The 1,128,625-nt window shown below is 31.4% G+C and overlaps 169 protein-coding genes, 15 long non-coding RNA genes, 4 other non-coding genes and 8 pseudogenes across 261 annotated transcripts; 101 read left to right on the top strand and 95 right to left on the bottom strand.

Moving 5' to 3' along the window:
• Positions 1–21,922: 21,922 nt before the first annotated feature.
• Positions 21,923–24,643, bottom strand: LOC128394281 (nuclear transcription factor Y subunit gamma-like). Its single transcript, XM_053354586.1, is given in 2 exon segments — positions 21,923–22,910; positions 22,912–24,643. Coding segments are annotated over 2 exon segments (1,578 nt in total). The 5' UTR covers positions 23,985–24,643; the 3' UTR covers positions 21,923–22,405.
• An 8,077-nt stretch (positions 24,644–32,720) lies between these two features.
• LOC128394512 (synaptogyrin-3-like) lies at positions 32,721–37,401 on the bottom strand. The gene is made up of 3 exons (XM_053354845.1): positions 37,032–37,401; positions 36,613–36,831; positions 32,721–35,984 (listed from the first exon to the last, which is right to left on the bottom strand). The coding sequence occupies exons 2-3, from the start codon at positions 36,721–36,723 to the stop codon at positions 35,343–35,345; spliced, it is 753 nt and encodes a 250-aa protein (XP_053210820.1). The 5' UTR covers positions 36,724–36,831; positions 37,032–37,401; the 3' UTR covers positions 32,721–35,342.
• A 478-nt stretch (positions 37,402–37,879) lies between these two features.
• Positions 37,880–41,385, bottom strand: LOC128394511 (E3 ubiquitin-protein ligase ZNF598-like). The gene is made up of 2 exons (XM_053354844.1): positions 40,973–41,385; positions 37,880–40,777 (listed from the first exon to the last, which is right to left on the bottom strand). Exons 1-2 carry the CDS (start codon positions 41,228–41,230, stop codon positions 38,030–38,032), a joined length of 3,006 nt encoding a protein of 1,001 aa, XP_053210819.1. The 5' UTR covers positions 41,231–41,385; the 3' UTR covers positions 37,880–38,029.
• A 491-nt stretch (positions 41,386–41,876) lies between these two features.
• Positions 41,877–43,291, top strand: LOC128394162 (uncharacterized). The gene is made up of 2 exons (XM_053354430.1): positions 41,877–42,905; positions 42,971–43,291. The coding sequence occupies exons 1-2, from the start codon at positions 42,675–42,677 to the stop codon at positions 43,184–43,186; spliced, it is 447 nt and encodes a 148-aa protein (XP_053210405.1). The 5' UTR covers positions 41,877–42,674; the 3' UTR covers positions 43,187–43,291.
• A 205-nt stretch (positions 43,292–43,496) lies between these two features.
• Positions 43,497–45,515, bottom strand: LOC128394161 (E3 ubiquitin-protein ligase ZNF598-like). The gene is given in 3 exon segments (XM_053354428.1): positions 43,497–44,910; positions 45,101–45,153; positions 45,156–45,515. Coding segments are annotated over 3 exon segments (1,419 nt in total). The 5' UTR covers positions 45,364–45,515; the 3' UTR covers positions 43,497–43,752.
• Positions 45,516–46,212: 697 nt separating this feature from the next.
• On the bottom strand, positions 46,213–48,740 carry LOC128393930 (transcription factor Dp-1-like). The gene is made up of 3 exons (XM_053354159.1): positions 48,582–48,740; positions 47,605–47,841; positions 46,213–47,433 (listed from the first exon to the last, which is right to left on the bottom strand). The coding sequence occupies exons 2-3, from the start codon at positions 47,824–47,826 to the stop codon at positions 46,735–46,737; spliced, it is 921 nt and encodes a 306-aa protein (XP_053210134.1). The 5' UTR covers positions 47,827–47,841; positions 48,582–48,740; the 3' UTR covers positions 46,213–46,734.
• A 1,198-nt stretch (positions 48,741–49,938) lies between these two features.
• LOC128393929 (uncharacterized) lies at positions 49,939–53,673 on the bottom strand. The gene is made up of 3 exons (XM_053354158.1): positions 53,074–53,673; positions 52,610–52,683; positions 49,939–52,412 (listed from the first exon to the last, which is right to left on the bottom strand). Exons 1-3 carry the CDS (start codon positions 53,322–53,324, stop codon positions 51,166–51,168), a joined length of 1,572 nt encoding a protein of 523 aa, XP_053210133.1. The 5' UTR covers positions 53,325–53,673; the 3' UTR covers positions 49,939–51,165.
• An 8,060-nt stretch (positions 53,674–61,733) lies between these two features.
• LOC128394388 (E3 ubiquitin-protein ligase ZNF598-like) lies at positions 61,734–64,385 on the top strand. The gene is made up of 3 exons (XM_053354708.1): positions 61,734–62,159; positions 62,273–63,669; positions 63,841–64,385. The coding sequence occupies exons 1-2, from the start codon at positions 61,890–61,892 to the stop codon at positions 63,470–63,472; spliced, it is 1,470 nt and encodes a 489-aa protein (XP_053210683.1). The 5' UTR covers positions 61,734–61,889; the 3' UTR covers positions 63,473–63,669; positions 63,841–64,385.
• Positions 64,386–64,390: 5 nt separating this feature from the next.
• Positions 64,391–66,812, bottom strand: LOC128394389 (transcription factor Dp-1-like). Of its 2 annotated transcripts, none has more exons than XM_053354710.1 (3): positions 66,635–66,812; positions 65,741–66,298; positions 64,391–65,565 (listed from the first exon to the last, which is right to left on the bottom strand). In XM_053354710.1, exons 2-3 carry the CDS (start codon positions 65,960–65,962, stop codon positions 64,867–64,869), a joined length of 921 nt encoding a protein of 306 aa, XP_053210685.1. In that variant the 5' UTR covers positions 65,963–66,298; positions 66,635–66,812; the 3' UTR covers positions 64,391–64,866. The 2 variants fall into 2 exon arrangements, with proteins under 2 accessions (XP_053210685.1, XP_053210684.1); XM_053354709.1 differs by having other exon boundaries at positions 65,741–65,977.
• A 372-nt stretch (positions 66,813–67,184) lies between these two features.
• LOC128394391 (39S ribosomal protein L9, mitochondrial-like) lies at positions 67,185–68,453 on the bottom strand. The gene has a single exon (XM_053354711.1). It carries the CDS (start codon positions 68,327–68,329, stop codon positions 67,514–67,516), a length of 816 nt encoding a protein of 271 aa, XP_053210686.1. The 5' UTR covers positions 68,330–68,453; the 3' UTR covers positions 67,185–67,513.
• Positions 68,454–70,016: 1,563 nt separating this feature from the next.
• Positions 70,017–104,967, bottom strand: LOC128394387 (gamma-aminobutyric acid receptor subunit beta-like). 2 transcript variants are annotated; one of them, XM_053354707.1, is made up of 8 exons: positions 104,840–104,967; positions 91,913–91,998; positions 89,275–89,342; positions 88,959–89,185; positions 74,837–74,919; positions 74,626–74,763; positions 71,570–72,087; positions 70,017–71,416 (listed from the first exon to the last, which is right to left on the bottom strand). In XM_053354707.1, exons 3-8 carry the CDS (start codon positions 89,275–89,277, stop codon positions 71,051–71,053), a joined length of 1,335 nt encoding a protein of 444 aa, XP_053210682.1. In that variant the 5' UTR covers positions 89,278–89,342; positions 91,913–91,998; positions 104,840–104,967; the 3' UTR covers positions 70,017–71,050. The 2 variants fall into 2 exon arrangements, with proteins under 2 accessions (XP_053210682.1, XP_053210681.1); XM_053354706.1 differs by lacking the exon at positions 104,840–104,967 and adding an exon at positions 92,173–93,427.
• LOC128394386 (gamma-aminobutyric acid receptor subunit beta-like) lies at positions 93,674–112,890 on the top strand. The gene is made up of 8 exons (XM_053354705.1): positions 93,674–95,037; positions 95,104–95,189; positions 96,155–96,222; positions 104,547–104,773; positions 104,844–104,926; positions 105,032–105,169; positions 105,275–106,197; positions 109,045–112,890. The coding sequence occupies exons 1-8, from the start codon at positions 94,919–94,921 to the stop codon at positions 109,642–109,644; spliced, it is 2,244 nt and encodes a 747-aa protein (XP_053210680.1). The 5' UTR covers positions 93,674–94,918; the 3' UTR covers positions 109,645–112,890.
• A 170-nt stretch (positions 112,891–113,060) lies between these two features.
• Positions 113,061–114,432, top strand: LOC128394392 (uncharacterized). The gene is made up of 7 exons (XM_053354712.1): positions 113,061–113,259; positions 113,366–113,425; positions 113,498–113,575; positions 113,658–113,741; positions 113,814–113,951; positions 114,023–114,184; positions 114,252–114,432. Exons 1-7 carry the CDS (start codon positions 113,193–113,195, stop codon positions 114,311–114,313), a joined length of 651 nt encoding a protein of 216 aa, XP_053210687.1. The 5' UTR covers positions 113,061–113,192; the 3' UTR covers positions 114,314–114,432.
• Positions 114,433–115,297: 865 nt separating this feature from the next.
• LOC128393994 (signal transducer and activator of transcription 5B-like) lies at positions 115,298–116,401 on the top strand (the record flags this gene model as incomplete). Its single annotated transcript, XM_053354228.1, has 3 exons — positions 115,298–116,079; positions 116,212–116,304; positions 116,390–116,401. Coding segments are annotated over exons 1-3 (813 nt in total), but the record flags the coding sequence as incomplete, so codon positions are not given.
• A 22-nt stretch (positions 116,402–116,423) lies between these two features.
• LOC128393993 (signal transducer and activator of transcription 5A-like) lies at positions 116,424–117,536 on the top strand (annotated as a pseudogene).
• A 128-nt stretch (positions 117,537–117,664) lies between these two features.
• On the bottom strand, positions 117,665–118,963 carry LOC128394517 (uncharacterized). Its single transcript, XM_053354851.1, has 7 exons — positions 118,806–118,963; positions 118,648–118,707; positions 118,504–118,581; positions 118,347–118,430; positions 118,139–118,276; positions 117,907–118,068; positions 117,665–117,816 (listed from the first exon to the last, which is right to left on the bottom strand). The coding sequence occupies exons 1-7, from the start codon at positions 118,873–118,875 to the stop codon at positions 117,755–117,757; spliced, it is 654 nt and encodes a 217-aa protein (XP_053210826.1). The 5' UTR covers positions 118,876–118,963; the 3' UTR covers positions 117,665–117,754.
• A 1,585-nt stretch (positions 118,964–120,548) lies between these two features.
• Positions 120,549–125,441, top strand: LOC128394256 (signal transducer and activator of transcription 5B-like). 2 transcript variants are annotated; one of them, XM_053354558.1, is made up of 6 exons: positions 120,549–121,211; positions 121,311–122,106; positions 122,239–122,331; positions 122,420–123,069; positions 123,480–123,617; positions 124,605–125,441. In XM_053354558.1, the coding sequence occupies exons 1-6, from the start codon at positions 121,006–121,008 to the stop codon at positions 124,756–124,758; spliced, it is 2,037 nt and encodes a 678-aa protein (XP_053210533.1). In that variant the 5' UTR covers positions 120,549–121,005; the 3' UTR covers positions 124,759–125,441. The 2 variants fall into 2 exon arrangements, with proteins under 2 accessions (XP_053210533.1, XP_053210534.1); XM_053354559.1 differs by lacking the exon at positions 124,605–125,441 and adding an exon at positions 123,875–124,473.
• A 531-nt stretch (positions 125,442–125,972) lies between these two features.
• Positions 125,973–126,774, top strand: LOC128394262 (uncharacterized). Its single transcript, XM_053354567.1, has 3 exons — positions 125,973–126,131; positions 126,253–126,291; positions 126,364–126,774. Exons 1-3 carry the CDS (start codon positions 126,081–126,083, stop codon positions 126,712–126,714), a joined length of 441 nt encoding a protein of 146 aa, XP_053210542.1. The 5' UTR covers positions 125,973–126,080; the 3' UTR covers positions 126,715–126,774.
• A 145-nt stretch (positions 126,775–126,919) lies between these two features.
• On the top strand, positions 126,920–128,490 carry LOC128394261 (splicing factor YJU2-like). The gene is made up of 2 exons (XM_053354566.1): positions 126,920–127,495; positions 127,590–128,490. The coding sequence occupies exons 1-2, from the start codon at positions 127,472–127,474 to the stop codon at positions 128,346–128,348; spliced, it is 783 nt and encodes a 260-aa protein (XP_053210541.1). The 5' UTR covers positions 126,920–127,471; the 3' UTR covers positions 128,349–128,490.
• A 315-nt stretch (positions 128,491–128,805) lies between these two features.
• On the top strand, positions 128,806–131,687 carry LOC128393992 (signal transducer and activator of transcription 5B-like; annotated as a pseudogene).
• A 1,574-nt stretch (positions 131,688–133,261) lies between these two features.
• On the bottom strand, positions 133,262–135,118 carry LOC128393989 (ABC transporter G family member 23-like). Its single transcript, XM_053354226.1, has 2 exons — positions 134,335–135,118; positions 133,262–134,181 (listed from the first exon to the last, which is right to left on the bottom strand). Exons 1-2 carry the CDS (start codon positions 135,116–135,118, stop codon positions 133,262–133,264), a joined length of 1,704 nt encoding a protein of 567 aa, XP_053210201.1.
• A 1,409-nt stretch (positions 135,119–136,527) lies between these two features.
• Positions 136,528–138,136, bottom strand: LOC128394260 (uncharacterized). The gene is made up of 2 exons (XM_053354564.1): positions 137,711–138,136; positions 136,528–137,614 (listed from the first exon to the last, which is right to left on the bottom strand). The coding sequence occupies exons 1-2, from the start codon at positions 138,035–138,037 to the stop codon at positions 136,745–136,747; spliced, it is 1,197 nt and encodes a 398-aa protein (XP_053210539.1). The 5' UTR covers positions 138,038–138,136; the 3' UTR covers positions 136,528–136,744.
• Positions 138,137–138,269: 133 nt separating this feature from the next.
• Positions 138,270–143,719, bottom strand: LOC128394259 (alanine aminotransferase 2-like). Its single transcript, XM_053354563.1, has 4 exons — positions 141,869–143,719; positions 141,360–141,636; positions 140,050–140,900; positions 138,270–139,878 (listed from the first exon to the last, which is right to left on the bottom strand). The coding sequence occupies exons 3-4, from the start codon at positions 140,648–140,650 to the stop codon at positions 139,025–139,027; spliced, it is 1,455 nt and encodes a 484-aa protein (XP_053210538.1). The 5' UTR covers positions 140,651–140,900; positions 141,360–141,636; positions 141,869–143,719; the 3' UTR covers positions 138,270–139,024.
• On the top strand, positions 142,938–145,236 carry LOC128393988 (kelch-like protein 10). The gene is given in 3 exon segments (XM_053354225.1): positions 142,938–144,156; positions 144,159–144,582; positions 144,661–145,236. Coding segments are annotated over 3 exon segments (1,956 nt in total). The 3' UTR covers positions 144,974–145,236.
• A 130-nt stretch (positions 145,237–145,366) lies between these two features.
• On the top strand, positions 145,367–147,934 carry LOC128394258 (run domain Beclin-1-interacting and cysteine-rich domain-containing protein-like). The gene is made up of 2 exons (XM_053354562.1): positions 145,367–146,035; positions 146,131–147,934. The coding sequence occupies exons 1-2, from the start codon at positions 145,468–145,470 to the stop codon at positions 147,507–147,509; spliced, it is 1,947 nt and encodes a 648-aa protein (XP_053210537.1). The 5' UTR covers positions 145,367–145,467; the 3' UTR covers positions 147,510–147,934.
• A 572-nt stretch (positions 147,935–148,506) lies between these two features.
• Positions 148,507–195,454, bottom strand: LOC128394513 (probable serine/threonine-protein kinase DDB_G0282963). 2 transcript variants are annotated; one of them, XM_053354847.1, is made up of 10 exons: positions 195,289–195,454; positions 174,588–175,058; positions 169,820–170,758; positions 168,683–169,110; positions 167,134–167,206; positions 156,570–156,718; positions 154,523–154,663; positions 151,009–151,183; positions 150,046–150,162; positions 148,507–149,698 (listed from the first exon to the last, which is right to left on the bottom strand). In XM_053354847.1, exons 2-10 carry the CDS (start codon positions 174,771–174,773, stop codon positions 149,453–149,455), a joined length of 2,454 nt encoding a protein of 817 aa, XP_053210822.1. In that variant the 5' UTR covers positions 174,774–175,058; positions 195,289–195,454; the 3' UTR covers positions 148,507–149,452. The 2 variants fall into 2 exon arrangements, with proteins under 2 accessions (XP_053210822.1, XP_053210821.1); XM_053354846.1 differs by lacking the exon at positions 195,289–195,454 and adding an exon at positions 188,307–188,580.
• Positions 151,143–156,537, top strand: LOC128394516 (uncharacterized). 7 transcript variants are annotated; one of them, XR_008326396.1, is made up of 7 exons: positions 151,143–151,527; positions 151,677–152,110; positions 152,398–152,663; positions 152,768–153,133; positions 153,337–154,460; positions 154,552–156,185; positions 156,381–156,537. It is a non-coding gene; the product is annotated as an uncharacterized LOC128394516 (long non-coding RNA). The 7 variants fall into 7 exon arrangements; XR_008326395.1 differs by lacking the exon at positions 156,381–156,537 and having other exon boundaries at positions 151,145–151,527; positions 154,552–155,640; positions 155,813–155,827; XR_008326401.1 differs by lacking the exon at positions 156,381–156,537 and having other exon boundaries at positions 151,148–151,527; positions 152,768–152,904; positions 153,042–153,133; positions 154,552–154,691.
• On the top strand, positions 161,307–162,602 carry LOC128394514 (uncharacterized). The gene is made up of 4 exons (XM_053354848.1): positions 161,307–161,598; positions 161,661–161,803; positions 161,886–162,063; positions 162,305–162,602. Exons 1-4 carry the CDS (start codon positions 161,351–161,353, stop codon positions 162,534–162,536), a joined length of 801 nt encoding a protein of 266 aa, XP_053210823.1. The 5' UTR covers positions 161,307–161,350; the 3' UTR covers positions 162,537–162,602.
• LOC128394515 (26 kDa secreted antigen-like) lies at positions 164,291–165,134 on the top strand. The gene has a single exon (XM_053354849.1). The coding sequence runs from the start codon at positions 164,323–164,325 to the stop codon at positions 164,956–164,958; it is 636 nt and encodes a 211-aa protein (XP_053210824.1). The 5' UTR covers positions 164,291–164,322; the 3' UTR covers positions 164,959–165,134.
• A 2,455-nt stretch (positions 195,455–197,909) lies between the features above and the next one.
• Positions 197,910–199,549, bottom strand: LOC128394493 (ras-interacting protein RIP3-like). The gene is made up of 2 exons (XM_053354826.1): positions 199,401–199,549; positions 197,910–199,245 (listed from the first exon to the last, which is right to left on the bottom strand). Exons 1-2 carry the CDS (start codon positions 199,410–199,412, stop codon positions 198,214–198,216), a joined length of 1,044 nt encoding a protein of 347 aa, XP_053210801.1. The 5' UTR covers positions 199,413–199,549; the 3' UTR covers positions 197,910–198,213.
• A 2,628-nt stretch (positions 199,550–202,177) lies between these two features.
• On the bottom strand, positions 202,178–207,568 carry LOC128394490 (intraflagellar transport protein 122 homolog). Its single transcript, XM_053354820.1, is given in 21 exon segments — positions 202,178–202,552; positions 202,619–202,698; positions 202,701–203,084; positions 203,164–203,275; positions 203,341–203,506; positions 203,572–203,672; positions 203,754–204,001; positions 204,085–204,359; positions 204,425–204,910; positions 204,983–205,101; positions 205,156–205,275; positions 205,337–205,789; positions 205,878–205,936; positions 205,998–206,027; positions 206,030–206,135; positions 206,201–206,392; positions 206,473–206,628; positions 206,694–206,904; positions 206,979–207,085; positions 207,152–207,275; positions 207,361–207,568. Coding segments are annotated over 21 exon segments (3,681 nt in total). The 5' UTR covers positions 207,420–207,568; the 3' UTR covers positions 202,178–202,459.
• A 148-nt stretch (positions 207,569–207,716) lies between these two features.
• LOC128394491 (fas-binding factor 1 homolog) lies at positions 207,717–210,620 on the bottom strand. Its single transcript, XM_053354821.1, has 5 exons — positions 209,695–210,620; positions 209,521–209,621; positions 209,404–209,451; positions 208,121–209,328; positions 207,717–208,053 (listed from the first exon to the last, which is right to left on the bottom strand). The coding sequence occupies exons 1-5, from the start codon at positions 210,400–210,402 to the stop codon at positions 207,857–207,859; spliced, it is 2,262 nt and encodes a 753-aa protein (XP_053210796.1). The 5' UTR covers positions 210,403–210,620; the 3' UTR covers positions 207,717–207,856.
• A 138-nt stretch (positions 210,621–210,758) lies between these two features.
• LOC128394494 (cytochrome c oxidase subunit 5B, mitochondrial-like) lies at positions 210,759–211,881 on the bottom strand. The gene is made up of 3 exons (XM_053354827.1): positions 211,659–211,881; positions 211,465–211,547; positions 210,759–211,370 (listed from the first exon to the last, which is right to left on the bottom strand). Exons 1-3 carry the CDS (start codon positions 211,771–211,773, stop codon positions 211,134–211,136), a joined length of 435 nt encoding a protein of 144 aa, XP_053210802.1. The 5' UTR covers positions 211,774–211,881; the 3' UTR covers positions 210,759–211,133.
• A 110-nt stretch (positions 211,882–211,991) lies between these two features.
• LOC128394495 (uncharacterized) lies at positions 211,992–213,668 on the top strand. The gene is made up of 3 exons (XR_008326380.1): positions 211,992–212,165; positions 212,267–212,897; positions 213,226–213,668. It is a non-coding gene; the product is annotated as an uncharacterized LOC128394495 (long non-coding RNA).
• Positions 213,669–213,823: 155 nt separating this feature from the next.
• Positions 213,824–234,996, bottom strand: LOC128394492 (transcription factor AP-2-beta-like). Of its 4 annotated transcripts, none has more exons than XM_053354825.1 (4): positions 234,847–234,996; positions 216,148–216,531; positions 215,240–215,318; positions 213,824–214,882 (listed from the first exon to the last, which is right to left on the bottom strand). In XM_053354825.1, the coding sequence occupies exons 1-4, from the start codon at positions 234,880–234,882 to the stop codon at positions 214,131–214,133; spliced, it is 1,251 nt and encodes a 416-aa protein (XP_053210800.1). In that variant the 5' UTR covers positions 234,883–234,996; the 3' UTR covers positions 213,824–214,130. The 4 variants fall into 4 exon arrangements, with proteins under 4 accessions (XP_053210800.1, XP_053210799.1, XP_053210798.1 ...); XM_053354824.1 differs by lacking the exon at positions 234,847–234,996 and adding an exon at positions 217,674–217,858; XM_053354823.1 differs by lacking the exon at positions 234,847–234,996 and adding an exon at positions 216,661–216,914.
• Positions 215,907–216,341, top strand: LOC128394496 (uncharacterized). Its single transcript, XR_008326381.1, has 2 exons — positions 215,907–216,042; positions 216,133–216,341. It is a non-coding gene; the product is annotated as an uncharacterized LOC128394496 (long non-coding RNA).
• Positions 234,997–255,413: 20,417 nt separating the features above from the next.
• LOC128394219 (ATP-binding cassette sub-family A member 2-like) lies at positions 255,414–263,390 on the bottom strand. The gene is given in 8 exon segments (XM_053354510.1): positions 255,414–256,475; positions 256,478–257,206; positions 257,321–257,698; positions 257,781–258,743; positions 258,746–260,641; positions 260,644–261,407; positions 261,504–261,963; positions 262,187–263,390. Coding segments are annotated over 6 exon segments (5,259 nt in total). The 5' UTR covers positions 261,392–261,407; positions 261,504–261,963; positions 262,187–263,390; the 3' UTR covers positions 255,414–255,930.
• Positions 263,391–264,300: 910 nt separating this feature from the next.
• Positions 264,301–267,907, bottom strand: LOC128394221 (zinc finger CCHC domain-containing protein 2-like). The gene is made up of 2 exons (XM_053354512.1): positions 267,362–267,907; positions 264,301–267,029 (listed from the first exon to the last, which is right to left on the bottom strand). Exon 2 carries the CDS (start codon positions 266,836–266,838, stop codon positions 265,060–265,062), a length of 1,779 nt encoding a protein of 592 aa, XP_053210487.1. The 5' UTR covers positions 266,839–267,029; positions 267,362–267,907; the 3' UTR covers positions 264,301–265,059.
• A 533-nt stretch (positions 267,908–268,440) lies between these two features.
• Positions 268,441–270,895, bottom strand: LOC128394223 (cytochrome P450 4c21-like; annotated as a pseudogene).
• Positions 270,896–270,924: 29 nt separating this feature from the next.
• Positions 270,925–273,731, top strand: LOC128394222 (cytochrome P450 4C1-like; annotated as a pseudogene).
• Positions 273,732–274,543: 812 nt separating this feature from the next.
• Positions 274,544–279,822, top strand: LOC128394220 (toll-like receptor 3). Its single transcript, XM_053354511.1, is given in 2 exon segments — positions 274,544–276,650; positions 276,653–279,822. Coding segments are annotated over 2 exon segments (4,113 nt in total). The 5' UTR covers positions 274,544–275,275; the 3' UTR covers positions 279,391–279,822.
• Positions 279,823–281,476: 1,654 nt separating this feature from the next.
• LOC128394171 (protein obstructor-E-like) lies at positions 281,477–284,491 on the bottom strand. The gene is made up of 5 exons (XM_053354439.1): positions 284,331–284,491; positions 283,953–284,198; positions 282,989–283,177; positions 282,570–282,732; positions 281,477–282,096 (listed from the first exon to the last, which is right to left on the bottom strand). Exons 1-5 carry the CDS (start codon positions 284,371–284,373, stop codon positions 281,931–281,933), a joined length of 807 nt encoding a protein of 268 aa, XP_053210414.1. The 5' UTR covers positions 284,374–284,491; the 3' UTR covers positions 281,477–281,930.
• A 1,310-nt stretch (positions 284,492–285,801) lies between these two features.
• Positions 285,802–288,216, bottom strand: LOC128394414 (uncharacterized). Of its 2 annotated transcripts, XR_008326361.1 has the most exons (3): positions 287,327–287,984; positions 286,965–287,062; positions 285,802–286,757 (listed from the first exon to the last, which is right to left on the bottom strand). It is a non-coding gene; the product is annotated as an uncharacterized LOC128394414 (long non-coding RNA). The 2 variants fall into 2 exon arrangements; XR_008326360.1 differs by having other exon boundaries at positions 286,965–288,216.
• A 158-nt stretch (positions 288,217–288,374) lies between these two features.
• LOC128394409 (protein groucho-like) lies at positions 288,375–293,534 on the top strand. Of its 2 annotated transcripts, XM_053354734.1 has the most exons (8): positions 288,375–289,761; positions 289,819–290,129; positions 290,278–290,379; positions 290,491–290,745; positions 291,092–291,174; positions 291,316–291,496; positions 291,623–291,718; positions 292,522–293,534. In XM_053354734.1, exons 1-8 carry the CDS (start codon positions 288,546–288,548, stop codon positions 292,612–292,614), a joined length of 2,337 nt encoding a protein of 778 aa, XP_053210709.1. In that variant the 5' UTR covers positions 288,375–288,545; the 3' UTR covers positions 292,615–293,534. The 2 variants fall into 2 exon arrangements, with proteins under 2 accessions (XP_053210709.1, XP_053210708.1); XM_053354733.1 differs by having other exon boundaries at positions 288,376–290,129.
• Positions 293,535–294,378: 844 nt separating this feature from the next.
• Positions 294,379–296,169, top strand: LOC128394411 (plasma kallikrein-like). Its single transcript, XM_053354736.1, has 5 exons — positions 294,379–294,932; positions 295,052–295,290; positions 295,353–295,507; positions 295,599–295,750; positions 295,855–296,169. Exons 1-5 carry the CDS (start codon positions 294,690–294,692, stop codon positions 296,023–296,025), a joined length of 960 nt encoding a protein of 319 aa, XP_053210711.1. The 5' UTR covers positions 294,379–294,689; the 3' UTR covers positions 296,026–296,169.
• A 331-nt stretch (positions 296,170–296,500) lies between these two features.
• On the top strand, positions 296,501–297,817 carry LOC128394412 (pre-mRNA-splicing factor ISY1 homolog). The gene is made up of 2 exons (XM_053354738.1): positions 296,501–297,185; positions 297,357–297,817. Exons 1-2 carry the CDS (start codon positions 296,634–296,636, stop codon positions 297,621–297,623), a joined length of 819 nt encoding a protein of 272 aa, XP_053210713.1. The 5' UTR covers positions 296,501–296,633; the 3' UTR covers positions 297,624–297,817.
• An 87-nt stretch (positions 297,818–297,904) lies between these two features.
• Positions 297,905–299,146, top strand: LOC128394413 (COX assembly mitochondrial protein homolog). Its single transcript, XM_053354739.1, has 4 exons — positions 297,905–298,063; positions 298,148–298,252; positions 298,361–298,451; positions 298,613–299,146. Exons 1-4 carry the CDS (start codon positions 298,018–298,020, stop codon positions 298,734–298,736), a joined length of 366 nt encoding a protein of 121 aa, XP_053210714.1. The 5' UTR covers positions 297,905–298,017; the 3' UTR covers positions 298,737–299,146.
• LOC128394410 (epsin-2-like) lies at positions 299,096–303,124 on the bottom strand. Its single transcript, XM_053354735.1, has 3 exons — positions 301,642–303,124; positions 301,352–301,498; positions 299,096–301,124 (listed from the first exon to the last, which is right to left on the bottom strand). Exons 1-3 carry the CDS (start codon positions 302,789–302,791, stop codon positions 300,853–300,855), a joined length of 1,569 nt encoding a protein of 522 aa, XP_053210710.1. The 5' UTR covers positions 302,792–303,124; the 3' UTR covers positions 299,096–300,852.
• Positions 303,125–317,835: 14,711 nt separating this feature from the next.
• Positions 317,836–319,211, top strand: LOC128394396 (methionyl-tRNA formyltransferase, mitochondrial-like). Its single transcript, XM_053354719.1, has 2 exons — positions 317,836–318,232; positions 318,309–319,211. Exons 1-2 carry the CDS (start codon positions 318,029–318,031, stop codon positions 319,167–319,169), a joined length of 1,065 nt encoding a protein of 354 aa, XP_053210694.1. The 5' UTR covers positions 317,836–318,028; the 3' UTR covers positions 319,170–319,211.
• A 349-nt stretch (positions 319,212–319,560) lies between these two features.
• Positions 319,561–324,226, bottom strand: LOC128394394 (dipeptidyl peptidase 9-like). 3 transcript variants are annotated; one of them, XM_053354717.1, is made up of 4 exons: positions 323,916–324,226; positions 322,019–323,725; positions 319,894–321,776; positions 319,561–319,799 (listed from the first exon to the last, which is right to left on the bottom strand). In XM_053354717.1, exons 2-4 carry the CDS (start codon positions 323,721–323,723, stop codon positions 319,677–319,679), a joined length of 3,711 nt encoding a protein of 1,236 aa, XP_053210692.1. In that variant the 5' UTR covers positions 323,724–323,725; positions 323,916–324,226; the 3' UTR covers positions 319,561–319,676. The 3 variants fall into 3 exon arrangements, with proteins under 3 accessions (XP_053210692.1, XP_053210691.1, XP_053210690.1); XM_053354716.1 differs by having other exon boundaries at positions 323,881–324,225; XM_053354715.1 differs by having other exon boundaries at positions 322,019–324,226.
• A 325-nt stretch (positions 324,227–324,551) lies between these two features.
• LOC128394400 (39S ribosomal protein L23, mitochondrial-like) lies at positions 324,552–325,736 on the top strand. Its single transcript, XM_053354724.1, has 3 exons — positions 324,552–324,783; positions 324,903–325,044; positions 325,133–325,736. The coding sequence occupies exons 2-3, from the start codon at positions 324,908–324,910 to the stop codon at positions 325,452–325,454; spliced, it is 459 nt and encodes a 152-aa protein (XP_053210699.1). The 5' UTR covers positions 324,552–324,783; positions 324,903–324,907; the 3' UTR covers positions 325,455–325,736.
• A 141-nt stretch (positions 325,737–325,877) lies between these two features.
• LOC128394395 (FERM domain-containing protein 8-like) lies at positions 325,878–328,830 on the top strand. The gene is made up of 3 exons (XM_053354718.1): positions 325,878–327,753; positions 328,097–328,367; positions 328,447–328,830. Exons 1-3 carry the CDS (start codon positions 326,731–326,733, stop codon positions 328,509–328,511), a joined length of 1,359 nt encoding a protein of 452 aa, XP_053210693.1. The 5' UTR covers positions 325,878–326,730; the 3' UTR covers positions 328,512–328,830.
• A 209-nt stretch (positions 328,831–329,039) lies between these two features.
• On the bottom strand, positions 329,040–330,447 carry LOC128394399 (putative ferric-chelate reductase 1). Its single transcript, XM_053354723.1, has 2 exons — positions 329,500–330,447; positions 329,040–329,423 (listed from the first exon to the last, which is right to left on the bottom strand). Exons 1-2 carry the CDS (start codon positions 329,714–329,716, stop codon positions 329,140–329,142), a joined length of 501 nt encoding a protein of 166 aa, XP_053210698.1. The 5' UTR covers positions 329,717–330,447; the 3' UTR covers positions 329,040–329,139.
• A 145-nt stretch (positions 330,448–330,592) lies between these two features.
• On the bottom strand, positions 330,593–337,212 carry LOC128394397 (troponin I-like). 3 transcript variants are annotated; one of them, XM_053354721.1, is made up of 8 exons: positions 337,054–337,195; positions 336,667–336,740; positions 333,304–333,339; positions 333,076–333,204; positions 332,878–333,001; positions 332,684–332,784; positions 331,099–331,378; positions 330,842–331,015 (listed from the first exon to the last, which is right to left on the bottom strand). In XM_053354721.1, the coding sequence occupies exons 3-7, from the start codon at positions 333,313–333,315 to the stop codon at positions 331,148–331,150; spliced, it is 597 nt and encodes a 198-aa protein (XP_053210696.1). In that variant the 5' UTR covers positions 333,316–333,339; positions 336,667–336,740; positions 337,054–337,195; the 3' UTR covers positions 330,842–331,015; positions 331,099–331,147. The 3 variants fall into 3 exon arrangements, with proteins under 3 accessions (XP_053210697.1, XP_053210696.1, XP_053210695.1); XM_053354722.1 differs by lacking the exon at positions 330,842–331,015 and adding an exon at positions 330,593–330,832 and having other exon boundaries at positions 336,667–337,212; XM_053354720.1 differs by having other exon boundaries at positions 336,667–337,198.
• On the top strand, positions 331,597–335,975 carry LOC128394401 (uncharacterized). The gene is made up of 4 exons (XR_008326357.1): positions 331,597–332,641; positions 332,739–333,226; positions 335,026–335,519; positions 335,619–335,975. It is a non-coding gene; the product is annotated as an uncharacterized LOC128394401 (long non-coding RNA).
• A 1,194-nt stretch (positions 337,213–338,406) lies between the features above and the next one.
• On the bottom strand, positions 338,407–349,564 carry LOC128393985 (uncharacterized). The gene is given in 9 exon segments (XM_053354219.1): positions 338,407–338,684; positions 338,888–340,641; positions 340,917–341,362; positions 341,364–341,405; positions 341,467–341,966; positions 343,843–344,187; positions 344,582–344,846; positions 348,854–349,002; positions 349,066–349,564. Coding segments are annotated over 8 exon segments (3,006 nt in total). The 5' UTR covers positions 349,135–349,564; the 3' UTR covers positions 338,407–338,684; positions 338,888–339,451.
• Positions 349,565–351,760: 2,196 nt separating this feature from the next.
• Positions 351,761–353,388, bottom strand: LOC128394165 (keratin-associated protein 21-1-like). Its single transcript, XM_053354432.1, has 3 exons — positions 353,231–353,388; positions 352,411–352,579; positions 351,761–352,336 (listed from the first exon to the last, which is right to left on the bottom strand). The coding sequence occupies exons 1-3, from the start codon at positions 353,240–353,242 to the stop codon at positions 352,044–352,046; spliced, it is 474 nt and encodes a 157-aa protein (XP_053210407.1). The 5' UTR covers positions 353,243–353,388; the 3' UTR covers positions 351,761–352,043.
• A 10,268-nt stretch (positions 353,389–363,656) lies between these two features.
• Trnaq-uug (transfer RNA glutamine (anticodon UUG)) lies at positions 363,657–363,728 on the top strand. Its single transcript has one exon. It is a non-coding gene; the product is annotated as a tRNA-Gln (tRNA).
• A 1,855-nt stretch (positions 363,729–365,583) lies between these two features.
• On the top strand, positions 365,584–365,655 carry Trnaq-uug (transfer RNA glutamine (anticodon UUG)). Its single transcript has one exon. It is a non-coding gene; the product is annotated as a tRNA-Gln (tRNA).
• A 1,697-nt stretch (positions 365,656–367,352) lies between these two features.
• Trnaq-uug (transfer RNA glutamine (anticodon UUG)) lies at positions 367,353–367,424 on the top strand. Its single transcript has one exon. It is a non-coding gene; the product is annotated as a tRNA-Gln (tRNA).
• A 378-nt stretch (positions 367,425–367,802) lies between these two features.
• On the top strand, positions 367,803–371,811 carry LOC128394451 (fibropellin-1-like). Its single transcript, XM_053354777.1, has 5 exons — positions 367,803–368,413; positions 368,584–368,922; positions 369,030–369,128; positions 369,212–370,015; positions 370,610–371,811. The coding sequence occupies exons 1-5, from the start codon at positions 368,116–368,118 to the stop codon at positions 370,843–370,845; spliced, it is 1,776 nt and encodes a 591-aa protein (XP_053210752.1). The 5' UTR covers positions 367,803–368,115; the 3' UTR covers positions 370,846–371,811.
• Positions 371,812–373,364: 1,553 nt separating this feature from the next.
• On the top strand, positions 373,365–374,346 carry LOC128394455 (uncharacterized). Its single transcript, XR_008326367.1, has 2 exons — positions 373,365–373,788; positions 374,116–374,346. It is a non-coding gene; the product is annotated as an uncharacterized LOC128394455 (long non-coding RNA).
• Positions 374,347–380,816: 6,470 nt separating this feature from the next.
• LOC128394450 (ATPase family AAA domain-containing protein 3-B-like) lies at positions 380,817–383,208 on the bottom strand. Its single transcript, XM_053354776.1, has 3 exons — positions 381,538–383,208; positions 381,345–381,453; positions 380,817–381,216 (listed from the first exon to the last, which is right to left on the bottom strand). Exons 1-3 carry the CDS (start codon positions 383,064–383,066, stop codon positions 381,040–381,042), a joined length of 1,815 nt encoding a protein of 604 aa, XP_053210751.1. The 5' UTR covers positions 383,067–383,208; the 3' UTR covers positions 380,817–381,039.
• A 260-nt stretch (positions 383,209–383,468) lies between these two features.
• On the top strand, positions 383,469–384,569 carry LOC128394453 (uncharacterized). 2 transcript variants are annotated; one of them, XR_008326366.1, is made up of 2 exons: positions 383,469–384,330; positions 384,423–384,569. XR_008326366.1 is itself a non-coding variant. In XM_053354780.1 (1 exon), exon 1 carries the CDS (start codon positions 383,853–383,855, stop codon positions 384,252–384,254), a length of 402 nt encoding a protein of 133 aa, XP_053210755.1. In that variant the 5' UTR covers positions 383,470–383,852; the 3' UTR covers positions 384,255–384,341. The 2 variants fall into 2 exon arrangements, 1 of the variants encoding a protein (XP_053210755.1); XM_053354780.1 differs by lacking the exon at positions 384,423–384,569 and having other exon boundaries at positions 383,470–384,341.
• Positions 384,570–385,199: 630 nt separating this feature from the next.
• LOC128394449 (fibropellin-1-like) lies at positions 385,200–387,850 on the top strand. Its single transcript, XM_053354774.1, has 5 exons — positions 385,200–385,705; positions 385,847–386,182; positions 386,278–386,376; positions 386,469–387,389; positions 387,462–387,850. The coding sequence occupies exons 1-5, from the start codon at positions 385,477–385,479 to the stop codon at positions 387,722–387,724; spliced, it is 1,848 nt and encodes a 615-aa protein (XP_053210749.1). The 5' UTR covers positions 385,200–385,476; the 3' UTR covers positions 387,725–387,850.
• A 1,432-nt stretch (positions 387,851–389,282) lies between these two features.
• Positions 389,283–389,921, top strand: LOC128394454 (uncharacterized). Its single transcript, XM_053354781.1, has one exon. The coding sequence runs from the start codon at positions 389,493–389,495 to the stop codon at positions 389,892–389,894; it is 402 nt and encodes a 133-aa protein (XP_053210756.1). The 5' UTR covers positions 389,283–389,492; the 3' UTR covers positions 389,895–389,921.
• A 51-nt stretch (positions 389,922–389,972) lies between these two features.
• Positions 389,973–395,912, bottom strand: LOC128394452 (syndecan-like). Of its 2 annotated transcripts, XM_053354779.1 has the most exons (5): positions 395,158–395,912; positions 394,489–394,987; positions 393,849–393,949; positions 393,411–393,714; positions 389,973–390,733 (listed from the first exon to the last, which is right to left on the bottom strand). In XM_053354779.1, the coding sequence occupies exons 2-5, from the start codon at positions 394,931–394,933 to the stop codon at positions 390,561–390,563; spliced, it is 1,023 nt and encodes a 340-aa protein (XP_053210754.1). In that variant the 5' UTR covers positions 394,934–394,987; positions 395,158–395,912; the 3' UTR covers positions 389,973–390,560. The 2 variants fall into 2 exon arrangements, with proteins under 2 accessions (XP_053210754.1, XP_053210753.1); XM_053354778.1 differs by having other exon boundaries at positions 394,489–395,912.
• A 339-nt stretch (positions 395,913–396,251) lies between these two features.
• On the top strand, positions 396,252–399,984 carry LOC128394477 (tyrosine-protein phosphatase non-receptor type 23-like). The gene is given in 4 exon segments (XM_053354806.1): positions 396,252–396,447; positions 396,555–396,629; positions 396,724–398,680; positions 398,683–399,984. Coding segments are annotated over 4 exon segments (3,207 nt in total). The 5' UTR covers positions 396,252–396,360; the 3' UTR covers positions 399,771–399,984.
• A 212-nt stretch (positions 399,985–400,196) lies between these two features.
• Positions 400,197–402,137, bottom strand: LOC128394479 (choline/ethanolamine kinase-like). The gene is made up of 4 exons (XM_053354809.1): positions 401,858–402,137; positions 401,540–401,786; positions 400,748–401,473; positions 400,197–400,504 (listed from the first exon to the last, which is right to left on the bottom strand). Exons 1-4 carry the CDS (start codon positions 401,980–401,982, stop codon positions 400,421–400,423), a joined length of 1,182 nt encoding a protein of 393 aa, XP_053210784.1. The 5' UTR covers positions 401,983–402,137; the 3' UTR covers positions 400,197–400,420.
• A 207-nt stretch (positions 402,138–402,344) lies between these two features.
• LOC128394478 (probable serine/threonine-protein kinase DDB_G0282963) lies at positions 402,345–408,230 on the bottom strand. Its single transcript, XM_053354807.1, has 4 exons — positions 406,829–408,230; positions 405,906–406,611; positions 403,610–404,026; positions 402,345–403,516 (listed from the first exon to the last, which is right to left on the bottom strand). The coding sequence occupies exons 1-4, from the start codon at positions 407,917–407,919 to the stop codon at positions 403,037–403,039; spliced, it is 2,694 nt and encodes an 897-aa protein (XP_053210782.1). The 5' UTR covers positions 407,920–408,230; the 3' UTR covers positions 402,345–403,036.
• A 2,294-nt stretch (positions 408,231–410,524) lies between these two features.
• Positions 410,525–412,715, top strand: LOC128394481 (uncharacterized). Its single transcript, XM_053354813.1, has 4 exons — positions 410,525–410,696; positions 410,766–410,892; positions 411,603–411,742; positions 411,819–412,715. Exons 1-4 carry the CDS (start codon positions 410,642–410,644, stop codon positions 412,241–412,243), a joined length of 747 nt encoding a protein of 248 aa, XP_053210788.1. The 5' UTR covers positions 410,525–410,641; the 3' UTR covers positions 412,244–412,715.
• On the top strand, positions 412,632–415,026 carry LOC128394480 (uncharacterized). 3 transcript variants are annotated; one of them, XM_053354811.1, is made up of 3 exons: positions 412,632–412,785; positions 413,319–413,742; positions 414,054–415,026. In XM_053354811.1, exons 2-3 carry the CDS (start codon positions 413,338–413,340, stop codon positions 414,777–414,779), a joined length of 1,131 nt encoding a protein of 376 aa, XP_053210786.1. In that variant the 5' UTR covers positions 412,632–412,785; positions 413,319–413,337; the 3' UTR covers positions 414,780–415,026. The 3 variants fall into 3 exon arrangements, with proteins under 3 accessions (XP_053210786.1, XP_053210787.1, XP_053210785.1); XM_053354812.1 differs by having other exon boundaries at positions 412,636–413,066; XM_053354810.1 differs by having other exon boundaries at positions 412,637–413,207.
• Positions 415,027–415,212: 186 nt separating this feature from the next.
• LOC128394417 (COP9 signalosome complex subunit 6-like) lies at positions 415,213–416,671 on the top strand. The gene is made up of 3 exons (XM_053354742.1): positions 415,213–415,755; positions 415,844–416,005; positions 416,119–416,671. The coding sequence occupies exons 1-3, from the start codon at positions 415,369–415,371 to the stop codon at positions 416,476–416,478; spliced, it is 909 nt and encodes a 302-aa protein (XP_053210717.1). The 5' UTR covers positions 415,213–415,368; the 3' UTR covers positions 416,479–416,671.
• A 526-nt stretch (positions 416,672–417,197) lies between these two features.
• Positions 417,198–434,267, bottom strand: LOC128394418 (uncharacterized). The gene is made up of 3 exons (XR_008326363.1): positions 434,125–434,267; positions 417,599–417,683; positions 417,198–417,456 (listed from the first exon to the last, which is right to left on the bottom strand). It is a non-coding gene; the product is annotated as an uncharacterized LOC128394418 (long non-coding RNA).
• Positions 433,132–434,735, top strand: LOC128394420 (uncharacterized). The gene is made up of 4 exons (XR_008326364.1): positions 433,132–433,490; positions 433,658–433,946; positions 434,015–434,535; positions 434,597–434,735. It is a non-coding gene; the product is annotated as an uncharacterized LOC128394420 (long non-coding RNA).
• Positions 434,736–435,090: 355 nt separating this feature from the next.
• Positions 435,091–451,531, bottom strand: LOC128394416 (transmembrane 9 superfamily member 3-like). The gene is made up of 5 exons (XM_053354741.1): positions 451,181–451,531; positions 450,660–450,855; positions 449,026–450,268; positions 448,330–448,490; positions 435,091–436,185 (listed from the first exon to the last, which is right to left on the bottom strand). The coding sequence occupies exons 1-5, from the start codon at positions 451,301–451,303 to the stop codon at positions 436,118–436,120; spliced, it is 1,791 nt and encodes a 596-aa protein (XP_053210716.1). The 5' UTR covers positions 451,304–451,531; the 3' UTR covers positions 435,091–436,117.
• Positions 451,532–451,618: 87 nt separating this feature from the next.
• LOC128394415 (transportin-3-like) lies at positions 451,619–456,505 on the top strand. Its single transcript, XM_053354740.1, is given in 5 exon segments — positions 451,619–452,938; positions 453,100–455,260; positions 455,344–455,690; positions 455,693–455,798; positions 455,878–456,505. Coding segments are annotated over 5 exon segments (3,045 nt in total). The 5' UTR covers positions 451,619–452,568; the 3' UTR covers positions 455,939–456,505.
• Positions 456,506–462,145: 5,640 nt separating this feature from the next.
• LOC128394160 (uncharacterized) lies at positions 462,146–465,674 on the bottom strand. 2 transcript variants are annotated; one of them, XR_008326329.1, is made up of 6 exons: positions 465,596–465,674; positions 465,363–465,533; positions 465,115–465,203; positions 463,987–464,930; positions 463,734–463,859; positions 462,146–462,642 (listed from the first exon to the last, which is right to left on the bottom strand). It is a non-coding gene; the product is annotated as an uncharacterized LOC128394160 (long non-coding RNA). The 2 variants fall into 2 exon arrangements; XR_008326330.1 differs by lacking the exon at positions 465,596–465,674 and having other exon boundaries at positions 463,960–464,930; positions 465,363–465,502.
• On the top strand, positions 465,158–469,043 carry LOC128394158 (uncharacterized). 8 transcript variants are annotated; one of them, XR_008326326.1, is made up of 5 exons: positions 465,158–465,254; positions 465,408–467,073; positions 467,205–467,278; positions 467,365–467,490; positions 467,633–469,043. It is a non-coding gene; the product is annotated as an uncharacterized LOC128394158 (long non-coding RNA). The 8 variants fall into 8 exon arrangements; XR_008326322.1 differs by having other exon boundaries at positions 467,205–467,490; XR_008326328.1 differs by lacking the exons at positions 467,205–467,278; positions 467,365–467,490 and having other exon boundaries at positions 465,408–466,511; positions 466,690–467,073; positions 467,633–469,042.
• Positions 469,044–475,274: 6,231 nt separating this feature from the next.
• Positions 475,275–481,426, top strand: LOC128393990 (probable metabotropic glutamate receptor mgl-1). Its single transcript, XM_053354227.1, has 2 exons — positions 475,275–476,050; positions 477,411–481,426. Exons 1-2 carry the CDS (start codon positions 475,687–475,689, stop codon positions 480,644–480,646), a joined length of 3,600 nt encoding a protein of 1,199 aa, XP_053210202.1. The 5' UTR covers positions 475,275–475,686; the 3' UTR covers positions 480,647–481,426.
• Positions 481,427–489,702: 8,276 nt separating this feature from the next.
• LOC128394519 (E3 ubiquitin-protein ligase UBR2-like) lies at positions 489,703–497,548 on the top strand. Of its 3 annotated transcripts, none has more exons than XM_053354853.1 (8): positions 489,703–489,937; positions 490,821–491,322; positions 491,641–491,764; positions 491,849–495,107; positions 495,176–495,336; positions 495,458–495,901; positions 495,987–496,836; positions 496,962–497,548. In XM_053354853.1, the coding sequence occupies exons 2-8, from the start codon at positions 490,922–490,924 to the stop codon at positions 497,159–497,161; spliced, it is 5,439 nt and encodes a 1,812-aa protein (XP_053210828.1). In that variant the 5' UTR covers positions 489,703–489,937; positions 490,821–490,921; the 3' UTR covers positions 497,162–497,548. The 3 variants fall into 3 exon arrangements, with proteins under 3 accessions (XP_053210828.1, XP_053210829.1, XP_053210830.1); XM_053354854.1 differs by having other exon boundaries at positions 490,091–491,322; XM_053354855.1 differs by having other exon boundaries at positions 489,705–489,937; positions 495,987–496,824.
• A 3,756-nt stretch (positions 497,549–501,304) lies between these two features.
• LOC128394112 (uncharacterized protein DDB_G0271850-like) lies at positions 501,305–505,718 on the bottom strand. The gene is given in 2 exon segments (XM_053354367.1): positions 501,305–502,648; positions 502,651–505,718. Coding segments are annotated over 2 exon segments (2,805 nt in total). The 5' UTR covers positions 504,227–505,718; the 3' UTR covers positions 501,305–501,419.
• A 5,031-nt stretch (positions 505,719–510,749) lies between these two features.
• Positions 510,750–513,943, bottom strand: LOC128394461 (transmembrane protein 135-like). The gene is made up of 2 exons (XM_053354789.1): positions 513,615–513,943; positions 510,750–512,411 (listed from the first exon to the last, which is right to left on the bottom strand). The coding sequence occupies exon 2, from the start codon at positions 512,345–512,347 to the stop codon at positions 510,947–510,949; it is 1,401 nt and encodes a 466-aa protein (XP_053210764.1). The 5' UTR covers positions 512,348–512,411; positions 513,615–513,943; the 3' UTR covers positions 510,750–510,946.
• Positions 513,944–514,388: 445 nt separating this feature from the next.
• On the bottom strand, positions 514,389–527,567 carry LOC128394462 (unconventional myosin-Vb-like; annotated as a pseudogene).
• On the bottom strand, positions 519,821–520,717 carry LOC128394463 (uncharacterized). The gene is made up of 2 exons (XR_008326369.1): positions 520,470–520,717; positions 519,821–520,372 (listed from the first exon to the last, which is right to left on the bottom strand). It is a non-coding gene; the product is annotated as an uncharacterized LOC128394463 (long non-coding RNA).
• A 1,351-nt stretch (positions 527,568–528,918) lies between the features above and the next one.
• On the top strand, positions 528,919–536,102 carry LOC128394459 (DENN domain-containing protein 1A-like). Its single transcript, XM_053354786.1, is given in 8 exon segments — positions 528,919–529,414; positions 529,624–529,966; positions 530,086–530,241; positions 530,362–530,619; positions 530,743–530,844; positions 534,211–534,885; positions 535,027–535,246; positions 535,249–536,102. Coding segments are annotated over 8 exon segments (2,160 nt in total). The 5' UTR covers positions 528,919–529,397; the 3' UTR covers positions 535,638–536,102.
• Positions 536,103–536,317: 215 nt separating this feature from the next.
• LOC128394460 (uncharacterized membrane protein DDB_G0293934-like) lies at positions 536,318–543,824 on the bottom strand. 2 transcript variants are annotated; one of them, XM_053354787.1, is made up of 5 exons: positions 543,559–543,824; positions 543,160–543,368; positions 542,340–543,017; positions 540,596–540,915; positions 536,318–537,156 (listed from the first exon to the last, which is right to left on the bottom strand). In XM_053354787.1, the coding sequence occupies exons 1-5, from the start codon at positions 543,732–543,734 to the stop codon at positions 536,935–536,937; spliced, it is 1,605 nt and encodes a 534-aa protein (XP_053210762.1). In that variant the 5' UTR covers positions 543,735–543,824; the 3' UTR covers positions 536,318–536,934. The 2 variants fall into 2 exon arrangements, with proteins under 2 accessions (XP_053210762.1, XP_053210763.1); XM_053354788.1 differs by having other exon boundaries at positions 540,596–540,909.
• A 5,279-nt stretch (positions 543,825–549,103) lies between these two features.
• LOC128394044 (pyrokinin-1 receptor-like) lies at positions 549,104–607,528 on the bottom strand. 7 transcript variants are annotated; one of them, XM_053354284.1, is made up of 4 exons: positions 586,177–586,303; positions 560,384–561,110; positions 551,689–552,191; positions 549,104–549,794 (listed from the first exon to the last, which is right to left on the bottom strand). In XM_053354284.1, the coding sequence occupies exons 2-4, from the start codon at positions 561,090–561,092 to the stop codon at positions 549,534–549,536; spliced, it is 1,473 nt and encodes a 490-aa protein (XP_053210259.1). In that variant the 5' UTR covers positions 561,093–561,110; positions 586,177–586,303; the 3' UTR covers positions 549,104–549,533. The 7 variants fall into 7 exon arrangements, 6 of the variants coding, with proteins under 6 accessions (XP_053210259.1, XP_053210258.1, XP_053210257.1 ...); XM_053354283.1 differs by lacking the exon at positions 586,177–586,303 and adding an exon at positions 561,692–562,118; XR_008326299.1 differs by lacking the exons at positions 549,104–549,794; positions 551,689–552,191; positions 560,384–561,110 and adding exons at positions 583,681–583,914; positions 584,533–584,966; positions 605,645–607,528 and having other exon boundaries at positions 586,177–586,431.
• Positions 569,087–583,343, top strand: LOC128394045 (uncharacterized). Its single transcript, XM_053354285.1, has 6 exons — positions 569,087–569,454; positions 569,584–569,766; positions 571,241–571,560; positions 582,438–582,608; positions 582,687–582,920; positions 583,011–583,343. The coding sequence occupies exons 1-6, from the start codon at positions 569,279–569,281 to the stop codon at positions 583,328–583,330; spliced, it is 1,404 nt and encodes a 467-aa protein (XP_053210260.1). The 5' UTR covers positions 569,087–569,278; the 3' UTR covers positions 583,331–583,343.
• Positions 607,529–613,161: 5,633 nt separating the features above from the next.
• Positions 613,162–617,729, bottom strand: LOC128394118 (low-density lipoprotein receptor-like). The gene is given in 8 exon segments (XM_053354379.1): positions 613,162–613,296; positions 613,406–613,511; positions 613,609–614,618; positions 614,735–614,790; positions 614,793–614,879; positions 615,044–615,467; positions 615,790–615,956; positions 616,113–617,729. Coding segments are annotated over 8 exon segments (3,240 nt in total). The 5' UTR covers positions 617,458–617,729; the 3' UTR covers positions 613,162–613,251.
• Positions 617,730–617,821: 92 nt separating this feature from the next.
• Positions 617,822–622,989, top strand: LOC128394138 (uncharacterized). Of its 5 annotated transcripts, XR_008326314.1 has the most exons (5): positions 617,822–618,911; positions 619,182–619,742; positions 619,866–620,731; positions 621,268–621,808; positions 622,023–622,989. It is a non-coding gene; the product is annotated as an uncharacterized LOC128394138 (long non-coding RNA). The 5 variants fall into 5 exon arrangements; XR_008326312.1 differs by having other exon boundaries at positions 619,866–620,706; positions 621,268–622,989; XR_008326311.1 differs by having other exon boundaries at positions 621,268–622,989.
• Positions 622,990–623,532: 543 nt separating this feature from the next.
• Positions 623,533–627,170, bottom strand: LOC128394127 (very low-density lipoprotein receptor-like). The gene is made up of 2 exons (XM_053354393.1): positions 626,152–627,170; positions 623,533–624,790 (listed from the first exon to the last, which is right to left on the bottom strand). Exons 1-2 carry the CDS (start codon positions 626,250–626,252, stop codon positions 623,749–623,751), a joined length of 1,143 nt encoding a protein of 380 aa, XP_053210368.1. The 5' UTR covers positions 626,253–627,170; the 3' UTR covers positions 623,533–623,748.
• A 902-nt stretch (positions 627,171–628,072) lies between these two features.
• Positions 628,073–629,510, bottom strand: LOC128394128 (sex-determining region Y protein-like). Its single transcript, XM_053354394.1, has 2 exons — positions 629,295–629,510; positions 628,073–629,104 (listed from the first exon to the last, which is right to left on the bottom strand). The coding sequence occupies exons 1-2, from the start codon at positions 629,383–629,385 to the stop codon at positions 628,248–628,250; spliced, it is 948 nt and encodes a 315-aa protein (XP_053210369.1). The 5' UTR covers positions 629,386–629,510; the 3' UTR covers positions 628,073–628,247.
• Positions 629,511–636,856: 7,346 nt separating this feature from the next.
• Positions 636,857–642,434, bottom strand: LOC128394119 (furin-like protease 1). 3 transcript variants are annotated; one of them, XM_053354381.1, is made up of 6 exons: positions 641,851–642,434; positions 640,947–641,400; positions 638,996–640,817; positions 638,672–638,920; positions 638,467–638,586; positions 636,857–637,566 (listed from the first exon to the last, which is right to left on the bottom strand). In XM_053354381.1, exons 2-6 carry the CDS (start codon positions 641,352–641,354, stop codon positions 637,046–637,048), a joined length of 3,120 nt encoding a protein of 1,039 aa, XP_053210356.1. In that variant the 5' UTR covers positions 641,355–641,400; positions 641,851–642,434; the 3' UTR covers positions 636,857–637,045. The 3 variants fall into 3 exon arrangements, with proteins under 3 accessions (XP_053210356.1, XP_053210355.1, XP_053210357.1); XM_053354382.1 differs by lacking the exon at positions 641,851–642,434 and adding an exon at positions 637,870–637,909 and having other exon boundaries at positions 637,427–637,566; positions 640,947–641,596; XM_053354380.1 differs by lacking the exon at positions 641,851–642,434 and having other exon boundaries at positions 640,947–641,596.
• An 872-nt stretch (positions 642,435–643,306) lies between these two features.
• On the top strand, positions 643,307–644,515 carry LOC128393984 (low-density lipoprotein receptor-related protein 8-like). The gene has a single exon (XM_053354218.1). It carries the CDS (start codon positions 643,307–643,309, stop codon positions 644,513–644,515), a length of 1,209 nt encoding a protein of 402 aa, XP_053210193.1.
• A 229-nt stretch (positions 644,516–644,744) lies between these two features.
• On the bottom strand, positions 644,745–648,359 carry LOC128394120 (probable LIM domain-containing serine/threonine-protein kinase DDB_G0286997). 2 transcript variants are annotated; one of them, XM_053354384.1, is made up of 3 exons: positions 647,523–648,359; positions 645,242–647,340; positions 644,745–645,149 (listed from the first exon to the last, which is right to left on the bottom strand). In XM_053354384.1, the coding sequence occupies exons 1-3, from the start codon at positions 647,578–647,580 to the stop codon at positions 645,144–645,146; spliced, it is 2,163 nt and encodes a 720-aa protein (XP_053210359.1). In that variant the 5' UTR covers positions 647,581–648,359; the 3' UTR covers positions 644,745–645,143. The 2 variants fall into 2 exon arrangements, with proteins under 2 accessions (XP_053210359.1, XP_053210358.1); XM_053354383.1 differs by having other exon boundaries at positions 644,745–647,340; positions 647,523–648,358.
• Positions 648,360–648,593: 234 nt separating this feature from the next.
• LOC128394130 (myosin-I heavy chain-like) lies at positions 648,594–650,221 on the top strand. The gene has a single exon (XM_053354396.1). It carries the CDS (start codon positions 649,173–649,175, stop codon positions 649,944–649,946), a length of 774 nt encoding a protein of 257 aa, XP_053210371.1. The 5' UTR covers positions 648,594–649,172; the 3' UTR covers positions 649,947–650,221.
• Positions 650,222–651,618: 1,397 nt separating this feature from the next.
• Positions 651,619–668,352, bottom strand: LOC128394116 (myosin-I heavy chain-like). Of its 6 annotated transcripts, none has more exons than XM_053354373.1 (11): positions 667,924–668,352; positions 666,343–666,617; positions 666,189–666,251; positions 664,948–666,030; positions 664,514–664,879; positions 662,971–663,905; positions 662,635–662,658; positions 655,429–657,019; positions 652,914–655,352; positions 652,733–652,840; positions 651,619–652,652 (listed from the first exon to the last, which is right to left on the bottom strand). In XM_053354373.1, exons 2-11 carry the CDS (start codon positions 666,445–666,447, stop codon positions 652,206–652,208), a joined length of 7,161 nt encoding a protein of 2,386 aa, XP_053210348.1. In that variant the 5' UTR covers positions 666,448–666,617; positions 667,924–668,352; the 3' UTR covers positions 651,619–652,205. The 6 variants fall into 6 exon arrangements, with proteins under 6 accessions (XP_053210348.1, XP_053210351.1, XP_053210347.1 ...); XM_053354376.1 differs by lacking the exon at positions 667,924–668,352 and adding an exon at positions 667,572–667,837; XM_053354372.1 differs by lacking the exon at positions 667,924–668,352 and adding an exon at positions 667,108–667,565.
• Positions 659,243–660,125, top strand: LOC128394131 (cuticle protein 14-like). The gene has a single exon (XM_053354397.1). The coding sequence runs from the start codon at positions 659,328–659,330 to the stop codon at positions 659,982–659,984; it is 657 nt and encodes a 218-aa protein (XP_053210372.1). The 5' UTR covers positions 659,243–659,327; the 3' UTR covers positions 659,985–660,125.
• Positions 668,353–670,372: 2,020 nt separating the features above from the next.
• LOC128394125 (low-density lipoprotein receptor-related protein 4-like) lies at positions 670,373–671,709 on the bottom strand. The gene has a single exon (XM_053354388.1). It carries the CDS (start codon positions 671,707–671,709, stop codon positions 670,399–670,401), a length of 1,311 nt encoding a protein of 436 aa, XP_053210363.1. The 3' UTR covers positions 670,373–670,398.
• A 4,076-nt stretch (positions 671,710–675,785) lies between these two features.
• Positions 675,786–679,719, bottom strand: LOC128393982 (low-density lipoprotein receptor-related protein 2-like). The gene is made up of 3 exons (XM_053354217.1): positions 677,999–679,719; positions 676,801–677,191; positions 675,786–676,666 (listed from the first exon to the last, which is right to left on the bottom strand). The coding sequence occupies exons 1-3, from the start codon at positions 679,280–679,282 to the stop codon at positions 675,840–675,842; spliced, it is 2,502 nt and encodes an 833-aa protein (XP_053210192.1). The 5' UTR covers positions 679,283–679,719; the 3' UTR covers positions 675,786–675,839.
• A 2,957-nt stretch (positions 679,720–682,676) lies between these two features.
• LOC128393956 (low-density lipoprotein receptor-related protein 8-like) lies at positions 682,677–683,360 on the bottom strand. Its single transcript, XM_053354190.1, is given in 3 exon segments — positions 682,677–683,043; positions 683,046–683,289; positions 683,343–683,360. Coding segments are annotated over 3 exon segments (603 nt in total). The 3' UTR covers positions 682,677–682,702.
• LOC128394137 (low-density lipoprotein receptor-like) lies at positions 683,093–684,796 on the bottom strand. Its single transcript, XM_053354405.1, has 2 exons — positions 684,387–684,796; positions 683,093–683,663 (listed from the first exon to the last, which is right to left on the bottom strand). Exons 1-2 carry the CDS (start codon positions 684,792–684,794, stop codon positions 683,580–683,582), a joined length of 492 nt encoding a protein of 163 aa, XP_053210380.1. The 5' UTR covers positions 684,795–684,796; the 3' UTR covers positions 683,093–683,579.
• A 2,166-nt stretch (positions 684,797–686,962) lies between these two features.
• LOC128393954 (very low-density lipoprotein receptor-like) lies at positions 686,963–687,785 on the bottom strand. Its single transcript, XM_053354186.1, has 2 exons — positions 687,738–687,785; positions 686,963–687,676 (listed from the first exon to the last, which is right to left on the bottom strand). The coding sequence occupies exons 1-2, from the start codon at positions 687,783–687,785 to the stop codon at positions 687,077–687,079; spliced, it is 648 nt and encodes a 215-aa protein (XP_053210161.1). The 3' UTR covers positions 686,963–687,076.
• Positions 687,786–689,627: 1,842 nt separating this feature from the next.
• LOC128394117 (regulating synaptic membrane exocytosis protein 2-like) lies at positions 689,628–700,237 on the top strand. Its single transcript, XM_053354378.1, is given in 16 exon segments — positions 689,628–690,140; positions 692,832–693,036; positions 693,208–693,332; positions 693,416–695,138; positions 695,250–695,712; positions 695,831–695,922; positions 695,994–696,124; positions 696,198–696,211; positions 696,214–696,449; positions 696,740–696,875; positions 696,941–697,964; positions 698,043–698,428; positions 698,502–698,661; positions 698,738–698,949; positions 699,030–699,169; positions 699,272–700,237. Coding segments are annotated over 16 exon segments (5,355 nt in total). The 5' UTR covers positions 689,628–690,027; the 3' UTR covers positions 699,467–700,237.
• Positions 700,238–705,698: 5,461 nt separating this feature from the next.
• On the bottom strand, positions 705,699–707,693 carry LOC128394124 (low-density lipoprotein receptor-related protein 2-like). The gene is made up of 2 exons (XM_053354387.1): positions 706,773–707,693; positions 705,699–706,715 (listed from the first exon to the last, which is right to left on the bottom strand). The coding sequence occupies exons 1-2, from the start codon at positions 707,557–707,559 to the stop codon at positions 705,808–705,810; spliced, it is 1,695 nt and encodes a 564-aa protein (XP_053210362.1). The 5' UTR covers positions 707,560–707,693; the 3' UTR covers positions 705,699–705,807.
• Positions 707,694–708,038: 345 nt separating this feature from the next.
• On the bottom strand, positions 708,039–710,962 carry LOC128394135 (zinc finger MYM-type protein 2-like). Of its 2 annotated transcripts, XM_053354402.1 has the most exons (5): positions 709,480–710,962; positions 709,105–709,370; positions 708,812–708,996; positions 708,426–708,722; positions 708,039–708,337 (listed from the first exon to the last, which is right to left on the bottom strand). In XM_053354402.1, the coding sequence occupies exons 3-5, from the start codon at positions 708,994–708,996 to the stop codon at positions 708,328–708,330; spliced, it is 492 nt and encodes a 163-aa protein (XP_053210377.1). In that variant the 5' UTR covers positions 709,105–709,370; positions 709,480–710,962; the 3' UTR covers positions 708,039–708,327. The 2 variants fall into 2 exon arrangements, with proteins under 2 accessions (XP_053210377.1, XP_053210376.1); XM_053354401.1 differs by having other exon boundaries at positions 709,105–710,962.
• Positions 710,963–711,338: 376 nt separating this feature from the next.
• On the top strand, positions 711,339–712,458 carry LOC128394136 (uncharacterized). Its single transcript, XM_053354404.1, has one exon. The coding sequence runs from the start codon at positions 711,843–711,845 to the stop codon at positions 712,095–712,097; it is 255 nt and encodes an 84-aa protein (XP_053210379.1). The 5' UTR covers positions 711,339–711,842; the 3' UTR covers positions 712,098–712,458.
• A 136-nt stretch (positions 712,459–712,594) lies between these two features.
• LOC128394134 (chromobox protein homolog 1-like) lies at positions 712,595–714,770 on the top strand. 2 transcript variants are annotated; one of them, XM_053354400.1, is made up of 3 exons: positions 712,595–713,307; positions 713,627–714,007; positions 714,156–714,770. In XM_053354400.1, the coding sequence occupies exons 2-3, from the start codon at positions 713,628–713,630 to the stop codon at positions 714,298–714,300; spliced, it is 525 nt and encodes a 174-aa protein (XP_053210375.1). In that variant the 5' UTR covers positions 712,595–713,307; position 713,627; the 3' UTR covers positions 714,301–714,770. The 2 variants fall into 2 exon arrangements, with proteins under 2 accessions (XP_053210375.1, XP_053210374.1); XM_053354399.1 differs by having other exon boundaries at positions 713,602–714,007.
• Positions 714,771–715,045: 275 nt separating this feature from the next.
• Positions 715,046–723,984, top strand: LOC128394115 (leucine-rich repeat serine/threonine-protein kinase 1-like). The gene is given in 4 exon segments (XM_053354371.1): positions 715,046–719,720; positions 719,791–721,908; positions 721,911–722,933; positions 723,012–723,984. Coding segments are annotated over 4 exon segments (7,326 nt in total). The 5' UTR covers positions 715,046–715,945; the 3' UTR covers positions 723,422–723,984.
• An 86-nt stretch (positions 723,985–724,070) lies between these two features.
• On the top strand, positions 724,071–726,323 carry LOC128393953 (protein disulfide-isomerase A3-like). The gene is given in 3 exon segments (XM_053354185.1): positions 724,071–724,953; positions 725,040–725,281; positions 725,284–726,323. Coding segments are annotated over 3 exon segments (1,644 nt in total). The 5' UTR covers positions 724,071–724,591.
• Trnastop-uca (transfer RNA opal suppressor (anticodon UCA)) lies at positions 724,278–724,364 on the top strand. Its single transcript has one exon. It is a non-coding gene; the product is annotated as a tRNA-Sec (tRNA).
• On the bottom strand, positions 726,313–729,344 carry LOC128394121 (translation initiation factor eIF-2B subunit epsilon-like). The gene is given in 9 exon segments (XM_053354385.1): positions 726,313–726,871; positions 726,959–726,995; positions 726,998–727,048; positions 727,153–727,703; positions 727,767–727,963; positions 728,035–728,190; positions 728,267–728,376; positions 728,379–728,437; positions 728,544–729,344. Coding segments are annotated over 9 exon segments (2,019 nt in total). The 5' UTR covers positions 728,948–729,344; the 3' UTR covers positions 726,313–726,417.
• A 198-nt stretch (positions 729,345–729,542) lies between these two features.
• On the bottom strand, positions 729,543–730,505 carry LOC128394139 (uncharacterized). The gene is made up of 2 exons (XR_008326316.1): positions 729,937–730,505; positions 729,543–729,834 (listed from the first exon to the last, which is right to left on the bottom strand). It is a non-coding gene; the product is annotated as an uncharacterized LOC128394139 (long non-coding RNA).
• An 81-nt stretch (positions 730,506–730,586) lies between these two features.
• LOC128394126 (kinesin-related protein 9-like) lies at positions 730,587–735,176 on the top strand. Of its 3 annotated transcripts, XM_053354392.1 has the most exons (5): positions 730,587–730,829; positions 730,986–731,021; positions 731,266–734,590; positions 734,774–734,905; positions 735,089–735,176. In XM_053354392.1, exon 3 carries the CDS (start codon positions 731,874–731,876, stop codon positions 733,149–733,151), a length of 1,278 nt encoding a protein of 425 aa, XP_053210367.1. In that variant the 5' UTR covers positions 730,587–730,829; positions 730,986–731,021; positions 731,266–731,873; the 3' UTR covers positions 733,152–734,590; positions 734,774–734,905; positions 735,089–735,176. The 3 variants fall into 3 exon arrangements, with proteins under 3 accessions (XP_053210367.1, XP_053210364.1, XP_053210365.1); XM_053354389.1 differs by having other exon boundaries at positions 730,736–731,021; XM_053354390.1 differs by lacking the exons at positions 730,587–730,829; positions 730,986–731,021 and having other exon boundaries at positions 731,038–734,590.
• Positions 735,177–735,302: 126 nt separating this feature from the next.
• On the top strand, positions 735,303–735,746 carry LOC128393951 (protein Vhl-like). Its single transcript, XM_053354184.1, has one exon. The coding sequence runs from the start codon at positions 735,303–735,305 to the stop codon at positions 735,744–735,746; it is 444 nt and encodes a 147-aa protein (XP_053210159.1).
• Positions 735,747–735,748: 2 nt separating this feature from the next.
• On the top strand, positions 735,749–738,588 carry LOC128394122 (vacuolar protein sorting-associated protein 33B-like). Its single transcript, XM_053354386.1, has 7 exons — positions 735,749–735,991; positions 736,077–736,160; positions 736,241–736,302; positions 736,500–736,617; positions 736,684–736,824; positions 736,892–737,417; positions 737,488–738,588. Exons 1-7 carry the CDS (start codon positions 735,902–735,904, stop codon positions 738,279–738,281), a joined length of 1,815 nt encoding a protein of 604 aa, XP_053210361.1. The 5' UTR covers positions 735,749–735,901; the 3' UTR covers positions 738,282–738,588.
• A 386-nt stretch (positions 738,589–738,974) lies between these two features.
• LOC128393950 (uncharacterized) lies at positions 738,975–754,698 on the top strand. Its single transcript, XM_053354183.1, has 6 exons — positions 738,975–740,124; positions 740,934–741,167; positions 742,483–742,719; positions 744,187–744,600; positions 746,623–747,818; positions 752,111–754,698. The coding sequence occupies exons 1-6, from the start codon at positions 738,975–738,977 to the stop codon at positions 752,972–752,974; spliced, it is 4,095 nt and encodes a 1,364-aa protein (XP_053210158.1). The 3' UTR covers positions 752,975–754,698.
• Positions 754,699–754,922: 224 nt separating this feature from the next.
• Positions 754,923–755,829, bottom strand: LOC128394132 (ras-related protein rab7-like). Its single transcript, XM_053354398.1, has one exon. The coding sequence runs from the start codon at positions 755,725–755,727 to the stop codon at positions 755,113–755,115; it is 615 nt and encodes a 204-aa protein (XP_053210373.1). The 5' UTR covers positions 755,728–755,829; the 3' UTR covers positions 754,923–755,112.
• Positions 755,830–757,236: 1,407 nt separating this feature from the next.
• Positions 757,237–759,498, top strand: LOC128394129 (motile sperm domain-containing protein 2-like). Its single transcript, XM_053354395.1, has 2 exons — positions 757,237–757,703; positions 758,517–759,498. Exons 1-2 carry the CDS (start codon positions 757,651–757,653, stop codon positions 759,343–759,345), a joined length of 882 nt encoding a protein of 293 aa, XP_053210370.1. The 5' UTR covers positions 757,237–757,650; the 3' UTR covers positions 759,346–759,498.
• A 176-nt stretch (positions 759,499–759,674) lies between these two features.
• LOC128393949 (nose resistant to fluoxetine protein 6-like) lies at positions 759,675–769,884 on the bottom strand. The gene is made up of 9 exons (XM_053354182.1): positions 769,483–769,884; positions 767,800–769,432; positions 767,587–767,686; positions 766,887–767,148; positions 763,292–763,494; positions 762,472–762,595; positions 762,136–762,325; positions 760,773–760,915; positions 759,675–760,653 (listed from the first exon to the last, which is right to left on the bottom strand). The coding sequence occupies exons 1-9, from the start codon at positions 769,882–769,884 to the stop codon at positions 760,204–760,206; spliced, it is 3,507 nt and encodes a 1,168-aa protein (XP_053210157.1). The 3' UTR covers positions 759,675–760,203.
• A 5,840-nt stretch (positions 769,885–775,724) lies between these two features.
• On the bottom strand, positions 775,725–788,232 carry LOC128394104 (small G protein signaling modulator 2-like). 3 transcript variants are annotated; one of them, XM_053354357.1, is made up of 13 exons: positions 787,886–788,232; positions 787,724–787,767; positions 787,039–787,114; positions 786,815–786,977; positions 785,602–786,136; positions 784,609–784,841; positions 780,113–780,339; positions 778,080–778,226; positions 776,835–778,015; positions 776,531–776,741; positions 776,258–776,464; positions 776,023–776,190; positions 775,725–775,949 (listed from the first exon to the last, which is right to left on the bottom strand). In XM_053354357.1, exons 1-13 carry the CDS (start codon positions 787,893–787,895, stop codon positions 775,849–775,851), a joined length of 3,303 nt encoding a protein of 1,100 aa, XP_053210332.1. In that variant the 5' UTR covers positions 787,896–788,232; the 3' UTR covers positions 775,725–775,848. The 3 variants fall into 3 exon arrangements, with proteins under 3 accessions (XP_053210332.1, XP_053210333.1, XP_053210334.1); XM_053354358.1 differs by having other exon boundaries at positions 785,602–786,121; XM_053354359.1 differs by having other exon boundaries at positions 785,602–786,118.
• A 676-nt stretch (positions 788,233–788,908) lies between these two features.
• Positions 788,909–792,582, top strand: LOC128394331 (V-type proton ATPase 116 kDa subunit a 1-like). Of its 2 annotated transcripts, none has more exons than XM_053354653.1 (5): positions 788,909–789,162; positions 789,263–789,341; positions 789,454–789,680; positions 790,136–790,224; positions 790,293–792,582. In XM_053354653.1, exons 1-5 carry the CDS (start codon positions 789,046–789,048, stop codon positions 792,271–792,273), a joined length of 2,493 nt encoding a protein of 830 aa, XP_053210628.1. In that variant the 5' UTR covers positions 788,909–789,045; the 3' UTR covers positions 792,274–792,582. The 2 variants fall into 2 exon arrangements, with proteins under 2 accessions (XP_053210628.1, XP_053210627.1); XM_053354652.1 differs by having other exon boundaries at positions 790,040–790,224.
• A 1,862-nt stretch (positions 792,583–794,444) lies between these two features.
• On the top strand, positions 794,445–797,845 carry LOC128394333 (xylosyltransferase oxt-like). Its single transcript, XM_053354655.1, is given in 9 exon segments — positions 794,445–794,641; positions 794,723–794,872; positions 794,952–795,318; positions 795,383–795,546; positions 795,626–795,819; positions 795,892–796,189; positions 796,251–796,372; positions 796,374–796,839; positions 796,909–797,845. Coding segments are annotated over 8 exon segments (2,421 nt in total). The 5' UTR covers positions 794,445–794,641; positions 794,723–794,734; the 3' UTR covers positions 797,581–797,845.
• On the bottom strand, positions 797,828–799,364 carry LOC128394350 (meiotic recombination protein SPO11-like). The gene is made up of 3 exons (XM_053354672.1): positions 798,840–799,364; positions 798,580–798,772; positions 797,828–798,511 (listed from the first exon to the last, which is right to left on the bottom strand). Exons 1-3 carry the CDS (start codon positions 799,265–799,267, stop codon positions 797,936–797,938), a joined length of 1,197 nt encoding a protein of 398 aa, XP_053210647.1. The 5' UTR covers positions 799,268–799,364; the 3' UTR covers positions 797,828–797,935.
• A 109-nt stretch (positions 799,365–799,473) lies between these two features.
• Positions 799,474–801,542, top strand: LOC128394344 (nucleolar and coiled-body phosphoprotein 1-like). Its single transcript, XM_053354666.1, has one exon. It carries the CDS (start codon positions 799,645–799,647, stop codon positions 801,187–801,189), a length of 1,545 nt encoding a protein of 514 aa, XP_053210641.1. The 5' UTR covers positions 799,474–799,644; the 3' UTR covers positions 801,190–801,542.
• A 48-nt stretch (positions 801,543–801,590) lies between these two features.
• Positions 801,591–807,730, bottom strand: LOC128393948 (uncharacterized). The gene is given in 9 exon segments (XM_053354181.1): positions 801,591–801,734; positions 801,805–801,931; positions 801,998–802,319; positions 802,390–802,526; positions 802,528–802,822; positions 805,895–806,085; positions 806,149–806,345; positions 806,558–807,346; positions 807,428–807,730. Coding segments are annotated over 9 exon segments (2,268 nt in total). The 5' UTR covers positions 807,596–807,730; the 3' UTR covers positions 801,591–801,692.
• LOC128394339 (parafibromin-like) lies at positions 802,953–805,539 on the top strand. The gene is made up of 3 exons (XM_053354661.1): positions 802,953–803,967; positions 804,051–804,272; positions 804,355–805,539. The coding sequence occupies exons 1-3, from the start codon at positions 803,263–803,265 to the stop codon at positions 805,342–805,344; spliced, it is 1,917 nt and encodes a 638-aa protein (XP_053210636.1). The 5' UTR covers positions 802,953–803,262; the 3' UTR covers positions 805,345–805,539.
• Positions 805,780–806,547, bottom strand: LOC128394368 (nuclear hormone receptor HR96-like). Its single transcript, XM_053354691.1, has 3 exons — positions 806,409–806,547; positions 806,152–806,345; positions 805,780–806,085 (listed from the first exon to the last, which is right to left on the bottom strand). Exons 1-3 carry the CDS (start codon positions 806,502–806,504, stop codon positions 805,872–805,874), a joined length of 504 nt encoding a protein of 167 aa, XP_053210666.1. The 5' UTR covers positions 806,505–806,547; the 3' UTR covers positions 805,780–805,871.
• A 566-nt stretch (positions 807,731–808,296) lies between the features above and the next one.
• Positions 808,297–813,592, top strand: LOC128394351 (stearoyl-CoA desaturase 5-like). Of its 2 annotated transcripts, none has more exons than XM_053354674.1 (4): positions 808,297–808,907; positions 811,947–812,077; positions 812,149–812,354; positions 812,479–812,749. In XM_053354674.1, exons 1-4 carry the CDS (start codon positions 808,502–808,504, stop codon positions 812,615–812,617), a joined length of 882 nt encoding a protein of 293 aa, XP_053210649.1. In that variant the 5' UTR covers positions 808,297–808,501; the 3' UTR covers positions 812,618–812,749. The 2 variants fall into 2 exon arrangements, with proteins under 2 accessions (XP_053210649.1, XP_053210648.1); XM_053354673.1 differs by having other exon boundaries at positions 808,307–808,907; positions 812,435–813,592.
• On the bottom strand, positions 813,164–814,820 carry LOC128394374 (nuclear hormone receptor family member nhr-48-like; the record flags this gene model as incomplete). Its single annotated transcript, XM_053354698.1, has 2 exons — positions 813,164–814,631; positions 814,713–814,820. Coding segments are annotated over 2 exons (471 nt in total), but the record flags the coding sequence as incomplete, so codon positions are not given.
• Positions 814,821–816,295: 1,475 nt separating this feature from the next.
• On the bottom strand, positions 816,296–821,266 carry LOC128394332 (rho GTPase-activating protein 39-like). Its single transcript, XM_053354654.1, has 5 exons — positions 820,973–821,266; positions 820,542–820,672; positions 819,360–819,836; positions 817,950–819,210; positions 816,296–817,732 (listed from the first exon to the last, which is right to left on the bottom strand). The coding sequence occupies exons 1-5, from the start codon at positions 820,990–820,992 to the stop codon at positions 817,147–817,149; spliced, it is 2,475 nt and encodes an 824-aa protein (XP_053210629.1). The 5' UTR covers positions 820,993–821,266; the 3' UTR covers positions 816,296–817,146.
• A 1,862-nt stretch (positions 821,267–823,128) lies between these two features.
• Positions 823,129–823,620, bottom strand: LOC128394373 (biogenesis of lysosome-related organelles complex 1 subunit 6-like). The gene has a single exon (XM_053354697.1). The coding sequence runs from the start codon at positions 823,611–823,613 to the stop codon at positions 823,206–823,208; it is 408 nt and encodes a 135-aa protein (XP_053210672.1). The 5' UTR covers positions 823,614–823,620; the 3' UTR covers positions 823,129–823,205.
• Positions 823,621–823,753: 133 nt separating this feature from the next.
• On the bottom strand, positions 823,754–824,765 carry LOC128394367 (uncharacterized protein C18orf19 homolog A-like). Its single transcript, XM_053354690.1, has 2 exons — positions 824,339–824,765; positions 823,754–824,238 (listed from the first exon to the last, which is right to left on the bottom strand). Exons 1-2 carry the CDS (start codon positions 824,647–824,649, stop codon positions 823,965–823,967), a joined length of 585 nt encoding a protein of 194 aa, XP_053210665.1. The 5' UTR covers positions 824,650–824,765; the 3' UTR covers positions 823,754–823,964.
• A 657-nt stretch (positions 824,766–825,422) lies between these two features.
• Positions 825,423–827,627, top strand: LOC128394358 (protein NDRG3-like). Its single transcript, XM_053354681.1, has 2 exons — positions 825,423–826,383; positions 826,804–827,627. The coding sequence occupies exons 1-2, from the start codon at positions 826,137–826,139 to the stop codon at positions 827,523–827,525; spliced, it is 969 nt and encodes a 322-aa protein (XP_053210656.1). The 5' UTR covers positions 825,423–826,136; the 3' UTR covers positions 827,526–827,627.
• A 2,579-nt stretch (positions 827,628–830,206) lies between these two features.
• Positions 830,207–832,001, top strand: LOC128394353 (eukaryotic translation initiation factor 3 subunit M-like). The gene is made up of 5 exons (XM_053354675.1): positions 830,207–830,367; positions 830,502–830,779; positions 830,902–831,383; positions 831,465–831,608; positions 831,708–832,001. Exons 1-5 carry the CDS (start codon positions 830,329–830,331, stop codon positions 831,932–831,934), a joined length of 1,170 nt encoding a protein of 389 aa, XP_053210650.1. The 5' UTR covers positions 830,207–830,328; the 3' UTR covers positions 831,935–832,001.
• On the bottom strand, positions 831,988–833,801 carry LOC128394357 (solute carrier family 35 member B1-like). The gene is given in 6 exon segments (XM_053354680.1): positions 831,988–832,607; positions 832,695–832,928; positions 833,007–833,047; positions 833,050–833,331; positions 833,423–833,520; positions 833,581–833,801. Coding segments are annotated over 6 exon segments (975 nt in total). The 5' UTR covers positions 833,697–833,801; the 3' UTR covers positions 831,988–832,403.
• A 102-nt stretch (positions 833,802–833,903) lies between these two features.
• LOC128394376 (death-associated inhibitor of apoptosis 2-like) lies at positions 833,904–835,299 on the top strand (annotated as a pseudogene).
• A 146-nt stretch (positions 835,300–835,445) lies between these two features.
• On the top strand, positions 835,446–839,128 carry LOC128394329 (exocyst complex component 4-like; annotated as a pseudogene).
• Positions 839,129–839,220: 92 nt separating this feature from the next.
• Positions 839,221–841,852, bottom strand: LOC128394343 (E3 ubiquitin-protein ligase RNF14-like). The gene has a single exon (XM_053354665.1). The coding sequence runs from the start codon at positions 841,002–841,004 to the stop codon at positions 839,433–839,435; it is 1,572 nt and encodes a 523-aa protein (XP_053210640.1). The 5' UTR covers positions 841,005–841,852; the 3' UTR covers positions 839,221–839,432.
• Positions 841,853–842,311: 459 nt separating this feature from the next.
• LOC128394371 (endothelial differentiation-related factor 1-like) lies at positions 842,312–843,330 on the top strand. Of its 3 annotated transcripts, none has more exons than XM_053354694.1 (2): positions 842,312–842,467; positions 842,652–843,330. In XM_053354694.1, exon 2 carries the CDS (start codon positions 842,681–842,683, stop codon positions 843,122–843,124), a length of 444 nt encoding a protein of 147 aa, XP_053210669.1. In that variant the 5' UTR covers positions 842,312–842,467; positions 842,652–842,680; the 3' UTR covers positions 843,125–843,330. The 3 variants fall into 3 exon arrangements, with proteins under 3 accessions (XP_053210669.1, XP_053210671.1, XP_053210670.1); XM_053354696.1 differs by having other exon boundaries at positions 842,422–842,562; XM_053354695.1 differs by having other exon boundaries at positions 842,436–842,571.
• Positions 843,325–845,393, bottom strand: LOC128394346 (pre-mRNA-splicing factor 38B-like). 2 transcript variants are annotated; one of them, XM_053354668.1, is made up of 4 exons: positions 845,233–845,393; positions 844,851–845,006; positions 844,464–844,724; positions 843,325–844,381 (listed from the first exon to the last, which is right to left on the bottom strand). In XM_053354668.1, the coding sequence occupies exons 2-4, from the start codon at positions 844,968–844,970 to the stop codon at positions 843,449–843,451; spliced, it is 1,314 nt and encodes a 437-aa protein (XP_053210643.1). In that variant the 5' UTR covers positions 844,971–845,006; positions 845,233–845,393; the 3' UTR covers positions 843,325–843,448. The 2 variants fall into 2 exon arrangements, with proteins under 2 accessions (XP_053210643.1, XP_053210642.1); XM_053354667.1 differs by lacking the exon at positions 845,233–845,393 and having other exon boundaries at positions 844,851–845,210.
• Positions 845,394–845,738: 345 nt separating this feature from the next.
• Positions 845,739–851,437, top strand: LOC128394338 (uncharacterized). Its single transcript, XM_053354660.1, has 4 exons — positions 845,739–846,341; positions 846,609–846,785; positions 847,118–847,634; positions 850,197–851,437. The coding sequence occupies exons 1-4, from the start codon at positions 846,230–846,232 to the stop codon at positions 851,386–851,388; spliced, it is 1,998 nt and encodes a 665-aa protein (XP_053210635.1). The 5' UTR covers positions 845,739–846,229; the 3' UTR covers positions 851,389–851,437.
• Positions 851,438–851,442: 5 nt separating this feature from the next.
• On the bottom strand, positions 851,443–855,562 carry LOC128394334 (leucine--tRNA ligase-like). The gene is made up of 3 exons (XM_053354656.1): positions 855,428–855,562; positions 853,750–855,341; positions 851,443–853,664 (listed from the first exon to the last, which is right to left on the bottom strand). The coding sequence occupies exons 2-3, from the start codon at positions 854,015–854,017 to the stop codon at positions 851,587–851,589; spliced, it is 2,346 nt and encodes a 781-aa protein (XP_053210631.1). The 5' UTR covers positions 854,018–855,341; positions 855,428–855,562; the 3' UTR covers positions 851,443–851,586.
• A 135-nt stretch (positions 855,563–855,697) lies between these two features.
• Positions 855,698–859,419, bottom strand: LOC128394328 (exocyst complex component 4-like). The gene is given in 4 exon segments (XM_053354649.1): positions 855,698–856,905; positions 856,908–858,290; positions 858,383–859,070; positions 859,182–859,419. Coding segments are annotated over 4 exon segments (3,138 nt in total). The 5' UTR covers positions 859,245–859,419; the 3' UTR covers positions 855,698–855,901.
• A 134-nt stretch (positions 859,420–859,553) lies between these two features.
• On the bottom strand, positions 859,554–861,037 carry LOC128394349 (death-associated inhibitor of apoptosis 1-like). The gene is made up of 2 exons (XM_053354671.1): positions 860,368–861,037; positions 859,554–860,306 (listed from the first exon to the last, which is right to left on the bottom strand). The coding sequence occupies exons 1-2, from the start codon at positions 860,897–860,899 to the stop codon at positions 859,627–859,629; spliced, it is 1,212 nt and encodes a 403-aa protein (XP_053210646.1). The 5' UTR covers positions 860,900–861,037; the 3' UTR covers positions 859,554–859,626.
• Positions 861,038–861,362: 325 nt separating this feature from the next.
• LOC128394370 (uncharacterized) lies at positions 861,363–862,959 on the top strand. The gene is made up of 2 exons (XM_053354693.1): positions 861,363–862,571; positions 862,637–862,959. The coding sequence occupies exons 1-2, from the start codon at positions 862,341–862,343 to the stop codon at positions 862,850–862,852; spliced, it is 447 nt and encodes a 148-aa protein (XP_053210668.1). The 5' UTR covers positions 861,363–862,340; the 3' UTR covers positions 862,853–862,959.
• A 97-nt stretch (positions 862,960–863,056) lies between these two features.
• LOC128394342 (xylulose kinase-like) lies at positions 863,057–866,206 on the bottom strand. Its single transcript, XM_053354664.1, has 4 exons — positions 865,726–866,206; positions 865,515–865,597; positions 863,645–864,945; positions 863,057–863,444 (listed from the first exon to the last, which is right to left on the bottom strand). The coding sequence occupies exons 1-4, from the start codon at positions 865,813–865,815 to the stop codon at positions 863,284–863,286; spliced, it is 1,635 nt and encodes a 544-aa protein (XP_053210639.1). The 5' UTR covers positions 865,816–866,206; the 3' UTR covers positions 863,057–863,283.
• Positions 866,207–867,895: 1,689 nt separating this feature from the next.
• Positions 867,896–874,932, top strand: LOC128394348 (uncharacterized). The gene is given in 5 exon segments (XM_053354670.1): positions 867,896–868,153; positions 868,958–869,171; positions 869,174–869,196; positions 873,217–873,730; positions 873,799–874,932. Coding segments are annotated over 5 exon segments (1,308 nt in total). The 5' UTR covers positions 867,896–868,066; the 3' UTR covers positions 874,269–874,932.
• A 610-nt stretch (positions 874,933–875,542) lies between these two features.
• Positions 875,543–876,294, top strand: LOC128393945 (uncharacterized). The gene has a single exon (XM_053354178.1). It carries the CDS (start codon positions 875,543–875,545, stop codon positions 876,170–876,172), a length of 630 nt encoding a protein of 209 aa, XP_053210153.1. The 3' UTR covers positions 876,173–876,294.
• On the top strand, positions 876,281–877,204 carry LOC128394377 (uncharacterized; annotated as a pseudogene).
• A 1,390-nt stretch (positions 877,205–878,594) lies between these two features.
• On the bottom strand, positions 878,595–880,460 carry LOC128394361 (ataxin-3-like). Its single transcript, XM_053354684.1, has 4 exons — positions 880,264–880,460; positions 879,939–880,103; positions 879,431–879,567; positions 878,595–879,358 (listed from the first exon to the last, which is right to left on the bottom strand). Exons 1-4 carry the CDS (start codon positions 880,285–880,287, stop codon positions 878,929–878,931), a joined length of 756 nt encoding a protein of 251 aa, XP_053210659.1. The 5' UTR covers positions 880,288–880,460; the 3' UTR covers positions 878,595–878,928.
• A 277-nt stretch (positions 880,461–880,737) lies between these two features.
• LOC128394369 (peptidyl-prolyl cis-trans isomerase-like) lies at positions 880,738–881,862 on the bottom strand. The gene is made up of 2 exons (XM_053354692.1): positions 881,702–881,862; positions 880,738–881,434 (listed from the first exon to the last, which is right to left on the bottom strand). Exons 1-2 carry the CDS (start codon positions 881,768–881,770, stop codon positions 881,009–881,011), a joined length of 495 nt encoding a protein of 164 aa, XP_053210667.1. The 5' UTR covers positions 881,771–881,862; the 3' UTR covers positions 880,738–881,008.
• A 355-nt stretch (positions 881,863–882,217) lies between these two features.
• On the bottom strand, positions 882,218–885,402 carry LOC128394364 (protein unc-119-like). Its single transcript, XM_053354686.1, has 4 exons — positions 884,596–885,402; positions 884,299–884,515; positions 882,976–883,148; positions 882,218–882,875 (listed from the first exon to the last, which is right to left on the bottom strand). Exons 1-4 carry the CDS (start codon positions 884,804–884,806, stop codon positions 882,760–882,762), a joined length of 717 nt encoding a protein of 238 aa, XP_053210661.1. The 5' UTR covers positions 884,807–885,402; the 3' UTR covers positions 882,218–882,759.
• A 139-nt stretch (positions 885,403–885,541) lies between these two features.
• Positions 885,542–889,116, bottom strand: LOC128394337 (cold shock domain-containing protein E1-like). Of its 3 annotated transcripts, none has more exons than XR_008326351.1 (3): positions 887,049–889,116; positions 886,565–886,801; positions 885,725–885,862 (listed from the first exon to the last, which is right to left on the bottom strand). XR_008326351.1 is itself a non-coding variant. In XM_053354658.1 (2 exons), the coding sequence occupies exons 1-2, from the start codon at positions 888,950–888,952 to the stop codon at positions 885,667–885,669; spliced, it is 2,100 nt and encodes a 699-aa protein (XP_053210633.1). In that variant the 5' UTR covers positions 888,953–889,115; the 3' UTR covers positions 885,542–885,666. The 3 variants fall into 3 exon arrangements, 1 of the variants encoding a protein (XP_053210633.1); XR_008326350.1 differs by lacking the exon at positions 885,725–885,862 and adding an exon at positions 885,873–886,501; XM_053354658.1 differs by lacking the exon at positions 886,565–886,801 and having other exon boundaries at positions 885,542–885,862; positions 887,049–889,115.
• LOC128394378 (uncharacterized) lies at positions 885,793–886,925 on the top strand. Its single transcript, XR_008326354.1, has 3 exons — positions 885,793–885,953; positions 886,111–886,181; positions 886,302–886,925. It is a non-coding gene; the product is annotated as an uncharacterized LOC128394378 (long non-coding RNA).
• A 519-nt stretch (positions 889,117–889,635) lies between the features above and the next one.
• On the bottom strand, positions 889,636–892,424 carry LOC128394347 (bifunctional phosphoribosylaminoimidazole carboxylase/phosphoribosylaminoimidazole succinocarboxamide synthetase-like). Its single transcript, XM_053354669.1, has 5 exons — positions 892,264–892,424; positions 891,975–892,091; positions 891,693–891,888; positions 890,783–890,874; positions 889,636–890,705 (listed from the first exon to the last, which is right to left on the bottom strand). Exons 1-5 carry the CDS (start codon positions 892,265–892,267, stop codon positions 889,777–889,779), a joined length of 1,338 nt encoding a protein of 445 aa, XP_053210644.1. The 5' UTR covers positions 892,268–892,424; the 3' UTR covers positions 889,636–889,776.
• A 271-nt stretch (positions 892,425–892,695) lies between these two features.
• LOC128394340 (amidophosphoribosyltransferase-like) lies at positions 892,696–896,645 on the top strand. The gene is made up of 6 exons (XM_053354662.1): positions 892,696–893,021; positions 893,222–893,505; positions 894,384–894,839; positions 894,996–895,345; positions 895,463–895,592; positions 895,689–896,645. Exons 1-6 carry the CDS (start codon positions 892,885–892,887, stop codon positions 896,054–896,056), a joined length of 1,725 nt encoding a protein of 574 aa, XP_053210637.1. The 5' UTR covers positions 892,696–892,884; the 3' UTR covers positions 896,057–896,645.
• Positions 896,510–899,666, bottom strand: LOC128394341 (cytochrome P450 4V2-like). Its single transcript, XM_053354663.1, has 4 exons — positions 899,204–899,666; positions 898,854–898,968; positions 897,607–898,303; positions 896,510–897,209 (listed from the first exon to the last, which is right to left on the bottom strand). Exons 1-4 carry the CDS (start codon positions 899,491–899,493, stop codon positions 896,656–896,658), a joined length of 1,656 nt encoding a protein of 551 aa, XP_053210638.1. The 5' UTR covers positions 899,494–899,666; the 3' UTR covers positions 896,510–896,655.
• Positions 899,667–900,556: 890 nt separating this feature from the next.
• LOC128394356 (stearoyl-CoA desaturase 5-like) lies at positions 900,557–910,055 on the top strand. The gene is made up of 5 exons (XM_053354679.1): positions 900,557–901,387; positions 901,851–902,158; positions 905,354–905,481; positions 908,000–908,352; positions 909,674–910,055. The coding sequence occupies exons 2-5, from the start codon at positions 901,903–901,905 to the stop codon at positions 909,972–909,974; spliced, it is 1,038 nt and encodes a 345-aa protein (XP_053210654.1). The 5' UTR covers positions 900,557–901,387; positions 901,851–901,902; the 3' UTR covers positions 909,975–910,055.
• Positions 910,056–911,115: 1,060 nt separating this feature from the next.
• LOC128394366 (surfeit locus protein 6 homolog) lies at positions 911,116–912,021 on the bottom strand. Its single transcript, XM_053354688.1, has 2 exons — positions 911,818–912,021; positions 911,116–911,722 (listed from the first exon to the last, which is right to left on the bottom strand). Exons 1-2 carry the CDS (start codon positions 911,930–911,932, stop codon positions 911,199–911,201), a joined length of 639 nt encoding a protein of 212 aa, XP_053210663.1. The 5' UTR covers positions 911,933–912,021; the 3' UTR covers positions 911,116–911,198.
• A 111-nt stretch (positions 912,022–912,132) lies between these two features.
• On the top strand, positions 912,133–913,820 carry LOC128394360 (5'-AMP-activated protein kinase subunit beta-1-like). The gene is made up of 4 exons (XM_053354683.1): positions 912,133–912,516; positions 912,639–912,821; positions 912,897–913,080; positions 913,229–913,820. Exons 1-4 carry the CDS (start codon positions 912,307–912,309, stop codon positions 913,537–913,539), a joined length of 888 nt encoding a protein of 295 aa, XP_053210658.1. The 5' UTR covers positions 912,133–912,306; the 3' UTR covers positions 913,540–913,820.
• Positions 913,821–916,915: 3,095 nt separating this feature from the next.
• On the top strand, positions 916,916–918,953 carry LOC128394354 (probable mitochondrial glutathione transporter SLC25A40). Its single transcript, XM_053354676.1, has 5 exons — positions 916,916–917,070; positions 917,237–917,465; positions 917,559–917,764; positions 917,926–917,993; positions 918,065–918,953. The coding sequence occupies exons 2-5, from the start codon at positions 917,372–917,374 to the stop codon at positions 918,771–918,773; spliced, it is 1,077 nt and encodes a 358-aa protein (XP_053210651.1). The 5' UTR covers positions 916,916–917,070; positions 917,237–917,371; the 3' UTR covers positions 918,774–918,953.
• Positions 918,908–920,214, bottom strand: LOC128394362 (sperm-associated antigen 7-like). Its single transcript, XM_053354685.1, has one exon. It carries the CDS (start codon positions 919,757–919,759, stop codon positions 919,016–919,018), a length of 744 nt encoding a protein of 247 aa, XP_053210660.1. The 5' UTR covers positions 919,760–920,214; the 3' UTR covers positions 918,908–919,015.
• Positions 920,215–920,343: 129 nt separating this feature from the next.
• Positions 920,344–924,640, top strand: LOC128394330 (2-oxoglutarate dehydrogenase complex component E1-like). The gene is made up of 4 exons (XM_053354651.1): positions 920,344–921,487; positions 921,588–922,982; positions 923,072–923,613; positions 923,698–924,640. The coding sequence occupies exons 1-4, from the start codon at positions 920,504–920,506 to the stop codon at positions 923,798–923,800; spliced, it is 3,024 nt and encodes a 1,007-aa protein (XP_053210626.1). The 5' UTR covers positions 920,344–920,503; the 3' UTR covers positions 923,801–924,640.
• Positions 924,641–925,086: 446 nt separating this feature from the next.
• On the bottom strand, positions 925,087–926,283 carry LOC128394365 (uncharacterized). The gene is made up of 3 exons (XM_053354687.1): positions 926,084–926,283; positions 925,938–926,021; positions 925,087–925,864 (listed from the first exon to the last, which is right to left on the bottom strand). The coding sequence occupies exons 1-3, from the start codon at positions 926,133–926,135 to the stop codon at positions 925,302–925,304; spliced, it is 699 nt and encodes a 232-aa protein (XP_053210662.1). The 5' UTR covers positions 926,136–926,283; the 3' UTR covers positions 925,087–925,301.
• Positions 926,284–926,596: 313 nt separating this feature from the next.
• Positions 926,597–943,373, top strand: LOC128394325 (neuron navigator 3-like). 3 transcript variants are annotated; one of them, XM_053354643.1, is made up of 10 exons: positions 926,597–926,915; positions 932,814–932,946; positions 933,024–933,324; positions 933,542–934,451; positions 938,272–939,862; positions 939,942–940,043; positions 940,109–940,379; positions 940,510–942,037; positions 942,107–942,387; positions 942,556–943,373. In XM_053354643.1, exons 3-10 carry the CDS (start codon positions 933,060–933,062, stop codon positions 943,008–943,010), a joined length of 5,403 nt encoding a protein of 1,800 aa, XP_053210618.1. In that variant the 5' UTR covers positions 926,597–926,915; positions 932,814–932,946; positions 933,024–933,059; the 3' UTR covers positions 943,011–943,373. The 3 variants fall into 3 exon arrangements, with proteins under 3 accessions (XP_053210618.1, XP_053210617.1, XP_053210619.1); XM_053354642.1 differs by having other exon boundaries at positions 932,814–933,324; XM_053354644.1 differs by lacking the exon at positions 926,597–926,915 and adding an exon at positions 930,443–930,581 and having other exon boundaries at positions 932,814–933,324.
• A 378-nt stretch (positions 943,374–943,751) lies between these two features.
• On the bottom strand, positions 943,752–945,136 carry LOC128394359 (motile sperm domain-containing protein 2-like). Its single transcript, XM_053354682.1, has one exon. It carries the CDS (start codon positions 944,905–944,907, stop codon positions 943,984–943,986), a length of 924 nt encoding a protein of 307 aa, XP_053210657.1. The 5' UTR covers positions 944,908–945,136; the 3' UTR covers positions 943,752–943,983.
• Positions 945,137–945,862: 726 nt separating this feature from the next.
• Positions 945,863–951,007, bottom strand: LOC128394375 (PHD finger protein 3-like). Its single transcript, XM_053354699.1, is given in 4 exon segments — positions 945,863–946,623; positions 946,778–947,258; positions 947,349–947,577; positions 947,580–951,007. Coding segments are annotated over 4 exon segments (4,476 nt in total). The 5' UTR covers positions 950,825–951,007; the 3' UTR covers positions 945,863–946,102.
• Positions 951,008–951,317: 310 nt separating this feature from the next.
• Positions 951,318–953,271, bottom strand: LOC128394355 (BUB3-interacting and GLEBS motif-containing protein ZNF207-like). The gene is made up of 3 exons (XM_053354677.1): positions 953,006–953,271; positions 952,372–952,811; positions 951,318–952,260 (listed from the first exon to the last, which is right to left on the bottom strand). Exons 1-3 carry the CDS (start codon positions 953,044–953,046, stop codon positions 951,674–951,676), a joined length of 1,068 nt encoding a protein of 355 aa, XP_053210652.1. The 5' UTR covers positions 953,047–953,271; the 3' UTR covers positions 951,318–951,673.
• Positions 953,272–953,396: 125 nt separating this feature from the next.
• LOC128394326 (thioredoxin domain-containing protein 11-like) lies at positions 953,397–958,668 on the top strand. 4 transcript variants are annotated; one of them, XM_053354648.1, is made up of 7 exons: positions 953,397–953,733; positions 954,384–954,618; positions 954,725–954,901; positions 954,976–955,186; positions 955,272–955,919; positions 956,008–957,356; positions 957,425–958,668. In XM_053354648.1, exons 2-7 carry the CDS (start codon positions 954,425–954,427, stop codon positions 958,011–958,013), a joined length of 3,168 nt encoding a protein of 1,055 aa, XP_053210623.1. In that variant the 5' UTR covers positions 953,397–953,733; positions 954,384–954,424; the 3' UTR covers positions 958,014–958,668. The 4 variants fall into 4 exon arrangements, with proteins under 4 accessions (XP_053210623.1, XP_053210620.1, XP_053210621.1 ...); XM_053354645.1 differs by having other exon boundaries at positions 954,360–954,618; XM_053354646.1 differs by having other exon boundaries at positions 953,867–954,618.
• A 367-nt stretch (positions 958,669–959,035) lies between these two features.
• On the top strand, positions 959,036–964,915 carry LOC128394336 (long-chain-fatty-acid--CoA ligase 4-like). The gene is made up of 3 exons (XM_053354657.1): positions 959,036–959,367; positions 961,268–963,044; positions 964,411–964,915. Exons 1-3 carry the CDS (start codon positions 959,297–959,299, stop codon positions 964,825–964,827), a joined length of 2,265 nt encoding a protein of 754 aa, XP_053210632.1. The 5' UTR covers positions 959,036–959,296; the 3' UTR covers positions 964,828–964,915.
• Positions 964,916–968,924: 4,009 nt separating this feature from the next.
• LOC128394520 (homeobox protein vnd-like) lies at positions 968,925–970,414 on the top strand. The gene is made up of 3 exons (XM_053354857.1): positions 968,925–969,347; positions 969,459–969,829; positions 969,921–970,414. Exons 1-3 carry the CDS (start codon positions 969,111–969,113, stop codon positions 970,324–970,326), a joined length of 1,014 nt encoding a protein of 337 aa, XP_053210832.1. The 5' UTR covers positions 968,925–969,110; the 3' UTR covers positions 970,327–970,414.
• A 12,449-nt stretch (positions 970,415–982,863) lies between these two features.
• Positions 982,864–983,745, top strand: LOC128393923 (uncharacterized). The gene has a single exon (XM_053354153.1). It carries the CDS (start codon positions 982,966–982,968, stop codon positions 983,512–983,514), a length of 549 nt encoding a protein of 182 aa, XP_053210128.1. The 5' UTR covers positions 982,864–982,965; the 3' UTR covers positions 983,515–983,745.
• A 134-nt stretch (positions 983,746–983,879) lies between these two features.
• Positions 983,880–986,874, top strand: LOC128393921 (putative mediator of RNA polymerase II transcription subunit 26). Its single transcript, XM_053354151.1, has 2 exons — positions 983,880–986,095; positions 986,178–986,874. Exons 1-2 carry the CDS (start codon positions 985,253–985,255, stop codon positions 986,553–986,555), a joined length of 1,221 nt encoding a protein of 406 aa, XP_053210126.1. The 5' UTR covers positions 983,880–985,252; the 3' UTR covers positions 986,556–986,874.
• A 105-nt stretch (positions 986,875–986,979) lies between these two features.
• LOC128393943 (2-oxoglutarate and iron-dependent oxygenase domain-containing protein 3-like) lies at positions 986,980–988,884 on the bottom strand. Its single transcript, XM_053354173.1, has 3 exons — positions 988,571–988,884; positions 987,969–988,266; positions 986,980–987,437 (listed from the first exon to the last, which is right to left on the bottom strand). Exons 1-3 carry the CDS (start codon positions 988,882–988,884, stop codon positions 987,012–987,014), a joined length of 1,038 nt encoding a protein of 345 aa, XP_053210148.1. The 3' UTR covers positions 986,980–987,011.
• Positions 988,885–989,456: 572 nt separating this feature from the next.
• On the bottom strand, positions 989,457–991,055 carry LOC128393922 (uncharacterized). Its single transcript, XM_053354152.1, has 5 exons — positions 990,896–991,055; positions 990,505–990,665; positions 990,117–990,414; positions 989,784–990,016; positions 989,457–989,715 (listed from the first exon to the last, which is right to left on the bottom strand). The coding sequence occupies exons 2-5, from the start codon at positions 990,548–990,550 to the stop codon at positions 989,702–989,704; spliced, it is 591 nt and encodes a 196-aa protein (XP_053210127.1). The 5' UTR covers positions 990,551–990,665; positions 990,896–991,055; the 3' UTR covers positions 989,457–989,701.
• A 123-nt stretch (positions 991,056–991,178) lies between these two features.
• Positions 991,179–995,340, top strand: LOC128393920 (ubiquitin conjugation factor E4 B-like). Its single transcript, XM_053354150.1, is given in 8 exon segments — positions 991,179–992,089; positions 992,164–992,280; positions 992,583–994,118; positions 994,194–994,367; positions 994,437–994,492; positions 994,494–994,637; positions 994,639–994,766; positions 994,840–995,340. Coding segments are annotated over 8 exon segments (3,039 nt in total). The 5' UTR covers positions 991,179–991,294; the 3' UTR covers positions 994,929–995,340.
• A 33,659-nt stretch (positions 995,341–1,028,999) lies between these two features.
• On the bottom strand, positions 1,029,000–1,030,773 carry LOC128394072 (ubiquitin conjugation factor E4 B-like). Its single transcript, XM_053354320.1, has 4 exons — positions 1,030,565–1,030,773; positions 1,030,303–1,030,476; positions 1,029,897–1,030,230; positions 1,029,000–1,029,822 (listed from the first exon to the last, which is right to left on the bottom strand). The coding sequence occupies exons 1-4, from the start codon at positions 1,030,616–1,030,618 to the stop codon at positions 1,029,734–1,029,736; spliced, it is 651 nt and encodes a 216-aa protein (XP_053210295.1). The 5' UTR covers positions 1,030,619–1,030,773; the 3' UTR covers positions 1,029,000–1,029,733.
• A 99-nt stretch (positions 1,030,774–1,030,872) lies between these two features.
• On the top strand, positions 1,030,873–1,032,434 carry LOC128394071 (twinkle mtDNA helicase-like). Its single transcript, XM_053354319.1, has 3 exons — positions 1,030,873–1,031,023; positions 1,031,096–1,031,292; positions 1,031,448–1,032,434. The coding sequence occupies exons 1-3, from the start codon at positions 1,031,004–1,031,006 to the stop codon at positions 1,032,098–1,032,100; spliced, it is 870 nt and encodes a 289-aa protein (XP_053210294.1). The 5' UTR covers positions 1,030,873–1,031,003; the 3' UTR covers positions 1,032,101–1,032,434.
• Positions 1,032,435–1,032,788: 354 nt separating this feature from the next.
• LOC128394096 (tripartite motif-containing protein 2-like) lies at positions 1,032,789–1,037,070 on the top strand. Of its 2 annotated transcripts, none has more exons than XM_053354351.1 (3): positions 1,032,789–1,033,057; positions 1,034,565–1,035,086; positions 1,035,165–1,037,070. In XM_053354351.1, exons 2-3 carry the CDS (start codon positions 1,034,640–1,034,642, stop codon positions 1,036,824–1,036,826), a joined length of 2,109 nt encoding a protein of 702 aa, XP_053210326.1. In that variant the 5' UTR covers positions 1,032,789–1,033,057; positions 1,034,565–1,034,639; the 3' UTR covers positions 1,036,827–1,037,070. The 2 variants fall into 2 exon arrangements, with proteins under 2 accessions (XP_053210326.1, XP_053210325.1); XM_053354350.1 differs by having other exon boundaries at positions 1,032,789–1,033,253.
• Positions 1,037,071–1,039,185: 2,115 nt separating this feature from the next.
• LOC128394457 (unconventional myosin-VI-like) lies at positions 1,039,186–1,046,752 on the top strand. Of its 2 annotated transcripts, none has more exons than XM_053354784.1 (11): positions 1,039,186–1,039,625; positions 1,040,698–1,040,826; positions 1,041,095–1,041,164; positions 1,041,288–1,041,361; positions 1,041,428–1,041,557; positions 1,042,330–1,042,494; positions 1,042,665–1,042,762; positions 1,043,086–1,044,844; positions 1,044,977–1,045,067; positions 1,045,133–1,046,187; positions 1,046,257–1,046,752. In XM_053354784.1, the coding sequence occupies exons 2-11, from the start codon at positions 1,040,716–1,040,718 to the stop codon at positions 1,046,412–1,046,414; spliced, it is 3,711 nt and encodes a 1,236-aa protein (XP_053210759.1). In that variant the 5' UTR covers positions 1,039,186–1,039,625; positions 1,040,698–1,040,715; the 3' UTR covers positions 1,046,415–1,046,752. The 2 variants fall into 2 exon arrangements, with proteins under 2 accessions (XP_053210759.1, XP_053210760.1); XM_053354785.1 differs by having other exon boundaries at positions 1,039,694–1,040,826.
• Positions 1,046,753–1,047,492: 740 nt separating this feature from the next.
• On the top strand, positions 1,047,493–1,049,119 carry LOC128393942 (tripartite motif-containing protein 3-like). The gene is given in 4 exon segments (XM_053354172.1): positions 1,047,493–1,047,554; positions 1,047,631–1,047,770; positions 1,047,773–1,048,017; positions 1,048,096–1,049,119. Coding segments are annotated over 4 exon segments (1,143 nt in total). The 3' UTR covers positions 1,048,792–1,049,119.
• A 450-nt stretch (positions 1,049,120–1,049,569) lies between these two features.
• On the top strand, positions 1,049,570–1,060,565 carry LOC128394456 (kinesin-like protein KIF13A). The gene is made up of 2 exons (XM_053354783.1): positions 1,049,570–1,049,910; positions 1,052,972–1,060,565. Exon 2 carries the CDS (start codon positions 1,054,393–1,054,395, stop codon positions 1,058,656–1,058,658), a length of 4,266 nt encoding a protein of 1,421 aa, XP_053210758.1. The 5' UTR covers positions 1,049,570–1,049,910; positions 1,052,972–1,054,392; the 3' UTR covers positions 1,058,659–1,060,565.
• On the bottom strand, positions 1,050,225–1,053,047 carry LOC128394458 (uncharacterized). The gene is made up of 2 exons (XR_008326368.1): positions 1,050,788–1,053,047; positions 1,050,225–1,050,556 (listed from the first exon to the last, which is right to left on the bottom strand). It is a non-coding gene; the product is annotated as an uncharacterized LOC128394458 (long non-coding RNA).
• Positions 1,060,566–1,062,485: 1,920 nt separating the features above from the next.
• LOC128394113 (galectin-8-like) lies at positions 1,062,486–1,065,710 on the top strand. 2 transcript variants are annotated; one of them, XM_053354369.1, is made up of 3 exons: positions 1,062,486–1,063,070; positions 1,064,272–1,064,360; positions 1,064,456–1,065,710. In XM_053354369.1, the coding sequence occupies exons 1-3, from the start codon at positions 1,063,035–1,063,037 to the stop codon at positions 1,065,231–1,065,233; spliced, it is 903 nt and encodes a 300-aa protein (XP_053210344.1). In that variant the 5' UTR covers positions 1,062,486–1,063,034; the 3' UTR covers positions 1,065,234–1,065,710. The 2 variants fall into 2 exon arrangements, with proteins under 2 accessions (XP_053210344.1, XP_053210343.1); XM_053354368.1 differs by lacking the exon at positions 1,062,486–1,063,070 and adding an exon at positions 1,063,561–1,064,036.
• Positions 1,065,711–1,066,517: 807 nt separating this feature from the next.
• On the top strand, positions 1,066,518–1,094,390 carry LOC128394273 (serine-rich adhesin for platelets-like). The gene is made up of 3 exons (XM_053354578.1): positions 1,066,518–1,066,935; positions 1,088,292–1,092,779; positions 1,093,559–1,094,390. Exons 2-3 carry the CDS (start codon positions 1,088,718–1,088,720, stop codon positions 1,094,327–1,094,329), a joined length of 4,833 nt encoding a protein of 1,610 aa, XP_053210553.1. The 5' UTR covers positions 1,066,518–1,066,935; positions 1,088,292–1,088,717; the 3' UTR covers positions 1,094,330–1,094,390.
• On the bottom strand, positions 1,069,749–1,073,280 carry LOC128394274 (myogenesis-regulating glycosidase-like). The gene is made up of 2 exons (XM_053354579.1): positions 1,072,913–1,073,280; positions 1,069,749–1,072,588 (listed from the first exon to the last, which is right to left on the bottom strand). The coding sequence occupies exon 2, from the start codon at positions 1,072,369–1,072,371 to the stop codon at positions 1,070,089–1,070,091; it is 2,283 nt and encodes a 760-aa protein (XP_053210554.1). The 5' UTR covers positions 1,072,372–1,072,588; positions 1,072,913–1,073,280; the 3' UTR covers positions 1,069,749–1,070,088.
• Positions 1,073,521–1,074,443, bottom strand: LOC128394278 (cuticle protein 16.8-like). The gene is made up of 2 exons (XM_053354583.1): positions 1,074,191–1,074,443; positions 1,073,521–1,074,124 (listed from the first exon to the last, which is right to left on the bottom strand). The coding sequence occupies exons 1-2, from the start codon at positions 1,074,368–1,074,370 to the stop codon at positions 1,073,714–1,073,716; spliced, it is 591 nt and encodes a 196-aa protein (XP_053210558.1). The 5' UTR covers positions 1,074,371–1,074,443; the 3' UTR covers positions 1,073,521–1,073,713.
• Positions 1,076,404–1,079,236, top strand: LOC128394275 (catenin beta-1-like). Its single transcript, XM_053354580.1, has one exon. The coding sequence runs from the start codon at positions 1,076,492–1,076,494 to the stop codon at positions 1,078,496–1,078,498; it is 2,007 nt and encodes a 668-aa protein (XP_053210555.1). The 5' UTR covers positions 1,076,404–1,076,491; the 3' UTR covers positions 1,078,499–1,079,236.
• A 1,514-nt stretch (positions 1,094,391–1,095,904) lies between the features above and the next one.
• LOC128394276 (dnaJ homolog subfamily A member 1-like) lies at positions 1,095,905–1,098,561 on the top strand. The gene is made up of 3 exons (XM_053354581.1): positions 1,095,905–1,096,061; positions 1,096,671–1,096,989; positions 1,097,195–1,098,561. The coding sequence occupies exons 2-3, from the start codon at positions 1,096,689–1,096,691 to the stop codon at positions 1,098,124–1,098,126; spliced, it is 1,233 nt and encodes a 410-aa protein (XP_053210556.1). The 5' UTR covers positions 1,095,905–1,096,061; positions 1,096,671–1,096,688; the 3' UTR covers positions 1,098,127–1,098,561.
• Positions 1,098,562–1,099,350: 789 nt separating this feature from the next.
• LOC128394277 (cuticle protein 14-like) lies at positions 1,099,351–1,100,079 on the bottom strand. The gene has a single exon (XM_053354582.1). It carries the CDS (start codon positions 1,099,995–1,099,997, stop codon positions 1,099,371–1,099,373), a length of 627 nt encoding a protein of 208 aa, XP_053210557.1. The 5' UTR covers positions 1,099,998–1,100,079; the 3' UTR covers positions 1,099,351–1,099,370.
• A 2,424-nt stretch (positions 1,100,080–1,102,503) lies between these two features.
• LOC128393959 (ryanodine receptor-like) lies at positions 1,102,504–1,124,531 on the top strand. Its single transcript, XM_053354193.1, is given in 15 exon segments — positions 1,102,504–1,103,160; positions 1,107,538–1,108,029; positions 1,108,192–1,108,759; positions 1,108,762–1,110,645; positions 1,110,648–1,112,349; positions 1,112,431–1,116,288; positions 1,116,290–1,116,973; positions 1,117,041–1,119,177; positions 1,119,673–1,119,785; positions 1,119,852–1,120,188; positions 1,120,272–1,121,159; positions 1,121,296–1,121,361; positions 1,121,476–1,123,491; positions 1,123,563–1,123,709; positions 1,123,798–1,124,531. Coding segments are annotated over 15 exon segments (15,567 nt in total). The 5' UTR covers positions 1,102,504–1,103,106; the 3' UTR covers positions 1,124,419–1,124,531.
• Positions 1,104,446–1,105,251, bottom strand: LOC128393980 (cuticle protein 14-like). The gene has a single exon (XM_053354216.1). It carries the CDS (start codon positions 1,105,161–1,105,163, stop codon positions 1,104,591–1,104,593), a length of 573 nt encoding a protein of 190 aa, XP_053210191.1. The 5' UTR covers positions 1,105,164–1,105,251; the 3' UTR covers positions 1,104,446–1,104,590.
• Positions 1,105,573–1,106,429, top strand: LOC128393974 (uncharacterized). Its single transcript, XM_053354209.1, has one exon. The coding sequence runs from the start codon at positions 1,105,649–1,105,651 to the stop codon at positions 1,106,303–1,106,305; it is 657 nt and encodes a 218-aa protein (XP_053210184.1). The 5' UTR covers positions 1,105,573–1,105,648; the 3' UTR covers positions 1,106,306–1,106,429.
• Positions 1,124,532–1,125,002: 471 nt separating the features above from the next.
• On the top strand, positions 1,125,003–1,125,816 carry LOC128393973 (cuticle protein 14-like). The gene is made up of 2 exons (XM_053354208.1): positions 1,125,003–1,125,561; positions 1,125,600–1,125,816. Exons 1-2 carry the CDS (start codon positions 1,125,173–1,125,175, stop codon positions 1,125,814–1,125,816), a joined length of 606 nt encoding a protein of 201 aa, XP_053210183.1. The 5' UTR covers positions 1,125,003–1,125,172.
• Positions 1,125,817–1,128,625: the final 2,809 nt, after the last annotated feature.

Genomic DNA, 1,128,625 nt, shown 5'->3' with positions numbered 1-1,128,625 from the left:
TAATTGTTGAGACATAACAATCAACAAAAGGTAAACTAGAATAATAATAACAATTAAGATAATCGTTTTGATACAATTGAATGGACCCAATTTATAATAATCAATGTTTCATTTTGTTCCCATTTACCTGTGAAAACCATTGAAAATTATTTTCACCTTTTAAGAGGTATTAATGATCAACAATACAATTGATTGTTTGATCCATCTATTGATTATTATCATTCACAATTGATATTATCATTAAAACCCATTGATTAACATTTATTGTTAATATTGGTTAACTTAAATTTAGCAACAATTTAACAATGATAAATGATAATACATATGAAAAGCAATTGGTCAATAAATCACTTGAATGTATAACAAAAAAAACCCTAAGTACATTTAGATTTACAATACAATCAAAAGGTAAATGTAACAATGAAGGAGATTGTGAAAAAAATATATCACAATTATGATGTTGGTGTTGATCACAATTAAAATATTACAACGACAACAATTTAAAATGTATCATCATTCACCTTATGTTACACATTTAAACACACACAGGTATTGTTAATGATAGTTAACCCAAACAACCAAATCAAGGTAAAGATTTTGCTTGGAAACCTTATTGTTAATGTGCCTTGGATTACAATGGGTTGTGGTGGTGGTGATACTATGGAGAGGGTTGAATATGAAAGGTCAAATGAAGGGTAGCACCGTTTAGTATATTATCATTGATGAGACAAATGCATATATATATCAAACACTGGAGGAGAACAAGGGTCAAAGGGTCACTGGGTTGAATGAAAAGTTAAATGTCACATTGAAATTACCAGAGAGAGAGAGAGAGAGTCAAAGGTAAATCTTTTCCTTTGTGAAAATTACTCTGTTTTTTTTTCTAAAAAAATAATAAAGAAAATGTAACAATAAATACAAAGGTAACAGAGAAAAGTAAATGTATGTAACAATACAAAATGATGTATCATCAGGTAGATAATACAATGAGTGTCTTTACCTGTGGATAAATAGATGTGTATATGAATACATAGAAAGGTAATTCTATTATTATTATGATCATCTTGTGGGTATAGAATTGTTGAGAAAAGTTGTCGCGATTTTTGAACAATTTTACCTTTGGACAGTTCGAGTTTTATATTTTCCCTTTATTGATAATATTCACAAAGGATTAACCCTCCAATGGTTCAATGTATTGTCCGAACCTCGTATTACCTGTATTCGAGTCACTGTATTACCTTGATAACTGTTTGGTATTTCAGTTGAAGTGTAAAAAAAATAATCTAATGGACATAATTGAATATTAACCTTTACTATTAGTAGTTTTTTTTGTCAACGTATTTGATTAACCAACAATTTACCTTTTTGATGATATTATTACACTTTGAATGTGTGTTTGTAGTGGACAATGATCATTGTCATTGTCGTTTAGTTTTGTGTTATGATAATCAAAAAGGTGAAAATATTATTATCAAAATTATCTCAATTGTGTCTATTTGTAGTCGGCCATTTTGTTTTTTTTTGTTCGCTACGACTATTATATATTGTTATGTTTATATCTATTATAATATAATATGTATATCTTTTCAATTGGCTTTTATCATTTACGATTTGTATTGTTACTTGATTATCGTAACGTTAGTTTTTTAATCAATGAGAAAGTTTTTTATTTTCACTTTTGTTGTTATAATATTAAAAGCCTATGGTTGGTATTGTGTGTTGATTTGATTGTTGTTTAAATTGTTGATAATTGTTAAGGCTTTTATTCAATGAGTATTGAAGGTAAAGGACTTTTACTTTGAATAGGAGGCGATGGTGAGCCTTTTTTCAATGAAGATCAAGGTTGAAAGGTTAAGGATCATCAAAGAGAAAGTGTTATCAGTCAATTGTGTGAATACTTTAAGGTGACATTGATAATTCAAATAATAGAATAATTTTTTATCTCTCTCTCTCTCTCAGTTTATCTTCTTCCTTGTTAATCTCTACCTTGATCTAGATTCTTTTGGTTACCTTTATGAGAATTATTTTATCTTCGAGATTTTTTTTCTTCCTAAATATATTTTACTACCAAACGACCTCGACCTTTGTGTCAAATAAGGTCACCATTTTATCATCAATCTATTGTGATAACTTAACGTGTCAAATATAACGGATTTGGAGTTAGTTCAAAGGTATTTATTATTATAACGGCTTTAGTTGGTCAACATTATTGAGGTCAAAGGGAAGAGAGAGAGAGAGAGAGAGAGAGAGAGAGAGTAAAGATAATGAGAGTGGATTTATTTTTGATTAATTTTGCATTTAAAATGACCACTGGACACTCTTGATCATTTGCATTGATTTGCAATTAACTGGTCAGTAAACAAGTGATTCTATTTGATTTATTTGCAATTTAAATCAATCAAATCTGATTAGTAATCATGATGAAAAAAAAACGTTTGATTATTTATGATGATGACAGTTGATTTGATTTACATGATAACATTTAACTTGATTGTTACTTGATTTAAATAATCATCATTCTGTGATGATATTTATAATATTGCAAACTTTTCATCATCAAAATGATTATCATTCAATTTGATATTTGCAATTCATTGAATAATATAATGGGTTGTCTATGAGAAAGTGAACATCAGAATCAAAGTTAAATCTCATGAGGAGAGAAAATGAAAAAAAAGTTCCAACTTATCATGAAAAGAGAGAAAGAGATGATAATGATGATGATGATGATGAGAGAAAGATGATTTTAAAGAAAATGTCATCATCTCAATGATGATGATGATGATAAGTTTAAGTGACAAGTTATGTTGACATGATGTTTACCATTTGAAAAGATAAATAATAATATATTTTTTTCCTCGTTTGTTATCAGTTTCATTCAGTTGATGAACAATATCAGATAGTTGATATATAAAAATAGTCTCTTTTCTAGTAAATATCATGACAATAACAGAGATTATCATCAAGTGAGTATCTGTTTATATGAACATCATCTCATCATCTGAATTTTCAATCTGAAACTTTTATTCTCATTTAGTTTCGACTTTTTTTTCATCTTCTACAATGGTTATTATTCAGAATCTGAAGGTTTCTCTTTTATTTCTTCAACTGTTGTTACTCAAAAATTTGAAGAAAAAAAATTCTGAATACAGAATATTTTTCACCATGGAGTTACCATGATGATGGTCCACTTTTCTCTCTCTCTCTCTCTCTCTCTCTCGTCTTTATGAAGACCATTCTTTATCATCTTTTCTTCTCGAATTCTTTTCTTCGTTTTCTTAGCAGAAGAAAAAAATGTTTTCTTTTTTTTCTTCTCCATTCTGAGAATATTCTTTTCAGAACTTTTTCTTCTCTTTTGTCAGGAGCAAAAGTTCTGACTCTTCTCTCATCATATTCCAATTCTCTTGTTTGATATTCTTTTTTTCCCAAAAAATAGATAAAAGTTGAACATTTTCTTCGTTCTTTTTTCTTCATTTTCTTTTCTCTTTCAAAAGTAAATAATCTCACTAGAACTTCATTTTTACCTTTCCCCTCATTGAACATTGGTCAGTTCTTCGTATACCTTTTTATTCCTATCGCTATCTGGCTTTCAGTTTTATCGAAGAAAAAATAATAAAATTCAAATCAATAAATTCCAAATGAGTGTTAATAGTCATTTGAAAATTTCTTCTCCAGGTAGAAACTCAGAGGGAATTCATATCCAATCAATCGGGTCATCAATCAATTCTTCAAATTGCTAATCCTCATCATCGTCATTCTTATAGGCTGAAAGTTCAGAATGATTATCATGAACTCATAAGGATAAAGATCTGAAAGATATACTCACATACATAGAGAGCGAGAGAGAGAGAGAGAGAAAAAACCAAAGTGGGAGTGGGAAGAAATGACAAAGACTATTATCATTGGATAAGAAAAGAGCATAAAAAATGTAGATAAAAGTTCATTCAATGCTCAGACTCGATGGAAAATTGCAGCAAATATCTCATGAAAATACAACGAGAATAAAAAAGCAAATAAATGATAACAATAATAAGAAACTGCCAAAAAAACATAATCAAGTTATAGTTGAATTGATTGTTTATCACCATGATTATCAACTGAGGTTTCACAATTCACAGAATCCACTTATAAATAGACATCGTATGAAATTATCCCAAGGATAATATTGAATCTTGTTGAACAACATCAACTGGAATAACAAGATAAATCAAATCTGAACATCATCATCAGTGGATAATAATGAAGATAATTTCATTCGCCTCAGGGAAGGTGAGGGGAGAGAAAAAAAATTTTTTCTTCTAAATTCAATATTCTTATTCATGATTATCATGATCATCCTATACTTGAAGTTTATCATCATTATTATTATATTGTTATCATTATATACCTTTTTTATTGCTATTATGTGATAACATTTTCTAAGAGGATTTTCAATGAACAAAGTTAAGTAAACAGATTGGGTGATTGCTTTACTTTCATGATAATCATGATGATGATCATTGATGATATTGAATTGATGAAAAGTTTCACTGATTCATTCATTCATCGTTTTCATGATATGTTGAAATTTCTGTCTGTCTGTTGGTCTCTCTCTCTCTCTCTCTCTCTCTCTCTCTCTCTCTCTCTCTCTCTCTCTCATTTCTCTTCCTTATAGGAGAACCAATTTTTTCTCTTTTACCTTTTTCTTTGACTTTTCCATTATTATCATGACTCTTTCATGGATCGTTCAGAATAAATTCACTATGAAAGATTATGTATGATGATGGAAGATGAAAAGAAATAGGAAACTTTGTTATTTTTTCTTCTATTTTTTTTTCTCATCTTCTTTTCTCACATATAATAAAAAAACAGAATCACAATCAGAGATGAAGACGAAAAAGCAAAAAAAAATGGAATCAATTTAATTTAATTTGATTTCTAAAGTGAACACACATCATCATTATCACTCTGCATTTAATTTCATTTGCTTTTCATGTCTCTCTCTCTCTCTCTCTTCTCTCTCTAAATCATCATCTTCCCACTCCTCATTCACCTTGGATTATGAGTTTTCCCACTCCAATATGTATAACAATGAGTTCACTTTGTGTCATAAGATTGTCACCTTAATCTAAGACGATAGCGTTTTTTTTCCTGTATTTATATATTAACAGTTCCCTTTGGTTTCTCATAAATGATAATGACGATGAACATTAACATGATGATGTTGATCTCCATCATCATCATTGAAATAGTTGAACGTATGCTCAATGGTGGGTGAATGTCTCTCTTTCTCTTCTTTCTTTTTACCTCAATTTTAATATTCTATCGTATCTATTTCTTTCATCATCTACTGAACATTATAAGTTACAAGTAGAGCGGATAAGAAACTAATCTCATTCGTATTTCAATTAAGACTTTTCTTAACGATCTATTTTCACTAATGATGTTGAAGCAAAAAAAACATCATCATCATCATCATCATGAAGATAATGATATGTATCGTTACAATAGCACAACGAAACCACCGCCATCATCACAACCTCCTCTTCCTCCTCCTCTTTTGCCACCAAATTCAACACTTAAACGCTTCCAAAGTTGAATGAATTTTGTTGTTAATGATCATCATGAAATCAATTAACTGTTTGTTTACCTTTGATAATCAAATTAAAATGAATACAATGTTATAATACATCTAATCAATGGATAATATTAAACAATAAGATGAACCAAAATCTAATATAAGAAATGATAAAATCAACTCCCAGTGACAATGAATGACAATACACTTCTCATGTCAGAGACACAGAGAAAAGATCATCAAATGAACACAATAAATAAAGTAAAACTAACGGTAAATAAAAAAGAGACAGAAAAGATAATAATAAGTTATTATAACAAGTGAATAGGAAATAAAAGGGGGAAGGGATAAGAAGAAAAAAAAAGTTCTATTCTATTTCGATTTGGAAGAGAGAAAGAGAGAGAAAGTTTTAGTTATTAGATTCAATGTTTTTCTTTTTTTCTTTTCCATTGTTATTACAGATTCTTTTCTCAATTCTTTCATGATAATCAACAAACGTTATTGTTGTTGTTTCTTTCCTCCAACTGATTGTAATGATAATCATCTTCTAGTTTCATTCTAGTAATTTAAGACACTTCCAGTTAACACTACAATCAGTTAAATAGTCAATTGAAATATGAGATTGATAATATTGTTTTTCTGTTATCAATTCTATTACTTTTTTTTTCTTTCTTTCGAATATTACTTTTTCTCTCTCTTCTTCTTTCATATTTCATTGTTTCCTTTTCCTTATTCAATGTTATGTATTATTTATATTCGAATGTGTCTTTTCATTATCACTTTTCTATGTAACTTTGACTCTCTCTCTCTCTCTTTTCATCTTCCTTTCACCACTGACACCCAGATTTCCATCACACTCCCACCACTGTCATCTAATATCTACTTACACACCTCGAACATTTTGTCGAGAAATTTTTCCTTCCTAATCAAAAGTCACCATCATGAGTAGGATAATTTTCATCTCTATTTACAAAAGTTAATTCACTTCTCACGCCCAGACAGTTTATTTTGTTTGTCGAACTTTTTTTATTTGAATTGAACTTTTTTTCCCGCCTTTTGCCAATTGTTTCTCAATTCTATCTCTCTCTGTGTGGCTTGTTAGTCAACTGGGAGTGAGAAATGGGAGTTAAATGGTTGACAGGGGACACGCACCTATTTAATTATCTTGTTATTTAATAATATTGTCTATTGATTTGTCATTCATTAGATATTAAACTTCAGATTACTGATTGTTAACAATTTGATGGTAATGATTAACTGTAGTTACTTTGATTTGTATGCTACTTTTTTTTGCCCTCACAATCATTTGAATACAAAATTTCAATATTATTATTTATCAAACAAGTTGATTGACAGTTAATTGTGTTCAATGATACCAAGCATCATTTAATTGTCATTCAACTTTTCACACTATCATCAATGATTATCAATTTAATGAATGTGAGCTTGATTTAGTTTCAGTGTTTAATGAACCTATCGTTTGATTGAATTCTTAATTGTCATTCAACTTTGATAATAATTTTCGATTGATTTGAATTGCAAGTTTTTCTTTCGAACTCAATTTCGAGGTTGAACTTTTCTCCTTTTCAATCTACAAAGTGTTTACTTGATTCATTGTTTTATTTACTATTTTGGAAGATGAATAATGAGAGAGCTATTTAATTAGGACTTGATTAATCTGGTTAATGGGATTAAATTAATATCCATCTGAGAGATGTTGGTTAATTGTCACCATAAATGTGTTAATATGTCCAACCGATTTAGTAAATATTTGATCAGTAATGGATAGATTAACATTAATCATCATCTAGATTAAATAGGATTGACACACTTTTCAACAATTAAATTGATTACATTGTTGATTCTCATGATGATGATCAATGTTTGATTGTAAATTGTTACAATTGATACCATTAAGTGCCATTAACGGAGTACTTATGGTTATTACCATTGAATATCATTGGGTGATAATCAATGATGATAATAAAAAATTATCATCATTCTCATTTAATCAACAGCAATTTACAAATTGTAAATGTTTAATAATCAAACATTAATAATCCAACCAGTTTTAGTGTTAATTTCTTACCTTAACTAGCTAATTGTAATCAATCAAAATCATTAATCAGAATAATTAACTGATTAAATTGATCATCTATCATCAATGACACTGTTTTTACCTTAATTGTTTCAACTTGATTATCAAAATCAATTTAATCAATTCACAAGCATAAAGAAAAGTTTACAGAAAAAGTAAATTCAATTTAACTGGTTAATCAATTAACAAGTTTTCAAATCAAATCGTGACAAGTTTTAAATTAACTGATTATCATCATTAATTGTAATGAAACAATTTAAAGCGAACCTCAGATTAATTAGTGAGGGAAAAAAGTTCTGAGAATTGAAATTGTATTCATGATAAGATGATTTGAAGATGAATAACGGAAGCGGAAGTAGAATATCAAATTCTAATCCCAAGAGAATCGGGTGGGAAGGGGAAATAAGAGATGAGATAATGATGAAGATGAAAGGTGATTAAGCTTAAAGCTATTTGTTGATGAATAGTAAATATATAAGAATATTATCATTATGCTCAATTGAGGTTCGAATATATAAAAGTCAAAGATGCGAATTGAAGCTCGAAAGAAAAAAATATCAAAAGAACTCGAGAAAAAAGAATCGGCAAATCGAAAGGTAAACGAGTAAACATAATGAATCACTTTGTTCGGTGCTTAAGGGGATGAGGATGAAAGAAGAAGAAGAAAAAGAAGATGAGAGTATATGATGATACAATTGGAGAATCATCTTCATTTTGTTTTCGAATTGACAAAAAGCACAATCGAGAATATTTACCAAAGACTCAATAGAATGAATAATTTTCACCCAACACACACAAGAGAAAGAGATAGAATTTGAATGCTGTATATAATTCCCACCTTCCAACCTCCCTCCCCACCTCTTTTCTCTGTAAACAATAATAATATAATACATTTTGTATTATATTATCATCAGAATAGTTTTTGCAAAATCGAGATGAGAGGATGAGAGAGAGAGAGAGAGAGAGAGAGAGAGAGAGAGAGAGAACTGATATTGAATGAGGCAACATGCAATTTCCGTTTTACCCTGAGGCCATTGTTTACATTTAAAAGACTCTTTTTATTTTCGTTTAGTTGTTTTCCCTTTTCATTTTCAGTCAATCAGAATGGTGATGATGATTATTATTATTCCGATTGAAATATCTATTGAAGAGGTGATGATGAGGATGCTAAAGTTTTATGTTTATCTGTTGAATTGTTCATTATGATGAATATTTTTTTTCATCTCTCGTTTATTTCAATATCTCATTAGATTTTGCATATTGTTGTTGTGATGAAGATAATCATCATGATGACGATTGAGATTGAAAACAGATTGGAAGATGAGGAAAAAAAGTAAATAAATCAAAGGATGAGGATGATGATGACAATAAAGAGGAGATGGTGATGAGGATGAGTGAAAGTTGATACAAAAAGAGCACAATGTTACCAAAAATAATATCACTTGTGTTTGAATCGATTCTGGAAAGTGAAACCTTCCAGGCATTTCCCTGATTCTGATTGTTTAGGTGAGTAAAAAAGGTTTTATTATATTGAAACAAACCACATCATCTTTATTGTTTATTCAACTTTCACATTTCAATCTATCAGCTCATTATTATTACTATTTTCATCCTCATCCTCATCACAATCAGCAATTAAATAGTAAACCCATTGAGAGATTTCAAGTTTCTTTTATTAATGGTTATTTTCAATTCTAATATTTGACTTGATATGAATATTAGGTATTAGAGGTATTAGATATTAGGTAAACTTTTTTTTCCAACTAGAAAATGTTTAAAATCAATTGACCACACACACAATAAGAAACTGACCAGTGAAGTGAATGATAATGATTACTTGAAAAAGGTGATAAAAACGATGATGATGATGATGATAATGGTAGTTAATTGAAATGACCACAAGGTTAACAGGTAAATTGAATGAGATTAGTGTTTAAAAGCTTTTAAATCGGTTAACACTTTGACTGAAAAGGTAACTTTTTTATCATCTCCTCTGTAATTATCATCATTATCAACTCAATCTTCAATTGTGTCCATAATTTCAACTATCATCAGATAGTTAGTGGCTATTTGCCCCCTTGACCAATAGGTAATATACTTTGTCCAATAGAGAAAAGGTCAAAATTGGTCAAGCTTTATTAGGATATTCAAAGAGTCTGAAAAATTGTTCACTTTCTCCAAAGGTATGTTTAAGGTGGAAGATGATTAAAAGATGATGATGATGATTAAGAGGAGGAGAGATGATGATGATGATGATGATGATAGGAGGCTAATGGTCAGTTGATCATCAAATTTGATGAATGTACTAAAGTGTAAATTGTTGTATGTACCGCGGAAGACCAGTAGTTGGAGTGGAAGAGGTTTTAAATTGTTGGGCGGTTATTTAAGTGGGTGGGATGACGATGATGATGATGATGGGAAGATGAGAATGTGGGAGGTATGATGATGATAATTATCTCTTTCTTTTCTTTCTCACTTTTCGTGGCAAAAAAAAGGGGGTTAATGATAATCACAGTTAATCATTAAGATGATGAGGTTTTCAATGGATAAGCATTGTAACCATATAGTTGATTTTATTTAATCATCAGATTTTTTATCTCATTTATATATTACCTTTAACAATTAACTTGTTATTACAATTTTGATTGTGTAAACGATAATTGTTAATTGTTGACTGAGTGTATTTAATTTAATTGTTGTATACTAATGATTCTCATTTATAATGATTGAGCTTAACAATTGACTGAATTTACCTTTTTTTATATGATTTAGTTTTTTTCATCTCAAGTTGTTGTTGGTTTGTTGATTAATTTAATTGTTTGGTAAAGTAAAGTTTAAATGAATTAAAACCAGATCAAAGTATTAACTCAATTGAGAGAGAGAGAGAAAAAGTTATTGTAACAATTAAATTTAATCGTATTCAAAATAATTCTAAATGATAACTGGTTGATTGTTGACAATCAATAGTAAATTGATTAACAAGAAAAGTGATACAAAAGGTAAATAATTATTAGTTTTTCGGGGAAAAAAAGTCATTAGAAAATGAAAAGTGACCCGAATGTCCAGTTTAAAGACCACAGGTAAAGATGATAATGATTATCATCTTGATGATGATAAAAAGGATGTGTAACCATTAAAGTGGATCATCATTACCATTGATATCATTATTATCCACCATGGATCATGATCAAGGGATAAAAGTGACAACCGACACAAACAATCAAACCCAAAAACCATTAGAATCAATTGAGATGAAATATTTTTCGCAAACCGGAAATCACCTTGTAAAGGTATCCAACCTATAATATTACAGGTAATTGTCTTATATATACAAATAAACACATTCACTATACACACATACAGCCCACCCTACCACTAGTGTCAACATTAATATCATTATCATCATCAATCTACAGGTTGTACAGAAACAAAGTCTCATCTCAGGTAAAGTGAATGAAAAAAAAAGCAACAAAAAAAATCAAGGTAATTGTTTTTTTCACTTGACTGTAACTTTGTCTTGATTAGCTATAAGAGTAAACAAATTTTAACGTCCCATCATCATTATCATCATCATTTAAATTACTATTTGTGTAATAATGATGATGAAGATGATAAGCTAACCAGTTTAAATATAATTTTCAACAGGTAACTTTTTGATATTGGAAACAATTACCTGTTACATTTGCTACACCTTGACGATTACTATTAAGATTCAATTGACATTTTTTTTTCTTGCTGTTTGTTTACCTCATGATGATGATGATGATGATAACTGTTGATTGCTTTGTGTTGATTGTTTTTTTATTATTATTGTTGTCGTTGTCTTCATACTGGCATCGTAATGTTTGGTCATTAAATCAAGTTCATTATCTTTGCACAGGTAAAAGTTGTTTTTTATTACTTTCAGGTAAGATGATAAACAAAAAAGCAACATCACTTTTGTCACCTTTGCAATCACCTAAATTTAATGTCTCTCCCTCTCAATGTTTTGCAAATCATTTTGTCTGTCAATTTGGCAAGAGTTTTAATTGATTCAAATGATTGTCATGATACAATTTAACTTGCTACTTATGATACCACAATTAAATCAATTGTCATGTTGCTAATTTTATATATATCATTAGTTAGTAGGACAATCAGTTAATTGTTAGGTAAAAAAAAAGTAACAATCAAAGGTAATGTCTAATTGTTGTGATCTGTTTTCGAGACAAACAATTTGAATCTGTATCCATAACAATTGCCCGACAATTGGAAATTGAAGCTTTTTTAATCTCCGTCTCAGTTTAATTGTGTTTACCTTTGTTCAATTTCAACATTAATAACATCTTTCCGGTGACCATGTGAATAGTTTACCATGTAAATATAAATGAATAATCATGAAACATTCACAAGAAAAAAGTATTGGTCAAAAAATGGTAAATTTGAAAAAGAGGAAAAATAAAAAAAAATCATATTTCCATTTCCGTTTGAAAAATATGATGATACATAAACTTATCATCATTTTCAGAGTAATTTCATTTCAAATTGATTCTGAAAGTTGGAACTTTTTTTCCTTTTCATGTTCTGTCAACAACAATTGGAAGAAGCAAAAAAAAGAATGATTTTCACACTAATCATCAATGGAATCATCATCATCTCTCAATATCAATGTTGACTCTCTGTCTTTCCTCCATCATCAATTTTTACCTGTTTGTTTACACCTTCACCACCTCCCACCCTCATCCTCCCACTTTTTCAACATATGAATTGAATAATATCCAAGAAAGACACAAGAAAATGATGACGATGTTGATACGAAAATTTTTTTCTTCTTTTTTCTGTTCATTGAGAGAAATTGATTTTTTTTCATTTGTATTCCCGTTTGGACACAATTATAATCAAATTGCGTCTCGGTTCAGTTGAAATAGTAACAACAGCACATCAACACTTCACCAGGTAATTTACCAGACACATAACATCATCATCATCACAACTAAACATCAACAAAAACAACAACAGTCTTGTGAAAAAATATCAAATACTATTATCATTTTTTTATTTATTTTTCTTCAATGAAAAAAAACCATTGACCTCAGGTAAATTTCTTGATTGATGATGAAAAAGAAGAGTCAACAAAAAATGATTACTGATGATGAAATTATTTAGTCATTTTTGTTCAGTAATAATTCAGAGTTGATGATAATTGTGATTCGCATGGTGAAACATGATAATCAATAATGTGAATAGTAAAGGAAAAACCAAACTTTCAATCAACAATTTCTGATAATCAAGTTAATCTCAGTGTAGTTGGAGTGGAGATATCAATGGATTCAATTGATTTGAGTTGCAAGAAAGAAAAACATGAATAAACTAACACAATTAACTAATCACGATAAACACAATAAGTTTACAATTACTATTATCGAGCTAGAAAATAATCTAATTGCAATTGAATTTGATTCCTCACTCATTGACTTTGTGATAAAACCACAGACACTCACAATCAAGTGAGTGTATCAAGAGATAGAGGATAATCTTGCAATAATTTAAATTGTTAGTCCAATTGATTCATTGATAATATGAAAGAGGATTAAGAAACAAAAAAGTTAATCCTTATATCAAGAGGTTTCAATGATAATGATAATATAATGGGAACAATCAACTATCACCAATAAACAGTAATCTCAACAATTTGATCAAACAAAAGGCAAAAAATTGATTGTGATAATAGTTTTTAATCAATTGTAGACTTGAATTGTTAATAAGCACAAAATAATGATCACAATTAACTTATAGACAAGTTTGATTGTTTTCATGAATATTATGATTACGATTGATTAATCATCCTTCCGGATTAACCTTGAATTCAGGATTGATTGTGTGTAATTAAAAAAGAAACTTAAATATCGATTTGAGATATTGATTGATTGTTTATGATTCTGACAGTTTGGTTAATAACTTTTAATTGTTGTATCGTAAAATTTTCTGTAAAAAAGTTAAATTGTTATCACAATTAAAGTTTATCAATTAAACTTTTTTTTCCCTCTACCTTTGTAAAGTTATCACTTTGTATTACAATTGAATCGTTGGGATGATAAAAGTTTCAGTGAAATGATGATGATGATGATGAGGATGCTGAGGATGAAGATGAGGATGACTGGCATTAGTTTTAATTGTAACAATTACAAGTGATAACAACAATGAGAAAATGTAGTTGAAGATGAAAAAAAAAGTTTTATATGTTATCCCATTTATCAATTGTTGGTATTATATGTGTGTGCTTTTGATTGTTGATTGTTTGTTGATTGTTGTTAAAAATTGAATGAAATGAAAAGTAAATACAGTAAATAGTTAACTGTTTGACTTTAATTTAATTTTGATTTATCTTCATGTTGTGTGTGCGTTTTTTTTTGTTGATCAGTTGATTGTCTGATCATCATGTTTGTTGCCTGTTCATTGTTATTAATACAAAAATTATGTTCACGTAGTAACAACAACAACAACAACAACAAGTTATCAACTAATCACAATCAATTGTACACAATACAACAGCAGAAATAATAATTTCTTGAACAATATCAACCAGCAATCAACTTAACTAACTAACAACAGCTTCATCAACAATAGTTAACAACCAATCAATTGTAATTACAGCAACGAGTTTGAATTAAATTTTAAACAAGAAACAATCATTGGTTTTACTTTAAATTGTTACAAGTTGCAATCAAATCAATTGATGATTTTCAGATGAAGATGAAGATGAAAACTGGAAACTGAGTATCATTGATTGGTGAGACTTGAGGCTTGTGTTAGTTAATTTGATTGTTATCATTTCTAAGAAAAGTGAAAGTTTCAGTTTGATTGTTGCATAAAAAAAAGTACATGTAATTGTTTTCCATTGATTGATTATCAATAATGTTCATGTGATTGACCATTCAAGGTGGACACACCTTTAAATCAATTAACTTTAAATTAGCATGCCTCAGGATCACCTTGAAATATTATGAATGATAATGAGTAACTTTTGATGAGTTCATGATTACAATCAAGCGTTAAAATATTTCACAATTAAACTTTACAAGATTAACTTTCAATAGTAAACAAAAAAACTCATTCATTCAGTTGATATTGGACAGAATTGTATTGATGACAATGAGAGAGAAGGCAAAAAAAAGTTCTGATATCATGTCATTTATTAGGAAATTGGTCTCAAAACAACAGAATCTAAGATGAGGATTGAGAGAGAAAAAAAGTTCCAATTGAGATTGAGATAATTCCCGATTCATATTGTTCAAGGTTCACTGATGATTACGATAGTGTTCATGGTTAACATATATTTTTTCACCATGAATTTATATTGGTTTTCAATCAAGGATAACTGAATTAACCGATTGATTATTGTGATTAAGTCTCATTTTTTTTTGTTCATCATTTTCACTCAATGAACTTTTTTATATCTATTAAAGTTTGTTATATAACATGATGATGAAAGTTATCATTATTTTCAGCATGATAATGATCATGATACTCATCATCTTCATCATGAAACTGTTCATCCTCAAAGTTTATCTCAATATATTTTTTCTTGTTCATTTCTCTTCCCTTTTTTGAATATAAAATAAAATATAATGACTGATTCCAGACAATCTCATGAATATATATCATGAAAAAAAGCGATAAATTGAAATTGAATTTGCAACAAACTATGATGAGAGTTGACAGTTAATTGTTTACTCAATCATCATCATCATCATCAGATGCAATTTATAATCTTCAATTTCAACTCATCACCTTGAAATCAGAGTAAGTAAAACTTTTATCATGAAAAAAGTACCATTCAAGTTATCATGTAATCTTGAATTAATTACAATCAAAGTTGATTAGTGATGATGAAAAAAAAACTCCCACTGAATTTAATTGAAACTTTGTAACACAAATTTTGCAGGACAAAAGTTGGTTAACCACTTAATTAGGATTCCAAGAGACTAATCAACAACAATTAAAGTTAAATTTGTTCATTCTATTGTTAAATTGAAAGAGGGAACAATTTAAATTGTCAATTGTCTCCATTGAGTGTGTTTCTGTTGATTAAACAAACTTTTTTTCCCTTCCAATGGATAATCAATGATCAACACACTCACATAGACACAATTGAATGATAATAATAATACAATGATGTTGATAATGTATTATATCAAAAATAATAACATACCATTTGATCCCTATGCTTTGTATCCTCATCTTTTTATCATCCTCATCCTCATCTCTCTCATTATTATCATCATCTTTTCACTGAATTGATTCTGAATGGTTTGTTAATAAACTTATGTCCCACGGTTTTAGGCTTCATGTTATATTTAATGTGGTAACTTGATTGTTAACAGTTAAATTGTATATATTGGATTCTTATGGTTTATTTTATTTCTATTCAATTTTTTATCCTCTTACACCACCATCACTACCTCATCATCATCTTCATCTTCATCTTTCCCACTCTGCTATTGATGAAAGTTAACCATCCTCAAGGAAGATGACAAAAGGAAGATGATGGTAAAAGATGAGAGGGAGATACAAGGAAAGTCTATGGATGAGAGTGACTGAAACCGAAGATGATGATGAGGCATCGAAGTGGATGAAGGTGGTGGAGGAGTAGGAAGGATAAAGAAAAGGAGTGATAATGTTGAGCAATTTTATCAAAGGTGCCAAAGAGGAAGACGAAGTGATGATGATGATGATAATGCTCTTAAATGGGGAGAAATGATGATGAATCAGATGATTATGATGATGAAGAATAGGAGAAAAGGTGGAGTTTTCTTCATCGACTCCACCCATTCCCACCTCATACAAGAAAAGAGATAAATTCTTTCCTATTATCTCAAGAAAGTTACAGTGTGTCTCTTTTGTTACTCATTCGGAAATCATCATGTAAGAAAGAAGAGGAAAGAAAAAAAGAATATCGAACAAAAATTTTCTCGAATTGTTTCTTTTTCGATGTTTTCGACTAAATAAATTGATCCATTGTCATTGACACTTTTTCTTTGCTACTTTGACATTATTATTATCGTTTCTCTCCTCTCTCTCTCCTTTTATTATATTTAAGAGGATAATAAGGTGGGAGTGAGGGAGAGAAAGTGAGAGAGAATCGATGAAAAGAACAAAAAATGATGAAAGAAAAAAACGATTTCATCTTTTTCTCTATGGGAAATTAAGCACATAACAAACACTGAGAGTTTCTGTTGACAATGAATCTTTTATTTGGTATTTTCATCCCTCATCATCTTACATAATACAAAGTATACAGAAACTTTTAAATTATCATCATCAGTATACTAATCAGAGCCTTTTATCATCATCATCATCATCATTGTCTTGGTATCAATTCAATTTATTGTCTGGTTGATTCTCATTATGTAGATGTGTAAATAATATCAAGGTGACAATAAACATCAAGTTGGTGCTGAGGTTGTGAGGAGGATCATCATCATCAGGATGAGGATGAGGATGAGGATGAGGATGATGACAAAGGTTGTTATTTCCTTTGTCATCTTTGTCATCATTCTCTTTCTCTGGTCTTTCATGAAGAAAAGTCTATTCCCCATTCTCATCATCACCAGAAGTTGTTATTTCCAGGGAAGAGTTTTTTTCTCTTCAGAATCTTATTCATTTCAAAGAAGGAAGAACTTTTTTTTTCATCTTCTCATCTTTTCTCATCATTAATTCAGACATTTATTCAGACTAATAATCATGATGATAGGTGATGATGTGATAATAACAATCAAATGATAATAATGTTAACATAAACACCCTGATTACCTGGAGGCAATTGGTTAACAATGGGAGAGAAGAAAAAAAAATTTTTCTCTCAAAATCCTCATCATTATCATACAGAACTTTCCATGAACACTCATCATCTTCATGATGGTTTAACAATATACAGTTTCCGGAACTGAATTAATTTGCTCAACTGTTAATCGCGACCAACAATCAACAAGTTAATCAATTTTTTACTGCTACGATTACTAAATGGTAACCATTTTGTTTGGTGAAGCAAAAAGATAAACTTGATCAGCTTGAATAATTGATTTAAATTGTTCACTTTTGATTGAGGTTAATTCAGTTGATTTAATCATAACAATTTAGTTTTTTCCTATTATATTTAATCATTGGTTAATCAAGAAAACATTTAAAACATGATAACTGGATTAATCTAATCTGGTGAATCCTTGATTTTCATGGCTCTCAAACTGATTAATAATTATATATACACACACTAGTTTGATTAACAATTGAACAATTGATTAAATTTGATAACAATTGAAAGTGACAAAAATTAAACATGAGAGTAACAATCAATTGTTGAATATACAATAATTAATTGTTTATTTTTATATATACAATCAATTGGTTATATTGTGAGTTTACAATTTTTCATGATTAAATTGATTGTTGATCAAATTGTTTAAAAGAAAAAGATTAATATGATTTAGTGGTTTAATTTTAGGAATAGGAATCAATCAATTGATTTGAACAATTTAAATTGTAAGATCTGGAAACAGTTGATAATCATATGGTTAAATGTGTATAATAGGAAAAAAAGTTTTCATTGTTAATTGTTGTTTGATATGATTAACAGTTTTTTTCACAATTTCAATTAAATTGAAAATCTATCCGACAATAGGTTGATTGTTGTTTAACTTGATAATAAATTGTTAAGGAAAATTGAATGAATCAAATTGATTATTTGTTGTATGATTAAATTGCGTAAATTGTTTAACCAAATTGTTAATTGTTGAGAAATAATAATAACAGGAAATATTTTAATCATATTTATATTGTGATAATCGGGTGAAAATCAGAGTCATTTTAATTGTTGTACAATTATTAGTTGGAAGATAACAATTGATTCAATTGTATTGAATGAACCAGTAATTCAATCAATATAATGAAATCAGTTTATGATTAATTGTAATAACAATTAACCTTGAACTTAAAAATCGATGCAAATTCAAGTAAATCAACAATCAGGTCAAGGTAATAATAAGAAATTAGTTGTATTAGTAATTGATTGGAAAAACTTTGTCCATTCATTAATGAGAAATGATCAAGTCTAATTGTTCACAATTAATTGATTGTGAGTTGATTGAAGAAAAAACCAGAAGTCATCTTGAAATGGATTAAAAAAGAAGGAGATGAAAAAAGTTCACCTTAAAGTTAATCTAATCTCCGTGTTGATCTTAATCTTTTCATCCTCATCCCTCTATTATCATCAAATCAAATCATCTCTTTAGTAATTGTTGGTTTGTTTCAAGTTCTTATGACGGTTTTTCGCCAGGTAAAAGACTCCAACCCCTCCCACCCTCTCCTCCTTTTCTTACCTTTTATCATCATCCTCCTCTTTCCTTTCATCATCTTTCATCATCAACAAAAACCTTTCAACAGTACAAAAGGTAACAATGGTTAACGATAATTATAATAATCGAAATCGGTTCTCTGGTTAGAACTTTTCTTTTCATTCTCCTCTATTAATATCGTTAGTGCATAGTAGTTGATTCTTAGCACTTTTCTTTTCATTATTATTACATTTCGATTGAAAATAACATAATGATAATAATCAATTCTCTCTCTCTCTCTATCTCCTCTCTGGTCAGTGTAACTTACGATCACATGTATTACCTTGACCTCTCTCTCTCTCTTCACTGGGATGTTGAAAAGTCGTTGAAAAAAGGTGTTGACGTTTTTTTAGAAAGTAAAGAAAACTTTTATTTTCTTTTACCTGTACAACGAACCTACAATTATTATATATCAATAAAGTGTAAATATAATCAATATATTGATTATGTATCCAAAATATAATGTATAAAAAGGAGACTGGACACCTTGACCTTTATATTGGATTGGGTTCTGTTCAATATTTTTATGTTATTGACACGACGATAACAATATAATCCAATGTAATATAATTTCACCTATTCATTTATTGGCACCAATTTTATCATCATCATCATCACCATCAGCACAACCTCCAATTACCTTTGGAGTAAAAAAAAACATATACATAAAAATGGAAAAGGTAATAAACTGACCAACAAACAAAGTCCATTATGTAATAATAAATGTGAAAGTATTTTTGTTTTCACAACAAAATAATATATTTATTAACTTGTTACCTATTTTGAGTAGCCTATTGTTTCATCAACTTGGACATGGTCACTCATATGATTCCTATAAATAAAAAGTAATATGAATCATCCTAATGACCAGAATCATAAACTTTCAACAATCACATCTCATTATCATCCTCATCTCTTATCAACTATAAACCAATGGACATAAACATAACTAATAGTATTCATGTTGGGTTATTGTTATTCACAATTCCCATGTAAATGAATATTTTTTTTTATTCATCCATTCAGATAACAGACAAAAAAAGTTCATGATGATGAGAAGTGGGTGGATGATAATGATGATTACTATTGACTGACCAAAAGTATCCAAATAGTAACAATGATAATAAGTTGTTTTCTCTCTCTCTCTCTCTCTCTCTCTCTATTATTTGTATCATTATATTGAAAGTTTGCCAGTTTCCTTATCCGGTCTAGAAAAGCAAAAAAAAATAATAAACACATTGAATGATAATAATACAACATTTGGACAATGATAATGATTATAATGGCAACAATTTAACATCAACATGAAAATATCTACATGAAAATTACCTCACAATGTTGTTATTGAATTGAATTCATTGGTTGATGGTGAAAAAAATTCATACAATTTACTTGTGTTTATGGGAATGGTGATGAGGATGATGAGGATAATCTGATTGTCTTCATCTTCCGGTCAGGATTTCCGATCAGATTAACTGTTTACATGATATTCTGATTGTCCAGTAGATGAAAAAAATTTTTTTCTTCACTCCCTTGATTATCTTGTCCTCTAATGGACATAGTGATGACCATCATCATAATTTGATCGCCATGATTAGTGAAAAAAATATATTTCATTCAACTGAACTTCAATGAATTATGATAATAATGTTACTTGATTTTTCAACGTTAAAATAATCACCCAGTGAGAACATCAAATCAATTAGTTTATCTTAATTAACTTTAATTGTAACTTTTTTGTTTCATTTGTTTGGTATTGAAACTTGGCCTATTGTAGTTTATTGTGTTGGTTATATTTTTGTATTACCTGGTCTGTTGATTGCTGATTGTTGTTGATTGTAAATGGTAACAATTAGTAAACAATATAAAAACTTTTTCCTCTCATTGATTAGATGAAATGAAAAAAGTTTTCTGCTTCAAATTGTCGAGCTGTTTAATTGTTTACTTTGATCTATTGGGTGTTGTTCACAATTAAATTAGTGATCTAGACTTTTTCGCAGTTAATTGTTACCCTTAAATTGTTTACAATTTAGATACCATTTAATCAATTGTTATCATTTTGTTAATTTCAATCCTCTTAAACCAAAGTGATTAATAGTTTTGTCAATGATATTAAATAATTGATGGTTTTATATATATGTTGATTGTTAGTTTGGACAATTAACTTAATCAGAATCAAAAAAAGGATCGTTGATTATTGATTGTGATTATCATGATGTATTGTAGTTAATTGGTTCACTTTGGATAATTAAATAAATTGTATTAGTTTCACATTGATTTCATTTACTTCAATTTGATTGTTGTTACTGTTTCTTATTATTGTCTATTTGAAGGTTGATTAAGATTGATTGTTGATTGTTGAACTTTTTTTTCCTTGATTGTTAGATTAACGATAAATAATAGACATTTTCTTTAACCATGATTAACTAATTATTAATGAACCTTTTTTTTAACTCTCAACAATTAAATCTGATTGAATCTATTGAATTGAATTGAATTGTTATATATTTTCAATTAAAGTCTATTGTTGAATGATTAAATTTGTGAAAGAAAATAAAACTTTCATTATATTAATTGTTGATCTTGTATTTACAATTAAATTGATCATGAATTTGTATAGATATTAATTGTTAATTGTTAAGACAGAAGATGGCAGTTTGTTAATTGTATAAATAACAATTTACTCTGATTAAGTTAATTGATTGAGAAAAGTAAATCAAATCTACTAGCAAAGTCGGTAAACTTTTGATTACTCAATTAATTAATTGTAATCACCATTGATTAATATTTGCTAATTTGTAACCACTTTAATTGGCAATGTGATTAACAGTGACAAAAAGTGATTGATTAATAATCCGATTTAATCAGTTGATTAACTTGATTATTTAAACAAATTTAGTTTTTATATGTTAACCGATTGAAATGAAAACACTTATCAGTTTATTAAACAAGAAAAAAAAGTTGATTATTTGATTTGTTTGTTTTTTGATTGATTGATTTAGTTAATTACCGTTAGATTTTTGTTTAATCATTTAAATTTCCAAATATTATTTACTAAATTGCAATAAATATTAACATGCAATGGGAATAGTTATCAAGGTGAGATGAACTGGAAGGAGGGAAAAGGTAGATGAAGAAGATGATTAAGATGATGAGTGGGAGGATGTTGTTGGTGGGTGGAAGATGATGATGAGGATGATGAAGAGCAGGAAATGGTGTTTTTTTTGTGCGAATTGATTTAATCTCGTTGATCCAGTTGCTGAATTCAATGAAGATCCAATGATGAATTGTGATAATCAACCTCTTTGGATTCGAGTCAATGGTTGGTGTTGGTTTTTAAATGTTTGTACCTTTGATGATTAGTTAATTGTTGTAGTTAAATTACATTGCATCTGATGATTCAGAGTTTCCAGTATCAGTTTGTTGTTGTTGAACAGCTGAAGGTGGTGGCGGTGGTGGGGCTTGTGGTACCTGTGCTGATGGATTAACGGTTAATCCTGAGGTAAAGGGTTGTTTGAGAAATGGATTAGTAAAGTATTGGGAATATAATCCAAGTAAATGTGATGCTGGAAATGGTGGCATGAAGCGATTGGCCATCGATCCGTTGGCCATTGAACCAGCGGCCGCGGCTGCTGCTGCTGCTGCAGCGGCTGCAGCTCGATGAGCATCAGCATTATTAGAAGCTGAATTCATTTGATTATTATTCAGATTATTATTACTATTGTTGTTGGTATTGGATGAGGTTGATGATGTTGGTGATTGTGAGGTTGGTGAGGGTGGTAAGGGAGGAGGTATCATTGATGAAAGTCCAGTTGCCGCTTGGTGTAAGACCGGGTTACCATGGTGTGCCTGGTGCGCTTGATGTGCTTGGTGAAGATGAAGGAATGGAAAATGACCTATGGAAACCTAGAAGGTCAAGCGGAGTTTGTAAGTATGGCATTGGACATGGTTGTTTGGTCATCATTGGCTTTGGTTTACGTCGAGGTTTATATTTGTAGTCGGGATATTGTTTCATGTGAAGGGCTCGAAGGTGTTTTGCCTCTTCGATAAATGGACGCTTCTCATTTTCACTTAGATGCTTCCATTTTGTACCTAAGCGTTTCGATATTTCCGAATTGTGCATCTTTGGATTTTCCAGAGCAATTCGACGCCGTTGAGCTCGAGACCAGACCATAAATGCGTTCATTGGACGCTTAACACGATCATACTCCTTCTTTGTGAACGAACTTGGTACCGATGAGTTTTCCGTTTGACTTGACATGGTAATTGAATTACTATTAACACTTGAATTGTTATTAACAAGTTCAGTTGAACTATTATTAGAATCATCGTCTTGATGATGATGATGATGGTTAATTGTTGTTATATTGCTTGGAGATGATTTCGCTGGATTATGATGAGAGTGATGATGTGAATTGCTGGAGTGATGATGATGATGTTGAGATTGATGATGGGATGAAGATGATGATGATGAGGAAGATGAGGATGCTGATGATGTTGGTGTTGTCGTTGGTGTTGGTGGCATAATGTTTAATGCTGCCGCAGCGGCAGCTGCAGCGGCTGCATGGTAAGCCGAAGCAGCGGCATGAGAGTGAAGGTGTGAATGATGTGATGTGGGGGAAGATGATGAGGTTGGTGCAAGGTGTAAATTGTTAAATGAACCGTGAGTTGTTGGTGTTACCACAGAGGAAACTAGTGAAGATGGTGAACCCACTGCCGAAGGTGACGAAACGCTGACAGGTTGACTGGCCCCACTTGCAGCGGCAGCGATGGTATAAAGGTTTGGAAATGCATGATGATGAGAGTGTAAACTTGGATAAAGTGAATGATGAGAGGCAAATGCTTTCTGCAAATCCGGAAGTGAATGATGTGCCCCAGGGTGATGATGATGATCCATTGGTGAATAAGTTGGAACACCGCTCATGGTGAATGGATTATATTCCCGTTCAACAGCGGCCATTATGCTCACAGAAAACGGAAAAGCCGTTGAGAGAAACAAATAATAATCAAAGTAATCAAATTAACTTGAGAAAAACCAAAATCCCAATCAAACTGACAAAGTTACAAAGATATTTTATCAAGTCAAACTACAGACAAGACAAAAGTAACAATTAAAATGATAAATTAACCAATTTAATATTGATAAATCACTACGAACACAATTTAATATTAACTAGAGGAACGAGAAAGTTTACTCAAAGAAAACAAAACAATTAGTTTAAATTTGAAATGTCCAAACGATGATGAATGAAACACAATCGGTGAACTTGATTAAGATGATGATGATTGTTGATGGTTTAAAATCAAATGATGATCACAAAAGTAGATGAATGAATTAGACAAAAAAAACACCAAATTCTTGTATTTTGTTATTACGATAAAAAAACAACAATAAACAAAATTTTTACGTTGAAAGTTACGAGTTGATTGTAGGCTGTAACCTTAATCATCGACTGTACCAATTGTTGTTTCAGTTGAAAGTCAGTTGAGTTGGAGTGGGTTTTGGGGTGGAAAGAGGAGGAACCAATGTACCCTCCTTATCCAATGGAAGGCAAGAGTGTGATGTAAATAGGTGGAGTTTCCAACCTTTCTATCATCATCACCATCATCATCATCATCTTCTTCTTCTTCTTCATCCACCTCCTTCTTATCATCTCTTTCTTTCATCAACAACAATAATAATAGTTTTTTTCTTTGCTTTTCTTACCTTTCCTTTCATCTTCATCTTCATCTCATTGATGATGATAAAATTATGATGATGATGATAATGATGAGTGAGCCTTTTTTACACACACACGTTGATATGGTCAATGATAATGGTTTGTTTGTTTACTCTGTGTGGTCAGTCACCATTTCTGACCATTCTCACTTTTCTTATAATAGCCTCAAGTGAATTAACCGGTAATTTATATTGGAAAAAATTATTTTTTTCATTTTTTTTCCTTCTCTTCTTCATGAGTTTCATCTTCATCTTTATCATGATAACTGTCAATGTTTACATCCTCATCTCTCTCTCTCTCTCTCTCTCTCTCTCTCTCTCTTTCAATGATGATGATGATCATTATTCATGGTGATCAGCATTCAATATTGACCAATTGGATATCATTATATTTTTATCTTATTATTATTGTAATACTATAAACTAAATTGTCCAAATCAAATCAACTTATCAAATGTAATTCAATGTAAAGCAATTTAATATCAACAAATAGTAATCAGGTAGATTTTTATAATCATAATAACAACTAAATTATATTGAATCACTTACAATTGTCCACAAGAATGATAATATACATAAAAAGTACGATGGATAGATAATCCAAAATTGTAACCACAATCAAGTTGATTAATTATTCAAAATTTAGGTCAACAAGTAATATCAGTTATCTGATTTCAATTCAGTGATTAGCTAATTATCATCATGTCAACACTAATTATTGGTTAGGTGATTCAACTAAAGTATTTGAATTGTACAAACAGATTTGAGATTAGCTGAGATTTGTTTTTATCCACCAGTGGGTTATGGTTATCATTTGGGATTCTGAGTAAATAAAAATGCTAAGGATCCACTTAATATAACAATGACAATAAGAATCCGCTATTATCAATGACAATGATGATGAGGATGATGAAGATGAGAGAGAGAGAGGATGAAGAGACACTGTCAAAGACACACAAAAGTGAAACCTTTAGGCCTCGTCTTATACCAACAATGGAAAGTTACAATTTAAAAGATCAGACTAACCAATTATTTCTGTATCATCATCATCATCATCATCCTTATCTCCATCCTCATCATTAAATATCTTGAAATCTTTGGAAACATTTCTCAACCAGGTAACATGACAATCTATTGATAATCAAACAATTTAACTTGAAATGGTTGATTAATGTTATCAAAACGATTTTGTCATTTTTTTCCAGTCTTACAATTAACTGATTATTGTAAATGTTTATGATAACAACAATCAATTGATTATGATACAGTGAAAAAAAAAGTTAATAACATAATGAATTTAAATGATCCACTCAGGATTGAATTGATTTGTGTATACAAATAAATATAACGGTTAAATTGATTAACTTAAATTGATTCGCACAAGTTTCATTCAAATTGATTATCAAAGTCACACTAATAATTTATTATATTAACACTTTGAAAATTAAATGAGACTATTAAACGTTATCATCCTTATCATCATGATCATTATCATCCTCATCCTTTTTATTATTGCAAATTGCCCATTTATCCGGTGGTTTTCATGCATTTACATTGATTGTTGTTCATTGATGATGATGATGATGATGATGATTATCATGATTATCATCATGAACCCTACAAAAAATGATTTGCATTTTTATCCCATTTATTTTGACACCAAGATAAATACTCACTCTGATTTTCAATTGAGTTCAATTTGTTATTATCATTATATTTTTTTCATACAAAAACTTTTTTTTATATTATTAATTCAATCAAGTGAATTGAATTGAAATCAAATCAACCCAACCAATTGATTTTGTATTTGAAAATCATTGAAAACGGTTAGATGATAATAATCATTTTAATTGTGTTCAATTTTCTGTATGCAAAGAAATCAATTTCATTGCAAATTGTTGATAATGTTTATTACAATTGGATTGTTATTGAAATTCAATTTATCATCATCACAATTTAATATTTAACAACAATTCAAGTGCAACATAATGATAACTTTAAACTGGAGCAAAGAAGCAAAAAAAAACTTTACTTAATTCATTTGATAATTACAATTCATTTGGTAATCAGCTAATCAGAGTTAAATCATTCAGATATCTTAATTGTAATCGTGATTGATAAATGATGATATTTGGTAAGATATGAGTACATATTGAGTCAATGTTAACAATGGTAACAATGAACAGTTATCATCAGTTATCATCATTAGTTTGAATTGTAACCAAGAATCAAAATAAATACTCACAATGACATAGACACACTCACACCAGTAATGGTCACAATTGATGGAGAGAGAGAGAGATGAAGATAATGATGATGAAGATAAAGTGAGATCCAGTGGTGTGTCTGACAAGTATTTATTTTATCTTCCATTTTTTTCTTCTCTTCTTTTCGAACTTAGAACTTCTCGAAATCACATCTTTTCCTTTTCCTCTTTTATCCAACATTACGATTATTTTCATTTCTCATTCATTTTTTTTCTTTCTTCATCTTTTTCTTTACTATCGAACAATAATTTTCTGTTTTCTTTTTATTCCATATTAGCAGAGAAAAGGTTTTATCATCTTCATTTCCATGGTACTGATGATGATGATGACGATGATACAATGTCCATCTCAAGTGTCCAATAACTGAATTATTTCCTGTTGAAAGTATCAACAACAATAAGGAAAGAACAAGGAAAAAAAAATAATGTCAACCTTTCAATTTCAACAGGAAGATGCTGCTGTTGGTGATGAGGATGAAGATGAAGATGATAAAAGTGATTGGTCATTTATGCATTTGGACACTTTTCATGTTGATGATGATTCTTAAAATGTTTTACCTTTAGGTGGTCGATTATCATTTTTGTCCTTTTTCAAAATGGACAACAATTTGTATCGACAATTACTTATCATTCATTAGCAATCAATGATGATGATAAGTGGTCACTCTTCAAGATTTACATCATTACCTAGTGATGGTCACTTTCTGATCTGTTCAATGCCTTTTCCTCCTCATGATATTAACAGAATTGATTTCAGAGGAAAATTTCAAATTATCTTCCATTCACTGACCATTATCATCATCATCATCATCATACACACTGAATCATATTAGTTGTTTATATTTTGACAACTCCAACTCACTTGGAACCGGAAATAGATTATTTTTTTTCTGCTCATATCATTGCTTTTTTGGCTCATCATTTTCAATTTTTATCTCATGAAAAATTGCTTCTCCTTCATCTTCATCATCTTCAAATGCCCCTTAGCATCTTGTTCCGGTCAATCATTTCCTAACTTTGTTTATATACATCAACTTATCCGGTTATCAACTAGAAACGACAAAAAGGAAGCGGTAAAAAAGTGTCGATCTGAGAGTGGGAGTGGGTGAGGGAGGAGAAGAGGAAACAACTCCATTGACATGATATCGAATTGGCTGAAAAAAAGTTCTAAATGCTCAAAGAAATTCATATTCATCTACAGGGTGGAAATTGAAATCACTTGTAGTTACCTATTTTCCTTATTGATTATATTTGATTGTATCTTGCAACTTTCATTTCCAATTGATTGTAATAATAGTTTCCATCTAATTGTAATCAATTAATTGACTTTTCCTTGATCAATTTAAGAGTTAATAAATTGTTCATTAATCTCATTCATTGCATTAATTGTAGTTAACTGATTAGTTGGTGTTGAATGTTAATAATAAATGATTACCACGGAAGTTAATTATCCTTTTAATGATTGTGATTGATGTTGATTATTTATTAGTTAGTTGCAATTAACTTTATGATTACTACTTTACTTTACTAAACAATTAACTAATTGTGTTAACTGTTAATTTCACTAGACTTTGATTCAATTTTTCAATGTTTCTCATGATAAATGTATTGATATTAATTCATATTTTTTTTGTTCTGATTTTTTTTTGATTATCAATTAATATTATGTGTTAATTAGGATTAATTGTGATTAAGGTAATTATTACCTTGCTATTGATAAGTTGATCTAAGTGTCTATTTCAATGGTTTGTTGTTTAATTGTTTACTTAATAACTTTGATTGATGATTAAATCAAGATTAAATTGTCGCTTCATAAAAGTAGAAACAAAATAATAACATTAATAAGCATCTGATGATTACCATTAATTGTTTGGCATTATAATTGTTATCAACGGTTAATTATGATTAACAAAGGTAATCAGAAAGGTTTCCCTCTTGAAATTAAGTTGATTGATTTTCAAAGTGATCACAATCAGTGTGTATAATTAAAGTTAATCACAAAGTTAATCAATTGTCGGTCTCACTTGAGGTTGGAGAGTAAAAAAATCTTATTGTTCAACAATCAAATTAATCAACAACAATTAAGTGATTATCAAACTTTAAGCTGAGATTATCAGTGTTTAGTTATCAACAATCAATTTCTAATTGTGATTAACTTAATTAGTGTTTCGTTTAGTTTTTTTACTATTACTATTTTTAATCAATCTTATTAATTAAATCAATCAATTTTATTTGATACGAAATGAAAACTAAATCAGTTAATGTTAATGTAACATTTAAATTTGAATAAAATTACAATTTAGATTTTGATTTTGATTATATTGTTGACAACAATTTACTGATTATCTTTATTGAAGGTATCATAAAGACATTTCAATTAACCTAATGGACAATACTAAAGTTAATCATGATAAATAATAACACAATTAACTTGATTTGTATAATCAAATTAGCCGATCATGATAATCAAAGGTTAGGTTTAATTTGTGATTTAATTGTTTATTACTTTTGGGTGCAGAAAAATAATAACTTGTAATTGTAATTGTAATTAAATCAAAACTAAACACAATCATAAACTTTTATCAAAACGTAAACACAATTAGTAAATTGTTTGGGTTAACAATATATTGTCAAATACTAAGGTTTAATTGTTGGTAATACAATAACAATTAAGTTTGAAGATAAAGGTAAATTATTGGTTCCCAAGAAAATGGTGAACCAAATTAACTGAGATTATTTGAAAATAAAAGTTAATTGTAATCAATCAAGTATCAAAATCTAGTAATATCTTAATCGTCAAATCTTAATCCAGTTCCCATGAAGATTAAGCTTAATCGTAACAATCAAAAGGCTCAAGTAAATTAAGTGATCATTATTGAGCAGAGATATAAAAAGTTACTAAATTTTTATAATCTGACAATTAATGATCACCGTTAATCTTGATTAGTTAAATTGTGTTATAATAATAATAATCAGAATCTATTTTATTCACGTGCCAAGACAATCAGTTAATTGTAATAGAAATGTTGACAATTAATCAAATGAACAACAATCAAATCCCAACCAATACAATTGATATTGAATCTAAAAGATTAACTTAATTTGAACAAATTAAACAAACACTCTGATTATGAACAGTTAGTTAATTGTGATCTAGAATTTTAATTAATACAAAAAAACACAACAAACTTTACTCGTTTAATTTAGTTTTTGATTTGTTGTTAAAAAGTTGATTAATTGTAATTAAAACCGTTTGATTTGCTTTCATCATTATCATTTAATTATCTCTTGATTTAGTTACCGTGATTCCGAGTAATTTAATTTTCTAATCATAAATGATTACAAATGTATATTCAACAATCAAAGGTTTTGATTGTTTACTGATCCATCTAAGAGATTTAATTTATTACCAGTCACAATTAACCTTAATTCAGTTGTGATCATGATTATTGTTAACAATCAGAGGAATAATAATTCACCACCTTTAGATTTGCTAATAATCAACAATATAAATCTAATGATAACAATCAAAAGATAATTAAACTACTGTAATCCTTTTCCTCCAATAATCAAGTAAATTAAATTTAATTCATTCACATAACATTTCACACACAATCAGTTAATTGAATCAACAATTGTAACAACAATAATTGCCTGTAAACAAACACGATGTTGTTGATCAAATGATTGATTGATTAAACAAATTGTCTAATCAAATAAATCTTAATTGTTATTCATATAATCAAATCCGATTAATAATCAAGTTGGAAAAATTTTCTTTCTTCCATTAACATATAATGTTATTAGAATCATCTTTTCATCCTCATCCTCATCTTCATTGAGAGAGAAAGGAAGATGAAGAAAAGGTGATGATGAGGAAGATAAATATCTCATGATGATAATCATCATCATCTCATCATCATCATCATCTGAAAGATAAAAGTTGTTGAAAGGAAAAAGCTTCAAGGTAAATTGTGATTTCTTTTCATTTTAAATGGAGTAAAATAAATGAGAAAAAAACAGAAAAAAAGTTAATCACGATTTAGATGATTAGTTAAACAACAATCAATTTAATCATATTTGTTTATTTCGTTACAAACAATCAACGGTTAACCAATCAATCAACGGTCAGTTTAATTTTGCTTTTCTGCTGGTCAATTATCATGTTTACCTCTCGCTATGATTATTATCATTTGATTAACGTTGAATTAACTTCTGGTTTAATTGTGTTGATTATTATTATCATTAAGAAGATGATTAGTGATTAACAGATTTTTACCTTCAATTGAATTAAAACCTCACACGAATTGATCATCATCATGATTTTCAAGACACTCTCTCAATATAATCTTTAATTAAATAATTAAAAAACTTTAACTAATTGATTTAATTCCAATTAACAGTAAACATATTAACTAAATTAACTTTAATCTGGTTTAACTTATCTTTCATTTTACTCTTTGGGCAACAATCAATTTTACCTTAATCATTAAAAATCCAACAATTTATTGATTAATTGAGTTTCTTTTTCTCAATCACCAACAATTAACCCGAAAAAAATGATTAAATATGATTGTAAACAAATATAATTAAAGTTAATCAATTGTTTCAACAATTTAGTTTATCGATTAATCTTATATAAGTGAACTAATTGATTAGGAGAAATTAAAATTTCCAAAAGCTTTAATTATTATCTTATATTCAGAATTTAATTTAATTTAAATTGATTGTTTCTTTCGCAATTTAAATTGTTCCCCAATTAGTTGATTGTTGGAATTAAATTAATTTGATTATTATCTTGATGATTATCTGCCATCTATTGACTTGGAAAAGTAATTCAGTTGATATTTAATTTGGAGAAAAATTTTTTCCTTCCTAATTGTAACTAAATTTAGTTAATTAATTGGTTGGATTGCAAAAGGAAAGTTAATTGTTGATAAGTATTCGGTGTAAATAAGGAAAAGTAATCAAATCAATTAACAGTTAATTTATCATGGAAAAGCTAATTATCTCTAATCAATTGATTGACACCACAATCTAATAACATAAAGATTAACTTTGTTTAACTGAATCTAAATTATGATTACTTGATTAACTGATAAATTAAAGATGAAAGAAGAAAAAAAAGTTAAATCATAAATCACAATTAAAAGAAACTAAAAATTTAATTATCATGTCAATCAATTGGCAATGGAAATCAATGATTAACAATTAACCAAAGTGATCAAGGATTAAATTGTAATCACCAAATATGGAGGATTATTTTTGAGATTAACTAAAAGTGAATTTAAATTGTGATTAAAGTGGTGAGATGATAATCAAGTTAATTATCTTTACCATAACATGACAATTAAATGAATGAAACAAAAAGTAATTATTATGACAATTAAATTGACTGGAAGCTCTTAAGAGGCTCATCACTTAAATGACAACAACGTTGATTAAGATACAACTTTCCGAATGAATTAGTTGATTAGTAATTAAATGATTCTCAACAAGAGAGTCGGCAAATTGTTATAATTAACTATTGATGATCGTTGATTAATCAAATAAATATCAACTCTCAATTGATGAAAGAGGAGGAAGAGGATCAACTTTTTTTTTCCATATCAAAAATTGATTAGCCAACATTAACTTGATTGTTGTGGCATTAGAATTGTCATTTTCACCTTAATTGTGGTTAATTTAAATTAAACCATTGAAATTCACCATTTACATAATAATAATTGTTGTTTAATTACATTGGTAACATTTGATAATAATTAGTACACGCAATTAGTTAACACTCTTGTTTTTGTTACAATTAAAGGTTGACATTTTGTTTTGTTTAAATTATGTTTTTTTTAAATCAGTTAATTGCAATTAATTTCGGCTTGCTTACATTTCTAATTAGTTTTTTGCTCTCAAGTTTAAGTATTAATTGTAACAAGTATTTTTTTTCACCTTTCCAACAGAGTTAATTGTAGTAATACAATTAAAGTGATTCCTTTTCTTTGAGGTGTAATTTTGGTGATGTTGTTTGTGGTAAACTGATTTGGCATTTAATTGTTGATCAGCTAATCGTTGACAAATCCTAATGTTTTAATCGTTGAGATTGATTTGCATTCATCTTTCGCTTCCTTGTAACATTTTTCTCTTAATCCGATAAATAAATAATAACAATAATCTAAGAGCTTAATCCAACTTTCATTTTGAACATGAATCTTTTTCCAAGTGCTGATTCCTTGATCCCAAACAAACACCAATTACAATTAGTTTCACAATTGAATAAACAATTAGCTCTCCTGATTAGTTGATATTGGTACCAGAAAATGGATGTAAATACAATCAGGGTGTCTCTTCATAAGTTATTATTATCCTTAAATCATGTAATTAGTGTAAAGCAAGAGAAATTTGCAATAATTGCAGATGAAAAATATTGATATTTCCAAAGGTAATCCATAGGTTTCCATTGGGTGAGAACATTGGGTTTTGATTAATCACAATTAACTTCTTTTGGTTTGATTATATCAATTAAAATCTAAATAGTAGCTTCTTTTTTTTTGGTGATTTTTTCGTCTTGTTTTGATTTTCCTTCATAAAAGGATCCTTATTGCTCCAAATTATTATCAGGTTATTATTGTTTTAATATATTAATCATATTATTAATTATGGGGTTTCTTTTGTTGTCTAATTGCTTTGCAGTTGCGTTTTGATGTCACCTTGTAGGTCAAATTGACTTAAAGGTAAAATTTTCGTGTATTTATATTTAGTTAATCTAATGGCTTTCGGTGTTGGTTCCTTATTCCAATTAAAGGGCTAAATTTTTAGTACTTTGTGTGTATGTCAAGTTGATAGGTGCTCTTGGCGGTGGGTAAAACACACAAGGTGTATATGGAAGGGTGGGTGATGGATTGAACCAAAATCAATGATAATTCTTGATTGTGACTTAGTATTGCCAATCAGTTATTGATCCTTTATGTTGATTGACTATTTATCGGATTCTTAATTTAGCAAAGGCTCTTTTTACACATTGATTTGTGATTTTTTATCTTTGACATCGAAATGATAACAGGAGATGTTCTGGTTTTGTGAATGGGAATCTCTCAAATTGGGCAACTGGGCAGTTCTTTTTAAGTGAAGATGAATTCGTGTGATGATGGTGATGATGAAGTTTGTGAAGATGAAACTATAATTATCTTTGTGAATATGATGAGATGATGACAAGAAGATGACGATACCAAGTTTAACAGGGAAATATGGAATTAAATGAGACTAGATAAGTCACCGAGTGGAAAAAGTTTATACACAATTAACAGAATGTCAAGATAATTTTTAAACACAATCAACATTTTGTGTTGATTACTGTAGATTAGGACTGAAAGCAAAAAAAAAGTTCATTGGCAACTAGAGATAGTAGTAGTTAATTGTAGTGGAATTGTTTAAATTGTCATCTCGATGATCTTGATTTTTGAAAATTTTTTGATATCTATTCAAATCAGTAGAATCGGGAAAGGTTAATTGGCGATAGAAGCGATTTAAGTAAATGGCTGATTATTAGTAATAAAGGAGTTTTTGTTTTACTAATTGTTGAAGGTATTCTAAAACTAATTTTGTTTTAAAAAGTGAATTGTAGAGAGAGGGAAAATTAACCATCAAGTCTCATCTATTTACCACAATTCTAATGAAGATGCGAAGTTTTTTTTCCAATTAAAACGATGTGGTCAATGATTAGGCTAAGGAAACACAAAGATTCACTAATTAAATCTTGCAAATAATGATGAGAGCACAATTTAAGAGCTAATTGAGATCAGCACTTTAAAAAATTAGTATTCAGAGTTGTCCATAGATAAGAGGAGTCGATATGAGATCCAGATAGATGTCCCAATGGAAAGAGGTAAGGATTTTAAAATAATTAGAGCTTTTAATTACTCAAAATGGCCAAGTAATATACTCGCAATTAATACTTGTTCCTCTTTTTTTGCTGTTTACTAGAGTAAATATTGTCCTCATCGTCGGGTATGTGCAGCTGATTGAAACATAATGTTAGTTGAAAGAGATGAAGAGAGGTGAAAATGGCGACAATGGAAATTAAGATGAACTCAGAATAATCAGCATGAAAGTCAAGGAATTGATGTTGATCGAAATTAGTGGCATCTTGAGAATCAAATGGAATGTAAATTTGTGTTTAGGTAAATATTGATTGACTATGAAGCTTAATTAGTTTCAATTTCTCCTTTCGTAAGGTGTAATTGGAGTTTGCAGTAGTTGAAAGTTCAACATTAGGATGAATACCCTTTCTTTTGTTTCTTTTAACGATTTATAAATTGCTGACTGATTACGTCAATTAAGGTTTAATAAGCAGGAGGCTGAAAGTTTCCACCACTGACCATACCACCTCCTCCACCACCATATTGATTATTCATACCCTGTTGTGAGTACATTCCCTGATCTTGATAATCAGTTGCATTTACATCGGTACCACTGGCATAAGCATAATAATCAGCACCAGGTCCACCAGGACCTCCAACACCAACACCTCCTCCCATGCTGGGATCATCTGGATAAGCTGAAGCAAAGGTTGACATGTCAGTACCCGATTTCCATCGTAACCATGCAAAATAAGCACAACCCGCCCAAACGAAAATGGAGAAAAATGAAAAGGCTAAAGCAGCACGAAGATTATTTATCCCGTAACCAAATTCAGGGTAAGGTGCTTTAGACCAGGATATGCCCAAAGTGGCAAAACAAAGGAAATAAAGTACTGTCCAAAGGCCAGAGAAACCGAGGTCAATGGCAACAACACGACGACGAATCTTAATACTAGAGATATTTTGAAAAAGGCCTTCGAGGACAAGTAAAACAATAGCTGCTAGTAAACCAACGATTCCTAAAAATTGTCCAAAACGACAAGCATTGGCACTTCCATTATAGAGACATTTGCCATGATGCCAACCTTTATTGTTAATACAACCGAAAACAATTACAGAGAAGAGCTGAAAAGAAAGAGAGAAAACAAAAAAATTAATAATGGAAATAACAAATAAATAAATAAAAAATGATCAAATTTAAATTCTAAGCGCGAATCGACTGGATGTGTTTCGACTTTCATTATATCGAGTAACTGGTTAAAGGATAAACATCTAATCTATTTAATTTATATATGGAGGTGATAATTTGTTCACAGTTTATCTGATTGCACTTTAGACTGTGTAAATTGGGAACAATTAATTTCAAAAATCAAGGATTAGACTCCAAATCAGTTCAACTAGAGACTCAAATCTATATAAGTCTCAGATTAACTAACGATGATGAGTTCTGGGTGTTTACCGGGTTGGGTAACAATTAATCACTATGGTGGTAAATATAGTTGAGTTTAGTGATTACGTCAAGAGTGATGATTAGTTGTATTCCTTATTAAATGTGATCATGATCATCACTGATTGAAACAATGGTAAATTGTGTACACGCAGGTAAAGAAACAAATAGAACACAGTTACTTTTTCTCGGCTTTTGAAATTAAGTTAATGATGACAATCGACTTGTTATTCTATTCACTCTGTTGATCTAAATTTCACCATAAACAATTGTGTAATCTAATTAACACAAATTAGAAAACCTTACCCAACAGAAAAATCGTAAAATAACTTGAGGTCTCATAATAAAACCAAGTGGATCAAATGGTTGACCTGCTTTACCAGCACCAAAAGAAACTCCACCATCCATTGGATCCATTTCGCAATTTGAAAGAGGTGAAATTAACAATCACCGAGATTTAAACACAAGAAGAAAACAAAAATATCGAGAGAGAGGAAAAAAAGTAACAATCCAATCAGGAAATACCTAAATAAGAAATCAAACAATTAATCAGGAAATTAAGAGAGAAAACCAGAAAAGAGAATAGAAGAAGAAAATGACAGAGAGAGAGAGAGAGAGAGAAAAGAACAAGAAAAAAACAAAAATGGAGAAAAAAAGAAAAACAAACAGAGACAAAAAACAAGAGAAGAGATAAGATTATCTCATTTTCTCTTAAAAATAATCACCTTGCAGATCCAATGCCAGAATTAATTACGGTCAATCGTTGGACAATTTAAATCCAATTTCGACAATTAAACTAAATCACCAATAAACATTTTCTTCAAACAATTAATATAACGGTGAAAACAGGTACGGAAAAGGTTAGTGGTAAGTGAGAGCAAACTCAAACCATCTCAGAGTCCAAGCACTAATCAGTTACTCTAATTGGACAATTTTCCACAATAACACGAGATGTCGCTCGTTCGAACATCACAATTTTCGGAATCGAATTTCTTTCCCCCTTATTTCTTCCCTTTTAATGCCCTTAATTCGAACCATTTACAAGAGTCTCCATCTTTTGATAGCGAATAAAATGTTCAGTCAAGTGATTCTATTCGATGCTTTTTTCATCTTCTTTACTCTCTCTCTCTCTCTCTCTCTCTCTCTTCATTCATCTCCTTTTCTCACATTAATCGATAAAACCATAGATTCTCACCAAAGCTTTTCTATTGATTCTCATTCATCGGGTTCATTGGATATTTTTTCTTCCAATAATTATGTTAATTGTTGTCCTTATTGTTACGCTTTTTTTTCCTTCTCTTCTCTAATTTTTAACCATAATTAGTTTACATTCATTCTGGTAAATTGTTCATTAACCAGAGTTTAATTATGTTTGTTGTTGTTTCTTTTTCTTTTTCACCACTAAATCACATTTCTCAATTTGTTCGCGTTTAATTGTTTACCATCCACAGTTGATTAGCTCCTTGATTATGAGTCCGTCTTATGGGTTGACAATATTTCAATAGACAAAGAAAACTATGGTAATTGAGATTCTACAATTTTTAACAATATAATCATTAAAATAACAAGTTAATTAGTTGATCTCTTTTTGTTTGAGCTTAGCAACAAAAAATTTTATTTAATCTTGTGATTGTTTTTTTCTTCTTGTTTTCGGGTTTGTTGTAAAGACGATTAGCTTTCAAATTTCATTGCAGTTTGTTTCATGTTAAAATCTCGGGTTAATTTAAGTTTTCATTCTCTGGTGTTTAGTGATATGATCTGGTCCATCTCTTTTACTTAAAACTTGACCACACATTGGACAAACCACAACATCCAATTCAGAATCTGTACTAATCTCCCAAACACCGGTTTTCATGGGAATATTTCCAATCCTTTGTTTAATGTTAGAATCATGAGCAGCCATTAGGTGTTTCTGTTTCCTTATATCGGGTAGAAGTACAATTAAATCCAATAAAACGTGATTCAATTTGTTACGAAACATTTCAACGCATTTGTTGTAATATTGATGTGGTGGAATATCATCTTTGAAAAATGCTCTCGATAGTAGGTCAAAATCTTTAAATCTATCTTTTAAAATGGATTGAACCATATCGAAGAGACGACGATTCCTTTCATCGAAATCTTTTGGATAAATATAAGAGTTTTCAGCTGATTCTTCAGGATAATGTTGTGTTGATCGATTGGTTCCATTTTGGTGTCTATTTGAATATTTTTCTATTGATGCTGTTGATTGTGATGGTAATTGAGACTGTTGAGGTAATGTTGAATTTACTGTTGATTTGGGTGACGATGATTGTTTGGCAGATTTTGAATTAATACGATCACTTGAAGGCGGCTGATCAAAATTTTCTCGTTTAACTTTACGTTGATTATTTGCTGATGATAATGATGATGATGTAGGTTTGTTACCAGATTTATTATCGCTAATAGAATTGCTTACGTTGCTATTATTTGATTCAATGTGATTATTACTGTTTACTTCAGATTTTTTACCACTTAGGATATTATTATTTGTTGAGTTGGTTGTTGTTGTTGTGGTTGTAGTGGTGGTTGTAGTTGTGGGATTTGTTGTAGTTATGGATGGGGTTACGGTCGTAATTTTTGGTTTGATCAATTGTTGAGCTACGGCTTCCATTGATAATTCACTAGATGCTGGTTTTTTGAGATTGCGTTTTTCATAACCGGGTGGAGGTCGAACAAGTGATGAGAGAGTCGGTTGTTTTGACTTTGTTGGACCAGATGATTTTGATTGACCTGATGGTTTGATGGTCGTTTTGTTTTTCTTGTTTGACTCTCCACTTAAAGGTGGAAAATTGTCTTCCTTGAGTAATAAACTTTCCATGTTTTCCTCTAAACTTGGTTTATTCTCATTTTCGCTCCGATTGCTTGTGCTCCCATTGTTTTCTTTAGGAATTAGTGTATCGACAAGTCGTACTGAAGTATAATTTGGAGGTGGATCGGGTTGAGGATTGTTCAAACTGGCTAATAGTATATTGAGTGATTTCTTTTTCTTTCGATTACCATTTACTTTAAAGGGTAAGGACGGAAAATCGTTTTGTGTCAAGGAAAAGTCTTGACTTGATGAAGGGTCACTGTGGTCAATTAATTCATTTGCTATACGATTAAGAGAGTTACTGGCGGTCACTTTACTTGTTTTACCACTATCAACGGATTGTGATGTTGTCTTTTCAGTAGCCTTTGGATTCAATTTTACAGCATCGGCTAATGAAATAGATTTAGCCGATGAGCTTGCAGAACTAGCTTGTTGAACTGAACGATTGCCGGAAGATCCTTTGACTTTTAGATCAGGAACACAAAGAGCTGGAAACTCTTCATCATCTTTTCTACCGAAAGTAGCACTTTCTTTTACTTTTGTACTAAACTTGTGTTTAGGTTTTTTAGAAGCTTTCGAGTCTTGGTTATTTGTGACACCATTGGTTACCACTTTGGCAACAGCAGCTTTGGAAGTTACAGAAAGCGGATTATCAGGTCGATCTAGTGGACTTTGTTTACTTGTTTCTCCAAGTGATGGGAAATCTTCTGGTCTAAGTTGAACAGGACGTTCAGGGCCTACAGCTCCAAGAATAGAAAGATCGTCTGTCATCCAAACATCTTCTGATATATTTGGAGGGTTACGATCATTACCTCTATCATTTCGATCTCCACGATCTCCACGATCTCCACGATCTCCACGATCTCCACGATCACCTCGATCTCCACCTCTACCTCTTCGACTGCCACCTCCTCTGGAATTGGACAGACCATCGTCATTAAGAGTAGCAACAACCTGTGAATTAAATCCACCAGCTCTCGGACCTCGAGGTGCAGTATTGAAGGTAAAGTCCAAATTCAAAGTTCGTGCATGTTTGGCTTCCGATTTGGTAAGACAATGACTTTGAGCTTTATGAGCTTGCAAATCGATTGCAGTTCGAAAAACAGAAGTAAATTGTTCATTCTTGCAAGGTCCTTCTTCACATAGATAATGTTTCTCACGGAAATGTTGATTCAAAGTCTCATATTTGTTGAAATAGATAACTTTACTAGTATCACAAAGATGACAAAAATAATGGTCTCGACGTAAATGACGATTTAGCTCCTCCGAGTCGACATAACGTTGATTACAAAGTTGACAGGCTGGATGTCCTTGATATGAACGATCATCTGGATCACCAATCTTCATATGAGCTTCCAATTGTCCAGCATTATAATATTTTCTTTCTTCACTGAAAATTTTCAAATTTTGAACACAAACTTCGCACGTTAATAATCTGTGTTTCTCCCATAAATGATCCTGTAATTCATTTACACTTTCTAAAGTTGTTTTACATTTTTTACATTTCTCTTCTAGAAGAGAATTAAATGTCTCGTAGCAGCTTTGAGTTTCGAAGTAAATTTTAAATTTATCATTGAAATAAAATCTCGATAAATCGAAGCCACTAAATTTTTTTCGAGAATCTTCGGTAAAAATAATCTATAAGATAAAAAGGAAAAGGAGAATCAACATTAAAAATGTGATGATGTAAACAAGGCCTAAAAAATACATGCATTTATCTTTCTTTCTCTTTCTTTCATCTCTTTCTATTTTTCTTTCTTTTTCTCTTCTCTTTCTCTCTCTCTCACTTAGATTTCAATCTTGTTCCAAAAGAGGATCACCAGAATAACTTACCTCAGAAACCTCTTGACGACAAATGGGACATTCATTTTGTTCACATAATACTCTCATTTTGGCTGAACAATGATAACAAATTGGATGATCACATGGACCGATTGCGAAAATTGCTCTTCTGTGTTCACCAGGAATCGAGTGGCAACAAACATCACAGGAAATACCAAACTTGTTCATAGGTGAATAGAAGGATGAAGAAGAAGAAGAAGATGAATTACCATATCGACCTCCAATTCTATTAATTTGACGTCCAGACATAATTAGTTAATATTCCAAATAGACTATTCACAGAGTAGAGAAAAAAGTAAATTTCAAATCAACGCAATTTAATTTAAAGAATAAGAAATAAAATAGAAAACAAAAGAAAACAAAATAAACAGAATTTATGTTTCATCAATGAGAATAAGTATCTAAATAAAAGAGAAAGAGAAAAATTCACAACTCATGTTCTCAGGGACGATTGAAGAATTTACATTCGGTTTGAAGAGAATAGAAAAAATTTGTTTTCTATTCGACCCCCGAAGTTGACTATTCTTTAACTTTGTGATTCAGCATCACGAACAATAAACTTTTCATTTTAATCAAATCAAATTGATATTTAATTTTAATTAGAATCTCAATCAGCAAAATGATTGAAAATCCAGAGTTTGGTTAATGAGAAGGCAGAAAATTTAAGAAAAATCAAATCATCGAAACGAAACAATATGACCCAAATGAACGAAAATGTTCAATTGTAACTAATCGAAAGATAATTGTTCATCTAATTACTAATATTTTGTTTCTAAATTTGAATTTGCTGATTTTTTGTTGTTCTTTCTCAGCTTTGAATGTGTCAATCAATCGATATTAAAGTTTGATCTCTCATTGATGGAAATGTAAACATGATTAAAGGCCAATAGTAAGATTAATGTTTGAATTATTATGGGAAATTGTTCCTTATTTGGTTGATAACTCTATTGGCTTGCATAACAATAGAAACAAATCAAATGATCGGTCATATTTGTTGTCAAAATTAAACAAAAAAAGACTTAAATTGTAACAATTAAAACGTCCCCAATTAACTAATTCAAGAAAGTGCTTTCAATCAATACTAAAAACCTTTGGACAAATTTTCTAACAGAGGCTTATGAGCTTTAAGCAGTAACCATTTGTGCCTCTTAACGACACCATTGATGTTTGACGCACACAATGTGCCACGTGTCACACGTGCCACAATACGCGTCTAAACGGTACTCGGATCCATGACAAATACAATACAATGTAATACGGAAACCACAACACCAGTAACAATTATCAGATGGAAAGTGATTCATTGAATATTAATTATTTCAAATTGATCTAAAGAAATGGAAAGAACCAAAAAGTTGGAATCTCATTAAGGAAACTAAAAATAATTGGTTTTAATTGAACGATCTCTTTCATCTTAATCCAAGCAGATTAACTTTATCCCTTTCATATTTTATTAATATCTGATTAGAATGGTGTTGAAAAGATGAGGGGGAAATTGCTGGAAAAATACAATCAAATTCATCGCTTGATTATTCAAACGTATTGACATGAGTTGATGCTATGAATGTTGTAACTTTTAATTACAAAAGTCTTTTAGTTAATCATTTACAATTTTCACTTGACTCTATCAACATTAAAAATCAGTTCAATTTATTAAATTTTCTTTCGATTGTGTGAATACTTTAATTACCAAATGATATCTGCTCGTTGGTCGTGTTGGAATCACACTCAACTTTTAATATCAAGTTTCCTTTGCCTTGGATTATTAATCATCAATGTCACAATCAACGATGGACTCTCAAGTTTGGTTGAGGCAAATTCTGATCTAATTGTCAGTGCTTCGGGTTGGGGACAATCAATGGTTCCCAGCAGTTCACCGACATGTCACTGTCCCCCAAGGCCAGTTAAATATGTCGCTATTGAGGTAAGAAGTATAAATTCAATTTGTCCAACCAAATTATATTGATTGATTTCCTTGCTAATCAACAGATACCAAAGATAATTAAAGTCCCAGCACCCGCTCCGCCTGCAATGATGATGCCTCCGATCTCAAGTCCCCCCAAACAAACAATAATCCCAATCACGATTCCACTATTAACTCATGTTCCCGCTTCGGCTCCAGCTCCAAGTCCAATGGTTCCTCCGTCTTCACTTCCTCCATCATCTGATACTTGGTCAATATCATCAAACCCTTGGAGTAATTAATCCCCATTCTCAACAGTAACAATTCAAATCATCGTATTGATTAATTTTTTAATTTCAGTCAATGTTTACCTCATTTAAAGTGTTTATTTATTACCCGACATTAATTAAATCAAGTTAAGAAAATCAATTTCCCTTACAAGTTGTGATTCACAGCAACTTTTAAAATACTTGATACAATTTTCAATAAGTGTATAATTTAAGTGATCAAATTTAAATAGTTATCAATTTATTTGTCTTTTTTTGGTACAAAGTGTAAGAGGATAAAAATGAGCTTTGCTTTTCCCTTGCATTGATAATAAATGTCAACTAATTTTGTAGAAAATGTGAATGGTTTAATTTTCTACTAGAAAAACATCAAGTGTGATACAGTTTCGTACAATTGATTATAAAAGAAAAGGTGAAAGTTAGTTGCAATTTCAGTTTCATGTGAGATTATTTTTCTGATTCTGATTTGTTTTCCAAAATTTTGTTTTGATCCAAGTGACCGAACTCCAGAGAAATCAAAAAAAGATTTGCGACCAATTCACCAGAAGCTAAATGGTTGGCTGAATGGCTTCTCTTGGTCTTCAGAATTGTTTGGATTCGATCAATTGGGCTACATCTTTCATCGACAATTTACTCGATTTGGTCTTTTTCCCATCTCGTTTGGCGAGGGAAGATGAAGGCTCAGGAGCACAAAGGGTTGGAAAATCTTCATCTTTTTTGTTACCGAAAGTGCCACTTTCTTTCACTTTTGTACTAAACTTTTGTTTAGGTTTTGCACAAGCTTTTAAGTCCTGACCATTGACTATCAATCTGACAACAGGTCGATCTTGTGGTCTTTGTTTACTTATTTCTCCAAGTGATGGAAAATCTTCTGGTCTAAGTTGAATAGGACCTACAGCTCCAAAATTTGAAAGATCGTCGGGAATCCAAAAATCATCTGTTATATTTGGAGGGTTACGATCATTACCTCTTTCACCATGATCACTTCGATTACCTTGATAATCATATTCACCATGATTATCATTTCCTCTGGAATCGGACAGATCATCGTCAGGATTAATTCGAGCGGGAACAATCGGTGAATAAAATCCACCAACTCTTGGACCTTGTAACTTTAATAATGTTCGTGCATATTTAACTTGCGATTTAGTGTGACAATGGCTTTGAACGTTATGAGCTCGATAATCCATTGCAGTTCGAAAAACGGAAGTAAATTGTTCATTCTTACAAGATCCTTCTTCACATAGATAATGTTTCTCACGAAAATGTTGATTCAGTGTCTCATATTTGTCGAAATAGATAACTTTACTAGTATCACAAAGATGACAAAAATAATGGTCTCGACGTAAATGACGATTTAGCTCCTCTGGGTCGACACAACGTTCATCGCAAAGTTGACAAGATGGATGTCCTTGGAATGATTGATCATCAGGATCACCAATCTTCATATGAGCTTCCAATTGTCCAGCATTATAATATTTTCTTTCTTCACTGAATATTTTCAAGTTTTGATCACAAACTTCGCACGTTGATAATCTGTGTTTGTGCCATAGATGAGTCTTTAATTCATTTACACTGTCGAAAGTTGCTTTACACCTTTTACATTTTTCTTCAAGTAGAGAATTAAATGTATCAAAGCAGCTTTGAGTTTCGAAGTAAATTTTGGATTTATCATCGAAATAGAATTTCGATAAATTAAAGTCAGTAAACTTTTTTGTTGAATCTTCGGTAAAAATAATCTGTAAGATAAAATAAAAAGATAAGTATATTAGAGATAATGTTTTCTATTTTTTTAACAATCTAAAAGAGAGAGAGAGAGAGAGAGAGAGAGATAAACGCTAAAATGATTAATACATTAATCTTTTTATCCATTTTTAAATTTTAATCTCGTTCCTAAAGAGAAACAAATAAAACATATAAACAACTTACCTCGGAAACTTCTTGACGACATATTGAACATTCATTTTGTTCATATAATACTGCATTTTGGTTGAACAATGATAACAAATTGGATGATCACATGGACCGATTGCGAAAATTGCTCTTCTGTGTTCACCAGGAATCGAGTGGCAACAAACATCACAGGAAATACCAAACTTGTTCATAGGTGAATAGAAGGATGAAGATGAAGAAGAAGAAGAAGATGAATTACCATATCGACCTCCAATTCTATTAATTTGACGTTCAGACATAATTAGTTAATATTCCAAATAGACTATTCACAGAGTAGAGGAAAAGCAAAGTTCAAATTAACTTAGTTTAATTTAAAGAATAAGAAAAAGAAAAGGAAACGATAAGAAATTGATGTATCGTCGATGAGAATTTGTGAATGAATGAAAAAGAAAGAAAAATTTTCTCGATTTATATTCTCGTTGTGAGGGACCATTGAAGAATTTACATTGGGTTTAAAAAGATTAGAAAAAAAAATTTTCTGTTCGAATCCCGATGTTTACACTTTTCTTTTCATCAAGTTGTTGTTAATTATTCTCAACCAATTAAAAAGATTAAAGATTCTAAATTTGCTTGACCACAAAAAGAAAAGAAGAAGAAAATTTAAAGAGTAAAATTATCGAAAAGAAACAAAAAGATCCAAGCGAATGTTCAATTGCGACAACTTATTAATTCTCCAACGATTATCAAACTTGATTCTCTGATAAATAGATCGAAAGACCTTCGATTGCTACATTAGAATATCTGATCAATTTCGACGATTCCTTCTCAGACTCATGATGTTGAAGTTCTCAATAGAATGGCACTTGGATTGAATCGAAATCAAAAATAGAGTATTTCTCGATTGAAGAAAACGAACTTTCATCACATTTATGATAATTGCGAATATGGAACTTTATTTCTAAATCGATTTTCGCTTTAAAATTAATCATCGGAAAACGAAGGTTCGAAGTCTCGAATCATTGATCTCGATTGGTGTACGAGTAAAACCATTAGGGTTTCTTCAATTGGTTTCTCTTTACCATAATTTCCTAATCATCTGTTGATTATCATTATCATTAAATTGTCCAGAGAGATTCGAAAGAAAAACATTTAATCAAAAATTATTTCAAATCTTTATTTTTAGTTAATCATTTGAATCGAATTACAAGTAATAAAATTAATATCATTCGAATGTTGGTTTTGTTTAGTGGTTACACTTGTAACTGATTAATCAATGATTAAGTAATTAAGGTTGAAAATTGTTGAGTCTAATTGTTGTAGTAAATGTTATGGTTTTGTCTGAGTTTTAAATCAACAACCAACAGTAAAAGTGGTTTAAAAGGAGGATGAATTTTGCTTTTGTTTGGTTTTGATTTGGAGAATGAGCTTTGAAGCCTCAGAATTGGTGAATTGGTAGAGATGCGATGAGAAGTGTGAACATTGGTTTCCAAATAATATTAAGATTTTATAATGTAATTTATGTATAATTATATTCACGTGGCGCGAAGCTGTTGATTGTTTTTCTCCATGTTTAATGGCTAAAAAATTAATTGATTTTCTTTAGAAAAAGTTGTTGTTTGTGTCTTCCAATATTTTACTTTTCTTTTTTTTGTCTTTTCTTTGAAATTCTATCAATTGATGATGATACTTCCTTTCTCTTCCACCATTTCATCCAAACTTGATCTTAAAGCTTCAGGTAGTGATGATCTCGCTTTCTCATAAGCATCTCGATCAATTTGTACTAAATCATTTCGATCCAATCCAAGTGCCATTCCCATTCTTTTGAGAACTTCAACATCATCATGAATTTCGAAGGCATTGTCGAAATTGAACAGATATTCTGTCTTGTCGTTACTAATCGAACAATCAATGATCGTGCGTTTATCGGTATTTACAATGATAAAAGGAAGGTGAATTTTAGCGTTCGAAGAGACAACGGGATCAGTTTTGTTTCTTTCGATTAGTTTTCGAAGAGCGATGTGTTGGATAAGCAAATCTCTTAATTGCTCTTTCTTGGCACTAATTTTCTCTAATCTTTCTTGTTTTTCTTTTTCCAATTCGACAACTTCTTGAGAAGCATTGGTTGGTAGACCAATCCATTTAATCTCCTTCTTTTCTTTACTAATAATATTCATTGCCATAAGAACATTGAGCGCATCGTAAACCCGACGACGAATATTTTTTTGGTCAAAAGGCTCAGCATCATTACCTGAGTATCTTCCCGAAAAAGCAGCTCTACTAGCGATAGGGTCGGCGGAAAATTCCGCAACCAGCTCATCGGCAACTTCATTGTAAGTTGTTGTTCCTTTGTCTTTAACCTTTTGACAAACCTGTGGGTAGATAAAATAAAGAACAATATATAATTTAGATTTAAGGACATGAACTAAAATGCAAATTTCTGTTCAAATGTATGAGAGCCTTAGACTATGATGAACAAGCGAATGAAATGAAATGAAAACAAAAGTATAGAGGAAGTGGTGGGAATAGAAAAGCGCTTATACCTTCATAGAGAAATGTCTCAATCCTTTACCACTCTTGGCATCTTGTTTTCTCCTTTTAACTGGAGGTTGACTGTCTTCATTTTCTATTGATCCAAGTGACCGAGCTCCAGAGAAATCAAAAAAAGATTCGTCACCTGTTTTAACAGCGACCAATTCACCAGAAGCTAAATGGTTGGCTGAATGGCTTCCCTTGGTCTTCAAAATTGATGGACCAGCACTCATAGTTTTAAGAAGAGCCTAGAAGAGTATGTGAAAGAGATAGAGACGGAGAGAGAGAGAGAAAACAGGAAGATGGTGTTTTAAAAGACAATGGATAAGGTGGTAATGCGATTAAGACACAGGAAAGGAGAAGGAGAAGGAGAAATAAAGTGTGTGAGAGAGATAGAGAGAGTAGAATAAAAGTAACAGAAAATAGAGAAGAAATTAAAATAAGTAGGTAATGAGTGTTGGAGATGAAGAGAATTGGCTAATGTGAGGCACACCACTGATTCTTTAAAATAAGAGCCACAAGCGATAGCAATTAGATAGAGATTAGCACTGATAAAGTAACCAAAAATCCTAAGCATTCACGGAAAGAAGAGTGAGTAAGTGAGAGAAAGAGAGATTAAAGAGAAAGCGAAATAGAAAAAAAAGAAAGAGAAGAATGAAGATGAAGAAAGGAATACCCAAAGAACCAAACAGTAAAGAGTCAGAACAACAAAAAACTGCAGAGTAAAATCTTTTTCTGGTGTCGATAGATAGCGACACCGAATAATGCTAATTAAGAATAAAAACAAATCAATAATCACAATGGTTGTACATTTTGTGTTAATTATTCTTCAAAAAGAAACTTGAGGCCTGAAACTGGTAAGCGAACAAGATACAAAAAGATGACAGGAAAAAGAGAAACAGAAAATTGAATAAGCAAAGAAGGAGAAGGAAAAAATGAAGAGAATAGAAAAAAAACCAAACCAAAGTGAACGAAAACACCAACAAACCTTTTCCCTGAAGGACAAAAGTGGATCAATAAACTCGAGACAATCAAAGGTAATTCACAAAAATATCAAACCAAAAATTAAAACAATTAAATTTAATCAAACAGCAAACAAGCAGAAATTAAATTGTCAAAGAACAACAAAAAACTGACCGCGAACGGAACCAGGGACCGTTGATATATTATCGACTTTTGATCATTTTCTCGATTTTTTTTCTTCCAAAATTCTGGTTCAATTTCTGGTTAATTTTCGGGTTCTTGGAAAATAATTCGATTGTTAAAACTAATCAATCCCATCGCTTGGACCTTTTTTTCTTCTTTTCCATTTTAATTTTGTTGGTTTGTGTTTTTTTCTACTGTTTCCTGGTCCATTCAATTACGGAATCATTTCAATTGATTGTTGGTTTTTTTTTTCTTGATCGAATTGAACTAATCAACTAATCAAGTAGCTTCTCAACTTGTTCGTAGTTATTTTTATTACCATTTTTGTCTTCTTTCTCTCCATTAGTTTGATTGTTTGACGATTGTTATGATTTGCTGATTAATTGATTCGCTACTTGGAAAAGTTAATGATTAGTTGATTGATTTGTGTATTCATGAAAACTAAGGACAAGAAATTAAGATTTGATGGATTAACTCATTGATAGAATCAGATTAGTTTCAAGATTTTCTGATTCTCTTATTGATTTCATTAGAGTCAGTTTTGCAATTTGATCGTTTTCACAGTTAAAATAAAAGATTTAACTTAAACTTGTTACAGTCAAATCACTTCGAGTGAATCACAATCTCAATTGTAAAGAACTACATCTCATTTGGTATGAGCGATAATCTCTTTAGGTTTTTATGTTAATCTGGTCAACGCAAATCGGATGAACGTTCAATAGACATTAGTATGTAGAACATCCTATGGCTAAAATACTCGAAACCAGTTTAAAGTGTGCGATCAGTCCTAAAGAATACAATTTACCTTTAGGTATTCACTCGAAATGCGATTTCATTTTGAGCAAGTGAGATTTCGTTCATTCGATTTGAGCTCAGGGATTAAATGAGTTTAGCTTAAAGGGTTTACGTTCACTCGAAATGAGATCTCATTCTCTATAAATGATTTTGTGTTTCACTTGAAGTGATTTGACTGTAATTGTTTTGATATTTACTGCAAGTGGAAAAAGATGAATTGCTTAAATTGCTTTTGCTGGATTAAAAGTCGCAATTAACTTAAACTCATTTTAAATTGTTGGCGATTAAATATTACATCTGTGGTAAAGAAGTTAATTGATTTTATCTTGTTAAATTAAAGTTCTTAGAGTAACTTAGCTTAGTTTTTTGCTTTTGAAAGCAATTTGAGTTTTTCTTTGTTTCAATTTGTTGATTTTTGGACAATTTTAATGATTTGTTGATGATATTTTACAGAATCTCTTAAATGTATCATCTTTTTCATAATAGATTTTTGTTGTCAAACATATTTGGGTCTTAGGAATAAGTAAATAATGGGTATATATAATATATATGTAAAATTATAATGATCAATTTGATGATAAAGGATACAGTCTTTTTCCTCCGAATTCACCTTCTTTCTCTTTATAAATAAACCATTTTTCATTAGAATTAATTTGTCTTCAGGGCTGAAGAGGTTTAATCTCTGTTTTTCTCACTAGAATTGACCCTTTTCTCTTTCTAAATAAACTTTTTTTCAAAGGAATTGATCTGTACCAATTCAATCTCATAAGTTGTAGATAATTTTCAATTCTAATTGTTTATCAAAACACCAGAAAGAAAATTAATCATCGAAGGTTTTGAAGAAAATTATCGAAGTTGTAGAATTCGCTTCAGAAATGATTATATCGAAAGATAGTGAAAATCAGTACAATCACATGAAGAGATATATTCCTGATTGTATTAGTAAAAACATATTGATAATTAATTCGAATGAAAAAAAGTTTAATTATAATGAGAAAAAATGAATTGTTTTGAAAATAAAGAGATTAACTCTGATTCTCTGACCAGATTAAGTTTTTTTCTTCTGTAAAATAGTTTAACTCTAAAGAGAAAGAAGGTGAATCCGAAGGAAAAAGACTGTAATGATGTATACTGGATTTGAGAATGCAGATTAATTATTGGTTAATTTGATTCGCCCAGAAACCAAATAATTCGGGCTGTTAAAGGATTTTTAATAATTGGATATTGGTAAAAGACTAATCATTAGAGAAATTGTTAATCGCTCTATTAAAATGCAACGGTCGTGGTCAAGTAATTAATTTGTAATATCTTTTGTTGAATGTGAGTCCAGTTAAAGTCTTTTTTTTTCTGTGTGATGAAAGGTTTTTCAGGTGACGAAAAAAGGAAAAATTAAAGTCCAATTGTAAGATTGATGATTTGGTGTAACTGTGAAGATGATGTTCATGATGATGGGAACTTTATTGTCAAGATTGGTCAAGAACGAAAAAAAAATAAGATGAGTCGATGAGGAATTAAAGATGATTTCGATTTTTGTAGATAACTAAATATATATGAATGGTGTCGATGTTAATTAATGTGCGTTTAAATTGATCTTGGCTTGGGATGTCTAGTGTAGTCTTGATTGTTGATGATTAAAATTTTCGATGACTAGCTGCTGAATTGGAAAGGGCCAATGTTTTATCAAAATCTATTGTAGCATAAGATTGTGGAGGATAATTGCTACTTATTGATTTAATTGATGTAGGCGTTGATGGTGGTGTTGTTCCAGGTAAAATAAATGCACCTTCTTCGGGTGTTTTAAAAATAGGTGTTGCTGGGCCTGTTGTTACATAGGTTGGACCATTATTGTTGTTTGTATTGGTATTTTCAAGATCCAAGATGATGTAGTTAACAGGTTCAACCATTTCATTTAATTCTAATGATTCACTAATACCACTTTCAGATTTTCTAGGTACTTTTGGACTGATTAATGAATCTGGTTGTTGAGAGTGACTAGATGATGAACCTTGGATGGCTGTAGATGATACAGTTGATGAAGATGATGGTGGGCATGATGATGCAGCTAATGCAGATAAAGGTTTAATTGGTAAAATGGGTGGTTTAATGTTTGTTGAACAATTGGAGTCTCCATTGGCGGTGGTATTGGTGGTGGAATTAATATTAACGGTGGTACTTGTGGTAGTGGTAGTAGATGAAAAATTGGACAATTTAATTTCTTCACAAATCAAAGAAGTTCTTTGTTTTGAAGATGAACACTCAGTTGTCTCAAAGTTAGTTAATGGGTTAGTAGTGAAAGATGCTAGCAGATTTGAGGAAACACAATTAGCTGGTGTAGTAACTGCTGCGTGATCTGATGATGATGAAGTGCCGGTTTGATATTGAGCAACGGCAGTATCAATATTTACATAATCGACAAGATCATCTAACTTAGCGTAATTTGTGTTTATATCACTGGCACTTCGTGCTGATCCGGCTCGTCCTTTTGATATGTTAACATGTGAAGATGATGAGACCGGTAGACCAATAATGGTTCCATTTAAAACTGCTGTGTTTGCATAGAAAGGTGAGTTTATGTAACTTCTTATATCGTTAACATAAGAATGAGGAGGTGAACTGGGTAAGAGAGGTGGAGGCGGAACTGGGACTGGAGCACGAGCAGCTAATTCTGGTGGACCAGGAGTAGTTGGAATAACTGGTGATGAAATGGTCGCACCAGGACTAATAGTAACTGTACTGGTACCATTGTTTTCTTGATTTATCGCATGTTGAGGTGAAGTGATATGGTTATTTGGTGTGATTATATTACTACAGTGTTGTAACGATTCTTGAAGAACATTGAATAACTGCTCTGCATGAACACATTTGAAGGCATAAATACCTAAACAGAGAAGAGAAAAGTAAAAAAAAAAATGATAAGAGAATAAGAGAAAAAAAAACTTTAGCATACATAGAGAAGAAAGAAATGTCATGAAATAATCTGAGAGATAATTATTTATATCATAAATGCGTCTGGCATTTATAACCTAAACCTTGAGTTAATCAGAATGAGCAACAATGAGAATGATCAATAATTACCTGGTCCAGTTGAACATCGACGTCCACATTCAAAGCTAAATAATTCAGCATCAAATCCATAACGACGAAGAGACCTGGAAGATGGAAATAGAAATGCAACAAGAAAAAAAAGGTAAATAAAAGTTGATGGTAACAAAAAAAAGGGGAAACTAAATCAAGAGACAAATCAGCTAATATTTTGAATCAATGACAAAACAATAACAAATGATTGAGCATAGTAACAAGCATCAGGAATAGAGGAATAAATAATATAATAACATCAATGCCATCATCATATTGATGATGATATTACCATTAACATTTACAGAGATAAAGCAAAAAAAAGAAGAGGAAAAATTGGAGACAAGAAGATGATGAAGAGAAAAAAGAAGAGTAGAAAGAGGAAGAGAAAAAACTAACTAAAGGAAAATACAAAATTGATACGAAAATAAGAAGAGAATAAAAAAAAATGATCATCATAATACCTTAGAGGCCAAACAATAGAATTTTTGTTTCGTTGATGTAAAATGAGATCATTTTCGGTTATCTCAATTTGACCATGATTTATCTCATTACCACGATCATCTACATTAATCACATCAAATATTTTCGATCCTCCATTAGTAACACCATTAACACCTCCACCAATATTGGAAAGTGTACCAGTACCATTAGAGTTACCATCATCGGATCGTTTGAACAAAGGTCTTTGTGGTGTCGAGTATACACATCCCATATCAACGGTTAACACCAAGAATAATAGTAACAATAGTAATAGTGTATAGTGAATATCATTCACACACTAGCTCACAAACAAGAAGAAGAAAAAAAAAGACACACAGACTATTGACTGAGGTCAAACACGAAGATGAAAAGAGAAGAGAAAAACAAAAATTACCAAAGCTTATCTATAATCAACAATAAATGTAATTCTCTGAATAAAATATAATAGATAAAGAGAAAATATTGAATCTTAAATCCACTAAATTCTTGGCACTGGATTAAAAGTGAAAAACTAATCACAAAATGGAAACAATTAGATGAATAATCAACAATCAACAATAATTAAAACATCAACTTGATTTGATTAAAAAGAATAATAAACATCGGGGGTCGAATAGAAAACAAATTTTTTTCTATTCTCTTTAAACCGAATGTAAATTCTTCAATTGTCCCTGAGAACATGAGACTCAAGTTGAGAGAATTTTTTTCTCTTTCATTTATTCACATAATCTTACGCCTTACCCATAATTTACATACGATCTTACTCAATTTTATAGATTTTACCTGTTTTCTTTGTATTTTATTCCTAACAAAATGTCAACAGTGAAATTTATTAAATCCAATAATAAAGTGAAAGCTCCGCAAGTTGAAAACACCAACACTCTAATAGTTAGAATTATGGAACCTGCTAATGGTGAATTACTCGATGGTTGTCAAGCAAAACAAAAAGTAAACTCTATACTATACAAATATCGAGACCAAATTGAAATATTGAAAGGTTTTAAATGTGCCAGGATTAACTGCTCAGACAACAAACTTGTGGAGATTCTGTTTGCCGAGGTCAAGAAGATGGACAATTGGCAGGTAACCATACCAGAGAAAAGACCCCCTAGGATTAAGATCATTGTGGAAACGACAATCAAAGTGGACAAATACTTACCTGAGAAGCTCAAAGAAGACAATCCTTGGTTTACAAAGGAAAGCAACATTGAAATGGTTTATTACGCCAATAAAGTTAAGATAGTCATTCTTACAATCGACGGGGAAACAAGAGATGCTCTGAATACACATACACTTAAAATCAACGATAAAATTATTCCCTTTTATGATTACTTTCACATTAAATTTTGTGAGAGATGCTCTTGTTATGGTCATAAAAGGTCTGATTGTCGAAATGCTGTTAAATGTCTTAATTGCTCCAAGCAGCACTATCATGAAACCTGCCATACAAACAATGACTCCATTCTATGGAGATGTGGTAGTTGTAATCTCTTTGGACATACCGCCTTCTCCTTTTTCTGTAAAAACTTTCAACAAAGATTGATTGATCAACTCAGAAGGATAAATTACACTTATGAATGGATTGTAATTGAACAGCGTCAAATGAAATAAAAAGAGAATCCTTTTGGAGAAACTATCATTGACAAAACTTACCTTGACAAACTAACATTAACTAATAGAACATACAGTACATTGTGCTAACCAATCTTCATTCTCTATAACCCTTATACCCTGCCCTTTATTAAGTAATCCTACAACTCTCATTCAATATTTTGTAACAGTGAACATGCCACCTGCGAGGAAAAAAGCAACCAAACCTTTGAACAATGGAGAAAGTGATTCGGAGACTGAGACTGATATTGCAACCATATTGAAATTCATGACCGAGGCAAAGAACAATCTAAATGGTAAAACCCTGAGCGACTTTGTCCTGGATAATCTGTCGGAAGATGATCAAATATCGTTTCAAATAGCAATCGAAGGTGTCAAGGATCACCCACAACAGATTGAGTTGGAGTTGATGAAATCGATACTGGCCAACAAGTTAAAAAGGAAAAATAGTGTAAAGAAACAAATTATCGACAAACCCGAGAGAAATGAGGAAAATCACATCAAGTTCGATAAGTTGTGGAGAAAACCTGACAACTGGATTTCCGTGGAAGAAATAGAAATTAATCCTATTCTATTGGTCCAATCACGACAGGATGAAAAGGATGAATCAGGTTATATCACTAAAATACACCTTCAAAGACTATTTGATTCAATTGATGAAAATATGATGGATATTATTAACATGGAAGCAGGAAAAAAATACTGTAAAATATCCTTATACAACATAAAAAGCAGAGACGAATTGATGGTGAAACTTAGAGACCAAGAGGGTCGAATAAAATTTATCCCAACTTTACCTGAACTAGATGAACCAAAGATACAAATTGAAATGACTATGGAAAACTCCGACAACAGTGAAAACGACTGGAAAATGTGGACGGCCAAATTAAAAAAATGGAATGGCTGGAAGGACGAATCAAAGGTATCCATAATCAAAACTGAAAAGAGAGGCAAATGGGTCAAGGTAATCCTCCAAGTAGACTCGCAAATTCGTTCGTCGTTGGACAATCATCGAAACAGAGGGCAAATAAGCGTGGGGTGGAGAAGAGTGGCCATTGTCGATCATCTCGGCATCACCCTCTGCTTTAACTGCAATCGCTATGGTCACCGATCCTCCAACTGTATATTCACTATCACTTGTGGTCATTGCGCTTTGCCACACTCGAGTAAAGTTTGCCCAAAAAGGAATGACCCTACAGCCTTAAGATGCTCGCCATGTAATGGAAAACCTGGACATGACACATTTGATCGAAAATGTCCAACTTTCCTAAAACAGATACAATTAGCGTTATCCAGAATCAATCACATGTACTCCTTTATAATTGTCAAACCAGAAAATGATTCAAATTTACCTCTTTGAACTTCTGATGTACATCACTTGGGCCCATATGGCACTTTGAAAAATTACAATTAAAAACAATCATCAACAAAAACAACATATTTATTGAGTTATTTTTTAACAATTGCCTTTAATTACTATTAATTTACTTGTTTATATTTTTCTTTAATTCAATTTTCCTTTGAAATGTATTCCTTTCTCGCACCAATTAGAGAGCATCAACGAGAAAACATAACCGAGGAGGAGTATCAACTAAGAAGGATGAGATTCAACATTGGGCCTTTGGATAATAATGAAATTACCATATTTACAAATGACAGGAGTAACATAGGACCCAAAAGGACGGATGAAGCGGTACTGGTACTAATCATGGAAACAACCACCTTTACACATTGGTACACGTCGACTAACACTCTGAAGATAAGTAATCCAAGGTTTGCTGACTGGATAAGAGCCTGTCGTGTGACAGAGAAAAGTGACCACAAGATAATGGAGATTCTGATTGGTATCAAAGGAAGAAATCTAATGGTAAAAGAGAATGGACTAAGAATTGCTTATCGCCTTCAGCGCTACTTAGCTTTTGATAGAATACCGGACGACACAGTGAATAAGATTGTCAACTCAAACATTAACCAGCGTATTAAAATACTGAAAGAGATTAAAACGATGATGAATCTTGATGAATCAATTTTCATCAAAGTTGAAAATCTAGACTCAAATGTTGATCTCAACGGTACTTCTATTGATGATCTGAAAATTGGGTCAAATGAAAATGCGAAAAGGCTTTCCTTCCGGATCTAAGTACCTTAAATTAACCGCCTGGCACCCCAAATCAAATTCAACTAATTGGTTGCCATGGTCACTACTTTTGAAAAGGAAATCAATTTTCATCTTCAATTCGTATATACAAAAACAACAACATCTTCTATCTATTTTCTCCCCTAATCTACTAATTTAATCAATTTCATTCATTTACACTGTTCCCGCATCCAGTAATACAATTACCCTAGAGTTTAAAATGTGTCTTGGTAATCACTTGGTTAGGACAAACAACAGAACGCTTGGTGTCAATGAGTCTTATCCAACTGGAGTGTTTGGAAAGCGATTGGTATGCGAAGTAGTTAATTTTGTGCAAACAACAAAATTTGAAATAACCTTCTCACCTGGACATCAGGAGATTGTGACAATAGTTAAAGGGGTGTTAGAGAACGACCCTGTTTTCCACGACATCATAACTGAGCAAATCTCTGTACGACAAAACTGCATCAAATTTACTGCTCTAATGAACAATGTGATTCGTCTTAAAAACTATCTTGAAAATAAGAGATGGTGGAGAAGACAAATCATGCGACTTACGCTGGACGACACCAGATTACCGTCATTTTGTATCTACATAGCAGTTCCGGATATCGTACCAGATGAACAAGTCGCTCGGGCTATAAGAAACAATAGTCAGAATATATCAATAGATGAGGTTATATCGATGCAAAGAACAAGGGACAATCTTCTTCGTGTTATTTTCAGAGCTGACAGAGATCAAATCAAATATCATGGTTGGCAACTTCTAGTTAATGGAAGCAACTTGTATGTATCGGATTACATTGGTCTTGAGCAATGCCCATATTGTTGCCTATGGTACAGAGACGAAGAGCTATGTCAATGTCAACCAGTTAGGAAATGCTCGATTTGTGGCCTTGATTATCATCACGCTGAAAACGAACCAAATAACTGCGACAATGATAACGGCTGCATCAATTGTAAACATGCAATTAATCTTTATGGCCTAAACATCAACACTGCCCATCCAACAAATCACTCAATCTGTGTAGTCCTGGAAAAAGCAATTAACTTTAACTTAAGCCGAATCGCCTTCAAATACGAATCGATAATGCTCTCAGTTTTCTCTCCGATAATTGAATAACTAAAATGGAACCAATTAACAGTTCAACAGAAGGTTCCAGGAAATAACTACCATTTACTTAACGACACAACTTAATCACTAACCTTTGAAACCATTTCCTCTATTTTACTAATTAAACTTAAAATAACAAAACAATAAAGAACAAGAATCTTGCATTATAACAAATACATTGTAACAACAATAAAACAATAAAAAGATAAACTGACATTTGACCTTACGAAATTATTCCTTAAATAGACTGACCGACACTTTAAACCCTCAGTAAGAAAAAAATATTTAGAGTGATAACTTAACCCTCTTTTGAATAATAGTAAAAATGCTCATTAGTTCAAGTGTCCTAACATTATGCCTACAATCCTTCAATGAACTGATTATGGTTGAATTGAAAGGCCCGTACACGGATGATCTTGAAAACCTTAAATCGCTACGGGGAGTCTGGACTTGTCGCGCTGATGGTTTCATTAGTGTCATCATTGGTTTAGGCATCTCGGAATCGATCTCCATTACTCTTATACCAATTATTGAACAACTTTTGGTCAAAGGATTCAGTTTTGGAGTCTTCAACTGGATCAAGTATAATGGCCCACCTCTGGGAACGTTGGAACCACTACTTCCGCTCGTAGTTGACAACTTTGTCATCGTTCGCGCAGGACCAACAACCATGTTTCTAAAGGACAATCGTGAACAAGAACGAGTTAGAAATCTCATCAACAATGATATGATCTAAAAAAGAAATCAAATTAATTAAATTTGTGACGATGAAAATCAATGTTACTTGTATCAATGCTTACAATAAACGTACAGCTAATAAAATAATTAAATCTGTGATTAAACCTAATTCAATAATTATCACATCCGAGGATGTAGATTCGGATCAACTAAATTTCAAAATACTTGGTGACAAAATCAGTTTAACTTGGGGTAAATTGTGGAGGGTAGTCAAAACGATTCATTACTCAGAAAGGATAGTTTTCTCTTACCTCAAATATGACAGATTATTAGTCGCGGTAATTGCTGTCTACATATCTCCTAAAAACATTAATACCCTAAAAGATCTGGTTGAACTACTGGATAACTACAATCGTGCGATTCCTCTGATCCTGGCCGGTGACTTGAACATTGAACTGGAAAAATGGACTGAAAACCCAAGAAAGGAATACCAATGGGATGGTGAACTGGTGAGTCGCTTAGATAAAGCTTTAAATAGATTGAAAATGATAACAATGATGAAAAAGAATGAATTTACACGTAAATCGAAAGGGAGAAATTCAACTATCGATGTGATATTAACGAATTTAGTGCTAAGAAACATTGAACCTCATTACATTGATCATGAACAATTAGACCATAGAATCCTGGTGGTCAATGCTGATGTGAAATATCGTACGTGCAAGTTGACCAACAATCAACCGAAGACTCTGATTTATGATGAAACCATTATTAATGAAAGCGAAGACATCGAGCAAATGGTCTGTTCAATACTCAACATGGGGATCGCTAAATATAAGAGAAAGATCCTCAGTGGTAATCGAAGAACTAGAAGAAAGAAAAAGAAAAACAAGCGATTAGGAAGAAATGGGAAAAGTGAGGAAAAGATAATGGTTGTTCAAAATAAAAGAATTAAATATTGGAAGATGACAGACCTTGAAATTCATAAATGCATTCGCATAAGAAAATATGATAAAAATATAACGTTGGAAAGACCCATAAATAACAAAATGCTACGCTTTGAACGCTGGAAAATAGAAAATTTTAACTCCAGACAAATCTTTATGATGGGTCTAAATGAAGAGGAAAAGAACAGGATCTTGAAGATGAAATTTAAAAAGAGCTCAGGTTGGGCTGACTCCTTCACGATTAGCAGATGGAATCGGGTTTGGAAATTCAATAAAACCAACATAGTAGAATTGATTGATAAAATTTTCAAAACAGGTGACATACCTTCACAATTATTAGTTAGCGGAGGGACGAAAATCATGAAGCCCACTGGCGGGTACCGAATTGTTCGCACTCAGTCCTTCTTATCTAAAATCATAGATAAAATTCTGTATGAGAGACTTTTAAAATTTTCATCTGATAAATTGGACAAAACCTTACAATTCGCATATACTGGACAGGATAGAATCGATCTACTCGCGGAAACATATTCATGCAAAGATGACTATACATTCATCATGACAATGGACATTTGCAAGGCATTCGACAAAATAGACAGAAAAGAAATGTTAATCAGGATGGAAGGTCTTGACTTACAAACGAAAAGGCTAATTACTAAATTTGCAACGCACCGGAAAATTAGGTACTTGGGAAACAACAATAAATTAGTGATAGAAGAAGATCCGGAGGGTCTGCAAGGATTTTCACTTGGTCCACTTCTATTTGTTATTGCCCTCGACTCTACCTTGAGATGGCTCAATAGATCACCATTGGAACAGAGAGTCTTAGCCTTCGCTGATGATTTGCTGGTTATGACGAATGATCGTGCAAAAACACTGATGGAAGTAAAGTCCTCAATGGCACTGATAAAACTAGAAATGAATGAGCAAAAAACTAAATCTCTGGTTTTCGATCGCCCGCGTTATCCTTCAGAATTCCTGGGTTTCAAGCTGTATGAAAATGGTGAAAAATTAACGATTGACAAGGCCAGAAACCAGATCCACTTGAACTGTAGCCAAAGAATATTTTTGAAAGAATTGAATGTCAAACAATTAAAAATGGTATATTCAGCTTACCTCAACCACATCATGGATCGATCTGGTCTTGCACCATGGTATAAGAATAAATTATTCAATTACAAAATAGATACAATGATAATGTGCGGCAGAAAGATCACAACTGGTTTTATGAGTAAAAACACATACAGAACGCTATGGACAGACTATCTTCATGATTTACCAAACCCGTTCTTCTCGTATTTCACGAAAATTGCCTTAGCTATAATTAAGAGGAGAGAAGAAGATGATTATCCTGTTATAAAAACACTCAAACTTCTAGGTGACAACTTTAATTTGAATCAAATCAGTGAAGAGACAATGAACACTGGGGTAAAAAATACGGTTATTCTACGATACCATAAAAAAGGCATTTGTCTATATTACGATAAGGTTCACGAACATTACAGTTACGATGTAATGAAATCAGTCAATCAGAATACAATTACGTTATCAGTGGTCTCGAAACTAATCAAAATGTTCACCTTTGAAATGTTTTGTGGCATCAAAATGGGTAAGGGAACCACGGAAAAAGCTTCGGCAATGACAAAACTGAACAACTCCATTATCCGACATGAAAATCTGGCAGAATGCAAAGATGAACTGGTATCGACGAATATAAAACCAATGTTTAACAGTATGGAATGGAAGAAACAAATTAAAAGAATATTAATAATGAGAGAGAAATCTATTTTTAACAGGAGAATAAAAGGATTATTCAAAGAAATCATGTCCCATAAACCTTGGATACTCAGATATAATAGTGCACTTTACAGTTCTTCGATGATGGGAAAGATTGTGAGAATAGATGCGAATCTTAATTACCTGAAACATAAATGCAGTGTCACAATGAATCTTCATCATGTGGGCAAATGTCCTGATTATATACCGGAAGGAGGATGGAAACTCAAAAGAACAAACATTAAAAAGATAAATGAAAAACTAACAAAAATGGTTAAGATAATCGAAGAAGAAAATAACTTCACAAAAACAAACGCTCGCAGAGACTAAGGTCGACTCTCATTGGGAGAGCCCCGTCATGGGGGAGCAGCTGTTGAATCAGCAGTGGGTCACCACAACAAAAATTACTCATGGAACATAAATTACATTTGATTTCGTTTCTTTTTATTTCTTATTATCTAAATTAAATTTAGTTGAATTGGTGTTTATTTTTTTTCTACTCTGTGAATAGTCTATTTGGAATATTAACTGATTATGTATGGACGTCAAATTAGTAGAATTGGAGGTCGATATGGTAATTCTTCTTCTTCTTCTTCTTCTTCTTCATCTTCATTCTGCTATTCACCTATGAACAAGTTTGGTATTTCCTGTGATGTTTGTTGCCACTCGATTCCTGGTGAACACAGAAGAGCAATTTTCGCAATCGGCTCATGTGATCATCCAATTTGTTATCATTGTTCAACCAAAATGAGAGTATTATGTGAACAGAATGAATGTCCCATTTGTCGTCAAGATGTTTCTGAGGTAAGTTAGCTTCTATTCTGATGATCCTCTTTTGGAACAACTTTTGGTCTTGATTGATCCTTCAAAGTTCGTCATTCGTTCTTTTTTCTTTGACTTTTTATTTTACCTTTTAGATTATTTTTACCGAATGTTCTCGAAAAAAATTTAGTGACTTCGATTTATCGAGATTCTATTTCGATGATAAATCCAAAATTTACTTCGAAACTCAAAGCTGCTTTGATACATTTAATTCTCTTCTTGAAGAAAAATGTAAAAGATGTAATACAACTTTGGAAAGTGTAAATGAATTACAGGATCATCTATGGCACAAACACAGATTATTAACGTGCCAAGTTTGTGTTCAAAATTTAAAAATTTTCAGTGAAGAAAGAAAATATTATAATTCTGGACAATTGGAAGATCATATGAAGATTGGTGATCCAGACGATCGTTCATTCCAAGGACATCCAGCTTGTCAACTTTGTGATCAACGTTATGTCGACTCGGAGGAGCTAAATCGTCATTTACGTCGAGACCATTATTTTTGTCATCTTTGTGATAGTAAAGTTATCTATTTCAACAAATATGAGACTTTGAATCAACATTTTCGTGAGAAACATTTTCTATGTGAAGAAGGGCCTTGCAAAAAAGAACAATTTACTTCTGTTTTTCGAACTGCAATCGATTTGCAAGCTCATAAAGCTCAAAGTCATTGTCTTACCAAATCGGAAGCCAAACATGCACGAACTTTGAATTTGGACTTTACCTTCAATACTGCACCTCGAGGTCCGAGAGCCGGTGGATTTAATTCACAGGTTGTTGCTACTCTTAATGACGATGGTCTGTCCAATTCCAGAGGAGGTGGCAGTCGAAGAGGTAGAGGTGGAGATCGAGGTGATCGTGGAGATCGTGGAGATGGAAATGATAGAGGTAATGATCGTAACCCTCCAAATATATCAGAAGATTTTTGGATTCCCGACGATCTTTCTAGTCTTGGAGCTGCAGGTCCTATTCAACTTAGCTCAGAAGATTATCCATCACTTGGAGATATAAGTAAACAAAGACCACAAGATCGCTCTGTTGCCAAATTGGTAGCCAATGATGTCACTAATGGCCAGGACTTAAAAGCTTGTGCAAAACCTAAACAAAAGTTTAGTACAAAAGTGAAGGAAAGTGGCACTTTCGGTAACAAAGAAGATGAAGAGTTTCCAACCCTTTGTGCTCCTGAGCCTTCATCTCCACTTGCTTGTGCCAAACGAGATGGGAAAAAGACCAAAGCAAGTAAATTGTCGATGAAAGATGTAGCCCAATTGATCGAATCCAAACAGTTCTGAAGACCAAGGGAAGCCATTCAGCCAACCATTTAGCTTCTGGTGAATTGGTCGCTGTTAAAACAGGTGACGAATCTTTTTTTGATTTCTCTGGAGCTCGGTCACTTGGATCAATAGAAAATGAAGACAGTCAACCTCCAGTTAAAAGGAGAAAACAAGATGCCAAGAGTGGTAAAGGATTGAGACATTTCTCTATGAAGGTATAAGTGCTTTGCTATTCCCATCACTTCCTCTATACTTTTGTTTTCATTTCATTTCATTCGCTTGTTCATCATAGTTTAAGGCTCTCATACATTTGAACAGAAGTTTGCATTTAAGTTCATGTCCTTAAATCTAAATTATATATTGTTCATTATTTTATCTACCCACAGGTTTGTCAAAAGGTTAAAGACAAAGGAACAACAACTTACAATGAAGTTGCCGATGAGCTGGTCGCTGAATTTTCCGCTGACCCTATCGCCAGTAGAGCTGCTTTCTCGGGAAGATACTCAGGTGATGATGCTTGGTGATGATGTTTTGACCAAAAAAATATTCGTCGTCGGGTTTACGATGCGCTCAATGCTCTTATGGCAATGAATATTATCAGCAAAGAAAAGAAGGAGATTAAATGGAGAAAGAAAAACAAGAAAGAGAAATTAAGAGATCTGCTTATCCAACACATCGCTCTTCGAAAACTAATCGAAAGAAACAAAACTGATCCCGTTGTCTTTTTGAACACTAAAATTCACCTTCCTTTTATCATTATAAATATCTGTTCAGTTTCGATAATTTTCACCTTTATCATCGACCAATCAGCTACAAATTCAAACACAAAACCAAAACCAAAATCAAAACGATATTAATTTTATTACCTGTTATTCAATTTACATTATCAACTAAAAAAAAAAAAATAAAGAATTGAAATAATTTTGCTCAACTGTGTTTCTTTCAAATTGAATCTCTTCGAACAATTTAATGTTTAATAATAATGATAATCAACAAATGATGAGGAAATTGTGGTAAAGAGAAAGAGAGAGAAACGGTAATTATTATTATATCTTTGATTTAGCAATGATGATTAGTTGATTCCAGCAAAGCAAATAACAATTTTATCCAAGAGTCTGAGAGAGACGCAAATACACATGAAGAAAGAGGTGCTTTTCTTAATTGTTAAGTTTACAATTTAGTGGATTGGTAGAGATGCGATGAGAAGTGTGAACATTGGTTTCCAAATAATATTAAGATTTTATAATGTAATTTATGTATAATTATATTCACGTGGCGCGAAGCTGTTGATTGTTTTTCTCCATGTTTAATGGCTAAAAAATTAATTGATTTTCTTTAGAAAAAGTTGTTGTTGTTGTTTGTGTCTTCCAATATTTTACTTTTCTTTTTTTTGTCTTTTCTTTGAAATTCTATCAATTGATGATGATACTTCCTTTCTCTTCCACCATTTCATCCAAACTTGATCTTAAAGCTTCAGGTAGTGATGATCTCGCTTTCTCATAAGCATCTCGATCAATTTGTACTAAATCATTTCGATCCAATCCAAGTGCCATTCCCATTCTTTTGAGAACTTCAACATCATCATGAATTTCGAAGGCATTGTCGAAATTGAACAGATATTCTGTCTTGTCGTTACTAATCGAACAATCGATGATCGTGCGTTTATCGGTATTTACAATGATAAAAGGAAGGTGAATTTTAGCGTTCGAAGAGACAACGGGATCAGTTTTGTTTCTTTCGATTAGTTTTCGAAGAGCGATGTGTTGGATAAGCAAATCTCTTAATTGCTCTTTCTTGGCACTAATTTTCTCTAATCTTTCTTGTTTTTCTTTCTCCAATTCGACAACTTCTTGAGAAGCATTGGTTGGTAGACCGATCCATTTAATCTCCTTCTTTTCTTTACTAATAATATTCATTGCCATAAGAACATTGAGCGCATCGTATATCCGACGACGGATGTTCTTCTGATCAAAAGGCTCAGCATCATTATCTGAGTATCTTCCTGAAAAAGCAGCTCTACTGGCAATCGGATCGGCGGAAAATTCAGCGACCAGCTCATCGGCAACTTCATTGTAAGTTGTTGTTCCTTTGTCTTTAACCTTCTGACAAACCTGTGAGCGAACATCAAGACAAATTATAATTAGAAGGGAAAAAATTTGTAAGCCTCACGAGTTTCCATGTGAGTAAAATTTCCATCAAAGAAATATATGAATCATGGATTTAGCTGATTAAAAAAGCAAACATAAAAATATAGAGGAAGTGGTGGGAATAGAAAAGCGCTTATACCTTCATAGAGAAATGTCTCAATCCTTTACCACTCTTGGCATCTTGTTTTCTCCTTTTAACTGGAGGTTGACTGTCTTCATTTTCTATTGATCCAAGTGACCGAGCTCCAGAGAAATCAAAAAAAGATTCGTCACCTGTTTTAACAGCGACCAATTCACCAGAAGCTAAATGGTTGGCTGAATGGCTTCCCTTGGTCTTCAAAATTGATGGACCAGCACTCATAGTTTTAAGAAGAGCCTAGAAGAGTATGTGAAAGAGATAGAGAGGAGAGAGAGAGAGAATACAGGAAGATGGTGTTTTAAAAGACAATGGATAAGGTGGTAATGCGATTAAGACACAGGAAAGGAGAAGAAGGAGAAGGAGAAATAAAGTGTGTGAGAGAGATAGAGAGTAGAATAAAAGTAACAGAAAATAGAGAAGAAATTAAAATAAGTAGGTAATGAGTGTTGGAGATGAAGAGAATTGGCTAATGTGAGGCACACCACTGATTCTTTAAAATAAGAGCCACAAGCGATAGCAATTAGATAGAGATTAGCACTGATAAAGTAACCAAAAATCCTAAGCATTCACGGAAAGAAGAGTGAGTAAGTGAGTGAGAGAGAGAGAGAGAGAGAGATTAAAGAGAAAGCGAAATAGAAAAAAAGAAAGAGAAGAATGAAGATGAAGAAAGGAATACCCAAAGAACCAGAGACCAGTAAATGTACAGTGAGTGGTAAATGAGAAAAAATTATGACAGCAAAGAGAAAAACAGGATAAAACGAAATGTGTTAAGAAGAAGCAGAATGAGAAAGGAAAGAAAGAGATTGAAAAAAGAACCGAAAGAGAAAAGAGAGAAAGAAAAAGAAAGAGAATAGAAAAAAACCAAATCAAAGTGAACACAAAACAAAAACAAACCTTTTCCGCTAAAGACGAAAATGGATAAATCAAATAATCTCAACCAAGATGAATTAGTCGCAGGTAAATCACAATCAATTCCAAGCAAAATTCACTAATTATCAATTGAAACCCAAGAATAATAATTAAATTGTCAAAGAAAATCACCAAAAACCGCGAACGTAGTGTAAGTATAATCGATCATTTTTCGATCTATTGATTCCGATCGATCTTCAAATGATCGATGATCGACCAAGCGAACTGTTACCAGGGGCCATCGATATATTATCGACCTTTAATTGTGTTCGTTGTTTTTTCATCTCAAATTCTGGTTCGATTTCTGGTTAATTTTCTGGTTTAAGAAAATAACACAATCAACAGTAGCGAATGAAGAAAATTCTAACTGTTGATAATCAATTTTTTTGTTCGTTTTCTCTACATTTGGATTATTATTGATTCTTTTCTTTTCTTCAGGTTGACTTAATTGAAGAACGATTTTAATTAATTGCTTGTTAATTGCTCTCTTTTCGCGAATAGATTAGAAATTATTAAATTCTCAGAATTTTCTAGGTAGCGTTTTTTTTAACTAATCTTTGTTTTTCTTGTCTTTATTAGTTGATTGTTGGTCAAAAATGTAGCAGTTGATTGATTGTATTTCACACATTTGATTAACCTATTGGTAGAATCGTGTCAAGATTGATTTTTAATCATTCTCAGATTTATGTATAGATTATCATTGTACCAATTGACTATATTACTTAAATTAACAAGATGGTGAATAGATGATTAATGAATATCAAACTCTCTTCTATACAAATCAGAAAAAAAGAAACGAGAAAAACATGATTAACTTAAGAGGCTAATTCATTTTTATCGAATGAATTGACAATCAAAAGGAGCTCATGAAAAGTTCGTTCGTTCCTCTTCATCATAATATGGTTCAAATTTATGCATCGAATCTAAAAGTTGCTGTTGTTCCGGTAAAATGGCGACTCTTGGTTCTCTCCTATGCCATTGAGATTTAAGATTTTCTTTAACATGATGAAGAACACATCTAACATTAACAGTTTCCCTTGGATTCTTATTAACGGTAATTTGTATGGCAAAATCTTTCAGCTCATTTTCAATATTTGGTCCAGTTATCGGTTCATCGGGTAATTTAATTGCATAATCGGGAACAACTAAACCAATCTGACGACAAGCAACCCTAATGTGCCAAGGTTCAATTTTCCAAGGAGCATCTGAACTCATAGTTACCAAGATAAATTGTGTCGCAAGTTTTTTCGTTGTTACAATGGAAAGACGAGAAGATGGTGCATCCGGATTGTCTAAACATTTCTGAATCAAATCAGCGTAAAGTTTTAAATTCAAATCAGTTGCATAAGTAGCTTGTTGACTTGGAATTAAATTATATCGAGCCATCTCTCCGGGTACTTCCAATACTTCACCAGCAACACCCAAATTGGCAACATTTTCAAGAAGCAAAACTTTCATCGGAGGAACAGGATCATCATCGGTATTATGTATCTCCTCGAAAACATCATCATAACGAATCCTTGGTTTAAGAATTGATTGCTCAGGTAAACGGTCACGAATATAAGGTCCAACAATATAAGGTGATTCCAAATTCTCAGGTGCAAGTAACGGTTCTTGCCATCTTTTGAATTTCCAAATATTTCGCCGGCAAACCAGTGAACAAGTACGTACAGCTAACATTGAACAATCAAATTGACAACAATTAGAAAGAATTAGATTCAAATTAGTAAACTTAAATCACCGAGAAAAGTAAAATTTAAACAAAAATTAATCTCATTTCGGGTCAACACCAAAAACATATGTTCTTAAGCTCCGCCCTTTAGACGAAGGGGAAAAAGTTAAGGGTAGTAAAAGAAAAGCGCGTAATTTGAAAAAGAGAAAATATTTAATTGTAATAAATGAAATTGAGAGAAATGTTTCATTTTTGAGCAAAGTTGAAACGAATTGTTTGATTTTTATTTTACAATTTTTTAGTTGTTTTGTTTTTTGTTAATTTTCCAAGTTAATTATCATCATGTTTCATATATATGAGAATTTGCTTTGTTTTTGTTTTCTTTCGTATCTTATATTGAATTAGCAACACTCGCTAGAGTAAATTACTGACATGATTAAGCCATGTAAGAGGTTGACTATTGTTTGTAAACAAAAGGTCAGTTTTATCGTTGACCGATTGTTATTAGTATATAAGAAGATGATGGATGAGAAAAAGTTGCGAGAGAGAGAAAGAGAGAGATGAAGACATTTTTTTGTTCTTGGAAGAGAAAGAAAGAGAGAGAGAGAGAGAAAGATTAATACAAATTAATTAACTTTACAATGATTAGTAAACAAATTTTTTCGAGAACGAGAGCACTGATTAAACACTAATTGAGGAAGATTGATTTTAGAGTAATTAACAAATTGTTCTAATAGTTTTTTCTTGTCTTGTTTTCACGTTGATTTGACAATCATAACATTTTTTTGTATTCGTAATTGTTTTTTATATTAACAGTGGTTGATGGTTGATGTTGTTGTCGGTGTAACAATCAAAGTTAATCAACATGGTTGAAATTGCAGTTATTATTATCGTCAAGATGGATAACCAATAGGCAGAGGAAAAGGAAATGAACAAAGTGAGAAATTCAGAGAGAGAGAGAGAGAGAGAGAGAGATTAGGCACTTATTCATATTATTTTCATTGGGAATCGGTGGTAGACAGAAGAAGATGATAATGAAGATAAAAAGAAAGAGATGATTTTCTAGATTCAGTCTATTATTCACAGAAAAAGGGATGGACAAACAGGAAGAGGAAATGGTTTGGAAGGAGGTTGATGAAAAGTGGGAGGAAGAGATCAAGAGATGAGCATTTAGATGAATTTACTTTTGGCTGTTTTGCTTTTTGTTTTTCAATCGATTCCTTAAATATTTACAACGAAATTATCAATGTTGAAACTACATCGACAATTCTCAATAATTGATAAATAATCAATTTAAACTAAACATAATTGAGAAAGAAAACAAAAGAAAAATCATCCAAATCAATTGGGAGAAAACGAAAACAGGAAAAGGAAACAGTAATGATAACGAAAAAATCTTCTCCTTCATCTCTTTTTCGCTCATATTTTTTTTCTAAATTGTTATTAATTTAATCTATCTTTCTGCCCTTTAACAACTTTGTTAACAACATGATAATAATCCTCTGATTGTGATTAATTGTTCTAATTTTTAAACGAGCTTCTTTGATCAGTGAATTGAGATCACAAATGGATAACGAAAAGAAAATGAGAAAACAATAATCGAGGATTAATATTAACAAGGAAACAGATTAAGAGATTAATATAATCGGTGTTACTATTGTTGTTCTGTTTGTTAATTATCAAATGATTAGTTAATTTGATTTCGTCCAATCTTTTAATAGCTTTCACTTTGTATCTCAATCATTTGGTTACTTGTTTTCTGCAATTAAAGTTAATTGTTTGCAATAAAAAAACACAACTTTTGGCAAAGAAGATGATTAAGATGATGATAATGATGATAATGATGGTGATGATTATGATGATACTGTTGATGATGATTATGATTGTGATGATAACGATGTTGATGATCAGAGAAGAGGATAAAACATAATATTAATTGTTGCCTTGTAAATGATAACAAAAGATGATCATGTTAAAACAATAGTATCTTAATCATATTTCCTATGATAACATTGATAATAATTAATTAGTCTTAATCTTAATTATAAATAATAACAACCTAGAGGATTTTTGTAAATGTTGATGGTGTTGTTTTTGTTAATTCCTTCTTGTTGATCGATTGATTTTAATTGTTGTTGCCACCATGTTGGATTAGTAGCTCAATTTAACATTGATAACTGTAATTATCCGACAAATTTGATTGTTAATTTGATTACAGTTAATCTTAATTTTGTTAACTATTAGTTAAATTGTTTTTATATTTGATTCAATTTATGAGCTTTTCAATTGTAGCTTTTGAGTATCCGATTGTTGTGAGCTGTTGTTTACGTTGTGGTTTTGTTAATTGTGATGATGATTAGTAAATTGTTTGCTTTTCCAATTTTTTGTTTCTAATTTGATTTAAGGTGAGTTGATGATTATCATCGATTGTTTTGCTTTCCCATTAATTAATTGTTAACGGAATAGATGATCAATTTTACAAAAGAGAGAGAGAGAGAGAGAGAGAGATAAATGATAATTAGGAAACAATAAACTCCTCTTTAGAATTCATTATAATCATTTGATTGTTGGAAACCAATGGCAACAATTTGAGGTTCAAGTTGACTTATTGATGTTGCTTATCAGTGAATACGAATTGTTATTTTCCTTTTATTATTATGGTTGATCATTTTCAAATTGTCTCGATGATTTAACTAATTGTGAAAATTTTCTCTCCAAACAATTTGAAACTAATTCGGTGAACCAGAGGCGCTAATATGCATATAGATGATCCAATACATGAGATTGAAGCAAATAAAGCAAACAGGAAATACAACTCGAGAATATTTATCAATATCACTTGGGCTTACACCTAACATCCGATTAGGATCTTTAGGTCCAAAAGGTACAGGAGTCGGTGGTTGATTAGGTCCACCACCAGGTCCACCTCCTCCTCCTCCACCACCACCTCCAAGGGCTATTGAGCTTGATTCATTAATCATTTTACCTGATGATTGTTTCGCTTCCAAAATTCTTGGATTCATTTTCTGAGGACAACCACCATAGACCATTTTAGGAGGTGGTCCACCGATACAACGATTACCTTGATGATGAACCTAAATTAAATTAAATTTCAAACAAAAAATAATCAATTACAATCATTTCTTATACAAGAACTCATTGAGAAAAAAAATTAAATTAAATTTCTCTCCCAGTAAACTGAAATTGAGAATCGAAGTTGATTTTTCAGGACTATTTGGATTACGAACCGGATTTTTAATACCACAGGGTAGTTGAAGAGCAGGATCGAGGGGCAATCCTGTTGTGGCACAGATTAATTGAGGGGGAACTTGTGCGGCACTTTGTTCGGCTGCGGCAGCCTCAGCAGCGGCTGCTGCGGCTGCACACTTTCTCCGATGCTCGTCGGCCAATTTGGTTAACTGTTCAATTCTCGATTTTCTCATTGCAATACGTTTACCAAGATAACCAACGGTCGCATATTCAAGGAGGGAAGCGAAAACCATAACGAAACAAGTTCCAAGGAAAACATCAATCGATTTGATATAAGATATTTTCGGAAGTTGGGCATTTGTTGAAGACATTAAAGTTGTCATTGTAAGGACAGTGGTCACACCCAGTGAAACTCTAGCCGGAGTTGCATTACGATGTAACCAAAATGATACCCAACTTATCACCACTATAAGGCTTGCGGGGATGTATATTTGTATCAAATAGAAACCCAAACTTCGTGAAAATTTAATTTTACAAATCAATCGAGAGTAATTGCCTACATGGAGAAAGAGAAGAAAAAAAAACAAAATAATAATCAGAATCATCATGAAAACATGGAAACCATTACAATCATCATAAAAATTTCATGTTATTTACTATTGATAATGATGATATCGTTTGGAAACATTTTCATCATCGTTATTATTATTGTTATTATTACAAAAAAATTTTTTCTTCTTCCTCTCAAGTTTATCATGAAAATTTTTCAACAGAAAAAGTTTAGTTAAAATAGTGAGTATTATTCAAATAATGAATAATATCGCTGTGATGTGATCATTTACGATTCTGATTATGAATTGAAATTTCTTATAAGATATTATTTGTATATTATATGAGCATTATCAATGATATATGTTTGTTATTTATAAATTTTTCACCATCTCTCCTCCTTCCTATTTCCTCATCCTCATCACTTCATCATCAGATCCTTCATGTTTCCGTTTATACTTTAATAATAACAATAAGTAATTCCAGTGATAAACTTTCAATTCTGATGTTAACTCCATGTAAATAACAAGTTGATACATTTTTCAATCATCAAAATATGAAAAGTGTAACTGTTTCCAACGTCTAGTCAGAATTATCTTGGAAAAAAACAGGAAGAGAATCATCATCATGAAGAAAAAGTGTCACTCAGTTTATTCAAATTGACGATGATCAGAAACAAATTCAAAGTATTTCAATCGATTTGATTGAGAGAAACAAAAAGATTCAACTAATTGAACTTTGAATCGCGAAAATTGAAGGAGAAATAGATGGTGATGATAATATTGAGGAAGAAAATGAAGACCTTAGTTGATGATAAAGATGAGGATAGAACGAAATTGGAAATCTATTGATCGAATGGAAGTTTTATACAAATAACTGAGAAGCTTATGAATTCCAACTCCCTGCAGGGAGAAGAAATATTCATATTAGACAGAAAAGAGCATAGAATGAGTGTGTGAGAGAGAGAATGAAGATGAGGATGAAAAAGGATTTAAGATAAATTAATGTAAAGATGATAAAGAAAAGAAGAAAATTCTCAATTTTCATGGAAATGAAAAGAAAAAAAGAAAAAAAAGTAATACAATTTTTCATCTTCTTCTTTATCATCTGAAAAGTTCTTAACCCCCTTTGGATCATTTTCGAAAGAAATTTTCTGGGAGTAACCGGAAATAACATATATAAATAAAAGGATGAATATAATATGATGAGGGAAGATGAAAAATAGAAGAAAATTTTACAACAAAGCTAAAGATGCTACGCATAGTCGTTGGTAAGAGATGATGATGATTATCCCAAAATCTTTGTGGTTCCTGGATGAGGATAAATCCAGGACAAGGCAAAAGGGTTTATATTATTACAAGAGATTCATAAATGACCATAATCATCAAGATAATCATGCGATCATCATCGTTTTCATGATTGAAATAATGTCATATAATTCAAGTGTGAAAACACATCACTTGAATCAAGAACATTATTCAGAACTTTTTCTCTATCTCTTTTTAACAAAATCGATCCAAAATATCATCTAAAGGGCTAAATTGATATTTCTATTTATAGTTCACTGAATGGTGAATGAAAAAAAGATGAAGACAAAATGGACACAGTTAAGAAAGAGGATGAAGATGATAATGGGAGAGAAGAAAATTTTTCTTTCTTTATTCAGTTTTTCTCTCTCTTTATCTTTTCGAACTCGATTCATCTTCATTTCGATTCAACTTTTATCTTTTTTTCTCTTTCATTTAATTCTCTCATTCTGAAATCACCTCATCCTCATCTCTTCATCTTTGACCTCCTCCCTGTCTTAATCATCATTTCTCTCTCTCTCTCTCTCTCTCTCTCCCATAAGGATAACTGATTTCAGGTTACAATCAACTGGACAAAACCAATTTTATCCTTTGACCATTTGACTTTTTCTTCATCTTTCTCATCTTTCCTCCTCCCCCACTCTACTTTTCATCCTCATCCTCCATTTCTGTCTTATCTTTATCATCTTCTTTCATCTTTTATCATCAAAAATGTTTGTATCACATTACACACTTTTTTACTCTCTTTTTACCTCTTTCCTTGTATCACTTTACTGTCTATTCACCTGATTCAGCAACTTCAACCTCTCATAATAATAATAATAATAATAATAATAATATTTTCTCCCTCTCTAATGCTCAATTTCATGATAATATTATCAATAATAAAGGAAAACAACAACGACAACAAATGAGCCACAAAGAAACAACGTAACGAAATGATAACAATACGAATAAAGAGATTGAAAAGATCTAACGAAGTAGAAAACAAAAAGAAAAAACAAATTTCTTTCCAACACAATCAACAATCAACAATCAATATAATTTAATTAAATTGTAACAATATACAAATTAAATTAAACTATCTCGATATTCAAGTTACCAAAAAAAAGACAACTTAAAACTTAACATAACTTCAAACCATCAACATGTAAATAAATCACCAATTTGATTGTAATGATTGGTTGTTTTTTTTATATGTTAGTAATACAATTTGTTAATTGTCAGCTAATTGTTACCTGTTGTTAATGCAGCAATTGCTGATTCTTGTTCATGACCCATAATTTTAAACTGTGGTAATGTCACATCTCCTTGAACTCCCACTGACTTGTTACCCTTTGACCAAACATATTTAATATCCAGCATAGAGTAACCATCTAGAAGAGTAACAATTAGATTAAATTGATTAGTTGACAACAATTAAGATCTTAAATTACTTTATATACTTACAACTTTCTATTTCTATTGAGCAGGCTTGTCTATCCATAGGAAAGTATTGTAAAGACATTGGACAACTTGCAGTTACTGTTAACCTGTGAAAGTAAATTACAATTAAATGATTAAATTTAAGAGCATCAATCAGGTAGGAAATCAAAAAATTACAAGGGAAACACCAACAATTAATTAATTGTTTGAACACGTTGTCTGGTTTTCTAACTCACAATCAGTAATGTTGATTAAAGTTAATCAACATTAAGATGATTGAGATGTTTAAATTCATGAGTTTATTGCGTGATCACTGATATTTATTATCATGATTATAATCACAATTAAACCAATTCCGTGAGATGATTAACCAACAATTTAGCTGATTCTTTGACACACAAAATAACAATAAATAACAGCAGTCAAACAAAATAACAATTAAGATACTTGGATTAGTTAAGATTTGTTGTTTGTATTGATTGAATTTTAAATTAAATTCATGATAAATAGTTAATCAGTTTTACCTTTAATGTATCACAATGATAACAATTAACTTTCAATGATCATAATTAATGACAACAATACAAATCAAGAGTTTCATTTGTCTACTCTTGATGATGACATGTAATCACGGAAGAGACTGGGAAAAGTTAATTTCATTGATTAAATTGTTTGCTATTATTTAATTGTCTTCCATAATCAAATTTGAATTAAATAATCAGATGATGATAAGGATGATGATGGGGTTGGAGTGGAAAGATCAACCTGATGGGAACATGATGAAAGTTGAAAAGTTTTTTACGTGATCATTGTGATTAAATTTGCTTAATTAGTACAAATTGCTAATGATAATATTTAATTAATGATCATAATGAATATCAGTTGATTGTGGTTCCAAATTTCACTTGAAGTGGAAAATATTTTCCCTCTCTGTTGATTTAACCCAATTTTCTGAATGAAAAAAAAGGAAAATATCAATTGTATCAAATTGTTGAACAGTTGAAACAAAAAATTAACTCGATAATTAATGAATCTCAAGTTTGATTTGTAACCAATTTCTAATTGGAAATTCATTGATGTTAATAGCTAATTTAGCTAATTTATTAATAGTAAATCTATTTTCCACCTCCCAACATTATCATTTCCTATTCATTTAACGTATTCATCAAAATCTATTCATACCTTTTGTCATCATCATCATCATAATGATAACATGAACATTTGACATGGGAAGAAAAATTCACCCTCAGTAACTGTAAATTATCAGCTTTTTGTAACTTAATATATTGTCATCATCATGATAATATCATGTTGGTCAATGGGAAGGGGAACAGTGGGCATGATGAATTAGTATCAACAATCTAGTTGCAGGTGAATTTGAGTCTGTCTTTTGATTGTTATTCCAATTCTGTTATAAACTAATATATGGATCTTTTGCTTTTTATTTCTTTCCCTCTTTTCCATGAATGTTGGTGTTTCTGAGTATTATTGTTCAATTGAATTCAATTCAATTGAAATCGTGTTACTAATACAAATGGTGATATCTCTTTTGTACTAATAATACATCATCATCATTATCATCATGTCTTCAATAACAACAACTTTCAGAAAGAGATGCTGAACAATCTGATAACCTTAAGAATTGAATAAGACAGAATTTCTCTCTCTCTCTTTCTCTTTCACCTTTTTCTTTTCATCATCTGTAACAATTTTATTATGCAATTGATTCAACCCATGATGATGACGATGATAAGTACATGTAATATTTATGTTTGTCACTGACTAACTCGCCATCATCATGGTAATTAAATGTTCCTCTTTGATTCATGTTACCTTAACATGATTCAATGAGAATATGAATATTTATCAAATGTAAGAATTTTTCCTTATCTCTTTCTCTCTCTCTCTTTCTTGATTTCTTATTCTTACCTGAATTTCCATGGAAACAAAGAATTGGATGTTAAAGATTTTCTTTCACCTTTTTCCTAATTCTCATCACATCTTTTTCGCATCAATATCATCATCATCTTGATCATGTCAACATGAAAATTGTGATTATCATTAGTTACCTGATACATTTATGGTTAAGCAAAAGTTTTAATATTATTTATCATCAACAAGATTCCTGATTCTATTATGCTAACCTTTCAACCTGAAGTTACAATTTAATCATAGAGAATATTAATTGTTTGTCCATTAATTATATCAATGAATCAGCAACTGTAGAAAATTAATAATTAAAAGGAAAGATAAACTTAATCAAATTAAATGAAGAATCGAGGAAAGGCAAGATCTCCCTCAAGATTTTCAGCCATCAATTATTGAATATTCAGTTGATTATCAGAATGTAATTGTAATTATATTCTGTCAGTTATATACTATAAATATTAAAAAACATGGAAACTATGATAATCATCATTGATTACAAGAGAAACTGAATTAAATTATATTTGATAGACATTGATTATCGATAGACATTAATACATAAGCTTTCATGATAACTCTAAGGTTTTATCATATGTGTTTTGGTTATCATGTTGTGATGAAGATGAGCATGATACCATCGATCAGAATGATGAGCATGATGATGATGAGAATATTTTATAAATGAAAGAAACTTGGAAGATAAGAAAAGATGTCAAAGAAAGATTGAAATGATATGGAAAATAACTTGCATCCTTATTCTGATCATTATGATAAAAGATGAAGAGAAAGTCGAATAGAATAAAGAAGAAAAAAATTAAGGTGACATTTCGATAAAATGATTACTCAGAATATAATCTTCATCCCAATCTTTATCTCCATCTTCCACAAAGAAACAATTGTGTTTACATCCTCATTTATATCTTTGGAAATAATCATTTAATTTATCATCATTAACAGTTACATTGAAACTTTTTGCCTTCTCCATAATAATTGAAGGTGAAACATTGAAATCATCATATTCATTTGTTTTCCTACTAATGTAATCATCTTATTGAAACTTCAATGAAACTCTGATGGTGATGATGATAATCAATGAATAAACCGGTAAGTAGGAAAAGTAAATGAAGGTAGAAAAGGGTTTAAGATGAAAATGAACATAATAATAATAAAGGTGATGATGATAATGCTTTCTCATGATAATATTATCATTGTTATCATGAGATAGAAGCATTTACATTGAAAGTTATCAGGATTAACTGTTCAGGTTCATTGGTTATTTCAGCTTACATCAGGCTTTTATTACCTCCCTGATAACACAACTTAATCCTTGATGAGGAAGCAAAAAAGGATTCATCATGATCAGAATCATGATCATGATAACAGATGATTCTGATGATGATGATGATGATTATCTTAACAAAGAAATTACTATTAGCCATGAAAATTTTACCAAATCCAAAGTGATATTAACCCTTTTCTCTATCTCTCTCTTAAACTCTGTCTGAAACTTACTGTCTTTCCTACCCTTTGAATTTTCATATTACTCCAGTGGATAATAGTAGTAATATCATGGTGGAAAAAAAGAAATCAAGAATTAAGAGATTCCCATGGAAGTTATCATATTGTGTTTCAATCTCTCTTTATGAGATTCAGATTAAAAGTTGGATCCATTTCATTAGCGATAAGAATCAGATTCATATATATTATGTATTTACACTTGGTGATGATCATGAGTGAAAAACAAGACGGTGAAACTTGAGATAGTTAAGATAGAATCATAGATTAAATTAACTTTCGTTATCTATTCAAATCCATTGATTTTGTTTACTCACATGGGGAATAGAGTAAAGTGATAAACATCAGAATGAAAGAAAGAAAACAAAGTAATCAAAGAGAAAGAATTTTTTTTTTCATCTTTTCAATTTAAATTCACAACTTTTTTCGAGCATCTGAAGAGGAAAAAAATATCGAACAGTCTTCATGATGATCACCCTAATCTTTATCGAGAAAAAAAAAGCCAAACAGAGAAAATAGAACTCCAATTGCGAACATAAAATATTAATTGTTGGTGAAATTTTCTTCATGGTGATAATATGTTTTTTTTTACTCAAGGAATTGAATTTTCTATCTGATTGAACTTTTTCCTCATTCCAGTGTGAAAACTTTTGCCACTAATGGGATAAGATAATTTCTCACATTCTCTCTCTCTCTCTCTCTCTCTCTCTCTCTCATGATGCTGATCCTCATCTTCATCACTTGCCTGCCATTACTGTTTAATCAAGTCAATCCCCGGTTTTCAAAGACTAATCCTTTTCCTTCCCAGTTCAATACATAATATTGAGAGTCAGCATTTTGAGGATGATAAAGTGAGAGGTGGAAATATATAAAAAAGCGAGAGAGAAAGATAAGTTCAATTCTCATGAGAATTTCAGTCAAAGTCACTGAAGAAAAGAGGAAGATATCGGTTAGTTCATTTTGGATCAAACGTTTCATTCTGTCGACTTGTCAATTTAACAAAATTCAGCTACGATAATGATGATGCTGATTTGGAATGAGTTAGATAATAATGAACAGAAAAAAAGTAAGTGGGTAGTTTTCATGAAGAGAGGGAAAGATTGTTGAAAACATGAGAATTCAATTTCAAGAGAGAATTTATCTATCCAATAACCGGAAAATTCCTAAACTTTTAGATTATTATATTACTCATATATTCATTAATAGAATTCATAATAATAATAGAAGATTGATATTACAATGGGTTACAAATTTATACAACAATTGTCATCAATATGAATTGAAGATGATGAATCATCCTGATTATCATGGTCGGTAATCAATGATCATTGAGAAAATCATTTCGTACTTGAGATTTAATGGAATCATTTTTTTTTTATTCTTCTTTTTTATTTCTCTTTCGGAGAAAATATTTTTCTAAATAGAAAATTTCTTTTTCTTTTTCGCCTTCTTCACCCATGAAGATCACTTTCTCTTAATCTTGATTATTTCCATTCTCATCATGTTTCCATGGTTACTTGACAAAAATTCTGGTATAATAATAATAATAATAATAACCAGAAGGAAGATAATATCTACTTAGTTTGATGAGCTTTCTACTGTTTTCCCCACCGGTGGTGACATTTCAATTTTTCCTTTCCAGCAAACTAATCATTACCATCATTGTAACAATGATATTATTTATGATGATAATCAAGAGATTAGATTGTTTCTGATAATCATTCATTTAATTCTTCAGCACAATTATCAAAGATGACAGATAAAAAAGCGCAAACTAATCAATCAATTTACAAGGTAAGATAAAAAGTAACAGTTATCGATACAAATTATAATGATTGATAATCGTTAATTATATTACAATCAACTCAAGTAACCAGAACTCCCAATAGATGGCGACTTGAAACAGAAGGTCATCAATATTATTTTAATGATAAAAAATGATAATAAATTCATGTTAACATTTTTCATCTTCCATCATCATCATCATTTGTAGTAATTGTACACGAAAATCGAACCATATAAAAGGTAGAAAAAGATAATGATGAAAAAAGATCTTTTTGAAACTTTTTTTTTCTCTCAGAACTTTTATTTTAGATGAAAAAAGAGAGAGTATAATTATTCAATTTGCGAATTGAAGATGAAGATAAAAATAGATAGCAAATTGTGTGATAGAATAGATTGTTATTCGTTTGAAAGAAAGTTAAGATAAATTGAAGAAAATAAGAAAGAGAGAAAGAAGAAAAAAAATTCTCAAAATTCTACCAAAGAAAATGTTGAAAGAAAATTATAACAAATCAAGAAAAATGATAACAGATAAGTTACCAGTTCTCTGTAAATATATTTATATCTTTTTCTCATCTTAAGATATCATTGAGAAATCAAATTAAATAACAATAGGGTTTTTTTACCCACAAGAGGAGGAAGAGGAAGACGAGAGAGAAGAGAAATTCCCACCGAGGAAGAGAGAGAGAGAGAGAGAGAGAGGATTGAATTCACCATAAGATTTATCTCTTTTCTCATCCCAATCCATTTATTTACTCTTTTTTTCAGATCTATTCCATGCAATTCAATCCTGTGAATACATTTCCCACTCCGACTGAACTTTTTTCCCTTCTCCTTGATACTGATCAACCAATTTACCATTAGAACTATTGAAGATTGACAGAGTAACGTCAATTAACAATTTACTAAATTGATTAAATCAATTAGTTAATGATAATGAGATTGTCTACCAATTATTGGAAGAAAAAAAAATAATCAAGAATCGATTCTAATCAAATTGTCTTAACCATTACTATTATTGTCATTGCCATGTAAACATATATTAACGATTGGTAAACGAAAATTAATCTTATATTGTTTTCATGGTAATCAGTTAATCATATTCATAATTGTTATCATGTAATCGTTGTTTATATTAATATGATTAACATTCAGTTCAGAATATGATTGAATATCATGTACTGTATATTATCATCAAGATGGAGATGATTCATTTCTTTATGTGAACTTTTTCTGTCCTGGAAAAAAAAATGTAAAAGAAGAAGAAAATCTCAATATTTTCTGTCAAAGAAAAAAATACGATCAAGACGAGAAAAGGATAAAAGAGATGATGAAAGAATGTTTTTAAAAATGAAGATAAAGATGAAGATGATAAAACTAAGAAAGGGAAGTAGATGAGACTCGTAGAGAGCATTTTAGGTGGAGAGAGTTTGTCTTGTTTGATTATCGAACCGTTAATATGTTTTAAACCCATTAGACTGGAAGAAACAAAAGATTCTGAGAAGTTTTTTTACAAATTCTGTATTCGATTCAGTTTTTTCTCTTATATTTCCTTCTCTCTCTCTCTCTCTCATTTTTCCACCTCCTTTGATACTGCTCTCTTTTCGTCTTCCTCTCAGTCCAACCACCTTCCTGTTTCCCTGAGAAAGGACAAGGAGCAAAAACACACAAGTGACATTGACACAAAAGACTTTGTATAAATAATAGTTTCATCTTTGAGTTTCATTTTCTCTCTCTCTCTCTCTCTCTCTCTCTCTCTCTCTCTCTCTCTCTCTCTCTCTCTTTCAATCTTCCTCATCTTCATGATCTTATTCTTATGTTTCTCTCAAGATTATCATCATCAACTCACTTTGGCAAATATTATCTAAGTGTTTTATTTGAGATGATAGAGTAAAAGATAAATACTTAAAATTGACTCCAATTTTCATCCTTCAGAATTATATTCCCATGTTTTTCATGGTAAACTTTTAATTCTCTGTAAATATCTTTATTATTTACCTCAAGTGTTGATACTAATATTTATAATTATCATCACGATGATAAAATTTTCTTTAAATTTTGTTTCTATTTTCCAGTTTCAATTCAATTTAATTATCTTATTAAAATGATTCAGATTCTTACAGGAAACAGGGTGGAAACAAAAAGATCACCAGAGAGATATTTTTTTCCTCTGTTGCTTTTCAATTTAACCTTTTACAATTCACTTTTGTTGTGTGTTACCTGACTTGTTATTGTGATCATCATCATCATCAACCCCTCCCAACCTCCTGCATCATTCAACCACTATTTTTGCTTCGTTTACTTTTATCATCATCCTCATCATCATCATCATCATGGTGAAAGAAAACAAAATAACAACAATAGCAAAAAGCTTAATAAAAATATAAATCTCATGAAAAGTTGAGTTGAAACATTTTTTTGTTCCAAATTTAAGGAAATCATTCAGATTCAGTGGGTATTATTTTTTCATATATATTTCACCTGAAGAGCTGAGGATGGCTGTGGGCTCAGTATGTTATATCATAATACATTTATGTGACTATGGATTCTCTAGTAACTCATCATCATGATGTCTTCATGATCTTTAGTAAATAGCTCAAGTAGATTGTCAGAACTGAACGTTTCTCATCCATTATACAAAGAACACACATTCAAAGGGGTGGAGAGAAAGTTCAATTCGAATGTTTTAAAATGCATCTCACGTATCATGATGAAAATTTCCCTCTCTCACACTCTTTTACTCTCTCTCTCTCTCTCTCCATTTCGTCTTCCCACCTCGATCCACCGACTGAATGTATATAAAATACATTCTTCATGCATATAACCTTAATAATGAATGCAAATACATTTATAACTTTCTATTTATCTCTTGTAACTCGTCTTTATGATTTTTTACAGGGTAAAATATGAATACACCAGCATGAATGTGCCAACCAAACTCATTTTCAAATCTCAAGGTAGAAACGTAAAATCGTTCAGCTAATCAACTCTAAAACCACCCACTTGTTTATATGAAGGGAATTCATAGCTTGATATATATTCAGATTATCATGATTTACATGGTGAAATATTATATATTTACATCTAACTGATTCATATTGGTAAACTGAGTGTTCATTGAAATTGAAATTTCATTGATATTTGTTTGTTTACTTGTATTTAGATTTTGACTGATAAAAAAAGCTTCACCATCAGATTCATCAGATTATTTCTAGAATCCAAAGTTACAGGGTAACTTTATCATCATGATGTACCATCATAGATTAGTGTTTTATTCAATATCATATTCTCACTGTAATTTATATATTATCATCAATAGATATTAATCATCACAGAAAAGTTCATGGTGATATGAGTTTTCAAGAATTCCTGATTCTAGTTCGTGTGATAATATATGTATATTATTTTGTTGGTTAAATAGCCAGATGATGAAGTTAAACCCTGTGAACGTGAGTGAGGATAATGTTTGGTAAGATAATATCATCATCTCAAGAAGTTAATCTGATGATAACACGAAATGAATGGATAATAAATGAAAATGGGTGATTCATATATTATACTGAGCAAAAATTCAGAGAAACAAAGTGATTATCATGGATGAAATTTAGACAAACATGATAATAAACAGTGAGAAAGAAATCTGATAATGTTCAAAATTCATCTGATTCTAAGGAGATAATGAAAGATTATCTTTATAATCATCAAGATTTCAACATTATCCATCAGAATAATGAGAAGAAAAAAATGATAACCATCCATAAAGGGCTGAACTTTTTCAGAGGCTCCATGAAAATTGAGACTATTGATTTATTTTGTTGTCAACTGTCATCTCTTATCATGTTTACGTTACATTGAGCATATACTTGATTGAATCTATTACAAGCAAACAAAACATGATGATAATCAAAAAAAACGATAACTATCAACAAGATTCAGAGCAAATTCTGAATCAAGAAAAATTCAGTACAAGTATCATGAAAATGGGAGTGAAAAAAATGATTACTATTGATTAGGATAGAAGTTGATTGGTAAATCAATTGCAATATGTATTTTGTAAACCGATCAAAAAATAACCATGAATCTCATGAAAAGAAGATGAAATTTTTATCCAATCCATGAGAATTCAGGTAAATCTTCATTCCAACTCATCATCTTCCTGGTTAACTTATCTTTTTATGTAAGTTATTAGATTTTTCTTGTAAAAATGATATTAATAAGATAACTTTGAATTCTTTTACAGAAAAAATTTTCTCTTGGTAAAGGAGAAGAGAAAAACGTTCGGATAGAGATAAAATTCTGAATTAAACTATTTCCGTTTCAATTGAGTTTCATCTCATGCACACACACACACAAAAACACATATCCCCATAGACATATAACACCTTGTACCAAATTCAATCATGAAAATATAATAAAATCTATCTGATGATGAGGATGAACAAGAAACTCAACTTATTTTCCCTTCAAATTCAAACTTCACTCACAATCGTAACTTTTTTTTCCTAATTTCTGATTGAATATCAAAAGTTCAATCATGATGATAATCATCATCATTTGAGTTCATCTAAGTGATATTAAATTGATTTAGTGATTCCGATATATCCTGAATAATGAATAATAAAGATACATAATAACTAACATTAAAGTAATTTATTTGTACAATTATTTTAATTATCTTTCACATTGATAATTTTTCATGCATCATGAAATTACCTGTGACTATGGAGGATAAAAAAATGCTATGAAAAGGAGATGGAGGAGAGAGAGAGACAGAGAGTGAGAAGAGGATATAAGATGAGTATTAAATATTGAGGAAAAAGACATTTCCTTGTTTATCTAATCTCTAACATTCCCACCATGGATACATTTCCACCCCACTCTCTAGATATTTTCCTCATAATATTATCTTTCCTATTTTTATTATTAAAGTTACTTTTTTTCATCGTTTACTTTGAATCTTATTGCAATTCATGTACAAATATACAAATAAATTACCTGGTAACTAATATGATTATTTATAAATTGCTACCAATTGACAGTTAATCATTAGGGTGACACATTCAAACAAATGAAGGAAGAGAGAGAGAGGAAAATATCTCGATTCTTACCTAAAGAAAATAGGAATTCAATGAGAAATGGAATAATCAGAATTGACTCAATTTTATCATCTACTTTTTTGTTCTCTGTCATTATCATTGTTTTCTTTATTCATCTTTATCTTATTCTTTTTATATCTTAGATTTTTTTCTTCTAAGAATAACTTTTTGTTTTCTTCTTCTGGTAAAGAAAAATGGTGAGATTTAATGAAGGGATTGATTCAGAGATGTTCTGAAGATACATGGGAAAGGGTGAGTAGGTGAAAAGAAATTGTGGTAGAGATACAATAAGGAAGTGAAAGAGTAGGAGGATGAGGATGAGGAAGATAAAGAGAAGAGAAGAGAAGAGAAAATGACCCCAAAGAAATGAACAGAGAGAAAGACATGGACAATAAGGTGGAGATAAAGTTTTCTCCATCTTCAAGATAACCTAATTTACTTTTCTCTTACAATTTACCTAATTTACTTTGTTAGTCAAACAGTAAAGATAATGGTCACTTCCATCATCACCAGAATCTTATTCTTCATCAACAGCAACAACAACACAATAGTTAGAATGATTTAAACAAGAAGCATCAATTAACTGGTCAATAGTCAACGTTTCTCCCTCTTTTCTAAAACTCTCAACATAGATGGACACAAATGGACACAACACTTTGTACACCGAGATGATAACTTTTGACTTATTGAAATAAAGTAGAGAGAGAGAGAGAGAGAGAGAGAAATTGATTCTCGATTTTTATCTTCCATCATCTCATAACCAAAGAAAAAGAGAGACAGAGAATACTATTCATAAGCATCAAGTTTTATCTTCCATCCATCAGCTGATACTAACGACATCATCTTGATAATTTGATCAATTTATGTTCTGAACAAGGAGAAAAAGTTCTAATATTAAAAAAAGTTCTTTTCTCTTTATAACCAAAAACTTTCTATCATTTGTGATATTATTTCATGTTATTCAATTGTTCAAGTAACATGCATATGAATGATGATGGAACAGGAGGAGAAAGATGATGATGAAAAATGGTAGAACTGTAAAAAAGTATTAAAGATGATGAAAATGATGATGAGAATGAGAAAATAGTTCTATTACAAAATAGAACTTTTTTTCTTCTTTTCTCTATTTATATTCATAATAATATTCAATGTTTCATATATGAAATGTTAGTGTCTCCTTATTATACATGCAAACGATTGAAACAGTTTATATTAATCATTTTCTTATATCATGAATTTGCTATTATTTAGATTATCATCATCAATTCAAATGATTAAGCTAATTGATTGAACTTAAAGTAAAGGCAAAGAAAAAAAAATTAACTAAAGCAACATTTTCATCTGGTCAAGATAAAGTTTAATAATATGTTCATACTATTTTTGTCTGATGCTTGTCATCATCATCATCATCATCATCTTCTTCTTAATTTACTCTCAGTGGTCAGTTGATTATCAAGAGATAATTGATTGATCAATCAAATGTTGTAACTTAACATACACACATAGGATATTGCCCTGAGGGTGAAAATGTTGTTATTGGTGACGATGATGATAAATAGTGATTGGATGAAGGAGGAAGACAAGGTAAGTTAAATTGTTTGAAGTTTAACTCAAGGGGAGGAGGTAAACTCATCATGTATGAAAATAATGGGTTACAATTTCATCCACCATCATAATCATCATCATCATCATCCTTATCATAATCATCTCCACCATCATCATCATATCTTTTTCATCTTCTTAGTCGTTTACAATACCAAAAATGCTACTTTCTTTTTCATCCTTCTCATCCTTCTCATCCTCTCTCTCTTTTCTCCTTCCTGTTTCATCTTCGCATCACTATGATTCTTGTTTTTTCATCATCATCATCTTCTTAACCTATTTAATCTCCGCCTTTTCCTACATATCATCATTATCATCATCATTGGCATCCAAGGAAAAAATCATCTTTTTGTCCTTAGGAACCATTATATTGTATTTATCTATCATTTTAGCTTCTCAACTTCTTTCATGATGATCATGAAGATGAGGATAAATGGGGTGAGATGAAAATGCTCTTATCTATTTGAATCTAATCTTTTGTATCATTTATATTGAGATTAGTGGCTAATCAATTTCTGATAATTGATCTAAACGCTCATCATATGTTTAATGAGTTGATTAACTTTAATATTCATTTTTAGCTTTTAAATTGTTTCAACAATTTGATCATAAATTTAAAAGTCAAAAATCTCATTTGCAATTAACTATTTTCTTGCTGGTCATTCATTAAATTCAACTCATAATATAATCACTATTTTCACCTTTGATCAAAAATTGTGAATGAAAATTAATTTAGATAAATATTAATAACTTTTGAAAATAAATTTTGACCCTTTTGTTTTATAATCACCATAATTATTAATCTGATTACAAATGATTGTCACGTCTTAATAATACTGAAAAAAAAACAATGAGACAATTTTTACAATGATTAACAATTAGTTTAGGTTAATTATTAATCCAGTTTAACTGGGCAGTATCAGGTATCCTGAAATTCATTAATTATGACTATAATTATTACCATGATTGTTTATGAACTAATCAATTTAATGATCACAACAATTAACAATGTAATTATCATATTAGCCATTGAGATAATTACAAAATATTTTTCTGATTGAGTAACAATTAAGGATCAAGGATAAACATGGTCACGTTAATCATAAAACCTAAATAATTAACATTAAAAGCAATTTAATTACTGGAATTATAGTGGGGAAAAAATTCCAATTCATAATCAACAATTAATTCAAATTCCAAATAAACTCAATTCAACTTGAAAACCCATTGGAATCCATAGCAATCAACGAAATTACATCAATTCGGAATCATTTCAATTCCATTTCTGGTTCTATTCTATCATCAATTTCATCCTTTTGTCATCATCATTCATCAATTATCTTCCATAAATCGATGATGATAATAAGCAAAATGAACAATAACATGAGAGTAACATTGAAACTCATTCAGAAAAGATAATAATAATCTTATTATTTCCATGGATAATAATAAGTTCTGATGATAATCATCATCATCATCATCATCATCATAAGACGAGGATGAAAAAAACGCTTTCCATCAAAAGAGACACAAAGAATCAAGAATGATAATAATAACTCATCTTAATCTCTTATTCATGAGGATCAGGAAAAGAGATTGGGAGTAGGAGAGAGAAAGGGAAAAACATGAGAACCAGAATAATCAATAACCAGAATTATGATTGGAATCTATGGAATAGAACCAGGAAGGAAAAAAAACAGACAGAGCAAGAGAAAGAGAAGAGAAAGAGCTGAAGAAGATGAAAAACTATCACAGTTAATGATGATAATTGTTCATCATCATGAATCATTTGATTGATTGTTGATAATGATCAGAACGAAGCAACAAACAAAAAACAATCAACGAAAATAAATTCACATTCTTAAAGAAAACGGAAATGATTAAAAGGTAAACACAATTAATAAACAATTGATTTCCTAATGATAAAGATAAACAAAACAAAGAAATATTTTCCTTCAAAATTGATGATGAATGAACTAATCGTTGAACTTAATTATAATCATTAATTGAGTAAAAAACCAAAAAAGAAGAAAAGAAAACAAAGAAAAACTAATTAATGAATGAAAAATTAAGAAAACGTATAAACTTTCATTCACATTGAAAAAATATTTTACTTTGCGTTTGATATTTAAGGTTGACGTTGGTTCTTTGGTGGTATTGTTATTGTTCCCATGTAAATAATGATTAAAATTAATGGTACAAGTTGTAATTCGTTAATTAATTACCTAATACTTTGGTAAACCGATCCATCATAGGCTATACGAAGGAATCTATTGGGTGTTGTGGCAACATGGAAGGAGGCTTGCTTTTCATTGGCAAAGAAAGTATCGGGAACCCAAATTTTCTTGGCTACCTCAGCACCCACGTAAAGGTTACTTATGCCTGGAAGAGGGTCAAATGCTAATCTAGGGTCATTCCAACCTTGTCTAAAATAAAAGTCAGAGGTAAAATCCTGTAAAAAAAAGATAATAAACAATTTCAATCAATTTCGTATATAACAAGTTAAGGTGAACAAAATAAAATCTAGACCAATCTACTTACCATTTTAACCTCAGAGACTGAACTTATACTTGTAAAGTAAACACTTATTCCTACTTCAACTGGTGGACCTGCGAAAGCAAAAAAGTAGTACAAAAGTTTTATTATTATTCTGATTAATTGATGCCTAAGATCAATTAGGTTACAATTATGGTTGGAAAATCATCAGCAATGATTATTTGTTTTTCCCTCTTTTCCCTCATTTCAACAGTTTTTTAATTTCGTTGCAACCATTTCATTTGACAAACGAAATTAAATTGCGAGTTTTGTTTACGTTCTAACGATTCGAAACAATTTGTCTTAGTTAACGTTTATTTTGTCTCCATGTCTAGTCTGTATATTGATGATGATGATAAATGGAAACAATATGATGATGATGATAAGTAAATATACTTGGTTTCTATTATGGATGATTTTTTTTCTCATCTTATTTTTTTTCCTTATATTCATGATAATCAGATTATTATCGTCATCATTATAATCAGTTCTGTAAATGTACAAGATGAACAATAAAAGTCAAACTTAAACAGAAAGATGATAATACTTAATTCATCATTCTCATCCTTTTCGAACTGATATTTTGACCTAAATCCGTTTTCGTTTTCTTCTTCATCTTCTCAATGTTTATTAAATTGGAATCGAGTTAATCTTTTTTCCCCTTCATCTAAAAATAACATTACATCAACTCCAATGGTAAAGGATAATCTTGTCATCTTTTCTTTCAATTGAAAACTTTTTGACCATCACGATGACCCAAACTAATTGAACAACTGAATATGGATTATTATCCTCCTATTGTTTAAAATGATAATCTCTTGAATTATGCATTAATCCATCTATTCATAATCCATTCAACCGATGATTTCATCCTTTTATTTCTTCTATTTTATTTCTATTTCTTTGTTTCTTTATTTCAAATTAGTTTATGTTTTCTCAGGCAAATAAAAAACATTAACTAATATTTTGTCAGATTATCGGTTTAATTATGAAAATGGTTGGATTAATGGTTTGCAATGGCTACTTTGATGGTCAACTGGTTCCATTTATTTCAACAATTGTAATCATCTTTGATTTCAATCGCATTATCATTGATTAAATGGTTATTATTCAAAATGGTCAACAGATTCATTTTCTTTTCAAGGTAAATCCAAGAAAATTAATCCAGAGTATTAACACACTTGAGAAAAAGATTAAGTAACAATCAATGAGTGTTCATATGCATAAACTTGGGAATAATCAAGAATTATGAGAAAAAAAATCAAAGGAATTCAATATTATCATGTTATATATATCATGATGCTGATGATATCATGATATATGTATCTTTGAGTGAGTCGTTGAGAGCGAGAAAGAGAAGGCACAATCTATTGGTTGGTGGAGGTTCCTGATAGATTTCATGAGAATCAGCTATTGATCGTAAATAGAGAAAGATGATGAGGATGGAGAGAAAGAAGAATGATGAAGAGAAGATAATATATAGAAAGAGCTCCTCTTGTATTGCAAGAGGAAGAAGAAGACAGAAAGAGAAAAAAAAGTTCAGTGAGATATCTGGGTAAGTAAGTACATGAGCATTTCATGCTTACCATGAGCTGAAAGGGAAAAAATCTGCAACCATAGAAAAGTATAATGAAATATTGTGAACAACTTGTGTACTGAACACATACATGGAATATCATCATTCCTCATCACCATTCAGAATCTTTTCTGAACCCATGCCTCCTCATCTTCCCTAACGTCCTTCTCTCTCTCTCTCTCTCTATCCTCCTCGTTCATTCTGATTCCGCCAATTCCATTCCCAGTATATTATCAGAATTCAGCTTGGAAACATTCAGTTATATCTATCTATCAATCTGTATCTATCGTATTTCATTTCCTGCTTAAGCTTTAGTTTTCTATTTTTTTCTCTTCTCTAGCAACCCATTCACATCCACCCCTATCATCATCATCTCTCTTCTCATCCACCGATAATAATAATATAATGTTATGGAGAATGCTCTGAATTCTGATGCAGATAACATCGGAATTCTGAGCTGCAAGGAAAAAGAAAAAAAAACAAGAACAAATTGAAATGAACATTTTTTTGTTTCTTTCACTTTTCATCTTTATCCTCATCCTTATCTTCATTATCATCTTCATCTTTCACTCTCTATTCTGTCATTATCATTAGTAGGTTACTTTCGTTGGTCTAACATTTCATCAACCTCTCAAATAATGATTTGATTATAACATAACATTCAGTTGATAATGAAAAGATTCGGTTGAAATGTTAGAATGACTAATTATCTCATTTTCGTCAACAATTAACAGGTAAAAGACTAACTATCACAAAGAAATTATAACATGAAAGTGATAAAAAGAAAACTACAAATAATAATAACACCACCAATCGTGTAAATAATCAATACAATTAACAAGATAAAAATCAAATTTGGATCTTCACTTTTTCATTAAGATAATTGCAACTGACCGGTGGGCATTGTTAAAAAAAGTAAACGGTTAGTTAAACCGTTGAAGACTTAATCACACAAAGTTATCAGGTAAGATAATTAAGTGATTAAATAGATGATAGAAAGACAGAAAGATAGAAAACAGATCCAATCATTTACTGATGATGATTGCATGATGATTACAATTAACTCACCTCCATAATTAGGTCGTACCCTTTTATCATATCCACTGGCAAAAAATGCATTCAAAATGCGAGTTATATTTTGTCCCAAGGCGTTACTATTAACATAAGATAATTAATAATCATTTAAGCATATAGATGGATAAAGATGAATATTGAAACAATTAATTTTATCATCAACAAATTAACCTAATTTATTGTTAAATCATGATAACTTTTTTCATATTGATTATCATGATGATATAATTTATTTATATATATGAGATATTTACCCTTTTTCACCAATATCAACATCAGCTAAACCATTGATACAATTTATCCTGATTACCATGATTAACATGATTATTAGACTGTACACAAATATCCATTGGCTTATCAGACGGATTATCATCGTTAATTAAATTGTGTATGATGATTAGATTTTGACACAATCAATTGGTTGCTGGTTTTTCAACTCCTTTGATTTGCAAAAAGAAAAAACTAAATTGGGTTGTTGATTTAATCCAAAATTGTGATTTAACTAATTGTTATTGAGATTGTATTGTTTGTGATGAAGATGATTAACCTCTTCCTTGATCCCGAGGGTATCACTGATTTAAACATAACACTTTTAATTAGCTGGTTTCCATTTTAAATTGTTTTCACCTTTTATAATTGTCAATTTAAGCATTTAGATTATTATTTTCACTTTAAAACATGGTAACGTTAATTATTCATCAATAATCACTAATTAAATTTTAACGGAAAACAATAAACTATTTCCAACAGTTTCCGACAGTAAACTAATATTGTTAATAATTGTTGTATCACAAGTAAAGAATTTGATAATATTATCATTCATAAGATTATAATCATCTTCAATTTCATCATGTTACTATCCAGTATCATGATATTATTATTATATTAACCATGGAGCTAATATAATATCTAATGTAGCGAGAATACATCAAAAGGTATCAAAAGGAAAGGATAAAGTTAAATGAGGACATTTAATTTTCTATGAGAGCAAGAAAGAGAGAAAAGAGAGAGAGAGAGAGAGAAGGAACAGGGAGAAAATGATCAATTCTAATATATTGTGGAGATATTTGAAGATTTTAACACTAAAGATGATATATATTAACGATGATGAGGATGAAGATGAAGATGAGGATGAGGATGAGGATGATGATTATACTGTTGATAATGAAGATGTGGATGGTGGATGTTAATGTAGATTATGGTTGATGGTTGATGGTTGAAAGTGATGGTGATGGTGATGAAAATTAAAACACAAATAACCAGGGTAAAAATGGAAACTTAAATTTTTATAAAATCATTTTGATTATTGGTTAAATTTCAATCTCTCAATCAATCCAACATATAATTGATTCACTAGCTTCTTTAATTTAAGATAATGGAATTACTAATAAACGTTTTAAAAAGGGGCTCAAGGTGCATATGATGATGATGAAGATAAAGAGAGAGAAAGATGAAAAACTCTGAAGATGAAGCTGGTTAGTGGGTAAAAAAATTTACTCGAGTAAAAGGTTAACATGAAATCATGGATGGACAAAATTTTCACCCAAGGAACAAAAAAACTGGAATCTCTTTCATCTGAAAACGAATCAATTGTGTAGATAATTCAGATTCCGATAGATGGTATTCTTGCTAAATATACAAAAGCTTCTGTGAGAAAAGCAGTAAGGTAAGGAAGAAGAGAAAGAAAGAGAGAGAGAGAGAGAGAGAGAGAGAGAGAGAGAGAGAGAGAGAGAGATGGCAACTAAGAACTATTTATCTGTTACGAAGTATGGATTTCATGGGTAACATCATATGTAATTTTAACTCTTTATCAACTCTTCCCTCTGGTGAGATTCATGAAACTCATGCAATCGATTCTTTCGTCTCTGGGAATTTATTATCTCTCTGTAACCTTTTTTCTTAAGCTTCTTTCTTTAGCTTCTTTTTCTTTTCTACTCATCTACATCTCTTCTTTTTTCTTCCTTTTCTTCATCTTCTTCATCTTCATCTTCTACCACCTCTCCTCCTCCTCTTCCTCCTCGTCCACCTCCTTCATCTTTTAACGAATATTATCATTCACGTTGAATTTTCATCATATTTATCAGTATTGATCAAATGAAAGTGAATCAATTATTATATGTTGGATTGATTGAGAGATTGAAATTTAACCAATAATCAAAATGATTTTATAAAAATTTAAGTTTCCATTTTTACCCTGGTTATTTGTGTTTTAATTTTCATCACCATCACCATCACTTTCAACCATCAACCATCAACCATAATCTACATTAACATCCACCATCCACATCTTCATTATCAACAGTATAATCATCATCCTCATCCTCATCCTCATCTTCATCTTCATCCTCACCATCGTTAATATATATCATCTTTAGTGTTAAAATCTTCAAATATCTCCACAATATATTAGAATTGATCATTTTCTCCCTGTTCCTTTCTCTCTCTCTCTCTCTCTCTCTCTCTCTCTTCTTGCTCTCATAGAAAATTAAATGTCCTCATTTAACTTTATCCTTTCCTTTTGATACCTTTTGATGTATTCTCGCTACATTAGATATTATATTAGCTCCATGGTTAATATAATAATAATATCATGATACTGGATAGTAACATGATGAAATTGAAGATGATTATAATCTTATGAATGATAATATTATCAAATTCTTTACTTGTGATACAACAATTATTAACAATATTAGTTTACTGTCGGAAACTGCTGAAAATATTCGATTGGTTCTTTTTTCTACTATTCAATTAGTGATTATCAATAATCAACGGTACCATGTATTGTGAACAATTTAAATTAAAATCACTAGTGTTATGGTTATAATAGTGATAACCTCGGGATCAAAGAAGGTTAATCATCTTCATCTTCATCATTATTAACAATTAAATCTCAATAACAATTAGATTACAAAGCGGATTTAATCTCAATTAGTTTGCAAAAAACGGGATAAATTTTAAGTGTTAACAATTCAATCACCAAATACAATTTAATTAACGATGATAATCCGTCTGATAAGCAATTGGATATCTGTATATAGTCCACTAATTACATTCATAGTGTTAATCAAATTGAATAGTATCAAAGGTTCAACTGATATTGATATCGGTGAAAAAGGGTAAATATGATTGACAATTAATTTCTTAACAATTTACTAATTGTTGTCTCCTATTAATCTTTACAGAAATGCACTGGGACAAAATATAACGCGCATTTTGAATGCATTTTTTGCCAGTGGTTACGATAAACGAGTCCGACCTAATTACGGAGGTGAGTTTGAAGTATTAATAGTTATCAGAAAACTACAATACAAAATGATTTAAATCAATACAAAAACTATCCAATCAAATTGTAATTACTAATCAATAGGCTAATCAATTTAATCACCATGAGAACTGTAAAGGTGAACAGTAATCAACTTTCAACCAAGTTAATTCATTCACATTTAGGATAATCATTCAATTCTGATGAAAAAATAGTCTAAATTGTCTATTGATTAACACAGAAACTTTTGAATTGTTTATTAACCAACAACATACACACAATTAACGTAACAACCAGCAATGAATAGGATAATCAAGGAGAAGAAAATTTTCTCATAAGAAATTTGCTTTTTTCTTCCCTCCCTGTATTCATCATATTCTTGAGCTCGATTCGATCATTTTTGACCTGAGTCGACTCCATCAATTCTCATCGATAGTTATACATTAAATTGTATCTTATATATGTATAAACACGGACAAATAATACTTCATGTTATTGATAATAATACACATGAACACAGGGGGAAACTATTGACAGAATAACAATAATAGCAAAAAAAAAAGATAAGGATTCAGTTCATTTCAGTTTCATGATAAACATTCAGTGTAACACTGGAGCAATATATTGATAAATGTATTATTATATTATTGGCATGGATAATCATGATAAAATGTTTAACTATGATGAAGATGCTGATATTGATTAAATGTAATACACTAATAGTATCATGATTATATAGTTATCATCATCATTTTCATGTCACTATTGTTATATCTTAATGGTGATTACATGTTATTGTTATTTGTTGTAATGAATAAAATTTACATCTTTCATTCAAATATTATGATAGAATTTTTTTTTACTCATTCATAAATAATTAAATCATTGCAATAATGAAGATTATTGTTTAATTGTTATTAATTTATGTTTTTTTTTGTCCTTCTCTCTGATCATTTATCAACTTTAATCAGGTCCACCCGTTGAAATAGGAGTTACCATGCATATAATTAGTATCAGTACAGTTTCTGAAGTTCAAATGGTAAGTTTAAATTAATTTAATTACCAACAGTTAACATAATAATAACAATCCCAATGAATTGCAAATATCATATCAATCAAACAAACAAAATTGTATACATAATACAATCTTGATACAATCTAGTTGATTTAATAAACTGTGATAATTATACCTGGATATTGATTGTTTATGATTAAATAAACAAAAATATCAATGTAAACAGTCAAGCAAGAGATTGAGGTTTAATTGTGTATAACGAGAGGGAGTGAGTATGTGTTTGAGAGAGTGAGAGAAAGAGATAATAATTTTCATGATTAGGGTCATTAGGATGGCGAGATCAAAGGAAATGGGCCTAAGATGAGGATGAAGATGGTGATGATTAAATGAAACGATTTAATCTCAAGCTGATGCGCAGTTAAATAAGGGTAATAATACATGATGATCATCATGTATGTCTTAATCACCACACTGATTTGCTCAACCATAGTTTAATTAATATAAAAATGACTTTGCGAAAGAGATGGATGTTAGAGATAAAGATGAGGATGAGGATGAGAGGAAGAAGAGGTAATAATGACAAACATCAGGCGACTGAGCAGGAAGAAAAAAAAACAGGGATGTAGAGATAGAGAAGAAAAAAAGAGAATAGAATTTTATCTAAAAATAGTTTTCGATGCTTTTTTTTCTTATGTGTGTATGGAAGATGTTGCAAAATGTTGTTTTGGATGAAAAGATGAAGATGATGATTATTCTAGAGTACAGATAAAGATGAGAATGAAACGATACCCATGGTAATGATGCTGAATTTTTCTCGTTAGAAATTTGTTCATTTTTCTTTCTTTTTATCTAATGTGCTTTAAATGTTTATCATCACCATGGACTTAGAAATAACATCTAATATTAACGTAATGTTTACAGATCATAATTCGTTGTTCAGAATCAAATCTTCGTCATTATCATGACGGAAAATTGATAACGGAAATTATGATCTTTTCCACTGGTTCAAGGCAAATGTAGATAAAGTAAATGCGGTAAAGAATCAAGAAAAGGAGTAGAAATAATCTGAAACGATGCAATCATCAAGATATTAGCAAAAGATGATGATAAAATTGGGAATTGAAAGATAATTGAAAGATAAAATATTTGTTCGTGATTAATTTGAGCAACATTTTCATCAATTGATGATTTTTTTTCATGATAACTTTTGATTTTGTTTGCAAAGAGATTAAGTTTATCATAGAAATTGCCTTTCAGATTCAACTACTATTAATAGTATTAGATTCCTTCTGATGATTTTATCCTCATCATTTTGTGATACTGACAAATTTTGATGATCTGATTACTTAGGATGAAAATGGTTCGTAGGTAAACAGTATCAAATGTAATCGCCAGGATGATCTGGAGATTCAAGAGAAAGACTCGAAAGAATTTGATATTTTCACCTCTTTCTACTTATTCCTATTCGATTAGCAAAACTTTTTCTATTTCACCTAAACTTCTACGTGTATCATGAAAAAAAAACAGTTCGAAATTTGATAACATTATATTCATCTGAAAAGCTCAGAGTTTCCTTCGCAATTTTGAATCACATCTTTAGAGTTATCATCATTTCTGTGTTAAATCTTCAGTATTAAAAGTGGTTCAATTATCTTCATCCTTTTATTTTACTAACAACAAACATCTTCAAACTAAACGTGACCTTTATTTTTCATCTTCATCATCATCTTTTTATCACTTTAGTATGTGTATATGCTTGTGTCAACATCATCATCGTCCCTGAATCTTGATCCGTGATTTACATTATAACCATCAACTATCAAAATTATTTCATCTTCTTCAATGATGAAGATGAAATAATCTCTCCATCATCTTGTCTTTACCATTCATAAGTTTTTCAATTGTATTCGACTTTTCAAAAGGTTAACGTAGGTTAAATCACTTTAATTATAATCAATTTTTCACTTGAGCTCTTGTATATCATTCCCATCAAGTTTCACATTTCAATTTTATATTCATATCTATTGATTTTCTTCCTCTTGCCTTCATGATCATTTCATGGAAACATTTCCCTTGCCAGCGCATGCCATTCATTATAAGCACAATGAGTTCACAATCTAATAATTGCAGCAAAAAATGAACGAAAAAAAAACGATAAATAATCAGTAAAATCTGAGAATTCTGTTAATCTATTACATCTTCATGATAAATTCACATGAATTAAAGTGAAAGTTAAATTAATTTTCTGTAATTTCCATGAGAATTCAAAGGCTCATCAATAATTAACATCATCACATTTATTGGTTAATAGTGTATCTACTTTTCTTTGTTTTGTGAACATGATAATCTGATATTCATTTGAGCTCATGGTTAATAATTAATTGTTACAATGTTATCGGTAATTTACCATCAATAGTAAAGAAAAATCAAACTCAATGTTTCATTAATCTCAATTGATATTATTAATGATTGAGTCCTCCAAATGATTCACATAAATTGATTATCATCAGCGGAAAGTTCATCATATTGATCAATATCATCATCATGATAGTAATAATATCATAAGAGTAATAATAATGTCAATCAACCAGAATTGAAATCAGGTTGAAATCATAGATCCAATAACTGTATTATTTTGACTTTTGTTAATAATAATAATGATGATGATATTTAATCAATTATCATTACTTTCTAGACAATGATCATCGTGATTAAGTTATTATTATAATTGTGTGAGATGTAATATTTTTATTGAGGTTTTATCATTAAGTTGATGATAATCATCAAGAATTCAAGCAATTACCGAGAAACCTTTTATTTAAACTTTACATGTTCACATTCATAAGGAATATTTCAATTGGAAAAGGTTCAAATCAAAATGTAGGTCAAAAGGTTCAATGTTGACCTAATACAAGGGGATGGACACAATGCCAATCATCATGTTATATCATTTACATTGGAACATTTTTCATCCTCACCATCATCATTTTCTTGTCAATGATTATGATCCCTTCAACATAGTCACTTTCTCTCTTCTCTTTCTTCCCTTTTCAACTTCAGACTTTTTTTCAGATTCAATTGAGTTCCCTGATTTCCACCTAAGTGGTAACCAGAGATATTAATATATGACGACCAGAAGTGAGCTCAGATTCTGGGTTGGGTTAGGACAAAGCCCATGAACCTGAAAATTATGAGATTTGTCTCTCACTCTCTCACATTTCCATCATTCTTTTTCATTCTACTAGTACAACCTTTCACTATTTTCTTGCTTCCTGGAATCTCATCATCCTCATCTTCATCATTTTCCTTCTTCTTTTATTTCTCTTCATTCTATACTTAGCTTGTTCGTCCTCGAACTCAGAACTTTGCTCACAGGCTTTGCAATCGATTTTCAATTAGGCTATCAAACTGAGCATCAATATCTTCATATGAATGTAGATTCAACTTTCTATCATTATCAATACAATCAGTTGGTAATCAATGGTTACAATGAAAATTAATAGATTCCTTTTAGACTCTTTTGTTAAATCATAATATGATAGTTAAACGTAACAGTTAAATTACAATTAAATTGTCTTATTATGTTTATATGTATTATATTTCTCAATCAATACAATATCAAATCAACTATTAAATGTGTATAATTATTTGTTTAACAAATTTATTTACAAACAAAGGAGAAAATTACTATATCGATGATCAAAAAACAATGTAAATATTATTGATAATGTAATTGTATCAATATCATTTAGCTAACCACAAGTATAATTAACACTGAAAATAACAACACAAGAGTAAATGTGCTCGAGTTATCATTAAAAAAGGAGATTAAACTAATTCAAATGATCTTGTAAACACATCAATATGTTATTACTTTTATGGGTATATCATTAACCCATCGATATAAGTGAGTTGTATTATTAATAATAATAATGATAAGTTCATCTATCGTATTTGGGATGATGAGTTGTTGAAAAAGTTCAGAACATTTTAAGAGGTATAGTATAAATGAGCAGATTCGATAAGGGAAAGGGAAAAAAGAAAGAGCAAAAAGTTAATTCGAAAGCAGAAAAGTTTATGTTCGAGTTTTTTTTCCTTCTTTTGCTTCCCTGATAAGATTAACTTCTTGTTCGATTTTGATGTTTCTGTAGAAAAGTTAATGCTATTTGGTATCGCTAATGATTTTTACAAATAATAATAGAGAGAGAGAGAGAGAGAGAGAGAGAGAGAGAGAGATGATGTTGATGATAAGAATGAGAATGAGGAAGATGAAGATGAAGATGAAGTAAAAGACGATGAGGAAGAGAAAAACCTTATATATTATTTTTGATTCCCTGGAATTCAGAGAGACCTTTGTAATGATGAACGAGATTTATCTAGTTTCTATTTTTTCTCAATAGAATATAACTATTTTTTTAATCTTAATCTTCATCTTTTCCATCATCTTCAAGTCCACATCAAGACAATTTTCAAAATTTAGAAGTTATTCTTATTATTTCAACAAAAACACTTTTTCTTTTCTTCATCTTCTTCCCTCATCATCGGAAAAATGTTTCAAAACTTTATCATATTTTCAATATAAAAGTTCATGGTTATTAATTCAGCATTTCATTCACTACTCATAAAACTTTGCTTCAGCTTATTGCAAAGAAAAGTTTCAATATTAAATCAATCTTTGGATCCTGATAAGTTCAAGATAAGATAAATCATGAGATTATCTTGATAAGATTGATTGCAAATTCAATTTGTTCAGTGTGTTAATAGTTTAGAAAATAAAACTTAAAAATGTCAAACTAATCAAGAGGAAAAACAAATGGATTCAATATATTCAGCGTTGAAGTTCATCATTATATTTTCATTTCAATTCAGATAATATCATTATGACCATGAAGTGGAAGGAAAAATCTTATCATGAGATAAAAAAAAAGTTTTCAAAGTAAACAAACTTGAAATGACCAATAACATATGTCCACTTGAATTGAAAAGCTTTTTCAATGAAAATATACAAGTAAATGTTTGTGTAAACAGATAATCATCTGAACATGAATCACCCTGAAAGAGCAAAAAATCAACTTTTCACGATGATGATTCTGATTATCGATATGTACATGTAATACAAATCATTCCTCTCAAGAGACTTTAAATCACAAGCAATTGTTATCATCCACTTACAATTGGAATCAATTTCCATTCTATAATTTAAGTATTCAGATTTTTCTCAATGATCTTGGAATAGCTTCGAAAATCAGTATGGGGTTTTACTTTCATGGGAGATTATCAGGGTTGTTTATATTCTTGAAAGTAAATACTCAATCATGCTAAAGTATTGTCAATAACAAGAGGTAATAATGATAATCTTGTAAATATGATTGAAAGGTGAGTGTCTTGGTGATTTGAAAAATATATAAAGTTCATAATCAATTCTGGTGGTGGATTTTTTTACAACACAATTTTATCTTTACATAGAAACCAGAGTTCCGGTATGATTTCAATACATATCTTATATAATATATAATTATATAGATATTTATTCAGTTCAGAATAGAAAGAGACATAAACATAGACAGATAAATAAATAAACATAAGAGTCAATTCTCAATATTTACTCAATTCTGATAAACATAATTTTCATGATAATCTATTTATACGTAATCATATATTGATACTACCATGATATTAGTATATATGATGAAACCATGAGAGTAAGTTGGAAATTTCATCATACAAAAGAAAAGAATTATTTTTCTCTCGCTCTCTCAATCTTTCCATGTAAAATTCACACTTTCTAATCTACTTAATGGACAAACATTAATGTAATCATGTTGTTATTTTTTGTTCTCAGATTAGAATTGATGTTAATCGCTTATGATCAACATCATGATGATAAATGTTCAGTGAGAGAGAAAATAAGAAGAGAGTAAAAGTTTTCACATATAGAATATTTTTTTGTCTTCATCATCTTACTCAGCTTAGAATCTTCAATCTTACTCCACAAATCATGATACATGATAATCGTAAATGTTCAAAGGTAAGTTGATTAAATGGAATCACAGATGATAAGAAATACAGAGAATTAACTTGATTTCTGGTTAATATTTACAAGATCATTTTGGGAGAAAGTAAATAGAGTTTGATTGTGGTAAAGGGTTAAAGGGAGAAAAAAATTTTCTTTTCATCAGTTTTATCATGCGACTTGGTGGTTAAAGTAGGACAAGATGCTTTTGACAAGCTTATCACCTTAACATTTTGCTCATCATCATCATCATCATCAGATTATTATTATGATATTCAATGATCATTATATGTTGACAGCAAATAATAATAATAAATAGCATGATGATGATGATATTTACTAGGAATTAAGTGAAGCCTAAAAATGTTTGCAAGACAAACATCATATTATCAAACAAACAAAAACAAAATACAGACAATATTTCAAAATGAGATCAGGTTATTATCATGGTTATCATGTTAAGATGATGACCAAAATATCATTAATCTTATTTTTTGAAGCTTTTTTTCATTCACTTTTATCATCATTTGTCTTCCTCCTAAAATGATATCGATGGTGATAAGGATGAAAGAGAGATGATATTGTCCATTTTCATCAATCTCTGCAAACTTTTTTTCACTGGTCAGTTTTTTCAGTAAAAGAGAAAATACGATTGAAAGAGCGAGAGAGAGAGAGAGAGAGAGAGAGAGAGAGAGAGAGTTAAGTGAAAAAAGGATGAGGAGAGAAAACAAGGTCAACCAAGATTTTATCATCATCTTGTTCATAATGATTATCATTCTCATTATAGTTCTAATGAGAATGACGAGGAAAAGTCATCTAAAAATAACGCTCATCTTCTTATGGGAGGGGAACGAAGAGAGAGAGAGAGAAACTCCCAGTAAGTTCTGAGCTTCAATTCTGCTTCTCAGTCGGAATAAACATTCAATTCTGTAATGTTCATCATCCTTTTTTCATCATCTTCAATTTCCTTTTATCTCATGTTGTTGTATAATCCAAATTGATGATGAAATTTTTCATCGATTGGATTAACACTTTGCAATAAGAAATGGATTAACTACTTTGATAAATAAAATTCAAGGATTTCTAGTGAAAAAGAATGAGAAAATCCGTCCACTATCAAAGTTGATGTATGAACCGATAGTTACATGAACGATGATATAACCCACAAAAAAAACAGTTTCCCCATGAAAAAAGTTTCACCCAAATGAATTGATTCAATTCATTTTGTTTTCAACTTTTCTCTACCCAATTTCAATTCATTTTCAAGCTCCCATTTTATCATCATACTTTTCATCATATTAATCTTCAAAAATAAATGATGAAATAACCTAAGAAGCGAAAAAAATATTAAAACCTAGAGAGAAAAAATAATATCGTTATTATTCAGAATCTCAATCAGAATCTCAATCTACCTGAACTTTTTTTGCTTCATAGTTATATTATTTTTGCCTACTAGCCTTTTGTTTATCATGTTATTATTATCATTATGGATTCAGTTTGGATTCAATATATATTCAAACCAGGATGATATGAATACATGAATTCAGTTTTCATTCTGAATATGAAACATTCATGAGTTGAATTTGTTACATGAAAAATGTTGAAAAAGAGAAAAATTAACTTAATTGTTAATCGAACTTTTCAATTGTTAAGATAAGTGAGAGGACAAAAATTAAGTTAATTGTATTCTTGGGTTGACAATCAAATCCTAAATCATCATTGATTAATTTAACTATTCATGCTAATCGTTGACAGTGGGAAGCCATTTAAATAAATCATAATAATAGTTATTTTCAAGTGATTATCAAATTATTGTCTTTCAATTTTGAATCAATTCAGCAATTTAATGTCAATCTAATTGTTTGTTTTTGATCAATTTACCAACAATTAAGGTTTGAGAAAAAATTTAAAACCTTTTTTTTACAAACTCATCAAAGTAATTAGGGTAAATTATTTTGATTGTGAGTAAATGAATTGTCCGCATAATTTTGCGGTTTCAGTTAATTTTTCAATTAACTCACCATTTGTAATTTAATCGTTTGCTCATTAATCAAATTACAAACAATTATGATATGATTGTTATGATATTAACCATGTAAACATAATGTCAAGACAAGAAATTGATGATTAAGATTTGTGATGATATTAAACATGATTGATATTTGATACAATATGAATTCATAATGAAAATCATGATTATCTCATCTTACTTAACATGAATATGTAACAATCAACAAACTGAACATAATTAGATTGTATCAAGACTCATTGATGTTGAAATTTTCTATTGTTAATTCTGATTTGTATCATTTTTTTTTCTTCCTTTCTCACATAGGATTTCACATCCGATTTTTACTTTCGACAATTTTGGGAAGATCCAAGATTAGCTTTCATCCCTTTACCAAGGATTACTGAGCTTTATGTAGGAGCGGAAGTAGCTGACCGGATATGGGTTCCTGATACTTTTTTCGCTAATGAAAAATCAGCTAGTTTTCATTTTGCAACAACTAAAAATACCTTTCTACGTATCGGATCAAATGGTGAAGTTTTTCGTAGTATAAGGTAAATTTACTTGACAGGGAATTAATTTTAAGATCAAAAATCAAACTTAATCGTTTATCTACTCACACAGATTAACGGTAACAGCGAGTTGTCCTATGGAGTTACAATATTTTCCAATGGATAGGCAGAAATGTGCTTTAGAAATAGAAAGTTGTAAGTACATTTGAAGATTAGAGAAGTTGATGATATGTTCCTTAATCGATTGAATTGTTTCAATTTTCCTTTTTAACTTATATTTTATCTCTTTTTCTGTTTCAGATGGTTATTCGATGTCCGATATGATCTATGTTTGGAGAGAAGGAAAAAAATCGATTAGAATGAATAGTGACCTTTCATTACCTCAATTCAAAGTTCTTGGCCATGCACAGAAAACTCAAGCCAACGCTTTAAGTACAGGTAAATGATTACTTACCTTTTGGTGTTTTTACCATTTGGAATATGGAAAAAGAAAACAAATTTAGATTTGATTGTTTGTTTCATCTCATCGTTTTCTCTTTGTAGGAAACTATTCCAGATTAGTATGTGAAATTAGATTTGCCAGATCACTGGGTTTCTATTTGATACAAATATACATTCCCGCAAGCCTTATAGTGGTGATAAGTTGGGTATCATTTTGGTTACATCGTAATGCAACTCCGGCTAGAGTTTCACTGGGTGTGACCACTGTCCTTACAATGACAACTTTAATGTCTTCAACAAATGCCCAACTTCCGAAAATATCTTATATCAAATCGATTGATGTTTTCCTTGGAACTTGTTTCGTTATGGTTTTCGCTTCCCTCCTTGAATATGCGACCGTTGGTTATCTTGGTAAACGTATTGCAATGAGAAAATCGAGAATTGAACAGATGAATAAGATGCAAGAAGACCAAAAGAAACGTCTTGCTTCACTGCCTTCTCACCATAATAGCAATTCAACTTCGGGACATTTAACATTAAGTGATAGAGGAGGAGGAGGAGGAGGTGGTGGTGGTGGTGGTGGTACAATCAGTGTAACAGGGAATCCAGGGATTGGATGTATAACCGGTAGCCAAGGAGCCTTACAATCTGGGCAACAGTCACAGCAACAATCTTCTCAAGGAGGTGGAATCAATACTAATAGTGGTAGTGGTGGAGGGGGAACGTGTATAAGTGTAGGACAAAGTGGACCAGTAAATACATTGAGTGTGGTTCATCCAATACAAGTGACCTCTTGTGACCTTATCCATGGTGATGGTGGTCATAGCCATCTTCAACCTGCGCCACATTCACACCATCCAAATCAATCTCAATCCCAGCCACAGTCACAACAGCAACAACCACCGCCCTCCTCACAAGATTTACCTCCGCCCATACCACCAGGTCCAATTGGGATAATTAATCCAACTCTCTGTCCAGCGGCAATGAATGCACGTAATCCAAGGCAGATCATTTATAAACACTCAGTAAGTAACCAATAACTAACCAAATCAAACAAAAAAAACCAAGAGAAACACCAATTAAAATAAAAAAAATTAAATGGAAACAATCAAGAGAATTAAAATTCAAAAAAAGGGAAAATTAACTGATTACGAAAAATTCTAAAGGGGTGGTTATCTAATTAAGAATCTTATCCGATCAGCTGAGTTAATTTTCGTCTCATTTTTGGTTAGTGTTTTGGTAGAAACCAGTTAATTAATTTGTTCCTTTTTAATTGATTATTCAAATAATCTCAATTTGTATTCCGGTGACTATAAGTTCTTGTTTCCATCATCATCATTATGTATTCAGTTGATTCAATATGAAGAGAGAGAGAGAGAGAGGAAGATAAAAGTTGATTCCATCCTCGAGTAACTGAAAAACCGCCTTCTCACTAAATGAAGATCATCAATCATCATCTCTCAAGTTTCCATCGTGTATTTTTTACCTCTACTGTGCATACATATATTATATTCCTTGTGTCTCTCTCAATCATCACCATGATCATGATAACCAGTCATTCAATTCAGCGGATGAATCTACCGTTAGTTGTGTTTTGGTTTACATCAACTAAAATCTACACAGAGAAAAGACTCTCTCTCTCTCTCTCTAATTATTATTTTATCATCATTCTCATCAATGAAAGACTAATATACAATTTGTTCAGTTTGAAAATCAGGGAAGATTATGTGAAAATGAAAAGACGATGATGATGAGAATGAAGATTAACTAATATAATACAAAAGGCGAGTATTTGTTATGTTTGAAACGAAACATAATTCACTTTTTGTTATTATTAAAAAAACACTTTTCTATTCATCATAATTATCACCACTGATTATCACCATTAAACTGATCTATTCTTGATCCATGGTAACAGTAAAATTATTCAAAAAACGTGTGATAATTTCAAGTGATAATTGTTTCAGATTATAATCATTATTCATAATTTCAATTTTTCTTATTCTTTTTTTCTCCACCCTGAATATTTATCCACAGATTAACCTGCATGTAAAACCCACCCTGCTCTTTGGACGATATCAGCATCCAATATTTGATATTCATCTCCCTCCCCATAGTCTGGATCTCTCGAGAATAAAGAAAGAGAGAGAGATGACCCATAGACTGACCATTAATGAATTTCCAAAAACTGAATCAAATGAAATGGTTTACATAACGATCATTATAATGATGAAAGTCTAACGTTAGAAATGAAGTTAATCATTATGATCTCTGATTCCAATTTAACTTACAGTTATCATGCTCTTTTTAATGACACTAATTAGGATAATGGACAATGGTCAATACATTATGGTTCATCTCTCTTTACCGACAATCAACAAATTCTAATTGTGTACAACTGTTAATCTCTGTTTGTATGAATATAAAACACAAGACCCGGAAAACGGAAATGTAATCATCCAAAAAGAATCAGGAAAAAATTTCCCAACAGGAACAGTTAATTAGTTGAATATTAATACAGTTATTATAACAATTTAATGGATATGACAATTTCCAAAATGCTGAACAATTACCTAACAAAATAGTATATCTATTTATACATATTTATTTCTATTAGTTAACTGTCGATATAATTTGTTAATTGTTACCATTGTTTAATATCAGTTAATCATGATGAGAGTTTTTTTTTCAACGCCAATCAATTATAATCAGAGGAAAACTTGATTTAAATTGAGCTGAAAATTTATCTTTATATCAATAGAGATGATAGTGTTTACCTTTACTGAATTGATTAATTAATCGATCTGATTAATTAACAATCATTAATTGTTACGTCAAACGTAAAAGTAAATAACTATTAATATTTGAATTTAGGATAAAATTACCTTAGAGATTGAGAGAGATTTTTCCTTTCATCTTCCATTATCTTCATCTTTATCTTCATCAACTTGGGAGTTTATCATGATAGACATGGTAAAAAGTTCAGGTGAAACTCTGATTAATTTGAGATAAAATTGGAAATTGGTGAATATTTTTTTCTTCATCTTCATCTAACACTCTTTCCCTTGATTATACTTGATTATCATCCTCATCTATTTATCATCATCATCAATTACAACAGCTCTTAACTAACTAATCAATAATCAACCAGATAAAATAACAATCAATACCTGGAAATTGATCTAATTGTAATAATGTTAATTGTTACAATCAGTCAGTACTTTGCAACAAGAATCACAAATGATTAAAAGAAAAGTGTTAATATTTGATCAAAATGATTGAAAATATTAATATGATCAATTTTAATCATTTAATTGTATTAATTAATCATTTTGAAGTAAAAATTTTCTCTCTCACTTTGTAACAATTAACAAACTTAATCATCTATTTGAATCTTGAAACTTTCTATGGTTAATTATTCAAGTCCAAAGTTAATTAAAGACTCTTATCATCACCATCATGGCGATTATCATGATGATGACATGATAACCATGACATTTTCATGTTTTTAAAAGTTCATTCATGTGAACAAATTTATCTCAAAATTCAGTCAGATTGAAGTAACACATTCTGTTAATAAAATAAACTTGAAGTTAATCATGATGATAATCAACATTGTAATCAACGTAATTGTAACAATTTAGCTTTGAACAGTTGAACTGAGATTGAAAATTTCATCAACCTGACAATTTACCTTTCCTTTTTTTGATAAACTAACCTTCAAGAATCAATATTATCAATTTTGATTGACAACAATGTTCAATTATTAATATAACAGAATTATTTTGTTATGTAACAATCAATAGATTTTAAATTGTTTACCTTAATTCTTATGAATTTTTCTTCAATTCTTTTCTTTACTAATTGTTTAGCATCTTTACCATCCTGGAACGGGTGGGACACTCCACCGAAGTGGCCATTATGATCGATCGTCAACTTATGCTTGCTCATCACCACCAACTAATCATCGTCCTACCTGTACTTTACGTACCTGTAACACAGGTCACATGATATGCAATCATCATCATCATCCTCATCCAGATAACATGGGATCAAGTGGATTAGCTCATTATCCAAGTGAAGTGAGATACAAATTATCTGAGAGCATGAAACAAGCCTCAAATCGAGCAGGTTCATGTATAACTAACGATTCATGTCCAAACCAAAACTCTAGTGGCGGTGGTGGTGGAAATGGAGCCACATCGACAACACCGTTAATCACAAGACGCTCAACTGATCACTCGGAGAGTCATCATCATCCGCTTCCACCACCAACACCCTTATCTAAACCTCATCATGGTGGAAAGTGTAAAAATCCCAACAAACTTTTAGGTGTCTCACCAAGTGACATTGACAAATACTCTAGGGTTATATTTCCTGTTTGTTTTATCTGTTTCAATCTAATGTATTGGATAATCTATCTTCATATCAGTAATGAACCTAATCCAGATCTTATTTCACTTGGAAGTTAAAGATAACCACTGAGCCACACCCAAATAAAGCCTGAACTAATTGTGATTAACGGTCAACACAATGGACAACATTTAACACGGACAAAGACAAATTCAACTACCTGAGATGATAATCAAGATCAATTTACGATCAAAAATTTTACTCAAAATTTTGTTTTCACATTTTTTGATTGATCAGTTTTGCTTTGGAAAACAGTTGAAATCAATTTGAAAACTTGGTGTTGAAGTTTTATTTTAATCACCCGGTTTTTATCAAGTTGATTAGGATGCAACAATTAGATAACAATCATGTCAGTAAATTGTCACTTGTATCATTGTAATCACCAATCAGGTTAACATTTAGTTAAGTTAAATAGTTGTAATTAAGAAACTTTGACAAGATTTTTTCTCGATTATTAAGTTTTCATCATTTCTGTCCAATTGTTATCAATTTAATTCATTTATCAGAGTTATTATTATATTGAGTCTTTTTTTTCATGGTGCAGATTCATGAGCAAGAATAAGAGGATATTAAGGGTTATCTCGAATTTTTTTGAATGGAATCGAACAAAATAGATGAGAGAATATTCCAAGAAAAAACTGTTCATAGAAATTCTGATTTTTTATCTTCTCTTTTGTTCTTTATCTCCATCTTAATATAAATTCACCTTCCCTGAAATAGCCTTTTCCTTTTCTTCTGGTTTCAAGGTATTTGGGTTGATTTTCTTCGTGAAATGAATATACTTTGAAGATAATTCCTCTTCTTCAGCATTTGATGACAATGATCTCTCTCTCTCTCTCTCTCTCTCTCTCTCTTCTCTCTTTCTCTCTCAAAAGGGTTTCAATTCGAGACGAGGAAAAGAGACACAAATAGAAAGGATCATCAGTTATGATAGAAAATAATAGGAAGAGAAAGGGAGAGAAAACGATGAGAAGGATGATAATATTGAGAGAAAGAGACGCCTGCTCATCTAATTTCCTCTTCTTAAGGTTTCTTTCTCGTTCTTTCTTTACATTTACATCATTTCCTTTTCCTTTCAACCTCATCTTCATCTTCATCTTCCCTTTTCCTTTTAATCATTGGTCATCATCATAATCAGAAATTTTCATCTTCATCTCTTTTTTGTTCATCTCCGTCCTTTCGCTATCAATTGCCAGCAATAACTGTTATAATAACTATAAATCTACAATAACTTATCACCATCAACCTTAAATCACGATTGCAAACACATATCTATCCCCTAGTGACATGAATCTTTTTTTATCAGCAACAATTAACTGATTATTGTGCTGATTATGATGATTGGGTTTTAAAACCAAATGATTCTTGATTTCTGATTGAGTCTCATTATTCATACATGATAACCTTTGAGAAGCCTTATCCATGTTAGATATTAGTATTTATCCTGGATTGTTCCTATTTCCTAATCATTCCCACTGTTGTTACTTTTTTGTTTTCCATTTTGGATCTTTAATTGTTAACAATCAATTCAAATTAAGTCGATATCAAGTTTATCGCAACACAGAGCATTTCACCAAGTTTCGTACAAGTTTTTGTCTCTGAACATTCAACCAGACCCAGACTCGAGCTATGGGAGTTTGTGTGATACTCAATTGTCTTATTTTATTAGCAAGGTCATTCTGTTAGGATAAAGCTTCAAGGTCATTCGATGACAATTCAAGTTGATTCTGCCCATCAAATGACCTTGACTGAGTAAAATATGATAACTTGTTGGAAACTTTTGATGAAATTCCTTGTAGTTATTAATACTTTTAATAGGCAACATTTTTCTTTGCTGATGCTCTTGGCCTTTTATCCAGTTTCTTATTTACAAATCGAAACAATTTACTAATTGTTCAAACAGGTTGTTGATTCTTAGCAACCGTTATGATTGTTTAATTGCTCAAATTAGCTTCTAATTTTCAAATGTTTACTTATAACTATTAGTTGATTTGATCAACTATTTTTGTCCAATTTTAAATCATTACAATGATCAAACTAGTCAACTGTTGACATTAATTGGTATTAATTGTTCAATCTAATCAAACTTGATACAAAAATTGTTTTCCAATTGTTTTGAATGAATCAATGATGATCAAAGTTAATCAATTAATGTCCATCAACTGTAAATTTATTTAATTGTTACAATTGAACCAGGGAAAGGTAATGATAATAATGATTATTATCAATCAAAACAATCAAATTGAAACAAACAAACAAAATGATAAGCTTTTTATTACTTTAAATTAGACTAACCAATTAACTTTCATGCCTTAATCAATGCAATAAAAACAATAACAACAATTAAGGTAATCAAATTGAATAAATTGTTAATCAAACAAAACAAGAAAATCTTTCAAAATATATTACAAATTGAGATGAAAACAAAACTAAATACAATTTACTAATTGTTATTAGATTAATTTAACATGATCAATTGAATGATTTATATATAAGTAAAAAGCCTTAGTTGATAATAATAACTAAATTAATTAACTAGTAATTATGATAATTAAAAGTCTTCCGGAATAGAGTGACAAACAATATAAAAACAATGATGAGAAATCAAGATAACCAATCAAAGGGTTGATCAAGAGTTAATTGTTATTGTTTTCAATTGTAAATTAAAACTAATCTGATTATTAATTGTTCAATTTAACAAAAATGCTCAACCCATCAAACATGATCAATTAATAATATGATAATTGCTTCACTAAATCAATAATCAATAACTTAATAAATCCTTAATGTTGAAACCATAAAGAAACTGTTAACAAAAAAATTGAATCAAAATTGTAATTAAATTAACAATCAACCAATCAATCAATTATTGTGAATATTTGATCAACAGGAAAACAATGTAATTAGTAAATAATTTATATCAATTATCGATCCAATAAAAAAATTCAGACAATTCGAAATCTAAATTCAATTTCTATCCATAGTAGTGCAAAGGATCGAGATCATTAAGATCACTTTAAGCTAATCTCTCTATTTGGATAATTGGGATTAAGAACAGATTAACGACGACCTCTTGTTCGTGGTATATGGTTCGTTAACGATCAAACTTTTAGCTAAACTAAACTCAACCAGATGAATCTGGTGTAACTCGGGTTTCTATCGTAAGAAAAAAGTTCCTAATAAAACAAAGACTATTAATGTAATGTTGATAATATTAATCAATTTTAATCATTGAAATAGGTACAATTTTGGTTCATATTTATGTTAATTAACTTCAATAAATGATTTTCCATTGATTATCTTACAATAATCTCTATTTCTTGGAATCAACGATTGTTCAATTATTGTTAGTTTCTTTTGATTGCAAGTAGTTTTTCCTTGCATGATAAAAGCTATTGATTGATTAAGATTAAGTTTATCAATCAGAATATCAGTAAATCATTAATAATTATCACCATTGAAATTGTATGACTTTGGTTCATATGTTGGGGTGATAATTGATGATAAAATAATCAAAATATATAAAGGAACATTCTGATGGCCATTTAAGTCATAATTAATGTTTAATTGTTAAGAGTTAATCTGAATTTTTCGATTACTAATCAAAATGAATTTCTCATTTGTCTTAATTGTCGTTTTCTGTGTTTCCACCATTGGAGCTTCTCCATTTGGACGTAAGTTATAATCAATAATAAACTTATCTCGACGATTAACTAATTGTATTTTTATTAACATTTTCTTTCAATGGATTCTATGACTTTTCCTCGAAACTTTAATCAGCTGATGAAATAAAAAATTTCATCAAAGGGCTCGTTTCAATGGTTGAAACAGAGATTCAAGGTACGATTATATTAATATCAATGTTAGAATTTTCATTAAGTGTTTATTGTCAATTTAAATTTCACAATTTAGGCTGGAAAGTTGATAGTTCACTCGAATACAATGTAGTCCAACAAATTGAGCAACGATTCCACGATGGTTATACCCCTGGTAATTAGCAGATGATTAATTGAGATCACCTCATTGATTTACTTGAAGCGAAACGTTTCAAATATTATTTTGTGGTCTTTAGACTGGAATCCTGAGCTAAGTAATCGGGAAAATGTTGTTGATTTAATGATCAGGTTGGGTAGAGATGCCGACTTGCCATATCCAGGTAAATACTGATTCATCCACATACATTTTTCTCTAGTTTTTACCTTTTCTTGTTTAACCAATTCACCTTTAGGAATAACTCAAAACTCAACTCTCTTCGAAGTTATTGAAGATATACCCAAATACTTTCCTATTATCGAGTTAACCGACGATCAAGCAGCGGCAGTTGCTGAAGCAGCTATCGATGTAATCATTAAACTCAACATTCGAGGTAGTTATCGAATCCTTCATGATGAATTTTATAAAGATACTAAAGAGAAATTATTCCATTTCTGATAACAGATTTGGATGTTTTTAAATCTCTTCGAGTTAACGTTGAAACAGTCGTTGCTAATTCTGTCGATAAAGAATCAGAGAAGACGAACATGGGAATTTCAGAAACTTCACCCGAAGAAGTGATTGTCAATACTGCTAAAAATGCCCTTAAGTTGATACAATTCGAAGGTAAGGTCTCATTAATAATCTCTAGTGAGTAAAGAAAATAATTTAACTGTTTCTTTGTTCTTTCTAGGTTATTCATCGGAATTAACTCTACATGATGATGTCAATACTTTTCTTGATAATATTTTCTAAACTGGAATGATTATAAACAACGAATAAAACTTTAATTTAATTTGCATAATCAAGTTGTCGTTTTTTCAAACTATTTTAACTTTTGTGAATGTGAAATACTTGTGACATTAACGGTGACTTAGTGACACTTGGAAGTTTATTGCGATGTTAACACTTTCCACCATAAATATTACATGAACCTCCTCGATTCGAAGCTTTTATGTTACTTTCAGATAATTTGTATCTCACTCACTTGGATAATGAGCTAATTCAGTTGATCCCATGTTATCTGCATGAGGATGGTGGTGACGGTAATGATTGCATATCAAGTGACCTGTTATACTTTGTACACAACATTTTTCAATTTGACTCGATTTTGAGCACAATTACAAGAAACAAATATGATTAAATAAAATGATAGCGCAATTAAAAGTAAATGATGCCCCGATTTTAATCAGATACTCAATTTCCTAAGGAAATTGAACCAATTTCATAAATATTAGGTATCCACATAAGTAATGTCGTTTTTTAGTTACCTCCAATTCACTAAGTAATTTCTTGGAAATTAATAAATAAGAATTAATTATAAGATTTTACAAACGAAAGATCAATTCTTAAGCTTTGTAATGGTATAAGCTCTAACGAAATCTGATAATTTATTAATTAATTTAAATAAACATTTTCTTTATTTCTAATATCACATTTATGAAGTGGCATTTTTGAACCTTTTGAAATCATTACGAATTGTAGATCGAAAACTATTATTTATATCATACATGTAATTTTATTTAGGATAATTTCGTAGAAAAGTTATACTGAACTTACATCAAAAGAAGTTTAGGAATTTTTTTATCATAATTTCTTATTCAAAAACCATATACAATGCTTAATTATTTCGATTGTAACTTCGCAATATTTATTAGTAAATAATCTGGAGAATCATTTTCATCCTCTTCGGAAGAGGCTCTAACACCACAAACAAGAAAATTGACAACATTGTCAGTTGTCAACGATGAAATACGCTGATTAAACTACAGAGACAAAGGGAAAATTTATTCAGTGATTTGAATGCACTCAACATGAGATTCACTGAGGAGAGTGAAGATTGGAATAGAAAATGTACTTCGTTAATTTCTCAGACAAAGATTATCCAAACAAGTGTTTTAGATGATTGGGTTGAATCATTTCGTCTTACTCAACAATCAGCTGGTAATGGTGCTCATTTCGATAATAATTTAGACTTGATTCAAACATTTTGCGAAACGTTAGGAGGGATTTGGTTGAAGCTTAGAACTCAATTAGATTTAATGTCCAAATATGGAACCTCAAGAGATGCTGAATATTTGGAGATGAGACATGAAGTGGACAATATGATTGGACAGTTGGTTAAACGGACATTTATTGTTGAGAAACAACCACCTCAAGTACTCAAGACTCAAACTGCTTTCACATCGACAGTAAGGTCACTTGTTGGAGGACTGTTGGTTCTCTCTGCCAATCAACCGATCGTTCGTGCCTCAATTTTAAATGAATCTCAGGCTCGTAGCTTAATGCAATCATCTCACGATGGTAATATCGATGCTTCGTCAGGGGCTATTGTCAATCGAGAATCACCCATAGAAACTCATAGAACCAAACAATTTATTGCCAATTTTCGTACTATGACTCTGAAGAAAATTACTCGAACTAAGAAAAAAGGAGCTGAATCAGTAGTAGATGAAAAATTTGCAATTCTTTTCCAAGCCGTTTTCAAAATCGCTGCTGGTGAACTCGTTTTCTACGTCAAGGTAAACCAATGTTCCATTTTTTCATATTCTTGCTTTATTTACTTTACCTTGTGTGTTTCTTCATTAATCTGTAACATTTTCTTTTATTGTTCCCTTTCTGTTATCACTTTTCCATGTAATTATGTTTTTTAGACTTTATCCTTACCATTAGTTGTTATCGTTCATGGTAATCAAGAAAATCATGCTTGGGCTACAGTCACATGGGACAACGCGTTTGCATCAGCCGTAAGTTACTGATGAGTTGATTTTCAATTGTTATTCTCTTTTTATTCTTTCCACTTCTAACTCTATTTTCTGTCTCATCTCTTAGTCTCGAATCCTTTCGTTGTACCTGACAAGGTTCAATGGGCCGCTGTTGGCAAGTATTGAGTACAAAATTCAACGCCTCTGTTGGTTGTAACCTTAATCCAGAGGATTTAAGTTTCCTTGCTGCCAAAGCTTTCAGAGATTTCAATCTACAGGAATACAACTCAATTTATCTGAGTTGACAATTGCAGGAAACTCTTCCTGATCGTAATTTCACTTTTGGGAATGGTTTTATTCAATTTAAATTAACTAGGAACATTTGAAAGATCTCTGAGACCCGATAATCGACTCATCTATGGATTCATCAGTCGTAAACAAACAGAGGATGTTCTGATGGATAAACCGGATGGAACTTTGCTTCGTTATAGTGAAACTGAACTTGATGTATTACAATCGCTTATAAAGCAGAAACAAAAACTGGAGATCAGAAATGTGTTTACATGATAAAACCATTCAGTCAAAAGGATATACAGATTCGATCACTTGCCGATCGAATTCATGATCTAAAACACTTAAAATATTTGTACCCAGAGATTCCCAAAGATCAAGTCTTCGGTCTGTTCTATGAGCCCATGAAAGACGTCGAAGGCTATATTCCACCAGTTCTTGTGACCCACATACTCGATTAAGAAGTGAACCAGAATATTAGTTTAAATAAGAAACAAAGGCAAAAGATCAACAATATAATATTATATTACGATACAATCAAACAACCTTTGATCACTGGAAATAAGGACGGTTACAACAATAGACCAGGAAAAATTATCAATCGAAGTTAATTAACTGAAACAAAACTTTGCTCATTTCTCTGATTATTGCAGGTTTTTAGATTACAACAATATGATAAGTAAATAGAACACTTGATGATCAGCTGAAGTTATTAATAATTACATTTTTCATTCAACTAAATCTATAAATGAACACAGCCACTGAGAGGCTTTTTCTTAAGTTCTTCAAACCACTTAACTTTCGGGTCAATTTTTTCAGCATGTAAACCATCCCAGGACGGAGGCGATATTCCGCTGAAATGATCTTCGTGCTCAATGGTCAACTTATACCTGCTCATCAACAACACCGTTAATCACAAGACGCTCAACTGATCACTCGGAGAATCATCATCATCCTCTTCCACCAACACTTTTATCTAAACCTCATCATGATGGAAAGTGTAAAAGTCCCAATAAGCTTTAGGAGTCTCACTAAGTCACCATCAGATACTCCAATTCAGATTCATTGTCACTTTCAAAGGTTACAATAATTTCAAAAAATGACAACTTGATTATGCAAATTAAATTAATGTTTATTATATTATTATTATTATTATTATATTATATTATTCATTATTTAAGTATCGATTAATCCGTCCAGTTTAATAAAATTTATCAAGAAAAGTATTGACGTTATCGTGTAGAGTTGATTCCGATGAATATCCTAGAAAGTAAAACGAAACAGTAGAATTATTTTTTACACTCAATAGCGATTTTAATATCATAGATATTATTTCTTAATATTTTTTCTTACCTTCGAACTGAATTAACTTGAGAGCATTTATAGCAGCATTGACAACCACTTCTTCGGGTGAACTTTCCAAAACTCCTAAGTTTGCCTTCTCTGATTCTTCATCGATAGAATTAGCGACAATTGTTTCGACGTTAACTCGAAGAGATTTAGAAATATCCAAACCTATTACAAGAAATGGAATAAATTTTCGTTTGTATCTTTGTGTTTAATCGATGCTAATCTGGATAATTACCTCGAATGTTTAGTTTCATGATTGCGTCAATAATAATTTGAGAAACTAGAGCTGCTTGTTCGTCGGGCAACCAGATAATAGGAATGTATTTGGGTATAACTTCAATAAGTTCGAATAGAGTTGAGTTTTGAGTTATTCCTAAAGAAGAATTGATAAAATAAGAACAGGTAGAAACGAGAAGAAAATTTTTGAATGAATCAGTATTTACCTGGATATGGGAGATCTTGATATCTACCGAACATGATGATTAATTCAACAACATTTTCTCTGTCACTTAGCTCAGGATTAAATTCTAAAGATATCAGAATAATATTTGCATTTTTAGTTCACCAAAGATTAATTAATCTTTATTATTGATTAGTTACCAGGAATATCGCCCTCGTGGAAATGTTGCTCGAATAGTTGGACTACATTGTATTCCAGTGGACTATCAATTTTCCAGCCTAAATTGTGAAATTTAAATTGTCAATAAACACTTAACATAACTTTGAACATCGATATAAACTTACCTTGAGTCGCAGTTTCAAAATGGTTGACAAACTCTTTAATGAACTGTTTTATATCATCAGCTGATTAAATGCATAAGGTGAAAGTCATTGAAAGAAAAGTTCAATAATAACACAATTAGTTAATCACAGAGATGGTTTAGTCATTAATGATTACTTACGGTTACCAAATGGAGCGGCTCCAATGGTGGAAACACAGAAAACAACAATTAAGACAAATGAGAAATTCATTTTGATTTTATAATATTTTATAATATTGATGATACACAATTGTACGTTAATTATGATTTAAATGGTCTATAGAATGATCCTTTTTATAACTGGATTAGTTTATTATCAATTATCATCCTAGATATATACTAAATCTGTACTAGTTTCAGGAATGATAATCATTAATGATTGACTGTTATTGCTCGAGGAAAACTAATAGTAATCAACAGATATTAATAATCAAACAATCGTTGATTCCTGTGAATCAGATTGATTGTATGATCACAATGGGTAATTATCTACTGAAGTTAATTAGCATAAGCATGAACCAAAATTGTACCCGTTTCAATGGTTATTGTCGTCATTAAATTTAAGATTGAAACAATAGGATGATTAAATTGAACAATTGATGATTAGCTGAAGATATTAATATCAATTTTTTTATTGCAGATAATTACATTTAATAAGTAGATTCAATTTCCATAGTTTTAATCAAAGTTTTACTATTGCAATCGTTACTAAAGTTATCAAGTGGATTAACGTTGATCGAACACAATTTTATCTTAATTGTTGATTGGGAATATAACTGAGCTTAAATTGACCTGTGGTTAGAGTTTGAAAATGAATTGATGAGGTTAATCATCTTTAGACGATTTATTTGTTACTGATTTAATTTCTAACAGTTTACCATGAGGAAAACATGATTAAAAATCAGTTAAAATTAATGGTAACTAAATTATTGATTAACTTTTAAAGTTTTCCTTTTGACCGTAACTAATTTAAGAAAACTACAATTCCAGTTAACTGTTGATAATAATAACTAATTTGTTGTTAGCAATTAAAGTAACTAAACTTTTACCCGATTCCAATTTTTTTAAATGTTACCACATGGTAACTGTTGTTGTTGACTAATTGTTAACCATTCAAACTGTAAATCATTAATAAGAGTAACAAAATCGACAATTAAGAACTTAAATCAATGGTCAAAAATGAATAAAAAACAAATTCGAAAAATAGTAATTTCTGTTGTTATCGAAATTTTTGTTCTAACAGTTTATCTTTTTTTCTCCACCAAGTAAATCTAATTTTCTTTAATCACAATCGCAGAAAAAAAATACAACCTTTACAACGGTAAAAACAAGATGATTTAGCTAATCACTTGGAAACTATTAAAATTAACAATGGACAATTTAAAACCTTTTACCGAAAAGAGAGTAAGTTAAACAAAGTGAAAAGAAATGATTAGTTTCGGTTAAGATTTAAAGTTGTTTTTTCTTCTAAAAAAAAGTTCTACCATCAAAGAACCAAAGCTAATTTACTATTGGAGTGTAAAAAGAAAACCATAAATCACAGTTGATTGTAAACTCGATGACATCTCGATGGATCGGTAAAAAAACTTTTTCGTAACTTTTTATCTCTTCCGAGGCATTTAATTGATTTTCTTTTTCTCAATTCCAATCAATTGAATCTCTCAATAGTCGAAATCATAAAAGAAAACAAAAAACTTGCACAGAAATCGCAAATCTATCATCTAACAAGTGGTTATAATAAGAAATTAACATGAGAAAGAAGAAAAATTTTTCTTTTCCCTTTGATTTTCGCGCCTTTCGATTAACCGGACGAAGGAAAAGATACGAGACTCGATACTCGAATATCTTTTCTCTCGAATCCCATTTCTAAGAATCGGGGCGTTGAATCGGTTGTATCTTCTTCTTTCGCTGGTCAATCTCTGTATCTCTTTATCTTCACCTCTTCTTCCAATCATCATTTATCATCTTCTCTTTCTTTTTTTCTCCCTCTCTTTTTTCTTCATCTTCTTCGCCTTCTCTTCACCATCAACAACAACAACATCATCTTCGTTATTCTCTTTTTTCTTTTTCGTTCCTTTTTTTTTCTTTCCACACAGAGAAGAACCTGTTTTTCTTTGATTAACTCTTACAATCATCGATATTGTTTACAGTTATCTTTTTTTTTTCTTTTCTCAATTGTATCTATTATTTTATCTGCTCGCTCTTTGGATGAATCAATCGCTTCTCTCAACACCAAAACCACTTGTTTTACTGTTATTTCTACTGTTGTTACCTATTTTTCCTTTTCTTTTTCTCTCTCTTGGAAATAATCGAAAACCCTTTTTAACAATCATCTAAGTAGATGATTTCAGTGACCAAAATGGACGTGATTCCTGATATTCATAATCATCTTCTCAAATTGATGAATGATACCGATGCTCTGCAACTCCAACGAGGAGAAATCAGTGCTCATTTCGAGAATATCAATTTTCTGAAACTTCGATTAGGTGAGATAAATCGAGGTTTACTCAGCCACAGGAACAGATTAACAACAAACACTTGTTCAAGGTTAGTTTATTTTTCTATTCAATTCTTTTGAAATCTCTTGAAATCATTCATTTGTTTTGTTTGTTATTCGTTTATTTACTTTTTTTCCCTTTCAATTAGGATGAACGATGAAAATACGCTGATGAAACTACAGAGACAAAGGGAAAATTTATTCAGTGATTTGAATGCACTCAACATGAGATTCACTGAGGAGAGTGAAGATTGGAATAGAAAATGTACTTCGTTAATTTCTCAGACAAAGATTATCCAAACAAGTGTTTTAGATGATTGGGTTGAATCATTTCGTCTTACTCAACAATCAGCTGGTAATGGTGCTCATTTCGATAATAATTTAGACTTGATTCAAACATTTTGCGAAACGTTAGGAGGGATTTGGTTGAAGCTTAGAACTCAATTAGATTTAATGTCCAAATATGGAACCTCAAGAGATGCTGAATATTTGGAGATGAGACATGAAGTGGACAATATGATTGGACAATTGGTTAAACGGACATTTATTGTCGAGAAACAACCACCTCAAGTACTCAAGACACAAACTCGTTTCCCGTCAACAGTAAGATCACTTGTCGGTGGTTTATTGATTTCTTCTCAGCATCAACCGATCGTTCGTGCCTCAATTTTAAATGAATCTCAGGCTCGTAACTTAATGCAATCATCTCACGATGGTAATATAACTCTGACCGATGCATCTTCAGGTGCCATTCTCAATAGAGAATCACCCATAGAATGTCATCCAACCACCAAACAATTCATTGCCAATTTTCGTACTATGACTCTGAAGAAAATCACTCGAACCGAGAAAAAGGGAACTGAATCAGTGATGGATGAAAAATTTGCAATTCTTTTCCAAGCCGTTTTCAAAATCGCTGCTGGTGAACTCGTTTTCTACGTCAAGGTAAACCAATGTTCCATTTTTTCATATTCTTGCTTTATTTACTTTACCTTGTGTGTTTCTTCATTAATCTGTAACATTTTCTTTTATTGTTCCCTTTCTGTTATCACTTTTCCATGTAATTATGTTTTTTAGACTTTATCCTTACCATTAGTTGTTATCGTTCATGGTAATCAAGAAAATCATGCTTGGGCTACAGTCACATGGGACAACGCGTTTGCATCAGCCGTAAGTTACTGATGAGTTGATTTTTCAATTGTTATTCCTCTTTTTTATTCTTTCCACTTCTAACTCTATTTTCTGTCTCATCTCTTAGTCTCGAATCCCTTTCGTTGTACCCGACAAGGTTCAATGGGCCGCTGTTGGCCAAGTATTGAGTACAAAATTCAACGCCTCTGTTGGTTGTAACCTTAATCCAGAGGATTTAAGTTTCCTTGCTGCCAAAGCTTTCAGAGATTTCAATCTACAGGAATACAACTCAATTTATCTGAGTTGGGGACAATTTGCAAAGGAAACTCTTCCCGATCGTAATTTCACTTTTTGGGAATGGTTTTATTCAATTCTTAAATTAACCAGAGAACATTTGAAAGATCTCTGGAGACCCGATAATCGACTCATCTATGGATTCATCAGTCGTAAACAAACAGAGGATGTTCTGATGGATAAACCGGATGGAACTTTTCTACTTCGTTATAGTGAAACTGAACTTGGGTGTATTACAATCGCTTATAAAGCAGAAACAAAAACTGGAGATCAGAAATGTGTTTACATGATAAAACCATTCAGTCAAAAGGATATACAGATTCGATCACTTGCCGATCGAATTCATGATTTAAAACACTTGAAATATTTGTACCCAGAGATTCCCAAAGATCAAGTCTTCGGCCGATTCTATGAGCCCATGAAAGATGTCGAACCAGACGCCGAAGGCTATATTCCACCAGTTCTTGTGACCCACATACCAGAGTAAGAAGCGAACCAGATTATTAGACTAAATAAAAAACAAAGGAAAAAAATCAACAATATAATACGATTAATAGACTCAATAATCTTGTGTAGTCTATGAATAGATATAAAGAAACAACAATCACTCGATAAGATATGAAACTGCGAAAATCAATCCCCTTAATTACCTTAACTATTCTGTTAATACTTCTCATAAAATTATATTGAGACTCCATGGTAATATTCAACGAAAGAAAAACTGTTCAACAGAATTGATTATGATTTTTTCACATTTATTGATTGAAATTGATTATTTTCCATTGTTTTTTTTCTCAAGAGCTCAATCTTTCCATTGTTTTTGAGTTCAACTCTCAGGAATACTAATTAATTGCTCTAATTGTATTCTTTTTTCTTTGATTATTTTCTCTCAGATGGGCCCCTGGAGGTGGAATCGATTCATATCCAAATACACCTCATTCCGTTATCAATACTCAATCACCTTCGATGAATGAGATTTACGGAGATCCACCAAGTTCAGTTGGAAGTTTATCAAGTGATGTTCGGTTGAAGTAAGTTCAATCCACAAGGAAACTTATTCAGTTTTCATCTTGTAGCATCCTCATCTTTCAAATTTTACTCTCTCTCTCTCTCTCTCTCTTTTATGCTTGAATGTTTTTGTTGCTTTTGTTATTATTTCATATATTTACTCTAGTTATTCAAATTCCATCCTTTTTCCTCTTTCTTTTCTCTTTTTTCCTCTCCTTATTTTTATGAACTTTTCTTTCTCTCTCATTCACTTTTTCCACCTCCTCCACACCAACCACAGTCTCCCGCCTGCAAATTACATGCAACCTCACCCACAATCACACATGGTCTGTGATTTTAATAACTACTTCTAGTGCCACAATTATCATTTTAAAATCAAACGAGAACCCAAAAATACAACGTAATCAACAACAGAAAACCTTCATCATTTGTCAACAATTTAATCATTATTAGATCACATATCAATATACTATCAAGCTATCCCATGATTAATAATACATTTTGCTGATACCCTATCAGTTTTATCATCTACATATGATACAATTTTCCCGTCGTACGAATTTATTTTTCTCGTCTCATTATCATTAAGATTGTAAAATCGTATTTGAATTCATCATTCTCGTAATCACACAGTTAATTTAACTAAAATTTTAGCAATTAGTAATATTACCATATGATAGATCATCAATATCTTTGAAACAGAAGTGCCTTTTTACTGTAACGCCTCAAATATACAATTTACTATCCTAATTCCTTAATATTCATCGATATCTTTTAAATTACTGCTTTTAATTGCTCATCAACATGATTGTATCATGTTCACCCAATTATTTAAAAATGATACTTTTATATCAATAAAAACAAACAACTTTCTCTCTCTCTCAATCATCTTCTCATTTCCTCTCTCTCCCGAATCATTTCTCTCCCATCTTCTCCTTCTTTATTCTCTCTCTCTCTCTCTCTTTCTCGATTTCTGTCTCCCTCTTTCTCTCCCTCATCTCTTTCCACAGTGTCGAGTCCATGTCATCTTTCCAAGATGTTGATCTTTACAATATAATGAACGACGTTGATTACGATATGGATGATATTCCAGCCGATTTATCCGGAGTTGGATTAAATGATCTCCTCGCTAACGCCAATGGATTTAATCGTCTTGATGGTTAACATTAAATTATTATCGATGGAAAATCAATTATGATTTACAATCAAGGCTCTCACCTTTTAATCAATATGCACACACACAAACACAAAACCCAATCACTCATCTATTTTACCGGGATTAATTTAGTTTCTTAATCAACCCAGAGCATGAGCAACATTACAATCTTAATCGACTATTTTTCTTCCCCTCACAATTATGATTAGTTTATCCAAAATGATATCTTAATTTTTATAGTTTAAAATATCAAACTAATCATTTGACTATTTTTCTCAATCTAAACTAGATTAACTTAACTGTTCCTCTTTCCTCTCAAAACTGTACAATCTATTTTTCAATTCCCTCCGCAATTATCTCTGTGAATTATGATTCACCCACCGAAGTCAAATCATCTCTTATTTTATTGATCAATTTGTTAATCATCACAATCACTTTCTCCTTAATTATCTTCATTTTTCCTCCCTGATTAACTTTTATTTTTATTCTGTCAATTTCTCTCTTTGATCTGAATCATAATCTTTGAGATTAACTAAATTCTTGTTTGTTTTTCTTTGGACTTAATCAACAATCAATTGTAATCCATTAATTGGAGATGAAAAAAATCTTACCTTTCGCTTTGGTTAATCCAATTGATCAATTTAAAAAGTTTGATTGTTAATGGAAAATTAAAGTTTACATTCAATTACAACTTAGTATTGATTTCTTGTTTTCTTTGATTGTTAACAATTAAAATAAAATCACTTTCTTCATATGAACTGTGAACTTTAAAACAAAACTGATCGGTACTCGGTTAATTGTTACAATGATTTCGTCCAAATCAATCAGGAAATCATTGGTATTATATTGTTACCAGAGCCATAAATCAAATTGTAATACAATTATTTTGACCAGCAATCAAATTACCTGGTTTGGATGTGTAACAATTAACCAATTTAATTAATTGTAAGTAAATCAATTTTAAGCATTGTCCATTAGCACTTTGATTGCCAGGGCCGATTAGATAATTAAAATAGATCATCGTTGACAGTTAATTGTGATTGGAAGAGTAGGCTGAAAATGAATCAGCTTGATCAAATTAAAGGTTAATTAGTTGGTTAATTTAAATTAGTAGGCTCGATTTACCTGAATAGATGATTGATCGTTTCATTTGTTGAAACAAGATCTCATTGATTACGTTGATTAACTTGAGGATGATTCTAATTATATAAATAATAATCATGATTGTTGATTACATTCATTTTTGTCCTTTTACAACAAGTAGTTAAACAATTGAACAATCATTTTAATTGTTAATCCACAAGTAAATCAACTTAAATCATTACCAAACATGAAGATACAAATTACCTTAATCACTCTAATTGGACTTACCTGTGCAACTGTAAGTATTATCAATTGGATTTAAGTGAATCAGATGAATACAATTAACAAATTGTTGTACTCTAAATATCTTGTGGAAAATTATTGATTAATTTCAATATCTTTTCATTGATCTTTCTTAGATTGCTTTAGGCAAAGAAACTATAACTCTCCATGGATCGGTAAGATAATCAATTAAATTGTTCATCTAAATTGAGGTAACAATTTAACTCCGTTTTTATTTCGTATTGTAGCAAATTGATGCTCGAGCTTTAAGTGAACGTGCCAATCAAATGTCGGTGGGTCGGGAACAAAGTATGAGCCAATTGATGGCACAAATTGAGAATATGCAGAAACAAGTGACCGCTCTCCACGAAACCCTCCGGCGAAATCACACTCGACGAAACTTGGTTACAGTTCGAAATGTTAAAGATGCTGTTGATGAAATAAATCGTAACTTTCGAGCGCTGAACAGTCAAGCCTCACGATTCATATCCACTAAGGGTGTTCCATCAACACTTGGTACCCGATCGCTTGGATCAGATTCACAACAATCAGGATTCTCTTCCGCTGATTCCATTTCCTCCTCTCAATCATTAGCATAACATTGAAAACGGAAATTAGTCGAAAATAAAAAAGCAAAACAATTAATTAACCAATTAAAATGATCGTCATTTGATTACTAATTTAAAAACACACATTCACACATACACATTGATCACTAAATTAAGTTTGATTAAACGTTGGAATCTTTCATTTGTAAGATAATTGAACAATTTAAATCACTCGGATCAAAAGTCAATCCATTTTGTTTGGTTCGTGGTTCACAGTTGAATTGTAAACGTATACTGATTGTAAACAATTTAGCTAATGATGATGATGATGATGATAGGAAAATAATACTTGATAATGTAAACAGTTTTCTTATAAATTTCCTCAGAAATTAGATTTTATCAATTCCTGGAAACCAATTAACTCCCTCAACAACTCACTAAATCTTTATGATTATTTAGTTGGAAAAATTTTCTCTCTCATTATCTTTAAATCATCTGAATGAATATTTACACAGCCTTATCTCACTAATAACTATCAAGTAAATATTAATTACTCGAAACTGAGATTCTTCAGTTGGTTAATTAATCATAATCAGCGATTTCCAATCGTTCACAATTAACAGCAATTTACTTACGAATGAGGTGTTTGCGCATGCGCCGAGTTTTCAACAGCTGATAAACCAAAACAAAAATTTTCTCAAAACATTTTGATTGTTTTGATTTCCAACAAATTGATTAATCAATTTTACTTTAATTGTTTCTTTTTTAAATAACCGAATATTTTCATTTAAGTGGACCAGGATTCATAATGTCGGAAAGAAAAGTGTTAAATGTAAGTAGATTTTTAATTCTGATTCTTTTCTCGTTTCTCGTTTCTGTTTTCATTTTTATTCATTTTCTTTTTGTTTATTTTTTTCTCTCTTCAGAAATATTATCCACCTGATTTCGATCCTAGTAAAGTTCCTCGACTCCGTCAACCGAAGACCCGACAATATACTGTTCGAATCATGGTTCCCTTTAATATGCAATGTAACACTTGCGGTGATTATATCGCAAAAGCGAAAAAGTTTAATGCTCGAAAGGAAACCATCGAGAACGAAGAGTATATTGGATTGAAAATTTTTCGATTCTATTTCAAGTGTCCCGTTTGTATGGCAGAGATCACCTTTAAAACGGATCCCAAGAATTGTGATTATGAATTGGAACACGGAGCCACCCGAAATTTTCAGGCTCTTCGATTATCTGAACAACAAGCTCTCCAAGAAGCAAAAGAAAAGGAAGAAGAGCAAAAATTGAATCCAATCAAATTACTCGAGGAGAGAACTAAAAATTCCCGTCGAGAGATGGAAGAATTGGAGGAATTGGAAGAATTGAAAGACGCAAGTGATAAAAAAACGGTGGTTGATTTCGAGAAAATCTTAGCCGATAAAAGAGAAGAGGCAAAAGAAGCCGCCAAGAGACAAGCGGAGAAAGAGAAAGAGGAAGATGAAGCTTCTTTCAAAAGCATAATGGCGGCGAAAGCATCAACATCCCAACCAACTACAACGACATCATCATTATCATCAGCATTTTCTACATCCTTCAAACGGAATCCAACTAATCCAAAACAATCATTGAAACGAAAATTATCAAATCTAATCAAAGTAAAAGAGACTGACCAACCCTCGAGTAAAAAGACAACCTGATCTACTTTCTCATCTAATTCTTATTTAAGTTACTAAATGAATAAGACAGTTGATCAATTTCAGATCAATTTGTATTCCTAATCAATTACAATTGTATCTATACGATTCAGACTCAATTAAAAAGTTTAATTTTTCCGTGAAATATTTTTCACCTGAGGGAATAAATTGTCTTCTTCGAAAAGGATTAAACAACTCGTGGTGAGCCAATGAATAGACTAAAAGAGAAAAACTCTGAACGATTTCGTTAATCTGATAAACTGTTTGGCTCTTAAATGGATTTTGGTTCACTATATAAATCGGGTGTTCTTTCAATTTTTGTGGAGTTTAGAATATCATTTCAACTTGATTCTGTTCACGATTTTAATATCGAATTTATATTTTTACCTTTGATTCTCTCTCGTTCTATTATTCTTCTCCTCTGTAAAACCAATTTACTCCGATGATTTCAGTGACCAAAATGAGCGTGATTCCTGATATTCATAATCATCTTCTCAAATTGATGAATGATACCGATGCTCTGCAACTTCAACGAGGAGAAATCAGTGCTCATTTCGAGAATATCAATTTTCTGAAACTTCGATTAGGTGAGATAAATCGAGGTTTACTCAGCCACAGGAACAGATTAACAACAAACTCTTGTTCAAGGTAAGTTTCATGTTCTATTCAATTCTTTTGAAACTCTTGAAATGATTTATTTACTGTTTCTTTTACTGTTTCAGATTGTACGATGAACATACGTTGATGAAACTACAGCAACAATGGGAAAATTTATGCAGTGATTTGAATGCACTCAATCGAGAATCACCCATAGAAACTCATAGAACCAAACAATTTATTGCCAATTTTCGTACTATGACTCTGAAGAAAATTACTCGAACTAAGAAAAAAGGAGCTGAATCAGTAGTAGATGAAAAATTTGCAATTCTTTTTCAATCAGTTATCAATCTTGCTTCTGGTGAACTCGTTTTCCATGTTAAGGTAAGCAAATGTCTTAAAATACTAATAGTTCCCTAATTAGTTTCCCTAATAGTTTTACTTTTTTCTATTATTTTCTTTAGACTTTGTCCTTACCTTTAGTCGTAATTGTTCACGATAATCAGAAAACTAACGCTTGGGCTACAGTTACATGGGAAAACGCATTTGCACCATCAGTAAGTTGCCTCGACCTCTCGTTGATATTTTGATTGTTATTCTTTCCACTTCTAACTCTATTTTCTGTCTCATCTCTTAGTCTCGAATCCCTTTCGTTGTACCCGACAAGGTTCAATGGGCCGCTGTTGGCCAAGTATTGAGTACAAAATTCAACGCCTCTGTTGGTTGTAACCTTAATCCAGAGGATTTAAGTTTCCTTGCTGCCAAAGCTTTCAGAGATTTCAATCTACAGGAATACAATTCAATTTATCTGAGTTGGGACATTTAAAAGGAAACTCTTCCTGATCGTAATTTCACTTTTTGGGAATGGTTTTATTCAATTCTTAAATTAACCAGAGAACATTTGAAAGATCTCTGGAGACCCGATAATCGACTCATCTATGGATTCATCAGTCGTAAACAAACAGAGGATGTTCTGATGGATAAACCGGATGGAACTTTTTACTTCGTTATAGTGAAACTGAACTTGGATGTATTACAATCGCTTATAAAGCAGAAACAAAAACTGGAGATCAGAATGTGTTTACATGATAAAACCATTCAGTCAAAGGATATACAGATTCGATCACTTGCTGATCGAATTCATGATTTAAAACACTTGAAAATATTTGTACCAGAGACCCAAAGATCAAGTCTTCGGCCGATTCTATGAGCCCATGAAAGATGTCGAACCAGACGCCGAAGGCTATATTCCACAAGCTCTTGTTACTCATATTCCAGAGTAAGTTATCACTTAGTTATCATTTTTCATTCTTCTAATCAAATCTTCGAGACTTAATTATAACATTGAACTAAAAGTAAAGGAAACTCTTCCTGATCGTAATTTCACTTTTTGGGAATGGTTTTATTCGCCTCTGTTGGTTGTAACCTTAATCCAGAGGTTTAAGTTTCCTTGCTGCAGCTTTCAGAGATTTCAATCTACAGGAATACAATTCAATTTATCTGAGTTGGGGACAATTTGCAAAGGAAACTCTTCCTGATCGTAATTTCACTTTTTGGGAATGGTTTTATTCAATTCTTAAATTAACCAGGGAACATTTGAAAGATCTCTGGAGACCCGATAATCGACTCATCTATGGATTCATCAGTCGTAAACAAACAGAGGATGTTCTGATGGATAAACCGGATGGAACTTTTTTGCTTCGTTATAGTGAAACTGAACTTGGATGTATTACAATCGCTTATAAAGCAGAAACAAAAACTGGAGATCAGAAATGTGTTTACATGATAAAACCATTCAGTCAAAAGGATATACAGATTCGATCACTTGCTGATCGAATTCATGATTTAAAACACTTGAAATATTTGTACCCAGAGATTCCCAAAGATCAAGTCTTCGGCCGATTCTATGAGCCCATGAAAGATGTCGAACCAGACGCCGAAGGCTATATTCCACAAGCTCTTGTTACTCATATTCCAGAGTAAGTTATCACTTAGTTATCATTTTTCATTCTTCTAATCAAATCTTCGAGACTTAATTATAACATTGAACTAAAAGTAAAGAGCTCAAGTGAATTTCAGTGACTTTCTTGCGCATTCATCGATTGAAATTGATTGATTTGCGTTATTTTTGAGCTCATCTCTTAGGAATACTAATTAATTGCTCTTATTATATTCTTTTTTCTTTGATTATTTTCTTTCAGTTGGGCCCCTGGAGGTGGAAATGATTCATATCCAAATACACCTCATTCCGTTATCAATACTCAATCACCTTCGATGAATGAAATTTACGGAGATACAAGTTCGGTTGGAAGTTTATCAAATGATTTTCGGTTGAAGTAAGTTCGACTCACAAGGAAATTAATTAAGTTCTATGCTCATTTTCCGATTAATTAAAAAGTAATTTTCTTCTTTTTTTCAGTTCACAATCAATGGAAATTTTTAAGGACGTTGATTTGTACAATCTAATGAACGATATTGATTTTAACATTGATGATTTTTCCCTGCAACCAGAAGCTTCAAACTTCAGTTTAATTGATTTAAATTGTATGTGATTAATTTTGATTCGCAAATTTTTCGCAATATTAACAATCAAACTTGAAAATCAAAAAAAAAATTTAATTTCTCTTTTCCATTTTTCCTTTTAATTTTTGTTGTTTTTTTCCTAAATCAATGTCACCATGATTAGTGGTTAATTAAATTGTTCATCATTATTTGATGATGATTACCAGTATATTGAATTTATTAATTGTCAGTAATTAGAAAACAAAGTTAACTAATCAAAACAAGGTGAACAAGAATCAGTTTAAAAAAGTTTCAACTCCAATTAATAATTTGAAGTTTTAATTTGATAACAACTTTAAGGAAGTTGAATTGAATTAAATTAAATTTAGTTGATTAATAAAGTGATCTAAATCCTTTCATAATTGCTAATCAATAGTCAGTAATTTAAGTGAAACAATTTACATTAGTATAAAAACTATTTGTTTGCTAATTGGCAAAGTTAATTGTTACAAGTTGATAAAAGTTTAATTATAATGTTGATTAATGTTAAATTGTTACCATGATCATTATTATCAATAACCCTGATCAGGAATTAAATTGTTATTTTGATTGTTTGTTTAGTTAACAACTAAAAGTTGAAAACTTTTCATTGATCACAATCAACTAATTGTAACCTTCATTGTTGTTGATTGATGATCACCAATTGTACCTCTTTGAGTGTTAAATTGTTTGATTTGTTTTCAAATCAAACAATTTAAACATTACAATCAATTGATTATAACATAGACACTTTAGTTTTAATATAATTATGGTTGATTATATAATCAAAGTACCGAAAAAGTTTCATCATTAGTTGAATTGATTGTTGACAATTTATCACAATTAAAGAAACAGGAACCAATCAATTCAATTATTTTGCTAAGTATTGATTTTTTTGTCTGTTTATTTGATTGAGTAAAAAATTAAATTTAATTGTCAACGAGAAAGAGAAAAAAACAAATCAAATTAATCAAAATTATTTACAATCTAATTGATATTATTACTTGATCGTCATGATGATTGTTATTGGTATTTATTTTTTCCTAACAATTAAGTGATACTAATCATTTATTAATTGCAGAATTAGGATTTAAACAAACATGATTAACGAAATGATTACAATTGATTGATATTTACCAATCTAATAATAAAGGAAGATTTGAAAATATGATGAAAAAAAATCTTTAAATGTACAATTACATTAATAAGGAATAGTTAATTGTTGACACAATCAATGATGATGACGATGATGATGATGGTAATGAATCAATTGTGAAATGATTTATCGGTTGTATTATCTTGATAAGAGCTGATTTGTCATTGAGAAAATCATGTAAACTTAATTATACGAATCACTTTGAGTTAATTGTTGATTACATTGACGATTAACCTTCTTTTGGTTGTTGTTTTTTGACGATTTCCTTGCCATTCATTTCATGGATTAACTTAATTGTGGATTAGCAGACCAACAATTTAGAAAACAATTCTCACGAAAATTGATGTAATCGCAGTGAAAGCCAATGAATGGATTAGTGAATTAGTGACAATTGCATCTTCTAATCCGCATCCTTTAACCATGATCCTGATCGCGGCTTTGATTATTTCGGGATACGGGAAAAAGTATTTGATTGACCTCATAAAGTAGGGTAGCCCTTCCTCAGGCCAAAGGATGCCGCAGGTAGCCAGTCCGACCATACAGTAAGCAACGGCCAACATAAATATGAACATTTGATCGAACTTGAGAACAGCGAAAAGAAATGAAACGGGAAGAGCGGCGATTATATTGAGAAAATAGAAGACCAAAAGTAAAGCGAATGAACCTTCACAAGGAGCTTAAGATATTCGAGCGCAATGTACCAAACAGGTGCCGAAGTTAGAACGGGAATCAATGTATTGGTTATCATGTGGCTTAAAAGGATGTGTGTTGGTCCAGCGCCGGCGGCATAGGTACGTTCAAGAACAGCGTCCTTACGATCACGAAGAAGAGAGTAAATTGAAAGTAGAAACCCAGTAACATGAGCGATGTAAAATATGGCCACAGGCATGAAAAATGTTCGAGATCCTGTTAGATCAGAGGGATCGGCAAGATCGTAAATTGGATCTCCTTGGGTGATTGGCCAAGTTGCCATCATTGGATTAAGTGAAAGATTGGCTAACATCAATGGTCCAGCGGTTCGTAAGCCTCGAGTAAGAGATTGTTCAATTATTTGGAAGACAATTTTCTCGAAAGCGTCACCAACATACCGAACTTGAGCATTTTCAATGAAATCACGATACTCTTGATCAACGGGTTCTCGAAAATGATATTTCAATGGAGCATATGAGGAATAGAATCGAGGAAAATGAAGAAACCCATGAATCGATTTAGATTCAACCGCAGCATAAGCCGATTCAAGATCGTTAAAAGGTATTATCTGAATTACCTCAGAATTTATATTATCCAAGACAATTTGACTCGCTCTTGGTGGATCTTCCTCATTGAATAGACCCACAGCCATGTGCTTAGGTGTAGTGCCGTAAATGGTTGCGTAAAGGTAAACCAGGTAAGCGATTATAAAGGAAGCACCGATGATGTACCAGCGCATTTTGGTGAATCGTAAGAAAACCCGAGAGAAAACAGCAGTAAATAAACTCCATTGGATAATTAAATTTGATTTAGTTAAGAAATTAGATGATGAAGGATCAGGGGAAGATGAATCTTCATTTTGTATAGCAAATTGTGCTGATTGTTGTTGGTGTTGTTGTTGATTTTGAAGATGATAATCTTGATGGTGGTAATGTGTTGTTGATGATGAGGATGGTGATGAAAGAGATGAGGTTGAAGATGATGAGGTGTGAGGAACACCCTGACCAGAAAGTGGCCTCTCTTGGCGGCAAAGGATGGCAAAAGTTTCCTCTAAAGTTGAAACACCATAACGAGCTAATATATCATCGGGTGATTCTTGAGCAAGAATTGAACCTTTTCTCATGAAACCAATTAAATTGGTTCTTCGAGCTTCCTCAATATAATGAGTTGTAATTATTACGGTGGTTAATTTGGTTGTGGTCATTTGGAAAATTATTTTCCACATATTTTCACGTACTAAAGGATCACAACCGACTGTAGGTTCATCTAGAATGATCAATTTAGGCTCATGGATAATTGAACAAATGAAGGAAACTCGACGTTTCTGTCCACCCGATAGTTTACCAATCAATCGGGTTGAGGGTGGAAGGCTAAGTGCTTTAAGTAAGGTTGTTAATCGAGCTTGAACACCCGATAAGGGGACACGGTAAAGTCTCGCATAGTAAGTGGCTGATTCGCCTATGGTAAAATCGCTGTCAAGTGAAATGTCCTGAGGCATGTAACCCAAATTTGGACCAGGAATACCTAATGATGAATCTCCCGGTGTCACACCAAACAATTTGATTGACCCTTTCACTGGTTTAAGGAATCCGGTTAAACATCGTAAGAAAGTGGTCTTACCACACCCTGAGGGGCCAATTAAACAATAAACACAACCTTGGGGAATATTGATCGATAAATTGTTAAGGGCAAGGAACAATTTCTCTCCTTTGGCATAACTTAACACTAATTTGTCCGTAATCACAGCGGATTTGGTTGACATCATTGATTTACAATCAGCTGGAGACATGATTAGTTAGATGATTAGATAAATTGTTTGATCAATTGATCACCAGTGGTTATTAGTATCGTTGAAACAGTTGATCACAAAATTAACCTAAAAAAGAAAAGTTTAAAAAAAACTAAGCTAAATAACAACAATTTACTAATTGAGTTGACACATAACATATAAAGTTAAATTTCAACTTCTATTGTGTTTCGTTTGTTTGGATCAACTTTTACATAGAAATGAGAAAATGACCAATGATAATTGGCATTGTCACTGTTTGATAATGTCCAATGATGTTGATTCGTTGATTAGGTTAAACTGTCCCCGTTAGTGGTCAAAGAAGAGGAAGCGAAGGTAAGAGAAATCGAAAAGGAGAGAGAGAGAAAGAGAGATGATAAAAGTATGATGATAGAAAAACAGGAAAAGTAAAAATCGTCGAGAATGTTAATGCAAACAAAAAAAGAAGACTCGAAATTAAGAAAATTTGATTGCAATCGAATAGTTAGTTGGAGAGTTGGGGTGATTAAAATGAATTTAATTTTAATCTGTCTACATGAAAGAGAGAGAGAGATGAAGGAGGGATGAAGAAGAGAAAATCGAGAGAGAAAAGGGAAATTTGGAGGGAGACGAAGGTGAAGAAAACTTGATGGCCTAAAAGTGGAAAATGAGGAAAGAAAAGTTTACATTCGTTCTTTCAGGTTAATGGTTTTAACTTAACCCGAAGGTTTAACTTCAATCTCTTATTCGCACTTTTTTTCGCCATTTTTTCGTTCACTTCTTTTTCTTCTTGTTCGTATAAAACCCGTTGCGACCACTTTCACTTTTCCTTTAAAAATCCGTCCAGTTTATATCGAATTGATTGTAACCACAAATTCTGTTAACTTTATCCTTCTTCTTCTTCTTGGTCGTTCCAATCAATTTCCAATCTCTTCTTCGTCATCATCGCTCGGTTTTTGTTCATTTCTTTTTCTATACTTGTTTCCGTTTCTTTTTTTTTCTTGATTTTCTTTTCGTTCCCTGTCAGTGATTAACTGTAATTAAAATACTATCAAAAGTATTATTAACATTATATCAGTAACAATTAGTTGATCAAGTAGGAAGATAATCAAGGCACGGAAAATTGATCAGGTTTACAATTTAGAAGTGGACAATATCAGTTAATCAAATTAATAATAATAAGTTAAACAAATTGGATATAAATTATTAGTTAACAGTTTTACAATTAGGTTTTGCTTTTTCATTGTTGAGTTGATTAAATTGTTATTCAACCTGTATTTCTGGTGGGTCACTTTGAGTCTTCAACGGTCAGTTTTGGTAGTGAGTGAATGTATATATTATATTATATAAGAAAATAAATGAATATAATATACACACATAAAAAAAAGGTTAATGATTAGAATTAACAAATCAGATGGATTTTTCTTTGTTGATTGTTGATTGTTGATTGTTGATATGATGAGTGTGTGGACACATCTGAGTTTTATCAACAATTTATCCAATTTTCAATGTTGAGATACAAGTAATAAACGTAGTATCATATTAATTAGTATTACTGTTGGTGGAAATCATTCAAAATTATGATTTAAATTATGATAAATTTAGATAATAATAATAATAATAATAATAATAATCGAACGATGGAGAGAGTTAATTTGGATGAGAAATCGACGGTAAATCAGGATAATTAGAGAGAAATTGTTCAACGGAAAGATGCCTTTGATATCTCCAAATTACTTGATAGCCTCGCCTTAATTGTCCGGTTGAATTTAAATATCGCCAGCATGAAATCCATGAAAAAAAGTTTGGCTCCAATTTAGATGCGGCTAATCTGTCGCAAGGTTTAACGGCCATTATCACAGAGATTAGTTTAAGGGGATATAACAAATATCGGGCAACGTTACGAGTTGTATTATTAAAAAAGAAACGGATATTTGACCGGGTCACACAGGGTTTAAAGAGAACCGAGAAAAGTGTTTGAGTGGCAGCAATACCAATCATTTCGGCGAGAACTCGAGGAATGAAACCAGAATAAAAACCTTTGATACCTTCATGTCGATAAATATCACGAACACCAGATAAAATGGACGAATAGACTATTTCTTTGCCAACATATTGGGCACACCTTCGAATGTATAATACTTCAAAAGGATATGAGAGAGAAAGTGAGATGACTCGAATACAGGAAGATTGAATAATATGCTTTGATAGATTTAACAGGAAATTGGTTAATTCAGTTGACGGTGAAACATTTCTTGTGAAAGAAATTTCTGACATATTGGAACTTAATGTTTCAACACTAGTACCCGCTTCACTTGAATCCATTAGATGTATTACAAATTCACCTGGATCATCATCTCCACCTCCTTCATCCATTAATTCATCATAAGCACCATCGTCTTCCAACTCATCATCAGCATCATCATCTTCATCTTCCCTTTCATCATCGACGTTTTCTTCACCGGCTCGAGGTAAATGAACATTCTCCATGAAATAAGTTCCAAATATTGCTGGTTCTTTCTATATATAGGAAAATAGAATAAAAAGAATCACTCTAACTATTAATAATCTCTTTGCAAATAATAAATCATACAATTTATTTTAATAATGGTTTACCTGATCTCCGAGAAATTTGTAAGGTGCAAGAAATTTACGGACACGACTTTGAATTATTCGGTTGATTACAATTAAAGGGAAACCAGTGTAAAGATGAAAAAATCCACATTCATTTGAAATATGACGAGCAATTGATATAATTGATGGAAAAGCCAACATAGGTTGACCCAAAGGTGTTCTAGTTAAATACAAAGGTAAAGGTTCAACACCAAGAACAACCAGAGTTTGAACATATTTGAAAGGTGGAAACACCAATAGACCCAAATATTTACCGAAATAATTAAACGTTTTCTCAGCATTTTGAGGTAATTGCAATTGATCATCCATTTAATTTCTAACTAAATCTATTGTCAATTTAATTGGAACAATAGAATTAAACAAAAACGTCACTTTAATCAAATTAAGAAACAATAACAACAAAAGAGTTGAGATTAAGAGGATCAATCATGTGTTAGAATTTTTTTCTCAACTTTTTAGGCGCATTATTCAAATTCTATTGAAAGAACAATTTAATTTCTTTTTTTTTTGTTGGTTAATTCGTTGATCAAATAATTAAACATTTGGTATGATTTTCAATAGAATCTTTAATCAGTTAATAATTGAAACAATTTACTAGCACGAATTGATTTTAACAAAGATATAAAAACACATTAGATTTTAGGATTTTTGTTACGTTAACACAAATTCAACAAAATAATTATAATCATTTGATTTTTAAACTAATTAAGCTAAAAATGATTACCTCTTATGTTTTAACACCAAAATTAATTAATTGTGGACACTTAATATTGACCAAAAGGTTAGGAATTAAATTGAAGAGCATTTTTATCTCCAGTCATTTGATTAAGTTGATTTGTCAAATTTTCCTCTGTCTTTTAAAGCGGTTGTTGGTTTTCTTGATTGAGATTGTAAATTGTTCATCTAAATTTGATTTGATTAACTTTACTTTTCTCTAAATAATCACACTTTATGGATGAAAAAAGAGAAGAGGAAAAATTAGAATAGTTAATTTACACCAAATGAGTAATTTTACAGCAGAAATTTGAAAGGCAATTGAATCCAAAACAATCGGGAAAAAAATGGATCAAATTAAATTGCCAGTAGATGATTAATCTTAGGAAACTTTGATTTAGTCTGTCGATCATTAAAATTATAGAAATACAATTTATCACCACAAAGTAATTATTAGTTGTTTATTATTAGTTATTCCTTGAAAGAGAGAAAGAGAGCGAGAGTGAGGCCGAAAATTTTCCAGGATTTGAGAGAGCTTAAGATATAAGAAGAGAACCAAAGTCAAGTCGAATGACAAAGTTTTTATTTGTACTTTTCAACAAACTGAAGATGGAAAACTTTGAGTCGATCCATCATTTTCTTCAATTCATTGAGCTGAGGCAAAATTGTTGTTCGAAAATGATAAGTACCAGGAATTTGACCAAAACCTGATCCTGGAACGATACAAATTCCCGTTGTCTCTAAAAGGTTCATGGCATAAAAGAAATCGGGTTCCATTCCTTTTTCTTTAGCTTCTTTGATCGCTTTTTCGGGCAAAATAATTTGTGGAAATGCGTACATAGCACCAGCAACTGGATTCGATTTCATACCAGGAATCGAGTTAAATGTATCAGCGGCTAATTTAGCACGAGCTTTTAATGATTCAAGGGTTGCAGTTTTTTCACTTATGAATAAATCATACGATGGATCACCAGGTTTAGGTGGGGAAACTACACAATCCATTGAGATTTGTCCGAGAATCGATGAACACAAACGAGCGGATAACATTTTAAGGAAAAGTGCTTTCACTTCGGGTTTGAGGTTAATAAATTCACAGTAACCACCTCGAAGTCCACATTCACCCATGTAACCTTTGGAAGAGGACATAAGGGAGGCAAGTTCGAGTTTAATTCCCATCTCGTTCATCACCTTTTTAAATGAATGGAAAGCAGCTCCTTCTTTATAAACATTGTGTTGATAAACCTCATCAGCAATAATCATCAATTTTTCCTGTTTAGCAAAATTAATTATCTCTTTGATATTTTCTTTGGACAAAACTGATCCAGTTGGATTACCAGGGTTAATAATTACGATTGCTTTTGGTTTACATGATGATCTATCAGCATCCAAGGCTCGTTTGAGTTCAGTAATATTTAATTGCCATTCGTTAGCTTCGTCTGTTGAGGAAAGAGATTAAATAAATTAGTCTATCAACTTTATGATAAAACGTTCATGGGGTAAAATGAACTTGATTTTCTTAACTCGACAAATAATAGTAATAACAGTTAAATGATAATGATCAATGAATGAAACGAAACGATCAAGGGAAATTACAACTGTAAACTTACCAAGATAATATTTAATTGGGTGCATTGCGTATTCAGCGAGTGTCGCTGTGTAAAGTGGGTATTGAGGGATGGGAATTAAAACACCTGAAGGTTTATCATCAGTTGAAGTGGAATTAATTAAAGTTAGAACAGCTCTAACTGCTTCAGAAGCACCGGTTGTTAAAACGATATCCTGCCAATCACTAGGGATACCATCACGTTCCGAAATATAATCAGCACAGTGTCGACGAATCAATTCAACACCAGCCGAATCTGAATAAGAACCAACCGAATGACCACCACAGTAAGATAACAATGATTTAGCTTTTTCTTTAACGTCACTTGGATATTTAGGATTATCAAGGAGACTTGTATCAGTACAACAAGCGATTACCTGGCGAAGGTAAGTTAAAGGATTTTGTCCAGTTGCATGACAATCGCCGATATTTGCTCGAATTACTTCTGAAAATGGTTTATCGGTTTGTCCATTTTTTAATTCCTTCTCAATGACACCAGCACGTATCACCAAAGGTCCACGAACTGCATACTCCATTTCTTTAACTCTTTGATTAATCGTCTCAAGGGTAAGAATGTGAGAATTAGATTCTGATTGATTTGACATTTTTCTTAATGCAATTGTACTTCGCTGAAAGGACAAATTGATTTGATTAACGGATAACGGGGAGTTTGAAGGATGGATAAATTGATGTGCAGAATATGAAGAGAAAAGTGTAGATTGTTGTTGATTATATCGATGAGATTGAAGAGAAGTGATTCCTTGGCAGTTTTGAATTCGAAACAAAAATTTACTGGGCCAAAATTTCTAATCACAGCTGATAATCCGTAAGAACTTGAGTAATGTGATGATAAAGCTTTACGGAGAGAAAGAAGAGACATAATTGATTAGAAACAAAAACAAATGAAACAAATGCAAAGAAGATTAATTATTAACAGAATTGAAGAGAATCAATTTATTGTTAATTTGTTGCCAAAGGACAATAAAAAAGACTCAAGGAGATTCAGACAATCATGTTGATAATCTAATGATGAGAATCAATGATTATCAAAGAGACAAAACATAAACACAAGATGAAGAGTCAACTTGAGTTGAATCTTCATTTTTCTCTCTCATCTCTTTCTTTTTTTTCCACAATCAATGGCTAATGGAATATGTAAGCGGGCAACTTGAAAAGGTTAAGGACAAACACACACAAACATATTGGAAGAGAATAGAATAATGTAGAGATCAATTTTTTTAGAATAGAATTTAGGTTAACCAGAAAGAGAATAGAAAAAAATTGTTCAAAATAGAAAAGAACATGTTAGCTTACCTTGTGTGTTCCAAGAGAAATGAAGAATTAAAATAGACTTTTACTCCAAGCAAAATGGCGAAATTGGTTAATTAAAAATTAAACTTAGATGTAAACGAGATGATAAATTGTGATAAGAGGAAGAGGAAAACAAAATGTCGTCAAGACGGTTGAACGATGAAGCCGGAAAATGATGTAACAGTTGATTGTTTAGATGGAGAAATTTGTTACCAATGAGAAAATAAATTTAAAAAAGAATAGTAATAATTAAGATGGCGGATTAAATTGTAAAGAGAATCTGGAATAGAAAGTGAGAAGAAGATTAAGAGATGATTAATCTAATTATTAATATTTTCCAACATTAGGAAAGAAGAAGAAAAAAATGATAACTGAAAGAGAGAATAAAGGAAAAGACAGAGACAAAGACAGAGAATTGAAAGACTGGAGAAAGATGGAGATGAAAAGAGTTGACAACAGGACAAGTGATTCGATGATTGGAACAGTTAATTGTGAGAAAATGATTAACTTACCTTTTCGCTTAAATGGTAACAATTTAAAGATGCAATTTGGTAACAATTGTAATGAGAATTGTTGATTGTTATTGTCACCGAAATAGAGGAAGAGGAGGAGAGAAAATGAGAGAGAACAAGAAAACCTTTTCTCTTGAAACCTCCAACAGAAACTGGATCAGAATCAGAATAAGGTTGTTGATAGAAATTAGAAAATGTCACAATTGTAGAAAAGAACAATTGATAAAAAAGAAAATTTTTCTTTCTTTCTGTTAAATTTTTCTAATTTCACTTGATTAACATGTTAATTGTTCGCTGTGTTAATCTAATCACCATCACTCATCTTCTTCAACAATTAACGAGATACAAATTCAATGTAATTTAAAACTCTCACTTTCTTGATAAAGTTAATTGTCCCTTGGTTGATCTTGATTGGTGTTGGATTAGTGGAAAATCAATTTGATTCAGTTTGATTGTTCTTGCAAATTGATTATATACTTGAATTGTTATCTAATACTTTTACGATCATCATCAGTTTTTCTTAATTGTAGTAGTTGGATTAATCATTTTATTGTATCAATTCAATGAATCAACTGTAATTTTATCAATTGATTCATCTTAATTTTCATGATTTACTTTTTTTCAGTGAAAACTAATTTAGCTTATTAATTATCATCGTCATAACTTTCGTCATCATAATTAACATTTATGATGTTTGCCAATTGAGAAGACAATTTAACCTTGATTAATGAACAAGTAGTAGTTATAATTATTAGTCTTTTCCACAATTTAAATTGTTTCAATTTGTAAGAAACATTAAATTGCTTTTTTGTTATTTGTTAGGATATTTAGGTAATTGATTAATATAATAAAACGGAAATTAATTGTCAACAATTACAACTTCATTTTAAACAATTAGGCAATTTGGTTGTCAATCGTATCCCTGATTGTTATATAACTAAAAGGTTACGATTTGATTGTATTATTTTGGCTTAATTGTTTCGCTAATTCATTTCAAATTTATCTCTTTTTAGTTTCATTCAATATATTAGGAGATTGAAACGGAAACAATTCCCATTAACGGTTAATTATGGTTCCTAATACTAATGTTGATTGTGTTAGTATTGGTGATCAAGGTAAATTGCCATCGGATATTGTTGAATTAAGTAAAGGTAAACCCGATTTTGATTGGGATTCATATTATGATCGGTCAATTGTCCTGCAGAAATTAAAGACTACCAACTCTTTTTGTGACATTATATTAATTTCCTCTGATGGTAAAGAGTTTCCAGTCCATTTTGCCGTCATGTCCGCTCTTAGTGGTAAATTAAGTGATTTGATTTACCAACAAATTAATGATCCAAACAATAAGTCAATTAATGATGATCCAAAACCTTCAACCAGTAAAGGTGAAACTGGTAATGATATTGGTGAATCTTGTTCGCAATGTAGTTCAATTAAACGGGTTCATTTGTCCGATATTCCTGGTTCCGTGTTAGCGGTTCTAGTTGATTGTGCTTATAAAGGAGCCTTTAGTATACCTTATAGTCGAGTTTGGTTAATTCTGGAAACTGCTGAGAAATTTGAGATGAATGAGATAATTGTCGCTTGTTGTAATTATTTGGTTAATCATTTGACTCGAGAAAATTGTATCTCTCTCCTCTATTTGGGTGTTAAACATAATCATCGACTTCGATCTGCTGCTTGGTCAATGATTAAACGGGAATTTGCTTGGTTAATTCCTTCATCGCCTAATTTTGCTTCATTAAAATTAGATCATCTTGAAAGTTTATTGGATGATGATGAGCTTGATATTGAATCGGAGGAACTAATTTGGGATGCAATTAAGCGTTGGATTAATGAACAACCTTCATCAAGTTCAGCTTCTTCCTCCCCTGGGTCACTTGTCAACAGATTAATTCGTTACCTTCGACATGGTCGAGTAACCCAATCATTTTTAACCAACAAATTGGCTAAAGATCCGTTAATTTTGACCGATATTTCCCTCAGTAAATTGGTCTCTGCGATGATTAAACAAAATCGTCATGAATTCGGTAAAAAACCATTAGATGGCCATGGTCTCCCTGTCGGTTTAACTCCTCGACACATTCGACCTCGAATCCCTGGATCAATTATCTTCGCTATCGGTGGCTGGCAAGAAGGTGTTCCAACAACCTTGATCGAAACATATGATCGAGTGACCAATAAATGGTTTGAATGTAAAATTGGTCAAAAAGTTCCAAGAGCTTATCATGGTATCGAAGTTATCTCTGGAATAATTTATCTTATCGGTGGAACCAATGGAAGTGAATCTTGAATACGGTTAATTGTTTCGATCCATTAACTGGTAAGTGGTTTCAACGGTCAAACATGTACGAGCAACGTTGCTATGTTTCAACCGCGGTTCTTGGTGGGTTTTTGTATGCAATGGGAGGTCATAATGGTTTACACCGAATACGTTCAGTTGAAAGATATGATCCGGTTCACAATCAATGGACTCAAATTGCTGAGATGAATTTAGCAAGATCAGATGGATGTGCTGCTATTCATGAAGGTAAAATTTACATTGCCGGAGGTTTAAATGATCAGGTGATTGAGAATTCAGTTGAAGTATATGATCCGGCCATCCAAAAGTGGACACTAATTCAACCGATGAGTTCACCAAGAACTAGTTTATCTTTGGTCTCTTACCAGGGCTCATTATATGCTCTTGGTGGTAATAATGGATTCGAAAGGTAAACCTTACAAGTTCTGAAAAGATTGAAAGAAAATTAGTTTAAATTATTAAAAAATTTCTTCTCGTTTTTAATTAGATTACCAACCGTGGAAAGATATGATTTTGACCTGAAGTGTTGGGTCGCTGCTCCAAACATGAGATCACAAAGAAGCACATTCTCGGCTTGTGTACTTGGTGACAATATTTATGCTGTCGGTGGTTACAATGGACAAACACCAATAAATAAAGTGGAAAAATTTGATTCGGTAACTGGTGAATGGGTTGGAATTAAGAATTTAAAATTTGACCGAAGTGGTTTGTCCATTTGTGTCCTTAAGGGTTTGACCAACGGTAAAAATTTCACTTTCCTTGGACAAGCAAATAAATTCTGGTTCCAAAGTAAACTTTAAACAGCCACATGTTAAATTAAAAGTTAATCAACAATCAAATCAGTCAATTTACATGATTAAAGAGAAATAAAAATTATTTTCTCTAAATTGTGACCAAAACAATTTTGGAATTAAATTAAATTCGATAAGTTGAATTTACTTTTCTCCTTACAATTATACCAACCTTACAATAAGAAAAACTCCCAAAACCTAAAATTTCAACAAATTTTCTCCTAAATATATTCAATACATAAGCTAATTAAATAATTAATAAACTCGATAATTAACTAATCATCACATTTGAATTAAATGAAAACAAAAATTAGACCAAAGCCGAAAATCAGCTGTACGTTTCCTGCGCATGCGCAGACGAGAATATATGCAGAGCCACCTAATGGAATAACTTTGATTTCTAAATAATTCTGATTGTGGTGTTTACCAATTGGGCCTTTTTTTAATTGTCATTTATTTTAATTACTATTATTTTTTCTTGTTCTTATAATGATCTATTTCCTATGTCTCTGGACAGTGAAAACCAAAGTTATTTCTTATCAAATCTATTAAAACATCTTAACCAAACTAATTCCGATTCACTGGAAACCTTGGAAAGAGAGAATCTTCATTTCATCATAACTGATCATCTAATTGCCACTTTTGAAGAAATTAAATGTGACATTTTCCTAGCCAAACATCATGCTCAAGCTGGTCAACAACAACAACAGCAACTACAACTACAACAATCCCACCAACAGTCATCATCTTCTACAATCATAACCTCACCTGATGAGGTTAATGATGGTGAAGGTGAAACACCAACAACACTTTCATCTGGATCCTCATCGGTTCCTTCATCTTACCAAGATGGAATCAATCTTTCATCATCAGATTGGTTAAGTAGTGGTGGAGGCGTAGGTAGTGGTAGTAATGGTGGTTGTGGATCAGGAAGTGGAGGAGGTGATCAAAGAAATTCTGAATCAGATGTTTTCAGCCCAATCGTTGATACAGATTCCTTACAAGTCTCTAAAATTGCTTCTAAATACGAGACAGGACTTACCTCTTTCTCTGAATCCATTTCAAATTTAAGTATGTTACTAATTTGATTAACTTGTATACCATTTAAATTAACCTTCATAATGTCCTTCTCTCTCTCTCTCTCTCCCTCCCACAATTTATTTCAGGTGAAATCAGTTCTTGTGTGGCTTTGGACCTTGATAATAAAACAGGAACAGAAATGTCTTCTTTGGGACGATTGGATAACACTGAATTAGCGGACAGTTCAGCGGAATCTGTAGCTGTTCAGTTGTTGACAAATTATTCTCAAAAACCATTATTCCGAAGATCTTCCCTTCAACCCTTAACGATGAGCTCGCCAACCTCTAGTACCGAACCTCGAACCAGTACCAAATCTTTACCCATCCGTCGCAGTGGAAGCTCATGTTATTCCCTTTTTTCAAATACAAGTCCAATTGTTACAAATCATTCATCATTTCAATCACTTTCAACATCTCACCTTCAAGCTGCACTTTCATCAGCAACCCGATCATCATCGTCATCTTCAAACATTAAACTTCGTGGTAATTCACATTGGGCACCCTTACGACCTCAACTTATATGCAACATTCAACGACCAACAGACAAATTTACCCAATGGCATAATCAAAATCAACGATGTGCCGGTTGTGGTCTTCAAATTGATTCTAAAAGTAAAGAATTCCATGGAATATTATTCTGCTATTATACAGGGAAATTTTTCTGTCGCCTTGGCTGTCATTCGGGACGTAAAGCTATTCTACCCGCTTTTGTTTTACACAAATGGGATTTCACCTATTATCCGATCTCCAATTTTGCCGTTAAATTTTTGGAAAAAATTCGCGAAGAACCTTTATTTCACATAAATGATCAAAATCCAAGCCTTTACAAACGAGTTAAACAATTAAACAAACTATTAGACCTTAGGTATCAACTAAAATCGTTGATGGAATACATTTCAACCTGTAAAAATGCAACTGAATCAATTCATTGTTTCAATTCATTTGAACCTCAACATTTTATCAAAAATGATATTAACCTTTACTCTCTAGAAGATTTCATCACAATCAAACGATCGAAAAAACTTTTAGAATCATGTTGGTCTCTAGTCAAAGAATCAATTAATCACGTTTCTCGATGTGATTATTGTAAAGCTCGTGGTTATTTCTGTGAACTTTGTAATAAGAAAGATGTTCTATTTCCATTTGAAATTGGTCGAATTCATCAATGTGCCGCTTGTCATACCTGTTATCATCTTTTCTGTTATAATCATCAGGCCAATCAAAAATGTTCCAAATGCTGTAGAATACAAGCCCGCCGTTCAATAGATTCTCAATATAATTCCCAGCAAATGAAAACAGTTAATCAAAGTGATCATTTAGTTACAACAAGTGATGGAGAAAATCATCTCAAAGAGATACCAGAAATGCCGGAAAATCATTATCATGACACTTCATCATTTCAACCATGTTTACCATCACCTTCAGAATTGTCAACAACAACAACATCAACCACCAAAAAACCCTAGATACTTATATATGTATAAATATTTAACTAAATGAACGCAGTTATTTTTAATCAACACTAATTTCCTAAAAATTTAATCACACTCAAGATAATTGCGAGAAGTGTAACAAAAACGTTTATACAATGATCACTTTGTTTACTATGTCTCTCTCTCTCTCTCTCTCTCTCTCTCTCTCTCTCTCTTGCTCTTTTCTCATCCTAAGTGTACAACAATTTAAATCTATCATGTTAATTAACAGCAATTAACAAGAGCCCTTGATATGCATTTAGTCTCTCTCTATTTCTGCTTTTCCTCGCCCACCCCGACCAAATAAACCACCCTAAGCAAGAGCAAAAATATCAACTAATTAACCAAATTTGATGATTGTGATCATTTTTTTCTAATTATTATTTTAATAATTATTCATTACAATTGGATTTACTTAATTGTTTCTTCTGTTATTTATACGATTGAGTTGGTTCACAATTTTTTGGGAAAAAGTGACTGAACTAAATTATCGCAGAATTAATAATTTACTCGGTTAATATTGATTCTGATTAAAGTTCAACGATCAACAATTATCGGATTATTGATTACCAGAGAAATAAGTAATTAGTTAAAGAGGATCTAATTGATTTGGGTTAAATTGTGTTTACCTTTCAATAGTTTTTACCGTAATTATGGTAAAGAAAAATAAACAATTTAATCAACATTAATTAGTTTAATAATTGTTATGATTAACAACTAAATCCTCAAAACACTTGAGTAAATTAATCTTATCCCATAATCAATTTACTACAAATACAGTTAATCAAACAATTTTTTACCGAATTACAATTAACTTATCATGTTACAATTACAATTGTAATTTAATTCATTTAGATTATAAATTAATCATCAGTAAAAGTTAAGTGTAACTGTGAACCGATTATCAGATATAGTTAATTATATTTGAAAATCAATTGAATTAAAAGTTTTCATTTCAGTGAAATAATAATTTGCCGATGATATGGAAAAATTTGATTAACTTAATCATCGTTTATTGTTCAGATTGATTAAGAAAAAGAGTTTTAATTAAATTCAGTAATTAATCAGTAATAACAATTGTGGACTGTTTTGATTTATCTCAATTTAGGAATGTAAATAATATGAATCTCTACATTTAATTTAATCAAACACCATTGATTGATGATGAAGTTTACGTTTTTGATTCAATTGCAATTAGATTTGATTTAGCAGGTCAAGTTTTCCTTGTCAATTTTGTAAACACCAAATAACAAACATGACAAGACGATGACCATCACCCCATGATAATAGTTATAATACAAGAGAGCAAAAAAAAAGATAAATGATGATTTTGAAGATGACAAAAGATGAGGATGAGGATGAGGATGAAGGAGATGATATTACAACAGGTATATATGTGTGAGAGAAAGAGGGAGATAAAGATAGAGGTATTGATGTGTTTTCTTGCTCCCAAAATTTTTCCATTGGTAAGGCCACTAATTTTAGTGAACATTGAGAGAGAGAGAGAGAGAGAGGACGAGAGGGAGAAATGGAGGGAGAAAAAAATTCAACAGAAACAAACAAATGAGAAATAAAAAATAAACAATAGTAGAAAAGGTTAAACAGAAATGACCATGAGCTTTTCTGAATGATTTGGATACCTGAGTGAGAGATAAATAATAATTTTCAAGGTGAAAATGAACCCAAATTCATTTGTCAACAATACAATAATTGTGGATAAATGATACAAAAAAAAGAGACACAATTGTTGACAGTTGAACGGATGACAAGTTTTCCATTTTCCAGTCTTTTTTTCTGCTCCTGTTGTTGGTGTTTCTTTGAAAAAATATATACATCTCTTGATATATATAGTGAATTTTGGAGGGTTTCAGGTTCCATCAATGAACTTTGTTTCTTCTGTTTCCAAAATATTGTTGAATCGGTTCACATTTCTAATCTCATATCTCATTGGCCCAATTCTTGTGATAACTTCTCATCCTTTTCATTGATGAAGCTGCATCATGTTTGGATCCTTTTTTCTGTCTTCTTTCCAATTTTTGATTCATCCTTTCCATTTCCAGTATAAGTCCATCATTCTCATCTCTCAATTCCTTATTCTGAAGACGAAGCATCTCATTATCAGCAATTAATCCTTGATATTCCGCTTCTTTATCAAAAACTTGGAACAATTCAATCTCGGATAACTAAGATGAATGAAAACAAAATAAATATTAGATTAACATATAATTATAGATCAACCACTTTAATCAACAGTTATTATTATTAATATTATTTAACCTTGACTATTTGATAATATTCATTAGTTTTTCATCATCAAAACAAAACAAAACAAAAAATGATGAAGGCAAAAGTATTAGATTCAAATGCAATTATTTCATCTTTGCCTCTTCATTTATCATTTATGAATTGTTGTTGACATATAACTGACTTGAAGCAATTAACATGAGGATTGGTCAAAGTTAATGGTAAATATCAAATTAAACAACAAAAGTCAAGAAAAAATCAAAGAGGATAAGATAATTGGCCTTACCTTTTTCTTGATTGAATATGTTTCTTCAACCTCTTTTTGTAAGTCAATGTTAACCTTAATTGCATCGGCCAACCGATCACTTAAATCTTGAACTTCTTTCTCCAGTCTTAAATTATCCTGTTGATGGAAATTCAATAGCAAATTAACCCAATCATCGGCAATAAACCATCGTTAACAATGAAGAGAGAGAGAGAGAGAGAAATGACGATGATGATGACACCAAGATGGAAAAGAACAAAAGAAAATAAAAGAAAACAATGAGTATAAAAGATTAATAAGCAAAAAGTCAAACCCTTTCATGTAATTTTCATGCTCTTCTATTCAATTATGTTCTTATTAAAGATTGAATATTGATTATCATTAGAGTTATGATGTTACAATTAAAATAATAAGATGATGACCTAGATGATGATGATGATGAACATGACAACAAGATTCAGAGAGCTGATTGAGAAAACGAAAACATGAGTTTCAAGATAATGAAATAGATTCAAGTCACTGGAACTTTTTCAATATATGGACAAGTGAAACAAAATTCAACATGTAATCAGTTAGAAAATAGAATATACTTAACAGCAAGTTAATTAGATGAGATTGATTGAGAAGAGGTTAATTTAACAAGTTTGACAAGAGGTTATAACGATTGTAACATGATATTGAAGGTGAATAGGGTTGAGGAAAAAGGAACATCAGGAAACATGATGATGGGGAAGAAGAAAAGAAAAAGAAAATTCAACCAAAATAATCTTAATCTAATCCAATTGTTGGGCAGATTTTTGGATATAGAGAGATACTGGTAATCTCTTAGGCCTATTGATCTTTAAATCTTGTTGTCAAGCCACAAAGGGCCAGATTCCGATTGACCTTAACATTGAACAATTAGCAGGTGAAATGTGATGAACATTGAATAGAACATGAAAAGAGAGAAAAAGATTGAAGTTAATTGAAGATCAATCAACTTACCAATTTAAGAGATGAAATAATATCTTCCAATTTGGATTGATTGTTTGAAGAAACGATTTGTATTGTTGACAATTCTTTGCGTAACTGACAAGTTTGAGATCCCAATGAATCTCTGTCTTTTTGAAATTCATCTTGAAGACACCGAATTTGCTCTTGATAACGACGTTCCAATAGTCTAATTAACACAAAAAAGAGAAAAGAAAACCATTTAATTAATTACTTTTCAACAGAGAAAATCAAACCAATCAAAACAGAAAAGAATAGAAAATAAAAAGAATGACTAATTTTTCTTTCTTTTTCTGGATCTTTCCAATTTCTCCTTTGTCTTCACTTGTTTTCCATTTTAATTTACATGACCGTTTAGTTACCATTCCAATTTAATTTGTTTCTTTTTCTTGATTTAAGTTAATTTTCTAATTAATCAAGATGATTAACAATTAGTAACACAAATCAAAGGAAATAGTGAGTGTGAGAAATTCACATTCACATTTCCCAACAATTGACAAAATCAAACAAAAGGTAAGTCAACATTTAATTGATTCTATACCTTGTTGATTATTCTGTTTACTATATTTGGATTAACCCTTTTTTTTTGTATATTTTTTTCTACTAATTCTATTAATTGTACCTCCATTTTTTATTCTTTCTCTCTCACTTGTCTCTTACAGGTATGAAATTGATCCAATTCAATTAATCTGGTATCTTCTTGATTCAATCTCCATCAATCTTGTTACTTTTTGCAAATCTTGGATTCTACATTCAAGTTGATATAAACACTCAATTCTGATATTTTTTTGTTCTGATTTTTTACTCAATTTTCATGATATTATAACACGATGATGATTATGATGATGGATATGGTGATCCGATGGGAAAAACAGTTGATTATGAGTATCAATATGGGCCAGAAGAAGGTGAATTAAGTTTTCTACAAGCAAACAAATTGGTATAAACATATTATCATATTAAGGTAGCAGGATTAATTTATCATCATACATATTATACAACCATCATCATCATCAGTAAATCGTGATCAAAATCAAATAATCAACAATAACAACAAGAGAAATGAAGAGAGAGAGAGAGAGAAAAAAAGTAAAAGGTAAGGTTATGTTTATATCTAAATATGATGATGATGATGATGATAAGAATGAAATATCATTAGAAGTTAATATTATTGAATGATGTGAAATGAATGTTGTTTTTTTTATTATCATCATCATCAGAAATTACTGATTACCTGATTGTTGGTTAAAATGTTTCAATTTTATATGTTACTTGCATGTTTATACCTTTTAACATGTAGATATTTATACATGTATTTGTATTGTGTATATAAATATAATCTATTCTTTTTTTTTTCTTTTCTCTTTTTTTCTGTATTTGTAGCTTGTAGACATGCTTCTGGCTTTTGTTGTGGTTAGTCAATAACATCATTATCTTCATCTTAATCATAATCAACAACAATTACTGACGAAGGCGATGTATTTACTATGAGAAACATACAGATACAATTTAGAAAGTGCAACTTGGTGATTGGGTTAATAGGATGAATCTTTTTCCACTTTTTCCTGGACTTGGAATGGAAAATTTTCTTCATCATCATTAACCCATTGAGAGATTTTTTTTTCTATTCACCAAAAACCAGGACGAAGGTTCGTTATTGAAAATGGTGATGAGGATAATGAGAGAGAGAGAAAGAGAGAGAAAAGAAATAATTTCTCTTTCTATTTTTCGTTTTTTTTTTACTCTCTTCCAGGTCCAAGCTCAATGATGAATCGTGAGAGAAGTGTTGACAACGATTTTGAAGGGACATCTCATCTTCATTTACAAGCTCATCAAGAACATCATTATCTTCATTATCATCATTTTATGATGATGGAGTAACCGTTATGTGTATGTCCGTAAATAGATTCCTTTCTAACCATTAATTTCTCCTTGGTGAAAAAATTAGTGGGCGAATAACAAGTGCTAACCACTCACTCAAGAAAAGATGAGATAATACTTGATATTTTTGATTTTGTTCTAAAAAGATGATGAATATAAATAATCTCAGCCTGGATATTTGAAGAATCACCTTGCCCACCAGAATAACGAACAAAAAAATGATAAAATTCTCTAAAATGTGAGTAGAGAAATTATTTCATCATGTATTGGGTGATTTTTGAATTTTATATAATAAGAATTAACTGAATGTTGATCAGGTATTAATACATAACATTAAGCTAATTCTCTTTTTATATATTTGTTTTTTATTCTATTATTTTGTTTATTCATTTTGTTTATTTATAATTTCTATTCTCTTTTTTCTCTCTCTCTTCTTCTCAGGTAAAATTAAAAGATGACGATGAAAAAGGAAAAGTCAAAAATGAAAGAAATCAAGATGATGATGAAGAAGAAACAAAATTTGTAGGAGTTGATGGACATTGAGGTTGACCCTAAGTTCACTCTTCAAAATCAACTGTCAATTTAGTTGAACATCAATTGCAATAATGATGATATCAACATCGTGAACATCATCACCATCATCATCATTGTCATCCCAATTTTTTTATTCATCACAATAACAACAATAATGATGATGGTAACAAGAAAGTAAAAAAGGGAAATCCAAATTCATAATTAGCTTATCAACAATTAAAGAAAGCAAAAGGATGGACCCATGAGTCGCAGCCACTTTTTGTATACTTTTTCTGCGCTCGATTATCATGATAATCAAAATAGGACGAGTTAGTGAAATTGATGATGATCTTAATGGAATCAGAAATAGAGGTTAATTTAAAAGTGGTGACAATAATCACTACAATGATGATGATGATGATGATGACCATAAAGAGGAAGATACAAGTAAAGAAGGAAAAGAAAAGACACCAAAAGCTGAAGGAAATTCATAACCAGGGAGAAAAAGAAAATGTTCTGACGATAATAATAATGGTGATGATGATGAAAGAACAAGTTTCATCATCAACAATGTTCCAGGAAGAAGAAAATATCAACCAAGGAAGATGATAAAAGAAGACAGAAAAAGTTACTTTTTCCCTCGAAAAAAAGTTGAATCTTTTTTTACTGAATTTCCAACTATTACTCAATTTGATGGATATAATGATTTAGTTATTAGTGATAATAATAATGAAAACAATTTCTTTCGTCGTGATTATTGTTATTATCACTCATAACATTCTAAACCTTAACTAATTGTAATTAGTAATTTTTAATCTCTTGTAATGTAAATCAAATAATCAAATCAATTAGAAAGATTATGAGATTTACAGATTACATGATTTTCTAAATAATCTTGTCCTACTTGTTGGAAGATGATGGGAGAGCAAAAGATGAGGAAAGATGAACAAACGCCTTTTCCTGTTGATAATCATCATCATCGTTAATTATAATCTCCATCAACACCGAGAGCGATTTTATAAGGAAAATGGGAAATGGTAATGTGAAATTTGGTAAATGAAAAATTGAAGACAAAGAAGATTGGAAATTAGTTAATTAAGTTGATTAATCTTACATTAATTTTTCTTTCGATGTTTTTTCCAGTTTCGCATGATGATCGTCAACCTCTTGGGCAAGTAAATCGGCTCGTGCATTGGCCTCACTTAGATTGACCCTTAGCTGATCTCGTTCGGCTTTAGTTTGTTCATACAAGATCCTGTTAATCAAGAAGATAATCAAGATAATTAGTTGATCGTCCAAAGGGAATTGAAAATGTATCAACAAAAAGTTGGAGGACATCAAAATATATTCAAATTAGATTGGAGATCCAGTTTATTTTCAATTAAAAAGTGAAATGAAAAGGTTAATCAACAACCCGTTCGTTATAATTGTTGCCTTTTTATCAACAATTTATTGCTATTTAAAGTGATGATTAGGCAAAGGAGCGTCCAGTTGATTATAATCATTAATTTCGTGTTCAATTTTCTTGATTTCAGTTGATTAGTAGATTGTTTCAAAAGTGTCTTCATCTTTTTTTATATATAAAATATTAATCATAATCATCTTGATACAATTATCTTAATAATTATTCTGATGATATGATAATTATTTTAAATAAATCATCATGTTAACAATTTATTACTTATTGGTAATCATGATGATTATCTGATGATGAAAGTTAATCAATCAACAATCAAGTAAACATTAACCAAGTTTATTATTTATCATATATTAATATACATAAAATGAGTTGATTCAGTTTCTCATTCTGCTTTTAATTAAGTTCCTATTAAATTACTTGTTGGTTATTTGATTGCTTGGATTAACATGTTAATCAACAACCTTTTGGGATTTTTATTGTAAATCTAATCAACATGAGTTAACAACTAATTTAACTTAATTGATTGAAAGTTTATCACCAATCCTTTTTAAATATTAATCATCGTTTCTAATTGCTATCATCTTGATTGTGATTTAATGTAGCTGAACAACTGAATTTATTTTATTAATTACACTAATTAGTTGTTTATTTTACAGATTTATTAACTACAATTAATGAAATATTGAGCTGTACTTTTAATTGTTTGGATTAGATGGAAATTGTTGTTGATAAAAATGGAATCAATTTGATTGCTACTTAATTAATTTACCGTTGAATTGGATTGAAAATTAACTGAATTTGATAGATTTGCGGTAATATTGATCAATTTCTGTTTACCTTTCTAACTTAATTGTTAATCTTTAATTTGATTCTTATTTCATTTTCCGCGTAATTATGAATTACAATCAACTAACTGGATCCAATCTCATTTTGATTGATATATTGATTTGATTCTTGATTATTATTATCATTATTTTGTTTCAGAAGCAATTTAATAATAATCTGACCGAGGGAAGGACTAATCGATTGAGCAAAACCACAAAATCTTAATTGTGTGCTAATTTATCAATTGCAATCAAAAAAAAAGATGCGAAATGATTTACAAGCTGATTGATTTAATAATTGTTACAACAAGTATATAATTATCAACTCAAGTAAATCAATATATTGAAGGCAAGAAAAGTTGGATGAACAAAAAGTTAATCATTATATGGATATACAATTAATATTAAACTAATTAATACGCCTGTTGATGGTTATCACTAATTACAATTAATTTAAATTGTAATTTTCCAATTGATGACTCGAAGGATTTAGTTGTCCCAATAATGTTTCAAATAAGGTGTTGATTATAACGGTAAAAGTATTAATATTGATTTAGAAACAATTTAGAAACTTTTCTGGCTGAGATTTTCCTTAATTGTTACTAATCTTTGATACTAATTATTAATTGTAAAAATGTTCTAATTTGTGATTTTTTTTTCTTCTCATTCTATCAAACAATTAACTGATTGCTGTGTTTTCTTGTTTACTTTTTTTTTCTCACTGAAAGGATCAACCAAACAGTTACAATCATCACAAAGCCTGAAAACAAACTGGAAACAAGAAGTTGATACAACATTAATCACAATCAACACACACGCAAATCAGTTGGGGTGTTAATGTATATCAACACAATTACACTTTTAATGTTAATTAAGGATAGACACTCATTCAAATGATCATGATTATCATCACTTACTTGGTATAATTAAGCTCATGTTGGAACATAGTTAATGAGATTTGAAACAGATCAGTTGCATTGGTGAATGAGGCAAAAAGCTCTTCCTCAAGAGCGATTGATAAATCTCGAACATTAATCCGCCCGGTTTTATTATCGAATCCAAGATCCTAGTTAATCCATCAGAAAGATGATGATGATGATGATGATTATCATCATAATAATGATGAGAAAGAAAGAGAAAAATAAAAGATTAGATCAAGTATTGATTAGAGAGAAACGGGTTAACAGTTTCACTTTGAGATGAAAAAGGTGAGAAAATTAGAGCGTGATTAAGGTTGATTGTTACTCTACGATAATTAAGTTAATGATGATAATAATGCTCTAGATCAAGATTAACTCTCTCTCTCTCTCAATATCCAACAATTTAGCTTACATTTTGGTGTACACAATTAACTTACATGTGACAATGAAAGTGTTTTTGTTAGTGTGATTTATTTATAATTAACTTGATTGTTTACCTTTTATATTTCACCTTAAATTCAATAGATAATCAGTTGGTTCTCACTACAATTTTAACCAATTGCCAATTCTCATGTTGCTGATTGTTGATTTAATGATAATCTAAAGAAGCCTTGAAAAACATTAACAATTTGATTAAATTGTTGATACAATTCAACTCGTTTTATGTCAACTAATTTTTTCATGTATTCTAAATTGTTTTTAGGTTTTTTTTCCCTATGATGTGATCAAAATTAGACAATTAACTTATCATTTCAATATAATTAAGTTAATATTATTGCCGATTAACAGTTAATCAAGGAAAATGGAGTCAACAATTAGAATCTCAACTTTTTTTTCTTCATCCTCTTGGTCTGTACATTTACAATTGAACCAATTTCTTGATTCAATTGTTAAGTTAATTATCTTGATTATATATTTTTCTCCCTCTCTCCTAAGGTGTATATTAATAATACATGATTGATTCACTAATTGACCAACACTAATCAACAATCAAATTGGCAAGTCTCATCACAATCAACACCATTTGGATTATCAAGAAAACTGGACTGATTATTTCATCTGATCCCTTATATATTTTAAAGATTCACCTAATTTTTGATTACCATTAATTTAATCCAACATGTTGATTATAATTACACCTTAATTTAGGTTGTATTAAGTTTTACAATTAAGATGATTATCATCAAATTGTGTCAATATTTAACCAACAATTAATGAATCATCACACGTGCTTCTTATTCATTTGATATTCGGTATATAATTTGGATTGATCAACAATCAATAATCAAGGACAATTTAGTTTCAATTTTTGTTTTTCATGAAGAAGTAAAAAATTCAATTCAACTCAAATGAATCAATTTAATTGTGATGGTAAAAAAAAAAGGTAAACAATCAATCAGTTAACAATGAAATTACATTCATGTTATCATTAAAATTAAATCAACTATTAATAATAACTACTCAGCATCAAGTTAATTTACATAATTAACAATACAATGATAACCATTAAATGATTATGATGAACCTTATCATCGCCATCATCATGAAAAACAATTAGGTAATTGTGACAATGGATTATAAATGATCAACGACAACAATAAACAATCAAATTAAAAAGCTTCCTTGTTGTTACATTGAAAGATAATAATGTTAACCAATATATTTGCGAATAATTTTTTTAATCAACTTTTTATTTTCTCGCAATCATTTTTGGAAACAGGAACAATTAAGGAAAAGATTAAAAGAAGCATAATCAAGGAATTAAAGTTAACCACAAAATGGATTAACGAAGACCCAAATTATAAGGATAATCATAAATCTCTCATCAACATCCTCTTCTTAATCATCTTGATCATCTTTCGTTTACTGATCAATTAAAGTCAATCATGATGTGAGAACTTGAAAAGTTTTCTTAATCATTTTAACTAAACTAAATTAAATGTAATTCAAGATGATCAACACACACACACTTTACAAACCGGAACAGTAGCATCAATGGTCAACTGGTCATCTCCATCTTCATCTTGATCCGCATCATTATCAATAACATTGGCCCAATATCAGGTCTTAATTGTTGTTCAACTAATTCCTAACTTGTCCCAATCAATTTGTTTTCATCAAGTGTGTTGATGTTTAATTATCATGATCGTCATCTCATCTTTCACCAACAATCAACAGATTGTTGACCTCAGTGTTAATCAAATAAAATTAATGTCAGCATGATGCTGATGATGATAATGATTATCGTTGATTGTTGATTGTTGAGACTGCTATTTAAATATTATCATCAACACAATGATTAACATTAATTGTTGACAGTTTTTGTTTATATTGGTTAAATAATGAAATCATTTTATTTTGTTTCTTTCCATCAGCAATTAACTGTATTATAATTAATCAATTGCTGAATAACCATCACCAGGAATTGAAAAAAAAAATCAAAGTTAATCACGTTTATGTTTTTGTAACAATTTAAAAAAAAAGTTTCATCATTAATTATCATCAATATGAAGAGACAGACCAAGAACAACAATTTAACTTTGATTTCAAGATTATTGTTGTTGATTAGTTGAAATTGTTAAATTGTTAACAAGTCAATCATAAGTGATAATTAATCATTACGATTCTTAATTAAATCACAATTTTAAACACAATTAATATGAAGATAAATGATAATAATAAATGGCTGATTGAATGGAGAAACTAAATTAAGATTATTGATAAATTGTTTCTCTCTTAATTATAATTAGTTTCATTTTTTTTTTCATTCAGATTTTAATTGTTCAAGGTCGAGGGTATTCCGATGATCGTAAGGTTGAACATCCGTCACGAAATCTTGTTCCGTTTCGATGTGACCTCAATCCCGTCGCTGGTGAGTTGGCATGACTATTGGCTCGATCTCTAAGTGACTTTGGACTTCGAGAATCCAATCTTTCCAACGGCAATTTAGTTAACAAGTTAATTTGATTGTCAAATTTACTAATCATTTCACTTTGATCAACGGAACCATTGATTAAGTTATCGTCTTTAATCATGATCGATTTAATTGTCTCCAGGTCTTGTTGATTTATCGGTAATCGTTTAATCAACTGATGATCAGAAACTTTTTTCTCAATCAAACTTGAATTTTCAATTGTGATTAAATCATTAGTATAATAATCATCATCCACACTTAGATTATCATCTTGATTGTTATCACCATCATCATCAATATCATCATCGACATTATCATCAACCTCATCTGTAAACAAGATTGATTCATCATCCTCATCATCCTCATCATCATCATCATCAATTATATTGGTATAATTAACATCATCTCTGATTGGATCAACTGTCACAATTGATTCAATTGTTTGATTGTTGTTAACTGGTGATTCCAATAAACTATGATAGGTTAATTTAATCAATGAAATTGGATCATAGTTAATCAATGATAATAAACTGGATTCATTTAAATTGTTCATCTTTGATTTCAATTTAGAGTTGATTGTATTAATTAAACTTTGATTGGGTTGAGATGATGAAGATAACAATTTATAATTCACTGATTCAAACACTGTTGGTACTTTTTCATGATTAATTAAAATTGATTCAGTTAAATTGTGATTAGTTGGTAAACTGATGACCATTGATAATTGAATTATCAAGCCAACAATTAACGAGGCAATAGTTATCAATGAGATGAACATGATTATTAACAATTAACTATAAAAATGTAATAACATAATCACTAAACGATATCAATTAATCAGATAATCAAGTAAATCACTTACATTTATACAAATCATTTATTTGGTCAATCAACTTGATCACAATTAAAAAGCTTTGATATTAAGTCACGAGTGAAAATCAAGGTTAATCATTTGAAAAAGAAAACAATTAATTTTAATCCAGTTGTCCAATCGTTTTGTTCAAACAAACTTGATCACAATTAACATGATTATTATTTAATCAATATTTACATTGTCATAATCAATTGTGATTCGGTCAATTGGGACAATTTAATTTCTCATCACAATCAACCTTTTGTGGACAACAATTAAGGAGAAACAAATCAATTAACAGACAATTTATTAATGGACAAATATTTACACAATTAACTAACCATTGTAATTGATTATTATTATGATATTTGATTGAATAATACTCTTGATCATCATCATGATTAAACTAATTGTTATGCTTTTCAAGACAAGGTTACCAATCTTAACAATTACAAATTCAAACAATTCAAATCATTTCAATTGTTTCCGTCATTTTTATTGATCAGAAAAGTTTTTCAATTAACTATAAATTGATTGTTAAACAATCACAACAATCAAATGGTATATTCAATATACAATTGATTCTAGAAGCTGATCAACAATTTAGCTTTAATTGTGATTTGGTCTAACGATGAACGTCAACAAAGTGACAACAAGTCACACAAACGACCAAACAATTAAAAAACTTTGAACTCAATTTGATTTAATTACTTTCGTCCATCAATTCAACTTGACAATTTAATTTAATTTCTCTCTGTCTATTATTATTAATCAATAGAAATCGTAAGGTAATAATTAACCATCATTCTGCTTATGATTAACTTAATTACTCAACTATCTCATTGAGTAATTTCCCAATCAAACATTTTTCCCCTTTCCCAATGAAACAATTAAGAGAAAATGATTAAAATTAAAGTTTACAATCAGTGGAAATTTAAATTTCTTTCTCATTGTAAAAATTTCCTTTGATTGTGTTAGTTGATTCAGTTTCAAGACTCTCAATATTGTACAATGAACAATCAGCTAATTGTAAGACAATTTACTGGTTCCATGTTAATTTTAATCTTCGCAACTCAATTGATTATAATTAATCCAGTTAATTGTGATGGTAAGAAAAATAAATTTCGTGGTAATCGTCCCAAAGGAAATTGTCACCTAAAGGAGATCCATGAATGTATTGAAAAGATTGACCATTATTCAAATGACCCTGAGGCCTACAAATTGATTACAAGTGATTCTGGAATTGATCAGATTTGCTCGTAAGTAAATTAATCAACCAATTTACATCACAATTAACCTTTGTCAATCTCTAAACAATTAGAAACTCTCAAGATGTCATCTACTGTTTCAAAGATCACATGGAAAAGTGTGCAACTCCAATTCAAAATGAACTTTTCGATTTCGTTATTGAACATTTTGGTAAACAAATCGACCGATTCTGTAAACCTGGACAATTAAGACAAGGTAACTATTCAATTCAATCTTAATTGTTGCTGATTGTTTAGCTAATTGTTGACAATAATATTGTTCTATTGTTTTTAAATAGATTTTCTTGCCCATTCACCTTGTATTGCTGATTCAGTTTTATCTAAATCAGATTATAAGGAGAAATGTAATCAACCTTATTTAGCTTCGATTGATACAATTAACAAATCAACCCAATTTGATGATCGACTTGATCTTACCTGTTGTTCATACCGACGTTGGATTAACTGCCTTTTAGAGTAAGTAAACAACGATTAACTTAATCACAATCTAAACAAACAGAATTAAACAACAATTATCTTCCCATAAACTTGATCATTGTGTTAACTTTGTTTCACAATTAACTTGATTACTTCAAGCCGATTCTATGAGATTAAAAATGGATCAACAATATACATATTTAAATCTCTGACAAGGGAACCTTAATTGTAGCTAAATTAACTGTTAATTGTTGTTGTTTCTTTGTCTTTTTAATTCCAGAATGACCTCAAATTCATGTAAAGACTCAGGTAAACAAGCGATGAACAATTTTCTGGATAAATCATTTGCTGGATTAAGCAGCTTAATCTGTTCACAGGATCAATTTGATCCAACCTCTGATAGATGTAAATCCCTTTATCCAACCGGTGGAGCTTCAATTGATCCTAATCAAGCTCATAATCCATTAACCAAATACATAACAACCTATTTCCGTTTCCTTTTAACCAAATAATCAACTTGTATTAATCAAACAATTAACCAAGTAAAGTGAATCATCAAAAATTGAATGATATATAAATGTATACACTGTATACATGAGTGTATGTGTGACCCAATATACACTTTTTAAACCTCAGGTTTACAATTAACTTAATCACAATTCAACTGTAAATTAAATCAAATTGGTAGACCAAAAAATTTGACTTGAATTTAATAAATTGTTACAAACGGATTTCCGTGATTAAATTGACCAACTAAATTTGGTTTAACATGTAAAACTAATGTTAAGAAAAAAACCAGTTAACCTTAACTACATTTTAAATATATACAATCAACTAATCATTAACAATCAGAAGTAACAATCAATGTGAATAAAAACAACAACAACAATCAAATTGTTGATTTAATTGAATTACAAGGGACCAATTGATTAGATAATTATGGTTATAATAATATATGTGTATTTGAATAGGGAAAAAAATCCGAATTGATTTGATTTCTATTCAATCAACAATTCTAATGACAAGGTTATCATGATTAACTTTTTTCATGGTTTCATGGGCTCATGTTGGATAATAATAGTTACTGGTGGTTCCTTGAGGTGGGAAGCGGATGGTGGAGGTGGAGGAGGATAGATAATGAAAAGAATAGGAAAAAAAGTCATAATTTTGGGTTCAATTGATATTCAACCAACAGAATCTGACTGAATCAATGGAAACTCATCATGTTCATCATCTTCATGTTCATCATGTTCATCATCTTAAACCATCAACCATGGATCAGTGATTAGCTGATCATGATGAGAATGAAACAAAATCGATTCAATTTCCTGATTGTAATAAATTTGAATGTGTAAAACTTTTCAACAATTAAAGATCAACTCAATTGCTCAAATCTATTCATTGATAACAATTAGGATTAGGCTATTAGGTTAATTAATTACTATTAGTTGATATTGGTCCAATAATTACAACGGGTTTTTGTATGTGTGCCCTAATTGTTACTGTTGATTAAATATAACAAGTAATTTAACTGTCTACAATTAATTTAAACTTTATATTAATATTTAAATGATTAACATTAAATTCATCTGGTGTAAAAAATATTGATGATAAAATGATTCTTCAGATGTTGATCAACAATAATGATTAAATTGTGATGATGATGATGATGATAGCATTTAATAGGTAATGATGATCAATTGTTAATCATTTTTTAAGGGCTAATAATCAAATCATTTAATCCATTAAATACATAACAGTTGAACTTGATCATCACGATTCAATTTGATTAATATCATGGAATCGATTCTCAATTTAGAAGCAGACAAAAATGAACACACTGTATATTCAAACGGTTGTTTATCATCATCTTCATCCTTTATCATCATCCAGTCTGTTGATTAAATCTTGATTATAATCATTAACGGAACCTAATGAACAATCAACTGATCAACTGATTAACCCTTCAAACGATTTCTGTATCAATTGGTAAACGTTTGATTATGGAAATCAACATTTACATGTTATGGACAAAGACTAGTGGTCATCTTTTCGAGAAGCGATTTCGATGTGTCCAAAAGGTTCAAATATCGAAATCTATTTGAAACTTTCTCTGAATCCAATGAACTCTTGATTCTAATTTCAATGGTTCAATCACATAATCAGATTCATTTTTTTTCTCATCATAAAATCTGTTCACTTTCACCAAATGTTATGAATTCAAATGAATCAACTAATTAAACTTGATTGTTTGAATTACTTTCAAGTATCTCAGTATTACTAGTTAAATTATCAACTATGATCAGTCTATTATATCTGTTGATTGTTACATTTCTGACCAATATACTAAGTGTCCAGTGTCAGAATAACATTTATTGTCCCCGTCGAAATGCAACCGTTGAGAAAAAGTTCCAAGACAATTTAATAAACAAGGATTTTAGTTTGAACGAAACACAAAGAAATGAACAATTAAGTTTCATTAAAATACGTTATCTGAGAAAGAGACAAGTTAATTGTGGAACCAATTTATCAATAATCGATACATTGATTCAACCAGAGGTAAAATTTGATGTAACTTCGGGTCCAAATGATAACAGTTTATTCACGTTCATAATGATCGGCCCAATTAAACCGATTCCAACCCCTTCGTTGTCACTTCTTCACTGGCTGGTTACCAATATTCCAGGTAACGATCTTAAAAACGGAACCACTTTCGCACCTTATCTCAACCCATTCCCGATCGTACTTCAAGGATCTTATCGATATGTTTTCATGGTCTATCGTCAATCGAGATACCTTGAACCTGATCTTCAAGAGATCGTCCGATTAGCGTTTGCTGTCACCCCTTGGGCCATAGAAAACGGGCTTTCAGGCCCAATAGCGGGAAACTTTTTCTACGAAGCAGTTCCTGGTTATTACAGTCCAAGAGGATAGTTAATTGTAATTCGAAGAGAAAAACTTTTCCAACTGATTAAGATTTTCTATTGATTTTCTCTCAATTTAATGGTAATTAAAATTCTATTCATATGTTCATCGAAAATTAAAATATTCTCAACAAAATAATGATTCTAAATATCTAATCAATTGTTAACTATTCAATCTAATTGCAAGTTCTATTTCCAATCATTTTCTAATCAACTAATTTATATAAGTTTCGAATTACTTTTTACTCGATTTCCACTTGGATTTGGACCAAGTTCAAGTTTTCTCGCATCACTTATATAACCAATTCGAGTAGCGAAAAAACTTTTCAAGACAATTTAACAATCAATTGTTGATCATTTCTCTCTAATAATCAACTCATTTAATCCATTAAATACATAACAGTTGAACTTGATCATCACGATTTAATTTGATTAATATCATGGAATCGATTCTCAATTTAGAAGCAGACAAAAATGAACACACTGTATATTCAAACGGTTGGTTATCATGTTCATCCTCATTTTGATTTTCATCTTCATCATTATCATCAAGTCTCATCATTCAATCTTGATTATAATCATCAACGGAACCTAATACACAATCAACTACTTGATTAACCCTTCAAATGATTAAATATGGAAAGGCTGATGGCCTAAATTGTATCACAATTGATTAGTTGATTGTTTCCCAATCAGTGATTTGATTATTGCGTTGGCAAATTTTGTTTTCAGATATTATTAATAATTTCATCACAATTAAGTTAATCATCATCGTCCAGTAGTAATTACAGTTTATTGTAATTTAATATATTGCCACAATCAAAGATTCATTGGGAATCATTTTCTTATCATCTAATCATCTCTACAATTATTACAACAATTAACATTTTATTGATTACAATTAACATTAATTTTCACCCTAAAGAAATTAAATTTTGTTCAATTTTATTATTAACCTTTTGGTTTGTTTGTTAATTGTTACAACAAGTTAATTCATCAAACACTAATCACGATTATTGATTAGTTTATATTTTCATATTAGTTGATTATGATGATAAATAGATGACAATTAACTTAATTGTGATATCTTTTTTTAGCTATCTCTTTTTCTTGGGACAATTAAGGTTAATTGTTAAACTTTATTGATTAAAGGTAAATATTAACAACAGACAAAAAAAAAGTTCATGTTGATTCAATTCAGTCAATGTAAACATTTAACTGTTTTCTTGACAATTTATTGATTATCTTGTTGATTGTTGTGTGTATTGATAACAATTAACTAACAACCAAAATTGATATTGGCAATGATTAAATTGTTAATGAACTTAAATACTTCCTATTGAGTTAATTTCGTACTATTGAAAGTATTATTTTTGAACAAACAAGGTAACAATTTGATAGATTGTCATACAACAATTAACTAATTGTTTCTAAAATAATAAATCACCCCGTTGATTAGAGGACTTAATTATGTAATGATAATATTGTCAAAACTAATAATAGTTTTGTAAGACAATAATAATTAATAGTTAATACAATTTAATTTGGGTAACACATTAGATTTTGTTGATTTGTTAATTATTGTTTGATTGTTGATTGTTGATTAGTTTAAAACGTGAGAAAACTGGAAACAGCAATTAACGGTAAATATATATATTTAAATGATTACCGTTAATTGTGATCGGAAAAGCTAAAAACAAAATTGATTGTGTATTTTTAATATTAATCAAGTAATTTAGTTCAGAAAAAAAGTTTGTTGATTAACATGTTATACTTTTCATGGTAATAATTAACTTATTGCGTGTTAATTGCTGTTAATTTATTAAAATAATCATCTGTAGCTGTTGATATAATTTGACCTTTAAATTGTTGCTAAATTGTTGTTGATCATTTTTGATTATTATCAACCAATTAATATATATACACACACACACAAATGAAAAAGTTTTTATTATTAACCATTAATGAAACAGATGAAACAATTTAATTTGATTGTCTTTAATTGTGAAAAACATTTAATCAAATTGTTGACCAGCTAATATCCAATTAATAACCAATTACTATTAATATTTAAAGATTAACATCTTAATTATAACAATCAAACTTAATAAGATTGGACTTTTTGTCTCAAAGTGTTTTAATCATTTTGGTTGGTTAACTAAATTAAGGAAAACAATTAACTTACCTTGAGAAGCAATTTACCGTTAGTGAAACCAAATGATTCCCACAATGAAAAGATTGAATCACAATCAGCATATCTGTAAATGGAAACAATTAATTAATCACTAATTAGAATCATAATTAAGAAAAAAAAATAGTCACAATTAATGAGATATTAAAAGTTGATGAAACAATTTAAATTTGTTGGACAAGCAAATCTAATGATAATTAATTGGATTGAGTTAATTGTATTAGTAAATTAAATCAATAGGTTAAAAAGGTGTAACCAGACAATTTAAACTGGATTAATTTTAATCTGGTTATGATTTAAGTTAAGATTATCTTATTTTCATTTGGACCATGAAGAGTTAACAATTAACCATTTAATCAATTGTTATTTAGATGCGGAAGAAAATTAATCAAATTTTTTGTTCTTAATCATCAAATGATTAATCAAAAATCATTAATTGTTACTCTTTAATTTGATTATAACAAAAGTAACAATTAAAACTAATCTGTATCTTTGTAATAGTAATCCAACTAATCAGTTAATCATAATGAAAATTTGAATAATCATTTTAAATTGTTAATTGTATTTAGATGAGATTAAATTTGTTGTTTTTTTCTTGATTAATCTTGTTGTAAAAAAATTAACAATCAAACTACAATTTAGATCTTAATTCAGTTTTCACAATTAACTTTCAACAATTAATTTACCTCAAAGCATTCATTTCATTTGATTATTTTGTTTTTCTCATTCTCTCTTGTTAGTTGATTAATTAAGTTGATTATCTGGTTATAATCAAGATGATCAACTAACAATAAACAGCAACAATTAATCAGTTAATCATTAACCTCATCTTTTGATTGTCTCAAACAATTAGCACACCTTAAAAAACAAAATACAACTAAAATTAAAATAACGGCAACAAAAATCCAGTAGCTAATCACTACAATTAACCAATATTTATTGGTAAACAATTAAAACTAATTGCCCGAATCCAAGGTCAAGCTAATAGTTAGTTAATTATAATAATACAAGTAAAAGGGTTTAACTTAATCAATCAATCAAAAAACTAATCAACTGAATACAATCAAAGTTTAGCTGATGAGAAAAATACAAAAATGAAAAGTTAATTGAAAATTTACTTAAACTTTAATCATGATTAACAATTAAGTATACACATGAATTGTGATTAATAAACTTGCATCAATCTTATCAAACAATTAATTAATTGTTATGTACCAACAAGTCCTAGAATCTAAAACAATTAACTTAATCATGATGCTGGTGATTTATATAGTTGATTAAACGTAAACACAAAACCAACATCAAAATCAATTAATCAAAACAGAAAACAAAGTTAATTGTTGTAACTAAATTGTAATCAATTGATTAATAATAATATTGTAAGACGATACGGTCGATATTAGTTAATTGTTACAATCAATTAACTACGAAAGAAAAAAGTTCTAATTATTTATAATTGAAAAAGGTTATTCGGTTTATCTTGTTAGTGTATTTGAATATGTTTCAGATTTAGGGCAACAATTAACTAATTGTAAAGACTTACCCAAGATTAAGTGGATCCAATGATTGAAAGTAATTACCACTGGTACCGAAACTATCATCTTCACTTGATTGTCGTTGATTTGATTCATTTGATTGACATTTAATGTAACTATGATCAGTAGTTAATGAAACCTTCCGTTGATTGTGATTATAATGATTGTTGTGATTAAAATATTGATTATGATGATGATTGTTATTATGAAGGTGATGATTATTGTGATTAAGATAATCAGTTGATTGTAATGAATGATTGTCATAAGTTGTCATTGTTGAATCTGGTTGAATGCATCCGGTTAAATCAATTTTCTGGTCAAAATGATCAGTTGATTGTGATGATTGGGTATTGGTGGTTATCTTAAACAAACCATGATTAACTTGATTGTTGTTACCACAATTATTATTATTAACAACGTAACTCCTATTGTGCTCCTACAATTAATTAAACAAATGAAACAAATATTACAGTTAATTAACAATTGTGATTATCTTTTTTTTATATTTAGCAATTTAAATATTAATAATTTAGTTAATTGTTCATCTTGATCACGATTAAATTGTCACTTGATTATTAAAAAAATGGTTCGGATTCTCAAGAGAAATTAATTTAATCATCAAACCTAATCCACTTTTATTAATAATCAACAATTAAAAGTTGTAATCAAAAAGTTTCCCAACTTAATTAGTGGATATTACAAGACAATTAAACTTAATTATCGACGATAATCAATAACGAAGTATATAATAAATTGTTCAATCAAATATGAAAATAAATATTTTCTAATAATAAATAACAATTGGATTTAATTATCGATCGTCATTTCTAAGTCTTCAATCAACTACAAATAATATCGAATCACAATCAAGGTTAATCAACAATTAAGAACCTCAAAATTTTGAATCAACAATTAAAATCTAATGAAAGAAGAGAGAGAGAGAGAAAAAAAAATCAAAACCTAACGGTAACTTTTCATCAATCGAAGCGTAACAATTAAGGAATCAATGTCTAGATTGTTCATTCTAACGAAATGATTAACTAATCAAATTACGAAGATAATTTTCCAACATAATGAACAAAGAATAAGAATAAGAATCTTAATCTAAGGTAAATTGGAATTAAGTTCGTATGGTGAATACTTACAAATAGACCTTGAAGTAGTTCATCGAAAGAAACTTTTCCATCTCGATCACAATCTAATTTCTCGAATAATTGTTCGATAACATCATCGGACATTTCCATGCCAACGTGCTCACAAACGGCATAAAGTTCATCGATATTCAGATAACCATCTTGACCTATTCTTAATTTATCCCAAATTGACCTTAACAATTGTTCAGCTGAGTTTGGATTAATTGTTGGCCCTGAGGGTGACATTGGTTCCGTTGGGATTGAATTAGTTGATTGTTGTTGTTGTTGTTGTTGTCCATTTGATGATGATGTTGGTATTGGTGGGGGTTGTGGTGATGTTGTTGTTGTTGTTGATGATGATGATGAAGATGATGATGATGATAAATTGTTATTATCATTGGAGTGATTTGTACAAGTTGATTGGATCATTGAGTTGTTATTGTTGTTATTATTATTGGTAAATAAAGTATGATAATCGTAATCATAATCATAATCATAATCACTATTAAGTTGATTGTTGGTAAATTGATTATCTTGATGATGTCGATGATCTAACATTGATTTAGTCCTATCATTATTATTATTATTATTATTATTGGTTAGTGTTGTTGATGATGATGATGAGGTTGAAGGTGATGGAGATGGTGATGGAGATGAGGATGATGTTGATGATACCGTTAAAAGTGATGCGGTTGATGAAGATGCTTGAGATGAGACTGATAGAGTTGATGATGATGCCATTAGATTTGAATTCATGTTGTTGGCAGACGGTTGGGATGAAGGTATAGGTGAAGGTGGGGATGAGGATAAATTGTTTGTTGTTGTTGATGATGATGATTGTTTATGTTTAATTGGTGAACATGGATTAGATAGATTCGGAATCTCATCATAACCAACCTGAGATCGGGTTAATAACGAGACAAAGACTTCCTTGAATTCATTGAAATCAATCTGAAAAGTAATGAAATGCAATTAAAAGTTAAATTGTGACCCAAACAATTAAGCTAAATCGTTAGTTAATCAAACAATAAGAGTAATGGACACACAGGTTAACTCCCATAATCATCATTAACCTAAATGATGACCATTGACCTAAATTACTTTGGGTCCGCAATAACAGTTGACCACAGAGATAGAGATTGAAATTTAAATTTCCAACAATTAAAGAGACACAATTAACAAATCTTACAATCTTAATTGTCCCATTCGTTAAGTGTTAATCTATTAATATTTAAAGTTATATCACTAAACCATAAATGATTTTCATTCATGTGAAATTTTCACAATTTAAACTATTAATTTGAACAACAGTTTAACCTTTAACTATTAATCAAATTGTTATTCAAATGTATGTAATTAAATTGCAATCAATTAGGAAGTTCAAACAATTAAATTTAATTTTCTTAAAGATGAAAATTGTTTGATGAGTTTTATTTAATAAGGAAACTGATTGTTACAATTTAAATCAATGGATTAACTTTTTCGCAAACCTCCTTGTCTTCAGTACGACAATTACAATTACAACAACAATTAACTTTAATTGTGATAATGTTTAATAACTATGGTTTAGATAACTTTGTTTATTGTTATTCTGATATTTAATTTTTGTCAATATTTGGATAATCAACAAATTGTTACAGTTATATGAGACTAAATTAAAAGTTGATCAGTTGATTAAAAAGCAATGCGGAAGACAATCAACTGATCATCACCATTTTAATCAAACAATAAAGTTAATTTATCATTAACCTTTTTTTTTCATACAACTAAATTAAAGTTAATCATTTCCTTGAACTTTAATCAATATCAAGCCAAAGTTTTTTTAACGTTGGAAAAGTAAAATAATCAACTAATTTAAACACAAACAATTAAATTAAACCTCAACACCATGATGACAATCAAGGTACAGAAACAATTTATTAATAAATTAAAGCAAAGAAAGTACAATATATATAAATTAATCAATCAAAAAATCTGAACAATTTAGTAAATTGTTGTAATCAATTAATGATTATAGTTAGTTGATCAAAATTGAAATAAATAATCAACAACAATCAAGTAATCAACTTGAAAATTGGGTCAATCATTTATACAGAAAAAGTGTTAACCCAGAAAAATTTAAATAACTAATTAAATTAACAGTTAATTGTAGTATTATGAGAGAGCCTAGTAAATAATGATAGATAATAAATCAACAATTAAGGGATAAGTTGAAAAAAACTAATTTACCCTGAGGGTGATTGATAAAAACAAACTTTTTTCATGTCATTTTTGAAGAGTTGAAGTAAAACTTTTCACCTTAATCAACAATCAAATTGAGACTGAGATTAATTAAATGAAATGCAAACCCCTTAATTAGCACAACAATTTAATATTAATTACATGATAACCCTCTTAATCCCACCACGATTATTGTCCCCTTCCCACCTTCAACCTAATCACCACCTCCTCCTCCCACTCTTACATCATCATCTTCATCTTCATCATCTTTAATTGTGATCAAGTAGTTGATTGTAATCATTTGAGGTACCACAACAGAGGCAACAATTTAGCCTACAGCAATTATCACCTCTAATTTAATTCAAATAGTAGATTAACAATCAAACTAAATTAATCTAAACTCAGTTGGATCAACAATTTAGCTTCCCCATTGAGTTTATAACTTAAACAACAAAATGAATCCTTTAAATTGTAAATCATCAAGAGAAAAATTAAAATTAATTAAATTCACTTGTTGATTATAATTCAATTCAGTTGTTTAATCAATCAATTAAATGGTCAATTTAAATATGACAAGTTTCAATGTTTTACTTGGTAAAGTTAATTGTTGATTCAATGAGCATCAGTTGATTAGGTTATTCAATCAATTCAGGAAATTAATTGTGATCGTTTTTTTTATAAGTGTCCAACAATTAAGGAAAAAAATTGTCACTTGATTAGTCGAGTTGAGTTAATTGCGGTAAAAATAGTTGGATTAACTGATTAATGTGAAAGATTAATTTATTATTAATGTTTTAATTTAGTTCCTAATCTCTTCCTGTTACAATTAAAGTGAAATAAATTAGAAAAAAAAACTTAATCCATGATAAGAAATTAAAGTTAATTGTGACAGAATTAAATCAATTAATCATCATGATCAGTGTTTATCAACAGTTTAATTACACTAGTTGATTGTCCAACCTCAACAATTAACAAAGATTATCAAAGTTCGTGAGTTGATTAAAAATTCATACGCAATTAGATTAACTGCAAATCTAAATTGTTGCATTTTTGGGTTAATTGTCCATCTCTTTGAACGTACAATTGTAATATTACATAATACTAATGATACTAACGAATCAAATTAACTGACAATTTAAATTGTTAACGATTGTTGTTAAATCACCTTCGTTAACTCATTGAGATTGGATCCATATCTTCATAAATAGTATTCGTGTAATATGTCAACAATTAACTTAATCATTGAACAATTTGGTTATTATTAAAGTCCAGAGTAATTTGAAACAATCAATATTTAACTAAGTGACCTCACTTTTAACAATTTAAGGCAATTAGTTGACAATTTAAGGTGATTTAACAATGAGAGCATTAACCTTTTCCCTCTTAATAGTGATACTGATTGTTGAAACGTTAATTGTTACTCTGATGATATTATGATTATAATGGTTACAATTAAATATATTAAAAACCGTAATGATTTTAATTTCATCATAAATTAAGGAGGATAATCAACAATTAATGGTGTTAATGATTAAGATTAAGGCGTTTTCAATGGAAACTGTTTTAAAATTAACATTTATGATTAAGGTCAAGATCATTTTTTTGGTGTATCTGTTTCATTTTAATCACAATTAACTTAAATTGTTGAGAGAAATTTTCTAAATCAAATCAAATATTTAAATCATTAACAAAAAAAAAAGTTAATTATATCAATGGTATGATTCATAATAAGATATTATCATCACAATGAGAATGTTGTTTTTAATTGTTGTTGATTGTTGTTAAATCATTTTAGCTAATGGACGATTAGTTGATTTCTTGATTGTACTTAAATTGCTGACAATCTAATCTGATTAATCTTTGGGTAGATTAATTTGTGTTTTTTTTTCTTGACAATCAACTGATTTTTAACCTTCCAAGGTTTGGTAAACACACTTAAGATGATTTTATTATCTGAACTGGATTAAATTTGATTGTCACCAAACATAAACAAACTGTCAAAATTGTGACAAATTGATGATAAAGCAAAAGATGATAATTTATTATCATCCCAGTTAATCAATGTTACTAATTAAAGTATTTCTCCTCTAAATCAAGTAAAAATAATTAACTATTAATATTAACAATTGCAATGACAATTTGAAATGGAAAGTTTCACCAATCAACAATTAATCAACTAAATTGTGATCCCAATCAGATTACAATACAACAATTGATTGTTAATGTCACTTAATTGTTGATATTATGTAAATAGGATAAGGAAAGTGTAAGTTGATTGCGTGATTAACGTTTAATTGTTGGGGAATGGGAAAGGAAAAAAATAATAATCATGACAATTAACTTTCTCTTAAATCATGATAATAGTAATTTCATATATTGTGAATAATGATTAACGTTTAATTGTACAACAATTTAACCAGGAAAACTAGAATACAATATCTATGGTAAACTATTAAAGTCTCAATACTATTAATTGTCATGATGGAAAAGGGTAAAGTGATTAAGGTATTACTCTTAATTGTTTGATTGTTTCCTAACAATCAATTTAAATTGTACTTACCTTCGTAAACTGATCAATCAATAGATGATCAATAATGTAATAAGTTTGATCTTCATCTAATTGTAGTTTATCACAAAGTTCAATCAGCTCATCTTTTCCCAATAATTCACATCCAGAACTGTCACAGGAAAGGAAAACTTCATGAAGTTTATCAACATAACAATCAGTTGATCCATCATCTTCCATGATGATCAAGATAATTAATTAATCACTTCTTCTTGTTTTCTTGAGTATAAATATCTCCAGGTAATTTAAATTATGATGATATTACAACAGGTAAGTTATTAATCCGTTGATATGTTGAGTTGTAAACACACAATTAATTGTGTGACATTGAAAAGTTACAGAAAATGAAAAACAATTTTTTCCACAATTGAAAAAGTTAATAAAAGTTAATCAACTCGAGAGATTATTTTATATAATCAACATGATGATGAAATTAATCCAAATGATGATGATGGTAATTATATCCTGTGAAAAGGTGAGATAAAGGTAAACAATTAGCAAGAAAAAAAATTATATTAAACAATCAAATTTGAATGGAAAACAATCAATTCATACAAGTTGATGTTCATCATCAACTGAATATACAACAAACTGGAAAACAACATCACCTTTACATTTGACTCTCTCAGTTTATCTTCCTCTCTCTTTCTTGTCTTCTCACTCTTACTTTTTCTCTTTCTTTTATCATCTTCTAATCCCAGCTGTCTATCTGTCTTTCTTTCATCTTCCTCCATCATCATCCGGATGAAATCTCTTGCTTTGGATATCATATTATCAATGGTTATCTCTTTGTCTCTTAACTTTACTCTCCTTGTTTATCTTCATCTCTTGTCACATCTTTTCATCTTCCTGTTCACTTTTCTCTCTCTCTCTCTCTCTCTCTCTCTCTCTCTCTCTTTCATTTATCTTCCTGTTTTTATTTACCTGTTGTTGTTTGGGACTTAATCATCATCATTATGATTTTAATCATAATTTGATTATAACAATTGTCACTAAAATAAGATTTTGTAATTAACTTGAATTGGTCAACATGATCAATCCTTGTAATTGATATGAATCTAATCACTTTCAACAATCAATTGATACACTGTTTCAATTGTGTAATAAACTGTAAATTATTAAACAACAATTAATAATAATTATCATCACAATATAATGATAACAACAATTTACAGTTACAAGTGAAAGTTATCAATACAAATCATCAGCTAATTGTAAACAATTAGCTTGAAAACTTTATGTTAAACTAACTCAGTTGATTACTAATAATGATAAATACAATTAAAAACAAAATTCAGTGAATACTAAACAATCACAACAATTAGAGAGCTTAAATTAATCAAAAAACAAGAAAATAACTTTTAATTGTAATCAAATGATCATAATGATTAATCAGAAAAAACATTAACTCGAAACAATCAAGAAAACTTTCAACAACAATATAAAACTATTAATACAATTGAAATTGATCACAATTTTTTTTTTGGGTAAACAATTTAATCCGATTGAATTTGTTGATCATGTTAATTTTAACCTGATTCTTATTGTTGATTAGCAAAATGGTTAAACAATTTAATCCATTATAATCTCGAAGAGATTTAATCAAAAAGGATAATCAAGAGTTAGAACTAAATTTAAATTGTTTGTTTGTTTGTCCATTTGATTGTCGACCATCAAAACTTTAAATTGTTGTTATTGTTGTTTGATTGTTTTAACCCGTATCAATACAATTGACCCTAACGGTCAGCCAGTTTTAATTTGATTCAGTTTTAGTTAATCAGGTTTCTAATAATATTATGAATTACAATTTAAATCTTAGATTTCAAAGTTAATCACAAATTGTTTCAGCTTAATTTAATCACTAAATCAAGAGTAACAATTTGTATGTATTTTTATATTGATTATCATGTTATCATTTTGATTGTGATCCTTGATTGTCAGATTGATATTGATTATGATTATGATTATATTATAACAGTAGTTAACTTGATTAACAATTTAAATTGTGATTTAAATCATGACTTTCACCAATCAACCTGATAATCAGTTGAAACAATTGATAATATAAATCATTGATTAATCTTAATTTGCTTTTTCCCTGATTACAATTAACCTTTTTGTTGTTGTTTTTGTTTCAATTCACTTGTATTTCTAAATCATGATCAACTTAATTGTAATTAGATTTGGGGAAAACATCAAGGTTAATTTTAGTTTAAATAATCAAACTAACTTTTTAAATCATTGACTGGACAATTTAGTTGATTGTTGTGAATTAAGATCAACTTGATTAACCTAAATTGTCACGTTTAATTAACAAATTTTGTGACAATTTATTATTATAATTAATAGTTAGTCAAGTGATTTCAAGAAAGACACAATTAAGCAGCAAGTTAATTGTTCATGATTTAAAAGGAAACCTTTATGATTGGAAAACAAAAGTTTAATTACAATTAATAGATTGTCATGATTATCTCATTTACAATCAAAGGATTTACACCTTTTCTTTAGTTGTATTTTTAATCATGTTTAAATTGTGTCGGTGATTAGGATTTAATTGTGAACATTTTTAAGAGTTAATCAACGCCCTTGATTAACAATTAACGGTTATAATTGTAATTAATTTACTCATCATCATCAAGGGAAGACTATTAGTCCGATATCATTAGCTTAATCATGTTAATTGTGAACAAAGTTTTCGCTAAATTGTATAAACAATTAACTCTTTTAACAACAATTAATCACAGAAAAAAAGTTAATTATGAACAACAATTAAAACTAAATTAAAACTTTATGAAAACAGGAAAACAATTGTAAAAAAGAGTCACAATTATGATGATAATTGTTGATAATAGTGAATAATTAGTTTACCCAAAATTAAACAACAATCAATAATAATTTAATAGCTAATTAACCACTAAATTAACTAACTAACTCAATGGGTCTGAACAATTAAGAGACGCGAAAACATGAAAAGTTAATTGTATAAATGTAAAGTTAATTTAGTTGGTTGAAAATTAAGATTCAAATTGTATTATTTAAGATGAGGAAATAAATAAATTGTTAGCAATCAGTTTCTTAATTGTGATTGCTAATTGTGAGCAATTGAGTAATTTTTAAATTAATTACAAACTAAATCAACAAACTGAAAAAGGGACAAATTTTAATCATCTTCAGCCCGTAAGGCTAAATTGCAAGTGATTAACTTGATAATTTACTGATTGAAATGATTAACGCCTTTAAATTGTCACTGATTATTTAATTTCTTAATCTTAATCATCATCATCATTTATATTTTATTAACTTTACTATTAATCATTAAATTGCATCTTCCTCGTCATAATCAACAGGAACAATCAATTAATTGTAGTCTGTTTGTTAAAATTAGATCAACATCATTTAAATTGTTTACAATATATGATAATGATAAACTCTAATCACTTCCGTAAATTAGATTAACAATTAAGCACCGATAATGAATAATTAAAATTCAATGTAATAATAATTAATATCTAATATGTTATATAACAAGTTAATTGCTCAACTAATTAACTAAATAATTTATCGTTAAAAAATTTGATACAATTAATAAAACATAAATTGTACGTTATGGTCAAGGCTGATTTATTAAATTGGTCTGTCAACATTAATAATAATTGTAACAATTAATTTTAATTGTTGTTGTAATCTCAGCACGTACACAATGAAACGGAACGTGTTTATGATTTAATCAAATGTAAGATGATGATGATTAAGATGATGAGGATAATCAAGAGAGAGAGAGAGAGAGAATCTTAAGTTCAAGTGTAAGTAAACAATGCTGATTAACTAACAATTAACCAGCAATTTAATCATGATTAACGTGCTAATTACACGTAACACAGGCGCGTGTTTGTTTTTAATCAACTTTGACCTCGAAATGTACAGATATTGACATTTGTTTAAAGGATAATGATGATGTTGATGATGATAAATCCAGGACAATAGAGGGGGAGAGACTTAATCATGTTGATCATCATCAAATTGATTACAATCATGGTTTTTAATCAAATTGTTAAATTGTTTACTCTCCTGCTGACAATTTACAAGACTTGTTAACACGAAAACTTCAATCAACTTTTTTGTTTCACTCAACAAATTTACTATAAAACTTGATTGTGATTAGTTAATCTGTGAGAGTCTAACCGACCAGGTGACCTAACCAACTACCCAATCGTCTGTCGGGGTCAACTAGTTGACTCCCCCCTTTTTGTCTTGCTCAATACCTCAGTAGTCAAGGTGATAACCCTATCCACCTTGACTGTCACAGTATATAAGGTGTCATAGACACAACATAAAGTATCTATCTCTCTCTATCTATCTCTCTCTCTTTATCTCTCTCATGTACCTCTTACTTTTTCTCTTAATTAAACCTTTGACCCTTCAAACTGTATTCTTGACCTGTCAGTCTGTTCACCGCTTTACTTTGAATACCTCGTTGGTTCACTCTCTCATGGTAGCAGAGCGTAGTTTGGGCTCTACAAGTATTCAATTTAATTTAGTGTTTTGTGTAAACCAGTCAACTGTTCAACAATGAGTAACCTTTTGAACATTGAGAAGTTGAGTGATGGAAATTATGATTCCTGGTCAACCCTCATGAAAAGTGTCCTTATTCACAACCAGCTTTGGTCGTATGTCTCGAGCCCTGACCCTAAGGAAGCAGATTTTACATCAAAAGATGAACGAGCTTTAGCTTTAATCACTTTAAGTGTTCACCCTAAGAACTTTCGGTTGATCAAGGGTTGCAAGACTGCTAAGGAGGCCTGGTCAGCATTGGAGGGTTCACATGTTCGAACCGGACCAGCAACAGTGGTCAGTTGCTTTAAGAAGCTGATGTGTTTACGAATTCAACAAGGCCAGTCGATGCAAGAACACCTCGATACATTTGTTGGTTTGTTGGATCAGTTGGCAGTTCTGGACATCAAATTGCCCGAATTGATTCTGTCGGTGATCTTATTAGTGAGTCTTGGTGATTCCTATGAAAATTTTGTTGTGGCCATGTCCTCAAGAGACAGTTTACCTCCAGTTGCCGTGTTGAAAATTAAACTGTTGGAGGAGGAGGAAAGGAAGACTAATGAGGTCGTCACGTCGACCCATGTAATGAAAATTTGTGATGATCGAAAGGTTGGAAAGAGGAGATCGAAGGTGAAATGTTACAGTTGTGGTAAGATTGGTCACATAGCCAAGGATTGTAATGGTCGGAAGTTCAACAAGTCGAAGCCCGATAATATTTTACAATTAAGATCATTCAATGGTCAAGTTAAACTGGACAAGTCAACGTGGATACTTGATAGTGGAGCAACTTGTCACGTTTGTTGTGAACCAAGCTACTTTAGTGCCCTTACCAAGTCAACTGGTCGGTCGGTCACCCTTCCAGACGAGAGGAAGCTCCAAGCTTCAGGTGTTGGAGAGATCAAGATGAATATCAATGGGAACAACATTACATTAAGTGAAGTTTTGCTTGTTGAGGAGTTAGAGGCTAATTACTTCTCCGTGTCCCATGCTGCTCGACATGGTTGCAAGGTGATATTCAAAGATGATTATGGTAAAGTGTTTAACAGTCGAAATCAGTGCTTGATCAGTTTTGACTCAGTTGAAGACCTGTACATCAGACGAATCGAGACCAGTCGATTAGCCAGGTTGGATGGTTGCCTTGGTGGCAAGGTCAACATTGGACTACTTCACAGGAGACTTGGTCACTTGAATATTAGAGATATAGAGAGGCTTATTAAGTGTGGTGCGGTCGAAGGAGTGTCAACTGATACAAGTAAATTTACTCAATGTGCCACTTGCTTAAAGTGTAAAGCTTCTCAGCAACCTTACCAAGCATCAACTAGTCAAACAAACAAGCGGTTAGAACTAGTCCATTCTGACTTGTGTGGTCCGATGAAGTTGCCTTCTTTTGGTGGTGCCAGATATTTTATGACCTTCGTAGACGACTATTCGAGATATGTATGGGTTTACATATTAAAGTTCAAAGATGAAGCAGTCGACACGTTCAAGGTTTGGCAGCGAGAGGTTGAGCGTCAGACAGGTGAAAAGGTCAAGACGTTGCGGACTGATAATGGACTGGAGTACTCGCCATTGAAGAAACATTTCAGTTCATTAGGAATTAGACATGAAACAAGTGTTGCTTATACACCTCAGCAGAATGGAGTCGCTGAAAGGGTCAACCGAACACTTGTCGAGATGTCGAGGAGTTGTCTGTCCGACAGTTCAGTTAATGTTCGGTACTGGGCTGAGGCAGTTGCTTTCGCAGCTTATGTAAGAAACCGTGTCATCAACAAACACAATGATAAAGTTACACCTTTCGAACTATGGACTGGTCGCAAACCAAACATCAGTCATCTAAGAGTGTTCGGTTCGAAAGGTTATGTGTTGAATAAACGGGTCGGTCGACATAAATTTGATGAAAAAGGCAAAGAGATGATGTTTGTCGGTTATGGAGACACACAAAAGGCTTACCGTATGGTTGACCAAGAGAACAATCGAGTTGAGTATAGTCGAGACGTTCGATTCATAGAACTGGAGACTGAATCAGACCATTTCGAAGTTTCCTCAATTGATCAAGGCCTCGATCTATCAGATGGTGAGGACATCAAGGTAGAACCAGATCGACAAGAGAGGATCGACATCTCCCATCTACCAACTGAAGAAATTGAAATTGATTTGACTGATGAGATTCAAAGTGATGATGAAGCTGATTTAAGTAATCCACCAGTTCAACAAGTGGACGTCTCATCAAGTCAACAGGTCAAGCGTGGACCTGGTAGACCTAGAAAAGGTACAGAAGCTCCGAAGAAGGTTCGAGAGCCAATCAACCATAGCTATCCCACGAGGAATAGACAAACCAGAGCAACAGAGAAACTATCGAGTATCAAGGAAGCGACCATTCAGATCCCCAAAGATGTGAAAGAAGCTCTAAGATCCAAAGAAGCAGAACATTGGATGGCAGCTATGGAAGCGGAAATGTCTTCGCTCAAAAAGGCGAAAACTTGGGACCTGACGACCCTACCAGCAAACCGTCGATCAATCGGTTCACGTTGGGTTTTTGCTGTCAAGTACAAACAAGATGGATCAGTGGATAGGTTCAAAGCTAGACTGGTTGCAAAAGGGTTTAGTCAAAGATTTGGAATCGACTACAACCAAACCTACTCTCCCACTGTTCGACCAGAGTCTCTTCGTTTGTTGTTCGCGTTGAGTGTTCAAGCCGGATTCCATGTTCATCAAGTCGATTGTTCGTCTGCTTATCTAAATGGTGACTTAGATGAAGAAATCTATATGGAACAACCGGATGGTTTTGTCAATGAAAAGAGACCGGAGTATGTTTGCAGGTTGAACAAGTCGCTATATGGTCTAAAGCAGAGCGGGAGGCAATGGAATTTAAAGTTACATTCGATATTAAGTTCGATTGGTTTAACAAGATGTGAGACTGAACGATGTCTTTACACTGGGCAAGTGAACAATCAAAAAGTCTTGATTGCTGTTTATGTTGATGACCTGTTGATCGCCTCAGCAGATGAGAACGTCATCAACAAAGTTAAAGATTTAATTTCTAAACAAGTTGAAATCTCGGATAAAGGCCCAGCAAAGTACATTTTGGGTATTGAGATAGTCAGAAAGTCGCTTGGTCAGCTGTCTCTATCTCAAACCTATGCAATTAGTAAACTATTGGAGTCTCAACAAATGTCAGATTGTAAACCAGTCGCTACACCAATGGAAGCTAATCTAAATTTGGAAACGTGCGATGGTCAGTGTGAGAAGGTTAATCCTTCAGAGTATCGTAGCTTGATTGGTTCACTGCTACATATATCGTTAAATACTCGACCAGACATAACTTTTGCTGTAAATCGATTAGCTCAATTTAATCAAGAGCCTCATATAGAACATTGGCAAGCGACCAGACGAATACTCAGATACCTCAAGGGAACAATCGAAGCCAACCTAGTGTACACACAAACAAGGAAAAATCGTCTTGTTGGATATGTTGACTCGGATTGGGCAACAAACAAGAAAGACCGTCGAAGCTACACTGGTTACACGTTCAAGCTGTCTGGTGGTGCTGTGTCCTGGTCGTCGCGTAAACAAAGTATAGTAGCCCAGAGTTCAACTGAGGCTGAATATACTGCATTGTCTGAAGCCACGAATGAAGCGTTATCATTAAAACAATTGGTCGAGGAGATCGGTTTTCCTGAACAGGTCGAGAGTCCAATTAGGTTGTTCAATGATAACACTTCGGCTATCAAACTTAGTGAGAACCCAATGTTCCATAAGCAAACCAAACACATCTCGATAAGGATCCACAATGTACGCCAACACGTGGAGGGAGGGCTAATAAAGGTGGATCATTTAGCAACCGAGGATATGCCAGCCGACGTGTTGACCAAAGCATTGCCAAGAGTCAAACATGACAAGTTTAAGACCGAATTGGGTCTGGTTAAGGGAGGGTGTGAGAGTCTAACCGACCAGGTGACCTAACCAACTACCCAATCGTCTGTCGGGGTCAACTAGTTGACTCCCCCCTTTTTGTCTTGCTCAATACCTCAGTAGTCAAGGTGATAACCCTATCCACCTTGACTGTCACAGTATATAAGGTGTCATAGACACAACATAAAGTATCTATCTCTCTCTATCTATCTCTCTCTCTTTATCTCTCTCATGTACCTCTTACTTTTTCTCTTAATTAAACCTTTGACCCTTCAAACTGTATTCTTGACCTGTCAGTCTGTTCACCGCTTTACTTTGAATACCTCGTTGGTTCACTCTCTCATAATCACTTTCACATCTAGTGATATATTAACCGATCATAATTAATTTTAATCAAATATGAAACTTATTAACTTTATTAAATTAACTTGATTATCATTTAAATGTATTTCCTGTTGGTTGTTGTTTCATCAACACCTCGAGGCGATTGTTAATTTTTGTTATTATTGATTTTTGTTGATATCAATTCATGATCATGGTAATTAACTGATCATAATTGTTAATTTAAATTTCCATGATTATTGTTGATTATGTTTGTGGTAAATGTATGACAGTTTGATTATAATTAAACTAGTTTTAATTGCTTCACTTGACAGCCATTGATTAATAATGGTTGATAATCATTTACCTTTTTTTTATATTAATAATAATAAGGTAAATTGAACTTAATTATATTGGGAAAAGTTTTATAATCATTGAAAGTGATTTAGTAACAATTTAGTGTTTGAAAATTAACGATGATTATGGTTAATTGCTCAATGAACAATTTATGGTTGATTAGTTAATCACTAACTACAGGTCAAGCAATAATTTAATGCTTTCTTTCAACTGACCTTTTCATTTTTTTTTGTTTGTCAACAACAATTAGATTTAATCAGTAAATTCAATTGACAATCAAGTAAATCAAGTGAAAAAAAAAGGTGAAAATCAAATTGCAATCAAATTAAATCGGTAAAGTTAATTGTTGGAGGAAAAAAAGTGATCTATTCTTAATCATAATCTTAATTGTTGATCACATGGCAGGTCAAAGTAATTATGATGAAACAATTAACAGTTAACAAGGTAAGAATCACAATCGGATTAGAAATCTGTTAATCTTAATTGTGATTAATCAACTTCAACCACAGAGATTTGATATTATTAATTATTCATTCACTATTAATAATTAACTATTCATTGATTAACCAACGGTTATGATATCAATCAATTTAATTGTGAAATTGTAAATTTGCGATCACAGTTAAGGAAACAATTGATTCTCACAATTGAATTAAATTCCGGAAATAAAAGTAAAATTTATCGTAATCATAATTAACTAATCAATAGTGAAAAATTTAGTTAACTATTTCCCATTTCTAGCTGTTCTATTGTTAAATTGGAAAAGTTAATCATAAATTGTTGTAATCATAATTAGGTTACAATCATAATTTACTGTTGATTATTAAATTATGATTGAGATGAAGATGTTGATTGTAATTAACAGCAACAAAATATATAATTATAGTAACTGTTATATCAAATTGTTGATATTTTATTAATAATAATCAAGAAAACAAAATTTTAATCATCATCATCAACATCCAACACCAAAATCAACACTGATTAACAATCAACAAATTTAATTGTTACTGTTGAAAGTTAATTGTTATAAAATGAAAAAATTGAAAGGGCAAAAATTAAGATTGATTTGATTGTAAAGGCAATTCATATCAATCCAAACAATTAATAAATTGCTTCTGTTGTTATTTGGTCTGTTGATTTAATTACATTCACTTTGATTATTTTTATATATATAAATTGTTACTATTTGTTATTTTTATAGTTATATAATATTTGTCATGATTAAATTTAATTTAGTTCAAGTTGATTACTGTAAATTTTTCTCAACAATTCAATTCAATTCAATTTCACTTGAAAACTTGTTAATTGTTTAAATTGACCAAAAGTTAATTGTTTAATCAACTTTTTTTTTCTGATTCTTTTGTCTAATTTAACAATCAAGAGTTAATTTTAACAGGTAAAGTGTAGATACACCTATGTAATCAAACAATTAAACTTAATTGTATATGAGAAAAGTAAACTAAATTAATTGTAATCAGGAAATAAAGCACAAAATGATCAAAAAGTTTGTCTTTTTCAAATCGTGTTATTTTCGCGCTCTAAATAGCAAGGGATGATAATGATGATGAGGATGATCATGTCCCAGTTTTAACTTAATCATCTTTATCATCCTAATCATCATTAAATCATAATGATGATTTTTTTTACCTTAAAAATGATTTAAATTGAAATAATATTATCACTAAACCATAAATGTGAAAATAATGTTCATCATCATGATTAACTAATTAACTATTTAATTTAACTGTTTTTGCAACAATTAAATCAATGGTAAATTTTTTATAAATATTGTAAATTATTATATATTAAGTTAATTGTAAACATTTAAACGTTTTTCTCTCAATATTAATTACAATTAACAGTTACATATATTCAACTAACTGAAAAAATTAAAATTTTCATTTCATTTTCAACAAGTGATTATAAATAATGAACAGCTAATGATTAACTTAATCGTGATGGTGAATGGAGGATATTAATTGTCAACTTAATCATCATTTAATACTAGTGATTATAATCAATTTAAGAGATAATCAGTAAGATGATTATTGGATTAAAGGTAAAATGTGGGAGGGAAGACGATAATTCTGGTTCCGGGTTCGCAATCAATTCAGGAAATGGATGAAGAAAAAAATTAAGAAAGGAAACTGAATTAACCTTTTTCCTTTACGAAACATTTTTCATCAATTAATATTGATTTTTTTTTCTTGTATCATCATATAGATGAAAAAAATTGATTTCCAATGAAAAAAAATAAGAATCATGATTTCTGATGATTGTGGGTAAAAGATTCATTGAACACAATCAAAATTGATTGTGATCGGTTTCATGACAATTAACCTTGGACCCATCAAATAGATAGACAAATGATTTGTTGTTTTTATCATCATTTTAGGAGTAAAAAACTGAATTGATTCAAGTGATTAAATTGTTGTAAGATTGTAAATTGTTAGCATAGTTTAAATTGTATTGGGTTTATTGTAATTCAACAATTAAAACTTTCTTACCCATGGGAATCCCCCTTGTAAAGATTCATAGTATTTTTTGTTGTTGGTGTTTTGTTATCATTGGATTAACATGGAGTAACTATTTTTGAAATTCATGAGTTAATTTTACCTTCTAAACAATCAACTAATTGTAAAACTGTTTCAACTACAACAACAACAAAATTCTGATATTAACCTTGAGTTACGCTATTATTGTGATTAAAATACTACTAAAATTAATATAACAATTAAAACTTTCACTCAAACTCATTTACTAGATTAACATAACAATCAATGGTTGATGGATACTATTAATAATAATTACTTGGATTGATAATGAGGATGAGATGAAGTAGATGATGATGTTGATTATGAGTATGATTATACTGATGATTATAAGGATAATATGGTAAACAATTAAATTGAGCAACAACAAATTGCGTGATTACAATCAAGAGTAACCCTTTGATTGTTTAGTATATTATAATAATAATCTAGTTTCTTAACTTTCTCGGCTCAATCAACATCAGCAACAAGTGAAAGTTAATTGTGAGCAACAGCAGAAAAGCAATGGTAACATCAATCAACAACAATTTAGCCTTTGGGTTAAAATGATTATTTTAATACAATACAAAATTTGAAAACATTGACCCTGAAGATGAGGATGAGGATGAGGATGAGGACGATGAAAAGATCAAGAGAGAGAGAGAGAGAGAGAGAGAGAGAGAAAGAGAGAAAGTTTGAAGAGATGAAGATAATTCTGTATGAATTTCCATCATGTCTCCTCCTGAAACTATCAACTTAAAATTAACTTTTCTTTAAATGAACTTTCAACCAGAAACCGATTGGCACTACAATTGAGATGGTAGTTGATTTTTCAACGATTAATCTGGTTGATATAACACAAAGTGATTAACAATTAACCATCATCAGCGTTAAAATTTACCCTGTATGAGTGTATGTGTATGTGTATTTGTGTGTATACAATATACAATATAAGGTTGACGTTTGGTGAATAAAAAGTTTCACCAAAAAAAAAGTTTCGCTTCGGTTAATAATCTTCATTAAGAAACTCAGGTAAACAATAAACAACAACAACAAGAAATAAGATCAACAATAATAAGAATCAGAATTGGTTGAAAAAGTACAAGAAAAAAAAACAAAGAATTACAATTAAAAAATGAATACAATTGATTGTATTGAGACAATGAATCCAATGGTCACAATCAATTTAACTAATTGTTATAATCAATCATATGTATTGTTCACCTATGATATTTATAGCATTTAGTTATGGGTTAGTGGTGATTGAGAGTTAATCAGATATTCAGATGAAATTGTAAACACAATTAGATTTACTCTCATTGCAAAGTTAATTGTTTGATCAACTTGACTATCTGATTAATGAATCTGAAAAAAAATCCCTAATAACATTACATGGTAAAAGTGTTAGATTTTATCTGATCATTTACCTTTTTCATCAACAATTAATTAAACATAACAATTAAACAAAAAGTAATCATTGAGTTGACCTTTTTTTTTCAAGCCTTAAATTTTGTCAACTCACTCAACGTAATCAATTGATAATTAAATTGCGTTACAAGAGCAATTTAGCCTGATCTAATTGTAGGTTATTGTTGGTTGGAAAATTGTTTAATTGTTTAGGAAAAACGAATACGATTTAATTGTTTCAACGTTTTCAAAACAATCAAGAAGAAGATGAAGAAAACAAAATTAATACAGAAACTAAATCAAGGTGATAATATAAATCAAAGTAATATGATAATCACATAACAATTAAACAGAATAGAAATTAATTAATCTAATCATCTTTACGTTCATCATCAATTGTTAACATGCTTGCTGACAATTGTATCAATGAGTTAATTAAATCAAACATATAAATTATTTGTACTGATGATAATTAAAAATAAAAACTGTCACATTAATTAAGGTGATGACAATTAACCAAAATCAGTTGATTAATATCACATTAGCATGACAATTAACAAGAGTCTAATATAAATCAAGATGAGTTGATTGTTAACACACAATTGGATTAAGAAAAGTTGTTATTAGTTACCTTGATTGTCACAATTAATCCGAACAATTAACTTTGTTAATGATACACAATTGGTTTTTCAATTCTGTTGATTAATATTGTCCATTGGTGTTAACACATTTTATCCGATTTTTTTTAACTTAACAGTTAATTGTTGACACTCACTTAACATCTGATGATACAATTAGTTAATTGTTGTTAAATCAACACAATGTTCACTATTAAATTGGTGAAAATTAAAGGCACATTGATTGAAATTAAAGTTTACTGAATGAAAGGCAACTCGTAACTGAGAAATAATATTTTTTTACTTCTTCTTCCCTTTCGATTTTTCCCCTTATCTTCCTTGTCTTCTCTTTCTTCTGGTTAAACTGGTTTACTCTTTCATTTTTCTCTTTCGCACTTTACTGATTCTCTCTTTCTTTACCTCTCTTTCGATACCTCTTTCATTTTTCTCTGTCTAATACTTTTCGCACAATTAGTTAATTGTAATAGTACAATTAAATGTTTCCAATCCGATTTTAAAACTTTTTCGACAACAACGATTGACTTGAAAAACTTTTCTCCAAATTTAATTGTTGTTACAATTAAAAGACTAGTCGAAGGTTAATTAACTATACTAGCAATTTGGGGGATGATTAACATCATTAATTATAACAATTTATCAATTGTTTTGTTTTATTTTCATCCAATTCTAATTAACTCAATTCTCAAGGTTTTAATTGTCGCGATTGTTGGTAAACTTTTTTTCAATGTTTTTTTCGTATTTTAAATTGTTCAGATTTTTATTTGATTGTTGATTGTCTTTGTTTCTTTCCCTCTTTCTAGTCAAACAATTAAATTTAATTGTGTTTCCGTTTTCTAATTTAACAATTGTATTCACCTTGTTTCCGGAAATCCTTGGACAATTAAACTTAACCATCATCTTGAGGTTAAATTGTGATTTAAACTTTTCCTACAGGTAATCACAATTAAAGGCCAAACCTTTAATTGTGATTGTGTCTCCTACTCACTCTGTGTAGATTTTTAATTGCAATTAAAAAGTAATAACCATTGGGTGGGCGATTTAAATGATTCATAATCAATTTACTTATGTTAACAATTAACTTTACGATAGTTTAATCAACTTTTGTGCTTTTAATCAACACAATTGAAAATCAAATTAAAAACAAAACAAAAACAAAAACAAAAAAAAACAAGGAAATGATTTGTTAATTGTATTTGTGTGTTTGTCTCTGTGATGATTAATGATTGATTCAAACAATTAGTTAATCAAAGAAATAGCTTGTTTTCTGATGATCATCAACAATGATAATATTTAATTGTTGATTGTAATCAACTGATTATGATGTTGTAATTAGAAACTTGTATATATGAAGATGATACAGAAAATGATGATTGATTAATCCAGGAAAAAATTGATCATTCCCAGTGATTTAATTGCTTGCCAATTGGATAACAATTAAATTTACATAACCAACAATCAACTGGATTAACATTTTGTGATCAATTATTTTGTTTTAATCTTCATCCATAATCATTATCATTACAGTTATATTGTGATTAAAATGATAATTTAAATAGCAATTTAAACAACAATCAAGGAAATAGTAACTAACCTAACCTATTAATATATTAAACATACTCAATCATCTTGATCACAATTAGTTGATTCTCAGAGAGACTCATCATCTTAATCATTATAATAATAATCAACCACCAAACCCAATTTATATAAAACCGAGGTCAATTGTTAATTTTAATTGTTACAATTACAAAGTTGTTTCAATCAGAAAACTTCAGTGATTAAAAAGAAGCAAAATTTTCTTGGTAAACTGGATTAGTTAATTGTTTCAATGAGAATAGTTTAATCAACTCAATTGTAGACAAACTAAATCAGACTCAATATCATTGACTTATCTCGTACTGATTGATTTACAATTAAATCAAATCAAATTGATTGATCTACATGACAATTAAGTGTTATTTATTACTTTACAAACTTAATCATGTTGTGTTTCAATTAATTAACTTTCATCGTGATAATTAAAAAAGAGTCAAGGTCAACAATTAGATTATCGATACAATGATTTACAATTATGATCAGAAAATTTGATTGTTTGATTTTTCTTACACATGGAACTGAATTAAAGTTAATTGTTATGAGCAAAATCTAATCGTAATGGAATTGATTTAACCCTTTTCAATTTGTTTATTTTTCCATACAAGTAAATGATTGATTATCCAAATTTTAATCGGATTTTAAGTGATGATTAATGATGATGATGATCACAATTAAGCTGATCAACAATTCCTATGGTAATTAACATAACATTGGAATTAAAAAAACTGGTTAATTTACAAACCAGAAAATCAGTTTGCAACCCTGATCATGGTTTACAACAATCAAAGTGAATTAAATTGATTACCAATTGAAATTGTGGTAATCACGATTCCCAATGTAATCAAATTATAATTATAATCAACTTTGTGTTGAACAATTTGTTAAACAATTTAACAATGATCGTAATTGTTGGGTTACAATCCCATAGTAACTAGGAACTAATTACAGCCTCATTGATTGTTAATTCACCAACAATTTAACCATGATCAATATGGTTGATTGTTAATAAAGGTTATCAACCCAACAGTTAATAAACTTGAATTAAATCAAGTAAATTTTTCAAGTTAATCAAAAAATCAAAAACTCTCAACGGCAACAATCAAGTCCAATGGACTTTTTTTCATCTTGTCTCATTGTAAAACAGAATCAAAACTGTTAACATTCAATTTGATTAATTTAATTGTTCCAACTGATTATTTGGATAAAATCTCATCTCAAGTATAACAATTAGCTTAATCATATGGAATTAATTTAGAAGCAAGAAAGGAAAACAAATATCGAGTTTGATGTTTACTTGGAAAAAAAGAAGAAGAAAAAAGTTCTAACCAAAAGTTCTGATATTGATTAGAATTGATAGACAGAACTTATCATGCAAACTCAGTTGATTCCATTGTAAATTCAGTTCTTTCATGATTATCTCCACCTCTCCCTGAACATGTATCATGCCATAGTCCAGGAAAATCAAAGATTGGGTGTGTCTCCATCATGGAAACTTAATCATCATCAATTTCGAGCCGAATATGTATCCATTAAGAAAGAAAAGTTATTCATGATGTTTTCATAAAAAAAGAGAAAAAAAAATCTCATACTCATCATGAACTTTCCTGAATATGGAACCAGAACTTTCACCTGAGTTTCTGAATACAAGATTTCTCCCCATCAACCAATTAGCTAACCTTAAGAATAAGTTAATTAGTGGTTAGTTAAAACACTAAACTTAAATTGTTTACAATCTAAAAATCAGCCTTGAGTATTTAGGAAAAAAAAACTAATATTAAATTGGATTCATTTTCCCTTCCAAGGTAACATTGGATTCTCAGGTAAACTTACATTTCCTATGTAATAACAATACTATTATTATGATAATCAGTTGATTGTGTATTCCTACAACCTATTTTTATCATTGATAATCATTTAATTGTTACCATAGAAACTTGATTGACATTAACTAAATCATAACAATAAACATACACCAAGTCGATAAATTCAATACGATCATTTAAACCAAACCTTTAAATTCATTGATCATCAAAATAATGTAATCATTTAATTGTTGGTTAATTGGTTAATTGGCTAATTTAAATCAATTGAAAAACCCCTCTCGATATCAAATATTATCATAATTAATGTTGGTTAATCAATCACACACACAACTGATTCCAATACAAGTAATTATCATGGTTAATTATTGGATTGGATTAATATTAATTTGATTTGAAAATGTTAATTGTTACATTTTAAATGTTAACCAATGATTATTATCAATATTTAATCACAATCAATTGATTGATGAGTAAGGTGTGTATATATTTGTAATTGGATAACAGGTAAAGGTTAATTATTTGGTTAATTGTAGTATTGGTTGACCTTTAAACAATTAGTATCAATTTAATTGTTTATCTTGAAGGTTTAATCATAATGATAATCATTTGAATTAAATCAATTTTTGATTTTCTCATTGAAATTGTTATCAAATTCATTGATCAATTGATTTTTTTCTTGTGATCATCGTTTAATAATTGATTATAACTTGTTAACCTTGGGTTAAATTGTTCACTGATTAATTGTTGCAATTGTAAATAAACAAAACTTAATTATGTGTATTAACTGTTAGCTAAATTGTTGATCATAAAAATCTCGCCAGAAAATGGTTAACTTTCACTTGGATACTCATGATTATCATGATAATCAAAAAAAAAAGCTCATAGACTGAATTGGAACCTTGAAAACTTGATCAGATTAAATTGCTTCAAGATATTACATCAAATGATGATAAGGATGACGAAGATGATGATGATGATGATGAAAAAATGATGAAAGAAACTAGTTTTTTTCAGTTGATAATAATTTTTTCATCTTCCTCATCAATTTTTTGTTGGTTACGCTTTTAATGTTATTATTATTACATTGAAATTGAAGTTTTCAACATGATCATCATGGTCTCATGTAGATAGACAATATCTCAGGTAAATCATATGCCCATTAATCAAATTGTTTATAGCGTGATTACAATTTAGTTCTGAACAATTATAATTAACAATACAATTGATTTGAAATGAAACAGAGAAAAGGAAAAGTTTTTTTTTCTCTTCTCATAATCGACAAAAAAAAATAATATCACATATCCATCATACGTTTCCAGGGCAAAGGGTAAATCATCCGAGACCCAAGGAGCTGGGTGAGGTTGAGGTGAGCAAAGGTAGATGATTATGAAGAGGAAGAAGATGATTAAATGATAATGATGATGATGATGATGATGATAGAGAAGATCATTAACCTTTTGTATATTTTGCTCTTCTTTCAGCTTTTGTCCTTTAGCTATTTCTGTCTCTCTGATCCATTGTATTGTTACCTGTAGTCTAGCGTAATACAAATCCTTACGCTAGGTAGTTAATTGTTACCTTTTTGTATCAACCAGGTAATTTAAATCATTCATCATTTACTATTGATCTTCATCTTCTGTTGCCTTTCTCATCTTTGTTATCATAATTTGGGTAACTAACATTTGCTAATATTTACACCTCATTGAATAGGGATAAACATTATGGTTTTCATGACAATTAATCATCATTTTTTTTTCTCGTTTCTCAATGAAACTTTTACATCTTATTTCATTGATAAATTCATTGATGTTAATTGTGAGCTGATTGTTTTGTCCTGTGTGTTGAAATAATATTTGGATTTGACTCTTGATTGTGAGATCTAATGTTCATTGAGAATTGTTGATCATTTGTGAATGTGAGAGAGACAATAGTTGATTGTTAATGAAGGTATACAATTTGATGGGTTAATGATTTGATGAGATGTTAATTATGCAACTGTTAACATGGTTTTAATTGCTGGTAACTTGATTATAATTTGAATACACAAGGTGATTAGTTTACAACAATCAGACAACCAAAGGGTTAACCTTACCTTAGACTAAAAAAAAAGATGATTTTTTTTCTTATCAATGGGAATCCCCTTTGTAAAGATTCATAGTATTTTTTGTTGTTGGTGTTTTGTTATCATTGGATTAACATGGAGTAACTATTTTTGAAATTCATGAGTTAATTTTACCTTTTAAACAATCAACTAATTGTAAAACTGTTTCAACAACAACAACAACAAAATTCTGATATTAACCTTGAGTTACGCTATTATTGTGATTAAAATACTACTACAATTAATATAACAATTAAAACTTTCACTCAAACTCATTTACTAGATTAACATAACAATCAATGGTTGATGGATACTAATAATTACTTGGATTGATAATGAGGATGAGATGAAGTAGATGATGATGTTGATTATGCATATGATTATACTGATGATTATAAGGATAATATGGTAAACAATTAAATTGAGCAACAACAAATTGCGTGATTACAATCAAGAGTAACCCTTTGATTGTTTAGTATATTATAATAATAATCTAGTTTCTTAACTTTCTCGGCTCAATCAACATCAGCAACAAGTGAAAGTTAATTGTGAGCAACAGCAGAAAAGCAATGGTAACATCAATCAACAACAATTTAGCCTTTGGGTTAAAATGATTATTTTAATACAATACAAAATTTGAAAACATTGACCCTGAAGATGAGGATGAGGATGAGGATGAGGACGATGAAAAGATCAAGAGAGAGAGAGAGAGAGAGAGAGAGAGAGAGAGAGAGAGAGAGAGTTTGAAGAGATGAAGATAATTCTGTATGAATTTCCATCATGTCTCCTCCTGAAACTATCAACTTAAAATTAACTTTTCTTTAAATGAACTTTCAACCAGAAACCGATTGGCACTACAATTGAGATGGTAGTTGATTTTTCAACGATTAATCTGGTTGATATAACACAAAGTGATTAACAATTAACCATCATCAGCGTTAAAATTTACCCTGTATGAGTGTATGTGTATGTGTATTTGTGTGTATACAATATACAATATAAGGTTGACGTTTGGTGAATAAAAAGTTTCACCAAAAAAAAAGTTTCGCTTCGGTTAATAATCTTCATTAAGAAACTCAGGTAAACAATAAACAACAACAGAAATAAGATCAACATGTAAACTTATCATACACGAATATATGATATCCTTAATCATTTACAATTAAAAGTTCTAAGGTTATTCATACCATAATTAAGACACTCAGAACGGAAGTTGACATCGACCTCTAAAAGTAAGAGGTTAATGAAATTACCTGATACTTAATTATAATTAGTTTATGATCTTATCAACATTCAGCTACTATATTTTATTGTCAATGTTGATTAACTGGTTTGATATGAAACAATTCAAGGTAACAATTAATTTTGTTCACAATCTCGTCCTCATTTCACTTTTAACAATCAACATCAAAAATATCGATCTGATAATTTGAGATTTACTTTGATTGTACTTACGCCAATTGTTTGTCCAAATTGTTTATCAATTGTTGATTGTTGATTAATCCGATTTGGTTAGTAAATCACCTTGAATATTACACTAAACACTAATCACTAATCAATTGCTATTCCTAAACAAAGTTCACCATAATCACAATTTATAAATACTCCAAATTGAGGTTGTCTGTCCGATGTTCACAATGTTAGTGATTAGAACTTAGAAATATCGAATTTTCATCTCGAACTTTTTCCCCTCTTTTGTTCCCCTTTATCTTCTCTTTCGATTCAGCTAGTCCATTCTGTCTATTGATCTGTCTCTCTCACTTTCTCACTCTGTCTCTCTTCCTCTTCCCCTATCTCACCAATTCCACAATTAAGGTAACAATTAATTGATTGTTCGAGAAAAGTATCGATTAGAACTGTTGTCCAATCAAACGACTAATCCTTTACTCTTGATTAACCATAGAAATGATTAATTGCTCTTTTAATTGATAATCACAATCAGATGATTAAATGTTTAGAACAATTAATTTAATTGTTCTCATTTAAAGTTTTCTTGTCAATCTAAATTGTTTCCGTCTTTACTTATTGATTGTGTTAATCTTTTAATGATTGAATTTGTTTTTTTTTTCAATTTCAATACAAATTTAATTTTACTTTTTTTCTTGTCATTATTAATAGTTAATAATCAATTGATTGCCAACAATTAACAGCTATTTAAAAAATTGTATAATCTATTATCACGTTTTCATATTTAATTGTGGATTAGCTTTTCGTTGATTAGTTAATTATAGTTGGCTACTTATATATATTGATTAACTAAATCACTTCCACTTTTTTTGATTGTCCAACTAATTTGATAACCTTTTGTTTGTTGGTTAATAATTAAGGTGTAAATTGTTATTGATTGTGTTAAATTTGGTTCATTAATTTGATTATGATCACAATTGATTCACCACTAAATTGATTTGCACTTGCTGATCTTAATTATATGTCTATTGAAATGCTAATTGTAATCAACTTTTTATCATTCGTAAAATTTTCACCACAATTAACTTTCAATTTACTAATGATAATTATAAATCTTCAATTTGTGTCCACTAATTTAAATTAAATGAGAAATTGATTAATTATATTGGGAAACTGTTTTCATCTCATTCATCACAATTTAAACTTTAATTGTTGGCTTTCAGTTAAATTGTTATTATTATTGTGAATGCGTTAACTACAATTAGTTAACAGTAAATTGTCAACACACATTCAGATACAATCAGTTTCCATGTTAATAATTAATTCATCTCCACCTTTTTATTTTCATATTATGATTAAATATCTTTGGGTGTAACTTTGTTTTCAACCAGTTAACTGTTGTTAAGATGACAACAATCAACTAATCATTTTGATGAAACAAAAATCAATAATCATCTTGGTTAACCATTGAGAGGCTTTTAATTGTTACAAACCATTTAATCCGCAAGAATTAGTAAAATTAACAGTATAAGGATCAAGCATACGATCTTGTTAATTGTAAACCTTCAACTGATTTTAAGAGAAATCGTTAATCATAATTGATCATCCTAATCAATTGCCGAAAATGTTGATTAGTTTATTATTATTTGCTATCAAACTGTCACCATAGCTACTTAATTGTTGCCATAGGAATCAAGCCAAGCAAATAAGTAACAAAACATTTTCTCAGACATTATAATGTTGTCAATAGATTTAAATTGTTATATTAAAATAGCTTTGCTCCAATGCTAATGATTAATTAATTAATTTGGTAAATTTAATTCACCGCTACATGTCGAGTCATCTGGTGGCTCAGAAGTGAACTAACTTGATGTTGGATAGAACAAAAAATTTCAACTTAAATTTGAATTTATCAATTGAAACTCGTTGCAATTGTTATAATATAATGCTAGTAAATTGCAGAGACAGTTTAGATTTAATTAATTATATTGTTCAGCACCAACAAAAAACAATCTCGTAGAGTTGAGGGTCAAACAATTTTGAAATTTTGATTTCTCAAAATTCTGATCACTGAATTAAACAGTTAAGCTTCTCATAGGCTCTATTGAGCATTTAAAATCTTAGCGGAGATTTTCAAGGTCATCCAGACCATTTATCGAATATCATATCTAGAGGTTATTTGAAAGTTTTTTTTTCGAAGAGAGGAACAGAACTGTTTCTATGTATGTTAGAAACCAAAGGTTACAATTAGTCGAGTCTTTTAATTGCTTAATCATTTTCGACCAACTTTTGCTAAAGAATCACTTTCGAGATCGGATTTTGGCCTCGTCGAAAAGAACTATTCAAAAAAATTCTGACCTGAAAATGCGAAGAATAATGAAATTATTTCGAAACGCACTAGTTGACCAAACACCGAAATGACCTTGATCTTTCAATGACAATTAATTATCGATAAAACTCTATAAGTCTCTAGAAGTCACAATTAACGAGAAATATGAAAAAAAACATCGAATTGAATTCAAATCTAATCAATTTAATTATCACAAAGTTTTAAAAAGCTAATTAAAAATTGATCAATTTGATTAATCTTATCAATGAAATTTGATCAAATGTCAAGGTAACTTAAGTTTATCATTTATAGTAATTAAAATTTTCGATCATCAATTGAATTCAGTTAATTGTAAAAAAAAATGTTCATTTTTATTCAGTTAATGTTTTTTTTTCTTGTAACAATTAATCCTGAATACAGAAGCAAATTAACTTTGGTCAGATAAGATTAGTACTTAATTCAATAATCATTTGATTGTAATACTTAAATTGATTCCCTTTAAAGATATTAATCATTTTGTATCATTGATAATAAGAAAATTTGATTTTCAATTAAATTGAAACCTAGAAATCAATCAATGATCAAGGTGATTTCACATTTAAATTGATCCTTTCGTTGATTATATTATAACGATTGTCTCCCGTTTATAATTGTTGACCTTGTTGTTGTTGTTGTGGTTGAGGATTAGAGTGGACAATTTGAGTATTGTAAACTGATGGTGGACTGTAGTTGGGCATTGGTACGAAGTACATTTGCTTTTCAATGCCGCTTGGATCTCGAACCAACTTGCTCAATGATGATCCTTGGGTGGGCTGTTCGGATGGCCTCATGAAGACGAAAGTTGTCTCGAAACCAGGAGCTCGAATGGTGGTCGATGGTAGTGAGTTAAAGGACGATGGTAAAGGTGCTGATTGTTGTTGTTGTTGTTGTTGTGGTTGTGGTTGGAATTGTTGTTGATTGTTGAAGAAATTGTTGGAGAAACCAAGGGAACCAAATGATTGTGGTGCTGTGGGTTGGGTTGAGGGTGGGGTTGGAAGATTAAGAGGAGCTGATTGGGGAGATTGGAAATTGAATGGGAAGTTATTGTTACCTTGGGGATTAAAGAAAGGCGATTGGAAAGGTTGATTAGCTAATTGTTGTGATGATGGAGCTTGATGGTTGTGAACATGGGTTGAGAATTGGTGAGTTAATTGTGGTTGAGGTTGGAATTGTTGTTGTTGTTGTTGTGATTGTTGATTTTGATGTTGATGGTGGTGGTGTTGTTGATGAGCTAAAGCTGCTGGTGAGCCTGCAGGGTGTTGGGGTAGAGGTGGAAGAGCGGGTAAAGTGATTGATGTTTGGAAATTTGGTCCACTGATTGTTGTTGGTGATCCAGCTGATTGTTGAGCTGGATTAAAGGCTTGATTATGGGAATTGGAGGTGACAAAAGGTGAAACTGATTCAGATGATGATGCAAATGAAACTGATGGATTAAGAGATCGAGCAAAAGATGATCGTCCATTTAATTGTTGCCATTGGGGTAATTGTTGACTTGATTGTTGTCCAAGTGATTGAGATGCAGAGGAAGATACAGCTGATGATGATACTCCGTTAAATGAATCACGATTTCGAGACATAAATGAATCAAATGCTGGCGATTGACAGTTGACTGAAACAACCATAAGAACTGTAACAATCTAATATACATAAAAAATAGAGAAAGAAAAACTCAACAATTAAGATGACACATCAATATCGAGAGAGAAAGAGAGAAATGAAAATAATGTGATCAATAAATTGTCACAATTATTCAACAATCAACTGAGAAAACAAAAAGAAACCAATAACTTACAATGAATTTCATCTTGATTTTTTAGACCAAATTTAAGTTTCGATTGATATTACTGTTAATCAACAATTAATCTGTTACTTTCAAGTGAACAATTTAAAATGATCAGATTGTTGGCTAAGGCGTTTCTCTTATTTATATCAACTGGCCTCAGGCTACTTTTGGTAACTACCTTTTTTTGCTCTCTTCGAATTTCAATTTTGACGTCATCCTTGTGGTCACTTCGATATATTGAGAGAGAGAGAGAGAGAGAACGAAGATTTATCTTCTCTTTCCTCCCTTTCTTTTAATGGTCACTTTCTCTTTCTCTCACCCAGAAATTTTGACTGACACATGGAGATCAACATCTAATCATTATCATTAACAATTAACAACAGTTAATTGCGATTTCAACAAACCTTAACAACTCCGGAAGTAAATGTATCATAATAATACATAAGACTGATCCTTGATCACCTATGAGATTAATTGTAATTAATTGTGATACTTAATTAATGGTTGTTGATTGTTGTTACCATCAAAATCAATGTTATTAATAACATTGATAACATTGACAAGTTTAATGATCAACAATTTAATTTTAATCATAACAATTTGTTTGTTCATTTTTGCAACAAGGTTAATTCATTTACCTTTAATTGTGACAAACTTTTGCAATTTACAAATTCAACAATCAGGTTGATGACATTTAATTAAGTTACAATAAGTAGTTAATGTTAATAATAATTGTATTAGTTGTATATATTTAAGTTTAAATTGGCCAACAATTAACTGACCTTTGTAATTGTCATGATTACAATTAACCTCTAACCTGCCATTGATAATTAAATTTGATTGTTAAAATGGTTTAATGAAATTAATTTAATATTTAGATTAACCTTGTTAATTAAATTATATTTGATTCTCATCAGAAAATAACAACTAATTGTTTAATTGTTTGACTATCGTTTTCAAGGTAATTACAATTAAACTTGTTTTAAACTTTAATCATCTATGTAATTAAAGTTTCTCATTCAGTTAATTGTTACTATTATTTACTATGTAATATTAGTAAAATGTTGGGTAAACAATTAGAAACTGTTAATTGTTGTTAACTGGTTTTAATCTAATCATTCTGGTTAACCTTGATTAACTTAATTTAACTTGATTCTTAATCTTTGTAATTAATATACACCAACAATTAAGCAATTGTTGTTGCTTTAATTTTCTGTAATATTATCACAAAGTTAATTGTTATTATTAATAGTTGATAATCTTAATCATTATTTTTAGCAATCGGTTTACAATTAATCTTATTATCAAATCATTTGCAACTTTTAACAGCAAGAAAATTAAATTAATTGTTGTGGTTAAATGTTTTCTAGTTTACTAATCCAATTCAATGACAGTTAAGTTAAACCATCATCATGGACAAATTGTTGATTGTTAATTGTAATTACGATTGTTAAATTGTTTGAAAATTTTGTTTTTTCCTTTCCAATAGGTGAAAATTGATTCTTAATTGTTAACAATTTGAATATGTATCATGTTAATTGTCAGACATTATAATTAGATGAATGATATTTCCTGGTGCACCTAAATTATTTAAATCAATTGTTAACAATCAAATTTCAATATCAATTTACAATCATCATCATAATTTAAATATCAGGCAATTTAATAAACATGATCAGCTAATTGTTCAACAGATCATCAATCAGTAAGATCTTTAATTGCTTAAAGTTAGAGACTGTTAATTAAGATGATTTGATGTTGGAGAGTTCAATCAAATAATAATCGTTAACAATTAATCAAAAAACTTTTTTCTCCAATTAAAAAGGTCAGAAAAATCATCGACTCGAAAAAGTTGATTATGATTAAATAGAATCAAATTAATCACAATCAACGGTAAACTTTGTCCTTTTTCATTAATCCTAATCAGACATTTAACAAATTAACTAATCCTAATCAATCAAAAATTTTAATTCTGATTAGTTAACCTTTAATTAGAGTTGTTCAATTGATTATATTTGATTATCAAATCAGCTGAAATTTACAATCAAATCATTTTAAAATGTTCAATCGTAATCATTGAAGGTTATTATCAACAATTAGTTAATTTCTGACAATTAATTAAGTGTTGATTTTCCTTAATCATCAAACTTGATGGTGATGATGATGATTTTGTCTCTAATTAACCAATTTGAATTGGAAATTATTTGTAACATTTATTATAACAATCAGTTGATTACTCGGAAATAACAATTTAACTAATCAATTTGTGTTTTTGCTCAATTTTTAATTGAAAGGTTTTAATCAAATGAGCAACAATTTAATGATTGGGAAGAGGTTAATCAAATTGCAAAACTAAATTAACTTTTTCCTTATTTGTTAATGACAAGTTTCAGTTAATCAAACTTGTTACCATTAAACTGGACAAGTTGATAATCATGATTAACAATTTAAATGGGTGCGGTAAATTGTTGATTAAATTGTTGTTGTTGATTGGACAATGTTGTCTGATTGTTTAAAATCATGATCATCATAATCAATTGATTGTTTCCTGAAGGTGAAAACAGCAATTTAATTTGATTTTGTTTCTTCATTTACAATTTAAAATGTTTACAATCAATTTGAAGATGAAAACAAATTAAAGGATAAAATAAATTAATTAACTAATTAACAGTTAACAATATAAGATTACCAGATTAACCTTTAGGGTTTAGGTAATCAAGTTAATTGTCCAACACACACACACACAATTAACAATTCATATTAATTTTCATTTGTCCTTCTTAATTGCTTTAATTAATATTGCTACAAAATGATTATTACAATTAACCTTTGCCAATGATAATCATTGACAGATTTTAGCACAATTAAAATAAATCATCAATCTCAATGATTAAAGTAATTAAACTGTGGTGATTAAATTTTCATGCCTTATATTAATATTGAAAGTAATTGATTTGTAAAAGAATCAAAATTTAATTGTAACCAGTTGATTGTAATTAGATTGTTACATTGAACATGTTGATACAAATTGATTATCATTGAAAACGAAACACTTACCAAGTTAATTATCAAGTATTTCCAGTTAATTTACTTGAATTACGACAAAATGGACAATGTCCATTCTGTAAAATTTGCATCTCTAATTCATCTGTATGGAAAAACTAATCACAATTGAGATGATTAGATTAATTGATCGGATTGATTAACTTTAAGAGTTTAATATTTACCCTGAAGCAATGTTGACATAAAGATATTTGAATGTCGGGCATTAGATTACGATAGAAACGTATTTTAACGGTTGAGGCCACTTGACGACCAGAATATCGGACGGATTAATAGTGGACAATAATCGGGCATCAACTGTGATCGGCTTATAATCGAGGTCAGTTTCTTGAAAAGTGGCCATTCTTTCAGTAAACGGATCTTCAACCCATGAACTTTTCTCAACACCCGATTCAATACCATAAGAATTTGATTCATTTAACTGATCATTATCATCGAATCTGAGAGCTTGATAATTAGAATCATATTCCTCCTTCCACCCACTTCCGTTTCCTCCTCTACCATCATTAGTATTTTTCACCTTAGGTTCTAATAGACTTTTAAATGTAACCGATTCGTGATTAATTATCTTGAGAGCTTCATTTTCATCTAAATCATCTTCCAATTTAAACTCAACCAAAGGTAGAATATCTGATGAAATCAATACAAAGAAAAGAAATGAAATTTACAATTGAACAATTGACAACAATTAACTGACAATTAAACTCACCAAAATTAGCGAATGAAAAAATATAAGGTTGTTGACAATTAATACATTGATTTCCTTTACTATTATAAAGAGGATTAGTTGTTGAGCAACGATAACACAATGGTAACAAATCCTAATAGAATTAAATTGTTAATCAATATCATTAGTAATTTCCAGTGTTAACAATTAGCTAATTACCTCAGAATCACTGAATGGTTTAGCTCTAATTGTAACATCGGCCATTTCAATTGCCTCTTCAAATCTACTTGGTATCTTAAGATTATGAAGTTTCTCATAAATAAGTCGAGCCAATTTGAAGGCACCAAGATTGCGACCTTGTTTAGCGAAAGCGTAAAGTATTGACCTAAATGAAATGAAAATAGTTAATTGTCAACCATTAATCAACAATCAATCTAATTATACACTAACACTTTTGATATTCCAGGTAAATCAAGGTCCAATGTTTCATGGTAAAGGTATCTTGCCATTGAGAAAAGTGCATCAGGAAAAAATGAGGTAAATGGCTCTTCCTAAATTAATTAAGCAACAGAGGTAAATTAATCAATCAATTATTGTAAACAATTAGAGGGGAAAAGTTAATTAATACTTACAATGTATCTGTGAATATTATGGTAAGCGAAATAAATATCAGCTTGATTCTGGAATTGATTGAACTTTTGTAACAATTTAATCTGTCGGCTTGATTGTGGTGTTGAAGATTCAGCTAATTCAAGACATTGAGTTGACAATATCCAACAATAATAAGAAGCATCATTAAACCTACACTCGTTAATTGCATTTTCCATCAGCTGATTAAGATAATTTAAAGCATCGCCAATTGCTCCTGCTTTATGAAAGGCTTAATAGTGAATAATTGAATAGTTGTTAGTGATTTAATCCAAGAGATTAACTAATCTAAGATGATTATTTATTTTCTTTTACCTTGTTGAGCCTCAATGAATTTATCATTTTCTGCTAACCATTTAGCATAAGGTAGATAAACAGTTTCCCTCATATCGGGATATTGATTAACTAATTTAAATGCTTCGTCCCATTGATTTGATTCAACGTATACTTTTGCTAGATTAACATGATCGCCCATTTTGTCATAAACTTCAGCGGCGGTGAAAAATTGTTTATGTTTAATCAGGTAAGAGGCACAAAGGGATAAATTGTTGTGGTCACCTTTGTCCAGGGTACGAATTACATTCATTAGCCTGAGAGAGAGAGAGGAAGTGATTAAAGTTAATTCAGTTAGATTATCTTGATTTGATTGGCTTACATATCGACCCAACCATGTTGACCCATTATCTCAATTGCTTTGGTCACATCACCGGCTGATAAGTACATTTCAGCCGCTGCTCTTGGTTCATTTATATTGTGAACCCAATCAGCTCTTTTAACGGCTAATTGTTTCTTGTAAACGGTATCACTTGATTCAACTAAATCTTGGGCTTGATCAAACATCCTCAGGTCAGTGTACATGTTAACCGCTTTATCGTCGTGTCCAGCCTGTTTATATAATCGAGCTGCTTCGGTAAATTGACCACGATAGGCCAGTACATCGCCGAGAAATGAAATCTCAGTTGATTTGTTGGATGTTAATCCGGAGACAAGATAATTATGGATAAGCTCAAGGTAAAGATAATTTCGAGTTCGAGTAAATCCTTTCTTGGCGATTGTTAATTCAATTGAATCAAGAGCTGTATGAGCTAATTGTTCCCAATCATAATCAGTCACCTTTAAACAGGCAGTTTGATAGGCTTTTCTAATATTAATATGAAAGAGAAACAATTAGTTTAAACAATCAACAACAATTAACAACCAATTCCATTTATACCTAAACATTTTCCTCTCAATGTATTGATACATTGGCACTGATTGTGACACTTCAATTGATGAGATTGCATCGTAATTTAGACAGAAAACTTTAGCTCCACAAAAACCAACAACAATTCCCTAAATTAGATTAACTAAATTAACTAATCTATTAATTGATTGTCAATAAATTACCTGTAATTGTTGACGATGAACTGGAAAATCTGAAGCTTTGATTGAAAGGTTACCCAAACCGGAATAACAAATCATATCTTCAAATTGGCTGTTCCAAGCAACACTATTGGCATTTTTTTCCTGTAATCAAAGAGGAACAATTAACTTAATTGTTGATTCACAATTACGGTGATGATTTTACCTGATAGATTAGATCCTTGGTCGATAAATCGTAAACATAAAGGTTACTTTTATCATCGACTATTGATAATTTTTTACGAAACATACTCAGGTCAAGACATCGAACTGGATTCGTGATCTTGACAATGTTCACTGGAAACGGATTATTAATGAAAATCTGAACAATTTGACCTGATTTAAGGCCGATTAATATTGATTCTCGACCGATTGAACCTCCAACTGCTCGTAGATACCTTATTGAACTGTCCAATACCCATTCGCGTTCAAGGTGACCCTGAAAGGAATAACATTGCAATTTCCTTTCCGAGCAAATTACCAAACAATTAGATGTAACAATTAACGAATTACAATCAAACTTTTGATTAATTTTCTCCTTTACTTTATAATGCATATCATTTGATGATAAATTTTCTGAGGTCAATTCATAGATCACGATTCGCTCGGACAATTGAATCTAATAAGAGAGAAAACAAATTCACCCTAAACGTTTAATTGTTCAATTCAACAATTTAATTGTTCGTAAATCAGATTAAAATACTTACTGCTAATCGATTCTTGAAAATTGCCAATCGTTTAACTAAATCTCGACATTTAATCCTAACTAATATTGGAATAGAAAAGTTATTAATACAATTAGGAAACTAATCAGCTAATTAATTTACCTTTTTCTTCAGTAATTAAATGCTGAATATAACATCGGACATATTTTCCCGATAAGCATAACGATCTTTATATAAACTATGAATTGTTGAGAAAATTAATTCGCAAACAATTAAGTTACCATTTTGAGTGGTCATTGCCTACAATCAACAATCAACATTTAGTAATTATAATGATTTAATTTTCCATTGAGAAAATTACTTACAACTTTACTACCATCGGATGAGGGTTTCGCTGACCATATCCACCCGGTATCTTTGTGGACTGAGCCGATTGTAATTCCCTCCCGTGAGTGTAAAGTGGCCTCTCGATTAGTCCCACTAATTAGTAAATAATCACCGCCTTGGAAACATTGTAATGACAAAGGTTCGTATCCAATAGGACGATCCTTACCGATCTTTTATCAATCAAAATGAGCAACAACAATTAACGGTGATGATTGTTTTTCTCACTAATTGTATCGAACAATTAACTTACCTGTTTACCTGAGATGTCAAAAAATGTCAATGATTTAGACCAATCAACAGTAACCAATGTGATTGAATCGTCTTCCCGATTGGAGATAAATGTAATTCCCCAAATTGAACCAATCGACGAACCCATTTTATCAATTCTTTGCTTTTCTTCACCAATCTAATAGTTATGATTAAAATTTACGGTGATTTGATTTTCTATTTTAATTGTAATCTAATATTTACCCTTGATCGAAGTGATATAAATCCAGCATTTGTACCAAGTGCTAAATGATGACCATCGGGTGACCAAGCGCAACAATTAATCGGTGATGAGATTTTATGTTTAATTACAGACTTTTGATCGGGTGACCAGATACCAAAATCGAGATTAGCACAACTGACCAATTGACCAGTAATTGGATTAAATTGTAAACAACGGACACTTTCATTGTGCCTTTAGAGAGAGACATATATAAGAGAGATGAATTAAATTTAATTCTAATCATTTGATTATCTTAAATTACTCACGAATATTTGAGAATCCCTTCATATTTGGATGTCCAGATAATCACTTGTTTATCAGCTGACCCAGAGGCAAATCGTCGGCCATCCATAGAATAAGATAAGCCTAAAACCTAAGTAAATTAAATGGCAATTAAGTTTAATTGTTTATGATTAACTATTCCAATTGCAAACTCAACTGTTTCTCGGTGATTCTTTAATGATGTTACCAAAACTCCGTCCTTCGAGTTGTAAATATAAATATTAGTCCCTCCGGTAGCAGCGACATGATTATTATCAGGACTAAAGGCCACATCATACATGCTGAAAATCAAACGGTCACAATTAAATCAATGCGAACAATTAACTAATAATAACAATAAACTAACTGATGGACAAATAAACTCACCACAATGGACTTCCCTCTCGATCATTAAATTGCTCCTTCCAGAGTAGATTAGATCTCATTTCTCTGATTCTTCCTCTTCTTAATTGTTCACCATCAACACTTTAATCATCCAATCAACTAATCCAAACAATTTAACCTCAAATAAATCACAGAAATTAAATAAACTGATCAAATAATAATCTCCATCAATCCAATGATACAATTTCTGTGTTCATTTTAACGGTAACAATGGTAACCGATTGATTTTCATTGATAAACAAAAAGGTGAACCTTTTTTCAAGAACAATTAGTTAATTGTTGATATAATGCTTTATTTTAAATTGTGAGTAATTTAATGGCAATTAAAAGGAAAAATGTTTACATGTTAGTTAAACAATTTCTGGCAGTTTAATTTAATTTGTTTTCACATCAAGTCAATGCAAAGGTTATTACAATCGATGGGTTGATTTTGGTGACAATCAAAAGGAGTTAATTGTTGTATCATTAATTTGAACAATCAATCTGAATCTTTTTTCAATCTTCTAACAAAATCAGTCTCTTCGGCCAATAAAGCAGCATCTTGTTGAGCCGATACCTGCCACATTAGGATCATCCGATCATCAACAATATCCTCATCTTCTGGATTAGTATAATAAGCATCATCTCCGTTATTCAAGCTCGGTACCAATGGATAATCGGATGATTTAAATTGAACTAAATGAGAAAATAAAATGATCACAATTGAATTAGAAGAAAAAATGAAAATCAATCAATCACTTACCTCGATTAAGTCCATTGCCGCAAAGGTTACAAACGATTGAGTGTTTACTTTCTTGGAGTATTTTCCATTCCTGGCGAATACGTTTTCGTTCAACTTCAACTCTAATTGTCTCTTTAATTAATTGTTCTGCTCTCTTTTCCATCTTAATCTCTTTACAATTAACTTGATCACTAATTTTCTTGGCGATTTCCATTGCTCTTAATCCTTCCTCTTTCTCCTTCAATGAAATCGCTCCAATGGTCTCTAATTGTTGCGCATTGGAAGCAATTAACTCAGCTAATTGTTTCAATTTTTCCTTCTCACCATCGAAAAGTATTTTCTTATTTTCCAATTTTTGCTGCTCCGACTGTAGATTCAGGTACATCTCTTGAACCTTCGACTTCTCCTTCGATAAAATTTTCCTCTCCTCATTAACCTCACCGGTCAATCGGTAAAGATTATCCTTCTCTCTGGTCATCTCGTTTTTCCACTCCATTTGATTGATAATCAAAGACGATTCTCTTTTCTCTAGGTCAAGCGATTTATCTGTAAGCCGAACATTTTCCCTGGACAGTTCATCAGATTCTCGAGACAATTTTTCCCGTGCCCGTGACACCTCATCGTCCACTCGATGTCTCTCCTCGTCCAATTTGTGTTTCTCCTCATCAAACGATCGACGTTCATCATTTAATCGTTGCTGTTCCGTAACAATTAACTTTCGCTGTTCTTCAATCAACTTGATCAATTTCTCTTTAGCTTCTTCACTTGACTCTTTCTCCCGTTCAACTGATCGTCTCAATATCGACCAGTTCTCTTCGATTACGGTTAATTGTCGATCTTTAACATCCAAACAATCAATTCGACCCTTAATCAGTTCATCTTCTTTCGTTACAAGTGATTGATAAAGTGATTCCATTCTATCAGCATTGGTTATCCATTTGTTAACCAAAGATTCAAGGGAATTACTTTGCTCGTGTAGAACATGAACCGTTTCGATCTCTTGACCTTTGATTCGTCTTAATCGTTCCAGATCAATCTCATGTTGTTCCGTTAATCGTTTGATTAACGATCGATGCATCTCCTTTAATCTGTCCACTTCCTCTTTACATTCACGTTCAATTGTTTCCACTTTCTCATTATATCGAGTTCGTTGTTCCTCTCGATCTCGTTCACTCATTTCCAATTGATCTTTTAATTCAGTTATCCGACGATCTCTTTCCTCCTTTAACCTTGATCACAATTAACAAAATAGAATTTCAATTAATGGTAATAATCAACAATCTATTAGTAAATGATTAACTTACATTTCCTCTTGTCTTTTATAAACATCAATGGTCATCGTTAATTGTTGCCTGATTGAGGAATCAATAAATTGTGTTGTTAGATGTTAATTGTTGTGTACTTAATTATTGGCAACTTACTCATTCAATGTTTTCAATACGTTGATTTCTGCCTTGTGATTATCTTTTAATTGTTCAATTGTAGTAACAAGATGATCCTTTTCCATGTTTAATATATCAACCTGATTGGGAACAATTAAAACTTTTGATTAATTTTTATGCGAAATTGATTTTCATTTTAAATTGTTGATTTACCTTTGCTTGTAAAATTAAAATATCCTTTTGACTTGTAACATAAGCAATTTGTAATTGCGATGAATCAGTTTTAATTGTTCCAGAAGTGTTGGTAATCATGATAGCAGAATCTTTTAATTTGGTTAATTCAGTTGATTCATTTTCAATTGTTTTCACTTCACTTTCACCTATTGGTGCCTCAGGTAATTTCTTGACCTCTTGACCTTGTTTTTTAATATCTAACCAACTATTAGTGTTACTATCGACTGATTTAGTTAATTGTTGAGATAGTTCTGTGTTAATTGTCCGATCTTTTGATCTTCTCTCCGCTAAACCAGCATCTATCCACGATGATCCTAAATTTTCATCAACAATTGGAGCAGAGGAAGAATTTAATTGTTGCTGATTAACTTGTGGCTGTTTAATTGCTGTCGATGATGTTGATTGTGATTGTGTTGTGATACGAGATTTAAAATCATCACCATCATCTTCCAATAATCCTAACCAATCTCGTGGTGATCGACCTCGAGTTGAACTTGCCGATGAGTTTATCGATGATCTTCCCGATCTCAGGTCACTTGAAGTCGTCAAATTTTGTCGGGAATTTCCTTCACCAGGTATTGAGGTTTGATCGTCATTGTCACTAAATCGAACTGATTTACCTCGTTTGATAGACGGCGATGGTTCCTCTGAGAACAATGTGTCGAAAAATGACTTCCTTTCGGCCATTTTGATCCAAATTGAACAGTTAATCGAACACCATTAAGAATTAGTTTTTAAATTCCACTTGAATTTGGATTCAGTTAGAGTTGAATTTCCACCGATCACTTGACCAAAACCACGAACCGATATTTAAGTTTGTTGTTTATTTTCTTGCTGTTTAATTGTTCACGATTTGATGGATTCATTGATAATTATGATCAGTAATTTGTAAACAAAATTAAATCTACAATTAACTGATTTGAATTTACTTTGTTTTCTGTTTTGTTTTACTTTTTTAGTGTAACCATAGTGATTCAATTTGTTTTGATTTAGCCCTATGGTGAATTTGGTTAATTTGTCCGCGAATACAATTAAATCCTGAATTGATTTACAATTTGTTTTAATCTTTTATATCAACAACCCTTTGTTTTGTTTTGTTTTGTTTTAACTAAATTATGGATACATTTATAGCTGGATTGTTTTGAATAACTAGATTTAAGTTAAATCACTTGGGTTGATTTTAGTTTTCTTTAAAGAATCAACAATTTAGCTGTTATTTAATTGTAATTTGTTTTTTGTTTTGCAATATTTTCACCTAAATTATGACATCTAAATAACAGGTAGACTTGGTAGATTGGATCATTTGTTTAAAATTTTAGATTTTCCTTCATCTTTGAATCCGATTTTTGTTATAGATGCGATTTTTATTTCCAAAACACTAATTTCCATGAAAGGTAGAGAGATAATTCCTAATGGATTTACGTGAAAGCTTTATCAACAACGTATAAATGAGGATTAGGAATAGCAACACCTTTAAACCAATATCCACATTCACATCTTTTACTTTCTCCTTCATGAATCCAGATGAAATTGAAATAAGTCTGATCGGGTTCACATTGACATCCAACCATCCTTTTTTTGGTCAACATCATGACCAACATTGGATCATCTTTAGAGCCACCATTAAGGTAGATTGGATTTTCCAAGAAAGGATCCTAATTTAAAGAGAATAGTGATAAATAAAATCGAGAATAAGTTGACCAGAAGAAAAAAAAACATGAGGAAAGATTGTATTTCCAAGATACTTACAGTGACTCCCATCTCTTGAAGCATCAACTCCATCTTAGTCATACCAATGGTACCTTCGATAGGATCAGGCATACCAATAGGTCCTACAAGTAGAAAAGAAAAAAAATCAAATTAAATTGTTGAAAAACATAAAAATCTATAAAAAAAAATACAAGGTGAAAATCAAAACAAAGCAAATAACAAAAATCACTTACGTTTATCAAAAAAAGGACCAATAACCGGTAGCTTGCTCATCTCTAAGCCTCGTCGACTTTGAATCATTGGAGTTGCACGATTGGCAAGAGCCATTCCTTTCCTTAATAAACTCATTTTCTTTTTAATTACAATTAAAATTAATTAAATAACAAAGAAAATTACAATAGAAAAAAATTGTTCAATTTGACCTTCCAAACAAAACACTCAACCAAATTTCTCACAAATTCTAATGCCATCTAGTGGCTGAAACAGAAAAGAAAATCGATTGTCTCAAATTCTCACCACCAGAGTTCGCCTCATGTTTAAGTTTTTTTTCTTTTTCTTTTTGATTTGATTGACTAATTAATCAAATTCTAGGAAATTAATTTTAATTGTTTCAACTTTAAGATGATTTTTACTTTTCTCGACTCTGTTTGCTTTTCACGAGATTGAACATCACAAGTAAATTCGGAAACAAACCATTTCCATTTCTATGAGTTAATAAGACAACAACCAGATTCCATTGGGTAAATATTTTCTTAGAATTTGAATTGATAATTGTTTTCTTTTTAATTAATTAAATTCTTTTTCTTTTCTATTCTTTTCCTCTGTGATTCTATTTTTATAGAATATTTGAAGATCCAGTTGTGTCATCTGATGGAGCTGAATGGAGAAACAAGAATTGTTATTCTATTAATAAGACCGATCAAGTGATTTTACCCCAAAGCCAATGTGAAAATTGAATAATCATCTTTGACTGTGATAAATGTGACAACTGATTTGATTGATTTTCCCTTATAACAATTGTTGTTACTTTGTTGATTAACATGTGAGAACAATTAAGAAAAGGAAAATTATAAGGTAACATAATTTTCCCTAATATGGATAGTAAATTATGTTAATTGTTGAAAATGAATTTGATTCAACACAATTTCACCGTAATGTTAGAAAAAGAGATAAAATTTGAACTTTTGTTATCTTAAATCAACAATAATCAGTTATCACAATTAATCAGATGACAATTTGTTGCCTTTATATATAATTTAAATGCTGCTAATTGGTGTTTGCGGATTCAAGTAGCAAAAAAATTCAGTAAACAAGAAATACGAGCAAAGAAACAAAAAATTAACTAACCATCATCATAACCCCTTAAGGGTAAAATGATGGGAACTAATTTATTAATGAAGTTAAATCAATGGTGGTAACTATTATTTTCCCAATTAAAGGTCATTATCATTATATAAACGTTTTTTTTAAAGGTATTTATTATTAGATTTGATTCAGTTTCCAAAAAGCTAATCAAATCAGTCTAATCATTTTGCTCTAATAACAGCAATTACTACACATATTATATAACCACCACGATTTTAACTACTTATTTTTAGCAGGAATTTAAAAAAAAAATAGTTAATCAAATAAAATCAGTAAAAAAAAGTCAAATGAAAAGAGATTAAGAAATAAAAATATTGCCCATTAACATGAATAAATTAATTACATGTAAACTGTAACAATTTAAATTGCTAACATGAAACTTGGTTAGAAGTTTTCAAGAATCAAGACTTGAATCAATTTGATTTTTTCTTTCAGGTATCCTAATGATAATTAAATGTTTCATCATCGTCTCTTGATGATAATTAAATGTATCATCTTCATCCGCATGTTGATCAAGGTAACAATTTGTAAATACTATTCACTAATCATCCCGGATCATCATCATCATCATCATCATCATCATCATCATCGTCATCATCAATTAATTAAACATTAAGAAAAGATAAAGTATCAAGATAAATTGTTAATCATTCGTCTTTTTGTCTTACCTTTCGTAAATTGTATTATTAAAATTACAGTTAATTAACCTAAAAAAGAAGCAACAAAATTAAGTTAATCACCTAATCCAATGAAATATATCATATTAACTGATCAACCAATTCAATTATTATAATACAATTACAATTTTTTTTTACTTGTTTCATTTTGGTTTTCATTCAGCAACCGCAACATCATCAAGTTATGATTAATAAAACACAATTAACAATCAATAATCGTGATTGTAATTTAAGTTATATGATAAATTGTAAAAGTCGAGAGACAAAAAAAAATTTACTACATGAAAAGTAACAACAATTAACTTAAATAAAAATTAAAAAACATTAAAACATATTAATTGTTTGGCAATATTAAATTGATGTATCATTGAAATGAGATTATTGTTTTAATGGATCATAATTATCATCATAATGATCAAACTATCAGGTTAAATTATCAGAGAAATGTAATTTAATCCACATTTAATATATTAATTGATGTCGATGAAAAGAAGATAGATAGATAGGTAAAGAGAAAGAGAGAAGAAGATAGAGAGAGATGATAATGATGAAAAGAAGAAAGATAGACAGATAGATAGACAGAGAAATAGAGAGAGAGTGTGTGTGTGAGAGTGAGAGATGATAATGATGATGAGAGAGATGAAATGCTTTTATGTATATTCATCACTTTTCTTTCTTTGTATCGGGAACAGCGTTAGAATTAATTGAGTGTCCAGGTCCACTTGTATTTTGATAATTTGCCAACTGCTTTTCGAGGTATTTAATTGATTCATTCAGAAAATTTTGAACTGAGGTAAGAGCCGCGGCTATTGCTGGACTACCAAAACCATGGGTTATAAGGGAGAAGTGAGTTAAATTTCTTTGTATATTGGGTTCCAAGAGAATGGGCTGTCTATTATTACACAATGGTGATCGATCTTGATTTAAAAGATCAACAAATTCTTTAACTATTTGTTTGGTGGCCAATATAAGTTCCTTTCGGCGGTATAGATCAGCTGGATCTGAATGGTTACGATGAAGGTATTCGGCAACTTGTCTTGAAGGGAATTCAGTTTCACATACATAACCAAAATCACGAGCTAAATGTAAAGCCTCACCTTCCACTAGTGAGGTAAGTAATGTTACATTGGCAGCTTTCCGACGACCAGCGGGTAAATTTAAACCAATGTTTTCCAATTTTTCTCTCAAAGATCGGCCACCGTTTTTTGATTTAGCTCGTCTTAGAACACCTCCTAATAATGATGCATTCAAACATTCGGGCGGGGAAAGTCGACGTTGAACCTCTCCAACAGTTACTTTGTACTTGGATGTTGAACTGAGCAAGGATAATCTTCCAGGCACAGAGCAGAAAACATCAGTTGGTGCGGTGATTCCTGTTATGACCATTTCTTTATTATCACTGTTTCGTTTTGCACCTAAAAGAAAAACAACAAAAAAAAAAGCCAAACCATTAGAATCTCAATAAACAAAACCATCCAAATAAATTCAGACAAAAAGATAGAGAAAAAGAGAGAGACAGATCATCATCATCATCAACAACAACAACATAGGAGGGAGATGAGTACCCATACATATTATAAACACTGATACACCAAAAGATAGACAGATAAACAGAAATCAAGTCACAGGAAGAAATGAGAAACCTAATTGTATACAATGAATATAATATAATATATGATTGATTATATGGAAGTGTTTCTGGTGATATATGATGGTCTCTATTTGGGGAAAGGGAGAGAATAGAATAGAGAAAAAAAATGAAAAATTCTTACCATTGGTGAAACATTTTCTGATGACACTATTATGGCCCCCGGGAAACATATTGTGATTATCCTGTTCTGCATTGGATCCCTGTGATGTAGATGAAGATAAATAATCAAGATATTCATCAGCACAATCATCATTTGAATCAGGTTTACTGTAAACAGGTAATCTTTTAACCAACTCTAAAGGTTTTTCTTGTGTTGGTAAATTTTGGTTAGTATTTAGCATTATAATAATAATATTAATATATGTTAGGGTTTTTTTAGTTTTCCACTTCTCTAAGAGACTCCAATTCAATTGGGTTGATATATATAATATTTGTATATATGTTTTGACAAGAAAAAAAAATTAACGATAACAAAAGAGGATCAATTTAGATATATAGAAATTTCAATCATAGATAAGATTATTTTTACAGATTCCACATTCAGATTAGTATTAAAAGGGTAATCATTTGACTAATTATAATTGTACTAGAATTGATTGTAATTTGGTTAAAAAGTGTTGGCTCATTGAGACAAAAAAAAAATAACATAAGAGTAAAAAAAAACAATATCTGTTCAAATGTACAGTTACTCTAGTTAGTTGATATTCTAACCGGTAGATGGCAGTGGGGAGAAGGAAAATTTATCATGTGTTGTGAATATTATTTCTTGTTATTATCCTTTTGTTGATCTCGTTTTTGATTATCGTAATTTAATTTAATTGTTTTTCGCTTTTTAATTTGCTTTTAGTTTGGTTTAATTGTTGGTTAATGGTGTTACCTGTTTACTGTGTGTGGTTTGATTTGTTGTTGTCTTTGTTTGGGAAGGTAATTTTGTTAAATTGGGAAATTTTGGTTAATTTGGTTTATGGAAATTTTTTGTTTTGATTTTTGGTTTTTGTTTTTGATTGTCAATAGGGTTATGATACTTACCAATCCATTGTCTATTGATTGTGGTGGACCACAATTTAATAATTCTTGGTCACCTATGTCATTTACATTATCGATACGATTATTATTGTGATGGAGTATCTCTGGACGTCTGACATTGACGTATGCAAATTCATTTCGCCTTGCGGCTAAGTTGGTGTCACCATAGCTTGATGATTGAGCTGTAACTGGATGAAGCTGATGATATTGCTGTGGTCCATGTGCAAATGAATTTAAATGAGGATATGGTTCAGCTGCAGTTGTATGGAATTCCAATTGTTGATGATGTGGTAAATTGTATGGTGGTGGAAAATAAGGTGGTTGAAAATCGGAGGCAATGGGTCCTAAATTTCCACTAGAATGGCCTTGAACGAGATCACGACGATCCTGTTGTTGATTAAAATCATATGATTCATCATTAATATTATTGGAATTACAACTAATATTATTGTTAGAATTATTATTATTATTATTATTATTAAGACCGTGATTATGATTATTGTGATGGTTGTTTACACTTTCATAAGAACAATTTTCACTGAAAGTTGGTGAAGGTGTTTCAGGTAACATGGTATAATAAGCAAGTTCCATAGGAAAATTTAATGATAATCAACGATAATAATAATAATAATCTATTGAAATTAATTGCAGTTGAAGAAAAATGGTCAAAAAAACGACGAAGATGAGGAAAAGGAGAGACGAAAAAAAGATGAAAACAAAAAAAAAATGATTCTCGCAAGTTCAACTGAACGAGTCAACAAAACAATTAAAAGTGGCCAATCTTTGGATTAAATTGGTCATTTAAATACACCTATGGATCTCTTTGTCAATTAAATTTAATCCAATCAATTTATAACCTGTTTGTTTTAAATTCACCTGATTAAATCTCAACAAATGGTAAAAGGTTTAAGGATGGATACAGATTTGGATTAAAAGGTTTTCTTAATCCATCCAATCAATGATTCTCTATAAATATATCTTATAAATATATAAATTAATCCGACCAAAAAAGTTTTAACTGGTTTAACAAACACATCAACCAAAAAGGTAACTTTTTAAGTGATTAAAACGACTGAATATAAATTACGATGATGAGGATGAGGATGAGAAGATGAGAAGATGAAGATGAAGATGAAAGATGAGAGGAATATATCAAACTGTCCAGATAGTAACAAAAATTATACGAAAAAATTAAAACTTTTAGTTGAAAATGATGAAGATGCTTAGAGAGAGAGAGAGAGAGAGAGAGAAATAGATAGAGATAGAGAAAGATGTAGATCCTGATGACGATGATTATTATTACAATTATCATATGCTGATGATGATAATGATGATGAAAATGATGGCAATGGTTTCGTATGTGTATGGTGATGGTCATTTGAGAAGGGTCAACATGGTTTAACCAAAAAACAAGCACCAACAAGAAAACAACAAGAATATCATTTGAATATGAGTTGGAGTTTAACTTAGTTTGTAGCAATTGAAGTAATTTTTATATTTGAAACAGAAATTGACCTTAATCATCTTACCTTACAACGTATATAAGTTTCCTCTGGGTCAGAGATTTCTGAACTTGTCATACTTAAAAAATGTTAACACAATTAAAATAAAAAATTTTGTATCAACTGTACATAAATACATTTACAGAAAGGTGAAAAAAAGTTTGAAAACAAGAAACAAACGCAAGAGGCAAGGGATCAACAGGTAATAGCGAAGCTAAGACAAGACAAGATTAGTGAGAGAGGAAATTGAGAGGCAAAAAAAGAGAGAGAGAGAAGACGAAGAAGAAGATGAAGAACAAGATAACTGCCATCTAGTGACCATTTAACATTAACATGTTATCATCATCATCATAATCATCATCATCCTGATGATCATTTCAAGTTCAGATTCATGGTAAGAAGATGAAAAAAGAGCCTGAACATTTAGCTACTTTTGCTTAGAAGTTTATTTTTTACCTTTGATCATGTTTCTTGTTATTTCATTTTCAAGGAGTGACTTGGAAAAGTATCTAATAAATCAGTTGTCCAGAAGGATTCACTGAACGAGAAGATGAAGATGATGATGATAGAAAGGGAGAAATGAGGTAAGAAGAAGAAGAAGAAGTATAAGATGATGATGATGATGATGATGAAGAGAAACAACGATTAGCGCAAGATAAACAACAGGAAAATACATAATATATTTTAAGAGAAGAAGAAGAAGAAGAAGAAGATGATGATGATGATGATGATGACGAAATATCATCTTCTCGCCATCATCAGCTCTCTTTTTCTTTCTCTCCTTCTCTCTCCATCTCCCTCGAAGTGTGTGCCCTCAGGCAGTTTCCCACCGAAGGCCGAAGCTTCGATAATATCATTAGCGATTTTTTCATGTCTTTTTCATTAATAATCAATTTCTCTTCTCTTTTTCTTCATCTTCTTTTCTTATATAGTTTTTCAAGGTTCTCTTTATATATATTATCAGGAAGAAGTAATAATATTAATATAATATCAAACCGTAGTATTAAATTGTTGTTTAGAATCATTAGTTAATTTAACAATTTGTATTATTACAATTGAATCGTTTAGAGGGAGAGATTGAGAGTGAGTTTAATTTGGTTTCGTTTTGTAAACAAAACAAAAAGTTTTCAACTTTCACTTGATCGTCAACGTTAATAACTTTTATGCGAAAATTGTTCATCAGAATGATCAGAACTTTTCCTTTATAACTAAATTAACTAATAGAATCAAATTGTTAACTGTAAAATTAAACAACAACGAGCAACAAATGAGAAGAAAACTTTTTGATTGTTTCTCAATTTTCCTTGTCGCAATTTTCACCGCTTAATTTGGTTATTTATTTATTTTAGATTGTTGTTAATTGTCATTAATTATTTTTCTTTTTTTTTGTTGCTTGTTGTACTTTCTAACAAAATGATTAACATGACAATTATCACAATGAGAAAACAATCAACACAAACACAACAAACCTTAGTGATTTTTAGCTCCTGTCAAATTTGTGAATATGTTGATTGTTTCATTGAATCAGTTAATTGTCTCTCGTAACAAAATACAACTCTTGTTGATTGTTGATCATTCCAACTCAGATATTAATTACTCGCTTCACTTGAGGTTAAAATCACAATTTATTTTGTTGAACACGTAACAAAATCAGTGAGAGAGAAACAGAGAGCGAGAGAGCGAGAGAGAGAGAGAGAGAGAGGAGTTAGTTAGTGAGTGAGGTTAAAGTCTCTCTCTCTCTATGTGTATTAACTCAGGAATTAAAACTAAATTATTATTAATCAGTCTTAATATTGATCACGAATTAACCTTCTGTTTTTTTTCAACATTATCTACAACTCTTACTACTTAAATTGCTTAAATTTTTAATATCTTAACTTATTAATCAATCAAAATGATGGGTTTTCAGGTTGATGATGATTGTTTGCAAATCATTGCAAAAAGTTTTTCAGAAAAACTTTGCATAAACCTAACCTGTTTTCAAGCTCAATTAAATTATTCAAATTACTGAATTAATTTTTTTCTCCATCTCCTCGTTCAACTTAAACTTAATCATAAACATTATACACAAATCGGTGACAATTAACCCACAATTTAACAGGTAATAGTAAACACTAGTGTATGTATATATACAGATTAATGTCTCTGAACATTAATCAAAATTATCTCATGAACAATATATATTGAATTTGTACTTTCTATTAATTGTTTCACAATAATAACAATCATTGGAAACACCAACAACAATTAACAACGATGATAATGATTATGTTAAATGGTGAAGGTAAATTAACACACAACCAAGTAAATTGTTAGCAAAATAACAACAAAATCAACAATCCTGAACCGTAAAGTATTATAAGTAATCATTATCACATTAATTTGCTGAACCAAAAGTTATGGTTACGAAGTGAATACCTTACATATACACACACACACACATTGGATAACAATCAATATTAATCACTACAATTGAATAGACTTGTAGTTAAATCAGTCAGTGTATTATTTATGGTGATACATCAAGTGTAAAGTGATATTGTAACATTCATTGATTAAGTTGCAAATACACAAATGACTGTATGTGTGTAGTATTTGCCTACGATTGTAATCTAATGGTGTTTGTTGTTATTTATCACATTGAGATGGTAGATTAGTGAGAGGATAAAAAAAAATGGATCATCTTTTTTTAGGTTAATATCATTATTTTCTGTTAGATGATAACTTTTTTTTTCCTCATGATTCCCATGTAAACATACGTCTTCCGGTGGTTACATTGATACACTGGTTAACTTCCGATGGAATAGCAACTTCATTTTAATGATATTTTCACCTCGTTTTCATTGCTTTTGTTGTTGATGGAGAGATGAAGATGAACATGATAATGTGATGAGGATGGAGAAGAAATTTTCATCTTGCTTTTTATCATCATCTTCTTCTTGGAAAATGTTGATGTTTGGTTTGTCTATTTTGTTCATGGTTAGGTCAACATGAGATTTTCAAATGGAATTTGATTATGAAAATTAAGATAGTGATATGGTTTTGATAAATCTCTTTATAGTTGATGGAAGAGATATTTGTGAATATAAGAGAGAGAGAGAGAGAGAGAGAGAAAGAAGAAAATGTCATATAAATAAATCAATAAATTGCCTGAAGGCGAATCATCTTTTTTTTTCATACTGGACACTATCCAAAGGTAGATTATTTTATGGAACCAAACAACTAGCAAACTTTGGAACCGGTTTATTGTCAGTTAACAGTTGTCAGTTAATTGATCATAGATCTATAGTATTTGCAATTTTGTTTCTTCTTCACCATCACCATCATCATCATCATCATCATCTTCATCTTTTTCTTTTTGCATCTTCTTCGTCCTCATCGACACACCAAAGGAAAGCAATACAAGTGCTTAACCTTAATTTCTGTTCCTTTAGAGAGAAATCGTGAAAGGAGAAAATAATTGTTACCTTCTTACATTCCTTTGGTGTGTCGATGATGAGGAAGATGAAGAAGAAGATGATGATGATGATGATGGTGATGGTGAAGAAGAAACAAAATTGCAAATACTATAGATCTATGATCAATTAACTGACAATAAACCGGTTCCAAAGTTTGCTAGTTGTTTGGTTCCATTTTACCTGGTAAGGTAAGTTCTTTTTGTTTATAGAGGAAAGAAAGAAAATGGAGTAGAGAGAGAGAGAGAGAGAGAGAGAGAGAGAGAGAGAGAGAGAGAGGTCAAAGTTTAAAGGAAGAGAATGTAAGAAGGTAAGAAGGTAACAATTATTTCTCCTTTCACGATTTCTCTCTAAAGGAACAGAAATTAAGGCTGAGCTCTTGGTATTGCTTTCCTTTGGTGTGTCGATGATGAGGAAGAAGATGCAGCCGAAGAAGAAGAAGAAGAAGATGATGATGATGATGATGAAGGCAATGAGAGCTCTTCTCACTTTCTAATTTCCATCTTTTCATGCTTACTTGAAATACTATTAGCTTTTTATACTATTATTATAATAGAAAGGTAATATTACTCAATGAAAAGACACACGTTAAAACCACTATAACAATAATCATCTAAATCTAATACTTGATGTTTTTTTTGTCTCTTTTTAGATTTTTTATGAATCAACCATCATAATCATCATCAATGAGGAGGAACCACTCCCTCAGATTTTGAGGTGATGCTGATAATCATAATACTCTCATCAACATCGACCTTATTGCTTTTGATATCTAACGGAAATGAACACGTCCAAAAAGCCTGACACACATAGAGAAAGAAAAGAGAGAGAGACACACACACTCGATCACTGGTCGATATTCAATGCTAGAACTAAGGCTCGATTGTGAAAGAAATTGTCGATTATGATCGTTGATTTACGCTGGAAAAGAAAAAGAAAAAAATCTCTAAGCCTTGATTTAAATTCTATCTAATATTTCATTAATGGAACCATAATTGGAACCCAATGTAACTCAACGGTTGTTAAGTTACTCTTTTTTACTTACATCGCATCATTATGATAATAATCATGTGGCATTCATGGTTAAAATGATTGTTATTCTTGTTGCTATTTCCACTATTCATAGTTAGTTAATTAATTTCACGTTTTTCACTCTCTCTCTCTCTCTCTCTCTCTATTTACTACTTGATTCTTAAGGTGTGATTATATTAATTTCCGTGTAAATTATGTTTCTTTTAATAATTTACAAAGTTTTTCAAATTTCCACCAAGGAATCAAAATTTTCCACTCTATTCATTTACCAGCAATTTCCTCCTCCCACCATCATCATCATCACCACCACGTCTTTCCCACTCTACTCCTTTTGTTATTAACTTGAACTTAGTTTCCTTTTAAATTTTGAAAAATAATAACTCGCAATGAAAAAAAATAGCAGAATATAAATTCACTATTTACTTTACGATTTAATTAATTAAACATGGAAATGAAAATCTTTTGTTATTTAACAACAAGATGATAATCAAGATTTCAAGGGTTGTTAACCTGATACTTAGCGATTAACCATTATAACCAACAATCAACTTAATCATCTATCATTTTATTGTAATGATAAATTTAATGAATCTGTCATCAATTAGATTATTGTTTCTATTGAGTATCATGTTTTTTCATGTTCAACAATTAACTAACCATAACTTTTTTTGTTGTTTCTTCCTCTTTTTCTTGGTTAAAGTTTCAATTTCATCCTTCTCATAGAAGATAATATAAAAAAAAACCTTATGGAAATTTGTATTATTACCACCATCTAAATTCAATTCAAGATTCATGATGGAATATGATTATTTATCATGAAAGCGATGATCTTTTATCAAGTTAAGTTAATCAAGAAAAGGAAAAGGTTCAAAGTAAATTATGTTGATCAAATTGATTGTACTTTTTGTTCACCGATAAAAGTACATTTCGATTAATCTTATCTAACGTTAAAGTATCTCAATGGTTAATATCATGAGAAATAATCATGATTTAATTCATGTGATGATTGATTTTTTACCTTTTTCTTTCTGTCTCTCTGTTTAGGTCTATGGATATATCCATGAATTATCATGAGATGAATACGAAACTAAAAGGGATGAATGAAAAGCTATTAACAATTTCCATGGGATAATAACTGAGGGTAAGAAAAGAGGTGCAAAGTAAATTGGATAAAGAGATAAACTAATATGAAGGCGGATGATGATGCATGTTAAGAGCTTCCTTAATCTCTCATCAATTGATCAACTTTTTACTCGGTGGCAGAAAAAGAGACTAACTAAATATCGTGAATACAAAGCAATGGATAAAATTAGGTAAATGATGAGGATGATAAGAAGGTTTTTTTTTCTATTCTAACTCTATCATAATCATCATCATCTTCTCTCTCTCTCAATTGTGTTGATAAACAGCTAAAGTGAAGCTAATTTGCTGAATAAATAGCTCGAATTGGAAAGCGAGAGAGAAATTTTGTTTTACTATTATAAGAGGAAGAAAATGATGATAATGAGAGGGAGAAATATTCTTAAGATCCATTCAGTTCTAATCAGCATTTTCCATTGGGAGTGAAAACTCCCATGGTAATTGTCTCATTGTAAAGTTTACTCTTCATCTTATCTTTGTTTTATTTTGTTGTCTCTTTTATTGTTCTCTCTCTCCCTTTCACTAATGCTCTTTCTTTCATCATCATCATCATCATCATCTTTCTATCCTCATCTCTCTCTCTCTAATTCATTTAACTTTAATCTTCATCAATTTACAGTTGAAATCATGAAAATTTAACTTGCGAGTAAATAAGAAAACAATTGAGATTTTTTGATCTTTTTTCTTTCCACCGAATTTTTCAAAATTAACTTGAAATTTTCTCTTCTTTTTTCTTTACATAGATAATCAACTTGTCACCCTTTTGTCTTTATCAATATGACAAAATGTTTATTTAATATTAACATGGTGATGAAGATGATGGAAAGTGATGATGGATGAAATAAAAGCCAACAACAAGGATTAAAGATTATGATGATGGTGATGATGAGGATCAAGTTGATTGTATTAATAAGATAATGAGAACCTGTAGAGAGAGAGAGAGAGAGAGAAAGGTTTCATCTTGTTATCATGGACTCTCTCATTTAGCTCTCTTTTTCATCTTCAATTGATGTCTTCATTGAAGAGATGAAGAAAAGAAAGAGAAAAATGTTTAACTGAATTAAAGGGATCAATGGAAACAAGTTTGATAACACATTCGGATAATCTGTCAATGATCTGCTTCTCATCTCTCTCTCTCTCTCTCTCTCTCTCTCTCTCTCTCTCTAATCAGTGTAATATACACACGAATTTATGTATTTTCCAATTTTCTCTAATATTATTATTATTATCGTCATCTTCATCTCTATTATTATCTCTACAGGATAAGGGAATCCCCCCATAGATGATGATAATGATGATGAAAGAGAAAACAAAGTGGATAAATGGTCTCTCTCTCTTCTTTCTTTCATTCACTTTGATATTGATGTTTGAGTTCCGGTTAAACCCAAGGGATCAACAGTATATTGAATTTTCTGGATCAAAATGAAGAGTAAATTTAGTTTAACAAAAATCCTGTCACATTGGGACTTGGATATATAACCTTGTATGATTATGATCATCTTTTTATATGCATCTCAATCACCACCACCACCACCATCATCATCATCATTACCTCCACCTCTCCCTCCTACTAGTATATTTGGTGTTATATTAGGTTATGTGGTTAATGAGGAAGGCGTTTAAAGCCCAACAACTCGTGTCAAAGCATAAATGGTCTCAATAGACAACTCAATCAACCCGTGAAAAAGTTTTCTTTTTATGCTCACTTACCAAAATCAAGCGACATCTTTTTCATCATCATCTCAAATTATTCATAGATGTGTTTATATTATTATTTGTATATTTGCAGCGAGAGAGACATAGAGATATATAAATGTCCATGGAAATCTTGTTAACACAGAGATGGATCTCTCTCTCTCACTCACTCTGTTTTCTAGGTGATATTGCATTTGATGTGATGATGATGATGATCCCTGTGGAGAGTAACACTCTGTATAATACCTAATAGAGCGTATAATTTACCCTTTTTAAATGATGTGCATAATAATCATAATATAACAAATTGTAATAATTTTTTTCTTCTTCTTCTTTTTTTTCTGTCCATAGATTTACAATAACATTAAGCATTTGGATGAAGATGAAGATGAGGATCCGTGAAATTGAAATTAAATCAAAGCCCATTTGTCATCTCAATCCACTTTCACCTTCTCAACCACAATCACAACCATCAGTGAATATTATACACATTCATTAACAATTAAGTTAACCACAAGGAGAGAGGCTCGATAATCATGTACATTCAATACATAAATTCATCACTATTATTGTTTGCATGATAATTTCTATTATGATTAAAATCATTTCAACCTTTACATAACCATGATGATACCTCATGAATATTGTAATCAGTTTTAATGATATTGAAAGGGGACAAATAGAAACCAATTGTATTGTAAATGATACATACAGTGCTCGACATAATTATAAGAACAGTGAGTTCCTATCAATTCCTATTGATTAATCTCAGTTTCTAGTCATAAATGGATCAGATTAACACGAGTCATATTGAAAAAAGGACAAATAATCCAAAATCCACAAAAAAGAATAAAAAAATTTACTAATTTACTAATACTTAATTAACCCAATCGTGTGTTGGTTGTTTAGTACAAAAGTACAACAACATTTGGAAACAATTAACTGATTGCTTTCCATACGAATCCTTGATATTTAACTTATCAGTTGTTCTTAAATCATTTGAACATCAATTTTTATTTCTCATAACTGATTAAGGATAAATTGTAATACTTAAATTCATATGGTAAACAATCAGTTAATTGTTTCCAAATGTTGTTGTACTTTGTACTAATACAACCAACACATGATTGGGTTAATTAGGAAAAAAGTTCACTGTTCTTATGTCGAGCACTGTAAATATAGAGTAATGACTGAAGAGGCAATTCCAAATGATGAGGATGCTTAATCTAAATTCATTCTGTCTGCTGATTAGAAGGATAAAGATAATCAAGAGCGAAATTGAAAAAAAGAGGCAAAACTTAAGGTCATTTCTAAATGAATCCGCGTGGCTACTCATTCGTTCCTCTAATTTTCTATTACTAATCATTGATCATTTTTCCTTATGACAGCCAATCAATTAGCTTTTTTCTCTTACCCTATCTTCATGTTTATCTCCATCATCATCATTATCATCTTTAGATTTTTTTTTCTTCGTCTTCTTTTCGTACCTTGATAATCATTTTCATCATCTCTCATCTTCTTCTCGTTTTTTTTTCTTCTCTTTTTCTCCCACTCTCTTTCTCTCCTACATATTATCATCATTACAAGAGAATAACAACAAGATGGAAATGAAGAAGATCACACACGTATATAAAAGAAAGAAGAAGATGATGATAAGATGATAAGATGAGAATCACGAGAGAAATGATGATGATAATGATACTAGAAAAAAGGCCATTGAGCCTTAATTGAAAATCTTAATATGATTTGTCTTAACTTTTTAAACTCTCTACCTTTTCTTTTGTTTCTTTATTGCTCTCTTTTCTAGGTATCATCATCTTCTTCCTCATCCCTGATAGAGAGTAGAGAGAGAGAGAGAGAGAGAGAGAGAGAGAGAGAGAGAGAGAGAATAGTTAACAATCAATAATAATCAATCATTATTAGAAAATTAAAGGAGTCAATTCAAGGTTCATCTTATTACGTTTACGAAGCAATAACAAGAAAAGTACTCAGATTATGAACAAAATAGATCAACATATTAGTTACCTTTTATTTCACTTTTTGTTGTTCAATAATCAATCTTTAAGATGCTCTTATCATCCTCATCATCCTCATCATCCCTTAATTCATTCATTTACTCACTTAAATCATCAATGATATGATATTGTTGTTGTTGTTGTTGTTGTATTTTTCAATCTTTACCTTGTCACACAATCAACAACAATAATCATATTTTGGGTTACTAAAAGTTACCTTAATTTAGATGATTGATATTGATTGATTGAATCAACTCTTAATTTGGTTATTTATTATATCATATTAATTTTTTTCTTCTTAATTTCTCCCTTGATTATTATGTACTTTGATTCTGATTTCATCGCGTAAACAATTTGCAAAGAAAATTAAAAAAAAGGATCACATTGAATTTGGAAGCAAAAAAAAACTCAAAGAATTGATTTAATTTGGTTAATCAATTACTTGTAACAATTCATTAGTATAAATCATCAGGATTAACATGAAATTATCGCTAATTAAGTATATCAATTTTTTTCTTATAATAATCATGGTAATCAACAGTTAATTAGATCATGATGATTAACTTAATGATAACCAAATCAGCTTCCAATCAACAATTAAATCATTTTTTTTTTGGTTTTTTTTTGTTGGTTTCTCAATGTGATCAATTGACTTGATTGTTGTTGGTGATTAACATTTAATTTTCCTACTATTAATACTTACCCTTGATTGTCATTCTATTTAAAATGTAATTGTAATCACGATTAACGATAATGAGCTTTTTTTTACCTGTAATTTAGTTAGTTACCTTGTTGATTGATCGGCTAACTGACTGATATCATTGATTTTAATTTTCTTTTTGCTTTCTTTATGAGATTTGTTGGTTAATTAATTTAAATTGTTGTAAAACAACACACAAAGGTAATCAGGTAAGCTTGATAGTAATTATAATTAATATTTTCCTGCAAAATTTACAACAGTTTGTAAACTTTGTGATCTCAAAAATTAAGATTGATGTTTAATCATTTGAATGTTATTAATTATGATTAACTCAGATTTTTAAATAACAACAAACAAAATAAACTCTGGTAATCAGATTCTGTGAATTTTTCAAAAAAAATCATGTGGTTGTTATTTTGTTAATCATAATCATGATTACGATGATGGTGATGATGATTAAATTGTTAATACTTGATTGTTACAATGTCATTATTTTACCTTAATCATGTTCATTATTAATCAATGATAAAATTGATTGAAATTCATTTCCATTGGTAACGATCAAAGTTAAATCCTTAATCTCAATCTAGGTTAAAGTTTAAATAGCCTCAGGGCAAAAGGGATGAATTCTGTTTACTCATCATCCTTTTTTATATATTAAACAACTAGAAGGAGAGGAAAAAAATTCTTTATCTAAATTTCATCTTCATCCTCCTTCATCAAAAGTATCATTATCTTCATGATGATGATGATGATGATGTATGTTTGTTACTCAACGACCTTGCCTTCAGGTAGATGATGAATGGTCAATGGGCTAACATTTGGTCACTCTAATTGTCTTTCAGGTATGTTAACTGTTTAGTTATCACCTCATAGCATTAATACAAACAATTGTTAATCATCATTTACAATCATCAGTAATCACATAATCCTAAACAATTAACTGTTTTTATCTTATCCTTGATCATCAACAGATTTACAGCTAATCCATTGGGATAATTTAATTTTGAACCTTTTTGATTAAAAGTGAATGAGTTTTGATGATTTAAATTGTTTCATCATCTTTTTGAATTGAAACTTTTTTTCCTCATTTATATCCAACTGATTATCTCTGGAAAAGTTCCTGTCACCAAAATCATAATCTTCATCTTCATCTTCATCTTGATTATCATCAAAGTTACAAGATTTAATTTAAATTTCTCATCTTTTTTATGCTCTTCATGCTATTCACAAGTTGATTATTGTATAATAATGATAATGATTAAGGTAAAGATTAACTAAGTGTGAAACTTACACATATAAGTAATTTTATCAACACAAAGCGGAGGAGGATGAGGATGATGAGATGATGATGAGGCAGTAATGAGACGGAAAAGGATGCTGATGAAAGAAATGACATAAAAATTATCAACAGAGAGAGAGAGAGAGAGAGAGAGAGTTTGTTAGTTCACTGAAGGAGAAAAGAGATGATGAGAAGATGATTATGTTGAAAGATTGAACAAAAAGAGATGATAATGATGAAGATGGAGGTAGATGATGAGGAAGATAATGTTAGCTTATAGGAAGAAAGATATAATAATAATATAGAAACTGAGTAAACCCTTTTTCTTGCTATAAACATATACAAACTTTCACTATAAAAGGATGAGGATGCAAACTTTATCTTCCTCCATCATCATCATCATCTCTCTTTTTGTATCAAGAATATATAAATTTCCATGACAAATCATATTCCTTCCTATTTATCATCCTAATTATTTCCATGATTCTTTTCACTTTTTTTTTCATGAACAAAGTTTTCGTTTTCCAAATGAAACTGAATTTCCTTCAACAACAAATTTCCTTTTAGAAATGATTAAAGAATTCATCTTCAATAAAAGTCCATGAATCATTTATCTCATCAATGTTATGATCTATTATTTAATTGAACTTGATTCAAATTAATTGTAATAATCGAATGTCAATGCTGATTGAAAATAATCGAACGATTGAATTATTCTGTGAATTAATTGTTGTTCAACAATTGATAATAATCGAACATGAAATGCTGGAAAATTTGATGATCATGATTTTGAGTTGTTGTGTTCAATTGTTCAATCAATAATAATGATGATAGTTCATGATACTCAATAGAACCCATTGAATAATGTAAATGTCATTATATTAGAGTTGAAATGATCAACTGAACAAAATGAAAAGGAGCATCATCATCATCTGATGATGAAGTTTATCAAAGTGGACAAATGATTAAGGTTGATGATAAAGATGATTAGAAAGAAAAGAAAAGATGAAGATAAAGATAAAGTGACATTTGAACTGAAATTACAGTTAATATTAGTTTCTTCATCTTCATCCTCATCCTCATCCTCATCTCTCTCTCTCTCTCTCTCACTCTCTGTTTGTTATTTCACCCAGAAACAAGATGAGTCCCTGAATCCTATATATAATGAAGAGATAAAGATTAGCCTTAGGCTACAGTAGCATCATCATCATCAGCAACACATATATTACATTGTGAGTGAGAGTCTTTAGTTAATGGAGGAGGAAGATGAGAATCACTGAGAAAAAAAAGTGATTCCAGAGAAATAAACTCTGAAAGAAGCAAAAAAGCATCACCATCATCAACATGATCGAAAGAAGGAAAAAAAAAGCAACGAAAAAATATATAAATGAGATCACATCCTTATCCTCATCCTCATCATCATTATCATTATCTTCATCATCATCATAGCATAAACTTTTCCAATAATAGTTTTTTATGGTAACAATAATTACCTATAAGTTTCTGATGATTACCTTTGATCAATATTATTCATCTTGACCCATTCTTGTTATCATAATTTACCTCATCATCCTTCATGATATTCAGTGTTATATTAATAATGCAAGAGGAAAATGATGATGATGATAAAGATGATGAAAAAAATAGCATTCACTCAATTACTCTTGAGATTAAGAGAGAGAGAGAGAGAGAGAGATGAACAATTTACTTACCTGATGAAAAGATGAAGATTCAATGTGAAGGCAATAATCAGTTGTGATTACATTTGATCATCATAATCATCATCTTTTCATCATTGACCTTATTTTTTACTTTTCTGTTATCTTCATCCTCTTCAATATTTTTACCTTTATCCTCATCATATATATATAAATATATCTACTAATCCAAAATAGATTAATCCGGATGTGGGTGGTAAATTTTAATCTATTTGGATCGTTAATTCAATTTCCTCTTGAAAAGCAGCATCTTCTCAACTTAATTGAATAATTACTTGAATAACAATTTTACACAATTAACTGATCAGGTTTGATTAACTGTTTACATTACTACAAATAAGGATTAGGACAATTTAAGTCTTATATATACACACAACAAGAGGAGGATAACAATGATTATATCAACAACAACAACAACAATTTAACAAGAGGACATATTGATAAGTTAACATGCAAATGACCAATCCAGTTAATCCATCTATTTACCATAATAATATTTTACTTATTCAAATGATTAGCAATTTAAATTAAAGTCACTCTCAGCGTGTCCAAATTAACACAGACCACAATCAACAACAACAACAACAATCGTAAACAATTGATAATACAGCCAAAGATTTCAAAGCCACTTTCTTAATCATTCGCGTAGTTAATGATAATTAAGTAAAGATAACTTTTGATATCTAAAATTTAATCAGTTGACCATTTTAAGACTAAATCACTCAAATGAGTGGACAATACTTATTATCATATCTCTGGGTTAACTGTATCTCTCTTAAGTGTATTTAAAAAGTGGTTTCAAACTCAACGTCTTTGACTGTATAATATGATTACGATTTCAAGTTTAATTTGGGACTAACTCAAGATAATGAGAGTTGAAAATTAGATGAATAAGACAATCAACTCGAAGCTTAAACGGGAAATGGTCTAACGAAAATCCCGCTCAAGGTCAAAATAAAACTTTTTATGAGCTTTGCGCTCGAGGTGAAACAAAAAGTGTCTCATTTACAGTTAACTGTAAATGGGAATAACTGTTTATGTTGATGAATAGTATTTTTATGTTGAGATTTTGTTGAACATTTATCCTTCTCAACTCATGGTAATCCCTTTTTCTCAAATCCACCTCAGAATCCTCATGAATTATATATATTATATATACAAGATATAGACTCAAATGCTTACAAGATTATTATTACATCTTCTTGTTCGTGGTCGGACATGATTCTCATCCTTAAATAATAATTGTCATCTTCATCTTGTGAGTAAAAGAGATGAGGAAAATATTGAAAGTTGAACAATAATCAATATACAACAATAAAGTAAAAATATAAATACAAAGTTTAAGTTTGTTCCTTGTGTTTGTTATTGTATCTTGACAAAAAAAAATATAAATAAATCCCATAGACTTTGTGAATCAACAACAATGATGATAAAGATGAAGATGATAATATTATGAATATAATGTTTATATATATACAAGAGAGAGAGAGAGAGACTGTAAATTGAATAGGTACAGTCGCTTGGATAAATTTGAAAAGCCAGTTACTACATAATAGGTAATACGAGTAATACAATAGGAAGATAGTTTTACAATCATTTAATTGTGAGGTGTTGAACCATAGTATTTGTACTAATGATAATTGTGGTTACTTTTAATCTTCTCTTTCTTTTTTTAGATACAAGAGAGAGAGAGAGAGAGAGAGAGAGTGAGTGAGGTCACACGAAGGCTTGAACATCATCCTCATCCTCATCCTCATCCTCATCTTACCTGTGCAAAGTTTACTTGATAAAAGTTACTACTATTAGGTTAACATTATGTACGCTTCAATAGTTACCTTTTTATATCTCCTATGTATTTGTTATAACAAGTTAACATTTGACATTGACAAGGGCATGAAGATTAAGATGTATAAAGATGATGAGGATGAAGATGATAACAAGATATCGGATAACTACATATATATATTATTATTATTATTATGATTATTTATATCAACCTACTTACTCTTGTAATTATTTTACCTTTACACTTGAGTAACAATTTACTTATGTGTACAATCAATTGTTACACTCTTACAACTCGAGAGGTGTTACCAATTATTATAAAAGGTATATATGGTGATTATGATGATGTTGATGATGATGTTTAGTAAAAAAAGATGATGATGATGATGATAATCATACAACAACTATTATTGACCTTTTATTGATGATAATGGTAATAACATTGGATGATGGGAGTGATATTAATAGTGATACCTCAGTGTTGATGTGTTAATAATAAACCATTTGAAATGTTATCAAAACGATTTGCTTATTATAACATTTAATTTGGTTTTCAGTTCATTGTTGATTGTTAACCGACAACGTAATCATATATATTTGATTTGTATTTGTATTGATAATATTATTGAGAGGACGAAGCTGCTTTTGGCCTTAAAATGGCCTCAAGCGACGGATACTCTTGTTTTTTGTTACACTTTCTTGTTGTGGATCAATTTTTTTTTCTGTCCGTTTCATTATCAAGGATTGTTAACAATTTAATTCTGATTGTTAACTATTAATATTATTACGATTAAACGGAAACAATTTCTTAATATCAAGTCTCTCAGTTGATTGTACAATAATATAACTTTGCAATTGTGATTTCTTTGATTACAATCAATTATGTATCAAGGTAATTAGTTAATTTTTTTTTCTCTTCAATGAAATTAGCTAATTAATATTAGTCAAACAATTACCTTGCGGGTAAATTGATTTGATTTGTTGTTGTTGTTGATTAGATTCTGAGATATTTAATCAAGTATCTTAAAAATAAATTCCCAATTTCTTATAATTATCATCTGATATCAACTCATTATCAGTATATTAAATTGTTGTTATTAACTAACAGCAATTAAATGATAATTTATTATTGGACAGTCTCTCAGAAAATTGGGAAAGCAAAATTTACTCACATCCAATCAACTATTAAGACAATCAATCAAATTAATTTAAATTTAACATTGATTCCCAAATAATTAAGTGAAATTAAATATATATTAATATATATAATTAAACGTAAGAAAACCATGACAACAATTAACGTTAAACTAAATTACTATCAACATGATTAGAGTAACCAAAAAGGTGAATGATTAAGAGATTACAATTGATTAAATTGTATTGCGAACAACAAAAGCAATTGGTATTCTAGTCAACAATTAAACCGATATAACAATTGATCAATGATGAAATCTAATTGTTGATGTGAACAATTAAACAATAAAATTCCTATTGATTGTCAATTCGCATCATCAATTGATCACAATAATAATAGTAATCAAAGCAAATCAGTTAATTCAGTCAACAACAATTTCCATGTTCAAGATGATAAATAACAACAAAAGTCGTTTGAACAAATTATCATCATCTTAACTGCTCTTCTCCATCCTCATCATCATTATATTGATAAAATGCCCCCAGGGGCTACTTTTAATACTGGACATTAACAGAATCATTTTTGATTTTTGTTTTTTTTTGTTTTTCTCTCATTTTGATTTGTTGATTATTCTTGATTCTTGAAAATTATTTCGTTGTAACAAAACCTTCAGGGTAACCGTATGTAACCATGAAGATGATTATCAATCAGATCAATTGTTGATTGTGTTGATTCATTGATTACAATTAAGTAAATTATTTACTTTTATTAACATCTAATAGTAAATTGTTGTTTGATCATCAATCGTGATCTCAATTGATTTACTTACTATTATTATCATTGATTAAATTGTGTAAGTTGTTATAATCGATATGATAATAAATAATAATAATAGTTAATGATTAGTTGATTGTGATATTATTTTTTAATAATAATATTATTATTATTATTTACTATCTATTATAATCAGAGCACTAGTTGATTGTTGTTAATTGTTGTTGTTGCTTTTTTTTCCCAAAATGTTTAATTGGTTAAGGTTTGTTAATCACTTTTGATGTTTTAATGACCATGATCATCATGTTAATGATTATAATTTTTTTTTGTTAACTTGTTTCACCATCGTAATTATGATTAAATAAAATATTATATTATCATTAAATTGCTACTACCATGGTACATGTATTGAATGTGTAAAAAAATTAATCAAATCAACAATTTAATTCTCAATGAACAATTAACTTACCTGCCAAGAACAGGATTCCAAGGCAAGGAAAGACATTTTTTTATCTTGTTATTAATTGTTATTATTAATTTTTCGTTTGCTGAGTTTTTTTTGATTAGTTGATTGTTCCTGGGATGATCACTAACAAATTAACTAATTTTGTTTTGCTGTTGATTAGATGATTGTTGATATAATCACAGGTTAGTCCAAAAGTAAACTGGATTAACTGATTAACTTTCAATTGTTGTGTTTGGTTTGTTCAGTTTTCACAAAAATTTGTATCCTGATAAAGTTTTCAATTGTTTTCTCGTTGATTAAACTGATTGATTTTCCAATTGATTGTTGGTTAATTGTTGTTGTGTTTACATGGACAATCACAATTGAGGAGACGACACACAAAAAAAAAGGTTAACAATCAACTGATATTAAAACAAATGATGATGAAGATGATGGTTAATCATGATAACTAATTGTTGTTGTGTAAAAATGATTAGGAGGAAAAGTGTAACAAATAAGGTAAGTTAGAAATGGTAAAAATGTCAATCATCTTGTTTTTTTCTTCATCTTTTCCTTTCTTTTTCTCTCCTTTTAGATGAAGATGATGAGGATGAGGATGAAAGGAAGACTCTTTTTCTTTCCTTCTTCTTACTCTAACTTCATGGGTCTTTGTTATCCCCACAGAAAACGGAGACTGAGTATAACTTGACTCCCAATAAGATGAATCCAATGTTGACCTCACCTCCAAAGGCGTTTTGTCCTCTTACACCATCATCATCATCACCCCCTTTTTATCATCTCCCTCTCCCTCTCTCCATCTCTCCATCTCTCTTTCTCTCTCTCTCTCTCCTTTGCCTTAAGGCTGGTTCTCTATTGTTATCCTATAGTTAATCATCTACGCATCTTCATCCCTCCGAACATCATCCTTATCTTCATCATCTTTTTTTTCCTCCTCCTCCTACTCATGTCAATTATCATTCTCATCTCATCTTCATCCTTCAACTCACTATATCGATCCATCATCACCTTACCTCCTATTGGTTATGTTATCATCTTTCAAGGCGGAGACTCAGCAGAAAAAAAAAGTAACGGTACATTGTAATTGTATTGATACTTATGATTATCATCATCATCAGTTCTTGGTCTCTTACTTTTTCTCTTTCTTTTCTTTCTTTCTTTTTCACAATATCATCAATATTAATATATATATAAATATCTACATGTATTTGCTTATGAATCATGATCAAGTGATGAAGAAACATTTCTGTCTGTATTTGGATACAAAACTTTATCAAAATTCATCACTTATCATTTAAATCTGAATTTTTATCATGAACAATTTTCAACTTAAATTGATGTTTAATATTCACAACCAATTGAGCTACTGGGTCACCCTTTTTATCATTTTGATTTGATTTTAAATATTAAATATTTTTGATGAGTTGCAATCGTTTTTTTTTATTTACTTGCTATATAAATGTGAATGTCAAATGAAGATGAAGATGATGATAAATATGATGAAAACTGAATTGAAATTCATGTAACTTGTCAATGAATTTTTTGAGGTTCAATCTTCGTTTTTTTTTCAGGTCATGTGATGTTTAAGAAAAATGTAATAGGAGAAAATGTCGTCTTGTTATTTTCAAATTCTGTCAATGTTCATCATTTATCATCAATCTAAATGATGGAGAAAACAAAAATCAACCTTCATCTATCATCCAATTGATGATGATGATCATCATCATCATCTCAGCTGATGATTACTCTCAAGTCTATTACATTTTCAATCAGATTATTTTCAACTTCATCAAACTATCAAATAAACACTTTGACAACTCAATTCAATTCATCAGAACTTTTCCTCTTCTCCTTTTTCTAGAAAAAAATCACCAAACCTCAACAATCAAAACTTATCTTCATCTTTATCATCACATCATCAATGATAATCAATTTAATCTGACATCAGATTAAAACCATGACGATGTCAAAAGAAAAATGAATCTCAGTCATATGAATTATCAACACTAATTATCAGGTTGATTCGCTCAAAATGAGTGGACTTTGATTGCAATTTATTCATTGATTCACAATTAGAAAAGTGATAAATTAATTATTCATTTGCGAAAATGTTAAAGGAAAAAAAATCAGCTGAGCTTGAATCATGAATTTCTGAGTGTTTTGTAGTTTTATGAATGAAAGATGAAAAAATGTTTTGAATGAAAAAAGTTTCCACCATGATGATGATGATAATGATAGTATATTATTAACTATCCTTTGGCAATGTTTGTAAACTTTTTTTACTATTTCATCTATTCTTAGATTATCTTGATCATCATGGCCAGTAAGATGACCACCACCACCATCATCACCGGCAGCTACTCATGAAAACCCCTCTGGATGCAAAAAGTAAGTAAGATGATGATAAAGATAATCATATGAAAACTGTGGTTTTTTTTACTATTCAGTAACAAGAGGAAAAGTGAAAAGTAAAAAATAACTTCAATCGGATTCACCTTGCGGCCATAGAAAGTGAGATTGATGAACAAGAAGATGATTATGATGATGATAATGAAGATGAAGATGAAGGAGGAGGAGGAGGAGAGGAGAGAGAGAGAGAGAGAGAGAGAGAGAGAGAGAGAGAGAGAGTCCTTTAGGGGAAAAGAGGATCAAAAGTACAGTTTTAAAAAGGGGGTGGAAGATAAAGAATCATTTACTTACCGTACAGAAAATATGCTGAATCTCAGGTTCAGGTCATCATTCATCTTCATGGTCATCCTCATCATCATATACTCTCCCTCATGATGATGAAACAAATACTATTAGATGTATACTTTTGGATAGATAAATATTATTATTAAACATTTTTGACCAATTGGATGATGAAAAATCAAACACTCTGTAAGTATATTGACTGGAAACACTTTCCATTTTCAAGGTTATCATCTCCTTTAAGGCTTCATCATCCTCATCATGTTTTTATCATCTTCCTTTAAGCTTAGCCAACAGATACCAGAACCTGAGACTTCAGGTAAAAAACCAAGCCTCCAAGCATTAACGTCTAGTCGGCTAAAATGCCCCATAAAGATCATCTTCCTCATCATCATCATCATCATCATCCTTATCTTCATCTTCATTTTCATTCCCTGAGTTTTTTTTATAACATTTTTTTACCCAGAGGTTATTTGTATGTAACACTAGTGGTGATGCTGGTTACCTTTGGATGATGATGATGAGGATCAGGATGATTATCATCTTTACATGTTGTTTATCACCATTCATGGGGATCATCTTGTTACCGTTTATGATGAAAAAGGTGTGGTCATAATACTTCCGGTTATTTTACCGTAAGGCATTTACGGTGTAGTTTTTTTTCCTCTTCCATTTGATTCAATGTGCTGATGATTTTTTTTTTACTCAACCAAAAGCCTCAAGCATTTCATCATACTGTTCATCTTGTTGTTTACCTGGTTGTTGACCTTCATCAAGGTTACCCAGTTATCATCAATGATGTTTTATTATTAGTTATCACATGATGATGATCATTTAAATTCACCTTTATTATGATTGTAATAATATCAACACAATCATTTTTCAATACAAAGTAACAAAACTAATTAATCATTTAACAATTTACTCAACACAATTAACACCATTAACAATTGAATATTAAACATATCAAACGTCAACAATTAGTTGATTGTAACTCGACTATGAATTGAGGTAAATTGTTAATTTTTTCAAACTTTAATTCAGAAACCGATCATCACAATCAAGTTGATTTGTTGGACAATCAAACTAATTATCGTTCTGATCATCAGCTGAGAAACGATGATGATTCAAACTCATATCAATCATAATCATTACATGATTTTATCCTTGATTTAGATGTGATATTTTCAAAATTAGCTGCTAATTGTTGGGGACAATTGATTGAGGATAATCAGCAATTAGCAATTCAAATTGTTATTGAAAAGAGGATGAATAATATCAGAATCATTGTATTACCAACATTGATCATAAATATAAATCACATTATCCAACCAATGATAACATTGATTATTTGTCATAATTGGATGAAAGTGATGAGGATGCGGATATGATGTTATAATTATCATCCTTTTATCATCATCTTATTTACCTTTTTTTTCACAAAAAAAAGGATCAAAGTGTGTCCATTGATGATGATGACAAAATATGAATGATAAAATGATATATTTAATAAGTACACTGATAAATATTAATAAGACTCCCTGTTGATAATGATAATACTAATTACGTGCAGACGCCTTGTATTGTTGTCATTTAAATTGTAAAAAATGTTGAGTCAGTTAATTAAATATTAACTATTATTAACATTTAGCACTCCAATTATGTTATTGCATATGAATGATTATTATTATGATATATTTATTATCTTATAAATCTCAACAGGGTTTCTAATGGTTTCTAATAATAATAATGCTCATTGAATTTTTCAACATGATTAAGATAAATATTATCATTGCAATTTAAATTGTTACCTCTGAATACAGATAATGTTAATCAATTGGAAATTAAAAGTTTCAATTGCTACTCTTGATATTGAGCACACACGTTAACTATTATTGTTCAGAACTTTTTTTCTTCAAATGATCTTCCCGCCGTGGGAATGATATGATTTTCATGGTTCCATTCATATGGATGATGATTATGAAAAAGATATGATTAGCATCTTGACTTGAGTTGATTCCTATGGATGATGAGGATGAAGATGAGGATGATTATCTTCCTCTTAACTGGTTGATTGGATGATTAGTTTTTTTTTCTTTGACTGTTTATTTTTCGGGTTATCATGTTTCTCTCTCTCTCTCCCTCTGTGTGAGTGTGTCTCCATTTGATTGTTGCTAAATTGTGACGATTTAATTTGTAATAATAATGAATTTAAGGTCTGCAAAAGGTCAAGTCTCATGGTGGTCATCACATGAGACTTGATGAAATTGTTGAATGATTAAGGTAAACATATAAAAAGATTTGAGTAAATAAGGATAAGGGATTGGTAAGGAAAGTAGATGATGATGATGATGAAAAGATGAAGATGAAGATGAGAAAGTGAAAAATGGAAACAAAATAATCTTCTTGTTGCCTTTTGCCACGTGCTACGTGGTAAGAGGTAAGAGGTAGGAGTGGGAGTAGGAGGGAGGAGGTGGATATATGAAACACGCTCCAGTATTGAAGATACTATTGTAACTTGTATTAATCTGTGTGTATAAAAAAAGCTTCAGATTAACTATTGAAACTTTTTCATGTGTATGATGTAAACAAATGATGTTGATGGTGAAGATGAGGATGAGGATGAGATTTGAGGGAAACAAGTGAGTATATGATTTTGGGATGATGATGGATAAGGATGAGAAAGGTATTAAAGTCAATAGGAAGATGATGATGGACAAAAAAGGAAGAGAAAATTTCTCAAGATGATGAAGGGATTTTATTATTATTATATTTAACCAGAGATCATCTTAAAGTCAAGTGGATCATCTTCATCTTCATCTTGACTCAGTAAAGCAAATGGGCCTCATCATCATCCTCATCATCTTCTAGAATCAACTTGTTTATCCTCTTCATCCTTTTCTCATGAATCATGATCATGTTGTTGGTGAATTTTTTTATTCATCAAAATCAATCTCAAACTTTTTCTAGAACTTTTTTTCCTCAAGACTTGTTAGAATCAAGAATTTGAAAAATTTGATCGCAACAATTTAAGTTGATTTATTAATTTTTAATCATAATTGCTCAATCTTCATCTCTCTGTCTGGTTATTACATTGTTACAATTTATTAATAGTTGAATCGCTCTGATGATTTGGAATCATATTTCCACTATGGTCCATGAATCTAATTGCAAATTCAATTGAACAAGTTAATTGTTAAACTAAATTTGTGATTCTCTTCTTGTTTCAATTTACCGTTATTTCACAAAATGATTACCCAAAAATCAACATGATGATGATGATAAAAAGGAAGATAATGATGAGAGAAAAAAAGAGAAAAGAGTGTGTCAACCTTTTCAGTTCGATTTTTTCTCCATTCTATCGATAGCGATTTTTTGTTCCATGTAATTCTTTGACGGATTCCTAATATCGCCTGGAGGTATGTCAGGAAAAGATGAGGATGATGAGAGAAAGAAGAAGATGAGAATGGTGGAAAAAAGGCAAAGAATAGAAAGAGAACAAAAAAAAGAGAGAGAATATCATCCTATATCCTTCTATCATCTTCATCATCAATTCCAATCTTATAATCTGTCTTTTCCTCTTCCTTACGACCAACAAAGGTTCCAACTCCTTGATGATGATGATGATGATGAAGAAGAAGAGATTGAGTTAAGAAAAGACTATCAAGAAAAAAGAGAAAACTGATCATCTGTTTCATCATCATCTCGATCATCATCATAATATGACTGAAGAAAAGATCAATTCTTTCGGATAAAAGCGCAAAAGAGAATGGAGAAGATTTGGAGAAAAAAATGATGAGGATGATAAAAGATGAAGATGAAAATATCTCTCTCTCTCTCTCTCTCTCTATATTCAATATCTACTTCTAATAACAATAATAATATCATATTTGCTTTTATCTCGTATCATTCCCAGTAACTAATATCTTTTCACACTTCACTTATCAAGTGATATTTAAGTTATCATCATCATCGTCATCATTGTTGTTATCCTCATCTTCATATGAAATTTTTCATCTTCCGCATCTTTAGCATCTTCATCCGCATCTTTTTTGATGAAGAAACAAAAATTTACTCTAACCATTTATCCAATGTTATTAATGTTTATCATTATTAGCAAGATAATTGAAAATTTCCAGTCTTCCAACTTGATTGTTGATGATTAGAGAAACAAAATAATTTAATTTGATTCATTGTCTTTGGAAGGTTAAATTTTTTATATTTTTCTTATCCCTTTAATTGTTACTCTTGATTTAAATTATCCCTTTAAAAATTTAGCTCATAAGGATAATTAATTGTTGTATGTAATATTAGTCAACTAATTTTAAATTATGTTGATATACTAAACTTTGATTGTGAATGTCAAACAATCAACTTGTGCTTATGTTATTATATTAACAACATTTAAGATGTTTTTATCAACACTTTATCATTACATGATGATGATGAAGATGAGGATGAGGATGAATATGATAAGGATGATAATGATTAGTGAAGAAAGAGATGAAAAAAAGAATAGAAAAAAATAGTTGAATAGAAAATATAATGCAAATAGAAATTACTCTTTCCTCGTGAATTTTGCCCGAGGGATGAAAACCCACCCCACCCTCCACCCTATCCACTCCTTTCTCTCTCTCTCTCTCTCTCTCTCTCTGGTTCATCCTCATCTTCATCATTATCATTATATTGTCAAAGGGAAAACTATTTCAATTCTTGTTGATATTTTTGCATGAAAGTAAAATATTGTTACCCTTACATGAGAATCCATTAAAATTGTTATTCCTTGTGTGAGTCTATGGGATTTTTTTTATCATTTTTTATCTTCATGATGATAATGATGATGAGAAAATAATATAGAGTAAGAATAAGATGAAAATCTCTTACATTTTACTTTCTTCTCATTGTTTTCACTAATTTGCTGATAATCAGGTGATCACGATCATTCCCATAGGGCAATCAAATCATCTTCATCTTCATTATCTGAAGATGATGATGATCATCATGATGATAATTTCAACCTTTCATCATCTCATCATCTCATTTAATCATTACAACTGTTAATATCATATTTCAATATTAAATTGTTACTTATTATTGTTAATCAGTTTTGAACATGATGATGATGATTAAGTGTCATTGATTTATGTTATTTTGTTACCTTGATTTAATTGTTTGTTTCATGTTTTTAACTTTTGTTTACACCTGATAAACAATTAAATTTGATTTCATTTGATTCATTTCCTATCAATCATTTAATATTTAAATCATGATGAAAGTTAATTAATTTTTCATGATTATTTTTAATTCAACAATTGAACATTTGGTAACATTTATTGTAAACATTGTTTCAGTATAATGATTATCATTAAAATCATTTTGATGATAATAGATGATAATCAAGTCAATCAATTATTAATATTGATTCTGATTGTTGTTGATAATGATGATGAGGATGAGGATCATGATAATCATCATCATCTCAACTGCACCCATTGACAGATACGAGAAAGATGAATTGACAAGAGGAAAGAGAGAGAGAGGAAAAAATTAAGATGATGATGAGGAAGATAAAAAAAATTAAGATCAAGGTAAGAAGGTAATTTAAAAGATGAAGATGATTATCATGTTAATCATCATCATCATCTTTCTGATGATTAAATTGATTTTGAAGTTAATCAAGAAACAAAAAAATGGTAACTTTTTTTTTCCAACTTAATCATTCATTGAAATTCAGATGACATTTCAACCCACTCCTTAATTCATGTTGGGTTTGAGCCTTTATCCTTAATCGTCTTCATCCTCATCCTCATCATCATCACAATTATCATCATCTAGCTTATCATAATTAGCACCTTAATTGATATTAACCTGAACCTCAGCAATAAATTGATAAATTGTAAAAGGGTTTGACTGATTATCGTTAGGTGATTGTTTTGATTTTAGTTCACAATTTCAGAATCAGTTGATTGTTTGATTTGATTGCTCTACTTGTCAAGAACAGATATTTAATACAAATGAACAATTTCCTATCAAATTAATTTCACCGAGAGAAATAAATTCAATCGGAAATCAGATTGACAATCAATCAAACGTATTAATATATTTAACTGGAAATCCATTGGAGTTTATAAAGGAAATGACAATCAAGTTAATCACTTGAGAGATAATTTTATCATCTCCATTTTTAACAGTTTACTAATCCGAGAAATAGGATTAATGATTAACTAATTAATCTACTTGGATTAAACATCTTGATCAATCTTAGATGATAATTTAATCAACCTGATCAGAGAATCTAATTGAATAGAAAATGTTTCAACAATTTGTTTTCTGTAATCAAAAGGAAAAGCCCTCAGGGCTAAATGATAGATCACAGAAAAGAAACACTTTTTTTTATTAAATAAAATTAAATTGTTACAATTTAATTGTCACAATTTAGATGAACACATAGACATTTCCAATGGTTATGGGTTTAATCAATTCCATCCTGTTAAACAAACTCAATCAACAATTAACTTTAATTGTTGAGTTGGTTGAAAGTTTTTTTATTTTGTACTCTTATCCTTCAATTCAATGACAACAATTTAAATTCAATTAAAGTTTACTAATTAAATCACTAAGATCCATTAATTACTATTGGTGATTAAATATATTTATTCACTTGTGTTAATTGTTTAGTTGATTATCAATTGTAAATCATAATTGTTAACCCATTTTGTTGATAATTAAATTTGAATTATTGAATCAATTTTTTTAAACAAAATCTTTGTGGTTAATTTTTTAATTACTGATGATGATGGTCAAAGTTATTGATTAACCATTGATAATTAAAATAAATTGTTCTCGTTGACTGGTTATTTAATTAAAATTCATTAATTGTTACTGTCAAAGTTAATTGAGATTCTAACATCTTCAATCTTAATCATTTAGGAAGGAAAAAGAAAATTTAATTCATTCAGATAATTCTGATTGTGATTAGTATTTTATATTAATTACAATCGCGAAAATGATTAACCATTTAAAAGACAATCGATTAAAGTTCAATTATAATCAACAGAAAATTAGTTAATCTGGTTTAGAGTTAATTTTTAGATTCGGTTAAGGGAAAATCATTTTCCCTCAAAATTATTTAGTTAATCATTTTAATTTAGTTTGCGTGTTAAATTATAATCAATTGTAACGTGTATATATAGAAAGTGAGATAGATGATTAAGTTAATCATTTTGAGAAATCATATTTTCACATTTAATCATAATGGTCAACGATTTGGGTCTTAATTGTTGATTAGTCTTGACTATTGGTCTCTGCCTTGTGATTGATTATTAATTATAATCGATTCCAAGTTTTCATTATCAGACAAATTAACTGATTGTTGTAATACTAATACTTAATCGTGCTTATGGGATATTATTATTAATACATGATGAGACTTTAATTGTTGATAAGATTAAAGTGAATTTATATAAAAAATATGATTAGATGAAATTGAAATAATCTTCAAGTTGATCCATTTTTGTTTATTTATTATTGGCTATTCATCTTAATCTAATCTTGTAAGGGATTAAGTTAATCTCTTTCTCTCATTAATTCATTATTTCATCATATTAATTATCTTTCATTTTTCATTCTAATTGTTGATTAAATTGTTGTTAATCTTTTCTCATGACCTGTAACTGTTATTCAATGTTTAGGGTTAGTTAATATCTTCATCATAATCTAACTGATGATGATGAGCTGATGATGGGAAGTGTCTGTGTTTGTGTGATTTAAGTGGACATAAGTCATCCCTTGACCCTTCACCCACTCACCCTATCAACCACCTTCTTATCATCATCATCATCAACATCATCCTCATCACTTTAAGCCACTGAGAGAGAGAGAGAGAGATGCTGATAAAAAGAGATGAGGAAGATAAAAATTGTTACCATAACAAAAACATGAACAACAAAAGAGTTGAAGATAAAGGATAATGATGACCAGTGATGACCACGATAAAAGTTGAATGTCTATTATCATTTGATTGTCCAAATGTTAATCGTTTATGTCAATAAAATGACCTCAAAATGACCGATGGCCTTTTTCATGTTTCCTTTGGTTTTCAATTTAAAGGGTAAATATTGATTATGATTATTTACTCCGTCTCCATGATTATCATCATCAACAACTCATCTTCCTGGAAGATAAATTTGATTTAGATTTACAATTTGATTCAATTAGACAATCCCAATCACAATTAGACTTAATTTTATCCATTGATCACAATTAAATTAATCAAGTTGATTTAGTTAACTTAGGACACAATGACCATCAATCTAGTTATCAAAGGCCAATCATTTTTATTTTACCAAAACATGATGATGATAAGACAATCAAATCAAATTAATACAATTTAAGTTAATCCAATTAATATATTCAAACTGTTTATCATGTTAATCATCATCAATTGATAACTCTATTGACACTAAATTAAATTAAATTAAACAATGATTGTAATCAATTGAAATAAAGTTAAATGATCAATACTAAAGTAAAAACTTTTCACAACCAAATCAATAACAATTAAAATGTAAATTAATGAAAATTAAATGTTAAATTTGATCCTTTGAACAATTATATTGATTAATAATATTATCGATAAACAATTAAAGTTAATTGATATTAATCATAATTTGAGAATGTAAAATCTAGATCAAAGTTAATTGTTTTACTTGTATAATTAAACTAAATCAATATAATTAGGAATGTATCATGTTTGGTTATTGGGCCACCCTGATTACTGAATATACTGAAACTGAATTAAATCAATTGATTATTATCAAAGTATGTGATCAAAATTGTGAAATTGATATAATCATATACGAAATGAGCTTAATCAGGTAGGAGATGAAGAAAAATGATTACCTTGAATATGAAGAGATTCAATTGAGAAGGTAAATTTTTGTAAGATTATCAAGAAGAAGAAAAAATCAAGACTAGATTATCATTAATCATCAACTTTGCAAGATGAAGATGAGGATGAGGATGCTAAAGAAGATGATAATGATGATAAGAGAGAAGAGAGAGAGAGAGAGAGAGAGAAGTAGAAAAAATCTAATGATCTTTTTTTTCGTAGACAGAAAAATGATGAGGAAGATAACTAATGGGATGAAATTACATTAATGGTCAACTGTAACTGTCCCTCCCCTTTATCTTCATCCTTATCTTCATCCTCGTCTTGATCCTCATCAATGATCAACAAAGATTATCCAATGTTTTTCCTGGTTTTTTTTTCTCCATCTTCTTAATATTAATTGAAGTGAATGGGGCGACTACAAGTGAGAAGATGAAGAAGATACGTGAGATGATGATAAGGATGATGAAAATGATGATGATGATTGTAAGTGATAATGATAAAGAGTTCAGGTAATGATAATAATTGAAAATTCTGCTCGAAAATTGTTATTATTTTTCAGAGAAAAAACTTTTTTAAGGAGAAAAAGTTTCAATTTCAATTCTCAGTCTAAAGGTTAACGTTTCTGTCTCTCCTTGTGTGTGTGTGTGTGTTAATTTAATTAATATTAATTCAGTTAAACTGACAATTTATAATTTCTCACTCTCTCATTGTTGATAATTCATCTTTTTTTTGCGAAAAAAAAATCAACTAATCACAATTAAGATGATGAACAACAGAAAGATGAGATAAATAATGATTAAAGTGCAATAATAAATCAAATTAACCACGACAATGTTAATCATTGACCTAACCCAAAGTTTTCAAACTTTCTTAATTGTTTACAATCATTTCTAACTTGATATTTATTATTAACTAAATTAAATCAGAGAGAGAGAGAGAGAGAGACTCACACTCAGAAATGACATTAGTTTTTTGACTTTAATTGTTTCATTAATTCAATCAAATTACATAATTTGTTAGACCAACACAATTGTTAACAATTAAAATTAACACTTTCAAAGTTTTGCATTTCAAATATTCAACGGAAAAACATTTACCTTGATTGTTTGTGATACATTTTGATTGTGATTAAGATTAGGATGATAATGATGACCAGGAATATGATGATGATGAGAAGATATAAATTTCATCATTGTTGTTATGCTTGTCACGGCTATTTAAGTATAACATTGTTGATCCTTTTGTTGATTGTGTTGTTGATTCACAACAATTTAGGTGTAATGAACGTAATTAACTACTAATGAAGGTGAACTTTAAAGCAGATTGAACAATTAAAGTTAATTACTGGTTATCGTTACTCTCTTAAATTAAATTGTTTGTCTTTGTCATAATGATAATAACAATTTAGAAATTGTATCTTTTAATTTGGTCGCATGTTTAATTGTCAAATAAAACAAAAGTAAGTTGTTAATTTATTTTAATCATTGTGATTATAAATATGCCAATTGACAGCAATTAAATAATTTCCATTCATTGCAACCATTAAATTGTGATTAAACATCATTACTATTTAATTCATGACCCCAACTAGATTTAATTGTTAATTGTTGGTGATTTGGCTTTTTCAGTGTTGGATTTTCTTGCTCTTGTAATTAGTTAATTGTGATTATCCATCTTAATACAATTGGATTAATTGTCCTTTCTCTTTGCACAATTTACTAATTGTCAAAATATTTCACTTTAATTATGATTGGTTTTGGTAATTGATTAAGATTAACTTTTCTTGTTTTACTTTGATCATTTTCAACTGAATTAACACAATTAATTAAATTGTTACTAATATGATTAAAAATTTAAACTAGATAATCGTCTTAATTTTTTTTTCTTAATTCATTAAGTGATTAAATCAAATTTAATCAACATTCAAGGTGTGATCAGTTGATTCTTGATCTAAATTGTTATTATCATCAACTGATTTTAGTTAATTACTCATAGATTTTAACTAATTGTGATCCATCTTGATTATTAACTTGAGCTGCAATTAATTAAACCAAATCTCATAATCACTTTGATAATTAACAATCAAGTTAATTAAACGATTACAAAGTTAATATTGAACAATTTAATGACTGATCATCAATGGTCATCATGTGTATTAGTTGATTGTTTATATTAATTTACAAGACAATTAAGATACAAATAATTAAGGGAAACAAGAAAATTTGATTAAGTGTCTACAATTAACCTGATAAACATTTTAGTTTAATCACAATTAACCCGTAATTTTAAAATTGATTATAATATGAGCTGTCAACATCACGATTTAATTTAATTTTTGTTTTTCTTCACAATTTTAATCACAATTTAATATAATCAACTGTTAATGATTAAGATAATTTAAAGATTGGTTAATAAACTAAAAATTTTACACACAATTTAACATTTGATGATCAAATATAATCCAGTTTTAATCATCATCTTGATAGTCATGCTAATTGTAATCAAATAACCAGATCAATCAATTTAATTGCCGGTTATTGATTTGCAATTAAATATTGAATATAAATAAATTTCATCAATAATTTAAGTTCACAATCATCCCAACAATTAACAAATTATCTTGTTGGAATGGTTTTTGTTTCGTTAAATTATTTTAATTGTTTGTGAATCAAAAAAAACAACAACAAACAAAATGAGAATCAATTATTATTATAATACCAAAGATACAATTAACTTCTGATTTATTTAATTGTTATCAACTAATCACAATGGTAATTATCATGGTTAACTACTGAAACAATCAAGTGAATGATGATAATGTTAGTTAATTTGTATTCCTTGATTATCTTTAATCACAAAATCAAGAACAAGAAGAAGAAAAAAATTAAACGAGAAAATTAAGTTTACTAAATTTTCAGATTTCTAATTGTTATTAAAGATTCTGTATGATTACATATCATTATTATCATGACAACAGAATCAACAAATTACCAGGCCAACAATTTATTCACCCTAAGGGTAAATAATATTAAACTAATATATATAATGTAACTATAAAGATTAATTATTATACCTGGGTAACAACAACAATCAACCTATAACAATTTAATCACAATTAAACTGCAACCAAGAAGCAGAAATTAACAAAACAAAAATCATCACAATCAGTTAACCCAAAGAGATGAACAAGTAACTTGTTAACACGAAACCAACAATTAACCGAGAACAATTTAAATCACAATCAACAATTAATCGTAATGATGATGATGATGATTACCTGTAGGAAGACAAGTAGATGAGTGGGAGGATGCGAGTAATTGGGGAGCTAAATGAGAGAGAGAGAGTGAGAGTGAGATGCAATTTAGAATAAAAGAAGAAAAAAAAATTCGTTTTTTTTGTTTGTTCGAAACTCACTTATTCCTAAAGGTAAACATTGTATTCGGTTTGCAATGGGTTCCTTTTAATTACCTAATATATATTAAGAAGTCGAGAGGAAAAAAAATCTACTGTTGATTTAATTGTTTCTCATATACGAAAAAAAAGTTCTAATGAATTAGAATTAATAAATTTACTTGATTATCATTTGTAATTTAAGCTTCTGCCGATCCCATCGACTCCTCCTATCGTAATATTATCATGGTTCAGGTAAGAATCATGAAGAAGCTTTTTTTTCATAGAATAATAATCAAGGGGAGGGATGAACATTCCTTCAGATGATGATGATGATGATGAAGATAATTAATTGACATTTTATTCAGATGATGATAATATAATGATAATAATAATATCGTTTACTTAATTATAGTTGAACACTGAAACTGTTCAGAATCCAAGGATTGAATTTATCTGGCTAAATATAAGTTGATTAAGATTCTTGTGTTAAGATTTATTATTATTATTATTTAGTGTAATTATAATTAAGATGACACCCGAAATATTTAATTACAATTAAGATGATAATGGTGATTGATCATATAATTTATAATATTCAATATCTGTTATCAATTGATTTAGATTCAATGTTGAAATTTGACAAATTGTCTTGCGATTTTGTTTATTAATTGTTGATTAATTTCACATTTCTTGATTATTATTATTCAGATTTTCCTTGGTTATTTTCATGTTTCTTAATCATTATCATGTTGATTATGATTAGCATTTACTTGATACTCTGATAAACTCTTGAGATAGAGTTAATTGTTGATGTTAATTATTGTTAACTATTGAAGGTTAATGTTATATTATTAAGATTATCATGATGTTGTTTCAATAATATTAATTGTAGTTTAGTTAATTGTAGTTGTATTATTATTATCTAAATTTTCAGGTTTACTAATGAATATTTAATTGTAATGAGTGAATGAGAGATAGTTAATCATTTTAACATTGATTACTATTAAAATAAAGTAGTAATAGTTAATTACAATCAAGAAAAAGAGACAAAAAATCATTTTGATTTCCAATGTAATCAACATTTACCATTCACTTTGGTGGAAGTTTTTTTTTTCATTTACTTTGATTAAATAGAGTAATAAACTAATTGTTATTAAAAAGATGATGATGATGATGAAGATAATGTTAATTAGTATGGTTTGGTTAGGATCTAATTAACTGATAGTGAAGACTAATTAAAATCTAATCAAGGAGTAAAAAGGTTTAGAGATGAAGAAGGAAAAATTTTTGCTTCTTTTAATTAAACATTACGTTAATTTGATTACCATCAAAGGAGACAACAATTAACGAAACAAAAAATTACGATGATTATAATTAAGTGGAAGGAAAAAAAAACAACAACAATTTGTTGATTAACTTCACAGATCAATTAATTAATCAATCAAAAATAGAAATGGTTAATATGATGATTGCGAAAAGTAAATTAAATTAGTTAACAGAAAAAGTTTCCATTGTTTCAGTGAGTTTTAATTGTTAACAATTAAAGAGTTTAAGTTAATGGAAACATGGTAACTAATTGTTGATTCTAATTGATAACAATCAGTAGCAATTTAATTTCTCACAATCAGAAATTGAAATACTATTTAAATCAGGATTAAATCAGAAGCAAATTAATAACATTTAATTGTTATGATTAAATATTTGTTTCAGTTAATTATGATTCGTGATGTTGATTGTAAATCATGATAATGGTGATGATATGTTGATGGTGAGTGGGTTAGTAATCAAATGAACAATTAGTTAACTAATAGCTAATCAACAATTAACTATTCTAATGATAATTTAAATTGTCCAATGAAAGTTTTTTAACCTTATCCATTGATCTTAAATGAAAAAAAACAACAACAAGAGCAATTTAATTTTTCCTTTCAATGATCAATAATTTTCAATGAGAAAATTATTCAATCTCATCCTCATCTTTTTTATCATCATTTTCTCATCATCATCATGTAATCATTATCATCATCATCATTAAATTAACAGCAATTATTAATGATTAAAAATTAACAACAGAAGCTGAAAACCAGAATGAAAAACTTTTTTAAGAACATGAAACTTTGTATGTTTCTGATTCTTGAGGTGCAGTTGATTTGATTTGATTATTATCATGATTATGATTATTTACAATTATGATTAACAAACAAAACTTAAATATGATAATTTAAATTGTTACCATGATAACAATTAACTAACAACAACCGAGAGTAATTTATGTTTTTAATTGTGAACATCCTACTAATATTAATCTCAATTGATTTTCAATGGTTTTTAATTTATTGACTTTTTCTTGTTGTTTTATTTTTTGATTTTGATTCTTGATTAACTTTGATTGATTGATTTGTTTCAACTGATTAACTTTTCTTGATTAAATCTTGATATAGATACATATATACATATCCTCGTACTTATTATTATGTTAATTGTTGTTAATTGTTATTGTATTACTTTGGTTAATTGAGATGCAATCATAAATTGTTGTGAAATTAAGTTAATCAAGATGATCAAAAAGTTTCATTAAATTTGTAATCAACTTTATTGTGTCTATCATTTTTAATTAAATCATTTTCAATCATGATAGTAAGATGTATATATATCTTAATTATATGTTAAATTAACAGTGTGTCACAATTTACTGATTGTTGTCAATTAAATTTACCAATCAAGAGAGTAACTTAATTGTTAGTGTTTCTAAAAATTAAACTTCAATCTAAATGTTTGATGAATTTTGTTGATTTCTCATTGAAAACAATTTATCTTAAATCGTTAATTACATCAAATCATTAATTGACTTTTCTCTAGATTTTAATTTTATTTTAATTGTTAGCTAAGGTGCCACCAGTATCACCATAAAATTAGTAAATTGTGACGTTAATTATTTCAAAGGAAAAGCTAACAACTAATTTAATATCAATCGTTTTGTGTAAGAAATTGAAAAATTTTGTTCATTCATTGGATTGAGATTAACTCTTGTTTTGTTTATCACTGAAACAATTTAATTTGTTCATCAAAATTAATTGGACTGTCAAGGATTGGGTAATGATTTAGTAATCCAAATCTAATTAAACAGTTGTAGATAAATCAATCAAATCAAAGAGCAACAACAACAACAACAACAATCAAGAGTCTATAAGTGTAATTGATTAAGGAAGAGATTAAGATTCACCATGAAAAGATTGAAAAATCAAATCAAATCAAATCAATAGATTACAAAGTAAATTGATTAACACGAATACTAGAAAATAACAACAATTAAGAGACGCAATTAATGAAATACAGCCAAAGACTTTGAGTTTGCAACCACTTTTTAAATCATTCACGAAGTCAATGATAAGCAAATAAAGATAACTTTTGATATCTAATTAGTTGACCATTTTGAGACTAAATCACTTAAATTAGTGGACAGACTTATCATCATATCTTTGGGTTAACTGTATCTCTCATTGATTATATTCAACTGCGTGAATGATTTAGAAAGTGTTGCAAACTCGAAGTCTTTGGCTGTATAACAATCGATTGGAACAATTAATTACATGATCGAAAAGTGTAACATTTACTTTGGAGAAAAGAAAACGTAATCATTTAGAATGATGATGATTTCGACTTGACAATTAACTTAATTGTTACAATATTATTATTGTTCGAATGTGTATCAAGATAATATAATAACAAATGTTTCGAATTAAAACAAAATAGAGAAGAGAATAAAAAAAATTCCACAAAAAGAAAACGGAAAAAGTTTATCATTAAATTTTTCTTTTCTTTTCCCTGAATATAAATGCTACATCTTTGTTATTAAATCTACATGAAAGTTATGACAAATATTAAACATTATTCTGGTTAAAAAGAAGGAGGAAGAAGATGAAGATGAAGATGAAGAATATAAAAAAGAGAATAGAATGAAATTTGTAGAAGAGTAAAAATAATCTCTCTACTGATTGTACATACATAATACGTTTTTAGTTCTCTCCCTGTTATTAGAAGGAAATATATCGCCTTAGGCGATATGACAAAGAAGAAGAGAAAGTGAAAGACCAATTTTGTAGAAAATTTAGAGAGAGAGAGAGAGAGAGAGAGAGAGAGAATCATCATCATCATCATTCTCATCTTCTTGGTATTAGAAAGAAAAAACTGTATTACGCATTATGTATACATCTACAGTCGGTTGAGATTATTTTTCATCTTTACTCTTTCGAAAATCATCTTTTAGCTTTGACAATTTCTCTTCTTGTTCGTCATCTTGTTCATCATCATGGTGATAGAATTTTATATTCTCATGGATTCATTGTTGTTCTTTGGATGTTCATCAAATTGTTCCTCCTTTGATTTTCTTATTGTCATAATTTTCCATTTGCAAATGTTAATGTTTGAATCAGCGAAATGATGAATAATTTGAGAAGAATCAATTTTTTCATCTCTTTCAGGGTGAAAATTGAGTTTCTTTCATTTTCTCTTCTGGAAAATATAACCTTTTCCTTTTTGCTCCTTCGGTCTAATCGAAACCCTTTTTCTGTTTACAATCAACTTTACATAGAATTTAAATTTTCGAGTTTATCCTTTTAAATTGATTCTTCTTCAATTGCTTTTCCGTATTAGTTTTTCTTTGACATTTTTTTGCTTCCATATTGTACCAAACATGAGAGAGTAAATGAATGAGTGCGTGAGTGAGTGAGATTGAGTGAGAGAGTGAGAGAGAGAAATGAAAATAGTAAAGAATATTTTTCTATTAAGTGTATCAATATATAGAGATGAACAATTTGAGATAAATTCGAGTGATATGATTATGATGATTGATTGTTACCATCTAATCTCAATTGTAGTATCCGGTATGGAGAGAGACAATTAACCACCATGTAATGTTGATATGAAGAGTATCTTGTCGCCATTTTGTAATTTATATTCATTTTCACCTAAAATCTCCCAATCAACATCGTTGACCAGAATTAAAACTCCAGGACGAATCGTCTCATTGACGACAAACAATTCAGGTCTTTCCTTTAAATGTTTCTCCTTTAACAGGTTAATTAGATCCTTAATTGTCCAACAATCACTTAAATCATCACATTTAAATCCAGTTCTTTCCTTGTCTCATTACCAAACAGCAATTCCATTCCACCCTTGAACTCAATCGTAACTTTCAGTGAGGATGATTCTCGATTAGATGACATTTCGCAATTGGAAAAACAATTAACTTTCAAACAATATAATAAATTAAATGATCAACGATAACAAATCACATTAAATTGTAAACAATTAAAACAAGAAAAGGTAAAAATCAAGTGGAAACCATGAGTTTAAATGAGTTACCTGGTTACCGATTGTTGTTTATTGGGGTGGGAATCCAAGGACCGGTTACTTTGAAACCAATTGGTGATTAACCGATAATTAAGTTAATTGTTATCAAATGTTACTACGTAATCAGCATTCCAAATGTGATGAAAAAATGTAATACAATTTAGATAAGTAATCAACAGTTGATTTCAATTGTTTAAAGAGTTGGAATGAGTCAAAATTGACAATCTAATTGTTGATTGTTAACTTTTCGAGAGTGAAAATATTTTTAATTGTTCATATTTCTTATTATCTCTTGATACAATCAGGAAGATAATAATATATATATTTCAGTGGTTTCGGTAACAGGGAGAAGAAAAAAAAATGATCACAGTTAATTTGTAACGAACAGAGAAACGGAAAACAATTTAGATAATTGAGTTGATTGTGATAGAAAGGAAAGAGAGAAAATTATTTAAATGATTGGTCTGATAATACTCCCAATAAGTTAATTGTTCAGAGAGGAGATTTGTTCGTTAATCATCTTGATTGTTGTTCATTTGTCAATCATAAAATTTACACACAATTAACACACTGACAGAGAAATTTAAAGATTAAGATTATGATTATTCACACACAGGCTTTGAATTTGATGCTTTGGTTAATTGTTCTGAATGCGATGGTTTAATGAGTTTGGGAAGACCAATTAGTTGTTAATCATTGTAGTTTTCTTAATTGTGTTGATGTAGATTTTTGATCAGGAGAAGAGCAAATAATTGGCACAATTAATTGGTTGAAATTTGTTTCCTCGAAAAGGCTAAAAATATCTGTTCCAATGAAGTATCACTGATTATGAAATTTTCCAATTGATGTGTTTCCTTAATTGTTTCCATTGTTTTAAAAAGTTGAGACCATTTAAGTGATTTATCGGGTATATGGTAAAATAAATTAACAAAATGATGCTGTTTTAATTCAGCATTTAAGGTAGTTTCAACGGTCGAACGTAAATGTCCAAGATAATCGGGATCCGATATTTTGTCCACTTTGATTTTTATGTACAGACTAAAACCTTGACCGAATTTATGTCTCAAATGTTGTAAACTTCCCAAGCATTTGAACTCTCCACTGACCATTATTGCGATTCGAGAGCAAAGGGTTTCACATTCTTCCATCGAATGACTAGTTAGAACTAAGCAGCAACCTCTTTCTCGAACGGAAGAAAGTAGAATCCACATTCGCCTTCTATTTGCGGCATCAACACCAGCCGAAGGTTCATCAAGGAAAACAACTTTCGGTGAACCAACTAACGACATTGCCAGGCTAAGTTTCGTTTATTTCCACCCGAATAACAACCGGTAACCTTATCTGCATGAAATTGTAAATCAACGTCATTAATTAATTGATTAACTATAACTGGTATACACTTTTCTTCAAGACCTCGAAGTCTACCAAATAGGAATAACATTTCTCGACCCGTTAAACGGTCAATCAGTGCATCATATTGTGGACAATAACCGATACACTGTTGGTAACTTCGTTTATCTTTGGTTATATCGAGATCACAAATGTAAGCCGATCCATGGCTTGGCAATATGTCACCGACCAGCATTTTAAATGTGGTCGATTTACCCGCCCCATTGATACCCAACAGTCCGAAACATTCATTTTGACGGACACCAAAGGTAAGACCTTCAACCGCTCTAAATTTACGATATTTTTTCTTCAAATCGATGACACTTAGAATGTCCTGATCGATTGTACATCTATTTCGCTCAGCGTAAACACGATGTCTTTCAGCGGTCACATCGGAGTCTTCACTTTCGATGTTACGTCGACGGGGATCTTCATCAACATACGAGGTATGAATCGAAAGTCGGGTCAACAAGGAATCTTTTAAATCATTTAACCATTCAAGTCGATCATAGTAAAACTCAAGGATTAAAAGGATAACGATAAAAATGGCCGCTTCGGTGACCAGTTGAGTTAATCCAGGTAAAACTCCGTATTCCCATGACAACGGGTCACGATATTTGAAACAATCGTCAGTTTTTTCACAAATATCTAAAAATGAGGAAAAAGTTAAATTAACAACAATTAATGAAATCAAGGTGATTCATCTGAATTTGAGTAATAAAACTATCTAATAAAATAAGTAAATAAATAATAAACACTTACTGGGACAACATCGATAAGTCATATCGGTGTCAGAAACGGTTGCGTTGACACATTGAACTTCAAGTACTTTGGGCATAACTTGACCACAGACCTTTGCCTCGAGGGCAAGACTGAAAGCTTTCACAATTGCACTGGTCATTGCATGAAGAGGGAAAAAGCTAATAATCAAATCGAAGGCACTTTTAAATGTATGCGAAACTATTTTAGGTACCAAACTTTCAATGATAAAATCGATAATGGCCATCATGACACCGAAAACAAGGAAAAGAAGTACCAGAAAAGAGTAACCAATACTTGGACGATCAAAAATAAATGAGAAAATATATGCCAAAGGAATGGAAGCAACTCCGCTTGCAATCAGTGAAAGAAGAAAAGCCACTGTAACAATTAAGAATAGAACAGAAAAATAATTAGAGATTAATTAACTGAAGAATTGATGTTTTCTATCATATAAACTTACATTGGATATTGATATCGTCATGGAAGATCATTTGGAAATCTAGAAGCAAAATGACCGCAAATATACAACAGGTACAAATAATATGAATCAACATGTCGACAAGAAAATGGGCCAGCCAGTATAAAATGGGATGAAGTCCGGTCATTATTTGTAATAGTTTGGCTTTTGAGCTTCTTTCCTGGATGGGAACCAGAACATGACTAGCAGCTAGAAAGGGCATCGTGATTTGTACTAAAACACTCCAAAGACGAGGTCGAAGAGCGGTTGAAATGATTGGCTGAAGAAGGTCACCTTTGGAAGGAAATGGATAATTGTAAGTAGAGAAACGGAAAAGAGGCTCATGTAAAGTGCCACCCGCTGATACGAAAACAGGTAACAATGAACCTGATCCAATTTCACTTGCTTTTCCTCCTCCGTTCATCGTTGGTATCGGTGGTGAGGTCGAAGCTGTTATATTACGATAAACAGTATCGAATAGTAAATTAATTGCAATCGGAAGGGAATGAAGAGCTTCCTTATTGTAATAGATTTTCAATTCGCGATCAGTATATTCCATGGACACTATGTAATCGTGGATATATTGATTGATTGACAATATCTCCCCTTGACGCAACATATAATCATCGACCGAAGTTGTTGAATTAAGGTAGCCGACTGTTGCATATTCAGCTTTCATCACTTCGCTAAACTTTTGACCAAAATCAGCGGCATCACCCGATGGATTTGAGTAAAGAGCATTAGTATAACCGTAAAGATGTTGTAAACTTAATTGTACCGTTTGTTTGAATAATGAAACCATACCGACAATTTTTTGATCCAATATCATGATTAAGGCAAACATAAGAGTGGGAATGAGTATTTGAAATAAGATCACTTTCCAGTAACGTTTAGCGTAATTGTAACGCTTAATTAAAAGTGCTTTCATCCGTTGGAATAGAAGATGACATCCAGTAACGAAAAAACTGTCGGGTGAAGATAATCTTTGACACCCAATTGGTCAACTTGTTGATTGCTTGAAGAATGAGCTTGTAGATTGTTGGGGAAATCAGAGTTAATTAGCTGATTAGATGTTGATCTATATAAACCATTGCTTCCACTTGAAACACTGTTTTGCTCAGTTTCTTCCGTTTCCGCTTCGACTACTCGAATGAAAACTTCTTCCAATGTTGTGTAGCTCAATCCCCATGAAGAGATTTTTAAAGAATCTTTTTTAACCTCAAGTTCGTCAAAAAATTCCGTGAAAACATTGGAATTGGACAATTCTTGAGGTAGGGCATAGATCACTTCACCTTCAACAGCGTAATTCAATTTGGCTCCCGGGAAATGATTCTGTGTGATTGTTGTCAGATCTTGGACTGAACTTTCCTCCGTTTTGGCTACTCTCAATTCGTATCCAGTTCCAAAAAGCCTTTTCAAATACATGGGTGATCCAAAACAGGCCAGTTTTCCTTTTCGTAAGATGGCAACTCGTTCACCGATTGCATCGGCTTCCTCGATAAAATGAGTTGTCATTATGAGCGTTTTTCTACTTTTCATCTCATTCAATATGTTCCAAACATCCCGACGAGAACCTGGATCTAAACCGGCCGTTGGTTCATCTAGAATGATTATCTCTGAATCTCCAATTAGAGCGATACCTAAATTAAGACGACGTCTCATTCCACCTGAAAGTGAATTAGGTCGAAGAGATTTGTAATCGGTTAGTTTAACATCTTCAGCGATTCTTTCAACTTCCATTTTTAACTTTTTCCAAGGAACTCCTTTGATAGCACCATAGAGCATTAAATGACCTTCGACACTTAACTCAGGCTGCAGTACATTAGCTTGTGGACAGAAACTAAGATTTCGACGAGCATCAGTTGTTTCCTCGAGAATATCGTGACCATCAATAACAACTGACCCACTGGTCGGTGATATAAGTCCAATAATGATGGACATTAAAGTTGTCTTACCAGCGCCATTTTCACCAAGTAACATGGTTATCTGCCGATGGGGAATATCAAGAGATACGTTGTTAACTGCAATCGCTGGTGGATTATGTCCATCAAACTCTTTAAGAACATTTCGAATAGAGATTTTAATCTCATCGGAAGGAGCCAAAGGTTCAAAATGATCATGATTCCAATCTAGTGGCTCTTCTTGGTTCTCTTTTTTCCTTGGCTTGTAACGGAACAGAGAGTGAAGTGGAAACAGCCAAGGTTTCGAGATACCATATTGGGTGGGGATCACATTTTCCAGGTAATAAATTAAAGGTATATACAGGAAGGTCGTCACTGATAAGATGATAAGTATCTTACCAAGTGAAAGTTCACCAAAAACGGACGCAGGTTCAAATAGATTACCCCAATTGGCACCATAACCATAGATCTCTTTCTGTTGGATCACTCGAATGGCCAAAGTTAACGCCATGTTTGGCAAGAAACAAGCAACAAACCTCAACTCTCTTGTCTCGATAACATCAACCAGCTTATTTGTGGCCGGGTCAATATAATAAGCGGGTATAATTTGTAGTGCCCAAGCGATGACACCAACAACCACTGCGGAGATGGGACGATTAAAGGGAATGGACAAAGCCATAGCGGTCAGCATAAAGTTCAATCCCCACAAGGCGATGATAAAGAAAACAAGAGACGGCGATGAATAGTTAAAAACACAAGCGTAACCATTGATAAATTTCATGGTAAACAAAGCGGTAACAATTATCGCTTGAACCAGAAAGATGGAATAATGATTTACAAGGTGAACAAACCAATAGATCCAGTCCATTAGTCCAGTGATTCGATACATTTCTCTAATTTGATTTGATTTTTCGGCAGTGATTCGTTTAACAATCAGAACATAAGTTATAATAAAACTAAAACCAGAACCCAGGGGGTTAAATCTGATAGATTGTCACTTGCGGTGGTATGAGATGGATATGGAAATCGGTATCCATTGACCAAACCAGATGAGAGCACTTTGGTCATGTTTAATTCAATTTCGGGAAATTTTTCGGTCAAATAAGCCAAATTAAGGAGAGTTTGAAGGTTAGAGAAAACGTTATAAGGTGATTCGGGGCAAGGATATGAATTTGTTTTAACACAGAAAGTTGTTTTCAACCATTGGGGCATTCGTGACCTAATGGTGTAGGTAAATCCAGGAGAATTGGCCTTTTCTTTTTCAAATATGACTCCGTAAATGATTGCATTTGGATCGATGGCGATCATCTTAAGATACTCATTGTATAATTCATCCGTTGTGCTGAAATTTTTAAATATCGGTAGTGTACCTTGAAGGGCCAGTTTGGTCTCGATAATATTCATTAATCGCACGGTGGGTTCATCGTCTGGTGTGTAGAAAATATTGGAATAACTAAAAGCACTTGGGTTAAAACTGAAAGAGGGACTGGGATAAGTTTGAGCTGGTACACGGGACGAAGTACTTGAATCGGGTAAAGTTCCCAGTCTTATGAGAACATAAACAAAAATGACCGATATTGTTAAAGGAATTAACAGTTCAAAGGTAAATTCTAGAAGATGATTACGACGAACAGCCCATGATTTCCATAGCATGATCTTCATTTGTTGATTGATTTTCTCACGGCCACACTTTACGGTCTCCAAACGAGCCATGGTCGTCCCAATTTAACTAACAATCAAGGGGAACAATTTTAAACCAGGAAAATTAAGAAAATATCAGCAAAGAGATGACCAGAATCCAAGGGAAGGAGAAAAAATGATTTACCTCAAAAAACTCAGGTAATCAAATGAGATGGAACATTTCAGTTGAATCTGATGATGATGAGAAATCAATTGTTGACCTGACAATTTATACTCTGTATTGGAAACAAATAGTAAGTTCAATCATTTGTATGTTGAACCAGCAAACGTCAATATTTATAGAAACAATCAGCAACTCGTAGCAACCATTTACTATTGAATTGAAATGGAGAAAATAATAGAATTAATTGTTTTATAGAAGATGAAGCGAGAACAAAACTGACGCGCTTTTGGTAAGATAATTAAAGAGTAATTGTGATTTTCATGGGTAGACTATGGTGGTAATCAAGTTGTAGATGATGTTAATTGTGGTGATGATGTTTAGAGTAATAAAATTAAGGTAAATCGTATTGTAGATGTTGATGAATCATAATTTGAACGGCGATAAAAACAAAAGGAGGAGCAGAGAATAAAAAAAATGGCTTCTGAAAAAGAAACAGAGAAAGAGAAACGATTAGAAATGACAAATTAAGATTATCACAATTGATTGGGTAACTATTCACGACCGAAGATTAGATTAAAACAATTGAAAATATAAATCACAACAATTAATCAAAAAGAAAACAATTGCCATTGAAATTGAAGGAGAAACAAAAAGATGATGAGGATAAATAGAAACAAGAGATTCTATCATTTAATTACACTTACTGAATAGAAGAAGATTATTTACCATTTTATGGATTAATTGTTGTTCTAATTTAGGGGATAAACATGATTTTAATCATCAACAATTAGAATTGTAAAAAAATAAACACAAGAGAAAAAGAAAAATTGAAAACAGTTTTTATTTTTTTCTTTTGACTTTTTTCTGTATCCCTAACATATGTTGAGAGAAAGAGAGAAAGAGAGAGACTTTCTCAGTGAAGAGAAAGAGAAATGAGAAAGTGAGAGTGGGAGGAGAGAGAATTGGATAATAAAAAGAGAGGGAGATGAACATGGAGAGAGAGAGAGAAAGAGTAAAAATTAATCAATTGTATCACAACAAAGCTGTTAATTGTTAATTAAAGGTCGCAGATAAAAATTCATCTCCAATTGTGATAGTTGATGTGTTCCAATGTTGTTACCTGAATGGGGGTTAAGGTTTACAACTAATTATCATTATCATCATGTTCATTCAACTGGTTAGGGTTAAAGGTTAAGACGAGAAAGTTAAAGTGATTCGAGTACAACAATTTGTATTAGATTTAAAGATTAGACTTGAATTAAGAATTGCTTGTCTAATTAACATGAATTAATGTACATTGTGTGTTTAGTGTTTGGTGTTTGCATCTTTCCTTGAGTTTGTTTTGACTTTTTTTTTGGTTTCGATTAACTATTTACCATCATAATCATCATCCTGCTTTTGAATTTGTTGATTAAAAAATTGTTGATTTCAAGTCCGATGACAGAAAATTCTGTGCTAAAAGGGTAGGTCAAAGTTGGAGAGAATTTGTTGTGAGAAAGAGAGAGATAGTGACAATTTAGAGATCAAAGAACAGAAAAAAAAATTATAAATTCTAAGAATAGGAAGTTGTAAGAATGAGGAAGAGGTAAACATGGTTGTGAAAATTGATTGAGAAAGTTAATTGCAATCAAAAGAGAGCTCAGTAAATTGTTGATTCCATTGTTATTGCTGTGTTGTTATCCTTTTAGGTTTGTTAAATATTTGATTAACAATTTGATTGACTTGTTTTGTTGTGGCTGTGGTGATGTTATTATAGATGATGTTATTATTATTTATGAATATTTAACACCAATCAATGTCTCCTTTGGAACCAATTTTTTGGTGATGATCATTTTCCGCTTTTAGCATGATGATTACAATTTATATAAGGATTGCAATAGTATTTAAAAAAACAGAGGCAAGAGATTAATGAAGAACGAAAAACAAAACAAAACAAATACAAGATAAAAATAGATAAAGAAGCAAAAATGGCACAAAGGTTAGGGGATATCGGAAATTGGGGCGTTTTGTGATTACAATTAGTAGGTAATTAAGAGCAATTTTTACCACAGAGAGGGAGAGAGAGAGAGAGAGAGAGATTAATCAAATTTCATTTGAGTTTATGGATATTCATCATTAGTGAATGGGTTTTATCCAAAGAAAGGGGCAACATGGATCCAAACACACGACAAAAGGAGTTGACCTTTAATCTTGACAAAATTTTTCGGTGGTTTTGCTTTTATTTTATTTCCTTGATTTTCCTTAGGGATATAGTGGTCATAAGTGCTGGCGCTTTTTCTCCGTTGATAATCCAAAGGGATTCCAAGTTCATGAAGAATCAGCCAAGTGAAACATTGCTTTTCTTTCCTACCAAGATGTGGTTGTTGACAGAAAGCTCTTTGTGTATACAGTTGGTGGTTTGAGAATTAAAATAATAAATATTTTCAAATAAAGACAGAAAACGGTTGTAAGTCTTGAACGAAATTAAGAGAGAGAGAGAGAGAGAGAGATAGAGGATTGTGATGAGGAGGGAAAAGTAGGAGACTAGAAATGTGTAAATATTGTGAACGTTAAAAGTCATATTTTACACTATTGCAATAACATTGTGATTCAAGTAAAAGGTTGAGAGAGAGGGAGTGAAAAGGAGATTTTCTTTGAAAGATAAAATGAACATTAATGAATTATAATTGAAAACAAGAATTAACTAAACATTGTCAATAGAGATAAAGAAAGAGAGAGAGAGAGAGAGAGAGAGAGAGAGAGAGAGAGAGAGAGAACGCAATCGAATAGCACCATTATTAGATCTGATAGAAGAAAACAATAAAGTTGATCCAGGTAATTTTCGGGTTGCAATTTCTCTGTAATTATAGTTTTTATGTGATTAGAGATGGACTTGATGTGTGTAAATGTGGATGATGATAAAGATGATGACATTGTGATAATGAAGTGTGTGTGGTAGTGTAGGTGCTTTTAAAGATTAGTAATAGAAGCAATGTTGATGATGTAAGTTGAGAGAGAGATATGGTGACAAGGACTGATTTCACTCATTAACCTTGATAGAAACAATTATTCTTGATAACAAGAGATTTACTTTGTTTTTGATTATCAAGAATAAAACAATCGAGTAACAGTAATTATGTGATTCAGCAATCGATTATCTCTGGGCACTGGCCAGTCCAAGAGAAGAGGAAAGAAGAAAAAAGTTTATCATTTGAAAAAAGGAACACATCCGTATATAAATGAATTGTTGGCAACATTTTCGGAGGAAGTGATGGCGAAAGTATATTATATTATGTAATATTAATGAAAAATTAAGAGCGAGAGAAAGAGAGAAAAGAACAGGTAAACTTTTTATACTCCAATTGTTTAGACACTTGATATCATCAACTGGACTGTTATTGGCCCACCAAAAGTTTATTTTTTTCCAATCAATTTGATTCTTTTTGAATGAGAAACAAAGTAGATGATGAAGATGATTATGATAGTAAGATTTTTGTGGATCGAGAAGAGAAGAAAAAATCACGATTTATAACGTAAATTGTTTGCTAAAATTGTTTAGATTCCTTTGTATATTCTTTCGTCTAAATTTCTCGTAACCTCAATTTCGAATCATTTGTTCGTCAAAATTTGTTTGTTTACACTCATTTCCATGATGACCATAAGCACCACAATTATAACAACTGACCACTGAAGATTTAGCTGTTTGAAATGTTGCCGCTGCTGCAACTAGTGAATTAACTCCGGTTGTTATTGGTGTTGGCATTCCGGTGAAAGGACTTGCAGTTATCGGTCCATTGGCTGTTTGAAAGTGAGGCCAATAAGGTGTTGTGGTTGCAGCTGAATTACCGAAAGTCGATGCTGCCGCAGCCATTGCAACAGCGTAATAATAATTAAACAGTTGTTCTGTTGCTTGAGCTGGTGAAGTGTAACCATTGATGAGAGGAGCTTGAGTTGGTATTGGAGGTGGTGGAAAATAGAACCAGTAAGGATGCATAGGAGATGTTGACATAGTTGTTGGTTGAGCAGAAACCGATGATTGCACTGAACCAACATGATTAATTGGATGTTGACCAGATAATGAGGTTGGTGGTGGTGTTGATGAAGGTGTTGTAGCCAGTGAATTACTGTTACTAAAACTACATGTACATGTATATGAACAGCTTTGGCAACTTGTTGTGGCTATAACAGGAGTAGGTGAATGGCCTTTAAGGACAGTGGATGTTTCAATTATTGGTGTGGTAACGGTGCTTGTTAAAGTTGGCGGTGGTAATAGTGGTGCTATTGTTGATGGTGGTACAGCTGATGGGATTGTTTTAAGAGTTGACTCACTAGGTAAGGGTATACAGTTTGTTTTATGATCATTTAAATTTGATTTAAGAGATAATTTACTGGTTAAATTGACCAGTTGAGATTGTTGTAAATCTGTGATAGAATTGGTTGGTGGGACAACCGGGATATTTGGTGGTGTGGTTGAGGAGGAAAGCGAATTAGCTGAGGCAGTGGCAGCAGCAGCGAACATAACAGCATCCATCCATTGTTGAACTTTTTGAAGCTGTTCGCTGAGGAGAGTTTGTTGATCAAAAGTGAAAGCTGGATGATGTATGGCAAGGGTATGGAGTAAAACAATTTCTGAATAAAATTTGTTATCCAAAACCAGATGAGAATAACCAGTAAGTTCATTGGGTGAACGATTTAAATTGTGATGCATTGCGGTGGTTGGTGATTCTTTATGAAGATTTCCTGGTTTACTTGAAACTGGATTCAAATTAAGAGGGCAGGTTGGTGTTGGAGTTGATCCACCACCGCCACCACCATTGGTATAACCATTTGCGGTTGTTGTATCCATTACAGAACCAAATAGGTGACGAGAAATATTTTCAAGGCAAAGTTGACTTCGGAAAGCCTTGTAAACTAAAGTGGCACAAACACGGTTTGTTGAATTCAATAGACACAAATAAACAACAATCTTAGATCGTACTGAGCTTAAGTGTTTATCCATTGAATTAGAATCATTATGAATTGATAGACTTGATCCACCATTAACTGGAACAGAGTTACCGTTACAAATGGTTCCATTCATTGGTTGACCATTGATTACATCACCGATATGATGATGATCATCTGGTTGAGGACCAATATCAGCAGCAAGCCAATCTAATTGAGTAAGTTTCTCTAATTCTTCTAAGGAATTTGCTTTAATTTCGGCTTCTTTAAGCGAATTATAATCTCGTTTAGCTGCTTGTTCAAGGAAAGTGGCAAAAAATCTCCACTCCAAGGGTATACAAAGGTTAAGGAGGCCACACATTAGCTCAATACGTTTACCACCAGACAGTTTTTTAAACCAGTCGAAAACATCTTCTTTACATATAACCACCATTTTAATGTGAAGCAAGTGAAGACAAAAAGTACGATTGTATTACGATGAAACTAGAATCAGTTTTTTTTCTTTTCTTGGTAAATAACAAAACTTCCTTATTTAGGTCTATTCAACAGTAGCTGTTTACCAGAAATTATTATGTGAGTGAGAGAGCTTAGTCACTTGAACCAGAAAGAGAAAGAAGAGAATTTCTGTAGAATAAAAATTGGGTAAGAGAGAGAAAGCAGAGAAATGTTAGTAAATGTTGGTAAGTGAAAGATTGAAAAAGGGAAATAAGGTGAGTAAGTTGAAGAAAAGTGAGTGAGTGAGACAGAAAGAAGAAAGGTAAAAATAACTGGAAACATCCAATTAAAGGAAGGAAGCCCAAGGAAAAGAAGAAGGAAGAGATTTTGAAGGTTAGTCATTCACATGGAAAAGATGATGCACCGGTGAGTAGAAAAAAGAAAGATAAATAGAAAGAGAAAAATGTAAAACAAGTGAAAGGGAAAGAGAGAGAAAAAGATTAAAATAAAACAATAATTACCTGAAATGTGTGAAGAACTGGTGGATAATCTACTAGACCAAAGGAACGATTGATAAATATACCAACAGGAGAAATAATTTGAAGGTGGAAAACTGAGAAGGTGATTTAATCACAAGAGAGAAGAGAGAGAGAGAGAAAGAGAGAGAAGAAAAAATGGACCAGTAAATGTATCAAAAATTTCCCTTGTGCACAAGGTGAAAGGAAAGATTGTTTATATTTTTTTCTATAGATGACAAGATATCACTTATTTCTTTCAATTGTATTTCCTTAATTACTTATTTTTATGATGATTTGATCGAAAAAAAGAGAATGAGAGATGATATTTATACTTTAGAGAAAATGAAAAATTGCAAATAAATCAAGAGGTTTGTTTGAGAATCTGAAATTACAGAGAAATTAGAAGAAAAAAGAAAGAAGAAATTGAATAAATTGTTAGTTAGATAAAAAGAAGAAATAAATTTCAAAGGGAAATTAGAACGAGCGGAAAGTGAAAAAGAAAGAGACACAAGAGATGAAGATGGTTGTGAGAGAGAGAAAAGGAGAAAGAGAACAGATCAAAACAACAGAAAAGACGAAAAACCGAGAGCAAAGTAGAGAAACTTTGCTGTGTTTCTCTTTCTTTTTCTCTTTCTTTTTACAGATCAACCATTCTTTCTACTAGTGGCTCCATCTCGCGAGACCGAATCATATGATTCTTTAGGTTCATGTTCGATGTTGTAAATATTTAAAGATCCAAACAAACCCACTCTAATCAACCTGAACCTCAGACAAGACAATTATTACCAGAACACTCTTGTGTAGCCCGCACACTGGCAGGCATCCCCCCACCAACAAAATAAAATAGATGTTGTTTCTTGTCTACTCTTTGGTCTAAGCTGATTGTTGAAGAAGTTGAACTGAAGTTGATTGAATTTTGATATGAAAAAAAGGAAGGAAACTTTTTTCGTTTGAATAATTTTATTTGAAAAGAGAAAAGGGATAAAAGACAGAGAGAGAGAGAGAGGAAGAGGAGAGAGGAGGAGTGAGAAAGAGAGAAAGGAAAGAACGAAATGAAAAGAGTAGCCCACAGAGAAGTAACAATGGCGATTTGTACGAATTTTAGTTTGAAAACTGATCATCAGGTTGAAATGTCTTCCTTATTATTGCTGTTTTCTCGTCTTCGATCAGTATTTCAACAGGAGCTTTGGGTCGATTGACCAATTCAAAGGCATAAGGAATAGCCTCAAATGGTTTCACTGATTTGAAACGATATCTTAACAAGAGACGTGATAATATCATCTTCAATTCCATATAAGTAAACCTTTGACCCAGGCAACCTCTTTTACCACCGGAAAAGGGGAGAAAGGCAAATGGTGGTATTGATTTAATTTTATCGCCAAGGAATCGATCAGGATTAAAGACTTGAGGATCAGGATAAATTTCGGGATCTTGGTGAAGATTAAATATGGAAAGGGTTACATTCTCCTTTGGAATCACATATGGACCATAGGTAATATCTTCGTCCAAAATTCGTTGAAGAAAGGAACAGGGGACGAATACGAAGACATTCTTTATTACAGCTTCCGTGTAGGTCAATTGGCCGAGATCATTCCAAGAATACGGAAAGGCATCTTCCAATTTATCCTTCATTTCCTGTAAACACGATCTTGAATCTCAACATGAGTTCCCAACAATTGAATTACCCATGTAAGTACAACACCCGCAGGATCGTGTCCCGCTTCAATGAAAGTGTTCACCTCGTCTTGCATATCGATCTCACTTATTTTCAATGATTCATCAGTAATTGAGTCATCTAAATGATGGCGTAAAAGGATGTCCATCAAATTGGGTCGCTTTTTGGAAGAGAAAATGTCATCCTCTGCAACGCTTGGTTTTATTGCCGTTGTTGTTGTTTTTATTGTTGTTGTTGTTGTTGTTGAACCATTCGATTTGGAAGATACTTTGCAACCATTGGAATTACAATTGTTATCATTTAGGTCATTACCATTATTAATCATGTTTTCTTTTTCTTTTTCTTTCATTTTTTCTTCTTCTTTTCTCTTTAACAGCTCAGATTTCCATTCATTGATGATTTGGGAAAATTCGTTTATAGTATCAATGTCCTTCTGATACTCTTTTCCAATCTCAGCTCGATAAAAGATAAAATCAAACCAATAGTGAGGATTAAATAATCGAGTGATTACCCTCTTTTTTAGATTCATTATGGCACGAACATAAGATGAATTTGGAACGTTAATTGCATCCGGAGAAACTCCCAAAACGGTATCACAAACAATATCCAACGAAGCTCGAGGCATCAGCTCTTTAATATCGAAAACTGAACCAACTGAGCTTTCCAAGTATTTCGCCAATGATTCTGCATGTTTACCAACAGTTTCAACAGAATTTCGAAGATTATCAATATGGAAAGCAGGTTCCAGCATTTTCCTTCGTGATCTCCATTTACTGGGATGTTGAGTTAATAGACCAAGTCCCATTTGTGGATGCCAAAGTAGTACACATCACCTTTTCTAGATGTTTCGAACTAGACAAAACTAACTGAATATATCCACATCCACATTCACATTCAAATATCAAAAAAAGAAAAAGAAAAACCCAAACCAAAAAAGAGAGAAAATCAAAATATTAATTGGCGCAAATTTAAATATTCAAGTTGAGGAATGAGGAAAAAAATGGCGATACCAATGAATAGAAGGGTAGAAAAATAGAAGAACAAGACATGGAAAAGAATAGAGAAAAAATAATCAAAATATTAGAAGATCAAAAAAAGAAAAGATATCATGTCAAGTATCATTTAAAAGGCGAATTTAAATAAATACAATTGTTACAAGTAAATTTAGAGACTCACCTTAATTGATTGATAATTAGTTAAGAAAACCATAGGTTTCCAGAAAACCCAAATTAAAAAAACTCCTTCTTTTAGTGCTAATTGAGCATTTCGCATAAACTGTATTTGAACTGATTAGAAAAAGATAAGAGAAAAGAGAAAAGAATAGAACAAAAAAAAAGAAGATTAGAATGATGACCAATTAAGGTTATCACCAAGGGACAATTAAACTAAAATTTTCTTTTAAAATCGATCATTTGACTTACGTTGTTGCTCTGCAAGTTCTTCGCTTTTAAATAAGCTCGTCTTTGTTTCAACAAGATTACCGAGTAACCAGTGGCCCTAAGGTGAGGAATTTGGAAAATGTTGAACAATTTTAAAACGGTTGTAAATAAATTTAATTAATCCAAGTAAAGCCAAGGTGAGTGTCAATCGAGTTAATGTCACAAGTGAACTAAATTCAATCATGATGGTGAAAAATGAAAACAATTGATGAACAAATCGCTTCCCAGTAGAGGAAATAAACAGAGTGAGTTCAAAAACAGAGGAACAGAGGAACAGATGTAAATATATCACAAAGAGAATTTTCTTTTTTTTTTCTTCTTTTCTTAATCCCCTTTACCACCTCCTTCTTTACCAATCTCTCCACTTTAACCCGCCAACCAAAGTGACCATCGCATTATTTTATCGCAAATATTTTCCATCATCTTTGTCTTCTAAACCAATACCATCACCATTTCTCTCTCAGTCTCTTATCATGTTGATTGTTTTTCTTGTTTGATTATTTTTTCGGTCATCAAAAGGTTCTCTCTCTCTCTTTCTATCTGTCTTTTTTTTTCATCTTGTGTTCGTTTTATCATCTACTTCTCTATCTCACCCCGTGGGTTTCATGTGTTTCTATCATCTTAATTATCACCTCATTTCATCTCAAGTATCACATATATAAATTAGTTTGACCAACAATTAATTTACTCTTTCTTTCATTCTCTTGCTGTGTTATTCTGTTGCTCTGTTTTTCATATTGCTTCCTTGGTCTCACTTGTTCTGTTTATTTCCTCTACTGGGAAGCGATTTGTTCATCAATTGTTTTCATTTTTCACCATCATGATTGAATTTAGTTCACTTGTGACATTAACTCGATTGACACTCACCTTGGCTTTACTTGGATTAATTAAATTTATTTACAACCGTTTTAAAATTGTTCAACATTTTTCCAAATTTCCTCACCTTAAGGGCCACTGGTTACTCGGTAATCTTGTTGAAACAAAGACGAGCTTATTTAAAAGCGAAGAACTTGCAGAGCAACAACGTAAGTCAAATGATCGATTTTAAAAGAAAATTTTAGTTTAATTGTCCCTTGGTGATAACCTTAATTGGTCATCATTCTAATCTTCTTTTTTTTTGTTCTATTCTTTTCTCTTTTCTCTTATCTTTTTCTTTTTTTTCTAATCAGTTCAAATACAGTTTATGCAAAGAAATGCTCAATTAGCACTAAAAGAAGGAGTTTTTTTAATTTGGGTTTTCTGGAAACCTATGGTTTTCTTAACTAATTATCAATCAATTAAGGTGAGTCTCTAAATTTACTTGTAACAATTGGATTCATTTAAATTCGCCTTTTAAATGATACTTGACATGATATCTTTTCTTTTGTTGATCTTCTAATATTTTGATTATTTTTTCTCTATTCTTTTCCATGTCTTGTTCTTCTATTTTTCTACCCTTCTATTCATTGGTATCGCCATTTTTTTCCTCATTCCTCAACTTGAATATTTAAATTTGCGCCAATTAATATTTTGATTTTCTCTCTTTTTTGGTTTGGGTTTTTCTTTTTCTTTTTTTGATATTTGAATGTGAATGTGGATGTGGATATATTCAGTTAGTTTTGTCTAGTTCGAAACATCTAGAGAAAGGTGATGTGTACTACTTTTGGCATCCACAAATGGGACTTGGTCTATTAACTCAACATCCCAGTAAATGGAGATCACGAAGGAAAATGCTGGAACCTGCTTTCCATATTGATAATCTTCGAAATTCTGTTGAAACTGTTGGTAAACATGCAGAATCATTGGCGAAATACTTGGAAAGCTCAGTTGGTTCAGTTTTCGATATTAAAGAGCTGATGCCTCGAGCTTCGTTGGATATTGTTTGTGATACCGTTTTGGGAGTTTCTCCGGATGCAATTAACGTTCCAAATTCATCTTATGTTCGTGCCATAATGAATCTAAAAAAGAGGGTAATCACTCGATTATTTAATCCTCACTATTGGTTTGATTTTATCTTTTATCGAGCTGAGATTGGAAAAGAGTATCAGAAGGACATTGATACTATAAACGAATTTTCTTCCCAAATCATCAATGAATGGAAATCCCGAGCTGTTAAAGAGAAAAAGAAAGAAGAAAAAGAAGAAGAAAAAATGAAAGAAAAAGAAAAAGAAAACATGATTAATAATGGTAATGACCTAAATGATAACAATTGTAATTCCAATGGTTGCAAAGTATCTTCCAAATCGAATGGTTCAACAACAACAACAACAACAATAAAACAACAACAACGGCAATAAAACCAAGCGTTGCAGAGGATGACATTTTCTCTTCCAAAAAGCGACCCAATTTGATGGACATCCTTTTACGCCATCATTTAGATGACTCAATTACTGATGAATCATTGAAAATAAGTGAGATCGATATGCAAGACGAGGTGAACACTTTCATTGAAGCGGGACACGATCCTGCGGGTGTTGTACTTACATGGGTAATTCAATTGTTGGGAACTCATGTTGAGATTCAAGATCGTGTTTACAGGGAAATGAAGGATAAATTGGAAGATGTGCCTTTCCCGTATTCTTGGAATGATCTCGGCCAATTGACCTACACGGAAGCTGTAATAAAAGAATGTCTTCGTATTCGTCCCCCTGTTCCCTTTCTTCAACGAATTTTGGACGAAGATATTACCTATGGTCCATATGTGATTCCAAAGGGAGAATGTGTAACCCTTTCCATCTTTAATCTTCACCAAGATCCCGAAATTTATCCTGATCCTCAAGTCTTTAATCCTGATCGATTCCTTGGCGATCAAATTAAATCAATACCACCATTTGCCTTTCTCCCCTTTTCCGGTGGTAAAAGAGGTTGCCTGGGTCAAAGGTTTACTTATATGGAATTGAAGATGATATTATCACGTCTCTTGTTAAGATATCGTTTCAAATCAGTGAAACCATTTGAGGCTATTCCTTATGCCTTTGAATTGGTCAATCGACCCAAAGCTCCTGTTGAAATACTGATCGAAAGACGAGAAAACAGCAATAATAAGGAAGACATTTCAACCTGATGATGATCAGTTTTTCAAACTAAAATTCGTACAAATCGCCATTGTTACTTTTCTTCTCTGTGGGCTACTCTCTTTTTCATTTCGTTCCCTTTCCCTTTCTCTCTCTTTCTCTCACTCACTCACTCTCACTCCTCTCTCTCTCTGTCTTTTATCCCTTTTCTCTTTTCAAATAAAATTATTCAAACGAAAAACGTTTCCTTCCTTTTTTCATATCTAAATTCAACTTTTCATTTCCATTCACAATCAGTTTACATGTAAATATTTACTGTTTTCATCCATCGTAATCAACGGAGAATTAATTTTACAATCGAAATGAAACAAAAAGCGAATCAATCAAAATTAACTAATCAAACCAGTCCAGTGATTGGAGAGAAAAAAAATAAGAGAAGAAAATTAGAATTATAATTTCTCTTCAATTTCGCCTGAAGCGATTCAAAGGTTCTTACCTTTGGTTATCATGCAGAAGAGAAGAGAAAATATCAAGGTAAACAATTTTATCTTCCATTTCTTAGCAACAATCATTTTCCAATCGAAACGAATCAAAATATTCTCATTCGATAGAAAGTTTCTCTTTTGTTCCAATTGATCAACTAATTGTTACATCGAACAGCTAATTAATTATGACAAATCGAAACACGAATAAAAACCAATCACTTTCGATAAATCGAAGAGAATTTTCTTCTACTATTCTAATAACTTTTCCATCAAATTTCATTTGAATTTGGAATTATCCTGTTAATCAAAATTTCGATTAATTATCAATTTAACTTTTTCCTGTTCGATCAGTTTAAAAGTTTCGTTTCTTTTTGTACACAAATTTGTTTTCTTTTTCGTTTCTAGTCCATGACCGAGTTTCATGAACATTTAGAAACTTTCGAAAGTTAATTTCAGTTCGAGTATCAAAAGTATCGCTTTAATATTTTTCTTCGTCGTAAAAGAATCGCAATCGCAATCGAATCGTTTTTCTTTGTTTTCCTTTCATATAAACAAAATATTCTCTCTCTCTCTCTCTCTCTCTCTCAGAATTTCTCGATTCAATTTCTCTCTCACCGAGGAAGATGAAAGAGAGAAAATCATAAAAAAAGAATCCGAAACTCGTCTTGTTTATAATAATATCGCAATAAGAATTCATTAAGATTCACACTCCCCTTTTATCTTCCTCTCTCTCTCTCTCTCAACCTCTGTCTCTCTCTGTCTCTCTCTTTCTCCCCTGTCACCTTCTTAATTATCCTCATCCATCTTCCTCCTCTCTCTTTCTCTCTTTTCTCTGTCTTCATCTGTCTTTTTTTCCAATTTCTCTTACACAATCATTTTCTCTCTTCATGTTTCCAGTTTCTTTTTTTCTCAATTTTTTTTTACTTTTCATTACCTTTGTTTCTCTAATTGTCCTATTCTTATTTTCATAATTAATATTTTCTCTTCTAAATTTACCTCTACAATCCTGTTATTCATTTAGATCATGTGTTAAATCACCATAAACATAATTACCAACAATTAACTAACAATTTCCACATCTCTAGTAGCGATTAAAACTCAGCTACCTTGGGAAATTTTCTCGGTGTTTGTGTTAGTGTTTCAATCGTTGCAAACGCAATTTCGGCCTCACAATTAACCATCAACATCGACCAGAGTCTCTTTTCTCCCCCCACCCTCCTCCTAATCACCTTAACAATTAATTGATTATTGTACTTTGATTACAGTTGATCGTTGGATAACATTGATGTGGTCCTGGTGGAAATCGATTCCCCACAATTTAATCAATGCGAATATCATCAAAAGAGAGAAGGCTAATATTATATGTGATAATTTCTAGTTGTATTTTTGATCTAATTGATCTAATTGTCCAATGGAATCATTCATCTTGTCATCATCATCATTCCAGAAAATGGTGCTCCCTAAACTCATCATCTCACCAAAACAATCAACTCTCTCAACGATTGTCAATTTTTGGAGGTGTCAGTGGACTTATATTAAATTACGATCTAGGAAATCCTTCCGTTTCCGTTGATGATCAAGTTCGTCCATCACCTCACCATTCATCGTCCGATTCTTGGGTATCAGAGGAATTGTGGCCTAAAGAGAAATCAATCATTCACATTAAATTAATTAAACCAGTTCCTAAAGAATTAACAATCAGAGAATCACGAAACAAAGACACTTACCTGTTGGATCCAAGTTTAGATTTTGATTCACCTTATCGTCTAATTTTCATCAACAATTGTACTTTATCATTTAAATCATATTACGATGGTTTCACTAGCGAACCAAACAATCAAGAGATCACTCGAGATACATCAAACATTCAAGTTCAAATTACTGGTGGAATTGATTGTAAGGAGCTTCCATTGTCACCTTTGACCGCTTTCTCGGCCAATTTAACTCACCTTGTGGTCAGAAACACCGGGATAACCAAATTAACTAAATTTCTGTTTGGTGCAAATCGTTTAGATAAATTGATTCGTTTGGACATTATTGATAATCATCTATTGACGAACCTTCAACCTCGTGCTTTCGATGGATTAACCAAACTTTCCTATCTTAGTTTAATTAACAATTCTAACTTGACCATCATAGCATTAGAATCTTTTGCTGGACTTAAAAGTCTCGAGGAACTTATTTTCCTAGGCAATGGTCAATTCTGGGATCAGAATTATTTTACCACAATATTAAGATCAGCTTCGGATAAAATTTTACCAAATTTGATTCATCTTCATCTACATGGAGCTCAACTCACCAAGAATCAATATGAAAATCAGATTAAATCTGAATACTCATTTAGTACAATTGATCATCAAAGTGATGAAAATAATAATCCAACTAATTATCGTTATTCAAGTAAATTAAGATCATCATCAATTGAATCATCAATTTCATCTCACCAAAGTCCAGAGGTCAACGGAATGAAGGTCAATTATGATCGTGGTAAAAGTGGCCTCAAGATAAACAAAGACGATTTTAATGGATTAACTCAAGTTAAATACCTACAATTAAGTGATTGTGATATAACTTATATCCACCCATTAGCATTAGCACCTTTATTGCGAAACATAATCAGCTTAAATTTAGCTGGTAATCCTAAATTGCGAATTGACAATTTAAAATCAATATTAGCACCTTTCTATGTTTCCAATGTGAAAAGTTAAACCTCGAGAGTGAACAATTAACGGTTAATTCATCATTTCAAAATTATCCAATCTCCAATTCTCAATCTAAAATTGGACTCGTGTCGCTTGACCTTTCACATTCAATTGATACCTCATATGTACCTAAAGATTTACTGACCATTATCAGTAAGACAACGATAACCGAGCTTTATATGGACTCAGTACCTTGGCGGTCACTTCGAGAGGGAGATATACCACCAATGCCACACCTGAAAGTTTTACACATTGACAACAATCAAATTGAAACAATCGACGAGAAAACATTTGATGGTTTAGAGGATTTAATTAGATTAAGTTTAAGAGGAAATTTAATCCAAGAAATACCGCTTTACCTATTGGAACCGCTTCGTAAACTTGAATATCTTGACCTGTCTGGATATCAGGTTAAATTGTCAGTAATCAGTAACAATCAGAATGATGATGATGATCATCATCATGCTGATAGCAATAACGGTGATGATGATGATGATGGTGGTGGTGGTAATGATAATGAAAGAAAATCTCAAACTAATCAACCTGATAACTTGATTAATCAATATACTCCTTTGAATATACCTCGAAAATTTTTTGTTGGCACTTCATTGAAGGAACTGAATCTGAGTTACAAAAATCTGACCCAATTAACTCGATTCCAGTTTATTGGATTATACAAATTGGAGAGACTTCATCTTCGAGGATGTAATCTACAAAATATTGAGTATTTGACTTTTTTCCCTTTAAAATCAATTGTTTACATTGATTTAAGCGAAAACAATCAACTAATTGGTAATGTCCGGTCATCAGAAGAAGACACTTTCGCTGGACTCGAGGCAATTGAAATGATTCGCTTGGCTAATTGTAATTTAACCACTGAAGATATAAATGATTTCAATATTTGGCGTCGGATGCATGAACATGTTCAATTGTTGGATTTGTCGTCTAATTTAATTGATCTGATCAATAGTACAACTTTGGCTAATTTTACTGAACTGCGACACATCAATTTATCTCATAATCAGATCAAAAGTTGGCACAATTATACAATTTTCGGTAAAAATAGTTTCATTACGACTTTGGACATTTCGTTTAATCAGATAACTCATTTGACCGCTGAAATGTTGGGCGATTTTCGTAACTTGAAAAATTTATCCTTTGCTTTTAATCCGTTAAATTGTGAATGTGATTGGGATGGACCATTGTTGCTATTAGATCAAAAGCAAAAGAAATTAAATCAAGTTCATCATGCTAAAATTCAAGATCATATTCAACAATTAGTTGATCGTCAGCAGGAAATTGTATCAACCGCTTTCGCCTCATCACAGGCACCACCAAAAAGTATCATCGAATGGCTAAATACAACGTCCATTCATTTTCTTCTTGACCATCATCCCCTCCGATCTGATCGACATTATTTTTGTCACCAATCTAAATCCCCACTCGAACCACCGATTGTTTTTAAAAAATTTTTCTACCAAGATTGTCCCGTATTAACCTCATCCCGTTCAAATTCAAGGGTTTCCGTTGGTATCTTAATGGTCACCGTATGCACGGCACTTTTATTGGCCGTTTTCCTCCTGGTAATAGCTTTTATTTACAATACAACGATACGAAATTTACTAACTATGGTCGATGATGATTTCCTTCACAATTATCAGTACGATGCTTTTGTCTCATATAATGTTAACGATTCCGATTGGGTTTTCAATATTCTAGTTCCAGCTCTTGAAGATTTACCTGCCGATGAACATTGTGAGGGTCAGTCAACAATCAAATTCAACAACAATAACAATCAATCATCAACAGAGTTAACTAATCAACAACACTCATCGTCAGGTAAAAGTCACGTTAAATTGTGTGTCTATGATCGTGATTTTATCGCAGGCCGACCGATTAGTGAATGTATCACCGAGTCAATTCGTAACAGTCGTAAAGTGATTCTAATTATTTCAAATAATTTCGCTCAAAGTCCTTGGTGCCGTTTCGAAACTGATCTTGCCCATAATACGTTAATGGATCAAAACCGTGAAGGTTTAATTCTGATCAAATTGGAAGAAATGTCAAGTGAAGTGTTGGAAAAAGTTGCACCTCAATTGCATTTCCTATTAAAGACCAGAATTTATCTCACTTGGTCGGAATCTCTTCATGAGCAGGAAATTTTCTGGAAAAAGTTACGACGAGCTTTGGGTTTTACTAAACCTTATGGAACCGTTAAACAATATTATAAGAATTACGTTGGTGGGCTAACCAAAGATCGTCGACAATCAATTGGACATTTAAACAATTCGATACCAACATCAGTGAATAATAATTCTAATAACAATTATGGTAAAGACGAAGTTCATGTTTCCTTTACCAGGAAAACTTTATCTTCTTCTCGTGAATCTTTACCGAGTAACGATTCGGGTATAATTACAATCGATGACAGTGGATGTGTTTCAGTTAATGGAGATGATTCAGTTGATAATGTAACAGAATTTATCGTCGATCAGAAAGAAATACTCGAAGAATCTAATCAACAGAACAATTTAGACCAAGAAACAGGTAGAAAATCAAATGAACGTAAAGTTACCTCGGTGGCGATTCAATTGTTAAATGTAATTGGTAACAATTCAGAGGAAGATGAGACAATTGGAAAAGATGGAGATGAAGAAGAAGATGAAAATGATCAATTGAAAGAGGAACAATTTATTAGTCTAGAAATGGACGATAATCATCACCACGTTGACCACTAATTGTCCATTCAAAATGGAAGAAAAGAAAATCCAATGGAAAAGAAAAAAGTTCTGTTTTCTATTCGGAAAACTTCAAGGATGAGATTATTTTTCCATGAAATTTATTCACCAAAAATGATCAACAGTATTCCCGAGTCCCTGGTGATGATTTGTTCGTGAAGATGATTAATAATCAACCCTGATAATAATTCTCGGTTCTCTCTCACTTGTGTCCATCTTTTTCATGGATTCATGAAAACCTGTTGACCAATGATGATGATGATGATGATGTTGATTATCATGATAATTAATTTCACCTCAATTAATTTGAGGCTTAATGATAAATGTATTTGTCCCTCTGTGTATGTTTATAATCATCTGTAGATATGAAAAACATTTACTATTAATTTTCAATTTGTTTTATAAATAAATTGAATTGAAAACAACAACAAACTTTATTAATTTACTTTCCTCATTTGTCCTTGTATTATTTTTGTAATTAATTAATTACTAAATTACGTCGTTTGAACAATTTGTAAACAAACTGATGAAAGTTATCAAATCATTGAGATTTAATTTTCTCCTCCCAAACTTAATCTGGATCAGGATAAGTTGTTTTCATTTGTATAATAATAACAATCGTTTCGTTTGCTAATTGTTGTTGATTGTTTACAGTTTTAGTTGATCAGTTGGTGCTTGTTGATTGTGTTTATATGTTTATGTGCGTTTTAATGGTGATTTGGGTTGATCATCAAATGATTGTTGTCGATTGATATTAAATCCATTGAATTAGTTAATTGTTTGTCTAACATTACACAAAAGTAACATTATAGTGCTTATGTTTTCAAGGAGATACACTAATATTGATAAAATTTAGTAATTAATCATCAGAAATTAACTGTTTTCATGATAATTACTCACGTGGATTGTTATATCTTTGTGAATTTTGAACAGATCACCAATCCGAGGTCCGACTAAAACAGTTTCGAGTCAATTGAAAACTTCAAGGATCTGAAAATCGAAAGTTATTGATTAATTTGATGGCAAAATCAACCGATTTGAATAAAAATTAAAGGTCATTCTGATTATCGTTCAGTGAATTTACCTTGATTTTATCAGAAAACTTGAGTTTTTTTTGCTGGTACAATGACAATTATTAGTCTGTGAATCTCATCAAACTGAAGTAAAAAATAGGAAACAGAATTAAGATCAAATTGAAATGGTTCAAGTTAATTACCTTTCAAAAGTCTCACCAGCGTGAGTAATGATACTATTATACTGATCAGTATGATGAAGATCGACCCATGGACGGATAAGTTAGAGGCTAATGTCAGAACAATGATCTTATTGACAAAGAATGAGAGGAGAAAAAAGAAATAGATAAACAAATATCGACAATCGGCTGTGGCACGATCAAAATCGTTCAGAAGTGAAATTAGTTCTCTTTGAAAGGACATTAGGCCTGAATTTAAATTCGTCGAGTGTTTTGCACAAAGGTCTTTAAGCATCTCAAGGATACTCAAAGTTCGGTATCGAAACCAATGGATAATAACGAAAAAATGGCCTATTGATCAATTTGTTGAAGATAAATTCGATGAGTGATGACAAACTCCGTCGAGATCCAGAATAGGCTCAGAACGAAATAAATTACACTTCTATAAAAAAGTCCATCAATCAATCATGCCAACAACGGAAACAACGACGAAGATCATTTTCACCAATCTCTTCCAATTAATTACAATTAGAATCGAAAAATTTTACATCGAGTTTCGTTTAAATGTAATTCGACCATAATGAAGTGATTAATGGAGACGCTGATTGTGCGATATTAACAATTAATCAATAAAATGATTGGAAGTCAATTTAAATTCAAACTAATCAAACCTTTTGACTGTAACTGTCACGACACAAAATCTCATGGCGATTGTAATCATAATAATGATAGTTAATTAATCGTAATGATTACTAACTTATCCCCATCATAATTGTTGGTCATTTATTGATTGTTCAATCCAACAAAAAGATAATTGTTAAATTAAATTGTTTTCTTGTACGAGATTGATTTTTTTTCTGATGACCGTTCAAAAGTTAATTGTTGTAATAACGATTATATTATTTTTATATTGTTTTTTATTGTTTTTTTTAATTGTTGTTTAAGTCGTGATTGGACATGATATAAAATTAGATTAGGGAACATGATTAAAAAAAGTAGTTGGTGTTAAATTTGATTGTGAAAAAATATAATCTCAACTCGATTTTGCAATTAAATGTAAAATGAGTGAGTGAGATAATTGAGATTAGCCAAATGTAAATTTAGATGGAAAAAATTAACTAAATAATCAGGACTTACATTTGATTGTAATCTTGATTGTCTCATTATTACATAATCATAATTAAAATTAAAATAGTTTTATGTATGTGTGTGTGTGTGTTGATGTAGTGTGAATGTGGTGTGAATGTATTTGTGCAATGTTAGTTTTTTGTTTATTGTTTGTCACCATTTTAATTGTTGATTTCTGATTGTTGATCAGATTTAAATAATCTAATTGTCTATTAAATTATTATTTTCCAACTTGTCTGACTCCAGATTGATTTGGTCTAAATTGTGGTGGAAGTGGCCCTTGGGGTTGTCTTGGAGCGGAATTGGAGTTACCTGAGTTTCCTGAATTGCCTGAGGCTGGAGCTTCTTCCTCTTCATCAGGTTGAGGTGTGGTTGGTGGAGGTTCACTGGGTAAGAAGAAAAGAAAACAATCAGTTAATAACAATCAAAAAGAATAAAAGAAAAGGTAGTTAATTGTTGTTGTGAAGAAGAAGAAAATAAAAAAAAAGTAAACAATCATTTCAATGAATGAAAAGACGAAGAGAGAAACAATTAATGAGATCAACATCATCTTCAGATGAATAGACTCTCTATCTCGTGTCTATCATCCTAATGAACTATTTATTGTTCATTGAGTATCACGATTATCATGTATAATCTAATCAAAGAATTGTATCTAATCAGATTCATCAGCGTTTTGTTTAACATGGAAACAGTTGAAATTGAGTGAACAATGATTCTAATTCAATTCGTATGGACTCAATTAGTTTAGGTCATCGAGAGAGAGAGAGAGAGAGAAAGAAAGAGAGACTTGACCCTTTACACCCAAATTGTGATTAATTATTAAAGTCTCATCTAGATAATAATATAAATTACTTACCATCCAGGAACTGTTGTTGCTAATTCACATCTCAAGGTAGTTGGATTAACGGCAAGTCCAGCGGGACATCGTTGAAGTCGTGGGTAACCACCAACGCAGAGCCAATAACGGACGCAACTCTTTTCTATTGGGACTGGACCATTTGGCACATCCTTACAGATCGCTGTTTACAAAGGGTAGAAAAAGAAATGGCCACGAAAACCGGAAGAAAAGTTTTATTAGAAAAGATGAGATGGAATTATTTTCATCAATAGAAAGTAGGAAGACATCGCAAGTAAAATCGTTCTCGTCTTAATTTATCAATCGATAAGTTATAAGGTATAATCGAGTGAGAGAAAATGATGACCCGAGGGTATGGATTATAATAAGATGGTGGTGATGATAATTAAAAGATTATTTTAGTGGGGAGTTGAACTTACGGTGTTTCTGACAATCAGGAACATTATCAGGCCAGTCACAGGCGTGGAGAGCGTCGTTATAAAGAAGTGAGAATGGACATTGTTGGATTGTTGAGGTTCCATTCCAACAGTGCCAATATCGAGTACATGAAGTGGCATGAGGGAAAACACCATATTGCCAATGGCAGTTTTCGGTTGATTGAGGTTGTTCTGTTAATTGAATAATAAGAGAGAGGAGAGAAAACGAAACAATTAGTTAATTAGATCATTGAAAGAGAGTGAAAGTGATGATTGATTCTGAGATATGAAATGAGTTTATTAGTAAATGTCTTCCTCATAAGGAAGTATTTCCTTGACCTGAACATTGATTTTTCTTATAAATCGTTGATCGTTAATTGATTGAAACTGTGACCCAGTGTCATCCATTTAAATTGTTAATTTGTGTACACCTATTAAGACGTTATTCTGGCCTGGATAAGGTTTTCGTTGTTTACTTTCTTATTTATCGACAGTAATAATTATTGTTGTTGACCGTTTTCCCTTTTAATCGTTACTTTTTCATTTGGGTAATGGTTTTTATCGTTTTCTTAATTTCGTTTTTATTTGTCTTGATCTTCATTGTTTACGATTTTATTATTAAGGCCAAAACTTGTTTAGGTCACTGACCTAATGTTCATTGTGGGCTGAGTTCGAAAGGTTCGTGAAGATTTGTTGATAATAAACAAAAATGGGAGAGTTAATAACAACTACTCACAATTAGAATAATTAACCGCACCCGATTATCGTGATTATTATAAATTTAATGTTCTTTTTTCTTGTAAATCATCGTTCTAATGATACTAATTGTTATGTCAACGAATAACAATCCAAGGATTGATGATGATTATTATATTCTTGTCATGTAATCACTTAGAACGTAAATGATTAATGGATATGCATTGGAGGATCGAAGGGTAGAAAATAGTAAATGGTCAGTTTTACTTACGTCCAATAACTCGGGTTCCGTCTGGACATCCAACTCGATGAGGATAATCACAGTTTTGGATTAAACCTCTTTTAGATCCAGCGAAGGCAAGACCATTGGGACAGGCCTGGAGAACGGCATCTCCGGTGGCGGAATCACACTCATAGTAGTAATCACAATAATCTTCATGGGGGAATAGTGAACCTCCTTTAGGATTATTTCGGCACAATTGTTGAGCTGTTTGACTTGATCGTGATTGAGCCCATGCTAGAGATAATCATGAAAATATGATATAAGAATTAGCAAAAAAGATAATCAAGCAAAACAAAATCTATCAAGGAAAAGTTTTCGAAACTTTTCGAGTTATAATAACATTGGTATAAAGTTATCAACACTTACCTAATGGAAGCAACAAAACCAAAATGGCTGCTGTGAAATGCATATTGTTAAATGTACAACAATTAAGTTAATCACTAATTAAGATGATCAGTAGTAAACAACAACAACAATATATATAAGTTACTCTTTAGTCAGCTAAGTCGTTAATGAATAATTTTGCTCACTGGAAGATGATATTGAAGAGCCGACTCACTCAAATCTCTCACTCGAGTGAAAAAAGGAGGTGATGATGAAGATGATGATGATGAGCAGATGATGATGCTGATGATAATGATGATAATACTGATGAACGATGTTCAATGACCTGTTACATTATTAATATCACTGATGATCCATCATGATTGTAGCTAAAAATAAGCTCAATTTTTTATATAATTTTTGTTGTTTTACATTAAATTTGGGTCAACAATCAAGCCTCAGCCTTATAATTGAAAACTACATGATAACTTTTGTTATAATATGTTGATGTATATGGATGAATGATTAATTGGCTTGATTGATTGTCTATTTTAATTGTTACTTTATTTAGGTAGTTTTGATTTTCTTTTGTTTTCTATTTAGCGTTAATCAAACAATTAATTCAATTTGTAACGAGTAACAATTGACTTTCAGGAAGATAAACATTTAATTGTTGATTCGTTTACTTTTTTTCTTGAAACTTTCTTTTCGAAACTTTTTTCTTCTTTCTTTTTGTCGTTCGATCTTTCTAATCGAGAGTTAATTGTCAATTAATCATGTTGATTTATCTTATTATTGGATTAATTTAATTTTCTGTCTCGTTCGAGAGAGAGAAAAAAGTTAATACTTTTTAATTGTCGCTTCGTTTTGTCCTTTTATTAATCTTATTAAATTGTGAATCGCGTTTCCGTCATTAATTTAATTCTTTAAATTTTGTCATTTATTTAATTCCTTTGACAATTTGATTTGCTTATTTACGAGTTAATTGTGACAATTAAAGATCAGAATGATGTTGAATCAACTTTAATCTTTACCTCATTTCATATTCATTGAATGATTTAGATTTTCACTATTGATGTCGTGCTAATCCAATTGTAACAATCAACAATCAACAATCAGTTTTAATCACTTTGTCCGTAACAATCTAATATTTAATCATTTTATAGTTGAGAGATGATCAATTTTTGATCATGACAATTGATTGTTGATTGTTAATTGTCAGATTTCAACTGATTAATTTTCATCTTTAACGAAATTTGTTTTTTTCTTTCCTCTTGATTAACTAATCCTGATTAAGATTGACATTGATTGTTTGTTTGATCAATAATTTAAATTGTTACAGTTTATTCAAGTGTTTCATTATATTTTGTGGGTTACAGTTAAATTGTGATTACTTGTAATTAGTAAATTATCTTGAGAGACAGATAATAATTAAAGGGATCATCATCTAAAATAAAGGTTACTTTAAATGCTTTTACATAATGATAATGATTATTTTCATCAGTTAATGATGTGAAGTATTAAATTGTTGTTTTAATCTAAATTAAGGTGATGCTTTTAATTTAAATATAAACATTTAATCGTTAATGAAATTGATGGTTTAGTTTTTGATTGTTAAATATTGATCATCATCATCATCCAAATCATTAGCCTTATACTTGTAATTTAGTTGTTGTTGTTGTTGTTTTTTTTGCACTTTGGGTTAAATTGTTGACTTGATTAACTGCAACGTTTTGATTTTAATTGTTGATCAAATTAATTCCTTAAGTCACCCAAGGCTTAATCAACATTGTTTTCTTGTGATAATTTCCTTATAGTTTATAATGATTGATTCAAATGATCAGCGTTAATTGTTGATTGTCATTAACAAAATTGACAGATTATGAGTTCATCGTTTTACACTTTGATTGTTGACATTGATTAATCATCTGGTTTATGATTAGTAGTGGTTTTTTTAATGATTAACTGGATCTCTCTTTAGATCGGGTGAACTTATTTGATTGTGATTAGCTTATAATTGTTAATGATTCATGTAAATTCAGTTATCAGACTGATTGTTGTTGTCTCAATGCTTTTCTTTGTCTCTGTATGACATGAATGTGACTTGAATTTGATTACAAATTGAGTTTAATTTGATTTGTCAGGTTGATTTCCGGCTTGATTGTTAACCTTTAATTTCCATGTTGGTGGATTAATATTGTAATTTGATTAATTCGTTGGTAGTGAAAATTTTCACGAGGTTAACAACTTTTGAAACAAGTTCTCCATGTCCATGGAAGATGAAAAATTTTGAAGGTTAATTTGAATTCTTATTGGAATTGGAGTTGAGGTTAATTCAGTTGTTAACTGATCGTTGATTAAGTTATATTGTGATTCCATTTTCTTTCATAGTTTTCTGGCCATTCCTTTTGGATATTTGTTTCAATATTTAGACTTCGGGATTGTGTTAATTACCAACTGTTCAATTACCTAGATTAGTTACAAATCATAAAGGAAATAAATCAAATTGATGATTAACTTGTTAATCAAAAGATAGTAAGTTGATTTCCAATAATTTACTCATTGTTTACAAGGACATGCTGATAAATATAAATTGCTATTCACATCAGTCAAACAACAGTTTCCAATCAGGTAATCAACTGACATTAATGATTCAGGAATTGAACAAATAATTACCTTTTGTTGTGTTTGTTGATCCATTAGTTTATTGTTATTCCGTTTTAATCAGTCACAATTAACTAACAATGAGTCGTATTCGTAAGTTTTTCCTCCGCCTGTTTTTAAGGAGACAAAAGAAAACGTTTACCAAGAAGATCAAAGAAAAGGTAAGTTAATGAAATTTACAGTTACATCAACAATTTATATTCTGTTGATTGTTACCAGAAGAGAAACAGAATAGAAAAAAAAAATTAACGAAATTGATATATTTTTTTCCTTCTTGTTTCAATCAAAATCTTTAGATGACATCAGAATGATCTAAATGTAATAACCATTTGATTGGATTGTACTTTCTTGAAATTCCATGGATTAATAAATACCTTTTCTTTTGATTCTCAATGAATGAGATTCCAATTGATTTCCAATCCACTTAATCATCATAATCTTTCACCATCATCATCAGGCAACACCCCAAGTAAACAAAGATTAGAAAAAGGCTTTTGATCAACACTAATTGTGTGAGTGTGTGTTGATTAAACATGTAAATAAATCGTATTACCATCAGAAAAGTTACAAAAAGGAGTAATCAATTGTGATCAGAATTAACAATAAAGATACAACAGCAACAACAGTTAATCACATAATCGGTTAATCATAAATTAATGATTAAAGAGAAAAGAGAAAAAGACAAACAATCAAATGTTTACAATAAGAAGAAACCAAGAGAAACCACAAGAGAAAACCTTAATGAAAGGATGAACAATTATCCAAACAAGAAGAACAATTAATTAATCAACACAAAAGGTAAACGTTAATTTTAACAAGGTAGACAATTAAATTCTCAACACGGAAGATCAACAAAAGGTAACAACAAACACTAAAGACAAATGAGAGAATAAGAGGAAGAAACAAAAAAGATTAACATTCAACAAATACTTCAGTTAATTACTAATTGATTGAGAGACAAATTAAAAAGAAATAAATGATTAATTAATTTATCCGATTAACAATTAGCAATTAACAATTTAAAAAATCGGAAAATTAATCAATTAAGAAAAAAAGAGAAAAGTAAACAAGTAACTCCATCTATAGGTAGTGTCTTACAACTCTCAAGTTCGGAGGGAACAAAGAATTAAGGTAACGCCATCTGTTGGTTGCATTGGAAGTTGGGGAGACACGATTAATCGATTAACTGAAATCGAGAAATTTAATTTAATTTGTATGTTAAAGTTTCATAGAGAATTTTGGTTTAAATGTTTGCGCGCAAAAGAAAAGAAAGAAAGAGAAAACTGATTTTCTTTAAATTTTTCTTTCTCTTCTTTCTTTGAGATAGAATCGGTTAATTAATCGATACTTTTGAAACTCGATCACTTTAACTCTCAATTCATTGGGTGGAATTGAGATATTTTTTTCTGATTGTTTTGTTTCCGCGTGTATTTTTTATTTCTCTGTAATTTTGGTTTTAAAAAACGCGAAAAGTGTTATTGTTTCTAGTAAATTATTTTCTAATTTTGTGTCCACCATCTTGATTATTCATTGAGGATCAAAGTGATACCAGTATAAATCTTTTTTGTATAGGGTTTTGATAATCAAATCAAAATGTATCCTGCAAGGCACAGTGGACCACCTCAAGCTGGGCAAGGACGTTTCTCCATTACTGATACACTTGAACGGATTAAAGAGGAATTTAGTTATCTTCAAAGTCAATATCATAATTTAAGGATGGAATTGGATAAATTAGCTACCGATAAGAATGAGATGCAACGTCATTATGTAATGTATTATGAAATGTCATATGGTCTTAATGTTGAGATGCACAAGCAAACCGAGATAGCCAAACGTTTGAATACCCTTATAGCTCAGATAATGCCTTACCTGCCAGCTGACCATCAACCACAAGTTGCACAAGCGGTAGAAAGAGCTAAACAAGTTACCATGTCAGAATTAAATGCAATTATTGGTCAACAACATACAGGTATGACACATTTAATGCAACAAATTCATGCCCAACAGTTGCCTACAGCAGCAGCCGCTGTTGCTGCTGCGGCTGCTGCAGGGCATCCACATGGACCGGGAATGCCGATGATGCCTCATCCATCTTTACCTGCACCACCACCGCCTGGTTTACCAGGAAATTCAGCAGCAGGTCTGTTGGCTTTATCAGCAAATGCTTCTGCCGCTGCATCATCAAACAATGCTGTGACCTTGTCATCTATCTCCACGGCTTCATCACCAGTATCGAAAGATTCAGCCTCAGCAAGGGAACTTAATGATGTTAAACGAAACCATTTAGAAGATAGGCAACGTAATAATTTTTCACCACATGTTGGTTTAGATCGTAATCGTCATCTAAGTCGATCACCCGATCAGGATAAACACAAGAGAAGAAAAGATACTGTGAGTTGTGACAGTGATGGTGAAAAAAGTGACCAAGAATTGGTTGTAGATGTTGCCAACGATGAACCTTTAGGACCTTCTAATGGTAATGCCAACTCACCCAGAGAGAATGGTCAAGATAAATCAATTAAGAAAGAACCATCATCTCACAGTCCTCATTCCAGTATCTCATCAAATTCAAATACTCCATCAGCTAAACATAAGGAAAACGAAAAGTCAACCACACCGCTTCCAAAAGCAGCAACACCTAATAGCTCGGGAGCCTCCACACCCGGAGTCAGTGGATTAAAGTCAATGCCCAAAGGTCCACCATTAGGTCCACCCTATCCATATCCTTTACACTCTGCACCTCCTGGAGCAGGAGGTCATCTTGCCACTGATTTAACTACCGGTGCAATTGCCGCTGCTTTTCCACCAGGTATGCTTCATAATAACATTTCTCCTGCTCTTAATTCATACTCACGAGGTCTTGTAGCGGGATATGATCCTCACCCGAACATGAGAGCCCCCGGATTCGCTGGTCTACCTGGAAAATCAGCTTGTTCATTACATATAGGTCCTGATGGAACATCACAACCTGTACATATTCCACTTGATGCGACAAATGCTATTGGTATTCCTCGACAAGCAAGGCCAGTTGACACTCTTAATCATGGTGAGGTTGTTTGTGCCGTTACCATAAGTCAGAACAATAAATATGTGTACACAGGAGGAAAAGGTTGTGTAAAAGTTTGGGACATTAGTTCTCGTGGGACAAAACAACCAATGCACACTCTTGAGTGTTTGGTGAGTATTTTATTAATCTTGATGATTCACAAACTCGTTCACCAGTTCGTGAATCATTTTTGTATTATTTTCTGTCTCCCTTGTCTGTGTGCACTCTTTACTTTTTAACTAATTGATTCTTAAATTTTTCTCTTCCCTCAACTTATAGCAACGTGAAAATTACATTAGATCTTGTAAATTATTACCCGATGGAAGAACACTGATTGTTGGAGGTGAAGCTTCTACCATCTCTATTTGGGATTTGACAGGAGTATGTTTTAGTATCATTATCACTTTTAATTAACAGAATTTTATATTTCTTTTTATCGATCAATATTTTAATGAATATTTCTCTCATTCTCTCCCCTCATCTATCCAATAGGCACCAAGAATTAAGAACGAGTTACCTTCAACAGCACCAGCCTGTTATGCCTTGGCTATTAGTCCAGATTCAAAATTATGTTTCAGTTGTTGTAGTGATGGTAACATTGCTGTATGGGATCTTCATAATAATTCATTAGTCCGCCAATTTCAAGGTCACACTGACGGAGCTTCTTGCATTGATATTAGTAATGATGGTAATAAATTGTGGACTGGAGGCTTGGATAATACAGTTCGATCTTGGGATCTTCTAGAAGTAAGTTAATAACCAGCGTTAAATAATTTATTCGCAACAAGTTTTGACATTTTATATGATCTAAATTGAAAGAGATTTAGTTTATTGTCATGTTATTTATAATACAGTTTATCTTTCTTAATGAGTATACAATTAACTTAATTATTACCAATTTAACTGTGTGATGAAGTGTTGGTTGTCTTTTCAGTTGTTGATTAATTGAAGCTGGCATAATGACAATAGGTGATGATGAACGTATAAAAAGTGCACTCTGTAAATTTAATACCTTTTTTATACTCAAGTATTTCGATATGGTTCAAAACATTGATCAATCTAATGATGAAATTTCCCTTTTTTCTATCTACAGGGTCGTCAATTACATCAGCATGATTTTAGTTCACAAATATTTTCTCTTGGATACTGTCCAACAGGCGAATGGCTCGCAGTAGGGTAAATATCTGGACAATTTACTTTTTATAATAATCAACCAATTTAGTATGAATTTGGTCACTAATATTTGTTTTATTTTTCTAATAATTTCTCTCCCTTCATATGAAATGAATTCATTCAATCCTTTCAAATTGACAACAGTATGGAAAGTAGTAGCGTTGAAGTCCTTCACACCTCCAAACCTGACAAATATCAATTACACCTCCATGAAAGTTGTGTATTGTCACTTAAATTTGCTAATTGTGGTAAATGGTTTGTTAGCACTGGCAAAGATAACTTACTCAATGCTTGGCGAACACCTTATGGAGCCAGTATCTTCACGGTTAGTGGATTTTATCAATAGTGATGGATGATGGACAAACAAAGAATCATCTCCGTTACTTTTTTACTTTCCTCTCTCTCTCAATTAACTAATTATCTTTTCTTTTTTTCCTATTTATCTCAATAGGTTAAAGAAACGTCATCTGTGTTAAGTTGTGACATATCCTCTGATGACAAGTACATAGTTACCGGTTCTGGAGACAAAAAGGCCACAGTTTACGAGGTTTACTCATGATCTTAATTTTAATTTAACATTATCATCATTTGCATCGTCATTCAACATCGTTACCATTAACTTCCCATTCTTACATCTTTTGATCTCATAAATTATAAACAAAACACAAAACACAAACAAACAAACAAACAAACAAATCAACAATCACTAAAAAAAAATAATTTTCAACTGACCCGCTCTGTAACAAATCCAACCTCTTTCTCTCTCACACACCACCACCACCACCACCACCACTACAAATACAAACACTCTCTCCAATCATGTTGAATCAATCGATAACAAAAGTTACACCACAAAAGTGTTATAGTAAAAGTTAATCAAGGATAAAAGTGAAACCATTTCGTTCCTGAAAGTTATCGAGATTGAAAAACATCACTAAAAATTAACCAATACTTTTCACCAACATACCATTAATTGTTTATTATAACATTTAATGGCTGTGTGATAAACTCGACAAAAAAAACTCTTACACAGGATTGGCATTTATCTTCATCGTTCATATAAAATTATTTCAAAAAATTAATCAATACTATATCTGTATTTTGTTCACACTACCATAACCCACTCGCAAACTATTTACTCTCTCTCTCTCTCTCTCTCTTTCTCTTTCCTCCTCCTCTTTCACATTCGGACTCTTCAACGATTCATCCTGTTCATCCACCGTCATCATCATCCATCATTTTTCTCGATCGCTTTTTCTCATCATTTCTTCATTTGATCATTTTATTTCTCGCCATTTTTCTCACCTTTCCTGCGACATTTGGCCTCTCTCTTTTTCTCTGTCTTACCAGTTGAAAGAAAAATTGTACAGGCGCCGTACAAGAGATGGTCGGAAAGTCCATAGAACCACTTTGTATATACCATCACCGATGTACCCTGAATAGAAAGAAACATGGTAGAGATTGTTACATTTCTCTTGTCACAAAGTCAAACCAATAGAAAAGAGAAGATGAAAAACGAGAAGCTAAACTGAAACAACTAATAGATATGAGAAAAATAGATTTAGGATTAATCTTCCTAATCCACAAAATCCCCTTAAACTGCAATATTCACCTTCATTTTTTCATTTTCCTTTCCCATAAAACCTTCCAGTCTCAGTTCAAACCTCATCTTCGACCCTTTACATCATGTATTTTACTCTTCTCTCCCGAATTTCTCTCTCCTTCTTTGTCCTCATCATCTCTAATTTGCTTTAAGTACGTGATCATCAAAAAAGAATCAACAAAGTTTCCTAAAAAAATGACCCAATGAAAGAAACCAACATGTCAAAGGTCAACAACCAAAATTGTAAATTTTTAACCCCAAAGCCGAGGCTTTATTGGTCTATGGATTCGGGCACCTTTCGTTTGACGTAAACCCTCAAGAAGCGAATTAATTGTAATAAAGTCGTTCTCATCTTCTCCCACTTCGCCAAGGAACAACCACCATGTATCTTGTCACCCACAACAATTAACGGACTAAACAATTACTTGACAAGATTAACTTCTTGAAAAACATCAACCAAAAAAGATGGTTAAATAGTCCAAACTACTATTTCATGATAATTTTGTGATTTCTTAGAATCAACAATTTTTTTCTTTCCTCCATCTTCATCTTCATCTCCTCTCCATCCTTTTCTCCCTCTCTTTGCTCTTTCTTCCTCATCATCCTTCATCATTTTCCTCTGTAACAAAAAAGAAAACATTTTTCTCTAGTTTGATTTTCTCAGCATTTGGAAAACCAAAACAAACCAATTACAAAAAGCTACAAATTGACAAATGAGAAAAAAATCCAATAACAATTAACAGAATATGTTACAAAATTATCGCTGTAATAATTATTCATCTCTTTCCGTTAATTGTAAACAATCAACTTTTTTTTGTTTCAATTAACATAATCAAATGTCAAAGATCAACTCACCTTGACATTGAGCTGATGTTTGATTCGGTTGATCAACCGACCGGCAAATTTTACGGAAAAATTCATTCACCTTAATTAAGATTTGTAACTAATCTTGTTACTCATTAATTGATTTAATTTGTTTTCTCAATCACAATCAATTAGACAAAACATTAATTTCAAAGGAAAAAAAAAGAAATTTGGCTAAAAATTGTTGAGATAATTTATGATTTCTTCCTATGTGATTCCATTTAATTGTTACAATTAAGGTCTGGGTTAAGGTTTTTCTCTTTAATTTTGAACATGATTAACAAAAATAGCTGATTCTATGATTAACTGTGTTACCCTAACAACAATTGAATTAGTTCAAGAGCAATTAGTAAATGGTGATGACTATTAGACTGAAATAATTACTCGATTATAATTAGTTGATGATTATTTACAATTATAATCAGAATAGGAAGTGAATTATGAAATTAGAAATGTCCTCGTAACAATTTAACAAGTTATCGATTATTTAATTGTTATGATCAGAAGACTTTTTAATTATCTTAAAATAATTGTAGACAATTTAATTGATTGATTTCTTGTTGTTGGACTTTTTTGTTTGAACCAAAGAAACTGAATTGATGGAAAACGCAAATAGTGTTGAGGTCGAAGGACAATTAAGGACACGGCCCTGAGGCTAATTACCAATTAAACTTTATCATCATTAGAAGAAGATGATAAATAGAGAGAGAATTTATCTTCTTTGTCTTTCTTTTGCTCTCGTTTTCTTTTCACTTTTTTCTGATGTTCCACTTGTTCCGTTCTCTATGGGGAAGGAGGAGATGAAGAAGAAGAAGGAGAAGATGATGATGATGACGGTGGAAGAAGAGAGAGAGAGAGAGAGAGAGAAGGTTATCTTCCTGTTATTGGTTATAAAAGATCACAAAACATTTTCTTCAATTCTCAAATGTCCTCAGGTCAGAAAGAGAGAACAAAAAAGTTTCCTTTTCTCCTTCGACTGATCATTTTTAGCATCGAATCTTTTTTTTTGTTTAAATATTTTCTACTCTAAATTTGTGGCGGTCAAACTTTCATGATGGTCAAGTGTTTATCTTCAATTGTCCAGTTGATTTTATTTGCTTGTTTCATTTGGACTATTGGTGCTACACCGATGACAACATTTTCTCCCGATGATGAGACTACGATTGTTGAACAAAGTTCAGATGAATTTAGTTCCAATATTGAAGTTTGTGGATCGCAATTGATTCAACGGACTCGTCGTGGTGGTCGAGTTGTTGGTGGACAGAATTCATATCCGGGAGAATTTCCTTGGACAGTGAGTTAATCAGTTTAAATTGTTGTTGGTGAGAAAATCAGTAAAGTTCACCATCATCATCATCAGCTGATTGTTGATTAAATTGTTTATCTTTTTGTTTCCAAATTGTTTCAAACAAGGTTTCAATACGATTACCACATAAACATCATTGCGGTGGAACGATAATTAACTCAGAGTGGATTTTAACTGCTGCTCATTGTGTCTTTAATTATGGTAAAGATGATTATCGAGTTCGATTGGGCTCAATTCTAAAGGATGACTTCGAGGATGAAACTCTTATTCTAAGGGTCAGTGATGTGGTCATTCATGATCACTACGCTGCTCCAAGACGATACTCTCATGATATCGCTCTGTTAAGGTAAATCTGTAATAATATTTAGTCAATTAAGAATGTGATTAATTAGTTATGATTGTTTTTAGGTTAGAGACTCCACTTAATTTCACTGATTACATTTCACCGGTGTGTTTGCCCCCAGAGGAACCAACTGAACAGGACACCGATAAGTACAAAGGCATCAAGGCGACAGTTGTTGGTTGGGGTTGGACTTCATTCAAACAGAAACCAGTGATTATTGGTAATTAGAAAACACTAATTACTTTACGATTCGATCGCTCGAAATGTTCATTTTCTCACCTCTCTCTCTCTCTCTCTCTCTCTCTCATCAGGATCTTATCCTCAAGTGCTACAAAAAGTTGACCTCGGAGTGATTCCTAACGTTGAGTGTATGGGTTGGTTCAAATCTCGGGGCATCTCTTTGGCTCTTGATGAGAAACAATTCTGTGCCGGTTACAAAGATGGCGGAAAAGACTCTTGCAGTGTAAGTATTGTTTTAATTAATTGTCGATTGCTTCCAATCAATTTTTTGGTCTAATGTTTTCTTTTCTCATTGTATGTCATTCATATCTAATGTTATTCCTTCAGGGTGATTCTGGTGGTCCTTTGGTGGTTAAAAACTTGACCACTGGAAAGTTTCACATAATTGGAATTGTAAGTGCGGGTGTTGCTTGTGCTGAGCCTCGATTACCGGGTGTCTATACAAGGGTCACATCTTATCTTGATTGGATTAAGCAAATTACCTCAGTTAATGAGTAATTTTATTATCAATTAACTTGATTAATTCCATGTAAATAACTACACTTGTAAATAGTCAAAGAGAATCGTTAAATTTTCAAACAAGAAATTAAATTATTGTAAAAACAGATAATCTTTTCGATTAATTAAAGTTTTATTTTGGAAATTGAATGACCTTTTCATGTTTTTATTTCTTTACCAAAATTGTATCAAATTTAATTGTTGATCAATTTGTAAATTACTCATCTATGAGGATGATTTTGTTTTTGTTGAGGTCGTTTCAATCCATGAGCCGATTTCCATCAATCTGGTGTCAAAAGATAGGTAATCCTTTATGGTAATCAATTTATAATAAAACACAACTTTAATTCACCTTTAATTAATAAAAATTCAAGAGCGCAGGCAAACACAACTTAATTAACTTAATTTAGTTCCATTCCTAGATGTGAGATGTCGCTACTTGATCTCTTTTTCTTTGTTTTGGTTTTTCAATTTAAAGTGAATTTGTTTTTTCAAGAATTTGTTTCTTTCTGTTGATTGTTTGTGTTTTAATTAATTATTTCGTTTGATTTGTTTAGTTTTTACTTTGTTTTGAGTATTGTTTTATTGAGGAATTGGTTGTTTTCAATATGGCTCGAAATGCTGAGAAAGCGATGACAACTTTGGCTCGTTGGAGACAAACACAGTTGGAAGGAGACAAAGGAAAACGTCGTAGACCTTATTTAGCTTCGGAATGTAATGATTTAAAGGAAGCCGAACGTTGGAGATTGGAAATTATCAGAGAAATAAGTAGAAAGGTTACTCAGATTCAGAATGCTGGTCTTGGTGAATATAGGGTACGAGATTTAAATGATCAGATAAACAAATTGTTACGTGAAAAAAGACATTGGGAATATCGATGTGCAGAACTTGGAGGAGTTAATTATCGCCGAGCGCCTGGTCCTAAATTTGATTTCTCAGGTCGAGAAGTTCCAGGAACAAGAGGATATCGTTATTTTGGAGCTGCGAAAGATTTACCCGGTGTCAGAGAATTGTTCTCAACTGAACCACCTCCACTAATACGTAAAACTAGAGCCGAGTTAATGAAAGACATTGACGCAGATTATTATGGTTATCGGGATGAAGATGATGGTGTAATTGTACCATTAGAGAATGAAGCTCAAAGAGAAGCGATTACAAAGGTACAGAATTTGCTACACTTGAACTAATCCTTTAAGCTAAGCCAATCTTAATGAAATTAATCCAGTGTCTCTGTAATTTACTTGAGTTGAACTTGATTAACCTTTTTCCAACTTGAAACTTATTTTCTAATCAAAAGTTTACTAAACATTTCTCTTGATTCTCTTCCTTAGGCTGTCGCCGGATATGCTGATTCAGATCAACAGATCGAAGTTGATCTAAGTGCTGATATCGAAGATGTTAAACTTGATGATGATAACGACGGAATCGATTTCTGTGGACCTAAAATTTTCGTCTCCCATGTTCCCCATATCGCAAGTTTAGAAGAAATTCAAGAAGCCATTTTAGAGAAAAAGAAACAAGAACTATTGGAAAAGTTTCTCAGTGGAAAAGTCAACGCCGATAATGACGACGACGATGATGAAGAAGACGACGAATAAACTTTTCTTTTTAAATTAATGAAGAAAAACAAATGCACCAAAATATTTTCATTTTTCTCTCATTGAAACTCATTGATTTTGAAGCGAAACAAAAAGAAAACAACCTTGATCTCAATCGATTGATTAATGGATTCCAATGTAATCGTTAATTTGCTCATTCATTTAAAGTTATTTTAAATTTTTACCAAAACAAACGTTTAATTGTTTTCTCTAATTCATTACAATCAATTCAATTCAATTCAATTGTCGAAAATGGTAATCGATGGTCGATAGATCGAAAATCGAAACGAGAATTGCAAAGAAAACGAAACAAAAACAAACGATTGAATTTCTTTGGTTTCAAGTGGAGTTTTTAATTCATTAGATTTAATTGTGTCTAAATTATTCGTTAATTATGTTCACTTTGGAAAAAATTCCTCAAAAGGGACCTGAACCATTCGGTAAGTTTAATCGAAATGAACTATTCATCTTATCTGATGAATGTTTTTCTGTTTCTTTAATTGTGATTCTTTTCATTTCTATAGGTGATCCTAAGGATTTATCATTGAGAAAGATTGAAAAAAATGTACTAATTCCTGAAATTATGAGAGAAATTGCCTCAAAGAATCAATGTAAAGATGTTACTAAAGGTTAGTTAATTACCTTTCAAGTGATTATCTTTTCCAACTTGAATCTATATCAATAACCTATTTTGTTTGATATTGATTGTGATTTGTTTTCTTTTTTTGTTTGAATAGCTTTTTTTGATTGTGCCAAGGAAAAGGGAATCTTGATTGCCCCGAAATGTAATAAACATCGTGACAATCTAGTAAATTGTATGGAATACTGGTTAGTATTAAAATTGATTAATTATTGATTCACCATTTAGAAAATCTATTGTTAATTTTAAATTTGTTTCTCTCTCCATTCTCAACTCTTTAAAATGACTGTCAAATTTTCCATTTTTTTCTGCTCTATTGGTTCATTTATCTTTTTTTTTCTTTTCTCAGGTTGAATGACAAAGATTTCAGAAAAGAAACAACTATTCAATACTTAAAGGATAGAGCCGAATACAGGAAGACAGGAGTAACAGCCAGGCCATCAAAAAGGCTTAACACTGGAACCCACAATTAATTGTTCTCATCTCTCTCTCTCTCTCTCGCTTGCAACATGTAACATTAGTGATATTTTCCAGTTTATGGGCAGTGAATTAATATCTAAACAATCAGACTTATTCAACAACCTGAACAACTGATGATGCGTTATAACAATATTTTTTGAGTACCATAATCATCATTTAGTTAAATTGTTGGTATAATTTAAAACCGATCAAAAGTGCCCATCAAGAATCATTGGACCATTTGAGGTGAACAATCAAATTGAATGTGAAAAGATTCAAAGTATTCACAATAATTGTTTCATGGAAATAAAATTGTTCACCAACAAACTTTCATCTCAATGTAATAATAATAAATGTTCATACAAATACCAGATTATAATTGTAAAAAGTATTATTAGTTCAATAAATTAGGATTCAAGTTCTATTCAACATTATAATCAACTTTTTCTTTCACAGTTATTGGTATCAAGGATATTTGATCATTATAGACAAAAAGTGTTCCTTCAAATAATCAAATTAAAATAATTCTTTCAATGAATCCAAATTAATTTTAAGTCGAACCATTTAATTTGTCATTTATGCTGATGGTTTTCACGTCATCTCGATCAATTAACAATCAAAACGATTCATAAAGTTTTGAGATTGTCTCATTATTATGAATGGTTGATTTTACTATGATAATGACGATTAGGAGGTGATGATGATTTTCACAGCAATTTAAGCTAAATATAATTAGAAGGTCACATATTCTGGACATGAGATGTGATGATGAATTGATGATGAAGAGTCGGCAAGATGATTTCAAATAAGTGATAACCAATTAACGGTAGAAAAGGAAAATTACAATTTGTTAATTTGATTTTATAACGAAGTTGAGACAAGAACGAAAACCTGAAGAAATGGAAAGAAACATTTTTCTTTTCAAGATGAAGATAAACTGACCGGTAGAAAAAGATTCCACCATTGATTCTGTAGACAGTTGATTAATCTCAAATTGTTCCTTATAATTGTTGCCCTTTTCGTATATGTCACACCGGGATTCCGTTAATTGCGTCCTTTTCCTTTTCTCTGTTTCTCTTTCAATACCAATCGGTTGATGAACGTGAATCAATTGCTTTGATTAATTTGTAAGTGAACACGGAGAAAAATGTAGTCGAAGTTTTAACTTGGGAGAGATGTAAAAATTTGATTAGAAAAAAGTGGCGATGGATCCAATTAATGGTCATCAACTGGTCAAGCAAGAGTTTCCTCTTTAAAACAATTAAACGTGAGTCACATTTGTCGATGAACATTTTGATTATCCTTTTAATTGTAACTCCTTTTCCTTTTGATGATCAAAAACTGGAAACACTGAAAATCCTTATCACTTTGTTTATGTAGCCAACTTTGCTTCTGCTTTGATTTGACATTTGTTAATCCGATTGATTTACTTTATAAATTATTAAAATTTATTAAGATCAAAACTGTTTCAGCTTTTTTCTTCATAGCCTGATGGAATGAGAGTAAAAGAATTAAAGAAAAAAAAAAGGAAAAGATGATTTAGAAGGGATAAAAAAGGAAGATGAGGAAAATGAGGAGAATGAAAGAAATCGCGACATTTTTCCGGTATTAGAAAGGAAAGAGAAAAGGAGATAGAAAAAAAAAGAGAGAAAAGTTCATGTTGATTATCAATGATGAGATTGAATTTATGATGAAAATGTTGATGTTGTTGACGATGATGTTGATGACGGTAACATAAAAGCGGTGGTTATAAAGTTATTGGTGGGGGAATTTAAATTTTATGTAGTTTGGTGTTTTCTTTTCCGTGATTGATTGTAAATGATAGAGATTGAGAAACATGCCAATGGGTTTTTCTCAGAGTGTTTTTTACGAATAGATGTGTATGTATATGTATATATATGTATAACCATTTTACAAAAAGCGATCATCACCAAATGCCAAAAAAACGAAGACACTATTTTCATTTGATTATTAGCTGTTAACTTTTTGTTTTGGTTTTATAGAATATCTTTGCTATCTTTTTCTGTCTGCTTGTTTTGTATCAGAGTTTAGATTAACTTGTTGATGTTTTTGTTTTCCTGCCTATTCAATAATATGTATATAGTTATAATATCATCAGGATCATTAATGTTACATTGCGAATGGATTATGGCTTGAGGATGGAGAGCTCAAGGGCACCATTGGTTGGCTTGATAATGGATGATTATTGGGCATCGTAACTGGCATAACTGGTGTTATTGTTGATGGACCCAGAGGACCGGTTAATGAGCTAATACTATCGTTTCCCATTGGGAAGATATTCTGTGATCGAAGTTGATTGATGGTGGGTGGAGGTGGTTTAGCGGCTTGAAACGGATTACAAACTGGAACAGTTGCAAAAGGATTACCTCCAGCTGGTAAAACTATAAGAGGAAGAAAAAAGATGAATGGTTTATAGTAAAATGTAATAAATGTAATGTTATGAATGTGAGAAGAAAAAAAATTATTATATATATGAATGACTAATAAAATGAATTCTAGAAAATAAGTAAACATATTTCTGATCATGGACAAACTCATGAGGGAAAATAATGTTACAATAGATAATAAATATTAATATGATGTAAATATTAAATTGTTTATTCATTACCTCCTGTGGTTTTACTGCTTACAAGTGCATCCAAATTAACTAAATTAGAGTTAGGACCCAAGAAATTTTCTGGTGTTTTTCTCGTTGTTTGGGTGTTTGATGAAATCGCCGAATCAAAACTGATACTTGATGAAATGGTTTCCTTGACTGTGATGATAAAAAAAGAAAAGAAAAGAAAATACAATTAAAATAACAAAAGTTGAAGGCCGTAAAAATAAAAAAGAGTAATGAAGAAAAATTATATCGTAAGTGACGTATTGTTTTTATTACTCTTTTTTTTTATAACTTACCTGGACTTTTAGAGATCATCTCTTCTCCCGTTTGAGATGACCAGGGATCCGTTGATTGGGGTGTTAAAGCGGGTGGACTAGATTGCCAGGGATCATTGGTAGCAGAGGTTCGACCAGAGTTACCATTCCAAGGATCAGAGTTGGTTACATGATTACCTGGGCCAACGGACCAAGGGTCATTCGATGCCAATGACTGGGTGTTGTTTAAACTACTCGAGGCTCCCAGAGATTGTAAGGGTAGAGGCGGTGGTGGTGGTGGTGGTACAGGGAATGCAGCGGCTCCCATAGAGTCTCCCGAAACAGACCATGGATCAACAGTGGTGGACGAATTATGTAAAGGAGGATTAGAACCAACACTGATGTTCAGTAAATCGTCCATAGCGGTTTTCTTAGTTAGCTTTTCTTTTTGACTCTCATTTAGAGCTAATTGGAAACGAATCTCATCGTTCTTTCTTAATCTATCTTCTTGTTCGGCTTCCTCTTTACTCATGGCCAAAGCTAATTGTAATTGAAGCTCCTCTTCACCCTTGGTTTGTGGTCTTGCACTTTCCAAATCAGATGGAAGAGGTTTACCAGCCTCTAATGCTGAGGCGGAGGCTATGGATTCACGAAAACTACCTAAACTGGCTAAAGGTTTGGGAATAGTTTCAATACCGGATGGAGCGTTCATCAGTGAAACCGATTGAGCAAATCTTTCTTTTGCTGTAAGAGCACGAGTTCTTTCCGTTTTAAGTCTTTCATCGTCTTTCAACAAAGCAACCAGTGCTTTGCTTTTCTCTCTAACATTCATTCCTTGATCCTTGTTATCTTCGAGGTACTGGAAATCTTTAAGAGTTTGGATAGCAAATATATTCTCTCGACATTGTTGAGCCACCTTTTCTGATCCAGTTTTAATTAGATACTCCAAAAGTACAAGAGCTTTATAAACATGTCTCCAATTTTTGCCATGATCATTTAATCTTTTCCAAATCATTTGCATAATCTCAGAAAAAGCGACCACATTGTAGGTTAAATCAGCTATTTCACTCATCAAAGTTGACGATGGGCCCCAAGGATCATTCGAAGTTGCCTCTCGTACTTTAACCTGGGGCTCGGTGTAGTTTTTAACAACATTTTTAACATTCCGTTGAAGACCTCGAACGTTAATCATTATAGAACAATTGGTTGTGATGTGATTTTCTGATTCGATTATCAACGAAAGACAAAAGAATTAACAAAATAAACAAAAAAAGATAAATAAACAAACAAAAGGCTTGGTCACTTTAATATAAATAAACTGTCACTTTAGTTATTCCTTAATGAGAATCTGACTGATGAGAAAAAAAAACAAAAAAGATTACGTCAAAGAGTAAAGAGTCTAGAAAGCAAAAGAATCACCGATCAGCGCAGAATCCAAAGCATGCGTAGAGTGTGTTGTGAGTTGAAAGTTTGTCTTGACATTAAAATCATTTTGAAATCGGTGAGGCATCACAAAGATCACAATTGTCCGCCAGTTGAACTTTTTCACTTTGAACATATTCTTTTCTCAGATTTATTCTTGGAAGCGGTTTAAGGCGACATTTGAGATTATCTTTTGTTGCACCAAAACCAATCCAAATGCAGAAATCCTCGATTTCTTCAGCATCCAAAGGTATATTTTTGAATGCTGTGAAGTTCCAATTTAAAAGCTGATTCTTTATGATTATGATAATTTTTTTATGAAAATACAGTTAGATGATCACGTCGATTTATACCATGAGATGATTTCGGAAAATGAGATTTCAATGATGTAGTGATATTGTAAAGGAATAATTCATAATTAGATCAAGACCATCAATAACTCATCATCACTCAAGATGATGTCTTAAAACCATTCTTCTGGGTCGAAGTCCAGTTCTAAATTGAGTTGTAATAAATCTTCATATGATTCCATAGATATATTTTTGGTTATCTAGTTTATCGGTTGCTTATTGTTTTAATCAAATACTAAATTATACACAAATATGGAGACATAAATTTAGAACACAAAGGTAGTTTAACAATTGAAAATACACAAATACAGTAGTAATACAATACGACAATTTCAATGTAGTAAATTGGTGAGGTTTAGATTCATGGTAACTGTGGAGAGATAAACTCAAAACTAAAAACTTGGAACTAAGAACCCTCTTCATTCTTTCTGCTTCTTCTTTTTATATCATTTGCTCCCTGAAAGTTCATGTACTTGAGAGTGGAAGTTGATGATAACATTTTAATTTATCAAAGGTGGAATCGAGGACGGAAGTTATTGTTGACATTATAATTGATTCAGTGTCATGTGGATTTTGTAATTGGTTAGAAATCCCCTAAATGCAATTAATTGACTCCCCGTGATATTTAATCAATTGAAACCTTATTGTTATTGTAATTACTCCCTAAGTGGGTAAATTACCCTTACAATATCATTAGATGATCCAAATTGATCATTGTTACCAAGTTATAAATGTTATAAACAAAATACCTGACATTATCGGTTGTATATAAACCAATAATGTTCGCGTAATTAACTGTATTAATTTAACTAAATTAGTTAAAAACGGTTTTGGAATAGAACCTGAAAAGGTCTAAATTGAATTTCTCTCTTTCCGTGTGTAATTGTTAACTCAATTCGAGTGACCAGAATTTAACCTGACGAATGATTTTCATTTTCTGTCAATTGTCTGGGTGTGAATATTTCTATTTTTTGGGTGAACGAAATTCTCACTATGATTCACATAAGCATGGAAATGGTGATATTGATGGTTAAGGTTTTGGTCCCACTATCTTAATAAATTGTTGTGGCAGGTAAAACGTAGTGCTTGATTGCCTCAGCATTGCCATTGCAAAGATTTGTTGGGAATAAGTACTGGGGTCTCATGCTTTAGGGGCCCCAGTACGTTATAAGGTCTTTTAATAAGAATATGTGAAAAATTTTTCTGATGCCAAAAGTAATACATAACAAAAGGGTGTTTAGTTTTTTAGTAACTATTAATTTTGGTGTAATAACAACTTTATCTTATATTGATAAATTAAATAAAATTTTTCATGTTTTTGGAACAAGTCCATCTGAGTATTGAAATTGCATTGAAAGAGAGAATACGAATCACTATAGCAATATGTGCTCTTAAGTTTAATCGCCTACACCATAATCTTCAGAATATACAAAGTAGTTTATCAGATTATTTCGGAATATCGATACACCTCAAATTTGGAAACAAATCGTCTTTACGAAACTTTGTGAAATATTTTTCTAAATTCGATTCAGAGGATTTACACAAGAATATCCCTTTCAGCATATTTTTCTTACTCAAAAACAGTATTTGACTGGGCGGTATCTGTTGATAATAAATTTTCTTTCCGTGATTCATTCGTTATTAATAATTGGTCTAAATATCGTTTTTTACAAGGTTTTTGTGAAGAGAACCCCAATAACGATAACTTTCTTAAACAAAGACCATCTTCAAAGAATTGTATAATATTAGGAAACGAATGTATTTGGGTGAGTTTTCTTGAAATGTTTTATTTCTATTTTGTTGATTTCTTTGATTATTTTGTGATGGCATCGGGGTATGATACCTTAGAGAGAGAGAGAAAGAAAGAGTAGCGGAGAGTGAAAACTTTGATAAGCTTTCACAAAGAGAAGGCTAGGAAATCAAAGCAAGAGAGAGAGAGGTATTAAAAAGAGAAGATCTCAAAGTGAACATAATTTTAATTTCATTTTGTCTCTGCTTATATACAAAATTGAGAGTGCGTGTTTTCACCATCATCATCTTATCTTTGATCAAAAATCAGTTGGATCATGATAAGGTGATGATGATGATAACAACACAATGTTGAGCAATCAACAATAATCATCATAAACCAATTGTCAATGTTGATTGTGTGTTGGTACTGATTGTTGGTTACATTCAGGGGAGAGGAGTTGATCTCCTCACAATTTTATTTTTAATTGTGTTTTCTGTGTCTATTGTTTTAATGATGTATTGTTCTAATATCTCATTACAATAAGAAAATTTATCTTTTTGGTTGATAATTATGTTGATTGTAAAAATGTTCATTAAACGATTTATGTAATTTTGTAGATAGTCTCCTATTTGTTTTGTAGTTATTATCAAAACATCCAAAAGTTTCATATTGTTCAATGGATTGTAAATAATTGTCTATGTCGTTAGATGCTAGTTTGCTTTCGCTTTGGAAATTTTTATGTTTAGTTCCTTCACTTGTTACTTTAATGAATATCATTTATTTAAACCTTTTAATTTTAATTATTATTATTGCTATTTCTTAAACTAATTAACAAAAATCTAATTTTTTTGATTATTATATTTTTGTTGATTTGATTTATAATTGAAAAAGTTCGATAATCACTTCCTTTCTCAATTAATTTTGATTTTATTGTAACTAAGTAATTATTTATTGGATTTTGAATGTTAATAATATAAAGGAACGAAAATGAGACTTCAATTTCACCCAATATACAGTCGGAGAAAATGAGTTTGACGGTGGTTTTATATCATTCGCGCAGGCAAAAATGATAACAACAATTTATCAATCAAATCAATGTTAAATTTGAATCTCTTGATTATCTAATCATTGATAAATTGTTATTATCGCTTTTTCTGCGCAAAAAATTTAAAACCACCGACAAACTCATTTTCTCCGACTGTATTTTGAAAACAAAATGATAAGGCTTTTGTTATCATTGTGGCTTTTAAAATAAATAGTTTATCCTTAAAAAAATGGCTTGAACCAATTCAACTGTCCGTGCTTCCCTTCGAAGTTCAGAAACGCACTCCTCATCTGGTATGCCTTTAGCTTTAGTGCCTAGAAAAGATATCTAGCACTCTCATGATGATTCCAATTCCATGGTCGAGAATCATTCAATTAATAGGGACCGTAGTCGTTCACCGTTTATGAGTGTGGCCGATTGACCACGTTGATGGATCCTGTTCCCGGCAACATTACCTGGACCTACAATGGATCTTTTTGATGTTAATACGATTGTTGATGGTAAAATCGATTCCAGCGATGATGAGTCTTGAAAACTCATTTTCTCCATGTTGATGTTGATTCTTAATGATAAGACTAACCTTGGTTTGTTGTTGTTGTTGTCAATGATGATGATGATGATGGTGATGGATCTTTTGGTACTTCTTGTGGAACTGAAGAGGAACCAACTGAAGCTTCTAATAATTTAAGAAATTTATATGAAATAAAAATAAGAAAGAAAGAAAAATTATTATATTGACGATTAGAACCTATGGCAACATTTGGTTTCGTTTGATTTCAACCTTTAGCAGTTGAGGGACCTTTTGATGATCTTGGTGAATATTGTGGTAATTACCTTTATAGCTCGACGATCAAATTTTAATTGCACTTATTTCACTTCACTTTGTCGATTAGTCAAATAAATTATTCACTTTTATTGATGACAAATTGAAACAAGAACAAAAACACAATAAAATCAAGAATAAATTATCTTCGAGGTTGATGGTTGGGCAGTTGGACAAAGACTAACTGAATCCTCTCTTTGACTTGAAGAGAAAGCTAATGTTGAGAGTCAACAGTGCCCTCTGTCTCGGTTTGATCTCGGTGAGATTCAAAAGTTAAAAGTGTTTAAAGGTTAATTAATCAGATTAAATATTTGATAGCTAATAACTCTTTAGATATTTAATCTGTAAATCTGTTTATTTTTTGAAATTTGCTTTGGATTAACCATACTTCTTATCTTACAAACTTTAATCTTTTCATTTTATCCTCTTCAACTTTATTTATAAAAAATAACTGCCAAATACAAAGCTTTGGCAAGAATAGAAACTAATCTATATTTTGTACTTGGAGGTGGTGGACAGGTCGCATTGTGATTATCAACTGAACACTTATACATTTTAATGATAATACAACAAGTGTAGGTATGATGAGGAACGAAGAAGAGGAAAATAATTATATTCCAGATTAAAACCTCTGACAACATTTGGTATCAACCAAAACTAACCTTTCTCTCTCTCTCTCTTTGAATCCACACAAATTTGTCTCCTCGGTTCTTTACCATTAAGATGTGTTTTCACAACAAACGCTTTCCATTCCTGATAAGTTGTTGGCCCTTCTTCATCGAAACTGTCATCGTCACTTGACGCCCTCGAAGACCCACTTGACTCCACCAATAAATTGGAGATAAAAAAGCACAAAGGAAAATGACAGTTAGTCTTATCAATAAGAAAATCTTTAAAAATCTGATGAAATAAATTAAAAAAGAATTACAGTAATTACGAATACTATATTTAGCGGTGGAAACAGAACGATAGACTCCAAGAACAGAATCATCCAAATTAATTATCACTAAATGATCCATCAGCATCAACAGCGATTACTATTATAATTTCCCTTCTTTTTTTACTCTTATAAATCTTAGAATCTTCAATCTGGTAATTAAAACAATTTAGAGAGATTCTAAGATTTAAGCGAGAGTTTCAAATTCCGCCAAGTTAAAGTTAAAAGTGTTTAAAGGTTAATTAATCAGATTAAATATTTGATAGCTAAAAACTCTTTAGATATTTAATCTGTAAATCTGTTTATTTTTTGAAATTTGCTTTGGATTAACCATACTTCTTATCTTACAAACTTTAATCTTTTCATTTTATCCTCTTCAACTTTATTTATAAAAAATAACTGCCAAATACAAAGCTTTGGCAAAAATAGCAACTGATCTATCATCCAATGGATTGTTAATCCAGGCTGATTAGACTTATTAGTCTAATCATTCGATGGACAATCGTGTGATAAATGTCTGATTATAAAATTGATTTCAATTGATAGTGATTAAGTTTATAATTAATCCAAAGGTTTCTCTATTTGACAGAAATTGTATTGGTCCAGGAAAATTTTTTTGGAGAATTTTCCTTATTCCTAATGCTCATAAGGGCAATTTATCAGAAAAGTTGGGTCGCTCAAAGAAAAAGTGATTCCGACCTTTGTTGTATTTGATCACAATTTTCCCTTTCACTTTGAATAATTAAATTGATTTTTTTGTAACTTTTACATTTGTTGTTATTGTAGTATCAGTTATTGGATTCAAATTTTTTTCTAGAGTACAAGAAATTTGTAAATTTGTAGAAAATACAAAGTATGAATACTGGTACTCAAACTTAGAATAGAATTAGAATCAGAGAAGATAATAGAAAAATGGTAAAAATGAAAAGTATTAACTACGTTCGTTATATAAAAGTTATAACGAATTTGAGTCTTGAATTGTGATTTTCAACGAAACCATTCGTGTGAATTTTTTTGTCACTGTCCTTTTTACGCTTGATTTTACTAATGTTGTTTGGTTTTGCGTTACAATTGTTGACATGTTTCGCGTAGTTTTTGTACTTCATTGTTGCCGTACACTTCTGAGCAAATTTACATTTTAAGAGTAAGTTGTTTAATTGTTGCCAGGATCGTGGGCCTTTAGATGGTAGAAAAGCTGGGGTGAAACGGCTTGTTGAACATTTAAGTGGGCATATTAGCTTATTCCGGTTGATTGACTCATAAATATCCCAACAGTCAAACAAAATAGTTTTACAGTTTTTATGCGCGTGAATTTTTGGATCTACTGGAAGATTTAGACAAATAACACAGATTTAGTCTTTAATTGTCTGTTGATCGCATAATTGTTATTCGTCGGCTTGATTTTCCATGGTTATTGTATGAATTTCTCTTTGTACTGCATCTTTACTGGCACAATTAACACAAGGTCGTATAAGAGTACGAAATGGTTGATCAAACTCAATAATGGACGGTGGCAATACATCTTCATCTTCATCCTCAAACATTCAAAGGTATTATTTATAATTTGAACTGGTACCCATTCTTCTGGATTGTATTGAGACATATTGATTTTGATTGATGATTATTTTTAGTTACACACGGTTTTACAAAAGTCTTTTTGTTTATTTATTAATGTTGATAAAACTTACAAACATAATAACTTGTCGTGGATAATCTCTTTCATATGGTTGATGGTTTGTGTGTTGGCTATTATGTTGATCGTAATGAACGGACAATGCATATGGTTGATTAACTATTGCTGGATAGCTGAAGTGAATAGTATCAAGCCTTGATGAAGATCGTATTTTACGGCGACAATTCGATTCGGTATGACCTGTCTTTTGCAATAGGTACAAGCTTGATTAGTGGATAAGTTCTCAAATTTTGCTTATAATCGTTCAATTAACTTTTGAAGGCTCATTACCATGTCATTCATGCTAGGATTAAATTTTTCGTTTTGCATAACGAACAGATTATTGCATGAGAGCATAGCTCTTTCAGCTAATCATGCTGATTCTAATAGTTGTTGTAGAGATTGTGGGTTTTGCAAGGCGATTCCATATTTGATTTGTGGAAGTAATTTTTCCTTAATGATGCTCAGAATAATCATCTCCGGTATATTCTCATCTATTCGTTGACATAATTCATGGATGCCATAAATGAATGACGATGTTGATTGACCTAGTTGTTGAGTAGCGTTATGGAGTTGTTGAGAGATAATTGAGAACGGAAATCGGATGGGCATAAATCTCGTATCATTAACTCTTTTAAACTATTGTAGTTTTTAGGTCGTTCATCTTCCGGAGTAAATTTACGATTTATAGATTTAGAGTTTAACCATCTTCGACCTGTTCCTTGTAACAAACTTGAAAAAATCGTGCACATTTGTTCTGTTGTCCATCCGCCATTTTGTGCAGTTGTTTCGAACTGATCGATCCATCCGATAATGTTATCATTAGTTTCTCCAGTGAAAAATGAGATATGAACAGGTAAATTTATATTATCGTACATGAAAGGAAAATTTGGTTGAGGTTCGATAACTTGTCCATATTTATGGGGATATGACATGATTGATTCAGCAAAAATTCAATTAGTGATGATCTGCCAGTTTAAACCAGAGTAACTGACTGATTAGATTAAATCTTCCCATCAGAGGTTACTTCAAGTTATTTCTGAAGAAATGTTGATTGTCAATTGGCAAATTAGCAATTAAACTTTGTTTTGTTCATAACCAAATATGGTTGTGTGGATAGAAATAAACATTCAAGCAAAGCTGGCGAATTATCAACTTAAACGTTACCAACGTTAATCACCAGATTAATCGTTGATATAAATAGTGAATATATGATACTACTTTGAGGGTTGAATAGTAAATGAGAAAATGGTGAAAGGTTAAGAGAGAGATAGAATAAGAGAGAGAGGGAAAATAAGGAAGAGAATGAGAGAGAATAAGAGAGAGAATAAGAGAGAGAATAAGAGAGAGAATATGAGAGAGAATAAGAGAGAGAATAAGAGAGAGAATATAAATAGAAGAACATTTGTTGATATTTGATTTTTGTTATGTGGAAATATTGTATGAATTTTCAAATAATATTTTAGGTTGAATAAGTAAACCAGTGAGTTTGCTATTGAGATTTTTCACAATCCTTGTAATGGTTGAAGGCTATATAAAGAGGATTTTGATTATCAACTATTAGCGTAAAACAGCAATTTGATAAAATAAGTCGAAGAAATTCGTATTTGTTTTCGCAACTCAGTGAATATAATGATTTCGTGGATTATTTTTGGTTAGTTTGATCAAAGTGAAATATTATTAATTATTAAATTAATTATATTGTAACAAAATTATTGATGAGTAGTTTATTGTTTATCGTCTTGGACGTTACCATGATGATTACCATGATATTCATGGTCATCTATGATTATCACGATATTTTATCGATTATTAGATAATTAGAATGTTCTAGAAGTTGATCATGATACTGATCATGATCACCTTCGGTATTATTGTAATACATGGTGTTTATTCATTGTAACCATTCAGTCCCTCTTCCCTTTATCAACATTAAAGGTTTAAGTTAAAGGAGAAGGGTCGCCGAATTTTAGTTTTGAGTTAAGAGTTGAAATTTTGTGTATTTGTAGGGCCACAAATATGAAGTCCAAATATATTTATTTTTTCCTGATCTGATCAGTAGTTTTCGAGAAAATCGAGTTCGAAGTTAAAACTTCATGTCACTTTTTCTAAGCAACTATAAGTTTTTAGATCATGAAATTTTTATTTTATCGACAACTTTTCATGCCCTTACAGAAAATCAAATTTGTTTTGCTAAAAAAATATCAAAGTGCTCCGGTCACAATTCCGTTGTATTCAAATAAATGGACGGCGATTAGTCCCAAGTGCCGAGAATGATCTGAAACTTATTTTTGAGACTATCCTAGCATGGGTTAACATGGTTGATCAAGCACTTTTTTCGTTTGATCAACAGTTTTACCGGAATGAGAGAGTGGCCTTTGACCTTCGAGGCCTAATATCTCCGAAACTACAATACTTAGAGATGTCTAAATAAGTCGAATCGCTGTCATTTAACCAAGGCTATCAGGAGCAATAGTTTTTTGGCCTTAAAATACAGTCACTTTTGCTATAAATAGTTTGACAATGTTTGATGAAATAATATTTCATTGGAGCAAGCATAAAACATTTGGGTGTTTATAACTTGAGTGTAGTATAACTTTTAATTAACTTTAGTCTAAGCTAGACCATCACTTTTTAAGGCCAAAAAACTATTGCTTCTGATAGCCTTGGTTAAATGACAGCGATTCGACTTATTTAGACATCTCTAAGTATTGTAGTTTCGGAGATATTAGGCCTCGAAGGTCAAAGGCCACTCTCTCATTCCGGTAAAACTGTTGATCAAACGAAAAAAGTGCTTGATCAACCATGTTAACCCATGCTAGGATAGTCTCAAAAATAAGTTTCAGATCATTCTCGGCACTTGGGACTAATCGCCGTCCATTTATTTGAATACAACGGAATTGTGACCGGAGCACTTTGATATTTTTTTAGCAAAACAAATTTGATTTTCTGTAAGGGCATGAAAAGTTGTCGATAAAATAAAAATTTCATGATCTAAAAACTTATAGTTGCTTAGAAAAAGTGACATGAAGTTTTAACTTCGAACTCGATTTTCTCGAAAACTACTGATCAGATCAGGAAAAAATAAATATATTTGGACTTCATATTTGTGGCCCTACAAATACACAAAATTTCAACTCTTAACTCAAAACTAAAATTCGGCGACCCTTCTCCTTATTGTATAATAATTGTTATTGTTTATAGTGATTAGTTAATATTTAAGGTGAACATCGAATCTTTTGAATCATTTGGCGACCCAGGCAGGATCCCATGCTGATCGAATTGTTTATTGTGATCTTCAAGTTTCGAGAATTCGAATTATTTAAATAGCTGTAATAAAATTTGGTAAGTCTTTATATTGGAATGAATAGTTTTCATCATATTGGTAATACCTAGTACCTTTTAACAGCTTGAAGAGCAAGTTGAGGTACGAAGTATTTATCAATTGATTTTTTTTGTTGAGATCAGTTAACATCAAAGGTATAAAAAATCAAAAGGTAATTGTTGAAATAATATAAATTGTAGAATTTGAATGTTAGAGAAAAAAATGTCTATTCTTCAAAATAACCTTTCACTTGAGCAAAATCTGAATGTTTATCGACTGAGTGGTGACAATGGTCAAGATATGGTAATGGTTTAAGAATTTCGAGTTCGAAACGATGGCCGTTGGTTGGGATGATAATGTTCGAATTCAACGATTCCCAATGTTTATCACTGGTACGATTAAACTTTGGTACTTATCTTATGTCAAAAATAAAAATGTTGCTGAATACAGTACCATGAAAAATATGTTGCTTGGAGATATGATTAATCCAAATTATGTACAATTGTTGGAAAGTCAATTGTATCGAGGAAAACAATTGGAAAATCAGTCAATTTTGTCTTTTATATTGCAACAAATAAAATTATGTAAAAGAGTCAACGTTCAGATGGACGAAAGAAAGATCATAAGGTTAATCATAAGAGGAATAAAACCTGAGATATCACAATACTTCGCCCAGGTTGAGATAAACTCGGTTCATGATTTACTCCAAAGGGCACAAAGAGCTGAAATTACTCATCGATGAGCTAGTGATAGAGGTTATCAGAGCTAGGGTAACTCAATGGATGAGCTGGTGCAGGAGATAAATCAAATGGGAGCTAATATCGATAAGTTAGCTTCTCGACTTAATTAATTAGTTTTATTGATTACTAGGAATTTGGTATTAGAACGTAGGAGATGGCACCTTGTGGACTGGTTGTCGTGGCAACAGTCGCCTCCTCCTTATCCAACTCATTGCGCTATTGGTGGCTTTTTAAATTACGTGGCCGATGGATCCATGGGAATTTTATATACCTCATTCTAGTTTTAATATAATTAATTATGTGATAATCAAGTTAATGGAGATCTTATTACAATTTCTCATTCTAACTTGGTTTATGAAAATTTTGAGAAAATTTGTTATTTGAACGAATTACAGTAAAACCTTGCTAAGGGCATATTTTATTTTGATGCTGCCACCTATTGATTTGACTCTTTTTTTCCGTTAATTAATGTTGGTCAATTAAATTTGTCCATAGAAAATAGTTTGAACCAATAGATGGCGTAACAAAATATTCCCTTACCGAGTATTCCCTTAGCAAGAATTTACTGTATTTGTAAATTAACATTCTTGATGTTACTATATTATATGTTATGTAATGTTTATTAGTTGTATTAGCTGTTTTCTGCTTTCTAATAGTAAACAAAAGATGACTTCAGAGGTGTTAAAGGATAAAAATGATAACTTCGTCAAGGTGGTAGGTATTGCCATTGATCAAATATTGACGCTGAAGAAAACATTGAAACGACCTGCTTCTAAATCGGTCAAGGAAAAGATCGAAGGTAAGATCAAAGGCAATCAATTACTGATGAAATATGCGTATTTTTTTCGGGAATTGAGGACGAAATCAACGGTAAATTCGATGAACAAGGGAAAATATTGGAAAAAGCTCGTGCATGTTAATTGGCTGCTTTATTTAATGTTATAAAATTTGATGTACCTGAAGATGTTCTTCAGTTTATAATTTCTGAACATAATCAAGTATATTGTAACTCTGAATATGTAAAGGTTAATATAAAGTATTGCTAATATTGTATTGGTGTTTTTATCGCATTCGATGTGCTCATTGCATGCAAATATTGTGCTTATAAATTAATCGATATTGTAACAAAATTATTGATTAGTAGTTTATTGTTTATCGTCTAGAACGTTACCATGATGATTACCATGATATTCATGGTCATCTATGATTATCACGATATTTTATCGATTATTAGATAATTAGAATGTTCTAGAAGGTGATCATGATACTGATCATGATCGCCTTCGGTATTATTGTAATACATGGTATTCATTCATTGTAACCATTCAGTCCCTCTTCCCGTTAACAACATTGAAGGTTTAAGTTAAATTATTGTATAATAATTGTTATTGTTTATAGTGATTAGTTAATATTTAAGGTGAACATCGAATCTTTCGATTCAATATTAAGGGATTATTTATACTGCAAAACTAACAACAAATTGAAATGAAGTGATTGAATAGAGATTGATTTATCGGTGAATCTTAAAATGATTGAATTCATATTCATTATTTTAACGTTTGAACACATTTTTTAGCTAGTCATATTTTTTGCGAGTTTGTCACTTATAGAAATCATTTTTACTTATCCTTTTATTCAAATTATTGAACCGATTCAGAATTACGTTCATTCAGTTGCATAGATGCTTATTAGATCAAATTTGATATAATATTTATTAATTTTCTATAGATTAATTGTATTGAATATATGAATATTGAATAGATGATTAATATTATGTATAACAGAAAAGAAACACTGAAATGTAGGTAATTTAGCAATTGAAGTTAAATTGAAAGAGAGTAGCACAATTTGCAAAATTTTGATTGATAATTATAATTGATGGACACAGAAAATGTAAACTTATCACGAACTCAAGAAACATTCACCGTATCCAGCTCGTCGGACCATTTGTTGAACTAATCTTTAAATATTATTCAATTTAATTATCACCTTTTATTTTATCAACACTTTATTCACTTTTAACATGATGATATGGAGAAATTCGTCCCAACTACTGATACATTTTGTTTACATGGTATTTTAATAATTAGTATCTCCATCTCCATCTTCATCTTCATCTTTATTTTTAACTCGTCTCTGGTTAGGAGACGAGTAGTTGCCAATAATTTCATTTGCCAACATATTCATTTTAAAGTCACCCTAGCGGAAGGCGCGGCAATAAAATAAATTTACATTTAAATGGGCTTTCGTTTTTAAATGTTTTAGTAACTGAATTGATTTCTGTTTAACGATGATGAAAATAATTAACCCTCTGGATATTTTATATGGTAATTGTGCTCGTATTGGTCGAGCCACTGAGTTATTCTACAATCGATGTGAAAGCGAATTAAGTGACATTGGATGTTTTACTTAAGTCGCTAGTCGTGAAGTTTACTCCAATTGTTATCAACAAAATGTGATAAATTCGCTTGACAATACTTGTTGTGCTTTGCTTTGTCGAGATAGTGACTGATTCGAGTTTAGAGCAAATCATAAAGTGAACTCTCATTGGATTGCGATTAAAACTCTTTGATGTAATTTCATACTGTTAGTTGTCTTGGCTTATCTGTCACCAAATCAGAGTAAATTAAGTGATGATGATTTTCAATCCACCATTAATTCCATATTCTCTTTACGTGATACTCATCTCAAAGATGTTTTCATGCTTATTATGGGCGATTTTAATTCATATCATCCTTCTTGGTCAGGTGAAAATTGTCAATCTCGACTTAAAAAGAATAAAGGTAATTTTATTCAGGCACATGTAGAGCATCGACAAATGGTTGTGCTGAACAGATTCCAGCCTAACTGGCAACGAGGAGATACATCCACTATAAATGATTAACGTTTTAATTGTTTCTTGATAATTGTTATTGTTTCTAAACGAAGAAACTCCTATATGAAGCATAGATTGTGACTAAAAACTTTCATAGTCAATTCTAAATTTTTCTATTGTTAATAATTTAATGTAATTAATTCTAAATTTAGGTCTATCTAATTTCAATTGACAGATTCGACCGTTACTTTTTCCTTCAAATATCTCAAATCCTAGCAATTTACTTCTTTTAATTTTTGCTTTTCTTGGAGCGTTTGACATTTATCAAAGTTAATTGTCACAACAATAGCTCGTAATGCTGGTTCGATTTTGCCCCGAATTTTGAATATAATAGTTGAGTCGCAAAAACAAGTATATCATCAGTATATGAGAATATCTGAAGATTATGCTGATTGAATTTTTCAAAATGTCATTAATACCTATGCGAAATAGTACAGGTGATAAAGAAGTTCCTTGTAGGAGAATGTTTCCTTAATTAATAATTAAAAATTAATTATTTTCTTTGATTATGCTAGTCTAGCTTTGTATAAAGAAAATATTGGGTGAAAATATTTCGTTGGAAACTAACGATTGGCTCACAATTAACCGATGAACAATTAATTGCTCCGTTACCCGAACCATGATCAAAGTAACTCTCTTTGGTGTAACCATATTTAGATGATAAACTTTCCCAATGTTTAAGCACTTTGATCGGTCGGTGAAGAGGTTTTAATTGTAATTCCAAGGTGGGAGATGTAATCCAAAGGGTGAAAAATTTAATCAAATCATCTTGACCTTTGGTTGGATATCTGTTGGTCACTCGATCGGATGAATTAGTCTTTGGTAATATATTGGTGATGGATGATGAATGTTGATTGATTGGTGATTTAATTGTTCCCGTTGTTGTTGATCGAGGTGTAAACCAAGTATCAATCACTTTGTTAACAAGTTCCTGGGTTGTTGCAGCTTCTGATGCTGACACACAAATACCAATACGGTTCATTAAAAAATTCACAATTCATCAATTGATGACAAATTTTGTGTCTCCAATTCATTCATAATTAGTTGATTGTCCTCGTAACTGTTGAATTTAACAAAAAGTGATTAACGTCATGATTAAATGATGATGATGATTAGTTTTTCAATGATTAACTTTGTTGGCACTTCTTTTCACGGCTTTAAATTATTAATTGTGATTCCTTAATTGTACTTGAATTATTTTTATCTTCCACTTCCATGTTATTATTTGATTCTCTTGCAGTACCATTTCTGCTAATATCCCTTATCCCTTTTTTTCAATTTTACTTCTCACATCTTCCTCATCAGCCACTTATTACACTTTAATTAAGTTAATATTTCGAAATCCGGTTCGTTCTGAATAAAAATTCCGTGAAAATAGCGAGTTCATGTGAATGAGCTATTTCCAGGTTGTTGTCTGGTCGTTTACTGTTACTCTTTGGAGGAAAATGTGTCTGGTTGCTATGGAAATTTTGACTCATTTTTGTTTTTCTTTTATTTTGATAATTTAAATGGTAAATTATCTTCTAATTTTTTCTATGTTCAAGCGAAAATGTTTAATTGTTAATAATTTACGAAGGTGTCAGTCATCACTTTCAATTGTTTTCTATGGTTCAGATGCCTTTAGTTTGTCAAGTTTGGAAAAGCTTTCACATCATCTTGTTGATTCGCCATCATCTGAGTTGACCATTAATAGATTGGAAGTTGTAACAAAGGTAAGAATTTTAATTGTTTAACTATTGTTATATTCATCGTTCCATCTTCATCTCATTGTTCTTCTGCTCTCCTCAGAATGATCGTAATCATGTCAGTCAATTTGCTAAAAACAAAGGATTAATGGTTCATCATTGGCCGTGCAGATTAAAACCTGATACATATGATTTGGGTGTTGTTGTTTCTTTTGGACAATTAATTGATAGTCCATCAATACGAAACTGTAAATATGGTATGATAAATGTTCACCCTAGTCTATTACCTAAGTATCGTGGATCTACACCGATTCAGAGAGCAGTTTTAAATGGTGACCAAGAAACTGGTGTTAGTGTTGTTACAATTGAACCAAAAAAATTTGACATTGGGAAAATATTATCTCAAGAACGAGTTGCAATAAGTGAATCAACTAAATCAATCGATTTATATCACAATTTAGCTGAAATTGGAAGCTCATTATTGATGAAATGTTTGACAAACATTGAATATTATTTATCCAATTCTACTGAACAATCAACTGATGGCGTTTCTTATGCAACGAAACTTAAAAAATGTGATGGTTACATTGACTGGGAAACTATGACAAGTTGTACTATCGATAAAATCTATCGTGCCTATGATAGCTTCATTCCAATTTATTGTGACTGGATTAATGGGTCACCTTTAATCCTAATGGAGATGGTTGATTATAGAGATACAGTTAAACTCGATTGGGATAAACTCGAAAGACTTGTATTTGGTTGTATTCATCACGATAAACCAGGATTAGTGATGTTCAATCCTCGATTAAATGGAATCTGTTTCAAGTGTAAAGACAACAAATGGGTAACATTTAGACAATTAGCTTTGAAAAATTATGGAAAAATGACTGCCTTAGACTTTAAAAATGGTTTTGTTAGTAAACAAAAACAACCTTTGATTATATCGAATAACAGAAAATAATCAAACAATTAATCCTTTTTGGTAAAAGTGTTTTGTTTTTTTTATACAAAGTCTTGATTTCTCTTTACTCTTATTTCTTGTTTCTCAAAACAAACAATTTAGTACTTGAAAATGTTACTTTCAACTGTCATTTGATTGTGCAACTCACACATAATAATCATCATCCTATTCAAATTGTGTCATGTGTTCAATTCTGCTTGATTGTAGAAAATCAAAATGATCAGTTGAAACAAATTTAGATGAAGAGTTGGTTAAAATACAGAAAAACACCTTTCAAGTATTATAATTGTAATAGTTGATTGTTGATTTTCAATCAACGATAATAGTTAAATATCAATTCAACTGTAGATTCCAATTAAATCCAAAGAATCATGGTTAACATATATGAGTGTTTATGTTTAGTGTGAGTTTTTAATGATTAACAGGAATCACATGAATGATCAAGTTCCATGGATGGAAAAAAATTGTGTGTGTGTGTATCAGAGATTAGCGAATTTTTTTATAATCTCATAAATTGATGAGCTTTGTACTGAATTGTTTCAGATGCTGTTCCAGGAAGAATAGTAGTTGAGTCTCATTATGTTCACAGGAAGGAGCTTTACGAAGAGAATGTCTCTCAGATGGGAAAACCTTTTTGATAATTGAGGAAAAATAAGTATAATTAATTATCATTGTTATTGTAAGATAAGGAAAATCTAATTTTTCTTTGTCTCTTTTAATTTACCTGAATTTGATAAGGTTTACCAGCTTTAATTAAGGCTGTAATCAATTGCATGGTATGTATAAAATGAACGTTTTCGTCCATTAACCCATGGACTAGAAGAAGACGGTTTTCTTCATCAGGAAAATTTTTGGCTAAATTAAGTACATTCCCTTTTGCATAGGCAGCTTGATTAGCGTACGGGGTGTCAAGGTACCGTTCGGTGTACCCTGTATCGTAGAGAGACCAATTGGTTACCGGAGCACCAGCGATCGCTATTCTAAATATGTCAGGTCTCTGAGCGAGACCCATTAAGGATAAATAACCACCATAAGACCAACCATGAATTGCCACACGGGACATGTCAATGTAACCAGTGGTTTCGGCTAACCATTCAAGAACTTCAACTTGATCGGCTATTTCAACCTGACCAATTCGACCTTGAATGTGTCCCTCAAATTTAGCACCTCGATTATGTGAACCTCGACCATCAATGGCAACCACAACATATCCCTCTCCGGCTAGTAAATGACGACGAACCAGTCGGGTTGATTTAAAAGCATTCGTTACAACCTGAACTTCAGGTCCACCATAAATATCGACAACACAAGGATATTTAACATCGGACTCCATGAATTCAGGTTTGAAAACCAGTCCATAAACAATGTCACCAGAGCTTTTTAATCGGTAAGTGAGTAGTTCAGGTTTCGACATACCGGAAACATTGTCGGCCGATTCATTGTCAACCATGATTGTTGAAGTTGATGGTGCATCTGAAGAGGAGCAACTGGAATCCATAGATATGTTCCAATTGTGAGATGAATTGTTGAGTATGAAACCAAGTTTCTTGAAGTACATTGTGTCAATTGAATTTGATGTTATCCCGGTTGCTGGCGATGAGTTTGATTGACCAAAGTGATTGGGTAATTGGGATGAGGAAGGTGATGATGATGGTGATGAAAATGAAGACGATGAGTTGACTTTTTTATGGACAAAACCAAACGGAGGGATAGAGATATTACTCTGTATGTTTACATAGAGATCACAGTTGGGATTAAATGTTATCAAGGTGTGAGAAAAACCCAATTCGGTGAGTCGTTGGATTCGTTTACAATCATCTCGATAAGAGACACGATAAAGATGACGTTCCAAAGGTGTATCTTTGAGACCCACAAAATAGACAATCTCGTTCCTTTCATCAATCCAAATTTCCTTATTATTCACTTCCCATTCACCTGAGGTTAATTGTTTCCTTTCTAAAAGCAATGACTGGAGATCAGAACCAATGAGATCATTTTCATGGTTCGGACTTGAATCATTTTTATCTTCCACTTCCATGTTATTATTTGATTCACTTGCAGTACCATTTCCACTAATATCCCTTTGGAGATGCTCCTTTTTTGCAATTTTACTTCTCATATCTTCTTCATCAGCCACTAATTGCACTTTAATTAAGTTAATATGGCGAAATCCGGTTCGTTCTGAGATCCAAAAAAAATTAACTTCACTACCTGGTCTCAATGTTACCTCTTCTTTATTTGATTGTTGCTGATAACTAGAGTGATGATGATTATTATTACCAGCATTCGAAGGTAGGAAATAGATAAAATCATGAACATTGACCCAATATGGACTATTATCTTCTCGAAGGAGTATTTGAGCTGGAAAAGATTTACTCAAACTGAATAAACCCAAGACTAGATGTTTTTGTTGACGATTGAGAAGTTGAACCCAAACAGTGTCACGAGAGTGCCAACCACATCTCACCAAGTATTCAAAGTGCGGATAAATCGAGTAGAGAGACTGTAATCCAGGAACAGGTCCACTCATTGAATCGCTCAGTGATTGGGTTGACTCGTCAAACTTGAAACTTGCTAATTTCAAGTCTGATGAAGCATTAGATCCTCCTAAAGAAATAAATTGTTTTCATCAAAATAGAAAAACAAAGAGAGAAGATAGTGAAAGAAAGAGAAAGAGTAAAAGACAATCAATACATGTATTATATAATTAAATAAAAAAAAAAGGAAATGCAATGAATAATATCAAAAGGCAACAAGCAAACAGCAAGAAAAAAAAAAGTTAGCAGATGCAATTTAACTAAAGCCAAACATGTCAATCAACAGGTAATTGTAATAAATTATTTATTTACCTGGTCGAGGAAATCTGTATTGTTCAACGATTCCTGTTGATGTTGGTAAATGCATTAAATCAACAGCACTTTCATCAACCTCTTCGTATAAAATGTTATACTCTAATTTGGTTGATTCACCGGTGGATTTAGAGTGACCGGGTCTCCACCAGAATCCGGTATATCGACGAAACTCCTCTTGTATCACATAACACGGATAACCGGCTGAAAGAGCTCTTCGAGTGGCATTGTACTTGGTATTTGTTAACCGGAGTTCTTGACCAGTTTTTATGTGGGTCACCCAAACATCATTGTCCGAAAAGAATGCTATCAAATCAGGATTAGTAGGACAAATAGCAGGGTTAATTTTGGCTGATTTACTATTTGAGTTAACTCGTATGGGATGATAAGGAGGTGAACCATTATCATCAAAATAAAATAGATGACCATTTGAGGTAAATACGAAACGTTTACAATTAGATTCATACTCGTAAGAGGTAATTCCATTGAACATGATTCGTTTTCTTTCTAATTGTAATTTTTCTTGGTAATTGTTAGATGATGAATCTAAATTAGTTTCCACGGGGAGACAATTTTTCATGTTTAAATCAATTAATGGTTTCCATTCAAAGTTTCTTAATAGATTGGTTGGTTTCCCTTGATTGGAATCACCATAACTATTATTTTCAATAGTTTCTTCATCATCAACGATGGGCATACCATCATCATCTTCTTCCTCTTCTTCATCTTCATCGTTCTCATCATCTGCTTCCTCTTCTTCATCTTGATCATCATCATCATCAGGATTATCTGTTTCATCTTCAATTGAGATATACTTATTCTTATGGGCACCTTTAATTGTAGGATTGTCATTTGATTTTGAAGTGTTTTCAGAGTTTGATAATTTTATTGCGAAACTTGTACCATTAGATTCCTCTTTGGGCTCAGAAGATTGTTTAATTGAAGATATTGCATCCATATCAGAGTCAAGAGATGATTGAGAAGAGGTTGATTCAGTTTTAACACAATTATTAGTACCATTATTTTCAAAGATATCACAATAATAGAGAGTAATCTCTGAACCATTAAGCATAGAGCAGAGGAAATAAATTCGGGTTCCAATCACAGTGTTACCTTGATTTAGTTGAGCAAAATTGAATGCGAATGGGACTCTGCCACTGATTTCAAATAATTTACGATGGGCCCGACGAACTGAATCTTTTAATTGAGACCATGTTTTTATTGGGGTGGGTTGTTGAAAGGAGACACCACTAATTGCTGAAGAAACCATTGATGGAATTGAGGGCATTGATGGCATAGAGGGAAAAGAGGAAATAACTGATGACATGGGAATAGAAGTCATGGCAGAAGAAAAATTGGGTAAATTTAAATTCGAAGGGAAATAGCCCCGAATACCTTGAAGATTTTGTGTAATCACTGAAGGTAACGGGTTACTGGGAAATTTGGGTAACTCGGGAAATTGGGGTAAAGAGAAACCCCAAGAGGGTAATGAAGAAGATGATGAAGATGAAACTGAAGAAGGAATCAAATCTTCAATGGTCACCGGGGTTTCAATTGTTGAAGAGTTCATTTTGATCATTGTTGAATTGGAAAAACCTTCTCTCTCCTCTTCCTCTCCAGGTTTCATTGACTCCGAGTGTAGGGATGAAGATGAGGCTGGTGATGAAGGTGAAGATGGAAAACGTCTATCAATTTTCTTCTCCATAGCTTTATCCATCATGGTGAGAGAAAAAAATGATTTTAGAAAAGAAAGGAGAGAAAGAAAAAGAAAAGAGAACAATAAAAACAATGTTGTTGTTAATGTGGATGATGGTGATGATGATGATCTGTATATATGATCACAGAAATACTTCTTATCTTACAATTGTTATATTGTTAACTTGTTTCCCTCTTTTACCTTTCTTTTTTTAGGCCATTAATATAAAAAAAAAAACAACAATATTAATGTTTAGAGACATAAAAAGAAGAGAAAATGAGAAAAAGAGACTGAGAGAGAGAGAGAAAGAGAGAAAATGAGATAGAAGAAAAAATTCTACATCCACACACTGAGAGAATTAAACAAAAGAAATCAAAGAATTAGAATTAGCAAGCAATTAACAACACAATTTAGATAAAAACAAAAACGGATCACGAAAAAAATTAACCTTCAATTAGAATTAAACAAAAACACTTATGATTACAATTCTGATCATTAGAATTTTTTTTCTTCTCAAATCAAAATCTTCTCGGTTAATATTCTACTCTACATATAGATGGCGCTAATAGAACAGAATAAAAAGTTAATTTGATGTGAATAAATTTCTCTCAAATTACATTTAAATTAAAGGAAAAGTGGAACTGTAAAATTAATCAAATTAACGAAAATAATCAATCAATCAACTGATAATCACTTTGTTACTTTGTTTACAATTAAATGAGAAATAAATTGTTGACATGAGAAAGTTTCTTTTTCTACTCAAGAGATGTCACTCTAAGTCTAATTAAAATTAATTCTTTTCTTAATTGTAATTGTTTGAGTTGTTGGTAGTTAATTAATTAGTTGGATAATGAAGTCGATGAAGAATTATGTTAATCGAAAGGTAATTCAATAGTAACTTCTGTTTGCTGATTCTTCACATTGATTAAGAATAGAAAAAGAAATAATCACGTGACTGGAATCATATGTTTTCTATTCTGAAAATTTTTCTCATGTTTTCATTGTTTTGATTATCACAATTCTTAATTTTCACTTTAATTGTTCCATCCAATTAGCTAATTAAATTAAGGTAAGTTGATTTAGCGTTTCTATTTCTAATGTAGAACATGTTACCTGATTTACTTCTCTTAATTACCTTTACTATCACAACATTTGATTTTTTTTCTTTTTTTCATTTTCTCTTTTTAGTCATCATGTCTTTCAGATATTATCCAATGTATGTTAAAGGTAATCCACAATTAAGAATATATTTACCTAATTTTTGGATGAAATTACTTAAACCAAAAGAAGGTGATCCTAAAAATGTGGTTACTTTTCGAGTCCCTGTTCAGTAAGTACATTGAATAGTTTTTCTTTTTTTTTACTATTACAATATGAGTACTAATTTCTATTCTCTTTGTTGATCCTTTTCTTTTTAGAATGAATGATTTTGATGTTAGAAATTATTTGGAAAAGATTTACAAGTTACCTGTTGTTTCTGTTCAATCGACTGTTAGATGGGGAGATAGGAAAAGAGCCATTGGAAAAAACTATCTAGTGAAAGAAGATGATTACCGAATAGCTTATGTTTCATTACCAAAGGACAAAGAGTTTAATTGGCCTAATCTATTTCCAGAGAAAAAGATTGTCGAGGAAGATGCTGAATTTGTCAATTACAAGAAACAAATGGAAAAGGAAGCCAATAAAATAAGAAGGAAAAATTGGGATCGCCATCAAGCACCAACCTGGTTTAGTTTCTAGTATCAAATAGTTATCCTAATAATTAACGAGGCTCACCTTTGATTGTTCATAGTTAGTAACACCGATTTGTAGTTGTGTGTATTTATCCACCACAACCCATGTCAATATATATTTAAGTCTTAATATAATTGATACAAACAACTACAAGTCATTAAACTTGTGTAACTCTAACTAATTGTAAAGTGATTAGGGAAATGATCCTAATAGTTATTGTAGACAAACACAATTATACCTTGACAATCTTAATCAACTTTAACTGAATACCAAGGACAATAACCTTGATTTAAATTGTGATGATTAATCCATTTAATTATGTCAATTTGGTTAATTGTAACCACTCCTTAAACTTGGACTGTCAGGTTTTAGACAGTTAATTAAGTTGATTAAGATGAACCAAGTAAGAATCAAGTCAATCGCTTGAATAAGATTGTAAAAATGAAAACTGTTAATTATAACAATCAAAGAGGAAAACAGAAATGATGACACAATGATAAAAGGTGAAAGTGAAAAGGTTATATTGTTTTGTGACAATTTAACTAAAAAAATCAAGTTAATCAATATCATTATTGGTGATTAAATTTATCACGATAATAACAATCATTATTCCCGTTGTCTACAAGGTATATAATTGATTAATTAACTGTTAACATGAAAAAGTAATCAACTCGTTTAGTGTCATCCTTAAAAATTAACCAGTTAGTTAATCAGTGATGAACAAGTTTTAAATTGTTGTAATATTTTAACAATCAGTGGAGCGATTAACTAAAACCATCAACATGATGGTTGAACGCGAATATCAACAATTAAGGAATCACAATCAATAATCTAAAGCCGTAAAAAACCAAACCAAACAAAAGCAAAAAAAAAGTGTCAACAAAGTTAATCATTCTAAAACTAATCATCATCATCATTTAATCATGATCGTTAATCACTTTTCGTTAAATTCACCAATTACCCTTGAAGAAACTTTAACAATCAATGAGAAGAAAATTTTTTTCTAAATTATAATTTTTCATTCTCTCTACTCGTTGATTATTATCAGACAGAATCATCATTTGAACCAGTTAACCATCAGGAATCATATTCAACAATTATCATGACAATTTAGCAACAACATCAACAATCAGTGATCAACATTTTCATTTGATTGTGACAGAAAAAAGTCAAACATCAAGATCAATGAGAAAACAATGTGATACTTTTATTTGTAGATCTATGTGATAAGTGAAAGGTCAATTTGATTAGTAGGTTGAATTAAGAGGACAATCAACTAATTATGAATGAATTGGAGACACAAAATTTGTCATCAATTGATGAATTGTGTGTTTTTTTAATGAACCGTATTGGTATTTGTGTGTCAGCATCAGAAGCTGCAACAACCCAGGAACTTGTTAATAAAGTGATTGATACTTGGTTTACACCTCGATCAACAACAACGGGAACAATTAAATCACCAATCAATCAACATTCATCATCCATCACCAATATATTACCAAAGACTAATTCATCCGATCGAGTGACCAACAGATATCCAACCAAAGGTCAAGATGATTTGATTAAATTTTTCACCCTTTGGATTACATCTCCCACCTTGGAATTACAATTAAAACCTCTTCACCGACCGATCAAAGTGCTTAAACATTGGGAAAGTTTATCATCTAAATATGGTTACACCAAAGAGAGTTACTTTGATCATGGTTCGGGTAACGGAGCAATTAATTGTTCATCGGTTAATTGTGAGCCAATCGTTAGTTTCCAACGAAATATTTTCACCCAAAAACGAGACGAAATGAAAACAACCGATCCCGATGTGCTTCAATTACTGTACGAGGAGGCGAAGGTCAATGTGCTCGATGGCCGTTATCCCGTCGATACTTTTGAACAATTAGCGGCCATTCAAACGGCGATTGAAATTGGCCCATTTAACCCTAAATTACACACATCGAAATACTTGAAATCAATTATAACCCAGTTGTTTGGTTCTAATCATCGACCAGTGATAACTTCAACCAAATGGTCAACAATTAACTCGATCACATCGACATTTACTCAATCATCTTCATTAGAATCAAAAATCATCAACTATTACCGACGATTAGGACCAATAATTAACAAAACTCAATTGTATCGGAATTATTTACAATTGTGTTGGCCTTTACCTTATTATGGATCAGCTTATTTTCATGGGCTAATTGAAAGGTCGAGTAAAAAGTTAATTGCCTTAATTAGTAATCGATTGGTTCAAGTTTGGATTGCAATTAATCCGATAGGAGTTCATATAATTGATGAGAAACACAGTGTAAGTAAATTGTTTACCATTTAATTGTTTTGATAATTAAATGCAATATCTTGAGCGACAAAGTATATTAGTTAATTGTTGATTTCGCTTAGTCAATAATTAACTATGCTTCCGGTTTTGAGTCTACTAATTAGCCTGAAGGTTGTTGTCGGGATTAATTGTTGTGAAATATTATTATAAATTAATACAATTCTGATGACCCATATAATTGAATATACAATCAGTTGATTGTGATAACAATGACAATGATTGTTTTCAGTGAATTTATCTAAATTTTAATTGTCTCTATGTCTTAATATCGATTGTTAATTGTTTGTATTTTTATTTGTATAACAATTAATAGAGATTGATAATCACTCTGGATTTCAGTAAATTCAAATGGGAATTATCATTAGCAGCTAATGAACAATCAACTAATCATCATCGTAATCAATCAATTGAATTGCCATCGATATTTTTTTATTTCTGGTCTCGAAACGATTACAAGAAAAACATAATCAAAGTTATATCACCACAAGCATATTTAATCAATACACTTTTAAATGCTTTTAATGACAATCAATCAGGACAATTAATCTACCAGCAATTAAACACCAGTAAAAATGATCTTAATTGTAAGTTGAAATTTCCTTGCGATTCATTTTAAAACTACGATTCCATTAACTTTTAATCCTTTCCTCATTTTCTCAACAGTTAATCTTGATCATCAACAATCAATTTTCATAAGAAATCAACCAACAATTAACTCTGGAAAATAAATGTAAAGTAAATCGTAACCACCAAAGTGAAAAAGAATCACAAAAATCTAAATTGTTAATCAATCAACCAATTGTTCATTAAGCTTTAAATGTAAATAATTTATCATTTCAACTTGATTGATTTTTCAAATTGATTGTCTTCATTTAATTACGAATCTTGATTCAATTTTTACATGAAAATCATTAACTCAAATGGACTTTTCTTGACGGATCATCACGTCCATCTTGTTTAAGTCCAGGCCTAAATTTACCGACAATTTTGTAAACAATCAACAACTAAAATGAACAATTAAATCAATCGGATTACATTTTTAAATAATTGGCTAATTTAAGGTCATTTCATTGTCGATCGCACGAAACTTTTAGTCCTAGAGAATTGAGACTTCGGTGGATATTGACATCGAAAGGTCAAGGTTATTGGTAACATTTTCGAAGGTCATTTGAAGGTAATCTCTTGTTATAATCAGATTATCTTAATATCGATAACTCAGATCGAGTAACAAGTAATTAAAAGATACGATTAAACGATTAACTTTTCAAAGGATTTGAAATTTTATTGTTCAATTGACAGAGATAACAAGGTAAACAATTAATAGATTAATTGGATTATACTAGTTAATAGTTGCAATTAAGGAGAAATAGTTGATTCAATTCCTTCATAAAATTCACTGTATCTTTGTACAACTGTCCCTCTGAATAAAACTTTACCTGATTGACCATTGGCTGGCGCATCCCAGATCAAAGTTGCTGACCTTTTACCTCGTCGATCAGAATGACTGACCGATGAACATGAATCAATTGTTTTCAGCCCTCGACCAGATTGAAATTTACCAACAGTTTGACCAGTAGTCGGATCATAGGCTTGAATTAACATCCCTCTGAATGAATGAGGATCAGCCGATTTGATGACAACTGAAAATTGAATAAACAACAATTAACTGATGATTGTAGATGATTAACTCTCACATGATAATAAAACAATAATTACCTTGAACACTTTCACCAGGTTTGTAATCAGAGTGCGATTGGGTAATCACATAGGGCGAGCTCGATCCTGGTTTACCTTGATTAGCGCCGTGACCTGGACTCAAAGTGGCACAAGCGTTTTCCGGAGCACCGCTTGGCCAACATTGGCAATTAGGCAGATACCAAATTGTAACAATTAACAAGCAAATTGGTAAACAATTAAATCCGCTGGTCAACATTTTCGTTGTTCACAATCAACTTAATGAAAAGAAGAGTTCACTTTATGATCGTTAACGATCAGCAATTAAAGGTAATCAAAGTCAAACTGAAAACTTGACGTTGATAAATATTTATTTTCTTGATTGTTGTTCACAATTAATTCACTTAATGAAAAACAAAAATTAATACGATGATTTAAATCAGTCCGGTTAATCAAGTATTAGTTAGTTTGTGTTAATCAACGTTCGTTGACGTTAACGGCGTTAATGGTTACATTGGACAGTTTTAGAATTGACCTGATTAGAATTAAATTTAATTTCTCTTATCGACTGATTGTTATCACGCCACAGTTTTACTAATAAAGTTAAATCGTAAACAATTTAGCTAAAATTTACAATTTCTGTCTTTCCGGTTGATCATTTACTGTTTAATTTTCTCTGTCCTTATGATTGTTTAACTTAACAATTAACCTTGGAATTAAAGTTTTCTTACCGATTTCCGGATGTAAACAGTTATTTCATTACGAGATGATTGACAATTTGTTGATTGTTAACATTGTTCACAGTCGATGCATTGACCTTCATTCAGTTGACACAATCTAATGATAGTGATTAAGGGGAATCGTTAATTGTAGTTAATTTTGTTTTCTCTCTCTCTTGATTTCGTAACAAACAAGGTGAACTTATTGTTTTTGGATATTATCATTTTTTTCCTGTTAATTTGGTTAATTGATTGATGAGAATAAGTTTTAATTGGGATAACTGGTCGCTGATTGTTTGTCCTCAAAATTTCTTGTCATCAACAGACTTTATGAACTCGTTTACTTCGAGATACAATCAACATTTAATTCAATTACAACACTTTGATTCCGGAAGAATACGCTTTTCGAATTAAGATTAAACTGGTTGGTTAGCTGATTTAATTGTTCACCTTGATTAATGGGATGTTCACTGGTTCATTTGATTAGCCTTTGGATTATTTAGAGATTAGTATTCAATTTGTTTGAGTATTAATTTGGTTGTCATTTGGTTTGCCTTGATTCCTTGTCTTCTTCATGAAAAGACCCAGGTTATTGTTTTAATTAAAACAGTTCAATCATAATCAATGTTGTTGTGTTTATATAATCGTTTAGTGATCTATTAATGTTTGTTTTTTTTTCGTTGTTGTTGAATTTTGTATGGTAGAGGAAAAAGAATAAGGAAAGAAAAAGAAACAAGTGAGAGGAAAAGTAATAGAAGGAAAAAGGAGATTGAAAGGTAAGGGAAAGAGAATAAGATCATGAAATCAGAAAATGATGTTTGTCCGAAAAAAGGGTGTTACTGTAAAGTGACCATTTCGGTAAAAGAGAAATAAACAGTTATTAATTAGTCTGGTCAGTAGTTGAAAGGTTAATTGTTCTTACATTTGTTTTGACCAAAAAAAGGACGATGACGAAAATGAACATCTTAGATTTATATTTCCTCTTCAGATTTTTCAGGTTTCTTAGTAGTTTCTGTATCCGTATCGGTGAAATTGAATACTCCAGATTTGACCTTTTTCAAAGTTCCTCGGAAATCCATGGCAGCCTTTTGAGCCACTTCTCTCATCCGCTCCAATTTCTGTTCATATTTGGATACTTTTTTCAATGTAGGTTTGATAAATTTACCTCGTAAGTCACAGACTTGGGCATTCAATTCTTGAAGCTGAGAAGTAAAAAAGAAAACCAAGATTAGTTATGTGAAACAAAAAATTCCAAAGTAGAATCTCAGGTTATCATCACCATAGAGCAATCAAGTAGAGAGAGAGAGAGAGTTTTAGAAATCAAGAGAGAGGAAGAAAAAAAAACGGTAGCAACAAAAAAGTGTCTCTCTCAGGTTATGATGAATTGACTCGGAAATAGAGATGAACAAGAAGACAAATAGACAATCACCTTATAAGTGGTGATAGAATAGAAAATCAATATTAACTGGATTGTTGAAAGATGTAAGATGGAAGAAAAAGTAAATCATCTAATTAATAATGAAAAAGAGTGGGAAATTTTTTCCAAATGAATCACATACAGAACACTTTAAGGCAGAAACATAACTTAACGGTTCTTGCCTTACTCTCTATTCATCCAAATTATTGCCAATGAGTAAAAAGATGTTAGAGAAAAGAAACAAGCAACCAGTGCAAGTTATGCCAAAAATTTCTAACTTGTTGTAACCTTCACATGTTAAAAACTCACGGAGAGGAAAAAAAGATGAGGATAAAAATGAAAAGAAACAAAAAAAATTTAATTAATTTTTTTCTCTTTTTGAGAAAAACAAAAAAATTTTTTTCGAAAACAGTGTCGCCATCTCTTGAATAGTCTACTCACTGATTCCATTTTCTTTTACCGGCAAAATGAATCATTAATGTTAATCTGTTGATTGATCTTCGGATTAAAAGTTAATCTATTTTGATCTCATTTTATATTCTAATTGTCGGTTATATTGTTTTATTATCTAACTGGGAATTTGGTGGTTCCTTAGTTTTCAATCAAAGTGGAAAAGATTTTATTCTAAATTGTCTGTTTTTGTTCTGTGTCTCTTCATCTATTCAAAGTGTCAATATAATGAACTGATTAACCACTTGACGATTTTAAGTGTAATAAACCTTGTATGAAAAGGATATCAATTGATTATAATCGTAATCAAAATTGATCTTGAATCAATGCCAAACAATCAATTGTCTGTGAGACACTAATATAAATTAACATGGAATCCATGTCATGGATCATAAAAAAGACTTTCTTTCTTCTCCCCTATAAACATTAATGGCGATGATTTAATCTGTTGACTTGTTTTCCATTTTCTATAATATTGTCTTTGTCTTGGATTACAAATTCTATTCTATTCTTTTTGGTTGATTCTTTGAACAATTGACTGACTTTGGTTTTTCACTGTTAATTGGTTACCATGTTGTGGAATGTGGAATTTTCCATGGTGAGTAAATTCTTTTTAGAATAAAAAAAAACATTCACTTACCATGATATCTTTTCTTTTTACTTCAACTTCTACATCATAATTGGCATCGGACAAGGATGTTATTCGTTTGTGATACTCTTTACAGATTTTAATCAATTCAGCTGATTCAGGAAAAAATAGAGAAAAGAATGTTACTGGTTAAACACTAGGAATTGGAGGAATCAAATGTTCCATCATGAAAAGATTTGTGTTACCATCGTTTCTTGCATCAATATGCTTTGGTTGGCCTGTTCTCTCACGAATTACTCGTTTTCTTTCTTGGGCTTTTCTTTCTTGTTCTCGTTTCAATTCTTCGGCAGCTTTGCGTCTTAATAATGCCTAAGAGAAGACCAAATTTAATCAGCATCACCATTGAAACAATTGATTTATCTCTTTCGTTCTCTCTCTCTTACCCTTAATTTTTTCTTTCTATCTGGTGTTAGAAATCCTCTTTTTCCTTTGGCAGCTTTTGCCTGTTCTTCCAACCGTCTTCGTACTTCTGCCTTCTTCCTCTCCTTGTCTTCTCGCCTGTAACGTTCATCCTAACAATTAACAGTTATCAAGGTAGAACAATTAACTCTTAGAAATATATATAGGAACAATCTAAGAAATTAGCTGAAAATATTGGTTATTATATTTACCTCACTTTCCATTTTGATTTACAAAATCAGGTAAAACTGTGAAAAGAAAATATAATCATTAGCAAACAATTGATTCAATATTTTCTCCAGTTAATCAATCAATGTTTTATCCAAATTGTAACTAATCTATTTCATTTTGTTTACAATTCTCTCTATTATCCACTATCAATACCAAGTTAACTCAATGTCAATTAGGTTAATTCTGTATCGATTATACTGATTATCAGATCAATAGATTATATCAATTTACTTGAAGAAGAAATTTAAATCTTCTTTCAATAGTGATTGATAGTCTGTATTAATCTCTTAAATCACCAACTCATTCCAGGTCAAACTCTACTAATAATTAACACTCTCCATCTAATCATCACCCTCATTAACAAATCATTGTAAGTTTTTAATCCCAAAACTATAACACAATCAATTAGACTTATCCACCTAATCTAATATGAAATCTTTTCCTTTTCCAATCAATAACAATTGTTGAAATAATTTTACTCAATCAATTGTAATAATTGGTAAAATGAAAAGTTAAATTAGTTAGGGAATCATAATCTTGAACCAATTTCCCAATTCAATTATCCACTTTTTTTCTTGTACTTGATCCAAATTAACTAATAACAATTAATATTAACAACTCTCACCGAAATATAATAATAAGTGGTAAGAAAAAAAAAACTTGGCAAGTAAATAAATGAATAGATGAATTAATTTATTCTTACAAGTTAATTTTTCTCCATAATTATGAATAATATACTAACTATAAATACTATGATCAATCTTAATCTAATTCTCAACAATTAGATTGCTAATTGAGAGTTTACCTAATAATGATTACGTTTAAATTGTCCCATTTAAATATCAATTGATTTTCCATGTGATCATATCTTATCCTTAATTGTATTATTTAGAAAGATGAAATTGTTGTTCAATATCATTTTAATTACTGATTGATTGTTGTGATTATCAGAATCATTGGATTGTCTATTTTTCTTGTTAGAATGATTATCATTGAGTTAAATTAGAGAAACTAAATTAAGTAATTAGAGCGTCAAACATCATCATCATTAGAAGATTGATGAAAGGTTTATTTTTACAATTAGAATTAAAACAAATCGACAAACTAAATCAGTTAATCAATACAATCAATTGATTTTGGCAACTTTACTCTTCCTTTTTTCTTTAAACGTTTAACTTTCCTCTTTTTCCTAAATCACAATTAACGCAATTTTCTTGTGAAAAAGTAAAATCTCTTCAATTCTAATATAGCAATTTAATTAATCCTTGATTTAACTAGAGTATGATGATGACAATTTTAATTACTATTGACAATTAGCAATTGATTTTCCATGTTAACCTAAATTTGTTTTTCCTTTTTTACACTTGATTTGTTTCGTTACCAAATCAACAACTACTAATATTAGGATATTATTGTTAACCATGATAACAATGATTAATTGCTGTTAATATCTATCATACTTATCACCATTAGATGATTACAATTTAATTTACTACATGATGATATAAGATAAACATGTAATAATTTATTTGTTTGAAACTAACACTTCAAATCAATCAACACGCTTAACAATTTAATTTGTAAATCAGTTTTTATTTTCCAATGAGATTTGACACTTAAATTGTTTCTAATCTGTAACTTATACCAACAATTAATAATACAATCAAAATCTTTCTAATAGTAATCTTTTTCTACATTTACAGATGAAAACGACGAAATAATCAAGCAAAAAAAAAGGAACAGGATTACAATCAAATTTAGGATTTAAAATTAACCAGTGAAAACTAATCCATTCTGATTCTGGATTCCATAAATACATACACATGTACATATCAAAAGGAACCATAAAAACCTTAAATGAGCCAAAATAATGAAAATGTTACATGTAAATGAGATTCGAGTCGAACAAAAAAGTTCTGAGTATTTTTGTTATTCTCAAAAATTCAAACTCATTTATCTCATTCATAATTCATAACCTGAATCTCTGGATAACCTAAAAAAGCAAATGATAATCCAGATAATCATCATCATCTCACAAAGTCAAAGTGTTACCGAATCTCAACAATCAACAACAAAGTGTAACAATTAATGGATTTTCATACATGGTATATGGTAGATATCAGAGTATATAAGTTGTCTAAATGATTAGAAGGAAAAAGAAGTTAATTGTCACCATTGGTGTCAGAAACTCTGTCAGGTATGTTAATCATATACACATAGAAGGGAGAAAAAATAATTAATTAAATTGTGGAAAGAAACAAAATCTAATCATTCTTTGGATATTTTTCTCTTCCAGCAATCAAAGAAACTTTTTTCTTTCACAAAATGAAGATGGAGAGAAATGATAAGATGAACAAGAAGATTTTCTCTCATCTTTTTCTTTTCTTCATCATCACCTTCTTGGTTTTTTTTCTCTTCACATCCTCATCATCTTCATCAACTTCTCAAGATTCTGAAAATTCTGAAAATTCTGATATTTGTCAGATTGGCAAGAAATCAGTTTCTGTCTCATTTTCATGGAAACTTTTTTATGCTTCCATTGTAAACAATGAGGCGTAGACAAATAAACAATCAGTCAACAGGATTAACAAGCATTATAATAACTAGACAACAATTAACTATTACAATCATTAAACCATAACTTAATCAACAATCATCTTGTGTAATAAGATTAATTAGATTTAATTGTTTCATTTTAACTGTTGAAATGAAATTTAATATGATAACAATCAAAACCTCAACTCATCAAAAATGATAAACAATTTATTTTTTGTTTCATTTATAGCAAACAATTAATAGTTAATTGCTCTTTTATTTTGTAAATTTTCATTCATGATTAGTAAATTGTTAATCTTATCGATTGATGATTTACAATTTATTTATTTATTCCAGCTAATCATTTACGTAAATAGTTATTGAAAAGTGTTTAAGTAAACAATTTAAGTTACAATTTAATATTAAGCTTTAATTGTAATTATAATTGTGTCTGGTCAAGGTAATTTGAACCATAGTTTGATGTTTGTTGGTGCAATTAAATTTAATGTAATGATTAAAATTGACAATTTTGATTTTATAATCTTAAATATTGAACTGAATCATTTGTAATTATTAATCGTTAATTGTTGAACTGAAAATGTGAAATCATAATCATCTATTAAATTGTTGATTATCAAGATACGAAAATGAAACAAATTAGGAATTATTATTAACTAATCAACCTTAATTGTTGAATCAAGTGTTCACAATTGTGAATCTCAACCAATTAACTGATACGAATCATTTTGTGAACAATTAAACATTAAGGAAAGAAAGAAAAACTTTGTTTAAATGAATAATAAACTTACCAATTAATGAAATAAATTAAATTGTGATGACAATTGGACGATTTAAATTGACACTTTACCTTCAATTAAGGTCACTGTCACGGTTAAGTTGAAATAATTGATAAATTAGGCGCAATAAGTAAATCACAATCAAAAAAAAAGTTAAAGTCAACAATTAACTATTGATCAATACAATTGGTGAAAAAAAAAACGAGGCAAAAAAAACAAAAGGTAAACAAAAGGGAAGAAAAAAAGAAAAGAAAGAGAAAAGATGATGAGGATGAAGAAGATGCTGATGAAGATGGAGATAAGAAAGAGAGAGAGAGAGAGAGATGATAAGGATGATAAGAAAGAGGAAGTCTTAGAAACAAAAAGAAAACAAAATGTAAATTGATTTGTTTGACTAACTTTGTGATTGGCAGTAGATCAATAAAAATTTTCTGATCGATTGGAAATCCAAATGAATATATTATATGTTGGAGTACACACTCGGCTCTCAGATGATACAATTTACTCTCTCCCTCTATCTTCCTCTCTGTCTCTCTTTCTACATGATCTTCTGTGAGCCCCTCACTTTCTCTTTCTCTTATCTTCCTTATCTTCATGGGTCCGAACCCATTCAGTTAGCACAAACTCGTCGCAATGATAACGCCTCACACGAAATTGATATTACATTGAAAGGAAGAAGATGAAGGCGGATGATGAGAGTTTGCGTTATTTTCTTTCATATTTATATCATTATCTTCATCATTTCATGGGGAAAATGAGAAAGTTCTGAGAATGTTGATGATGAAAAGATGAAGATGAATACGAATAGTTGGCGTGTGCAATCTCTCTCTCTCTCTCTCTCTCTCTCTCTGCTTCATCTTGTTTCTCTTTAAATTGTCATCTTTTTTTCACCAAAAAATCTCACTACTTTTTCCCCTCATTTTCATCTCTCTCACTGTATCTTTACTTTCATCATCTTAATCTCTTTAGCATCCTTAGCATCTTTTGGTATCATCTAAACATGTATCTTTGACTCTGTTTCATGGGTTTAATAGATGAAAGAAGTTGAAAGTTTCAAAGAAGAAGAAAAAAATTAATTGATAAATTGATTCCCAAATGAATGATGATATTGGTGTAAGAAGATGATGAAGAAAGTTTCACTTATCCTTTGCCAATGATTATGATCATGATGAAGATTAAGATGAGGATGAGGATGAAAAAGCCTTAACAACGCCAAGTTTGACGAGGAAAATGGGAACCATTGTCAAAGGAAAATATTTCCAATTTTTCTTCACTTTCATCATCCTTATCTCCATCTTCATCTTCATCTTCCTCATCCTCATCATCTTCTATCTTCTCTGTCACCCTCCTCTTAATTTCATCTTGATTTTCGTATTCAAATCACTATTCTGATCTTCATCCTCATCCCGATCCTTTTCCCGTCATCACAATCAATTTGATCATCATCGCTAATCAACAACTTAATCACCGTTACCTGACCTACTATATTAATACTTTATTGATTATCAATCCAATAAGTCAAACAATTAACTGATATACAAGAAAATTAAGCTTTGGCCTAAATTTGCTCGTCAATCAATAGTTGATTTAATTGGTAAAAACAATTAACTAACTAATTACAAATTCACATATTGGATATAAACAATTAAATTTTTGTCTTGATTCATTTTTTTATGTGTATTAATTTACAATTAGATTGATTTATTAGTTAACCAGATAATCAGTTTGAAATACAAATTAAAATTCAACAGGTTACGAAATTAATATTATCCGTTTATTGTTAACTTTAAATCATTGTGATATTAATCAACAATCAATCATTTAAATAATTGAACAATTAAATGGCTTTTAATTGTTGGAATCCAATAATGACTGTTATACAATTTTTCTTGATATTGATCAATCCGTTAATTGTTGATGGTGTTGATAGCCTTAGAGATGTATTTGTTTGTAATTTAACTGTATCATGATTTAATTATTATGATTAACAGGTTTGCTGTTTGATTGGTTGATCTCAATAAATTTGATTACTATTAAAAAAGAAGAAGAAAAAAAATCAAATCAAAAAATTAGGTTAATTCAGTTTTCGAAACTTGTTTCATATTGAAAAGTTTATATTATATAATTAATGAGAGGGTTAATTGTAGTTTTAATTGTAATAATATAGACAAATTATGATTACAATCAAAAGTCAAAGGTTGATTAAGGTGTTGTTTTTGTTTAATTAACTTACAACTGTTTAATGAATTAGTGATTAACTGATTGTTTGTTGATTGATCAAGTCTGACCTTGATGATTGAATGTATTACAATTTAATTATTGGCACTAATTGATGAAAGTTGATTAATGTTGATTGTGCTTTGAGTTGTTCTCGTCTTGATCACTTTTTTTTGTTAATTGTCTTCAATTAACATTCAATTGAAATTTAAATTGTTCGTAGTTTTTTTTATAATCAATTTATGTGTAATAATTAATGATGATTAAGTGGTGATTATGAAGATGAGGATGAAGATGAAGATGAAGATGATGATGATGATGATTGGAAAAGTTTCTAATTGTTGAGTTAACGTTGATTGACGTTTAATTAATTTTATTGTGCGGTGACAATAGGAATTGGTAATCACTTAATTGTCATTCATAATGAGAGCAATTATTTAAATTGATTGTTATAATTTGCTTAGATTGATGAGGTTCATGGTAATAGTATGAGTCTTAAAATTGTGAATGAAAGGTTTTAATCACTGGATGAAAAGGAGAATGGATGAGAGAGAGAGAGAGAAGATGTTAATCCTCGTTATTAGTAATTCGATCGTGGATTAGGTGGATTAACGAAAAAGTTGTAAGTTGATCTTCGATTTCGTCTGGAGTTTAATCTAACAGGCTCGTATTCAATTTCTTTGAATGGGTTGAACAATTCATCTCCATCCCAACGACGAGATGATGAGGATGATGATCCAAATGAGGATGAAGTTAAAGATGATCTGGATTTAGGGAGATTTGTGTTAATCTCTTCATTATCATTTAAGGCTTCGTTTTCCTTGAATTCATCAAAATCAGCCAAACGTTTGGGTGTTGCTGAAGATGAGGTTGACCTAAGGCTATTTCGTGAGGAGGCTGAAGGAGGGATTGTTGCTGGTTTCAAGGTTGATCTCAAATTGGAATCATGTTGCCGAGTTGAGAATCTATTGGATGCGATTTTAACTGTTGTTCTAACATCACTTTTACGATCAATTGTTGAACTTTCTGTTGTCGATGTTGTCGTGGGCTTAGTCGGTGGTGAGGTTGTGCGTTCATTTGTATGAGGGATAAACAAACGATCTGTTAACGATTTTCGAGTTCTAACAACAGGTCTTTTCGGTTTTCGAGTTGAGTTTCTGAACTTTCGAGGGGGTTCAGTCGCATCTTCCTCATCATCATTCGAGGCGGTGTCATTCAGGGATTTTGGTGTTGCTGTTGTTGTGGTGGTGGTGGTCGTTCGTCTCCTCGGTCTTTTGGTCGTTGTAGTCGAAGTAGTTGAAGTCCTTCGAGTACTGATCGGTGCAACAGTGGTGCTGGTTGAAGATTTCTTTTTACTTCGCTCGGTATTTGATCGACTTGTTGATTTACTTCGTTTAGCTAAAACTTTCTCTGATTCGTTTGAACTAGATGTTCGTCGAACTGACCTTAAAGATGAAGACGATGATCGTGCAATTATCGGTGATTTAGTTGTAGTGCTAATGGTTGTTGAGATTCTAGATCGAGATGAAGTTATATCAGAACAACAAGAATCTCGAGAGCGAGATGAAGATGATCTAGAAGAAGATGAAAGTTTAGCTGATGAAGATGATGAACGAACTGCTTGACGTGACCTAGTTTCGATTCGTCCTCCTCGAGTTCGAGCAGATTCCTTAATCTTTTTAATCTTTTTCTCCGGTTTAATCACGATAATTAAAGGAGTCTTGGGAATCGGTGTTGTGGTTGTAGTGGTTGACACTGAAGTTGATGATCCTAATAATAAACAATCACAATCAAAAGAGAGAGAGAGAGAAAAGGAATTAAGTTAATTTAGTTGGGAAATGCGCTTTTTTAATTAAGATGGCAAAAGAATCAAGATGATTATTAATTAGGTAAATAAATATCTTTCATTGAAATTTCACTCATATCATTAATCATGATGAGGATAATAATTAAAATTACTCATCATTATCTTCATCAAATCTCTTGTGAATTACATTTACATCATCTTATTATTTTTGTTTAATTGGATTAAGTTAATCGCTTACCTCGAGAGGATTGGGAATCATCATAATCTTCATCTTCTGAAAGTGATGTTGATTTTGATGACTTTTTGGCTTTAAGACCAGAGGATAAATTATCTTCCTCTCCATCATCTTCATCTTCATCCTTAGAGGATGGACGAAGACTTCGTTTTCGAGATGAATCTTCATCTCCATCATCATCACCACCTTCATCTTCATCATCTTCAGATTTTTCACTTGGTGCTTCGGTTGTTGTAGTTGTTGTTGTGGTCGATGTTGTGGTAGAAGTTGTGGTTGATGATACCTCTGGTTTCTCATCTTCATCTTCATCCGTCTCTTCATCCGCATCTTCAGGTTTCTCTGTTGTAGTTGTAGTTGTTGTTGTTGTTGTTGAGGCGGAAGTTGTTGGAGTTGGTGTAGTGGTTGATGTCGATCCAATTGATGAACTCTCATCATCTTCATCATCATCATGATGATTTTCTTCCACCTCGTTCAGTTTCCGCCGGTTTGTCACTAAAAAAAAATCGTCGAAGAAAAAATTTAGAATCAAATTGATCAAGTTTCATGTGTTTACCTGTCATTTGAATCTTCATCATCTTCATCCTTTGTTGATGAACTTGAATCAGGCTTAACATCGGGCTTAGATGATGATGTCTCTGAATCAGAATCTGCATCTTCATCAGCTGGAGCTGGTGTTGATTTATCTTCATCCTCATCATCATCACCACTTTCACTTTTCTTTGTATCAGCTTTTTCAGTGGCAGCAGCAGAACCGGAAGTGGTTGAAGGTTTTACATCACTACTTCCGTCTCCACCTTCATCATCCTCATCTACCTTTTTACTACTTGATTCTCCATCTTCTCCATCCTCATCATCTGATCCAGACGATGACCCACTAGAAGTTGTTGTTTTCTTCATCCCAACCTTATCATCATCACCACCCATCATCATCTCACCCTCCTTTAAACCCTCAATGCCCTTAGGCTCAAGTGAACACCTATCGGCACATTGATTCTTACACAGTTCAACGTTACATGTTAAATGGACATTCGAGTGTTCAGGAAATTTAAATGCCTACAATTAAAAACAAAATTGGAACAATTAAAATAATCACAATCGGTTTACAATTTAGAAAAAAAAAATCAAAAAGAAATAAATGAAATCGGATTAACGATTTGCATGAATGACATGAAACTTTCATTTCTAATCCAACATTGAGATTGGAAAAACAATCAAACACAATTAATCTCAATTGTAAATTAACTTTAAAAACCTTTCACAATCACAAATATTAATATATACAATTAATAATGATTAGCAACAACAATTTGATAACAACCATGGTCAACCCTTTGAATTGTATGTTGATTTCAATTAATTCAGACATTAATCATTTCCTCAGGCTAAATTGTTGAGTTTGAGATAAAATTAAAAGAAACGCTAATACAATGATTGAAAATGATTAGAAAACTGGATTAACTAACAATTTAACTGGTCAGTTTTCAATGGAGCATGAATTCAGGGTGAGTGTATATAGTTTATTATCATTATAATTTAGTTGATTGTGTGATTAAATTGTGTCTGTTAGTAAATCAAATAATAGGAGGTTAATTTTTCTCGCCATCTTCATTTGATTCAATCAATTGATTCCTTTGATGAAATCAACTTATTGAGGAAATTATTTCAATTTGATTATGAAACTAATCAACACCCACCTTATGATTATCATTAATGGTCAGGTAATTAATGGTTTAATCAGAAAGTGTAAAAATAATTCTGAAACAACAATTAACTAATCAACAGTAACTATTGTAATCATGATATTCACATACAAGAAAATAATGAATTTCAAATTGTTTGGATTGATAATTAATATTAAATGATAATAATAATGTTAATTAATTGTCCGAATTTGAATGATTAGCTTTTCATTTCTTTATGATTTAATTAATGATTGATTTTAGTAGGTTATCATATTGGAAAATTAACTTAATCAACCTAAATTAATAGTTAATTTGTTTAATTAATGAACCAAAATGAGAATCAAAGAAATACAATTTACTTTCACTTTTTTTTGTCTAATCATTGACTCGTTAATTGTAGTTAAACTGTCCACTGTTAATCATGATTAATCTTTGATTGTGATAATGATAACAAGGTCTAAATAAATAGTTGGTAATTGTTGATCACAATGATGATCAAGATTAAATTGTGATCGATTTTGATGTCGATTCGAGAAAAGAAAAGTTTTTCAAGGAAGCAAAAAGTTTTTCGTTTATATCGATTATGAAAAATTGACCTTTTTTTCATCTTCTTCTTCATGATTATCATCCTAATCCTAATCATGACATGATTAGCCCTCAAGTAATTTACCAAATTGATCTAATTTGCCTTTAATTATCAACAGCAAACCAAATACGCAAAAGTTAATTGTCAAAGTGAAAGTAAAGTTTTCAAAGTGATAACATAAACATGATAACATTTTGATTGCTCATTTAAGTTTAATCACAATTTAGAATCACAATTTATTGTTTAACCTTAACTTTCTCAATCATTTTCTAATACCAATCTATTAATTAACTTTTACCTTTCTGCCAATCAAACAAAACAGAATAGAAACAAAATTGATCATCAATCATAATCATAATCACAAATCAAATACAACAACTTAATCAGTAAGAAAAACAAATCTACAGGAATTAATTGGTCCAATAAACAATTAAACTGCTCGATTAAACTTGATTAATATCAACAAACCAACAAAATCAATACAATCAATACATTGAAAGTATCATTAAAATAAACCATACTAATAGTTAAGCTAATTGTGAATACAACAAAAATGGTCAAGTGATGAGTGACCACTTATCGTTGATGAAGATAATTGTTAACCAATCGCAATGATTTCTAATTAAAGACAAAAATAAGATTCTAATTGTAGTTAACTTACCGTAACAGTGCTGTAAGCAAGTACCGTCGCATCTGAAGTACCAGTGGACGCTGTCCGTTTCCAAATGTCCATGAGTTTGGGCTTAAGTGGACAACCATCTTCACCGGACAATTGTAACAAAGCGGGACTTTTATTATTGACCGATTCCTCGTTATCGTAGGCATAACAATCTTTAACCCGAATATCGGTTCGTTTCCTTGAGTCTCGAATATAAATGGCCAGAGTTAAATTCTCTCCCACCTTGACCGGTCCATCGATTGGCGAGTTACCTGGATATCGACCCTTGGTAACATCCATCCAACAGTCAACTTTATGCTGATCACCAGCAAAATCAGCCATGGGAACCTTGATTAAGACAACAATTAGCCAACAATAAACAAACCAGACACAATAAACAATTAATATCATACTAATGGTGATGAAAAAAATTCACCAACAGCAAACACAATTAAACATTATGATGATGAAAAACTTTCATTTCATCCTCATCCCAAAAAAAAACATCATCAACACCAACTGATAACCAGTTTAACCTGTTGAAAGGTTAATTTTAAACTTAATTGTTATCCCAACAGACATGATTTCATTTCATATATTTATTAGATTAAAATTATCACCATGATACATATATTATCATGATTAAGATTTACTGTTAATCTGATTTATTATTTAAGGTCTAATGGGTGATTGATGTTTTTTTCGGGTGTTGATTGACGGTTAACAATTAACTTTCTCTTACCGTGATTACGTCCAGCATATCGACGATGAAGGGCTTGAATACAACCCGTTTCTCTTGCAGGGGTAGGTCACGTTCGAGTAGATATCGGCACGATAAGAGACGCGCTGAGTCCCAGACCTCTTGGTAGATCGGATCGTTTTGAAAGATGATCACATTTTCGTATTGCTTTGAGTCTTTGGCATCGGTTCGGACAATTGAAGTACCACAACGATCAGCGGGGATTTTGAATGACAGGGAAGAGGAATCAGATTTTTCCTCAATGTATCTGAATCATTGATTGAATTAAATTCGGGAGAAAAATATTCAAATGATTAAATTGTTATCATCAGTTTTTGTTTGTGTTTCCATTTGAAAAGATTATCTCATTGACCATGGGTCAAGTTTCCCTACTGTTAGTTAATTGTTTCGTTCATTTTAATCTCATGTTGATGATTAAATTATAATTTGCGAATTGTTTTTAATTATATCCGATTAACTTAAAGGATTCTAATTATCATTAGGATTTGTTTAGGTTTAATTGTTACAACTCGTGTTTCAATTTACTTTCATTTGGATTAGTAAACGTGATTGACAAAGAAAGTTAATTGTAATTACTGATTTTGTTAATTGTTGTTGTTGTTGTTGTTGTTTATTTTTGTGTAAATTAGTTTGATTTAATCATGTATTTAATTGCTAATCTGATTTGATTATTAATTATATTCATTAATTACTCCCAACCAATTTTTTTGTATGAAAACCTGAACGGTGATACAATTATTACAATCAATCAGTTAATCAAGGTTTTCTCAGGTTAAATTATTGTTAATAAATTAAGGAAATTGATTTAACTTTTTGATTAAATCATCATCTTAAATTTAATTGATGTGTTGTGATTGTAAACAATTTAAATTAAATGTAACAATTTGGGTGTTGTTACACTTTGTTAATAGTTAATCATCAATTAATAAACTAATCAAATGAAATCAAGAAATAAACAATCAAAAATTAATTGCTAATCAACAGTAGCGGTAAAAACAACAGATGAAACAATTTAAACTAAATCAATTCTGATTCCTGGCGATTAACATAATAAGGATTAGCCTTGATAAACAAACAATTTACTTAATCATCACAACAATTTACAATTTTCAATCTAATTTTCATTAACCATTTGAAAAAAACAATTTAAGCTGAGGTCAAATTGAATCACATTAATAACAATTAAGTCATGATTAACTGTAACAATTTAAATGAAGTGAAAAACAATGAGGCAACAATCAACTAATCGTTAATTGTAGTTGATTAAGTTAATCAAGTTTCAAGAGAAATGAAATCACGAAAATATCTCAACATAATTTAAATCATCAAAGTGAATCAATTAATTCATCTAACAATTATTATTAAATTAGACGAAACTAAATTAACTAAATTATATTGATTAGTTATGATTAAGAAACAAACAAAAAATGATTAGTTTGAAACTTTAAACCGAGACAAATACAAACAATCACCAAGAATGATTAAGTTAATTGTTGGAACCAATTGGAATTGTAAACACCGGTAAATTTAATGTTAATCCAGTTCTTGTTTTCGTAATCAAAATCTAAATTAAATTCACTTTTCTAAATGATTAACTAATTCACCTTGAAATTACAAGTTACTGTTGATGTTGATTTGATTTTCAAGTTTTCAGGTAAACTTTTTGGTTCATTTTTTTAAATCATTTTACTTCATGAAGACAAAAACGACAAGGTCACAATTATCATCCACTATCAAACTGCCCATCGTCCAGTTTATCATCATAATTATCATCGTCCTCATCACCATAATCAGTAAATTGTGATTACAATCAGTGACTTTTGGGTGGGAGTTGCAAAGGAAACGGAAAATATAACCAAAAAGTCAACCACTAATGCTAATTGTTATCAGTTGATTGCTAAGGTGTTTTGGTAACAATTAATTAGATTGTTGTTTGTGACTTGAGGAAAAATAAAAGGTAAATTTGATTACGAAAAACAATTAACTAATCAAATCAAAGACTAGATATAAATAAAATCGTTGACAATTTTGCTTGATCATTTGAATAGTCGAGGTAAACAATTAGCTTTGACAAGTTTGCAATTACTTGATTGGTTTATGATTATATTGGACTATTTTAATTACTACAATTAATTAAATTGTTTTCGTCTTGAAAAGTGTAAGTGATTCAGGATGATTAAGATTATCAACTTGAAGTCTTTTACCCTTGAGCTATTTTTCAACCATAAGTTTCAATTGATTTAGTTTCTTAATCAACTAATTTACCTTCAATTTAAGTTAATTCTCAGACTCTTATTCAGCTAATCACCCAAGATAATTAACAATTTAATTATCATCTTGCAATCTTCAGTCCTTCAAGATTCTCATTCTAATCCCTTAATTGTTGCAATTAATTAAACACTTTCACTTCGTTCTTAATTTTTTGACTTCTCATTAAAATCCAATGTATATATTTAACCAGACAGATTAAAACTTTGATTAATCATTGATTGTTGTATTACCATGAACCTTAATTAGGATGATTTAATCATCAATATACACTCTGTAGTAAATAACTAATTACATGTATATAAATATGTGTTACTTGATTGTTACAATTATAATTAAAGTTAAATTACTCCATCATCAACATTAATTTTCACAATTAAGGTCAATCTTAGGCTGGGACTTTTGTTGTTGTTGATTAACTTTAATTATGATGACACTTACTCTTTGATTTAATTGTGATCCTTTTAAATTGCTTATGATTACGGTTACACCATCTTGTTTACCTTAATTGTCAAATTTAACACAATCTTGAGCAATTTAAATGCGAGATTGTTAATCACAATTTAGATGCAAATTGTTGGTTCAAATTGAAACGGAAACAAAAGGTAACTGTTAATTGTGATTGGAAAGATAGTTAACAATTTAATGATTGTGATGATGATTAATATCTAATTTTTATCTCTTCAATTACAATTAACTTTCGACTAGAGCATAATTAACTTTTTGATTAGATTTAGAGTTAATTACAGTTATTATTATGAATAAAGAAAACAGTAACAATCAAGAACTTGTAGATTGTGATCATAATTAAAATTGATCACCAATATTGTTAGAAAGTAAATTAAGTAAATTGTTGTTATTTAATAACAATTAATCATTGATTTAGTGCTTTCAATTCAAATATAGACCTCATCTTAATTGTAATTGTCCTTAATTCAAAGATTCATCAGCAATTATGTATTAGAATTTAATTATATTAATGATTTACAATTCAATTGAATCAACGATTAACCAATTAAAGTAAAAATTAAATGTAATCAAATCAATTCAATTGATCAGATTTAAATTTCAAACAGTAAATTGATTAAACAATCAAATTGAAAACTAATTTAATTGGTTAAAGATTCAAGTTTAAAACAGTAACTACAATCAGAAATTTTTAAATAAAATTAACTTTTAAATGCTAATTGTGTATCTAAATCAAAGTTTAATCAACCTATTAATACAATTAACTGATGGTTAACACAGAGAAAGTAATTTATAAATCATTTGGTCACAATTTAAATCACTATACTAAAGAAACATCATCATTTAGTTAGCTGATTAACTTTAATTGTTAATCGAGATGAAACATTAACACTTGAAGAAGAAGAAAAAAAAATTAAACTTAATTTCATTTCCTCTATCATTAAATTAGTAAATCAGTAAATTTTGTCTTGATTATATGATTAAATTGTAGTTTCTTTTTTTCCTCTAAATCAGTAAATCCAGTTGATTAACTAACTAATCAACCAACCAACCAACCAACCAAAATCAATGTTTATCATTACCAAACCTTTTAATCAACTAACTAACACCTAATGATTAACTAGTATTGATTATTATTACAATAATCAAATTCAATCACAATCAATGTCATTAATAATAATTGTTAATCATGATAATCCCTTTGATTAGAAAAGTATAATTGGTTTATCCTGACAGTTAATTACAATTTAAATATCGCCTTAGTTAACTAGTTGGATGATGATTAGATTACAACGTGACTAGTTGTAATTTAATTTCAATCCAATCAACAATTTATTAATTCAGTACAATTTACTTGAGTCATAATCGCAAGTTGAATTTAATTTGAAGACCTAATAACTAAATTTACTCTGGTAACTTTTAATTTTCAAGGATAATTCTCATTTGATTGTTATTATTTCCCAATGGAAATGAGTTAAAGCGAATCAATTTCGTCACAATTAGTTAATTGTCTCTTACCTGCAGCCCATATCATTGTAAAAGCCCTTAGAGAAAACTATTCCGTTAAATGGTGAATCAAAAGCGACATCAACTTTCATCCCATTTGCATCACATTGAACATTTAGATTCTTAATTTGTGGAGCCAATGAATTAACTTGATTGATTAACTGAGAAGGAAACAATTAGATTTAATTAAAAATGAAAGATAAATAATCAGCCAATTGACTTACTTGATTTACAACAATCAAAACAGTTATCATATTTATAACCATTTGATTATAATTCAATCTGATCGCCATGTTGACCAACAACTTGAGACTACAATTTAGATTTAAATTGTAAATAACTTTTGATATTTTGTTGATAAATCACTTTAATTGTCCATTAATTGTTGAGAATGAAAATGTTAATAGATGACAAATTTAATTACTCTCCTTTTTCAATGGGTTTCTTTTACTACACGATAATTGTTGCTGTAAATGTTTGACGATTTATAAATTATTTATTCCATTGGAACTGGAAATTATAAAAGATAATCACAATTAACTACACGATATAAACATTGAGAGAATTACAGAAAATTAATCACAATTTATCACAATTAATTCGTTAAGAAATAGGATCGTTGTAACGAAGAGAACAATTTTTTCTTCGGCTTCGTTGTAACTTCGCCTTCGTCTTTCAAAGTCGAAAACAAACTTCGGGTCATTGAAAGTGAGAGTTACAGATTCATCTTATCTTCCTCATCTTTGACTCTCTCTCTCTCTCACTTTCTCTCTCATTATTACTCTCACTCTCTATCTTTATCTTACTTCAAGAGTCCACTCTTCTCACTTTCTCTTCATCTTTTTTACCTCAATTCGTAGTTCGTCCAGAACCGGTTCGGACATTAGAACGAACCTGTTTCGTTATTAAGAGGAAAGAGAGAGAGAGATGATATTTAATTTACTTTCTTTTGTGTTGATTGTCCGAAAGGTAAAAGACAAAAGGAAATGAGGATGAGGATGCAAAAGTAAGATGAGAATGAAAGATGATGATGATGATGCTGAGATTCATGATGATTATTGGAAGATGATATTAATACAATCCTATTATTCAATATACTTCCCAGGTATCAATTTGTTTTTCATTGTTTCCAATAGGAACAAAAAGTTTCATTACTTTGAGAAACAAAAAGTTACCTTTATTTTTGATTTTTTTAATCCATTTCATTGGATTAAGATAATCATTGGTTAATCGGGTGGGTTTGTCCTGATTCATTATTAATATGCACTTTAATTGTTACAATTATGAGAAAAAGCTTTTGCTTATTGAGGAGGTAATTTGTTGTTTTTGAAACAGTTTTCTTGCAAATTTTTTTATCATTGGTCGCAATTAGATTTGATTGTTGATTTTCATGCAAATTAAACAGTTTGATTTTGCCAAGGTAATCACAATTATATCATTTTGATTGATATTAAATGTGATAAAAATCCTTGACCTTTATTATTGGGTCATCTCATTGGCATTAGGGTGGATTCATTTACAATTAAATCCACCACGATTCAAATTATCTTGTAATTAATAATGACAAACACTCAGATTTGATTAATTTCAATCAAGGTGAATTGATATTTAAATAATGTTGTCTATTGAATAACAAGTTTTTTTTTAAAACAATCATTTTAGAATCAGATTATTAACAAGGAGTATTAACATATGTAGTCATTGAATTTAATTATTAATAACTAATGTTTAAATTTTAAGATGTTGATAATTAACAATCATTAGAAATGGTGTCGCCATCTATCTGTAACAATTAAAGATTCGTGTAACTGTTTCGTAGTGTATTTAGTGATAGAGTTGACATTTTCCCTCCGTTTGGTTTTGTCCATAAAAAAGTCAACTCATCGTCTTCATTTTCATCACCATCATCATCACCTTCCTCATCCCAATTACCCAATCACTTTGGTCAATCAAACTCATCGCCAGCAACCGGGATAACATCAAATTCAATTGACACAATGTACTTCAAGAAACTTGGTTTCATACTCAACAATTCATCTCACAATTGGAACATATCTATGGATTCCAGTTGCTCCTCTTCAGATGCACCATCAACTTCAACAATCATGGTTGACAATGAATCGGCCGACAATGTTTCCGGTATGTCGAAACCTGAACTACTCACTTACCGATTAAAAAGCTCTGGTGACATTGTTTATTGTAGTAAATGGATCTTTCGAGTTCGAATTTCTCCAATTACCAATGTTGCAGCATCATTTTCTTTGAGTAAGGTGGTGAATAGATTACTGTGTTTGACAAATGTATCTGCTTGTGCAGCTTGTCGAGGCTTTGTGACAGTCTTCAGGACGTCTTTGGCTATAGCTCGTCTTGGAAGCTTCTTCCTTTAATTTAGCGTCGATTCTTTTTCCAATGGTTTCAGGAATTCTGTCCACTCTGGGGTTGTAATCTTCTTTTTGTCCAACCGTTCTTTCAATAGCTTTCGATTTTCGATTCGAGGCCTTTCACTACAAGGAATTTGTCATCCACTATTACGTTTATCGATCAGTTTTGTCGAACATCATAGCTAATGATTACTTTGTATGTCTTAGCAGATTTTAGAAGTTTTACCAAGAAACTAAATGTTTTCTTTCTCAGAATACCCGTCAAGTGACCTCTAAACAACCTTCTGATTAGATGAAGGTCAGAACATTTCCATCATCAAAAAGTTCAAATAGCAAATATACATTTATGACTTCGAGTTCTTGATGAACTAGAGCAATCATCTGGTTACTTGAATAGCCTTGAAAAGACCTTGAGATTCACACTCGAAGTAATTAGATGGACGAATGGACATTTACCAATTATGTATTTGAATAGATTGCATTGTTACATCAGAACATTTATCGACAATAAGAACTCATTAATTGGAAAGTAAATTGATTTAGTTTTTTAGCTTTTTTGTTTTTATTATCCTCGAATGGAATTAGTTTAAGTATGAGTTTATCTAACAATTTACACTTTTTAAGAGAAGATGAGAAATAGGAAATTACAGGGAAGGAGATAAAAATAGCGAGATTGAATGAAAAGTTACAAAGGAGTAGAGAAAAAATTAAGATCAAAGTGGATGAACAGAAGATGAATTGTTGATTCTAAATTTGAGCTACAATTAAGTGTGGATGTTTAATTATGAACAAGTGAGAGCAGTTGATATCTTGTGATCGATTTAAGCGGATTTGTGGTAATTTGAATAACTGTAGTGTTTTCCATAGCTTGGGTAGTGTCCATATCCACCGTATGATTTGTGTCCATCATAACCTCCATATCCGTAACCACCATAACCACCGTGACCTGATCCATAGCCGGAACCATAAGCACCAGAATATCCTCCTAAACCATGTCCATATCCACCGCTGGAGTAACCATACTTAGCAGGGTATCCATGTTTAACGGCTGTTGAATAACCGTAACCTCCATGACCTCCGTATCCACCATGACCATAGCCTGAAGACCCATGACCTGAGGATTTCAAGAGAGAGAGAGAAACATTAAAAGCAACTGATGACCAGACAAAGAAATCAATAAAATCTTACCATAACCGCTTCCATATCCACCATGACCATACCCATAACCACCATGGCTTCCATAGCTACTTCCGTATCCGGATCCGTAACCACCATGTCCGTAGCCATGACCATAACCATAACCACTAGCGTAGGCAAGGGCGATCACTGAGACAACAAGGATGACAATTGATGATACCTGTTTGAACGAACGGGAAAATAGCAATTGTTTAACAATTAAAATTATTCATCACTAATCAACGGAACCAAATCAATTACAATCAATATAACCAGCATGTAATTATTTCCCTGATAATTTGGCAAATCAATTTGGTAAGAAAAAAACAATTTATTCAACATCTCTCTCTCTCTCTCTCTCTCGGGTTTTCCTTGTCTAATCAACATTGATTTGCATGAACAGTTCAATTACTATTAATAAATAACATGATTAACCCTCTAAACACAATCAAATTGTTTGAAATAATCAATGGGAAATTAATTCTCATTCAATCAGATGAGAAACTTCAAAATAATGATAAAAATAAAAGTTTCCTTTGCTTTTGATAATAATCAACAATGAATTTCATCAATTAACTACAACGATCAACAAGTGACAAGTGATTCCCGGCGGAAATTGTTGTCATTCATGATAATATAATCAGACAGAAAATAAACAATCAAATATTATTTTTTACATAAAATAATCAACAATTAACACTAATAAAAAGTTTGATTGTTGCAATCAAAATGAAACTTAGTCTCCGGTGAAAATTTAAAAATGGAGTTGAACAAAAAGAAAACAGTTTCAATCACAATTAGCAAAACCATAATTAACAATCAGTTAACTTACCATTGAATTCATGATGATTAGTTTTTAAATTGTTGTAATTAGTCCTGAATGGTAAGCGAAGCAAATTTTAATATAATCACTGATTAACTATTGAAAATAGTTGAAACTTTTTTTTTTCACTTGTTGATTGTTGGTGATGAAAAAATTGACTGATGATTTTAAATGAACCTGAATCAGTGTTTATATACTCACTCGGGAAAGTGAGTGAGCACCTAATGAGAGTGAGATAAAATGATGATGATGATGATGATGATAATGATGAGGAAGATGATGAAAAAACGTTGGAAACGCTCAGGCCAATGTCCGTAAGCACCGCCTTCAATGGTAACCTAACGATAAACCATAAAGAAAGAAAAGAAAAGAAAAACTTTTCAATAACTAAGATAATTGTGAATAAGTGAATTAAAATTAATCATCACAATCAACATACTCACAATTAAAGCTTAATGATTATAATAAATACTTTATCAACACTTTAGCACCGCCTTATCGCACCTTGGTAGTGGCTTATTAGAATTATCGTCAGAATATCGTTCGAACGTCAAAAAGTTTTCGTTGGAAACGTTCATTTATTGTTCTTTATAAGTTTTTCTTTTCTTTATCTGTCACCTTGTCTTCATTATCATCTTAATCATCAGCTGAATTATTTAATTGTTAATCATCTTAATCATGATTGTTTATCTAATATTAATCTCTCTGTGATATTGAATTTGAACTTGACCCTGTAAAGGGAAAAATATATAAAATTAAATTCATTTTAAATGATTAACTATAACAATCAAATTAGTGTTTGATTGTTACAATAATACAAGATGATAACAATTACGATTTTCTTATGTGTTATTAGAATGGACCTTAAATTGTATCACAATTAGATCACAATTTAGGTTATAATGTTTTATTAATCACTTTTAGTTGATTAACATTTTTCATTTTCTTTCGTGTTAATTGTTTGGTCAACCTTTTTAATACATTTCAATTAGTTAATTGTTGCTAATAGATTTAGTTTTTTTTTCTTATTCATTGTCCAGAATTTGGTAAATTGGTTGATTAAAAAATTTATATACCTCAACAATTAACCCAATCAATATTATACCCACTCCAAGGTAATTTGCTAAACAATTTAATCAATGGTTAACTAATCAAGGATTTTTTTTATTGTTAATTATTGAATATCATTTAATTGGTAATTTTGATTAGCAATCAACTGATCAGTTAATCAGATTTGCCATTTTCTTCCGGTTTAATTTAATAATTTCGGTGGAAATTTTTTTCTCTCTCATATTCTAATGCTAATTAATTGTTACCATTTTCCTTAATTCAGTTGTCTAGCGATCAACTAGTGATTAGTTAATCAACTTTGGGTGAAAAGTCTATCGGGTCAATATGATTCTAATCATGATAATCAAGAATCTAATCAACCAAATCAAATTTAATCATAAGAAAAAACAAATGAACAGGAAAATAATGAAAATCTTTCAAACAATCTAACCAACAATTAAGAAAATTTAACTAATCCGATTGTTTTACTTTTCAAAATTTCCTCATTCGTCTGAATTAACTTTAATCAAAAAGTACTCGAAACAATATAAACCAAATTAACGCTAATAACAATCAAATTAGAGGCAGAAAAAAAATCAAACTCATCAACAATTAAATGTTGGAACAATTTATTTTTATAAAAATAGACTAATTAGTAAACAATTAAAAGGTCAAGGTTAATGATGATTTGTAAATTGTCAATATAAAGAGAGACAATTAAAGTTAACTAATCACCATTGTTACATTTGGACAATTAGGAAAGTTAATCAAGTTCAATATAATCAATTTATTAAGTATTAGGAAGTAATTAAGAAACTAATATAACTTTTAATCAATTACCAAACCTTATATGTTAATTGTGATTAAGTATTATCTTTGTTAATTGATATAAGTAACAAAGGTGAAACAATTTGCTAATCATTATAAATCATAACTTTAATTGTGGTTAATGAAGTTTAAAGTTTCCACACCTTAATTGTAAATTGGACAGCAAAAAATTAGTTTTCAACATTGGTAATGATTAAAGTTTAATTTAATGTTTTTCTTTGGGTAATCAACTAATCAACAATTAAAATGATTAACTAATTTGCTTGTTATTAAAATGATGAACCATAAGCAATAATATTAATAATAAAACAATTAAACGTACAATGAAATTAAATTGTTTACTTCACAGTCACAATCAAGTAAATTACAATTTAAAATTAAATGATGAGTTGATTTTTCAACAATCAAGTTTAAAATTGTTTTTTTATAGTTTCAGGTCTACGATCTGTAATTTGGTAATTTAAATCATGATTATCATGATTAACTTGATTGTATGGGTTTGATAGGGGAACAGTGTATGTAATTTAAATTGTTTGATTTTGATTATTTGATTAAATGAAAACTTTTTCCACAATTTAAATTATATTATCATCTTATCCTATCCAATGTAACATCATCATCATCAAGCTGATCATGATTTTGATTGTAAATTGTGTTGTTGTCCAGAGTTAATTGTTGATTAACTAGAAACTTTTACGATTCCATATTTTAATTTGATTAATAATCACTCACTGAAATCATCATTAGGTTAATTTAGTTGCCTCTCCAATGAGAAAACTAAATTATCATGATTTTCACATTCAACTTATTCCTCTTATCAAATGATTGTAAATTGTTCCTGAATTAGTTTATTAATCACAATTAAACCATTCGGTGTGAACTTTAATTAACCTTTTCCTTTTTTTTCTAGATTGTTTGAACAATTTAAAGCCTTAAATCTTCAATGATTAAGTTAATTGTTTCGCCTGATTGTTGGTTGATTGAATTTCCATATGAATCTTTGCCTCTTTTTTCATGTTAATTGTTTGAGAAAATTTTTCTAATCATATAACCTTCACATTGACTTCCTACTGTGATCATGTTGATGATGATTTGTTATCATTTCACAATTTGATTGTCATTTAATTTAACGAAATCATCAACAATAACAACAATTTAATTAGCCAAAAGGCCAACAACAACAATCAAGGTTACTAATCAAAATCAAATCATGAACAAAAAAAAACAAATCAAATATCAGGTAAGAAAAAAAATACAACAATTTCAATTGTAATTGTAATAGTTTAGTTAATCAACATTAATAAATCATAAATCTGGTTAGTTATTGGGAAAAATTAATCCCAACAATTTAAATTAACTTGCAATCATCATAATCAATTGATTGACCAAGACAATTATTTGGCCTCGTCCATTACAATGGTCATCATGTATTAAATCACAAGGACTTTTAATCACAATCATAATAATAGACTTGATTGCTGATTAAATTAATCAAACATGATAACCATGACTATCTGGTGGATAATTAAATTTGATTCAGTTGCCAGAAAATAATAACAAAAACAACAATTAACTCTGATAGTTATTAAAGTTGAAATTAAATTCACAAGTAAAATTCAATCCAACGTCTTGGCTAAATTGTCGTCAACAATTAGTAAATTGTGTGTGAGTGTAAAAGTGCACAATCAGGCTTGATTGTAATTATAACATTCTAACAACCATAACAATTAGTGGCAACAATTTAAACCAACTTTCAACTCTAATTTGATTGGAGCGGGTTTTTTGTCGGGTAACTTTGGTTTCGTTGGGAAACACAAAACTTAATAACGAAAGTTAATTAACAATTAAGCTTAATCATTATCGTTAATTATAGCAAGTTGATGATTAAATTGACATTTTTTCTCTATGTGATAAAATAAACTCTGTAACAATTAAAACTAATTAACCAAAGGGCCCAGTGCAAGTGAAAGTTAATTAATTGTATTACATAATAAACTTTTTGTTTTGTAAAAATTTACTTTCAACAATTAAGAGAAAATTTAATTTAAAGTTAATTACGATCGCAATTAAAAGTCTCTATCACCATGGTGCAATTGAAAAGGTTAATTGCAATTAAATTTGATTCTATGGGTTGATCAAAATGCCTACAATTTGTTAATTACAGTTTTTTTCATTTGACTTTTAATCTAATATTTAAATCAATTATTAAGTTGATTGGTTTTCCTGTTAATCTTTATTAAAACCTTGATCTAATTGCAATTAAAATTGATTCTTTATTGATGATGAGGATCATCACCATCATCTTAATCATGATTAACAGGATGAAGATGAGGTCAGACCTTGACTGATATTAAATTGTTTCTAATTGATTAATCAACTAAATCAAGGAGTCGATATCATCATTTTAATTATCGGAAGATTAAGATTGACCAAAATGAAATGAGATTAACTTGAAAATTACTGTTAATTGAAGGCTAATTGTTGATTTAGAATTGATAATTAATTGTAACGATTTATTTTTAACACTTTTAACCAAAATTTATAACTGATTAATTAAGTTAATTAAGACAATTTAAGTTTTCTTACCTTAAAATGATTGAAATGTTTACCTTTTTTTTAATTTTTGGGGAAAAAGTTTTTTTTTTCATTTGATTAATATATTGTTTCTTAATTGTTGATTGTAATTAAGAGAAATGATTTACCATTATTATTATCATTATCATCCGATATTGCTGATTGTTTAATCAAACAATTTACTGGCCGTGACTTTGAACGGGTTTTTAATTGTAAACTGATTTCTAAACGAATCACAATTTATATGATTGATTAAAAGAGACAATGAAAAAAAATTTCATAATCAACTAAATCAAAAAGTCCTTCTGTTAATTGTTTAGAAAATTTAATTGTTAATTTCTTTGCATACATAATCATTCACACAATTAAGGTTTGACAATCAACAAATTGTTGAAGGATAAGAAATCTGAAAAATTTGATTAAACTTTCATATACAATCAATTGTAACAGTAGTTGATGAGTTGAATTTAAACTGGATTGATTAATTGTGCCCATGAATAATTGATTGTTAAAGATGATTTACCTTAATTGTTGTTATTTGTTAAACCAGAAACTTGATTAACTTAATCAAGTGAAATCAGGTAAACCCAACCTGTTGGGATTCATGTTGATTTTTAATACAATAAATATAATTATTCAGTAATCAGTCAGTTAGTTAATCAACTAATCATCAGCTTGTCATGTCTTGATTGTTAACAATCAATGTTAATCAATTTCCAATATCTCAGCAGGTAACAACATTTATACAACCGAGATCAATATATTAACAGTTTCTCATTAATTGTCACCCTTAATACTGGAAAACTGATCTAACCAATTTATTAATATAATTGGAAAGAAGAACAATTGAATCTAATCAATAATAATTATCGATAATTTTGTCCTTTAAGATCTGAATTTCCAATTTCAATTTAAATTTATCATTGATTATTACCAAAGATAAGAATTGACCTTTACTCTTATCAAGTCAATCATTTAATTGTCAATTTGTCGTTAGTAGATTGCAGGGAAATTAATATTCTCAATCGATCTAATTAAAGTTCATATGAGAATTAAAGTTGTGTTTAGGATATTGATTCAGATGAGATTCAGTGAGAATCCACATGTTCCAATGTTAATCATCAACAATTGACTATTAAATTGCTAGACGGTTGAAAGATAAAAGTTTAATTAGGAACCGTTGGAAAGATCTGGTTGTTTAAGTTTGGCTCAGTAGTTTATGCGTAGCATTTAAAGGGTAGCTAATAAATAGTGGAACTGGCAAAGAATGTTGATTTTTAATAATTAATGAATTTTTTTGCGAATTTTTTTAAAATGCATTACGACTTCAAGACATAAATCGTAAATTTTATTAAAAATTACAAGCGGGAACAAACTTTCTTACGAAAGTTTGTTAAGGTTGTTTGAGAGACCCGTGGATTTAGGATAATTAAATGAGAATCATTCTTTTAAATGATTTCTTAATAATGGATTCGAAAATAAATTTCTTTCTCTTTCTCTTTCTCTTTCTCTTTCTCTTTCTCTTTCTCTTTCTCTTTCTCTTTCTCTTTCTCTTTCTCTTTCTCTTTCTCTTTCTCTTTCTCTTTCTCTTCTCTTTCTCTTTCTCTCTCTCTCTCTCTTTCTCTCTTTCTCTCTCTTCTCTTTCTCTTTCTCTCTCTTTCTCTCTCTTTCTCTCTCATCTCTTTCTCTCTCTCTTTCTCTCTCTCTTTCTCTCTCTTTCTCTCTCTCTCTCTCTCTTTCTCTCTCTTTCTCTCTCTTTCTCTCTCTTTCTCTCTCTCTCTCTCTCTTTCTTTCTCTCTCTCTCTCTCTTTCTCTCTCTTTCTCTCTCTTTCTCTCTCTTTCTCTCTCTTTCTCTCTCTCTTTCTCTCTCTTTCTCTCTCTTTCTCTCTCTCTCTCTTTCTCTCTCTTTCTCTCTCTTTCTCTCTCTTTCTTTCTCGTCTCTTTCTCTCTCTTTCTCTCTCTTTCTTTCTCGTCTCTTTCTCTCTCTTTCTTTCTCTCTCTTTTTCTCTCTCTTTCTCTCTCATCTCTTTCTCTCTCTTCTCTTTCTTTCTCTCTCATCTCTTTCTTATTGAATTTAGCGCTCTTAAAAAGTCAAACTGCGCTTGCGTACAATATAAATTTTGAATCTGAATTTCTCATGAATGGGTGCTCAGATTTCGTTCGGACTAATTTTCCGTTTTGTAGGATTTAAAGCTGAATTTTTTGATACCTTAACCTTTCATAGACTCCTCTTAGCCTGAGCATAATCTTAACTGAAAAATCCACCTTATCTTATTCATATTTATGATTCTTAAAAATATACTATTAGATCAGATATCGAGGTCGAAAGTTGGACGCGCGAAAAATGAGTTTGTTTTCCATGTATTTTTCCCATAGACACTTTTTGCTAAATTCAGTTTTTCACGGTTTGCGCTTTGTTCTAAATTCGATATCTTCGTGATCATGAACGTTAGAACGATGAAAATAACGGAAATTATGGTTCAAAAGATGATCTTACGAATGAAATGAAAAAATTTCGATTTTGACCCTATTTGGTCTGATGACTCATCGTTAGCCGAAGAAAATGACGAAAAATTAATTTTTACTTTGAGACCCTGTAACTTCACTCTGGATTATGTAATCAGTAGGAAATTTTGGAATTATATTATTTGTAATATTTTCAAGTAAAATGCCAGTTTTCATGTTCCTACTGCAATAATTTGTTCAAAAAAAATCAAATCTACGGCAGTTCCACTATTTATTAGCAACCCCTTACTTGGATAGGGTTGGTATGGTGCTTGACAAAATTTCTTGTACACCAGTTTTTTGAATATAATTGAAAAGAGGGATAATTTATATTTAATTTTTTTGTTTTTATTAGTAATTTAGATAAGAATGAATAAGTTTAATTGATAAAAATTTTGTCTGGAATCCAGTAATAGGATTTTTTGGAAATCGGGAAAAACAGAATTGGACAAAATTTCTTGTACACCCCCACCAAAATTTATTGAGGTGTTTTTTTGGTTTAATTGTCAATTAAATTGATTGTTTAGGTTATTTCTATCAATTTAAGACCATTTGCATCAAAATCGGACCAGAGATAAAAAAGATTCACCAGATTGAATTTAACATGAGAGTCTATGGACATGACGGCATTTGGCCTGTTACTCAGAGACCATGCAGGTCAGTGTCATGAAAATTCAGGTACTTATAGTCCTAATAGTTGCTTACAATAATTCAAAATTAGAATCATAATATTATCTCTATTCTTCACATAATAAGGCCAAAAACAAAAAATTTAATAAAAGTGTCAATTTAATAGGAAATTTACATTGAAAATCATGATTTTCGTGAGATTTTGTCGAATTTTTTGTTTTTGGCCTTATTATGTGAAGAATAGAGATAGGATTGGTATAAAAAGGATCACTTTTTAAGTGAGCTGATATCATTTACAATCAATTGATTTAATCAATAACAACAATTAAAGTTTCTTCGTTAATCTTTTGTGTTAAAGTGACATTTCTATTCTCACTCATCTTATAACGTTTCCATCATGAATTTCAACATTATTCGAGTTTTAATGGCTTTATTATCTAATTAATAATTACTAATTATTATTAGTCCTCTTACTGGTCAATTGCTCGACCAGATTTCGATTAATACAAAAAATAAAAAAGATATGCCTAATGTTAGTCTTTGAAGTGCGGCAGTACTCATGGTTCCTGAACACATTAGAGGAAATTGAGCCTTCGAAGGCCTGAAATTTTCCTTCGACCCTCATGTAGCTGATGAGTAATAAAACGAATTGAAAAATAACTAAAATATTATAATATATTGATTGTTTGACCAATTAATTCATTCGTGTAGACTTTTTTTCGGAATAACTTGAGAAAGGATAGTCTTTGACAAGATCAGATCACAGATATTGACTTGAAAGACCATGGGAATTTGTTTGACATGAAGTTCGAAACTGACCTTTCGGTAGGCCAAAAGTCCGTCCGAATTTCGCTTTGTGAACGAAAATCATTTTTTTCTGGCTTTAAAAAGAGGAAAATATTTAGCCAAATTTTACCAAATAATTTTGGCCGAGCGATTCACGGACTTTTGGCCTACCGAAATGTTAGTTTCGAACTTCATGTCAAACAAATTCCCATGGTCTCTCAAGTCAATATCTGCGATCTGATCTTACCAACAACTATCCGTTTTAAAGTTATTCCGAAAAAAATCTGTTAATTTAACGTAATCGCCCTGTATATAAAGGGTGTTTCACTTGAAAACCGACAATGTAACAACAATATTATCAATAAATTAATTTACCTAAAAAGATGATAGTTATGGTGATAAAGATGAAGATAAGGTAAAGATTAAGATAATCAGAAAGGTGAATTTTCCTTCTTTGATATGAATCTTTGAAATGAGTTAAAATCACCATTCCAATCAGGGTGAGAATCTACTGAATAATATTCTCTGAGTCCTTAGAACTTTAGATTGTTCATTTACCTTTGAATCGAAATCTGTGAATCGTAATAGTAGTTAAATGGTTAATTATAATTAACTGCAAGTGATTATTTTTGCCGAGTAATAATCAAGCTAAACAAATTTAATTGTTATAATTAAAGATAATATTCAAATGCCCTACAGGTAAAAGGCGATGGTCAATCATTGGCTAGGGTCAAAGACTAGATCAAAAATTGATTTTGTATCCATGATAATTGTTGACTGTTGATAAAAAAGTAGATCAATTTTAAGGTCATCTAATTATTATCATGATCGTTATTAAATTAGGTCACAGCAATGAAACAATTAATAGGTTTTCTTTTGGTCAAGAAAAAAGACTGACCTACATTTTACTGCATAGGAGATTGTAATCAATTTAATAAGATCTAAATTATCATGATAATAATGATTAAGTAACAATTATGATTTACATTAATATTCAGATGGTAATTAAACTTAAATCTCTTAGATTGTGACACCGAACAACAATTAGTTAAATTGTTTCTTTTTCGGGTAAGTACATTTGATTGTTTATTTATATTAATTTCCAAAAATAATCGTAACAATTTTTATCTACTTTTTATACATATTGATTACAAGTGAAAGTGAATTAACTAATTGATACTTTTCTCCATAACAATTTATCTTAATTGTGATTACAGAATTGCCCAAATTTCATTTTCTAATTGTAACCGAAACTCAAACGTCATCAGATTTTCCTGATTACATTTAATTGCTGTTTAAATATTTTCTTTTAATTGTTGACAGGTTTCTACTGGTGTCAACTTTAAATTGAATTCGAAACTTTAATTGTTACAATAAATAAGTTTTGAAAAGTTCTTTAAAGTGTCGCCATCTTTTGACAGAATCTACACGCACTTACCTTTTTCTTTTTCGGAAAAAGTTCAAATTTTTTCGCTTTCGGCATTGGACATTTCCTATTCAACGAAAATTATTGATTCAGAGGAAATTGAATCGATTTTCAAGAAAAAGTTGATGTTAGCTGAACATGTAGTTCGGTGCCTTCAGGTAAACACCCTGGTGGTAAAAATGCTTGAAGTATTGTCTATATGATGAAAAAGCTTCTAATTAGCTAATTGTTTTAATCTTATCATTTGGTGATGAGAACTTTTTTTCCTGGAAAGATAAGATAAAATATGAAACTCTATAACTGTGATTCGTCAATCGAATCAAGCAATTTAACTTTTCAATTTTATTTCTAATGTAAAGATGTAACAACAAAATGATTTGGAGATGACCAATAGAAAGATAATCAACTGATGTGAACATTGAACTTTTAATTTGGATATGAACTTTTCGAATAAAATTATTTTTGACTGAATACATTAATTTTTATCGTTAATTGAAGAATTAATTAACAACTTGCTGATCTACGGCACTTTAACAAACTGTTACATCTGCATTTTTAGTCAAGTGCTTCAATCAATCAAAATTCAAGCTGATGAAAGTGATTTTTACAATCAATCGATTCTCTCTCCATATAATCGGTTTCGTGGTGTAATGGTTAGCACCTAGGACTTTGAATCCTAAGATCTGAGTTCGAATCTCGGCGAAACCTGATATATTTTTGAACTTTTCGATAGTTCGAAACATACATTCAATGTTCAGAACAAAAAACTCCAAAAATTAGTCTTCAACCTGAACGTTTAAGATTTACAAAGCAGAACTTTTTTAATCATCAACCGATAACTGAATATAAACTTAGACATTTAGAGACATAACAATTATCGATACAAACAGCTCATTTTCTCGAACGGTCAAAACAGAAAATTTAATCGGAAATAAGTGAGGACCGAAAAATCCCAATCGATATCTTTTCTCTCCCAAAACTCCGGCCTTTACACAACAGTATTGAATTATTTGAATAATTAAATTGTCAATTTGTCGATCACAAGGAAATCAATCTTTCTATTCGCTAACCGGAAATCGGAAATTAGCACTTACTTCAACAAAAGGTTACGGAAATACTACCTGAACATATATTTGTACAAAGGGCCTCAAATTAATTTGAATTTTATTATTGAATCTCTAGTGTTTACAATGTGAATCAGTAATTACCGATCAAACATTGGTACCTGCACAAGAATCACCTTGTAATTATTGATTATCGTTAATTTTGTCTATTTTTCTATTGAAAAAGAGAAAGATATGAATTTTAGATTTAAATTGAATTGAATTGTTGATTATCATTTAATTGTCAATTGCCGTTTTTAGACTTCAAGTAAACTACTCTCAACGCATCTAATTAAGTTCATACAATAATTTGAATTTTGTTTATATTGATACAGATGAGATCAGTGAGAATCCACATGTTCCAATGTTAATCATCAACAATTGACTATTAAATTATTATTATTTGAAAATCGAAAGATAAAAGTTTAATTAGGAACCGTTGGAAAGATCTGGTTGTTTACTTTTTGCTCAGTAGTTAATGCCGAGCATTTATTTGGATAGGATTGGTATAAAAAGGATCACTTTTTAGGTGAGCTGATATCATTTACAATCAATTGATTTAATCAATAACAACAATTAAAGTTTCTTCGTTAATCTTTTGTGTTAAATTGACATTTCCATTCTCAATCATCTTATAAAATTTTCATCATGAATTTCAACATTATTCGAGTTCTAATGGTTTTAGTTATCTTGGTTGTTGCTGCTTCGGCTCGTCCAACTAGTCCACCGGCAAGTCAACCAAAAAGGAAAACTACTACGACTACCAAAATCCCTTTCAATATCCATGGTGGTCCACCCTCAGGGGTTGTGAATTAAGAACGAAACTCAAAACTCATGATTACACCAATAATGATCATTTGCAGGTTCGAACGAAAAGTTCAAGTTTGATGTAACTCATATAGAATAAAAAGAATTTCAAATATCAAATTTTACAATTCTCTAAATTTATTCGTGTCTATTTTCGTCATCAATCAAATGCTATTCGAAATTTACTTGGATTTAAAGTAAAATGAAAGTCACAATTATTAAAAAATCCACAATTCTCGCGTCTCGTCATTACCTAAATGTCTCTACTATGAATCGATTCTCTCCTAATATACAGTCGTGAAAAATGAGTTTCGAATGGTTTTTAATCATTTGCGCAGGTAGTGACTAAAATTAACAGATTAAACAATCAAGATAAGAAAAATCAATGAGTAAATCATCTAAGTCTTATCACTTATGCTAAAGATGATCAATTAATTTTAGATAATCAACTGATGTGAGCCTTGAACTTTTAATTTGGATAAGAACTTTTCGAATAAAATTATTTTTGACTGAATACGTTAATTTTTATCGTTAATTGAAGAATTAATTTACAAACTGCTGCATCTGTATTTTTAGTCAAGTGCTTCAATCAATCAAAATTCAAGCTGATGAAAGTGATTTTTACAATCAATCGATTCTCTCTCCATATAATCGGTTTCGTGGTGTAATGGTTAGCACCTAGGACTTTGAATCCTAAGATCTGAGTTCGAATCTCGGCGAAACCTGATATATTTTTGAACTTTTCGATAGTTCGAAACATACATTCAATGTTCAGAACAAAAAACTCCAAAATTAGTCTTCAACCTGAACGTTTAAGATTTACAAAGCAGAACTTTTTTAATCATCAACCGATAACTGAATATAAAACAACATAAAACATTTCGATAATTATTAATTATCGATACAAACAGCTCAATTTCTTGAACGTCCAAAACAGAAAATTTAATCGGAAATAAGTGAGGACCGAAAATCCCAATCGATATCTTTTCTCTCCCAAAACTCCGGCCTCTATACAACAGAATTGGTCGTCTTATTTGAATAATTTAATTGTCAATTTGTTGATCGCAAGGAAATAAATCTTTCTATTCACTAACCAATCAGTTAGTTAATCAACTAATCATCAGCTTTTCATGTTTTGACAATCGGAAATCAGCACTTACTTCAACCAAAGGTTACGGAAATACTACCTGAACATATATTTGTACAAAGGGCCTCAAATTAATTTGAATTTTATTATTGAATCTCTAGTGTTTACAATGTGAATCAGTAATTACCGATCAAACATTGGTACCTGCACTCTAATCACCTTGTAATTATTGATTATCGATAATTTTGTCTATTTTTCTATTGAAAAAGAGAAAGATATGAATTTTAGATTTAAGTTGAATTGAATTGTTGATTATCATTTAATTGTCAATCGTCGTTTGTAGATTTCAAGGAATAATTCTCAGCTGATCTGATTAAGTTCATACGAGAATGCAAATTCTGGTTTATATTGATACAGATGAAATTCAGTTATAATCCAAATATTCATATGTTAATCATCAACAATTGACTATTAAATTGTTATTATTAGAAAATAAAAAGACAAAAGTTTAATTAGGAACCGTTGGAAAGATCTGGTTGTTTACTTTTTGCTCAGTAGTTAATGCCGAGCATTTATTTGGATAGGATTGGTATAAAAAGGATCACTTTTAGGTGAGCTGATATCATTTACAATCAATTGATTTAATCAATAACAACAATTAAAGTTTCTTCGTTAATCTTTTGTGTTAAAGTGACATTCTCTCAGTCCATTCTCACTCATCTTATAACGTTTTCATCATGAATTTCAACATTATTCGAGTTCTAATGGTCTTAGTTATCTTAGTTGTTGCTGCTTCGGCTTCACCTATTCCAGTGGCAAGTAAAGGCAAGAAAACTACTACGACTACCAAAATCCCTTTCAATATCCATGGTGGTCCACCCGCAGGGTTGGGAACTTAGTACGAAACTCCAAAACTCATGATTACACCAATAATGATCATTTGCAGGTTCGAACGAAAAGTTCAAGTTTGATGTAACTCATATAGAATAAAAAGAATTTCAAAATATCAAATTTTACAATTCTCTAAATTTATTCGTGTCTATTTTCGTCATCAATCAAATGCTATTCGAAATTTACTTGGATTTAAAGGAAAGTGAAAGTCACAATTATAAAAAAATCCACAATTCTCACGTCTCGTCATTACCTAAATGTCTGATCGTCGAATTGACAAAAATGACCTTTTAACTTGTTGACATCCAATCTATTCAACTAGAGTAATGGAACTGACAAACATAAGCTAAAATTAATTACTCCGCAACAATCTAACTACATCAATCAAAATTCAAGCTGATGAAAGTGATTTTTACAATCAATCGATTCTCTCTCCATATAATCGGTTTCGTGGTGTAATGGTTAGCACCTAGGACTTTGAATCCTAAGATCTGAGTTCGAATCTCGGCGAAACCTGATACATTTTTGAACATTTCGACCAAAACAAAACCACCATCCCAATTAATGAACTTAAAAAACTAGACTAAAAAAGAGAACCAACAAAATGCCATTTATATTTTTTTTCACTCCAAAGTTCCAACTCCAACACAACAGGATAAAACCTCAACTCTCTCAACTCGAAGAACAAAACAAAAAATGTCACATTATCAAAATTAAAACCAAAACCAAAACCAAAACAAAGAAAAGTTCGAAAAGAATCAAAAATGTAGAAAAACTTTTTCATCGATCAACATAATTTAGTTAAATTTCCACCCAACAGATGGAGCCACAAATCGGTGAAATTCTTTTCCAAACTTAATTGTGGTTCTTTTTGAACAGGTAAGCGTAGTGAGAGTGAGGCCTCACCTTTTCAAACCATTTTCACATTTACCTTTTAAAACCAAGCCGATAAAAAGCTTTTGTTGTAAACTCTTATATTCTGTTGTGTGTGTTAACAAGCAACAAACCAACAAGAGAAAAAAAAATGATTTAGAAACTTAACTAATCAAAATTAATACTTTAATCTTCATCAATGTATCTCTTTTGTTCAGTGTAACAGCTAATCAATTAATGGACATTACTAATTATTAAATTATTGTGTCTTAAGTGTAATAACAAATTAACTAATTTCCAGTTGACGGTAAACATTGGAAACAACAAATTGACAATGTTCAATTTATTACTTGCATCTTATAGTAACACCAACAACAAGAGAGAATCAAGTTTACCTGTGATAACCTGTTGGTTGTCTACATTTTTTTTTATTCTTTTAACTTTTTTACCAAATTGTTATGCTTCTGATCTAATTAATTTAACAAATTCTTCATCAACGATTAATTCAACCATTGATTATACAACAATTAATTTAACAACAACAACAGAATCAACACCAACCTCTTGTTCACCTTCTTGTGTAAATGGTATTTGCCATCAATCTAAATGCTATTGTGTTCCAGGATTTACAGGTAAGTGTTACACCGATGCCAATGCAATAATCTTTATAGTGTTAATGGTCAGTCTGGTTGGAGAAGTGAATCTCCGGTACCGGAATTTTCTAGTTTTTCAATGTTCTTTTTTAGCTTTTTGTGTTCTATTCTAAATACTTTCATGTTCTCTTCTGTTTTCTCTCTCTTAGGCAAACGATGCGAGAAACGGTGGGATGATTGTGTATCACAACCTTGTCAAAATGGTGGAACCTGTGAAATTGATGGATCTCACTATAAGTGCATCTGTCCAGCGGGTTATACTGGACCTTTATGTGAAAAGGATATTGATGATTGTGCCTCTTCACCTTGTCTAAATAATGGTACATGTACTGATCTATTAAATGGTTTTACCTGCTCTTGTTTACCCGATTGGACAGGTAAACTTTGTGAATCAAAGATTGACTATTGTGATCCAAATCCGTGTGAAAATGGTGGATCATGTTTTTCCTCTTCCGATCAATTTAATGTCTCATGTTTGTGTGACATCGGTAAGTGACTTGACTTTTTTTCTTATAAATTCTTCTCATCTTATTGTTCCGGTCACTTGCTCATTTGTCTCTATTATTTTTCTTATCTCCATCAATTCATTTATTAGGTTATTCTGGTCAGTTTTGTGAAAACCGAGTGTGTGACCCAACTCATTGTAATGGAATCTGTTTGAATGATACTTGTTTCTGTAAACAAGGTTATAGTGGTAAGTAATTGTCTCTTTGTCAATTAATTGATTCTTATTCTATTGTTTACTTATAATTGTGTGATTAAATTTGATTTCTCCAGGTATCCATTGTCAGGAAGATATTGATGAATGTGCTTCCAATCCATGTGAAAATGGTGGTGTTTGTGAAAATTTAATCGATGAATTTAAGTGTCATTGTAAATTGGGTTTTGAAGGAAACCGATGTAATATCAACAAAGATGAATGTGCCACCAATCCATGTGAAAACAATGGTACCTGTATCGATGGTATCGCTGATTATACCTGTTTATGTTCAACTGGATTTATTGGTAAAAATTGTGAAAACAATACAGATGAATGTGCATCTAACCCATGTCACAATGGAGGTACTTGTGTCGATGGTATCAATAGTTATACCTGTTTGTGTCCAACCGGATTTATTGGTGTTTATTGTGAAAATGAAACAAATGAATGTCAACCTAATCCTTGTTTCAATGGTGCAACATGTAAAGATTTACATAATGATTTCTTTTGTCACTGTCCACCCGGTTGGGATGGTAAAACTTGCTTCAATGATATAAATGAATGTCTATCAAATCCATGTCAAAATAATGGTACATGTAACAATTTACCCAATAATTATTCGTGTTCCTGTGTTCGTGGTTACACCGGAAAAGATTGTGAAATTGATATAAATGAATGTGACTCATCTCCATGTTTAAATGATGGATTCTGTGAGGAAGGTATTGATGATTTTACCTGTCAATGTCAGGAAGGCTACCTTGGTCCTACCTGTTCTGAACTTTATGATGCGTGTGCATCCTCACCATGCATGAATGGTGGTAACTGTACCACTGAACGTCCCTCTAAATTGTATACCTGTGAATGTCCGGAAGGATTTGAAGGTAAGTTTTCAAAGAAGAACAACTTTTTTTCTATTCTTTTTTTTCATCAACTATCACTAAGATCAAGAAGATTTAAGAAAAAATCAGAATATACCTTCACTCTCTCTCTCTCTCTCTCTCTCTCTCTCTCTCTCTCTCTCCTGAGCGCTGACTCTACCGATTGAAAACCGGATTTTTACCTGAGATACTTTATAAAGTTAATCTCTTAAAATCTCTCTTTCTTTTTTTACAACCTGAACCTTTTTCTTTTCTGTTCTCTTACATTACCTGTACAAAATTCAGGGGACAAAAAGATAAGGAAGAGTTAATAAGCTCTAAGCTTCTGATTGAAAGGAAATGGACAGACATTTATTTTCCCTCCAGAACTCTTGCAAATCACCCTGTATGTCCTGTCTTACTAGATCTTCCCACCACCAATTATAATGATTGTAATTATTGTAAATACAAGCAACAAGACTCAGGGAAAAATAAAATTTCAGCTTATTAGGTTTCTCTCTCTCTCTCTCCATCTTTCCTTTTCTCTTCTTTTACTTTTCTTCTTCATCCTCATCAGTATTTGTTTACTAAATCACTTCTCTTTCCTTTCTCTTTTAGGAGGTTTCTGTGAAAAATTTATTCTACTTCAAAATCCATTGGATCCAGTATTCGTTAGCGTTGTCAGTTTAATCTGTGTCCTGATTATCCTCCTGTTAATCTTAACCCTAATCTTTGTAAGATCGGTGAAAAAGGCTCGAGCAACTAGAGGAACTTATTCACCATCAACCCAAGAAATGTTTGGTAATTCATCAAGTGAAATCCTGAAACCACCTCCAGAGGAGAGATTAATTTAGATTAACAATTAATTTTTTTGTTCTCTACCAATTTTAAATATCTAATCTTCTTTGTATAATTATTTTCTATTGATAAGTTTTCTTCTTCTTCTTTTTCTATCACTAAACCCAATTTATTCCCTATTATTAACTATTATTACCGTTAGTTATCATTTCTATTATGATGATTATTATTACAATTATTTGTAATTTGATCTAATGTCCAGTTGTTTTGATTGGGACATTTGTCAAAAACGAATCAACTTTCATTCCATTCCATCCATTTATACAAACTCACACACCTCACCCTCTAAATGATGAGGAAGATGAAGGATGTGATTGTATTGACATTTAATTTATCTCTCTCATGTAAAAAAATACACTTTATTTATATACACAACATGGTCACTCTCTTGACCACCATTTACATGGTTACTTTGCCGCTGTTACCCTGCCTCGTATTGCCTTTCATCTTGATAATCATCATCATCATCATCATCCGCCAGCTCATCATCACTTTAGTCTCTCCAAGAACAACAACAATTAATCATCTAAATTGATTAGCTACCAGCTGATTGTAATCAATTCTGTCAATTGGAAATTCATAGATTTATGTTTTCTGTATAACTTTTTTTTTATATACTTTCTATCAATCAGATTGTGAATCTAATTTTTCATCACCATAGTTAATTACAATTAACTCTTTTTCTAAGAATAATGGAACTTTTTTTCCCTTCTTCCTCTTTTGTACAATAATCAACGAAAAATCAAATTTGATTCTCTCCATTTAAATCACAATTTGGTTAATTTGTCAAGAAATCAGCTCATCATCAATCTAAATTTAATTTCATTGGAAATCATAATAATAGAAATTGATAACAATTGAATGTAAATTATTAATTTTCCTACTTCTAATTTGTACAATCACTTAATTGATCTGAATATTGATCATGATGAAAATAAATTTTCTAATTATTAATTACTTAATTGTTGGCTTGATAACAATACGAACAAGTGAAAATCAATCAACCAACCTTAATTGTTACACTTTTCATATTCTACTGAAAAATGATGGAAAAAATTACAATTAAATGATAGAAATGGTAAAGAGATTAAATAATATTAATTCTCAATATTTAATTTCTTTAATCGAAAAGTTAAATGATTGCGAAAATTTTTCTTCCTTAATCCAGTTAATCTGTTTTCCTTTTCACTTGATTAACATTGAATATTAAATTAATTTTCCTTTTAAAGTCTTTCAATTAAAATATTAGTTTTCTTTCAACTTATTGGAACCAATTAATTTTGACAATTAACTAGAATTTTTCTGATGAAAGAGTTAATTGTTATCATGTTAACAGAAAATCAGACACAATTAGGGAGTGGTAACCAGTATTTGGATTAGAATTAGAAAAACAAAATCTATCAACTGATTAAGTGAAATGAGTGAATCGAGATTGATTATTTAGTAATAGGAAAAGAAACAATTTGATTGTTAGCAAATTAACAAATATGGTGCGTCTTAATACTAATAGACTGATTGTTAATTGTTGTGATAACAATTAAAGAAGAAGAGGATGAGAAAAAGACAATAGAAAATTGAATAATTTCAATTTCAATTTCAATTTAAATCTTTTCTGCTTTATCATTTACACACAATTGGAAAACAAAAATCCTAATTTACTGTTATTGTTATGGATTTTCAAATAATAACATTTGATGAGTTTGGTGAACATGGTAAATGAATGAATGTTCATCATCTGTGAGTTAATTGGCTTAAAGTAAACAGTTAACCAAGATTCTTGTTGATGGTTTTAGATTAATGTAGTTGTTGATTGTTGGAGTGGCCATTTAGGAAGAAAAGGTGAATTAGCTTCTTCACCATTATCATCATCTCTTTATCAACATTTAGGACTTTGATTCAATCTTGTTAACCTGAAATTCAGGTCACTTTATACACACACAATATACTTACCATCATCCTCATCCTCATCATCATCATCATCTTCATCATCATCATCATCTAAATTACAATTAGAAAAGAAAGAAAGAAAAACAGTATATCTTTCTTAATCTTGTTTCGTTTTTTCTTTCCTTTTTATCATAATTCTTCTTGATTGTTCTCCTATTGTTGGCTGTTGTTGTTGATGTTCAATTGTAAACATGTTGTTGAATAAACAGTTAACTGTAATCAACAATTGAAGAGACACAATTTAAATCAGTAAACCAAAATTACGCCATTTATTGTAATTCATCACAAAAGGTAAACCTAACCAGGTATAGAAAAGGGTAAGTAGATTGTAGATATTGGGTTAAGATGAAAACACTTTCAAGTGAAAGTGATTTTCCATTTTTCTCCTCTTTCATTTTCACTCAAAAATTTGTCATGAAATTGAAATTATCTAAACTTAAAACCACAATTGAAAAGAAAAGAAATTATTTAATCACAGAAATTAAATCAATTAAACAAAGGAAATTACTATTAACCGGTAAGCGAAAGGGTTGCTAATGGTTACCGAACATCAGCTGTTCGTCTATTCGAATTTTTTTTTTATTCTATTTTCTTGTTTTTTTTTCCTGGTTACATGTTCTGTTTGTTTTCTTCCTTCTTTGTACAATTAACTATTATTTCAAATTGTTGTTCATTAACCGTCATTCTAATGTTCTGACGTAATTAATATGTTTATAATTTCCTATTGATTTGGTGATTCATTGTAGAGAAAGAGACAGAGAAAAGATTTCCAAGTGAGAGAAATATTCTCAACATGATGAATGGTGATTAAGGTGAGTAAATACCATTGGAAAATTAGGTAAAACTGTATATCTTTGAAAAGATAACCTTGGTTAAAGAAGTAATAATAACCTTGGATAAATTATTTCATGGAAAAAATATAATTAACTATACCCACATTTGAGTGATTCCTTGTTGAGTGAGAGGCAACAATTTAAAATTCCCAATGATTGGTAAGTAAATTGTTTCTCTTTCTTTCTTTCTTTCTTTCTTTTTACTCTTTGTAAATGACACTTTTTAAAAGAATTAGAGAAAAGAATAAATTTTTTCATTCTCTATTCTTAATCTATCATGGATAACATTTCCTTGTTATGTTATCTCTTTGTTTCTAATCTCAAGTAACAATTTTTTTCTCTTCTATTTTGTTTCCTCTACGATTACCACCACCTCCCAAATACCACAAACCATTAACCTTACACCTCAATAAATGGGTGAATACATTGAACTTTGTATTTTCCTTTTTTCTCTTCCTTTGATTAACATAACGACAATTATAACAGATCCCAAGAGGAGAGAGATACTTGATAATCAAGACAATCGGAGACCTCTGACTGTTTGATGGATCCAATTGAAACAATAGGAGGGGCTGATGATGGTATTTTATGTCAACAATTGTACTTGCCAAGGGAAAATAACAACACAATTAGTCTAATTGTGTTTAGATTGTTAAACTTTGCTGATTGTGTTTACCTAAAACAACATTGGAAATGAAGAAATGTTTTTTTTCTGGTTTTCTTTCTGATTATTTGGTTGATTGTTTTCTCACTCGCTGGTTAATGAAGCAAATAAGTATTGAGAGGATCGAGCAAATCTTTGGCTGTAAAGGGAAAGATTCCTTGATTAACCTTTAATAATTGGAATTGATTGTTACAATTTAACACCCTCATGGAAAAACAAAGTGGAAATAGTTTATATATCTGATAACTGTTGTTGATTAACAGTTGATTGTCCATATAACTTGAGATAATTTGATGGTTATCATGATTTTCTTACAGTTTTTGATAATCAAAGTTTCAACAATTTAATACAGATTAAGGTTCACCTAATTTAAGGTATTCGCCAAGATGAATCCAGTTAATCAACCACAATTATCTTGATTGTCTTCAATCAAGGACATTACATTAAAAAAATAACCAACCACAATAGCATTAAATTGTTCATTGTTTATCAACAATCAACAAATAAATGATAATGAAAGATTGAGTAAATTGTTACAGTTGAAGGAATGAAATATAAAAACAAAATCACAACAATTTAGAGATTAAAGTTTTATCATATTAATTGTTTTACTTTTAATAAAAAACAATATCAATCAGTAAAACTGATTGATTTACCGTCCAACTAATGGACAATTAACTTTTTGGTACAATCCTCTTAATAATAATCAGGTAATTCCAAGTAAATAAAACAAACAATAACAATTAAACCTTTTCTAATCAAATTATACTCATTGGAAACAATCAACTACCATCATAATCAAGGTAATTATCATAATGATGATTTAAAAATATCAACAAGATTAACCAAATTAAAAGCAATGTTTTCATTATTAACAATAAACTACTATTAATAATGAGATGATAATAATAATACATTCAGATTGTCAAGTTAATTGTTACAATATTGAAATGTATTATTTACTTTTGTAATTAGAATGATACAAAATAGATTATTACAATTAAGGGATTATGATTGAATTACAATTGAAATTGGTTCATTTTCAGTCTCATGATTTAACTGAAACTTGAGATGATTAATATTTGAATGGAAAACCAGTTTAATCTAAATAAGATGATTATTATAACTGATTTAATATCGTTCACTTGATTATAATAATCATATGTTACGATAATCAAAGTTGATTGTAATTACGATTTTAAATTGTTGTTGTTGATTCTGTCTTGGGTTAGTCTTATTGATGAAGATGAACTTTTTCAATTGCTGGTCAGTTCGGGCGGAGGTCATTCTCAATTTCGTGATTCAATTCATTCATGGAAAACATTTGCTCGCAATTGTAGAGTAACAATTAACGGCTACAATTAAAAACGATTCACAATTTAGTTGTTTCCGTTGAGTATTTGAGACATGCGATGTTATTTGTTATCAATTGTTTCTGATTAAATTGTTTCTTTCATGTGGTTAATCCAGTTTATCTTGAATAATTTAAATTGTTAACCATTGATTGTTGACTGATCAATGTGAGAATTGCAATTAATCAGTGAAAAAGAAATGTTAATTTCCTTAATTGTTATCAGAACCGGAAAAATGATCAAGGTTAACATTGATAAGATGGTCAGGTTGTTATCATGATGATGATTACTTAATCATGATTAACTGTGTATTTGATTCATGATGTGAATTATTCATCCTCATGATGAATATGAATGAAAATTATTCACAAATTTTGACCAGAAAACAATTTCTTTTATTTTCATGAGAATCTTCATCTTCATCTGGATAATATCTTACCTGTAATATTATTGTAATCAAATTAATCTGATTGTTATTTGGATTATTGTATTATCATTATCATTACAATTTAAAGTTAATCTAAACTTTTACAGATTCTCATAAAGTTTATTAAACTTTTCCAACTTCTACCATGAAAAAAAATAAACTTTGAGGAAAAAGGTAAAAGACAAACCTTGTTTTTCATAATCATCTTCATCATGGTAATCTTAAAATTCTGGATTCATGATTTCTTCACGTTACCATGAAGAAGAAGTAAAAATCTAAACAATATTGAGTTTCCAACATTTCAATCAAATCAGTTTTCTTGGGTAAATTGTTAACTGATCACATATTAGTTACTTGTCTATTATCTGAACATATCATTAACTACTACACACACAGGTAACAATCAAGTTAATCAACGTAATTGAACATTTATCTTTGGTGAACAGAAAAAGGATTCACTTTGAATCTCAGGTAAGAGCCAAGAAAAACTGGTTACCTGAGACTTTTTTTTTACTTTTTTGAATTTGAAATTTTTTCTTTCGCCGCTTCTGTTGACCTTCAATGAACAACGGAAAGAGGGTGGAAGACAAGATGATGATGATGATGATGATTAGAAAGAAATAAAGAAATAAAGAAAGAGAAATGGTAAGAAAAGGAGGGAAGATGATGAAAGAAAAGTAATAGAAAACTCTGTTGGATTCAATTTCAAGATTCCATTGAAATAACATGGCAATCGTTACCTGAGGATGAAGATGATGATGATCAGGTTGATGGAGATGATGATGATGAGGAAGATGAGGATGAAGATGGAAAAATTTACTCTCCAAAGCTAATGAGAAATGCCAATGTTGTTACACGTTTCATGTTAACTTGATTTTCTTTCAAAAGTTAAAGTTGATTTTCTGATTCTCTTCCAATTGATTGTTGATCGTTTCTTGATTCCAACGATTAACTTAATTATTTCATCTTTATTTCTATACGACTCTTTAAACAATCAACAGTTTCTGTTGATCGGTTTAACAATTAAATTAAATCATCAACCATTTTTCAAATTAATCTTTTCAATCTTAAATCATAAAGTTTACCGTTCCTGCTTTTGGTATATTATTTAAGATGAAGATGAAATCAGAATTGCAGAAAGTTAATTGTTAGTTTCTATTTAGTTGATTGTTATCATTTAAAGGAAAAATATTAAATGACATCGCCTTTTCTTGATTGTAATCATTAATCTAATTGCTACCTTTCACCTTAAAGTTAACAACACCAAGAGTAACAATTAACTGAGACCATTGAAAATGATGATGAGTGGAAATCATTGACTCCATTGATTAACTTTACTGTTGTTTGTTAATTTTTGATTAACCATAAATTGTTGCCCTTCCTTGATTGTTGTTGTGATGAATGTTTGACAATCAAACTGATATAACACAGTTTTAATTGTTTAGAATAGTTTTTCTATTTTGTGAAGATTAAATTGTTACAATAAAACTTGAAGAAAATTAAACTTTAATTTAGTTTGATTCTTAATTTACTCGATTTGTTTATATTGTTACTCATTTGAATACTTGTTCCTAGTTAATTGTAAATTCATCTTGATTAATCAAATGATCACAATTAAATATTATTAGTATCATGATTATGGTAATGATTGATAATGTTAACAATATTACATTTAATTGTTAACTAAAAATAACGGATACAATTAACTGAGATGATGATTGAGTTTCTCTTGTTATTAATAAATTGTTAGACTTGATTGTTGCTTAATCATCATCTTTTATCACACTTAAAAGGATCACAATTAAATCTGTGATTAAGTCTAAGGTCAATTTCGTTATGTTAATTAACTTGAGCTAAAAATGATTATCATGATTAAGATTATGGATCAACAATAGGTTAATCACTAAGTAATAAAACCAGTGATTAAATTTGATTTAGTTTACGAAATAATTTAAACCATTGACCCCATACCAAGGAGACAATATGATTTTAATCATGATAATGATTAACGTTTGATGATTTAATAGCGTGCTGAGGCTTAAACCTGATCAGTTACAATTTAACATGGTCACAATTAACTAAATCAAACCAACAGAATCAATCGTAACCATTGAAAATCAATGTAAAAGGTTATCAAGCTCAATCACTTAATCAAGATTTAAACTTGAACCACTCCTGATTTTGTTAATCAACAATTTAACCTCTTTGATGATTAAAATTGATTTTCCCAAACTAATCCAGTTGATTTTTGTTTTGGTTATTAATTATTTAATTGTTCACTCCAATGACAACCAATAAACCAATGGTTAACAATTTAATCATTAGAATTACAATTTGATTTTGAAAAAAAAGTTTTTCTCCTCTTCCTGATTGTTTGAACACAATTTTGATGATCTTGATTAACAATCAATTTATAATCAATTGATTAAAAGTTTGATGATCAACTTGATTGTTACAAATTCAATGTTAAATATAAATCATAATGATAAATATCATCAATCAGTGAACCTTATCAATCTTAATTGATTAGTTAATTTAGGTTTTGTTGTCAATTGGTTTTAATCACCACAACAATAATCCTCTCAATCTAATTGTGATCAAAAGGTTAATCAAGCTTACAATTTAATCGTAATCAACAATCAAACCTAAATGATAACCATCATCAGTTTATTTATGGTTAAATAAACCAGGTAACTACAACAATTTAACAAGATTAATTGTTGATTATCTTGAAAATCTTAACACAACATAATCTAAATTCAGTAGATGAAATAAAAAGAGACTCGATTATGATTAAAATTAACTTTTTAATTTCTCACACTTTATCAAGATCAAAGATTAAGCAATTAAATAATCATCTCACGTTGTTGTTAATTGTAGTTAGATTTGCAAGACAATTTAAAATTAAGTTAATTGTTGTAAAGTAAAAAAAAAACCGGAATCGTTTCTCATCATCTTAATGTCTTACAATCAATGGTAACTTTTTTGTTCATGTTTTGTTTTGTCAATCAAATTTAATTGCAATTTAAAAACTTTGTGAATAAATTGTCATCATGATTACTGTTATTGTCCACAATCAAAAATAGAGATTGAAAATTAACAATTTAAATTGTAACGATGATGTGATTACAATGAATTTAAGTTAATAGTTGATTGTTGGTTAAGATGAGAAGGAAAAAAATTTTTTCTTCCTCTTTTTCATTAATCAATTTACTTTTGTAACAATCAACTGGTTAAATTTAGTTTCTGATTTAATTCAATTCAAATTACTAATCAGGCTTCTGAATTTTCAATTGTCCAGTTAATTAGCTTTCTAATACTCTTTTATTATAATCAAAAGTAGGAGATGATAACAATTAAGCTTTGACGGTTTACGTTGAAATGATCAATTGTGAACTCTAATTGTAGACTTAATTGTTGTCCTTAATGATGTGATTACTGTTTATTAATGAATTAGAACGAGATTAAAGATTAGTCTACAATCAATTAATTGTTACTTATGGTTAGGTTTCCAATGTAATCCTTGTTTCCATCTGAAAGATTAGTTTAATTTAATTGTTTTAATTGAATTTACTGAAACTTAACAATCAGGAAACATGAAAACTAATCAGTTAAACAATTAAAGTAACCAAAGTAATCAACAATTTTTAAGGTATCGCGTTAATTGTAAGCTGATTGTTATTCAACCGAATCAAATGTTAATCAATTAGTTACACAGTTTGTTTAGCTTAATTGTTAAACCACAATTAAAAGTTAATAACGTTAACCATAACCACTGATAAAAAAAGTTAACAATTAACTAATTTGTAGGTAGCATAAGACAATAATCAATATCTATAAATTGTTAGAAGGCTATTTAGAAAGTGATTAGTTTTAATTGTAAACATTTTTAATGAATAACGATTTAAATTGTTATTTGATTAATTTTCCTTGTGTTTCAATTGAAAAACATGATTAAAATTTCAATGACAAATTTTAATGATTACATTTGTTAATCATGATTATTAAATTGCTTTAATAATCATCTTGACAGTTTCACTAATCATAATTGAGGAAATGTTGTTTAGTAAATTGAATAAAAACAATTATTCAATTCTAACAATTAAAATACAACGATAATTATTATTTTCAATGGTGTTAGAAAATTTAATCAACCAACTAAATTGTTGAAACTATTAATCAATCCTTTTCTGATTGTAATACAATTATTAATATGATTACATGGATCTTGATGGTTGACCTTAAATTGTTAATTGTTGTTCAATATTTTGAAAGGTTATGATGGTTAATCATATTGTTAACAATTAAATTGTCTAATTTTGTTGATTACTTTTTCATTAAATTATCGTTAATAATGATTGACCAAACAAGATAATTGCATTTAAACAGTTGCCAAGTTGTAATTACAATTTAAACACGAGTAACAATTGAGCTTTACGCTTTTTTGATTAGTCTAATTGTAAAGTGTGAAAAAGATCAAGTTAATTGTTGGAAGTAATTTAAAACCAAATTATAAATTCCAAAGGGAACACACAACAAATAATCAGTTAATTGTTAGTTAATTGTGTGATTTAGCAAATGAGACAAATTGTAGTTGTAATTTTTTGTTTTCTAATGAGAAAATATTAATTTATTACAATAAGAAACATTTAATTTTGTTCATTATTTAGAATCTAATATCAAATTAAATCAAAAAAAAATCTAACAATTACTTTATGTATTAAATAAAGTCTATTGGTGTAAATCAAATTTAAATTAAATATATATAAACATATATATAGCTTTTATATATATTTAAACAGAAACTTTTACAATTAAAAGTTTATGATTTAAGTTGGTTGTTGGGACAACAATCAACGAGTGTTAATTGTCGTGATAAGAGCAATATAGTCAAATGCACTGGGATTGAAATAACACTAGAAGCAAAAGGAAAGTGAATTAACTAATAACTTAATCTACATAATTAGTTAATTAGATGTGACAACGGTGTAAGAGGCTTCCTTGGAGGTCAATGGAATCCGTTTTCGGGCTTCATCTTCCGTTTCCCATAAGATCTTTTGTTGATGTTGACTAATTATATCGTGAACTCGATCAAATAACATTTTCTCAGTTAGAATACCATCGTAAGAAGCATAAGCTGAAGCCTGTGAGTGGAACGGGAAAAAGAAATTAAGAGAGAAAAAGTTAAAAATTTTGGTTGATAAAAGTGAGCAAATTTCCGTGTACAAATGATACGTGATTAATGTAAAAGTTAAGTGATCAAGTTAATTACCTGCCAGGCAACACCTAATTTAGATATTTCACGACCAGAAAGGCCATCGGTCATTGAAGCTATTTTAGAACACGAACTGGCGTAATCGAATTGGTCTACTTTTAGTCGTCTATTGGATAAGAAAAAAAAAGAAATTATTAGTTGATTAATTGTAAAAAAGAGTAAATTAAGGAAAAGAAATTGAACATTTTACCTCTTTCTTTGAGCGGCGGGTTGAAGTACAAATTTATCGAAATAAAGACGGACTAGTCTTTCACGTTCTTCTAATGTTGGTAATTGGAATTCAACTACTTCGTCGATACGATCGTTAACAGCCCAATCAAAATGTTCGGGTGTATTAGATGCTAAAACCATCATAAATTTAGATGACTGTTCACCGGTACGGTAAAGGAAAGCGTTCAAAGTGGCTCTCATATTTTCGGACATATTGATTGAACTTCGTTTACGGAGGAAGGCATCAGCCTCATCGACAAACAGTAAAAGTCCTCTTCGTGAAGTATTGGCCCAATTGAACACCTTATGAATGGCAGTAACACCTTCAGCACCCATGGGTGTAACATCACCACCACTTAGTATAGCATAATCCATACCCGAATGTTGAGCAAGTTTCCTGGCGAAAAGTGTTTTACCAGTACCAGGGGGTCCATAGAAAAGTATATTACGATAATAACCACGATTTCTTTTAGTATTTCGAGTGGCGATGGCAACATCACGTAGTCTCTCCTCTAGTGAGGGCCTTAAAATAACTCCTTTCAGGGCATCTTCCGGTTTACGACTAAGAACCATTCGTTTTGAACTATCGATTGGATGTCGAACCATATCCATCACATTTAACCTTGAGGTATCACGAACGAGGGAAGGTTTACCAATTCTCGATTCAATGGAACGACCAACAATACTAATACCATATTTGGCTGAATAAACACCGGCAGCAATTAAGGTTAAACTTGCGGCTGTTGATGTAACTCTATCCCAGTCTGAGATGAATCCTTTAAATCCTTCACCTAAAACTTGACCAGCGGTTCTAATTGACTCTAAAACGGTGACCCTTTGTTCAGCTGCTTTAACCCGAATCTGTTCAAGGTAAATATCACGATTCTCTCTTTCTACAACAGCTTTAGCCTTCATTTCAGCTTCTATTCTTTTGGTATCATTTTTAGTTCTAAGATCCATCTCATGTTCAATTGTTGCCTTTCTCATGGCTTCCTGTTTAGCCACTGATTCCTCTTGTCGACGGAGATTCTCTTCATTGGCTCGTTGTTGTTGAATCAATTGATCATCATATCGTTTCCTAGCCAATTGATCTTGATATTGAGCACGAGCTTGATGTTGCTTAGTCTCTTCAGCTAAAGTTTTCCTTCTCTCCTCATAATCAATTCGTTTCTGTTCAACTTTCGCTTGTTCCAATGCAGCCTCATACTCTTTAACCTTGGATTGAAGTTCCATTTGTTTAGTTGACTCTTGCATCTTAGACAATTCAAACGCCTGTTTAGCATGAGCTGATTTCTCTAATTCTTTGGCCGCTCTGGCAGCTCTTTCTAATCCAGTTGAATCGAAATTGTATCCCTTGGGAACAGAGAAACCTTTACCATCTTTACCATCCTTATCCCCACCGAGACCACCACTTCCCTCACCACCTCCACCAGCAACACCACCAGAAGGAAAACCTGGAGGAACATTTTGATCCGCGGAGGAAGATCTTGTACCAAATAACCAAGACATTTAAGTTGATATGGCACACAAACAGTTCACTTGTAATTAGAAATAAACAACAAAAATACAAAATAATCAACAAGGAAAAAAGTAACAACAATTTACCAAAAAGTAAAAATATCAATACAAACACGTGCTTAGGGTTAACCGCTTTGAGAAAAAATCACCGGCGAAAGTTACTCCATCTTTCGGTCATTTAAGTTTATTCTTTATTCTTTAAATTTTTTAGAAAATTAAACTTCTCTGATTAAATTAAATTTCGGGGATCATTTTGTGTGATGTAAGAGAAATTTACCTTTGAATTAATTGCAAAGAAATTCTTTGAAAAATTGACAGATTAACCAAATAATCGATTGGAAAACTAAATTAGAAATATAATGTTAAAGTTACATCATTTTTTCTCTTTCTTCTAATTGTTTGTTTGTGTTGATGTTTAATTTTGATTATTTCTCGATAATTAAAAGGAAGAGAAAAACAATTAACTTTCAAGAGAAAACATTGATTGTAAGAGAAGCAAAGGATAAGAAATCCTCTTTCTTTCATTTCTTTTTCTCTTTCATTTTCTCTTTCTTATATAATTAATTTCTCTCTCTTTGTAATCCTACTTATTGTTGATTGAGAGTCATTATTGTCTTGACCAAAACTCAAATGATTGTTAATGAATAAATATTAACAATGGTGATCAAAATCAACAGATTGATTGTTAATCATTTGAGTTTTGGTTAAGTTACTTGTAACTTAAATTTCTAATTTCTAATTTCTTGAATAATCTTGATTAATTTTGTGTCTTCCATCATGCCTGCTAAACGAATCGCCAATTCATCTCGAGCTGGTCTCGTCATGTCCGTTGGTCGTTTACATCGACTTCTTCGAACTGGTAATTATGCCGATCGAACCTCAATGAAAGCCTCCGTTTATCTTTCCTCCGTCTTGGAAACCATTGGGAATATCATTTTGACCGAAGCGGTCAAGGAATCTAAAGGTCATCGAATCAATCCTCAAGTACTTCATCACGCCATCAAGGGTCACGATGGCCTCAAAGATCTGTTCGCTCGTGCGACCTTCCGTGCCGGTGGTGTCATGCCAAACATTCACCCGAACCTTGAAGCTCCCCACAAGCCGAAAGGAGCGGCTTTCAAAGACGCCATTATCGTCGGTCATGAACCAACCGCTTCCACCAGTTCAGCACCCGAATGATTGATTGAATCTCTATTTCTCTCTGATTCTTAATGATTCAAAAACAAACCAAGATAAAAATAAAACAATGAATTGAGTTGAGTTGAATATTAATGAATTTTTTAAATTTCATTTCATTTTAATTGATGTCATTTTTTTTTATCTTCACTTCCTTGTTGGTTTTTTTAGATTAAGTTGATTATACAGCCAAAGACTTTGAGTTCACAACCACATGTTAAATCATTCACGCAATTAATGATAATCAAGTAAATATAACTTTTGATATCTAATCAGTTGACGATTTTAAGAGACTACATCAATTAAATAAGAGGACAATACTTATTTTCATATCTCTGGGCTAATAACTTAATCTACATAATTAGTTAATTAGATGTGACAACGGTGTAAGAGGCTTCCTTGGAGGTCAATGGAATCCGTTTTCGGGCTTCATCTTCCGTTTCCCATAAGATCTTTTGTTGATGTTGACTAATTATATCGTGAACTCGAATTAAATTTCGAGGATCATTTTGTATGATGTAAGAGAAATTTACCTTTTAATTAATTGCAAAGAAGTGAAAAATTAACCAAATAATCGATTGGAAAACTAAATTAGAAATATAATGTTAAAGTTATATCATTTTTTTTCTTTCTTTTAATTGTTTGTTTGTGTTGATGTTTAATTTTGATTATTTCTCGATAATTAAAAGGAAGAGAAAACATTGATTGCAATTGAATTGATAAGTTGATTGTTCTGTGGAATAATTAATGAGAGAATTTAGTTTGGAGAGAATAAAATATAATTCTATTGATATAATAAGAGAAGAAGAAAAATTTAGATGATAAACTTTTCAAAAGAACTAAAAGGTAAAAGGTGAAAGAGAAAAAGAATTTAGAATTTAAAATATTTCTTTTCTTTCCATTAGTCTTTCTTTCTTTCTCTCTCTCTCTCTCTCTCTCTACTATTATTATCCCCGTAGACTCTTTTTAGGTCAAAGGGCAAATATTTCTTCCCATAGGTCAGGTAAATGCGAAGAAACCAAAAGCCCAACCCATCAGGTCACTTCACCTTTACCTTTAAAACTTATCGGTTAGGAAAAATTTCTTCAAATTTCCTCATAAATAGAACATGAATTCCATTAGTAAGAATTAAATTAATTTTATAATTTTCCATAAGTGTCTTAATTAGTGATAAACAACAATTAATTGTAATTAAATTGTTTCAAAAAAAAAGAAAACAAAAACAATGGAAACTTTTTCATTTTCATTTGAAAAAAACAACAGAAATTCAAGATTACCTTTCATTACCTGTTACTTTTTAACTTCATCTTTTTTCATCCTCTTTTTTTTACCTAATTGTTTGTGTTTTAATTTAACTAATCCAACAACAATTAACTCAACAATTAGCTGTTCACCTTCTTGTATTAATGGAATTTGCCATAAATCAAACTGTTATTGTATTCCAGGATTCACAGGTAAGAGATTAGTGTTTCCTTTTTTAGATTTTCTTTGCAATTAAAAGCAAAGATCCTTTTGTTTATTGTTTATTTTTCTTCAATTTTCTCTTGACAATTTATTTGTATGTTTAATTTACTTGGAATTTTCTGTTTAATCAGGTAAACGATGCGAGAAACGGTGGGATGATTGTGTATCACAACCTTGTCAAAATGGCGGAACCTGTGAAGTTGATGGATCTCACTACAAGTGCCTATGTCCAGCGGGTTATACTGGACCTTTATGTGAAAAGGATATTGATGATTGTGCCTCTTCACCTTGTCTAAATAATGGTACATGTACTGATCTATTAAATGGTTTCACATGTTCATGTTTACCTGGCTACACAGGTAAACTTTGTCAATCAATGATTGACTATTGTGCTCCAAATCCATGTTTAAATGGAGCCTCGTGTTTTGTTTCCAATAAATATAATGTCTCATGTTTGTGTAATATTGGTAAGTTAATCAAGTCACTTTGTTAACTCGCAATTCTTGGATAATAATTATAATAACATTCTAATTGTAATTGTAATTCTTTGATTCTAATCAAGGTTTCACTGGTCAATTCTGTGAACATCAAGTTTGTGATCGGCATCATTGTAATGGTATTTGTCTGAATGATACTTGTTTCTGTAAACAAGGTTATAGTGGTAAGAATTTTTTTACAATTTGATCAATTTGATTAATTTTCGTGTACAATTAAAACTAAATTGCGATTGTTTCAATTTTCCCTTTTCAACAGGTCTTCATTGTCAAGAAGATATTGATGAATGTGCTTCCAATCCATGTGAAAATGGTGGTGCCTGTGAAAATCTAATCGATGAATTCAAGTGCCATTGTAAATTGGGCTTTGAGGGTAATCGATGTGAGGTCAATAAGAACGACTGTTTAACCCAAAACTGTGAAAACAATGGAACCTGTGTCGATGGCATTGCCGATTTTACCTGTTTATGTCCTCCTGGTTTCTCAGGTAAAACCTGTGAAATCAATATCGACGAATGTACCACCAATCCATGTGAAAACAATGGTACCTGTATCGATGGTATCGCTGATTATACCTGTTTATGTTCAACTGGATTTATTGGTAAAAATTGTGAAAACAATACAGATGAATGTGCATCTAACCCATGTCACAATGGAGGTACTTGTGTCGATGGTATCAATAGTTATACCTGTTTGTGTCCAACCGGATTTATTGGTGTTTATTGTGAAAATGAAACAAATGAATGTCAACCTAATCCTTGTTTCAATGGTGCAACATGTAAAGATTTACATAATGATTTCTTTTGTCACTGTCCACCCGGTTGGGATGGTAAAACTTGCTTCAATGATATAAATGAATGTCTATCTAATCCATGTCAAAATAATGGTACATGTAACAATTTACCCAATAATTATTCGTGTTCCTGTCCACTTGGTTATTCTGGAATTAATTGTCAAGACGATTTAGATGATTGTCAATCATCACCATGTTCCAATGGTGCTTCTTGTATCGATGGAATCGCCAATTTTACCTGTAATTGTTTAGATGGTTACTTTGGTTCTACCTGTGATCAAATTCACTCCTCATGTGATTCCTCACCCTGTCCATCTAATTGTAATTGTACATCAAATCAATCATCACCTCACCTTTATACTTGCCATTGTTCAGCTCTCTCTCAAGGTAAATTAATTTCTTCATTAACGATTGTCAATTGTAATTCATTGTAAAGTTAATTGTTTCCTTTTCTTCTAGATTTTACTCTTGCTTCCCTTGGATCTTGTAAAAAATATTTCAGTTCCTTCTTACTCACTAATCAAATTAATCCCTTCTTTCTGGCGATTACCAGTTTAATCTGTCTACTGGTCATCTTGACCTTTTTATTGACCTTTTTTCTTATTCGAAACATCAAAAAAGCTCGAGCCACCCGAGGTTCTTACTCACCTGCAACCAAAGAGCTGTTTGATTTGACACCAAGTGGAATCCTTAAGCCACCTCCGTCCGAGAGATTATTTTAATCCACTTGATTAATTTCCATCATCATTTAATTTAATCAAATAATTTTTTCTCTAGATATTATCATTTTTTCACATTGACATTGCTGTATAAAAAGCCTGTGATATAAAAACAATCAACAATCATGATCTTTATTAATTAGTTTCCCTTTTCATATTATTGAACTTGTTCAACTTTTTGAGGTGTCGAGGTAAATACAAAAACTAGATTAAATTATCAATATGATTGAATGACCAACAATTTTTAACATTGATTGAAAGATAGAGCATCATAAATCAATCAAATTGAATTAAGCTGAATCAATAAAGTTGGAAAAATATTTTAACAATTAATGAGGGAAAGAAAATTACCTCCTGATCCTTCAGCATCTTCATCATCGTCTTCGTCATCTTCTGTATCATCTTCATCAGGAATATTTGAATCGGGATTTCTATTCGGTGTAACTGATTGACTATGGTTTTCCTTTGGTCAAAGAGGACAATTTGCTGCAAATTATCAAAAGAATTGAGTAAAACTTGTATTCGATTAGCTCTAAGACGATTCACCTCATTCAGAGCCATTCGTGATTTACCATAAGAAGCACTGGCCTTGGTTAATGCGTTTAGAATATTTTCTTGAGCATTCATATTTTTTTCTAATAGATTAACAGTTTTATCATATTTGGCTAATTCTTTTTCGAATATACTTTCGATTTCGTCAGAATTTCCTACAGAATGAGAGGAATCTGAGAGGGAAAAGTTCAGTGAAGAGAAAGAAAAGGCAATTAGTGTTACAATTGTTAGAGAAAAAGGAAATCGTATGGAACAACTGAATTAAGAGAGACTTTGAGATGAATGGGGTAAATAATGGTACATGTACTGACCAATTTGTATTGACCACGTGTGGTTACACAGGTAAGCTTTGTCAATCAATGATTGACTATTGTGCTCCAAATCCATGTTTAAATGGTTGTTTCCAATAAATATAATGTCTCATGTTTTTGTAATATTGTCAAGTTAAATCATAATCAAAAGTGTCAACTTTTAGAAAGAGAGGTTCATCCTTCAAAGGAAGATCCTTCATTTCTTCCACTTTTCCAATAATTTCTCGACCTCTTTAATGTTGACCTCATCGAAGGGTATATCAGTGACCGGAGGTATCAGCAACTGGCCTTAAATTATCTTTATCCAATTGCAATGATGAAAGGTAAGTTAACAGTTCGACGTCCTTTTCTTCAACCTCACGTCTTACCTCCCTTAGAATTTTATCTTTATTCTCACTATAAATCGAGGCCATTTCATGAGCTTCGATTGGGACTAAACGGGCAAAAATATCTTTACCACAAACTTCCGGGTCGGAAACATTGAAACCAACACCAGTGGCCAAAGGAGCTCCTTTAACGGCAGTTAAATAGTTAAATATGTAGTGTCAACTTTTAGAAAGAGAAACCAAAGAATAAGAAATCCTCTTTCTTTTATTTCTTTTCCTTTTTCTCTTTCATTTTGTCTTACTTTTTCTCTATTAATTAATTTCTCTCTCTCTCTCTCTCTAATCCTACTAATTGTTGATTGAGATTATGAATGTTGATTTTGATCAACAACAACAATCAACCTGTTGATTGTTAATATTTATTTATTAACAATGGTGATCCAAATCAACAGGTTGATTGTCGTTGTTGATCAAAATCAACAAATTTTTTTTAATCATTTGAGTTTTGGTTAAGTTACTTGTAACTTAAATTTCTAATTTCTAATTTCTTGAATAATCTTGATTAATTTTGTGTCTTCCATCATGCCTGCTAAACGAATCGCCAATTCATCTCGAGCTGGTCTCGTCATGTCCGTTGGTCGTTTACATCGACTTCTTCGAACTGGTAATTATGCCGATCGAACCTCAATGAAAGCCTCCGTTTATCTTTCCTCCGTCTTGGAAACCATTGGGAATATCATTTTGACCGAAGCGGTCAAGGAATCTAAAGGTCATCGAATCAATCCTCAAGTACTTCATCACGCCATCAAGGGTCACGATGGCCTCAAAGATCTGTTCGCTCGTGCGACCTTCCGTGCCGGTGGTGTCATGCCAAACATTCACCCGAATCTTGAAGCTCCCCACAAGCCGAAAGGAGCGGCTTTCAAAGACGCCATTATCGTCGGTCATGAACCAACCGCTTCCACCAGTTCAGCACCCGAATGATTGATTGAATCTCTATTTCTCTCTGATTCTTAATGATTCAAAAACAAACCAAAAAAAATTTAATTAAACTGTTGAATGTTAATGAATTTTTTAAAATTTTATTTCATTTAAAAGCTTAAATGATGTCATTTTTTTCTCTTCACTTCCTTGTTGGTTTTTTAGATTAAGTTGGTTATATAAATGATACACTCTATATATAATTTATGTGCAATGAGCATCTTTTTGTTAAGCAATTCAGGGTCTGAGACAATTATTTACCTCTTTGAGGTAACTCTTTGTAAATATACACCTTTGCATGGTGGAGATGATGTTGACATAATTAGTTGATAGTATCATTATCATCTTGCCTTCAGTTAGAAGATACAAAGAATACAAATGAATAAAAAAATTTTGTGAATATGAGACAGAGTAGAAATAGGAAGAGAAAGAGTGAGAGAGAGAGATACATATATATAGTAAAGAGGGAGCCGTGAATAGTATTTTAAAAGCTACAAAAATTGATGAGTAACTTAAATATCCTTTTGTTTGTGAATGGTTGATCAATTCTTTACACGTTGAAGTATCCGATTGATTTATTTATTTCTCATTGATAACTTAATGAAATTCCCCTTCCTTTGTTTTCTCAATCCAAGAGACACAAGTCTCTTTCATTTGCTTCTTTTCTTTTCATGGATCGTAAAATTTGTTACTACTTCCTTTTCCGTAATGACTAATGACGGGCGATGTTAGACTTGGTTCACAGATATAGCTTCCTTCGTCCTTTTTCCGAGTTCGATAAATTATGAACATGGCTAATAATATGGCACACAATAGACTTACAACAATACCTCCAATTACAGCTGAGAAAGAAAAAAACAAAGACGCAATTAATATAATTATTGTTGAACAAATTTGTTGACAAATTAAAGTGATTGATTATTGAAGACATTTAAGTAAATTATTATATCTTCCGAAAAGGAAATTGATCCCATGATATAAAATTGTAGTTTGACAAGGACAAATTGACTGATAAAATTTACATAATTCACAATTATGTCAATGGTGTTTCTAATAGCTATCGATTGAATTACTTTGTATATAATATAAATGATTAAATCACTGAAGTGTATAAAATACTTGAATCAACTGATTACTCGATAAAAACATGAATAAGATTGTGAAAAATGTTTAGATGTAAAATGAAACAATTCAATAACAATATGTTTCTTGTAATGTTGATAAAAGAGTTATTTTTCCTATGGGAATATTATCATTATCATGATTCATGAACCATGAGATATTTGGTTTTGAGTTCATGTATCAATATAAGAGGGAGAGATGTTGAATAGAAATCGTGAGTTACTGTTCTTTATATTGTGTTCAGATAGTTTTGATTTCCAGGGTAATCAAAATTACACACCAATCTTTTTATTGCACTATTTAAATGGATACAAACATATCCCGTTCCAGAATTGAGAGATAAATTTCAGATAACACCCTGAAAAAGTTCAGCTTTTAACAGATAATCTTTTAATCGTTTCAATTTTTTCATCTCCATCATCAGTCCTCTTCAATTAATTTCACCAATCTACTTTCTTCTGTTTCCAATCTATCCTGATCTTACTTTTCATCACAACAGTTAAAAGGAAATTAAGGAAAACCTTAAATTATGATAAAGAATAGATAAATGTTGGTAAACTAGTTTGAAATTGATTCTATTCAATCAAAAGTATGTCTTTCTCTATAAAAAGTTAATTGTTGATTGATTGGGAAATTAAAAGGTTATCATGCAAAATCTAATTTCTCAATTTATGGTTTAGCAATTAAAATAAAGGCAAATTGAATCAACACTAACATAAATATGAATTCTTTTTCATTTCAATCAACATATTGCCCTTTATCATTTCAATCTAAGAGACTGAGTTTGAGAAAATTAGGATGAGGGGGATGATGATGATGATAAGAAAATAAAGAGAAGATAATCTTCATCACTATCACCCACCTCTGAAACGGAATGGTAAATGTCATCATGATGTTAGGTTGAAACTTAAATTTCATTCCATTTTAAAGCTTGTATTTTTTCACTAAAGAAACAGAATATAAAAGATCTGACTCAAAATGATAGTTAAATTGTTGTAGGCTCTCATTCAGTAATCATCATTAAGATGAGGATGATTTTAGTTTCTGTTTCATGTTCATCATTATGACTCGTTAAATTTTTTTCTCTCTTCGTTTTATCCTTGGTACAGGGAAAACGAGTCTCACTCTTTTTTTACCAATCGGGTACAAATGCCTAATGAAAGATATCCTGCTGATCGGGTAAGGTCATTTTAACGGACAACCAACTGTTTTCTTTTACTTTCTTTATCTTGATATGACCATAATAAGGTACCGGTCATTAAGGGTAACAAATTTAAACTATTATTGTCAGAAAAGTGGACTGATTGGAGAGAGAGAGAGAGAGAGAGAGAGAGAGAGAGAGAGAGAGAGCTAGAGGTCCTACATGGAGAAAAACTGATTTAAGGCTCTCTAATTTGACTGTAAACAAAAAAATGTACATCAAAGGTCAGTTTAACTACAAGAATATGTATTATGGTCAACCACATAGGGTCACACTAACAACATCAACAACATGGGCCGATATGATCGGAATGGAAATGATTATGAAGATTAGGATGAGAAAAGATGAAGATGAGTAAATGATGTAAACAAAAAATTAAGAATCTGATTGATGAAGATTGTTTTTCTAAGTTAGTAAGATTAACAAGAAGGAGAGAAAGAGAAAGAGAATAAAATTGAAATACTAATTTCTCAATTGGTTTTTCTTTTTGGTGAACTACAGTCTACTAAGAAAAACAGGAAGGACATGAGGATGAGAAAAAAGATGCGAGTACCATAGATAAAAAAGAAAACAGAGATCAAAGGAAAAAAAATATCATCTAAAGAGAATCAAACTGAATAGAACAAAGGAAACTTTTGATAGGATGTTATTAGAAAGATGATATTGACGAATAAAGGAAAAGAGGCAGAGAGGTGCAATCAATTGATTCAATTTGAAAAACTATCACCAAGTCAAGGGTGTTGTTTAATTTGGAGAAAAAAATCATCGAATAAACCGACAAGACTTGAATGGGAATCATCTTCTCATCTTTTTTAACATTAACTGTAAAAAAGATAAACTGAAGATGTGAATATCTTACCACTCGACTTTTTTTCCCCAATGAACAAGAACTTTGGAATAACTGAGATAGAGAGAAAGAGAATATTTTCTAAAAGCCTCTTACATTGATAATATTCTCTTTCTAACTGTAATTGAGAATAATTTGCTTTCTACTTTCATCATCTGTTCATGAAAGTAAATATTTACCTTCAAACTACTTGAAATTGATTGAACACAATTAACAGGTTTTAGAAATCTAGGTAAACTCAAAATTAAAATAAAATTCTATAACGTGTGTGTGTGTGTGGATCAATTCATTTAAGGCTAATATGTTTGGCTGAGTAAATGAGATGAATAACAAAAAAGTGATATCATACCTGCTAACATGGTAGGTTGGGCAAATAATGAAACAGGTCTTGTATCTTGTTTACGTCCCAATATTGAAATATCATTTCTGAGAGTATTTTCATCTTGATCATGATCATCATCTTCATTATCATGAGAATCATCTAAATCATCGTTATCTTCTTGATCTTCATCGTGGTCAGTGTCGTCAACATTTGGTTTAGTTTGTTTTGTTGAGGTTTCAACGGGAATACCAGGGGAAAAGTTATCAGTAGGTTTGCCACTTCCATCGATAATAATATCTTTGGTATCTTCAGATGAATCTGTAAGAATATCCTGAAATAGAGAGAAACAAAAAAAAGATAAATAATATATATTAAATTAACTATCTTTTAAAAGAAGTTTATTTAGAGTAGATAAGATAATCGTCTCTATTAATTTAATTAAATCTATGTATATACACAACTTACCGTTGTATCTGGTTTATTGCCTGTTGGCATTTTATCGTAATTATCGTCATCGATGATGGTTTCTTTGGGAATATTGAATCCTCCTGCAGAATGAGAGGAATCTGAGAGGGAAAAGTTCAGTGAAGAGAAGAGAAAGAAAAGACAATTAGTGTTACAATTGTTAGAGAAAAAGGAAATCGTATGGAACAACTGAATTAAAAGAGAAACTTTGAGATGAATGGGGTAAATTTGCTGAGAACATGAAAATTTTCTATTTCTTCATAACATAAACTATGTATTACATCAGTTCCCTTGAAAGATCATTAAAAATCATGATCACTCAACTATTGAAGGAGAAAAAGAGAGAGAGAGGAAATATAAACTGAAAGAGATTTAAAGACAGTGAGAATAAAATAAGAAAAACTCATTAATGCATAGCAAGAGAAGAAAAAAAATACTAAAGCTAATCCAATATGTCCAAAGGTTATCATCTTTTGTTTCCTTGATACAAAAACTAGATTAAATTATCAATATGATTGAATGACCAACAATTTTTAACATTGATTGAAAGATAGAGCATCATAAATCAATCAAATTGAATTAAGCTGAATCAATAAAGTTGGGAAAAAATTGCAACAATTAATGAGGGAAAGAAAATTACCTCCTGATCCTTCAGCATCTTCATCATCGTCTTCGTCATCTTCTGTATCATCTTCATCATCTTCATCAGGAATATTTGAATCGGGATTTCTATTCGGTGTAACTGATTGACTATGGTCAGGGTTAGTGAAGACAATGTCTTCGGTTTTATCCTTGTTAACATGAAGTTCTGATGGGCCATCACCTGAATGGTCAGAGCCTTTAAATTCTGTGAAAAAATCTTCATCGTCACTCGTCGTGATTTCATTAGCTGGTACACCACTTCCTTCATTACCTTTAGAAGGTAAAACTTGATCTTTGTGTTTATTTAAGTTACCGTTGAGATTAAGATTAGCATCTTTGTTGTTTTTGTTATTACTATTGTTATCAATAGGTAAAGCACAAGATGATATGGAAAATAGTGAGAATAAAATAAAGTTCCAAATCAATAGGAATATGAGCCACATGGTTTTTCCTTTGAACACTGGTCAAAGAGGACAATTTGCTGTCCTCTTGTTACACTTAAAGGAGGAGAAGAAGAAAAAAAGTAACACAAGATGAAGAAAGTGAAAGAGAAACAGTTACAAAACTAGAGGTAGGGTTGGGTTACTGGAAATAAACACAACCATTGGCACATAGCACCTCACTGATATCGAATTAGTTTTTTTGTTGCTTGATGAAAAACACTAACCGATTAGAATATGATGATTAATAAGAAGGAGAAAAAAGTTGCTTTTAAATTATGAAAAGAGATCCAAGGATATATAAAAATAGATGAAGAGTGATCAATGGTTTGAATATTTATATCAAAGTGTAGATTGAATTTGATGTGTGTGTTTTCTGTGTGTGTACTATAATGTACTTGGTGGTTCCATTGTGTATAAGAATAACTTTCCAAGAAAATGAACCAAAAAACTAGGAATTAATATTTAGACAGGCAGCAGAATTTTTTGATATGAACCAATTGATGTAAGTTTATGGTTATGAAAGAACATGTTTCCCAAAAGAAACAAAACTTGAAGAAGAAACAAAGGGAAAAATAGTTCCAAAGTAGAAAAAGGGAGAAAACACACAGTTCGATTGAGAGAATAATTTATCACTGAAAATCCATGATGAAGAGAACTGTTCCCAATTGTTGTCGGCTCTCAGAAGAAGAAGAATTATAAAATAAACAGAGAGAGAGAAAGAGAGGAAAAAAAAGAGAAGAGAAAAATGAGAACAAGAGAGATAGAAAAGAACAAGATGAAGAATCAACTGAAAAGAAAAAGAATGAGTAATAATATAAAAGAGAATAGAAAACTTTTCACTTATTTAGAATTTAGAGCTTTTTCTTAATTGTTCATGATGATCACAGGGTAGAAAATATTAATCAAAATACAGTAATTTAGGTGATACAAATTGTATTTAGAAAATTGGATAAAAAAAGGCAACTGATTGTTGTTCCAAAAAGAGAGTAATTATTTTTTTCTCTCTCTCTTTGTCATATGACTGAGAACACGAAAGATAAAAGCATTTTATAGATTCTATTCACTAGAACCCACACTAAAAATGAAGATTTAATTTTCTAATTAAACTTATCATTAACCTAATCATTGAGAGCGATTTGATCAAAATAATTAAACTCGTTAATTAATTGACGAGAAAGTTGAATAGAGTTAATTGATTATTAGAATTCTTTTGTTTAATTAGAATTGAAAAGAGAAGAAAATTAAAAATTTTTTTCATTCGAATATCGAATTGGATCTATTCTTATGGATCGGATATTCGGGATCTCTCTGGATTCTCATTTTTCCAGAGTTTTGTTTTAATTGTCAACAAATTTTGTTCCTAATTAATTGTTCACCTTTTCAACGTTACCTGTTTTGTTGTTGATTAATTGTTTATCTTAGTAATTATGAAGGAATATCCTCGACTTCCTATGCTTTACTTTGAATTTAAACTCAGTCATGGAGCATCTGAATTTGCGGTTCCAATTAAAAAGGTTTGATTTTTATTCTGTTTTGACAGTTAATTTTTCTTTCTGTCATTTTATCTGATTGTGATTACCTTGATTTTTTTTCTCCCTTTAATTTATCAATTCTATTATAGTTCATCCGTGAATATTATGGGGACGATGGAGAAAAATATAATAAAGAAATCAAAGAGATGGAAGCTTTGAGAAATGTAAGTGTTTGTTATTATTTTTTTTCTATTCTCTTTTCTCTCTATTATTGGAGATTAATTGTTTACTTTTTTTCCTATTCTATTCTTTACTCAGGCTGCTCTTCGTCCTTCTCGTGATATGACAGGTTGTCTCACTCTGAAAAGGTATTACTCTCAACTGTATACACTTTACAATAAGGTGAAAATAATGAAAGGTGATATGTCAATTACGTTTACCTGGCAAGATGTTTATTCTGGTAATCCGGTGACCGGTGATATTCAATTTGAATTAGATGCAACCATGTACAATATTGGTGCTCTTCATGCTGAACTTGGAGCCCTTAATATGAGAGATAATGCTGAAAGTTTAAGAATTGCCTGTACCCATTTTCAGTGTTCAGTTTGGGCATTTGAACAGCTTAAAGATCATCCACAGAATAAATCAAAAGACATGTCACATGATATAATATCTTTCATCTATCAAACTGTTATGGCTCAGGCTCAAGAATGTATACTTGAAAAGTCAATTATGGACAATAGGAAAAATTCAATTATCTCTCGTGTAGCTGCCCAAGTGGTTGAATATTATAACAGTGCTCTTAGTGTTCTCATTCAATCTTCATTAAATTCTGACATGGACATTGGTGAGATTGTTGGTTCCAAATTGTTTAAAGAGTGGAAAAAATTTACAGAATTTAAAGTTTCCTATTATACTGCTGTTTGTGCCCTTTACATGGGTGATTCTTGTGGGGAACAGACAAAAACTGGTGAACAAATTGCTTGGTATCTATTAGGAAATCAGCATCTTGACCAAGCAGAAAAATTATCAAAATCAATTGGTAAAATTGAGATTAGTTTACTTTCCAAAGCTTTAACTGTTAAAAGAGAAACAGCCGAGAGAGACAATGATTTCGTTTATCATCAACCAATTCCATCTACTGATAAACTAACTGCCGTTAAAGGAGCTCCTTTGGCCACTGGTGTTGGTTTCAATGTTTCCGACCCGGAAGTTTGTGGTAAAGACATTTTTGCCCGTTTAGTCCCAATCGAAGCTCATGAAATGGCCTCGATTTATAGTGAGAATAAAGATAAAATTCTAAGGGAGGTAAGACGTGAGGTTGAAGAAAAGGACGTCGAACTGTTAACTTACCTTTCATCATTGCAATTGGATAAAGATAATTTAAGGCCAGTTGCTGATACAATTCCCGATGAACTTATTGAAATTTGTGCCGAACTTAGTGTTAAACCTTCAATTTGCCGAGAGACTCTTAAAGAGATGGAAGAATTGAAGAATTTAGCTTCTGAAGCTGAGCATAACATCCAAGAGGCGACAATTATTATTGAAGAAGAAGATGAAAAGGAAAGGAAACATCAAGATAAATTTGGTAAACGAGCTCCGTCCATGATAATTGTTGAATTAGGAAAAGAATTGAGAAAACACGAAGAAACTCAGAGAAAAGGTTCAACTTCAAATCAAAATCTATCCCAAGCACTGGAAAAATTTTCTAAAGATATTCAACTATTAATCGATTGTTCGGCAAAAGATTTGGAAAGACTTTTACCTCCAGTTACAGATATACCCTTCGATGAGGCCAACATCAAAGAGATCGAGAAATTATTGGACAAAGTGCAAGAAATGAAGGATCAACGTGAATCCCTTGAGAATCAACTTCGAGAAGAAATTCAAAATGATGATGTTCTTAAACATGTGATTGCTCATTCAAAAGACGAAATCGAAAGTATATTCGAAAAAGAATTAGCCAAATATGATAAAACTGTTAATCTATTAGAAAAAAATATGAATGCTCAAGAAAATATTCTAAACGCATTAACCAAGGCCAGTGCTTCTTATGGTAAATCACGAATGGCTCTGAATGAGGTGAATCGTCTTAGAGCTAATCGAATACAAGTTTTACTCAATTCTTTTGATAATTTTATGAAAGTAAAGGATAACATTTTAAAAGGAATTGAATTTTATAAAGAGTTTACGACAACCACCAGTAAATTGTTGGCCCGATTAAAAAGTGTCACAAAAGTTCAAGACGAGGAAAGATCACAGTTCGTCGAAGGTCAGATAAAAAGGAAACATTCAACATTGGATCTCTTTCTCTGTCAAAGAGATTATCTCATGAAGTATCATCTCCACATCCTCAATTGCCACCGACCAATGGTACACCCAAGTTGAAAGATTTTCTACCCTACATGAATTTACGAAATAATCCAAGTCCGGCTTCTTATAGTAGCCCTTCTGGTGTTTATCCGCCGAGTAACAATCAAATGCAAGGACAATATTCGCTTCCACCAAACACTGGATATCCAAACCCAGTCCATGTCCCACAAATTGTTCCCCAGGCTCAACATCAACCTCAAATTTCTCATGTGCCTCAAGTTCAACAAATTCACCAACCTCCGATTCCACAAATGGGCCAAGTTGCACGAGCTCAACAGATACCACAAGAGTCACAAATTCTGCATCATCACCAACCTCAACCCCCGACGCCTCAACAAGTTCCTCAAGTTTCACAGCAACACCAAACTCCACATTTTAATTACCAACAAACATATCCAACAAATCAAGGCAATACAATGACCAATTATCAGAATTATTATTATCCAACGGCATCCACACAACCAACTCCAAACCTTCCTTCAATCGCTCAACAACCACCGCAACAACAACAGCAACAACAGTTTCATCATCAACCAGTGCAACAACAATATCAGATCTCATCTCAATCTTATTATCCGGAAGCTTATACAAACCAAACTGATCCTATGGTTAATTATCAGAATCAAAATTACTATCAAGATTATTACCAACAACCCCAACAACAACCACAACCACAACCACAACCACATCAACACCCACAGCCACAGCAGCAATTACAACAACATCCTCAATCACATTTGAATCAACAATTTCAGACAAACACACAGTCACTTATTCATCAACAGCAATTACAGCCCCAAACACAAACATACCCACAGCCACCACCTCAACCCCAACCCCAGCCTCCTCTTCATCCACAGCAACAATTACAACAACCCAAACCCAACCACAAACATATCCACAATCACAACCTCAACCACAACCACAACCTCAACTCCAACCCCAACCACAGCTTCAGCAGCCCCTTCAACCACAACCACAAACGCAATTAGCTCAACAACCACAATTACAACCCAACACTCAGACACAATCATCATACCCTCAACCAGATTCACAATTAACTTCACAAACAGATTATATGATAAACAATCAACAATCTGAACCTACTAAGAACAATAATAACACCGAGCAATCAAACGCTAATCAAGATTTACTTTCCCAGTTTGATCCACTTTGGGCATAAATAAACACCTTATTATTATCTAACTTGACTGATTAAATTGCCTTTAATTATCAACAATTAAAGCTGAAAAAAAAGTCAACCAATTTATATATATATTATTAATTAATTTTTCAAGTTACTTTAATTTATTATTAATTATATCAATACAAATTGATTCGTGATGAATGAAACAAGTCAACCATTTAAATCTAAATCCAATCCATCAACAACTGAATGAAAGACGATAATTAACCAATTTTAATTAAAAAGTAAATCAACTTTATTGTAATCAAATTAGTTATGTACAATCAAAATGATCTTTGTAATAAGTCCGAACGATGGATAACCAAATGTCCAATAACCATGTGTATAAAAAAAAGTTATTACAATTTACGATCCGACAATTGGTTATACTTTAATTGTCTACTCTTTTCTCGTATAACAATTAGTTTAATCATCTAAAGTAATTTAAATTAAAGATTAAATTTCATCAGGTAAACCATATTTCTCAATGAATCGATCCCGTTCAGTTAAATACATTTTGAATCGCAGGTAAGGGTAACTCTGTTTACGATTAGATAAAATTTTTAATTGTGATTAAATGGTTTCCAATTAAAAATCATGAGTTTGTCAATATCAAATGACAATTAACAACATGTGTTAATTGATCAGTTAATCGTCATAACTCTTTCCAAGTTTACAATCAATGGGAATTACACTGAATCATGATTATCCCTTTTGATTGTAATTAGATTTGAATAATTTTCATGTGATCAAAATTTTCGGGAATAAATAATCAATACTTACTTTAGGCCATTCTAATTTGCTTTCGATCTTGCGATCGTTAATTGCCCAGCCGAATAGGAATAGATGAGTATACAGACTGGCCAATTCGACTTCTTTAATTAATTGTTCGACATTATCAACAACCGGATCAAAATTTGGATCACATTCTGATGAGAATGAGAGATAATCTTTGACAAAAGTTTCCATTTCACGGAAATCAGGAAATTTGATATTCTTTCCATCAACTTCACCTTCACATGGATGATGATAGCGGAAATTAAGATAATAGGCTAAATCGTAGCCTCTCCATCCATAAGAACCAAGTTCGAAGTCGATTGGAATCATTTTGTTTGACCAAACGGAATAATCGTCGGAATCATATTTGTCTCGCAATCGGTTGCCCTCTGAATCGTGTGTACGGAAAAGGATATTGTAAAGATGAAGATCATTATGACAGAAAACCGATTTAGCACCAATGTCAATCGAAGTTTTATCCAACCAGGCCAATTGTTTTAGAAAAGGAAAAGCGTCAATCTCATCGGCGATCTTGGTGTATTCTTCAGAGTAATGGGTTATAAAGTCACCTTCTTTCGTGGCTCTTTCAGCCATAAGGCCATGGAAAAGATTCTGATAGAAAATGTGTTTTCGAGTTATCGGTAATTCCAATGAGTGAATACGAGCGAAAATCGAAGCCATCACTTTGTTGATTATTCTTTTCCCCAAATACTTGTAATCAGGTCGAATATTCTTGTGAATGAGAAAAGGAAATTCGTTTCAATTACAAACGAAATAATTAATGATCGTTAATCTTACTGGGATAAATTCCTCGATTCTTCCTTTGGTAAAAACACCCAACAATTTAGGTCCAAGTCCAATATTCGCAAGAATATTAAAGATAATTATCTCTGCATCATCACCGAGCAATCGAGGATCATCAATATTTTGTAAAATCGCACTTCCGTAAAGTCGTACGATCACTTGACAAGGTTCACTTCCGATCATCTTTGGTAATAAATCAGGTAGTAAACTAACAAGATACACTCGATTGGCGATTCCACCTCTGTGATTATTGGAAAAACAGTCAACAATTAACGATGAATTTTGACACAATCAAAGAGCAATTCAACTCACGAGCATTTTGAAACAACTAAATTGTCTCTGGTTACGGTTCTCCAAATTCCCGGTAAAATATCAACACAAACCTCTTCGACTTTTGCTAATTCCTCTTCGGGAAAAGGTCCATTTTCATCAAACATGATCACTAATTACATAGAAATTAGCGAGAAAATAAATTCTGAAACTTGATTCAATTCCGAGAATCAAGTTAAATGGTTGTGATTGAAGACGAATTGAATCAAACTAATCAAATAGCTTTTAATAGAATTGATTGAATAACAACAACACTAAAATTGAACTGAACAACAATTGAAGTGACAATGAACGAGATAATTGTGAAACTAATTGCTAGTGTTAATCAGCGCCTTCTATTGTAATCAATTTAATCGCGATTGATATAAATCAACAATCAAAACAGTTAATCAAAAGTTATCAACATTAATTACTAGAGAAAAGTCAACTAATTTTGTCTCAATTGATGAAAGCGTAAAGATATTAGCAAACAATCAATTATATTTGTTAATTGTCCAAACAATTTAAATGAAAACCTCTTGTACATTTGATTTTGAGAGGTTGATCAATAGTTTACATAGGAAGTTAATCATTTCTGTGATTAAAATATAATCAATTGTAGTTAAATCACTTAACATCTATTAACTAAATCAACTGGTTGTAATTGGTTACATGACTTTAATTTTTTCCCCAATTATCAATAATCAATCAATTGATTAGGATAATATTTGATTGATTAAATCGTTGGATCTAAATTGTTAATCCAAAGATTAATTACAAAATTAAAGTTAAACTGATAATCATTAAACACTAATATTAATGAAGATGATTGTTTTTGTTTTCTTAATTGTTTTAGATGATTATCATTTCTTGTTGAGTAGTTAACAGTTAATTGCTACTCAACTATCAACTATAATGATTATTAGTTAATTGTGATAATATTATTTTATCATGTTCACCTTTGTAAACAAATTGTATCATAAATTGTTTAGCCATTAACACATAGAAATTAATTGTTGTTTAATTATCCTTTTGCATTTAGTTTATTAACAACGTTTAATTTACATGTAAACAATTACAACTGATTAAGTGATTAATATGATGATGGAAATTCAATTGTGATTAAGATAATTGTTATAGTGATCTAGAGGCAGTGTGATCAATAGTTAACATGATGATTAGTTAATTAGCTTTGAAATAATAAGTCTGAACGGGAGTCCGATTTTTATTATTTACTTTGTAAGTTCCTTTAGGATTGTAATTGTTTGGGTGATTAATTGATGATTTAAGTTGATTTAATTCGGGCCAATAAGATGATCCTCTTGATAGTAACAGATTAAGATTATTATCAAGAGCCAATGATGAACCTTTTCGCTCTTGAATTGGTGATAATCCTCTCGATTTGTGGTCATTTGTTTGGTCAACTTTGTATTGATTGTCCATTAGATTGTTAACCGACCCGAGGTGACCTTTTCTTAATGTAACTCGATTCAAGGAATCTCGATAATTAGGCTTAATTGGAATATAATTGTTGTTATAATCGCGAGAATATGAATCATCTTTCGATCGATTTCCGTTAAATGATCTGTCGATTTTAGTTAATCCATCTGATCGTAAGTTAATTGTGCTTCGCCAATTAGACAATGAACCATAATCTCGAGTCTGTGAAGGAAATTGAAACAATTATCTTAATGATTTTATCGACAATTTAAATATTTTCTTCGATTTTCTTCAGATCGAACAATTAATTGTTACCTGAAACAGATCAGTTCGTGATGATCGATCAAATAATTTATCAAATGTCCCGTTCACTATCCGTTGATCACTAAGACAATTAAGTGATCTGGAAAATTTTTCATCATCATTATAATCATGATTGACTGGTGAATTTAATTTCTCAATCAAATATCCTTGATTAATTGACTTGGATCCATGTAAATCATCAACAGGTAATCGATAATAATTGAGATTATCTTTATGATTAACAACAGTTGAACTTAATTCTTGATTAACTGGAAAATCTGATTGAACAGGTTCACCAAAATAGTAAGTCTTAATTGGCCTTGGACGATTTAAATTGTTGTTGTTTAAATCCTTAAATCCATTGTTGTCTAAATTAATTGATTGTTTTCCATAATTAGTATTCTCCTTAAAATGATCATGATCAATTTCCTGCAATTAAACAAAGTAAAAACAAAAGAGAGATCAACAATTAGCAAGAAATTCAAACAAAAAGTCACAATCAACCAAAACAATCAATCAACAATTAGGTTTGGGTTGATTAACTCATAATATTTGATTAACAAAAAAAAACAACACCAAACTAAGTTGATTAGTTAATTTTTCTCCTCTTATCTTAATTATTACAATTGAATTAATTTCACAACTAAATTCAAATGATAACCTAATAGATAACACATTTTAAGATTAACAATTAACAATATTATTAATCAGTGAAGGAATCAAATCCTTATGGTGATTAGCAATTAACTTTTTTTTTTGAGGAAAAGGATAAAAGTGAAAGTTAATCACGAACAAATTAAATAACATTTACTTTCGTGATTTTTCAATTAATTGTTAATAATAATAGTTTTCTGTTTAAATTAAATTGCTATTCAAATGGTATTCACGTTCTGGATGTTATTATAATTAATAACAATTAAAACAAGTAAATGATAATAACCATTGTTAACCAAAATTCAACCTTCTATATGATTGTTAACCATTTTCTTAATTAAATGTCTCTCAGTTGATTCTAATAATTAACAAGTAACCATAGCAATTAATCAAATCCTTATTAATAGTGTTCTGTTTTTCCAGCAATCAAATTTGATTTAATTAAATCTGATCACTTGGAAATCACAAGAAACGTAACAATTAAAATCGTAACAACAATTCAATCATTTTGTTAGCAAGTTGTTGGTGTAAATGGAAATGTAATTTTTCAATTGTTATTAAATTTAATTGTTTGAAAATATTGAATTTCTTGTAACAATCAAGGTTTTTCAAGAAAGAATCAGTTATCACTATGATTAATTTATGATTCGTTAACCATAACGTTAATTGTGATGAAGAAAAAAAAACAACAACAACATAATCAACAGATCTAAATGATTTAATTTAATTGTGACCCTGGATTTTGAAAAAAAAAAGATGAATAAGTTATAATAACAATTAGTTAATACAATTAAGAGAAACATGTAACTCGAATCACAATTAAGTTTTTCTCTCAATCATTAATTCTGATTGGAATTAGAATTGAAACTATTTTCATGTAACCTGATTAAGTGTTAATTGTTACTGTTATTTTGATAATTTTATGCTTACATTATGAGAATTAGTAAATTTAGTTAACTTGATTAAACAACATTTAGCCAGAAATGGTGATTACTTGATTAAGGTTAAGGTGATGATTAATAAACAGTAGGTTGGTTAATCATTACAATTTTAGTTCAGTGATTAAGGTAAAAAATGAAATTGTTGTTTATTCATAATCTCTGGATCTAAATTGTATTGATTAGTTAACTACTTGATTAGAATATAAATTAAATCAATCTCAATTCTAAATATTGATTGATTTTGTTGAGTTAAATTGTGATTAATGATTCCAATTGTAATGGCTGATTGCCTCTCAATAATGGTCAATTGTTGATAAAATAATTCATCGTAATCATAAATGATAATCAAGTAAATCAATTGATTTAGTTCAATTGAAATCGGAAAAGGAGGATGAAGAGTAAAGTTATCAATATGAAAACAATTGAAAAATTGAACTGATTCAGTTTTGATTATGATTATAATGTTTACCGTTATTATTGTGAAGTAATTTCATTTTTTTTTATTAATCATCTTAAATCATCAATATTTGATTAGAGCTGATTGAGTGGATTAGGTTTGAAGGTTATTCTGTTGATCAGAACTTTTTTTCATCATGTTTTTCACATGAAAAATATTATTATATCAACGGGACAAAAAAGGTCAACGTCAATTGTGATTACAATTACGTTCAACTGTTTAATTGATTAACATTGATTAAGATTAATTGACTAACCTCATCTGATAATGACGCTTGAACTGAAGCATCTTCCTTAGGGACACGATGTTTAACTTTTATTATCAAGTTTCGACTATTATTATTGTGACCATTTGAATTGATTGTTGATTTAACTGGTTTACAATTAGCAAGATGATAGGATGATGATGATGATGATGAAAGTTGCTTGTTGATTGGCAGTTTTTTTACTTGATTCTGTTGATTAGTTGTTAAGATTGACGGTGAAAGTGATCCCTCTGATGAATGATGATAATCATGAATATAACTTGAAACACTAGATTCACTTGGACTATTGTTATTATTATGATTGTTATTAACAAATGAATAGGGTGAATTTGTTGATTTGTTGCCAATTCCATTGAATTTAGTGAAACCAATTGAATTGATTTGTTTTTGCTTGTTAAATTGTTGCTGGTATCTTTTACCAATAGGTGGTGAGGGTGATGATATTGAACAATCAAGTTTATCACTGGCAGCAGAGGTTAATTTAGATGATGAATTGTTTGATTGACTTTGATTTCCACCATTTGTATTTGAATAATAAGCCTCATCATATGATTGACTCATAGCGGGATTAATACGTTGGCGAGGACGACCTCGACGATCAACAATCGAACCACTTGAAGATGAATTTAATCCAATTTCTTTATTGTTGACATCATGTTGACTTGAATCAGATGAACCAAAATGACTCTCAATCCACCTAACGAAAAGATAATTAATATAAATAAATTCAAATATCAGAAAAAAAAGATTCATTTAATTTCCTACTCATATTTAGATGATTAGTCCAATTAAGATTAAGGAAGTGTCAGTTTAGGATAATCAATATTTGATCAATAGAAACGCGTGTTAGTACAATTATCATGGTTATTGGTTAAGCTTCAAAATTTGAATGATAATTAAGTTAATTAACTTACTTGTTGGTGTGATCAGCTTTACCTGTAATATCATAAATAGGATGATGATGATGCTCGTCATCATCATCAAGATGGCGATGATGATGAGTAACATTATGATGATGAGGTTTCGCTTTACTTGGTAAGGAGGTGATTGGATTTGTAGCATTTTGTGAATATGTAATTTTGCTTGATGGCGATGAAGATGATGATGATTTTTTTGATATTTCTGCAACTTTATCCTCTATATTTGACTTATTTTCACTTTTTTCTTCTTCTTTGCCCTCAGGCTGTTCGTCATCTGAAACCTCTTCATGGTGAGAGGTACGAACTGTTTCCTTGGTAATCTCACCATCAGGTCCAAGTTTAGATATCTCTTTAACCTCTTCTTTATCGGTTACTTTATGACTTTTACTTGAAAAGTGAGTTAATTTACCTTTTGGTGGTAAATTATTGTCACCATTAAAAATCTGGTCAATGTCAACATCTTTTTCAACGTTAATAACATCACAGTTAATTGTTATTAAATCATTGGGTGACACCAAGGCTTTCTGGTGAATATCAAAACCAGTTAATTCTGAAATTGATTCATCATGATACTGGAAACGTTCATGTTTATCCTCACGGGTTGTGTTCTTAGTCTCAATCTTTTCACTAATTATTAATTCTTTATCATTTTTAGTTTCATCATTGGTTTTAATTGGGATTGAAGGTGAAGGTGACGATGAAGATTTTGGTGATTTAACCATGGATTCAATTGATTTCACATCGATTGGTATTCCTTTTTTGGCACTGTTTTCGGATTCTTCGGTCCAGTTATCTTCTTTCGTCCTAATGGTCACTTGTGGTCCACTGTCAGCGATCACTTTACCATCTTCCATGATTAGTTGTCTTTGAATCCGAGTTTCTACTTGACGAGTTTTATGGTTAACCACTTTTTTGGAACTTATCCATTCACCATCAGCCACTGGTGGTTTTTCCATCATGAAATTAATTCCAAATCTTCCAAATGGTTTAACAATTAAAAAAGAATAAAAAAGAAACGGTAAATTTATCAACAATCCAAAGCGAAGAGTAAAAGTTAAATGAATTGAAAAAGAGAAAAAGTTCATTAGTTTGTTTTCTATTCCACCAGAGGCGCTACTTGTTTCTCTTTTTCTTATTGATTCACTTTTCGTTTTCACCAACAATTAGCTAATTGTTTCAATTCTGTTCTGTTAATCAACTGATCAATTCTAAGGTAGAATTTCTAAATTTTTGATAATAAATTTTTCTTGACAAATTTGACTAATTCAGATTCTGATTATGATCAGTTTTTAGTAATAGTAATTTTCTTATGTCTAATTAACAAATTATTTAAATTGTTGTTGATTGTTTGCCAATATAAACGCACCTTAAGGTCATTATCACTTAAACAAATGGTTAACAATCAATAAAATGAATCAATTGTAACCTTGTATTGTAATTGTTGTGATTTTTTTTGGCTTCATGACAATTAAATGTGTCACCTTAAAGGTCAAGCCCTTGTGGTTATTATATGAAAATTATTAAAACAATTGTCACAATTAACAATTAACATCATTATAAACACCATCATCATTATCAAGTTAATTAAATAGCCAACAATCAGTGTATGTATAAATCGTTTTATAATTTTTCACCACAATCAATTGTTACCTTGTTGTTGTTTTTTTTAATTTTTGATTGTCTATTGTGATGATTGGTGTTTATTACTTTTAATTATAACAATCAACATGATTGTTACACTGATTGTGTTAATATTTGTTAATCATTATCAATGGTAAACATCATTATAATAACTTGACCAGAGTTGAGAAACTTAATTGACCAGGAAAACTTTGATATCTAATTGAAGTGATTTGATTTAGTTAATGAAACTTTTTTTCTTTCATAATCAAAATGAACAATTTAAGATAATCAACAATTAAATAGATAAATATCTTAATTTAAAAAAGATACATTAACTTGATCCTTATGAGAATCGAGAATTTTTTTCTTAATTATATCAAATTAAGTCAACAATTTAATCTGATCTATCTAATTGTCCAATGTATTAGATTAAAGGTTAAATTGTTAGTTAAGATGATTAAATTATTGATCATTAAACAGCAATTAGAAAGTTGAAACTGATTAGAAAGTGAATTGTAATTAAAATCAGTTAACTCTAATTACCAATCCAATCAAATTAAATTAATTTTTTTTTTCGCCAATCCAATAATCTAATAAAATTAATCAGAAGCTTAATCGTTGATTAATTTGATTCCTGTTGGATTAATTTTTCTTGGTTAATTGTAACAATTAAACTTATATTAAATTTCAAGGTGTGTCTATGTACCTATTAGCCTAAATTGTTTGTAATTGTTGGTTGACCTAAATTGCTATCAATCAATTGTTGTTTACTAATTGTCAATATCATTTTCACGTTAATTAATCAAGTTAAATCATGATAACTTTTTAATCATCATCTCCATGTAAACTTTTTCCTAAATTGTTGATTTAAATCAGAATCAAATTCAATCATAATATAAGGATAATTGTTGAATAAATTGTTGATTGATAAATTTTCTTTGCAACAATTTAAATTTTAAATTGTCAAATTGTATTAATGATGATTCATATTCTGTTCACTTTCCTTAAAAGTTAATTGTGATCAACTTTTATCCTTTAATCAATATAATAAATTGTAATCTCTTCCTGATAAGTTGACAAGAATTAACAATTTAACTTAATTGTAATTAATCATCTCACTCTCTTTTCGTCTTAATCATGACAAGATTAGAACAATGTTTCCACACAATTAACCAACAATTGGAGGAATTAGCTGATAATCATAATAATAATTAGTTATTTTCTTAAATTGCTCTCACTTTCCAAATCAATAACAGCTCAATTAAACATCTTAATTGTTACCTTTTTAAGTTTTTCCAACCTTTTTGAATGGTTAATAAGGTGATGATTAAGATTCACAATTAACTAACTGCCGCTGGCGATAAACTTAAATCAACTAATGATTTAAGGTTTGGTCAGAGTGAGATCTTTAAATTGTGAACAATTAGCCCAAAAAATTGATTTCATCGTAACACCAACAATCAATTGGACAACAAATTGTTAATCATTCAATGATAACAATTATCGCTGATTGATTAATCAAAATTAAAATTAATTTCCAAGGTAAATTAATAAGTCTAATTGTTAATCAAGGGAGTTTAATTTCAACAACAAGTAATAAATGATAATAATAATTTCCCAATTGAAAGGTTGACATGATTGGTTAATTGTTAATCATTGAGTAATTTATTGCTCTCCAACAATTAACTTAATTCTTAACAATCAGTGATGGTCATGAGGAAAACAATAAGAAGTTAAATTTTTGATTACTTTATGGATGAATATGGATGAGACCACAATTAACGAGGTTCGTTAATTGTTGGATCTTTATGATTAATTTTTCTCTTTGTCTTTTTCCAGGTAATAACAATTAACTTTTTCCAATGATTTAATTTCTTATATTATCAATTGTCACAGGAATCCTTGATTGTGGAAATTAATTTCCATTGAAATGAATTAAGTGTGACTTATTACACTCTATTGGATTCGCATTGTTTTCATCATCTAATTTACTTAATCACAATTAACTTTTTCTTAATAACTGTTCGAGGTTAATTGTGAATTGATAAAAAGACGAGTAATAATAATAGTCTATGTCATTTTTAATCAACAACGACAACGATTAACAATCAATTTAATCAGTTTTTTTTTGTTAATCAAATTCATCATTCGCCTTTGTGATTAGTTAATTGCTGAGGAAAAAAAATGATTTGGATCATTTTTATTTTCATCTTTTCAATATCTACCTTGATAAATGAAGGTATGTGTTGATTGTAATAGTTAATTGTGAACAATTGGATTTAATTTGATTATTTTTTTCATTTTCAAGGAGTTTCAACTTTAGATTGTGAGAAACAATTAACTGATTCTGATGAGTGTCTCAAGAAATTAGTTTATTTCACCGATTGGAATTTAACTTTCGTCCAAAATGAGGATGATATGGTTCACCATTGCAAGTAAGTTAATCAAACAATTAAGCTAATTAATTGTAATAAACAATCACAATTAGTTTTATACTTTAGCTTTCCAAATGATTTAAGGTAAAACAAAACACAAAGTCTAAATTGATTAATAACAATGAAAAAACTTTCCACTAATCAGCTGTGAATGAAAACTGTTGATTTTAATTGTGAATCAAAAGTGAAAACAATCTTAACCTTGTAATCAAGTTTTAATTGTTAGATGCGTTAATTGTTTCCTCTCACAATCAGTTGCAAACTGTTGTGCTCAATACTCAAATCGTATAACCTGTTAACTGTGTAATTAGTTTATTTCACCGATTGGAATTTAACTTTCGTCCAAAATGAGGATGATATGGTTCACCATTGCAAGTAAGTTAATCAAACAATTAAGCTAATTAATTGTAATAAACAATCACAATTAGTTTTATACTTTAGCTTTCCAAATGATTTAAAGGTAAAACCAAAACACAAAAGTCTAAATTGATTAATAACAATGAAAAAACTTTCCACTAATCAGCTGTGAATGAAAACTGTTGATTTTAATTGTGAATCAAAAGTGAAAACAATCTTAACCTTGTAATCAAGTTTTAATTGTTAGATGCGTTAATTGTTTCCTCTCACAATCAGTTGCAAACTGTTGTGCTCAATACTCAAATCGTATAACCTGTTAACTGTGGTCAATTAATTCGTTAATTGTTGCTTAGATTGGTTCGAGAAAAGGCTAATTGTGTTCGAGAATACAAGAAATGTTTACATGGTTTACCTCGAGAAATGTTCAATTTAGTGTCACAAAATAGTCGACAAATTATAAGTGAACGATGTGACACCCAACAAGGTCGATCTCGTAAGTAAACAATTAACTATCTGGACTAAGTTTCTCTTTTAATTGTCAACAATTAACCGTATCAATTTATGAATAGAATTTCTATCTCACATTCGTTGTATCGACGATGAGACCAGTAAACTGTCCGGTTGTTTGAATAAAGTGATCGCGATGCTTCAATATACCGCCGATCAGGTCAGCGGGGATGAAAAGGAGATCCTAACGGCTTCTTGTTGTGCAGCTCATTATGTTTTTAATTGTTTCGTCCAAGGAATCGACGAGGACTGTAAACATAAAACTGGACTCGACACTGGACCTTACCTGGCTGAGAAAATTAATCAAATGGTCGCTGGTGTCTTCGATGTGGCCTGTAAAAACTATCCGTCCATCGATGCATGTGAATCTCAGCATCCAGAGTTGATGTCACATTTTCATCAATTGGCCGGTGAAAATTTCGAGAAACAAAAAGTTTCAATTCTAATTCCGTTAATGAAAATCGCTCACAAAATTAAATACAATTAACGTGTAAACAAATTTATTGATTGTAATTCACTAATCATTAGAAAATAAAAGTGAAAAACAAAAAAAGTGTAAATCAAAAAGTTTTCATTTTCTATTAATTTAAACTAATTAAAGTTGAATTGTCAACAGAAATCAGCTGATAATAAATAATCAGTTTAGATTAGAAATTGGAAACAATTTTCAACAATACGATTAAAGTTAATCAGTTATCTTTAGGTTAGTGAGTGAATGTAAATTGTAACAATTTAAAAAATGTAAAAAAATTGAAGATTAATTGATTAGCTATAGCTAATCAACTATAGTTGATTGTCGCGCGTTAATTTACAATCAACAAGAGGGAAAAAGAAACAAAGTTTAATTGTTGAGGTGAAAATCGTTTGGCTGCCATTGGAATATTCTAGCTGGTTAATTAGTGGAAAATGTAAACAAACAATTAATTATCTTTCTCTGTATAAGTGTCTATCATCCCAAAGGAAGTGTTTGTCCAGAGGAAATGTGAAATCCAAATACTGACCACTACAAACCCACAAATGTGACTCAAGGTTGTCAATCAAACGCAATCGTTTACTTTGTTTACAGTTACATTTTTTTTTTCTTTGTTTATCTTCATCATCATATTAATTGTCTTTATCAAATTGATTACACAGTCTAATCAGTAATTAGTTTAAATACCTAATAGTTAAAGGGAGAAAGTGATAGAGTGAGAGAGAGAGAGTGAGTGAGCTTGAAAGAGTAACAATGTTGCCCTTTGTCATTTTGTCCCTTATGATGTAACCCTTTTCATTGGAATTGTTTACTTTTTTCCTCTCTCTCTCTCTCTATGGTAATTATATTGTGCTAATTAATCACTTAAATTGTGAAACTTAAGTTACATTTGATGGTCAATTCTAGTGTCCAGTTTGTGTCCATCATCAAATTATTCAAATAATTTTAATTGATTTTAAATTGATTACTTATATTTATGGTTTGATTTTTTTCTTGATTCTTTGTTTACATTTTCAAATTTTGTTCATCTTTTTGTTAATTTTGTTAATTTTTCTGTTCTCTTTTTTTTTGTTATTAATTTTGTTTTTAGTTGATTATTCGGGACAATTATGTCATTAATTACCAATGGATCAACTGTTGATTGTCCATCGATACCTGATGATGCCAGTTTTAAACACTTTCTCCATAGTCTTAAGTGTTCACTCACAGCGACTGATAGTTTTCATCGATTTATTCAATTCTCATCATCATCTCATGGATCTGTGATCGGAGAAAATTTGTCAACAATTAAATCTATATTAATACAGATTATCCTTAAATTGTTATCATCTTTTAAATTTAAATTTACTTCGTTAATTGATTGTCATGGCCTCGGGCCAAGGCCTGGATTCACTGAGATGTTACATCAAATGGATAAATATTGTATCAATGATACTCACCATTGGACGTTAATTGTTGAAGAGACAAGGAAAAGTTTGGATAAATTTAGTTCAGTAAATAAGGCCAAGTACGAGGTAATTAAATTGTCAATTCGTAGGGAGAACAATTAATCTATTAATTAGATTGAAAACTCTTAATCCCTTCAAGAGAAAAAGTCAATCGGGTAAATTTGGAAACAGAAAAAGCTTTTAACAACCAAAACGGATTAGTGATCTTAGTTTTTTCCCTAAATTAAGCTGTTTAATCAATGGATTTAAATTTGACCCTTTAGGCTTTAAGTCCAAGTTTTGGTCAATTTTTTTTGTTGCTTGACCACAAGAAGTAAAAATTTTACCTTCATTTTGAGTCTTTCTAATTTAACTCATTTCTTTTTGTTCCTCGACAGGATTTGGTTCAATTTGTTCATTTGTCCGTTGACCATTTAGTGGGACACAACATCCGTCTTGACCTTGAATCGTTTGCTGTTATTTTCAACGTGATTGCGAGTTCAAAGCCTTCAACAAACTTGACCACCATGGGTCACAATTTACCTTCAACCATGTTAGACTTTACACCTTTGTCCATCTTACCTGTTCGCATATTTAACAATCAAGTTCGTGTAATTAAAGAGGTTAATTGTACCACTCCGCCCGGTTCACCGGCCACACTTCATTCAAAGAGTTGCCTGTCCACTCATCGCCGTAGGCTGAATTGGGACGCACTTGAAGATGAGCCCGATGATTCATGTTCCACCCAAAATAGTCAATCAATTAGCAGCAGTGAAACTGATTCATCGATGACCGATTATAAACTAATTCCAATTAAATTGTGGCAAATTAAAATCTACCAGCGACCCGTTGATTACTCTTTTAAATTGAACGAGTCGAAAAGTCCACTGGTCATTCCGTTAGAATGTACTACAACTACTGCTTGTGATCCTCGAATTGAGAATCGTATTGTTGTTGTTATGAAAAAAAGTTCAAATACCGTTAGGAAGGTCAATACTAACGGATCGATTACCGTTAATTTGACCTCGACAAATATTGTTACAACAGCGACAATCACATCACCCGATCCGGAAGATAATCCTAAACCTGCTAAAAGAAAACGAATCATCTGGGATTTAGATTAATCATTTGGATAATTATTTATTCTATTCTTAATCAACCATTAATCAATTTAAATTATATATCAATGATAATCATAATTTGCCCGATGCATGTAATTATATAAACAATTGCGAATAATCAAAATTGATTGTGATCTTTTTGCTCATTTCTCCATCAATCTCACATATCATCATTATCTCTTTCTAAATTTGTAATATTTTTTTTTTCTCTTGTATAAAAAATAACACTTTAATGTCCCCCTCATGAAAACTATGATTAATTGTCAATATTTTTTGCTAATTAATTTACTTCTTAATTAATTTAATTTTCGCAATAAAATTTTATTACAATTTAACTTTACCGCTTTTCGAAAAATTTTTTCGTTCAAGAAAAGGAAACTAGATGGAGCCATATTTTCGTTAGAATTTTTTTCTTCAAAAGAAAATTCATTTTTCTGTAAACAAATTTTTCTCCAAGTTAATCAATTGATTAGATATTTAATTGTTTTCCAATCGATTTTAATTATTTGAGTTCTATTGAATTTGCTGTTAATCTTTTGCGTTTAGTTGTGATTGTTTCTTTTCGGTGTTGGGATATATTGAGCTGACAACAATGACTTCTCATAGTAACATTACCGGTTCTCTGATTGCTTCTCTTCATCCTTTGGTTATAATGAATATTTCAGAACATTGGACTCGATTGAAGGCTCAGAATAGTTCAGAGCAACAGGTTGTTGGTGCTTTAATTGGTAAACAAGAGGGTAGAAATATTGAGATAATGAACTCCTTTGAGCTTCTCTTTGACCGGATCGAGATGGATATTATTATCGATAAAACCTATTACCTACAGAAAGAGAATCAATTTAAACAAGTTTTCCCTGATCTTGATTTCCTTGGTTGGTATACTACGGGAGATTCTCCTGATGAATCTGACATTCGAGTTCATCAACAAATTCTTGAGATCAACGAATCACCCGTTTTACTTAAGCTCAATCCCTATGTAAGTTAATTCCCCATTTTCTAATCTTTCCATTTTGTCTTCACATGCTTTTCTCATTGTCTTTGTCTTTTTCGGTTCATTTCTTTAGAGTCGCCATACCAAATTACCTGTTAAAATGTTTGAAACCATAATTGATATTGTCAATGGAGAACCTAAAATGTTGTTCGTTGATTTAAATTATACAATCAAGACTGAAGAAGCTGAAAGGATCGGCTTGGATCATGTTGCTAAATTATCAGCTACACCTCAGGTTTGATTTCAATCAATTACAATTAGTGCCTGTGTCTCAAAATTTGAATTTATTTGATGTGATTCTTCAATTTTTTAATCGTTGGTTTATAAATTGTATTTTTTTTCTATTAGGGAGCTGATTCACACAGTTCAGTTGTATCAGAACATCTTGGTTGTCAATTGAATGCTGTTAAAATGCTACGAGATCGTATTAGTTTAGTCTTAGCTTATGTGAAAGATACACAAAAAGGTAACATCCCATGGAACGATGAAATTCTGAGAGAAGCTCATAACCTTTGCCACAGGCTTCCAGTGATCAACAATGGACAATATTCTGAACAATTTTACAATCAATGTAATGACGTTGCTTTAATAACCTACCTGAGCACCATAACCAAAGCTTCAAACACTCTAAATCAATTTGTCAACAAGTTCAACATTCTCTATGATCGCCAAGGTGTTGGTCGACGAATCAGAGCATTATTCATGTAATAATAATGGTGGAACTCTTTGAGATTATTCAGCTAAATTTTCCCGTGTTCCTTTCCACCATGAAGATTACAATGAGCGAAAAGATTGTAAATTCTTAAACAATTTACTCCTCGTAATTGTGAGAAACACAAAAGCCAAATTGTCTTTTATTTAAAATCACAATTAAATCAGTTGCCTGTTTTATATTATTATACATGGATATGGATAAATTTCCTTTTTCTAATTACAATCAAAAAATGATTTATGAGAGTAAAAGAGAAAAGTGAATCTAAGAAGTTTCCAAATGATTGACATATTTAAATTAGGAGAAAGAAATTAAATGTAAAGTGAATTGTAAATCTAATCAAATCAAAGATTTTGATTGTTATTTACATTTTCAATTGTCACTGTCAATCTAACGGAATCAAATTAAATTGGATTTTTTTCCCTCGGCTCTTAAAGTGAAAAAAAAACTCACAATTAATCCTTGAGATTTAATTTCAATTCACTTTTCTCTCCTCTAGATTTTATTAACACAACGATTAATACTAATTACCAAACCTTTTAATCTAATTATCAACAATTAGCCGAGGTAATTAATCATCGGTTTTCCAAAATTGGTAAACATTAATTCTTGATATTTGACACACCCAACAATTAATCAAGAACAAGCAAAAAACCATATTGAAGATTATCATGATTACCATGAAAGTAAATTGATTTGAGACAATTAATTAAATTGTGAACCATTTGATTAATGTTTCGTTTATTAATAATAAGATAAAAGGAGTTAATTTAAGATGAGACATAAAATTGAAATTAACATTTGAATTAAATCAAATTGATGATTAATATTCAATTTAATATAATCAAAGGATGGATACACTATACATTATTTATATTTAGATGACCACAATTACCAACAATTAACTTTGGCCATTTTTTGATTACAATTAAAATTCACCAAAGAGGAGCAATTAATGTGATCGATCCGGTGATCTGTTGAGACGGATAAACATAATGAGAAAATGATTTGATTAAAGGAAAAGAAAACAATTAGGTAACAATTAACGTGTTTAACTGTTAAATTGTTGACATTTTCTGATAATTATTACAACAATTAACGACTAATTATACTCACAGCATGAGATAAACAGTTCCAACCAGAAATAATACAAATCCAGCTCCGACAATGATCATGGCATACATCCAGAATGAGGCTTCTTCTAATCACAATTAACGAGAAATTTAGACAATTAAGGTGATTAACAATCAAGTTAATTGGGTTAGAAAACAATAGCAATCAAAGAGTTGAGGTTAATTTTTCATTTCCAATAATCAAGTTAACAATACAATTGGAGTACAAAGGACCATCCAAACAATTAAATGAGACCTTTAATTTGATAGTTAATCATTTCACTTAATCATTAGCAGTTTGTTGATTATCATTAACAGTAAATGTTTAAAATTAATCATCTTAAATTGATTAGTTGTGAACATTTGAGATTCAAGAATTGATTTGATTTTTCTGGTTTTGTTGTTTTTGATTGTCACAATTTAGATCAATTGATTAACTTTGATTAACATAATCTGAAGGTTAAATTAATTTGCTATTTTTATCGTTACAATTAAAATCCGTTGGTTAATCAAAGTTAATTAATTATCGAGGTGAGAATTAAGCAAAGTTACATCTTGATTAAATCTTTTGTCATTGTAATTAAGTAACATGATTAATATGGATTTTAATTATTACCATCACAATCAAGTGTATGTTTGTGTACAAACAGTTACACTTTCCAACAATTAACTGATTGTATAAGATTTGATTAGTTAATTATCTTTATAAAAAAAATAATTAACTTGATCAAAAAAAGAGACAAAATCTTAACATGATTAACATTCAATTCCGTTGTGATTAAATTAACAATAAAGATAAACCTTAACTTTCATACCTATTAGTTAATTGTTGGTCAATTAAGTGATTATCACCAATCAACTAAAAATTGAAATGTGAAACAATCAACTAATTGCTAGGTTATATAATGTCAGCTAATTAAAGAAATAGTAATTAATTAGTAAAAGTTTACTTATTAAATGATCAATGAGCTAAAAATATGATTCAATTGATTGTGAACCAAATCAAAAGTCTGTTATTGATCACAATTAACTCTTGACTGATTAAATTAATGGTTAATTATTTGTGCATCTATGGCTGGTGAAAGTGATTAAATTAAACTAAATCAAATAAATGATTAAACTTGAATATCTTGTAATGAAAATCTAATTAATTGTCATAATTTATTTATTCATTATGATTACAAATCAAACAATCAAATCAAAAATTGTTCAAATAATAATACAAACAAAACCCCCTCAAGATCACAATTAACTGATTAACAATTAAAATAATCAATGTTAAGAGACAATAATTAAGCCTGGAAGGTAATTGTTTAACAGATTAGTTTTAATTCTGTTAATCAACTGATTGTAAGCTCAACAAATTGAAAGGATATTCAAATTTTAATTGTGTTACAGTTTGGTTGATTTAATTGTTGTCTCTTTCTCTTCATTTTTGATTATGGAAACAATTAAATTAATGCAAATTAATTCAGGACAACAACATTTTCAACTGAACAAAAGTTTAATTGTAAACGAGAAGATGACAATATAATAATAGAAGTGAAAACAATTTAAATTGTGAATCAATTCAGTCTAGAGCCTCAAGGGAAATCCTTTGATAATAATAAAGATTTAATCAATTGTAGAGAGAATTTAATAAAATTTAATCATAACAATTAGATTAATCAATGAACATGAGAGAAAGTTTTGAAAGCAATTTCATAATCAAGATCAAAGAGAATATCAAATTAATGATTAACAAGAATAACAGTAATTAAAACTAATCAGAGAAGAAGTGAAAAAAAAAGTAAAAGTAGTGGAAACAATTAACTCAATCAATAAACAGAATCTCATCTGGATAATAATTTGAAATATTCCGTTGGAAAATAATAACTCATATTTACCATTGAAAATGTCGTAGTATTTGCATACCCACACAAAGGAAACATTTTCAATGGTAAACAATTTAAAGTATCAAAAGAATGTGATTTTTTTCCGTATTCATCCTCATTCTCAGCCCCCTGAACATATATATCATGATGATGGAATCTGAATGTGAACTGATCACCATGTAGAATGTTTAAAAAAGAGGAAGGTTAGAGTTGGAAGGTGATGAGAATCCCAAGGTAAATGTTATTCCAAGTTACATGTTAATATTGAATCTTGAGAAGATGAAAATTACCATGAATCTGAATATCTTTCTGGCGATGAAAATTGTAGTCTAATTGTCAGAATCAAAAAGATGACGAATTTGAGATTATATTGAAATTCTAATAACATCATATTCATCTATTGGAATGATTTAACTTTATTCATTATTGATTTATCGTTGAAGAAACATGGAATTGATAATCGTCTCAGATTATCATGATAATGCTGATAATCTTTAACTGTAAACTTGAACAGTTATGAATGAAAAAGATGAACTCATTCAATAACTGTTAAGATGATTTCTCATGAGGTAACATGATTTATCAATTGTTTTCAGACCATGAACTTTGCTCAAGTATTTTTATCGTCAGAATCATTATCATCTCTTATTGAAACATCAAAAATTCTGTGATAAATGAAGGGAATAAAAAAATGTTACTCATTACATGTATTATTCAAGTACAATAACAATAACCGCCACTGACCAACATCAACTCAATTGACCATGATGAAGTTAATTTCTGAGACTTGGGTGGTAGATTCATGATAGAATCAGGGTAACACCAGAAGAAAGAGGAAAGAGAGTGAATAACAGTTTTTTCCATCACCGATTCTCCCACCATGAAAGGTGATTTCATGAGGGAGATTAAGATTCTTTGAATAATGTTGACAGAACTTTTTTATTTTCTCTTTTCTTCTTCTTCATTGTTTTTGACATTTTCCGCTTAATTCAGGGTGGAAAATGGTAAGGAAAGAATGAAAAAAAAGTTCTGATGAATATTATGGTGAAATTGGTTTTCCATGTTAAATTATTCTGATCAACATGTTATAACATTTTTTAGAAATTCTCTCTACTTTTTTCATCCTCTGTTTCTCCTTCTCTTGGTTATCAAATATTATTTCTCATTTTTTCACCTCCCAGGTGACATTGAAACTGAATTTCTCATCAATCATTTTTTTCTCACTCATTTACTTTCCAATTTAAACGGAAGATCATGGATGATAACTTCATTATCTTCATCATCAAGTTAGAGAGAGAGAGAGAGAGAGAGAGAGAGTTATCAGTTTCATCGTAATTCTATCATGATGATCAGTTAGATTGATATTTTATCTGAATAACAGAATCAATGGAAATAACTATTAATAGTTTTCAGAGAAAAGGAAGAAAAAAATTCTGTCCCATAAGAACTTTTTTCCTCTCTCTCTCTCCACCCACAAATCAATTAACTTTCACTAATCAATGACAATAATTAATAATGAATTGAATCGAATGAATTTTCCATGAATTTCCGATCAATATGATTGATGAAATTTGAAGGTTATACAAACCAAAGAAAAAAAAACTTTCCCCTGATCATAATAATCAAATTGTCTTGATATTGTTATAAAAATTTAACTGTAAATGACACAATTTAATTAGATTGTACTTGACAATCAAGTGAGTATATTATTATGACAGGGAATGGGGGAGAGATGAATCAACATCAAAATCCATCAGAATTGAATTGAATACAATAAAAATATTTAAAAAGAAAATTTTTTCTTCTTATTTTTTGAAACATTATATTTGAATCAATCCTTTTATCATATGAATTATTTCATGAAAACTTTTCATATTTCATCATATGATCATTATTGTTACAATCATTATTATCATATATGTATCATGAATATAATGATAATCATTCTTGATAGTGTGACAATTTAAATTCATGATATTGAGCTGATGATAATAATAATTTGATCTGATACCATTAAATTAGATGCCTCGCTTTTGGTGAGATGAAAATTTAATATTTACAATTGGATTCTGATTCTGATAATGATGTTCAATGTTAAGAAGATGCTTTTTTACCGTTATCTTTTTAACTGTCATCATGATGTGATGATGATGAGTAAACATCACTTATCTAATCATATCATCATCATGAGAATCATTATCATCATCAACTATTGAGTCTCTTTTTTTGTATCTCCTCTCTCATGATGTAAGAAAGGTATTCAATCAATGACACTCTATGAGTTTAATTCAATGAATGAAAATGATGAGGATGCTAAAGTAAGAGAAACTTACAATTCCATCATCTCTTAATCTTCATCTCTCTCTCTCTCTCTCTCTCTCTACAATTGAATCCAAACAATTATCTTTTTAAATTGCTCCTGTAATGATAACCGTTATCACCAACAACAATCCAATTTGAAAACTAATCAATTTAAAGTAAGACAAATGATTTAAAAGCTCAAACTGATCAAGATGATTATTATCACGATAATCATTTACCTTTAATCATCTGAGTAATAACAAATATTGATCCATTTAGAGATTAAAGTAAAAGGGATTATCATTTTTAATTTAACCTTAATTCTTGTAATTAAAGTTGAACATTTATTGTTGGTGATAATCCTAATCCCTGATTGGGATTTAACGTATGTTATAAATTATTTTTACTCTGAAAATGATAAAAAAAAATCCCTTTTTTTCATATTAATCATTGTGTTAATCTGATCAACACTTTGAAAGTCATTATTATCAATTCATTATCTGATTATAATCAGATAGGAAATCAATAATAAACCATGATGATAATGATGATACATGAGATAGTTCAATAATCTTATCATGATGTGTGTATGTCAAAGATTAGGTTTGATGGAAAGAGAGAAAAGAAAAGAAAAAGTTCCAATTCTGAATGAGGAAATGATTTTCATCTCAATTATCCATGAACAACATGATGATGATGATGTTTATGATTAAACTAAAGCCAAAGATAATGATGAACATTATTGATCCAAATGAATCCTTTTCCTTCATCCTCATCCTTTTTACCAGCATCCTCACCGTCATCATGTTTCAACCTTGAATCAGCTGATCACTGAATGATTAAGCATAATGAGAGATGAAGTTTCATTATTGCCATGATGATGTTCATGTTAATTTATCATTGTGATGACAGTTAACATTCAGATGTTGATCTTCATACATGGATTACATGTAAGAAAAACATTATTATTAACACTGGACAAGTTTCAAGTGCTCTGAAATATTATCAAGGTTATCATTATCTTTGCATCATCACCATGAACATGAAATTTCATGAAACATGATGAGAAAAACTTGAGATGATCAAATTCATTGTTTTCATTTTCCATGATAGTTTTTGGTTCATCTTCAATTCCCGAAAGTCAATTGTTGTAATTTAATATTGTATCAATATTTTGTTTTACTTCATCTAAACAAATTTGTTTCATGGTTGTGAAAAAAGTTCATGATTATCATGGTGAAGCCTTGAGTCAACTTTTGGTTAATGATGTTGACTGATGAACACAATCAAATTGTACATAATATAAAGTTTAAATTTCTGGTTAAAAACCGTCAAAGTCTTGAGATAAAATAGTATTTCCGTTTTCCGGTTTACTTTTCCAGGAAATATCGTTAATATTATCGGAACACTTTGAATGTAAATCAAACAAGAAGAAGAAAAAGGAAAAAACTCTGACATTTCCATGTAAAATCTGATGATGGGAACTCAGAGAAAACAGAGAATTGGATAAATTTGTTGACCGAACCTAAAAAAAAAGTTCTGACATGAAGGAAATCCAATTGATTTGAAGATTTATCTCCAAAGTTCTGATAATACATATTCACTATTACTGTTCAAACTGAACTTTCAACCTATTTGAATATCATGTTTTTTGTTTGTTCCCAAGCTCATGATAAATAAAATATTGGTAATAATTTATTGAGAAAATTATTGTTACATGAGAACGAAGAGAAAAAAAATTTGATATTTACTCAATATTCTTGAACTTATCGTTTTACCATGAAGAGGATGTTGAACGTTATTTGAGAAGTGAATTCAGTGAATAAACTAAGTGATCAAAATAATTGATAACATTAACCATTGTAATGATTGAACTTAATCACTAATGGTTAGTAAGTTGATTGCAGTAATTTAAGTTTTGACAAAAGACAAATTATCATCGTTTGGTTATCATGAATATTGAATGTTTTTTGTGTCTGAATTTTGAATGCTCAACTTTTTTTCCGCCTTGATGGTGGAAAGTGGGAGGTGGGAAAATTGAGAGCTTCAGTAATCTCCATCTTCAGCATCATCTTTTGTTTTCCCATGATGTTAGTCGAGGATGAGAAAATATTCAAAGGAAGACAAAAGGAAGATGGAAAGTGAAAATCTATCTTCCTCTTGAATTCCATCCACTGAATTTTGATATTAGATTAACAGGTTATCATGATGTGTGTATGTCAAAGATTAGGTTTGATGGAAAGAGAGAAAAGAAAAGAAAAAGTTCCAATTCTGAATGAGGAAATGATTTTCATCTCAATTATCCATGAACAACATGATGATGATGATGTTTATGATTAAACTAAAGCCAAAGATAATGATGAACATTATTGATCCAAATGAATCCTTTTCCTTCATCCTCATCCTTTTTACCAGCATCCTCACCGTCATCATGTTTCAACCTTGAATCAGCTGATCACTGAATGATTAAGCATAATGAGAGATGAAGTTTCATTATTGCCATGATGATGTTCATGTTAATTTATCATTGTGATGACAGTTAACATTCAGATGTTGATCTTCATACATGGATTACATGTAAGAAAAACATTATTATTAACACTGGACAAGTTTCAAGTGCTCTGAAATATTATCAAGGTTATCATTATCTTTGCATCATCACCATGAACATGAAATTTCATGAAACATGATGAGAAAAACTTGAGATGATCAAATTTTTTATTTTCCATGATAGTTTTTGGTTCATCTTCAATTCCCGAAAGTCAATTGTTGTAATTTAATATTGTATCAATATTTTGTTTTACTTCATCTAAACAAATTTGTTTCATGGTTGTGAAAAAAGTTCATGATTATCATGGTGAAGCCTTGAGTCAACTTTTGGTTAATGATGTTGACTGATGAACACAATCAAATTGTACATAATATAAAGTTTAAATTTCTGGTTAAAATCATCAAAGTCTTGAGATAAAATAGTATTTCCGTTTTCCGGTTTACTTTTCCAGGAAATATCGTTAATATTATCGGAACACTTTGAATGTAAATCAAACAAGAAGAAGAAGAAGGAAAAAACTCTGACATTTCCATGTAAAATCTGATGATGGGAACTCAGAGAAAACAGAGAATTGGATAAATTTGTTGACCGAACCTAAAAAAAAAGTTCTGACATGAAGGAAATCCAATTGATTTGAAGATTTATCTCCAAAGTTCTGATAATACATATTCACTATTACTGTTCAAACTGAACTTTCAACCTATTTGAATATCATGTTTTTTGTTTGTTCCCAAGCTCATGATAAATAAAATATTGGTAATAATTTATTGAGAAAATTATTGTTACATGAGAACGAAGAGAAAAAAAATTTGATATTTACTCAATATTCTTGAACTTATCGTTTTACCATGAAGAGGATGTTGAACGTTATTTGAGAAGTGAATTCAGTGAATAAACTAAGTGATCAAAATGTAATTGACAACAATTAAATTCAACCATTGTAATGATTGAACTTAATCACTAATGGTTAGTAAGTTGATTGCAGTAATTTAAGTTTTGACAAAAGACAAATTATCATCGTTTGGTTATCATGAATATTGAATGTTTTTTGTGTCTGAATTTTGAATGTTCAACTTTTTTTCCGCCTTGATGGTGGAAAGTGGGAGGTGGGAAAATTGAGAGCTTCAGTAATCTCCATCTTCAGCATCATCTTTTGTTTTCCCATGATGTTAGTCGAGGATGAGAAAATATTCAAAGGAAGACAAAAGGAAGATAGAAAGTGAAAATCTATCTTCCTCTTGAATTCCATCCACTGAATTTTGATATTAGATTAACAGGGAATGAAGAAAGTGGGGAAAATATTACCAAGAGAAGAAGAAGAAGAAAAAAAAACTCAGAACTTTATGAAAGATTTATCAATGAATTTTCACTCAGAACAAATTCACTTTTCTACCATGGTGATGATCATGATGATACTTTACTCTCATTTATTGAGTGGAAGAGACAGAAAAAGCGGAATCAGATTAACCTTTTATTTTCATTCTCAATGAAATTTGCCCACTTGATATAATATTATTTCCAAACGAAATTAGTTTACAGCCTAATCGAATCATCTTGTAATTAGTTAATCATTTTATTCACTCGATTAAAATGTTAACTGAGATTTTCTCCAATTTCATGGGAATAAATTTCTTCATTTGTTTGATATCATGAGTGAAAATTGTTCTTTCCTTCAAATGGAATAACTTTTTCTTCTTAATTACTTTATAATCACAATAAAAGTGAATACAAATTCATTTATACTGATCAATTTTAGATTAAATCATAATCATCATGAGGAGAAAAAGTTTCCAACTATAAAAGTGATATTTTGTTTTCATTTGGAGCAAAGGATCAGTAAAATGTTCAGAACTTTGAATAACAGTTACAACGATAAGTTCTGATAATAATTATGGTGAAATCGAGTCCAGTGTTTACTTTAATCATTATGGACATCAGATTCCATATTAAATTAGATAATCAAGTTAACTGATTACTTGGGAATCGAAAGGGAGAATCCATGAGACACAAAGACCAAATCAATAGTCTCATTAGATATCAAAGGGATGATCATGATAATCATCATGAGAATGATATCCGATGATAAGTGAGTAGCCAAAGAGGAAAAAGTTCAACACTGAATTCACCTTGAAGGCTTATAATGTAATAATAATTTATTACAGAATCAGAATAATTTATTAATTTAGAGGAAGAAGAAAAAATTGATAATAACATCACCTGAAGGTATTAGATTGATGAAAAAAAAGACAATAAAAGATGAATCTTGATGTACAATGATGATAAATAATCAATTGGAATGAATTTCATACAGAACTTTTTTTTTCTTCCAATTTTCCAATTCACCATGATATTGGAATACATATTTAGATATTAATAGTTGTGTAACATGATGGAGACTGAATCAAGTTTGATAAATGCTTTTGATTTACAATGTTATGTCATGATGATTGTTGAATTTATCGCCTAAGGCAATGATCAAGCAATGTTTTTTTGTTCATAAATATAAGTATCAGAATTTGGAATCAACTTTCATGATGAAGAAAAGTTTGATTATCGTTAAGTTTATATATAAATATATTGAAAACTGGTTCATCCTTGAACTTTGTGTTCAGTTTCTCATGGAGAATGATATTTAAACATGAGAAAAAGATTCTAATGATAAACATGATGGTGAACATGGTGATCTATGGTTCATTGAAAGTGACAATTTTCAAATTGATTTTGTCCATCGTCCACCTCTTTCCTTTCAAACTGGACACTGGTCATGGTGAAAATATGCTTCCTTGACCAACATTTTCCTTAGAAAGTTTTTTTTTTCTTCCCATAACAAATAACAAGTTATTCATTTCTTAGGAAAACCTGAATACAACCAGAACTTTCCGTCCATTGAATCAACCATGAAAACCGAGAAAAAAAAACCAGAACCAAAACATGAACAAACACAATGGAAACTGAATAATAATAATCACCTAATTTATCAGATCGAATCAAATCAGATCAATAGAGCCATTTAATTATAATCCAGGTAATTAATAATCATCTTATCATGAACACCCCCTGAGGGTTCATGATAATATAGATTTTTTTTTACTATTATCAATGAACTTTTCACCAATTCCTTCAAGATACTAATCAATTACTAATACTATTAATTGTAATTGTATTATCATGACAATTATATCAGTTTAATGCAAATAATATTAGTGCCTGATTACTAATCAGATTTGATTGTTAGAGTAAAAAAAATTGTGTAGTTAATTGATCGTAATAAAGAGTGAAACATTTAAGTCATTTAATCAAATGTAAACCGTAATTGTGAAAGTTGTAGTAACATGATTAGTCAATTTATTTAATTGACATGATAATTACAAGGAAAAGTGTTTATAGTTTGATTTAAATGTATCATTACAATGATTCAATTTCAAGGTAAGTTGATTCAGTTCGGTGTTAATAAGATGAAAGTTAAATCAAGAATCATGATGATTGTTAACAATCAATCGAAATGAATAGGAATCTTTATCATTATCTCTTTCACTTTCTCTGATTCTGTCTCTTTATCATGATGTTTGTGAGTGAATTTTTCACTCTCATTATCAGAATTCATGATAAATGCTCTGAAAGAGTCAAAAGAAATGAATGGTTACCAAGGATGATAACATCTTCCTTTTCATCTTTATCTTCATCTTCCTCATCTTTTCCATCATCATTTCTGTTATATTTTTTTTCTATTTCTTTTCCATTTTCTTATTTCCTTGTTTTTCCCTCATCATCTTCATCATCCTTTCACTTTGTTTTCATGTTGATTTTTTTCCCTCTACATCCTCATCCATTGAGTCACATTGTTATATCATTATTATCATCATGATATCATGATAAATATAAACATTCAGTTGATGTGAATTGATTTTCATACCAAGTGAACATTGTTAACTAACTGCTTTTCCTTACATTGAAATGAAAATCTTACAATAATCAAAAATCATCATCACAAATTGAATTATCATCATGAAAGGTATATTCATATATGAATGGAGGGACAGAATAAAAAAAAAAGTTCTGATGAAAATCAATTCTAATCATGAGATGGAAACTTTTTTCATTACTTTTTGACTTAATGGTTGATAAATGACATTTACTTTTATCCTTTGTTGTTGTTGTTTTCTTACAGCATTGACACAATTAAGTGAATTGTTATCAAATGATTAATTAACTGATGATAAGATGAAACTTAGATTATTGGTTAATTCATGATGAATGAATTTAATGATAATTTGATTGTTGATGATGTTGAAAAACCACATTGATAAGATTACAAACTGGATGAGGATGATCACTAATTCAACATTAACATTTTCCTAATCGATTTGATTAAGTTCATCAGACTAGAAGATGATGAAGATAAAAAATTGTAACGATTGTGATAGTTGAGATGAAAAAAGTTCTGAATCAGTTGAATGAATAGTTTTCTGTTTATTTTTATCAATTCCAATCATCATGTTGACTTGTAATTCATTTACATGATCATCTTTCAGAATCAAATTATCATTGTTTATCTGTTACTTTATATAATATCATGATCATGAATACATTTCATTTCTGTGGGATTATTTTTTTTTTACCAATCACAAAATTCATTCAGCTTAATATCCATGATGATGAATCTATTCAAATGAACAGTTATCTGAATAGTTTCATGATTAATGGTGGGAAAAATTGTTCAGCAATAAGATTATGATTTAAGATGATTTATCTTCCATTAATTTTGGTTTAGTTTTTTTCTTTCTTTTTTCTTCTTGTTCAAACTCTAATGAAGGTGATGAGTATCAATCAAAATTACCATCATTATCACTGAATTAATGAACAAGGTGAAAGTGTTTCCATGAGGCCGAGATACTTAAAATTGGAAACCCGGAAGTTGAGCTAATCCTGAAATCTTAAAATCAGAATGAAAGTATTGAGAAAATGTTATCAATCTGATTGAAAGTGTTATTTTTTTTCCTCTCTCGCTGATAATTAATTGCTCGTTGGTTCAATCAACTGGGAGTGAAAATAATTCAATAGTAAATAGTAAGAGCATGAAGATTAAATTGAAAAGTTTATCAGAATTTTTTTCTCCATATCAACTACTCATAAATGCTGCCTGAAGGATGAAGATAATGGCGGAGCTCATGAAGATGCTCATCATCATGGTAATGATCCTAGTAAAGGAGTTGTGAGAAATGCAGGGAATCAGAATTAGTTACAATGTTATCATGAAAACAACATGAAATTGATTCAGACATTGAAACGGCTCATAGAATCGCTTCAATGGATTTTATTGATTCTGAACATTTAAAAAGAAACTTGTTTTCTGGTGAAATTTTTATTTCCGGGTAACTTAAAGTAGCATCTAAATGATGGGATGAGGAGGAAACAAGGGAAACAAAAAGTTCTGAGCTTCATTTAACGATAAAATCATCTGAAAGTAACATTATCATGATGGTATTAAAGACTATTGTTATTGTTTGTCGAGTCAACATCAGACTCGAGCTTTTATTTACCGTGTTAACGAAGATATAACTCTTGAGATTATCTCTGTTTCTTTTGTCCATTTCCAATAACATTTTCCTCATCTTCTTTATCATCATTTACCTTGATATTTACTTTAAAAATCCCATTTCTACCTTAATCTTCATCTAACCTTTCATCATCATCTCTATCACCTTTTACATTTGATAATGTACATATTGTATAATATAAAAGACTTGATTGTTGATGATTAATCAAACTGATTACTGTTTATATTGTAAATCGTAATTGTTTACTTGTCTATGGGCAGTTAGTGGACACATTCATAGGATTGACCATTCAAATTTGGGTTTTGAGTGATTAACTTGCAACTTTTTTTCCGGGTTTTCTGATAATTGTTTTACTTTGTTCAACTTTAATCTGAGTTGAATGTTTAATTGTTAATCATCATCATCATCATGATTGTCAAGTGATTCTTATCACGTTTGATTGAATTGCTCTTGAAAATGTATCAAAATAAAATTGATTGACCATTCAATTGGTTGGTGAAAATATGAAACAATAGTTAATGAAAACGGAAGCGAAATAAAAAAAAATATAAAGTTTCAGGATTTCAATTAAATGATCAGGATAATCAATAAATCACCAACAATTTATCAAATTGCACATTGACTCTTGATGATGTCCAAATGCTAATCATTGATTATTATTAGTAGATGATTAAATTTCCTCGCCAAGTCACTGCAATCTAATGTTAACAATTTAATGATTAGCCTTAGAGAGACCATCAGATAATCAATCAATTGTTGTGTGGTCCATAAATATTAATCAATTTAGTAACAATGTATTTAATGATTAACTTTTAATCATAACAGTTTGGTGAACATGATAAATTGGATATCATTTGATTAATAGTTTTCTTGAAATCCTAATTTCAGCTTAACAATTAACAAGCTCTTTAAATCATTAAAATGACCATAAAAAAGGATGGACATTGACGAATACGTGATTTAGATAAACAATTTATATCGTTTCTAAAGATAACCAGTGGTCATCATTGAATTTTTTTGATGATGAGACAAAACTGATGAAGAAATGGTCAAGATAAAGATGAGATTGAGTCACGAATAAAAAAACTGACCATTTCCCATTGGAATGTCATCCAAGGGAAGAGAGAGAGAGAGAGAGAAATCATCTTTATCATCTTTATCTTAGCATTATCATCATCGAAAGAGATGAAGACGAGCATAGAAAGAGTAATATCTTCATATCTCTCTCTCTCACTCTGGTCACCATCATTGTTGAATAAGGAGATTAAGCTGACCAAAGCATTTATGACTCTCATATAAGTCACTGGTCAGTCACTTTCTTGACCCCCTGGAGACTCATTTGTAAACCTTTTCATAATTTCAATATTTTCTTGTCCACCTCCATTAACCATCATTGTTATTATTGACCATTAACGAGTAATATTAACATTCCTGATGATTAACTATTATCATCCACCATCTTTAACTGACCATCTCCTTTTCATCATCTTAAACCTTCAAAAAAAATCATAAACATAATAATAAAAACAAACTCATTAAGATGATCACATTGATTATTAAATGAAAATAATAATTTTCGTGTAATGATAACAATCAACAAGCCGAAAACATCAACAATTTAACAATGATGATATTTACTGATTACAAATGAAAATTATACAACAAGTGAAATGATTTGTTGATTGTGATTGTTTCTCATACACCCTAACAATTTATATTTATCATATTAATTAAACTGATTAGACAAAATGTTGTTATTTGATTAGTTGCTGAAACTTTTTCAGTTGTTTCTTATTATCTGTTATCATGATAAATTCCGATAACAAATAAATCAAGAGTTGCCTGATTTTTTTGTTGATCATCATTTGTCACTTTAATTAAATCCACTTTCCTCTCTCTCACTCACTCTTTGTCATCATCATCATCATCATCTTCCTCCTCTATTTGATTAACTGTAGTTTTTTTTGCTTGCTTGCTTTCAATTCAGTCTCAATTCAGCATTTCTGTTCAGACGATTCTGATGAAATAAAAAGCGATACCCAAAAGAAAGCTTTATAGATATTGCCTCTCTCATCTTCATCTTCATCTTCATCTCCATCTCCATCTTCATCTTTCATCATCCATGTGAGAGTGAAAATTATCTCTCTCTCAATTTTTTTTCTCTCTCTCCACCCACAGTTTCCTTTTCGTTGGCTTTCAGGGTGGAAAAAGTTCTGGATTTTATCATGTTGCTTATTTTTGCTCTTCCAGTTCCTGCTTACCATTGATATTGTTTTTTTTCTGCTCGTTTGTCTCTTGTGTTTGTAATATTATTATTCTGATAACTGTTGTTGTTATCATATTGTATTACTCGTTGTCTTTTCAAATCAGAATCGGAATAATCTCAATTGTTGTTATTTATGATGGATAATCATCTGATCCAGTTCAATTTCACCTCACAATTGAATCTATTATTTGAAATAAGAGTGAAAAAAATATGATTCAAGTTGTACAGTAGCTGGATATTGATTAATTGGTCATCACTATCGTTGAACATGAATTAAATTGTTCAATAAATTGTCTCTATTATTATTTACAAGGCTCATGATCAGATAAACAACAGAATTCGTTATCATGATAAGGTCACGTTTAGAATTTTTCTTTTTTCTTGGTCGAGTTTTTTTTTCTCTTCCTCTATTTTCCTTTGCTGAACTTTTCTTTCCTTCTTTCGATCTCTTTCTTTCTCTCTCTCTTATTCAAGTAAAATATTCATCCAGGTTCATGGAGATGGATTCACTGAATTTTCATCTTCATAAAGGAAAAGAAGACAAAAAGTTATATATATATGTTCAAAATCCATTCCAATGTAAAATAGATGAACGAGAAAACAATTTCATGGTAGTTTAAATTGAATTGAACAATTGTAAGAATTGATCAAGGCAGAGAAAGCAAAGAAGAAGAAGAAAGAAAAAAAGTTCTGAGTAAACTGTAAATGCCACAAAGAATCAAGAGAAATATACAAACACATCGGATCCATTTATCTATCACATACACTGATTATTTTACTTTGACCACGGTGAAAACAACGATAATGATGATACCATTGAGAAAATTGAGAATCATAATGATAGAGAAACAGATAGAAATCAACAAAATTGATTAACTAAATTGTAACGAAAATTATATCAAAAGGTTGACCATTAAAAGGATCTTGTTGTTGTTGTTGTTGTTGTTGTTGGTAGAAAGTAATTGTTACCGAGATGATGGTTTAGAAGAAAAAAAGAGAACAAAATAAAAAAAAGATTCTTAGGTTAACGATTAACTGGACTAAACCTTATTAACCATTAATCATTTTCTAATAAGCTTAATTGTTGAGGGGAAAGTTAATTGTTGACACAAATTGAAATTGACTTTTTCTTTCACCAGTAAATGGAAAAGCATAAAGAGCATAAAAAGGGCGTCGCTTATGTTGATAGAAAAATTAATTTTCTTTAAGAAAAAAATTTTCTTTTCTTTATTTTTTTAATTCTTTGAATTTGGATTAAGTTAATTGTTTGGTATTTTCTTTGGTGATTTCATGGAGTTTGGAAATTTTTAATTATCTCATGTTGCAATTGGTTAATCTTTCTAAATGTAAGTTAATTTATGTTTCACTTTCTATTCTAGTGCTTTGGTTAACCCTTTTAGTGTTTTTCATTTTGATGTTTACCTTATGTAATAAGCTAAACGTTGATATTTTTTGTTCATCTAATTAATTTTTAATTATAATTACTGTTACTTTTTGTTATCTTTTTCTTTAGAATAATAATTCTGTCATGATTATGGTGGTTTCCATTGACGGTGGTTGGAAAAATACTTTTAATGGGATATCGGCAATAGAATTACTTGTTTTTCTTTGTGTTGGAAAATGAGTTTTTCTATATGTACCAACGGCTCCTTTTTGTTATAATCCTAATTGAATCTTTTTAATTATCTACATTAATGCTAATTTCCATGTTACTATTAATATATTTCTCTCCTAGTCACTTAATCTTTGTAAGATAAATGAATAGAGACAAAGAGAGAGAATAGTTTTCAAGTAATAACGAGGTAATTATCAAAGTGATTTATACATTGTATTAATATTCTGATTTTCTTTTGTTTTCCTTGTCATTTAGGCCTCAAACTGTATGATCCATGTGGTGATTTCATGGGGCGACACAGATGAATTGATCTGTTAATTGTATTGTATTTGATTAATGGAATGATGAAATTACAATCTACTTACCTGGGTAATATTTAACTGTTATATCACTACTATCAACGTTGATACAGTTTCTTGTCATATTGATACTTTTGCTGTTGGTTAATCCGGTAATCACAAAGATGGAGAAAGTAAGAGAGGATAAATTGTAAAATGCCGGCTAATTGTGTGGATTAACAGTTAAAAATGGACACTGATGATATTCAATCAAATGGGAAGAATTGATTTGAGCAATTCAACTTTTGTGAGAAAAAAACTATTGGACCAAATATGAAATTTGAATCTGATTTTTTTTCAAATTAGATGATTGCGGTGAAAGGGATAACTTATGGACAATTCCAGTTTCATAAAGTTACCGTAATTCATTAATTCTGAATTAAGAGTAACAATTTAAAGTACTGTGACTATTAACTGAGACGAAAAGTTAACTTCTTGGTTAGTATACAAAAACAGTTTAAGACAATCAAGTCAAGTCTAATTGTTGATTTCGTTTTAGATGTTTTAGATTCACTTCAGAGCACAATTCATTCAACATGTTTAAATTCAGCTTTTAATTAACAGTCTCACTGACAATTTAACTAAGGATGGAATCGTGATCATTGAATTAATCTGTTAACTGTTGGATTTCATCATGAAATGATTCGAGTATAAGAATAGACAAAGTTTCACTCAACACAGAACTCGAGGGAGAACTTTTTTTGAGCAAACTCGATGATTCGAATCTCAAATATACTCATAAATAATACGAATTGGAAATACAATCTAACAATCTAATTGAAGAGTGTAATTAGTAAGATCATAAATGTATTTGATTTAAGTTCCGAATGGTTTAAGATCAAATCTCATTCTGATTAACTGATTAATCTTCAATTCAGAAAAGTTTCTATACCCCAGTAGTCCTTTAGAACTATTTAATTGATCAACATTCGTCATTTAATCAGTTTCGTTAATTTAATCTTCTCGCAGAATAAGATAATTCAGATAATTAGATGAGAATTTTAATAATTTTATTGTTTTTGTTGTGATTTTCACATTTACTTGTTTTTTTTAAATAATTTTTTAATCATCTGTTGATTTGTTTACTTATTGGTGTTTTCTTTTTCTGATAATTTAGTTTTCTCTTTCAGTATTAAATTAAATTGTCAATGTAAACTTGCCTTTTAATTAAGGTGTGAATGTTATACTTAAGCAGCTTCTTTTATCCAATTACAGCCCATATTGTAATTTAGTTTGATTGTTGAGTTTTGGTTTGCTTGCTTTTCACTTTCCATTGATGGTATAATAGTAATAATTATTGTTTTTTTTTTGTATTTACAATTAATATTAATCCATTGAGATATGAAAAGGATTAGATGAAAAAAATGTTCGATTGCGCTTATTAACAACACCTCCTTGCGTAATTACAATTTATCTCGTTTTCTCCTCAATGATTAACTTACACTTGAATATGGCTTTTCCTTGTTGTTTTAGTTTCTTTAATTGTTACTATTATTTTTAATTGCTGGTGAATAAATAGATTTGATTAATTATTTTCCATTCCAATCGTTAATTTGATATCTTTTTCTGACTTCTTCCTACTCTCTTTGCCTAAGTTTCTGTGGTGAAAATCACTTGGAGTGTTGTGATAGACAATCAGAAAATATCAGGTTTTCATTTAGTTAATTGTCCATCGGATTTTCATATCCATTGAAATAATTTTTTTCGTGTGTGATAATGAAGATTTATATATGATGATACACGGTAAAGTAAATTCTTGAGAATCAGCTGATTATGATGGTTGATGGCTGATTAGTTAACGAAGAGGTTATTTCGTTAATTAAATTTTTTTAATTGTTGTGGATTAGTTTTATTAGCGTACTTGGTTTTTTTTGTAGCTTCTGTTGATGAATGATAATGAATTTGATGATGATGATGATGAAAAATTATCTCTTTTTCAATAGCAATAAACAAATATTATTGTTAATTACTTAGAAATCAATAATGATTTGTATCAATAATATTGGCAATGATATGGTAATCAGTCAATCTTTACAGTGGAATAAATTTTCCTCACAAAAGCTGAAGTTCCAATATAACCAAAGGTACCTGAAAGTTAATAGAAAGAAAATAACAATAATATTTATAATTAGCATTCAATAAAAAGACAATTAATTAATTGCACATTGGAAAGTAATTTCAGATCAATCAGGATAGTAGTTATAAAAAGTCTTCTGGCCCCTTTTCTTTCTTTTCTCTCTTTTTTAAACGAGAATTTCTATTTAGTTAAAGGTCACGACTACGTGTCAGAGGTTTTCAAATAATTACTTTCTATATAAGAAATTTAAATAATTATATTAATATTCAAATTAAGTATAATGTTCAATATGGATTATAAAACATTATCGACTGAACCGGAAGTGGTTAATGTTGTGATCTCATATTCTTGATAAAAGTTGAATCCAAGTGATTATGGTGAATATGACCCATGTAAATTTTCCGGAATAGTACTAAGAGATGATAAATCATGTCTTCTAATATATCATTCAACAAAAATCAATATAACAGGAGTAAAGTCACTTCTTGAAGCGGAACAGATAATACATCGGAACTTACCGGATATCAATATTATTTCATCAAGAATTGTAAACATCACAGCTACAGCTTCAATACTACCGGAAATTGACTTCAAGGGTGTGTATAATAACGAGAACTTTTCATGGGAGCCTGAACTATTTCCTGGTATTATATACCGGAAACGGAAACATGTTGCAACTCTCTTCCGTTCTAGGAAAGTTAACCTAACTGGTTTCAAAGCAGTTGAAGAGATAGCTCCCTTTTTCAACGAGTTTCTCAAGAGTTTACCACTAGTATAAAAGGAGTAAAAACTAGAACAGATTGATTAAAATGTATTCTTGTAACAAGTGTAATAGACTATCCAAGAGAAAATATTGTTATAATTGTTCTACTAAATACAAGTGTGATGAGTGTAAGCGAACATTCTTCATTAAATCAAACTACGATGAACACATAGTCCAATGTCAGTCTAAGGAAATTTTTGGTCTAGCTGACTTTGATCCCTTTGTTTTGGTGATTAGTGCTTTCAAACAATTTTTGGTTATCTATAAACGAAATAATCTAACATATGATGACCTGGATGAATTATTCAATGATCATCGTAGCACAATTGAAAACCTTTTTTTCTACATTAATGAGAAACTAAAATGTTTCAAATTTCAAATCTGTGTATTCATTCATTTCGTGAAACCAAATGATGGAAATTCAACAACGTCTTATATTTGTTCATCTATGAAAACTATAACAACTCCATGGAATTCAATGGATAATTTAAATGAGTGTCAAGTTGAAATAAGTGCAACAATTGATTCATTTACAAATAAAGGAAGTGGATGGACTATAGATAAAATATCTACAGTTGAAGTTCGAGTTGCTAAATATCAACCTGATTCTGGTGGTTGTTATAAACAAAAATTACCAGATTGGATTCATAACAAAAAAGCCCTAATCTCACCAAACTGTGAAAGAAATTGTTTCATCTACAGCGTATTGATTGGGCTATACCCACAAGTGAAAAACGCACAAAAAGTCAGCAAATATAAAAAGTATATTGACAAGTACTATGATTTCAAAGGTGTTGTGAAAATTTCTGAGATTCCAAAATTCGAAAAAATACATGAAATTTCAATCAACATCTATTCATTAAACTATGATGAAAAGTTTATAATACCACTTCAACTATCGAAATTCCAATACAACAAAATTATCAACTTATTTCTTCATGAAGAACATTACTACTACATCAAAAGCTTTGACCGTTTAATCAATACAAAGGCTGGGAAATCATTAAAGCGATGTCACAAGTGTCTTCAAGGTTTTTCAAACATTGATAAGTTTTATCACATCAACAAACGTGTCAATCCAAACAACTGGTTCTCCTCCCACAACCCAATACAAAAATAGGGTTTATAAAGTTTAAGGCTTTGGAAAAGTATCCGTTTATTGTTTACGCTGACTTTGAAACATTAGCTAAAACAATAGACAACGACATTATCTCCAATACTTTTGAATATCAAAAGCACATACCATCTAGCTTCGGATTCGTCTGTGTTAATTGGATTGGGGAAATCATTTACTCAAAATTTTATCGAGGAATCAATACAGCAGCAGTGTTTTTTGATGAGCTAAATCGTTTACCATTTCTAGTTCAACAAATCTTTTCAAACAATGTTAAGCCATTGGTTACAACTATTGAACAAGATATTCAAATCCAAAATGAACCATATTGTTGGATATGTAAACAAAGGTTTGAACCTAATCAAAAAAAAGTAAGAGACCATAATCATCTATCCGGACAATTGAGAGGAGCTGCTCATTCTTGGTGTAACCTCGAAATTCATTGGGATGGTAAAATACCAGTCGTTTTTCACAATCTTAAAAACTTTGATGGACACATTTTAGTTCAAGCAATGAATAGAAACAATGTTTCAAAAGTTTCAGTTATACCCAATACAATGGAAAAATATTCAGCCATCTATACCAGAAGCTTCATTTTCATCGATTCATATGCGTTTTTAGCTTCAAGTCTCGATTCATTAGCTTCTAATCTTGACGAACAAACAAAAGTGAGATTCTTATCACAAATGTTCCCAAGTGATAAGATAAATAATCTAATGAAAAAAGGAGCATTACCATACGAGTACATTGATGATTGGTCCAAGTTTGACGATACTGAATTACCACCAATTGATAAGTTTCATTCATCATTAACAAATTCAACAATAAGTGATGAAATCTATCTACGATTACAATCAATTTGGAATGAATTCAGCTGTAAAAATCTTGGTGAATTTCAAGATATTTATCTCAAAGTAGACGTTATCCTTCTCGCCGCTATCTTTGAAAGCTTTAGAGATAGTTGTTTAAAAGAATTTCAATTAGATCCAGCTCATTACATTTCAATTCCGAGTTTATCATGGGATTCAGCCTTACGGATGACTAACGCTGGATTGGAATTACTTAGTGATATTGATATGATCACAATGATTGAAAATGGTATACGTGGTGGTATTTCCTGTGCAATGACTCATCATGTTAAGGCTAATAATCCATTGGTCCCTGGTTATCGACCAGAGGAACCTCATTCTTACATCACATACCTCGATGTGAATAATCTTTATGGGTGGGCGTTGGCTCGTAAACTACCAACATACAACTTTAAATGGGTCGAAGATTTCGATGAGATGATCATCAAGATTAAAAATGGTGATGAAGATAAAGGATATATATTAGAGGTTGATCTTGAATACCCAACTCATCTACACGATTGGCATGATGATTATCCATTAGCTGTTGAGAAGTTGACCATCCACGAAGATAAGTTGAGTCCTCATCAAACTCATATTTTACAACTAATGGGTGAAATTGGTCAAAAGAGTGGCCACAGAGAAACTCATACCAAACTTGATGGATAAGAAAAAATATATTATATACTACAAAAACTTGAAATACTATCTGGAAAAAGGATTAATTCTAACCAAAGTTCATCGAGCTATTGAATTTATTGAAACAGCTTGGTTGGAGCCTTATATTATGATGTGTACAAATAAACGTCAACAAGCCAAGAACTCATTCGAAAAAGATTTATATAAATTGATGGTAAACTCTTTATATGGTAAGAGTATAGAAGACAAGAGGAAACATTCAAAAGTTGAGATACCAATGTCAAGGAAAAAAATACAAAAACTAACAAAAAACCCATTATTTGACCAATTCATGATTCTTGATGAAAATAAAGCTATTTGTAAGCTAAGAAATAATTCTGTTGTATTGGATAAACCAATCCATTTTGGCTTCACCGTTCTTGAGTACGCAAAGCTCAAAATGTATCAGCTTCATTATGATACGTTCAAATCTTACTATGGAAACAAGATAAAACTAATCTACACTGATACCGATTCATTCATCTACCATATTCAAACAAACAACTTCACTCATGATTTAATCAACTTTAAGGATATTATGGACTTTTGTGATTACCCGAAAAATCATCCTCTTCAGTCAGATTGTCATAAAAAGATGCTTGGTTACCTCAAGGATGAGATGAATGGAAAACCAATACACGAAGTAATAGCCATTAAACCTAAGATGTACTTGATTAAAAGTGATGAAGGTGAAAAAAAGACTGCCAAGGGGGTTCAACGAGTAGTGTTGAAACAACAAATCAAATATAACCATTTCTTTTCATGTTTATATGATTACACTACTTATCGTCATACAATGCATCGACTTCAAAGTAAGGAGCATCAAATCTATGCTGTGTCGACTGAAAAGGTTAGCTTATCACCTTTGGATGATAAACGGTGGGCTATCAACCCAATTGAAACATACGCGTATGGAAATTATAAAATAAATATGGAGACTTTGATTTAAATTTAAAAAACTTTTATTAAAATAATGTAATGTTCTCAGAACTCTTTACAAAAATATATTTTAAAATAAGAAGAAAATATGTAATTAAAATTATTAATAAAATACAAATTATTTCACAAATACTTGAACAATTTGTCATCATTATTACATTCATAAAACTTTTCAAAAAATGATTGATAGTTAGGCGTGAATTTGAGAAATACGATACAATAGTAACCACATCTAACTGAAAGATCACCTTGTAGTTTCTTTATATTATATTTCCAACCAAATTTGGAATTCCTCTCCATAAAAGTGATAATTGAGGCTGGTGGGTAACGACCATAAGAATCAAAATAATAGGCTGGTCCATTGACAGGGAAATATATTACAACCCAGTGACTACCAGGCTTCCAGCTTTCATCAAGATTTACAATAAATGATCTTGGTTTAGCTATCAATGTTAGTGGTAAATGATCGATAGGAAAAACACCTCCAAAGTAAATATTCTTCTTCATATATTTGTGAATATCCCAATTTGTTAAAGCCATTACCAATCAATAGATACGTTTCTGTATTTATCAATTTCTATCAAGTTATCAAATTGAGCAAAAACAATCATATGAATTGGTGAAGGGGTAGCTTCTTTGAATTTTACTTCAATCTTTATATTCCCTCTTTTCAATAGACTAAGTGTTCCAGTTTCACCACCAAGTGAAACATCCGGAGAGAGATCAAAAGCGTATAGACAAAATGTATCTTTAAAGTCTTTATATGATATTGTACACATTGGAACTCCCTCGTGTTGATTGATAAATCTATAGAGTCCAATAAACTCTTTCATATACAAGTTACTATCATAATCAGGATTGTAGTTATTAGTAGGAATTAAGTTCCCATTGACAGCACATGATATTGTTTTAATTCCTTGATTTCCAAATTTAAAGGGACCGTCAGAACTGTTTCCATTGATATTATCATCTTTAACGAAACCAATAATCATTCGTCTAGGTAATATCCCATTGTAAACACTTTCAAAACTAATTGATGAATTGGACTTTGGAATAATGAAACTCTTCATATCATTTCGAGTAACAAAGTATTTGGCTGAAGCCTTTTCAAGAGCTTCCTGAAGTCCAACACTAACATTACTAAATAATTTGACTCGTCGAATAACAATAGCCAACTCTTGAATAGTTAATTTATAATTAATAGCTGATTCTCCAACTCCAGGTGTAGTTTTCAGAAGACCAAACTGTTGATTAGCTCTATTCATTTTGACGAGGATGGGGACACCATTGAGTAAAAGATTATCCTGAGTACACATTGGAATATGTAATCTAAAGTAGAAATCAAAGGACTTTTTTATACGTTCTTTTCTATTATCAGCAGTATCCCAACCTGCCCCAACATCGATTTTTGATGGGAATCCAAAGAGTAAATCTTCAATACAAGCTTGGTAAGGATATAGATTGTTTGATTGACCAATGTTTATAGAACCTAGATAAAAATCAATTTGTTCAAAAAGTGTTGTGGCAAATCCATCACAAATGTTGACCTTTGATACATCAATTTCAGTGTCAGTAGATGTTTTCAAACTTAATCGAATGTAAACCATTGTTTCTGCCAAGTCTGTAAAATCATCAGAGGCTGGAATAGTAATGTCAATATTTTTTGCATTATCCAATGTCGAACTTGGCCTATATTCAACCTCATAATATGATTCAATAGCAGTTTGGGTGGGAGGAATATGAAAGAGTTCAAGCTCACTTTTTGTAGCGGGAACAGACGAGAAATGAAGATAGTCCATTATGTGAAAATATCTTTTCTTGTTCTCTTTCTCTTTTTCTTTACTTTATATAGACCTTTCCCAGATTGATCAATTTTTTGAGAAATTTTCTAAAGCTTCTTTAGCGGCGGTTTTAGCCCTTGTTTAGCCCTATCTTTAAACGCTTCTTTGCGTTTCTTTTAGCTAGAATATCTGAACCGACAGCTACACCCGTACTCAACAAATGTTTTCCTAAGAACTTTAAAACGGGTATCCCAAATCGAGCAAATAGAGATCCAATACCATATCCTCTTTGATATGGTGAGCCTCTAAATACATTTATATCCGTTATTCCACCACCTGCTTGAGTTTCATAGTAACTCTTGAAGTTACATTCACCCGGACAATATTTTTTACGATTCATGATTGAAATTCATCATTTTCAGTTGAATGACGCTTTATATAATCGTCTTCGAAAATGTAATGTAACATAAGTTCTTCCCCTAACAAATTTCATTGGGGTTCCCGTCTCGTCAGTCAAAAGTATTGAAATGTTTTTTATGTCTCCATATCGGATTGGAAAATAATATGGATTAGGAAAAACGTGACTAGATATCATTGCGTCATCGCCAGCTCGTAGAGGAATAGCTCGTAAACAATTTGACATTGAGTCACCGACATGATGTTCTCTAACAATATCAGTATACACAAAAAGGAGATTGATAAGTGAAGGATCAGTTGGTGCATAATCTGAAGTGATGGGGATAAACTTTAAAGCTTCAGTTGCGTATTTAACATGATCAAATCCCAAACATCTAAGAAACTGTGGATCATCAAATATCGGTAAAAACTCAATTTCCTCTTCATCAAACATTCCAGAACCTTCTAGGGAGCCTGGTGATATAGTATATCTATTTCTTATCTTTTCTTTTTCAATCTTGATTGGTTTAAATTTTGGAGAAGTTTTGGATGAAACATTGAAAGAATCTGTTGGATCAGCCAAGTAACTTATATTCATGTCTTTTAGCTTTTTATTTAATCTACTGATAATATCTTCTATTTTTTCATTAATCTTATATTCGAAAGGAATCTTTTTCGTTCTAACTAAACCACCAATATCACGTGTTATTGATATGTGGACTATTTTATTTTGGTCATTTTCAATTGATGTTGGATGAAAAATCTCGATAAGAGCTACTTCCCACTCACCTTCAAGTCTAATTGGTTTGTGTAAATCATTAGTAAATGAAGATAAAGTATTAGAAGGATAAGTATTCAAACTAGCATTTGATACAAGGTCAATTTGAATTGAGTCATTAAAGGAATCCATTTTTTTTGTATAAATTAATTTATTGATAAAGTCTTTATATTGTTTCAAAGATTAAGAAAGATGGTTTTTAATTGAGGAAGGCTCATTGTTAGTGTCAATAGACAGCTTATTATTTGACGGAACGTTGATTTACTTTTGAACCTCCAGTTGGTTTTTTTACTTTTTTTTCCAACTTGATAAATGTTAAGACTGCGGCCATCTCATTCTTTGGTATTTTAACGGCTCTTCCATCAATGTATTGTATTCTCAATGATACATGATCCAGAAATTGAGTATTGACCCTTTGTCTAATTGGAATGGGAGTAGGAATCCATGTAGAATAGTTATTGAAAATGGCTATGACGTCACCATTATTCTCAGCGTTTGTACAGTCAGTAGTAGCTAAAATTATTCGCTCATTTTCATAATCATCATCATCATCAACACATGGTATGATGATATCACTCAACTCAACTGTCCAATCACCATCAAGTTTGATTGGTCTATTTAAATTGTTTGTAAAGAAACTAGCGTCTCCATCCGAGTCTTCAGAAGAAAGTAGTACCAATTGAAACTTATTTTCTGGATGAAACACCTCTTTTTCTTGGGCGTCCAGGTTTTCTTTTGACTTGATCATCTGTTTTTCTTGTTTTGGGGGGACGACCAGCTTTCCCTCGAGTTGACTCGGTTGGTCTGAGCTTTGGTGGACGGCCAGGTTTTCTTTTAATTTGTTGTTGTTCATTTTTACGTGGTCTACCTGGTTTACGTTTGACATTTGGAGGACGTCCTCTTTTTTTGATTATTTTAATATCAATCTCAGGTTTCTTTATATAATCTACTGCACTTAGTTCATCAGGGTAAAATATTGACGTTATATCATTACCTTCAATATCTTGCAGCTTGTATATATACGTCGTGGGAGTTTTTTTACGACTCACTATCCTAAAAATTTCATTTGTCCAATTAGAAGTGGTACCTTTCTCAAAAATTTTCTTCTTTTTCGCTATTCTAACAAATTCCTTATTAGTAAATTTGTCTTTTACATTTTTCTCATGTTTTTCTCGTTGGTTTAGAATAATTGAGGCTTGATTATCTTCTTTCACATCATTTGGTGATGATTTGATGATACGATGATAACTTTTATTATATCCATCAACAATTTCTTGTAGATTATCTAAATACCTAAAATTACCTTTAAAATACATGAAACGATTCATCCTACTACGTAAAGTTCTGTTGAACCTTTCAACGACTGCGCATTTAACTGCGTCATCTGTGGTTGTGAAAAAGTTTATTTTAAACTCATTCATCAGATTTTTAAATAAAAAGTTTTTAAACTCTTTTCCTTGATCTGTTTGAAGCTTTTTAGGAACTCTTCCCGCTCTGAGAATCTTTCTCATTGCCATTGTAACGGACTGACCACTTTTATCTTTTAATGGTTTAACCCAGGCATACCGGCTAAATATATCAATAACAACCAAAAGATAACGAACTTGTTCGTTGAATTTAGCGAACCAAGATACATCGAGAAGGTCAGCTTGCCACTGTTCATCGATTTCAATTGTTAGTGTTTTCAAACGCGGAAAGTTTCTTTTAGTTTGTTTAAATAATTGATAAGTTTCAGATGATTTAAGCCAATCATTTACTTGTTTTTGAGTAATTTTATTGTTTAATTTTTTTGCTTCAAGGTATAATTGTCTAGGAGAGCTAAAACTAGCGGCTTGGCTAGGATTATAATAGATTGAATCTAAAATTTCTTTATTGAGCTCCATCCTTTTCCACTTTGGAATCTAGTTTTTTGTCTTTCTTCAGCTTTATGTAAAAGTTCTTTCAACGCCTCACTTGGAGTCATTGCTTCTCTACCTTTCGGATTGACAACAACTGCTTCTTCACCAATATTTTGTAAGGCGCGAGCGATAGTTTTATAGCCAGAAGGGCCCGCTCCAACATCATCACTTTCTAGATATTGCATCACAGTATTAATATTTGACCCTGGAATTGGTTTTTGACTTGAGTTTATGACCCTTCCTCTTGGGGTGTATTTGTCTTTCAGTTGTTGTAGAATTGGTGGACGTTTAGGAGTTACACCTATCACAGCTGGATCCCATGAAAAATCTGCTGAGTCAAAGTCCTTGTATTCATCAATTGAGTCGTTGGGTGTTATTTGTGTGATTGGTTGAGTAATAAGTGGTGTCATAGATTGTTGGTTATCTAATTGACGATTGACTTGATTTTCAATCATTTGAGGTGGTAAAGGTCTGTCCAAAATGTAGGATATTTTATCTCTTGTTGATGACTTGAGCTTGTTGTACTCATCTTCGGGAATAAGTATCATTTTCGTGTAAGCGTTCATATTTTGTTGGCAATAATAGTTCCAAGTAATGTTATAGCAGGTATTAATAAAGCTGGAAGTGCACCTCCGATTTGATTTATTTTCTTTTTTCTTTTATCAAGATTTACTTGTTTTTGGGCTAAATCTCTAAGAGAGCTCTTGTACTTTGTAAGAATAGCCTTTTCAGTTTCTGAAAGGTGTATTGTACCGTTTAAAATGTTTCTACAAATTTCGCTGATTGCGTAAATTATACAAGTTGGTGAGTTTAAAATTAATGATCGTTGTTCGTTTAATGATTTGGCGTTTGCTATCCTCGAAAGTTCAGGTAAACACCTGATGACACCTTCAATTGTCATTTTGATTGAATTTATGGAAGTTGATTTACTTTATATTAATGAACTTTGATGTATAATATTGTCAGTGATAAATACTCCATTATTGAACCACCATCTATAGATTGGTTGAGGAGTTAATTCGTGGTTAAATTCTGAGAAAAGGTGGTCCAACTTGTATAAATATTCACCTTTAGTTATTAGATTTATTGTTTCTTCATCAAAAGTCAAGATTTGACCATCAAAATCCACAATCAGTTTTTGTTTTTCATCGACAACAATAATGGCTGCTTTTCCAGTTGGTGTGGAAAATGGAGCTAAAGAACTGGGTTCTTTTTTATATTGAATGAAGTAGTCTCTCAAGGCTAAAAAGTCGATCGGGTGAACTTTAATACTTCCACCAGGATGATTTTGGCTTTTTGTTATCAATCGTATTTCAATTTTTATATACCACCTATCTTCTTCTGTTGAAGTGGCTGTATTGACAAATATTGAAAATTCATCACCATTAGAGGTTGTAAATTTCTCAACAGGTATATTTGTAGTCCCCAAATCTTTACGGTCCGTAATTTTATCATTCCATATAGTAACATTCTCTTTATGAACACCTCTGAAAGGGTGGTTACACTTTCGTAAGGCTTTCATGAATTTATCATCAATGTCTCTGCTCATGACAACGGATTGTAGATCAGCCGTCCAAATATAATTGATATTTTTGTGTGAGAATGATAATACACCATTTCTACGAAATTGATGTTCGATGTCGTCTCCAATCTTTTCTTGATAATGATCTAGAAGAAACGTTCGGACTTTATTGAACACTTTGAATGGGATTTTTTGCGAAACTTTTGAATTGTGGAGTGAATGGGTTTCAGTCGAATAAGTTTCTATCACGACTTGGAAGTTCCATTTCTCTCCTGCTTTGATTTTACCAACAAGATGAATTTTATATTCAATTTTATTCAATATTTTCGAATAGTTTGAAAGATAGACTTCCATCTTGGTGATTTATTGTAATGTTGTTAAGCTTGATGACTTTATATAAGGTAAACATCAATAGGTGAGGACCAAATATTTGATAACAATCTCAACTGTTCAATTGTATCAGGTTTACAATCAATAAACAAGTATGAGTAGGGCTTTTCTGTCACTTTTTCAAACACTTGAACAAATGATTTGACTTTGTTGGGAAACATCTGACGGGCTAGATGTTGAATAACTGTTTTATCACGTGGGTTCTTAAACATGACTATATAATGAGCGTTCAAGGTTATAGTTCTCATCTCTTTGCCTTTATTGAAAAGTTTTGGACAAGAAGAATAACTGATATGTTTTGATGATGAGATCCTTTGGTGAAAAGTTGACTGATTAATTGACTTTTCGATGATTCGTCCATTAAATCGTCTATTATCACCCAAATTGGATTATTATCGGGGTTGAGGTTTTCTAAAAGGTTATCTTGTAAGCCTTTAATGAACGTTACCCCAATTATACTAGCGAATGAGGGCTGATATTCTCCATATAAGTAATAAATATGTTGTGGTGATGGATGAGATGCAAATAAAGCGTTTTTGATAAGTTGTTGTACCCAAAATGTTTTACCACAACCAGTTGGTCCACTGACCACCATGGTAAAAGGGTGTTTTAAATAAACAGAATACATTATATGTTAATGATTCAAACATCCAATCCTTTATATAATAGAAAAGGAAATGATGGGATAAATATATATAATGAATTTATAACTTTTGACATGGGTTTGTGACCTTTAACTAAATAGAAAAGAGAAAAAAGAAAGAGAAAAAGAAAGAGAAAAAAGAAAGGGAAAAAAGAAAGAGGTAAAAGTGGTAGAAATTCTCGTTTAAAAAGAAAGAGAAAAGAAAGAGGAAAAAAGGGGGCCAGAGAAGACTTTTTATAACTACTAGGATCAATCCTTAATTAGACAAAGGCGTTACTTTATCGCTAGAACAATAAAACTAATTCATAGAAAGGACGATTACTCGAACAGTATTGGAATAAAATAATTCGCTGCAACGATAAATTGAAACGTCGATGATTAAATGGTTTCGATTGCGATACTTACCACACATTAATCCTAAGGCGATACAAAATAAAGCCATATGACCAAAATAGAAGACCGTTTGATAGAGACCATACATTTTCGTTTTAAAGAAGAAATAATAAATCGAATATAAATAAACGTAACCAGCGGTTGACCCTCCAGCCATGAAACTTGTCCATTGCCTGAATGAATTACATGGGAGAAAAAAAATGGAAATTAGAAGAAAATAATATATTGATTAGAATAGAAAATCATTATTAACAAAGATTCGATGAGATGAAAAATAATGGCAAGTATTGTGTCAATCAAGTGAAAAGCTGCTTCTTCAATCAAATCAAGTAACTCAACAATCAATTTAATTTCAATTTCATCTAATAAATCATTTGAAATAATAATAAGTGAAGTAGTCTTTTCTGTAGATGTAAAATTTTAACACTTCAATGAATTTGAGTAAAAATTTTCTAAGTGAACTTGAAATAATATAATTATTAGACTATAATGTTAGGAATAAACTATCAGAAAGATATGGTTAATGGTTTATCAACATTTAACACACTATTTAAAAAGAAATGTATTTAGTTACGACTAATTTGTTAAGCTAGAAAACAATGAGAGAATTGATGAGATGACAATTTGATCCAGATTAAAACAATTGAACAATCATAGAGAAAGATACTGACAAAAAAAACAGAAATAGAATTAGAAATTTATATTTACCATCGGTAATCTTCAGCATTGAGAAGGAAATAGGTACAAACGATTGTTACGCAAACAGTGACCACAGTTAAGATGAGAAGAACCAAAAGCATAAAACCATATACATAGTAAATTTTATACGCCCAAAAGGAGGTGAAAATGAAATACATTTCAATGAAAATGGACCCGAATGGTAGGATTCCACCGAGAAGAACAATCATCTCGGGTTCCATGAACCACTTTTTCTCTGGAATTGGTCGAGGAACAGCATTAACCCGACATGGATAATTGGCCTGACCGGAAAGATTACGACCTAATACGGTTCCGATGAGGGTTAAAGGAAGGACAACGAAAAAGAGGATACATGTTACCGCTACCATGGTGCCAAAGGGAATGGCACGAGATGCGTGATAATAAATAGCGATAAAGTTGATTAGGAAAGCGGTACCACAGATTATTGAGGGATGAAAGAAAGCAGAGAGAAACATTTGCTTAATCCATCGGCGTCCACCAAATCGGGCATAAAGTGAACCACCAAAATAACCGTTTATTGGTGAGGTTGCTGCGTATACAAACATCGCCGTCGAAAGTAGGGATCCTCTTTCGGTGTAAAGCTCACCCATGATGGCAAATATGGTTACAAAAAAGGTAACAGTGGCTATTTGGTAACCGGTTCCGATTAAGATGGACAGCATCATTGGGTATGATGGGGTTCGGAAAACATCACCATGAACCTGTTTCCAACCATATTCATCTCCTAAATCTCTTTCCATATCGTCTATATCTTCCTCTTTACTGTATCGGGCATAATCTTTTCTCAATGTTCGCATTAGAATCATTGAAACAAGACCAACTAGAAAGATGACCATCATGAATGAGTTAAAAATGGAAAACCAGTGAATACGATGTTGAAAGAAACTGGCATCCAAATATTTGTTAAATCGATGTTCAAAAGGTATTGATGATTTTTTCCAATTAACTTCATAGGTGAATATTATCTTTGCTCCTAATTCAAGTTTTACTTTACCATCAGTGGTCAGGTTAACGTCAATTATTTGATTACCATTGTAACCAATGTCAAATCTTTTATGTGTATAAAGATAATAACTGTTATCAGTTTCATCATGTTCACCAACAACTCCCCATACAGGTAGTCCATCGATGTACATCTCATACCAATAATAATTTTTAACTGCATCAGTAAATTTTTGTAATTTTTCTTCATCAAGAGTAACAGAACAGTAAGGTGTCTTGGCAACATTGGCTGTAGAAAAGGGAGAGAGAGAAAGTGAGGGAGTTAAAATAAAAGAGTAATGTAAAGATTATAAAATTAAGTCAAGTGTAAAAGAATAGTAAACAATCATCATAGGTGAATAGAATATTCGAATGTTATCATTCTAATTGCTAATTGATTTTGTTGCTAAATAATTGAACGTTGAACAGAATCAAATTGGGAAGAGTCAATAGTGTCACTCATGAGAGTAAGAGAGAGATTCACTATTTGTTTTGATGAATATAATTCTACAGAAAAAGGTTACAACATGAACGATTGTTTTTCTTTTGCATAGGAACACGTCACTATTGAAGTAGAAAAGTTGAACAATTGTTGATTGTGATTGGTGTGGGGATGTGGAAATACAGTTATTAGACCTCACCTTTAAAATCAATATCTAGACCACTAAATTCAAGTTCAACACCTTGAATGGCTTCTGCTATTGTCTCATGGTAATGAGAGATTGTTTTTTTGGGTCCAGCACAAAATGGCAAAGAGAAATAGGTATAAGTTTCTTGTCTATTGGGATATGGACCAACTGTATTCATCCATAGAACTACTTCATCGTTATCATCATACTGAAAAATAGATGAACATCATGGCGTCCAAGTTGAAGTTGGTATTTGTTTAGGTTTCATGTGAGAGGATCAATTGACCGATTTAAACCAATGAGATGCCAAATGAAATGGAATCAGTCAAATGGTATGAAGATTAAAGAGAAAATTAAGAAAATTCATTAGAATTCATGATACAGAGAAAAGAGAGAGAGAGAGAGAAAAAGAGAAAGAGAAAAAAAGATGAAACTGGAAAATCTGATGACACGAGAAACAGAAAAAGAAAGAGAGACACAGACACAGATAGAGATAGAAAGAAAAAAGAATAGAAAATTAAAATTAAATTTACCTTATGGTCATGTTCATCACTAGCAGTTTCCTTAATAATTGTTAAAAGAATAATTACAAAAAGAATTGAAGATCGTAATTTAGTATTTGATTGGAATTGATGATGATGGAGTTTATAGTTCATTATGGAAAAAGAGAAAAGAAAAAAAATTTGAGAAAAATAAACAACTAAACACACTAAAAGGTGAGGTAAGATTCTTTATCAACCGTTTGAAGAAAATGACACTTCTAACCTAACCCTAGAAACTAATTAATAAATCAAATAAATGATTAATACACATAAAAAAATCAACAATTAACAATCATGATTAACCAGATGAAAAAAAGACTAAGAAAACTCAACTCAATCAATTCGCTATTCTCACGAATTCTTTTAAAAAGCAAAGTCTATTTTGAGAGCAGAAAAAAAATTCTCTTCTCTTTTTCGGTTATGGAAAAAAACATTTAAATCTTTTGATGCGAACAAAAAATAGACACAATTTATTTAATTGTTCTAACCATCGACTTACCGTTTTAATTAGAGTTAATTAGTTAATTATCTTGAACAGAGAGAAGAAAAATTCACCTTAATTGTCTTCACTATTTAATTTAAATGATGATTATGATTCTACTTCTGGATGTTTCCATTTCCACTTCCAAGTTAATTTAATTTTCTTTTTTCTCCCTTTAACTGGATTAATTTTTTTTCTTTCTTTTCTCTGGTGATCAATTGTCAATTAGTTGAAGTGTTACAAATTCTCATCTTCTTTTAAACACAAGTTAAACAGTTACAATTAGAAAAAAAGTTAATTATCTTGACCAGTTTAACTCCTTTTCTTTTTTAAGTGTGAATTATAGTGATTTTTTCTATAAAATGCTTTTATCTTCTATCAACCATTGGGAAGAGGAAGATGTTTAGTCCTGACATCGGTTTAATCGGTTGTTGTGTTTTTCTTGTGGATTTTTTTTCTTCTGTGATTGTATGATTATCTATTTAATTGTAATTTGCGAAAATGTTATTTTATAATTCATTTTGTTCCCTGTTTTATAATTGATCTTGAAAATTCTGTTTATCATCAGTTTTTTTCTAATTTAATTACTTAAACCATCATCTCTTTCTATTCTTTTTCTCCTATTTTTTTCTGTTCTATTTTTTGTGTGCCTCTTCTTTCACCTTCTCTTTCTCCTTTATCTACCTCTTTCTTTTTTTCTTTCTCTCTTTTTGTCCTTTCATCATCATCTTCTGCCTCAACAAGGAGCCGACAACAACAACAACATCTCGGAAAGAGAGAGAGAGAAATATTTTGAAGGATATTTACCTTACCACTTTGGTTTCTTCTTCTCTGTTTTTGCCATCATCTTTAATCATCATTATCTATCTATCTTTCTTTCTTTCTTCTCTAAAATAACATGTCTCTTACTGAGATCACCTCACCACCAAGCCTTGATCAAGTATTAGAGGCTATTGATCGATTCTATCGGAATGAAGTTTGCACCGATAAAGAGGCTAAAAAGATTGCCGGAAGTTGGCTTGAAGTTGTTCAGAAAAGTGTCTTCGCCTGGGAAATCGCTGATCAACTGTTGCTCAGGAAAAAGGATGTTGAATCGTGTTGCTATGCTGCCCAAACTTTACGGACGAAATTACAAACAAGCTTCAATGAGCTTCCACCTGATTCATATACAGCACTTCGAAACTCAGTAATTAATCACTGTAAAGAGATAAATGTTCCAGTTATACAAACCCAATTAGCTCTATGTCTTACTTATTTAGCTATTTTAGGTAAGTAATTCATAATCTAACTCGACCAATCACGATAATCGCTCAGCTTCCAAATCTCAATACATTTTTCAACTTTATCTTCTTATATTCAAATTATAAATATTCTAATACTTTTTTTTTAATGATCGATTTATAACTTTTTTTTTCATCTCTATTTTTAGATGCCTCTTGGTCTAATCCTGTCGAGGAATTGGTTGCCAGTGGCCTTGACTGGTATGTGGTGGTTGAAATGTTGACTTTACTACCAGAAGAGCTTAATCAATCTAGAAATCCTAATTTAAAAACTGTTGGTAATAGTAGAAGGGTTGTGATGCTTAAATATCTTACTAGTATTGGTCCTAAAATAATTCCCTTCTTAAATAATACCTTATCAGAGGTGAAACACCAATTACATGGTAATGAATCAGATGAGCCTGAATCAACACAACAATTGGCTGAAAAATTAGTTGCCAAAATATATCGATGTCTAGGAGCCTGGTTAACCATAATTGATGCTAGTGATATTAATTGTATTGAGCCATTATTAACCTCAATTTTTGGTTCACTTCAAGATCCAAAAACTCCTGATACAATTCATGATGCTGCAGCTGATACAATTTGTAGTGCTGCACTTTTATGTGAAGAGTATGAAAAATACCAACATTTAACTCATTATCTGTTGATTCAAATTTACCAATTAGAAGGAGTTTATCAACATTCTGTTAATAATGAAGACATCGATAAATCAGTCAACTTTAGCCGAATATTCACCGAAATGGCAGAGTCAGTTGTCTCTCCGTTAATTATTGGAGATAATCAAATGCCCGTTAATTCACCAGTCACTGGTATCAATTTGGTTAACCTTGTATTACGCTGTGTTGATCATTATGATTATGAGGTGGCTGAGATAACTTTCCAATTCTGGTATCGATTTGCAGATCTTCTTAATAAACGTAATAATCACGTCGCCGTTACTTACAGTCAACATGTAATGAAACTTTTGGATGGTTTAACAGTTCACTGTCAATTAGACACGGATCAAGAAAGTCTATTAAGTCCACAATCAGATCTACAAGAATTTCGTATAAGAGTCAGAGATTTAGTCAAAAAGGTAGTCTTAATCGTTGGTGCTTCCAATTATCTTCGCCATAACAACATTGTTAACAGTTTGAAAGCCTCTTTGGGTCAAATGAGTAAAGATCAAGGTTCCTGGGAGCAAGATGAAGCTTATCTTTTCATGATACTTTGCCTTATCAAAGATATTTATGAAGATGCAGCTTTGGTCACTGATACTGTTAACCTCATTTTATTCACCCGCCAATGTCAATTTAATCCTAATACTGGTGGACAGTTACGATCCCTTCATCCACAAATATTTGCTACCTGTTGTAACATATTAGGTGAATTAAGTGATTGGTTTGAAAATCAACCTACAATCTTATTTAATCATGTTCTTGACTACCTCTTACCTTTAATCACCAACAATTCTCAAGAAAAGTCTATGGTTGAATTGTCCAAAGCCGCTTGCTCATCAGAATCAAATGTAAGCCTTTCATCAATTGCTGCCTCATCTTTACATCAAATTGTTGGCTGTTGTGCTTCAAGGCATCTTATTGGAAATGATAGTATCATTGAACTGTTAATGCAAATCTGTATACAAGCTGATGTTCTCAATGAAGCAGCGACACATAATTTACTTCAATGTTGTTCAACTGTTGTAAGCCAATCAACCGAAAACAAAACACGGATAGACCAAGAAATTGTTATCGTAAAACTTTTGGAGCCCAATATTGAACGTCTAAGTCGAATTGTTAGTGGAACCGTTGAACATGGTAAACCCGATCCAGTTGTTTACATGGATAGAATATCTTCAATTTTCCGAGGTTTACGACTTAAACCAAGGATTCCCAATTTATCTTCTAACGAATCTCCTTTGGATGTAAGAGTAATGGAGCTATGGAAATTGATTGATGCGGTTCTCAAACACAGTTCAAGTACAAGTGATGCTCGAACCGTTGAGAAATCCTGTAGATGTCTTCGCTATGTGATACGATGTTTAAGACCAATTCATCTTCTTATTCCGGTTGCTGAATGTATTGTCAACCTTTACTCCCAATTTCCACAACATTCATGTTACCTTTATTTAGCCTCCATTTTGGTTGATGAATTTGGTGATACCCGAGATTTATCACTAACGGATATAGACAGAGAAAAGATTGACAATGGTCTTTTAGAAATGTTGACACATTTTTGGAGACCGACCTGTGCTCTCCTTACTGGACAACAGGTAGATTTAAGAAATCATCCTGAAACTATTGACGACTTTTTTAGACTTTGTACCAGGTAAATTATCTTATAACATTTTATTGCCAATAATCATTTACAATTCTAACTGATTTTTTTCCTTTTTTCTTTTGTTTGAACAGGTATTTGCAGAAAAATGCGCAGCGTTTCCTTTCATTCTCTTTGCTTGGTCAAATTCTTGAATTATCTTTAGCCTCACTAGCCTTAGAACATCGAGATGGTATCACCTCTGTCTGTAAATTCATAGTTGAACTAATTAGTGCGGGTGCTGGTAAAAACACTAATTCATCTCCAATTGTTCGTGATCAGGTTGAACAATTGTTAACCGGTTGCATGGGAAATGATACTTGTTACGGACAGAAACTAGTAAACACCTTGATGAATTGTGCTCTCGTCACATTACCATCATTTTATATTCCTGACATGGCTGACATTTTATGGAATTTGTTAACTTGGGATAAAACTCGAAGTTTCAATGGTTGGAGAAAACTTTACAAGCTGTTTCAATACACTTACACCCAGTAACACCAGAATCAGCTCCACAATCATTACAAGAATTCTATGAGACTATAAAAAAGTAAGTCAATAATCAAATAACAGTCAATCTTAATTAAATAATGTAAATTTCTTTTCCTTATTCTCTTTTTTTTCCATAGAGCAACCAATATAAAATTACTCATTTCTTCGATGAGAAGTTTATCAAGAATTTATCGATGATTGAAATAAAACAATTCAAGACAAACAAATCAACGACGACGGCTAAAAAACAATAATTTGATGACAATCTAATTTAAATTTTTAAAAACTACCATTAATATCAAACAATAACATCCAAACACCAAGAGCAAAACCGCAAATTGTATATTAACAAATTGAAAACAGCATTAATTTGGGTGTTGTTCAATTAATATTAAGATATTCAATGTTAATCGTGACTCTTTATCAACGAATCAATGAAAAGATTTTCAACTTACAGACTTGACCACCACAACCACAAACCACCACCTCCACTTTAACAAATCTACAACCAGCATCAAGAATCATTTGGCTACTAACGGCAATGGCTCACCTTAACCTGATTAACAATTAACAAAAACAAAATTGGGAAAGAAAAAAAGATCTGTCAAAATCTAATTGATAGAAATGATAATCTTTTTGTTTTGCTGATTTCTTATTGCTCCTTTCCTTATATTATTTCTTTGGATTGTAAATTAAAGACTATAAAATATGAAAGGCCAAATAACATCAACAACATATAAAAAAAAACTACACCATCAAGAGTTACACTTGAAATGATTTAATTAATTTCTATTGGTTCAATGATCATCTCAACAGTTAATCAAACCATTCGCAGCAGTTTTATAAATAGTTGACTGTTATTCAATTGTAATCATTATCCCCGGTGAAAGAAATGAAGGTTACAATCAACAAGGTGATAAAAGCTGATGAGTTTCCAATTAAATCAATGAAATAATTAATCGCTCATTGGAGTAATTTTCATATCTTTAATATCAGAATCTGATTATATATAAGAATAGAAACTGAGATAATTTTCCCGCTAAATCAGTTGACCTTTTCTGATGAAAAATCAACATGACAACTTCAATCATCAACTAATATTGATTTTCAACTAATTCTAATTCAATAGATAATATTAATTAGAACACTAATTGTAACCTGATTTGTTTTTTAATTTCTCCTCAATGGTTTGTATCCATTTGCTTATACTTTTCTAATTCCATTGATGTTAATCTCATCATAACAATCAACTGATTATATCTTTTGATCAAATGTTAATTTCTCTTTTATCTAATTATTTTTCTCTCTATTTTTTGTTTTCTATTCTTTCATCAAATTTAACCAAACCCTCCTTTCATTCAGGTAACTATTCATATGTTAAATACCTTGACAGGTAAACGATCTGATGCAATATGATGATACAACAATCAAGGGTTTAGATCAAGGTGGAGGTGGAGGTGGTGGTGATGAAGTAGTGGTCATGTTGGTTACGGTGGTGATAAGGATTAGATAGACTGAAGAGAATGGATTAGAAACAATATAAACCTAATCATCTACTAAATTATTAATCCAAGTGAATAAATTGATGAAAACAATGAGCCAAAATTTGGTAAACAAAAGAGACTCAACAATCAACCGATTGACCAAAGGATCATCATAATAATTAATATGCATTCAAATTAACTGACCACAAAGAGTATTAATAAATCATCAAGGTTCGTCCACTAATTTTATCACCAATCGAGAGTGACCATTAGTTTGATTATTAACTGTATTAATATTAATTGTTGATCTTTTTTTTTCTTCTTCAACTTTCTCTATTTAGATTGAAACAAAAGGAAAACATCAATGGAAATCTAAACTTACCTGTTGATCAATGGATTAGGATTTTAATCTTTCTGGCTTATCTTTTAATCCAGACAACCTTCTTAATTATATCCAATGCAAAGTGATTACTAAATCAACAACAGCCACAATTAAACCAACTAATCATTTCTTTTCTTGGTGTTGACTATTTTTATATATTATGGTGTTTCTATCAACACCAACATCAACAATTAACCACACCTTGGAACGTCAATTCTCACGTTAAATGCTTCCAGCAACAATTTAACTCGTTATGAACAATATATAATCTTAACTGTTATGTTCTAATTTTTTTTTTCGTGTTAATCAACTAATTTTGTTGATGATTATCATTTACAATTTCTCTTATTGTTTTATCATCTCAACAGTTAACATATTGTTTCAAGTATTAATTGTATTATCCTCTTAATCTAATCCACTTTTCTTACCATTGATCTCATATTTTTTAATTTTCTAATTTGTTGTTTTTTATTTTATTAATTGTTAACAATTAATTTCTACCTCTTAACAAGCCATTTATACAAAAGGATATTGATCACCCACAATCAAAGTAAATTGGACAGAATAACAATTTGTTTTAATTAAGAAATATAAAGTATTTGTATCAAATTAAAGGAAAAGAAAAACAAATCACCTTGATTGTTGATAACAATTAATTAATTTTCCTTTTCTATCTGTAGGTAGACTTTCATATGATTAATATGAAACAGATTTTCAGGTTAGATTTTGATGATTAGCTGGGAGAAAATGAGATGATTAAAATTTTAAGAAAACAATCAGTGAATCAACTGAATCACAATCAACCTTAATCGCCAGAAAACAATTTAATTTAATCATTTCAAGTCTAAATTTGTATTGACAAAAGTTTAGCTTAACAATGAACCAAAATTCATTGAGATTTATGATTTAATTTAAATTGTTTGCTTGTGATTTATATGTAAATTGCTTACCAATACAATCAAAAGGTATTATTTAATCATCAATAACTTTAATAATCAACTTGTTAACATGAATATTTAATTGAATAAATTAAATTAAATTTCCTAAGAAAATCCTAAGGTTCATGAAAATTACAATAATCAATTCAAGTTGATTGTTGTATAATTGTGTTATTATTGAATGATGATTATAAGAAGAAGCAATCAAATTTAATTGTAATTTATTGTCTATCAATGGTTGATAATTTAATTCAATATCAGTTGATTGTTCAGTAATGATTAGCAAAATTAAAGATCTACAATCAAACAATAAAGGAAAACAGGTTATCCCAATGAACGGAAAGTTTTTTCAAAATTGGCAAAAGTTAAATTGTAAATTACTGATTTAAACAATTTACTGATTCTACCGGTGAAACTTCCGGAGCTGTTGATTGTTGTTGTAGAATTGTAATAATCAAGTTTAATCATCACCATCATTACGATGATGATTATAATCATCACCGTAATGGAATCACAATTGACGGTAAGAAAATTTTCTCCTTTTTTTCAAGTTCATCATTTACACCTTTCGCTTTCCCATGAACCATGAGCATATTTCCTGGTTCATAAATCCACTTAATCCCGATGTAATCGTAATCATTATTACAACGATTATAATTAAATTATCTTAATCATCAAGTTTGAATCAACACGTGAAAACCTGAGCTCTTTCAGCTTGATGATCTTTACCCGCTCTCAATGACTTGAAGTTACATTTGATTAGTTGAACTGCTCAATTGAATTTGGATAATCATATTAAACTATTCACACATCAAGTTAAATTGAAATTAATTCAAAGTAAATTAAATGTCACATCTTAATATGATTCAACTGATTGTCCAACTTGTAGCATTCAAATTGTCAAGCACAATTGTCAATCAATATCCGAATCTAAATTAAGATTATCCTTGAATTGATCTTTTATTTTCAATATCGAAACTTATTGTTATCCTGTAATGTGATTGTTAATTGTTTGGGTTATAATTTGAGAGATTTGAAATTACAATTAACCATAATTACAGTTTGGATTGTGTAATAATCAAAATTGTTAATATTTTCCCGCAATTGTGAAAATTTAAACTTTGATGATGGTTTTTTGTTTCTTACTGACCATTGGTGGTCAAATCTATTATAATAAATAGACAGGCCATTGATTAAGAAGTAATAATATAAGAATTAAAGTTAATTAGATTTCTTTTTCTTTCTAGATATACTAATTAACTTTTCTAACAAGGGAGAGGAGGTTTAATTATGTCTTCACAATGTTAATTAAGTTGGTAAGTTAATCGAAACTAATAGATTTAGAATGTAAAATCTCACTCATTCTGAGAGGAGAAACAGGTAGGAGAGAGATAATTGAAATTAAAGAATAGATTAGTCTGAGAATAATCTTAATTATAATACCTACATGGGTGTAATTAAGATACAGAGTATCTATTAATTGTTAGATACGAACAATTGAATTAGAGAGAAAAGAAAGAAAAAAGTTTTAAATGATGAAAATTTAAATTCTTTTTCTGGTTTCTATTATTATGATGGAGAAAAACAAAACAAATCAAAGAGGAGGAGGAAGAAGATGATGGAGATGATGATGATGATGATGATGATGATCTTCATCATCCCAAAGATGAAGGTGGGAATAGACCACCGCCATTGAATCAGCGTCTCTTTCTGTCAGAAAAGTTAATTATCAACTCGGTGGGCAAAAGATTTGATTAGTTAGTCAATATTTGGACAGAGAATTGAAAACAAAACAACAATCAGAATTTCAAATGATAATCATTAAGCTAATCAACTAATCAAAGACCAGAGGTCAATAAATGAGGGCTCTAGATGAAGACCTTAAAAGGTCAACCGCCTAAACAGAAAATTAAATCAACAACAATTAAGAAAATTTTGATTAACAACAATAAGTAAATGTCGCCAACCCAAAGAGCCAAAAAAGTCAATGGTCAATTTGAATAATCGAGTGGGTTTAGTTTTTTTTTCTGTTTCTTTTACAACAATTAAGTTAATTGTTCTCATGACAATTTGTATAATTAAAGATGATTCAATCATAAATGATGAATAGTTAATCATGAAATTAACAATCAAAGTGAAAGAAAAAGTTTCCAACTGATTATCGGAAAGTTTAACTATTAACCTTGATTGTTGATCATTATTATTATTTATTATCAGTTCTTAATTGTTGTAAATTGATTTAATTCAAATGTTAATTGTCATCGTTGATCATCATCCTCACTGATTATTATTATTGTATTTACATTTGATCACATACAGAGAGTGATGTTTAACTTTGATGATTTGAGAAAATTGTTTGATTGATTAACTTTAAATTGTAATTAAAAAGTAAACAATCAATAATATTATCTCAATTGTGAATGATGATTAACTTGTCACGATTTGTTAATGATAATTAATCATTAACCTAAACTTTTATATTTCAACAATCAATAAGAAAATATTAATAAATTGTTCAAGTTTGTATTCAGTTGAAAACAGAAACAATTAATTCAAATTGTTGCTGATGAATAATTAAATTTAATTATTCATATATTTTTCAGAATTTGTGTTGATTATGTTCATTGGATTATCATTTCAATTTGATTATTACAATTATTAAATCATAACAATTACAATTTGACATGAGACACATAATGACAATTACAATTGTATTATTTGTTAATCTTAATTGTGATTCATGTTGTTTGATTATTAATATTATCATGATTAATAATGATTATGATTTTGATGTTGATTGTGATCACGATTAGTTAACAATATAAAAGTTAATATCAATCAAGTAAATTGTTGGTCAGTCAATTACAATTACAATTACAATTATAACGGAATCAGCTTCCTTGGTCCCTTAATTGTTGTTGATTATTTGGAAACAATCAGTTGATTATTATTTAAACAATTAACTCTTGTTACTTTTGCTTCATTTGATTGCAAAGGTTTTAATCATTTTCTGTAAATTGTTTGATGATTAGTCTTTTTTTGATAATAATAACTCACGAACTGCGGGTTATTACAATTAACTGTAACCACAATTGATCGTGAACAATTAAAAGTTAATTTAATCAGAATCAAGTTGAAAAACATCAAGAAATCAAAACTTATTAAAAAAACAAAAGCTCATTAGTTAATCATCATTGATTTGATTTCTTTAGCAAACTAATTGTTAAATCATCATTATAAATAATCAACATCAGTGAATCAGTTTAATCCAAAAAATTAAGGACACAAAACAATTGATTATTTGATCGACAACAATTAAAACCCCAAATCAAATCAAATCTTGAAAATGAAAACTTTTACCTTAACTAAATTAGTAAATCACAAAAATTATCATTAAGTTACAATTAAACTAATTATCATTGAATGTTGTTGAATAATCAAAATGATGATTATGATTTTAAGTTGATTACTAAATGTTGAGTGATTTAAATTTAGTCATTTGAACGTAAAATGTATTAATTGTTTCAACTAGAATTAGTTAATTGTTGATATTAATTTTTACACCTTATTAAATGGTTGTTACAGTTTAAATATAAAAAGATGAGAGTTAATTTTACCTTTAATTTTTGTGTTGTTAAATTGTTATCAGTTAATCAGGTTAACCTACAAAAACAAAAACAATACAGAATCAAATTTAAACCAGTTTAATATCAGAAAATTTAAAATAATTTTCCAACACTAATTATGATTGTTAGTTAATTTGATTACTTTGTCTAATCTGTATCGTATATATAATAACAATGGAAAAGCTTAATCATTATCTTTATCATTGTTTTTAAATTAACCATTGAAACGTGATTAGCAAGGATAAAGTGTAAATTGTTACCATTAACTGTTTACCGTTATTTCAGAGTATAACTGGATTATGGTTAAGAATTTTAAATTAACTGGATTGTAACAATTAATAAATTGAATGATAATCTTTTGTGTATTCCTGTCAAATTATTATGACAATCATTGGCTTCCAAATTAAAGTTAATCATGATAACTTTCAACAATTAATCCCAGGAATCGGGAGGGAAACCATTGTAATTAAACCTGTAACAATTAAGAAGATTATATTAGAATTAATTGTTTGATTGTTGAGGAAAAATGTTCAAATTGAATGTTAATAGATTAATTGATTGATCGATTAGTTGTCTGAGCGAAGATTATCAAGAAACCTAATTTCTAGGAAGAACTAAAAGATTCAGATCATTTGATTTAGAACAGCTTTAGTAAATTGAATTAGATGTTTAAAAGTTGATATTAGAGAAATTAAATTTGAATTTAGAATGATTATTAAGAGAATTGAATAATGAATGAATTGAATTGAATAAAATGATTAAATTTCAATCTGATTCAATGACGTCAGATTAGTATTAAATTACTTTCGCCTACGAAAAGGTATTAAAAAAAATATGATGAGCAATCAACTGATTGAGATCATTGATTAACAGTGAAAACTGAATTAAGATGTTTAAATGTTTCAAGCTGAGAGATGATGATTATTTAAATTGTTGTGATATTATCAATAGGAACAGGAAATTAACTGTGATTAAAAAATGAATATCTATGTAAATCAAATCAAGTTAATGTTCAATTAAATTGTTACCATTAACTCTCATCATCTACATGACTTATTTAGGAATAGGAATTGATTAGTGATTAATAAACGTGATAATCTTTGGTTAACTGATTAGTTAAGGTTAAATATAATCGTAATTGTATTAACCTAATTTTCTACATCGATTCAGATACATTTGATATTATAGTTTAGAATTGATGAATTAGGATTAGTAATAATAAAAGTGATCTATTATTTTGGTTAACAGAAATTGAATTTGAAGTTGAAATATAAGTTAAATTTCAAAATCATGATTAATATATTTGAATAGTTGTTATTATCTAATAAGTTGGAGGTAAATTGATGAATATTATTGAGAAAAATAAAACCACAGGGTTTTCAGTTAACCAAATCAAATCATATTAATTTGATAGTTAATAGATTATTTTGATTGCTGTTTAAACCCAAAGAAAACAAAATATCCTGGAAAATGATTTTCATAACAATCAATTGATGTTATATTTCATTGGCTTTAAATTGTGGTTAATATCTTAATAATATTAATACCACAATGTATATTAACCTGTGGTGGGTCTCACGATTATCAGTCAAAATGATGAAGATTAATTTTTACTGATTTAACTTGAACAAAATGATTATCCTGTGATACCATTAATGATAAAGGATGTTGTTGATTCCGAGATGTTATCTAATGATGAGGATGAGAAAAATAAAGAAGAAGAAAAAAATTATTAATCTAAAATGAAATGATGAAGAAAAAAAAATCTCCATATGAACAATTAACTAACTTATATATTCATATAATACATGATTACCTTGATTGGTAATCATCAGAACTGGTTGACCATTCATTTTGTTGAGGTCTATTGCTTCATCTTGTTGTTGTTGGACTAAATTAACGTACAAAATTAATTGTATTTATGCATATCAAAAATTAATTGCTCCTCATCAAGGTATCAACTTGAATATTTAAACTTTTAAATTAACCTTTCCCACTGTCACTACACATCTCAACTGTGTACGGATCAACTTTCGGATGATTATCGTAATTTAACTGGTTGATATGATTAGCGTATGATTAATAATCATGTGAAAATTCACACAATTTAATCTTATCCGTATTTCCATTAATCTGTCATGTCAACTGTTTTTTTTGTCCATCAGCTAAATATGTATACAAATTTGACCAAATTTGATAATCAATCTCAATGTGTCACAACTTGTTATGGTGATTTAGGTTAATCCTGTTTTCAAGGTGATGATGATTGTGATAACGAGCTTAATTATGTGTCAACTGGATAATCTGAAAATAATAGTTGTACAATTTGTCAATTTGACTTTTTCCCGTTGTGATCAATGGTAAATTGGTTAATGATCGGTCAAAGGGATAATCTATTGTTGGTGAATAAGTTAACACAGTGACCAGGTAATTCCGTTGGCTGTTGAAAGTATAAACGCCTTAGTATCTTAATCCAGAGCTTCCTCCTTCTCCTTTTTTTATCGCTCTTCCTCCTCTTTCAATAACAAGCACAGGTATGAACCAAAAAACCACCCAGACAGTTGAAAACGTGATGGGTAAGGTTTGGGATGATGGAGAGAGAGAGAGAGAGAGAGGAGAGGAATAGGAGAGAGAGAGAGATACGTTCGTCAGGTTAAATGAAGATCTCAAAATGAAAAGAGGCAATAACAACATCTTCAAACTTATTGACAGTGATGAGCCATAAGGTAGGCAGGGTAAGTACATATTCCCTGTAAATATCTGAAAAGATAAGATGAAAATGATGATAGTGATATAAGAATCTGAGGTAAAATCTTCATTGAATCGGCTAAAATCAAAGGTTGAATATGGGTTAGGTCCATTGATATTAACCTTACCTCTCTGTACGAATGAGAGAAAATTTCAACTTGTTCCCCTTCACAAATAACATAATATCTTTACTTACAATTTTTCTTTTCTTTTTATTTGGGTGGGCCAAATACTTCCTAGGCATCATTTTCTCTCTCTCTTCTATCCTAATTTGGCTCCTTTGACCTGAGAAAAGACAAAAAAAAAAGATGGAGAAAAAAATTCCGAACAATAATGGTAATCATTGTGAGCTATATAATCATATGGGGAGTTGGAGAGTTAGTCCAAATTAAGACATTACTTTGGGGTGTTTTCTTTTCTCTCTCTCTCTCTCTCATCTCTTACCTGTTTATCTTCATCTATCAATTATTATCTTCTCCTCATGATTAGATAGGAGAAAACTATATAATATGTTCACCTTGGTTGGGTCAAGTGGGAGGAAGAGAAAAGCGAAAAACCATCAAGGGAAACCAAGTTTACAGGTTAACTAGTAAATAGCCGTTGGTGGTCAATGTCCTGAGGATAAATAATAAACACTTTCACATGATTAAGTTATTAAGAAGAATTAGTTAATTCACCTGATTACACTTGAGAAAAAAACATCAACTAATCAATTGAATTTAAGTGACAAGAAAAGAGAAAACAATTGACCGCCAATCAGAACAAAGAAACGAAAAGCATAATCAGCTGATCTCCAAAGCATAATTTTCTCATTAATTTTTTTTTCTCTTTTCATTGTTTCCTTAATTAATTAAATTCTTTCAAACAATTTAATTTATTTCTTTTAATTCCTGATTATTTTAATTTTCTAATTATTACAAAGACAATCTGTGTGTTCACTTATAACAAGTAAGTAAAAATCGTCAAGTTGACTAATCATTTTTCTTGTTCACTTTTCTCACAACAGAAAAAAAAATAATCATCTTGGTTTGATATTAAATTTAAAATGAAGAACATTTAAAATCGTAATGTAAATCATTTATATTCTATGCTGTTAATTGTGTAATCGTTTGTGGATGTATATTAAACACACTGGAGATACATGGAGACGATAATTGAAGCAACGTTATGATCCCCACACTTGATGATATGAGGAGTAAATTTCAACATCGTGACTACAATTTTTTTGTTTCCAAATTCACAAAAACCTCTAACCTCTCATCTCTCCCAATCTTCCAGTCCAAAGTGAAACAGGCCAAAGACGATGGATAGATGATGATGATGATGATGATGATGATGTTATGGATGGTACAATCGAAGAAGATAAAGAAGCCGGGGCGGTGTAAAAGACCACCGGTTTAATAGGCAGGGTGGAACACGATTCACCTTGACTTGTGAATTTACAACATTGAGGTTACAATGGTTAAAGTGAATACCAAATAATAACAATAACTAATGGATCCAAAGACAAGCGTTTAATTTGGTAACAAAAAGGCTAAAACCATCAAACGAATAACTTTTGACATCTTACTCCAAAAGATTATCATCATCACAGTAATAATCATTATCATCTTAATCTCACCATCACCATCATCATAATCATAATCTTTCAATTCTCTAGCAAGAAAATTATTACATCATTTTCCCTTTTTCTCTTCACTATCAATTTTGTTTCTTTTTCTCTCCTCAATAATCAACCATCATCCTCATCATTTATTACTCAATTTTCTAGGTTATTTTAAATCGAATACCTGATTCCTCTTGAACCTCATCTTCTCTCTCTCTATCATCATCTTTATCTTCATCTTAATCTTTAGACCGTTAAGGCTGGGTCTTTGACGCAACTTACCTGGTGGTCTTGATAAATTACAGTCTGGTTACAAAATTTATCCTCCTTATCTTCATCTTCTTCCTTTGGTCAGTCAACCTCATCTTCACTCATCATCTTCATCTTTTTTTACAACTTGAAGCATTTTTTTCCTTCATCATCATCATCATCTTCTTATGTATTTGTTTATTTCTCTATTTATCTTTTATTTACCTTTTGTTGTCGGCGATGGTGATGGTGGTGAGATAATTACAATCATATTAATATATTCTTAGCATTTTCCTTTGGGTAAATATTTAAATGTTTACTGATTTTTTTTGTTCTCTAACATCTTAATCCTAATCGTCATCTTTATCATCATCATCATCATCATCATCATCAATTTGCAATTCAATGTTAATATTATTGTTATTTGTCAGTTGATGATCACAACATATCAAGAGAGAGACATGATAAATTGAGGCGAAAATAATTTCCAACTGAAATGATTGATGTAAATTGTATTTAAATTGTTATATTCTGATGATCATTTTTCACTCGTATTTAGTTAATCATCATTTCTACCTTTTAAATTAGCAGCAGAAAAAAGGTAAACATACTAATCATTGAGGATAAATTAATTATCTAATCAAAAAGTATCAGCATGAGACACAATCAACTTTACTTAACAAGTTGTAATACCAATAGGACAACAACAATCAACTGGTAATCTAATTAATATTAATCAAATGGTCAACAATTAAATTAACATTCCATTAAGATTTGCAATAGAAGAAGATGAAAAATTTTTAAATTTCACTTTTTCTTGGTTCTAATAACAATTTATTTTAATTGTTTGACACAACAGATTCTCAATGGATGGATGATCGGAAATGACCAAACTCTAAACAATAACAATCAACTAATTTAATGTCAATCACTCAAGTTGATTACATGTTATCACCACAATTATATCAGTCACAGATCTTTGGTTCATAAATTGGATGAAACCAAAATTAATCAGAATCAAGGGAAACCAAATTAAACTTAACTATTTGGAGGATAAACAATCAACATTTGATTTTAATGGTGGAAAATCAAAGTTAACAATTGAAGCGAGTCAACAATTTGATCAAGGGTCTGATGAACCTGATTTACTGATTGTTGTTATTATCAAAAAGAAACACAATTTGTAAAAACTAATCATCAGGAAGCTTTAAATCATAACTAACAATCTAAGTGTATCTTGATTGTTATTCTTGAACAAGTAACAATTAACTTTCACATTAACATCATTGATTTATTGATGATAATGTGAAACACCAAAAACAAAAAATCAACATCATTTAACTGTTAATTGTTTACAATTGACAAATTAACTTGGTTAATAGTCATCCAACACTAATGAACATTTAATTTGCCTCCTTTTTTATTATTATATTGCTTAATTGTTTATATTTATATCGATGATTGTTTTCATGTTTATCATCATTTCTTAATTGTTAACCATTTATTTTGACCTTAAAAAATTGATTGAAAACAATTAGATGAAAGGATTTACTTTGATCAAACAAAAATGAATCAATATCGATCTCGGATCATTTACCAATCAATTGATTATCCTGATTGTTAACACAATATTATCACAATCAGGTCAATCAAAGTGTAACAATCAATTTCAAGGTTAATTGTGAAAAGTGAATCAATTGATTTCTTGAACAAACAACCAAAACAACAACAACAGAAAGATCAACAATCAAAGTAACAATTAAAATGAAAACTTTCACCATAAAATAGATCCAATTGTTGAACAATTTAAATCATCCGATTTGATTTGTTTAATGATTAACTAGGTTAGTAATTGTGATGAAGATGATAATGTTAATGATGTTGATTAAGATAATCATCTTTAATTGTATTATTTAATGAATAGGAATGAATAATGATAAAGATAATCATGATTAAGATGATTAAGAAAACTTTCTAACGGAAATTGATTGTTACAATGTCGGCAAATGTTACAATTAACTTAATCATGATTTAACTTTCATCTTTATTAAGATTGTTAATGTTGTTTAATCATTGGAATAACAATCAAATTGTTGCAAAAAAAAAGATGATCAAGTTAATTGTGCTTATGGTTTGAAAGTTGATTGTGATCAATGGTTAATCTAAATTAACTGAAATAATCTCACGTTATTTGTTGATTGTTGGATATGATAGTTGATTCATTTACGATTTGCCAATTGATTGTAATCAATTTTTAATCACAATTAAAAATCTTAATCATCTTCTCTCTGAATATTAAACTTTTCAGTTTTGTTAAATTTCGTGATTAGTATTTTTGATTGATGTAAATCAAGGTAAATCACTTGAACACAATCAAGTAAATTGTTTAGCCCGAAATGTGAAACAAAAACCTTAACCTTAATTGTGAATCAACAACCAAACCTAAATTGTCTAGTTAATTAGTTATCATGGACAATTAAGAATCTCAATCGGCTGATTTTGTATTAAAATTTTTTCAATTTCAAACTAAATCACAATTAATTGTGTTTACTTAATTGTTGCGATGTTACCACTCCTTTTAATGAGCTATTATTCAGTCTTAAGTAACAATCAATTTTGATTGTTGGTACAATTAAATAGTCAAAAAAAAGATCATATTAATTATATAATAAATTGTTTCACTTTTTTTTCTACAATTAAATTTAATTTTAATCGTATTGTTGTTGGTTAACTTTTCCTTATTTATTAATCATAAATTAAATTAATTTGATAATTTCAATTGAAACATGATGATTATTATTACTTTAGGCAAATTTGATTACAATTAACTGATTATTATGATTGTTTTGACAAGATAATCAATGTAACAATTAAGACTGTCAACCTTAAACTGAAGGTACAATTAAGTAACAATCGTAAATTGTAATTAGCTAATTTATCAAATCTATTCATTGGAACAATTAACTTTAATTATTGGACCTTTTCAATTAATTGAACAATTAAACTCTTTCTAAGTGTCTTGATTAAATTAATTCACATTCTTAATCAAAGTAATTAAATTGTAATCACTTTTTTGTTAATTAGTCACTTTATATTATGAATATTAGTTAATTGTTTCATTGGAATTGACAATTAACGGACAATTAACGGATAATCTGATTGATTAGTCGAGTTAAATTAAATCACAAATGATTAAAATAGAAGATAATAAATCTCATCAGATTGTAATCAAATTGATTAGTTGATCATGATTAGTGAGATTATAATTAATAATTTGATTGACAATCAAAAATCGTGGTTAAGTTAATCACATCAACAATTGTTTAATCCTTGATCATCTTAATGATTAATAAACCTCTCGATTTATCATCTCAATTATCATTCTAGTTAATCATCATGATCACAATTAAGAATCAGATCTTTTTTTATAAATACAATCAAGTGTATGTTTCTTATTCCTTGATTGTTGATTTGATTTACTTTTTAACTCTTTACAATTAAAGTTAATTCAAAAGCGGCTTAACTCATATACACACACGAACTGGATCAATGGAGATGATGATCAATCATAATGATTAAAGATGATGAAGAATAAGGAATCAAGGAAATCAAATTTTTCTATGAAAACGAAAATTACAATTAACATTTAACAATCAAAATCTAAATTAATTATCTCGAAAAGAACCAAATTAAACGGGATTGATTTAATTTCGTTGAGAAACAAAACTGGAAACTTTCAATCAAAATGATTAGTTAACTAAATTAACGAAACTTTGAAAAACTTTTCCTAATTAACCTTGAACTTGATTAACCAACTATTGTAATATTAAGACAATTAACTAACTTAATGATCAACAGATTAACAATTAACTAACTAAAATCATGTAATAAACTTTGTGGACAAACAAACAGACAAAATTGTCACCAAAAGTTTAATTGTTTCACAAATTGTTGTTCACCTAACGACAATTAACATGCTAATAGACTAATGATATCAAGTTAATTGTTGATAATCAAATACAATTAAAGTAAATGAGACAATAACAAGTCCAAAACATTAATTGTTGTTCAAGATGCAAAATATGAACTTTACTTGACCATTGAAGAGAAACATTCAAAGTTAAGTGAGAGTGACCTGGACTTTGAATATATTTAAATTGTTAAATCATTATGATGACAATGAGAACAATTTAAGTAACAGAAAATTGTCCCAAATCATAATCCTAATCATCATCGTCATTACAATATCAGAATTTTAATCACAACCCGAACCAGAATCATTAACGTTTCCAAAGCGACGTTGACGAAAACGCAAAGATGAGTAAACATCAACACCGATCCTTTGAAGTTCAGGTTCTTATTTGTTATCATCATCATTATCCTTCTCATCTTATTCTTTTATCATCCTCATCATCATCATCATCATTAGCATATATCTACATGATAAACTCCCCCAGAATTATCATCAGATTTCATCATTAATCGAGTTTACGAATTTTCTTTTGTTCAATTTCAAGTTGATTTCGTATTCTCAGTCAATTTATGGAATCAAATTGCTATCATCAAGTTCATTTAAAGTGTTATAATTGATTTTCCGTGCGGACCTGATGACCTTCTCGATTGTCAAAGTGACACTCTGACACTTAACAATAGTTTCTCTCTCTCTCTCTCTCTCTCTCTGTATTATCATAACATCACCATTCATGATAATATAATTTCCTTGATTTCTTGTGGACAATAAGTTGTTGACCACAAGCAGTTGAGTTTGAAAAGTTTTTTTTTTCATTCAATTGATTGATGAGATTGGTGAATAAGGTCAAATAATGATGATAATTAGGATGATGATGCCAATGGAATCATTATCATCATGGTTTGATTATCGTGATATAATCAAATCACAATATAATATACACACTTCACTTCCTAATTGGTGTCAATTTGATGTTGACGTTTTCTCTCAGTGAGTTTTCTGGTTTCTACCTTTTTGTTAACCCAAACAATTTACTTGATTTAATTCCAATTGTTGTGATTACCGTAATAACACTCAATGTGTTAACTGTGATGGTGATCAAAGCCAAAAATAAATTGTTAAACTTGATTGAAGATATATAATCAATCAGTAATACTATTAGTATGTAATAAAAAAAAACAACTCGAAGACACTAAATTACCAATGCATCACAAATTGAATCAAATTTACAGTTAAATGAGAATGAACAATTTTTCAATCCAAAAGTTCAGACAATTGATTGACGTTGATTCTTATGTTGATGATGAGGATGAGGATGAGGATGATGATGAAATGAGAGAGAGATTTCATCATCAAGATGATCTTTATGTTCAGATGATGGTGATGATCATGTTAAGTTCATTGATGATGGTTCATGATTTTTCATCATTCAAGGTTAACATCATTTACCATCTCCAAGTTAATTTAGTTTTACTGGTTCATTAATTTGATTCCCATTTAATAAAACTGTTGATTGTTCATAATGTTTAATTCAGTTTTGAAGATATTAACATGATGAGATGATGATAACTGTTTAATTGTGATTAAAATTATGTAAGTTCAGTTTTAGTTTAACAATAGGAATAGTTCATGAACTTTTATGGTTAATTGTTACAATTAAATGATCTAAAAGTTAATTATTGCACTTTATTAACAATTAATATTATCAATCTGCTAATTGTTTATATTAGTTGATGATTTTTAATCAGCTAATCATCTTGATTTAATTGATTTTTTTGCAAATTGTGTTGTTGATCATTTGATTGTTTGGTTAATTGTTATTTTTGATTAAAATGAAAACTTTTTTTTTGTTTTAATTGTTTTCATTTTGATTAAAGTTATTAATACTTACGGAATGTGTTGATTGTTTCAACAATTAAAATAATTACGATGAAAATTATTTCTCATTGATGAAGAAATTTAATTTTAAACTAATTGAATCAATATAATAGCTAAAAATAGTCAACAATTAAGCTGATAAACTTGACAATTTAAACATTATCTGATTGGAAAGTAATTGCATTTACTGTTTAATCACAATTAAGAATTAGCTTAATTGTAATCAAATCGGAAACATGATAACCATAATGATACCTAAGGCGTTAACTTAATTGTGTATTTTTTATATTTGATTAAACTCTAATTGTGATTTTAAACACAATTAAAGGTGTTGTCTTTTAATCACAATTAACTAACAAAGGCAATAATTTAAATCTACAAGAAATCATTTATTAATAGTTTACTTGAGTATCAACAGCAACACCTTAACACTTATTGATGTATAACAATTAAAGTTAATTGTTCATTGATTGTGTTTATTACCATAGACTGAAAATCCAGATCAACAATTAAGACTCATCAAACTATTAAAAATAAAAGTTAATTGTTGTTGATCAAAATCAACCTACACCTCAAAAAAGTAAAAGTTTATTATTTTCATAATGATAACTGTTAATTTAGTTTCCTAATCACAATTAACATTTATAATTGTTGTGTTTTTGTTGTACTTGCTATTGAATAATTATCATTATGTTCAAGCTAAAACATAGTTAAGGAAAAAGTTGTTTATAATTAGCACAATTAAATTTAATTATGAATAATTATTAGACACAATCAAGCAAAAAAAGATTCATTTACAAACCAAACCTTTGAATTATTAGTTTAATTGTTATGATTAACTGTTCACCCAACAATTAAAGATGATAAATTGAAGCATATACAAGAATCAATCTAAATAAAATCGTTAAATAAATAATAAATTAGCTAAACAATTTGTTAATTGTTACAATTTTCTTGAAGTTTTTGAATAACTTTCACTTTGATTGGTAGGAAAAAGTTTAATCAGAATCCTAATTTTAATCATTACAACAATTAACTGACCGGCTACATGCATCTTAATCATCATTTACTGGTGTCAACAATAATTAAAGTTAATTACAAAGATTTTTAACTTTTTTAATTAGTCAAACAATTGCAACAATTAACGATGAACATGAAAAAAAGTTATACAAAAATAGTAACAAAAAACTTTTACTGTTACTTTTGAATCTTTTAAATTGTTGTTGATTAATATTTGCCATTAATTTGATTACAATTAAATTACAATTAACGAGACAACATTTCGTGAGAAATTAAAGTTAATTGTAATTAAGAAAAAAATGAAACTTTATTTGGTTCACAATTTGATCAACAAATTGTTACCTTTTACTTGACCATCTTTTTGATTGTTGATTTAATTATCTTTTGTGTCTGTTAAATTGTAATTAACTCTAATTTAATAATCAACAACGTATTAAATTATCATCTAAATTGTTGATTAAATTTCTGGTTTAATTTTGAATTTTTCGCCGAAAAAAAATTGACAGCAATTTGATCAATTTAATTGTAAAATTAGTTAATTGTTAATCAGCTGAGTGTCAATGAATGAGATTCAAACGATTCCAACGATTCAACAATTAAAATCATGATTTGATTAATTGTTCAACTTTTTCTTTAAATCAGTTAACTGATTCAATCAAGGAAAGTGTTAAATTGTTGAAAAAATACGTGATTAATTTAAATCATCACTAAATTGTGATCATTGTGATTAGTTAACTGATTAACTATTTCAACAACTTAGTTGGCTTGATAATTTCAACCAACAGTTAATTTCAATTTCATCAAAACCACTGATTAGAATTAAATTAAATTAACTTTTAAAGGTTAAATTGTCACGCTTTTACTAACTTAATCAGTAGTAAGAAATTTTAATTTAATTGTAATAATTAACAGTTAGTAATTAACAGAAACAAAACAAAATGTAAAACCCAAAAATGTAATTGAGATAAACCATTTTCTTGATTTAAACATAAAAACAATAATATGTAAAATAATAGTAAAAGTAACAACAATTAACAATCAGAATGATAATATTAATTATCACAATCAACTCTGGTGATGAGCACAATTAAAATTACAACAAAGGTAATCAAATTAAATCAAGGTTTTCAATTCGTATTCACAATCAGTTGAACAATTAAAACAAAAGTTAACCCAAAGGTTTAAACGATGAACCCAACAGATATTTGATAATCTGAATGGTCAGCACGTTGATTGTAACAATTAAAAATAGCAGGATAGACAATGGGTTGATTAATGGTGATGATAATAAAGATTAGGATGAGGATGAAGATGAAGATGAGGATGAGGAAGATAAATCTAAAAACAATATGGTCATCATTTTATTTCACGATGAAAAGGTTTGTCTTTTCATCTCATTTTCTTGCTTGACCTCATATACTTTTCAATGAAACTGTTCCCATTTGAAAAGATTAGGGGGGAGGAAGATAACTGACCACTAGTCTCTCTCAGTCTCTCTTACTTTTCATCTTTCTTTATCATCATTTTCATCATCATCATCATCATCATCTCACTCGAAAAGTAACCAAACAACTCACTCTCATCATCCAAATACTGAAGATGATAATGTTTACCTGAACACTACTTCATCATTTAGTTTCACTGATCTCGTTGAACCAACCAGGTAAATCTTACAATCAACTTAATCACAATCACAATCACAATCAGCTAACAATTAGTGTAAATCACAATCATCATGTTGTTCATCAATAGGATAATCTGGCAAATCAATATTGAATAAATCTTGTTATTATTATTGTGTGTTTCTGGAAAAGTTAATCAAACTTATTAATACAACAATTAAACATGTTCAATACTTAACCAATTTGGATAAACTAATAACAACAACTAATTGTTAATAATAATCATCATCATCGATTTATAATGAATTATAAATAAGTGAATTTAAGTTAATTGTTTTAATTGATCATCTTTAACACTCATCATCATTCATTTGATTAATTAATTTATAATCTTTATCATTGTTACATCTTAATTGTATTACCATGAGGATAATAAGTTGGTTAATTACGATAAGCTTATTGATTGGATTAACATTGATCCATCGGATTAACGGAAATTACATTGAGAGTGACTCATTATCCTCGTCTTATCCTCTCGAAGAGTGTAAACCCTATTCGAGGCCAGAACCGATCGCCGTCATCGAAAACGATGCCGACATCTATCTGAATGCCCTTCTATCAGTCCACTCGTCGAGTCAACGAGGTATTTATGGTTGTGGGCCAATCTCACGAAAAGGGTTGATCATTTTTCAGGCCCTTCGTTGGATAATTAGTACAATTAATCAAGAAAGAGGTACAATTAACGGCAAGAAAATCAACCAATCACTAATTCCTGGAGTTAAATTAGGTAATTATAATGATCCATATTAGAGCATCAATTTCAAATCTATCGTTAGCATAACAATTAACTTTTATCATTCTGATTGTTGGTCAATTAATTTGATTCAATTTGAATCTGTTTCTGTTTCTCATTCAATTTTAAACTGTAATTTGATTTACAAATGATTTCCGCTTAAATGTTACAATTAATTGTTTACAATTAAACAAAAACTTCCTCCTCATTTTGTATATATCAGAAGTTGAAGTAACATTTTTAATTGTTATCCAACAATTTAAATTGTCAATGATGATAGATTAATGTTAATCTCTTGTACAAACTTAATCAAAAAGTGATTAAGGTTTTGTTTTTTAATTATCGTAAATTTAATTGTCTCTTATTAACATGAAATGTAATTCAATTTAGTTGAATATTTAATTTTATCTGCTTCTTAATTGAGTCTAGTCAATTTAGTTGATTATATTAGTTTTACATCAATTAGTTACCGTTAATTAGTTAATTGTAAATTGTTAGACATTGAGTGTACACTTGTATCAATTTTTATATCCAATGAATGAAAATAAATTTGTGATTGTAATAATCAGTTAAACTAAATCAGTGATTAAATCAATCATCACTATTAATTCAAAGATATTGAACCAAACCCATGTTGACGTAATTGTTATTAACTTATACATTTGATTGTAAATAATTAAAATGACCAAGTATCAAAAAATTAACAATTTAAACTATATGATTATCATTGATTGTTGGTATTGATTATCAATTTAGATTGTTAAAACCTTGACACCTTTTGATTGATCCATTGAAACATGATTAATATTGATCACAATTAATCAAAAAATGATAATAGATTTGATCATAAATCATTGAAGATTAAGTTTTAATCCGCCAAATCTTAATCCGGTCACAAAAATTTGGACAATTAGTTGATTGTATGTACAAATAATGTTAATCATTTCCAATGGAATGCCAAACAATCAGATTCCAATTTTAGTGAATAGATTAAACAACAATTAACTAATTACCGTTAAATTTTTTTCCCAAAAGAAAATGTCAATTGTATCAACTGAAGTAGCGATCGTCAGGTTTGATTGCAAAACGAATCGTTCAACAATTTAAATCGTTGTAATAGTAATTTGATACTAACGAACATAAAGAAAAGGTTAATTGTTTAAGAATAGAATGAAAAAATCAAGTTAAATTAAACACAATTCGCTGATTGTTGTTGATTGAATGAACTATTAACTTGAGTCAAGTAATTGATAAAAAATATTGATGAGTATTGATGATGATTACCAACTTATTGGAAATTGATTTAATCGTGAACTTGAATAATTAATTGATTGTTGCTCTCTTTTAATTACAGGAATGAGAGTATATGATACATGTAATCATAAAGAATTGGGAATTAATTACTTAACCAAAATCTATTCAGTTCTTGAAAGAGGATCAGATGATTGTGAAGATAATTCCCCGATCGATTTGGGCTCGTTAACTTTAATCGACATGTTCGGAGTAACCAAAGAGCCTCGATTAATGGCCTTGGCTCGTCATTATCATTTACCGATCAATCATCTAACCAGTGAATCTCTAGTTCCACCCGAAGTGATCGCTAAGACACTTTCATCAATTGTAACCGATTTAAAGTGGACCCAAATCGCGATTATCCATTCATCCGATGAATATTCACTCCAAGTGATTAAATTGTTGGGACAATTATCGTTAAAGGATCGATTCTGTTTAACTTTGGTCCAAACGCTTCCCAAACTAATCGACGGTGAACCTTATAATGATTCAACTAAATCCTCCGATTCCGTGGCCTACATTGCAGTTTTACGTTCGGTGCTTTCAATGGTCTCAGATAATGTTCCAATATTAATCCTTGGATCAGATTTATCGGTAACCCGACTCATCGAGGTTATGTCGGAACGGATAAGCGCCATCAATAGACACCAATGGTTATTTTCAACTCCACCCGATCCAAAACTATTGGCACCTTTTGTCAATTCATCGGTTTCATTTTTCACCTTGACACCTTATCCTGGGATAATTGATTCCTTTGAGTCTGCATGGTCATCGGCTCTGAATAGTTCATCTTTAGCACCATTCTCATCTTTATCCTCATCATCAATGTCTTCATCTCCATGGCTTGATGAATATCGAGCAACATTAAACGATCAATTGATAAAAAATGATCTCGGACGAAACAATCTCGATATACTTTGGCGAACCACTCAAGTCTTACCGGTCATCCAATTAATGTACATAATTGGTCAGTCTCTTCGTGAAGCTTGGCTTAATCGGTGTTCAGGTCAGCCTGGTTTATGCCCTGATTTGGTTAAATTAACACGGAAAGAGTTTGAAGCCGATTTTATGGAATTAAAATTAGATGAAGGATTTGGTACAAGTCGAGGTCGAATGGGTGATGATCGGTTAAAAGGGTCAATTAGTGGGTCAACAACGGACGAGGGCATAAAACTTGCGCTAACAAAGTTGACATTCAATGGTGGACGAAGTTCACCTTTCGGTTCATTTGGATATTCAGGGTTATCATCTTCATCTTCAGGTTCAATAACATATCAACATATGATCTCATATGATTCATCAAAAGATTCATCACAATTGATTGATGGATCAGTATCATATCGACAATCACCATGTCCACCAGCGGGTTGTGAAAGGTGTTTAAAAGTGAGACAATCAAGGATAATTGATGGAAATCATCATAATCATCACAGTGGATCTCGAGATCTGAGTAGCAACGATCCATCAATGGTACCATCAGCATCTGAAGTTTCATCAATTCCGGTGACCAATTCATGGTCTTTTGAGAAACGTTCAGATCAATCACCTCCTTCATCTTCATCATCTTCATCAATTGCTAATCCAATTGGATCAGGATTAACTTCCCTTCGTGATCAAGAGTGTTTAGCAAGATGCACTTATTCATGGAAATATGGACACCAAAAGCCGCCATCAGCAAGCGATGCATCCAAATTCATTCAATCTTCAACTCCATCAGATATACACTTTATTCCGCCTGGTTCAGGATTTTCATGGGAGACAAAATTGGAAACCATTCAATTATCTGGTCCCTGGCACTTGACCTTAGCCATTGCATCAGCACTTGGCGTGATTCTGATCATCGTTTCTGGCTTTTATTTCCTCCTTGTTTTTCCCGTTTCAATTGGAACTACTGTCTTAGGTTATTTTACACTTTTCGGCTTAGTGGCCATGTATGGTGTTAACTTTGTCTATCTAAGTCCAATCTCATTTACTGTTTGTCTCATTCGACGGCTTGGAATGGCCTTAGCATATACTATGGTTCTTTCCGCTCTTCTCGTGAAAACAATGAACATTTGGCGATTGAAAACACTTCGAGAGACTGGAATTGAAAAGCTAAGACTAACAACACCATCGCGATTATTGTTGGTCTCCGTTTTTTTATTGAGCCTTCAAGTTATCGTAACGCTAATTTGGCTTATTTTTATTCCCCCACAACCAAACATAAAACACCAAACGTGCTCATGGCCTCCGTCACCGTCTCTTATTCAAACGGAATCAATTGTTTCCTTGGTTTATATTCTGATTCTTGGTTGTATCAATATACTTTTCGCTCTATTATCCTGGAATAGTTCATCTTCAATCCATGGGTCAAGCGTTGGTGTGGTCAACTCAACCCCGTCATCAACAGCATCGTTTGCTTCATCCGTATCACTGCCCTCAGGGTCATTATCTTCATCGCCCTCCAAAGAGGCGCGATGGATTGCCATCTCTTGCCTTTTGGTGGCTGTCGTTTGGTCCCTTTGGGCAGCGGTGGTCACTTATTCACCTAATTTGGCCCTGGTCAATGGTAATTTAACCATAGTTGTCGCTAATTTAGCTTCGGCGACGGTGCTTCTTTTGTCTCTTTATGTTCGTAAGATCTCATCTTATCTTCACGAATTGAGTAAATCTAGAGGAGGTGGAGGAGGAATGGGCAGTGTGAATGTTGGTATAAAATCGCCTCGAGGTCAATCTTCACGGGTACTTCATTCATCGTCATCTTTAGCTGGTAGTTATTACGGAACTTTACCTAAAGCTCAAAAATTATCAATCTCACTTTTCGGTCAAAGTTTAATCAATAATTCATCAGTCACTAATTCACCTTCCTCATCACCATCATCATCAACCTCTTCAGTATCCATAGTACCACCAACCGGAACTCTAACAAGTTCAATTAAATCATCATCACCACTTTCCCATGGCGGTGGTGGTGGTGGAGATCATCATAATAACCATCCCAATGGAGGAATCATATCATCAGGAGCTTCATTATTACGACGATCATTAAATCAACACATAGAAAATGATCAAGGATCAAAGGAAGGTGATAATTGTCATGGTGGTGTCGGTGGAAGATCATCAACTTTAACTAATTCAACGTTCTTGACCTCATCTAGAGGAAACTCGAAGGGCGATGTGACCATTGACGACGCCGCTTCTTCTTGTGCCTCAACTTCAGGCTCGATTCAAGTTCAAGCTGAAGATTTATACCCAATGGAGGTTTATGAAGGTTCCAATACACTACAACAACAATATCACTATTTCCCTAAATCATAAATCACTAATCAACAATTAACTCAAATTAACTGTTAACCAATTGATCCTCGTCCAAAGACAAAGGTCCAAATCCTTTGCAAATGAATATAAATGAAGGACAAGTTGACCGCTCAAAATGATTCCTAAGTCACTTTTTTAATTGTAATTGTTTTTTTCGTTTATTACAAATGATTAACTAATTGTTTTTTTAATATTCTAATTCTCCTCTTGATGATTAATCCCAACAATCAATTTAAAAATTGTTTGAACAATTTGATTACATTGATTTCGGGACAAATGTGCAAAAAAAAACATTGAGATTTTGGTTAATCAATTTTTCATCACTTAATTGATTTAAATCCAGTTCTCTGTTAATTATTAATTATCTTTGTAACTTTTTTTGCTTCTAATCTTAATTGTGTATTTTGTACCTTTCTTGAAAACAAAAGTTAATTGTTCACCTTTTTAATTAACTGTAATCATTTGATTAACTTGTTTTAATCAACCTCTTCCCAGAAAATGATAACCTTTTCATTTAAGGTTAATTGTAACAATCAAATTTCATTAATTTAACAATTAATTTACTATTTATGGCCAAGTAAATTTGTATTTTTTTAACAATCTAATTTAATTTAGTCTCATTCATTAAATTATCGGACGATTAGGTAACAATTAAACTCGTATAATTTAATTGTCCCATCGATTTAACCTTCATTCTGGTTAATTAAAAACAATCAAGTAAAAATTAATTCAAATGTATTAACCAAAACGATACACAAACAATTAATAAATTAGTAGAAAATATTTTAATCATCTCAATGATTACATGATCTTAATTGTAAACTCATTTCAATAAATTAGCAATTAGAAAGATTTACTTGATTTGATTAAAGATTAATTGTCATTCGAGAATCAAACTTTTTGTTTACAATTTAAATTACTACTCTTGGGTTAATCTATTAATCAAATTAATCCACTAGATGGAGATTTGGAAAATTTAATTTGTTCAAAATTAAATTGCTTTAAATACAAATGTTTAAGGTTGATTGTTGATCCTCCAGGTAACTGATTTAACCTCAAGTACATTGTAATTTGATTTGATTGTTACCATTAAGATTACAGTTACAATTGGAGGAAATTTGTGAACAATTTAAATTTATTTAATCAACGGATTATAAATGTAATTACAGTAAATCAACTAATCCTAGAAACGTAATATCCTTAATTTGATTTAATTTTTGGTTTGTTAATCATCCTGATCATCAGTTTGTTTTTAATTAATTTTACTTGACTTTGAGTGTGACTTTTTTTTTTAATTTGATTGTTTTGTCCTAATCAATTTTCATTGTGACAATTAAAATCTACCATGGAATCAATCAATTATGGTGGTAATTACATGGAAACCGAATTATCTGATTCAATTGTGCTCATTGAGGATTTGCCTGATTCCAATGGTGATTCAGTTAATAAACTTTGTGATTCTGATAAAGTTTATCATTCCTGTTATATTGGTCGTCGGGATAATCAGCCTGAAGATGGTGATGACGATAATGGTGCTGGTGAGGCCATTTCAACGTCCATGAATGAACGAGGTACACCTGATGGTAAATCGGACACGGATGTTGACGAAGATGAAGATGTTGTCCAGAAAGAAATGGCTTCGGTTACTTTGAGAAATGACGAAGATGAAGATGAAGATGAAGATGAAGATGAAGATGAGGATGAGGATGAGGACGAAGAAGAGGAAGAGGAAGAGGAGGGAGAAGTACAAGTGAAACAAGTAGAAATTGAATATTGTCAAGTGAATGAGGAGGAGAATGTAGATGAAGAGGAACATATTGAAGTTCGAACACCCCAATGGACAGAGAATCAAATTCTAACAAATTCGGACACTGCATCAGCTGATTCAAGTTCGACCTCAGAATGTGAATCTAAATCAACTAGTATCTCTTTCGTTGATGATTCACTTTTGGTTTCCGCAAGTCAACAAGCTGATGGTCAAATTGACAATAATGTGATGACCCTAACCGATTTCAGTGACCTTGAGGATAAAACTGATCTCTCAAGTTTCCAAGAATTAACCAACGATACTAATGATGAAATCGAAGACCAAATGGTCAATGATCAACAATTAAAAAAGAGCGAAAATTTTGGTGGACCAATTGTTAATGAAGGATTCGATACCATTGAAAATCAGTTGATTGCTTCTAATCATCATCATCATCACCACCATCATCATCAAACTCATCGGGTCTTGAAAGGTTCAGCCGAGGAAACTGTTGGACTTTTAAATGATGATAATGAAGATAAAGTTAATCCAATTGAAGATGATCAACTTGTCCAGGTTAACCCTATGCCCTTAATCTACCTGGAGAATCCCTTAATTGCTACTGGTATCAACGATGATCAGGCTAGTTTGGTAACTAAACATGCAGCTTATCAACGACACGCAATCAAATTAAACGGCGGAGTCTCTTGCTCGGCTTCGGCTTCATCCGCTTCGACCTCATCGACAACCTCACGAACCATTGCCCGTCGAATGGTAAAATCATCGGGTAAAGCAGTAAAATCATTTTCCAAAAAATTATCCAAATTGTTCAAATAATCAACTTTACACCAACAGTCAACAATCAAAACGATTATCTTAATTGTTAAACTTTTTTTTCCAAAAAAAAATTCACCAATTATGTTAACCCAAACCCTTTGACCTAAAAACCTTTGTTTTTCTTAACTTTTAATTATTTGTAACTTTGTTTCTTAATCATCTCATTTACTCTCTTTACAATAAAAGAAAACAGGATTATAATTACATTTAATCTAATTGTTATCTTTAATTTTTCTTAATTTCTCTCAATCAATCATCAATTTAATTTTACCTCTCAAAGATTCACTGGTTACCCTTAGAAACGAAAAGGAAACAAACACCGAATCATATAATTTCTCCTGTTGCTTTTCCCTTTTTCCATCTAACGGTTACCATGGTTACGGTTGATTATCGAACTTTACTTTTTTCTAACGTTAGGAGGCGACACTTATTTGTTGATTTTTCTTCTGCTTTTGTGTAATTTTTTGTTAATTGTAATTGTGAAAATTTAATTGTTTTGGTATTAATTTTAATTAATATTGAAGTTAATTAATCAACATTAGTGACTCGAGAACATTTGGAAATTAAAAAGAAGGTAAGAAAATATTAAATTAGAGTAAAAACAATTAATGATGGAAAATGTGCCACACCCATGGCTTATGGAAAATGTAATATATGGAAAATGAAAGGTTTTAATTTAACCACATGGAAAATAATATTAATAATAATAATTTTGTTTGTTTCTGTTCAGATGGATGAGCAAATTAAAGTGGCCAAAAAACTTCAATCTAAACTGTCGAAGAAATTTCCAACAAAAATGGATTGGACAACTAACATAGCTAAATTAGCCATGGTGGAAATTATGGATATTGGATCAAAAGGCTTTGATATTATTAATAATTCGGCATTGGTTGAAGCAGCTAAAGTTAACAAAAGTACGATCATGAAAATTAAATTCATTCTTGGATGGTTGCGAGAAAACTCAGATATTTTGGAGCTAAATGAGGGTGAAAGAAAATTTATTGATTGTATACCAGCAGAGATGAGTAATGAGGTTCCAACAGTTACATCAATGGATGATAACTCATCGGTAACTTATTCTACAACATGCAAAGATTCAATCACAATGGAAAAAGAATCAATTACAACATCGATTGAAAAACTTGGTATATTAAATGAACCAGGTACGAGTGGATTTGGAGAATTGGAAAAAGAAGCTGAGACTGAGGTGGTAATAACGAAAGAATTGGAAATGAATATTAATAATATTGATAATATTAATGATGAAGGTTCAATGTATGGAATACAAGAAGATATTAATGATGATGACATGTTGGATTCGGCCTCAACTCTAATGAAAAGCTTGAAAAGAAAAGTAGGTGAAGTGGATCTTCACAGAGAAAACATCAAGGTACGTTTGGACAATAAACGCCAGGTAAAGAAGGTATTTCATCATGTGTTAGAAAAGCCATTTCCTGAAAACTGGAAACCTTGGTCATCTAAGCTTATGGAACCTATTATTCTTGTTACTCATCCGGTTATGCAAGTTGAAGATCTTTACAAAAAGATCTCCAGTGGTCTAAAGAGCAATGAATTGGAACCTTTTCCAGCAAGAATTATTAAGAGTGTTGATGCAATTCGAGTTGTTTGTGCTGATACTAATGATATTGATGAAGCGAAGAAAAAATTATCGAAATGGAATTCAAGTATTATTATTAAGGATCCAGGGCTGTATGAACCTAAGATAAGATTTTCATCAATATCGATGGTCATAAGATCAATCGAAGAAGCGAAGGAAGTGGCAAAAAGAATAATAATACAAAATGGATGTGGCGGTAAAGGTGACTGGAAGGTTGAAGCTTTTTATGTATCAAGAAGCAAATTTACTGATATTATTATGTCGGTTTCACCTCGGATTAGAGACCATGTTCAGGAAAGACGTGGAGTCTTCTATTTGGATTTCAAGCCGATTCGTGTGAATGATTACTTTCATTTCAATGTTTGTTTTCGGTGTTATTCTTATTCTCACTCAACGAAAAAATGTAACAATCAACAGGTTTGCAGATATTGTGCAGAATCACATGATGAACGCACTTGTGTGGTCAGGATGGATCCGAAAAAATATATTTGCTATATTTGTCGACGAAATATTAATAATAATAATAATAGTATCAACATCAATCACACACCAGTTTCATGGGAATGTATCGAGTATCAACGCCGATTAAGAAACGCTATTCAAAGAGTCAATTATGATTATGAATGGATAATTCGCGATTGATTTATTTAAAACATGGATATGAATATTATTGATTTATGATATTGATAAATAAGTGACACATAAAATTTCGTGTGATTATGTGATCACAACAATGAAAGCAAAACAATGAAAAGAAAATTCAATAATAATAATAATGTTTCACCCGAGGGAATTGTATTTGCCTAAACACTTGAGCTTGAGATGGTAAGTGGGATTATCGAAATTGGGTTGACAATGAATCAAATTGATGGGACTCAAGGTTGGGAGATGGTCGATGAAATCGCCAACGGTGGTGCATTGCTTGATGGAGTAATGTTGGACAACAACCAAATCAATATTATCTTCATCCTTGAAATCAAGTGTTCGTTTTATATGGGTTAATAATTCGACAACAGTTTGGTCACGGAAGGTAAGAATGGATGGGATTGGCTTAAGGGATCGGAGATTAAGGTATACAGCTTCATCACGAGGGAGATCACCGTAAAGAAGGAGATTGTTATCAATGAAAGCCAAACCATTAATTGAGGTGAATATCGGTTGTTTGATGGAGGATAAACGATGGTAAAGGTCAAGGTCGATGACGGGGGTGGAAGATGAATGAGTAGTATTATTATTAATATTGGTGACATTCAAGGTCTGTTGTGTTGAACAAAATTTAAGGTGGTTCAGGTAACTGTCGACGATCATTGTGATTTCACATTTAGGACATTTTACTTGGATCTGCGAATACATTAAACGCTCAAATTTTCCAAGATAACGGAAATATGGATCACGAAAATCATGGCGACAGGAAGAATCCGGACAACGAGTTTCCTCTTTTAAATATTTCTCATTAAAACGAAAATTAATAGAGTTAAAGGAGTAAGGATAACAACAAGTTGAACAAAAAACTTTGGTACAAAATTGTCTCCTGTTTCCTCCATCGTGAATACGAGGATCAAGTGAAAGATTTTTACAAAGGAAACACTGGAAATGATTCCAATAATCAGGACCTTGGATCAACCTTGAGTGAACAACCATAATTAATATTAATAATGATAATAATGAAAATTCAAGAATGGGAGATAAACAATCGATAGAGTTTTTTAAGTTCAAAATGAAATGAACGGGAAAAAGTCATTCACTTATATAATCAAATTTGGCGTAATTTTCGAATGGCGGGAAGATCTCCATGGTTACCAGAAAGATCGTCTGAATTGAACCAAATGAGTAATTAAGCGAATCAACATGCTTAATATTATTCATTGGAATGTTAATAAAAGCTTTGAAAAAAGTGAAAAACTCTGGAACGAGTACAAATCAACTAATACAATAATTTCAATCAGTGAAATAAATCAACGATGGATACAAGAGAAGCTTCAGTTATTTGATGGAAATTTGAATTCGAATAATAAGATTATGGATGGCCAAATGGTAATAGGTGATTATCGAATTATTTTTAACCATGAAGTTGTGATAATTGCTCCCATTGGAATAGCAATCAAGAACCTAAACATCAAGATTAAATCGATAATTGGTATAAACATTATTATTAATAATAAATGTTACGTGATGTTTAGTATCTATGGACCACTAAGGGATCGCAGAGTGTATTGGACAATCTTTGACGAGTTTCTGGAAACGATTGAATCACCAATATTCATTTGTGGTGACATGAATTTAGAGCATCATTTGTGGTCACCCAGAAAAGAAAAACAAATGAAGTTTGAAAAGGATATATTCTCCGGTTTTAAATCGGTTCATCAACCGAAGCAAGAGAATTATACTTATGTTAACGGTGATTTGGTCACATACATTGATGCTCAGATTTACAAAGGAGAACAGATAATAATAAATTCGGAGATAAGGAAAATGAACAGTAATGATCATCTCTTACTCTCGGTAAAAACAATCTTCATGGGTGGATCTCAATTACCAATGATTGATTACTTGGATTTCAAGATCGGAGAATTTATGTTTAAGGAGATGAGCTACGAGCAAACGAATTTATTAGAAAAGTCGTCACCTTTGGTATATAATATTAATAATATTATTAAATACCCAGAAAGGAATGGAAAGTGGAAAAGGAAAACGATTGCAAATACATCCAAGTCATTTCGAAGGAAAAAGAAGAAAGTAAACGTTACAAAAGATGAAATAAAGTTGGCGAAGGCAAATTTTTCAATTGCGGATAAAGTAAAAGAGTTCGATGGGTTAAATCAACAATGGAAGCTAATACATTTACTGATGAAGGATTTGAAACCTAAGGTATTGGGTAAAATTGAGGAAAAATACAAAGGATCAGTGGATGGTTATCTTAAAGATTTTACAGCAAGGAAGCCGATTTTTAATGATAATGATTTTGTTAAGGTAAAAGGTAAATGGAGAGAAGAGGTTTGGGAAAAAATTGTCAACTCTAAGGTCAAATCATCACTTTCAGCTGATAATTTTACCAAAAAACAATGGAAAAAATTTCTACAGTCTAATATTAATAATATTAGAGAAGTGGTGAAACTTATTGTCGAAATATCGTATGTTCCAAGCTGTTTAAGAATATTGGGTGGAGGTTTCGTTCCTAAATCAGGAACGAATAAAGTTCGAATGATTAAGACACCAAATTATCTTTTCAAACTTGTTGATAAATATTTGGCTTATCATCTACAAGAGATTCTCATTAATCATCTTCTTACTGGTTCTCAATATGCTTATGTTGAAGGTTCTTCATGTTTTAAATTGGTGGCCGAATTAGTGATGAATATTAAGGATTGGAAAAATATGAAAATCATTCAAATGGATGTGACCGCAGCATTTGACACGGTGAAGGTTGACGAGGCAGTGGAATTCGTTGAGACCATTGATTATCCACTTTCAAAGCTGCTAAAATCTTTCTGCTCCTTGCGATATGTGAAAATTAACGTTGATAAGAAAGATTATTACAAAGCAGAAAATGAGGGAACACCTCAAGGATCTTCATGTGGACCTTTAATTTTCATTCTTGCTTTGAACAAGCAATTGATGAAATTAAGAAAGAGAAATATTAATATTTATGCTTATGCGGATGATGTTTTTATCGTTGGAGAAAGAGAAATGGATACGGAGTTAATGGTGAAAGATGTTAAATATTCACTCGCGGAAATCAATCTTCAGATTAATGAGTCGAAAACTTTTATACATGAAAGAAATTTTTTGAACCTGAAATTGGTCGGATACAAATTTTTCGAGCCATTGGTGGTGTCAAGGGTTAAAGAATGGATACGAATGACGAAAGAAAATCTAAATTTTTCATTTAATTGCACGAAATATCAATTGGTGGTATTAAGTAGAGAGACAAAAAAGCTGATCATTAATAATATTATTTTTCCAAAGCTTAAAATGTCGGGTTACATGATTTTCAAAACAGATCGGACCATGTTTATGAAATATTTTCATTTATTTGATGATATTATTTCATTATTAGAGTTTCACACACTTTCAGGTTCACATGTTCATGCAATTTATAAGATGGATCACTTTCTTGTTGGGATGTGGATGGAACTCAGTGAATGGTCAAAGGACAACGGTAAAAAAATGGAAGCTGATTTTGCTTTTGAAGATGATCAATCAATTCTTCTACCTGATCGTGATATGACGAAGAAAAGAGAGATGATGGACAGAAGGTTTTTTATCATCATAGATTATTGGTTTGGAATTGGTCATATGGGGAACTCAAAAGAGAAAGGTTCGATGGTATTAATAATATTATTCATGAAACGAAGGTGATATCGAGGAATCATTGGAAGAAAATGATGAAAAATAATATCAAAAAAAGAATCAAGGACTGGTTAAGAGCAGAAAAGGATGTAATACAAATAATGATGGACGGTGGAGAGAAATGGACTGAAAAAGATTGGTTGACTTGTCAAATTTTATCCAGATTAACTAATACCAAATTGCGGATGGTCAAAGTGAAATGTTGCGAAAAGAAGGAAGAACATCATCCATTTATTTGCGAAGAATTAATGAAGGAAATCGCTCAAGAAAAAGGAACAACAATCAAAGACTTTCCAAGGATAACGAGTCAAAACATACAAAATATTATTGATAATATTGATTTTATATCGAAAACCAACTATGAGTTATATAATTCATGTATTCTTTTATTATAATTCCCTTCATTTAACTGTCACCCTGTATGCGGTAGTCTGAACCGCAAACGACTAATTAGAATTAGTCGAACTCAATAGGAGACGCTGTTGAAGCTATAACAAATCTTTGTGTTGATGAGTTTTGATAATTAATTAAATTGTTTCTCTCTTTCTCTTTCTCTTTCTCTTTCTCTCTAATTCTGTTTTTTTCTTAATTGTCATGGTTAATGGTCCTTCCTAATTTCCAATTAATTAATTATGTAAACCTTTGCCAATACTATTAGAGAATATTAACCAACATTTTTAGATAAAATCTCAAAGTCTTGTAAGAGAAGAAGAAGAAAAAAAATATTGAAAATAAGAAGGTAAGTCTTTTTATTTTCCTCTCTTTTATTATTTTCTCTTTCTCTTTTTCTCTCTCTTTTTTTTTCTTTCTGTCTTTTATTTCTCTCTTTCTGACCTGTTAAATCATTGGTGTTGTTGGTGATAATCATTATGAATCAAAATCTCTTCCATAGAGACAACACATCATCATCATTGGTTTGATTGTTTTTCTTTTGTTCTATCGTAAAGAAAAAAAGGTTTCATCAGTTGGTCTCAGGTCTTAGAGTTTGAATTTCGGCAGTTGGGTCTTGTTTTCCTGGACACACTTTTTGTATCATCTCTTTATCTTTGGGCTTCATCTCATTATCTTCATCATCACCAGCATTTTCTCTAACAATTCTACTTTTTGTTTGGTCTTTCTTTCCCTTGCCTCTTGCTTTCTCTTTCTACATCTACATCCTCTTTCTTTTACTTTTCCTGTGTCTTGTTTCTCTCTATCTCTCTCTCTCTCTCTTTAAATTACAAATAGTGAAGAAATTTAATACGGAATTAATCTGATTTTCCTATCTGTTCCATTTCTATCTCTATCTCTATTTCTCTATTTCTCTCTATATCTTTCTCGATATTCAATTTTTATTCGATAAACATATTTGATTGTCACTCGTATCTAACTTAACCTTTGTCCGTCAATGAAACTCACTCTTGACAAATATCCTTTAGTCTCTGTTATTTTCTGATACCCAAAACAATCTCTCACTCTCAATTGCTCATTCTCCTTATCATCATCATCACATCATCACCATCTTTTTAAAGAAACAACATCACCATTTATGCTTTAGCCCTTAACTTGTTTTCATCTTTTTTTAGCTGTGATAATTTTTCTCAGAGATGTTTTTCTAACTATGCTACTATTTGTCCCTCTAGTTGAACGAGTTAAGGAAAAGTCCATCATCACCATCATCACCAAATCATTTATTTCTTAATTTCCATCACCATATACAAAGATATATTCATAAATTTACACTATGGAAGGATCTAAGGAAGGAGATAAGATGACTTTGGATCAAACCTTCCAACCACCAGTAGATGAATGGCTGGTTAAATTTAATCAAGGAATCTTAACTGAAACTGATATACGTACATATTGGGCTCGCACTGTACCCAGTATATACAGTCCTTCTCGAGACTGTAATTGCTTAAATATTCAATTTGATGAAGAAAATGCTAAGTCTACCCTTTTATTACCTTTGGAACAATTTTTGACCTTAAGTGATAAACCCAAAGAGGTTTGTGAAAGCCTAAAGAAAACCGATGCCGATCCTATGCTTTGTGGTAAAATGTTCAAATCAGGTGAACCTGTTTACTCTTGTCGTGATTGTGGTCTTGATGCTTCCTGTGTCCTCTGTGTCGACTGTTTTAAACGAAGGTGAGACACCTTCATGCTCCTTAAATCACAGATAAATTCATCTATCCAATCAGATTCCAACAATTTTATTCGTTCTGCTATAAACGAAAAACCCTTTACCCAATATTTCACCTTAACTTAAAACTCGCATACAATTTATTTCCAATTTGTTGTCAATGGAATATAATTATCACTATTTAGTTGTGATATGTTATCATGAGATTCTTTCAGAAAAATTTCTACTCAATTTATCCTCACCCTTATACAATCAATTTCCACTGTGAAAGATTGATTTTCATAACAATCTATTATTTTTTTCGTTCTATTCCTTATTCATAGTTCCCATCGTAGCCACAAATATAAAATGTGTATGAGCTCCGGTGGTGGATATTGTGATTGTGGTGACGCTGAAGCCTGGAGAGCACATGTTTTCTGTGATTTACATCTTAAAGGAAGTCAAAAGGTGACACTTATCATTATCATTTGTTTATCTATCAAGATTATCCAATTTAAAGACAATTTATACTTATTTTCATTTCTACTTTAGGCTGATCCAAATGAAGATCCAAGGACACGATTAGCCTCCGATCTTGTCAACAGAACTGAGATAATTATGAAAACTGTGGTCCATTACTGTTTTGAAATACTAGAATGGAACAATCCTTTAGCCTTACCTGAAAGTTTAAATATTAATTCAAGTTTAATTGATCCCGAATCAGCAGATTATGTTACTATGCTCTTTAATGATGAAATTCATACATACGATCAAGTTATCCAAACACTGGGCCGTGCAATTGAATGTACAACAAAGGAAGCTATAGATTTTGCCACAACGGTTGATCATGAAGGTCGGACTATTGTCCGATGCTCATCTTTTCAACCTTGTTCTCAAGTTAAACAATTGATAGAAAAATTTACCGGTCGAAGTGGAAGTAAACCTTTAAGATGTGATGTTATGTTAACTAGTGTTATTGCTCATCAAACCTTTGCCATGAGGCTTCTTACTTGGCTTCAAAATATTTTACAATATTGTGAAGGATTTAGATCAATATTTGGATCTATTATGATGAAAATCTATCCAGTTGATGATACAAATCGAACAATTCTCTTGGAGTCCATTATGAAAGCTGATGTTCGTCTATGGAAAACTGCTAGAAATCAATGGCATCAACTGTTTATCATTGGACTTTTAATGAACTCAGAGACCAAAAAACAATTTGCTAAAACTTTCACCCGAATCTATTCAACCTTGATGAAAGATTTTATCAATGATGATCATGAACATGGTGTATCAATTGCAAGTCTTGCTGTTCAAATTTTCACGGTGCCAACTCTAGCTTACAATCTGATTGCTGAAGATGATGCATTTAACATCCTAATATCAACATTTCTCAATGAATGTATTAAACATCGTAATAACGAGGGTAAACTTGCCTTTGAACGTAACAATGCAACCATTCAATCATTTAAACGAGTTCAGTTCATACTATGTGATCTTAAATATTTACTTTACATAAAACCTAAAGTTTGGACTGATGAATTACGGAAAAGTTTCCTCCATGGTTTCCATAAGCTGATTGAACTTCTTGGTTGGATGCAAGGAATGGATTCCGTTATTAGACAGATTGGTGCACATGTTGAATTTGAAGCTGAATGGGAAACAGGAATCAATTTACAACTTAAATTGGCTCCCATTTTATCATTAATCATTGATTGGTGTGGTTCCGATTCAAATGTACTGGTCAAAGCTCTTCGTATCTCTGTGCAAGATTTATCAGATCGTATGAGCTTCATAACTTACGATGAATGGTCTCTGTGTTCACATCGTGTTAAGTGTATACAATATGATGTGTCAACCTCTCCGGTTACCATACATATTCCCTTGTCACGACTAGTCGCCGGTTTATTGCTTCATGTGACCACCAAAGATCTAAATCCCAAAGAAATTATTCGACCCTCTGCTCGTGTTCTCATGGAGCTTCCACTTCGAACATTGGTTTTAATCGCTCAATTTAGAGCCGGAATGTGGAGACGAAATGGTTACTCATTAGTTAATCAAGTTTATTTCTATCACAATACTCGTTTAAGAGATGAAATGTATGATCGTGATATTATGATGTTACAATTTGCTGCTGCTTCAATGGATCCAAATGAATTTTTAATCTTAGTTCTCAACAAATTTGGCCTAATTTTCTGGGCTCAAGACTCATTTGAGAGTAAAAGTCGTAAACCAGAGGAAGATTTTATGAGGCAAACAGTTACCATGGTAGAAGAATTTCTCAATCTTCTATTGATCATTGTCAGTGAAAGATATACTCCTGGAATTGGTAATGTGACCTTTCAAGAGCGTATGAGACGTGAGATTATCCATTGGTTGTGCATGGAACCAATGACCCATAGTGACCTGTTAAAGTGTTTACCTCGTGAGCTTTGTGATGAGGTTGAAATTGAAAAGTTAATCTTGGATGTTGCCAATTTCAAGCGACCCTCACCCAATCAAGCTGGTGGAAAATATGAACTGAAAGAGGAATTTTATGCCAACTTTAATCCTTTCTTTTACCATTATTCACGTCAAGAACAATCTACCGCTGAAGAGGTACAATTAAAACGTAAACGCACCAACCGTGAGAAGTTAATCTGCTGTCCTCCACCAGTACCTCCCGAATTTGCACCTTATTATACTCCAATATTGAAAATTCTTACCAGTGATATATTTCTATATATAATTAATTCGGTTCTGCTTCGAGCGACAATAACATACTCACTCTCATTTTCTGAGACACAATTTGAGAAAATTTTACATCTAGTTGGAGTTGCTCTTCACGAGGAAAGTAAATCATTACAAGAACAACAGTCAACATCTTCCGGTGAAAGAGAGGCCCAGGTCAGATTTACCGAACTTGCTGTTTCCAAATGTTTACTATCTCTATTTGAGGCATGTCTTGATGTTCCCCGTATCGGATCACATAGAGATTTACTTTTGTGGACATTGAAAAAGTTTTCCGATGTTGCCAAATTAAGAGGAACCGAATTACCATCAACCATGATTTCCGCTGTCTCCGAGATGGAAGATGAAAAACCTTTATCTAAAGAAACATCTAAAGCGAAAATTGCAGCCCAACGTCGAGCTCGAATCATGGCTCAGATGCAAGATATGCAGAAAAATTTCATCAAAGGTCATGCAGAATATTTTAAAGATAAAGATTCATCTTGTACTTCGGGTGGATCTTTAATGGATTTAACCAATACCGAAGATGAATCTAGAGAAGAACAACCAAAACAACCTTGTGCTGTTGGAATTAATCAGCGAGGTAAAGAGATTCCCGAAGAAAGTCATATATGCATTCTTTGTCGAGAAGAACAAGCCATCGAATTATCTGGTCGTTGTATGGTTTTGGCCGCTTTTGTCCAAGGTTCAACGGTTCTTTCAAAGAATCGTGAACGTTCAGTACAAGAAGATAGTTTTCAACTTTTCATGCCTTCTGATCTCTATTTCGGGTGTCATGTTTCAACCTGTGGACATGTGATGCACAGCGATTGTTGGCAAAAGTTTTTCGATGCAGTTCTAAGTAAAGAGAGGAGGCGACCTCTTCGCTATGGACGACATGTTAGCTTTGACGTTGATAAAAGTGAATTTCTGTGTCCTTTATGTGAATGCCTGAGTAATGCTGTGATACCTTTAATACCACCTTCAATCTATCGTGATTCTGACTCGGAATCTTTTATCCGAGATGTTAACTTTTCCGAATGGATAACCAGTCTACTTGGTACCATCGAGAAAATATCATTAATCAAATTATCTTCTGGTTAGTTAACAAATAATCATTTTTGAGGTGAAAAAAAGAAGCGGATAATATTTCATTTCTTTATTTAGGCTCAACGGAAGACTGTTCCATACCCATATCTGGTCTTATCCCTCGAATCGGTGATGGAGGTTACGTTGCAACGATAACTACAGCTTTTATAGAAATCTCCAGAAAACTTTCTGACGATATCAAAGCTATGATGAGACTTTTAAATCAATCAATTTTTCATGTAATCAAAATAGTTGCTGATTCTACTTTTCTTTTTTTTTCTCTCTCTCTCTTTCTCTTTCTCTTTATGTATACAATTTACTCTAATTTATCTCTATTTTTTTTCTCACTTGTATTTATAGATTTTTCCTCATCGTTCCGATTTTATCCAAGAAGATATGAGCTTACCAACCCATGCTTATTGGGCAGCGGCCTTCACAATCCATTCAATTGAACGAGTTTTAAGAGATGAAAAGAAATCCATTTTCGGTGATCTATCTTCCAGAAGATATAATTGTCTTCAAGCTCTAGTCAGATATGTGGGAGTTATTACCGTTGAAGATGATTATGGTTTTATCCGACTTCATTGTGCTCGTCTTCTTAAATATCTTCTCGTCTATGAAGATTATATTCTCGGTCCAAGTTGTTTAGACGTTGATGCCTTTGGCCTACTGTTAACCTTAATCTTAACCAGTCCATCACTTCATTTACCTGAAGATATTGTTTATACAACTCCTTCAGTACCAAACGGGAGTGTTTCAGACCAGCATTTTATTAATCTAATGACCGTCTTCCATTGTGTACAAGTAAGTATTAATATTTTCTGACAGTTGATGAGAAAAATTTGCGATTTCTAACTAATTGAAAAAATGTTTTTTTTTTCTTTTACAGATCATTCTTTCAAACAAAGATTTCGTTGAAGATTATTGTAGTAGTAGTACTAGTGATAGTTGCAGTAGCAGTTCTAGTAATCAAATGGATATTGATGATTCCAAAGATACTGAAAGTGAAAGTGAAAGTCTCTTTATTCATGAATTTTACACCAGCATATTGGTCTCAGCGGTAATAGATCTGGAGAAAGGGGAAAAGCTTAAGGAATATAATAAAAATCGAGCTGATCGACTAATTAAAATGCTGAGAGCTCAATTGCTTCCATTTTTGAGATGTACTGCAGTTTTCTTCCACTTTTTAACCGGTGTTGTTCCTCCTGCCAAATTAAAAGAGGGTGGAGGTCAATCATTACCCAGTTCAGATGTTGAATTTACTCTACTCTGTGAATATCTTGGATTATCATCAAAATTTTCAATTCTAATTGGTTGCCAATCATTACGTCAACTTGCTCGTCTCTGGTGTCAACATCCACGTGTACGAGTTTTAGTTTGCGAGAGACCAGAAAATTCACTCTTACCGCCCAATCTTCCGCTTAAACTTATCAAACAGCCTCATTCTGTTAATCAATTATTAGATTTACCCAAAGACTACAGTGAATTAATCAACAGTGTCTCCCAGTTTACTTGTCCCAATTCAGAGAGTGACGAAGCTCGTACACCAACTATGTGCCTTGTCTGTGGCACAATACTTTGCTCTCAAAGTTATTGTTGTCAGACTGAGATCGATGGTACAATGGTTGGTGCGTGTACCTTTCACGCTCACGATTGTGGTGCAGGTATTGGTATATTTCTACGTATTCGTGATTGTAAGATTGTCCTTCTTGCTGGCCGAGCTAAAGGTAAACCTTCATGTACTTATCAATTTTACTTATGCTTCTATGATAACAAATTATCCTGCTAATTTATTTAGCTAATCCTATTTGATTGTAATTCGATTTAAATCTAATTGTACTCTTTTAATTTATATATATATTAGGTTGTTACATGTCTCCACCTTATATCGATGAATATGGAGAAACTGATCAAGGTTTATTCAGAGGGAATCCATTGTCATTATGTGAATCATCATACAAACAGCTTCATAGATTATGGTTGCGACATGGAATTCCGGAAGAAATCGCTCATTCCCTGGAATTACATAGTAACATGGCTACAATCAACTGGACTCTGCTTTAAGACCACCGCCACCTCCACCCACAACACGCGCATAAACACACATACACACACACACAACCTCATAATTACATCATGTTATCATATGAAAGATAAACATAAAAAGCAGACATTGATAATGTTAGAATTGTGAAAAAAACAAAAAACTTCCTTCAACTTTTACCACAAAGAAAGAAAAGAAAGAGAAAAATGAATGAGAGGACGAGGGTGGGAGAGAAAGATTGAGAGAGATGGTGGATCACCATAAATTCTGAGCCACTTCTCTTTATCTCGTTAACATTTTCTCCTATTTTTTTTATTCCAACAGAATTCAAAGCCTTTGTACCCAAGAAAAAAGCTTATATTCTGATGTGATTTTCATGGAATTAAATTGTTTGAATGAACCGTGAACGCTCATTCTCCCTCTCTTCCCCTTTATTGCCAATGAGAATCAACCACAATCAATTTAAACCATATCGTCGCAAAAGAAAGTTAAAAAGGCGAATTATCAGCAATCTAATATTTTATATCATTTTCTCATCATCATCAGCCTAATCATCATCTTCATCATTTATCCTCAAGTGATTACCATGCAAAGAAAAGCAAAGTGTCTCTAAGCCAATCCCTTTTAATTTCACCAACAATCAACCAACAATTGAACAATTTGAAAATCATTATAATCTTCAAATACTCACAACAACACAACTATTAACTAAAATCCAATTGAAAACAATATTTATACAAATTGAACGACAACAACATCAACTCTATGATTAGGAAACGAAATTAAAAAAAGTGATTTAATTATCATTATAATTATGTTATTGTAAACAATTAAAAAGAAATCAATTTAAACAGATCAAATTAAAAGGTTTCACTTTTACACTTAACAAATGAAATACTTGATATACAATTGTGATTATTAATCAATCATTGTAATCAACTTGTTTCTTACCCAATTAATAATTAAATTTGATACAATCAAATTAATTGTGATTAATTGAAATGATGATATTTTACAAATAACAATTCAATTGATTTAAGAAAAACTTTCTATTGTTATTAATCAATTTATTTTGATTCGATTGACTGATTAACAAGATTTACTTTTATTCCTTGATTACAATCAAAGTCAACAATCAATTTTTCATCATTGTAATTGAGATGAACTTTTTTTTTAACTCCAACAATTAACATAATCATAATTGAACTAATTTTTGGAAACATTTAATTTCAACCCGACAATTAACATTGAGATTTAATCAACAACCAATAAAAGATGATAACAATTAGCTAACTGATGACATTTAAATTTGATTATTTTTATTTTCCCTTGAATTTAATTAAAATCAATTAAACCTTTGATCATGTTAACTGAACTAATTATGGGCCATACAATTTGCTAATTGTTGCAATTAAATTTTGATCAAACTTTTTTTTCGAGATCTTTTTAATGTAATAACAAAAGGGAAGCAATTAACTTCTGGTTAATTGCGTTTCAGTCTGAATAAGAATCATGATTTTAAACCAGAATTTAATTAAACCTTTTTTTTCATCATGATGATTATGATTATCATGAAAACGACAAAATTTAATTTTATTTTTTCATCACAATCTTGATTATAATTTAGCAATTTAATTCATTTCACTTTTGTTAATGTTCATTGGAGCTTAAATTATTGATTATTATAATTATTTACTCACTAATTGGCTTAATTACAATTTTCATGGGTGATAATGATGATGAAGATTATGTTGATAGCTGTTCAACATTAATTATATCATCATCTTCATCATCACTAACTACAATTATCATTATTAAATCATCATGATATTAACTGAATCAAAGGAAAATTAAGAAGTTGAGAAAAAAAAATCAACTCTTAAATTATGAAAAACTTTTTTTCTTTAACTTTTTTTTTCCTCTTCCTTTTAAATTAACAATCTGATGTATTAGAATCACTTATTAATAAATTGTGAAGATGATGAAATGATTTAATTGAAATTAAATTTAATCATGAATATCTCAATCTAACTGAAATTAGATAACTTTTCTTCCTCCACTGTTTTATCATCGTTATCATTTTCATCCTCATTAGTATCATCACCATCATCATCATTATCATCACCAAACAGTTAACCGTTTGATTTTTACATGATGATCAATGAAAAAAATTAGTTTGTTCAGATAATACATATAAGAGGATGAGAGTTGATGATGAGGATGAGGATGAGGAGGGAAAAGTTTTTGCCTAAAATTGACAACAAGATGAAGCTATAGGTTAATTCAGAAATATGTGACTTTCTTGAAGATGCTGATGAGGCAGTGGGGGGGTGGAGGAAGATAAAGATGATGAGGAAGGAGGAAAAGTAAAGTCGAAACTAAACTGAGGAGAAAAAAAAGTTTTGATATGTTAAAATACTTTGGAAATGAGTGAGTGGGTTGAATAGTTAACACAGAAGAAGATGATGAGAAGGAGGAGAAAGATGAGGATGGAGAGAGAGAGAGAGAGAGAGAGAGAGAGAGATCAAGATATTAGAATGATGATGAAGATAAAGGGTTGGATGATTTTAGAAGAAAATATCGGATTAAATTGAGTTGACAGGGAATAAAATCGATGAGGTTTGGTGATGCAAATGAGAATGAGCAACTTCCACCTCCACCTCCTCTTCTTCCACCTCCTACATTTTCCTCTCTTTTTTCATCATCATCATCATCTTCTTCTTCTTCTTCTTCATCTTCTTTTTGTGGATCAAGATGATAAATATAATATATTCATATTGAAAAGCGACTTCTTTTCGAACTCTTTTTTTTTCTGTTCTAAGGTCACATGAACGTATAATTTTATTTCTCATCACATTACTGATGCTTAATTTCAATCGATAAAATTTCATTCAATATCTATTCTGTTATTGATACATTTCCCTCGATGGATTCATTAATTATCAACAAGGAAAATTTTTCATGAGAACAAGATGAGAGAGAGAGAGAAAATAAAAAAATCTTCTCAAGGGTTATTATTATACTCTAGGAGTGATTTTCAGGTTTCCATGGTGGTTCCACCATCACTGGAGGTGGAAACTTTTATTTCATTTTCAGATTGATGCAATTTAACCCATTCAATTGAAATCACTTTGCTTTGCAATTTTCATCTTATATCTTCAAGCTCATGGTGATCATATTCATCTACCACCATGAAAATTATGCTGAACTTTTTTTTCTCAACATTTTCATGTTTTTTTTCACCGGCGGGCATTTTATTTGTAAAATATTAGTTGATAATGATGATGATTAATCTTTACATCTTCCTTATCATCTTTTAATGCTACCAGGCAATGTAAATATTACATAGAGAAAGAGAGAGAGAGAGAGAGGATGACAGATCTTCATCTTCTTTTTGTCTTCCAACTAATGTACTGAATTCATGGTGAGATTTTTTTTTCTTCAGAATTTTGATTCACTATATTGATGTTTTTTAATTGTTCCTCTGGAATAAGTAAATCAAACCACAATTTACTAATTAAAATCAATCATCTTCAGGCTATAAGTTTGTAATCATTTCTACTCAATATACTTAAATCACAATTTACTTTCAATTGTTCTAGAGGTTTAATTGTTATCCTTTTATTTTTACTTTACAATTAAAATCCATTAAAATTATATAATCTTGATTCTGAATCAATTTCTATGAACTTTTTTTCACTTCCAGTTAGTTTGCCTTCAAGTCTTATACAATTAACAATGATCATGATTAACAATTAGCTAAATAATTTGTCCAAATTTTAAATTGAGAAAATGAATAGACCACCACAATCAACGATAACAATTAACTAGACAATCAATTCCCAACTGAATTGAAAATAATGATGAAAACCTTTTTCTTTGGCAAAAAAAAAATTGATGAAACTTTTACAATAATAAAAGATTTTGATTATCATGATTAAAAACTAATGTTAATTAACTAATTGTAAGCAATTAAATTGATTTTCATAAAAAAGCTTTTACTCTGTCATTGAAAATTTTCAATTTTCAACTACAGTTAACCAACAGTAACAATCAATTATTTTCATTGATTACAATTTAGCTAAGATTGTTAATCTTAATGACTTTTTCCCAGTTAATTGTAAACAATCAAATCGATACGATATAAAGAAATTGTTTTTGTTTTCATTTGTAATTAACTTTGGATTGTTAATTGTTATTGATAAATTATCTTTATGATTTTTTAATCATCTATTGTTTATATGAGTAATTACATTAATTGTTTACAAGGAGTTTTGTTTACATGTTTGTTAAAGTTAATTGTTGTTGCCTGGAATCGATTAAATTGTTGGTGGTTAATTGTTCAGTTAATTTATCGGGTTTATGGGAATTTCGTAAGTGTTTGGTCAAACTGATCTTCCAACTGAACTCCTTGGAGCAAAGGTCACATGTATACTTCCGTGAGTTTCCGGTGTGAACGTTGTTGATGTGGTCATTCATGGCCTGATTTGAATAATAGACTTGTGGACAGTAGGGGCAAACGTTTTTACCGTTATTATTTGAACAATCATTTGATTGTGACATTTTCGGCTTGCGACCTTTAGTTGACCCTCCACCGGTGACCAGCCCTATTAGTCCGTTGTTGTTTAATCGGATTTTCCGTTTCAAAGTTAATCCAAGATTGGATGATGTTGATAATATGAGATGATGATGATTATTTGTTTCACCGTTAAGTTGATTGTTTACTTTATTGTTGTTGTTGTTATTGTTATTTGCTGAATGCTGGAGGATCAGGTCACTTGTGGTTGCCGAAGGCAAAATATTTCGAACTTTGTAAGTTCGAAATGGTTCTAAAGAGTTTGAATTGTTGGTGAGTGATGAAGATGATGAACCGTTTATTGGGGTGTCACGAAGGTGACGTGGTGGACGACCTCGACCTCTTTTCAGTGGTATTGTTGATATATCGGAATGGGAATCAGAGTTGGACGAAGTTTTTTTATAAAGTATTTCATGGGAATGATGTTGGTGTTGTTGTTGATGATGATGATTCAGATGATGAGGATGAAGTTGATGTGATGATCCGTTGGTTAGGTTATTCTGGTGAGTACCATTGATGCCTGGTGTTGTAGTGGTTGTGGTTGTGGTTGATGAAGAGGGTGAAGATGAAGATGAATGATTTTGTAATTGTTGAGATTTTGAAAGTAAACCTGAAGCAACGGCTAAGGTTGTTGATGCAGCTATGGCTCGAGCAGTGGCTGAGCTAAATGAAGATGCTATTGATGCGGTAAAAGGTATCATTGAGTAATTAGTGGCTCTTAATTTATCACCACAGTCAAGGTCAAGTGAATCACCGGATGGACATTCATCCATTATATTTGAAGTACCAGAAGTTGACCCGGAAGAAGCTGCTACTGCGGCCACCGCTGCAACAGCGGCTGCAGCAGCTTCCAAATTTTGCCCTTGAAAAGCGGCTAATGAATGATGATGACCAGGAAGGTAAGGTGATGATGACCCAAGTGAGAATGATGATCAAATCGACGTCCACTATTTACCCTCATATCGATTACCTCATCTTCCTCATCTTCCGGTTCACCTCCACTTTCAATTCCCTGTTCATCTCTCATCATCACCCTTTCCTCAATTTCCTCTTCTTCATCTTCATCTTCATCCTCATCTTCAATTTCAACCTCATTTGTGGTCATCACTTTATTTTCCTCAGTCATATCCCTCTTTTGATGAGGATGATAAGGTTGATGGTGATGCTCATTTGACCTTGGAATATCAATTTCAAACTCTTCGGATGATAAATAGTCAGTGTTGTCCACCTCTTGACCTTGACCATTATTATTATCATTTCCTTCAATCATAATAAACTTTTCATCTTCTTCTACCTCCTCTTCATCCTCATCAGCATCTTCCTCTATAATAACTCCTCTTTCACCTCCAACCTCCTCCTCTCCCTCTTCAAAAATCAATTCCTCTTGTTTATCATCTTCCATTGTCATCATCTTTTTACTTTCCATCTCTTTCCCCTCCTCTCTATCATCCATACGATCATTATCATCCTCATCATTACCATTATCATGCTTCATTTGATCAACCCTATTTTGGTCAAATTCATTTTCAATCTCACCATTTTCCTGATTACTTATCATCATTTCATCATTTCTGTTTCCGGTTTTTTCATTCCCAGTGTCTGAATAAGGATCCGGATCTCGTCTGAGAAGCTCACGAAGTTGGACAAACGATTCACCGGTCGAAGATGAATTTAAATTAACTTTTCGAGTCTCATTTGGTGATGAAATAATTTTCAAGTTCAATGAAGATGATGAAGATGATGAAGATGAAGATGTCGGTGTAATTGATGATGAACTTGCTTTAAACCCTTTTAACCCACAATCAGTTGATGGATCAACAATCTTAATCAATTGTTGATTATTAGATGAACGAAATGGAAACGATAAACTTGGAACACGTTTCAATGAATTAATCACATTAACGTTACCATGATGATGATGACCATTGGTCAAACTTTTAGAATTATTATCATTATTAATTGAAAGACGACCACAATTAACCTTAATTGTTGATGTTGTTGCATCTGATTTAATCCGGGAAGAAGCACAATTTGCATTACAAGAAGATGAATTAACTTTGTTTACACTTTTAATTGGAATCAATGTTTCCTTTAATGGTAAACAATTTACTTTTAACCATTGGCATGATTTCTGAATGGAAGACAATTGACCTGAGGGTATAATCATCTCACCAGAATAAATATAATCAATGATTAACTTTAAATCATCATAAGGTATTTCCCTTATAATTATCGCAGTATTTGAACACGAGTGAGAAATTAAATTGTTGTCACCATCAGAATTACCTCCAAATGAATTGAAAGCGGTTTTAAAATAATCAGATGAAGCGGATAACATTAATTTGTGTCCTCTAATTACTTGATTACCCTCACAAATGATTGAACAATCAAATAGATTACGATCGGTGAACAATTTACCTAAATTGTTGACTAATTGTAATACCTGAGATTGATTTCGGCGATAACAATAAGTTGATGAATCGTTATTAATATTACTCGTTGAACCCATGGTGATGATTGTCAATCAATTGATGATGATGATGATGATGAATTTTTGATGATCCACTTTAATTGATTATTTAATTAGTGAGAAATTTTTTTCTCCGTTTCTTTCACTGATTAATTTAAACTCCAATTTAATTGTTTAACTTTTGCATAAATCATTATGTAATCATCGAGGGATTGATTTGTGTTTATAAATTGTGTTGACAGTTGATTAATTTTTAATTGTTGATTTAATTATCCTTTGATGACAGTAGTTTGATGTTTGATGGTCAATTGTTGTTGATCAAATTGTAAACAATTATTTTAAATTCAATGATGATTGTGTTGATTACTTTGAAAATGGTTAAACATTTGATTGTTGTTACTTTAAACTCATGGGAAAATGATGATGATAATTTTTATACCACAGGCACTGGAAGATGATGAGGATGATGAAGATGATAAGCAGGATGATGAATTTTGATAAATAATGATGGCAATTAGTGATTAAAAGGATGGCATTAATTTTGAATGATCATCAGGATAATTAATAAAACCAAAGATTTGATTATAAACAATTGAAAGTTTTGTTTACCAAGTTTGTGGTGATGATGAGGCTCACTCACTTTGAGGATGATAAAGATGAAGATGATGATAACGATTATTGATGATGAAGTTTAAAAAAGGTCAACAATCAACGAGATCATTGATTAAATCAAATACAAAAGGAAACAACAGTTGACAAGTTGTTGTTGTTTGGAGATTGAATCAAGTGAAAATTTTTCTTCCATGAGAGTTAATATCCCACCGAAGACATAGACAGAAGATGAAGATGAAGATGAAGATAACACAGATAAAGAGAGAGAGTATCAACTGATGATGATGATGATGATAAAGTGGGTTAAGGTGGAGGTGAAGGTAGAAGTGGTTGTTGTGATGATGATTTTATCTTCCTCTGAGAGTGGGAGTGAAAATTATTCAGTTACTATTTGGATGATGAGAGTAGGTAGGAGACTTTTGTTGTCGATGATAAAATTATGATGATGGAAATGTTGATGATGAGGATAATGATGATGATGATTCTGATGCAATTTGAAAATTGAAAAGAAAAGATTTTGTTTTATTCATCATCATCCTTTTATTTTCTCTCTCTCTCTTTTTCCCCTTTTTTCATTTTATCTTCATTCAGGTTGAAGGTTTTTACTTTGGGAGTTGCGTGAGGCGCTGATTTGCTTACAATCAGCGTTGAGTAATTAGGAGGGGCTTTTCATTGATGATGAAGGAAGATGAAAAAAAGGAGCAGAAAATTTTACCAAAATTTTTGGATCAACTCATTACACTCCCACCCCTCCCACTCTGTACCAAATTTTAATCAAAGGAAGATAAAGAAAGAGAGAGAATGAGGGAGAAAGTTCATCATGTTCACCAGAAAAGGGTTCATATTATGTATATCAGTCATAAAAGGGAGTGAGAACAGAGAGAGAGAGAGTGAATGTGATGATAAAAGAGGAGGAAGATTATAAGGGAAGAGAAGTGAAATGTTTAGAGAGAGAGAGAGAGAGAGATTATCGATTGGATGAGAAGCTGAAATTTTTGGAATAGCAAGTGAAGTGAATGTTGGAGGAAAAAAGAGAGAGAAATAGAAAGACGAATGAAGAGCAAAAGCTAAATAAGATGAAAATAGGGAGATAGTGAGAGAGACTAGAAGAGAGGGAGAGGTAGCGCATTCGAATTGAGTCAAATTGAACAGGGAGTGAGTGAGATGGTGAGAGAGTAAATTTTAATTCTCTGGATCTTTTTTCTCTTAAAAGAGACTAAAATTGTCATTCGTTTCTCTTTTTCCTTTCTTTGACTCCCTTCCATGTCTCTCTAACTCTCTCTCACTCTAAGCTAAATATAATATATTTGCCTCCCTTGAAAACTACAGATAAAACCGGAGGAAATTGTTTCCATGGTAACATTTTATTTCTGAAAAGTTTTCAAAGCTCATGAAAAACTCTGGCTTCTCTTTTTCCCACTCCCACTCTCACCTTCTCCTCCCCACTCTCCCATCTACTTTTAATTTAACTCTAAACCAATTTGATGAATATTATTATCATTTGAATATTTAACATGAAAATGAAGAAAAAAAATTCTTTTCCAAAAATTCTAAGAAAAGAAAACAAAACCGATTCCAAATTTTATTTATGTATTTCTACTTCTAAACTTAAACATTTATATGAAAATTCAAAAGATGATGATGTAAATTTCCAATCTGAATTTATCATTATTCAGGTAAAGATTAATATTTCTGCAGAGAGAGAGAGAGAGAGAGAGAGAGAGAGAGAGAAAATCGAAAAGAAAATTAGTTCTATGGAGAAAAATTTTGATTTTCTTTTATATTTCAACTCCCACCTTCTCATCATCATCATCATCACCTCCACCATTGATATTATTACCACCCTAAGATATTTCATAATAGATTCAACCTTATCACTCCCAGTTACTCAGCATTTATCAGCATTATCAGAGTTCAGCCTTGTTTTATTATCATGATTATATTTTATCAACTTATAGTCACACCCTTGAAGCTTTTTTTTACATGATAATGATAAAATCATAATCAGGGTAATACAAAATTATCGAACAATTTTCAAATTCCAATTTTCATTATTATTATTACCATGGAACTAGTAAAGGTTATAAGAGAGGGAGAAAGAGAAAGAGAGAGAGAGAGAGAGAAAGGGAGAGAATGAAATTCAGGGAGAATTGAATTTTATTTCTTTTTCTTCTTTTCGAATTTTAAACTTTTCTCTTTTTTCAACTGGAAAAAAAGTTTCACCTGCAGGGTGTTGTTGGAACATTGAGCAAAATTGTGGATAATATTTCCTCCAAGAATTTATCCTCACTGAGAATAGATTTGAATTCTTATCCAACACTGAACATTTTCCATATCAAAATGAACCAGAATTTTTCTCTCATTCTTTCAGCTGATGAAGGGTAAAAGTGAAAATAGATCAAGGGAATGGGTGGATAACATTTTCTAAGAAGAAAGAGAGAAAAAATTCTTTCTCAAAGTTTTATCCTGAATTCTGATTCCATGAAGAGAAAAAAATTCTTCTCAAGAAAAATCTGATCCAAAAAGGAAAAAAATTGAAAACGTAAACAGAAAAAAAAACGAAAAGCATATTATCCAACAACAAGAATCAATATATTAGATAAATTTGTTATCCAAGAAAAAGAAAAAGATAAAAAAGTTCTCTACAATTTCTTTCCCTCACTTTTTCTGCTCTCTGAAGAGATTCTGAATTTCGATTCTCTACTAAACATGAAGATAGAAACATGGCCATAAATAAGAAAATTTTATTCTCTTTTGTTATTCCAACATTTTCGAAGTATTTTATATTATTCAGATTTCGATTGGAAGGAAATTCATATTTTATTCGAAAATTTCCTGTTCTCTATTTTCTTCCCACATGTTATCTAATTCAGGTAAGGGGAAAGTCGAGAAAGAGTAGGAAAAAAGTTCTAACAAATTCTGAATTCTGAAAAACTTATGACTCTCCTCTTGGTCTTTTCTTTTATTCTTTCGAACTTTTTTCTTTCTCTTGGACACTTATCTCCCCTTCGAAATTTTCTTCCAAGTTTATTATTATTGATTTTCTTTATTACTTTTCTTCTTCTTCTCGAATTTACATTAATTCTGAATATTTCTCACATTAACCTCATGATAATCATGACAACAAAATAACAGTAAAATTTGATAATCAGTTGAACTTTGCTGTAACCCTTAGGGTAAAAGATGAACATGATTATCAACATGATGATTGATAAAATTGGTTCATCTGTGAATCTTTTGTTTCTCATCATCTTATTATGATGCTGATGATGATGATGATGATGAGGGTGATGCTTGAAAGGTTTCATTTTATCAAGATGATAATCATTTGCATTTGATTTTTGCAAGGTTGCAATGATTGTGTTTTCTTCATATTTTTTCAAAGCATTAAAAGCATGAAGTGAGTGGATGATGAGAAGGAGGAAGATATTGATGATAATGAAAATGGGATGAGGATGAGAAGAGGAAAAGATAATAAAAAAAGTTTGAAGGAGCAACAAACGATCTGATTTAAATTGTAATCTTTGTCTTTTCCTAATATAAATGTAATTCTTACATTGATTTTCCATAATAATTTTGTTTTTCTTTTTCATAAAATAATAGAAATGAACTTTTTCCTCTTCCTTTTTTATCTTCATCATCAGCATCTAATGATGGTGGTGATAGAGTTTAAGATGAGGAGTGAAAAACTTGACTTTCTCGCTCTCTCAAACTTTCTCTGTCAGTTGACTTGGAACCATTCAATCGAAGATTGTTTTTCATTTTGGAACTTTTTTTTTCTTCTCTTTGGATTCATCTTCCAAATTGATTTCATCTATCATGAGAGAGAGAGAGAGAGTTTCTCTTACCCCCTCCCTCCACCAGAAGTCAATCTGAGCTTGATGAAGATGATGCAAAATTTGGGGAACATTTTTTTTCTCTGAAGAGGAAGAAAAAAAATTCACAGAATTTTCTTTCTCTTGAACTGATTCCTCTTCACATTGAACACCAAAATCACACACAATCGATTTTATCTTCATCATCATTTTGCAAATTTTTCTCCCACTTTCATCATTATGAGAATCCAATATGAAGACAATCGGGTAGATGAAAAATGCGCAAGTTCAACCAGTAATCAATTCAATTTCTGGACAATTCAGCAAATTTCCCACCATGGGAACAGATTCACTCTCTATATTATCAGTTATACATATGATGATATATTTATGATTAAAATACCAATCTCAATTTCGGAAACCTTTTCTGTGTCTTCATCTTCAGTTCACTTTTTATTTCACTAATTTTCTGGCTTCTTTTCACTCCTCTCCTCCTCTCCTCCTATTCCCACTCCCACTACCCACCCCACCATCATCTCCATCATCTTTAAACATCAATGAATTTTTCTAACTCGAGAAACCTTTTCAATAATAATAATTCAGCTTGGACTTTTTTTTAAACTAAACTTTTTTTTTCGAGTTCCCTTTATGCCTCAAAGTGCTTAATGTTATTAAATCAATGGGGATGATGATTAAATTCATTAGATTAATTTTGATTACATTTGATTGGAAATTACAATTTACTTTTATGACTGAAACAATTTTCCTCTTTTAATTATTATGCTTTTCGAGTTGATTACTCGAATTCTGTTCAATAATATTAAATGAATGATTCTCACAAAATGAGTAACATGCAAATTCATTGGATTTTGTTTTCTTTCACATTTTCGATAAAAAAGTTTCTATGGAAAATAAAAAGTTTTTTTTCTCTCTCTTTTTGTTTCGAATTCACGAATTTTTTTTTATCGATTTAATTTTGTTGATTACATTGATGTTCTTCTTCTTCTATTGTTGTTAAGTAACAATCAATTGTTGTAATTAAATTTAACTTTACACTTGCATTAGGGTTATACTATCATCGGAACTTGATGAGGTTCGTCGACTTTGACAATGACAATGATGATGATAATTTCTATTAGGTTTACTTCGGTATCGAGTTGATCGGCTTCGAGTTCTAAAATGAACTTTACCTCGAACTCTTGACCTTGCCGATATAGTTTTCGATCGTTTGTATGATCGAGCTTTATTTTGTTTTGATCTAGTTAAAAGTCGCTCATTAATTTCTGCCAATAGCATCGCAGTTAAATTTGATCTACTTTTGGTATCAACTGATTTGTGTCCCGATGGTTCAGCTAATTTTTCACTTTTAACATCCTTAATTGTTGCAGTTTCAGTTGTTGAGGTTGGTGTTGGTGTTATTGTTGTTGGTATTGTGGTTGTTGTTGTTGTTGGTGGTGGTGGTGGTGGTGGTGGTGATGGTGGAGATGCTGGCGTCGATGGTGGTGATTTCTGGTCAGTTACTGGATTGGTCGGAGATTTAGGCTTCAAGATTGATCGAACTGTTGTCCATTTAAACTTGTGGATTCTTAAATCAGAAATTGGCTCATCAATGTATTTAGGAATCAATGAATTCTTGCATTCATCAATACTGGTTGTCTCTGATTCACTTTTCATCTCGAATGGTTCATATGAGCTCTTTTTAATTGGTCGATTAACTTTATCCGATTCTATTGATTTCGGTTTCAAAAAATTTGTCAACTTACCCAATAAACTATTCAATGGATCAGGTAATTTAAAAGATGGCTCTTCTTTTGATTGATCATTGATTGAATCATGATTAGATTTAGATGAATCAGTTGTTGGTTGCAATGAATAAGATGTTGACAACATTTCAATTGGTTTGTCCTTGTCTTTAGTCATTGATTTGGTAGATTTGCTTAATTTAGGATTTTTTGATTCTTTGTGGTCCATTGTTTGATTAAGGAACAATTAAGAAAAAAAAACACAATTAAAATGTCATTTGATTATAAAACAAAGCTAATCAATCAATCAATAGATTGATAAGATAATTATTCAAACCAAATTAACTTAAATTGTGATTGAGGATATTAAATAAATCAAGGATAGTAATAAGATTAAGATAATTAAGATTTTTTTCTTAATTTTATTTTAAAGTGTCTTTGATTTGATTATTTGATCAGATTGATTTTCATGTTACAATTAGTTGACACTGGTAACAATTAAAACAGTGATGATGATGGTCAAGTTTTTAGAGGATGAGATTGTCTTAATCACAGAGATTGAAAGTTTTTTATTGTAATCAATTAGTTAATTAGTTTGCTGGAAGCATCCAAAGGTAATTTGTTTCGATAAACGCTTTGGTACAAAATCGAGGGTCCAAGTTTGGGACGAAATCTTCGTAACCTTTTTCAGCACCAGTTCGGAAAACGGATAAAACATTACGATTGAAAAGATGAATCTTTTGTCGGGTCACCGAGTCCATGAACTTAACGTACGAAGGCCTAACTGTGTCGGGTGCTAAAACGCCACAGTAAAAAATGATGGAAACACAAGTAGCATAAATAATTGGTATAATGTTAACGGGATCGGGTAGAAGGCCATTTGAAAAGCCAAAACAGTAAATGTTTTCAATACACTTCCAGGTCACATAGGTTGATATCGTTGAATTGGGTGAGAGAGACATCGTTAGACCGGCGAGTGACCCAGCAAGGGCTGCATGCCAATCAGCTGATCCACCGCAGGTTGAACGGAGGGTACAATTGACCAGTCTAAAGGTGGACACGAATAGTCCAAGGAAAGCCGCGAATCGGATATTTTTACCGTTAGAAGTGGCTCGAGAGAGGACAGTTTTTGGATCTTTAAAAAGTCGTGAAGGATTTTTAAAGGAGGAGATAAGCGTTAAAATGGACCAAGTTAGACCCGAAGATTTGACCAAACCGGAAGTGATGTAGGTAAAACACGATGAGTAACTTGTATGAGGGCAAGAGGGATGAGAGTAACGGGTCAGTATTGACCAAGGACTATGAATTAGGCCATTAGATGAACCGAAAGTATTATTATTATTGTTTGAACTTTTAACAGCCGCTGCTCTTGCAAGTCCACCTTTACCCTCTTCCCGTCCAATCAGTCCTTTAATGAGTAAACTAATTGGGTCATTGGACAGTCCACGAGATCGATAAAGGTACATCAGGATGGTCATCGAAGTAGTAAAAAGGATAATCTCACCTCTAGGAATGGGTTTGAACAGTTTCCGTTTAACGGCAACTCGATATAAACACTCAGAGGCAATATTGATAAGATAAAGTGCTAAAGCTGACCGACGATGAGGCCGCTCAATAAAAATGGCCGCATAAGCGGCTAAAAATGATGGGAGGAAAGCGACAACGGAATAATAAAATTTACCGGTACAACCTCGAAGTCCACAAAACAGGCTGAACATCAGGAAACCGTTGACACCCAAAAAGGTTGATGAGTTAAGTGCGTTGCCGATGGACTTGGTCGCCGCTTCAACGGTGTACCGACGGTTTAAAATGAACTGTAAAAAGTTCAAGGCCGAGTACATCTTAAGGCCTTCCTGGAAAGCGGAAGCGCCGATCTGCCATGAGGCCTCTGAACAATAAGGTGTCCATGTGTGGGCAGTTTCATAACAATTGTATCTGAATGACCATTCGGGTAGTAAAATTTTGTCCCACAATTTACTGAGAATCGACATGATTAACTTGATTTTCTTGAGGACAATTAAAATCTAACTGGATTAAACTTAATGACGATTAAACCTGTTGATTAACGGGGAAAAAATTTTCTCATTATCATTAACCATCTTAATTAACTGTTAATTGTTGGGGGAAAAATGATATTTATAAAAATGATTCTCTGTTAATTGTTTTCATGTTAATTGTCACGTTGTTTAATTGTTATGAACTTTTTTTCCTCCTAATAGTTTTAATAATAATTGTTACCATTGATATTAATTGTTTTGTCTGTGTTTAAATTGTTGAGAGTTAATTTATATAAGGAAACATTGTTTTCAATTGTTTCTTCATTAATAGTTGATTGTTTTCACAATGAAAAACTAAATTGTTTGACTACAAACAATTTAGTTCACAAAATTGTCAATTTCAATCATGTTAATATTGATTGTTAATTAGTTTGAAAATTGTAATAGAAAAATGAATTTAAAGTTATTAAAAGTAACAATCAAGTTTCGAGAACGTGATGTTAATTGTTATGATGAACAAGAAATTAGTACAACAATTAACAGGACTAATCAAATGCTTCAAATATTTATCAGGTTTGTTTGTGATAATCAATATTTAATCATGAAAATAATGATAATGATAATGATTAGTTGACTGGATGTTGAATTGATTTAGTGAAATTAATGATGTTACAGTTAGTTAATTGTCTGTTGTTGTATTCGCGCCCAAACAATTTAAAATTATGTTTTTCTTAATTGTTGTTTTGGTTCAAGTAACTTTTATTTTCCTTAATTGTTGTTAACTTGATTTGCTTGGCTGGAAATTGTTACCGATCAACAGGATAAAAATTAGATGAACCAATTTTAAATGATTACAATTTAAGTCGTTTTCCTCATCATAATCAACTGAATATAATTAGTCCAATCATCTAAATTGTCATTGATTTAAATTTCCATTCAAACTCATTTACATCATTTGGATACTTTTTTTCCTTCACTAATTAACAATCAAAAAACACCAAAGGTCAATTAATTAACACAAAGATCAACAATCTAATCATGGAAACAAAAACAATCAGATTAAAAAACATAACAACAATTAACAAATTGAATCAGTTTATTTACCAAGACAATCAATTGAAAACTTGACAGAAAATTGAAACTAAATTAGTTTTGATCAGCTAAAGACTAAATTGTCATTGGAAATGAATTTCAATAGACTGATTGTTGAATCTAACAATTAGTTTCTAAATTTAGACCAATTAAAATGAATTGTACTTACAATTTAACTCGAAACAATTAAAGATAAATAATCCATTGGAATTGATTTCTAATCTTTTAAAAAACAATCACAGGTAAAAGTAGATGACAATTAACAGAATGTAAGTTGATTGTTGACAATTAACGTTGATTTAGACAAAAGTTAACACAAAGTGAAGTTAAATTGTGTTGGAAAATAAACTAAATTAAAGGAAAAAGTAGCAAATTAAGAAAAAGATTTTTAAAAGGAAACAAATTCACCAACACTGAACAACTCCCACAAACAGGTTTCGTATCACAATCAACGACAATCAACTAATTAAAAACAAGTTACCAATTAATTAACTTGATTCATTGGAAAACCAATGAAAACAAAAAATATTAACAATTAAAACCTCCCGAAGTTAAAATCAATCACAATCAACTAAAGTCTATGTATTAATTAGTATAAAAAGTCAAATACTTTTCACTTTAAAGGTTAATCTTAATTCACAATTTACTCACAATTAACCTAAATTTTAATTTCGTCATTTTCGTCATCAGCTCCCTCATCATCTTACCTCCTCTCTTTTGCATCATCATCAAGAATATCATCTCTCACCCTCAATTGATTGACAATTGAACATATTAACTTAAATAATCAACAGCGTAACTTTTTGTTGTTAGTATGTAAAAATTTAGGTTGATGTTAATTGTTACAATAGTTGATATATAAATTGTTTCTGATTAAACGTAGTAACTTGGTAACAATCAATTTGATCAATGATTTGTTTGTTTATGATCAAATTTCATTAATCATTGTGTTGTCTATTTAATTATATTTCATCGTAGTACATTTAATTACTTGATCTATTTATAGTTTGAGGATCAAACCATAAACTGTAATAATTTAATTAAATTGTTAATAGTTCATTTAAATACTTTGTTATTGATATAATTAGAAAATATTTATATGCAAAGATATAAATAGATTCATATTTAGCTTTCTTTCAAAAAAAAAACTCGTAATGGTCAGTATATGGCCTCTTGTAAGGGTCATTTGAATTTTTCAATTCGATGACATTTTGAATGTCCAATTGGTCAGTTTTGTTTTTCTCTCCGTTTGTTGAATGTTTTTCAATGGCAACTTTTTTGTTAACGAGATTCTGTACATTGTGAGAAGTGCAATTGAGTTAATTGTTTCCTAGTTTTATTTTAAATTGTTTCTTAAAGACTGGCCGGAGGTGAGGTAACTGTGGCTATTGTTGGGTATGATTTAAGCTCCATGTATTGGTAAGGCACATGGAAAGTGTGTCCAGTATGTTCAACAATTAGGTGACCCCGTTTAGATGAAGCTCCGATGACCATAACAATTTCACCTTTTGATAACTGTGGTTCAGATCCAGTTGGAACTTCTGTAATATTAAATTAACCGAAAGTTAATTAGTAAATTTCTCATGGAAACAATTCGAATCATGGTGATTTTAATTTACCTGGATAGTCTAATTTCATAGTTCGTGTTTGTGGATAACCAAGTTTAGCGTTACCAGTGACAGTATATGAGCGACTCGGTGGTACAGGTGGAGGTCGTTGCTGTTAGTTAATGAGAAATGGAAAAAATTAATTAACTAATTGATTTTGAATAAAGAAGGAAAATTTTTTACCAAATCGAGACCAAAAAGTGAACATGTATGGGCAATTATTTTGGCATCACAAGGTTCGGGTGGTGGTGTACCCGTTATCGGTTGTGGTCGAGGTCTATTCAGACCACTTAGACTAGTTGATAGTAAACCGGAAGGTTGAACACCAACGGTTGACAGGCCATGATGATGGTTCATTGATGTTGAATGAGTAGAACCCGATTTACCAAGGAATCGTTTACTAATCCCTCCATTGGTCATATTGTTGACCATTAAATTGTTGGTATTATTTGTGAGTATTGGCCATCGTTTCCGCTGATTCCAACCTCTCCAGGCTGCTTGTATTATGACAGCGGCATAAGCACGTTTAGCGTTTCTAAGCAATTCCAATTGTTGTCGAGCTCCTTCACTTAAAAAGATGTGACGTTTCCCGATGGCCCACGAATTAGATGCTGGTGTTAATGAGCCGAATTGTTCCAATGCGGAAGTGAAACTATCTAAGAGAATCTGAGACAAAAAGAAAACAACAAATTAACATTAAAATTGTCACAAAAAAATGGTCGACCTTATCAACTAACCTTACAATCATCAGCACTACTTTTATCGTCTACTTTTTTCAATCTTCGCAAAGGTCCAATACAACGATATCTCATTGTGAACGCTCTGAATCTCATTCGATGGGGTAAACCACAGGCCATTAGATTGAGTGTTTCTAGGACTTGGAGATCGCAATTGTCTCATAACAACCGCACGATCGAAGTGACTTTTCTGTTCCTCATTGTTACTCTGTTTGGATCGCAAAAATAAATTAGTAATTAGTAATCAAGTTGGCAATTAGATAGCTTGTTTTGCTTTGGAAACTTTGATTCACCTTAATACATCTAATGAAATGCGGTTTAGCATGAACAATAGTACGAAGTAAGTTATCAAGGCGAGTGTGAAAATCTTGGGTCAAGGTCGTTGTGATATCGTTTCCATGTTGTAAGTTGTTGTGATTTGTTGGTGAGATTCTGAATCGAAGGCCACAAGGAGCAAGATCCCGAGAAAATAAAGTCTTCAATTCGATACCAAAAAGATGCGAAGCAAAGCCAAATGTACATGATGATTTATGGAAAACGGCAACAATATCATCAGGAACCGTATCTCGATTAGCCTCGATAAAGTCACTTGTATCATAGATCACATTTCCAGTGAAATGTCGAACACCAAAGTAGCGACTTAATAATTCATTATTATTGTTATTATCGTTGTTGTTATTGTTATGAGTGCAATTATTATTATAGTTATTGTTTTTCGATAAATTATCTGAATAATTTTTCTTTCCAATTTTATCAATTCTATTTTCGTGGTGATGATGATGACGATGATGATTACGATGACTTTTTGATTTATGTTTATTATTGTTATTATTTCCTTGGCTCTCATAGTCTCGGTCAACATCAAAATACCTTGGACACCCGTGATGTTGAGCTTTAATATTGGCAACATAAGATTCGGGTGTTCCTTTGAGGAAAGTTTCAACATCCAGCATCTCCAAAAGTCCGGTTCTCTATAAGCAAAAGAAGAAAAAGAGAAAAAAAAGATGAAAATGATGATGAAATGTAGAAGCAAAGATGAAAATTAAGACAAAACCAATTATAGTCAATTGTGACATGATTCCATACTCGTTTTGAATATAATTGTATTGTAATAATGTTGCATCGTCTCGGCACATAGATTGATACATAGATGCTCCAAATGACTGGGCTGTTAATAGAATAGAGAGAAATAGAGGGAAAACAATTAATTGCTCGAACTGTGAATTTTAATTGTAGTTTAAACTAACGTGAGAATCTTCAAAGCCAAACATGTCTAAGATTCCAATGAATCCATCGGTTGCATGGCGAACAGCAGAGTTTAGGACATTTAATGATTTATGTGACTTAGCCCCAGACGAACCAACTGTCGATGCATGATGAGAACCCGTTTCGATCTGATTGTGAATAGATTCATTGGAATCTGAACTCATGGTACCACAAGTTGATCCAATTCTCTTTAAACTATTGGCACGTCTCACAATTGTGGCCACAGTGCGACAATAAAGCGCCTTTGCAAGTCCATCTCGAGTATTTGAAGCCTGTAAACAAGAGAGAAAAATAATCAATGAAAATTAATTTACATCATTTAAATCATCAATCAATCATATTAGAGAAAACTTATTACAATTGTACTTACTGTTTGACTATCACAAACTGATTTAACTAATTGTCCTCTCACACTTTGGGTACGAGTAGTTAGACCTCGATATAAGGATACAGATGAAATGCCCAAAAGTGAGGCAACGGCTTTTATTTCATTAGAACTGGCCTTTGAATCTAGAAAGCCGATATTTGAACTATCTAATAGGACGGGATTGTGCCGTTGACCATCATTGAATTTAATATTACCCAACAATAAGATGGCTGATAAAACTCGAACTACGTCCATAAACGGTATACCCAGCACAGAGAGCGAAGCCTAAGTAATAGACAATTTGGTTAATTAATGACAATTAAAATCGATTAACTAAATTATATTACCTTCCAAGCTTCAAATCGAGCAGCATCTTCGGTTTCATTTTGACTTGTATCACCTCGATTTAAATATCGTAAATTATTTACATTATAACCTTCGAGATTAAGTTTTGCTGAGGAACAACAATTAAGAAAAGGAAAAAGTAATCATTAATTATCAAAGTTAATTATAAGTAAACAATTGAAGGAATAATTTTAATCACTTACCTCGTTCATCTTTAGTTAAACCAGCGAGCATTTGATAAAAGATATGATAATTTTTCTCATTAGGATATTGTTTAAGAACTCGAGTCTACGAAGAAGAGAAAGTTTAATCAAGATAAGAATTTAATTAATCTTAGATTAGTTAACATGATTTAATGTAAATATGAGATTTAGAAGAAAGTAATTTACCTGATCGAGGTAATAACAATGGATTTTGGTTCGATACAAGGCTCCATCGGTAATTTGCACTTCGATAAATTGACCCTGGAAATCAACAATTAAGATAAATATATAAGTATTTAATTCATTAATTAAATCATATCATCATCAAATCATAGAAAATATCAACAAGTTATATTTAATTGTAAATAGTTAATTATGAGAAGAGAAAAGTGTTTAGTTAATTAGCTTTTCGTAGTTGAAACAATTAACATGATCAACAAAACAAAGTTTTTCAATGATGATCACTCAATTTTTCAGCAATTAAACGCAAAGTAAATTGCCAACAATCAAGAGTGAGAGGAGAAAATAAAAACAATCAATTATAATTGTAATTAACAATTGTTATTCCAATTAATGTTGTTGGTAATTTGAAGAGGGAAAAAATTACTTGTAATCTAAAACTTTATCGGTCAAAGATCAGCAACATATTAGATTGAAAGTCTATCAGGTTATAACCTTGACCTGGGAATAGGACGTTCAATTGATGTAGGGTAAAAGATGAGGATGGAGATGTTTACATCATGAGATGATTATATTTGGTATCGAATTCAGGTAAAGTCAATAAGCATTCAGGGTACATGATAAAATGAATGGAATGCTCAATATACATATGATGAAATTGAGAGAGGAAATAGAAAGAGGATAAAAAAGTGATGCGGCTCATTAGATAATAATTATCATCACTTAATGTGATGAGAGAGAAACGTTGAAATATTTTTCTCTTTCTTTCTCATGACGATAATCATTGATTATAATCAATTACCTTTGATAATCATGATAAGAAAATAATAATTAATCAGGTCGATTAATTATTTGATTATTTTTGATATACTTTATGTGTATTATAAAAAAAAAGGTATTTAAGGATCAAGATGATGATGAGATCAACTTTGATCAAGATCATCTAATAAGGATTAACAATCAATTATTATTGATTTAAATTGTTTCACTGATTAAGAAATAGACTTAAATTGGTTTGTGGAAAACAACCTGTCTAATTAATCCGTTGATTGAAATGATGTTATTTATTATTATACTTGACGGATGATTAAGATGATGAGAAAAGTTTAATTATCATCGATAGTTAATCAAATTAAGTCTAACCAAGAGGAGAAGAAAAAAATTCAAGGTAAATTTAAGATTAACTGATAATCTCATCTTAATTTATATTTTCTTTTTACATATATGATGATATTTAGTCAATTGATGAGCTTCTGATGATGTTGTTATTTCTGATGTGATGATGTTAAAAACAAAATTAAATTTCCTCAGGCTATGGTCTGATTTACTTGGTAAGTTCAATGTATCAAGGTAGCACAATATAAGAACGACTCAGGATGATAAGGATGATAGAAAGAGCGAGAGAGAGAGAGAGAGAGACTAAGAACGGGAAGATAAACCCTGTTAACATGATATCAACACTAATTTAGTTCGGCCCATAGTTTAATCAAAATCGTTTAAATTAAATTAAATTCATCTACTGCCTCCTAAATTGAAGGTGCTGATGAATGTAATGATTAGTTGATAGCTTCATATATAAATTATCATCAACACTACAATCAAATGATAATCAAAAAGCAAATCATCAATAATTAATGATTATCGCGAAACCATTGATTGATTGTAATCTATTAGAAACAAAAGATTGTTATTATATTAACGATTGATTGAGTTGATTGGTTATTATTATCATTAAAGATTAATCAAGTTCAGCGACCACTGTGAGGGATTAAAAATCAATGGCATCTAAAGAAACACAAGTTTCAATTATGACGAAGATAAAAAGAAGATGATTTAAGCCCAGAGGCGATTAACTTATTCATCCTTTTCATCTTTTTTATCATCATCATTAGCATCATCTTCTTGACGTTTTGAGTAACATTTTGTGTTGTTAATTTCCCGAAAAGCGGCAAAAGATGAAGTTTCATATGTGTTGTTTATCCTTCAGTTCATTTGATAATCAATTGATGATCATCATGATTTTGATAGAAACAGTTTAAGATCTTCCAACAAGTACAAAGATAATATATTCAATTAATTTAATTGAATCATGTTGTTATTTGATGATGATGACAGGTAGTGTAAAAAGGATGAGCAGGTAAGATATCAAAATTGTTTCAATTTCATACTCAGTTATCCATGAAACTTTTATATATATAAATTTATCATTAGGATGAGACAAACTATCAGGAAAAAAAACATGAAATTGTAGAGATTAAAATCAGATAGAAAATCATATAAATATATATTGAATTAATATCAAATTATTGATAAAATTACCGTCTAAATGTGATTAGTTAAACGTTTGTTGTGAATGATGAAGATGAAGATGACCTAGCAGGATATGTTTAGTTAGAGAGTCAAAGAAGTCAGGATTAATGTGAGAAAGAGAGAGGATGATGATGAGGAGTTTAGATGATAGGCTTGATGAAGGTTAGTAATTTCAATAACTGGCGAGAGATGATGGATGATCAGTATCAGGGGTGAGGAGAGAGAGGGAGAGGATACCTGCTGCTGAGACCTGAGGCTTAAAGGGTCTCTCTCTCTCTCTCTCTCTCTCTCTCTCTCTCTCTTCCAATGGCTGTGGCGGTGCTACTGGACTGTTAAGTTGTGATGACCATTTGAGTTGGAAACGCAATTTTTACAAACTCCTTGTACCAGAGGAAGAGAGTGAGTGAGAAAGAATAACAGAAGCAACGATAATATTAAAGGCAATAACAAGAGGTAAAAAAACTAAAGACCTTCGGATAAGAAAGGAAAGTGAGAGAAAGCTGAGAAGGAGGATGATATTGGTGATGATGAAGATAAAAATGATAAAGGTATACACCAGAAAATGAGAGAGAAAGTAAGCAGAAGAAAAGAAAAATAGTCAAGTAAATAAGTAAAATGAATATAATCTATTAGAAGAGAAAGTGAGTAAGAGAATGGAAAAGCTTAGAATTCGTTGTTGCTTTTTTTTCTCATTTTCTATCAAAATTACTGGTTTTACAGCATCAAATGTAAAGGTAAAGGTAAAACATCAACAACAACAAATAACACATCCACCAGGACTAAGGTGGTTTTACACAAATAACAACAAAAAACACAGAAAAACACACAAACTGTACCTTGTAACATACAAACAACAAACCGGCATCAAGAATCTGTATGGTTTTATTTTCTGGGATTGAGATGATATGTAAAGGTACTTGTTATGAGAGAGAGAGAACTGAAAACAGAGGAAGATGAAGATAAAGGAAAGTGAAGAAAAGGAGCCCTGAAAAAATTGACAGAGAAATTGGGGATCAGGCGAGTCAAGGTAGGCAAGAGAGAGAGAGAGAGAGGGAGAGAGAGAGAAAAGATGATGATGACAGAAGAAGAAAGAAAGATGGGGAAAGAGAAAATTTTATGATGCCTTAGGGGTAAGACTTTCTTTTCTTCTTCTTTTTCATGTGTATTCACGCTGGACTTTGGTAGCTTTTACCTTCGTAGAAAGAAGAGAGAGAGAGACTCATGTTTACAAGATATAAAAAGAGAATTTGAAAAGATGGAGATGAGGATGATAATGATGAAGAAGAAGAAGCTTTCTCTTGTGACTTAACCTGCAACAAAAACAAGAAAAGCGAGACTGCATTAGTATTGGATAGTCATTGATTGGTTTCTTTTACAGGATAACCGGTTGAAGGATGAGAAACAAAATTTTCGACAATCAATCCAATAGTAACATGAACAATTTTCTGGATGGTAACTATTATCACTAATATAAGCTATTAAGTATTATTGATTGTTCTCATAATTTTGATTGATTTAATCAAGTATAAACACAGCTGATTATCAACATGTAATAATAATATTGTTTATTAAGATGATAAAATTTTCATCATCCCAACAGAAACTGAAAATTAATGATGAATTGCAATTGCATTTTCAGATTATCATCAGATTATCACCGAGAAGATAAGTGTCAACAATTAAAATAGACCTAAAAGATTCCCGTGAGAGAGAAAGAGAGAGATGAGAGAAATGCTCTGTAACATGAGATTCTATGTGAAAACAATTGGAATGGAAGAAAAAAAATAAGAACAAGTTATCAATAGAAAAATAATAACAAGTGTAATAAAAATAGAGGCAAACTAATGCAAACCAATAAACAGAATTACAATCAACATAATAAACAAACATAAACACTCACAGAACGAAATATAAACAAGATTATCTATCTTATGTACTATTTGATTTAAATAACGTGTTAGTTTGCAAGGTTTCAATTGATAACATAGATCAGAAAATTGATGAGGAAAAGAAAAAGGTAAAAAGAAAAATAAAGATGATTATGATGGTGAAAGAAAAGAATTAAGAGGCTGAGAGAATTAAGAACATTAATTACTATGGGATACCCCATACTGAGTCTAATTGAGGAGAGATGATGAAGAAGATGGAGAGAGAGGTAAGAAAAGATTCTCAATCAATCGTCTTGATAAATAAGCAAAGAGAGATGGAAGATAAAAAGAGATGGTAATCGTTTAACGCTAAAAGTTTTTTACCTTCGGAAGGTGAAGATGAGATGAAGAAGATGAAGATGAAGATGAAGATGGCGAAGTGAATGAAGAAAACATTGTCAAAATAATTTGAACAAGTTTCCCTAAAGCAAGTTTACCTGTTGTTGGTTTTGTTACCTGGTCTGTTCAAACGTTTTCCAATGTTATCAAAACACCAAATTGAATCATAGCTTTGGTTGTAAGGGATTGATAACTGAACTTATTTTCAGGTTTTTTTTTATATTCATCAACATCTTTATAATTATTAACATTTTTATACCTTTTTTACCTGGTTGATGGGACAAGGTAAAATCTCACCGGGACATCAATAATGTCACATAAATCACTTGGTTAAGTAAAAAGATACACTAAAATACATACGCCGGGAGAGAGTATGAGGATGAGAGAGAGAGATAGAGTGAGAGAGATGTCTCTTAATATAAAAGACCACACACACAATATGATAAAAATAAATTACTGAATAAACGGTGATGATAAATGCTATACAATCAAAAGGGTTTCGGTGTGCACGTACATGTGGATGAAAAATGTGATACTTTTGCACGTACATAATGAAAATCTAAAAGATTCATTTCAAGAAGGTGAGGTTTGTGTATTGATGAACTGTGTTGATAATTTGTCTTTTTCTTATTTTCACTATTCTTTTTTTGATGAAAAGTGTTTGTTTGATATTAATCAAAACAAATGTTGACGTGATGATGATGTTGATGATGATAATGATATATTAATGAGAGAAATGATTAATTAATGGTTCTACTTACAACTCGACTAGATTCTGAATTTGTTGAAGTCTTAGCTGATCCTAGAGATTTAAGGACAGTAAAAGCCGCTGATAAATGTTTAAATGAGTCCGTTTCCGGTCCTCCTCCCGCAGCATCAAACAGATGACGTAATAAAAGCATGCAGCAATATGTTTTACCACTCCCACTTTCACCACTGTAATTATATTGTTGATATGTAAACACAGAAAAAAAAACAATAATAATAAAAACAAAGGATTAGTTTAAATTGTTAATTAACGTAAGTGTCTAGTTAGTGTGTAGACTTGATTAAATTAGTAAGCGACAAAGTGTAAAAAGTCATTGACTGGACAGAGAAAGACGAGATTAATTTTAATGAGATTTTTTGATGTTTTGCAAATGTTAATTTAAATATTCAAACGTTACCTGAGTATAATGGCCTGAGGGTAACCTGTCTCACTTTGTTGTCTAACTGCATCTTGAGCGATTCGTAATAATTGTGGATGTTTACCTGCATCGTGATGAACACTTGCTAAAGTAACTGGATTACCTTTACGTTCATATCCATTCATAGCTAATACCAGTAATCCAATATTGGTCTGTTGAAAGGTAATTAAAATAGAGTACAATTAGTCAAAGATATCATTGGTGAGGATGTAATACATTATGTGTTATATTGGACAATTGTCGTTAATTACAGAGAGATTTTTAAAGAGATTGGCTTTCGTTAAATATTATCAATCGGATAAGAAAATTAGACAATTAGTATTGATAATCAAAACATCAAATCGTTAATAATATGCTAAGTTAATAATGATAATAATTTAATAATATATTGATTGTAGTAATATATCATCTTATTGAATATCGTGAATCTCTCAGGGTGAAAACAGGGAATTCTCAATAAACATTAGCCATCAATAGCCATCTATTTGTATTTAAATGTCAATCATTTTTTTCTCTCTGCTTGTAAGTACAAGGAGGAGAAAAAGATGATGGAGAGAAGAGAAAAAATGATAGAATCAACAATAAAGAAAGAGAGAGAAAATCAAATCATTCAATGATGTTCAATCGTTTGTTATCGTTCATTTTCATTCACCTTAACAGGATATTAACTTAATATTGTGAACGAAAATCAATGAAATGATTGAATTGAAAGTTTACTGATTAACTTAATTAACTTACTAAATATTCATTGATTAAAAATCTTGCATCTAAAGCTCGAACAATTGAATCCTCTGTAAGTGGACCTTGAAGATGGATAAGATCATAAACATCACTTGAACTTGATTCGGTTGGTTTTTCATCTCCATTAGATGGATTGTTGAATCTTCCAATTTCTGTGGTGAGAAAGAAAAATAAATCATAGTTAGATAATTAGTAAAGAAAAACAAATTCATTTTCAAATCAATTTACCTTTAACTTTACGTCCTTTCATTTTTTTCTCGGTTTCCCAATATTTTTGAAGCTCAGTGAAATATTTATCAATGATGAAAACTTTTGAAAGTCCTGGTGCAGTCGCCATGTTGAATTTTGAGTGATTTAAAGCAAATCAGAATATACAATAGTAATAACAGTGGAAAAGAGTAAAGATAATTGACTGAATCGATGTAAACAAAGAGTAACGAAAGGCCAAGTGAGGTTGAGATGATATTTGAGAGATGAGTTTAAAGTTGATAATAATAACCTTTACGTTCATATCCATTCATAGCTAATACCAGTAATCCAATATTGGTCTGTTGAAAGGTAATTAAAATAGAGTACAATTAGTCAAAGATATCATTGGTGAGGATGTAATACATTATGTGTTATATTGGACAATTGTCGTTAATTACAGAGAGATTTTTAAAGAGATTGGCTTTCGTTAAATATTATCAATCGGATAAGAAAATTAGACAATTAGTATTGATAATCAAAACATCAAATCGTTAATAATATGCTAAGTTAATAATGATAATAATTTAATAATATGTTGATTGTAGTAATATATCATCTTATTGAATATCGTGAATCTCTCAGGGTGAAAACCGGGAATTCTCAATAAACATTAGCCATCAATAGCCATCTATTTGTATTTAAATGTCAATCATTTTTTTCTCTCTGCTTGTAAGTACAAGGAGGAGAAAAAGATGATGGAGAAGAGAGAGAAAAAAATGATAGAATCAACAATATGAAAGAGAGAGAGAGAGAAAATCAAATCATTCAATGATGTTCAATCGTTTGTTATCGTTCATTTTCATTCACCTTAACAGGATATTAACTTAATATTGTGAACGAAAATCAATGAAATGATTGAATTGAAAGTTTACTGATTAACTTAATTAACTTACTAAATATTCATTGATTAAAAATCTTGCATCTAAAGCTCGAACAATTGAATCCTCTGTAAGTGGACCTTGAAGATGGATAAGATCATAAACATCACTTGAACTTGATTCGGTTGGTTTTTCATCTCCATTAGATGGATTGTTGAATCTTCCAATTTCTGTGGTGAGAAAGAAAAATAAATCATAGTTAGATAATTAGTAAAGAAAAACAAATTCATTTTCAAATCAATTTACCTTTAACTTTACGTCCTTTCATTTTTTTCTCGGTTTCCCAATATTTTTGAAGCTCAGTGAAATATTTATCAATGATGAAAACTTTTGAAAGTCCTGGTGCAGTCGCCATGTTGAATTTTGAGTGATTTAAAGCAAATCAGAATATACAATAGTAATAACAGTGGAAAAGAGTAAAGATAATTGACTGAATCGATGTAAACAAAGAGTAACGAAAGGCCAAGTGAGGGTTGAGATGATATTTGAGAGATGAGTTTAAAGTTGAAGTAATAATAATAAATAATGATGATAATAGAATCACAATATAAGAAAACTGCTTAGAACAAAAAAAAGAGAGAGAGAATTTGTTTTTATCCAAGGAGAAGGAAAATATAAGGATATTAATAGGGAAGGTGAAAGAGTTAATTCACTTGATACTGGTAAGATAATCCTCGATCAAGGTCTGATGAGAATGCTGACTTTTTATTACCATCAAAGTTTTTATCAAAAATCATCATCATTGATTTGATGGTGATTCAATCTTAATGTGATATGACGATGAGATAAACATTGTAGTTGATTACACATAACACAAATGATAATCACAAGATTACCAATTAACACAGGGAAAAAAGTTTAAGAGGAGACACTGAAATGATGAGAAAGGTAAGTCCAGACACTAAATAGAAACACCAGATCTCAGGTAAGTTCCAATGTTTGTGTTTACCAATGAAAAATAATTAACACCAAATAATCAGAGAGGGAGAGATTTTCTTTCGATAAACTTGGTGGAAATTGTTACAATGTTAAAGAAGAAGAAGAAAAGAAAAAGATTAACAGAACATCAGATGATGATTGATATTCTATGTTGAAACATGAGTGATGGAAGGTGATGGTAATGATGATGATGATGATGAAGAAGGAGATGGAAAAAACAACAAGTTAACAGGTAAGTTGGAAAACATATGGCCAAAAGAAGGAGAACAATATTTGTCTAGAGATAAATAGATAAAAGAAAAGAAAATTTTACCGGTGAAAAAGAATAGAAAACAAATTAGCCGGTATATTAACTGGAATACCTTTTTCTGTTCGGGTTCACATGAAAACGATACAAATATGACAATTGTAAGAGAGAAGTTGATTTAGTAGATTAATCAGTGGTAATCACAGTTCGATTCCTAGTTAATTCAACCAAGTTTACCAAACATCTAAAGAACAAATTTTTCTTCTCTTCTTTTTCTTCTCTCTTTCTCTCTCTCTCTCTCTCCTCTCTCACCAAAAACGAGGATCACAGTAAGAGTGGCAACCTACTTGTTGGATTCCTGATTGACCAGTTTACCAAAGAATTGTGTTTATGTTTCTGGTAACTAAATCACACACTTGAGAAATATTAATTAACAGGTGAGTTAATTGTTCCAATTGACAAATTAAATTAGTAATTAGAGAGATACGATTCTGGAAACCAAAAAAAAAGTCAATTATTTCCAGTGAGAATTAACAATTAACTTTTTCCATTTACAAGTTGGACAAGAAAACAAAAATGGTCGTCACATTATTCACAGGTGACTTATTTATTTATTTTATTCATTAAGTTTTTGTATTTAAGTGAAACGTTTCTCCATCTGGTGAGTTAATATTAAACTAATTCATTCGAAAAGCGGTTTTTTTGAAAAGGTAAACAAAATTTTCTCTTTCAACTTAACATCACAACATGGAATCAATTTGTCTTCTCATTAATTATTATTAATTGTTCTCAATTATTTACTACTTTTCTTTATTTTATTTTATTCATTTTTGCACATTAAGTTGTTGTCTTTATGTAGGAATCGAAAAAAATTCTATCAATAAGCTAATGATCTAAAACGGAGACAATTTTTTGGATCGATTTTCAAAGCAACAATATTTTTCTTTCAATTTAATTGTGAAAATTTCTCATCAATTTCTAATCAATTAGATTGTTAATGTTGAAAGGTAACTATTAATTTCTCTTAATTTTAGTGATAAAGTTGAAAGTTAACATAACAGTGAAAGAGACAAAGATTATCTTACCGTTACATGTTACCCATCAATGATTTTTCAGTTATTGTCACCAACGGAACAATTTAATTTTCCTATCATTTCCTCTTTAATTTTTGCTGTTTTTCTCTCAACAATTAACAATCAAACAAAAAAGGTTGATTGTAAACAGTGAAACTATTCACCGGATGTCCATATGACCTAGAGTTTCCAACGAGATAGAAAAAGAGAAAATGAAAATTCTATTGTTGTTGTTTTTTCTATTCTCTTTTTTATTTTCTCTTCTTCTCCAATACTAATCTATTATTAATCTATGTTATTATTGTTTCTCATTCCAGCACAATCAACTGATGGTGATGTTTATTAATAAGCTTAACATTAGATAAACATCAATATTTGTGATAAGAAAATTGATTAAACCATTTGGATCATCACCTCAACTCCAGTAGAAGCCAATGTATCGAGTATATTAATTGTGTCCGTTGATTTTAGTTCAATTACAATTGAACAATTAGGTTAATTTTCATCATTCGCCACAATCTTTAGCCGAAACAAAAAGTTCAGCTTCAGGTGAAAATGTTGAGCTGATCTTGAGACTTACGATAACTTGGATCAACTCACCGAGAAAGGAATTGTTTTGTTTTCTTCCTTAAAGTTAACTTTTCCACCTGAATTTGATTCTGTCTTTGATTCGGTGTGTTCTGTGTTTCTTTCATTTAATTGTTCTTTTGAAAATTTAGCTTCTCTTTAATTGTGATTCCACTGATTGTCAACTACATTTGGAATTTGTTTACATTCATCAAATTATCTCTTTCTTTCATCAAAATCCGGATCCAATTTTCCATTTACTGGATCCATTGAGAATCAGCTTTTCTAACTGTGAGCTTGTTTTTCATTCATTTGCCTCATTTTTTTTCTCTCTCTTTCTCTCTTTTCAACGTCAGTTTTTATTTTCCTCTCCTTCTATTTACACCCTTGATCAACTGTTCACCATTAAAACGGGAGATTCTCAAATAATTAAGAATGTAATCCCTACAATCTCAACTTTTCCATCTTCAAAGAGCCTATGTAATCTTAGAGAAAAGGCTTAACCCTTTTGGTTGTTCTATTTTTTAAATTCTATTCTCTTTCATCAATCAATTTCTTTTTCTCTTTCTCTGTGTGTCTTTTTTGTTTCTATTTTCTGGTTATTCTGTTCTTTTCTATTCTACCCTCTGATTAAACAACCTTAACAATTGTTCTCTTCTCTTCTTCCTTCTCTAAACCACCACCATCATCACCAACAACAACAATCTCTCAGTGTGATTATATTATTTTGGCTTAAACTCTCTCATAATCCAACTTGTTGATTTGGATTAAAAACAGTGAATTCCCAATATGGCTTGTAGAGTAAGGTTGGTATTTTTTTTGTTCTTCTTTTCAGCCATTTTTATATCTTTTTTATATTTTGTTTATTTTTCTCTTTTTCTCTTTTTCTCTTTATCTATTCATTTTCTCTCTCTGTGTCTCTGTCTCTCTTTCAACGACTCTTTTCACTTTCAACAAAATCATCTGACATTGGAAACACAATACCAATCTGATTATAATTTGGAAAATCTAAAAGGAGTTCACCTAATCATGTTTTCGATGTTTTCATGGAAATAAGTAGACCCGGTAACTCGGCTGATAGTAAACCCTACATACTCCAACAATATCCTCATAATTTTAAAGATGAAGAGATCACCAAATCAGTGCCTCAATTTTGTTATCCTTGTAGAATTGACTCTCCAAATGTTTTACATTTCTCCTTTGTGCTCACCTCAATTGACAGTAAATGGAGCTTTGGATTCATCCGACATCCTCCACAACCGGGTGATACCTGCCTCCTACTACTCTCATCTCTACCTTGGCATGATACATTTTACAAGTTACTTAATTACATTGCATCACTGATTGCCAAAGATGATGTGAGTTTTGGTCACGATGCCCACTGATTTTCACAAATTCACCAATCACACATAACCAATTACCATCAAATTTGTAACTCTATCCTCATCTTTTTTTTTCTTCTTCTCTATTCTCTTAGACATCTCACCTGAATCGTTTTTTGGAAGCTCTCTATTTAACTCCAGTTCCTCAACCAGGATTATACCTTCAAGTAATTTATTCCGTTAACAATAGAAAACACGAATTCACTGCTCAATGTCCTGATCATCATAAAATCCCCAGCATTCCGGAAGATGTAAGAATGGGACCTTAAATTTGATCAACTAGTCACCCACACTGATTAGCGTCATGCAAATTTTCACTTAAATTTCCACATTAATATGATTCTTTTTCTTTCTTTCTTCCATTTTTGTAGCGAAATTTATCCGAATATTTTAATGCCGTCGACAGTAACAATATGATAACTATATTTGCCAGTATGTTAAACGAGAGACGGATTATCATTACCTCAAAGAAATTAAGTCGCTTATCCGCCTGTGTCCAAGCGGCCAACGATTTAATCTATCCAATGTACTGGCAACACATATTCATTCCTGTTTTACCTTCTCATTTATTGGATTACCTGAGTGCACCAATGCCATTCTTAATTGGAGTACCCTCATCAATTTTAGTTGTAATTATAACCCAATTAACTCAATTGATTGAAACCAATCACAACACAAATGAATTGTGATGATCAATTATGTTCATTCACCATGATCATGAATCTATCTTGTCTCTCTATTCAATATTTTAGACTTTTAAACACTCGGAATTTGGTGAGATTGTCATTCTCGATGCGGATGAAAACAAAATTACCACCCCTTTTGATGATGTCGGCATGTTACCAAATGAAATAGTAAGTTATCTCTCTCTCTCTCTCTCTATTGATACAAATCAAAACAAACATCAGCGAGCAATCAATCAATTTAATCAATTCAATAACTCATTTACAACCACTCACAAATCCAAGTTTTTGATCAAAAGTTGTATATTCATACAAAATGAATGAAGAATAATAGTTAATCAACCAAGCATGGATATGACCAAGTTTACATTTAAAAATTTTCTCATTCTCCTTAACTTAATTATAATCATGATCATGTTTACTTTCATTTCGATTGCAGAAGCGCAAAAGAAAAAGTTAGTTTTCATCTTTAATCTGGAGCGAGAATCTTTTCTCATCATCACAATCATCACAATCATCAGTAATCATGATTATCAACTGTAATCATCTTAATTTCATCTTGAAATTTTTTCCTTCTCATGATAATGTTATAATTATTATCTCTCATTATGAATACACCACCTTTGCAATAATTTTTGATTAATCAACCGCTTACTTATCCGTTAACATGGCTTAATTGCTTGGGTGGGTGGAAGGGTTAATTAGTGAATTGACTTTATGGTTTTAAAGGTGAATGATTTGTTAATTAGTGCTTAATCATCAAGGGACAATTATTGGCCTCTCTTCAGGTTTATCTTAATCAGGATCCGGAAAGATATTTGCTGAATTTACCCATCACCCTATTTGCGAAGGTGTTGAACAATCAAATCAAAATGAATCATATTCCTTAATTATGATCCACTTTCAGATTGGATTTTTCTAGAAACAAAAGTTTCTTGTTAATTTAGAATTGATTTTCATCGCCAACAACTACAATTAGGTAGAGTAATTGTTCAGGATTGTAGATACTTAATTCTGAAAAGAAAGGATTTATCATCTTCTTGATTGATTAACAACATCAATTAACAGCATCTAATTTTCCAATTAGATCTCAGTTATAATCAACCATCGTGATTATTTCTCATGGAATGATGAATGTACATTGTAACAATTAGACCATTGATTTGATGATTTTCTGTGTAAAATCATCACAGTTGATTTCAAATTGTGGAAAAAATTAATTGTTATCAGATTTTTCAATGATTATCATTGTATTAATAATTCAAGTTTAGTGTTTGATGAAAAATATTTGAAAGTTTGAAATGTAACCCTTCATGGTTAAAATTATTAATCATTTCAATCTGATTATTCTGAGTGATTAATCTTATCATTGTTTCAATCACAATTAATCATAGTAATCTAATAACCATTTAAACTTGAATATTAACCAATATCCTTGATTCATTCAATCACCATGCCTGAGATTATCTTGACTTAATCATTCACTCATTAATGGGCCACTATTATTTTACTTGAACAATGAATTATTAATAGTTAATTGTTGATTTAGTTAATTATCAGGTTAAGTTTTTTACTCTCCTCCTTAATGATCAATTTAAAAGCCAAACATGAATCAGCAAATAGTAAAAAACTTTTTCAGATTTTTCTTGTTCCTCTTTTGTTTCATCTTCTTTATTGTTATTATGGTCTCTCCCTCTTTGTCACATCTTCATTTTATTTATTGTCATCATCATCATCATCATCATCATCATCATCAACTATCATCAGCCCCTCCCTCCACCTCCTCTTTTATGTTATTATTTTTTGTTCATTTCCGGTTAACAATTGATGCTCAGTAGGTAACCAACACTCAACAAACTGTAACTTTAAATTGTTTACCTATCATAACAAGTATGGATAATGTATATTGTTAATTTCCGGAAAATCTAAATCATTTCACTCTAACAAGGATAATAATCATGATCAAATTAAGTCACAATCAGCATTTAATCAAATTGTTACTAATTGTATCACATGTTTTACAATAGTTAACCTTCAATGAGTTTTTTTGTTATTCATTTACCGTTAGTTGATTTTTTCTGACAAACTTTATGTTTACTTTTGTTTCAATGTTTTCCAATTTAATTGTTGTTTTCAATCAACTGGCTGATGTATAATTGTACTACAATTTAATCATGATTAACTATCAAGATATTGAACCCAATTGAACCTTAATTTTTGTCTACTATTTTCTGATTGTGTTTATATTTCCTTTTGTATATTGATTACTTACCTTTTCTTTGATTAACAACAGCAATCTAATTTTGACAATATATGACAATCAGTTGATTGTTTAAATTGAATGTTTTGTTAATCAATTGTTACCAATTCTATTCAACTTATACTACAAATTGTCCTTTTTTAAATTATTTAATTGTCATCTCACTTTTCTCAATCTTATTTGGCTTTATGCTGATTTACTGAATTAACTTAATGGTCGTTTAACTTTTTCATAAGTGACAATTGTGTTGATTGTAATAGTTTGTTGATTTACTTGAAGTATTTTTCACTGTTTGTTGATCACCTTATTGTTAATTAATTAGCTGTAAGAATATTAAAAGCTGCTGATTAAATAGGAAGTAATTGATTATTATTATATAACTTTTCACATGAAGAAAGAACCAGAAATTAAAAGTGAAACCTGAATTTTTATCATTGTTATATCAACAATTAGTCGCCATCAAGGGTTAATCATTTGTGTTTTTCCTAATATAATCTATCAACCAAAACTTAATTGTTACAATTTAACATTTTCCACAAGCAAAAATAACAATTTCACTACAAGAAAAAAATGATTAATGAACTAAATTTGTTTGGTAAACAGCAATTAATTGATTCAAAACCAATAATATTTGATTTAACTGAATGAATAGTTTTCAATAGATTCACATAAACAAGGATGATTTTATCGTTATTCATTTAAACTCAATTTTCATGGTTAATATTATTTGATTGTATAAATTGTGATTAACTCATCCATAATCATGATATTATTGATCATAATATTTGAAATGATATATTTCCTACTCAAGTTCAGGAAGTAGAAACATATCTGATTCTGTTGAACTTTTTTCAAGCTAATTGAATGAATCATCTTTATATATATAAAAGAGGGAGGATGAAGATAAACGTTCATGATGATGGTGATGATAATAAAGAGAAAGAGTTAAATTGAATATCCTTTAAGAAAAGATAATAAAAACCAGTCCATAAAATACTAAGTCAAGGTCATTATCATGATGCCTGAATTTCTCATGATTTTCATTTGAAATTCATGAGCCCTTTGATTAGAAATATCTTATCATTGATATGGATCAGTTTTCATTGAAAATAGTAAAGGTTATTTGAGATGTTTTCAAATGGATCCTGAATTGGTTTATATTTTTGTTTCTTCATTTGAATTGATTGTCTGATGTTTATCATGTTCATCATGTTTTTCAGTTGAATTGTTTGCTTTTTATTAACTTTTTTTCTTCTTCTTTTTCTTTATGTTTTCAGGTATCGTTTCTTAAGAAAAGTATGAAAAACAGTGGATCTCTCATTGGTGATGGTGTCGCTCGAACTTTTCTCAAAGCTCTGGTCATGTTAATCGGTGGTTACCAGAATGCTCTACGATTCCCAAGCGGATCAAAGATAACCTTTGACAAGGAAACTTTTGTTCGAACACGACCTGATCATATGCAACCCTTTCTACAGAAAATGTTACATTTACAGATTTTCCATCAGTTTATTGAAGATCGAATAAGAATGTTGACTAATGCAGAATCAATTTCAGATGAATTCGAGTTTGAAGTGAACATGTATGAAGAAGAGCAAAGTTCTCATCGTTTTCGAGCTCAATACAAGGAATGGCTTGGCCAGATGAAGAAAGAAGGTGGAGCTTTATTGAAATCGGTTAATCCAGCGGTAAAAAGTGCCTACAAACAAGTGAAAAGTCGTGGTAAACAAGTTAAAGATAAAAGTAAAAAGGCTTATAATGGATTCAAATTAAAATTACAAGATATTAATCGACCTGGTGAACCGGGTTTACCTCGATCAGCTCCATCTACACCTCGAGAATCTCCGACATCATCGACCTACTATGGTCTAGCTGATGAACCATCCAATGGTTCCGTCAGGAAAAGTGCCAGTGGCCTGAGTCTTGCCAAGCAAGGAAGACGTCAAATTGTCTTGGTAATGAAGAGAAATCAATAAATCATGTTATCAATTTTAAGCAACATTTCATTGTTAAATCTTACCTTGAATGAGATTGATTCATGGATTTTCATTGTTTAACAATCGGTTAATTGTTGTTTTTAATTTTTTCTTTTGTAGTCACCACCAGTTACTGGTTTTACCTCAAAGAAAACATTTTACGGGGATCTAAATCTACGTGATCCATTTTCCAAGGATAAAAATTACTCCTTGGAACAAGCCCCTGAAGCCTCATCTGAAGATTCGGAAGTTGATTCAGTTGAATACGAAAAATTACCAGGAATCGAGGGTTTAACATATAAACCAATCAGTCTTGATTTAATGGGAGAGTTACAAGAAGCTATAAAGGATTTGGATTAAAAAATTCATCAGACTATTCATCAAGTGGATTAATAAATAATAACAATAATCATAATCAATCCAATTGGGTAGATTTTCAATCACAAGAATCAAATCCAATTGTTAGTTCATCTTCATCCAATTCACAATCGCGTCGAGCAAGTTACAATTTACCGTTGCCACCGCCCTCTAAATCAATCAAATTTTCTCGTAAATCATCAGACACAAAAGAAAACCTTTTAATTACTCTTGACTCACCCCCGAAAGATATTGGAGCCATTTTTGATCCATTATTACAAAAGAAACACTCGAACCTTACTGAAAGTTCTGGTCATGTTAATTGGTGGTTACCAGGATGCTCTGAGATTCAGCGGGACAAAAATAACCTTTGACAAGGAAAATTTTACTCGAACTCAGCCCTGATCATGATGCGCAACCCTACAGAAAATGTTACATTCACTAATTTTCCATCAATTAATTGAAGATCAGATGAAAATTCAGAACTAATTCCAGATGAATTTGAGGTCGAGGTTGTCAAGTACGAAGATCAAATCTCTCATCATTTTCGAGCCCAATACAAGGAGCGGCTGAGTGAAGGCATAGGCTGGTCCCTTATAATTAAATCGACTAATCCAGCGGTGAAAAGTTCGTACAAATTAAGTTGTTGATTTAAAGTAAAAAAGCTCATCATGAATTTCGTGTGAAATCATCAGAACCTCACACATTATAAATATAAATTACAATTAGAAATGATAATCGATAAAAAAAAAGTCAATTCGGTTCAATTAAATTGTGAAAAAATTGTAACAATTAAATATTTTTTACTAATTAAAATGGTTATCACAATCAAATTAAAAGTAATTTAATTCAATCAATGAAAGGAGAGAAAAAAAAATATCATTTGTTATCAAGGAAAAAATGATGTTAATGATGATGAAGATAAATACAATTACGATGTTTATGTTATGTTAATTGTTGATTAATGAAATGATTTTAAGATAATCACTCAGCATAAATAATAATAATATTGTAAAGTTATTTTCTGAGCCAAATAAGATGAGGATGATAATGATGATGATGAGAAATGTATTTATTTATATTGGTCGGTTTTCGTTAGGACCTTGGAAGTGTTTCACCAATAATCAATCAAACTATCGTTTATTTGATTCACTGCGAGAATTTATTTATAGCAATTTTCTTGCTTAATCCTCACTTTCACCCAATGGACTAACAAGATCATCTTTTCAGATTAGATGATGATTGAGAAGATGATAGTAGGAAGATAACGAGAAAGTTACAACATGAAGTAGATGAGATGATGATGATGATGATGATGATTCTCATCCTTTATCATCTGCCTTTTCGCCACTTGCCGAGCCCATAAACAGTTCGTTATCATCAGGCTCTCTCTCTCAGTTTCTCAAACGTGAGTCCCTTGGGCACCCAATTTCAGTGAGATGTCAATGGTTGATTAATTAGAAGATGAGAAGAAGAAGAAAAAAAAATGGAAAAGACAAAATATTGCATATCTTTTTCTCTTCAACTGTTCTTTAATCATCTTCATTATCGTTCTTTTTTTTATGTTATCCATCACTTGTAAACACATCTTTTTCTCACTATATGACGTCTTTCCATTCACTTTTGATGTTCTGGGTGCATCCTCATCATTTTCATCGAGATCCTCATCTTTTAACTCTCACAAGAGTGAAGATTGTGAATTAGGGTGTCATCACAATCACCTGTTGATTCAAATGGTTCCTTGCAATAATAGTCGATGCTGAACGATTCGGATGACTCATGATGGTGATGATGTTGAGATGAAGTGTCAACGATTGCCGTTTCTGAGGATGAATCTTTCTTGGTGTTTGCTGAGGTTTTCCTCCATTTGGCTCGAGCATTTTGAAACCAAACCTATAAGAAGAGAGAGAAAAAGGGAGAGAGGGAGAGGGAGAAAAAAATACATACAGGAAATTAGATCAAAATCCATGTGCAAAGATGAAGAAAGGAAAAATTTGATTGAAATTACAAAAGAAATAAAGTTCTGAATATATAATCTTATATACGAAATATTGGAGATGACGAAAAGAAAACAAGAGAAAAAAAGTAACTTTGAAAGTTTTTTTTTCTGCTTGTTTTTGGGATGAAGATGATTAGGATGAAGGAAAATAATAATAATGATGATAATGATGAAGATAACAAGAAATATGGGGGTTGGGCCAAGGATTTTCAGGGAATGGTTATTTATAATATTATCTTGATTGACAGTGGGCTGATTATTAGGATCAGCTTATATACAAAAGTAACAAAAACAATATTAGTAAAGTTGATATTTGCTTAATCAAATTAAAACTGTCGGGGAGGAGATTAATCAAAGTGATGAGGATGATAAAATTGCTGAAAAAAATGATCATCTTCTGTCGTCATGATCATGAGGATGATACAGAAAAAACAAGACGATGATGTTCAAATTTATTCAGACAAAGTGATGATGGAAAAGCAAAATTTCCCGCCGAAAATGTTTACTAGCGAAAATATCTGGTGATGAAGTTCAGAAGAAGATAAAAGATGATCTCTCTCTCTCTCTCTCTCTCTCTCTCGCATGTTACATTTTCGTGTTTGTTTTGTACTTTTCCCCATGTCAGTGGTAATATGGTTTTCATCTTATCTTTCTAACAGGAACGAAGCAAAAATTCATGTTTTTTTCTCGAAAAAAACTTCTTATCTTCCCTCTTCATCCTCATCCTCATCCTTATCCTCCTTCTCCACCCATTCATCATCTTCATCTTCTTTATCCTTATCCTGATCACAGCAAAAACAAACATGAGTATCAAAAAGCATATGTATTACAACGTCATGATCCTCACTACTGTTTGACCAAAATCTTCCTCATCATCATCAGCTACTATTTCTGCATCATCTGTTAACATCATCTCTCTCTCTCTCTCTCTCCATCATCTTCATCATCTTCATGGTGCCAGACTGTCGCCATCTTTGTTGACTTTGTTCATATTTTTTTCTCCAACATTATTCCAAATAATAACTTTCACTAATGTTTATCCTTTTTTCTTTCGCTCCAAACAAAAAGCTATCATCATAATCTTCATCTTATTTACATCAACCAAACTATGGTCTCCCTCATCATCTTTATCCTCTTCTCATTATCATCATTTCAATATCTTACAAGGATCTGGATGATCCGAGGGATCAGCCGACACAATGATAAGATTTATTATCTCCAAACTAATAGTAGTTAACGATTATTATTAAATGGACACACTTTATGTTTACATTAGATACTAATTGCAATTTAACCAGCGATTAATTATCATAACAATAAGTTGACTGTAAGTTTGTTGATTGTGTTAAAATAACAATTAACTGTTGATAAGTAAATTCAAGTGCTCATATTGATAATATCACGGGGGTTATGTTAATCTTTATGATAACTTAATTTACATATGAAAAGGATTAACATTGAAAACTTTTTTCTTCTCATGATAATCTGATGATAGATTTTGCAAAGGAAAAGTTCAACATTCAATGTAATCATGATAAAGGTTCACAATTGAGTTCATCATGGAAAAAGTTATAGGTCGTTAATCATGTTACAAGTTATCATGAATACGCATGAATTTTACCTCTACCATGAGATGAAATTCAATTTCATGTAACATGAGTTTCTCAGCATTACATTTACAATTGAATTTAAAGGCAAATAATAAAAAAGGAATCACAATTTCAACTCTACAATCACAATCAAATAATCAAATAATCAACAATTTAATATCAATTTTATGAATCAATTGATGATAATATAGAGACAACATGACAACCTATACACTTGAGTAATTGTTTTCCTAAATCTAATTTAGTTAATCCAGTGATTTAATCATAATCAATATTTTGTTTCTCCAATGTAAAAGTTTCATGGAAATGTAAGTTATGTAGATTGTACTGAATGTCAAGTTTCGTCTACAGATATTTGTGGCTATCTTTGGATAACCTAGCACTCATGCTTTTCCACATGAATGTATAACCATGCAAGCGTGGATTAAAGGGGATTTGATAAAACTTTACTGCTATCAAAGTTAATCTATGCTTCTCTTATAGTCCTGTAAATAAGATCTACGAAGAGAGATAAACAACAAGATACAATATCGTTGGGGTTTTGTTTATGATCCTTCACCTACGGAAACCTTGTTACGACTTTTACTTCCTCTAAATGATCAAGTTTGAACCTCTTTCCAGCACAATCTGACTCTAAGTTTCACCTCATAGTCTAAATTGACCAGTCCGAAGTCCTCACTAAATCATTCAAGCGGTAGTAGCGACGGTAATAGTTTATCTGCAAATATTACAATGAAGATCAAGTAAATCAAATGATTCAAATGATAATATTAGAGTTTAAATGTTTGATTAATCAACTGATGTAATAGTTAATTGTTTATTTGTAACCACAGTTTACAAGGTGAGAGCTATTTGGTTTGGTGATTGTGCTTTTTAGTAATTAACTTTGATCAGTTAGACACTGAGCTTGATATTCAAATTGTAGTTGTAAAAGTTTGTTACTATCAATCAAAGTTACAAAGGTAATAAAAAAACAAAATGATATTCAGTCAACTTCCTATGTGCTACAAGCTCAGCACGCGTTTTGTTTTACTAGCACGCTAACACTAAGCACGTAATGATGATGATGATGATGATGATGAGAAAACGTTGAGAGAGAGTGTGAGAGATGCTAAGAAAAGATGAGAAACATTTTGTTACTTTTTTTTGTTTCGAACAAAAAACTTTGTCAATTCAAACAAGATGTTTCTTCATCCAGATGCCTGTGAAGCTGATGATGTCCAGTTGATGATGATGAGGATAATGATGAGAAGGATAAACTTTAAGAAGAAGAAGAAATCATCTCCCTAAGGCCATTTTCTCAGGTCATCCGTTCAAAGGAAAATAAAAGTTTCAACGATTATAATGAAAGGACAGTTTTACATTGTATTCACCTGCTCGAAGAGGACAACATCATCCTCTCCCTCTCTTCCTCTTTCTAATCAACATGAAATATAATCATAAGTTTTATCTTCCACAACCACCACCCCTCTTATATAATCATCTTTTATCATCAAGATTATAACTGTCCATCTAAATTAGCCTAAACATTGAGGTCAAATGGCTTAGAAAACAGTCAATATGAACAAAAAACTTAACTCGAAGTTAGTTAATCGCCTCTAAAGTGAAATGTTTTCCAGATTGATTAAAGTTCTGATTTTCACTGATTTACATGATATATTGACATGAAAAAGGATCATATAGTTTTCTTGGATGATGAAAAGATGAGATAATCTTATCTTACCTGTAAAACCCTCTTGGAAAGTCCAGTTTTTGCTGCTAATCCTTTTAAATCTTTTGCATCAGGATTTTGATTGATTGAAAAATAAGATTTCATTGTTTTTAATTGTGCATGTTTAAAGGAGGTGCGAACACGTTTACTTTTACTGCTACTTGAGCCATTGGAACTGCCACCGCCATTGGATATGCCGCTGCCTCCGCCGTGATTACCGTTTGTTGATTGTCCATTGAGTCCAGTTAAAGGGCAAGAAGATGGACTTTTATTTAATCCTAAACGAGATTCATGTAAATTACCTGGTAAAGAATCAATTGGACAACCTAAACCTTCAAAAAGGGAAAGGAAAAGTAATAGAAAGATAAAATAAAATGACTAATTAATATGATGAAGAAAATTGTAATTTGTTTTTTCTCTTCTTTCAAGTTGGAAGAGCAAGATGAGGATGATAAGATGAGCATGGAAATATATTAATATAAGAAATAGACGAAGCGAGATAAACTGAAATTGAAACTCTCTGAATGTGATAGAAAATTTTGATTGTCTAAATTAGATGAATAATTGTCGGTGGAGGTTTTTTTTGTGGTTGTAAGAGGAGTGGTGGGTGGAAAGGATAGATGATAAACTGATAGAGAGGATAAGATAAATTGGAATCGGAAATAAATAACACGGGGTGTAGATTGTTGTTATTCCGATGAGATGAGCCTTATAAGTTGCTGCGTGTGTCGTTGGATTATAAGGAGGGAGGGAAAAGAGAGTGAGAGTGAGAGTGTGTAAGAGCAGAGAGAGAGAGAGAGAGAAAGATAGAGATAGAGATTGGTAGGAGGTTGAAGGAGAGAGGGAAACCCATTGACGTGTTCACTCAAGGGACATTTATCCCTTGAGGGACAGAGAAGAGGAAAACAAAAGAGGGAAAAGAGAGAGAGAGATGAAAGATGATGATGATGATTAAGATGAAGATGAAGCCGTGCTGATTTTTTTGTCTTTTATCAACAGGCGTTTACTATTAGTTTTTCATGTTTCATCTTTTTTGTTCGAGACTGTCATTTGTTCAAAAAATGTCTTTGTTCATATTATTAACCCGAGGAGGAGGTCAACAAGGCGATCATGGGCTTTTTGAAACATTAGCCCTGTGGTTTCCATATGATATGGGAAGAGGGTGAGAGTGGCTGGTAGTTAGTTGTGGGAGTGGGACGAGGAAAGTGATAATCTAAACGATTAGAGTTCATTAAAAACACAATTGAGACACATGATAGAGAGGAGAGAGAGAGAGAGAGAGTTTGGTTTCAAATGAAAGCGAGAGAGAAAAATAAATGATGTAATTATATGATCTCTAATTAATTGTCAGAATTATCAATTAGTAGTAATTTAAATAACCCTAAATGATTGTCAACTACATGAGGTTATTAGAGAAAGCTAAAGAAATGACTTTATCTTCAACTAGATGATAGATTTGTTCACATTATCATGTTTGATGATGACGATGAAGATGATTATGAAAATGATGATGATGATCAATCAATTGATCGTCAAAATAATAACATTTCAAATGATGAAATACTTGTTGACTATTAATGAGCCACAGCTGATGATTAGGTGATTAATAACATGAGTTTTGTTTTTTTCGGTAATAACAAGATAAATACTCTGATATACTGGATACACCACAAGGTAAGGTTAAGGTTGATTGATTGATTGTTAAGGTGTTTAAGTTAAATTGTTAGAACGTTTCTTTTGGAATCAATTAACTCACCGTGGATATCATGATGGTCATGAAAAACATTGTTATCATTATGGGAAGATGAGGTTGATGATGAGTTTGTTGATGAGGTTGATGGATGTGGATGGAGTAGGTGAGAGGTGGGTGGTGGTTGATGTTGATTTTCAATTGAATGTGATAAATTATCACTATTAACATTATTACTATTGGTGTTGTTGTTATTATTATTGCACTCAAGTGGTTCCTTTTTTAATTTCCGACGAGGTCTTCCCCTGGTTGTTTGTCTCACCTGAACAACGGGTTCAGCTGATAATTTATGGTTAATTGTTGTATTGAATAGAGACTCAGATTTGATGTTATTACCGCCAAGAAGATGGTGATTAAGGTGATGAAGATGATTAGAAATTGTTGAGATTGGATTAGTTGAATTTAAAAGATTCTGTTGTAAAAGGTGAAGTGGTTGTTGGTGTGGATGATGATGTTGATGATGATGATGATTATCGTTGTGAGATAAATGATGAGGTACAAGGGGATGAAGATGAGGATGTTGTTGTTGTTGGTGTTGATGGTGATAATTGATTGAAAGTGATGAAGATGAAGGTGATGATAATGATGAGACTGGTGATGCTGATGATAATGATGATGGTCCTCGGTGATCATTGAGATTAGTTAGATTAAGATTGTTGTTGTTGTTATTATTATTTAGATGATCTAAATTTAGAGATTAAAGAAAAGTGATTATTTATCTTTGATTTGGTTGATCAATTGATTTTCTCATTTAAAAAACAACTCACATGATGAGAAAATCGTTGAATATGAAAGTGAACAGAAAAAAGGTAATCGTTAATCTTACCTCGATTTTGAGGACTTGTCGCAAGATAATCTCGTTTACAGAGAAGTCGATAATCGTCCAGAATGTACAGTTCGTCACCAGTGGACAGTTCTTTGTGACAATCGACACAAGTAAAACATCGGACATGATAAACTTCACTTAAAGCCCAACGGACGTAATCCTCAGGTGATATTCCTTCTGAACATCCAGCACATTTTTTACCAAATCGCCTAAGGTGATTTAAGAGAAAAAGACACAGAAAGAGAAAGAGAAAGATTAAAATGATGATGAGCATAAAGATGATAATGTTGATGGAAATAAACATGTTCTCATATGTGGATATCCAAATGATGAGGATGACGAAACTTTTTTTTTGAGAGAAAAAGTTGACAAAACAATAACAAGAGACACTAAACTTACTTGAAAAAGTCTTGTTTACAATATAATTTGTCGTCACGAGAAAAACATTTACCAGTTAGTTGGACATCACAATCAAAACACTTGACACAATAGGTGTGCCACGAACGGTCAAGGATTTTGTCCAGGTAACGGTCTGTGATGGGCTGATCACAACCTGCACAAGAAACCATCTTCATGATGTCAATGGTTAAAGGACTGTAGACTCAATGAGTAGATGATCAACATTGTGAGTAGATTGTGATTCAACTACGAATGCGTCAAAATTTTGGTTCACGCCTGTATTTCTGTTTCTCATACAACCAATCAGACTGGTTAGTCAGTATTAGAAGGTGGAGTTTATCCACTTTTACATCATCATTCTCATCTTCATCTTTCTCTGACAACAACAACAACAAAACGATCATCATGATGTTCAGTTGAGTTCAACTGAATTTACTTAAGAAACGGTCAACATGTTTTTACAAAAATCGAGAACCGAAATTCAATCAGTTAGAACTTTTTTTCTTCTTCTTCTTCTTCATATTTCATGATGAATTCTTGTTTCTTTACTAGTATTCTGAGGTTACATGGTGAAACTAAAGCATCATTGTTGTGATAGTTTATTGGTGAATCGATATGTATGATGACCGGAAAATGATCAATTGATTTGGACTGAAAAGATTGACTCTTCCTGTTGATTGAATGGATTCAGTATCATGTTCAATGAAGATATACAATTATAATTGCGAGGGCGATAAACATGATGACCTGAACTTGTAAATTTCATTTCAAGAATCATGATAATCATCAAAAGTTATGATGATTTATAAATATGATGATGATTGAGTTTCTCATCAATGTTTATTTACCAAAAGTGAGAGATGATATTTGATGATGATGATTAAAATTCATCATCATCATTATCAACATCACGATTGATGAATTGGTGAAAATTAATTGAGAAGATTAAAAAAAAGTTAAACTACACAATCAATTTGATTACGACACAAGTATTTGTATTAATAGTAAGAAAAGTCAACGATTGCAATTGATCTGATTGTTGACAATTTACCATTGACATTGACAGTTAGATAAACAATTAAAGTATCAATTACAAATCTAAACATAAACAAACATAAACATTAGTGTTTGTTTTTGGTATTATCATTACAGTTAATAGTTAATTGTTTGGGTTAACTGTTGGTTCAACCTCTTTTTAACTACTCTCTATTCATGATGTTCATTTTCAACAATCAACTAATCATCAATAGTAACAATTGTCATTTAGATGTTTACATAATAACAATTGACTTGATTTTAATTGATCATCTCAATTCATTTTTTATTGTCTACTGGTCTGTTAATTGTTTACTTTTAACTTGATTGATTCACTGATAACCATTGATCTCAGTGGATTAACTTTTTAAATGTTTGACAATCAATGGATTAATAATTGTTATCGTAATAATTTCATCATTTTGATTATCAACTTTATTGATTAATTGTTCAATGTTTATTATTGATTATGTCAAGATGATGATGATGGTGGTGGTGGTGGAAATGGTGATGAACAATTTCATCAACTTGGGAATTGAATCTTGATTAGGTGTTGATTGTTTCGAGCACGAACTTAGTACTCGAATTGTCGCTCGAATTTTTCAAAAACTGTTCAAAATCACGTTCTCTCTCTCTCTCTCTCTATCGATAACATTCAATGTTCGAGATAATTTTGTCAACTCAATTTTTTCTTCTCCAAACATCTCACTAAAGTAGATGATGGTGATGATGATGATGATGACGATGAATGATTAAGTGGGTGTAGTGAAGGTGATGAACTGAGCATTTTTTGAACATTCAGTTTACAATTGAAATCAGAATCAAGAGTCATTGTAAAATCGACGAGATGGAAAACGATAGAGAAAAAAATTCCAAAAGTTTTTTTTTCTCTTCTTTTCAAATTTGTTATCTGATATCTTTTTTTTTCTTCCTGATTCTTATCATGTTTATCTTACTTTTCCAGAGTTTATTTTATATTCATATTGAATATCTTTCTGTAGGAGTTTTTTTATCTGATCTCATGTATCCCTGGGATCTTGGGCCGATGATTTGGTAATTTAATGTTGATATTAAACTGAAACAATAAGATAATCAAATAGAGAAAGAAAAGAAAGAGAATCGATTTTATCATGTGTTCAATTGATAAACAACAGAGAAATTATATTGATCAATAGTCTTTAGCAGAGACAAAAAGACCGTGAGAATATCTTTCAACTAAAGATGATAAATGACGATAAACGATTAGTCTTCTCGATACTGAAAACTAAACTATCAACTCTCATGATGCTCATGGTAAATAAGAAATTGTTTCAATGAGAAAGTTCAGTTCGATTGCATTAAGGTACATGCAAAAAAACTGTTGCGATCTGAACTATTTCTGAACTTTTTCCCTCTCCACCCACTCACTCAATCCAACCCACCCTCTTGTTTGTTTTGTTTGTCTCTCTCTCTCTCTCTCTCTCTCAAAGTTATTGACACTTCACATCAAATGATAACACCATTTGCTAGTCAGGAGTCTAAGTGAGTCTGGTGATGGATAAAATTGATGAAAATGTCAGGATGCTTAAGATTTTCAAAAGATAATCTTGAAAAGAGAGAGAAAGTGTAGAAAACTAGGAAGATGATGATGAGAAGGGAAAGAGACTTGGCTGATGAAAGATTCACTTCAAGTGAGATGAAGATGAGACCGAAAGAGGAGAAAAAGATAAAAGAAAATGCAAAAAGTGAGCAATCCAAATGATAAGAACTGAAAAAAAAGAGTTAAAAAGATACGAATGATAATAAAGCCCATAGATGAGTAAACAATAAAAATACAATATAATCAATTGTTTGCAATAGATATTGCAAAATGATTACAATTGATTAGCTTAATTGCAATAGTGTTTAACAAATAATGCAAATGGCTGCAAATCTAAATGATGATTAACCAAAAATCAGTTGAAAGTTAAATCAGTTTGCAATTGAAACGGAAAGAAAATTTATCTTTGTCTTTCACTTTCTTTCTCTTCTTCGCTTTTTTCTTTCTCAATCTTTATCATCATCATCATCATCATCATCAGCATCTCTTTTCCTTATGTCTATCTAATCATCATCATCTTCATCTTGTGTTTTTTTCTCTTGCTTACTTTCAAACCTCAACTGTCAACATTGTCAACTAAAGTCTTTGGCTTTTCTATTCTCAGTCAATGTCACATCATCAAATATTAAACTCACCTTCACAAAACCATGAAAAACAGGAATGTAATATTTTCCTCTTTCAGTGGATTCAAATGTAGATGATGATGAGGAAGATGAGGAAGATGAGGAAGATGAGAGACTCAAAACTCTTAGGTATTTATATGCATAAAAAGATATCATTTTTTTTACATCTTTGTGCTAACAAGAAATCAGAATCGTGAAGAAACAACAACAGTTAGAGAGCAAAAAAATGTTTCGAAAAAAAATTCTAAATTCAAGTTGGAAACTTTTCTCATCATGATTTTTTGCATGGAAATTGATCTCTCTCTCTCTCTCTCTCTCTCTCTCTCTCTCTCTCTCTGGCATTTTTTAAAGTGAAAGTGTCGTGATAGGAGAGAGAAAGAGAGATGATGATGAATCTCTTCAATCATCTTCATGATATCAACAGAAAAGTTTTTTTTTCATCTTTTGCAAACTGTAAGTCAATTGTTACCTTGTTAACCAATGAAGTTATTGTTTTGTCTCATCCTTAAGTGTGATGATGAAGATGATTGTAGCTTAGAGTAACTCATAATTGAGAGGATGTAAATGAGTAGTATTAACACCAACATCTTAAAACAAAGAGACTTAATTCATTCAAGTTTTTCCATCATGATAAGATTATGCTAATCATTTTACTAACTTTTTATCAGTGTTACAGTCATTTAACAAAGAGAGAGAGGGCAGATGAAGGTGAAGGTGAGCCAACTTACCGAGTAAATTGATAATGTGACAATTAGTAATTTCGTAATATTATGAGGCCACTTATCATCATTAGAACTGATTGTTGATCAGGTTAATTGTTGTTCGTCTTCCTGGAAATTCAAGAAAAATATTCCAATCATTGAGATGCAGTTACAATCAGCACCCAAATGAATACGATGCTCATATTTTATTGACCAATGTCCATTTCGACTTCGAAAACATTTTTGTCAACTAACCGATTAATTTGCAAATGAATTGCACTTGAATGTATTATTTCCATAGGAAAAGGAAAAAGAAGAGAACATTTTTTTTATATATTCTTTTCATCATCTTGATTTCCGTTTGATGTATTTCTCTTCCTTTTCTTTTTGTTCTTCTCTCCTAGCATCTTTCCGGTAGAAGAAAAAAAAAGAGGCAAGTTTAATTTGGCTCGAACACAGTTCAGTGTATTACAATTATAATAATCTCTCCCCTTGACTTTCTCCCTCTCATCTTCATCTTCATCTTCATCTCTCTTGACTTGGGTAAACCTCTTGATAACATCATTTTCCATGTCACTGAGACTTCCTTGAGAACCTAAATAAAGGTCATCAAAATAATCTCTTCTTGTTTTCTTTTTTACTTTTTCTTTCTTTCTTTCTTTCTTTATTATCATCAACATCATCTCTTTTTTAGCTACTGTAATCATCATCTTTAGCATCTTTATAAAGTTTCATCTTCATTGAAACACATCAACAATATTCAACTTGTTTCATGTTGATTGTTGTTTTTTGTCTCGTGTTGATGTCACTCATTTTGAAGAATTGTTTTTTCATATTAATTATTTTGATATTGACAGAGTGACACCAAGAATATAAATTCATAATAAAACAGCAATTCTAATCATAATAAGAATTGTTTTCAAATTTGATTATCTCGATAGATACTAGTAGGTTAGATTGGGTTGGGTTAGGTTGTGATTCTGATTCCAATCAACTGGTTTGGTGTCAAGACTTAAAATGAAAACAAAGGGAGAAAGGGAAAAGTTTAAAAGGGGGTCAAAGATGATTAAAAGTTTTCTAAAACTTAATCTGGTGATGATTAGATTAACGGTCAAAACCTAATCAGGTTATTTATCGACAACAACAAAAAGAAAAGGGTTATTTATGATCGGTTAATTGATTTGGACCATAATAATAAGGTTTTAATCAAGATTTTTCGGTAACATCACTTGTTTTTTGTTTGTTACGTCAAAGTAAATGTAATAATAGGATAGATTAGGATAGATTAGATTAACACTGATGATGTGATTAATTTTCAAGACGAAATTGTTACTTTTGAAATGCATCCAATTCCTATGGGAAGATGATACCTTGTCAGAGTATCGATTTAACTTTTACGCTAAAGGTGTTCAACCAAAAGTAAGAGAAAAAGTTTGAGGTCATTTTTAGGTTTTTCTCACCAAGAACCGTTAATGTTTCATGGATCATGTTTCCCATTGGTTCCTGTGGTTTTCTGCAAATGTTACATGACATCAAGTTAGTCAGTCTGTCTGACTTATCTTCCTCTTCTCATCATCGTCATCATCATCTTCCGTTCTAAGTCTCTCTCTCTCTCTCCTTGGCTTATTGAAATGAGACTAAATCACCAACAATCAACTTAAAGTAAAGGTTAATTGTTTGACTTGATCTTCTCATTAACTGAATACGAAAGGAAGATTTATCATGTTGGAACTTTTTTCTCGCTCTCTCAACATCAATCATTCAAATTGTATTAAATTGAAATTGTTTTTTCTTTTGTAACAATTTAAGACTAATTGTAACTTTCGAGTTGATTGTTGCTTCTCGTAAACATTTGAGACAATTTAACTCAATGAAACATTTCCAGTTTAATATTTAGATTTAATTTTATTTCGATAAACAATTATAATTGTTAACAATATGATTATAAGATTTAAATGTATTTACAATTAATAAGATTCACAAGAGTTGATGTGATATTTTGTATATTTAATTGTGAATTTGATTTTTCTGTTTTGCTTAAATTGTAACAGTATTGCGATGATATTGATCCGTAAATGACAAACAAGATGGATGAGGTATTTGAATTTGAGAGTGATGATGATGAGTAGGATGAGAATGATGAACAAGATGAGATTGATTATCATCACAATTACCAGATTGATCAACATGATTATCTTCAAGATCAATTGAAGATTCCAACAATTTAAAATCATCTCTAGTTGTTGTGTTTGTCTTGATAATCTTACGCCATTTGGCTCTAGCATTTTGAAACCAAACCTGTGAAAATGAAATCGTTACAATTAGATTATGATGATTTAAAAGCAAAGAGAGGTAAAGTTGAAAATGAAGATTAAGATTAGGATAAAGATTAAGAGATTAAGATAAATGTTTTCAATTGTTTACTCGATTAAGTAGCAACATATTCAATCCTCAATACAAGGAAAAACAGGTAAAGAAAAACAAAAAAAATCTATTGTCTTTTTTACGCCAACGAAGTTAACGAAGGCTAATAAAGCCATTTATCTGTTTACAAAATATATTCTGGTAGATTTTTCATCTTCTAGATGATGATGATGATGATGAGTAACATCTTCCTTTTGTTTTCTTAGTTTGTCATCTTTATTATTTTACCTTTTGAAAATCTATGGAAATATAAATGTTAAGGTTAACGTTTCAATCGTTGGGATGTGTTTGAATGGGGATGAAAGAAAAGAAGAAGAAGAGAACAAAGATGATTAGGATGATTAGGATGAAGAAGATGATAATAGTATTGATGATGAAGATAAAGATGATGGTGATGATGATGATGAAGGGTAAAAAGTCAAATAGAAAGAGAAAGGTAAGGTTATATAAGGTGACAGGAAATTCGGAAGACGAAAAAGTCGAAACCTTTTCAAGATGAGAATCAATCAACTCCATGGGTTAAATTGAGGGTAAAAGAGTGACATTGGGAGGAGGTCATGGGGTGGGTTGAGCGGAGGAAAGGTGCTTAAGGGAAAGGGTTCGCTTAACATAATCATCATCATCATCATCATCGTCATTCCTATTTATCTTTATCTTTATCTTTACTTTTTTTCTTGTTTCCTTTTCGTCAACACACAAACACACACTCGCCACACTGGACACAGGGGTGCATTGTCCAGTCCTTTTGTTTGTTATGTTAGTGTTGACCCTAAGCTGGGCACATATACAAAGTAAATGACCGTGACTGGTATGTTCTAATAGAGGTTGAGAGTGAAAAGGTTTGACCCTTAACCTTGAACAGAAATCGTAGGTTACCAAGATAGAGAGAGAAAGAGAGTAAGATAAATTGTTCAACTGGACAAGACAACATCGTAAGAGAAAAGGAAAGAGAGAGAGAAGATAAAACAAGATGAAAGATTGTCAATATCATCATCCTCATCATCATCATCATCATCATTGTTTACTAAGACTTGAAAAGACTCATATTGAGAAATGTCCGAAAATAAACTTTGTCAAGTTTCCAGAAAAGTTTGGACGTTAAATTTACCTTTCCTACCCTTTCACCACTTCATATACTGACCACTCACACGTTGACCATTTATCTAAGTAAACTGTTAACTATCCTAATAAACCTTTAATACTTTGGCACCAAGTGTGAGTGTTTCTCAAACGATGAAACAACACAAGTACCAAAAGGCTACCAACACACTTCGCACGGTATGAGCTCCAAAAAAAACAACAACGGAAACAACAATCGAGTCAAAATATTATTAATAATAATCTATCAGCACATTGACACATAAACAGTAGCCATCAGCATCTACCGCAGGCACTCCTGTGGTCAGATCGCATGAAAATATCCAAATGACCATCAAACAACAACAACAAACATTATGATAAAATGTCAATTTGAATATAACTGTTATCAAAATATGAATCTGTTTGTTAAAAGCTGTTTGTTTTCATAGATCAACATTGGTACCAAAGGTAAAAGTGCCAATAATGATTAAGTGATAATATCAACTTATTGTTATTGACACATTGGTACTTGAGGTTTTTGTTGTTCATATGGTTTATATTTGTAAGTGTGTAGGTCAATTGTTGACCCGAGACTTTTGTTTTTTTTTCTGACAAGTTAATGTAATAATAAACTGGGTCAATATCAATAAGTGATGAATATAAATTAATGGGTCAGCTGTTTTCTTACCTGAAGGACTCGCTTGGAAAGGTTTGTCTCCTTTGACAAAGTTTCCAATTCCTTTGAATCGGGATTATGATTTATATTGAAATGATTTCTCATCATTTTCAGCTGATCATGTTTGAATGAGGTTCGTTTACGTTTACTGTGTCCAGTTGCTACTGTTTGTCCAAAATTTTCATCCTCATCTCCATCACCATCTTCATCTTCATCCTCATCATTTTCATCCTCATCAAAAACTAAACATGTATCTGGATGATTAACATGAGTAACAATACTTGTTGATGAAACTAATAATTGTTGCTCATCAATTTCTGATTTTTGTTGTTCATCATAACCATTTCCTGATCTATTAATATCATGTTGACCACTGGTCATGATGGTTGGTGAAAATGAGGTTGACAATATTTTCCTCATCCTTTTCCTCTTTCTCTTTGGTTTAATTGCATCAGTTGTTGTCTTTATTGTTTTTATCCTCCTCTTACTCCTACATCGAGACTTGATTTGGTTACCTGTAATCATGAATAAAGTTTATATTAATTCAGGTGAGGCAATAAATTTCAGGATAAACTGTCAAGAATCATGGCAACAGAATCAAATTTCAAGTAAACAAATTTCAAGGATCGTCTTGCATGTAAAAAAAAACAAGCAACCATCAAAATCATCATTTCTACACAATATTATCATTACTGTTATTTATATTTCTTCCTATCAACAGGTAAAAACTGAAATCATCATTTACTACAGGTAACATGAAGTCATCAAAAATTATCAATCAGAACCAATCCCAAAATCTCAATGAAACGTAGTCACGATACAAACAAAGTGAGTGAGCGAGAAGATGAGAAAAGTTTCTCTCTCTCTTCCTCTTCTCTCTCAGGTAAAATATCTCAGGTGAATTGACGTAACAATGTAAACACGAGAGCATCTTCGTGAATGAGTATTATTATTATCCAGCATCTTCTTTTTTTAATCTAATAGTTTGTTACTTTTTTTGCTTTTTTTAGACCAAAAAGAAAGAAAATTTATTCAAAAGTTGAGGAAAACAAATTTTCGAATTTCTTTCCATTATCATCATCACCTTATCGACATCTTTTGAAGCCATTTTTATCGAGATTCAGGTAAAATCAAGGGAGAGAGTAACAGAAATAAAGAAACTTTTGCCTCTTCTTATTTCGTAAACGGATCTGAAATGATTGTCACTCTACAGGAGGGCCTTCAATTCAAATAGAATACATCTTCCTGTGAATACCCACTCTCACACTGAGAGTGTGTGTATCTTACCTTTACTCGCCTTCACCTTAGGCTCTTTTTCTCCTCCTTCTTCATTATCATCTTCCTTATCATCATCATCATCTTCATTTTCTTCTGTGTGTTCCCCTTTGGTATTTTTTTTCATCAACAAGAATCAACAGTAATGGTCAATAGCGACTTGTGGTGGTCTTTCAACGTCTTAAATTCTGACCCTTGGTCAAGTTAGGACCTTTTTTTATTATTCTATTATCTTCTTTTTCTAAAAATGTAAACACAAAAGGAGAGAGAGAGAGGTAGAGAGAGAAAATAAGATGATGATAATGAAGAAAATAGAATAAGATGTTAAAATGATGCGGAAAAAATTTCTCTACCTGAGTATGTCAACAGAATATAAGAAGAAACAAAGAAAAACAAAAGGTAAAAGAAGAAGGAAAAAAATGCTGATAACAAGAGAATAGAAGAAAAAAAAAGTTCTTATTCTAACTGATGATTATTATTATGATATGATAGAGAACAATTAACAAACAATCAAGTCAAATAATCAGGTGACAATCTAATTGTTAACACGAATTATTTCAAATCAACAAGAAAAACCAAAAAGTAGCTACAATTTTGGGTTAACCTGATCCATCGTAATTTAATCAATTTAATCGGTTAATTAACTTGATAATAATGCTCATTTTATGGTTAATTGATAGTTGAAGTGTTAATGGTTTACCAATTAATCAATCAAAATAATCATAATCAAACTGATATCAATATTTACTCAACGGAAACTTGACTTTTATCGTGAAAACCGTAACCCAAACAATCAGATAACAAAAAATTAGGATGACAATTTAATCAGTTAATAAATAACTGTATTAATAACATTGGATGATAATGGTAATTGTGTTTTGTTACTTGAAAGAATGTAAATTTAATGTTAATCTAATCTTTCACACACTGTACATGTGAATGGTTGGGTAGTAAAAGCATCTCAATGAATTGTAATGAAGTAAATGTACAGTTAGAAGTTATTTTTTGTGATGCTCTTTGAAACGTGAGGACGTGCTGATGTATATTTGGGATCTTAATGGACAATAATAGTGGATAAAGTATTGTTACAGTGATGAAGGGAAAAGGGAGAGACAACATCCTACTCAGTGGGTAATATAAAGTGTAGATTGTTATTGTTATGATGATGATGATGGAGGAAAGATGAGGAAAGGAAGAGAAAAGAAAGCAAGGTAAATATGAGAAGGAAACAATGAACAAGAGATAACACGAGTTTGGAAGTGATGCTGAGCGATGATGAGGATGATATTTGTTGAGAGAGAGAGAGAGAGAGAGAGACTGTGTCAAACCTTCATCTTCCATCTTCCGTCTTTATCTTTATCTTCATCTTCTTCTCTCTTTCTATTCAATTTGATAGAACTTTTTTTTTCTTCTTCTTCTCTTTGGTGACACGTGACATACTTATTTTCCCATGAATGAGAGAGGGCAAAGAATCATGAGAAGGAATGAAGATCAGGGTGATGAAGAAGAGAAAGGTGGAGTAGGTGGGTGGGTGGGATGGATATTTATTCTTGATCATCATCATCTTTCATTGAAGACAATCATTGGACTACAATTGTGATAATACCGAAAGGTTTTTATATAGCTCAATGGTAACATCTCAATCAATGTATTAATGATGATTTCGATGATAAAGAAGATGAAGATGATCTGTTCACCTACAGAGTGGGTGGATGATCAGAGTGGAGTGTGTCTCTACTATATGAATGTCTCTCTCTCTCTCTCTCTCTCTCAGGCTCGTGTGTCTCTATGTGACTTTTGTGTGGCTTGTTTCAATTTCTATGGATCTTTATCCTTCATCAAGTAATAGGAACCTAATGATCCTAGTGAATAATAATAAACCTTTACATCTTCATCATCATCAGTGATCATCTTTCATCATCTTATACAATCCATTTGATTCTTAAGCTTAAACCTTTTGTTGAATATTATCTACAATATATTATCTTGTAGACTCTATTGTGTTGTTATGTCAAGTCTCCTTCTAAATTACACTGATTAACATTAATTGTTACCAATCATTTGATCCTTATCAATGGTAATTGAAAGTTTTATCTTGTCGTTTGTACACAACTTGAATCGGAAAAATTAGCTAACAATTAAGATGAAAAAGAAGTAGATTTGCTTTTTTTTATTAATCGATTAATTTGGGAAAAGTTCGAGAGTTCGAAAAATAAGTTATTTAAATGTAATTGTTATTGATTTGATTTGATTTGATTGCGTGACAATCAACTGGTAAACTGTTATCATTATGAACTATCAGTTGCTACAGTTGATTATTTGTTATTACACCAAATTAGCAAGTAAATTAACCGGTTGATTTACAATCAACAGTTGATTATTTACATTGTGAGGTTTATATTAATACAATTTGTTTTTACATCTCATTGAATAATTCAGAGAGAGAGAGAGAGAGAGAGAGAGATGAAGATGTTAAGATGAAGATGATGATAAAAAAGTATCGTGAGAGCCAAAAGTAAGCGTGCCAATGTAAAAGATATAATAACAATATCCTATACAGAAAATGATGATAAGGATGAGGATGATAAGTAAACAAAATCAATCAGAATGATAAAATATCAGGTATGTGAAAGGGATGAGAAAATTTTTGCTTGACCATTAGTGGGTCAAGCATCAGATGAGTTTAATGGTGGCCTTTTTTTTGAGTTGAGTTACAGTTTGAAAGTGGAAGATGAAGGAGGAGGAGGAGGAAGAAGAAGAAAAAGATGAGGAGGTTAAGAAGATGATATAAGATTGGGATGATGATAAAGATGAGAGATAAAAAATGAATGGAATGCTCAAGTCAACTAGAAAATCCCTCAAATATAAAAGAGGATTAAGAAGACAGTTAATCCTGGCAATTTATCAGAAACCAGTAACAGTAACAACAACAACTACAACATGAGCTTACACAGCATGTAACTTGCTCTCTCATCTTTCATCTTCCGCAGGTAACTTAGCAACCAGCATCATCTTCAGCTTCTTAACATTAGCATCTTCATCATCTTTTTTCCCTTGTTACTATTACATGGAAAGTGGAAGCTTAGAGAGTTGAAATAGAAAAAGAAATTTTTTTTTCTCTTCATCTTTTTCTCATTCTGTTCGATATTCAGAGCTTGAAGCATCATCATCATCATCATGAACATGAAGATAGTGAAAAGATGATGGAAGAAAAAGATGATGATGATGATGATGTCAACCATATTTATCTTTTTCATAACATTTTCATCTTTCTATAGGTTCACCTTTTTTCATCTTTTATCATATTTTTCCTCCTTCCCCTTTATCCTCATCCTCATCCTCATCCTCATCTTCCTCTTCCGCTTCTCCAGCCTTTTTAATACCTTTTGGACTTTTATCAAAACCTTTTCTCCTTCATCATCAATAATACTTTCATCATCATCATCACCACCACCATGGTCACTATTGGTCATCATTTACTTTTCCAATAACGATTCCCTCATAATCTGAATCAGAATCTTTATTTAGATAAAAATTATCCTTGATGATAATTCATCATTCAAGGGATGACGATGACGATGATGATGAATAAATGGAAGATGATTATTGGTGACTTTCTATAAGATGTATTCTATTCTTAGGTGTGATGCAATAGATGCTTTTTCCTCTATCTTGTTGTTATTTGTATCATGTTTTCATCATCATCATCGTTGTCATTTTTATCTTCATCATCATCTTTTTTTGCTCTTTATCCAAATCTGCAAAGTAATCGGATTAAAGGATCACCTAGGAAGGATTAACCAAGATTTAGTTTCATTTCGTTTCGTTTGAAAAGCAAACATTGCAACTCTTACCACCACCATCATCGTCATCCTCATCCTCATCTTCATGTTTATCATCATTGATTGTATATCAATGTTTGATTTTACAATCAGTTAGATAAAATCAAAATCCATTGAGATAAACATTGATTTAGATTAAAATTGTAAAAGTTTCATTTGAAAGTTTTTCTTACAATTTTTGTAATTTCAAACTTAAAGTTTTCTTTTAACAGTTATCATGTTGATTGATCGTCATGATGAAGGTACGATTATGATTAACTGATTATCTGATACAAGAAATTTCATGAGAAATTAATAGTTATATTCTTAATCTTGATAATGTTATTTTAATCATGATAAACAGAAGGAAACATTAATCTTCATCAATTAAATGAGAGGAAGAAATTGATTAGCAGCAATCTTATGAGAAATCAATTGCAATCAAATCAAATGTGATAGCATCAGAAATTGTATTTATTTCGAGATGAAAATCAGCTGGACAAATGAGTGACCAGTCAAGAAGTAGAGACAATAAATAGTAACAATTAAATTGGTTTTATTTTCAGAAGAAAAATATTAGTTAATTGTTATGATATTTTTACTCTTTGTTTTTATTTGGTAACATTTTGTTATCATTTCATTGGGATAACATTCAGATGATGATGAGATATGATGAGGATGATGAGGATGATGAGGATGATGAGAGAGCCATTTAAAAATCTTGAGCTAAGCAGAAAAAAATAATTAAGCTCTGATATTTAAATAAATTGTTTGGTGTGTTCATTGAGCGTGTTGTTTTTTGATTGTCATTTGGTTTCTGCATCAATTGATGAGGATGCTAAAAAGATGATGATTAGTGATGAGGATGAAGAAATGAGTTTGTATTTCAATGAATATCAATTATATTTTTGTGTATAACTTTTACCTGGAAATTTGTCTCTCTTTTTTTTTCCTGTTGGTTTTTTGTTTACCGATGATAACTTTTCATTAGTTAAATTGTTCACTTTTCAGATTATCAATATTGAAATATGATAATATAAAAGATGAGGATCTTGTGGGATTTGGTGTTGATCACAATTGGATACAATCAACTGATGAATATACAATAGAAAATCATTCAAGATAATCCTCTTAACTCCCACTCTTGTAACTCCCACCCTACCACCACCACTACCACCCTCACCCAAACCTCTGACAAAACCTATTCCAGCTCATAACAATTAATATTAATAATGGTAATAATAATCATCGATGAGGATGAGGAGATCATAACAATGGTTAGAATTAGAAGTTTACGAAAAATATTAGTCTTTTTCGAGTTTCTCTCTCTCCTCGATTCTTTTGCTCATCTTGCTTTTCCATCATCACCATCATCATCCTTTATCTTTCTCTTGTCCCCATTTCACCTTCTTCACCTCCTTCTCCTTATCTTCATCCCCACTCTCTTTTTGCTACTGGCCATCTTCTCCCTTCCTCTCTCTCTCTCCCTCTCTCTGTCTTATCGACATTTGTCCATAATGTCCACCAGTGTTTAGAAGCAAAATAAGACAAAAGACAATGGTGATCGAAAAAGATGAAGATGATCGATCATCTTCAAGGAAGATAGACAGTTTCAGGTTCTTTCACTTTTCATGTCATCTCACTCAAAAAAGACTCTTAATCCTTTACATTCTATGGAGATTATCAAAAAAACGTTGTATCTTTTGTATCGAGACTTACAAAAGGTTCTTAGCATAGGTTAGGGATAAATGAGAAGAGAAAATAACAAAAACAAAGAGAAAAACAAAAACTAAGGATAAAGAGATGATGATGAGAAGAAGGAGAAGAAGATGATGATGATGATAAAGAGGGAGAAAAAAATAGACAGAATAGTTAGACAGGAAGGCAGACAGAGAAAAAGAGGAAACATCAACGAGTAAAATGGATGAATTTTTGTCTTTTTACATCTTCATCCTCATCCTCATCTTTTATCTTTTTCATCGTCATCGTCATCATCATTATCATCTTTGTCAATTACTTTTCAACTTGTGAAAATGGCTCTTCCCCCATATCTCCTTACTCTCTCTCTCTCTCTCTCATCTTTTGTCATCTTCTTGTATCATAATATGATGAGGATATCAGTTGATTGAAAGTCCATCATGATGACAAACAAATAATTGACCTTTAGTTTAACTTTTGCCTTTTCGTTTTTGTTTAAATTGTTTCAAATTGTTAAATCTAATTGCGTTACATGGTCATCTTAATTGAGAATCTTGCTGACCCTTAATGTCCAGTTAAGATGAGGTTGTAATTAGTATTGACCATTGAGATTAGAGGAAAAGTTATTTTCTTTTCTTGAATATTTCATCCTCTCTCTCTCCTCCATGAAGATGCCATTCCAAGGGTATTTATAGTCACCCACCCTCTTCCTCTTCCTCATCATCATATCTCATCTTTTATCTTCATTCATCATTTTCATCTTGCTCAAGAATCTTCATGAGACAGAAAGAGATTGAATTGAGAAAAAAAAATATTCCAAAAGAAATTACAAAATAACAATAAATTTATATTTAGCTCAACAACTAAATTAAATTTAAATTGCTACTCAAACTGATTCTGTGTTAATTATCAACAATTATTAACAATCAAGTTATTGCAATAACAAATGATTGACTCGGTTGATCTAAAGTTCTGATTCATATTCGTCAGGTTGATCACCATGAAGTATAATTACAACCAGCCTGATGAATTAAATGATTAATTGTTTGTTTTTAACATTCAACTCAACCGTTAACCAGTTATTAATTAATTATCAACTAAATTAACCATAACTGTAACTCATTAACTGTCAAATTAGAAAGCATTTCATCATATAAGTAATCAACTCGATCTCATGTAATAATAATGTTTATCATGAAGTTATTAACATTCATATTTAGAAAGAAAATAAAATCTATCAGAATTTTTTTTCTCCCTGAAAATTGTGATCAATATGATGATTAACTGATGATAATTAACGAGAATAGAAAAGATAATGATTAATGTTAATTATATTTGTATTACATGAACAAAATATGAACATTCATCATGATGATGCTGAGAAAATTGAATAAATATTAATACTTAAGAATTGGAAAAATTTTATATTTGCTGAAAAATATCAACAGTTTCCAATGATAGTTGATTGATAATTTCTCATGATTATCATCAAGAGCTACTGGTCAACTGGTCAAGTGTTATAAGTTGAATTGTGACAAAAAATTGTCAAGTTTTTTGCGGTTTATTCAAAAAATAAGTTGATGCTATTTCTGTCAAGTTAACAGTTCTCATGGTTCATGAGATGCTCCATCTACCATGAGATAGCATGAGATTATTTCAACTATGCTCAGTCACTTGGTTCATCATCTTATCATCATCTTATCATCATCATGCTATGGTGATACAGGTAAAAGGGAGAGGGAGAGATATGAAAAAGTCACTTTGATTTGACAAAATAAATAAATTTCATTCAAAATCTTTTCATGATAATACAATCATTTAGATAACATGATAAACTTTGATTGCTGCTCATCAATTCATGATTAGTTTTAAATGATATGATTTAGTGTAATTAAATTGATTTTAAATATTACCGTTTGTTGATTGTTGTTGTTGATAATTAATTGATTTCATTTCTTTGTTACGTTTGTACTTGATTGTTTTACTTGAATGTTGGTCAGTCTTTGATTGTCCATCGTAATTAGATTGTATTATTATCTGATCAGCTGATGTTGATGATATTTGATTAGGTTTAATTAGCTGATTAAAGTGTTGTGAGCAATATATTGATCCATTGATTAAACCATAATAATCATTTTTGGTTAAAGTGTAACCACAAGTTGAACAAGTGAAACAATTAAGGTGAAACAATAATCGTTGTGGTTGTTGTTGTTGTTGATTGTTGGTGATTAAACTAATTACTAGTTGATTGTGTTCAATTGTTTGATTACAGTTTGAACAACGATGGAATTGAAATAATTGTTGATAATCAAATTTACAGTAATTGTTACCATTTTCATGGAAATAAGTTGATTCCAGTTGAATACCACAAAAGTTACATGATAAACATGAACAATGCCAGAAACCATTGTTTGTAACTAGATAATAATCATCAACAATTAACTGATCACAACCTGAACATTTCGGTGACAATTGATTATAATCAGCTGATGATGATGACGATGATAATTGTTGAGAGCTAATCAATTTCTTACAATCATAATCAGTGACCATGTAATTGTGTCCATCGTTATTATTATTATCAACATCATCATCACATGGATGATCTTGAATTTTAATCATCGCTTTTGACTCAATTTCCTAATAGTAATAAGAAAAAAAGTAACAAATTAAGTTTTAATTAGTCTAGTTAATTGTTCATCTCTCTGATTAATCTTAAATCGCAATTAATCGTACAAAATCCTATTGATTTAAAGATCATCATCTGAATTATGGTTGATAACTTTGCATAGGTGTGGGTGGGAAAATTCATCAAGGAGACAGAAAATTTTTCTCTTCTTCGTCATCATCATCATCATCATCTCTCTCTCTCTCTCTTTTCTTTTCTTCCTTTCTTACCTAAGACCCCACCCAAATACTTAGAGTGACTCCTCCTATCTACACACATACTCCCTTGAACCTATCGTGTGTATCTCAAGAGGCGGTGTAGGTGGAGGATGAGGCAAAAAAAAACTCGAAAAAAAAAGTTGTTCATATTAATCTTGATCATCTTTGGGTTGAATTATCCTGAGTATTGATGATTATCATGATTAACATATTGGTGGAAAACAGTTAATTATAACAATCAATGATCATTGACCTTAAAATAATTATGAATGAAATGAATGGATTAAATGAAAGAGTAAAAATTAATTCAAATAATGAAGAAAATGAAAACTTACCTTGAATTTTGTTATTCCTTTTATTGTTTATTATCATTGTCCATGACAGATTTGTTGAAGATGAAGATGGAGATGATGAAAAATGATGATGACGATGATAACAAAAGGGATGAGAGGGTGGATGATGATGATGATGATGATGGAATATATAGATGATGATGATAATAATACGAGGACAAAGGGTATCAGTGAGATGGTAAAGTAACTAGGAAGTGAGGTTAACAGAATCTGTATTAGATTTTTTTTTCTTTCAGTCTCTTCATTGGGAGAAACATTCAACTGACAGAAGAAGATGATGAAGATGATGATGATGATGGAAAACTATCTTCTTCTCCATCTATTGTATCATCATCTTCTTCATCATAACTTTAAAAGACTCAGAGTAATGATGATAATGAAGATGATGAGTGACAAAACTTTTTCTTTTTCGTTTTTATCTTCTCATCTCTTCTGCTCATCATCTTCATCCTCAGTATCTTCATTTTCATCTCTCTCTCTTTACCTTTTTCTTTTTCTTCTAATTTAAGATCAGGCTCTTCTTCTTACATCTTGTTCTCAATGAAACTGAAAGATGAGGAACAAAGTTTATCATCATCTTCATTTTCATCTGCATCATTCATCGCAATTTGAATTGTTATCAATTGGATAGAACTTTGAGTTCAAATCAAACATCAGAATGAATTCGAATTTTTTTTTCCTTTTTTATTCTTCCTTTTTTTTCATTATCTTTTCCTGATACAAGAAAAACTTTCTCCCTCATCTTCATCTTCATCTTCTTCTTTGACATTTGAAACTTTGACATCATTAGAACTTTTTTTTTTCTTTTCGCTGATGATGATAATCATTCTGATCTTTCGTTCTTATCATTATCATGCACATCACTGATTAGCTAACAATAAGTTACTCTCAGGATGAAAGATTTAAATTGTTCATCTGATAATATTGAGGATTAAGTTTGAGATGAAATTTTTGTTGATCCCAATGTTCAATTTCATCTCTTATTTCTAATCAATTGTAATTAATTAAAAATCCATCGATTAAATCAATTGCTTTTTCCATTATTTTACCTTTTAATCTTAATTCATCTTGTTTACCTGTAAAAACATTGTTAAGATTAGATTTGTCAGATGATCGAGAGAGAGTAAAAATTTGCGTGATTAAATAGATTTAGATGAAGGGGAGAGATAATCTCTCTCTCTCTCTCACTCACTCACTCACTGATTCTCTTTCAGGATAATCCCTTGTAGAGAGAGAGATAGTAAAGTATTTAGAGAATTTTGAAAATTTTCTCTAACAAAGGAAATCATTTGTTACCAAAATGGATTAACTCAGGAACATATGATGAGAATGATAAAGAAAAAGAAGATGATTAACTTTCTTTCTTAATCTAATTAACCATGAATTCTGGGAGATTGAGATTGATTGTTAATCTAAAATTGGATAACAATTAATTAACCATTGAGGAATTACTTTCACCGTAGTAAAAAAAATTATTATTATGAATGAAGATTAATAAACCATTTCAAATGGATTTTAATTGGTTCATGATGGAGAAACATTTTCATCTTTATCAGTTTATTAATCCATGTAAATCCAGATTAACCTTGATCCTTTTTGGATTAAAAAACAAAACAACTACAAATGATAATGATATCACCATATAACTATCAGGTAATATAATATTTTTATCTTATCATATTTTTTTTTGTTCAGTTGGTATGAGATTATTAACCTGAGACTGTTAATTGTTGCCCAATTATTGAATCTAATTTATGATATTCAATAATAATATTTGCTTTTTTCTTGTTCAGTGTTGATTGTTACAAGAAAAATGAAAAAAAAAACTTATGATAAATGAACACACAATTGAAATTTGATGATTATGATTTCATATCATGTTAATCATTATCAAATCATCACCATGAAATATGATCAACTGTATTAAGGTTGAGATGTTATAATGTTTATCCATTCATTGAGTATGGAATTGATTTCTCCTTTGATTCATGATGGAATCACTGATTCGTAGGGTAAACTTTTTCATCTTCATCATCTAAATTATCACTCATATAGACTTTGTATACTAATATATTAATAACCTATAACAACTGATGAGGATGATGAAAGATGATGATGATGACGTAATGAATATAATATACAGGTAGATACAAGATATAGTTGAACATTCAACCAGTTGAACAATTAATTTCAATTATTTTACTATCAATTATTGTGTCATCGATTTTTTTGAAATTCTAATACAATTTGAATTCAACTTTTCGATAAAAGTTATCGAAATCAGGCCGATTTCGATGAAGAATCGATTATTTGTTGTTTTCATCAGTACAGAATTCACTTGATGGTATATGGTAAGAGAATGGAGATTTTGAAAGTTGACTTATTTCAGAATTTGTGTCTACCTGTATATGTTTCGCTTGATAAATGTTATCAAATTGATCGCTGTAATTATTAATATTATCTTCATCTAAATAATGAATTTTTATTCACCTGATACAGTAAAAATTTCAGTACTTTTCATGATTGTTATTGTATCATAATCATCATCAATCAGCTGATGGTATGATTTTTATCTGGTTTATTTCAAATGCTTGTCACTTGAAATGTTTATGCTGATTTGTGATAATTATGAGATAATATTAATGATGTAACCCAATCAACTTTGCTCCAACATCATCTCAATGACCACTTGACCCTGGAAAATGATCTCTCTCTCTCTCTCTCTCTCTGCCTAAAATACTCGAGTGTCTCACAATTAACTCCAATGATTAACTTGATTTTGTCAAAATTTTCAATGAAAGTTTCATGTTTCATATTGATGAGGTTTTGCTTTCTTAAAGTTGATCATCTAGTTGACAGAGTCTCTCAAATGAACCTTAGACCTTAATCCATAGACTAGAATTGAATAATATTGTCACAGATATCATCTCCATCATCTCTATCACCCTCATCATCATTTTTCAACAGTTTTTTTCATCATCAACTTTCAAATGCACCTTGATGACAATGTAATATATCAATATGACGATAAGAAAGGAAAAAGGATGTTGATGCTGTAAAAACGTATTTCTTTTTCATCTTTTAAAGACACTAACTTGTTCATCTTCATCTTAATCATCATCATCATCTCTCATCTTCCCTTTTTTTCAATGAGAATTGTTGTAAAATGTTTCGTTGGACGTTGTAAAACTATCCAACTGTACTTACCTCGCGGCGTTTCAAACGGAAGGTCCAAGAAAAGAGAGTCGAAAGTTAATATTGACCACCAATGTCCAGCAAGAGAAGAGGCAAAAAAATAAATAAATAAAACGGACAGTAAACATTTTATCTGGTCAATTATTATCTGTCCTTACTACTGGTTTTACCTTTTGTATTGAAAGTAAACTATTAACAGTATTTACCTGAATATCTTGATAATTTAGACAATTTATCAGGTAAATTCAATTGTTATCTTAATGTTTGACCATAAAAACCAAAAACACACAATGAACATCAATCTTAACCTGAGGAAACCTTTTCCTTCAAGACTGATCAGCACAATTAACAATCAATTGCCAGGAAACAATTACAACTTAATTCATTGACAATCAAAAGGTTAATTCAATATAATACAAAGTGATTGCATAAATTAAAATGAAAAGTCATATTAATGATATAAATTCAAATGTAATCCGATATTGAAAAGTTTTTTCTTCTTCTCGAATTTGCAAAAAAAAAGTTCTATCAGTTATTTATCTTTCTTTGCTCTCTTTCTTTGTAGCATCTTCATCTTCATCTTCATCTTTATATCTAGTCAACTGTCAAAGTAGTTATCATTTAATTGATATCATTTGGAGATCAGGGAGAGGGAGAGGGAGAGAGAGAGAGAGGAATAATCAAGATGAAATCTTTTTTCGTCTCAAAGTTTTTTCCAATGATGAAGATGATGAAAAGCTGATGATGAGGATGAAGAAGATATCAGGTACTGATTGAGAGACTCAGTCAATTGTGAAGGTTAACTTAACATGATGTTGGCATCATCATCATCATCAACAGGGATGAAGATAAACCTGAAAATGTTTCAGATGTTAATCATTTTTTTTTGTTGATAATCAACAGTTTTCAATGGCTTTTAAAGTTACCTTGCTTTAAGGACTAAATCATTTTTGTTTATTTGTTTTATCAACTAACAACAAACAACAACATGAGATTAGTTTTTGCAACTGGAATCTTTCAAAAAGGGATAAACATTAATCTTTGTTTATCCATGTTGATGCTTGTTGATTATTATCTCATATTGATGAAGATGATGATGATGATTTGTCTTCATTCAAGTTGATAAAGATGCTAACCACTGATTGTAACAAAAAAAACCTTTTAATTGCAAATGATTTATGTTGACAATTATCAATTGTTATATTTAGTTTATTGTTACAACTTTACAAACAGTTAAGATTAAAACTGATTTGATTTTATCAATTTTGCTTTTTTTTGGTGGTTGCAAAGGTTATACTTTTTGTTTTCTTTGCCAATATCTTTAATTGTTGTCTGAATATAAATTTAGATTTTGATTGCTTTTATATAATAAGAGCTGATTGTCATCTTGATTGTGATTATTAATGAATTTAGTGACTTTCCAGACGCTTTGACCATTGTATTAATAGTTAACTGGTTGGTTGAGTTGATTCCGGAAAAATTGTTGATTGTGATCAATTAAACAAATGGTGATTTGAAAATAGCCCTAAGGTTGACCCCATCTAATTAAGCAAAGGATCAAGATGATGAGGAATATGAAGATGAGGATGACAGATACTCCATCATTGATTCAGGTTACTTTTTCTTATTTAGGGTGTGAAAGATACGGAAGAGAGAGAGAGAGAGAGAGAGAGAGAGAGAAGATGATTTCACCCAAAATGTTGATGATGATGAAGACGAAAATGAAGATTCATTGACAGGTTAACACGGCATGTACATAGATCATGATGGGGGAGGAAGGGAGAGAGAGAGAGAGTGTGTGTGTGTATTACACACCCTGGATGAGGATAAATATCATCTTAAGTGGGAGGGATGATGATAAGAAAATGAGTTGATAATAATTAGAAGATGAAAATTTGCTCGAGAAAAAGTTATTCCATTAATGAATAATGTAATTATTGTATCAATAATAAGTTGAAATGATGAAGAAAAAAAAAGATGAATGAATAATTATTATTATGATGATGATAAAGATGATAAGTATTACTATTATCATCATGATGAAATTAAGTTAATGAGCGAATTGTTGTTATTGAGATTTGATTTGATTTTCATCATTAGAACAATTTATTCACTGACCTGCCCTTTAAATGTTTGACCCTTGAAGAGCTGACGTTATCATCAATTCATCAGATGATGATGAGAAAAGGTGACCTGTCATCTTCTTATGATGATGATGATGATGATGAAATATTCAAGGAGATGAATTAAGATGAAGGTTAAATGTTTACATGTTGGTATCTTGTCAATTAACATTGAATGCTAAACGATGATGATGATGATAAAAAAGGTTCATCTCCAATTATCCTTGAAATTTAATCTACATCAAAATTGGAAAATATCAACAATCAATTGTAATTCAATTGATTGTATATGAATAGAAGCGAATCAAATTAAGAAAATCTCTTGGGAGTGTATTAGATAATATCAACTGTTTCTATTACGATTTTATGACAACCGAGGAGAAATAAAGTTCCAATATGATCAATGGTCATTTATGAGAATTGAGAAAAAAAAACAAAGCTATTGACGTATTATCATGATGATAATATTGTATCACAATTGGATGGACAATAAAATAAAAACAAGGAGTGACCATTGACACAGGTAAAAGTTTTAAGAAATGATAGTAAAATTATTATTGTGCTCAGTGTGATAGGTAAGCAAAAGGTTGACCATTTGATTGATAAAGGTCAATAATAAATTGTCAACATTCACATTGAACATCAATCAGGGCCTTCGTCCACGGTCATCGTTATTTACTCCCTTTAACCTTTCACCCGTTTGCCTCGAAGCAGTAATATTGAACACTTTATGACCTGCTAAATGGCCTCAACTTAAATATGGCATTTAACGTCTCTCTCTCTCTCTCTCTCTCGGTGTCTTCATCATCATTTTCATCTTCATCTTCGTACCATTTTCTATCCAACTGAGCAGAAAACGAAGTAGTAAAATATGATGTTCATCATGTTGTTGATGATGAAGATGAAGATTAAGCCATTTGATAATGAGTGAGAATATACTCTACCTGAGTCTCTTTTATCATCTCTCTCTCTCTCTCTCTCCCATTTTCATCCCTCATCTTTATCCATGATAATGTTTCGTGAAAAAAATACCTTTTACCGTAACAGGTAATAAGTTGAACGATAATCTATTGCAATCTATTGGTAAGAGACAAAAATCTGATATATTGAGAGAAACTTTTTTAGTTCATCTCACTTTAGTTTTTTGCTTTCTTTTTTTTATCATCCGCTTGTCATCCTTATCATCAAAAGTAGACTGAGTGAATGAAGATGAGGATGATTTTATCTCTCTCTCTCTCTCTCTCTCTCTCTCTCTCTCTCTCTCTCTCTCTCTCTGTATTATATTGTCAAAACAAAAACCTACTCAACATAAACACTTAATGTTTGAATTGTATATTTGAATCTATGAAAAGATGAATGTAAAGTCAGGTAGAAAGCGTTGCTTACCTGTGGTGCTGTTGACATCCCCTTGAGGCTTATTTAGGGTAAGAGATTAGTGATAAACCCAAAACAAAACAAAAAATTTTCATCAAACGTAATTATATTTACATTTCATAATATATTCTATCTCATTATCACCCAAACTTATCAACAAATTAATTCTAATCTTCATTCATCTTTAATCTCACATTTAATCAACTTCTTTGCTCCTTAATCGTTGCGATTAACTTTCAAACAATAGAATTGATCTTCATCTAGAATATTTCTCCTCTCATTAATCTTCCCTTCAAATACAATAATGTTTTCAATAATTATCTCTTACAACAATTAGTTCATTTAATTTTGATAATCTGAATTTCATTTGTATTTGAAACGCGTTTTGTGTCGCCACCTTTTGGACTATATTGAAACTAATGAACTTTTTTCAATTTCTTTTGTAAATATTTCCTTAAACATTTGATTCTTGAATTGTTTTGCTGAATTTTTTTTTCCTTCTTCTAAATTGTATGATTAAGGAAAAGAAAAAATTGTATTCTAATTGATCGAGTCTATTTTCTAAATCAGATCAACTAATCTAATCGACCTTGTAATTCATTAAACTTTGCTCATGCTCTCAACTATTTCATGGTAACTCTCAATTTCTTTGATTTCATTTGATGAATATAATTCACTAGAATAATAATCATGGTCAGTGATAAGAATCCATGATGACGAAAAACAGTAAAATATTTAATTAAATGTGGTCAATCAAATGGTGATAATGGTCATCCAATAGAGATCGTTGATAGCGGTCAGTGTTTAATTGTTCAAATTTAACATTTTTATCAATTGTTTTCGTGGTCAATTGATTGATCATCTTAATCGTCTCATCATGGCGATGGTATTATTTTTAAATCGAGGTTCATTTCAACCTGAAGATATTCACATTTCCGATTCCCATATAACGGAAGACACTTTAGTGACCTTCGTTGATTTTATTCCAGGAGTCGTCGAAAGGACCTGTTCAGCGGCCATGTCACACGGAGCAGTTAAATATCATTCTTACAGGTCAGTTGATAAGCTAATTCATTCCGATCAATTGAAATTCAATCCAAATGATTCTCAATTGTCTCTTGTATCCTTTTACATGATAATCACCGAATGGATTTCATTATTATTCGTGAACTGACCTTTCAGAAGTTTAATCGAAATGGCCAATAAATGGTTACAACGTAATCCAGAGTGGAAAGTGTTTAATTGTGAGACTGTATTGTTATTATATAAATACAACGATATTAAAAACTGTAATGAGTTACGTCCAAATGATTGTTGCTTTTACATCTCAGGATCAGAACGGACAAATGTCCTTAAGGGATTAAGGTAAGTTGAAGATCAAGACCAAACCATTGACCATTGGTCAGTAAGATAATCTATTAATACATATAACTATCGTTGTGTAACTTGACCACTTGATCTTAATGTTAAATGTTGTTATAAGTTTGTTGATTGTTGACTTGGATTGAATATCTTACTTGTGATGATATTTTCTCATTTGTTTTGATTACCACTTTTACTATAATTAATTGTTGTTATTTGGTTAATTGTAATAGTAGCTATGCTCAAGAATAACATAAATAACTTAATTATTTGCTTAGATCATTTTAATCAAGATTAATTATCTTAATTTCAACTAAGGATTTGGTAACTTTATTTACTTGTATTTCTGGCTAATGATTAGCTTTTCATTATTATCTTTGGATTGAGTTACTTAAGTGAATTAACTTAATTGTTGCTCTTAATTTACTTTGCTCTCATGTTAATGTAATCACTTTCTATGATTATTGTTCAACAATCAACAATAATTAACAATCATCATTTTCTGACCAAGTTAGTTAATCAAGTTAATTATTTCGAGAATTTTTTTTTCATGTTGATTATTATCATTAAGTTTTTCTTTCTGATTGTTATGAATTAATAAATAATTGATTTTTGATCACTTGAGATTTGAGTGTTGTCATGAAATTTACATTATTAGTTCAATTCTACATTCAATTAATAGGAAACTCCCAGAGTTTCATGATAATCTCATCATGATCTGAATAATTTCAACTATTTTTGTCTCTTGTTTAGTTTAATTTCAACTGAATTAAAAATCACTGATCTACATTTGCGTGATTACCTTTTGTTTCATGTTGTATCTCATTGTCTTTTGGGTTGAGTGATGTCCAGTTTGTCAGAACTGACCAGTTGACCAGACAAAGTTTTTAGACTGTAATCAAAGTTTTCTTTCCCTATCGATTGGAAATTTTATTAATTCTGTTTTTTTTTCACACTATCGATTATGTAATTACAAATTAATCTCATTTTACAATTTATCATTAAAATGAACAATGTATTTATTGATTGGTCACTAAATCAATTGGTCAGTGTGATTATGTGTCAAGTGGCTAGTCTAGTAGATTAGAGTAATTAACATTATGCTCACACAATTAGAGTCAAACTGATTTATTATAAAGGATTAAATCAATCATTTCATATGATTTACCTTGAATATTGATTATTAGAATTGTTTTATTGGATAATTTAACCTGACAATTAGTTTATCATTGTGAGAATCAACAAAAACAACAGCAACTAATTATTGTGATTGGTTTAATTTCATCATTTTTGCTAATGAGGATTTTTATGAAATTACTATGGTAACGGTAACATCTATTGAATATGAATTATGTTTGACTTAATTGTTGTACTTGACCTTATTTCAAGGTTGATTCTTTGGAAATGATTTATGGTCAGTTCCGGTCAACAGTAAGAATTATATTCTGAGTTTTTTTTCTCAATTTTGTTCGTATAGATTATGGATAAAACTGAGAAAACGGTCAATTCGTCGACATGGTTCATGTGAATACCAAGAATTAAACTACACTGACCTTGTTCCAGAGATCGACGAGAAAGGAGCTTTTGCCAAGCTTCACGATCTAATCGAACAGGCCAACATTTTAATTCGAAAAGAAGAGATCCAAGGTCGGATCATTTCAGTCGAAACTGTTACCTACGAAGCGAATACCGATTGGAAGATCGATCCAGACGCTACATTATCGGCACTTTCCACGAAAAAACTATTCATTCTCAGAATTTTCTACGAAGAGGGTTTACCTTTACAGGAAGAAATTGGTAAGTATATCATGAGAATATTATTCGAGGAAGAGATAAAGTTAATATAATAAAAAAAAGTTCTAACTAGAAAAGAAATAACCTTCGATTCGATAATAATAACATTTCTTTTTGTTTCTTGTTTTCTTTTCATCTTCCACCTTAACATTTTGTTCATTCAATTTTGTTGAAACTTTTCTCATGAGTTCCCTGAAAATAGAAACACACCCAAAGTAAAATATCATGAATAGAATTGAAACTCACCCAACAACCTATTCAGGATTAATCTCAAATATCAAGAGACCAAGTTAATGATAATCAACATGATAGCACGATAATAATTTACTATCAAAAAGTTTTTTTCTCCAACAACAGATAAGATTAGAAATCACATCTAATAAGAATTGACCCTTGGTCAAGGAGTAATTTCCCCTGCCCCATATTTTGATTGATGATAATAACTTAAGTATAAAGTGTAACCTTGATGAAGATTTTTTTTCCTCCTCCACTTTTTATACGATGAACAACATTAACTGGACAATTTGAAATTGATTACATTGAATTGAAAGCTTGACCAAACCCTTAATGTCCATAAGTGTCCAGTTTATTGTTTCTGTCCATGTGATAATAATAATAACATGTGAATATAACTCTGATTTTCTGATGATTCAGCTCTTCGGGTAATTGTTATCGGTTGAGCCTAATTCAGTTCAATTTAATCTTGACCACTCTCCCCACTCCACCCAAACCATTTCCACCAATACCCTCAATTAATTGATTTAATTATCATCCTCTTCTTGCTGATTATTACTCACCATTAAGGGAGGAGACACACCCGCCTCCCTTTGGGTAACCTTATATGTAATTTTCATCAATCTGCTTCTGTCTCATCATTATTTTCATCATAATTAATGACAATCAAGTGATAATCATGATAATAGTCGAATGATTATTTTGAAATGATTTTATTAACATTAGTTTACTTTTACTTAATTGTATCAATTTTTTTCTGATTCCTGAAGATGATCAAGTTAATTTAGTACTCAGGTAGATTAATCCCCAATCAACAGTGGTAATTTTTCTGAAGCCAATTGATTGTTTTTTGAGTAAATTTTGACTCATTTTGAGGAATCAAAATATCGTCAAAAAAATAATTTATTCAAAAAAGCTCAACAGAATTAGATCTTTATAAAATTTTTTTAAATGCAAGCTCAGACAAATTTTCAACTGAATCAACTTGATAGAGTTATTTCAAATTCTGTGAAGAATATTTAATTTGATATTTTTGGCTTTGATTTAGGCACTAGTAGAGTATTAAGATTTGAAAGTGGAAAGTTAGAAAAATATATAGTAAATAACAATTTCATTTGAATGAGATCAGTGATATGCAGATGTAGATTATAAAGATACAAAAATTTCAAAGTGTTCGATACTAGAAACGGATAAGATTCGAGAACGGAAATTGATAAGATTCTGATGATAAATAAATATTGAAATATGATATAATAAATTTGATAAATTGATTCTTCTAGTGTATATGAACTAGGAATATTGAATATTGGTAACTCTGGACGGCGTCTTTTCTTTTACTAATCAAAGATCAACTTCCATATTTTCTTCTTGGGTTGATGATGGCATTTCAATATTTTCGATGGCTTGACATAGATCTTCATCCAACTTTTCAGATTCTCGATTAAGCACTGGTTCGAATTCCATTAAAATAGGCTCACATGTAAACATTGAGAAAGATTTATTTCCATTTGTTTGCTCAGAAAAAAAACTCGATGTTGAAAGATTATTCGGAGATCCTTTGTCTGAGACCATTTCAATATTGTCGTCATCGATACTCGAGTTTCCAACATTTTCAAGGATTTTTGTTTGACTGGATAGAAGATCTTTGACAGGAAGTTGAATTTTTGTTTCAACAAGAATGGTGATTGATTCCATTTTCTAGAGAAGATCAAAAATCTGAATTAGTTTTCATATGAGATAGGCAGCGAATTCAAGCGAAATTAAGCTTAATTGAGCTCTAAAAAAAGCTAAATGCCTAATCAAAGATTTGAATCTTATTCCATTTAATTAGAAAGGTCCAGAATTAAATTGGTCAAAATCATTGGAGTAATTAACACATAATCATTTAGAAATTCAGATTGATCAACAATCTAAAAAGGAAAAATCTTGTAAGAGAAAATGAAAACAAATAGAAATGTAAACAAAAGAATCTGACAAAAACATTCTAACCTCAAGCTTTTTTTCAAGTGATAAATTTCTATTTGAATTTTTAGTATCATAATCTCTTTCTTTTCACAAAGATTCTTCTCTTTCTCAGATTTTCTTTAAATTCTGATTCTAACAATTAGTTCATCACTTGAAAATCAAAAAATTAGATAAATATCACGAAAAGGAAAGATGAAAGAAAATTGAAAAGATATGAAAGAGTTGAGAGAGATGAAAAAACTCACTTACCTTTTTTGTTTTGATGTTGATGTTTGCACAATTTTTGTCTATTTTAATATGGAAACGAAATTTTTGTTTGAAATTGATCACTAGAATTTAGTAGAATTCACAATGATTTGATTATTTGATCAAATTCGATGAAAAAATTTAGCGAAATGAAACACAAAATGAAAAAACGATCCGGTTGAAAAAGTCACTTCTTACGTTAGAAAGCTTTTTTTGTTCTATTCTGACGCGCTTTGAAACTCTTCACAAATTACATAGAAATTGATCAATAAGATAATCGTTCTTATTCTGATAATGAAAATCACGACTTTTAGCCAAGATGAACTTTGCACTGATATCAGAAATTCTAACCATCGAATTATTCTGAGAAACACTTTGAACTTTTTTTATGTTGACCAATGGAAAAACAAAATCTCCGGTGAATCCTTGAAATGAGATATTCACAATTTGAGTTGAGATCCTACGACACCAGAAAAAGAACTCGGATCTACATTCGATGATTCGGTCAATAATGAAATAAGATCCATCGGTTGTCTTGATTTTTGAATCATCTCTTTTTCGCTTTTCACTATAAGATACACATGAATATCTTTTTCCATTGAATTTGATGGTTTTCAAAAACTTGAAATGACAAAGATCACGAATCTGGACAATATTCAATGATCTTAGAGACTCTGATATTTCATGTATTTCAAGTGGAATCGCTGGATCCAAGATCTCGGTGAAATGATCTTTTTCTTGAGGGATTTCGAATAGTTTTTTTTCGCGCGATGAAAGATTCCATTGATTGACTTTAGTCATTTTCTCGTTGTAAAGATGAAAATCAGCCATGAAAAAACGTAGAAGAGATGGTCCAATGTTCGTGAAACGGTGAACTTTCTTTTTTATATAGCCCATATGATCTTCCAAAGGATAAGACGATACTTTTGAATTTGGACCTAGATTCTTGAAAGATTCTGATAAATGTGATAAAATGTGTAAGTTGTACGAAAGGAAGTGACTACCATAAAGCAAAACACAACCATGTTGAAACTCGGCCACAAGGTTGTCCAATTCTGATTCGACAGAATCTGATCCTTTTCCAGTGTGAGCAATATAATAGATTCTTGCAAGTACCAATATGTGGTTACGGTAGCTCTGTTTGAGTAGTCCACTCATTGACGGAAAGAAAAAATAAGCTAGAAATGAATCAAATTCACTGCTTTTCCAATATCGTATATGTTCCAGACTTCTTGGAGCTCTTGTAAATTCGGTCGGAACTTTGATTGAAACTAATCTTTGGCTGAGCTCTGATGTGAAACTGTTCCGATCAACTCGTCGTGCGAAAGGATTTTTTTCATTATTATTCAAAATTCCTCTCATTAATATATTACGAAAAACACCAAGACTAATACTGTGCATGGGTTCGACAGCAATTCCCTCGACAATGTCAAAATCATCGAGAATTAGTAATGGAGATATTCCATTCAAACCTCCGAATCGAGGATTCTGTGAAGCAAGATTCTGATTATTCCTTGATAAAAAATCTTTGAATAGAATAAAGTCATTTCGTGATCTTTTCAGGTTTCGAGTTTCTTCTAGAGTTTGATTCGGAAAAAGTCGAGCATTTCTTATAGTCGAAGCCTGTATCAGGCACCAATCACACCCTTGTTTGTGATTGAATTGCTTCACATTCCTTAAATATGCTCGCATTGGAGCATCAGCAATTAATGAAATCAGATGGAAAGTTGCTTTTTCAATTATCCCATGGATATTTTTCCATTCAATTGGTTCACTTGATAATTGGCTCAATTCGTCAGCTATCGGGCCTAGATAACATTCAACAGGTGGCTTTTGTCTTCCAACAAACAAACCTACTAGTAGAAAATATTTTCTCCGGAACTTTAGTCTCATCTCATTTATCGAAATGAATATTGGGAATATTTTTTCTTGTGAACTTTTGAAAGTTGAAATCTCATCAGCATGTATTGTCAAAGTTAATTTCTTTATATTAGAATTTTGACTTTTTTCTTTGACTTTTTTTGCTAAAAGACAATTTGAAATTTCGTATTTATCTTGTTGATCATTTATCCAGCACGTATCGGGTAGACTAGACAGAATCTTTTCCAACTGAGGCTTGAGAGGAAGATGAAAGAAATATTTTCCTTCTTGTATTTTCAAAGGATACAACCTTTCATCGCAGAGATATTGTTCACAATTTTCCGCTTCACTATCAAAAGGGCCATGAGAATGGCCATTTTCACATAGAATGTAGATGTTTGACACAATTTTCTTTGATTCTTTATCCCAAAAGTTCCTCAAACTGGGTAGTAAATTCTTGTCACTTGAAAATCTATCAATCCAACAATTGAACAAATTAACAACCAATTCAGCTGCACGTAAACTTAATCTTCCACTGGACAACATGGTGAGAAAAATCAGATCGGAATAATCTTTGCGACTTGGACCAATTTTTCTAATACCATTTGAATCAGAAAAAGAATCACTTTCTGTTTCATTGGAAGAGGTTGAATTAACACTGGTTATCTCTGAAGATTCACTAACACTTGAATCACTTGATTCATAATTAGGTAGATGAAAAACGTAAAGCGATTGTTGATACGAGTGATCTCTACGCTCACTCCGATCACAATTGTAATTTCTTATCATTAAAATTAATTAATCTAATTTGATGAAGAAAATTAGTAATAAAAAAGATTCTAATTTATTTATTAATACAATTAAAAATTGTAAATATTTAAATAGAATGGAAGAGAAGAGAAAGAAAAGAAAAACAAACAAAGGAAACAGGAAATGATTAAAGAGAAAAAAAAATATTCTCTTATCTCCCCGGAAACGGTTTCCATGACAACCAAACAAATTCTATTCGATTGACCAATAGAAATTGATTAAAAAGTTCTTTTTTATTCAATTTCCTTTTTTGATTTGATTATCTAATCAATGTTCAATTTCCTTTTAATTTGTTTTAAATTGTAGAGAAATTTTATTTTAGTGTTTATTTGTGTTTTTAAATGAACGTTACTCTCTCAAATAAAAGAAAAGTGTATTGTTTTAACTTGAGAAAATTCTGGTCAAGAAGAAAGACTCAAATTCGTAATCAGTGTACGATTTTCGGCTGTCTCTTTAAATTGAAAATGAACGAAAAGCTTTTAATCGCTCTTGTGAAATTGAAAACTCCTGGATTGAAGGATAAAATGACTCCAATCATTTTCAAAGTTCCAAAAGATAAATTACCAACTGATTTAAAGTTCCAGGAAAAACATATCGACAATCTCGTGATAATTTCATTACCTGAATGTAAACCTTTTCCTGCTCTTATTGTGGCTGGTGGTGGTAAGTATTCAAGTGATTAAATTAGACTATTTCTAGATTCTTATTCTGTTTTCTTACCATTCAATCAGAGGATTCTCCAGATCTTTTCAAGAACTACGATACCTTCATTAGTACGACAAAGTTGCCTCAAGTTGAAAAGTGTTACACAAATTTATTCACGATCGATAATATCAATGTTGAAAGATCAAATTCTAAAAGTTTAATTGGATTACCTTCTGAAGAATTTGATAAAATTCTGGACACAATGGAAAAACTCAAGAAAAAACAGAAACTAGAGAAACCAAGAGAAACCGGATCAAGGGTAGTTACAAGATCAACGAAACCAATTACTAGCTCTACATCAAAAAATGTTCCGATTTTATTGGATCTTTGTACTGATGATTCTCGACAATCTTCTGGAGAAAAAGAATCAAGTGATCGGGTTGAGAAGAAAAGATCAAATTCTGGAGATGTACAATCTGAATTTAGCCTCATTCCTCTTCGAGATGCTGTTGAAGATGTGCTACCGAGTTGCAAAAAATTCGCAACAGAAACATTCAAGGTCATTAAGACTCTTGTAGAAAATGTTTTCCATAGTCAAGAATTGCCTAAATTAGCAGTTAAAACATCCAAGAAAGAAGATCCAATAAGACAAATTTACGATATTCCAGATAAAGATGCGACTTTCGAAGAAGATCAAATCGTTTTTCTAGAGGGTGTTTTTCCGCTCACCTCGCGAAAGTATAAAAAAGCCATGGATGCTAATAATCTTGTCAAGGATATTGAACCTTCAGTTGTGTTGAATAATATTATTAAATATGCTTTTCCAAGACATTGGATAATCGGTGTAACACTTAGAGGTGCTGGTGGAAATAAATCGCTCATTTCTATTTGGAACTATCATAACCCACTTAAATCTCCATGTGAAGGATCCTTTGAGAATGGCTTGGGTGATACTCGATTAAACGCTCTATTCAGTAAGTTGGAATTTCGAATTTATTAAATATCAAATATCAATTAATCTTTATTCAATCTTCAATTAATTTTCAGCTCATGTTATGCGAAAATCGAATCGTAAATCTTATGATCGTGTGGTTGAGAAACATTTCAATTCAATTCTGGCTAAATCACTTCATTATTATCGACAAAAGTATTCAATAAAAAAGACAAGAAGAGAAAAGTTCATGGAAGAATATAGTGAATCAGATTCAGATTTCGACTCCGAGGATGAATTTGATGAAGAAATTTATGATAGAAAGATTGATCTTTCAATTCCTAAAGAAAGATTGCAAACCGATGAAGATCCAGAAGATCCTATATTCAAATCTGAAGATGAAGGGAATGTTGATCCATCGGATTCTGTCAACGTAGATCATGATGATGGAAAAGATTCAACTATCGGTGAAAAAGCTCCCTCTGGTTGTTCAACTGACCATGATGACAATCTCTTTCATAATCCTCTTGACGATGAAAAATTGGATTTACCCAGTCCTTCTAAATTTCTTGACAAGCGACCAGTAGAAAAGGATAAAAATCCACAAGAATTTGATACCGTTCCGTCAAACGAGGTTGAATCTATTGAAGAAACTGTTCCGGCTAATGTTGAGTATTCTGAAAATTCAACCGAAGATGAGCCTAAACAAAGTCAACAAACTGCTGAAGACAAAAACGAATTGGAAAAAAATCCTGAATCTCAAAAAAAATCTGATCCAAACGAATCACTTAGAGACGATGATGATTCAGGTATGATGGATTTATCTTCATGCTCATCCAGTAAAGCTGAATCAACAGCAAGTGCTTCCAAGAAAAGAGCTAGAACCTTATCTTCTTATTTCATCAGAGATGTTAAAAGATCTCGGTTATCTGAAAAATATCCAGAAAATGAAAAACTCGAGGAAAGTTTGAAACAGAATCAATTTTCTGCTCATTCTGGAATATTCAATGAAGATCCCGAGGCAATAGAAAGTTGTTCTGACAAAGAATCAAGTGTTCAGCAAGAACCAATTATTGTTAATTTCACACAAGCAGTGCCTCTTCAGTGTTCATCACCCAAAGAGAAAAGCTCAAATAGCAATGAGACTGGAGCTGACGTGGAACTCGAAAAAACTTTGGATCACCAGGAGTTGGTCAAAGATAAAGTCGAAAAGAATCAAGAATCAGATTCTGACGAAGGACCGATGTCAGAAGAAGAGTTGAAATTATTACAACGACTACAGAAAAAAAGCCAAAAAAAGTACATCAAGAGTTACATGTAAGAAAATTGCAACGAATCTCCGATTTCTTAATCATTGACTTTTTTCAAAATTTTGAATTTCATTTTTTTCCAATTTAAAAATTTTTTCGTAATCAATCTAAATTTGCAATAGTCACATTTTTTTCTCATTGGATCATAATTTTTTTTGCAATTTTTTTATAACCAATGATAACCAATTAACCACTGATTTCTAATGCAGCAATTTTTGTCTTCCCCCTTTGTGGATCAAACTGAAAATATTTGTAATAAAAAACTAGAAATTTATATTTCCGTTTCCAGGATCATTTTCTAGAAGAAAATTTTCCAGTTAAATACAAATCACTTTGATTCAGTTTCTCAGTATGTGCTAAATTATTCATTATGAAAGGTTCAAAAATTCGTAAGTATTCAACAACTCCATCATCACAATCTCAATCAAAAAAAGTGAAAAGATCTCTTGAAATTGAAAGTGATGAATTTCCTTGTTCTTCATCAAATTTCAGAAAGCCTGAAAATGGTGAAAAAACTACTAAAAAAGTGATTGCTTCTCGAGCTATTCTTTCACCAGTAAAAGTTTTGTCGAAAAATTCTTTAATCCGTGATTCTTTCAACAAAGATCTTTCTCTCACCAACCGAAGTTTATCTAAATCATATACAACAGTAATTGAAAAGGTATCGGAGTCTCAACCAACCATGCAAACGAGTCAAGAATCTGATGATCAAATATGTGTTTTGTTTTTTCCACTTCTACTGGACTCCTGTTACAAGCAGATCAAGATTCTGATATTTTGCAAAGTTAATAATTCACAGTTTCTTGAATTCGGTTTCAATTTACCTTTTTCAAACTATTTCGACTCGTCTGAGAATTTGTTCGAAATAGATCTTGGTCCAAACTCATACATCGGACAGATTGTTGCTACTGGTGGTGAGTTTATACGTAAATTTCCTTGTTGATTTCTGTCTAATTAGTCCCTTTTCCATATTTTAAAGGAAATCAACGAAAACTGAAAGAAGTTTTTGTTTCAAATATCGAGACGAATCCTTTTTGGAATGGTTGTTCGAAACCAATTGGAAGTCATAGCTTGATATTTAGATTGAAACATTGTCCATTGAAAGATAAGAATCAATGCCCTTCTCCAAAAGTAATCAACGATGATGAATTAGATTCCATTATTCTACGCGTCGAATCTTTGTCGAAGAAAGAAATTCAAGTTTCTGAGAAAAATCAATTGGATCCGATTGATAAAGAAACTGACTCATCTCAAAATGATAAAACTCAAACTGTAAATGAATATGAAGATACAGATATTCTCGAATGTCCAAAGAAATCGAACAATCAACGACATGATTCGAAACAAGTAGAAAAACATTCTAATGATAATGAATTCATGGTTATTCAAGATGAAAAGTTATTGTTGAATAAGATCACAGAAAGTTTGAATGATTTAGCAGATAAGAAGAAACAAATTAGCCGTTTCGATTTAAATGGTTCGCTCATTTCTGAACTGATAGACGTTGTCAAAGATATGCAAGATCTTTGGATACAAAAAGAGAATCTTCGAAAAGATAAAAAGATCAAGGTTCCTTTGAAAGATGCGACAAGTAAATCGAGAGATCGAATATTCTTAGAAGGAAAAATTGAACTAGATATTCATAAATATAAGGAAGCTTGTAAAAGATCAAAACCAAACAATCCATGTTCTCTCGCGTATCAGATCATCAGTATCGCTTTCCCAGAGCAATATCTCAAGAATATTACTCTTGGAAAAAAATACTACGATGATGCTGAATTGGATCAATTTCTGGAAATGCGTGAAAAAGATCAGGAAAAAATTCCTCTGTGTTGCGCGTGGGGATTCAAAGATCCATTTAACTTTCCATTCGATGGTGAATTTGATTCTACTCGAGGCTTAGAACGCGTTCAATTTTTCATCGGTTTGTAGACTTTTTTCTTTCCCTTTGATCTTTTACTTCTGATCTTATATATTTTTGTTTATTTTCTAGCTCACATTTTTCGAAAATCTGGTATCATGGAATTTGATAAAAATTCAGAACAAAGTGTTCGTGAAAGAATCGGGAAAGAAATGAGTGCGAAAAATACTCTTTATCAAAAGAACACGATCAAAGAAAATGAATCAATCCAGGAGACTCAAAAATCGCAGATAAATTTTCTTGAAGATTGGGACGATGAATATCTTCTAGCTTAATTTAAATCTATTATATGAATAATCAATGATTAAATACTTGAATCCTTTGTGAATGTTGACGAATTTCTGATATTTTTGAATAAAAAACGTTCAAAATTGACTCAAAATTGAGCTTAATTTTGCTTCAAAAAACAATCAATTTTTAGTAAAAACCATTCAAAAACTTTTGAATCAAAATTTACTAAAAGTGCAAATTACGTCAGTTTTTTTTACTCAATTTTGATTCAAAACTGTTGATTGGGTCTGAATCAGGATGAAGCATAAATCTAATCAGATTAACTATTGATTATGGACAAAACATAAATTGCTTTCAAATTACAATAATGTTTAACTTCCGCTTCCTTATTAACATTTCATGTAGTATGATTTTGATTATGAGCATTTCCGATTGACATTGAATCATTGATTTCCATCCCATAGACAATTTTTGCCATGAATCATTTACATGATTCATGATATGACATGAACCATGAAATATCAACCCATCATCTGAGTTATATTCAAGCTCTGATTACCTTTGTTTTTTTATTCTGTTACCTGACCCACCCAACTACTTATCCCACCGTTGACATTGACACAGTTTCTCATTTTTTTATTGATGATTTGGGTGGACAATTATGATAGAAAACAGTTTAATTATCTTAAATTGACTAATTGTTCGTTAATTATTTACTTTCCTTTAGATATTATTGATTTTGTGCCAAGACATTTATCTGGTGGTGGGTTTTTCAAGCGACCCAAATTCGAATCTTATACTGATGTAATGTCCAGAGCCTCTCACTGGCTATCTCAGAATAGACATTTGAACTATCGAAATGCCCAATCAATTGATATCAAATTGAGTATTAAATCATGTAAATTAGAATGTTCCAATTTTCGAAAATTTATTAGTTTCAATTGCTCTCTAATTTTGCTCTTCTCTTTTTCTCCAGTAACATCGGTCAACACCAAGAATATGTACTTTACTGACTACGGAAGTTACATCAGAATTTTTCGAGTCTGTTGTACTAAATCATCTCGAATACTTGATAGATCATCGGCACAATCGAACAGAGTTATCTCTCCTATCCATTTATCTTCCAGGCTCTTTCTTCCGGTTCGTAAGAAAGACTCAATCGGTGCTATTCGAGAAAGATTCGAGGATTGGATTTTCAATGCAACGCAAGGTGATTAAGTCAGAACGCAATTTAGATCTAATGAAGGTTAGAATTTTAATTGTTAATAATATTCGTTTTCTTTTTGCTTTCTCTTTTCAGAAGCAAATGAATTGGATATTATATCGGAATTTAAGACTAATCGTCGGCTTCGAGTTCTAAGTGCTGAAACCATTTGTATGTTCTGTAAATCGGATGATGAAAGTCTCGAAGAATCAATTGAAGAGCCTTTTCATTATAATCGATTCGGGGCCAAAAATGGTTTTATTTTCATGATTTTCCGTTTTTATTTTGACTTTTCAAATGATACAATCGGTTCAATCAATGGATCGATAATCAAACAATCATCTTCATTGGAAAAATTGATCGAGAAAGTTTATCCTGATAAAACAATCGGAAGTCAAACTTGTATCGTAATGTAATCAAATGGGAAAAGCGCAATTCAAACCATTAATTGTAATAAAAATAACTAAAAACAAACACAAAAGTTTTGAAAAAAAAAGTTTACTAAACTAGAAACTTGTTAAGAATAAATTTAATTTAATACAATCAATTGATCATCTTGATAGTAGTTACAAACTTTAGAAATGATCATGAAAAGTTTTCATCTTGATTTTCAACTTTTTGTTTCGAATTTTAGTTCGGACGAAATCCACTAGATGGCGACACGTTCTCACTTAGAATTGACTAATTGTGGTGATTTAGTTTATTACAATCAAGAAAATAATTGATTATTAGCTAATCACAATTGAATGAGATGATGTTGTTTGATTATATTGTTTATAAAACTTTGATCCCGTAATTTTTTGTCAACTTTTTTACCTTTTGATGAAGTTGTTGTGATCAGTTAAACAATTAACTTTTTCTCGTCATAATCGTTCTGATATAATTTCTTGCGCTAATTGTTTTCCCCTTGATTGTTGTGTGATTAACTTTTGATTATGATCCATTATTGGTCAGCATGAGTTGATTTTATGGAGTAAAATCCTTTGTGAATTCAAAGTAACTGAAATGATTGAAAAAAAGGCGAAAAAAAGTTTTTTTTTGGAAAAAAATCAGAGCAAGTTAATCTAAAACAACTTTTAATTTTCTCGGACACTTAACTTGAATCATCCAAGCAATTAAACAGAAAATTAAGGAAAACAGAAAAGCAAAACAATACAAAGAAAATCATAATCAACAAATTGCAAATTCTAAAAGCAAACAATTAAAAATGAGCAAGCAAATAATCATGCAGAGAAAAGTGATCATCATGATTAACAATTAAATATGAGAACAAGTTAATTGTTGTAATACCATAAAGTCTGATCGGCTGATTACAATCAGAATTTTCTCCAACGATCAATAAGAACAATTTGTTTTCTTCAATTCGAGATGGAAGATCAAGGATTCAACGAACAGAAAGGAGAAAAGTTTGATGGACATTAGAACATTTTCATTTTGTCGGATTGAAATAATTCGAATAAGAAGAAAAACTTTGAGAGAGTGAGAACTTAATTCTCACTTCATATCGAATTCAGATATAAATGGAAAAAACGATAAACAATCAAGCCAACAATTAACGAGAACAATGGTCACAATAACAACAAGATGACAACATTAGAAAAAGTGTCAAAAAGATTACCTTGAACAGAAGAGATGAAATCGAACTTTTTTTTTCTTTTTTCTCTTTTTCTTTCTCGAACTCGAGCTCATATACTTGCGGCTTCCCTTTTAATTATCGGGCTTCCCAAATAGAGATAAATGATATAATAAATAATAGATGAAGCTAATTATCACTGGGAGTAAATAACAATCAATAATTATAAGGTAATAATGATAATCGAGTAGAAAAAAATTCTCAGAACAATTTTTTCCCTTCCAGTATCTTCATCTCTTCCTATCACCCATTTGAATCCACTTCAGATCCTCAGAAATACTGAAAATAATAATGATCATGACTCTGATTCTGATTCTAATTGGTGTATAAATCTATGAGTAATTCTGATAATCAACAATTGTGAACCGGAGTTAAGTCTTGTTGGATATTTGAATGGTTATCACTTCCATTACGGCAATCTAATGATAGATGATAAAGAGAAAAATAGATTTTAAATTAAATTAACGGTAAATTGTTTCGTTTTTTTTTATTATAATAATTAGTAAATTGTGGTTGCTTTTGGTTTATCCGTTGCATTAATCTTGCATCACAATGATTACAACAATCAACAGACATGATCAACTAATCAAAACAGGAATTTGATTTGATTTGGTTTGATTTTCAGTGTTTAAATTGAGATATTACAATCAAGCAGAATAAAAATTAATGGATAACAACAATCAAGGATATTTAAAGGATAAATTAGTTGATTGTAGGATTTGAAGGTTTAGAGATTAGTTAATTGTTGATTTAAATATTTGCTACTTTGAGATTTGATTGGAAAAATTAACATTTGGTTGATTAACTAACTCAATTTAATATAACTATTTTTTCATTTCTTTTTCTTTATCACAATTAGATTGCTGATTGTTTTCAATTGATTATGTTGTGGATGGTCTAGAATGTGAGAGAAAAATATGATTACTGGGCAATTAGTTAATTGCTAAATCTTTACATTAGATTATCTCTTTTTTACTCTTTGAACATCATTCATCTTATTCTGATTCAGTGTTATCGTTGAGATTTTTTCCCCTGTTCATGGTGACACTTGATCATTGAATAATATTCAGTTTGTTTCTGTAGTTTTGGATGATTTTTTTTCTTCCATCTCTCTGGTAGTGTTTTTTTATTTCTCTGTTGGTTTTTTGCTTCTTTGGACCAGAAAAACGATAAATTCTGGTTCTAGTGTTTCTCTGGTTCATATCATATGTAATTTTTTTGCTTTCGCTACTCTCAATTAGCTGGTGGTCATTGAATCGGTATTGGATAAACGATAGTGGGAGAGGAAAACAAAGGAACCAGGGAAATACATAGCAAACAACATGGTGTTCATAAGGAATGAGATAAAAGAGTGAGGATGATGAGGATCAAAGTCTAAAAATGTAATGATATATATAAGATGAAGATGAAGATGATTAATTGACTGTGAGCTGAATGATAATGATGATGATCCAAAGTGATCAAGAGTGAGAGTGAGAGTGAGAGAGGAAGGGAAGTGATCTCAGTGACGATTAAAGGATCCAGAAAATGAATCTGATGGGCCAATTATAATTTCAGTCTCTGGTCCCAGAGTTGATTTAAGAGTACTATTGAATCGTGATGATGATCGGGATCCACGGTTGAACTTACCCAGATCAGGTTCGGAGGCTGTTTTCCGACAACAAGAGCCAAGAGTCTCCTTGAAAGCGGAACGAAACTTGATTGACATTATACTGTACAGAACGGGATTTATGGTCGTACTAAGATAATAGGTGACCCCTGAAATGTAGGTCAACAGGTTGTAGATTATTATCTCCGCTTGAGTTGACCCAGAGGCATAAGTGGCCATCAATCTTTGAGCATGAAAAGGAGCCCAGCACATGAAAAATGCAACCACCACGGCGACTGAATAATCAGAAACAAATGAATGAAAAAAAAAGACAATAACATTATCAGAAATTGTGTCAAAATAAATGAGTAATCGTCTTGACTTGATTGTCCCAATGGGTTAACTTGTTCAATACAAGAACCAATTTCAAAACCTCTGGTTCATTTACTTGACTTTTTTCCCCTTGCAATTCAATTGAAAAACTGATGATACTGAATTCTGAATTATCGTCATCATCATCATGTCTTTTTCTGACACTTTTGTAATCACACTCGATTCCAATTCAAAGTTATCAGTCTTTTTTTCCTATTGTGTCGCAAACTTTTTGTTCAATGGTTATGATGATGGTGAAAAATAAAGTTCTGTTATATAAATTGACTGGAATTCAATGTGTTCATGATTATCATGGTATTCATATTGATAATATGATATTTTCTCTCATACTATTTTCATATTTTAAACATCAAATTTCAAACATTAATCATATTGTTATCACTTTTTATTTTTTTCTATTGGAATTGAAATACAATATATGTAATAATAATATAAACATGATTGAAATTTTGGTTCAATGATTTTCAGTCTAATATCCATTGAAATTTTCATGATTATCACAATTACGATTACGATTAGTCTGGATTATCATTTGTGATGATAAATTTTATTATTATCATTATAATTATTTGGATAGATTGGATAATGGGAAACAATTAGGATACCATTAGATTGATCAAATTGATAAACTGATAACTTGGTCAATTCCCAACTGGGCCATTGTTTTTACAATTGACCCATACAATTTGAACCTTACTGAACAATCAGTGTAACAAATAGATATCTAATCAACATCAACAATCAACCCAAATATGTCCAATTAATTGAACATGGGACTTGATTGACCCAATTTACTGACCAGCAACAAGACTGTGAATAAAGTTTTGTGTAAACAATAAGTGATTAGATTAAGTTAATTTTTCTGTTTTCTTGTTCCAATACATGATATTAGATGATCATGATAATCAACAAAACGAAACTTATATGAAACTTTTGGGAGTAAAAAGAGGAAGGAGAGAGAGAGAGAGAGAGAGAGAGAGAATTAATTAACTGATTAGAGTGATTAACTTAACCTGTGGACCCTTATAATCAATTTGTGCTGCGATAGTGGTTAAAGTTAATTGTAACAATCTGGTTGATCAGGAAATGCTCAGAAAAGTCTTTCTAACTGAATATGATAAATGATCATGAAAGGAAATATGATATTTTCATGGTAAAAAATAAAGGGTGGGAAATACTAACCCACCCTGTTAACACTTTAATAGTGAGCATATTAAGTTGATTGTTGCTATTGAACCATAAAATTAAGTAAATTGCAAATTGTTTATCATTTCATATTTGACCTACTTTTTTATATCTTGATGACAATTGAATTGAGATGATGCTGGTCTCATGTAGTACATGCTAATGGTTTGAGATAAATTAACATGATTAAATGATTGTTAGCTGTTAGTTAATCATTTTTTAAATTTTCTCAAAACTTTTCTAGACTAAAATATTTACAGCTAAGCAAAAGATTAATCAGATTAACTTTGATTCCTAATCCAAGGTGAACATGATAATGATTATGTGAGAATCATGGTGATTTATTGACAGAATTTTCAACATTTTCTTCAGCAATTAAATCTAATATATCCCTTGATTTAATATCGTCTCTCTCTCTCTCTCTCATTCCTTTAGCTCAATTATCATATGCAAGGTTAATTCAATTTGTGTCCTAATTTATTTCTCTGTCTTTTTTATTATCAACATCCCAGCCGATTGAATTGTAATCATGATGATTACAATTTATTATCATTTCTCATCATGAAACATGGATGATGATGATGTTAAATTGTCACCAATTGATTGAGTCTCTGTCAAAATGGTTAACCATCAAATTTGAAATCATTGAGATGATTACGTTGACTTTGATAATCATAAACTGTAAATGGTTTGAAATTAAATCAATTCACAATCAGATACAATTTTATCATGATCATAATCACCAACCATCATCATCATGATTTAATTTGATTGTTTATTATTATCACAATCATCGTAATACTTTTACTTTTTTTTGATATTCCAACAATCATAATAATATCTTATCGATCCATTAACCAGAATTGAAACAATCAATGATAACGATAAATATTGAACAATTGCTCATTAATATGGGATCACAATTAACTCCTTAAATCGTCAAATTGATAATAAATTAAATTGTTTCATTTGTAATTTGAATTTCCCTTTGATTTTCATGGTCAATTCATTGGGAATTCAAAATCTCAACTCAATTCAAACATAAGATTATAATTGAAACTATTATCATGTAAATTGTGTTGACTTAAAAATTTCATGATAAGTTAATGATTCAAGTTAATTGATTATCTTTCATAATCTGTTGATTATGATGAGAAGCAAATAAAAAACTGGGCAAATTCATTGCGATAGATTCAGTGTATCATGTAACCACATTTAGGGAATTGAATTTTGGATAAAAATATACAGACATTGGATAGAAATTGAATTTTCATGTGAATTTCTGATAACAGATAATGTATTTCATGATAGCGAAAAATTGAATGAACTGAGAGATTGAAGGAGAGAAGAAAAAATTTTCGATATTGAGTTTTATTGTTATTCGTATTGTGATATTACATTGGAATGGAACATTTTTTTCTTTCTATCATTTTCTTTTCTCTTTCTTCTCACATTCAAAGATTGTGAAAGATTATAGGTTATCAGAACTTTCGGTTAATCGAGTAAAAAAGGATTGAGAGAGAGAGAGAAAGCTGCGTTTGTATCATGATTTTCGGATGAAAATTTATCATCGTTTCCTTTTTATCTTCTATTATTATTTGGAAACTTTTAGTTACATAGAGAATTAGAATATTTATAAGATAATGTCGATCATTTTTGTCTTTTCTTTACAATTTTCAGAACTTTTATCGAATAAGAAAGTAACTATTTTTAAGATAATAGTAGTAAATAACATTGCATTCAGTTCTCATGGTTTATTCTCATGATGTTAAGAAGGCTGAAGAATATGTCTCAAGGTGAGAAGATGGGAGGAGACGGAAAGAGTTAATATCTATATTAATTGGGTTCTTGATTCTCTGAGTTAAGCGGTTATTAAGCAATTCTTTGGGAGGCAACGAAGGAGTGTAAGTGGGAGGAGGTGGTGGAATATTATGCCGATGATGGTGGGAGGTTAATTCACTCGTGTGAAAGTATTGGTTGGACAGATGATCCTCTTGAAGGATAAGATTCCGTGTTCAATGGGTAGATACTAGATTGTTCACCCATTCAGAATTATCATCAATGATGAAGGAACAAATTCCCTCCCAACAACAAATGAGAAGATTGAATGATAATTTTTCATCATCATGCTGTTGATCTTTAATGATGATTCTCATCATTCTTAGCAAAATGTGACTGAAAAGAAACCACTTGAGATGTAAATATTGATAGAATTGTCATTATACTTTACCATGGCGTATTCACTATTGAATGTTATCATGATATCAATTTCATGGAGACTTGAGAGCAAAAAAAGTTGACCTTTATCTTGAATATTTGGTCAAAATTTTTGCTCTTAATTTCAGCTATTGGAACTGTTTTCTCCTTTTCCCCTTCAACTCAAGATTCATATTCATCATCATGTTTGAAGTTTCTAATACAATTTTGGAATCAACTTCCCGCCCTTAACCTCTGTCACCTTAGTTTCAGCTTGAATTCAGTTTCACTTGCAATCAGACCGCTTATTTATCATGAATAAAGTATTCAGTTTATTCAGATTTTCCTTCAGAATATGATAGTTTGTTATTGTTTTCTTTTTTTATTTTGTTTGTTTTTCATCTTCGTATCCTGATGAATTGCCCTGTTTGCTTTCATGGAGCTCTGAATGTTATTGACAGAATTGGAGGATTTTCGTTTCTACTCATCTTCATGTGACAATCAAATCCTTGGGTATTAAAATGATTATCATGATGGACACTACATGAAGATGATAATGATCAAGATGATACTTTTGTTATTTTTTCTCGTTTTGCTTGGATAGCTACAGTGTTTCAGGAATCAGGAATCACCAAGAAACTATTATCATCATGTTGTCCACTTAAAATCTACTCAGATGAGAATGCGATAGTCCATTATCATGTTATATTCAAAAAGAAAAAGAAAATAATAGAACCTAGAATAATGTTCTAAATTTTTTTCTAAAAACAGTTCGAAAGTAAATTCAAAATCGAAAGTGAAATTGAAAGTTTTTTCCTTTTCTTTTCAAAAAAAAAGTCAAGAGTTTGTTCAGTTCAATCATATCCAGAAGATTATTATCATTAATTGTAAGCCGATTATTTTATCAATTCAGATAATTAACTATCGAGAAATCAATTTGATTCAATTTGTTTTAGTTAATTTGATTTGAAAAATTGCAACGTTAATAATTAAGGTTATGTGAGAGGATAGTTGCTCATGATGATTGATTACAATCAATTGATTGACCCGAAAAAAATTGTAATTGATTAAGTTGATTATTAACATGATCATGAATGGATGAGCAATTGATTAAGGTGAAAAATATTATCTATTACATAGATATGATTAATTGACTAATCAGTAAGCAATCAGACTAACTGATGATGATGATGATGATGATGATTCAGTAATAACAATTAATAAATTGTTTCCTAATAAAAATGGAAATCGAGGATTGGGAAGAAAGAAAATTATTTCGATAACGAAACAAAAAAAGAAAAGTTCTAGAACTAATTCTGATAAACTAATCGAATTGATTATCATCATAATATAATAAGAAAAACTAATTTCACTCTAACAATTAGACATCAATCATAATCACTTATAAACGATAACAATCAATTGTTGGCTCATTTCATTATTATTATTTACTAATTGTTACGATGATGATAGTAATTAAAAAAAATCTTCACATGGAGATTGCCAATTTTGGATAAGTTAATTGTCTTGCTAAGATAATTAACTTGATTAATACAAATTTAAAATGATTAACATGATCAATCAGGTTGATTGTAATGATTATATGTGTGAAAAACTTTGATGAAAGTTAATTAAACACTTAGTGAATTAATCAACTATCCCAAATGATTTGTTTCAACTACAAATTGTTGATTTAAAGGTAACATGTAATCAATTAATAATCTAGATGATTAATTGGCCTGATAATCAAAGCTGATAATTAACTAATCAGTTGATTGTTTGTTATTACAAATTTCATTTGATGCGGGGAAAAAAAATCAAATAAAACTCATGAAAACAGGGTAAAGGTTTTGATTTATTCTTGTATTGATTATTTTGTTTTATCATCTAAATCTAATTCTGTTGATTTGTTTTTCTTATTTTCTCATGGTTTCATCTCCTGTCTCAACCCATGAACTTTAACCACATCATTCAGTTAGTATATTCATTGAATTTTCCTGAAACTTCAGACTTCAGAGATCTCTCCATCTAAGATGTGATAATAACTGTTGTCTAAAATTTGGCTCATTTGGTACATTTAATACCTGATATTTTGTATCATCTTTTAGGTGTGGTTCATTTCCTTCCCTGAAGGTATTCAAGAAAGAAATGAATTGATTAGAATGACAGAAATGAGCAATTAGTGATAATCAAATTGATTTGTTATCAGGGATCATTATCGTAATTCACCTTGAATCCATCAGGTGATTAACATCATTAACAGAGGATAGAAGGGAAAATAATCGAGTAGACAATAGAATTGATAATACGTGTAGATGATTAACTATCTGATTCGAAATAATCATGACAAGAAAAGAACCATTTTCGACGATTTATTCGAGGTGGAATGAATTTCCCTCCCTGTACGTCAAAGTGTATAAATATATCTACCAGCATGAGGCTGATTATTTGGTTGAAAGATTTTCACTCAATTATTGAACTTTGGTTTACCTTTTAGAATCCAAGTTGGAATTTGTTAGAAATGAAAAATTTTTACAAAATTCTACCATCAGGATAAGAATAGGAAGAAAAAAAAGAGTTAGAACTTATTACTTATTTTCTTCTCTGAGTTCGATAATATATCTTCTTATTTTGATAGTGATTTAGTCTCGATTTGCACTGATGCCGATCAGGTGAGTGGTAAAAGTTGATTATTGAACAAATTATCAGGTTGATTCAATTTTCCATGGGAAGATGAAGTTATAATAGTTCCATGATATAATTATCTGAATCATTCGCATGTGAATGTTAATTGTGTTTTGGAGATTTTTTTTCTTCAATTTTCTTTCAGAACTTTTTCTTTCTTACCTTAAGTAGCTATTCGATAGCATAATAAGAACTTTCTAAACTCTATCGTTTAGTTTTCTCTCTGTTTCCATGAAAATTAGAACTCAGAGACATAATATTGGTTAGAATTGAATGAGAATAAGAAAAGGAAATAGTTCTGTCAAAAGTGTCAACTAAATTCTGATTCATGGATCTGTTATTCATTGTCTTCTGATTGATGGTGACATTGAAAAAAATGAATGTTACTCAAATATTCAAATTTCGCCCTTAAATTGAATTCGATATCACCATGAACGTTACAATGAACACTCACATGAATATCGAAACTGTTTGATGATATTATCATATATTGAAATCTATTCAATTATTTCCCCCTGATTTATATGAATAAAAAACCTAAGAGAAAAAAATTCTCATGAATATTATTGTTTCCATGGTGTTTACATTGTCAGAATACTCAGAATTATAAGTCACCATCTGATTGAGAACAAATTATGTAATTTCTACTTTTTTTGTTTTCTCTCTCTCGTGAGACAAATTGAATGACATGATGATTTTGTCTCTCTTTCAACTCCCAGAACTTTGAGAAAGTTCAGAACATGAGTTGTCTGAAAACCGATTACAAACACACCCCAAGTGTATGCAATTCTGATTATCATAAAATCTGAGATATTACATGAAGACTGAGAGAGAATTGAAATTATCTTCTCCCTCACATGAGAAATGAATGTTACTCTTAATGATTTAAATTCAATTTCTAATTCAAGAATTACCTGAGTGAAAGTTTCAAGGTAGGAATAAATTTCCCTCCCAAATGCTTAACATTCAAAAATGAAGTGAATGACGATAAAGAAAAGTAAAAATAAAACATGAGACTGAATTACCATGATATTAATATACATGTAATGAAATAATTCATTGAAACAATTAACTTGTCAAGATGAAAAAGTGAATACCAGTGATTAGTGATAAAAGAAAAGTAATCAGATTGATGATGATGGAAACAATTTACTCCCAATGTGATAACATTAATCTCACCTTTTTGTCAATTCGATATTCACAGTTTTCTCAATGAACTTACTCAGTTCTCACAGAAATTCATGTAATTTCATGGGAGAGATAAAAAAAGAAACAGTGAATTTATCAGCAGTCCAACGACATGATTAATATGATTTAGGATAAGATGAAACCTGATAAAAAAAATTAGTAAATCCACTTAATTGTAGTTGACACAATTTCCCATAATTCATACAAATGTAAACTAAATTTCCACTTGCACTTCCCTAATCTAATCCAATTTAGTTTATTTACTCATCTTCTTTAATCAGTTAATCCATCACTTTATTAACTAACTATTATTAGAGATAAATCAATGATCATCTATTATTAGGTTAAATTGCTGGGTGAAAGTTGATTGTTCAACACAATCAGCTGATTGTTTCCTAATTTCCATGTGAGTTAATCTGCTCAGTTTTAATTAGTTGATTAGGTGAAACCATTTAAAGTAAATAAAAAAAATTAATGATTTTCTATTGATTCCTTGAGAGAGAGAGAGAGTGGGAATGATAATCCTTCATGATAATCATCAAGTTGAATGAACTTTTGTTTACTGATAAATTAGTATTACATTATATTGATATTTACATGGGAGAGGAGCAAAAAATTGATCAAATATTGAAATGATTGAATATATTGAGAGTCAGATTGATCAGCACATTGAAACATAATCATCAATAACAGTTTTTCTTACAATCTACTAAGTCTCAGGATTCAGGGTATTCACATGATGATAATAATGATGATGGAGAAAAATGAAAACAATGAGATGAAAATGATCTAAGCAAATGAGGTTAATACTCAGTGGGAGTTGATTATCATCATCATCATCATCATGCTGAGGGTGGTAAGGGTTCATCAACCATGACATGATTTATTGAAATTCTGATTCAATCTATCAATCCAATCGATAGTAACTATTATCATCAAGTGTAAACAATAACAACAATTTAAAGGGGAAGGAAAATCCCTTTTGATTATCCACTGAATTGGGTGAAAATAATGTTTCATGGTATTCATCATGTTAATCAGTTTTTCGTGTGTATTCACATAAAATATATATTCCATTTGTATTCATTTTTCATTACGAGTTCATTGTAACTCAGATCTACTGAATAAATGTAACATATATTATATCATGTTGATGATTTTCCATGAGAACTGAATTAATAAGCTTTGAATAAATCACGCAATTATCGTTATTATTATTACATTTCATTGTTAATCATCAGTTAATAGTTTCATAGATTAAGCTGTGAGCTTTTATCATGTATTCAATATGATATTAACCAAGAATTTATTGTTACTTATATTCATTAACTTTCTCATATTTGTCTTGTTTTTCCCAGAATTTTAATTGACTTTTTCAATGTAAATGCAACAATTAGCATTTCACTTATTTGGGTGTCTTTATGTGTTAGTCAGCAATTAGCAATTATAAATTGAACTTTTCTGCTCTAATTTCAATTGATGTTGATTATATAAATTCACTTTCTTCAATTAGTTCATCTAATTGGTTTCACTTTTCATCATGATCACTTTAACTTAAAGGGTTTCATCATGATTATTGCCTCACGGGAAAGAAAAGGTTTCACTGAGAATGGTCAGTTTAAGGTTAATCCCATTGTCCACTAGTCATGTTATTTTTTTTTCCTGAGAATCATGAGAAAAGCTTTTCCTCTTTATTATTGTTAGTCTCTTATGCTAAAGCTTCTGAGAGAAAAGTTCTGATCCCTATCAGTGGGAGGATTTTAAGCTCGAAATTGAATAAGAAACATATTGATATTCTTATGAATCAGAACTTTTTTGCTTCTTTTTTACTATATAACCAGGATTTCTCATTTTTCTAGGTTAATTGAACATGAACGAATTTAAGTAACATTAGCTTCTGAAATTTCTGGTTCCAATTATTTACCCATCTAAATATGATTTAACCAATAAATTACGATTGAGTTGATCATCATCATGACCTTCAGAATACAAATTTTTACCACATATCAAATAACCAGGTAATTCTCAAAGTGAAAGTAAATATTACATATACATAAGTGTATTTAGGTAAATGGATTTTTTTACCTTCTAAACTTAATGAAAGAGGATGAAAATAAATGATGATCAACTTTTTTTCTTCTTCTTCTTCTTCCTGAAAAGATTGTGATGAAAATGAACTCATCTGGTGGCTCATTCCATGTATTACATATGGTGATTAGTTTGTCATCTTGATTTCATGATAAACGATTCAATCTAATTCATGAGAGTCAAAGGAAATAAATTTCAACTTGAAATTCTCGCTCATGATGTAGTTTGGTTTTGTCTTTTATTCGTTTTATCAAAACTTTTTCTTGGTCTTCGGACTTATTGCATTTTTCCAGGTCAGTTTTGTATCTATTTATATATATATTTAAGGGTCTATTTGGGGACTGGACAGTTGATGACCATTTCTAGGTCATCCTACAAAAAGATAATACAAATTGTAAATCAGATTGATAGTTGAAAACAATCAGATATAAAAGTTAATATCCTTTTTATATACACATAAGAAATTGGGTAAACAATGAAAATGACTTTATGTGATTTACAGGATTGGGTAAACATGATGAATATAATTCCTCTCATGATAAAGTTCATTGGATTAACTGAGAGTTTCACCCATTGGCTGGATAAGTTATTGTCATTGGATTAAAGTTTTAAATCTTCGTAATTATTGTCAACTTGAGATTAGAAAGTTCATGAGAAGGGGAGGGGAAAAAGTTCGAAACAAAACTTTTTTTTTTCTTTCGTTGGTTTAGATTGTTGCAATTTGGGTTATTCCGTGTTATTAGTAATGATAATTAGCTTAAAAAAAGAAAACTTTGTTTACTATTTAGTTAATTATGATGAATTAGTTGCAAATTAATCATTAATAAGATACTAAATTGTTATCTGATTGTTATCACAACTTGAAAGTTGATTGAAAAAGTTGATAGTTTGTTATTAAAACTTGTCCAACAATCAACCTTGATCATTGTTGGTTTCATATTTACAATCAATCATTTAATTATCTGATCGTTTAGAGAGACAAAATTATCAATCAGCTGATCATATTAGCCTCATAATTGTTCAATCATGTTTCTTAATCATGACTATGGTTAAGATATGATTAATTGTTGGGTTTTGTTTGTTTTGATTTTTTTCTTGGTGAAATTTTTTTTTAATCCCTGTTGATTGTAAATCAGTTGCAATTAAGATGTAGTTAGTTACCTTGAAGTTAATCAAAATGAAACCTGATTGAACTTATCATGAAGTCACATTGTGAAAGTTTCACCAGATAATCAGATTGAAACATGATGGAAACAAAATAGAAACAGATTAATCAGTGAACTAAAATTGAGAAAAAAATTTTCATAGAAAAAACAAAATTAGGTCAATTGATTGAGAATAAAAAAATTCTCAATAAAGACAAAGATCAACTTTCAGTTTCAATTCTTAAATTTCATTCGCAAAAAAATCAGGTCTACTAATTGTGTCAAGAGTTATTATCATGTAATTAAATGTTGTTCTTCATCATCAAGCTGATGAAATTATAATAATTTTCCATCATTGGCTTAATCTTTGTGCTTAAAATCATCATGACGTAGTTCAGACAATCAGAACTTTTTTCTTACTTGAGAAAACTTTGAGAGGAAAAGTCTTGAGACTATAATGATTAAGATGATAAGTTTAGATTATGACAAATGAGTTTTCATTTCATTCATTGTGTTATTTTCATCATGATTCTGATTTTTTAAATAATATTTTATTTATTATCAAAGCTTATTAATAGTAAATGCTGATGAAACCCTTTGATAAAAATAAATATCAAACTTTGCTTCCGGATTGAAGGGGGAGAGTGATGATGATGTTAAGTAATAACAATGATAATGTACATAACGGTAAAAATGTAATCAATGTTATCCAAACAAAATGTTGGTTATAAAATGAAAGGATAAAAAAAGATGAAGATGAAGATGATAAGAGATAATAAATTGCCTTATTTACAAAGACAAGAAGGAGGAAGAGAGAGAGAGAGAGGATGAGGATGAGGATGATGAAGATAAGGTAACTAAGATGATGATTTAGCTGAAAGATATCAAATTGATGATAACCTTTAATGATGAAGTGAAACACAAAAAAATTTGTATGGGGAAAAAAATCTATTTCATGAGAGTGAGATGAGTGATGATGATTAAGAAGATGAAAGATGATAAATGATGCGAAAATTATCATTGGAATCACTCATTGAATCAATTGTATCTGTTTCATTTTTATCTGTGTATTTCATTAGGTTTTATCATCTCTTTATCATCAAAATATAATCATCTGTATTTCATCAGATTCAATATCTCATGATGATTAAGATGATGTTGATCATCATCATTGTCCTATTTTCATAATATTATCAAATATTGGGTCTGTATTTCTGATAAGATTAACACTTAATCCTTATCCTTTTTTTAATATCATATTATCATCATAATATTTACCTGATAACCTGAAGCATCAACTGGTAACACTTAATATATTCATTAGGATTGTCAATCTATTTTTATCATCACCGGAATCATGAGATACCATGTTTACCCTGAATCCATTTTTTTCCTTCTTCACGATCACTTATCTCAAGAATTCAGAAAACTCAGGAATTTCATCTCTTTCTCTCTCTCTCTTCTATAAATTGATGAATTCATTTTTCTCCATAAGTTCAATTTCATCATGATAATAACTTATCATGATTGAATTATTACATGATGTCAATCAGAATGTATAAATATTCAGTATATGACTTTATACTATTATGATTCATGATGATAATGATGAAAGATGAACTCACTTTTTCCAGCTTTGAACTTTTCATCGTGAACACTATGAATTCATTATCATGAAATCCTATTGTTGTAATATTTATCTACTGGTCAATATGATGACCAAGTGATTTTCTCATATTAACCATTAAACCTTAACATTATGCTTTTTTTTCAAAATAAAAATGATCAATATCATAGGCTTTTATTATCATGTTTATGCGTGAGTGTTGAGGTTCTGGTTTCCGGTGAAAGTTCATTGAATACTGATTAATATCTACAAGAGACATATAATATATATCGAAAAGTTGTCAAGTGAAAGAAAACTGCCAAATGAATCAAGTGTCAAGTTCATGGTCAGAATAATAAGAAATCACCATGAAACCTAATCAATGATACTCATTGAATGAAACAATTACGATCAATCTGAACCATTGATCATTTTTTAAACTGAATAATAATGAATTTTGATTACGTCAACTTGTTTATCAGAAAATCTGATTTGAAATGAGCAGGAAAAAAACATTCACTCAATACCTTAAATACTTTGTAACAATTTAACATCATGATAAATTCATGGTGTAAATTTTATCCAATTGATGGTTGTAGACAAAAAAAGTTGTGACATGTAACTAAAAATATCTCAGTTGAAACTTATCATGAATCAGTCCCAAGAGTATGATAATAGGTCACTGACAACATGGAAGAAAAAACTTCCATGATAAGTATCAAAGATTGAGTTCTGAGTTAAAGTTCTGAGATCAATTTTTCTTCCCCTTATCGAGGTTTTTGTTGAGAAGAAAAAAGTTGAACAAAAAAGTTTTTTTTTTCTTATTCTTTTTTAGGCCCTGAGGTTTTTTTGCTATTCTTTTCCTTTTGCTATTATTATCATGATTAACGACTCATTACAAAAGATAACAAGTGTAAATAATGTTCATCATGAGAGTTTGGCTGAATTGAGTGAAAAAAAGTTCCATCATGAAGTTTCTTGTTAACTCGTTAATTAATGTTGAGTTTTAATTGTTTATCAAAGTGATAACATTGAAACAATTTTCTTTGATGTAAACAACTGATTAAATATCACAATTAATCAACGATTTTAAATGCTGATTAATATCAAATTTAAAACTCTCTCTCACTCTTGTTATTATTACATTAGTTGGGTTAATTATCAAGTCTAATTGTTGTTGTTGTTTATTAACAATTTAAATGGAAACATTTTCAAGGTGAAATTGTTTTATATTTATAACCAAATGAACTTAATACAAGTTTCAATCATGAAAAATCAACTAATCAACATTTAATCAAAAGCTAAATGAAAAATGAACTAAATTAGTTTCTGTTAATTTTCATTGATTTATATTCATTTCTTTCATGAGTTTTACCTGAAGTTTCAGATTTGAACAAAAAGATTCAATGGAAAACATTTCCTGTCTTCTGGAAGTGTTATTTTTATATTTGTAAGAATATGATTAATGGTGATGATCATGATAATGAAACTTTGTTCGTGGCTTCGGATGAAAACTTTTAAAGGAAAAATTGTTAACCTTGAAAAAGATAATCAGAAAACTATGTTAATGTAAAAAATTCAGAAAATCAATGAAAGTCCCGTTATCTTGAGCTCTTAATCATTGGGATTAATTTTAATTGTGTTATCATGTCATCGTGCTGTTAATTTGATATAAAAACAATATTTCCCATGTTAGAGATACACAGAACTCAAGTAATCAATACTATTAGAGCTTTAGAATAGGTTTAGATTATATTGATGGTTAAGAAGAAGAAGAAAAAATTATGAGAATTCATGATATTCATTCACATGGGATTCAGAGGAAATTTGAACTCGAGATGCAATCAAATAGACTCAAAATAAATTAGCAATTAAGTTTTGAACTTTTGTACTATTAATATATTTGATTAATTGTGAATTTGAAATATTAATATAATGATAATTATTTGAAATATAAAGTTGACGAGTAATGAAAAAAGTTAATTTGAAAGTGTTAATTGTTGATTTTAGATATTATCATGAAGCGTGATCGTTATTCAGAATTCATGAGGAAGTTCAGGTGAGTCAAGCGTAAATATAAAGTGGATATTATTAAGAATTGGTGTTAATATTGAAATTTTAATTTGCTCAATTGTTGATATTCACCGAGATATGATTTATGAGCTGAACAACATGATGACCTTTTTTTTATCATGAATTTCAGTCAAGGTAAATATTGAACAATTTCCTCTATTCTATTATGTTTTCCATCTGTGAAAATGAATCAATCTTATCTGCAACATTTTCCAAGTAAATATAACAATGAGAACATCAAGAAAATATGATTTCGGTGAAAATTTTATTTCTATTTGAACAAAATGTCAACTGAAAATTCTGACACATTTTCTGAGTTTACATGGTTAAAGGAAATACGTTTCTCTCTTTACTCATCCCAAGTAAATAGAGATTTGAAAGTTCTGTAAATTCTGATCGAAAGTTTGAGTTAAATATTTCGTTTGATTCGATGATTGAAAAGTTTACCTCGTATTCGTATTCTAATCATGAGAATTTCGTTGAAATTTTGTTAAGCTTCTCTAAAAGAAGAAAAAGAAAAAGAAAACAAAGAAAAAAGAAAAAATTTTTCAAGATTTTCGTTCGTATTGAAGTTTATTATTAGATAGATTAGTCTACGTATCAATTGTAACTCAGGTTCATGATAATCGTCATGAAGTAGGAAACAATTGATTGGATAAAGGAGAAAGTTTCAAAGTTTGATAAACACTTTACACTTTGGGAGTGATTAGATATTATTATCTTAATGATGTTTATCTCCATCTGAACATGAAGCTGAGAGGGAGGAACCGCCGGGGTGTTTGAATTGACAGAAATACCTTAAAGCAGTTGAATAGATTCTGAAAGTTCTGATAAGCTTGTTAATGTTATTTTGAATCAAGAATGTTGGTCACATCTAGAACAAGATGAAGAGGAAAAAAAAGAGATTATCAGAATGAGAAGAATTTTCATCTTCCTTATCATCATTGTTTTCAAATGTAACAACAACAAAAACAACATGATGAGGATGATAGATGATGAACAACTGAATTGACACAAAGAGAAAGAAAGAAGGAAAGTTATCATCCTGTTTATCATCTTCATCTTCATCATCAGCTAACAAGCTTCTGTCTTAACCTGGCAACAAACATTTTCCTTAAAGATAATGAATAAGATGATGATGATAATGATGGTGAGAGAGAAAGAGAGAGAAAGAGAGAGGAAGAGAGAGGAAGAGGAAGTGAGGGAGGAATAGGAGACCCAAGATAGAGTCTGTTATTGACGATATTATCATCCCATCGTCACCGTCATTGATAACTGATGAATGATTAGATATATTAATCTATTGAAACTTTTATTCACCTTTAATTGTTGATCGTACGTTAATCATTCAACTGATATCAATGATTTCTATTCACTTGTTATAATGGATATTAAATGATTGTCAATGGTGATTATAATGATAACCATCATGTTGATGATCATTATATTAATCAATTCGATGCCAAGTTGGCTTTGATTAAGAGAGAAATATAGAGGGAGAGAGTGGGAGGAAAAGTTACTAATAAGTTGTTGAAACTTTCTCCAAATGTTCAAATTCGAGGAGAGATCAGTTTGTTTCCCTTTTCGATTTAAGTTGAGAAAAAAAAATTATATTCTTTCTGATCTACTTAACGAAGAGTGTAGGAGTGAGAATGATATTCAATATTCTCATTGTTCATATGTACACTAAATGTTCATCATCATGATGATTATGATGAAAAAAAGGTCAGCTCGCAATTGGGATTGATAAATAATCCGGAAGTTGATTCTTGTTTTTTTCTTCCTCTTTGTTACTTCGTTGTTGTTCATCATGATGGAACTTTGAAGTAAAAAACTCATCATGAAAAGATTTGATGATGAAGTTTAAATTCATTGGATGAAAATGAGAACAAGAGAGAGAGAGAGAGCGATAAATGATCTTGGAATTTTTTCTCGTTCAATTTTCGAAAAGTTCTAACGAGGGAAATTCCTCGAAATTTTAATCACAGTGAGACACTGAGCTTTGATTGTTGTGTTATTTTTTGTCACCATTTAACTTGAAATGATCAATTCGGTTGACCGGGTTCAGGCTAATTTTATTTTTTAACAATCAGCTGAATTGCACCAACGAAACAATCACAATTAAGGTTGGTTATTGAGCAAAAAGGAGGGGAAAAAAGTTCTAAGAACTTTTTTCTGGGTTAATAAGCTCAGATTTCATTTTTTCATCTCTCTCATTGTTATTAGATTTCATCTGTATGTGTATCTTACAAGTATGAACAAGGAAATTATTACCAATTGTCAACAATCAGATTTAATTTAGTTGTTGTAATTCCTGTTTTTTTTGGCAAAAAAAACTTGATATCAAATCACCATGATGTCTTTGTGAGCTTTCATGCCAAGTATAACTGTTAATCATTGAGATAAACTTTGAATTGTTACTCATTAATCACATAGACTCACAAACTCCAAAGTTTAATCATCATGAATAATCCTGAATGATTCATGAAATCAAATTCAGGTGAATGAGATAAAAAAAATTAAACCTAAATATCATGGTGATGGATATTGGTTACTTATGGTTAACTGTATACACAATATAATGATAACAGATTATTCAGATTCTGATGAACTTTTTTTCCTGGTATATTTTTGCCATATGAAAATCGTTGGATTGGTTCAAGTTGAATACCTTCAGGTTATTCATTGATTATTATGATCTAATCATCATGAAAACTTAATTGATTTGACTTAACATTCAGTTAATTGAGGTAAATGTTAATTGAAGAGAGACAAAAGTTAAATATTAATGATAAACAATCAAGATACTTTAGTTTAATAAACAATCGGATAATATAATTATTCGGGATTCTAACCATTAAATAAAATACTTAATTGTCAACTATCAAACAATACAATTACAAGAAAAGTTTGTCAACTAAATATGATTAACTGTTTACTTAAAGATCAATAATCAGTGACTACCGTTAATCAACTGATATAATTTAGTTTTTCTTAAGTTAATCTGCTAATTGTTGTAAATTTGATTAAGGAACTAGCTGAGCAATTTGATTGTGATCGGTTAACTGAAAAATGATCTCAATGAGAATTAAAAAAAAATTCTGATTACAATGCTATTGTGATTAACTGAATCAATTTTGATTTGAATTGATTACAGTTGAAATTTAATAAACTAATCACAATCACATTATAATCTTAATTGTAATTTGAGTTGAATAATCAATCAGATTACAATTTGAATGGAATCCAGACAAACAATCAAATTGTGATTAGATGTTGATTGAATAATGAGATTTAATTGCTAACCAGGAAAAATTCATATGATTGATCAACGATTTACTAATCAGTCTAAACCAACGTCTACCTTTGAGTGTTAATTACTCTTGATAATTTAGGTAATTTTTTTTTTCATAAAATGTTCAACAATTAAAATAAATCAACATAATCAACTTTCTAATTGCTGGTTAGTTTTTTTTACTAATGTCCATTGACTTTTACCTTGGGTCATCATTGATTAATCATAAGTATCAATGAACTTTTATGATCAATCATCAAGATCACAATCAACTTTGGATTTAAACTAAATCCGGTTCCAAAATGTTAATCATGAGCAAATTGTTATCAACTCATCATCACAATTAATATAATAGTTTCATTAACCTTTAACCATAAAGCTTGATTATTTTTGATTCTCAATGGTGACAATTAACTCAATCAACAAATGAAACAATTTTTTAACTTTTAAATTCTGATCATGTTTCCATTTTTTTATAATTAAATCCAATAAAATATCAATTGTAATTAAGATGATTAATCTCAATTAATGTCTCCCACTGTCTTTACATGTACCGGATTAGTTTGATTATGTTAATCAAGTGATGATTAATATTAATTTGGTATCATTTTCATAGCAATTAATTTTGTCTTAAAAATAGCAAATTGGGAAAATCAAAACTTTCATCGCAAACAATTAACTAAGTTTCATTAAGACCTTGAAATTGATTGTTAATTACTGATGGAAACATGTGTAAACAATTAAAGTTCACAATGAAATACTTGAATCTTTATTTACGACTGAAATTAATTAAATTTTGATTTGATTAATTAAGATGATATTTATCTTACTAACCACCAATTTACCCCTGAGGGGTTAATCAAAATGTAATCATAAATAACATTTGTTTGATTAATTTATTTCAACAGTTGATCAGCTGTGTAAATCCAATGGTGATTGAAAATTTAATTGCTAAATAGCTGTTAATTTATCTGATTGCTTATTCAAGATTATCTCAATCTAATTGTTCACAATTGATTAATACAATTAAGAAATGAGTTGGCATTAAATTGAGTTAAACACAAAGAAAGTCATTCAACTAGTATTACAATTAGTATTGTCAACTAGTTGTCGTGGCTTAATTGTTAACTTTTTTTTTGGATCCAACTGCAACTAGATCAATCACAATTGTTGATTGACAGTTAACTAGTGATTTACATTGATTGTTGATGAAGTAAAGATCAACAATTAACACGGAAAAGAAAAGTTTTAATCTAGAAAAATATTCATTGGTAAAACTATTCTAAGGATCGAGTCACTGATTTATTGATTGTTCCCTGATTGTTTCAGTGGTTTCAGTGGGTGGTAAAGGTCAAATAGACGAGGAAATTATCTAGGTGGTAATTATAATGACCCTGAACACTCACCATGAATTTAAATTCAGTTCAGTAGGAAAATGAATGAATCAGAATTGCTAATGATCCGAGAGAAGGAAAAATAAAATCAACTTTTTCCATTTTCATTCAATTAATTTAGTAATTATATTGAGAAATTATTGATTGATTATTGTTCATTTAACGATTAGCCTGATCAAACTGATTAATTAATCAATTTAAATGATAATGATGGACGAAAGCAAATGAATTTCCAATTGAAATTAGCAAATTAAAACTTACCCAACATTTTGATAACCGCTCGTCTAGATGATGAAGATACATTTGACTCGTGATGGTGATAATGATGATGATGATTATTATTAAATTGATGATGATGATTATGATTATGATGATTTGATTGGTTTAATTGTTGATGTCTTGTTGATCTAGACTCATGATTATGGTAACGGATACATGATAATGAAGGTTTAAATTTTGAATAAATTGAACTACTTTTTGTCAACAAACTTGTATGATATTTGGTCAACAATGAATTGTTTGTTTCATCACCATGATGGTCATTGGTATTGGTTGAATGGACACTTGATGAATGTAATTTAATTGGAGTGGTCACCGAGTCAATGTTAGTTGAATGGGAATTGGTTTTGTAAAGTTCAGGGCGACATTTATTTAACCAATTGCAACATTTATCGGGCTGATTACGTTTCAAGGCTTCCGATTGTCTTAAATGTAGGCCAATTGACAGGTAAAGGACGGTCAATAGTATACAGGGGATTACGAAAAAGATGAAAGTTGATATTGCAAATGAGTGTTTAATTGGTGAGATGACTGTACATTCAGCGGTTGATTCAATGGCGATTGCAGAGGATAATGATGACATGGAACCTTCTTGGATTATTGTCTCATCGTATTTAAGGCCAAATTGTAGGGCCAATGGAATAGCACCAAGAAGAGCACAGATCCATATGATGATTATTAACTTGACCACTCGCGATAATTTGGACATTGTGTGAGCCTTAAGGGGATGACAAATGGCCAGGTAACGTTCAATTGTAAACGCAGTGATGGTCAATACTGAAGCATTGGAAGATGTCTCAGAGGAGAGGCCACGAATGATACAGAAAAATTCACCGAAAATGTAAGGTCGCCGACGCCAGAGAAGATACAATTCTTGAGGTAGGCCACAGATGAGTAAAAGAAGATCGGAAATCGCTAAACTGGCCAAATAGTAATTAGTTGCTGTTCTCATATACTTGTTCCGGGCAATTACTATGCACGTTGCCACGTTGCCCACTACACCGGTCAGTAAGATTAAAATGTACAATATGGTCACTGGGATTAGTAGAGGTTCCGATGAGGCCCAACCCGTTTCCAGGTCAGTTGTATTTGTATTGGTCAGTTGGGTGACAGTTGATAAAACTGAAAGTGATGAGAGGGAAGATGAATCATCAAATGAAAGTGTTGACGGTGAGGAATCAAAAAAATCACCAACACGAGATGAAGATGAAGATGCGATTATCATTGAAGGTGGTGATGGTGAAGAGATTATTGTATTTTGTATTAAATCATTACGATTCATGGTGATAACAATTATTGGAAACTTTGATAATCAACACAAAGAACAATAAGTTAATTTTGTTTTAAATTGTTTATTTTACTAATAATAATTTTCAATGGAATTAAATTGTTAAGTTAACTTTTTTTCTTCTCCATTTCTTTCACTCTCTTTTTTTTCCTTCTTTTTGATGTTGTTTAACTTTGATTGCTGATTGTTGATTCTAATTCTGATTCGATGAGATCTGTATTTGCTACACTGATTAAGAGGGGACGATGACGGTGGTAGATGATTGTAATTATGATGATGAGGAAAACAGGTTACAAGGGAATTGAAGTAAATACTCTTGTTATTAGTATTTGCGGTGATGACGATAATTTGATGCCAAGATAAGTTATAAGAAGAAACTAGATAAACTTTTCTCTCGAATTTACTTCTTTTTTGCTACTCCTTCATCATCATTCTCTTTCTTTCTTTCCTTCTCTCTCTCTCTCTCTCTCTCTCTCTCTCTCTCTCTCTCTCTCTCTCTCTCTCTCTCTCTCTCTCTCTTTCTCTTTTCCTTTGGTGACTCAAACTCAGTTCCTTTTTCTACTCCCTATTTTTCATGAGGATTTTGTTTTCCATTCTTATCACTTGAAATCATCTCAATAGTTACAATCTTTACTTTTCATCTCTCTCTCTCTCTTGCTCTTAAGAAGGAGAAACGAGTAAACTTGAAGATATTCACAAGAAAAAAAAGGCTTGAGGGTTAATTTTGTGAACAATTTAAGTAATCAATAGTTTCTCTTCTGATTAAATTTGATGATAAAAGTGAAAACCATGAGAAAATTAATTCTAATCAGAACTTTACTGTTACGCCATCTGTTGGGACAAATCCTAAATTCACGAACTTTGAACTATTCTAGATTAATCATAGCAGTTAATTAATTTACTTTTCTTTACTACATTTTGTAAATAATTAGAATGCTGATGATAATCATACGAAGTGATTTGAATTAATTGTCTGCAAAAGAGATAAATAAATCTTTATTATTGTTAAATTGTTCGTTAGCCAATGAAAGTAGTTTCGCCATCTTCTTAGTCGGTAGAATAACTAATGTAAGAGATTGATTTATCATCAATCGATGAAATTTTGATCAAACTAATCAAGGGAGAGAAGCCGAAATGTGGGATTTCCGGTGAACTTATTCAAATAACTTGAGATAAAAGCAATCGAAAGCTCTTGATGAGCTGACTCGAACGGTCGAATCAGAATAAAAACTCCCCATGGAGTCAAATGCAACTTCTTTGTGACACCACGATGCTCGTTCAGACGATGCCTGTTGGACGGAACTTTTCATGGAAAGTATTACTTGATACAAGACAATTTCGTTACATTTGTGATCTTTTCACGATCACTCAGAAACTACTAGGCCGATATGGTTCATATTGATCCGCTGAGAATTAATTATGATAAAAGAAAATGAATGATTTGTGAAAAATGAAAGTTCCGATTCTCATTTTACTCCGACATGATTGAATCGCCGGTAAATAATACAGGGCATTTCACCAAGTTTCCAACAAGTTTTTCGCGAATAAATTTTTTGTCTTTGGGTATTTAGGCTCCAGACGCGAGTTATGGGAGTTTGAGCGATACTCAATTGTCATATTTCAAGGTCAAGGTCATAAAGGTTATTCATGAAAGAAGGCACTTGAAAGTCATTTGAAGAATGAAAAATGAAATCAATCAACTTACACCAGTGACAGGAATTTGTCAAAACTTGTCAGAAACTTGGTGAAATGCCCTTTAGATGAATCATCTCTCACTAGATGTCACAAGCGAAGCAATTAAATTAATTTTAGACGTCGAAGTGAGTGAAGATTTCTCCGGCTCACTGAAAGTGAATATTTTGCTCTCGGCTCACTCACTCAGCTAGCTTGAAAAAATTCGCTCGCTCAGTCACTCAGTCAATCACTCGACCAATCAGATTAGCATCATATTAAACATCAATTACCAATATTCCAAGCGGAAAATTCGAATGGGCAGTTTTGACCATTTTTGTTTTCTTTTATATTGAAATCTCCTGCAGTTGACCTGCATAACCCTTTATCTCTTTCCAAAACTTTTTCAAAAGATTAAGAATCAAGGATTAACTGTCAATTTTTCGTAAGCAAGAATTGAATAAAATTCTCAGTGACTGAGCCACTTCAAGCCAGCTTAGTCGATAATTTTTTCACTCGAGCCGATGATGCCTAAAGCCACTCACTCACTCACTCCAGTTCACTCACTTCGACGTCTAATTAATTTCAATCCTTTCAATCAGTTTTGATTAAATTGTCTAATTAGTTGTCTGAGCGAAGCGAAGACTATACATCGAAAAAAAAACTCTGCGTTAAACGATAGCGATCACAATTTTAGTCCGATTTTCCCCAAATTTTCAGGATAGGTCCAAATGATGGGTCTGGTCACCTGTATAGTTTTTGGTGATGATTGGCCCACCTCCGAAAATTAGTAATTTCTCTTCACGCTAGATAGCGAAAGTGTCTATCACCATGGCAACGAGGAAAATGCCGCTTCTTTTAAATTTTTGCGTTTCTCTTTCTTTTCTTTCTTTTTTTCTCAGTCTCTTTCTCTCAGTCTCTTTCTCTCAGTCTCTTTCTCTCAGTCTCTTTCTCTCAGTCTCTTTCTCTCAGTCTCTTTCTCTCAGTCTCTTTCTCTCAGTCTCTTTCTCTCAGTCTCTTTCTCTCAGTCTCTTTCTCTCAGTCTCTTTCTCTCAGTCTCTTTCTCTCAGTCTCTTTCTCTCAGTCTCTTTCTCTTCTTTCTCTTTCTCTCAGTCTCTTTCTCTCAGTCTCTTTCTCTCAGTCTCTTTCTCTCAGTCTCTTTCTCTCAGTCTCTTTCTCTCAGTCTCTTTCTCTCAGTCTCTTTCTCGCACGCATTTCTCAGTCTCTCTTCTCTGAGTCATACACGCGCTCAGACGTCACTGCCGCTTGCAGTAAGCCTAGTTTAATTAATTCTCAGTGAAAATTGATATATCAAAATGAATGACGTTTACATTGATTAGTTGGCACAAGAAGTGATTTGCATCTTCCTCAATCGTAAAGTTTTATTCATCTAATTGTTTGATTAGATTGTTTTGATTAATTGATCTTTTCTTTTTCTCATAATTAATAAAACTTTTTCAAGAGACTGAACATCTAATTAATTGGCAATCGATAATTAATTTGATCACTTAAAGTATAATTGAAATGATCAAATTTACAATCGTTTAACTAATTGGAAACTTTCCTCTGACGAAATAAGTTTTAATCATTAATTACTAATGTAAATTGAACAATACAAAATTATAAGAAAATCATTTAAAGATACAAATTAAAGTACGAAAATGATAAATAAATTAAAATCAATCATAATCAAGATCATAAAAAGGGGAAAATTAAATCAAATCACATTCTAATTAAATCTGATTAAAATTACCAACATGTTTTAATGATGATTAAAATCAAACTGATGTAATTACTTTAACATTCCAGTCAATTATTTCATCATATAATTATCATCATCATCATCATCATTAGTTAATCAAGATGATGTTCATTGGAAACAATTAACAGAAACAAAAGTTAAAGATAAAAGTAATTTGAAAACCGATGAAAACAATCAACTGATCATATAAATAATTATTCAAAAATCAACATCAATCTACTGGTTTAATGATAATTAATCTGAACCATGTAATTAAAAATGAATTCATGTCCATTCACCAAAACAGTGCGACATAATTAACTAAATATGAATATGATAATTTAAATGGTACATTAATTGTAACAATTAACCCCAAAGCAAAGTGAATCCCGAAAATGATTAAAAAATTTAAAGTAAAATCAAGTTACCGGTTTTCCTGAAAAAAAAAACTCCTTTAAACGTTGTCACAATCTCAACACACTTAAGCTCATACAAAACTAATTTGCTGATTGTTGAACAATCAACAACAATATAATCAACAATTTACGATTGCAATCAAAAGAAATCAATGAAAACTCAGGTAGAAAAAAGATCAGACAAAAAGAAAACAGGTAAACTGTGAAAAAAGAATCAATTGAAACCGATGAGAGAGAAAAATCAAGTTGAGAGAAGAAAAAAAAAGAAAGAGGAAAAGATAGTAGACTAAACAATATTATAAGGTTATCATCATTTCTCTTTCTTTATTCTTATCTTCATCTTCATCTTCATCATCTTCATCACCGTCATCATGATCATCTTTAAATCAATAACCTTTTCCAGCCCGAAAGGTATACAAGTAATAAGCTAATGGCCTCGTTCAAGGTAACTCAAAGTTTTCTGTTGCCGTTTGTTAAACTATTGAGACAATTAGTTGATCATCTGAGTGTACAAAAAAACGATTCATTTTAATTGTACAAAAAATTAGGTAATAATTAAGTTAATTATTAACCCATGTTGTAGAGATGAAGACATAATCATTTAGATTTTCTTTGTTGTTTCTCAAAGGTTTAATTCACTTGATTTAACTCATAATTGATTCAACAACAAGCATGATGATTGTAATTGCTGCTAATCAGTTAATTTCTCATTACAGAATCAGAGTTGTGACTAGAATTTAATCAAAGGTATCGAAAAATCATCCATCATAATTTCATCAAATTACTCGAATTTTTCGTGCAAGATTCTGGTACAAATCAAATATTTGTATTAGTAATAGCATTTGCCCGCTGGCACTTTTGGATAACTCAAATTAGATCAATGAAAGATTGATTATCAATAATACATCAAATGTATCAAATTGTTTCTTCAATTGACCTTTCGATCAAGCGATCGCCGCAAACTGGCCTTTAATTGCGGTTTAGCCATGTAAGCGTAGATAGGAATGGGTCAAATGGTCCAACAAAAAACGGCATTTAGCATTTCCCATAGGATGAAAAGGTCAATTTCATCACAATAAGTAACCATATAAACGAGACGGAAAAAGTGTAATGAAATTGGAATAATTTGTAGCCTGATGACCCACTTTTTTCATTTTAAGAGCTGGTCGTAAAACGGATACGGAAGTAGCTCTAAGACCAAAATAAAAGCACATCACCATGTGGACATATGAATTGGTAAAAACAATGATAAACTTAAAGGTGAACGGGATCTCATCAATTTGGGACCTAAAATCGTTGAAATGTAGATGAGTCCAGACAAGTCCAAATGCCGTTCAAAAGAGGTATTGATTGATTGAAGGATCGGAAACAATTTCGTATAAAACTCCAAGAGTAAAATTCAACTGATCCAGTAAACGAATTTAATTCAATTGAAATTCTGATTGATTATCAATTCGTCTACGAGACTAGATAAATTTAACTTAGACTGATTAGACATCATTTCCGTTTCCTAGAAAATGATGAAGGTTTTATCTATTTACAATCATTTAAATAGATCTAATTTATCAACAAATAATCATTCAACTCATTCGTTGATTGTAAGAATCATTTACTAATTGGAAAATTTTTATTTCAATCAACCCCTGCGGTAATTTAATTAATTTACATATCCTGTTTAACTAACCAACGAAAAAAAAGTTTATTTCATTGCTGATTAATTGATAATCACTTGTAATTAATATAATTAAACCCTATTGATAGTCTTGGGATTTTTACTCTGCTCTCACTAAAAAAGTATCATTTCCTGATTGTATCAAAAAACTTTGATTGATTACTTAATCAGTTAACTAATTGTATCACATTTGAAAAAAAGAGGTAAATGTATTAGTTCAAGTACAAGTTAAATTGAACCGACAATTTAACAAGGAAAAGTTCAAGTTTGCTAAATATCATTTCCAAAAAAAACACCCAAAGTTTAATTTGAATTTTTTAACAATCAAGTAACAATTAACAAGCAAACGATAATCATGATTCAATGAGAAACTAGAAAGATAGCCAATTATTAAAGGTAACAATTATCATCATTAAAGGTGAACAATTTAAACCCTTACTTTAAATTGTATTTAAAGTTTTAACGGTTTGAAGGATAAGGTAAAAAAATCAAGTTTTCTGGATGATAATAACTAGAGAGAAAGAGAAAGAGAGAGAGAGAGAGAAGGAGAAGGAGAAGGAGCAATTCTATCATCATCATTATCATCCTCATGGAGAGTAATATCCTTACCTTGAATAAGAATCATGTAGAATGTTTCAGAATAAGAATAAGATGATAATGATGAGAAAGAAAGGGGAGAAGTTGAAGAGAAAAGTGAACAGGCCTTATATATTTCGGTTTATATTTATATATATTGTATTGTTTATATTTTTTTGCTATTTACAGAAAAAAAACTCAACATGCAAAAAAAATTGCCAATGATTAGACAAACTCATTTGTTCCTGGAGAGTTTAATGGTTCCAGACTCTGTAATATGAAGGAGGAAAAAGGGAAAAAGTAAATGGAAAATGTTGATTAGATGAGCAATCAAGAATTAAATTTTTGATTCGGTGGATGATTAAGACAATCAACTTACTGATGGGTAAGAGTTGACATTATCTTCACTCTTCTCAAGTACAAATTGTTCTTCTGTGGTTTTACGATAAACCGGATTATCGAAATTCATTGATGTTATGCTTCTCCTAATGGTGGATTAGAAAGATAAATTTTATAAATTAATTAGTTTTGATTGGAAAGAAATTTCAACTTTGGAATTGAAAATTAAATTGGTCTACTTACTTAGCATAATTACGATGAATTATAAAGGTTAACAAAGTAATGAACAAAGCTATCGTTAAACAAATGGCAATAATTATTAAAGCAAGATGAGCATCAGTTTCAGAGTAATCCCCTGTTGAGTTTAATACTACATTGGTATTATCGTTGAGATTAAATGAATCGTTAGAGATTCCAGATAAATTGTCTTTTGATTTGTCACCTTTATGACTGGATGATGAGGCATAATCTTCAAGATCTAATCTATCACTTTCATTGATTGTTATTGATGAACTTGATGTATCTCCCTTGGTCAAGGGAATGGTGGTAGATGATGAGATTCGCGGTGATGAAGTTGTCACCGATGATTGTTGTTGACTTATTGACTTCATAGTTGTTGTGCTTTTAGTAGTTGAGATTTGAGAGGTAGTTGTTGGTACACAAGCATCTTTCAGCAATAAATATCCTTTTCGGCATGTACATGTATAGTTGGTTGGTGATGTTGAAGGTAAACATAAATGTGAACATTTTGCTGATTCACATCTATTAGGTGATTTTGGTTGTTTACTTTCATGGACAATCTTTACACCCATTGGATTCTCTATAAGTCGAGACATAAAGGTATCCGCTTTGTGAGGTTCGTCGTTTATATTAATTCGTTGGATTGCTTCGAGTTTCCAATCAGAATAGTAGAGATAATCTTCAAAAATATCAACTGAAAACGGTTGATTAATTAAAGATGGAGATTCATACAAGGTAATTCGTCCAGATCCATCATAGTTTATTGCACTTAACGTGTGATATTTAACATCCAGCCAATAGATTTTTTTGGTAATTACATCGAGTGTTAATGCGTTTGGCCAAAGAATTTGAGATTCCACTAATTTCTTCCTGTTTGAACCGTCTTGTGATGCTCTCTCGATGAAAGCTTGATCACCCCAATCAGCCCAAACAATCATGTTTTCTTTAACATCGATAACAATTGCTCGAGGCTCATCAAGACCAGATTCAATGATGATCTTTCTGTTTATTGGCTGTGATCAGAAAATAAGAGCAAAATGATTAGTGAGAAACAAAAAGTAACAAGACCAAGAGTTTGAATGATGAACATGTCATATTGAATTAATAAACTATTAGTATGAATAATTACATTTCCGATCTGAGCAACTTCAATTGTATTTGCAACATCATCAGTCCAATATAAAGATCGTGAACCCAATCAATAGCGACTCCGTAAACATTTTTAATCGAAGTTGAAATTAGAGCTGTGGCATTTTCTTTGGCATATTTAGATTCTGGTTAGAGGGAGAGAGAGAGAGAGGAAGATTTATGAAAAATGGGGTAATAAATGAAATTGAAGGTGAATTAAAAGTGAAACTAAAAGTAATATGATATAAAGTTTCCGGTTTGAATATGATCAATTAACATGATCAATGAGATGAACGGGTTAATTACTAACCTTTATCCTTATTCAGTTTACCGATAAAAATTCCTTCAACAGCAACATCTGACCAAATTAAATAATTTCCTGCTAGATTATAATCAATAGCAACTGTTGAAGTTAGAGCACGATAAAGTGGAGTGTAATGTCGTGGTCCTGATCGATTAGCAGGTAAATATGCTTGACGGATATCATGACGATTGGCAAATACGATATATGGTTGTTCATGTGTTTTAACCCTACAGAAACGATGATCAACTAATTGATAACCGTCAAAACATTCGCACTTGAAACCACCTTTGGTATTGATACACTTATGATTTGAACAGATACCAAATGTTTCTTTACATTCATCAATATCATAGCAGGTTCTACCATCATTATCAAGCCTTAATCCTTTTGGACATGCACAATGATAACCAATTGGATCATCAATACATTCCTGGTAAGAGAAGGAGAGAGAGAGAGAGAAAGAGAAATATGATTATTATCGAAAATAAGACAAAAATGGAGAATAATAATATCTCAATAAATTGATAAGGTTAACTGATTAGTGAGAGACGTGGAGTTGAGAGAAAAAAAGGAAGGAGAGTGCATACATAAGTGTATATATAAATGTTGAAAGGAAACATGAGAGTAGTCATTATTTTAGAAATTAGGTTTTAAGGATTAGAAGGGGGAAGAGGAAACTCAAAATAGGATACAATTGGCGTCAAAATTTGTGAATTCAGATTAACATCTAAATCCAAAGTTGATCAACGTACATGAGAGCAGTGGGTTGCATTTGTTACACATTCATTGATAGTACAAGATTTGGGTTCATCCGACCAATCGCCACAATCATCAACTTTGTTACAAATTTTGTCTTTAGAAATACATCTTGATGTTGAATTGCATTGAAACATATCCGAGCCACAAGAGTCATGTAAATCTGTAATTAAATTATACACAAAAGCAAAAAAAGATATAAGAGCCATTAGAGAGAGAGAGAGAGAGAAAAGTATTTGAAGTAAAATGAAAAATTTTAAGACATGAAATTAAATGAAATGTATCATCTCAATAGAATAGAAAAATTAATAAAACTTACGCTTGTCACAATCAATTTCATCACTATGATCTGAACATTCATGAGCACCATTACATCTCATATATGATGGGATACATTGGCCATTCTTGCACAGAAATTGATCGTTACGACAAGTATTGTTAAAGACACAACCTTTTTCATCTGAAGCGTCTTTACAATCAGAGAAACCATCACATTTCCAATCAATGTGAATACATTCTAATCCATCATGACATTTGAATGATTTATCATTACAATTAAACGGAACTGTCTTTTTGATTGTTGTATTACAATTTGTTTCATCTGATTCATCTTTACAATCCATGTTACCATCACATTTCCATACATCTGGAATACATTTACCATCACCACAGGTAAATTGATTAGTGGCACAAGTAGTATCTTTACAATTAAATTCGTCACTTTGATCGCTACAATCATATTCTTGATCACATACAAATGCTTTATCGATACATGTTCCATCAGTACATCTAAATTCGGCTTTTGAACACTCAACTGATTTACAATCGTTTTCATCTGAACCATCAGTACAATCAGTTATTTGATTACATCTTAATTCCTTATTTATACATTGACTACCAGTTAAACAGGCAAAATGATCCGGTGGACAAGTGACGGTACAATTTCTTTCATCTGATCGATCACCACAATCGTCTGTCTCATCACAAACCCATTTTTCGGTAATACATTTACCGTTATCACATTGAAATTCGTTTTTATCACACTCATTAGCGAGTGGACAATCTTTCTCATCGGATTGATCCTTACAATCAGCAGACCGGTCACATCGCCAATTTGAAGGAATACAAGAATCACCACAAGAGAATTGAGTTGATGAACATCGAACCGGTAATTTGGCTTGAAGAGAGGTTAATGATGAAGCCGAGCTAAATATGCTTGCTGGTAATAATGATGATGATGATGATGATGATGATGAAGAAGGTGCAGATAATGAAGGAGAGAAATTATTTGAGACAATTAACAAGAAAAATAAAACAGAACAAAATGAGACAACAGAATTTAACCCATAATGATTATTAGACAATTTGAACACATTTAAAGAAAGAGAAAAAGGAAAAGGTAATCTTATCGATTGCCACATTGTTGGAACAATAGTCAAACAATTAGAATAGCAGCTATTAGATTTAAATCCATTTTTCAAATGATAATGTGAATGATGATGAGATTGATTGATAGTAGTAGCAGTAGTAGTTATAGAATTAGAGTAATCAGTAGAAGGAGATTCATCAGAATTGAGATAATTTTCACCAATAAGAGTAGAATCACTTATGGAACAATTAATATAATCAGAACTGATTAACCCGCCGCTAGAATCAGTTTCCATTTGCGGGAAGAGAAGACACAACACAAGCAAAGAAGATGCGAAACAAAATCGAGAGAAATAGAGAGAGAGAGAGAGAAAGAAAAGAGAGAACAAGAGAGAGAGAGAGAGAGAAAACAAAATAATTTACAAATTAGATTAATAAGATCACAGACCAACGAAAAAAAAACGAGAGAGAAGTAAATGAGAAATGAAACACTAAGAGATGATGATGACAGTGATCTAAAAAAAGAGAGGCCGGATTATCATCATCACGCCAGAAGAGAAGCCGTTTCCATGGAGATATCGTGCGATTGGGGAGAGAGAACTTATTCTCCCCTCGAGTTTGTTCCCTCTTGTCTGAGATTAAAACTCCACCTTTGATAATAGAAAGGGAAGTAGACAGAGGAAAAGAATTGGAAAAAAAGAAAGAGAAGAAAAAAGAAGAAGAGAAAAAGATGATGATGTGTATGTAGATTGAAGGTGGTGAGAATAATGATGATGAGGATGATAGACTTTAGAACAGGTAGACTGATGATGAGAAAATGATGATGAAGACAAAATAATATTTCGCATTTTTAATAATAATAATAATCTTTGTACGTGTTTACCTTTTTCTTTTTACTCTTTTTGGAGAACAAATTTTTTATTCGAAAGAGAAAATTTTTCTTATTCTTTTTTTTCACTTTTCCACTTTTTCAAAATTCTAATTAATTAATTGGATTATAAGTAGAATTTGTAATTGATTTTTTTTTCTTTTCTTTTGTTTCCCTCGCTTTTAGTTGGTCACTTTTTCTTTTTCTCTGGTTTGTCCTCGTGATTAATTTTTCTTCTTTAATTATATTAACCCTTTTGGTCATTTATTTATAGAATTGACAATGTCCACTCTTTGATTTCCTGGAGTTTCTATCGATTGTTTTCATTTTTATTCTCTTTTTACTCTTTCCTCCATCTTTTTTATCTCTCTTAACCTTTTGTTTGACTTTTTTTTCTCTTCTCTTTCACATGTAAACCATTAAGGTTTCTCCTTTTATCTTCTCTTTCTTTTATTATCTCTCTTCCCCTTTTGTTTATCCTCTTTATCTCTTTCTCTCTGGTTGTTTCTACCTTTATCTTACATGTTCTTTTATCAAAATTTTCTCTCTGTGTCTAATCTAATTTTCTTTGTTTTCATTTTTTCACCTCCATGGAAAATTCTTCAGACCCTTGAGAGTTCACCCGTTCTTCTGATTTAAGTGTACTTATTATACCGGTTAAATAGCGAAAGAGAAGGAGAAAGAGATAGATAGAGAGAGAGTGAGTGATAATCTACATGAATCTTCCTTCCATTTCCTTTCATTTCTTCTGTTCTCTGTCTCTTTCTCTCTCATTTTCTCTTCCAATATGATATCATTAGTGAAAGAAGAAACCTGGTGATGATGGTGGAGACATTATGCTCATGCGATAAACGATAAACGAGTCGATCAGAAACAAAAATGGTAAGCATTAAGTGAAGAATCAACAAGATATTCTATTTAGAGTTCATGTCTAACCATAGCTACCAAACTCCACCCTGTTCAATTTATTCATTGATTGTGTTCCTTCATTTACATTGTTAAGGAAAAGAGATTCATCCAATTAATGCGATAAAAAGAGTGGGTTACTTGTAGATTAATGGTTGAACCCATTGTGACATTTAAAACATCAAGGGGAAAATCAACTGATCCAATAATACCTTTTGCTTGCATCATCTTTTAATCCATCAACAGGAAACGCATCTTTTTACCGGCTTGTTGATTTATTCTGATGGATGGAAAACATTTTATGATGATGGACAATCAACTTTCTCTCTCGTTCTCTTCCACTGATGGTTACCTAATGGAGATTCTAATGATAAAACTAACAATCCATAACAGTATTGGAAAAAAAACTATCAACAATGAAGGGGAGAACGTGCTTACCGCGTGCACCTAAATCAATAGTTTCTCATGCATGAAGTATTAATCATGTCATATTTTTATATCGATTTGTTGGTACGAATTGATTATGACAAATAGGAGAAGGAGATGTTGATTAGAACTTGATTAGACAGAAGTAAATCACCAAATCTTCAAAATGGATCATTGGTTTTTTCAATCAATCTCGTTGAAACTCAAATAACACACAAAATCAGGATCACAATTATGTCAGACATGTTTTATCATTTTTGATTTTTTCACTTTCATCAACTCATCTCAACTTTTCCATCAGCATCTTATTGCCGATCATCATCTCGATGTTTACTATCCAAGTTATCTGGTTATAACGCTCAAACATGGATAGACTATCAAGTATGTAAATATTTTCTCGTTTTTTTACTTTTATTGATACTTTTCAATGAATTCATCAATTTACTTTTGACGTAACAAGGCCTTCTCACTCTCACTCTCTCATTTCTGTTTCTTTTTTTTCAGCAATTTTTATACCTTCACATGATGATATTCAGCCTACAATTCAAGTCTCAGTCAACCTGTTGGTGGTTATGATGACTATTGATGTTGCCCCTTTCTTCAAGTGACTGTTCGGCCTTGGAAAAGGCTTTAACTCACTGACTCCCTCGAATGGATTTCCACTTTGACAACGTCACTGACCATCACGAATAATTGGTTAGCCAATCTCTCTCTCTCTCTCTCTTTCTTTCTTTCTTTCTTTCTTTCTTTCTTTCTCTCTCTCTCTATTCACATACAGCAAAGAAAAGAAAGAAAAAACAGTCGATTCAATTTTATACCTAAAGGTAAATGAAAAAAACGTCACAACAGGTAAGTGATAGAAAGAGAAAGCTAAACTAACCGAGAATAACCCGGAATAACATGATTATATTATTTGATTATGATGACTGTAAATGTAATTGATTATTTAATCAATATAAACATCAACACCAGGACATGTTGCTGATATTTCTAGATACTAATGATTCTATTAATACAATTTATCGATTGATGATTGTTTTTGATAAGAAATTATCAATTAAATGATCAAAAGTAAATGTATATCTGTGGCCGATAAACATCATCGACATCGTCATCAATTACTTTCACACAGAATCTTATTTTCCGTCATCGAACCGAGTTATTCCTTGTTACTGAAATATACTTTTTCTCACTTTTTCAAGTCTCTCTCTCTCTCTCTCTCTCTCTCTCTCTCTCTCTCTCTCTCTCTCTCTCTTTCTTTCTTTCTTTCTTTCTTTCTTTCTCTCTATTCACATACAGCAAAGAAAAGAAAGAAAAAACAGTCGATTCAATTTTATACCTAAAGGTAAATGAAAAAAACGTCACAACAGGTAAGTGATAGAAAGAGAAAGCTAAACTAACCGAGAATAACCCGGAATAACATGATTATATTATTTGATTATGATGACTGTAAATGTAATTGATTATTTAATCAATATAAACATCAACACCAGGACATGTTGCTGATATTTCTAGATACTAATGATTCTATTAATACAATTTATCGATTGATGATTGTTTTTGATAAGAAATTATCAATTAAATGATCAAAAGTAAATGTATATCTGTGGCCGATAAACATCATCGACATCGTCATCAATTACTTTCACACAGAATCTTATTTTCCGTCATCGAACCGAGTTATTCCTTGTTACTGAAATATACTTTTTCTCACTTTTTCAAGTCTCTCTCTCTCTCTCTCTCTCTCTCTCTCTCTCTCTCTCTCTCTCTCTCTCTCTCTCTCTCTTTCCATCCAACAAGTTATATTATCAAGATATCACATTCATCAGTCTTAACTTTCACTCTAACAATCCAATTAATTAATCATGTTTATCTTTCATTTTTATCCCTCTCTCCCTCTTATCAGTCTCATGTCTGGCCTTGGATTTTAACTCGTGTTTGTGTTTTCCTTTACATTTACGATTAGAATAAGTCAAGTGATAAGATATGCGATATTGTATAAACACAATTATCTAAATTACTTCTAATCAGTTGGTTATTATAATTTTCCTTCTCCTTTAAATATTATCAACTTTCTGCCAACAAAAACAACAACAACAACACAGGAAACTAATTTTCGTCGAACTGGATCCATTTCGTTGGAGTTATTATTTCGAACTGTTAAATTTGGTCAGGTAGTGAAAATCCCGTAAAAACTTTTCAGTATCACTTCCGCAATTTTAGTTGGTAATTTATATTATCAATTTTGTTGGTGTTGTAGGATAATTAGCATACAATTAAGGAATTACAGTTGCCTAGAGATAACCTTTCAGTTTCCTATGAACTTGATTATTTTCAATAATATTAATCAGCTGAATTATTTACTCGTTTCATGTGAATATTTATCGTTGTTCACGTTTCCATTTTACCGACTATGAATTTATGGATTATCTTTACACTCAATCAAGGTTGATCATCATGTCAACAACATCTTAATGATTATTGATGATTATTAAGCTGATTAAGTTTAATTAGATATGAAATTTAGTTAACTGAATTATACAACGGATCTTAAAAATCCACAGTTTCTTAAATAGTAGTTAATCTACTTCGAAATCGTTTGAAATGATCCAGAATTAATCTGCTAATTTTTACTAATTTTTCAATTCTAATATTGATTAGAGTGTAAAAAGATTGATTGATTACACTTGGAAACTTTAATTGCTGATATTCATCAAATGGAGTCAACGGAATCGTCCAATTAACCCGTTTAATTTAATTTGAAACAATCAACATGATTGTGTGTTTAATTTACAAATTAACGCTCGCCCCACATCAACAATGACAATTGCTCTTACAAAATTTGATCAACGCAATTTAGTTTGTCCTATTTAATTAATTACAATACGACAAACACTCATGTTAATTTAAATCAAACTGAGTTTAATTAACTCTGATTATTTAAATAAGTTGATGGTTTTAAATTTTACTCTTACCAATTGCTAGTGACAATTGTGTTAATCATCAATAGCAGATATTAACACAACTGTTGGCAATCAAAGTTTTAATCAACAATTTAGTGATGTAAATTATTTTGATAAAACCCAAGTGAGTACAAATTAACTAATCTACGTCAATAGTTGTAAAAACAAAGACGCAACAATTAAATTGGGCACAATTAACCTTGATTACCTAATGGATACTGATTGTAAAATTGGTCAAATTGTTTTTTAATTTTAATTGTTGTGAAAATTAAAAAACAGGATAAACACAATTGGACAAAATGCTTCAAGGAATTAAGTTAATAACTAATTTACTTTCGTCTCAATTTAAGGAAATGTTAAATTGTTTGACGTTGAATTGAATTAAATTAACCAATAGATTTAACCTTAAATCATTTAACTCCAAACCTTGAAAATGAAAACACATCAATAAGTTTACACAATTAACTGATTGTTTATATCTTAATTATTGGATTCATGTAACAATCATTTTAAATTGTTGAGATAATTTTAACTTAACAATTTTGATTCTGATTAAGATAAACAACTAAATGGTTACATAATCAAGTATTCTCAAAGTTGATTGTTATTTATAACTAGAGACATGTAACAATTTATGTTTAATTGATTCTGATTATTGATTAGATAGCAAATCTTTTAATTATCATTAGGATTTTAATCAAAGTGATTAATTAATCTAATCTGGCTATTAGTTGTTCTTAGCATTTTAATAAATCATTTGATTACCTTTGGGAATAAATTTATCGAAATTGTTTATTATTGGAGACAAGTAATTTCCAAGAACTTCAATTTATTAATTCAACAATTTAGTTAATTGGGAAAATTTTTCGAGGAAAAATAACATTGAAAGTTCTGCCATCTATTGTCTGAGAACAACACCAACTTGATAATATTTTAACTCTTTCGTTTTGATACGAATTAAGCTACGAATTCAAAAGATCGTCTTTGCGTGAGATTAGGTCTTAGAAAAGGATTTTCCCGGCCCTAAGGGAAGTTCCCTTCTAGAAAAGCCCCATCTACAAACTTGAATAAGATAAGCTCAAATTTTGGGTAAAGATTGTGCTCAAGATAAAAGGATTCTATGAGATGTTGAGGTACCAAAAAATAGAGCGGAAAATACTACAGTAGCGAAAAATAGTACGAAAAAAATCTGAGTAGCCGTTCATGAGAAATTCTGACTCAAAGATTTTATTGTACGCATGCGCAGTTGCGCTTCTAAACAGCGCGCATTTCAAAAAGAAAGAGGAAGAAAAACAGACAGAGAAAGAGATGAGAGAGACTAGAAAGAAAGAGAGAGGAGAGAAAAAGAGAGAAAGAGAAAGAGAGTAGTGAGAAAGAAAAAAAAATTTAGTTTTGAATTTTTCGATTAAAAAACGATTCCCATTTCAACAAATCACGGGTCCGGCAAACAAGTCCAAAAAACTTTCGTAAGAAAGTTTTTTCCCGCTTGTCTTATAATTGGCAACTAGACAGTTTTTCTCATCGGAATAATCTTTACAATTAGGATGTTTGTCACAGAGTAAATCTATTGATATGCAACCTGATTTATCGGCGCATGGAAAAGTGCCCTCAGGACATTTGAGACTAGAATCTTTTCGTAGAGATTTGTACATATAATGATGGCAATTTAGTTCATCAGAACTATTTGAACAATCGGGTTGGGAATCACACCTCCATTGTAAAGGAATACAAGTATCCCCACAATCAAATTGATTGTATGAACATTTAGTTTGATCACAATTATTTTCATCTGATCTGTCCCAACAATCTGCGATTCCATCACAAACTGAATCGACATGAATGCATTTACGATTGTCACATTTGAATTGATTCTCTGTACAGTTTAGGATAGTTGGACAGTTTTTCTCATCAAGACCATTGTAACAATCGACGAGACCATCACAATGCCACGAACTCGGGATATACAAACGTCGACAATTAAAGTTATTGGAAGCAGTTTTGTTTGAACAGCTCTTCTCATCTGATCGATCACCACAATCGTCAACTCCATTACAATAAAGGGATTCGTCAATACATCGGTCATTTCCACACTGAAATTCAGTTGGTGTACAATTTTTATGTTTACAGTCCTTTTCGTCTTCTCCATTAGGACAATCGACAATTTTATCACATTTCCAATTCTTTGGAATACAAATTTTGCTATTACAAGAAAAAGTATCTTCAGAACATCTCGAACAAACCGTTTTGAATGATAGCTTTTTACAATCAGTCAGGTCGTTGCAAATTTTAAAATATTGTTCGCAGGAAACTGAAGATCCATCACTAGCTTTCGGCCTGTATACACAATTACGCTCATCACTTCCATCATAACAGTCGGAGATTCCATCGCACTTTTGATCCCGTGTAATGCATGAACCATAATCACATCTAGCAAAGCATCGGTAATTGCTTTTTGGAATGGACGGTCTGTAAAAAATTAGACTTTTTAGTTAAGAGTTGAGACTTTGTGTATTTGCAGGGACAAAAATATAAAGTCTAAATATGTTTATCTTTTTCTGATCTGATCAGTGGTTTTCGAGAAAATCAAGTTCGAAGTTGAAACTTCAGGTCACAAACGATAAGTTTTTAGATCATGAAATTTTTATTTTATCAGCAACTTTTCATACCCTTATAGAAAATTAGATTTGTTTGAGTAAAAACATATCCAAATTTCTCCGGTCATAGTTCTGTTGTATTTAAATGGACCACGCTTAGTCCCTAGTGTCAAGAATGATCTGAAACTTATATGTTAGAGACTATTTTAGTTATGAGCCAACATCGTGGATCGAGCACTTTTTTCATTTGATCAACAGTTTTACCCGAATGAAAGAGTGGCCTTTGAACTTCGACGGCTAATATCTCCGAAACTATAATACTTAGAGATGTCTGCATAAGTCAGATCATCGCCATTTAACCGAACCTTTAAAGAGAATTCAATTTTTGGGCTTAAAATGGAGAAAAGATCTAGCGAAGGTTATAGTTGATTAAAATTTATACTAAAAACACCTAAATGTTTTATTTTTGTTCGAATGAAATATAATTGCATTAAACATTTTAAAACTATTTATAGCGAAATTGGCCGATTAATGGTCGATATACAATGTAAGAGCGTGTCGAAACTTTGTTTCCATCTACATTCATTCATTTTCCCATAGAAATGAACTCTTTTGAAAAAAGGTTGGACTCAAATTTTGATTTCTTATTTATAGAAAGTGGAATAAGTTAGAATTTAAAAAAAATATCAATCGATAGATTCATCATTTAAGTTTCCGATGGTTAATGATGAATTATCTGAAGATAATTTTTATAGTAATTGAAGTTGTAACACCAAATTCACGAAACTTTGTAACTATTTCTTCCTTATTTATAATTCACAATTAAAAAATTTCCAAAAAAATTTTCAAACTTTTCTGATCCATGTTCACTAATCAATCTTATCCTTTGAAATTTCATCTGGACATTAATGAGACTGTTTTCCATTAGTAGACAAAAACCGTTGAAATCTATCGAGCCGTTTTCGAGATAAATTAAAATTAAATTTGAGTCCAACCTTTTTTCCGGATAAGTTAATAGTAGATCCTATCGATAAAATACTGGGTAACAAATCGACTCCCATAATCTAATCACGAAATTTTTTTTCGCCTCCAAACAATTTCCTCCGAAAATCTTAAAACAAAAAAAAACAAGCGAAAAAAGTTATCCAAAAAAAAGATCGATTTGTGCCCAGTAAAATGGATACCAAACTATTGGAAATTAAATACAGTGAAAATGCACCAAAGAGGACTCACTCATCGATTAGCCCAGTTGATATGTAATAAGCATTTGTCACTTGAATAATACACAAAATAATCAAAAATAAACAATTAAATTTAAAGTCGATCTTCGTCATTATCGAAACTATTTAATATTTAACGAAATCAAGTGAACAGTTAAATGTTGAGAAATGACAATTTTCGTATTTATTTTCTTACAATTAGTTGATGAGTTGAAGTGTTTTGAAAATTCATGATTAGTTATCAATGGACTTTTTATTTGATGAAACAGTAATTATTGAGTATCCGAAATGGTAAAAACAAGATATACTTGTGATTAATTGCAAACTTTGCATAATTAATCTGATAAATCACAATTTGCTTCGTTTATAAACAACCAATATAACTACAGGGTGTTAGTTAACTAATTAAACATATTTGTTTTCGGAATAACTCGTCAACTAAGAGTCGCACAAAAAAATGGACTACACATTTAGACTTTTCGTTTCTTAGTGTTTGCTTTTACACCAAGTTCGAAATTGAACTTCAGCCAGCCAGAATTCTGGCAATCAAAAGGCCAAAGCTGATAAAAATATTTTTGAGATATTCAGTGTTTGTTCACACAGGAAAATTTATAAGTTAACTTGTTTTAAAATCGCTTTTTTGAACGGAGTTCTGGCCTGTCAAAGTTTAATTTAATTGTCTTATTTCCTATGGATGAGATACTTGTTGTTCAATCAATATCAATTTCTAATTTGAATGTAATTTATCATAATGGTTGATTATTAATCCAAATTAGATTAAATGAGTGTTAAAATTGTCCCGATTATTCAATAACAACAAACAAATAAATGATCTGTCAATATGAATTGACCGAATCAAGAAATTATCGTCGAAAAATTTGTTTATTAATCATTTGATTACCTGAAGTAAATTTGCTAATTTTGTCAACTATTGTAAATAACAATAAAGCCACCAGAATATCAAATTTATAAATGAATTGGACGAAATGTCAAATATACGATTTATCAGGATAGAAGATTTTTTCATAGTGATTTTCATCTTAACAATATTTCTCATCAGAATTATCTTCACAATCATTGATTCCATCACATTTCCATGCATGTGGAATACAAATACCATTAGCACAGGAAAATTGATCGCAGGTACAGTTTATTTCATCTGATAGATCACCACAATCATCTTTCTTGTCACAGCGCCATTTTCGACTAATACATTTATCGTTATTACATCGAAATTCGCTTTTATCACACTCACTAAGGAGTAGACAATCTTTCTCATCGGATTGAGTCTTACAATCAGCAGATCGGTAACATGGCCGATTCAAAGGAATACAAGAATCACCACAAGAGTATTGATTTGATGGACATGATAAAGGAGAATAAGGTACAGAGAATGAAGTAGAGAAATTAATTGAGACAATTAACAAAGAAAATAAAACAGAGCAAAAAAGAAAAGGTAATTTAGTCGATCGCCACATTGTTGGAACAATAATTAAACAATTAGAATAGCAACTTGCAGATTCAATTCTATTTTACAAATGATGATGTGAATACGGATGAGATTGATTTATAATTCTTGATGAGGGATAATCTTTACAACCGACACTCGCAGCTACCGACAAATAGAAAAACAAAACACTTAACATTGGATTTTTCTTTGAATAACAAAAAAAGTCCATGGTCCGTCTTGTTCACGCTTTTCTCGAACGTGTTCACGCAATGGCGGCGGGAAGAGAGGGAATCTGATTTGAAGAAAGAAAAGTTTTTCTGATTTATCTTCAAACGAATATTTATAAATAGTGAGTCCGATTTCTGATTTCTGATTGGTAATTGATATTTTTTTGTTGATGAAACATTAATTAAAGTGTTTACGATCCAAACAATGGTAATCTTGTTGATTGAAAACTTTGCATAGTTACTCTGATAAATCACAATTTGTTTGGTTCAAGTTTTTATTTATAATCTTCAATGTGACTCTTTATATTAGATGTCTTTAAATCTTAATTGATGGAGATCAAATCACGAAATGAGCGAAAAAAAGTCAAGATAGGATAGATTTTTGCTTTTTTTCGATAATATAGATTTAAGATCTTAATCAGATCTGTAGATTTAGATATTATCGAGAAATCTCTCGATAAAATTTGGATCTAAGAAAATTTCTTGCTCATATGTTTGAGCAAATTCAGATAATGGAAGCTCAGCTGAATTGAAGTTATCGAGACAAGCAAGATCTTCGTCTTTCAATTCCTTGAATTCTTGTGAATAATAGTTGCCTTGGTTGATTGGTTTTTGATACTGGATCTCTGGATTTGCATGTTGAACATGTTGTTGTAAATGATGTTGCGGTTGTAGTTGAGATGTTTGTTGTTGTGGATGATGTAGTTGATGAGATTGGTGAGGTTGGAGAGATTGTGCATAATGATGATTATGATGATTATAAATATTGGGATGAGCTTGAAACTGGTGAGTTTGTGGCTGTGGTTGTGGTTGTGGTGATCGATTATACTGAGAATCTGGACTAGGATGTTGATGAGATTGAGAATATTGATTATGGAAGTTATGAAATTGCTGATAATGGAGAGGTTGCGAATTAGATTGCTCTAGTTGTTGAATTGGTAGTTGTTGTGGTTGAAGATGATGAGAGTGATGGGCATTAGTCATTTGCTGTTGGCATTGTTGTGGTTCTGGTGATTGGTATTGTGTGTTGATAAAGTTTGAGTTTGGAAGATGATGAGTTGGTGTCAATGTTATACCAGACGAACGATCTTCCTCTTCTAGCTTGACCTTCTCAGGAATGAAAGATTGCTGTTGTTGGACAGAATTGACAGTACCAAGTTTCTTGACAGACCGAGAACCAGATCTTGGGCCAGTTTTATTTGACTTTTTCTTACTCTCTTTATTGGATATCTGTTGCTGTAGTAACAGAGTTTCTTGTCGTTGTTTCTCAAGCAAACAATTATGAGTAGCTAATATAATCCAATAGACATTAACCACGATAAACACATAAGCGATCCATCAAAATCATCGGGTTGAAATTCAAGAAAAAAAATAGACAAAAATAACAATCAACAAAAGATCAACAAAGTGAAATTTGAAAGTTTACCCATTAGAAGGAAGAGAGAAAAAAACAAAGAATTGAAATAAGAAAATACTCACCTAAATATCTTTTCGCTTTTTCTTCGTGGTGATCACGATAAATGGACATTCTATTAGATAGATTGTTGACAGTTCGATCATGTTCAGACATTTTAGAATTTAAATAAAAGAAATTAAGTTAATTACAAAATATAAAAGTAGAAGAAAAGAAAACAAATTTGATTGTCTCAATTTCTGAAAAGAGAATAGAAAAGCTCATCGATGTATCGATACAATCGATCTATTGGAGCCAAAAGTGAGAAAAAGGCTCAGTTTAAGCTCACCTTTTCGGCTTAAGATTCGCGGCTTTTTGAGAAAATAATTAAAAGTATTAATCAATTAATTTATTAATCTAACAAGATGTAAGATTATCTCATCTATCATTTTTTTACTATTTTGTTGTGTTCATTTAAAGATAAAAAATAAAATAACCTACGAATCTTGGTCTTTTCTTTTCTTCATGAAACCACATTGGGTGAGAAAAAGAAACTAATGTACAGTTAATACTCTTTAATTTGTTTCAACAATCAGTCAATTGGATTGAAGAAACTGTGGTCAACTAATCAGAATCAATTGGAATCAATTAACAAAACAAAAAAATCACAAAACAGGAAAGTGAAAAGCAAAACAAACACGTAAGTCTTTGAGTCTTTGGGCCCAAGTGAAACTCTTGAAGAGCTTAAGAAGCCATTGACCATCAGATGATGATAAAGATCATCTTCATCTCTCTTTCTGTTTCTTTTTAATTATTTTCTCATCGATAAATGAGTGGAATGAATCAGTGTTTCCATGATCAATAGATGGTGCTTCCTTATTCAATCTGGATTAGTGAGAATCTGGTTTTCCTTTTTACTGTTTCTCTCTTGAGCTGAAAAAATGATGGACACTTTGGAAGAGAGAAGTTTCTTTTCATTCCAATTGAAATTGTGATTACTTTAAATCAACGAAAGATTAGAAAATACGTGCAACAAGCTGAGTAATTAATAGATTTTATGTAATTCATATTGACGCCATTTTGTTATCACCTTTTTTTCTCTCATTTTTATTCGACTGTTTTTCTTGAATGAGTTTTCTTTTTTTCTCTTACTAAAAAAAGTAAAGAAAAGAACAACCTAAACGGAAATTCTCCTTATCAGTGGCCAAAATCTTCCATAAAAAGCCGAACATTTTGATCTTATCGATCCATATAACCAGTGATTCTATGACAAAAATATAAAAAAAACTGAAGGCAAGAGTTAGTAGAAAGATATTTACCTGAAGTATCCGAGATTTAGTTGAGTAATTAAAATATCGAATCTATTGAATCTTTGTATTGGACGAAATGTCAAATATGATTTATTCGGATAAAATACAGAACTGTAATCAAATGGTAATAATAATTTCTAAATAATTGCCGACTGACAATTTTCTCATCAGAATGATCTTTACAATTAGGATATTTGTCACAACTAAATCATGGTACATATAAAGTTGTACCTTCAGTCAATCAAGACTAAACCTTTTCGTCGAGAACTGGAAATGTTTGTGATACAATTTAGTTCATTGGAACAAAACTTTCATTGAGCAAATTTAACTCCAAAGGAATACAAATATCGCCATCAAATTGATTATATTCACATTCAGCTAGATTTACAATTCTTTTCATCTGATTTATCCCGACAATCTACAATTCCGTCACAAACTAAATCGACATGAATACATTATGATTGTCACATTTGAATTGATTCTCTGTACAGTCTTTTGTGGTTGGACAGTTTTATCATCTGTTGCATTTGGACAATTTGGACGAAGATTTGATCACATTTTCGTCTCTTTGGAATACAAAGTTACGGCACAATTTAGAATTGAGAAAACGAAATCTCCATGATCCATTTAAATGAAGATGTTTAATTAGGATTGTTGGTTAAAGATGATTAGTTTAACAGAGCAACTTGCAGACGGACGAAAATCCCACCGATTCAAGGTAAATAATCAAGAGTATCGGTGGAATATTTATCCGTTTGCACTTTACCCTTAATCCAGATTAGGATTAAATCGATTCGTAGTTCGAGATGATAACAAGTAGATAACAATTTGTTCATCATAGGGAATTCTAAGGTAATCATGATAATCCAGTGCAGGTAAACCATAAGAGAGAAAGAATCTGAAAGAAAACGAAATAAAGAAAAAGGTAGAAAATTAAAAAAGAAAAAAGTTCTTACCCATGAAATCGAAAATTTTTTGTCATGTTAATAAGAAAATCCAAATATTCTCGAATGGCCAAAAATGAAAGAACTTAGAACTTATTCTCCATTTATAAAGTTCTGATAAGATTGAACAGTAGACGAACATTCTGAATGAATGTGAACAGTTTTGTCGTTGAAAGTAAACTGAAGATGAATGAAGAAGAAAAAAAGAAGAAAACTTTTTAAAAGATGATCGATGAATAGGAATTGTAGATCGTTGAATGTCCAATAATAAGTTTTTCTTGAGAATGAGAGATGAGTGTTGTTGAACGTTTAACTACGATTGAAGAAATTGGGTAAACTATATTAAGCTTTTGTATGTTGACCGAGCTCCGAGCGCGGGGTTTACCTGGAAACAGAAAACCCCCTCATCATGTTATCATCCACCTCCCCTTCAATTCACCCCCATACACCCAAAAAGACAGAAGAAAGAAAGAAGAGAGAGAGAGAGAGAGAGAGAGATTAAAAGCTTCAATGAACATCATCATCAGCATCATTCGTTAGTACTAATTGTGATCTAAAAAACGAAACGCAAGAAGATGAAGCAAATTATAAATAAAAGGTAAGAATAGAACATTTTTTTATATCATCCCAATATAAGATAAACTGGTTTAAAGGGGATTTTAGGCTTTTACCTGGTTAGAATTGAGCTTCAACTATTATTATCTCATTATTATAATAATGATAATGGTGATAAATATATAAATAGACTTGCCCCTTCACCCACCCAACAGGAGGAGTCACGATGAAGGACGAGGGATTGTGGGAGAGAAGATGATTGTGATGATGATAAACATCATGTCAGATAGGAGTTAACCAGAGTGAGAAATGAGGGTACAAGTGAGTATGAAACTGGATGAGAGAGAGAGAGAGAGAGACCCAATTCTGATTCCCCGGTAATCAACATGAACACAACAGAACCCGAAACTGTATTTTGGGCTCACTACGTACAATTGGCCTAGTTTCGAGTCAAAATACATTCTTTTTTTTCATCATCATCTTCGACTTGTCTTCATTTCTCTTTCTTTTTTTCTCTTTCGTCTTCTTATTAACTTCTAATTTGCCTTGCGGGCTTTTTGAATTGATCATTTTTCTTTTTTTGGAAGATATTCTCCTTTACTTTTGATAGTTTCTTTCTATATATTTCAATCGAACTTACAATTTACTCATTTACGACATTTTTTTGGCCTCTTCAGGTTGATGGCCTTCTTCATCTTCCCCACCTTTAATTTGGCATCATCATCATCATCATTATCGTCATCTTCATCTTCATCTTCATCCCGAATTTTCAAACTCCAAACTCATTTGAATAACATTGAGTAAAAATCGGTGCGTTAATTGAAGATGGAGGTCATCATTATCTTATCAGATTATTTAAATTGTTTCAAGTATCAACAATTAATTGTTGTTTCTAAATTATATCCTGATGATGTTTCATTTTCATTCTTATGACGAGTAATCAACAAACTACTATAATTACTATTATTGAAAGTTTATTGTAATTACAATGATTTTGTTGGTTTAACCAAAATAAACAGAAGCCAATTTACTCATTTAATTTAGTTAATTATCTGTAGTATTTTTTTTTTCATTATAATTACGTTTAATTGTTAAAGATCTCAAAGGTTAACTTGATTTCTTAAAGTTGACTAACTCAATTAATCTAATCATAATTAAATCCAATGTTCAGAAAATTGTTCATAAACTTTAGTTGAAAAGTTTTTTTTGTTCACAATTAACTTAATCACCACAACTTGGCACACAATTAATATTCATGTTATCATCTTTTATTATTTACTATCAATTAGAGCACAATTTAAATTCAGTTAACAGTTCATCAGCTAATTAAATTAAAAACTCTTCATTGTAAAAAATTTAAAACTAATATCAATACAATTCTGGTTAACCAAATTGTTACTGATTGTCAAAAGTTTATTAAATTTTTAATTGTGACAATTTAACTAACCTATTGCTTTATGAATATAATTGTTAATGTTATTTTTAACTAAAAATCAAGGAACATGATTAATGTTAATTAATGGATCAGTGATCTAATTTATATAAATTGTTTATCTCTTCCTGAATTCTTGTTTCATTTGAAAAGCAAATCAAGATCACAATTAACCTTTCCATCAATACTTAATATAACTTTTCACTTAATTACCATCATCTAATAGTAATTATCATAACCATTTTGATAATCAACAATCAAGTATTGGCCTAATATCAAACAATCAACCTTAATTGTTAAGTAAGAAACAAACAAGAATAACAATTTAACCATCAACAATAAGATCACAATGTTAATCGCAATGGTGATTGTACATTTAAATCAATTGTTTGAATGTTAATCATGATTAGTAAATGAAGATCAGACAGGAAGAAGAAAAAAACCTTTAAGAAGCTCAACCAAATTCTAATCATGATTATCTTAAACAATCAATGGTAAATCAATTGAAACAGTGAATTAAACAATTGGAATAATAATAAAAAATCAACAACTCTGTTTGAAAGGTAAAACAACAGACTGAAACACCAATGATAATTTACTTTATTCAGAGCGTAATCGATTGATGATCATCATGATCATCATGATAATGATGAAAAACTAATGGCAATGAACATTAGTTAATCATGATGATTGAAAAATAACTAAAAATTCAATGAATGCAATGGCCGCAATGAAGTGTATAAAACCCACGCCACCAACGATAAGGCGGTTAAGTAACTAACGAAATAGTTTATTGCAACAATTAGTTAATCCCACCGACGAGCAGATAATTTACTTAATCAACAAGAGTTGATTGATTATAACTGAATTAGTTTTACTTTTTTACTGTCATCCACTTTGTGTCCTTTACAATCAAACATTTCGTCAGCTTAATCGTCACAATTAGTTGGCAGTGATTTTTAAATTGCCCAGTTGGCAGTAAATTAAAATTGATGCTGTTTTTTTTTACTGTTTATACCTGCTGATAATCAGTGTTAGTAGTGGCAACAATTAACGAACAGTAGTTGCTATTTATGTGACGATTTCATGCAACATCAACGAAATGATCATCATCGTAATCAACCAATCAAGTTGATCAAATAACAGATTGTTGTTAAGACGAGAGAGGGAAAAAAAGTCACAATCAATTCTAAATTTAACTTGTAACGAACAGAAAAAAATCAAATTTAGTTCTGATTTTTTTTTCGCTTCTCATCACCATTATTCCGAATCACCCATCCACCCACCCAACAGCCTCACCTCCTATTTTTTACCACCATCACCGTCACTCTCTTACTCTGGTTATCATGTAAGTGTGTGTGTGTCCTCAAATTTTGTGTTTAATTGTTAAATCAATCATTGAGAAGACAAAGATTCAGTAAAAAAATCAACTCGTAGCAATTTACCTGAAGCATAACAAAAAAAAAGGTAAATTGCTTTCGGCTAAATTAGTTTCCTTAATTAAGGTTTCTTCATGTTGAATGTTATTTAAAGATTTCAATTCATTTTTTATTATGTTATTGTTGTTGTTGGTTTAATTGTTGGCTAAAGTTCAACTCTATAGTCAAATTGATATTAATTGTTTCAACGATGATTAACTGATCAATAAGTTTAAACATTGTTTTTGTTGTAATTGAATCAATTTCAATTGTAAAAATCTGCTGGTTATTATCACCAATAATCAACAGAATCTCAATTTAATTCATTAATCACTGTTAACAATTAATGGAAAGATTATTTAATCAACCATCATCATTATTATTATTATGATAAAGATGAACAAGATCACGATTATCATTTGTAAAGATAACAATAGAATCGTCAACGATAATCAACAATTAACTGTAAATTTAATAAACAATTTGACCTAAATGACCACTGATCACCAGTAAGATAAACAATGAAAGTTTAATTTGACCATTACAATAAAAGATAATGAAAGATTAACTCTCTCCTTTATAGCAGTCATTAAATTAAATCCACAACAATCAAAATCAATCCTAATCCATTGAACGGGAAAATACCTTTAATCATCATGATAATTATCATCACTCTTTATATTATGAAATGTTGGGCAAAAAATCCGGTTATCTAAAAAAAGATATACTAAAGTTTGACCTAATTGCTTGTTAATCAATGTACTCAATTTGATGCTCACCAAGAATATCTCATCATTATCATCATCCTTAGGCTCTTCCGTTTGATTTAATTACCATGATAATAAAGTTATCAGTTTATCATTTGTTTCCATTGAGAAATTATCATTTCCTAAGCTTCGTAAATGCCAAGAGACTCATTGAGGATTTTGGAAGTGCTAATAAAACAGTTCAAAACTATGGCAATTCCTCTCGTTTCGCTGTGTTCATTCAAGTTTTTTTGACCATCGATCCCAAATAAAAGGATAACTAATCCAAGATTACCTGTTAGAACAATTGAGATTAAATTTCCAATCAAAGGGTGAAAGAAATCACCACGTTTTCTATCAGATAGTCGCCGCTGCAGCAAATAATCATGAGATACGAAATCAACTTCTAGTTGAGAAAGTTCCATTTCTTTCTGTTGGTACAAAGAGACCAAATCACGGGAAATTCCATCGACGCTCGCACGATCAGGATGAGTATCATTGGGGTACCTTTGTAATTCTTATCGGATGTATACGCATTAAGAGGTCGAAAAGTTAAACTCCACCGAGTAGAATAAGGTAATACATAGGAACTGAAATCGATTAGTTGTATCACTGTCCAGAGTTTCTTTCAGTAGGACCAAAGTTTTCAAAAATCGCAATTCAATGAACAAATTTACGATGAATTGTTCAGAGATTAGAATGAGCCCTGACTTTGAATATAAATCAACCACCAATTCTCATATTTTTGTTACTTTCTTCTCAAACAGTTTTCAAGGGCAAACGAAACACTTATAATCTATTTCTTTTCCTTTTCCATTTCTCTTTCATTTTAAATTCGCTTTCAATTATGTTCTTATTTTTCAGTATCGAAAAAATAAATTCTCACACATAATCTTCTATGATTGCATACACGCTCCTTGTCTATGCAAATTACTATTAGATTAATAAATTACTCTCCAAATTTGAATCTCACCCTTTTGTTAAGTTCGTCGTAAGTCGCAACCGTTTGGAATCGGACATTTCGTTGGTCAATTTAGTCTTCGTCATCATAATTATCATCACTCTTATGAAATGCTGGCAAGAAAATCCGGTTATCTAAAACGAAGTTTGACCTAATTGCTTGTTAATCAATGTACTCAATTTGTTGCTCACTAAGAATATCTCATCATTGCATGATAATGACGATTATTACTAATGATTTGTTTCCATTGAGAAAACTTGTTAAAAATGACATTTCCCAATCTTTTGCAAATCCCAACAATTTAATCAGGTATTCAAGTGTTTGAAGATTGATGAAGTTGATAAATTACAATCGAAGATGATAATTGTCTTGAGATGAAATTACATTGGAATAACATGAAGATGATTGAAGATTGTTGATTAGAAAAAACTATTTAGAAAATTATTTCTCTGTAAAAATAAATAAGTAAATTTAACGTTCGTTCTCATCTTCACTTAGATGCGAATAATTATTTTTCAATTTTCCAATTGATTTAAGACGAAGAAAATTAGATGAAGATCTTGGTTCCTCCGAGGGAATGAATCCATCATAGAATCGGGTGGGTTTTCGCTTGTTAAACCAAGAACAACAGCAGCAATTAAATAGATTTGGAACTCTTTCAATTATTATATAGCAAGCGAATGAGAAAGTGATAATAAAAAGGAAGACAATGATTCCAGTGACAACAGAATAATATAATTCCAGTGAATAAATTTCATCTCTCAAATCTTTTTGTTCACATTTTCCTTGTTCGTTGAGAATTGAATCACCATAACAAGAAGTACAATTTATATCGTTGGGACCATTACAAGTTAAACAACTATAATAACAATTAGCGCAGATGAATGATTGATCATTTGAATGGTTCGGTGAGATTTTTGATTCTTTAAAATAGCCGAATGGACAATTAGAGACACAATCAGATTGGAATAGAATATAATTTGGAAAACAATCTGTAATAGAGAAAAAGAGAAGAAAAAAAAATCAATTGATTAGCGAAAATTATTATATAAATTGATCGTTCAAAGGGAGTTAATCTCATATTTAAATTACGATCAAAGAGCAAACAACAATAGGCAAGGAGTGAAATTGATAACAACGAGCAGCAATTGGAAAAATGAAATTAAACGACAATTAAATAAATAATATTTACAAAGACGATTTACAATGAAAAATGAAAATAAATCAGCAAAAACTAATCAACAGAAAATAAATTGTGATGGTATAAACTACGACTTGTCGATTGTTGGACTTACCGTAATTAATTATTTGTTATATCAGGGGGAATCTTCTGGGCTAAATTGTTGCGAAATTTAATTATTGGTTAGTAGTGATTAACCTAAAACGCTAAACATTCACATACAATCAAGAAAATCAGCTCATCTTAATTTCTTGGCAATTGACGAACAAAGAAATCACGAGTAATTAGTTTGATTAGAAAAGGAGGGAGAACTAAATTAGTGAAAGTTTGTACGATTCAATTGATTTAAGTTCTTTTTCTTCTGTATTATGATACAAGATAAATTTGATGACAATATTTACAAGATTAATTGTAATTAAAGAATCGATATTTAGTACATATCAATACTTTCTTTCGTTCTAAAAGTTTTTTTGGCATACACATGTTTCGTTATTGACGAGTAGTTAATTGTTAGTTAAGTTTTGTTAGATTAATTTTTGTTCCTTTCGATTTGTACTCGTTTAACTATCATTCATGTATTTGATTGAATTGATGGTTATTGAGTTAGTTTATTGGTAAACCTGATTTTTTGTTATAAGGGAAGTTTATTGCGTCGCTTGTCAAACAGGAAATAAGATTAGGGTCATAATTATAGCCAAGATAAGGCACAAACCTAAACACCCAGAGTGACCTTTATTCCTGCATCCAGAATTTCCTGGATACGAATCTTGGGAATTTGCTTTGATTTTTGGACGGTCATTTTCTCGTGTCCAGTGGGAGATAAAAATATCAGCTGAAGAAGAAAAAAAAATAAGATAAAACGATGAAAATTAACTGAATTAAAGTAAAAGTATTGGAAATCTAATTGTATTAATCACCTTTAGAATCATCATGTAAATTGGTGATTGAATTATCATCAACTGATGATTCTAGTCCATTGACATTTAAAGGTTGATTGATTGTTTTTCTTGTTCCATTCAAAATAATGTTTAATTGAGTAGCAACAATTGGCGTTGATGAATTAGTTGGAATAGAACTATTTGTTGGTTGGGTTTCCCGTTTCCGACGATCTGGATTAATTTTTGTACCATGAAGCACCATAGTCCATCCTTTTAAAAATGCTCGATCTGCGTCAAAGGAAAAAGGAAGAAGGTTAATTATTAATAATTTGGTTGTTGTTTTTTTTCTCGTGAATAACTCACTGTAAGGATATTTGCCGTCATTATGAACTTCAAGTTTCCAAATACCGTTAGGATTTTCACCCCACGAGTGAACAGTCATGAAGGGCCAATCTTGGAATCCGGAATGTGAATTGTCCATAGGTCTTTGCTCAAGTAAAGTAGATCGTGTTCCCGCAGGGGACGTTAAATAGATATGAATGTCACCTCGACGAGTAGATGAAAGGTTAATCCTTGATTGTACATGTTCGAGAAACAAAACCTCAGGACAGTTAACGTTTAGAGACATTTCAACGTAGCTTTTTGAGGGAATCAGTTTGTCGGTGAGATTGGAAGCAATTTCACAGATTTTTTGATCAGGTACGGTGACCCAAACTTTGGCCAGGTCAACCATTGCTGCTGCATCCATTAATCCATAGCCAAAGGAATGACTGACTTTGCGACCAACACCATTAGTTTTCCAATCACTGGCACGTAAGTTTGTGGGTCGAGATGTCATAGCAACAATGTGCTGCATATCCCGCCAAGTGAGGTTACGATTTGCTTCAAGAGCGAGTGCAGCAATTGCAGCGGCCAGCGGAGCGGATGCTGATGTACCAGTGTGACTAATGGTACAACTATGATGCAAATCGGTGGTTACAATTTGTTTCTCACCAATTGAGCCACTACTGTAGGTAGTTGCAAGAGTTGATGAACAAGCTTCACTATACCAGGGAACTTGACCATTTTCTGTTGCACTGGAAACAGAAAGTGTCCATATTGAATTAGTATAACCATCGCAATTACAGTTATCATGCTCTCGACCCCCATTCCCAGAAGCCCAAATATAGATAGACCCTAGACCATTACGACCTTTGGTAACCCCGTCAACAAATGCACGAGCCGCTAAATCACCAGGTCCATCTACAGTTTTACCATCGTCATCTGGTCCCCATGATGCAGAGTATATATCAATATGATCGGTTGCAAATCCAATCGAACGGGCTTCAACTGCATCGGTCACATCTCCGTCCAACATCCTAACACCACCCACTTTAGCATGATAGGCAACACCAACGGCACAGTTATTATTATTAGCCATTGCAGCTACTTCACCAGCACACCGAGTCCCGTGACGATTAGAATCAATTATATCATAACGAGGAGTTGGATCATCATCAGAATTGTTAACATCATAACTTGCTTTTGGATCATAATTTTCACTCAAATCAGGATGATCACCTTCAAGTCCATCGTCTAAAATACTAACCACAACACCACGACCAGTTATATTTTGATCCCAAACTTTAATCACGTTCATGTCAAGACCATTATCTCTATTTAAGTACCACATTTGTAACCAATTTGGATCGTTGAATTTATTGATTGTCTCGGTGGAACGTATATTGGTTGTTTTAATAAGATCACGTTTAGTTCTTGAAAGCACAGGTAAATGAAGTAAAAAGTTAACATTTGGTTCGGCGGAAATTTCACTAAAATTATGACTTGGTTTAATTGAGCGTCTTCTCCTAATTGTGTGTTTCAGGTGATAATGATTATCAAAAATCTGGTCCAGATAAACGAAACCATGTTTGGAAGCGATTTCCTTTGCAGCTTCAGGTGACCCATCAAAGTGAAGCACAAATTGGTCAGTATATGTTAAAATATCACGATCACAGCTTATGGAGTTTACAATTAAGGAAAGAAGAAAAAAAATGATTCTCCAATTGATTGATTCCATTAGAGATTTTGTTGTTGTTGTTGAATTATAAAAAGATTTACCACTTGGCTTGGAATATTTTACATTAACTTCTCTTCCATGGGAGTGGGTTTCATCTTTGATCATTTCTTTTCGCTGATTAACTTTCTATAAGTAGAAATGAAGAAATTGTCAGGAATTAATAATTAATAAGTTAAGAGTAGCCACTCAACACCATCTCAAGTGTTTAAGGTAATAAGTTTAATAAGAAAAAAGAAAAACAAATGACAAGTTTACCTGTTCATTGCAATTGAAAGTGATTAATAATTTATTGATTCCATGGAAATCATCAGTTGGTTGGAAACACTTTGAATCAGTTGATTGGAAATCAGGTAAGTGAGTAAGTAAATTATTAAAGTGATTGTGATTTTTGTGGTTAACTTGTTTCCTATGTGATGAATGATGTTTTTGACTAGATGCACAACCCAAACCAGAGGCTATCAAATTGTTATAAAGGTTATCACATGTTGGTCCATTTTTATCATTTCCTAAATTGTTAGAGTTAAAATCCATTTTAATTGATGGGGTTAAAAAATTATCACCATTACAATTATGAAATTGATTAGAAATTTGGTTCTCCACAAAGTTCACATTTTCAGGGTTATCGTTTGTTTCCTCTTCATTTGGGTAACACTTTTGCCACATATTCAAAAAACACCAAAGCAAAACAGGAACAGGTACTTGGAATTACCTAGAAAGTTAATTAGAAAAAATTAAAATTCTCTTGATGGTTAAAAGATAAATGAATGGATTAAATTACAAAGAGCTTTTGACTATTCAAATGAAACCCATAGAGATGTTTAAAAGAGTGAGAGATAAAGAAAGAGAAAGAGAGAAAGAGAGGAAATAGAAAAACTGAAAAAGAAAACAGAGGAAAAGAAAGAAAGAGAGAGAGAAAGAAAGAAGAAGATGTAAAATGGAGGATAAAGTGATGCTCAAAACCAGAAAAAAGGAATGAAAATAGAAAGAGAAAAAGAAAGAGAATCAACTGAGAAGAAAAAAGACAGAATAGAATATAGAAAGAGAGAGAGAGAAAGGCAAAAAGAGAAAGGCAGAGAGAGAAAGAGAGAAGGTGAAAATTTCATCCGATTAGACGAAAAGAGAATTTGTTTTGCTAATTAAGATTACCAAAGATACTTACATAATTTGGGTTGATCAAAAAATTAAATTTCTTAATTTAAAAGTAACAAAAGTGTTTGGGTAACGAAATTTGGATTACCTGTTGGTTGCTCAGCAACGGAAGATCAGCTGAATTGAAGTTATCGTTCAATTCCTTTAATTGCTTGCGAATAATAGTGATTTGTAATTGACTTTTGATGTTGAGTCCCTGAATTCAATTTGTTAGTATTGTTCATTGTGGTTCTGGTGATTGGTATTGAGTGTTAGTAAAGTTTGAGTTTGGAAGATGATGAGTTGGTGTCAATGTTATACCAGACGAATGATCTTCCTCTTCTAGTTTGACTTTCTCATGAATGAAAGATTGTTGTTGTTGTTGGACAGAATTGACAGTACTAATTTGGGTCAACCAAGTTTCTTGACAGACCGAGAACCAGATCGTGGGCCAGTTTTATTTGACTTTTTCTTATTCCCTCCATTGGATATCTGTTACTCTAGTAACAGAATTTCTTGTCGTTGTTTCTCAATCAAACAATCATAAGTAACTTCTATCATCAAGTTGACATAAACGATGCACCAAGATAAACGGAATCAATTGCAACTATCCAAATTACAGAGAAAAAAGATTCAAAATAGAATTAAGAGAATTAAGAGAATTTCAGTATCAATAGAAAAAAAATCAAATTCAATTGTTTGAAAAAAGAATAAAAAGAGCATCGATGTATCGATACAATCGATCCATTGGAGCCAAAAAGTTAATACCGAAGAGTAGAGAGTTTTTATCTCTTTGGTATTAACTGAACTAATTATGAGTATCATTGGTACTCCAACTGGAAAGATAATTCTGACGCAGAAAATTGTCGATTTGAGCTCCATCCCTGAGATCTTCATTTTAATTGGCCTGTTAGCCTCATGCATCTCTCGCATCACGATTCGCACATGAAGACGCAATTGAATTGACGAATTAGTTCCCATGAACATTTTTACCTCATTATTTTGATTTAAGATTTTGTGAGATCAACCGACAGCGAAAGGGCAAATTGATATGATACATAATCTTATTCAATGTAACGTGTTGATTGTAATATTTTACGTAATATGTAAACGTAAACTAGTCTGATTTAGAAAAACAATTTCAACAAATTATTTATCAGATGATTTATGCGAAGTTTGTTATTTACTTCAAGTATAAATGTTTTTATACTGATTAAGGAAAGATAATTATAATCACTGATAAATCGATTGGAGCAAAAATTAGTTGATCATCAATTATTTTCACTTTAATTGCCATTTAATTGTGAGAAAATAAAGTGAATTCATCCTACATAAAGCTCATTTATTTTATTACAAGTTTTTAGAGTCGATCAATAATGAAAAAGAGTAGTTTTTATAAAATTTATTATTCGCTTCTTATTGTTTTGTGCATCATTGAAGTGACCTTTTCATCGTTAGGCATTTGGCCAATCGAACGCCATAAAGACATGCCGGTTAGTATATTGACACCAAGGCTTCTAGTGATAACCAGTTCATCTTCAGCGACCACTACATCGGAATTTCCGGATTACTGTATGGACTGTGGACCGACGAGAGTTTATTCATCAATTTCGTTTGATTACATTCATGGATCAACAGCCACGACAACACAAATGGGACCATTATTTGATTTAGTTTCGTTTGATAAAATTCATGATTACATTTATGAATTAAAAACTTGCGAGACTCTTGATTACATAAGGATCGGAAGTAATTTGTTATCTGATTGTATGGATAATTGTGCGATTATGTCTGCTTATTATTTATCAACATACACGAATAGCAAACCAGAAAATGGATCTTTAATGGAAAAGAAATGTTCGGCATGTGAAATGCTTTTCACAACAAGATCAGAAAGTTGTGACAAAATCTTCGATTGTAGTAAACGATCAGGGGAACAGTTTTGTTCACGATGTTCTGAAAATATGTTTGCTTGTGATAAGAAAACTTGTATTCCAAAAAGATGGAAATGCGATCAAATTGTCGATTGTCTTAATGGAGAAGATGAAAAGAATTGTGAGTTTATAGATTGCACTGAAAATGAATTTCGATGTGCAAATGACCGGTGCATAAACAAAACACTTTATTGTAATGGTGTAGACGATTGTGGTGATCGATCAGACGAGAAGACCTGTTCAAAACTGACTGATTCCAATAGTTTTGACTGTCAACGTTTATTTATCCCAAGCTCGTGGCATTGTGATGGTGTTGTCGATTGTTACAATGGTCTTGACGAGAAAAATTGTCCAACTGCTAAAAACTGTACAAAGAATCAATTTAAATGTGATAATCGTAAATGTATTCATGTCAATTCAGTTTGTGATGGAGTCGAAGATTGTTGGGACAGATCAGATGAAAAGAATTGTGATAAAACTAAATGTGCAGACAATCAATTTGATTGTGGTGACCAATGTATTCCATTACAATGGCGATGTGACAAACGAAAGGATTGCTTGAATTTAAAGGATGAAATGAACTGTAACATTGAGATGTACAGATCCTATCGGCTTGATTCAGATCTTCGATGTGTTGAAGGTACATTTCCATGTGCCGATCGATCGGGATGTATTTCGAACGATTTTGTTTGTGACAAATATCCTAATTGTAAAGATCAGTCTGATGAAATGAATTGTCCAGATAGAAACGATTTACTATAATCACAAATAAACAATTATTCAAGTGCTCGATTAAGATAAATTCGATTGCGATGAGTTTGGACTCTTGAACTTGAACATCGTAGTCGAAATAAATCAAACAGAAAATGATAATCACACGGAAGAATCTCTAATATTTACTATCCCTTTTTCATCAAATTTCTCAGTGAAAATCAATTACACTTCGAACGAGTTTATAAACTACTGTTACTTTTTTAATTTCTTTTTCTCATGTTCCATCAAATCTTTTTCTTAATTCGCACCAAGATTAACCATTTACTCTAAAATTTAAAGTCATCGAAAAATTTTCTAAATTAATTAATTAGTTCACGAAGAGGATCATGAATGAAATTAATCGATCCAAATACTTGATTCTAATCATGCCGATAAAATATTTATTTTCTTTAAATTGACTAATTTGTTTATTTTGCTTTATATTTGAAAGAAACTAATAGTATTTACAGTTGATTTAATATCATTAAAAAAACATAATTAGAACTCTAATGAGTTGATGTTCATCTTAAAGGAAAAATACAATTGAAAATTGATTTTTTAGTTGGTCGTTAATATTGTAAAGAGACACTTCCTGGTGACTGATTGCGATAATCAAGGTTCAACGTTTTGGGAACAATTAATTCTGTGAATAGAAAAATAAAATATCAAGAACAAAAAGATTGATTGTAAATTTAAATTATTTGTTCGCATTTAGGCAACAAACGTTCCTCGTACCATTAATTGTTGTACTTTTAATGATTTCTGGGGAACGACTGGTTTAGTCTTTTGTTTATCGTTGTCTTTAGTTTCTTCACCAGTGTCACTTTTGTTACTTGATTTTGAGTAATCGCTGCTACTGGAATCACTTAGGGTCGGTGATCGTCTTGATTTCGTTGGTTCCTTAACAAAGGTTTGCATTGATCGAGCCACTCCAACTACTCTTGGTGGTGGCGGTGGTTGAGGTTTAATTAATGCGGAGATGCTTTGAGAAGTTGAGTTTCTTGGTGCAGTTGGAGGTGGTGGTGTGGGTGGTGATGGTGATGGTGATGGTGGATCCTGTTGTTGTTGTTGTTGATTTTGTTTTAGTGTTGCTGCTGTTGATAATCGGTTAACTAGTTCGATTGCTCGATCTTCATCTGATTTTCGACGAGGCAATGTAACATTATTCAATTGAGCTCTTGCTTCCAATATCCTTTGTTTTATTATCGGTGGTGTTGGTGGTGGGATTGGTTTGGGTGATGGTGGTGGTTGATATTCATGAAATGCAGGATTATCTTCTAGTTCAGTATTTAATGGTGCTATTTGTTTAGTTGACTTGATTGTTGACTGATGGATTTGTTTTTGTTGAATTTGAGAAGATAAATGTTGATTTTGATGAGATAATAATGAAGGAGGAGATGAACAGGGTGGTGGTGGTGGTACTTGTGGCTGCTTTGGACGTAAGGCTGGCGCTGGATTAACATAGTGTGGACTTGGAGGTTTCATTGTACCATGAAAATTTGATTCTCGATTGAGTAGCGGGTGAACTTTAGCATAAGGAACTTGAGATGTTGATGAAGACTTGTGGGGAGGAATAAATTTTCCACTGCTATTTGAACAGCAACTTTCACAAGAAGTTCCGGGGGAAAGTTTTGATTTAATTGTCATCAGGGAAAATTGATGTTTACCCTCATCATGAGAAACTGTTCGTGACAGAATCATATCACGACGATCATAAAGATCCTCTATTCGCACTGGTGCAATTATAGTTGTCGGCGATGATCCACTTATACTTGCTCGACGACGGGCAACACCTCGTGGCCTTCTGGGCATCACCTGACTAATTGGACTTTTGGGAAGACTTTTTCTCTCCTTTAGACTATCTTGATCACTATCGTTGTCAGAATTACCATTAAGGGAAGTGGTGGTTGCTGTTGATGCATTTCTCAGACGATTTGATGAACCTTTTACTTTACGGTTCACAATTTTGTACGGTTTCAATACAGTTATTTGATTATTGCTATGACGAGGTCTCTTCTTAATTGTGATTGTAATCTCCGTTGAATAATCTTTAACACTGTTGAAAACCTTTTTCAATTGCCAACCAACGACAGTTTGATAATTAATTTGAACAATTTCACTGCCTTCTTCAATTCGTCCGCGATGAAACGGTGATCCATGATCCACTTTCTCCACAATATGAATACCAGAAAATGTCGACGAAAAGTGTAATCCCCAAAAAACATCTTCCTCTGCCCTCTTCTTAATGGTTATCACTTCCAATGAAGCAGGTTGTATGGCAAGTGGGTCATTTAATTCCTGGACAATTCTGTCACACATTTCAGCGAAAGTACAACAATTTTCTTTAATCACTTCATTAGGTTTTTCCACAAACTGATCACGTTGAGCCGTTGACGCCAATTCAATACTCAATTTACATATTCGTCTTCTCATTGAAATATACTCTTCATGGCCTCCAAAGGGATACCTGTCAATCCATGAGACAAACAGTTTAACTGAGGTGAGAATGTCACAAACACCGGAAAGTGTTTTAGTTGTAACACGATCACTTGATTTACTAAAACCAGAATCATCGGGTTTCTCTTGTTTCAAGAGATTGTACAAACTACGAGATTTACATCCCAAACGAAGTGCAAGCATTTGCAAAGTTTCGGAGCAAAAATTGTAGTGTAAGTGTTTCAAATGTTCAACAGCTTCTAAAATAATCTCTTGATGTCCAACTTTGGTTACATTTAGATTCTCAAGATCATCACAAGAGAGAAGCAGCAATCGACAACCATTAATATTATTGTTCAAAAAAAATGCGACATAAGGCAAAATTGAGTCTTCCAAACCTAAGTAATAAAGAATAATAATGAGAAGAAAAGAGAAAAATAACAAGAGAATAGGAGATTAGACATAAGATAGAATTAGAAAGAAAAAAAAATAATATTAGAGAGAAACGTTGAGATTTTCTAACTTGAAATTCATGGGACACAATCAATAATTCACTTGAATATTTATTCTGAGAACTCACCTTGAAGCCAATTGACAACATTCTGTGGACTCCATTCAGCTACATTGATGAAAGCCATTTTGGTTAATTGTCTTAAAAATAGATTGAATCTCTCACAGCATAAATAAGAACAAGATGAAAAAGAAAATGGCGAAGACAGAGGATAAGAGATAGAGAAAGAGCAAGATGATGATGTTCACCACAGTGAAAAGAAAACAAGTTTATATCATATAAAAAGAAGATAGAATAGAAACTCAAGATAAAGAGAAAATCAAGAGAGAGAGAAAGAGAGAAGAGAAATAAAGAGAAAGAGAAAGCTGATTATGATTGACAACAAAAGTAAAATGGCAAAGGTAAAAAAGCCTCCGAGAAACGCACAAGGTAATTACTGTTACTGGTCAGACATCAGAAGATCAGTAAGGTAAGTTTAATTTCCATAAGATGGACAAGACACAAGAGAAAAAGCTCCAAGAAGAAAAGAAAACAATCACTTGTGGTTAATATAAAATGGCACAAACAGTTGAAATTGATGAGGAATAAAAAGAAAATGAGTCACTAAGAGAGAGAGAGAGAGAGATGATGATGATGATGATGATTGCCAACGAAAAAGAAACAATTGAAAAGGAAAAACAGGAAAACAATATTAACTATTAATCGCTAATCCATGTAACACATTAAATTCACAGGGAGAAATAAATCAGCTGAAGATAAAAACAAAGAAGAGAATAAAATAAAATTACATTGATTAGAATTTTAGAAGAAATGAAAAGAAAAACAATCAACTCTTTTCTCTTTTCTCTCTTCAATTGTATTCATATTTTCCATTATTAATTTGATGAGAGTAAAAGGAAGGACATTTGAAGAATCAAACACAGAATAAGATGAAGATGAGGAGAGAAAAAGAGAGAATGAGAGAGAAAGAGAGTAGAAGGAGAAAAAGAAACGTTTGAAAGGAGCGTGGGAAAGGAAGAGAAAAGAGAGAGAGAGACTTTTATGCCTCCTTTCCAGAGAATGAAAGAGAAGATGAAAAGCCTGTTGATTCGCCTTCTCGTCTCTTTCTATCTACAGGTTATTCCATCTCCTTCGTCCCCTCTCTTTCGTCACTTCCTCTTCTATTTACTAAAATTGCGAAAACGGAGACAGAGCCTCTCATGCATCTTCTTTGTCTCTTCTCTCTCTTTGCTCTTCCTTTCCCACGCTCCATTCAAACGTTTCTTTCTCCCCTTCCACTCTCTCTCCTTTGGATATTGTGAGTACCAGGAAACCCGAGAACCAGAAAATGGTCCAATCGAAAAAGTCGAGAAAAAGAATCGAGAATCGAACTGTTAGCAAACGAGAAACATTAAACATCCATTTCCATGTTACTCTTATTCTTGTGAATACGTTTTGTCTCAATTCTCATTGAATTTCAACTGAGCCTTCGAAATATTATGAAAGTTTAAAAATTCGAAAACTCTAGTTTACTTTAATTGAAAAGAGCAAATGAAAGAAAAAAATGGTTCAGGTGAACATGGAAATTAAATTACGATTGTGCACAATCGATTAGGCAACAAGTCTGATTATCAACACATATTGCGATCAGAATGATTGACATTTCATCGTTACAATCAAGGCGATTTCCAAGGGTAACGATTTAAAATCATTCAGATCAATTATTTAACCTCCTCGAAAATGAAGTTTTCGAAATTTATTCTTCAATATTTGTGTACAATAACATCAAGTTCATCAACAATGATGGAACATCAAATTCTTGAAGCTAATACGATTCTTGAAGCTTTTGGAAATGCTAAAACGGTTCGAAATGATAATTCCTCCCGTTTTGGTAAATTTATTCAAGTTTGTTTTGACCGTCGATGCCAAATAAAAGGATGTATAATCCAAGATTACCTGTTAGAACAATCGAGATTAAATTTCCAATCAAAAGGTGAAAGAAACTACCACGTCTTCTATCAGCTGGTCGCCGCTGCAGCAAATAATCATGAGATACGAAACCAATTTCTAGTCGAGAAAGCAGAAAATTATGCTTACTTAAGTCAAAGTGGTTGTTATCGGATCGATGGGGTTGATGATAATGCGGCTTTTGAATCATTACGATTGGCAATGTCGGTGCTTTATATGCCCACCGAAATGTGTGATGGCATTTTCTCGGTGCTCAGTGCAATCCTTTGGTTGGGAAATATAATGTTCGAGGATTATCAAGACGGTGAAAGGTGTAAATTAAAAGCAGAGGATGAAGAGATTCTCGCAACTGTAGCGACTCTTCTTGGACTGGACGCTGTTCGTCTTACACAGGCTACTCTTCAACGGCAGATTAATGTTCGTGGCAATATAACAGAGATACCATTCAAGGTACATGAGGCGAGAGAGAATCGTCATGCTATGGCGAAAGCTCTTTACTCGCGAACATTTTCCTGGATAGTAAATTCGTTATATTCTGATAATTGAAACTCTCATTGATAAAGGAAACACTGGTTGATGTTGATACTTTTCACTTGTTGACAAGAGTTGAATGTAAATAAATGAGATGACGGTGATAAAGAATGAGAGAGAAATGGGGATTTTGTTGTGGTTTCATTTTCTTTTCTCACTTTTTTGGCTCCAATGGATCGATTGTTTCGATACATCGATGTTCTTTTTATTCTCTTTTCAGACAATCGACTTTTAATTTTATTAATTCTATTATTTTATAGAATTTCTATTACGATCATCTGAAAGTTTTCCACGAAAAATCAAATTAATATTAAACATTGAATTACACAGAATTCACTTATTCTTGAGAATTTTTGAATTGTTTTTAATCATCAAAAATTAGAGTCTTTTACTTTTAAATCATTAGATTAATCAAGATTTGGAAATCTTCTTCCTGGCCGAAATTAACGGCAGAAATGTCCTAAATTTTTTTTTCTCATCGACTCTTTTGAACGGCTTTAAAATAATCTTTTCAATGTTTTTTTATCATTGGGCTAAGTTAATCAATAAGATGCAACTGTAGGTAGTTTTGTAAGTATTAATAATATTCATATCAAGAATAAGATTGGATTGTTAAATTGTTTTAATAATAATTTGTTATATGATTGTATCCATATTGTCAATTAATTGTTATCTTAATTATTCACAGCAGTAATTACATTGTATCTTAATCAAAACGTTTTACAATCTAATATTAGCTCAATGATAATAAGATTATTTCTCATTTATCTTCATTTATTTCTCAATTTTTTACACACAATTTATTAATCGTTGAAGATACAATGTTGTAAATGAACTTTGTCAAATTAGATTAAATTGAAAACAAACACTTGAGTTTACATAGTTAATCATCTGATAGATGGCGCTAACTGAACTGTTCATGAAAAGTTCATTTTTTGTTGATTAATTCATTTTCTTGATCATTTATGCAAACACATAGAGTGGGATTAGATTTGATGATAATGATTTGCTATGATTTCACTCAGTAGTAAGGCCAAATCAAATGGCTAAATCGCCAACTTTTACACTGACTCGTTCTAATTTACTTATAATTTTGGTGTACAAATTGATAAAATCATTGATTAAGGCATAATTGGAAAAGCATGCAAGTATTAATAAAATCATTAATTGTGACCCATGTTCATGTTTCCTCGTTCTAAATAATTTTATATATCGACCAATGAGTCGATATTAGATTGAATATAATCGATGCAAATTCAACATTACATCAAATTGTTGCGTTGAATTGAAATCCAAGTCGAATTGTGAAAACGATTAGCAAATAACTTTTAGAATCACTGAATTGAATCAAAATAAACAATCAAATAGTGTCACCAAAAATAATCCATCAGCAGTCGCTAAGTTTCATGAAAAAATGAACTTTCCTTGATTGTTCAAGACAACTAATAGTATGACGATAATTAAAGCTTGATTGTAAGACGCTGAAACAATCAAGTTATGATGATGAAAGTAAAAAAAGATGATAACCAGATCATTGAGATTGTAAAGATTTTCCATCTCTAGTCAATTTTCGCAATTCAAATTGTATGTGTAATCAAACTGATTGTTTACCCGATTTTCTTGCTCAACCAAATGAGATTGACTAATTAAACAACTTGTACAGTCGTAAAATTTAACGAGCAAGAGGTTAAGATGAACGTGATCCATAAGGAAAAAGTTTAATTGGATAATCATTCACAACAAAGTTTACATAATTTGGATGATCATTTGATTGCAATGGTGGAAATGATTGTGATTATGTTTACTTTTTCACGACAATCAGACCATCAAAAGAAATACGATTAACTTGAGCAAGAAAATGTTTAAAGGGCTAAAAGACAATGAAAAGAGGCTCATCTATGTTCATTCAGATGTTGTCACTTATTATCATTTAAAAGGTAAGTGACTTGCGAGGTGACAAACATTAGAAACAATAATATGAACCAATCAACTAGAATTGATTATCAACTCTTGTGAGTGTATTTATAAAAGCAAAACTTGTTACATTGAGTCAATATTAAAAGCTAAGCTATGAATGAGGGTCAAGGATCAGGGAGAAAGGGTCATCTTAATTAGATTGCTTATGGGTTGATGATTAGAGATCAAGAAGATAATGAAATTTTTCTTTGCTTTTCTTTTTTTTCTTTTCGCTTTTGTTTTTGTTTCGTTAAATATTATAATATTTCCAATAAAACAGAAGAGATTTTTTTGTTTTCTCATTAACTGGATTTCGGGTTAAACTTGTTCAGCTTCCGTCATGATTACGGGAGGTGGTTTATAGAGTATACTCAAAGGTCGAGATCGACGATGGGTTGGTTGGAATTGAGGATTTGGGTGAAATTGGGGATGATTAGGACGATGATGTTGGTGGACAATATTTGATCCTTGTGCTTGTAAATGCATTTGAAGTAGATTTTGGTGTTGCTGTTGTTGTTGTTGAAGTTGCTGATGCGAAGTGTAAGTAGTATAATTATTCTGATTTTGATTATGATTTGCGTATAAACTTTGTTGCTCGACAATTTGTTGCCTTTGTTGTAGCGAAGGTCGTGGAGGAGGTAGAGGTGGATTACATTTCTGTGATTTAGGTGCCAAATCAAACTCAACGGATTTACGACGACCAACACCTCGTTCTTTGGCGATTACTGTGGTGTAGTCACGAATTATTTGAGCAATTTGCAAGGCCTGAAGAGAAAACGAATGAGCGATGGAAAATTGATCAATCAGTTTGTTGGAAAAATTCATTTCTTTTTAAATTAACTTACCTGTTGTGTTAAGAAGATATATTTTTTGCCCATTGCAACAATCATTAAACTGTTTGCTGATGGAGTATAATCAACCATGTGTAGATAGTCACAGCTTGTTAATACATTCTGGTGATTAATGGGAAAGAAAGATAATCAATTAGAATCAATAATTATATCGTAATTTGAATAGTAATCTTACCCTAGTTTTCAGTTCAAGTAAATGCATTCCAGTTTGATCTATGGCCAACCATAGACTTCGAGGCCATGATGAGGTATATGTTTGAGTGACCTCAAAAAGGGTCGCTCTGTGAAGAGGCCATGACTGGATTAGATTAAAGAATGATTGTTTAGCGGTTTCTGCATCCATTCCTTTCATTGTTTGGTGTTGAGTTACAACAGCTTCGGGAGATATTTGTAAAAGAAGGCGAGGTGGAAGACAACGGGGAATATTTTGACGATAATCGGCAAGATTATCATCGAAATCACCCAATTCCAGTTGAGCTTTGAGAGCACATAGCATAATAGCTTCTTGTTCAGTTATTGGGAAACGATCGTGTCTTATATTATGGACAACTTGATGGAAGAGCAGTTCTTTTTCTACAGGATCTTTCAGATCAATGTACGAATCGAGGAAAAGATGTTTTTTAAATACGAAGAAATGTTGAGTCTTGCGAGGAATAAGTTTCCCTTGATCTTCATGCCAACGTTCCCAGAAGGCGATTGCATCGCCGACCTTTTCTTCGGGTTGCAAGGCCTGTTCACTTGTGCCACCAAGACTTTGGTAAAGAGCGTAACCAGGACAATTGGGTCGAAGACCAATTTTAATTTGTATTTGTTCAATTACTTCCGATATGGTTGCACAAGCATCGAATTCAACTGCTTGGAATTGGCCATCGAGAAAATGAATTCGAGCATAAATACGTCGACATTCAATTGTACTTAAAATTTCCAATCGAGAGGGAGTTATTTTTCGTCCTCTTGTTTCCAAAGTTCCTTGAAGATTTTTCAATGCAAATTGAGCAAATTTTCCCTCCTCGGTCACTTCGTCCAATGAACGTTTCCGCAAGTGAGCGTGTAAGTAACTTAATATCCGTCTATCGGTTGGGTAAGTTATACTACAGGCGAGCACCAATAACTGCCAATGGCGGATATTTACTTTACTATTTGGATCTGGATGATCAGTTGTTTGTTTAATCAATTGAAGGAAAAATTCATTCTTAAATATATCGGATGCATCTTTGCGGGTACACCGATCAATTATCGATTGAGCTAATCGAATATGATCTTTCTCTTTTACTCGAAGCCATTCATTTTCATCATTTGATTGTTGATTACCATTCTCTTCCTCAGAAGGAAGATTACTTGATGATAAAGCATCTTGAGCAAACGAGTGACCAGAATATGTAAGGATCGCGTTGAAGTTGTTAATTGATGTCGATTCCAGATCAGGATCTGAAATGACTAAAATACTATTCTGAAGGGTCGATTTAGAATAAGCCCAAAAAGAGTGTGGATAATGTTTGAAACATTCAGCTTCGAATTCACCTCCAAATTCCATCTTAATCTTGTCCATTCGAACTTTATTTAGTTTTCTCAATGTATTCCGAACGAAACCAAGGTTACCTTCAATAGATTTTCGAAGGATACCCGAATCGATAAGAACCTTTCGACTATTCATCACTTCTTGATGATATTTCATACGATCTTCTAAGGACATTTTCAGCAAACGACGAGTAGGAACATGATTTGTATTGGAGCTGTTAATTTGGTTCTTTGTTTCCACAATTTGACGATTATTATTATTATGGACGAAATTACCTCCTTTTCTTAACCAGGAACTTAAAGATGGACAATAACTGGTGACAAGAGCTGCAATTTCATCTTTTTGTTTTGTCTCAAAAGTAAAAAATTTATGAGTCTCAGATAATTTAGATGATAATTGGAATGTGATGAAATTATCTTGACCCTGATAAACACTCATTGATTCAATATTAGAGTAAAGATAAGCCTTCATGATTGATTTTTCCGTTGGATTGACAAGTAAAATACCTTGACTGTTAACACCAAGTAATAAATTATGTCCATAGGAAAGGTAACCTTTGTATGATACCGGGAACAAAGCTGCCCCATACAATGGATATTGCATGACAACCGATAAGTACCAAACTTTGGCAATTAAATCGGGTTTACCTTTACCGTACCGTTGATGACTTTCCAATATTTTTGCAGACCATTCTTTGTTACTTCGATTGGGATATGCTTTACGAATTCTAGAGCAAAGATAATAATCAATGTCTTCATATTTATCGATACTTTGACGCTCTTGAAAATCGCCCAATGATATTTGCGCTTGTAGACCAGCTAATTGCAATGCGATCCGTTCAGAGACCGGGAATTCATCTTTCTTAACGACACTATGAACAGCCTGAGCGTATAATAGATTAACTTCAACTGGATCATGAGGAATTTCTCGAGTATTTCGAATTAATCTTTTCTTGAAAACGAATCGATAATCGCTTCTAGAAGAAAGCGATGAACCTTTTCCAATACTTCCATATTTAGAGCCATAAATTGAATTCTTTTGATTTGATTCCCATTGAGATAAAATGTCGGCGATGTAATCGAAGCTTCGAATAACCTGTTGATCATTTAAAAAAAGAAAATATCACAATTAATTAAACGTAAGTTGAAAGAGATTAAATTATTGAACAAACCTTTTCGTATTCAGGAGTTTGCTCATAAATGGCCCAACCGTCAAGATTTTTGAGTCCAATTTTACCTGCCAAATGCATCATCGCATCGGCAGCGGTATAACAAGGGTGTAAATCGATAGCTTTTACTCTACCATCAAGAAAATGAAATCGACAAACAAGAGAAGATAAACTTTTAACAGCGTTAATCTCGAGACTAGAAGGAGGCATTCGACGGGAAGTTTGAACCGAATTCTTTGGATGAAGATTATCCAAACAAAATTGAGCATAACACGAAATAGCGGCATCTTTGCGAAGATATTTTCGTAAAAAGGAATAAAAATATTTAGAGAAAATTTTACCCGGTTGGAAAGCGGCACTTGTTAGACCAAGAAGTACCCAAGCTTTTAGAGTTTCCTCTCGAGATGGATTGTTAGTCGATTGACGAACCAATTGTACGAAGATCTCATCACGAAGTTCCTCCCTTTCTATACCTTTAACTACAATCGATTGGATTAATTTGATTTCTGATTCACTTTTTAAATCTTGAGAAAGATATTTATGAATCTCTTTGAACAATGTACAAGCTAAAATGGCGTTTTCTGGATCATGCATATGTATATGACTGGTTGGAATGCTATTCATTGGATTCCATGTTAACATCTCTCCTTTGTTTAATACTTCGTAATCAGACTCAACTTTCTTACGACGGGTTAAAGTTCGCATTACAGATGAACCATAAGTAGAGTCTCGAGTGTGAGAATTAAAGTATTTATTGGCAAATTCCAGCATTTCGAAAGCTCGATTGTTTTCCACATCATTACCTTCCATATCAGCAGAGGCTCTGCCACGTTCAATTGCCTTTAATTGTTGTTCTTCCTGTAATTGCATCAACTTCCTATCAACACGTTGTTTCCTTCGTTCTTCCATATTTGGTTGAAGGTCGTTGTTTATATCGTTAATAGATTGTTGTGATTGTAATTGATGTTGTTGGTGATGGAAAGGTGAAGATTGTTGTTGAGTAAGTTGATCCTTTCTGGTTAAAACTCCGTTCATATTAGGATACCCATTAGGGTCTTTGGGATAGCCTAAAGGTATTCCGTTGGGCAATGGGGCATAAATTTGCTGATCATCAACTGGTTGACTTTTGTCAAGAGGAAAACCGTTAATTGATGTTGGTGCAACTTCTTGGGTTGGTTTAGGTATTGTACTCATTGGCGGTGGAGGCGGAGGAGGTGGTGGGGGTTCAAATTGATTGAAACTTGCTGGAATGGGCGGTGGTGGCGGTGGAATAGGAGGTGGTGGAGGTAAATCACTTCCTTTGTCTATCTTTAGATTTTCAAGTTCCGTTATATGAGCTTCCGCATTTTCGATCAATTTATCAAACTGTCGATTTATCTCTTCAGCACTTGCTTTACCATCTCGTTCAGTTAATTCCGTTAAAAATGCAAACATCTTGTCCAAATCAACGTAATTACTTTCAGAACCATTTGACCCCAAAGTACCAGTCGAGATCGCTGATCCAATTGATGAATAATCATTAGATAAATTTTTGTTAAGTAAACCACTTTGCTCCATCATTTGAGTGATATTTTCAATCTCAGTTTGTGCCAATCTAGAGATTTAATCAATTCACAAAAAAATAAACAGATTAGATTACAATAATTAGCATAATCAATTATAAATAAATTCTAGCACATTAATGAATTATAATCAAGCACAAGATAAACGGGATAGTTTTTCAATTCATTGATTAAATGCAAACTAACACGTGCATCAATTCAATCCAATCAAATAAACATCGAAAACCATATTGATTAAATAATTAGTATAAAGAAATAAATGAAAACAATTAACAAACATAATCTTTCAACAACAAGAGGATATGAAAAAATTAAACATTAATAATAATTAACGGTAAGGATTGAAAAGGATAATGGTAAGAGAGTGTTGAGAAAGTGTTGATATACTAATTGTGATTTTAATCGGGATGAAACAATCAACGTAATTATGACTATGAATATCTAACCATTTGAGTTTTAATGATGAAGGAGGAAAATTGTGAAATCATAACTTATACTCAATGGTTATACATTTAATCAATGGAATCATCATCACAATTAAGTTAATAGTAATCGTGTAAATATTCATCGTGTTGGTAATATTGAAAAAAACGGAAACAAGATGAGAAACCAATTCATAATTAACAACTACAATTCCTAAATCCCATTAAGATTAGAGGTAAACATGGTGATCACCAACAGTGGATCTTATTAGTTTAACACTTTGAATTTAAATATGTAAATTGGATGATTAATTATCATCACTTAAGAAAAATATAATCCAAACCATGGTGGTTCAAGATCCCGCAGATAATTTAAGTGAATTGAAATTATACATTATCACCAAAGGTGAATTATAATAATCATCTTAATGTTGGGTGCAAAGTAGTTGATGATTGTGGTTTAATCAACAAATTCAAGAGAAAAGGGTTGATTAAGTAAATGTAAATTAGCAAACTTCATGTTAAGTTCATGTTGAGAGAGTTGAAAAAATATATGAGTTTTTTTACCTTCACCACAGAATCTCAACCTTCAAAAGTGAAATTGATCTCGTGCAAATGATTTAGTTGATTAATTTGATGGTTAATTTTTTCTAATAATTGGTGTTACTTGACAAGCAGTTTTTACCAGTTTTCTTACATTGGAAAAACTTGTTTATCAACAATTAAATTTAATATATTAATAGTTTCATTTCATTGTTGTAGTGCTTGATTCTTGATCATTTTGTTATGATTAAGTTATTTCCGATTAACTTGATTGATTTTTCAAGGTAAAAGATACAAGGTATGGCGGTAAAGGTTCATCATTTACTATTGTATTAATATCTATCGCATGATTATCATGATTGTTGCTGATCAATAACAATTGATTAAGGGTTAATAATCTTAAATTTGATAAACACTCAACATGCAGTGTGATCATTCAAAGTGTTTAGTTTGTCTCATGATGATCAGTAACAATTCAATTGATGACAAGTAGGTAATAATTAATCATGACGATTTTAATTAGTTAACTAATTGCATAATTTTATAACTTAGAGAGAGAGAGAGAGAGAGAGAGAGAGAGAGATAGAGTGATGGAGAAGGTCTCTTATCCTCTCTATCTGGTCCTCTGGATGATAAGGGAATATAAGAGTAGGAGGAGAAAAGAAAGAATTGAAACTTAAGACGATTAAATGAATTGGAAGAGAAAATTTGAAATTCTATGGAAAGAGAGAAAATGATTTTGTAGAAATGGTAACAAGAATAGAAACGAATTGATTCATAATTGTAATAGAAAAGTTTTAAATGTTTATGAGTTTGCAACAGTTTTTAATTTACTCGCACAGTTACTGATAATTAGTAAAAGATAAATATAATCAGATGACCATTTGAAAAGATATCACCAGTTACATGAGAGGACATTGATTATAATCATATCTTTGGGTTAACTTGATCTCTCATTGATTACATTATCGTCGCGAGTAAATTAAATGTGGTTGTATAGTAGGCGAAAAGTGGAAAATGTCAATTTTAGAATATCTAAAATACTAATCGAGTGAGAATAAGGAACGATTGAGACACAAAATAAACGGTAGTTCAGATAAGATCAAGGTAAAAGATCGAGAAAAGTTCATCATGATAATTGTCACATGATTCGTTAAAGTAATAAATAATTTACATGATTTGAATAGCTAAAAGCTGTAAAAGTTTTGTCACCAAAGAGAAACTTTAAAATAACCAACAATAGTTTCGGAGCTTTTCGTCTACTATATAAAACGAAAGGAGTTTCGAGAAATTATCATTCAACTGTCCAAACCAACAACGAAAACAACAACAACAACAACTAAACGAAAACATTTAAAACTTTTCTATTAAAACAATGAATCAATTGGTTGCTATTCTTTTCTTTGCTCTTGTTGCTCTTTCTACAACAATTAGTGCTACAAATCACGGTGACGGAGGTCAGAGTAAAATTTATCGAAACCAAGATGTGAGTGGAAAATACAATTTTGGTTATGATATCAATGATCCTTGGGGATCATCCAACTACCGACAAGAATCTGGTGATGGTTGGGGTAATGTCCACGGTTCATATGGACTTAAACTTGCCGATGGTCGTCACCGAACTGTTAACTATATTGCCGATAAAAGTGGATTCCGAGTTAAATTGGACTCAAACGAACCATCTGTTGACTCAATCGACTCTGCTGATGCCATTTACAATGGTGCTGATCCTTCTGGTCACAGTTACACTAATATTATCTCAGGAAACAAGGGAAACCATTACAATCACCATGATGGTTACAATCATGATGGTCGTCATCATGTTGGCTCATGGAACAATGGAAACCAATACCCAAACCAATACAACAATTACAACCAACACCGAAACCAATATCAAAACCAATACCAACATGGTCCATACCACGGACAGAATCACGATTCATGGAATAACAAAGATTCTTGGAATAATAAAGATTCATGGAAACAAGAAACAAACACGACAATTGGGCCAAAAATTAAGACCTTTTCCTAACAGTCTCGTCTTCTCTTTCAAAACTATTAATTAAAATATTAATTTAATCATCTCCAGGCTCTTGTAAATTTTTGTACACTCAGTTATTATTTAATTCTCAATTTAATTTCAAAGCAATAAAAACATCTAAATTCAGCCGAATTCGAAATTATCTCAATTTATGATCTAGAATTTTTACTTCCTTATCCCACAAATGTTGATTATAAAGATGTAAATTTCATTTTACTTGAATTTCCATGAAGATTTAATATGAAATTGTCATAATTTCTAAGCACCGATTACTAAGACTAGACCTTAGAGATGTAATATTGTGATGATCATTGATATAATAACCAAAATCGTATTTAATACACAATTTGATTGTTACAATTCATCTTGAAGAATGTCGACTCGATTCTGAATTTAGCTTAGACCTTTTTATTTATCACTATCATCACCCAAATTCAAATGTTCATTTACATCCTCATCCTAATCTGAGAGAGAGAGAGAGAGAATCTATCAAGTATGATCTGTATCATCAAGGGGAACTTTATTCAAGTTGCAATGTCATAAATGAAAAGCATCATGGTAAATCATTGAAAGTATTAACCCAATTACTTAATAATTTCATCATTATAAAGCTTCCTAATACTCAAATTAGGTAAACTTGATATCAAGGAAATTGACCTCAAGAGAAGGGAAGAGAAATGATGAACAGGAAGAGGAAGTGGAAAAGAGGAGAATGTGAATCAATCAAAATCATAAATTATCACAACTTTTAGGTGAATTAAGCTCATGAAAGCAAAGTAAACAAAACCATGACAAGATATCTTGATCAACTTAACAATTTCTGATCAATTAATATTAATCATAAAAGGAAAGTTTTAGGTTTAGTAAGAAAATAAATCAATTTTCTTGTAATAGTTAAAAGTGTCAATTTAAATATGAAAATTTCATCAATCGAATAGCAAAACAAAATCATTGTTACAACAATGATATTCAATCAAGTACTACCAAACTTGATTGTGATTTATGAGTAAACCAGTTACATTATTTATATTGTTACAAGTATATTATTATAAGGAGAAACCAGAAAGAACAACAAATAATTAGTCTATGTGTTTTACTCTAACCTTATAATAGTAATAACAAATTTGAGGTAAGATTGAATATCGATTGATGACAACGCCCTACAATTGATGAACCTCTATGTTATCCCTCTTTCTATTTCTCTGTCTTCTCTTTTATCTTCATCTTCTATCCCATTTCAACTCCTTCTTTCAACCCATCCCTGTAAACCATTTCTATCATTCTTATTATCATCATTTTCATTTAAGCTTCTCTTCAACATGTAGCTAATCAAATGCTATTCTGAAACTTGCGTATCAAATATAAAGAGAGAGAGAGAGAGAGAGAGAGAGAGAGAAAACAATAACATCAATAAGAGATGATGCTCAATGAATGATAATACGTGAGGCTTTTTATAACATTATTCTTTGCTATTTATTAAAAAAGGAAAAACAACAATGTGAGAGAGATGGGAAACTGTATTATCTTATTCAACTGTATGATGATTCTGATAAATATGGTGAAAACGGAAGCATGTGAATAGGTTCCATGGGAAAAAAAGTGATGAGTTAGTTGATAATAGTGAAAACTGGGAGTGACTTTTAGCAAAAAATGACAGTAATAATGTTCAGTATTGAAAAGACAATGTGTAGTTTTAAGATTGGCCCTTATCAAGAGTTATGATTATGACCAATGGTCATTAACATCAAGACAGTGAAACTTGACTCTATTGAGGGTCAATAATATGATCAACATATGATCAACCGAGTCTATTGTCATAAACAATAGGCAAAGATAGAAGCTAAAAAAACTAAGAGATCTAAATTCATTTGTCAAAGTAACACCAATCATCGGGAAGGACTTGAAGACAGTATTAATAATAATTGAGTGATGATTATTTATGATATTATTTATAATCTGATAAAGTGTATAATCCTGTGGTATTTAATTAAGTTAATCTGAAGATTAAACAATCAAAAAGGTTTCAGCTGAAATTGAATGGAAAAGCTTACAAGTTAAGCTGATGAAAACAGTTTCTTCTGTTGATGAGGTGAATTTTTCTCATGAAAAAGTGTGAAAATTAACTGAATAGATCTTAATTCATAATCAATCTATGAAATGTTAATTAACCCAAATTTTTGAGTGATTTTCTTTCTGTTTCATAAGGTTACTTAAGGAATAGCAATTAAGTCAAAAGTTTAGTCAAGTTATTGATGAAAAAAAGCTTCATAGAGCCAATTGTTCAGTTTCGATGACGATGTCAACTCTCAATTAGCAGGATGATTTCAGTGGTATCATGAAATGTATCGAGTCAATTATTCATGCATATTCATAACAAGGGAAATTAACAAGACAATAACTAAAAAATACAATTGAATCAATGATCAAAAGATGAGAGTGAACATCAAATCTTTTCCTGTAAATGTCATAATCTTAATAATGCTTGAATATCAAACAACAAGATGCAAAGACTTTCCATTAACTAATAGGAAAAGATATTCATGATCATCTAACATGAATTGAATGATGAACAGGAAGAAAAAGAAATGATTTCGATCATTTTATCAATTATATTGGAATAATTTGAATTAATCTACTATACCCATAACGTTCCTCCAATAATTTGCTGCATTGATCAGGAAAGAGAAGGAGAAGATAATTTAATTTCTAATCATCATGTTAAGTATCAAACTCGTGGAAAGTTAGTTAATGAACCAATGATAACTAAGCTAATTATTAACTAATCGAGGTAAGTAGTTAATGAATGAAAACAAAATAACTGTAACGCTTAACTGCTACAACTACTGTCAATAATTTCATTAGATGAATCAATAAGATAGTGAATCAAGTCACCATAAGATTAACCTGAAATTGATACTTTGATTCTAATTAGGTAAATAAAGATAATATAACACAAGATGATTATAATTGTACTTACAATAAAGATTCATCTAGATCAGTTTTGTTGATTTCATTGTTGTTCCTGTTGTTGTTATTGTTGTTATTATCATCGCCATCATTGGACTGATTGATTCCATTGGGAAATGATTGTTTATTATGATTTACATTTGATTCATTTTCTTTGAGTTTCTTTTGCTCGAAAATTTTTCTCTCTTGTTCTTCTATTTCCTTTTCCCTCATATCCGCTTCAACTCTTTTCATTTGTCTCAAAGCAGCAGCGACCTCCCGGTCAAACATACCACGAACATAGGATTGAATGGTGACCGCTGCTCGTCTCTTTCTCATGAAAGCTAAACACTGCCGATGACCACGGAAGTAACGTTGAATGGTGATTGCTGAATTTCTCATGATTAAATATTCTTTAGAATATTTGTAGCCTTTCCAATTTGACTGAATAATTACAGCCATTTGATTGAGAATTAAAGTTCTCTGTTCATCTAATAGCTCATATACAATCGCTTTTAGGAAAACTCTATTGATTCCAATCTGCCATTCATCTTCTGGTAAAGATAATCCTTTCAATATATCAACACATAATTTAGATTTATCACCATGTAACTTGACTCTTTTCAGAACACATTTGTATCTGGTAACAAAATCTTCGAAGGTAAAATGTATCGGGTAACCCTCACGTCTTATCCTTATGATATCCAACATCCCAAGGTATTGAAGTTGCGTTAAAACTTGCTCACTATCATAACAATCAGCTGATTTTTTCATATTTGGTTTAATACAACGAACATACCATGGATTAGTTGAATGAAGTACATCAACTAATGCAGTTAATTGTAATCGAAAGGCATCAGCTACAGTTGGTCGACCTTTAGAGGTCGTTGAATTTTGAGCACTACATGGACGAGGTAAAGTTGATCCACCAGGTCCTATTCTTGATGTTGATATACCAATTAAATCCTAGAATCAAACAATAAGTAAATTCAGTTTCATGATGTTAATGTTGAACAGAAAACAAGACTATTTTTAGGTCAATGCTTGAGAAATAAAAAATAATGCTAACGATTATTATTACAACTAGAGAAAAAGTAAATTCTTCAAATATTTATAATAACAAGAATAACTATTATGTACGTAATCTTAAATAGCCATTATTACTACATAATAGTTGCCAAATAAAACGTAATCATCATTAACGTCCAACTTGGGAGCTTGTAATGGTTGAGATTTTCACTTTTCCTAAATTACATGTAAGAGAGACACTTACATTGAAAGAAGGTCAATTTCATGTTTTTTAAAGTGATTACTTTAAATCTTTTGGTAAATAGTAACATGATTGACAAGCAACATTTCATTTCAATTTGATAATGAAACATTTAAATATCTCACCAATTGTTTGTTATTGTATCAAAGTCATTTGAAATTTAAAACATCTTCAATCAAATTGTGTTCTAAACTATAATTAGAGGTGAAAAATTGACTTTTCTTGTATTCTAACGTGTTCAAATCACTTTTTTAGAGCTTACTGTTTGGACAAAATGGTTGAATAGTATTTTCATTTATCTTACCTGGAATTGGACCAAATCTTTGATGAAAACATTTTTTGATCCTGACATGAGGTCAAAAAGTTGATCTTGTTGCACATCTTTACTTTTGTCCAAAAATCCGTCGACTTTGTAGATAACTTGACCAGCGTAATGTTTGATTCCAAATTGTTGACTCCAATTGCGACGATCATCCCCACGAACGTAACAAGGATGCGATTCAAATTCGGAGTGTAATTTATTTACATAACTGGTATCACTTCCTTTTGGTACTCGACACTCTTCCGTTAAAAGACGGAAAATACATTTAGGAGGTTTTTCCAATAATTCTAGACAAGGAGTATTATCGGTGAAGTTTATGTGTGAAAAGTTAATTCCCTCTTGTCGATACTGAAAAATAAGAACAGAATTGAAAGAGAAATGAAATAGAAATAGATTCTAAGTGTTAATCAATTTACCATTTCTTGTTCTAAAGCAAACACATAATGATTGAAGAATCGGTGAAGTTTTTCGTTTGCATAATTAATGCATAATTGCTCGAAACTGTTGGTAGCGAAGTTTTCGAATCCAAAGATATCAAGTACTCCCAAAAATCTTGTCTGACTATCTTTTCCTGGAGCTGTACAAGTATTAATGTAATTTACTATCCAGGAAAATGTTCGCGAGTAAAGAGCTTTCGCCATAGCATGACGATTCTCTCTCGCCTCATGTACCTTGAATGGTATCTCTGTTATATTGCCACGAACATTAATCTGCCGTTGAAGAGTAGCCTGTGTAAGACGAACAGCGTCCAGTCCAAGAAGAGTCGCTACAGTTGCGAGAATCTCTTCATCCTCTGCTTTTAATTTACACCTTTCACCGTCTTGATAATCCTCGAACATTATATTTCCCAACCAAAGGATTGCACTGAGCACCGAGAAAATGCCATCACACATTTCGGTGGGCATATAAAGCACCGACATTGCCAATCGTAATGATTCAAAAGCCGCATTATCATCAACCCCATCGATCCGATAACAACCACTTTGACTTAAGTAAGCATAATTTTCTGCTTTCTCGACTAGAAATTGGTTTCGTATCTCATGATTATTTGCTGCAGCGGCGACCAGCTGATAGAAGACGTGGTAGTTTCTTTCACCTTTTGATTGGAAATTTAATCTCGATTGTTCTAACAGGTAATCTTGGATTATACATCCTTTTATTTGGCATCGACGGTCAAAACAAACTTGAATAAATTTACCAAAACGGGAGGAATTATCATTTCGAACCGTTTTAGCATTTCCAAAAGCTTCAAGAATCGTATTAGCTTCAAGAATTTGATGTTCCATCATTGTTGATGAACTTGATGTTATTGTACACAAATATTGAAGAATAAATTTCGTTGATTCAGTTTTACCAGCACCCGATTCACCACTAATTACACAAGCTTGATTAGTGTTGTCAGTTTGTAAACTACTGTAAGCTGCTTCTGCAATAGCAAATATATGAGGTTCTTGGCTTGACATTTTTTGACCTTGCCCATTATAAAGAAACACCCAATCCTATGAAAAATGATTAATATGATTGAAAAGATAAGATCAGAATATTAATATTTTAGGTTGAAACTAGAAAAAAGCATCAATCTTAATTATATTAATATTGTTTGAGGAACAACAAACAATATTTATTATCAAATTATAAACACAAGAGATCAACTTACAGTTTCGTAAATGGGCAGTTCTTTATATGGATTTACAGCTACTAAGATGGTTCCAGTATAAGTCTAGAAAGATAGAGGAAAATGTGATCAAGAGATAGAGAAATAAATATGACAATTAGAATTAATGGAAATTTAGAATAGAATACAAACTTACATATATTTTATCATTTTTATATCTAACACGAAGATTTGTGTTGATTCCATGCTCATCAATGTTTGATAGAGCAGTTAAATCTTGTACACCATCTTCAGCGGACATTTTGATTATAATGGTTAATTAAAATTGTATATTAAAGCTTAACAAGTAACTACATTTTATCATACAGAAAAAATCTCGACCCTTGATTTAATTTAGACGTAATTGAGATTCGGGTTCGTCCTTTTCCGGCCCATTATTTAGTAATCCATCCAAATGGAATTAAAAACAAGCTAAATGTAAATATTAGGAAGAATGAGAAAGAGAAAAAGATTAAGATTGAAGAATTAAATTTCAAATCTAATTGGAAGATTATTCCACTAGATTAACAAATTTAATATGTTTGACAATTGTAACTGTCTAATTGTAGAAAAGGAAAAACAAACAAACAAATAAATTGCGATTAAAACTCAATACCAAAGAGCGAGAAAGAGAGGAAGAAATGAAATACAATTAATCCAATGGAAATTGATTGATGAAAATTAGAAAATGACCACAAGGAAAAACTGTCATGTTTCTAGACACTAAAAGATCAACAATTAGAGTAGAGATGAGGTCAAATGGTAAAGGTGTGGTTAGTGGTAAATAAAGTAAGCAATTTGATTAGAGATTGGAATTGATTAAAAGGAAATCGAAGCAATCAAGTTAATTTGACGGTCAAAGTGTTGAACTTGAAAGATTAGTATCGAAAAGAAACAAAAACGAAAGAGAAAATAACCACACCTTTGGACAATTAAAATTCGAAGATTGAAAAAAGCGAAAATAAGATTAGATGAATGACCAAAGAAATAACAATTAGATCACAATTGGTAAGATAATTGAAACTCTCACTGATAAAGGAAACACTGGTTGATGTTGATACTTTTTCACTTGTTGACAAGAGTTGAATGTAAATAGTTGATTAATTGTTGAAAGTAAATAAATGAGATGAGATTAACGGTGATAAAGAATGAGAGAGAAATGTTGATGTTGTTGTGAAGACAACAAGTAAAAGAATGTTTCTAATCCTCTGATAGGAGACTGTCCGTTAAGGTTATTCTTTTTCACGCAAAATCTTTTTTTTCAATCAGTAGCAGCAAGAGAAAAACAAGAAAACACATTCAAGAAAAACAGTCGAATAAAAATGAGAGAAAAAAAGGTGATAACAAAATGGCGTCAATATGAATTACATAAAATCTATTAATTACTCAGCTTGTTGCACGTATTTTCTGATCTTTCGTTGATTTAAAGTAATCACAATTTCAATTGGAATGAAAAGAAACTTCTCTCTTCCAAAGTGTCCATCATTTTTTCAGCTCAAGAGAGAAACAGTAAAAAAGGAAAACCAGATTCTCACTAATCCAGATTGAATAAGGAAGCACCATCTATTGATCATGGAAACACTGATTCATTCCACTCATTTATCGATGAGAAAATAATTAAAAAGAAATAGAAAGAGAGATGAAGAGAGATGAAGATGATCTTTATCATCATCTGATGGTCAATGGCTTCTTAAGCTCTTCAAGAGTTTCACTTGGGCCCAAAGACTCAAAGACTTACGTGTTTGTTTTGCTTTTCACTTTCCTGTTTTGTGATTTTTTTGTTTTGTTAATTGATTCCAATTGATTCTGATTAGTTGACCACAGTTTCTTCAATCCAATTGACTGATTGTTGAAACAAATTAAAGAGTATCAACTGTACATTAGTTTCTTTTTTCCCACCCAATGTGGTTTCATGAAGAAAGAAAGAAAAGAAAGAGAAAAGAAAAAGAGAGAGAGATTCTTATGTCAGAGTAACTTTTGTTGTTTTTATAAACACAATGGTAAGAAAATGATGGAAGAGATAAGTTGCAATTAGATTGACCGGTTCATATTTCACGAGTAAAGAAGTAAAAAAAGGACTAATTAATTATATCACAAAAGAATGAAAATATTTAACAAATAATAAACTGGGTGTGATTTTGGGTTCGATGCACGAAATTATTGATCGACTTTTCATTTTCTTTTCTCACTTTTTTGGCTCCAATGGATCGATTGTTTCGATACATCGATGTTCTTTTTATTCACTTTTCAGACAATCGACTTGAATTTTTATTCTACTACGATGATCAGAAAGTTTTCCACAGAAAATCAAATTCATATTAAACATTGAATTACACAAAATTTACTTATTCTTCAAAAGTTCAAACGAAGCAATTAAAGGCGATTCTTACAGTGGGGGTGAAGATGATGAAATAAATCCAACAGAAAATGATAATCACACGGAAGAATCTCTAATATTTACTATCCCTTTTTCATCAAATTTCTCAGTGAAAATCAATTACACTTCGAACGAGTTTATAAACTACTGTTACTTTTTTAATTTCTTTTTCTCATGTTCCATCAAATCTTTTTCTTAATTCGCACCAAGATTAACCATTTACTCTAAAATTTAAAGTCATCGAAAAATTTTACATCCAATTGATTAATTAGTTCGCGAAGAGGATCATGAATGAAATTAATCGATCCAAATACTTGATTCTAATCATGCCGATAAAATCTTGTTTTTTTCTTTAAATTGACTAATTTGTTTATTTTGTTTTATATTTGAAAGAAACTAATAGTATTTACAGTTGATTTAATATGTATCATCATTAAAAAAACATAATTAGAACTCTAATGAGTTGATGTTCATCTTAAACGAAAAATCTACTCTTGGTGGTGGCGGTGGTTGAGGTTTAATTAATGCGGAGATGCTTTGAGAAGTTTCTTGGTGCAGTTGGAGGTGGTGGTGTGGGTGGTGATGGTGATGGCGATGGTGGATCCTGTTGTTGTTGTTGGTTTTGTTTTAGTGTTGCTGCTGTTGATAATCGGTTAACTAGTTCGATTGCTCGATCTTCATCTGATTTTCGACGAGGCAATGTAACATTATTCAATTGAGCTCTTGCTTCCAATATCCTTTGTTTTATTATCGGTGGTGTTGGTGGTGGTTGATATTCATGAAATGCAGGATTATCTTCTAGTTCAGTATTTAATGGTGCTATTTGTTTAGTTGACTTGATTGTTGACTGATGGATTTGTTTTTGTTGAATTTGAGAAGATAAATGTTGATTTTGATGAGATAATAATGAAGGAGGAGATGAACAGGGTGGTGGTGGTGGTACTTGTGGCTGCTTTGGACGTAATCAATTAATTAAAAGTTAAATTCCTCTGTGATGTTTTTGACTAGAAGCACAACCCAAACCAAAGGTTATCAAATTGTTATAAAGGTTATCACATGTTGGTCCATTTTTATCATTTCCTAAATTGTTAGAGTTAAAATCCATTTTAATTGATGGGGTTAAAAAATTATCACCATTACAATTATGAAATTGATTACCTGTTGGTTGCTCAGCAACGGGAGATCAGCTGAATTGAAGTTATCGTTCAATTCCTTTAATTGCTTGCGAATAATAGTGATTTTAAATTCCGGCAGTCGAAATCGTAATAAACCCTTTTTTTGGACAACTTTTTGCATCTGATCGATTACCACAATCGTTTTTTCCATCACAATATAGATAATGATCAACACATCGGTCATTTTCGCATTGAAATTCGTTCTCAGTACAATTTCTAAACGCACAATTCTTTTCGTCGGCACCATTACGACAATTTGATCACATTTCCATCTTTTTGGAATAAAAACATACCCATCACACGAAAATGTATCCTTAGAACATCGTGAACATTTTCTTTCATCAGAAAGATCCACACAATCAATCACAAATTTTCTACTCTAAATTTTCTTCTAATTAATGTAATCTACTTTCCAATATTCGCACCTCTCAAACTGTATTTCTCCCACTTTGAATTCCGGTTTACATATACAAGTAAAGCCACTGGGGTTCTTAGTGGTTCGTTGTAATGAAAAAAGGTTCTCTCTTCTGTATCTCTTTGAATACATTCATCTTTTGTATTATTTCAATATGACAAGAAAGTAATCTCTGAATGAGATTAGTAATTACACGATTAATCGACTTTATCTTAACTGATTACTTGGATAATTGTTTATTTGTGATTATATTAAATCGTTTCTATCTGGACAGTTCATTTCATCAGAATGATCTTTACAATTAGGATATTTGTCACAGACAAAATCGTTCGAAATACATCCCGATCGATCGGCACATGGAAATGTTCCCTCGACACATCGAAGATCTGAATCAAAACGATAGGATTTGTACATGACAGTGTTACAGTTCATTTCATCCTTTAAATTCAAGCAATCCTTACGTTTGTCACATCGCCATTGTAATGGAATACATTGGTCGCCACAATCAAATTGATTAAATGCACATTTAGTTGAATTACAATTCTTTTCATCTGATCTATCCCAACAATCTGCGACTCCATCACAAACTGAATTGACATGAATACATTTACGATTATCACATTTAAATTGATTCTTTGTACAGTCTTTAGCAGTTGGACAATTTTTCTCGTCAAGACCATTGTAACAATCGACAACACCATCACAGTGCCAGTTACTCGGGATAAATAAACGTTGACAGTCAAAACTATTGGAATCAGTCAGTTTTGAACAAGTCTTCTCATCTGATCGATCACCACAATCATCTATTCCATTACAATATAATTTTTTGTTTATGCACCGATCATTGGCACATCGAAATTCATTTTCAGTACAATCTCTAAACTCACAATTCTTTTCGTCTTCACCATTAAGACAATCGACAATTTGATCACATCTCCATCTTTTTGGAATACAGGTTAGCTTATCACAGGCAAACATATTTTCAGAACATCGTGAACAAAACTGTTCCCCTGATCGTTTACTACAATCGAAGATTTTGTCACAATTTTCTGATCTTGTTGTGAAAAGCATTTTACACGCCGAACATTTCTTTTCTATTAAAGATTCATTTTCTGGTTTGCGATTTGGTCTATAAGGTTCACCTCTAATCATCTTACCTTTTAGTGAATGAAAGTGGTAACCAAATGAACAATTCGAAGTACAATCCGAAAACAAATTACTTTCGACCTCCATATCGACCTCACAAGTTTTGAACTGTTCATGAATTTTATCAAACGAAATTAATTGAAATACTGGCATCATTTCTGTTGTCTCGTACAACATTGACCGCGTTGTCGAGGATTCCGGAAGCAGTATAAGTGAAGATGAATTCCAGAGAACAGATTCCACGTCGAATTGTACAGATGACCCAAACGGCCCCCTTATCCATGGCCAACCCCGCATGGGTTTATTGCGTTCGATTTTCCGAGTGTCTAACGATGCAAAGGTCACTTCAATGATGAACAAAACAATAAGAAGCGAATGATAAATTTTATAAAAACTACTCTTTTTCATCATTGATCGATTCCAAAAACTTATAATAAAATAAATGAGCTTTATGTATAATGAAATCACTTTATTTTCTCACAATTAACTGGCAAGTGAAGTGAGAATGATTTATGATTAGTTAGCTTTTACTCCAATCGATTGATTATGAAGCATCTTTTCTTAATCAGTATAAAAACATTTATATTAATACTTGAAGTAGATAAAAACTTCGCATAAATCATCTGATAAATGATTAGTTAAAATTGTTTTTGTAAATCAGACTAGTTTACGTTTACATGACTAAAGCACCAATATTTAAGGCCAAATACATTCAATTCGCAAAATTGAATAAAATTATGTATCATATTAATTTACCCTTTCGCCTGCTGATTGGCCGAATCCTGAAAATCTTGAAACAAAATAATTCAATCGCTAAAAAATAACTAAAACCAAACTCGCTGTTTTATTCCCTGAGTTGGACAATTTTTCTCGTCAGATTGATCTTTGCAGTTGGAGTATCCGTCACAAAGGAAATCGGTTGATACATATCCCGAATTATCATTACATGGGAACAGACCATCGACCCATTTAAGTCTAAAATCGTCTCGTCTCAATTTATACATGTTAAGGTTACAAATCCATTCATCATATTCATCGAAACAATCATACTTTTTATAACATCTCCATCGAATTGGAATACATTGGCTACCACAATCAAATTGAATGTGTGCAAATTTAGTACGCCAACAATTATTTTCATCTGATCTATCCCAACAATCTGCGACTCCATCACAAAGTGAAACTCTATCAATACATTTACGATTATCACATTTAAATTGATTCTTTTTACAATCGATATCAGTTGGACAGTTTTTCTCGTCAAGACCGTTGTAACAATCGACGATACCATCACAATGCCACGAGCTTGGGATAAATAAACGTTGACAGTCAAAACTATTGGAATCAGTCAGTTTTGAACAAGTCTTCTCATCTGATCGATCACCACAAACATCTATTCCATTACAATAAAGTGATTCGTCAATACATCGACTATACAAGTATTTGCGCCGTGACCATAATAACAATATTGATCGTAAGGAACAATCGATGACATGACCAAATGCACTTTACACTCAAATTTATCCGAATGATCAGGTTCATGAGATGAATTCGTTTTCTTATGAATAAACTGGTTAACTGGTGATGAAGATGTAACTGGTTCGATCTGTGTTAATCCAATAATTATACACAAAGCAACAATCTAACTAACCAACTACTCTTGGTGGTGGCGGTGGTTGAGGTTTAATTAATGCGGAGATGCTCTGAGAAGTTGAGTTTCTCGGCGCAGTTGGAGGTGGTGGTGTGGGTGGTGATGTTGATGGTGATGGTGATGGTGGATCCTGTTGTTGTTGTTGTTGTTGGTTTTGTTTTAGTGTTGCTGCTGTTGATAATCGGTTAACTAGTTCGATTGCTCGATCTTCATCTGATTTTCGACGAGGCAATTTAACATTATTCAATTGAGCTCTTGCTTCCAATATCCTTTGTTTTATTATCGGTGGTGTTGGTGGTGGTTGATATTCATGAAATGCAGGATCATCTTCTAGTTCAGTATTTAATGGTGCTATTTGTTTAGTTGACTTGATTGTTGACTGATGGATTTGTTTTTGTTGAATTTGAGAAGATAAATGTTGATTTTGATGAGATAATAATGAGGGTGGAGATGAACAGGGTGGTGGTGGTGGTACTTGTGGCTGCTTTGGACGTAATCAATTAATTAAAAGTTAAATTCCTCTGTAATGTTTTTGACTAGAAGCACAACCCAAACCAGAGGCTATCAAATTGTTATAAAGGTTATCACATGTTGGTCCATTTTTATCATTTCCTAAATTGTTAGAGTTAAAATCCATTTTAATTGATGGGGTTAAAAAATTATCACCATTACAATTATGAAATTGATTAGAAATTTGGTTCTCCACAAAGTTCACATTTTCAGGGTTATCGTTTGTTTCCTCTTCATTTGGGTAACACTTTTGCCACATATTCAAAAAACACCAAAGCAAAACAGGAACAGGTACTTGGAATTACCTAGAAAGTTAATTAGAAAAAAATGAAAATGATTAAAAGATAAATGAATGGATTAAATTGCAAAGAGCTTTTGACTATTCAAATGAAACCCATAGAGATGTTTAAAAGAGTGAGAGATAAAGAAAGAGAGGAAATAGACAAACTAAAAAGACAGAGGAAAAGCAAGAGAATCAATTGAGAAGAAAGAAGATTGAATAGATACTATTCTATTCAAGAAAGGAAAGAGAGAAGATGAAAATTTCACCCGATTAGACGAAAAGAGAATTTGTTTTGCTAATTAAGATTACCAAAGATACTTTCATAATTTGGTTTGATCAAAAAATTAAATTTCTTAACTTAAAAGTAACAAAGTGTTTGGGTATCTGAATACGAAATTTGGATTACCTGTTGGTTGCTCAGCAACGGGAGATCAGCTGAATTAAAGTTATTTTCCATTTCTAGTTCGAACAAAATCTGAGTAACCGTTTATGAGAAATTCTGACTCAAAGTTTTTATGCACGCGAGCACAGTTCCCCTTTTTGAACGCGCGATTCAAAAAGAAAAGAAAGAGACGAGACAAAGAGAAAAGAAAAAAAATTTAGTTTCGAACCTTTCATTAAAATTTAATTCTCATTTCAGTATCCACGGGTCAGTCAAACAACCGTAACAAACTTTCACAAGAAAGTTTGTTCCCGCTTGTTAACTTATATCATCATAAACAAACAACGGAATCAATGGATCTCTTTTGTTCATTTATTTGATTAAACTATTGTTATAAAAACCCTTAATTCATTAATTAGATGTTCCGATCGATTCTGTTTGTAAATCATCAAAATATTAATATAATTGCCTTTTGGACTTATCTCTTTGTATTAATTTCTATATGATAAAGATTCATTTCTGAATGAGATAAGCAATTAGAGGATTAATCAAAGCCATTTAGGGTTTGGATGTACAATATTCCTACAGCGACCTACAGTAATTATCGCCGTGTTTTACTAACCTGTGGGGATAAATTATGAGACTTTTTGGTCAAACCTTCATGAAAATAAAACTGTGCTGAATTTTCCTGTGAAATTTCATTTTCTGATAGTTAACACATGTGAAACCGTTGCCTAAAAATTTCACATCATTAAGGCCAAAAGTGGCGATAATATATTAGATCAAATTGACCTGAAATTAAAATTTTTCAAAATATTTTTTTTCGATATTTTTTAATATCATGTCAGTGGATTCTCAGATTTTGATAAAAATAGATTTTTCAGAATTCGCTTAAAAAATTAATTTTAATTTAGTGTTGACGCGTTTTTATCGATAGTCCGAAAAGAGATAATCGGAAACGAAAATTCTATTTTTCCCCTTTACTAAAATTGAAAAATTTCTATCTATTGTTAAGACTCTCATAGATAGGTAACATGTAAACACTTTTTTAAATTTTTTTCCCTAAACTTTGATATTAATTTGTGGTCAAAATGAATAAAATTTCATACGAGTCTTCATGAAGTAATGAAAAATCATAATCATGTTTTTCACGAAATTGACACAAGAAGTTTTCTAAATATTGAAATTAAAACAAAAAGTCTCAAAATTTATCTTCAAAGGTTAATACTCATTACGAAGACTTCTTGACAAGGAGTCCTTGTCCTGAGGAAAATCTGGTTCCTTGAACTTTTGTTCAATTAAATTGTTAAGATGATTACACTTACGGTTTTGGTGGCGGTGGAGGTGGAGGTGCCGGAGATGAGAATGGCCAAAACCATCCATAGGTCATTTCGCTAGTGCACAAAACAATAAGAAGCGAATGAAAAATTATATAAAAACTACTGTTTTTCATCATTGATCGACTCCAAAAACTTATAATAAAATAAATGAGCTTTATGTATAATGAAATCACTTTATTTTCCCACAATTAACTGGCAAGTGGAGTGAAAATTATTGATGATTAACTTATTTTTGCTCCAATCCATTGATTAAGCATCTTTTCTTTATCAGTAAAAAACATCTACATGTATACTTGAAATAAATAACAAACTTCGCATAAATCAACTGATAGATTAATTAGTTGACATTGACTTTTTAATTTACATAGATAGGTATTAATACATGTCTTCTACTAAAGTAGTTCTCATTCCATTTTCATAAAATCGAATAACAATTTGTTTTTGAAACAAATGTCTGAGCTTTGGGCAATTCATTTCATCCGATCGATCCATACAACTGTAAAATCCATCGCAAACGAAATCCACTGCTATATATCCCGAATTATCGGAACATGCAAATAAACCATCAATCCATTCAAGTCTAGAATCGTCTCGTCTCGATTTATACATGTTTTCGTTACAATTATATTCATCATATCCATTAAGACAATCATACTTATTATCACATCGCCATTGTAATGGAATACATTGATCACCACAATCGAATTGATTAAACGCACATTTAGTTTTATCACAATTCTTTTCATCAGATCTGTCCCAACAATCTGCGACTCCATCACAAACTGAATCGACATGAATGCATTTACGATTATCACATTCAAATTGATTCTTTGTACAGTTTTTAGTAGGAAGACAGTTTCTCTCATCAACACCATTGGGACAATCGACGATACCATCACAATGCCACGAGTTTGGGATATATGTTTCCCGGCAATCGTAATCTTTAAAATGTGGTAGGCTTGGACAACTTTTCTCATCTGATCGATCACCACAATCATCTTTTCCATCACAAATTGATTGTTTATCAATACATTTACGATTATCACATTTAAATCTATATTTTCCACAGAAATTAGAAGCTGGACAATTTTTCTCATCAAGACCATTGTAGCAATCGACTATACCATCACAAAGCCACGAGCTTGGGATATATAAATTCCCGCAATCGAAATCATTGGAATCAGTCCTTTTGAACAGGTCTTCTCATCTGATCGATCACCACAATCATCTATTCCATTACAATAAAGTGATTTGTCAATACATCGGTCATTTCCGCATTGAAATTCGTTTTCAGTACAATTTCTAAACTCACAATTCTTTTCGTCTTCACCATTACGACAATCGACAATTTGATCACATTTCCATCTTTTTGGAATACAAACATTTCCGTCACACGAAAATGTATCCTTAGAACATCGTGAACATTTTCTTTCATCAGAAAGATCCACACAATCAATCACTCCATCACAAAATTTCGACTCGTCTATGTAATCTACTTTCCAATATTCGCACCTCTCAAACTGTATTTCTCCCACTTTGAATTCCGGTTTACATATACAAGTATTTGCGCCGTGACCATAATAACAATATTGATCGTAAGGAACAATCGATGACATGACCAAATGCACTTTACACTCAAATTTATCCGAATGATCAGGTTCATGAGATGAATTCATCTCCTTATGAGTAAAATGGTTAATTGCTTTTGAAGTTGTAACTGGTTCGATCTGTGTTAATATATTAATAATAATACACAAAACAATCAAAAGTGAAAAATTGAATTCATAAAAGTTAATCTTCGCCATAATAAAACTTTATTAAAAGTTGAATGAATGTATAAAAAACTTGTTATAAGACGAAATGAATGTTTTACTTATTAGTAAAATAAAATTCATTACTGATTAACCATTTGATAATCAAGCACTTAATCAATATTGAATCAATCACACTTGAGGTTGAATGCTGAAAGTTTGTATTAATAATTTTTCTCTCAATTTCCTAACTTATTGTCTCTTTTTGCTTGTTATACAAAAATCTACTAACATGATTAATGTCCTAAGATATTGAAACGAAACAAACACTTGAGAAACTTTTAATCGCTATTGACTCTTGTAAACGAGTTTACTTCGATTATTAAGAAAATCGGACGTTCGTCAATCAACTTGTTTACTTTGTTTGTTTGGTCTAGTTACCTTTCCCCGGACCCTCGAGAAACTTTCCTCCATCAACCATTTTCCATAGAAAAAGATACAAAAATCGTCGAGAAAGAAAATACTGATGAGTAGCATTATATTCCCTTTGTCGGCCAAAGTTCTAAGTGCGAAAAGTAATTGGACCAAATGATATACGAGTAAAGCTACTGGGGTTCTTAGTGGTTCGTTGTAATGAAAAAAGGTTCTCTCTTCTGTATCTCTTTGAATACATTCATCTTTTGTATTATTTCAATATGACAAGAAAATAATCTCTGAATGAGATTAGTAATTACACGATTATCTTAACTGATTACTTGGATAATTGTTTATTTGTGATTATACTAAATCGTTTCTATCTGGACAATTCATCTCATCAGAATGATCTTTACAATTAGGATATTTGTCACAAACAAAATCGTTCGAAATACATCCCGATCGATCGGCACATGGAAATGTACCTTCAACACATCGAAGATCTGAATCAAGTCGTAAGGATTTGTACATGACAAGGTTACACATCGTTTCATCCATTAAATTCAAGCAATCCTTACGTTTGTCACATCGCCATTGTAATGGAATACATTGGTCACCACAATCAAATTGATTAAATGCACATTTAGTTTTATCACAATTCTTTTCATCTGATCTGTCCCAACAATCTGCGACTCCATCACAAATTGAGTCTCTGTGAATACATTTACGATTATCACATTTAAATTGATTCTTTGTACAGTTTTTAGCTGGTGGACAATTTTTCTCGTCAAGACCATTGTAACAATCGACAATACCATCACAATGCCACGAGCTTGGGATAAATAAACGTTGACAGTCGAAACTATTGGAATCAGTCAGTTTTGAACAGGTCTTCTCGTCTGATCGATCACCACAATCGTCTTTTCCATTACAATATAGTGTTTTGTTTATGCACCGATCATTTGCACATCGAAATTCATTTTCAGTACAATCTCTAAACTCACAATTCTTTTCATCTTCACCATTAAGACAATCGACAATTTGATCACATCTCCATCTTTTTGGAATACAAGTTTTGTTATCGCAGGCAAACATATTTTCAGAACATCGTGAACAAAACTGTTCCCCTGATCGTTTACTACAATCGAAGATTTTGTCACAATTTTCTGATCTTGTTGTGAAAAGCATTTTACACGCCGAACATTTCTTTTCTATTAAAGATTCATTTTCTGGTTTGCGATTTGGTCTATAAGGTTCACCTCTAAGCATCACAGCTTTTAGTGAATGAAAGTAGTAACCAAATGAACAATTTGAAGTACAATCCGAAAACAAATTACTTTCGACCTCCATATCGACCTCACAAGTTTTGAACTGTTCATGAATTTTATCAAACGAAATTAATTGAAATACTGGCATCATTTCTGTTGTCTCGTACAACATTGACCGCGTTGTCGAGGTAGTAAATTCTCGAGGCAGTATAAGTATAGATGTATGCATGTCCACGTCGTATGGCCCCCTTATCCATGTCCAACCCCGCATGGGTTTATTGCGTTCGATTGTCCGAATGCGTAACGATGCAAAGGTCACTTCAATGATGCACAAAACAATAAGAAGCGAATGATAAAATTTATAAAAACTACTCTTTTTCATCATTGATCGATTCCAAAAACTTATAATATTAAGATTATTAATAAAATAAATGAGCTTTATGTATAATGAAATCACTTTATTTTCTCACAATTAACTGGCAAGTGAAATGAGAACGATTTATGATTAGTTAACTTTTAATCCAATCGATTGACTATTCAGCATCTTTTCTTAATCAGTATAAAACATTTATATTTATACTTGAAGTAAATAACAAACTTCGCATAAATCATCTGATAAATGATTAGTTGAAATTGTTTTTCTAAATCAGACTAGTTTACGTTTACATGACTAAAGCACCAATATTTAAGGCCAAATACATTCAATTCGCAAAATTGAATAAAATTATGTATCATATTAATTTACCCTTTCGCCTGCTGATTGGCCTAATCCTGAAAATCTTGAAACAAAATAATTCAATCGCTAAAAAATAACTAAAATCAAACCAACTGATTGATTACCTGAGTTGGACAATTTTTCTAGTCAGATTGATCTTTGCAGTTGGAGTATCTGTCACAAAGGAAATCGGTTGATACATATCCCGAATTATCATTACATGGGAATAGACCATCAACCCATTTAAGTCTAGAATCGTCTTGTCTCGATTTATACATGTTAAGGTTACAATTCCATTCATCAGATTCATTGAGACAATCATACTTATTATCACATTTCCATCGAATTGGAATACATTGGTCACCACAATCAAATTGATTTTGTGCACATTTAGTTTTATCACAATTATTTTCATCTGATCTGTCCCAACAATCTTCGATTCCATCACAAATTGAATGTTTATCAATACATTTACGATTATCACAGATAAATTGATTCTTTTTACAGTCTTTAGCAGTTGGACATTTTTCTCATCAAGACCATTATAACAATCGACGATACCATCACAATGCCACGAGCTTGGGATATATAAATATCGGCAATCGAAATTATTGGAACTGGTTTTGTTTGCACAGGTCTTCTCATCTGATCGATCACCACAATCGTCTTCACCATTACAATATAGTGATTCGTCAATACATCGACTATTTCCGCATTGAAATTCGTTTTCAGTACAATTTCTAAACTCACAATTCTTTTCGTCGGCACCATTATGACAATCGACAATTTGATCACATCTCCATCTTTTCGGAATACAAACATACCCATCACACGAAAATGTATCCTTAGAACATCGTGAACATTTTCTTTCATCAGAAAGATCCATACAATCAATCACTGTATTTCTCCCACTTTGAATTCCGGTTTACATATACAAGTATTTGCGCCGTGACCATAATAACAATATTGATCGTAAGGAACAATCGATGACATGACCAAATGCACTTTACACTCAAATTTATCCGAATGATCAGGTTCATGGGATGAATTCGTTTTCTTATGAATAAACTGGTTAACTGGTGATGAAGATGTAAATGTAGAAACTTTTAATCGCTATTGACTCTTGTAAACAAGTTTATTTCGATTATTAAGAAAATTGGACAATTTTTAATTCACCTAATACATTTCGATGACCTTTTCTCCATCAATCATTTTCCATAGAACAAGATACAAAGATCGCCGAGAAAGAAAATACTGATGAGTAGCATAATATTCCCTTCGCCCACCAAAGTCCCAAGTGCGAAAAGTGGTTGGACCAAATGAAGGTTGAGGTTTAACCTTCTTCTCATAAACCCAATCACAAACACCAACAGTTGACAATGCTACTCCTTTAGGTGTTTTCAGATTAATGTTTCTGTGGTTTTTTTACTTAAGAAATTAGCTTCAATAAAATTTAATTTGTTCTTGATTTATCTTGGTTCAATCTTGGTACTCGGTTCCTGGTTCTCGATTCAGCCTTTGATCACTGGTTGACATTTTTTTGTCTAACATTAAACTTGATGGATTCACTCATGGATTGAAAGTAATCCCTTTGTTGCACTTCGTTGGGATGTAAATCTCGTAGTTTGTATAATCTCTTGAAACAAGAGAAACCCGATGATTTTGGTTTTAGTAAATCAAGTGATAACCATTAAGAAGAGGGCAGAGGTTTTTTGAAGAAAATCAGATGAAGACAACCAAATAGCACCATTAAATACTGAACTAGAAGATAATCCTGCATTTCATGAATATCAACCACCACCATCACCCAAACCAATCCCACCACAAACACCACCGATAATAAAACAAAGGATATTGGAAGCAAGAGCTCAATTGAATAATGTTACATTGCCTCGTCGAAAATCAGATGAAGATCGAGCAATCGAATTAGTTAACCGATTATCAACAGCAGCAACACTAAAACAAAACCAACAACAACAACAACAGGATCCACCATCGCCATCACCATCACCACCCACACCACCACCTCCAACTGCACCAAGAAACTCAACTTCTCAAAGCATCTCCGCATTAATTAAACCTCAACCACCACCAAGAGTAGATTTTTCGTTTAAGATGAACATCAACTCATTAGAGTTCTAATTATGTTTTTTAATGATGATACATATTAAATAAACTGTAAATACTATTAGTTTCTTTCAAATATAAAACAAAATAAACAAATTAGTCAATTTAAAGAAAAAAAATTTTATCGGCATGATTAGAATCAAGTATTTGGATCGATTAATTTCATTCATGATCCTCTTCGTGAACTAATTAATCAATTGGATGTAAAATTTTTCGATGACTTTAAATTTTAGAGTAAATGGTTAATCTTGGTGCGAATTAAGAAAAAGATTTGATGGAACATGAAAAAAAGAAATTAAAAAAGTAACAGTAGTTTATAAACTCGTTCGAAGTGTAATTGACTTTCACTGAGAAATTTGATGAAAAAGGGAAGTAAATATTAGAGATGCTTCCGTATGATTATCATTTTCTGTTGGATTTATGTCGACTCCAAACTCATCGCAATCGCTGCTTGAAGTTGTTTTTGTTCATCTTCCAATTCACTTTCTAACGAGGCAGCGATCGCTCTTTGAAGACAACTTTCATCATCTTCACCCCCACTGTAAGAACCACCTTTTATTGCTTCGGTTGAACTTCGGTCAGAAATGGTATGTGGTTTCTCGGCTTCTTCTCTTCAAGAGTTCTACTGTCATCACTTGGGCCCAAAGACTCACAGACTTACGTGTTTGTTTTGCTTTTCACTTTCCTGTTTTATGATTTTTTTGTTTTGTTAATTGATTCCAATTGATTCTTATTAGTTGACCACAGTTTCTTCAAAACGAACAATTGGAACTATTGAGATTTTTTGATGTGTAAATTGGTTCGTTTTAATGAAAAAAAGTTCTCTCTTCTGTATCTCTTTGAATACCTTCACCTTTTGTATTATTTCAATATGACAAGAAAGTAATCTCTGAATGAGATTAGTAATTACACGATTAATCGAATTTATCTTAACTGATTACTTGGATAATTGTTTATTTGTGATTATATTAAATCGTTTCTATCTGGACAATTCATCTCATCAGAATGATCTTTACAATTAGGATATTTGTCACAAACAAAATCGTTCGAAATACATCCCGATCGATCGGCACATGGAAATGTACCTTCAACACATCGAAGATCTGAATCAAGTCGTAAGGATTTGTACATGACAAGGTTACACATCTTTTCATCCATTAAATTCAAGCAATCCTTTCGTTTGTCACATCGCCATTGTAATGGAATACATCGGTCACCACAATCAAATTGGTTTTGTGCACATTTAGTTTTATCACAATTCTTTTCATCTGATCTGTCCCAACAATCTTCGACTCCATCACAAATTGATTGTTATCAATACATTTACGATTATCACATTTGAATTGATTATCAGTACAGTTTTTAGCAGGTGGACAGTTTTTCTCATCAAGACCATTGTAACAATCGACAACACCATCACAGTGCCAGTTACTCGAGATAAATAAACGTTGACAGTCGAAATTGTTGGAATCAGTCAGTTTTGAACAGGTCTTCTCGTCTGATCGATCACCACAATCGTCTATTCCATTACAATATAGTGTTTTGTTTATTCACCGATCATTTGCACATCGAAATTCATTTTCAGTACAATCTTTAAACTTACAATACCTTTCGTCTTCATGGTGAAGACAATCGACAATTCGATCACATTCCCATCTTTTTGGAATACGAATTCCATCATCACACTAAAATGTATTCTTAGAACATTGATAACAAAACTGTCCCCCTGATCGTTTACTACAATCGAAGATCCAGTCACAAGTTAACGATCTTGTTGTGAAAAGCATTTTACAGGCCGAACATTTCTTTTCCATTAAAGATCCATTTTCTGGTTTGCTATTCAGGTAATCGATGGTTGATAATCGATCAGTAGACATAAATGGACAATGATCCATACAATCAGATAACAAATTACTTTCGATATCTATGGTATAAGCATCCTCGCAAGTTGTTAATTCTTGAATGTTATCAAACGAAATTAATCGGTAAAATGGGCGTTTTGTCCCTAGCGTTCGATAAGGGATGTCCATACAAAAAACCGGATAACAGTTACTGTATGGACTTAAATATTCAGGGAAAGAGATACTGTATGGGTCCGAACAGTATCTCTTTAATGTCGATGGATTGTCCACCACAAATGAATTGGTCACTACCGTTGTGCACAAAACAATAAGAAGCGAATAATAAATTTTATAAAAACTACTCTTTTTCATCATTGATCGATTCCAAAAACTTATTGTAAATTAAATTATCTTTATGTATAATGAAATCACTTTAATTACAATTAAATGGCAACTAAGGTGAAAATTGATGAGCAACTAATTTTTGCTCCAATTCATTAACCAGTGATTATTAATTATCTTTTCTTAATCATAATAAAAACATTTACACTTGAAGTAAATAACAAACTTCGCATAAATCATCTGATAAATAATTTGTTTAAATTGTTTTTATAAATCAGACTAGTTTACGGTTACATGACTAAAGCACCAATACTCAGGCCAAATACATTAAACACGCTACATTTTATAAATTTAAGTATCATATTAATTTACCCTTTCGTTTACTGATTGGCCTAATCCTGAAAATCTTGAAAAAATAATTTAATCGCTAAAAATAACTAAAATCAAACCAACTGATTGATTACCTGAGATGGACAATTTTTCTCGTCAGATTGATCTTTGCAGTTGGAGTATCCGTCACAAAGGAAATCGGTTGATACATATCCCGAATTATCATTACATGGGAATAGACCATCAACCCATTTAAGTCTAGAATCGCCTCGTCTCGATTTATACATGTTTTGGTTACAATTCCATTCATCAGATTCATTGAGACAATCATACTTATTATCACATTTCCATCGAATTGGAATACATTGGTCACCACAATCAAATTGATTTTGTGCACATTTAGTTTGACCACAATTCTTTTCATCTGATCTATCCCAACAATCTGCGACTCCATCACAAAATGAAACTCTATCAATACATTTACGATTATCACATTTAAATTGATTCTTTTTACAGTCTTTAGCAGGTGGACATTTTTTCATCAAGACCATTGTAACAATCGACGATACCATCACAATGCCACGAGCTTGGGATATATAAATTTCGGCAATCGAAATTATTGGAAGCGGTTTTGTTTGCACAGGTCTTCTCATCCGATCGATCACCACAATCATCTTCACCATTACAATAAAGTGATTCGTCAATACATCGACTATTTCCGCATTGAAATTCGTTTTCAGTACAATTTCTAAACTCACAATTCTTTTCGTCGGCACCATTATGACAATCGACAATTTGATCACATCTCCATCTTTTCGGAATACAAACATACCCATCACACGAAAATGTATCCTTAGAACAACGTGAACATTTTCTTTCATCAGAAAGATCCACACAATCAATCACTCCATCACAAACTTTCGACTTGTCTATGTAATCTACTTTCCAATATTCGCACCTCTCAAACTGTATTTCTCCCACTTTGAATTCCGGTTTACATATACAAGTATTTGCGCCGTGACCATAATAACAATATTGATCGTAAGGAACAATCGATGACATGACCAAATGCACTTTACACTCAAATTTATCCGAATGATCAGGTTCATGAGATGAATTCGTTTTCTTATGAATAATCTGGTTAACTGGTGATGAAGATTTAACTGGTCCGATCTGCGTTAATCCAATAATCATACACAAAGCAACAATCAAAGGCGAACAATTGAATTTACAAGAATTAATCTTCGACATTGTAAAACTTTTGTAAAAAATGAAAATATAAATCAACGAATAACTTATAGTTGTGGTTAAATAAGCTGTTAACTGAATAGTAAAATAAAATTCATTACTGATTAACTTATCATTAACAGATTTAATCAAGTACTTAATTGAAATTGAATCAACCCCACTTGAGGTTGAATGCTGAAAGTTTGTATTGATTATTTTTCACTCGATTTCCTAACTTATTGTCTCTTTTTGCTTGTTATACAAAAATCTACTAACATGATTAATGTCCTAAGATATTGAAACGAAACAAACACTTGAGAAACTTTTAATCGCTATTGACTCTTGTAAACAAGTTTATTTTGATTATTAAGAAAATTGAACAATTTTTAATTCACCTAATACATTTTGTATGTTTGTAACTATTGTACAATTTTTTTTTGTTTGTCTCATGGATTGACAGGTATCCCTTTGGAGGCCACGAAGAGTATATTTCAATGAGAAGACGAATATGTAAATTGAGTATTGAATTGGCGTCAACGGCTCAACGTGATCAGTTTGTGGAAAAACCTAATGAAGTGATTAAAGAAAATTGTTGTACTTTCGCTGAAATGTGTGACAGAATTGTCCAGGAATTAAATGACCCACTTGCCATACAACCTACTTCATTGGAAGTGATAACCATTAAGAAGAGGGCAGAGGAAGATGTTTTTTGGGGATTACACTTTTCGTCGACATTTTCTGGTATTCATATTGTGGAGAAAGTGGATCATGGATCACCATTTCATCGCGGACGAATTGAAGAAGGCAGTGAAATTGTTCAAATTAATTATCAAACTGTCGTTGGTTGGCAATTGAAAAAGGTTTTCAACAGTGTTAAAGATTATTCAACGGAGATTACAATCTCAATTAAGAAGAGACCTCGTCATAGCAATAATCAAATAACTGTATTGAAACCGTACAAAATTGTGAACCGTAAAGTAAAAGGTTCATCAAATCGTCTGAGAAATGCATCAACAGCAACCACCACTTCCCTTAATGGTAATTCGGACAACGATAGTGATCAAGGTAGTTTAAAGGAGAGATCAAGTCTTCCCAAAAGTCCAATTAGTTAGGTGATGCCCAGAAGGCCACGAGGTGTTGCTCGTCGTCGAGCAAGTATAAGTGGATTATCGCAATCAGTCACCAGGAAGTGTCTCTTTACAATCAACAATATTAACGACCAACTAAAAAATCAATTTTCAATTGTATTTTCCTTTAAGATGAACATCAACTCATTAGAGTTCTAATTATGTTTTTTTAATGATGATACATATTAAATCAACTGTAAATACTATTAGTTTCTTTCAAGTATTTGGATCAATTGATTTCATTCATGATCCTCTTCGCGAACTAATTAATCAATTGGATGTAAAATTTTTCGATGACTTTAAATTTTAGAGTAAATGGTTAAAAAGGGATAGTAAATATTAGAGATGTTTCCGTGTGATTATCATTTTCTGTTGGATTTATTTCGACTCCAATGTACAAATTCAAGAGTCCAAACTCATCGCAATCGACTTTATCTTAATCGAACACTTGAATAATTGTTTATTTGTGATTATACTAAATCGTTTCTATCAGGACAATTCATTTCATCAGAATGATCTTTACAATTAGGATATTTGTCACAAACAAAATCGTTTGATATACATCCTGATTTATCGGCACATGGAAATGTTCCCTCGACACATTCAAGATCTGAATCAAGTCGATAGGATCTGTACATGACAGTGTTACAGTTAATTTCATCCTTTAAATTCAAGCAATCCTTTCGTTTGTCACATCGCCATTGTAATGGAATACATCGGTCACCACAATCAAATTGATTTTGTGCACATTTAGTTGAATTACAATTCTTTTCATCTGATCTGTCCCAACAATCTTCGACTCCATCACAAACTGAATCGACATGAATACATTTACGATTATCACATTTGAATTGATTATCAGTACAGTTTTTAGTAGATGGACAGTTTTTCTCGTCAAGACCATTGTAACAATCGACAACACCATCACAGTGCCAGTTACTCGGGATAAATAAACGTTGACAGTCGAAACTATAGGAACCAGTCAGTTTTGAACAGGTCTTCTCGTCTGATCGATCACCACAATCGTCTATTCTATTACAATATCCTGATTGGCAATCGAAATTATGGAATTATCTTTTTTTGGACATCTTTTCTCATCTGATCGATCACCACAATCGTCTTTTCCATTACAATATTGAGACTGGTCAATACATCGGTCATTTCCGCATCGAAATTCATTTTTAGTACAGGCTCTAAACTCACAATTCTTTTCGTCTTCACCGTTAAGACAATCGACTATTTTATCACATTTCCATCTTTTTGGAATGCAAACTCGACCATTACACGAAAAGGTATCACTCGAACATCGTGAGCAAAACGCTCCCCCTACTCGTTTTTTACAATCAAACAATTTGTCACAATTTTCTGATCTTTCTAGGAAAAGCTTTCTACACGCCGAACATCGCTCCATTAAATTCGAAACGCCTGGCCATCTATTATATATAGTGAATTCCCTGAACGACGGGTCATGAATTCATTTTCACAATTCATAATACAATCAAATAACAAATTATATTTTATCTTCATACCAGCCTCACAAGTCTTGAATTCATGGATATCCTTAAACGAAAGAAAAATTGGTTTCCTAAAGAGTCAAATAGAAGATAATATTAGGTTTTGGATTCACAATATTACTACAGCGACCTGGAGTAATTATCACCGAGCTTTGCCAAGACTTCTTGTCCTGAAAAGACTCTGGTTATTGTAATTCGAATTTAACTTTTGTTCAACGTAAACGAAATTAAATTTGAAACGTGGTCACACTTACGGTTTCGGAGGTGGTTTTGGTTCGGTGGTACAACCTTAGACCATAACCATCCAAAGGTCACTTCACTAGTGCACAAAACAATAAGAAGCGAATAATAAATTTTACATAAACTGCTCTTTTTCATTTTGTGAACGACTGAAAACTTGTAATACAATGAATGAGTGTTAGTACTAATGAAATGATTTTCTCCTATTAATTAACTAGCATTTGAAATAATAATAAAAAAAACTTGATGATTAACTAATTTTTGCTCCAATTCATTAACCAGTGATTATTAATTATCTTTCCTTAATCAGTATAAAAACATTTATACTTGAAGTTTATCACAAACTTCGCATAAATCATCTGATAAATGATTAGTTGAAATTGTTTTTCTAAATCAGACTAGTTTACGTTTACATGACTAAAGTACCAATACTTAAGACTTAATATTATAATCAATGTTGATTGTAACGTGTACACGTTACATTGAATAAAATTATGTATCATATTAATTTACCCTTTCGCCTGCTGGTTGACCTCAGAAAATCTTGAAACAAAATAATGATGTAAAAAAATGTAACGGGAGCCAATTTAGCAATTCAATCGCGTCTTCATAATCGTGATGCGAAAGATGAGTGAGGTTAGCAGGCCAGCTATTAATTAAGACCTCAGGGATATAACTCAGATGGACAATTTTCTTTTTCAGAATAGTCTCCAACTGGACCGAATTAAGGTTGACCTTTCACCTTCTTATCATAAACCTGATCAAAAACGTTGGATATTGGATTCAATTCTGTTTGGAAGATCACCAAAATTGCCTGGTTGGTGATTGTTGGTTGATGATAATGATGATGAAAAATACACAAAGATGATGAAGGTGAAGATAACATCATCTTTATCTCATCTTTATCATCAACCAACAGATGAGATAAAAAAATTCTCTCTCGACCCTAAGGTAGGTTTTTAACCGAAACACCATTTATATCCACTAGTGATCTTAATCAGAAAAACATAATCTTGAAGATGAAAACTCTGAATTGTCATTGAAAAAGTTTCAAAGTAACAATGAATTCCCTTCCATGATTCCAATACCTCACCTAGTCTGTAGATGGAGTTGATTGTAACCTGAATAGAGCCAAAGAGCTCATGCTCCCATGTTATTACTGGGAATGAATTTTATCCTTCCACTTATTTTTTCTTTCTCTTTCCTTTTCTCTTTCTATTTTTCTTTCTTTTCTACATCCCAACCAATATCTCTAACCAGAAACTATCAACATCATCACTATAACATCACCCTCATCATTTTTCCTCTTTCTTTTTCATATCATCATCATCATCTTCATCTCTTTTAATTGTGTATTTTTTTTCATCTTCCTCATCTTCTTTTGTTATGGAATATATTTAACCATCCTCGAAATGTTCACCTTAATTATAATTGAATTAAATCCAGTCCATTTGAAAATATTTCCACTTGAACCTTTGGGTTACTACTTTTCGTAACAACAACAACATCAACAACAACAGAAACCTAAATGTACTCATCACCCTTAGAATTAGTTAAATTACTCATCATCATCTCCCCTCTCATCATCTTAGCCTCAATATCATCGCCAGTTCATCAATTATTACAAGATAATTAACGTTTTCCACTAAAATCAGGGAGGGTGGATTATGGAGCCATCCTTTCCTGATATAAGTCATCTCACTGAAGAAGAGAGGAAGATTATCGAGTCCGTGATTAATAGACAGAGAGAGGAAGAAGCTAAAGAAGCTGAAGTTCTTAAGTGAGTAGAATTACCTTTCGAATTTATATCTATTCATAATTGGAGAATTTAAATCGCTATTACCTTTCCCTTCTCTTGGTTTCTTCACCTCAATATCTCTTTCATTCCAATTCCTATTTCTCAGAATCAAAATCATTTTTTCTCTTCTCATTTCCTATTTAATCTATTACACGATTTTCTCTTTCTCTTTTTCCCTTTTCTCCTTTCATAGTCTTTCTTATTTCTTCTCTCTCACCATTTTTTTCCACTTTCTTTTATCAGAATACCTGAGTTTTGGTTATTCTCCCTTTCTCTCTGCTTATTTTTAGATTCGATTGTGTGTAGATCCGATTTGCTCTCTTTCTCATGTTAATCTGGTTACTAAAATTTTCCTAATTAATTTGATTACTTTGATATTTTAACTGATTAATAACTCTATTAATATCAAACTAGATTTTCTTACCATTGATTATATTTACAGTTATATTCTTTGTGTTCCAAGACTAGAAATCGAAAATTTATCAGGTGTGTGACACGATAATTCATAGATTCGAATGCATTTCAATCAGTTGATTGGATAAATGACAGTTAAAAATTCTAATTCAATCAAGAAAAATATCGATCAATAATCGAGAAAAGCTCGAGCATAAGATATGTTCAATCAAGTATTTCGAGTCGATTAATCATCAATAGATTTGTTCATTATAAATGATGAAACTTTGATTCGAAGGCTATTTGATTTCATAAGAATTGAATTATGTTTCTTTTTTTGAGATAATCTCTTTTTATCATAGAAAAAATCTTCATTTTCTTCTCACAGTTATTCAGTTCTATTGAATAATGGAACCAGCAAGATATTCATTACACTTTTCCAAGAAAAAAAGTTCAATTAATTGTTGATAAATCACAACACAAATATCTGATTTTTCTCAACAATTAAATCCTCATGTCAACACATTTACATATTAGTAATTTCCAAGAAAACTCATACAAGAGAGAGAGAGAGAGAGAGAGAGAGAGTCATGATAAGTTGGAGTTAATTAATCGGACAAGATGATGAGACATAACCGATATGAAGAGTGACTGTTAACTCATGTTAATATTCATTTTCTATGTAAATTATCATGATTGAAATTGGATCCACAGTCGAAACAATTAGAACAATAAACAATAATAATAAGAGAGGAACATCGAGAAATCTTTTTGCATGGTTTAGTTGTTTTATTAATAGTTAACAACAATACAAAATATTCATCTATCCGATTACGTGACGAAACTATTAAAACACATAGAGATCCATTGCATCTATTATTAGCTAATTCTAATAACCTTACCTTTGGTTACCTTTCTCTTATATTAACATTGAAGACGAAGATGATTATGATTAAGGTAAACACAAGATTGAATATCAACACATGAGACAAACAATTTGGTTTCTCTTTAACCATTTAGTTCATTTTATTGATTCAATCAATCTATTGACAATTAATAACTTTTCACTTTTGTTTTCATCTTCCTTTTCCGACTTGAATTATTATAACTAAATCAATCGATTCACTTTCTCATCATTACCTTAATCACTGAGCTAAAATTGTAATGATTAACCAGCCTACTGTTTATTAATCATCAACTTAACCTTAATCACCATTTTTTGTTTTTTAATCAAGTCAATTAAATTTAACTATTATAATGTTAGCATAACATGAAAACAACAGTAACAATTAACACTTAATCAGGTTAAATTGTCAATTTACTGAAAATGATGCTGTCGATGATCATCTTAATTGTCATCATCTCCTTCAGTTAATCAACAATTACCGTGTTTACGTGCAAATAAGCACTGTGCTAGAAAACGAGGGAACTTGGTCTTAGACTATTGTTTACACTTTTTATCGACCTCAAAGTGATCTATGTACTTAAACTAAGTACTAAAGGTGTTTCGTTTAAAAACGACCTAAGTAAACAAACTTGTCAATTCCTCAATCTTCCTGAAAAATGATATCACTGAAAAAGATGAAATAAAGTTGAAGGTGAAAATGAAAAACAACAGAGATCAAAGGCAAAGTGTTGACCTTTTCCCTATCATAACCTTCATCTTTATCATTTTTAGGTGAGTTAAGTTACTGATTAGTTTGTTTACCTTGGTCGTTTTGACAAAACACTTTTTACAATTATAATTGTAACAATCACTTGATTGTATCTTTGAACGCGAGCAACAACAAAAAGCCTCTAAATTGTTAACCATTTTAAGTTCAATGTATCAAGTTTATCATCATCATTATCATTTTATCATAATGATGATAATTATTGATAACGTTTGTTGATATTTGTAAATTGTCAATTGTTGATAAATGACTGATGATGAAATGTTGAAAACTATCAACAGTTAATGATGAGAAACAAATCAAACAAATAAATTGAATTAATTTGTTTTGTTTATGTTTACTTGTTGATCTGTTATATTGTTAAATCAGTTCATCTACATTGATGTTTACGTTTTTTTCATCCTCATCATTTTGGTTGGTAGGAAGTAAAATTGATTCTGATTCTAAATGATTAATTTATAAAACTTTTCTTTTGCTCTTATTTTCATCGCCTAAGTGGTTTAAGTATTCGTTAACTTTCGGCTTGATCTTTTTTCTGATCTATTTTGGATTAAGTTCGTACTAATAATCATTTTCTTTGTTTTTTTGTTCTCTTTCCAAATAATAGAAAACAGCAAGATGAAGTTACGATACTTGAATGTGCGATTCGTAAACGAAACGAGGAACAACTTAAACTGGGCTTCGCACTGGATGCGACCTGTCAGATTTGCCTTAAAACAAAATTCGCCGACGGAATTGGTCATACTTGTGTCTATTGTGGTGTCCGATGTTGTGCTCGATGTGGTGGCAAAGTCGCTCTCAGATCGAGCAAGGTAACTTACATTGTGTCTCACTTTTAATGAACATTTGTCCCTTTGAATATCATGTCAATGATTTTTTTACCTTTCATGAGAATATATTGATTTTTGGATAAGGAAAATGAACCAAAATAATCAACACTATTCATTGTTAATTCTATTCTATTCTTTACTCTTTTCTTTTAGGCTCTCTGGGTATGTATTCTATGCAGAAAGAGACAGGAAATTCTGATCAAAACTGGAGATTGGATTCACAGTAAAATGGCCATAAGATTAAGGCAACTCGAGTGCGAAATGGGAACACCAGACGGGTAAATATTGTTTGTGGTCACATTTCGAGGCAATTATACTAATCGGTCTTAATTTTACATTTACTTTTGTCTTCCGTATTTAGATCTTACATTGATTACCATAATGTGCCATATCCAGAAAGTCGACGAGGATCACTTGGTTTACCCGTTCGACCTTCGATGTTTCGTGATTTACGTCGACAATACTCTCATGATGCAGCTACAAGTAAAGAGAACCGTCCTGACAGTCGTTACGTTTATGGCGATGAAGGTGCTTTTGGTGAGGCTGTTGGAGGCATTGGAGTTCCTGTGATCGGGGCTGTTGGTGGAGCTGTTGGAGGTGCCGATCCTTTCGGTCGATCGTTATACCAAAGAATCACCGGTAATGGAGGAGATACAACAGAACGAGTTTTACCTCAAATTCCAACGGTTCCTAAGCAAACTCAACGATCCATCAGTGGATTTAACGCTTTCTCAGCGTTCACTTCGCGACTAATACCAGATCTTTCCAAATTTCGTTCTCAACCCTCAACAGAACATCCCCTTGAACAACAACAACCACCACATCGCCATCAATTACCTCAACAGCCTCAACCATCTCGTCATTATCTTTCTAGTGATAACTCAATCCTTCCCGGTACATCAGGTCAACAATCTTTATCGACAGATCCATCTAGTTTGAACCATTCTGTCCCTTCTAGAAGACTATCAGCCCAAATGATGCCATCAAATTTGGAAGGAGCTGAACGTCTCTCTCGAACTGGAATGGGATCTTCTTTCGATGACCATCACTTTCATCCTTCAACAAATGACCCTTGGAATCTTCCCAATAATCCAATGGTGGGTGAAGCTGCTTCACATGGAAGTATCACCGGTGGTGGAGTTCGAACTAGTGGAGAAAGTGATGGTTCTGTGGGCAGTGGTTACCAACGACACCATAAACAACTTCCAGCTGTTCCTTTCCCTGGTAAACCCGGTATAATGAGTTCGACAGCCAATGTAGCCACAGGATCGGGAGTAACAACAGTGCCTAATAATCCTGGATCATCAGAACCGCCTCGAGTGTTTCTATCATCGAATCTTTACTCATCAGACACAAACCTTGTCCAAGGACGAGTAGAAGCAGGCGGGGGACACCCTCACATGCCATCGATGCTTCATCATCACTCTTTGCCCCCTCATCTTTATTCATCTTCATCCACTTCTCACATCCATCATCTTGATCGACACCAGTTACACTCATCGGCTCCATATCTTCCTCATGTTCCTCAATCGTCAACTGGTGTTACCGGTGCAGCATCGAGTTTGGGTCCTCATGCACTTCCTTCTCGTCGTCATCCACCACCTCTCTTACGAGGATCATCTCTAACTTATCCCATCCAAGGTGGAGAAAGTGACCTAATTGAAAGAAACTTATCTCTTGGTGGTGTCCACAATCAACACCACAGAAATGCTTTTGAAACTCTACGAAACGATTCTCTTTCTTCTGACCAATCAAGTTCGCCAATTGGACCAGGATCATCTCCCACTCAACATCAACATCATCCTCATGGTCATCATCATCTCCACCATTATCGCCAACAGCCAGAACAACCTCCTACACCGATCGTTCGATACACTCAACCTCACCATCGAACCCGAAGTAAAGGTAAACGACTCCAATATCAGTTCTCATTAAGCTCTTCTGAAGAAGATTTTCGAAATACTCCTGAACATTGGGCCAACCAGAAAATAGATTCGGAAAACTTTCATGATGATTTCTCCAAGTGCCAAAGGAATCTTAAACGTGAAGAAATCCTTGATGCGAAGATAAAGAAGTTTCTTGCTGTAAGTATTCATTATTATTATCGAATATCGATTAAGATATTGATATAAAATTCGAATGTAAAATTTTGTTTGACTAATTATAAAACTAAAATGTTGTCTTCATCTCATCAGCATCCGATCACATGGAAACCTTCACATGATGGTAAGCGACTGATCGGTCATATGATATTGAAGAAAAATCTCTCTGATGAATCTGGTTCTGGTTCGAGCGCTGCAATTTTGGGTCTTAAAGTTATCGGTGGACGAATGACCGAATCCGGAACTGTGGGAGCAATTATCGAGAAGATAAAAAAAGGTTCTATCGCAGATACAGTGGGTCGATTACGTGCCTTCGACGAGGTTCTTGAGTGGAATGGAAGATCGCTTCGACATAAAACGTATGAAGAAGTTTATGACATAATTGCCGAATCGAAGCAAGAACCTCAAGTTGAACTTATTGTTTCAAGACCAATTCGACGACCCGCTGGACTACCAGCCACTGTTTACCAAAGTGAACCATCAATATTTGAACCAAGATCACGAATTTCTCGTCGGTTCACCGATGTTGATATACCAGTAGGATATGATAAACAACGTAAGTACAACTGAATCTTTGTTTTTCTTGCCTTCATATGTAATTTAATTGGTACTATGGATCAAGCAAATTAATTATTCAGTTAATTCAATCGATTTTTTTCGTCCAATTCCAACAGAAATGATCTTAAGACAAGCAAGTCTTGGTGCTGATATTAGTAAGCCTCGAACTCGCATAAGTCGTTCTTCAACAATCAGTGGTCGCCTACAAGTGAGTAGTTTATCTTAAATTTAATCAGTTTCAATCATTGATTATAATTCTGATTTTCATCTTTTTCTCAGGTTAAATTGTGGTATGATATTCAATCATTACAATTAATAGTTACAATCATGAGCGCTGTTGAGCTTCCCCCACGAAGTAATGGTTCACCTCGAAATGCTTTTTGCAAAATCGCTCTTCTTCCAGAACGAAGGTACTTAAGTTTATTTTCTTTCGTTAATGAATAGAACTTATTTTCGATAATTTAATTTTTTTTGCTCTTACAGTGAAAGAAGTAAACGAAAACCCGAGCGATTCCAGGTACCAATGAGCCTCGATGGGAAAAAAGTTTCGTCTACTCGCCTCTTCGAAGGTCTGATTTGAAGACCAAAGCCCTTGAGATAATGATGTGGGATCATGACAGATACACGAATAATGAATTTCTTGGTGAAGTTATCATTGAACTTGCGACAGCTCCACTGGATGGTGAACCCGAATGGCATCTCTTGGAAACGTACGAGGAAACAATTGCTCAATTGGTGAGTTAAAGAGCTTAATCTGTAAAACAAAGGGTTTTCGTTGAATTTTTTTTTCAAATTGATTAGATTAATCAAATTATCTCATCTAAATGTTGATAAAGATGATGATACAATGTAAAAATCAACATTTCTCCTTGAAAGTCTAGTTATTTTTGTCTATTGTTTCTATCATCTGCGTCATCATTTAGGTATTAAAAATACCCTTTGATTAATTTGTGTAATTTGACAAAGGAAAACTAATTGATTTTTAATTATCTTTAATTTCTTTTTGTTCTTTTAATCACTCACAGAGAATACAACAAAAACTTCATCTTCTTCCATCTGATCGGTTCTCACCACCATCTCCATCAAGACTTTCAGACAGTGATACCTCTGAATTGGATTTATATGATTACGATTCAGAAATTGATCTTAACGCTTCCAGAGGTGAGTGTTGAATTTTCAGTTTGATGATATGATAATTTACTAATGAATTAATTTATTGTAAACAGAATCATGGCATGGACTTTTAGCCGAAACGAGTCAAAGTTCATTTGGAAGTACCGCAAGTCCACCTTTGGTCCTCGATGAAACGGGCGCAGTTGCGACAAGTGGGGGAGAAGTGGTTGGTCCTGGTCTCCGATTAACTGGTAAACCTATTGACTATCGAGGATTCCGAACGGCTTATGGCCCCTTATTAAGTACTGCTCATCCATTCCAAGCATCGACCTCCTTACCATGTAGCTCGGTTCACTTTCTTGATCGTATGAAGCCCAAATTTCGGAAAAGCTCAAGTCAACCTTCGAGATCATTGTCCCCACCATCTCTTCGAGTTGCATCACCTTCAATCGATGAGAACTATTATCGCAATAGCAACAAGCCAATTCCAACTACCCCAACAGGGTCTCCTTTTCAAGTTAAGAAACGTCGTCTTCCTGTGGTTCCATTTTTCCGTCGATCATCTCGAGACCGTGATCTGGTTGCTCAGGAAGTGTCTAGCTACACACCGACTCTCGATCCAACCACACGATACCCTCTTCAGCCTGATATTAGTTTAACTGGACGATCGAGTAAATATAAGAACCTAATTCAACAACGTCGATCCACTGAAGCTCTAACACAGGGTGGCATGTATTCCGATAGTGAAATAATTAATCGTCCGCCTTATGATAGACTTTTCTATGCACACCCTCACCGAAGTTCAACACATTCGAATCGCGGTCGAAACAGAAGAACATCTGAAGCCCAACCATCAGATGATCTTTACCAGGGTGGTGATGGTAATGGTAATGGTGACAAAGAACCAATCGAAAGACGTGATAGTCGCACCCGACACACCTCAACAAGAACGGAGGTTGATGGTCAACCTGGAGACAGTTTAATAGGAACTGGAGTTAAACATCGTAAGGAAAGAGGATCAATCAAAGTTAAGCCCGTGAATGTTGCGAGTGGTGATGAATCAGAATCAAGTTCAAAAGCCAGTGTCAATAGTGCCTTTTCCAATGTGTCACGAACTCGAACAAATCGAACCCAAGGGTAAGTTCTAATCAAAGCATCTTTTTCCTCACTGAAATTGATTGAAAATGTAAAACTTTTTTCCATATCATCTTAAAGGGACCACAGAGATTACCGTGAACATCGAGATCATCGAGACTATCGTGAATATCGAGGAGATACACGAGAGTATCGTACAAGTATATCAGCTAAATCTGAACTAATTCGAGATCGTGACCGAACGGGTATCGCTTTACGGGTTTCGCTGGAAGATGAAGTCAATCAAGAAAGTAAAATCGATGCAAGTTTATCCGATTCAGCAATTCTCCGAGACGAATCATCTTCTGAACCTATTACTAAATCGAAACAAAGATCGCAGACAAGTGATAAGGCCTCAAGTCAAGGAGGGTCAACAGGCACCACAAAGACCGGTAAATCATTCCAATCAGGCATGAGTGCTTTGTCCAAAGCTAAAAGCAATAGCACATCACAATTGAGTGTTTCTGGTAAGTATCGAGATCGAAACTCCCCCTTTGTGACAAGAAATGATTTAATTGTGATTTTATCTCCTCTTTAAAGGCACCAAAAAACGTCTCGGCTTCCGTCGGAAACAAGCGACCTCTTTTAGCGTTCATAGATCAGAAGAAGTAGCTCCAGACGATATTCGTCACTTAGTAAAACAAGGAAGTAGCATATCATCTGATGGAGAGGGAAGTTTAAGCGGCGAAAGTTCAGCTACGTAAGTTCGAGAAACCCAATTAGTAAATATAAACGTAATATTATATCGTTTGTCTATTTGTGATTCCATTTTGTAGTTGGGTACCTCAAATGCGTTTTGTTGCTGAAGGAGAAGTTTCAAATTTCGTCGAAGGGCTTGGACCTGGACAGTTAGTTGGTCGACAAGCTTTAGCTTCACCGAATCTAGGAGATGTTCAATTAAGTATTTGTGATAGTAAAGGTAATCTAGAAGTTGAAGTGATTCGAGCTCGAGGTTTACAAACTAAACCAGGATCAAAAATATCACCGGGTGAGTAAATCTGAACCTTTTTGTTTGGTCGAATTGAAATTTTTAGAATCTAATCGAAACTTTTAACTTTCATTTTCCAGCGACTTATGTTAAGGTTTACATGGTAAAGGGTAGAAAGTGCATCGCAAAAGCCAAGACCAGTATTGCTCGTCGAACATTGGATCCACTCTATCAACAGAAATTGATATTCCATGAAGATTATCGAGGTTGCGTTCTTCAGGTTAGTCATCTGCTCGTCAATGAATATTACATTGTATTAAATTTCTCTTTGATTTTTCTTTATTATTCTTTAATCGATTGATTGAAATCTCTTCGTATTCAGGTCACTGTTTGGGGAGACTATGGAAGGATTGAGAAGAAAGCGTTCATGGGGGTGGTTCAAATCGTTCTTGATGATCTCGATCTCTCGAATATCGTAATCGGATGGTACAAACTGTTCCATCCATCTTCTCTAATCAGTTTGCCAATTGAAGCATCACAGCGACAAACAATGATGGCCTCAGATAGTTTCGGCTGATAAGTGACAATAGAAAACTATTGAACCATAAAATTTGCTGTAAATCTCATGATTGACTGACGATATTATCGATAAAATCTAAATCGACCCAAAGTGATTGGACATTTGAACTCTCAATTCACTGCCAAAAGAAAACAAATTTACATTTAGATGGGAACGTGTATCTACTAATTCTAGTAAATCGTAATTGATTAGCTTTGTGCAAATAGACAAACTGTTCCTGTTTCATTGATTAAATCTTAATAAGATTATAACGAAGATTAGATTGAACATAGATGATTAATCTGATTGAATTAACAACGCTAAAGAATATTAATAATGGCTAATCACTGAATCTCATCTTTATCTTTCTCTCTCAATTGTTAACATACTGAAAATGCATATAATTTATGTGTATGTGATTTATTGGTTGAGTGTCGTCAACAATTTAATTTGATTGATTTCATTCATTTTTTGATTATCTTTCTGTATCTCCTATTTTCATGCTAATCAGGGATAAATCAAAATTCATTCAACAGAAAATGATGTTATCACCAATTCCAATTGTAATGTTACCATCTTCACCCATATAATTATTGTAACAATCGTTTTTTTAATTATTGTAATCAAATTTTTAGCATTGTCATTTTTTGGTTCCTATAATTTTGAAACTCTTATTGTGCAATTAGTGCAAATGTTGATCATTTTTTTGCAAGCTCTAAATCCCGACTTTCATTTTTTGTAAGCTCATTTTTTTGGATAAACTAATAAATTCTCGACATTTATCAGTAATTATCTTCAACGTTATCAAGTATTCCGGAAAGATATCGATGGATATCTTCAGAACTTGAATCAACAGGCAATTTAGATGGATCTGGATCGACAATCTTCGCCATGTAGTCCCATGAATTTAAAATGAATTGGAACATGATTGATCCTCCTTGTGATCGAAAGTCCATGTGCAAATTTTCTGTACCGAGTTAAAGAATATGATTATTAAATAATTGAATTTAATTCTTTTCATCAAGTAACATTATAGTTCGTCCATCTGAAAACACAATGGTGAAATTTAATTGCACTTACTCAGCAAGTATGTGATTGGTAAGTCACCAAGTTGATACACATTTGCGATTATAATCCAACAAACAGAGAGAAACTGGAGTCCATGAATCCACGAGAGTGATTGACCAGAGATTGAGATTTCAATGGACATTGAAACGTATAAATAGACCCTCTGTGTAAGATGTTAATGTTTGGTGATGAAGATGAGCAAGTAAAGTTAGTCGATAGAATCAACGAGAATAAAATAAATGAACTTATCTGAAGAACAGAAATTGTCAATGAATTTTTTATTTCCATTGTGATGAGAACACTAATCAAACCAAATACTCGTTATAAATTCTAATTGTTTACAAAAACATTCATTAGAAAACTAAAAAGCGAATCGCTCCCTATGTTTAGCTAGGTAATCAACGATGAAGAAATAAAAGCATGGTCTAGCAGCAGCAGCAGCTTTTCAAGGTCTATTTGCACCTTACTGGGATCTCAATGCAAGCGGTTTGTTCATTGGTTATCTTTGTTCCAGATTAGAAAATTGATGGATATGAATCTTTTCCACAGCGGAAATACTTATGAACAAATGAGTTATCGGTTTTGAAAGGATTGGCAATATCTTCATTCAATGAATACCTAATGATTCGTCCAAATCCTTTGTTGTAAAATGAGTAGCTAGCGATTCTGCGACCAGTTGACTTGAAATGTCTATCAACTAAATTATAATAATCTGGATCTTCTCTATTGTCTAAAGGTTGATATACATTTTGAACAAATACAGGGCATTTCACCAAGTTTCCAACAAGTTTTTCTCGAATAACTTTTTTGTTTTTGAGTGTTGAGACCCCATACTCGAGTTATGGTAGTTTGGGCCATACTCAATTGTCATATTAAAATATCAAGGTCATTCCGGTCATTCTGTTAGGATACGGTTTCAAGGTCATTTGGTGGTCAAAATCGATTCAAATTTGAAAACCAAAATGACCTTGAAACCGTATCCTAACAGAATGACCGGAATGACCTTGATATTTTAATATGACAATTGAGTATGGCCCAAACTACCATAACTCGAGTATGGGGTCTCAACACTCAAAAACAAAAAAGTTATTCGAGAAAAACTTGTTGGAAACTTGGTGAAATGCCCTGTAGATTCAAATTGGGTAATATTTCAATTATCTCGATCACTAACTTATTATTTATGCATTCGGTGGCAACATTGATCATAAGATTCTTACAATTAGGAAACTTGATCAATATACTTTTAAACAGTTTTGGATATTCAATATCACGATCATCGTACTCATACTCATCAAAAAAATCGTCCTGTATGATAAATGGAGTTAACAGTTAATAAAAAACCAAGGTAAATAAAAGATTAAGGAGAACTTACGATTCTTATTACTAAATCTTGGACACTCGGATGAATATCGGAAGTAGTAAACGTTTTGGCTTCTTTTAGCATGGCCTAAAAGTGCCTTTGTATTAGAAATACTGGAGAAAGCGGCAAATAATCGTCCAAGGCAATTTTCTTCCTTCTTCCTAATATACAAATCATATGATGTTCCAAAAGCCACCATGAGTCCAAGGAGGCACAAGATGAATATGGCATATTCTGGTGGGGATTGGGCTTCCCAATAATTTGTTTCTGGTGTGCAGCGAGAATTGAAGGAAACCGTGAAATTAAATGGAGTTGCCAATTCATTGAGTATTTTGGCGATATCTTTAGATTGGCAAACTGAAGGGATACACATTCCTACGGTATAAGAGTTTGAATATAATTCTTGAGCAAATGAACCCCATTCCTCGAGATAAGTATTTTCAAGTTCAGTTCCAGCATAATTGAATAAAGATGATTTGAAATGAGCCCGTTGATCTTTCGGTGGTTCGGGAAGAGGTGGTTTGACATGAGCTAAACAGTATTTACCAGTGAATTCGTCTTCTTCCGCAATGGCATCATCACTTGCTCGAACTTGTAAACATTGGTCAAAATTACCAAGAGAGCTCAAAGTTCCAGCCAAAAAGCCATCTCCTCGTTGACCATACGAATCTAAAAATTGGAAGGCCCATGAACGTTTAGCTTTAACTCCGTTTGATATCGCGAGAATTGCTTTTGAACATTTCCCGTCGACATGAACTTTGTAGCCTAACTGGATTACATGAGGTAAGATTGATTTACCAATTACCGAGGTCTCATTATCAACTATTCCGGAAAGATAGCGATAGATATCTTCAGATCTTGAATCAACAGGCAATTTAGATCGATCTGGTCCTTGAAACAATCGAACCAATAAACCAGAGCCTGATGAACTTCAACAGAAAAACTTTTATCCTGAGACGTTGGCAAAATCATTGAAGATCGACTTCAGAACTTTTCTCGAAACTTGGTAATGTACATAATGTAGATCAATATTGAAATAATTTCGAAATTTATATGTTGATAAAACATACTGAACGGAAAAATTAAAGATCAATTTATATAATTTTTATTATTGGTAGAAAATTTTTAACTCGATAAAATCTTACATTCATTATTATCAGTACGATTCAATTCCATTATATTTCTGTTTGCTTAAATTTTTTCAGATTGTTGTACTTGCAAGTGAAGATTGTTTTAAAATTTCTATCTTCATTTTCTACAATTTTTCTCATCAGAACCATCGTTACAATTTGGGTAATCGTCACATCGGAAACTTATTGGTATACAAGCTGATTTGTCCGCACACGGAAATGTCCCTTCACCACAAAAGAAACCGTTTAACCGTTTGGACTTAGTTTTTATTGAAGGACAATATCTCTCATCAGATCCATCCCCACAATCAGATTTACCATCACACTTTGATTCAATCGGAATACATGTTCCACTTTGACAAGTAAATTGATCTTTCGTACACTTTGAACAAACGTAACTGTTTTCGTCTGAACCATCGTTACAATCTTTCTTCCCATCGCAAACTTGAGTTTCCAGAACACACTGGACTTCGTCAAAGCATTTGACCTGATTCAATGGACATTGAAACGTATAAATAGACCCTCTGTGTAAGATGTTAATGTTTGGTGATGAAGATGAGCAAGTAAAGTTAGTCGATAGAATCAACGAGAATAAGATAAATGAACTTATCTGAAGAACAGAAATTATCAATGAATTTTTTATTTCCATTGTGATGAGAACACTAATCAAACCAAATACTCGTTATAAATTCTAATTGTTTACTAAAAACATTCATTAGAAAACTAAAAGCGAATCGCTCCCTATGTTTAGCTGGGTAATCAACGATGGAGAAATAACTTACGCAATAGATAATTGTTACTGTGTAATTATTATCAAATTCACCTTGAAATTGATTCATTAAAATTCAATTCCAATTATTTGAGTTACAGAATATAATTGACTTTTAATTATCTTGTTTTCAAGTGACTTTTGTCTTGCCCATTTAAAAAAGTATCCTAATTATCTGAACAATTAAGTGAACGAGAGAACGTAACAAAGTGACTAATCAACACCGAAATTAACAATTTAAATCGTTCAAATAATGAAACTCAATGGAATTGTTTCTAATTCTATCATTTAATTTGATTATTGATCATTAATCAAAGATAATGTTCATTGAAATCCAGTTGACTCTCTTTAACTTTTAATTAATGAAATTTTAAATTACTAAATAATAATTAACAATTATCATCTACGCGTTTGTCAATTTATATCAAGATTAATCAATTGTTATAAACATAATAACAATGCTTAAAGTTTATAATCACAGCTTAATCATGATAATTGGCTCCAAAATACTAATAAGTTTAATTAGTAAATGATTATCTTAATGAGTTATTAGATTTAATTACATATTATCATTATTATTTGATGATATAATTACATGAATTGACAAAATTGTTTCAACTCAATTCTAATTACAATTAGTGTTAAAAAGGGTATTCACTGAGTTCATAGGGAATTCAAACTCGATTTTGTTACATGCGTGTAAATATGAATAATTTGATCCAATTATCAGATTGGTTTGAGATAAGTTCTGAAAATCAGTTAATTAAAATGCTTTTTAAACATCGATTAGTTTTTTTATTCTGTTTTGTTTGTTCAGCCTTTTGGATTCCCTCCATTTACCATTACACCGAAAATTATGTTTCTCAAAAAGTTCGTTTACATATTCGACAGTTTAATGATTCATTCGATTTTCCTGACATCTACTTGTGTGTTTTCATCGATAAAACAAATTTGGACATTTTATTCAACATACCTGAGAATGGTCTTGATAATCCAGCTTATATAAAGTTCATAAGTAAATTGACCATTGGTCAGATTCGAGAGATGCTTCGACCAGAGCTTTTCTCGTTTTCCATCGATATTAAGAGTCCATTCAAATACATTAGGAATCATAATAAGCCACGTTGTCGTATCGATCATTATATCGATGGTTTCGAAATATTCATCAAAATTTCGTGTCTTAATTTGAAAAACTATTATCACTCAATTCTTACAATTGAACACAACATATCTACTTATTCATTGGTGTTAACTGAAAATGATTCATTCGATGGTCTTTATCATAATCATCGTAATGTTATCCCTCTAATAAGTCCTGGACACGAACATTTGATGGTGACTGTAACTAAACAAGTGAATATTGTCAACCCTCCGCCCAATGGTCCACATTGTAGTCACTATAATCAAGATATTTACAACGATTGTAAGGTCAATGCCGCTCGAAGGCTTTTGAACTCTTCCTTTGATGTTAATACAATTGTAAAACTGAATGAAAATAAGTTTTCTGATCATCGATTTGTAAACTATGTAACAACCAATAATCACGAAAATAGATCAGTGTTTGGTAACATTTCTGGCTGTCTTAATCTATTTTCAGGACTCAAATGTCGTCACGTTAAATATGATATGATATCCACAGTATTGGCTTACAATGCAAGTGAATCTAAACTAAACTTTATGTTGGATCGATCGATGGACTTTCAATACGATTTCGAATATGATTTTCCTTGGTTAGATTATGTTCTCAAGGTAATTGAAATTGTATCCATTTGGCTCGGATTCTCGATGTTGTCACTTTTTACCGTAATAACTGAACTATTTACGAGTATTTTATCTTATATTTTATCAAATTTTTTCCCTAAGTTTATCAATCAAGTATTTCCTGGGCTGATGCTGTAAATTTCTTTTCAACAGCATGATAGATATCTATTAGAATAACAATTTTAATACAGAAAACTTGATCGAAGAAAAACTTATTGTCGGTTGCTACATATTGGACTGGAAATGAAAGCATGATTTGAAAGCGATATTACTATAAGGCACTCGACGCCAAACATTTTCTTTCGTCGGATCCATCTCTACAATTAGGATGACCATCACATTTCCATTCGATTGGAATACATCCTGATCCATCCGCACACGGAACTGTACCTTCACTGCATATGAATCTGAGGCCATGTCTTCTAGCCCTGACTTCACTTGATGGACAATCATGTTCATCAGCACCATTTGCGCAGTCAGATTTTTGATCGCATCTCCATGCTTTTGGAATACAACGATCGCCGCAATCAAACTTATCGAAAGGACATTTTGTTTTTATACAAAAGTGTTCATCAGATCTGTCCCCACAATCGTCACGAGTATCACAAACTGAGTCTACGGAGATGCATTTACCATTACGACATTTCCATTGATTTTTGCAATCAGTTACTTTTGGACAATTATTTTCGTCTGACCCATCGTTACAATCAGTTTGACCATCACATTGCCACGGTTTTGGAATACAATAGTCTCCACAATCAAATTCTGTCACTGAACATTTTTTCCCAGAGCAGCCTTTTTCATCTGATCTATCACCACAATCATCGACTCCATTGCACCTATGCCATTCGCTCACGCATTTACCGTTATTACATTTGAACTCGGTGCCAGTACAATTATATTTAGTACAATCACGTTCATCTGAACCACCAAAACAATCAATTATTTTATCGCATCTCCATGAATCTGGAATACAAGAATTAAGATGTTCTCCACATTTGAACGAGTACTTTGAGCATCTTGAACAATTATATTCATCTGATCGGTCACCACAATCATCAACTCCATCGCAAACAGCATGATCCCAAACGCATTTTCGATTTGCACAAGTTGATTGTAATTCGTTACAGCTATTTAAGTTAGCATCAGTAGCATTCGAAATTAACTCATATGGACGCACTGAAAGTAAAGGTTATCAATTAGAGTTAAATAACTACAAACTTTAAATGAACTTACAAGAGCCACAACCAGTTTCATCACTATGATCAGTACAGTCGGGAAAACCGTTACAAAGTGAGCTCGAGTGGATACAAGATCCAGTTGAAAAGCACATGAACTGATCTTGAGTACAAGTATTCGGATAAACACAATTCTTCTCATCTGAACTATCGTTACAATCTGGTTTACGATCACATTTCAATTCCATTTCAATACATTGACTATTTTCACACTTAAAGAGGTTCGAAGGGCATCCATTTGTACAATATGCTTCGTCCGATCCATCGGTACAATCATTCTCTCCATTACAAGTCCACTTATTGGAGATACATTTATTATCAACTTCACATTTCCATTCTAATGCGTTACAGGTAACAGGGCAATCCTTTTCGTCGATACCATTGTCACATTCATATTTTTTATTACACCTCCATTCTTGCGGTATACAAGAATTTCCACAAGAAAATTGACCCGATTCACAATTAACTGGCATCTTCATGTCTGATGGACAATTATCTTCATCTGAAGCGTCATTACAATCGTCACTATTATCACATATCCATGATTTCTTAATGCATTTACCGTTATTACATCTGAACTGATTTCGATCACATTTCACTGAGAACTGACAATTTTCTTCATCCGATCCATCTTTACAATCGAGTGAACGATCACATACCCATGATAATGGAATACAAAAATCTTTGCACGAAAATTGAATTGATGAACATGTTAAATTGTATTCTGTATAAGCAACTATGAAATTACTCGTCACAATTAACAAGATCAATAGATTTGAATACATGTTAAATAACAAAATGTTATATAACTTTTCGTTTTCAAATCGACAAATTAAAATACCTTTACAAGGAAAAAATTTATAACAAAATAATTCTATGATCAGACTATTTTCTTCTGAAACGATAACTGATCATTTCACAGCAAATATGAGAAAATAGTTAATTACCTGATTGTGCAAATCAAGATGATAATTAATCTAATACTTATCAATCGACAAAACTTTTCAAACTGGATAATCAGACTAATCGTTTCTCAATATCCTTATCATTGACACTCAAGTAAATTAATTAATTATTATATTTGTGTTAAAATTTATCAATCGTGAAAGTTATTAACAAGATAATTAGTAGTCTAACTCAATAAGACAATTTATAATCTAATTAAGTGAAAATCTGGTCAAATTTACATTAGATTAAAGCACTGACATCTATCGGTTAGGAAAATCAACTGTTCGTTGTTGGAAATTATTTCAATCGTTTCTGATTAAGAGATAAATTCAGTTATTTATTTGTCATTTAATTGTAAAAATTTTTAACTGATTAAAAAGAGTCTTAACAAATTAACAGATTTATAAATTGTAACAATTATAAGATAAAAAATTGGGTAATCTAAACAAAATACAATTTAAGAACTAAAAAAATATAAATTTGATTTGGTTAATGTTTGTTTCTTAATGATTATGATCAATCTAATTGCTGGTCTTTGATGATTATGATGAGGTGGGAATGTGAATCCTTTAGTTATTCACAATTTAAATGATCAAATTAATCCTTTAGTGATGACTATTGAAAAAAGAAATAAAGAAAAGGAGAAATGGAGAAATGGAGTTAATTAAGGAAATCAATTAATTGTTAAGCTTTTTTAATTTACCAGATTGATGGAGTTTCTTGTTGATATTCATATGCAACAATTGGCTGTTGAACATGATGATGATGAACTGGTGGTGGTGCTTGAACCTGAACAGGAACTGGAACTGGAACTTGTACAGGAACTGGAATACGAATTGGAACCGGAACTGGCATTGGAGCTGGAATAGCAACTCGTAATTGATGATGAGCAATCAAGGGCTGAGGTTGCATGGCGACATGTTGTTCATGATGAACCTGATGATGAGCCATCATTTCATCATCTTTACCAAGCATCATCATTAACTTTTCCTTTGACATTCTGATTACAATAATAACAGAGGAAAAGAATGAGAGGAAAATATTGTCAATCAACAGAGAAAAGAAAACAAATTAATTAAAATCACTCACGGAATTGGAATTGGAATTGGTATTGGCATCATTTTCTTCCTCGGCTTGAGAATCAAGGCCAATGCAGCGAGTTTCTGAATCTTCATCATCTTCCGACGAGAGAGACACGAAGATTGTTGAGGCGAAAAGACCAGAACAATGATCGCAATTGAAGATAAACAGAAGATAATTGTTGACGATTTCATCTAATCATTTGAAAGAGAAAAGAAAATAAAAAAAAAGTTCAGAAAATCACATGGAGATTACATGAGAAAACAAATCAATCACTAAGAAGGAGATTAACTAATATTTACTTTCGATAATCCAATTGGTCAATTGTTCACTTTGAGTACAATAATTAAACTGTTGATTGCAGAGAAATTAATTTCTAATAACTTATTGATCAGCTGATGGTCAGTTTGACTTTCACTTGTTGACTGATTAGATTTTCACTTAATCATTTTCCTTTTATATGTTCACTTTCAAGTGTTGATCAGTTAATTTCATCTTCATCATCAAATGTCATCTTCTAATTAAACCGAAGTAAATTAGAAATTAGTGATTCATTTAATCGGTTGAACTGTAAATAGAGAAACAATTTACACTTTTACTTTTGATTAACTAATTTCTCGCTATGGTGATTAGAAGATTATTAAAGTGATTCAATTGATTTGGAAAAAAATTGTTACCTTTTTTTCCGGATTCTTCCTATTCCTAAATTGTGGTGATAATTTATTCAATTCAGTGTTGGTCATTCATGTGAATTAATCATTATAAATATAAATATCTGGACAATCAATTAGTTTACCTAATCAAATTGGTCTCAAGTTTTAATTTGATTCCTCATAACGTCGATGATTAGTAACCAGGAATACACTTTATTCAAGAATTGACCAAATTCTTGGACACAATTCAGGTCAGTTTATCGACTATTATTGATTATTGATCAGTTGATTAACTGTTGATTGTCACCATTAAGATAGTAAATTAATTCATTCATCATATTTACTTTTTCACCATTTCAAATGGTTTCCTATTAACCTTTTCCTGATTCCAACAAAATCGCCTTAATTGTGATGCTAATTGTTACCAACGATTTAATTTCATTCAACTGACCATTGGTAAATTTTATCACAATTAATTGTGATTGTTACTTTCCCTTATTTTCTATTGGTATTTATCATCTACAATTAATTAACTAATTGTATCGATGATTGAAATTAATCATAATAATAAATCAATCATTTAATCATCAATCGGAAAATATGATAATTAACATTTAATTGTAGGTTAACAGATGAAAGATGATTAATAACAATAAGAAAATCTCAATAACAATCAAGAGAAATACTAATTGTGATTGACAACGTCATTTCTATTGATGTAATTAACAAATCTGATCCATTTGAATAGATTGCTCTTGAAATAGAGAAACGAAACAATTAACTAATTGTTACTCTCGATAGATGATAAATTATCACTCTGTTGAAGATGTGACGATTTAGTTAAATTGTCATTTCAAAAGAAACATTGAAACGAAAACAAATTAACTGATTACATGATTAACTATTCTAATGATGGTGTTAATTGAATTGAAAGATGCACCAGAATTGTTGTTAATTGTGATGAAAATATCACAACAATAATCAAGAATTAAAAGTAACCAAATAAGAGACAAGGGAAAAGAGATCAAGAGACAACTCGAGATTGTTACAGGAAAACAGATTAATTTGTCCTTGGTAGATTAACGTAGTTAATTGGCTTAGTTTGATTAGAGTATTTTCGTAAATTAATGAGTAACAATTAAAAAAAACACTACGAAACCATTTGGACCCAAGAATCGCTACGATAACAGATTATCAATAAGTGAACACGTACCAAGAGTGTCAAGGTAAAAACGCAGAGAAAATTGTCGAAAATGTCAATTAAATTGTTGAATTGGAAAATGTATCAACTGTTAACAATAAATTCTTATTGATTAACCTTGAATTGTTAATCATAATAAAGAATAAATATAAAAATGATTACAAAAGAAAGAGAATTAAACTGAAAACCGATTAGATTCACGAAGAGAAAAAAAAATTAAAATGTAAACATTGAGACCGAAAGGGGAGGAGAAACTAAGAGATGTTTTTATTTTCTCTTCTCTTCTTTTATCATCCTTATCTTCATCGTGGTGTTTTTTACGTAACAATGTCTCAGCCAACATTTGGAACTGAACAAAGAACAAATTTCTCAATTCTGCTCAATCTCTTCGATAAGGTTTGTCTTTATTTCATTTTCTTCTTCTTCTTTTCTATCTCTTTCTTCTGGTAATCATCTTAATCCTTTTCTCTCTTTCCATTTTCTCTTTTCTCTCTCTCTCTCAAAGAAGAGATTTTCTTTTTCTTCTCTCATTATTATCCTCGGATAACATTACCAACATCATCGTCATCCCACTGACGTCAGACTCTCAATCAGATTCTATTGATTTAATACAATCAACTGAATGAATAATGATAATCAAGTAACTCGGTGAAAATAAAGGTAAGAATTTTCATTTTCTTTCATTTCTCTTTTTTCCCTCAGTCTGTTCATTTCTCTTTCCCTGTTTCTCTCTCTCTCTGTTCCCATGGTGTATTTACCTCTTTCTACTGTTTCCCTCTCACTCTTTAATTCTGTATGAGTTGACATTCAATAATCAATTCCAGAATCAACATCATTAACTTGATTAACAACCATTGTCATGCTTTTAGCTTTGTTTTAGTTACCATTGTGTTGACAATTTATTCCAATACCTTTTGGAATATGTGACATGTTTAATGTTGATTTTTCTTTCTCTTCTGTGGTTTCCCTTTACTCTTTTGGGTTAACTTGGTTTTCTCTTTCTTCCTGATCCTGGTTCCATTTTCATTTCTCTCCTTTTCTTATTTACTACGTTTCTAATTAGCTTTTTTTTTGTTTCTTCCATTTTGTTAATCCTTCTTGTACGTGTTTCTCATGAAAGATTTGTTACTTCTCATTTGTCATTCTCATGTCAACAAATTAATTCTCACCCATTGGTATACTAAAGATGCAAATTGAAATGGATCCTTGTCATCAGCCAACCAAATCTTCAGTTCTTGTGGTGGGTCCTGGTAATGGCGGTGATCCTGTTCCTGGTTCCTCTAATGGAGATTCTCTGCTACCCGATTTCGGTGGATTCTTAGACACCGGTAGAACGGGTCGACGAAATGCAATACCCGATATTCATGTTGACCCTGGTGCTAGTGTTTCCTCCGCTGATTTACCTTTAGACTTTGAGAAATTAACGTGTTCTAATAGTTAATTTGATCGATTGGCAATCAAAATCGAAAATTACTTTGCAATCATATCCACGAAGGTTTTAGCCCTTCGCACATTAATTTATCTCGATTGTTGTTTATAAGTGTTTTTCTTTTCTCTGTTTTCTTTGTCCACTCTCTCTCTTTCTCTCTACTCTTTGGATAAACAACATAATTAAACAATCGTGTCAATCACAATCAACGTACTAAAAGAAACAAAAAAAAAGGAGATACGATCTGTTTCCATTAGTTCGGAAGCTTTAAAGTTCTTGAATTAAACTGTGTGAATAAATTGTTAATAAATCATCATGATTGAGAAATTGAACAATTAAAAATTGAAATGTCAATTTCTAAATTTTTATTTAATCAATTTGATTTATAATTTGTTCGGAATACTCTCGATGCTTCACTAAAATGATTCTCAACCCGAACAATGTACCTTTGAAGAGTAGAATCCGTTCCTCGAACAATTAAATAACCAAAACCCGATGAACATTCACCAATTAAATCAGACAATTTGATTGTTCCATTAATACGAACGTACAACATTTCCAACGAGTAAAACACAATCCAAGTGATTCAAAAATTCCAAGAACAAACAAACACTTGGTTTTCTCCTTAATTGTCAAAATCCAATGATCTTCAATCAATCAATCTAATTGTTGTTAATTTTTTTTTCGAGAATTGGCAACAATTAACATTAGTGCCATCTCTTGATGGTAAACAAGACGAGAGAAAAGAGAGAGAGAGAAAGAAAGAGAAGACAAAATTGTGGGAAAAGAAAGCGAATCAAAATGTAAACATTTGATCTTCAACTTAACTAGTCAATTGAATTAACTGATTCTCTGTAATTCTGTTAATTGTTGTTACATATTTTCCATGTAATTTAATCAACCATCTAGTGAATTTAAGTTAAACATTCTGGTTAAAGTTAAAAAGAATATTAATTATTTTCTCTCAACAGTGTTAACAGCTCTTTCTTTCTGGTTCTCTCTCCTTTTCTGTTCTCAATCATCATCTCTCTCTCTCCTTTTCTCCCTCTTTCTCTTTCTTTCCTTTCCATCGTTAACTTCACTAACTAACTACATCAAACCAGTTTAATTATTACAGTAGAAAACCATAGATAGTCTTTGCTTTTGTACTTGTGATCATCTTCTCGTCTTATTGATTTAAAATTCATTAAGATTGTTTATCTTTTCTCATAAATTAAAAAGGGTAAGTAACAATTTTCTTAACTCATATGACTTATCCTCAAGTCAAGAATAGAATAGAATAGAATTTGGCTTTTTTGTTCTATTCTCATTCTTGTGCCTCTTCATTTCTCGTTAGTGGGTTTTCTCTATTTTTTCCAATTCCTTTTCTCATATCCGTCTGACTTTCGTTTTTTATCTTCTTCTTCTGCAATATCCATTTGTCTTCATTTTTTGTATTATTCTACTTGCTGTTATCTTTTTTTCTATCTTCAACATCGACTGTTTATTATGCGTTTCTTGTACTGTGATTTGAAAGAAAATTTTATTGGTTCTTTCTTAAGAATGTCGCTTGCGTCCGATCAACCAGAATCTGAAAATATCGAGGAAGAGTATATCATCGAGAAGATCTTGGATAAACGATCTCGAAATGGTGTCTTCGAATATTTTCTCAAATGGAAAGGTTATAGTGAAAGTGATAACACTTGGGAACCCGAGGAGAATTTGGATTGTAAAGATTTGATTGCTCAATTTGAAGAAGAACGACGTTTGGCTTTGGCTAACAAAAGGGAACAAAATGATGGTGATAGTGTTAGTAAAAAGAAGAAACGTAGAAATTCACTCAGGCCACAATTACCATTAAACGGATTCGAACGAGGCTTGGAACCTAAAAGAATCATGGGTGCTACTAATGCTTCAGGAGAGATTGAATTCTTAATGAAATGGTAATTACATTAATCTTTATTTATGTGTATTTTATTTCCATTTTTTACAATTTTATTCCATTTTATTCATTTTTTATTTATTCACATTTTTACTTTTTATACTTCGTACTTCTTATTTACGTAATGATTTTTTCTTGTCCCATTTTAGGAGAGATTCAGATGATTATGAATTGGTTCCTGCTCGAATTGCGAACGTTAAATGTCCTCAGATTGTCATAAAATTTTACCAAGACCATTCAGTTTGGAGTAACAGTGATGGTGCCGATACAGTCACTCCATCAAATTCTCGATGATCAAGATCGAATTTGTCACTTTTTCTTCTTTTTTTTCTTTTTCATCTTTATATTCTAAAAAGTCATATCGAGATAAGTTCTATTCTATCGTTTAGTTAAACAAAAATAATCACACTTTAGTCTGCGTTCAATCAGACGGACAAATTTTTCAATTTATATGACAAATCTTTATAAAAATCATTAAAACTGTTTATCTTTTCATAAGTTGAGCGGTTGTTGATTGCCTTTTTAAACTCGAATTCATTTGAAAATCCCGGTTTTACTATTCTATTTATTTATCTCCTTAAAGATGAGAAACAACATGATAATTTTTTGGTGAAGAGGAAAAAACAAAATTCGTCCACCAAGTTGCCTTCAAATTTTCCAGATTCTAATTGTTTAAAATGTCCGAAAATCAGAAAACTGGTATTGGTCAAGTTCCAACCACCAATTTGTTTCGGATAACCAATTTTGAGCTTTTCGCTAAACCAGTGAGTCAATTTCTCCCTTAAGAGATACAATTGCAATTCAATTACATGATAACCAATTCTCTTGGTGTTTAACCTTTTCTCTAGTTAATTGTTGTCATTGTTGTTCTTTTGAATCTAATTGTTCTAATCTTATTCCCCAGAATAAATATGTAATGATCGCTGGTTCAATCGCAATGGCTTCTTCGCTTGGCTATTTGATCTACATGAATTCCAAAGCGGCCAAAGTTGACCCACCGGCCGAGGAAACTGCACCACCACCACTCGCACCAATTAGATCAAAATGGGACTAATTATGTTCTTTTGTGTCATAAGTTTGGATTGATGATTGGCCAATGATAATTGAGGATAAACTCAATGTTTACAATTTAGACAATCATCTCAACTGTGTAAATGATTAATGTTGACAATCAACAAAAGTGTAAACATGTTTAAAACCTAAAGCACTTGATGAATATTTGATAACCAAACCAAATGTAAACCATTTCAACTGTAATCGAATTCATTTTCTTCGTGATCAATTAAAATTAGTCAATTTAAAAGTAAATCATCATGAAGAGAATTTGAATTTCTCAAAAGAGAACAAACAAACAAAAAAAGAAAGAAAGAAAAGAAAGAGAAAAATAGGAAACATTGTTTGTCTTCGATCACCTGGTTGCAAGAACTTCACTTTCTTGGTCTCTTTCATTTTCTATTTACTTTAATCAGTTTCATCTTCATTAAGGGTTAGAATTTATTTCACTTAATCAGATTGAACATCTTCAGTAATTTGAGCTGATTGTTATTCCTGAACTTACACTTGATCCAATCATCGTCGTTTATTGTTAATTTGTGTGGATTAACCATCAACCCTCAACATATGTTAATCCATTTGTTGGTCTACATTAAGTTACCAATTGTATTGGATTAATTTTCACATTTCTCTCTCCTTAAATTACTCCAACAACATGGACTAAATTAAGTTATGATCATTTGATATACTTTAAGTTATATTAATCATGATTTGGTTAATTTAGTTTTCTATTCTTCTGTATCTTGGTGACTCATTTGTGTGATTCTAACAATTGGATTGGTGAAATGGTTTTCAATCGTTACCATTGTTTTCATTTAGATTTAGTTGTTAAATTAAATGATGCGATCATCCAGTGTTTCTAATTGTTGGTTTTACTCTTTTAATTATGACTGATTTTATCGCCCATGAATTGGAATCAAGATCTATTCACATTTTCACCAATTTACGGGAAAAATGTGCGAAAGGTGATGTTGAAGGTGCTTCTAAATTACTGGAGAGCTTGGGTAATGAGGCTTCCATCATAATCAATGCCACACCGAATTCTGGTAATACCCTTTTATTTTCGGCCTGTGAAGAGGGCAGGGAAGAAATTGTTCGATTATTGGTTGAATACAAGGCCGATGGACGAATTCACCCTGTCACTAAATACTCGCCTTTATACATCGCTTGTTATTCTGGCAGAACCACAATTGTTGAATATCTATTGACCAAATTTCCTGAGTTGGTGAATGTAGAGACAGTCGAGAAATGGTTACCCATCCATGGAGCTGCGATACACAATCATGTTCACATTGTAGCTAAATTATTGGAATTTAATTATCCTAAGTCATCACTGGTTAAATTTGTTGACTCAAAGCGTCAAATTGAATATAAATTTGCTTTCGATGTCAATTCTCAAGATGTTACTGGGAAAACGCCATTGTACATCGCTGCTCTTATGGGCAATCAAATTCTTGTTGAAATATTGCTCAAATTTCGAGTGACTGGTCGTAAATTAGCCAAGAAAAAGGATGCACTCGATTACAATTCGGTTAATCATGATCCCGATCCAAGACTAATTGGTTTAAATCAACCATTAACTTCACCAAGAAAGTTAATATCTCCATCGATCTCAAGTATTATTACCAGATTAAGTTCATCATCGGCTTACTCAACCCAAGTCGAATCTTCTGATGAAAGTGAAATGAAAGTGACCGTTGTTGAGACCAATCTTTATTGTAACAATGGCACTGAAACGGCTCTTCATACGGCAATTAGACGTAAACAATACTCGATCGCATCCTTACTACTTCAAAATGGCGCTGATCCTAATCTCACAGTTCTAAGTTCAGACGGATCACCCGATGAACCAGATATTCTGAAAAGTGGTTCAACCTCGTTAGCAATTGCTTGTAATGCAAGAGAATCCAGTTTGGTTGATCTACTGATTCGCTTTGGTGCTCGTGATGATCAAAGCTTAGCTCTTCATACAGCATCTAAAAATGGAGATAAACATTTAGTCTCTCGTCTATTGGCTTTAAAGTCATTCCCTGATCCTGAATACAAAATTTATAAAAAAACTATGGAATTTTCTGGTTTCTCTAATAGAGAAATGGCCACTTCAGTTACCGTTAGTTCCATTTTTCCGACTACACCAGTAATGGTCAACTGGTACTCACTTAAATGTCTCCAGCACATTGAGCGTGAATGGCTTATTAGTGCGAGTATCGCTCATAACATTAAATTTAAATTGGACAGTCAAAAGCAATCAGTGGTTCTTAATGCAATCACCCGTTTGGACCTTTCAAATAATAATCTATCATCGGTACCATTTTGTATCTTTCAACTTCCTTCCCTTCGGACCTTAAACCTTTCGCAAAACTGTTTGACCACTTTACCTGAAATCGAAGATGCCAAACCCAATCCATCTTCAAATCAACCTGGTAAAATGAGAAAATCGAAAAGTTATCTATCCAATCTTAAAGCTCCGTCTTCATTTGTTTGTACTTGGTTTCTACCTTGTCTCGAGGAATTGTACCTACAAAATAATCGAATCGATTTACTTCCCCATTGTGTTTTCGAATTACCTTCACTTCACTTACTTGATCTCTCCAACAATAAGTTGACCACTCTACCTAATCGCTTATGGTCAGCACCTAAACTTCGTGATCTCAATCTATCCTACAATCTGCTTCGAGAGTTACCTCTCAAGTTACCTCCAACCACTCCATCTGGATCAGTCGAATCGCCGAAATTAATAAGCTCAAAGTTTAATCATCAAGATTTTTTCGATGATGATACTTTCAGTTCACTTAAATCAATTGAAGTACTTAATCAACGCACAATGAAACATGTAAATCTCTGGAACTCAGATGTTCACATAGTCACCGATACTTTACCTGAGGAATCAGCTGAAGTAGTTAAACAATGTAAATTAATCAATTTGAATCTTTCCCATAATGGATTCACTGAGATACCCGAAAACTTGGCCTGTTTAGCGGTAAATTTATCTCGGCTTAATCTAAGTTACAACAATTTAGGATCCATGGGCAATGCCAAATCATATCCAGTGAGCTTAAAGCATCTCGATTTAAGTCACAATCGAATCAAAATATGGCCAACAACGAACTTGAATGATTCCGATGATCAAGCAAAACATCACATTTGCTACGGAATAAATTGTTCATTTGAACTTCCACCTTCTAAATCATCCAAATTGAAACGAATGAAATTTTGTCTCCACAAGCAACACAATCGATTCACATCACTTAAAACGCTTATTTTATCTCATAATCAATTGGTCAACTTGATTATCGCCAATGACGATCAAATTGCTCTAGAAGAGTTTGAGCCTCTACTCGAAGCAGACGGTAAAGCTCATCGATCTCAAATTTCTCGAACTCTTTTCCCTTCTCTCTCAATGCTGGATGTCAGCTATAATTATATCAACGAAGTTCCAAAAAATATCTGTGAACTATCTCACCTTTCAGTGTTTAATATCTCAGGGAATCCAGATATTATTCGTCTACCCCCACAAATGGGACTATTGTCCAAACTTTGGAACCTGAGTACAAGCGGTTGTAATCTAAACGAACCTTTGAAAACGATGATCGATGGTAAAAAGTATAAAACAATGGACATCATTGGTTACCTCAAATCGATCCTCGAGAATTCCAAATCTTATGCTCGAATGAAATTAATGATCGTTGGTATCCAGGGAATTGGTAAAACCTCATTATTAGAACAATTAAGACAAGAAGGAACCGGAAGTTATCGACGTAAACCTCCTGAACATTGGAGTAAACGAATTGGTAATAAAAACATTAATCTGAAAACACCTAAAGGAGTAACATTGTCAACTGTTGGTGTTGATGTTTGTGATTGGGTTTATGAGAAGAAGGTGAAAGGTCAACCTTCATTCGGTCCAGTTACTTTTCGTACTTGGGACTTTGGTGGACAAAGGGAATATTATGCTACTCATCAATATTTTCTTTCTCGGCGATCTTTGTATCTTGTTCTATGGAAAATGATTGATGGAGAAAAGGCCGTCGACGGAATTCAACAATGGCTTGTTAATATTCAAGCTCGAGCTCCGAATTCACCAGTAATCATTGTTGGGACTCATTATGATCTAATTAGTGACTATTTTCCTCGAATGTACTCAGAAGATTTACAGCAAATGATTCGAGATAAATTTATGAACGTCATCGATCCAGATAAATGTGGCCTTCCAAGAGTCATCGATTCCATTGAGATCAGTATAAAGACTCGTCATAATATTAAAACTCTTTGCAATCTAATTTATGATACGGTATTTGACCTGAGATGTCCAGGGTCCAAGGAAAGGTTATTGGGACAAAAAATACCTGCAACTTACTTGGCACTGGAAGATGTCATTGGCTTTTTAGCGGTTGAACGACGACTTTCTGGAAAAGATCCCGTTCTCAAAACTGAACAATACAAAATTCAAGTTTCCAACGAAATGAAAAAACGATTTGGTCTCTCTTTCCGTGACGATTCAGAGCTTCACCAGGCCACTACCTTTCTACATGAAAATGGAGTCCTCCTTCACTATAATGACGCCACACTCAAAGATTTATATTTTCTTGACCCTCAATGGCTTTGTGATCAACTCGCTCATATTGTAACGATTCGAGAAATTAATCCTTATGCTAGAAACGGTAAGTAACCAAACATTTAATTGATTCCGTTCAATTCTGACTTTAGCTTAATTTGATTGTTTCTCTTCAGGTATCATGAAAACCGATGATTTGAAGCATTTATTCAAAACTTCCGAGTTGTCACGAAATGATATCAAATATTACATAATCAATTTACTGAATAAATTTGAGATCGCACTGACCTGGGATAGTCGCACCTTGATGATACCTTCATTATTGCCTAGTGAAGAGGCGATGCTTTCGGGTGTCCCTAGTTGTGATGTGAGAATTCCTGTTCGATCAAGGGGTTGGGGACTTAGAACCGGTCGATATACTCCGGTAACCGAATTGGAAACAAAAAGTTTGTCCAAAAAAAGTGAAAAAAGTTCATCGTCATCAAAAGACTCAATGTTATCCTTTTCTATCATTCATCGACCCGAGAAATCAATTTATCGTTTATTACTGATGACTTATTTTCCTAGTGGTTTCTGGTCACGATTAATGACCCGGGTTCTTGCCGATGATGCCATCATTGAAATCGTCCGTTCATTTTACAGGGTTCCTCTTGAATTTGATTCGGACATATTGTTGCTCAATTTCCTTAATCGTAAATCAGAGTGGATTTGCTGGCAAACAGGATTCGCATTGAGACATCTCGACCATGTTGTTTTTCACGTTAAAGAGGTCATCTTATCATTGGAAAACGGGAACTATGATCATTACCAACAAACACCTTACCTGATTAAGCAAGAAGGTATTTGGATGAATGTTGAAATAACTAAATCATCAATTCTTGAGATTCATTTACCCAATCATGCCATGAATGTGAAAACATTTTCACCCGCTGGTGAACCTCGAGATTATCTCATCGAACCTAATTTAGAATATATTTCTAAATTGTTGGCATTAACTGTTGACCATATCGACACTTTATTAGAGGATTGGTATCCATCGTTAGGAACTCGTTTCGTTCACACTTCTGAGGGAAAATTTCTGATAACTCGAATGATACCCTGTACTAAGTGTTTCCTCGGAGTGACATCACCATCATCAGATGTATCAGTTTCATCATCATCTTCAACTTCTCGTGATTTAGTGCTTCTCGAATCAAGCGGATCATCTTCAGTAGAGATCAAAGATTGGTGGTCAGTTTCATTAACCAAAAAATCAAAAATTGGATCAGTTAAAAGTGTCAACTCTCTGGACAGTGGAGTTGACAATTGTAGCTCAGTTTCAAGTGCCAATGTGTCAACAGATAATTGTCAGAATGTCAACAATCAGAGTAATAAAAAACAATCAACTGATCGTCGACTCACCGGTAACCAGGATTCATATTCAATCTCACATGGTAAAAGTAAAGTGACCAGTATTTACTCATTCATGGTGGAAGAGTGTATTCTTGAAGCTTCCCAAGAGAAATCGGTAATTTGTCCAGTCCATGATTCGATCGACCTGAAAATCATCGCTCCTGATATTATGTTCCTAGACCTTGGTGAACATTACTTGATAAAACCAGAAACGATTCGTCGAGGTAAAATGTTGGGTCGAGGGGCTTTTGGTTTTGTTTTTCGAGCTTCTGTCCGTCAACGAGGGTCAATCAGTGTTACCGATGTTGCAATGAAAATGTTACAACCCGTTGACCCAGGATATGGGGCTAAAAATTCAGATTCAGTGGCATTTAAAGCGGCATCAAATAAATGGGAACGTGATCCTTTACAATATGCTTGTAAAGCTTATTGTATTGCTCGACAAGAGTTGAACATTTTGTTGACCCTTCGACATGTGAATATTGTCCCTCTAGTTGGTGTTTGTCCGCATCCATTAGCTTTAGTATTACGTTTAGCCCCTCAAGGGGCACTTGATTTAACTATCAAAGACTATCGACGATCCGGCGCTCAATTGAACTACTTCGTTTTACAAAAAGTGATCTTGTCGATTGCCAAAGCATTAGAATATCTTCACCAACAGCGAGTCATTTATCGTGATTTAAAATCTGAAAATGTACTAATTTGGGAGATACCGAGACCTTACTGTTTACCGGTCAACTATTGTGGGGAAGTTCGTGTCGATGTCAAATTAGCTGATTATGGTATAAGTCGAGCGATTCTACCAACGGGTGCCAAAGGATTCGCTGGAACTGAAGGGTTTATGGCGCCTGAAATTATGCGATACAATGGCGAGGAAGAGTATACAGAGAAAGTCGATTGTTTCTCTTTGGAATGTTCATTTATGAGCTTCTCAGTTTAAGACAACCTTTCGAAGGTCAAGATTGTGTTAAAGATCATATTCTTGAAGGAAATCGTCCCATCCTAACGGAACGTGATACTCTTTATCCGTGTTACTTTCTCGACCTTATGGTGCTATGCTGGTCTCAAGCTCCCGACCAAAGGCCTTCAGCTAGTCAAATTGTCTCGATCGCCAGTGCACCCGAATTTGTCCATCTTTTGGATGTGGTGATACTTCAGGACAATTACGCTCCAATTAGTTCAATCTTGATTCCCAATAGAAATGAAAAGTGTTTTGAATTATTTGTTGGGCGGCATGGGAAACAAACTGACCTACTGATTGGTAACAATCATGCTTGGCAAGATTATCGATCTGTCAATGGACTCATGGGACTAACCATAACTTCAATGTGTACTGTCGGGAGTTACCTTTGGCTTGGTGACGGTTCTTCTTGTGTTCACATTTTTCACTCTGATACTTATCAAGAGATCACCAATTTCCCTCTCGAGTCTTCTAGTAATGAAATTGTTGTAACTTCGATACGAAGTATGATCTACTTGGAAACACTGGGATCAGTTGCCGTTCTCAACAATTCTGGTCAGCTTTGGATCGTGGATGTTGCGTCGCTAACTGCTCGTGAGATATCAACACAATCAACTAATCCATTTCTCTGCATTGTCAGTTTGATCAAATCAAATGAAACTCCAGAACTTTGGTGTGGTCAAGCTGAAGGATCTTTATCAATTATGTCTTTTACCAATGGGACTAACGAAGAAAAAATCGATTTACTTAATCATTATTCAGACGATAAATTGGACTCGACCGATAAACTTGATGTGCTACAAATCACATCAAATAATTTTCACGCTTGGACTTATTTGTATCCTGGTTGTTTGGTTTACCAATGGGACATTGTTAACCGATCACTTCTTCATAAACTTGATTGCTCTAAATTGTTACCATGTTCAGAATCAATCAGATCTATTGGAATCGAAGAGCAAGTTTATCGTAAGTTGATTAAGTCGAAAGAATCACAATCACAATCATGATTACTAATTTTTACTTATTGTTTTTACTCTTATTTAGCCGAAAATTGTCAAATTACATCGATGACAATCGCTGGAAACGAACTTGTCATCGGTACAACTTGGGGATGTTTAATCATCTTGGAAGCATCAACAATGAGGCCAATCACCGTTTTCCGACCTTATGAAGATGAGATCCGGAATATTATTTATTTCAATGGAAGTCAAGTTTTTGATTGCAACTCTGATTCCAACAGTTTAACCGATCCTAATGAAATCAAAGACCAAAGTGTCAACAGTTCCTCTAATTGTCAACAATCAACAAGTGACGAATACATAATTACCATTGGAAAAGGTTATCGTAATCTTGCCAATCGTTTTGTTCATGACTCAAGAGATGGTGAAATTCAATATTATATGAATGGATTTTATTGTATCTTATGGAAATCGGGTAATTGGATATTAAATTAGCAACAATTAACAAAAAAGTGAAATCATATTCACTGCTGGACAATCAATATCATCATCATCTTGGTGAACATGCAATCTAAACTTAGAGACACAACCAAAACTTAATCAGCTAATTGCTTTCTGCAATAATCTAATTTATTTATTTAATTTTTGTCAATTTTAATTATTGTTATTAACTGTGATAACGATAATTTCATTAACTATTTATTAGACTTTTCAGTTTAATTAAGTCTTTCTGTTGAAATTGTTTACATTTTGTTTGGCCATTCCTCTTAATCTTAATCAATAGTAATTGTTGAGCTATTGAAAGACACAATTAGCATGAAAATGTGTCCAAATTTTGATTTTTAATCCAGTTAACACTCAATTTTTTGTATCATATTGAAAAAAACATCAAATGAAATTTTTAAAAAGTAATTGTAATTGTATAAGATTAACTAATTGCTCGTTCTGTGATTTTCATATCAGACAAAATGAAATATTTCAAGTGAAACAATTAACTTGTAAAAAAATTGAATTTTACTTAATTGAAATTAAATTAAACTTAATTCAACTTTTCTAAACGTTCATTACTCATTTATTTAATTCCAAGCAAAGTCTAAATGATTAAATGATATTTGCATCATCGGGAAAATCAATTTGATTGTTTTCCAATTAACTGCTAATCGAATCGCAGATTAGATAAATTGTTTCGCAAACAATTAACCAGAAAAATGTTGAAAGATAATTAAGCTTATCATCAAATCGAAAAAAAATCCTTCCATCTCAATAAAGACAATTAACTGATTGAAACTGTAATTTTCACAGAGCAAGTGATTTGTTATTTTAAATTAAATTTGATAATCAATTGATTATCGCCCAGTTGAACCTCGGTGGTCCGAGGTGCGGGCTTCAAACCCGTAGCTGATTAGCGTCAGAGTGGTTCAATTCCACCTACTGGGCGGTCGAATCGTGATTAGAATCCGACTTAATTAGCCTTCTTTTTGGTCCAATTAACATAAATTGTAATCTAATGAATGTAATTCACAATTGATTGGCGAGTGAAAATTATCCCTTGACTCTTATCCTGATGATTAGTTGATTGTTATTGTTGATTTTGTTTCTCTTTCATGTTTATCTTTATGTTGATTTAGTTTTAGTTACTAATTGATTTTAAATGCAAATTTATCAATGAATTGTAATTTCTGTACCTGTTTAACTATCGTTGGATTTTATTATTGTTTAATTGTAACTGGGCAACAATTTAAATTACCTTTAAGTTTATCTTCAGTTGAAAAATTTTATGATTTATCCAATTCGAGTTTATATCAATTAAAATCTATTTTAAATCATTTTGATGTGATTTTTATTGCTTTCACATTTACATTTGATTCTTATAGACAAATGAAATATGATTTAATCAAAGTTTCTGATAATTTGTCGCAATTCAAACCAATTATACCGATTGCAAGGTTTGATTGTTCAACTGAATCCGGATTAAAGGTTTGCTATGAATTCAATATAATATCTAATCCGACTTTAGCTCTTATCAGGTAATTTATCGTGTGTTTAATTGTTTAGATTTCACTCGTTAATTGAACTTGATCTATTGTTTTTTTATCGCAATCAACTTGATTAGATATGGAGCAATTTATAAAGTGTACCATTTATCTCGGGATTCAGATACAATGACCAATTGGATTAAGCAGAAAAGTCATCTCATCTCGACGAGATTTTGGTCTTACAGTGAATTAAATCAAGTGATTAAAAGAAATGATGAAATAATTGTAGTGGCGATTTTCTCGGACAATCGAGATGATTTAATCGAGTTGTATCATGAAGCCACAATGAGAGTGAGGGAGAAATCTTTTCCCTCTCAAGTGACTTTGTCCATATCGTTGAAGAAACGGCCACGGGAAACAATTGGCAACTCGATGGACTCGGAGCAAAATCAGGAATTAATTGGAAAAGTCCATTGATTATCCTTCGTCGACCTAAATGGTTATTCACACCATTAGAAGAGCCGATTGTCTTGTATCCCATTCAAAGTAACGAGCACATCGGTCAATGGATACAACGCAAGGCCTTCGGTACCATTGGTTGGGTCACTAGGGACAATCCATTGGAAGATTTCAAACCTCCGACAATCGTTGCCTTTTATGATTACAACTTTTTTAATCGACCGACATTTTCCCACTCTTGGCGTAATCGTATTATCCTGGCATCCAGAAAATTCACCGAAATCAATTTCGCCATCGGCTCGTCAAGCCAATACAAGAATATGTTAAAAAAATATGGAATTAAAATTGCACGAAGCAACGATCCACCCGTTTTTATGGCCTTCGATGGGTTTGGGTCAATTTTCGTGATGAGAGATGAATTTGATGAGCGAAATTTAGCTCAATGGATTAACCATTTTTCTTCAGGTTTAATTGCTCCAATATCAGATTCGCAAGATCAATTTTACGAATTAGAATCGAGAACTAATTTAATCACTGATGTTGATTTAACTCGAGAAATAACTGGTAATTCATTTCATAAATTTGTCTCTCACAATCCAAAGGATATTTTGATTCGCTTTACTGATCCAAAGTGTAAATGGTCCCAACAATTTGATTACTATTGGAAGGAATTAGCAGCTGAATTATCTGGCGAATCTAATCTTGAGTTAATCTCATTGGATGGTACAGTTAATACAATTCCATCGCAATTTAAGGTTGAACAATTTCCGACTCTCTATTTGATTCCAAGTGAGACCAAGGAAAAAATTAAATACAAAGGAGGGAAAAGGTTACATGAGTTGATACAATTTGTGGCTAAAAATGTTAACAGTGAGTTGATTAACTTTCATCGAGATGGTTCCCGACGATTAAAGCAAATCGAAGGTAACAAAAACAGAATTATGATTAAAATTGATCATTGAATTAAATAGATTAATTTAATTTGCAGATATAAATATAATTTTATAAGATGTAAAATTGAGATGAGTTTTCTGTAGTTCAATTAGTTGATCTGATTCATTCAGATTCAGATTCTTCTTCGGCTTCTTTTAACCAATTGATGAATTTCAACATGATAGAATGTGATCTTAGAACTTTTTGTTCCTTCTCGTCATGATCGAATTCAGAGATTAAAGAGTAAATTGGTTCAGCTGAATTGAACCAATTTAGTATTGAATCTTCATCAATCACATCAACTTCATATAGATAACTGATTATGTGAACTAAAATAGGCACTGATGTTGATTGTTTAACATTGGAAAGTGTATATTCCTCCATTGCTTTGAGGCAATCCTTTTTGTTGATTGTATCTTTAACATAATTAGAGATTAGTGGTAATAAATGTTTAATCATTGATTTAATCCGAGATGCAGTTGCTTTGCTTTCTTGGTTTGATAGTTTAGAAACGACCTCAATAATTGCTCGGCTCACCAAAAATCCGACATCTTTATATTGAATATTGTATGCGTGTCTATGAGAAAAGAGATTTAATAGAGAAAAAAATTTAAACGATAAAACGATGTAATAAGAATAATAAGAATAGACTAAATTTACTCACTTTGATGCATTAATTTCAACAATTAAGTTTTCACACAAATTTTATCTTCAATTCCACGGATTAAACTGTCAATAACTTCAGCATAATATCCTAGAGGCAATAAGAGTTATTAAGAGTTATAATTGAGATTGTATGGATATAATTATGATCACAATTTGTTTGATTGCTCGCAATTTGTTTACACTTAAACTTACGTTTAGCATCATCGCCATCACCACCACCAAAATCATCATCACTATCAGAAGCTTCATTTTCAGAGCTTGATGTGGATGAAATTTCTTGCTCAGATTCATCCAAGGGAATGCCCCAAATCTCAGGTGAAAATGATTCATTGTCCGAATCATCTTGACCATCTTCACCACTATTCTCAGTCCAAATGTAACCTTTTGCTTCTGATCCAAGGCTTTTTATATCCACAGTAAGATCAGCATCTTCATCTTTAGGTTTGGAGCCAACATAAGTCGCTTCTTTCAAGGTTACATTAGGTCCGATAATAACGTTGTCAGCAATTAGACATCCACTATTTAGATTGGTAAAAGCTTTCAAGTGAACATTTTTACCAATTATCGAAGTTTTAATAGTACAATTATCTTCTATTACTACATTATCCCAAATGTAAGCTCCATCGATTTTTACGTTATGTCCAATTTTAACATTCGATCCGAAAACTGAGCAATGGATTTCCACATTAGCACCAATCTCGGTTTTATCTCCAATAGCGATGTTACGAGAAAGAATCGATCCACTGTGAGATTGATGAATCAATTGATTAGTTGAAAACAGGATAAATTGTCTAGGAAAAACTTACGCTGTGATATTTGAGATTCCTTGTTTATAAATGTGGTTCCTTTGATAAACATAATTCATCAATAAATCGGGTACATTAGGATAAGTCCACCTTTGAAGGATATCCCGAGACACGGCATCGTAAGCTATTGGACTAAAAGCTCTGGCAGCATAATAAGGGGAGCCCAATATTTTGGCATAGATCGTATTACCTAAAATCTATTAGAAAACATTGATTCAAATTAAAACTTAATAAGAGATATTTTCATAAGATGACTCAAGATTTTTACCTCTTCTTGTCCCATGATTCCTTTAATGAAATCATCTCGAGTTTGGTAATCAAAATTATCGGCAAATAAGGATAACACAGAAAGGGAACAGATCGATATGTGAGTATCTTGAAGATCGAAATGCACTTCTACGTCCTTGGTGTTTTGGAAAAGTGACTGAAATCAGAATAGAATGAAATCAAAATTAATTCCTCACTATTCATAAACGATTGAAAAAGTTTCACACACTTACAATGTCTAAATCAATTTTCTTAAGATGAATCTTTTCATAACAAAGTAATCTCTTGTCAGAAGCGTTCAAAACGGTAATGGACTCATCGTCTTTCCGTCGGGTTCGGTGAGAGGAGATGATGAACGAAATAGATGAGCCATGACACATAATTTGTCTTTGGCTCTTAATAATCTGGAGGAAAGAAAAGAGAATAAAATGAAATTAGATGCATTTAGATGAGGCAAAATGAGCAGAGAAACGATTTAGTGGCCATAAGACGAGATAATTAACTACTTACTTGAATTCCTCAAGATATTGTTTATATGGTAAATTAGAAACAGTATCACCATAGACGAGAACAAAATCATTGCGAATAACTGCTTTGGCGAAAAGGTCTCTCAAAACTTCACCCAAAGAGAAATAATGATCCGAAGAGTGGACAAAAATACTAAAATCTTTATCGCACTTTGGCAACCAATTAGTAGTTACATATGATCTAATTAGATCTGAATGAAAAGAGGCAAAAATATAAACCTCTTGAATACCAGAAACTCTCAAAGAGTCAAGTGAATAATCAAGAACAGGCCGATTAACCAATGGAACCAAACATGAGGGATAATGTTCACCAATCGGACCGAAATGATTATGGAACGAATCACATATAAGGACACATTGATAAACCGTATTCTCTTTAGAAGTCATAGTTAAACAATTAACTAATTTAGAAGAGAAAAATAATAGAAATTAATTGAGTTGAAATTTGAGAAAAAAAAAAAAGAAAACGTTTTCAATCAGCTGTTAATAGTTTCGATCCACAGGTTAGGTGGCAGTCGAATCGCTCCTTAAATGTTTCCAATTGAAAGTGAACTAATTGTTAATTGTTTCAGTTTAGAAAATGATTAGATCAATTAGATTACAATGTTAATTTCTATTGTCAACTTAATATCACCATCTCGAGAATCAGGATGCGATTAAATTACTGACGAAAATTTTGTATTTTCGTTGATTCGTTTCATCTCTCAAAATGATTTGTTTACTTTTTCTGTTTCTGGATTAACTTAATTAGCATGATAACTAATTTGGTTTAAATCAGTTGATTATTGGAAAGCACTATTATTATGTAATCTGAGAGTTTATTCAAAATCATAAGTATTATGTTATTTTTCTGATTTCTTTTCTCTAAAAGAGAGACACAAAAGATAAACAGTAATATAAGTGATTACAACCATGGATACTAATCTTCAATCATAATTATCGTTAATTATGATGATTAACTTGGAAAACAATTGTATCTCACCATCTTCATCCTTTTTACTTTAATGACTAACTCAAAGTTTGATTACAATGGAATCACCAATATAACAAATGTTTCATTTGAAATTGGTTAGACACTTAGAATACTTTGATTACCAATGGATTTGATTGGAAAACAAAAAATCACTGATTGTTATCAGTCAATTATCTTAAACCATTGTGTAATTTAATTAATTTCATCTCCTAATTGATTCAGATTGATTTCCAGTTACAATTAGATTATCTAAATTTCGCATTCTCGCCAACACTTAATAAAAACCATCTGAATGTAACACCTAAAGATGAAGAGAGGGAAAAAAAGAAAAAAAAAGAAAACAATGTAAAGGTAAACATTTGATTAAGAGTTAATTACATACATATAAAGTGTTAATTTCTACCTGGAAAGTAATTAAATTATCTTAAAGAAAGATCATTACCCAATCAAGAATCTTAATCTTTTCTCTTGTTCCAAAAAAACGAAACACCCTTTAGACAGAATAAGAAATTAAACTTAAAAATTTTCTTTCTCAAGAAACATAAGATAATTAACGATAATACTAATAATAAACAATCAATCGTTTATAATTAGAAACCTTAATCAAAGATGAAAATGTTAATACAATTAAAATCAAATCACTGGAGAAGAAAAAAAAACCAAAGAAAAGTCTTTCCAATTACTATTTATGTTAAAGAAAAACACAAAACGATGATCAACAAAAATACTTTAACATTTGTGGATGTTGACAGAAAACAAAAGATTCCAAGTACGAAAGAGATGAGGAATTGATCGAAATAATGTAAAATCAATTAAAAGGAAAAAGGAAACAATAAGTAATTAAATTAGATAAACATATCAGGCGATTATCTGAAGAGCCATCATGTTGATATTGTTTCTTGGGTGAAGACAATTGCATCATCTTGTTTATCGTAATCTGATTGGATGAATGTGACGTCACCGATTTCCTATTGGCTTACGTTGTAGTTGAACTAAACAACACCTAAAGTCAATTAATTGTTTATCATTTGTCGTTTTCTTTAATTATTAATTGTTAATTTTTCCAATGTTTTGATTGTCCACAAATTGTGAATTCTTAGGTGATCCCTTTAATTGTTATCTAGTAACATAATTTAATGATTTAATTTTGTTCACAAGGTTGAAACTATTATGAGTTTGAATTAACAGAGAACATTTTTTTTCTCTTTTCTCTTTTTTTTTCTCTCTCTTTCATCTAATCCCAGCCTTTTTGTTTTCTCTCTTTCTTTTTCTCTTGGTTTTTTTTCTGGTTTTCTGGTAACTATTACTTTCAACAGTAACTTCATCATCATCATCATCATCATCATCATCACCATCATCATTATTATTGCTAACATTTAGTAGAAAATTACAACAATCAAGAAAAAAAATCTCTCTATCTTTTTCTTTATTACTTTTTTTTTCTTACCCAAGGCAATTAAATTAAACTTTTGTTTACTTCTACCTCAGGTAATAATTTTATTTCTTGGTTTTCACCTTCAACGGATAATTATAATTACCTGTTATGTTTTGTTTAATTTCTCTTGCTTAATCTTTTTTTTGGTGTTTTATTCTGTGTGTCTGTGTGTTTATTTCTCTTTCTGGGCTCTTCTGATAACCGCCTTACGTTGTTTTCCTTTTCTCTGGTCTCTCTTCTCATTTTTGCTAATTTGTTCTCTTTTCTTCTTTTTGTTCTCTCGTGCATATCTTTTAGTAAACACTGTTAATCTCAGTTACCCGGATGTGTCATTTGTCTTATGATCAACTAAGAGATTGGGATCGATCACAATTGTTTCCATTTTCTCTGTGCAATGGTGGCTCCTGATCACTCTTTTCACTGTTATTGTTACTCTTTGTTTTATCCTCTTAACCTTCCTATTAATAATTGTGATTTACCTGTTGAATCTTCGTTCTTTATCATCACAGATATTACCAATATTTTAATCGGATTACAACCCATAGTCAACTAATAACTTATCAAAAAATTTGGTCTAAATCGTTGCTTCCAATTGCTGCAAACCAAATTGGATTACGATCTGACGAAATTCAAACATTATCTAACATCAAGCACAAATTTCAAGAATTGAATGCAAATCATTTAAAGATATATTTCCTTGTTATTTTGAACTACTTTCTAAGTAACAACACCATCTTCATCTTAATCATCATCCTTGAAACAAACCTCATCAGTACAAACACACCGAACAGTTGCTTTAAAAATAATTATTTTGTACCAAAAATATTCTTACATTTAAAGCAACATCATCGTCATCCACTATTACACTTTGATAATATTTATCTTTTATCAAGATTACCGACAAAATGGATCGTAAACCTCCTCGTTTTAATTTCCTTGGTAAAAGAGCCTCTGATAACAACGATTCACTGACAACTCCAATCATTGATCCAAATTCACCTTTATCCACAACTGGTCCTCATTTTCCTTCATTTGACCATCACCCTGAAAACGGTTTCGGACAATATTTACAAGAACTTTCTCAATCAGTTTCTGATGTTTGTGAGACTCCCAAACAAGACAAGCCTCAAGCCTTCACACTATTTCCCTCTCCAACTACCTCTTCAATACCAACACCAGCAATAAAATACAACCATCGTCATCAACAATCTCAACAGTCACAATTACAGACTCCAACATCATCACAGTCTCAATCTTCAGCTCATCAACCTCACAACATTTCTAACAATAATCATCAATTACCCAATGGATCAAATGTTCAATCTTTAAATAATCTACCGGCACCAGAAGTTTCCAATAAAACCCCATCACCAACACCTCCAAGTGACTCTAAATCTAATTCATCAACATCATCTTATCAATTATCAACCTCACCATCCTTACATAATTACTCCAATTATTTGTCAACTAAACAACAACATGGAGGATCAGAATATGTCGCAAACAATTCTAGTCACCTCAGTCCGATTCCAGTTACAGTCATCACAACTGGTTTATCGTTAACGGCATCAGCAACGACCACGATTGCCCCGAATCTTTCACGAATCAACCAAGTTAATCAACGATTACAACATTCATCATCAATCGCATCATCTTCTTCATTACCAACCGCTGTAACATCGTTGAACTTATCAAATCACAGTGAAAACAATTCGACCAACACATTGTCATTATCAACTGAAGATTTGCCAAGCTCATCTTCACGTTCCAATCATATTAATACTTCAGCTCGTCGCCGTGCACCTTTTTCCCCGGTATCAACAATATCAACATCATCTCAAGCATCAACGGTTGGTAAAGAATCCGCTCAATATATTGTCCCCTCAGGATCAGAGGATGAGCAAACCTCACGAGCTACACCAGGTCGAAAAAAGAAAATGGATCCAACTCGTCGCTCTAAATTAACCAAGAAAGAAAAATTGGATAGAATAATTAACGAAGAGAAACGATTACAAGCTTCCAATTCAGCGCTCAAACAGCGAATTAAAGTTATGCAGCGAGATTTTAATATTCTTCAAAATTTCATAACCAATATTTTAATCGAAGCAGCGAAATATAAACGAAATGAAAGTTTACAACCTCGTCAAGAAGGTTCAGAAGATTTTAGAGAAACATCTTCATAAAATTGACCATAAACATGAGCACAATTTAATCGCCACCAATACGATCCAAAGTTGGAAATGATAATTATCTCCACATGATTAGTACAATTTTCGCCATACGTTCAATTGAAAAGAGATCCAATGCCACAAATTAGGGAGAACCACATTAAACCTTAAGTGCTGATAATTTAGATGGACGATTTGATTGGAAATCTAACTGATCAACTGATCATCTCGACAATCACAATTGCCTTGTTTCGATTAATCAGATAATCTCTTCCATCTGATTTTCTTTTGCCATATTCAAAAATTTATGCAAATATTAAGATTTTTTTTCCTTGTTTTCTTTTTATTTTCTATTGTCCCATTTAAAATCATAGTTAATTGAACCTAAATCCCTTTGCAATAATTCAACTAAATTCATACTAACAATGTACATGTAATTGTGATGAATTCTCTTGGTACAAAACTAATTATCTTCCCTTAATTACCTGGAAAAGCAAAAGAAACCTGTTGATTATTTTAAGCTATGTAACTAAACTTAAATCTTTTTTTCTTTGGTTGTAAATAATAATACATATTTTATTTATTCACATTAATCAATAACATTTTATACAATCAGATCTTGAAACTGATCTTGTTTCCATCTTATTATTACAAGCAATTGATTTTAATTGTTTGAAGAGTTAAATTTACTTAAATTGTTATAAAATCCGATACAATAATTTAGAGTAAATTTATGAGATCAAACGGACTCTGAGGTGAATTAGGACAGAAATTTGGACTCAATTAGTTAATAAGCATCTCGAACATGATTAAATCAGAATTAATTTTTTCTCTTCGAGTTGAGATGAACTCTATCAATACCATGAAATCCAAGTACGAAACTTGATTGTAAAGATTAATTGACAACCGAATCTAAAGTTTGATTTTTTTCCAACGAGCAAAATTGTTGAGTTGAATGAGCAATTTAAAGATTTCAATAAACTTTGACAATTTAATAACCTCTATCGATTTAACTTCTAAATTGAAACAAACCGATTGATGATTAATTAATTGATTGATCAAAACGTTATTACAATCAAATGATGATGATTATCAAAAGAAAAAGATTACACAACAATTTGACTTTGATTTGTTAACAATAATCTATGAAAAAGCAAAAGAGTAATGACTTCGTACTAAATAATTTAGTTGATCACAAGACTTGAATTAATTGTCACAACGATGACCACAAAAAGCTTTACAATTGACTGACCATTGGTCAGAAAACATTGAAAAAAGGTCATCAAAAAAAAAGCTAATCTGGTGACTTGAATAATCTGTAAACTGTTTGTCCATATTTTCACTTGATTAGAATTAAATTAAATTTAGTTACTTGATTCCAATCACAATTTTCCTTTTCTTTTTTTTCTTCTCAACAATTAGCTAATCATTGGGAAAGAAAATCAAATCCATTGGTAATTCTTTTCATTTTTTTCTCTTCAATTTTCCCTCTCGATTTTTCTTCTCTCTTTTTTTTTCTTTCTCTTTCTTTTTTCCTCTTTTCCAATTTGCAACATTTTCTGTTTACTTACATCATTGACCTTTGATTATTTTGTTCAGTTAATTTGTTTTATTTTCTATTCTTTTTCTTTAATTAGTTCACTTTCAACGTAACCTTTTTCAATAATCAATAGATTACGATTTCCAGTCAATTGGTTAATTCAGTTTAACCTCCTTCTTCCGTTTACAAACTAAGTCAAGTAATCGCTCATTGAAAGTATCTTATAAAGGTAAGTCTCTAAATTGGGGTTTACATTTGTTTACAATTTCTAATTGTCGCTAAATAGGTGATTAGCTTAATTGTTGGGAACAAATTATCTTATTGTGAATTTACAGTGTATTTTGTGCTTAAATTTTTGTTCTATTCATTTTTTTCTAATATCTGTTGTTTCATTTTCTCTCTTTTCTCTTAGGCGTCATCAGAATTATCTAAATTACAAGGAAATTCTATCTTTCCAGTTGATTGTCTTTTCTTTTGTGTATTGTATAGTTTTGGAGAGAGAAGAAAAGAAATTATCATCTTACTTGTAACTCGGTGTTCTTTTAGCTCTTCTTGTTTGGAATCTCCATCAAATGTATAAATTGCTCTGTACATTGTTATAATTTGTTGATTTTCTACATTCGGTAATGGCCATAGGGCTTTCGTCAAAGGAAGCAAACAAACGAGTCTTTCTAAATATTTATAATTTGACCACTCACGCGGTTGAACTGATATGGATTGATTACGAGGGAAAGGAGCAAACTTATTCTATTTTGGTTGGACCAAAAAACATCGAGGTTGATACTTTTGAAACTCATCCTTGGATCTTCAGGGAATCTCGTACAAGGAAACGATTAGCCGTTTTTCAGGGTACACCAGGTTACCCAAAGAAAGTTTTACTCCCCGAAACAGCTAAACCATCAATCAGAAAGCCAGTATTCATTACACACCCGATTGAAAATCTACGTGACATTTGTTATCTTTCCCTAAAAAGATCAGGCCTAAAACCGCATAAAATACAACAATTTGACATTCCCAGAGAACTCAAAATCGGATATAAAAAATTTCTGAAACGCTGTATTGCTTTATAACATACAATTAACTCTTAGCTCTCTTTTCCTAACTAATTAGATGAACTCCTTAAATTAACTATTTTTTTATTCACATATTTGTGTCTCTGTCCCTTTCGACTTTTCCTCTACAATTTTACTTTTATCAAATTTTTATATTAGCAATTTGTTATACGATGTTTGAACCTTTAGAATACCAAGATGGCTCAGTTCCTGGGCTATTCAAATCGTTTTCAGCTTCTGCTTTAATCAATTTACTTGATCAGGTAAGTTTAATATTTCTATTCTTCCACTTACAACAATTAGTTACTCAAATTACTAATTTACTTTTCTTTTTCTCTGAATTTACAGGTTCCTGGTGAACAGAAAGATCTTGTAATCAGCCCCAATCTTATTCAACCTTTTGATATGATTATTAATTTTTCACTGTTAAAGGTAATATACAGAATTTATATTCTATTTTGTAAGTGTAACGATTAATATTAATTAATTTGTTTCTATCTTTTCGTTTACAGAAAAAAGGAGTGAGGAAAATTTTCAAACTTGAAGATGGACCTACTGATGGAGCCTTGGATAGGTATTAATTCAACTCTAAATTTGATGAGAAAATACTCCTAGTTGATTACTTGAGATATTAGAGTCTTATGATAACTTTTGTAGAACTCATTAACATTATTATCTTCTCGTTAATTAGATTAATTGCAACTTGAGAATAGTTTACAAAATCAAATTATCATGATCGCTTTTTAATCTTTATTTTTTGAACTTTGATAGGCGTTTATTTATTTCCAACAACGATGCCGCTTCTACTCGTATAATTTGTAACCAGATAAACGCTGAAAAGATGCAGAAAACGTCGCTTAGATACTGGATCGCCTTTGTCCCGAAAATTGTAAGATTTTGATCTGAAAATCAAACGAGAAAATATTAATTTGATTCGCTTTGTTTTCTTTTTCAGACCAAAATTTGTGATCTTTTACTCGAAGAGCAAGGAGTCTATGGATATATTAATATACTGGATTTTCCGTTGAGTTTTATTCCACTTGACACTGACCTTCTTTCACTTGAACAAGAAAACATTCACGATATGCTCTATCTTGTGAGTATTTTTCGAAAATTATTTGATTAATTTTACTAATTAACTTTTACTTTGATCAATTTTTCAGAGAAAAAATCAAACAGCCATTTCAAATATTTCTAGATCAATTCAACATCTTTTTTCAATCCTGGGCGGTTGTGCAAAATTTACTGGAGTTGGTAAATCAACTCATATGGCTTTCAAATTGTCAGATGCTCACTCGTTAACTACTGGATTTGATTTGCCGAAAGTTGATCATTTGATTGCAATAGACCGAGAGGTCGATTATTATTCACTTCTACTTTCATCTCTTAATTACCAAGGATTATTAGATGAAACTTTCCAAATAAAATGTGCAAAAATTGAAATACCAAGTGAAATCGCGGCTAAGGAAAGTGTTCAAATGCGTAAATACCTGGCTCAAAGTTCTGATCCGATATTCAAGCATATTCGTGATAGTCACCTGTCCATGGCTTCAGCTGATCTCAAAAGGATCGCCGCCGAGCTCAAGGAAAACATGCCAAAGAGTCAAGAGATGAGTATTCAGGAGATGAAGGATTTCATTCAGAAAGAACTTAAAAATAAAAAAGCTTCTCAAAGGGCTCTCAAACTTCGTAAGTTTATTTTGTTGATCATCTAATTGCGATCATGATGATTAAATTTTCTTTTCTTTTATTAAAATAGATATTTCAATGTGTGAAGTTATAATGGAGAAAAAGAAGGAAAATGAATTTGGTAAACAATTAACTCTAGAACGCAACATTATGGAAGGAATTGAATATCGTGATTGTGTTAATCAACTTGAAGAGCTAATTATTTGTCAAAAGTCTCCTTTAATAGCTCTTAGATTATTGTGCCTTCTTTCACTAAGTAATGATGGAATAGCTTATAAAGATTATCATCAACTGATGAAACTTTTCCTTCACAGTTATGGTCATCAACATTTAGTGACAATTTGTAACCTTAACCGTTTAAGGTTACTTTATCGACAAGGAAATCGAAGTCTTCTCTCAAGTCCAAACACTTCAATGACCAATGTAATTAATCAAAGTAAAGCCGCAGCGATGTCAGCACTTCCTAAAAGATCTCAACTTCGTACATTGGCTCGAAAATTCAATCTTACCCCCGAACCATCAGGAGCCAGCGATTCAAATTTATCCAAAGATGCAAGTTTTGTATTCGGTGGTAATTTTGTCCCGATCGTTTATCGTATTGCTGAAAGTGTCATCAATGGCCCCTGGTCATCGTTAAAAGACCAACTATCACCATTGTCAAAATTTATAACAACTTCATCTTTCACCGAGAAAACCACCGGTGGGGCTAAACCTGTGATCGCGGTTTTCATGATTGGTGGAATCACTTTTGCCGAAGTCTCTGCTCTCAGATTTCTGAGTAAACAGAAAAATTTTGATATCATCATCTTAACAACTAACACTACTAATGGTGATAAATTTCTTACCAATCTAATGGTCGTGTGAGCGTTAATCAAACGAAAAAAAATTAGAATCAAAATCTACTCATTCAGAATTAGTGGTAAAATTAATTAAACTGTTTCTTACTCATCTCTCTCGTTCTTGCCGCTGAAACAAATTGATGGGACACAAATCATGTTTGGATCTCCTTGAAATTCAATTGGATTTCCACTTTTTTATACACAATTTAATTAACTGCCTAAATCGTGTAAAAATTTTTTCATAGTTCTGATCGATTATTATTATATAATTACAATTATTATATCATTTTAAAGGAATAAAATTGAAATTTCCGAACAATTTATAAAATCAATTCTGAATCGAAGATAAAATAATTTGGATCGAGTAAAATATGAAAATATCGAATGATTTAATTACTAAGTAGAAAACAATTCCCTTGTATTGATCGGTTCAATCGTAGGAACCATTTGCTAATTATTTCTCAATAATTCTCATTTTATCGATTGATCATCAGATTTATTATTAAATGTGTTTTTCTGCCATGATAGCTCATCAATTCTGACAAATGTCACAATTGATTCGAATAAATTTAACAAAATTATTGAAAAATGAGGATGAAAATTTTCTCGGTCATTTAATGATCCGATTTGGGAACACTAGAAACTGTTACAGTTTCGGATAAATGTAACCTAGAATTGTAGAGTTGGGATAAAGTTTCAATGTCATTCATTGATTGCCATGAAAATTCATGATTCCAATTTGATTTGGACTTTTTGCTCGATCGGGTGTCTCATTCAACTCTATTCTGTGAGTCATCAATTTATCAATTTTCGAGTTAGAAATGAGGTTGCTTTCGATTATCCTCCAAGAGTTGAACTTCCAGCAATCGATATCATGATTCCAATGGCCATAGCGATCAATATGACCGAGTTATTTAAACGTCATCCATATCAAGTGATATCTTTATGTCGATTCCTGCAATTTAATCAAAGTATAATTATAACGGCAGATAATCTGAACGAGAAATGTCCACAATTATCTGAAGCTCCAGTTATTATCTCTAATCATTTGGCCAATATATTGACAGTTGAAGATATTGAATATCTCACCAAGGGTATGGATAAAATGATCAATGGACTCATATTGACAGAAACTGGCTCTGAACTTATAGTTGAGAAAAGATGTAAAGTTGACCAATTTTTCACATCAACTGCAATTTACTTAAGAATCGCATGTCAAAATCAATCAAATCCATTCACAATCGATGCGAGAAAATACTTGATAAATGGAAATCATTTCGCTATCCTGGTACATTCTCTGGGTTCCTATTTTGGGATCCGATTTACTTCACCTAAATCTCCATGTGAGATTAGTCAGAATCGCTATTTCATGGTAATCCAAGAAACTGGAACTATTGTCATGACCACAGTTCGTTATAAGAAAACCGTTTCCGACTCATTAAGATGGCCTTATGAAACATCATGTCAAAATTACAATAAACCCTCAGCTCTTTGGAAATGTATTTTAACTCGATCAACTAAAAGGAAAACAGATCCTTATATACCGAATAACGTTCTCGTCGAGTATCAAAAATATCCAGGCCACTTGACCTTTAGTAATAAAAACGAGGAAATGACTCAATGTGCTAATGTTATCGACAGGCCAGAATGTGAAACCATAGTTTACGAAACGGAGGGTAACGTTAACCAAGAAAAATTTGTCTACGATGGCGGATACATTTATCTTGAAGCTCCATTAGATCCAACGGTTTACTATAAAACTTATCCAGCTTTTCCTGTTTCAGATTATATAATATTTGTGGGAAGTATACTGGGAATTTGGTTCGGTGTTTCCATCTCAGAGCGTCTTTCAAAAGGAATTAAACTTTGTAGATCATTTAGAAGAGAAAAGAAAATGATAATGAAAAAGAAAAATTATTTCATCTCTGATCATGTTTACTGGCTTGAAAAGGTTAACGTTCTTAAACCTTTAAAATGAAAAAAAAGGAATCAAGGATGAACAAGAGAAAAAAACGACAATCATAACATTTCCATGATTATCTAAGAATAAATTTTCTAATAATCAAAATGTAAACACTTTGTTTCTTTTGCTAAATTTACCTTTTAACTGGTTGATTGACATTTATTGATGATTATTGTTGATAATTGATTGACAATCCAACCAATGGCTTCCTTTTGGTAAACAAGAACAAAACAAATGACAGTTGAGTGATGAGGAGAAAAACAATTACCAATAAATCAGAGAATGAGAGAACATTGAATATTCAAACCATACCAATTACCAAAGATAATCAAACAATTTAAAATGAAAACAATTAAAAATAAAAATAGAATTTAAATTAATCGTTAAAAAGGTCAACAGATGTCACTTGTTTCTCTCTCTCTGTTATTCTTTTCGCGAATGTGGCGACATCTTAACTCTTTTTGATGCGAACTTGAGAGTTGACAGGAAAAGATTTAGTTCTGTGTTTGTTTGTGTTGAAAACAACACAAGACTCAATTAAATCAACATGATACCTTTTACAACCTGTATGAAATTTAATCGAAAACGTTTCCAAGAGAAATTACCTAAAATCGACCAGCAACAACAACAACAACAACAACAACCAAATGAAGAGCAACAATTACTTCCGGATCAAAGCGATCAAACCAAATCATCACCTCAACAAATGAAAAACAACAACCAAAACAACAAGAATTCACATTGATCCAATTGTCCTACTTGATTACAGTTACCATGGGGTCACTGATCGTTTTCTTGCCAGTGCATCTAAATGGAGCTTTAATTCATTCACTTTGGATACATTGACCGGTGGTCATTCACTATCAGCCCTCCTTTTCCACCTTTTCAATAAATACAACTTCATCCAGGAATTTAAATTAGAGATCATCAATGTATGGAAATGCTTACGTAAGTTTTATCATTTATTTACATATAAATTGCTTATAAATAATAACAATCAATGATAATCACGATTACCGTTATATTGTGTTGTTACTTTAACATTCTTAATGATAATCTTAATATTAACAATGGTAGAAAATGTTTGCTCAATTATTTTCATGATTAACATGATTCTCTCTGTGTCTCTGTATTGATGTTAAATTGTTAAACTGATTATCATTCTCAATGTTGTTTCACTTGTTTATCTCATCTAATGAGACTACATTTACACTTATTTAAGCTTAATAACAATCTAAATAATTAATTAAACTTTTTTTTCTCTCTTGTTTCTCTTAATGTTGAGATAAGCTGATTGCATTGAGATTAAATTGTAAATACATGATATTAAACAATAGAATAGATAATAAAATAAATGAGTTATCATTTATATATAAAAAAAAGATGAGGATGTGAATGATGATTTTGTTTTTAACAATATAACATTAAAACGGATCAAATTAACATTTAAACCTTCATGTTAATTATAATATGATCAATATGAATGATAGAAAGTCAAATGATTGAATCAATTTCAATTGAATTGAAAATATCTATTCACCAATAACTAAATTAGGTCAATATCAACTTTTTAACCAGTTTGATGTCTCCTCTCTCTCTCTCTCTCAATTTATGATTACCTGATTGTCAACAATTTATCACGTAATAATAATGAAAGAATATGATAAATTTTTGACCAACAACAATAACTAATTTGCGTAGTTAATTAAGCAAAAAATTGATTCATGATGTCTACCTGTTTCTTTCACTTTTCTCACAACACTCTACTTACTATTAACAATTAGGTCAATAAAAAAATTTGCATATACTTTGATTCCATTGATTTTCCAACCCAATTGATCTAATTGTTATTGTTATTGTTATCTTGATCATTATTATTCTTGTTTAACAACAAAATGATAATAATAATGTTAAAAAAAACGAGTATTCACTTTATATACCCCGTGATTTATGTTAACCCATCCAATTAGGATGACAGAGTAGGAGGATGAAAAGTAGACATGATGATGTAGATCAGGTAGTTTTTTCCTCTCTCCATCAATATCATTGCCATTTATCATCCTCATTTTAATCATTCTTATCATCTTCATCCTAGATTCTCATTTCATGTAAATTTTGCTTTCTTTCATCCCTTTGTCATCCTCATCTCTTTTGTGTACATTAATGTTATGATTCATTTACTTTCATCATTATCATTATTTCCTGGTTCCTTTTTTTTTGTTGTTGATGAGACTCTTGTTTTTGTTTCATTTTTTTCCTGTAGGTCTCTTTGAAAATGGTTACCATGATACCAATCCTTATCATAATTCAATTCATGCAGCTGATGTAACCCAAGCTATGCATTGTTTCATTGAGGAGGAAAAGATTGGCCAATATTTAACACCCATGGAAAAGATGTGCTCACTACTCGCAGCAGTGACTCATGATCTTGACCATCCAGGAGTAAATCAACATTTTCTTATTGCAACTAAAAGTCATCTAGCATCGCTTTACAATGTAAGTCACCATCGTCATCAGTATCATCTTCATCCGCCATGATTATCATCATTAATACACATTTATCCTAGTTCATATCATGAAAGAGAGAGAGAGACCGATTGTGAGTCAGTACAAAATTGAGTTACTTTTTCTCATCGTTAAACTGGAATACAGATGAAAAAAAATCCATTGACATTATCATTATTATTATATTCCTTTGGTATTTTACTTTTGATATTATTTTGACCCAGTTTCAGTCACTCTCTTTTCTCCCTCTCTCCTTTTTTCTTGCTATGTATGTTGCTCTTCATAGTGATGTTGATGATGATGAAGCAACGTAAGAGAAAATACTTGAGTCTTGTAGATTTAGGCCATGGAACGCAGAATCTATGACGTAAATATCTGTTTGCTTTTTTTTCTGTTGCCTCTTTTTCCAGAATTCAGACTATTCTTCAGCATTATGTTACCTGGAATCTCATTCTAACCTTTTTTTCGCTCTCTTTTCTCATCGTCATTATTTCATTCTCATCCTCTAACTTCTCCCTCCCTGTTTTACTCCCATTCCCTTTTCTTACCTTCCAAGTTTTTCTTCACCTTCCTCTCTCTCTCTCCTTATCATCGTTTTTAGTTCTCTCATCCTTCCTTATCTTCTATACTTTTATTATTCTTTCATTTCCTGTGACTTTCTTTCGTCTCTCTTCATCATCTTCCTCCTTCTGACCTCAGTAACATACTTATCGATTATGTTATGAGGCATAAAAAAAGGGACCGGCTGACGGTTAATAAAACCCTCAGGCAGTTAGAGGCAATCATTACATTTTCCTCCTTTGACAAAAAAGGTTTTCCTATGTAAATGGATGGTTAAGTTTTCGTCATCAATGAAATAAACATCAGTTCCTGAAAAAAATATCTTTCCCTCGAATTTTTTTCTTCCTCCCTAATCGACTGATCCCTTAAACCGATCACTATTTGAATGAATTTAGACTTTATAAGTTCACAGAATTTCGTAAAATTTGTCATTTCGTCAACAATTAAATTCCATTTAAATTGATTGATCTGTTTTACACTCTCTTTGTAGCTTCACAATGAACCTTTTAGTTACGAGAAAAAGATTGAACCTTTCGTCGTCACAGTCGATTAACCTATTGTTTTATATTCTAATCAACTCGAAAATTTCAATCAATGTTTTTGCTCAACAATATTTTCCTTGTGACATTTACATAATTTCCCCTCAGGGTATTGACTATTGAACCATTAATATAAAGGTATTATAGAAAATTCTTTTTATCATCATGAAAGGTATCGAACTAATAATACTAATGATAAAGGGATTAAACTTAATTAACTAGGATCAAAATTTTCCCAAACTTGTGTCAAAAAATGATTATTATCTAAATTACGTATTAATAATTTAGATCTAATTAAAATTGCTTCCATTTCATTTGAATTAATTGCTTTTTTTTTCTTTCATCTCAATTGATGGATTCAGAATCTTCTGTCCTGGAATCGCATCATTGGAGGTTCGCAATATCATGTTTAAAAGAATCTGGAATCTTTAGTCATTTTAATAGTGACCAATGGTCAACAGTCCAGTTTTTATTAAGAAGTTTAATCTTGGCCACCGATGTAACCCAACAGACCAACTATTTGAAACGTTTTCGTGAATCCCTCGAGTCTGCAACCATCTCAATGGCCACACCAACTGATCGTTTATTTGTCATGCAAATTGCACTTAAATGTGCTGACCTTGGAAATCCCTGTAGACCTTGGGTGTTGTCGAAAAAGTGGACAGCCCAAATTTGTGATGAATTCTATCGTCAAGGGGATTACGAGAAACAATTGAACATGCAGGTTACACCCATTTTTGACCGACGAACTGCATCAGTAGCACGTATACAAATAGGTAAATCCATTTTTCTAATAATAATAATTACCTTCTCATCATTTCCTTTTCCGGTCATACTAATTACATTGTATCATCCTAAATCTTTAAGTCAAATATTCAAAATATCATTTAATCGAAATAGAAGAAGAAAAATTTACATTCATTATAATAGATAATTTAGTTAAATATGCAATTCGAGTGTCATATTTGAAGAGAGAGAGAGAGAGAGAGAGAGAGAGAGAGAGAGAGAGAGATTGGAATTAATATTTACATTTATAATTAAATTTTGAGCATCCGAGTTTCCTTCATGTGATAAATTATTATCCATATACATGTACATGTAATAGTGATTATCATTGTCAACGGATGATGAAGATTATGATGATACGTTTTATCATTATTTTTGACTGTATAAATTTCAACCCTCACGATAGATTATCAAGATTAATTCTTTATGAAAGAATTAATTTGTTTAATTAGTTGCGAGAAGAAGAAGACAATTAATGATCCTTTTATCGTAAATAGATTCTTTTTTTTTTACATTACAGCGATCATTTAAATAGTAAATTGAATTAGCTTTTTGTCTTAATCAACCTAATGAACCTTTGTTGATAAAACAATAGTTATCATTTTGTGTATCTAAAGTCTAATCACTTTCATCATCAAGATGATCATATTTTCATTAGATAATAATAATTATATTAATAAATATCATCATGAAAAGATTTCATCTTTCAACCAACATGATAATGCAAAAACCTCAATAAACAGTTTCATGTAAAATAAACAGCTGATCTAATTTTTTGCCAATTTCACAATCAATGAAACTTATTCATATTTATGCAAATTGTAATTACATTTAGTAATTAACGTTTTTTTTTTCATAACTTTTTTTCCGCTGACTGTTTTTATTTTATTTCTTTACGTTCAATCATCTTAATTGCAGTAAATTAAACTTGTCTATCCCATGTTGAGGCTTTTGTCTTATGCAAATAGATGGATAATTAACTTTCAAGTGAATGTCAAGTTAACCGGATTAACCTAGAAACAAAAAACACACTGAATTAATTAATTCAATTGGAAACTGTAGTTTAATTAACATCAAATCGTTTCCCTTTTTGATATCAATCAATTTGAAAACCTTTTTTTATTTTGATTACATAAACATTGATAATTGTAATCAATTACCACAGTTTAATGGTTGATTATTATTATATTATCACAACCATTGATCATTATGGACATTTTAATATATCATATTGAACAATGATTGGAATGCAATCGTAAGCAATTAATTTTAATTGAAATAGATGCTGGAAATGAGTAATAAATATATTACTCAGTTTAAGGTTATTATCTTCATTAAACTTGGTCAACATTTAGCTTATGCTTTAGCCAATAAGGTCAATTGAATAGATTCAGTTCCTAAGTCGATTAATTTTTCCAACCAATACAACTACAATTAGATAATCAATCATTATGATCATCTGATTAACAGACCATTTTTTTGATTATCATCCTCTTATTGTCACTGTTATAATGCTATTATCATGAAACGTTTTGTATCTCACAGCAAGAAACAAAAAGTTTGTCTCTTAAAAATCGGATAAGATTATTCAAGATTCTGAGAACTGAAGTTTGAGAAAAACTTTGGAACATAAAAAAGAGGATAAATTTTGTTCACCATCATTATCCTTCACCATCACCACAACCACCAATGATAAATTCATATATAAAGTTCACACTGAGAATGATGTAAAAAGTAAAATGTCACTTGATGACTTATCTTCATGATGATTTATGATATTCTGTAATGTTAACATCTAACCTTTCTCAATGACCTCGAGTTATCTTTATCACGAATTGAACAAGAATTTAGGGTGAAATAGAGTTACAGAAAATAGCACAATAATATTTTTCTTCTTCCTTTTTTTTCCTCCTCTCACTTTCTCTAATCATCATGAGTTTCTATGGTAATGCTCCCAATTCTCAAATTAATTGACACTTTTCTTTCTTAATTGTTTCGCTAATTATTTACAGATTTCTATCGGAACATTGTCTCACCATTATTTCAATTATGGGACCAGTTTTTGTGCTCGAAACTTTCCCGTCGCATGATGTTTAACCTTAAATTCAACGATTCCCAATGGACGAATAGCTTGGAAAAGGTTAATGTAAAAAGGAGACACTCATATGAAACAATGAATGAGAAGAAAAGAAAAGCAAAAGATATATCAAAAAGTCTTGATGATATAATGTTAATTGAAGAGATATCATTAGATGAATTAAAAGAAATACCCAAAGGATTTTGCTTGGAAGATAAAGTATCATCTTCATCAACGTCATCACCCTCTTCGTCCTCTTCAGGCAGACCCAGACCAGAGGGACACAGAAAATATTCAACTGATGATAGTGTTGATCAATCAGATGATCATTTTAATCAACATCATCATTACCGTGGTGACGATAATAATCATGGTAATCAAGATGACGATTATGATGATGGTGAAAGGATGCATATTGGTAAGAAACAATGTATCGGTCCAAATGGATGCGGAACACCAAGTCCACCCTCAGAGAAACGATGTTCACTTCCGATAATATCAATGACTGATCCAAAATTAGGATCAACTTTACTGTCAACAACATCATCATCAACTTCATCTTTAACAACAATAACAACAACAGCAGCAAAATCTTTATCTTCCAATTTTTCACCAGCAAAAGTTTTTCAATCTCATCAATTATCATCATCAACACCAACCAAACAAACAACTAATTGCTCATCTTCATCTCATTCTCATTCTCATCATCATCACCATTCTCGTCATTCTCGTCACCATCATCACCACCACCATCATCCTCATCATCATCATCATCACCATCCACATCATCGTCATTCATCATTGAAACAACAATCAGCCACAACAACAACAACCACACAACCTCCACTGCCTTACATTTCTGTTCCAGAGCCTATCACTCAAACGGATTGTACTTATATTGGTGAAGGTGGAATCGATCATGATGCTGGTGATGATGGTGGATTATCTGATAACTCTTTATTCAGTACTTATAGTGGGCTACCTCGGGTTGTTGAACAATTAATGAATTACGAACAATCAATTGACAAAGTAACCTGTTTACCTCACTCTTTTTCAGCACTGCCGCCTGGTTATTCAACATCATCATCAACAATTACACCTTCATATCCATCTCAATCAATTGTCGATACTGTAAGTTAATCAATCAAACAAAAACCCCAATTACCATTAATTAACCACCCTCATCATTATCATCGTACATCAAACCAGTCAAATCATCTTATCCATTAATTAACCATAAAAACCATTAATCGTTAATCTGAATTATAAGTTTATGTAGTTTTCTTTGCAATATCAATGAATATTAAAAGGAGAGGTTGTATATCATTAAGAGTTGACCTTTTCTTTGAAATTCGATAACAATCAACTATTATTAGATTGAACAATTTACAGTTTTTTTGCAATTAATTAAAAAAAAACTGAATCACAATTAGAAATATAATATTAGTAAATCACTTTCCATTGCTCTAAATAATAAAACAATTGAAATATTGTTGAAAACTATAAATTATAATTTCTCATTGATCATGGTTATTGAAAAATGAAGTAATTAAATTGTAGTAGTTTTATTTTAATTGCAACAATTGGGGTTAAATTATATTATTCCTTGTTATTGAAGTTTACAACAAAAACAAAAAACTCGCAACAATTAACAAAATTTCAACTCGAAAGCAATTGTATCCCCACGAATCATTGTTTTCTTAGTTGAACTTTTTTTCTGACTATCAAATCGATAAATTGTTCTGATGATGATTACGATTAAATTGTTAAAACAATTCTTCCACTGTTAATCAATACACAAGGTTGATTGTAATCAGTTGATTCTGTGATAATCAAGACAATCATCTAATAATCACCTATGTGTGATTGACAAGGTTATAAATTCAACCGATTGAATTGATTACTATCAACAAAATGATATTTTAATATTTTTTCATTTTCACACTTCAATCAAAAGCTAATCACCAATAATGATCACAAATCAACATCGATTAACGATTAATAACAATTAAACTTTTATCAATGAGATAATATTATTTACATCACCAGATAACCTTTAAGAAAGAGATACGTAAATTGCATTAAACTGATAATTACTTTGAATCTCAATTAACTCGTGATAATTGTTGATATCATCTTCGTCAACATATGACTATTGATGACGATCACCCTGATCATTAAGTTAATCAATATGATGATCAATTTAAGTTGATAATACCTGTGAAAAATTGATTGGTTATCCTTTGATTACTTGTTAACTTGTTACTCTCATCAAAGTAATTATTTTTTTCTTGTTTAGATTCTTAACATTTTCTTGAGACTTTTTCAACATCTTCTCATTATCTTCATCATGATTATCATCATTGTTATCATGTTGTAACTGTTGAATTGACATTAAGGAAACAAAACACTGAATTAGGTGTGTCTTCAGCTTCTCAAATATATGAGTTCGAATCATCTTTCTGAGATTACATTTTTTTTTCTTCTTTGTGTTTATCATGTTACCATGATACAGACATGATGAAACTGAATTTAATATCGAAATATCTACTTTCTCTCTTTCATAATCATCATGATCGTCATCATTACTATTATTGTTATTCTATTCTCCCTTTTTATCTTTTTTTCCTTCTCTTTCGTCCTTATTTTTATCTTCATCCTCTCTTCACCTTATATGATACTTGAATTTGTCTTGAAAAAAAATTCATCTTTTTCTGTACATCTCTTCAGAATCTTCGGAATCTTTTATCGTTATCATATTATTTCATCATCTTCGTAATGAAAAAGATGAGAGAGAGAGAGAGAGAGAGAGAGAGAGAAATCTTTCAAATGATATTATATATCTCAATGAAAATGCTACATTTTTACATGTTAATAGTAGGAAAACATAAGCCAAGTCTGAATTGTATTAAAAGTTAACAAGTAAATTAGGTTTTCCGCTTCATAATTTTGTCTTTTGGCTTCATCTTCTTCATCTTCCTCATCTTTTTTTTCATCCTCATCCAATCTTGAGCATTCTCATCATTCTCTTTCCTCCTTAACTATTATAATCAGCATAACAAGATGATAAACTTTCATTATCAGGCTCATCTTACATCAATATCATCCTCATCCTCTCATCATTATCAGTTTCAATTTTGGTAACCTCTTTACCTTTTCTTTTTGTTCGAGCAAATAACTTCCGCTTTTAATCTTTCTCTTCACCTAATTCATCTGTTCCAGTACACACACCAAATTGAAGATGAAATTTCTCATCCTCATCCTGTAAAGATGATGATGATCCTTTTTAGACCTAATCTCTCTCTCTCTCTCTCTCTCTCTCTCTCTCTCTCTCTCTCTGAACAACTATCTTATTCTGACGACTGATCTTTTTAATTTAATAATAAGGCAAAAAAGATAATTGTTTTCCACAATCATCATTTCGCTCCATTAAATAATTTCAATCAACATTACATCATCAATCCAATTGTCTCCTATTGAAAATAAGATTTTCATTATATTTCTCATTCCATGTATTATATTAATAATACAATTGTAATCATCTTTGTGTCTCTCAAATTAACTCTTGATTAGGTTGATTACTTTATTATCTGTTTCTTGAAATAAACCAGAGAAAAAGTTTTCTTTATTTTTTTTTGCTTCTTCTATTCATATATAAGATAATATCAGTTGAAAATGAGTAACCATTAGTTTGATTACCTTGCAGGGATAATAGAGAGACAATAGCACCCAAATTGTGATATTCAGGGTAAGCAAACTGAATAGATTTCATGAAATAATGAAAAAATACCAAACCACAACATATAACATTTAGATTGTAGTTACAAATTATATTTGTTTGTACTTGATTTGTGTATAATCAATTGATTAATCATTTATTTACTCTCTTTGTTTTGTCATGAATTTAGCTTGAAATCAATTACATGCAATCAATTAATAATTATATCACCTTTTATGTAAATAGAGTGAGAGTATTAACTTTTTTGTCATTGATAAAATAGATTTGAATTGAATTATCGGATTATATCAAATATTATAATTCGAAGCGAAAAAAAGTATTGAATCAATTGAAAGTTCATCAACTGTAGGTAATGTTTCATATTACGTTTTGAACTATGTTGTTTTCATATGATTCCAGGTAATTTGATTGTGAATAATATGATGAGGAAGATTTTGATTACCAACATTATTTTTTACTTTTACATTATTCACCTACAAATAGGGTTTACCAATTGAGTGATGATTTAAATGCAAAATTATTGTTTAACATTGCAAATAATGATGATGATGGTGAAAAAAAGTGGAAACAAGACTGATTTATTTTAGTCTAAATTGTCTGTTCCCATTTAAATTTAATTATACTTGAGAGAAACAGAATCAAGATGATGTCGATGGTGAAGAGTAGGCTGATGATGATGATGATGATGATGATGAAGATGAATGAAAAAAATTTACAAAAAAACTAAGCATTTGAAGTAACAATTGTAAAAGTAACATAGAGATTGTAAAGCTTACATTGCATTTCGTAGTTAAATTGGCAAACTCATTTAATTTTATGCTCTCTTTTCATCATCCTACTCAGCATCATCATCATCTTCATCATCATCCTCATCTTCATCCTCATCCTCCACCATCTTCTCAATGTTGCTCTTCTTTTGCTCTTTGCATATTATTTCCAGGTTGAAGGATTAGAGAGCAGATTAAATTGAATTATAGTTTGACAATCAAATTGAAAATAGAGACAATCTAAATTGTACCAATGGTAAAAAACGTAACCTCTTTTTTTTACCTTCTTTTTAATGGTTTTCCTTTTGTTTTTGTGATTCCATGAGATTGAACATAAATAATCAATTTGATACAATTGAAGGCTGAGTTTGGTTGTGTCACAAAAGAGGTAGATGCTTTTTTCCAATAGATGAATGATCAAGATTAGGTTTTCAATCAACTATCAACACACACAAATTAATGTTGACAATAAAAACTACTCTCACTCTGTTTAAATTGTTCCGAGACTTGAACCCATCCCCTTAACATCAACAACCTTTTAAACAAAAACCATTTTACTTTTATATTTTCATTATCACCAATAAATTAATGGATAACACAAATTAATTGTCAATTTACTGTCAACCTAAAATTAAATGGAACAGCTAAATTAAATAGATTTTACTCATTTTGTCAACTGTTTAGTTTTAATCTATATAATTGATCCCATTGATATTATAACATTTACACATTCAGTCAACAGTTTTGTTTGTTTCTCACTCGTTTAAAAAACAGTTTCAAGAGAAACTCATATGATAATGATGTTTGGCTTGTTAATTGTTTGTTTTATATTTTATTAATTTCTCACTAATTAATATTGATTTTTATTTACATTTTCTCATATCCTTCAATGATATTAATTTGTCATCGTAATTTAGGCTCAGTATATGAGAGGTCGTCGAGGCTCAGCTCCTGGTTGCATTGGAATCTACACTGGATGTGAACTCGCCGCTGCAACATTGGTCTTTCTTCATGGGACTGTCTCAGAAAACGATGACAATTCACTAATAACATCCTCTCATCATCCTCATCAATATAATAATAATAACAACAACAATAACAACAATAATCATATTAACCATCCTTCCTTATCATCTTCTCACTTTCATCCATCCCATTCATCATCTTCACTGGTCCACCTTAAATGTCACTCATCATCATCAATGAATCCATCACCAACCTCATCATCTCAATCATCACCTTCCTCATCTCCACCACATTCATCTTACAGTCATCATCATCATCAACATCAACAACAACAACAACAACAGTCATCCCCAACATCAACCACTAAACAACATCAACGGCCAAGCCTGTTCTTAACCAAAAGTAATAATAATAATCATGAAAATAATAATAAAGGACAAAAGCGTCGATCATCATTTCCCGTTTGTGATAGTGGACATTATCTCAGTTATTTAGCAACTGAAGGTGGATCAACGATTGGAGTGGGAGTTGGAATAGGAGGAGGAGGAAAATTAACAAATAGGAAAAGTCCATCATCTTATTTTCATGGAACTGCCAAATCATCATCACCTCGATTGAAAGGACGATCATTGGAACTGTTGATGTCCTCATTAACTGCCAAAACTAAATTATTAACCAATCATCAATCGTGTTCCCTTGATTCTGCCTCTGAATGTCGCTCATGGCTCGTTAAAAGGGAGGAAAGGAGAGGCTCAATTCCTCAGGATATTTTAATTCACTCACTAGCCAATTACACATCAGCCAACGCTTTATGATCAACAATAACAATTCAATTGAACGGATAACGGACCCAAAGAAAAACAAGCGAGATAATTACAATCAGGAATCAAATCATTTTTACAGTTAATCAACTTCTAAACACAGACACGCAACACATACACACCTCGCAACTAAACCATAATTACTACAAATTAACCTTAAAATTTAAAGTCCAAATTATAAGAAAACGAAAACTTTGATGAGCGGGAAAAATTGAGATTCGTCGTTACAATAATTATTATTCCCTCAACAATTACTTTGTATTGGTAGTAATTATGATGATCAGAAAGGCGTAAATAATTATAATGAAAGTTTTAATAATCAATTGGTGATCTTTGTGATGATTTAAATCAATTGGTTTTCAAAGGGCTTCCTTATTTATCTCTTACTTTTTGTCTTTCGTTTCTTTCCTTCAATTTCAATGAAATTGCCATGAACCTTTACGCCATCCAAATAACAACAATTCTTTATCATCATCATCATCATCATCACAATTATTATCATCATTTGCTCATGATTGCCTTCAATTCAATTATAACTAAACCGTATCAGCATCTTAATTATCATCAACAAGCAAAATTATTGTTTCTTTGTTTTAATTGTGTTTTCAATTTTTCGTTCCTCTTCCAGTCTTCATAATTAGAAGATGTTAATTTATCCTTAACTTATCTGAATCAGCGAAATTAATTGAAACAGAAAATTAGATTAATTGTGAATCAAAGTGATCTAATTGATGATAATAATAGATGATGATGATGATGAGAGTATGATGATGGTGATAATGATTAGGAATCTAATGGTAATCCTTTTGTATTTAGATAAAAAAAGGAAAACATCAGCCAAATGATTATGATTATCATCACAATCAAATGTAAACTTATTTATTGTAAACTTATCATCACTTTAATTGATACAATTAACTTTCACCAATCGCTTAATTACTGAAACAATTATCTCTCAAAGGTGCTCAGGTCAATTATAAACTTTTTTCCGCTGCCAGAGTAAAGGGAAAAGTCAACCAATGTCAATGTTGTTAATTATAAATGTAATAATATTAATTAACTGATAATAATTATACAATTACAATAATAATAATCAACTAACTAACTACACAATAGTAATAATAAGTGATTAAACAATTTTCGGTTTCTTTTTATCTTAATCACTTTAATTTGTACAAAGAAACAATCAAATCAACTTAATATGTTGTTGTTTTTTTTTGATTGCTCATCTTAATCAATTTTGTTAAACTTAATTAACTAATTAATCCAATTGTTTATTTCTACCTCTTCATCGTCATGTACATCACAATTAATTACAAATCTAACCAATAATCTAATAATGTGTACTTAATGGTGATGATGATGTTGATTATGATTAAGCTGATTGTGATTTGATTTGATCAATCATTTGATTGATGAGCACAATAAACCAATTGTTAATCAGCAATTACAATCTGATAACCATAATTGAAAATTTTGATAACAATCAAATGATGATCAACAATTATCATTAAAAACCAAAATCTAACCTCTTGCCCCTGATACAAAATTAATTAACTAATCAACTGACATTTAACAAAAATCTTTGATTATAATTGAAACAAATTTTTACTCATTTGAATTAATAACAATAATTGTACATTTCAATCAACAGCTAATGTTAAACAGCAACAACAATTAAGAAATACTAATAAAAACTGTAATAATGGTCATGTTAATCAACTAATTGTCAACCTGGGGATCGGAATTTAAATTGTAAAGTTATGTTGTGTTTGTGATGATCGATATCTAAATTGTTGTATTTGAATGTGAAAAATGAAAGGAGGAAATTTAATCAAATTAATGAAAGTGAAAATGGTAGGCGTTAATGAGAAAGTAATTAATTGTGATTAAAGTTTCAGGGGATTAACTAGGGAAGATCAAATGATTCACAAAATTGTGATTAGTTTGATGATATTATTTATTATTTTTTGATCCACGGAAAAAAAGTGATTACACTTATAATATAATATATAATGGAAAAAACTACTTTTACAATATAATAGAAGTAGTTTTAATAATTCAGTTAGTTGTTGTTGTTGTTGTTTTTGCTGTTGTTGTTGTTGCTGTTGTTAGTGCTGGTGGTGTTGATGTTAACAATTACATGAATCACTTTGAGGTCTTGATTGATCAAGCTTGATTTCCGGGAATTCAGAGTTGAAAATGTCAATCTCGGTTTCTTGAGCTAAACCATTTGAGGCAACTGTTTGGAAAGCCTTATCAACATTAATCGCCTCTTTGGCTGATGTTTCAAAGTAGGGAATCTGATTTTTACTCTGACACCAGCTAACTGCTCTTTTAGAGGTAACAGCTCGATTCTCAAGATCAATCTTATTACCAATAACAACAAATGGAAAGCTTTCAGGATCACGGGGTGATGCTTGAATTAAGAATTCATCCCTCCAGGCGTCTAATGATTTAAAGGTATTGGGCGCTGTCACATCGAACACAAGAACACAACAATCTGCACCACGATAAAAGGCAACACCAAGTGACTGGAATCTCTCCTGTCCAGCAGTATCCCAAATCTGCATGGTCACAAGTCGATTCTCAATCTCAAATTCTTTTGTTAAAAAATCTGCTCCAATGGTCGCCTTATATTGATTACTGAATCTTTTGTTCACATATTGATTCATTAAAGATGTTTTTCCAACACCAGAATCACCGAGAATAATTACTTTCAATAATACTTTCTTTCGGGCCGACATTTCTATAAATTCAAACAATCAAACAATCAAACAAAATAAAATTAATAGTAAACCAATTCAGTTTCAACAGTGACAGTTAATAAACAAAACAATATAGACAAATGATATAGAGCCCAAAGTCAGTCGATTCCGTCGCTCAGTTGCCAGTCGGAAAAATCGACTGTGTCTTCAGTTGTTCTCCAAGTAACTGAGCAGTTACAGTCAGTCGAATTCTAGTTAACTCGACTGAGGCTGAAGGCTCAAGTGTTCATTGGATCTTTCAAAACACAGCCGAGTAACTAGTTCGATTGTGGCTCCATCTCTCCCCCTGCAACGAGTCACCTTTGTCTTGGTTGTGATTTTTTTTGTTCCCAATTGAATCTCACCAAACTGTCGGGAAGAAATTTAAAATTAATATTATCAATTCATTACGAGTTTTCAAGGTTAACTTGAATTGAGTAATTTTCTTTAATTGAAACCATTGATTAAATTTAATCTCGTTCGGATCAACCGCTTTTGGAAATTTAAAGAATTTGCCTTTACTTGTACATCTCGCCGATAGAGTTCGCGTTGGTTTGAGGTTATTTGTTTACCTTTTTTAATGTCTTTTGGTGTTTTTTGGTTTAATTAATAAATTCTAGTGAATTAATTGTTCAATTATTGAAATGGCTCTTTGGCCTATTTTGCTTGTTGGATGTTCCTCTCCAATTATTTATAGAGAGGTAAAAGATCGTTGGGTCAATAAAAAAACACTTCGTTTCCGTTGGTATGAGCGCCTTGTGGATAACCAACCAGCATTTAAAGGGTAATTTTTGCATTATTATTGAATTAGATTTAGTTATTTGTGATAATTAATGATTATTTCCTTTTCTTTTAGAACCGTTTATGATCCAGCTAAACCAAAAGATGAAGATGAATGGGGGAACAAGATAGAATGTTAGAAAATCAACCCATAGAATCAAATAAAAAATGTAATTATAATAATAAATTTTAGGTCAATGGCTGTCCAATAATTAACTGATAATTAATCTAAGGTGATCGATAGCTAATTGTACCGTGTTGGTAATTTTATTGAATCATAACATCAGCTATGGTTTCGTGTATTCAATTCAATACAAAAATAAAAAGTCCTAAGGGCAAAAAGATGACAATTTAGACCAAGAGTCAGCTAACTAATTAATTGATTGTATTATTGTGTAGTTGACAGTTAGATAGTGAACTGAACTGATCAATGAATCTTGTTGATAAAATAACTGACGTAAATACAATTAATTGATTAGAGGTTACAACTGATCTGTTGATTGTTACTATTTAGTATTGCAAGTTAATTAAATTAACTATTGGTGAGATAAATAAACTGAAAGCATCAACAAACTTGGTAATCAAACTAACTGACCTTTGATTATGTGAATGAGTAAATAAATAAAAAGTAAAAGGATAAAAGCTAAAAGATAAACGTTTACAATTAGCTTAGAGCTTGATAGTTACAATTAAGACATAATTAAAAATTGATTAGCCTTGGCTGTTTATATGCGTGATTAAAATGATTATAATTAACAATTAAACTGGTCTTTTGAATGACTCACACCCTTTTTGGTGTCAAAATACACTTTCAGTTTCACTTTTACCTTTAAACTTTGAAATTGAAAATATTTTCATCATTTGATATAAACAAATTAATTAAATGACTAATCAGTAAATTATCATGATCCAGTCCATGATTATGATGATGACCTGAGCCAATCTGATCAGGTTTTCTTGTTATTGTGAGTTTCAACTCCCACCTCAATCTCCTCACTCTCAATATATTGAGACGAAAGCTTCATGAATATCACTTGATAATAACTTCCAACTAAAACAACATTGATCATCTTAATTTCTGTGAGTTTTAAAAACTATTTACGCCGCGATTTAAATTGTTACTTTCTGATTGTTATCTGAATCATGAATTTCCTGGTAAATGCTGCTTTTCATGATGGTAATTCTGGACTGATCAGGTAAGACTTTCTCTCTTCATTTTAATCATTACAATCAAAATTTCTAATTCAGTGTTTATTTTCTTGTTAATTTTACTTACAATTTAATCATTACTTGTAATCATAAATCGTCAGTTTTAAAAATCGTTTCGTGGTTTGATTATTGTTAATTGAATGATTGGAGTTTTAAGTCTTTTACGATTTAACTCTACTGTTGTTGATTACAATTAATCAGATCGATTCATTGAGATTCACCATGAAATTTGTCTGAACTAATCAGTAGCTAATTTAAACCTAAAAGTTATTTAGTCATTCAGATAATTCAGTTAATAACCATAGTAGCTGATTAGTTTTTCACACAATCATTAAACTAATTAGAATCAGCTGTTTTCCAACTGAAACAATTGAATTAATAATTGAAAATTAGTCGATTGAATCACAATTAGAACTCACTGTTTGATTGATCCTCAAATTCATTAGCTCAACAACTTTGTTAGGAATTGGAAAGTAGTCAAAAACCATTGCTAACAATTAATTGTGGTGTTTAATTAAGAAGAGACAACAATTGAATATGTGTCAACAGATTTACAATATTGTTGTTTCTTAAATTAATTACTATTGATTAACTTTTTAGTGATTATTAATGAAAATTTTATTCAAGATTCGGTTTATTAGATTTCATCGGTCAAACGGTCAAACCTCAAAACAATTTAAGATGACCTTTAATTATGATAAAAACAACGTTGAAACAAGTTAATCAACTAAACTGTTCATCTTAACCTTGATTAATTGATTTTGTTTTTCCATTTTTTGTTTCGTTAACAATTTAAACAGACCTGAGACTGAGGATGAACGTCAATCGTTTAAACTTGAAGAGTTGAAGCAACAATTTAATCTAGAAACGATTACACAAAGTAATCAATATGATCCTCGAGATATTAAATTGCTCGCTAATAGTGATTTGGGTTTAACTTTATTTCTCGAATCAAATGATTGGAAAGTTAATTCAGCTCTTGAATCATTGAAGCTTCATTGTTCATGGCGACGGGAAAATGGAATCCTTGATCTGACAATTGATTCAATTCCTCGGGAAATTCATTCAACTAAACTTTTCATGTCCAACGGGCTATTTGACAATTCAGGCCATCCCTTGTTTTTCATTCAACTGTCCGTTAATCCGGGACCAAAGGAATTGCATCCATTGGTAATTCAACATTTCCTTTGGTCATGTGAAACCATTAGAAACTCAGTTATCAAGTGTGGTAAACGATTAGCAATCATATTTGATTGTCGAGGAGCTCAGGTTGATATCACCCTGTTGAAGGAGATACTGGACATTTACACCCGCAAGTATCCACCTTCAGCTGAATACATCGCTTTCCTCGATATGTCATTTGGATTCAAAATGATTCTTCAGGTGATTAAATACTTTTTCCCCAAATATTTGTGGAAGAAAATGATTTTCATCGATCGACCGACCTTATATTCAATGGTCAATCCCGAGAATCGCCCTGATTATCTGGATGGTCTCGTGTCACCTTCAACCGATGATCGACTGACCTCTTGTCCGAGTTTAGCTGATTATGTCAAGTCTCATTCCATTGATGAAAAAGTTTATGAGAAGATGAAAAATCATCTCACCAGATATTCAACAATTTACTAATTGCTACACATGATAAATATGTTAATTTGGTTCCTCTTAATAGTTTGATTAATATTGATTATCAATCAACTTTGTAACAGTTATTTATTCATCTATTGTATAATTTATTTGATATTAAACGTTAATCATGTTTACAATTTAATGTTGATTGAATCATTTTAAGAAACTTTAATAGTGATTTATGATTATTTTTTATTTATCTTTTATTTCACAATTTAAATCAAATCAACAAAATAGTTAATTTGGTGGTTCACATTTTTGTTTTCATAATGAAATTTGTTACAATAATTTTTACGTTGATTCAATTGTTAAGAGATAATTGTTGTTGATTGTCGCTTAATAGTGTTTACTAAATCACGTTGGATTTTATTTGTCCTGTGAGTTAATGAAAATTAATTGATTGAAACAATAAAATACTTCATAATCACATTCCCGATGTGATTAATGTCTTGATGAATTGTGATTTTTCAATTTGTTTGGTTGATCGTTGAAATACAAAATTGAGATAAAATCTATGTATAAAAAATGATGAGAAAATAGTGGAAATAAATTGTAGTGAAAAATTGTTCATATCAAACTAGAATTGAGATAAATGGGTGAGGAATTGATGATCTGGGCCATTAATTAATTGTTTGTCCTCTGTGTCCATTCAAAAGTTGATTAAATTTCAACATTATCAACGTGAGTATTGTGAGTATTGTAACCTTTTTAAAAGAATCAGATTGCATCAGGAATCAGAGTTTCCCTGAATAATCAATTTCACACTTAGATTTTGATAATTGGATGGACATGATTAAATTGCCAAGATGATGATTTTTTACATTATTGTGGACAAATTTTCGCTGTCATTTTATTGCTTCAGAGTCTAATAACGACTCCATTGTTGTTGATTCCGTTTGGTTGCTGTTGATGTTGTGGTTGAGGCTGAGGCTGATCTTGGAGAGGAACTTGTTCTTGATCTGACTGTTGATCATTTTTTGATTCTGTGGTTAATTGTTGGGCTTGTTTTTCAGCAGAATTTTCATCCTTGGGTAATGATATTTCAATTCGAACCTCACTGTTTCCTAAAGTCGCTCCATCAACGGTACAAATGGATTCTTCTGGAGCTGTTTTCTTTTCCTCGCTCATTGGATCACTTGAATTACCATCAGTTTCATTTTCATATTCACGAAGACGTGATTTAAGATCACAACCAAATAGGCATTTAACAAAACCCGTGGTTATTTGATAAAACGGAGCCTCGATCAACAGGTAGGTCAGATAACCACAAAATAGACTGACCAATATTATGCCAAATGATGTAATGGTCTGAATTAGTAAATAAAAAAATGAAGAAATTAATAAGTGAGATTCGTATATATGATTAGTAAATTACAGGTAGAAAAGTACAAATAGTAGATTTAAATAATTATAATGTATCAACGTACCAATTCAAAGTTACGATAATCAACTAAATCACGTTTTGTGAGGAAAAAGTTCCAGATAATAATTAAATGTATCAAATATACTTGAAGGCTGAGACCATTAAGTGTTTTAAATGCTTTCCAAGACAAAAATGATCCAATCATACCTGAGAGAATGGGGAATAAAACAATCAACAAGAAGACAATTACAATTAGTTATCAAGAAAGAAAAAAATCAATGGCTGATCAATGGTTTGCTTCTCAGACCAATCTGGTTACATTGTCAATCATAATTGAAACAACAATACAAAGATAAATGATTAATCAAGAATTAAGAAGGAAAATTCAACTCAACAATCAATTATCTCAAGCTAAATGAAGATAGCAAAATATGGTCAATTGTTATCGGTCAGCAATTTGAAACAATTGTGATTGATTGTGATAAATGATTTAAAGTACCAAGAAAATAGTGATTGGGATCTATGGGTTTTGCCTATTCTTAAATTGTCGTCATTGTTATTGAGCAAAAAATAGGTTAGTCTAATCACAGTTAGAGGTTGACATTATCTACCAACGGCATCACCTTTGACCCTTTAGTTTCAAAACGAGTTTATCAACAAAAGATCACTGAAAATATCAAAGATAGATGACCAAACCTCTGTGATAATGATACCTTTCAACTGGGCAGGTAAAAATAAACTGGTATCATTTTTACCTGTGTTACTGTTACTATTACATTGACCTGTCATTATTATTATTTAACGATTAATTTGAGGTTGTTAATTTCAATAATGATCATAAAAATGCAACCCTATAATTTAACACAATATCTATTGGTCAGTTTAAAAGCTTTTCAACTTACTATTTACCTGAAAGGTAAATTTATGGCTACTAAAGGTGAAACCTCTGCAGGAATCTACCTTTTGTTTGTGATACTTGTTAACATTTACCTGTGTTTTTTAACCTCAGTATCAATCTTGTTATCATACCTTCAATATTACAGGGAGGTTGAAAATTTTGAGCTGATCATTTGAATATTTTAATCTTTCCTATCTATTGATTATACTGTACTAACTACGTTAACAAGATATAACCATTTTTCAATTGCCATTTAAATAGTAACAAAGACACGGAATTGAAAAAAGATACTTAATCCGTTATAATGGTCAGTGTTTGACCATTAATAATAGATTTGACTTTCTTTCGCAGACAAATTTAGCTTGTAATTGCTATGATTAGGCTTGGGAGACACACAAATACCAAGTAAACAGTGAATATTATCAAAGATAAAATCAATTCCAATTTGAATGGACAATAATCAAAGACTGTTATTGTTAAATTATTGTTTCCATAAATTGTTAATTTGTTATTCACGATTGTTAATTACCTCCTTGTTTAAATGTAAATTGATGGATAAGCCAAACAAAGAATGAAATAAAAGCAATTCGGTGTAATGCTGAGTAGATGATGGATGAAGTTAGATTAGGAATCTCTTTAAATCCATTCCATTTACAGGTAATCAATATTGAAGATAAACTTATGGCACCAAGAACAATCCAAATAGCAAGTCGAAGACCCTTAAAGAATTAAAAGAAATAAGAATAAGATTAAATTAGATGTTTGAAATGAAATTAACATCAACAACTTATATGAAAGGGATAAGAGATGATGACAATAATGAGATAGGTGAAAGATCTGAGTGATTGAGATTATCCTTTTGTACCTTGTTTAGTATTGGTTTTGCTGGTTTCTTGTAAATTAGATAAGCCAACAGGAGGCCCACGAAGTAAGAGGAGAGGTGGTTATAAGTTGCAAAATATTGAATTGAAAGGTCATCTCGTAGCTGCCTGTTAACATTGGAAGAAGAGAGAAAAGAAAACAATCAATAAGATGAACCCAACAATCAACTTCATTGTTATCACTTCCTTGATGATAAATTGAATTGGAGAAAAAAAATTATCTCTCTCAGTGTTCAGGTTAATCTTAAGGTGAGTCTATCAAAGTATTCACAGTAACTATTATACATTGGTAACAAGAATCAAGATGAAGGAAAAAATAAAATAAAGATTGTGTAACAATAATAGTAATAGATTATTATATGTTCATGGAAAGTAAAAGTTCAGAAAAGCATGGAAATAGAAATTCCTAATAAGAGATTATAATAAAATAAAAGCAATCGATTGATTAATTTCCAGGTAAGTCAAACAAATCATCGCCTACGATGAGAACTATAAGATTGATGAACTTGACCTGCCCATTCAATTGCGATTAATTGTATTATCTAATAACTAACTAATGATTAGGTGATTATTAGTAATATTATCATATTCATCTTGAAGTAATTAAGTTTTTCATTCAGTTTCTTTTTTTTCGATGAAAGAAAAATGATTCCAATGGTTTTCCCTTTGATTTCACATGACAATAAATTATTAATACTTTGAATAATTTGTTAATTTCCTTGATTAATCAACACACTGAGAGATAATAATTTCTAATCAAGTTCAATCCATATTATAGTGATTAGTTAAGCAATTTATACTAACTGCATGTTTGGATTATTAAGAAGCATTGTTGGTGGTAAATTATATTGATAAGTAAATAAACCAGGTAAAACGATTCCAAGTAAAATGAGTAGGAGGGATAAGGCGATTCCGAGAGCAGGTCGTCGGTGGATTAACATGATAACCATGAAACCAATGATCTGAAGTTGAAACAGAGCAGATAAGAACCATGTTTGTGGTAAACACTGTAAGTAGAGAAAAAATTGAAAGAATTAGTTGATTGATTGAGTAGAATTGTCAAAATAAGACAATTAATAAATCAAAACATTCAAATGATTTAGATGATAAATTTAGTTATTGATCGTAAATTCTGAAGCAAATCAACAATTAGATTACTCTGAGTTAGCATTTCATCTGGAATTGTTTCCCATGTGAGTAATAACAATTAACGAAAGTGATGATTGTATGTTGATCATACATACATGTATGATCAACATACAATAAACAGCTAGTAAATAACAATTTAGATTGTCAATAGAATATTTTAAAAATTAAACACGGTCAATTAAAGATGTAACGATTTCAATAATGAAGGAAAATAATATGGAAAAAAGGTTAATTGCTAATTTAGAGACAAATTGGTTTAATCCTTAGGAAATTTCAATTAATCAACATCGAGATAATCAAAGGTTTGTAACAATTTGATTTATAATTGATACCGACAGTTAAGGTTATAATTGTGTAGATGTAAAATTTATTGATGCTACTGAATTTAAATTGATCATCTTGGGGAATAATGATCAAGGATGAATTTACCAATATGATGGTTAATCTAGAAAGATTTACGAGTTTTCTTGAATACTGGTCATGTAATTTTGTGTTGACCTGCCTGAATTTGGTAATTGACTCGAAATGATTTAATTGAAACAATTACTTGATTCGCCTCATCGTTAACGTTATTATTATCATCATTATTTGGCCTCAGAGTGGCCTTGGTATTAATGAAAGAAAACGGCAAGAGGCCGTTGGAAAATAATTTTATAATCACCACACTACAATTAATACGATTCACGATTTTGATGGTAACGTTGAAGAACCTCAAGCGCTACGAAGATACAAAATATACCATTAGTAGCTTCTCAAGATCTAAAACTATCACCAACCAAAAATGATAGAAAAAATCTTATAAGGAAATAAAAATTTCAGAATTTCTCCATCTCCTTTTCTCTTTCTAATTGATAATATCTTCTCGCTTTAATTAACTTTTAAGTTAATCAAAAGAGAAGAGACAAGAGAATTTTCATGAGGAGAATCGGTATCAGAGAGAGTGAAAAAAAGGCAAACGGAAATGTGTAAAGTGATCGTAAGGCCACTTAATAGGAGATGAAAGAGATAAGTAATCAATTGATAAAAAATGAAACGATTGATCATAAGATCGCAAGTGCGATCAACAAGTCTAGAAACCGAAAATGATAAATAAATGCTTAGCATTCATGTTAGTCGATGAGCTCCTTGTTACAATTTTTGTGAGAAAAGTGTAATTGTAAACATTTAATTAACTTAAACTGGGATTTTAAGTTAATAACGTCAATCAGATTTAGCTCTTGCGTAAATATTGTGGAGTTAACAATTAGACTAAAATTTCATTACTATTGATAATTGATTGTTGTCCAAAAGTTCATTTACTAATGTTGATTTTTTTTCTCACACTGTTATTAATTAAAATTGTTTTACCTTTTTGATTAATATTAATAACAATAACCTGGTTCAATCCAATGTAATCAAAAATTCACTATCTGTGATTGTGATTGACTTTATTTAATTGTTAGGGTGTGTAAATGAGAAATTTAATTTTCTTATATAAAATTAATCTAGATTATTAGGTAAGAAATCAGATCAGAGAATCAAATAAAAATGTAATTATAATAATAAATTTTAGGTCAATGGCTGTCCAATAATTAACTGATAATTAATCTAAGGTGATCGATAGCTAATTGTACCGTGTTGGTAATTTTATTGAATCATAACATCAGCAATGGTTTCGTGTATTCAATTAATACAAAAATAAAAAGTCCTAAGGGCAAAAAGATGACAATTTAGACCAAGAGTCAGCTAACTAATTAATTGATTGTATTATTGTGTAGTTGACAGTTAGATAGTGAACTGAACTGATCAATGAATCTTGTTGATAAAATAACTGACGTAAATACAATTAATTGATTAGAGGTTACAACTGATCTGTTGATTGTTACTATTTAGTATTGCAAGTTAATTAAATTAACTATTGGTGAGATAAATAAACTGAAAGCATCAACAAACTTGGTAATCAAACTAACTGACCTTTGATTATGTGAATGAGTAAATAAATAAAAAGTAAAAGGATAAAAGCTAAAAGATAAAAGGTAAAAGCTAAATGTTTACAATTAGCTTAGAGCTTGATAGTTACAATTAAGACATAATTAAAAATTGATTAGCCTTGGCTGTTTATATGCGTGATTAAAATGATTATAATTAACAATTAAACTGGTCTTTTGAATGACTCACACCCTTTTTGGTGTCAAAATACACTTTCAGTTTCACTTTTACCTTTAAACTTTGAAATTGAAAATATTTTCATCATTTGATATAAACAAATTAATTAAATGACTAATCAGTAAATTATCATGATCCAGTCCATGATTATGATGATGACCTGAGCCAATCTGATCAGGTTTTCTTGTGATTGAAAGTATTAATTGTTGAAGCTAAATAAATTAATAAATAAATAAATGAAATAACTAATTAACATGCAGATGATTAACCACCTTCACAACATTGACCTTGATTGTTGCTGATTGAAGCTAAATTGTGAATATTTTGGGAACATCTTTTCATACTAACAACTGAGTTTCGTGTTTAAAAGTTCATAGTGAAAGGGAAAAGTTTCCCAGGAAAAATTGAAAGTTAATTACAATCAGTAGTTAGATTACTTTTAAATTTAACCACATTGACTTTTAAGTACTAGTCTATTCTAAATCTAATCAACTGACAATCAAATCGTAAAGTTGATCATCATCACATCAGGTCAATTGATATCATGTCTTCAAATTCATGATAATTTATTATTCAAGGTTGTTGATTGTCTTAACCAAAAAATCCCCTGAGGCAATTGGTTAAATTACATTACCATTACACAATCGATAGTTTTCCATATGATTGGTAAGATTTCCCCAATTAAATTGATTCATTTGAATCATCTCTGACCATGACAATTGGATGATTCTTAATTGGATAACTCAAAATACATCAACACAAAATTTTATGATTGAGTTAATTATAAGGGTTAAACATTTATTACTTGATAACAGTTTAGTTATTATCAAGTAATTAAAAATGTAATGTAAGAGATGTGATTAAGATTTTCGATCGAAAAATTAATTAGACAGGAAATTAAGATTTACCTGTCTGGTAATGAAGATTCAAGTACAGAGGTTAAATTTTGCTTGATCGGTCATCCGAATAGATTAACCGTTAGAGTAATTAACTGATCTGTTACCTCTGAGATGATGCAATTTTTTATCGCAGATATTGATTGAAAACAGTTTTAATGAACAATTGGAAAAACAAAGGAGGAAATTAAGAAACATAATTAACTTACCATTTGATTAATAGGTAACCAATTATTGAATAAAAATATATTGGCGATTCCATTTTGATTACATGGTTCAACAATTAATCTTTCCGCTCTACTAAAGGAAGGACCATTTTGCCATGACCATTGGAAGACGATTAGTGTAATCAAGATGATACCAATAATTGAAGGAACATAAGATAGCCAAGTACGAATAAAGAAGCGGCCAAAGGTTGGACAACGTTTACGTTCTCGAGCTCCCAATAGACCAAGACAAAAGACGAATCCACTGAAGAGAGATGAAAGAGGTTCAATCAGATTATCAAATCCGGCTTATTGTTATTCAAAGTCATTAACAGTAACTAAATTAAAATCCTTAATCGTTAAATTATATAAAGATTCACAATAGATAATGAAAGACTAAATTGTGATCCGTGATTTTCTTATAAATCAGACTAATTAAATACATTAATATCACATATTATCGGTCTACTACCTGAAAAATTTGACTTAAATAGTCTTTGTTATCGTCGACAATTAAAGTGGTTAAATTGATTCACACAAATAGAGCTGTAAAAACGGACCTAAGTAGCAACGGATCTTTTGATTGTTTCATTGCTTTTGCACAAATTAACCTTAAAAACAAGATCTTTGATCCATTTAATTGACTGATGTACTTTTCATCTTTAATAAAAAAATTAAATTGTCCTTTGATTGTTCAACTTACCTCAAAAGGAAGAAAAGTTCAGCCATGTAGTCCCATGAATTTAAAATGAATTGGAACATGATTGATCCTCCTTGTGATCGAAAGTCCATGTGCAAATTTTCTGTACCGAGTTAAAGAATATGATTATTAAATAATTGAATTTAATTCTTTTCATCAAGTAACATTATAGTTCGTCCATCTGAAAACACAATGGTGACATTTGATTGCACTTACTCAGCAAGTATGTGATTGGTAAGCCACCAAGTTGATACACATTTGCGATTATAATCCAACAAACAGAGAGAAACTGGAGTCCATGAATCCACGAGAGTGATTGACCAGCCATTATTTGTCTCTCTTTAGCTAATTTCTCTTTCTTTGCTTCGTTTGGTGTCTTGTTATGGCCTAAAAGTGCCTTTGTATTAGAAATACTGGAGAAAGCGGCAAATAATCGTCCAAGGCAATTTTCTTCCTTCTTCCTAATATACAAATCATATGATGTTCCAAAAGCCACCATGAGTCCAAGGAGGCACAAGATGAATATGGCATATTCTGGTGGGGATTGGGCTTCCCAATAATTTGTTTCTGGTGTGCAGCGAGAATTGAAGGAAACCGTGAAATTAAATGGAGTTGCCAATTCATTGAGTATTTTGGCGATATCTTTAGATTGGCAAACTGAAGGGATACACATCCCTACGGTATAAGAGTTTGAATATAATTCTTGAGCAAATGAACCCCATTCCTCGAGATAAGTATTTTCAAGTTCAGTTCCAGCATAATTGAATAAAGATGATTTGAAATGAGCCCGTTGATCTTTCGGTGGTTCGGGAAGTGGTGGTTTGACATGAGCTAAACAGTATTTACCAGTGAATTCGTCTTCTTCCGCAATGGCATCATCACTTGCTCGAACTTGTAAGCATTGGTCAAAATTACCAAGAGAGCTCAAAGTTCCAGCCAAAAAGCCATCTCCTCGTTGACCATACGAATCTAAAAATTGGAAGGCCCATGAACGTTTAGCTTTAACTCCATTTGATATCGCGAGAATTGCTTTTGAACATTTCCCGTCGATATGAACTTTGTAGCCTAACTGGATTACATGAGGTAAGATTGATTTACCAATTACCGAGGTCTCATTATCAACTATTCCGGAAAGATAGCGATAGATATCTTCAGATCTTGAATCAACAGGCAATTTAGATCGATCTGGTCCTTGAAACAATCGAACCAATAAACCAGAGCCTGACGAACCTTCAACAGAAAAACTTTTATCCTGAGACGATGGTGTTTCATTGGCAGAATCATTGCCACGGAGAAGATCGACAACAGAATTTTCTTCGAAACTTGGTAATGTAAGATTACCTAAATCAAGATCATCAAACGAATCAAAGGATAAATCAGATGAAGACAACGATTCGGTTGATCCGGTTGACGATGAGCCCTCGGGCTTATTCAATGATTCTTTCATTTCACTTTTATTTTCTTCGTCTTCCTCTTCTTTTTTATCTTCTGTTTCGTCCTTCTTTCCTTCATGGCCATTTCGAAGAGCTGAATTAGCTCGACTTTCACGACTATCAGGACTATCTTTTGGAACGAGTTCTTCGTCATTCAGGAAATCAGGTGGTGATATCTCTGGTTTACTAGTTGATGTAGTTGTTGTTGTTGTAGTTGTAGTTGTGGAGGTGGTTGAAGTCGTAGTCGAAGTGGACGATTCGGTAGATGAACTAGATGAATTATCATTGTTACTTTTTTCAAGCTCCTCTGATGTTGATACTTTTGCAATTATTTTCTCTGGTTGTATTGTAGTAGTTTGATCACTTGGATCTTCTAATAATTTATCTTCACTTTTAAGAATAAATTCTTTTGTGATTCAGTCGATTCAGGTTTCTTAATTTCAAGATTACTTGGATTCACAGTTACTGGTAATGTTATTTCTGATTCTTTATCATTTTCAATATCGATTTCTGCTTCTCCTTTACGATTTTCTGGATCAATTTCACTAGATTCAGTTGAAGTAACATTTGGTTTTGAGGTAGATGTCACAATGTCGTCCGATTGAGGTGTAGTCGTCGTTGAGGATTTAAATGAAGGTATTAGCGATGATGGGGATGAGGGTGTTGATGGAGTTCTACCTTGTCTGACTGTCGATGGTTTAACTGTGGTAGTTGAAGTTGATGTGCCCGGTGATAAGTCCAATAGATTAGGTTCACTTGTAGTGGTTGGAACAGATTCCTCAATGGAATCAAGTTGACAGTTGACAGTGAATTTGGAAAAAGCAATTAAGTTCACAAAGAACAATAACTTAATTAGATTGACCAACATCGTGATGTGAAGAAAGAGAAAGGGTTAATGATTGAGAACACAAGACACAAGCACAAAGATATGAATAAGATTTAACTAGAAAAAGACACAATAACCAATGGAAAGGTAGAAAAACAGATGAGAGAAGAGAACAAAAAAAGAAAGAGAGAGTTAATAATCTTATCACTAGATTTACCACTAATTAGTTGACTTTTGATCTAAGGTGAAATTGTTTCCAGCCCTTAGGGCGAAGGATAGAATAACACAGATATTCCTTTATCTCTTTCCTTAAGTTCCAATTTCCACACGAGGTTAACCAAAATTTTTTGTTCTCCAATTATTTACACCTGATGAAAAGAAAAAAGAATTCACTTTTCTTTTTTGTCTTTTGAACGGGAAAATTTTTGCACAAAATTAAAGATTTTGTTTTAAAAAGAGATACAATTAACTCAGTTTCAAGTAACAAGTATCATGCATGTTGATGAAATGGAGAGAGAATAGAAGGAAACTGTAGAAATAATTATTTAAACCAAAAGGTAGATTAAGATTTTGATGTTGTTTATCTGCTGTTGTTCACTTGAGGTAAGTAAAGTCTTTTATGAGATCGGTTCGGTGTTAACGTGAGCTTGGACTCTCAGCTTTCTTGGGAAATCTTGATGTTGTTGTTGTTGTTTGGTGAAAGAAAAAAGAAGACGAAGAAAAAGCCAAAAAAGAAAGTATCTAAGAAAGAAAAAGAGAAAAGAAAGAGGGAAAAGAGAAAAATTTAGAAAGGTAAGAAAGAGAAGGTACCAGATAAACCGGTTTAAGAAAGAGAAGAAAGAAAAATAAGGAGGAGAAAGAAAGAGGATTATGAGTGAAAGAGAGAAAAGAAAGTGAACTTATTACCGGGCTTTTTACCTTCGTCTCTCAATGTATACAAACTATTGCTTACCTTTAACCTAAGGTGTTTAAGGTTGGTTTCAAGAGAGAGATAGATGATGATGATGTTAATGATAATGTTAATGATGAAGATGAAGATGATCACAAATTCAATGTTGGAATGTTTAAAAAACGAATTTGTTTCACTAATCTTGGTGCGAGAGATTAACATCACTTTGAAAGAAAATGGATTCTAATCAAATTATCAATAAACAGAAAGTGAAACTTGTCTTTTTAAGTAAAATGACCAACAAGTGACCATTGGATTGGAATTAAAACAAAAAGAATATAATTAACTGATCACTTGGATTAAAAAACGATCTTTACTTGACCTCTTACATCTCTGAGTCAAAATGTCTACCGAAAGGGGAAAAGGGGAAAAAAGAGAATAGAACAAAAAGAAAAACCAAAAATTCAAATGAAAAGAAAAAGAGAAAAATGTTAATCGTTTTTTTTTCTATTCTTTTAATGTGATCCTCATGTTTGTCTCTGTGAAATCGTAGAAATAAATCTCTTCGAAATGAATTGAACTCTAATTGTTACTAAACATCAGCTTCTTCTCGATTTCTAATTGATTTGGATAATTATTTAGTTGGATAATTATAGTGCAGTGAAAGACACATGGAGAGGGATAAAGAAACTAAATCGGTTTGGCTAAAGGTAAGTACAAAGAGTGAATTTCAAGAGGGATTAGTTTATCCTCTTCTATCCTTATTTTTCTGTTTTTTTTATTAATAATAATGAGGCTTTTCACAAGGGGCAACTTTAATTATCAATCTAATGTTAATTTTCTTCTATTTCGCTTTGTTATTACTATCAGGAACAATTTCTCTTTCATTGGTTATTATGGTAAATACAATTGTGTCAAATTCAGGTCGCAATATTCCCTTTGGGCCTATTCGTTTTCTCTTTCTTTCTCTGTTTCTCTACCTGGATAACCTCCTCCTCCTTCATTCTCTACCCACTTTCTACGTTGTATCTTCTTCGTTTTATTCTACATGTTTTGATCGTGATGATTAAAAACAACGGACCTTGGGCTTTTTATTCCTCCATCATCATCATCATCATTTTCATTTTCTTCTTCTTCTTCTCTACCTGAATGTCTAACAAAAGGTAAGTAAATTTACTTTCTGACAATCTCTTTTTTCTCTCTACTTTTCATAATTTTATATTAGGCGTAGACAAATACATTAAGAAGAAAGTCTAAGAAAACTGGCCTCAGGTTCCCCGCTGAGAGAAGAGTATCTCTTAGGTAATCTTTAAGATGAACTCTTAAAAAGAAAGTAACAGTGAAGACAGAAAAATAGAAAGAGGAAGAGAGATGATGAAGAAAGACCGAAAAATGATGATGAGGGTCTATGCGAGTTCGGAAGCATAATTTTTGCTCATCTTAATCTTTTTTTCCTCTATCTTTCCATTAACTGAACATGTTACAAGCAAAAAATGTTCGATAAAAAATAAGCAAAACAAGTTACCAATGTTGTTAATATTTTCCAATCTTCTTATTTTTGTTTCTTTCTTTTTAGGCGGGAAAAGGTGATGATGATAATGATGGTAAGGTGAGATGTAATTTGCAGTTTAGAGTCAATTGTAAGTTGCTTTTGCTCTGACAGTTTGAAGCTCTTGTTGACATTGGTAATAATTAATAATAATAATGATCTTCTAATGGTTCCAGGTATTTGGTTTGTAGTTAAATTGATTATCCATTCGATTAACACTGTTAATTTATCTTTCTTCATAAAAATCTAAATCCCTTTTCCCTCATTACTCAGAAATCCATGGAAATTTCAATCCAATGATAAGATGAAATAATTGATTATATATTTTTTTTTCTCATTTTCTTCCCAAGAATATTTTTCAGGTCAACTTTTACTATCTATTGGACGAGATGGATGGTAGTCTCTAGACGATGATAATATGATGATAATCATAATGATATATAATGGGAGAGGCACCGAGAGTGAGAGCGATAAGTGACCTGAATATTTTTGTAACAAGAAAATTAATTGCGTTTTCTGGTTAGGTAAGAAAATGATAAACAAGTAATTGTAAACAATCAAATTTAAATTGATACTTTGGTCTATGAAAATTTCTTGTATTCGATCTTTCGTTTACATAATTTACTGTAATTTTCCTCTCAATCATCTATAATCAATTTTCTTACAGTTAAATTGTGTTGTTGTTGTTGTTGTGAATTCTCAAACTGAATTGCTAATCATTACAATGTCTCTTCCTTAATTCAATTATCACTTCATTCTTAGTTTTCTTAATTGCAAGTTAATCATACTTCTGTCTATCTTCTTCTGAGACAAGCAAATGATAGTAATTATCAACAATTTACAAAATTAAGGTAAAGTGTCGGTTTAATTTCCCAAAATTTTGACTAAATTATTAAATGCTTTGTATTTACAATTATCAATAGGGGATTGTTTTGAATAATGAATATTTTTCGTCCATAATGAATCTACTAAATTGTCTCATATTTTTACTATTTCCAGATTGATTAAAGTTTTTCCTTTCGAGTCTTTTTCAAACTAAAAAAACTTTTTTTTAAAAAAGACAATTAAAATTACTAATCAAAAATTTTGATTCAAAATCGATAGGAAAATGAATGTGTCTCCATCTTTTAATGGTGATTGTCACCACAAAAGGTAAATTGAAATTCAACCCAATCATGATTGGGAATAATATTCCCTGAATATCTTTTCTTGTTAATTCATCACTGTTGCTTTTTCAATTTTATGCGATGAATTCGCTTGAGTTCAGAGTCGATATTTAAACGATAGAAATAAAATGTTGATAAAAGTAAAAGAATTGAAAATGAAAATAAAAATAATGGTAAAGTTATCGAGCCTTCGCCAGATGGCGTTGGTGTCGTTCGATTTGAAATTGGAATTGAAATTGAGATCAACATAATTAAAGATTCACTTTTGTGATTACAATTTATTAGTTGATTAATCATTTGGCCTTTCTCTCCATTTATATTAATATTTGTCTCGCCAACAATCAGTCTAATTTTGCTCCAATTGTTTCAAATCAATGAGATAATCATTTGAGAAAAGATTTTGTGATAATTATGAGATTAGTTAATTACAACAAGTGATTGATTTGTTTCGCTTTTTTTTGTTTACTTTTTTGTTTCTGTTTTGTTCACCTTTAATCACCATGAGTTTCTTGATTCCTGAGAGTCACTTGGAAATTATCGAAAGTGATCATTCAATTGAAAGTGATTCCAATGAAATAAAGTTAAATTCTCGCCTCATCTCAATGTCTAATGATTTCAGTGGCGATTGTGATGATGACGAGGGTAATGTTATTGTCGATGATGATGGTGATGTTACTGATCTATTTCAATCAAGTCAAGTCAATTTAATTACAATTCCGTCCAATGGTAACGTAATTCAAGTGCCTTCTAACCTTTTGGTGACATCGGACAACAGTTTGATTCTTTGTCTTCCTCCAGAAGGAATTACCTTTCAAGTACAATCAACATCACCTCTCGATTCATCATTAATGGAAACAAATATCCATGAGATTTATGACTCATCTAATTTTAATCAATCTTCTCTTTCTTCTTTATCTTCTTCTTCTTCTTCTTCTTCTTCTTCATTGTCATCGTCATCATTATCTTCACCATCATTTACAACTTTAACTCCGATCACTTTTCCCGATTTGATAGAAAAATCAACAACCGTCTTCGGTGAAACAATTGAAGTCTCACCAGAAATTCAACTGGAAAAAGCTCAAATTTGGCACAAAGATTCACAATTAGCGATTGTTGCTCTCGCTGCTCTTAAGGCAACAAACAATTGACTCTAATCAACTAATTGCAATAATCTATATCCATATTAACCCACAAATATACAAAGTATATTTAATTTATGCATAAACAAAATCAAATATAAAACTAACAATAGACTGATCTAAGTAATGAAATTAATAATTTGTAATACTTTTTGTAACCTTCAACAAAGGTTGATACAGTTAAAACGGAGGTCATATCTAAGAAAGAGTCAAAATAAAGTACAATTATAAAGTTGAATCCGAACTGATTAATAAATTGAATTTCCTAAACTCGGTTAATCTAAAAAAAGACTCAATCGGATCAAAATTAGAATTTCAGTTTAAGCGCTAATTTTGGTTAATCTCTTTCCTTTTCAATCAACGTTTCAGTCACTTAATTGTCTTGAAAGATCAATTGTTTCTCATTTAGTTGAACAAATTTTCCAATCGGATATTTGATTGGCCTTTCCTTCAATAATCACAGAATTGAGCATCTTTAGTCACCTTAGAATATAGAATCCGGGAGTTCTCGGGTCCCCACATTCATCGAAAGCACCTGAGACGATGCCCGCGGCGTAACATCGTCCATCCTTTTTGTACATCAAAGCCCCACCCGAATCTCCTCTACATGCATCACCTCCGGTGCTTTTATCCACACAACACATGTGAGTCTCATGAACTTTTGGTATATCGATCAGGATCTTTCTTAATGTCTGAATTGTTCCTCATGTAATAATCTCTAATCATCTCGTTACATTGAGCATCTCATTTGGTTTTTGATAGTAAACAGATCAATCAGTCAGTTAATTGACTAGAAAAACAATTAAAGAGCAAATTGATCACAATTTTCACCTTGAAAAGGAAAATCGAATCAAACTTGATCTAAACCTTGATTCTTGTTTATTTCCATCGAAAGAATCAAGATTATCTTGATTAACTTAATAAACAATAATTTAATCTCACTCACTTGGAATATCCAACCTCAACATTCATTAAAAATTCTGACATTTACATCGGGTCCTAATCGTCCGAAACCAGCAACGATTTACAAAAACCCATTTCGTTGTCAACACTTTACCTTAGAGTCGCATCCATGAATATACTCAGTTCTGGTCAATTTGTATTCATGATTGAAATAATTAGAATTGAGAAACAAAACATCAGAAATAACAGAAATTTTTATTTCAATCAAATCAATTAGATAAAAGATCAAAAGACATTTAGTTAAAATCATTTAGACGCAAGAAAATTAAGATTTAGTTTTACACAAATAATCTCATGTAATTAGTTATAATTATAATTATTGTCCATTAACGATTGAATTTGTAGAACCAGTTCCCTGGAAAGTTTAAGTACGGCTTTAGCATCATGTCTCTCCGCCATTTCTATCAGATTCAAGGGACAAATAATACAAATCAATTTCAAGAGTTAAATTAGATTAGATTTACCTGTAATTACCATTAAAAAATTTAATTATATCAGTAAAATCCATGTCGTTTTCCAAAATAATGTCTCTGTAATATTCAACCAAAGCGAGAGCGATGAAGAGGACGAAATGAGCTGAGGCGACAAACTTAGCGGCCCAAATGACCTCCCAGACCCTGAAAATATCCTCATAAAGCAATTCTGATACCGGAAGAAATGATTTCAAATGATTAAAGACAATAAACAACAATGAGAACAATTTAATTACCTCTTTTAAAGTCCAAAAGAAACCAACGATAGCAAAAATAGAAATGAGTATAGTCGCCATTTTGATGCATTAGATCAAATATCTCATTGTCCAGTATTTGTATTAGTGACCTCATGTTCGCGAAGTGAGTGTCCATTGCACCTCCGTGGGGAAAATTAGCAACCATGCGTTTCATTAATTCACAGAAACAACTGTAAGATTTTACCTCTAAAATTGAAAAGAATCGTTGTAATTAATCATCACAATTTGAGAATCAAACAATCATCAGATTACCGTCATCGAATATAACTAATAAAGGTGCTACAAGGTCACACATTCCCTGGACATAACCCTGGTCAAGATGTTCCCAAACATAGGTACACATTACGTTCCTCAATTTCTCGAGGTTTTCTTTGTTCATAAAGTACCAATAGTTACGATCACATCGTTGAACGTCCTTGTCGATTCGATGGATATTCAAGGAAAATAGATCAAGTAATTCATTCTTGATAAAGATACAGAGAAAAGGAAAACACAATTATTGTTCTGATTCAGTTGGTGAAAATTGAAATTCGATTGAAGAAAAAGTAACAATTACCGGATAGACTCCGCCATTGGAAGAAGCTGGTGATATGCAAGCCGAACCTGGTTCTAGACCGAGATTTCGATCGTTAATTGAATTCGAGTCCTTGTTTTCTTTGTCATCGTTAACGGTTGTATCGTTTTCTAAATTATCTGATTTACTAATCGTCTCCTCTGATTTGTAACTTCGGGTTAAATCAACTGACGGATTAGTAATAACTATGTTTTGACCTGAACTTGTTTCACTTCCTATTTGCCGTTGTCGCTTTAAACAGTCTCTTGGACTAACTTTTTTACGTCGACCTTTACCTTCACCATGAACTGAATCAACTGATCGTCCCCTGGAGGTTAACTTAATTTTATCAGATGATTTTGATTCTTTACCTGGTTTACCAGCTGATTTATCAGTCCTTTTATCGCCAGCGTCATCACCACTTTCTTCAGTATCAGAAAAATCAGTGAAAACTTCACCTGAACAATTGTTTGTCTCTTTAGGTCCAATCAACGGCATTTCTGTACTATTGTTTGATTCTGATGACAATTTAGCCAAATTAGCAGCCATGATCTCTTTATCTCGTTGTCGGACAATGGCCTCAACAGCTAACCAATCGGTCATTGTTATTTCGTAATGTTGAATGACATCCTTATCACGTTCAGTCCGCTCTTCTGAAGTAAATTCAAACTCGTAGTGACCCAAAAGGTAAGGCCAAACCTGTCGACGTAGATCATGATCAATGCCACCATAATAAATCAATCGTCTTAATTCATCTGGATTAGTAATTCGTCCGTTATCATCATGAAATGATTCCCATGCTTCTTTGGTCAACCCTTTTGATGCATCATTTGGCTTATCTACAGGAATTATAATCGCATTAACCAAGCCCGATAAATGAGTTCTAACGGTTCGTAAATGTCGACAATGAGCCAACCAGCCATAAAATGCTCGAGAAATGATTTGTCTTTTCATCGTGTCACAAAGTATCTTGATAGATTTATCAGTTGGAATTGATTGTTGAGGGGCAATAGTTTTAATTGTTGAATTAACGTCAATTGTATTGTCTTCACTTAGCGATTTACTTGTTGATGAAGTTGATGAGGTTGAAGATGAATTAGAAGCAGTTTTATCTTGTAGACCATTACGAGCTCTCCATAGGAATGAGCTTGATTTAGTTGTTTTCGGGTCGAACATTTCTTGAGCTTTACAAAGATGTAAATGGAAACAATTAGATATTAATCAATTAGCATAACAATTAACACTTACAAATTGTCTCTGGTTTATCGGATGAGGCCACAATTCGGAAAACGTAATCAGTTGTTTCATTTTCCTCTGAAGATGAGCCCGATTCACTTTTACTTGCATTGTAAATATTTCGGTGATTTTTACGCTTCAATTTTGGGAAAACTTTACCTACAATTAGTAAAGGAAGAGATAAACAATTAAGACAATTAAAAGACGCCAGGATTGATCAATAGAAAAAGAGACAGCAACGATCAGGCAAAGAGACAGAATCAACGGTTGACAACAATTAACTTTTTCTATTACTTAAAAATTCAACAAAATGGAAACTCAATTACCCTGGAGATAAGTTAACATTACTTGTTATTGTAATTAATTCAAGACGTTTAACTTAATATGATTGAAATTTTGTCACAATTTAACAAAACAAAAGATTAAAATAAATTAACTTAATCCAATGAAAAAAACCCAAAAAACTGATATCAAATTATTAATTGATAGGTTGTTGATTCAGGTAAACAAAGATGAAACATAAAACTGCAACAATTAAGTCTTTAAGATGGAAAAAAATGATTAATAAATTACGATAACAATCAACGATAATTGTCATTGTATTGATTTCCTTTGTTCCTATTTGTTAAAGTAACTTTTAGCTCGTTTTTTTTTGAGAAAAACTGATTAACGGTAATTTAATATTATCCTAGACATTTATGATTAAATCAATGGCAATAATAATTAACCTGAGTGTAGTTTTAATCATGTCAAACTTATCAATTTAACTTGATAATAATAATTGAATTGTTAACTATCATCAACAAAGAGGGTAATCAACAAAAACTAATGAGGACCCTTTTGTTTCATGATCACAATAAAGAATGACAATTAACAATGTAATCAGATTAAAATTGATTGCTCTCTAAATCTAATCCATAATCAATAATTTAACCATGAATTAAGTGAAAGGTGATGAAATTGAAAGTTAGTTTAGCAAAAACTTTAGTTGGGAGATTAAGTTTAATGAAGATATTAAATTTGTTATTCAAATTATCATGTTAAAGATCATGAATAAGATAATAAATTGATGAGAATTGTTTAGTTAATGATTAAGATTATGATAAAAGGATTGGGAAAGTGAGTGTTATGATTAGTGGTTATGAATTTAATTCTGTTTCTTTTCCAAAGGTTAACATTAATTTGATTGAGTTGTTTGTTGAGAGCCATGAAATATATTGACTCGATTTCTACTCAAATGTAAGATGATCAAAGATAAAGATGAGGATGAGGATGAGGATGAAGATGATTATGATTATTATGATGATGGTGATGGTGATGATGATCAACCTCTAAAAGGTTAATTGTGATCATGCTCAAAATCATCATTTTCGTTTACACCTTTGTCCTTATCCAAGTAATCGAGTTATTAGATTGTTCTGGTTTAGATGATGATCGATTTTTCAATTAAGCTTAATATGCTTTTCTAATAATATCTTTCGTTTTCATTATTATTATCATTCTATTGTTAAGAATCTGAATTATGTTAAATATTTATCTCCATTCTTACATGTTGACTATCATTGTGACAATTGTTGCCTGATGGACAATTAGGAATAGACTTTGCAATTCAATTAAATCATATTACAATTCAATTTATAGTAAAGTATTGAATTTTTGTATTCGTGATAAAAAAATATCAAGCAACAAGTAATTGTCACAATTTCGTATTAATAAAAGCAATTAACACCTAAGGCATCAAATAATCATTAGATTGTTTGTCGTTCATGTCATGTTTACAAATTTAATTAAATCATCTCTCTCACTCTCTCCCATGTTAATTAAATTTGATTGTCATAATAGAGTTAACAGTTTAGGTGCTCCAGAAAAGACAAAGTAATTAGATAATCAATCAACGTTTCAGAGTAAAATCACAATTTAGTAATCGAATGATCAATGAAAATGTTAATTGTTGAACCAAAGTTTTCGCAATTAATCAAATTCAAAGCAAATTAAGATAAACAATTAAAAGGATTGTTGGTGAGAAATGGAAATGAGTCTAATACCTTTTCCCTTTCGTGTCCAAAGTGGAGGAACCATTTGACCATAAGGGGCAAGTCCATTCTCGAGACACGATAAAAAGGCCAACAAATGACCTCCTTTGGGAAATCTTATCGGTGATCGCTGGACACCGTCTTGGCCCACAAGTACAACGGTTCCACAGGAATCTTGTTGATGACAATGAAGATAAACAATATCTTCAACATTAACGGTCATCGCATAGTCCCAGAAACTGTAATTAAACAATTAGATTCAAAATGATTAGTCAAACCATTTAAGCAAAAAACAACAATTAAGTTTACTTTTCATGATCATCTTGAACTGATAGTCAAATCAAATACAAGTAAGTTCAATGCTAATATAAGATAATCAATAGGAATAACGATTTAGTGGATTAATTTTTCCATAGCAATTATTGACATTTCATTTTAATCCAATTCCAGTTAAACTGGTTGACATTTTTACCCCAACAATTTGATTAGTTAATCATCCTTGTTTACCCTTAATTTTAATGTTTATCTGAATCAACAATCTGACTTATTAACTATGATCACCTGATGATAATCAATATTAAAGACTAGAATTATGTTGCTGTATTGATTTAAGTCACAATCAGATGATTGTGTTATCAATTTTTGATTAATGGAAACAATTGAACTAAATCAGCTGATTAAATGAAAAAAAAACAATAGCCAATTGACCAATAATATTAATAACAAGTATTGAAAGTTTGATAAAAAATAAACATTTGAAGTTTAGTTTAGAGTCATTATGATTAAGATATGATTTAATTAGATCTCATTAAAATCAACATTAATCTGCTGGAAAATGTTGATAAAATAATCTCAACAATATTCAACAATCAAAACTTGATAATCTTTGGGATGAATCAACAATTGACCAGGATTAATCACTTGCAATTTAACCAATATAAAAAGCTAACCATTAGCTTCCTGATTAAACATGACAATCAAGCTAATCATTCACATGGTCATTAATGATAAGATTCAAATATTACTAACTAATGGATATGAATTTATCTTCCAATGGGAATAATATACAACAGGTATTTTCATCATTATGATTAATATCATTTTCTGAATAGAATTGGATAAATAATGAGATATTCTTGAAAAAAGAATTTTTTTTCATGATAAAAACAGAGACTTTATCATCTTTGGAACTTCATCTCGATTCATCATCTTCATCTTTCCATGATAATCAATCTTGTTTCTGTATTAAATTATCGATCCAATGTTTATATTGAGAATTGAATTCAATATTTCATCATGAATATTCAGTAATCTCACCATGGATTTGGTGATAAAAGAAAATGAATCAAACCTTTATTCATTTTCAAATGCTTTCTAATATTGGTAACATTATATATCTATGATTTTGATAATAAATATGAATTGCTATTAATAAGTTGTGCTTGTCGTTAATTGTCAATTTAGATAAATTGTTAATAGCTTTTCACGATCCATTTGAATGTAACAAAACTTGGAATATAATTTAAATTAATTACGATTTGTGAATAATTAATTTTTAATAACTTTTCCATTCAAAAACTCGGTTAGATTTATTTCCCTCGTAACAATTAGTTGATTGTTAGTAATGAACAAAAATCACTTCAATGTTAAACTAAATTACTATTTGGATCTAAGATGATTAGTCAAACAAAATGTGATTAAATTTTCACTTAATTGTTGAATAACTGAGCAACAGTTGATAGAGTTAAAATCAATTCTCAGCCTAATCACTTTTAATTCAGTTTTAAACGTAACAAAAAAAATTAGTGAGAAATTAATTAGTTTTGTCTGATTTTCATCCTTGATCTGAATCATAGCTGAACTCAAGCAATTAAAGAAATGACTGTTTGAATAAACAATGAATATGAAGAAACTTTTTCTTATTAAAATGTATTAATACAATTTAATTAAATTTTTGGATGAAGTTTAATTGTCAATTCAATATTTGAACATTATGATTAGTTATCTCTTAATATGTTTTGTAAGATTGAGAAGAGGAGGAAAAAAATTCTGTCAGAACTTTTTTCTTGCATGGAAATTGGTGTTGAGTTTAATTTGAATCGAAATGACAATTGAGTCCATGAACTAATAATAGGTTTTCATTGAACATTTGATATTAATCATGGTGAATTATAATCATGATCAATTGTCAATTTTATCATGTCCAGAAGGAATGAATATCATCAACAGATAAGGAAAAAAGTTCCAACATATTAATAGTTATTATTCAGTTGTGACGATTTTCCTATGACTGGTTTTCATTAGAAATGTATCATGATGAATACTCTCAATGGATGAAATTCTGATGATCAGGGAGAGAGAAAAAATGAAGAGTCGGGAATCAAATTCTTATTAGAATTTCCAACTCATGACGTTTTCATGAGAAATTGATTCTTCAATGTCTCATATTATTATATTGTTGAGCATTTTCTTCCTTCACCGAGTTAAATATTCTGATATTTTCTCTTCTTCTACTATTTGTTTTCTTTTTCTTTTCCATCTTCTCCATGATAACCACAGGGAGTTAGAATGCTCACTGAAATGTCTATTTCTATGTCTATTGAGTTCAATCTTCATGGAGCTCAGAACTTTTTTTTCTCTACAAAATTGCAAACCAGAAACTCAAACTTCTCATGATGAAAGAACAGATTATATAACAGAAAATCTTCTTTTCCATGTCAGAAGGTCACCGAGGATCAGAATCATACTCAAGACGAAGATCAGAACTTCAATCTCCACCCTGATGAATGTAATTTAGAAAAGAGATAAAATAAATCAACAGAATATGAAAAAAACAGATAATATGAAACTTATTGTTCTGTTTTTGTTTTTCCTCAGGTACAATATTTACTCGGATATTAATCCAAACAATCAAGTAAATTGTTTCAATTACAAATTTCGAGACGCAATCAAACAGGTCACTTCCCATTAGGTCATTTTTGTATTGATCAATTTCAACAAAATAAACAACAATTGGAAATACGTTTCGAGGACCAATTGTTTACAATTTCAATGGTTTAATTGCTCAACTGTCTAATCAATTTCTGTTACCACCATCGTAATGATTTAAGTGTCTGATTAATAATACAAACCTTCATATAATTATCTACATTCAATAATTGATTAGATGAGGTTCTTGATACACAAAGATGATCATCTTAATTTTGTTATTTTGCTTCTCATTTATCACCATCATCAGTTGTAATAATACCAATTCCCTCCCAGTTTCCCAGGTAAATATGATATAACAAATACACTTCCGGGTTTTCATTAAATTCCTATGAAAACTCAGTATTTTGTGTATTCCATTTATTCATGTAGGCGTAAGCAGAAACTTTTCAACTCGACTGTAAATCTTTCGGTAACCTGGTTTTTTCTTGTCTTGTTAACCTTTTATGCTCCATAACTTGTATTCTCAATTGTTATCATGTAACTGAATCCAGAATTTGAAACAATAAAACTGAAATTTTCAAATAAGTTCTGGATTCATTTCCATTTTTGCCTTTCTACATCATTAAGATTGTCTTGTCATCTATATGCTTGACTAATTTAATCAACTGCAACAATTTACTAAATCAAAATGTATCAACATCTAATAATATACATTGATTACTGTGTTTCAAATTTATCTAGAATTAATTTCAATGAAATTGTTATGAATATTTTTAAATTGTTGACTATTAGTATTCAGTTGGAAAAAAAATTCATTCCAATCAACTTAATTGTAAGTATTGATCTTAATCTAGCTCTTTGTAAGTTTATTTATTAGACCCACAATTTAATATAATCAAACCTTTATAATTAATTGCTGGCGAGAGAAATTGATTAGATAAACCTTGGAGCCATGTAAATTTAATTTAATCACCAATGTAAATGTTGATTGTTTACATTCAATTAAACTGTTTGATTGGTTAAATTGTCAAGCAAAGCAAAAAATAAATATTATTAATATTACAAACATCATCATTCCCAATGATTAATATTGATTTAAGATGGTTCAAGATCAATAATAACAAAACCATTGATGATCGTGTTGATTGTTGATTGCTGATTGTCATTACTAAAGTTGATCAGATTAAGTTTATTACTTTTTGTGTTTTGTTTTTGGGTTAATCAAATCAGTATGATTATAACAATATTGTCACAATCATTATCAGTTGATAATCAATCTCAAGGAGCGGGCATCTCATATTGAATTAAATTGTCATCACGATCAATATAATAGTTAATCTTGATTGTCAATCAAGACAAATGATAACAATACATGAAATTCAATTTGATTAAAAAAATGTAAATCTTTTGGTAAGTTAATATAAATGATAAACTAAAATAAACTATTGATTGAAATTGAAACAATATTAACCCATTCAGATGATTTGTTTTGATTAACTTGATTGTGTTGTTGTTTTTAGGTCAAATGAAAGTAAATCAAACCAATTAACCAACATAATATTAAATCAATTGCTTACTTTTTATCTTGAGCTGTTGAAGATGAAGTTGTTGTTGTTGTTGGTGTGTTTATATTGTTAATTGTTGCTGTTGATTGTGAGGTTGAGGTTGAATTAGTTGTGTTCTCGTTGGGTGAACCTTCACCAAGACTTGCTGATCCATTCATTAATTGATTAGGTGTCCATTTGATTACTAATCCTGCTGGAGTTTGATGGAGTGATAAATAACCAGGAATTGCTTCTAGATTTTCCCTCTGTAACAATTAGAGTTAAATTGTAAATTCAAATTACATTGTAATGACTACGAAACAAAGATACAATTAAAAAGACTACTAGAATATAGAGTTGAATGTAATTATAATGTGATGATTTTGATTGTCATGGATTAACAAGCAAATTAGATTCAGTTAATCAATAGTTTCTCATTTATTATAATCACTGGTAATCATGATACTGAAAATTATCATTTTGTTAATATTATTATTGGATGTAGTTGATTAGTTCTTGATTGTTAGTAAATTGTTTCAATGGCAGTAATTTAATTTTTACAATATTGAATTCGATAGTTGATTTTTTAAGCCTATTGTAAAGTAGATTAACATAATTAATACTAATCATTTTGCTAGCTTTAATTCAATTGATCAATGAGAAAACAAACAAAGTCAATTATCATTGTTTTAATTAACTAATCATCATAATTAAAACCTTATTGATCAAGAGATGACATTGAACTCATCATATATTCAAATAATACATTATTTGTAATTAAACTGAGACTCATGATAATGTTTTAAGTAAATTAACCAAATTAATTATCATGTGGGTTAGTTAATACACTTTTGATCAAACAATTAAGTGTCTATTGAATACAGAAAGAGAGAGAGAGAGAAATTGAGATTTAATTGAAAGATCGACAATGGTAAATGAATTGAATTATTTATGAATGAATTTCGTGTAATTTGAAACGATTGACAACAAGAATCTCATTGATTATAAATCGGAGGAAATACTCACTGGTTGGATGAGAACGTTGTTTTTCCCATAGAGTAAAGTAGTCTTACAATTCTGGTGTAAAGATTCAACATAATCTCTTGGTGACCATGAAGATAATCGGAGATTTTCATCAGAGGAAGATGATATTCGTGAATCGCTGATTGGTCCACGACGAAAGGGTAAACCTAAAGGTTTTCTACCCACTGGTGGGGTCGATGGGCCATTTGAATTTGGATTAACCAAACGATTACGTTGAACTAATTCATCGGCTGGTGGATCAGTCCAATAGTGATCTTGAGTTTTCATCTTTGAATAATCGAGAGCACAAGGACCGACCAAAAGAGAGGCCAGTATTTGTCCGTCCACTGGGTCGGCAACCAAAGCCTCTTTCTCATAATACTGGTGGTGATTAGTGACCACATGGGTCACGATGTCCACTAATTGTTTCTCAAACAAAGCGACTCGTATCCAAAGGTAACGCGCTGTTTTGGTCGGACTGTTGGTGATTATCTTGTTTCGTAGCTGATTGGTACTATCGCTGCTGGAAGAGGTTCGTCTTTTAATTGTTTATAATTTAATCATTTAATTGGTGATCATTAAATAACCAGAAAGAGAAGAGAAAGAAAATAAAATCAATTATAAATCATTTTCATTGATTTCTTGATATTTCTCTTCCCTTTTGATTGCCCAATGGTATCAAAAAGGTTGATAATCAATGGAAACTGAGTTAACTTTTTTTTTAATTTAAATTGTAAATCTAAAGGATTTGAATCAATCATGGTTACAGATTAAATTTCCAACAATTTAATCAACTGATATAATTTTTAATCATCATTAATCTAATTTAATGATAAAGATTACGATCAATGGAAATCTTTTTAACTCTAAACCCAAAATTGATTCCCTGGTGATTAGTAAATTAGATTGCTACTGATTATTTGATTTAACAACAATAATAATCATATGGAAACATTTGATTTGATCATTTGTGAGATCAAATTAATGAAAAATTAATCAAGTTTTGTAAGAGCAAATGATTTAAGGTACAAATTAATGATTGAAATTAAGTTTCATCCAAAATGATAATAATAATACATCAATATGATAGTTGTACATTTAAACGTGAATATCAATCACATGATGATTAAAAGTAATCATTAGGTTAATCACCAAGGTTGATTAGTTGATCAATTATGATAATAATAAAGATGATTAGTTTAATTGTTACACTCACTTGCTTGGATCGGAGGTTTCAATTTGAATAACAGCCTTATAAACAATTGCTGCTGGTTCAAAATTTTTGGCAACTTTTTGTAACAATGCTGTTGTTGAATTGGTTTTAAATAGCCCCAGGGCTCGTCTTTTAAGTCCATGGGAAAGACAAGCATCAACAGCCACTGTTTCAATCAAATTTGTGATCAGTGAAACAATTTAATTGCAATCGTTTAATTAACTTACCACAAAGTGAGGTTATACTGCTGCTCTCTTCATGGACAAATTTTCTGGTAACTGCTTCCTCCATGATTTGTTTAACCTTTAATTTAATCAATAACAATTAAGAGATGATTAGATTTCTACTCTTATTTCCTAATTGATCAGTCATTCAAATAGATTTAATTTCTTATATTTAAATTGTTGTTTTCTACTCTTTAAGCATTTGATTGTATTTTTTTTTTCAATTCAAAGGTATTAAGGTGATTGTTAAACTGAATTAAAATAAATTATATTTAATCTTCTTGTGAAAGAAAACAATAAATTATAATTGACTAGAATATAAATTATTACAATTTAGAATAAAATTTTCGTCAATTAATTTCTAGTCAATTAAACTTGACACTTTTTTTAATTGTATCTCTTTCTCCACAATTAAATTTAATGGTATTAAAATTGAAGAGAAAGTTAAATTGATCTCTGCACCTAAATTGATCAACAATCAAATCAATAATTGTGAAAATATTAAATTAGCAAAGTCCAAACAACAAATGACCATATGGAAAAGTTAATTGTTTCCAAATCCAACTCTTCAGCCCAAACAATAAGCTACTCAGAATTGATCGATTGGAATAACAATTAACATGGAAAGTCAATGAAGATTTGGATGGATAATTAATTACAATCAAAGAATCAATTAATTAATTGTTACCTCTTTTTTAACCATACGAAGAAGCTTCTCCCTGTAATCTTTTTCTGCATCCATGAGTATGAGTGATGAAGGAGAATCCATTTGATGAGGAATAACAAAATGGAACATTGAAATTCACAATTAGAGATGAACCTAGTTGACAATTAGAATCAATTTACTTACCTGATTCCATAGTGATCACAGTAATTAGATTAGAATAGTTTTAATTGTTAACACACAGAGATGAATGTTTAAATTACAAGATGATTTTTATTAATACGTTGGATAGACAAATGGATAAAACGATTTTTGGTGTTAAATTGTTGAGAAATATATAATTTATCAGGTGAGAAAATAGGAAATAGACAATTATCACAATTAGAATTGATTGTTCAGATAAGATTAGGTTCTCTGTTAATTTCTCTCGCTTATTAAACCAACAACAACAGGTAGATTGACGTTAATCATTTGGTAAATAAAATGTTGGAATCTTTTTCAACCAACCTGTATAATAACATGTACACTGAGTATGCACAGATGAATATACATCTTCATTTTATCATCTTCTCTCTGTCTCAATGATGGTTTCCCTTTCTTTGCCATGATGAAAACTCCATGAACATTGAAAACCTTGAAACCAGAACTCGACATGATAAATAAATGAAGCGACGACTAGTGAATCTTATTTGGATTAGTTTCTTTTCTCAAATTGTATTTGGCGCCTTTCGCGTAACATCCAAAGAGTTAGAATCAGATTCAGACAAGTAGATTCTTCTGATTCAATCCGAATGTCAATCTGTTTGTTTTGATTTGGTTAATTATTGAATCGGTTGTTTAATTTATTGTTTCATTTGGTGAAGTCTAAGATTAGGTTCTCTGTTAATTTCTCTCGCTTATTAAACAACAACAACAGGTAGATTGACGTTAATCATTTGGTAAATAAAATGTTGGAATCTTTTTCAACCAACCTGTATAATAACATGTACACTGAGTATGCACAGATGAATATACATCTTCATTTTATCATCTTCTCTCTGTCTCAATGATGGTTTCCCTTTCTTTGCCATGATGAAAACTCCATGAACATTGAAAACCTTGAAACCAGAACTCGACATGATAAATAAATGAAGCGACGACTAGTGAATCTTATTTCCTTTCGTAACATCCAAAGAGTTAGAATCAGATTCAGACAAGTAGATTCTTCTGATTCATCCGAATGTCAATCTGTTTGTTTTGATTTGGTTAATTATTGAATCGGTTGTTTAATTTATTGTTTCATTTGGTGAAGTCATTTTTTTTTCTTCTATTGGTGATTGTTAGGTGTCTTTCGACACGAAATCAAAATGGGTTCTCTCTTACGTAGTGAAGAAATGAGTCTCTGTCAACTGTTTCTCCAATCTGAAGCTGCTTATTTATGTGTTGCTGAACTTGGTGAATTAGGCTTAGTACAATTTCGTGATGTAAGTAAATGTTGTAAATTACAATTTACATCATGTTCACTAATTCATTTTGTTTATTTGCTTGTTCCTTCTCTCTCCTTCTCTCTCTTTCCGAATTTAGCTTAATCCGGATGTTAATGCATTCCAAAGGAAATTTGTATTGGAGGTTCGTCGCTGTGATGAAATGGAAAGAAAATTGAGTTAGTAAAATTTTTTTATTTATCTTTTATTATTTAATATCAACCTTTTCTATTTCATCTAAATTTCTTTCTCTTTTGTTTCCTATTCTGATGATATTCTTTTATTTTCCAGGAGTCCTTGAAAAGGAAATTAAAAAAGATGAGATTCCAATATCAGATATGGGAGATATTCCTGATGCTCCATTACCAAGAGAAATGATTGAATTGGAAACAACATTCGAGAAACTTGAAAACGAATTGAAAGAAGTTAATTCTAATGCTGAAGCTCTTAAGAAAACTTATCTTGAATTAACTGAATTGAAACATATTCTCAAAAAAACTCAACAATTTTTCGATGAGGTAAAATTTTCTTCTATTTTAATTTATCAGCTTCGTTTTCTACCATCCTCAATCGATACCACTTTATCTACCGATCTACCGATCTACCTTTTTTATTTATTTATTATCAATTTATCACAGACACTGAACAAGTTAATTGCATGTTCATTACCCGCTTATTTTGCACCAACGTTTTGCTCTATCGAATGAAACTTTATATTGTCTTGTCACCATTTTCCTGTCTTTATATTTCGTCCTTTGAATTTTATGTTCATTGTTTTGATTCTCATTCTTTGTAAGTAGCTTGTTTTAATTAGATTTATTTTTTTCCCTCTTATGTTAACTGTCAACCTTTGCACTAACAACCCACGAATGCATAGATTGCACCCGATTTCCCTCCTTTACTCACTTCCCTACCTACATCTATGAGCTACCGTACTTTATATGAAGCTGATTGTGAAAGTCAAATATCACAGATACAAGAAACTGGAATGGGTGACGAATCGACTCAACTTCTTGGAGAGGAGGGATTACGAGCTGGTGGACAAGCACAAATGAAATTAGGGTAAGTTTATTTCTCATGAGTAACATTCGTTTAACTGTTAAAAATATCAATTTTCACTCTGTTTCTAGATTCTTAGCTGGTGTTATCTTGCGAGAGCGTTTACCTGCTTTTGAGCGGATGTTATGGAGAGTTTGCTTAGGTAATGTCTTCCTACGTCAGGCCGAAATTGAGAAACCATTGGAAGATCCAGTTACCGGTGATAATGTCTACAAATCGGTGTTCATTATTTTCTTTCAAGGAGAACAATTAAAATCTCGAGTTAAAAAGATTTGTGAAGGATTTAGGGCAACTCTTTATCCATGTCCAGAAACAGCAGCTGATCGGAGGGAAATGATTGCTGGTGTTGTTGCTCGAATTGATGAATTAAACACCGTTCTCAAGCAAACAACTGAACATCGTCATCGTGTATTAGTTGCTGCTGCTAAGCATATCAAAAATTGGATTATTAAAGTTAGGAAAATCAAAGCGATCTATTTAACATTGAATATGTTCAATTTGGATCTTACCCGAAAATGTTTGATCGCTGAATGCTGGTGTCCAGTCGATGATATGGAACGAATTCATATAGCATTGAGAAGAGGAACAGATCGAAGTGGATCATCTGTTCCGTCGATTTTGAACCGAATGGACACTAAAGAAATACCACCAACATTCAATCGAACCAATAAATATACTCAAGGTTTCCAAAACTTAGTCAATGCCTATGGAGTTGCAGCTTATCGGGAAATTAATCCAGCTCCATTTACTATAATTACTTTTCCATTTCTGTTCGCTGTTATGTTCGGTGATGCAGGTCATGGCTTGTTGATGACACTTATCGCTCTCTGGATGGTTCTCAAAGAGCAAGGAATCGCCGTTCAGGCCAAATCGAATGAAATATTCAACACCTTCTTCGGAGGTAGATACTTGATCCTTCTGATGGGAATCTTTTCCATCTACACTGGTCTCATTTATAATGACATTTTCTCCAAATCATTAAATCTCTTTGGATCTTCTTGGAGAGCATCACCATTACCCAAGGAAGGTCTTTACAAGGAGAGTATGATGTTGGACCCACAGAGACAATTTTCAGGTTCACCTTATTGGTTTGGTATGGATCCAATTTGGCAAGTCTCTGGAAATAAAATCTTATTCTTGAATTCGTATAAGATGAAACTTTCTGTTCTTCTTGGAGTTGGTCAAATGGTCTTTGGTATTGTCCTTGGTTTCTACAATCATCGTTATTTTAATAATCGTCTCAATATCCTGTGTGAATTTGTGCCACAAATTATTTTCCTCTTATCCATCTTTGGTTATCTCAACATTCTCATCTTATCCAAATGGATTTCATACGATTCCTCGAAATCAGGATGTGCCCCATCACTTTTAATCACACTGATCAACATGTTTCTCTACAAGTATCCCGATGCTCCTTGTTCGTTAGCACCAATGTACTGGGGGCAACAATTTTTCCAAACTGTTCTCCTGATGGTCGCCATTGCTTGTGTTCCATGGATGTTATGTATCAAACCCTATTTTCTCAAGAAACAAAATGACGCTCGTCGAATGGCTGCTTTAAATTTTAATAACAGTGAAAATTACAATGGTGAAGGTGAAGTCTCAGTTTCCATGGAAAATGCTGATACTCAAGTTACCGGTGGATTAGGACATGATGCTGAATTTGATCTTGCAGACATAATCATCCATCAGATTATTCACACAATTGAATGTTGCTTAGGATCCATTTCCCATACCGCTTCTTACCTTCGACTTTGGGCTTTAAGTTTGGCTCACGCTCAGTTGAGTGAAGTCCTATGGAATATGGTTCTTAGAATTGGTCTGACGGGTGAAAAGATCGCTGGAGGATTCACAATGTATTTCATTTTCGCAGCATGGGCTTGTTTAACTGTCGCTGTTCTTTTACTCATGGAGGGTTTGAGCGCTTTCCTTCATGCTCTCAGATTACATTGGGTTGAATTTCAAAGCAAATTCTATAAAGGTGATGGATACATTTTCCAACCATTTTCATTTGAAGTCATTCTCAGTACCGATAATGAAGAAATCTCTTAATTTAATTACGATACATTAACAATCAAAAATTCTGGTCATATTTTTGTTTTAATTGTTCATTTTTATCGTTAAAACTCATGCTTTTAATTTAATCATTTATTTAATTGTTTGACGAAAAATTCAGTGTTTTTATTGGCATTTATTGTGTTTCAACCAAAAACAATTACAAGGCAATTAAAGTTTTCCTTAACTGTCTCTGTAAACCACATAATTATTATACTAGTATTATTAACATTGATATTAGAAGTCGATAAACAATAAAGAAAAATATACATGTATTAGCTAATTATAGCTAATTACTCATTTTAATTTCTTTTATCATATCAATTAATTTCATTCTAATAATTAATTTTTCCCTCCAAATAACGAAATCAATGAATTCAACCAATCATCAAATCATCATGATAACAGATTAATGAAAACATTTCCATCAATCGATTTTGAACCAATTGAAAATTTCTAATTACAGTTTTTTCCATTTTAATTAACCTTCTTGACTCGTGCAAAAGCTCGTTTGTCTCTGTTAGAACTCAGGTCAAAATCAAGTTTTTACATCAAATTTCATTTGAGAAAAATGAAATCTAATTACTTTGAGAATTAATTGATTTTGTTAATTCTCATCGTCAGATCAGTTTCGTTTTTGAAAGTAATGCTTTCCATTAACTGACCATCGTAATTGTGACCAATCAAATAAAAAGAGACGATCATTGGCCTTTCGAATATCAAATTTTTATTTCATTTTTGTGTCAACACTTTTCTATCAGTCGGACTGTTCGAGATGTTTTTAATTGATTCATCAATCATCGAACTTGAATTTCGAAAGTATCTAGCAGTGTTCTCTCTGGTTCGAATAGAACTCACAATTCTTTGTTTGAATCGACTTTTGTTCCAATTGTCATATTTACCTTCCTCTTTTTATTGGGGCACTTTTCTCAGAAAATTCTGCCTCCAATTACTTTTCCATTATAAAGATAATCTGTTACAAGAATAGATTCATAAACTGCCAAGAATTGGCTAGAAATTGACAAAAACGAACAAAATTTAAAAGGCTATTCTAAAGACTTTACATTGTAAATACTAGTGATTGATGTATTAAATAGATTTGTGGGTTAATATGGATATAGATTATTGCAATTAGTTGATTAGAGTCAATTGTTTGTTGCCTTGAGAGCAGCGAGAGCAACAATCGCTAATTGTGAATCTTTGTGCCAAATTTGAGCTTTTTCCAGTTGAATTTCTGGTGAGACTTCAATTGTTTCACCGAAGACGGTTGTTGATTTTTCTATCAAATCGGGAAAAGTGATCGGAGTTAAAGTTGTAAATGATGGTGAAGATAATGATGACGATGACAATGAAGAAGAAGAAGAAGAAGGAGGAGGAGAAGAAGATAAAGAGGAAAGAGAAGATTGATTAAAATTAGATGAGTCATAAATCTCATGGATATTTGTTTCCATTAATGATGAATCGAGAGGTGATGTTGATTGTACTTGAAAGGTAATTCCTTCTGGAGGAAGACAAAGAATCAAACTGTTGTCCGATGTCACCAAAAGGTTAGAAGGCACTTGAATTACGTTACCATTGGACGGAATTGTAATTAAATTGACTTGACTTGATTGAAATAGATCAGTAACATCACCATCATCATCATCGACAATAACATTACCCTCGTCATCATCACAATCGCCACTGAAATCATGAGACATTGAGATGAGGCGAGAATTTAACTTTACTTCATTGGAGTCACTTTCAATTGAATGATCACTTTCGATAATTTCCAAGTGACTCTCAGGAATCAAGAAACTCATGGTGATTAAAGGTGAAAAAAACAGAAACAAAAAAGTAAACAAAAAAAAGCGAAACAAAACAATCACTTGTTGTAATTAACTAATCTCATAATTATCACAAAATCTTTTCTCAAATGATTGTCTCATTGATTTGAAACAATTGGAACAAAATTAGACTGATTGTTGGCGAGACAAATATTAATATAAGTGGAGAGAAAGGCCAAATGATTAATCAACTAATAAATTGTAATCACAAAAGTGAATCTTTAATTATGTTGATCTCAATTTGAATTCCAATTTCAAATCGAACGACACCAACGCCATCTGGCGAAGGCTCGACAACTTTTCCATTATTTTTATTTTCATTTTCATTTTCAATTCTTTTACTTTTATCAACATTTTATTACTATCGTTTAATTATTGATTTTTAATTAATTTAGTTAACTCGACATCGTGTTAGCTCAATTATTTCGTATTTGTACAAATGGTTGGGATAAATTGTGCTCCTAACATGTTAATTGTAGTTTACCACTGAGAATATTATTGGTAAACAATTTTAACCTTTTCCTTTTTCCCATGTTAAGGTAAATCATTTGTTATTTTCTTTTCTTTTTCTTTTATTTAAATGATTCTGATTATTATTATCTATTTCTTTTCTCTAACAGCCTCTCTGTAGGATGCACAAATATTCTAGGAAATATGGGCTATTCATTTTCATTGCATTGACAATTCTCTTGATTCAGTTTTTCCTCGCCTTGTCTTTCTATGCTTCTAATCAGTTTGAAGAACAATTTTTACAAGATGGAAGATTCAAAGTGAGTATCAATACTTAATAGTTTAATTGAACAATCAAGCAAAGAGTTTATATAGATGCTAATGTATATTTTTTTGTAGAAATTGAATAAACCCAATCTACAGAGGGTTTCCTCTGAGTATTTACCTAGTGAAGCAGCTAAATCATCGAGGAGAAATGAATTAATCAGACCATCCAGTTTAACTGACCATTCCATACAATCTCAGTCATCATCTCATCGTTCAACAATTGTTGGTAATAAATTAACCAGTGTCAAAACTAATTCTAAGTTGGATTTGTCAAGTTTAGGCTTCATTCCTAATTGTTCAATCGTTGTCAAAGATGCCATTTACGCCATTAATAGAGCCAAAACAATTGATTGTAAAAAGCAATTGTCTAATGTCGCTTGTCAGATGCAATCTGGCCAATTATTTCCTAAAAATCTTCCAAAATATTGTCCATATCAAAGTATGCTTCAATTAGCTAATCAATAGTTGTTTAATTACTTAATTTTGTTTTCTTTTCTTTTCAGATATCAAGAAAAAAGATTCGGTTAACAATTACTCAGGAATACACTCCAAATCCGTTCGGATCGCATTCGTATTGACATTTAATGGTCGCTCTGTGCGCCAAATCACTAGACTAATCAAAGCAATTTACAGTCATCAACATACTTATTTTATACATATCGATAAGGTTAGTTTTTTCCTCTCCTATGGAGTGTAGTCTTTAGAATGGATTCTAATGACTGATCTGATTTCTCTTATCATTCCAGCGTCAAGATTATCTTTTCAAAGAGCTTCTTCCATTAGAAACGTTGCCAAATGTTAAATTATCTCGAAACCGTCTCTCTACAATCTGGGGAGGTGCTAGTCTATTAGAAATGCTGATCAACAGTTTTACTGAATTGATGCAATACAAGAATTGGGACTACCTTATAAATCTCAGTGAGAGCGATTTCCCAATAAAGTGAGTCAATCAGTTTGTTTGCTAAAAATCAGAAGAAAAACTTAATCACATTCATATTATGTTTTTCAATAGATCTCTTCAAAAATTGGAAAATTTTCTCTCATTCAATTATGGTCATAACTTTGTTAAATCTCATGGTCAAGATACTCAAAGATTTCTGATAAAACAAGGATTAGATAAAACTTTCCATCAATGTGAAAATCATATGTGGAGATTAGGGGATCGTAAGATTCCCTCTGGAATCGAAGTCGATGGTGGAAGCGATTGGGTAGCATTGACTCGAGATTTTTGTCAGTACATTGTCGATAATGACGATGATCTACTCAGAGGATTACGTGTTTTCTTCAAATATACTCTTTTACCTGCTGAAGTAAGAAAGACTAACTAATTAACCTTTGATTAAAATCTAATAATTTCCATTTTCTCCCTAGACTTTTTTCCACACTGTACTTCGTAATAGTGCTTTTTGTGATACCATCATTGATAATAATCTACATGTGACCAACTGGAGACGAAGCCAAGGGTGTAAATGTCAATATCGTCATATCGTCGATTGTGGACAGCTTAGAAAAGCCCTTGTTTTTTGCTCGTAAATTTGAACCCGCTGTTAATCAAGAGATTATCAACCGAATTGAGATGCTAATATCAAAAACCAAAGGAAAAGTAGGCCAATTAAGCTTCGATAAATATTGGCAAAATGATTATCACAATGAGTTTGATATTCATGATGATGCTAAGCATAGTTTTTATTATCTACTTTCACTACTTAGTTCATCTCACATTCATCAGCTTTGTCACAGTGTTAAACCTTCACTCGAATCCATATTCACATCAATCGAAGCCAAACAAGGTCACATTTTCTTCGAGAATGATTCGTATATGGGTTCACTTGTATCCTTTACAAATTCCAACAATGAGTTGGATTCAACTCATCTCTATGAAACTTATTCTCATCCAGTGAATAATTTCAAGATAATTAATCGCCAAATAAGGTCAGATTTAAAATTAGTCTCTGTTAAGGTGAGATAAAACTATCCAGTTCTTAAATTTAAATTACAATAAGCAGATAATTTATTTTCTCTTTCATAGGTTTGTAGTGATTTCGATATGAAGGAACAAATTTTTCGCAATTTCGGTTGTATTTTAAACCCATTTTCCGAAATTGGAGTAAATCATCGATGGTCATCTGATGGGAAGACAAATTTATCTGTTTCTTTTGTTTGGATCGATCCTGTTGAACGTGTTGCTGGATCATTCGAAGTTCAAATTGAATGGCCACAAACGGTCAAGAATAACGATCAGACTACTAGTCTTTACCATAAACCCAATTTTAATCTTCCCTTGCGTCCAGGAGAATGGAAATTATTTATTCTCTATAAATGGAAGCCAATTGCTGAGATTAAATTCCTTGTTCTACCGAACGTGTTCAGCAAAGGCCATTTCTTAGATGAATTAACCGCCGCTTCTTTGCACAATGGACCCGCTGAAGGAAAATATTTGCAGCACAATTTCACTGCAGTTGAGCGACTTCTTCAGCTTCGTGTTGACCCACAAAACTTGGACAATCAAGCAACAATTAATTCCATGAAGAGTGGAAAACAGCTGATTGAATGGTCACTAGAATTACTCGAAAAGTTCTGGACAGTTCACGATATGTGTTCAATAAGAAAATCTTATAAATGTGAAAGAGCGACTATTCCTTTGTGCCAATCGATTCCATGGAGTTCATTTTATCCTGATCTAAAATCAAAACTAATTTAGTGTCAATTGATTTCTACTAAAATCAAAGCCATATCTTAATCGGTCGTTACATTTATAATTTTGAAGCAATACAACAATTGACTCAAGTGCCTTTAATCAAAATAACAAGATGATTGTTCTCACCTTTGAATTGGATTAATCATCAAATCGCTTTCGACTACCAAACTAGTTCACATTTTGTATTAAAATTCTTGTCAACAAGCTAATCTAAAGTGCAAAGAGAAATCAAATCAAATAAATCCAGTAATTAACATTTTTTTCTTGACTTTTATTTTAATGTCCATAAATTTCAATTGAATTGATTGAATTTTGATTTTCAGTAGAATGGAATGAAAAATTATTAGTTTTCTTGGTCTCATTTCCAAGAGCCTTCTTTTATCTTGATTGGAAGATAAGTCTCGACAACATTTACTAAAGCTTGAAGTTCAGCTTTACGGTTATTCTTCAACATGAACTCTAATTCATCCAATAACGCTTTGTTCTGTGTGATATAAGGTCGACGTTTAAGTGAGTTTATCTTGGCTAAATCTCTTTCGTTTAATTCTTCCGTTTGATCTATAGATATATTGAATTTAACCAAATCTGTTGGTAAAAGTCCTAACCATTTTGAAGGCATGACAGTACAATGCATGGCATCATGTGCCATCGCCAAGGAGCCGAACCGATAGATACAGAATATTTCCAATCCCCATGGATTACAATCGACCAATCCAAGAACTGGTATTTTCAATTTAGTTGATAAAAATTTGACACAACGTCTTGTCTCGGCGTCAGGAAAACCTTTACCAGTTATGAGAATAGCTGGAAATTTATCAACGACTCGTCGGGTCAGCAGATGTTGGAAAGTAGCGTCTTTTTCAATTACTAAAATGAACCTTGCGTCAGTTTTAATTTCCTGCATTTCGTTCATATCTGGAGATATGGTTAAACCCTGGAAACAATGAAATTTATGTAATTTAGTATTACATTAAACCAATACAGGTTTACGGCATAACTCACATATTTATAATCCATACAGTTGTAAGTGATATTGTCCAACTTGTATTCGATTCTACCATAGATTGAACCTTTTGGGCAAGAGAGTATATGTAATTCTTTTCGGGAATAATGGGTAATACAACATAGATCTTCAATCGAAGAGTCACAATTGGCCTGTTTTTCATAAATTTTTTTATCTCTATAGTAAAGCTCTCTAAGGACAGATATAGAAAAGAATAACGAATTAAAAAGAGAAATGTTTAGAGTTTTAATTAGCTTACCTTTTAGTAGCGAAATCATTAGAATTAATATTGACAAAAATTCTACAAAGAAGGGCCAACATACGACCCCTTTTCTCTTTTCCAATGAGGTTGTATATTTCAATATCTTCTTTCAAACGGACACCCAATTTTTCGTCAAGAAGAACATTACCCCATTTGCTTCGGGTTAAAATGCCAATCGGTTTCTTAGAATTCATAAAAAGGTTAAGCAGCCATAGAACCCTTTCCCGGATCGCGAAAGTACAATTCTTTTGGAATTCAAATTGATCTGGATGTTTTCTCAAAAATCTCACCAAATCTTTTTTAAGTTCATTTAGTTTTTGCCAAACTGAATCATCATTCCCTTTTTCACGCCAAGATTGGGAATAAACACCTTCAAACCCTTGGTTGGAATAATTTGAATAGTCATTGTATTCAAAATTATCCATAATAAAAAGAAATCAAGTTAAATGAAGAACACAAATTTAAAAGAATCAGTTAATTGTCACTCAACAGTCAGAATATTTTTCTCATTGCGAAAAAAATCTGTTGCTATGGGAGAAAAAGTTGAAAAAAATTCGAAAGTAATAGTTGATATAAAAGAAGAGAGATGGAGCCACTTTCGAAAAGGAAATTCAATGCACGTTGTTGATTCCATTTTTAAAATTCGTTAAATGCGTTTGAGCTTCTCTTTAATGTTGCTGATAAAAATTCGTGGTTTTTTTATTAGTTTGATTTAATTCCCTTTTCTACCTCGTTTTCTGTTTAATAATTTACCTCATATCGCTGTGTTTCTTTTGATCACTGACTTGACTTTGTTTCCAAAATGTCTGAGCAAAAACAGAAAGATATCCTTGTATATAACTATATTAAAGCATGTTACCCTGAAGCCGCTGAAGTTTTCCGAAAAGCGGCCAAATTAGAGGTGAGTGCTAATGTTGCTGGTCAATTGGCTTTTGTCATTGGTTCTATTTTGGTTCATGGTACAAAGCGGCCTTTATCCCCGATGCGCAATGGACCAGGACCTAAGAAATCGAAAGCAGACTCAGCTACAGTACAAGCTGTTTTGAATAATCTGGCTGGTAAGCAGATGAAAACTGCAAAGAGTAATTTACCGAATAATGGTGCCCAGCCATCAGTCTCCAAAGAATCTTCATCGTCTGATTCTGATGATTCTGAGGATACTAAAAAGCCCAAGGTGACTGCCCCAGCTATTAAATCTCCCATTAAATCACCAGTTAAAGTCGCACCGACACCTGTTTCTGCTTCTAAGAAAGCAGAATCATCTGACGATTCTGATGAATCTGAAGAGGAGAGTGCTCCAAAAAAAGCCGCTGTTAAGCCTACCATTGCTACCTCTAAATCAACTGCAGCTAAATTGACCCCTTCAGCAGCATCCAAAAAGGCTGATAGTGATTCGGATGATTCTGATTCTGACTCTGATGCAGCACCACCTAAGAAAGCAACCACCACCCCGAAAGTAACATCTCCAGTTAAACCTGCTGCTAATACCGCTACAGCTAAACCAGCCACAGGTAAAGGTAAAGCAGAAAGCTCTGAGGATTCTGATTCAGATGATGAATCGGATGATGCCAAGAAAGCTAAACCTGCTACTGTTGCCGCTAAAAAGCCAACTGCTGTTAAAGGAGCTGCGCCAACTGGTAAAAACACACCGAAATCTGTATCCGAGAGCTCCGAAAAAATTGCTAACAATGATGATGAAAGTGACGATTCCGATTCCGATGAAGAAGATGCGAAAAAGCCAACCAAACCAGTAGCTGCCAAGGCTGATGCAAAAGCAACACCTAAAAAACAAGAAAGCTCAGATGATAGTGATTCTGATTCAAGTGAAGATGAAAAAAAATCGAAAGCTAAAAAACCAGTACCAATAACCAAAACCCCTGTTCAGGCCAAACCGACAGTCGCAGCTAAAAAAGATTCCGATTCAAGCGAGGATGACGATGATGACAGTGATGAAAAAAGTAAAAAGCCCAAAAAAAATGTCACAACAAGAGTGCCTCCCAAGGTGGCAACTCCAGTTAAAAAATCTAAAGATTCCGATTCGAGTGAATCAGACTCTGATGATGAACCCAAAAAGAAAGTTAAAACTCCAGCAACAGGAAACAAATTCACTCCAAAACCCGATGGTAAGGCCAAAAGTGTAGACTCACCTCAGAGCTTTACTCCAGGTAGTCAGAAAAGGAAGACTTCACCTTTTAGACGAGTCAAGGTTGATGGAGCTTCAGGATTTGGAGGAGATTCAAGCTTCAAAATCACTGGTAAAACTCCAGATCCATTCACCAATTTGAAAGGAAAAGAGTTCAAGAAAGAGAAGACCAAGAAAAAGAAAGGATTCAACAAGCCAATGTAACTGTTTCTAGTTTAGTAAAAAATTTCTCAACTCTATGGACAACCTTCACTAATTCTCTCAATCGTTATATTATCGAAAAATTATATATTTTCAATTGGGTAACTTCTCATCAGACTTACGCTGTACATTTTCATCGACTGGAGCTTTTCAACATCCAGTGCAATAATTTAATTAGAAATCTTAAATTCTCTCTTAATTATTGCATGAAAAATACAAAGATACTATTCTGATTTCTAAAGCCTCATTAAACATTTGTTCCATTAAGCTCTTTCTCTTCATTGTATCAGGAATCAATCAACTTGATTTTCATCAAAATTCAATTAAACCTTTACATTTAACTTCTTCACTTAAAACATGAGAATATCTCACATTTGATTCGCGAATGATAAAGAAATGAATCATTTGAATATTTACAATTTAATTATGGAAAATTGTGTGTATTAATTGATTAAACAGGTTGTAAATTGAACAATAAGAGAAAATTAAACCAGAATAAAAATAATTCAAAGGAAAAATCTTCTCCTTGAAGTTTCCATTTCGTGTCTCTGTTGATGATAAAAGAGAAAAAACAATTAGAGATAAAGAATCGTCGATGAAAACAATTAAATAATTCACCTTGAGGACCCATTCAAATTCCCCGAATTTAGTGTCAAAGGTACTATTTTGAACCCATTTTAATCGCAGCGTAAACCTTGGGCCGATTTCTTGAAGAGCCACTTTCTGTCCATTTTTAAACTGATACCTGAAAAATCGGGATTGTGATTAGATTCTTTTACCTATTAACAATTAATTAAGTCAAGTCATTTACCTATGATGCCTGAAAAAGATGTAATCTCTTTGATTGTGGAATGTAACCACACGCCGACCATGAAATTCTGGATCAAAATGGAATAAACTTGTCAATACTCGACCAATTGTAAGACCAATTCTTGTATTGAAGTTGTTCATGATAACCTCTGGTCTATGTTTGGTAATCTTAGCACGATTCTTAATCTGTTCACAAAATTTAACAGAAGATAATCTGAAGAAACATGTCGGTCCTTTAGGTAAATGAATTAAAAGAAGAGCATTTGGTTTCCTTTGATCTTCATTGATTATGATAATATGAGAAAAATCTCTCTTCGAAGCAGCTATTGTAAGAAAAGAACCAAAAAGTTAATAAGAGATTAAAAAATTAACAAAAAAAAATAAGAAACAAACCTTTACACATCTGTTTAATGGGCATTCGATTCCGCCAACGAAACTCAGCAGTTTCCAAAGATTGTTTCAACTCTCGACAAAATTTGATTGTTTTCGTATGCGGATTATCAGTTGTCGTAATAAGTACTTTAGGCTCTCTTTCGAGCAAAATAATTAGCCATAGGATCCAAAGCTGCATCTTCCTTAACCTCTTCATCTTCAGGATCAACCCAAGTATCATCAGGTTCACGTGTTGATTCAATGGTCCGAGGAATTTGCTTAGGAGCACCGACCTTTTCCCTTTCTTTCCTTCTTTCCTCTTTAGCCTTTCGATTAGCCTCAACTTCAGCCTTATTCAAGGCATAAACTTTCTTACCCATGATCGTAACAATTAAACCAAAACCACAAAAAACAAAATAAATCAAATGATAAACAATTAAAGAGACACAGGTTTAGACTCACATGCAACTGTGGATGGACAGAAACGGTTGCCATTGGCAACCGAAGGCACTAGAATCCATTACTCGAATATCTTAGATACCGAGTAGTCGATCCAACTTTTGGTCACTCGTTTTGTCTCAATTGTACTTTAATTAGTTGATTAAAATGGTTAAAAAATAAATTCTAATCGTTTATTAGTTTAAGCTTGAACACTTGAAAGCTTTTAAAAGTTAAAAAGCAAAGTATAACACCTCGAATATACCATTTGAAGCTTGGATCCGAAATATTATTCGAATCCAAGTTCACTTTGGATTCCATCAACATTAAGAAACAGTTTTTTTCTGCTTAAATTGTTACATCCTTTGATTGTTTTAATTTTGTTTTGATTTTTCTTTCTTTTATATTTTGCTCTTGTGGCTTATTGTGTTAATTTAAAGTTAAAATAATTCTACTATGGCTGATCCTTTATCTCTTCTTCGACAGTACAATGTTAGCAAAAAGGATATTATTGAGAAAAATGACTATATTTGTTTCGGTGAATCTTGTTGGCCCAAGAATGTTAAAACAAATTACCTTTCTTATGGATCATCTCGAGATGGACCGAATAAAGATTTTTATACCTTGGAATGTCTTTACTTTTTCTTACGAAATAAAGAGATGCAACATCCTGCATATGTTCGACAAGCAGCAGCTCAAGGTGTTCCTGTTGTCAGAAGACCTGATCGTAAGGATTTGCTCGCTTATTTGACTGGTGAATCAGCTACTTCACAATCAATTGATCGAAGTGCGCCACTCGAATTACCAATACCTTTACACGAGATTCAAGCTAAATTTGGTAAAGATGATGATAAAGGACCCGTTGGATCTTTAGGTAAACTTGGATCTGGTGATTCAACTGGAGCAGAGGCTGCAGAAGATGAGAATGAAAGTGACCCAAAGAAGCTCAAGGTTGATAGCAAACATTTCTTAACAGAAGCAAAGAAACAGTTTTCAGATCGTTTAGATGCACCTAAAATCAAAAAATCGGAATTAATCGATGCTGCTGGTGGTCAAACAGCGGCAGGATTACTCGGTCTGAGAGGTATCGGTTCTGCAGCATCTTCATCAGCAACTTCTCTCAAAGAGGCTTTGACTCTTGAACAAATTGCCTCTCTCAAGGTAAACAGAATATGATGTTTATTTATATATTAAGTTTACTCTTTATTAATTTATTTTTCTTTCTATTTTCTATAAATTGATAGGCTAAACGTATGGCTAAAAAGCGAATGACAATTATTGATGCTGAAAATGAATTCGAAAAAGATGGAGCTATTTTGACCGGTACTGGTACAGCAGCTCCAACAAGCTCTCTCACTGGACCTTCATCGATTCTTTTCAAATATGATGCTAGTGTTACTCGAGAAATTCAATCAAAAGAAAGAGTTTGGAGGAACAGATCTACCATTCTGGTATCAACTGGCAAGGTTGGTCTCATCTTACTAAACTGCTTCAATTACTATCTTTATATCAATCATAATAATTGTTTCTTATGTTCATATTTTTCAGAATTTTGCCAAATCAATTTTTCCCATTATTCAAGCAATTAAAGTTCGAGAAGAAGGCTCATCAGCTATTAACCAAAGAAAACCACCAGGAAATATTCCAATGGGAGCTGGATATTCCAACAGTCAAATGAATGGTTCTAATATGAATCAAATGGTTTCAAGAATTCCAAACAGTACTCCCATGGGTGGAAATAGCATGAACCCTAATATGCCACCTCCAAACATGATGACAACCCAACAGTACAATCGATACGATCAAGAAAGATTCAATCGCAGCGCACCATCAAACGAATTCAGAATCGATACAACAGGATCTTATCACGGCTTTAATCTTAAAAATGTAACAGATATTGGACCAAATAGTAATCTGAATGACAGTGCAAACAGTCCAGGATTAAATCATCCATCAACTCCTGCATTATCAAAAGTATTATCTTCTATACCTTCTCCAATGACATCAGTAATGAACCAGTCACCAGGATCAGCTGGTAAAAAACGAACTTCAAAAACTCCAATCATCATTATACCTTCCACAACAACCTCATTGATAACTCTTGCCAATGCTAAATCTATACTCCAAGACCTTAAATTCATAGAAAGTAACGCCGGTGAAATGCCAAGAGACAATGAGATTTTAATCCAACGCCGTAAACAAGGTGAAATTACAACGGTACCTTATAGAGTGATTAACAATATCCTTAAATTAGGTGAGGGAGATTGGGACAGGGTTGTAGCCGTTTTCGTCCAAGGACCTGCATGGCAATTCAAAGGTTGGCCTTGGGAGGGAAATCCAGTTGACATCTTTTCCAGAATTAAAGCTTTTCACATAAAATGGGACGAAATGAAGCTCGACTCCAATGTCTCCAAATGGAATGTAGAAGTAATCCAATTATCTCGAAATAAGCGACATTTAGATCGAGCCAATTTACTCAAATTTTGGTCTTCACTCGATACATTTATGAACAAGAACAAAAACTATTTAAGATTTTAAACTTTTCGTTCTCTCTCTCTCTCTTTTCCTCGCAATCAAAAAAGCTTGAAGTTAATTCATTGACTCTCATCTTAAATTGTCATCACCATCAATTCATAATTGTCCTATTTGCTGATTGCCACCAAACAGATCTCTCTTTCTTTCTGATTTAATTAACTTTCTCTGAATTAAAAGATCTTTTGATTAAAAATTTAATTAATCGTCTCTTTTAACACCCTCAACGTGAATTCTTTTTTTTAAATCGATTATCAACTTTTTAAATTTCATAATTACTATTTAATTTGTTCATTTTATTATTTTCCTTGAATTTACCTTACCCTGAACGAAAGATCAAGATGCTTAATAGAATAATTAAAAATTTAATCTCAACAATTAGAATATTTTTCTTCCATTATAAACCTACGTTTATTTACAAATTCACTTAATAATGTAGCATTTAAATTGACCACTTCCAAAAAGAAAGCGACTTTTATTTACTAATATAATTAACGATTAATCGTAAGTGAAAAGATGGCGACAAAATGATCTCACAAAAATCCCAATATCTCACTCGTAAGTGGACCAACAGCTTCACGGAATTGAAAGGCCAGTTCGATGATATTTTCCCGGATGTGGATCGTTTCTTGAAATTCACCAATTTTCATCATTAGATCATAAAAGTCACAACGAGAGTTACAAAATAAACAGCACCGGAATTCAAGGTAACGTTTCAACAGGTAAACATAATTGAATTGATGGAGCCTGTAATTAGAAATAGACAATTAGTTAGACTGATCAAGACCGAAATCAATGAAACCGGATTACGACCTAATAATGTCAGGATTCTGCAAATTCGGTGTGTCTGGATTGAATAACATGATAGCCATAACGAGCATATTTGCTTTGGTGTCGGTTCGCCAGTTTGGCCTCAGGCTTTTCATGAAACTTATGTAGGCATTATAAGTTGAACTTGCGAAGCTACGAAGTCCACTTAGCTGTAGAACGACGGGTGTTTTTGGTATCTAAAAGAAAACAATAAGATCAAATTAATGGAAAATTGTCTTGACGGTTGAATTCGAACTAACTTGAAGTGATTCTGTTTGAATGTCGATTAGAACTGTAGCTCTGAACAATAGAATATCGGCAAAGTTTCTCTTAATGAGACACATTCGATCTTCCATTGATAGCGACTCAAAAGTCGAGACTGTATTAAGAGAAGGGACTAATCTAGTTAAACAACATTCGATGACATTGAAAAATCCTGGGATATCAAGAGCTTCAGGAAATCGCCAGCGGAAATGTTACAAATGGACGTGGAGACGTTGACCCATTCGTCGAGTTTTTCTTGTTCCAAGTGATTGAGTGTAACTCGAGGGGAGGAAAGTTCAGTGCGAAAACTGAGCGGCATAAAATTGGAAGCGATCATCAAATGGTGCATTTTCCATGCCCATGGTTTCTCATCGGATTGATTAGGTTGTTGTGAGATTCCTGAACAAACTTGATTCTCACAATTGGTAATGTAAGAGGTTGAGGTGAAATACTCTGGTGCACTATGGAAGTAGCAAGCATCGTCACACGTGTTCCAAGCTCCATCACCCAAATTGAAACATTGCTGAGAGCAAGTTTGAAAGATCGAATCGGTTTCCATTGCAAGTTGTTGTTGATAATTCTCATCGATTGAAACAGTTTGTTCATCAAGATCCTCTAAAAGTCCATGAAGTGTTTGATCGTCAAGTAGATTATCAAATACTGCTGATAACTTTTTTCTTTCACCATTCCCACCGGCATCATCTTCATCAGCTGATTCACTGCTGTGTGAGATGTGATGAGGTTTAGTGCCAATGTAACCAGATGTACCTGGAACGGGTTCTTTGTCCTTCCCTTCATCTACTCTTTTATCTTCAAATCGAACCCATTCCCGTTTCATTCCAATGGCAAAACATTTTTCCAATCGGCACTTGCGACAATGACGTCTTGTGATCTTATTCATCTCACAATTATTATTAAAAGTACAGATGAACTTCTGAATGGGAAGCAGAACGAAAAAAACGAACAGTGATCAAAATCTGAAATAAAACAAAGTCGAAGACGACTAAAGACTTACCTCTTTTTTATCGGCATTTCGACGGAAAAAAGCCTTACACGATGCACACAAATGATAACCAAAGTACCGACCATTTGATTCATCGAAGCAAATCCGACACGGGACCTTAGGTGGTAAGCATGGAATCATTTGGATAAGATTTTCTTCCCGGCGATCAACAGAAATCATTAATTACTTTTTTTCGACCTGTAATTAAATCTATAAATTATCTGTTCACTTTTCTACCAATCAAATGTAATTAACAAACTTTCTCTTGCACAATTATAAACAAAAAGTAATGGTTGTTTGTTTACATGGTAAAACAAATTAACTGAACTAAATAAATCAACAATCAACATTTGTTTCATAATCGATAATTACTAAGCAGCAATGATAAAAATCTTGAAATGATCAAGATTAAAAGAGTCGTTTTTTGTGATCTATTCTGGTGATATTGAAATTGAATGGGATCATTAATATTGAATATTCATATCAATCAGTTGAATCAATTTGCTAATTGCAACAATCAGTCAATTGTTACACAGACAAACGAAATGAATAAGAGTCCGAAGTACTTTTTATTTTTAGTCTAATTTGTTAAAATATCTCAACAATTAAACACAAGGGATGAACATTAATTCATTAATATGATCTTTAAATTCAAGCAATTGATGGTGAAAATATTAATAATTAGTGTTCACATTGAATTAGCTTTAAGTTGTTTCAATTGTTAATTGTTTGTAGGTTAAATAGATGATGTTTTTGTTGAATACAATTGAAGGTTGATGTACATTTTATAAGGTGGTCCGTTGAGTGGTCAGTCCAGTAACGATTAACTTATCATCATGCTGATCGGACAGAACTTTTTTTCTCATCATCTCTTTTCCTGTTACTTTTTTCATGTTCATGATAAGTTAACTGAATTCATTTTCAATATTGAATTTGATTCAATAGTAAAATAGACATTGATTAAACTTCATCAGATGAATAGTTTTAATCTTTGTTTCTTTTGATTAAAAGTGTTAATTCATTTACCTTTGTTAACTATTGACAACAATTAGTGAAAGATTTTTTTCAAATATTGATCAAATTAAAATGCCTCCATCACAATTAGACATCCCAACTACAACAGATAATCGTAATGAAGTTGTGAATAACAATCTAAATATAAAACAATCAACGAACGACAATTTAAACGATGAAAGTATTGCTACCACGAAATCAACATCGGCCTCATTACCGACAGGAGTTTTAATCATCAATGGCTCGACCGATATTAATGGTGATCAATTGCCGATGGAGTCAAAAGATGATAATATAAATTCAAGTGGATTGAGAGGATTAATTAAATTCATTGTTTATGAGATCAAGTGGATTCATCTGATCTTTGAAACTTCCTTGGCACTTGGTTTCTTTTATGTCGCTCCAATTTCAATCTATCAGTTTTTTGCTGAATTCTGGACACATTCATGGTTAATTATGGTTCTCACTTGGACTTGGAGTAAGTTAATTGTCGTTTAATTATTGGGGTAAATTTTACTTACGATCAGATGATCGTTAAGACAAAATATTAACTTTGTTGGTATAAATTTTGTTTCAAAGTTTCGGGAATCAAACTGAATCTTTCTGATTCTGATGACCAATTAGACAATTAAAAGTTGATTCCACTTACCGTTTTATGAATCTCAGCTCATGACAATTCAAATTGAAACAAATGATTGAGAATAATTCATAATGTATATGAACTTTTATCCAAGTGATAGGTTAGCATGTAACAATTAAGAGCTATCAACAATTGAATTATCTAACAATCAAATTTTAAAAAATTTCCGTTTGTGATATTGGTGTTTAAGTCTATTAGTCAATTCGGCAGTCTAATCATCTTGATTAACAATAAAAGTTGAGTAATTTATACATCAGCAATTAGTGTGATTGATTTTGATACATTGTCGAGTAATCAAATTATTGTAACAATATTTTATTACTCTACTGATTGTTAATGAAATGAGATTGGTCAATTGATTAATGAATTCTGATTTGATGAGTTTCAACAATTTAGATAAATGCTTATCTTATCATAAATTATTATCAGCTAATTGTTATTATTTTAAAACTATTTAATCTGACAAATTACAGTTTCATTTGATAAAATCATCAAGTATGACATTTGATTATTTACTTTGTGAACAATTAAACCGTAGTAATAATAATAACAGCTCACTTGTAATGTTGTTAATTGTTGCAAATAAATCAATTGAAATCACTAATTAATATCATCCTATATTTGATTTAATGATAATTAATGTTAACAGTCAATTATGCAATTTGTATTTGTCAAGATAATTGACTTTTATTCATCTTTGTCCATTACAGACTTGAGACAATTAACTAATTGCTCGCAAACTTACTGGCTGGATTTTCAATTGCCTGTGATAAGTTTAGTTTCAGACGAGGGTTATGATTTAATTGTTACTCGATTTCTTGTTGATTAACTTGTAAAAAAACGTGTAACCTTTCAAGATTAACTAATCACTGGATTATATTGTTAGGACGGAAAACTAATTACAATCAATTACTATCACTTACACAACAATCAAGAAGTTGTTCTTGTTCAATAACCTCAATTGAACCTCTGATCACAATTGATTGATAAAAGTTTGGCAAGTTAATTATGAAGGTAATGATTGAATAATTAACGATGAAATTAATTAATTTGTCATCTAAGTGACAAATTTAACTGATTTAATGAGGGCTTAAGGTGAAAACGTTGATTAATAATCAACTGTTGTAATAAATTTGTGAGTCTGATTAACTTGTAAACTATTGTGATGATTAAATATTAACTGTTGTTAAAATGATTGACTACAATAGGAAGACTTTATTTTGATTAGTTATTCATTAGTAATTAGTTTGATTCAGTTAAGTACAATATTTTGTTAACAATTAACTGATATCCAGCTTTCAGGATGATCTTGGTCACGAATACAAAATAAAATTAAGATGATTAATGAAAACAATAAAGAAACAAATTCAAATTGATTTAATGAATTGTTGATGTTGATTGTTGTAGATTAAAATTGACCCAACTTAACCTAGTCAGTAATTAATTGTAAATTTAGCGGATGAAAATTGGCCAACAATTAACTTATTTCCTTCATTTACTCAGGAAACAATTAAAAATCTATATCTAAACATATTCAAACTAATCAGTTAATCATTATCAACAATCATTTAATTGTTTTCATTACTTTGAGTTTGAAAGTTTGTATCTAATTGAAAGGGATTAAATTGTTAAGTTTCTAGGTTGATTAACTTTCATTACAAGTTAATTATGGGTCAAATTTAATTGTAATTCTGTTAATTCATCAAACCCCCAATTAACTTTAATTGTTTACGAAAATCTAATCAAATTTTATAGCTCATTAAACTCACATGAATTAAATTATTTATCAAATTAATTAATTATCATTAATATTTACAGATCTTTATGATAATGTTTCATCATAATAGTTGATTAATTATCAATTTTGTCAAAATTATAATCAAATAAATTGTTGGAAAACTTTTAAATAAGGAAAATCTGAATGTAACTATTGCGTTGTATGTTTTTGTTTAATTCAATCAAATTAACTAAATTAGTATTTGATTAGATGATTTTATATTTTCGATTGTTATTAAATTGTAATTTACAATTTATTAGATTATAGTGATTTGATTAATAATCAGTGTTTGCGGTCAAATTTGATGACGATGATGGAAAATTAAAGTTAATTGTGAAAAATGTGTCAAAATAATGATATTAACAAATTGATTGTAGTAATAGAGTTAATTTAATTTACAAATATATTTGTATTATTAACAATCAAATTGTATTTTCAAGGAAATCTTGACATAGTAATTTGTTGATTATGAAAAAACAAAGTTTCAAAATAATAGATAATCACACAAATAATTAACCAGAATCAAACAATGCAATTAACATGGTCAACATTTGTCAATCAAATTAATTACATTAATAAGTTAAGGTCAATTAAAGGTTAATACTTGTTGAAAGTGTTGAAATTAATTAAAATGAGAATCCTATCCCATTGTGTGGTTGATGATTACAGGGAAATTGTCACAATTAACATGAGATTCTGGTTAATTAATATGATAATAGTGAAAAAAATGTTAATCATATCGAGTTGAGGTCATTTGAATCACTCAAAATTATCAACAGGAAACAAACAAATGGTCACTACTAATTTAGCTTGACCAGTTAAATTGAAAGTAACCTTATTTTCACAATTGATAACAAAAGGGTCACACAATTAATATCATCATGATACAATCGAAATGTATTAACTGATTAACATCAATTGGTCTCAACATGTTGTTTAGTAATATCGCTAATTGTTATTCAGATAATAAGCTAATGACAAACAATGGGAGGTGAGAGATTATTGATTTAGATTGATCAATATAGCAAAGAAAAACAATTTAATTTGCTAAATCGTCTTAATTAATTGATTCCTTGTCTTGTTTACCATTTTGAAATTAGGTTTCGCTTTAATTACTTGTGGTGGGATCGGTGTGAGTGTTGGCGCTCATCGTTTATGGTCACATCACGCGTTTAAAGCCAAATGGCCTTTAAAGTTACTATTGGTTGTTATGCAAACTATGGGAGCAGAGGTAAAGGTCACTTTCGATTGAAATTACCAGTTAATTGTTTAATTCGTTCACTTTATTCAATTTGAAATTAGAATTCCATTTATCATTATGTTGAACACCATCGAGCTCATCATAAATACCTGGACACTAATGGTGACCCTCAAAATATTAATCGAGGCTTTTGGTTTGCTCAGGTCGGATATCGATTGCTTAAAGATCACCCTGAGTATCGGGAAAAGGTCAAGAATATAAGTTATGACGATATTTTGAAAGATCCATTTGTGATGTTCCAACACAAGTGAGTTTAATTCATAATGATTATGGTGTCGAATTCATTTGTGATGCGACAACAATTAACTTGATTGTTCTTATCAACAGATATTACGTTCCAATGGTCATTCTTTTTGCGTTTATTTTTCCAGTTTCAGTTCCAGTTTTACTTTGGAACGAAAGTTTATTAAACTCATTTCTTATTGCTGGTTGTTCCAAATCATTCGTGGTAATACATATGCACGGAATTGTGGGCAGCATTTGTCACACCGTCGGGAAACGGCCTTATAATAAGAAAATATCAGCTGCTGACAATGGATTCATGCAGTTAATCACCGCCGGTGAAGCTTATCACAATTTCCATCACACTTTTCCTTACGATTACTCCATAAGTGAATTAGGTAAAACAATCAACACCTCAAAGATTTTCATCGATATCGCTGCTTGGTTAGGACTCGCTTATGACCTTCGATTAGCGGGTGAAGAGTTTATCAAAAAGACGAAGCAAAAAGCAACGGAAGAGAATCCAATTTGTTACACTTGGATTTAATTTAATCTTTTCCAAGATTATCAGAAAACTCAGAGAATTCAAATCAAGTTGAACATTTTAGTATCCAAATTTGATCTTTTATATTTCTTACAACTTCCAATTTAATACAACAGAGATTTTCAACAAAATTTCATTCTAATTAAACTCTGATACACAATGTACATAATAAAACAATTCCAACATTGTAATTCTAATTGTTGACAAATTGTCGACTAAGAAGACATGACGATCTGAGAAAACGTAATTTTCAACAATCAAATGAATAATCTATTAGATTAATTGTCTCGTACGTACAATAAATAAGAATCACATTTATTTGATTTTATTCAACAAAATGGATAACAATTTGATCGAACTGGGAAATTCACTTTTTGGCCGATTTACCGATTATCACTGGTGCGAGTTGTTTTTCCCGTTGGAGTTGTTGATCTTTTCTCATCTCTTTTTCCAATATTTGTTTCTGAATAATTTCTTGTAATTTTAATCCTCGTTTCCTGATTCGTTCAGCTTTTTCCGTCACAAATTCCATGTCTTTTTTCACATTGTTCATTTTGGTCAGATAATGAGTCGATTGATTAATTAGATTCTCGATTTCCAAAGGTTGAGTAAATTCGGAGAAACGTGAATTCTCTTGATCCAACATTTCATTGAGAGACAATTGATATTCTAACAGTTGATTAAATGAATGAGGTAAATTTTTCGATGAACATGATGAAGTAGGAAGAGGAAGAGAAAGAGAATCATTGGTTTCATTTTCTTCTTCCATGTTATTGGTTTGACAATTTTATCCCTTAGATAATCAATTGAGACTCTCACTTGAAAGAAGAAAATTACGAAAAAAAAGGAATAGGAGAAGTTGATGTTTTTCTCATTAACAAAATAAAAGAAAAATGTAAACAATCAGATGATCCACAAGTCTAAATATATTGTTACTACAAGTATTTCATACTTGATACTTTAGGAGCGAAATTTAAGTCAACAGATAATTTGTTTCGGGAACATGATGACCATCAATTGATTTTCGGGTAACAGAAACTGTACATGATTTAAACTAATAGAGTTTATCAATTTTGGACTGGTTACAAAAAATAAGTAAAATCCCCAAACTTGTTGGATTTATGGTGTTTTACTTTTACCAGAAACCTTTTTTAAAACTATTTCTTTCAATTTGTCTTTTGGAGGTACTGGTTTAATCAATCCTCGTTTTAATAAAAATTTGATCGCTTTCACAGTACCAGCAATGGAAACGGCATAACGAGCAGGGGAGACTAATTAATTTAATTAATTAATCTTTTTGATTTATTAAATTCGAAATTCTGACTGCCATCTGGTGGTAGAAAAGCCAAAAAAAAGGTAAACATGTGAGAGAATTTGTGTTTACACTGGCGACATCTATTGGATGGAAATTAGTGAAACAGTTTGTTCATCAAGATCCTCTAAAAGTCCGTGAAGTGTTTGATCGTCAAGTAGATTATCAAATACTGCTGATAACTTCTTTCCTTCACTATTCCCACCGGCATCATCTTCATCAGCTGATTCACTGCTGCGTGAGATGTGATGAGGTTTAGTGCCAATGTAACCAGATGTACCTGGAACGGGTTCTTTGTCCTTCCCTTCATCTACTCTTTTATCTTCAAATCGAACCCATTCCCGTTTCATTCCAATGGCAAAACATTTTTCCAATCGGCACTTGCGACAATGACGTCTTGTGATCTTATTCATCTCACAATTATTATTAAAAGTACAGATGAACTTCTGAATGGGAAGCAGAACGAAAAAAACGAACAGTGATCAAAATCTGAAATAAAACAAAGTCGAAGACGACTAAAGACTTACCTCTTTTTTATCGGCATTTCGACGGAAAAAAGCCTTACACGATGCACACAAATGATAACCAAAGTACCGACCATTTGATTCATCGAAGCAAATCCCCAAGATCAACAATTAGTTTGATCACTTATGTACTTTTAATATAAAACTCAGTTAATTATGATTACAAGTGATAATTATTAGTAACTATTGAAAGCTAATTGTTAAATTAATCATTAGATGGCACTTTTGTTAGCTAATTGTAAGAATTAATTAATTAATTAATTTAAGAAACTAAGCAGTTGATAAGGATAATGATCTTGAATTTGCAATTAAATTGATTATTTATTGCGATGATTGATTGTTAGGCTCGAAATTAATGATTAATCAACAAATCTACACAATAAACATTAGACAGTCATGATTGTTAATTAGTTGAAATAATTCATTGTTTCAACTAATTGATCATTCAATTAGTAATATTATTAGTAATTTATAACCATTGCATCACATTTGATAAACATTAATTGCTGATTATTTAATTACTGTACATAATTAAATTACAATATAAGTTTTTATGTGAAAAGAAACTACAATTTTAATTATCAAACAATTTTGAAAAGCTATTAACTAATTGTAAAAATATCTTCAACAATTAACTCAATGTTCTGATTACAATCAATTGACAAATATAAGTTAAAGTTTCTTGATTATCAAAACAATCAAAGATACAATTTAATCAGTAAACACACAATTAATCATTTGATTTTGATCATCAAGTGGTAGTTAAATTACAATTAATTTTAAACATGAAACAATTTAATGAAAACTTTTCTTAGTTTGTCATTAAAAATGATGGAAAAATCAAATTGTTTATTATTGCGATGATTGATTGTTAGGCTGAAATTAATGATTAATCAAAACTACACAATAAACATTAGACAGTCATGATTGTTAATTAGTTGAAATAATTCATTGTTTCAACTAATTGATCATTCAATTAGTAATATTATTAGTAATTTATAACCATTGCATCACATTTGATAAACATTAATTGCTGATTATTTAATTACTGTGCATAATTAAATTACAATATAAGTTTTTATGTGAAAAGAAACTACAATTTTAATTATCAAACAATTTTGAAAAGCTATTAACTAATTGTAAAAATATCTTCAACAATTAACTCAATGTTCTGATTACAATCAATTGACAAATATACAAGTTAAAGTTTCTTGATTATCAAAACAATCAAAGATACAATTTAATCAGTAAACACACCAATTAATCATTTGATTTTGATCATCAAGTGGTAGTTAAATTACAATTAATTTTAAACATGAAACAATTTAATGAAAACTTTTCTTAGTTTGTCATTAAAAATGATGGAAAAATCAAATTGTTTACCTTAATTAATATTCAACAATTTATGACAAACTACAATTAAGTCTTGGCACCAAAAGGCATAAAGTTAAATTAACTAATTCTAACGGTTCATCAGCTAATTAACGTATTCTATGATTATCACAATAATCGTGAGATCCATTAATTTAATTTCTCACAGTACAATTTAAATCGTAATCAAAATGATGACAAATGATTAGCAGCAATACTATTAATATATATTTTATTTATATTCATATTTATAAATTTTTTAAATTAATCTGCTTGGAGATTTATTATTTTTGTTTACTTGAAACAAATTTTAATTAAATACAATCAGTGAATTAATCACAGAGTAATCATGTTATCATGAGAACGATAGAAATGGATTAATGAGAAAAGGAGAGATAATCATGAACCCAGAATTGGTTTGATTAACATGATTTTCTGTGATTGTTTTTCAAAATGCAAATTCAAATGATGAGAATGAGAATGAGAATGTTGATGATAAATTGTTGACAATTGATGATGATGAAAAAGATCTAGAGAGTAAATTGGCTCCTTCAAAATAATCTCCAAATAACCAGATGATTAAGAATAGAGAGGGAAAAAATTAGTTAATTGATTGTATAAATCAGCATTTTAAAACATTTTAGACAAATGTATTAGTGTGTGTGTGTATCAAGAGACGATTGACCAATGATGATATAAGATGAGAGTTGATTAGATATGATGAAGATCATTTTTTGTGACATTTCCTTATTGATTTTCAACACCATCTCCAGGTAATCTTGTTTGATAATCATCATTGTTGAGCTTTTACTTTTTTCCTGAATGTTTGACAAGTAAATTGTTCACTTGTTTATTTGTTGGAGAGAGAAGCAAAATCATTTTCATGAATTTTCATCGAATTTCGGTGAAAAAAAAATCAATTCAATATCATGCAATTAGTAGGAGAGAGAGAGACACACACAAGTAAATTTACAAATTGTTCCTTGTTTAATGTAGTAGAAAAAAAGATTTCATGTAATTTGATGAAATTGAAGGTCGATTTCTCATCATTCGTATCGACTTGTGACTAGATTACACCTTGAATGTAACTTGTATCCAAATACTGAATCAAAGTTCTGATGAAAGTCATCTCCTTCCTTGTATTCTCAAAGATTAAAGTTGCATTAGGTGAATTAGATGTTGGCATTGTGTTACTGTTTGGAGGAGCTCTAAGTATATTTGGTGCCCAAACCATTGATAAATTGTTCTCATCCATTTTAGTAAAATCAACATTCTGTTTGGCGCTGAAAACTTGTAAGAAACGAATTAGATAACCAATGACCAGTTTATTGATGGCGGGTAACTTTTTCTCAACCATGTATATCGCATTTGAAGGCGATTCACAGGTATGTAAAGCTTCCTGATAAAAGCTATAAATTACAGGTTCTCGAAGCTCTCGAAACCATTGTTTAAGTAAACAGGCAAATACATTGACATCCAGGTTAACATCACCTTCATGGCAAAGAATACCTTTCCATTTGTTGCACAAAACGATAAAATCAGTTTCCAGCTCTTTATCTGGTTGAAGGCAATCGATATACAATTTGAGCATAGTTGTTTCCTCAACATCTCCAGCAATACGAAAAATTCCTTCTTGTTCCGCTCCACCCAAACTACACAAGATTGAATTTATTTAATAGAGAGAGAGAGAGAGAGAGAGAGAGAGAGAGAGAGAGAGAGAGAGAGAGAGATGAAATTACACACAAAAGTTAAACAAACCTACACAAAAATAATTGCATAACAAAATATAAATCAACAAGTAGCTGCTGATACGCATATTAAGTCATAATGAAAACAGGGCAATGTTAATTGAAAGAATGTTGAACTTACCGTAAAATAGTTTCACTTAAAGTCACTTGAATCCAATCTTTAGGTAGATAGTTACCTTGAAGTGTCATTAAATTATTTAAAGATTCACCAAACATGCCCAGGTAACCTCGTTTAATTGACTGGATTACCATGGAAATCTCTTGAACGGAGGCTGGTTTACGACAATGGGCACCAACGGAGCTATTTGATCCACCCAGTGATTCCATCTTATTGTCTAACTTTTTGAGACAAATTTTCCGTGCAAATTCACTTTTATGGCTACTTAAAAAGGAGCTCAGGTAAGGTGCAAACTTTTGTGATGGGCCAAAGTAGTAGAGACAAAGAGCAATCAACTCAAGGCCTAATTGTAAACTTTCATCTAATGGATTCTCAGTTGTTTGACGGCAAAGTTGTACAAAAATCTCATCACGAAGTAAAAGTCCTCTAACCACACCTTTAGTGATCAATTCTTTAGCTACTTCCTCTCTACGAACTAGAGTATTTGTCTTAGTACCAACATTTTTGGTATTTCCTTTTCCTCTGTCCCCACAATACTGTTGAATTAACTTAAAACAATTGATTGCCTCTTGTTTAAGGTCATTGTCGTTCATTAAGGTCGCAATCATTGGCTGTTTGATTGAAAACTTGGTCCATATTAACATTCCCTTAAGTGAATGTCGTCGCTTTAACATCTGATTAAGTCCACCTTTTTTAAGGTGACGTTTAATATTTTCACGAGCGTATTTCTCCAATTGTTCATTGGTTTGTGCTTGAATAATCGACGAATCAAGAGAGATCCCTCTTCTTGGAGGCACGGGTTTGGTTTCGGTGTCATCGTTTTCTTTATCTTCCTTTTTAATCTCTTTCAGCTTATCCTTTTTACGAACTTTCCCTTCTTCATCTCGATCTTTTGTTCGTAATATCTTTTCACTTGTTTCACTGTGTCGAGTCTCAGATGATTTATCTTTTGTTTTTCTTTTCTCTGCTCTAACAATGTCCAATGTTCCAGTGTTATTATCTTCAGCTGATTTAATTGTTTTCTCACTAGCATCTAATGAACCCAATCCACTTGTAAAAGATGCTGATTTTTTATAGTAAACAAAGGATGAAGTCTCATAGTAATCACTAGTATCGGTTTCATCACGTCGATGATATGATGACCTGCCATCGATAACATCTTCAGATTCCTCGTCAGTTTCTTCTTCATATTCATCCTCTTCTCCTTCATTATTGTCCTCGTCATCCGCATCCCAATTATCGGTATAACTTTCATCTGAAGAGCCTGAGAAAAAGAGACAGAAGAAAAAAGTGAGAAAGATAAGTAAGAAAGTAAAACGATTACATTGAATTCATTTCATGAAAATTTTTTAAGAGAAAGTAAATCAAAACACTCTACAGTTAATTGTCAAGTAAAATTTATTGTTTAGTTACCTTCATAAGCTTCACCATCATACTCTTCTTCATCACTTCCTTCATAATAATTATCGTCAATATTGTAACAGAGGCCAGCAAAACGAGCCTCATTTAATAGATAATGTCTTAAACTCCTCTCAGAAATGGCTGAGTGATTATGTGCATGGCTTGATGAACAGTGTCTCGAATGGTGTGAATGATGGTGGGGAATATGATGATGGGATGTGGTCGTTGTACCGGTTGGTGGTGAGGTCTGAGTTGATGCGTTAGAACAATAGATGAATGAACTATTGGTCTGAGTGGAATTGTCCACTCTCTCCGAATTAATATCGTCACTTGGAGGAAGAGTATTTTGTTTCGATAATTGAAGTTTGGCCAAAGGAATAATGATTACACCTTCTTCTTTAGGTTTTTGCCACTTTGTTTCCGACGTATTTACATTGCAATAATAAAATCGAGCACTTTTTACATCAAAAAGTTCCCACCATTGTTGAGCTATAATAGAAATTCAATAAGAGAAAAAGATATTATAATAATAGCAGAAAAAATATATATTAATTCAGTAGATGTAATAGAAGATAAAAGGGAAAAATGTATCTGATTAAATTAAGTTGTCGCGACCCAGAAAAAGGATGAATTAAATTATTTAGGTCTCATCATCTCTGAGTTTACGATTTCAATTCTACAATCAACTTAGATTACAAAAAAGCCGATCTAATTCAGCTCTAATTTGCTTCCTTGTTTCATTTGAAGAGAAGAGGGCATAAGAGAGAGATAGAGATACATTAATGCATTAATTTCTTTTGCTTATCATCTTCTTCTCTATCATATTATCAATAGCCCAGTCAACATACAACGACGGGAAAGAAGAATAATTAACCTCAATCAGAATCTAAATACATAAAATGTGAATCAAGCTTAGAGTTATAATGTCAACATCAGAATCATTTTCAGTGTGACAACACCAACCAGTTGATGATACATAATGGAGGAAAATATGAAGACACATTTCTCATTTATGGGATACTAACAATAGAGAGACAGGAAGCGAACAATGAGTTGTAAAAAGTATTATATTGATACATTAGTGAATTTAGAATAAAAACTCACGATCAATACAACAAAGGTGATCAGAGAGAGAGAGAGAGAGAGAGAGAGAGAGAGAGAGAGAGAGAGAATAGAAATAAAAAAATATCTCACTTTGATCATTAATCCTTCGGATGTTGATGTTAGGAGATGTTTTCGGCTGATCCCAGGAACATTCACCAGTCTTTAGATTTGCATACATTAATTTACCTGATTTTGAGGGTATAATCTCAACCCATTCAACTCTTGAAGAACAAAAGAAAAAAGAATAGAAAATAATTTATTAAAATGGAGCAAAAACAAAATGGAAACACCAAAAAAAAAATCAATAAAAATGGAACATAACAAATGAGATGTTGAATTGTTATTGAAGAGACAATACATTGAATGTTTACATACTTGAGGCACATTGAAAATAAACATTTCTTTTTACATGAAACAATTTTTGATGGATTATTAACAATCAGTATTGTCTAATCAGATGTTCAACTGATTAATAGAAATTAGAAGAGAAAAACAATAGCAAATAGAAAATAAATACTCACTTGTCACCCGTTTTCACCATATTTGTTTCCTTTGGATGGTAAGGGTTGATTTCTGTTGTTTTTCCCACTAAAATAAGTCACTGATCCAGAAAAACATACATAGAATTTTAAATGACTATTGTTGTTGTTTTTTCACTGATGATGAGTAAAACTAATGTAAGGAATGGTGATGATGTTATGGATTAAATGAACAATTGTGGTTCATGTAAAAAGAGAGAGAGAGAGAAATGATGTTATAAATATTTGGAGATTTTGGTCCTGGTTGGTTTTTGCTTCTTCTCTCTATTTAGATTACATAACCAGAATGTTGGTGATGAGGAGAAGATGAAGAAGAAGAAGAAGAAGATGATGATGATGATGATGAAGAGAGAAACCTATTTACTTTTTTATGTTGAGAGAAAGAGAAAGAGGGAATGAGTGAGTGAGGAGAAAAGAGAGAAAGATGAAAAGTAAGAGAAGAAGCTTAATTACAATACACTGAGGATAAATACATTTGAGTAAAAGCAAAACATCAATTGAACATTCAATATTGAATTTGATTCAATAGTAAAATAGACATTGATTAAACTTCATCAGATGAATAGTTTTAATCTTTGTTTCTTTTGATTAAAAGTGTTAATTCATTTACCTTTGTTAACTATTGACAACAATTAGTGAAAGATTTTTTTCAAATATTGATCAAATTAAAATGCCTCCATCACAATTAGACATCCCAACTACAACAGATAATCGTAATGAAGTTGTGAATAACAATCTGAATATAAAACAATCAACGAACGACAATTTAAACGATGAAAGTATTGCTACCACGAAATCAACATCGGCCTCATTACCGACAGGAGTTTTAATCATCAATGGCTCGACCGATATTAATGGTGATCAATTGCCGATGGAGTCAAAAAATGATAATATAAATTCAAGTGGATTGAGAGGATTAATTAAATTCATTGTTTATGAGATCAAGTGGATTCATCTGATCTTTGAAACTTCCTTGGCACTTGGTTTCTTTTATGTCGCTCCAATTTCAATCTATCAGTTTTTTGCTGAATTCTGGACACATTCATGGTTAATTATGGTTCTCACTTGGACTTGGAGTAAGTTAATTGTCGTTTAATTATTGGGGTAAATTTTACTTACGATCAGATGATCGTTAAGACAAAATATCAACTTTTTGGTATAAAGTTTGTTTCAAAGTTTCGGGTGTCAAACTGAATCTTTCTGATTCTGATGACCAATTAAAAGTTGATTCCACTTACCGTTTTATGAATCTCAGCTCATGACAATTCAAATTGAAACAAATGATTGAGAATAATTCATAATTTATATGAACTTTTATCCAAGTGATAGGTTAGCATGTAACAATTAACAGCTATCAACAATTGAATTATTTAACAATCAAATTTTAAAAAATTTCCGTTTAAGTCTATTAGTCAATTCGGCACTTAAATCATCTTGATTAACAATAAAAGTTGAGTAATTTATACATCAGCAATTAGTGTGATTGATTTTGATACATTGTCGAGTAATCAAATTTGTGATGCGACAACAATTAACTTGATTGTTCTTATCAACAGATATTACGTTCCAATGGTCATTCTTTTGCGTTTATTTTCCAGTTTCAGTTCCAGTTTTACTGGAACGAAAGTTTATTAAACTCATTTCTTGCTGGTTGTTCCAAATCATTCGTGGTAATACATATGCACGGAATTGTGGGCAGCATTTGTCACACCGTCGGGAAACGGCCTTATAATAAGAAAATATCAGCTGCTGACAATGGATTCATGCAGTTAATCACCGCCGGTGAAGCTTATCACAATTCCATCACTTTTCCTTACGATTACTCCATAAGTGAATTAGGTAAAACAATCAACACCTCAAAGATTTTCATCGATATCGCTGCTTGGTTAGGACTCGCTTATGACCTTCGATTAGCGGGTGAAGAGTTTATCAAAAAGACGAAGCAAAAAGCAACGGAAGAGAATCCAATTTGTTACACTTGGATTTAATTTAATCTTTTCCAAGATGATCAGAAAACTCAATCAATTCCAACATTGTAATTCTAATTGTTGACAAATTGTCGACTAAGAAGACATGACGATCTGAGAAAACGTAATTTTCAACAATCAAATGAATAATCTATTAGATTAATTGTCTCGTACGTACAATAAATAAGAATCACATTTATTTGATTTTATTCAACAAAATGGATAACAATTTGATCGAACTGGGAAATTCACTTTTTGGCCGATTTACCGATTATCACTGGTGCGAGTTGTTTTTCCCGTTGGAGTTGTTGATCTTTTCTCATCTCTTTTTCCAATATTTGTTTCTGAATAATTTCTTGTAATTTTAATCCTCGTTTCCTGATTCGTTCAGCTTTTTCCGTCACAAATTCCATGTCTTTTTTCACATTGTTCATTTTGGTCAGATAATGAGTCGATTGATTAATTAGATTCTCGATTTCCAAAGGTTGAGTAAATTCGGAGAAACGTGAATTCTCTTGATCCAACATTTCATTGAGAGACAATTGATATTCTAACAGTTGATTAAATGAATGAGGTAAATTTTTCGATGAACATGATGAAGTAGGAAGAGGAAGAGGAAGAGAAAGAGAATCATTGGTTTCATTTTCTTCTTCCATGTTATTGGTTTGACAATTTTATCCCTTAGATAATCAATTGAGACTCTCACTTGAAAGAAGAAAATTACGAAAAAAAAAGGAATAGGAGAAGTTGATGTTTTTCTCATTAACAAAATAAAAGAAAAATGTAAACAATCAGATGATCCACAAGTCTAAATATATTGTTACTACAAGTATTTCATACTTGATACTTTAGGAGCGAAATTTAAGTCAACAGATAATTTGTTTCGGGAACATGATGACCATCAATTGATTTTCGGGTAACAGAAACTGTACATGATTTAAACTAATAGAGTTTATCAATTTTGGACTGGTTACAAAAAATAAGTAAAATCCCCAAACTTGTTGGATTTATGGTGTTTTACTTTTACCAGAAACCTTTTTTAAAACTATTTCTTTCAATTTGTCTTTTGGAGGTACTGGTTTAATCAATCCTCGTTTTAATAAAAATTTGATCGCTTTCACAGTACCAGCAATGGAAACGGCATAACGAGCAGGGGAGGCTAATTTATACATTATAACGGCGATGGCAAGAGGACCCATTTTTTCAGATTCCAAGGTTTTGGCGATAGTTTCATGAACACCATAGTCACGGAGTTTAGCTACCAAAGGTTTAACGTATCCACTGAGAATTAAGATGATTTTCATGAGAAAAAAAAGATGATGAAGAAAAAAGAGATTAATAAGAGAAAGAGAGTTAAGAAAAGATGTTGTTTATTACTTACCTTGCAGCGATAAGATAAAATGATGCTAACCAAAGGGCTGATGTTACTCCAACTACAGGAATACCAACATACCAAAACTCTTTGGCCATTTTCTTGTACCGTTGAATGAGAGTTAATTGTCGAAGTTCAGCTTCAAATGTTTCCCAGTAGCGAATATTTTCAGATTGACTAACATCATTTTTAGATGATTTACTATTATTGATTGTAGAAAAATTTCTCGGTCTAATTAGAGTAAGTGACCATTTGGTGTTGGGTGTGACTCTTCTAGATACAAGACCCACCAGTGGGCACAGGCGAATAGCCTGAGCCATAAATTAGTAAAACTTAATTAGTCTCACTTTTGAGTAAAAAAGGTAAACAAACGATTTACGGTCAAACGAATTAAAAACAATTCACTTTCCATGCTTAACAGTTTCACTAATTTCCATCCAATAGATGTCGCCAGTGTAAACACAAATTCTCTCACATGTTTACCTTTTTTTGGCTTTTCTACCACCAGATGGCAGTCAGAATTTCGATCAATAAATCAAAAAGATTAATTAATTAAATTAATTAGTCTCCCCTGCTCGTTATGCCGTTTCCATTGCTGGTACTGTGAAAGTACCTCATTCATTTAATCAACTGTTAGAATATCAATTGTCTCTCAATGAAATGTTGGATCAAGAGAATTCACGTTTCTCTGAATTTACTCAACCTTTGGAAATCGAGAATCTAATTAATCAATCGACTCATTATCTGACCAAAATGAACAATTTGAAAAAAGACATGGAATTTGTGACGGAAAAAGCTGAACGAATCAGGAAACGAGGATTAAAATTACAAGAAATTATTCAGAAACAAATGTTGTTTGAGACAATCAATAATCTTGAATGGGATCAAATAATAATCACTTTCAGATTTAATGATTAGAAAAAAGGGAAAATCTGATTAACTCAATGTTCAATCCTTTAATCTACAGTAAATTGTGATTCTAGTTAATCGTTTATTTAAACATGGAGCTTAATTCGATTACCAAAATCAAATCTTAATCATTGGTTGAATTACAAAAGGGGAAAGGTTAAGTTAACGCATGAGATTCAATGTCTTTGTAAATAAAAAGAGTTGATCGTTTGTATTGTTACTTGTGTGGCAATTAATTGACAATTCATTCAATGTGATTAAATAATTTCACCTAAATTCTTACAATTCGTCTTCAGTTCAATCATATCAATGATCATTATGATTGATTAAAACGACAGTAATCTAACAATAATTAACAATTAATCTTCCAAGTTTAACCTTTCTCTCAATCGATCTCAATGTTTACTTAATGCTTTGGAAGGTCAAATTATCTTAATTGTTATCGTTTTTATTTTATTTCAATCAATAATTGTGATTTTTTCTTTAATTGAATCACAATCACAACCAGTTTAATTGTTTGTACTTAAAAAATTAGAACATAATTATTAGAAAAAGTCTCATTTTATTGTTTCTGCTTTTTTTGTAAATTCTTTGGGTCTACAATATTGGAAATCGTTAAATCATCATTTTAATCAATCAAATTGGGAGCAATTGATTGAGCATCATCATCAACGATTTATAATCATCATCATGTTTTGTGGTGTTGATCTGTTACTTTTTTGTTGGATAATCGCTGGTTAACCGTTAATACTTATTTTCCATTCTTTAACCTCAATCAACTACGAGAATATAAATTTGATTTACCAATTTAAACTCTCCAACGATTATCCATCAATAGGAAGTTTATTTTTGCTATTTGTTATTAATCATCTGTGACAATCAACAAATCGTCATCACAATGAGTAAAGGAGCTTTCGAAGATGTTGAATTGGGTGATCCAAGTTTCCATCGTCTAAGTTTCGTGCCCAATTTAATTGCAATTAAAACCATGTACGGAGTGATTAAAGTTTCCAAGGAAGGAGCTGATCTTTCACCTAAGAAATCAGTAATTATCACTTATCATGATATTGGTCTTAATGGTACATCAAGTTTCAGAACTTTTTTCAATTATCAGGACATTCAATCCATTCTATCCAAATTTACTGGTATGTTTAATTGATAATCTCCTTGATTTAGATCAAAAAATCATCTAATATTTGATAAAATCCTAAATCTCCTGCCAATTTATTTTAATCTGATTCTCAATCATGATAATTTTCTGATCAATATCAGGTCATAGTCTTTTCATTTCGTGTCCTTAGTGATTTAGGTCACAGAGATGATAAGAAAATGATTAAATAGCGATGATTTATTCATTAGTCAAAGTAAAGTTAATGTTTATTGAGGTAACAATTTACCTAATCAATAATTTGGAATCCAATCAATTATTTTCCAATTACATTGAACTTAATATCTATTACTAATCATTTGATATTATTTTTAATCTTAATTCTGTAATTCTTGTATTGAAACGGAAAGATTTAAATTCGATTTTTAATTGACCAATTTATCTTCTTAATTTTTAGTTATTCACATAAATGCTCCTGGTCAAGAGGATAAATCACCTCGATTAAGCGATGAATTTAATTATCCAACTATGGATCACATGGCTGATCAAATTGGTGCTATTTGTAAGCACTTCGAGATAAGTCACTTCATCGGATTGGGAGTCGGTGCTGGAGCCAATATTTTATCTCGATTCGCTATTCGTTATCCCGACTTCGTTGATGGCCTGTTCCTGATCGATTGTACTTCTACCGTGGCCTCTTGGTCCGAATGGGGTTATCAAAATTTGAATATTCATTACCTTAAAAATTTGGACACTTCAGGCCTTGGGTCACTGGCACCAGCCGCTGTCACCGAGTATCTTTTATGGCACCATTTTGGTGTCATTGATGAGGATCGAAATCAAGATTTGATTTTTCAACTTCGATCTTATTTCTCAGAGAAAAACATTCATCCTCATAATTTGGCTCTTTTCATTGGTTCCTATTTAGCACGTTCAGATCTTGGCTTGGTCAGAGGGTCACCCAGTCAAAATTTCCGATGTCCAGCCCTTCTGATGACCAGTTACCATTCACCTCATATAGAGGATACGATTTACATGAATTCCCGTTTGAATCCTGAATCATCCCAATGGATGAAATTATCTGATTGTGGTATGCCGTTGGAAGAACAGCCTGGAAAAGTGGCCGAAGCCTTTCGTCTTTTCGTCCAAGGACTTGGTTACAGCCTTAAAGCTAACTAATTAATTAATTCACGATATTAACCGAATCCAGCCTTCGAAAATTTAACAATCAAAACCTCTCATCTCAAATTAAAACTAAGACAATCATCATTTAACTATCAACATTTGAATGCTGAAAACTTCCTCTGTCTACCTTACAAGTAATTAATTTTCAATTTGTATTGAAGTTTAATTTAATTGCTTAGTTGTAATTAGTATTTCACATTCTCAACGCTCACAATTTTTATCCATTAATAGATCTGATGATTATTTACATCCACAGACAATAATTTAAAAAACGCAATAATGATTTTCAACGATTTCTAAATTGATTTGAGTTTATTTCTCATTGATCATCACAAATAATTATGTTTGGAGATAATTTCAGAATAAATGATTATAGTTCAATTAATTGTACAAAAAAATCAAGAGAAAATATTTAACAATTAATAATAAAAAGTATATGAAAAAAAAAATACAAGATCTAAATCTCAATCTTACCAATTGTGAATCAGTTGATTACCAGATGAATGATGTTGCTCAAGATGAGGTGAGATTAACATGGTGATTATATTGAGGATTACAGAGAGTGATTAATCTGATGGTTCACTTGACTTGAGTAGGAACAATTAGTGATTAACAATTTAACCAAGCAGCCTAACACCAGGTTTGTATTTATATACCTTTGGAAAAGCAAAAATGAAAGTCTTCCGGTTTACCAGAGGTGAAAAAAATGGCCGATTCTTGAAGATTCTATTTTTACCCAAAATCGCTGCTGATGAGGAGCAATTAGGTAGCCTTAGGGTAATTAAGGCGAGTAAAGTTGACATGATTAAGGTGAAAATGAGAGTTAATTTCATTGTTGATTGTTTTGTTGATTCAGATCACAAAGGAAAAAATAATGGACTCGAGTTGAAATAATATGATAAAAGTTGTTGATTGTTGTTAAACTGATTGTTTCAACGATCAGAGGACGAATAAACTAAATGTTATTGGAGTGATTATATTTTTTTGAATTGAGATGAAGAATTAAAAAGAAAAATTAACTGTAACGAAAAAGATTAGATTCTGGAAACTTGATTGGAATCATTTATCAACAGGAAGAATGTAAAAGTTTCAGATTCTCATAGACCTCAATTGATTCAATAATTACTCTTACTTGTTGGTTAAACTATTTTGTTGTTTTCTTCATAATATTAATGAGTAAAGATTTGATGTTACTTACTAATTTATACTGAAATTGGCTTCAGGCTATTAATGGCTCCCGGTTAGTTGTTAACCAGCCCCTTAATTGACCAGAATAGTAGTGAGAGTGATGAGTTGAAAAGGAGAGCAAGATTGTGATTAAAATTACGATAATCTTGTTGATGATGATGATGATGATGATTAGGATACGGGAAACTAATAAGGTGATCAAGTGGCTTCCGACCGGAATGGCCTCGATAAAATGGATTTCAAGTGATTACTTCCGAGATTCAGTTCGCATTCACAATTAATATTTACATTTTCTCATTAATAGTTGACTGATTAACTTTCAATAGAGATTGTTATTTGATCAATTTGGGTGGTTTCACATTTTCTTTTCAATTGAAATCCCTCATTGTCATTACTAATCATCTTAAATTGTTATCAATTATTAACATGGGTGAATACATTTACCATCATTTTTGATTGGCCTGAAAACGAAAATCTATTAATAGTATTAAATTATTACGATTGAAATGATGATTAACTTGTTTGTTTCTTTGATGAATAGACAATTTTGTATAGAAAATGATAAATCAATCAAAATGAATCGATTCTATCAACGAAAATTTCTAATCATGGATGAAGGTGTTTCTTGATATTATTATAAAGCAATCGAGTTGATAATCTTTACCATCATGCAGAAATCAGCAATTATGATTAGTAATAATAACGTTTAAATGGGGCAATCAACTGACCATCACAAGAGTGCAAATATAAATTCAGTTAAATTGAGGGCTACTTTTCCTATTCTCTATACAATCAAAAGGTTTAATGATGAAATGTTAATTGTTTGAGAAAATAACGAAAAATAGATTAAAAGATAAACAAGATTCGGATTAAAGACCAAATGAAAAAGAGTAAAATTAGATTTAAGTTTGAAATAGAATTCTCTTCATAATGATAATGGATCAATATTAGGTAACTATTTATTAATTAATCCAGATCAAAAGACGATCAATTAAATTGTGATAAGCGATTGATGTAATACAAACAAAAAGGTCCGACAATCGATTCAGCCAATTGATTGATGATTTAGTATTTTATTCATTTTCATCGAATCAAAATAATCAATCAAACAAAGTGGTAAATTCTGTTATTCCATTTACTAATTATTGATGGATTAACAATTCGAAAGAGGTCTCAACTTTGTTCACTTTTATACTTTTGTACTCGTTTAAGTTACGAACGAAACTTTTTTTGTTCATACAATGGTTTTCGAACCTTAGAAGATACATCTCAAAACTACTCTTTTATCAGAAAGGTATTTCTTCAATATTCTTTGAAACCTGACTTTATTTTAATTAACTGCCAAATAAAAACTTAAAAAGTAAAAAAGTGAAGATTAATTAAAATACGATTTTCATGATTATTGATTTTCTAACCGGTAGATGTCACTAGTTTACACACTTCTCAAGTGTTGACCTTTTCTTCATTTTCGTTTATTTTTGTTTCGACAGGTGGCAGCGAGATTTGTTTCATCTATAAGCCGGAGCCACGTTTTGCCTTCAGAAGAATTTGTTGTGAATTTAATTTCTCACCTTTCTCAACAATTAGAGTTTTAATTTAATTATTCATCATGATCCCAACATTCACCGACATCCAGGAACTTGGTCAGGTAAACATTTGATTTTCTTTATGATAGAAGTGGTTTAATTGTCTTGTATTTCAATGTCTTTTCTGTTCTTTTCTCTTTTATTTTTTATCTCTTTTATTTCACCATTGACATTATCTTATTTCTATTGTTAACAGTGTGAAGAGCTTCGTGTCTATTTCAATAGTCTTGGTGCTTCTTTGGTTAAACCGGATGAAGATGGTTTCTATGAAGATCTAAAGCAAATTATTAGCGTTTGTGATCTATGTTTCAAGGAAGAAAAAGATTCCGATAAACAATCGGTTCTCAATAGTATTGTGTCATTGCTTATTCAAGTACCTCAAACTGATTCAGTTTGTAGTGAATTGATCAATGCTTTTTGTGCCAAATTGGTTGAAACTGCAAATCCCAGTGATGGATTGATTAGCATTAAAATGTGAGTTCGTTTTTGACATTTCAAAAGCTTCAGCTGTTGCCTTTCAATATGTTGTTCACCCACAATATGTTTAAGCTTCTCTAGTGACACTTGAAACTAAATTTTCTGCTCTTTTCTTTCAGTTTGCAAAATCTTTTCGAGGGAACTGGTGCTAATCCAAGCCTTAACTATGATATTTACTTAAGTCTTGTCAAAATCGCCGGCAGTATTGGTCATATTGACCTGGTCTATGAGGACTTGAACAAGGTTCGATCAATGTACAATAAGGAAAGTGTTGGTCTTGATAAGGTGCAAAAACTCTTAAGACTTTTACATGAAGTTCTCTCAAAGGAAAATAGCCATGAAGCATCAAAAGTCATGATTGAATTGTTAGGAACTTATACCGAGGCCACTGCATCTCAAGCTCGATCTGATGCACATCGTTGTATAGTTTCATTTCTTTCGGACCCAAAAACTTTTCTCATGGATCATCTTTTAGCATTGAAGCCTGTTAAGTTTCTCGAAGGCGAATCAATTCACGATCTTCTCCTAATCTTTGTCTCAGACAAGCTTACTGGATATATCAAATTCTACAATTCTCATAAACAATTGATTGAAAATTTAGGTAAATTGTGATTTTTGTTCACGTTACTCGTAAAAATACTGGATAAGATCTGTTTTTAATTCTTTTTCATCTCTTTCAAAGGTTTGTCACATGAACAAAATCTGCATAAGATGAGATTGTTAACTTTCATGCAAATTGCTGAGAACAAAAAGGAGCTTTCTTTCCAAACAATTAAGGAAGAATTGCAATTAAAAGATGAGGACGTTGAAGCTTTTGTCATCGATGGTAAGTTTATATTATCCAACTTTGAGATGAAATTTTCATTTCTCTTTTCCATTTTCTAACTTTTTTTCATTTTCGATCCTTTACAATCATTGTTTTCAGTTCTAAGAACCAAATTATTAAAGGCAAAAGTTGATCAAGTTAACAAGAAGGTTTCAGTCACTTCAACCATTCATCGGACTTTTGGAAGACAACAGTGGCAACAACTTCGAGACACTTTGACACAATGGCAAGAAAATCTTGCTCATATCCACAACACCATTGGCAATGCTATTTATGCTCAACATGAACCAATGGCACCAATTAATGCTAATCCAATTCCCTCTTGAATCAAAAATAGTATCAAAAAGTGTATTAAAAAAAAGTGATTCCATACGAGAGGTTGAACAATGAAAATGATTTTCGATTTACTTTTGAAAAAATTTCACAATCATAGAAATGGCTCTTTTTGTTTTTCACATCCACATATTAATAAATAATATTACAGTAAGGATTTCACTTAGAGCAACAACAATTTAATAGTCTCTCCCTAGAGGATTAGTGTCTTTGGGCTTGGAAAAGGTAAAGGGTTAGTTCACCTTTTTTATAAGAAATAAACCTTTTTGGTAATGAGAGGCCGCTGAAATTTGCTCTGTACATTGTGTATTTGTCATGGATCTGAGTAACTCGTTCATTTATTTTAAAAGTCTTTCTATTTGATTGTTGAATATCGAGGAAATACAATTTAATTGCTTATCGTCCAATTCCTAAAAACTGAATTTAGCTGCTGGCCAATAAGCTAACGATTATGAAAGGGAATCACTTCTTCCTGGGAGCTGATTTGCTGTAAAAAGCATCTAAACCTAAGCCTATGAACACAAGAGCAGATCCGAACCATTGACGAGCTGTGATAGCATTACCAAAGAGAAAGACTGAAGCAATGACAGAGAAAAACTTTCTGACTGTAGTTATAATGGAACATGGTAAAGGTCCGAAATCAGCTACTGTCAAATAAATGAATACCTGAGAGAGAAGAGAGAGAGAGAAAAGAGATGAGATCATCAATTCCAATTGATAGGATTAATTGGTGAATGAAATGTTTCTAATTACCTGACCGATTGCACTCATGACTGTGAATAAGAAAATATTGTAAATTACATATGGATATCTGTTAATAAAACTAACAAATTGAAACCATTCACCGGTGATTAGCACAGCTAAAGTAGAGTAAAGTATAGACCATAAATTAAGATTCAACATCATGTGACAAGATTGAGTTTTGTGGTCACTTTTCATCCTTTCTTGAATAGCTCCAAGTAAACCATCACATGTTAACGACAGCAACTGCAAGAAATGAAACAAGAATTAAGATATTTGTGGTTTTCATCGAATGACTTTCAAGACGAAGTTAAGAAAAATTACCAAGAGTATTTCTCCCCATCCTAGAAGCGGTTTATCGGAGCTAGCGAATTGGAAGGTTTATCTTTGTACATGAAAAAGATGATACCGATGACTATCGTTAAAACAAATAAATATTTAGAGACGGGATATCTTTTCCTTCCGACCAAAACACCAAGAACCATAACGGGCACCGGTTTACACGATTTGCCAACCACCTGAGTGGGATAATTGACATGTTGTAAAGACATGTTACTTGACACCATCGCCGTGAGATAGGTGAGAGATGCAGAGGCATAATATGAGGTTCTTGTAGAGTCCTTTCCTTGCCTCATAATAGTTAAAAGAACTTTAATCAGAGAAAAGAAAAAAGAAAAATAGTTGTTGATTAATCCACGTCACATTAGGGAATCAATAGACAATAAGCAAAAGCGACTCACGTATTTGAGCTAAAACAGCATTTACAAGACATTGACAGAGAACCAAACACATTGAGTAGACAAACTTTTCTCCATCAGGCCCATACTTGGATCGTGTTCTATGAAAAGAATCGAATAATTAAAATCTAAGAAAAACAATTAACGATCAAAACACTTACATTTTTTCCTGAAGACCATAGTAAGCATAACAAGCGAATATGCCTCCAGCACAGAAGATTAATTTAAAAGTTCGATTACCTTGTGGCTGTTTAATCGAATCATCTGAGAATTTCATTTCCACAATTAAATAAATAACAAACAATTAACTTTTAATTATCATCTGGTGATGAACATTCAAGTTACAGAATTGAATTTAACATTTGACAGAGATGCGATTCGTCCACTTGCTCCATCTGTCGAGTTTCTCTCTAACCTCCAACAAAAGAATTTTTATTTTTCTTTATCAACGGTCCCAAATTCATTTCCGTTGTAATGTAAATTTTACACTAATAATGTATCCTATAAATTTGTATTCAATAAACTAAATTGTAATTTAATATTTTTCTATCTGTTTCTATCTATTTCTCGTGAAAATGTCCTTAACTAATGAATTTTATTCTGAGGAAAAAAGATTGAAATCTTTCTTGGAAAAATCATGGCCTTTGGCGAGTTTAAAGCCACAACAATTGGCCAAATGTGGTTTTTTTTATTTGGGCGATGGAGATCGCGTTCAGTGTCCATTTTGTGGGATCGTCATCTTCAATTGGCAATCTGGCGATCAACCGATTTTTGAGCATAAAATTCATTCTGGTAAATGCCCATTCATCAATGGTCGTGATGTTGGAAACATTTATATTGACGAAGATCCAAGGGAAATATATAGCTTGACTGAAAGTAAAGATGTTTGCGGATTCACACATATCTCACCACCTGAAGAAAGGTTGAAAAAATCAAATTAAAGTCTTTGGTTGATCCTGTGAATGATCCTGTGAATATTCAATTCAAAGCTCCTCAATCGATTGAGTTTGTAACTTACAATTCCAGACTAGCAACCTTTAAGGATTGGCCCATTTCGGAAATAATTACGCCATCAAAGTTGGCCGAGAGTGGATTTTTTTATAAAGGTCCAGGTAAATTTCAACCTAATTGTTTTACTTTCATCTTATTAATAATTTTTTTTTTAGTCATCGACTCTCATAATCATCATTACATGGACTTTGTTTCATGTTTCCATTGTGGGATCGCATTGTGTCAATGGGTTGAAGGAGATGACCCATGGACTGAACACAAAAAATTTAATCCTAATTGTTTTTATTTAAAACTAGTTGGCACCACAGCAGCATCATCACCATCACCAGAACCCGAACCCGAACCAGAACCATCAGCAGAACCCGGACCAGAACTAGAACCAGAAACATCACCAAAACTAGAACCATCAGCAGAACCCGGACCAGAACTAGAACCAGAACCATCACCAAAACTAGAACCATCAGCAGAACCCGAACCCGAACCAGAACCATCAGCAGAACCCGAACCAGAGCCAAAAGAAAAATTATCATCAGAGTTAGAACCAGAACCAGAGCCAGAAAACCAAAAAACTTCATCATCTCAACCCAAACCATTCATCCCATTTACATGGTTACCCAAATCAAACACTGAAGAACTTTGTTGCAAAATCTGTTTAGATTTGCAAGTGGGTTTTTTTTCCATGTCTGCACGCATCTTGTGCAGTTTGTCTTTCATCAATATCAATTTGTCCAATTTGTAGAACAAAAATTGAAAGTGTAGTCAAATTGGACACAGAATTGGTTGAAAGAAGATTTCTTTTTATGTTTAAAAATTGTCTCTCATTGATTCAAGTTTTCTGAATTGAAAATAAAAAATCTGAAAAAACAAAATGTTTGGACAAAAGCTAAGGCTTAAATCCTGGAATTTACATTTCCAAAAATGTCAACTTCCGTTATGGAGAAAAAGGAAAAGGAAAAAAAGAAAGAGAACAAATTTGTTCCTTTGAAAAGATCATCAGTCAACAAGAGATTCGTTTCCATTTTGAAGAGAAACTTGTTTTTCTCTTTCTCTTTCTCTCTCTTCTTGTTCTCTTTCTTTTTGTGTTTACTTTTCATTTTCAACAATCTCCCAACATCATCTTGATAAATTCTCTCCCATAATTGAGATAAAACTTGAATTCTCATATAAAAGCATCCGAATGAATCATGTCTGATAATCAACCGAAAAGACCACCGAGAATGTCAAGAACAATGAGTAAAGAATCATCGGTAAGTTTTCATTTCTTTCTTCTTTTAGCTTTTCTCATTTAGTCTTGTTTTCTATTCTTTTTTATTTACTCCTCTCTCACTCTCTTTGCACCCTTAGACAGGCCTTTTAATGTCCGTAATCAGATCGTTGACTGCGAGTCGAGATGTTGATGAAAGGGACCGAGAAAAGGCCAATCTTGAAAGAGACTTTGGCGAAAGTGATGGTCGCCTTGATCAGCTGATTGTTACTCACCATTCGGATCTTACAGCGGTCATGAATGCCTTTAGTAAGGTGTCGACAGAACTGAAGAGTTCCAAGGAAAATTGCAAGAACATGAAGGAAAACCTGATTACATGTAAAGATCTGTTGAGGTGCAAAAAGGACGAGTTGCGGAAATTGTGGAAAGAATCAGTGGAGAACCGCCATGTGCTCGAGCTACTCAGTCAAGTAGAAAATGTGACTCGAGTTCCGGAAGAAGTAAACGACCTTGTGGACAAGAAAAAGTACCTGCAAGCGACTCAACTCCTAGTTAATTCGGTCTCTTCCTTGGAGTCCAATTTGCAACATGTCGAGGCCTTGAAAGAAGTGAAAGCCGATCTGCTGTGTAGAAAAGACCAAATGTACAACTTGTTGTTGGACGAAATTCACCGGCACATTTACGCGAGGTCGACGGCCCATTTGGTGAAAAAGTTCAAGAGAACGGCCTCTGAGAGACGAAAGGATGGACCAACCGGTCCGTCACGAAAAGTGTCGATTGCCGATATTCTCTCGCCGACTCTTTACTTGAGCTCTTTGTCTGTTCGCCGTAAGTTGGTGGTCATCATTTCACTTTCTCTCCTTCTTGTCTTTTTTCAGTCAATAATTTCTCTTCTCTTCTCTTCTCTCTCTTCCGTTCTTAGATCAAAGTCCTAATTTGAGTTCGCAAACAGACGTGGCCGAGGACACGACGAAACTAGAGACTAGTGAAAGTCAGTTGGACATCGAAAATGATAGCAAACAATTCATTGGTTTACTAGTTGATTGTTTGTGTTTATTGAGGAAAATTCCAGAGGCAGTCGAAGTGATCAAAGATCGGATGGAAAAGGAGCTCGTCAATTTGGTGAAACGCACTGCTCGGGAATTGATTGCTACTGTTAATCAGAGCAACAATTGCCATTCCAGTGGAAACAACTCAACGCTGATCAATGGACCGACTACTGTTTGTTTGAGGTGCTCGTTGGTGCTAAAGGATGAGGGACATCGATGCTACTTGCTGCAGGAATTGTTCGAACTGTTGTTCCAACAATTTCGAGTGGTGGTCTCGTTGCATGAGACCATTTTACTTGGGTGTCTCAAGGCGAGTTTGGCCCAGTGCGAAGGCTCGGTTGGCGAAAGAATCGTCTTCTACAATTCGTCCGATATTTGGAACAAAATCCAATCAGTGTTGCAAATGGTCGCTGATCTCTATCTGGACATCAGTGGGGCGAATGCAATGGAAAAAAGCATCGCCGCTGCTTCTCAGGACAGTAAAATGTTGGCCCATTCGACCGCCTCACTAGCCGATCTGAACAGCTACTTTGTTCGCAAACGACCTGCCCTAAGTGTCTCAGTTGGGAGCAGTTTCAACAAGATGAAGAAAACTCCCCTCTTCAAATTTGACTCTTCCTCACATGCGATGAGTCTGAACGCCTATTTGCAAGAGCAAAAGGAAGCCATGAAAGAGAAGGCGGAAAGAAGCGGTGGGAATGCCATGGACTCGATCGACTTGTCTCTCAGTGACACGGAACAATATCTGGTCTGTGAACCGGCGGCAGAAAACATCGTCGTGTTTTTCAATCCACTCATGAGATTCATTTGGGACATTGACGACCAACTCAATCTGGAAGAGGGAAACCATTGTCCACTTTATTCCTACCTGATCAGTTGTGTGAAACTTTTCTTCAATCAAATCAAGATTGATCTGGACCGGATACTGGACACGGCCAACAAAAGTCTGGATGCTTGGAGAATCGTCTCAGACCCCGACACGATGAACAAACTCAACCAAAGTCGACCCATTCTCCAAAGTGCTCTGGTCGTGGAAAAGCAGCTCAAGACTTGAAGAATCTCATCTTTGCCCTTCCAATGTATGAATTTCTGACCTTCATCTGCAACCTTTTGTCGAGTTTCAAAGAGTCTTGTTCATCGGCCTATCGGGGGATAGTCCAGCCCGAATCGGAGGACAAGCGAATCATCAGTGCGACTTGGGCCAAGGACGAGGATATCAGTAGATTCTTGAAAGATTTACCCAATTGGCCGAGTGCTCAGAAACCATATCGAGAAGTGCGAGGTCGCAATTTAGGGTCGATTGGATCATCGATGACTTTTGACGAGTCTCGAAGTGATTAGACTGCGAAACAAGAAGGAATCAAAATTCTGGCCAGCAATTTGACCCAAGACACATTAATACCTAATCACGAAATTCTGTCCGATGTCAGTCAACTCAAGTCGTTGGGACAATTACAGGAGAGCCTCGAATGGCTTGCAAGTCACATATTCGCTTTGGCAACAAGTCTCTCCAAGTCTCAAGCTCAGAGTGACACTCATGAGTCTATTGAATCCATCGACTAATCAATCTAATCAATCTAATCAACAAATGAATCAACAAAAAGTCAAATTGATGTGATCAATTTAGCTGATGTTTCCATTGCTGCTCTTAATCAGTTGGGACGAGAGTTCGAAACTTTCGGCTTGTCTATTGGTGTTGCATCTCGAGGTGAGAGTTCACTGTTTCTATTACCTGTTACGTGTGACCAAAGGCAACTTTGCCCCTGGAATCGATGCCCAAGAGCCCGATGTCGAGGTGGTCCAGTTGAACAAAGATCTGTCCAGTGTGGATGAAGCTCTAAGTTTATCATTGCAACAATGGAAATTGAAATATGTCTTCGAAGGGGTTTCCCATTTGGTGGCGACAATTTTAATCAACAGCGCGTCTTCAATTGATCGCATCAATCACAATGGAGTCAAGAAAATCTGTCGCAACATTTTCGCAATCCAACAAAATCTGACGAGCATCACCATGAGTCGAGAAGTCGCTCTTGACACAGCGAGACAATATTTTGAGCTTTTCTATTCTTCCCCGGAAGAGATTCTGGCCTTGATCGAGGAACGGGGGCCACAATTCAATGGCCAAGAGTATTACAATGCGATGGAACTTCTTCATCGAAGTAGCCCAGGTCGAGATGCGAATAAATTGAAGGCCAACAAACATCGATTGGAAGAAATTCTCAATGAAGCCGCTGTTTCTGTCTAATTGTGACAATTACTTTTTTTCTTTTCTTTTCTATTCTATTTATACTTATTCAACAGTTAACTAGTCAAATCTTTCTTGTTATTTAACTACAAAACAATCAATAGTTTTATTTGTATAAATTAAACTTGTTGATCACTAATTGTATTTTTCTATCAAACATTTAAAACTCCATTTTATTAAATTATCTTTCCAACAATTAATACATTCCACCGTTATTTCAGTGTTAATCATTATGTTAGGTTTAATTACAGAAATGAAAAATTGAAAATTGAATTGTATTAAATAACCATGATCATAATGATAATCGTAATTTTAATCAAAAGCAAATTTTTACAAATAATGAGGTTAACCACTTGTCTCATTGTTAAGATAATAAATTAAATGAATTGAATTTTCACTATTTGCGTTTCTTGATTAGTTTTCTGTTTTACAGTTTACATCACTGATTTTGTATTAAAAATCCTAAATGGTTGAAGTGAATTTGTATTGATTGGAAAATACTGATTAATCTTGGAATAAGAAATCTTCATTCATTTCTTCCCATTCGTCGTCATCGTCATCGGTATCCTCATCTTGTATTACACCTTCAAACAATTTAGCAAAACAAGGAGATTTTTTATCACGGAAATGAAGATAAGGATTATCACTTCGTAATTTAGCTAAACAAAGCCAACAGAAATTACAATTACACCGGAAACAATGAATTTTGTTACATCCGTCGATCTTTTGGATTGAATAAGCGCAACTGGGACATTGTTTACTATTGTCTTTTAGCCAATTCTTGTTCTTAAAATCTAGTAATTGTTGGAATAGGAACTTTTCTCCATATTCTTTTTCCATGAGCTTTTTCTTTTCAGGTGCAGCCTCATCATATTCTCGAAGAATAAATATCTTCTCATCTTCATCAGCAAAAGATTTACATGGATCAACTCCATGGTAGGTCATCTTACAGGAAGTGCAAAAGGCGAAGTCACAATATGGACAATGGACCAATTTCTCAATATCCGGATCATGTTCGGTTATTATTGGTTTAAGACAATTAATACGAGGACAATAGATGATTCCACCGAGATTACCAATGGCTGATGAAAGTAGAATAGAATCATATTTTTGATATAAGTCTGGTCCAACCAGAACTTTAACCATCTCTGGGTCAACTGTATTGTTACATTTATCAAATGGACAAACGAGTGAGTGAACTTGACCATTTGCGATTAAAGTTTCCAGATATGTTTTGATACAATTTGCACAATAGTAATGATCACAGCCGAAAGCAACGGTATCAATGCCAAAAAACGATGAGAAACATATTCCACATTCGATTTTAGAATTCTCAAAACGCTCTTTTCTTTTAGTTGAGTCATAGCGTTTCATTCGTTCAATTAACCCTGGACCCAAGCGAATAAATCTGCCACGTCGATCGTAATATTTTGTGCCTGGTGAATTATGTAAACGACGCCACTGGCATTTTCCTGGTAAATGTAAACTTGAGTTGGATTTTGATGATGAGTGACCATTAATTGGTTTTTGTTTAGAGTCTTCTGTTGATGTTGTTCCATTGGTGTTGCGTGAGTAGGTTTTTGAGCCATCGGGATCATTTTTTTCTCCGCCTCTGTAATTATTCACGATCGGTGCAAGAACTTTAGTGGTGATATTGTATGGTGACCTGATCTCCAGAAAATTGATTAAATCGTGTAGTAGAAAGTCAAACCATTGGTAAAGAATTTCACTTTGCGTTTCATCCCAAAGTTTATCCAAACGAGCGCAAACCTTTCGCAAATCTTGACCTGAAAGCCATTCACAGCTTAATAAGAATCTCGGTGGATCTTTGGATGGATAAGAATCAGGTAATTCAAATTGAAATTCAAAAGGTGGTAGATAATCAATAGAGAAACTGTCCAATGATCCATTATCTTTACGTTTCAATGAGTAGGTGATGATCAATGGAGGTTCGGGTAGAACTGGACTGGCGATGAAAACACCTCTTCGACAATCTTCATGGACAAACAGGTTATCACTTTCAAAAATACTCTTAATGGCGAGAATTTCGTCTTTTTGAGCATCGTAATCACTCATTTATCCCAATGATTAAATGGAAAAAGAGGAGGAAAAATAAAGTGTGTGAGAGAGAGAGAGAGAGAAATGAAGAAGAAAAGCGAAAATACTAATCAATCAGAAGGAAGAGATTAGGCAAAGAGCAGAATTTGAAGCGTTGGAAAGAGTATGTAACTTTTGGAAAGAGAAAAATAGTATCAAAGAGAAAATGGAAACAAGTAAACAAATAAAGAAAATGAAATTTTCCAAAATTGGAACCAAGAGATTTTCTCTTTACAAGTGAACAGACAAATTGACAATAGGTAAACAGATGAGATTGTGACAAGAGAATAAGTCAGATAATGAAAAGCGATCAGTGTAACAAGTGAACTTTGATTTGGGATGAGAAATTGATTACAATTTGAGAGAATCACAGTCTTATTGGGATGAGCAATTTAGTTAAATGATTTGATGGCTTAAGATAGAAATTAACAAATTAAACTGTTTTCTTATTCCTTGTGCTGAGAGTCATCTCTTGACAGAAAGTAAAATATTCAAAGAGAGCAGTTGAATTGAGAAGAAAAGTCAATTACTTAGAGTCACAGTCGCGTCGTTAATTGATATAAATTTAAATTAATTAATTCTTTTATTAATTGAACAGGTTAATCACACCAAGAACCAATTGATGTTCAACGAAATCCGGATACGAATACAAAAACTCAGATTTGAGGCCTTCAGGTTTAGAATTTAATTTCTTTAGAATTGGTTTATTTCGATAATGGTAAATGTCGGTTGATTAAAAAATAACTTTGAAGAAAATGTTAAGCAATTAACTCGCTCACTGATTTTGAGAAATTTAATTCAACGGAAACCAATAGAAATAAACATTAAAATGATTCTTTTTATTCTGAAACTTTAAAGAGCGTCACCAAGGGAGAAAACCCGAAAAGCTCGTTGATCAGATGTTATCTTATTCTTCATACAGAAATAAAATCCATTAAAACTGATCGAAATTCAATTATGAAGCTAATTAGCTTGATTTTTTAGGCGAATATAAAGTTTATTGAAAAAACATCGACATCAACACTCACTTCCGATGAGAAGGTTAAGTGTTGAAGTGAAATTCTGATCTAAAGTCCGAAGATCAATTTCGCCATCGAGCTTTTCTACTTTCATAATAATGGATTTAGTTGTTGAAGAACGACTAAAACTGTAGAGAGCTCAAGGTCATAAACGTCTTTCATAACTCGAATCATTTAATTCGTTACGAAATAGAAGACATAATTCCAATTGATCGGTTCTCATCGATCATTTTCTCGTAAAAAGCGAATCGATTGTCCTGCCATCTGGTGTTTCTTTTGTTCGAGTTTTTTGTTTGTTTGTTTTCTTTTCTTTAATTGCAATCTCATTGATCCTCATTTGTTGAACTCAATCTGAATCAAAGAATTAATTGTTTGTAACGATTTCATTTGCCTTTATTATCAATCGTCTTTTTTCATTTTCTTGTAAGTAAATCAACTAACTTCTTTCCTTAAACCTTTGTGAGTTTTTAACTGCCTTCGTTTTGGATTCTTTGTTTTCGGATTTTCTAGATATTTCTGTAACTACTGTACTTGTTTAATTTGCTCTTCTATTTTTTCTTTGTTGTATCAAATTATCTTTACAAGATTTCTTCTTTATTTTCTGCAGGCTAATTTGTATTATCTTGAGTATCGATAATGTCTTCTGATTGGGATACAGTTACTGTTCTTCGAAAGCGTCCAGTTAAACCAGTGTCTATGAAAACAAGTAAGGCCATAAATGCTGCTCAGAAACAAGGAATACCTATTGAGACTTCAAAGAAATTCAATGCTGCTACTAATAAACAGCACGGAACAACCTTGAATACTGCTAAACTGGACCGAGAGACTGAAAATCTTCACCATAATACGGTTGGCATTGATGTTGGAAAATTGATCCAAAAAGGTCGTCAAGAAAAAGGATGGACTCAAAAAGATCTTGCAACTAAAATCTGTGAGAAAGTGCAAGTTGTCAATGAATATGAAAGCGGCAAAGCCATTCCAAATCAGCAAGTTCTCGCTAAATTGGAGAGAAACTTGGGAATGAAACTTCGTGGAAAAGAAAAGGGCCAACCATTGGCCAAAAAGGAGGACAAAAAGTGATCAATAATCAATGAAAGTTTGACCAGTTCATGATCATTAAAAGAACATTTAGTCTAAGCAAATGTAATCAAATTGTTAGGCTTTAATATGGATAAAATTGCAACACGGCGATGACCTTGATTCTTGGTTTATAAGAACATGATAACGTTTTTGATTAACTAATATCTATTATCATGGATATAATAAAATTGTAAAAGTGATTCAAATTGTAATTGGTGTTTATTTCATTCCGTGAGTAATGATTTTGTACATTTAAGCAATCTGATGAGATACTATGAAGTGATTGGCGTTAAATTACAATTGGATTTGAGATTACAAAAATATTTAATGTCGCCTTTTATGTTTATGTTCACGAGACCTTTTCTTATCGTTAGGAGATCGATGGGAACGATGACGTTTTCGTCTATCATTTGATCGGTCTCTTGATCGATCAAAAGATCGATCTCTAGAACGATCTCTCGATCGAACTTGAGATCTATCAGGTGATCTTTTTGGAGATTTAAGTCGGTATTTATCTAATGATCTATCTCTCACTCTGTCATATGATCTTTCTTTAACTCTATCACTAGGAGAATCTCTTTGATAGGCACGAGATCTACCTCTGGTTTCATCGAAACTTTTCCTGGAAGAGTCTTCTCTACTTCGAGAGCGGCTTCTGTAACGATGATTCATTTTCCTTTCGGATTTATATTTGATTTTCCTATCACGACTATTGTAATCATCATCTTCTTCGTAAGATCGAGCTGGCTTGCTATTATCATTGTCGTAATATTTTGGTCCTTCTTCAACCATTTCTTCTCCTCCTCCTTCATATGTTTCGTTATCCTCGTAATTGTTTCCTCCATCACCCCAATTACCATTGTCGTATTCGTTAAGTTTGGTCTCAATTTCTTTTTGTATTGGAACAGGAATTCTTGGAAATAAAGTTGAAAACCACTCAAGTTTAACCAAAAGATGCCTACACATTTGCCCGATTGTCATTTTTTGTCCACCACCAGCTTTGGCATCAAACTCTTCGCTATCGTCAAGATAAGGAGATAACCATTCCCAAAAAGATGAAGGTGGTTGAGTATATCGTATGTACATGAATCCAAGTGCTCGAATGAAAGGCGAGTCCTTATGCTTTATAAGGCCCATCAATTGTTTTCTAGTTAAACGAAGGGTATACAATTTATAAAGAATACAAAAGGGAGTAGAAACAATACCGCCAGCCCCGACTCCACGAACGGATCCACACATTCCAGTTTGGCCACTCACCTGAAGAAAAAGCAAAAGCAAAAAAGAAAGAAAAAGAACAGTTAAAATTGATTGAACGAATAATGGACAATATAAATCTTACCCGTCGAGATCCTTTTTCCCATGGCTCCATATGCTTTACTTGATTCCAGATTTCATCGATAACTTCATGGTAAGTTTTCAAAGAGTACAGATTGACCTTGAAGTAGGGACTGTTTTTAATATTGGTTAAAAGTAAAGTATTTAGATTCATAGTCCTCTCATTTCCCCAGAAAGGTAAAACATTACTAGCTTTTGAACCTTTTTTAGATTGTTGTGATGCACCTTGACTCACGATATCATTGGATTCTTCAGAGCCTTGAGCCTGTGAATAAAATAAAGATTTGAACAAATGAAATTTAGCAGATATAAAACTATCTACCACATTTGATTGTAAAAATAATCAAAGTAAATGGAGAATCAGCAACTAGTGACTCATGAATAAACTTACCTCGTTATAATGGTTTACATTGTTGTTGGCGGTCAAATTGTTAGTATAATCCATGTTCCCATAGTAAACAGCGTTGGTTGAAGTGCCAGGCAACATTATGGTTGTCATGTCTTGCTGCATTATCACAGGTTGACAAGAAGCATTGATTGTCGGTGTCTGAATCATGGTAATAGAAACAATAGAGAAAAAATAGTTTGGATAGAAAGCAATAAGAAACAAAAAAGCTTAAATTTAACAAAAAAAAATGAAAAGCTCAAAATAGATCAAACCAAATCGTGATATCACAATCAGATCTGATAAAAGAAAATGAAAACACTTAAAAAAAAGAAAATATCAAACAAAAGAAAAGCAATCAAGAGAATGAAAATGTAAAATATATTACACAAGATTCTAGCCACAGGAATATATTAATTAACAGACAGGATAAACCATTAATGTAATTAACAAAATCAAAAGCAAGAAGAATAGTTAACAATAATTAATTAATTACGACAAAAAAATAATACAATTAATTTTTTGAACAGAAAATGTTAATAGAGAAAAAATCAAAACAAATCGGTTCCAACAGAGAAACAACAGAGCCTCAAGCGGAGAAAAGAAAAATCACTTCTAATGGAAAAAAAAAAATGAAAATTCCTTCGAATATTAAATTTCATGGAAAAAGGAAAACGTTAAAGATTAAAATCTTTGTAAAATCGGAATTTAATCCATATTGAGAAGATAATTAATCTCTAATCCATCTGATTAGTTTTCTTCAATTAAAATTAAAATGAAAATTGGAATCAAAAAAAGCGCTTAAAGAATTACCTTTAATTGTAAACATGGAAACAATAAACAAACAGGTTGAATCTAAAACCTTGAGCTCTAACTATGAATGAGATTAATGATCACAAGAAGGTCTCTCTCATTTGAACTTTTTCTTGCTTGAGAAAAGATTACATTTGATCTCAACATTACCTGTCAGTTTTATCTCGCTTTCCACCTATTGCAGTGCATCACCTGAGACTCATCAGAAAAGGAAACCCTCTCCTCTCCTCTCCCTCTCCCACTGCCGTCACTTTTTGTTTACCTTGTCAGTGAACAAAAAGTTTCTCTCATTATCTGTTCAGTATTTGTTGGAATCTAGTTGCTGTTCTGACAACTTTTTTATTATTATTCTTCTTCATCATTCTATTGATAGTTTGATTTCTTCTTTTAAATTGTTAGTTCTACAATTAAGTATATTGGACAATTTGATTCCCTCAAACGATTATATTTACCTTGTTATTCAATTTTTATGAATTTTGTCTAGTATTTTTACTTTTGATATTTCTTTTTGTTTTTTCTTCGATAATTTTGTCTTTTTAATCAACTTTAAATCAACAACCAACTTTTGAAAGATGTTAATTGTGCTTCTTGTTGTGATTGGGATGATTCTCCAGCCCTCCAATTCAACACCGATTTCTTTATTTCGAGATAGAAGAGCCTTTTCTTACATAGCAAATGAAACAGGTAAAAGAAAAATTATTTAACCGAATATTTTATATTCCCAACTTTTATTTTCTAAATTAATTAGCTTCCTATTCTAATTTTTATCCAAAATAATTTCAATAGAAATGTAATAGTTTGTTATTCAACTTTTTTCTATTTAGAAATTAAATGTTGACTTATTCATGTTAACCTGATGTTAAATATAATTCTCACAATTGATATTTTTTTCTTTGTTTCATTTTTCCTCTTTTATTTTACTATTTTCTCTATTATCTCTAATTTCGATAGCATGTATTGTTGACAGTATAATCTATCATGACGGTGATCCCATTCCAACGGATGATCCCTGTGAATCGTGTAAATGTAGACCTCCGGGTTTCTCATGTGTGCTAAGAGAGTGCAAAGTGAAACCAGGATGTAAGGCGATTCGCCGGGAAGGTGAATGTTGTCCAGAATATCAATGCGGTGAGTTATTGTTATCTAATCATTTTCGCTTTCCAATCGACTTTCTATTTTTAATTGTATTGCCCAACATTTAACATTTTCCCTCTAATTTTTGGAGTTAATTGTTAACTCTATTGTTGTTAGACTTTAATTATCTTTCCATCTCTAACTTTCCTGCATCAATGAATAATAATTATATTTAAATTAACTGTAAATTGTGTATAAAGTTAATTGTATTGTTTTTATGTTTCAAATTGATTGATTGATTGTTTTCTTTGTTTAATTAGTTTAATTCCTTTAAATTTCTTTTCGGATTTTTTAATTTTTTCTTCAATTGTTTTTTTTTTCTCAAGGATGTGAACACAATGGAAAATTTTTCAACGATGGTGATCATATACCCAATGCTGAAAGTCCTTGTTACTCGTGTTACTGTCAAGGAAGCTCGATAACTTGTGCCCTCGCTGATTGTAAGTTTAGATTTGATTGTGAACCCGAATATGTACCAAATGAATGTTGTCCCAGGTACGACCATTGTCAACCTGAGACACCTTTCTGGACAACAACTTCCAAGAGACCATCAATTACGAGGATCACAACCATGTCAACAACATCGGCTTCACCTACGACCTCTCCACCGATCACACCAATTACAACAACTTCTACAGCTACTCCACCTCCATCATCAACACAACCTCCTCCTCCTCCTCCTACTACAACAAAACTTATCACAACCATGACTACAACAACTACGACAATCACTCCCACATCAATGGTCACCTCAATGAAAGAGGAAACATCTGTCAGCCCAGATAATAGTCCAGCATCTTCGTCATCAACATCATCTTCACCCTCCCCGTCAACTACTATCATGTAAGTACATACACACTACGTGCGGATTATCAATCATTATAAATATTAGTGGTTTTATCAAAAGTACTGTTGGGAAGAAATGATGACTTCTGTTAACTTTTCCTCTTCCCTTTTCTATCTATCAACAAATCTTCATCTATCTTCCTCTCTCTCTCTCTCTCTTCTCTGTCTTCTCAGTTCATCCAACTTTTGAGCTTTTATTAAGCAGCTAACTTATTCCTTATAAATACTAATAAGGAAAAAGTGAAAGAATAAAAAAGATTAGTGATCAAGTAAGATTCAGATAAATTATCAATCAATCTTGAGATCCAGAGAAGGTCAAGGAACGTATATTAACATTTCTTAGGGTCAGGTTTTCACTTTCTCAGAATGTGTATTCAATTTTGATCACTAGACACTCACACAATCAGAGAGATTGAGACTGGAATCTCAATTTTTTGCTTCTTTTTATTACCCATCATGTTAATCATTGGTAATTAGAAATCTTTTCCTCTTATCTTACCTTAATATCATTTGCTGGAGATTTTTTTTAGCAAAAACTGGCAACAGATGATTTAAATTAACGTAATTCCTTTTATCGTTATTACTATTCGCAATTTCATACATGACATTATTTCAAAACAATCAGTTAATTTCATTGGCAAGTTTACCTTTCTAAAGATACTTTTAATTGTTTATTCAGTTTCTTACTTTCTAGTTAACCAATGACAACAATTTTCAATTGATTGTTTGTGTTTTTTTTTGTATATTCATACAATACAATTGATACAATCATCTGACCAGTTGATTATTTTTTAATAACAATATCACCTGATTGTTAAATGATAATAATATTTGTTACTTTAGTTATACATTGTTAGAATCGTTTTAATTGTTCAAGTCTTTTGAACTTTTCTCAATGCTTCCCGAAAGTTTTATTATTTGAAAGATAAAATTTAATTCCCATAGATTAAAAGTAAATTAATTGCTCATCTTAATCATTGTTCTCAATGTAATAATAATATTACTTTGATTGTTAAACTTTTCCACTAGAGAAAGCATGTCTTTTATCATTTAATTACAATGATGAAAAACAAAACAATAATAACAATTAATCATTGATGTCTTAACTTTATGCAAATTAACCTAGTACAATGTATCCACTTCCTGATCATGATGACAGATGGTAAATGATTTAGAAATGATTTAGAAACACTCATAATATAGTAATCATCTTCATCTTTATTTTGTTTAATTGCGAGAGATCCTCGGGAACAATTAAATTTGATTGTTTCGTTTGTAATGTTAATGCTTCAAGGTTCACCGGTTCACTGTATCTGGTACATAATTGACATTGAAATAATTATAATCTACAATGATAATCAGTTTATAATAATGATAATGTCCATTCTTAATGATGATTCTGATGGAGATAATGATGATCATGATGATTAACATTCAAATGAATTTATTTTTGAAACAAAATTGAAAAGGGTTAACCTAATGCAACGGAACTAAACATTTGGTACCAAGTAGTTGTTTTCCCTAATAATTATTGAATCATGTTTTCTTAATCATTATCATTCACAATCAAGGCTCACAAATATTGTCATCATTACCATCAATCTAAATTAAGTTATTATCAAATTGATTTTTCCTTCTTTTGTGTTAATCATCAATCTTTCCCATAGTGTTGCTGTTGATAGTGAAAATATTCAGTGATAGTTATCATAGTTCTTGATTGTTATTGATGTGATAAAGTTGTTATCTTCCCTGTTGATTGTTATCAACTTTTATCTTCATGATTTACCCTCAAGCAACTTCATGTTGATTATTATTCATTATTTATTCATTATTTGAAAACGATTAAAGCTTTAGGGCCCATGGGGCTAGGTTATTATATGAAAGCCATTAGGACACTAATCACAATTAATTTGCATCTTAGAAGCTTGTAAAATTCATTATCAGACCGGAAATAAATCATTTGAATAAAAACACAAGATTTAATTCAATTATTGAACCTTAATTATTAACTCTTACTTTACTAATTTATCTTTAAATTGTCAGTCATAATTATTGATGTGACTTCCTGATACAAAAAAAAATGAACAGATGATTATACAAAATTTTTGCAATATTATTATGAGAAGTTACCAAAGTTTTTTCATTTCCGAGATGATTTTTCAACGTCAATTAAATTAATTAATTGTGTTTTCTTGTTGATTGTTTATCTTGACCCTCTTCCTACTGGTCAAGGTTTTTCTGGGTTATCTTGAAAGTAAACGAAACATTGTATAGCTCATCTAAACTTAGCTACAATTAAGGTACAATTAAATCAAAGAATTAATTACACTTTCATTGAGTTGACTAATTAATGCTTAAAACTTTGATTGATTTTTAATTAATCTATTGTTGATACTTGTATTAAAATTACAAAATTAGATTTTCATAATCTTGATTATGACTCTCTAGATCTGTCTATTATTATGTATATTGTTTTTAAGTGTTCATTGTGCGATTTATAAGAATCTTTGATCGTTATTTTAATTTTAATCATTTGATCACTTTTTCTTTCAATAACAGTTACTCAACTTTAGCGAAGGACGAACCTGTTAAAATATCCACTTCAGAAGCAGATAAACCCTCAACATCTAGTATCAATTTGGAAGCATCTTCACCATCAACAGTTACAACAACACCGATGATCAAAGATGCCGTCACAACAATTAAAGTTTTGAATGAAGCATCCACTTTACCGATTAATCCAATTATACCAGATATGAAGGAAATTGATGTAACGAGCTCACCAATCACACTTTCATCAGTTACTGAATCAAAGGCTGATGATAATTCAGAGGCCTCAGTTACTCCAATACTTTTAACAACCGAGAAATCAATTGATCAATCAGGTTCTAGTGAATCCACTTTCCAAATATTACCTTCATCAACTTCATCGTCGGTCGAGGCAACGACATTATCAAATAATGAGCCATCTTCAATTGCGCCGATTAAACCTGCCGATGAGCCGATTGTCTCTTCTGAATTGCCCCTTGGTGATACATCGAGTGAAACTCCCATTTCCTCTTCCGAAAACCCGAATATTGAAGAAACTGCATCGATGGTTAATGATAATCCACTTGAATCATCTTCACCTTCAGAACCTGATCAAGATTCACCAAAATCACCAGAGACAGAAAATGAAGTGACCACAATAGTTGTTAAACCTGAAACCGTATCTGAAGATAAATCAACTAATAATGAAGAGAAAGAAATTAATGTATCGATGGACCCAAAGGCTCCGAATGTCCCTGATAGTCCAATTGATTCAACCGAGAGTAAATCAGAAGAATCAATTAACTCTGCCAATACTAATAGTGAACAACCAGAACCGGTGACAACAATTGTTCCTAATGGTGAATCTCCAGCTGAAACAACTACAATTGAGCTCGAAGATAATTACTTAACTACTCGTTTTCCGATCCCTGATTCGGAATTAAGAGCTGAACATAAAAATGGGGATTCAGACATAATTGTTGATTCTGATTCTCTTGATTCTCCAACAATCACAGTGTCAACAGTAACAGAAGAAATCAGTGGTGGCGATAATCCAAATAAATTAACTTCAGAAGTAATTAACAATATGGACTCAGCTTCATCTTTATCTTCACCATCGACAACATCATCATCTTCATCATCGCCATTATCAGAGACCAACCAACCAGATAATAATAATAATGAATTCAATACACCTTCACCTGATGTTAATACTTCATAATTAGAATTAAATTAAATTTTATAATTATTAAATTCATTGATCAATCTTATCATGTACTTTACTCATTTTCATCTTATTTTTTAATTGACACTTTTATACAAAAATCACTTTTGATTGCAATAAATTAAATTACAAAAATTGAAGTAAAAAACAAATTATCACTTCAATCAAGACTAATTGTTATTCTATTTCAAGAGACTAATCAATTGTTGGCCATTTTTGCTCCATAACTAATTCGTCGAAATCGTAATATTTTTTATGTCCAGTTTGATGAGCATATTTAGAAAAGGCTGACCAACACTCTTCAGCTAAATGAGGTATCACTGGTCCGAACATGATGATTGTATCACCCAAACATCGTTCGAATTCAATATTGGAACAAGTTTCTAAATTGAGGACACTTTTTCTTAACAAGAATAGAAAATTTTTCAACATATTGATACCAAGCGCTGGATGAATATTCTCGAACGCCGATGTTACTTTTTCAATTGTTTTCTTCCTTTCGCGGTTCAATTTATCAATTGTTTTATTTAATTGTTGCTCTTCGATATTTTGAGTGAGCATGAAACGTCTAATCACTGGGCCTTTTGGATTCTCACTAATCACCTCGCGTATGTAGATAAATTGTTCAACTGTGAGAAACAAACGTCTCATTAGAACAAAAATTTCTTCAAATTCGACTTTACTTCCATGCCATTCACGTTCTCGTCGAGGTAAACCAAAACCAAGTAAACTGGTTCGAGTCAAATCAACACCATAAGTGTTAATCAGCTCCATTGGATTAACACCATTTCCTTTTGACTTGGACATCTTTTCAAAGGTTATTTCGAAATCATCAGGTGAGTTGGTACCCGAGTCGATTAATTGTTGATATTCATCTTCGGTTACAAATCGATTGTTCAATTTTATTGTACGACCAAGAACATAGCCCAAAAAGAGGAGATTATCAAATGGTTCGGATGAATCAGTTTCTAGAAATCCTTTACTCTTGAGAAAGTAATAAATGTATCGAGCATAAAGTAAATGGCCTCTGCAATGCTCCGCTCCGCCGACGTAAATGTCAACTGGCTTAGTGTTCGCAACCTTGTTGAAGGGTTGACTATCTTGTGGATCGGTTGCATATCGAAGATAATACCAAGAAGAATCGACGAAAGTATCACACGTATCTGTTTCACGAACACTTGGATTGCCACATTTTGGACATGAAACATTCAACCAATCGTTTGGCGCAACAGATTCTAATCGACTCGTAACTTTGTCACCATCATTATTGGACGAACAGTAAAGTCGATTTAAATCTTTAACAGGGGGCAATTCTATCGGTAAGTTAGATTCTGGAACGGGAACAGTTCCGCAAGACGGGCAGTTAATAATTGGAATTGGTGTGCCCCAATATCGTTGGCGAGATATTATCCAATCATGACTTCGTTTCGAGGTTCGATAACCACCTAACTTTAATTTACTACATTCTTCCAATACTAGTTTTCTTGTTTCTTCACAAATAACATTATTTGGGTTCATGATTTCTGCTCGACCACTTTGAGGTAACTTATCATCGGGCAGGATTACGATTTTCATTTCTTTTCCATTTAGTGGATTAATAATTTTCTGAGATGATTGTTTAGTAATCCAGTGTTCATCGTTAACTGCTACGTATGATTCATGGGATTTTAGGTACTCAGGGTAATCACATAAAACTGGAAGTATATCTGAATTTGTTTGGAAATAAAAGATAAAACTATCTGGTTGACCGAGAAAAAATTGTTGATTGGCGATCAGCTCTTTCCAGGATGGATTGTCCATGTCGATATTTTTGGTATCATAAAGTTGTTCATGAAAAGCGCTGATCTTTACAGCCCATTGTCGGAGAAAACGTTTTTCAACTTTAGCTCCTGATCTCCATGATAAACCATTGGCATCAACTTGATCATCAGCTAGAACAGTTTTATCAACAGGATCCCAATTAACTCTACTCATTGATTTGAATAATAAACCAGATTTAAATAATTGAAGAAACAACCATTGTGTCCATCGATAGAAACTTGCATCGGACGTCGCTTCCCTCCAGTTCACAAATAGACCAAGACTTTTGATTTGACCTTCCATGTTAGAGATGTTTTGATAAGTCCAGGTCGCTGGACTGAAGGACCTTTCAAGAGCGGCATTTTCAGCAGGTAGTCCAAAAGAATCCCAACCCATTGGATTCGTCACTGAGAAACCTCGTAACTTTAAAAATCGAGCCATAACTTCACTTGTGGTGTAGATTCGTACATGACCTGGACGAGAGAAAACAAATCCTGAGATTATATTTTGACCAAACTAAAAGATACAAAACTCTGATAAAAGTCACAATGAACTGACCAAGATGCAAAGATCCACTGGGATATGGAAACATGGCCAGAACATATTTATGATTAGGTGAAGTTTGATCGACACTTTGAGAATAAATTTTCCATTTTCTGTCCAAAATGGGTTTCCAGTGATTCTCAATTTCTTTGAAATAATTCAATGTACATTTATGATCAAAAGAACAGGTGATCGGCCAGTGACCAGAGGAACTAAAAAGACAACGATAGTTATAAAAACTAAAAGATACAAACCTTTTGACAGATAAAAGAATCATTTTCATCTAGAAAATCATGTTTTCATTCAATCACATGTTCAGATTCAAAATTATACAGCGACCTCAGGGGAGGCTTCGATAAATTAAAATTCATAGTGTCCGGTGGCGAATATCGTACTTAGGGAGAGGGTGATTGGGTGTAGGGTGGGGAAAAACAAACTTTGAGTGAGCTAAAGGTCATCTTTTGGATTACGGACATATATCGTTTGATCTTCTCGCCTCCCCCAAGGTCACTCTAATGTGAGTTAGTAATTTTACATAAATTTCAATATTATTCTTGTCTAGTCAAAATGAAAGTAAAAGATTCGTTATACTTTATACTCCATCTAGCGACTGAAATAAATGCAAAGAAAGTTGTCTGAATTGTCAAGACTTAATTTCTTTCCGTAATTTGAGACGATTTTTAATATTATTAGTAATTATTACACTTGATAAAATCACGAGGTCGGGAAATAACCTTATCTACTTATGACTAAAATTCTTGATTAAATTGATCAACTTACAATTAATGTATTAAAAATTTGTCTTTATTTGTCATTTTGTGACTCAGTGTACAGGGCAATTAAGTCACTTTGTTGGTTTCTTTTGACGATTAATCAAAAACTACTTGACCAATAGGGTCCATATTTCGTCTATGGAAATTTGACCGATATTCAAATGTCATATTTCAAGGTCAATGTCATAAAGGTTATTCATGATAGAACGCACTTGAAGGTCATTTGAAGGTTTTTTTGATAACTAGAAATTTTTGCAAACATAGTCATGAAGTCAAAAGATTATAATATCACAAAGCAACGTTGGTCGCGCGCTTCAACAAAATCAGTTACTTTAAATTTAAAAAAATTTGTCAGTTGCTGTTTACGTTTCTAACGCAACGGTTGTAATTTTTCATGATGAATTTAATTTCATCTAATCAACGTGTTTCTACTCAATCAGTTCCTTGGTCTCGAATCAAAGTACATAATTTTTTTTGTGATCATTTAATTCAACATTGTGAAAGCATGGAAATGCCAGCGGGTCATTCTCTCAACGCTTCCCAAGCGTCGGTTTTAATTGGGTTCTTTTGGCGTCACATTGATACTGCAACTCTATGGAAATTTCAACGGGTCTAACCTAACCTAACCTAATCTAAGCCCAAGCGGTGGTTCTAATCGGATGATTTTGGCGTGATATTAATATCCCCATCAACTGGGATGCGCTGGTAATGAATATGCAGATTCTGCAAACGACCTAACCTAACCTAACCTAACCAGGTACCCATCATTCTTTTCGAAGATTTCTTATTCCAAGATTAATCAGTGTTTTCCAATCAATACAAATTCACTTCAACCTAACAAGAGTCGGTTCCAATGGTGAATCGACACTCATAATATAAAATAAAGAGTTTTATGCACCGCAAAAAAAATTCACTTCAACCATTTAGGATTTTTAATACAAAATCAGTGATGTAAACTGTAAAACAGAAAAATAATCAAGAAACGCAAATAGTGAAAATTCAATTCATTTAATTTATTATCTTAACAATGAGACAAGTGGTTAACCTCATTATTTGTAAAAATTTGCTTTTTGATTAAAATTACGATTATCATTATGATCATGGTTATTTAATACAATTCAATTTTCAATTTTTCATTTCTGTAATTAAACCTAACATAATGATTAACACTGAAATAACGGTGGAATGTATTAATTGTTGGAAAGATAATTTAATAAAATGGAGTTTTAAATGTTTGATAGAAAAATACAATTAGTGATCAACAAGTTTAATTTATACAAATAAAACTATTGATTGTTTTGTAGTTAAATAACAAGAAAGATTTGACTAGTTAACTGTTGAATAAGTAAATATCAATAGAATAGAAAAGAAAAGAAAAAAAGTAATTGTCACAATTAGACCGAAACAGCGGCTTCATTGAGAATTTCTTCCAATCGATGTTTGTTGGCCTTCAATTTATTCGCATCTCGACCTGGGCTACTTCGATGAAGAAGTTCCATCGCATTATAATACTCTTGGCCATTGAATTGCGGCCCCCGTTCCTCGATCAAGGCCAGAATCTCTTCCGGGGAAGAATAGAAAAGCTCAAAATATTGTCTCGCTGTGTCAAGAGCAACTTCTCGACTCATGGTGATGCTCGTCAGATTTTGTTGGATTGCGAAAATGTTGCGACAGATTTTCTTGACTCCATTGTGATTGATGCGATCAATTGAAGACGCGCTGTTGATTAAAATTGTCGCCACCAAATGGGAAACCCCTTCGAAGACATATTTCAATTTCCATTGTTGCAATGATAAACTTAGAGCTTCATCCACACTGGACAGATCTTTGTTCAACTGGACCACCTCGACATCGGGCTCTTGGGCATCGATTCCAGGGGCAAAGTTGCCTTTGGTCACACGTAACAGGTAATAGAAACAGTGAACTCTCACCTCGAGATGCAACACCAATAGACAAGTTTCCGAAAGCTCCTCGAACTCTCGTCCCAACTGATTAAGAGCAGCAATGGAAACATCAGCTAAATTGATCACATCAATTTGACTTTTTTGTTGATTCATTTGTTGATTAGATTGATTAGATTGATTAGTCGATGGATTCAATAGACTCCCATGAGTGTCACTCTGAGCTTGAGACTTGGAGAGACTTGTTGCCAAAGCGAATATGTGACTTGCAAGCCATTCGAGGCTCTCCTGTAATTGTCCCAACGACTTGAGTTGACTGACATCGGACAGAATTTCGTGATTAGGTATTAATGTGTCTTGGGTCAAATTGCTGGCCAGAATTTCCGATTCCTTCTTGTTTCGCAGTCTAATCACTTCGGGAGACTCGTCAAAAGTCATCGATGATCCAATCGACCCTAAATTGCGACCTCGCACTTCTCGATATGGTTTCTGAGCACCGGCCAATTGGGTAAATCTTTCAAGAATCTACTGATATCCTCGTCCTTGGCCCAAGTCGCACTGATGATTCGCTTGTCCTCCGATTCGGGCTGGACTATCCCCCGATAGGCCGATGAACAAGACTCTTTGAAACTCGACAAAAGGTTGCAGATGAAGGTCAGAAATTCATCGGCGTACATTGGAAGGGCAAAGATGAGATTCTTCAAGTCTTGAGCTGCTTTCTCCACGACCAGAGCACTTTGGAGAATGGGTCGACTTTGGTTGAGTTTGTTCATCGTGTCGGGGTCTGAGACGATTCTCCAAGCATCCAGACTTTTGTTGGCCGTGTCCAGTATCCGGTCCAGATCGATCTTGATTTGATTGAAGAAAAGTTTCACACAACTGATCAGGTAGGAATAAAGTGGACAATGGTTTCCCTCTTCCAGATTGAGTTGGTCGTCAATGTCCCAAATGAACCTCATGAGTGGATTGAAAAACACGACGATGTTTTCTGCCGCCGGTTCACAGACCAGATATTGTTCCGTGTCACTGAGAGACAAGTCGATCGAGTCCATGGCATTCCCACCGCTTCTTTCCGCCTTCTCTTTCATGGCTTCCTTTTGCTCTTGCAAATAGGCGTTCAGACTCATCGCATGCGAGGAAGAGTCAAATTTGAAGAGGGGAGTTTTCTTCATCTTGTGGAAACTGCTCCCAACAGAGACACTTAGGGCAGGTCGTTTGCGAACAAAGTAGCTGTTCAGATCGGCTAGTGAGGTGGTCGAATGGGCCAACATTTTACTGTCCTGAGAAGCAGCGGCGATGCTTTTTTCCATTGCATTCGCCCCACTGATGTCCAGATAGAGATCAGCGACCATTTGCAACACTGATTGGATTTTGTTCCAAATATCGGACGAATTGTAGAAGACGATTCTTTCGCCAACTGAGCCTTCGCACTGGGCCAAACTCGCTTTGAGACACACTAGTAAAATGGTCTCATGCAACGAGACCACCACTCGAAATTGTTGGAACAACAGTTCGAACAATTCCTGCAGCAAATAGCATCGATGTCCCTCATCCTTTAGCACCAACGAGCACCTCAAACAAACAGTAGTCGGTCCATTGATCAGAGTTGAGTTGTTTCCACTGGAATGGCAATTGTTGCTCTGGTTAACAGTAGCAATCAATTCCCTAGCAGTGCGTTTCACCAAATTGACGAGCTCCTTTTCCATCCGATCTTTGATCACTTCGACTGCCTCTGGAATTTTCCTCAATAAACACAAACAATCAACTAGTAAACCAATGAATTGTTTACTATCATTTTCGATGTCCAACTGACTCTCATTGGTCTCTAGTTTCGTCGTTTCCTCGGCCACGTCTGTTTGCGAACTCAAATTAGGACTTTGATCTAAGAACGGAAGAGAGAAGAGATGAGATGAGAAATTATTGACTGAAAAAAGAAAAGAAGGAGAGAAAGTGAAATGATGACCACCAACTTACGGCGAACAGACAAAGAGCTCAAGTAAAGAGTCGGCGAGAGAATATCGGCAATCGACACTTTTCGTGACGGACCGGTTGGTCCATCCTTTCGTCTCTCAGAGGCCGTTCTCTTGAACTTTTTCACCAAATGGGCCGTCGACCTCGCGTAAATGTGCCGGTGAATTTCGTCCAACAACATGTTGTACATTTGGTCTTTTCTACACAGCAGATCGGCTTTCACTTCTTTCAAGGCCTCGACATGTTGCAAATTGGACTCCAAGGAAGAGACCGAATTAACTAGGAGTTGAGTCGCTTGCAGGTACTTTTTCTTGTCCACAAGGTCGTTTACTTCTTCCGGCACTCGAGTCACATTTTCTACTTGACTGAGTAGCTCGAGCACATGGCGGTTCTCCACTGATTCTTTCCACAATTTCCGCAACTCGTCCTTTTTGCACCTCAACAGATCTTTACATGTAATCAGGTTTTCCTTCATGTTCTTGCAATTTTCCTTGGAACTCTTCAGTTCTGTCGACACCTTACTAAAGGCATTCATGACCGCTGTAAGATCCGAATGGTGAGTAACAATCAGCTGATCAAGGCGACCATCACTTTCGCCAAAGTCTCTTTCAAGATTGGCCTTTTCTCGGTCCCTTTCATCAACATCTCGACTCGCAGTCAACGATCTGATTACGGACATTAAAAGGCCTGTCTAAGGGTGGAAAGAGAGTGAGAGAGGAGTAAATAAAAAAGAATAGAAAACAAGACAAAATGAGAAAAGCAAAAAGAAAAAAGAAAAAAGAAAAGAAAAATGAAAACTTACCGATGATTCTTTACTCATTGTTCTTGACATTCTCGGTGGTCTTTTCGGTTGATTATCAGACATGATTCATTCGGATGCTTTTATATGAGAATTCAAGTTTTATCTCAATTATGGGAGAGAATTTATCAAGATGATGTTGGGAGATTGTTGAGAGTGAAAAGTAAACACAAAAAGAAAGAGAACAAGAAGAGAGAGAAAGAGAAAGAGAAAAACAAGTTTCTCTTCAAAATGGAAACGAATCTCTTGTTGATCTTTTCAAAGGAACAAATTTGTTCTCTTTCTTTTTTTCCTTTTCCTTTTTCTCCATAACGGAAGTTGACATTTTTGGAAATGTAAATTTCAGGATTTGAGCCTTAGCTTTCATCCAAATGATTTGGTTTTTTTTTCAGATTTTTTATTTCCATTCTAGAAAACAAATAAACATAAAATCAATTGGGTACAGTTTTTATACATAAAAAGAAATTTTTTTTTTAGACAATTCTGTGTCCAATTTGCCAACGCTTTCAATTTTAGCTCTGCAAATTGGACAAATCGCTATTGATGAAGTACATACTGCACAAGATGCGTGCAGACATGGGTAAAATGTCGCACCCACTTGCAAATCCAAACACACTTTACAGGTCAAATCTATTAATTCAGATTTTGGTAACCACGTAAATGGGATGAATGGTTTGGGTTGAGATGTAGCTGTAGTTGAAGATATTGTTTTGTTTTCTAGTTCTGGCTCTGGCTCTGATTCTGATTCTGATTGTTTTGTTTTATCCTGTGGCTCTGGTTCTACTTCTGGATCTGGTTTTGATTCAGGTTTTGATTCTGGTTTTAGTTCTGGTTTTGGTTCTGGTTTCGATTCTGGTTTTGGTTCTGGTTTTGATTCTGGTTTTGGTTCTGATGATGATGATGATTGTGTTGATTCATCTTGTGGCTGTGGTTCTGAAGACGGTGGTTGTGAGAGTGATGTTTCTGTGGCGAAACCTTGACGGCTCGCTAGATTCACAAAAAAGCAATCAGGATTGAATTTTTTGTGTTCAGTCCATGGGTCATCTCCTTCAACCCATTGACACAATGCGATCCCACAATGATAACAGGAAACAAAGTCCGTGTAATGCTGATTACGAGAGTCAACAACTAAAAAAGAAAAAATTATTAATAAGATAAAATAAAAAAAAATAATAAAGTTTGTATTTACCTGGGCCTTTGTAAAAAAATCCACTTTCGGCCAACCGTGCAGGAGAAATGACTTTCGAAATGGGCCAATCTTTAAATGTTGCCAGCCTGGAATCATAAGTTATGAATTCCATTGATTGAGGAGGTTTGAAAGGGATACCCTTCACATCCACAGGATCAATCACAGGTTGAATAATTTTTTCTTCTTTTTGATCAGGTGGAGAGATGTGAGTGAATCCACATACATCTTCACTCTCACACAAATTATAAATTTCCCTTGGATCTTCATCGATAAAAATGTTGCCAACATCACGACCATTAATGAATGGGCATTTACCAGAATGAATTTTATGTTCAAAAATTGGTAAATCTCCAGATTGCCAATTGAAGATGACGATCCCACAAAATGGACACTGAACGCGATCTCCATCACCCAAATAAAAAAAACCACATTTGGCCAATTGTTGTGGCTTCAAACTAGCCAAAGGCCATGACTTCTCAAAGAAAGATTTCAATCTTTTTTCTTCGGAATAAAATTCCACAACTTGAGACATTTTCACAAAAAAATATATAAAAAGGAGAAATTAATTCAGTCGGGTTGATTAAACAAAACAAAACTTTATAGGAAAAGGGAACAAAACAACAATTTTAACAGAAATTGGTAGTGATGGACCGATCCGAGTAAATGACTCGATCACGATCGATCTTTTTTGAGAAAAAATTGATCGATCACTTTTGTTGAAAGATCGATCATTGCAGACAGAGAAAAAAGAAAGAGAAAAAGTAAGAACAATAATTTCTCTTTCGCATTTGGTGGCGCGAAATTTTGATCGTTTCAAAAATGGATGATAATCAGCAGAGAAATTTGATCGAAGATCGATCGATCTTTTCAATTTTTTGATCGATCTTTTCGATCGATCCGAAACTTGATGATCGTCCATCACTAGAAATTGGGACCGTTGATAAATAAAAATAAAAATTCTTTTGTTGGAGCTTAGAGAAAAACTCGAAAGATGGAGTAAGTGGACGAATATCTGTCAAATGTTAAATTAATAAATTAAAATATTAATAATTAATTTTTCAATTTCTTCTTCTTCTTCTTCTTTATTTCTCTCTCTCTCTCATTCAGTTTCTTTATTTCTCTTTCCTTCTCTCTTTCAATTTCTTCTTCTTCTTTCTCTCTCTTTAAATTTCTGAAATAACGGTAATATTAGATGGCAACACTTTTAAAAGCTTCGCCATCTAACAGCAAAAATTTTCCCTAAATTTCGGGCCAATCTCTCTCAAAAACTTTACAGCACTGCTCATATTATATACAAAACCGTTCTGAAGAAATCAAAGTGATCTGAATTGTCGTTTTTTAGTTCTCGTCCCTAGAAAATTAGGTTTCTTGAAGTAAAGTCTTCGCTTCGCTCAGACAAAAATTGGAGGATAAGCAATTATTTCCTCGATATTGAACAATCAAAGAGAAAGCCTTTTATTAATAAAACAGATGAACGAGTTACTCAGATCCATGACAAATACAATACAATGTAATACGGAAACCACAACAGTAGTAACAATTACTAGATGGAAAGTGATTCATTGATTATTTATTATTATTTTAATTCATCTAAAGAAAAGAAATGGAAAGAACCAAAAAGTTGAAATCTCATCAAGGAAACTAAAAATAATTGGTTTTAATTGAACGATCTCTTTCATCTTAATCCAAGCAGATTAACTTTATCCCTTCAATATGTTATTAATATCTGATTAGAATGGTGTTAAAAGATGAGGGGAAAATTTATGGAAAGATTAAAATTAACAATTAAATTAATCGCTTGATTATTCAAACGTATTGACAAGAGTTGATACTATGAACGTTTCAAGATGTAACTTTTGATTACAAATGTCTTTCAGTTAATCATTTACAATTTGCACTTGATTCTATCAACATTAAAAATCAGTTCAATTGATTAAATTTTCTTTCGAGTGTGTGAATATTTTAATTACCAAATGATATCTGCTCGTTGGTCGTGTTGGAATCACACTCAACTTTTAATATCAAGTTTCCTTTGCCTTGGATTATTAATCATCAATGTCACAATTAACGATGGACTCTCAAGTTTGGTTGAGGCAAATTCTGATCTAATGGTCAGTGCTTCGGGTTGGGGACAATCAATAGTTCCCAGCAGTTCACCGACATGTCACTGTCCCCCAAGGCCAGTTAAATATGTCGCTATTGAGGTAAGAAGTATAAATTCAATTTGTCCAACCAAATTATATTGATTGATTTCCTTGCTAATCAACAGATACCAAAGATAATTAAAGTCCCAGCACCCGCTCCGCCTGCAATGATGATGCCTCCGATCTCAAGTCCCCCCAAACAAACAATAATCCCAATCACGATTCCACTATTAACTCATGTTCCCGCTTCGGCTCCAGCTCCAAGTCCAATGGTTCCTCCGTCTTCACTTCCTCCATCATCTGATACTTGGTCAATATCATCAAACCCTTGGAGTAATTAATCCCCATTCTCAACAGTAACAATTCAAATCATCGTATTGATTAATTTTTTAATTGCAGTCAATGTTTACCTCATTTAAAGTGTTTATTTATTACCCGAAATTAATTCAATCAAGTTAAGAAAATCAATTTCCCTTACAAGTTGTGATTCACAACAACTTTTAAAATACTTGATACAATTTTCAATAAGTGTATAATTTAAGTGATCAAATTTAAATTGTTATCAATTTATTTGTCTTTTTTTGGTACAAAGTGTAAGAGGATAAAAATAAGCTTTGCTTTTTTCTTGCATTGATAATAAATGTCAACTAATTTTGTCAAAAATGTGAATGGTTTCATTTTCTGCTGAAAAACATCAAGTGTGATACAGTTTCGTACAGTTGATTTTAAAAGAAAAGGTGAAAATTAGTTTCAATTTCAGTTTCATGTGAGATTATTGTTCTGATTCTGATTTGATTTTTTCTTCCAAAATCTTGTATCTTTCAACCATAGGAGTGTAAATGGAATGAGCGTCTTTTGATGGTACACAAACCAAGCTGAACATCTTCAGGCTACTTGTCATCTCTTTGAAACTTATTTTATCTCCGATCAAAGCTGATGGATGAAAGGGTGAAGTGGGTTGGGGATAAAGGGGATGTGTGGAAAATAGAAAGAAAATGAAATTAGAAATTATAAGAATAATAACTTTATGAGAGAAATAATTGAAATAAAAGCGAAATGAGAGATGGAAAAGCGCTAGTGTAAAGGTAAAAGCCGAAAATCGATGGTAATTTGTGAGGATAAATGATATTTACCGTATTTGGCCATTAGTGCGGTTCCGTAAGAGGCTGAGTTGGCCATTGTTTGTCGATAAACTGGCTTGTTAAAAACATCGGATAAGATTTGAAGAAGAGTTTTATTGGCCGAAGCTCCACCGGTCACTTTTATACAGGAATCGGTAATCTCAGTATATCCTAAAGAAGCTGCATGGAGACGGAGTCGTAAGAATTGACCTTCAATACAAGCTCGAGCTTCGACCTCTTTGGAAAGTCGAGCGACCCTTTCGTTGAATTTATTGAATCGAAAGTCTCCTTTTACTAGAGGATAAACTTCAGTACAATCGAAGTAAAAACCAATGTTACCGAAATTACCTCGAGGTGTTGATTCAATAAGTTCGTTGAAGATAGTCCAACTTCCTTCGGCTGTTTCATTTCGAATTCTTTCTCGGGTTAGAGAACCATTTTTGAAGCATAATAAGGCCATATGATCAGACGGGTTGATTGGATTGACAAGAATATGCCAGTTGACAGTTGGCTTTGGATTTCGAAGAGAGAGAAAGACCGTGTCTGATGTACCCAGACTAACACCAATATCTCCTTCGTCCAGAACCATACCCACCAAAGAAGCCGGATTGTCCCCAGTAAATGCGACGATTGAAGTTTTCTCTGGGAAACCGTATCGATCAACATAGTAACTTGAAATTTTACCGACCACTGTGGCCGTTGGAACGACTTCATCGCCCAATTTAGTGCGTAATTCAGGTGCTATCGCATCCAAACAGATTTGTGACCATTTGCCCGACCAAATGTCCAAAAGATTCATACCGGATCCATCAGATAGATCAATCGGAGCATAATCACCGAGAAATAAAGAAGCAGCAAACGAACTGACCAAACTTATTCGCTCGGTTGAATTGTACACTTCAGGTCGAGTCGAAGCAATTTTAGCGATTTGTGATCCAGTGAATCGTTCATAGGCTCGGGATCCAGTTATCGCTGCCAACTTTTCAGGCCCACCAAGCGCTTTTTCAAGAGCATTACATTGTTCCGTCGTCGATGAGTCCATCCAAATTGGTGAATCTCGAAGTGCAAAAGCATCTTGAAGTTCATGGTGTAAGAATTTGGCTGAATTAAGGTTCTTTAATTTTTCCCTTGAACCTTTTCTCCAATAAACGGACCCGTGTTGTTGACCTGTTCCACTGATTGATTGAACGGTACCAAAGTCAAGGCCAGAAATTTTCAGTCTCTCAAGCACCATATCAAGGGCCTTAACCCACATCAAGGGCGGTGCAGTCACCTCATTGCCTCCCTCCCGCTTGTTGGCACCTCCATGGGTCCTGGTTCATTAAAAGGTTCAAAGGTAAATGATTTCAAATTAAAAGAGACAGTCAATCATTTGACAATTAAAACAATAGGAAAGACAAGAGAGAGAGAGAGAGAGAGAGTTATCAAAACCGTAATTGAATACAAGACGTGATTGTTAACAAAAGTTAATTGTATTTGAGCATTGAATTAAAATGACATTTAACTGAATCGTAATTGAGATTTCTGTTGAAATGTAGAAGCCTGGAAATGTTTTGGTGATTAAATCAATCAAACTTAATTGTGAGAAAACATCTTGATTGTAATGATAGATTTAAAAATAAATTTGATTGTTTCAAATCAATATTTTGATTGTGAATATGAAATATCTTTACCTAATCAAGGTTAATTGCTATTAAAATTCAATACAATGTATCACCTGATTAATTATTTAAACTGATTAATATTAATAGGATAATCTTAGAGTAATCAGTTTTAGATTAACAATCAATAATCAATCATGTTGATCAATAGGAACATAATTAATAGCAATCATTATGATAAATGAAAATTCAACGATAACAAATTAAAATAAATTATTTACCTGAATTCTGGTAAATCAGAATCAAATTGAACAATTGCTTGATGAATTATCTCCAATGAATCATCAATGGCAATGGCTTTCAACTAATGTAAAACAATTAACAGAAAAATTAGTGAAGTGGTCAAACAATCAATAAGATTATATTAATTAGAATAATCATAAAATCAAAAAAAGTAAATACTAATTGTTGCAATGATAGAAATTGACTTACCTGTTGCGTGCTGAAATCAAACCCTAAATAAGTTGGTTTGGATTCTAATTGTTGATCATTTAGGATGTTGTTTACCTCATCATAAACCATTGTTTCTAATGACAATCAGTTGATTACTATGAAATACAAACACAAACAATTTAAATCCCAAGTACAAGTATAAGAGAAGTGATTAAACAAAATCAACAAGAAAACAAGCAAAACAATAAGATAGTGACTGTTGGTTGAAAAAAGAAACAAGAATAAGAAATGATTAGAGTAAGGAAACAGTCACAATTAAAACTGATTACCCATCATCATCATCATCATCATGGTGGTGGTGGTGGTGGAAAGTTAAGCAAGTTAAACCTCCACCACCACCACAATCAACCCTCCCCTGAAGTAGTGAGTCTCTTTATCCGAATCATCATCAACTTAATCAACATTTTTACCTCTGTTTGAGTTTCTTATTTTTCCCTCATCCAGTTTTGATGATGATTCCTGGTGATGATAATCATTGAAGGACGGACGATCCCTGGGTAACGTTGCTTGTTAACGGATGACAACAAGATTATGTCGCCATTGGATTTACAGTCAAGTGAGTTAATTGTGACAATTAAGTGCACAGAATAGAGACTTTTTTATATTATACTTTCTCTTTGGCTCATTCATATATTTACTTCAATTAGTTGATCGTAGACTGAGTATTCAAACAATCAACTTATTCCAATTGTTTTTCTTATGGATTAACAATTAGTTTTTAAGGTGCAAGTTTTGTGATCAATCAATTGGATGATTAATTGTTAAACATTGAAAATCTTTCCAATTCTCTTAACTGTTGATTAAAAGTATATCATCTTTGCCAACTAATTGACTGAATTAAGGATAATTAAGTTTTATCCAATCATTTTCACAATTAAAGCTAAAATAACAATTCTTTTTGAGTGTAAGTTTTAATTGTCTACTTGATTACAATATCTTAATTGTGATAGGATTCTCTAAATGGTTTGATTAAAATTACTGAATCAAATTGATTGATTATTGGTCTCTTTTTATACTTTTGACTTTTCAATTTAACTTTAACAAGAATCAACTAATTATACCTGTTGATTGAATTGTGATAAACTCAATCAAAATTAATCTCACTCTTCACAATCTGATGATTTCAATCAATCAAAATTAACAATGTTAACAATTTAATTGTTTTCATAGTTTCAACCCATCTAATCAGATTAACCTTTTTTTAACCAACAATTAAAGTCTATTGTCAAGTTACAATTAACATCAGTAATGACAAAATCACTGAAATCATTTAAACTACTAACGACTTAAAATAGTAAACAAGTTTAATTAAATAATAACCAAATCATGATTAACAATCAACTTCACCATTAGTTAAACAAAAAGTAAAAGATGATTAGTAAATTATTTTAATACTTTCATGACAATTTTGACCTTAATCATGTTAAAATTAAAATCAAATGTCCACTAACAATTAAATGTTGATAATAATGATCAGATTAAAGATTATCAATACAATGACAATTAAACAATTATAACAAATTTGAATCCATAAAGATAATCATCATTAACTGGTCATCAACTTGATCATTAGCAAAGATTGAGACTTAAAAACAGAAAATAATAATAAAATCAACTGATCATAATCAACGTGAAATCAAGATGATCAAGCTAATCAAAACTGATTACCTTGGAAATCAAGGTTACCATTGAAAATTGAATTTCCGGTTATCATGGAGAAAGAAAAAAATTGATTATTTCTCTATCTTAATTGTGATTAAGTTGAAGAAAAAGTTTTCAACTATACCATAAAAGGAATCCAATGTTAATAGATTATCAATCGTTACAATATAATCGTACCCAACCCACGATTAACTAACAACAATTTACTAATTGTTGATGAAGAAGAAAAAAAAACTTCGGCCCATGTAAAAAATGAACATGAAAGATTATTAATAATCCTACTCGGCGAAAAACCCTGATCACAATTAAGAAGATGAAACATGTCAAGGTAATCAGAATATTGAATCAGAAATTTTGACAATATCAATTGTTGGATAATGATGATGATTAGAAGATGAAGATAAGAGAGGAAGAAAATGGCTCCTAAAGATGAACAAGATGATAAAAGTTTGCTTTAGGTAAACATTGAGTTTCGTATAAACTGGTTACCACCATGAAACATGTTCCATGTTGACTGGATAATAATGAAACCGGTTCTTTAAAATTCATTCATTTAAGTGTTCAACTCAGATGAAGAAACGTTGGAAATCATTGATTTCACTTTAATTCATTTTCACTTTTACTTTTCCATCTTCTTTTTGTTTACTTTCTAAATGTGATGTTTACTTTTTTATCTTACAAGTTTCACCTTTTCTCATCCTTAATACCTTTTCTTATCCTTTTTCTATCATCATTCATCCACCATGTAAGTTAATTCTTGTTAATTATTCATTGATTAATCATCCTGATTGTATTTTCTCTTTGGGTCAATTTTGTTCTCTCCTTTTCTTGTATCTTCGGTGTCAATTTGGATCTAACTTTATCGTTTTCTGTGTCTTGTTAGGCCTAAAGATGAAGATATTTCCAAGTGCTGTCAAGTGAATATCGGATTAATCTAATCCATTGATAGTTTGATTTTCCATTTGCATCTTTAATTGTTTACTAATTTGTGATTATAATTGAACCATTGGACTAATTGATCTTGTTTGGAAAATATTAACTTTCTATACATTGAAAAATCTTTATATTGATTTTTAATTTTCTATCAGAAAAATATTCATCGATTGTTACAACAGAATTAATCGATTATCATGTTGATCAATTATCTAATTGCTCAGCCTGATAACTGAGCTTCTAAAATTGATACAAAGTAATTGTTGTGAGAAAATTTTCATCAGCTGATTATTTTCAAGTCTCTTTTCAATTGTGACAATGTTTTTTTCCAATTCCAATCATACAACCATCGACTTTGAGTTTGCAATCAGTTTTAATTTACTGATAATTAGTCAAAGATAAATCTAATTGGATGGCATTTGAAAAGATAACACCAATTAAATGAGAGGACATTGATTATTATCTTTGGGTTAACTTAATCTCTCATTGATTATCATTATCGTCGCGAGTAAATTAAATGTGGTTGTAAACTCAAAGACGATGGCTTTATGATTGGAATTTTTTTCTCATTTCTTAGATTGTGAGTAATTAATTTGTCTGAAACATTGATTTTCAGGGTTTCGCCGAGGAGGATTCATCCACATGGGAGCCAACCATTAACGCTCGTTGTGAACGTGGGATGATGATCATCAATGTCTTAACATTGGATCCCTTTTATGGAGTCATTCATACAGAAGATTTTCGTAAACGGGACTATTGCCGTGTCTTTGGAACCGGAAGCACTAACACCACTTTAAGGATAAGTGCAGTGGCGAGTGATGAGGATGAAAACTTTGCGGTGTCGAAAGACACAAGGTAATTAACGAGAAATCATCAATCTATTAACATCAATCATAACGAAAACACTAATCAAACTTTTCCCTTTCGTTATCTTGTTACAATTGTTTCATTGTTTCTGATTGTTATCACTTAATTATCAGTCTCACCTTTCTAATTGTTATGTTCTAACCGTTATTAAGATATAATCATCTTAATCCGATGATGAAGATTATATCAAATGACTTGAATTAGACTTAAGTCCAATTAACTTACCTTTTCATTGAATTACCGGTTTAATTACTTTCACTTTTTTTCGCATTCACATTTAGAAAAATATTTTAATCTTAATTACTCAATTGCTTTCTTTAATTACAATAGTCCTGATTAACTTAAATTGTCATTAATCTTGTCTCTCAATCCAAAATAAGATTTCCTGTCCAACCTAAATTGTTTCAATATATATTCACCCAAACTTAACCAAATTATTTCAATTTATTAATTGTCTCTATTTCTTATTAGTGTATAACTAAATTATAACAATTAACTTAATTTAAGGAAAAAAAATTTAAAAATTCATTAATTGTTAGTATCTTAATCCATGACAATCATAAATTGTATCATTGGTGTAAAATATAAATAATATAATTTATTTTCCTTTAAATTGTTGAGTTAATTTAGTTAAGTCAAGTTTTGATTAAACAAGAGAAAATGATTGTGTGAAAAAGTTAATCATTATTGTCAAAAGTTTTAATTTAATTGGTGCTGGTTGTTTAATCGTAACTTGTTAATGACCATTGTCCATCTTCAGGTCAACTTATGTTCAACAATCAACAAAAAGGTTACAACAATCAACAACATTAACATTTCCCATTCTCTTTATCATCATCATAATCATTATGATTAAATCATAATAATAATGTTTCCCTTACAGTTAATTAACTCAACAGGAATGAAATACAATCAAATTGCCTCAAGTTTAGTATTTTGTTGATTACAACAATTTAATATAAACTGTTTCAAATTAATGTAAATACTAATCATTTAATGGTCATTTGATTAGTATTGAGTGTTTAGCTTTTCGTTTAATTTCAATTTAAATCCAACAACAATTAGGTTATCGTTTTGATTATCAATTGATTATCTCTCACTCAAGGTTAACCTTTTTTAATAAACTTTCACACACTCACACAATTAAATCAATCAATTATCACAAAATTTGACAAATCACCCAACGAATCAATAGTAATTATTTTATCATCACAATTTATAAGATAATTTAATTCAAACTAATCAATTAATTTTAATTTCCTTTTGAGCCAATTAAGTGGTCCAATTATCATCATCAACTTATTCGTTATGTTAATCAACTAGGTGTTCAGGATATTTGTTTAATTGTTCAATTACTAATCAAGAAATTGTTTCCATCCAAGTTTATGTTAATCATGATATTTATTCAATCAACAATCAACATGATTAAGAATAAAAGTTTTTTGATCTAATTGTTGTTTTTGTAGTTGAGAGATTGTTAATTCTTAATGTATGCTAATCAGTATTTAATTGTCTGTTTTATTAATTCATCTTAATTTGATGGTTTTAATAGATTAAAATAGTTGAGCTAATTATCGTAATCCAAAGGGATTAACTGTTCACAATTAACTCTTTAATCTATTATCAAGGAAAAAGACAAAAAGTTCATAATGTTATCATGTTAATCTTATTACAATTGAGAAATTAATTGTCATTGTCAAAGACAATTAGCCGTAAAAATGTTAATTGTTTGATGGACATTCACTACTCTTGTAATAATTAACACTTAACATGAATTTTTTAATCATCACAATTAAATATTTTTCCACAATTTGAATCAAATTTCTTATTATTTTCTTGTCAATGTACAAATTAGTCACTTTCAACCATCGTAATAATTACAATTAACTTTTGATTACCAAGTAATTCATGGTTAATGATATTATTTACAATCAACTAACCACCAACATAATAATCAACAATATTTACACACTTAATTATTAACAATCAATGTAGGTCGATTAACCTTTAAATCTTAATACACTAAAACCTTGACGATTAACTAATCAGTATTTATTTGTTAATCATTTCGTATTGTTTATGATGATTATGATTAAATGTTTGTAAAAATCAGCCTTCATTGATTAATAATCAATGATTTGTGTCTATTAGTCAGAAAAAAAGAGATTAATCAAAGATGGTAATTAACTAATTATATTAAATCAATCCAGTGAAACAGTTTTGACAATTAAGTTAATAATAATTTCCAATTGATTAGTTAAGCTTATTAGTCAATTAATTATCAATACAATTTAACCATTGAAATAATGATCATGTTAATTTTATGTAAACAAGACTTTAATCAATTCATAATAATGAACAATTAAAACATGAAAAAATTAATTGTTAACCAGCTGTTGGCTTAACAATAATTAATCAAGGTTAATTGCTCGGCCTGAGCCCCAACCTCATGGGCCGAGTAATTAAAAAAAAAATTAACTAATTGTCTTTGGTCTTGTTTCCCTTTTTTTATCCAATCAATTCTGTAACAATTAAGATTATCTGTGAACAGATGAGAGTGTTGATTAACAATCAAACGGTCAGTTAACTGGCCATTAACAATTAACTTAACAATCAATTGTTTCTTTGTTAATCAACTTTTGATTGATTAATCAATGATTTTTACAAATCAATACAAAAAAATCTGATTGATTAGCAATTTTGACAATCATTTTTGTTATTGTTGACAATTAGACTAATTAATTGTGATTATACCTTTTGTATATTAGGTTAATCAACTTTGAATTCAATATCAATTGATTAAGGATTTTGTGATTTATTAAATTGTTTTTTTTTCTTTGACTTTAGTTAACTACTATCATTACATTTTGATTGTTGTTAATCACGACCTGTAGATCAACAACAATCAGCTTAATTAAATTAAGGAAAAAAATTAACTTCTTTTTGTTCATCTCTCTTTTTTAATCAACAATTTAGGCTTTTCCAGCAATTTAATAACTCTTATTATCATTAAGAATTATAATTATGATAACTAACTGATCACGATTCTGTGTAAAGTTGCTCATCACTTTGAATCTTGATTGTTAATCAAGTTGATTGTGCTTCTCATCATCATGATTATAATCTTGACGATTGTTATTATTACAATTCAATCGTATATACAGATTATCATTAAGATTAATCAAAAAAGCTAATCAAGTAATCAACAAAAGCAATCTCTTGATTCAAATAATTGGATTAACGTCAATTTCACAAACAATTAAGATTAAATTTTAAAGAAAAAAAAATGGACAATGGTCAACAATTGAAACTCTGTTTGTGATTAAGTTGATTAGTTCAATCAAATTAATAATCAGGAAAACCGGATAATTACTGTCAAGTGAATCAATTTTAATTCAATTGTCTTCTTTGTTATCCTTTTGAACAATTAGACCAATTTATTTCTGTAGAGTAAAATTAAATTTAATCTTGATTGTTGATCTAATAGCTCCTGTTATTTAATTGTTGAACAATCAGTTGATTATTATCATTATGATTTTATATTAATATATAAGTTTTACATTGAAATTTTCATATTAATTGTTCCCGATTTATTTTAATGGCGTAAAAAAAAAATAAATTATAAATAAAACTTTGAATTAATTTAAATTGTAATTAGTTTTCTCATGGTCAATTAGTTAATTTTATTGAGTATCATCATCAATATTTATGTATCAAGGAAGAAGGTAATTTGTAATATCAACGCCTATCCCAACAATTAACATCTTCATCAGTCTCAACAATCAATTTAAAACAATGAAATGATTAAGATTGTAACTTGAAATATTTTTCATGTGTAGGCTTTTGATTATTTATCGTAACAATTAAAAGTGAACCTTGAATTTTTTAATTGTTTATGATTCACTTTGATTCACAATTAATCAACTGGCACGAAATGATAACACACACAAAAGCTTAAAGAGAAAGTGATTAGTTAATTAATTTGTTTCTTTTTCCTTTATTTTCTAGAGTATTGATGAAGATCGAGCGGTCACCATTGCGGTTCGTATTCATCGAGACCTTGAACTTTCCGTTGATCGTTATTATTCAATCGCTTGTTCTCAAACTTTTTCAACTAATTCAAGGTCAACTCAGCGATCCAGAGTGACCCTTAAACTGTTAAATGAAGGTGGACATGATACTAGTCGTAGATTAATCCATGGAAATCGTTATAAACTTCAAGTGGACATCAGTAATCCCGATCCAACATACGGAATGTACGTTCGTAATTGTGTCGCTTTTTCATCAACAAATTCAACTGAAGTTGATCTAATTAACCATAACGGGTGTCCAGTTGATGAGAATGTAATCTCACCCTTTGATTACAATGTTAACTCAACATCGACCGTTGAAGCGACAGTTAAGTCAATGTTCAAATTTCCAGGGACCAATAGGGTGTTCATTCAATGCGCTGTCCTCCTTTGCAAGGGAGGCTGTAATTTCAACATTGATTGTGAAGATACTTTCATTAAAAGAAGTTCAAGTGAGTAATTTAATTGCTTATTCTAAATCAGTTTATCTCATGTAAATTGTTAATCTCTTTTCCAATAGTTTCCAAAATCAGGCCAGATTCTAATGTGATGCAAATTCTGGCAAGTACAACAGTTTATGTGGTCGATCCTGGTGAAGATATTCTTGATTATATTCGGTACAACGAAGAGTGTAATATATCCCGTTTTCCGTGGTTGGTGACACTTGCCACTGTCTTGGGAATATTATTGTTGATCATGTTAATTGTGAACATTTTCCTGTGTACCTCGTTAACTTGTACCTGTACGAAAACCGAAGTAGTTGAAAAAGAAGACGCTTCTGAATTGGAAGATTATGATCCCTACAAAATAGATTGGGCCGCGAATAATAATATTCCCGTTCACGGATCAACCTACGGATCTCGTTCATCCTTGGCCAAACATCTTAACGATGGTAATGAAAGCGATTTCCGACCTAATTCAAGGTACTCCTCGAGTCAACCTTCGGTAAAACGTGTTCCCGCCCAAACGTATCCTCATAGCTACAGATAAGGTTCAATTACTGCGAAATTAAAATGATCCTTGAGAAACAATTAACAACAAAAAAGATGCGAAATCACAACAATTAAAAAACAGAAAACATCTTATATTGTTTTCACTATTGTCACTGTTGTAAGGATTTCAAGTTAATACGATTCAGTGTTTATATTGTTCATTTACAACAATCAAAAGCCTACACGTTGAAATTGTGTCTCTATTGTAAAGTGTTAACAACAATTGAATCACACCAACAATCAGTGAATCTAAAACGATGGTAAAATTAACTATCCACTGATTTTTTTAGACAAGTCAACTGATTAACTAAACCAACTAATACCCGTGGAGAAGCCTAATTGTAAATTACTTTCCTTTACATGAAAAAAATTAACTAATCATCTGAATCACCAAATTTTAGTCAGAATCTTTTCATTAAAACAAATACAACAATCACCTTCCATGTGCTTCACCTTTAACGATCAAACTAATTTATTGACTTTCTTTAAATAATTAACTTTTAATTGACTCTGATCTTGATTTGCTTGATTGTTGCAATCAAATTTAATTTTTTACCAAAATTCTAGTGCTTTGTTTTGTAATATAAACTTTTCCCTCCCCATGAAATGCTGTGCATTTCATGATAATAATACAATTAAACTTTTGATTTTTTTGCTCAAAATTTTCTGATTGTATTGAGATTTTTTTCACAATTAAAAATTGATTTCATGTTTTATCCAATTAATTGTAGACTATATTATATCATAAATAATCACATTTAATAATAATTGATTGGTTGTTGTGGTAAACACACCTAAATCAATCTGGGTTGATGTTATCAGGTTAACCTGAGTTATAACAATCAAGTGAAACAATCAAATTGTTGATTATTAATTAATCATTCACCATGCCTTTGACCTATTCATATTCATTTTCATGATTGTATTGTTATAAAAACTTGTAATTAACTATTTAATTTGGTTTTTTGTTTCAATTTATTCAAATTAGATTACAAGTTTTGTGTTTTTGTTAATTGTTGCGATTCAAAAGTAATTATTACATTAATCAAATTCATCTATCTGATGATTTAAGTTTTTCATCTTGGTGTTTATTGTAATCAAATAATGAAAAAAAAATCATTAATCTGTTTCTATGGATAATAAATTGAATCAAATCTAAAAAACAATAAGAAATTGATTTTTGTTTTTTAGTTTATTCAATCATTCAAACTGTGAATTTGATATAAAAAAGTAAACAACAATCAACTCTCATTGGTTTCAATAGTAAATAATATGAATCAAATCTTGAGGTCAAAGTTTTTTTATCGAATCAGATATTTCATCGGACTACCCGATGACCACGAGTATGACCAATATGTAGTAAATATTATCGGTAAATTGGAAATACTGATTCGTGATTTACTTTTCACTCGAAGGGGTTATGACCAAAATCGGACTAACTACGAATTGGAAGGTTTTTATTGGAAAAATATCATAATTCGTATTGTGATAGTTGTGTCCATTGTTCGAGCTTTTCTTGGTGCAATTTGGTTGAAAGATGAATCGAAACAACTTTTACTAGGTAATCCTTTCCATGGACAACCCTTGAACTTGATCATTTTACCGCAACTTTGTTTCGCGATCGGTGGACTATCAATTTTTCGAGAGTATATCTTATATTTGGAGAGCTCAGGGTTTCTTAAATTGGTCTCGATATTTCGGACAATTCAACAAAAAGGATTCGATCGTAGAATATTAAATCTAACTGATAATCAGTGTAAAATATTTAGAAAATCATTTACATTAATCGTTACCAATGTTCCAAGAGTGATCAAATTTTTACTCTTGGTATTGGTGCTACAATTATCATCTCTAGACTCATTGATCCGATCTTTTTTCACGATAAATTGTATTTTGGCCTAAGCATTTTCTTCATTTGCACAGAATTCATTTTGTTACATTTTGTTTCTCCGTATGTTTTCAACGCAGGTGGGCACATACTCGCAGTTATCACCCTGTACATTTGTCGATTATCAAGCTTACTCGAAATATGGTCAAGTTTTCGATCTAAAAACTTTTCGATTACCAGTGCATCTTCTCTTCGAATCACGATTAGATCGACTCAGTTATTTCTCAACGAATTCGAAAATACAGCTCGAAATTTACGATACATGTTTTTTCTTCTGTTTATTGCTGTTTCTTTGTTCATTGATTCCTTTATTTTTCTGTTCATCGTTTACAGTTTCCCCATCGAACTGACCATTTTTGCGATTTCACTCGACATATTGATACTTTTTCTGATCTCCAGTGCTGTTTATTTAGCAGGAATGTTCATTGAAGTGGTAAACAATGACCACTACACGTTGTCCATTCAAATAATTCTTATCTTCCTTTTCTGTTTAGCTGGAAAAGATTCACGGATATTTGATTGACATTCTACCGAGAGGCCAATTCGCTATCGAAGATAAACTCAAAGTGAGTCGATAACATTTAACCTTAAGGTCGAACATTTTTACTGATCGTTTTCTCTACAGATTTTGGAGATTCTCGAACGAATTGAAAGTCCAGTTTCTAGTCCAACTATTGGTGATCTTTTCGTTATTCGAAAAAGTATCTCTGTCTATGTGAGTGTCGAATAATAATCAAGTCAGAATTTCATCCCAATTAATGATTTGACTTTTGAATTAGTACTTTCTAGAAAATGCCTCAACCATCATGCTACTCATTTGCAGTATAAACATAACAATGGAATGAATTAAATTTAATTGTCCAACCAGTGGACAATTAAAACATGGAACAATAAATTTAATCGATGGTGTTAATAAATGTTAATCTATTTGTGATTTTAATTAATCCACTGGGAACAATTTGATGAACAATATGACTGATAATCAGAAGTAATTGTAAATACAATCAAATTCTGATTACATTGAGCATGTTTTCATTACTATTACATTTGATTTAAGTTGTTAATTAATTAACATGTTACAAAATATGATTATCATCTCACTTTCTAATAATCAAGATAATTGATTTTGGTTTTGGTTTTGGTTTTGGTTTTACAACCTTGTGATTATTGTTAATCAATTAACCAGAATTACAATTAAAATTGTCTATTCAGTTTTGATCGGTATTAAATCACTTTGTTTTATATATAATTTGATATATAAAAAACACAATCAAAACAATTGATTGACATTTACAAGCGTTTCGTTTAATTTGATGATCTAATATTTTTGGATGACTGGTTAATGATTAGTGATTAATTCAAGACCCAATTGATTGTGTTGAATTGTTTTCAAAATCGCTCCTCGATGGATAATCTTTTAAATTGTGATTGAATGATTGTTAATTCCTCAATCAGTCGTTTCGGTATAAGCATAATCAGCTTTATTGTGCATGATTAACTTATTATCGACAAAGTAGAAACTATCAGATCGAGTTTCATATGGATTCCTGATCATTTCTTCACCTAAAGATAATTGAGAAAGAAAAGAGAAAATTAGTTAATCAATCTAAGAAGGAGAAAATTACCAATTTTATTGAGTGATTACTCGGAATTATAACGATTCAATAAGATCAAATCAATACAATTAACAATTAATATCGAACTAGATAATAAACAGTAAAAGAAACATCCTAATGATATAAGTTTCATGTATCGATTTACAATAACAGCTATTGATTCAAAGTATTATTAATGATCAATTCAGTTGAGTTTAATTGTTAACTAATTATATCGCTCCTTACTCTTTGTAAGTTTGCACTGTTTGTGATTGTTTGAGATTGATCTTGATCCGTGATTCGATGAAGATGATGTTTAAGATAGAATATCAAAAAGATCAATTATCATGATTATGATCAATCGAAAGATTAAAATTTGGATAAGAAGATTAAGAAGAGAAATGACAGAAAATCAAAGAAAAAGAGGATCGGCTGAAGATGGAGATAAATTTATTCGAGAACTGATGCTGAGTGAAAACCAAAAGAATCTTTCAAAGTACATAAAACACCTTGGTAACGTTCCAGGGTTGGTGTCTCTAAGGCAATTCTTCGGGCACGAAGGTTACCACTTTTTTTATTTTTCTATTCACAGAATTAATTGTTCCCAAAACGTTGAACCTTGATTATCCCGATCAGTCACCCGGAAGTGTCTCTTTACAATCAACAATATTAACGACGAACTAAAAAATCAATTTTCAATTGTACTTTTCCTTCAAGATGAACATCAACTCATTAGAGTTCTAATTATGTTTTTTTAATGATATTAAATCAACTGTAAATACTATTAGTTTCTTTCAAATATAAAGCAAAATAAATAAATTAGTTAATTTAAAGAAAATGATTTCGGCATTATTAGAATCCAAGTATTTGGATCGATTGATTTTATTCATGATCCTCTTCGCGAACTAATCAATCAATTTAGAAAATTTTCCGAAAAAAGTGAATCAATTGGATGCAAAATTTTTCGATGACTTTAAATTTTAGAGTAAATGGTTAATCTTGGTGCGAATTAAGAAAAAGATTTGATGCAACATGAGAAAAAGAAATTAAAAAAGTAACAGTAGTTTATAAACTCGTTCGAAGTGTAATTGATTTTCACTGAGAAATTTGATTTGATGAAAAAGGGATAGTAAATATTAGAGATGCTTCCGTGTGATTATCATTTTCTGTTGGATTTATTTCGACTCCAAACTCATCGCAATCGCTGCTTGAAGTTGTTTTTGTTCATCTTCCAATTCACTTTCTAACGAGGCAGCGATCGCTCTTTGAAGACAACTTTCATCATCTTCACCCCCACTGCAAGAATCTCCTTTAATTGCTTCGGTTGAACTTCGATCGGCATATTCAGCAATGGTATGTGGTTTCTCGGCTTGTTCAACTCTCACAGTCGATAATACTTGGTCGGATTTACACGAAGGTAAATCTCCGTTAACAATAAAAATAGAATAGCCTTCTTCCTGTAGTTGCGCCAAGAAAAGGGCCAAATAAGTGTCGGAAATAAGTTCAGGTCCACTCAACATTGAATTTAGATTGAACCATTGTTGTCCAATTTTTCTGATAGTTAACCAGTGGTCTTTGTAATTGCAAATGTAGCTTTTTTGTGACCTTTACCAGTTAATTAAAAAAGTTAGGTTAAAATCATTTTAATTAAATATTAAGATGGAAATGTCTACTTACATAGGATCTCTACGAGCGATTTCAGCGATAGTGTTTTGACTTTTGAAGGGCACCAATTCAAGATTCCAAACTTTGAGAGCATTTGCTAGAACCTGGATAGAAAAATAACCGCTATCATCCATATTGAATGAAGGACCCTAAGGTAGGATAGAAAATCGAAAAAATTTAAGAATGACAAGAGACAGAAAAGAGAGAGAGAGAGAAAGTCAAAGATCGGTTTCAGTAAACAATGTAAATTGATATTCTAGTCTCAATTACCATTAACCATTAGGTGTGGTATTAATAGCTGATGGAGATCAACCACATCTACAAAGTTTGACAGATACAGTTGATTCAACTTAATCTGAACAATTTAAACATAGAAGGTTGAATTTTAGACCAAAGTCAAAAGTGTACACGAAGAGAAAGGCATGTCAGCTGGCAGAACGAGTATCAAAAAACCCAATCCAGTCTCCAATTGGTAAATAGCGACACAAAGAAAATATTAATTGAATTATTCTCTAATTACCTCAATGAATTCTCGATATTCTTGTCTGTTCTCACCACCCTCTGCCATTTTCAGTCGCTCTTCATCATCAATGATCTTCGCAATGGAGGCCAGATCAAATTCAGTAAAATAAGGTCCTTGAAGTAAAGCATTGAGACAATGCTTAGCACACAATTGACCTTCTTGCTGTAAAAGGAGAAACAATAAAACAGAATCATTAGTAAATTTAAACTGATGGAATCAACCCAAACCAATCGGACAAAAGAAAAAAAAAATAAGAGTAACCAAAGAGAGAAACAACAAGAAAAAAGAAAGAGTCACAAAGTAAAGAAAGAATAGAATTTACCTTTTCATGGAAAATCAAATCCATTTTGACGTAGAATTAAAAAATTGTGTTTATATTTACAGTTCCTTGAAATGGTTAAGACAAATTAACGTTTAGACTTAATCACTTGTCAACTAACGACGTTAACTACACATAAAAGATTAAAACAATTAGTTAATCTCTTGATTATCATCAGTTGGTTTTCCTTTTCAAAAATATTACAAATTAATGGAAATAAATTGAAAGGAGTGGAATCAGTTGTCGGCGGGAGAATCAAAGATAACTCATGATTCGGTTTGGTGATTTTTGCAATTCTTTTAATTGTGTCTATTAATTAATCTTCAATTGCTTGCATACTTGCTCGTAATCTCTAGTAGATTATCATGTTTAGAATACTAATTGATTGTTCTGAGAGAATGATTCTGGTGGGGGTGATTAGAATGAAGAAAACTCATCTAAGGTTTTGTTTAATTAGATGAGTTGGAGATTTTATCATTTTCTTGGTTTTGAAAAGTTTATTTATTTTGTGTTTGGTTGGGAAGAGAGACAAAGTGAAAAGATATTAAAAAAAAGATCCTGAACAAAGTTTGTAATTCAATCTATTGGGTTTCTATCTGGGGATTTAATCTCAAACATGAGATTAAGAGTTTTGGGAGTTTCTTTAATTACGGGGTAATATTGATTATGGTTTTGCGTTCGGTTTGGTGATGGTTTGATTAGTGTGTGTGTGGATCTATATTCTAATCACTACTGCAATTGTTAGGGCTTAAAGTTGACCGCTATTGGTGATAGTGAGCTTCTTCTTGGGTTTGCCAGATTGGGTTCCAAAGCCTTCGAGCTTTTTGACAACGTCCATGCCATCGACAACACTGCCAAAGACTACGTGCTTACCATCTAGCCAAGTGGTTTTAACAGTGGTGAGGAAAAATTGTGATCCATTAGTTCCAGGACCTGCATTAGCCATGGAAAGAATACCTGGGCCAGTGTGCTTAAGTTGGAAATTTTCGTCAGCGAATTTCTCACCATAGATTGATTTACCACCAGTTCCATTGTGATTGGTAAAATCACCTCCTTGAATCATGAAGTTAGGAATAACTCGATGGAAGGACGATCCCTTGTAACCGAAACCCTTTTCTCCGGTGCATAAAGCTCGGAAATTCTCGGCTGTCTTTGGTACAACATCAGGTCGTAACTAACGAAAAGAAGGACAAGATTCAACACAAAAAGAAATAAACATGTTAGCAAGTATATAAAAAATAAAGAACCGAGTGAGAGAGAAAAAGAAAAGAGAGAAAGAGGAAAGAGAAAAGAAAGAGAAAAGAAAGGGGAACAAAGAAGAGAAAAAGTTGTTTTAAATTCCATCTCTGGAACATTCCTCAGAGCCATCAGCATAATGACCCGTACATAGAAAAGAGTAGAAAAAGGAAGACAAAAAGATTACAATTAGAGTAACACTTACCTCCATGACAATTCTTCCGAGATTTTCACCATCGGCATCAACATCGAAGAAAACTTTTGGATTGGCCATGTTAATTGACGAAATAGACAAAAGAAACAATTTAAAGATTTTCTGACTTTAAATAGATTTTATCAATTCACAAAATTCCGAATACACGTTCTTTTGAAAGCTCCACCTGTTGATGGAACAACGAAGCGAACTTTTTGTTTAGCGGTAAATTCAACTATCGAATTTTCATTCAATTTGTTCATCAACTAATCTAATCGTTTGAATGATTGGTCGCCTCATTATTGATTAAGATGATTACTCGTTGATAAAATCAAAAGCAATGGTAATCGATTCTAAATGAAAATTTGTAGAATTAATTCTGAACAATTGTATGAATTTAACTTTCTAGAAAATGCCTCAACCATCATGCTACTCATTTGCAGTAAAAACATAACAATGGAATGAATTAAATTTAATTGTCCAGCCAGTGGACATTTAAAACATGCAACAATAAACTGAATCAGTGGGTTAATAAATGTTAATCTATTTGTGATTTTAATTAATCCACTGGGAACAATTTGATGAACAATATGACTGATAATCAGAGGTAATTGTAAATATTAATACAATCAAATTCTGATTACATTGAGCATGTTTTCATTACTATTACATTTGATTTAAGTTGTTAATTAATTAACATGTTACAAAATATGATTATCATCTCACTTTCTAATAATCAAGATAATTGATTTTGGTTTTGGTTTTGGTTTTTCTTACAACCTTGTGATTATTGTTAATCAATTAACCAGAATTACAATTAAAATTGTCTATTCAGTTTTGATCGGTATTAAATCACTTTGTTTTATATATAATTTGATATATAAAAAACACAATCAAAACAATTGATTGACATTTACAAGCGTTTCGTTTAATTTGATGATCTAATATTTTTGGATGACTGGTTAATGATTAGTGATTAATTCAAGACCCAATTGATTGTGTTGAATTGTTTTCAAAATCGCTCCTCGATGGATAATCTTTTAAATTGTGATTGAATGATTGTTAATTCCTCAATCAGTCGTTTCGGTATAAGCATAATCAGCTTTATTGTGCATGATTAACTTATTATCGACAAAGTAGAAACTATCAGATCGAGTTTCATATGGATTCCTGATCATTTCTTCACCTAAAGATAATTGAGAAAGAAGAGAAAATTAGTTAATTAATTTAAGAAGGAGAAAATTACCAACTTTATTAACTAATTACAAAGAAATATGAATACTTACAAAGATCAACAGGTAAGGTCGGAAATTCGTATATATGTTCACAGGAGTTCTTACTATTTGGTATACAGAAACCAAACTCGAAGTCGAAAGTTTTCAATGAAATGTCTCGAAAAAAATGTTTCTCGATCATACGAAAATTGTTGACTGGTTTATCACCAACAGTGAATTCAACTCTGTTAACAATCAAGAGAAACAATTAATTACAATTGAGTTAAAAGGTTAATTCTATTCAAAGTGTAAACATTATTTCGGGTTAATTATGTATTTATATTGACATTAATTGTAAATACATATGTATTGATTAGTGGAAATCTATGTAACCTATTTCGTGGATTATACAATCAGTGATAAAACTATCAGTAATTAAGGTTAATTAATTGTGATAATAATAGAGGGTTGATTGAGCTTCAAAATATTGATCATCATTAATATGCTTTGATTGTGTGTTCAGATTTAGTTAGGTGATTATTGGTTAGTAAAAAAAAACAATCAAAACCTTGAGAATCAATTGATTGTAATAATCTATTGCAAGATAATTAATATTTGTCTCTAATTGTAATACATTTACATTCCTTGACCTTGAGAAAGTTAATCAATATCAATGGTACAAATTAAATCTTTACATTTGATATAACTTTTATATCCGATAATCATTTATATTATATTCATAGTTAAGAAAATCAATTGAACAATCAAGAAACACTGATTATTGATTAATAACAATTAATTAACTTGACACAGAAAATTAATCATCACAACTTATATCATATGATATAATATCTAAATTGTTTGAGACGATTGATTTTTAATTCTGTCAAAGATTAACAGCTAATGGTGAAAGAAAATGATAATAATAAGATGAAATCAATACAATTAACAATTAACATCGAACTAGATAATAAACATTAAAAGAAACATCCTAATGATATAAGTTTCATGTATCGATTTACAATAACAGCTATTGATTCAAAGTATTATTATTAATAATGATTAATTGAGTTGAGTTTTAATTGTTGACTAATCATATTGAATTTAACTCGATTCTTCCAGTTTTTCAAGGTAAAAAATAACAATTAAACATATTAAATGCTAAATAAAAGATTAACCTAATTTAGAGATTGAAAACTGTTACCTATGTAAACTAATCAAGGTTGAATGTTTTCAATTGAGAATCAGCAATGTTTTCATCATGTAACCAGGGAGACGAGGTCAAGGTAACTCAGGTAAATGGGAGTTTAACATGATAGGGAAAATCTTATGTTATTCAAATGGATATTGGGGGTGGATGATGAGGGAAATGTTCAATATTATTATTATACTTACGTAGCTCCAACGGTTTTGAGTTTAAGAAATTGAGAGTTGAACTGATAACGGACAAATCTACCATCATTTGATTCATCTGAGTCTTCGGGTGAACTTTCATCGACCAAATCGGATGGTTTTGATATTTCGAATAATATTTTTCCTGATTCCATGTCACGAATTTTAAATCGGGTGAAATCAATGTCGTACGTATTGGCTTCAAGAGGACACAGGTAACCTAATGGAGATGATGATGAGGTAGAGGAAGATGATTAGTATGATATGTTGATAATCGAGCTGAGAGAGAGAGAGACTTACCTTCGGTTATCTTGTCCAATTTAATCACATCATCTGGTGAAACTGTTTCTTTCATCATTAATTCTTGTTCATAGTTGTTGTTAATTGCAACAACATCGGGATCAGTTGATGAACCTGAAGTGGTTATTTCTTGTTTTAACCTTCGACCAAAGGTAGAGAGTTTCTTTTTAGGATTTATTCCAAAGCTCGAGGATTTCATGATAGAACTCATACTTGATAAAGAATCTATTTTATATTTTGTATTATCCTTTTATCGACTGATGATGATGATAACAAACACACTGATGTCACAGAGGTAGAGTAACAATCATAACAGAAGATAAATATTGAGGTAAGATTGATGACGATAATAGTTGTATGTTTGTTTGAGACTGGATCTTGATTCGTGATTCGATGAAGGTAAAGATGATGATGATGATGATGATGATGTTTAAGATAGAATAACAAAAAGATCAATTATCATGATTATGATCAATCGAAAGATTAAAATTTGGATAAGAAGATTAAGAAGAGAGTTAGAGATTGAGTGAGTGAGAGAGAAAATGACAGAAAATAAAAGAAAGAGAGGATTGGCTGAAGATGGAGATAATATTTATCCGAGAACAGGTAAAGAAAAACAGAAGAAAAAACAAATACCAAATGGGAAGATCAGAATGATGATGAAGATAAAGGTGAAAATCTAAGAAAAAGAAACAACATGAAAGGAACGAGAAGATTGAATGAATATTCACAGTGACATAAATAGACAGAGAGAAGGAATCGAGGTAAAAATAGTAGACAGCGAAGAAAAAGAATTGAAGAAAAGGCAGGATGAGAAGATGATGATAAATAGAAGAAAGAAAGAAAGAAAGAGACTATCAGAGAGTTTGTTTTGGTTGTTCTGTTCGTTGCTTAGCAACTATTTTTACGTCATTTAGGTTTCTTGTTTTTGGTCATCACATTATAATTTTCAGGTTTCAATCGTTTAATTGTTTACTTAATTGTTGTGGTTGGTGTTTTTTTTTGTTTTTTCTTTTGTCTTTTGTTGTTTTTTTTAGTTACAATTTGTTACAATTTGATTTGTTATTATTATTATTGTTTATCATTATTATTATTGTAAGTAGTAGATGAAGATCCTCCTTGACGAGAAACACTAAATCCCTTGGATCCATCGGGACCTTTAGGTTGACGAACCAAAACCATTTTTGGTCCGACATTTTCATCGACAGCCATTGACTTTAATCGAGTTATAAGTCTCTCAGGCCGAGGGGTATTAATAGTAGCATCACTACAATGGTTTAAAGATGATGTGAAAGTGAAATTGTGAAAATATATCGGGAGGGATAAATGAGAGAAGAGAAAAGAGAGAAAAGAAAAAGGTAAGTACCAAAAAGTCATACGGGTTTTTTGTTTACAAAGGTTTGACAATCATGATGATAATTAGGATATGGGATCAATTAGAGATACAGTTATGCCTTTCAAACAATCACCCTTTCAAATTGACTCTAGTTAACGTATTTCATTGACTAATTACAGGTTTATTAGATCATATCCCTCTTATTGTCATGGTAACTCGTGGTAATGGATTCATTTGAATGGCACCCAATGTAAGTATAAAAGACTGGATTAGATTAATTATTGGCTTTTGATTAACTGAGTCCAATCTTGACTGATCATGTTAACTAAACATTGTGAGTCTGTTTGTTTTTTAATTTTACTTTGTGTAGTGATTGGTTCAAAGTCATCATCGATTGGAAGCGATAAAGATGATGAGATATTTTTACAAAGACTCAAAGATAAACTGATTGCAGTTACTAATTTACAACAATCATCTAAATCATCACCACAAAATTTTCAACAACAAAGTGTTCCAATTGAAATGATAATGATCTAACAGAGGATCAAGGGCCATCTCAGTATCAAAATCCTGTTGATGCCATAAGAGAGACAATTATAAATACAATTATTCGTGAAGTTTCCAACAATTTACCTGAAATAATGCGACAAACAACTGAGTTTTTCAGTCAAATGAGAGCTGCAATTGTACAAGCATTTACTGAATATGCTGAACAAAATCCAAATTATCTTAACGAGAGTTCTGTTAATCGGACTTTGGGTGCACAGTTCATTAAGATAGTGGACAGTATTGTCGATGATAAAGGTAACAGATTCAATGAGAGTCAATCATTGAATTATATTCCTTAGCAAATTTATCATCATTTTGACTCTTCAATACCAAAGGAAAAGACAAACAAATAATGAAAATTTGTACCACAGTATAATCACAAAGAAATCACTTCATAAATGTAGTACTACTAATGAATATCACAATAAAATTGATAAAACAGAGATTAAGTATTCCCAAATATAAAATATATATCAACAGGGAATGTCTTGTTTTGGTGGTGATATTGAAATTGTAACACGAAATTAAGGTGAAAATAATAAATAATCGTTTTTTATATCAATCTTACCTGTAGTAAGCTTCATTTTTATGGTTCTCATTCTCGATGAAGCCAAAGGTATCTTTAGGAAATCCTCTTTGAACAGTTTTGACCCCATTTTTGCCATTGAAACCATTGGTACTATTTTCTAATCCATTTTGATTGTCTCCAAATTTATTATATTTAGTTGGATCGTTGTCATTGCAATTAATTTCATGGGTAAATGATGAGTTTTTCATTAAAGCTGGTTCCAGTGGTTTGATTAGAGGTGCACAATTTGTTTCATCAACAGAGGAAAATATATCAATCAATTGGGAATTGTCATTGGTATTAGTTGTGGATGTGGTTGCATGAGGATGATGATGATAATCATTGTCAGTTGAAGGATCGGAGGTCATTGATATAGGTAATTGTGATAATAAGTGAGACCATGAATTTTGAGTTCTCCCAAATCGTGGTTTGGCACTTTTGGACAGGTAATCGTTTGAACTTAGAGACGATTTACCTGTGGTCGATGATTCATCTGTATTCAAATCGATTAGAGGAAATTCACAGTTACCATTACTTTCGTCCATTGAATCCATGCCATTGCCGTAATCGTTTCTCAAGCGAGATTCCAATTTACCACCTCCATAACTGGCAGACATTTTACCATCTTCACCATTATCATTACCAAAACTACGTTTTGCATAAAGATTTTTGAAAATGGTTCCATCGGGTAGAAATTTAATCCTTACTGCTTGTAAACGACCAGGCATGGAGTGATCCGGAGCAATGGTAAATATAACCTCCTCATTTAATTTAGGAATTGTAGTTGGATCCAATAGTTCAGCGAAACGGAAAAATATTCTAGTTCCTTCTCGATTGAGACATTTGATAAAACCATATGACTCTTTGAGAGCAGCAATGTAGCCTTGCTCTCTGGCTTCTTCAGAATTTTCGAATGTCTCTTCAAGAATTTCAATATTAGTTGCATGCTCTAGTTTGTCACGTCGATCAGTGACTACATTAAACTGTATTGTGTCCCCAACTTGTAAAGTGTAATAACCTCGTACATCTTTGTCACCAAATGAGATCTCTTTTTCAGTATTGCCATCCATATAGACTATTTTACCGGGGAAAGGTTCACTAGATGCGGATCCCGATTGGAGGCTATTGCTTGTGAAATGTTGACGGCTAGAGGAATGATTACTGTGACGTTCGATTAATTTGATAATTCGACCAGTGATTGTTTCAGGGGAAATGTCTTCAAATACAACAGCTCCAGAAGGAAGTTTGTCTACTCTTACGGCAACCTCTTTATTATTACGTGTCTGAACCCTAAATTCAACATCATCACCAAGAGTTAAACTCTTAAAGTCTTTACATTCAGATGAGTGGAAAAATATCTCCTTGACCACATCAGCTCTCTCGATGAAACCAAAAGAATCTTTCAAAGTACATACAACACCTTGGTAACGTTCCGGGGTTGGTGTCTCTAAGGCAATTCTTCGGGCACGAAGGTTACCACTTTTATCGGGAGTAATCAGGAAAGTGACTCGATCATTTTGTTTAACAATTTGTGTAGTATCTTCTAAATCTTTTATGGTAAATGGAAGAAAGAAACATTCACCTCTATGTTCATAAGCAACTCGGCCTTCTCTTCCTTCACCTAATTCGGTGGTAACAAAACCACTCACTCTCTCACTGCTCAATTCTTCACCAAGAAAAGCTTCAGAGCATATTTTAACAACCACCGAGGCAATTGGTTTACCAGTCCGACGATCATAGGTCATCTCAAATTCAACAGGATCACCAAGTTTAAGATGATCAATGTTACCCTTAAATTGACTATAATGAAAAAAGAGGCGAGCTTGTCTTTCACAGCACTGGATAAATCCATAGGAGGGTAATAATTTTTCAACAATTCCAGTTTCTCTAAATCCTTCCACCATGTTGCTGATGTTGTTGATTGATGATTGTAATGACTATGATGTTGATGATTATGAGGTTGATGATGATAATAACAATAATAGTTTTAAATAATAATTTAAAACAAATTAAATTAAACAAAGATTTTTTTTCTCTTTCTCTCTTCTCCAATTGAAGAGATGAAGTTCGATTAAAAATCGATAATACCGATTGACTTTATGTTCGATTTAAACTTGAATCGATCTTTTCGATATACGATTAATTAAGATTATTTTCTATTTATTTTTCTATTTATTTTTCTCTTTTCCTTTTTTTTTATTTTCTTTTAATCTTTTCACTCATTATTGTTTCTTTCTTTCTCAGTCTTTCATTTCAATCTTTCTCCATGTCCTTCTAATTACAATCGAAAAGTTCAATTCATTTTCGACTCTGTCCGACTGATCCGATTAATCGATACTTTTCAAAAATTCCGATCTTTGTATCTCTCAGGTTAACTTTCCGGCCGATAGATGGCTCGGTTGTGATTCCATCTACCAGAAAACATTTAAATCAATTGATCACTTAATTCAATTGTGGAGAAAGCAAATTGATTATCAATATTAACTCCATTGATAGTAGATGTTCTGATTCATGAGTTTTCCATGTTCAAAAGATAACATGAAATGTGGCGAAAGGTGAAAAAATTAGAACAAAAAAACTCCAATGATTAAAATCTTGGACATTTCGTCTTTAATTGGAACCATTTAATTGTTGTTAAGTAAAAATACTATTTTTTTATATTAGATAGAACCTTTTCCCGTACAATTTGTTATTAGAATGTATTTTTCTTTGCTGATAAGAAATGATTTCAAGCAACAATTGAAGCATCATCGTGGAGCATCTTGACGATTGTGTAAGTTTGTTGAGCTCGAATTCGAGCCCAAGTGAATGGACTTAGATTAGCGATGATATGGGCAGCAGCTAACGCAGCGTTTTCTGGTCCCAAAATTGTGGAACATCCAACACCTGAAGGTAATCGCATTGAAGACCAAAGGTCATTTGAAAGAGTAGCCGAATCTGATATTGGTGGACAATTGATCACGGGAACCGTCGTGTTACCCGAAGATACTGGACCTAAGCCATTGCTCCTTCCAGCGCAAGCGATAATGACTTGACATGTTGGCCATTGCATGAGACTTGCGACAACGGCTAAAGTTGCTTCAGTTGATTTATGAGCTGAACAAACGTGAATTTCAACATCATTGATTCCATATTTCGAGGACAAAGTTTTCTTGATCTTGGTTGCGTGTTCCATGTCACTCATTGATCCTAAAATGATTCCAACTTCCGGTGGAGGTGAAGGTAAACCCTTTTCACGAGGTTTAGGAATCATTGAACCAAATAAGGCCTGAGTTCGCTCAGCTACAGTGACAAATTTCGCTTTAACCGCTTTAATTGCGTCCTCGTCGATTGTTGAATTGTCCATATTTCGATAAACTTGCTTATCGAGCATTAATCGTTTATCTCCATCAGGCCAAAGTCTCCATGAATCATTATCGATTACATCGCCAACAACAATCTTCTTTTTACCTGCTTCTTCAATAACACCAAATTCGATCTTCAAATCGATAAGCGAATGATTTAATGTTGACCAAACTCTCTCGATAACTTCGAATACTGTTTGAGTTACTCGAAGCATCTCTTCAACTTCAATTTTACCGATTTTAAGGCCACCACAGACCAAACCAGCTTCGATCAATGTCTCAAGGGACCAGAAAGGATCGTGATTCTCATCATCTATTGATACAAAGAAAAAGAATTGACTCTCATCGATCAATAATCAATATAATCAATCGAAACAAAATGACCTGTACCTTTGAAAAAAGTTTCGAGTTTAGGTGGAGCGAATCGATATCCTTCCTTGACATTAGGATGGCGCTTAAGGTACGAACCAGTGGCCACTCGTCTACAAATCAACGGAGCAACAATTGAATTAATTACTGTATCATATTAACAATCCATAGAGATTCATGTAACTTAATTGCTAATTTTAACCCAACAATTTAGGAGAAATTAAATCTCTCAAATTCTGTAACTAGATCTCTCAACTATTATACATAATGGTGTAAGCCAATTGAGTGATCAATTAGTTTGCTAATCATTAGCCACTGAGGAGGCATAATTATCTAATAAAAATCTATTCTAATTGTTATATTAGTTAATCAATTAATCAATCAAATCTGATCATATATCTGTAAGTAGACGATGAAACTTATCTTAACAAGTACAACAACAAAAATAAAGCGATAAACAAATGGGAAAATGAATCAAAGACTAACAAATTGTTATAAATCAATTTGATCATTTCAAGTTAATTAATTTACTAACTGATCAACTGATTATGATTAAACACACTTAAGAAATGATATTAAACAAAGAAATCAATGAAAAAAACAACTCATGATTATCTATCGATAAAGACAATTAATCAAAACCAGAATCTTTGTTTTTTCCAGTTCTATCCATCACAAATATCAAATAATAAATTGTAATCGTAAAGATGATGATTATATTGATTGGTTATCGGTTTATGATAAAAATCAGAATTGATTGTTGGCTCTTTAAAAAAAAACAAGTAATCAGATTTGATGAGGGAAACAAAGTTGATCAACTAAACTTAACGACAAAGGAATCGGATTAAAAAAGGATAACCTAATCAGTAAATCGTAAGTTGAAATGTTCATTGGTTGGAAATTTAAATTGTTAATTAGTTGATCAACTTACCTGCAAACCCATTCGATTGGGATCATGTCACATTGTTTAGCGATAAATGAACGATCCCAATCGGGTGAACCCTCGGCAACCCTGGAAACAAAGTGAGTCTCAATTCCGGCGGCGGTCATGAATTCGTAGATGGCACAATTTGTTTGTGTTGACAATTTAGCTTTGCCCTCCATCGCATGAGATTTAGCACCATCACCTGATTCAATCAACAAGAATACAATTAAATGTAGACACAAATTCAAGGTTAAGATTTGGAAGCAACAATCTACTCAATTGACTTACCTGCAGTTATCCGATCCTTAGAGTAGACGAAAACATAATTGTTATCACCTTTTAGCTTGAAAACCTCTTTGGTTTTACCTGCGATAATTAATTTGTCAATTTGACTTTTGGTGATCTCTATGTTAGGGTAAACAATTAACAAGATAATTAGTAAATTTTAAACATATGGAAATAGAATAATAGAAAGTGAAGATTCAATTACAACACAGGTAAACATGTGAGTTTATATCATCGCCTTATGGATTAGCAATTAGACTTAAGGTGTTTGATTAAAGTGATTAAAACTTACCCATTTTTGGTGAGAGTTAATTGGATTACAATTAAAGGTGATCAAAATTTTGGAGATTAGGGTTAATTGGAAAGAAAATTCTCTACGTTGATTAGAGATTGAAGGAAATTCTGTTAATGATAAACAGTAGATCTTCGGGTTCTTTTCAAGAATACTCACTCACTTTCTCTCTCTCTTTTTCTCACTCACTCACTTTATCATCTCTTTTCTCTCTCTCTCTCTCTAATTCTCTTTCCTTTTCTGTTTTCTATCTCTCCTATTAATCTTAACGAGAAGATAATTTCATTTATTGTTATCTGATAGACCGATTGATGTGTTTACTGGTTACAAGTTTAATCAACACCCAACAGAGACTGTGGGGTGGGATGATTAAGAAATAGATATTAGAAGTGAGTGAGAGAGTGAGTGAGCGTGAGAGAGAGAAATATAATTGATAGAGTGAGAGAAACTACTTAGATTGGTTGATTATCATCGAAAGCACATCTTGTGGCATCTAAACAGTTTTAAATCAACAGTAAAAGTCAATCTAAGAGTAAAATTTAGAAGAAGAGGAAAAAGAAAATAATTTTAAAAGTGAACAAAAAAAAGAAAATTCGAACTAAAAAATTCGAAGTGACCACAATGGAGGATCAGGATATGGATGGATCGATGTTTGTTGAAAAGTGCGGGATCTTTGGTTGTATAACTAACGGCGATTGGCCTACGAACCTCGATTGTGCTCACATTATTTGCCTGGGATTGATCGGTCTCCAGCACAGGTATGTATCTATTTAAAACTACAGTGATTTCACTTAGAGCCATAGTCTCCCCCAGTGTCATTAGGCTCGGAAAAGGTAAAGGGTTAGTTCACCTTTTTTTTATAAGAAATTAACCATTTGCACTAAGTGAAATCACTCCTGTAGTTTGATTTTGATTTAGAGATGAGATTAAGTTTATTAATGAGTTGACCTTTTCCCAGAGGTCAAGAAGCCGCTGGAATAGTGACATGTAAATACGCCAGTGAACCTTTTTCCGTTCATCGTGGAATGGGTCTAGTGAGTCAAATATTCAATGAGCCGATAATGTTATCGCTTAAAGGTAACCTGGGAATTGGACATACTCGATATTCAACCATGGGAGGTGCTGATTCGGTTTCATTGGCTCAACCCTTTGTGGTCCACACAAGTTATGGGACCATCGCTGTCGCTCATAACGGCGAACTGGTCAATTCAACTCCATTAAGACAAACAATCTTGGAAAACGGTAAGTTGACTATTGTATTACATTAACCAATTAACTCTCATTGATCAATTAATCCCCAATGGATTAACATGTGGATTAACTCATAAGATTAACAACGGATTTTTCAATGGATTAATCTTGAAGTGGTTAATTTACTTGTGATTATCATCAACTTGTAAGTTTAGTTACCATTACAATCAATCAATAATAATCGTACGATAGAAAATTAGATTGTATCAGCTCTTCATCATCATCTTCAATCTGATCAACTTTTTCCTCTGTTGATATTTGTTTAATTGTTGTTTAATTTACAAATGTTAATCAAAAGGTATTCCCAGTCATTGGTCTAGGTCATTACATTTCTATTGCAATTAAATAATCAATTAAACAAATCCAACAACAATAAGATAAGAAAATGCTACAGATATTAAATATGATTAAATATCATGATAATTAAATGATAAAAATCATCTAACCATCCGAATCTGGTTAAAGATTCAACTGATTTTGATTGACTGATTAACTTTTTTTCATCAACAATTCAAGTGCTATCTCCTCAAGAAATTGATATAATTTTATTACTAAAAGTCAACTGAGGCCATTGTTATCATCCTTCATCATCATCATCATCATCATCTCTTGATAATTATCACTTTCTCTAACAAGTAATTTAACCAATAGTTTCATTGGAAATTAATCATTTTATTGATTCACTTTGTATTCTGATTTGGTACTAAGGGCGATTCTACTATTAATAACAATTAGAAATCTAATCAACAATCAATATATTAAATTGATTATTTTCTGCTTACTCTTTTGTTTCAATTGAATCAATTTCTCCCCCACTTCATCCACTTAAATCAATTAATTAAAGTTAATCTTAATCATTTATCTTTCAGGTGTTGGATTATCAACTGGAAGTGATTCCGAGTTAATCACTCAATGTCTTTCAATGCCTCCTCCGGCTGAATTTGAAACTTTTAAACAATCATTGGTGATCATGGATGAAGATGAAGATAATCAAAATAACGGTTACATGACCAATACCCTTGACAAAAAGACAACAACAACAACAACCACTGATTTAAACAATTTAGTTAATCAAACGAAAACCAAAGTGAAGAAAAAAAATTCAATCATTAACGATGTTGAAAAAAGTGAAGAGGAAATTTTATCTCGATTGAAACATTTTGTCTCGTTAACACCTTTATCCTATTCGTTGATCGTAATGTACAACGAGTGTTTATATGCACTTCGAGATCCATTCGGTAATCGGCCTTTGTCCCTTGGAATGTTAATCCCACCAACAGATCGTAATACTCGAGGAGTGTCCAAAGATATCCAACGAGCCGAAGGTTAGTTGCACAGGTAGAGCAATTAAGACGAAAGATGAAACTTTGATCAAAGATTAATCATTAATAACTCTTACTTTAAGTATTAAGTAATAGTTTTCCTCCTCCAATAAATCACCACCACTAATTGTTTACTATGATTTGTTAATTGTTTTGAAGGTTGGGTTGTTTCCAGCGAATCGTGTTCATTTCCGTCGATATGTGCAACCCTATTTCGAGATGTCGAACCGGGTGAGATCGTTAAACTTGAACGTAACAAGGAGCCCAAATCACTTTGTATTATCCCTCGTCCCGCGAATCACGATTATCCGGCCTTTTGTATCTTTGAATATGTTTACTTTGCCAAAGCCGATTCCATTATCGAAGGTCAAATGGTCTACACAGTCCGAGTCAATTGTGGTCGTCAACTCGCTCGAGAAGCACCAATTCTACTTGACCCTTCAAAAGATTATATCGTTTCACCAGTGCCCGAATCATCAAATCCAGCAGCTCTTGGATTTGCTCTCGAGGTAAATCATAATTAACTGTAAACAATTAACTGCCCCTTATAATCAAAATTGTTTACACACTTCCTGTTGACCTAAATCGATGATTAATTTAATTGTTATTTATCTTTCCATCCATAGTCTGGTGTACCTTTTGTTGAAGTATTTTGTAAAAATCGTTACGTTGGACGGACATTTATCCAGCCGTCGACTCGATTACGACGTCTTGGTGTGGCCAAAAAGTTTGGTCCGTTGGTTGAAAATTTCAAAGGTTCGATAATATTTTTTTTTTATTCTCCAAAAAGAACAAAAAATTCTCTTATAATTTACTAACCTTATCCATCCAATTGCGTTTTCCTGTTCTCAGGTAAATCAATCATATTGATTGATGATTCAATTGTTCGAGGAACAACAATCGGTCAATTGGTTCGTCTTCTTAAAGACGCTGGAGCGGACGATGTCCACATCCGTATAGCCTCACCTCCCCTTCACTATCCATGTTACATGGGGATTAATATACCAACACGAGAAGAGTTGATTGCTAATCACTTGAATGCTGAACAATTAGCTAATTCACTTGGTGCAGCTTCATTAAAGTACTTGTCAGTTGAAGGGTTAAAATTGTCCGTTCAAAATGGTGTCCGTGAGCGGCAAAAGATGACCAATGAATGTAAACCAATCGGACATTGTGTCGCATGTTTAACTGGTGAATATCCGGTTCCGTTGGACTTTTAAATTAACTTGAAATCAATTTAGTTTTATCATTGTTTACATTAATCATCAATCATCAACCACCCAATCATCATAATCATCATCATAAATGTCACAAAAACAAAACTAATTGATCAACAAATTATGAGAGCTGAGCAAATGACTTTATATACAATTTGATTGCAACAATTAACTTTAATTTCTCAGGTTAATTTTTCGTTTCTTCTCCTTTCGACAAATCTTTGGTTCTAATAATAACATTTTAAATTGTTTCGATAACATTGGAAACAATTTAAAAATCTTAATCGTTTAAACAAATCACAAAGCCAAAACTCCAACAACTATAATAATCAGTTAATCATTTGTTTATTTTTTTTACACATGATTAATTAATTTTAACTAGAAGTGAAAACTTTATATTAATATTAACTTTATATACATTTTACAATTTAATTTTTTACACAATTTGTGTGTTGATTATAATTAAAAATTTTATCCCAATTTACTCAATGATCAATAAGGTAAAATAAAATGTGATTAAAAATATTATATTGTAAAAAAAAATGATGAAACAATTAATAGAGTAATAAAATCTTAATGTATTTTAATTTAATTGTTTGTAATCAATTGATTTCTTTACGTCTTTCCAATTTAACCAGCAATGGGATCTTGGGTATGATTGCTGTTGATAATTTAACATCGGATGAAGTTAATGGTTGAGATGAAGTTAATTTAAAGTTAATTATAATGTGAGCGATTGCAATTTTCATGATAATTAGGCCAAGTTTTTTGCCGACACACTGCCTCAGGCCAAAGCCAAAGGGCAGGTAAGAGGTTAAAGGTAAGGGTTGGTTATTGTTGTCTGCGTGTTGGTTTAACCATCGGTCAGGATAAAATGATTCCGGTTCCGGAAATAGTTGAGGATCACGATGAAGAAAGTAAAGGCAAAGGGTCAAGTCCATACCAGCGGGAATTAGTTGACCGTTAATTGTTATATCAGTGTCGAGCTGTCGCTGGACAAACGGCACCGGTGGGTAAAGTCTCAAGGCTTCCTTGACCACTCCGTCCAAATAAGGGCTTTTCATAATATCGTTAGTGTTTGGTAAGCCAGTGTTTGGATCGACATCTAATTCACTTAATTGTTGAAATAATTGTTCCTGGTATGATGAGTTTAAACCTTAATTGTTGTAAAGAAAATTGTTTAATTACAACATTTAGTAGCAACTTTTATATTGGTTAATATTTTTACGTTTAATTGTTGTTGATTGCTCACCAATTTTACTTAATCATACATGTATATTTCCTACCATTGATAATACAATTAGAATCTAATCTTAATTTCTTTAATTGTTTTGTTTATTAATCAAGTAATCTCACCAATCTCAATCAATTATATTTCATTATAAACAAATAAACATGTTTACAATTAAACAATTGTATTAGTTTTTTGTTGATTGTCACAATGTTTACACTTAATCATTGGCAATTAATGTTTTCCAAAACTTTTGACAATTTGATCACAATCAATTGATTGATTAAGATGAAAAGAGAAAAAGTTAATTGTTATAACTTACCAAGAAGATACAATGTAAATGTAATTGCATTTGGAGTTGTATCAAAAGTGCCCATAATTAAACCATCGAGTTCCTCCCGAATTGATTGTACATTAATTGTTTCTGATCCACTGGATTGCGCTTTCTCCCAATAGCTTTGAACAATTAACTCAACAATCGGCTTACCTGGACCCTGATTAACTTTACCTTGTTTCATTGATTGTAAAGATGATTCAACTAACGATTGACTAAATTGATGGACTCTTGATAGCGCTGATTTATGTCGCCAACCCGAAGGTGTTAATGAGTAAATTAAATCGGACCAATAAATTGGGAACCATAAACGCTGTTCCCTTGATTGTTGAATTATCTCTAAATCATCAAAATATTGACCTCCTTGAGAATTAAGAAAATCAATAAATTGTCCCGAAATAATTTCAACAATATAACCCAAACCGGCGAGATGAACCCAACGAGATATATTAATTGGTTTTCCTAAATTTTCATCATCATTTAGCTTCTTGATGAATTTAATTGTTTGCCTTTCAACAATCGAGGTGTACACAGGTAAACAATCAGCATGAAATGCTAAATTAACTGTTCGTCTCTTAGAATGCCAGTTAATTGCTGATGAGGTTGTTACAGAATTGCCAATCCAAGGTTTAAGTAAATATATTTGTCCGCCTCGTTCAACTAAACCATTTTTGGCCGCAATCGCCTGTTAATTGTTACAATTTAGTGATCAAATATTCAAATTTCAATCATTTTTGCTGATTATTTTATTGTTTGATTTGATTAATTATTAAATAGAAACAAGTTTGCTTCCCTCTTAATCAGGTTAATCAAATTGATTAATCTTTTGATTGTGATTAACCTTGATTGCTGCACCGGTGTATTAAGTACTCTTAATTGTTAAGGACCTTCAGTATTGAAATTTTGACAACCTTGATTTGATTGAAATACACAAATTAATAAGACTAATTGTTAAAGCTTAACTGATCGTTATAATTAGTTTTACCTCTCATCATCATCATCATTAAAATTTACAATAATTAAGGTATCATCGGTTAGCCGATAAATTTACATAGATAACAATCACGATTATCTATTAATTAACTATTAAGTTGATTAGATTTACCATTTTTTACCAATCAAGGACAAATCATGATTAAAGGCTCGAAAATATTTGTTGTTAATTATCTTGTGCTGAGGGAAACCCTAACAATTAAGACAATGATTTAACAATGTGATTAGTATTGATTACTTACCTTAACGATGGAGTGATTAACAATAATTAACAATGGTTTCCACATTAATTTGACTAAAATTAATCCAGTTGAACGATATTTAGCAAATAAACGTTCACATTCAGTCATAATTGCTGTAATAATTAATTTGGAAGACGTTGATTAATCAAAACTGTCACAATTAATCGTATATTGCAAATGAACAAATCGCAAAAGTTAATTGAACAACCAAATTAATCAATTAAATTTAAAAAGGTGTTGAAAATTTAATCATATCCTGAGGAAATTTCTGATTAGTTAATTTAGTTTAATGATTAGTTTCTGATCATTCTTGATCTAATAGGAGGTTTAATTGTTAATTGTTTCTTACCTTTTCTGGCAAATTAGTTAATGTAGTTAATTTGATTCCAAAATTATTAATATGTCCAGTGATTAGATTATAAGGTTCATGAGGTAATGATGACACTTCATTTTGAAATTTAACGAAAGCAATTAACTTTTGGACACAATTAAAACTGATCAACAGTCCAATTGACATTAACAACCACTGAGATAAACTAGTTGATCCAATTGATTGATCATAGTGATGATTAACAGTATTAATCAACTGTGTGTAAGTTGATTGTAAAAGTGAATCAATGTGAGTTTGATTATCAATCATTTTTAACAATTTAAATCACCAATTTACTTTGACAATCAAGAGATCAAGATTGTTCAACAACAAATCAAATTGTGATCAGCTAACCTGAGTGAACACTATTTATTAAACAATTAAAATTTATTCATTATCAACTTCGTGAGACTTAATCATAAATTGTCGTTGTTGTTTATTAATTTTTAATCATTGGATTGATCAAGAAAAATAAAAAACTAATCAAGAAGACTTATTTTAATATCTACAGTTAAATTTTTATAATTATAACCGGTTTCATTATTGATTTACTAATTGCTAACAAGTTAATCAAATTATCTTTCATCTTCAAGGTTATTGAAATTTCGATTAAAATTCGACAATCAACTAATTGTTGCTGCTGTTAGATTTACCAGAGGAAACGAATGAGAATACTAATATCATAAACAGACTAATTAACAAAATCTAAATATAACAATTAACGACTTGTCTAGTTAACTTACCTTCTATCAGAAAAGAGTGAATAATTTAATAAAAAATAATCGAAATTTAAATCAAAATTTAATTAGATTGTGAAATTTTTTCTTCCTTTTCGAAAGTCAATTAACTTTACACCAAATCAACTGGATTAAAATCAACCAAATCTAATCCATATTCTCATGTGATTAAGCTAATAGAATATGGAAAATGCTTGAGAATTAAATTAAATTACAATTGGAAGGTTAAATTGTTGCAATTTAATCATTTGAACGTAATTTGATTTGACAAAATGAAGAGAAAAAAAAATGTACCAACATTGGAAATCCCAAATTCTCACTCCAAGATATTAAAACTTGGATAAGAGTCCAAGCCTAAAGTCAAATGAAATCCTCATGACATGGAACTAAGGAGGTGGTAATTTGGGTTAATCTTAATCATTAAAGTAAATTAAACTCTAAATGATTAACAGAAAATTAAATTAAAGGAAAAAAATCCAAGCGAATCCGCGAAGTATCGAGTCCATGAGTCTCTCTGGTATCGAGTTCAAGATTAGATCTTGGAGTTTTTTTCTATTAAAGTAACTGTAATTTTCCCTCTGAATTCATTGTTATTACTTTTTCCATTCTCCATGTGATGTTACTCACATTTCTTGGAACCTCAACTTAGTCCCACTTTTGTCATTTCTTTTTCCTCTCTCTCTCTCTAATAACATACTCTTTTCTCTTCCATGTGAAAGTATTCATATTTATCTCTCTCAGAGGAATAATCAACAGCACCTTAAGCCGCCTCAGTTTGTTGGGTTCATCTTTTTACCTTCTCTCTCTCTCTTTCCATGGGTTTTTCTTTTCATTAATCTCATCATCATCCCATCGTCTCTTTCATCTTCCCCTGTCTTCTTCCTTCTATCTCTCTCTGTATTCTAGTGCTCAAAATCATCTTCCATTCGATTCGAGAGGAAAAAAATAAAGTCAACAAAGGAAAAACATTCTCAGACATTCCCCTTGATACAGAAGAGAAAGTTAAACATTCTCTTTGGTTTTTTTTCATATTCTATTTTCTTTTTTTGTTCCATTTTATTTTCTTCTTCTTTAAGTGTTTCCCTATCTCTTTCCATGTCTTTCTAGGTATTGGACATTTCCCATCATCTTTTCATCTCATTTACAACCTTTAAGTGATCTCATTTTTAGATATTCAGTTGATTCTGGTTTACATGATTACCTTTTGGTTCTGAAAAGATCATCTCTTCATCTCTCTCTTTTAATCTTCCTATGATTCAACTTAAAAGTTGAGGTTTCAGGGTAAACAACGTTAATCAATCAACGGATTTCCATCACCCTGTAAATCTTAATACTCATCAACTGCTAATGTAAATCGCTTCAATTGATGTTCAATTGTGAACCAAAAACAATTAAGAATTGAATCCAAAAAAAGACCAAAATTTAAGGTGAGTCTTAATCTTTGTCACTTTTTATCATTGAGAGTCGAAATGATTAGATTACAATAATTGTGATTACTTTTAATTTGCACATACAGATGATCAGTTTTAAATTTGATTCGCAATCATATGTTACTGTTAAATCGTTTCCAATCCAATCACATTTACTTTATAATTTATTATGGAAACACTATTACAACAATTAACGAGACAATTGCGTGTAACTATTGTATTGAATTCATTTTAACAAATATTCATGTGTTTATATGTTTGTATCAAAATGAAGACAAAGATGTTGAATTATTCAAACTAATTACAATTTACCTTTCTAATTAAGATAAGGTAAAAGAATGATAAAACGACAATCAATGAAAAATCAATTTGAAACAATGAACCATAAAAACCTTACCAAAAGTGATTAATTGTTTGAATATAATATTTTTTGCTCCTTTATCAATAATAACAACAATAGGGTTACAATAATTTGATATTTGACAATAATAACTAATCATATTCAGTGAATCATGACAACATCCAAGTCAGCAATCAACTCAAATAACGAGAATCTGGTCAACAGATCATCATCATCAACGGAAACCAACAACAATTATGAAAATAACAACAATAACAATAATAATAAATCAACTGATTCCGGTAAAGAGATGGATATGCAAATATATTGGTCTTATGTTGCTGGATATGCAATTCTTCATGTTGGTGCTTTATATGGTATCTGGTTAAGTCTAACCCAAGCATCTTGGACAACATTAATTTTCACCTGTAAGTTAATTAATGAGACATCATAAAAGCAATTAAATCAACAACAACAACAACAAACAATAGATGAAAAATTAATACAATTACATATAAAATATGCAATATTTATGATAACCATTAACAACAACGTAGTAATCATGTTACATGTTGTGTCGTATTGTTGTTGGTCAGTTTATGTCCAGTAAAAGAAGACTAAATGTTCATAAAAATGAATATTTAACCTTCACTTTCCTCTCTCTCTCTCTCTCATCCTCATCTTCCACCCACTTTGTTTTAATCAACTCTCCTCGCCCCCTGACCCAAATAAGCTTAATTTAATTTATCAAATTTAATTTATTACACACAATTCATCATCAATTACACAAACTTGCCAAACAATAGAGTCAACATTCAACCTGTGACCTTTTTTGATATGAATTTTTCTTGCTATTTTTAGCTCTTCTATTCAATATCTTTCATGTTGTCTATGGATTTAGATTACATGTTATATGTTGATTGTGTGTGTGTGTGTGTGTATGTTTTACCTTTGACGTTGATTGTGTTTATTTCATGGGTATTCATTAACATAGGTAATATCATCTTTACGTCATTATTAATTTACTTTGCTACTTTTGATTGACTAAAATCGTTATAATATCATGATGATTATTTTCAATTACCTCAGTAAACTATCATAACACATTATCATTTATGTGTATCAAATACACATTATGATATTTACCTTGGTTATGAATTAATTATGTTACTGTTGTTATTTTTTTCCTCATCATCAATGTTCATAATCTTGATGATGAGCCAAGTCTTTTTCAGTGAATTGATGATCCCTTATAATCCGATTGGTTTGCTAATATACAATGTATGTATCGATCCAGATTAATAGATAAAACAATGACCATTGGTCAATGTAAATTAAGGTTTATAACATTTCATCTTTAATCTCAATGGTAATGCTATTGGTATAAAAGATTGATGAAAACTTAATCAGTTTCTTATATCATTTAAGATTAACTTTATATTCAATACAATGATTTGGTCATCTTAATTTTGGATGATTCATTTAGATTGCAAGTTTTAATTGATTAAGTTGAAGTTTTCTCAATTGATACCATGTTTTGAAGATGAAAATAGATTCTGATCAATGGATTGATCAATATTATTGTGTCAATGTTAATCTTGACTGAATAAAGGAAAAAAACGGAAATAGATTTGATCATCTAAATCATTTTTGATTAGACTGACAATCAAAATGATTTATCAAATCCTCAATGTAAGGATAAAAATAGTTTATTATCTTGATCCTTAATCATTATATGAAATACAATCTATTGTATCATAAAATAGGATTAAATCTGATTGAGAACAATGAAATTACAACTGAAAAATTAATTAGCTTTTGTTTTAAATCACACTTCTAATGAATCACAATTATAATTATAATCGATGAGAATTTAACTAAATAACATGATTAACCGGATTAAAAAGTAATCAAATGAAACTGATTAGATCCAACCACTATATTGTTAACAGTTTAATTGTAAATCTTGTAATGAAAACTAATCAGTTAATCAACTGATTAATACTATTATCATTTCAATATGTTATTACCTAACTTTTTTTTCATATTAATCATTTGAAAATGTTCACAATTAATCAACCAAATGATTAGATTAACTTTTCAATGGATATACATAGTTTACTATGTTTAATACATAACCAAAAATGTAAATAATAGTTAAATTGTCAGCGTAATTGTTGATAGAGTAGTTTGATTGCTATTATTAGTTGAAAAGTAAATGATTGGATCCAATGTCTATTTGCAAGATCCATCAAATTTATCTTGATAATCAAAATGCTTAAAATAACATGAGAACCCTGATAGACAGAATTGATTGTTATTTTCAGAATAACCACCAGAACTATTATTACCATTATCATGATGAAAAATGTAGGTAAAAACTACATAACCAATAATCATTACATTAAATCAATTGATTCAATTTTCAATTATTATTTGAGTATCATTGATTAATTTTAGATTCTTGCATTTTAAATCATATTAACTTATGGTAAATCAAAGTAATCAGATTAAATTTTGATCCAAATAGTTGAATATTAATAATAACGGTTATTATTATTGCACTGATTTGTTACCAAATGATAAGTTGATTACAATCTTGATCATCATTCAAAGTCTCCAGTTAATGTTGAAACTTTTTCGTTATCAATTCAACTTATATTCATGTTCTAGAACTTTTTATATTGATGATGATAGTTTTTATATATAACAATGGAAGAAAACTTTTCTTTTCTTTTCTTCATCAGCATCCTCATCTTTTATCATCTCTTTATCTTCACTCTCTCTCTCTTGTAAATCAAGGATCGATATCAATTATAGTCTATTTTTGACATTGAAACTTTTTCTTTGTTCATCTTCTTGGACACAATGTTTTCCAATCCTTTGATTAACCTTAACATTCACATTGTACTTTTTTTTATCCAACTAAATTGTCTTAGCATTGTATTGATTAGATTGTTGTCGTTTAATTATTTTCCCATTTACTTTGTTTACAATTAATTAACTGATTCATTAGATTCATATGTGTCTCAATTGATTGAGATTATTTCATTTCTATTTCTCTCTTTATAATTATATCATTGCTTTACTTTTTTCTTTCTTTCTCTCTCATCCCTTTGCTTTCTGATCACGATTCTGAACAGTTCGTGGTTATCATGAACAAACAGTTATTATCATGAAAATTAAACATAATTATTATGATTAGCATTAATATCAAAAGTTCACTGAGTTAATCATGGAAAGAAATTTAAATGATTTAAAGTTAGATTAAAATGGATTCGCTTTTATTGTGGTTAAAGTTTTCATTAATCATTGTTAAATTACGCAGTTAATTGAGTTAATAATCAAGTTTCTTGGTTGTAATTATAATATGGAGAGAGAGAGAGAAAAATCAAATCAATTGTTAACAATCAACAATTTCCCGATGATAATCAAATAAATTCATTAATCAGCTAATTTGTTAACCAAATCAGAATCAGAAAGCAAAAAAAAAACTAAAGATTCAACTTATACTCATCGTAATGTTGTTCAATATTGTAATGTTGTTTTATGATTTCCATTAAATTATATTAATTAACATTCATCTAATTAACTAATTAACCTTTTATTTATTTACAATTTAGTTATTTTTTACATAGTAACTGGTTTTGGGGCAACGGCAGGCGTTCACCGATTATGGTCTCATCGAGCCTACAAGGCAAAGTTACCGTTAAGGATTTTACTGGCTTATTTTAACTGCACACTTTATATAGTAAGTAATGAGAACAATTAACTAATCAATTTATTTTTTATTCAATTAGCTAACCATCAATTTAAGTTTTGTCATAATCATTAATTTGTTTCAATTCATTAGGCAGAATATTTTTCCTCATCAAAATGTCTTTATGAATGTTAATTAATGTCTTTGTTTCTCATTGATCATTATCTTTGTGATAATGTCTCTCATTTTGATAATATGATAATGTTGATGATTGTTCATGACTTGACGACTCTCTCAGTAAAAATTATCATCATCATGATGAAAATCGTAGGTTATCAAGATGATTTTTTTCTCTCTCTCTCTCTTTGTCTCAAGGTCTAAACGCTAATCAATATCCAAGAGTTGATACTGAGCATAAACATTTGAAAATCCCTAATGATGAACTTTTGTTGTTCCTTTTTTTTGCCATCATCATTGTTCATCCTCATCGTCATTGCAATTTGAAAACATGATCACAATCAACTTGACAGTTAACGATTAACCAGTTTGATGTTAACAGTGATAGTGGGTGATTAGGGTGATGATTAGGATGGATGATGATGGTTGGTGAAAAAAGTAGAGGTTTTCACAACATCATCATCTCTCTCCAGGTAAAGAGAAGCAAAAAATTTCATTCTATTTCGGGAGTTGATCATTTCTCTACTTTCCTTCGTTAACCTTATCATGTAAATTATTATATATTACGAATCCATGTTGACAACAAAACCTAATGGATAATCAATTAATCAAATGACATTATTTTTTCTTAATTGTTGCAATAAACCAACACTTAATCAACTCACCAACACACACAATCATATCCTACTTTTAAATGTTAACATTGAGAATATCAGTTTACAGAAGTAGATGAAGCTAATTCCCAATTCTGAAGAATCGTTAACGTCAAGCAAAAAAAAAGAAACGTTGATAGCCAAAAGTTGTGGAAATGATTCAGAAATGATGAGGATGATGATGAAAATAATAGCATCAATTTTAGCAGAAAGTTATCAGACCATACTTTTTATATTCTGTTATTTTTATTTCCTCTTTTGCTTTTTCTATCTAATATGTATTATATTTGATTCTATGTTATTATTTCCTAGTCTAAAGTAAATCTATTCAAACGAATAACAATAAAAAACAAACCTTTATCATGATGATGATGATGATCCTTTTCGTTGACGTACCAGAGTAAAATTTAGCTTCAAGATGAATCTCATCACCATGAACATGAACCAGAATCATCAGAATCCATTATTGATGTTATGATAGTTTCCTTTTTTTCCCTCTCTCTCCCTCTTACTAACTTATTAATATTATATTCACCAACTTTGATATAATGATAATCATATGTTAACATTTTCATCTTGTTATCATCTATTTATTGCCCTTAGGCGATTCCAAATCTATTCATTATAAATATGATCTGATTTTTATATTTACCTTTATATTTGCATCTTTATCATTAACATTTTGCTTCCTAGCGATGAATCTTCATTTTCTGCTTCAATTAATTGTAATTAGTTGATTTTTTCCAGAGTTTTTTTGTTCACCAATCTCCATGAAACATAATTAACAATAGTTTAACTTGATCAACTCTTTATTATTGGATTACCGTTACTTTTGATTATGAAATAATTGGAAAACTTTTTACATTTAATTCTGATTGAATTAGTTACCTGATTATCGGTCTGTGATTATATTAGATTATGTTTGTTATGTTTTCATCTTGATTATGATGGTGAAACCTTTCAGTTAATTGTGATAATTTACTGTTACATGTTAATCTTTTTCAATTGATTGTCCTGTTTTTTTGTCTTACAAATTAATTGATCGAATCCTCGATGATGTTTAAGTTAACTTGATATGGTTGCAGAGAAAACAATTATTATCATGACAATAAGTATTAGTATTTAAATTGTTTACTCTACTATCAACTCCACCTTGTATTCGTTGACAATGACAATTGATTTGTTGTTATTCTGTTTTCCAATGATTGAGATAATAGTTAATCATTTGTAACACGCAATTTAGGTACCAAAATATTATCTCTCTAAATTGTCTCAATATCATAGAACCTCAATTGTTTCAATGGAATAAGTAATTTGAGAGAAAAAGATTTTTAAACAAATCATCATCTTCATCATCCCAATGATGACCACACCTTGAATGGCACGTAATCACGTAGATAACAATTTAATCTAATCAATCAACTTTTATATCTCTATGTTTAATTGTGAAAATATAGAAGGCAAGGATTATTAATGTAGAGAAAACAATTTAAAATTTCCCCAGAAGATTAAACTTACAGTTTAATCAATCTTTTCATCTTCTCCATCAATTATAATCCAGAATCGGGAGTGAAAATATCGTTTGTGATAATCTAGATTGATGATGATGAGAATCTTTTAGTTTAAAGGTTAAAAGATTATCTGATTTTACTAATCAGCTGTTTCCTTGAATAATTCATGTATCAGATGAACTTGAAATGAGTTAATTTTTTGTGTTCTTTTCTCTCTCTCATTTACAGGGTCCTATCTACGAATGGTGTAGAGATCATCGAGTTCACCATAAATACACCGAAACTCATGCTGATCCATATAATGCTAAACGTGGATTCTTTTTCTCTCATATTGGCTGGTTGATGTGTAAAAAGCATCCCGATGTCATTGCCGCTGGTAAAAAGATCGACATGTCCGACATTGAATCCGATTCGGTCTGTCGATTCCAACGTAAATACTACATGCCTCTAACTATATTATCCTGTTTCATTATTCCAACTTTTATACCAAAACTTTGGGGCGATTCTTATTGGATTGGATTCTGGATTCCTGGTCTACTTAGATTTGTCCTTCAGCTTCATGCTGGATTTCTTGTAAATAGGTGAGTTTAATATTGATAGAATTGAGTTATTTTCTATTCTGTTAATAATAACAGTTCTCACTGATTTACGCTCTGTTAAATTCATTTAACAAATTCTCCTTTTATCATGAAAATCTCTCATCATTTCTTGTGAACTTTGGAGTAGATTTTATTTTTTCTATCGAAAACTATTCTCGATTGTTTCATTTCTATATAACCTAATTAATCGTTTAATTATATATTAGTATTTGATTGTTGATTCCAAGTCTACATTTTGTTCAGATTCCAACAATTAACTGAGTTATTGTATTTTTCTATCCAATGATTAAACTAATTGTTTCCTTATTTTCTATTGTTGGTTTTTTTTTGTTACTTATTAATAGGAAACTGTTAAAAGGAAATTATTACAATTAACTTACCTTATTTTGTTATACTTGTAATTTAATTAAATTTTGATAAAATGTTGATTGTTCAAATGTGACCGTTAATTGAATCCTGGATTCTTGATCACAATTACGTTTAACTTATTAACAAACAAACTGAGTCTATCTTTGAGTCTCATGAGATTATTAATATTTGCCAAGTTATAGAAGACAATTAATATTAAATTAAGACTTAATTAGAGAGATGGAAGCTGAAAGTTAGCAATCTAATGCAACAGTAATTAATATAGATTAACATTGGAAAGGAATCAACTGATTGTTTCGTTTAGTCTTCGTCTTTCAACAATTTACGCAGTTGATTGTGATTTTCTTGGTTTACTTGTTTTTCCATATCAACAATTCCGTTGATTCTTGATGATGATGATTCCAAGTGAATTTGCTAACCCAGAATTGATACCTGACGATTCTCTGAGTGTATTAAGATTCAAAGGGCGTTTTCCTTTTGTGATGTTACTTCACCATGAGAAGAGTAAAAAAAATCGATGAGATAATATGATCAGTTTTAGATTCCATTATAGACCAATATCAGAATCTAAATGACTTTTTTTGTTACTATCATCAAGGAATAATGTTGATTGTGAATAAAAAACTGAACTGAGATGATAAATTCTGACGACGATGATGATGATGATGAATTACGTTGTGGCTCATCAATTGTGTTTAGAAATAGAGAAAAAAGAAAAATAGATTTTTCAAAATCACCATTGGATATGATTGTGTCCACACCCTTTTAATAGCCATTGACTTGTTATTATTTCCGTTGATTATTTCTGTTAGAAATTGATTATTTGTTACTAAGTATTTACCTTTAATCATCATCCAGGTAATCACATAATAGATAAAGATGATTGAATCTCCTTTTATGATTTACTAATTGTCTCTCATTGCCCACTCAACAGTATCGCCCATATGCCAATGTATGGACGTCGTCCATATGATAAAAACATTTACGCCGCTGAAATCCCTTTGGTCTCTTGGTACGCCGGCGGTGAGGGTTTTCACAATTATCACCACACTTTCCCCTGGGATTATGGTGCCAGTGAATTAGGATGGAAATGGAATCCAGCGAAAACATTTATCGACCTGATGAGCGCAATCGGCTGGGCTTATGACTGTAAACAAGTGAATCCCGAATTGATTAAGTCCAGAAAAGAGCGGACTGGTGATATTAAAGACTGTGGTCCCTATGGTTATTATTAGTGGTGATGATGATTGTTAAATCTAATCATCATCAATTTAATGCTTGATTGATTAATCGACTGACAAGCGAGAGAGAGAAAACAAACTAACCAACTAATCAACTAACTGAATATGAAAATCGTATTTGTATTGATTGTTATCACTGATAATGAATACAATTTGCTTGCTACTAAACTCCCTTAATGATATTAATAATGATAACGATTGTAAGTATATTCAACTAATCATAATCAACTAATTAATAATTATCAAGCAATAAGGTTATTATAATCCAAATAATTAACATACATTGGACAAGCAAAAAGTGATCTCATGTAATTGTTATCAAATTTTAACCTCTCGGACAAATGAAAATGTAAAAGTCACTTTTAATTGTGATGATTAACTAATCATCTCGATTGATTGGACAAATAATTAACTCATTAACTTATTATTAGTTACTAGTCATCTTTATGTCCCAAAATTGCACTTCAATTATTAATAATAATCATCATTATTATTGATTAATCATAACCTTAAATCATTAATGATTTGATTGATCCAATTAATCAATTAACATTATGATAGAAGCATTTAAATTAATTTAACAATCAATTTTGATTAACTTTCCCGTTTACTTATTTTGCTTCTACCATGTTAATGTTTCTCAATCATTAACAATTAACCTCATCCAAATTAAATTTAAATTATTTCTTTTAAAATAATAATAATCAAGTAATTAATCAAATCATTTGTTTGATTAGATTCAATTTCTTGTTAAATTGTAATTTCAATCAATGTACAAGAATCAACAATCAACTCTCAATATATTATTTAAGGTATCAAATGTTATCACAATTAACAAATTTGATTATCTTAATGACAATCAGAGAGAAAGAGAAATGATTAACTTTGATTAACTCATTCATGTTGATTGTTGATTCTTTTTTTTTCATTTTAATCTGTTGACTATTTACACTCTTCCTAAATCAACAATTAATTGTTGACTATTAACAATATTTCTTAATCCAATCCAGTCAACAAAAATCATTCCAATTATCACCAATCAATTTGGATTAACGATCAAGTTAAACAATTGTTTTGATCGTAATCAATGCAAGACACTCTCTCTGTTAATTAAAGGAAAACTAAATTTGCAACATTTTGCAGTTTGTAAATTGTAATAATAATCAAAAATAAAATAAAACTAAATTAAATTCACCAAAGTTGATTAATTTGTTTCAATTATTTCTTTGATTTTTTATTCTTCTTTTTTGAAAGAATCTTTTTGTTGATGTTTCTTTCCCGTTTCTCTTGTCTTTTCCGTTTATCCTTTTCCACTTCTTTCTTCCGGTGAGCCCATTCCTTGGCGTGTTTTATTTTCGTCTTCTTGTGTTTCTTTAATGAAGCTTGTAGTCTCTTTGGGTCATCGAAAACTTTATTACCTTCGGCCTTTTCCAGAGCGTTTCTCCAAGCGCTTTCATTTCTTATTTTATCAGCTACATCAGTTTCTCCGGATTCTACAAGTTTGGATAGTCGTTCCCCTTGTTTTTTCAACATTTTGAACCTTTTCTTCAATTTCTCATCTTTAGATTGTCGCTTTTTACCATCTTGTTGCTGCTGTTGTTGAACAAGATCAAATTTGGAAAAAATCAAAGCTCCATCGGCGACAACAACCGGACTTGGTTTAGCTTTAATTTTCTTCTCTTTTGACTTTTTTTTATTCAACAACAATTTTTCTTTATGCTTTTTGATTTTTATTGCAGCAGCTAAAACCAAAGAAAACAATCAAAAGAAAAAATAACAACAGAAAAAAAATTAATTAAGAAAATAAGAAAATCAATGAAAAAAACAAACCACTAACCTTTTGTTATATTCTCAGACTCTTCACTGTCATCGTCTTTACAAACTGCAAGAGATTTAATAATTTGATTGATCACTTTTTCATTGGAATTCCATCTTTCTACAAAATTATCCATAATTTTAAACAATTAAATAAGAATAAAATTAAATAACAATTAGAAAAACAAAGAATATTTGAACTTGACACATGTGATACTTCAAATGAGCGTGCAAGTGAATTGAAACTCTGTGGCTCCATCTCTTGGAGAAGAAAAACCCTAAAGAAAGTAAATTGGTGGCGCTGATTGTCGATTGTTTATTTTCATCTCTTTCTGCCTTTGATTTTATCGTTAATTTAATGAGTGTTTTTTTCTGGTCTCACCGCCGTTAATTGTTTTGTCGTTTATTCATTTTCTTCTGGTTTTTACTTGTGTTTTATTATTTATCGTTAATGCTTGGCCAAAATTGGAGATATTTAAATTTGTTCTGTTGATTTCATTTTAATCGTTCAATGGGTAACACGAATACATCTCAGGTTAAACGAGACCGTAACTACTTTTATACCATTGATGGTGTTAATCATCCTCATCGAGATATCTCATCATCTCCTCGAGCCGATGATTCTAAATCATTTGATTTTGTCGGTGGTGGACGGAAAAAACCCTTATTGTATCAATCATCAACCGACTACAGTGTAGATGATGGTTATGATGAATATAAGGTAAACTTTGTTTCCACCATCAATTAATTCTCCCTCTTTTCTTTTCTTCTTCTCTGTAATAATACAGATTTAATTAACTCTCTGCTTCCTTTATTTCTATATTTTTTTTGTTCATTTATTAGATTCGACCTCGTACATCTACTATAAGTCAAGGAACCTCAATTGATGGAAATGCTTTACCTACGGTATTCAAATGGGAAGGAGGAGGTAAAGAAGTCCTCATTTCAGGGACGTTTAGTGATTGGAAACCAATTAAAATGGTCCATAGTCATGGTAATTTCATCGCCATTGTTGATGTGCCTGAGGTTTGTACTTCTATTGGCTCATTTAATTGTTAAACTATTAGAATTTTCTAAAATGTATTCCAATTCTTATTACAGGGTGTTCATCATTACAAATTTATTGTGGATGGTAATGAGACCGTAAATACAAATGCAACCTTGGATGAAGAGAAAACCAAGAATGTTATTAATGTAAAAAAAAGCGATTTCGAAGTTTTCGAAGCCCTTGCAATGGATCTGGCAGCGAATAATAACAGCAATCAATTAAGTGGATCTCCACCAGGTTAATTACTCTCCATTATTTTTAAATTTTCTTTTTAATATCTCTGATTTTTCTATCCTTTTTTCCCTTTAAAAGGAAAATAACCATAAATATATTCTAACCTTCTTCTTTTTTAATTTCTTTTACCTCAACATTAATATTGTTCTAGGCTCATATTCTCAAGAGTTTCCTTCCTCCATGCAACCCAAACCTGCTGCCGGTGGAAGCTCAAGAAATAACAGCGGAGGATCAAGCGGCAATCAAGGTGCTGGTCCACCAATTTTACCTCCCCACCTTCTTCAAGTGATGCTTAACAATCCGACCTTGACCACCAGTGACCCAACCTTTTTACCACAACCTAATCATGTCATGTTGAATCATCTTTATGCTCTGTCCATTAAAGACGGAGTCATGGTGCTTTCCTGTACCAATAGATACAGAAGGAAATACGTTACGACCCTTTTGTATAAACCAATATAAGAAGAAGGAAAAAAAAAAGATAATCGATCGACTCAACTTCCAGAAAAAAAGACCTCAGATATTAATCGACTCTTTTTTTTATCTGTCTACTAACAATTAAAGTTAATTGTAAGTTAACTTTATTACTTTGTTAGTTGATTATTGCCTTGAATTGGCATACTAACAATTATTATTATTTACCATTCGATTGATAGTTATACCAACAGAGACAAATGGTAAATTGAAAAACCCACAGAATTATTATAATATGTTAATCAATTTGATTAAAAAATTAAATGAGATTCCCATTTTTGTGTATAATTATCATCAATTAATTTTGCGTCAATTAACGCGATTAATAGGAAGTAAAATCAAGTCAATCAATTGAAACAACTATTAAATCATGTAAATGTTTATCTTTATTGGTAAGAAAGATTTGGATGACGATTTAAAAAGTAATGATTAACACAAATTAATTGTTTCCATGAATTGAGGTTTTTTTTTCCAAAACCAATAAATGTCAATCGGAATTACCATCATTAAATTAACGACATTACAATTAATTGATTGATCACAAAATGTAAGAATTACAATCAACTAACTAAACTCCTTCTGAATCACTATGATTTGAAACTAAAAGGTAACGATTATCATCAACTGATTGTAACTTTTTCGAGCCTCGTTTACTTTGATTAAAACTAATTTTATGTGATTTACGGCAACATGGACATCGTCGGCAACATTTGCGACAGCAGCACAAGAGCACAAGTAGTGCCAATCCAACCAGAAATCCCGAAATGAACGGAATCCACAAATTGTACAAAATATTATTATCCACGGAATCGTAATCGATTAGATTAGTCACTTTATTGTAAAGACTATTGAACATATGTTTACCTTGATCGATAATTGTTTCGTTGGTTGATTCAACCGGATTAAGATCATCTGGTTGATCGGTACCATTGGTAAGAGCCACATAGAAATCATTAGAAGTGTTGAAATTTTCAGTCAATTTAAAATCAACGTAATGAATTTTGCTCGGTAAACTGGTCACTTCGGAGCCGTTGATTTGATTAGTTGTATTTGTTTGATCAAATTGATCTGATGGATGAATTAATTTCTTTGCGCTTCCATGATTATCGTTGATTGTTGTTGAATTTGTAGTTATATTTGAAGATAATTGATTTAATGGTGATGAAGATGATGAGGGTGATAATGTAGTTGTTTTTGTCTCGGTGGTTTTACTTATGATCAAAGTAAATTGTGTTAAAATGGTAACAATTAAAAGAGTTGAATATTTAAACATTTTTCTAAATATAATTAAGACTTAAAACAATCAATAAATTATTAAGAAAATTTAGTTGCAAAAGTGTAAAATTAAGGAAACATGAAATAAATCAACACACAATTAACTTGTTCCGTGTTGGTAACAATACTGTTGGCGATGGAAACACAAGTGAAGGTAATTCAACAATTAGTTAATTGTAATCAATTCGAGTCCTAACCATCTGCTGATGATGATCTGGGTAGAAATCATCATTATCAGATGATATAACTGAATTAATGATGATGATGATGATGAAGACAAATGATGAGAAAGAGAGAGAGAGAGAGAAACTGAATAGAAACTGAATAGAAAAAGGTTTGTCTCTCTTTCAATTGTAGATAAATACTCCAATCAATTGGAAACATATCCGACAATTAACTAATTACAATTATCATAACTTTCATTGTATCAACAGTGAAACATTTAAATTTTCACTCAACGAAAAGTTATTCAATTAATTAGATGTTATCATTTGTATATCCGTTTCCTTTTTGTTTAAATCTTCCTGTTACCTTGTTAATTTAATTAGATTGGATCAAGATGATACATTCAACAATTTAGTTTGTTAGCTTTTAATCAAATCTAATTTCTATTGATAATTTCATCGTAATAGTTAATTACCATCATGATCATCAACATCTTTTAACATTTATCATGTTTACTTTTCTGTTTTTGTTGATGTAAATGTAAACACAATTAATTGTCAAATGCTGATTGGGAATCGATTGACTGGAAACAATTTGATTAGATTGTTGTTGTTGTTGTTGTTACAACTGTTTGATTAACTACTCAATTTAATTTGGTTTCTCTATTCAATTAACAGTTGATTAGTTTTATTATTTTCACAGCAATTAACCTTTTCTTGGTGTTTATTGTGGTTGTTTGCAAATGTGAATATAACCAATTTAGATCAAATAAACAATTGTATCAATTAATTATGTTGACAATTAAAAATTGGGCTGGTTTTTTGTTAATTTTAATCCTTCAGAAAGCAAACAATTACTTGATTGTATTCATCCATTAAATTTGCTTCATTTTTAATCTTAATCCCGATTATCCTCCCACCTCATGAGTCAACCAATTGTTGATTCGGGATTTTAATTAGTGGTTATCATTCAATCATAAATCATTTCCTGTGATCATTATTTTCAGTTAATTCGTTAAAATTAAAGTTTCTCATTATTGTGAAAACATGAGTGATAGCATAAACGAAGATCCCTTGACCATCAATGGGAAATTATCCAAGTTGACCATTCGAAAGCACTTGAATAGTTTGGACTATTTAGACTTCAAGTCGATCTTCAGTGTAATGGGAGTTTCTTTGGCCGTTACTTGTGATCTTAATTTGCGTAAATTAATCGATGCGATGTTGACCAATGGTCTAATTACTGGAAGTTATTCTGAAACCTCTCTATTAAAGAGTAACACAATTGATACTCGTTCGACTGTTGCTCAGATTATTGATACAGTTCCAACTGCCAATTGGGTTCGAACTCTGAGATTAAAAGGAATTCAAGAGAAAACAATTCGTTACCTGATCAGCATGGGAGTTCGAGATGTCGATGGAGTTAAACTTGCCTGTGAACTATGGAAACCCGATGGAGTAATTAATAGACTGACCATTATGAGAATAGCGCAAATATTTGACCTTGACATTGAATTTCCCGTTAAAATGTACATTCATCCAAAATCTCATCTTGCCGATTTCAAAACGTCTTCTAAACATTTTGAGTCGTCTGATTAACTCAGACTGATTAACTCATTGTCATCAGCAAAGTTGAGAAAAACTACAATTTGATCAACAATAACATCTAAACTTAGCTGATAAACATGATTTTGTCTTTCAAACCATTTTTTCTTAATTTGAATTTCGATTTTTCTTTCTCGATAAAAATTTTCACGATAAAACATATTCCATGTTGAAATTGTTCACTTTATTAAAAATAAATTCTGAATTTAACGTCATTTTCTTTGAAAAAACCGCTTCTCTTTTTAAAGTTGTTTCTTTCGTTTCCATGGTAACCTCACATTTTCTCTTTCTTTTCCTTACTTTCTCCACTTTCTCCTGATTAAATGTCGATCCTTTAAATTTTCAAGGTTTTGTTATTCTAATCAACTTTGTAGTATTTATTAATAATATGTCATTAATATATTGCTAATTAACTTAGTAAAGAAAGAAGATTATGATTTGTGAGAAGAATCAAACCGATTATAAACTAATGGTGGTAAGTTATTGTTTTGTCAATGTTTCCTTTTCTTCACCTTTGATCGTTATCTCAAAGCTAAATGAGTTTGGTTATTATTCACTTTTTATATTCTTAATGAATTTTGATTATTTTCTTTATCTCAATTTCTCATTGACTAAAATCTTCTTCTATTTCTATCTTATAGTTAACTCAAGTCTTCCAATGTAAAAATTATCAATCATTAGCGAATTTACCAAGCACGTGCTAACCCTTGTAACAGTTTGTTGTTTGTGCGTAGTAACGTTCAAGGCCTTTCATTGATTGAGAAACATAAATCATAATGATGGGCTCGTCTGATGGACTAAATTTCAATATTACTCCTGGTCAGCAAATGGCTTCATCCTGTACCGGTGCCATTATCACTTCTTTGATTGGTTTGTACCTTGACATTTTACTTTTATCTGTTTTCCTCCATTTTTATGTTTACAGTTATGATAATCTTTTTTTCATTTGTTACTATGTTTTAGTTACACCATTGGATGTGGTTAAAATTCGTATTCAAGCTCGAGAGAAAGAATTTATTCGCAATAAATGTTTCCTTTACTGTAATGGTTTAATGGATCATATTTGTACCTGTAATGGAAATGGAAATTCTGAAGCTGCTTCAGTTCAAATGACTCAATCCGAAAGAGTTAAATGGTTCAAACGTGGAGCTCCATTCACAGGAACACTGGTAATTAATTTATCCTTTATACATTATGTCAGTTTATTTCCTACAAGAAGAGAGTCAAGACTTATAATCCCGAATATAATCTACTCTTTCTTAGATTTTGATTAGATTTTATTTAAAGAGGGTTAATTAATTATTGTCATGACATTTTAATTTATCTCTAGGATGGTATTGTTCATATTGCCAGAAATGAAGGGATCACTAGTTTATGGAGTGGATTACCACCAACATTGTATGTAAATCATCAAACTCATGATAAGTTTAGACTTGATTTTTTGTTTTGTTACCTTTAAATTATTCCAGAGTTATGGCTATTCCATCAACTGTTATATATTTCACTGTATATGATCAACTTCGAGCTCGAATTAACCTCCACCGTGGCAGATTACCTCAAGATCAACCACTTTGGGTTCCTATGACTGCTGGCGGTTGTGCTCGTGTTATCGCCGCTGTAACTATTAGTCCATTGGAATTGATAAGAACTAAAATGCAATCGGAGAAATTGAGTTATTTTGATATTGGAAGAGCAGTACGATCATTAATCCAACAAGAAGGAATTTTAGCACTTTATCGTGGTCTTGTTCCAACAATACTTCGTGATGTACCTTTCTCCGCTCTTTACTGGGCCGGTTACGAAGGATTAAAAAGAAAGTTAAACTGTACAGTTCAACCAACATTCTTTCAAAGTTTCATTTGTGGTGGAATCGCCGGTTCGGTGGCAGCCATAATAACATTACCTTTCGATGTAGTCAAAACACATCGACAAATTGAGATTGGACAAAACCTAATTGTTGGTAAAAGTAATCATACAAGGACAACACCTAAATCAACTGTTTCCATAATCAAACATTTATATTCTCAAAGAGGATTGAAAGGTCTATTCGCAGGCTTATCACCAAGATTAATTAAAGTGGCTCCCGCTTGTGCTATAATGATTAGCACTTATGAATGGGGTAAATCATTTTTTAGACATTATAACGAGACGAGGCATAAAAATGTCCATCAATATTAGAACCTCTAGTTGTTTAATTGATTTATAGCTCCATCTTTTCTGGTGGAAAAACTATAAATAGTTTCTGATTAGAAAAATCAGAAAACACATAAAAAACCCTTAGTTGTTTGTAAATATTTTGTTGATTTGTGATATTTACTTCAATTAAATCAAACCTAATTACTTTTACTTGAAAAGAAATTGATTGTCATCTTTTTTTTTATTTTGAAACAAATTATCCTCAAAGAATATTCATTTTCTTGTTAATCACTATCGTCTTCATCTTTACCCGCTTGAGCATTGGACGCACTTGAGGTTGAAATGGTCTCTTGTGAATTATAATCACTTGTCGATGCTCCTAGTAACTCTTGTCTAAGTTTCTTCTTTGACCGAATATCATTTAGCGCTTCCTCGATTGACCTTTGATCTCGTTTTAAGGCGGTTGGTACCAAACCAAATTGTTCACTGGGTTTCGCTATGGTTGCCGCTTCTTTACCAGTGTCTTTACCTATTAGGTGTTCATATTTTTCTCTATAATTGGTTACGGGTACAATTTTTTTCTTTTTCAATGACTCAAGTTCTTCTTTGGCTTCTAATACTTTTTTCAATGCAGCTTTTTCGGGATCGTAAATTTCACCTCGCCGAAGAGCGGCCAACTCTTCTTCAGAGGGAACAGCATCTTGTTTATAGATGACAGTGTGACGCTCGGCTTCGAGTCCAAAAGAAGAAGCATATAAACCATTGGCATCGCAAACATCATGGACGATTGTCCGTTGAACTTTTTCCATTGGCTCGAATTTTAAAGAAGATTTAGATTCATCTGCAATGAATTCATTCACCCGCTTCTCAATTGACGCTTTGAATTCTTTCAATTTTCTTTTCTCTTCATCGGCTATTTTTCTCATCGCTTCCTCTTGTTTTTTAGCTGCAGCAGTTCTTTGATCATTACGGGTCGTTGATGGAGGTTTATCCATGGCTTTTAAAATAGAACCAAGAAGATCGGCCATTTTGAGAAAAATTTAACAAGGTAAATTTAATATTTCCAATTCAATTAAACAAAAGAAAAGTCACAATCCAATGAGTAAAATGATCAAAAATGACGATTTTTTTCACACTTGCAAATACCACCAGCGATTCTCACAAAGGATTCTCTAATATCTGAAATAAACGATATCTTAAACACACTCTCGGGGTAATACACTTGAACAAAGAGCAAATCACAACCAGATGAATATTAGAAACCAAGTCACTAATCCAAAAATGAAGTAAAATAAAACCGAAATCAAATACCAATGGTAATATGATTGAGCTTTAAAATGTTTGGTCAATGATGGTTAAAATTAAGTAGATGATGGAAACAAATCAATGTCAGAATATTAAATTGAAGCTATAAATAAATGAATGAGAAAATAATGTTGACAAAATGATTAATGAGAACAAAAAAAAACACTAATCCAGATTTAAGAGATTGGGTTAATCTGAGAAAATCCAAATTCTCCGCTAGAAAAGAGAAAATTAGTTCCCATTTAGTCCACTAGGCAAATAAAATGTTCTTTTCTCTTTCGTTGCCTTTGGTTATGAGGTAAACATTCACATTTGTCTTCATTTACTTAACAAGGTAAAAGCTTTTCTATTGTGACCTTGTTACTGTTTTTTCCTGGTTAATGTTTTCTTTTCTTTTTCTCTCGTAGTTTAATTTAATTTATTTCTATTTAATTTAGTTATTCTCCGTTTCCATCTATTTATCCACCATGAATCGGTGTCTGTTTAGTGTTTTATCTAAAAACTACCAGCGTCTCAATTCTAGAAGGTTAAACTCGGTTGCCCAAGAACCCTTTCTAAATGGATCATCTTCTGTTTATGTGGAAGAAATGTTTAAAGCCTGGAAGGCTGACCCGGCTTCCGTTCATCCTTCATGGAATATTTTTTTTAAGAGTGTAAGTGCTGGATTACAACCTGGTCAAGCCTATTCTAGCCCGACAGCTGCTTTCAATTCAGCTGCTGCTTTAAGAGCACTTGGTAGTACTGGCGGTGGTTCCTTTGCTTCTTCCCAAACTGTTTCTACTGCTGATCCATCAATTGATGATCATCTTTCGGTTCAAGCTATTATTCGATCTTATCAAGTTCGAGGTCATCTAGCAGCTAGACTTGATCCATTGGAAATTACCTCTGCTAATATTTATTTACAAACATCTGAAGGTGCACCCAGTTCACCGGAAACTGTTCTGAGACACCATAAGTTGGATGAACGGGACATGGATCGAGAATTTAAGTTACCTAAAAACACTTATATTGGTGGTGAAGATCAAGTTTTAACTTTAAGGGAGATCATCAGCCGGTTAGAAAATGTTTATTGTAATCATATTGGTGTTGAATATATGTTTATCAATAATACTGAACAGTGTAATTGGCTTAGAAGTAAATTTGAAACTCCTAATATTATGGATCTGAACCGAGAACAGAAACGACTTTTATTGGCCAGATTAACTCGATCAACCAAATTTGAAGAGTTTCTTGCCAAAAAGTGGGTCTCAGAAAAACGTTTCGGTCTCGAAGGTATTGAAGTTTTAATTCCAGCCATGAAAACGATCATTGATAGATCAAGTGAATTAGGTTGTGAAAGTTTCATCATGGGAATGCCCCATCGAGGCCGATTGAATGTTTTAGCCAACGTTTGCCGTAAACCATTAGAGCAAATCTTTGCCCAATTCAGCGCCCTTGAGCCGGATGATGAGGTTTGTGTTGATACATTATTTTTAACTAATAATATCGTCATAAAAAAAGATAAATTTGTAATTATTTTATCGATTTTCCATAATTCTCCTTTTTATTAAGGGTTCCGGTGATGTTAAATACCATTTGGGTATGTGTCACGAAAGACTCAATCGAATGACTAACAAAATGATAAAATTGGCTGTTGTTGCCAATCCATCTCATTTGGAAGCTTCTGATCCAATTGTTCAAGGTAAATGTCGTGCTGAACAGTTTTACCGTTCCGATAGCCAGGGAAAGAAAGTCATGTCAATCTTATTACATGGTGACGCTGCTTTTGCCGGCCAAGGTGTTGTTTATGAAACTTTTCACCTTTCCGATCTTGCTGATTATTCAACACATGGTACCATCCATATTGTTGTTAACAATCAAATTGGTTTCACTACTGATCCTCGGGTTGCCCGATCTTCACCTTATTGTACTGATGTTGCCCGTGTCGTCAATGCTCCCATCTTCCATGTTAATGCTGACGATCCTGAAGCAGTTGTCCATGTTTGCAATGTTGCCGCTGAATGGAGAGACAAGTTTGGTAAAGATGTTATTATTGATATTGTCGGTTACCGACGAAACGGTCACAATGAGGTTGATGAGCCGATGTTCACCCAACCATTGATGTACACCAGAATCAGGAAACAAGTACCTGTTCTTGATCTTTACAGTAAGAAGCTTGTTGATGAAAGTGTTTGCACTGTCGATGAAATTGAAGAGGTTAAAAACAAGTATGAAAAGATTTTACAAGAATCTTTCAAAAATTGTGATTCAATGAGTAAAATTCACAATAAAGATTGGCTTGATTCACCTTGGCATGGATTCTTTGGAACCCGTCATCCATACAAATCTGATCCAACCGGTGTCTCGGAGGATGTTTTAACTCACATTGGTACCGCTTTTGGATCTGAACCTCCCGGAAATTTCAAGATTCATCCGGCTATGAAAAGAATCCTTAAATCTCGTCTTGAAATGGTCTCAAAACGAGAAGCCGATTGGGCTTTAGGTGAAGCAATGGCTTTTGGATCTCTCCTTAAAGAAGGAATTCATGTTCGTCTTAGTGGACAAGATGTTGAAAGAGGTACTTTCTCTCATCGTCACCATGTTCTTCACCATCAAACCGTTGATAAGACAACATACAGACCACTTTGCCACCTCTACCCCGATCAAGCGCCTTATACTGTTTGTAATAGTTCCCTCTCCGAATATGGTGTCCTTGGTTTTGAACTTGGCTTTTCAATGACCAACCCCAATGCATTAGTTATCTGGGAAGCTCAATTTGGTGATTTCAATAATACAGCTCAATGTATTATTGATCAGTTTATTAGCAGTGGACAAGTTAAATGGGTTCGACAAAGCGGACTTGTGCTTCTTTTACCTCACGGTATGGAAGGAATGGGTCCTGAGCATTCATCAGCTCGCCCTGAAAGATTCCTCCAATTATGTAACTCAGATGGTAATATCTATCCTGTAAGTTTCCATTTTATTCATTCATTTGATCACCATGTTAACCTTAATTTTTATTTTCTAATCAATTATCTTTCTATTCATTCATTCAGGCCGATGAATATATAAATGATGTTGATTTTGTTAATCGTCAATTACATGATGTTAACATGATTGTTGTTAATTGCAGTACACCAGCAAACATTTTCCACGCCTTACGACGACAAGTTGCTCTTCCTTTCCGTAAACCTCTAATTGTTTTCTCACCAAAATCTTTATTAAGACATCCCGATGCTCGATCAAGTTTCGATGAAATGAATGAAGGAACTGAGTTCCAACGAATTATCCCTGAATCGGGTTCTGCTTCTGAAAATGCTGAAAATACCAAAGCTCTTGTTTTCTGTACCGGTAAAGTTTATTACGAATTGATAAAGGAAAGAACTGCTCGTGGATTAGACAAAGATGTTGCAATAACCCGAGTTGAACAATTATGTCCCTTCCCTTGGGATTTGATTACTGAAGAGATAAGTAAATATCCAAATGCCCAACTCATTTGGTCTCAAGAAGAACATAAAAACCAAGGTTTCTGGCCTCATATGGAACCACATATGCATTCAGTTCTCAAGCATCTTGATCAACAGAATAGAGAATTAAAGTAAGAATTAATAATCAACTGATAAATTACCTCTATATATCTCTAACAATTTAACCTAATTTCTCACCTTTTCTCCCTCAATAGATACGCCGGGAGACCAGTATCTGCTACAACAGCTACTGGAAACAAATTTATCCATAAAAAGGAATACAAGGCTCACATGGAACAAACATTCTCAGGATATTAGAATGAAAAAACAACCCACCGCTATTTAAACTCATTTGATCAGTTAATGGATTTTGTTAAAAAAGCAAACACCCAGAACGACCGTTCCAAGAAAAGCTGCAAACCTCATCCTGTGATATAAGATTGACAAAAGATTATCTTATCGGTTACCTATTTCTGATTCTCTCAGCCAGATTATGAAGCAAAGTCAACTCATAAAAGAAAAACAGAAAAAGAAAGAAAAGAAACGAGAAATCAACAATCACACTACTAATCAAAAAAAAAATAAGATGATAGAAAGCAATTGTTTATGTTTATGTTTTTCTTTCTTTAGCTCAGTTTATCATTTACAGTTGGTTTAAAAGATTAACTTCCGTATCAACTCAATCCTTTAAGCAAGGAGATAATTAATATTTTATTTTGAATCAAAGATATTTATGATTAGAAGATTGTTTTTAGATGAAAATTGTTGATTCATCATCATCATCCATCATCACCATCATTCTCATCGCTATTATATTGTTTTCCCTTCTCACTCTCTTTGTTCTAGGTAATCAATGGATAGATTATACAAGCATTGATCAGATCACCTTGTTGCTTAATTGTGTTTTAATTTTATCGCCGCGTATTTAACTAATACGCATCTCAAAGCTCTAAATCTCATATTTTCTATCTCATTCTTTAACAATTAACATTCTCAATTCTATCTTCCTCCTAATTCTTAACAAACAACAAACCATCTCAACTTTTCGTCAAATGATTAACAAAAACGAGTAAACCAAAAATTAATTTTTAGGTTGTATTATATTTATTATTCTAGATAATTTATCTTCAATTAAATGCAGAACTTTAAATGTTTCAATAGCAATTTATTTCCCTTTTTCATTACCATACTTTTCCATTAACACTTAATTGTCCTCATTTATCTCCATTTTTATTATGATACATTCGGGGAATTTTTGTTGATTCTATTTACAGACAATCATTGATTAATACGAAATGGAAATGAAATGAAATGTTAATTATGACGAGTAGATTAATCTAATTGTTGCTTCGTTGGGTTGAAAAGATTCAATCGGAAATAGTTGATTGTGATTGATGTTAACATTCAAACAATCAACAATCAATGTTAATTGATTCACTCGAAAGAAACACAATGTGTTTGCGTAATCAGCAATTAAATTATTACCAAGAGCAAATTAATTATAATCAATTTGTTTTTCTCTTTTCAAATGATTAAACTTGTTGACAAAAGTAAAGTATCAATTCCGGAATCAATTGAAATGATTGTCACTCGACAAAAGTTGATTTGATTGTCAGAAATGTATTTTTATTGATAAATTGTTGCTTCTTTTTAGAGGAAGTAAATAGTTACCTCTTTGTTAATTAAAAACATCTATTAGAATGAAGATTCTCTTAATTGCTGAGAATCTTCGTGTCATTAAGACCATTGGTCAATTATCACAGTTTCGCTTGAAATAATTACAATTGTAAATAAAATATTTTCTTCGTCGAGTAAACAATTAATTACCAACGGCGGTGGCAAATAGTCGAGCTATAAGACTGGTTGATTTGTTCCCTTTCGGTGTCTCACCGGTTGCCGGTAAAATGTTGACACAAAGTGGACTTTTGGTCGGGAAAGATCGACAAACTGTTTCGGGTATTCGAGATGTGGTCATGGACATCACTTTACGACCCAAGTCGACAACATTTGGACCACATCGCGACTTGACAATCGATAAGGAGCATTCTTGGAATCGGTTGAAGGCACAACATCCAAGAGGAATTCGTTTCTCCCATGAGGTTGTGATCACTTCCTCAACGGCTACTTGTAAATCGTTGGTACAACGTTTAGCCTCGATTTTGGCCTCAGATAGACATTTAGCATTTGCCAAATAATTGGTTCGAAGTGGACTACCAGGAGTACAAAACTCTTTGACGACGGCAACACCTCCGATTGCGACAAAGTCGATCAACTCTCTCTGTAAGGAGGTCGCACATTTAGCCGTATAATTAGAAGCACAATCATGAGCATCTCTAATTGTTGAACAATATGAATCAATGGCTGCGTCGGTTGTTGGAGTTGCTGTTAATTGAGAGAGGGAAAATGTAAACAATTAGAAATGATCAAAGAGAAATTAATTGTAAATTAAATCTACCTTGGTTTTGAAGCTGAACAATTAAAGATGCAGCACAATAATCCAATTCTTTCAGGTGACAATTAGCTGACCAGGACTGACCAACTGATGAAATTAACAAAAAACAAATTAGTTAATCAATTAAACTTTTTCACTAATTAACTTACCTGAAAAAGCTGAGACAATTAGAATAGATAATAACAGTGATAATGAATTCATTTTGAAGATGTTAAATATTAAACAATTAAAATAAAGGAAATTAGATTTTTAAAGTTGTGTTAGTTAAGAACTAATTAAATAATCAACAAAAAGGAGGCAAAGAGATGTCTAACTCTAGAAGTCAAAGAGTATTATGGTTTTAATTGTAATCATTTGATCGGATTTTATACTTAATTGTAAAGAGTAATAAGATTAGCACTGATTAGAGAGATTGGATATTTAATCATTGACCAGAAAAAAGGAGAAAAAAATTGCACAATTAGTTAGTACCCAATGGAAAAGCACAATTAACTAATCAACATTGAAATTGACCAAACACAAGACTAAACAATCAATTTCAAGGAAAAAATTAATCATTTTACCTGTTGATTAACTAATCCAATGTATCGATTAACATAAAATAAATTGTCTCCAATTAAATTAAGATGATTCTTGAAAATTAGTTAATCAATTGTTGCCATTTAAATATCCCAATGATCAAGAGATTCATTGATTATCAGTGACATTAAATTAACCTTTTATTTTGAATTTGCCCTTTCCAATGTCAACTAATTGTTGGCTCTTAAATTACATACCATTTAATTAGTGACATTAATTTGTGCCTCTTGTTTAATCATTTGTTGATAATATTAACAGTCAATTGGATCTCTGCCATTTTTAAATTGTTTGAATTGAGTTTACAATCAAAAGCTATTTTAAAACAAAAGTAACTCATCTTGGTGACATAATTTTCATCACTCAATCAGTTGATTCCGCCAACAATTAACTGTAACAATTAAGGTGAGTATTGTCAATATCTAAATCCTTCAAAGTTACAATGTGAAGCTTATGTTTCTCAATTCACTTTCATGGTGAAAACACTGAGTTCTCATCGATACAATTGATTTAATCCAGTTTCTCCTCGATTTTATGATTAACTCACATTGGGAATCGATAAATTTATTCACCAACAATATTATTATTATTACCATGAATGGGATTAAGCCAGAAACACTACTAAACCATCAATATCTTGTTAATCCTTTGATAACATGGAATCAGATGAAATCTGAGTAAATAATATTAACATCAATCAACTGATATGCTATTGATTGACATAAAATCAATGGATTAATTTAAATAACCTGATGATCAACTAATTGGATTTAAGTTTCCATTCTGTTGATAATAATTAAAGATTAGACAATTTGAAAGTTCTGATCAGATTCCTCATGCTAATCATGGTGATCAGCTAATCAATTTTATCGATCTTCATTTTCAGTCTGTTTAATATTAGATTAATAATAAATCAATTGCAATTACCAATCATCTACATGTAATAATAAGATAACTAATCAAAGAAATCAACTAGAAGTGATTAATCAATTGAAAGACTCAGAATCAAATTCTGATGAGGAAAATTAACTTTTAACAAACAAGAGATGAACAATTTGAATTAAACTGATCAATTACCCAAATGACCAGAGTTGATAATTAAATTGTTTGTGTTTTTTTTTTATAAAATCAAGTTGAATTTGCATTTGATAATTAATTTAAAAAGTTTGGAGTTAATTAGTGAGACAAGAAAAACAATTGAATCTCATTAATCTAATTAACTACTGACAATGAATAAATTGTTAACCAAATTAAATTTCATCTGAAATGATGATCATCATGAGCTGAATGATAATTGTGTCACTTTAAATGTATTGTAATGTCAATCAATATGAGAAAATAATCCGTAACAATCAGTTGATTATTGAGTTGAAATTTTTGGCTATCCAAGTGTCACCAAATATTCATGGTGACAAATATTTGCTCAGCAATTTATTGAAAATAATTGATTATTATCAAGAATATGAAAGGAAATGAATAAATTGTGAATTGTAAATCAATGACAATCAACAATAGATTCAATTTGTTTTCCTGTCAACCAATCAAATCAAATCCAACTGATTAACCAGAACTTTTTCCTTCACCTCATCACTTTCATCGTACAGAAAAAAAAACTCATACATCAGTAACTTTATATCCAAGTGACAATTAATTTTTAATTGTTGCAGTTAAAAGGTGAAAGGTTAATATATTATAAAAGGAAAAACCTTGAACTATGTCAATGAACTTTATCTCCCCTGAAAGAAACTAGAGTTCATGGTTAATAGGAATCATTTTCATTTTCTTACTTTTTTCACATCTCAATGATTCTGATTAATATCATGATATCTTGAGTCTCATCATTATTATCGTCATTGAAGATGATTGTTATTACCAAAAACCAACACCCAAAAATATCATAGCCCAATATTTGCCTTTTGGGTTAAGGGAGAGAGAGAGAGAGACTCAATTAAGATGATAAGGGGAGACAATTTCATCATGATATTAATATTAAGATGAAGATGAAGATGAGAATGGATGATGACTCGAGAGGCATTTTCGTCTTCATGAGAAACAAAATATTATCTAAATAGTTTCGACTATTCATCTTCATCTTCATCTTCATTTCTATTTATCTCATTTTACCATTTTCTTATTTCCATTATTTCTTGTTTTTCTTTTCTTCTTTTTTTATTCCTCATCTTCATCCATTTCTCTCTCTCTCTCTCTCTTCCACCCTGTCCCTCCCATTTCCTCCTTCTTTCTACTTCTCATGTAATAATCAATGATATTGAAACATTTATACCATTTGATTCAATGGATGAATTCATGGTTACATTTCATTCACCTTCAGGTTAGTGGGTGAAAATGTTTACTCGGGAGTAGGAAAATCCTCAGCTCTTGGAATTAAATTGAACTTTTTTTCATTTTCTTCAGTTGAATTTAATCCCTTATCACAATTACATTAGAATTTAAGGTCTCAATGGTCAAGGTTAACCTTTTGACCTCTTAACCTTGGAGAGAATGAACTTTTGATTGTTTCATCCAATTTAGAGTGTAGTTAACTGATCATGATCTTTGTATAATTGATTCGCGGCATTTTTTTGTACATTTGATTAATGAATCATATAATAAATAATAATTTAATATTCCATTGATTATTATCATGACAATCAAGAAAATTTACTTATTATCAAGAAATGCAATTGACAAATAATTAATGATAATCAGTTGTTAAGCTTACACCCACTTGACACTGAACAATATTAATCCATTTCAATGTTTATTATTATATAAAATGATCATGAAAATGAATCCATTGAGGTTTAATCATGATAATAGTTCTGGTAAATGATAATGATGAATATAATTGTGATTAAAAATGATTATACAAAATGATAAGGGATTAATTACAATTCCCTCGGTGAAAATTGGTTTCTTATGTGTGTATATATTTTTCACCGTGTTTCAAGTTTATCGAACTCAACAGAACTGAACTTTTTTCTTTCTTTTTCATCAAGTGAACAGCTCAAGTTACAGTTCTGATAGATGTTAAAATCAGTTGAACCATGAGAGTTGATAACAAACATTCACGAATAATAATAAACAGAAATGAATAGGCAAGTTTATCATGGAAAATCATATTTATGAACAAATATCCATGAACAAAGTTCCCAAAAAGATGAACATTTTTCACCCACCGAACCTTTTCTCCTCTTCCCTCTATGAAAATTTCACTACATCAACATGTATAATTGAATTTATGATTCAGTTCAATACAGATGAGATTTCATGTCAAGATTACAAAAGAAATCATGTTTGCAAAAATCATCATGAATCTCTGAGGATTGTCAATATTTTGACTTTAACACTAAATCAAACGGATGAGGTTGATACAAGACTAAATGGATTACGATTAAATTAATTAATCAGGGAGTTCCCATATGTTATCACATTGATATCATCTGTTTGTAGTTAATCAATCAACCAAAACAATTTAAATTTAATTGTGACCTTGATGGTTTAGCGGATATTATTATTGTATCGAAAAAAAAAATTTATTTTTATTCCATTAAATTTCCAGGTAACCAAAATAATTACATAGGTAAAGTTTATTTATTTGGGCTTCTTCAAGGAGGATAATTGAGGATTATAAGGGAGAGGAAGTGGCAGAGGGTGGGGAATGTTGTTCTAAATGACTCACTTTAAATCGAATCGTAAACACGCATTTACCTTTAGTCTTAAATATATTGATCTTTTTTCCCCTCGTTTCAAATGTTATCCATTCATTTGGGTTCCTTACTATTACCTGGTCGATTATCTCTCTCTCTCTCTCTCTCTCTCTCTCTCTGTAGGTGGAGGAAGATGATAGGAAGACAGGGTGGGGAGGTTTTCTTTAGCTCCACTGTTACCTGGCCTTCAAATGATTGACAGTCATTTGTAAATTTAATGTTATTAATTCTGTAAAATGATTGGTAGACAATTAATGTTACTTGTTAATCAATTTTTCTGAATAAATTGTAATCATTCAAATGGATTAAGTCAATATGTTGGCCAGTTAATTGTGATTCTTGTTTGACTACAAATCTAATGGTAAGTTAATCCATTATCTTTTTGACTGATTAAATTTTACTTTCTCATTATTTTAATGTACTAATATCGGTTGATTTGATTGTTTAACCATAGATTTATATTATTTACATGATTAGGATAACAATACTTTAATTGTATTGATTGTATTATGAGAAAGTAATCCTAAGCCTTGAGCGTAATTTAGTTAATCACAATTTGTATTAGTAGCAAATGTTGAGTAGATTTAATTTTCTCACAATAAACAATCAACTCTGATTGAAATTATCATCCTAATGATAACTAATCATGCCTCAGGTAATTACAAAAATGTAATCCGAATCATGATCTTAACAATCAAATCAAAGCAAACATGTTCATCGGTCTTAACCAACATCATCCATGATATTACAACCTAATCAAAGATGAAATAAAAACTAAATCAAAGTTAATCAAGATAAATTGTAAGAAGAAATCAAAACAAAAAAAACTAATCATAATAAATCAAAACACATATAAATAAATTAATGAGTCTCAATATATTGATTACCATCAATTAGTTACAATCAGCAAAGGTCAGCAAGAAAATACAGAAAACAGCTTCGGTCAACAATTAACATTGAACAACAGTTAATTGCAAACAATTAATCATGATTAGCATGATATTCACGGTGACCGATGTGATTCACATTCTTAGTATATTTGATTTGGTATATTTTGTGGGAAAAAATTGATTGAACTGAATTTCTCGTGAATTCTGATAATAAGATAACAGGGATTTATTTTCACTCCCAGAATTCAGCTCATAAAATTCACATGATGGAAATTATCAGATGAATTTAGTTATTGCCTTAAGCGATTTTATCATGAAATGTTATCTGAGAATGATACAAAATATTCAATGAATTTTTAGTTATCAGATAATTCATTTTATGTTCTTATCTCGCCCTGAATGAATATGTTATTGATTTTCAATGATATTATTGAAATGAATTCACAATTCAGCTTATATAGTCCAGAATTTAGATTCTGATGGTATCCAGAATTTTTTTATTCACATGAAATTTCAAATTCTTTACTAAACTTTTTTCTACAAAATGTTCTCCCTGAATTATTATCATTTGAATCTTTGTGAATAAATTGGAAGATTAGGAAAATTTTCATTTTTTCCAGAAAATCTTATCATGTTATTGAACTTTCATGAAAATTTCTATCAAAATTAATTCTCACGAGTTTGGAATTATCTTTGTTATTTTTTCGATAAAAACTTTCATCAACATGATGATTAGAACCAGAATTTTTATCATGTATTGTTGAAGATGAACAGGAAAAGATCAGAAAAAAGCTCTCAGTTCAAAATGAACCTTAACAATGAACTTTGCTCAATTGTTTCAGGATGAAATTTATACAGCCAACAATTAGAGTTAATTATTATTATCGTTATTTAAATTGTATTTATAAAAATGGATTAATCATCAACCTGGAAAAGAAAACAATCCAACTAGAAACTTAATTGGAAGTCATGAAACTTTTCAATGGGAATGAAATTGTAATCAATGAAGAGTTAATTTCCAGAGAAATGTTCATTCAAAGTTCTGGTTAATAGTTAAAGCTTAATTGTGATTATAAAAGTTGATAATTGGATTACAGTTTAATGATTGTTGTTTTTTCACTCTGGTTAAATTGTTGCTTTTGTTTTATCTGGTTAGTTTTTCTGGTTAATCTTGTTGTTAATGTTTGCTTTTCCAATGGAGTTGAAATATTGATCAAATTGTAAGATGGAGATGAGGATGAGGATGAGGATGAAGATGATAAAATAACTTGCTCAGGAAGATAAAAAAGAGAGGATATCCTGATCATCTTCATCTCATCTTACCTATTAAATCACGTTTATCTAATGTTTACTTGAATCTATTTCCACTGTTTCCTTTTAAAGGTTTACCGTTACCCTCAAGGTGGATTATTGATTTTCTGTTCATCTTTTGGTTAGTTAAATTGAGTTGGTCTTTTTTACTCCTTGATTTAGTTTTGATAATTTGATTGATTGTAAAGGGAAGTGGCAACAATTCAATTATTGTTGCAATGATTTCTAAATTCAATTTAACTTTTTCGTCCATTCGATTAAAACTTTGAATGATTTCACTTTAAATTCAAGTGGACATTTGATTCTGTCTTTTTTTTAGTTAATCCGATTGTTTTGTCATTCCTGTTAATCTTTTCGTTTTCTTGTCTTTTTGATTTGCAACTTATTTACAGGATTAATGAATAATAAGATTTGCAATTGGATTGTAATTTCGTGATCAGAGGATATTCTGAAAATCCCAATGTTGATTCTTATTGGAAAAGAAAAATCCGTAAAAGTTATTGATAAAATTTCCTCTGGACTCTGGTAATTCCAATACCTCTGAATATGAGACAATTGTCGTGATAAATAAATGTAACAATCAACTAAACTTATTCTTGCAGGTTGAATAACCAAATGAATTGTGGGTTAGCATAAAAATGACAACAAAGGGAGTTAAAGTGAAAGAAACAACAATAATAACAACTGATAAGGTATCGAGCTCATCATCATCATTATCATCACCCACACTAACATCAACAGCATCATTATCATCAACTGTAAACCATAATACTTATTGTATTGAACAGCAACAACAACAATATCAAGCTCACATATCATCACCCTTATTACCATGGAAACATCATCATCATTCCCAGTCTCCTGCTCATCAAGAAGGATCATCTCGGTTGAAACTCATCTCAGGTATACCTGCGCCTTCAATGAAGTATAGAGTGAAAAGAGTAACTAAACAATATAAAGAAGATGATGAGGAAGATGAGGGAAAAGGAGGAGGAAGAGGTGGTGGGAGAGGGAGAGAAAAACATAAGGAAGAAAAAGTAGCAGTAATAGTTGCGGGAGAAAAGGGAGAAGGAGGTGAAAGAGCATCGAAAATATCTTCATCTTCATCTCTCTCCTGTAGTTACCGGACATGTTGTTTCCAGTGAACATAAAACTGTTGATGAAACGAGTTATCGTAATTTCAACTGTTTACCTCGTGTCAAAGTACAAACCAAATCAAATGTTAATCAGTTTGTTATCAATGCGAAAATGAGTAAAGATCAAAGTGGTTCATCACCTTCAACAGCTAAACCAACGGCTACAGTTAAAGGTACATCAACTGTTACAAATGAACAGAAATCACCTTCAAGAATCAGAGGTGGAGGTGAAAGTTCATCAGCATCAATGGTAAATAATAATAATAACAATTCATCTCACAATAATTTACAACAGCAAATCAAAAGTGAACCGAGTGTTGCTAAGGTTTCACCAATTTTACAATCAAAACGAGCCAATAATGAGAACAATAATAATAACAATATGGTTGATTTACATGTAAATGAAATCAATGATAAACAAGTGAACAACATTGATTTGAATGGTGATTGTTTAAAAAGTGATGAAGATAATTGCAATGTTAATATTGGTTCCAATGATGAGAATGGTAGTACTAAAAATGGTAATAACAATGACGATGATCAACTATTATCAACCGCTTCTTTTGGGGTGAAACCTTTGGGACCATTGAAAATCCATGAAACGGGTAATTATGGTCTAAATGATCTTTATTGTTCTCAGGCCAATTGTTTTGAAAAAAGTCGCCGAAATCGGTCTGATTGTGGTCGAAGAAATTGTCGTTTACCTTCAAGATCATCGTCAACCGGTCCAGGTAATCATCATTCCCATCGTTCTCATCGTCGAGAAGACTCCTGTTCAAGGTCACCATGTTATCGAGGATCGTCTGGAGGATCACCAAGAAAATGTCGAAGACCAAAATGTGATTCCAATAACAGTTACATGATTGACAATAACAACAATTCAATCGAGGACAGGTAAGCAAATCAACTAAACAAACCAAACCTTTTGCACCAACACACCAACCAAATGACCTCCACTTTAAACATTTACTAAAAACAGATCAGAAAACATGGAAAAATTCACCCAACTTGATCTAAATTTCAAGAACAGACACCAAAACAATTAGAAACAATTAATAAAAATTGAAAGATTAAACTAAAATTCATTTAATCCTTTGAAAAAAATTCCATATTCATATTTATATTAAGAGATGGCGACACTTTCAACGAAAATCATATGAAAAATTTTTTTCACTTTTCTAAATCAAAATGTTAATTGTCTTGCATTTTAATTAGACTGTTTTCTTGTTTTAATTATAGTTTGTTAAACTAATTTGGTCTTTATTTTGCTAGTGAATACTCTGAGCGTTTTCTGTTTACTTAATGTGACAGATTTAATGTCAAAAAAGAAAAAATGAAAAGAAAGAGGTAATGATAATTCCAATTGATTATCTCTCAATTTACCTTTGCCTTTTTTTATTTCTTCTTTTCTGTTACTTGTGTTAAATGAATGGTGAGTATATGTTATCAATTGTATTTAGTTTTTATTCTCTTTGTATTATTTTCTTTTCTATTGTAGACATTGTTGGAGAAAGAGATTATCTTTCGTGTACAGAATTTGTGATTATGGTGCTTAATGATGATGAATATCGTTCATTTGGTTACCATGTTAGCTTTTGCTTTTCTAAAAGTTATTTCCTCTTTCACTTGGTCTTGAAATATCAACATTATGAGGATGATGATGGTGATGGTATTAGAAGAAGTGAAGAACAAAAAAAAAGAGATAGATGAAAATGTTCACTATGATTTATCAATGGAAGTATAGAAGAAGAAGAAAAAACCAAGCAAAAGGTCTATCAATCCAGGAAACATCATCAAGGAGCAAACATGTAGTTGGAAAAAGTTACTTATGATTATGATGAAGATAATCAGAATGATGCTCTAAGAGGAAGAGGATAGAGAAAAGGAAACTGAATCTTTTCCATGAAAAAATTCCAACGAGAGAATTACCATTTTCCACCATCATGGTAGACTGAATTTGAGATAACTTGTTTCTTTTTCCCTTCCAGCACCTTCATCATTCATTATTTACCTTTTCTCATCTTCATCATTTTTATGATGCAAAAATCTGTTGATTATTTTGCTATTCTATAGTTTAATACATTTACTACAAATGATTAAGTTTCCATTGTTAAATATTAATCCCCTGATTATCGTATAGAAAATGGATGAAAAAAAAAGTCAAAACGGTTCGATGAAAGTTCATTGAATTGTTGAGCTAAATACAATTCACCTTATCAGAGGTCATAAGATAGAGGAAATTGACCATTGGTCAGTTTAACTGTTTCTATGATTGGTAATTGAATATCAAATGGACAAAGTAAACACAGAGGAAGAGATTTAATCAGTTTCAATTGGAATCCTTTTATTTTAAATCTCCAATCAATGGTTCAGTGATTACGTTCAAATAGATAAGTTCATGAGTTCATGTTACTATAAGTTTCCATTAAAATGTCGAGATAAATTATTACTAAATAACAATTTATCCTTTTAATGGTTCACATGAACTTCTACATGAACAGTTAATCAACAATTCGAGAATCGTAATTAACTTTCCTTCAATTGAGCTAATTAACATTCATCTTTTCAACTGGATAACCATTGGTTACGAATTTCAAAATTAACCAAAGTTTTAATAATCAAGAATCTTTGATCTCTCATGTTAATTTTAATTTCTTAACTTTTTCTAGTTTTCAGTTAATTAACATGAATATTCACCACCATGGCAATAATATCAATCTAATTATAAATTTTGTTTACATCTCATTAATTCTGATTGAAAGTAAACTCATAAATAATAAACTAAAATATGATCAAATTTAATTTAGTTCCAGAATGAAATTTAAACATGACAATTTGAATCCTTTTTTTTTTGGAAACAGGGAAATTCAATTATTTCAGAAAATTAAGTTAATTGTTTACTCTAAATTGTTGTCAAAATGATAATTGTGTTATATGTGAATTAATCAATTACAAAGAAATTAACAATGATCTTAAATATCAAATTAACGGTGAAAAAGTTTAAATAATCAAATGAATTTGGAAGATTAAATTAAAGTTAGAATTTAGTGAATCAATTAATTGATTTCTCCAAAAAATGGTGAATGAATTGAAATGTAAAAATAATATTCGAGATTCAATTAAATTAGAATCAAAATTGAACTTTTGCCGATGACAACACTTGAAATCCTCTTATGTTAATCATCCACTTTCATGATGATTTTCATGGAATCAATTTGATTCTGATTGTTATTAAATTTACATCTTTTCAATTATTTGCATATGAAGAAATTTTTTCTCCATCTTTTCAAGATTCAGTTCAGCAAATATGATTAACTGGAAAATCAACAATCTATTGATAAAATCACATGAAAGGATTTCATGTTCAGATCAATCTAATAGTTATTTGCATAATAATGACAATCGTATTGTCATTAACTATTATCATTACTAATCAGCTGTTTGATCAATTATCTTTTGTTATATTGTTTGGATGATACAAAAGGCAAATGATTGTAGTAGTTTGCTAATAGAAAGTAAATTACTGTTATAATTTAACTGTTGCTGTGGAGATTTGAATTTATGATAAAATTTACTTTTTTTTGGGTCGTTGTTTATTTATTATCATTTTTTACTATTTCTTTGTGTCTTCCTATCATCATTTATCCCTCTTCATCTCATTCCCGATTCCCGGTTATGCATTTTCATAGTTTATGGGTGAAAGTTTTATTGTTGAGACTTTCACCCAATACATTCAACAGTTGCAGTTGATCAAATTGTGTGTGAGGGTCGAGGTGATTTACATGTTGAGCATTGAGCTTATTTTGTCCGTTTTATGGGTGGAAGGAGGAGGAAGATGATGATGATGATGATGATAGGATGGTGAAGGAAGAGAAAACATAATGTGCCAGAAAGATGGGGGAGAAAATGAAAAAGATGAGGATGAGGATGGAGCGAAGATGAAAAAATGGATCGATATTGATGGTTACTGTAATTCCGTTGACTTTATCTTCCTACTTTCCCTTTCTTCTTCTCTCTCTCTCTCTCTCTCTCTCTCTCTCTCTCTCTCTCTCTCTCTCTCTTCTGCTCTTCTCCCCTTTATCTTCCAGTTTCTCCCTCAATTGAATAACAATAAAAGCATCGCAAAGAGATGGAGGAAATAGAAAGAGGATAAAAAGAGAGAGACTTAGAATGATAGAAAGAGAAGGGATGAAGATAAAGATGAAGATGAAGGACTGGGAGTGAAAAGCGAAAGAAAGAGATGATTGAGAGAGAGAGAGAGAGAGAGACTGAAGTGAATGTCATTCTCATTCCTTGAAATACCAATATGGTTTATTAGACTGTGATGTTTACTTTGATTAGTCTTTTCCAGAGTCAATTCTTTCGATTAATTGTCCTAATTATCCATTAATGAATCGAAATTTTATTTTATCTTATCAATTGAACATCTATACGTTAACATTTGATATTTATTAGAATAAATTTGCTTTTATTGATTAATTGAAATAAGAAACATGAAACAAAAATCCATGTGTAAGTGAAAAAGACTCTAACCCAATGAGTGAAACCATAACAACAGAAAAACATTAACAACATAATTAAACTTCTCTTGATATCGAAACAATTTAATCTTTTCGATTTACTATCTATTCCTTCCAATAATTCCAATTGTTGCCTGATGTGATATATTCTCTAATTGTGAATTCCATTAATTTCTAATTAAATCGTATTACAGTTTCGATGATACTTCTTCATTGTCCTCTGAAAGTGTAACCACCACCGCGACCACAACCAGTTCATCCTTGAGTTCATCCACTTATGGTGATATACCAGGAATTCCTGTGAATCATTCAGCAATTAAAATAATCTCTTCAGGATCAAATAAGACGAGTGCCAATCATCATCATCATCAGAATAAATTATCATCTTCCCCATCAAAACATCACCAACAACAACCGATTCATCATAAATCCCCAAAATCATCTTATCGTAATGTTAATTCAAACCAATCAATGTCGAATGATTTGAATCGATCAACAATTAATCAACCGGTCACACCGGCCACTCCAATCCACTGTCAGGTGATAAGGTCACCGAGGAAATCAGCCAATGTTAAGAAAACCGATTCTTCCATTCAAACGGAATCATCGGCATTATCAGGTCGATCGGTTGATCCCGTTCACCATCAGCACGGTCACCATCATCATAGAGACAATTCAATTCCAAGTTCACAGTTACCTGTGTGGAAAAAGTATCTTCATGATCAGCATATTGTCATGAAACCGAATACAATTTCACCTTCAAGTCAGTCCAATGTACCTGTTGGTGGGGTGAATGGTAAAGGTATCGCGATGAGTTCAGGTTCGAGTGGGAACAAGTTGACCAACGATTCATATTCAATGTCTAATCTAAAATATCCCGGAAGTAAAGGATGTTCATCTTTGGGGTATATTGGAAATAGTCTGAGTGGGTCGAGTACAATTGGATCACCTTATTCACAAAATATTTCCAATAGCGGTAATAACAATAGTAAAGCGATCGCCGTTATAAGAGCAACATCAGCAGCGACTACTGGAAGAATACCTAATCAGGTTAAAAGTTATTCTTCGGGCTCAAGATTAAAAGGAACGGGTAAAAATGGTTCTTCTTCCACCAGTGGTTCATCTCCTTATTCTTATTCGGATGGAATCTATTCTGACACTGAATACATGATGTCCAAACGATCGGCATCATCGGCATCAAATTATATTAATGGTAAATATTCCTATTTAACTTCACCGGTTCGGATCCGAGGTGGGTCGAGCAATCCTCGGTCGATTGGGGGTAATGTAAATTCAGGTAATTCGGGACCTTCAAGTTTGCCCTATGGGTCATCGGAAATCCCTTCGGAATGGTTAGCTCGAGATAACAGTGGCTATGGTCAGATATTAAGTCCATGGTTACAGAGAAATGGATTTGGACTCCAGCGAAATGCATTGACGGAAGCGGAAAGTATGGAAAGTCTTCAAGGTAATGGAGGCTCTGGGAGTGGGTTTCAAGGAGGAAGGGGTGACAGTCGATTACACGGTGGATCCAATGGAGATAATTTAATCCATCCCCGGCGATCAAATTCTGTTACTCCCAAAAGTCATACCAATCCAAGTGATCTCACATCGACTCCAAGTCGATTACCAATGACACCTAATCGAGGTAAATTGCGAGGCTCAGGAGGGTCAATATTGTCCAGTCCCAGTCTTGGAAGTGATTTAACAAGAAAAGCAATTGAGAAAGAAGGTGATCTTTACTCATCGGCACTTTCCCTCGTTTCCAATGCAACCGTTTTCACCGTGAGTATTTTGATCTCTTTAAATTATCAACAGAAAAAAAATCTTAACTATCCCTGATAATTTTAATTCCTAATTACAGAAAGTTGATGACAAACACAATCTAGAGGTTCGTAAATTGAAACGTGATCTCGATCAAGCAAATGAAAAGGTTGTCACCTTAACATCTCAATTAAACACCAATGTAAGTTAATCCAGCTAATCAATAATTCATTGGTATTGATCAATCTTATTTCTAATCTTAATCAGGCTCATATGGTCACTGCTTTTGAACAATCATTATCAGCGATGACATCTCGTCTTCAACAGTTAACTTCCATGTCTGAAAGGAAAGACGCAGAGCTGAATCGACTTAGAACTATGATCGATGAGATCGCTTATCATAATGGCTCAGGGAAAAAACGAGATACGAATGATCTTGGTGAAGGTTCACCAGGAAAAAAGGGAGAAAAGAAGAGTAAAGAAAAAAAGTCTTCCCTTCTCATACGAAGACACACATTTGCTTCGGTCACTTCCGATGGTAAGTCATCAATCATTGACCATCTTGTTCTGTTCAATATGATTGATTAAACTTCCGATTAATTCACCTTTCGTATCAAAGTGAATAAATGTTTCTCATTGAATCATTTTCGTTTGGTTTTTCTCAACAGAATTGAAACCACATTTACCTCGTCATCGATCAAAAGATTCCGTGTCCAGTTCATCTGATCATGAAGTCAAACTGTCCGGAAGTAAGAGTGGAACCAGCGGAAGGAAGAAAGATCGTAAATACTCAGCTGATACAATTGATTCTCAAGGGGGTGTTCCAGTTCAAAGTTCCAAGGGTTGGCTGAGAAATTCACTGACCAAAGCTTTTCGTAAATCGAAAAATGGTTCAAAGTGCCATGGGTCAATTTCGGACGCAGAGATATTGTCAATGGGAGGTGGGATTAATATTATCAGAGGAAATGGTTGTGCTTTGGTTGATTCTTGCTCAGTTCCTAGTTCACCGATGATGACTCTTAAATCGTACAGAGATTTATCTTCCGATGGACCTGATCATCTAGAAGGTGAAATGGTTGATGGATTAAAGCAACAATTAAGAGAGAAGGAGAAAGCGTTAACTGATTTAAGGTTAGAAGCTTTGACAGCAGCTCATCAATTGGACAATTTGAAAGAGATGGTCAATAAGATGAGGAATGAAATGATGTCACTTAAACAGGACAATGATAGATTACAAAGGTTGGTGATCACAAAATCTTTGGCCTCGTCGAAAAGCTCAGTGCTCAGTGGGTCGGGAAGTGGTGGTACTGGTGGAAATGGGGCCAATGGGTTATCGCCAAATGGTGATAATAGTCACCATCATTCAGGACATTCTCATAATTCATCGATTCAACTAACTGATCTCGATGATACTCTACTTGAGGGTGGACGAAAAGTGTCCATCCTTTTAGGTTCACCTTCACCAAATGGTAATAATGGAACTGGTAATGGTCTGATTATTGGAACTGCGATCGTTTCACCAGAGACAACATGGGGAATTCTTGATGCTCTGGTTCGAAAAACAGTCCAAGACTATTTAGATCGAATTGATCCTGATCGTAATCTTGGCCTTTCTCTGGAATCGATATCTTTCTATGAGGTTGGTTCAGAACGTCAATTACGAAATTTACGATCATCTTCATCATCTTCACCGGAATTGTTACCATTTGGTTATATTGTCAATGAATCAATGATCAAATTAGGCTGTAGATCTTATTTGGAATCGTTTGTCTTTGAATCGCTAATCCCTAAAAACATAATCCAAAGATTTGTTAATCAACTTCACGAGCACAAGCGACTAATCCTTTATGGACCATCAGGAACCGGAAAAACTTATTTAGCCTCAAAACTGGCTGAATATCTGGTGGTCAAGATTCAGAAAGGTGATCGGTCAAGTAAAGGAAGCTATGATTCTGGTGAAGGTGACGATAGTCTAGTTGACCTTATACCTCCGGGATCGATCGCAACTTTCAACATTGATCATAAATCAGCCAATGAACTTAAATCTTATCTTACCTCGATTGGTGAACAATTAGAATCATCATGCGATGATTCATCGAATGATTTACCAACAGTTATCATATTGGACAATCTTCACCATGTTAGTTCAATTGATGATCTATTCAATGGTAACACAACTTCACATAATAAAAAATTGTAAGTAAAATTGAGACTTAATCTCGGAAATTGATCAACTAATTGTTTCTCTTTCTATTCACAATCCAGTCCCTTCATGATAGCCACAATGTGCCAAAGCAATTCAAGTTCCCCTAATCTACAATTAAACCACAATTTCCGATGGCTATTATGTGCCAATCACATGGAGCCAGTTCGTGGTTTCTTATCCCGTTACCTGAGGCGTAAATTGGTCACTTTTGAAATTAATTCTGGTTCAATTGATTTAACCATTCCAACCAATATGATTACCATAATTGATTGGATTCCAAAAGTTTGGAATCATATTAATCATTTTCTTGAAGTTCATCATTCATCTGATGTAACTTTAGGTACGTTAGCGCTTTTGCTTCAATATCTTAACAATTAATTGTTGTTCGCGACTTTGTTGATGTTTTCAAACAATTTAAAGTCCAAATTATTAACAATACCAATCATTTCCCTTGAATCCATTTTAATCACTGAAAATTAACTAATTAACTTAATTGTTGTACTTGAAGGTCCGAGTTTATTTATCACTTGTCCCATTGACTTGGAATCATCTCAATCTTGGTTCAATGATCTTTGGAATTACTCAATTCATCCTTATCTAATCCAAGCGGCCAGGGATGGATTACAGAAAAATGGATTAAGAAGTCCATTTGAAGATCCAACTAATTGGATAATTAAAACTTATCCTTGGAAACAATCAGTTGATTTACCTCTGAATGCAACATCTACAACACCTACGACAACAACAGGTCTAGTTGTCGATGAGAATGGATTTGATAATCTGATTAATCTTAATCCAATTAAACTTGATGATATTCAACCTTATCCGGGATTAACAATATCCTCACCGATTTCAGACCCACTTTCCGATATGTTACTCCGTCTTCAAGTGGCCACAAGTGCCAATGAAGATTCAGATACAAGTGGACTTGGTGGTCAACCTAAAGAAACTGATTCTAGTTAATCAAATCTAATTGAAATGGATTAACAAAAAATTAACCCAAACACCACAACATTAGGATCTCATTTGATTTTAAATTTTTAAATTGTTCTTACAAACCGAAGCCGAAATACAAAACTAAGTCAACAATCAACTGATTTAATTTTTTTCCCCAATCAAAATTGATTGAATTTCATCTCATATCATCTAATTAAATCACAATGGAAAAAGCAAGAAATTAATTAATCAACATCGTTTGTAATTCACTTTGTTAAATGTTCATTTTTTTGTATCTAAGATGGAAAAACTTTTTTTCTAATTCATGTCTTCACAATTTCAATTGTCATTCAACAATCAATTTTAATATAAAAACAATTTTCCAAACAATCAGCAAAGTCTTGATCTCTCAGTTAATTACTGGAAGAATTTTTTTTTTGAAAAACTTATCGCAATTAACTAAATTACCGAAGAAATGGAAAAATTGATTACCATTAATCGTTGAGCTTTAAATGGATTTTAATTCTTAATTACAAGCTAATCCATTTTCTTTGGTTTTAATGAGTATATGGAAAATTTTGCCCTTAGTTAATTAACTGATTCTTTTGAGTATTAGATACTTGATCGACTGGTTTTTAGGCCTTTCCTCAGGGTGGAATCAGCCTCAAGGTTAACGAAGGACAAGTGGAAATAATCACAACCTTCAATTGGCCAAATTCTGATGGTCAATGATTTCATTAAGAGTAAATAAATTGTAGATCTTAATCATTTTGTTGCGAATGAGTGTTTACTTTTATCATCATAGACGATTGATCAGTGTGATTGTATATTTAAATTTCTGAACATTTTGTTCATCATTTGAGTTTGATTGTTGGTTAAAATAAAATGGAAGACATTACAAGAGATTTACAATCTTTCTCTTTAGCTTCTCCAAGGTGGAAAAGGTCATTTAAGTAAAATGTTGCTGGTCAGTTTGAATTTTTTTCGTTGTATTGACACATTAAGACATGACACTTTTATATAAATCAGTCAATTTGCGCAATTGTTTTTCGTTTAAATTGTAAAAATCGTCAGTTAGTTCATCGAAAGATTTGCATCCGGAAGGAACTTGGTCATAAGGGACTGTACATGTGCCGCAAACAAAGTCCGGTGAATTTTTTGGATCCACGAAATCAGGTAATTTTTTCCTCGAAGTGAAAGTGACAACTTTCAGAGCTTCTTCGGGCAACATGGAAGAAATCATTTTCCTAATTGCATCCAAAATCCAAGGAATATCAAGAACAATTACCTGCTTCAAGCCCAACGGAAAATAGTTACTCATAATTGAGATAAGGTAACGTAACATATCGATACAAACATTGGCCCAACCAATTTCGGCACAATCGATAATAATAGTCCAAGACGCCATTTTACCACACGATTCGTCAATTTCGTTGATCTTATAAGCCATGAAATCTTTAAATGGAGCATCAAGTTCAGCAACTTTATGCATAAACTTTGCTCTCATGTAAAGTGTTGGTTTCCCTAAGAGATCAGGTTGATAGTTGAACAATCCACCGGATTTATAGAATTCACTTGGAAAATCAGTGGGTTTCCGATAGATTAAACCAGATGATTTACGCCATTGGAAGCATTTAAGTATCATGTTGACAGATTTCTTGATATCACCTTTGCACCAACGGAGAAACCGACACACATAGAAATCATTGGTAAATACTTTCTCAAGATCATCGGCATCATATAAGTCAGGATTCTCGGTGAAATGACCCTTCACTTGTGACCTTACATCTTCAATCTTTTTTGAATAGTCACGTTTAGGCTGTGACTCATCACGAGTGTTACTTTTAGTACCACAGGAATGGTTACCCTCAGAATCGATTCTGTTACCATTGGAGTCAATTGATGATGAATTTGCACGAGTCATAGTAATTGAATTAAGAAATATAAATTTAAACAAACACAAAAATTAAGATAAATAGAATATTTAAAAAGAAGAGTTGAAAGAATTGTAAATTCAATCACCAAGGAATCAGAGAGCGTTGAAAGAACTGAACAAAAAGTGAATCAAAGTCACGCTGAGAGATTGGGCAACTTGTTTTGCTTTCAAATTGCTAAGCGTTGGGATAATTATATACACCGATGGGAGCAATGGTTAGTTACTGAACAATTAATCTTGAAAGTGAATTAAATAAACAAAGTTAAATGGAAGAGAGGGAAAGTGAGAGAGAGAGAGAGAGTGGAAAACAAGATTAACAAGTGGGAAGAGCATTTGAGATCCACTTTAACCCGGGATTTTCTCTCACGCGTTTTCCATAAAGAGAAAAGAAAACCATTCTCATTGGTTGATTCGTTTTTCGCTTAACCGAATTGCAAGAGACAATGTTTACTTTTGGTAAATCACTTTCAACATTAATCATTTTTTACTTTAATATTTGTCATCGAATTGATTTAAATGTTTTTTTTTTCGTTTATTGATTTGTTGTTGAGATGATTTCAAATGAATTATGTTCATGACAATTGTGTGTCTTATGTATATGGTCAAGTTGATTTTTTTTAACATTTATATGTAAACAAAAAGGTAAATTAATTGTTGTTGTTCATTTTGTTTGTATTTCTTTGTAGATTTACCTTTTGATTTTCTTTTCTTCTTCTTCTTCTCTCTTTTGGTCTTTGTCACCACCATCAACACACCATAATCTCACAATTTAGATACAATGTTGAAGGCATTTCATGTTTTTCCTTTTGGATTCGCTTATTTTGTTTGTTGCCTCGTTAATTACAATAGGTGTTGCCTCTTATGATGTTAGCTTTGTGTTTTGGCTGTTGGTGGGACAAGGGAAACGCATTCGCTGTGAATAATAAGATGCTGATCTTACAAGTTCGTCAATGAACAATTTAATGTGAAGAGGAATTAAAAAGGGAAAAAAATTCTTAGGAGAAAATGAATGGGTTACAATTACATTCTGAGGGCAATAGATAGAGAGAGAGAGAGAGAAAAAGGTTAAAGAGAGACAGGTAGAAATAGACAATTTTAGGAGTGTTTAGCTGTATAATTAAATGATTAATACATTACGTTTGTAGCGCGAGCTGATTGATCATTGATTGATTAGCAAAAACGATTATTCAGTTGTAGGATAACTACCATCAAGACCAGGAATAGAATCAATGTTTTTGTTTTCATTCTCAATTGTTTTAGATGCTATTGTAAAAGCAGCTTCGGTTGCTTTTCTTTCCTCTTCTTCTAATTGCTTTTTGAAGTCTTCGACTTTTTTGTTAAATGCTTCAGTAAGTAACTTTTGGTCATCATCGGAAGCTTCTTTTGTTATGCTATCTAAAAGCGTTTCTTTCATCTCCAATGGATTAGCAGTTTTAGAAATTTGTTCCAATAATTGCGATATTTTCTGATGACTTTCCATTCTAATGGATGAGGTGGATGTTGATGGAATGTTGAGAATATCATTTTCTTCGGGATCATATGGTTCATCTTCATCGACCTTTTTCTCTGGTTCTTTTGGTTCTTCTTTGATGATTGGATTTTCATCTCCTCCCAATGATGATGATGGTGGTGGTGGTGGTGTCAAACTACGTCCAGGATCATATGGCTCTTCGTTCGTAACTTCTTCAATTTTAGTAAATGCGCCTGTGCAAATGTTGTAACAATCAAAAAGAAAAACAAGAAAAGGAAAAGTGGGTAAAAATGAGGGAAAATCAGAGGAAGAGAATTTAAAAAGAAAACCTTGATTAGTAAATAATTTTACGAGAGAAAAAGGTAAACACAGTGTTAGAAAAATTACCTGGAGGTGGTGGTGTGTAAGATCTTGCATTTTCTGGGTGATCTTTCTTCACCGAGTTATTTGTTACATCGGCAGGTAATTTGTCACTTTCTTTCAATTCTCTTTCAGCAGGAACTTTTTCTCGAATAATTGCTTTAGGAGGATGTTTCCTATACTTCACTAAAATTCCTAACAAAAGATTAGGCCTGTTTATTGGTATTCCAGGTCCGTCAAAAGGAAGCAACACTTCTGGAGGATCAGCGTCTTTGGGCAATGGAAGAATATAAAAATCTTTGATTGATTTTGAAGAACCAATTACACCATAACGTTTTCTTCTGTTCAGATATGCAAAAAATTTTTCATATTGTGAATTCTCCTCATGAATGGCTGGTGCAAATTGTATAACAGCGATATCAGTGCGAGTCGATTTCAGTTTCTTAAGATAATCCAAAACTTGTTCGGGAGCGATTCGACCTCGAACAGTAATTGTATCGGGAACATCCTAATAATAGAAACAACAAAGAAAAAGGATTTAATAAAATGTTAACCACAGAAACGATCAAAATAAAGCCAAATAAGAAAAGAAATTAACCTTTAAACGATTATCGGCGATTCCACTGATTCTGTAAGCTGTTGCAACAAATTTCGCAACCTCTTGCATGAAAATGAAGCCTTTCCAACAAATAGGAACTTGATTACTTTTAGCTTCGGGTGATGATGAAACGGTCGATGAAGGTAAAAGATCTTCACTTGATTCATAAATACTAGATTCGTTAATTAGAGATGGTAAATGTTTGGTTGATTTTGAGGCTTTTACAGCTTCTTCAATTATCCTTGTTGTTGGTGCTTCAAATTCAACTCGCACCTTTTAGGTTGAGGTGTTTTACTTTCATTTGATGTTCGAGGGGAAGGTGATACAGCTTTTCTTGACTTAGTGTGAGTCAGACTAAGATCAGATTTTGTTTTCTTTGTACATATTTTACAATGAGCATCAAATAAGTGTTGCCCGTGCTTGTCAGTTGTGTCTTCTTGGTGTTTATCGTCTCTTAGCAAGTCTAATGCCGATAAAGCATTACTGGTGATCTTTTCTTTCACTGAAGTTTCCGAGGTACTTGATGCTGCCAATGCAGCGGCTTCTTCACTTTTAGCGATCTCTTCCTCTTTGGTTGGATCAATGGTCTCAATAGAGATCTTTGTCTCAATTACTTCTTCTCCTTTATGAGTTTTCTTGACGATCACTTGGGAAGCCATTGCCTCAGCATCTCGTTTGATCATTTCCAGTGCGTGTTTATTTTCCCGCTCCCTCCATTTGGCCAATTCTGATGAGGCCAGCTCATCAGGAGACATACGAACTAGTCTTTCGGGAGTTATACTTCCAGTAAGAACTTTTCGGAACAATCCTTGATTCTTTGGATCTTTTAAATTAAAAACCAAACTTCGGTATCGTGTTTTGTACTTACTCCCCGCCTCTTTGTTAAAATGGTTAAAAAGTTCCTCCTCAATTTTGAAGGCAATTTTCTTAATATCTTCACCGAGCATTTTATTTTCTGCTTCTAAACATCTAGTTTGTAAAGTTTCTTTCAGAACCTTTTTCACATTATGTCGAATTGTCTCTGAATTATCGTCCCTTCTTGAATCCTGACTCTTGACAGCGACTTCACTGGGCTTGGCTTTAACAGAACTGGGATCTTCTTTCCTTTTATTTGCCAATACTTTTGTTGGAGGAGTAGAATTGTTCTTCACTGTTCCATCTTTCTTCTTCTCGTGATCACTCGATTGACTGCTTTGACGACGAACAAGATTAGGTTTCATGATTTCGAAAGTTGGATTGAGTCTAATATATTCCAGAACTTTATCATCTGTTGGTGCACCTTGTCCCGATATAAGACGGTTTGTTGCTCTGTCCACGAGATTGACTCGATGTTTTTCCCCTTTGTTACCATTTACATTTGAACTATGAGCACGAGCCTGTTTGATGATATCGAGTGTATCTTTGACGTGTTTCTCTAAGCACGTCTCTGTACAGTAGATGCTGAACTCTTTTCCCTTGATGGCACCTTTAGCAACTTGTTTACCACAAGAGACACAATTTTGTTCACTTGTTGGCATTGACTTTTTCAATGAACTTTCACTTCCAATTGATGGCCGTTTTAACTTGGGAGTCAGCGCATTCGGGGTAGTTGGTGTTGTCGGAGTAGATTGGCCTAACTTTTTGAGCACCATACTTGGTTCTGCTTTGAAAAGATCTTGTAAACTTCGGTCCACTGGAGCTATTTTTAGTTTCTTCTTTTTCTCCTCTTTATTTCGTATCAAAGGTACGACTTTACTGATGGGCTCCCATTTATTGTCTTCTTTATTCTTGTCTTTTTCTTTCTCTTTTTCCTTGTCCTTCTCTTTCTCTTTCTCTTTATCCTTTTCCTTGTCCGGTGGAGTGGTTGCTTTTGCTTTCGATTTATCTACTTTATTGATCTTTTTCTTGAGTTCGAGTTTAGACGATTTGATCAATTTCTTCAAACGAATACCTTCTTTTTTATCTACAGCAGAAAGATTGCCTCCAGCTGCTTTCAATTTTCGTTGTTTCAAAACGTCACCGATTTTCATTAGATTCTCTTTTTTGACGATCTTTTTAGCGAGAATTTCTTTACCTTCGCTACTTTTGGCTTTGATGGGTTTTTTGGGTGTTACTTGATTATTCGAAGATACCGAATTCGAGGCTACTTTTGTAACAGTTTCATTTACCGTCGAAGCTGCAACTGGTCCTGCTGGGGTAACAACTGGAGTAGTTGTTTGTGCGGGTGAAATGGCTGTTGGTGTGGCTGTAATAATGGTATTAGCGGTTGTTGCTGTTGGTGTTTCTGGAGATGCGATCGACTTTGATAACACTGGTTCTTGTTTCACAACAGCTTTAGGGGTGGTGGTAGGTTTCGTTAGTTTAGAACCATTTTTTTCTTTACAACTATCACAATACCACATTATTCCTTGGGCTTCTAATTTCGTATTCTTTGCTTTAGTCATACCAACACATTTACCATGGAACCAATCTTCACATCCTTCACATAGAATCATAAATCGATTATTGTGTGGCTGTCGACATATGCACCATAATTTGGTTGGATCATCATCGTCATCTTTATCGGCATCATCTTCATCTTCGTTCTCTTCATCGCTTGTGATGGATTTTTCTTTCGATTCTGGTTCATCATTAGGACAAACTTTCTTGGCTGGTGTTGCACTGGATTCATAAGCAAGTTCAGAGGCAGTGCCAGAAAAGTCGACCTCAACTTCATCATCATCCCATCTTTTGGGTTTTCTTCTTTGTCTTTGGGTCCTTTGACCAGCGCCCTTCGTTCCTTCTTTTGCTTCAACATTTTCTTTTGTTGTCTCTGATCGGTCTTGTATCTCTGTTTGGTCACTTTCACTCTTTATTATAACATTTGCTTCTAAAGACTTCTTCTTGCGTTTAGGTGCTGTCACTGATCCAGGAGCAGTTGCACGTTTTCTCGGGGCTTTCTTTTTCTCTTGTTGACCAAAATCAATGATTAAACCATCATCTACCTTCTCATCATCTTCAATGTTTTCTTTCTTGATAGTAACTCCTTCAGGTAGATCGGGTTCGACAGGTTTAACAGATTCAACAATAGGATTAAGTAACTTGGCTGATGCTGCTTCCATCTCTTCCTTTTCTCTTTTAAGCATTTCAGCATTTTCAGCTTTGATCTTTTCCAGTAAAGTTTTTTCCTGACGGTCAAGTTGCCTCTGTGATCTTCTTTTCGGTGTAGATGGTGGTGAATATGAAGAGGAACTAGCAGTGTTGTATGAAAAAGTTGTTTCGGTTTCTCTGATTGAAACATTCTCAACAGGATCAGAGGCTGGTACAGTTATTTCAACAGAAGATTCGATAGAAGGTTCAAATGATGTATTATCTGCTGATATAGCGACTGTTGTTGCTTCTTCGGGTACAGGAGGAGGTCTTTGACACACAGGTTGACAAGCATAGGGATGATCGAGATGAATTGTATCGATGAAATAATATGTAGGTATGATAACATTCGTGTGACTTGTAGACATATTTGAACTTTCATTGATTATATTTCCCTTTTAATTGATTGGTTATCCTCTTGAGGAAACTGTTTGTCACAAAATTAGAGACTATTTGTTTAATTAACTTAATTAAAAAAGTGATTAACTCGTAATATTTTCATAATAGTAATTACAAACCACATGAAAGCTCAGGAAAATCATAATTTCTTTTGTGATCGCCGTCTGGTGGCAAATCTTTTAAGGCGCAAACCAAATAAATAAGAAGACATTTTCTCGTTTCACCGCCAAATTCAAATTTTTTTCTTCTCAAGTTCTTAATGAATTTTCAATGTTTCGAAAGAATTATTTTTATGACAATTAACTGAACAAATTTGGTTATAAATCAATTTTATTTTACATCATCTATACAAAAAAAAATTCAACACAAATCAAACTTAATCAATGGATTGTTCTGATTTCCTTGTTAGTTTATAATGTAACATTGTTACATTTTTTAGAATTGAAGTTAATTCAGTTTGAATTGTTAAGAGATTGAAAAATGTTAATTATATAATTATTGACGATTTATCGTCCATTCTTTTAAAGGATACAGAAGGAGATAGTTTTTAAGGGTAAATTGGACAATATATTTGTGATTTATCAAATGAAACTGTCAAATTTGACCATCCGATACCAATGATGCGTTGATTGTATTAAGATTTTTGCTTTGTTTTGATTTCTTTTTGTTAGACATTGTGGTAGTTTGAGTGTTTATGTTGGTTGCAATTTGCTTTTTTTCGCCATTCACTAATTGTTTGCTTTGTTTGAAGATGAAGTTGATTTTGTGTGTTCTTATTTTTTGCGAAATGAATCCTCGAAGAAAATTATCATTAAATATTATAAAAACTTATTTTGGACATTAACAAAATATGGAGGAGCAGGAGGAGGGATGGCGGGTTTAACATCAACCTTATGATTTGAATTGAACGTATTTGAGTCACCGGCCATGTTATTTGTGGTCAACTGTTGAGGTATCAATCCAATATATTTGGTTAAACGAGCTCGTAATTCCTCTAATGATATATCTTCCTCTGGATGAATTATTTTTGAAGTTGTTCCGGTCGAGGCTACACTAGAAGCGGGTTTTGCTATTATACCACTAGATAAAGGTGGTGGTTGATTGGTTGTACTAGTTGTTGTCGAACTGATACTATTACTGCCACTTGGTATTGGTTTAAAATCAGCTCCAACAACAGTTGTCGATGATGATTTGTCACTTCCTGTATTTGATACACAAGGGAAAAGCGGTTTATTAGGAACATTTGACAATGTTCCAGGAATCGACGAATTGACCACTGGCTGTATCAATGGGGGTGGTTGAGGTATGGCGGATCCATAAGAAGACGGAGGAACACCAATGGCTGCATATGGATTGTTGGCATTCGTTGGAGGTGGAACATTCACTGGAGGTGCAGAATAAGGAGCTGAAAATAATCAAAGAAAATATGAGTTCATATGGTAAAGAGTTTGTTATCTGCATCTGTCATTCTAATGGTAAAAAAGTAAATTTCCTTTCTTGTGGTAATGTTACTTACGATTAGGTAAATATCCGGACATCATGTATGGTGTTGTTGGAGGAGGAATATTCAATCCAACTGCTTGAGGAGGTATCATACCAGCAGCAGCGGCAGCAACTGCTGCAGGACTTGTCATTGGCGGTGGCATTCTAGGTAATTGAGGAGGCATTCCCATCGGAGGTAAGTTTACACTTGCATTTGGATTCCCTTTCTGACGTTCATGTTCCCTCATATCAGCTTCTGGAATACCTTCCATACCATAAATTTCAATGTCCACGCTGTTACGATTAGGTAAAGCATTTGGTATCTTATCAATAGTCTCCTTATGAACTTGAATACAATGGATCGCCATACCTGGTCCAGTGTAAAGTTTTTTGTGACACGTTGGACATTTAAAATGTTTAGCTTTCTGGTGTTGAATTAAAATCTTTTCATCATCAAATTCACGATTACAATACCTGTTGAAAAAAGAAAAAAGTAAATGTTACAAATAAAATGAATAAATAAGACAAAGAATACATAAGCAAAAAGTCAAAGGAAAAAAAAGCAACAACACTTATTTAAACAAGAGGAACATGAAAGGAAAAAGGTTCATAATAAGAAAGCAAAATCAATAGAAAAACAAGCGATAAAATTTCCAAGTTAAACTTACCAGCACCATGGTTTAATTGGCTTCTTCTTTTTTCTACCCATTTTTCTTTAAACGTCCTAGTTAATGAAACGAAATTAAATAAATTAAATTAAAGGATTTCAAAAGAGGATTCAAATATTATTCCAATGAGTTTAACTTTTTTCCTCTAAACATTCAAAGAGAGATTTACAATTTACACATTCAAATGTTCGTAAGAGAATCAACCATACCAATTAAACTCGAAAATGATTTAATTCATTCAAATGTTTGATTAATCAGAAAAAATCTCTTTTGTCAACATTTAATTTTTAAATCAAAATAAGAAACAATCAAAACAACCGAGATCCCAACAGCCTAAGGATCTTCCAGCTTAGAGAATCTTTTGAACCGCCAAATTCAAATGAATCGCTTTCTTCGCATTTCCTGTTACCAAATTGACTCCTTTCAATGTTTTCCTCTCACACTTTCTAATTAATTGTTATTCTAATTTGTTTTTTTTATCGCAATTCATATTCTATTGTTTTCCAAATAGTTTGCCTCTTAATTGTCATGTAAATCGGTGACAATTTATCCTTAGAATATTAATTCAAGCGGATTTGAATCATCAATGACATTTTCTGGTACCAAAGCCTATGGTTTGTTTTGATTAGTAATTGTTGCAACTTTAATTGTTTCATTGTGATTTGTTGGTCAATTTCTGAGTTTTTTTGTTTAATCTTTCACCGGTTTTAATTGTAATTTACTTGAAAGTGAGTAGTCCATTTATATTTGTCCATTTTTTCATAATTCATACTGTTAATGTTTTTGGTATCATGATGATGTTGCTTATTCATTTTTGGCTTTTTCATTTACATGTGTTAACTTGATTGTGACAAAAAAAAGGATTACAATTTAATTGGATTAATCACACTTAGTTAATTTGATTGAACAATAAGTCTCTTTGAAAAGTAACAATAATCCAATTTACGATTATCTTAGTGACCTATTGCTATTTTTGTTACTATTTTTAATTTGTGTTCCATAGGCAAGTTTATATAGATGACACGTTTTACTTTTGATAAAATTTCCAAATCAAATTGAAAAAGTATCAACATTCACCTTAATGTTATAAACTTGGCAACTGTTGACTGTTTTTCCTCTTTAATCATCAACAATCAACTGTTAAAATCTCACTTAATTTCCTCAGTGTTAATCCAAATCATCGTTACAATGAGTAGTCTTCATTTTCCTCTCTTGTTTCATCTTCTTCTATCCACATAACATCATCATCATCATCAACAATAACAATCATAATCTTCCACATATAAGTAATATCATTGTCTCTCTTTTAACTTTCTCTTTCCTTGGCATCACCTTTATTTCATTTGTAAATTAGATTTTCCTTTTGTATTACAAACAGTTAACAATAACAATAATTTATCGTCATGATCATTTATTGTAATGGATGAAGAATCAAACAGCCACTTACAATCAAAAGTAATTGATAAAAGTGATGACGACGATGAGGGTGAAGTGCAATTAGTGAATAATTCATTTACCGGACAATCCAATCAACAACAACAACAACAACAAACACAACCTCAAGAAACAATATCTTCCAATCAAAGAAACACCAATGGATTCAATGACGATTAGTAAATTGCTTAATACATAATCTTAAATTTCACTTTCTTGTTAACCTTTTACACTTTGACATTCAACTATTATTAATGAATCTCTTTTTTTTCATTCTCTCCACAGTTTAAGGCCAGATTCAGATGAGAAGGAGACAAATTGTGATCATATTGAAATCAAAGTTGTGAAGAAAAATTTAAAAATGAGATTACATGATGCGTGTTGTGCTTTAAGGGCGAGAATCAAACAATTAGCAATTGTTTTAATTATTTCAATCACAGTTTTGGCTACTTTGAAACACGAGTAAGTTTAAATTAGTGACAATATTTTGCAAGCAATTAATTTTCTTTGCTCTTTTTTTCTTAATACAATGGCAGCCAGTTAATTGTTCGTAAAACTCCTCCGCCGACTAAATTTTTTTCATCTGGATCATTAATTGAAGACTTTGAAACTGGAAGTTTCTCTGATCTTATCGAAAGAGCCGTTGAATCTGATGTATCTTTTATCATGTATTATGCTCCATGGGATGCTGAATGTATCAAATTCAAGAGAGAATTTGAATTGATAGCCAATCATTATCCCAATCAAGTAATTAACGTTCAATCAATTGCAAATTTTCACTTGTCTTTTACATATTATTAATCCTGATTGATTTCTTTTTCCATTTTGATAGATTTTCTTTGCCGCGATCAATTGTTGGTGGCCTGATGGTGAATGTCGCCAGCGAAATATGGTCTATCGATATCCATCGTTTTCCGCTCACCTGCGAAATGCTGGTGAACTTACCTATCCAGGTCCTTTGATGGCAGGTTATATTATACATTATCTAGATAATTTAATTGATCCACTGACACCAGTTCAAAATGAAGGACAATTGTTGGATCTAATTTCAAAGCATGACGGTGTCGCTGTTGGATATTTCGATTTCAATGATCCAACGTCACTTAATCCATATAATATATTTTTTAAAGCCTCTGTTCGTGCTCTTCAGTCAGATCCATGGCGTCGAGTTAAATTCTGTGTAATTACAAGTCGAAAAGTAGCCCAAAAGCTTAGAATCGATGTTACATCTTCAATTAATTTATATACTTGGAATTCAACTTCCATCATCCAAACTGATTTTACTAATTTCGATGCTATTCTTAAATGGGTCTATGGAAATGTATATACCAACACAAAGGTCCAGAGAGGTTTAGTTGACTGGATTAGTCCAAGTGGACAGAAAAGTGAGGCTTTGGCCGAGGTTTTTGGATCTAATCCAACTCTAGTCCTTCTCACACCTCGAAGTTTAATTTTTGGAATTTCTCCTTATTTTGATATCGTAAGTTAATAATATTCTAATCAGTTTATTCTTTCATCTTGAGACAATTTACTAACTGATTTAATTTCTATTTTATATATGCTAACAGTTACGAGAAGTTGCAATGGATTACCAAAATTGTGACAACTCTCCAGCAATTAAATCACTTATTCACCGGAGTATCTTGAGACGTCGGGCAACAGAGGAAAGTCTGATTGAGATGGAGGAAAAATGTCATGAATTAATGAATCCAACAATTTCAGACAAGAATAGTGGTTGGAAAATGTCCAATATTTTATCCGAAGATACTTGTTGCCATTCACAAATAGTACGTTGGAGACCCATCGGCAAACCAGCCGAGAAAAAGTGCTACTGTACTGCTTGTATTCGAATATCTTTATCCAAATGTCCATCAGGATGTAAAAAGTTCAACTGTTTGGCGACGGTGGCTCGATACTTGAACACATTTGAACCTTTAGAGATAAACAAAACTGCTTCATTTTGCAATGAAATCAAAAGCACTTATCAACCTAAATATACACCATATTATAAGATTGAGGTTACTTGTTCTGGAAATTTGCCAAGTGATGTTAATTCTCATCAATACTCGTTGTTAAACAATGATAAAGAGGAATCCTATGATTCAGACTATTTCTCGTCATTTAAATATCTTTCAGAAGAGGCCAATGGAATAAGTAGTAACCAGTTACCCACCAAAGATGATAAAATTGTTCGAATGATGAAAAATTTGGAACATCAATACTGCTCTCGATTAGCATTGGGTCTCAATTACAGTGATTTCAATTTCCCTGATAGTGGTGAAGGATCTTTGTCATCAAGCTCATCTAAATGGAGGGAAAACTTTACTGGTCTTGGGTGTCAATCTAATAAGACACTAAATTTCTTGGCCATTGATTCAATACTTTATCCCGGTTTTGCTGAATCTTTGGGAATCGATATTTTCAATGAGACCCATGCAACTCTGGCCTTTATCATTGAATCTCAACAAGAAAATATTTATCTTCTCAATCATCAATTGGCATCAAGTTGCTGCTCATCTTCAACCATTAATAAGCGAGCCTTTTATGAGATGGTTAAAAATTACACAGACAACAAGTTATCTCGTTATTTGAGAAGTTCAACCGATAAATCAATCTCATCTTCTGAACAATGTCTTCAAGGATTGAACACTGACCAAACAGTTATTTGTGTTCCCGAGCTTCATAGTAACAATTTCAAAGAAATTGTTCTCTCTCCAAGGAAGGATGTTCTTGTCATGTATTTCACTCCATGGTGTGGTTACTGTTCAACGGTGGCTCATGTTTACCTCACAGTTGCCAAATATTTTCAAAATATTGACGGAATTTTATTTACTCGTATCAATGGCGATACAAATGATTTACCATTTGAATATAATGTTGACAAATATCCAACAATCATGCTGTTTCCAGCCCATAGGCAAGTACATTTAACAAATAATCGGTTCAGAATTTATTCTTACTTTTTTTTTGTCAATTATCTTACAGAAAATCGGAAACGGTTACTTTCCCGGCAGCTCGATCAATTACTGCATCTAATTTATTAGGCTTCATATTAACTTACAGTCAACCATCAGTTAGATTATCAATCGCTCTAAGTCTTTGTGACTCTAAGTGTTTACTGAGAAATTGGTTCTCATATCAACGCCATTCGACTACACTATTTAAATCATATAAAAGCGATTTAAGTAGCTTGGCCTTTCTTCGTGATAAACTGTCCACTTTGCGTAAAAAACAACGAGATCTTCAACAACCATATATCGATCATTATGTTGACAATATAAGGAAAAAGAGACGAAAGTTTGAATTACTATTCAGTGTGAGACAATTTTTGGTTAAACGATTGTTTGAGATTGCGAACAAATCATCAGCTGATTTATCAAGATCAAGTGAAGATCAAGAATGGCTTGAAGAAACTGTAGCGAGTATTTTAAGACCAGTAAGGCCAAATCGTCGATCTGAAAAAATCGGTAAAAAATCATCGAAACAAACAAAAAGTTCATCGTTTAAAACTGAAAGCAAAGGATCAAATCGAGGATCAAATATGAGGACAAAATCAAATAAAGATGAACTTTGAAAAGATAATAATCATTATTATCATGATGTACAATCAACAATTTAATAATTGCCTTACGAAGTTAATTTTTCTATCTTAATTTAAATTTGTGCTAAAATTGTGATAATGGTTAATATCTTAATCACGAATTGTGAAAAGTAAAAACTGTCAACCAAATGAAGTGATTTCATCATTTATTTGTAACCATTTGAAATTGATAAACAATTAACTTAATCATTGTTAAAAATATTCACATATTAGGTGGACCATATTGTTGAAAATGATTCTTATTTATAGCTCAATCAAATTGAATCGTTCACTTACCAACAATTAGTTGATTATTCATCTAAATTTTGTTCAACTTCTTCCTAAATCAAAGCCGAGCAATTATTTTTCATAGGAATATTTTTTCTGTATAAAATTAACCAATGATTGTAATTAACTTTTGATAGTTAAATTAAACAGTCCATCCAAAAGGTAACAATCAATTTTTCACGTTGTAATAAATGATTAGTGGTGTAAATTGTTGGCAAAATCATTTCCCTTTATAATCAACGTTTCCTGTTAATCAGTTTTTTGACCCATTGTTTAAGTGACACAACAATTAATGTAACTATTAATAATTTAATTCACTCTTTTTACAAAGCAATTAAATTGTGAGCAAAAAAACCACTAATTATTGCAATGAGCCCACGTTTCCTTTTCCGCTACTAAAAATGGTCTCCAATAAATTATCACAATTAAATAATTTTCTGTGTGAACAATTTACCTGAAGATAAACTCACCTTCACATTGATGGAGATGAAGGTAAGTTTATCTTTTTCCAATGAATTAACCCTTCACAATAATCAATTGAACAATCAGTTAATCATTTGATTGGAAAATTTTTAATCTCCATTGATTATTTTATATTAAAAGTCTTAATTTCATCACAATTAATCTGCAATTAGAAATGTAAGTACTAAGTATCAATGGTTTGTATTGGTTAATTGAATTAGAAATTGATGATTACAATGATTGTCTCAGTTAATTGTCACTTTTTTTCTTGCTCATTTAATATTTCATCTTAATTGTTTCCATTTAGATCAATGTGCTTTACAATTTATTTATTGACTTTTTATTTAATTTTAATTAACAATTGAACATAATTCACTTTTCTCGTGAGACTAATTAATCAGTGAAATAATTATTTAAATTGACAGAGAGAAACAAAGAAAAAGTAATCAGAAAAGTCTTTACCATTTTCTTGGTTTGGTGATTTATCTTTACATTTAATTTCCAACAATTAACCATCACAATTAAACATGGTGAAAGCAACAATGTGCTCCCGACCAAATCAACAAGGCTGTGGACTATTTTATTATAAATTTGCAAGGTAATTAAAGTTAATTTGGTTCCAATCTTTGTTAATAATCTTAATCAACCTCTTTCTAGTTATCAATGTAAACAATTAAAGGATATCAACTAATTGTTTTCACACTAGACTGAATATAATAATTCATTTATACCTTCAGATGATTTAAGTAACAATTTAAAACTCTTATTTCTCATTCCTTTGATTACCTTAATCACTATTGATTGTTAACAGTTAACAATTAACAACACAGATCAGTTAGGGTTGAGACTTTGTGATTTTTCAACAATCACCTTCAAATTGTTTCAACAATTAATGATTTATGATCTGTTAACAATTAACCTTGAATAGACTTTTAATTAACTGAAATGCTTTTAATTTTTCAACAATTAAAACTCATTGAATTTTTCAGGTTCATTTGTTATTATTAATATTTAATGAATCTGATTAGTTTAAGGCTTTTAACCTTTAATTACTTTGATTATTAGTTACTTTTGATTAATCATTTATGACAATTAAACTAAAGTAACTTTGTCTCAAATTTGATTGTTGATTATTACCAAATTAACTAGAAATCAGAAAAAAAAAGTTTAAATCAAAAGGTTCAATATTTTGCTATCAATTTATTGATTGTTTATTATTTACCTTAATGTAATTACAATTAGTGACTGAAAATTTACAATTTAACTGATTACTATAGAATTAAATTCCATTTTTGTTAATCAACGATTAATTTGATAAGAATACAACAACAATCAATGTAATAATTAAGTAACCATTTATTAGGAGGAAATGAAATGATTTGTCTGTAAAACTTTTTCGTTAATTATCAATAATTAATGATCATGATAGACTACGATGATAAACTAGTGATTAGTTAAAGATTAACGACAATTAAGGCTTATTAAGGAAAGTAAAATTAAATCATTTCATCACAATTTAAGGATCAAGATCATAATGAAAATAACCTGAAGCTTTAACGATTTTTTTTTCTTGATCTCGATTTTTACTAATCAACAATCAAGGGATGATTAACTCTTCTTTCATCACAATTAGTGATACAGTTTTAACTAATAAGGTCAATCAAGGTGACCCAAGGTCAAGGGATATTAATAATAAGATGACTATTAATAAGATTGATTTAAATTGTAACCAACGATTATTTCATGTTTCTAGAAAATCAAAATTTTCCAGTGAAAACCCAAAAGTTTTCAACTTGATCACTACAATTAATATTAATAGTAATACAAAATCTAGTTAATTAAGTTAATAGAAATACAAGAGTAACGACTGATTAATACGAGTGAAATTAATTGTAATTGTTAGAATTTAATTTTGGTAAATTTTTCCATTGATCTGAAAGTTTTTTCATCAAACTCAAACTTTTCTGGTCAAATTTACGCTTGAGGTCATTTGTTTTAGTGAAAATTTAACCTTGACTTTCACCAGAAGATGATGATTGATATTAACTGAATTTAATATTAATACTGAATGAAATGTTAATGTTAATTAGCTAAATTGTTGTCAAACAACTCACTTTCATTTTCTCACTCGAGCTTTTCAAAAAATAAACTAAACACAACTCAACCAAAGTTAACACAATCAAACAGACAAGATTAACAACAATTTAGCTAATTCAGTTTCTTTTAGTGTAGTTAATTTAATTACTGTGTATATAAAACATTGATTGATTAGCAATTAGTGTTGTAATTGCCATTGATCATTGAACAATTAACCAAATATCGATTGTGACAAGTTTTGTGTTAATTTATTTTGTTTAATTGTATCGACAATTAATTGATGTGATCTTATTATTATTATTTTAATGTTGGTTCAACAACAATTAACTCTGTGACTGTTTGGACCTTAATTTTAACTTGGTACCGATTATATTGGACATTAAACTGACCATTGATTTTAGTATAAACGGAATAATGAATTTCATCAAATCAGCTGTTTTTGTCTACGACACAGTGACCCTACCTGGGTACTATTTGGCAGGTAAACCCTGGGCATCGAAGTCCATTACCTTTGGACGGAAAAATAATACCAAAGTGCTGGTCACTCCAAGTATAAATCCGGAAACTGGACTACCCGAGTTGACCATTGTCCGAGTGGGTGATCAGCCAACTTCTCACCTTGATTCGCATGAAACTGTTGATTCGGCGATGGCTGAAGTTTTCAATCGATTCTCATCTAAACCATGTTTGGGATATCGTGAGGTTTTGTATGAAGAGGAAATCATTTCGCCCGAATCCGGTAAACGGCTTAAAAAGAAGGTGTTAGCACCCGCTTACAATTGGCACACATTTGCTCAGATCGATAAATTGGTCGACGATTGTTCAAGAGGTTTATTGTCACTTGATTTGGTCAAATCAGGTGACCGAGTGGTCATTTTTGCAGAAACTCGAATGGAATGGCTAATCACTTTTCATGCTTTATTACGTCTAAACTGTCCAGTGGTCACTCTGTATGCTAATCTTGGTTCCGATGGGATTGTTCATACTCTTAATCAATCAGAGGCAACGATTGCTATTGTTTCACCTGAAGTATTACCCAAACTGACCCAATTACGAGGTGAACTTAAACATCTCAAGAATTTAATTCTCTTAGAAAGTAAAGGTTGTCTCCCAATGGACACAACTGAGCTCGAATCTTTGTACAATGTTATTCAATGGTCACGACTTTTGTCGACCGGTGGATCTGCATCACCACACTTGAAACCTTCCTCTCGACCAACCGCTGATTCAACTGCTCTTATCATGTACACCTCTGGTTCAACTGGAGTCCCAAAAGGAGTTGTCATTAGTCATAAAAATTTTCTGGCCGCAGTTCGCGCCATGAATACCATTTTGTCCCAATATCAAGCGAAAGACGGTAATTACATTGGTTATCTACCTTTGGCTCATATTTACGAATGTGTCGTTGAACATTGTATGATGATGATGGGCCATCCCATTGGCTACTCATCTCCTTTAACTTTGACCAACAATTCACCAGGAATTAAGCCTGGAGTCGAAGGCGATTTAACGGTCCTCCAACCTCGATTACTTTGTGGTGTACCTTTGGTACTTGATCGTATCCGTAAAGAGGTAACCAAAATGGTCGAGGCTAAAGGCGGTATTGCCGCTAAACTGTTTCACTTTGGTTTAGATTATAAAAATTATTGGATGTCAAAAGGATTCCAAACACCATTAATGGATCGACTAGTTTTTTCTCGAACTCTTTCCGCTCTCGGAGGTAAATTGGTTGCCATCGTTTCCGGTGGAGCTCCTCTCTCAGTAGAAACCCAGTACTTTGCACGTGCGTGTTTCTCATGTCATTTAATCGTTGGCTATTCAGCCACGGAAGTTTGTGCGGCAAGTACCTGTATGGATCTTGGAGACATGAGCCTTGGTAATGTGGGTTACCCGTTATTCAATGTTAAAATCCGTTTAATCGCTTGGGAAGAGGGAGGATATCGACCAGATGATAAGCCTAATCCACGTGGGGAAATCCTTATCGGTGGTGATACAGTGGCCATGGGCTATTATAAGAACCAAGAGGAATCCGATGCCGCTTTCAAATTTGAAAATGGCCTCAGATGGTTTTATACTGGAGACATTGGTGAAGTTTTGACCGATGGACGAATCAAAATTATCGATCGACGAAAAGATTTAGTCAAATTACAATTCGGTGAATACATTTCTCTTGGAAAGGTAATTATCAATTTTTGAACTTATATAATTGACTCTTAATTATCAACGAACCTCATCAGCTGATAAGCTAATAAAACGCTTAGTCTTACAAACTAATCAGCTAATTGTCAAATTTCTGATTCTTGGTTTAATTCACTCTTGTCATTTGAATAAGTGAAATTGTGTAACGTAATCATTGTTTCACTTCAATGTCAACGATTAAAATGATACAAATTAGTAGATTGTTATTAATATTTAAACCGAATTAAGTTAACCATACTTCCTCCCAGGTAACAGTAAACAATAATTTACTAATTGTTGAGAAAACACAAACATCTTATTATTTGGGTGTTCAGGTTGATGTTGTGTTAACTCAGGATTAAATTTAACTTCCCGTAATCAAAGTTAATTGTTAATTATTTAACGAACAATCAAAAGGTTGATGGTCAAGGTTTTCAAAAAGTTACTCTTTCTTTTTTCATTTATCTATTTATTATCAATTTTGATTGTTGTCTCTCAATTAGTTGATTATTGTTTACCATTAAATCATATTTTTTAATCATGATTAACTTTTGATTGTTGTTGATTGAGGAAATTTAAATTTTACGACCAGAAAACCTTGTCAATTGTCTTGAATGTTTTTTCATCATTCAGATTCAATGTTAACCACAACAAGTAATTTAGCAAATCATAATTAATTGAACTTCTAATCAGTCGACTGTTAAAAAAAATAATTAGATGATTTTGATTATGATGTGCAACTGATTTAAATCTAGTTAATTAACAACACAAAAGTTGCTTCAAATTAATCAAGGCAAGTCTGATAAGGAACTGATTTTAGTGACATTGATTGGATTTAATTTAGTTATGTAATAATAATATTATTAATAATCATAATAATCATCATGGTCATTGATTGTTAATCAACTTGTTTTAAATGATTTATTTTGTCATCAATTTACGTAACAATTTACAATAATCTGTTGATTTGATCGAAATGATTAACTTTGATTATTAAATCAATAGTGAGAAATAGTAACGACCCTTCAATATAAACAATTTGAGTGAAAATATGAACAATTTGATCACAATTAACGAGCTATTAAAAGTTGCCCTTGGAAAACTTTTTTCCTTCTTTAAAGTTAATTCATTTATTTCCTTTAAAGTACAAGAATGAAAAACTTTCCAAATCAAAATTAATATTGAATGAATTAGTTAAAAGTTACACTTTCTATTGACTGACCACTACAATTAACTGATCGAGAAAAGTTCAGTTATCACTTCAGTCAATTTCACCGTTAATTATCACTTGAATTTAACCAATATGATTGAATGGAAATTTGATTAATTTAACTGACTTTCGATTCTTTGTTTAATCATCTTTTAGGTTGAAGCTGGACTAATGGGCTGTCCACTGGTCGATTCGATTTGCGTCTATGGTGACAGTTTACATAATTATACGATCGCTTTAATTGTTCCCAATTCACATTCACTCAAACTCTTGGCTGGAAGATTGTCAGCTGACTTAAGCGATGAAACAATTAATGATCTTTGTGATAATCCAAAAGTTAATCAACAATTTGTCAATGAATTGACAGAATTTTCAACACGAATCGGATTCAACAAGTACGAAATTCCCAGAAAGGTCAAACTGTGTAAAGAAGAGTGGACACCCGATTCGGGTCTGGTCACTGCAGCGATGAAAATTCGTCGAACTGAATTGAAAAAATTTTATTCTCATGATATTGAATTAATGTATTGTGATGATGAGATTGATTTGAATGCAAATATGAGGAAAATTTGATTGATTACCTTTCCTAATTAAATGTCTCTTTTTTTCTTCAATTGTAAATGTAATATTTCAATAATAACGTTTTGTGATTTCCTCTCAATTTTCAGCATTCTAATCATTTATTAATCACTCCTTTCCTTACTTATTAATGATGGTCTTCATTAAATTGGAAACAATTAAAAACAAATCAGAGAACAATCAGTTTAAATCATTAGGTATTATTAATCCAACGATGTTATTAATAGACAAAATTTTGTTTATTCAATTTTCGTCTCAGCAAATTAAACTTTTCATTAAATTTGTGACGAGAATCATTAAGTTAATCACAATTAACCACTGATTCTTTGCATAATCTTGAATTGATGTGATTTCCATTAACTAGTAATTATCTAAAACAATCAAGGTTAACAGTACAGAATTGATAATAAGCCGCAAGGTAAATTGCATGTTAAGAAACTTGATTTGATAATAATTTGTCTTCATGACGATGATAATGATCAGCTAATTGTTGATAAACATTTAATAATTACTTACGAATTTTTAGAAAACAAATAAAAGGCTCGATTATCATTCACTAGATGGAGTTGGTGATGAAAAGTTCTAAATGTGATCATGTAAACACTTTGATTGCAACTAAATTTTACCTATGGGTATATTGAGATGAGAGGGTATGAAAATTACTAGAACAGGTACTTGATTACCAAAGGCCACTCGAATCAAGATGAAACACTAAAAGATGACCCTCTTGACCAGTTGAGAAAGTGTAACATGAATAAAATGAACTTCGAACAGAAAAAAAAAGTTAATCAAAATAAAATTCAAACTACGAATATGTGATTAGGACCAATACGGGAAATCACCGATTGCAATGATAATCAATAATACCAATCAAGTTGACTACATAAACTGATTGATAAAATCAACTTTTCTATTCAACCTTGATCACCATTAAATTACAATGAAATTATTGTTAATTCGTGTTGATGTAATTATCATCACTTTCTAGCAAAGGCAATTGATCATTGATTGTTAAATTCAATCAATTTTTCCCGTTAATCATAATCTTCAATCGTTTTGTTTGTGGCCTTGACCATTGAATTGGTCAAACAATTAGGTTGATAAAAGTAACGGTACCATTAAGAAAAAAAAATCCTTCCAATATCAATAACAAACCACGGAAATAATGATATTGATAAAAAAAGACAATTAAGACTTGATTATCTGATAGAAACTTTGATTAACCTTCTTGAAATTTTGATTGCAAGAAAAGTGATTATATTGATTGAGTTGCCATCTATTGATTAGAAATGGTGACAATCAAATTAATGCAAATGCAAAATTTTCACTTGACAATTAAATGATCATTTAAATTGTTAATTAGAGCGGTAAAAGTAAACAGGTCTCACTCTACTGACCAAGGGTCAATCCTTTTAGGATTTAAATCACAGTAAATAACATTGAATCAGTTTATTGCTCTAAAATTTAATATTAGTAAAATCAGTCAAGTATTAAACAGAATAACTAATTGTAAGTTAATATCAAAGAGGAAACTGGTTTAATAAGAACACATTGATTATATCGTATCGACCATTGGTCAGTATTTAATTGCTAAGATGGCAAAAGTTATAAGTGAAAAGTATCCAGGGTCAATCTTATGCTAACATTGATTTTCTAATGTAAACATCAAACCTACGGATGAAACTTAAATAAGGTCAAGATGATAAAGGCGAAATCTTTGATTGTTGTCATTTAGTATTGTGATAATACCTTCACAATCTACTGACCATCACCATTTGACCCTTGACTATCTATTATTATTTTCATTGGTGACCAATGGACAGCAAAACAAAAAAAACAAAAGCGGAAATTAAACATTAAACTAAATAACAATTCAATTCCTTTGAAAACCATTGATCCATTTTAGTAATTTAATAATCAAACAACAATCAAAGTGTGTCACATATGTGATTTATATTAATTTTTATACAACAATTACCTGTTCTTATTGATCCCATCAGAGATGATAGTAAAAAAAAATGATCTCAATGATTAGCTGATTGATCACAATTTAATTATCAAAACGGTAAACGTGACCTAAAGTTGATTGTTGTCAAGTGATTTAGGTTAGTTAATTACTGATTGACTTTTTGATTGTACTAGTATAATAATAAGAGTCTCCGGTGGAAGTTAATTAAGTTGATTCGTGATTTATGACAAAATTTTCATTCCTAATTACGATATAATCATAACCTAATGGGAAGCTTATTAATTCAATCAAGGAAAATGTTTAACCATTGAGAATGTCATCTTTGTAATCAAATTAAATCACGTCTTCTTTTTTTTAATTGTATTAGTTATTGAATAAGCCCTCAGGCAAATCAACTAGATTATCATGGTGATTTGTATCAACCCTTATAACAATCAAATCACTTTTTGAATTATTAGATCAAATCAATAATCAATCTGATTACTTTTAAATGTAAAATTTGATTTTAATGGTAGATTAGGTCAAGAAATTTAATCTTTTCAATTGAATTACCTTTGATTTGAACAATTTAAATTTATTACATCGATTGCAATGGTTACCTGATCATACATAATATTTTAAGACTGAATTGTTACCTTCAATTTATGAAACGTTTTTTTCTCAAATTTATTATTATTGATTTAATTGTAACAATTAAATATTCTGGTAAAATCGATGAAGAAAAATCAATGATTAACCTTGATAAACAAATTTATTTACACAAGAATCAAGGTAAAATGATGATTAGTTAAATTATTATTAGAAAGTAATTGTTCAATTGTTACCATTCAATTTACCTGACCAACTAAATGATCAAAGACGGAAATGTAATCAACTGTTTATTTAGTTAATTGTTAACAATTTATTCTTAGTAATATAATAACACAGTTGGAAGTAATATTTGAATAACGAATCATTTTTTTTTCTCTCATCACCTTTTTTTCATCATCAAGATGAAAGATGATGATAATCATCATCTTCTTGTGTCTTATTTACAACTCAATGTCCTTCATGATGATAAAGCTCGTGGCTTATTTGATAATGATAACTAATTAGATATTTGAATGAAAATATTGAATCAAATTGTTAAACATCAACGGAATCGAGTAAAAAATGTTGATTTATGAAAAAAGGTCAATCCTATTGACTTTTCATCTTAATTTGTTGTGATTAACTAAATTTAAGGAAGTTGATTTAAAGACGTGTGTGAGTGTGTATTAATATACATGTAAGTGTGACTTTAATTGTTGTTGATGATCTGAGATCATCTTCATGTTAAGATGATGAAAAAAAATGTTATTCCCTTAAGGCTATTTGATTATTTCAAGGACAATGTTAATTCAATGATGATGATAACACTTTAGAAAGGTCAACATGATGATTATTCATCTTCAATTGAAGAGCATGTTAAGATGATGATGTTGATGATACCTAGATGATGATGATGATGAAGATGACAACAACAAGAAGGAGGAGAGAAACATTACTTTTGTTAAAAAAGTTCAACAATCAAATGGGAGCGAAAAACTTGAATCGTTTTTGTTAAGTTTATCAGTTTTTCTTTACCTGTGAAAATATTAATTATCAGAGATTCATTGATTGCGATTGATTGATTGGTGTTGATTGTTAATTATTAATATATAAGTCTATTGAAGTTTTCCTATATTTGTGAATTCGATTTTTGATTCGAATTTTTTTCCTTCGTCTTCATCAAATCAATTTAATAAGTAATTAAATGTTGTTAGGGTGGAAAAAAGAGAAAAAATATGAATTCTTTTCTGCTGAGTTCGATAATCTTATCGAAGTCTGAAAGCTGATTGGTTACTTGAGACTTCGAGAAGGAGGAGGTTGGGGGTGGGAGTGATTTTGTTTTAGGTTTTCCGTAACATCCTATAGAAAGAAAGAAGAGAGAGAGAGAGAGAGAGAGAGAGAGAGAGAGAGATGTTGCATCGAAGGTAAAAAAGTTTCAGTGGAAAATGGGTGGAGTTATTTCATGTGATGTTATAGTTAAAGTTATTGTTCGATGAGAAATGGGAGTAAGCTTAATATTATTATGATGATGAAGAGGAGGAGGAAGGAGAAGATGAAGATTGAGATGATGAATGGGAGAGAGAGAGAGAAAAGCTTGAGTGAAGATGATGATGAGTGTTGTTGTAGATGTTGAGATGTTGATGTTGCCAGTGTAAACTAAAGTGGTTTTTATCGCTATTATTTGATACTTTGATCATCGTCATCATCTTCATCTTATCATCATCAACATTGTCCTACTATGTCCTACATGTCCTATGATACTTTTTATCCAAATGGTGGACCATCAACATGGTCAGCATATCCACCGCCATCATCAATTGCATCATCAACAACGATCACCAATCAACCACCTTTATCAACACCAAGTGGACATCATATTGGTGGACCCTATGGGTCAACAACAACTGGACCAAAAGGATTACCTCCAGCTTACCAACAGCGACGTAAACGTCGCGTCCTTTTCACCCAACAACAGGTAAGATCGAAAAAACTTTTCCCTTCTCTTTACCTTTGAACCGAAAACAAAACCTTCCCTTTCGTGAGACAAAGATGATGATTGTTCCATTTCCTGTGTTTCCTTTCCCAGGTCTATGAACTAGAAAAACGATTTAAGACTCAACGATACTTGTCAGCGCAAGAACGTGAACATTTAGCATCAATCATTTCTCTAACACCCACTCAGGTGAAAATATGGTTTCAAAATCATCGGTATAAGTGTAAGAGACAAGCCAAGGAAAAGGCCATGTCCGAATCACCAGGTTCATCGAGTCAAATAAATTGTAATGATAACCATCATGATAATCACCATGAAAATCATAATCATCATCATGAAAACAATAATAATCATCATCATCATAACCATAACCATAATCATCATCATCTTCATTCATCAAATGGTTCATCTTCACCAAGGAAAGTTACAATTCCTGTTTTAGTTAAAGACGGTAAAACATTAATGTAAGTTGACCATCAATTTAATTAATTGATTGTGTAAATCAGCTAATTTTTCAATCTTTTCGAATAACTTAAATTAAATTATCAATTTCAGATCCAATACACCTGATACAAGTTCACCTCCAACCAGTGATGAGCATTTTGTTAAATCGGAAATAATAATAAATTCTGGACTTCAAGGTCAAACAACATCGTCTTTACCCCCACATCCCAGTGCATCTTCCCTACCACCGCCACCACCACCACCTCCATCATCGTTAGGCTCGTTTCACCATCATCATTCCCAACAATCAGTAGCCGCACACGCCGCACACGCCGCAGCCGCCGCTGCCGCATCCTATCATCACCACCACCACCATCATCATCCTTTCACTGGTCCAATTAACCCGAACTTGGGTCCATCTTTATGTAGCCCCTTTGGATCAACCAACACTTTTCATCCCTTGGCTCCTCATCAAGTATTAGGTGATCATCATGATTCAGTTCTGAGAGGTTGGTGAATCAACAAATTAAAAATAAAAAACACACATCAACAATAATTACCTGTAATAATAATATAATTAATAAATTAACATACACCATTTATCATTCACCTGAGTTATATTATTAATTTAATGACAACAATCAACTAGTTTTGCTGTCAAATACATTCATGATTGTGAAAACATTATCATCATTTTTTTTGATTGTTGTTAAATAAACTACTTTTTGATTGTTACATCAATGACAATTTGATTTTGACAATCAACCGTTTTTATTTACACCACAGACATAAACACTTGGTGACTGTGATTTTGTCAACAATTTACTGATGATGATATATTGATAAGATATCATCATACCTTCACACCTTAATCATTTTTAATGCTCTTTTTATCATTTCTGTTAACCAACAATCATAATCATCAACAATCAGTGATGATATTGCATCAATATTGTAACTTGAAACCATTTTTTTCTCAATCAATATTTACTTTCCAAATCAAACTTCAATTCAAATTGCCACTTACAATTTAGACTTACACTTAGCATCAAAATTTAAATCTTTTTCATCAAAATCCAATTCCATATCAATATTAATCATCACAATCAAAACATATAACCATTGAAATCAGAATGAGAAATTTGTTTGCATCAAAATGTTATAACGTTTAGTCCAGTTGACCATTAGCATTTATATTCTTACTGACCAGTAACTGATTTTACTATTAGTTAATTTGTTAATCATTTAATTGTTCCCTTGTCAAATTCAGTTTGATAATGATAATCTCAACTACTCGTCCGGTTGATGCTTATTTTGAGATTAAAGTTCAGTAGCAAAGTAAATCTTGTTGGACTTGGATGGATGATAGGATTGACCATCACAATCTACTGGTCAGTTTACTTGAAAATCACTCGATTTGTATTGAATTATAATTTATTGTCATAAGGTGATTCATTTCCTCATTGTTTAGTTAAGTAAACATATGATATATATATGGATCAAACTGGTTGGCAATTTTATTTTTCATCTCTTCAATATTATTGACAACAACCACTGACCATCAGCATCATCATCAAAATTATTCATTAGATATCATCATCTTCTTGACCCTCTCCAAAAACTAACTGTTTATTTACTATGTGAAGGGAAACAAAAGCGGAAATTAAATAACAACAATCAACATGAAACTGAATCAATTTGTATTCATCTTGATTGAAGTGTGTCTCCTGTGTAAACGAAATGGTGTGACAATTAAATTGCAATTAATCATCTGATCATCATCATTATCATACTCTAATAATCAGCTCATCAAATATAAAACTAATCGTACAAAATGAAACAATGAATCAATTGAATTCAATCCAGTGGATTTAATTTCAATCATGAAGATAAACAATAAAGGATTAAAACAATTTAAATAACTACAAACAATTGGTATCAAATCAAATCAAATAAAAGAGATGAAACTTAATTATTACTATCATATTAATGTGTAAATATATTAATTTGTAAATTGAATTAAACAAAAAATTAGTAACAATTAATCAAATCAATTGTTTTTCACTTGATTGAATTTCTGCTCAAAATGAATTAGCAAAAAAAAACTGAAAAACTTGAAACATTTACAATTAATATCTGTTGGGGTTGATAGTTAATTGTTAGCTAATTGTTTCGCGCAAATAAACCAGTTATTGTTGAAATTAATCATGATTATGATAAATTATGATTACAAAATCAAACAATGATTCAAATGATTATCATCTCAAGTATTGTTTAATTTAACTGTTATATGTTATTTCAATGGAAGAACAAAAAAAAAGGAGAAAAAAAAATTCATCTTGAAATTCAAACTTCATCAACATCATCATCTTCCACCTCCACTACCTTATCATCCTTGTTATCATCTTCTTTGCATTTGCTCAATTGATTGGCATATAAACAAACATCTTCTTCATCATCTCTTGGACAATGAACGAAACAATCATAATAATATCATTGTCCATCTTATCCTTTTCATCATCATCTTCTTCTTTATCATCCTCTTCCCCACCAACAACATCACCACTCTCTTAGTTTTCCTCCTTATCCTCTATCCAAATAATAATATACAAAAAGTTTTACCTCAAGAGAAGAGAAGAGAAAAAGACAAAATGTTGTGATGAATGATGAAGATGAAGATGAAAAATCAATTGATCTTACAAATGAGTTAGCATCCTCATCACTAGATTTCATCTCATCAGTTTTCTTTGCTGACTTTTTGCCTTCACCTCTCACCATTACCACCTTCATCTCATTTCTTAATGAAAAAGCATCATGAAAATACTCAATCAATTGAAATCTAATTGAGACAAACAATCAACATCACTTTCATGTTAAACAGATTCTAGATAATGGAGAGATGAAGTAAAAGAGAGTAAATTAAAATGTTCACAATCTATTAATTGCAATTCTATTCTTGGCTAGATTTGCATAAAAGTTATATAACCAGAGCTATCATTATATTAATTTCTTAATCAATTTTGTAACAACAACAATTAAATGTCCAGTCTCATCCTTGTTACATAATTGTCAACCAATAAGTATCCAATTGATGATCCAGAATCATCTTGATCTTATCCAATACACAAATCTATTAAATTCAAGAGGAATTGAATTGAAACCAATTGAAGTTTAAATCGTTATTTATAGTTGCGAATTTTTTTTTTCAAATTGAGAGGAAAAAAAGTAAATTAAATTTTTGATTGTTGTTGATATTTTCATTATATCATTGGTACAATATTGACTTACGGATTAATATACCAAAGATACATAGACTCTTAAGAGTAAATGAAATTGAGAGAAAAAAACAAGATTTAAATTAAATTAAAACCCAATCTTGAGGTAACCCAATCTCATCTTCATCTACTGATGACAACAACAACAACAACAATCATAGATACAGAAAGAGTGAGAGAGAGAGGACACTTAACATGATGAGAATTGATGAGAACCACTTCTGACCTTACCCGTGCTAAAGCACGTACTCCGACATAAACTTTGAACAGAATGTGCGTCCTACTTAAAATTGTATTGTTATTTATCTGCAATTCAGAGTAATAATAACATGGAAAAAGTTGAAAGAGTTGCATGTTGTTTACATTAATATAGGATGATAAAAATGAGAGAGATGAAGAGGATGGAGGATGATGTATATAGTCTGTTGGTGAAACTTTTTCTTTTTCCATTTTCATTGATTCAAGTGGAGCTTTTTTTCAAGTGGGAGGGAAGAAGGAGGTTGAGAGATAAACTCTTGAGAAAGATGATGAAAAAAAGATCCATGATGATGAAGATCCGTTTATTATTATTGTGATGATGAAGAAGAAGAAGAAAAATCGTCCGCACAAGCAACGGAAACGCCATCACAACAGTCTTCCTTTTTTCTTCCTTCATCATCATCATCATCATCATCATCTCTCTCTCTCTCTCTCTCTCTCTCTCTCTCTCTCTCTCTCTCTCTCTCTCTCAAGTGGATTCTCTCTATTTCTCTATCTTCTCTTCCCTCTCATCATCTTCTTCTGGATAAAGTCCGTCAAGTGTACTTAAAATGATAGACCCAAGAAAAAGATGATGAGGATGAAGATGATGAAAAAAAGGTATTGTAAGTTATTCTTTATCATTATAAATGCATATATAATGATGATGAGAGGGAGACATCATCATTTTCATCCTCATCTCAACTGATATATGAAGAAAAAAAAATTCAATTCAAATATTATGTTTATTATTATATGATGACGATGATGATGAAAGGAGGATATTTGGGGAGGGAAAGTGAGAAGATATTTTTTTCCATCTTTTGTAATAATAATTTTCAAGTGTCCATTATTATTATCATCATTTTGGGATAAAATATTTTGTATAATAACCACTGGAAGGAAGATGTTAAATGTTGTTGTTGATGATGAAGATGAGGATCATAAATGAAAAGGTTAAGGAGATTGTCTCGTGTTTAACAAATTTCAATCAATTGTTGATAATAACAATTAGAATTGAATCAAAGTTAAATCATAACCTGGATTCGTTATAATACTGGTACATTTACCTTGGTTTATCCATCTGGTTACCTTGATAATTGAAATTAAACATTAAATCAATATGTTGATTGTCATCAGTAAGGGATAATTGTTATAACATATTCAATTATGATTGACAATTATCAATGCGCTTTATATATATAAACTGTTGACAATTAAATTCTGAATAAAAAGGTTAGATTATCAGTTGAAGAGATGGGCTAATAATGTGTATGCTTGGGTATTGTGTTACCTGTCATGAGTTGATGATGATGATGATGATGATGAAAGTATCGTTTTGATGAAGATACAAATACATAAAGTAAGTGGTGAAAAAAAACTCACCAGGGAGTCAGAAAATTATTATCATCTTTGCATCAGGTAAGATAATATGTTACATTTTTAAACTTACAGGTAAGAGAATGAAAAATTCAAAGTGTTATCTATTGTTAACCATTTAAAATGTTACCTTTTTTTTCAATGTGAAATTATGATGGACACTGAGTAAAGTGTAGTGATGATGAGGATGATTGTGGTCACCAGAAGAGGTTTCTTATGATATGGATGAAAAATAAGTGGAAAAAGTGACCTGAACAACTTGACCAACTTTGAAAAGGATTTTGCTTGGAAAATGTAAAGGGAAAAGGTTGATACAAAAAGACATAAGTAAAAATACACAGGTAAATATAAATGGAGAAGATGAAATTTAACAAACGAATTGAAAAATTATCATTATTGTTATTTCATATTCTTCTTCTTCATCATCATCATTATAATCATCTTAAGCTGCAAAGTAAATACATAAAAATGATTGAAAAAAAAGTGACATTTCTAGTCTATTTTTTTACCTTTGTTACAAGGGGAAAGATGGACATTCAATTGTGAACTGGACTCAATTGGCTAACACACATTATGCTTTATATCCAAATTTAAGCCGCTTTTACCTTATTTTTGCTTAAATGCTTAACGGATTAATGTGCCAATACAAAAGGGAAGGCGTGATAAGTATTAATACCTACATACATAAGCACATAACACGCACACATACACTTAGAACTTTAAGAGTGAAATAAGTTTCGAAGATAAAATAAAGGTGTGTATTCACATAGATATATGTGTCCATCTCTTTCTCTCTATCTCTATGGTATGGTCACCTTAAAAGTGGGAGGAAGTTTCAAGAAGAAGATAAGTTTACCCTTTTCTCTTGACCATTCATCTTCATCTTCATCTTCATCATTTTTAGATTAATCTTCGTCTCTTTTAGCTTTTGTGTATTTACATTTACCTGGTGGTTTCATTTTTACCTTTCAACAGTTTTGATTGAAAAGTAACTTTACCTTTCAAATTAGGTGTTGAAAGGTTTGTTGTTACTGTTACTATTATCATTGTCATTCCTCCTCCTTCATTATCATCATCATTGTTATCATCATATCTTCCCCATAATCATTATCTTCAGCTTAAGACACGTGTTTGTATTTATTACTTGTGAGTGGGTATTCATCAGTTATACACCTCAATATGTGACAATAATGGGCTGGGTTGTTTGACTATCGCCTTAAAAAAGTGAAAATTTTGTCAACATTTTTACTGTGGACACTTAATGTTTTTGTTTGGTTACGTTTTAATTATGTGACCAATTTGTATTGTCACAATTATATTATTTAAGGATAATGACAATTGCTGTCAGAATGAATTGAATTGATTTCAATACAATAATTTGTATTCTAATGCCTTTCACCAACATCTTCTTGTCCTTATTCCTCTTCCAATTTGTTATCCATAACTAATTACTTACCTTTTCATCATCTTAAGTCAACAACAACTTGATTACCTTCAAATCCTTGGTAGAGGTTCAGTCAAGTTGAACCTTTTTCTAGTCATCTTTCAGGAACAAGAATAATTTTCAACTGTCAAGTACCTTAACAGGGAGATTCAGTTGTGGTCAGAATTTTATTTAAAAATTGATTCCCATCAACACAATGAAAGAGGTTGAACCGATTTAGTAGATTACATGAGCTGACAATCAACTTGTTGAGGTGACAATTTGATAACCACACATAGATTATGATGGTGACCAAAAAGACCAATAACTTGACAATGGTCATAATTTTATAGACACAAAATCAGCATGAGACTGACCACAGACTCAAAAATAACCATCAAAAGTTGACCAAGTTACTTTTTGAAAAAGAAAAGTTCAAAATGAATGAATGAACAATAAAGGAAATCAGAGGAAATGGATAACAAAAAATTAACATACAACAACAATCAACTAATCATAATCTGTAGCACCACAATATCATAAAAGTATATAAATATTACATATCCAATAATAACACAGTTTAATAACTTTCACTTGAAAAGTTTAATTGTTATTGATAAATAATCACAGGAAAATGACCTTAGGCCAATATAACAGTTTCTTAATAATAGATTGACAATATTATCATTAACTATTATTATTAAACTGTATTCCTGACTATTTGTACTAATTTCAATTGAATTTAGAGTAAGAAAAATAAAAACCAACATCTAATTGTAAAAAGTCAAATTAAATTGTTGTACTTTCACTTCAATTGAAATCGGTTGATTAAACGTATTATCAATGATAACAATTACAATTATTTTCATATTTCATATTATTATTATTATTCAATCATATTCACACTTGATAAACAATTTACGCAACTTTGATCATCTTCATCAATTGTTATCATCCTCATCACTATTTTTATCATCATCTTCATCTTCATCCTCATCAGTTGCATCAAATTTTACTTTCATTTCATTGATATCTTTTTTTTCCCACAAAACTAATCAACTGATTGTCACAATTTAGTAAACATTTATTGATAATATGGTTTACGGTCAATAATTTTGCACAACAATCAACTTGATTATGCTTTGTTAATCATCGTGTTTTTTTTCAACAAATTAATCAACACGATAAACAATCATAATCATCATCAGATTTGATTTGATTTGGTTTCATCTTTTAATATTTTCAGTGATCAAAGTATCAGATTAACTGATTATGTTGAAAAACTAATATTTTGATTTGGATAATTTTCATATCAATAAAATGAAATAAATAAATTCCCAAAGTAATAATCTAAATAATATTTCGGAGTCAATTGTTTGATCTGAAATTTTCTGTATTAATTGTTATTACCTTTCTGCTTCAAATCCGATGATTAGCAAATTGATTGTAAATATAAATGGACACACCTTAGCTAGGACGAAATTTAATTTACTTTCTTTAAATTGTGATTAAATTGTTATTGTTATTGATTAGTTAGCATTTGAAATGCTGATATACACAAACACATACACACACACAACATCAAGTATACACCTTATGCATACTTGATATCTATGCATATGCACAAGGGTATGCGAGGGTATTCAATGTAAAAAAAAGTACGATAACAAAGGTTTCTCACTTGGTTAAATGTTAATAATGATAAACAGGTTGTTTAGTTAATTGTGGTTAGTAGATTTTCAATTGTCGTAGGAAATAAGTGAAAAATTTTTTATTTAGTTAACTTTAAATTCAAATCAATTTAATCAACATACATCAAATTTATCATATTGTTACATATTATGAGCTAACGTTCATATTATGATAAGGTGCTCAACCATATACGCTTAACATTGCCTGAGATAATTATGTACATATGAGAGAGTAAAAAGTTCCCATAAATCTATCGGCTGGAATATTGAAATTTCAATATTCGAATAACTTTCGCTAGATAATTTTTCCCTCACTAACCCTCTCAATTAGTTAATTGCTACTTATTAGATTATTGTTTTCTGATTAAGTGAATATTGTGACGACTCTCATCACTATATTAACGTTTTGACGCGCTTATCTTATTAGTTGATGTATTATAATAAGTAGATGATGATAATACCAAAGGTGTTGACAAAAGATAATCAATTTTACGCTTACTTAGATAAGCCGAATGTTAAGAAATGTTGTCACCACTAATACGTTGGCACATTAAGTGAGTGTTAGGACAACAACAACAAACGGTTAACATGAAGAAGGGAAAAAAAAGAAACCAGGTAACAATAGGTTATAATCTTTTCTTATTTTTGCATTCGAAAAGTAAGATAATATTTTCATTATTTCTCATTCTTATTACTATCATCAGACAATTATCGAATTTGCTTTTTTTCGAAACTAATAAACATCGCTAATTATCTTATTACCTGTAGAGAAAAAGGGACCACCCTTGATAAACATTAGAACAGGTTGGTACGTAAGTTGGGGGTGGACTGTGGTCAAGAAGAAGAGAAATTATTATAAGCACAAATATTAGCATTAGAACAATGTCAATGGTCGAAAGAAAATTTTTTCTTATTCCTTTTTTTTTCTTTTTTCTATTCTATTAAAAGAAGAAAAAAGAAATGAGAAGCAAAAGTAAATAGAAATAGAGAGAAAAAACTTCTTCTTTTCTAAAGTAGCCAAGTTTTTTGTTCTTTTCTCATATTTACCTGTAACTCGAAACCCAGGTAAATGTTTCAATGGTTTCAGTCTCTTAAAAACGTTAGAACGTCAAAGATTGAAGTATATTAGCAATCGATTGTTGAATCATTTACTTTAATTTAAGATGCAAATTTTTAATTGATTAGATTCTGTGTGTGGTCTTATGATATCCCTTTTCATGATGATACCGGAAAATAATGATTAGTTAATTGTGAGGTTGGTCAATTGGTCTAATGTTTCCAATTTGTTTCCATCATTTATTGGAAAATATTACCTATCGATTCATGGGATTGAAACGATTCTCATGATTATATTTTCTCCTATATGAATGAATAGACTTTCAATTGTGATTCTGAAAAAGTTTTATTCTATATTTTGATTGCCTCCAGGCGATTATGAACATTATAGTTGATTGTTATCCAACACTTGATAAAGACTTTTAATCTAATTTATTGTTAACATTGTCATCATCTTATTCTCCTTCAAATGATTAATTAATTTGATTGTTTTTCGTTTGTTGTTATTAAATGATGACGATGGATAAAAACTTCGAATCCTTATCATCCTTCTTGAACACTGGACTTGCGATATTTGATCAATATCCTGTTTCGGTTAATTCCTGATGATTTATGATCGGATTTAAGGTGGATTACATTGGTTAAATATCTTAATTCTGTTCTGATTCCTTCATTCAAGTTTCATCAGTTTTATCATCAGAGTAAATATTATCTGTTCACAGTTTGTCAAACCCGAATCATGTTGATAACAATTGATAATCGGAAAACAATCAACAATTTATTCAAGCAAAAATATTTATTCATCTGATTGTTATGTATTATAAAAATGATTACATGATGATGATTATGATTATACTGATGATGTTGTGATGGTAATAACTGTTTCCAATTAAAATATGAAACCAATACAATGAAATCGTTGAGATGATCAAAAATCATACAGAAATGATAATATTAATAACAAGTAACAATTATTATTCTCATGATTCAGAATAATTTTTTTCCTCATAATCATGATAATTCAATGATATTATTATTTTTACATATCATTGAGGAGATGATTAGATGATTGTTTGGGATGAGGAAGGAGGAAAAGAGGAGGAGGAAGATGGAAAGATGAAGGAAGATGAGGATGAGGATGAGGAGGATGCGTGGTTTTTGTATCAAAACAAACAAAGATTCAAGTATTATTATTATTAGGAATTGATCATGATGATGATGAAAAAATGATGAGCAAAAAAATCAATCTGTAGTTGACATGATATTCAATGGAGAAACTTGAACTAATTAGTTAACTGTCATCCCGAATGATAATAATAACAAAGAATTAATTTCATCTAATCAAGTTATTGTTATCAAGTATATCATCACTAAATTGTTGGTAATCAATTATGATTACCTATATACATGTAAATGATTAAATTAATTGTACATGTATTAGCAGAAAAGTTTATTAATAAATTGTTTCACCTCTTGTGCTTTTGTTAATTGTGATTAATTTTTTGATTATAATTAGTTTTTGGGCAAAAAGTAAACATTATTAAGGTAAATTAATATTCATCCTTTCATTTATTTGCATATTAATTACTGGTTAATTGGTGAATTAATATTTTACAATCTGTAGCAATTAAGTTTTTGCTTTCTATCAGTTTACATTTCAATTTAATTTTCGTCAATTAATTCAATGTTCAATAGGATTATGTTTCAAATTCAATTCTCTCATTGATACATTGATTCTTAATTGTGTTTAATTTTTTGCTTCATCGTCAATTGATTACATTAATCAGCAGAGAATTAATTTACGTGAGGTATCTAAGGTTACTGATTAATTAAAGTTTCTCATCATTTAGCTCATAAGTTTTTGGTAATATTTACAGAAATGATAAATTAATTGTAGAGAGTAATCAAATCTTTTACTATTAATAATATTACTAATATTTAAATAAGTTATTAGCTGATAATTAAGTTCATTTTTAAGATTGATTTTTTTTACAAGTGATCTTAGGATTATTCATTTGATTAATAGTGATGACGATAATTTGGTAGCATAATCTGATTCTGTTATAATGATAATCAAATTAGAGGTTTAAAAAGGTCAACTGAAGGGTGAAAAGTTAACAATTTAACTACAGGGAGGCAATCAAATTAAATCTACAAATAATATGATTGAATAAGATGAAGAGAGAGAGAGAGAGAGAGAGAGAGAGAGAGAGAGAGAGATGAATTGAAAGCTGAAAAAAGGGAAAATCTAATAATAGCCTAAGGTAAGAAGATGAAAAATCCGTTTTCAAAGGCAATCTTCATCTTAGCATCATCATTATCATCATAATCATCTGATTGTTGTTGACAAAGCTAATTGAATCAACTCTTATCATCATTATTTTTTTTCACTCCCAGTAAATTAGCCTTGTAAACATAAAATTTAGCTTATTTAATCATTATCTTTACTAGGATGATGATGATGATAAACTATCATCATCAATATCACTTGAGGCAATCATATTAGAAGGTAAATTTTTTTCTCTCTCTCTTCATCTTCTTCTCGATGACTTTGGCTTTAGTTAACTCGAACTCGATTAAAGTACATTCGAGTGTAATAATACAAATTGTCAGTCATGTGTACGCTTGGAGGAGATGAAGTCATGTCTTGTCAAGGAATCCAATTTATCCTTTATTATTATCGATAAGGGGTCTTCCTTTGCTTCCTATTAATATGCTATGAGAACAGTAAAAAATATGAATTGTGTTATTATCTTGTTAATCAAGTCAAATGGAAAAGAAAAGATAACAATCATCAATGTTAATCATCTGATTAGTTTTTGTAATTAGACGATTGATTAGAGTTTTTTTCGCAACTAATGCTTGGTACCTTTTTTTACTCAATCTATTAAGATTTAGGTCTTATTAATAGTAATAGTTATCTTTGTTGAGACTGGAATAGAATTGTAAATTTTGGTGATCCATGATGATTGTGATCAAAGGACAAGATTTAAAGTTTTTTTCTTCCAACAAAAAGAGATGAGACTTTAATCTGATTTCTATTGGAAAAATTTTTGAGTGGGATTAAGCAACTTCCATTCACTGTTATGTGTAAGAGATAAACGATAAGAGATAGAGAGGGAAATGTAAGATGGATTAATATTTGATGCAGATATTGGATGAAAGATGAAAGATGAAAGATGAAGGATGGAGGATGTAGGATGAGGGTGGAGTAGAAAAGGTAAAATTATCAAGAGTCTTGAGGTTGATTAAGGTTTTCATTGATTTTCCTTTGACTAAACTTTTTTTTCTGATTTTTTTCTGTACTTTAATGGTTGAGGGTGAATCTTGATTGTTGGTGTTGTTGTTATTTACTTTTTACATTAAATTATGTCTTAATCAAGAGATTTGAATCAAGTTTTCTGAACAACCATCGATTGGAGCTGTTTGTTAAATTGATAAAAAGTGAATCAAGAGTAGTTGTTACAATTTAATTCATTTTTCAAGAGAGATTAAAATCTATCATTAATCAGCGGGGAGTTTATGAGTTTTGATTAGTAAAAGTAATTAAACTCTAGAGAAATGAATTAATGTTAATTCCAATTTAATTTCTTTCACTTACACATACATAAAATCATTTTTTTCTGTTCGAACAATTTTTAATTTTAATTAATCTAAAACACTCAAATTTTGCGTTAAAATAAAAGTAAACACTAATTGTAATCGTTCAAAACTAATCATACATTATCGATATAATTGGAAGTTGCGATTCGAGTAATTAACAAGGCACATTGGCTGAACTGCGACATTTGGTAACTATTAAATTATTTGGTTAAATTTTAGAGCTACGCAAGAAAAATTTGCTTATTGAAAATCACATATTAATTAGAATCAATTGTAATTAAAGAAACAATAATGAACAATTAGTTTGAATATTTTTCGAACAAAAAATCGAGCAACTAGCGCCATCTGTCAATCGAAATACTAAATGTAACCATATGATTTTCTCATTTTTTCATTTTCATTTGGGTTTAATTTGTTTTTGCTGATTTTGGTTAATTTGTTAAATTAAATTGTATCATTTTTAACTTGATTTTTCTTACTCCTTATTGAACATGCAAGCTCTCCGATGTACACGGCTTGCCTTACAGTCGAATTTATTTTCATCTGTTAATTTAATCCAGTCAAATAATCTAATTAAGTCACTTGTTAATTCATTTGTGCTTCAACAACCAAAATCTTTAATTGCCTCTGTAAATCACCAACAGATCCGTGGTTTAAAACATAGAGATATGTTAACTCTTCGGTGCCCTGATTGTTATTTTAAAAAAGTAGAAGACGAATGGTTTGTCCTTTGTCCGACTTACCCTAGACACAAGCAAGTTGAACGTGTTTGGGATATCAGAGAGAAATGGATTGTCACCCATAAGACAAGAAGAGGGAAACCATTCATGAAGAAGGAAGAATCTTACATAATCGGTACCTGTCCACCTTCACCTTTTGACTATAAACCTAAAATTGGACAAAGGATCAGAACCCGAAGACAATACCTTCACCCAACTATGGTACCCCCGGAAAAAGGTGGATCCAGAGATGTTAGACCCAATATTATTATTGGGTTGACTCGCTTTCCCACTGGGATAACCAATACAAACAAAAAATAGGATTGATTAGTTTATGGTCATAGTTTTTTTCCCGACTAATTACAAATTGTCTGATCTTTGAGACACATTCATCGTTTCCTGAGTATCGAGACAACAATTGCCATGATGATGAAGTTGTGACTATCATTATTACATGTATTCTGTGTTGAAAGCTCATCTTTGTTAACTAAATCACTTAGAAATTAAAAAGAAAAGGTAATTTGTGTTACATTAATACAAACAAAAAACTCTCTAATTTTGAGTCAATAGACTGAAAAGATGATTAAGAAACATCTTAATCATTAAATTAATTATCTTCTTTTGGAGAAAAAAATCTTGTTCCTTCTTTTAGATACAATTATAGAATTAATCATAATCGAGTCTGGGCCAATTAGATTAAATCGAGACATTTTAAACATCAATTGGTAAATTGTTGAAATTGGATAATTAAGGAATTCTAATGATAATTAAACCAGGAACCAGGAAAAAACAAACGGAACAATAGAAAATCAGATTAATCCTAAATTAATTGTATAAATCATTTGAGAAGATGTAACAATATTTAAGACAAAAATCGTAATTATCCAACCTGATATTCAAGTAATTGTTGAATGATAATTGGTGATTAAATCATCACCAAGATAATCACTTGTAGCAATTGAAAAGACATATGAAACAACCAAAATAGTGAACACGATTATTGTAATTAGTTTGGACAATTGAGTTCCTGTTGGTGGCGATAATGATGATTATGATAATCAAGATTAATCTGATACCAGTGATGACAATTAAAGATAATGATTAATCTAAAATGGTTGGAATTAGCCAATTCAAAGTGTACAAAAAAAAAACCTTGAATCGGATTGAAGTGTTTAACCAAATTTAATGAATCGTCATTAAAATTACAATCAATGTGAAGGAAACATTGAATGTTAACACTTACTTAATTATCAAAACAATTACAATAATTATCGTAATGATAACAACAAGTCTGGTTAAATGGTCACTACAACTGGTCAACTGAATCGTAATTTATTTTTAAATAGATACCACTAACTGGCAATTCTTGCCTAACTGTTACTACTTAATTGTAATAATACAAACTTTTGTTTCCCGGATTAACTTATTAAGATACAACATCAACATCTCACTCGTCATCATTTATTATTATTCTTTGATAATCATCTTCTCTCTCTCTCTCTCTCTCTCTCTCTATCGTTCTCTTGGTCAGCTCAGGTTATTTTCAGAAGAAAAGAAAGAAAAAAAAAATCGTTATCACAAAACTTTCACTTCGCCGAGAACTCATACTGTATCTTCCTTATTATTTATCATCTTCTTCCTCTCCCCTTATCTTTTTTTATCGTTTCTCTCTCATCATCTTTTTCTACTTTCGTTGTTCTCTCGTCTTAAATCAGCATCACAACGACTGACCAACCAGTTGAGTGTAAACACATCACCGTTTACCTGTTTACCTGAAATCCATTCATCTTATTTCTTGTTATCCTTTTGAATATATTAACTTTTTCATCGGTTACTTGTATTATTGAGTTAAAAGTGAACAAATCAAATTTGGGTCAATTCATCAACTTTATTGGTCTATTTGTGTTTTCTATTGGTTATCAGTTTGATTGGTAAATTTTGAGAAGAAAATTTTGATTACTTTCCAATTCTTTTATTATAACTTTGTGTGTTTCTCTTATATTTATCTTGTTTAATTTTACTCGAGAATCTTTGTTTTTGTGATCGTTGACCGAACATTATGTCCAGATATCTAATGGATTGTTTTCCTTTAATCGTCTTCCTCTCGGTAATACTTATTGTCTTCGTTGATGCTTCATCAGGACCCAAATTGAAAGTCAACTTTGGTCTTAATTTACCGGGTCTAAGCTTTAAATTACCTTCCATGTCCCTTCCGAAAATGAAAATCACTGCGGTCATCGCTCGTTCTCAACCTAAACGTCCAATGAGAATTCAACTTCCATCTATTAGTCTTCACGCTAAATCATTGGAAGACACTTGGGGTAACGAAGGTGGTGGAAATGGTGGCGGAGGTTATGATAATGGCTACTCAAACCAGGGAGAAGGAAACAATTATGGTAACAATGGTGGTAATGGTAATGGCGGCGGATGGTCAAATAATGGCGGTGGTAATAATATCGATGAAGGAAAACCTTATGAAACTGCTTATGCAAGTTCAAATGAAGAGGAATTTGTAGATCCTCATGATGAAGATAATTTTGAAGAAAATGAAGAAGACCAAAGTGAAACTAATCCACAATATGATCAAGAGCAACCATCTATTGATAATCAATCCAATCAATCAGTTAATTACACTGAAAGTCAACCAATTGCTCAACCACAATCTCCAATCTTGATTAATACCAATGACTATAAAAGTAACAATGGATTTTATCAAATGAATCCAATGAACAATTATAATCAACAAATACCTGACAAAAAATCACAAGAGAAATCAACTAATCATGGACAAATTAATCAACCAATTTATGCAACCGCGAATCCGATAATCATGAATCAAGAAAATACTAATCAACTTAATCATGGTCCACCCAAATATAATCAATATGCTTTGGCAAGTCCGGTAAAGAAAACTTGAATCAAATTAACTTGAATCATCTTAAATTATCCTAAATTAACTTGAATCAAACTTTTCTTCCTAATAGTTACCATCAAATGATAACAGGAATAATGACAATTTACTCAATGGTGGACAAAGTGTTAATCATGGTTATCGACAATTTATCGTTAAATTGCCTCATAACTTTCAATTGCCTCATCTCCCACTCAATGATAACCGATACAATGGTCAACAGCAGCAAAAATTTAACGGTAATGATAATGATAATTATATCCATAAATTACCTTACCTGAAACAATTTATAGTCAGTAATGAGCCCATGCAATTAACTCCCAACGCCTTAGTAATAAGAAACAATCAAAATGTTGGTTTTAAGCCACAACAACAATCAACTAATCAACCTGATTTCTCAAAGAGATCGATGTTTAATCAAAATTACTACAGATATGCAATTGTCGCTTAATTAGTCGCATTTAATTTCACCTTTATATAATCTCATTCATCATTTATATTCTCATTCCTTATAATCTCAAAATATATTTGATATAAATTGAATACAGGGTTACATTTAAATATTATTAGTTAATTGTAAAACTAAAGTGCTATTCAATCAATTGTGAACATCTAATGTTCAACATTAATCACTAATTAATAATTGTAAGACTAAATTACCAAAAATACCGCATCTTAATATGCTAATAGTATGAAACTCATTTTCTTAATTTTTTGCAATCATCTTTTTCAATTATTAATTCTTATGACAATAAACTTTTTTTTTGATCTAATAATGATTTACAATTTAATTTGATTTGAGAATCGAATGATAAATTTGTATTATATTGAATTCAATTCAAGATAGTTAAAAAATCAAATGTGATGTTGATGAATTGAAATGATTTAAATCAGTCGTGGTTGATGTTTAATTAAGTGCATCAGTGGTCAATGACCATTCCCTGAAAGAGTCTAAATCAGGGTGACCAAAACCTTCGAGAACAGTGAAAGCAAAGATAAGTGCATATCGATAACCATAAATTAGCTCTTGGACACCATGAGGGTTTTCATAGGACGATGTCCAAGCGGCATATCGACCAATTTTAGGTTCAACTAGTAAAGGTGTGTGCGGTTCTGGCCCTGGTCCGGTTAAAAATTCAGTTCGTCCACCACCAAAGTCTACATCAGCCGTTGATAGCCAAAGAATCGAAGTGACAATTAGATTGGGCGATCGTAGTTTATCAACGTGTCTGAATTCACTAAATTGGACGATCGGATGGTAACGAGTGAATTGACAGACTCCATGAAACATTAGATACTCTTCAGGTAAACCAAATGCTAATCCAACTGCAGCCTAACAATTAAGAGGATAATTAAGATATTTGAACAGTTAGAGTAGTAAAGGATCAAAATCACGATTAACTTGACAATTGACTGTTGATTATAAATAAAACGCAAGTTTTAAGACCAAGTAATCATTTCCTAGTCTGACTTTTGATTTGTTAAGCTAATTATATATACATATTAACCTTAATTCAATTAGATTGTCAACTTATAATTGATTGTTACTCGTAAGTAAATACAATTTAATGCTCTAATGTAATCACATTTTATTGTATTAATTATCATTTTTTTTCCTTCTCATTATGATTGTATTTCCAAATCAATGAGTTGATTCAGTTTTTCTTGTTTCCTTCACTGATTACGAGTGAATTGTAAACATAATCATTTTTGATTCAAGTCTTTCCTTTCATGTTAACGTTTCAATATATTGGTCGTTCTGGTGTTGCTCAGAAATTGAAATCATCTGATTATTTCATAACCAGGAAGTGAATTAAAAAGTTAATCTTCATAAAGTTAAGTCTATGTGACAATTAAATCTTACCCGAGCAGCTTCAGATGTATTCTTGATCAATTGGAAATCATTTTCCGTTAAAACTCCTGAACTTGTACCATTGCGAAATAAATTGTGAAGATTAATCCATTTAAGGTTGATTGATTCTCGATTGTGAAAATTAGTTTGACCCATTCGGTCAATCACTTTCATAGCCAATTGTCGCAATTTAATTGTATCTTCCTGAGAAACCAATTCATCAGTAATCATGGTTCCACATCGTTGTGGATTAAGGCCAAGTTCAGCTTCCTTTTTGTATCCAGTTGGATGACAGGGAACATCATGAAGGCTGTTAATTAAGAGTAGAAAAAATTAGAATTGATTGTTTTTTTTTCTTGAAAGGTTAATCAATCGTCCATTGATCAATTAAACAAAAGTAATGTCACTTTCTCTCAAAATTAAACTTTTAATGGGAAACAGAAAGTTAATTTAACTTGTATCAAGCTCTGTTTTTGCTGTTTTTTATTTATATCTTTGAAAACCAGATTCAAAAATACTGGTTACCATCAATTGACCTCAATACTGACCTTAAACTGCCTCCAGAGGATAAGTGATCTTAGTTACAGTTAATCTAGTTCACTGATATTACTAACCTGATTTGTGGAAAATGTTGTTCAGTTGTGGCTAAAAAATTAAAGAAAGAACCTTCTTCCTCTTCATACTGACCACCGATCTGTGATTCTTGCTGACCAGTGGCTAAGGTTGTTGAATTGGGTGTTGAACTTGGCGAGGAAGATGATGGTGATTGTTCATCATTTACCTGTGGTGGACTGAGTATATACAATGTTAATGAGACTAGTGAAATCATTAGGATAGTTAATTTAACAGAGGAGGCATCCCAGGAAGCGGAAGCTGATTTCTTTGACTTTTCATTGCTCCTTTTGTCAACTTGTGAGTTGTCTTTCATTATTGATTAATTGGTTTGAGTTTGTCGGAAAATAATCCAGAATGAAATTGATTCCGTTACTTGTGAAATTAAGATGATTTGATTAACAAAGGTAAGCAAATTACACTAATTAAAAAAGAGGAAATTAACAATAATTTCACATTTTAAAACAAATTGAACAGTTTTTGTTGGTGAAGTTAATCAGCTGAAGGTAAATGGAACCCGAATAATGATGCTGATGTCCTAAAATTATCAGTACAACGACCGAGAATATAAAGGTAACAGCAACAATCAGTAAACTTGTTGTTCCTTATTCCAACTACTTACGTCTTCAAGTTACCTCAATGATGATGATCCTGTTTTTGAGGGAAAAGATGATGAAGGAAGATGAAGATGAAGGGGAAAGGTTATAAGGGAACAGATGAAAGATGAAAAGCAAAACTTGTTCTTTCAGACATTCAAATCATAACGGTAAACCCGAAGTATTCATTATCTTTGCATGAATTAATCTCCATTTAGTCTGAGGTTTTGTTCATGCTCAGTATTTGAAATCATTTGATCCTGTGATCGATTAAGATGAGGATAAAGTTAGGTGCATGTTTTAATGGTTCACTTTTTATTCATCGTTTGACTTACAAGGATTAACAGGTAATCCAAGTTATTAGTTAGCATATTGTCTTATTGGAGACAGATTGTTATTAATGAATTAAGGAAAAGTGTAAAAGAAAACTAATTGAGTGCTAAATTTTCAGATTTTGACTTTCAACTGGAGGATATTGAATAACAATCCACGAATTTTGACCATTGAAGATGAGGTTTGACGATGAAATGATTGTGATTAGAACCAAGATCCTGAGTAAAAGGTAAATTATCCAAAGATTAACAATTTGAAATGTTCATTGCGAGTTAAATAGACTCACCCAGTGATTCGAATATATTGTTTTTCGCTGACAATTTAGCGATTTCACACAAAATATTATAAGGTTTCATCATATTCCTCCAATCATATGGATCACTGGAATCGTAATCGTTTTGAGCTGCAATCATCTCTTTCATTTTATTTGAACGATTAGTTAACAGAGATTTAGGATTAGGTTCGATACATTCTAACCCGGCCATTAATCTCGAGCAACGTAGCCAACTTTTTGCAAGCCTTCGAAGATTCAGTGAATCGAAGTTGAATTAAACGCAATTAAAGAACAATTTACATTTGATAAATGTTATTAAATAAAACAAAGTTAATCATAACTTACCAACAATAAGGATTTTCTGATGATTTACCAGAAATTGTCGCTAATTTACGTTGTCGATGAAATTCTTCCTCATCTGAGCTCTCGTAAATTATATCATTTATTTCAAGACACTCGATCATTTGTGATTTGATTGAATTAAATTGTCCTTTCCATTCATCTTCATCACAAACTGTTCGAAATCCCAATTCTGTCCACAATATCGTCACATTAGAAGGGCCAATAAAATCATCTTCGTCACCTTTCATCCCTTCTAGACTATTATCACTATCCAAGTCCAATGAATAATCTTCACCGAAACCTAATGACAGAATAAAAGTTAATTATTTATTCGAAAACACCAATACCGAAAGACCGAAAGAATTGTTAATTGAAATAAGAATTAACTTACTTTGTGAAATTAAGATAAAAAGATGAATAAAACTAATCAGCTTCATTTTCTCAATAAAAATTGAAGAAATTGATCAAATTTTAAGATTTACTTTTTATTTCATTACAACTCATTATTCATTTCCAACTGGACAATCAATACAGTTATAATCTAGACCAAAACTAAAGTTAGATACAGAAAGAGAAAGACAATCATCAAAAAAATTATTGAAGATATTTTTTATTAAATCGATTGGACATTTTCAAATTCATAACATATATACTATTTAGTATATATTATATAATAAATGACTTTGAGGAATAAATTAAAACTAATATCCAAGGATAATGATCTAAATGAAAGTATTGATTAGTTGACAAACTATTGAGATGTGAAAAGAAACATGACTTACCTGAGAAATTCAAGTTAATTATACAATAGCTGTTTAAGGTCCATCTAACAAATAGCTCCATGTACTGGGTGACAAAGTGACTTCCAAGAACCTTGCGAATTTCTCAAAAGTTCTTGATCAGAATTCGATCATGAAGAGAATCAAAAATCACCTCAACTCTTTTTTCAAATTCTATAAAATATCAGTTAAAATGAAAAATTTTCTTTTATAAGATTTGAAAGAACCTCTTCCATTACCTTGAGCTTCTCTCCGCTTGGAGCTCCAGCTCATGGAAATTTCTTGACTTTTGAGTCAAAAGTCTTGACTGGTTGATGATTTAAGGGTCTAGTTTTCGGTGAACCTTTTGTACCTTTTTGTATCACCTTAAGTAATCAACTTAATTTGTTAGATATTATCAAAATGATTAAACATCCATCAATCGGGATGTCAACTCTCCTTCAATCCATTTTGGTCAAAACCTTGGGAGTAACAACCTTTCAGCTCCAAGAAAAAGAGCCTTACAATCAGCTACTTGTGAATGGAGATATCGCTGGTTACATGAGTATCATTGAGTCAACATTCATGGACCTGGTTAGTGAATTTTCCACTGCTGCCAATTCATCTGATTCTTCAGCTGCTTTGGAAGTTTACACCAAGTATACCAGTGCGACTGAGATGAATGGCTCAGGCCACCATTCAAAATCTCAATTCTCATCTTCAACTAATTCAGATTCAAGATATTCAAAAGAGATTAACGAAAGTAAAAATGCTGGAACTCTATTGTTGCGATTTCTAATGGAATCTTATCAGAGATCAGTTACAATGGAAAAAAATTCTCTCTCTCCCACATCCAGTTCAAAGCAATTAATTTCTGAAATTCGTGGACAGTGTGTCAATTTTTCTATTCTTTTGTTAACTAATACCTTTTCACCTTCATTTGATTGTGGTAATCAAACCACTTCCCTTCTAACTCCATTTATCTTGCACACCAGTTGGCCTACCGATTTTATTTTCGATCTCGCCTCAACTGTCTACAATGAGGATAATGTTGAAGGTAATTTCGCCTTCATCTTTCAGCCTATTCTTTTCAATCTATGGCAAATGATGTTACAGTTTTGTAGTATCACTTACGAGGATCGATATAAACTGTCCCTTCATGCATTAACAGAATTATGTGATATTAAGATTGCATCGATTAGACCAATTTGTAGTTTGGTAAGTCTTTAAACTCAATCTCGTCTCAGTTTTAAGTATTAACAATTATTTTTATAATTTTCTCATTTTGACAGTTGACAAGAATGGAGCATTGGTTACCTGAGTCTCTTACCAATGCACCAGGTCGTGAATTCTCAAGAATATCGTTTATGGCTCCTTTTCTCCGTTTATCAGTGTTTGCTGAAGATGATGTAAGTCTAATTCTCTCTATTATATTAGCCTCAAATCTCGCTTATTAAGCCTAAAAATGTTTAATATTAACATAAATGTGTCGATAAAACTGAATGCTTTTTCTTTAACCCTTTGTGCTTCGAAAGAACCAATTAGGTTCATTGAACTGATAGAAAGCTCATGTTTTTACATGTATCATCATCCTTTCCATTGTGTACCGAATTGACTTTGATTGTTAGAATGTATCTTTCTACTTTTCTATCAAACTCCTCTTTTAATCAATTTGTTTCATTTAAATCTTTATTTTTCTTTCCTTTAACAGCCTCGAATTGTTGAGAGATTTTATGGTGAAAGCACATTAAAACCCGATGCCATCAAATCGATCAATGGCTACTTACAAAATCAATTGGAATTCATTCGTAAAGAATTGTATAATATATTCTATGGTATTTTAGTCAACCGTTCAAGTCGTGACGGTGCCATGAATTACTTATCAGAGGCTTTGAAGAGAAACGAGAAAAAGGCTCAAATGCAAGCTACTGAGAAGAATCTCTCACCGGATGGGTTTATGCTCAATTTACTCTCTGTTTTACAATTACTATCAGTGAAATTAAAATTGGACAGGATTGATTTACATTATCCTTACCTTTCATCAAGTCGGGTAGTAATTAAAGCCGATGAAACAAGATTGAAGATTTCACCAGCAGAAGCTGATAAGTGGCAGAAACAATTCGCCTCTGAACAAAATGGAACCTCATCAGGTGAACCTAAATTTATCACTGAATGTTTCTTCTTGACTTTAGTCTGCCACCATTTAAGTATAATCCCTTGCATTCGTCGATATACTCAACGTAAGCGAGCAATCAATGATTATAATAGGATGGCAGATGAATTACAATCAGTTGAAGCGAGTTGGGCAAATGATCCGATCAATGCGAGGAGACATAAACTTACTATCAAACGTTGGCGTGAACAAGTTCGTCGTCTTGTCAGAGCTAAATATTGTGCTGAAGCAGCGATTTTAGATCAACAATTGTTAAGTCGATGTTTGTCTTTCTACACAATGGCAATGAATTTCCTTTTGAAGAGTGTAGGATATGATGCGAGTCATGATTTCAATCTTCCTTTGCCCAATCAAGTACCTGAGGTGTTTGCTGCTTATCCCGAATGGTACATAGATGATATAGCTGATTTCCTACTTTTCACTATCCAGCATGTGCCTCATGTTATCGAGTCTGATCCAGGAGGAGATGATATTGCCTTGTTCATCATTGTCTTCATCTGCTCATCTAATTATGTAGCTAATCCATACCTGATTGCGAAACTTATCCAAGTGATTTTTGTATCAAGTCCACAACTCCATCCAATGTCTGGAGGTTTTCATGAACGAATCCTTTCTCATCCATTATCAAAAACTCATCTCGCTCGAGCTTTAATGAAGTTTTATGTTGATGTTGAGAGAACCGGTGCTTCCACTGAATTCTATGACAAATTCCAAATTCGCTATCATATAAGTGTTATCTTTAGATCTCTTTGGAAAAATATTTACCATAAACAAGCAGTTATCGAAGAGTCAGAAAGTGGTAACCAATTCATTCGCTTTGTTAATATGCTCATTAACGATACAACTTACCTACTAGATGAAAGTTTAGAGTCACTAAAAAGGATTCATGAGGTACAAGAAGCCATAGAGAATAGGGAAGAATGGGCTAAACAGCCTCAAGAAATTCAACAATCAAGACAAAGATCATTACTAAATGACGAAAGACAATGTCAATCATATTTAACTTTAGCGAGTGAAACTATGGATATGTTTCACAATTTGACTGAGACAATTCGAGAGCCTTTTTATAAGCCTGTGAGTATAATCGTTTCTTTCGTTGGTTTCCAGTTTTCATCACGAACCATTTCATTTCTTTTCTTTTTTCTCTAGGAAATAATTGATCGTCTAGCTGCAATGTTAAATTACAATTTACAACAATTATGTGGACCCAAGTGCAAAAATCTGAAAGTCAAAAACCCTGATAGATATGGATGGTCACCTAAAAAAGTTTTGAATCAAATCACTGATATTTATTTACACTTAGACTCTGAAAAGTTTTGTGAGGTATTGACGACCAATTGATTGTCTCTATTGAGAAGATAACTGTTTCTCCATTTTTCTCTCTACCTTTAGGCCATTGCAGCTGATGAAAGATCTTACAGCAAAGCTTTATTCGAAGATGCAATACTGTATGAAGAAGGCGATGATTAAGACTGAACCTCAAATCTACAAATTCCATGAGATGGCCAAGATGGTGGAGAAAATGAGAGAAACAAATGTTAATATGGATTATAGTGATGCTCCTGAAGAGTTCAAAGATGCTCTTATGGACACTCATGGATGAACCCGTCATCCTACCAAGTGGAAAAATTGTCGACCGATCAGTTATCATTCGTCACTTGCTCAATTCAAATACTGACCCATTTAATCGTCAAACATTAACCGAAGACATGCTTGTAATAGGTAATTATCACTTCCAATCCATTTTAGCCTTGCGAATCTCTGTTGACTTATCTCTTCCTTTCTGCTCTTCTAGATACCGATTTAAAAGCTCGCATTGAAGAATGGAAGAAATTGAAACAACAGTCTTTCAAAGAGTCTCAAAGTAGCCCAAGATTGGAATAGTCGCCTCGATTCACTACCAAACAGAATTAAAACCCAAGAAACTAAATCAACTTTAATTCTTAGGAAATGTCGACACGAGTAACTTTCTTGGCAACTGATCACTTGTGAAGAGAATGAGAAGAAAATTAACGAAACAAGTGCATATTGTCTGAACCTATTTCCATTCAAACTGTTGAAATTCAAAGAACAAAATATATTTTGTAAATTCACAAACTCATCTAGTTGATTATTGACCCGAAAACCACAACAGAATTCGAAAGGATAAAGAATCAAAAATTGTAGATCGCGCTCAAGTTACTCTCAATTTAGAGAACCAATGAAGTTGCTCACATTTTGTTTCCTTTCAACTTTTCTACTGACAAACTTGAGTTATTTTCATTTTGTTCTTTCTGAATACATTTTGTCATGAGAATTGGTTCTAATTTAATTTTCTTTAGTCTACTCTAGTTGATAATAAGTCTAAGTAAGAAACTAATCCATCTTTCCTCTTACTTTGTGTTTCTCATTCTCTGTTTTCATTCTCTTGTGTTACCAGTTTTGGATATTCATCTCCAGCTTCTTAGGCTTGTTCACCGACCGTTTTCATGTAACCAATTGTGTCATTTTCAGGTAACTTAGTGAAACAATCAACGAATAAAGTCACAATGAGAACGATTTGAGGTGAATTTGTTTTAATTCTTAAATAGTGTGATTATTGTGATTATTAAATAAATACATTTGTTTTTACATTTATATATTTTCATATAATGGTTTGTACTCTTAACGTTAACTCTCTTTTGGTATTACAAAATATTTACAAATTATGATCAATTATTTACAAAGGCGTCAAGTGAAAATGATGACATTCACTGAATGTTAGTCCACATGGTCACATGGTCAAACAGTTTGAGGTACATGGGCTGAAGTCTGTTCTGTTCTTTACGAATACAGATACAGATGAATGGTAGAAATATTTGTAATAGGTTAGGGTTGGTTAGGTTAGATTCCATACAGTTTATGAACAATATTTTTCATATGATCTGATGAAGGCTCTTGCATAAGAGTCGGAGATTTTGAGAACATTTTGATTCTCAGCTAAAATCTTTTGACCTAAATTTGAGCTGAGATCAATTCCTGATAAGCCATTTCGCTCTTGCTTCTGCTTGATTGGCAATTTTAATCAGTTTTCATGATCCTTGTCATCAAGAAGATCAAGATGAGACACTTTCATCCTAATGTAGATGGCAACACTGTGGCCTTTTCAAGGCCTCCTTTATCATAATCCGTTTTGCTGATTAATCCAAGTCCTGATGGACTGATTGGCTCACTAATACAATTTTATCAACCATTTCAATAGTTATTTGTTGATACACTTAAAAATGAGCTGACAAATGGATTTAAGACCAACAATAAGCAAAAACGTCAAGTACTTTGGGAGAGAGAGAAGGAAACTGATGAAGAGAAAAAAATGGTTGGCATTTTATACGCAAACAGATTTCGCGCATGCTCATTTAATATAATTGAGCTTAACTACTCTAACTAATCCTTACTAACTAGATGGGAACCTCCCACATCCTTTTCCTTTCTCTTCCATTTCTCAAGGTTTCTTTATAGGTTTTTAAAATTTTCTCACGCTTTAGCTTTTTTGGTAAGACTCAAGATACAGTCGACGCAAAAAGTAAGTTGAAATTGTGATTCTGAAAGAAAAATGATTATAGCTTTTTAATTAAACTTCATTTACACAATTTAACTATCAAACATGATTAACACAATCAATTGGAATAATTTTTAGCAATTTAAATTTAGATTCATTTGATTACGAGAGCTGTAGCTTCAAAATTAGGCAATCACAGGAAACAATAAGTAAGTTGAAATTTTCAGTTCTGCTCATTTTCTGGTTAATTATTTATGGTAGAAAAAAATTGTTAATTTGGTTGTTTATACAGCCACAGAAATTGAGTTTGGAACAAAAATTATTTCAATTCGCGCATTGAGTGATTAAATTGTGATTAACTTGATTATCTTATCAAAAACCCAATGTTTTTCAATCTTATCCATTCATAGATTAACGATTGAATTGATTGTGTGCGCGAGTGATTTAATTTTTGTTCCAAACTCAATTTCTGTATTATTACGATTAATTTGAGATATTTTTGATCAAAATCGGATAAGAAATAAAAAATTTTTAAAGGTTGAATTTAACATCGGGCTCTATGGTCGCAAGGGACGAGCCAAGGAGGACAAGTGACCATCATATGGAGGTTCGGAGTCAATTCCACAATCTTTTAAGTAAACATTGAAGTTAATCCTTTTGTCTTTAACTAAATTTGAATAGAGAAAATTAAAATTTTCTAATGTTCATAGGTATTGCTGCTGGATAGGTTAGGAATTCTAGGCCCTCCGGGCCATTCATTCATATTGAATACTAGGTTGAGAGTCCGAGGCCCTCCGGGCCGTTAATTGTTATAATTAATTAGGTTTACTTCTCACACCTAACCAAACCTAATCAAACCAAACCAAATCAAACAATCACCAAAATTCTCACCTCTTTTTATTAGTTTTTTATATCAAAAAATTTGATAAAAATTGGTGAAAACTTGTCCTTTCTCAAGCTAAACAACCTTTCAAAAGGATTATCCCAAAAGGATTAAGATTTACTTTTAAGGGGATTGTGGAATTGACTCTACACCCATATGGATACCATTCAAAAGGATTATAATTAAGGCGCTTAAACAATTATAATTAGGATGAGAAAGAGTGAAAAAGCCAAAGGGAAAAGATGAAAAGATGAAAAGATGAAATTGGTAAATTAAGGTAATTGGTCCAAACGTTTGTGTCCATATCTCGGTAAGTAATTTACTTATAGTTTTAATTTATATATATTTCAGCTCAGCTAATTAAGAGCTTTCTAATGATATATAACTTTCGTGTGAATATAAACTAATTCACTAAAATTAGTGGCAGTCCCAATGGTTCACTTGGACCAGAAAAATGGGTAAAAAATTAATGTTTTCAGTTAATTGCTGGTCAAGCAATTTACCGATTAATTTGATTTATATATTAATCGAACCTACTAAACAAAACCTTTGATTTGGTGTACAGGGCGTAACAACCAAATATCCGGACTTTTGACGCTTTACCATTTCTAGGCTATTTATTAGGTCAGAGTTTTTTCTTCGCGATTCAACAGAGAAAATGTGAAAGTTTTGTTGTGTTCTGATTCGGAGCTTTTCTATAAAGCCGTTACCGAGCCGTGGCCTCTCAAAGTCGGAAAAGTGGTACATTTAGATGCAAAACTTTTTTCGAGAAATTTTTCCCGGCCATTTGAAAGTTCTGAAATTATCAAACAAACCGAGCTAATCATCTTTTTGATTTGACTTTTCGTTCAGGAGTAATTGGCCTTCAAAGGTGTGTACTTATCCCGTTGACATTCACATGAAATTTTTGACCTTTTTTGATTGTCTTGAAATTGAGTCCTAGTAAATTCCCGATACCGAAATTAGTATTAAAGACAAAAAAATTCATTTCAATGTACTAGACGGTCTGGAATCAGCGCCTATTTGTTTTATTCAGTAGCCTAATTGGCCTTATGGTAAACTTGTTAAAAGTTTAACGATTAGGATAAAATCGGCCTAAATACTAAGCGTCAAAAGTCTGGATATTTGGTTGTTACGCCCTGTATAATAATCTAACTGATAATTGTTGTTGATCAAAAAGTTGACTGGTTTCAATGAAGCTCAATGTTAACTCTATGGGGAAAACCAAATATGTTGTTGTTGTTTCCCAATGAGACTAAAGTTGTAGTCGCGGCTTCTTGAGTAGTAGAATCGTGAACTGAACTCGAGCTAATGATTGATTCAAACCAACAAAGAGTTAAAACAGAAAAAATATGAAAAAAAGTTGAAATCAGCTAATAAACCTTGGTAATTACCAAGATTAATTTTTGATGACCACTCAGCTAAAAATCTTGAAACAGATTAGGATAATATCACTTGGTAAAACAACAATCGAATCTCGCCTTAATTGATTTCGGTTGGTGAAATGCAAGTTTTTGATTGAGGATTTTAGAAATCTTCGCTTAGCTATGATTACAAATCGAATCCTAATTGGTGAAAAAGTTATCTCAATCTGATTTGATGTCAGAGTGAAGCTTGATCGCGGTTGGTGAATACGGACCTAAGTGTAAATAAATATCAGTGATTTGATTCAAAACTTTTTTAGGTGACCATCCATATCTATCAGGGTTTTTGACTTTCAGATTTTTGCACTTGGGTCCACATAATTGTTGTAAATTGTAATTTAACATTGCAGCTAGACGATCAATTATTTCCTAGAGAAAAGAAAAGAAAAGAAATGAAATGTTCGTGATGGAAACTGGAAACAACCAAAAGAAACGATTATACTCACAGGCTTATAAAAGGCTCTCGAATTGTCTCAGTCAAATTGTGAAACATATCCATAGTTTCACGCTAAAGTTAAATATGATTGACATTGTCTTCGTCATTTAGTAATGATCTTTGTCTTGATTGTTGAATTCTTGAGGCTGTTTAGCCCATTCTTTCCTATTCTCTATGGCTTCTTGTACCTCATGAATCCTTTTAGTGACTCTAAACTTTCATCTAGTAGGTAAGTTGTATCGTTAATGAGCATATTAACAAAGCGAATGAATTGGTTACCACTTTCTGACTCTTCGATAACTGCTTGTTTATGGTAAATATTTTTCCAAAGAGATCTAAAGATAACACTTATATGATAGCGAATTTGGAATTTGTCATAGAATTCAGTGGAAGCACCGGTTCTCTCAACATCAACATAAAACTTCATTAAAGCTCGAGCGAGATGAGTTTTTGATAATGGATGAGAAAGGATTCGTTCATGAAAACCTCCAGACATTGGATGGAGTTGTGGACTTGATACAAAAATCACTTGGATAAGTTTCGCAATCAGGTATGGATTAGCTACATAATTAGATGAGCAGATGAAGACAATGATGAACAAGGCAATATCATCTCCTCCTGGATCAGACTCGATAACATGAGGCACATGCTGGATAGTGAAAAGTAGGAAATCAGCTATATCATCTATGTACCATTCGGATAAGCAGCAAACACCTCAGGTACTTGATTGGGCAAAGGAAGATTGAAATCATGACTCATCATATCCTACATCAAAAGGAAATTCATTGCCATTGTGTAGAAAGACAAACATCGACTTAACAATTGTTGATCTAAAATCGCTGCTTCAGCACAATATTTAGCTCTGACAAGACGACGAACTTGTTCACGCCAACGTTTGATAGTAAGTTTATGTCTCCTCGCATTGATCGGATCATTTGCCCAACTCGCTTCAACTGATTGTAATTCATCTGCCATCCTATTATAATCATTGATTGCTGTTAGTATATCGACGAATGCAAGGGATTATACTTAAATGGTGGCAGACTAAAGTCAAGAAGAAACATTCAGTGATAAATTTAGGTTCACCTGATGAGGTTCCATTTTGTTCAGAGGCGAATTGTTTCTGCCACTTATCAGCTTCTGCTGGTGAAATCTTCAATCTTGTTTCATCGGCTATAATTACTACCCGACTTGATATAAGGTAAGGATAATGTAAATCAATCCTGTCCAATTTTAATTTCACTGATAGTAATTGTAAAACAGAGAGTAAATTGCGCATAAACCAGTCCGGTGAAAGATTCTTCTCAGAAGCTTGCATTTGAGCCTAATTTGAGTTCTAAATGTTTGGACTAACGATGACTTACCGATAATTACGAATGATTAATTGTCTAAATGTTTGGACTAACAATGATTAACATTTAAATTTGAATCAAAATAGTCAAAATACTTGGTCTGACGATCCTGAATTGAAAATTATGAGCCAGAAACAAGAAAATTCTGACTAATAATGGTTAACTGATAATATCGAATGAGCAATTGTCTAAATGTTTGGACTAACAATGATTAACATTTAAATTTGAATCAAAATAGTCAAAATACTTGGTCTGACGATCCTGAATTGAAAATTATGAGCCAGAAACAAGAAAATTCCCGGACTAACAATGGTTAACTGATAATATCGAATGAGCAATTGTCTAAATGTTTGGACTAACAATGATTAACATTCAAATTTAAATCAAAATAGTCAAAATACTTGGTCTGACGATCCTCAATTGAAAATTATGCGCAGAAACAAGAAAATTCCGGACTAACAATGGTTAACTGATAATATCGAATGAGCAATTGTCTAAATGTTTGACTAACAATGATTAACATTTAAATTTGAAGCAAATAGTCAAAATACTTGGTCTGACGATCCTCAATTGAAAATTAGAAATAATGAATGATTGACTAACAATGAAACACAAATTTGAAGCAAAATAGTCAAAATACTTGGTCTGACGATCCTCAATTGAAAATTATGCGCCAGAAACAAGAAAATTCCGGACTAACAATGGTTAACTGATAATATCGAATGAGCAATTGTCTAAATGTTTGACTAACAATGATTAACATTCAAATTTAAATCAAAATAGTGAAAATACTTGGTCTGACGATCCTCAATTGAAAATTATGCCAGAAACAAGAAAAATTCCGGACTAACAATGGTTAACTGATAATATCGAATGAGCAATTGTTCTAAATGTTTGACTAACAATGATTAACATTCAAATTTAAATCAAAATAGTCAAAATACTTGGTCTGACGATCCTCAATTGAAAATTATGAGCCATAAACAAGAAAATTCCCGGACTAACAATGGTTAACTGATAATATCGAATGAGCAATTGTCTAAATGTTTGGACTAACAATGATTAACATTTAAATTTGAATCAAAATAGTGAAAATACTTGGTCTGACGATCCTCAATTGAAATTATGCGCCAGAAAAAAGAAAATTCCTTGACTAACAATGGTTAACTGATGATATCGAATGAGCAATTGTCTAAATGTTTGGACTAACAAAGTTCAACATTTGAATTTGAATCAAAATAGTCAAAATACTTGGTCTGACGATCCTCAATTGAAAATTATGCGCCATAAACAAGAAAATTCCCGGACTAACGATGGTTAACTGATAATATCGAATGAGCAATTGTCTAAATGTTTGGACTAACAATGATTAACATTCAAATTTAAATCAAAATAGTGAAAATACTTGGTCTGACGATCCTCAATTGAAAATTATGCGCCAGAAACAAAAATTTCGGACTAACAATGGTTAACTGATAATATCGAATGAGCAATTGTCTAAATGTTTGGACTAACAATGATTAACATTCAAATTTAAATCAAAATAGTGAAAATACTTGGTCTGACGATCCTCAATTGAAAATTATGCCAGAAACAAGAAAATTTCCGGACTAACAATGGTTAACTGATAATATCGAATGAGCAATTGTCTAAATGTTTGACTAACAATGATTAACATTCAAATTTAAATCAAAATAGTCAAAATACTTGGTCTGACGATCCTCAATTGAAAATTATGAGCCATAAACAAGAAAATTCCGGACTAACAATGGTTAACTGATAATATCGAATGAGCAATTGTCTAAATGTTTGACTAACAATGATTAACATTTAAATTTGAATCAAAATAGTGAAAATACTTGGTCTGACGATCCTCAATTGAAATTATGCCAGAAAAAGAAAACTTGACTAACAATGGTTAACTGATGATATCGAATGAGCAATTGTCTAAATGTTTGACTAACAAAGTTCAACATTTGAATTTGAATCAAAATAGTCAAATACTTGGTCTGACGATCCTCAATTGAAAATTATGCGCCATAAACAAGAAAATTCCCGGACTAACGATGGTTAACTGATAATATCGAATGAGCAATTGTCTAAATGTTTGGACTAACAATGATTAACATTTAAATTTGAATCAAAATTGTCAAAATACTTGGTCTGACGATCCTCAATTGAAATTATGCGCAAGAAACAAGAAAATTCCTGGACTAACAATGGTTAACTGATGATATCGAATGAGCAATTGTCTAAATGTTTGGACTAACAATGTTCAACATTTGAATTTGAATCAAAATAGTCAAAATACTTGGTCTGACGATCCTCAATTGAAAATTATGCGCCATAAACAAGAAAATTCCCGGACTAACAATGGTTAACTGATAATATCGAATGAGCAATTGTCTAAATGTTTGGACTAACAATGATTAACATTTAAATTTGAATCAAAATAGTCAAAATACTTGGTCTGACGATCCTCAATTGAAAATTATGCGCCAGAAACAAGAAAATTCCCGGACTAATGGTGGTTAGCTGATAATATCGAATGAGCAATTGTCTAAATGTTTGGACCAACAATGATTAACATTTAAATTTGAATCAAAATAGTCAAAATACTTGGTCTGACGATCCTCAATTGAAAATTATGAGCCATAAACAAGAAAATTCCCGGACTAACAATGGTTAACTGATAGTATCGAATGAGCAATTGTCTAAATGTTTGGACTAACAATGATTAACATTCAAATTTAAATCAAAATAGTGAAAATACTTGGTCTGACGATCCTCAATTGAAAATTATGAGCCATAAACAAGAAAATTCCCGGACTAACAATGGTTAACTGATAATATCGAATGAGCAATTGTCTAAATGATTGGACTTACAATGATTAACATTTAAATTTGAAGCAAAATAGTCAAAATACTTGGTCTGACGATCCTCAATTGAAAATTATGCGCCAGAAACAAGAAAATTCCCGGACTAACAATGGTTAACTGATAATATCGAATGAGCAATTGTCTAAATGTTTGGACTAACAATGATTAACATTCAAATTTAAATCAAAATAGTGAAAATACTTGGTCTGACGATCCTCAATTGAAAATTATGCGCCAGAAACAAGAAAATTTCCGGACTAACAATGGTTAACTGATAATATCGAATGAGCAATTGTCTAAATGTTTGGACTAACAATGATTAACATTCAAATTTAAATCAAAATAGTCAAAATACTTGGTCTGACGATCCTCAATTGAAAATTATGAGCCATAAACAAGAAAATTCCCGGACTAACAATGGTTAACTGATAATATCGAATGAGCAATTGTCTAAATGTTTGGACTAACAATGATTAACATTTAAATTTGAATCAAAATAGTGAAAATACTTGGTCTGACGATCCTCAATTGAAATTATGCGCAAGAAACAAGAAAATTCCTGGACTAACAATGGTTAACTGATGATATCGAATGAGCAATTGTCTAAATGTTTGGACTAACAATGTTCAACATTTGAATTTGAATCAAAATAGTCAAAATACTTGGTCTGACGATCCTCAATTGAAAATTATGAGCCATAAACAAGAAAATTCCCGGACTAACAATGGTTAACTGATAATATCGAATGAGCAATTGTCTAAACTTTTGGACTAACAATGATTAACATTCAAATTTAAATCAAAATAGTAAAAATACTTGGTCTGACGATCCTCAATTGAAAATTATGAGCCAGAAACAAGAAAATTCCCGGACTAACAATGGTTAACTGATAATATCGAATGAGCAATTGTCTAAATGTTTGGACTAACAATGATTAACATTCAAATTTAAATCAAAATAGTGAAAATACTTGGTCTGACGATCCTCAATTGAAAATTATGAGCCATAAACAAGAAAATTCCGGACTAACAATGGTTAACTGATAATATCGAATGAGCAATTGTCTAAATGTTTCAACAATGATTAACATTCAAATTTAAATCAAAATAGTCAAAATACTTGGTCTGACGATCCTCAATTGAAATTATGCGCCAGAAACAAGAAAATTCCCGGACTAACAATGGTTAACTGATAATATCAAATGAGCAATTGTCTAAATGTTTGGACTAACAATGATTAACATTCAAATTTAAATCAAAATAGTCAAAATACTTGGTCTGACGATCCTCAATTGAAAATTATGAGCCATGAACAAGAAAATTCCCGGACTAACAATGGTTAACTGATAATATCGAATGAGCAATTGTCTAAATGTTTGGACTAACAATGATTAACATTTGAATTTGAATCAAAATAGTCAAAATACTTGGTCTGACGATCCTCAATTGAAATTATAGAAACAAGAAAAATTGACTAACAATGGTTAACTGATAATATCAAATGAGCAATTGTCTAAATGTTTGGACTAACAATGATTTATTATCAAATTTAAATCAAAATAGTCAAAATACTTGGTCTGACGATCCTCAATTGAAAATTATGAGCCATAAACAAGAAAATTCCGGACTAACAATGGTTAACTGATAATATCGAATGAGCAATTGTCTAAAACTAACAATGATTAACATTTAAATTTGAATCAAAATAGTCAAATACTTAGAGAGGAGGTAAGCCGCTTCAAAACCTCATCATCAACAACCAACAGAATCAAAGGTTGATTAGTGTCACCTTAATCAAAAGGTATAAAACACAAGATTGTTTTGAGAGTCAGTGAGTCAGTTAATGTGAACCAGTTAATCCTAATCCTTGTTAAAATTAAATCTTTTGTGTTAAACTCTTGTCCATATTGTTAATCCTAATTCAACATTAAAACTATTTATAATTAATTAATTGTTGTTAATCATGGGTGGATTAGTAATTACTTAATCCACTGTGATATGAGATTGGCCCCATTAAAGATTTCGTAATCGAGTTCCGAAAGTAATACTTTACAGATGGAGATGTTGAGTCTCTATCATCAAGTGAAAACAATCAACGTTAATTAATGTTTACTTTTAAATTTTCAGAACTTTCCATTACAAATTAATTTTATATAAGAATTATCTTCAAAATTTCTCGCCTTTATAAATATCACACTAAGTTTTTGATCTCATTGAGAAGTTACTCTCAACTCAACATCTTGTTAATCGTCAAAGATTTTTGAGAAAGTACTTCTCCACAAATTATCCAAAGCTTCAGATTCAACAATTACCTGTCATCTTCAAACATAGAGCTAAAGACTATCATTTACTACCTGTTTAAAGTACTTTCATCATTCATAATGCCTATTGATCCAAAGAATCCAATCGAAATATCCATCGCTGGTGTTGCTAAAGATGAGGATGCAAATTAACCTCGTCAAGGCCATGGGTTATCCTCCTTCGTACAACCTCACTGGATCTTATTTAACCAGAAGATTCAATGAAAATATAAAACCTGTTTATTATATTTTTGTAAATTACCACGATCAGAAGAAGTTGATTATAATATTAAGTTTGATTACGATTGGTTTCAATGTCCGGAAGTTATAAAGAAGAGAATAGCTATTTACTGACCTAACATTCGTAAGCTGGCTAAGTTTGGATTTTTGATAACCTGGATAAACCCACCAATTGATTTGAAGTCTGAATTTACTGATAATCAAATATCTATTCTTCTGAAAGTTTTAAACAAGAAAATCCACAACCATTGATCAACTATGATACTGAGCTGAATCAAACATTCAGCAACATCAACATCAATCAACAACATTTCCTGTTTACTCACCGATCTGATCATTTCGAGGATCCAATGTCAACTCAATATCATGATCATTCTCCTGTTCATCAACAACAGAATAACAACTTACAGTTTCATCCGAGTTGGCTCAAGATTCAAGATAAATTCAATGAAAATGAAAGTCTAAATGAATGGCTAAAGGAATTGGAGTCTAAGATCGATATCTTTGTTTGATGATTCAACTGCGATAAAGATTCTGTCAGCTAATCTACCATTTAAGATTTATGATGAAGTAAAGAAAATTTTAACGCTTTTCCATATTTCTTTGAAGGTCTATTCTAAATTAAGAACCACTTACATTGGTGAAAGTGAAATAGTCGCTGCTTCTCATGACCTTTACACAACCAAGTTCTACAAGGTAACGATCCAATCAATCATTGCCGCATCATCACTAAAGCCGCTCGATTACGTTCCAATATTAGACGAACACTGTATTGTCTTGATCATTTTGTTCACATTACCTCCTGATTTAAGATTCAATTAGTAAACGACCTTACCATAACCAGAATTGATGATATTTTAAAAGATAATTATATAATAATTCTTATCCTCGAAACAGTAATAACCCAATATTTAATCAACCCAATCAGCCAATGTATCAACAATCTAATCAATCTAATTTTCACCAACAACCGAATCATCAAAACAATCAACAATCTCATCAACAAAATGATCAACAGTTTGATCAAAGGCGTTATAATCAACAAAATAATTACGGAAACAGTTTCATCAACCTCAATTTTATCCTAATTCAAATCAATCGATGAATAACCTCAATCAGTTACCTTAGGATATAATGGACATTATACTGATAATTGTCCATTAAAACAACAGATCGAAGGTATCAATATACAAAATTACAAAATGAAAGGGTCAACCTAAATGGTGAGCCAGTTAAATCAAGAGACTGATCATGGTAGAAGTTCTGGATATTCCATTGGTCGAGACACTGGCAATGATCGATACAGGTGTCAAGTACTTTGATGTCATCAGATCTTGCAGATAAATTAGGACTTGCAGTTTATAACAAGTCACGAGTTTGATGGTTTTGTTCGTCTTCATCATCGGTGTCCGCTGTTGGAGTTTCAAATTTTCATTCGTTGTTACCCGAGATAGAAAAGGCGATTAGAGTTTATATTATGAAAGATTTAAATTATCCGATAATATTTGGACATGATTTTATCCATGCAACTGTAGCAACAATTAGAGGTAATCTTTACTAATCAATTTACTGTTTATCGTTTTGATTCCGTTACAAGTTCAGTTGAGAACCAATACTGTTGGCGCTATTTATTCCGTGAGTTTTTCCGTATTTATGGCCCACAACGTCCTGGTAACTCAACTAAACGTGTGGTTGAATCATCGTAATTAAGGAGGAAGTACTATTCTCCAGTCAAAAAAATCAAAATCATCAACAATTAATTCACATTCAATTGATCCTAATATCAACACTACTAAGAAAACATGGAAAATGGAACTGCTGAAATAAAATATACGTTAATACTGTTGGAATGTTTCATCTCAAACAAGAGCATCAGTCAAATAGTAACCCAATGAGAATTCATGATAAATATTATAATCAATATTTTACGAAACGGAAAATCAAAAATGGAAAAACACCTCTACTGGTCTTCACATCACCACATTACGAAAATATGAATTATTTAAATGCGCCTGCTTCCTACTAAAATTATGGCAACAATTTCCTGTTCAATCAATAATCAAGTTAAATCATCTTTAAAACAAATTACTCAAAACCACTCAAGATAACCATATCCAGCCTATGTTATTTTGATATTCATCTAAAATTCAATCGATTGATGTATTCAAGTGCCAATCTGATCAACTTATTGACCATGCTGGTTTGCAATTGAGATGATAATTAACTTCATCTGTGAATAACTTGAATTGATTCATCTCCAGAAGCATTTGCCCATGATACAATTTGATCAGTTTAGCGCTTTGAATGCACTATAAATCATCCTGATATCTTTAAACGAATTTCCAGAAAATATTTTTCATGACCAAAAGTCAAAATTTTCATTCCAAATTGTAGCAACCCTCAACACTTAGCATACCTGTTTTATGTAATATTTACTCAGTTTGTGATAAGCTGATTGATATTAATAACGTGGCGATAAGCGAAAATTTCCCACTGTTTCCTATAGATAGATGTTTGATGAGGTTCGTTAGAGATCGTTGATCTCCTTCGAGGTCGAACCGTTTAAGAGTCCGCGCTCAGCTTTTGCGGGGTTTGTGGGAGGTAAGCTGCGCTTCCCAAACTCACCATCATCAACAACCAACAGAATCAAGGTTGATTAAGTGTCACCTTAATCAAAAGGGTATAAAACACAAGATTGTTTTGAGAGTCAGTGAGTCAGTTAATGTGAACCAGTTAATCCTAATCCTTGTTAAAATTAAATCTCTTTGTGTTAAACTCTTGTCCATATTGTTAATCCTAATTCAACATTAATGCTATTTATAATTAATTAATTGTTGTTAATCACTTGTGGTGTGGATTAAGTAATTACTTAATCCACTGTGATATGAGATTGGCCCCTAATTAAAGATTTCGGTAATCGAGTGTTCCGATAAAGTAATACTCTTACACTTGGTCTGACGATCCTCAATTGAAAATTATGAGCCATAAACAAGAAAATTCCCGGACTAACAATGGTTAACTGATAATATCGAATGAGCAATTGTCTAAATGTTTGGACTAACAATGATTAACATTCAAATTTAAATCAAAATAGTCAAAATACTTGGTCTGACGATCCTCAATTGAAAATTATGAGCCATAAACAAGAAAATTCCCGGACTAACAATGGTTAACTGATAATATCGAATGAGCAATTGTCTAAATGTTTGGACTAACAATGATTAACATTCAAATTTAAATCAAAATAGTCAAAATACTTGGTCTGACGATCCTCAATTGAAAATTATGAGCCATAAACAAATAAATTCCCGGACTAACAATGGTTAACTGATAATATCGAATGAGCAATTGTCTAAATGTTTGGACTAACAATGATTAACATTCAAATTTAAATCAAAATAGTGAAAATACTTGGTCTGACGATCCTCAATTGAAAATTATGAGCCATAAACAAGAAAATTCCCGGACTAACAATGGTTAACTGATAATATCGAATGAGCAATTGTCTAAATGTTTGGACTAACAATGATTAACATTTAAATTTGAATCAAAATAGTCAAAATACTTGGTCTGACGATCCTCAATTGAAAATTATGAGCCATAAACAAGAAAATTCCCGGACTAACAATGGTTAACTGATAATATCAAATGAGCAATTGTCTAAATGTTTGGACTAACAATGATTAACATTCAAATTTAAATCAAAATAGTGAAAATACTTGGTCTGACGATCCGCAATTGAAAATTATGAGCCATAAACAAGAAAATTCCCGGACTAACAATGGTAAACTGATAATATCGAATGAGCAATTGTCTAAATGTTTGGACTAACAATGATTAACATTTAAATTTGAATCAAAATAGTCAAAATACTTGGTCTGACGATCCTCAATTGAAAATTATGAGCCATAAACAAGAAAATTCCCGGACTAACAATGGTTAACTGATAATATCGAATGAGCAATTGTCTAAATGTTTGGATTAACAATGATTAACATTTAAATTTGAATCAAAATAGTCAAAATACTTGGTCTGACGATCCTCAATTGAAAATTATGAGCCATAAACAAGAAAATTCCCGGACTAACAATGGTTAACTGATAATATCGAATGAGCAATTGTCTAAATGTTTGGACTAACAATGATTAACATTCAAATTTAAATCAAAATAGTGAAAATACTTGGTCTGACGATCCTCAATTGAAAATTATGAGCCATAAACAAGAAAATTCCCGGACTAACAATGGTTAACTGATAATATCGAATGAGCAATTGTCTAAATGTTTGGACTAACAATGATTAACATTTAAATTTGAATCAAAATAGTCAAAATACTTGGTCTGACGATCCTCAATTGAAAATTATGAGCCATAAACAAGAAAATTCCGGACTAACAATGGTTAACTGATAATATCGAATGAGCAATTGTCTAAATGTTTGGACTAACAATGATTAACATTCAAATTTAAATCAAAATAGTCAAAATACTTGGTCTGACGATCCTCAATTGAAAATTATGAGCCATAAACAAGAAAATTCCGGACTAACAATGGTTAACTGATAATATCGAATGAGCAATTGTCTAAATGTTTGGACTAACAATGATTAACATTTAAATTTAAATCAAAATAGTGAAAATACTTGGTCTGACGATCCTCAATTGAAAATTATGAGCCATAAACAAGAAAATTCCCGGACTAACAATGGTTAACTGATAATATCGAATGAGCAATTGTCTAAATGTTTGGACTAACAATGATTAACATTCAAATTTAAATCAAAATAGTGAAAATACTTGGTCTGACGATCCTCAATTGAAAATTATGAGCCATAAACAAGAAAATTCCGGACTAACAATGGTTAACTGATAATATCGAATGAGCAATTGTCTAAATGTTTGACTAACAATGATTAACATTTAAATTTGAATCAAAATAGTCAAAATACTTGGTCTGACGATCCTCAATTGAAAATTATGAGCCATAAACAAGAAAATTCCCGGACTAACAATGGTTAACTGATAATATCGAATGAGCAATTGTCTAAATGTTTGGACTAACAATGATTAACATTCAAATTTAAATCAAAATAGTCAAAATACTTGGTCTGACGATCCTCAATTGAAAATTATGAGCCATAAACAAGAAAATTCCGGACTAACAATGGTTAACTGATAATATCGAATGAGCAATTGTCTAAATGTTTGGACTAACAATGATTAACATTTAAATTTGAATCAAAATAGTCAAAATACTTGGTCTGACGATCCTCAATTGAAAATTATGAGCCATAAACAAGAAAATTCCCGGACTAACAATGGTTAACTGATAATATCGAATGAGCAATTGTCTAAATGTTTGGACTAACAATGATTAACATTCAAATTTAAATCAAAATAGTCAAAATACTTGGTCTGACGATCCTCAATTGAAAATTATGAGCCATAAACAAGAAAATTCTTGGACTAACAATGGTTAACTGATAATATCGAATGAGCAATTGTCTAAATGTTTGGACTAACAATGATTAACATTCAAATTTAAATCAAAATAGTGAAAATACTTGGTCTGACGATCCTCAATTGAAAATTATGAGCCATAAACAAGAAAATTCCGGACTAACAATGGTTAACTGATAATATCGAATGAGCAATTGTCTAAATGTTTGGACTAACAATGATTAACATTCAAATTTAAATCAAAATAGTGAAAATACTTGGTCTGACGATCCTCAATTGAAAATTATGAGCCATAAACAAGAAAATTCCGGACTAACAATGGTTAACTGATAATATCGAATGAGCAATTGTCTAAATGTTTGGACTAACAATGATTAACATTCAAATTTAAATCAAAATAGTCAAAATACTTGGTCTGACGATCCTCAATTGAAATTATGCGCCAGAAACAAGAAAATTCCCGGACTAACAATGGTTAACTGATAATATCGAATGAGCAATTGTCTAAATGTTTGACTAACAATGATTAACATTCAAATTTAAATCAAAATAGTGAAAATACTTGGTCTGACGATCCTCAATTGAAAATTATGAGCCATAAACAAGAAAATTCCGGACTAACAATGGTTAACTGATAATATCGAATGAGCAATTGTCTAAATGTTTGGACTAACAATGATTAACATTTAAATTTGAATCAAAATAGTCAAAATACTTGGTCTGACGATCCTCAATTGAAAATTATGAGCCATAAACAAGAAAATTCCCGGACTAACAATGGTTAACTGATAATATCGAATGAGCAATTGTCTAAATGTTTGGACTAACAATGATTAACATTCAAATTTAAATCAAAATAGTGAAAATACTTGGTCTGACGATCCTCAATTGAAAATTATGAGCCATAAACAAGAAAATTCCCGGACTAACAATGGTTAACTGATAATATCGAATGAGCAATTGTCTAAATGTTTGGACTAACAATGATTAACATTCAAATTTAAATCAAAATAGTCAAAATACTTGGTCTGACGATCCTCAATTGAAAATTATGAGCCATAAACAAGAAAATTTCCGGACTAACAATGGTTAACTGATAATATCGAATGAGCAATTGACTAAATGTTTGGACTAACAATGATTAACATTCAAATTTAAATCAAAATAGTCAAAATACTTGGTCTGACGATCCTCAATTGAAATTATGCGCCAGAAACAAGAAAATTCCCGGACTAACAATGGTTAACTGATAATATCGAATGAGCAATTGTCTAAATGTTTGGACTAACAATGATTAACATTTAAATTTGAATCAAAATAGTCAAAATACTTGGTCTGACGATCCTCAATTGAAAATTATGAGCCATAAACAAGAAAATTCCCGGACTAACAATGGTTAACTGATAATATCGAATGAGCAATTGTCTAAATGTTTGGACTAATAATGATTAACATTTAAATTTGAAGCAAAATAGTCAAAATACTTGGTCTGACGATCCTCAATTGAAAATTATGAGCCATAAACAAGAAAATTCCCGGACTAACAATGGTTAACTGATAATATCAAATGAGCAATTGTCTAAATGTTTGGACTAACAATGATTAACATTCAAATTTAAATCAAAATAGTCAAAATACTTGGTCTGACGATCCTCAATTGAAAATTATGAGCCATAAACAAGAAAATTCCCGGACTAACAATGGTTAACTGATAATATCGAATGAGCAATTGTCTAAATGTTTGGACTAACAATGATTAACATTTACATTTGAATCAAAATAGTCAAAATACTTGGTCTGACGATCCTCAATTGAAAATTATGCGCCATAAACAAGAAAATTCCTGGACTAACAATGGTTAACTGATAATATCGAATGAGCAATTGTCTAAACTTTTGGACTAACAATGATTAACATTCAAATTTAAATCAAAATAGTCAAAATACTTGGTCTGACGATCCTCAATTGAAATTATGCGCCAGAAACAAGAAAATTCCCGGACTAACAATGGTTAACTGATAATATCGAATGAGCAATTGTCTAAATGTTTGGACTAACAATGATTAACATTCAAATTTAAATCAAAATAGTCAAAATACTTGGTCTGACGATGCTCAATTTAAAATTATGAGCCAGAAACAAGAAAATTCCCGGACTAACGATGGTTTACTGATAATCACCAATGATTAATTGTCTAAATGTTTGGACTAACAATGATTTACACTTTAATTTGAATCAAAATAGTCAAAATACTTGGTCTGACGATGCTCAATTTAAAATTATGAGCCAGAAACAAGAAAATTCCGGACTAACGATGGTTTACTGATAATATCGAATGAGCAATTGTCTAAATGTTTGGACTAACAATGATTAACATTTAAATTTAAATCAAAATAGTCAAAATACTTGGTCTGACGATCCTCAATTGAAAATTATGAGCCATAAACAAGAAAATTCCGGACTAACAATGGTTAACTGATAATATCGAAATGAGCAATTGTCTAAATGTTTGGACTAACAATGATTAACATTCAAATTTAAATCAAAATAGTCAAAATACTTGGTCTGACGATCCTCAATTGAAAATTATGAGCCATAAACAAGAAAATTCCCGGACTAACAATGGTTAACTGATAATATCGAATGAGCAATTGTCTAAATGTTTGGACTAACAATGATTAACATTTAAATTTGAATCAAAATAGTCAAAATACTTGGTCTGACGATCCTCAATTGAAAATTATGCGCCATAAACAAGAAAATTCCTGGACTAACAATGGTTAACTGATAATATCGAATGAGCAATTGTCTAAATGTTTGGACTAACAATGATTAACATTCAAATTTAAATCAAAATAGTCAAAATACTTGGTCTGACGATCCTCAATTGAAAATTATGCGCCAGAAACAAGAAAATTTCCGGACTAACAATGGTTAACTGATAATATTGAATGAGCAATTGTCTAAATGTTTGGACTAACAATGATTAACATTCAAATTTAAATCAAAATAGTGAAAATACTTGGTCTGACGATCCTCAATTGAAAATTATGAGCCATAAACAAGAAAATTCCGGACTAACAATGGTTAACTGATAATATCGAATGAGCAATTGTCTAAATGTTTGGACTAACAATGATTAACATTCAAATTTAAATCAAAATAGTAAAATACTTGGTCTGACGATCCTCAATTGAAATTATGCCAGAAACAAGAAAATTCCGGACTAACAATGGTTAACTGATAATATCGAATGAGCAATTGTCTAAATGTTTGGACTAACAATGATTAACATTAAATTTAAATCAAAATAGTGAAAATACTTGGTCTGACGATCCTCAATTGAAAATTATGAGCCATAAACAAAAATTCCCGGACTAACAATGGTTAACTGATAATATCGAATGAGCAATTGTCTAAATGTTTGGACTAACAATGATTAACATTTAAATTTGAATCAAAATAGTCAAAATACTTGGTCTGACGATCCTCAATTGAAAATTATGAGCCATAAACAAGAAAATTCCGGACTAACAATGGTTAACTGATAATATCGAATGAGCAATTGTCTAAATGTTTGGATTAACAATGATTAACATTTAAATTTGAATCAAAATAGTCAAAATACTTGGTCTGACGATCCTCAATTGAAAATTATGAGCCATAAACAAGAAAATTCCCGGACTAACAATGGTTAACTGATAATATCGAATGAGCAATTGTCTAAATGTTTGGACTAACAATGATTAACATTCAAATTTAAATCAAAATAGTCAAAATACTTGGTCTGACGATCCTCAATTGAAAATTATGAGCCATAAACAAGAAAATTCCCGGACTAACAATGGTTAACTGATAAAATCGAATGAGCAATTGTCTAAATGATTGGACTAACAATGATTAACATTTAAATTTGAATCAAAATAGTCAAAATACTTGGTTTGACGATCCTCAATTGAAAATTATGAGCCATAAACAAGAAAATTCCCGGACTAACAATGGTTAACTGATAATATCGAATGAGCAATTGTCTAAATGTTTGGACTAACAATGATTAACATTCAAATTTAAATCAAAATAGTGAAAAACTTGGTCTGACGATCCTCAATTGAAAATTATGAGCCAGAAACAAGAAAATTCGGACTAACAATGGTTAACTGATAATATCGAATGAGCAATTGTCTAAATGTTTGGACTAACAATGATTAACATTCAAATTTAAATCAAAATAGTGAAAATACTTGGTCTGACGATCCTCAATTGAAAATTATGAGCATAAACAAGAAAATTCCCGGACTAACAATGGTTAACTGATAATATCGAATGAGCAATTGTCTAAATGTTTGGACTAACAATGATTAACATTTAAATTTGAATCAAAATAGTCAAAATACTTGGTCTGACGATCCTCAATTGAAAATTATGAGCCATAAACAAGAAAATTCCCGGACTAACAATGGTTAACTGATAATATCGAATGAGCAATTGTCTAAATGTTTGGACTAACAATGATTAACATTTAAATTTGAATCAAAATAGTCAAAATACTTGGTCTGACGATCCTCAATTGAAAATTATGAGCCATAAACAAGAAAATTCCCGGACTAACAATGGTTAACTGATAATATCGAATGAGCAATTGTCTAAATGTTTGGACTAACAATGATTAACATTCAAATTTAAATCAAAATAGTGAAAAAACTTGGTCTGACGATCCTCAATTGAAAATAATGCGCCAGAAACAAGAAAATTTCCGGACTAACAATGGTTAACTGATAATATCGAATGAGCAATTGTCTAAACATTTGGACTAACAATGATTAACATCCAAATTTAAATCAAAATAGTGAAAATACTTGGTCTGACGATCCTCAATTGAAAATTATGAGCCATAAACAAGAAAATTCCCGGACTAACAATGGTTAACTGATAATATCGAATGAGCAATTGTCTAAATGTTTGGACTAACAATGATTAACATTTAAATTTGAATCAAAATAGTCAAAATACTTGGTCTGACGATCCTCAATTGAAAATTATGAGCCATAAACAAGAAAATTCCCGGACTAACAATGGTTAACTGATAATATCGAATGAGCAATTGTCTAAATGTTTGGACTAACAATGATTAACATTTAAATTTGAATCAAAATAGTCAAAATACTTGGTCTGACGATCCTCAATTGAAAATTATGAGCCATAAACAAGAAAATTCCCGGACTAACAATGGTTAACTGATAATATCGAATGAGCAATTGTCTAAATGTTTGGACTAACAATGATTAACATTCAAATTTAAATCAAAATAGTGAAAATACTTGGTCTGACGATCCTCAATTGAAAATTATGAGCCATAAACAAGAAAATTCCCGGACTAACAATGGTTAACTGATAATATCGAATGAGCAATTGTCTAAATGTTTGGACTAACAATGATTAACATTTGAATTTGAATCAAAATAGTCAAAATACTTGGTCTGACGATCCTCAATTGAAATTATGCGCCAGAAACAAGAAAATTCCCGGACTAACAATGGTTAACTGATAAAATCGAATGAGCAATTGTCTAAATGATTGGACTAACAATGATTAACATTCAAATTTAAATCAAAATAGTCAAAATACTTGGTCTGACGATCCTCAATTGAAAATTATGAGCCATAAACAAGAAAATTCCCGGACTAACAATGGTTAACTGATAATATCGAATGAGCAATTGTCTAAATGTTTGGACTAACAATGATTAACATTCAAATTTAAATCAAAATAGTGAAAATACTTGGTCTGACGATCCTCAATTAAAATAAGCCAAAACAAGAAAATTCCGGACTAACAATGGTTAACTGATAATATCGAATGAGCAATTGTCTAAATGTTTGGACTAACAATGATTAACATTTAAATTTGAATCAAAATAGTCAAAATACTTGGTCTGACGATCCTCAATTGAAAATTATGAGCCATAAACAAGAAAATTCCCGGACTAACAATGGTTAACTGATAATATCGAATGAGCAATTGTCTAAATGTTTGGACTAACAATGATTAACATTTAAATTTGAATCAAAATAGAAAATACTTGGTCTGACGATCCTCAATTGAAAATTATGAGCCATAAACAAGAAAATTCCGGACTAACAATGGTTAACTGATAATATCGAATGAGCAATTGTCTAAATGTTTGGACTAACAATGATTAACATTCAAATTTAAATCAAAATAGTCAAAATACTTGGTCTGACGATCCTCAATTGAAATTATGCGCCAGAAACAAGAAAATTCCCGGACTAACAATGGTTAACTGATAATATCGAATGAGCAATTGTCTAAATGTTTGGACTAACAATGATTAACATTTAAATTTGAATCAAAATAGTCAAAATACTTGGTCTGACGATCCTCAATTGAAAATTATGAGCCATAAACAAGAAAATTCCCGGACTAACAATGGTTAACTGATAATATCGAATGAGCAATTGTCTAAATGTTTGGACTAACAATGATTAACATTTAAATTTGAATCAAAATAGTGAAAATACTTGGTCTGACGATCCTCAATTGAAAATTATGAGCCATAAACAAGAAAATTTCCGGACTAACAATGGTTAACTGATAATATCGAATGAGCAATTGTCTAAATGTTTGGACTAACAATGATTTACACTTTAATTTGAATCAAAATAGTCAAAATACTTGGTCTGACGATGCTCAATTTAAAATTATGAGCCAGAAACAAGAAAATCTCCGGACTAACGATGGTTTACTGATAATCACCAATGATTAATTGTCTAAATGTTTGGACTAACAATGATTTACACTTTAATTTGAATCAAAATAGTCAAAATACTTGGTCTGACGATGCTCAATTGAAAATTATGCGCCAGAAACAAGAAAATTCCCGGACTAACAATGGTTAACTGATAATATCGAATGAGCAATTGTCTAAATGTTTGGACTAACAATGATTAACATTCAAATTTAAATCAAAATAGTCAAAATACTTGGTCTGACGATCCTCAATTGAAAATTATGAGCCAGAAACAAGAAAATTCCCGACTAACAATGGTTAACTGATAATATCGAATGAGCAATTGTCTAAATGTTTGGACTAACAATGATTAACATTCAAATTTAAATCAAAATAGTCAAAATACTTGGTCTGACGATCCTCAATTGAAATTATGCGCCAGAAACAAGAAAATTCCCGGACTAACAATAGTTAACTGATAATATCGAATGAGCAATTGTCTAAATGTTTGGACTAACAATGATTAACATTCAAATTTGAATCAAAATAGTCAAAATACTTGGTTTGACGATCCTCAATTGAAAATTATGAGCCATAAACAAGAAAATTCCCGGACTAACAATGGTTAACTGATAATATCGAATGAGCAATTGTCTAAATGTTTGGACTAACAATGATTAACATTCAAATTTAAATCAAAATAGTGAAAATACTTGGTCTGACGATCCTCAATTGAAAATTATGAGCCATAAACAAGAAAATTCCCGGACTAACAATGGTTAACTGATAATATCGAATGAGCAATTGTCTAAATGTTTGGACTAACAATGATTAACATTTAAATTTGAATCAAAATAGTCAAAATACTTGGTCTGACGATCCTCAATTGAAAATTATGAGCCATAAACAAGAAAATTCCCGGACTAACAATGGTTAACTGATAATCGAATGAGCAATTGTCTAAATGTTTGGACTAACAATGATTAACATTCAAATTTAAATCAAAATAGTCAAAATACTTGGTCTGACGATCCTCAATTGAAAATTATGAGCCATAAACAAGAAAATTCCGGACTAACAATGGTTAACTGATAAATCGAATGAGCAATTGTCTAAATGTTTGACTAACAATGATTAACATTCAAATTTAAATCAAAATAGTCAAAATACTTGGTCTGACGATCCTCAATTGAAATTATGAGCCATAAACAAGAAAATTCCCGGACTAACAATGGTTAACTGATAATATCGAATGAGCAATTGTCTAAATGTTTGGACTAACAATGATTAACATTCAAATTTAAATCAAAATAGTCAAAATACTTGGTCTGACGATCCTCAATTGAAAATTATGAGCCAGAAACAAGAAAATTCCGGACTAACAATGGTTAACTGATAATATCGAATGAGCAATTGTCTAAATGTTTGGACTAACAATGATTAACATTCAAATTTAAATCAAAATAGTCAAAATACTTGGTCTGACGATCCTCAATTGAAAATTATGAGCCAGAAACAAGAAAATTCCCGGACTAACAATGGTTAACTGATAATATCGAATGAGCAATTGTCTAAATGTTTGGACTAACAATGATTAACATTTAAATTTAAATCAAAATTTTCAAAATACTTGAGCTGACGATCCTCAATTGAAAATTATGAGCCAGAAACAAGAAAATTCCCGGACTAACAATGGTTAACTGATAATATCGAATGAGCAATTGTCTAAATGTTTGGACTAACAATGATTAACATTTAAATTTGAATCAAAATAGTCAAAATACTTGGTCTGACGATCCTCAATTGAAAATTATGAGCCAGAAACAAGAAAATTCCCGGACTAACAATGGTTAACTGATAATATCGAATGAGCAATTGTCTAAATGTTTGGACTAACAATGATTAACATTTAAATTTGAAGCAAAATAGTCAAAATACTTGGTCTGACGATCCTCAATTGAAAATTATGAGCCATAAACAAGAAAATTCCCGGACTAACAATGGTTAACTGATAATATCGAATGAGCAATTGTCTAAATGTTTGGACTAACAATGATTAACATTTAAATTTGAATCAAAATAGTCAAAATACTTGGTCTGACGATCCTCAATTGAAAATTATGAGCCAGAAACAAGAAAATCTCCGGACTAACGATGGTTTACTGATAATATCGAATGAGCAATTGTCTAAATGTTTGGACTAACAATGATTAACATTTAAATTTGATTCAAAATAGTTAAAATACTTGGTCTGACGATCTTCAATTTAAAATTATGAGCCATAAACAAGAAAATTCCCGGACTAACGGTGGTTAACTGATAATATCGAATGAGCAATTGTCTAAATGTTTGGACTAACAATGATTAACATTTAAATTTAAATCAAAATAGTCAAAATACTTGGTCTGACGATCCTCAATTGAAAATTATGAGCCATAAACAAGAAAATTCCCGGACTAACAATGGTTAACTGATAATATCGAATGAGCAATTGTCTAAATGTTTGGACTAACAATGATTAACATTTAAATTTGAATCAAAATAGTCAAAATACTTGGTCTGACGATCCTCAATTGAAAATTATGAGCCATAAACAAGAAAATTCCGGACTAACAATGGTTAACTGATAATATCGAATGAGCAATTGTCTAAATGTTTGGACTAACAATGATTAACATTCAAATTTAAATCAAAATAGTCAAAATACTTGGTCTGACGATCCTCAATTGAAAATTATGAGCCATAAACAAGAAAATTCCCGGACTAACAATGGTTAACTGATAATATCGAATGAGCAATTGTCTAAATGTTTGGACTAACAATGATTAACATTTAAATTTAAATCAAAATAGTCAAAATACTTGGTCTGACGATCCTCAATTGAAAATTATGAGCCATAAACAAGAAAATTCCGGACTAACAATGGTTAACTGATAATATCGAATGAGCAATTGTCTAAATGTTTGGACTAACAATGATTAACATTCAAATTTAAATCAAAATAGTCAAAATACTTGGTCTGACGATCCTCAATTGAAAATTATGAGCCATAAACAAGAAAATTCCCGGACTAACAATGGTTAACTGATAATATCGAATGAGCAATTGTCTAAATGTTTGGACTAACAATGATTAACATTAAATTTAAATCAAAATAGTCAAAATACTTGGTCTGACGATCCTCAATTGAAAATTATGAGCCATAAACAAGAAAATTCGGACTAACATGGTTAACTGATAATATCGAATGAGCAATTGTTAAATGTTTGACTAACAATGATTAACATTTAAATTTAATCAAAATAGTCAAAATACTTGGTCTGACGATCCTCAATTGAAAATTATGAGCCATAAACAAGAAAATTCCGGACTAACAATGGTTAACTGATAATATCGAATGAGCAATTGTCTAAATGTTTGGACTAACAATGATTAACATTTAAATTTGAATCAAAATAGTCAAAATACTTGGTCTGACGATCCTCAATTGAAAATTATGAGCCATAAACAAGAAAATTCCCGGACTAACAATGGTTAACTGATAATATCGAATGAGCAATTGTCTAAATGTTTGGACTAACAATGATTAACATTTAAATTTGAATCAAAATAGTCAAAATACTTGGTCTGACGATGCTCAATTTAAAATTATGAGCCAGAAACAAGAAAATCTCCGGACTAACGATGGTTTACTGATAATCACCAATGATTAATTGTCTAAATGTTTGGACTAACAATGATTTACACTTTAATTTGAATCAAAATAGTCAAAATACTTGGTCTGACGATGCTCAATTTAAAATTATGAGCCAGAAACAAGAAAATTCCCGGACTAACAATGGTTAACTGATAATATCGAATGAGCAATTGTCTAAATGTTTGGACTAACAATGATTAACATTTAAATTTGAATCAAAATAGTCAAAATACTTGGTCTGACGATCCTCAATTGAAAATTATGAGCCATAAACAAGAAAATTCCCGGACTAACAATGGTTAACTGATAATATCGAATGAGCAATTGTCTAAATGTTTGGACTAACAATGATTTACATTTAAATTTAAATCAAAATAGTCAAAATACTTGGTCTGACGATCCTCAATTGAAAATTATGAGCCAGAAACAAGAAAATTCCCGGACTAACAATGGTTAACTGATAATATCGAATGAGCAATTGTCTAAATGTTTGGACTAACAATGATTAACATTTAAATTTGAATCAAAATAGTCAAAATACTTGGTCTGACGATCCTCAATTGAAAATTATGAGCCAGAAACAAGAAAATTCCCGGACTAACAATGGTTAACTGATAATATCGAATGAGCAATTGTCTAAATATTTGGACTAACAATGATTTACATTTAAATTTAAATCAAAATAGTTAAAATACTTGGTCTGACGATCCTCAATTGGAAATTATGAGCCAGAAACAAGAAAATTCTCGGACTAACAATGGTTAACTGATAATATCGAATGAGCAATTGTCTAAATGTTTGGACTAAAAATGATTAACATTTAAATTTGAATCAAAATAGTCAAAATACTTGGTCTGACGATCCTCAATTGAAAATTATGAGCCATAAACAAGAAAATTCCCGGACTAACAATGGTTAACTGATAATATCGAATGAGCAATTGTCTAAATGTTTGGACTAACAATGATTAACATTCAAATTTAAATCAAAATAGTCAAAATACTTGGTCTGACGATCCTCAATTGAAAATTATGAGCCAGAAACAAGAAAATTCCCGGACTAACAATGGTTAACTGATAATATCGAATGAGCAATTGTCTAAATGTTTGGACTAACAATGATTAACATTTAAATTTGAATCAAAATAGTCAAAATACTTGGTCTGACGATCCTCAATTGAAAATTATGAGCCATAAACAAGAAAATTCCCGGACTAACAATGGTTAACTGATAATATCAAATGAGCAATTGTCTAAATGTTTGGACTTACAATGATTAACATTCAAATTTAAATCAAAATAGTCAAAATACTTGGTCTGACGATCCTCAATTGAAAATTATGAGCCATAAACAAGAAAATTCCGGACTAACAATGGTTAACTGATAATATCGAATGAGCAATTGTCTAAATGTTTGGACTAACAATGATTAACATTAAATTTGAATCAAAATAGTCAAAATACTTGGTCTGACGATCCTGAATTGAAAATTATGAGCCAGAAACAAGAAAATTGCCGGACTAACAATGGTTAACTGATGATATCGAATGAGCAATTGTCTAAATGTTTGGACTAACAATGATTAACATTTAAATTTAAATCAAAATAGTCAAAATACTTGGTCTGACGATCCTCAATTGAAAATTATGAGCCAGAAACAAGAAAATTCCCGGACTAACAATGGTTAACTGATAATATCGAATGAGCAATTGTCTAAATGTTTGGACTAACAATGATTAACATTTAAATTTAAATCAAAATAGTCAAAATACTTGGTCTGACGATCCTCAATTGAAAATTATGCGCCAGAAACAAGAAAATTCCCGGACTAACAATGGTTAACTGATAATATCGAATGAGCAATTGTCTAAATGTTTGGACTAACAATGATTAACATTCAAATTTAAATCAAAATAGTCAAAATACTTGGTCTGACGATCCTCAATTGAAAATTATGAGCCATAAACAAGAAAATTCCCGGACTAACAATGGTTAACTGATAATATCGAATGAGCAATTGTCTAAATGTTTGGACTAACAATGATTAACATTCAAATTTAAATCAAAATAGTGAAAATACTTGGTCTGACGATCCTCAATTGAAAATTATGAGCCATAAACAAGAAAATTCCCGGACTAACAATGGTTAACTGATAATATCGAATGAGCAATTGTCTAAATGTTTGGACTAACAATGATTAACATTCAAATTTGAAGCAAAATAGTCAAAAGACTTGGTCTGACGAGCCTCAATTGAAAATTATGAGCCATAAACAAGAAAATTCCCGGACTAACAATGATTAACTGATAATATCGAATGAGCAATTGTCTAAATGTTTGGACTAACAATGATTAACATTCAAATTTAAATCAAAATAGTCAAAATACTTGGTCTGACGATCCTCAATTGAAAATTATGAGCCATAAACAAGAAAATTCCCGGACTAACAATGGTTAACTGATAATATCAAATGAGCAATTGTCTAAATGTTTGGACTAAAAATGATTAACATTTAAATTTGAATCAAAATAGTCAAAATACTTGGTCTGACGATCCTCAATTGAAAATTATGCGCCAGAAACAAGAAAATTCCCGGACTAATGGTGGTTAGCTGATAATATCGAATGAGCAATTGTCTAAATGTTTGGACTAACAATGATTAACATTCAAATTTAAATCAAAATAGTCAAAATACTTGGTCTGACGATCCTCAATTGAAAATTATGAGCCATAAACAAGAAAATTCCGGACTAACAATGATTAACTGATAATATCGAATGAGCAATTGTCTAAATGTTTGGACTAACAATGATTAACATTCAAATTTAAATCAAAATAGTCAAAATACTTGGTCTGACGATCCTCAATTGAAAATTATGAGCCATAAACAAGAAAATTCCCGGACTAACAATGGTTAACTGATAATATCGAATGAGCAATTGTCTAAATGATTGGACTTACAATGATTAACATTTAAATTTGAAGCAAAATAGTCAAAATACTTGGTCTGACGACCCTCAATTGAAAATTATCAGCCAGAAACAAGAAAGTTCTCGAACTAACGATGGTTTATCGATAATCACGAATGAGCAATTGTCTAAATGTTTGGACTAACAATGATTAACATTTAAATTTAAATCAAAATAGTCAAAATACTTGGTCTGACGATCCTCAATTGAAAATTATGAGCCAGAAACAAGAAAATTCCCGGACTAACAATGGTTAACTGATAATATCGAATGAGCAATTGTCTAAATGTTTGGACTAACAATGATTAACATTTAAATTTGAATCAAAATAGTCAAAATACTTGGTCTGACGATCCTCAATTGAAAATTATAGAAACAAGAAAATTCCCGGACTAACAATGGTTAACTGATAATATCGAATGAGCAATTGTCTAAATGTTTGGACTAACAATGATTAACATTTAAATTTGAATCAAAATAGTCAAAATACTTGGTCTGACGATCCTCAATTGAAAATTATGAGCCATAAACAAGAAAATTCCCGGACTAACAATGGTTAACTGATAATATCGAATGAGCAATTGTCTAAATGTTTGGACTAACAATGATTAACATTTAAATTTGAATCAAAATTTCAAAATACTTGGTCTGACGATCTCAATTGAAATTATGAGCCAGAAACAAGAAAATTCCCGGACTAACAATGGTTAACTGATAATATCGAATGAGCAATTGTCTAAATGTTTGGACTAACAATGATTAACATTTAAATTTGATTCAAAATAGTTAAAATACTTGGTCTGACGATCTTCAATTGAAAATTATGAGCCAGAAACAAGAAAATTCCCGGACTAACAATGGTTAACTGATAATATCGAATGAGCAATTGTCTAAATGTTTGGACTAACAATGATTAACATTTAAATTTAAATCAAAATAGTCAAAATACTTGGTCTGACGATCCTCAATTGAAAATTATGAGCCAGAAACAAGAAAATTCCCGGACTAACGGTGGTTAACTGATAATATCGAATGCGCAATTGTCTAAATATTTGGACTAACAATGATTAACATTTAAATTTGAATCAAAATTTTCAAAATACTTGGTCTGACGATCCTCAATTGAAAATTATGAGCCAGAAACAAGAAAATTCCCGGACTAACAATGGTTAATGATAATATCGAATGAGCAATTTTCTAAATGTTTGGACTAACAATGATTAACATTTAAATTTGATTCAAAATAGTTAAATACTTGGTCTGACGATCTTCAATTTAAAATTATGAGCCAGAAACAAGAAAATTCCCGGACTAACAATGGTTAACTGATAATATCGAATGAGCAATTGTCTAAATGTTTGGACTAACAATGATTAACATTTAAATTTAAATCAAAATAGTCAAACTACTCGGTCTGACGATCCCCAATTACAAATTATTAGCCAGAAACAAGAAAATTCCCGGACTAACGATGGTTAACCGATAATCACGAATGATTCATTGTCTTTATACTTGGAAAATCAAATTTTTTGGTCAATAACCCTGAAATCAACTGAGCAATCAATTATCTTAATGTACCAATCTATTGTAATCACTGAGCTCTACGAGATGATATAATTATGATAAATGCAAAGCTAATGAGAGCTAAAAGTTGTCCTCAATCTGATGAGTTCCCATGTCAAGTGAATGGGAGAAAATCTCACAATTGAAATGTTAGAATTAATGAAATAAACTATCTGATTTTCAATAATTATGAATAAGCCTAAATTAAACCATTATAACCAACAATTGACACTGCAGGAAACGTAAATTTCTTGAATAAGGTTTGTTTGGTGTAAACATGTAATTATCTATTGTAATAATGTCGTTTATAACTTTTGATTTCACCAACTTAATCACAATCAAAATTGCATTAACTAATTATGTCGATCAATTGATCAACTGAAACTTGATTTAAATTAAACACGAAAACATGAAGAGTCAAATCAAGTGAAACGTTTGAACATCATCATTTGGATTAATTAATTAACAAAGAAATGAGTTTAAATAGTAAGAAAGGCGTTTACAATTAAAAGGTAAAAGGTAACCTTATTGGTCAATTTGAAGTGACCGTTGGGTTGAGTTTGTCTTTGCTTCATTAACAAAGGAAAGTGAACAGAATTGAAGCGCCAAAGGAGATGATCAATTTAAATCAGCATATGGATGAGATTAGAGCTTAGGAGCATATGGAGGATCAACAAAGTAAAAGGTAAGTTTTGAGTTTAAAGGTTTAGGCGCCAGTATGAGAGATCAAAGGATTAGAGGTAAGTATTAAGCTTAATTTTATCTTCTTCTTAATGACCTTTAACCAATTATAATTTTTGGTCAACATAGTAAATGTCAATAAGCTACAATAAGCGAAAAACCTTATTTATGGGAAATGGAAATGGCCCAAACATTATCGGTCATTACTCGGTCAATATTAATGGTAGAAAAATGAGCTTTCTAAATATATAAATAAATATAACCCTTGACATCTTGGTCAACATTTGGTTGGTGTGTGCAAGTTACTCGTTTCTGTTGAAAATCAACTGAAAACTCATTAAATTACTTTGAGTGAATACAATTAACTAATTGTGTCTGTATATTGATCGGTCATGTTTTTGATGCTCTTCAAACTGATATAAGTTTGATTATTGTAATCAAAGGACTAAGCTAAAAGTTGGGTTATTATGATGAGTCTCTGTGTTAACTCAATGGGGAAATTTGAATTCCAGTAAATTGATGATGTTGATGATTAAATGAAATGATTTTGATTAATTAAGTAAATTAAGGTAATAATTAAAGTTAATAATTGTTCATATAACCAACAATAACATCGACCATTAATTTCATTTAATTGGGTCCAACTTCCATTTCTTCATAACAAGAAAAATGAGAGAAACAGTTATCTTCTCAATAGAGACAATCAATTGGTCAACAATTACCTCACAAAACTTTTCAGAGTCTAAGTGTAAATAAATATCAGTGATTTGATTCAAAACTTTTTTAGGTGACCATCCATATCTATCAGGGTTTTTGACTTTCAGATTTTTGCACGCTGAGACCGAGACAACACCATACAAACGCGACTCGGTTGTAGTTATTTTTATTGAGAAAAAAGCTAAAGCGTGAGAAAATTTTAAAAACCTATAAAGAAACCTTGAGAAATGGAAGAGAAAGGAAAAGGATGTGGGAGGTTCCCATCTAGTTAGTAAGGATTAGTTAGAGTAGTTAAGCTCAATTATATTAAATGAGCATGCGCGAAATCTGTTTGCGTATAAAATGCCAACCATTTTTTTCTCTTCATCAGTTTCCTTCTCTCTCTCTCCCAAAGTACTTGACGTTTTTTGCTTATTGTTGGTCTTAAATCCATTTGTCAGCTCATTTTTTTAAGTGTATCAACAAATAACTATTGAAATGGTTGATAAAAATTGTATTAGTGAGCCAATCAGTCCATCAGGACTTGGATTAATCAGCAAAACGGATTATGATAAAAGGGAGGCCTTGAAAAAGGCCACAGTGTTGCCCATCTACATTAGGATGAAAGTGTCTCATCTTGATCTTCTTGATGACAAGGATCATGAAAAACTGATTAAAATTGCCAATCAAGCAGAAGCAAGAGCGAAATGGCTTCTATCAGGAATTGATCTCAGCTCAAATTTAGGTCAAAAGATTTTAGCTGAGAATCAAAATGTTCTCAAAATCTCCGACTCTTATGCAAGAGCCTTCATCAGATCATATGAAAAATATTGTTCATAAACTGTACGGAATCTAACCTAACCAACCCTAACCTATTACAAATATTTCTACCATTCATCTGTATCTGTATTCGTAAAGAACAGAACAGACTTCAGCCCATGTACCTCAAACTGTTTGACCATGTGACCATGTGGACTAACATTCAGTGAATTGTGTCATCATTTTTCACTTGACGCCTTTGTAAATAATTGATCATAATTTGTAAATATTTTGTAATACCAAAAGAGACAGTTAACGTTAAGAGTACAAACCATTATATATAAGAAAATATATAAATGTAAAAACAAATGTATTTATTTAATAATCACAATAATCACACTATTTAAGAATTAAAACAAATTCACCTCAAATCGTTCTCATTGTGACTTTATTCGTTGATTGTTTCACTAAGTTACCTGAAAATGACACAATTGGTTACATGAAAAACGGTCGGTGAACAAGCCTAAGAAGCTGGAGATGAATATCCAAAGAAACTGGTAACACAAAGAGAATGAGAAACACAAAGTAAGAGAGGAAAGATGGATTAGTTTCTTACTTAGACTTATTATCAACTAGAGTAGACTAAAGAAAAGAAATTAAATTAGAACCAATTCTCATGACAAAATGTATTCAGAAAGAACAAAATGAAAATAACTCAAGTTTGTCAGTAGAAAAGTTGAAAGGAAACAAAATGTGAGCAACTTCATTGGTTCTCTAAATTGAGAGTAACTTGAGCGCGATCTACAATTTTTGATTCTTTATCCTTTCGAATTCTGTTGTGGTTTTCGGGTCAATAATCAACTAGATGAGTTTGTGAATTTACAAAATATATTTTGTTCTTTGAATTTCAACAGTTTGAATGGAAATAGGTTCAGACAATATGCACTTGTTTCGTTAATTTTTCTTCTCATTCTCTTCACAAGTGATCAGTTGCCAAGAAAGTTACTCGTGTCGACATTTCCTAAGAATTAAAGTTGATTTAGTTTCTTGGAGTTTTAATTCTGTTTGGTAGTGAATCGAGAGGCGACTATTCCAATCTTGGGCTACTTTGAGACTCTTTGAAAGACTGTTGTTTCAATTTCTTCCATTCTTCAATGCGAGCTTTTAAATCGGTATCTAGAAGAGCAGAAAGGAAGAGATAAGTCAACAGAGATTCGCAAGGGCTAAAATGGATTGGAAGTGATAATTACCTATTACAAGCATGTCTTCGGTTAATGTTTGACGATTAAATGGGTCAGTATTTGAATTGAGCAAGTGACGAATGATAACTGATCGGTCGACAATTTTTCCACTTGGTAGGATGACGGGTTCATCCATGAGAGTGTCCATAAGAGCATCTTTGAACTCTTCAGGAGCATCACTATAATCCATATTAACATTTGTTTCTCTCATTTTCTCCACCATCTTGGCCATCTCATGGAATTTGTAGATTTGAGGTTCAGTTTTAATCATCGCCTTCTTCATACGGAGTATTGCATCTTCGAATAAAGCTTTGCTGTAAGATCTTTCATCAGCTGCAATGGCCTAAAGGTAGAGAGATAAAAATGGGAGAAACAGTTATCTTCTCAATAGAGACAATCAATTGGTCGTCAATACCTCACAAAACTTTTCAGAGTCTAAGTGTAAATAAATATCAGTGATTTGATTCAAAACTTTTTTAGGTGACCATCCATATCTATCAGGGTTTTTGACTTTCAGATTTTTGCACTTGGGTCCACATAATTGTTGTAAATTGTAATTTAACATTGCAGCTAGACGATCAATTATTTCCTAGAGAAAAGAAAAGAAAAGAAATGAAATGAAATGAAATTGTTCGTGATGAAAACTGGAAACCAACGAAAGAAACGATTATACTCACAGGCTTATAAAAAGGCTCTCGAATTGTCTCAGTCAAATTGTGAAACATATCCATAGTTTCACTCGCTAAAGTTAAATATGATTGACATTGTCTTTCGTCATTTAGTAATGATCTTTGTCTTGATTGTTGAATTTCTTGAGGCTGTTTAGCCCATTCTTCCCTATTCTCTATGGCTTCTTGTACCTCATGAATCCTTTTCAATCACAGTTTAAACTCCAAAGAAAGAATCATCATTGTTGATCCAACAAAAATAAACAAAAGCTCAAAGTGTTAGGCTAATTTAGCACTTTGTTAATCGTCTGATTTGCTCCATCTATTGGTTATTTTTGAAGGTTTTACCATATGACTGAAAACTGAAAACATTTGAAAAGGTTAACACGATAAATGAATATTATTTGTTCCAACTAATTTGTTAATTGTAATCACTTTAATTCTCAAGATGAGTAAACCATTGAAAAAGTAAGTGTTTTTAATTCCTTTAAGAATTTGTCTCAACTGATTAATTTACTCTTTTTCGTCAATTTCTTACAGAAGCTTATTGACTTTTTCTCAACTCAGAAAAGGCGTTTTTAATGAATTTGTTAATAATTCAAAATCTCAAGGATTAACATGGAAACGATTCCCTGGATTAAACAAGTACCTGAAAGGTTTTCGTCCTGGTGAACTCACTGTATTGACTGGACCAACAGGGTGTGGAAAAACAACCTTTTTATCTGAATATTCATTAGGTATTACACCAAATTTGATCTTTAACCAGACGAAACTTTTTCATCAACAATTGTCTTCGATAATCTATTTTCGGTATGTTCCTAACTACTTAGGAACTGGCCTTTATTTATTGCAAATGCGATTCTAGTAACGTTCTATTTTTATTGTTCAACAGATCTTTGTCTTCAAGGAATACCAACTCTATGGGGTAACTTTGAAATCCAAAATACTCGCCTCTGTAAAACGATGATTAATCAACTTGCGCAAAAACAATTGTATAACAGTATAAATGAGTTTGATCACTGGGCTGATAAATTCACTTTACTTCCAATGTATTTCATGAATTACCATGGAGCTGAAGCGTTTGAGAATGTATTTGCCACAATGAAAGAGGCATCAACAAATCATAAAGTTGAACATATTATCATTGATAATCTACAATTCATGATGGGAACTCGAAATAAAAAGTATTTCCATTTGGACCGTTACGAGTATCAGGATCATGTTATCGGCTCATGTCGCAGTTTCGCCACTGAGAAAAATTGTCATATAACTTTGGTTATCCATCCAAGGAAGGAGGATTCAGGAGAATTAACTTTAAATTCAATTTTCGGTGGAGCCAAAGCAAGTCAAGAAGCCGATAATATCTTAATCTTTCAAGTTGAATGGAAAAATAATACTCGACAGCGAAAGTATTTACAAATTAGCAAGAACCGATTCGATGGTGATCTAGGAAGTATAACACTTAAATTCAACAAAGAAACTCAAGGATTTGGTACAAGTTCAGGGAGACCCACTCAAATCACCGAGGATATTCAGATTGATTAGATAGACAGTTCAGTGTTATTATTGTCCAATTAACACTTTGACTGAGATTTTCTGCCAATTGTGCCATTAGTTTACTAAATCCATAAAACCAATCAATTGACTTAACTTGATCCATTCGCTGTGATAAATATTTTCCTGGATTAAATTTTCTAGACATTTGTAAATTTACTTTCTCTCATAATACAGTCTCTCCAACTATTAATATTATAAACTAAATCAACTGTTAATCTTGTAACACAATAAGAATAACTTTTCCATCTCAATCAACCTGTTATAATAGTCAACTATCATCACCAGACGAAAAATAAATAAAAACAAATTAAAAAGATCAAAATTTAATCTTCACAATAATTGAATTTGTTAATCAACCCAATCGAAAGTTTAAAACTCGAAACAAACAAACAAAAAAAACTGATTAACTTACAAGATTAAAATTTCTACTAATTAAATTTACATGATTAACCAATTAACCTTTCGAACTGAAACCAGAAACTGATTGAGTAATTTAATTTAATTTCAAAATATTAGCAAAATATTAAATGTTGACTAACCGTATGAATATTAATTAGTCTTTATAATTAACTAATTGTTAGATTGATATTTTTAGTCGTGAAACGAACTGCCCTCTGTTGGTCGAGCTTGGAACTAAATTACCATCAGATTGTATAGGAAGTTGAGCTCACCTGGTTACTAAAACAAAACTGGTTGAAGTTAACAGTAATCACTAATCATTAATCACCTACAGTTTTGTTTATAATTTTGTGTGTCATGTTTATCAAGTGATTTTATTAAAAATTGTGTAATTTCAGTGAATCAATTAAAAGTAAAAGAAACAGTTTACTTGCAATTTACTGGACAACATTGAGATTATTTTTCACCAACAACAACAACAACACCAGATTATTACAAGAACCATTTCAACTTTATGGACATTTATTGATTTTCATTCTTGTAAAAGTAACAATTTTTATTTCTCTCATTCTTTTGGCTCTTCAATTGTCATCAATACAATTATTGGTTATCAGTAACATTCTCATTAATCACCAATTAAGAAACCAAAACAAAGGAATCAATTAAAAGTTTTTTTTGTTCCTTTTCTCTGTCTGTTTACTCTTGAAGCCTAATTTGTTTTTCTTTCCTGTATGTATACAAGGTGAGTCTTGGATATAACTTGTTTTTTTTTCTTTCTCTCTCTCTCTTGTCTTTTGTTGTAACCATATCCTTTGTATATGTTGACTTAATTGTGTTACCCAGATTTGGATAATGAGTGATTTGTTATCCTGTATTGTTTGGGCCATAATCTAAGGCAAACATAATCTTATAAAACAAAAACTATCCCTTTAAGAATGGATAACAAGTTGCCCTACATTTTAAACACATCGCTCATAAAATTTGATGTTTTTTGTTAATCTTAACAATTTTTTACTTCAATTGTTTCTCAGTTCATCGGCCATTTATCAGCTATTAGTTTATTTAAATTTATATTCAATTTTCTTCTATGAGATATCAGACACTGAGCTTTGTAGATTTCTCATTTAATATTTATTGCTTGGTGTTTGCTAATCGCCATATTGATCATTCAAGCTTAATCTTTAATTCTGTCAACAGTATGAAGGAGTCGCCACCACAAAAATAAATGGAAAATCTTTTTCATTTAAATAATGAAAGTGCCATGTTATTGCGATAAAAAGCCTGGAAGCTTGATCAGAATTTTAGAAATTCATGATTCGCAATATTTTTAATCATCTAAATTTAGACGATCATTAATTAGTAAGATCTAATTATAAACAGTTGTTAAATTATCATCTCTTTCTAAAAGTCATCATCTTGAAACTTAAATTGTTCAACCTAAATCATGGTAAAATTTACATGTAATAGAAACAAAAAACAAATGATTTTAACAAAAACAAACAAAAAGATTGTTAATTTTCAAGTGATTAACTTTTCAATCCTTTTGTTACTAATTATAAGCTGAGAGTTTATCACAATCTAAACAATTAATCTCACAAGTGATCATCATAATCTGATTATCAGATCTTGAGTATACACAATTAACATGAAAACTTTCTTATTCGAAGATTTTATTTATCGACCATTAACTAGGGTTATTGTAATTTATCACAATTTAACATAACTGGAATCACTTCCGATTTGGTATCCACTCTCATCCGTTAATCAACGGAAAATACATTTGGGTGGTTTCTTGCAGTACAAATCAAGGAGTGTTGTAAATGTGACATTGCAAGAAAACTGAAAGCAATTAATCAAATTAAACGAAGAAAAGTGAAAACCAATTTACCACCTACCTTATTAGCAATTGATCAAGTTTCTCATTTGCATAATCAATTTGCAAAAGATTAAAATTAATCACTTGAACATATTACATGGAACCTTTTTTTTGTACTTTTTTGTACTTTTTGATTAATTATTGTTTCTTTTTTACTTTTTCTTTCGTATTTTTTAGGTTTGTTTCTGGTAACAAATTAATTTGGAGGAATCAAAAAACAATCAATAAACGGAGACTTGTTCAAGCCTCCAAATGATGACAACCCCATCAACTCTTGTTGAAACTGTTTCAATCGACTATGAGGATTTTACCGAAGGATTTTTGACTTGTGGAACTTGTCTGAATACTTATGATAGTGGTCAACATGCCCCTAAATTGCTAACATGTAGTCACACTTTATGTAAATTGTGCTTGGAATCAATTTGCAATCAACCTGGAGTTCCCGAGAATGGAGCCTTTAGGTGTCCCATTTGTCGTGAGCTGATACATTTACCACAAGGAGAGGGTTCTATTAATTTTCCTCCTTCCTTTATGGTTAATCAGCTGCTTGATCTTGTTAGTCGTCAACGAAGAGATGTCATTCCCAAATGCATCCGCCATGTCACCCAAGAGCTTTTATTCTGTGAAACATGTGACAAAGTTTTCTGTTTACTTTGTGATGATGGTTCATCTCATTCAACGATTAATTGTAAACATACCGTAAGTTTTTCAATCCATTTCCTTTCCAATTAGTTTATTCATAGGTTCTAATTTTTCCTTCTTTTTATTAATACTTAGGTTATACCTTTCGCAGTCGCAATCAAACGCCTGTCAGAGATATTGATGTACAAAGGACAACAATGCATTGCCAAATATAATGAAGCCCATAAGAATGTAACTAAAGAGATACTTATGCTTGAGCAGAATGCCGGAGAAACTGCTTCGATTATCAAACAAACCTTTAAAGACATGATGGATCTGGTAAATAAACGATGTCAAGAGGTTCTTTCGGTCGCAAACAAGATGAAGGAGGATAAACTTAATATTCTTATGAACCAGATGAAGCTTATTGAAGAAGGAAAGTCCGAGATTGTCACCGACTGTGAGAATTATGAACAGCGAGTTGAACTTCGCCATATAACTCGAAAAATTGAGGAACTTCATGAGAAGATTGATAAAATTAATGTTCTCCTTGAACCAAGAGAAAACTGTTTCATTCGCTATGAGCATCCAGTCGATTCTACCCTTCAATCTATTCAGACAGCAATTTGTAACTTTGGAACAGTTCGTTCAAGCAGCACATTTCCACCCCTCTGTGAGGCAAATATCGATAAATGTTTCGCCAAGTTAAGGTCAGTTGTGAACATACTCACTTACGATTATGCTGGATCTCGTCAAAAGTATGGTGGTGATCCTGTCACTGCAGAACTAAGTTATCTCCCTGACGGAACTGAAATTGCGGTTCGAGTTGTTGACAAATGTGATGGTACTTACGAGGCTCATTTCATTGCTCCAAAAAGTGGAAAATATTCTTTCCTTGCTTCGATTTTCGGACGTCCAATCAAAACTTATCCACTGGAGTTTGAAGCAGTTTCACAGATCAATCCTGTCTGCATTTATGGAGCTCGAGGAAGTGATCAGCACAGTTTCCTTCAGCCAGTTGCAATCTCCATAAGTGAAATTGACAATCAAATCTACGTTCTTGATACGGGCAACAGTAGACTTAAAATTTTATCTCAAAATGATTGCAACAATTCACCCTTCACCTTTGTATCTCACATTGAGGGCTTGGATCGTGCAGTTACGGGCATGGCGCTTGTTCCGGGACTGAATACCATCTTGATCAGCAACTGGGCTTCTAAGACGATTAGTGAAATTAATGAGAATGGCAAAGTTTTACGCTATTTTAGTCACCGTGAACTCCGTGAGCCAACTCACTTATGTGTAAATAGTAAACGAGAGATTATTGTTGCCGATAACGGAGCCCAAACAATATTTGTATTTCATCCTTGTGGTAAAATACGTCGACGATTAGCTTTGAGTCAACATGAAATCAAAAATTCATCGTCAATCCTTGGATCTACCAAGACGAGTTTCGGTGTCATTGGAGCTGTTACGGTTGGACCAGATGATGAAATAGTTGTAGCAGATTCAAGGATAAGGATTTTCACCAGCGATGGTTCAACATTGATTCGTGAAATCGTCACTGATTCCTGTCTCAAAGGGGACTCTTACGGTGGACTTTGCTACGATAAGAAAGGTCAACTCTTGGCCACGAAATCTGAGAGAGGAAAGGTTTACGTGCAAATATTTGATTACTATTCAGGCCAATTAAAATTTACAATCGATAGTGTGGACGCTAAACTTAAAAGAGCAAGTGATCTTGCAACAACTGACGATTATCATGTTATCGTTGTGGATCTTGGCAATGATTGTATCAAAAAGTATCGATATTATTAATCAACAAATCGAAGCAATTAACTCTCCTGTTATTTAACAGGATTAACAAGAATACACCAACAGATGAATTAACGAAACTTGATTGTCTGTACATTGGCCAATATCATTTCCAAAAATCATCTTCATCTTTCAGCACTAATCTCATTTTTAAATAACACCATAGACAACAAAAAGTACTTCAAAATCATGATTGTATAGAAAAGCTTAATTGTAACAATAAAATTTATATGCTTAACATTAACAATATTGTTTTCAGTTGCTAGATTTCATCTACCACAATTATCACTGGTAGATAATAAATCACCAGAGTTAAATGTTGATTAACTTTGATCAAGTGCTAATTTATGGCCAATATCTGTTTAAAAATCAATTAGATTAAACTAATTTTTATCAAGGGGTGTTCATTTTAATCTGTTAATTAGTTAGTTTAATATGATAACTTATCTAATTGATTCATTCTGACAACTTACTGTATTTACAGTAAATCATGACAACCCTGAAAGCTCAGTTATCCAAGTTATTACAGATTAGACTTAATCTAATGTTGATTGGAACAAATTTATAATCAAATCTACAATTCAATCTGCGATTCACATCGAAAATCACCAATTTAATGTAAAAAAGTTAATCATCTTAATTGTAACCATTTGCAGACAGTTTTCAATCTCTTAGTTTTTTCCTTAAATTGCAATTGAAAGTCTTCCGGTTACAAATGGAGAGTTTTAATTGTAATCAACACGTAAATTGAACAATAACGTTACTGATAATGAAAATGTACAATTAAGCCATTTGTCCCAATTGGAACCATGTTTCATCAACCACTAATTGTATGATAACAAAAATTAAGTCTAATTGTTTGGCTTCTTTATCAGAATAATCTGATTGTCAAGTATTCTGAAGTATAACTGACAATTAACTCTTGATACAAGGAAAGTCACCAAGCTACGATGAATAACCAACAAATCATTTTAAGGAGATGAATTAAAAAATGTCCATAGAGATTCAAATATGATATTTGATTGAGTGATTAAGGTTAAATTGTCAAATGAGGGATGAAGATGATTGAATTGTAACAATTTAAAGGGCAAAACAAAATGAATTACAAGTTGTAAACCATAATCAAGATTAAGAGATAACCTTAACCCTGTTAATCTGTAGATTAAGGAAAAGGAAAAAAAGAGACATTGATGATAATGATGATGAAGATGATGAGCACTGATTGTAAGTTAATCAAGAAGCCGTTACAACAATCAACAATCCATGAAAAGTTTTCTCATAAGTTGATTGTCAATGTTTGTTGATGATGAAGGAAGAAGATGATGAAAAGAAGATCAGTTTGTTACTAACTAAATTGTGATCGTTAGACTGAAGAAGATGAAGAGAGACAGAGATGATAAGTAAAGTAAGAGAAAAGAAAGAAAGAGTTGATGAATTTGCCCTGAGGCGGTTACACTTTTGTTGTTCTTTTTTTTACTTACCTAATTTCTGTTGATTAAATTAACCATCATTTCTAATTAGCATTACCTGGTGTGTGGGAGAGCTCAGAGTTAAAAGGTTAGATTATTAAAATGTTATCGTTGGTTAATCGTAATTAATCAAGTCAATTAGACAATCAGATGATTAAAACAAAGATTCTATCGATTTGGTTGAAATGTTGGAGAAACGGAAAATTAAAAAAATTATCATTTCCTTTTAGGATAAGTAAAAATACTGTTATTATTTACTAATTGTGGTTCTGTCTGTGTGTTAATCCATTTCAATTGGTTGATTATTGTCTGAATTTGAACGGAAAAAGGTGAATTACCTTTACCTTGGAAGAGGTCAATCAATGGTTAGGATGAAAATTGTTAGAATGGAATTGAAAAGTCATGAAGATAAAAAATTATACATGATTATTATATGATGATAATGATGATGGTTGTTATTGTTGTTGGATAAGGGTGATTGTCTATCTCTTACCATTAAGAGTATTATTAGGATGATGTTGATCAAGGTGAAAATGAGAATCGGGTAAAAAAACAACGAAGAAATTTGATGATTTGGTTGATGATTAGTCGAATAAAAGTTAAATTGTCAATAATCTATTGGAAATTAATACAAAATTGAGAACGAATATGGAATAAAGAAAGAGAAGAGGATGGAAGATCATCAACTGGTCTCCATGATAACTCATTCGGAACTCAGGTAACTTTTTTCTCTGCCGATGCAACCGTAACAATCGCCTTTTCGATTTTCTCTCTACATCACACCTTCTTTCTATTCCCTAGCATCTCTCTCTCTCTCTCTCTCTCTCTCTCTCTCTCTCTCTCTCTCTCTCTACTTCTTCATCTTCCGTTCAAGACTGTTGATCATCTCTTTTGAATTTCTTCCTCTTTTATTTTCCTCCCTCAACTAACCTCCTCCCGCTCCCTCCAATTCTCGCTTCTCTCTCTTGTTTAACTTTTTTTCCTCTCCCTCAGTTTGTCATGTAAACTCAATGCTGAAAGTTCATAAGGTTGTGTATCCAGAAATCGGGCGTTAAAATAACCATAATAACAACACAAAATCTTAAAATCAACGATTCATTTTATTTTTTTATTTTTTTCTCTTTAAATTGCTTATCATTCTTCATTAACTTTTCTCTTTTTTGTTACCTTTACTCTTCTTCTTCTTCTTCTTCTTTGATAACAATCGGATTATCATCATCATCAATTCAAGTTCCTAATTCATTTGGATCGGTAAATGTCACTCGATCGTCAAGATCAGTGTACACAAGCAGCAACACATTAAGAGGAGATTAAAAAAAACATCAAACATTAGGTAAGTCTAAATCTTTTTCACTAATCCATCAATTTAATCATCATCATCATCATCGGTGTGTTTCCCAGGTAAACGGCTGTTTAAACATACACATCTCCTTTTACCATTGGATTGTATTTATACTGATTCATTTAATTAGACAATTACAATTAGTGTCTTGTTTCAAACAATCATCATTTTGGCTTCACCTTGATATCCAAACCAGTGGAAGGACAATTAATTGTGTTTTCCTGGATCTTGATCAACTCTCAATTCATCTTGAGCCATTAAAGTGTAATAATAGATTGTGATTCTGTTGTTCATCAAAAAAGTTAACCATTGTTGTTAACATTGATTAAATTGACTAATTGGATTGATTGACAGTCAAATTGATTGAATCAATGAGTAACCAATTTCTTGCTCTTTATTGACACAATACATTTACTTCAATTACAAATAAAATTAACTTGTAATCGTTAACGTTATTTGTTCAATATTAAATCGTATTCGTTTGTCTATCCAACACAATTATATTTACTCTTTGTTGGAAACTTTATTCAATTTCTTACCAATAATACACTTGACCTGGAATTACAATTTAATTGTCACTTTGGTAATAAGTGAATATGTGGATTTAAATTAATTACTTAAATCAACCAATTGTATTTTGATTTATATCATTTGTTATCAACAAGTAACACTTTGTGATTATCATTTGAACCTGAAAACTTTTGTCACCATCAACACTCATGGAGATTGATCAATTTTCAACCTGATAACCTTATAAACAATCAACAAGTGATGATGAAATAATCATTAATAAAAGTTTCAACAATTAACACATTGTTAACTTGGATTAATCAGCATAATTTATCAGTTAACTGTTGACAAACTTGAAACATTTTCATTGAACCGGAAAACCAACAAAAAAAAACACTGAAAACGGATACATCACGTTTCTTGTGTCACTTTGTTTACCTGAACAATTAACTTAATTAGTGATTATAATTGACCAATCAACTGATCAACTCAATTTTTTGTTTCTTTCTTTTTTCCTTCTTCTTATTTCAATATTTTCATTGCTTGAATTCAGTTGACAATCACCAAAGACATGGAATCACAAAAAGTTTGGGCTCCTGATCCTGACAATGGTTACATATTGGGAACCATTGTTGACATTGGCTCCGAACTTGCAACCGTTAAATGTGCGAAAAGTAATCAGGTAAACTAACAATTAATATAATTACCCTCTCATTATTCAATTTTAAGTTAATTACGATAATCAATATTCACTGAAAATTATGAAAACTCATTCATCTCTTTTTCAACAATTACTTTAACCTTTTCCATTTCAACCTTTTCCCTTAAACCAGATCAAAGCCTCTTAATCACAATCATAATCATAAAAATTATTGTGATTAAGATAATTTCAAACATAAACATATTGATTATCTCTTAATTGTTTCGTTAATTTTTCTTTCACTAAACAGACAATTAAAACTCCTTACAATACAATCTATCCAGCGGACCCTGAGATAGAGAAACATGTTGACGATAATTGTAAGTTATTCTAAAATATTAATAATTAACTATCAATAACAATTAACGTTCTCTTTTTTTATTGTTCTTAAACAATTAATTGATTAATTTCAACTTTAATTATTTTTCCATTTCGTTTTAAAGGTGCACTTATGTTTCTTAATGAGGCAACTCTGCTCAACAATTTACGAGTCCGTTATGAACGAGATCTGATTTATGTAAGGAAAAGGTCAAAATCAACTAATTGCTGATTAACTAATTGTTCTTTTCTAATTAAATTGTAGACTTATGTAGCTAATATTCTCATCTCAATCAATCCATACTTTGAAATTCGCAATCTCTACTCATCGGAGGCAATCAAACGCTATCAAGGAAAATCACTTGGTGTTCTTCCTCCTCATGTTTTCGCTATTGGTAATATATGAATTATTTAAATTTATCTTAATTTAGTTAACAATGCATGTTGATTGTTGATCAAATTGAATTAGATTTCAATAAACAATCAACATCATGCATGAAGATCTTAATTTTTCAGCCAATCTATTGGCTCAACTTTTCTCAGACTCATTGAATAATTTAACATCAATTTCGTATTTAAAATTAATGCTATTTCGGTGCTAATCAAATCAGCTCACAAAGTGCACTGAGTTTACAATTTGTAAATCACCAATTTAATTGTTATGATTTTCCAATCAGTTTATTGTAGGGCTTCTAATCTTGTTAGCAATTTAGCAATTGACTTTTTAAGCCCTTTAATTGGTCTCATTAATAAGCTTCCCTGATTGGTAATCACTTTTTGATTTTATTGATTTTTATTTATAGTTAGTGACGGGAATTGTATTGTTTTCATTTGAATAACAGTTAATTAGGTTGATTGTGATGGCTAAATTGCTTGACCGATCGTAGGAGCAAAAATTTTACTCATTTGGGATCAACTTTTATATCAACAATCAGATTTACATTAAGATCATCATAACAATTAAATATTGTATTTTTTTTTCTGAAAATCAATCAAATGTAACTTTCTTATCTAATTGTTTCATCATCTTGACAATAGTGATTACGATTGTTAACAAATCATCAACATTTAGACACAATTGTTTACTCAAAAATGATCCGAATTGAATTCAAGTTGATTTACTTGTAATACTAATTTACTTTTTGTTTCACTTTACCTTTCAATCAGCTGACAAGGCTTTTCGTGATATGAAAGCGTTCAAACAAAGTCAATCGATAATAGTTTCCGGTGAATCGGGAGCCGGTAAAACGGAAGCAACAAAATACGTGCTGAGATATTTGTGTGAATCTTGGGGAACCAATTCTGGACAAATTGAGAGACTAATTCTCGACGGTAAGTGGTCATCGAATATAAAGAAAACAAGGAAACATCAATAACTCGAGAATTCGAGACTAATTGAATTTTGTTTATTTTCTCAACTTTTCTCTTCCTTTCTCGATGCAATCATTGATCATAAAAAAAATTGATCGACATCTCGATAACGGTTTATTATCCTTCAACAGCTAATCCAGTGCTAGAAGCATTTGGTAATGCGAAGACGGTTCGAAATAATAACAGCAGTCGATTCGGTAAATTCATCGAAATACACTTCAGTGGACAGGTAATTAAACTGACCAGGTGAGAGGAGAAGGAGAGTAATTTATATATGAGTAGAATTGGTAAACAGGAACCAGACGGAACAGAAAACAACAGTCGCCCGAAAAAAAAGTTACTTTGAAAGTCAATGTCACTAGAATACAATTATTAGTGGTTACACTTTTTTCCTCCTCCTCTTTTCATCTCATTCATTTTTATTTGTGTTCTTTTGGTTCATTCATTCAATTGTAATTTAATTTCTAATTGTTAATTTCTCTTCCATCTTTTGTTTATTATCTTTTTCTTTCAATTCTTTTTCTGGTTGTTGTTGACTCTTTTTTGAATCAGTTTTCCGTTGCTGGAGGTTTCATTTCACACTATTTACTTGAGAAATCACGAATTTGTGGTCAAAGTCCAGGTGAACGGAACTACCATATATTTTATCAACTTTGTGCCGGAAGTCCACCTGATATTTGGAATCAATTACATCTTGGTAATCCTGATCAGTTTCATTATCTTAATAGAGGTTGTACCCAATATTTTGGTTCTAAATCGTCTCTGCCCGTTGAACGATTGTCCCAAGAACAATCGTCCAAAGGAAGTTTAAAAGATCCAATTGTCGATGATGCAAACGATTTCGCTGCAACAGATAAAGCCCTCGGTCACTTTGGTGTATCAGATCGACTTGCTATCTACAAGGTGGTGGCCTCAGTTCTGCATTTGGGTAACATAGCATTTGAAGAGTCTCCTGATGATACTCGGGGCGGATGCCAAGTGAAAACCGGTTTTTCTTGGTCTTCCCTGGAAACAGCCGCATCACTTATCGGTATTGAGGCGGAAGAGTTACAACAATGCCTTTTGTCACGTATCATGCAAACAAATAAGGGAGGACACAAAGGAACCGTTTATTTGGTTCCATTGAAAGTTCATGAAGCTTCAGCCGCTCGTGATGCTCTGGCTAAAGCTCTTTACTCTAAACTGTTTGATCATTTGGTTACCCAGATAATCAATCGATCAATTCCAACATTTCAATCATCTTATTACATTGGTGTTCTCGATATTGCCGGTTTTGAGTATTTCCGTCACAATTCATTTGAACAATTTTGTATCAACTATTGTAATGAGAAATTACAACAAGTTTTCAATGAGAGGATTTTAAGAGAGGAGCAAATACTTTATGAGAAAGAAGGACTTGGATTGAAGCATATTAATTACACTGATAATAGTGATTGTATCAACCTATTGGAAGGCCGATCAACGGGAATATTTGATCTTCTCGATGAGGAATCGAAACTACCAAAACCAAGTGCAACTCATTTCACTGAATCAGTTTTCTCCCATAACAAGGATCACTTTAGATTAGCTGTACCTCGAAAATCAAAATTGAAAGAGGATCGAGAACTTCGAGATGATGAAGGTTTTCTTATTAGGCATTTCGCTGGTGCCGTTTGCTATCAGACTGGTTTATTCATTGAGAAAAATGCTGATGCTTTACACAATTCGTTGGCTAGTTTAATGTCAGAAGCCAAGAATAACTTGATCCGTGAACTATTTCCTGTCGACGCTTCAACTAATGGTCACTCTAAGCCCGCTAGTGGTAAACTTAGCTTCGTCTCAGTTGGAGGTAAATTCCGCAATCAACTAAACGATCTGATGACCAAATTGGGCTCCACGGGAACGCATTTCATCCGTTGTGTCAAGCCCAATGTTCACATGGTTCCTCATAAATTTGAAGGTTCACACATTTTGTCACAACTTCGTTGTTCCGGAATGACCTCAGTTCTTGAACTGATGCAGCAAGGTTACCCATCTCGAACCTCATTCATTGACTTGTACAATCTGTATAAACACCATTTACCTCCTAAACTTGTTCGACTTGAGCCTCGAATGTTTTGTCGTACATTATTCAAAGCTTTAGGTCTCAATGAGACAGATTATCGATTTGGTTCGTCCAAAGTTTTCTTTAGATCTGGTAAATTTGCAGAATTCGATCAACTCATGAAAAGTGACCCTCAACATCTATCAGTATTGGTCAGTAAAGTGGAAAAATGGTTGACCATTTCAAGATGGAAGATGTTCCAATGGTGTGCACTCTCAGTGATTAAACGTAAGTGGTTAAGTTTACATTTAATGAACCAAATTCTATCGGTGTATCAAGTTAACTTTACTTTAAGAAACCCTCAGGCCATTAATCGTATTAGCCCAAATTTAAATTCAAACCGTCTTTTATTTATTTCAGTTAGGAACAAAATTTTATATCGAAGGCAAATGATTGTTACGATTCAGAAAAACATAAGAATGGTCAATGCAAGAAGGAAATATCGACCAAGGTAAGTTGATTATTTATGAACTCGAAAAGCAAACGATTAACTTGATTTGATGTTCGTTCATTCAGGTACATCGCTATTACGAGAGTAAAGAAAAGTGGACATTTATTAAAAGACATGTCCGAATTGACCCAGAAGTTAAAATTATCCGACGAAAAGACTAAGTTCAATCAACGAATGGTTGAGATCGAAAAGGAAATCAAAGATACCATAGAAATTTGTCGAACTTCATCTCAACTTGATACAAAAGATTTAGAGAATCGAGTGAATAGGATTAGTGGAGCTTTAGAAGAGCAGATTAAATTATTAAGAAGTAAAATTGTCGAGGAAGAGAAACTAAGAAAAGTTCAGGAAGAAATGGCTAGTGAAAGGATGAAGAAAGAGGATGAAGATCGTCGGAAAGCTGAAGAAGAAGAGCTTAAACGAAAACGAGCCGAACTCGATGAACGTTTCAAGATGGAAGCTGCAGTTAAATCTAAAGAAGTTGATGACTTCGAACTGGCTAAAAAGCTACAACATGAACTTGATCTGGAATTGGAAGAGCAGAGAAAACGAGTTGAACAAGAGAGACTTGATCATGCTCTTGCTTTGAGATTGGCTCAAGAAACAACGAATGGTACATCTGATGATCTTACCCGAGCAAGTCCACTTCCCGCTTCACCTCCTCATGCATCAAATGGTATTGGATTGAAAAAGTTACCAGGAGATAAAAAATACGATTTGTGCAAATGGAAGTACTCTGATTTGAGAGATATCATCAACACTTCCTGTGATATTGAGCTTCTTGAAGCATGTAAGGAAGAGTTTCATCGACGACTAAAAGTTTATCACGCATGGAAATTGAAAAATTCACGCAATCGGGAAACGAATGAAGAAGAACGAGCTCCAGATTCTATTATGAACAATCCAGGATCGGTTGATATTCACGGATTAAACGATGGAATATTGAATAGAGCGACATTATCATTCTCTAACAATGAACAGCGATACTTTAGAATTCCTTTTGTTCGACCTTCATCAGCGACCGGACAAAGAGGCTGGTGGTGGGCTCATTTCGATGGTCAATGGATCGCTCGGCAAATGGAAATTCACCCGGAAAAGAAACCAATACTTCTAGTTGCAGGTTAGTTTCATCAACTATTCTAACGCTCAATTGTTCATAACTAATTTTATTCAATTAATTGATTCACAGGTAAAGATGATATGCAAATGTGTGAATTGAGTCTTGATGAAACTCGATTGACCAGTAAGCGTGGAGCTGAAATTCTGGCTGAAGAGTTCGAGAAAGAATGGTCCAAAAATGGAGGAGAATCAGTTAAATATCACCCAAGTGTTGCTCGGAAAAAGTGATTAACCAAAAATCAATTCGAAATAATCAATTAACAATTAGCAATCATCTAAGTTGACTGTGAATATTTCCAATTATTTTATCAATTAATCAACCAGTTGATTCTTGAAATAATACAACATGAGCTTTCAAACGAGACAAAAATGCACTAAAAAAAATATCATAACATGAAAATCAAAAAAAAACAATCAATCAATTGTATTATTATTGCTTTGTTTTCATCTATTGATTACTTTAAATAATAGCCCAAGGCACAATTAATTAACCATTATTTTTACAAACAACAAAATATAATATGAAAAAAAAACAATGACAATAAAAGTTTTATTTAGAAGCGCAATCAACAATATCAACACTTATTTAAATCTAATAACAATCAGCTAATAATATTTTCCGTCTCATGAATTACATTTAATTTACTGGATCAAATAAATTGTTGATTTCAGTTGACTGATTATCGTTAGTTGATTGTTTAAACTTTAATCATGATGATCCTCATAATTTGCTTATTTGACAATCATCAAGGAAATTATTTAGGATGAGTTTTGTAAATCACAGTTGATTAACTTTTGATTTGTAGTTTAATGTTGCAGTTAAACCGAATCAATTTAACCATAAATCATTATAAATAAACTAATTAATCCGATTGATTAAAGATAAATTGAATCAAATTGATGTTTAAATCCGCAGTAATACTGGGTGACCAATAATACCTTGTTTTTTTAAACGTTATATTTTCGTAATTACTTGACAGAAATTCGTTTTTTATGTCTTAAATTGAAGAAGACACTTCAAAATTATTTTCAAAGTGCCCTCCACCTGATAGGTAACATGCCTCCAGGCGACGAAGGAATCCTATGTAAACACGATTTAGCATCTCATCGTCGCTGTTTGCAACTTCATTTTTAATGGCTGATTCGGGTTGATTTAGGTCTTTTGGATTTCTCTGGCATACTCTATCTTTTAAATATCCCCATAAAAAAGTTACATGGGTTTAAGTCTTGGCTATAACCAGGTCATTCTATTCTGTCCCCTTGAAAAGCTTGGTATCCAAGACCAATAACACGGCTTTCAAACTTGATGGCAAGGCTTTCAAACATTTCGTGTGTTCGATATGGAGTAGTACCACCCTGTATGAATCAGTTGGGATTGTTACTCGAGTTAACCATGGGTAAAATCGTCTTAGCAATATCTGCTTATAAAATTCTCCTGTAACAGTTTCGGATTTTTGACTTGTGGAACTTGTCTGAATACTTATGATAGTGGTCAACATGCCCCTAAATTGCTAACATGTAGTCACACTTTATGTAAATTGTGCTTGGAATCAATTTGCAATCAACCTGGAGTTCCCGAGAATGGAGCTTTAGGTGTCCCATTTGTCGTGAGCTGATACATTTACCACAAGGAGAGGGTTCTATTAATTTTCCTCCTTCCTTTATGGTTAATCAGCTGCTTGATCTTGTTAGTCGTCAACGAAGAGATGTCATTCCCAAATGCATCCGCCATGTCACCCAAGAGCTTTTATTCTGTGAAACATGTGACAAAGTTTTCTGTTTACTTTGTGATGATGGTTCATCTCATTCAACGATTAATTGTAAACATACCGTAAGTTTTTCAATCCATTTCCTTTCCAATTCGTTTATTCATAGGTTCTAATTTTTCCTTCTTTTTATTAATACTTAGGTTATACCTTTCGCAGTCGCAATCAAACGCCTGTCAGAGATATTGATGTACAAAGGACAACAATGCATTGCCAAATATAATGAAGCCCATAAGAATGTAACTAAAGAGATACTTATGCTTGAACAGAATGCCGGAGAAACTGCTTCGATTATCAAACAAACCTTTAAAGACATGATGGATCTGGTAAATAAACGATGTCAAGAGGTTCTTTCGGTCGCAAACAAGATGAAGGAGGATAAACTTAATATTCTTATGAACCAGATGAAGCTTATTGAAGAAGGAAAGTCAGAGATTGTCACCGACTGTGAGAATTATGAACAGCGAGTTGAACTTCGCCATATAACTCGAAAAATTGAGGAACTTCATGAGAAGATTGATAAAATTAATGTTCTCCTTGAACCAAGAGAAAACTGTTTCATTCGCTATGAGCATCCAGTCGATTCTACCCTTCAATCTATTCAGACAGCAATTTGTAACTTTGGAACAGTTCGTTCAAGCAGCACATTTCCACCCCTCTGTGAGGCAAATATCGATAAATGTTTCGCCAAGTTAAGGTCAGTTGTGAACATACTCACTTACGATTATGCTGGATCTCGTCAAAAGTATGGTGGTGATCCTGTCACTGCAGAACTAAGTTATCTCCCTGACGGAACTGAAATTGCGGTTCGAGTTGTTGACAAATGTGATGGTACTTAAAAGAAAAAGTGATCTTGCAACAATTATCATGTTATCGTTGTGGATCTTGGCAATGATTGTATCAAAAAGTATCGATATTATTAATCAACAAATCGAAGCAATTAACTCTCCTGTTACTTAACAGGATTAACAAGAATACACCAACAGATGAATTAACGAAACTTGATTGTCTGTACATTGGCCAATATCATTTCCAAAAATCATCTTCATCTTTCAGCACTAATCTCATTTTTAAATAACACCATAGACAACAAAAAGTACTTCAAAATCATGATTGTATAGAAAAGCTTAATTGTAACAATAAAATTTATATGCTTAACATTAACAATATTGTTTTCACTTGCTAGATTTCATCTACTACAATTATCACTGGTAGATAATAAATCACCAGAGTTAAATGTTGATTAACTTTGATCAAGTGCTAATTTATGGCCAATATCTGTTTAAAAATCAATTAGATTAAACTAATATTTTATTTCAATCGGATAACAAATAGTAATTAAATATTTGCCTTTAAAACACAGAGAGATGATTAAAATACTCGATTATCAATCGACTGATCAAACAATTGGCGCTTCTTACAAAACTTACTCACGATTACTACTTACGTTTATCATCCTCTTTCTTTCATCTTCTTCCTTTCTCTTTCTTATCATCCATTCACCCATTTTCTTTTGGGTTTATTCAAGAAACAAACTGGTTGTTTTCTGGTGTCAGTTAGTGAGACTACAAACTAACAACAAGAACAACAACAAGTTACTCACTTGAATGTTTTTCTTCATTGTTCAGGTAACATCAACAATCTGTTGTATCTTTTACTCATGTTGATCAGTTGATTATGATAAAAATTGTCACTCTTTATCAATAATTAAATTACTTTTTCCATAGAACTTGTAATATTGATTAGTTATTGAAAACAATCAACTAAAACCATCAAAAAGTTTTCACCATAAAAATTGTCAACATTCATGGACACTTTATAATCATTGTTATGATTGGAATTAATTTTTGGATAATGAAATTATCTCAATTTTAATCATCATCAATTATTCAGCATAAGCTACAAATAAATCACCTCTTCGTTAAATAATAATAACAATCAGTGAATCAATATTTAAGGTGAGTCTAGTTCATTTTTTCAGAATTTCATTATTCGATAAAATCAACTAATTGTTATCAAGGGGTGTCATTTTAATCTGTTAATTAGTTAGTTAGTTTAATATGATAACTTATCTAATTGATTCATTCTGACAACTTACTGTATTTACAGTAAATCATGAAAACCCTGAAAGCTCAGTTATCCAAGTTATTACAGATTAGACTTAATCTAATGTTGATTGGAACAAATTTACAATCAAATCTACAATTCAATCTGCGATTCACATCGAAAATCACCATTTTAATGCAAAAAAAGTTAATCATCTTAATTGTAACCATTTGCAGACAGTTTTTAATCTCTTAGTTTTTTCCTTAAATTGCAATTGAAAGTCTTCCGGTTACAAATGGAGAGTTTTAATTGTAATCAACACGTAAATTGAACAATAACGTTACTGATAATGAAAATGTACAATTAAGCCATTTGTCCCAATTGGAACCATGTTTCATCAACCACTAATTGTACAATTAAGTAAAACTTGGAGGGTTACTGATTATCATTAATTGTATTCATTGGATTTTCCTTTCTTGATCTGATTTATTTTCCTGATGTGATTGTAGTTAATTATTTCATTAGCTATCCTCCATTAACTTAATTGTCAATCGTTACCTGAGAAAATGAACAAAAAATTAAGCAAAAAGAGCCAATTGACAATTAATTTGCAGAAATCAAATTGTTTATGGTTAATTGTTGAAAGTGAAACTTATTGGAAACATTTAGTTTAACAAAATAATAATAAAGTGAAATGAACAAACTTTAAAATCAAACTAATTAAACATTATCTAACAATTTGAACTAGTTAATTGCTTTTTAATTGAAACAAACTTAAACAATACTTACCTGGAATAGTTAATTGTAATTGTTTATCAGTGAAACTGTACAATTAACGATAATTTTTTCCAATAAACAGTCAATTAAATTTCATTAATGAGAAAATCAACTGAATGAAAGAAAAATAAAACAAATTATCTTATTATTAATAATTAAATCAACCAGTGAGTTTCAAATTAACACTCAAGTTTATCTCATCTTTTAATCAGCTGATGATTTAACCTTTAATTCAGCCGTTAACCTTAAACCGTTAAATTAACAGATCACAATTAAAGTCCATCGTCGTTATTTGTTTAAATAGCAGATTAAAGTTTCTCCGTCAGTTTATTCATAACAACAGAATCATCATCATCATCATTAAGATAAATCTTAACAGAAATATAAAAAAAGAACTGAATTTAATGACAATCATGAAGGGATAATGATGAAAATGATTAACAGTAATTGTTATGATAATGATGATGATGATTATCAAGGTAAAATTAACCAACAAAACAGAAGCGCGGTAAAAAAACAGAAATTAACTTGATTATAACAAAGAATCGAGATTGTGATGAAAATTCTGGTAAACCAGTTTCATCATCTTTTCCATCATTAAAAAATCATCATTAAAATGATTATAATCATTTTCGTCATTAATAATAATCAGGGCTATTCGAGATTCTCTACAAACCGAACATCGGTAATTCACATTAGGAAAAAAACTTGGTACCGTTAATCGAAATCTTTTACTCTCTCTACTCTCTTTTTTCTCCTTTTTTCTATTCTTTTCTACTCTCACCTTTATCTTTCTCTTTTCGAATCAAAATCGCATGTTGACCTAATTGTTATTAACTAAATCATCTGAGCTTCATTCCAATTTACTCTTTTTTTCTCTCTCTCTTCTTTTCTGACTCCATCTTCTTTAACAAAAAAGAAAAAGTATCTTTTCTCTCTTTTTTCACCTTTTACCTGAATCGAGTTTGCCAATTATCTTGATAACTACTTTTGTCCGAACTCACAATTTCGGGTCATTTAACGGGCTAACAAATTGCTTAAACACGCATTCAGTTTGTTGAGGTTTAATTAGGGGAGGAATTAAGATGAAGAAGTGAAAAAAATCTCGAAATCCAAATTGACAGATCATTTTGTGTATGTGTAGTGTCAATTGTGTGTTGTACCTCAAATAACTGGATTAACTTTTGATTGTTGTGATTGTAACTGTTAATGTTGGTATTGTTATTTGAGTTTGATTGTTGATTGTTATATAATCAGCTCTCTCTCTCTCTATCCATTGTTACTTTTGTAACCAGCAAGTTTATTAATCTGAATTTAAGGTTGACGATGAAAAAAAGTGATCAACAGCAATCAGATATACATGTATAACCTGATTAATAAGAAAATAATCAGTTAATGCCACCATGTTTACACATATGACAAATTACAATTAACCTTCAATCACTAGTTGGTAAGCAGAAATGAACAAATCAACAATTGACAAGAATCTAAAATCAGAGAGTTAATTGTATCAATTGATTACAAATCACTTTCTTGTTTGTATGTAAAATTGATTGTAATCAAAATCGAGGGAGAAAGAAAAACAAACCAATCTCACCTTGTACAATCTCCCGATATCCAAACACCAAAACAAAACGAAAAATTCAATCAATATTCATAATAATAATTTGGACACTTTCACTTTTAATCAGTTCGAGAAAAGGTAAAATATAATCAACCGAAAATCACCTTTAACCTGTAATATAAAATCACATTTAGAGTTTAACCAATTAACCTTGACATTATATCTCCAGTGTTTAGATGTCAGTTAGAAGAGGAAATGTGATAAAATCAATTTATAAATAGTCAGGTAATTAGAATATTAAATTAAATTAAAAAGTGGAAAATTATCGTTGACAATTGAATCGGAAGCGATAACGGTTAAAAGAATTTGCGAAAATTGAGAAACCGGTTAATCGAAAAACCCGCTTTAAAATGTGAGCTCTTGATTCTCATTCAAGTTAATGTGTTGCTGACATCAAGTTGATTCTCATTCAAGTTTACCTGTTTTTCTGTTAATTAATTTATTTCTCTTCTTTTTCTTTAATTAATACAATTTTATATATCATACATTCTCTTTTCCATTCTCTTCTATCAACTGTTTGTGTTGATTGTTTAAAATTATTCTTGTTCATTTATATTTTGTTACACATATAGAATTCAATCTGGACTCATTGGTTGTGAATCGGTTCTCCATCACTTCATCTCTTCATATGAGTGAATTATGGTGAAAATGTTGCTTCTTTTCATTTCAATTAATCGGCATAAATATCAACATCATCATCATCAACATAATCTACTATTTAATCAGATACAAGTTTAAACATTCAACTTGATTTTATTCTCCGGCCTCAACAAGAAGAAGAAGAAGAAGAAGAAAAAACCTTCGATAATGGTTACTCTGAAAATGTAATTGTTCTTCAATAATTAATATATTCTGAACACACCAAACAGTTCATACAAATTCAGTACCTTACACACGCAATCATCTTAGCAACTTAATTTCCTTTTCTCTCCCTTTCCTTTTTCTTACTCTGTTGTTTCTTCTCCTTCTTTTCATCAGTGAAAACAAAACCTTTTCCCTTTTACTTATCAAGTTTACATACGAAATCATCTTTTTCTATTCTTCTCTCTTTTCCCCTGTCTTCTATTCTATTCTCTTTCTCTTTCTCCCTCTCTCTCTCTCAATGTGTGTTCTACATCATTCTACCTTGCATCTCAATTAATCAGCAATTTTTCATGTTGCTGTTATCGTTTACAAATAGATACCTTGGGTTACCTCTGGATTGTGCTATTTCCACCATTATTTTACTGTGATACCTTTAATTACTGTTCATGTCCTTGATGACCAACACCTGAACTACCTGAACAACTACATCTAATTCAACTCAAACAAAATCTATTCCACCTTCTCCTGTTTACTTTTCTTCATCTTCTCAACGAGTTATTTAGATCTTCGAAGGTCGAAAATTGTTTTGTTTTATTTTTCTATTCATTTGATATACATACTATATCTACTCAATCTCTCTATCTTTCTCCTCTTTTTATCTTCTTTCTTTTCTCTCTCTCTCTCTCTCTCCCTCAACTTGAATTACAGACTCAAGGAAGTTGAGTTTGAAACGTCCACTAACAGATGAGAATTTACCTTCTAACTTCACATTCTCTTGCTTCTGGTTCACTTTTTTTCACTGTTATTTGTTCAGTTCTATTTGTTTCTTTCTGATATCATCATTCATCGCCAAGAAAACAAAGCCTTTTCTTAATTGTTGTTAATACTCTCTAATTGACTGACATCCGTTCCGATTTATTTTACATTAACTTGTAAAAAATTTTATACCATCTACTTTTCTGTGCTTTCACCAAATATTCATCATCCCAATCAGCTTTACCATTCCAATCATCTCTACAACCTCATCATCATCGTCATCAACAATTTTATCGGTTATCATCATAGTTATAATTGGTTGACATATTGGCTGGTAAACAGAGGAAATTGATAGAGGATAACAAAGACTGTGTTTAGATTGACTTTGCAATAATAATAAATTGTGTTTTATTATTACTCATAAACAGCAATCATGGCAACCGATAAAGTTAAGGTTGCTATTCGAGTGAGACCTTTTAATCGTCGAGAAATCGAACTTGGTACTAAATGTGTTATCGAAGTTAAAGATGAACAAATTATTCTATTTAATCCAAATGATTTAACTAAAGATGGTTCACTTAATCGTCGGGGACAAAAGGTTTTCGCTTTTGACAATTGTTTCTGGTCTTTTAATGAAAAAGATTCTCATTTCGCTAACCAGGAAAAAGTTTTCAATCAATTAGGCACCGATGTGTTACAAAGTGCTTTTGAAGGATACAATGCATGTATCTTTGCCTACGGACAAACTGGATCTGGTAAATCATATACCATGATGGGCTCATCAGATTCTAAAGGTCTTATACCAAGATTATGTGATAGTATATTTGAAACAATTGCAGCAAATTCAGATCCAAACAAAAGTTTCAAAGTTGAAGTGTCTTACATGGAAATTTATAATGAAAAAGTTCACGATCTTTTGGATCCCAAAGGTGTTAAACAAAATCTACGTGTACGTGAGCACAATATTCTTGGTCCATATGTTGATGGTTTATCAACGTTGGCTGTCTCTTCATATGAAGAGATTGACAATTTAATGATTGAAGGAAACAAATCTCGTACAGTTGCTGCAACTAAAATGAATTCTGAATCAAGTAGATCTCATGCTGTTTTCACGATAACTTTGACTTGTACCATATACGATCCCTCATCTAGTGTTTTCGGTGAAAAAGTGTCCAAAATGAGTTTAGTCGATTTAGCTGGTTCAGAGAGAGCAGTTAAGACTGGAGCAGTTGGCGAAAGACTGAAAGAAGGTTCAAATATAAATAAATCATTAACCACTTTGGGCTTGGTAATTTCTAAATTAGCTGATCAAGCGTCAGGTAAATCGAAAGGTGATCAATTTATACCTTATAGAGATTCCGTGTTAACCTGGTTACTTAAGGACAATTTAGGAGGTAATTCGAAAACGGTTATGGTCGCTACTGTTAGTCCAGCTGCCGATAATTACGAAGAGACTCTTTCTACTCTTCGATATGCCGATAGAGCTAAAAGAATTGTTAATCATGCTGTTGTTAATGAAGATCCTAATGCTCGTATGATTCGTGAATTGAAGGAGGAAAATGAACAATTGAAAGAAATGTTGAAACAATCAGGTCAAACTGAAGATCTGAGAGATCGTTTAGCTGAGTCAGAGAAGTTAATTAAAGAAATGACACAAACTTGGGAAGAGAAACTGCGTCGAACTGAAGAGATACACCAAGAAAGACAACAAGCTCTTGAGAAAATGGGTATTTCTGTCAAATCATCTGGTATCAAGGTCGAAACGGATAAATTTTACTTGGTAAATCTCAATGCCGATCCATCATTGAACGAATTGTTAGTTTATTATCTTAAAAATCGCACCCTGGTGGGTCGAGCTGATGCAACCAAGGAACAGGATATTCAGTTATCCGGTATTGGTATAATGCCGGAACATTGTGTCATGGAGATTGATCATGATACACAAGAGTTATTTATAATTCCATTAGAAGGTGCAAGAACTTTTATCAATGGAATTCAAATAGATGATAAAACTCGATTGCATCATGGTGATCGATTGTTATGGGGTAACAATCACTTTTTCCGCGTTGCCTGTCCAAAGACCAGTAATAATCGCTCAAGTCCAAACAACAGTAGTGCTAATGTAAATAGTGGTAACGGTGATTGTAATAACATTATACCACCAGAGGAAAGACCCATTGACTATGAATTTGCCAGGGAAGAGTTAATGATGAAAGCATTGAGTAATGATCCAATTCAAGATGCAATGAAATCGCTGGAGCGTCAAAGGGAAGAAGATAAAAATCGTGCCTTGGAAAAACAACGTGAAATGTATGAGAGACAATTACAAATTCTTCGTAGTCAAATGTCACCAACATCATCACCCTATGGTCATGGGGGATTTCAAAAGAGTGGATTCTATGATCCTCTTACCATGACCTGGAATCGATCACCTTTGTCAAGTCCCAATGTAACAAATCGTATTGATCGTTGGGCTGCTGATCGAGATGAAGTGTTTAAAAGAAGTCTAACCAAATTGAAAGAAGACATAGTGAAAGCAAATTCGCTTGTGATGGAAGCGAATTTTTTGGCTCAAGAGATGTCACGAAATACTGAATTCAAAGTAACCCTTCAAATACCTGCAGCAAACTTGAGTCCTAACCGGAAAAAAGGTGCATTCGTTAGTGAGCCGGCGATTCTGGTTAAAAGGAAAAACAAAGCACCACAAGTTTGGTCAATGGAAAAACTTGAGAATAAATTGATCGATATGAAAGATCTCTATGATGAATGGAAAGAAAAGAATGGAGCACTTGATGATGATGTTTCCAGTACATCTTCAAGTAATTTGTCACTCATAATTGATCCATTTTACGAGTCAACAGAAAAGCATCACTTAATTGGTGTGGCAAACATCTTCCTTGAAGTGCTCTTTCATGATGTTACCTTGGACTACCAAGTTCCCATCATCAGTCAACAAGGAGAGGTTGCTGGACGATTGCACATTGAGGTCAGTCGTATTGCAGGCTCTATTGGTGAAAGATTTGGCGATGCATCGTCCGAAGTTAGTTCTGAACAGGGATCTGCAAGTGAAAAAGACTCTAACAATACCGTTACCATTAAGGTCGCGGTTAAAGCCGCTCGAGGTATTCCACTGACTCTCTCGAATTATGTTTTCTGTCAATACACTTTTTGGGATTATCCAGACGCTATTGTGGTTCCTACGATTGATTCGAGTGAATCAAATCTTCCCAAATTTGTTTCTGAAGGAACAACATTTAAATTTGCTCATGAAAAAGAATTTACAATACAAGTGACTGAAGAATTTCTCGAATATTGTTCGGAAGGTGCCTTATCGATCGAAGTGTGGGGTCATCGAAGTTCAGGTTTCAGCTCATTCCATTCAGATTGGGATATCGCTACAGCTCAACAAGTTGTCTCAAGATCTTTGGCTGATCGTTGGGCTGAATTGAAAAGAAAAATTGAATTGTGGGTTGAAATTCATGAATTAAACGATAAAGGTGAATATAGTCCTGTAGAAGTTGCTTCTCAAGATGATATTTACACCGGCGGTGTTTACCAATTACGTCAAGGTCAACAGAGACGTATTGTTGTTAAAGTGATTCCTGCTCAAGACTCTGGCTCGTTACCTGTAATCTGTGAAGCGATAACATCAATTCAAATTGGTTGTGTTTGTCATCGATATCGAGTTCAAACTTCATTAGATTCTTACCAAGAAGTTGATCTTGCTGTTCTCAAGTTAAAATGGTCCGATGCACTAAGTAAACGTAAAGAGTATTTGGCTAAACATATGAAAGAATTGGTCAATAAATCTAATAAGAGTGAAGAGGAACGTGAAAGAGAGAAAAATCTTGTTGGACAATGGATAAGTTTGACTGAAGAGAGAAAAGCAGCAAATGATCCACCAGCGGGCTCAGAAATTCCCGGTGCTCCACCGACTTGGGATCCACTTCCGGGAATGGAAAGACACATACCTGTGATATTTCTTGATCTTAATGCTGATGAAATGAGCAGCAGTTTATTATCCAACCTTGGAGAATCTTCAGTCCTATTAGCTGGATCCAATTCAACGATACCCAAAGAACACAGTGATCTATTTGTTGATCTTCGAATAACCAAATTTTCTGAAGATGTTTGTTCAGCGACCGCAGTTTGGGACTCATCCGTCCACGATTCTCCAGCCCTTAATCGACCAACAAGTGCAAATGATAGAGTTTATCTTATTCTAAAAGTTTCCGTCCGACTAAGTCATCCAGCTTTAATGGACTTGGTCTTGCGAAAAAGACTCGCCATAAATGTTTATAAACAACAATCACTCACTGAAAGAATCAAAAAAAGTTTAAAACGTTACGATAATATAACAGCAACCGGAGTAACTTATGAAATTGTTTCCAACATTCCGAAAGCCTTTGAAGACATTGAAGATCGTGAATCTTTGGCCTTAATGGCTGCTTCCTGTGATAATAATAATAGTTGTGATGGTGAAAGTTACATTGAAAAATATACCCGAAGTGTTTCCGCCGTGGAGAGTATCCTTGCTTTGGATCGATTGAGACAAGAAGTTGCTATCAAAGAGCTTCTAGCAGCCAAAGGAAGCTTCCGGGAAGCGCTTCTCCGTAAAACATTAAGTGTACCCAACATGGGTGTTTTGAGCCTGTCGGAGCGTAGTTTTGACCGAGAGACATTGCCACCGTTATTTTAAATAATTGATTTCATGCAACGATGATCAATCATCCCTCTTTATCGTTTAAACCATCGTCACCATCCAAATCATATTGAACATCAAAATGATCGTCACACATTTTTGGTTTTATCTCTCTTCCTGTAGTCTTTCTCGATTTTTCCCATTATCTCCCTTTTACCCTTCCTCCATTTCTCTCTCCCTTCTATCTTTTCTACTCTGTTTCATTCAATTTCATTCTCATTCTCATTCTTATCATCATCATTATCATCATGTTAAAACCCTCAACTCCTCTTTATTTCTTCTCTCAAAATCAAATGTTAATTCGCAATTTCAACTTCCATTTTTAACTTCATTATGTACAAACAAAGGAAAAGCAAGATTTTCTGAACGTCAATAATCCTCCCTGTATGTTGTTTGGCTTATCCTGGTTTTTACTTTTCTCTTGGATAAATGATTCAACTATTATAAGCTCAAGTGAATCCTATGAAAGAGCTCCATTGACATTCTAGTTGAAAGACAAAGTATCTCTATCTTTCCCGTTGTTTACCTTTCTTGATTCATGTTGACGTCCAAAGCCTTGATATTTCATTCATTACACACAAACACTTTCCATTGAAATTATTACATAACGATTGGTCTCATCAAGCCTGTTGATTGGCGGCGATTCACTTCTGTTTGGTTAATCAACTGACCAGGAAAACCTCAATGATACACAAAACAAAAATTGCTCTTTCAACTCTAGAAATCAATTTACATCCACACAATCAAAAACAAATCAATAAAATTGCGATAATTTTTCCAATTCTCCTTAAAATCCAAGAATCCATCCAAGATAATTAAATTAAATCCATTCCAACGAATCATCATTAAAATCTATCAACTTTCCTTCAAAACAATGATCAAGAAAAAATGTTGTTTTGTTCCTGATTTTCCAGACTGAAATTAACCAATAATTATAAAACAAATTCGGATGCATGATCAACAAATTTGTATAGTTTTTGAAATAATATTGATTTTATAAATATATAAATGAACAAACTCACTTATATCTTATATCAAACTTATTGTTGTTTCAGAAAAAAAGCAGAATTAAGAAAAACTGATCTTTCTTAAAGTCTTGTTCTTCCTGTAAAAAAAAGTTCATGCTTTGATTCACTCAGTTGGTTCAGAGAGAAGGTAAAAAAGTTATATCACTGGAAACTGTCAATCGGATAAAACAATGAGAGTAACTGAAGAAAACAACTCGGGGTATAATCAAAGATGTTACAAACCATGACATCGGAAAGTCAGGATAATTATTACATGACAATGAGCAACAGATAGATGATGATGATGATGATGAGTAGAAGAAGAAAAGAAGATCAACAAGGAAAAGGAGTAGATTAGAAAAAGAGAATTGATGTTTTCTGTTGAATATTAACATTGATTCATTTTTCTTTCTCCTGTCAACAATCAGTGTTGCCCATCGACGACAATTTGACACTTTGCTTTCATTGATTAGTTTCTTGTGAATCTGTGAGAAGAACTTTTTCTTACAAGAGATTCAAATTGTGAATCATGAAGATAAAGGAAGAGAAATGTAGTCATGGTCGGTAAATTTTCCGCATCAAAATGTTCAATCATTACCATGTTCATATTAATGCTTCTAATGTTTGTCACCTCGCAAGTCACTTACCTTTTAAATGATAATAAGTGACAACATCTGAATGAACATAGATGAGCCTCTTTTCATTGTCTTTTAGCCCTTTAAACATTTTCTTGCTCAAGTTAATCGTATTTCTTTTGATGGTCTGATTGTCGTGAAAAAGTAAACATAATCACAATCATTTCCACCATTGCAATCAAATGATCATCCAAATTATGTAAACTTTGTTGTGAATGATTATCCAATTAAACTTTTTCCTTATGGATCACGTTCATCTTAACCTCTTGCTCGTTAAATTTTACGACTGTACAAGTTGTTTAATTAGTCAATCTCATTTGGTTGAGCAAGAAAATCGGGTAAACAATCAGTTTGATTACACATACAATTTGAATTGTGAAAATTGACTAGAGATGGAAAATCTTTACAATCTCAATGATCTGGTTATCATCTTTTTTTACTTTCATCATCATAACTTGATTGTTTCAACGTCTTACAATCAAGCTTTAATTATCGTCATACTATTAGTTGTCTTGAACAATCAAGGAAAGTTCATTTTTTCATGAAACTTAGCGACTGCTGATGGATTATTTTTGGTGACACTATTTGATTGTTTATTTTGATTCAATTCAGTGATTCTAATAGTTATTTGCTAATCGTTTTCACAATTCGACTTGGATTTCAATTCAACGCAACAATTTGATGTAAAGTTAAATTTGCATCGATTATATTCAATCTAATATCGACTCATTGGTCGATATGTAGAACTATTTAGAACGAGAAAACATGAACATGGATCACAATTAACTGATTTTACTTGAATGCTTTTCCAATTATGCCTTAATCAATAATTTTATCAATTTGAGCACCAAAATTATCAGTTAATTAGAACGAGTCAATGTAAAAGTTGACAATTTGGCCTTACTACTGAGAGAAATCATAGCAAATCATTATCAACGAATCTCAATCCACTCCATGTGTTTGTATAAATGATCAAGAAAATGAATTAATCAACAAAAAATGAACTTTTCATGAACAGTTCAGTTAGCGCCATCTATCAGATGATTAACTATGTAAACTCAAGTGTTTGTTTTCAATTTAATCTAATTTGACAAAGTTCATTTACAACATTGTATCTTCAACGATTAATAAATTGTGTGTAAAAAATTGAGAAATAAATGAAGATAAATGAGAAATAATCTTATTATCATTGAGCTAATATTAGATTGTAAAACGTTTTGATTAAGATACAATGTAATTACTGTTGTGAATAATTAAGATAACAATTAATTGACAATATGGATACAATCATATAACAAATTATTATTAAAACAATTTAACAATCCAATCTTATTCTTGATATGAATATTATTAATACTTACAAAACTACCTACAGTTGCATCTTATTGATTAACTTGTCTCAGGGATCTATTAATCTTTGCTTACAGAGATTAAATTGTATCGATTCGGTGATTAACTTAAAAGCAAGATAGAAATCTGAATGAGAGAGAAAATTGTCTTTATCATCTTAATTGTAACAAAAATTAGATTGGAAACATCGAGGGAGAGAAAACAAATTTAATCAATTTATCCTTTTGAACGGAAGATAATTTCATCTTTCAAATGATAATTAAAAACAAATGAAAACTATTTGCCTTTTAAATGTCAATCAAACAGTAGACAACAAAGAAATGATAATTTAAACAAATTAATTAATTAGCTGAAAGGTAATTAATTGATTAACAGTCGAAATCATCCATTAGAGTTTTAATATTTCTTCTTGAAGTTTGTTTTCTCTTAATTTTCTTCGTACAAACCTGTTCATTCAGGAAAAATCAAAGCGACTCTTTGAATTACGAACAATCAATTGATTGATCTTCAAGAGATTTCTATCGATAGAGTAGAGAGAGAGAGAGAGAGAGAGAGAGAGAGAGAGAGATAAGAATGAAGATGAATATGGTAGGTTTGTCTAAGAAAATAATCTTATCACTTCCCAGTAAAAAAGAAGAGAAAATCTTGAAAACTCTTTTTCGTTCTAAGTTGACTATTATTTTATCTTCCAAGTTTCTCTAGTCAGCCCTTGGGGGTGTGAGGATAAAATGCTATTACTTTAAAGTGAGAGAGAGAAAAGAAGATAAATAGTATTATAAAAATAAGAAGATACTTATATTGTATGTCAATAGAAAACACACCCATCTCATGCTGAAACCCGGATGGAAAGTTATTTATGGCGGTTAAACCACAACTATCGCAACTCAGTTTAGATCATTTAGTTAATTGTCATTAGCGATTCAAGTTAGACTACAATCCAATTTGGAACAATCATTTTCTCTCTTTCCATAGATTTTCAAATTTTCTCTTCCTATTCTTTTAATCGTCTTAAGTTTCAATTCTTTCTTTTCTCCTCCTACTCTCATTCCCTTATCATCCAGAGGACCAGTAGAGAGGATAAGAGATCTTCTCTCTCATTCTATCTCTCACTCTCCCTCTCTCACTCTCTCTCTCTCTCAGATCACAATTATGGTTCTTTTTGGATTCTAATTAACCTTCCATCCAACAGTTCATCTTCCATCAGCATCAATCTTTTAAATTGTTCACCTCAAGTTTCCAGCATCTTAAACATTGTTTTCATCTTTAACTTTTATTCGTCAATATCAACACTAAACCGATTGCCTTCGTTTTGACAATCAATTAATTGTGTCATCTTCAACTCTTAGAATAATTAATTTTATTGTGATCTATACCAATTAAAATGACAAATCACATTGAACTGACAGATTCAATGAAGGTAAATTAATGTCACATGTTTAAATATCTCTTTGTTTTCCCTCTCATGGTTTCCCTTGTTAAACTTGTATCCAAATATTTCTCGTAGTAATTTAATCTAATTGTCCGATTACAATTTCATCATATCTTTTGATCCTCTAGAATTATCGTTCCTACTAATCAGATAAATCTAATAATAATCAATCTTCTAATCTCACCTTATTTCCAATGTGTTATTGGCTCAATTCTCACCGGTTTATTTTTGCCTTTTCTCTTCATGACAAAGGTGATGATGATTAATTGTAATCAACTAAATGATGTTACAACTCTAGTTAAATTATCTCCAAGTCGATAATAACAATATTGATTATTTGGTATTCAATTAATCCAAAGGAAATCTTTAGATCTCTATGGCTTTTGATTCGTTTTCTTCAATAATAAATCTCTGTGATTTTGCTCTTCCTTAGTTTTTTCTTTCTTTTTTCTCCTCTCTCTCTTTCTCACTTAATTCATCTCTTTGTTCATCATCCCCTCTCTTAATATCTTCATCCCTGTCTATTTCATTTCTCCTCTCTTTCTCTATTTTCATCCTCTATCTTCATGTAACAATCTTTCTCTCTCTCTCTCCCTCTCTCTTCCTCTGTCTCGATGTTTCTTCACTTTTGCAACTCTTCCCAAAGACAATCTTCATGTAACTTTAGTAGTTAAATCTCTGTGTGGGTTGATTTCACTTTCTCTTTCTTAATCTCTGTCTGAATTTCTCTTTTCTCATCATTATGTAAATATATTTTCTTCAGATGATAGTGTCTAGTTTTACAATCGAACTGCTCTAAATCCACCACGAACTAATTCGTACTAACCATGTGTCTATCCGTCCATCATTGATCAACTTTGTCGTTTGTCCTTTTAAATTTCATTCACAAACTTTGAGATTATGACAAAAATATGTTTAACTTATCCTAATCCTGATGCTATCTTATTTTCAGTGGTGAGTTAATAAGATAATTATCATGATTTATGATGTTTGTTGTACGATAATCAACTTGGAACAGTCGATTCTTTATTACCTTGTCTTCAACATCGATTTTTCATCTTCTCCATTGTTATCTAATGTTTACTTTCATCTCCAAAATTATTCTATTCTGAAATCTATTTTTATTTGTTCACCTTCAATTCAATTGCCATTGTTTTCCTAATGATTTTTTCTTCTTCTTCTTTCTCAGGATGTTCCATATTCGGGTCTACTTCCATATCCATGTAAACCAGGATTACTTATAAATATCAATGGTCGAGTTCCTGAAGATGCAGAGAAGTTCGTTTGACCTTTTCCATTGTTTTCTTCTTAACCATTAGGTTGATTTGCTAATTTATTTATTCCATTGTTATTTTATATCTCTTTTTCTGTAGATTCTGCATTAATCTTGCCAAATCAGGATCTGGTGATAAAGCTTTTCACTTTAATCCTCGTTTCGAAGAGCGTTGTGTCGTTCGAAACAGTTTAGTCGATGATAAATGGGGAACCGAAGAAAGGAATCCAAAGAATAACATTCCTTTTACTCGAGGCGAACCATTTAGTCTTTTAATTCTTGTACAAACCAATTGTTACAGAGCTGCTGTTAATGGTGTCCACTTTATCGACTTTGACCATCGAACGCGTTTCAGTGAAGTTCGAAGGCTGGAAATTGATGGACATGTAGTTGTTAATAAGATCAGTTATCATATGGATCATAATCACTCACTGGATTGTACACAGTTTCTTCTCGGTTATCCGATATATCGACCGAAATTACCTTTCAAGTGTAAATTTCCATCTCCCGTTCAGGCTGGTTTTATGGTTTACATTTCAGGTCGTCCTGAACTACGTGCCCATAGATTTGCAGTTGACCTTCTTTCAGGTGAAGATATTGCCTTCCATTTCAATGTTCGATTCGATGAGAAAGCGGTAGTTCGTAATACCTGCACTTCAGGCGACTGGTCAAAAGAGGAACGACACATCTCATATTTCCCATTCGCTTTGGGTGTTAACTTTGATATGATCATTTTGATTACCGAGCAAAAACTTATGATCGCTTTAAATGGGCAACACTATGTCAACTATAATCATAAAGTTCTACCGATTGATTCCATTGATTCATTAAGTATCAAAGGTGATCTTTGCCTTAGCTCCATTAGATTCTCAACATGAACGGATTTTCCAGAAATTATCTCGTTGATTGTGATCCAAATACCAAATAACATTATCAACTTCCGTCTAATCGTCTATTAATTAAGGCGATACATAAAGAAAATGATTATCAAACTCAACGTGATTAACTTATCCTAACTAAAAAAGTTCCTTCGATCTAATTTATCTTAAATTTTCGATAATTAACTAGTGAAATTCAAACTCTCTCTCTCTCTCTCCTTTATTCTGTATATCAAAACCGTTGCTGCCTCATCATCAAGTTAACGATTTCGATAAATTAAAATCTAATCAAACTGTTAAAAGGAAATTCCAAATTCATCTCTTTTACAGAGATTCTTTCATAATCAAAGGCCAATAGTTGAAAATTAATCTCCGTCAATTTAAAGCTTTTGTAAAAAGTGAATACATAATTAAACGAATGAATATGATAACTTATTGTGAAAAAATCAGTTAATTAAAATGCTTTTTGAACATCGATCAGTTTTTTATTGTTTCTATTCGATTAACTATTCTTGTCGATAGTCTAGATTAAAGCTTAACTGATTAACTTTTGGCCTTTTAATGACAAAAACTTGATAGTTAATTGTAAAGTTACCAAATAGTAATGAACTTAGATGAAAATGATGAGGATAAAAAACAAGTTAATTTAGTTTCTCCTTTGTTATTGTGTGTGAACGTCAATCAACTGTGATAATTATATTTAGTTAGTTGATTAACATTTGATTCTATTTACAATTAGGATAAACCAGGAAGAACTTAAAATAAGGTGAAGTTAAATAAACAATTAACCTCCAATGTGAATATACAAAAGTCTAAGAACTTTCAATGTGCAATGCCATCTTTTGGCCAGAATAGATGATTAGCTCGAACAACACTTCACCATCAAGACCAAAGTTTTCGAATCCGAATTCGAGCACCAAACTGATTTTATTAATAGAAAAAAACTTTAATAAAATTTTGGACTCTTTAATATTGAAGAAAGTAATTAAAAAATGTTTTACAAGAAATAATGGAAAGTGCAAAATCTAATCAAAAATCGCTGAAAACATTTTCAGTTAGAACCTGAAAAATGTTCATGGAAATAATATTTTACATAGAGATGATTAAAATACTCGATTATCAAACAATTGGCGCTTCTTACAAAACTTACTCACGATTACTACTACTTACGTTTATCATCCTCTTTCTTATCATCCATTCACCCATTTTCTTTTGGGTTTATTCAAGAAACAAACTGGTTGTTTTCTGGTGTCAGTTAGTGAGACTACAAACTAACAACAAGAACAACAACAAGTTACTCACTTGAATGTTTTTCTTCATTGTTCAGGTAACATCAACAATCTGTTGTATCTTTTACTCATGTTGATCAGTTGATTATGATAAAAATTGTCACTTTTTATCAATAATTAAATTACTTTTTCCATAGAACTTGTAATATTGATTAGTTATTGAAAACAATCAACTAAAACCAAAACATCAAAAAGTTTTCACCATAAAAACTGTCAACATTCATGGACACTTTATATTCATCGTTATGATTGCAACCCTTTTGTTTCATCACATTGGACCAATCGTTTAACACCAATTAACTTTTATCAATAGTTACTCATTAATCATCAATAACCATTAACGACAATTAAATCACATCTTCCTTGTATTTAATCAACAATTTAATTGCTGTCTCGTTGTATCAATAATCAAGGTAAGTCTACTTTTTATTTACTCTTTGTTTTCCTTTGAGTGTCTTTTTCATCATTTTATTGACTTGATTAATCAAGTCAATAACCACAAGCAATTTAAATTGCTTGTGGTTTAATTATTTTAAAATGTTACGAAGATTTGTCTCCATCAACTCGTCACAATCATCCACCAAATAATGACAACAATCAGATTATTTTTTTAATTGTTACATTCAAAACAGAATCAAGAGTTGAACATCAATATGTTTACCTCTTTTTTTGCAACAACGCAAAAAAAAATGATTAAGTTAATTGTTGTTACTTTGTTGATATCGTTAATTACCAGCTATAAATTTCATTAACAATTTATAACAGTTTATTGTCAAATCCTTAATCATAACAATCAAGACAACATTCAATTAGTTCACTTTTCTCAAAATATCAAAACTCTGTTATTTAGTTGATTGTAATTATATTATTAGTAATTAAGAAAAAAATTTTAATTGTAAATCATATATTTGATAGCGGAGCAATTTAAATTGCCATGTTGATTAACAATACTAAGTAATTATTTTGCTGTATAGTTAATTAAATTATAGTGATTAAAATGTATTTTTCAAATTGTTATTGTGATTAACTGGATTAATCTAATCAATTCTAATTAAATCTAATCGTTAATGTCATCAGAGGCATTGGATTGATATTTAATTGCTTCCCAAAATTTATCATTAAATTGTAACTGATTAGATTAAAAAATGGGCAAAGTTTAAACTTGTCGTTGATTTTAAATTGTAATTGAAATCAAGGGTTGGATTAAATTAAAAGTTGAACCATTTTTGATCCAATTTACTGATTAACTCAAGGAATTAAGTGACCAAATTTTTGATTAATTTAATGATTATAATCAAGATTATTATTAATTACAACAAAATGGTAAACCTTTAATTTGAAGTTTTTAAATTATTGTCCAGGGTAAATTTTAGATTCAAATTGTATAATCATGACGATTAACTGATTAGCTATTCGGGAGTCATTTTAGTTATTAATAGTAATTTAACCTTGAAATTAAATCTATTAACCAATAAAACCGATAACCTTTTAATCCCAATTGAATATTGATCACTAATCTCAATTAATTAGCAGAGTAAATCTAACAACAATTAATCAGTTAATAACAGTTAACATATTGTTTTTTTTGCTGTATTCATATTGTTGATGATTAAAAAAACCAATCCTTAATCAAGAAAAATTTATAATATTATAATAGTTTGATAATCGCAATTTATTAATTGTTCATGGTTAAGGTTTTGTTTCTGTTGTTTGCTGATTGATTGTTATTGTAATCAACTAATGGTTATTATTGTAATCACACACAAAGTCACTGATTCACAATTAAAATCAATTTTTTCTTCTGTTTCTCGCATTTCAATTGAAACTAAATTAACTTGATCACGAACAATCCTCGAGGCAATGATTAGGGATGATGTTGATTAAGATGAAAAGGAGATCAGTTAAAAGAGGTAAATGGATTTAGAAACTAAATTATTAAAGATACAAAACTAATTCACTCAACCAAATTAAATTGTTGCAAGTTTTTGATCCAATTTCGGAGATGATCATCAAAACAAATTAACTACAACTGATTTACTTAAAAATAAATTGTGGTAAAAATTATCACACATTCACAATTGAACAAAAATTGATTCATTGATTGTTGTTACCTTGAAATCCAGTTAATTACCGGCAGTGATAATATAACTTAAATCACGTTACAATACAAATTCAATCATAATATATATATCATGAAAGTGTGTTAATTGTTGTAAATAAGAATTGAATCCAAATAAAATGTTAATTGTTAAATAAGGTCAGTAATCAATATCCGTTTCCTTTGTATCTTATTGATTACAATCAATGTTTCTTACTAATAATTGGACAATTAGATGACAACAATCAAAGTGATCAAAGTGTATCTTTGATTGTATTTGATATTAAAAAACTAATTGTGAAATATTTGATTACGTTTAATTATCATTTGTTGTTAATACTAAAAATATTAGTGATAATTGTATAGATGATTGTTTAATTTAATCATTATGGTTAATTGTACAATCAATTGCAGCGGAATATGATCAGTGAATGTTGGAAAATTTTCACCAAAAATAATGATCAAATTGATTGCAATTACTATTATTTGATTAGACTAGCTTGATATTAACTTTATGGTTAATCTCAATGATGATTAGTTGATTGTTATCATGAACATAAACCTGTTTAAATTGTTGAACACAATTAAAGGTTTACATCATCAGTCACGTTAAACGATATTTAATGTTGAAAATTTGATGAATTTACATATATTATTTAACCTTTTCACAGGAAATGCTATTCTTTACCATATCGATCTGATAGTTTCTTGACCATCAATATCATCATCATCATTTTCATGACTGTTGACCAGTGTTGATTTTCAACAGTCAAATTTTTAATTCATTCATCTTAAACCTTATATCAGAATAAGATTAAGTTCATTGATGTTTTTTTTTTGCTGCTTGATTGTTATCCAGTCTTCCCATTGATTGTTGCCTGATTGTTGGCTGATTGTTCATTGTTAACTGAATAGTTTTCACACTGGGAAATTTTTTCAGTCTTGACTTTCTCTCTCACACACATTAAACGTGGTATTCACAATTTAAACGATGAGACTGATTAACTTAATTTGGATTAAAATGTGCTTTTCTTTTCAGGATCAATGATCATGCTTATGAATATACAATTAGCTAATCAAAAGATTTCTGTTAATCTGGTAAAAAGTTCTGAGAAATTCAAGTGTTAATTGGATTATTTTCTTCCTTCTGTTTAATTGTAACAAAAGTAATTATTATATTACAATAAATAGATTGTGTTAATTGCATGAAAAAACAACAACTCTCTTGGGCGCAAAAGTTGATTCAAAAAGTGAGATTACAATTAAAAATTAATTTTGATAAATTAAAGTTTTCCATTTGAATTATGAAAGTCATCGTTGGGTATATCAAGTAATTAAAATGCTTGTGTAAGTACAATTTCATAAAGTATGAAATTGATTGTGAAAATAAGTGAATCAGAAAAAAAAATCACAATCGAATAGAATTAGTTTGATTGTTGATCGAACAATTTTTGGCAATCAGTTAATTTCACGCTTGTTCCATTCTCGTGAAATAGGCGATCTTGTATAATTCGACTGAATAATTTCTCATCCATTTACCGCCTCGAATTGTTTGTCCCAGAATTTCATCTTTCCACCAACCCGAGGGAAGATAAATATCCCTGGTTGTTTTTCCCATATCAAGAATCGGAGCGACCAGAATATCATTTCCAATTGAAAATTGATCGTTAATTGTATAAGTCTCGGGAGATTGTGAATCTAACCACCAAATGGGTCTAACTATGGGCCATCCTTTAGTTAGATGATCTTCCATACAGTTTTTCATCACAGGTAATAATTGATGCTCTCGAATATTGATAAACTTTTTCACCAATTTAAGAATGGTGATATCTCCGCGAGGAGCATTGGACAGTTGAAGAACTGGTAAGAAAGTTGCCAATTCGAACCACCTTATGTATAATTCATCGGTGGTTTCATTTGTATTCAAAATGGGTATGTCACCACCCACTGAACCAGGGTTAATTATCGGAAATCCAACAAGGCCGATGGATAGTACAGTTGGAATAATCGTTCGTAGTGATCGCCATGAAGACTCGAGAGGTGCTATCCTGATGAAACCAGGTATTCCTTTGGTTCCAGCTGAACTATCCATTCCGAATAGATTGTAACTACTTCTGGCAACACTTTTATAATAAATTTGGTACATATCGGGATTAATAGACCTCGAACTGTCGGGAATGTAAAAATGAGGCATTCGAGATACTTGAATTCCTTTAAACAACAATCCATGAATAGAGTAATCGGTTAGATTGGTTAATCTATTTTCGAACCATCCTCGAGTCGTTGAATTGATTAGATTGATAACAGCGCAAAGTCGAGTCGATTCGGGGTCACATCGGGTGATCAACGGAGTTTTCAAGTGCTGATGGGTGAAAACCCGATTCTCGGTAAAAGCCTCAGTGAACAGTGGTGATGATAATTCAATAAATGGTGAAACAGATAACAGTATTTTAAATCCTCTCCTCTTCAAGATAGTAAACTCTTTGGATGGTTCAGGAAATTGAGTTGAATCGATTCTTAAATCTCCAATGAACTTTTCCCATTTCATATCAATCAATAGGAATCCTGGTTCGATACCAAAGTCGACGATTTTAGTTGAATAGTTTTCCATCTTCTCATGATTTAAAATAGTCATAACTTTTTTATCAATATTCCAAATTGGTTTTTCCAGGAAAATTGATTGTGGTATTATCGATACTTGTTGTTGATCACCAGCAACTAGAGCAGTTTGATTACGAGTTTTGGCCAACCATGTACGGGATACATGAGTATGAAGATCATTAACATTAGATCCTGTACAAATGGTGTACTCTAAATTTGGACGGAAACCTTTGGTATAATCGTAAGGATATGTATTGGTACGAGCTTCCAAACAAAGTTGTCGATCGGGTAAACCGTTGGTCGAGGTTGAATTGAAGCTAAAAAACAAGGGAATATGTAACGGGACACTGACACTGATTCCTTTCGATGAGAACCAATAACGTTTAATCACTTGACCTAAAGGTGAAAATTTACCTTTACTGTGATTAGTAACGAAAGCGGTGGCATTATGAGTCCAACCATTAAGTGGCCATGGGGTTGAAAAGGTTTCACCCATACCGAACCAGGAGCCATCACCTAAATTGATACAATCTTTTAACGGTGCGGCTGTATGGGAATAGCTCTCCCATGAAACTCTGTAACAATTAATATCCGATTCTTTTGGTTGATGGTCAATTGTAAGATGTGCTCGATACTCCCAATCACGACAAATTGTCGGCTGTTGATCGTTTAAATGTTGAATGTAACAACTATAAGGTTTAATGTCGAAAGGTAAATTGACACCGTAATTAACTTTGATGAAAGGAGAACCAGTTGAATCGAGAAGAGTAAAAACTCTTTGGTCTTCGTGGAGGAAAATTTTGATGGAAAGTGCCTTGAGTAGTCGACGTCTTTGGTCCAAAAGGGTTGTACTCATCACTAGAACAATAATACAGAGAAAAAATAGAGCCACACTAATACGATGACGGAACTCAGGCCTTTTGGATAATTCGAGGATCATTGAGACTCGAGACATTTTCACTGGTTCCTTGATAATACCCGATTCACCGGCAATTTTCCAGGTTCCATTATCTTCACTCAACTGTAAGACAGTTCCCTGAGATCCTCGGCGACGAGAGGAAGATAATTCTGGTGAAGAGGGAACACTAGCTGATTTCTTTTGGGATCGACCATCTTTAACAAGAAATTCGTTGCTTATGGCTGATTGCATGATTACAATATTCTCGACAATACAAAAGACAGGAACAATTAACAAAAGAGTCAAAGGAGGCACATTGACAACACAAAGAGAATGAAGAGAAAAGTTCAATCAAAATGGATCAATTAAATCAACGGTAATCCAACACAATTGAGACCAAAACGCTGAGGCAAGAGAAGGGAAGATATTCCAAGGTCCAAACAATTGACAAACCGATTAACTGGATTTCCTTAGGAAATGAGATAATGAAAAGAAAATCAGAAATCAACAATCAATTCACAACAATTTAAAACATTTTCCTACATTTACCACTTAAAAGTAACAGTTGAGGTGAAAATTGATCAACAATCAGTAAAGTTTGACACTATTTTTTCAATCTCGTTTACGACATGAATGAAATACAGAAAATCAAACTTGTAACATATTCACCATGTTAATAGTATATGATATTTACTGAATTAGATTGGGCTCATTAATTGTTGATATCAATTACCAGAGGAAATTTATATCCAATCGAAATGAAAATTGTCAATGAAAAGGTTTTTCTACTTACATTTGTAGTGATTTAATTTTACCAAAAAGTAGAAATCAGTTGAGGCCTAAGCATTGATTTCTTGGCATTAAAGTTGAATCAATGGTTGAAAATGATTAACAATCACCATGAATGTTGGTGTTAAGTGTTAGTATAAATTGTTAAGAATTTTATATAATTAATCCATGTATCAGAAAGAGGAAAACAAAAAGCTCAAAGTGAGAGTGAAGACAAAATCTCATTGAGTGGTTAACATTATCATCTCTCTCTCTCTCTCTCTCTCTCTCTCTTTATGAATTGAGTGTTTTTCAATTGCATTTACCTGTTTGTCTCTCTCTCTCTTTCTCTTTCATACTTATATTAACCTGTTTTTATCGTCAAGGACTTTAATTGTTTTGTAATCGTCATAATGTAAAGGTAAATACACACAACTAATTAATAGTAATCACTAATTGTCAAGCGATTTTTTTTTACAAAAACGCAACATGAAAATATTGTAAGGATGAAATGAGAATCAGTGAATACTACAAACCTTGAATGAGACTTTTTTTTCAACGAAATATTAAATTGTTTCAACTAATTGTTGTGTCAATTGATTAATTGCTTGTAAAAAGATTCAGCAACAAGGATTTAGATTATAAATAGTTGTTTGAAGTTTATTTCGTAATTTTCAATAGTTCATCAGTAAATTATTGATAATAATCTGATTATCTCATTATAAAATAAGTCTAATTAGATTAGATCAACAAATTAACCTGTGAAGAGTTAATTGTTATAATGGTAAACATACACTTCAAATTATTGATTAGATTATATAATCAATTAATTTCGTTGCTTTTCGGGTGAAAGTTCACTGGCTGATGTAACGTATCGGAATCGTGGGTTAAGTCCACTTGGGACAATCAAGGGTAATGATGCTGGAATTAAAGGCTTGGGGGCGGCAATTGTTTCCTTTGGTGCTGAAGCAGCGGCAACAACAGCTTCCGGTGGATTCTGAGCATCTAATGTAACGGCAGCTGAGTTCATGCTCTTAAGTCCTGGTTCATTTGATCGGATTTTAGTTCGGAAACCTAATCGATCGGCGATATATTCAACAACTCGATAAAGTCCAGCAGCATCGGTATAACCATATGAACCCTTGATTACTCCGTCGTTACCGGCCTCTTCCTTGCGATATTGATTGTTACCATAATCGTCTTTAACATTATAACCAAAAGCATAGGGTTCCATTGGCTATTGACAATTTAAACAGCAATTAACTTTCAAAATTTCAATCAAACATTAAAATTATTCACTTACTTGATAATCATCTTCAACTGTGTTAGAACCACGAACTCGTGATCGAGCCACAGCGGCATAGCCATTAGAAGCCTCGACATTTGGTTCACCGACAAGATGATCGATCTTTGTTTCTGTTTCCTTTTGAGCTGATGAACTGACAATCAACATGAAACAAACGGCAACAATATAAGAATTCATTTTAATTTTTTAAACGCGTGTTTATGTTAAACAACAATTAGATTTGATTAGATGATGTTCACTTGGTTAAAGTTGATTGTAAACTGATTTAATACCAACAATCGATGGCTCCTTTTAATATATACTCGAGGGAAATATTCTGTCACTGGGTTTGTTTTGATTTCTCTTAAATGTCAAGCTAATTCGACTAATTGATTAAATATCATCTCTAATATGATTACTCATAATTAAATGGGTGTTGGTGTCATCTTTGATTATCCTTGATTTTCACCTACAATTAGAGACAAAAATCGTTAACGATTTCTTATATTGTGTATCTTTTTGTTTCGCCAAATCAAATGTTAATTGTAACAACGAGACAACAATTAAAAGACGCCTTAAATTTGATCTGATTACCAAATATTATTGTTGTTGATTATCTTCATCATCTCAGATTAAAATGATAACAATTAACATTCCAAGTAAGGAATTGATTAAATATCAACACAATTTTATTTCATAATGATGATGATTAAATGTTGTCATCACTCTGTCACCTAACCTGATTATCAGATTAAGTTTATCATTAACGACTAATTATTGAACATCTTAATTGTTATTAATTGTTGAGGTTATTAAGTGTTTAAGAAAATTAAGTAACCAGACACAATTAAAAAGGTGAAAAAGGAATGAGAAGTTAATTTAAGGTAAATTTCATTGATGATCTTTAACTAATTACCTTGATTTACAGTTAATTAAGTCATTGTGATGATATGGTAATCAAGGATAAGTAAATTTAATCCAATGAAACTTGAGTTGAATTTTGATCAATTTAAATCATTTGAATGTCTTTTATATGATAATTGATTAGTTTTATTGAGATTTGAATTCGAGATCCGAATGTTTTAATTGAGAAAATTTTATTGATGTTTAGAAATAGAAAATTTCTGCAGAATTTAATTTAAAATTATCACATCAAAGGGCATAAATCACAGAAAAAACATGAACTGATTTGATTATTTATAGAAAATTTTGAAAGATTCTTCGAGTAATAAAGTTCTTCCGTTTTTGTTCATCACTTTATCTAAACGATATCGAAGGTTTCAAAGTTCGTCAGAATCACCAATATAATTTTCTTTCCATTAATTCGTCCCCAGTCTAACGATAATGTCCAATGTTCTTTGAACGATGCTGCCGAAAAGAATGCGTGTATCTAATTAGATGGATGGAGCGGTAGAACTGCTCTCCATAAATAGTCAGAGAAAAATAATAATAACATGATAAATTTCATAGAAAATTTTGAAATTCGTAAAATGAGCTCAAACAATTTACTTTTTCCCTTTGATGATGTCGATGTATCAAGACGATCCCATCAAGTTTTTTCGCTTTAATCATTACATTATTTGACAATTTAACCACGAAATTGAACACAATCAAGAGTAGAAATTACATATCGGTAACTGTAATGATTTCCTATTGTAGTTTTTTCAACAATGAGTTTGATTTATAAAAAATATTAATATAACTTCAACCATTGAGAAAATATTAATAAAAGAAAGTTGTAATTGTATTGATAAAACCATATTAATCTCTCGAATGTTAATTCATTAAAACTTGATCAACTTTTCTTTGTTTGTTTATTTATTTTTTCTTCAATATCTGAAAATCAAAATCTTCAAAATGAATTAGAACTATTGAGTCCTTGAAAACTTCATCGATCAATGTTAAACCATCCAACATCAAAGACGAATCTTCATTACAAATAGATGATAAATTTTCGAGAGAAAAAGAAATTGAATCTCGAGAAAGCAATTGACCAATTCGTTATTTGATTGTCAATTGCGTCTATTAAAACAACGATAAGTGCAACTCGAACTCGAGTGAAACATTTAGAAAGTGACTTATTATTCGGCTCAATGAGTTGTGATCTTAATAATTTCTGATTTTAGTTAAATGATTTATGAAAAATCGATTGAAGGAGAAAAAGAAAAAAATCTATGAAATCGATTATCGGTTTTCAATCAATTGAATCGAAGATAATCGATTTTATTTTCACTTTGTTATTACTTTTTGAAAGTTTCTTTTTCTTTGTCAATTATTTTTTTACTTTGTTGTTTAGTTTGCTATTAATTGTTCATCAGTATGACTTCGTTGGAATTAAATAGATCTGAGCGTATTAGAGCTGCTCTATTCGATGATTTATCAAGTGACATTTTATACACAACATCGATCGACAATAAATCAGAAACATGTGTCCTTAGACTCTCTGAACCTGCACAAATGATTAAATTGGCGATTGAAGCTTTGATTAATTACCAGAATGACGCTGATTTGGCCACAAGTGCTGTTCCTGAGCTGTTGAAGCTATTAAATGATGAAGATGAAGTGGTGGTTAACAAAGCGACATTAATGGTTCACCATCTTTCGCGAAAAGTCGCTTCCCGACACGCGCTCATCAATTCTCCTCAAATGGTGTCCGCTCTTCTTAGGGCGATGTCAAATGCCGAAGCTGAGACAACCACTTTTGCTGCGAGTATTTTACATAATTTATCTCAACATCAACAAGGTCTTCTAGCGATTTTCAAGTCCGATGGAATCTCTGCCTTAATTAAGCTTCTCACCTCTCCAATCAACCGAGTTGTTTACTATTCCTTGACAACGATCTACAACCTGTTGCTTCATCAAGAAGGATCAAAAATGGCCGTTCGACTCGCCGGAGGAATCCAAAAGATGGTCACATTGTTGAATCATCCCAATCCTAAATTCCTCGCTCTTTTGACCGAATGTTTAACTTTACTTGCTTATGGAAATCAAGAGTCTAAGTTGATTATTCTCGCCTCAGGCGGTGTTCCAGAGATTGTGAACATTATGCTTGTCCATAACTATGAGAAATTACTTTGGACAACATCTCGACTACTCAAAGTTTTGTCCGTTTGTCAAAGTAACAAACTCGCGATCATCCAAGCCGGAGGAATCTACGCTTTGGATATGCACTTGGAACAACCCGGAAGATTACAATTAAGTTGCCTTTGGGCTTTGAGGAATTTATCTGATTCTGCCACCGATATTCTCAACATTGATCATCTTCTCCAAGTTCTACTCAATTTACTCAAAAGTGAAGATCTTAACGTAGTTGTTTGTTCGGTCGCTATTCTGTCCAATTTGACCTGCAACAATACCCAAAACAAACTATTCTTATGTCAACTAGATGCAATTGAAAAGATTGTTACAACCATCAAACAAGCTGGAGATAGACAAGAGATCGTTGAACCAGCAATTTGTGTTCTCAAACACCTGACACATCAGCATGAGGAAGCAGAAATAGCCCAGAATGATGTCCGTCTTCACGATGGTTTGAATTATATTGTAAATTTCTTGAATCTACCGATCAGTTGGTCACTTATCAAGGGAATTGTGGGATTAATTCACAATCTGGCTCAATGTCCAGCCAACCAAGCGCCATTACGAGAAGCTGGAGTTATTCCCAAGTTGAATCAAATTTTATCCAAAGCTCAACAAGAGAGAAACTCATCTTCAGGATACATGGATGGTGTTAAAATCGCCGATGTCATGGAGGGAACGATGTATTCATTCAAGATGTTAGCTCGAGATGTTCATAATCGATCCATTATCACAGAAATGAACTTAATCTCAACATTCGTGCAACTCTTGTATTGTGACGATGAGAACGTTCAACAATCTGCTGTTGGTGTTCTCAGTGAACTGTCCCTCGAAAAGAAAGCCGTTGACATTATTGAATCCGAAGGAGCTACTGCAGCTCTTACTGAACTTCTCCATTCTAGAAATGAAGTGACAGCCACTTTCGCCGCCGCTGTTTTGTATCGAATGTCCGAAGATAAACCTCAGGATTACAAGAAGCGTCTATCATTGGAACTGACAGCAACCCTTTTCCGTGACGAACCCAATGATTGGACTTCAGCCGGTGAAGTGGAAAACGAGGTCTTACCCCAAGCTGAATCTCACTACGGATCACTCGCCTCTCCCCTCAATCCTTATCCACAATCAATTTACGTCCAAACCACATCAGATATGGATGTTAACAATCCCTATTCATCACCATATTACAACGAACAGGACCAAGTCGCCAATAATGACCAATACTCCGCTTGGTACGACACCGACCTTTAACTTATCAACAATCAAATCAAAAACCGTTTCCAGTGACTTATCACCAATATTTCAGTGGCCTTATCAATTTAATCTTATTACTCTTATACAAATCTGACAACTTTGGATTACAATTTATTATTATTGATTGAGTCTATTCAATGAATCATACTGATGAAAAATTCATGCAGAGGATCAAAAGAAAATGAAGAAATAAGAAGTTACTACTTAACAATAATTTTAATTGCAACAAATTATTTTAATTAAGATTGTTATAATCAACAGTTACTCTAGTTTGACTTACACTAGTAATTGGAAACGATTATTTTTGTTAAGTTAATCGTTTCCAATTACTAATTGTAAGTTACTGTTCAACTAATAAATCACAACAATAACCATTGTAATCTAATTATACGAAGAATTTGATTAACTAATTAGGAAATTATTTCTAACAATTGTTATCTTTAGATTGTAATTGTTACTGTTGACTTTAACTGCATGTTTACAATTAGCACTCAACTGGTCGTAATAAATAATATTGTTAATGATGGTTAATAAATTACGATAACAATCAAGAAACAAAAAATGTTGTCCAGTTTATCATTTAAGAATTAAATTAAAAAGAATCAAAATTAATAATATTTTACTTAACTGATGATTGTAAACTCTAATTGTTGACTTTAATATGTCAATGATCATTAAATCCCTTCATTAAATATGTAAATGATTAACTAATAAGATAAAATTAGCTTAATTGTCATTAAAAGTTGTATCTATTTTTAATCATTGAAATTAACCAACACTTTGGTTCAACTTTTTCACTGAAAGCGGTTTGATTAACATACTAAGTTAATTACAATCAACGGGTAATTATCATTAACTAACCCTGAAAATAATTAAAGTCCCGTTAATCAAGCTAATCAGAATATTAATCAAATCTATTTAAATTTGAACATCCAGTTAACAATCAACAAGAAGCAATTAATTAAAACATAAGTTACACTTTCAAGTTTATCAAACTATTGAAAGTTCAACAATCAAATCAAATCTAGAAAGTAAATAACAATTTAGAGTTTATTAAAATTCAAAACTTAACCAATTAATCAAATTTAAATTGAGAAACAGAAAGATGAAGTCTCTTTTTAATTGTTAACCCAATTAACATGACAATTTACAAAATGTTAACGTTGATGATCAAGTTTAATTGCTTCAAGTGATTAAGTTCCGGTGAGATAATAATCATTATTGTAATCTAAATAATCTTATGAAATTTTCAACAACAACAATTAACTGTATCATGTTGTAAGAATCTCAATGAGAAAATAAGTAGAAAACAAAATTAACTTAATTGTCCAGTTAATTATGATGAGAATCAAATTTTACCATGTTTGTATTATCATTATAATGGTGATAAATTAATTCAAAGTTTCATGAACTTTTCTGGTGATTATCATGCTAATCAAATGAAATATAACCTGATTCCCCTGTTAATGGCTTGCAACAATTACTAAATTGTTTACTCAATAATACTAACTAATTTGGACGATGATGATGACACTTAATTATTAAGATACAATATGTTAATTGTGTCGATCAATTTGATAACAATAACATGATAATACTTTAAATCTGATAAATTACAATGAGATTGAAAAATTGATTTGATTGTATTGATTGAGATGAAATTTACTTAACAATTGATTAATGATCAACTCACACACGTTATCAATTTTTATCAATTCGAGATTACAATTGATCTTAATTACTATTTTTAGATTTAAATGATTGCGTGTTAACTGTAATAATAATTATCCTTCTCAATTAATCTGTCTCTTTATCTATAATTATCCTGATTAACTGTGATTAACTTTAATTATCAATGTAAACAGAATCAAAAGTTAACCTCTATCAAGAAAAGTTTCCGTTTTCATTGTTATCCTTCAATAGAATCACAATTAATTTATCGAAACTGTTAATTGTTTCGACTGATTAAATCACCAAGACTTTACAGAACAATAAAAGCAAACTCAAAATCAAATCTCTACTTTCATTTAGTCTCATCAATCATTTGGATCATTTTAATTGTTAGTTAATCACGAATATTAATTTGACTTGGTTTTCATAATCCATCAATTCATCAAGGATTATCATCTGGTCAGATAATCTCGAGTTAATCTGTTCATTCAATCATTTTCAATCAACTTTAAATCATCTTCTTCTTCCGTTTTCATCTATTTTGATTTAATTTAAATCAATTGAACTGAACGAGTTATCTAATTGTTTATATGTTTGTTTGTGTTGATTGTTGATTAACAATAAAGATCAGATTCTCATAAGTAACTTTCACCATTATATTAATAGTAAATCAAGCTAATCACAATCAACCTGATAATTAACTTATTCACAATCAACTTATTCGTGAACACGATTTAATACTAATTGTTGTTAATTTTTCAAATCATTAACTAGAATTGTAATAAATAACATGATATATTAACAATAGTATTTGTGTTGAAGATTAACAATAATTTAAATTGCTAAAAATGGTCACCAATTTGATTGTAATCGGGAAACTCATTTAAATTGTAATTAAAATGTTGATACTAATCAATCATATTGTTACCAAATCAAATGTTGAGATGAGGTTTGTGATTAAGTTTCATCAACAACCTCATCAATGATACTCACGAGCTCATAAAACACAATTAAAATAAATTGTTACGATAAAAAAACTTTTCGACTAATAATCAATTGTTCAACGATTGAGAACAGTAATCAAGTTACAATCGAGATACGAAAAAAATAATCTAATTTTGATTCAAAACTTGATTTGATTATTTACAATTTACTTGATCAATTAAGTGTCTTTGCCATCAAAAGTTTAAAACAATTAAAATCAGTGAGATTTTGATTGTTACCATAATTTTAACAGTTTAACTCCTACACTCACGAGCTTTCCCCCCCCCTAATTATGATCAACCTTTAATTAACCGAGAAACAAATAAGACAATTATTAAATCATCGCTCAGTAATTTCGACCCAATTAACTTTTTTTCTAAATCAACAATCAAGCTCTATGATATCAAGGTTACGGTTGATTTTCGGGATCAATCAAGACAATCAATCATAATAATCGACTGTAATTGCATATCGAACTAGTTAATTAACTGATCAAATTATGGGGTAGGTTCTGATTAATCAACAAAAAGCTAATCAATTATCAAACAGCATTTCCTATCAAATGACAATTAGAAACCAGGAAGAAATTAGTTAATCAACAGTTGATCAAATATTTGAATTTAGTTGTTACACTTTATGTACTTTTGTTTACCATAGATTAACCCTAACAATTAACTATACCAAACTTAATTAGATGGTGATAAATTGTTCTGGTAAAATGAACAGTAACCATAAAAATTAAACTCACGATGATTTATTAAATTAGTAAATTAATAAACAGCATAAATCAAGAAGATAATTAAGAAAATTAAAATAATCAGAATAGTAAATCCAAATTATCATCACAAAACTTTACCCGATTGAAAGTGAACCTTAATTTAGTTTGATGAAGTTTTCAGTTAATCAACAATCAAGTTGATTAACTTTGGTACTTTTACAATGTTGATATAATTAATTAACGAAATATGATTAAAAAACTTTCGATTAACAATAAATGATAAAGAAAATTAGGTCAACCTAATCAACAATTAACTATTAACGATAAAGTAAATCATTTAAGGTGAAAAGTAGGAAAACTTTTTTCGTCGATTTTTTTTATATTATTAATTTCGTGAAACAGAAGTGAATTGATTTAATGAACCATTAAGTTTATATCAAACAATTTACGAAACAATTAACATCCTCTGTCTGTTACTCACCTAAATCACAATTAACTTAATCATCTTCGTTCATTGTACTAATTGAATCGTAATCCTAATCACGAATCGTTTGTTTCACCAAAAATTTAGATGATTATGGTTTTGTTGACACCTAACGAAAAGATTACAATTAAATTAGCTGATTGTTAATTTAATTACTACCTCAAGTCTATTAATAAACTATTAGAGTTGAAAATGATTTCTGTTCATTGCTGAGCTTTCAAATTTTAAAAGTTAATTGTTGATCATGATGAACACAAATGATTAGTAATTTAATCAACTGATAAATGTTTATAAATAATCAACACATCTTGATTGTTATTTGACAATAATTTTGAACATTTTGTGTTAATTGTTGATACAGCAATCAAGCTAATTGTTGCGACCCTCCTCTTGATTTTGTACAGTTCAATATGATTGATAATGTAATAATCATGTTAATTGTTTGTATCTTAATTGGATTGTTGTAAATTAATGATAATTACTTTCAACTATTTAAAGTTGATTAACATTTAGTTTTGTTACTTTCTGGACAAACTCATCTATTTATAATCATTAATTGTGTCCACTAATAATATTTTATCAAGATTGATCATTTTAATGAAATTAGTTAAATTTTGATGTTTAATTAAATTTAATTTCACCACAATAATTTAAATAATCACATAACAGTTAATCAAATTTAATTGTCTTGGTCAGTTTCATAATGATGATAATTCATCTACTCGGACATCATTAATCATGATAACTATTATATCATGAAAGGATTAACAATTAAAGTTAATCAGTTTAACAGTTTGAGATTAAAATTGACACAGATTAGATGGAATCAAGTTAATTGTGACAATAGGAATCACAACAATCAATTGATCATTTCTAAATGATATCATGTTGTGAAGTCATTGTTGCCATTATGATGATGATGATGATGATGAAAACAGAAATGATCAATTGATTGTTTCAAGAAAATTTGATTAAACTGTCAACAATTAAATCAACCTCCTCGAGTGTGTTAAATCAAGAGTATGATGATTAAAATAATTTCTAATAACAATAAATGATTAAATAATCAAGGGAAAGTAGGATAACTCCTAAAGGTAAATTGTTGAGAATCAGGATCAACCTTGAATTTAAAATCAAATTGATCAAATTGATGATGATGTTGATTCGCGTGTTTAATTGTAATCATAATCAGAATAATAATAATCTGTATTAATAGTTGTTGCAATTAAAATCAATTGGATTTCAATTTCATCATTCAAAACCTTTCAGGTTCATATTAAGATGATCATCTCATGTAACTGGTTTTAAATAATCAAGTTAATCATCAAATGTTTTAATCTGGTTTCTTGTTGTTGATGAGTTAAGGCAACAATTAGTATGTATTATTAACGGTTCCAAGAATTAAGACAAAAAAAAAACCTTTTAAATTGTATTCTAGCCTCGGGCGATTGCCCTTGGATCCTTAATGTATGATTTTAGTGGATTATATTTTGCAACAATTAGGCCAACAATTAACCGGGTTACTATTAATTGTAATCATTAACAGATATTTTATATCTTGGGCCTTTCAAAAAGTTAGATGTTGATTATCATCAGATTATGATTATGATGATAATCTGTTGTTACAATTAAGATGTTGATTATCAATGAAATTTATCAATTGCCACTGATTTTCAGTTAGTTGATTGTTAATTATTAGTTGATAATTGTTTAATGTTAGTTTTTTCAATTGTTACACTTTGTTTTACCTTTGATTATGATCATTGTTTTTTTTTCACTAATTGATTAACAAGGAAAATTAGTTAATTACAGTAGCAATTAATTGTGACACTCCTTTCAATTTTTTTCTCGATTTAATTTTGATTATTCAAGCAGATAATTGTATTGTATTGTAACAATTAGTATTTTTTTAAAGTTAATTTAATGTAAATTGGTTGATTTCAGTAGTTTACTGATTAACTTAAATCAATCATTATCAAATCAATTGTCACCTTGATCAAGATAAATTGTAAAGACAAAACAACTTTAATTCACGACTTGAATTTATAATTAATTTGATTACAACTCTTTTTAATTATTACAATTTAGACAACACTTGATACAAATTAATTTGTCAACCGTTGTTAATTAACGTTGTAAAGCTAATTAACTGATTACTCCTCTCCTTCCTTTACTAATTGTTAGTTGATTGAGTTATAAATTATCGCCAGATTATTGTTAATAATATCCTATTGTCGTTTTTTAAAACTTAATTGTCTCATTGATTAGTTTAATTACACTCACTTTGACTTTTCCTGTTTCTCTACAATCCTTAAATTGTTAGTTCAATTTGATTAACAGTTTCAATTCATATTAATTACTTTAGTCTCTTTGATGATGATCACATCAAAGTTAATTGTAAAGTAACTTAATTGTGATGATAATGAACTTGGATAAACTTGAATTAACTTTTGGTGTTGAATTAGATGAAAATGATTAGGACAACAAATAAGTTAATTTAGTTTCTCCTTTGTTATTGTGTGTGAACGTCAATCAACTGTGATAATTATATTTAGTTAGTTGATTAACATTTGATTCTATTTACAATTAGGATAAACCAGGAAGAACCTTAAAATAAGGTGAAGTTAAATCAACAATTAACCTCCACTGTTGTGTATTTAGCAATTTATAGTTGGTCAACAATCAAAGGTTAACAAAAAAGTTACCCAAGACTTTACTGATTACAATTAACAACTTTAATCTTGATTAATTTCACCAGAATTAACTAATAATGTTAGAAACTTAATTACACGATTCACTGATTGTACTGACCCAATCTATTGACAATTGATTGTTAATCAAGATTAAGAAATGACAATTAGACAAAAATAATAATAACAACAACAACAACAATTGAAAGACAAGGTTGTTGATTATATTTTATTTTTTTTGTAAATTGTAAACAACAATCAATTAATTTTTCATTTTCCCCTTCATGAATTAAACATTTTCATAATTTAATTGTGAGGGTTATTATTAGATCATCATAAATATCAAGTTAATCATCATCAAGTTGTATGAATTTCATGAGAATCTGAATTGAATTCAACAGAAAATCAAATCCCCATTGAGACTTAACATACTGCTGATTATCTAAACGATTGGATAATTAATCACCCAAAATTTTCATTCTCAACAACAACAACAACAATCAGTAAATTGTTGACCAAAAGAAAAACAATTAGTTTCTTAATTGTTTTTCATTATAAAGTAGCAAAAGTTTCAAGTATTGACACTTAAATACTTGACCAATTATTTTGTTTCTAACGATTTTTAAATTGTTGCTGTTATGTTTTTTGTTGATATACACAAATAGTGCTGATGATCAAGTTAATTGTGCATGATAATCGCGGCAAGACAATACAAATTTTGTTTGGTTTAATATGTTGATTGTTCATGTTTTCATTATGGTTTATTTTTTACAATTAAACGTTTTTTAAGGTTATCGTCCGTTCCTGTTGTGTATTGTTAATGTTTTGTTGGCACTCGTAAGGGTTAGTGACATGAATCATATTCAGCACGATGATCATATTATCAGCGCTTTAGTTACATGATATAAAACTGGCCTGAAACATGTTACCTTTATTTTTACCTGTTCGGTTCGAGGATTAACCATCTCAGATTATCATAATTAACATTTTCATGATGAAAGGAAGAGGAAGATAAGTGTTGATTATCATGATGATGAACACGAAGACCTAATTATAAACAATATTAATGATTATCACTTTAAAATTTAATTCACTAATTGTTGTTGTTGTTTAAGGTTTTGATGGTCAATGGTAAAACTTTGTTGTAACTTTTTTCGTGATTGATTTGATTGTTACTTTTCATTTATTAATATATTAAATTAATCAGTTTAAATTGTAAACAATTATTGGGCAATTTTGATTTTGCTGATCAAACTTTTTTGTTTTCTTTTGATTGTTATTGTTTTGCTTTTTTTTTTACTTTGATTGGCTAATTGTTTGTGATTAATTTGATTTCTTGACTTGCTTTTGTGACCATTTAGATCAATTTAATTGATTTAATTGATTGATTGTTGTTTCTTTTTTCTTTCTTTTCCTCCTATTAATTAATTGGATTAAATTGCATAGTTGATTTGGTTTTGCAAATCACAAGGGGAACTTTTTAATTGTGAAATTAAATACTAATTGCAGGCTGGTTAAATTCAGTTTTGATTAAACTATCACATTGGTAACAAGATATTGATTAATTTTAAACTAATTCTGATCACTGATTTGATTAATTAATTTACAATTGAAAGTTTTCTCGAGAGTCGAGTTAAATTGTTGTCATAACAATTTTGATTAGTATAATTTTTCTTGCGGTCTAACAATTAACTGCGATCGTGCTGATGAATACAATTTAATTGATCGAGACCAAATCAATAAATGATTTCGTTTTGATTGAACTTGAAAATTTTTTTTATTCGTCTTGATTGTTATCATGAGTATCGAGCGCAATTGAGTTAAATGATTAGTTGATTAGTTAACTATGATCATGATGATGATATAAATCAATCGGAGGTGCAACAATCAAGAATCGTGTCTGATCTAAATCAATCGATTCCCACTCAATTAGAATTTTTAAATTTCTCTTTTATCACCAAGATGATTGAAAGTTAATTGCTGCAATTGAGAAGAAGAGTTAAAATTAAGTGTGTCTTTCAACAATCTAATCGTTTAATTGTTTAACAATCAAAAACGAAATTAGATGTTCCAATTTAATCTTTTCATCAGAAATTAAAACAAACACTGATTGTGATTAAGGTGATGATTAAAATTGAGTATCAGATTAATTATGATTTTTAGACGAAATCAAAATCGATGAGTTGTTAATTGTTGTCTAAAAGTTAATCAAATCCCTAATCACGTTTTTAAACAGTAAAAGTTTTCAACTAATCAGATACATAATCAATTGTATCATTAATCAAGTTGACAGTAAGATGATGATAATAATGATGATGATTATTGAAAAAAGTGATGATTGTCACGATGATCATCATCGTGATTAACTTAATTGTTTCAAGTGAAAGTTGTAATGTCAGATTAATCACCATGAAAAGGGATTACCAATAAAACCCTTGAAATTAATCTTGAACCATGTGATTAAATGAATTGGGTTATTGATTGATTGTCTCAAAAAGTTTACCTCATCTAAAGTTATCAATAAGCTAATAAGATGCTGGTCAAGAAGCAAGTGACCATCGTCTCATCTGCTGGTCAGTAATCAATCAAATCGAGTGAAAGTTGAAATGATTTGTTGAGATGATAAAAAATCGATACAAAATCAATTGGAAAGCTACACGAGGAAACACAACAATTTGTGATCAATTTAATTCCAATGATTGGTGTTGACGAATTGAACAGATGATGCTGATAGGAGGAGGAAGTGAATTGAGAGACAGATGATGATGAAGATGAGGATGAGGATGATGGAGATGATGGGAACGAGGGAGCAACCGAGAGCTTGAAGGTTGTTGATGAAAATAAAGTTCATTTTTTGTTCCAACACTCCAACGATAAAGTTGAACTCGTTCATTTTAACCTGAAAATTTGTAACCAGTTTTTTTGTTACTTGTTCATTTATTTACTTTCAGATTATCTTCCTGACTTTTTGTCATCATCAACATGAAGATTGATCATCATCTCTCTCGATTAACCTTCTTCTTAATCTCTTCTAGAGTTGTCATCATGTTGTAGCTTCTTATTGTTATTTTTACTTCTTTTTCTTACCTGTTTTTGTCTCTCTTTTTTTTCTCTCTCTCTTCTTACATCATTTGTGTTCCATTAGTTTTATCGGTCCCTTTCACTTGAATAACTCCCTTTTCTTGATCATCATCATCCACCAAGACTAATTAACTGCATCAATTGTTTTCCATCCATCTACAGATACACATAAACAACAAGCGAGTGGTAGACAAACACCAAACCTTTACTTCATGTCTTCAGCTGGGACAACTTTCACCGTTCAACAGGTTCATTGATCATCTTTACCACCTTCATCACCATTAATCTTAATCTTGATCAACATCATCATCACTCTTGTTCAATTGTCAATTCTTTTTGTCATCTTTATCTAATTCTAAAGCTCAAATTATCTGCTGGTTCGGCTCATCAGCTTGTGCACTCGGAGAGCTTCAAATCTTTGGGTTGTTTTTTCTCTCTCTCTCTCTTTTCTCGCTTTTTCTGCCAATACAAATCAACGTTTTTCTTTGTTCTCTCGCTTTCTCTGTTTACTACTTTCTCCTTTCTTAATCCAAGTGAATTTATTTTAATTTTTTCTTCTTAATCTTCCTTGTGACTCATACACACATTATGTCCATTGTGTGTCGGTCATTTAGGCAAAATGCCTGGAAGAAAGATCTTTGTTCGGATTGTTTTAAACCCGAAAATGATCATGTTGATGTTTGTGTCTCTTCCAATGGACAAAAGAATCTAATCAATTCAACCGATTGGAATGGTAAAGTTCAATCTCTACAATCAACCAAGGCCAATCTAAGTGAATTAAGAAAACCAACTAATGGATCAACAAACAGTTTTAATAACAAAGTCAACAATCATGTAAATAGTAATTCCTATAACAATAATAACCGAAAGAAAACCAACCCAACGACAACATCAACAGTCAACACCATGGAGATGAACAGTGAAAATAATATTGTCTCCAATGGGGATATTGTTAATGGTAAAGTTGCCATACTTAATCAACGTAATTTGGATAAATCAGATGATTTATTTGAAACGGTAAAAAGTACAATCAACGGTACTAATCATGGTAAACACATGGTAATCAAATCAAACTCTGCTCCAATAGTTACAACAACAACCAAAATTGTTGGTATTTTAAAGGTGAAAAATGATTCAGGTGATCAATCAAGAAAAGGGTCAGTTAAATTTTCAGTTGATCCAATTGTGATTGGTTATTGTGATGATGAAGACTCAGGTAATGAAGAGTCTGAAGAAGAGCTTGATTATTGTGATTACAAAGGAGGAGATGATGATGATTATTCTGAAGAGGATTCGGAATTTTCTCGTTTAACTGCTTTAAATACCCGATTTAATTCAATCGGTGCTAATCTTCGTGATGCCAAAAACCTTCAAACCTTTGGTCAGATCAACAATCAAAGTAATGGGATCGCTTTTCGTATTGGTGATTTCAAATCAGAAACCAGGAAACATGAATACGATGATACATTAATTGGCTGTAACAGAGTCTCCGAGTTAATTGGTGAAGAGAAACGTGGTAAATTAACTAATGGATCCAATTTCCCAACAACAACAACAACAACCACAAATGGGATCAACGGGTTATCATCATCAACATCCGTTGCAACAACATCAATGGCTACAATTACAACAACAACAACAACAGCAACAAACAATAGTAACAATAATCACCAACACAAAGATAATCATACCAACAACAATGGCAAGTCTGTGATTGAAGATGAGGTGACAATTAACAGTAATGGTGGTAGTTTAGTTAATAATAATGGTCAGGAGGAAAGTAACAATAAATTAACAACAACAAATGGTAAACAAGAGGATCACCAACAGGTTAATGATAATATTAAAAAGTGCGTCGGGAATCAGATTAACAATACAATTAAAGGTGACAAAAGTTCATCAACTTTACCTTCATCATTACCAATCAATTGTAATGTTGTGGTCAACTCTTCTTCTGGGATTAACTCCAGTTCATCATCAACTACAACATCTCAGGGTCAATTGTCGTCAACCTTTAACACCACCACCACCAATAACAGCAACAATTTATCAACCTCCACAATTACTCATAATTGTTTTGTTACTTCAAATGCTGGAAATAATTTTATTAGTGAAAAAGATGAAGTTAATGATACATCATCGTTTTCATCCTCTACAATTAATTGTATGACAAATGGAGGAACCTTGAATTCAAAATCAACTTCCCAAGCCAAAATCAACCACCACAATGAGACAATTAAAGTAACTCAACAACAATTAACTACACCTTCAATTTCATCAACTACTACTATTAATACAATCAACACAAGTAGTTTATCATCAACTCCAATTGTTTCAGTTGCTCCAATGAAATCTGAATCAATTACTGTTAATGTCACATCAACATTGAAAAATAAATCAAATTACCTCGAGTTATCAGAGGAAATTGATGAAATCAAATCAGACTGTCAATCTGTTTCTCTAAAAATCACCAACAATAAGACTGATTTAACTGATGGTCAGCTAATTGTTACCAGTTTACCGATAACCAATACAACTCAATTCGTTGATAATTTAAACGGTGATTCCGGTGTAAACATGAAATCAATTAGTGAAACAACAGCAAAAACAAATGACAAGGTAATCGATGAGATGATTCCTGATATAAATAAATCGTCGCCCATTTCAGTTAATTATGAGGTGGAAAATGAATTATCATCATCATCATCTGATGAAAATAATGAAATTGATGGAAAAGATGTAAAATCAATGAACGATGAAACCGAATCAATTGATTATCCTGTAGATGATATTGATGATTGTTCATCATCAACAATTGATATCACTGATGATGTTATTACAACGACCAATTCAACTATCTCTATCCCTGATGATGATACCGACGACAAAAACGATCGTGATGATAATGATGATAAAGTTAACGATGCTGTACTAACATCATCCGTATCATTAACCTTAACCACTAGAATCAATGATTATGATGATGATAATGATTCTGATTCTGATATAAGTGAAGAACGATCTGTTGAAAGTATCGATGTTTCAACAACCATTAACAATCAAAATAACTCACAAACTAATCAAATTGAGGGTAAAATTAATTCAATTAATTTTGATACCGATGAAAAGACTGAGATTCCCAAAAAACCGGAAAGATCATTGAAATCATCATTAAAACCCAAAATACCATGTAAACCATTATCATTAAGTAATAAGGTCAATGAAGATGACACTATTTACGGTAATGGCATTGATTTAATGATTAACACTGATAATTGTAACAATAAACATTATGAGGTTGATTACTATCGTCAAACTGATTCAATGGTTGATCAGTTTGTTCAATCAAAAAGTGAATTCAATCCAATAACATGGAATCATGTTAACTATTCAAATAATCACAACAATCAGCACCAATCAAGTAGGGAATTACGTCTTGCTGAATTAGCGCAAGAATTGGAATCAGTTCGTCATCCAGGTAAACGTCAAGCTCCTGTTAATCCATCAGGATCATCAGGATCATCAGGATCATCATCATCTTCTTCAACTTCTTCAGCCTCATCAACAACGTCTTCTGCTTCATCACCACTTCATGAAGTCTATGATAGACCTGTAAGGTATAACACTATCAGCCGATCAAATTTACCCGCTCCACCGCCTCGACCACCTCCACCAAGTTCTGGATTGAAACATATTGTCAATGGAGTTACCAATGGATCAAACCTTTTCCACTCCAATGGTAACAAAGACAAGGAGAGTAGCGGTGGAACCAAATTTTCATTGAAAAAATTGTTAAAACTATCCAAGGATGACAATGATTTGGAACACAATGGAGAAACAATTAGTGGTAAAACTTGGAAACACAAGTTTGATCTAGATAGACGGAAAAGTAGCCCAGGTCACAATCAATATCATCTTAATGAACCAGATCGATCATCAACATCAGGTTCATACGAAGTAAATAAATCAATCTACTCAACGGGTCGAGAACGTAGCTATTCATTGAGTGGAAACTCTTGTTTATCTCAATCACAGCAACAACAACTACTAATTCAACAACAACAACAACAATTAAAATCGACCAATGGTTTTCGTCCTATTGTTCCTGCTCGAAGAAGCCGATCAAGTGATATTAATGCTCAAAACAATTCTCATAAAAAAAACAATTCATCCGAAAGCACAACCTTAAATCGTTACAATCCAATTGCCTCACCATCACCATCATCATCAATAACAAATGGTTCCTCCTCAAACAAATCAATCATCAACGGATCATCATCTCAATTAACCATCTCACCAGTTTGCTCACCAATCAATGGACATAATATTTCATCACCTTCACCACCATCAATTTCATCATCATCATCATCATCATCAACCTCACCTTTACCTCGATCAACATCTAAATTAACTTCACCATCCGATTTAATCTTAACCAATCTTAATTTAGATTCTGCTTACACCGTTATTGCCAAATATAATGTAGACACAATTAACCGAATCCTTCACAATTATTCAATTTGTCATCAATCGTATAAGAATATATCGAAAAAGGATCTTTTCTATGAGTCCTTCCGTCTTATTGGATCGGAGGCCAAGATTTACAAAGACGCTTATCTCAAAAGTGAAACAATATCAGCAAATTTTCTGGTTAGTATAATTAAAATGTTACAATTACAATATAACTTCAAGTGATAAACGAAATTATCAATGAACACTTAATTACAATATCTAATCGTTATGTTGATCACCATTGTGTTGACAATCATAATGATACATTGTTTAGGTCAATGGCTGATGAAATACTTTGTAATATATGATTAACTGAATCATTATCATGAATGGTGATGATTTTCATGATTATCGTTCTGGATAAAAAAGCTATTGGCTCATATTATTGATAGTTGAGGTGTATGATTAAGGTGTAATTTAGCTCACAATTAACTGATGATGTGTTTTTTTTACTTGTGATTGGGTGTAAATGTTAAACTGACTTTTAAAAGTCTTTGACTTTTTTTTTCTTTGTCAAAGAAAAAAAAATTCTGACAAAAATAAGATAATCATGGAAACAGTCAAAACAACAATTTACTTGACATGGGCCAATAATCTTGATGACAGTATTAGCTAATTGCAATCATAATAATATGATAATAAATGCTGATAGTTAAACAATCAACTAGTTTTTCAGTTAGTTCCAAGTCTTTATACCGTAAAAATCATTCGCATTCAAATGAACCTTAGTATTAATCTAAATTGAGTTATGATTTACTTGGTAGAATCGTAATTAAGTTATTGTTATTATCTAATTAATGGGAAGGGTGATTGTTCACCTTGAACTGATTGCATGTAAATTGATAAAAACTAATTAAGATCTAATCAACTAATTGCTTTTCTTTTTTGCTCTTCTTTTGTTCATTTTCCACTTTAAGGTCACCCCGTTGGCTTATTCAGTTCGTTCTGAGACTTCGGTTGATCTTCAGTATGGCCAATTCATTGATTCTGATGAGAATATCAAATTATTCGCTCTTAAACCAGAATTTGATTTAATTCTTACACTTGATCGTTTGTTGGACGAAGATTTTACCGAATTAACTGGAAACCTTAGCTCAAAAAGCGCTGCTTTCATCATCTTACAAGCAATCGGTTTACTCAAATACTATCAAGCCAATGGAATTGAGGAAATTAACGAGGAAAAATTAAAATTAACTATGTTATGTTGTAATAAGAAACAATTAACCAACAACATTTACTTTATCAGTCCACCATTTGACTATGTCTCCAATGTCACCAATCGAGATCATTCAAATTCATCGCCATCAATGTCACTTTGTAAATGTGTTAAACTATTGGTTAAAAACTTGAGACGAAAGTTAATTAAATCGGACGATGTTATTAACTATTTGGAGGAAATTTTGGACGACGATAAAGTATCTACACTGTCCATCGCCAAAACGATATGTGAGATGATTTTATTTGAAGTTCCATGGAATTTTGAATCACCAGGAACTCTGGAACTTTGGTTGGACATTCAACGAACTAAATTCATCAATTTGTTAAACTATGAAAACGAAACTGAATCAATGAGCCAGAAAACAGTTCACAATTATTACTTTATGTTATTTTTAACTCGATCCAATATCAACCTATTATTTCAATGTATCAATCAGATACGAGTAAGGCTATTGAATCAATTGTACTGATCAATCAATCAAAAAAAAACACTAATTAACTAATTGTATGTGATATAATTGAAACTCTTTACCGATAATTGTTGTTCCTCTTTTCAAACCTTTCGATGTCTCTGGTAAAGAGGCCATTTTGTTTTAATTCCCATTTAATTTACTTTAGACTTTGTTTCATGTATGATAACAATTAACTGATTAACAGAAGAAAAGTTCTGATAATCAAAAAAATTAATTCAGTTCGATTGAAGTATTAACTTCAAGAGGGAAAGTTTTACTAATCTTGTTCATACTCTTTATTTTCCTTAGAACAACCAACTAATTAACTTGTATTCTAATTGTTTGATTTCAATTTACATTTCATTTGATCATGATTGTTGAATTTACTTTGAAAATTACTAATTTCTAGAATTCAAAGTTGAAGTTCAATGTAAATGTTAACGAAAAAAAAATTTCTCTGCTTTTACATTGGAATTAATTGATTGAAATAAAAACATGATTAAGTTTTTGATTTGATTCTTAAATTTGTAAGTATGACACTTATTTCATTCAACCCACTCATCCTACACAATTAATCTGATTGAGGCACAATAATCTCGGTACAAGCGGATTAAATTCATTGAAGTGGATTGGAGATTGTACCTTGATTACCAAATAGTAGCAAGAGATTGTAGATGAAATGAAGGTTAGAAATAACTTTCAAGGTCTAATCTCGCGCAACCATTAATCTACCATAATCTGAGAATCTCCATCAATTTTTGAATTGATCTTTTGATAGCGTAGAAAATAAATTACGTTGGTTAATAAATTGTGAGTAGGAAAAAAAAACTCGTCGGTGCAGTGGAACCAAAAGAAACAAACAGCAACAAGGATAATAATATTAATCAGTTGATAGATAAATTCACTGGAGGGAGAAAATGAAAGGATATAGTAGAGACTCTCTATTAGAGAGATAAACACAGATTAATGAAGATACCAAAATAAATTAGAACTAATCAAACCCATACGATAATTAACAATCAATGTTGTTGAACATAAATCATCAATATTGACCAACAGAGATAATATCAAGTAATAGGAACATCTCAAATTGAGGTTCTCAATTTTCACTGAAGAAAAATCAATTGGCTTGTTTTTTTCCATTCCATCCAATGTTTAAACATAATTGAAATTTGGAGAAGAAGATGCGGCGATGATAAGCCTAATTGAGAGAGAGAAACAAATTAACAACAATTAGAATTAGAATTAAAAATTCATTCGTTTATAGAGAATTGTAAACAAAGATTAGGAGAATGATGATCAAAATTATCGATGGAAGAACCAAAAGAAAACCAGACAAAGGAAAACAACTGAATCCACTTGATTGTTCGCCATTTAATCAACGGTTAATTGAGAACAATTAATCAATTAGTTGAACAAATTTAAAGAAAGAAAAAAAAATGAAAATGTAACAATGGAGGTTCGGTTTAAATGTTGTGGGAAAATAACGTTACCATGGATTCTATTTGGAGGATTAGCTTTGTCTCTATCGAGCATTTAAAGAATATTCTAGAAAAAGAAACGTGAAGATAAAATTTGTCTTTTGGTTCATTTTAATTTATAGAATTTACTTCTTTAATTGTTAACCAACACTAAAAGAGAATCAATTGTTTATCACCAATTAATCACCTCAACCTCTAATCACCTTTAGAATATCATTTATACAAACATCTTGAGTATTCTCTCTCTCTATTTATTATTACTAACAAAGGTAAGTTGATTCTCTAATTTTCCATTTTCATCTTCTTCTCTCTTTCGCTTTCTCTTGCTTTTTTTCTCTCTTCTTCCCTCTTTCACTGTCTCTGTCTTCCTTTTATCTTTTACTCTAAGTGATTTTGGTTTTTTTCTGACCTTCCTTTGTACAAAGTTCCATGTTCCTTTTTGTGTGTGTGTTTTTTAATCTCTCATATTCGAGTTTTACTTGCTTTCCGCTAGAGAATATGTGTACTTGAATGTCCAAAAAGGAAGAAAAAGAATCTTCTCAATGCTTTATGTTCCTTTTTCCACCCTCGACCTCATCAAGTATCTTCATTTTTAGTGTCTCATTTAATTTGGTTCATCTCTTGTGATTGATTCTTTTACTTTGTATTGTTTATCTTGCAAATATTATATCTTACGAAACACTTACTTTGCCTTTTTTTTATATCTGAAAGACTATTTTCCATTGTTGATTTAATTATTTCCATTTCCTTTTTGCTCTCTCGCTCTTTCCTTCTCATTTACCTAATACTTTTGTTTTAGCTATACTCTTTGTGTATTTGCTATCTTTGTATTATTTATTCATTTTTCTTATTTTCTTTTGTGGGCGTGAAATTTTTAGTGAAAAATCGTTTAGAAGATGGTTAAAGAAACAACTTATTACGATGTTCTTGGTGTGAAACCGACAGCAACTCAAGATGAGCTGAAAAAAGCTTACAGGAAATTGGCGTTGAAATATCATCCAGATAAAAATCCAAATGAAGGAGAAAGATTCAAGGCAATTAGTCAAGCCTACGAGGTTCTTAGTGACCAAGAAAAACGTAGATTATACGACGAATATGGTGAGAAAGCTATTAAAGAAGGAGGACATAGTGGCTCTTCTCCTATGGACTTATTCGAAATGTTCTTTGGTATGGGTGGAAGTAGACAACGACATCAAGGTTTGTATTCTCTTTATTCTCGCCTTTCTTCTTGAAATGCTCGATTTTTCTGTGCCAGGATTGGCTGGTTGCAGAGCTAATGCTTAGAGTTGAAAATCATGCTGTCCTTGACTTTCTCTCTTTATTTGGCTTCAATTTTCCTCTTAATCTTTCTAATCTTTCTAACCTTTTGTCTCCTTTTCTTTCTTTTTCTTCTCAACTAAAGGTCCTAAAAAGGGTAGAGACTGTGTATATCAATTAGCTGTTTCTTTGGAACAATTATATAATGGTACAACCAGGAAATTATCCATCAATAAAAAAGTTATCTGCGATAAATGTGCTGGTAGAGGATCAAGTGATCCTAAAAAAGGTTATGAAACATGTGAAAAATGTCATGGTTCTGGTAGACAGGTTAGAGTGCAAGCAATGGGTCCTAATATTGTTCAGCAAGTACAAACTATATGTCATACTTGTTCGGGGGCTGGTGAAATATTAAATCCAAAAGATAAATGTAAATCTTGTGATGGTCAAAGATACGTGAAAGCAAAAAAGATTATTGAGGTTCACATTGATAAAGGTATGGAAGATGGTCAAAGGTTAGTTTTCTCTGGAGAAGGTGATATGGAACCAGGAATCGACCAACCTGGTGATCTAATTGTAATCATAGATGAACAAGAGCATTCAACGTTCAAGAGATCTCGCTCTTCGAGTGATGATCTCATTATGGTACTTGAAATTTCATTAACTGAGGCTCTTTGTGGAATGCAAAAGGGAATCAAAACCTTGGATGATAGAACCCTCGTTATCACATCTTTACCTGGAGAAGTAATTAAACATGGGGCAATTAAATGTATCATGAGTGAGGGTATGCCTCATTGGAAGAATCCATATGAAAAGGGGCGACTCATTATTCAATTTAATGTAAAATTCCCTGAGAAATTAGATCCATCCCTAGTACCTCAGTTAGAACCTCTACTTCCACCTCGACCCGTTGTTAACCTTCCTACAGGTGATCTGGTCGAAGATGTAACTTTAATGGACTTGGATCTTGAACGGGACAGTCAAATGAGAAGTGAACGACGGCAGCAATATTATGATGAAGATGAAGGTGGACCTGGTGGTCATGGTGGTTCTGGAGTTCAATGTGCAACTCACTGATTTACTAACTTTAACCCACTAATTGGATTTAATCATGTTAATCAAATCAGTTCACTTCTGGTATCTAGAATGATGCGCGTCTCGGCCCTCGAAATCTTTACCCTTTCTCTTTCTCTCCTTTTTTCTCATTTTTTCTTCTCTTCTTTTTTCTCTATTATCCTTTGTATCTATTGTAATCTGTATCTTGAATCACAAAATCATTCACATTCACAAAACCAGTGGTTATGTATCAATATTGGTCTCAATGACATTTAGCACTTTTGTTGCAAATCTTTTCCTCCTCCCTTGTTTATCTTACTGTCTTTATGATTAATATCAATCAAGTTCTCTTTTTCTCTCCCCATCTCCTTTCTTTCTGATCTTTTGGTCATTTCCATTTTTCGGCGATAAACTTTTCGACATTAAACTCCCTTCCATGGTTTTAACTTATTTAAACAGTTCCTGTCCATTTTGTTTCTTCTTTCCTGTTAATTTGCTCTTGAATCTCGCTAGTTCCCTCTATCAGCGTAAAAGCAAACGAATAAAAAAATAAAATGTTCGGAAACAAAATATTGATCCTATGGGTTAATTGTCGATGGTCACTGATTACTAATCAATCATTTTAAGGCTTTTGGACAAATTATCCAAACAAAGGAAAGCTGATGATCTATGAAGCGAAATTTGTTATGTGATCGAATCGAGAATGTTGAATTCGATTAAATAATACATGAATATTGGAAATATTCTCCGATTGCTTTCACCAAGCAACTGAATTAGATTTAAATTCGTTTGTAACATTCATATGAAAAGATCTTTCAAGAACGAATTAAAAATTGCATTCGCTTCGAATACTTTAAACTCTTGTTTTAGATAAAAGCGAAAAATGCTTCATAGTTTAAGGTTAACGATTAATTGATTTATTTAAAGATTGACTAATTCGACATTATTGTTAGACTATTGGTAAGGAGACAATTTATTTTCGATTTTATCGTTTAAAATGATAGAATAATTTGACCATTGTAAACAGAATCGATTGACAATGAAGATGACAATGTGAGTTGGAAGCCAGTATAGTACAGATGAGAAACTCGGTAGCGATTATTGCGATACATAAAATTATTTTTAGACAGTAGAAATGAAAATTGAAGATTTTCATAGGTTAGGAATTGCATTAAAGTTAATTAATAAATATGTGAACGAGAAATTTACAAGATATTGGAACTAATTAGAGTTTTAGAGGAGAAACGAGATTATTAGGAAAAGTCTTAATTTTTGGCCCAATTGTCGTGTTTGTTTCCTTGTTTCCATGAATCTTTGTTATTCCATGAATCGTGATTCTGTCCGTGGTATGGACCATGTTGGTATTGGTTTTGATATTGGTTTCGGTGTTGGTTGTAATTGTTGTATTGGTTTGGGTATTGGTTTCCATTGTTCCATGAGCCAACATGATGACGACCATCATGATTGTAACCATCATGGTGATTGTAATGGTTTCCCTTGTTTCCTGAGATAATATTAGTGTAACTGTGACCAGAAGGATCAGCACCATTGTAAATGGCATCAGCAGAGTCGATTGAGTCAACAGATGGTTCGTTTGAGTCCAATTTAACTCGGAATCCACTTTTATCGGCAATATAGTTAACAGTTCGGTGACGACCATCGGCAAGTTTAAGTCCATATGAACCGTGGACATTACCCCAACCATCACCAGATTCTTGTCGGTAGTTGGATGATCCCCAAGGATCATTGATATCATAACCAAAATTGTATTTTCCACTCACATCTTGGTTTCGATAAATTTTACTCTGACCTCCGTCACCGTGATTTGTAGCACTAATTGTTGTAGAAAGAGCAACAAGAGCAAAGAAAAGAATAGCAACCAATTGATTCATTTTTCTAATAGAAAAGTTTTAAATGTTTTCGTTTAGTTGTTGTTGTTGTTGCTTTCGTTATTGGTTTGGACAGTTGAATGATAATTTCTCGAAAATCCTTTCGTTTTATATATTAGACGAAAAGCTCGAAAGCTATTATTGATTATTTAAAGTTTCTCTTTGCTGAAAAGACTTGTACAAGTTTAAAGCATTCAAATCATGAGAAGCATTTATTTACTTGTTACGAGTCTTGTGACAATTATCATGATGAACTTTTCTTGATCTTTTACCACGATCTTATCTTAACTGCAGTTAATTTTGTGTCAGACGCGTTCCTTATTTCCCTCGATTAGTATTTGAGATATTCTAAAATTGTTATTCCCACTTTTCGTCTACTATATAAAACGAGAGAAGTTTTGAAAAAATTATCATTCAACTGTCCAAACCAACAACGAGAACAACAACAAAAACAACAACAACTAAACGAAAACATTTAAAACTTTTCTATTACAACAATGAATCAATTGGTTGCTATTCTTTTCTTTGCTCTTGTTGCCATTTCTACAACAATTAGTGCTACAAATCACGGTGACGGAGGTCAGAGTAAAATTTATCGAAACCAAGATGTGAGTGGAAATACAATTTTGGTTATGATATCAATGATCCTTGGGATCATCCAACTACCGACAAGAATCTGGTGATGGTTGTAATGTCCACGGTTCATATGGACTTAAACTTGCCGATGGTCGTCACCGAACTGTTAACTATATTGCCGATAAAAGTGGATTCGAGTTAAATTGACTCAAACGAACCATCTGTTGACTCAATCGACTCTGCTGATGCCATTTACAATGGTGCTGATCCTGGTCACAGTTACACTAATATTATCTCAGGAAACAAGGAAACCATTACAATCACCATGATGGTTACAATCATGATGGTCGTCATCATGTTGGCTCATGGAACAATGGAAACCAATACCCAAACCAATACAACAATTACAACCAACACCGAAACCAATATCAAAACCAATACCAACATGGTCCATACCACGGACAGAATCACGATTCATGGAATAACAAAGATTCATGGAAACAAGGAAACAAACACGACAATTGGGCCAAAAACTAAGCTTCTTTCCTAATAATCTCGTCTTCTCCTCTAAAACTCTAACCAGTTCCAATCTCTTGTATATTTTTGTACACTCGATTATTTATTCTATTTGCAATTCAATTTCAAACCAATCTGAAACTTATTTTCAGCAATAAAACTAGCATAATTCACATTCAATAAGAAAACGATTCATTTTCAACACTTTGAGTAATATTCAATCACAGATTCAGTTCGTCATATTCCAAAGCAATTATCTAAACACATCCATCATGTAGTCTGATCAATACAGATTCGATTGGTTTATTGAAATAAACTATTATTGACCATTCTCGACATAATTGTGATCAAAAGATTCCTAATAATTTCACTCTGAGCTTTACTCAACATTCCTCGGTAATTTTTGATTTTCGTATCAATTTTCGGTGATACAATTTACTAAACTGTTTTTAAAACTACATTTATTATCTAAATAATTGAATCGAATCGGATTAGTCCTATTAATTGTTTTTTTTCAATTCAGAACAAGTTTTGGTGATTGGTCGGAAATTCGAGCTTTCTTAATGGCTTCAAAGGGAAGATTTTTTCTCTTTTCTCTTACAAAATAAATGCAGAAAAATCGAATTTCTTTCGGTAATCTATCGTTAGTTCATTGTCAGACTTATAGCTGATACAATTTTGGTATTGATGTCTAAGTTCATTCTTATAAATTCGATTTGCTGGATTCTGAAATCAGAACATTTTCTTGAAAGATGTTAAACTTTCTGAATCTATTGGTCACCATTTTTCAGCCGAATTCGAAATTATCTCAATTTATGATCTAGAATTTTTGCTTCCTTATCCCACAAATGTTGATTATAAAGATGCAAATTTCATTTCGCTTTAATTTCCATTAAGATCTAATATAAAATTGTCATAATTTCTAAGCACCGATTACTAAGACTAGACCTTAGAGATGTGATATTGTGATGATCATTGATATAATAACCAAAACCGTAATTTAACTCACAATTTGATTGTTACAATTCATCTTAAGGAATCTTTTTATCATGATGTCTACTTTCTCGACCCAATTCTGAATTTAGCTTGAGCCTTTTTAGTTCATCATTATCATCATCCCATCATCCAAATTCAAATGTTCATCTACATCCTCATCATAATCTTCATCCTCAAGCTCTTCCTCATCTCTTGCTAATCTTGCTTTTTTGCTTTTTTGCATCCAAACCAAGTTTATGTACAAAGACAAAGAGAGATGAGGATTGAAAATTATTATTACTATTAGTCTTATTATTAGCATCTTCTCATCTTCTTCGTCTTATTTTGTAACTAATCCAAATTTCGAATGAGAGAGAGAGAGAGAGAGAAAGAAATCGAAAAACACTTTCTAAATTGAAGAAGATGCTTATGCTCATCACCTTTATTATGAATAGTGAAGAAAGAGAAAATTGAAAGACAAAGATGATAATCATCATCATCATCGAGTATTGTTATTTTGTTGCTTGCAATTGATAATGTTACGTGTTTATCTTTTATTTTTTTACCCTAATAAACAATTGTTAAGTTAAAACAATTAGTTTTTTTACTTATTACTATTCTCTCACCTTAAACTGTGTTAAAATTAAGTTAATTCACTGATTGACTAAAGTGATAATCAACTAATGAGTACGACTAAAATTACGATTTTCAAAATACTAATTTCGTAAACTTTTCAAATTGATGTTTTCAAGTGATTTTTGTCAAAATTATTAATCAATGGATCAATTTCAATAATGAAATTAAAATGGTTGTATTGGTGTTTTGCTGGTGAAATTTAATAAATCATCATGATTTATCTCTATTGTTGAACGTGTTTTCCATTGTTTCAATAACATGATGGATAAGTGATTAATTGGATAAACTTCCAATCAACAGTGGAAACAAAACATTTCTCAATTTTGAGAAAATTTTTCAGTCAATCAAATTGAAAGAAGTGAACTATAGACAATTTAGCTTCGAACTGTTTTTAAAATTATAACCAATCATGGGAGATACTGAGGCTGGTTCAGAACAAGATGATGTTTCATTCCTACGAACTGTAAGTTCATTTTTTCCTGTTTATTTAGATTGAAATGTTTTGTTTATTTTGATAAATTAGCAGTTTCAGTTAATCAATTGAATGTTGATCAATCTGTTGATATTTACAGAGTTTCAATATGATTAATACGCAATAGTGTTGATAGAATTACAGTTAGTAAAGAGAATCTAAATTTTGATTAACTTTCATGATCTTCAGAACTTATTGGTAATATCGAAAAAAAAGTTTTCTCGAGTTGCTGGTTCGAATAAAATTTAACTGCTTTTAGCAATATTTTACTAATTAACATTCGATTAAGTTAATTCAGAGCCTGTCGAGTCCAATTTCGAATAAAAAATAGCCCTATGTCATATTTTCGGCTTAGATTAAATCGATTTCATTACATCTTGGAATATATTTTTAGTCGATTTTAATCGAGACATTGAACATACTAAATCTTTATGACAATACAAAGAATAACCAATAAATAATAATTCACCTATTAGTTGGTGTTTATCATCTTTGTAATTCTGTTTCTGTATTATGATGCAAGTGATGATTATAAGCATCTTCTTCAATTTAGAAAGAAAGTGGTTTCCGCTCTCTGTCTAATTCAGAATTTGGATTAGTTACAAAATAAGACGAAGAAGATGAGAAGATGCTAATAATAAGACTAATAGTAATAATAATTCTCAATCCTCATCATCATCTCTCTTTCAAATTCTTTTCTCTTTGTCTTAATACATAAATTTGGTTTGGATGCAAAAAAGCAAGATTAGCGTGAGGATGAGGATTTAGATGAGCGTTTGAATTTAGGTGATGGGATGGTGACAATAATGAACTAAAAAGGCTAAATCTAAATCCAGAATCGGGTCGAAAAAGATCATCACAACATTTCTCAGGTCAAGCCATGAAGTTATTGGTGTAAATGATTTCAAAGATTACTTGGGATTTGTTGTAACGAGTATATTGAGTGATTGAGAAGATTAATCCAACTTTATTTAATTGCTTATATGACCAAACAACGGATGAAAACGAGAATCATCAAGAATTGATACAAAAATTACCGAGGGAATGTTGAGTAAAGCTCAGCGTGAAATTATTAGGAATCTTTTGATCACAATTATGTCGAGAATGGTCAATAATAGTTTATTTCAATAAACCAATCGAATCTGTATTGATCAGACTACATGATGGATGTGTTTAGATAATTGCTTTGGAATATGACGAACTGAATCTGTGATTGAATATTACTCAAAGTGTTGAAAATGAATCGTTTTCTTATTGAATGTGAATTATGCTAGTTTTTATTGCTGAGAAAATAAGAAGTTTCAAATTGGTTTGAAATTGAATTGCAAATTAAATAAATAATCGTGTGTACAAAAATATATTACAAGAGATTGGAGATGGTTAAAGTTTTTAAGGAGAAGACAGATTATTAGGAAAGAAGCTTAGTTTTTGGCCCAATTGTCGTGTTTGTTTCCTTGTTTCCATGAATCTTTGTTATTCCATGAATCGTGATTCTGTCCGTGGTATGGACCATGTTGGTATTGGTTTCCATTGTTCCATGAGCCAACATGATGACGACCATCATGATTGTAACCATCATGGTGATTGTAATGGTTTCCCTTGTTTCCTGAGATAATATTAGTGTAACTGTGACCAGAAGGATCAGCACCATTGTAAATGGCATCAGCAGAGTCGATTGAGTCAACAGATGGTTCGTTTGAGTCCAATTTAACTCGGAATCCACTTTTATCGGCAATATAGTTAACAGTTCGGTGACGACCATCGGCAAGTTTAAGTCCATATGAACCGTGGACATTACCCCAACCATCACCAGATTCTTGTCGGTAGTTGGATGATCCCCAAGGATCATTGATATCATAACCAAAATTGTATTTTCCACTCACATCTTGGTTTCGATAAATTTTACTCTGACCTCCGTCACCGTGATTTGTAGCACTAATTGTTGTAGAAATGGCAACAAGAGCAAAGAAAAGAATAGCAACCAATTGATTCATCTTTCTAATAGAAAAGTTTTAAATGTTTTCGTTTAGTTGTTGTTGTTGTTGTTTTCGTTATTGGTTTGGACAGTTGAATGATAATTTTTTCGAAACTTCTCTCGTTTTATATAGTAGACGAAAAGTGGGAATAACAATTTTAGAATATCTCAAATACTAATCGAGGGAAATAAGGAACGCGTCTGACACAAAATTAACTGCAGTTAAGATAAGATCGTGGTAAAAGATCGCGAAAAGTTCATCATGATAATTGTCACAAGACTCGTAACAAGTAAATAAATGCTTCTCATGATTTGAATGCTTTAAACTTGTACAAGTTTTTTCACCAAAGAGAAACTTTAAAATAACAGTTTTCAAGCTTTTCGTCTACTATATAAAACGAGAGAAGTTTCGAGAAATTATCATTCAACTGTCCAAACCAACAACGAAAACAACAACAACAACAACATCTAAACGAAAACATTTAAAACTTTTCTATTAGAAAAATGAATCAATTGGTTGCTATTCTTTTCTTTGCTCTTGTTGCCATTTCTACAACAATTAGTGCTACAAATCACGGTGACGGAGGTCAGAGTAAAATTTATCGAAACCAAGATGTGAGTGGAAAATACAATTTTGGTTATGATATCAATGATCCTTGGGGATCATCCAACTACCGACAAGAATCTGGTGATGGTTGGGGTAATGTCCACGGTTCATATGGACTTAAACTTGCCGATGGTCGTCACCGAACTGTTAACTATATTGCCGATAAAAGTGGATTCCGAGTTAAATTGGACTCAAACGAACCATCTGTTGACTCAATCGACTCTGCTGATGCCATTTACAATGGTGCTGATCCTTCTGGTCACAGTTACACTAATATTATCTCAGGAAACAAGGAAACCATTACAATCACCATGATGGTTACAATCATGATGGTCGTCATCATGTTGGCTCATGGAACAATGGAAACCAATACCCAAACCAATACAACAATTACAACCAACACCGAAACCAATATCAAAACCAATACCAACATGGTCCATACCACGGACAGAATCACGATTCATGGAATAACAAAGATTCTTGGAATAATAAAGATTCATGGAAACAAGGAAACAAACACGACAATTGGGCCAAAAACTAAGCTTCTTTCCTAATAATCTCTTCTTCTCCTCTAAAACTCTAATCATCTCCAATCCTTTGTAATATATTTTTGTACACACGATTATTTATTTAATTTGCAATTCAATTTCAAACCAATTTGAAACTTCTTATGTAATTCTCGCAGCAATAAAAAACATCTATTTTACATTTGATTTTTGATACATTTTTGTAGCAGATTGGATTAATCTATCCCGTTAACTTCGTTTTTCAGTACACAATTTTGACAATAAAATTTAATAAAGTACTGCGATCAATTATACTAAGGCTTGACCGTAGAAATGTAAAGTTGTGATGATTATCACCAAAACCGTAATTTAACACACAATTTGATTGTTACAATTCATCTTAAGGAATCTTTTTATCATGATGTCTACTTTCTCGACCCAATTCTGAATTTAGCTTGAGCCTTTTTAGTTCATCATTATCATCATCCCATCATCCAAATTCAAATGTTCATCTACATCCTCATCATAATCTTCAAGCTCTTCCTCATCTCTTGTTGATCTTGCTTTTTTGCATCCAAACCAAGTTTATGTACAAAGACAAAGAGAGATGATGATGAGGATTGAGAATTAGTATTATTAGCATTTTCGTAACTTCTTCGTTTTATTTTGTAACTAATCCAAATTTCGAATTAGACAGAGAGCGGAAAACACTTTCTTTACAAATTGAAGATGCTGATCATAATCCAAATAGAGCTCAGCAGGACTCTGAATTAACTGAAGCGAATGCTAATTATCAAAATATTCCTAAAATTAGTTAAATTTGATCAGAATTATTTTGTAATCGCAGAAAATCAAGCTAAAAAGACAAAACAAAAATACTCTTAATGCTGAAATTTCAAATATCAGTAATGAATTAAACACAAATCTTGCGATAAATGTGGATACGACTGTAATATCTTATCAAAGAAACACTATACATGTAATGTCCATGTCAGAATGATAACTATCAGAATATAACTTGAAAGAAATTGTACAATAATTTTGTTAATAATTCGAATAGAAATTAGAAAATTGACCACAATGTTATTCAATCTTTTCAATATCAATTAATATTAATAACTGACCAATATTCATACACATTTAATAATAAAGTTCATAAAAGATCAATAGTTACATAATCTACTATTTTATGCTTAGTGGAAAAGGGAAATTTTTACAATTGTGTGTAAATGTTTAAATTGAGAATAATTTGATTAATATTAAATTAATTTATCGTCCAGGATGATATGGTTTGCCTGCAGAGCACGGCAACGGGAACTCGTATTTGTCTAGCGGCCGAAGGTTTTGGTAATCGTCATTGTTTCCTTGAAAATATAGCAGATAAAAATTTTCCACCAGAATTGTCATCATGTGTTTTCGTGATAGAACAAGCACTTTCCGTTCGTGCTCTTCAAGAAATGGTCACTGCAGAAGCTCAAGGTACATCCGAAGGTGGTGGAAGTAAAGGCGCTTCCGGTGGAAGTTCAAGAACTTTGCTTTATGGTCATGCAGTTTTACTTCGTCATGGTCATTCTAAAATGTACCTTGCGTGTCTTTCATCGACAAGCTCATCAAGTGATAAATTAGCTTTCGATGTTGGTCTTCAAGAACATTCAACAGGTGAAACTTGCTGGTGGACAGTTCACCCTGCAAGTAAACAAAGATCAGAAGGAGAAAAAGTAAGAGTGGGTGATGAAATAATTCTGGTCTCTGTGGCAACGGAAAGATATTTAGTAAGTTTCATTTTCATTATTGAAATGAAAAACTCACATTTATTCAATTAATATCAAGAATGATTATTAATATTGAAGCTTTTTCATCCTTTTTCTTATTTCCTTGTGAATAAATTTCATCTATTCTATGGACAATGATGATGAAATTTATGTTCTGAACAGCACACAGCCAAAGAGGAGGAACGAAGTATAGTTGATGCGAGTTTCAAATTGACTCATTGGTCTGTGGCCCCTTTTGGGACTGGTCTCAGTCGAACAAAAAATGTTGGCTTCGTTTTTGGTGGAGATGTTTTAAGATTTTACCATGGAGGCGATGAGTGTCTCACAGTTCCAGCACATTGGGGTGAATCTCCTGGACAAAACATGGTTGTTTACGAGGGTGGCCCGGTTATGTCTCAAGCTCGTTCTTTATGGAGACTTGAACTAGTTCGTACAAAATGGGCTGGCGGTTTCATCAATTGGGGTTATCCATTGCGTATTGTTCATATTACGACGGGACGATATCTTGGAATGACCGATAAATTCGAGGTTTGCCTTGTTGCTCGAGAAAATGCAACAGTCGCTGAAACGGCCTTTTGTTTAAGACAAAACAAAGACGATAAAAAGATTGCCATTGACGAGAAGGAGGAAGAAGTCATCGGTTTGCCATTGATCAAATATGGGGACACCTCGTTTTTCTTACAACATATTGAGACAGGTTACTGGTTATCTTATCGTTCCTATGAAACAAAAGAAGAGGAATCGGTCGGGTGGAGGAAAAACAAGCAATTCTTTCAGAAGAAGGTAAAATGGACGATGGTCTAGAGTTTTCTCGGTCCCAGGAAGAAGAAGCGAAAACAGCTCGAGTTATTCGAAAATGTGGCATCATGTTCAACAAATTTATTCGAATTCTAGATTGTCTTTATAATCAGCGATTTGTCCATGGAGCTCGAATGGCTTCGAATCGAGCCTCTTCAATGCATCATGGTGGATCAATGCATGGAAAGACAAGTCCAACTAGTGGCCTAGGTTCACCTCCGAGTTTACCTCTTGGAACCGGAGGTGTTGGTGGTTCATCGATGGCTCTTCATCAAATCGCAAATCAAACTGTTTTACCTCAGTGTGACCAAGAGGAAATGGTTATGTGTCTTGAAGATTTAATCGCTTACTTTGAGCAGCCAGAAGAAGAAATTGATCACGAAGAGAAACAAATTCGACTGAAAGCTCTTCGAAATCGACAAGACTTATTCCAAGAAGAAGGTATTCTTAATCTTATCCTGGAAACAATCGATAAAATTAATACGACAACCAATCAAGGGTTATTACACCTTCTTCTTGGCGGTGAATCAAGTCCATCATGGGATCTCATCTCTTCTTATTTGTATCAACTTTTAGCTGCAGTGATTAAAGGGAATCACACTAATTGTGCTCAATTTGCTCAAGCTCATCGATTGGATTGGTTATTTTCTCGATTCTCTTCTCAAGCCGGTGGAGAGGGTACAGGTATGCTGGATGTACTTCACTGTGTTCTCACTGATTCACCGGAAGCATTGAACATGATGAAAGAAGATCACATTAAGGTTATCATATCGCTTCTTGAAAAGCATGGACGTGATCCTAAAGTTTTGGACATTTTGTGTTCCCTTTGTGTGGGTAATGGTGTAGCGGTTCGAAGCTCTCAGAACAATATCTGTGATAATCTTTTACCCTCAAGAAGTTTATTATTTGAAACACGACTTGTTGACCATGTAACATCAATGAGGCCCAATATCTATGTTGGCAAAGTTGAAGGGTCGGCAATGTATCGACGTTGGTACTTTGAGTTGACCCTTGATCACGTTGAGCAGGTTACTCATTTAGAACCACATTTTCGCGTTGGATGGGCTAGTACTTCAGGGTATGTACCTTATCCAGGTGGAGGACCCAAGTGGGGTGGTAATGGTGTAGGAGATGATATATTTTCTTACGGTTTTGATGGTGTTTCTTTTTGGACATCCGGTGTTCCCAATCAAGTAAGAACAGTGCCTGAAGGATCAGCTCACTTGGTTAAAGGTGATGTTGTTGGTTGCATTCTTGATCTTAATATACCCTTAATCACATTCACTGTTAATGGGCTGCCAGTCCGCGGGTGTTTCAAGGGCTTCAACACAGGATCTGGAATGTTTTATCCGGTCATCAGTTTCTCAGCAAAATATTCATGCCGTTTCCTCTTTGGTGGTGATCATGGACGCCTCAAATTTGGTCCACCATTCAATCACTCACCTCTTGTTGAAGCTCTTTTACCTGGGCAGATACTTCAAGTTGAACCTTGCTTTCAATTTGGTGAATTATCAAAAAATATTATCCTTGGTCCAGCACTCGAACTGACCGATGATGCAGCTTTTGTCCCTCATCCAGTAGATACAAACTATGTTAGTTTACCACAATACATTGAAGGGATTCGCGATAAATTGGCTGAAAATATTCACGAAGTCTGGTCAATGTCCAAAATTGATGCAGGCTGGACTTTCTCTGATATTCGAGATGATGCTGCTCTTAAGCACCCGTGTCTCACTTCCTTCGAGCATTTGCCAGCCAAAGAGAAAAAGTATGATACAAATTTAGCTCTTTCAACTTTAAAGACGATTGTTGCTCTTGGTTTCGTATAACAATGGACAAACCACCAGGACGAATCAAAGTGGTTCGACTACCCAATGTACCTTATCTTCAGTCTAATGGTTATCGTCCAGCGCCATTAGATTTGAGCTCTATAGAGATAACTCCCAAAATTGAAGAGCTGATTGAACTATTAGCCGAGAATACTCACAATCTCTGGTCAGCGGAAAGAATTCAACAAAATTGGACTTATGGTTTTTCTGAGGATCCAAATTCCAGAAGAAGCCCTCATCTTGTGCCTTATAAGTATGTCGACGATTTGATTAAAAAAGCAAATCGAGATACCGCATCTGAAATGGTCAAGACGCTACTGGCCTATGGATATGTTTTAGAATCTCCGACATCAGATGCTTCTGAATTCGATAATATTATGGGTAAGGCCAAAATAAAAGAGGAAAATTTCCGCTCATATAGAGCAGAAAAAATCTATGCCGTTACTTCTGGTAAATGGTATTTCGAAGTTGAAATATTAACCGATGGACCAATTCGTTTGGGTTGGGCAAGTTTACACTTTTCCTCTTCCAAAGAGGTTGGGGCTGATGAATATTCTTGGGGATTTGATTGTCATTCAGCTCGAAAATATAACAACAATTCATCAGAAGCATTTGGTAAAACAGTTGCAGTTGGTGATATTGTTGGTTGTATGGTTGATATTGGCGATCGAACAATCAGTTTCTCTCTGAACGGTGAACTATTGCTCGATTCATCTGGAGGGGAAATGGCCTTTTCAGATGTAGCTGTTGGAGAAGAAGGTTGTGTTCCCGCTTTAACCTTATCTGTAGGTCAAAAGATACGACTCATATTAGGACAAGATGTAAACGCTTTGAAGTGTTTTACAAATTGTGGTTTACAAGAGGGTTTCCAGCCTTTCTGTGTGAACATGAATCGCCCCATGACTTTATGGTACAATAAAGATGAGCCCATTTTCATCAATGTTGATGATACACCTTCACCAATTGAGGTTACCCGAATTCCTGGTGGTTCTGATTCATCTCCTGCTCTCAAAATAAGTCATAAATTATTTGAAACACAGGAAAAAGTTTCTTGGGAAATGTTAAGGTTAAGCTTACCAGTGACTTGTAATAATGAGCTAATTGATGATGATACAAAGCGAAGACGTTTTGATGAAAATGTTAGAAGACAACGAAGAGCTCGTGCAGATCGAAACAGTATTAGACATCCAGGTAATCTAGAGCAGCATATGCTTCAATCAGGATTCTCTATGGCCGATGTTAAAGATTTACAGAGGGCTTATTCAGAAGATGCTTCGGAAGATGTTGAAAGCCCACAACCTGGTTCTGGTCCAGCAAATGGCTGGAATGGAAGATCAAATGGTCATCGTCGATCAGGATCTTTAACAAAGACAAAATCATTCGATAATGCACTTACAGTTCCTTCATTGGGTCAAGCTCAAGCTTTAATGAGAGAAACTGGAGGAGGTTTGGCCTCGAAAAGAGCCACTTCCGTCGAGACTCTCAATAGAATGAACAGATCAAAAACACCGGGAGCTGAAGATAATAAGAAAAGAGCTAAATCGCCATTTAGATTGTTTGGTAAAAGAGAGCCTCAACTACCCCCAAGATCACCACGAACTCGTGAGGTTGAACCACCGACGATTAGTGTTCTTGCTTCAAGTGCCACTCAGCTTATACCTCCAGCAGTTCCTGATCGACCTCAGAATGTTGGGTGAGTTTCAATGAAATGCAATCATCTCAAATACTCGATTGTGTTTATATCAAATAATTAATTCTCTATTACTATTATTAGGGCTGGAGATCGTCCAAATATACCACTAACTCGACGAGGGTCACGAACAAATTTATCCGAAGCTCTTCCAGATGAATCTTCTGATCAACTAGATCCCGCTTCACTTGAACTTATCGATGAATATTTCTATGGAGTTAGAATTTTTTCAGGCCAAGATCCACATCATGTCTACTGTGGTTGGGTAGTTTCTAACTTCCGTCACTATGAGAAAACTTTTGACAAAAATTCCGTGCGAAGGGCAACAATTCAAGTTTGGAATGAAAATGGTGAGCTCGCTGAGTATTGTGACAGACAAAATTGTTACATTTTAAACGCTGGTCAACTTTATAACGACGTTAATGACATTGAACAATCGGGCGGTCGTTCTAATCAAGGAATGTTCGTCGGATGTCACATTGATCTGTCAACTGGAACTTTAACCTTTACTGCTGACGATAAACCCACAAAGTATCTTTTCCGCTTAGAACCAGGAACAAAATTGTTTCCAGCAGTTTTCTTTGAAGCGACAAGTAAAGAATGTCTTCAATTCGAATTAGGTCGAACAGCGACTACTCTTCCCTTATCTGCTGCCATCCTTCGATCATCAGAAAAACACTTATCGCCTCAATGTCCACCTCGATTGAAAGTTCAATCATTACAAAGGTACCAATGGGCTAGAGTACCGAATATGTACTTGAAACCTCATGCACTTAAACTTTCAGATATTCGAGGTTGGTCTATGCTGGTTGATGATCCAGTTTCCATGTTGGCATTGCATATACCGGAAGAAGATCGATGTGTTGATATCTTGGAACTTATTGAAGCTGAGAAATTCTTGGTCTTCCATGCACGAACATTAGCTCTCTATGGTGCTTTATGTTTCCAGGGTAATACTCGAGCAGCGCACATAATTTGTTCTCATGTCGATGAGAAGCAACTTCTTTATGCTATTCAGTCACAATACATGTCCGGTCCATTAAGATCCGGCTTTGCCGATCTATTGATCAGTCTACACTTAGAGTCTGGTGCTTATGCACGATCTTTAACACAGAATGAATTCATTGTACCTTTAGGCAGCGAACTTAAAGATTTGTATAAAGGTGACGCTTCGCTGGCTAATTCAATTTCGTCACTTGCCTCGGTCTCAATTCGACCACAAATGAAACAATCTGAAAAGGTAGAAAAAGTCGAATCAGTAAAAGGTTTGAATGCTCCTTATTTTCCGGTTGAAAAACTAAAATCTTTCGTTATGGAAGCTCTCGATGAAGCCGTTAAGCTTTCCAATCGACCAATGAGAGATCCAATTGGTGGTTCAAATACTGACCTTTTTGTACCTTTACTAAGTTTGATTGATAAACTTCTGCTAAATGGTTGCGTTGAAGATAATGACCTGGGAAGTTTATTGATTCTCATTGACCCTGCGACTTTTGATCCAGAATATGTTCTCGATGCTGAGACCAAGTTGAAAGGTTTACTAGAAATGTCATTGGACGAAGGTGTTAAACTTCAAATGTGCTACATTCTTCATCACTTGTACGATGTTCAACTGCGACATCGAGTTGAATCGATAATTTCATTTACAAGTCAATTCGTAAATGATGTTCAAGGTGATCAATTTAGGCGATACGCTTCAGTTAAACAGGAAGACCTTCCTGCCGCTGTGGCCGCAAAGAAAACCCGTGAATTCCGTTGTGCTCCAAAGGAACAGATGAGAATGATACTTGGCTTTAAGAATATGGAAGATGATCAAGCCGAAAATTGTCCAACTGGAGATGATCTTAGAGCAAGTCTCAGCCTGTTCCATGGGGATCTTATGAGTCGAGCTAAAGTTGTCCTTGATGGAGGTAACGAAGAAGAACTGTCGTTAGAGGTGAAAAATGGTGAAGAAGGAAAATTATCTTGGCCTAAAAAGATCATTGGATTTGTCAAAGTGGTTAAAGCGTCGACTGAAGGTGCAACAGCTTCAGACGAGAAAGACAATGTTAATCGTCAAGAAGAAATTTTCATACGAAAAGTTGTCGACACTGTTAAACATTGGTCACAAGAATCAGAAATTGAAGATCGAGAATTGATTCGTCAGCTATTTTATCTACTATTGAGAAGCTACGATGGCGTTGGTGAGCTGATGAGAGCACTAGAACAGACATACGTCATCTCTCATACCTCAAAAGACGATGTCGTTGGTTTGTTGCAACACTTGGCGACTATTCGAGCTTTGCTTCCTGTTCAGATGAGTCCAGAGGAAGAGGAAATTGTTCGTGAAACTTTATGGACTTTGGTTCAAAATCGAGTATTCTTTCAACATCCTGATTTGATAAAAATCCTTCGTGTTCACGAAAATGTTATGGACATTATGACAAATACATTGAGTAAGCGAGCACAAGGTGAGTCTGGTGGTACATCAGGTCAATCGAGTGGAACAGGAGGAGCCGCTGGAACTGGAAGTAGTGGTAATGCGATTGGATCTGGAACGGGAGCAGGAGGAACAAGTAAAATGCCCGCTGAGGCCAGTGGAGCGACTGCTATTGGTGATACTTCAGCTATGGTTGTGGCAACTTGTCGATTCTTATGTTACTTTTGTCGGTCAAGTCGAACCAATCAAAAGGCAATGTTTCAACATCTCGACTTTTTACTCCAAAATTCAAATATTTTACTCTCACGTCCGTCACTTCGAGGGTCAACTCCTCTCGATGTTGCTTCATCATCAGTCATGGAAAATCCAGAACTGGCCTTAGCCTTACGAGAAAACTACTTGGAAAAAATTGCCGTTTATCTATCCAAATGTGGTTTCCAATCTAATCAAGAGCTACTCGATAAAGGTTATCCTGACTTAGGCTGGGATCCAGTTGAAGGTGAACGATACCTTGACTTTTTCCGCACTTGTGTCTGGGTCAACGGTGAGTCAGTTGAAGAAAATGCAAATTTAGTAATTCGATTGTTGATTCGAAGACCAGAATGTCTTGGTCCAGCATTAAGAGGTGAAGGTGAAGGCTTACTACAAGCAATTAAAGACTCGATTGCAATGACTGATAAAATTAACGCCCAAGAGCAAGCACACGGAATACAGCATAGTAATGGTACTACAAATGAGGAGGAAAAAGAGGACGAAGATTTTATTGACATGGGAGCAGCAATACTCAACTTTTATTGCGCTTTAGTTGATTTACTTGGACGTTGTGCTCCTGAAGCTGCGACAATTGCATTAGGTAAAAATGATTGCCTTCGAGCTCGAGCAATCCTCAAATCGCTTGTTCTAATGCAAGATCTAGAAGGAGTTTTGGCTTTGAGATTTTCAATATTCTCATCGCCTGAAGCAATGACCAAATCAGATCTACCAATTGGTTTTCTTCCACAACACAAACAATCAATTGTTCTATTCTTAGAACGAGTTTATGGTATCGAAAATCAAGAAGTGTTTTTCCGACTTCTTGAAGATGCTTTTCTTCCCGATTTACGAGCAGCAACGATGATGGAACGTCATGATGGATCAGAATCTCAAATGGCTTTGGCACTCAATCGTTATCTTGGTAATGCTGTGTTGCCTTTGCTGATCAAATACTCTCATTATTTTGGGAATGCAGAAAATTGGGCTTCACTGATGGACGCTACTTTACATACTGTTTATAGATTGTCCAAAGTTAAAATACTGACCAAAGGACAGCGAGAATGTGTTTCAGATTTTCTCGTAGCACTAACTCATGAAATGCAACCCAGTATGTTGCTGAGTCTCCTTCGTAAATTGACCATTGACGTTTCCGTCCTTACAGAATATTCAACGGTAGCTCTTCGTTTATTAACTTTACACTATGAGAGGTGCTGTCGATATTATGGTCACGGTGGATCTGGTTCGGCTTCTGCAGAGGAGCGAAAGTTAAGCACTTGTTTTAACGGCCATCGCTTGTGCTCTACCACCAGATTATTCAATGACCTCGTCTACAGATGATTTCTTGCACGCAAAAACAACTCGTGATGATGGTCCTTATCTTCCCAATCCAGTGGACACTAGTGGTGTTAATCTCGCATTGGGATTGGTTAACTTGATCAATCGATTCGCTGAACATTATCACGATTCATGGTCACAAAGGAAATTCGAGCTCGGTTGGACTTATGCGGATTCTTGGAGTATGGAGAGAAAAACTCATCCCCGTCTTAGACCTTATTACATGTTGACTGATTATGAGAGGGAAAAATACAAGGAGCCAATTACCGATATAATTAAAACACTTCAAGCTCTTGGTTGGGAATTGGATCAAACGGATGCAAGCCAGATGAACGGTAGAGCCAATTCACGAACTGATATGAGGCCTAATCTTAACGATTACAGTCCACAACCAGTAGATACATCAAGTCTTACGCTTAATCGAGATATTCAAAGTCTTTCCGAGAGATTAGCGGAAAATGCTCATGAAATTTGGGCGAGAAAGACGAAAGAAACTCTTGGTGGAATAATTCATCCCCAAATGGTTCCATACGATCTGCTAACAGACAAAGAGAAACGTAAAAATCGTGATAGATCACAAGAACTACTAAAATATCTTCAATATGAAGGATTCAAAGTCTACAAGTAAGTCAACTGAACATTTGAATAAATTCATGTAATAGAAACAATTAACTTTCCTTAACTGTTTTAGATCATCCAATAAATCTGAATCAGATAACAATAAACAGGAATCAAGTGGTTTACATGGTCATGCTGAGACTCGATTCGCGTCATCCTTATTGGAACGGCTTCTTCAATACTTGGACACTGCGGCGATCAGTTTGAAGTTATTAAAACCAAGTGCTAATTATTCCAGGCGAATGAGTTTTAAACAATCAAGTCGAGATATTAAATTCTTTTCGAAAGTTGTTCTTCCTCTTGTTGAGAAACTTTTCCAGGCTCATAAGGAATTTTTCCTCGAATCTGCTTCAGGCCAGTCGACACTTGCACTTGGAATTGCAACTCCCAAAGAGAAAGAGATGGTCGCTTCATTGTTTTGTAAATTGGCCGCTCTTTTTAGATCGAAACTTTCAGTTATGGGTTTCGATGCCAAGATATCAGTTCGATGTCTCCAAGTTCTTATTCGAGCAACTGATGCTCGAACTATTGTTAGAAACTCGTCTGATTTCGTTAAAACTTCAATGTTGACTTTCTTCAATCATGCAGCCGATGATTTAGCTAATTGTGTTGCGAATTTACAAAATTCACGGTTTAGTCACATTCGGGGAACGACAATGAAAACATCATCTTCACTTAATTATATTCAATTGGTTTTACTTCCCGTTTTAACCGCTCTTTTTGATCACTTGGCCTCCAATGAGTTTGGTGGTGAATTACTGCTCAATGATATTCAGGTTGCTTGTTATAAAATCCTTAATTCCCTCTACTCTTTCGGTACCAATCCTAATCTAACATTGGACCGTAAATTCATCAAAGCTGAACTCGATTTCCATCGACGACAAGTTGGTGATTGTTTGGGCGCTTTTTCTGCAACCTTTCCTGTCGCCTTTTTAGAACCACATCTAAATAAGAATAACAAATTCTGTATTCACTCTCGAAGTCAAGATTATTCGTTGGAAGCTCAGGCAGTTATGCAAGATTTGGAAGCATCAATGCCGACACTTGACGATTTAATGTCCCAATTTGAGAAATATGTCGATTCAGAGACCAAGTATCACAAAGAACCACACACAATAGACATTATCCTCCCCTTGTTATGTGCTTACCTTTCATTCTGGTGGAATCAAGGGCCAGACTCTGTCAATCCATCGGATGGTAATCATGTTACCGCTGTAACTAGCGTTCACCTTAATAGAATGTTAAAATCAATTTTAAATCTTGTTAAAAATACTGTTGGACACACTGGTAATCAATGGATGGTGACCCTTCCTGCTCACACTGGTATGATTATCGTTAATCCATCGGAAGAACTTTTAATTGATCCAGTTTTACCTTTAACTGAGCGAATCCGCCAAATTGCCGATAGAGCTTATCATCGGGAAGATGCCATGAAAGGTTACCTTAAATCTCAATCGGATGAAACATCTGAGTTAGAGACTCAATTAATGGAGGAATTTAATCTTCTCGTTCGAGATATTTATTCATTTTATCCCATGTTAATCAAATACGTTGAACACCAAAGGAACCATTGGCTTCGAGAAAATTGTAAAGAAGCGGAGCAGATTTATCATTGTGTGGCTACCATTTTCAACCAATGGTCGAAATCACAGTATTTCCGTAAAGAGGAGCAAAACTTTATCTCTGCCAATGAGATCGATAATTTGGCCTTGATTATGCCCTGGTCTGGTAGAGCAGGTCGACCCGTCATCACCAAGTCAGACATTCAAGCGACCTCGGGCAGGATAAAGAAAAAGAAACGAGATGGTAAACGGGATAAAGAAAAGGAACTCGCATCTTCCTTGATTGTATCGGCACTTAAGCGTGTTTTACCCGTTGGGCTGAATCTGTTTGCGGGTCGTGAACAGGAGCTTGTTCAACATGCTAAAGATAAATTTCTCCATAAAGAAAATGAAGGTCGAATCTTCGAATATGTTAGAACCACCCTTAATCTACCAGATAAAATTGATCCTTCAGATGAAATGTCATGGCAACATTATCTTTATTATAAATTGGGTAGTCAGCGAGCAGGAGCCATTGAAGAACCCAAAGGAACCGGAAAGGATCTTGTCCTGGTTCAGAACGTTAAAGCTGAAGATAAAGAGAAAACACAAGAATTATTAGTCGAAAGGATCATCGCTATGGCCAAGGTCCTTTTCGGACTCCATATGGTAAGTATCAAGGGATTTACTCAGGATTTTCTATGAATAAGAAACAACGAATTGGGAAGAAACAACATCTCTCACTAGAGTATAAATAAGTCAATTGATTACAGAAACAACAGTAATAATGAGAAAAATGATCTCTTACAAAAGTATGTGACATTGCAATGAGCTGAGGTGAAAACGAAACACTGATTAACCTCAAGGTCGAGTTGATCATCATTAACTGATTTAAAATGGTGAAAGTCATTAGAATTAGAAATCAAATCGTGATAAGAATTAACTGCGTTCGATAAGAAGCTTATCGTTTTTCTAATGATTAAGATTAAAGAAAATGATTAGGATCAGAAAATAGTTGAAATACAAAAGGCAACGATAATTCATTGGTAGTTGGTCACTTAGGGTTTTATTAGAATTGACAATTACTATTCGATATCTGCGACTCTTTGGTAAAATAGTTACAGATCAAAATTCTTATAACTCGATTTAATATCTTCCGTTTAGATCGATCATCCGTCACAAAAAGAGAAAGGTGTTTATCGAAGTTGTGTTTCTACCCAGAGGAAAAGAGCGGTAATCGCTTGTTTCAGAATGATTTCGCTCCATCAATTACCAAGGTAAGTTTTATTTACTTTTCTTGGAACAATTAGAATAATCAACTCGTTAATATTTTCTTTTCATAGACATCGGGCCATCAATATATTTTTACGAACTTACAATGAGCTGTGGTTGAACGCAGAGAATAATGGCCAAGAACAGTTGATTGAAGATCTAACTGAATCGTTCGAGGAACATGAACAAAATAAAGGAACCGAAGTTGTCGTCGAGGATAAACCTGATCCATTGACTCAGTTAATGACCACCTTCAGTCGTAAAGCGACAACGGAACATGGAGCAGCAGTCAAGGAAGACGAACTATTCATGAAATATGCTCATCTTTTCAGTCAGAGTTGCGGTGGGGTAGAAGAGGAAGAGGAAGAAGAGGGTGGCGATGAAGAGGAGGGTGGTGCGTCTATTCATGTAAGTAACCAAGAGAAAATGATAAAATCAAGTCAAGAAAAACACTAATGATGATATAAATTCATTTTCTATTCAAAAAAAAGGAACAAGAATTAGAGAAGCAAAAATTATTGTTTCAACAATCGCGTCTTGCTGATCGAGGTATCGCCGAAATGATCTTGTTGTACATATCAAACTGTAAGGGTATTCAGACTGATATGGTTTTGCATACACTCAAATTGGGAATTTCAATTCTGAGAGGAGGTAATACTGATATTCAGCAAAGAATGATGAAACATCTCAAGGATAAAAAGGATGTTGGTTTTTTCACTTCGATCGCTGGTCTTATGAATTCATGTTCTGTTCTTGATTTGGATGCTTTTGAAAGGAATCAAAAAGCCGAAGGCCTTGGAGTTGGATCGGAAGGAACTGCTGGAGAAAAGAATATGCATGATTCTGAGTTTACTTGTGTTCTTTTCAGATTTATTCAGCTTCTTTGTGAAGGTCACAATTTAGATTTTCAAAATTATCTTCGTACTCAAGCGGGTAATACAACTACAGTAAATGTAATCATCATTACGGTTGATTATCTATTGAGATTACAAGAATCAATGATGGACTTTTATTGGCATTATTCAAGTAAAGATTGTATCGATCCCTCTGGTCAAGAAAATTTCTGCAAAGCGATTACAGTGGCCAAACAAGTTTTCTCGACTTTAACCGAATCAATTCAAGGGCCTTGTCAGGGTAATCAACAGGCTCTTGCACATTCCAGGCTTTGGGATGCCGTTGGTGGTTTCCTTTTCCTTTTTGCTCACATGCAGGATAAACTTTCTAAAAATTCCAATCAACTTGACCTTTTAATTGAGCTACTTGACCTACAGAAAGAAATGGTTGTCATGATGTTATCCATGTTGGAAGGTAATGTTGTCAATGGAACCATTGGACGGCAAATGGTTGACACTTTGGTTGAATCTTCTGGCAATGTTGAGGTAATCTTATTATCCATCGAATTTAGTAAAAATAATGATCAATATTTAATTTGTCATTTACCATGTAATTCCAACAGAATTTTATTAGCTTGATGTTTGATTTTAATTCCATTTTTAATATCTTTCTCTCTAACAGCTTATCCTCAAATTTTTCGACATCTTCTTGAAGCTTAAAGAACTTACTTCGTCCATAACTTTCCAGGTAAGAAAGAGAAATCAAACAATCAGACAAAATCAATCTGATTGTTTGATATAAGATAATATTGATTGATGAATATCGATGATGCTAATTGATTACTTTGTTTTGTTTTTCTAGGAAATTGACAAAAAACAAATTGGATGGGTGACAATGAAAGATTTCAAGAAAGCAATAGAACAGCAGAAAAAATATTCTCCAGATGAAATTGACTATATTATGAGCTGTTGTGAACCTAATCACGATGGATTAATAGATTATCGCGAATTAACTGAAAGATTTCATAATCCAGCAAAAGAAATTGGCTTCAATTTAGCTGTTCTTTTAACTAATCTAAGTGAGCATATGCCAAGTGACCCAAGACTTCAACGTTTCTTGGAAATTGCATCTTCCGTCCTAACCTATTTCGAACCATTTTTGGGTAGAATTGAAATCATGGGATCTTCTAAAAGAGTTGAAAGAGTTTACTTTGAGATTAAAGAATCTTCAATTAATCAATGGGAGAAACCACAGATTAAGGAATCGAAAAGAGCCTTTTTCTACTCGATAATTACCGAAGGTGGTGATAAGGAGAAACTTGAATTGTTCGTTAATTTCTGTGAGGATGCGATCTTTGAGATGCAACATGCTGCTTCCATTTCAATGGAAGAAGAAGAAGAACCCAAAACTTCAGCAGAATATCCGTTCCTGGGAGATGAAGAGAAACCCCCGTCAATTTTAGATCCATTTAAGAATTTTTTGACTTTCATCTTCTCCAAAATTTGGTCCATATTAAGTTATCTAACTCCGGGTAATCTAAAGAAGCAGCTTCATGCAATGAAGGAAAAATCTCTACCAGAATTGATTATTGGATTTTTCCGAACAATTGGACGATCGTTTCTTTTCTGTAGCCGTTCTGTTTATTCCCTAGTTAAATATGTTCTTCGTTTCATACTTCGTTTAATGACTGGTGAACCAATCGCTGGACCTGTTGATGCTGATGAAGATGAGCCAACCAAAGCATTGGTACATGTTCCAAGTGCCTTTACATTACCTGATAGAACTGTTACTCCATTAGCAGGAGCTGTAGCTTCTATTGAAGCTCCAATTGTACCGACCATTGATTCAGTAGCCAATAAACAAGTAGGAAATGGTTCATCTGATGGAGTAGTTGATGGTAGAAGCACAGATGAAAAAGATATCGGATTGTCTGGTAAAACGATAGAACCTGGAAAAGAGGGTGAAGATAGAAAACAGAAAGATTCATCAATCTCTGCAGTGAGTTCATCAACTATTGAACCTCGCACTGAATCTCGTCTAGTACTTGATCAAGTATCTGAAAATATCGACGATAAATCCTTGCCCATACTATCTGAAGAAGAAGAACTTTCGAAGCCAGTTGAATCAGTTCCATTATTTTCATCGTTTAACCTTGGAAATTATGCTCATCGATTTATCTGTTTCTTAGCTCGAAACTTTTACACCATGAAGTACATCGCATTGTCAATAGCGTTTATCATTAATTTTATTCTTCTCTTTTATCGAGTCACAAATACACCATTGGTTGACCTAGATGGAAGTGAATCAGGTTCAGGATCAGGTTCGGGTTCAGGTTTCAGTTCAGGTGATTCAATAGAAATGTCAAGCGGAGACGGAAACGATGAGGGTGGTGGTGGTGATAATGATGACGAACTAGAGGAATGGGTATCAATAGAGGAAAGATTATTCTACCTCGAACCAATAATGAGGATATTAGCTGTTGCTCATTCAATGCTTGCTATTTTCATGTTAATCGGTTATTATCATCTTAAACTACCTTTAGCCATTTTCAAGAGAGAGAAAGAAATCTCCAGGTCAATGGAGTTTGATGGTCTTTATATTTCAGGTGAATCAGATGATGATATAAAAGCTCATTGGGATAAACTAGTGATATCAACACCTTCGTTCCCGGTCAATTATTGGGACAAATTTGTTAAGAAAAGAGTTCGGGAAACTTATTCAGAGCAATATGATTACGATCAAATAAGCAACATCCTTGGAATGGACAAAGGTGGAATCTCAGCGAAACCGGAAGATGCTACTGGCTGGTTTTCTTTTTTCTCCACAATTGACCTTAAATACCAAATATGGAAGGCCGGTGTAACGATAACTGATAGTGTAAGTGGTCAATCAAATGGACAATAGAAAACAGATTAACAGAAAACTTTCAATTTTCTTTTCTCTTTCAGACATTTTTATATAACTTATGGTATCTCTCTTTCTCGGTGATGGGTAACTTTAATTACTTTTTCTTTGCTGCTCATTTGTTGGATATTGCATTCGCAATTAAGACTCTTGCTACCATTCTTCAGTCTGTAACACACAATGGAAAACAGGTAAAATCAATCAGTTAATATAATTTCTTTTGATGAAATGTTCTAAATTAATTTTTGTTTCTGCTTTCTTACTTTTCTATTACATTAGTTGGTGTTGACAGTTATGCTATTGATCATTGTAGTCTACATGTACACCGTTATTGCTTTCAATTTCTTTAGAAAGTTTTATGTCCAAGGAGATGACGATGAAGAAGCTGAGCCTGCTAAGAAGTGTCACTCAATGTTAACTTGTTTCGTTTTCAACATTTATCAGGGTGTAAGAGCCGGTGGTGGAATTGGTGATGTTATTGAACCACCGGACGGAGACGATTATGAAGTTTATCGTATCGTCTTTGATATAACTTTCTTTGTCTTTGTTATCATTATTCTTGTGGCGATTATTCAAGGTTTAATTATCGATGCTTTCGGTGAATTAAGAGGCCAATTACAATCGGTTGTCGATGATATGGAAGCTAATTGCTTCATCTGTGGAATTGGTAAAGATTATTTCGATAAGACACCTCATGGATTTGAAACTCATGTTATGAAGGAACATAATTTGGCAAATTATCTATTCTTTTTAATGCATTTAATCAACAAACCTGATACTGATTACACTGGTCAAGAAACTTATGTATGGGAACTTTATCAGAAAAGATGTTGGGACTTCTTTCCGGTTGGTGAATGTTTCAGAAAACAATATGAAGATGAGCTTTCTGGTGCTGGATGAAACCTTTTACCTCTCCCTTGAGATGAAAATTTTTAGATAAACTCACCAAATCAAATGTATTATCATTTATGTAAATCGTTTATTTCGCATTTTTAAAAAAAGATATCCATCTATTGTTATGATTACCGTTTCGGCCTTAGAGTTTTTTCATCACCAGTCGAGTTCTCGGAAATTTGTCTGCTTTTTGTAACACAGTTTGTTTATATTTGATTATGAAAAATACAGAGTTCACTAAAATCAGAAAACAGGTCTTACTATTTCGTAAGTAAATCACAATCTATTGTAAAGTTTCCGGTAAACGTATTAATATTTTCTGGTATGCGACTGTATCAAGAAAATGAAAATCTAATTACCTTTCTTATAATTTGTGGGTTTCTCATCTCATTTCAAACATTCTCAAACTAATTGATGTTTATAATCAAACTCGTATTAGACAATTGAGTTGTTTGAATGCTGATGAAATGGTGAATTTCGACCATCTTTCGTAAGATTCAAATTGTGTGACAATCATCATAATGAACTTATTTTGATCTTTAACCTCCATCTAATCTTAACTACCGTTTAATTTGTGTCTTACTCGTTCCTTATTCTCACTCGATATGTACTTGAGATATTCTAAAATTGTTATTACCGTTTTTCGTCTACTATATAAAACGAGAGAAGTTTCGAGAAATTATCATTCAACTGTCCAAATCAACAACGAAAACAACAACAACAACTAAACGAAAACATTTAAAACTTTTCTATTACAACAATGAATCAATTGGTTGCTATTCTTTTCTTTGCTCTTGTTGCTCTTTCTACAACAATTAGTGCTACAAATCACGGTGACGGAGGTCAGAGTAAAATTTATCGAAACCAAGATGTGAGTGGAAAATACAATTTTGGTTATGATATCAATGATCCTTGGGGATCATCCAACTACCGACAAGAATCTGGTGATGGTTGGGGTAATGTCCACGGTTCATATGGACTTAAACTTGCCGATGGTCGTCACCGAACTGTTAACTATATTGCCGATAAAAGTGGATTCCGAGTTAAATTGGACTCAAACGAACCATCTGTTGACTCAATCGACTCTGCTGATGCCATTTACAATGGTGCTGATCCTTCTGGTCACAGTTACACTAATATTATCTCAGGAAACAAGGAAACCATTACAATCACCATGATGGTTACAATCATGATGGTCGTCATCATGTTGGCTCATGGAACAATGGAAACCAATACCCAAACCAATACAACAATTACAACCAACACCGAAACCAATATCAAAACCAATACCAACATGGTCCATACCACGGACAGAATCACGATTCATGGAATAACAAAGATTCTTGGAATAACAAAGATTCATGGAAACAAGAAAACAAACACGACAATTGGGCCAAAAATTAAGACCTTTTTGTCAATAATCTCATCTTCTCCTCTTAACCTCTAACCAATTCCAATCTCTTGTATATTTTGATCGCTCACTTATTATTTAAATCTTAATTTATTAATTTAATTCTCGTAGCAATAAAAAACATTCATTTTTACATTTCTATTGTCAAACAATAGTACTATTAGTTTGCCATCGAAAACTTTTCAGTGTTGCTCTTGGTGTTATTACTCATTTTTGGACTAGTTTCGATCAAGTGAATTATTTCGTCAGCTTGAAATAAATTCTGTTAATCTTAAAACACTCAAAAGTTACTCAGCCTGAGTCTAAATTGATGAATTCTATGTTTTGGAAAGACTTTATCATGAAAAGCAGCAATATCGCCATCAAGAAAGTAATTCGAATGACAACATAATGAATGTATAACAGCTAAGAAATTTGATCAATATTAAATCAACTGTCAAACTTATTCACTCTAGACAACTTTCTGTTGTTAAAGTTCATTCAAATCAACAATTAGGTCAGCCATTATAAACTTTCATAAACTGAACAGTTTTTAAGTTCAAGATAAAAACAGACCAATTTATTTCAGCTCAATATTTATTAGGAATAGATCATATTATTTGTTGTTAGTATGAATATGAATATTTTATTTGAATTGAATATACAGTTTAGTATTATTAATAGATTAAAATTTGTTGAAGTAGCTTGCAAATAAACTATAACCATATTGTTCTCAACTGCTGAGATAAATTACTCTCGAAGGTAAATCCATGAGCTTAAGTTTGTTGTTAAGAGAAATTCGTGTTTTTTATTCGATTATGCAACATTTTTCTTTAAATGTGAACAAAATTATTCAAAGACAGTTGACGATTAGTGAAAAATTAATCTGCTCAATGATTATTGTGAATTTGGATTGAATTATGTGAAAAATAAATATAAGGTATCAATCAAAACAATTAAACGATTCAAAAATAACAAAGAAAATAGAAAATCATCAAAAAATAAAATACAAGTACTCTACTCGATATACAGTGGAGGCAATAAGTAAGCTGAAATTTTGATTTTGGAAGAAAAATGATTACATTTTTTTAATTGAGCTTTACTGTCCCAATTAAACTATTAAATATGATGAACTATGAGAACCTTGAAATGAATCCATAAACAGTATACACGGTCTGAAGAAAGACAAAAATCAAAAGAAAAGGATTGAGTTAATCTCAGCTTGAACTGATGTACTGGTGTGTTGACCTAATACCTTTTGAGATTTTTTTCAATTTGGTTCGGAAAAATTTCGTTCATTAATGACACTTCTCTTGGATAACATAATATTGCCAAAAACCAATGACAGGATTCGTTAATAGGTATTATTATAAAGTCTTTTTCGAAAATATTTATATTTTTTGTCCAATTCTCGACCTTATTGTAGTATATATCTAAAAGCCTGGATAAATTTGTGAAAGAACAAATAAAACAAATAAAAAGTATAAAATTGATTGAATTATCAGCTATTGTAAATTCTGATTAGAGGGAAAAAGCCATAGTTACGCAAACTATTTGTCATTTATTTGCGGTTGATAATACAAAGAGAAAATCCCTAACATTATTATTAATATTAAGAAGTTGAAACTACCAAAAATAAGAATCAGGAATATTCCACGTGATTTTCCAAATGATTTGCAAACACTAAAACAAAAAATAATCATCTCAAACAGGAATATGAATCAGGAATCAATTTTTCCATGTAAAATTATTATTAATAATAATGTGAGGGATTTAATAGCGAAAGTAACACCAAATATAAGATCAGACATTCAAGATAATCATGGATACATGAATATCATGATGAACTCAATGAAGGTTGTAGACCAATTTGATATAATATTATGTCAAAGATGCCTCAAAATAGGTAAACACACCTCAAACGAATGCAAAAATCAAAGCGTTTGCAAAAATTGCTCCGGTTACCATAACTTCAAACCTCGAACCATCACAGCAATGTTGCGATTCGAGTCCAAAAAACCGTTCTGATGATCAACTAAAGTTAAATCTCCAGCGCCCATTATTACTAATAAAAGTAGCCAAATCGTCAAAATTTGACAAAGCTAAATGACGGAAGGAGACCAAATCAATAGCACCAGGATCAAATCCTCCCCTGGTCCCAAACACAGAGAAAACCTCAGAAGTTGAAACACCAAGTGGGAAAGTTAAATCGGCAGTGGTTCGACCAAATGAACGGACTCTAATATTAATATTATTAATTGATATTAATAATAATGTTAATTAATATTATCTAAGATTGTAACAAAAATAGCATAATGTCACCTTCACTTTCTAAAAAAACGGAAAATTGTCAAAGTTTTAATTAATTAGCTTGTTTTTGGCAACGAAAACTTAATCAATCAATGTCAAAAATTAGAAACTTTGTACCTAATTTTGGGTATAAAAGTAGAATCGTATCTATGTAAACTCAATTCATTCTGAAGACGTTAATCTTAGTCATTAAGACTTTTAACTAATCACAGAATAGAATTCAAATAACCGATAAAAGTAATAAGTTTAATCAAATCATCGATTGTCTTCATTTTGGAGGTCCCACCGAGAGGAAAATAGTGTAATCAGTGATATCAAATCTCAATCCTCATCATTTTATTCAAATTAGTTCAACATCAACCACAACCACAACCACCAATCACCAGAATCACCAAGATTATCATCAACACCTTCAACATAATAAAGCTTTTTACCTTCTCTCATCAACCAACAACAACATCATCTTATCTTGTCTCATTTTCTGCCTAAATTTTTTTCCTTTATGTGTCTACA

Source organism: Panonychus citri, unplaced genomic scaffold (assembly GCF_014898815.1).
Source record: "Panonychus citri isolate SS breed McGregor unplaced genomic scaffold, ASM1489881v1 Contig00139, whole genome shotgun sequence".
Taxonomy (NCBI): domain Eukaryota; kingdom Metazoa; phylum Arthropoda; class Arachnida; order Trombidiformes; family Tetranychidae; genus Panonychus; species Panonychus citri.
Note: the sequence above shows the minus strand (reverse complement) of the source record. Positions and strands in the feature narration are given on the sequence as shown.

Excerpts from the sequence above, each read along its gene's own strand:
- LOC128394452 (XM_053354778.1), bottom strand. The coding sequence starts at position 394,933 with ATGTGGCTCATATTCCTATTGATTTGGAACTTTATTTTATTCTCACTA. Across the intron at positions 393,715-393,848 it reads GCAATAAACCAGATACAACG|GATATTCTTACAGATTCATC; the intron begins GTAAGTTGTGTA and ends TCTCTATTTCAG. Across the intron at positions 390,734-393,410 it reads CCAACCTACCATGTTAGCAG|CTGTAATTGGAGGTATTGTT; the intron begins GTATGATATCAC and ends TTTCTTTCTCAG.
- LOC128393949 (XM_053354182.1), bottom strand. The coding sequence starts at position 769,884 with ATGTTGGTCAATCTAATTAAGTTATTGTTCTTTGTGAACTTAATTGCT. Across the intron at positions 763,495-766,886 it reads GGTTACCTATTAATCAAATG|TGTTTACCACAAACATGGTT; the intron begins GTAAGTTAATTA and ends CTCTACTTACAG. Across the intron at positions 760,916-762,135 it reads ATTTACATTTAAACAAGGAG|GTATGATTGGATCATTTTTG; the intron begins GTAATTAACAAT and ends CCATTCTCTCAG.
- LOC128394132 (XM_053354398.1), bottom strand. The coding sequence starts at position 755,727 with ATGTCGGCCCGAAAGAAAGTATTATTGAAAGTAATTATTCTCGGTGAT.
- LOC128394373 (XM_053354697.1), bottom strand. The coding sequence starts at position 823,613 with ATGGAAGAAGAAAATGAAACCAATGATTCTCTTTCTCTTCCTCTTCCT.
- LOC128394334 (XM_053354656.1), bottom strand. The coding sequence starts at position 854,017 with ATGAAAATGATTCTTTTATCTGTCAAAAGGTTTGTATCTTTTAGTTTT. Across the intron at positions 853,665-853,749 it reads CAGTGGATCTTTGCATCTTG|GTCATGTACGAATCTACACC; the intron begins GTCAGTTCATTG and ends TCTCTCGTCCAG.
- LOC128394350 (XM_053354672.1), bottom strand. The coding sequence starts at position 799,267 with ATGGATAATTTTGAATACAATGACTATTCAAATTATTCCAACCAAGGG. Across the intron at positions 798,773-798,839 it reads AATGATTTCGCTACTAAAAG|AGAGCTTTACTATAGAGATA; the intron begins GTAAGCTAATTA and ends ATCTGTCCTTAG. Across the intron at positions 798,512-798,579 it reads ACTGTATGGATTATAAATAT|GGTTTAACCATATCTCCAGA; the intron begins GTGAGTTATGCC and ends CATTGTTTCCAG.
- LOC128394262 (XM_053354567.1), top strand. The coding sequence starts at position 126,081 with ATGAAGATACAAATTACCTTAATCACTCTAATTGGACTTACCTGTGCA. Across the intron at positions 126,132-126,252 it reads TTGGACTTACCTGTGCAACT|ATTGCTTTAGGCAAAGAAAC; the intron begins GTAAGTATTATC and ends GATCTTTCTTAG. Across the intron at positions 126,292-126,363 it reads CTATAACTCTCCATGGATCG|CAAATTGATGCTCGAGCTTT; the intron begins GTAAGATAATCA and ends TTCGTATTGTAG.
- LOC128394480 (XM_053354811.1), top strand. The coding sequence starts at position 413,338 with ATGTCATTAATTACCAATGGATCAACTGTTGATTGTCCATCGATACCT. Across the intron at positions 413,743-414,053 it reads TAAATAAGGCCAAGTACGAG|GATTTGGTTCAATTTGTTCA; the intron begins GTAATTAAATTG and ends GTTCCTCGACAG.
- LOC128394413 (XM_053354739.1), top strand. The coding sequence starts at position 298,018 with ATGTTCACTTTGGAAAAAATTCCTCAAAAGGGACCTGAACCATTCG. Across the intron at positions 298,253-298,360 it reads ATGTAAAGATGTTACTAAAG|CTTTTTTTGATTGTGCCAAG; the intron begins GTTAGTTAATTA and ends TTGTTTGAATAG. Across the intron at positions 298,452-298,612 it reads GTAAATTGTATGGAATACTG|GTTGAATGACAAAGATTTCA; the intron begins GTTAGTATTAAA and ends TTCTTTTCTCAG.
- LOC128393929 (XM_053354158.1), bottom strand. The coding sequence starts at position 53,324 with ATGGGATGTGTATACTCGACACCACAAAGACCTTTGTTCAAACGATCC. Across the intron at positions 52,684-53,073 it reads TCTATTGTTTGGCCTCTAAG|GTCTCTTCGTCGTTATGGAT; the intron begins GTATTATGATGA and ends TCCATCTTCCAG. Across the intron at positions 52,413-52,609 it reads TCGATGTTCAACTGGACCAG|GTATTTATGCCTTCAAATGT; the intron begins GTAATTATTGAT and ends TTCTCTGTTTAG.
- LOC128394391 (XM_053354711.1), bottom strand. The coding sequence starts at position 68,329 with ATGTTAGCTGTACGTACTTGTTCACTGGTTTGCCGGCGAAATATTTGG.
- LOC128394347 (XM_053354669.1), bottom strand. Across the intron at positions 891,889-891,974 it reads TAAGGATCGGATAACTGCAG|GTGATGGTGCTAAATCTCAT; the intron begins GTAAGTCAATTG and ends TGATTGAATCAG. Across the intron at positions 890,875-891,692 it reads CCAATCGAATGGGTTTGCAG|ACGAGTGGCCACTGGTTCGT; the intron begins GTAAGTTGATCA and ends GTTGATTTGTAG.
- LOC128394273 (XM_053354578.1), top strand. The coding sequence starts at position 1,088,718 with ATGTCCATTGTGTGTCGGTCATTTAGGCAAAATGCCTGGAAGAAAGAT. Across the intron at positions 1,092,780-1,093,558 it reads CAATATCAGCAAATTTTCTG|GTCACCCCGTTGGCTTATTC; the intron begins GTTAGTATAATT and ends TTCCACTTTAAG.
- LOC128393922 (XM_053354152.1), bottom strand. The coding sequence starts at position 990,550 with ATGAAGCTGATTAGTTTTATTCATCTTTTTATCTTAATTTCACAAA. Across the intron at positions 990,415-990,504 it reads TTTTATCTTAATTTCACAAA|GTTTCGGTGAAGATTATTCA; the intron begins GTAAGTTAATTC and ends TTCTGTCATTAG. Across the intron at positions 990,017-990,116 it reads TCAGAAAATCCTTATTGTTG|GCTTGCAAAAAGTTGGCTAC; the intron begins GTAAGTTATGAT and ends GAATCTTCGAAG.
- LOC128394332 (XM_053354654.1), bottom strand. The coding sequence starts at position 820,992 with ATGGTGAAAACGGGTGACAA. Across the intron at positions 819,211-819,359 it reads TGATGGTGAAGCTTATGAAG|GCTCTTCAGATGAAAGTTAT; the intron begins GTAACTAAACAA and ends TCTTTTTCTCAG. Across the intron at positions 817,733-817,949 it reads TTAAGTGAAACTATTTTACG|TTTGGGTGGAGCGGAACAAG; the intron begins GTAAGTTCAACA and ends AATCTTGTGTAG.
- LOC128394358 (XM_053354681.1), top strand. The coding sequence starts at position 826,137 with ATGAGTAAAGGAGCTTTCGAAGATGTTGAATTGGGTGATCCAAGTTTC. Across the intron at positions 826,384-826,803 it reads CATTCTATCCAAATTTACTG|TTATTCACATAAATGCTCCT; the intron begins GTATGTTTAATT and ends CTTAATTTTTAG.
- LOC128393980 (XM_053354216.1), bottom strand. The coding sequence starts at position 1,105,163 with ATGAATCAATTGGTTGCTATTCTTTTCTTTGCTCTTGTTGCCATTTCT.
- LOC128394387 (XM_053354706.1), bottom strand. The coding sequence starts at position 92,291 with ATGATAATCCGTCTGATAAGCCAATGGATATTTGTGTACAGTCTAATA. Across the intron at positions 91,999-92,172 it reads GTTGATATTGGTGAAAAAGG|TAACGCCTTGGGACAAAATA; the intron begins GTAAATATCTCA and ends TTATGTTAATAG. Across the intron at positions 89,343-91,912 it reads GGTACGACCTAATTATGGAG|GTCCACCAGTTGAAGTAGGA; the intron begins GTGAGTTAATTG and ends TTGCTTTCGCAG.
- LOC128394457 (XM_053354784.1), top strand. The coding sequence starts at position 1,040,716 with ATGGAATCACAAAAAGTTTGGGCTCCTGATCCTGACAATGGTTACATA. Across the intron at positions 1,041,558-1,042,329 it reads TCCTCATGTTTTCGCTATTG|CTGACAAGGCTTTTCGTGAT; the intron begins GTAATATATGAA and ends CCTTTCAATCAG. Across the intron at positions 1,045,068-1,045,132 it reads AGAAGGAAATATCGACCAAG|GTACATCGCTATTACGAGAG; the intron begins GTAAGTTGATTA and ends TCGTTCATTCAG.
- LOC128393943 (XM_053354173.1), bottom strand. The coding sequence starts at position 988,884 with ATGAAAGACAACTCACAAGTTGACAAAAGGAGCAATGAAAAGTCAAAG. Across the intron at positions 988,267-988,570 it reads CAACATTTTCCACAAATCAG|CCTTCATGATGTTCCCTGTC; the intron begins GTTAGTAATATC and ends CTTAATTAACAG. Across the intron at positions 987,438-987,968 it reads ATACATCTGAAGCTGCTCGG|GCTGCAGTTGGATTAGCATT; the intron begins GTAAGATTTAAT and ends CTTAATTGTTAG.
- LOC128394261 (XM_053354566.1), top strand. The coding sequence starts at position 127,472 with ATGTCGGAAAGAAAAGTGTTAAAT. Across the intron at positions 127,496-127,589 it reads CGGAAAGAAAAGTGTTAAAT|AAATATTATCCACCTGATTT; the intron begins GTAAGTAGATTT and ends TTCTCTCTTCAG.
- LOC128394127 (XM_053354393.1), bottom strand. The coding sequence starts at position 626,252 with ATGACGAAGATCGACTTTAAATTTAATTGTTTATTTTTGATTATTTTG. Across the intron at positions 624,791-626,151 it reads TCAACTGGGCTAATCGATGA|ACCGTCCATTCCAAAAAGCA; the intron begins GTGAGTCCTCTT and ends AATTTTTTACAG.
- LOC128394130 (XM_053354396.1), top strand. The coding sequence starts at position 649,173 with ATGAAGTTTTCGAAATTTATTCTTCAATATTTGTGTACAATAACATCA.
- LOC128393923 (XM_053354153.1), top strand. The coding sequence starts at position 982,966 with ATGCAAGCTCTCCGATGTACACGGCTTGCCTTACAGTCGAATTTATTT.
- LOC128394400 (XM_053354724.1), top strand. The coding sequence starts at position 324,908 with ATGTCTTTCAGATATTATCCAATGTATGTTAAAGGTAATCCACAATTA. Across the intron at positions 325,045-325,132 it reads ACTTTTCGAGTCCCTGTTCA|AATGAATGATTTTGATGTTA; the intron begins GTAAGTACATTG and ends TTTTCTTTTTAG.
- LOC128393945 (XM_053354178.1), top strand. The coding sequence starts at position 875,543 with ATGAATCAAATCTTGAGGTCAAAGTTTTTTTATCGAATCAGATATTTC.
- LOC128394367 (XM_053354690.1), bottom strand. The coding sequence starts at position 824,649 with ATGGCTCAGGCTATTCGCCTGTGCCCACTGGTGGGTCTTGTATCTAGA. Across the intron at positions 824,239-824,338 it reads TTTTATCTTATCGCTGCAAG|TGGATACGTTAAACCTTTGG; the intron begins GTAAGTAATAAA and ends CTTAATTCTCAG.
- LOC128394351 (XM_053354673.1), top strand. The coding sequence starts at position 808,502 with ATGCCTCCATCACAATTAGACATCCCAACTACAACAGATAATCGTAAT. Across the intron at positions 808,908-811,946 it reads GGTTCTCACTTGGACTTGGA|GTTTCGCTTTAATTACTTGT; the intron begins GTAAGTTAATTG and ends TTTTGAAATTAG. Across the intron at positions 812,078-812,148 it reads TGCAAACTATGGGAGCAGAG|AATTCCATTTATCATTATGT; the intron begins GTAAAGGTCACT and ends ATTTGAAATTAG.
- LOC128394449 (XM_053354774.1), top strand. The coding sequence starts at position 385,477 with ATGGAAACTTTTTCATTTTCATTTGAAAAAAACAACAGAAATTCAAGA. Across the intron at positions 386,183-386,277 it reads CTCATGTTTGTGTAATATTG|GTTTCACTGGTCAATTCTGT; the intron begins GTAAGTTAATCA and ends ATTCTAATCAAG. Across the intron at positions 387,390-387,461 it reads TTGTTCAGCTCTCTCTCAAG|ATTTTACTCTTGCTTCCCTT; the intron begins GTAAATTAATTT and ends CTTTTCTTCTAG.
- LOC128393951 (XM_053354184.1), top strand. The coding sequence starts at position 735,303 with ATGGCCATAGGGCTTTCGTCAAAGGAAGCAAACAAACGAGTCTTTCTA.
- LOC128394113 (XM_053354368.1), top strand. The coding sequence starts at position 1,063,983 with ATGACAAAAATATGTTTAACTTATCCTAATCCTGATGCTATCTTATTT. Across the intron at positions 1,064,037-1,064,271 it reads ATGCTATCTTATTTTCAGTG|GATGTTCCATATTCGGGTCT; the intron begins GTGAGTTAATAA and ends CTTCTTTCTCAG. Across the intron at positions 1,064,361-1,064,455 it reads GTTCCTGAAGATGCAGAGAA|ATTCTGCATTAATCTTGCCA; the intron begins GTTCGTTTGACC and ends CTTTTTCTGTAG.
- LOC128394450 (XM_053354776.1), bottom strand. The coding sequence starts at position 383,066 with ATGTCTTGGTTATTTGGTACAAGATCTTCCTCCGCGGATCAAAATGTT. Across the intron at positions 381,454-381,537 it reads CCCGCCGCTCAAAGAAAGAG|ACGACTAAAAGTAGACCAAT; the intron begins GTAAAATGTTCA and ends CTTATCCAATAG. Across the intron at positions 381,217-381,344 it reads AATTAGGTGTTGCCTGGCAG|GCTTCAGCTTATGCTTCTTA; the intron begins GTAATTAACTTG and ends TTCCACTCACAG.
- LOC128394368 (XM_053354691.1), bottom strand. The coding sequence starts at position 806,504 with ATGGAAGATCGAATGTGTCTCATTAAGAGAAACTTTGCCGATATTCTA. Across the intron at positions 806,346-806,408 it reads TTCAAACAGAATCACTTCAA|ATACCAAAAACACCCGTCGT; the intron begins GTTAGTTCGAAT and ends GTTTTCTTTTAG. Across the intron at positions 806,086-806,151 it reads CAGAATCCTGACATTATTAG|GCTCCATCAATTCAATTATG; the intron begins GTCGTAATCCGG and ends TTCTAATTACAG.
- LOC128394119 (XM_053354381.1), bottom strand. The coding sequence starts at position 641,354 with ATGTGGCAAAAGTGTTACCCAAATGAAGAGGAAACAAACGATAACCCT. Across the intron at positions 638,921-638,995 it reads TGACGGCAAATATCCTTACA|ATCGAGCATTTTTAAAAGGA; the intron begins GTGAGTTATTCA and ends CCTTTGACGCAG. Across the intron at positions 637,567-638,466 it reads AGGTCACTCTGGGTGTTTAG|ATTGTTTTCCAAATTATATT; the intron begins GTTTGTGCCTTA and ends TCTCTATTACAG.
- LOC128394221 (XM_053354512.1), bottom strand. The coding sequence starts at position 266,838 with ATGGTGGTTATATGTAAAGAAGATGTTTTCGACTGGTTTAAAAAACTG.
- LOC128394365 (XM_053354687.1), bottom strand. The coding sequence starts at position 926,135 with ATGAATTCATTATCACTGTTATTATCTATTCTAATTGTCTCAGCTTTT. Across the intron at positions 926,022-926,083 it reads AATTGTCTCAGCTTTTTCAG|TTGGTCAGTCCTGGTCAGCT; the intron begins GTAAGTTAATTA and ends TAATTTCATCAG. Across the intron at positions 925,865-925,937 it reads TGTTCAGCTTCAAAACCAAG|CAACTCCAACAACCGACGCA; the intron begins GTAGATTTAATT and ends CTCAATTAACAG.
- LOC128394491 (XM_053354821.1), bottom strand. The coding sequence starts at position 210,402 with ATGGCCGAAAGGAAGTCATTTTTCGACACATTGTTCTCAGAGGAACCA. Across the intron at positions 209,622-209,694 it reads TTTTAATTTTACAAGCAAAG|GTTGATATATTAAACATGGA; the intron begins GTAAATCAACAA and ends GTTCCCAATCAG. Across the intron at positions 209,452-209,520 it reads GTATTGAAAACATTGAATGA|GCAACAATTAACGATGACCA; the intron begins GTAAGTTGCCAA and ends TTCCTCAATCAG.
- LOC128394276 (XM_053354581.1), top strand. The coding sequence starts at position 1,096,689 with ATGGTTAAAGAAACAACTTATTACGATGTTCTTGGTGTGAAACCGACA. Across the intron at positions 1,096,990-1,097,194 it reads AAGTAGACAACGACATCAAG|GTCCTAAAAAGGGTAGAGAC; the intron begins GTTTGTATTCTC and ends TCTCAACTAAAG.
- LOC128394396 (XM_053354719.1), top strand. The coding sequence starts at position 318,029 with ATGGTAAATTATCTTCTAATTTTTTCTATGTTCAAGCGAAAATGTTTA. Across the intron at positions 318,233-318,308 it reads GATTGGAAGTTGTAACAAAG|AATGATCGTAATCATGTCAG; the intron begins GTAAGAATTTTA and ends TGCTCTCCTCAG.
- LOC128394356 (XM_053354679.1), top strand. The coding sequence starts at position 901,903 with ATGACAACATCCAAGTCAGCAATCAACTCAAATAACGAGAATCTGGTC. Across the intron at positions 902,159-905,353 it reads GACAACATTAATTTTCACCT|TTATTTTTTACATAGTAACT; the intron begins GTAAGTTAATTA and ends TTTACAATTTAG. Across the intron at positions 905,482-907,999 it reads TTAACTGCACACTTTATATA|GGTCCTATCTACGAATGGTG; the intron begins GTAAGTAATGAG and ends TCTCATTTACAG.
- LOC128394129 (XM_053354395.1), top strand. The coding sequence starts at position 757,651 with ATGAATTTCCTGGTAAATGCTGCTTTTCATGATGGTAATTCTGGACTG. Across the intron at positions 757,704-758,516 it reads GGTAATTCTGGACTGATCAG|ACCTGAGACTGAGGATGAAC; the intron begins GTAAGACTTTCT and ends CAATTTAAACAG.
- LOC128394337 (XM_053354658.1), bottom strand. The coding sequence starts at position 888,952 with ATGGTGGAAGGATTTAGAGAAACTGGAATTGTTGAAAAATTATTACCC. Across the intron at positions 885,863-887,048 it reads AAAAATGAAGCTTACTACAG|TGATGCTACTATTAATACCC; the intron begins GTAAGATTGATA and ends AAACCATTGTAG.
- LOC128394071 (XM_053354319.1), top strand. The coding sequence starts at position 1,031,004 with ATGAGTAAACCATTGAAAAA. Across the intron at positions 1,031,024-1,031,095 it reads ATGAGTAAACCATTGAAAAA|AAGCTTATTGACTTTTTCTC; the intron begins GTAAGTGTTTTT and ends AATTTCTTACAG. Across the intron at positions 1,031,293-1,031,447 it reads TTTATCTGAATATTCATTAG|ATCTTTGTCTTCAAGGAATA; the intron begins GTATTACACCAA and ends ATTGTTCAACAG.
- LOC128394346 (XM_053354667.1), bottom strand. The coding sequence starts at position 845,015 with ATGATTCAGACACCGACAATCAATGCTTCTTGTCAACCTGTGATAATG. Across the intron at positions 844,725-844,850 it reads ATGTAAACCATTATAACGAG|GCTCAAGGCTCTGAAGAATC; the intron begins GTAAGTTTATTC and ends TTTTATTCACAG. Across the intron at positions 844,382-844,463 it reads GGGAAAAAGGATCTCGACGG|GTGAGTGGCCAAACTGGAAT; the intron begins GTAAGATTTATA and ends CTTTTTCTTCAG.
- LOC128394399 (XM_053354723.1), bottom strand. The coding sequence starts at position 329,716 with ATGTTGACCAGCGGATTTAATTGTTTACCAATTTGCTTGTTAATTGTT. Across the intron at positions 329,424-329,499 it reads ACCTGGTGAAAGTGTTCAAG|TTGTCATCAAATCGGCTGAT; the intron begins GTAATTATTGTT and ends TTCAATTTTCAG.
- LOC128394336 (XM_053354657.1), top strand. The coding sequence starts at position 959,297 with ATGGTGAAAGCAACAATGTGCTCCCGACCAAATCAACAAGGCTGTGGA. Across the intron at positions 959,368-961,267 it reads TTTTATTATAAATTTGCAAG|TATAAACGGAATAATGAATT; the intron begins GTAATTAAAGTT and ends CATTGATTTTAG. Across the intron at positions 963,045-964,410 it reads AATACATTTCTCTTGGAAAG|GTTGAAGCTGGACTAATGGG; the intron begins GTAATTATCAAT and ends ATCATCTTTTAG.
- LOC128394481 (XM_053354813.1), top strand. The coding sequence starts at position 410,642 with ATGATTTGGATCATTTTTATTTTCATCTTTTCAATATCTACCTTGATA. Across the intron at positions 410,697-410,765 it reads ATCTACCTTGATAAATGAAG|GAGTTTCAACTTTAGATTGT; the intron begins GTATGTGTTGAT and ends TTCATTTTCAAG. Across the intron at positions 411,743-411,818 it reads CACCCAACAAGGTCGATCTC|AATTTCTATCTCACATTCGT; the intron begins GTAAGTAAACAA and ends ATTTATGAATAG.
- LOC128394353 (XM_053354675.1), top strand. The coding sequence starts at position 830,329 with ATGATCCCAACATTCACCGACATCCAGGAACTTGGTCAG. Across the intron at positions 830,368-830,501 it reads ACATCCAGGAACTTGGTCAG|TGTGAAGAGCTTCGTGTCTA; the intron begins GTAAACATTTGA and ends TATTGTTAACAG. Across the intron at positions 831,609-831,707 it reads TGAAGCTTTTGTCATCGATG|TTCTAAGAACCAAATTATTA; the intron begins GTAAGTTTATAT and ends CATTGTTTTCAG.
- LOC128394417 (XM_053354742.1), top strand. The coding sequence starts at position 415,369 with ATGACTTCTCATAGTAACATTACCGGTTCTCTGATTGCTTCTCTTCAT. Across the intron at positions 415,756-415,843 it reads TACTTAAGCTCAATCCCTAT|AGTCGCCATACCAAATTACC; the intron begins GTAAGTTAATTC and ends TCATTTCTTTAG. Across the intron at positions 416,006-416,118 it reads AATTATCAGCTACACCTCAG|GGAGCTGATTCACACAGTTC; the intron begins GTTTGATTTCAA and ends TTTTTCTATTAG.
- LOC128394340 (XM_053354662.1), top strand. The coding sequence starts at position 892,885 with ATGGAGGATCAGGATATGGATGGATCGATGTTTGTTGAAAAGTGCGGG. Across the intron at positions 893,022-893,221 it reads TTGATCGGTCTCCAGCACAG|AGGTCAAGAAGCCGCTGGAA; the intron begins GTATGTATCTAT and ends ACCTTTTCCCAG. Across the intron at positions 894,840-894,995 it reads AGATATCCAACGAGCCGAAG|GTTGGGTTGTTTCCAGCGAA; the intron begins GTTAGTTGCACA and ends ATTGTTTTGAAG.
- LOC128393921 (XM_053354151.1), top strand. The coding sequence starts at position 985,253 with ATGTCCAGATATCTAATGGATTGTTTTCCTTTAATCGTCTTCCTCTCG. Across the intron at positions 986,096-986,177 it reads AATATGCTTTGGCAAGTCCG|TTACCATCAAATGATAACAG; the intron begins GTAAAGAAAACT and ends TCTTCCTAATAG.
- LOC128394134 (XM_053354400.1), top strand. The coding sequence starts at position 713,628 with ATGTCGCTTGCGTCCGATCAACCAGAATCTGAAAATATCGAGGAAGAG. Across the intron at positions 714,008-714,155 it reads ATTGAATTCTTAATGAAATG|GAGAGATTCAGATGATTATG; the intron begins GTAATTACATTA and ends GTCCCATTTTAG.
- LOC128394520 (XM_053354857.1), top strand. The coding sequence starts at position 969,111 with ATGTCCTACATGTCCTATGATACTTTTTATCCAAATGGTGGACCATCA. Across the intron at positions 969,348-969,458 it reads TCCTTTTCACCCAACAACAG|GTCTATGAACTAGAAAAACG; the intron begins GTAAGATCGAAA and ends TTCCTTTCCCAG. Across the intron at positions 969,830-969,920 it reads AAAGACGGTAAAACATTAAT|ATCCAATACACCTGATACAA; the intron begins GTAAGTTGACCA and ends TATCAATTTCAG.
- LOC128394259 (XM_053354563.1), bottom strand. The coding sequence starts at position 140,650 with ATGTCAAATCAATCAGAATCTAATTCTCACATTCTTACCCTTGAGACG. Across the intron at positions 139,879-140,049 it reads CCCAATTAAATATTATCTTG|ACGAAGCTAACGAATGGCAA; the intron begins GTAAGTTTACAG and ends TTTCCTCAACAG.
- LOC128394517 (XM_053354851.1), bottom strand. The coding sequence starts at position 118,875 with ATGAATTTCTCATTTGTCTTAATTGTTGTTTTCTGTGTTTCCACCATT. Across the intron at positions 118,708-118,805 it reads AGCCGCTCCATTTGGTAACC|CTGATGATATAAAACAGTTC; the intron begins GTAAGTAATCAT and ends GCATTTAATCAG. Across the intron at positions 117,817-117,906 it reads CAAGTTAATTCAGTTCGAAG|GATATTCATCGGAATCAACT; the intron begins GTAAGAAAAAAT and ends TTTACTTTCTAG.
- LOC128394412 (XM_053354738.1), top strand. The coding sequence starts at position 296,634 with ATGGCTCGAAATGCTGAGAAAGCGATGACAACTTTGGCTCGTTGGAGA. Across the intron at positions 297,186-297,356 it reads AAAGAGAAGCGATTACAAAG|GCTGTCGCCGGATATGCTGA; the intron begins GTACAGAATTTG and ends TCTCTTCCTTAG.
- LOC128393982 (XM_053354217.1), bottom strand. The coding sequence starts at position 679,282 with ATGATGAAAAAGAGTAGTTTTTATAAATTTTATCATTCGCTTCTTATT. Across the intron at positions 677,192-677,998 it reads GTCCAGATAGAAACGATTTA|ATCGAACCAGTTACAACTTC; the intron begins GTATAATCACAA and ends ATATTAACACAG. Across the intron at positions 676,667-676,800 it reads TGATCAAATTGTCGATTGTC|AAGACCTGTTCAAAAGGACT; the intron begins GTAATGGTGAAG and ends CGATCAGATGAG.
- LOC128394278 (XM_053354583.1), bottom strand. The coding sequence starts at position 1,074,370 with ATGAATTCTTATATTGTTGCCGTTTGTTTCATGTTGATTGTCAGTTCA. Across the intron at positions 1,074,125-1,074,190 it reads CAGTTGAAGATGATTATCAA|CCAATGGAACCCTATGCTTT; the intron begins GTAAGTGAATAA and ends AATTGTCAATAG.
- LOC128393989 (XM_053354226.1), bottom strand. The coding sequence starts at position 135,118 with ATGTCTCCAGCTGATTGTAAATCAATGATGTCAACCAAATCCGCTGTG. Across the intron at positions 134,182-134,334 it reads CCAAGAGAGGCCACTTTCTG|ATTCATCTTCCCCTGATCCT; the intron begins GTCAGGGTGTTC and ends TACAAAATGAAG.
- LOC128394370 (XM_053354693.1), top strand. The coding sequence starts at position 862,341 with ATGATATCTGCTCGTTGGTCGTGTTGGAATCACACTCAACTTTTAATA. Across the intron at positions 862,572-862,636 it reads TTAAATATGTCGCTATTGAG|ATACCAAAGATAATTAAAGT; the intron begins GTAAGAAGTATA and ends GCTAATCAACAG.
- LOC128394362 (XM_053354685.1), bottom strand. The coding sequence starts at position 919,759 with ATGGCCGATCTTCTTGGTTCTATTTTAAAAGCCATGGATAAACCTCCA.
- LOC128394392 (XM_053354712.1), top strand. The coding sequence starts at position 113,193 with ATGAATTTCTCATTTGTCTTAATTGTCGTTTTCTGTGTTTCCACCATT. Across the intron at positions 113,576-113,657 it reads CCACGATGGTTATACCCCTG|ACTGGAATCCTGAGCTAAGT; the intron begins GTAATTAGCAGA and ends TGTGGTCTTTAG. Across the intron at positions 114,185-114,251 it reads TAAGTTGATACAATTCGAAG|GTTATTCATCGGAATTAACT; the intron begins GTAAGGTCTCAT and ends TGTTCTTTCTAG.
- LOC128394349 (XM_053354671.1), bottom strand. The coding sequence starts at position 860,899 with ATGTCTCAAGTTGTGGAATTTTATTCCGAAGAAAAAAGATTGAAATCT. Across the intron at positions 860,307-860,367 it reads ATTTTTTTACAAAGGCCCAG|TTGTTGACTCTCGTAATCAG; the intron begins GTAAATACAAAC and ends TTTCTTTTTTAG.
- LOC128393950 (XM_053354183.1), top strand. The coding sequence starts at position 738,975 with ATGAAAATTCATGATTCCAATTTGATTTGGACTTTTTGCTCGATCGGG. Across the intron at positions 741,168-742,482 it reads CAATGTATGGAAATGCTTAC|GTCTCTTTGAAAATGGTTAC; the intron begins GTAAGTTTTATC and ends TTTTTCCTGTAG. Across the intron at positions 742,720-744,186 it reads AGCATCGCTTTACAATGTAA|AATCTTCTGTCCTGGAATCG; the intron begins GTCACCATCGTC and ends TGATGGATTCAG.
- LOC128394479 (XM_053354809.1), bottom strand. The coding sequence starts at position 401,982 with ATGTTTGATGAAAATGGACCTTTTCCCGAAGAGGAATTAGCAAAAGTC. Across the intron at positions 401,474-401,539 it reads GAATCGAGGAATTTATCCCA|AATATTCGACCTGATTACAA; the intron begins GTAAGATTAACG and ends CTCATTCACAAG. Across the intron at positions 400,505-400,747 it reads GCAAATTAGAATGGCCTAAA|AGTTACCCTTACCTGCGATT; the intron begins GTAAGTATTGAT and ends AATCGTAAACAG.
- LOC128394453 (XM_053354780.1), top strand. The coding sequence starts at position 383,853 with ATGCCTGCTAAACGAATCGCCAATTCATCTCGAGCTGGTCTCGTCATG.
- LOC128394260 (XM_053354564.1), bottom strand. The coding sequence starts at position 138,037 with ATGGATGATCAATTGCAATTACCTCAAAATGCTGAGAAAACGTTTAAT. Across the intron at positions 137,615-137,710 it reads ACAAATTTCTCGGAGATCAG|AAAGAACCAGCAATATTTGG; the intron begins GTAAACCATTAT and ends TCCTATATATAG.
- LOC128394135 (XM_053354401.1), bottom strand. The coding sequence starts at position 708,996 with ATGAAATCGTCAACAATTATCTTCTGTTTATCTTCAATTGCGATCATT. Across the intron at positions 708,723-708,811 it reads CCAATTCCAATTCCAATTCC|AATGTCAAAGGAAAAGTTAA; the intron begins GTGAGTGATTTT and ends TATTGTAATCAG.
- LOC128394411 (XM_053354736.1), top strand. The coding sequence starts at position 294,690 with ATGATGGTCAAGTGTTTATCTTCAATTGTCCAGTTGATTTTATTTGCT. Across the intron at positions 295,291-295,352 it reads CATGATATCGCTCTGTTAAG|GTTAGAGACTCCACTTAATT; the intron begins GTAAATCTGTAA and ends GATTGTTTTTAG. Across the intron at positions 295,508-295,598 it reads ACAGAAACCAGTGATTATTG|GATCTTATCCTCAAGTGCTA; the intron begins GTAATTAGAAAA and ends CTCTCTCATCAG.
- LOC128394361 (XM_053354684.1), bottom strand. The coding sequence starts at position 880,287 with ATGGATTTGATTTTCCATGAAAAG. Across the intron at positions 879,568-879,938 it reads AATATCGAGAATTCATTGAG|GGTCCTTCATTCAATATGGA; the intron begins GTAATTAGAGAA and ends ATCCTACCTTAG. Across the intron at positions 879,359-879,430 it reads ATCGCTCGTAGAGATCCTAT|GTCACAAAAAAGCTACATTT; the intron begins GTAAGTAGACAT and ends TAACTGGTAAAG.
- LOC128394515 (XM_053354849.1), top strand. The coding sequence starts at position 164,323 with ATGATCAGTCTATTATATCTGTTGATTGTTACATTTCTGACCAATATA.
- LOC128393954 (XM_053354186.1), bottom strand. The coding sequence starts at position 687,785 with ATGAATTTCGATGCGGAAATGACCGATGTATTGACCAGTCTCAATATT. Across the intron at positions 687,677-687,737 it reads TATTGACCAGTCTCAATATT|TTCCATAATTTCGATTGCCA; the intron begins GTAATGGAAAAG and ends AAAAAAAGATAA.
- LOC128394369 (XM_053354692.1), bottom strand. The coding sequence starts at position 881,770 with ATGGCCAATCCAAAAGTTTTCTTCGATGTTGATGCCGATGGTGAAAAT. Across the intron at positions 881,435-881,701 it reads TCGGAAGAATTGTCATGGAG|TTACGACCTGATGTTGTACC; the intron begins GTAAGTGTTACT and ends TCTTTTCGTTAG.
- LOC128394386 (XM_053354705.1), top strand. The coding sequence starts at position 94,919 with ATGATAATCCGTCTGATAAGCAATTGGATATCTGTATATAGTCCACTA. Across the intron at positions 95,190-96,154 it reads AGTCCGACCTAATTACGGAG|GTCCACCCGTTGAAATAGGA; the intron begins GTGAGTTTGAAG and ends AACTTTAATCAG. Across the intron at positions 106,198-109,044 it reads AGATCATTTATAAACACTCA|CATCTTTACCATCCTGGAAC; the intron begins GTAAGTAACCAA and ends CTAATTGTTTAG.
- LOC128394338 (XM_053354660.1), top strand. The coding sequence starts at position 846,230 with ATGTTAATTGTGCTTCTTGTTGTGATTGGGATGATTCTCCAGCCCTCC. Across the intron at positions 846,342-846,608 it reads TTACATAGCAAATGAAACAG|CATGTATTGTTGACAGTATA; the intron begins GTAAAAGAAAAA and ends TAATTTCGATAG. Across the intron at positions 847,635-850,196 it reads TCCCCGTCAACTACTATCAT|TTACTCAACTTTAGCGAAGG; the intron begins GTAAGTACATAC and ends TTTCAATAACAG.
- LOC128394451 (XM_053354777.1), top strand. The coding sequence starts at position 368,116 with ATGTTCAATTTATTACTTGCATCTTATAGTAACACCAACAACAAGAGA. Across the intron at positions 368,414-368,583 it reads TTGTGTTCCAGGATTTACAG|GCAAACGATGCGAGAAACGG; the intron begins GTAAGTGTTACA and ends TCTCTCTCTTAG. Across the intron at positions 368,923-369,029 it reads CTCATGTTTGTGTGACATCG|GTTATTCTGGTCAGTTTTGT; the intron begins GTAAGTGACTTG and ends TTCATTTATTAG.
- LOC128394492 (XM_053354822.1), bottom strand. The coding sequence starts at position 216,735 with ATGGAACTTGCTTATTATACCATGTTACCTGAAACACCTTCACCAACT. Across the intron at positions 215,319-216,147 it reads AATCAATAGACAATGGATTG|GGATCCAATGCAGAACAGGA; the intron begins GTAAGTATCATA and ends TCTACATCACAG. Across the intron at positions 214,883-215,239 it reads CAGAAAATGTTTCACCAATG|GTGCAAAACGAAACAGTGAT; the intron begins GTAAGAATTTTT and ends TTTTTCTTTTAG.
- LOC128394456 (XM_053354783.1), top strand. The coding sequence starts at position 1,054,393 with ATGGCAACCGATAAAGTTAAGGTTGCTATTCGAGTGAGACCTTTTAAT.
- LOC128394124 (XM_053354387.1), bottom strand. The coding sequence starts at position 707,559 with ATGTATTCAAATCTATTGATCTTGTTAATTGTGACGAGTAATTTCATA. Across the intron at positions 706,716-706,772 it reads TGAAACTGGTTGTGGCTCTT|TGCGTCCATATGAGTTAATT; the intron begins GTAAGTTCATTT and ends CTTTACTTTCAG.
- LOC128394096 (XM_053354351.1), top strand. The coding sequence starts at position 1,034,640 with ATGATGACAACCCCATCAACTCTTGTTGAAACTGTTTCAATCGACTAT. Across the intron at positions 1,035,087-1,035,164 it reads CGATTAATTGTAAACATACC|GTTATACCTTTCGCAGTCGC; the intron begins GTAAGTTTTTCA and ends ATTAATACTTAG.
- LOC128394359 (XM_053354682.1), bottom strand. The coding sequence starts at position 944,907 with ATGACTCGTGCAAATTCATCATCAATTGACTCCAATGGTAACAGAATC.
- LOC128394325 (XM_053354643.1), top strand. The coding sequence starts at position 933,060 with ATGACAACAAAGGGAGTTAAAGTGAAAGAAACAACAATAATAACAACT. Across the intron at positions 939,863-939,941 it reads CCAATGCAACCGTTTTCACC|AAAGTTGATGACAAACACAA; the intron begins GTGAGTATTTTG and ends TCCTAATTACAG. Across the intron at positions 940,380-940,509 it reads TGCTTCGGTCACTTCCGATG|AATTGAAACCACATTTACCT; the intron begins GTAAGTCATCAA and ends TTTTCTCAACAG.
- LOC128394494 (XM_053354827.1), bottom strand. The coding sequence starts at position 211,773 with ATGAGTTTATTAAGGAAAGGAATGGCTCTTGCCAATCGTGCAACTCCA. Across the intron at positions 211,548-211,658 it reads TGGTCCTTTTTTTGATAAAC|GACCTATTGGTATGCCTGAT; the intron begins GTAAGTGATTTT and ends TTCTACTTGTAG. Across the intron at positions 211,371-211,464 it reads TTCAAGAGATGGGAGTCACT|GATCCTTTCTTGGAAAATCC; the intron begins GTAAGTATCTTG and ends TCTTTAAATTAG.
- LOC128394342 (XM_053354664.1), bottom strand. The coding sequence starts at position 865,815 with ATGGTTTATGATGAGGTAAACAACATCCTAAATGATCAACAATTAGAA. Across the intron at positions 864,946-865,514 it reads TCTGATTTACCAGAATTCAG|GACCCATGGAGGTGCCAACA; the intron begins GTAAATAATTTA and ends TTAATGAACCAG. Across the intron at positions 863,445-863,644 it reads CGCACTAATGGCCAAATACG|CTTTGATCGGAGATAAAATA; the intron begins GTAAATATCATT and ends TTCATCCATCAG.
- LOC128394397 (XM_053354722.1), bottom strand. Across the intron at positions 333,002-333,075 it reads ATAGAAAGAAAAAATTAAGG|GCATTATTAAGACGCAAAGC; the intron begins GTAAGAGAGAGA and ends GTCTTCTCTTAG. Across the intron at positions 332,785-332,877 it reads TATTGATGCAAGAAACGATG|CTGAATTGATTAAAATCTGT; the intron begins GTAACACAAATC and ends TTCCTGAATCAG.
- LOC128394343 (XM_053354665.1), bottom strand. The coding sequence starts at position 841,004 with ATGAGTGATTACGATGCTCAAAAAGACGAAATTCTCGCCATTAAGAGT.
- LOC128394045 (XM_053354285.1), top strand. The coding sequence starts at position 569,279 with ATGGCGATGGTATTATTTTTAAATCGAGGTTCATTTCAACCTGAAGAT. Across the intron at positions 569,767-571,240 it reads AATGTCCTTAAGGGATTAAG|ATTATGGATAAAACTGAGAA; the intron begins GTAAGTTGAAGA and ends TTGTTCGTATAG. Across the intron at positions 582,921-583,010 it reads GATTTTCAATGCAACGCAAG|AAGCAAATGAATTGGATATT; the intron begins GTGATTAAGTCA and ends TTCTCTTTTCAG.
- LOC128394519 (XM_053354853.1), top strand. The coding sequence starts at position 490,922 with ATGGAAGGATCTAAGGAAGGAGATAAGATGACTTTGGATCAAACCTTC. Across the intron at positions 495,108-495,175 it reads ATTAATCAAATTATCTTCTG|GCTCAACGGAAGACTGTTCC; the intron begins GTTAGTTAACAA and ends TTCTTTATTTAG. Across the intron at positions 495,337-495,457 it reads TAAATCAATCAATTTTTCAT|ATTTTTCCTCATCGTTCCGA; the intron begins GTAATCAAAATA and ends TTGTATTTATAG.
- LOC128394131 (XM_053354397.1), top strand. The coding sequence starts at position 659,328 with ATGAATCAATTGGTTGCTATTCTTTTCTTTGCTCTTGTTGCTCTTTCT.
- LOC128394389 (XM_053354710.1), bottom strand. The coding sequence starts at position 65,962 with ATGAGTGCTGGTCCATCAATTTTGAAGACCAAGGGAAGCCATTCAGCC. Across the intron at positions 65,566-65,740 it reads TGAGACATTTCTCTATGAAG|GTTTGTCAGAAGGTTAAAGA; the intron begins GTATAAGCGCTT and ends GTTCGCTCACAG.
- LOC128394360 (XM_053354683.1), top strand. The coding sequence starts at position 912,307 with ATGGGTAACACGAATACATCTCAGGTTAAACGAGACCGTAACTACTTT. Across the intron at positions 912,822-912,896 it reads CCATTGTTGATGTGCCTGAG|GGTGTTCATCATTACAAATT; the intron begins GTTTGTACTTCT and ends TTCTTATTACAG. Across the intron at positions 913,081-913,228 it reads ATTAAGTGGATCTCCACCAG|GCTCATATTCTCAAGAGTTT; the intron begins GTTAATTACTCT and ends ATATTGTTCTAG.
- LOC128394116 (XM_053354373.1), bottom strand. The coding sequence starts at position 666,447 with ATGTCCGCTGAAGATGGTGTACAAGATTTAACTGCTCTATCAAACATT. Across the intron at positions 666,031-666,188 it reads AACTGCCCATTTACGAAACT|GATTGGGTGTTTCTTTATAA; the intron begins GTAAGTTGATCT and ends CATTTTTCATAG. Across the intron at positions 662,659-662,970 it reads GATCTAGATGAATCTTTATT|CAAATTATTGGAGGAACGTT; the intron begins GTAAGTACAATT and ends TGATCAATGCAG.
- LOC128394162 (XM_053354430.1), top strand. The coding sequence starts at position 42,675 with ATGATATCTGCTCGTTGGTCGTGTTGGAATCACACTCAACTTTTAATA. Across the intron at positions 42,906-42,970 it reads TTAAATATGTCGCTATTGAG|ATACCAAAGATAATTAAAGT; the intron begins GTAAGAAGTATA and ends GCTAATCAACAG.
- LOC128394256 (XM_053354558.1), top strand. The coding sequence starts at position 121,006 with ATGATTTCAGTGACCAAAATGGACGTGATTCCTGATATTCATAATCAT. Across the intron at positions 121,212-121,310 it reads ACAACAAACACTTGTTCAAG|GATGAACGATGAAAATACGC; the intron begins GTTAGTTTATTT and ends CCTTTCAATTAG. Across the intron at positions 123,070-123,479 it reads CTTGTGACCCACATACCAGA|ATGGGCCCCTGGAGGTGGAA; the intron begins GTAAGAAGCGAA and ends ATTTTCTCTCAG.
- LOC128394355 (XM_053354677.1), bottom strand. The coding sequence starts at position 953,046 with ATGGGTAGAAAAAAGAAGAAGCCAATTAAACCATGGTGCTG. Across the intron at positions 952,812-953,005 it reads CCAATTAAACCATGGTGCTG|GTATTGTAATCGTGAATTTG; the intron begins GTAAGTTTAACT and ends TTTTTTCAACAG. Across the intron at positions 952,261-952,371 it reads GTCCGGATATTTACCTAATC|CTCCTTATTCTGCACCTCCA; the intron begins GTAAGTAACATT and ends GATTATTTTCAG.
- LOC128394461 (XM_053354789.1), bottom strand. The coding sequence starts at position 512,347 with ATGTCGATTCTCAGTAAATTGTGGGACAAAATTTTACTACCCGAATGG.
- LOC128394395 (XM_053354718.1), top strand. The coding sequence starts at position 326,731 with ATGAATGAATTGGAGACACAAAATTTGTCATCAATTGATGAATTGTGT. Across the intron at positions 327,754-328,096 it reads TAATTGATGAGAAACACAGT|AGATTGATAATCACTCTGGA; the intron begins GTAAGTAAATTG and ends AACAATTAATAG. Across the intron at positions 328,368-328,446 it reads CAGTAAAAATGATCTTAATT|TTAATCTTGATCATCAACAA; the intron begins GTAAGTTGAAAT and ends TTTTCTCAACAG.
- LOC128394478 (XM_053354807.1), bottom strand. The coding sequence starts at position 407,919 with ATGAACTTTTTCTCTTTTTCAATTCATTTAACTTTTACTCTTCGCTTT. Across the intron at positions 404,027-405,905 it reads AAGCGTCATTATCAGATGAG|GAAATTGATCATGATCATTT; the intron begins GTTAGTCAATTA and ends GTTTAATTGCAG. Across the intron at positions 403,517-403,609 it reads CACGAACTGATCTGTTTCAG|ACTCGAGATTATGGTTCATT; the intron begins GTAACAATTAAT and ends TTTCCTTCACAG.
- LOC128394128 (XM_053354394.1), bottom strand. The coding sequence starts at position 629,385 with ATGTCTGAACATGATCGAACTGTCAACAATCTATCTAATAGAATGTCC. Across the intron at positions 629,105-629,294 it reads AAAAGCGAAAAGATATTTAG|CTACTCATAATTGTTTGCTT; the intron begins GTGAGTATTTTC and ends GGATTATATTAG.
- LOC128394330 (XM_053354651.1), top strand. The coding sequence starts at position 920,504 with ATGAATCGGTGTCTGTTTAGTGTTTTATCTAAAAACTACCAGCGTCTC. Across the intron at positions 922,983-923,071 it reads CAGATGGTAATATCTATCCT|GCCGATGAATATATAAATGA; the intron begins GTAAGTTTCCAT and ends TCATTCATTCAG. Across the intron at positions 923,614-923,697 it reads CAACAGAATAGAGAATTAAA|ATACGCCGGGAGACCAGTAT; the intron begins GTAAGAATTAAT and ends CTCCCTCAATAG.
- LOC128394354 (XM_053354676.1), top strand. The coding sequence starts at position 917,372 with ATGATGGGCTCGTCTGATGGACTAAATTTCAATATTACTCCTGGTCAG. Across the intron at positions 917,765-917,925 it reads CTCCATTCACAGGAACACTG|GATGGTATTGTTCATATTGC; the intron begins GTAATTAATTTA and ends ATTTATCTCTAG. Across the intron at positions 917,994-918,064 it reads AGTGGATTACCACCAACATT|AGTTATGGCTATTCCATCAA; the intron begins GTATGTAAATCA and ends AAATTATTCCAG.
- LOC128393973 (XM_053354208.1), top strand. The coding sequence starts at position 1,125,173 with ATGAATCAATTGGTTGCTATTCTTTTCTTTGCTCTTGTTGCTCTTTCT. Across the intron at positions 1,125,562-1,125,599 it reads TACACTAATATTATCTCAGG|TCATGATGGTCGTCATCATG; the intron begins AAACAAGGAAAC and ends TGATGGTTACAA.
- LOC128394258 (XM_053354562.1), top strand. The coding sequence starts at position 145,468 with ATGTCTCTGGACAGTGAAAACCAAAGTTATTTCTTATCAAATCTATTA. Across the intron at positions 146,036-146,130 it reads TGAATCCATTTCAAATTTAA|GTGAAATCAGTTCTTGTGTG; the intron begins GTATGTTACTAA and ends AATTTATTTCAG.
- LOC128393984 (XM_053354218.1), top strand. The coding sequence starts at position 643,307 with ATGCCGGTTAGTATATTGACACCAAGGCTTCTAGTGATAACCAGTTCA.
- LOC128394454 (XM_053354781.1), top strand. The coding sequence starts at position 389,493 with ATGCCTGCTAAACGAATCGCCAATTCATCTCGAGCTGGTCTCGTCATG.
- LOC128394513 (XM_053354847.1), bottom strand. The coding sequence starts at position 174,773 with ATGGAAGATGATGGATCAACTGATTGTTATGTTGATAAACTTCATGAA. Across the intron at positions 156,719-167,133 it reads ACGGTAAATTGCTTCTCAAG|GATCTTGGATTCGATAATAA; the intron begins GTAAGTTAATTG and ends TGGATTAACTAG. Across the intron at positions 154,664-156,569 it reads CATGAGCTTAATTATACCAA|GATCTTGTATGAACAAACTA; the intron begins GTAAGTGATGAT and ends CTTGATTAACAG.
- LOC128394044 (XM_053354278.1), bottom strand. The coding sequence starts at position 606,944 with ATGAATCGTAATGATTTAATACAAAATACAATAATCTCTTCACCATCA. Across the intron at positions 586,432-605,644 it reads AGCGGTTATCAAAATGTTGG|TCGCCGTGGTGGTTGCATTT; the intron begins GTAAGTTTTAAT and ends CTGATTATTCAG.
- LOC128394394 (XM_053354715.1), bottom strand. The coding sequence starts at position 323,738 with ATGATGGATAAAGCTATGGAGAAGAAAATTGATAGACGTTTTCCATCT. Across the intron at positions 321,777-322,018 it reads ATACAGATTTCCTCGACCAG|GAGGATCTAATGCTTCATCA; the intron begins GTAAATAAATAA and ends TTATTTCTTTAG. Across the intron at positions 319,800-319,893 it reads GTAAACCTTATCAAATTCAG|GTTTTCCCATCTGAGAGACA; the intron begins GTAAATTAAAAG and ends ATTATCAAAAAG.
- LOC128394388 (XM_053354708.1), top strand. The coding sequence starts at position 61,890 with ATGTATGGACGTCAAATTAGTAGAATTGGAGGTCGATATGGTAATTCT. Across the intron at positions 62,160-62,272 it reads GTCGTCAAGATGTTTCTGAG|ATTATTTTTACCGAATGTTC; the intron begins GTAAGTTAGCTT and ends TTTACCTTTTAG.
- LOC128394277 (XM_053354582.1), bottom strand. The coding sequence starts at position 1,099,997 with ATGAATCAATTGGTTGCTATTCTTTTCTTTGCTCTTGTTGCTCTTTCT.
- LOC128393930 (XM_053354159.1), bottom strand. The coding sequence starts at position 47,826 with ATGAGTGCTGGTCCATCAATTTTGAAGACCAAGGGAAGCCATTCAGCC. Across the intron at positions 47,434-47,604 it reads TGAGACATTTCTCTATGAAG|GTTTGTCAAAAGGTTAAAGA; the intron begins GTATAAGCGCTT and ends ATCTACCCACAG.
- LOC128394104 (XM_053354357.1), bottom strand. Across the intron at positions 786,978-787,038 it reads CAGTATAACCTCACTTTGTG|TGGCTGTTGATGCTTGTCTT; the intron begins GTAAGTTAATTA and ends TGATTGAAACAG. Across the intron at positions 775,950-776,022 it reads TATAATTAAATTTTTTAATG|AAATGGCGGAGAGACATGAT; the intron begins GTAATTACAGGT and ends TGAATCTGATAG.
- LOC128394339 (XM_053354661.1), top strand. The coding sequence starts at position 803,263 with ATGGCTGATCCTTTATCTCTTCTTCGACAGTACAATGTTAGCAAAAAG. Across the intron at positions 803,968-804,050 it reads AACAAATTGCCTCTCTCAAG|GCTAAACGTATGGCTAAAAA; the intron begins GTAAACAGAATA and ends ATAAATTGATAG. Across the intron at positions 804,273-804,354 it reads TTCTGGTATCAACTGGCAAG|AATTTTGCCAAATCAATTTT; the intron begins GTTGGTCTCATC and ends CATATTTTTCAG.
- LOC128394136 (XM_053354404.1), top strand. The coding sequence starts at position 711,843 with ATGCAAATTGAAATGGATCCTTGTCATCAGCCAACCAAATCTTCAGTT.
- LOC128394137 (XM_053354405.1), bottom strand. The coding sequence starts at position 684,794 with ATGAAAAAATGTCCACCTGCTAAAGACTGTAAAAAGAATCAATTTAAA. Across the intron at positions 683,664-684,386 it reads AGAAAAATTGTCCATCTCAG|ATATCGAAAGTAATTTGTTA; the intron begins GTAATCAATCAG and ends CTTATACCATAG.
- LOC128394126 (XM_053354392.1), top strand. The coding sequence starts at position 731,874 with ATGGATCGTAAACCTCCTCGTTTTAATTTCCTTGGTAAAAGAGCCTCT.
- LOC128394512 (XM_053354845.1), bottom strand. The coding sequence starts at position 36,723 with ATGGATCCAATGGATGGTGGAGTTTCTTTTGGTGCTGGTAAAGCAGGT. Across the intron at positions 35,985-36,612 it reads TTTTACGATTTTTCTGTTGG|CTCTTCTCTGTAATTGTTTT; the intron begins GTAAGGTTTTCT and ends CTTTCTTTTCAG.
- LOC128394122 (XM_053354386.1), top strand. The coding sequence starts at position 735,902 with ATGTTTGAACCTTTAGAATACCAAGATGGCTCAGTTCCTGGGCTATTC. Across the intron at positions 736,161-736,240 it reads TTAATTTTTCACTGTTAAAG|AAAAAAGGAGTGAGGAAAAT; the intron begins GTAATATACAGA and ends TTTCGTTTACAG. Across the intron at positions 736,825-736,891 it reads TTCACGATATGCTCTATCTT|AGAAAAAATCAAACAGCCAT; the intron begins GTGAGTATTTTT and ends TCAATTTTTCAG.
- LOC128394409 (XM_053354733.1), top strand. The coding sequence starts at position 288,546 with ATGTATCCTGCAAGGCACAGTGGACCACCTCAAGCTGGGCAAGGACGT. Across the intron at positions 290,130-290,277 it reads TGCACACTCTTGAGTGTTTG|CAACGTGAAAATTACATTAG; the intron begins GTGAGTATTTTA and ends CTCAACTTATAG. Across the intron at positions 291,497-291,622 it reads ATGGAGCCAGTATCTTCACG|GTTAAAGAAACGTCATCTGT; the intron begins GTTAGTGGATTT and ends TTATCTCAATAG.
- LOC128394371 (XM_053354694.1), top strand. The coding sequence starts at position 842,681 with ATGTCTTCTGATTGGGATACAGTTACTGTTCTTCGAAAGCGTCCAGTT.
- LOC128394331 (XM_053354652.1), top strand. The coding sequence starts at position 789,046 with ATGGGTTCTCTCTTACGTAGTGAAGAAATGAGTCTCTGTCAACTGTTT. Across the intron at positions 789,342-789,453 it reads TGAAATGGAAAGAAAATTGA|GAGTCCTTGAAAAGGAAATT; the intron begins GTTAGTAAAATT and ends TTTATTTTCCAG. Across the intron at positions 789,681-790,039 it reads CTCAACAATTTTTCGATGAG|ATTGCACCCGATTTCCCTCC; the intron begins GTAAAATTTTCT and ends ACGAATGCATAG.
- LOC128394072 (XM_053354320.1), bottom strand. The coding sequence starts at position 1,030,618 with ATGGATATGTTTCACAATTTGACTGAGACAATTCGAGAGCCTTTTTAT. Across the intron at positions 1,030,477-1,030,564 it reads GAGAGCCTTTTTATAAGCCT|GAAATAATTGATCGTCTAGC; the intron begins GTGAGTATAATC and ends TCTTTTCTCTAG. Across the intron at positions 1,029,823-1,029,896 it reads CGAAGACATGCTTGTAATAG|ATACCGATTTAAAAGCTCGC; the intron begins GTAATTATCACT and ends CTGCTCTTCTAG.
- LOC128394125 (XM_053354388.1), bottom strand. The coding sequence starts at position 671,709 with ATGATGAAAAAGAGTAGTTTTTATAAAATTTATCATTCGCTTCTTATT.
- LOC128394344 (XM_053354666.1), top strand. The coding sequence starts at position 799,645 with ATGTCTGAGCAAAAACAGAAAGATATCCTTGTATATAACTATATTAAA.
- LOC128393974 (XM_053354209.1), top strand. The coding sequence starts at position 1,105,649 with ATGAATCAATTGGTTGCTATTCTTTTCTTTGCTCTTGTTGCCATTTCT.
- LOC128394366 (XM_053354688.1), bottom strand. The coding sequence starts at position 911,932 with ATGGATAATTTTGTAGAAAGATGGAATTCCAATGAAAAAGTGATCAAT. Across the intron at positions 911,723-911,817 it reads GTCTGAGAATATAACAAAAG|CTGCTGCAATAAAAATCAAA; the intron begins GTTAGTGGTTTG and ends CTTTGGTTTTAG.
- LOC128394326 (XM_053354648.1), top strand. The coding sequence starts at position 954,425 with ATGGATGAAGAATCAAACAGCCACTTACAATCAAAAGTAATTGATAAA. Across the intron at positions 954,902-954,975 it reads TTGGCTACTTTGAAACACGA|CCAGTTAATTGTTCGTAAAA; the intron begins GTAAGTTTAAAT and ends ATACAATGGCAG. Across the intron at positions 955,187-955,271 it reads CCAATCATTATCCCAATCAA|ATTTTCTTTGCCGCGATCAA; the intron begins GTAATTAACGTT and ends CCATTTTGATAG.
- LOC128394511 (XM_053354844.1), bottom strand. The coding sequence starts at position 41,230 with ATGTCTGGACGTCAAATTAATAGAATTGGAGGTCGATATGGTAATTCA. Across the intron at positions 40,778-40,972 it reads GTCGTCAAGAGGTTTCTGAG|ATTATTTTTACCGAAGATTC; the intron begins GTAAGTTATTCT and ends TTTATCTTATAG.
- LOC128394416 (XM_053354741.1), bottom strand. The coding sequence starts at position 451,303 with ATGAACTATAAACTCCATCATCATCAATTCCAATCAAATACTAAATTA. Across the intron at positions 450,856-451,180 it reads GTGATGAACATGACCATAAG|TATGATGATAACGATGAAGT; the intron begins GTAAATTTAATT and ends TCTATTTTTCAG. Across the intron at positions 436,186-448,329 it reads CGCCTTAGGATTAATGTGTG|GTACCTTTGGTTATATTGGA; the intron begins GTAAGTATCGCA and ends ATTAACTTTCAG.
- LOC128394120 (XM_053354383.1), bottom strand. The coding sequence starts at position 647,580 with ATGGCTTTCATCAATGTAGCTGAATGGAGTCCACAGAATGTTGTCAAT. Across the intron at positions 647,341-647,522 it reads TGTTGTCAATTGGCTTCAAG|GTTTGGAAGACTCAATTTTG; the intron begins GTGAGTTCTCAG and ends TTTATTACTTAG.
- LOC128394460 (XM_053354787.1), bottom strand. The coding sequence starts at position 543,734 with ATGAAGATGGTTTCTTGTGCAGGTTGTGATCAGCCCATCACAGACCGT. Across the intron at positions 543,369-543,558 it reads TGTAAACAAGACTTTTTCAA|GCGATTTGGTAAAAAATGTG; the intron begins GTAAGTTTAGTG and ends AAATCACCTTAG. Across the intron at positions 537,157-540,595 it reads TTTCCAAGAGGGTTTTACAG|GTTTGGTTTCAAAATGCTCG; the intron begins GTAAGATAAGAT and ends CTCTTCTTATAG.
- LOC128393990 (XM_053354227.1), top strand. The coding sequence starts at position 475,687 with ATGAGGATAATAAGTTGGTTAATTACGATAAGCTTATTGATTGGATTA. Across the intron at positions 476,051-477,410 it reads AATTCCTGGAGTTAAATTAG|GAATGAGAGTATATGATACA; the intron begins GTAATTATAATG and ends TTTTAATTACAG.
- LOC128394364 (XM_053354686.1), bottom strand. The coding sequence starts at position 884,806 with ATGAGTTCTATCATGAAATCCTCGAGCTTTGGAATAAATCCTAAAAAG. Across the intron at positions 884,516-884,595 it reads ATTGGACAAGATAACCGAAG|GTTACCTGTGTCCTCTTGAA; the intron begins GTAAGTCTCTCT and ends CATCTCCATTAG. Across the intron at positions 883,149-884,298 it reads CTCAAAACCGTTGGAGCTAC|AGTTGAATTCACTGTTGGTG; the intron begins GTAAGTATAATA and ends GATTGTTAACAG.
- LOC128394410 (XM_053354735.1), bottom strand. The coding sequence starts at position 302,791 with ATGATTAACGTTCGAGGTCTTCAACGGAATGTTAAAAATGTTGTTAAA. Across the intron at positions 301,499-301,641 it reads GATGATCTCTAAAAGTCCAG|TCAAGGAAACCATTTCATCA; the intron begins GTAAGTTATAAA and ends TTATCATCACAG. Across the intron at positions 301,125-301,351 it reads AAGCAGTAAAACCACAGGAG|TTTTACCAGCTGGAGGTAAT; the intron begins GTAATGAATAAA and ends TTCCTCTTATAG.
- LOC128394514 (XM_053354848.1), top strand. The coding sequence starts at position 161,351 with ATGAACAATCAGCTAATTGTAAGACAATTTACTGGTTCCATGTTAATT. Across the intron at positions 161,599-161,660 it reads GGAATTGATCAGATTTGCTC|AAACTCTCAAGATGTCATCT; the intron begins GTAAGTAAATTA and ends CTAAACAATTAG. Across the intron at positions 161,804-161,885 it reads ACCTGGACAATTAAGACAAG|ATTTTCTTGCCCATTCACCT; the intron begins GTAACTATTCAA and ends GTTTTTAAATAG.
- LOC128394171 (XM_053354439.1), bottom strand. The coding sequence starts at position 284,373 with ATGCATTTCACAGCAGCCATTTTGGTTTTGTTGCTTCCATTAG. Across the intron at positions 282,733-282,988 it reads TCCTGATTGTCAGAAACACC|CGATCTGTAAGGATGTGCCA; the intron begins GTAAGTTCAACT and ends CTTTGTAAACAG. Across the intron at positions 282,097-282,569 it reads GCAACAACAGTTCCTGGATG|TGAACCTCCACCAACCACAC; the intron begins GTAAGTAATTTA and ends CTTCTTACCCAG.
- LOC128394275 (XM_053354580.1), top strand. The coding sequence starts at position 1,076,492 with ATGACTTCGTTGGAATTAAATAGATCTGAGCGTATTAGAGCTGCTCTA.
- LOC128394165 (XM_053354432.1), bottom strand. Across the intron at positions 352,337-352,410 it reads TGGATATGGAAGCGGTTATG|GTCATGGGTCTTCAGGCTAT; the intron begins GTAAGATTTTAT and ends TGAAATCCTCAG.
- LOC128394341 (XM_053354663.1), bottom strand. The coding sequence starts at position 899,493 with ATGATTGATAATCAAACTCACATTGATTCACTTTTACAATCAACTTAC. Across the intron at positions 898,969-899,203 it reads TTAACTAATTTGCCAGAAAA|AGCAATTATGACTGAATGTG; the intron begins GGTAAGAAACAA and ends ATTAATTATTAC. Across the intron at positions 898,304-898,853 it reads TTAATCACTCCATCGTTAAG|GCGATTGCGGCCAAAAATGG; the intron begins GTAAGTAATCAA and ends AACAATTAACAG.
- LOC128394274 (XM_053354579.1), bottom strand. The coding sequence starts at position 1,072,371 with ATGCAATCAGCCATAAGCAACGAATTTCTTGTTAAAGATGGTCGATCC.